Source organism: Schistocerca nitens, chromosome 1 (assembly GCF_023898315.1).
Source record: "Schistocerca nitens isolate TAMUIC-IGC-003100 chromosome 1, iqSchNite1.1, whole genome shotgun sequence".
In the NCBI taxonomy this organism is placed as follows: domain Eukaryota; kingdom Metazoa; phylum Arthropoda; class Insecta; order Orthoptera; family Acrididae; genus Schistocerca; species Schistocerca nitens.
This window is the reverse complement of record NC_064614.1, coordinates 227951212-229104644: the sequence shown is the minus strand read 5'-3', so window position 1 is coordinate 229104644 and position 1153433 is coordinate 227951212. Positions and strand designations below refer to the sequence as shown.

General features: G+C 43.1%; 1 protein-coding gene across 1 annotated transcript; it reads left to right on the top strand.

Annotated features, from left to right (window-relative positions):
* Positions 1–373890: 373890 nt before the first annotated feature.
* On the top strand, positions 373891–1132210 carry LOC126246219 (headcase protein-like). The gene is made up of 5 exons (XM_049948378.1): positions 373891–374962; positions 591473–591569; positions 1110141–1110329; positions 1112898–1113086; positions 1126292–1132210. Exons 1-5 carry the CDS (start codon positions 374145–374147, stop codon positions 1126457–1126459), a joined length of 1461 nt encoding a protein of 486 aa, XP_049804335.1. The 5' UTR covers positions 373891–374144; the 3' UTR covers positions 1126460–1132210.
* The last annotated feature ends 21223 nt before the right edge of the window (positions 1132211–1153433 follow it).

Sequence of the window (1153433 nt, the reverse complement as noted above, 5' to 3'; positions counted from 1 at the left end):
ACTGATTTTGCATGGAGGATAAACCCATGTTGATTTTAGCCGGCCGAAGTGGCCGTGCGGTTAAAGGCGCTGCAGTCTGGAACCGCAAGACCACTACGGTCGCAGGTTCGAATCCTGCCTCGGGCATGGATGTTTGTGATGTCCTTAGGTTAGTTAGGTTTAACTAGTTCTAAGTTCTAGGGGACTAATGACCTCGGCAGTTGAGTCCCATAGTGCTCAGAGCCATTTGAACCATTTTTGAACCATGTTGATTTTCTATGTATGACTGGATGGCATACTTAATTGTTATATCAGGCACTTTGCAAAATCCACTTTTATTTCTGGTGCACTGCTATTCATTGTTTGTAACCATAGAATGTGGCCATTTAGTTTGTACTACACACAGCATCCAGCAGTGAGATAAGTAACTTTGTAGGGGGTCTGCCACCTCCATGATAACACTCCTCTAGCAGCATATTGTTCTGTAGAGAGCTTGTGGGAGTCATGTTCACCACAATCATGCATTGAAAGTACAAAGATTTTATCAGATGCGTGCATTTTATCAGCTGTGTGTATTTTATGAACTGTGTGCATTTCACGAACAGGAATTTTACCAAGATACGTATGTGTGGCGAGTGCCTTTTATGCTTTGACTTCATGTAATGTAACATAGCAATTTTATAACGAGTTCCATAAGCTATATGGAATTTTGTTTATTTTATATAATCCATGATATGAATTGTGGTGTCACTCCACACCTTCCTTATTATCTCTAAGTTTTCCCCTTTGATTACATGATGCCAGCGTTAGAGTCTTGAAACCAGTTATCTTGAAACAATAAAAGTGTCTGCACTGCAATTGCAGCACATGAAGTTTGTTCATTTCCAACCATCCCGACTGCCCCACAGCACAGCAAGTGTACCTTACAAAGATAGGTTGGGTACTGAGATGGAGCAGACAGCAAGGGAGATTTGTTGGGGTGTGAGCGGACTTTGTACTGGATTCAGCAGTGTCTGCAGCAGTGGGATCTGGATGGAGGGAATTACTGGGTGGCTGAAGTATCAATGGGACAGATTGGGACAGTGAGTTCTGTTTCGGTAGGTTGTGGCTTAGCTTTCCATTTCTAATAGAAGGTGGTGTTGGAGTTATTGCTGGTGTTGCAGGTAGGAGGGAAAGCTAGGTTAGAGCACTGTTTAAGAAAATGGAGACTCTGCGTTGTGGATGGATAGGTGGGTCTTACAGTCTGCAGCAAGGTGATCACTGTAATGGAGACATATTGGCTACAGTAGGACTGAGGATGGGATTTGGAAGCTTCGACCTTGTGATAGTGGTGGTGCATCAGGGCTCCCTGTTTAAAGAGAAGGTCTATGGTGGTGGCAGATTCAGAGAAAACACAGACAAGGCCATGGAACAAAGATCATTATTGATCCAAAGAGCTTTTCAGACTTCTAAATCCAGATACCGCTTCGCTATCTGTGATCTCAAGTTAGAACTTCATTATCACTGCTGTGCAGGTGGGAAGATGGTAAAGAGGTTGTGGTTTCTTGGTCTTGGGTGTGCTGGTGAAAGGTGTTAAGGAGGCTTTGGAACCATGGGTAATGTGAGAAATTTTGGAGAGGTCAGTGTAAAAGATGGGTTTTAGGGACTTTAATAAGCCTCCCAATGAGATGATTTTTTGTATGAGGAGGCTTGGTAGGCATTTTTTGATATTGAGGGTGAGAGACTGGCTCTGCGGAATTTTGGATCTGACTTGGGCAGGACAAAGGTGTAAATGGCAGGGGGAGATGTTGGAGGGGGAGGAGTTTCATCTATGTATAGAGTGTTGTAAGGTTCAATTTGCAGGTTTTTAAGTGTGGCAGGAGAGAGAGGTGTCAATTTTTTGGCGTTTTGTTGTTTTTTTTATGGGTGTTGGAGGGAAGTCCGTTGTGGTATGGAAGCCGGCGTGATGTGACATTGTTGTAGGTTACCTGAATGTTGCGCCAGGTCTTCAGCATTTCCGACGATGGTTGGTGTGTTGTAGCTCTGGGAAGGATAGGTGGAGAAGTTGTCTGTTGCCACTGTTGCTCGATGGGCTTCGATGCATGCAGCAGTGGTAGATGTAGTTGTAGAAGAAAAAAGGTTTGCGTATGTGGGGAGGGAAAGAGATTCGTGTGTTGCTATTGTTGTGGGACAGTGTGTGGTAAGTAAAGTTGGGGGATAGATGTAGCGGGGTGGTTGGGATGACGTGCTCAGTGTGCTCACAATGGAAGCTGAAAATGCGTAGGGATAGATTATGGACATTGTTGGATGATCCACGATGGTGGTAGGTAAATGGGAGCAGCCTCTGAAGCGGCGCTGAAGATGACAGCAACAAGTTGTGGTAGGGTAATGGACAATGGAGCGGTGGCGGGTGATGAAATGTTTCTGATGTTACAGGAAAGACAGCTGTTGCGTGTGGGGTGATGTGATGGCGATGGCAAACAGATGAAGGCTGTGGTGACGATGAAGTCGCTGGTGGCGAGAACACTGCTGCAGTGGCGATACATCAACGGCATGACGAAGGTTGATGAATAGTCGACGTCATCGATGGCAACTGCGAGTTGGAGGCGGCGACAGAGAGTCACCGAGATGAGGGTGACGCCGACGGTGGCGGCAGCGACGACCAGCCTCCGAAACGACTGATGGAGGAATCGACTGGCAGTGGCGATGAGGGCTGGCGGTCACAGGTGGTGACTAGAAGAGAGGGCGAGGTCTGGATGCGAAGGTGATGACTAGCACCGAGGACTGACAGCGAAGGCGGTGACTGGCAGTGAATGTGCTGATGGGTAGCGAGGACTGTCAGCGAAGACGATAACTGGCAGCGAAGGCGACTACGATGATGGGCAGCAGGGTCAGCAGGCAATGGTGATTACGCAGACAGTGGAAACTTTATGCTACTGAAATGCCTATTCTGGGAGCAGCCCAGGCAGTTGTTAGACCCGAGAAGAAGAGGGGTTCCAATTCTCGCGTGTGTCTGATGGCTGTCAACGGTTGTCTTCTAAATTGTTTTCGAGAACAACAGCCTTACTACATTATTAAAATGTCACATCTGGCCAGTAGCACCAAGGATACAAACCTTGTAATGTTTACCACAAATCACACCACATAAAATTGTTCATGCCACTGTCACACGTGCATGATTGCCTGGGAAAACTGTAACTGTCAGTCAGAGAGTAAAAATAAAAGTATCTGATTTGAACTATAGACACTATTTCTGAGTATATCTCTTCAAATGGTTCAAATGGCTCTAAGCACTATGGGACTTAACATCTGAGGCCATCAGTCCCCTAGACTTAGAACTACTTAAACCTAACTAACCTAAGGACGTCACACACATCCATGCCCGAGGCTGGATTCGAACCTGCACCCGTAGCAGCAGCGCGGTTCTGGACTGAAGCGCCTAGAACCACTCGGCCACAACGGCCGGCAGTATATCTATGTCTTTTCCGAACGTTATGTGGGAGGCAGGAGTAGAGCTACTTGTATAAACAAATCGGTGTCACACACACGCACAGATACAAAAACTTTAATACATGCTCGAGAACATCGAAACATGTACTACACTGCTCATAGAAAACACAAACGTGCAACAGTTCCTCCCCCTTTGTACTCACATGACATGCATCGACTGGAATTCTTTCTTAGAATTAGGGCAGGTTGAAGGTTTACGCCGTGCGGAGTGGCCGCGCGGTTAGAGGCGCCATGTCATTAATCGTGCGGCCCCTCCCGCCAGAGGTTCGAGTCCTCCCTCGGGCATGGGTGTGAGTGTTGTCCTTAGCGTTACGTTAGTTTAAGTAGTGTGTAAGTCAAGGGACCGATGACCTCAGCAGTTTGGTCCCGTAGGAATTCACACTCATTTGAACATTTTTTGAAGGTTTACGCAACACGGTCGAGCATCTCTGCCTACGTTAGTGTTGGAAGCAGTGGAGATGGTATACACTGTGACAACGCGTTCAGAATTCTTTGCGGAGATGAGCTGAAGTCTGTGTTTAGACTTCGTGTGAGGTGTGGGAACACTACCTAAAGCAGAGAAAAATACAAATCTAAGGGCTCACTTTGAAGTAAACTCTTCATACAGGTGGCGACTGATTTTTAATTAATTGCAGTTAGAAGGAATTCTTGCACTGCATGCTAAATCTGTATGAGAGAACCCTGTTCGCCCACAGACAGAGCAGAAACAAGTCGGCAGGCCTTAAGAAAAGTCGTTTTTCCTGCCTACGCTGTTTCTATTCCGAAATAATCACTTTATTTCATTACATAGCTACTAGTTAATTTTGACCTCTGCAGCGTTTTCAAGCTACCTTTATTACATGCATCGTGCACTACTGGCCATTAAAATTGCTACACCAAGACGAAACGCAGATGATAAACGGGTATTCATTGGACAAATATATTATACTAGAACTGACATGTGATTACATTTTCACGCAATTTGGGTGCATAGATCCTGAGAAATAAGTTCCGAGAACAACCACTTCTGGCCGTAATAACGGCCTTGATACGCCTGGGCATTGAGTCAAACAGAGCTTGGATGGCGTGTGCAGGTACAGCTGCCCATGCAGCTTCAACACCATACCACAGTTCATCAAGAGTAGTGACTGACGTGTTGTGACGAGCCAGTTCTTCGGACACCATTGACCAGACGTTTTCAATTGGTGAGAGATCTGAAGAATGTGCTGGCCAGGGCAGCAGTCGAACATTTTCTGTATCCAGAAATGCCCTTACAGGACCTGCAACATGCGGTCGTGCATTATCTTGCTGAAAAAAATGGTTCAAATGGCTCTGAGCACTATGGGACTCAACTGCTGAGGTCATTAGTCCCCTAGAACTTAGAACTAGTTAAACCTAACTAACCTAAGGACATCACACACATCCATGCCCGAGGCAGGATTCGAACCTGCGACCGTAGCGGTCTCGCGGTTCCAGACTGCAGCGCCAGAACCGCGCGGCCACTTCGGCCGGCTTATCTTGCTGAAATGTAGGGTTTCGCAGGGACTGCATGAAAGGTAGAGCCACGGGTCGTAACACATCTGAAATGTAACGTCCATTGTTCAAACTGCCGTCAGTGCGAACAAGAGGTGACCGAGACATGTAACCGTTGGCACCCCATACCATCACGCCGGGTGATACGCCAGTATGGCGATGACGAATACACGCTTCCAATGTGCGTTCACCGCGATGTCGCCAAACACGGATGCGACCATCATGATATTGTAAACAAACGTGGATTCATCCGAAAAAATGACGTTTTGCCTTTCGTGCACCCAGGTTCGTCGTTGAGTACACCATCGCAGGCGCTCCTGTGTTTGATGCAGCGTCAAGGGTAACCACACCCATGGTCTCTGAGCTGATAGTCCGTGCTGCTGAAAACGTCGTCGAACTGTTCGTGCAGATGGTTGCTGTCTTGCAAACGTCCCCATCTCTTGACTCAGGGATCGAGACGTGGCTGCACGATCCATTACAGCCATGTGGATAAGATGCCTGTCATCTCGACTGCTAGTGATACGAGGCCGTGGGGATCGAGCACGGCGTTCCGTATTACCCTCCTGAACCCACCGATTCCATATTCTGCTAACAGTCATTGGATCTCGACCAACGCGAGCAGCAATGTCGCGATACGATATACCGCAATCGCGATAGGCTACAATGCGACCTTTATCATAGTCGGAAACGTGATGGTACGCATTTCTCCTCCTTACACGAGGCATCACAACAACGTTTCACCAGGCAACGCCGGTCAACTGCTGTTTGTGTATGAGAAATCGGTTGCAAACTTCCCTCATGTCAGCACGTTGTAGGTGTCGCCAACGGCACCAACCTTGTTTGAACGCTCTGAAAAGCTAATCATTTGCATATCACAGTATCTTCATCCTGTCGATTAAATTTCGCGTCTGTAGCACGTCATCTTCGTGGTGTAGCAATTTTAATAGCCAGTAGTGTAGTGTAGTAAAAACTTATATTCGTATAGTATCTTATATTTCACACATCTTTGTGGAGGGAGCAACATCTGATGGCATCCTCAATAACGGTTTCTTATCATCGTGATAGTTACGGGCACAACTGTCTAAGACGTGAAGTCCGTACGTAAAAAGAGAAAAATGCATCTCGTACGGACCTTACGTCTGAGGCAGCTGTGGATGTAACCACCACGATCGTAAGACACCATTATTAAGGACGGGAGAGAGACTTCTCACCATTTCTTTACCAGGGTCAGTTACAATGCTAACTGAATGACCCAGATAGACATAAAGTGTATATGGGTGTATTTTTTTAATTTGGGAACAGAGGTCGTTACATAATGTAACGAATTCTGCAGCCACTAATCACATGAGGTGCTTTTTTCTCCAGGACACAGCATAGACATAAAAAAAGCAGAAAAATCACTGCCTGGTAATGATACGCACTAAAGCACATCTATCAAAGTCTGCTTGGAAGTGTTCCTTGTGTCTGAAGACAATAGCTAGCATCCCAGAATGTGACTGTGAGCTAAATACGGTATGCATGTTACTGTGGCCTATTTAATCTTACGTTCAAATATTTCGGACTGGGATAAGTAAAGGAATAATGCTATCAGTTTGGTTGTGAGCCAGAATAAGATAAATGTTATGGAAGCAAAATCAATTATAGTATACTAGTTACTGAGCTATTCCGGCACGAGTCACAACCCTCCCTCATACCTGTAACCTGTCTCCTATTTTCCGAACTTCATAGAAAGTCTCCTGCCAGTGCCCGTAAATTTGCGCAACGCCTTTCGTGAAGACTGGAAACTGGGAGAAAGGTCACCACAAAATCTCAGGGTTAACAACACAACGTGTCATTATAGTCCTACATGACAAAACATTTCTGTGTGTATGAAATATTTAACTTCTAAAAAATTGTTTTTTGTTGACATTTCTGTTATCATTTTACATATGATCTTTAGATGAATAATGGAAGAACTAACACTTTGTAAGATGATCTTGTTCTTATATGTAAGTCTATACAATGAGGTGACAAGTCATGAGATGTATCCTAATATCGCTTCGGACGTCCTTTTGCCGTGGCATAATGCACGGTAAGTACTCAACAAGTCTTTGGAAATATTCTGCAGAAATACTGAGCAATGCTGCTTCTAAAGCCTGCCAGTGCAGAATTTTGTGCAAGAACTGACCTCGCGGTTATGTACCACAAATGTTCCATGGGATACATGTCGGGCGATCTGAGTGACCAAATCAATCGCTCGAATTGTCTAGAATGTTCTCCAAACCAGTCGTGAAAAACTGAGGCACGGTGACATGGCGCGTTGTCATCCATCAAAATTTCACAGTTGTTTGGGAAGTCCGTAAATGGCTGCAGATGGACTCAAGTAGTCGAACATAACCAGAGGACCCAATACATTCCATCTAGACACAGTCCACACCATTATGGAGCCACCACCAGCTTTGTTGAGAACTTTGGTGCATGGCTTCGTGGGCTTGTGCCATTCTCGAAGCGTACTATCAGTTATTATCAACTGCAATCGGGACTCAGTTGACCGGACTACGGTTTTCCATTCGTTTAGAATCCAACCGATATGGTCACGAGCCCAGAGAGGCGCTGCAGGCGATATCGTGCCCTTATCAAAGGCACTCTCGTCGGTGATGTGCCATCACAACCCATTAACACCAAATTCGTGTCAGAGCAAACATGTTCATGAAGTTCGGATATCTACAGAACCAGCTACAAATATTGGCGCCTTGTCTCATACATGCACGGGTGTACTTGGCGTCATGCATGCGACGGGCCTGAAGATGGCATGATTGGAACGCGAAACTGGTTGCTTGATAAAACACCAAAATAACGGTTGTTGGTGCAGTATTATTATACACTCCTGGAAATGGAAAAAAGAACACATTGACACCGGTGTGTCAGACCCACCATACTTGCTCCGGACACTGCGAGAGGGCTGTACAAGCAATGATCACACGCACGGCACAGCGGACACACCAGGAACCGCGGTGTTGGCCGGCGAATGGCGCTAGCTGCGCAGCATTTGTGCACCGCCGCCGTCAGTGTCAGCCAGTTTGCCGTGGCATACGGAGCTCCATCGCAGTCTTTAACACTGGTAGCATGCCGCGACAGCGTGGACGTGAACCGTATGTGCAGTTGACGGACTTTGAGCGAGGGCGTATAGTGGGCATGCGGGAGACCGGGTGGACGTACCGCCGAATTGCTCAACACGTGGGGCGTGAGGTCTCCACAGTACATCGATGTTGTCGCCAGTGGTCGGCGGAAGGTGCACGTGCCCGTCGACCTGGGACCGGACCGCAGCGACGCACGGATGCACGCCAAGACCGTAGGATCCTACGCAGTGCCGTAGGGGACCGCACCGCCACTTCCCAGCAAATTAGGGACACTGTTGCTCCTGGGGTATCGGCGAGGACCATTCGCAACCGTCTCCATGAAGCTGGGCTACGGTCCCGCACACCGTTAGGCCGTCTTCCGCTCACGCCCCAACATCGTGCAGCCCGCCTCCAGTGGTGTCGCGACAGGCGTGAATGGAGGGACGAATGGAGACGTGTCGTCTTCAGCGATGAGAGTCGCTTCTGCCTTGGTGCCAATGATGGTCGTATGCGTGTTTGGCGCCGTGCAGGTGAGCGCCACAATCACGACTGCATACGACCGAGGCACACAGGGCCAACACCCGGCATCATGGTGTGGGGAGCGATCTCCTACACTGGCCGTACACCACTGGTGATCGTCGAGGGGACACTGAATAGTGCACGGTACATCCAAACCGTCATCGAACCCATCGTTCTACCATTCCTAGACCGGCAAGGGAACTTGCTGTTCCAACAGGACAATGCACGTCCGCATGTATCCCGTGCCACCCAACGTGCTCTAGAAGGTGTAAGTCAACTACCCTGGCCAGCAAGATCTCCGGATCTGTCCCCCATTGAGCATGTTTGGGACTGGATGAAGCGTCGTCTCACGCGGTCTGCACGTCCAGCACGAACGCTGGTCCAACTGAGGCGCCAGGTGGAAATGGCATGGCAAGCCGTTCCACAGGACTACATCCAGCATCTCTACGATCGTCTCCATGGGAGAATAGCAGCCTGCATTGCTGCGAAAGGTGGATATACACTGTACTAGTGCCGACATTGTGCATGCTCTGTTGCCTGTGTCTATGTGCCTGTGGTTCTGTCAGTGTGATCATGTGATGTATCTGACCCCAGGAATGTGTCAATAAAGTTTCCCCTTCCTGGGACAATGAATTCACGGTGTTCTTATTTCAATTTCCAGGAGTGTATTCCTTCGCTTTATAATTGTTTGCTTATTACATCTACGCATGGTCTCCAATGAAATGCGCAGAGCAATAAATACAGACAGAAATAGAGAGATGGACGAAATGTAGCAGCAGCGCATTACCCCTGAGACCAATGCAGCCGCTGATCGAAGTGAGGAACAGGTTTCTACGTTCCCTGCACTCACGCTCAGGCAGATTTGTGAAATAAATTTTCATGCCGGAATCAACAAGGCTAGCCTCGTTTCCTTGTTTGGATTCCATGCCGACTGTTCCGCGCAAATAGTATTCGAGCGTGGAAAGGCGTACATGTACGTTTCTTAAGCACATCCATATATCGCCGTCATTTTCTTACTTACTTCTTGTTTTTGCGTAGTTTCTGTTTCTAAACCACAAGCAGCACGTTCTACAAGGTGTAATTTAAACTAGCTTCAGCTTTGGTTCTACATCCACGTGTATATGTAATTATATTCCACAAGCCAGTATAAACTGTTCAGAGGAGGATACCTAGTACCAGAATCTGTGCTTTTCCGTTTTTATTTGGGGAATTCGTTTATTGAAAGAGGAAGAAATGACTATCTGTATGCTCCTCACACATATAAATCTATCTTCACAGTCCACACTGGAGATGTACTATGATGCCAGTATGATGCCCACGGAGTCTTCTTTGAATACAGATTCTTTAGATCTACGTATTACGGTTTTGCGAGAACTGCGTTGTCTGTCCACTAAGGATTCCCATTCAAATTACACGAGCATTTCTGTTACACTTCGGTCCTACTACGATTCTATCAGTGCGTCAGTAGTAGGGCAATGTCTATACTATACCACTTTCGGTACCAAATTGATATAACGTTTATTATGCAAATTAAAAAAATGGTTCAAATGGCTCTGAGCACTATGGGACTTAACATCTGAGGTCATCAGCCCCCTAGAACTTAGAACTACTTAAACCTAACTAACCTAAGGACATCACACACATCCATGCCCGAGGCAGGATTCGAACCTGCGACTGTAGCGGTCGCGCGGTTCCAGACGGAATTGCCTAGAACCGCTCGGCCACCATCGGCCGGCATGCAAATTAATTACTTTATCAATTAATTATCCCCACCCCGTGATGATATCACGTGCTTTCCTCAGCTGGCACAAGGGTCCCTTCTCCCACCACCCCTAGCCCATCCTTTCCCCCTCCCCTCCACCCATCACACGCCCCCTGGAAGAGGCGGGAAACTCGCTCAGACTGTGTTGAACTGCCAGACTGATAGGACCAATATAACATTTATTTAAACAATGTCATCCCGTTTATTTATTTAAACAAGCAGTAATGTCATCGCCAGAAGACCCACCACATCTGCAAATGGCGGGAAATTCAAATTTATTAGTGGGAATGTCAATTTTGTGTGGCACACCGGCCGGCATTAGGAAACACTGTATAGCAGGCGCCGAACTAGGAGCGCTTATGACGAGAGAAAAAGCAAGACGTACCCCCAGGCTACGCACCGACAACTCACCCTGGGCAGCGTGTATACAGGCCGCCGTCGCCGACCGAGCTGTCTCAATCGCTCACTCTCTCAGCCTCAGCACCTCAGTGCGCCGCATTGCGACTCGGTTTGTATTGCAGCTCAATACGTCACACTGTGCTCTAGCCTTCCACAGTGATAGTCGTCGCCTCGCACCTTAGCTAACTGTGAGGGAACATCTGTCATTGTATATAAATGTATTTGTGGTATGGACACAGACAAGATTCAAGAATTATTACATGTTATTTGATTGCTGTTAACCACAGAACTTCAGACTGGACATCATTGAAGATAAGTACTTAATTGGTTCCTGTAATAAACTCTATTTTAACCATGTGAGCATTTTGTGTTTTAGTAAGAGGAAACTGGTCACATACCTATCATACCACCCTACCCTCATCCAGCCAAGAACACAAAACATTACAAGAGGGCACAGCCACAACAAGTGGCGACGAGTCCGATCAACAAGTGTTGCTTGTTTTTCATGTGTTCTACGTTGCTGCAGGAAACTGTCACTACAACTACTCCATTTGTTGTTGTTGTTGCATATATTACGGGAGAGGAGCTGCAGAACTAATCCATTTCTCTTTTCAGAGGCTTTGCACATTGCTTTTCAATTTGTCTTTTCATATTTTGCTGTAATTTGTTAGCGTTAGAATAACTACCCAGCCCCCTCCACCCCCTGCCCCTCCACCTCAGCCGCACACTGCTCATGCTCTGGAACTAAATCCAATTTTTCAGTTTCAGACCCAGCAAATCGCCACATTGCTGTCTACTGCACAGCAACCGCTCGCCCCACAAGCTGCGTCGGCTGCCCAATCGACCAGCCAACCGATCCAAAAAAGTGCCACCAAACAACATTCCACAGTTTCGGGACTTCGATGAAAAAAAGAAGAATGGCTCCAATATCTCACCCAGTTCCAGGCCGACTGTCTAGTTCATCGAATTCAAGGTACTGTGAAATCTCACTATCTTCTGTCAGTAGTGGGAACCCCTGTGTTTCAATTCAAAAACTCTTCCCAAGGTCGTCTCCCGACGCTCTCTCCTATGATGAAGTAGTAGGTGCATTAAGTCAGTATTAAGAGCAGCAGATTCAGGTCGCGGCAGCCATATTTCAGTTCTTTCGCCTTAAGAAAAAGGTGAAACAGACGTACCGTCAGTGGTCTCACTAGGAAATGTAAATTCAAATGTTGCTGAGGCAACTTTTTTGTGACATGATGATCCGTGATGCGATCACATACAAATTCCCTGATAGCAGAATTAGAGAACAGATTCTCAAGTACTCAGATCCTTCGCTCCACCAACTGTTGCAAATATCAGAAAAATTCGATTCCGGCGCCATAGCCGCCGATAAATTTGATCAGTTCCCGATTTGTCGGGTCGAGTCGCCTCTTGCCCGCGACAGCCACACTCAGCCGCCACAATGAGCGCGCGCACAGACGCGCAGACAGCCTAGTAAACAAGTAGCCAGTCCTGTAATTCTAGTGAAGTCTTGCCCTCGCTGTTTTGCTCGCCATAAGCGGCAAGGTTGCCCGTCGCTCACGCGACATGTTACTCGTGTGGAAAGAAAGGGCGTGTCCAGGCCGTTTGCTTGCAACGGCAAAAGAACGCCAATTCTGCCCGTTCTCGCAACAGCTCTCATGCATATTCTCTGAATGCAGTGTTTTCAAAACCGACTAAAGTTTACAGCAGTAACTAAAGTCAGGTTGTGCTCATCTTGCCGCAGTGCGATGCGACGCCATTCCAACAAACTAATTGTAACACTACAAATTGCTGGCCGTCATGTTAATTTAAACTGGACACAGGTGCTTCTGTAACTTTGCTTAAGCGTGCCACGTACGAACGATTTGGTTCAACACGTCTCTCAAAATCTAGCACGACCTCGCCCCATACAACGGACAGGAAATCCTAGTACTTGGACAGTGGCACTCGCTTGACACTTCCAAATCTAACACTAGGATAATGATATTTACCGCGTTGCAGTCAAGAGACAGTGAAAATATGTTTGGCTTAGATTCGTTTGACTTGTTTGGCCTTAGCATCCAAGACAAGGTTCAAATGGCTCTGAGCACTATGGGACTCAACTGCTGTGGTCATAAGTCCCCTAGAACTAAGAACTACTTAAACCTAACTAACCTAAGGACATCACACACATCCATGCCCGAGGCAGGATTCGAACCTGCGACCGTAGCGGTCGTGCGGTTCCAGACTGTAGCGCCTATAACCGCTCGGCCACTCCGGCCGGCCAAGACAAGGTGCTTTCAGTGACTACTTTTAATCCAAAAGACAGTGTAGTTAGCTTGCTTAAGGAATTTCCTGTACTCTTTTCTGGTGGACTTGGAAAAGCTAATAATTTTGTAGAGCACATTGAAAGGTCTCTGTTGGATTCCTTTCATGTTTAATTTCTTAAATCTGTTGTCATTTACGGCATAAATTCCTCTTCTAAATTTACTGTGGCGTTTCTGACTATCTGGGAGGAGACTGAGTAGTGGAACGTGTTACTTTTACACATAAACAAGAACGATCTGTCACACTACTACACTTTAAAACACAGTTTATATGTAATTCATGTCACACAGTCTCATACGGAACCTACATCCGCTTTCTTTTATATACTGTATATGATAAGATACTGTCATCCCCCTTCCCTTCTGTGTGAGAGGATGAATGAGCAAATGTATTTCTAGTTGCATGCTTGAGGGTAGCAGACAAGCCTGTCTGCTAGAGAACAGTAGGACCAACGTCGGAACAGGTAGCTACGCTTTCTAAAAGCAAAGAGGTTTATATCCTTAGTATGGTCCTGTCCGTCCATTGTCATGTTGGTATAGGAAGCTGCCCCTCTGGCCACTTCCGTTTGTATTTGTGAGCCACCCCTCAGGAAGGGACCACGTCAGTCTGTCTGTGGCGAGCGTCTGAAGTGGTAAGATCTCCGGCTAAGCGCGTGTCTGCTAAGTCCGTAGGACAATGGATTTTTTAAGTTCAGCCTAACTGAAAATTTAATCACCTTTATTTCAGGTTTAGCTCTAAAATATCTAATGTTATCTTCAATTGCAGCGCAGTGTAATTCTCGTGTGAAGTTCAGATTATTTTCCGGTAGTTGCTTTGTCACTACTTTGTGAGTAAAGTGGAACCACGTGTTGATCAGTAACTCTAACTAAGATCATCAATCTTAAATGCGAATGCTTGTGTGATTATAACGTCTCGTCTTGACAATATTTTTCAATATAGCAACTTTTCTTTATGTTCAACCCACGTGGGGTGTACTTTGCGAGACAAGTACCACGTGCTTATATAACTGTTTGACCCATCAGGTTAATAGTAAGACGATAGTAACCAGTTCGAGGTTTTTCTTTTGTAAACTGCTTTTCGATCTAATTTATTTTAATTATCAAAATTATTGTGGAGTTACACTCTTTGTGTAAACCAAGTTGATCACGTGAAGCATGTGGTGTAATCATCAAAGTAGCCCTCAGCTATTCTTTTCGGGAAGATTTCACAGAGAGTTAGTATGAATTTAGTATACCAGTGTGTGGTAATTACATGACGGACAGGATTGTGCTACGAACGTAATTTCTTTGGGTGAAAATTGAATCGGTTGGTTGTGGTTAATTTGCTCTTGCATATGTTTCAACGTTCTTCGTGTGTTATTTTATGAATGCAGTGTTGTATGCAGTCTCCCAATCTTGGCTCCATATTTGATGTGTTCCGTAAGATTACAAACTCACATTTTCACAATCCTAAATAAGGCACCAGCTTAGTTATGAATCGAGTTTAATATGCTGAAATTTCAATGATCAATCTTAAAATAAATTTCCAAATATAAACTGATTTCTTTCTTTTTATTTAAATTCTCTTATATATATATATATATATATATATATATATATATATATATATATATATATATATATATATATTACCGGTTGTTGTAGACTATTAAAAGATTAAAATTAATGTTAGTCTGTTTGGGAATTTGGTAAACCTAGACTAGATACCTGGTGAAACAGTTGCGCAGTAATGCACGGTTAACTTCCCCAGACAGCTCACAGCTTTTAAACCGCTTTTATTGTCAATCAGCACCGCTTTCATAGCAAATTAAAGTAACAACGTTACAACATTACCTGGCAAGTCTGATTGCTCCCATCCACGCTAGTCAGAGGGCAAGTCCATTGGTTCTGATGGCCAAGACTTCTAGTCCATTTGCATCTGTGTTGACTTCGAAACTACAGTCAATCCATAGATAATAATTGACATTTATCCATTGCATCGCCTTGAGGAACTTATAGACGGGCCTGGCGCAGGCCACTAATCTTCTAAGATAGATTTACGTGATGCTTGTTTGCAAATACTACCAGATGAAGAATCACAATGTGTTTGTTGTTAATACACAATTAGACCTGTTGAAGTATTTGCGTTTGTCCTACGGCAGTGCCTCCGTAGCCGCCATTTTTCAACGTTACTTTGAACAGCTGACTGCTCAAGTGCCGTTCTGTTAGAACTATCTTTACAATATTGTCGTCTCAGGTCGTATGCCAGACGAACACATTGCCAATTTGCGTACTCTTTTCCGAATATTGTTAGTTGCAGGACTCAAGTGTCGTCTCGAAAAGTGTGACCTTTTTCAGGCAGAACTTACAGTAATCATCTTGTAGTGCAGTTCTTCTTGTTGTCTCCGTGCTTGCTAAGAAAATGGGATATGATGCAATGAGAGTAGACAAAATAAACCACAAAATACAAAAACAAACAGCACATAACCATGAAACACACACACATACAAACACAACTCATCACACAACAAATCAGCAGACAGTAAGCAACAAATGGCACATAATGACTTACAACAACAAAGTCACACACAGGATGGGTAATATACTAAAGAAACAAGGACTCAACATAGCACACAGAACCAACAACACAATACAGAGCAGACTCGGAAGAATTACACACCAACACTGACAAATACAGCCAGTCTGGCATCTACCAACTTACTTGCAACTGCTGTCAATCTGTATATGTGGGCCAAACATGCAGGACCTTCAGAACCACATATAATGAACACCTCAGAGCACTGAAAAGCAATAGCACACACTCAACATTTGCAGACCACCTGGTAGCACGCAACCACCACCCAACAAACATTGAAACTGACCTTCACATCCTAAAAACTAGCAGCAGCCTATACCAAAAATTAACTATAGAAGAAAACTACCACATCCAAAAATCAATAGCCCAAGGAAAGAAAGGACTCAATGAATACACATCACTGTGCAACAAAACTCTCTTCGCCACAATAGAAGAACTATACAAGTAACACACACACACACACACAAACAAATCCTCTCTCTCTCTCTCTCTTGTCTTTCTTTCTTTCTTTCTTTCAGTCTCTCTCTCTCTTTCTCTCTCAACAACACAGGAAAACGTACCACAACTTCAAAACTGTAAGTTACAGAAAGAAAACGTGATACAGTCTTATTTCCGTTCGTAAATGCATAACAAACAGAAAATAAATTACGTTTTGCTGTTTGCAAATGACAAGTTGTATATTGTGTAGCGTATCAGCTACCAAAACAAGAGGACAATAACATAATGTAAGGTATGTTACTTTTCGCCAATTAAGTTATTATTGCAACTTTTACATAATGTTGTAAACGACGCAAATGTTAATATGTTAACAACAAATTTACAGTTAAAAATAAAAATAGAACCCACTGACGATAGCACAAAAGTGCTGAAATATGTATGGGTGAAACAAAAGAAAAAAGGTGTCTAGCATAAGGCGGAACTTCTCATCCCAAGAACTTACAGTACTTAGGTCATGTGATAAGCAGTCAGGATGTGCACCCTCTCCAATTTCATTTGCTTGCAATCCGTGATCTGCCTACTCCTTGCAATGTGTCGTTAGACAACCTGACATACTACATTCGTTTCATTCCGAACGCTGGACAGATCGCGGCCCCATTGCATCGCTTGCGTCGGAAAAGTGTGCCTTTCGTGTGGACCAAAGAGTGTCACGACGCATTTTAGGACCTCAAAAATGCGTTGCTCAGTGACAGATGTTTAGTAACGGCTCTGAGCACTATGGGACTCAACTGCTGAGGTCATAAGTCCCCTATAACTTAGAACTACTTAAACCTAACTAACCTAAGGACAACACACACATCCATGCCCGAGGCAGGATTCGAACCTGCGACCGTAGCGGTCGCGCGGTTCCAGACTGTAGCGCCAGAACCGCTCGGCCACCAGCGGCCGGCAGATGTTTAGTATATTTTGATCCTGCCAACCAGTGATTTTGCAAGTAGACGCTTCCTCTTACGGAATCGGCGCTGTGCTTTCGCACAGAATTGGTGTACAACACAAGACGGACCTATTGCTTTTGTCTCAAAGTTGTTAACTCAGTGCAGTTATTCACAAATTGAGAAAGAAGCTCACGCTATTGTGTATGGTGTGACAAAGTTCCATCACTATCTTTTAGTGACAGATCTCAAGCCTTTGCAGTCTTTGTTCCATCCGTCAAAGCCAGTTCCCAAACGTACTACTCAAAAATTACTTCTATTGCAGTATCCGTACGACATTGTGTACAGACGTACAGCAAAATATGACAATGCTGACGCCCTTTCTCGCCTTCCATTCGGCCCCGATTCTGATTTTGATTCCTCTGACGCAAGTTGTTGCCGGTTCGATGCGCAGGAATCTGAACGGCTGCAATCTTTTCCACTGAATTACAGAAAAATTTCACAGGCCACGGAAGCGGACCCTGGTCTGAAGATTTTGTTGCATTACATTCGCACGTCTCGGCTTCGCTCATTGAACATTACTCAGAACTCAGTGGTGCCCCGATACTTTGGTTGTCGGCATAACCTTCAGTACAACGAGGTGCGATCTTAGTACAATTTGATTGTGGACAATCGCGTGTGCTCACACCCACAGCGTTGCAAAAGGATGTGTTACTACTACTTTACCAACGACATTGGAGAGTTATTCGCACTAAACAGTTAGCGTGCCGGCAATGGCCTCGGCAGGGCATGGACGTCGACACTGAATAGATGACGTCACAGAGTCGTGCATGAGCGGAAAACCAATCCGCTCCGCCACAGACTTTCTCAACTTGGCCTAAGACTCAATCGCCATGGCAACGACTGCACATTGACTTTGCAGGACAATTTTGGAACACTCGTTGGCCTATTGTGGTAGACTCTTTCTAGCAAATTCCCATTTGCGGTGCCTATGAACTCCACCACGTCACGTAGCACCATTCAGGTGGTGTCCTCTATTTTTTTGCTTTGAAGGGTTGTCTGTCATCGTTGTTACGGACAACGGACCTAAGTTCACTTCACATGAATTGAACAGTTTTGGGAACAAAATAGCAATCCCAATCCAACGGAGAATCAGAACGCTTCGTACGCACTTTTAAACAACAGTTGGCCAAGCTTCACACCACCCACACACGGGAACAGGCACAGCAACTATTTCTGGCCTCCTATCGCTCCCACCCACGCGACGTACCATCACCGGCGGAACTTGTGCATGGCCGCCGCCATCGCACACTGCTTCACTTGCTCCACCCATCGCAGCATCCGGCGCCGTCGATGGTCCTGAAATATCGCTCTGCACAGCGTGATCTTGTTTTTTACAGCGTCTTTGGCCGACGTCAGCGCTGGGCTCGAGGCGAGATGCAGAAACGCATTGGCACATACATGCTGCTAATTGCAGGTCCCGATGGTTCACAGCGACGCCAAACTGCGAGGTCATCGGTCTCATCAGATTAGGGAAGGATGGGGAAGGAAGTCGGCCGTGCCCTTTCAAAGAAACCATCCCGGAATTTGCCTGGAGCGATTTAGGGAAATGACAGTACAAGGCAGTAGCTTCCTGTCGATGTACAAGTGATCAGCTGCTGGGAGGAACTAAATGTAAATGTCGTGTGGCTAGGGCCTCCCATCGGGTAGACCGTTCACCGGGTGCAAGTCTCTAGATTTGACGCCACTTCGGCGACTTGCGCGTCGATGGGGATGAAATGATGATGATTAGGACAACGCCAAGTCCCTCAGCAGAGAAAATCTCCAACCCACCCGGGAATCGAACCTGGGCCCTTAGGATTGACATTCTGTCACGATGACCACTCAGTTACTGGGGGCGAACGGGAGGAACTAAGGATAGGTAACAGCATTAGAACGGCGAACCATGTCCCAGTGCGCCTTTTTCTTGTTTCGGGCGGGCTGGCTGCAGCTTAGTACGCCGCTCATCAGCCTACAGAATTTGTTTTAAAAAGCTGAAGATAATAAATAATAAAAGCAGGCGATAAATTCGGTGACTTAAATGGTAAAATGGCGGAAAATTGTGGAACTTAAAACATAAAAGAAAGGGTTGATGATGCTAATAAAATACACATGAAGCAGAGAGGTAAAATAATAGACAATTAAAAAACACGACGATAGTCTGGTGTCTGTTCGCAAGAGATATAACATTTACACCCAGCGACAGCATGATTTCTGTTCGCAACACTTTGGAAAGATGCACAACACTGAACACTCACTTGAACAGTGCACTAAAAGTTGGCACAAATATGACACACTACAGCTGAGGGCAGATAGGGGGGAACCTGGATAGACGATGGGAAAGAAAAGGGGGCAAGGAGAGGAAAAACGAAGTGGTAGAGGGGAGGGGAAAGGAGCCAATGGAGGACGAGGACCCATAAGATTGGGGGGGGGGGGGGGCGGCTGGGCAAACGCGACGGGGAGAGGGGAAAGGCAGAGGAGGGGAATGCAAAAGGACTTGGGGGGGGGGGGAGGGAGAGAAGAGAGGCAGAGAGACGTTAGGTGGGGAAAAAACAGGATGGAAGGGAGGGGGAAGAGGGAGCCCGGGGAAAGGACAGAGGAAAGGAGGGGGAGATGAGGATAAGAGTTGATAGGAGGGATACATTGAGGGAGAGAGGGCATCATCCGGGAGGGGCAGTGCGGCTGTGACTCCCTGCCCTGTATACAGGACTCCTGTAGCATCATCATTTGGGAATGAATCACACTTACACCTATTTATCAGTCACACATCGCATCCTAGCCAATAGAAACTTGGGAAATCCATCGTACGATATTTTTTTACGAATGTAGTGCTTAGCTGAACACGGCATCTCAAGAAGAAAAAGAAACCAGCCAGTCACCTACAGTCTAGGTCAGCGCCATCTACCGAGTGTATTGTGTACCTCAAGAGCTGGTCAGCCGAGAAATTGCCGTTCGCGACAGCCTTAAGCCTCGACTTCCGGTCGGCCGACCCCCTCGTGACAACTCCTGCCGTTTGTTTGTTCTGTTATCCAAACTTTTGTCAGAGTCTTGTGTAAGGAGGTCTTGACTGTGTCACTTGAACGTTTCCGCATTTCAACAAAAACCTGATCTCCACATGCCTTATATATATATATATATATATATTTTTTCCTTTGAGGACTCTTTCTACTTCTTGGTAAGTTGGGGGAGCGGCCTAATTTCTTAGTTTCGGATTTAATTGGGGTATTTATGTCTATTTGTAAGAGTCTTTTGGGTTTTTCACAATTCAAAAATTCATTAAATGCTTTTGCCATGATGTCAGCATTTATGTAAGTCTGCAGACTTTCGTGGTCGTTGTCACTAAAGTTAAAATCTGGTGGATTGTTAGGGCGCGTCATATTTCCTTCTAAACCAATAGATGTTTCGATTCCTCTTCTAGGATATTCTTCAGGATGTTTCGGTGTCCACTATTGCTGGAACACTGTCAGAGACTAGCGTCGCGTTCTCTTATAAAGAGGAGTTTTCCCGCATTTGTGCTGGAGAAGTGGGAGTATTGGTTAAAATTCTTGTGGCCACCATTGGTGGGCCATCGTCATAGGCTAATATTCTCGCGCTGATGCAGAAGGGGCGTTATTGGCTAAACTGTTGATACTACTGGTGGCCCATCGTCATTGGATAGAAAGGCACTATTCCACACTTAACGCTGGAGAAGGGCTAGTAGTTGAAATTCCTCCTACTGTTATTGGCTGGCCATCATCATTGGCTAGCTGCGAAACGGAGTAAGAGAGGGGGAATGTTTACCCAAAATATTATTGTGCCCCGAGATGATTTGCAGCGCGTTGTTTAGATTGCTCGCACACCGCGAGTCGTAGGGTATATCATTTCTTCCTAGATACCAGGGAACGTCTGAGACTGAGCTATATCAATCCCAGCCGGGGTATGGTTAACTTTCTGACAGACATGGTAAGGACAATAAGAGACAAAGACAAGTGGGAAATAGTAAATAAAATCGCTGACGATCTCTCAAGGATATTATATGACAGATACAGGCAGACACGGTCGTACAACAGAACACTGGAACACATACGAAGCACCTAAGACAGCAGTTCCAATTCATGCACCAACACAGACAGCAGCACCGAAACACCCAGTCTAACAGCAAACTCTTTCACCAACACGTACCATAGACAACCTTACACAGCATTTAAAATAATAAAGCTGTGTCAGAATAAACAATGTAATGCAGTCAACCCTGTAAACCTGCTCTATCTTAAGTGTAAACAGCAGTCATATCCATCCCGCGGTCATTATACCGCTGTTGGGATGTAACATTTCTAACTGAAGATTTAGTATACAAGCAACATAACAGGTAAAATTCAACACACATAATATAGGAAATGAAGTTTAATTAATAACCCCAACAAATAACACAGTTTACACTCACACACCACTCCGCTTTCTACACTGTACATAGTAGTTATAGAGTTTTTTGTAAATAGTGTTTAGAAATATTAATCTGTAAATAAAACTGTAGCGAACTGGATCTGCAAGGCCTCAAGTAGTTCCGAGGTTTTAAGCCCAGACTGGCTCATATAGGGTATTTCTCTCTCTCTCTCTCGCTCTTACTATCCAAGTATTTCCTATCATCTAGCATCATGTTTTGTTAAAAATTGAATATTTTTTTCTTTTTTTCGATTTCTAATGTATTTTTAATTTATTATTACTTCCTTTGTAATTGTCGAAAACTATAATTGCTTTTTGTAATATGGAGTATGTATTGTAATCTACATGAAAAACTAAAATGAACGACCTGTTATAAAATGTGAGGCAACAGATCTCTATATGAGCAATAAATCAAAATAAAAAGTTCATTATAAATAAGTGGACGCCTACTATGGCGTTCGCCTGGATTTTGGCTACATTACGAAGAAGGCGCTCTACCTCAAGAGCCTTTGGTCTTGCGTAGTCATTACACAACGTGAAACGAAGTGTTGATTTACGGAATCTGTTCGCCATTGATCTGGAGTGTAAGAGGGTAAACAACACTAGTAAGCGCGGTCCGCATGTGGAAATACGGGGGTCCCCACTGCTCGGCAGGCTCTTACTGTCTGCGAAATATGTTGTAAATAGAGTTACTAGGAAGTAAGTAATAAATTAAAACGTCATGCATGATGAGGCAGTTTTTCTTGCAGTATTTGACGTAATATCTCCTGGATTAAGGGGCTCCGGAAAGGCTCAAAATCATGAAAAGTTCAATTTTTACTTTTTTGCGTTTTCTGAATCTGCAGACTATTACCTTTTAATAGATATATAATTTATTCAATTCCGAAGACTACAACTATTTTTAAATTTTTTTTGAAATGTGTTCTACATGGGCGTGACCCACTGTGGCGTTGTTAAACTGCTGTCAATTGGTGTTATTAACGTCCGTGTTCATCAGGTACATTTCAGTGATGTGAGATAAAGTATGTGTTGTGGCTAACCTGTGATGGTTCAATATATATCGCTGGTGTGATTGTCGATTGTTTCATGTTTATTTACTCTGTCGTTATCTCGAAAATATTCGTAATTAATTCTGTTTCTTGAGTCTCTGTTTTGTTGAAGTATAATAATGAGTAAAAGTAAAGTTATTAGAAATCCTCTGAAGGCTTTTAAGAAAAGGAGAAATGTTGGAAAGCCAAAGGTATGTGTTATTACTGTAAACAATAAAGACGATGAAAATCCCCAACATAGCTTGTGTCCCAAAGAAGAAGACAGTTGGTGTAAATATAACAAAGGATTGCTAACTGGTGAAGTGTACACTCATAAGCATAGTCTGCCTCATGCAATAATGGAGGTGATAAAACCTATTTTCAGAGACTTAGCAGCACCTGAACTATTGAAAAAGTGTATTCACGGAAAAACTCAAAACCCCAATGAAAGTGTAAATAGTGTTATATGGTCGAGAATCCCCAAGACTCTATTTGTTGGAATAGAAACACTTCACTTTGGTGTTTATGATGCTGTTGCGACTTTCAATGATGGCAACATTGTAAGGTGCAAGGTATTTAGAAATATGGGAATGAAGATAGGTTCTAACATGGTACGAGCGATGCTTGCTTTAGACAATGAACGCCTTCGGGCTGCAGACAGGGCTGTAAAGAGTCTAGAAATACAAGCAAGAGTAAACAGGAGGAGGAACAAGAGGAAGCTGGAGGAGGAGTTTGCAGAGGATGAAGATAATCCATCCTATGGACCTGGAATGCACTAAAAAGTTAATCCAATCTTTGTCGCTCGATTCCCAAAACTTTTATTTTCTCATACTAATTACATGTTTTCTAAGGATCTTCCAAACATATTTGTTTCAAACTTTCAGTAAATGTTACACAGTACCTTCTGCATAATTTAACACAGCCTTTTTCCAAAAAACCGTATATTTTTGAATATATAAATAAAAAATTGCAAAAAAATGTTGTGAATTTTCATTACAATTGAAAAAAAATCATCTTTAATAACTGAACTAAAATTTTGTAAAATCCCTGTGTTAAGTTGTAGCCCATATTTCAATAAATAATTTGTAAAAAGTTCAACTTCCTACCTCAAATACTTTGTGAGGAAAGATGTAATTTATAAGCGTTATTTTAACATTGCAAGTATAGGGCGTTCCGGAGCCCCGTAAGTATCGCACAATGATATATTTTTGAACATACATTCAGCGACCTATGTGGACACCGTATGTGAAAAGTGTTGCGAACAGAATTAGTAGCAACGAAGTAATATACCTGAACATTTTGCATTTTATGACGCCATATCTCGTGAACTATGTGTCGTATAATGATACAATTTTTTTCTGGTAGGTTCAGTGGTGTATGTGAATACTGTCTGCAAAATGTGCCGCGAATAAACTTGGTAGTAATGAAGTAATAAATTCAAACGTCACGCTTCATGCGGCAGTTCTACGTCATGAATAGCGAAAATGAAGTAAGCGATAAACATTTTTTACCCTCTCTTTCATTTTGTGAGGGTTATCAGCGCGGAAGTGTTTCCTACAGATCTGAAATCATGTGCAGAGTTTGTTTCAAGTCACTAAGTGTTATTTTCAAATAGTAGATGAGTGAAGTATGCGTATTCGCGCGTTATGGACTCCTCTGCTTTTTCACCTCCATCGATTTGATGTATAAGTGCTTCTTGCCGGTCGTGGTGGCTGAGCGGTTCTAGGCGCTTCAGTCCGGAACCACGCCGCTGCTACGGTCGCAGGTTCGAATCCTGCCTCGGACATGGATGTGTGTGATGTCCTTAGGTTAGTTAGGTTTAAGTAGTTCTACGTCTAGGGGACTGATGACCTCAGATGTTAAGTCCCATAGGGCTCAGAGCCATTTGAACCATTTTGATTGTAAGTGCTTCTTACCGCCACAGCGATGTTTTCCAGACAGTAAGTTCCATGTGTATCAAATTTGATTGAAATCTGTCAGTTGGTTAGGAGAAGATGTGGAACATGCTTACATATATACATACATACATTTTTGTAATGTGTACTGATTTAAGCAGTGGCTGGGCTTGAACCCGGGACCGAAGACATTTTGATTACTAGTGCAGAACTGTATGAATATGTGAGGGTGACACGCAACTAGTTAGGAACTTTGCACATTAGTGTTCGACGGAAAGTGTCATATACACTGAAGTGACAAAAGTCATACCTCCTAATATCGTGTCGGACCTTCTTCTGCCCTGCGTAGTGCTGCAACTTGACGCGGCCTGGACTCAACAAAAAAATGGTTCAAATGGTTCTGAGCGCTATGGGACTTAACATCTATGGTCATCAGTCCCCTAGAACTTAGAACTACTTAAACCTAACTAACCTAAGGACATCACATAACACCCAGGCATCACGAGGCAGAGAAAATCCCTGACCCCGCCGCTGGACTGAACAAGTCGCTGGAAGTCCTCTGCAGAAATATTGAGCCACGCTGCTTCTATATCCGGCCATAACTGGGGAAGTGTTGCCAGTGGATGACCTGACCTCTCTATTATGTCCCATAAATATTCGATGGATGGCCAAATCAATAGCTCGAATTGTGCAGAATGTTTTTCAAACTAATCGCCAACAGTTGTGAACCGATCACATGACGCACTGTAATCCATAAAAATTCCATCGTTGTTTGAGAACATAAAGTCCGTGAATGGCTGCAAATGTTCTCCAAGTAGCCGAACATAATTTTCAGTCAATGATCGGTTTAGATGTGCCAGAGGATCCAGTCCGTTCCACATAAAGACAGGCCACACCACTATGAGACAGGTCACACCATTATGGAGCCACCAGGAGCAGCTTGCACAGTGTCTTGTTTACATCTTGAGTCCATGGCTTCGTGGAGTCTGCGCCACACTCGAATCGTACCATATGAAAGACGTATGCGTCGGCGGCGATGGGCGAGGCATGGCAGAGTCTCTGACCAGAGTTGTTGCTTGTCGCGAGTCGGCGTCAGTCGGCTTTAGTCTTCTGTCCGTGCTAGTAAGCAGTAGTCTTGAGTAGTCGACAGTAGTCTGCGTGAGTCGGCGGAAGTCGGCGCGTGTCGGCAGTCTGCTAGGGACTCTGGTCAGAACTCTGGAAGATGAATATTGTTGCAGAAGATAAAGAAGCAGCCTTGCGCATATGTAGTAATGTATATTAATTGTTTTTTAATTTCTTTCAAAAAAATGCCCCAATAATAATTTTTATAATATAAAGTAACTTTTTTTTAAAAGAAAAATATTCATTTCAATTTAAAGAATATTTCCAATGCATGATCATTCCTTCCAAGAATCAAAAAAATATATACGCCAGCATTGCACGAAGCTGTGTCGAAAATTTCTACATAAGAGCAGATATATTTGCAGTTTTTATTGAGGTAAGAATTTTTGCTTTTTTATTCAGAGTACAGGGCCGAAGGGCAGCGCTGCTGTCCTCATAAAATTTACCAGGTTACTAAATTATTTTTTTATTATTTTTGGTGTTTAGGAATTTTTCTGTTTCGAACATAACATTAAATGAGAAAAGAATTTTGAGGTTACATTTAATGTGAATGCATTTCTGCAGACAGATTATAAATGGGAGCCAATTTTGTTCAGAGGTTACATTAAAATTACTTTTGTTCTGAGGTTAAAATATTAGAAAAATTCATTTTATTATTATTTTTGTGTGGAGTTTACGCTTGGTCAATTTTCATTATTATTATATTTCTGTGGGGAGGTTACACATATGTACAGGGTGGTCAGAAAATATGTGAAATGCTTCTAGGGATGTTACAGGGCAGGTTTTACTGAGACATAAATGTTAAGAAAGAAATTCGATACGTTGCGCCGTTTCCAAGTTATTTAGCATTGAAGTTAGCCAATCAGATCGTCGCGCGCGTAAATTCAAGTTTCAGCTAACGAGACAAAGCACTCGTTGGGCAACACCGCCCCTGGCAGGCCGCTTGAATGCGAGCGCGCGACGCTCCAATTGGCTCAAGCATTTCACACGTTTCCTGACCACCCTGTATATCTCGCTATCCCATGACTTTTGTCCCCTCAGTGTAATTCTTCGCCGGCCGCTGTGACGGAGCGGTTCTAGGCGCTTCAGTCTGGAACCGCGCGACCGCTACTGTCGCAGGTCCGAATCCTGCCTCGGGCATGGATGTGTGTGATGTCTTTAGATTAGTTAGGTTTAAGTAGTTCTAAGTTCTAGGGGACTGATGACCTCAGATGTTAAGTCCCACAGTGCTCAGAGCAATTTTGTAACTCTTCCTACAAAGCCAGCATTGTCTAGTAGAAGATATATGACCATATAAAACTATATGTTGAGTAAGGTATACTTTAGAAGGACAGAGTATGAATTATTAAATAATTTATGTGACAGCAAACAAACAAAAATTTGAGACGACCGTACATAATACGATTTTCGTGTAGTTCTTCACTTCTTCTAAAACGTCGAGTGTTCAGCTGTTTGCTATTTTGCGCATCGTTTCCCTTTGCTCTTCATTGTTATCTACGCTAAGTTCCTCCTTATGAAAATCCCAACGTGACTTGTGCTAATGCGAATGAGTGCTGATAGACGCGCCGACCAGTCGCAATGTGAATGGCTACCTTTAGTGAGCGGGTAGATCCCAGTATTACAAAGCGGAAATTTCTCCCATTTTTGTACGGGTGTAAATTTTACTGGGCACAGTTTTCATATATCCGCAGGCAACTTCGTTGGCCAGTTCCTGTTCGCGCTAATAACACTCCACTGGAACATGCTGTTTCCTTTCTAAGTTCATTTCCAGCATATGTTGAGAGACGCCTGCCGTCCTATGAAAATCACTCGTCTGTAGCAAGCCTCATACACCTCCACAAAAATCCATTTAGGAGCATTAGGGAAACCATCTCTAGCGTACACAATAGCAGCAGGAGGAGCAAACAGTCGCAGCCAGGAAATGTTAGGAGTGGTGGTTGTTGCTGAAACAACTGGTTTTCAATTTTTTTCCATGCAAGTTTAACCTGACTATTAAAACCGCGCAAAATAACCGGTTTCTAAACTAATTGATTTTAGGTTTTTCATTCTTATTATTTCCTGTAATAAACGCAAGAAATCGAACAAAGATTGAAAAATTTTGGCTCTCCGAGTTTCAGAAACGTAGAATCAAAACATTAAATTAAATTAAAGAAAACCTGGAAAAATGGTAAGTGGTTAGATACTACAAAAAATCGCCACTGTTCTCCTAGTAATTCTAATTTTTTGAAACTCAGCGCAAAAATCATGTTGCAATTGGGAATTTAGCACTGTTTGGGCATCACACATAATCAGTGCTGAAGAGTGAAACTGCGGTTGAAGAATTCTGTTTCCCGTGTTAATTTGTCCTTATTCAAGGACTACAAGCAGATAAAGGCATATTATGTAGACTCAAGGATGTAACACAGCTACTCTTTGGACGCAAAAATGAAAAATATAAATCTAGTCCTCACACCCCAATACAAGCCACAAGCCCAAGATCCAAATTTCATAAAAAGAAAAAAAAAAGTCCTTCGGTACTAACATTGCATGACTAGTAGCAAGTAAACTGAAAAGAAAGTAAAATAAAAAGAAATAGAAAAGAATCTTGGTAGCAAAGTAACTTAATGTTTTGAAAAAGAACAAAAAAGAAATATAATCCATTAGTTTCAAGATAAAATAATAGTAGATCGCAAGGTAGTAGACTTCTAGGTCACGGAGTATAACACGTGACCTCAAAGAATACTCGTGAGTAGTCTTTGAGGACACTGCGAAATACAGAAGCTAAAGTTGTACATTGTTAATGTGCTTCTGGCGCTTGTCTTGTCGTATCGTAACTGAACTCGTGCGCTCGTACCTAATATTGGTTTGTTACATTTTGATGATTTGCGATCTGCTAGAAATCATTAAAACTGGAAGAGGTAAATCAGCAACTTTGAAAATATCTTTGAAGTAATACAAGCTAGAAAAATAACTGAATATATTGTCTTAATTTGATCATTATCAACGAAAGCCTGAACTTAGACTCAATGCGATAGACAATTAATAGTTAAACTGATAGTAAGTGATGAATAGTGTAAACTGTGAGGAATATACTTAAACTGCGTTAAAGTAAATAGCATTATCTGGATCTTGCTGTAAACTCTTTGGCTGAATTTAAGTAACTAATTCCACCCATCTGAAAGAAAGATTACTTCTTTAAGACAATGATAGGATGTGCATAGACTAGAATAAACCAACATCAAGTGAATTTACAGTGTTTGACATTTCTTTCAATCCATTTAATATTACGTACTCCTGAAACATTTATCTGTGCGACAACATAGATTATCAACAGAGCGCAGCATCCATAGATATTCTTTGGCGCTCTAGAAAGTTATCGTACTGATTCAGACTATTATCTTACGCGAATTGTAAACTTTCATAGACAAACTCTGGATGTATATAAACTGTAATCATGATTAGGGCAATAATCTCAGTTTGTATGCATTTACGTGTAGCTGAGCTCCTACACGTCGGGGAGCAAATATTCATCTGAGTAATCCGGTATAACTAACACGCACTCGGCGTAGATACAGTGCAGCAACACAATTCTTTTTTGTGACTTTCCTCGCAAACATTCTACCGCGAGCTAGCCGGAGTCTGAGCATCATTCATTAACAATCGGTCAATATAAAAGGGAGCAGATGGGCTAATTTCTATTTTTATTTGTATCCTATGTATGGACTGTTCCTAAGCTTTTAATTTGTTAGAGTTACCACAACTTGCTTTCCCTCTTATTTCATAGAAATGGTAGACAACTATTTAATCTTTTAAAGCAAATGAAGCAGTGTTCTCCACTGCTATGTCACTTCGTAAAAATATTTTCCGACCAGGGTTGGTGATATTGTGCAATACAACTGATGTCCGGCGACAACAGCGAGAAACTACCGTGCAGACCAGGTGAGGAGTGCCGGATCAAAACCCGATATATCCACTTTTGCTGTATTCGCGTGTCTTTCAGCACAACGCAGCATCTAGTGTTTTATGGTGTGTTTCTTCTTTTTATAGCTTGTGGAACCATTTCGAGATCACTATTTGTTACTTTATGTATTAACAGCAAATGCGGATTTATCGGTTTCTGTTCCGGCGCTCCTCAGGTGTACACTGTTTGTACACGCGTACCTGAAGCCACGACACAGGGCAACGAGGACATTATGGTCTCTGCAATGTCGTGTGTTTGTTGCTCGTTTCTGTCGGCAATGTTATTAAATCAGCACTGATCGCTTTTCCAATTGTCGACAATAAGGCAGTATTTCAAACCGATGCAAATTTTATGAACAAATATTAATCATTTTTTAAAAAAGGTTTATTTAAATGTGAAAAGTTTTAGCACTGGTGCTATGGCTGTTTGATATTTCGGTATTTTCCTGGTTTATAATTAAAAATAAAAAACACCTATTACTACCGATACTAAACAGATACCGAAAAATACCGGTTACTCAGAACTACAATACTGGTATCGGTTTTAAATGGTCGGTTTTTCCTATCCATACATGCGACAGTATGTTAATTTTTCCAAATGACTTAGCTTGTTGCCATGCTAAGAGAAAGCAATGAGAGTGAGGAATTGTGGCTGACGAGGTGTGTTAAAAACGAATTTTTGGTTTTTGGAAATAATTTTATTTAGTCGTCTACATCAGATTTGCCCACATCACAATAGTCCCAAGGAGATATTATAAACTTACGCCAGCGCTTTTTCCAATCGCCGAAACACTTCTGAAACTCATTTTCGGAATAGCTTTTATCTCTCTGTGACGCCTTTTAAATCTCCTCTGTGCTTGTGAAACGACAGCCCTTTAAGATTTTTCTTTTTGGCAACAGAGGAATCATGAGGCCCTGTCTGGCGAATATGGAAACTGGGTGTCACTACGGTATTGTTTGCCGAAATTCTCGTAAAGCAGCGAAGTGTGAGCAAGTGCTTATCGTGGTGTAAAGGCCAGGAATTGTTCCACTTCAATTACGGGCAGGTGTTCTCCGTATTGATTCACGCAATCGCCGTTGAAATAGTATTCCTGGTAGATTATTCGGCCATGCCGCATGAACTCACGATGCACTGTGCGGTCAGAATCAAAGCACAGCAAGCATGATCTTCACATCTGACCGCAGTTTCCGAAGTTTCGTAAGTCTTAGCATACAGAATGCTTTCACAGGGACGATAGACCCCTTATGTTGGTGTCATGTAAGCAAACCGATGTTTCATCACCTGTTAGGATACGTTTCGGTAGTTCTGCATAGTTGTTGACTTCATCTAAAGATTCTTTAGCAAGGTGGATCCGCCACGTTCGAAATTCAGCAATTTTGCAAAAAATTTTGTTGTTTCGCGTTTCATACACAAACCAACCAAAACATTTCATGAGTGACAAGGGGAAGGCCTCAGACACGGCCAACCGATTCGGCTCAAAATTTGCAGGTCGCTTGTGTACAACCTAAAACGAAGGAATCTAAAATATTTTGGGTCAATACCCCCACGTTTTTGAGAAAATCACCCCTTAAGGTTATGACGAGCAATCGACTCAAAATTGGCGGGATCGATAGATAATTATAAATAGAGCATTTTTGATCATCAGGTATGGGGTCCGAAAACGCATACTTTTCCAGAAATCGAGGTGAGAAACTTTTACAACTGCCGCTTTTGTACCCACATGGTAAACTCTTTTCGCCGAGAGAACCGATAGTCGCCGGCACGGTAGCTCAGCGTGTTCGGTCAGAGGGTTAGCTGCCCTCTGTAATAAAAAAAAACTGAGTTAACGGCTCAACACTGAACTAGAACTGTTGTCATGGGACATCCGCACCGAACAAAGGAATCGAACAAAACGAGAACAATAAAAAAAAATAGCGCAACGGCCAAGGTAGTTGTCTGGGATTCGGAGAACCCGGGTTCAAAAATGGTTCAAATGGCTCTGAGCACTATGGGACTCAACTTCTGAGGTCATTAGTCCCCTAGAACTTAGAACTACTTAAACCTAACTAACCTAAGGACATCACACACATCCATGCCCGAGGCAGGATTCGAACCTGCGACCGTAGCGGTCTCGCGGTTCCAGACTGCAGCGCCAGAACCGCACGGCCACTTCGGCCGGCAGAACCCGGGTTTGAAACCCGAAGAAACCTAGCGGATGTTCTTCTTTTCGTTTGTATTTTTCCATATCTCAATTGATAGGGATAGGAGGGTTAATAAGGTAAGTAAATCAAATTTCCCAAACGCCGATAAACAGAAGGGTGTACATCCTTCATTATTCAAATTATACACCTGAAATGCTTCAAATGGCTCTGAGCACTATGGGACTCAACTGCTGAGGTCATTAGTTGGTTGGTTGGTTTGGGGAAGGAGACCAGACAGCGTGGTCATCGGTCTCATCGGATTAGGGAAGGATTGGGAAGGAAGTCGGCCGTGCCCTTTCAGAGGAACCATCCCGGCATTTGCCTGGAGTGATTTAGGGAAATCACGGAAAACCTAAATCAGGATGGCCGGACGCGGGATTGAACCGTCGTCCTCCCGAATGCGAGTCCAGTGCCTAACCACTGCGCCACCTCGCTCGGTGAGGTCATTAGTCCCCTAGAACTTAGAACTAGTTAAACCTAACTAACCTAAGGACATCACAAACATCCATGCCCGAGGCAGGATTCGAACCTGCGACCGTAGCGGTCTTGCGGTTCCAGACTGCAGCACCTTTAACCGCACGGCCACTTCGGCCGGCCATACACCTGAAAGATATGACGCAACAAACAATAACTAGTAACTACGGCATAAACATACGAGCTAATTACTACAAACTACATACAGTACTCGTCATATGTTACTTACTGAAGAACACTGTTTTCATTCACAAAAAGTATTTCATTCGGCTCATTAACGACGGAAAAATCACTACATGTATCCGCGAGGTTCGCGGCAGCGTAGTGACGGAAAACAATTCTTTCCGATTGACTTCTATAGGCTGGTGCTGCACACCTTCACTCTTCCAGGTGCACAACTATGATATGACAAGTGGCAACTGGGACAACATAACTCTCCCCGCGTGCATTCTGTCCTGTGCCACGCTGTAAACAAGCGTCGCGCGGTTGGTTATCTGTGATCCCTCGTGAGGAATTCGCAGCACTCTTACTCGCAGTTGTTTTCATGTGACAAGACTTAAAAGTTTAATTACTAACTCACGGCGTTTGGGAAATTAGTTTGCCTACCTTATTATCATTCCTTATTGACTTACTTACGTTATTAAGCCTTCTATCCCTATCAATTGAGATATGGAAAAATACTAACGAAAAGAATAACTTCCGCTAGGTTTCTTCGAGATTCCAACCCGGGTTTTCGATTCCCAGCCAATTACCTTGGCCGCTGTGCTAACGGCACTGTCGGCGAAAAACGTTTACCATGTGTGTACAGAAGCGACAGTTGTAAAAGTTTCTTTCCTCGATTTCTGGAAAAGTTTGCGTTTGGAGGCCCCATACCTGATGATGAAAAATGCTCTATTTACAATTATCTATCGATTCATTCAATTTTGAGTCGATTCCTCGTGTAAGTAGGCTGTTTATGTTTTCTTTTTGGTAACGCCTGTGCTGTGTGCAGTCTGTGGCTAGTTTGCATTGTTGTCTGCCATTGTAGTGTTGGGCAGCTGGATGTTAACAGCGCATAGCGTTGCGCAGTTGGAGGTGAGGCGCCAGCAGTGGTGGATGTGGGGAGAGAGATGGCGGAATTTTGAGAGCGGACGATCTGGACGTGTGTCCATCAGAAAGAGTAAATTTGTAATATTGGATATCATGGACTGATATATACATTACGACTTTTGTACACTATTAAGGTAAATACATTGTTTGTTCTCTATCAAAATCTTTCTTTTGCTAACTATGCCTATCAGTAGTTGGTGCCTTCAGTAGTTTGAATCTTTTATTTTGCTGGCAGTAGTGGCGCTCGCTGTATTGCAGTAGTTCGAGTAACGAAGATTTTTGTGAGGTAAGTGATTTGTGAAACGTATAGGTTAATTTAGTCAGGGCCATTCTCTTGTAGGGATTATTGAAAGTCAGATTGCGTTGCGCTAAAAAATATTGTGTGTCAGTTTAAGCACAGTCATGTATAATTTTTCTAAGGGGACGTTACACTCGTCATAACTTTTAGGGGCGATTTTCTCAAAATTACAGGGGTGTTGACCCAAAATATCTTAGTGTCCTTCGTTTTAGGCTGTACACAAGCGACCTGCCAAATTTGAGCCGAATCGGTTGGCCGTGTCTGATTTGCCAGCATCATCAGCGACTTCTGATTATGGTTCTACCATTATCATAATGATGATCTCTTTCACTTGTCCACGATTTCATCGGTTGATGATTTGCAGGGTGTCCACTTAGGAACTTTGCATGTTAGTGTTCGACTGCAAGGTGACGTGTAATCTAGCCAATCGCTCATTACGACGTTCCCAGTAATGCGTCATTCCTCTGACTTTCCGTACAGCACTAGGGCGGAGTTGGCTGAACACTGGCCGAGAGAATAGAGATGCGTCAGGAACTGCACGGGAGCAAGGCACACATCTGCAGCACGCAGAGGGGGTCGGAGTGCATAAGCCGGTGCGGGGGTCTGGCTAGGCGGGGCCCGGCTGGAAGCCCGTCAGGAGTTGTGAGGCGGCGGCCGCCCACGCTTGTTTACGCCGCGCAGCGCCGGGGCTTACGTAAGCGGCTTGTCGCGGCCCACCGCGTGCCGCAGACAGACCGGTCCGCCGAACCCGTCGGGAAGGCCTCCTCGCTGCAGTCACCGGCGCAGGCGCTGCCCACGCCGTTCTTGTTAGCAGACATCACCTTCTGTGCATCGCCCGCAGCGATGAAAATAAGTCAGCGCGAGGTTCTCCACAGGGGGACTGGCTCGCCAACTTTGTTGCGCTTGCAATACAGAGTGATCTTTTCCACCGCGTACAAACTCCAGAGATTGATGGATGAGGGGGTGTTGTTGTGGTCTTCAGTCCAGAGACTAATTTGACGCAGCTCTCCATACTACTCTATCCTGTGCAAGCCTCTTCATCTCCCAGTACCTACTGCAGCCTACATCCTTCTGAATCTGCTTAGTGTATTCATCTCTTGGTCTCCCTCTACGATTTTTACCCTCCACGCTGCCCTCCAGTACTACATTGGTGATCCCTTGATGCCTCAGAACATGTCCTACCAACCGATCCCTTCTTCTAGTCAAGTTGTGCCACAAACTGCTCTTCTCCCCAATTATATTCAATACCTCCTCATTAGTTATGTGATCTACCTATCTAATCTTCAGCGTTCTTCTGTAGCACCACATTTCGAAAGCTTATATTCTCTTCTTGTCTAAACTATTTATCGTCCACGTTTCACTTCCATACAGGGCTACACCCCATACAAATACTTTCAGAAACGTCTTCCTGACACTTAAATCTATACTCGATGTTAACAAATTTCTCTTCTTCAGAAACGCTTTCCTTGTAATTGCCAATCTACATTTTATATCCTCTCTACTTCGACCATCATCAATTATTTTGCTCCCCAAACAGCAAATCTCCTTTACTACTTTAAGCGTCTCGTTTCCTAATCTAATTCCCGCAGCATCACCCGATTTAATTCGACTACATTACATTGTTCCCGTTGTCCGCCCCCAGTAGCTGAGTGGTCAGTCTGCCTTCGGCAGTGACACAGTGCGGACCGTGTTGCCTGCCGGCCGCGCTGTGGTACGAGCGCCTGTTTGTTTACGCCGGAGCAGCTTCGCGTGTGCGGTGTTGTGAGTCTAGAACGAGATGGCACACTCGTACAGAAATACGACCTTGAAGCTCAGTTTTGCGACCGACTATACACGACCAAAGGCACACGAGATCGAACGTTTCTTAAGAGAAGAGGTAAAAATCGATCCAGAGGAAATCGTGGGAATCAATTTATCGATCGTTTCAAGCGTCGTCTATATCAAGCTTGTTGACGAGGCTGCTTGCGAAAGACTTCTACAACGATCACCGAACGGGTATCGTTTCTGTCATGCCGACGGGAATGTTGGTGCGGTTACGGTCGATCACGCGGGAATGGGGATCCGCACTATAGAGTCTTCGAACTTCCGTTTGAGGTCCCGTCTGAACTTGTTACCGACGCCTTTCGACCATACGGTACAGTTCTATCCCATGTGGCCGAAAAATGGACGAGTTTTACCACGTACCCCGTTTTAAATGGGGTGAGACAAATACGGATAGAACTGCGAAAGCACCTCCCCTCTTATTTGTACATAGGAGGTTGTCGAGCGATTATTATCTATGATGGGCAACCTCGCACTTGCTCGGGGTGCGGGAAATAAGGTCACGTCCGCTCGGAATGCCTCCAGCGACGTTTAGTCCAAACCCCACGGGATGACGTTCGGGCACCACAACAGATGACTGTCTTACCGTTGACCTTTGTGGAAGCCCTGAGAGGCGACGTGAGGGAGATTTCCAATGGGTACCAGCAGCTGCCCCCTATAGAGAACATGGACACCAACGGACTGGAACTCCGACCACCGGTTCCACCACAGCAGACACAGGACACCACACAAGAGATGCAGCTGACGGCCGCTCCCGGCTCATCCGTGGTGGCTGCCAGTGCTTCCACCGAGAGCGTGATAGGCCAGGCCCAAGACGGAGGATACGCAATCCAAACAGCCGATGCGGAAGCAAGGCAACGGAAACAGCGTTCGCCGAAGAGAAGAAAGAAACGTCGACTGACTTCTGCTGACGATTGCCATAGTCCCGAGGGGACAGTGGACGACAACGACAGTATCGACCTGAGACCAGTGGATTCAACAGATACCGAGATGACGGTGCAGGAATTACACAGCGACGATAACTTGAATTCTCCTTCTGGTGGCCGGAAGGCAGAAGTGGAGATGACAATTGTCCAACATCAGAGCAGTGACAACGTTGCCTCCCATACTTCGACCAGTTCCGGAAATATGCTGGGGGACTGGGCGCAAGAAATGGATCAACAGGAACAGAATGAAAATACGAACGCGACGATTGAGGATAGTCCTGGCCAGAGGCCGGGAGGGGTCGGGAAATGTTGAACAACTTAGTGTGGTGAGGAGCGCCGGGGGTGCAGATAGACGCTTAATGACACCGCCCTACAACTGATGAACACACGCCAGGCGTACCGCATTGCAACGATAAACGTTAATGGCATTCGGACACCGCTTAAAATTCAAATGCTGAAAGATATGTTGCGTGTTGCGGACGTGGATATTGTACTCCTACAAGAAGTGCGTTTCACATCGCCGCCAGAGTTCTACGGCTACGAGGCACATTATTCAGTGCACGATGAAAGTGGATGCGGTGTGGGGATTCTCACCAGGGAAGGAATAGGACTGGAAGACGTCATGTCACTCCCTTCGGCACGTGGCATAGCGATCACTGTCGACGGCGTTCGTTTCATCAATTTATACGCGTCATCTGGCTCCACAAAACGAAGAGAAAGGGCGACCTTTTACACCGAAGAGATAGCACCGTTGTTCGCTGGACACTATGATAACTATATAGTGGGCGGCGACTTTAATTGTGTCGTCGACAAAAAGGACCAAGTACCTCATTATGTGCCATGCATGGAACTGCGTGCGTTGATTACCGAAATGGCGCTTCTGGATACCTGGGAACTGCAGCATGGCGACAGACCGGGTTACACGTTTGTAACGGGACACTCGGCGAGTAGACTTGATATAGTGTATGTGACACGAGCTCTACGGACGGCGATACTGGATGCCGAAATCTGGCCAGCGGCTTTTACGGATCATATGGCGTACGTCTGTACGATTTCACTAACGCGTCAGAAGATATGGCGGAGTAAGGGTCCCTGGAAAATGAATTGGGCACTTTTACGTGACACTGCATGTCGCCGGTCGATAGAGGCGGCCTGGGAGACCTGCGTTCGCCGCCAACGAGCATACACCTCGGCTCTCCAGTGGTGGAGCAAATGCGCAAAACCAACGTTACGGAGAACGTTGATACGATACGGGCAGGACAAATCGCAGTGGAACCGCACGACGGCTGATTTTTATTTTACAGCCCTGAGGGAGCTGATGACCCAACAGCCATCGCCAGAAAGGCACACGACCATGCGTACGATAAAAGCCAAGTTATTACAGCTGACGAGGCAAAGAATGGAAGGTATAATGGTCCGGGCGAGATTGGCGGACACAGTTACTGCCGAAACCCCTTCCATGCACCACGTAGTACGTGAACGCCAACGACGACGCAGGACATTGATCAGGGAACTAATCTCTGAAACTGGCCAGAAAGTTGTGAACCAGCGTGATATGTGTTTACTGACTACTTCCGCCAGTTATATGGTCCTGTACAAGTGAACCACGAGACACTACATGATGTCATCTCGGAAATGCCAAATAGAGGACCAAGGACAGGACGGCTTCCCAATTGAATTTTACTGCACCTTTGCATACCGCATGGGACGGACCTGGATTCAGATGTACAACGATCTCCTGTTACCACAGACTGAGATACCTGCGGAATTCACGGAGGGTATCATCATCCCAATACCCAAACCACGTGGTGGCAGAAGGCCAGGAGATTATAGACCACTCACTCTCTTGAACTGCGACTATAAGGTTTTCGCGCGCATCCTTGGGGCTCGCCTACGGTCTTCGATTTCTGATAGACTCCTCATAGATCAAACTTGCCTCGGCGGTAAGAGTAACGTACATACGGCGCTCGGTGACTACCGAGATATCATCGCATTAGCAACGGCATGCCGAATGCGTGGAGCACTCGTCGCTATTGACTTCGATCATGCGTTCGACAAAGTGGATCACACCTTTTTGCATGCGGTGATGGGCAGATTGGGCATCCCACAGGCCTTCATTCTAGTGATCATGCGACTGTTACACGGCGTGCGATCAAAGGTCTCGGTGAATGGACGGGGCACTGACTACATTGTTATTTCAAGATCAGTTCGTCAAGGTTGTCCCCTTTCGATATTTTTGTATGCAATGGCTTTGGAACCCTGTCTATATGGTTTCCGAAGGCGGTTGGAGGGAGTGCCGTTGCCACAACTGACCCTTCATTGCCGCGCTTATGCTGACGATGTGATGCTGGTGGCTAGGACAGGCGACGAAGTACGTACGGCGTTGGCATGGATACAGCGATACGGGATGGCGGCAGGAAGCGTGCTTAATCTACAGAAATCACGCTGCATGAATGTCGGTCGAGGATTACAACCGGGGGAGGAAGTCCCGCTCATGTTAGTTAAGACCATAAAATGTCTAGGTGTTACATTCCACACGGATGTGCAGCGGACAGCAGCGGATAACTACCGACGCATATTGAAGCTGATGCGGACAATGGTGCTGTTACAGAAATTGAGAACGTTGGATATGATCAGAGGGCGACCTATGTTAACGTATACCTAGCACCAAGACTCACTCACGTAGCCCATGTCTTGCCTTTAACGTGCACAATGGCATCACGGATACAAGCAACTTTCGGAAACTACGTGAGTGTGGGACACCTGTTTAAGATCCAATACACAACGCTTACGTTACCACCTGGAGAGGGTGGACTTGGTCTAGTGAACGTATATGAAAAGGCACGGGCGTTATTCGTCAGTACGATTTTCCGACAGTGGCGCGGTCAATTTCGCAATATCTCGGGTGCGTTGGCCGATGTCCTAGCGCCCACTTCAATGCTGCCCCCAGTCAATGTGGGCCATATTTCACCGAAGCTGTCACATTTCAAGTCTTTTTTTTTTTTGGAGCTTAGCTATGTCAGATATTCCTTCCCAACAACACGACTACCGCCGACGCGAGATGTATACCAACTCTTACTGCGCCGGTGCCCCAGGAATACCCTGGAAAAGAAGTACCCAGACAAGAACTGGCGACAGATATGGCGCGTTATACGGAACGTTTACCTCCCAACGTCGGTACGCTCAACATGGTATGTGGTGGTAAATAGGAAGTTCGCAACAAATCAACGGCGGCACGCTATTCATTTGGCAGACACTCCACTATGTTTAGGCTGCGCAACAGTGGACACTGATGAACATCGTTTAGCATGTAGTGGGACGGCTCCAGTGTGGCACTTGGCACAACAGATATTGGCGTTCCTGTTACACTCCGCCCCTCACACAATTTCGTCAGACACACTTTTTTTCCACCAAGAATCTTATTTTCCGGTCCAAAAAACCAATGCAGTGGCATGGGTACGGGGAATGGTGGTGGGCTACGTGTATAACGAATCGGAAAAGGACAAAATTGATTTTTGACATTTTCTCCTGGACGGACACACGAAGTTGCAACAGCATAAGAGATATGGGCAAGACTTCGCTAATTACTTGCGACTTACATTTACCGACCCGCCGGCCAGATGGGGTGTGACGGGTGAGAGATGAGATAGACGAAGAAGCCGAGATAGACATCGACAACACTTACGGACCCTTAGTTAATTTCGAGAAGACGACCCAGTCTTACAGCAACGTCTGGAGAACGAGTCGATAGATGGCTCTCTTGCTCTATCGAACGTCGGGTCGTGAGCAGGTGTCGCCCCCGACACAAATTTAATTTCGTTGCTACAGGAGCATGTTTCTTTTGTATCTGTACTATCCGCAATGTCTTCCTGCCTTTCATTTGGGCATTTTCAGTTTTCTTCATTTCCTTAATTAATTAATTTTCTAATTAGCCACTATTTGTCAACATATGAACATTGTAGACACAATTTATGCGGTAGTACAACAAAATGTATGTCAGCAAAGGTGGTAAGCCTGACACTGGAATTAATAAAATAAAATAGAATAAATTAAAAACAAAAAAAATAAAAAAATAAAAAAAGATGGTAGCGCACTTGCAAAAAAAAGTTGGTAGGAAAAAAAAGTGGTCAGCGCGACATCCTGTCAATCCTAAGGACCCGGGTTCGATTCCCGGCTGGGTCGGAGATTTTCTTCACTCAGGGACTGGGTGTTGTGTTGTCCTAATCACCATCATTTCATCCCCATCGACGCGCAAGTCGCCGAAGTGGCGTCAAATCGAAAGACTTGTGCCACGCGAGCGGTCTACCCGACGGGAGGCCCTCGTCACACGACATTCTTATTATCCTCGTTTTGCTTTTGTTGATGTTTATCTTACATCCTCCTTTCAAGACGCTGTCCATTCCGTTCAGCTGCTCTTCCAGGCCCTTTGCTGTCTCTGACAGAATTACAATGTCGTGGGCGAACCTCAAAGGTTTTATTTCTTCTCCATGGATTTTAATTCCGACTCCGAATTTTTCTTTTGCTTCCTTTACTGCTTTGCTCAATATACGGGTTGAATAACATCGGGGATAGGCTACAACCCCGTCTCACTCCCTTCCCAACCACTGCTTCCCTTTCGTGTCCCTCGACTCTTATAACTGCCATATGGTTTCTGTACGAATTGTAAATAGCCTTTCGTTCCCTGTATTTTACCCCTGCCACCTTCAGAATTTGATAGAGAGAATTCCAGTCAACATTGTCAAAAGCTTCCCCTAAGTCTACAAATGTTAGAAACGTAGGTTTGCCTTTCCTTAATCTATTTTCTAAGATAAGTCGTAGAGTCAGCATTGCCTCATGTGTTCCAACATTTCTACGGACCCGAACTGATCTTTCCCGAGGTCTGCTTCTACCAGTTTTTCCATTCGTCTGTATAAAATTCGTGTTAGTATTTTGCAGCCGTGGCTTATTAAACTGATAGTTCGGTGATTTTCACATCTGTCAACACCTGCTTTCTTTGGGATTGTAATTATTATATTCTTCTTCAAGTCTGAGGGTATTTCGCCCGCCTCATACATCTTGCTCACTAGATGGTAGAGTTTTGTCAGGACTGGCTCTCCCAAGGCTGTCAGTAGTTCCAATGGAATGTTGTATACTCCCGGGGCCTTGAGAGGGTACGGGACGAAAAAAGGTCTAATGAACTTACGTCCGGAAATGCATGGTTTCCATGCCAGAGACCATTTACTCAATCACAGTGTTACAGAAACTGCGTTCTAATAAGCGCTGTACCATGCAGCCACAGTTACAGTACGCATGGTTTCCTCCTAGAGGGTGGTACTGGTCCTCACACATCATGCCCTAGTTCCCTCTCCTGCCGAAGTAGTTGGTAATGTTGTGTCCGATTCAGTTCTCATGCTGACTCACCTTGTAGTGGATGTGATACAGCGTTGAACACAATGGTTCCGCATTCAGAACGAGAGCTTACCGACATTGTGTTTGCCTACAGAAAGGCAAATGTCAACTGGCAGCTGGCAGCAAGGTTGTAGAAAGGAGACCTATCTCCGTCGACAACAACCACAGCAATCAATGATTGCAATAGTGTTTCGCCCATTGTCTGAGACAGAGTCGTTTCAGGAAGGAGGAAATCGTGAAGGACGTGCCCAAAATGTTCGGACACTAGACGTGGAAGAAAATGTGATTAACACTATGGAAGGCGACCACCGTGTCAGTAACACGCAGTTGGCCCGCCCGTACTGGGTAAGCCTCACGACCGTGTGGACCATTATCCATGACAACTGTTACTACCCTTATCACTTACAGCTTGTGCAGGGCTTGCTAGCGACAGACTTTCCACATAGGGAGTAGTTTTGTCACTGCTTTCGTCACCAGCCCGATAGTTGAGTGATCGCCGGCACGGTAGCTCAGCGTGTTCGGTCAGAGGGTTTAGCTATCCTCTGTAATAAAAACACTGAGTGAACGGATCGACCAAGTGAACGGGTGTCGTCGGACGTCCGCCACGAATATATCCAACGAACAATACAGAACAAAATGAGATCAACAAAAAGTGGTCAGCGCGGCGTTCTGTCACACCAAGGGGCCCGGGTTCGATTCCCGGCTGGGTCGGAGATTTTCTCCGCTTAGGGACTGGGTGTTGTGTTGTCCTCATTATCATTTCATCATCATCAGTGGAAGGCAACGGGAAACCACCACTGGATTCACTTCCCTAGATGCTCATGTGGTGGACCTCTCTGAAGAGGCTTCCCCCATGACAAGACGTGCCGTGAGGCAGAACACAAAGTTTTTTTCTTCACCAAGCAACCACGATTCCGGGATTTGTCATTCATGCAGTTCGGATATGGGGCCACCTTTACGCGGAGTGGTATCTTCAACTTTCATAATAGTCATCTGTATGCAGACCATCCATGGTATGGTGACAGCGAATCATCAGCATCGGTGCAGCCAGAATGAGTTGGCCGGGATAAATGACGACCATATTTTGGGACCAGTCTTCCTTCCACGTCGCCCAACAGGCCGCAATTACCGGCGTTTCTTGCAGGTGACTTTTCCTCTCCTGCTGGATGAGTGCCACTGATGATTCGAAGGGTTATGTGGCTGCTACCGGATGGTGCTCCAGACCACTTCGCCGTTAACGTCCGGACACATCTCAATCGTGTCTTCCCTGGTCGATGGATCGGTCGAGGGGGTGCAGTTCTATGGCCTAATCGTTCACCGGATCTCAACCCGTGCGATTTATGGTTGTGGCGCCATCCCAAAAGTATCGTGTATGCAGAGCCCATTCCAGATGTGGAGACACTAGAGCAGCGTATCCATGCTGCCTTTGGCATTGTTCGGATGCAGCCTGGCCGATGTGAACGTGTGAGACAGAACATCAGAACTTGCTACAGCGCTTACACGCGTGCGTTGAGGCAAATGTAAACCATTTTCAGCATATTGTATCTGTGGCTATATGAAACAGCGCGTATTAGACCGCAGTCCTTGTAACAATGTGTGATTGAATAAATGATCTCTAGCATCGAAACCATGCCTTTCCGGACATAAGTTCATTAGACCTTACTTGTTCCATATCCTCTCATCGATCGATCTCTAGAATTTGTATGCGGTGGGAAAAATCACTCTGTATATTACTGGCATTATTTTATCCATTTTGGTTGCAGAACACCGCAGCTGTTTTCGTACATTACACTGTAGGAAATACCGCAACGAGCCACAAGCTTATTAAAGTGATTTAATTTACCGTTACTAGTTTCGGGGTCCCCCCATGAACCATGGACCTTGCCGTTGGTGGGGAGGCTTGCGTGCCTCAGCGATACAGATGGCCGTACCGTAGGTGCAACCACAACGGAGGGGTATCTGTTGAGAGGCCAGACAAACATGTGGTTCCTGAAGAGGGGCAGCAGCCTTTTCAGTAGTTGCAGGGGCAACAGTCTGGATGATTGACTGATCTGGCCTTGTAACATTAACCAAAACGGCCTTGCTGTGCTGGTACTGCGAACGGCTGAAAGCAAGGGGAAACTACAGCCGTAATTTTCCCGAGGACATGCAGCTCTACTGTATGATTAAATGATGATGGCGTCCTCTTGGGTAAAATATTCCGGAGGTAAAATAGTCCCCCATTCGGATCTCCGGGCGGGGACTACTCAAGAGGACGTCGTTATCAGGAGAAAGAAAACTGGCGTTCTACGGATCGGAGCGTGGAATGTCAGATCACTTAATCGGGCAGGTAGGTTAGAAAATTTGAAAAGGGAAATGGATAGGTTAAAGTTAGATATAGTGGGAATTAGTGAAGTTCGGTGGCAGGAGGAACAAGACTTTTGGTCAGGTGATTACAGGGTTATAAATACAAAATCAAATAGGGGTAATGCGGGAGTAGGTTTAATAATGAATAAAAAAATAGGAGTGCGGGTTAGCTACTACAAACAGCATAGTGAACGCATTATTGTGGCCAAGATAGACACAAAGCCCATGCCTACTACAGTAGTACAAGTTTATATGCCAACTAGCTCTGCAGATGATGAAGAAATAGATGAAATGTATGACGAGATAAAAGAAATTATTCAGGTAGTGAAGGGAGACGAAAATTTAATAGTCATGGGTGACTGGAATTCGTCAGTAGGAAAAGGGAGAGAAGGAAACATAGTAGGTGAATATGGATTGGGGGGAAGGAATGAAAGAGGAAGCCGCCTTGTAGAATTTTGCACAGAGCATAACTTAATCATAGCTAACACTTGGTTCAAGAATCATGAAAGGAGGCTGTATACATGGAAGAAGCCAGGAGATACTGACAGGTTTCAGATAGATTATATAATGGTAAGACAGAGATTTAGGAACCAGGTTTTAAATTGTAAGACATTTCCTGGGGCAGATGTGGATTCTGACCACAATCTATTGGTTATGAACTGCAGATTGAAACTGAAGAAACTGCAAAAAGGTGGGAATTTAAGGAGATGGGACTTGGATAAACTGAAAGAACCAGAGGTTGTAGAGAGTTTCAGGGAGAGCATAAGGGGACAATTGACAGGAATGGGGGAAAGAAATACAGTAGAAGAAGAATGGGTAGCTCTGAGGGATGAAGTGGTGAAGGCAGCAGAGGATCAAGTAGGTAAAAAGACGAGGGCTAATAGAAATCCTTGGGTAACAGAAGAAATATTGAATTTAATTGATGAAAGGAGAAAATATAAAAATGCAGTAAATGAAGCAGGCAAAAAGGAATACAAACGTCTCAAAAATGAAATCGACAGGAAGTGCAAAATGGCTAAGCAGGGATGGCTAGAGGACAAATGTAAGGATGTAGAGGCTTGTCTCACTAGGGGTAAGATAGATACTGCCTACAGGAAAATTAAAGAGACCTTTGGAGAGAAGAGAACCACTTGTATGAATATCAAGAGCTCAGATGGAAACCCAGTTCTAAGCAAAGAAGGGAAGGCAGAAAGGTGGAAGGAGTATATAGAGGGTCTATACAAGGGAGATGTACTCGAGGACAATATTATGGAAATGGAAGAGGATGTAGATGAAGACGAAATGGGAGATAAGATACTGCGTGAAGAGTTTGACAGAGCACTGAAAGACCTGAGTCGAAACAAGGCCCCGGGAGTAGACAACATTCCACTAGAACTACTGATGGCCTCGGGAGAGCCAGTCATGACAAAACTCTACCATCTAGTGAGCACGATGTATGAGACAGGTGAAATACCCTCAGACTTCAAGAAGAATATAATAATTCCAATCCCAAAGAAAGCAGGTGTTGACAGATGTGAAAATTACCGAACTATCAGTTTAATAAGTCACAGCTGCAAAATACTAAAGCGAATTCTTTACAGACGAATGGAAAAACTAGTAGAAGCCGACCTCGGGGAAGATCAGTTTGGATTCCGTAGAAATGTTGGAACACGTGAGGCAATACTGAACCTACGACTTATCTTAGAAACTAGATTAAGGAAAGGCAAACCTACGTTTCTAGCATTTGTAGACTTAGAGAAAGCTTTTGACAATGTTGACTGGAATACGCAAATTCTGAAGGTGGCAGGGGTAAAATACAGGGAGCGAAAGGCTATTTACAATTTGTACAGAAACCAGATGGCAGTTATAAGAGTCGAGGGGCATGAAAGGGAAGCAGTGGTTGGGAAAGGAGTGAGACAGGGTTGTAGCCTCTCCCCGATGTTATTCAATCTGTATATTGAGCAAGCAGTAAAGGAAACAAAAGAAAAGTTCGGAGTAGGTATTAAAATTCATGGAGAAGAAGTAAAAACTTTGAGGTTCGCCGATGACATTGTAATTCTGTCAGAGACAGCAAAGGACTTGGAAGAGCAGTTGAACGGAATGGACAATGTCTTGAAAGGAGGATATAAGATGAACATCAACAAAAGCAAAACGAGGATAATGGAATGTAGTCAAATTAAGTCGGGTGATGCTGAGGGAATTAGATTAGGAAATGAGACACTTAAAGTAGTAAAGGAGTTTTGCTATTTAGGGAGTAAAATAACCGATGATGGTCGAAGTAGAGAGGATATAAAATGTAGACTGGCAATGGCAAGGAAAGCGTTTCTCAAGAAGAGAAATTTGTTAACATCGAGTATAGATTTAGGTGTCAGGAAGTCGTTTCTGAAAGTATTTGTATGGAGTGTAGCCATGTATGGAAGTGAGACATGGACGATAACTAGTTTGGACAAGAAGAGAATAGAAGCTTTCGAAATGTGGTGCTACAGAAGAATGCTGAAGATAAGGTGGGTAGATCACGTAACTAATGAGGAGGTATTGAATAGGATTGGGGAGAAGAGAAGTTTGTGGCACAACTTGACTAAAAGAAGGGATCGGTTGGTAGGACATGTTTTGAGGCATCAAGGGATCACAAATTTAGCATTGGAGGGCAGCGTGGAGGGTAAAAATCGTAGAGGGAGACCAAGAGATGAATACACTAAGCAGATTCAGAAGGATGTAGGTTGCAGTAGGTACTGGGAGATGAAGAAGCTTGCACAGGATAGAGTAGCATGGAGAGCTGCATCAAACCAGTCTCAGGACTGAAGACCACAACAACAACAACAACAGTTTCGGGGTGTGAGCCCATCGTCAGCATTGACGTCTTTGGAAGTTTTACACTTGTCGTAAAATATAACAGAGTTTTAGTGACTACATAGTTTTGCACTTATATATGCAGAGCATATTGTACTTACTTCCTGGAAAGCTCTAAGACAGGAGTTTGATTTTCTTTCACAGTCCTTACTGATCACCGAACTAAACTAAATACAAGATGGCGTATACATCTTTTTTACATCGGTTGCAGATTTGCTATGCCAAAGAACGTGATATGTGTAGATAAATGGCACACTTCTCGAGTTATTTCTTTATAGTACAGATAATTTTTTGCAGCTACTCATTTAATTATTTAGTTTTTAAAGAGGCTGGTATTGGCAAATGAAGAACTTCCTCTATGTCAATTATTTGTTATTTCTATAATTTCAAATTATGTCCCTTAATCGGGCAGGTAGGCTGGAAAATTTAAAAAGGGGAATGGATAGTTTGAAGTTAGATATAGTTGGAATTATAGAAGTTCGGTGGCAGGAGGAACAAGACTTCCGGTCTGGTGAATAGAAGATTATAAATGCAAAAGGTTTAATAATGAACAAAAAAATAGGAGCACCGGTCAGCTACTACAAACAACATAGTGAACGCATTATTGTAGCCAAGATAGACACGAAGCCCACGCCTACCACAGTAGTACAAGTTTAAGTGCCAGCTATCTCCGCAGATGACGAAGAGATTGAAAAAAATGAATGATTGCATAAAAGAAATTATTCAGATAGTGAAGGGAGACGAAAATTTAAGTCATGGGGGGCTGGAATTCGATAGTAGGAAAAGGAAGAGAAGGAAAAGCAATAGGTGAATATGGAAAGGGGGTAAGGAATGAAAGAGGAAGCCTCCTGGTAGAATTTGCACAGAGCATAACTTAATCACAGCTAACACTTGGTTTAAGAATCGCGAAAGAGGTTTGTATACGTGGCACAGAACTTAAGACACTGGAAGCTTTCAGATAAATTATGTAATGGTAAGACAGAGATTTAGGAACTAGGTTTTAAATTGTAAGACATTTCCAAGGGCAGATGTGGACTCTGCCCACAATCTATTGGTTAAAACTGAAGAAACTGCAATAAGGTGGGAATTTAAGGAGATGGCACCTGGATAAACAGAAAGAACCAGAGGTTGTAGAGAGTTTCAGAGAGACCATTAGGGAACGATTGACAGCATCAGGAAAAAGAAATACAGTAGAAGAAGAATGGGTAGCTTTGGGAGATGAAACAGTGAAGGCAGCAGAGGATCGAGTAGGTAGAAAGACGAGGGCTAGTAGAAATCCTTGGGTAACAGAAGAGATATTGAATTGAATTGATGAAAGGAGAAAATATAAAAATGCAGTAAATGAAGCAGGCAAAAAGGAATATAAACGTCTCAAAAATGAGATCGACAGGAAGTGCAAAATGGCTAAGCAGGGATGGCTGGAGGAAAAATGTAGAGGCATATATCACAAGCAGTAAGATAGATACCGCCTACAAGAAAATTGAAGAGACCTTTGGAGAAAAGAGAACCACTTGTATGAATATCAAGAGCTCAGACGGAAAACCAATTCTAACCAAAGAAGGGAAAGCAGAAAGGTGGAAGGAATATGTAGAGGGTCTATATAAGGGCGATGTAGTTGAGTGCAATATTATGGCAATGGAATACGACATAGGTGAAGATGAAATGGGAGATATGATACTGCGTGAAGAATTTGACAGAGCACTGAAAGACCTACGTCGAAACAAGGCCCCGGGAGTAGACAACATTCCATTAGAACTACAATGTGTAGAGCATGTATGAGTATAAAACTATGTAATCACAAAAGCTTTCTTATACTTTAGGAAGCATATGTAAAACCTTCTGTAAACTATACAAAAACTTCGTTATACTCGTATTTTAGGACAAAAATGTAAAACTTGCCAAGAAATCAATCCTACTATCTGATGATGGGCTCAGGAGCGAAACTAGTAATGGAACAATGAAATTGTTTCAAAAAACTTGTGGCTGGTTGCAGTATTTCCTACCGTGTAATACATCACTGGCTCTCCGTAGCGGGAAGCATTTTCCCCCAATCGCCTTGCGTAGAAGACTTATAGCGTTTCTGGCCGAGCGGTTCTAGGCGCTTCAGTCTGGAACCGCGCGACTGCTACGGTCGCAGGTTCGAATCCTGCCTCGGGCATGGATATGTGTGATGTCCTTAGGTTAGTTAGGTTTAAATAGTTCTAAGTTCTATGAGACTGATGACCTAAGATATTAAGTCCCGTAGTGCTCAGAACCATTTGAACTTACAGCGCTTCAGACTAAAAGTATGGAAAGCTACGTTCTTCAACCACTTGAACAGTTGCATTTTGGGAGTTCCGTGTGGCTTGAACACGTGTGTTTCAGCTGTTGATGTTTGTTATTATGGATCTTGCGAAATGTAAGTTATCAACTTCAAATAAATATTGCGTGATGGAGGTAATTTAGAGGGTTATCTACAGATAAAACAAAAGGATTGTGGCGAACTTTATTCCTAGAGTTTCTGAGCGCATTTTTTATACATTATACATTTGTCAACTTAGGCAAGCAAACTGTTTTTTTTTTTTCCTCCAGTATTTTATGGGAAGGAGTGTTGCCGCTCGTGAAGTTGATGGAGTGTGTGATGACTGTTGCATGAGTTCCTCTTCTCGTGATACCACCGAGTAATGTGAGCCGATGGTATAAGAAGGCCAAAGAAAGGCTTGAAGCTGACTGTCCATCAATTATTTTTCTCTATAACGTGTTTACGGGAGAAACCGATCTCTTTGATTTACTAATTGCATTGTTCAAAATCTACATCACATCGAAGAAGTACTACCATCGGCTGTTTTTTCACTTCCTTGATATGATGGTAGTAAATCCACGACTATTGCGCGGGAGGGACAGTGACTCTCTCGGTGTACCCAAAAATAAGCAGAGGTCACTTTGTCAGTTCAAAGCTGAAGTAGCAGAGGCCCTGTGCAAAACGAGCAAGGGTATAAGTGGGAGAATGAGGGAAAGACCTTCAAGTACACATACAGAATATGCAAAGAAGTAGATAAGGTATGCATCAGAGCCATTTCCCCGCAAGGGTGTTCGTCTTGACACTGTTGGATGTTGGCCACTTGTACCTGCGAAGAGAAGTAGATGCAAGATGCCAAACTGCAAAGGAAGTCCATCAGTTATCTGCTGACGTGTAATGTTAATTTGTCCAACGAGGAGAAAAGGAAATGTTCTCTGTAATTCCACAAAAAGTTTCATATTCTTAAATGTTTTCGTACGTCAGGAAAGTATAAATGTCATTATTCACAACTCAAAATTTAATTTATCTTTATCCTCAAATTCATAACGTAACAAAAGTGTAAGGCTACAAAATATATAAACATGACCTCATGTACTTTTTACCAGAGTATGTTTGTCACCCTTCAGACAAATACAGCATTTAAAATTTTTTTCTCTGTTGCTTCATAATTATCTCCATAGAGGGCTAAGTATTTAGTAACCACAATGGGATGACTCTGCTAAGATTTAACATTACTAATACTTCACAAATTTATCAGTTCTTATTGTTAAAACAATGCCGATTCCGGAAACTTTGATTAGTAGATCGTTTACAGAAAACGCTTACAGGAAAGTGAATACGAAGACTGAGCTCAATGAAACTTGCGACCATAAAAAAAAAAAGTGTGAAATCTGGGCCCAGTATTCCTAGAAATTGTCCGATCATTAAAGATGCATTTACACGGACCATAGTTTACAGCAATGTGTGGCCGCAGTAGTGTCGCCGTCATAATTGCAGCATGGTAGCTCCATCACACGGCAGTACTGTTATACCCCGGTGATACCGCAGATAGTGCAGGCTGCTGCAAGTAGTTGCAGAGGTATGGCCGTGATGTCGCCGGTGTTGTGTATGGAATCTGCAAATCCCTCTCTCTCATTCTGTCTTGGTTCTTCTTGCTCATACCGACAGCGCTAAAGTGCCAAGTCACGTAATTCGAAGGGTGAAACAATATTATTTCGCATCAGTTCCAAAAGTTGGCGGGCGTACGTAGGGGCACTCGATTTGTTTGTTGTCTTCAAACATGTAGAAGTAGGCAAATAAATTTGATACGTATGTCTATGGCCGTAGTTACGGAATATATAAATTATTTATTTTATTTACTCGTATGGCTCCTCGCGGTGTAAAAACACGAGTATATAACATTAGTATATGTATATGACAAGAATACAGAAAGACAAACTACACATAAAACTAACTAAATGTCAATATCTAAGTTGCCAATCCATATAACAGCTGCATCGTCAGTTTTCATGAAGTCGCTCCAAGGAAGGCAAGGGGCATTCATCTCTAATATGCTTGATTGTCTGGTTCGGAACCACACGGTCACAAACCAGAGATTGTGGCACCCCATTTGTAAAGTGAGTCTGCGCATCGACCATGGCCAGATCAAATGGCTCTAAGCACTATGGGACTTAACATCTGTGGTCATCAGTCCCCTAGAACTTAGAACTACGTAAACCTAACGAACCTAAGGACATCACACACATCCATGCCCGAGGCAGGATTCAAACCTGCGACCGTAGCAGTCCCGCGGTTCCGGACTGAGCGCCTAGAACCGCTAGACCACCGCGGCCGGCACCATGGCCAGTGTGAGCTCTGTTGACTAAGAGTTTTCTGTCGAGTTCTGTGCCAGCAGTATCACAGATATACTTTCGGAACCATTCACGTTCTTTAGGATTTTCAGTGAGTTGACAGTTATGATTCCACAGGCGTCTTACCTCGATGTAACTGGCATCTAGCTGTTCTGCTTGCCGTAACGGTGTGTGTCTTGAACGGTCTCTTTTGTCGTAGACTTGGTATGCATTCCTGTATGGGTAAGTGCAGGTCCTCCTGTATTATCTCTTCTCCGGATTGCGGGTGTGTTTATGTTGCTCAGCAGAGGAAATTAATAAAAAAAAAGACAGCAATGTGAAAAGGACGTTCTCGCTGCCACAGTGGTTGTAGAAGACCTGCAACAGTGGATCGTATTTCTGTCTTGTAAGCTTCATGACGCGTTTCACATTCATGGGTAGTAATTTGGCACCTGTCCCTGTTTTACTACTGTCTTCGTTTACGTTTCTTAACATGTCCCATAAGACTGGTCGTAGGTGTATCGCATTTACGAAATTCACAGATCTCTCAGTTGTACTGGTGGCAACAGTGAAACATAAACATAATAATTTTATTCGTTGAGTGTTTCTACCAAGGCGCTGCAAAGTCTGTTAGCAAGAGTCATACTGCAGCGGTTCCTGCTCCTCCCTAATCATTTAACTAATACATATAGTTCCTGCTGTGACAAGTTATTGCGTCGGAAATGTTAACAGAGCAAGTTGTTTTTGCGAATTACTGCATGAGGAGAGCTTCGTTGAGCACTTCGCGAGAACATATACCAACATTTCTCCAAGATCCCAGAGTGACTTCGACGAGGCATGGTCACCTCGTGTCTTTTATAGCTGTCACTTTGTCCCCAATGGAAACGCTCATAACACGAGCTTGTTGACACATACAGGATGGTCAGTAAATGCTTTTAGTGACGTTGAGGGGCAGGTTGTACGGAGACGTAAATTTTAAGAGAAAAAAATTAGATACGTTGCGGCGTTTTCGATTTATTTAGCATTGAAATTAGCCAACCGGGGCGACGCGCGCTTACGTTCAAGTGGCCTGCCACGGGAGGTATTGCCCGACTGCTTTGCCTGGTTAGCTGAAACTGGAATTTGCGCGCGCGACGACCTGATTGGCTAAATAACTCTGCAACGGCGCAACCGATTTTTTTTGTTAACATTTATGTCTCAGTACAGGTGCCCTGCAACACCTCTACAAGCATTTCAGATGTTTTCTGACTGCCCTGTAGAAACCGCATCTGAATGTTCCCGACGCAATGTTAATTAACAGTTCTTTTTTTACGTTAAATAACGAAACGGCTGGTTTGAGCTTCAGCTTAATTTCAATAACACATAATACCCACTCGTATCACGAACATGTTGCTGGTATGAAAGGTAGCTCTAGACTGACGAAAGTTAGTCCTAAACTGTCTGAAAGTGAACTGCTTGAAAGTTTGCTCTAAACTGCGGTATGAGCTAACCTGACTACTTCGCTACTACCCGCTCGGCGCGCGCTCATGACTGGTCGTTTCTGCCCGCGAGTGATAAATAATATAAAATAAAACCTTTAACTAAGCATGGAGTGTGAAATTGCAGTTGTTCAAATCATAAATAGAAAGCCGTCGGTGTGTATAACGTCATCAACATAGTTGCAATTCGACACAGACGTTTTGGCCGGCTGGTGTGGCCGTGCGGTTCTAGGCGCTACAGTCTGGAGCCGAGCGACCACTACGGTCGCAGGTTCGAATCCTGCCTCGGGCATGGATGTGTGTGATGTCCTTAGGTTAGTTAGGTTTAATTAGTTCTAAGTTCTAAGCGACTGATGACCTCAGAAGTTAAGTCGCATAGTGCTCAGAGCCATTTGAACTATTTTTGACACAGACGTTTAAACAGTAAATACACTAATGGCCTTTAAAATTGCTACACCAAGAAGAAATGCAGATGATAAACGGGTATTCATTGGACAAATATATTATACTAGAACTGACATGTGATTACATTTTCACGCATGAGAAATCAGTACCCAGAACAACCACCTCTGGCCGTAATAACTGCCTTGATACGCCTGGGCATTGAGTCAAACGGAGCTTGGATGGCGTGTGCAGGTTCAACTGCCCATGCAGCTTCAACACGATACCACAGTTCATCAAGAGTAGTGACTGGCGTATTGTGACGAGCCAGATGCTCGGCCACCATTGACCAGACGTTTTCAGTAGGTAAGAGTGCTGGCCAGGGCAGCTGTCGAACATTTTCTGTATCCAGAAAGGCCCGTACAGGACCTGCAACATGCGGTCGTGCATTATCCTGCTGAAATGTAGATTTCGCAGGGATCGAATGAAGGGTAGAGCCACGGGTCGTAACACATCTGAAATGTAACATCCTCTGTTCAAAGTGCCGTCAATACGAACAAGAGGTGACCGAGATGTGTAATCAATGACACACCATACCATCACGACGGGTGATACGCCAGTATGGCGATGACGAATACACGCTTCCAATGTGCGTTCACCGTGATGTGACCAAACACGGATGCGACCATCATGATGCTGTAAACAGAACCTGGATTCATCTGAAAAAAATTACGTTTTGCCATTCGTGCATCCAGGTTCGTCATTGAGTACACCATCGCAGGCGCTCCTGTCTGTGATGCAGCGTCAAGGGTAATCGCAGCCAAGGTCTCCGAGCTGATGCTCCACGCTGCTGCAAACGTCGTCGAACTGTTCGTGCAGATGGTTGTTGACTTGCAAACGTCCCCATCTGTTGACTCAGGGATCGAGACGTGGGTTCACGATCTGTTACAGCCATGCGGATAAGATGCGAGTTATCTCGACTGCTAGTGATACGAGATGTTGGGACCCAGCACGGCGTTCCGTATTACCCTCCTGAACCCACAGATTCCATATTCTGCTAACAGGCATTGGATCTCGACCAACGCGAGCAGCAATGTCGCGATACGATAAACCGCAATCACGATAGGCTACAATTCGACCTTTATGAAAGTCGGAAAAGTGATGGTACGCACTTCTCCTCCTTACACGAGGCGTCACAACAACGTTTCATCAGGCAACGCCGGTCAACTGCTGTTTGTGAATGAGAAATCGGTAGGAAACTTTCTTTATGTAAGCACGTTGTAGGTGTCGCCACCGGCGCCAACCTTGTGTGAATGCTCTGAAAAGCTATTCATTTGTATATCACATCATCTTCTTCCTGTCGGTTAGATTTCGCGTCTGTGGCACGTCATCTTCGTGGTGTAGCAATTTTAATGGCCAGTAGTGTATAAATAATCAAAATTACGCACTTGGCACCAATGCTGACAGGTGAACTGCAGCTTTCTGTGGGTGCTGTAGCATGACTCGGCTCCGTTTTCATGCTCTCTGATCACCCGTCGTTCGTGAGGTGGAGAATTCTACTGATCTTGCCTGCTCGCTAACTTACAGCAGCGTGAGCCTTCAAATTCTGTACGATAAAATTTGATGAGACGTGGGCTGAAATGCCACACTATCGCTGAGAAGTGTCCTTTAAACAGGTACGTCAAACTTGTGTATGAAGCACCAGTAGCCACAAACCGAAGGCTAACGACCAATAATTGTGTGGTATTTACACTTCTTTTTGCATCAACTTCTGACTGGATTAATATGACACTCGAGGAATTCCTCTCCTGTACCAAACTCTTGATTTCAGAGCAGCACTTCCATCCAACGTCATGAATTATTCGTTGGATATACTCCAATCCCTGCCTTCCTCTATAGTTTTTACCCTGCGTACATGGGTGTCCGAGGGAACGCTGCATCGTATTTCTGAACAACCCAGGTACGCCAGTATCGTATTTACTTACATGGATACTTATTGGATAGGGACACTACTAATGTAGTGTGTGGACATAAACAGTGAGAATGTGGGTCTCGCGGGAGGCGTGCGCGAGATAGTCCCTACAATCGCACTATTCTCTGTGCCCTCGGTGCCTCAGATGGATATAGCGTCTGCCATGTAAGCTGGAGATCCCGGATTCGAGTCACGGTCGGGGCACACATTTTCACTTGTCCCCGTTGATATATATCAACGCCCGTCAGGAGCTGAAGGTAATAATATATAATTCTGATATCGTGTTTATCCGCCGACATCGGGCAAGATACTTTCAATTAAAATCTCTCCCCTGTACGGGAATATACGTAATGCAAGATGTAGACCCGTGGCTGACGACATGTGGATGTTTGAGTCTGACCGTGAAGTGTGCGCGGATAGCCTAATGGCGCCGGCCCAGTATCTTAACGTGTCCAGTCAGAGGGCTGGTCGCTCTCTGTAAAAAAAAAAATTAGTGAAGTATTCAACGATCAACTTGAATAGAGCACAATAACGATAAAACAAAATGCTGAGACGAGTTGGCGAGTGCTCGCGACAAGCGGGAAATCCGGATCCGATTCCGGGCCCGGCACGTATTTTCACTGTCGTCATTCCATTGTAGAGCTGATGGTTGTCCGTATTCGCGACTGTGAATACATTTCATGTATGCCGTGCAAGTTATTCCTTGATATCTTATGTCATCATCCTATCCCCTCCTCTTTTAGTGTTTTCCACATGTTCATCTTCACGCCGATTCTGCGAAGAACCTCCTCATTTCATATCGTATCAGTTCAACTAATTTTCATAATTTTTTGTAGCACCACATCTCTCAAGCTTTGGTTTTCATCTTTTCCTATTTTCCCAGAGTCCATGATTCACTTCTATTCTTATAAAAATCTTCCTACATTCAGGTCAGTGGTTGGTATTAGCAAACTTCTTTCGGAGAAGAATGTCCTCTTTCCCTTTACTGGTCTGCTTTTTATGTCCTCCTTGCTTCGTCCATTATGTGTTACTTTCTTGCAAGGTAGCAGAATCCCATCATCTACTTCTTCCCCAGTTTAGTGTTACCTCTGCCGTTAATCTCATTTCTCCTACTTATTTTTCGATTTACTCTCAATTCATAGTACTTTCTCATTACACTTCACTCCATTCCACAGGTCCAGCAGCTCTACCCCACTTTCTTGGAGGATAGCAATGTCATCAGCAAATCTTATCAATACCAGAAATAAGAATAATCTTTACAAGGATTTAAAGTCACTTAGTCTTGTACAAAAAGGTGTGCATTATTCAGGAACACACATTTTCAATTACTTGCCAGCAGCCATTGAAAGCTTAACAACCAATGAAATTCAGTTTAAGAGAAGCCTAAAGGATTTATTGGTGGCCAACTCCTTCTACTCCATTGATTAATTTCTCAGTAGAACCAACTAATTTGTCTATATATATAATTTCTTAATTTCTGCACAGTTTCAGTGCAGTAATGTGTTCATTGTAAATAAGTATTATAGTAGTTCTGTTACATGTTTATTACCTTATACATAAATAAAAACATTTTTATTTTAAATTCAGTGCATTAGTGTTTGTAAAATGATTCTTTCATATAGTGATCATTAAAAAATGACGATCATTCCACTTGGGATCTGTGGAAGGTACATTAGCTTATTTGTTTCAGATGTAAATATTTGTCATGCATTATCGTTTTTCTGACATATTCTACATCCTGGAGGACCTCCTCACTACGGATCAATTGGAATGAAAGTAAATCTAATCTAATCTATCAATTTCAATACGACTCCAGAAGCTTTCTTTTATTTCCATCATTACTTCTTCGCTGTACAGAATGAACAGCAGGAGCGACAGACGGTACCCTTGTGTTATACCCTTTCGATCCCAAAAACTGCATTCTTTTCGTCCATTCGTATTCATTCTTGTGGTTCTTATGCATGTTGTGTATTATTCGCTTTCCCTACAGCTTACACTATTTTCTGAGAAGTTAGAACATCTTGAACTAATTTACAATAGCGAACTATTTCTTCGTCGGCAAATGCTATTAACGTGTTGTTTTTTTTCTTAAGTCTCGCTTCCATTATCAAGTCTGTAGACGGCCGATGTGGCCGAGCGGTTCTAGGCGCTTCAGTCTGGAACCGCGCTTCCGCTACGGTCGCAGGTTCCAATCTTGCCTCGGGCATGGATGTATGTGATGTCCTTAGGTTAGTTAGGTTTAAGTAGTTCTAAGTTCTAGGGGACTGATGACCTCTGATGTTAAGTTCCATAGTGGTCAGAGCCATCTGAACCATCAAGCCTGTAGATGTCCCGGCTTCCGTCGCTTCTCTTTTAAAAAAACGAATGCGGCGATAGTGGTTGCATACATTAATATGGCTAAATGACTGCAAATGGCCTCCAGGAATCTGAACATAACCTTTTCCAGTCAATGATCAGTTCAATTGGACTAGAAGACCCAGTCTGTTCCATGTAAGCACAGCCCACACCATTATGGAGCCACCACGAGCTTGCACAGTGCCTTGTTGGCAATTTGGGTCCATAGTTTCGTGCGGTCTGCGCCACACCTGAACCCTATCATCAGCTCTTACCAACTGAAATCGGATCTCATCTGACCAGGCCACGGTTTTCAAGTCGTGTAGGGTTCAACCGATATGGTCACGAGCCCACAGCGGCGTTGCAGGCGATGTTGCACTGCTAGCAAAGGCATTCGCGTCGATCGTCTGCTACCGTAGCACACTAACGCAAAATTTCGTCGCACTGTCCTAACGAATACGTTCTGTAACTGCTCCACTTAAGATATATTGGAAATGTTCGTTGATGAAATTCGTGCGCCTACTAACTAGCGGTAATATTGTCTTATGGGGAACATTACGTAAAAAAATCTGTCCTGCTGCACTGTATTCACGCAGAGTGCGTGTCAATGAAACCTACCAGTTCAAATAATTATATGCTCCCCGACATGTACGAGCGCAGCTAAACGTAGTTGCACACCAATGGCTATCCTTGTACTAATTACAGCTACAGTCCATGTACGGCAATAGTTTCTCTCTTAAAGTTTTCAGTTTACGTAAGCTTAATAGTTCGAATCGGTACAACAACTGCCTAACGTGGCAAAGAATATTTATGCATGCTGCTTTCTGTTGTTAATCTAGGTCGTCGCGCAAGTAAATATTTCATAAACACATAATATTAAATAGGTTGAAAGAAATGTCACCCAGTAACTCCACTTTATTCTAGTTTATACTATACTATTCACGTCCTATTATTGTGTTGAGGAAGTAACTTCTCCCTAAGCTGGGTGGAATTAGTTACTTTTCCGTCAAAGTGTGTGTAACAAGATCCAGATTAAATTTGCCACTTTAACAAAACTTCAGTACTTCTTTCACGATTCACTGCCGATGTTCTGTCCTTATGTCGGTAAATTGGGAACAGTTTATTACTTTGGGGGACAGTTCAGTCTTCCCTGTATGATAATCAATTTAAGACAACTCCGGATCGTTTCCTCTCTTGGCTTTGCGAAGTGATATACTCAAGGTTGCTGATCTACCTACTTCAAGGTTAATGATTCCTAGCAGATTGCAAAATTTCCAAAAAACGCACTAAAAACAATCTCGTCGCACCTACGTATAAGAGCATACGTTGAGATACGACCTAATCCAGCAAGCGCTAGAAGTACATAAACAATGTATGACCCTTTTCTTCTGTATTACGCTGTGTCCTCAAAGAGTACTGACAAGAAGTATCCTTTGAGTTCACTCGTTCTATTCCGTGATGTATAAGTACACTACTTTGCAATCTACTATTATTTTAATTTGAAACTAAAGGATTCTATTTCTTTTCTTTCCCTTTTTAAAACATTAAGTCACTTTATACTGTATTTCTTTTCCATATATACTTGCTCCTATTCAAGTGATGCTATTCCAGTGGGACTTGAAATTTGGATTTTCGATTCTGGGACTTTTACTGGGTTTCGGGTACTATTTTATATTTTCAATTCTGTGTCCAAAGGAAACAGTGTACTTATAGATCACTAATAGTGTACTTATAGATCACGGAATAGAACGAATGAACTCAAAGAGTACTCCTTGTCACTACTCTTTGAGGACACTGCGGCGTTAAGTTCTCCGTACGTCCCACATTGATTTCTGCGGTTGTTTCACACAGTCATGCTTGTCTGTTAGCAGTGAAACTCCACGCAAAAGCCGCTGGCTCTGAGCACTGAGGTCATCAGTCCCCTAGAACTTAGAACTACTTAAACCTAACTAACCTAAGGACATCACACACATCCATGCCCGAGGTAGGATTCGAACCTGCTGCAACCGTAGCGGTCGCGCGGTTCCAGACTGTAGCGCCTAGAACCGCTCGGCCACCCCGGCCGGCCGTGGTAAAAGGTAATGCCTGAAATGCACACCGTTGAGTGGATCTCGGACTACTGAATTTCTTAACGATTCGAAATGGAATGTCCCTGCCATTCCGCTTTCAAAGTCGGCCATAACCACATTAATCAGCTGAGTACAAACTGAAAGGGTACAGCACCGCCCGACATTGAAAATAGGTACAACGTACTTCATTATTTTTGTCAGAACAACACATTTTTTTTTGTAAAATAACTCAATTTCAATTAATACAGCGAAGTCGGATACCAGTGTGGGGAAGAATGACAATTTATTTATTTAATTGATTACATGTGCACTCCCACAAAGTAAATCCCTACATCCAGTTTGGTGAGATCTGTGAAATGAATGAATGTATGGTCGTCTGCTAACCGCAGATAGTGAATGTGAATATATGATCATTTTTGAGACGATCCTTTGGCCACCTTTGGTGGGACCAAAGAGATGAAATTTACCTGAGCTTTGAGCGCCTGAAATGTGGCTGACCAATACGGTAGCATGGTCTTCCCCCACTTCAGCCGAGGTGCGAGATGACCTCGAGAACGGCCATGTTTCGGCACTCTGCCGCTGGATCTTGTGCTGTTAAGACCTGTTTTAGTTGTGCTCCGTAATGACAAAAGAGTGGAGACATGGTATGCATGTGGAATATTTAAGAGTAGTTTGAAATAATAATTTCTCTATTTCAGGAACTTTTGTGGGGAGAATTAAATGTCAGGCAGGTAATATTAATGTGGTTGTACGAGGGTCAGTCAAAAAGTAATGCCTCCTATTTTTTTGTCTACGTTTAATTGTCAGGAAATTTAAATGCAATTACATAGGTTAAAAACCACAACATTGAGGATCATTTTGTCATTTTTCAATGTAATCTCCGCCCATCTCTACAGTTTTGGTCCATCTTTGAACAAGGGCATGTATCCCAGCACGGTAAAAATCACAGCTCTGCTTCCTAAGCCATTGACGCACGGATGTTTTGACGGCCTCCTCATCTTCAAAATGAATCCCACGATTAGCTTCTTTTAGTGGCCCGAACAGATGGAAGTTTGATGGTGCCAGGTCAGGGCTGTATGGGGGATGAGGCAAAACTTCCCATCCAATTTTGACAATCTCGTCAGAGGTGTGACGACTGGTGTGTGGTCTTGCATTGTCATGCAAAAGAAGAACATCTGCCATTGATTTTGTTGGGCGAACTCGCTGAAGACGTGCTTTAAGTTTTTTGAGGGTTGTGACGTATTGAACAGAATTTATTGTGCATCCCTGCTCCAAAAAATCAACCAGAATCACACCCTCTGTATCCCAGAAAACTGTTGCCATAACTTTCCCTGCCGATCGCACAGTTTTGAATTTTTTCTTCCTCGGCGAGCTTGTGTGACGCCACTCCATTGACTGCCTCTTTGATTCGGGTTCAAAAAAATGCACCCATGTTTCGTCCCCGGTCACAATTTTTTTCAGAAACTCATCTCCCTCCAAACGGAAGCGCTGCAAGTGCTGGGAGGCTATTGTTTTCCTTGCCTCTTTATTCTGATCGGTTAACATTCTTGGAACCCACCGTGCACAAACTTTTGAGTACCCCAATTGTTTAATAATCGTGATCACACTGCCTTTACTAAGAGAAATAATGCGACACACTTCATCTGCAGTCACCCGACGGTCACCACGAATGATGTCATCAACTTGCTGAATGCTGTGTGGAGTCACTGCACTCACCGGCCTGCCGCTCCGCTTTTCGTCAGTCAACGGTGTTTGCCCTTCAGCTTCCTTACAACGACGAACCCATCGTCTAACAGTGCTGACATCCACTGTCACAACACCATACACCTTCTTCAGTCTTTCATGAATGCGTATGGGCGTTTCACCTTCTGCATTCAAGAATTCAATCACACAACGCTGTCTCAAACGAACATCGATGTCGGCCATCTTACAAACTTCTGCTGTGCTGCCACCTGTTGACACAGAAAGTTACTACTGCAGTGGATTGCAGAAGAAGGTATGAGGAATGGCGCCAAATTCAAATTTTTCACTTAACTTAATTTCTTTAAGTAGAAAAAAAATGGGAGGCATTACTTTTTGACCGACCCTCGTAGTAATCTTCGGAAGTGACCAACGGCCACAATGAAACCACGTGTAGCAATAAGTTGAAATACTTCCGTGTGCTTAAGTTAAGCTGAATTACCAGCGTGTGTACAATAAGTTGAAATATTTAAGAAATAGCGTGTGTACCATAAGTTGAAATATTTAAGAAATGGCGTGTGCAGGACTTGAAATTAGAGACGAGTACTTCCACGTGGTGAGTACTGTGTGAGTCTCAAACTGTGTATGAGACAAAAGATAAAGAGAAGTACTCGTCCATGGTATCAGTTGAGGACTCGCGTGTGTAATGAATACGTTCTTAATATTACTTTGCGTGATATGATTCCGTGTGACGCTAGATTCAAACTCTGAGAGAGGAGCAAGGTGAGTCGGCCGTCTATCCAGCAACGCCACTTGGCTTGCATTGCACAGGAAGACGTGCAAATATCTCCAGAATTCATAGTAGGAAAGTAGAATTACAAAGTGGGGCAGTGTCGTGTGAAACTGGGATAAATACTAATTGAAGTGGGAAAGCTGAAAGTGATAATGTTGTGACTATTTAGTGTTTTCTATTTCATGTCGTAGTGTGGTGTATGTCATGTAATTTGGGTATGTGTGGTTTGCATGGGAGAGTAGCAAGGTAGTTTCAAAAGATTAGTGGGTTATGCTTGTTCCTTCTGTACTGCTCGGTCTGGAGGATAGTTTTGTGATGATGATTGTGAGAGTCGAAGTGTGAGAAATAATAAAAGATCTACCATCCTATCCAGAAAGTGCACTGTTGTTGTTGTTGTTGTGCTCTTCAATCCTTAGACTGGTTTGATGCAGCTCTCCATGCTACTCTATCCTGTGCAAGCTTCTTCATCTCCCAGTACCTACTGCAACCTACATCCTTCTGAATCTGCTTACTGTATTGATCTCTTGGTCTCCCTCTACGATTTTTACCCTCCACGCTGCCCTCCAATGCTAAATTTGTGATCGCTTGATGCCTCAAAACATGTCCTACCAACCGATCCCTTCTTCTAGTCAAGTTGTGCCACAAACTTCTCTTCTCTCCAATCCTATTCAGTACCTCCTCATTAGTTACGTGATCTACCCACCTTATCTTCAGCATTCTTCTGTAGCACCACATTCTTGTCCAAACTGGTTATCGTCCATGTTTCACTTCCATACATGGCTACACTCCATACAAATACTTTCAGAAACGACTTCCTGACACTTAAATCTATACTCGATGTTAACAAATTTCTCTTCTTCCCATTGCCAGTCTACATTTTATATCCTCTCTACTTCGACCATCATCAGTTATTTTACTCCCTAAATAGCAAAACTCCTTTACTACTTTAAGTGTCTCATTTCCTAATCTAATTCCCTCAGCATCACCCGACTTAATTCGACTACATTCCATTATCCTCGTTTTGCTTTTGTTGATGTTCATCTTATATCCTCCTTTCAAGACACTGTCCATTCAGTTCAACTGCTCTTCCAAGTCCTTTGCTGTCTCTGACAGAATTACAATATCATCGGCGAACTTCAAAGTTTTTATTTCTTCTCCATGAATTTTAATACCTACTCCGAATCTTTCTTTTGTTTCCTTTACTGCTTGCTCAATATACAGATTGAATAACATCGGGGAGAGGCTACAACCCTGTCTCACTCCTTTCCCAACCACTGCTTCCCTTTCATACCCCTCGACTCTTATAACTGCCATCTGGTTTCTGTACAGATTGTAAATAGCCTTTCGCTCCCTGTATTTTGCACCTGCCACCTTCAGAATTTGAAAGAGAGTATTCCAGTTAACGTTGTCAAAAGCTTTCTCTAAGTCTACAAATGCTAGAAACGTAGGTTTGCCTTTTCTTAATCTTTCTTCTAAGATAAGTCGTAAGGTTAGTATTGCCTCACGTGTTCCAACATTTCTACGGAATCCAAACTGATCTTCCCCGAGGTCCGCTTCTACCAGTTTTTCCATTCGTCTGTAAAGAATTCGCGTTAGTATTTTGCAGCTGTGACTTATTAAACTGATAGTTCGGTAATTTTCACATCTGTCAACACCTGCTTTATTTGGGATTGGAATTATTATATTCTTCTTGAAGTCTGTGGGTATTTCGCCTGTCTCATACATCTTGCTCACCAGATGGTAGAGTTTTGTCATGACTGGCTCTCCCAAGGCCATCAGTAGTTCTAATGGAATGTTGTCTACCTCCGGGGCCTTGTTTCGACTCAGGTCTTTCAGTGCTCTGTCAAACTCTTCACGCAGTATCTTATCTCCCATTTCATCTTCATCTACATCCTCTTCCATTTCCATAATATTGTCCTCAAGTACATCGCCCTTGTATAAACCCTCTATATACTCCTTCCACCTTTCTGCCTTCCCTTCTTTGCTTAGAACTGGGATGCACTGTAGCGTTAAATAATTACGAGACCGTAATATAGAGATTCACCAATGTAAAGCCATGCCCACTGGGCGGAATTTCTCATGTGTTATTGTTGTAGGTTATAGAATTTGTGTGTTTAGGTTAGAGAATTTATCGGAATAAATAAGATAGTGAAAAGAAAAAGATTGGTGGACTTTTCCTTCGAATTGTATGTTTTCATAATGTCCCGAATTTATAATGTGTACTCCATTCATATTCAGTGCGGTGGCCACGTGTTGACAAAAGCCGTTAAATAAAAATAGAAAGAAAATGTGGTATTGCCAGTGCGTAGTGTACAGTCAGAGTTCTGTAAATTACTGATAGTCAGATGCGTGTTTCCGTTGCGTATTAATCATATAGGAGGATATCTTGTAACGAGAGTTCATGTTACTCGATAAATAAGAATGAATCCACTCGCTTGGCAGACCACTCATCTTGCAGGCCTGACTGCTTGATGCCACAGTATGTCAAGGCATGTGGGTGCCTCTCAAAACGACAGCTCCGCAATTCACTGCCCTTTTATACCAACTTCCGTCCGTTCTTGGTAGAATAAAATTATTATAAATGAAAAGCGCTAGTTTGATTTTATTGCCGGCCGGTGTGGCCGTGCGGTTCTAGGCGCTTCAGTCTGGAACCGCGTGACCGCTACGGTCGCAGGTTCGAATCCTGCCTCGGGCATGGATGTGTGTGATGTCCCTAGGTTAGTTAGGTTTAAGTAGTTGTAAGTTCTAGGGCACTGATGACCACAGATGTTAAGTCCCATAGTGCTCAGAGCCATTTGAACCATTTGCTTTTGTTCTACAGTATCGCTATTATTGTGTTAACCGGTTTTCGGCTTACAAGGCTCTACAACCACAATGCTAGAGCTGCCTGTCTGATGCCTTTTCTTTTTTTTTTTTTTTTTCCTGTGGCAACTCTTTATCTCAGAGTAGCACTTGCAACCTACGTCCTCAGTTATTTGCTGGATGTATTCCAATTTCTGTCTTCCTCTACAGTTTTTGCCCTCTACGGCTCCCTCTAGTGCCATAGAAGTCATCCCCTGATGTGAAACTTCGTGGCAGATTAAAACTGTGTGCCGGACCGAGACTCGAACCCGGGACCTCTGCCTGTCGCGGGCAAGTGCTCTACCAGGAGCTTCTGTAAAGTTTGGAAAGTAGGAGACGAGATACTGGCAGAAGTAAAGCTTTGAGGACGGGGCATGAGTCGTGCTTGGGTAGCTCAGTTGGTAGAGCACTTGCTCGCGAAAGGCCAAGGTCCCGAGTTCGAGTCTCGGTCCGGCACACAGTTGTAATCTGCTAGGAAGTTTCATATCAGCGCACAGTCCGCTGCAGAGTGAAAATCTCAGTCTGGATTCCCTGATGTGTTAACAGATGTCCTACCGTCCTGTCTCTTCTCCTTGTCAGTGTTTTCCACATACTCCTTTCCTCTCCGATTCTGCGCAGGACCTCCTCATTCCTTACTTTATCAGTCCACCTAATTTTCAACACTCGACTGTGGCACCACATCTCAAATGCTTCGGTTCCCTTCTGTTCCGGTTGTCCCATGATCCTTGTTTCACTTCCACACAATGCTGTGGTCTAAATATACATTCTCAGAAAGGCCTATCTTTGATACTAGTAGACTTCTCTGGGCCAGGAATGCCCTTTTTACCACTGACAGTCTGCTGTTGATGTCCTCCTTGCTCCATCCGTTATTAGTTATTTTGCTGCCTAGGTAGTAGAATTCCTGAACTTCATCTTCTTCATCTTCTTCGTGATCATCAATCGTGATGTTAAGTTTCTTGCTGTTCTCATTTCTGCCAGTTCTCATTACTTCGATTTACTCTCAGTCCATATTCTGTAATTATACCGTTCATTCCATTCAGAAAATCTTGTAACACTTCTTCCCTTTCACTCAGGAGAGCGATGTTATCAGCTAATCGCACCAGTGATATCCTTTCACCTTGAACTTTAATTCACTTCCGAACCTTTCTTTTATTTACGTCATAGCCTCTGCGCTGTACAGATTGAACAGCATGCCAGAAGACTGCATAGCTACCCTTTTTATCCGAGCACTTCGTTCTTAGTCGTTCACTGTTAGTTTTCCCTCTTGTCTCTTATAAATATTTTATATTATCCGGCTCTCCCTATAGCTTACCCTTATTTTTCTCAGAATTTCGAACATCTTGCACCATTTTACCATTTTACGTCGTCGAACTGTAGCGTCGCAAGTTGTTCCGAGCGAACGTTTGTTTTAGGATAGCTTACTGAATGTAACTTCGGGGGCTGACATCTAGAGGCCTACCCGGCAGACACATGTGCCTCTTCACCGCCTGCCGTGGGAAAGCTACCTGTATTCAATGTCTTTTACTGAACGCGTACATTCACCACCTATGAGAATCTAAATAAAGGTTAGTAGTTTTTGTGTAATCGCTTTCAAAATTTGTACACTGCACTTTGTTATTAATAGAAAGGTGGTGTGAAAATCTCAGCTTTCTAGCGGGCATATTTTCGGAGATAAAAAAATTTACTTTAAAGTTAGAAGAACTACACTTAAGAAAGGAAATTCACCTGGGAACATTTATGACTTGCTTTTGGTGGTCAATTGAAATACCCACCTGAAGTATAAGGTATAGAATTATTTGTTGTTGTTGTTGTGGTCTTCAGTCCTGAGACTGGTTTGATGTCTCATTTCCTAGTTTAATCCCCTCAGCATCACCCGATTTAATTTGACTACATTCCATTATCCTCGTTTTGCTTTTGTTGATGTTCATCTTATATCCCCCTTTCAAGACACTGTCCATTCCGTTCAACTGCTCTTCCAAGTCCTTTGCTGTCTCTGACAGAATTACAATGTCATCGGCGAACCTCAAAGTTTTTACTTCTTCTCCATGAATTTTAATACCTACTCCGAATTTTTCTTTTGTTTCCTTTACTGCTTGCTCAATATACAGATTGAATAACATCGGGGAGAGGCTACAACCCTGTCTCACTCCTTTCCCAACCACTGCCTGTCTCATACATCTTGCTCACCAGATGGTAGAGTTTTGTCATGACTGGCTCTCCCAAGGTCATCAGTAGTTCTAATGGCATGTTGTCTACTCCCGGGGCCTTGTTTCGACTCAGGTCTTTCAGTGCTCTGTCAAACTCTTCACGCAGTATCTTATCTCCCATTTCATCTTCATCTACATCCTCTTCCATTTCCATAATATTGTCCTCAAGTACATCGCCCTTGTATAAACCCTCTATATACTCCTTCCACCTTTCTGCCTTCCCTTCTTTGCTTAGAACTGGGTTGCCATCTGCGCTCTTGATATTCATACAAGTGGTTCTCTTCTCTCCAAAGGTCTCTTTAATTTTCCTGTAGGCAGTATCTATCTTACCCCTAGTGAGACAAGCCTCTACATCCTTACATTTGTCCTCTAGCCATCCCTGCTTAGCCATTTTGCACTTTCTGTCGATCTCATTTTTAAGACGTTTGTATTCCCTTTTGCCTGCTTCATTTACTGCATTTTTATATTTTCTCCTTTCATCAATTAAATTCAATATTTCTTCTGTTACCCAAGGATTTCTATTAGCCCTCGTCTTTTTACCTACTTGATCCTCTGCAGCCTTCACTACTTCATCCCTCAGAGCTACCCATTGTTCTTCTACTGTATTTCTTTCCCCCATTCCTGTCAATTGTTCCCTTATGCTCTCCCTGAAACTCTCTACAACCTCTGGTTCTTTCAGTTTATCCAAGTCCCATCTCCTTAAATTCCCACCTTTTTGCAGTTTCTTCAGTTTCAATCTGCAGTTCATAACCAATAGATTGTGGTCAGAATCCACATCTGCCCCTGGAAATGTCTTACAATTTAAAACCTGGTTCCTAAATCTCTGTCTTACCATTATATAATCTATCTGATACCTATTAGTATCTCCAGGATTCTTCCAGGTATACAACCTTCTTTTATGATTCTTGAACCAAGTGTTAGCTATGATTAAGTTATGCTCTGTGCAAAATTCTACTAGGCGGCTTCCTCTTTCATTTCTTCCCCCCAATCCATATTCACCTACTATGTTTCCTTCTCTCCCTTTTCCTACTGACGAATTCCAGTCACCCATGACTATTAAATTTTCGTCTCCCTTCACTACCTGAATAATTTCTGTTATCTCGTCATACATTTCATCAATTTCTTCATCATCTGCAGAGCTAGTTGGCATATAAACTTGTACTACTGTAGTAGGCATGGGCTTTGTGTCTATCTTGGCCACAATAATGCGTTCACTATGCTGTTTGTAGTAGCTAACCCGCACTCCTATTTTTTTATTCATTATTAAACCTAAATTATTTAACTGAAATTTAATTTGAAAAATTTCAAAAAAAAAATGGTTCAAATGGTTCTGAGCACTATGGGACTCAACTGCTGTGGTCATTAGTCCCCTAGAACTTAGAACTACTTAAACCTAACTAACCTAAGGACATCACACACATCCATGCCCGAGGCAGGATTCGAACCAGCGACCGTAGCAGTCGCACGGTTCCGGACTGCGCGCCTAGAACCGCGAGACCACCGCGGCCGGCAAAAATTTCAAATACCTCACAATTTTCGTAGTACGAAATCTAGAATAACTTCATAAAGAACTAATAAAATCAGTATTTATTTTATTATGTGTTATGTGAGCCTGTGAGTAAATTTCAATATTGTATTATATACCATCTTAAGTAACCTGCAAGAGTTACATAAGCCTACAAGCCTGTTGTGGGAAAATGATCCTAGGGGATTTACCTACTTTGCTGATGATGTATGTCTGGGTGTGATTGCTATTGTAACAGAGCAGCTAGAAAGTCAGCTGGAGTAAAGTCTGTCTCTAAAGAATATTTCCAGAATTATTGTCTTTTCGTTTTCGTTTATTAAACATTACTTCAATATGTGCATGTCAGATTGACGCAAATGCGTCTGTGTATAAGGATTGGTGCAGGCCAGTTTCGGCTCGAGTATGATCACGAATGAGCATTCTGACTGTCAGCGAGTATGGTCAGCAAGTCAGAATTGAGACGGTTCCCGCTCGTTACCTGATAGTTATACGGGGAGTGAGGCTGGGATGAGGAAGTCGCTCGCTAGCTTTGAACGTAGACGGTCATGTTACTAGTGCCAGTAAAAATAATGTGTAAGATGAAGAATTACTTAGTGTTTGAGTTACTGGTGAGCTAAGTCGATAGCAGTTGTTATTGAGGACTGCTTGGCGAAATTTCACAGGTTTTGACTAAATATGTGGGACAGATATTCGCGTGTGAAATATTGGCCTTCATAGAATACGCGTGGAATGTTTCAGTATTCAACTACTGAGCATTTTTGGCGAGCAGTTTCTTTTTTAGAAACCCACAAGAAGGGCCGAATGTAATAACTCATATTAGTGGTGAAATCAATGACTGTGAAAGCGTTGTTTAATTTGGGTCGGGTTTGAACAGATTTCTGACTGCTGTGCGTATGAAATGTGTGTATGAATCGTGAACTGGAAGGAAATAGCCAACCGTTTAAATGTGGACTGAGTAGTACCTTTTCTTTGGTTATCAAGAACAAAATAAACATTAGTGTTTGGAATTTTCGGAGATTATTTTTCAGAAGCCAATCCATTTCCTTACTGCCCGATAAAATTGGATGACAGTACTTCTACAGAACTTTCTTTCATAACTAGAGTTGCGCGGCCTCAGTAATTGTAGATATTAGGGGGTGTTTTTAATCAACGCTGCTTTTACATCATCTTGTAAGTATCTACGTTGCCGAGTGAAGGGACACTGAACAGACGCCGTTCTGAGGTAGGTGAATTTTAATTTGTAGCCTGCACAGTGACAACGACGAATAGACACGAGAAATTAAACCCCGACCCGCAGCAGAACGCTTTTTCCGGGACGACATGTCCTATGAACGTGTGTAACGTATTACTATCTTTACGACGTTTCTCATCGAGCCATATACTTTATCTCGCATTTCTAGCTGCTTCTTTCACACAAACAATGATAAAAATTCAGAAATTCAGAGTAGCCACCAGCCCAAGCCCTTCCTAAACATTTAGAAAAAAAACGGAGCTGAAAAATTATTAGTTTCATTGCTTTAATAATTTAATTTTAAGTAAGCAAATTTCTTTAAGTAGCCAGATAAATTTCACTCCATGTCGTGCATGAAACAACTTGATTAATTCAGGATCGAAAATCGGAGTAAGTGGGTAAGATCAACACCACAAAATTTATCAAAAAAAAGGAATGGTTCAAATGGCTCTGAGCACTATGGGACTTAACATCTATGGTCATCAGTCCCCTAGAACTTAGAACTACTTAAACCTAACTAACCTAAGGACAGCACACAACACCCAGCCATCACGAGGCAGAGAAAATCCCTGACCCCGCCGGGAATCGAACCCGGGAACCCGGGCGTGGGAAGCGAGAACGCTACCGCATGACCACGAGATGCGGGCCAAAATTTATCTTTCACGTAGATTATTTATTGTATCTAAGTATTTGGTTGCACGTCCTAACTACACATAACTGGTGCCTGACTAGAAATATTTAAGGAAGAATTACGTGAGAATGTAACAGAGCACAGAAAACGTGGGCGGGAGACAATGATACTATCGTCTCCTTTGCATTCATACCATAAAAATATCTCAGTGAGATTCGCATTACGATTCTACGCAATCACTATTCTGGACAGAGGTTTAACCAATGCACGAGGTTGTGCGATAATTATTCAATATACTAACTGCGTCTGCTGCTTGCAAACGGCCAAACTAGAGAACGTGGTGCATTCCGAATCAAACTGTTGTGCTGCTTTGTAGAACGCGCACGAAAGAATAGATATTCTTGCAGAAATTATAGCTCATTAAACAAGCAGACTGTTAAAATAAAGCCTATTGCGGTGCCGCGGTGGACCAGAAGGGTCATTGATTACCAAAGACGTGGCACAAAATCGACACACAAAGGCGAAAGCAACTTCCACAAAATATAAGATCAAAAATCATACTCGCTTCGACACGTTATTACACTCACGTACGGGTGAAGTGATGCTAACCAGTTTTTCATAATCAGATTTACCGTCTGAAATTCTACTTCATCGTTGTTCAAAATGAACAAAGTAACTTGCACACTTTTAACTCAAACACCCAAAAATCGCCTATTTAAAGCAATATAACTGCGGCACATTCGGAAAAATAACTCGTTTCACACGTTTCAGTTTAGCTGAAGTTCTTAAGTATTTCAACAGTTAAGCATAACGAAGTCCTAACTCAACCTGCTTCCTATCACCTGAAACTCCCCTTTAGAGCTACGATCCGTACTCACCAAGCGTTTACCGAAGAGTGCCGCTTCCTCTTTCGAGATCACCTAGCTCCCCGTGCAGCGGAAGCTACCAGAGGGGTAGCCCTCCGTCACCAACTTCACACATAAAAACAGCCTTCGACACAGCCTTCGACTAAGATGGGTAAACCTCTCTGTTCAGGTATTGGAAACCTAAGTTGGTCATCCTGTGCGCTCCATCGAACGAGAAGCAACATCGTCTGCTCCCAGCATATAATATTCAATAGGCCTTATTTGAGTGCTCAGTCTTTCTGGAAGAGTTCATGAATTGAGCTAAAATCAGGCAGTAAAGCGAATAAGTTGTACCGAATTCGACAAGCGTCTTATGAAACGACTTCACAGAGACGTTTCACTAGTGTCCAGTCCTTTTTTTTTTTTTTTTTTTTTTTTTAAGCCGGCCACGGTGGCCGTGCGGTTCTAGCGCTGCAGTCCGGAACCGCGGGGCTGCTACGGTCGCAGGTTCGAATCCTGCCTCGGGCATGGATGTGTGTGATGTCCTTAGGTTACTTAGGTTTAAGTAGTTCTAAGTTCTAGGGGACTGATGACCTAAGATGTTAAGTCCCATAGTGCTCAGAGCCATTTGAACCATTTGAACCAGTTTTTTTTTTATTCTTGCTTCGTTTGTCAAGTGCAACGTCAGAATTGCCTTTCTGGTGCCTCTGGTGAAGCCAAACTGATTGTCATAAAACAGATCGTCAAATTTTTTTTTACACATAAGGCCATCGTTATTTAGATGACAATATTCTTGAGTTAAAACTTCGGTAGCAAAGGGCTTAGAGCAATGCCATCAGCTATCTGAGACGTAGCAGAAGTTTTTAGAGAGGCAGTTCTTGCGACGCCGCGTTGCACCAGATTGTGCAGGTTGCAGCTGGAGCGCGCAGAGGGGGCCGCGAAACAGGAGAGGCCCATATGCGCCCCACGGAGTCGGGGATTGGTCGGAGAGGAGCGGACACTGTGCGTCCAGAAGGCAGGGTGTGCCGCTCCCCACCTGCAACCAGTCCCTATCATGAGCAGCTGCAGCGTGTGCCCGCGTGTGCTCACACCTTGGCATTGCCTACTGCATGCATATTAATGGAAGGTGCTTTGACGCCGCAGGAATACTGGACAAATGGATGTTTACAAGTGTAGACAACAGACAAGGTCTGTGGTCGCAGGCTATGACGTACGTATTACCTAGTTCCATTGTCGTGTTGCGCTGAATATGAAGGCGAGCTTTTCGGCGACGGTCATATAAACGCGACGTTTGTGAAGTAATGGTCATTCTATGTTTCAGTCACGCTTTACATTTGCTGGCGAATTTTCGATTTAGCTGCTTCTATGCTGTCAACGAGAGTCACGATTGCGACATTACGGGCCACGTGAGTAGCAATCTCATTCACGCCTGTCGAAACCCATCGTTCTCAGAACTCCGTCCTACAGCTCGGTGGCCGTTAGAGCAGACGAAATGACTTTATTGTTGTTGTGTATCACCTAGTGCATGTAGTACCTCTTATTACTATTGGTACGAGTAGTTAACAATTTGACATTGGATATTACCGTTCAAAAGACGACAGGCGAAGGTTAGTAGAGATTCGTGCGTCTGTGGAAAGATCTATGTGCGAAGCACACAACTACCATCGTCACACATTAGTAAAAGATCTCGCCGAAAGCCCAAGAAAATTCTGGTCCTATGCAAAATCGCTAAGTGGATCTAAGGCTTCCGTCTAGTCACTCGTTTACCAGTCTATCAATGATAGTAAATCGGAAGCCGAGGTTTAAAATCCCGCGTTTAAGAAACCCTTCACTCAGGCGAATCGTAGAAACATACAGCCGTTTGACTATCGCACAGTCCCATACCCGTATGGGTGACATAGTAATAAGCCACCCTTGTGTAGAGAAATAACTGGAGGAGTTGAAAATAAATAAGTCGCCTGGTGCGGATGGAATCCCACTTCGCTTTTACAGAGAGTATTCTACGGCATTGACCCCTAGCTTAGCTTGCATTTATCGGAATCTCTCGCCCAGTGCAAAGCCGCCTATATATAGGAATGGTGGAAGAACAGACCCTCAAAATTACAGGCCAATATCCTTAACATAAATTTGCTGCAGAAATCTTGAACATATTCTGAGTTTGAATACAATAAATTTTCTGGAGACCGAGAAGCTACGTTCACGAATCAGCACGATTTTACAAAGCATCGGTCTTGTTAAACTCAGCCTGCTCTTGTCTCACATGTTATCCTGCGAACTATGGATAAAGAGCAAAAGGCAGAGTCACCTTCTTGTCAAAAGGCAGAGTCCACATTTCTAGGCTTCCGAAAATCATTTTACACGATTCGCTATTGCAGACCATTATCGAAGGTACGAGCATATGGAATAGGTCCCAGATATGAGAGTACCTGGAGGATTTCTTAGGTAATAGAACCTAGTATTCATAATTTTATGAAACAGTGTTGGAGAAGAGCGATCTTTAGTGTCATAAAATTATTTAAAAACTGTTTTGATAGCAGCCGATGTTAGCTTCTGACCAGTTCGGGCCTTTTAATTGCGGGCCATCATCAGAGGTGGCACCACCTAGGTGACGGCGCCATCGCCGGCATCTAGATGGTGCAAATTCTGATGATGGCCCGTAATTAAAACGCCGTAACCGGTCAGAAGTTAACATCGGCTGCGATCAAGACCGTTTTTAAATAATTTTAGAATCTAGTGTGTTGTTCTCGACGGAGAGTGTGGATCAAAGACAAGAGTATAGTCTGGAGTGCCCCATGCAAGTGTGATAGGACCGCTATTATTTTCTGTACATAAATGATGTGGCAGACTGAGTGGGCAGCACTCTGCGGTTGTTTGCTAATGATGCTGTGGTATAAGGGAAGCTAACGTCGTTGAGTGACTGTAGGACGGTACAAGGGACTTAGACAAAATTTCTATTTGGTGTGATGAATGTCAGCTGTCTCTAAGTCTAGAAAAATGTAAGTAAAGCGGATGAGTAGAAAAAAATAAACTCGTAATGTTCGGATAGCGTTAGTAGTGTCGTCTAAATACTGGTAGTAGCGTTGTGAAGTAGTATGAAAGGAAATGAGCATGTGAGTCTGTGGTAGAGAAGGCGAATGGTCGACTTTAGTTTATTGGGAGAATTTTGGAAAAGTGTGGTTCATCGGTAAAGGAGACCGCATACAATGCACCAGCGCGACCTTTTCTTGAGTACTAAGTGTTTGGGATTCGCATCAGGTCAGGTTAAAGCAAGAGATCGAAGCAATTCAGAGGCGAGCTGCTAGATTTGTTATCAGTAGGTTCGAACAACACGTCAGTGTCAGGGAAATACTTCAGGAACTCAAATGGAAATCCCTGGAGGGAAGGCGACGATCTTTTCTAGGAACACCATAGAAAATTTAGAGAACAGGCATTTGAGGCTAGCCGGCCTTGTGGCCGAGCGGTTCTAGGCGCTTCAGTCCAGAATCGCGCTGCTGCTACGGTAGCAGGTTCGAATCCTGCCTCGGGCATGGATGTTTGTGATGTCCTTAGGTTAGTTAGGTTTAAGTAGTTCTAAGTCTAGGGGACTGATGACCTCAGATGTTAAGTCCCATAGTGCTTGGAGCCATTTGAAACATTTATCCCCGAGCGGTCTAAGGCACTGCAGTCATGGACTGTGCGGCTGGTCCCGGCGGAGGTTCGAGTCCTCCCTCGGGTATGGGTGTGCATGTTTGTCCTTAGGTTAATTTAGGTTAAGTAGTGTGTAAGCTTAGGGAATGATGATGGCTCAAATGGCTCTGAGCACTATGGGACTCAACATCTGTGGTCATCAGTCCCCTAGAACTTAGAACTACTTAAACCTAACTAACCTAAGAACATCACACACATCCATGCCCGAGGCAGGATTCGAACCTGCGACCGTAGCAGTCACGCGGTTCCGGACTGAGCGCCTAGAACCGCGAGACCACCGCGGCCGGCTAGGGACTGATGACCTTAGCAGTTAAGTCCCATAAAATTTCACACACATTTGAACATTTTTTTTTGAACGATTTTACCATTTGATACTAATCGCAGAACTGTTCTATTGCCACCAATATACATTTCGGATAAGAACTACCAAGATAATATACGTGAAATTAGGGTTCGTACGGAGGCATATAGACAATCGTTTTTGCCGGCCGCGGTGGTCTCGCGGTTAAGGCGCTCAGTCCGGAACCGCGCGACTGCTGCGGTCGCAGGTTCGAATCCTGCCTTTGGCATGGATGTGTGTGATGTCCTTAGGTTAGTTAGGTTTAAGTAGTTCTAAGTTCTAGGGGACTGATGACCACAGATGTTAAGTCCCATAGTGCTCAGAGCCAGCCAATCGTTTTTCCTCTCCCTATCTGCTAGTGGAACAGGAAAGGAAATGACTACTCGTGGTACAGTGTACCCTCCACCACGCATCGAACGGTGGCTTGCGGAATATGTATGCAGGTGTAGATGTAGACAGATGTACTTTCAGATTTATATTCTTTCCTGCACCCACTCAGACATGTTACCCAACCTTCATCACGTAATCGTTTTCTCTTTGCTTATTTATACCTCTAAATTGTGATCTGATGCCTTAGCATATGTTTTCTACCGGGTATGGAGTCACATGATGTCTTGTTTTCTGCTTTGCATATCTTCTTCTCAGAAAACTGGAAAGAGCTCTTTCTTCGAGGTGGATGAAGTCATTTCATTGTAGACGCCCACGTGATCGGGACACCTTGCGATGTACGCGATTTCACACGCGACGAAGTACCTCGAGACTAACGAACGAAACATTGTATCGGAAAATCCTGCTCATCCTCATTCAGTACTAAATTTATATCTTTTCAAAAAGGTTTACCTGCGGAACAGGTTTAATTGTAAGTACATACTCTTCCACATCTAACGCCAATTAAAAAAAGAACCTTAATTCTGCTTCGGTCACAAATTTTTTACTTCATCCACTGTCTGTTACGAGGCTTGATTGTCATAAGATAACAGGCGTCTTTTACAACACAATCCATAAAGGAAGAAAAATTAGGTCACGCTTTTGTGAAATATTAAAAACAACCATGGTGTTTCGACAGTCTATGCAGCGATAGTCTTCAGAGTTGCTAAACTACAGGGTCTGCGAAAGGTTTACCTATCTGTTGTCCTACTTTGTTTTTCATGTTTCCGTTCCGATAAACCACTGCATAGTGCAAAGTCAAACCGGCCGTGGTGGCCGAGCGGTTCTAGGCGCTACAGTCTAGAACCGCGTGACCGCTACGTTCGCAGGTTCGAATGCTGCCTCGGGCATGGATGTGTGTGATGTCCTTAGGTTAGTTAGGTTTAAGTAGTTCTTAGGTCTAAGGGACTGATGACCTCAGAAGTTAGGTCCCATAGTACTCAGAGCCATTTGCAAAGTCAAGAAGCCTGTGGAAGATTAGTTGTACAGAAGGATATCGCCTGCGCTAATCTAGCAAATACGTGTCCGGCCAACAGCGGCAGCTTGCGTTCTCTGTTCAGCGACAGTGTTTCCCTGGACCAAGACGTGCATACCGCACGGCAGTTCTCCTGTGGCCTCTTGTTTATACTGTTGAGCTAAGGTTTGATCAGCTTCAGGCTGGGGAATACGCGCGGCACCTTGGACTGGGGTCGACAGCTTGTTATCACTTTCCCCGTCCACGAAACCAAGACATTTTTGTAAGTAGGCTGTTTAGGTTTTTATATTGGCAATGCCAAGTAGCGCTCTGTATGAAAATTACTGACTATGCTGTGTGCAGTCTGTGGCTGGTTTGCATTGTTGGAATATTTGCTATTGTAGTGTTAGGCAGTTGGATGTGAACAGCGCGTAGCGTTGCGCAGTTGGAGGTGAGCCGCCAGCAGTGGTTGATGTGGGGAGGGAGATGGCAGAATTTAGAGAGCGGACGATCTGGACATGTGTCCGTCAGAAAAACGAAATTTGTAAGACTGGATATCAGTTCATGGTATCCAGTCTTACAAATTTCGTTTTTCTGACGGACACATGTCCAGATAGTACGCTCTCAAAATTCTGCCATCTCTCTCCCCACATCCACCACTGCTGGCGGCTCACCTCCAACTGCGCAACGCATATATAAAATGACTTTTGAACACTATTAAGGTAAATACATTGTTTGTTCTCTATCAAAATCTTTCACTTGCTGACCATGCCTATCAGTAGTTAGTGCCTTCCGTAGTTAGAATCTTTTATTTAGCTGGCAGTATTGGCGCTCGCTGTATTGCAGTAGTTCGATTAACGAAGATTTTTGTGAGGTAAGTGATTCATGAAAGGTATAGGTTACTGTCAGACAGGGCCATTCTTTTGTAGGGATTATTGAAAGTCATATTGCGTTGCGCTAAAAAGCCATTGTGTGTCAGTTTAGTGTTGATCAGAATAAGTAAAGAGAGAAATGTCTGAGTACGTTCAGTTTTGCTCACCTGTTTGAAAATCAAATAACATAGAGGTTTTCCAGCACTGTCATTTATAAAATTTTTCTAAGGGGATGTTTCACATTTTATTACCTCAGAGGCCTCTTTTATTCAACGCTCATCCACAGACGTCTGCCGAACAGCCACACGGACATCTTGAAAACTGGTAGGTGGTGTTCGGCTATCACTGATATCGTGTTATCACGTTCGCACTAAATGGTCATGCTCCTAAACGTTAACTATTAATTCGTCTCCCGGTTTCACCAAAATAGACTACACCTCATCCACATCGAAGTTCATAAAATCGTGCAGCGTGGAGCGGATCTACGGAATCCTTCGAGTGCCTCTGAAGTTCTTGAATCTTACGGCCGCTCTGAACGATTGGCTCGATCCCTCTGCTGCGTAGCGTCTCACCCACGCGTTCACCGGCACCTCTCGCGTGAGGGAAGCGAGCGACGGGGAACTGTTCTTCTGTTCCTTTATCTCTACTGTCTTCACTGCACCTCGTAATTCGTCTTGCGTTTCAATTGCAGAGTTCGTTCGCGTGCAAAGTTTTCCAGAGATCGTTTAGTCCATGTTCGAGGTTATCACTGTTGTCAGCCTCATTGACCCACAGAACTCTGTCAGCGTAAGAAACGCAGCGTTGTTTGGTGCTGGAGATGTAATATCCTGCATACAGATATGATTTGTTGTGCATCGGTTTCCTATAAAGTTACGTCCTAGTTCGTTACTAGCGTTTTCTTTATACAACTGCACCCAGAAAGAAGTCGCATCGTTATTCTCCATTTCCACTGTGAACTGAATATTTTTATTAAGGTTGTTAAGTTTGGCAGCTGACTACGCAATCTGCCCACCACTTCAGCTGTAGGCTGTGCTGACGCCACCGAGGACTTAAGTTGGCGGAAAGGCCGCACAGTGAGCTGCAGTTTGGATAAACCATTTACCAGTACTGAACTCTGAGCTGGGGTCGGTGTCATTGCAACGCAAATGCGACTCTGCTTCCTTCTAGTCGCCACTCGCAGAAGTAGTGAACATTCGCTTTTGTAAGTCTTTACGTAGATGGCTAACTATTTGACGTGAGGGTTGTGAAGGAACTGTGTTCAAATAAGAAAGGTACACTTGTAAAGTGGTTGATTTTTGTATGTCATCGATGTACACGTCAGAGAGAAAGTTACGCTTCTGTCAAACAATCTTTGGTCTTGTCGTGGCACAGTCGTTGCCTCTGCGCAGCCTGATACATTCTTAGTTGGAGTATGGTAGGTGATGCACGTATTTATTAGTGTTGTGTGGACTTGTCATTGTATCTGTTAGATGAAAAAGGACAGCAAGGATGATCATAATACATACATTGAAAAGTGAAAGGAATATATACTTCGAACAAGTCGTTATTTTTGAAGAGAGGAAGTTTGAAGTAAGACTGCAGCATTGCGCAGTTAGGGATGATTATTGTCAGCTAGTTAACTTTCTCAGAGCTGAGAGAAAGGCCACCCCACTTCCCTGTGTCATGGATTTGCATATTAATTGATTAAGCTGTTGGCTTTTTATAGAAATTCTCTGTTAACTTTGTACCTTTTTTTAAAAATCGTTGTAGACTTTAACCATAGTATCGTTCAGACCAATGCTATGTTTGAAGTTTCGCCCTGTCTTTTTGAATATATATTTCATTCTAAAATTGTTGTTAACTTTTTAGGTCTTAACATAGGTGTCACCACAACTACACATACTTCCAAAATTTACACAGGCATCTTATCCGCATGGCTGTAACGGATCATGCAGCCACGTCTCGATCCATGAGTCAACAGATGCGGACGTTTGCAAGACAACAACCATCTGCACGAACAGTTCGACGAAGTTCAGCATCATGGACTATCAGCTCGGAGACCATGGCTGCGGTTACCCTTGACGCTGCATCACAGACAAGAGGGCCTGCGATGGTGTACTCAACGACGAACCTGCGTGCACGAATGGCAAAACGACATTTTTTCGGATGAATCCAGTTTCTGTTCACAGCATCATGATAATCGCATCCCTGTTTGGCGACATCGCGGTGAACGCACATTGGAAGCGTGTACTCGTCATCGCCATACTGGCGTATCATCCGGCGTGATGGTATGGGGTGCCATTGGTTACACGTCTCGGTCACCTCTAGTTCGCATTGACGGCACTTTGAACAGTGGGCGTTACATTTCAGATGTGTTACGACCCGTGGCTCTGCCCTTCATTCGATCCCTGCGAAACCCTACATTTCAGCAGGATAATGCACGACCGCATGTTGCAGGTCATGTACGGGCCTTTCTGGATACAGAAAATGTTCGACTGCTGCCCTGACCAGCACATTCTCCAGATCTCTCACCAACTGAAAAAGTCTGGTCAATGGTGGCCGAGCAACTGGCTCGTCACAATACGCCAGTCACTACTCTTGATGAACTGTGGTATCGTGTTGAAGCTGCATGGGCAGCTGTACTTGTACACGCCATCTAAACTCTGTTTGACTCAATGCCCAGGCGTATCAAGGCCGTTATTACGACCAGAGGTGGTTGTTCTGGGTACAGATTTCTCAGGATCTATGCACCTAAATTACGTGAAAATGTAATCACATGTCAATTCTAGTATAATAAAAATATCCACGGGTGTACTGCCGGTCTACAGTGTCCAACGGGCACAATATTTCGGCGATAATACATGTCGCCATCATCAGGTGAACTGACGGACTGAGCTCCTGTGAACGTGCCGGCACGGAGATCCGTACACTATGGCTGCTCAGGGGGAACTGGGTTCGGTCACGGCGGCGGCCGATTTAAATACCCTCCGCCCACGGCGCGCTCACTCCACCGTCCGCACCCCGCGCCACGGTCGCGCGGTGGAACAGATTGCGACGGCGTCTGAGATGACGTCGGTGTGATGGCTCTGTCCGCCGTGGTCGTCACAACTATACATTTGCTCGATTTACTCTTGATTAACCCAATCGCTGGTTCCCAAGCCTTGCTAAGATTATAGCCACAGTCACGGTTTATGAGGTCGTCATTGGTGCGAATTTCGATGGCCTCTCTAACAACGCTGTCCCAGTATCTCGACGTCTGTACCAGAATCCTCGTGCGTTCATACTCCATAGCGTGATCTTCCGACAAACAATGTTCAGCGACCGCCGACTTGCTCGGATACATCAGTCGAGTGTGCCTCTGGTGTTCACGGCATCAATCCTCGACGGTACGCATCGTCTGACCAATATACGACTTGCCACACTGACACGGAATCTGGCACACGCCGGCCTTCCTCAAACCGAGGTCATCTTTGGCGCTCCCCACCAGTGCACGAGTTTTATTCGGAGGACAAAACACAGTTCCGATCCGGTGTTTCTTCAAAATGCGGGCGATTTTCCCCGAGAGTGCGCCTGTATATGGGATAAACGCAGTGCCTACCTCCTCCCTCGTGATTTCATCCATCTCCACAGGTTGTGCTGTAGTGGGTGGGCGGAGAGAACGTTGAATCTGCCACTCTGAGTACCCATATTTTCGAAATACAGTTCTCAGATGTTCCAATTCCTGGGGTAGACTCTCTGCGTCAGAGATAGTGCGCGCCCTATGTAGTAGAGGAAGGCCGGCGTGTACCAGATTCCGTGTCAGTGTGGCAAGTCGTATATTGGTCAGACGATGCGTACCGTCGAGGATCGATGCCGTGAACACCAGAGGCACACTCGACTGATGTATCCGAGCAAGTCGGCGGTCGCTGAACATTGTTTGTCGGAAAATCACGCTATGGAGTATGAACGCACGAGGATTCCGGTACAGACGTCGAGATACTGGGACAGCGTTGTTAGAGAGGCCATCGAAATTCGCACCAATGACGACCTCATAAACCGTGACTGTGGCTATAATCTTAGCAAGGCTTGGGAACCAGCGATTGGGTTAATCAAGAGTAAATCGAGCAAATGTATAGTTGTGACGACCACGGCGGACAGAGCCATCACACCGACGTCATCTCAGACGCCGTCGCAATCTGTTCCACCGCGCGACCGTGGCGCGGGGTGCGGACGGTGGAGTGAGCGCGCCGTGGGCGGAGGGTATTTAAATCGGCCGCCGCCGTGACCGAACCCAGTTCCCCCTGAGCAGCCATAGTGTATGGATCTCCGTGCCGGCACGTTCACAGGAGCTCAGTCCGTCAGTTCACCTGATGATGGCGACATGTATTATCGCCGAAATATTGTGCCCGTTGGACACTGTAGACCGGCAGTACACCCGTGGATATTTTGATTATCAAATACGCCGGGAGAAACTCAAGAATCACAATTCTAGTATAATATATTTGTCCAATGAATACCCGTTTATCATCTGTATTTCTTCTTGGTGTAGCAATTTTAATGGCCAGTAGTGTATAGCTGTAAGCCTGGTGGTGTGTTTCCTTAAACTATATGTGAATGTTTTATAAAAGTTCCTTGTGTTGGTCTACTTAGAATGTGACTCAGTTATCGTTAGTTGGTCTTTTATATGTTGTACTCTGATATTTTTGAGAAAGTTTTGTGCATGTTTCCTTGCTTCTACAAAATTTTTCATGTTTTTATCCTTTTTATTTGCGCCCCAGATATTCCAGTCTCGTTGTTTCTTTATAATTAACTCATGTCAGTCATCATTCCACCAAGCATGTTACCATTTCCTTTTAAGGAGGATAGTTTCTTCTGCAGTCTCGAAACGTCTTTCTGAAGTTTTTCACAACATTTAGGTATTCTTATTTTCCAAGTGCATTTTGTAATCCTTTTCTTTTTCTTGTCTGCATGTCAGTTTTCTAGGTTGGTATTGGTCCTTTTTTCTAAATATTGGTCTAACATTGAATTTAATGACAGACAGGTAGTGGTCTGAATCTAAACTGGCGTCCTTGATACCTTTTACATTGAGTACCGTCATTGCAGACTGTCTGCTTATAGCAACGTGGTCGAGCTCCTTTTCGCTACAAATCGGATTTGGTGATACCCATGCAATACGTTTTCTAGGAAGTTTTTTGAAGAATGTAGATTTTGGTACTATGGTATGCTGCCTGTTTAGGTTTAAGGGTCTTTCTCCATTTTCGATGCTTCTTTTATGTGCAAGGAATTTCCCTACTATTGATATGTGCTGACACTCCTTGTCAATTTGTGTATTAAAGCCTCCAAGAAGTAATACTATGCTTTTCAATGGAATGTGATACAGGGTGTTTGATTCATTTTGCCTGAAATTTTCTGTCTGCTCTTTCTGTGTTCCTCTTTTCTCATTCGTTAGTGCATGTGTATTTAAAATTATGTAAACTTTGTTTCATGACTGAAATGTTAGTGTGGAAAGTCTTTCTTTAATTGATTTACATTCTGTTATTGTGTTTTTCCTGGCCTTCCCTTAAATATTTTGAATCCTTCTGAGTCGAAAAGATGTTTATCAGTAAACCTTGTTTCATGCAGTGATGTTATCATTTTTTTCCTTGGAAAGTTTATTTAAGTTTTCATGTTTTTAAGATTGAATTTACATTATAATGGCTAGGTAATTTATGTTTCTGTGTTTGAGTTTATGGATTTGTTGTTTTAAGTGGGTTTCAGAATGCGCAGATTCATTCTTTGCACGGTGTCGTAGGCCACAGAATCCGAAGCCCTAATTTTAATTACCTTCGAAATGGGAGATTGTGTGCTCCCTGAGGTCAAATCTCTTACGAAGTGGATGTCCATTGTTGACTTCTTGTTGAGCTAGGGGAACAAGCCTACTGAAGATGCTACTCAGGGTTGTTAGCTCTGAGGAATATTTTTGCAGCCACCCCTCTGGTAAATAGATGCTAACCACTTTACCACTTGTTTCAAGTCAGACGCATTGTAGATTTTTTCCTTCTGTTGCTCCTTTTGATAGTTCTGATAGCTCCAAGACCCACTCGTTCCGCCTTCACTACCGTTGAAGGCTTCACTGTAAACGTAACAGGAAGCTCTCACTGGGCTATCACTTGGACCAGGTGAAACTTTTTTTTTTTTTTTTTTTTTTTTTTTTTTTTTTTTTTTTTTAACGAGGTTCCCATCCTCCTTCCTCATCACTTGAACTATTGAGATCCCGGGCTTGGATAGCGGAGTTATTACTATCATTACTATACTAAAACGTGTTCCATACTTTTTATTGTTATTAAAATGACAGACAGCTATCGGTGTGGGAGGGGAGGGGGGGGTGGAGGGAGAGGGGAGCAGCGAGCAGAACCGAACCATGGATCCGCGCATAATCCCGACTACCCAGCAGATTTCAACTCAAGCTGTCACAAGCACAGCACAGCTTCTGGCCTTGGTTGCTACGCAGATACAATGGGGTCTATTCCCACTACGTTTTGTGACGGGCTGCTCGCAGTAGAGCAGAGAGCGACACCGAGGACTACTGGCAGCTTGTGCAGACCAGGTGGGCGACATGGCTGGGCCCACAGGTCAGCGACCTGGAAGGTTAGCCTGCGCTCGGCCCTCCAGTCGATCGGCGACGCCCACGGGCGGCCAGGCAGGGGCAGCCGCGGCGTCTGCGAGTCGCGCCTGATGACCTCTGGGGCCATTAGGCAGCGGGGACAATGGCGGCCGCAGAAATAACCCGCGCGCCCATTCGGTATGCGCAGTCACGTGGCTTTCGCAGCGCGCGACGCCTGCCTGATCGTAGGCGTGTCGCGCTGCCTTCGGTTTTCCGCATTGTCTTGTCTACACCTCTGCCGTCATATTTTTCCGATCACGTGACCTCAGAGCGCTATGCCTGATACAACGACTATTGAAAAACGTGAAGAACGCCAGATCAAAAACTCTACACACTATTATCTTCGCGGCTTCAAATTTATTTTTCACATACATTGATTTGGCCTCTACTTCGCGTATTTTAGACATCATCTTCAAGAAATGAAATGACACAATTCCAGAGACCGTACTGGTCTCATACACATCTGATTCTTATTTATATCGACTGAAGGTCCTGCTTACTAAGGCAGGTGCGTTAGCCACTAAGCTACCATGGGACAGCGGTTGACAGCACTGTCCAGATGCAATCATATCTGTACGAAACCAGTAAAAAGTCTGAAACTGTGTCATTTCGTTTCGTAAAAGTACCTGTACCCGGGTTTCAAGCTGGATGCCCATTTACGTTCGATGCTGAGGTGCCATTCCAGAACATGGAGAGCCACGGCAATTCTGTTCGTGTCTAAGAGAGGAATTCAAAGTAAACAGGGGTAAGGTGGGGGGGGGGGGGGGGCAGTGAGAATTTGGATGGAGGAGGGAGGCGTGCCAGGATAATCCGTGCAGTTGTGCGAACTGCTGAGCCAAGGTGGCTTAGTGGCTAACGCACCTGCCTAGCAAGCAGGAGATCAGGCTTCGATTCCCGCCCTGGGTACAGATTTTCAATCGCCGTTTCAATCTACATACATAACCATCATCTTTTGCTCACGTTGATTCCAAGACCTTGACAGTCACAGTCCAAAGGCAAGAGTTGACAAGGAAACATGTATGTGAATTTGTTATCGAAAATGTAAATGAGTCATCCATGGCTGTACAACGAAGTCGTCCTCTTGGTTACTGAGGATACAAGACATCCGGCATCAAGCACACATGAGCCTTCGCCAAACTGGAGTTTCTCAGGAGATTCACAAAGCAAGATATGTGGTCGGCATCTGTTCGTCTGACTGACTTTTCCATACCGGGAGATGTTTTCACCACCTTTCGGAAACAAACTGGCATAAAGCAACAGTTTCGGGAGGAATGTATTTAACAAGATTGACAACGACACACAAATGTGTCAACTTACATTACGTTGACATGGCTTAAAGCCATAATATGTACGTAACATGGCCACACAGTTAAAATGTTTTGTATAACCGGTAAAACGTCGAGACCCATAATGAATCTGAAAAATTATTTTCTTAAACATTCTGTATTTTTCAGCAGCACTTGATAATGGCCTAAGGCCGAAATTGCAATAGTGTAATAAAAACTTAGAACAGTCACTGGCGTAAAGATGACGTCCTTCAAAAAACTTTCGGGAGAAGTGCTGTTATCGTGAGAAGAGAGTGCCCAGGTAGTACACGGCTGTTCGGATAGACACGCGCGTTAGCACGTCGCTTCCAGAATTCCGGGAGGTGTGCCGGCGCCGGATCCAATCCGCCCGGTGGATTACGACGAGGGCCGGTGTGCCGCCCAGCGTCTATGTGGTTTTTAGGTTGTTTGCCACATACAACTATGTGATTAGCGAGCTGGCACCCATGTCCCACCTCAGTTCCACGTTTCTAAAACTTTCTCACTCCTTCACATGGGCTAACATGAGAAAAACGCATATGGGGGAGGGGTGAAGAAGCAAGGACATCGGGCCGTGGTCTACCACTAACACCGTCAAATCCATATTATAATGCACGACCCCGTGAAGATAGGGGATAAGACCAGGAAAACAAGAATTGATGTTAAAAAATATCGAGAAATAGGTCACTGGCACCCCTGGGTGCAGGAGTCATGTGCTCTCGTTAACAGAGATGCTGTCACTTAGTTTTTGTGAATTTGAGCCCAGAAGTTAGTAATCAACAGCGATTAACAAAATATTCCTTCCATGTCGGAACATTTGCAATACCTGAAAGTATGTTTCCCGTTTTTCCGTGAATGCATATGGGGGGCTGAGCAGTAGTATCGTCTTTCCTAGGCAGTTGTGCAGCTTAGAGGATGCGCACGTTTCTGGTATGAGACCACAGCGCTGGGGTCTGTTGCTAGTTCTATATGGTATTTAATGGAGAAGATGGACTAGGAAGCCAGTGAAGCGACGTGCTGTGGTGTAACTCTTGAGATGCTTTGTCCGTAGCTCGTGGTATTGCGGTAGCGTTCTCGCTTCCTGCGCACGGGATCCCGGGTTCGATTCCCGGCGGGGACAGAGATTTTCTCTACCTCGTGATGACTGGGTGTTGTGTGTTCATCATCATCATCATTTCATCATCCATTGACTCGCAAGTCGCCGAAGTGGCGTCAACTAAAAGGACTTGAGATACGGCGGCCGAACTTCCCCGCAAGGGGCCTCCCGGCCAACAATGCCATACGATCATTTCATTTTTTTTTTGAGATGCTTTAAATAATACCCTGTTCTATATTTGTTCACCTTTGGTGCGAAAGACGAAACGAATATTTGGGAGGCCGGTGTTTGTTTTCCAGTGTTTTAGTCGTGGTATTTATTCTTCGTATTGGAGTACTGAACATTTTAACCTTGTTTTAAATCACTTAAGAATTTCAGGTTACCATAAACTAGTAAGAAACAGATTAAAAACCAATACAAAGCTGGAAAGAAAGAAATTCATCAGGCAGAAAACCGTGAGCGAGCTAATAAGAATTTATTTAAGAAGAGCAAATCCTGTCACATTACACTGTGCAATACGTTCAGCGTCTTAGAAAGTAAAGGTTATATTAACGTGGGCGAAAGGGAAAATTTTGTAAGACTTACACTAAGACGAATAGCAAAAGATGTTACAGGTACAAAGAAGAAAGAAAGTTTGAAATGTAGTATGACATTGCTAAAGTGAAGGTGAGAACTGGAGCAAACAACAATAACAAAAACATAAGAAAACGTAACGAATTAAACGAAGGTATTCGGAAAGGACGCGGAAATGATGTAGGTTGGTGCATAAGTTCGAAGCGTTTTTGTTTTGCATATTGGTATTCCCGTTGCTGTGGCTTTATTTATCGACTGTCATTTTATGCTTATAGTTTACTGTTGCTTTCTGACTTAACATATTCTCAATTTGTCACTTGGAGCCAGTGACTGAAGCTGTGGACGCTAGAAAACGAGTGCCAAGTGGAGAAATCGGAACATTTCCGACATGTTCTGTTTGAGTTCAGTAGATGAGTCGCGCCAAGTGAGGCAGCCACAGACATTTGTATCGTATATGGGATAATGCCATTGGACACAGCAACGCAAGAAAATGGTTTTCTCGTTTTAAGGAGGATCGTTTTGACGTTATATTAGTCTACATCTTCATATCTACATATACACTTCGTTAGCCACCAAGCGGCGTGTGGCGGAGGGCACAATTCGCGCCAAAGTCATACTCCCCCCCCCCCCCCCTCTCCCCGCCCCCTCTGTTCCACTCACGGATCGCGCGAGGGAAAAACGACTGTCTGAACGCCTCAGTACGAGCTCTAATTTCCCTTATCTTTGAATGGTGATCAGTGCGCGATTTGAAAGCTGGTGGTAAAAATATATGCTCTACATCCTCCGCAAAGATCGGATTTCGGAATTTTGTGAGCAACCCCTTCCGTTTAGCGCGTCCTGTATCTGCAAGTGTGTCCATTTCAAACTTTCTATGAGATTTTTTACGCTCTCGTGATGGTTAAATGTACCAGTCACGAATCTTGCCGCTCTTCTTTAGACCTTCTCAATCTCTTGAATCAGACCCAACTGGTCTAAGACTGGACGAACTAAAGTATTGTAAGCAATTTCCTTTGTTGAAGGACAGCATCGCTTCAGGATTCTACCAATAAACCGCGATCTGGAGTTCGCCTTGAGCGTTACTTGCGTAATCTGATCGTTCCATTTTAAATCATTTCGAATAGTCACACCCAGATACTTGACGGATGTTACCGCTTCCAAAGACTGGGCATTTATTTCGTACTCGTACATTAACGGGGATTTTCTCCTTGTAATACACAGTAGGTTACACTTACTAATATTGAGAGATAATTGCCAGTCATTACACCACGCGTTTATTTTCTGCAAATCCTCATTGATTTGTTCACAACTTTCGTGTGATACTACTTTCTTGTAGACTACAGCATCATCGGCAAACAGTCTAATGCCGCCGTCATTACCATCAACCAGATCGTTTATGTAAATCGCAAAAAGGAACGGACATATTACGCTGCCCTGGGGAACACCTGAAGTTACGCTTGTTTCTTTTGAAGTCACCCTATTCAGGACGACATACTGCTCCATGTATGTTAGAAAACTTTCTACCCAACCGCATATGTCATCGGATAGACCGTAAGCGGGAGCAAGCGACAGTGCGGAACTGAGTCGAACGCATTTCGAAAGTCGAGAAATATGGCATCAACCTGGGAGCCGGTATCTAGAGCCTGTTGTATATCATGCACAAAGAGGGCCAGCTGTGTCTCGCATGACCACTGTTTCCTAAAACCGTGCTGGTTTCTGCAGATAAGCTTCTCAGATTCTAGGAAGGTCTTTATGTCTGAACATAAAATATGTTCCATGATTCTATAACAAATCGATGTGAGTGAAATTTGCCGGTAATTATGTGCATCCGATTTTCTATCCTTCTTATAGATTGCTATGACCTGGGGCTTCTTCCAGTCCCGTGGAACTTTCCGCTGTTACAATGATCTCTGATAGATGATGGAAAGGAATGGTGCTGTATTTGTAGCATAGTCAACATATAATCTTACGGGGATACCGTCTGGGGCAGATGCCTTCCTGGCGTCTAAGGATCTTAACTGTTTTACAATCCCAGATACACTAAACACTTTGTCAGTCATCCTTGCGTTTGTTCGATAATTGAAAGGGGAACAATTTCCCAACGGCAGAGAGAGCGGAAGAGCTAACACCAGGGCTTACTACCTTGGTTTTAATGTCGGATTCGGGGCAACCCGATCCCCTAATTTATTATCCAACAATTACTGCAAAGCATGATGGAAACGTCGTCAAAGATAGACACTACTCCAAGAGGTAGACCGAATGGCAAATCCTCCGTTGTTCGTAGAAACAATGCAAAGGGGTCAAAGGATTTTGGAGGACCCCAACCAACATGTATGCAGCCCTCAACACTGAAATTTAAGAAAGCAACTATGTTTGCAACCCTAAATGTAAACTCTCTAATTAAAGTAGGAAAATTGAAATTATTGATTGAAAAGCTGAACCAGAAAGAAATTTTAATATGTGCATTGCAAGAAACAAGGTTTTTAGATGAAACTGCTTTAGATTTTGAAAACTATCGTTTATTTAAAGGAAAACCAGGTAAAATCTTAATGAAACAAATGCCATACCTGGGAACAGCATTTCTGGTACATCACTCAATTTTAGATTCAGTTACTAACTTCTACTCGAGTTCTGAGAGACTATCCATTCTTGAGATTAAATGTAAAAACAAAGGATACTCTATAATCAACTGCCATGCACCCATAAACCAGGACAACAAAAATAACCCGGAGAAAGTTGAAGAATTTTGGGAGATACTTGAAATGGAACTGGATAGGTGCTCAAAGAAGAACATCAAAATGTTAGTAGGCGATTTTAACGCACAAATAGGAAGGGAGAAAAAATACCATGGAACAGTAGGCCTCTTCCCAGGTCACAAAAGAACTTCAAAAAATGGAGAAAGGCTTATAGAGATATGTAAGCATTTCAACTTGAAAATAATGACAACACATTTCAAAAAGCTGAGCCGAAAAACTAAAACATGGAGATCACCAAATCCACTTCTCGGAGAATTCCAAATTGACCATGTGGCTATCTCACTTCATTGTCAAGAAGAAATTCAAAACACTAAAGTGCTGAAAAGCCTTGATGTTGATTCAGACCACTATTTGACTACGATTAAATTCAGACCACTCCCATTTCGAAAAGAGAAGAAAACCTTTTACAAAATTCCAAAATATAACACAGAAACTTTAAAAAATGAAGAAATTAAACAACGGTTTCAAAGAGCATTGCACAAAGATAGCGATGGCATATCCACAATAAATAAGGAAACGGGATGGGAGGAGATCAAAAACGAAATAGTTGAAATAGCAAAAGAAAATTGTCTCGTGAAAAGAGTAAGAAGACATCCATGGTGGGACAATGAATGTGATGAGAACCTGGAGAAGAGACAGAAATTGTGGCAGAAATGGAACTCCACAAAAGATCCTCAAGATCTGGACAATTTTAAAATCCAGAGAAGAGAAACAGCTAAGCTTTTCCGTAATAAAAAAAGAAGACAATTTCAGGATAACCTAGAACAGATTGAGGAAGACTTTAAAAGAAATAATTCTAGAGATTTCTACAAAACTTTTAGAAAACAGCTAACCAAATACCAATCCCCAAATTTATGTTTTAAAGATGAAGAGAACAAGCTAGGTTTGACAAACAAGACTAATTGTGAAATATTAGCAAAATATTTCGAGAATCTACTAAATTGTGAACCCCCCAAAGATAAAATGAGTTTTGAAAACCACCGAAATACTAATACCGAGTCAAAACCTCCAGACGCTGAAGAAATAAAACACATAATACACAGTCTAAAAAACAATAAAGCCCCAGGTGAAGACTCCATAGTACCAGAAATCCTAAAAATAATGGATACCAACCTCCCACAAGTTTTGGAACATATGTTTAAGAAGATCTGGGTCGAAGAAAGAATTCCTGAAGACTGGCAGTGTGCCCTGATACACCCACTACACAAAAAGGGGGATAAGATGAATGTTAATAATTATAGAGGGGTCTCGCTACTACCAGTAGGATACAAAATTTTGTCAAGGAAATTACTTCAAATCGTGGAGCCAGTTCTGGATAAAAAAATAGGTGAATATCAAGCAGGTTTTAGACAAGGTAGATCCTGTGTTGAACAAATATTTAACCTGAAAACACTAATTCGTTACAGAATCTCAAGAGGCCAGAGATTTGCAATAGTATTTGTAGATTTCAAAAAAGCATATGACTCGGTAGATAGAGAAACATTACTGAAAGTATTGGAAGAATTTGGGGTCGATAAGAAAACAATTCAAGTTATCAAACAGACGCTAACAAGCAGTAAGGCCAAAGTTAAATTTATGGGTGAAATTTCAAGGAAGTTCGAAATTAAAACAGGTGTTAGACAAGGTGATGGTTTATCCCCAATCCTCTTCAACTGCGTACTGGAAAAGATATTGAGAATATGGAAAGAAGAACTCAAAGGCACCAAGAATGACATCAGAATTGGAACAAAAAAAGAAAAAATAGAAGTGGACTGTTTAGCTTTTGCAGACGATCTGGCAATAATTACAGAAAACGAAGAAATAGCTCAGAATTACTTGGAGAAACTACAAGAAGTTTCGGCCAGAGCTGGACTGCAGATTTCATTTGAAAAAACCGTGTATATGTCTAATCATAGAAATAACAAGAAAAATCTTATTACTAAATACGGCAATATTAAGAGAGTAGAAAAATTTAAGTATTTAGGTGAAATAATTCAAGTGAATGGTTTAGACAAGAGTGCAAACCAGGCGAGGGCAAGGAAAATGGAATTTGCTTTTCAAAAAACCAAAGACATATATAACAAAAAAAACATTTCGATTCAAGCTAAATTAAGACATTATAAAACTGTCATTAGACCAGAATGCCTGTATGCATCGGAGTGCCTAACTCTTAACAAAAAGGGGGAAATTTTGAGAAAAATATTAGGACCGAGAAAGATTGGAGAAGAGTACAAGCTAAAGAGTAATAAGGAAATATACAAAACTATTGAGAAAGTGAGTGATGCAATGCGTAAACGCAGACTAACGTTTTATGGTCACCTGTCGAGGATGGATGGAAACAGACTAACAAGAAAAGTGTTTGAACATAGTAACAGGAACGAAAAAACCAACAATAAATGGATAGAGATGGTGAAAAAGGATTTGGCCTATTTTAATGTCACCCGTGAGTCAATCAGGGACAGGAAAAAGTTTAGACAAATAGTGAACGAAATTAAGTGTTTTCCAGAAGAAACGAAACTAAAGAATAATAACAGGAAATGGTCGGAAGAGCGGAGGAGGAACCATTCGAAAATGATGAGGAAATATTGGGAAGAGAGAAAAAAGATCAAAAAGCCGGGCAAGTGAATTGTTGAACGTGGTCCAAAGATGGCCGAAATCGAAAGAAGAAGAAGAGAAAGGGGGAATGGTGCTGCAGTCCTCTACCGTAAACGAGTTTTTGAAAGATAGGTTTAGAATTTCGGTCTTCTGTGTATCATCATCCGTTACATTACCCGTACTGTCAGCAAGAGAAGGCACTGAATTATTTGCAGCGTTCATAGATTTTACGTACGACCAAAATTTTTTGGGGTTATTTTTAGAATCTGCAGATAAAATATTGCTTTCAAATTCGTTAAAGTATCTCTCATTGATTTTTTGATAGCTGCTTTCATTCCGCATAATTCCTGTTTGTCTGCGGGACAGTGACTACGTTTAAAACGATTGGAAAAATTCTCTGCTTTCTCAGCAACTTCCTAAAATGTTTGTTGTACCCTCCCCTACATTATTGCTAGGCACGTACTTCTCTGGCACGTGGTGGACAATACCTTTACATTCCGACCAAAGATGCTCAATGTCTTTGTGTACCGCGGTGAATGCTTGGAGCAGACTGTGAAGATATTCATTAATGACATTTTTATTTGCTTTCCCAAACAGGAAAACTCTACGCTGTTTCTTTGTTTTTTTGCAACTTCCACTGACATAGAATCCACAATGAAATTATGGTCGCTAATACCTTCTTCTAGATTAACTTCCCCAAAAAGATCAGGTCTGTTTGTCACCAAGACATCTAATATGTTCCCATCTCGATTTGGTCTTCTAACCAATTGCTCAAGGTTGTATGATGAGAGCGCTCCTAGAATAACTTCACGCGAGTCTTTGTGACTTTCCATGTTCAATAAGACCTTCGGGGTTTGATGAAGATCCTTTAAACGCATTAATTCGCAATGTTTCGCATCACTGTAGTCTAGAATTGGCAAATCTGATGAACTGTGATCATTCCACCATCGTGCGGTATTTGCAACCAATGGGCGAGATTCAAAAATCGCGTGTACGGCTACCGCATTTTCTAAGCCAAAATTACAAAAAATCAACAAGTGGCCGTATGCGCATCTCTGCTTGCTCGTCATCTATTGGCTCGTGCGCAACACCGACCACTCCTATCCTGTCTTTATGCTAACATAAGGAACAGAAAGGAATGGTTTAGTCCAAATAAAGCAGCATCTCCCCGTACAAAGACTTGCGCGCATCCACAAAAGGCAACATTATGCATCAGGTGGAAGAGCGACGGTGTGGTACATTGCGAATTGCTTCCTCGAGGTGTAACCATCACTGCTGACATTTTTTGTCAACAACTGCGACGTCTTGCAGGTGCAATTCAAGAGCAGGAAGAATTCTATGGTGTCACGGGCAGTGCTGCAAAATGGTTCAAGTCATACCTCGCTAACAGGAAACAAAGGTGTCAGTGCAAGGGACTAGTGAATTAAATCATCAGTCATCATCAGAATGGGAAGAAATTACATGTGATGTCCCACAAGGATCCATCTTAGGGCCATTGCTTTTTCTTGTGTACACTAATGATCTCTCATCAGTTACACTGCCAGAAGCAGAGTTCGTTTTGTTTGCAGATTACACAAGTATTGCAATAAATAGTATGTCGAGTGTAGTTCTAGAAAGATCTGCTAATGATATTTTCATGGACATTAATAAATGGTTTAAAGCCATCTCACTGACATTAAACTTCGAAGAGACTCACTATATGCAATTCAGAACCTGTAAGACGTTTCCACCCAGCATATGCATAAAGTATGAAGAAGATCAGATAGAAGAGGTTGACTTTTTAAATACCTGGGATTACAACTTGATAATAAATTCTACCATTTGTAGACTTAGAGAAAGCTTTTGACAATGTTGACTGGAATACTCTCTTTCAAATTCTGAAGGTGGCAGGGGTAAAATACAGGGAGCGAAAGGCTATTTACAATTTGTACAGAAACCAGATAGCAGTTATGAGAGTCGAGGGACATGAAAGGGAAGCAGTGGTTGGGAAGGGAGTGAGACAGGGTTGTAGTCTCTCCCCGATGTTATTCAATCTGTATATTGAGCAAGCAGTGAAGGAAACAAAAATTCGGAGTAGGTATTAAAATCCACGGAGAAGAAATAAAACGTTGAGGTTCGCCGATGACATTGTAATTCTGTCAGAGACAGCAAAGGACTTGGAAGAGCAGTTGAACGGGATGGATAGTGTCTTGAAAGGAGGATATAAGATGAACATCAACAAGAGCAGAACGAGGATAATGGAATGTAGTCGAATTAAGTCGGGTGACGCTGAGGGAATTAGATTAGGAAATGAGACACTTAAAGTAGTAAAGGAGCTTTGCTATTTGGGGAGCAAAATAACTGATGATGGTCGAAGTAGAGAGGATGTAAAATGTAGACTGGCAATGCCAAGGAAAGCGTTTCTGAAGAAGAGAAATTTGTGAACATCGAGTATAGATTTAAGTGTCAGGAAGTCATTTCTGAAAGTATTTGTATGGAGTGTCACCATGTATGGAAGTGAAACATGGATGATAAATAGTTTGGACAAGAAGAGAATAGAAGCTTTCGAAATGTGGTGCTACAGAAGAATGCTGAAGATTAAATGGGTAGATCACATAACTAATGAGGAAGTATTGAATAGAATTGGGGAGAAGAGACGTTTGTAGCTCGACTGGAAGAAGGGATCGGTTGGTAGGACGTGTTCTGAGGCATCAAGGGATCACCAATTTAGTATTGGAGGGCAGCGTGGAGGGTAAAAATCGTAGAGGGAGACCAAGAGATGAATTCACTAAGCGGTTTCAGAAGGATGTAGGTTGCGGTAGGTACTGGGAGATGAAGAAGCTTGCACAGGATAGAGTAGCATGGAGCGCTGCATCGAACCAGTCTCATGACTGAAGACCGCAACAACAACAATAAATTCAGTTGGGAGGAGCACACCACAGAACTGCAGAAACGCCTTAACAAATCTTTATTTGGAATTCGAGTGTTAGCAGACATACGCGACATAAAAATAAAAAAGCTTGCATACTTTACCTACTTTCATTCCATAATGTCATATGGTATAATATTTTGGGGTAACTTTTCAAGTCAAACAAAAGTTTTCAGAGTCCAAAAGCGTGTAATACGTATTATTTGTGAAGTAAATTCACGGACGTCCTGTAGAAACCTCTTCAAAGAAATGGATATACTAACTACTGCCTCTCAGTATATTTACTCCTTAATGAAATTTGTCCTAAATAATATATATCTTTTTCCAACAAACAGCTCAGTTCATACATACAATACCAGGAACAAACCTGATCTGCACAAGGACTTAAAAGCACTTACTTTGGTTCAAAAAGGGGTCCACTAGTCAGGAACACTCATCTTCAATAAATTGCCAGCAAACATAAAAAATTTGGTTACAAATGAAGATCAGTTTTAAGGAGCCTGAAAGACTTACTAGTGCCCAACTCCTTCTACTCTATTGACGATTTTTTTAATAGAAACAAATGATGTATTGTATATACTCATGCTATTAGTATTGTTATTTCAACTTTTAAAAAAATTGATATGTTCCACATCCACGAGGATCTCCTCAACACGGATCTATGGAACGAAAAATATAATCTAATCTAATCTATCTATGAAAAACACAATACAGGAAATTGGCTGGAAAGTCATTACGCACCCACGTTATTCACCTTATCTTGGGCCCTCAAATTTTCATCTTTTCCGCTGTCTATCGAAGAACCTTCAAGGAACTTCCCTTCCGTATGAAAATGCGCTCCAAACATTGCTCGACAAGTTCTCCGCCTCAAAACCACGTAATAAGTACAGTCGCGAAATCGAAAAGGTGCCTCAGCGTTAGCAAACTGTTGCAGTGAAGGGGAATGTATTAATGATGACTAAAGGCTCTGTTATATGTATCTGACGGCTTTGTTAAACTTACAGAAAAACGCTACGAAGTTATGCACCAACTCAATAATATTGAACAATTTATTAGAGTAACGATTAAAAATATGCAAGTGAAGAAAAAGAATGGGATCTTTCGTTGGAAGGATTAAACTTGTTTTCCGCACCGTGAATCCACTCGGCTCCTGCAGCCGCTGCAGCTCCCTAGCGCGAAGTCTGTTCCGGTACTTTGTTTGTTGGAACGGAATGAGGCTGATCATCACGTGGATACGTGTGTTTGTCTCAGGATGACATTTCCAGTGACCTTCTTCATCTCGCTCAGCTACCGACACCGGATATCCACTTTCGCACGTGACGTACCGCAACGACGTTCTGGTGTATGGCGTCATACGCTCGCAAACAGAGATAGTCCAGAACACTGACTACATTATACTTGTGGACGGTAGGTTGTCGTGACAATCTGTAGTGTAGCCCAAAGTCTAGGATAGACAGGAAGGAAGGATGACGATTGGGGATTAATGTCTCGGCGACATCGAGGTCATTAGAGACGGAGCACAAGCACGTACTGTGTCAACTATGACGAAAGAAATCGGCTCACCCTTTCAAAGCAACCATTCGGGTATTTTCATGGAGCGGCTTAGGGAAATCACGAAAAATCCAAGTCTGGAAGGCCGGAATCGGATTTGAACAGTCGTCCTCCCGTATGCGAGTCCAGTGTGCTAACTACTGCGTCCTTTCTCTCGGTATTTGTTTGGAAGGTGACATTTACAAATGCAGGATGAACTGCAACTCCTCCGGCATACTTGTTCACCGACATTTTCCATTTTCGTGTCAGGGACCCTTAGTCTCCGGTTGCTTTCTGTAGAAGAATGTCGTAAGTAGCATTTATTCGATTTGTTACAGCAGTTACCATTGCTTCTATGTAAACACATCTATTACAGTGGAAAAGCATAATATCGCCAAAATACAACACGAAATATAGAGTGGTGCGACGACCATCAGACGTAACATGCACACATTTATCACCGTCGCTGGCGAGAACAACGCAGAAAATCATTTTTGTATCGCTCTTGCATTCCGTTAAGTGAATCCATCCATGACTTGCATATCGATCATCTCTTGATTAGTAGCTCTATCCATGCCACTGTCTGCTGCCTGTAAATATTAACGTGCAACTAACATTGCCGGAAAAAAATCAAATCCGACAAAAAGCCGAGCAGAGCTGTATGCGAGCCTGAAAACGAAGATTGAGCACTACTGTTGTAATTACCTCGGGTGAATGTAACAAGAATCAAAGTGTGTAGACGTGTACCATCCACATTCGCACTGTTGTGCAATTGATATTTTCACTCTGCAGCGAAGTGTGCGCTGATATGTAACTTCCTGGCAGATTAAAACTGTGTGCCGGACCGAGACTCGAACTCGGGACCTACGCATTTCGCGGGCAAGTGCTCTACCATCTGAGCTACCCAAGCATGACTCACGCCCCGTCCTGACAGCTTTACTTCTGCCAGTACCTCGTCTCCACCTTCCAAACTTTACAGAAGATCTCCTGCGAACCATGCAGAACTAGCACTCCTGAAAAAAGGATATTGCGGAGACATGGTTTAGCTAGAGCCTAGGGGATGTTTCCAGAATGAGATTTTCACTCTGCAGCGGAGTGTGCGCTGATATGAAACTTTCTAGCAGATTAAAACTGTGTGCCGGACCGAGACTCGAACTGGGGACGTTCGCCTTTCGCGGGCAAGTGCTCCACCATCTGAGCTACCCAAGCACGACTCACGCCCCGTCCTCACAACTTTACTTCTGGTCCCGAGTTCGAGTCTCGGTCCGGCACACAGTTTTAATTTGCCAGGAAGTTTCATGTTGTGCACATATTTTCAATGCAATATAGACACAAAGTTAAATAGGGGTATGAAATCAAACGATATGTAACTACTGTGTGACAAACTAACGGAGACCACAGGTCCTTGAGACCAAAATACTGAGAAAACACAACCTCCGATATTTCTTCGGTGGAGTTTGAATTTACTCTGCTTTTTCCGCAGGCCACTGTGTTGTGTATGGCGGAGGGAACTTTGTATCAATATTAGCGGTTCTGTGCCCTACTCCATTCTTTTATTGAGAGGGAGAAACACATGATTGCGCTGCAATTCACACTTAAGTGCCCGGCAGAAGGGTTGTCGAACCACCCTTAAGACCATTTCTCTACCGCTCCACTCCCGAAAAGCGTGGAGGAAAAACGAATATTTGAACCTTTCCGTGTGATCTCTCGATTTCTCTCATTTTATTACGATGACCATTTCTCCCCACGTAGATCGGTGCTTTAAAATATTTTCAAAGGAGAAAGCTGATAACTGAAATTTCGTGAAAAGATCTCTAAGCATATAAAAACGTCTTCGTTTCAATGGCCGCCACCCCAGCTCGCATATCACATCTATACCGCTCTCCTCCCTATTTCGCGCTAATACGTAACCAGCTGCCTTTCTTTGTACTTTTTCGATGACCTCCGTCAATCCCACGTGGTAAGGATCCCATACCGGGCAGCAGTACTCCAGAAGTGAACGGAAAATCATATTTTAGACTTTTAGACACTTCATTAGTAGACCTGTTGCATCTTTTACGTGTTCTGCCAATGAAACGCAGTCTCTGGTTCGCCTTCGCTATAACATTTTCTATGTGATCGTTCCAACCTAAGTCTGTCATATCTTATTCTCATGATCCCTACACCATATTAATGGTGGTGGCATCATAATGGTCTCAGTCTTCTTCGCATACAAGTGCTCAAAGTATATCCAGCAGAGTTTCATGAGAACTGTATCGCCTTTCTTCCAACCATTTAAGTTCCTCGGGTATTACTGTTCCACTTTCGTATGTGCTTTACCGATCTGCTTCGATCTTAGCAGCTCGCTTCTCTGAATTTGTTCGATGTCTATTGTCGTGCCTACTTGGTAAACACTGAACTGGTCGTGTAGCATATTGTAAGCGATTTTGTTTACAGATCCATTGTATTTTCAAGACCCCGTACACCAAATCTGTATTCCGTGCTCGTTTTCTGATAATGATTTCGTGTGATCGTCCCATTTCATATCGCTTCTTAGTTTTACCTCTAAATTCTTATACGATGCGACATGCTCTAGACGTTCACCATTAAGCTTGTAATAGGACATTCTCGAGTATTTTAGACATTGTCTTGGTTCAGAATTTGGTTGTGAGCTACCGAACCCAACGAAATTTAATACGAAATATTAACTGTCGAGACATTCTTACCTGTAACCTAGCAAGAGCTCTAGCTTAAGTTGGAAAATAACGAACTGGTTGTGATGCCCTGGAGAAACTACGGTTCAAATGGCTCTGAGCACTATGGGACTTAACTTCTGAGGTCATCAGTCCCCTAGAACTTAGAACTACTTAAGCCTAACTAACCTAAGGACATCACACACATCCATGCACGAGGGAGGATTCGAACCTACGACCGTAGCGGTCACGCGGGAAATTACAGTGGTGTGAATTTTCCGCCTGCTGTGTTTCGAGGACTGGTTTATGCACCCATTTTGGTGATGTCATGTATCAAATGTCACGGGTAGTATCGGCAGGTTCAGCGTTTCTCAGGGTGTAATTCTAGCTACAGAGCGCGTACTATCTCCAACTTCGAACGTGTGTAATCAATGCCTATAATCTTCGAATCGTCCTGAACTGTGTGGGTGAGGGTACTTCTTAATACAACCTATGCTAAAGTTGCTTCATTGTACCAGGCATGGTTGGGATGTGGGAAGAATAATTGTGCGGGCTGTTATTTGCCTGATTTTACCTGCACTATCTCTGTTGCATAGAAGCACTAACGCGCTGCCTCCTGGACTCGGGTAGGCGCGCCCGACCCGGATCGAATCCACCCGGCGGATTAACGACGAGGGCCGGTGTGCCGGCCAGCCTGGATGTGGTTTTTAGGCGGTTTTCCACATCACGCTAGGTGAATACCGGGCTGGTCCCCACGTTTCGCCACAGTTACACGCGTCGCAGACATTTGAAACATGTCCGCACTATTTCCCGATTTACACTAGACCAAGACCACCTACAATACATCAGACCACAACACAGAAACCAAGATGGCGGCCGTCTTAGGCCAAGTATTTCAGCGCTACCCTAATACGAATAATTTACAAACTTCATAAATGGAAAGTAGATTCTAAATCGCGTAAGAAATATATTGTTATTTATTTTTCTATCTTCAAACTTAAATAAAAAGTTGTCACTAAAGCCACAAATTACGTAATAAGAACTATGACGAAGTAAAATTATGAGATGCAACTCAAAATCAAATCCAAAAAACTACTACAAAACACATGTAAATGGCATATTTGGACACTAATAATAATTTGCACAATAGAAGCTACATAGTAATAATAAATGAAGCGTGTAACTAAAGCACAAAATTGTATTAAACAATATGCAGTTATTCTAGTCACTGTCATTACGTAATATGTTAGAAGTGTTTGATTTTGAGTACCTGTTGGATTTATTTGCTGCTCAGCTTGGCCACTTTGCGTTTTGTTATTTTTGCTGCAATTTCTTCATGAGTTCCTCTTTTTTGTTTGACTAGTGTTCGAGCAATTTCCTTTGAAACACACTTTGCATTCAACAGTTTTGTGTAATTATTAATAAAAATATTTGAAAGCACTTTAATACTTTTCTTGATTATTGTCTTTAAAGGAATGCCACATTTGCACACATCACTGAGGTTACTAACGGCATTTTCACACAATTCAGTTCCTAAGGCAAGTACTGCATCTCTCTGATTTTCAAGTTTTTGGAATTCTGGTTCATATGTGCTGCTAATCAGAAAATTGAAAAAGTTTATATATATTACAACACAAGGAAATCATTATAGAAGAAGGACACTTCAATCCACCACGATTCAGTTGGTTGAAATAGGAAAGGAGTTCTTTGGTTTCACACTGCAACAAAATTTCATCCTGTGTCTGCAATATTTCTTCACAACCTGAACATTTTCCACCTTTTTGCAGCTTCTCAAGCACTATTTTGCTGGTGTAGCTAGCAATACAAACCAAGACTTTCAAGTCTTCATCCATCATGGGAATGTTTGCTAGTTCCTCTAGAGCAGGTTCTAATTTATCTAAATTTTCATACTTTTGGTTTTTATGCTGTAATTTACTTTTGCTGCAAAATCATTTAATGTAAATTCACCATGTTTAGTAGATCTAAGCTTTAGTAGACTTATTACTTTCAGTTTCCTCTCAGATTCCAAGATTTGCTCAACTGAAACATAATATGTGCAGCCACTTAGCCTTCTATAAGCTCCAAATCTTGCTTCCAAAGCATCAGTTTGTAATTTTGCTGTAAGAATATAGGACCATGAAACTTCCTGGCAGATTAAAACTGTGTGCCCGACCGAGACTCGAACTCGGGACCTTTGCCTTTCGCGGGCAAGTGCTCTACCAACTGAGCTACCGAAGCACGACTCACGCCCGGTACTCACAGCTTTACTTCTGCCAGTACCTCGCCTCCTACCTTCCAAACTTTACAGAAGCTCTCCTGCGAACCATGCAGAACTAGCACTCCTGAAAGAAAGGATATTGCGGAGACATGGCTTAGCCACAGCCTGGGGGATGTTTCCAGAATGAGAGTTTCATATCAGCGCACACTCCGCTGCAGAGTGAAAATCTCATTCTGGAATATAAGACCAGTTGTAAGTGTTAAAAATGTATCTACATAACTGAACTGTTGTTGCAAGTGTGTGAGAGAAAGCAGTGTATGTTTCATTGGTTAATTTTCCATGAGTAGGCAATGCATACCGGATATCAAGAAATGTTTTCAAGTTTTCAAGAAACACAAGTTTGGAGTCAGTAGGTCCAGTGATTGGGCTAGAATTATCATCTGATGTGTATTTGCCTTTCATGGGATGCTGTACATTAGAAACTGTCCACCATTTAATGATTCATTTAAAAAACTGAATAGTGCCATCAGAAATCTCAATCCCCTGACTTTTCAAAATTTCTAGTGCTGCCACATTTTTAGAATCAAAAACATTGAGAGCAAGGGTAACATTCTGTCTCTCAATAGAAGTTGGATATACTGCCTTTCTCACTAGCTTTGGGGCAAGTTTCAACAGTTTATTTTTCTCAGAATGAAACAGGTTCCTGAAAGTATATTCACATGCAGCATTCCCTTCATCACTGTGTAGAAAGGTATTGATGAAAGCACATGTATCCTCAATATTTGGCATTATGAAGGATTCATTTTTTGCATTCAACCAGTTATTTCTGATACACTTAAGCAAGTGCACATTGTCAAACAGAAGAAAGAGAAATTCGGATGGAGCGACTGGATTTGTAATACACGGCTGTAAAGTGCCACCACACATAAGCTGATACATTTTTCTATTAGTGCTATGGTTATCTGTTACCAGGCATATAACATCATACTGAAGCTCATGCATTAACTTAAATACATCAATTGTCATTTTCAGTAGAGTATCAGAATTAAAAATTTTTACAGGAAAGAGAGCTATCACTTCTTTATAATCAGAATGTAAAGATGATGCCATGAAAACCTGCATTGTACCTGATGTTGTAGTATCTGAAGTATTCTCAGCAACACCAAGTATCTTTCCTGCCTTATAAGAGAATTTTGAATTAACATAAACTTCACCTAGCATCACTGAAATTACCTTGTCACTTCCCTGAAGAAATTTATTTTTTTCCCTCAAAAAAGCTACCTGTGATGGACCAATACAAGGTTTATTTGGACCCATTTTGCATAGAAACTGCCTTAAATAGACAGGATGAGGTAATGTTAATACATTTGTTTTTCTCAAGTGATGGTAGGCACCAGGAAATGAAAAGCAAATGGTTGCCGCCCATATGAAAAGCTCAGGAGAATATCTACTTTGCTTTGTTATTGCGAGTTGTAATTGCTCCAAAACAAATTCTATTTTAGGTGCTATTTCAGCGTCAAAATCACTACCAGCTTTTAGTGCTTGTTTGAGAACATTGACTAAAATTATAATCTTGTCGATGGTGCCAGTAGAGTTATCTGTGAAACCATTTAGGTGACTCACCAGATTATCAAATTTCGTCCACTTGTCACATTTCAAGTTCCCTTCCTCCCCAGACTGTAGTATCCATTTCAAGGTTTCCGTAGGCAAACACACATTTTTGTGAAACACTTTTACTTCCAAGGAACTTGATATCTTGAAGCACACTGAAACTAATGGCACATCACTGACTGAATCATCCTTTAATTTAATGAAAGATACGTAGTCATCATTTACTAAAATTGTAAATGGACAAACATTCCTTTTCTGCACTTCGCTTTTAAAATGCTGAAAGTCAGGTATATTGTCATTTTCGCACCACTTACTGAAACTACATTCATCACGGTTCCAGTAACTGTTGAACACGATCTTCAGGATTCTTCCTTTGCTTAGGAACTGGTACTGTATGATAAGAAGGTTGATTAGGAAAGATGGTTGGAAATGTATCATTTGTTAGTTTTGGTATTTTTCGTGGCACAGGTATTGGCTCACTATTTTCCACAGTAAAAATGTCTTCCCTGACCACAAACTTAGGTTCAAAATGCTTAATGCATACCACAGCTTTATCGTTCACTTCAAAATTATCTCTATGAATTAGTTTCATCCATTTGTTCCTCAATGCTGTTTCCTTGGGAAACTTAAATGTTGAGGTATCGTATTTTTTGCCGTAATTGGATTTACATCCTGGTACACAACAGCTACGACCCATCGCAAGAACAGTTTACACTTTAAATTATGCCGAACTTGCTACAGAATATAGAAAATACGAGCGTAGCACTTTTGACGACATTCACAGCATATAGCATAAATAACAGCTAGTAATAAATGCTTTCGCTTCTCTTTAACGTCACGTATATAATGTTACACACACGCGTTATGGAAACACAAGCACGCTGGTTTGTTTTCCCCACGATTGCCGCCATATTGTCAACTATCGATATCTGCCTTAAGGTCTGATTTATCGTAGGTGGTCTTGACTAGACGCAGACAGTTGGGGTACACTGATTCCGTCCTGGGGTGGCGGCAGGAAGGGCATCCGGCCATCCCTACAGCTAATATTGCCAGATCTGTTGTAACCACGCCGATCCTGCGATCGCTGCGGGACTATAGCGTAAGCGAAAGAAAGAAAGAAATCTCTGTTGCATAGAAACGTAAGGCGCTACAAAGTATCCACAGTTTTTGTTCTGTCAACCGGTTCTTGATGTTTACTAAGTTTTTTTTTTTTTTTTTTTTTTTTTTTTTTTTTTTTTTTTTTTTTTTTTTTTTTTTTTTAGATGTACGGTGTCTTTCTTTGCGAGTCTGCAAGCTAAGATTCTTCATTTCTGTTTCTCTTTCTAGCCAGTCAAACAAACCTGTAGCGATTCGCACTACACTTCTCTGAATATGGTCGGTGTCTCTTATTAGTCCAGCCTCATATGTGTTCAGCGTGAGGCCGAACATGTACACTGCATCAACCTCTTCTGTACTTAAACTGTAGCTTTTCAATATCGTACGTAGCGCGCTTTACGGTATCCATTACAACATGCAGATATTGAACAGAAATATGGAAACTACGCGAGAACTACATGCTTGAACATAAAAGCAGATGCTAGCCCAGACTGCCGGTTGCAGTGTCCTACTTGACCATGAACGGCACCTGTGCAATGATTTCAATACGGTGCAAATGTCAGTCGTAGTCAACACAGTGTTCTCTGTAATAGTGGGTGCTTTACATGGGAGCTAAGCGAATTCGAACGAGAACAAATTGTTGGTACTCGTATAGTGCTGCTTTCGCAACCAAGTTAGCCGAAGTGTTTGGTGTTTCAAGAGGCACCCTATCAAAGATGCATACCGCATCCAGGGAAGACAGACAAACGTCATCCGCTAACTCACAACGCGGACGAAAGTGTGAGTTAAATGATCGTGACAGACGGTTATTCGGTAGGATTGTGGCGAAAAGTAAGAGGACGACAGCTGCAAAATTCACCGCAGTACCGAATGTCACACTCGCGAATAGTGGGTGCTTTACATGGGAGCTAAGCGAATTCGAACGAGAACAAATTGTTGGTACTCGTATAGTGCTGCTTTCGCAACCAAGTTAGTCGAAGTGTTTGGTGTTTCAAGAGGCACCATATCAAAGATGCATACCGCATCCAGGGAAGACAGACAAACGTCATCCGCTAACTCACAACGAAAGTGTGAGTTAAATGATCTGACAGACGGTTATTCGGTAGGATTGTGGCGAAAAGTAAGAGGACGACAGCTGCAAAATTCACCGCAGTACCGAATTTCACACTCGCGAACCCTGTCAGCACCAAAATACAAAGGGTGCTCCATAAGCAGGGAATTGCAGGCCGAGCTGGAACTACAAAACCACGCACCAGTGATGCAAATCCTCGTAGCTTGAAATCGTGGTGCCGATGCAATAAAATCTCTGCTATGGGACAATGGAAGAAAGTCATTTGGTCGGATGTGCCCTGTTGCGCACTGTTTCTGGGCGAGTTTACGTTCCAAGAGTGAAACATGGCGGGTACTCGGTGATGAATTAGGCAGCCATATCTTGGTGTTCAATGGGCATCATGGGCACTCTGCAAGCTCGCATTACTGCCAAGGCTTATTTGACCATTTCGGATGATCTGGTCCATCCAATGGCAGATTTTTTGATGCTGAATGGTGAAGCTGTGTTCCAAGATGATAGGGCGCCTGTTCACACAGCTCGTATCGTCCGGGACTGTTGTAATGACCACGAGGATGAATTGTCCCATCTCCAGCGCACTCACCAGGTCTCAATATTATTGAGTGCCGGCCGGAGTGGCCGAGCGGTTCTAGGCGCTACAGTCTGGAACCGCGCGACCGCTACGGTCACAGGTTCGAATCCTGCCTCGGGCATGAATGTGTATGATGTCGTTAGGTTAGTTAGGTTTAAGTAGTTCTAGGGGACTGATGACTTCAGATGTTAAGTCCCATAGTGCTCAGAGCCATTTGAACCATTTTTTTTTATTATTGAGCGATTTTGGTCTACTTTCTTGAGAAGGTGGGTGAACGCTGTAATTTTTGGAAATTTGTGGTAAGGTCTTATGGGACCAAACTGCTGAGGTCATCGGTTCAAACGGTTCAAATGGCTCTAAGCACTATGGGACTTAACATCTGAGGTCATCAGTCCCCACTGAGGTCATCGGTCCCTAAGCCTACACACTACTTAATCTAACTTAAACTAACTTACGCTATGGACAACACACACACCCATACCCGAGGGAGGACTCGAACCCCCGACAGGGGGAGCCGCACAGACCGTGACAAGGCGCCTAAGAGCGCGCGGCTACCCCGCGCGGCGTGAACGCTGTCCACCCCCAACATCATTACCTAAACATACCACTATTTTCCAGGAAGAATAATATAAGAGTCCCTTGAAAACCGTACAGGACCTGTATTTATCCATTCCGAAATTACTGGAAGCAGTTCGGAATGCAAACAATATCAGTACACCGTATCCGGCATGGTATGTGTTCACAGCTGTCATATTGTTGGCATTGAGCAAGTGAGCACATTAAATTAGAATACATATGTTAACACTCAATGCTGACATATTATTTTGTTATTCGGGCCAGTTTCGACATTAAGGTCCTCCTAAACAGCCCTATGAAACAAGAAAGGATATACCTAGTGAACATAACTTTAAATAAACACTTAATTACGATGCACAATTCACAAGCGATATCAGATTGAACCTTATCCAGTGGCTGCGTCAGTACCAAAGGAGTCTAGTGTCCTACTAGAGGACCGTCGTCAGTACCAAGAAACATCGCTTACTCTGCCGTCGCTTAGTAACCCTACGCTCCCCAGTCAGCACAGACGCCACGTCTGCTGCTCTCAATCGACGTTGGCTGCATTTGCTGAATACATCGCTTATTTTTTATTCAACATCACCAATTGTCATGTAGATGGCGACGCTATTTAATTAATTGATGCCTTTTTAAAAACATATCTTACTAATTCTTGACAGCTTATTAATAACGTAAAGCACTTTTCATTATCATTTTACGTTGCTTTATTTTTATCACATATACAAATCGAATTGTATTAGGAGCGACTTCTCGCTATCCATACACGGACTTACTGACTACCCCCACTGAGTCATCTAGTAGAGGACCTGAGGAGATGAACAATCCTACTACATAGGGACGCAACCACTGACTACGGTGCGATATGGTATATCTTACTTTATGTATCATTAGTTAAATGCTTCACATACTATAGCTTAATACCGTCTTTTGCGACTGGAATACTGGTATTTATATAAATTGTATAACTGTGACTGCGGAAAAAGAAGCGACAAAACACACAAAAGAAAATGTTGAAGTGTTTCTGTAATGTCATGTTGACTTGGTAAACTTTTTCTTGTTTCATAGGGCTACTGAGAAATAACCTCAGTATTCTGGACATGTGGTCGCTTCACTTTTATGTCCCTATGTATTATCATTACAAACTACTTGTATGCCATGACAGTAGTCCTTTCGCCCACCCTTTTACATTTCTTGAAACGCGCAACTTCGCATTTGTCTACATTAAGTGCTAGTTGCCAGTTATTGCACCAGCCTGATACGTTGCTGAGCAACAACTGCACATTAATAAAATTTATACTGGATGAAATTTTCTCTTAGGTAACAGTATTATCTACAAAAATCCTGAGACGGCACTTAATATCAGCTGGTAAGTCATTGGTGGACAAAGTGGTTGCCATGGCCCTATTACACTACCCTGTGTAAGTAGGCTGTTTAGGTTTTTATGTCGGTAATGCCACGTAGCGCTATGTATGAAAATCACTGACTGTGCTGTGGGCAGTCTGTGGCTGGTTAGCATTGTTGGAATATTCGCTATTGTAGTGTTGAGCAGTTGGATGTGAACAGCACGTAGCGTTGTGCAGTTGGTGGATGTGGAGAGAGAGATACCAGAGTTTTGAGCGGACGATCTGGACGTGTGTCCGTCAGAAAAAGGAAATTTGTTTGATTTGTTGTCACAAAATTATATATATTATGACTTTTGAACGCTATTAAGGTAAATACATTGTTTGTTCTTTATCAAAATCTTTCATTTGCTAACTATATGCCTATCAGTAGTTTGTGGCTTCAGTAGTTAGAATCTTTTATTTAACTGGCAGTATTGGCGCTCGCTGTATTGCAGTAGTTCGAGTAAAGAAGATTTTTGTGAGGTAAGTGACTCATGAAAGGTATAGGTTAGTCAGGGCCATTCTTTTGTAGGGATTATTGAAAGTCAGACTGCGTTGCGCTAAAAATAATGTGTGTCAGTTTAGTGATGATCAGAATAAGTAAAGAGAGAAATGTCTGAGTACGTTCAGTTTTACTCAGCAGTCTTTGTATCAAATAACATAGTTTACCAGCACAGTAATTCATAATTTTTCTAAGGGGACGTTTCACCTGGAATACACCACGTGGTACTGCAATGTCGGTAGATGACTCGCCAAATTTCAGGATAAAGTGCTGCGGCCTTTCTATCAACAAACGTTTGTTCCAGTCGCAAACCTGATGAAACAGGGCGTGACGCGAAAAATAGCGAAATAAAAACGATAACCGCTTCCGATTAAACTGTGAACATATGGTTAAGATCTGCCACTGAGTTTAGTGTGATGTACCGTCCTAGGTAGTAGAAATGTATTTAAAATGTAAACTTTTGGATTAATTCTGCAAATAATTAAGCTCGAATTTCACCCTTGGACCGTGACGGGGGAATGTGGTGAATGTATGATGGGGCAACGGCAAATTTTGCTGCTGACAGAAAACATCTAACGCGCCAATACGGTTCAGGATGCATGGGTCGACCAGCGTCTGTACTGAGGTCTCCAAGATCACCTGACCTCAATTCTCTAGATTTTTGTCTGTGGACATCCCTAAAGTGAAGTATCCTGAACTCGCAATGAAGAACTGGCGCAGCGAGTAGTACAACCTTGCCAAGATGATCTGCGCGTGTTTGAAACATTCCATCACTTACTTTTGGTTGGCAAGCCAGAAGATATCGTCTACATAGCAGAATTTCGTTGAAGATGTTTTCCGAAGGTCAAAAATATAAGGGCTGAATAGGGGTGGTTCGAGAACTAAGAATTTGGTTAATCAGAAGGAACACAAACAGAGGAATTAGCGGCCCTTAACTCATATTTAAAAAGTTGAGGCTGAAGTCCAGTAACAGTAAGAGCGAGGTTTGTGCTCTTCACCTTAACAGTTAACGAACACTGAGCTCAAGGTGCAATTTGATGGGAATATTCTGCTTGACAACAAATACTTCAAGTATCTTGGCATCACGCTCGACAGTGTTCTGTCTTATAAAACACATCTGGAAAACACTCGCAACAACTTTATTCAGAGTCTCTGTGGCACAAGAGTCTGACAAAAGTCTGACAGATAACCAACAAGTATTTAAGAAGAAATTAAAAGAATTTCTGAATGACAACTCCTTCTACTCCATAGAGGAATTTTTAGATATAAATTAAGAAAAAAAAACAAAAAAAACAAAAATATTTTAAAAAATAAATAAAAAACAGAAAAATAAAAAAATTGTTATATTAACTTAAGTATGTTGTTAAATTAACTTAATTATGTCATGTATTGGAAAATTTAACTCGTTCCACATCATTACGAAATATCGTATTCATGATCCATGGAACTAGTATTAATCTAATCTAATCTAATCTAATCAAACTGGGGGACTTCAATGGAGACTTTGAGTCAATCGGCTCTTGCACAGGTTTTTTCGGCATCAGAGCATTGTGCTTCAGTGTGTTGTAATAGTTTTCATACCGGCCATACCGATGCGCAGCTCAACAACACGATGTGCGTGATTACTGGTACAGTATGACCAACTCCTGTCTACTGGCTTCCACTGCTAAGCATTATCTACCCACCGCAGATTCGCAGAACTGAGACCCTGCCTAGAGATTACCACAATATACAAGAGTATATTGCCCATTCATCTTACGAAGAAACAGGTTTCCTTCGAGGCACCATCTACTACTGTACGCTGAACATCTAGTTACAAGTAACATCAAAGTAAGAGATTTCTTGAACAAGAAATGCCAACACATCACAAATTATCAAGGACGGGAATGATTCGAGAAATGTAACTCCGATACCGTCGGTGTCGAATTTGACAGCAACTTGCGGTGCTCTGACTCACTCTATAAACGGGGTGTTGTCGAGTCTCCGTGACTGTGATGCACTGAAACAATCTGTCAAGTATTTAAGAGAGGAGTGCGTCCTGCGGTGCTATAAGGGCAAATGGAATGATTTTATGAATGCCATTGTCATGGATTAGACACCTAGATACTAAAATTAGCCGATTTATTTTTGTTTTATGCAATGACATTCATTACAAATTATAAATGTGTGTGCCATACGAGTAATAATAGTAATCCAAAACTCACTGCAGAGACAAGTACAATACTGAGTTCTAATGCCAGTACCCAATGTGGAACACTTTTTTCATCTGGTACGAGTGTACAATGAGTCGTAGCATGTGACGTGTGGAAGCAGTATTTCATTTGTATCCAAGGTTCTCGGGTGTCCAGCCGGATCCGATCGTCGAAGTTCCACGATATTTCAGCGAATAACACATCTGCCGGGAAAGCCTCAGATCACATAGTATTACATTTGTCTTTAAGGTAGGCTCTGGCTGCAATCAGAGCTCAATTAGATAAAGTCAAAATTTAAAAGCTTATATTTTAGGTACATTTGAAGTAACTAGGATAGTATTTGATACTGAAGTCAGCAGCTGCTAGTAACCAGATATTTGCAGTTACCTCGAAAACGGCTCTTTTACTGGTCCTTGTTTACTGAGACGTTTTTGCTTCTATTGTGGTACTATCAATAGCGTCAGGTTTCCACTACGAAACACGCTCTACAAGAAAAAAAGTTCTATAGAAGACGATAGCTACTGAATCAAAAGCTTTGGTAAAGTACAGAATCCGCCAATCAACTTGGTTTACTGTATCCGTAGCACTGACGATATTGTGAAAGAAGAATTCGAGTTGAGTTTTGCATGACTGACGTTTTCAAAAACATGCTGGTGAAGGTTATTTTGTCCCTTTCATGTTACCACAAAAGTGGAATAGTTATCTATGCACGATGTTGCGTTTATCAAAGTACACTGCTGGCCATTAAAACTGCAACACCAGGAAGGATAGCAAAAAACGGAAGTTTAATATTGTTAATACTTGCAGCGGTTTTTCCTCTGTTACGATAAAGCATAAACGAAATTTTACTTATTACGCGTTTACCGTATTGAAGAGCGGTCGATCAAATTTTTAAGCGGATTTCAGAGCAATACTGGTTGGGAAATTTGCTACACAGGGCTGGCACCGCTGCGCATTATTTTGAGCTCAGCTTCGATAACGAATATGGGTACGGTACCTCTCATTCGAATCTGTTTCACCTCTATGCCACAGTTCACCAATCGCAGAGAATGATCAATTGTTTGCGTTCTAGTCCTCGGCTATCCGTGGCCAGATGTTTTCATTGGGTGAGAGATTTAGAGAACGTTCTGACTAGGGCAACACTGGAGCTCTCTCCGAGTCTAGGTAGGTCAGAACTGCACGGACAATGTGCGGTCTCGAGTAATCTTGTTGAATGGTGACGTCACGGAGAACTCGAAGTCAGGACACAGGCACTGGCCTTAAGACGACGGAGATGTAATGGCTGTTGTCCAATTTACCACCTATGCAACCCACGGGTGAGCGTGTTGTGTACCCAATGGCACCCCATACCATCATGCCAGGTGCTGGCCCCTTCAGCGACGGAAAATGAAATCTGGCAATGTTCTTTCTTCGCAGAGCGGATGCTTCCATCACGATGCTGTACACAGAACAGGAATTCGTCTGAAAAGGAGACGTGGTGTCTTTCTTGCGTCCAGTTTTCCAGGTCAGCACTCCATTGTCGGGAATATCGGCGCATCAACAGAAGCTGCAACAGCATTCGTCGTGCTAACAGCCCACAGTGCTCCAGTATTCTGTGAATACTTGTCTTGCAGCAAATCAGCCCAGTTCCTGACTCAAGAAGCATGACTGCATGATCCTGTACGGCTGAGCGAAATATGGGGTGATTCGGTTCCGATATCGACGGGTTTTTTGCAAGTTGCAAGGCCTTCAGATAGCTCGTTCAAGATTTTCCTATTCTCTCGCTCACGACGTGCAAACTATTAGTCCTACGGAAAAAATGAATAGGTCTTTCTGGTAAGAAATTTAATGAGATACGTTTTCGGTAGGGGGCGTAGTTTTCAAATTATTCGTGAAAAATGTGCAAATGTGACCTTCAAACACTTTTTTTTCTTGAATAACTTAAAAACTGTGGTCTCAAGCGAAAATTTATCCCAGCAGAGAATTTAACCAGATTAAATTTGCTACAAAATGGTTCTGTTCATTTTTTCTGCAGGACTAATACACTGAAGAGCCAAAAAAACTGGTACACCTGCCTAATATCGTGTAACGTCCCCACGAGCAGGCAGAAGTGCCACAACACGACTAATGTCTGAAGTAGTGCTGGAGGGAATTGACGCTATGAATCCAACAGGGCTGTCGTTAAATCCGTAAGAGTTTGATGGGGTGGAGATCTCTCCTGAAGAGCACGTTGCAAGGCATCCAAGATATGCTCAATAATGTTCATGTCTAGCGAGTTTAGTGGCCAGCGGAAGTGTTTAAACTCAGAAGAGTGTTCCTTCCTGGAGCCTCTCTTTAGCAGTTCTGGACGTGTGTGGTGCCGCATTGCCCTGCTGTAGTTGCCCCAGTCCGTCGGAATGCATAATGGACATGAATGGATGCAGGTGATCACACCCGATACTTACGCACGTGTCACCCCTCAGAGCCGTATCTAGACGTATCAGAGGCCCCATAACACTCTCACGCCATTACAGAGCCTTCATCAGCTTTAAAAGTCCACTGCTGGACTCAAGAAATTGTCTCCATACTCGTACACGTCCATCCGCTCGATACAATTTGAAAAGAGATTCGTCCGACTAGGCAGCATGTTTACCGTCATCAACAGTCCAATGTCGGTGTTGACGGGCCCAGGCGAGGCGTAAAGCTTTATGTCGTGCAGTCATCAATGGTACACGAGTGGGCCTTCGGCTCCAAAAGCCCATACCGATGATGTTTCGTTGAATGGTTCGCACGCTGACACTTGTTGATGACCCAGAATTGAAATCTGCAGCAATCTGCACTTCTGTCAAGTTGAACGATTCTCTTCAGTCGTCGTTGGACCCGTTCTTGCAGGATCTTTTTCCAGCCACAGCGATATCGGAGATTTGGTGTTTTACCAGATTCCTGATATTCACGGTACACTCGTGAAATGGTCATACGGGAAAATCCCCATTTCGTCGCTACCTCGGAGACGCTGTGTCCCATCGCTCGTGCGCCGACTATAACACCACGTTCAAACTCACATCTTGATAACCTGCCACTGTAGCAGCAGCAACCGATCTAACAACTGCGTCAGACACTTGTTGTCTTATATAGGCGTTGCCGGCTTCAGCGCAGTGTTCTGCCTGTTTACATCTCTCTGTATTTATATACGCATGCCTATACCAGTTTCTTTGGCGCTTCAGTGCAGTTTACGTATGGCAAGTGAGAGAATATGAAAATCTCACTTGTGGTTTGCGAAGGCGTTGCAGGTTGCATTAAACTCATTGGTATGGGCAACTGAATCAGTCTGTATATGTCTGTCCTTTCGAGTGCTAGTCGTATGGCGCTGTTGAGATTTTTCAGTGGTATGGCTCTTCTGGAGACATCGATTCCATATTTGCACGACAGTTGTGGGTTCCTGAGCAGTATGAGCAGCGTTATCGTAGCTCAATAGACGCTATCCTACCATTATCTAATTCTGACACGTGCCGGTAGTCATTTCCTGTTGCTACACCAGACATAAAACGATCTTCTCACAAACTAGCTCGGCCGGTGTGGCCGAGCGGTTCTAGGCGGAACCGCACTACTGCCACGGTCGCAGGTTCGAATCCTGCCTCGGGCATGGATGTGTGTGATGTCCTTAGGTTTAAGTAGTTCTAAGTCTAGGGGACTGATGATCCGCATCGGGTGCGACTGATGGATGACATCGAAAAGGTACAAAGAAAGGCAGTTCGTTTTGTATTTTCACGAAATAAGGGAGAAGTTGTCACAGACATGATACGTGAATTGGAGTGGCAATCGTTAAAATAAAGGCGTTTTTCGTTGCGACGGGATCTTCTCATGAAATTTCAATCACCAGTTTTCTCCTACGATTGCGAAAAAATTCTGTTAGCACCCACCTACATAGGGAGAATTGATCACCACGATAAAATAAGAGAAATCAGGGCTCGCACAGAAAAATTTAAGTGCTCGTTTTTCTCGCGTGCCGTTCGAGAGTGGAATGGTAGAGAGACAGCTTGAAGGTATCCCATTTAAGTCAATTGATGTTTCAAAGTACTGCACTGAAAAGGTGTTTGAATGTTGTGCAGGTGTGGTTAAATTTAGTGGAGTTAACCTTCTAACTGTTGTTATTTATAGATCCCCAGACTCCGATTTCACAACATTTTTGCTAAAGCTAGAGGAGGTTCTTGGTTCACTTAATAGGAAATACAAAAAGTTAGTTATATGTGTTGACTTCAATATTAATTTTATACGCGATTGTGCAAGGAAAAGGACGCTGGTAGACCTCCTTAATTCATATAATCTTATGCAAACCGTATTCTTTCCAACGAGAGTGCAAGGGAACAGTAGAACAACCGTAGACAAGATATTTCTTCATTCCTCATTACTAGAAGGGCATTCTGTTAGCAAAAAAGTGAATGGCGTTTCAGATCATGATGCACAAGTTTTAACTCTAAAAGATTTTTGTGCTGCAACTCATGTTAAATATAGTTATCAACTTTTTAGGAAAGCTGATCAAGTTGCTGTGGAGACCTTTGGAAACCTTATCAAGGAACAAGAGTGGCAAGATGTTTATAGTGCTGATACAGTAGACGATAAATATAATGCTTTCCTCAAGACTTTTCTCGTACTCTTTGAAAGTTGCTTTCCGTTAGAACGTTCAAAACAGGGTACTAGCACAAACAGGCAGCCTGGGTGGCTGACCAGAGGGATAAGAATATCCTGAAGAACAAAGTGGCAATTATATCAAAACGTTAGAAACAGTCAAAATCTAAATGCAGCAGCCCATTACAAACAGTATTGTATGGTGCTTAAAAAAGTTATTAGGAAGGCAAAAAGTACGTGGTATGCAGATATAATAGCTAAGTCTCAGGATACAATTAAAACCATCTGGGCAGTCGTAAAGGAGGTGGCAGGTCTGCAGAGACAGGTCGAGGATATAGAATCAGTGCGTAGTGGGAATGTCCGTGTTACTGATAAGTCACATATATGTACAGTATTTAATAACCACTTTCTGAATATAGCAGGTGAACTAAATACAAACCTAGTCCCAACAGGGAATCATATAGCGCTAGTAGAAAAAAGTGTTCCGAGACTGTTACCTGAAATGCTCCTCCATGATACTGACAAGAGGGAGATTGAGTTAATAATTAATCACTAAATCCAAAGAACTCACATTGATATGACGGGGTATCTAGCAGAATACTGAAGTATTGTCCTACGTATGTTAGCCCAGTACTTAGCCATATCTGTAACTTTTCCTTTAGGAGTGGTCGGTTTCCTGACCGATTAAAGTACTCAGTAGTGAAGCCACTTTATAAAAAGGGAGGCAGGGATAATGTTGACAATTATAGACCTATTTCTATGCCATCGGTGTTTGCTAAAGTTATCGAAAAGGTTGTATATACAAGGTTACTGGAGCATTTAAATTCACATAATTTGTTGTCAAATGTACAGTTTGGTTTTAGAAATGGTTTAACAACTGAAAATGCTATATTCTCTTTTCTCTGTGAGGTTTTGTACGGATTAAATAAAAGTTGCGAACGCTAGGTGTTTTCTTTGATTTAACGAAGGCTTTTGACTGTGTTGACCACAAAATATTATTGCAGAAGTTGGACCATTATGGAGTAAGGGGATTAGCTTACAATTGGTTCGCCTCTTACTTTAAGAACAGAAAGCAGAAGGTAATTCTCCGCAATATTGAGAGTGGTAGTGATGTTCAATCCCAATGGGGCACTGTTAAGCGAAGGATCTTGTGTGTAATATTGAAACAGTATCATATAATGTAGTTCATGAAATAAGTTCGGGCTTGTGGAAAATAATTTGATGCTAAATCACAGTAAGACTCAGTTTTTACAGTTTCTAACTCACAATTCAACAAGAACCGATATTTTGATCAGACAGAATGGGCATATTATAAGCGAGACGGAACAGTTCAAGTTCCTAGGCGTTCGGATAGATAGTAAGCTGTTGTGGAAAGGCCATGTCCAGGATCTTGTTCAGAAACTAAATGCTGCTTTATTTACCATTAGTACAGTATCTGAAATAAGGGAGACTTCAACACGAAAAGTAGTCTATTTCGCATATATCCATACGCTTATGTCGTATGGTATTATTTTTTGGGGTAATTCTTCTGATTCAAAAAGGGTATTTTTGGCTCAAAAACGGGCTGTTCGAGCTATATGTGGTGTAAGTTCGAGAATCTCTTGTCGACCCCTATTCAACAGTCTGGGAATTCTGACATTGCCCTCACAGTATATATTTTCTTTAATGTCGTTTGTTGTTAGCAATATTAGCTTATTCCCAAGAGTTAGCAACTTTCACTCAGTTAACACTAGGCAGAAATCAAATCTGCATGTGGAATGCGCTTCCTTGACTATTGTGCAGAAAGGAGTGCACTATTCTGCTGCATCCATTTTCAATAAGCTACCACAAGAACTCAAAAATCTTAGCAGTACCCCAAAGGCTTTTAAGTCTAAACTGAAGAGTTTCCTCATGGCTCACTCCTTCTATTCTGTCGAGGAAAAAGAGCTTAAAAATTAAGCAAATTCCAGTGTTACATTGTTGATTTTCTTTACTTAAACTTACGAATTGTCGCCTGAATACGTTTCTTGTATTTCATTGTATCTGTTTCTACTATCTTGTTACAATTTCATGTACTGACTCGTTCCATGACCATGGAGACTTCTCCTTAATTTGGTCCCATGGAACAATAAATAAATAAATAAATGAAAAAAAGGAACGTCGTCAAAGATAGACACTACTCCAACAGGTAGACCGAATGGCAAATCCTCCGTTGTTCGTAGAAACAATGCAAAGGGAAAGGATTTTGGAGGACCCCAACCAACATGTATGCAGCCCTCAACACTGAAATTTAAGAAAGCAACTATGTTTGCAACCCTAAATGTAAACTCTCTAATTAAAGTAGGAAAATTGAAATTATTGATTGAAAAGCTGAACCAGAAAGAAATTTTAATATGTGCATTGCAAGAAACAAGGTTTTTAGATGAAACTGCCTTAGATTTTGAAAACTATCGTTTATTTAAAGGAAAACCAGGTAAAATCTTAATGAAACAAATGCCATACCTGGGAACAGCATTTCTGGTACATCACTCAATTTAAGATTCAGTTACTAACTTCTACTCGAGTTCTGAGAGACTATCCATTCTTGAGATTAAATGTAAAAACAAAGGATACTCTATAATCAACTGCCATGCACCCATAAACCAGGACAACAAAAATAACCCGGAGAAAGTTGAAGAATTTTGGGAGATACTTGAAATGGAACTGGATAGGTGCTCAAAGAAGAACATCAAAATGTTAGTAGGCGATTTTAACGCACAAATAGGAAGGGAGAAAAAATACCATGGAACAGTAGGCCTCTTCCCAGGTCACAAAAGAACTTCAAAAAATGGAGAAAGGCTTATAGAGGTATGTAGGCATTTCAACTTGAAAATAATGACAACACATTTCAAAAAGCTGAGCCGAAAAACTAAAACATGGAGATCACCAAATCCACTTCTCGGAGAATTCCAAATTGACCATGTGGCTATCTCACTTCATTGTCAAGAAGAAATTCAAAACACTAAAGTGCTGAAAAGCCTTGATGTTGATTCAGACCACTATTTGACTACGATTAAATTCAGACCACTCCCATTTCGAAAAGAGAAGAAAACCTTTTACAAAATTCCAAAATTGTTGTTGTTGTTGTTGTGGTCTTCAGTCCTGAGACTGGTTTGATGCAGCTCTCCATGCTACTCTATCCTGTGCAAGCTTCTTCATCTCCCAGTACCTACTGCAACCTACATCCTTCTGAATCTGCTTAGTGTATGCATCTCTTGGTCTCCCCCTACGATTTTTACCCTCCACGCTGCCCTCCAATACTAAATTGGTGATCCCTTGATGCCTCAGAACATGTCCTACCAACCGATCCCTTCTTCTGGCCAAGTTGTGCCACAAACTCCTCTTCTCCCCAATCCGATTCAGTACCTCCTCATTAGTTATGTGATCTACCCATCTAATCTTCAGCATTCTTCTGTAGCACCACATTTCGAAAGCTTCTATTCTCTTCTTGTCCAAACTATTTATCGTCCATGTTTCACTTCCATACATGGCTACACTCCATACAAATACTTTCAGAAAAGACTTCCTGACACTTAAATCTATACTCGATGTTAACAAATTTCTCTTCTTCAGAAACGCTTTCCTTGCCATTGCCAGTCTACATTTTATATCCTCTCTACTTCGACCATCATCGGTTATTTTGCTCCCCAAATAGCAAAACTCCTTTACTACTTTAAGTGTCTCATTTCCTAATCTAATACCCTCAACATCACCCGACTTACTTCGACTACATTCCATTATCCTCGTTTTGCTTTTGTTGATGTTCATCTTATATCCTCCCTTCAAGACACCATCCATTCCGTTCAACTGCTCTTCCAAGTCCTTTGCTGTCTCTGACAGAATTAGAATGTCATCGGCGAACCTCAAAGTTTTTATTTCTTCTCCATGGATTTTAATACCTACTCCGAATTTTTCTTTTGTTTCCTTCACTGCTTGCTCAATATACAGATTGAATAACATCGGGGAGAGGCTACAACCATGTCTTACTCCCTTCCCAACCACTACTTCCCTTTCGTGTCCCTCGACTCTTATAACTGCCATCTGGTTTCTGTACAAATTGTAAATAGCCTTTCGCTCCCTGTATTTTACCCCTGCCACCTTTAGAATTTGAAAGAGAGTATTCCAGTCAACATTGTCAAAAGCTTTCTCTAAGTCTACAAATGCTAGAAACGTAGGTTTGCCTTTCCTTAATCTTTCTTCTAAGATAAGTCGTAAGGTCAGTATTGCCTCACGTGTTCCAGTATTTCTACGGAATCCAAACTGATCTTCCCCGAGGTCGGCTTCTACCAGTTTTTCCATTCGTCTGTAAAGAATTCGTGTTAGTATTTTGCAGCTGTGGCTTATTAAACTGATTGTTCGGTAATTCTCACATCTGTCAACACCTGCTTTCTTTGGGATTGGAATTATTATATTCTTCTTGAAGTCTGAGGGTATTTCGCCTGTTTCATACATCTTGCTCACCAGATGGTAGAGTTTTGTCATGACTGGCTCTCCCAAGGCCGTCAGTAGTTCCAATGGAATGTTGTCTACTCCGGGGGCCTTGTTTCGACTCAGGTCTTTCAGTGCTCTGTCAAATTCTTCACGCAGTATAGTATCTCCCATTTGATCTTCATCTACATCCTCTTCCATTTCCATAATATTGTCCTCAAGTACATCACCCTTGTATAGACCCTCTATATACTCCTTCCACCTTTCTGCTTTCCCTTCTTTGCTTAGAACTGGGTTTCCATCTGAGCTCTTGATGTTCCTAGAAGTGGTTCTCTTATCTCGAAAGGTCTCTTTAATTTTCCTGTAGGCAGTATCTATCTTACCCCTAGTGAGCTAAGCCTCTACATCCTTACATTTGTCCTCTAGCCATCCCTGCTTAGCCATTTTGCACTTCCTGTCAATCTCATTTTTGAGACGTTTGTATTCCTTTTTGCCTGCTTCATTTACTGCATTTTTATATTTTCTCCTTTCATCAATTAAACTCAATATTTCTTCTGTTACCCAAGGATTTCTACTAGCCCTCGTCTTTTTACCTACTTTATCCTCTGCTGCCTTCACTACTTCATCCCTCAAAGCTACCCATTCTTCTTCTACTGTATTTCTTTCCCCCATTCCTGTCAATTGTTCCCTTATGCTCTCCCTGAAACTCTGTACAACCTCTGGTTCTTTCAGTTTATCCAGGTCCCATCTCCTTAAATTCCCACCTTTTTGCAGTTTCTTCAGTTTTAATCTACAGGTCATAACCAATAGATTGTGGTCAGAGTCCACATCTGCCCCTGGAAATGTCTTACAATTTAAAACCTGGTTCCTAAATCTCTGTCTTACCATTATATAATCTATCTGATACCTTTTAGTATCTCCAGGGTTCTTCCATGTATACAACCTTCTATCATGATTCTTAAACCAAGTGTTAGCTATGATTAAGTTGTGCTCTGTGCAAAATTCTACCAGGCGGCTTCCTCTTTCATTTCTTAGCCCCAATCCATGTTCACCTACTACGTTTCCTTCTCTTCCTTTTCCTACACTCGAATTCCAGTCACCCATGACTATTAAATTTTCGTCTCCCTTCACTATCTGAATAATTGCTTTTATTTCATCATACATTTCTTCAATTTCTTCGTCATCTGCAGAGCTAGTTGGCATATAAACTTGTACTACTGTAGTAGGTGTGGGCTTCGTATCTATCTTGGCCACAATAATGCGTTCACTAAGCTGTTTGTAGTAGCTTACCCGCGTTGCTATTTTCCTATTCATTATTAAACCTACTCCTGCATTACCCCTGTTTGACTTTGTGTTTATAACCCTGTAGTCACCTGACCAGAAGTCTTGTTCCTCCCGCCACCGAACTTCACTAATTCCCACTATATCTAACTTTAACCCATCCATTTCCCTTTTCAAATTTTCTAACCTACCTGCCCGATTAAGGGACCTGACATTCCACGCTCCGATCCGTAGAACGCCAGTTTTCTTTCTCCTGATAACGACATCCTCTTGAGTAGTCCCCGCCCGGAGATCCGAATGGGGGACTATTTTACCTCCGGAATATTTTACCCAAGAGGACGCCATCATCATTTAATCATACAGTAAAGCTGCATGCCCTCGGGAAAAATTACGGCCGTAGTTTCCCCTTGCTTTCAGCCGTTCGCAGTACCAGCACAGCAAGGCCGTTTTGGTTATTGTTACAAGGCCAGATCAGTCAATCATCCAGACTGTTGCCCTTGCAACTACTGAAAAGGCTGCTGCCCCTCTTCAGGAACCACACGTTTGTCTGGCCTCTCAACAGATACCCCTCCGTTGTGGTTGTACCTACGGTACGGCTATCTGTATCGCTGAGGCACGCAAGCCTCCCCACCAACGGCAAGGTCCATGGTTCATGGGGGTGGGGGGGGGGGGGGAATATAACACAGAAACTTTAAAAAATGAAGAAATTAAACAACGGTTTCAAAGAGCATTGCACAAAGATAGCGATGGCATATCCACAATAAATAAGGAAGCGGGATGGGAGGAGATCAAAAACGAAATAGTTGAAATAGCAAAAGAAAATTGTCTCGTGAAAAGAGTAAGAAGACATCCATGGTGGGACAATGAATGTGATGAGAACCTGGAGAAGAGACAGAAACTGTGGCAGAAATGGAACTCCACAAAAGATCCTCAACATCTTGACAATTTTAAAATCCAGAGAAGAGAAACAGCTAAGCTTTTCCGTAATAAAAAAAGAAGACAATTTCAGGATAACCTAGAACAGATTGAGGAAGACTTTAAAAGAAATAATTCTAGAGATTTCTACAAAACTTTTAGAAAACAGCTAACCAAATACCAATCCCCAAATTTATGTTTTAAAGATGAAGAGAACAAGCTAGGTTTGACAAACAAGACTAATTGTGAAATATTAGCAAAATATTTCGAGAATCTACTAAATTGTGAACCCCCCAATGATAAAATGAGTTTTGAAAACCACCGAAATACTAATACCGAGTCAAAACCTCCAGACGCTGAAGAAATAAAACACATAATACACAGTCTAAAAAACAATAAAGCCCCAGGTGAAGACTCCATAGTACCAGAAATCCTAAAAATAATGGATACCAACCTCCCACAAGTTTTGGAACATATGTTTAAGAAGATCTGGGACGAAGAAAGAATTCCTGAAGACTGGCAGTGTGCCCTGATACACCCACTACACAAAAAGGGGGATAAGATGAATGTTAATAATTATAGAGGGATCTCGCTACTACCAGTAGGATACAAAATTTTGTCAAGGAAATTACTTCAAATCGTGGAGCCAGTTCTGGATAAAAAAAATAGGTGAATATCAAGCAGGTTTTAGACAAGGTAGATCCTGTGTTGAACAAATATTTAACCTGAAAACACTAATTCGTTACAGAATCTCAAGAGGCCAGAGATTTGCAATAGTATTTGTAGATTTCAAAAAAGCATACGACTCGGTAGATAGAGAAACATTACTGAAAGTATTGGAAGAATTTGGGGTCGATAAGAAAACAATTCAAATTATCAAACAGACGCTAACAAACAGTAAGGCCAAAGTTAAATTTATGGGTGAAATTTCAAGGAAGTTCGAAATTAAAACAGGTGTTAGACAAGGTGATGGTTTATCCCCAATCCTCTTCAACTGCGTACTGGAAAAGATATTGAGAATATGGAAAGAAGAACTCAAAGGCACCAAGAATGACATCAGAATTGGAACAAAAAAAGAAAAAATAGAAGTGGACTGTTTAGCTTTTGCAGACGATCTGGCAATAATTACAGAAAACGAAGAAATAGCTCAGAATTACTTGGAGAAACTACAAGAAGTTTCGGCCAGAGCTGGACTGCAGATTTCATTTGAAAAAACCGTGTATATGTCTAATCATAGAAATAACAAGAAAAATCTTATTACTAAATACGGCAATATTAAGAGAGTAGAAAAATTTAAGTATTTAGGTGAAATAATTCAAGTGAATGGTTTAGACAAGAGTGCAAACCAGGCGAGAGCAAGGAAAATGGAATTTGCTTTTCAAAAAACCAAAGACATATATAACAAAAAAAACATTTCGATTCAAGCTAAATTAAGACATTATAAAACTGTCATTAGACCAGAATGCCTGTATGCATCGGAGTGCCTAACTCTTAACAAAAAGGGGGAAATAGAAAACATGGAAAGGAAAGAAAGGAAAATTTTGAGAAAAATATTAGGACCGAGAAAGATTGGAGAAGAGTACAAGCTAAAGAGTAATAAGGAAATATACAAAACTATTGAGAAAGTGAGTGATGCAATGCGTAAACGCAGACTAACGTTTTATGGTCACCTGTCGAGGATGGATGGAAACAGACTAACAAGAAAAGTGTTTGAACATAGTAACAGGAACGAAAAAACCAACAATAAATGGATACAGATGGTGAAAAAGGATTTGGCCTATTTTAATGTCACCCGTGAGTCAATCAGGGACAGGAAAAAGTTTAGACAAATAGTGAACGAAATTAAGTGTTTTCCAGAAGAAACGAAACTAAAGAATAATAACAGGAAATGGTCGGAAGAGCGGAGGAGGAACCATTCGAAAATGATGAGGAAATATTGGGAAGAGAGAAAAAAGATCAAAAAGCCGGGCAAGTGAATTGTTGAACGTGGTCCAAAGATGGCCGAAACCGAAAGAAGAAGAAGAAGAAGGAAAAAAAGGTGGTTCACTGAACCCTCTGCCAGGCACTTTATTGTGAATAGTAGAGTAATCACGTAGATGTAGATGTAAGATGTTAAGTCCCATAGAGCTCAGAGCCATTTGAACCATTTCCACAAACAAGCAACACTAAAGTGTCAGTTCTGAATGAGAAACCTCATACGACATAATGTAGACTCCGACCAACTACGTGCAGTTCCTCTGAAATTTGCACATCCAAGCTTGTAGCTCACTTTATGCCAATTAGACTTCTGCTTCATGGCGCTGCAGTTTTACATGCCAGCAGTGCAGACTGGCGCCTCACTGTTTCGCCTCTTCCCCGCTGCCTTTCCTCTGGCGCCCCCGGCGACGGGCGCGTGCAGCACGTGACTGCTGGGCCGGTGTTCTCGCCGCACGCCGCCGCCACACACCAGTCCCGCTACCGCCGACAGTGACGAAACGCGCTGCGTAGGAACCCTCCGCCGCTCTGCGGCCCACGCAGGGTCGACGGCCCCGGCGTTGATCTCTCCTCAGTGGCACCTGATTTAAGCTCACGTTCCCCCGTTTACTTGCAGTATAGTTACATGAGCTATTCTGTTTCCTAATTTTACACTGACATCGTCAACAACAATTTGAATATGCTGCTATGGAAGGTATACCGTAGTCCTTTCGATGCCTAACACCGTAAACGCATCTTAAATACTATTCGTTACACTGTCATAGACATCCCACAGACTTTTCGATGCACTAAGATCTTTAGGTATACGCATCCATTTTGCTCTTGCGTGTTTTCTGATGTGAGCCATTCGGTTATCTCGGCCTCAATTCACAACTCCTAGAACCCAACAAAGAACCTATCTGGGCAGATGACGTGAGTGGTAATGTATTGGGCACATTAAACCCAATAACATAATTTAACAAGTTTTGGATATACAGTTATTTTCGATCTTTCCGTGTTTCCAGTTAAACTGTAGGATATACACTATGTGATCGAAAGTATCCTGACACACCCAGAATCATACGTTTTTCATATTAGGTGCATTGTGCTGCCACCTACTGCCAGGTACTCCATATCAGCGACCTCAGTAGTCATTGGACACCGTGAGAGAGCAGAATGGGACGCTCCGCAGAACTCACGGACTTCGAACGTGGTCAGGTGATTGGGTGTCACTTACGTCATACGTCTGTACGCGAGATTTCAACACTCCTAAACATCCCTAGGTCCACTGTTTCCGATGTGATAGTGAAGTGGAAACGTGAAGGGACACGTACAGCACAAAAGCGTACAGGCCGAACTCAACTGTTGACTGAGGAGAAGCCGACCGCTGTGACCGAGCAGTTCTAGACGCTTAAGTCTGGAACCGCGCTGCTGCTACGGTCGCAGGTTCGAATCCTGCCTCGGGTATGGATGTGTGTGATGTCCTTAGGTTAGTTAGGTTTAAGCAGTTCTAAGTTCTAGGGGACTGATGACCTCAGATGTTAAGTCCCATAGTGCACACAGCCAGTTGAACCATTTGACTGAGGAGACCGCCGACAGTTACAGAGGGCCGTATTGTGTAATAGGCACACATCTATCCAGACCATCACACAGGAATTCCAAAGTGCATCAGGATCCACTGCAGTTAGGCAGGAGTTCAGAAAATTTGGATTTCATGGTCGAGCGGCTGCTCATAGTCCACAAATCACGCCGGTAAATACCAAACGATGTCTCGATAGTGCAAGGAGCGTAAACATTGGACGATTGAACAGTCGGAAAATGTTGTATGGAGTGACGAATCACGGTATGCATTGTGGCGATCCGATGGCAGGATGTGGGTAAACAGTAAAATTCTGAGGCGGGGGTGTTATGGTATGGTCCTGTCTTCCATGGAGGGAGCTTGCACCCCTTGTTTTTTTGCGTGGCACTAACACAGCACAGGCCTACAATGATGTTTTAAGCACCTTCCTGCTTCCCACTGTTCAAAAGCAATTCGGGGAAGGGGATTGCATCTTTCAGCACGATCGAGCACCCGTTCATAATGTGAATCCTATAGAACAATGGACTGCCATTCCCCAAGAAACGTTCCAGCACCTGATTGAACGTATGCCTGCGAGAGTGGAAGCTGTCACCAAGGCTAAGGATGGGCCAACACCATATTGAATTCTAGCATTACCGATGGAGGGCGCCGCGAACTTGTAAGTCATTTTCAGCCAGGTACCTGGATACTTCTGACCACCTAGTGTAGGTTCCGCCTATATGCAAAAACACTTTTTTTTTCTTTTTACTCAAACAAGTTTCGGTACCTTTGTGTCATCATTAGTGGGTTTTGTTTATTGAAATCTGTAAAAAGTGAACATATTTTTGGTTGTAACTGCTCTAACAAAGTGAGGCCTAAAGAAAGTTTTTGTTCGTTTTGCTTCTTAGCGTGATTTTACATTATATGGTTTTGCAGGACACAATACGAGGCGCCGAAACATGTTCGGGTAAAAAGAAAATACAGTATTTTTGCATAAAGGCGGAACCTATATTCCATAACAAATTAACACCCTTTATTAAAACATAAATTAAAGTGCATCTGACTCAGGACAAAAGAGGATTAATCAAGATATAAAAGTGAAAACAGTTGCTGTATAGGCTGTCTCAATATTGGAATCATGGTAGCAATTATTACATCACTCATTAGGCAAATGGTTAGTTACAATGTTAAGGTACAGAGTCGAGGAAACAATTTTCCTCCATCACTCACTGCCTTATAATTCTGCTATTAGATCGACTAACCTGTAACAAGTTTTTAATAAAATTCAGCGACAATTAATCATACTCAGACACATGCTAGACCAAAAAAAAAAAAGACAAGTCGGCATATCGCAGCTGCATCATTGCTGCCACGGCCCCAAGGCCGGCATCAGACGTATGACGGTAATAAAATGAAATAAAATTTAGTAATTCAATTAAGAGGTAATCAAGTTCCAGAAAAGTCGCACAAGTAACGGTTAACTGTCATAACGGCCAGCGGCCCGCTTCAGAACCGGAAGAAAGATCTTTCAGGATAAATAACTACCGTTAATGTGAACTCACACTACTGAGATTTAAACGTGACGCAGTCACTTCACGCAGTCAATCCAGTAGACAGGTAACAGTGCATAATAGTCACAATAACGGGCTGACGTAAACAGTAACCTATATATATTTGCACGATTTCTGCATCTACCTGGATACTCTGCAAATCACACTTAAGTGCCTGGCTGAGGGTTCAAAGAACCACATCCATAACGATTCTCTATTATTCCACTCTAGAATAGCGCGCGGAAAAAACGAACACCTGTATCTTTCCGTGCTCATTTTTTATGATGGTCGTGTCTCCTTATGTAGGTCGGCAACAAAAAAATATTTTCGCATTCGGAGGAGAAAGTTGGTGATTGAAATTTCGCGAGAAGCTCCCTCCGCAACGAGAAACGCCTTTGTTTTAATAATGTCCACCCCAAATACTGTATCGTATCCGTGACACTCTGTCCCATATTTCAGGATAATACAAAACGTACTGCTATTCTTTGAACGTTCTTGATGTACTCCTTTAATCACACCGCGCAGCTGCACTCCAAAAGAGGACGGACAAGTGTAGTATGGTCAGTCTCTTAAGTAGATCTGTTACATCTTGTAATTGTTATGCCAATAAATAGCAGTCTTTGGTTCGCCTTCCCCACAACATTTTCTATGTGTTCTTACCAGTTTGTTCGTAACTGTAATGCCTAGATATTTGGTTGAATTTACGACCTTCAGATTTGATTGCTCTATCGTGTTATCGAAGTTTAACGGATTCCTTTTAGCACTCGTGTGGATGACCTCATACTTTTCATTGTTTAGGGCCAGCTGACAACTTTCCACCATATATATATCTTTTATAAATCTTTTTGCAATTTGTTTTGATCTTCTGAAGACTTTCCTAGGCGGTAAACGACAGCGTCAGCTGCAAACAGCGTAAGACTGCTGCTCAGATTGTCTTCTAAATCATTTATATAGATAAGGAACTGCAGACGGCCTGTAATACTGCCTTGGGGAACGTCAGAAATCATTTCTGTTTACTCGATGACTTTCCGTCGATTATAACGAATTGTAACCTCTCTGACAGGAAATCACGAATTCAGTCGCATAACTGAGACGATACTCGTATTCCATAAGCACGCAGTTTGATTAGAAGCCGCTTGTGAGGTACGGTGTCAAAAGCCTTCTGGAAATCTAGACATACGAACTCAATTGGAAATTCCTTGTCAATAGCACACAACACTTGGTGTGAGTGAAGAACAAGTTATGTTTCACAATAACTATGTTTTCTAAAGCTGTGGTGATTATGTGTCAGTAGACCGTTCCCTACGAGGTAATTCGTAATGCTCGAACACAATATGTGTTCCAGAATCCTGCTGCATATCGACGTTAATGATATGGGCCTGTATTGTAGTGGGTTACTCCTATTTTCCTTCCTGAATATTGGTGTAACCTGTGGAACTTTGCAATCTCTGGATTCGCATCTTCCGTCGAGCGAGCGCTTGTATGTGAGATTGTTAAGTATGGAGCTGTTGCCTCAACATACGATCGTTGCATCGTACTCTGAAAGGAACCTAATTCGTGTACAACCTGCTAGTATACGAGGCAACACTGTCATCGATGATATTTTCATTGCTATAGCACAGAGAAGGTATTGATTGTGTCCTGCTGCTAGCATGCTTTACATATGACCAGAAGTTCTTTGGATTTTCTGCCAGGTGTTGAGACAGAGTTTCGTTGTGCAGACTGTTATAATCATCTCGCACTGGAGGCCGCGCTAAATTTCGAGATTCTGTAAAAGATGGCCCATCTTGGACGTCTTGCGTTCGTTTAAATTGAGCATGGTTTTTTTCTTTGTTTCTGCAACAGTGTCGTGACCCATTTTGCGTCCCAAGGAGGATTACCTCCGCCGTTAGTTAATTTATTTAGTATAAATGTCTCAATTGCTGTCGATACCATTTCTTTGAATTTAAGCCACATCTGGTCTACACTTACAGCGTTATTTTGGAAGGAGTGGTAAACTGAAGTCACCACTAGCTATAGTTGTACCAGTCGGGTACGTGTTTGAAATTAGACTTAAGTTTTCTTTGAACCTTTCAAAAATTGTATCATCTGAGTTACGATGTCGGTAAAAGGATGGAATTATTATTTTCTGAGATTGCCAAGAATGACTTCTACCCACACTAACTCACAGGAACTAACTACTTCAATTTCTGTACAAGATAAATTACTTCTAACGGAAACAAACACGCCACCGCCAACTGTGAACTATCATTTCTGAACATTTTCAGGTCCTTCGCAAAAATTTCGGCTGAACTCATCTCTAGCTTTAGTTAGCTATCAGTGTCTATTAGTAAGTGCTCCAAAATCGAACGGAACAAAAATCCCGGTTACAGCCGTAAAGTAATAGATTACTGCTAATGAGGCGGTCAGTAAGATTTCAGTACATAACCACACCATCACAAGATCAAGAAGTCTGATGCGTTATTTTCAGTCCACAACTTTTGAAATGAAATTGGCAAAATAGTATGTGAACAATTCAGATGGAGGAAAACGTGCCTCAACACAGGCAAACACTTTTAGTGATAATAATAATAATAATAATAATATGGTGTCTGCATATCAAAACACAGCTCTTGAGGATCACATAGTGTGCTTACGTAAATCAGGTATTAATTTACCTTAAAATCTAACTATGGACTACCCTAAACATACAAAATTAACTAACAGTAAATGGTACAAAAATATTCATCTTTTGACAGAGCGGCAGCTGCAACAGACAAAATTTTAGAAAGCATTCTTAATTGGAGCAAAGCAGCTATCGTTATAAAATGCTATTAATTAAATAAAAACAGTATCGATGGCGTTGTTAGATTTTTATTCGTTAGCAACCGGTTACGGCCCTTTCTTCAGAATACCGTAATAATACTTAGTGTTAAGATGAAAATATGACTGAAATGAATTAAAAAGTACGATGTTATACCCATTATGGCAGCTGGTGGCGGCAGACAGAGCGAGATCCGTAGAAGTAAGGATGTCACTGCTGAATAAGGAAGCTTTAGTCGAGATTATATACTTTAAGTTCCGCTCGTCGCCTGCAGCATTACATCATTGACAACCAGCCATACGTGAGATATGCTACATTGATTGGTTTAGTCGAACTTGTAAAAAAATAGATACAGAAATAAATACAAAAATTACATACATAAAATTTTACACGTCTAATCCTATCATAATTCATTTGAGCAAAAGAAACAAAATGATAGGCATGCTGTGATCGCTGGTGTGTGCAGACTGCCCACTGTGGGCAGTGTGTATACAATCAGCAAGACCGCTCGTTTTAAGATCTTCACAGCAAATGTTAAAGTCAGTGTGCAACTACAGACTGTGCCAATTAAGGTTGAGATGATTCAGCAGCTTAATGTCGTGACTGCCTGAAACGTAACACACAAATTACACACATGAAAGAAGTAACACTAAACTGCTGAAAACTGACTGCAGCAAACGACATAACTGCCACACATATAAGCACACAATATACACGGGCTATTCGGAAAGTAAAGAACGATCGATCGCGAAATAGAAACCACAATGAAAATCCGATGAAGTTTTGCACAGGTGTGTTGGGCAGTGTCTCTAGTACGCCCGTCGATCGCGTTACGTCGTTCTTTTTAGTTCTGAGCACACAGGGAGCACATACAGATGCCTAGAACAATAGTGTCTCCCGCCAAGTACGAGCGCCTGGTGAGAAATTTCGCCTGAAGTTATGCAGCCAACATTACATAACTGTCGTACGGTTTCTTCTTCAAGACAATTCTCAGCCGCATTCTGCAGGGGCAATGAAGATGCTCCTGCATCATTTTCAATTGTAAATGTTTGATTACCCACAGTATAGCCCGTAATTGTCTCCCTCTGAGTTTTATCTCTGCTCACATGAACCACTGGTTATGAAAACATTTTGGCACAGACAACGATCTGTAGGACAGCGTAGAGAATTGCCGGAAAGCACTGGCGGCTACCTTCTATAACGATTGTGTTAGGAAGTTGGTACAACGCTACGAAAAACGCCTAGGTCGGATCGGCAACTATGGAGATAAGTAGCTGGAAGTTGTAGCTAACTGTTGCAAATAAAACAGTTTTGATTTTCAGTGTGGTTTCCATTTCACGACCTATCATTCCTTACTTTCCCAATAGCCCTCGTAATAACTCGCTACATTTACAAGCATATTATAACAGTTAAGCAGTTTAATAAATCTTGAAACGCCACTAAGGACTACGCACTTTCTGTATTCAATGGACACCTGCTGAACAGAATGTTGAACCATTAGCGGCCGACTAAATGCACAAGTCTGCCATTTAGCAGAAAGAGCAGTCGTGAGGGAATCAAGGTGAGTCCGCTCAACGGACTTTAATTGTAATTTGAGAGCCACACCAGGCCACGCACTTCCTAGTGACGGCTGCTACCATCGGCACTGTTCAGCCGAACCGATAAATGTAAACCGCCACGATCTTGCACCCGCGACCACGCACCGGCTCAGCTGTGTACACTCACACCGTTACCTCCGATCCAACTCAGTGTCTTCGCTCGGCCCGCGCAGCCAAACTCAAAATCTCCTTTCTCTGCCATTTTTACTGACCTCTCGAGGCCAGCCATCCGCCACAGTTATTCCAACCTGCCCCTGTATCGATACTTACTTTCAAAGACATCGATATTGCTGGCGCACGACACACTACCTAGGATTCAATCGCCTAAATACGCTATCGGCCAGGAATCTCTAGAAACAGCAACAACGGGTAAAGTATCCATTGGCCGTGCGGTTCTAGGCGCTACAGTCTGGAGCCGAGCGACCGCTATGGTCGCAGGTTTGAATCCTGCCTCGGGCATGGATGTGTGTGATGTCCTTAGCTTTACGTAGTTCTAAGTCTAGGGGACTGATGACCTCAGAAGTTAAGTCGCGTAGTGCTCAGAGCCATTTGAACCATTTTTAAATTATCCAAAACAAACCGTCAGCAAGTGAAATGGCCATCTAAAACTACACCGATGTGCAAAACTTAAGGACGAAAGTTATTTCGCGTACGTGGCCAAGTAACATAATTCGATGAATATTGTACCGTACACAGAAAGTACTCCCCCAGTGCAATATCGATGGTAACCGAATGAAATGCGTAACGAGTCGGACAGAAATGATGCTTGTATTCAAAGAAAATAATTACACTGACGTCATCGCTATTCATGGTAGTCGCCTGTCATCAAGGACAGCAACGCATGCTCTGCAATGTGCTCCCATAACTTTGGTAAGGATTTCCTGTGGTAGTGCGTTCCGTTCCTCCACCAGCCTGGTTGACAACTACTGGATGATCCTCAGTGCACGTTAAGGTGCAGCAATGCGTCTCCCCACCGCATCCCTCACGTGATTAATGAAATTTAAGTCGGGGAACAGGCAGGCGCCGAATATCCTCTCGTTACAAGAGCTCTTCCACCTGCGCAGTTCGATGTGATCGCCCACTGTCGACCTTAACAATGAAGGCAGAACCGACTGCACGCGCATTGGAAAGGAGTACGATGTCACAATAAGAATGACCGGAGAGTGCGCCATGTTCAAAGATATGGAGTTCAGTACACACATGCAACATTATGCCTCCCTACACCATAACACGTGGATCACAAAAATGATAATGTTCGACAATTCTGGAGGTAACCTCATATGGTGAGAGTTGGATACATGCGATGCACCCAGCAACTCGAGAGAGCGTTGTGAATAAGCTCAACAAATGTCAGTACCACACACTGCAAGAGAGCCGTGTCGCATCACGAAATTTCAGAAGCAGAGCCGGAAAACATTTTACTGCTTTTTTGTACGCATCGCGAAATGACTCGACAGTAAAATCAGTGAAGTTAGTGCTTTAACGGAGGCCTGCCGACGTTCACGCACCCCTACTTTATACGAAATGGAAGGGGGTAAACGATAATGCTACCAAAAGTCGTGCATTATCCTGCTGAAATGTAGGGTTTCGCAGGGATCGAATGAAGGGTAGAGCCACGGGTCGTAACACATCTGAAATGTAACTTCCACTGTTCAAAGTGCCGTCAATGAGAACAAGAGGTGACCGAGACGTGTAACCATGGCACACCATACCATCAAGCCATGTGATCCGCCAGTATGGTGATGACGAATACACGCTTCCAATGTGCGTTCACCGCGATGTCGCCAAACACGGATGCGACCATCATGATGCTGTAAACAGAACGTGGATTCATCCGAAAAAATGACGTTTTGCCATTCGTGCACCCCGGTTCGTCGTTGAGTACACCATCGCAGGCACTCCTGTCTTTGATGCAGCGTCAAGGGTAACCGCACCCATGGTCTCTGAGCTGATAGTCCGTGCTGCTGCAAACGTCGTCCAACTCTTCGTGCAGATGGATGTTGTCTTGCAACCGTCCCCATCTGTTGACTCAGGGATCGGGACGTGGCTGCACGATCCGTTACAGCCATGCGGATAAGATGCCTTCATCTCGACTGCTAGTGATACGAGGCCGTTGGGATCCAGCACGGCGTTCCGTATTACCCTCCTGAACCCACCGATTCCATATTCTGCTAACAGTCATTGGATCTCGACCAACGCGAGCAGCAATTTCGCGATACGATAAACTGCAATAGCGATAGGCTACAATCCGACCTTTATCGAAGTCGGAAACGTGATGGTACGCATTTCTCCTCCTCACACGAGGCATCACAACAACGTTTCACCAGGCAACGCCGGTCAACTGCTGTTTGTGTATGAGAAATCGGTTGGAAACTTTCCTCATGTCGGCACGTTGTAGGTGTCGCCACCGGCGTCAACCTTGTGTGAATGCTCTGAAAAGCTAATCATTTGCATATCACAGCATCTTCTTCCTGTCGGTTAAATTTCGTGTCTGTAACACGTCATCTTCGTGGTGTAGCAATTTTAATGGCCAGTAGTGTAGAAGACATGTCCTGTCTGTGTGCACTTCATTTTCATTCAGTAACTGCCACTAAATCTAGAGTGCGGAATACTCCGAGAGATTATTATGGATTGTGTGATGTTAATCTCTGGCAGATTAAAACCATGTACCAGAAAGGGAGTTGAACGTGGAAGCTTGCCACATTTTCGACAAATAAATTACCGATTAAGCTAACCGGGCGTATTCACTACCTGCTCTCAAGCTTCCGTTTTATTAATACTTCTCTCCTGCTTTCCAAACTTCTCAGAACTTTGTTGCACACATCGTTGGAGTAGCAGTCTTGGGAGAAAAGAGGTAATGGAGAAACGGTTTACTGACATAGTAGAGGTTCGTGTCAGAATAAGTTTTTGCCTCTGCAGCGAACTGCACACTGTTTTGAAACCTCCTGACATATGAATCTGTGAGCCATCCAGAGATTCGAACCAGAAACGAATCCCAAAAAAATGGTTCAAATGGCTCTGAGCACTATGGGACTTAACATCTATGGTCATTAGTCCCCTAGAACGTAGAACTGCTTAAACCTAACTAACCTAAGGACATCACACAACACCCAGTCATCACGAAACGAATCCCAGGCTCTGCCTAGGCCAGCCTAGCAAGGGAGCACATTGCAAGTTCATTTCGTCCAAATGAGAGGATTTTAGAGAAGAGGTTCTACAAAGTTTGGAAAGTAGGTGAGAAGTGCTGCCAGAACTGAGGTTGTGAGGACTGTGTTCTGAGTCGTGCTTGGATTCGTAGTCGCTAAGAGTGTGTCCGCAGTAGACAAGCGTCAGAGTCCGAGCCCTAAGCATACGGTTTTAATTTGGCAGGAAGTTTCTGTATTTCGATAAACTGTATGTGATAGTTAAGAACATACGAGGTGTGTGATGAAAGCAACGAAACTTATTTTTTTAAAACAAAAGTGTTTCCTTCAAAGTAGTTCCCTCCAGCAGTTACACACTATTGTTGTTTCCAGTCTTGGTAGCAGCGTTGAAAGCCTTCAAATGGTGACATGTCGGTCACATTCTTGTGAATGTTCTGCAGAGTCCCAAAATGACGTTCTTTTAAGACATTTTTCAATCTCGGGAAAAGAAAAAAGTCACAAGGACTCAGATCAGGTGAATAGGGAGAATGTGCAACAACAAGAAAGCATTTGGAGCCAAACTTCCATGGTGGAAGTGGTCGTATGACATGGGAAGACGTCATGCTGCAGGATCCACCTCTCTGCAGTGTCCGATCTCACTCGATTCACCATTTTCTGAGCGTTTCAAAGGCATCTTCGTAAAACATTTGGTTGACAGTTTGTCCTGGAGGAACAGATTCTTTATGCGCGATACCCCAACAATCAAAAAAGCAAATCAGCATTCTTTTGCTGTTAGATTTGTTCATTCGAGCTTTTTTGTGTCAGGGTACCACTCCTCACTTTGCCGCTTTGTCTCAGGCTCATGCTCGGAAAGCCAGGAGTCATCACCTACGATCACGCGACTGAACCACTCGTGGTCATTGGCAATCCTTTCAACATGATCAACGCACACGCTTCTTCGATTGTCCTTCTGTTCAGTTGAGAGATTTTTCGAGACCATTTCAACACGAACCTTTCGCATATGCAAAATTTGGCCAAAATTTGAGGTATGGTGTAGGTGTTTAAGTTTAACAGGTCACACACCATCATTGTTAAACGTCGGTCTGATCTCACATGAGCACGTTCACGTTCGACGTTTTCGTCTCTCTTAGAGAAGTTTATCTTCTACGTGTTCACTGCCTTCCAAAAATGATTTGTGTCAGCGAAATGCTTGTGCTCCTGGTAAGGAATGTAAGGAATGTTCCCCATAGGCCTATTTCAAATTTTCAAGGACCGCTTACGCCTATTCCCCAAGTTTAACACTAAACGTGATGGCACAACGTTGCTCTAAATTCCGATGTTCCGTTTTAGTAACACACAACAAAAATACAGATTCACTGATGGTGTTCTCAAAAATCAAGCGATGGCTGTACAGAGCTGAAATTCGCACTGAGTATCTATAAGGGATGAACACACTTGTCTACACGATTAGAACAAACACAGCGTTGCTAGTTCGCTCGCAGTGTTGTCATTCTCATTACTTTTCTCAAATGGTTCAAATGGCTCTGAGCACTATGGGGCTTAACGTCTGTGGTCATCAGTTCCCTAGAACTTAGAACTACTTAAACCTAACTAACCTAAGGACATCACACTCATACATGCCCGAGGCAGGATTCGAACCTGCGACCGTAGCAGTCGCGCGGTTCCGGACTGCGCGCCTAGAACCGCTAGACCTACTTTTCTCACACACATAGTTAGCGTAGCTTTATGTTTTCCATCTTGTGTCCGGAAACTGCGAGATTCGTAAAGATGTATCCAGACAATGATGACCTCTTTCTGTGACAGTGAAAGGTCTCTGTTGGATTCCTTTCATGTTAATTTCTTAAATTTGTTGTCATTTACAGCATAAATTCCTCTTCTAAATTTACTGTGGTATTTCTATCTGGAGGAGACTGAGCAGTGAAACGTGTTACTTTTACACATAAACAAGAACGATCTGTCACACTACTACACTTTAAAACACAGTTTATATGTAATTCATGTCACACAGTCTCATACGGAACCTACATCCGCTTTCTTTTATATACTGTAATGATAAGATATTGCCATCCCCCTTTCCTTCTGTGTGAAAGAATGAATGAGCAAATGTATTCTAGTTGCATGCTGGATGGTAGCAGACAAGCCTGTCTGCTAGAGAACAGTAGGACCAACGTCGGAACAGGTAGCTACGCTTTCTAAAAGCAAAGAGGTTTCTATCCTTAGTATGGTCCTGTCCGTCCCTTGTCATGTTGGTATAGGAAGCTGCCTCTGGTCACTTCCGTTTTGTATACGGAAGCACCCTTGGTAGGAGCCCAGGACAGTCGGTCCGCGGCGAGCGTCTGAAGTGGTAAGATCCCTGCTAAGCGCGTGTCTGCTAAGTCCGTAGGACAATGGATTTCTTAAGTTCAGCCTAACTGAAAATTTAATCACCTTTATTTCAGGTATAGCTCTAAAATATCTAATGTTATCTTAAATTGCAACGCAGTGTGATTCGAGTGTACAGTTCAGAATATCTTCCAGTAGTTGCTTTGTCACTATTTTGTGAGTGAAGTGGAACCCCGTGTTGATCAGTAACTCTAACTAAGATCATCACTCTTAAATGCGAATGTGCGTGAGATTATAACGTCTCGTCTTGACAATATTTTTCAATATAGCAACTTTTCTTTATGTTCAACCCATGTGGGGTGTACTTTGTGAGACCAGTACCACGTGCTTATACAATTGTTTGACCCATCAGGTTAATAGTAAGACGTTAGTAACCAGTTCGAGGTTTTTCTTTTGTAAATTGCTTTTCGATGTAATTTATTTTAATTATCAAAATTATTGTGGAGTTACACTCTTTGTGTAAACCAAGTTGACCACGTGAAGCATGTGGTGAAAGCATCAAAGTAGCCCTCAGCTATTCTTTTCGGGAAGATTTCACAGAGAGTTAGTATGAATTTAGTATACCAGTGTGTGGTAATTACATGACGGACAGGATTGCGCTACGAACGTAACTTCTTTGGGTGAAAATTGAATCGGTTGGTTGTGGTTAATTTCCTCTTGCATATGTTTCAACGTTCTTTGTGTGTTATTTTATGAATGCAGTGTTGTATGTAGTCTCCCAATCTTGGCTCCCTATTTGATGTGTTCCGTAAGATTACAAACTCACATTTTCACAATCCTAAATAAGGCACCACCTTAGTAATGAATCAGGTTTAATATGCTGAAATTTCAATGATCAATGTTAAAATATATTTCCAAATATAAACTGATTTATTTCTTTTTATTTAAATTCTCTTTTATATATATATATTACCGGTTGTTGTATGACTATTAAAAGATTATAATTAATGTTAGTCTGGTTGGGAATTTGGTAAGCTAGACTAGATACCTGGCGAAACAGTTGCGCAGTAATGCACGGTTAACTTCCCCAGACAGCTCACAGCTTTTAAACCGCTTTTATTGTTTATCAGTACCGCTTTCATAGAAAAGTAAAGTAACAACGTTACAAAAATACTAAAAATTGTTGCAGTTACACTGCGCGACGTTATGAAAAATCATCTTGAGAGTAAACGCGTTTGAAGTTTTGAAATGTGTTATAGACGCGAACAAATAAAAACATTCTGCTTTTAGAAAACTCTTACCATTAACCTGCTATCCAAGGACTGGCTTGTCATACTGTTGCCGTTGCGATAGAAATCTAGATCCCGCAGAGCTATTACACTGAGAATGTTGATTGCTACGTTTAACCAGCTGTTCTAAATAGTCCCAGACATTTTCTGCGGGATTAACATAGGGTGGTTTAACGAGTAACTGGAGATGCAAAAGCGTGCCTGAGTGTTTCTTGCCGACAGCCGACGACGAAGTGGCTAACGGCTTAGTCTTCTCCGTACTCACAGTAAGGGTAGTCTGCTCTCCCATTTCAACGTAGATTTTGTTTAAAGCCTGCGTGATTAGATTTTAGGCACACTTCTGTTACATAAAATTCTCGTGGTGTGGTTCGTTCAGAATATCAATGGAGTGCTGGTATACATTGGCTCCTAGCTGCGACGATGTCCTCAGGTAGAAGTAGGTCTTTTCCACTCATAATCATATTTGCTTCTTAACGCTTCCTTGAGTTCGATTACGAAATATCATAATCTAATCTCATCCCGGAGAGTTGCGCAGATATTATCTCTCTACAAAAAAGGAACTAGAAATGTTTATGAAAATTACAGAGGAACAAGTCTGTTGAACACGAGCTACAAATTATATGGACGAACAATCAATAACAGACTGAAAAGAATGCTGGAGGTAGCAGAAAAGCGCGATCAGACAGTTGTAACATTATAATGCTACGGTAGATAGATGAAAAGAAAACAAGAACGTCATCTGGAGACTCATATTGCATTTGTAGATTATGAAAAAGCATTCGATAGTGTCAGTGGGTATATGCTGTGGAATATAACGGTAAGACGACGTTATACTAAACATCTAACACAAACTGTTCATCTGCTGTACGCATTACAAAAGACCGAAAATGTGTTCATACCCTTTTGCATCTAGCGTTTTCTTAAGTGCAATAAGGGGGCCTAACTTCGAAAAACAACTTTATGCCATAACACCACCTCCTCCGTGCTTCACTGTAAACACTTCACGTAATGACAGGGAAACTTCGCCAGGCAAGCGTCAAATCCAAATCCTTCCATCGTCTTGTCAAAGGGTATAGAGTGATACAGCAATCCAAATCACTCGTTTCCAGTCACCTATTTCAGTGGTGTTGCTCCTTGTGCCACCTCAAGCATCGCTGTGCTGCTTATGAGGATCTGATCGACCATTTTATCCTGTTCTTTCTGACTCCTTGTGCTAGATGGACTGGTGGCACTTTGGAACTCACAAGTGATTCCGTCCGCTGATTTCACGCGATTTTTTACAATCACTCTCTGCAATGTTAGACGGTTCATGTCAGACAGTGCATGAGATCTTCCTGGTCTTGGTTTGGCTGTGTTGCTTCGCGTATCCTCTCCACAATCACATCACCAACAAGCGACTGGGTCAGCTTTAGAAGTGTTGGACAGCTTTAGAAGTGTTGGAATGTCTCTTATGGGTTTGTTCCTCAGGTGGCATCCGGTGACATGTGCACGTTAGAAGTCAGTGAGCTCTCCTGACCAACACATTGTGCTGTTATTGCTTCTCGGACCCTTCTCGGCCCCTTTTCGTACTCACGAGTCAGCCATTCCTGACGTCTAGTCGTCAATTCCGCATTACAAGAGGTGTCCGGATACTTTCGATCAGATAGTCTACCGGCTGGTTATAATTAAACTTCCACTATTTAACACGTTATAACACGGAAACTAATTACTTTACGAGTACCAAACTTGGTAGCATCAATGTCAAGGACATGGGAAAGAGAAATAGTGCAGAATAAGTTCAATTGAAAGACTTTTAACGCGCTGCTACGGTACATCATACCAATACATACCGCCGCGCGGGATTCGCCGAGCGGTCTCAGGCGCTGCAGTCATGGACTGTGCGGCTGATCCCGGCGGAGGTTCGAGTCCTCCCTCGGGCATAGGTGTGTGTGTTTGTCCTTATGATAATTTAGGTTAAGTAGTGTGTAAGCTTAGGGACTGATGACCTTAGCAGTTAAGTCGCTTAAGATTGCACACACATTTGAACATTTGAACCAATACGTACCGGTACCATCGCTGCTATAAAAGGGTCTCAGCATGGCGCCCATCGGTATCCAGAAAAGTTTGAAAGAGCATGATTGCATTCTGCACAGCAGAACAAAGCATGACCGTAGGTACACTGGCTGCCTTTCTTAATATGCTGCGCCTCAGAGCAGCACATCTGTGAATGTTCCCCTCGTAAACCCTATCCTTCAGGTAGTTCCACAACCAGAAATCACAGGGACTGAGATCAAGTGATCGTGCCTGCCAAGGATTTGGAAACGATCGACTGATAATTCCATCGTTTCCAAATGTGTTTCGAAGAAGCAGGTGAACTTCACGAGTGGTGTGCGGTAGAGCCGCATCTAGCATGAAAACTGTCGAGTTCAGTGCGTCTCTCTCCCGTAGGGCGGGTATGACATGCCGACGAAGCATAGCGCAGTAAGCTGGCCAGTCACACTGCACGTCTTTGGTCCTTGAGCGAAAACCAGTTCAAGAAAGAATGGACCTATGATGAACGTAGCCGTGAAGCCACACCATATGGTGACACGTTCGCCGTACAGAGGAACTTCGTGCACAGTGACTGAAGTTTAAGATCCCCACACTCGGCAGTTCTGTGTGTTCACGTCACCCGTCAGAGAAAAATGAGCTTCGTCTTTCCATAGGATGGTCCAGCCAGTCCTCGTCAATTTCAATCCTTGCGAGAAAGTGGAAAGCGAAGTCAACAAGTCGTTGTGCGTCCTGTGGTGCAAGCTGCTGTACGATATGGATCTTGTACAGATACCATTTGACAGTGGTTCGAAGCACCTTCCGTACAGTGCACCAAGGGATGTTCAACGATCGTGAAAAAGCACGCGCACTGCGTGGCGATAGGGAATTGCGCGCAGTGTTGTCTGTCGTAGCAACAGCGATTTCATCAACCACCTGTGGTGCAACCGGTCGTCGGCCTCTTCTCGGAGCGACGCCCAGTGCTCCAAATGATTCGAACTTCTTCATCATGCTCTGCACAGCAGGTGGAGGAAGAGGACCCTTCCGTAATCCTTTCAGCTGGCGATATTCACAAAGTGCAGCTGCAGCATTGCTGTTGCTTTGATAACAGAGCTTCACCAATGATGCCCTGTTTCTTTTGTCCAAGCTCATGTCGGCACGTCAGCAAGTGCACTGCAGTTGGTCAGCTGTGTAAGGCTACGAATCACAATGACTGACACGGCACCTGTTAGCCATAGTGAGAACTGGACGGTGGCGCTGTGTCGCATGGAAATCAAGCACCCCATACTCTGGACATTAATGCTACCAAGTTCGGTACTCGTACGGTAATTAGTTTCATGTTACAAAATTTTAAATAGGGAATGTTTAATTATAACCACCCGGTATAATGGTCTTCAGATGAGCGTTTTGTGAAGCGCATCCAGGTTCCGCTAAATTTGCTCTTAATTCTGCTGCCATAATCGTTGTTTCTGGAGGCAATTTACTTCTCCCTGTGTTTCTCGAGGCAGAGTGTGCGTACCCACAGCCGGTACCCATTGCGCCTTCGGATGCGTCTGTATATATTACTCAAACGAAAGCTGCCTCTGTAACACTCCATTAAGATAGCCTCATGTGTTAAATCGTCGGGTAACATCCACAGCTTCAGGTGTTGCCAGTTGTATTCATACGAGAGGTATATGTTAAAAATTATTAAGGCTTTTGACATTGTACTTCACAAGCGACTTTTAATCAAATTGCGTCTCAGTTATGCAGTTGGATTCGTGACTTCCTGTCAAAGGGGTCACACTACGTAGTAACTGATGGAATTCATTGAGTAAAACATAAATGATATCTGGCGATGCCCAAGGTAGTTTTATAAGGCCTCTGCTGTTCCTTACATATATAAACGATTCAGGAGACAATCTGAGCTGCCGTCTTAGTTTTTTTTATTGTCTAGTGAAGTCATCAGAAAACCAAAACAATTGGTAAAACGATTTACAAAGATATGTATGGTGTGAAAATTGGCAATTGACCCTAAATAATGGAAAGTGTGAGGTCATCCACATCCGCGCTAAAATGAGTTCATTAAACTTCGATTACACCATAAATAATCAAATGTAAAGGCCGTAAATTCAACCTGATAACTAGTAAATACAATAACGAACAACTTAAATTGGAAAGAACACATAGAAAACGCTTTGGGGAAGGCGAACCAAAGACTGCAATATATTGGCAGAACACAGAAGCTGCAACAGATCAACTACGGAGACAGAGAGAAGAGTGCAGAAAGTTGAAATAAGCAGTTCACATAATATTTAAAAAAAATGGTGATTTCTGAAACTGGGGAACAATCAAGAATGGGGTGGCGCAAAGTTCGGTCTTGGGTCCTCTGTTGTTCTTAATATATATTAATGACTTGCCATTCTATATTCACGAAGATGCAAAAGCTGGTACTTTTTGCCGGTGATACAAGTATAGCTATCCCACCCAACAGACAAGAATCAACTGGTGAAATTGTAAACGATGTTTTTCAGAAAATCATTAAGTGGTTCTCTGCAAATGGGCTCTCATTAAACTTTGACAAAACACAGTATATACAGTTCCACACAGTAAATGGAATGACACCATTAATAAATATAGACTTCGATCAGAAATCGGTAGCTAAGGTAGAATATTCAAAATTTCTAGGTGTATGCATTGATGAGGGGTTGAACTGGAAAAAACACACTGAGGATCTGCTGAAACGTTTGAGTTCAGCTACTTATGCTATTAGGGTCATTGCAAATTTTGGCGATATACATCTGAGTAAATTAGCTTACCACGCCTATTTTCATTCTCTGCTTTCTTATGGCATCATATTCTGGGGTAACTCATCATTGAGTAAAAGAGTGTTCATTGCACAAAAGCGTGTAATCAGAATAATTGCTAGAGCTCATCCAAGATCATCCTGCAGACACTTATTTAAAGAGCTAGAAATCTTCACTGTAGCCTCACAATATATATATTCGCTTATGAAATTTGTTATTAACAATCTGAACGAATTCAAAAGTAATAGCAGTGTACATGGCTACAATACTAGGAGAAAGGATGATCTTCACTACTCAAGGTTAAATCTAACTTTGGCTCAGAAGGAGGTAAATTATGCTGCCACAAAAGTCTTTGGTCACTTACCTGATAGCATCAAAAGTCTGACAGATAGCCAAATATCATTTAAAAGGAAATTAAAAGAATTTCTTAATGGCAACTCCTTCTACTCATTAGATGAATTTTTGGATATAGTAAGTGGGTAATTTCCCAAACCCCCACAAAAAAAATTAAAAGTATTAAGTGTCATGTAATATTTTGTGTTATGTAATATCTCGTATAGACACCTTTTGTTAACCTGACACGTTCCACATCATTACGAAGTGTCGTATTCATAATATATGGAACAAGTACTAATCTAGTCTGAACTGCCCACACTATGCTTCTCCGTCCTCTTTTGGAGTACTGCTAAGCGTGTGGGATCCTTACCCCTACAGGATTAACGTAGTACATCAGGAAAGTTCAGAGAAGGGCAGTATGTTTTATATCATCGAGAAATACGTGAGAGAGTGTCATGGACATGATATAGGATTCCTGGTGGACATCATTAAAACAAAGGCGTTTCTCTTTGCGGGGGGATCTTCTCACGAAATTTCAATCACCTACTTTCTCCTCCGAATGCGAAAATATTTTGCTGACGGTGACCTGTATAGGGAGAAACTATCATCATAACGAAACAAAGGAAATCAGAGCTCGCACGGAAAGATACAGATGTTCGTTTCTCCCGCACGCTGTTCTAGAATGTGTGTGGTAATGGGCGAGGAGTGGCGCCCTGAAAATATTCTAAGTTCGGAATTGGCCGAGCGGCCCGGCAAGCTGGGGCTCGTCAGCAGCGCCGTTGTGCCGACATTAGCCAGAGCAAGAGGGGTAGCCCCAGCGCGTGGTCCAGGCCGATCGCGTGGCCGGGAATTCCATGTTGACGCTGTGTCAAGGACTGTGATTCGTGTCGATCAGGGAGATTTGTTTGCCGGGAGTGACAAAGTAGGCGGACCTTCTGAAACCATAATTGCAGACATTTCACAGTTCATGTAGAAATTAATAATAGTGAAAGAAACATGTACATTACCATTATTTACACGAAGATTCTGATGATGTAATCAGATTTTCAATATCTTTATTAGTTTTTTAAATTTTAGTATCTGGCTGTAAATTACACAAGTGACACCCAGCAACGAATTTCCAAAATCTAAATGGTTCATCCGATTCTGTCGATCGACATGTCTTTAGAAAGCTATTAGTGTAAACCTAAATTGATATGAATTACAGGCATGTAACTTGAATAGTACATGAGTTATTGGAGGTCAAAGTGGCCGATTGCTATTGATTACGTCAGGCCATAAGTACTCCAGAGTTACACAAAAAACGGTACCTGCATGCTTATAAATATATTTATTCCTCTGTGTCTTTGTTTATATCCGATATATACTATACATGAAGAAATTGGTCAAATATTTACAGTGTTTTAGAAAGCACAGAGACATTAGGCTACTGGCCTACTTTTGCTTCTATTCCTTTGATATATGTTTATTTGATTTGTTTATGTATTTCATAGTGTGTGTTAGAGCGTGTTTATGGTCCAGCTGTAGGAATATTTGTTTAATTTCAAGTTATTTAAATGCAAACCCAGTATTTCGTATGTGTTTCAATATGTTCGTTAGTGTGTGTTGGCTTGGAGCCGTGGCGGGAGCGCACTAGCCAACCACAGCGCTCGTTAGTATGGTAGGCAATTACCGAGGTCATTGGAAAGACTGGATGGAAGTGGGGGAGGACATCGGGTCTCACAGGACACGGGAGAGTTCTGGACGGGAAGGCGCGACGGAGGGTCGCTTGAAATACTTCGAGAGTGTAGACAAGTTGAGCGTGGTCGCGGGAGATAGAAATATTTCGTAGTGTCCACTAGTGCACTTGTGAGATTTCCGTGGCTTCTGCAGTGAAGACGTGGTATGCGTTTGGAAGTGAATATCTCGCGAACCATGTTGTTGTTCATAACTAATTACGTGAAGTAGGAATCCATTGTTTCCCCGTTATTCAACTTACATTTTATCTAATTGCTGGACCATCAACATCAATTGTAAGTAGGCTGTTTAGGTTTTTATTTTGGTAACGCCACGTAGCGCTCTGTATGAAAATCAATGACTGTGCTGTGTGCAGTCTGTGGCTGGTTGGCATTGTTGGAATTTGCTATTGTAGTGTTGGGCAGTTGGCTGTTAACAGCGCTTAGCGTTGCGCAGTTGGAGGTGATCTGCCAGCAATGGTGGATGTGAGGTGAGAGATGGCGGAGTTTTGAGAGCAGATGATCTGGACGTGTGACCATCAGAGAGAGTAAATTTGTAAGACTGGATGTCGTGATCTGATATATATATTATGAATTTTGAACAGTATTAAGGTAAATACATTGTTTGTTCTCTATCAAAATCTTTCATTTGCTGACTATGCCTATCAGTAGTTAGTGCCTTCAGTAGTTTGAATCTTTTATTTAGCTGGCAGCAGTGGCGCTCGCTGTACTGCAGTAGTTCGAGTAACGAAGATTTTTGTGAGGTAAGTGATTCATGAAAGGTATAGCGTAGAGGTCTGCGTGGATGCGGATATCCGCGGTATTTGTTACTTGGCGGATAAAATCGCGACCGGCGCGGATATCCGCGGGTCATCTGCGGATAATGAGCAAGGCATCTGCCCAGTACGTATGTTGCAATGTTAGTTGAAAACTTCAAGTCTGTTGACATTCTTGGAATCTTGCAGGGCCCGGGTAGAGCGGACGTCTGTTGTCCTCAGCCCCTGGCTACGACCGACGAAGCTGTACCCAAGAGACCTGCGCCTAATCCGTTTCCGCGACCGTGTCTTTAGTGTGGCCTGTGAAATGCTCTCTGGGTGGCCAACCTGCCCACTGTCTACCAGACAGGTGCCCGTTGCAATTTTCCGCTGCCTTCAGATAGCGCTTTGTAATGACCGAGTGACAACGTGCATCGTAGCAAATATCAGTGAGAGTTCTTTCTTCAAATGAACACCATATCGATGGATACAATTTCGTGTAAGGTGAAAAAAAGGTGATTTTACATTAGCGAAGGAAAACAAATTGAAATCGCCAAATTGGAAAAAATTCGGATACGTATTTGATGCCAACGAAAAGATAAGTCTTAGTGGCTTGTTTTGCATGTAAAAAAGTATATTCCTACACTGGACACAAAAGTGGAACTTCAAATTTGCTAAAACATTCGTGTGAGGCTGGACAAAGAAGCATAATTACTTATTTAAATACCAAGAGAGACGTGAAATTTCCTGAAGTTCCGCCAAATTTGAAGACAGCCGCGACAGAAAAACTTATCAATATTGTCAGCAAAGACATTTTATCATTAGAAGTTGCGTGTGGATCTGGGTTTCTCGAGACGGCATGGCTTCAAAATTTGACACATCCAAGCAGTGAGTACAAAAAAACTGTCGGTAAATGATGCAATGTGCTAGTAACAGTTTAAAACCATTGTCATTTTCAGCTGCCTTGGCACAAGAGCAGCGAAATATAATTGTTTTTATACTCGTATTTTCATCATTTAATACTATCACATTCAATTTTATTTTTTTAAATAGCGTTTCCAATCTCACGAGATCCGAGCCGCTACTGTGTGTGCTACGGAGCGCCAATGCTTTCCTGTTTGGAATGGTCTGCTTTAGGGTAGGTATAGAGCATTTCCTGTGATTTAAGAGGTCAAAAGCAGTTACGTTGTCGCAGAAATGGCACCCTAACAATAACTATGTCATTACATACCATAATTCTAAGTGCTACTGTCTATTACTATTAATTACTCATTCAAAACTTAAATATATGCGGATGCGAATAAGGAACTTGCGGATGCGGATTAATTGCTGCGGATGCGGATGCGGATTAGGACCTTGCGGATGCGGTGTGGATGCGGATTGCACTTTTCTTATCCGCGCAGACCTCTAGGTGTATGTTATTGTTAGTCAGGGCCATTCTTTTGTAGGCATTATTGAAAGTCAGATTGCGTTGCGCTAAAAATATTGTGTCATTTTAGTGTTGACCAGAATAAGTAAAGAGAGAAATGTCTGAGTGCGTTCAGTTTTGCTCGGCTGTTTGAAAATTAACTAACGTAGAGGTTTACCAGCACAGTCATTCTTAATTTTTCTAAGGCCATGTTTCACAATAAGTGTTTAACAGAAATAAACACCATTCTTAAAAGTACTTCTGCTATCATACTCATCATTTAAAGTCGTTAAAATAGGACCTGCAGATTTTATTTTACTGCAATTTTTCATTTATAAATTTTTATGTTAAATTCAAAATTCACAATTGCCGAGTGATAGGAACCTTCGACCATTCGATTCTTGTGTGTATTCATACTATATACTGTAGACTCAGCAGTTGTTGTTGTTGTTGTGGTCTTCAGTCCTGAGACTGGTTTGCTGCAGCTCTCCATGCTACTCTATCCTGTGCAAGCTTCTTCATCTCCCAGTACCTACTGCAACCTACATCCTTCTGAATCTGCTTAGTGTACTCATCTCTTGGTCTCCCTCACGATTTTTGCCCTCCACGCTGCCCTCCAATACTAAATTGGTGATCCCTTGATGCCTCAGAACATGTCCTACCAAACGATCCCTTCTACTAGTCAAGTTGTGCCACAAATTTCTCTTCTCCCCAATCCTATTCAATACCTCCTCATTAGTTATGTGATCTGCCCATCTAATCTTCAACATTCTTCTGTAGCACCACATTTCAAAAGCTTCTATTCTCTTCTTCTCCAACTATTTATCGTCCATGTTTCACTTCCATACATGGCTACACTCCATACAAATACTTTCAGAAACGAATTCCTGACACTTAAATCTATACTCGATGTTAACAAATTTCTCTTCTTCAGAAACGCTTTCCTTGCCATTGCCAGTCTACATTTTATATCCTCTCTACTTCGACCATCACCAGTTATTTTGCTCCCCAAATAGCAAAACTCCTTTACTACTTTAAGTGTCTCATTTCCTAATCTAATTCCCTCAGCATCACCGGACTTAATTCGACTACATTCCATTATCCTCGTTTTACTTTTGTTGATGTTCATCTTATATCCTCCTTTCAAGACACTATCCATTCCGTTCAACTGCTCTTCCAAGTCCTTTGCTGTCTCTGACAGCATTACAATGTCATCAGCAAATCTCAAAGTTTTTATTTCTTCTCCATGGATTTTAATACCTACTCCGAATTTTTCTTTTGTTTCCTTTACTGCTTGCTCAATATACAGATTGAATAACATCGGGGAGAGGCTACAACCCTGTCTCACTCCCTTCCCCGATCACTGCTTCCCTTTCATGTCCCTCGACTCTTATAACTGCCATCTGGTTTCTGTACAAATTGTAAATAGCCTTTCGCTCCCTGTATTTTACCCCTGCCACCTTCAGAATTTGAAAGAGAGTATTCCAGTCAACATTGTCAAAAGCTCTCTCTAAGTCTACAAATGCTAGAAACGTAGGTTTGCCTTTCCTTAATCTAGCTTCTAAGATAAGTCGTAGGGTCAATATTGCCTCACGTGTTCCAGTATTTCTACGGAATCCAAACTGATCTTCCCCGAGGTCGGCTTCTACTAGTTTTTCCATTCGTCTGTAAAGAATTCGTGTTAGTATTTTGCAGCCGTGACTTATTAAACTGATAGTTCGGTAATTTTCACATCTGTCAACACTTGCTTTCTTTGGGATTGTAATTATTATATTCTTCTTGAAGTCTGAGGGTATTTCGCCTGTCTCATATATCTTGCTCACCAGATGGTAGAGTTTTGTCATGACTGGCTCTCCCAAGGCTGTCAGTAGTTCTAATGGAATGTTGTCTACTCCCGGGGCCTTGTTTCGACTCAGGTCTTTCAGTGCTCTGTCAAACTCTTCACGCAGTATCATATCTCCCATTTCATCTTCATCTACATCCTCTTCCATTTCCATAATATTGTCCTCAAGTACATCGCCCTTGTATAGACCCTCTATATACTCCTTCCACCTTTCTGCTTTCCCTTCTTTGCTTAGAACTGGGTTGCCATCTGAGCTCTTGATATTCATACAAGTGGTTCTCTTTTCTCCAAAGGTCTCTTTAATTTTCCTGTAGGCAGTATCTATCTTACCACTAGTGAGAAAAGCCTCTACATCCTTACATTTGTCCTCTAGCCATCCCTGCTTAGTCATTTTGCACTTCCTGTCGATCTCATTTTTGAGACGTTTGTATTCCTTTTTGCCTGCTTCATTTACTGCATTTTTATATTTTCTCCTTTCATCAATTAAATTCAATATTTCTTCTGTTACCCAAGGATTTCTACTAGCCCTCGTATTTTTACCTACTTGATCCTCTGCTGCCTTCACTACTTCATCCCTCAAAGCTACCCATTCTTCTTCTACTGTATTTCTTTCCCCCATTCCTGTCAATTGTTCCCTTATGCTCTCCTTGAAACTCTGTACAACCTCTGGTTCTTTCAGTTTATCCAGGTACCATCCCCTCAAATTCCCACCTTTTTGCAGTTTCTTCAGTTTTAATCTACAGTTCATAATCAATAGATTGTGGTCAGAGTCCACGTCTTCCCCTGGAAACGTCTTACAATTTAAAACCTGGTTCCTAAATCTCTGTCTTACCATTATATAATCTATCTGAAACCTGTCAGTATTTCCAGGCTTCTTCCATGTATACAACCTTCTTTTATGATTCTTGAATCAAGTGTTAGCTATGATTAAGTTGTGCTCTGTGCAAAATTCTACCAGACGGCTTCCTCTTTCATTTCTTCCCCCCAGTCCATATTAATCTACTACGTTTCCTTCTCTTCCTTTTCCTACTACCGAATTCCAGTCACCCATGACTATTAAATTTTCGTGTCCCTTCACTATCTGAATAATTTCTTTTATTTCATCATACATTTCTTCAATTTCTTTGTCATCTGCAGAGCTATTTGGCATATAAACTTGTACTACTGTGGTAGGCGTGGGCTTCGTGTCTATCTTGGCCACAATAATGCGTTCACTATGCTGTTTGTAGTAGCTTACCCGCACTCCTATTTTTTTATTCATTATTAAACCTACTCCTGCATTCCCCCGTTTTGATTTTGTATTTATAACCCTGTATTCGCCTGCCCAAAAGTCTTGTTCCTCCTGCCACCGAACTTCACTAATTCCCACTATATCTAACTTTAACCTATCCATTTCCCTTTTTAAATTTTCTAACCTACCTGCCCGATTAAGGGATCTGACTCAGCAGTATTTGGCATTTAATGCGGCAACTACTATCTCTCCCCCTAGACTACGAAACCAGCCAAAACTTTAAGATTTCAACTCTGAGTCTGAGGGTACGTAGTTGAGGGCCACTTTTTTTTTTGTTTGATTAATAGAGAATTATTGCGAAGATGGTTCGATGAACCCTCAGCCAGGCAGTTAAGAATGATTTGCACGATTTCCATGGAGATGTAGATGAAGATGTAGTTGAAGGCAGGTCAAGTAACTTTTGTTGAATGATGTTGAATGAATCAAAATGTCAAAAATTACGTGAAACTGATTTTTATCGTTGGCACCAAGTCTCAGTTAACAGCAGTTGGAACGTTCAGCTTCTCGACAATAGGAATTCGCTCCTTGTTCACAGAGTCATACGAGAACCGCCAGAACATTACCAGAAAGTCTGTGATTCCTGTGAATCAGTCCTTCTATTGCCTCGGCATTGTCACCTCTGGTCGATATCGGTGGCTTTCTTTTTCGATCAGTGTTAGCGCTACGTCTGGGGAGCCTTGGTCTGACTGTTGGCATTATTTCATTATGGGTGGACGTGACGTTGCTTTTAGTCCATACATCTCCAGAATTTCACCGTGAATCTGTGTAAAATTTACAAGTTTTGCCCACAATAATCGTACTGTCCTACGTATTTCAAGTTTTGAGTACGTTTCCAGTTGCCATGCCATGTCACTCCCATATTGTGATGAATGTGTTATTCGCATCGCAGCAGAAGTGTCTGCAGCAAAACCGGAACACGTACTCTCTACTGGTAATGCATCACTCTTGTTCTGCTATTGTGTTAGCGTGGGACGTTAATGTAACTTGATTTTTAATGTACCTTCGATGGAACGGAATCTTTGTGAAGGCTCGCGTCTTACTTTAAACCTGCGCATTCTAGACTCACTCTGGGAAACTAGGGTTTGCCAGTCACAAGGCAAGACAGAGTGAGGTGACAGAGGCGTAACACCTGTTTAAAAAAAAAACCTGACCCATCTGGCGCCGCAGATTGCACCTCGTGAGGATCCCGTGCCAGGGCTACAGTTGTAGATGGTCAACTGTCTCACAGCCGGAAGAGGAAGAAATTTTCAACGGTGGAAAGTGCGAGGGAACCAAGGGGAGGAAGCCGTCAAGGGAAATGAAAATCCTGCTTATTTGGAAGTAATGAAGTAGCAGCCCTACCACCAGGTTTGTCATACTGTAATGCTCTCTCCTTTTATGCTACTAATAAACATTACTTTTCCTGTCTGAGGCCCACGACCGCAGTGACCTATCTCTTTAATGTTCCAAAGTAAATGTATTACTTCTTCCTAATAACATTGTTACGTAACGTCTCTCATGTTGTAGCAATTATTTCCTAGGTTAAAAGTAAATTGCATCAGGTTAACTTGAGAAACTGTACTTTTCTTTTCAAGATGGCTTTAGCGTCTAGGTCTCTGCCGTTGCTGCGTAGTATTCTGTATAAAGAGGTCCTGGTTGCTACCACTAACTTCGTCTGAAGAATTAAAAACTACTTCCCACGATCAGCGTTTTTTGTCTCTTCATATCTGAGCGCACATTCTTCCATAATTACTGTACACACTTTTCCACATACGCAATGAAGAACATATATCTTTTACACATGTTTCAAATACCTCCATTGGAAACTGACAGCAAGCTGATAGTCGCCCTGAAGTATTCTCATGAAATCCAGTACCAAACTCTTACGCGCTTGGCGCCAAAAATTCGTATAGGGGTATACATGAAATGAATATATGTTCCAGAACATTCTAGAACAGGTAGTATATCACATTAACATTAAGACAGTTTTGGTTATTAATGGTTTTTATGAGTTTTAATATACGTATTGTTTTCTGAAAATAATTATTTAAGTGAAGATTTAGAGGCCTAATGAATTTTTAAAGTACGGAAAATAGAAACTTTCTGTTATTTTATAAAATCTCGTTCATTATCGATAGACAAATTACATATGGAAACAGCTGTTTTATTTGCATGTAACACCGAGGAATACGTAGAGTCTACAATGTAATGTAGACTTCTTTTCAGACCACATACTTTAAAAATTGTGAGTAGTAATTTTCTTGGTGTAAGTTCGATATCTGATAACATGTCGAAATACAAGTAGAGAAATATATTTACGGAAAATTTGATTTCACAGCCAGAAATCTCTGTGAACATCCACAGATAAGAACTATATAATTTATGTAAGAAAATCGACTCAAGTCTGGCTAAAATTTATATGCTATCGAACGGTTCAGTAATAGAGAAAAATTTCCGATAGGACTAGAGATTAATTATAATAGGCAGTGCCATCAACGCTGTCAGAGGAATATGAAACCACTGACAAACTCCAAAGTAGCATCAGGAAGTTTGGAATTCACAATATGTTGAAGGACCTCTCTAAGACGATATTAATGGTAATGATGATCCCCTTATTTTGAAGATTTTGAACCTCCAGATTGCGTGGGGCGAGAGGCACTGGCGTGAGGTCGCAGAGCAAGATGAAACTCGTCACGGCGTAAGAGCACAGTTCAAGGCCGAAAAACAACCTCGCAGTAATGCGCTACGAGACTCAGAGGTATCCGCAGACAACACAAACGTTAGACGCATCTGCACCTCATCCACAAGTTCCTTACCCGCCACCGTACAAGTCTTTCACCCGCATCTGCCAGTATTAAAGCTTTCTACGGTACATTAAGCCGTTTGGCACGCCGCAGCATTGACGATAGGCTTCTACCTAGCCTGAATTTTCGTCTGAAGCTTTACTGGACATATTTCAGCGCAAATCGTACAACATTTAAACTCATTATTTCTACAAGTGAGTGCACCATAAAAGTCTTTGATCCTAATTTGTCTTTAAGGCATTTGCAGAAAAGAAGTACGTACCCGTTTCTTAACACTTTACGGACGGACATCGTAATCCACATTTCTTCAAATAATTGAAAGCAGTGGGTTATAAGAACAAACTCAGATAGGGTTGGCCTAGGGTTAGATCAAATAACGAATAAGAAAATAAGAATGCAGGTAAACTATTATGAACTACATAGCGACCGCATTTCCGTAGCAAAGATAAACAAGAAGCCAGCACCGACATCAAAACTACATCTTTATGTGTCAAATAACTCCATAGATGGTGAAGAGAATAAAACAATGTATGATGAGATGAAAGATAGATAGAGATAAAAATTTAATTTTGATGGAAGACTGAATTCAATAGCAGTGAAAGGAAGAGAAGGAAAAATGGTAGGAGAACGTGGACTGAGCGAAAGGAACGAAAGGGGAGACCATCTGGTAGACTTTATTTAAGTTTAATGGAAGAGACAAGGAAAACGTTTCAGATTCCTTATACAGGGTGAGTCACCTAAAATTACCGCTGGATATATTTCCTAAACCACATCAAATACTGACGAATCGATTCCACAGACCAAACGTGAGGAGAGGGGCTAGTGTAATTGGTTAATACAAACCATAAAAAAATGCACGGAAGTATGTTTTTAACACAAACCTACGTTTTTATAAATGGAACCCCTTTAGGTTTGTTAGCACATCTGAACATATAAACAAATACGTAATCAGTGCCGTTTGTTGCATTGTAAAATGTTAATTAGATCCGGAGATATTGTGACCTAAAGTTGACGCTTGAGTACCACCCCTCCGCTGTTCGATCGTGTGTATCGGAGATCACCGAATTACGTAGGGATCCAAAGGGAACGGTGATGGACGTTAGGTACAGAAGAGTCTGGAACAGCACATTACGTCCACATGCTAACACCTTTTTATTGGCATTTTTCACTGACGCACATGTACATTACCATGAGGGGTGAGGTAAACGTACACACGTGGTTTCCGTTTTCAATTACGGAGTGGAATAGAGTGTGTCCCGACATGTCAGGCCAATAGATGTTCAATGTGGTGGCCATCATTTGCTGCACACAATTTGCAATCTCTGGCGTAATGAATGTCGTACACGCCGCAGTACATCTGGTGTGACGTCGCCGCAGGCTGCCACAATACATTGTTTCATATCCGCTGGGGTTGTAGGCACATCACGGTACACATTCTCCTTTAACGTACCCCACACAAGGAAGTCCAAAGTTGTAAGATCAGGAGAACGGGCTGGCCAATTTATGCGTCCTCCACGTCCTATGAAACGCCCGTGGCCCGTGTTTGTTACAACACGCAACTGAACGTCGGAGGGTTCAAGCGTCAACTTTAGGTTACAATATCTCCGGATGTAATTAACATTTTACAATGTAACAAACGGCACTGATTACGTATTTGTTTATATGTTCAGATGTGCTAACAAAGCTAACGTGGTTCCATTTAAAAAAACCTAGGTTTGTGTTAAAAAACATACTTCCGTGCATTTTTGTATGGTTTGTATTAAACAATTACATTAGCCCCTCTCCTCACGTTCGGTCTGTGGAATCGGTTCGTCAGTATTTGATGTGGTTTACGAAATATATCCAGCGGTAACGTTAGGTGACTCACCCTGTATAATGGTAAGGCAGAGATTTCGAAACCAGATTTTAAACTACAAAATATTTCCAAGGGCAGATGTAGATCCTGAGTATAATTTATTGGTTATTAACTGCAGGTCAAAATTAAAGAAACTGCACTAAGGTAATAAGTGTAGGATAAACTGAAAAAACTAGAGGTTGTTGAGAAATTCGTAGTGAGTACTAGGCAATGACTGTGGAGAGAATGAGAATGAAATACAATAGTAGAAGAATGGGTAGCTTTGAGAGATGTAATGAAGGCAGCAGGGGGCCAAATACGCAAAAGATAAGACGCTGAAGATATATTTGCATAACACTTGAGATAGTAAATTTAACAGACGGACACATGAGGTACTGAGTTTAATAGACGAAAACAGAACATATAAAAATGAAGCAAATGGAGCAGGTGAAACGGAATACAGTGAGATGGACAGAAAGTGCAAAATAGCTAAGCAGTTGTGGCCAGGCGACGAAACCGAAGATGAACAAACGTGCATAACTAGGGGAAGGATAGATGCAATGTATTGTAAAATTGAAGAGTCCTTTGCAGAAAAGAGAAACACCATTATGACTGTGAAGAGTTCAAATAGCAAGTCGGTACTAAGCCTAAAAGGGAAAGTTGAAAGGCGTAACGAATATATAGAAGTTCTGCACGAGGGAAATGAGTTGGAAGCAGTATTATAAACAGGCAAGAGGACGTAAATGAAGATGGGGTGGGAGACATGACACTGTCAGAAGAATTTGATATAGCACTGAAAGACTTAAGTCAGAACAAAGCCCTTGGAGTAGGACATTCCCTCAGAATTGCTGAGACCCTAGGAGAGTCAGCCAGGCAAAACTATGCCGAATACTTTCTAATTCTGCCATAGACGGCACAGGATTTGGAAAAACAGTTAAATGGAGTGTTAAGCGTATTGAAAAGAGGTTATAAGACTGACATCAACAAAAGTAACGCATGGATGTGTGTAATCGAATTAAATTAGGTGACACTACTGGATTAAGATTAGACAATGAGACATTAAAAGTAGCAAATGAGTTTTGCTATTTTGGTAGCGAAATAACTGACGAAGGCTAGAGAGAGTACAATATGCAGACTGGCGGTACCAATAAAAGGGGTTCTGAAAAAGAGAATTTTATTAATATGCATCATAAACCAAAATGTTAGAAAGTATGTTATTTACTTACTTGTCGGAAGTGTAGCCTTGTTCAGGAGTGAAATGTGACCAATAAACAGTTCAGACAAGGAGAGGTACAGAAGCTTTTGAAATGTGGTGCTACGGAAAAATGCTAAAGTCGAACAACTAAGGAGCAGGAATGGAGCAGAACTGGGAAAAAATAAACTGGGATCGGTTGGCAGGACACATCCTGACAAATCAAGAAATCTTGCATATAGCTAGGAATGGAAGTGGGGAGTGGGAGTAAAAATTGTGGAGGGAGGCCAGGACTCGAATACATTAAGCAGGTCTAAATGGGTTTACGTTTAGTCAAAGAAGATGAGACTTGCACACGACAAGCTAGCTTGCAGAGTTGCATCAATAAATCTTCGGACTGTAGTGCACAAGAATAGCATGTGTTATGTAAACATGGTTCACGCTATTAACTGAAAGTTCCAAAGACCGGCTTGTCCTAGAAGAGCCTGCAAATAACTTCGTGATAACTTTCGGTTATGATGTAACTGAGCTCTTACTACAAAAGAAACAGGAAGACTCAGAAGAAAGGCAGCTGTTGGTAGGACTGAAGGAAGGAAGATTAGCACTTAACGTCCGTCGACAGCGAAGTCGTCAGAGACGCGTTGGTGAAGGATGGTGAAGGAAATCGTCAGTGCCATTTAAAAGGAGCCACACCGGCATTTTCATTACGTGATTTAGGGAAATCATGCTAAATCGAAACCTGAATGGTGGGACGCGGATTTGAGTCATCATCTTTCCAAATGCGAGTCCAATGTGCCAACCAAAGCGCCACCTCGTTCGGCGCACGTTTAATAATGAGAGAGACCGTACAACAATACTGAAGTTGATCTACCGCAGGCAACCCACAACCTGTAAACTAATTCGTCGCACATCATTTCGATAAAAGAATCATTCAAATGATCTATGGAACATGTAACCAACTAACTACCTAACTAACAGCTGTGTCGCGGATGTTTCCCGTAATGGTTCCACGTCTGCTGGAGCAAACACGTATTGTACAATTCTTTTACTTATTTAAAGCAACGCGTCTCCGCAGAAAAGCCTTCGTAAGTAATGCGACTTTCCCTTTTATCTTACTTGCCGCTGGTTTACCATAATCGCCCGCCACGTACGCTGCAGCCGGTTACTTACTATAGCTTGTAATGCATATGTGCATTCCATTCACGTGTCTAAGCCAAGTGTTAGGCATAATTATGCGATTGAGAATGCTCAGTAGCAGCCAGGCTACATGTAGATTTAACAATTAAGCGTCAGCAAGGAGCATTAGAGACGAAATCATAGGAGGCAATGTTGTGCAACCTTAGTAAGGACAAAATTCGACTATTCGGGAGTAGGATTTTACAATCTGAGACGGTGTTCCGAGACAGACTTCCGTCACAATGTCCGCAAACGTGACGTCAGATCCGCCTAGCAACAGCGATCTGAACGCCCATTGGCTGAAAATTTGGATGTATATACACACCTGGAAATTGAAATAAGAACACCGTGAATTCATTGTCCCAGGAAGGGGAAACTTTATTGACACATTCCTGGGGTCAGATACATCACATGATCACACTGACAGAACCACAGGCACATAGACACAGGCAACAGAGCATGCACAATGTCGGCACTAGTACAGTGTATATCCACCTTTCGCAGCAATGCAGGCTGCTATTCTCCCATGGAGACGATCGTAGAGATGCTGGATGTAGTCCTGTGGAACGCCTTGCCATGCCATTTCCACCTGGCGCCTCAGTTGGACCAGCGTTCGTGCTGGATGTGCAGACCGCGTGAGACGACGCTTCATCCAGTCCCAAACATGCTCAATGGGGGACAGATCCGGAGATCTTGCTGTCCAGGGTAGTTGACTTACAGCTTCTAGAGCACGTTGGGTGGCACGGGATACATGCGGACGTGCATTGTCCTGTTGGAACAGCAAGTTCCCTTGCCGGTCTAGGAATGGTAGAACGATGGGTTCGATGACGGTTTGGATGTACCGTGCACTATTCAGTGTCCCCTCGACGATCACCAGTGGTGTACGGCCAGTGTAGGAGATCGCTCCCCACACCATGATGCCGGGTGTTGGCCCTGTGTGCCTCGGTCGTATACAGTCCTGATTGTGGCGCTCACCTGCACGGCGCCAAACACGCATACGACCATCATTGGCACCAAGGCAGAAGCGACTCTCATCGCTGAAGACGACACGTCTCCATTCGTCCCTCCATTCACGCCTGTCGCGACACCACTGGAGGCGGGCTGCACGATGTTGGGGCGTGAGCGGAAGACGGCCTAACGGTGTGCGGGACCGTAGCCCAGCTTCATGGAGACGGTTGCGAATGGTCCTCGCCGATACCCCAGGAGCAACAGTGTCCCTAATTTGCTAGGAAGTGGCGGTGCGGTCTCCTACGGCACTGCGTAGGATCCTACGGTCTTGGCGTGCATCCGTACGTCGCTGCGGTCCGGTCCCAGGTCGACGGGCACGTGCACCTTCCGCCGACCACTGGCGACAACATCGATGTACTGTGGAGACCTCACGCCCCACGTGTTGAGCAATTCGGCGGTACGTCCACCCGGCCTCCCGCATGCCCACTATACGCCCTCGCTCAAAGTCCGTCAACTGCACATACGGTTCACGTCCACGATATCGCGGCATGCTACCAGTGTTAAAGACTGCGATGGAGCTCCGTATGCCACGGCAAACTGGCTGACACTGACGGCGGCGGTGCACAAATGCTGCGCAGCTAGCGCCATTCGACGGCCAACACCGCGGTTCCTGGTGTGTCCGCTGTGCCGTGCGTGTGATCATTGCTTGTACAGCCCTCTCGCAGTGTCCGGAGCAAGTATGGTGGGTCTGACACGCCGGTGTCAATGTGTTCTTTTTTCCATTTCCAGGAGTGTATATGTAGGAAACGAGAGAAATGCCCTTATTGGCTGAGAGAGAAAGGGGGGGTCTCTCTTGTCCTTCGGGAAGACAGGGCGAGTGAGTCGCGAGGAGCCACTCAAAACGAACAGTCGAGTAACTGGGGCGGCTCTAAAAGAGCGGCCTCGAGTACATATTTCAGCTGTTAAACAAGCTAGAAAGTGAAGTTATTAGTTATCAGATCGCCACGAGTCGTGGGCAGTGTCTATCATTATGTAAAGTCAGAAAACTGTGTTAATGTGGTAAAGGGTCGAATATAACGGCGTAGCCCCGAGCCGACATTTTGCAAATTCTGATTATGTGACGTGTGTGACAAAGTAATTTCTGTATTAAAACAAGTATAGTACAAACGTTGTTGACAATTAACAACTGGCATCTCTAAACACTCCACTTCAGCAGGATCAACATCTACACGGAACCTGGCGACTGAGCGCTACTGTGCGACGGGGGACTTACAGCAAGACACCAGGTTAGTGATACCGCCCAGAGAGGTACTTCCTTCTCGCTACAATGCCACTGAGGGAGTTGTAAGCTTCATTCATTTTTATAATTTTCCATCACAGGGAATCGCATGACTCTGGTATCAAACTCGGGATGAACGTCTGCAAATATGAAATTCTAGTACGAAACCACTAATTGCCTGTCATTAGCAGCGGCGAAAGAAACAGTCGCCGTTTTCGCATTTGCTTAATCGTGAGTGATTATTAGAAACATCAGTACTTACAGAAAGTAGCTGTTATCTACCTTAGTAGAACCCAAGGACTTTAATAGCTATAATTATGCACCATTAACCATGGATTTTACCGTTGGTGGGGAGGCTTGCGTGCCTCAGTGATACAGACAGCCGTACCGTAGGTGCAACCACAACGGAGGGGTATCTGTTGAGAGGCCAGACAAACGTGTGGTTCCTGAAGAGGGGCAGCAGCCTTTTCAGTAGTTGCAGGGGCAACAACCTGGATTATTGACTGATCTGGCCTCGAAACATCAACTAAAACGGCCTCGCTGTGCTGTCACTGCGAACGGCTGAAAGCAAGGGGAAACTACAGCCATAATTTTTCTTGAGGGCATGCAGCTCTACTGTATGGTTAAATGATAATGGCATCCTCTTGAGTAGAATATTCCGGAGGTAAAATAGTTCACCATTTTGATCTCCGGACGGGTACTACTCAGGAGGACGTCGTTATCAGGAAAAAGAAAAAAGGCGTTCTACGGATCGGAACGTGGAATATCAGATCCCTTAATTAGGAAGGTAGTGTAGAAAGTTTAGAAGGGGAAATGGATTAAAGTTAGATATAGTGGGAATTAATGAAGTTCGGTGGCAGGAGGAACAGGACTTCTGGTAAGGTGAATACACGGTTATAAATACAAAATCAGATAGGGGTAATCCAGGAATTTTGATAATGAATAAAAAAAACAGGAACACGGATAAGCTACTATGAACAGCTTAGGGAATGCATTATTTTAGCGAAGATGGACACGGAGACCACACCCACCACAGCAGCACAAGTTTATATGCCAGCTAATTCCACAGATTATGAAGAGATTGAAGAAATATTGTTGTTGTTGTTGTTGTTGTTGTTGTTCTGGTCTTCAGTTCAGAGACTGGTTTGTTGCAGCTCTCCATGCTACTCTATCCTGTGCAAGCTTATTCATCTCCAAATAACTATTGCAACCTACATCCTTCTGAAGCTGCTTAGAGTATTCATCTCTTGGTCTCCCTCTACGATTTTTACCCTCCATGCTGCCCTCCAGTACTAAATTGATGATCCCTTGATGCCTCAGAACATGTTCTACTAATCGATCCCTTCTTCTAGTCAAGTTGCGTCGCAAATTACTCTTCTATAGGGTGTAGAAAAATTTTTCGCTACCAGTCACAATAAAAGGTTACTTATTTGTCACACAACCGGTTCCGGGCTTGCGCCCATCCGCAGTTGTTTATACATTCATGTGCATGTTTATATTGGTGGTGATCACAGAATAAATACAAAAAAATTATTTGCTGGTGACTAAACAGATATAAGTGGAACAATTGTGAGTGGCAAGGCAGCATTTGTCGAAAATATATCTGTACTTACATAAAGATGAAGCATTATTATAAAGTTTAGCTGCATATTTCACTGTTACGATGTGCACTCGTGAAATATACTATGTTTACATACAAACATGTGGACTATGGTCAAACAACTTAGACATAGCAGGTGTAAATAAAGATGTTGCTCATACAGAATCATGTAGGTTATGGTCAAAGAACTTAGCCACAGGAAGTGCAAGGGTGTTGCACATATAGAAACTTAAAAAGCTATTATAGACTGCGAAGTTTTTTGATACACATTATGAAATTTTTTGATCCACATTTTTGACGGGGTACTTAGATCTAGGAAGTACAATGATGTTATTACAGATTTAAAAAATGACAGCTAGAACTGTTTTGGGCCACATTGTTGTCAGAGAACTTAGATCTAGGAAGTACAATGATGTTACACACATGAAATTTTGGAAGCTATTACAAATTATACAATGACAGTTACAGCCTGTGTTTACAGTATGACATTTACAAATTACGATAATGACACTTGAACTGTTGTATGACTGCTAAATTGAATTTCCATAGAATTTTACTTTGTTATATATCAGAGGATAATTTAAAAAAAATGGCTGTGAGCACTATGGGACTTCTGAGGTCATCAGTCCCCTAGAACTTAGAACTACTTAAACCTAACTAACCTAAGGACATCACACACATCCATGCCCGAGGCAGGAATCGAACCTGGGACCGTAGCGGTCGCGCGGTTCCAGACTGAAGTGCCTAGAACCGCTCGGCCACTCCGGCCGGCGAGGATAATTAGTATTTGTTTTTGAATACTTCATGAAATATGTGAAGATAAGATTTGTTTACAAGCTCCACTTGTTCGCTGACAATAAGGTCTGGTGAGTTAAAGCTTTGGATATAAATTTCTAGCTCTTCGAGCAGATTCGTTTTCTTTCCTTTGTTCACAGTGTGTAGTATTTGTAGGTTGTCTGTAATGGCTGTGGATGAGTGACCATGGTCTTTTAGATGCATTGCAAACGTGGATGTATCAAAGTTATTCAGCCGGAAAGCATCCATATGCTCACGGTACCTTATAGTGAAACTCCTTCCAGTTTGGCCTATGTAGAACTGTGGGAAATTGTCACATAAAAGTTTGTAAATACCTGATTTGTGGTGGCATTGGTTATTTGTGTTACTGTTGTGGGTGATGTGCTGTTGTAGCTTGTTATTAGTGCTGAATTTGAATACCAGTTTTCCGAAAGAGGTTGGCAATTTGGTATGAAATTTTACCTATAAAGGGTATGCGGGCGAATGTGTTTTTTTCCTCTTGTGAATCTGATTTAGTAGGTGTGCATTGTTTCTTTTTGATTTTGTTGTTAAGTTTATCAATTACATCTGGGTTGTATCCATTTCTACGTGTAATTTCTTTGATAATGTTAATTTCTTTTTGTTCATCGTAGGGGCTGAGTGGGATTTTATGTATACGATTAAGTGTGGCTCTGAAGAATGCCATTTTGTGTTGTACTGCATGACATGAGGAGTTGTTAATGACAACATCACTAGTGGCGGATTTTCTGTATATCTGGAAGGCATGTTTGTGGTTTACATTAGATATTGTAAGGTCAAGAAAATTGATGCCTTTATCTACTTGATGTTCTACAGTGAAGTTGATGTTGCACATGCTGCTGAGGCCTTTAGGCTAGTTTCTCAATCTCCTCAGTTGCACCATTGTACAAGATAATAGTATAATCCACACACCTTTTGCAGTATATTATTTTATTTTCAAGTGAACTATCTAATGCGAAAAATTTATTTTCTGTGTGGTTAATGTAAATATCTGCAAATATTCCTGTCAAACTACTGCCCACTGCAAGACCATCTTCCTGTTTATCAGCAAGAAACTTGAAGGTTTGCTGATGACATTGTAGTTGTCAGGGACAGCAACGGACTTGGAAGAGCAGTTGAACGGAATGGACAGCGTTTTGAAAGGAGGATATAAGATGAACATCAACAAAAGAAAAATGAGAATAATGGAATGTAGTTGAATTAAATCTGGTGTTGCTGAGGGAATTAGATTAAAAAATGAGGCACTTAAAGTAGTAGATGCTTTTTCCAATTGGGCAGAAAAATAACTGAAGTAGAGAGGGTATAAGATGTAGACTGGCAATGGCAAGAAAAGCGTTTCTGAAGAAGAGAAATTTGTTAACATCGAGTACAGGTTTAAGTGTTAGGAAGTTTTTTCTGAAAGTATTTTTATAGAGTGCAGCCATGTATGGAAGTGAAACATGGACGATAACGAAATCAAAATGGCTCTGAGCACTATGGGACTTAACATCTGAGGTCATCAGTCCTCTAGAACTTAGAACTACTTAAACCTAACTAACCTAAGGACATCACACACATCCATGTCCGAGGCAGGATTCGAACCTGGGACCGTAGCGGTCGCGCGGTTCCAGACTGAAGCGCATAGAACCACTCGGCCACAGCGGCCAGCTTGACAATAACAGTTTAGAGAAGAAGAGAATAGAAGCTTTTAAAATGTAGTGCTATAAAAGAATGCTGAAGATTGTATGGGTAGATCACGTACCTAATGAGGAAGTACTGAATAGAATTGTGGAGAAGAGATATTTGTAATACAACCTGACTAAAAGAAGGGATCGCTTGGTAGGACACATTAAGAGATGTGTACAGTAAGCAAATTCAAAAGACGTAGGCTGCTGTAGTTACCCGTTGCACTGGCTTGCACAGGATAGAGTAGCACGGAGAACTACATCAAATCAGTCGTTAGCCTGAACACCACAACAACAATTATTTTTTACACTAGTCTTATCACCCCATGCGTTCAATTTGACATTCACGTATTGGTGGTTAATGCCAATTTTACTATTGACAACAGCCTATAGTGGATCAACAGTTTCGATTTGCATCTGATGGACATGATAGCTTCACGCTTGTTTGAGGCCTAATCATGTGAGTAAGGGTTTTTTTTCATTCATTTTATTATTTAATGCAAATATTGTTAAGATGATATAAAAAGTGACCTTATTATAAAATGCATTTCAAATAAATGCATTTTAAATAACAGCTCTCGTCTAAGCATTCACCTGTAACTGTGTGAAACCAGTAGTGTTCCCAATAAAAGGTTACGTAACAGCTAAAGCTGCTTGAAGTACCTCCATTCACTGCGAATCCCACCAATTCATAAGAACTTCTTAAGTAAAAAATGGTTTCAAGTTTCTTAAACATGAACTTAAACCTTTGACCATAACATAACTTTTATTCCACACACTTTTATGCTCAGAGTAATTATTACTGCGCGTATCAGTAACCTCGCACACCTCTAGGCATAGTCCCTTAGTGTAACAATAAGTTATCTAGCCGGGGGACAAGGGACGAACGGTTTAAGGTCGAACCCGAACCACACGTCGTTCTTGATGACTCGTCGCGTCGTCAAGAGGTGAACGCTAGTTTAATGGTAGACTGAAAATTTCCGTGGTCCGATAAGACTCCGATCCCACGACTTCTCTCTCAGCAGGCACGTGGCTTAGCACTAGATCAATGGTCGGTAAACCGCGAGCAACAATGCGGCTCTTCCGCACCTTGAGTGTGCCTCTTCCACAATGTACCACAGACTGGCGTGCGCGTACAGTGCTTAAGTTCTTGATCAACGCCAATTTAAAGACCTTTTAGTTGATATGGAGAATCCAGAGATCTTCTGCTACATAACAAGGCGCATTGATTGCCAACATGAGACGTTTAGAAACGTTTTGTTCCCATATAAGCAGAAATTAAAGCATGTTTTATTGGGAAGATTGTTCACTGTCCACAAATATACAAGAACTTTAGTTCAATTAAAAGGAAGGTCAGAGTTGGCCGTAATATCGATATTTTATTGATAGCAGAATCGATTTTCGATCACGTAGTGATCATCTTCAATACTGTACTAATTAAACTCAGACAGTCCGCAGCTCGTGGTCTCGCGATAGCGTTCTCGCTTCCCGAGCACGGGGCCCCGGGTTCGATTCCCGGCGGGGTCAGGGATTTTCTCTGCCTCGTGATGACTGGGTGTGTGTGTTGTCCTTAGGCTAGTTAGGTTTAAGTAGTTCTAAGTTCTAGGGGACTGATGACCATAGCAGTTAAGTCCCATAGTGCTCAGAGCCATTTGAACCATTTTTGAAACTCAGACACTGGTATCAATTTATCATTAACCAAAACCGAGAAGCGAGTTATTGTGATCGCTGACCTTCCTTTTAATTTAACATATATGGTCGTTGTGCACACAGCACTCCATGGAGTCGCCAATCAATAACTTTAGTTCAAGGTATATCTAACCTAATTCATGTCAAATGTAAACTACAGGGCAAACGAAATATGATGTTTTCGAAGTTACTAGAGTTATTTTCATCCGAGAGCAAATTATCTCGTTTTCCTCAAGATTTTCAAAGATAAACTTCCATTCACTTTCGAAGCCTCTTGAAATATCGCCAAGAAAATAATCCCGATACTGACATTGCTATTTTAAAACAAAGCTTTTAAATATGACAGAAACTTTTCTCAATAGATTTCACGAATTCGGAAACAGCAAACCGACGTTACCTTTTTTCTAAGAAAACTTGTTAATGCTACTGTAACGGAATTAAACATTTCTCCCTTTGACAATGGCAACTTTCAAGTGCGATTGCTGGATTTAAAAACCAAAGAATTTTGGAACTTTTAATTTGAATGTCTTTGTGCTGCTATAGAAATATTCGAGAAAAACAAACGTGAACTTTGTTCGCAGCACTAGTGATCTGCTTTGAACTATCTAGAGAAGGAAGATATGTTGATTTTTAATACCTGGAACAATATCCTGAATCCTATAATTAGCTAAACGAAGAGCGTTCTCTGTTCTTTCCCTACTTCTCCATGCAAACAATCATTTTCAAGCATGAACCTTGTCAAGAGTAAGATGAGAAGTCACCTGAGCCGTGCGCGGCTCGCGTTCATGCCGTTTATTGCGCGTCATCTGGTTTTTATGGTTCTGTCGCCTCGTTTTCTTTTAATTCGATTTACTGGCGCCACTAGGTTGCTGGTTTGCTTGCCCGTGAGTGGCAGCAGCAGCAGCTCTTATCGATAAGTGCGCTGTAGTACTATCTCTGGAGCGACCGCGAATATTTCCGGGCCGTCGTGTGTCTGGAGCAGCAGTCGGGGACGGAGCGCCAGTGAGGCGCGGACAGCCAGTGCTTGCCGACCGCTGGCCACACACATGAACAGTCCGACGGAAGGAGACTGGAGCGGAAACGACCGCCGATTGGTCGTTCGGTTGGTCGTCTGGTCTTTTGACCGTTTCTGGGCCTCGTCAGTCGGTCATCTTGCCGGACGTAGGTCGGTTCCTTCCTCGTGCAGAGATGTCGTCGCCGATGGGGAAGAGTTACCTCTGCATGGTTGGGTCCGAGCCAGTGTGCTCGGGTCGCCGTGTCTGCGAGTACGGATCGGACATCAAGGGAGTCGGAATCGAGCTGCAGTGAGCCCCGGACTGCCATGACTCGCCCGACCATTGCCGACTCACATAACTTGAGTGGGAACGACCTTGGTTGGTCGTTCGGTCGGGTCCTCTCATCGGACGAAGTGTATTTGGTCGCCGACCGCTTATGGGTTCTCTGTGGGTCTCGACTTGTGATTCGGCCTTGCTGTTCCACAGTGATTGCTTTTAGAATTGTTCGAGTTTTTGTGGAAGTGTTTTTGTGCGACTGTGTCTAGCTTGTGTGATTTCGACTGAGCAGTTATGTTAATGCTGCCTGCGTACTGGAGTTGTCAATCGGTCGGTTGGGACAGTGTCCGGCACGGCGTGAAGTTCGGCAACCTTTGGTGTTGCTCATATTTTTGAGTGGTTATTGCGCCTTGGCTGTATTTAGACGCTAATATTTGAAGACGTAGTGCTGCTGGTATCTCCGTCCTCGCTGACATTTTCCGTTGTCGTGCCGTTGGTCGGGTGGAAGGGATTTGATTAGGTTGTTGGTTGGTTCTTCAGCCTTCCCTAGGTTGTGCTGCCAGCCGATTGTTTAATGTTACGCTTGGCTGCCTGTCTCACCTAACCTGTTGTTAGAGGTTCCTCCCCAGGCCGACCTTTGGAACACTTCTGAGGACCACTGTCATGTTGTTTGTGATTGTGATTTTCTTTTGTCGCAAGTACTGTGCCAGGTCTTCAGCCGTGTATTAATTTTGTCTCTTCTGTGTTCAGTATATGGCCTTCAACCGAACCTTACGTGAAGTATTTTAAGATTGGGCCTTCAGCCGTGTTTTATTTAAAATTCTTGTTGCTCTGTATTTAGGCCTTCAGCCGCATTTGTTTTAAAATTTGTGGCTTTCAGCTGTAATGTGTAAATTCCTGACTGTAAGGTTTCTCTTCAACTAGCGTGAATTCTTAAAGTGGCCTTCAGCTGTACTGTGTAAATAAGTATAATCTTTAATCATTTTGAATAATTGTTTTGGCCTTCAGCCGTCAGGATATTTCAAGTTTTCTTAAGATGGTTTTCTGTTGTACTGTGTAAATGCTTGTCTTTGAAGGTTGCCTTTTATTACGTTGGAATATTATTCGGCTTTCAGCCGAGGAATTGATTTAAATTTTCCTTAATATGGCCTTTAGCCTTAATTGGTAAATGCTTGCCTTTTAAAGAATTTCCATTGCTGATCTGAAATATTATTTGGGCCTTTAGCCGAGAAGATATTTTTAAGTAAGGCCTTCAGCCGTTTCTCTGAATTCTTGTGTTTTAAAAGAAATTATTTAAACTTTATTACTGAGAAGTTACTTGGGCCCTCAGCCGTGAATAGATCCTTGTTGTTTTAAAGAGAAAACTGTGCATTGGTTTTCGAGGAATAAAGTTGTGTGTTCCTGTGTAAGTAACAGTAACTGATCTTGGCCCCTTTCCACAACCTGATCCGCTCTGTCCTGCGAATCCGGATTTCACCGCCTTATTAAAGAGATCGCAGAACCATGCCTATAATTAAAAATAACAGCATAAAAACTTGGTATGATATTTCAGTGCCTGAGTTGTTAAGAACGACGATGGGATGTTGCTTCGGACTTGCATGTATGCCAGAAGGAACATTGTATTGTTCCTCTTAACATCACAACTACTGAAATTTTGTATTTATCCGCCGATACCAGGCAGCGGCATTCAATTAAAATGTCCTCCCGTGTGCGGGAAGTACGTAACGTGTATACAAGTACAGGTTGTGACAGTTTCGAATACGAGGTATACAAAAAAGACGAGTGTGGATGGGAGAGTAGAAAGCGCTCGGCCCAAGCGAACGCACTTCAGTCACATTGACGACGTTTTAGCAAAGCCGGGTTGTAATGTTGTTGCTTTCATTTGCTATGAAAGCGGTGCTGATAGACAATAAAAGCGGTTTAAAAGCTGTGAGCTGTCTGGGGAATGCGCAACTGTTTCACCTGTGTATCAAGTCTAGCTTACCAATTCCCAACCAGACTACCATTAATTATAGTCTTTTAATAGTCATACGACAACCGGTGATATATATATATATATATATATATATATATATATATATATATATATATATATATATATATATATATATAAAAGAAAATTTAAATAAAAAGAAATAAATCAGTTTATATTTGGAAATATATTTTAACATTGATCATTGAAATTTCAGCATCTTAAACTTGATTCATAACTAAACTGGTGCCTTATTTAGGATTGTGAAAATGTGAGATTGTAATCTTACAGAACACATCAAATATGGAGCCAAGATTGGGAGACTGCATACAACACTGCATTCATAAAATAACACACGAAGAACGTTGAAACATATGCAAGAGGAAATTAACCACAACCAACCGATTCAATTTTCACCCAAAGAAGTTACGTTCGTAGTGCAATCCTGTCCGTCAAGTAATTACCACACACTGGTATACTAAATTCATACTAACTCTCTGTGAAATCTTCCCGAAAAGAGTAGCTGAGGGCTACTTTGATGATTACACCACATGCTTCACGTGGTCAACTTGGTTTACACAAAGCGTGTAACTCCACAATAATTTTGATAATTAAAATAAATTAGATCGAAAAGCAATTTACAAAAGAAAAACCTCGAACTGGTTACTATCGTCTTACTATTAACCTGATGGGTCAAACAATTGTATAAGTACGTGGTACTGGTGTCACAAAGTACACCCCACGTGGGTTGAACATAAAGAAAAGTTGCTATATTGAAAAATATTGTCAAGACGAGACGTTATAATCTCACGCACATTCGCATCCAAGATTGATGTACTTAGTTAGAGTTACTGATCAACACGTGGTTCCACTTTACTCACAAAGTAGTGACAAAGCAACTACCGGAATATATTCTGAACTTCACACTCGAATTACACTGCGTTGCAATTTAAGATAACATTAGATATTTTATAGCTAAACCTGAAATAAAGGTGATTAAATTTTCAGTTAGGCTGAACTTAAGAAATCCATTGTCCTACGGACTTAGCAGACACGCGCTTAGCTGGAGATCTTACCACTTCAGACGCTCGCCGCGGACAGACTGACCTGCGCTCCTACCGAGCGTGCTTCCCAGATACAAACGGAAGTGACCAGAGAGACAGCTTCCTATACCAACATGTCAAGGGACTGACAGGAACATACTAAGAATGGAAACCTCTCTGCTTTTAGAAAGCGTAGCTACCTGTTCCGACGTTGGTCCTACTGTTCTCTCGCAGACAGGCTTGTCTGCTACCATCAAGCATGCAACTAGAAATACATTTGCTCATTCATCCTCTCACACAGAAGGGAAGGGGGATGACAGTATCTTATCATATACAGTATATAAAAGAAAGCGGATGTATGAGACTCTGTGACATGAATTACATATAAACTGTGTTTATAGTGTAGTTGTGTGACAGCCCGTTCTTGTTTATGTGTAAAAGTAACAAAAAATGGCTCTGAGCACTATGGGACTCAAATGCTGTGGTCATAAGTCGTCTAGAACTTAGAACTACTTAAACCTAAGTAACCTAAGGACAGCACACAACACCCAGCCATCACGAGGCAGAGAAAATCCCTGACCCCGCCGGGAATCGAACCCGGGAACCTGGGCGTGGGAAGCGAGAACGCTACCGCACGACCACGAGATGCGGGCTAAAAGTAACACGTTTCACTGCTCAGTCTCCTCCCAGATAGTCAGAAACACCACAGTAAATTTAGAAGAGGAATTTATGCCGTAAATGACAACAGATTTAAGAAATTAACATGAAAGGAATCCAACAGAGACCTTTCAGGGTTTAGCAGCGCAATAATTAAATTAATATCGAAGTACCTGCCTATATACAGTGATGTAAAAAAAGTCGTAATAACAAGGAGTTGTGCGACGCAAATTAAAATTGCTAGGTGTGTTTATACGTCTGAAAGATGATGCCTGCTCAAATATCGCGCCAATCGCATAAGAATGGCGGCAGGAGCGCTACTATGAGGACGCAAATCAGGTATGCTTTAAATACGCGCTGCGACGGTCGTGAGCGTTAGTTACTCTTTGGATTTGACGTCGTGGGCTGATATTGGTCAAGAATGCCTTTATTGCGATAAAGACATCGTTATCGACACCTCTCTGAATTTGAATGAGGTCGTGTAATAAGGCTTCGAGAAGCTGGTTCAAATGTCTCTGAGCACTATATAGTCTGGGAGACGAGTCTTTGGTATTGACAGCTCGGTAGCGTCTTTCCGTTGCCTAGCGACCGCAGGCAGGCAGCCAATGACGGCCTGACTTTGAGCGGGTAGCAAGGGCCACGTTGGAGCCCTGAAACCCGGTCGCGCGCGCTTATGAAACTTACCAGTGTCTCGCGTGCAGGCGGTGCGGTCGTTCGTCGTTTGTCTGAAGTTGCATTCGCAGTTTATTTCGTTTTTGTTGTTTTTAGTGTTTCTTTGTTTATGTTTCGTTGTAAACAATGTCTAGTGCGGCGGGTAGTACCAGCCCAACACAAGATGTGAAACGGAGGAAGAAAAGTGTGCTACACACCCAGGCCCGTGAATTCGTGTGCTCTGTGAGGGATTACTTTGAGAAAGAAAAGGACAAAGGTGGGCCCTTAATTCTGTTGTTCAGGTTGTGAAGATAACTGCAGCAGCATTGAAAATAAGTAAGAACACTGTTGTAAAGATAGGGAAAGAACAGTATAGTGTAGATTGTGACGAGAGTGGCACAACAAAGCTGCACACACCACGAAAGAAGCGACCGAGAAATAAGCAGGTGACAGCTTTGGACGATTTTCAGAAAGACGCTATTCGTCGTCAAATATACAGCTATTATAAGAGAAGGGAACATACCACTCTATCTAAATTACAGGTGTCGCTTCAGAAAGACGATCTTTTTAAAGGGAGCAAATTTTCATTGCGTACAGTCGAAAGGTGGCTACACTGAGCCACAGCGCCAGAGATCGCGCTAGAGAGTATTGTTCTGCCGCCTCCACTGGCAGTGATTATTGAGATGTAGCGGAGTGCAGTGCTTGTTCAGAACTCGTAGTAGGCAGTGATTATTGAGATGTAGCGGAGTGCAGTGCTTGTTCAGAACTCGTAGTAGGCAGTGATTATTGAGATGTAGCGGAGTGCAGTGCTTGTTCAGAACTCGTAGTAGGCAGTGATTATTGAGATGTCGTAGTGGGCAGTGCTTGTCGAGGACTCGTGGTAGTCAGTTCCTGTCGAGAAGTCGTGGTGGAGTGTGCTTGTCTAGATGTTGTAGTAAGGAGTGCTTGTTCCATGTTTTATGCAGTTGTTTGATGCGATAGACAGCAGATGGTTCGAATGGAAATACTGTAATGATCAGAGTGCTTTTCGTCAATATATATGAAGGTAAAATATTCTGTGTTTTTTTTCATTATTTCAGTGTCTTAAATAATGCGTCATTACAGGTTCAGTCAACAAAGCATCTGGCTTGTGTTCTTGGATTAGAGTGTAATTCTGGTTCTCTTGAGTAATTATGGTATTTTTATTTTCGTTAATTAATTCAGTACAAATGATATTTAAAATTTCTTATGTTATTGAAGAAGAACCGTGCCAGATGCGTACGTTGAATCACACTTTCACACACAGAACAGTTATACTTGTGCTTTGGTTTCGTAGGTTTTATAGTTGCTGGGGACTTAATTAATTAATTGTGTTAACGAAAAATTCCATTTCATTCTTTGTTATTGTTCTATGCAGTCAGATAGCGTAATAATACTAGTCAGGGCCAACCGTTTACGAGACTTAGTAATCGGACAAACAGTTACAAAAAATTAAAATTATTTGCATTTCATATTTATTTTAATTAAGCCCCCATGCACGTGGCGACCGCTGCTTCGGATCGTCCCTTGGAATTGTTCTGATTGTAAAAATAGTAGACAGTAGTATTGTTGTAGTAATTTGTAGTTTAGTAATTGTAGTCTATATTGCATGTGTAGATTTGGTAATTGGCATTCTTCTAATGGTATTTTGCAAAATTTATTTTTTTATTGTCTTGTATACGGATTTGACAATTTTGTGCAGTTAGGAAGATTTCAATTGTTCGTTAATCGTGTTTGAGGGAAACATTTCGTGTGAATGGTATTGTTGGAAATAAGAAGGCATTGTGTGTAATTTTCATATAGCGACGAGTTTTGTATGTTTTGTAAATGATTACGCGATCAATGAAAAAGGCAAAAATTATGGATAGTGAGAATGACGAAATTGTTAACATGGCGAACTCGCCAACAGAGGAAAACAGTATCATGAATAATGAAGTGGAAAACAGTTTAATAAGTCGGAAAAAAAATCCGGAACCAGTTCAAAATTTTTCACAATCGAAAAATTCTCAGATTGCGTGGTTAACGACAGAAGAAATGGAGCAGTTGATGAGTGCAATATTAAATTTGAGATCTGAATTAAAAACACGGATGGGAACTTTGGCAACACGGTTAGACTCACAGGGATCTCGGTTAGACTCACAAATGGGAACAATGGAGCAGTTTCGATCTGAATTTAAAACACAGATGGGAACAATGGAATCACAAATAGGAACAATTAAAACAGAGATGGGAACTTTAGGATCTGAATTAAGAACTGATATGGGAACAATGATAACACGATTAGACTCACGAATAGGGACATGTTTCAAAAATACGAATGATGAATCAAAGAAAGAAATTAGAGAAGAAGTACAACCGATTTTGAATTCTCACAATAATAGTTTAATTTCAACAGAAATCAGACAAGAGGAACAGGACAGAGAACGGGAAGAAAAAGACCGCGTGATAGTACAAAAATTTTCAGAATTAAATTTACAACGTGCACACGATAAGGAAGAAATAATTGAGAGAATCGAGGAATCCGTACCAAATGACAGAATAAATAATTTAACGCAACAGTGTGAACAGTTAACTACTAAATGTGACAATACCGAAACCCGATTCGCGACACTTACGGAAGACGTAAACTTATTGGAAAGAGATGAGGAGATTTCAGATAAATTGACAAGTCTTAGTTTACATGGGGACAGAGATTCGGATGATACAGCTCCATTACCATTTGCAGAAACCGAAGAGTGCCAGAATATAAATAAGCATGTTGAAAATCAGGGAAAAGTTAATGAACGCGTCAAAAGGGAATTTGAGGCATTACAAAAGCAAGACAATTATATTGAAAGCGAAATCGTAGGAAAAGACAGCAGACGAATTTTAGTATCACAGATAGCAGAGGGCTTTGAAGAAAGTAATTTGTTTCATTTACGGGACGCAACAAGAGAGCGCCAGGCGCGCGAACTTGACAATAATCGACATTCGGACTGGGACAGACGCGGTAGGTCTTTGTCGCCGCGAGGCGAAAACTTTGACTATAAACACTTCTTAACTGCTCGGAAATTTAAGATCTTTCGCAATTCTAAGAACGACATACATCCATGTTCATGGTTAGATCAGTTTACGTACGCACTTCCACCAAATTGGCCATTAAGTCACAAACTGAAATTTATGTACAGCTATTAAAGTCCTCAGGGGATTCACTATACTAAGTGAATATGTGCCGTAGCGATCACAGGGCCCCGAGCTGTAGTGGTGCTATTTCCCTTTTAGTTTTCTGCACCGCTGCCTACTCTTTCACTATTCTCTGTATCTATAAAAACAACTCTTCTACTATCAATCTATCTAGACAGTAGGTAAAGATTAACCGGATATGACGATTTTACCCAAAAGTGACTTCGGAAATTACCGTTTGGACTTACTATATTTTCTGCAGCATTCATTCGTAGCTTAAATGAAATTTTGCCTGTTTATCTTCGTGACAATGTTACTTCATATGTTGACGGTATTCTTGTTGCTAAACATTCTTGGAGTGAGCACAACAAAATTTTGGATTCATTATTACGTATTTTTGCAAGAGTTGGCATTACAGTGAACTTGGATAAATCTGAATTTGGTCGTTCACAGGTGAAATTTCTCGGTCACATTATTTCTACAGAAGGTATTCTTCCTGATCCAGAGAAGCTAGACGCTATTCGTAATTATGCTGTTCCTACCACAAAACGTGATGTTCGTAGTTTCCTTGGTGTTTGTAATTTTCTTAGACGCTTTGTTGGATTGGATGATTTGGCCACACCTCGTTTACACATTTCAGCTATGCGCACTTTGGTCCCAGAAAATGCTTTCATAAATTACGAGAAAATTGCTACTTTAGTAATACGGAAAAACGTATTCGAACTGTTCTTGCCAAATGCAAATTATGTCAAAAGGCTAAGCCGCCAACTGTTTCTCACAGAGCACCGTTGTTTCCTATCATTCCAGCGAAATTAAAGGACATGGCTGCAGTCGATTTGTTCGGTCCGGTGGTTCGTTCTACTAATGGTTTTGCGTACATTTTGGTAGCAGTGGAATTGACATCAAAATATGTGTGTTTTACACCTTTACGCAAAGCAACAGCTCGTTCAGTATCTAATGCTTTCATCAAACATTTTCTTAAAGAAGTTGGTCATGTTGATAAGGTCATATCAGATAATGGATCACAGTTTCGCTCTAAAATTTGGCTTCGTACTCTACGGCGTCGGAAGATTAAACCAATTTTTATTTCACTTTTTCACCCTCAATCTAATGCTTCAGAGAGATGGACGAAGGAAATCAATAAATTGTGCCGTCTTTATTGTCATCAGAATCACAGAACTTGGGATCAGTATCTTCATATTTTTCAAAACATTCTGAATGAACTTCCTAATGACTCAACTTCTTTACCGCCTATATTGATATTAAAAAATAAAGTACCAACAAATCGCATTTCTGAAATCGTTCCTTTTCCGCCTTCACGGAAACTGCGGCATTCTGAAGTTGTCAACCTGTCTCTACGAAATATCGTTTAAAAATTTTGTCAGTTGGTCAAAAGGTGTTAATTAAGTCTCATCGTTTGTCTCATAAAGGAAAAGGCTTATGTCGCAAATTTTTTCTGCTTTATAACGGTCCATATAGAGTTCGCAAAATCATTCATGATAACACTGTTGAAGTAGAAACTCTTAAATCGCGACGCTCTAAGGGAATACGTCACATATCGAACGTAAAAATTTTTGTGGAATGACATACTTTTGAGAAACCAACAGTTATACGTAAACATGCAGAGAGTACAAGGATACCGCGCTGTGTTTTGGCGGCGGCACATACTCAAAGCAACAGTCAGTCTGCGCGCCGCACAAGGCAGTCGTTGACCGTAAACAATCACTTCCTACGTCACGCGCCTACAGCTGATCGAGCGCTCAGTGCGAATGCACTGACAGCCGTAAACAAATACACAGTCTAATTTCTCCGCATAAATTCAGTATAAAGCTATAGTGACTTGATGAATTATGTTATTAACGTTCAGTATTTTTCAGGATACGGTTGTATAAAATATTTAAGAACTTCAGGTAAATTCTGTGCATGTCCGACGTTAAGACGACTTGCTATGGAGAAAATTTCAGGAAGAATGTAATTTCGAAGAAAAAAGTAATAAACTAAAAAGGGTAACTATTAATTGAGTTTATTTTTCAGGTAACATAATTCCACTTAGGTACGTATTTTAGATGTAATTTGCTGCTCGCGATTACGTGATTCATACTTTGTGCTAATTTTATGTTCTATGAATTTACTTGTGAAGCGACGTGCTTGCGTACATTAACTGATTTTGACAATGATTGATTAATGAACCGGGTTGGTACTTGTGTATATTATGCATCGCTTGGCTGCACTGCTTTTTCACTCGTGTTATATTTTTTAATTATGTGCCTGCTGTGCTTATTTATTTAAATTGTAATTGTCAACTGATTAATTGTGCTGACTGTGGTTATGTATGTAAGTTATACTTTGTGATTTATCTGCTTGCGCCTTCATGTTTACTTATTAAGATTACGTATGAACATTTATTTGCTTATGCTGATATGATGATAATGACATGTTTATTATGTAAGATACATATTTGCTGCTTTGCGTATGGATTGCATATTTACACATTTCTGTTTGTTGTCATAACTACTCTTCAATTTATAATATAGAAATGCTGATATACTGTGTACAAACATAGAGTTTAGGTTACACTGTGGTATTAATTATAGATTGTTCGCTTGGCAGAGCCTCGTTGTAGGAATTGTGCTGCATCCACTTGTTGACATTCTGTTCTCTACTGGTATATTTACTCGCTATTGCATGTTTTGCTTACGCTCAGTGCTTTATATTTTAAGATAAGAAAATGAACTGCTATAATTCTACGAACGACATTGGTACAAGAAACTGCATTGAAGTCACATGAGCTGGAGGTTTTATGGAAGCTGTAGAAATTTATGCTAATAGGAAGGAAGCTAACGACATGACATACCAACACTAGGTTAGACCATTGACAGTTATTACACTGCATTTTTCGTGAGTAATTGAAATAGGAAGTGACACTTGACACAAGAAATACTCCACATGTTTGTTTCGGCCATGATTCTTGAAGTGGTGTACACACTGTGAAATATTATGATCATTCACACTTCGTAATCGTACTTAATTAGTGAGAGTTGTTCGAACTAAAGGCTGTTAGAAGTCATGTATGCATTTCTTTTATTTAATGATGGACAAAGTAAGCAAAATATATTTTATGATTCATAATGAGTAGAAGATTTGGGTCAGATGGATTACACAGAGGTTGTGTGTGGACACTGTGTCTTCGGATTGTATGGGATGCTGAATTGAAGTTTGCACTAGGATTTTGTCTGTACTTGTTCGAGGAGACTGACTAGAGGAAAGAGTTGTTATGGAAGTGAAATGATATTGGTGCTGAGGTTTATATGTATCGACGTATTGAAGAGGTATTATTGAGGTATTGAGATTATGTGAAGTTGATGATTATTGGAATTTTGGTGGACAAGAGAAAAGGTAAATGATATTCATGATAAGGTTTATATGTAGACGTAAGAGGTATTATTGAAGTATTGAGATTATGTGATGCTGATGATTATTGGAGTTTTGGTGGATAAGAGGTAAAGTAAGTGAGGAGCATATTTTTTTTTTGTTGGTCTATATGGAACAAGGAGGATGAAGATGGCAGACTAGAACACTAAAGTGGAAGGAAGATTGTCTACACACACTTTGTTAAATCACTAAGGAGTACATACTTTTTTTTGAGAGAGGAAGCATTTGCATATCTTGGCTCACTGACAGTTGTTCAGCAACCGTACATTTTGATCTGGCTTGGCAAACATTGTCTTGACATGATGACTATGACATTGACTAACTATTATTGACTGTTATACATTGCTGCCACTACTACTTGATACACACGATGAACATAAAATTTTGACAGAATTGCATTTACACAGTTAACACTATTCAATTACACAGTAGTACTAATGTGGATGAAAGATGAGTGAGTGTGTTTTCCTTTCCCTACCCCAAATTGGTACCAACCTATCTCCTAAATATTATTTTACTTGTTTGTTGTGGCTTGCACTGACACCCATAAATATTATAGGTTTACTGTTATTTGTATACTGTAATAGTTAATATGACAATGACCTGATATCATTTGTGTGTTTATTATGATTTGTATGTTAGAAATGTTTAATTTCTACTGATGAACTGTGTGATTAGTGATAGTGAATATTATGGACTGTTACTTGCACTTTTTCTACATGATTGGTGCCACTAGGACATGTTTAATTTCTGCTGATGAACAGTGTGATTAGTGAAAGTGAATATTATGGACTGCGGTCAGCACCTGTTCAACATTGCTGGGTGCCACTGGTGGACTGCTTCTACTGAAAAGATGTCACCTGTTGATGTCTGCACCTGCTCAACATTGCTGGGTGCCACTGATGGACTGCTTCTACCGAAATGATGTCACTTGTTGGTGTCTGCACCTGCTCAACGTTGCTGGGTGCCACTGATGGACTGCTTCTACTGAAAAGATGTCACCTGTTGATGTCTGCACCTGCTCAACATCTCTGGGTGCCACTGATGGACTGCTTCTACCGAAATGATGTCACTTGTTGGTGTCTGCACCTGCTCAACATTGCTGGGTGCCACTGATGGACTGCTTCTACTGAAAAGATGTCACCTGTTGATGTCTGCACCTGCTCAACATTGCTGGGTGCCACTGATGGACTGCTTCTACCGAAATGATGTCACTTGTTGGTGTCTGCACCTGCTCAACATTGCTGGGTGCCACTGATGGACTGCTTCTACTGAAAAGATGTCACCTGTTGCTGTGTGCACCTGCTCAACATTGCTGGTGCCACTAATGGAACTGCTTATACTGAAATGGTGTTACTTGTTGGTGTCTGCACCTATTCAACATTACTGGGTGCCACTGATGGACTGTTTCTACTGAAAAAATGTCACTTGTTGGTTTTTGCACCTGTTGACCATTGCTGGGTGCTACTGCTGGAACTATCAACTACTTGTATTTTCTAGATCAAAAGCGTTTATGTGAATATTTGTATAAACCAATTTTTGTGTATTACTGTTGTGAAAAGTTATGAGACTCTTACCTGAACATAATCGTCATTGCTGACGCTATTGATTGAATTGTTTAACCACATAATACTTGTGTAAACTATTATGTAAAGTCACATGTATGAAAGAATTTGTATTGCTTACTGTATTTTAGATATTAGGTTATTGAAAGGTCAGTGCAAAGCAAAAATTTTATCTAGTTATATGATATTTACGCATTAATATTATCTTTTATTTTTGTCTGTATTTTTTTGACGAATTTGGTGGTATTTTCACCACCATTGCTGGCAAAAATACCATCAAATTCTAGCCCGTGGAGGAAGGGCATATGAAAGGTGGCTACACTGAGCCACAGCGCCAGAGATCGCGCTAGAGAGTATTGTTCCGCCGCCTCCACTGGCAGTGATTATTGAGATGTAGCGGAGTGCAGTGCTTGTTCAGAACTCGTAGTAGGCAGTGATTATTGAGATGTAGCGGAGTGCAGTGCTTGTTCAGAACTCGTAGTAGGCAGTGATTATTGAGATGTAGCGGAGTGCAGTGCTTGTTCAGAACTCGTAGTAGGCAGTGATTATTGAGATGTCGTAGTGGGCAGTGCTTGTCGAGGACTCGTGGTAGTCAGTTCCTGTCGAGAAGTCGTGGTGGAGTGTGCTTGTCTAGATGTTGTAGTAAGGAGTGCTTGTTCCATGTTTTATGCAGTTGTTTGATGCGATAGACAGCAGATGGTTCGAATGGAAATACTGTAATGATCAGAGTGCTTTTCGTCAATATATATGAAGGTAAAATATTCTGTGTTTTTTTTTTCGTTATTTCAGTGTCTTAAATAATGCGTCATTACAGGTTCAGTCAACAAAGCATCTGGCTTGTGTTCTTGGATTAGAGTGTAATTCTGGTTCTCTTGAGTAATTATGGTATTTTTATTTTCTTTAATTAATTCAGTATAAATGATATTTAAAATTTCTTGTGTTATTGAAGAAGAACCGTGCCAGATGCATACGTTGAATCACACTTCCACACACAGAACAGTTATACTTGTGCTTTGGTTTCGTAGGTTTTATAGTTGCTGGGGACTTAATTAATTAATTGTGTTAACGAAAAATTCCATTTCATTCTTTGTTATTGTTCTATGCAGTCAGATAGCGTAATAATACTAGTCAGGGCCAACCGTTTACGAGACTTCGTAATCGAACAGACAGCTACTAAAACAAAAAATTAAAATTATTTGCATTTTATTTTAATTAAGCCCCCATGCACAGTGTTGAAAGACATAGGCTTCAGCTATTCACTGTTTAACGGACGCAAAATATTAATGGAAAGGACAGATGTAGTTGCATGGCGGTGCAGATTTCTGCGCAGGATCATGGGTGTGGAATTCGAAAGTATAGTGTGGTTAGATGAAAGTTGGGTCAATGCCAGCCATTCTTTACGTAGAGGCTGGAATGATGGAGCGCCCGAGGGGACAATGGCAGTGCCTGTTGGCAAAGGAGGGCGTATTATTGTCTCACATGCAGGAACATCGAAAGGTTTTGTGCCAAACTGCTTGAAAATGTTTCGGTCAAAAAAGACGGGAGATTACCATGAAGAAATGAACAGTGTAGTATTTCAAGAATGGTTCGAGACATCGCTTATGACGAATCTGACACGTCCATCAGTCATTGTTATGGACAATGCGCCTTATCATTCCGTTGTTCACGATAAGGCACCAACCTTGGCGACAAAAAAAGACGATATCATTCAGTGGTTGAAACGGCGAAAAGTAGATTTCAGAGAAGATTTAAGGAAGGCGGAACTGCTCGAAATTGTGGCATAAAAGAAACCCCAATTTCCAACATATGTAATTGACGAAATTGCTAAAAGGCACGGGCATGAAATCGTTCGGCTTCCTCCATACTACTGTCACTTCAATGCAATTGAAGGAATGTGGGCGCAGATAAAAAATTACATTGCTGCAATCTCTGAAGTGGAAACTCTCCTTCCAGCAGCTATCAATGAAGTGACAAGCGAGACGTGGGCTAAAATTGTAAACAGCACTGCAAGTGCCATCAGAGAGGCGGCCAAAACCGAAGGGGTTGTGGAAGAATGCATCGAAAATTTAATTATACATCTGGGAGAGAGCAGTGATAGTTCGAGTAGTGCTGAGGAAGACAATGTCAAATCAGATTCTGACAGTGATGTGAGTGGTGTTTTTCCATTACAGTAACTACAACGTATTTAGGAATGTAAGGAGGGAGTTTGCTATCGATCTACAACCAGATCATCATATTGTGAGTACTTTCTTCAGATTATAACTCTTAATACACTGACCAATTATTCCGTAGCTTGTAGTAGAACAAATTAATAATGCTAATACTTAACAATGGAAACCAAAACTGCTAATGTTCAACAACTTGCGAAAATAGTTTTCATTTCAGTTGTGAAGTTTAACAAATAACTTTATTATGTTTCAGCATCATAGATACTTGTATTAAATAGCTCTTATCAGTTTTCGAGTTAATATATTTCAAGCATCAACTTTAAATAAATTCACGCGTACCAATACGACTTGTATTTTGTCTCGCTTTTATTTCTGCTGCTAGACAATGCGTGTAGCAGACAGGGCGCCGCATGCTGTGAGCCACGTTCGGCAACAGCGCCGTCTGCCCGCCGGAACTGTCAGTACCAATCACTCGTCTCACGGACTATAGGACTTAACATCTGAGGTCATCAGTCCCATAGACTTAGTACTTAAACCTGACTAACCTAAGGACAGCACACACACCCAAGCCCGAGGCAGGATTCGAACCTGCGACTGTAGTAGCAGCGTGGTTCCGGACTGAAGCGCCTAGAACCGCTCGGCCACAACGTCCGGCACGAGAAGTTGGTTCTTCCTTGAACGATACTACAGAAATCTTCGCAGGAATGTAGCCATTGTACGTGATTGCTGGCAGCGATCGTCACGAGAATGTACGGTCGCAAGAAGACCGGGCTCTGGACGGCCACGTGGCACTAACGAGAGAGAAGATCATTGTGTTCGGCGTGTGGCTCTGGCGCAGCATACTGCATACTGCATACTCAGCAACAATTTGAGTAGCAGTTGACACCAGAGTGATACAATGAACTGTTACAAATCGGTTACTTCCAGGAGCGCTCCGAGCCAGATGCCCTGAAGCGTGCATTCCACCAAGCGCGAAACATTGTCATTTGTAACTTCAGTGGTGTCAAGTGCTAGTTCATTTGAGGTCAGGGTTGAAGTCTGTTGTGTTTGCTGATGAAATCTATGAGGCGGGTTTTTTAAGTAAGTACCGTTTTGAAATTAAAAAAAAAGATGTGCTAAGATATCTCAATTATTTTATTTTTACATGAGAGCCTGTACCTTAATATATTTTTCTACATAATCCGTCAATATTGAGGCACTTGTCATAACGTTGTACCAGTTTTTGAATACCCTCCTCATAGAAGTCTCCCACCTGACTTGTTAACCACTGCATCACCACTGTTTTGACTTCATCATCTTAAAGACGCTGACTGCCCAGGTGTTTCTTCAAGTGCAGGAACAGATGATAGTCACTGGGCGCAAGATCGGGGCTGTACAGAGGATGATCTAGAGTTTCCCATCGAAAAGATGTCATGCGATCTTTGGACTGATTCGCCACATGCGGACGGGCATTGTCTTGCTCAACTTGCCACGTCTTTTGTTCTGAACTGAGCGGCGCAGATTGGGGAATGTCTTACAGTAAGCTGCTGCATTTATTGTCTCATTACGAGGCAGAAATTCCACAAGCAATACTCCTTTTCTGTCCCAAAAAACAGTGCACATGATTTTCCGGGCAGAAATGGTTTGCTTAAGCTTCACTTTTCTGGGTGAATCTGAATGCTGCCATTCCACGGACTGTTGCTTTGATTCTGGTATGACATAGGCCATCCATGTTTCATCGCCCGTAACAATTTGGCTTAAGAAATCATCACCGTCGTTGTGGCACTCCTCAAGGAAAGTCAATGCACTGTCTAAACGTTTGGTTTTGCGCACATCCGTCAACATTTTCGGTACCCAACGTGCGCACAATTTTCGGTAATTCAAGTGATCGGTCACAATGCCATACAAAACACTACAAGGAACATTAGAAAAATCATCCGGCAAGGAGGAAATCGTAAAGCGTCTGTTTTCTCTCACCTTATTGTCCACTTCCTGCACCAAACATTCATTAACGCCCACTCCGTTGTTCATCATGCACATTTGTGCGGCCATCTTTAAATGCTCTCACCCACTTTCTTACCATTCCATCACTCATAATGTTTTCTCCGTAAACTGCACAGATCTCACGATGAATATCGACCGCTTTTAGGCCTTTAGCACTAAGAAAACTTATAACAGCCTGTACTTCACAGTCGGCGGGACTCACGATTATCGGAGGCATCTGAAGCACTCAGTACACAACGTAAACAAGGAAGAATCAGACTGTAATGGCGTCAATGCGTAGACAACAGATGTAGGTACCCAGTGCGCATGAGCAGAACATCGACCGCAGCGCTGCGGCCGCGGTGTGGCAAAACGGTACTTACTTAGAAAACATGCCTCGTATTTCTGCCTCGTTGCCAGTTATGGCCGTGTGTTGGTTAGGGCGTGCAGCCAACTTGTCTGCGTGCTAGAGACACTGGACCTACGCATAGAGTTATCATCTGGGCCGCGATTTCATATGAGAGCTGGAGCATTCTCATAGTTGTCCCACGCATAATGACTGCAAATTTATGCGTCAGTCTTCTGATCGACCTGCTGTGTTACCATTTACAAACAGCATTTCCAGGATGTGTTTTCCATGTCGACATGTTTCCTTGGCCTGCTCGACCACCAGATCTATCTCCAATGGGACATCATAGGACGATAACTCCAGCGTCATCCACAACCAGCATTAAACTGTACCGCATGGAACTCCATCCCACAAACTGACATCAGCCACCTGCACAACACAATGGATGCGTGTTTGCATGCTCGCATTCAGCATTCTGGCGGTTACACTGATTACTAATGAACCACCATTTCACATCTGCAATCGCTTATCTCGCGCTTACATTAACCTGTGATCTTGCTGCATGTTAATAACTTAGATATGTTACCTAGCCAATGTGTTCCCGAAATTTCATTTGTCTACATTATTATTTTTTGCTGCTCCGATTTTTCTCGTCACTATAGTTTGAGTTAAAAAATTTGGCTCTCAGAAGAAATTCCAACCGTTGTACTGTGGGTACTGGGCCCTATTGAGTAACGCGCTTGTCGACCACTGCACTACACCACTAGAATGATACAGTAGCAACGTAATCAGTCCTGCGCCAGGAGAAACATCAGAGCTTCTGCGCTCTCGTAAAGATAATGTATTTAGATTTTAATAACAGTTACTCTCGTCCAAATTACTCACTAAACACATGTATCAGTGCGTCTTTCAAGCTTACTATTAAAGGTATCACTTTCCTTAACGTATTAATCCACAAAACGAGAACAGATCGTAATGTCGGATTGTAATCGTATATTTTGTTTACGTTTTGGCACACTTAACTTAGAGAATCCGACTTAATTGTTCTGTTTTTGTATCCAACAATTCAGTTTGAGTGTATCCATTCATTGTTAAGCTCATATTTCCGGAAAGTAGAGTAAATCTTAATTTGTTTACGTGCAGTCTGCCAGGAAGTTTCATAACGATAAACCGCAATCGCGATAGGCTACAATCCGATTTTTATCAAAGTCGGAAACCTCATGGTACGCATTTCTTCCTCTTACACGAGGCATCACAACAACGTTTCGCCAGGCAACGGCGGTCAACTGCTGTTTGTGTATGAGGAATCAGTTGGAAACTTTCCTCATGTCAGCACGTTGTTGGTGTCGCCACCGGCGCCAACCTTGTGTGAATGCTCTGAAAAGCTAATCATTTGCATATTACAGCATCTTCTTCCTGTCGTTTAAATCGCGTCTGTAGCACTTCATCTTCGCAGTGTAGCAATTTTAATAGCCAGTAGTGTAAAACGACTCATTCTCCATCATTACTATCCGTCGTGAGAAATGATCCACGCAACACGGAGCTAACTAACTTCCGCGCCTGAAATCGGTGTTTGTTGCTAGCAGCTTCCACTGGGTGCCTGTAGGTAGGGAGATGTTGCGGATGTGGTCTGCAGCAGTGCTCGCTCGCTCCTGAGTGTGAGTCACTCGGCGGGCGCTAAGCAGCACTTGGCCCCGAGCCGGTCTCGCCCGCCCACCTGCCGCGTAATAGCGCGGCCCGGCCCGGCGCCACGCTTCGTCTGCACGTCGCAGGTCCCGTTAGCACGAGGAACGGGACACCGGCCGCCGACAGTGGTCACATCTAAAAGGTGCCTCCTAAGCGGTCCCTAGTACCGCACAATAGTACTACGCAGTATTCTGCCTCAGTAGAACTGCGCAATAATATTGCGCAACATTTAATCCGGTTCGAAATGTTGGACGATGCTCGTCTGATTACTGTTATGCTTTATTGCAAACAAGCGGGAAAAAGAAGGTGGATCAAAATTTGGCGTAAGGAGAATCAAAACTCACTTATGAAAACTTGGTACTGATAGAGACAAATGATTATCAGAACTTTTTCTCTGTTTATGGTTCAACATTTATTGCATTACTGCAAACGGTTGCCTCTATGATCAAAAAACAAAAGAAGACACTCAGAGAAGCAGTTCCAACAAGTTATCGCTTATTTGTTATGCCACTGTACTATTGGCAACTCTTTCGAATATTTAAAGTTCGTAAGTGCTGTTCACCTTGAAGTGTTGGAGCCCTAGTCATGGAACTGTGTTATGTAATAAACGATTGTATTTCGGTAAGCAATGTAATAATTACAGATATTGGGAGTAGTGCGTGTTTAGGTTGCGTAATACCTACATGGGAAGAGTAAGCCTTTAATGCGTATTTTTCCCTGGGCAGCAGATCAGATGCTGAAGCGTGGACTAGTGGACACAGCCGCGAATTATTAGCCGAGCGGTCTCAGGCGCTGCAGTCATGGACTGTGCGGCTGGTCCCGGCGGAGGTTCGAGTCCTCCCTCGGGCATGGGTGTGTGTGTTTATCCTTAGGAGAATTTAGGTTAAGTAGTGTGTAAGCTTAGGGACTGATGACCTTAGCAGTTAAGTCGCGTACGATTTCACACACATTTGATTTGGACACAAAACCGTTACTCTATACTGAAAGGTGTAGTCCACTTAGTGGTGCAGTTACAATCATGCAGAAAACGTCAGGTCATATGACGCCTCCGATGTCAGCTTACTCTTAGGCAGTTATGGACAGTAGCAATCCGCATTGCCTTGAATGTAGGGAAGACGCAGGCCATCATGTTTATTCACCATCGGCCCAAACTCAAAGACCATCTTACACTGCACATCATCGCACTCCCTTGGACTTGGTGAAATACCTGACTGTGGTACTGGACTCCTCTTTAAGGACCACCTTCAGGAGAAATACAACAGCACCATGCACCTTTTTCACCAATTACAACCATTACTGTTGAGTCAACATGTGAACGTGAAGACCAAACTACGCCTGTACCAAACAACGGTCCATCTGCCAATCTTATATGGATGCTCCTCCTGGGGGATCACGTGAAACACCAATGTCAAACCGCTGGAAACCCTACAAAACCAATGTCTACGGTTAATCCCTGGAGCAACTAGATGAGAAAGAATCGGGGATCTCCATGGGAAGCATCAAGGAATTAATTGTATAATCCACACAAAAATACCTCGCTACCATTCAAGCACTAAGGACCACTATGATGAATTTTTAAACACAAAAAGGAGAAAAAGTAATGTAACACTTTTCGATATAAAGTCAATTGGGACAGTATATAACATCATTAAATGAAATGTAATAAAGTAGCCAACACCTTAGGAGGGTCAGAGGAGCTAGTGCTCAGTACCCTTCTCACGTGAAAATAAAGAGAATGGACATAAGTGCGGCTTACATAAGTATTTACTTCAACTGTAGACTAATAATCATAGTTATCAGGAGTATTTACACCTATAAATTCGAACCACAAGGTGGTAGTGCTTCTGTGAAACAATACCAGAAAAAAGCCGTTAGGTCATTTAGTTTGCGATATGTTTATGGGAAGACTATATATATATATATATATATATATATATATATATATATATATATATATATATGGGGTATCGCTTCTAAAAGCCGTCGGGTGCATTTCTCTGGCGTTTGGTGTTTCTCCAGGTATCTGCAATTTCGCATTTTTATTGTGAGTTGGAGTCAACCCACCCAGATATTATTCATCAAGTCTTTCATGCAACATCCAATGTGGACATAGAGCATCAATTTCTTTCCTGTTGCAAGCAAAATTCTTTTAAAGCAGAGTTTTATGTTCCCTGCAGCGACAATACCGACCAGGCCCGCACTGATTGTTATCGCTATACCCCAGCAGCGCTGCTCAGTCACTGCTGCTTATGCACAGGGTGAAGCGAAATCCGCACATTCGGGCTTCGCAGCGTGACTCCTCACATGCCAGTGATAAAAAAATGTCTGTCACGAAATTTCATCCGGCGAATACATCTGGCAGAAAAAGGACGTTAGAGTGGGAATCTGGCAACACTGTAACCGTATGTATGGTAACTACCTATAGCAGCCCGTATTATGGATAGTGGTTGCAGAGGATAGAGTTTTAGATTAACATGCAGGAAGTCGAGGGTTCAATCCTGAGTTAAGCCGCATTTTTTTATGTGTTAATTTCATTCTGACATTTCATACTATAGTATACACCCTTTCTTATGACACATGTATCCTAAATTTACAACATTTTATAACGCAGAACATAACAAATACGTGATTAGACAAATAAGAGACAGTTGAAACAAAAGACCTGTCGTAGGACAGAATAACTAGAAATACAAAGATGCTAAAGATGATAGCACAGTACAGTAACACAATACCTACTTGTCATTTTTACTACGTGTAATATGAGCACTCAGATGTCGCACATTAGCAACCATTGACAGTAATAATGTCCACATTAATGAGCGCATGACCTTCACAACAGAATACGTTTTCCTCAGAACAACAGACGCTCAAAGCGATTTCCCTGCACGTCCAAACACTGCGCAACCCACCCCATCTTGTAGCTCTGGACCCTTTGCAGCAACGCTGCGTCCACAGTAACAAAACTAGCATGAACACGCGCTACCAATCGTTCCACATTCGTCGGCGGAGTGGAGTACACGTGCTTCTTCAGGTGTCCCCACAGGAAGAAATCCAGGGGATTTAGGTCAGGTGAACGCGGTGGCAATACAACTGGACCTCCACGTCCGAGCCATTTCGCTAGGAATGTTCTGTCCAAATACTATCGCACATTAATTTCGGAGTGTGGAGGTGCACCATCATGTTGGAACTATATCCTCTGCTGATCATGTAGTGGAACATCTTCCAGCGCATCAGGCAGATACACTCCTGGAAATTGAAATAAGAACACCGTGAATTCATTGTCCCAGGAAGGGGAAACTTTATTGACACATTCCTGGGGTCAGATACATCACATGATCACACTGACAGAACCACAGGCACATAGACACAGGCAACAGAGCATGCACAATGTCGGCACTAGTACAGTGTATATCCACCTTTCGCAGCAATGCAGGCTGCTATTCTCCCATGGAGACGATCGTAGAGATGCTCGATGTAGTCCTGTCGAACGGCTTGCCATGCCATTTCCACCTGGCGCCTCAGTTGGACCAGCGTTCGTGCTGGACGTGCAGACCGCGTGAGACGACGCTTCATCCAGTCCCAAACATGCTCAATGGGGGACAGATCCGGAGATCTTGCTGGCCAGGGTAGTTGACTTACACCTTCTAGAGCACGTTGGGTGGCACGGGATACATGCGGACGTGCATTGTCCTGTTGGAACAACAAGTTCCCTTGCCGGTCTAGGAATGGTAGAACTATGGGTTCGATGACGGTTTGGATGTACCGTGCACTATTCAGTGTCCCCTCGACGATCACCAGTGGTGTACGGCCAGTGTAGGAGATCGCTCCCCACACCATGATGCCGGGTGTTGGCCCTGTGTGCCTCGGTCGTATGCAGTCCTGATTGTGGCGCTCACCTGCACGGCGCCAAACACGCATACGACCATCATTGGCACCAAGGCAGAAGCGACTCTCATCGCTGAAGACGACACGTCTCCATTCGTCCCTCCATTCACGCCTGTCGCGACACCACTGGAGGCGGGCTGCACGATGTTGGGGCGTGAGCGGAAGACGGCCTAACGGTGTGCGGGACCGTAGCCCAGCTTCATGGAGACGGTTGCGAATGGTCCTCGCCGATACCCCAGGAGCAACAGTGTCCCTAATTTGCTGGGAAGTGGCGGTGCGGTCCCCTACGGCACTGCGTAGGATCCTACGGTCTTGGCGTGCATCCGTGCGTCGCTGCGGTCCGGTCCCAGGTCGACGGGCACGTGCACCTTCCGCCGACCACTGGCGACAACATCGATGTACTGTGGAGACCTCACGCCCCACGTGTTGAGCAATTCGGCGGTACGTCCACCCGGCCTCCCGCATGCCCACTACACGCCCTCGCTCAAAGTCCGTCAACTGCACATACGGCTCACGTCCACGCTGTCGCGGCATGCTACCAGTGTTAAAGACTGCGATGGAGCTCCGTATGCCACGGCAAACTGGCTGACACTGACGGCGGCGGTGCACAAATGCTGCGCAGCTAGCGCCATTCGACGGCCAACACCGCGGTTCCTGGTGTGTCCGCTGTGCCGTGCGTGTGATCATTGCTTGTACAGCCCTCTCGCAGTGTCCGGAGCAAGTATGGTGGGTCTGACACACCGGTGTCAATGTGTTCTTTTTTCCATTTCCAGGAGTGTAGTTTGAGAGGAGTGCACGATATTTTCATGCAGTCAACCGGTCAGGCAACATGTAGCGGCCCAAACACCTGTCGCCCACGGTCGCAGGTGACGTGCCGGTTAGCCTCACACCAGTGGAGGGCATTGTGCATATTGAAGACGCCGTCACGAGTGAATGCTCCTTCATCTGACCATATTACGTTGTTCACGAAGTCATCGTTGGCTTCCTGTTGTCGTTGGAACCAACAACAGAATTGCATCCGCTGATGGCGATCTGAAGGGTACAGGTGTTGCATGAAAGCGCAATGATAGGGGTGCAGCCCATGCTCGTGCAGCACGTTAACGACCGTGCGTTGGGAGACACGCAGCTGCCTTGCTGCGCTACGTGTACTTCGCTGAGGTTCTTGCTGCCTGACCTCCAGAGTAGCTTCCTCAGTAGCTGGAGTACGGCGAGTCCGTGGACGACCTCTGTCCTGTGATGGTGGAAGGAGGGAAACTGATTTCCAAAGGCGCAGCTCCAGATGACGAAACACATTCGTATCTGGATGGCGTCGACGAGGGTATCTAGCAGCATATTCATGAGCGGTAACTCCAGCGCGGTTATCAAAAACACCAAGGACCAGAAAGATATCCTCATATTCATTGTTTGTGTATGCAATAGTCTGTCCCACTGGTTTAGAGGTTTTTAATAAGAAAATTTGATACATGTACACATGTTTATTGGAGTCTGTCACAGGCGTGTACTCTTCTCGCAACTAGTCTCTGTCTGGTGGACAGCGCATACATTATAAACACACTGTCAGTCCTGCGCCCTGTTCCACCTAACACACATTCCCCCCTGACACGTATAGTTCTGCATGATTCATCCCGACACCGCTAATTGTGAAATGTTAGGTTTCTAATTACGCTGTTTCCCTAGCGGTAACAGACGTGATGTTTCCACAATCCCACCGATAGAATAATAATAACAATAATAATAATAATAATAATGCATTCAGATATGTACTAAACAGCATGCGGTTACAGGACTCAATGTTGGAAGGCATAATTAGTGGGACCATGGTGATAACATATACAAATAGTAACCAAGTTTGAACATTATTCACAAAGCGCGTTTCTAGTCCTACTGGTAACGTAAGGCCCTAACGAAATGTAATGTACCTGAAAGAGGCAAGCTTGGAGGAGGATACAGAGAAAGCAGGTTTCGCATCTAGTAGATGATGTAAATAAATTCACACCCACGACGTGGAAAGGGCTTCTAGCAAAGTTGACCAATCTTCCATCTCTACGATTGTAGTATGCAAGTGCAAATGTTTGCTAGAGGACCCACAGCAATCGCTGTCGACGATTAAGACGCCAGATATCATACCAACTGGACTACATTTACCAAATAAAAACATGTACCTCTACCCAGGATCGAACCCTCGCCCTCCAGCATGCTCACCCAAAACTCTATCCACTGCACCAACTGTACAGCACAACTTATATATCATGACAGAGGTAGTTACCCTACATGTGGTTACAGTATTGCGTACCGGTTGTACTCGCCGAACCAAGTTTATAGATGGAAAGAGGGGGAGCAGTACATTAGTGGAGAGGGCAAGGGAGGATGTGGAGGAGGGAGGGAAGAAGGAGACGAACAGAAAAAGGGAGGAGAAAGGGATGACAGAGAATGGGGTGAAGATTAGGTGGGCACAAAGGGGGAAGAGGAGATGAGGAGAGTGAGGGGGAGCAGGAGATAGGCAGAGGGGTAGGGAGGAGATAGTGAGGTATGGACGAGAAGTAGAGAGAGCAGAGAGAACGAGATGGACAGAAAGAGGGGGAAAGGAGGTGAGAGGGGGAGGAGGACATGGAAGGGAGAGGAGAGAGAAGGAGATGACCTGCTAGCGGGGGGCAAGAAGGTGGACAGCGAGAGTGGAACGCATGAGAAGGGCAGAAAGAGGGAGGAGTGATAAATGAGCAGAGCAAAGGGGAGGAGGAGGATGGAAAGAGGGGGAAGAGGTCACAGACAAAGAGAGAGAGGGAAGGGTAGATGTGTGCAATATACGTGCTGTCAGCACACTTGGGCAAAGCTGTTAGTAAAAAGATACAGGGTGCAAAAAAAGTGTACAAATTTGTTGTGTGACATAAAAGTCACAGGTGCACCACTTCCCCAACAGGATTCTTTGAACTGTCTGCCACTGGACTTCCCTTTAACCAACGTTCACAGTTATTTTTATTGCCTTGTTTGCACAGCGTTGTAACACAGTTCAACCTTTGGTGAAATTAAAAGCAAGGGTGGTAACATTAAGAGTGCAACGGGAATTCCACTGATAAGTGTAGAGGAGAGAACAGGGGGAAGGAGTACACTGAAGGCCTCTATAATGGGGAGGAGTTGTTTGATTTACTAGAAGAAGAAACAGAAGTCGATTTAGAAGAAATAAGATATCCAATATTAAAATCAGAATTTAAGACAGCTTTGGAGGACTTGCGGTCAAATAAGGCAGAAGGAATAGATAACATTCCATCAGAATTTCTAAAATCATTGGGGGAGATGGCAGCAAAACGATTATTCATGTTGGTGTGTAGAATGTATGACTCTGGCGACATATCAGCTGACTTTCGGAAAAATATAATTCCACATAATTCCGAAGGCTGCAAGAGCTGACAAGTGTGAGAGTTATCGCTCAATCAGCTTAACAGCTCATGTGTCCAAGTTGCTCACAAGAATAGTATACAGAAGAACAGAAAAAAATGAGGATGTGTTAGAAGGCGGTCAGTTTGACTTTAGGAAAGGTAAAGGCACGAGAGAGGCAATTCTGACGTTGCGGTTGTTAATTGAAGCAAGACTAAAGAAAAATCAAGGCACGTTCATATGATCTGTCGACCTGGAAAGAGCTTTCGACAATGTAAAATGGTGCAAGACGTTCGAAATTCTGAGAATAATAGGGGTAAGCTACAGGCAGAGACGGGTAATACACAATATGTACAAGGGCCAAGAGGGAATAATAACAGTGGACGACCAAGAACGAATGGCTCGGATTCAAAGGGGAGTAAGACAGGGATGTAGTCTTTCGCCCCTACTGTTGAATCTGTACGTCGAAGAAGCAATGATAGAAATAAAAGAAAGGTTCAGGAGTGGAATTAATATTCAAGGTAAAAGGATATCAATGATACGAGTCACTGATGACATTGCTACCCCAAGTGGAATTGAAGAAGAATTACATGATATGGTAAATGGAATGAACAATATAAAGAGTACAGAGTATGGACTCAGAGTAAATTGAAGAAAGACGAAAGTAATGAGAAGTGGTAGAAGTGAGAACAGCTAGTAACTTAACAGCAGGATCGATGATCACGAAGTAGATGAAGTTAAGGAAGTCTACTGCCTAGTCAGCAAAATAACCAGTGACGGACGGAGCAAGGACGACATCAAAAGCAGACTAGCACTGGCAAAAAGGGCATTCTTAGCCAAGAGAACTCTACTAGTATCAAACATAGGCTTTAATTTGAGAAAGAAATATCTAAGAATGTAAGTCTGGAGTGTAGCATTGTATGGATGAGAGACAATGACTGTGGGAAAACCGAAACAGAAGAGAATCTAAGCATTTGAGATGTGGTGCTGCAGACAAATGTTGAAAATTAGGTGGACTGATAAGGTAAGGACTGAGGAGGTTCTGAGCAGAATCGGAGAGGAAAGGAATATGTGGAAAACACTGGCAAGCAGAAGGGACAGGACGATAGGACTTCTGTTAAGATTTCAGGGAGTTACTTCCATGGTACTAGAGGGGGCTGTAGAGGGCGAAGACTGTAGACAGAGATTGGAATACATCCAGCAAATAATTGAGGACATTGGTTGCAAGTGCTACTCTGAGATAAACAGGTTGGTGCAGCAGAAGAATTCGTAGCGGTTGGAAAAAACGAAAACATTTTTGTCTACCGTTATGCTTGTTGCAGTTGTTTAAGTTCTGCATTCTACACATAGTTCCTACTTTACTATCACTTGTTTATAGTATTCTGCGGCAAAATAAATGCAATCTTGCAAAACTTCCGTTTGTTGCTTTAATTTGGGACACCGGTGTAGAACGACTTGCATAAAGGGTCGGAAAAACCACAGATGGGATCTCCCATAAAATAACTTCATACGGCCATTTCGTAGCTTAAGTGTTTTGCACGGGAACGTGGCATATAGTAGCATGCTCTGACTATTTTCGTCACCAAGAAAAAGTTTATATAGCATATTATACGAAGAGTCACGGCTGCTTAGCTTTGGCCAGCGCCGCCGCCACTGCAGCTCGGCCCCTCGACAATCACCAGTCATTGTTTTGAATTAGAATTGTTACAATTTTCATGAACCAGTGTTTTGTGACGTTTATGCAGTGTAAATGTTAGTTTCCACTATCTGAGTCAGGCACACATCATTGGCCTGCATCATTTCACCTGTGTCAGGTTCCTACTCCTCCTCCATTAATAGTTTCGAGTAATCATAAAAGTGAAAACTTTATTTCATGTCAGTTAATTATTTAAAGTCAGTTAATTTATTTGTTAAAGTATGCTAAATATAAAATTGAGCTAGATAGTACAATTTTCGCGCCGGCCGGTGTGGCCGAGCGTTCTAGGCGCTACAGTCTGGAACCGCGCGACCGCTTCGGTCGCAGGTTCGAATCCCGCCTCGGGCATGGATGTGTGTCATGTCCTCAGGTTAGTTAGGTTTAAGGGGCTCCGGAAAGGCTCAAAATCATGAAAAGTTCAATTTTTACTTTTTTGCGTTTTCTGAATCTGCAGACTATTACCTTTTAATAGATATATAATTTATTCAATTCCGAAGACTACAACTATTTTTAAATTTTTTTTGAAATGTGCTCTACATGGGCGTGACCCACTGTGGCGCTGTTAAACTGCTGTCAAATGGTGTTATTATTAACGTCCGTGTTCATCAGGTACATTTTAGTGATGTGAGATGAAGTATGTGTTGTGGCTAACCTGTGATGGTTCAATATATATCGCTGGTGTGATTGTCGATTGTTTCATGTTTATTTACTCTGTCGTTATCTCGAAAATATTCGTAATTAATTCTGTTTCTTGAGTCTCTGTTTTGTTGAAGTATAATAATGAGTAAAAGTAAAGTTATTAGAAATCCTCTGAAGGCTTTTAAGAAAAGGAGAAATGTTGGAAAGCCAAAGGTATTTAGAAATATGGGAATGAAGATAGGTTCTAACATGGTACAAGCGATGCTTGCTTTAGACAAGGAACGCCTTCGGGCTGCAGACAGGGCTGTAAAGAGTCTAGAAATACAAGCAAGAGTAAACAGGAGGAGGAACAAGAGGAAGCTGGAGGAGGAGTTTGCAGAGGATGAAGATAATCCATCCTATGGACCTGGAATGCACTAAAAAGTTAATCCAATCTCTGTCGCTCGATTCCCAAAACTTTTATTTTCTCACACTAATTACATGTTTTCTAAGGATCTTCCAAACATATTTGTTTCAAACTTTCGGTAAATGTTACACATTACCTTCTGCATAATTTAACACAGCCTTTTTCCAAAAAACTGTATGTTTTTGAATATATAAATAAAAAATTGCAAAGAAATGTTCTGAATTTTCATTACAATTGAAAAAAAATCATCTTTAATAACTGAACTAAAATTTTGTAAAATCCCTGTGTTAAGTTGTAGCCCATATTCCAATAAATAATCTGTAAAAAGTTCAACTTCCTACCTCAAATACTTTGTGAGGAAAGATGTAATTTAGAAGCGTTATTTTAACATTGCAAGTATAGGGCGTTCCGGATCCCCTTAAGTAGTTCTAAGTTCTAGGGGACTGATGATCAAAGTAGTTAAGTCCCATAGTGCTCAGAGCCATTTGAACCATTTTTAGTGCAATTTTCAAGTGCTCCACTTGTTTATGAAAGCGAGTAACTTCATTCAGTATCAAATTACTATCTTTTTCTGATATGCCAACTTGGTTTCAGCGTAATCAGCTGTTGGGTAGGATGGTCAGGCCACAACACGTGAAGAAATTATATTTCAAATGCAAATGACAAAAATCAGCCAACACTTATTTAAAACATTTAGATTCTACATCAGTGAAGTAATGGAAAAGAACCTTTATATAATCAGCTTCGGCCAAAAACTGATTTACAATTGACTAGTAAGAAAATTATTAAAATCTGGGCTGAACTATTAAAAGACATTTTGACAAAATTTTTCTTAAATGGCCGTCTTCGACAAGAAAAACTAACCTACAATTGATTCTTAACAAAGTTATTTAAATCCGGCTGTATTACCTACATAATTCGAGCATGCGTGTTTAGATAGGCGCCTTCTGCATAAATACAGCGGGCGCACGCATTCACCACGACACACTGGCGAAACAGGCCCTATAGGACGAATAGGCAGTTACAACTAGGACTGTTAATATTTTCAAAAATATCGGGAATCTGATATATCGATATTTAAGAAATAGCATTATAGGCCGTCAATGTATCGATGAAATATCGATGTAACGTCATATCGACGAAAAAGTATCGACGTATTGGCCCATAAAAAATGGGCTGCACATTGTAAATATAACTGCCGGTTATAGAACTGCAAATTTAAGTTTTGATTTATTATTAGATATTCTGTACATCAACAAACTAGCTGTCTGCGTAATCCACTTAGAGAAGCTGAAAGTAAAACGATACACGTTCACGCTTGGAGATAACCACTTTGCTAAGAACTGTGACTGCATGCAAGTGGCGCAATAAAAGGTGTCTGATGGGTCCGTCTGTTTTGTCTGGAACACTAAATGCCGACTTCCCTGTTTCTTTCATTTCTGCAAACGCCAGCGACATAGCGGTTATAGTGTCAAAATTACACAGTTAAGTTAAGCGTTGCAGATTTTTAGGTAGCGTCGAGCTCCGATTACGTCAGCATACCCCTCACAAGTCTCCGCCCACCGCAAAAACCAATCTTCTCATTTAGATAATGGTCATATTTTTCAGCAACTGTTATTGATGAATGCCGATGTGAAGAAATAGCACGCTATTTGCGACAAAAATAGTTTTTTTTTTTTTTTAACGCGGCTGGTGTGCTATTTCTGCACATCGAAAAGCTTGCCATTTCCATTCACACCGCCGTCCCCCAGTTCAATCGGACTCCTTCTTTGCTTCAGTTTCTTGCTTCACACAGTCAAAGAGAAAGACTGGACTTGATAGGAGCTCAAAGAGTAGTAAGGCTCCACACAGTGAAAGTAAAAGTATGTACTACTACTATTACAGTTTCAAAAGAACAATTTCATATATTTACCGAAATTTGCGAAAAAAATAATATAAAATAGAAATATCTGCACTCGATATTGTCACTTCGATATCGGTATATCGATAAGTCTATTAAGAACACGTCGCGCATGTGTATCGATATCTTTTTGTAACGTGTCGTTATATCGATATTTCGCCAACTGCCCTAGTTACAACCAAGCGCTACAGCAGACTAAGACTCAGGATTACTTTTCACATATAAACATACCACCAACTACATTTGTCCTTCTCCCCTTTTTTTAAACCCGAAATAAAAAGCTTTAAAATGAAACGTCGGCACAATAAGAAGCTAACGAAAATATTTTAAAAAATTGGATACTGATGTTAAACGGCCACCAACAGCTTGACTTTTGTAATATTCAGTTACTCAAAATTCAAATATTCTTCCAGCAGATCAGGTATTTCAATAGCAGTAATCATAAGACATTCATTACAAATAGTTTAAAACGTTAACTTCAGAACAACTACCCACTTGAGGTCTTATAACAAGAATTTTTTTTCAGTACAGTTATAGCCAGCCACAAAGTCAAATTTATATTTACTTGGCATGACAGGTCCTACGCCTTTGGTGTACGACATTATTTTAATGAAACAGGCGTTGAGCCCCCAGCCCAAGGCGCCATAATGACTCTGCAAGGTGAATCAGACTGGCCGGCAGCCTACAACCAAGTCAGAAGCGCCTTTCTCCGCCACTAGTACCAGGGGACACACATATTTGTTCCTATTAAGCACCATGACAGCTGAGTGAAAAGTCTAAAATAGTTCGGCGAACTGTGTGCTCTAGATTGACATTCAGAGTTATTTATAAACATCACACGCACACGGTTACTATACTTAATGCTTGGCGTCGCATTCACACAAACTGACAGTTTCGGGCATAAGGTAAGCAGCAGCGAATTAGATGACCATTTAAACTGATTTCTCATGATACATTATACGAAACTTCGACTACAGGTTCCGCCGTGAATCTCAGCTTGGGTTACATGTCGCCCAGCACATTCCACTACAACACCACACTACACAGACACCAAAAAGGCTCGCCAAGGCTATGTAGTCTCGAAACCAGGCAAGTACATTAATCCACCCACATTTCCGGAAAAGGCAATTGCCATCAAGGTGCATGAAATCCACCGATCAGCGTCCCACATTATATCCCAATAAACGTGCAGATGATTCGTTCTACGATGCCGAGCGGCCAACTGTCCGCAACCTCGGTACGCCTGGTCCCCTGCTCAGTCCATTTTCATTCCGAATCACTCCCCTTTCCTGGCGTCTGGCAGAGCCGTCGTCAATCAGATGACCGCTGCCGGACTGGACACCTGCTAAACACACCTCCTCCGCCCACTATCTCTTGCATGTAGTTCACAGACAAAGACACCACTTCCATGAAAAAAAAAAATCGACAGGAGCCCCTCCAGCTCAACAATTACTTAATTTTGGTTTAAGAAGTATTACTGAGTGAGTTTTATTTGCTACGTAAATTCATTCTTGAAAACGTTTTGGGAAGTAGGCTGTGTGCCGTACCTGTCTGAGGACCTGTTTCCCATTAAAGATATCGTATAGGTTTATAATCAATGAACTTTTATTAAAAATTGTGTTTATATCCTGTAAGTTGGTTAATAGCAAAAGTGGCAAAGTGCCTCCAGAAGAGCACGTGGCAGGGTGCACCAGACCTTAGGCAGGTTATATGCTATTTATGTTATTTCATTAAAGAATATCTTGCATTGTGCATTTGCACATACTAGACGTGTAATGGTATACTACACTGTAAAGCCAAAGAAACTGGAACACCTGTCTAATATCGTGTAGGACCTCCGCGAGCACGCAGAAGAGCCGCAACACGACGTGAAATGAACTCGAGTAACGTCTGGAGTAGTGCTGGAGGGAATTTACATCATGAAATCTACAGGACTATCCATAAATCCGTAAGAGTTCGAGAGGGTGGAGATCACTCAACAGCACGTTGCAAGGCATCCAAGATATGCTCAATAATGTTAATGTCTGGGGAGTTTGGTGGCCAGCGGAAGTGTTTAAACTCAGAAGAATGTTCCTGGAGCCACTCTGTAGCAATTCTTGACGTATGGCATATCGCATTGACCAGCTCGGATTACCCAAGTCTGTCGGAATGCACAATGGACATGTATGAACGCAGGAAGTCAGACAGAATTCTTACATACGTGTGACCTGTCATCGTATCTAGACGTATCAGGGGTCCCATATCACTCCAACTGTACACTCCCCACACCATTACAGAGCCTCCATCAGCTTGATCGGTCCCCTGCAAACATGCAGGGTCCATGGATTTATGAGGTTGTCTCCATACTAGTACACGACCATCCGCTCAATACATTTTGAAACGAGAATCGTCCGACCAGGCAACATGTTTCCAGTCATCAATAATCCATTGTCGGTATCAACGGGCCCATGCGAGGTGTAAAGCTTTGTGTCGTGCAGTCATAAGGGTACACGAATGGGCCTTCGGCTCCGAAAATCCACGTCGATGATGTTTCATTGAATAGTTCGCACGCTGATACTTCATGGCCCAACACTGAAAACTGCAAAATTTCCGGAAGGGCTGCACTTCTGTCACGTTGAACGATTCTCTGCAGCCGTCGTTGGTCCCGTTCTTGTAGGATCTTTTTCCGGCAGCAGCGCTGTCGGAGATATGTTTCACCGGATTCCTGATATTCACGGTACACTCGTGAAATGGTCGTACTGGAAATTCCCCACTTCATCGCTACCTCGGAGATGCGTCCCGTCGCTCGGCCGACTATAACACAACGTTCAAACTCACTTAAATCTTGATAACCTGCCATTTTAGCAGCAGTAACCGATCTACATCTACATCTACATGGTTACTCTGCAATTCACACTTGCCTGGCAGAGGGTTTCTAACATTCTGCGTGGTGTCTGTTTGTTCTAAGTCGTGTCTCCCTACCACTTTCGCGCAACGACGCTCTGAGCGTGTTTTTTAGGGAATTGACTAGTTTGAACCTGGGACCTGTGCTGGTAAGGAGACGTCAGACCACACATGACATGTAGAATTCAGAAGAGTTCAGTGAGACTAGCGATGATATAACCAAATACTTAATTATTTCAGCGTCAGCTCCACTGCACTCCCTGTAAAAGAATCTTAATACTAACTAAATTTACTGGAAGGGGTTCAAGGCTTTCCTATTTTTAGTTAGCTGGTAAAAAAACGTCGAAAAAGCAGTTAAGTTTACCATTGGAAATTTTATTCTACTCACAAAACATTGTTTATAAATTGCACTATTGATAAAAGGAAATGTTTTAATACAGGATGGTAAAAACTAACTGCGTTCAACAAAAATGTGAATGAATATTCCCTGAATGGGTTTCCAAGTTCTACAATGGATCGAAGGATGACCTATGCCATATCACATCTATAATCTAGGTTTAAATTAAGTTTACCAAAAGAGAAAACTATCAAAATGGTCTACAGTGACCCTCAATTATCTTTAATTACCTATCTAACTTGTCAAAAATTATTCCTTTATCTAAATTTTGTTGCCTATTGTTCAGCCACGTTATTCTGGTTCTATGCTAGTTTGTATTACTAATTTATATTTTTATATTCTTCCACATTATTCTCAAAAATGATAAGAGAAGAATATTTTTATGCTATTATTAATTTTCAATTATTTTCTTTCTTTATTTAAGTGTGAAGTTTGTTTTTTAAGAAGTTTGTTATCGAAAGTGAGGAGTCTTTCACATCGATTTTCTTAGAAAAATATTTTTTTTATAAATGTAGTATTAAGTAAAATCTATTCCTAACACATTTTCTAAATATCATGAACAAGTAAAATGTTTTTGTTTCTAGACACTCATTTCAACATTATTACACTAACAAATAAGAATTATTTCCAAGAATTGCTTTGACAAAGAAATATCCATACACAAGTATTGAGATATTATCTTAACAAATGGTACAAATGTTAAAAAAAAGGGAAAACCACCAACAAGATAATTTTTTATTCTTTGTTTTTATAAGGAGAAAATAAGTAAAATATAGTTATTCTTTTATTTTTATGCCACTGTGAGGTTCCCTGTCCTGTCCCAGCAGGGTTCCGCTTAGCGGGCAGATTTACGGCCCACTTCCGATACAAGGGCCTTCTGTTGGTCTCGCTGTCCTTTCCTTTCTCTCGATGCTTCTGCCTTGTAGGAATCGTGTCTTGCTAATTACGTTCTTTTCTTTCTTGATACTTCTCTCGTAGCAAGTAGTGGGTCCTTGCATGTTGTCCTTGCTGGAGTTTTTACAATGGTTCCTACAAAAAGTTTTACTTACAATCATCTAACATTTGTCTAGTACCTACATTGTTTTACGCCTTCTTAAAAAGCTTTACAAATTTCGGCGTCCCTTCCATGTTACACTTCTAAGATATTTTGAGTCTTAACTTCAAGAATCCTCAAATTTGTTTTCTATTTTTGTGTAGTATCGTGGTGTATAGCTTTTTAGTAATTCATGCTGTTAGACTATCTACACTTTATCCATTCACCTTAATCTATGGTACTATTGGTGTTGTTATTGAAACTACTTTCTTTTTCCCACCTTCCTCTCTATCCATTCTTCTTTCTCCTGATGAGGTTTGTACTTAGATACGTAGATGGGTTTTATTTTGTGTTGTTTTAACGTGTTCTGCCAATGCACTGATTTCTATTGTGGGCCATTATCCGAAATTATTCGTTCCATTCGACCTACTTGTCTGAGAAAATCTTGTCTAAATGCTTTACTTATAGTAAGACCTGTTGCCCGTTTTAATGGTGTTATGGTAACATATTTAGAAGTAAGTTCCAAAACGACAAATATGAAAATATATCCATTTTTGTGTGTGGGAGGGGCCCCATCAAATCTGTTGCAGCTACACTCCTGGAAATGGAAAAAAGAACACATTGCTACCGGTGTGTCAGACCCACCATACTTGCTCCGGACACTGCGAGAGGGCTGTACAAGCAATGATCACACGCACGGCACAGCGGACACACCAGGAACCGCGGTGTTGGCCGTCGAATGGCGCTAGCTGCGCAGCATTTGTGCACCGCCACCGTCAGTGTCAGCCAGTTTACCGTGGCATACGGAGCTCCATCGCAGTCTTTAACACTGGTAGCATGCCGCGACAGCGTGGACGTGAACCGTATGTGCAGTTGACGGACTTTGAGCGAGGGCGTATAGTGGGCATGCGGGAGGCCGGGTGGACGTACCGCCGAATTGCTCAACACGTGGGGCGTGAGGTCTCCACAGTACATCGATGTTGTCGCCAGTGGTCGGCGGAAGGTGCACGTGCCCGTCGACCTGGGACCGGACCGCAGCGACGCACGGATGCACGCCAAGACCGTAGGATCCTACGCAGTGCCGTAGGGGACCGCACCGCCACTTCCCAGCAAATTAGGGACACTGTTGCTCCTGGGGTATCGGCGAGGACCATTCGCAACCGTCTCCATGAAGCTGGGCTACGGTCCCGCACACCGTTAGGCCGTCTTCCGCTCACGCCCCAACATCGTGCAGCCCGCCTCCAGTGGTGTCGCGACAGGCGTGAATGGAGGGACGAATGGAGACGTGTCGTCTTCAGCGATGAGAGTCGCTTCTGCCTTGGTGCCAATGATGGTCGTATGCATGTTTGGCGCCGTGCAGGTGAGCGCCACAATCAGGACTGCATACGACTGAGGCACACAGGGCCAACACCCGGCATCATGGTGTGGGGAGCGATCTCCTACACTGGCCGTACACCACTGGTGATCGTCGAGGGGACACTGAATAGTGCACGGTACATCCAAACCGTCATCGAACCCATTGTTCTACCATTCCTAGACCGGCAAGGGAACTTGCTGTTCCAACAGGACAATGCACGTCCGCATGTATCCCGTGCCACCCAACGTGCTCTAGAAGGTGTAAGTCAACTACCCTGACCAGCAAGATCTCCGGATCTGTCCCCCATTGAGCATGTTTGGGACTGGATGAAGCGTCGTCTCACGCGGTCTGCACATCCAGCACGAACGCTGGTCCAACTGAGGCGCCAGGTGGAAATGGCATGGCAAGCCGTTCCACAGGACTACATCCAGCATCTCTACGATCGTCTCCATGGGAGAATAGCAGCCTGCATTGCTGCGAAAGGTGGATATACACTGTACTAGTGCCGACATTGTGCATGCTCTGTTGCCTGTGTCTATGTGCCTGTGGTTCTGTCAGTGTGATCATGTGATGTATCTGACCCCAGGAATGTGTCAATAAAGTTTCCCCTTCCTGGGACAATGAATTCACGGTGTTCTTATTTCAATTTCCAGGAGTGTATTTGTTTTAATCTTTTAGGGATTATTGGAAACATAGGTGGCTTGGTTTGGAAAGTGACGTGTTTAGCCTTCATACATTTTTTGCATTTGACTAATACTGTTCTAATTCGTCTTTCCATATTAGGAAAATGGCTTGTTTGTTTTATTTTTGAAAAGCATTTCTTTCGTCCAAAGTGGCCATTACTTAAATGTGTATACCATATGTACTTGTTAATTAGTTCATCTGGGATATAAATTAACCATTCATTCGTTGCCACATTTCATCTAAAAAATAAAACATTGTTTTTTACGAGATAGTGCTGTCGAATTTCTGGAAAATCCTTACTTCTCCACTTGTGTTTGATTCCTAGTATTTCTGGATCCTTCTCCTGTTCTTTGCCTATGTTTTTCAATGCTGTCATAATGTAGTTTTCGAAAGGTATTTCTTTCATATAGTACATTGTAAAGTGGTCTTCTGCTGCTTCCAAACTTATGTTATTGGATGCACCCTGTGGACATCGTGATAAAGCATCTGCTAATACATTCGCTGGTCCTGGTATGTGTGTAATAGTGAAGTCAAATTCTTGTAGTACTAACATCCATCTGGCTAACCTCCCATGAGTTAGTTTGGCGGATAACAGAAATTCTAATGCTTTGTGGTCAGTGTATACTTTTGTTTCTCTTCCGAATAGAAAGTATCGAAAACGTTGGAAGCCCCATACAATGGCCAATGCTTTCAGGTCCGTGACTGAATAGTTTTTCTCGCTTTTTGTTAGTACCCGACTGGCAAATGCAATTGTTCTATATGATCTTAGCCCTACCTGTTCGTATTCTTGGAATAAAACAACTCCTAAACCTGTTTTCGCGCTATCAGTGGACATACAAAAATTTTGTGTTAGATCAGGATGTGCTAAAATCGGTGCTGTTGTTAGTGCGTTTTTCACTTTTAAAAATTCTTCATTGGCTTGTTGATCCCATACCCATGGTGTGTTTTTCCAGTTAATGCACACAGGCATGGTGTTGCGAGAGAGTCGATCCAAATAAATTTTTTATAGAATCCGGTGAGACCTAGAAATCCTCTGAGTTTTCTTATTATATGGAGTACAGAATTCTTTGGTTGCCGTTACTTTTTCTGGGTCGGGCATTACCCCTTTCTCGGAAATTATGTGTCCTAGGAATTTGACCTCTCGCCTTCCAAATTTGGATTTTGTTATATTTACTGTGACCGCATGCTCTTTCATGATCTGTAAAGACTGATTTAATGTGTCATTGTGATGTTCCCAAGAGGGTTCTGCTATAATCACGTCATCAACATAACAAGTAATTTTTTGTAAAATTTCGGGACTGTGTATAGTATTAAATCCCCTAATAAACGCTGATGATGATATGTTTAAACCAAATGGCAATCGTTTAAACTGGTAACATCTACCGAATACGATAAATGCTGTAAATTTTCTACATTCTGGGGCCAATTCTATTTGCCAGAAACTACTCCGTAAATCAATTGATGAAAATATCTTAGCACCGTGGAAGTTTTGCATCAAATCCTCTAATTTTTCTGGGCGATCTGTCTCAGCGATTGTGATTGTGTTGATCTGTCTGGAATCAAGCACTAACCTGATGCTCCCATCTCGTTTTTGTCCAATATGGAGCGGGCTGTTATATGTGGAGGTAGCTGGTTCAATAATATCGTCAACTAACATTTTAGATATCTCCTGGAATACTTTATTCCTGTAGCTTAATGGGATTGTATAGGGTGGCACTCTAAATGGTTTGTGCTGTTTTACTTCAAACTTGTACTGAAAGTGTTTAATACTGCCAGTCTTAGGTAAATATACCTCTGCTTTATCTCGTAAAATACACTCTAATTCTTTTTTACTGTGTTCCGAAATACCTTGAACTTCTTGCAATTTTTCGTCGATTTCTTTATGGACTTCTAACATGAGTTGAGGCGATTCCTCCTTTTGTGCATACCATTCTAATTCTTCATCCTCTTTATCTCGCGTCATTCTTAATTGTTTGTTTATAATTGGTATTTCTTCTATTTTTGGCTTTTGCTCAAAGAGAATTGCGACATTCCCGAATGTTATGCTACCTTTCCCCATATCTATTATCGCTCGTCTCTCATTTAAAAAATCTGCACCTATAATCAAATCTACAGTTAGTTTAGGTATAATCACGAAGTTGGCTTCGATCTCTTGACCTTGGCACGAAAGAGTTAACCTTGTTTGTCTCGTAACTTCCGCAGCATTGTTGCTAATAGGACCTCTTACTTTAATCTTACGTGTTTTCAGAACTGGCAATTCCTCATTGGCATTACACTGCATGAATAAATTTTCTGAGATCGCAGTCAGTTCACTTCCGCTATCAATTACAATATTGACTGGTATATGCTGTATCATGGCCTTCACAACTGGTTGTATTTGAAAGGGTCGGTTCTGTTCTTCTTCTTCTTGCATCAACGAATCCTCCACTGAACCATACATGAGTCTTTTTAGGAATTTCCCTTGTGAATTCGAACTTTCTGTAGGATAAGCTTCGAATGCTACTTCTCTCTCTTTTATTTCCTCTTCTCTATTTCTTCCTTCATTTACGCTTTCTTCAACATCCTCTACTTTTTCCTCATCCTCGTCTATCTTCTCCTTCTTCGTCGCTACTTCCACATAATCGCATCTAAATGCTCTAATTATCGCTTCATAACTTCCTTCATTATATACGTTGGGTTGTGTGCCCACTAGTAACGTATTTCCAACTTCTGTCGACTGCGCATTATCCTCATTGAATTCGCTTTCCCTGGTTTCCATCTCAAATAGCTCTGCAATACTCATTACTTCGTCCTTTCCTCCTACATTCGTTGTGCATTCCTCTGGTAATTCAACTTCCTCGCAAGTATTCTCCCAATTAATTTCGTCCCAACACGATATTGTTATTTTATTGTCTTCGTTTTCATCTGGTCCCTGCGGATTTGTTTCTTCCTTCTTCTCTTCTCGTGATAAGATTTTTACTTCTCTGTTCAAGGTGCTGCAATTGTCCTGGGTCGGTGCGTCATTCTCTTTGGCATGGGCGCTTAGCTGTCAATTCGACCGTTTATCGGGGTTTGGTGGTCTTACCTCCACTTCTTCTATCTGTATTCTCTTTTCTTGTTTAGCTTGTTGATAGTGGTTTCTTTGTTGATAATTTGTCGGTCTATTGGTTCTCCAGTACCCGTTCCGGTTGTCGTTATTCCCTCTGTAATAGTTGTTGCCGTTCCTGGGTGGATTATAGTTATTGCCATATTCTCTTCTAAATCCATAACCGGTTCTTTGTTGAAATCTATTGTCGTTTCTTGGTGCGAAGTTATCACATGGTTCGTAATTATTGTTTCTTCGTACTGTGTCTTGTGGATTCCACTGCTTTTTGCTTTCGTTTTCACGTGCGCTTCGTCTTTTTCTTGCTTCATCTTCCGAAAATATGAACTCTAGTTCCCTTAGAATACCTTTAAATGCTTCGACGTCATTGCCTCCGCCACCTACTACTGATTGCTGGTATTTCAACGGTAGATTCATCGCGCATAATTTAATCAACTCTCCGTCACTGTATGGTACATCTAAGCATTGATTTTTCTTTGCCATTAATTCGAAAAATTTCACGGGGCGCTTCTCTCCTGAATTTTCAAAATATGGGTTCTGTAATAATTCGTACTTCACTCTGTTCTGTGCTTCCCTGGACCAATATCGTGAGAGAAACTTATCTCTGAAATCTTCGTACGATCGGCATGTCGCTGCAACATTCTGCATGGTTTCTGCGACTGTTCCTGACATGTGTGCACATATAAAGTCTAATTTGTGTGCTAGCGTCCAGTGTTCTGGAAATCCTACTCGGAATTGATCAATAAAAGTTCGTGGATGTAATGAGTTTCCCTCTCGAAAGTGTTGAAATTTTCTGACTGTGAGGAAATGATCGTTGTCGTATTTCGTCATAGTTCCATATGAAATTCGCGATTCTTCGCCACTTTTGTTTCTGATCATTTCTCCCGCCGTTCTTTCCGGTTGTGGTAGATCCATTGGATATTGTCCACTGTAACTTTCGCCTACCCTTGCGTAGTATCGTTGGAGTGGTACGCAATAATTTTCTTCCATCGATTGTGAACGTGTAGCTGAATGCATTGCACTGTACTCCTCGCGACCTTGCTTTCCATTGTCAGGTATTGTTTCGGTATCTCGTCTGGCTAACCTTGCTGCTTCATTGCACGATCCAAACTGTCTTGAAACATACATTTGTGGTTCCGCATGTGTTTGTGATGACGTTTGTTCATCAAGAATTTCGAAACGTGTTTGTTGCTGTGCAGGCTGTCTGATTTCACGTATGTTACTTTCCGCCTGTGATTGGAATCGCAAATGCGTAATATCTTCGTTAATTGCTTGTTTTTCCGGTGCTGTTACAGATACGGATGTGGTTGCAGACTCTGTGCTTGTTCGATCCTTTCCCCTACGCTCTTCAATGGTTTGCAACAACTCTGTTCGCAATTTCTGAAGTCGCTTCGTTTGCGCTTCTATTTTGACTATGCGGTTATCATATCTTTTCAGCGCTGCTTTTGTGATACGTTTGTGCAACACACTGTTTTCAACAATTTTACGCGCTGTACCAGCTGCTTGTCTAGTAATTACGTTTGTCTAGTTTCTTGACTTCTCCCTGGGTGTTGTTACGTAATGTTTTGATCTCGTCCTGAATGTCATTACGCAATGTTTGTACGTCCACTTGTGCCTTGTCAATGTCTGTTCTCAATTGATTGTGACCCGTTATTAAGTTTCCTATCACTTCTCGAGATTCTTTTGCCTCGTCTTCAATATGACTTAGGTGTAACTGAATTTTTTTGTTTTGTTCTTTAATCTCACGCATTTGTCTCGTGGTTTCTGCATTCTGAATTTGAATTTGGTTCGCTATGTCTTTATTTTGCCTTGTCATGGTTTCCGTAATTTGTTGTAATAATTCTGCCAGATTGGTGGGTCCTATTGCGTTTTCTTCCGACGTCCTGCGCTCTATGTTTTCCCCCAAGTGTTGGTTCGCAACCGATTGCATTGAACTGTGCTGTGACACATTTCTGCTCGCATTCCTTGCACTCTGTGGTGAGGGAGCTCTGATTACTTGTACTATGGGTTCTACGTATTCAAGACGCAAGTTAGAATCCTCATCGACTGTCTCTCTACTTTTCTGCTCCTCTGTCGTATGCTGACTTACGTTTTCTATGCCTTGACGTACATTATCCTCGTTATGGTGGGTTATCTGTCCTATTTCTCGCGATACTGCATCATCTGTTGTACTTTCCTCTATTCTCCGTCCATTTTCATGCTGGGTCTCTACCTCAATTCGGTCAAGGTCTCGATCTGCCATTGTTAATCTTTCCGAATCCCTTATTTTCTGTTTTAAAAGCAATTCACGCGCCCTACATCGAGTCAGCATGCACTCATACGATCTCACGCGTTTCATAAACTTTTTGTTCACACGACTTGTTGGGTCAGAACCAACTTGTCAACGATGTATCCGCCACCTCTGCGCTTGTATTGGAGAGAAAACTTAATTCTAACAATATTAAAATTCATAACTTAATTATGCTATTGTTTCTGCTAGAATGTCTCACTATCTATCGCTGCAGCTACTGTTTTCAACTATTTATGCCTTTCAAAAAAAAAAAATTTATTACGAAAATTTTTAACAGGATATTTTTCTGACCTAGTTATGCATGTGGTCGACCTTCAAACATGGTATTTTACCATCCTGGCAGGGTCGCCATTTTCTAACATTCTGTGTGGTGTCTGTTTGTTCTATATCGTGTCTCCCTAACACTTTCGCACAACGATGCTCTGAGCGTGTTTTTTAGGGAATTGACTAGTTTGAACCTGGGACCTGTGCTGGTAAGGAGACGTCAGACCACACATGACATGTAGAATTCAGAAGAGTTCAGTGAGACTAGCGATGATATAACCAAATACTTAATTATTTCAGCGTCAGCTCCACTGCACTCCCTGTAAAAGAATCTTAATACTAACTAAATTTACTGGAAGGGGTTCAAGGCTTTCCTATTTTTAGTTAGCTGGTAAAAAAACGTCGAAAAAGCATTTAAGTTTACCATTGGAAATTTTATTCTACTCACAAAACATTGTTTATAAATTGCACTATTGATAAAAGGAAATGTTTTAATACAGGATCGTAAAAACCAACTGCATTCAACAAAAATGTGAACGAATATTCCCTGAATGGGTTTCCAAGTTCTACAATGGATCGAAGGATGACCTATGCCATATCACATCTATAATCTAGGTTTAAATTAAGTTTCACAAAAGAGAAAACTATCAAAATGGTCTACAGTGACCCTCAATTATCTTTAATTACTTATCTAACTTGTCGTAAATTACAGTGGCTGATGTGGCTTCTCAATAACTATATAACAGAAAAATCATCGCGTTTCAGATTTTTACTTCAAGTGGCAAATCTGAACACCATGAGCTTTAATTGACGATCGACACTAGTATTACGCAAAAAGCGGGTGTAACAGATGAGAGTTCTGCAGTTCTGAGTGAAGCTTTATGCGCTGTTATGCGGCATCGCGTGCGTTCATTACCTTGTCAGTGTTCGTCAGCGGGCGGCGGGCAGCACAGCTCCGCTCACCTCGCCGTCTCAGAAGCAACTCCCTCTAACTTCTCCTTACTACAAATTTTACCGAAGTTGGTTTAAAAAACTATCTGGCTGTGTTTTCATCTGACCAATCAGGGTCTCAATGTTAACCTTAAGCTCTGCCTACAAAAATTCTTTCTATCCAATGAGAAACGTTATACTTTTTGTGGTGGGGGCAATGTTTTTAAAGTTTGCAACGTAACTGAGACGCGAAAAAATCTCACGCTAAAACTTGCAGCTGGTGTGGTCCTTTTAGTGTTATCGTAAGATCTATACTGTTCTTCTGGAGGGCTCTATCTTTTACACTTGGGCTGGGGGTGGTCCTGACGTAACAGAGACGCGAAAAAGTCTCACGCTAAAACTTGCGGCTGGGGGTGGTCCTTTTTGTGTTATCGTAAGATCTATACTGTTCTTCTGGAGGGCTCTAGCTTTTAACATGGGCTGGGGGTGGTCCTGACGTAACAGAGACGCGAAAAAGTCTCACGCTAAAACTTGCGGCTGGGGTGTGGTCCTAGCGGTTAGCTGGCGACGTGGGTGTCCACCCCTTATCGTAGGGCCTTCCAGCTTAACACGGTTCTGCTCTCGCCTTCTGTTCTCGTTTCTCCCCTCGGAACTGCGTCTGTCTCACGGTGGGAAGGTATGACATGCATTTAGGCATTCTTGTGTTAGTCTGTGCTATTCCATTTGCTCACTCGTTACTCGTATTACTTTGGTTAATTTAATGTCACGATTTATTCGGAGCTATGTGACATACTACTGGATTTGCTTAGCATGTCAGAGTTTTCATGGAAGGTGTTGGATTTGCCTGACACCTTACAGGTTCATCTAACCATTTTCATACTACTCCTCTACCATTCCACTTTCGAATGGTGCGCGGGAAAAAGGAACACCTAAATCTTCCCGTTCGAGCTCTGATTCCTCTTCGTAAACAGATCTCGCCGCAAAGAAAACCGCCTTTGTTTCAGTGACTGCCACCCCAACTCGCGTATCATATCAGTGACACTCTCACCCCTACTGCGCGATAACAGGAAGCGAGCTGCCCTTCTTTGCACTTTTTCGATGTTCTCCGTCAATCTTACCTGGTAAAGATCGCACACCGTGCATCAATATTCCAGCAGAGGACGGAGAAGTGTAATGCTATCTCTTTAGTGGGTTTGTCGCATCTTCTAAGTGTTATGCCAACAAAGCGCAGTGTTTGTTTCGCCTTCCCCACAATATTATCTATGCGGTCTTTCCAATTTAAGTTACTCGTAATTGTAATTCCTAGGTATTTAGTCGAATTGGCAGCCCTTAGATTTGTGCGATTTATCGTATACCCAAAATTTGTCGTATTTCTTTTAGTACCCATGTGGATGACTTCGCACTTTTCTTTGTTTAGTGCCAATTGCCACTTTTCGCACCAAACAGAAATTCTCTCTAGATCATTTTGTAATTGGAATTGATCGTCTGATGAATTTACTAGACGGTAAATTACAGTGTCATCTGCAAACAATCTAAGGGGCCTGCTCAGATTATCATCTGGATCATTTATGTAAATCAAGAACAGCAGAGGGCCTATAACACTACCTTGCGGAACGCTAGATATCACTTGTGTTCTACTCGATGATTTACCGTCTATCACTAAGAAATGTGACCTGTCTGAGAGGAAATCACGAATCCAGCCGCCAGACGCTTATTGTCTTACATAGCGTTGCCGTCCGCAGCGGCGTATTATACCTGTTTAAATATCTCTGTAACTGAATATGCATGCCTGTACCAGTTTCTTTGGCGTTTTAGTTTATAACAGTGCGGTGCAACAATCAGCTAACATTTGTAAAAAAAAAAAAAAAAAAAAAACTTGCTTCGTGGATGTCCACATATGGAAAAGTTGTAAGAGTCTAGTTAAAAGCGCAGTCGTACAACATAACAGATTCGGGGTCCCTATATGCTAGAAACTGTGCTGATCGTTACTCAGTTATGTTTCATTAAAGAACACGTTAGTGTGGCAAAGTTTATTGCTTAATGCATGAGTAACAGTAGACACATTTATGATGACGGTAAATGATTGATGCTGCTCTTGTATACTCGCAAGACTCCTTTATGTTATTCTGCATTTTGAAAGTAGAAAAAGTTAAAAACTTAGCTTTTATTCTTGGAGTATGAAACTATTTAACATTTGTTTTGAAATTATTTGGTCCTGTGGGAGTGGCGACCCTTTTTGTTAATCTTGACTCATACAGTTACTTTTGTCTACGGAACATTGGTTCGAATCCCATTATTTTTTATGAACCTTTTAATACGAAGCTAAACTAGGAAAAGACATTCACAGTCCTATTGTTCAGTCCACTGGACACATAATGGTGATGATTTAAATTCTATAAAAAGAGTAACATCAACCGAATTTACGGAATTAGCATTATAAGCGTAAACAGAGTTAGTGTTATACATTCTGTGAATATACTCAAACAAGATGTTCTAATTTGTGCCTTGATACCCAACATCCTTTAAACATGAATGTACATTTCTTGGTTCCCGCAACTTGAATTGAGCCGTCTGCTGTTCCAGAGGCGCCAATATGTTCTTGAGACTCGTTCAGTCTACTGATTGTGGCCTGCTAAATAATCCTGAGTATCTATACTACTGGTCCATTAAAATTGCTACACCACGAAGATGACGTGCTACAGACGCGAAATTTAACCGACAGGAAGAAAATGCTATGATATGCAAATGATTAGTTTTTCAGAGCATTCACACAAGGTTGGCGCCGGTGGCAACACCTACAACGTGCTGACATGAGGAAAGTTTCCAACTGATTCCTCGTAGACAAACAGCAGTTGACCGGCGTTGCCTGGTGAAACGTTGTTGTGATGCCTCGTGTAAGGAGGAGAAATGCGTGCCATCACGTTTCCGACTTTGATAAAGGTCGGATTGTAGCCTATCGCGATTGCGGTTTATCGTATCGCGACATTACTGCTCGCGTTGGTCGAGATCCGATGACTGTTAGCAGAATATGGAATCGGTGGGTTCAGGAGGGTAACACGGAACGCCGTGCTGGATCCCAACGGCCTCGTATCACTAGCAGTCGAGATGACAGGCATCTTATCCGCATGGCTGTAACGGATCGTGCAGCCACGTCTCGATCCCTGAGTCAACAGATGGGGACGTTTGCAAGACAACAACCATCTGCACGAACAGTCTGACGACGTTTGCAGCAGCATGGACTATCAGCTCGGAGATCATGGCTGCGGTTATCCTTGACGTTGCATCAAAGACAGGAGTGCCTGCAATGGTGTACTCGACGACGAACCTGGGTGCACGAATGGCAAAACGTCACTTTTTCGGATGAATCCAGGTTCTGTTTACAGAATCATGATGGTCGCATCCGTGTTTGGCGACATCGCGGTGAACGCACATTGGAAGCGTATATTCGTCATCGCCATACTGGCGTATAACCCGGCGTGATGGTATGGGGTGCCACTCGTTACACGTCTCGGTCACCTCTTGTTCGCATTGACGCACTTTGAACAGTGGACGTTACATTTCAGATGTGTTACGGCCCATGGCTCTACCCTTCATTCGATCCCTGCGAAACCCTACATTTCAGCAGGATAATGCGCGACCGCATCTGCAGGTCCTGTACGGGCCTTTCTAGAAACAGCAAATCTTCGACTGCTGCCCTGGCCAGCACATTCTCCAGATCTCTCACCAATTGAAAACGTCTGGTCAATGGTGGCCGAGCAACTGGCTCGTCACAATACGCCAGCCACTACTCTTGATGAATTGTGGTATCGTGTTGAAGCTTCATGGTCAGCTGTACCTGTGCACGCCATCCAAGCTCTGTTTGACTCAATGCCCAGGCGTATTAAGGCCGTTATTACGGCCAGAGGTGGTTCTTCTGGGTACTGATTTCTCAGGATCTATGCACCCAAATTGGGTGAAAATGTAATCAAATGTCAGTTCTAGTATAATATCTTTGTCCAATGAATACCCGTTTATCATCTGCATTTCTTCTTGGTGTAGCAATTTTAATGGCCACATGTGTATATCTACCTGGTTGTTGTAATATAAAGTGCAGGTACTCACGGAGGTCCAGTGTGGATTGTAATCATCGTACGGCAGCGAAACGTGGTAGTTAACCCAATGTGTTAATGTGGAACCGATTTACGCTGGAAAAAAATAGTTCCAATTTTGGCCACCAGGCGCAAAACTGGCGTTGCACACTGTTTGTATGACGACATCCACAATGTCATCTGACAAGCCATAATGAGAGTGAACAGTAAGGCTCTCTAGAAGAGAGGCCTTGCAGTGTTGAAACTGTTTTATATGAACGGCAGCAATTACAGTGCGGCATTGAGAGAGAATCGAATGAAAGATATGAGGAGAGGCCCGATGTCATTAAACGATTTAAAGGATATTATAAGAAATTCGAAAATGCGGTTGAGCTCGATATGGCAACTGGAAGAGAAAGGCGTCCTGTCTGGGTGAAAGCTGTTGTAATTGAGACACGCGCACCGGGTAGTGCTAGCACTCGTACAGTGTCACGAGAACTGTCCTTCCCATGGTCAACAGTACGGAAGGTTTTGCCGTCTATTGTACACTGGTAGCCACCAAGATCCAGACAGTGCAGTAACTGATACGCGGCCGGGCAATATTCTGTGGAGTGCCGAGGCTCATTTTACACTTGGGGGTAAAGTCAATACGCAGAAGCACCGAATACTGGTTACTGTTAAACCACGTGTTGTGCCCCAAGAGCCATTGCCCTAGCCGTATGTGACTGTGTGGTATGAACTGACAAGCACCTAAATTCTTGGTCCCTTCTTTGGAGAAAATACACCCAGAGGGCTTGTGAGCTGTATCTTGACGTCTGCACGTTATCGAGACATCCTTCCACAACATGTGACTCCTGCTTTGTAAGAGCGCAACTGTGTGGAAACCACTGTTTTCGTGCAAGATGGTTACCAGGGACACGTTCGATCTCTACGCGAACTGAGGGTCGACATACACAGCGACGTTGCTCAGATTCCACCGTATCTGCTGCGAGCAACTGTTGATCACGTCGTTTTACGGGTGCAGCATCTCGTTGACGTCTCCGGTGTTTGTACTGAAAAAACTGCGTAAGCGGCGGTTAATGATAAAATCAACGTTATGCCTTTCTAACTTGTTTGACCTTTTCTGTCCACTTCCCGTTCTTAATGTATTACATACGGGAACATTTCTATACGTCTTTCTTGCAATGACAGCGTCAGATTTCCACCTGGCGACCGAAATTGGAACTAATTTTTTTGCAGCCTTAATCGGTTGCTCATTAAGGCATTAGCATACGTACCAAGTCTCGCTGCTGTACGATAATTACAGCCCAAATTGGACCTCTGTGATTTCGGTTCATTTTTTGCGTTATCGTTTACGTGAAAATTTCTTGTCCCTGCACGTAGGTCACTGGTACTGGCGTACGTGAGGAGCTGAGAAAGTAATACATGTCCTACGCTAAGGCAATTGCCCAACAGGAGTGGAGCATTGTCGCCAGACAGTACATGTTCCGGGTTTCTTGCAGACGTATATGGCGTTGACTGAGATGTATAGATCTTTTCCCCAAAACCTATTTGACTAATAGGGTCATGTATCTGTGTCACTTTGAAGCGTAGTGCAGCATTCAGTAAAAGTTACTTCTCCTGCCATATAATGTGGAACCTACGTTTGTAGCCCCCCCATAGTACACTGCCCGACAAAAAAAAGTTAAGCATCCAAAATAGATGGTCGGGTGTCAAAGTAACTTTGTTCATGTACACACCATCGGTGAGTATCTAATTAATTAGAGATGCAACTCTCGGCGACAGGTAGAACAGTCATCGGAATCCCTTAGCGCTGCTTGTGTTTAGAATTCTTACCAGACCTGACAGGGATACAAGAGGTGTGAACAGCCTCAGATATTGAGTGATCACTGCGGAGGACATGAAGGATGGGGACGAAAGTCGGCCCTGCCCTTTCGAAGGAACCATCCCGGCATTTGCCTGGAGCGATTTAAGGAAATCATGGAAAACCTAAATCAGGATGGCCGGACGCGGGATAGAACCGTCGTCCTGCCGAATGCGAGTCCAGTGTGCTAACCACTGCGCCACCTCGCGCGGTCAAGGTGCTCGTCGACCACGTCTGACCACCACAAGAGAGGATCGCCGTATTGCGCGCCAGTCACACCGTAACCTATTTACATCTGCTCCTGCCATCCGAGAATAAGTAATGGACTTCCTGTAGTACTCTGTATCACCTCGCACCATTCGCTGGAGGCCAACATCAGCTGGACTCCGACGTTATCGTCCTATGTGTAGGCTGCTATTAACACCACAACAGAAACGGCTGCGTTTTGAAAGGTGCCGTGACTGGGAAGCACAGTCGGCTAATGAACGGTGTTGTGTTCAGCGATGAATCACGGTTCTGCTGTACCCCGAATGACTATCTTCGGGGAGCAGAGCGACGAGCTACGGAGTGATCCCATTCTCCCAATATTTTGGAGACTTGCAGCGGTGTTGTTCTTTTCGTCATCGTATGGGTAGCCATCTGGTGTGATTTCAGGTGACGGCTGATAGTGACTGAGGGACCTCTGACAGCTCAACGCCCTGTGCCTCCTTTGTTACATCTTATGCGCTGTATCAAGGTGGCATTTTTCAGCAGAATATTGGTTGTTGGCACATGGTACACGTCTTTATAAATTGTCTGCATGATATGTCCAGCGAGATCTCCAGATCCGTCCCCGAAAGAAAAAGTGTGAGACCAGCTGGGACAGCGGTTCCCAACATTTCTGGGACCATTACCCCTGAGAGTAGTCGGATATAAGCTAGTATCCCCCTTCTCCCACCATCATCAACGTTAGATCCTAACTAAACTTTAGAATGGAATTTAAAATGACGAAGTATAAATAAAATTTAATTTGTGCAGGCATTTTATTAAACCGCTAACTAGTGAGTCAGTAACACAATTGGTATTGCTTATTTCTGGCAACCTTTATTTGTAGAATGATGAAGCAATTCTCAATCTGTCGTAAGTGCTACCTACAACTCCTACTCAGAAAAGAAAGCTGTCCACATTAAGGGTGGAGACCTCTTACAAAATATGCTTGTCCTGCACCTATCCTCTTCCTAATAATAATAATTATTATTAGTATTAGTATTAGTATTACAGTAACAGTTTGTAGGCCTTACGATAGTGTCGTACACATTACATAATTACTGTTGTGTAGTACTGTGAATTAGTTCGTTTATCCAGAAAGTGAACAACGAAGCAATTTCCGACCGACTACGGGAACTACCTACAACTCGGATAAGTCATTTTCATGAGATATTTAAGAACACACGTCTCAGTGTTGCTGTCATAGATGCATGGTCTACGTGTTGTTCATGGACTATCGTATGTGAGAAACACGGAAGATGTCCACATATTCGTTTCACAAGCTGCAACCACGACATTGTTAATGCTAGTGTTTGAAATAAAAATGTAATTTTTGTAACTTATATAATCAGTATTACAGTCTTAAGAAATTATAATGATAGAAATGATCTACTGAAATAAATGTAGTCTCGTAACCGAAATACAATCTAGCCCTTACGTTCTTACCCACCAGGAAATTTCATTTTATCCTTCACGATGTAACTTCCCACCAGTTTGGGAACCACTGAGGCAGGATGTCAACCACATTCCAGCTGCAGTATCCGGGATATCAAGGGACCTCAGAGGACAATACGTAGGTTTTATTGCACACTTCTCAAAAGAATCAGTGCATGCACCCACACTGTTGTGTACATACACTCCTGGAAATTGAAATAAGAACACCGTGAATTCATTGTCCCAGGAAGGGGAAACTTTATTGACACATTCCTGGGGTCAGATACATCACATGATCACACTGACAGAACCACAGGCACATAGACAGGCAACAGAGCATGCACAATGTCGGCACTAGTACAGTGTATATCCACCTTTCGCAGCAATGCAGGCTGCTATTCTCCCATGGAGACGATCGTAGAGATGCTGGATGTAGTCCTGTGGAACGGCTTGCCATGCCATTTCCACCTGGCGCCTCAGTTGGACCAGCGTTCGTGCTGGACGAGCAGACCGCGTGAGACGACGCTTCATCCAGTCCCAAACATGCTCAATGGGGGACAGATCCGGAGATCTTGCTGGCCAGGGTAGTTGACTTACACCTTCTAGAGCACGTTGGGTGGCACGGGATACACGCGGACGTGCATTGTCCTGTTGGAACAGCAAGTTCCCTTGCCGGTCTAGGAATGGTAGAACGATGGGTTCGATGACGGTTTGGATGTACCGTGCACTATTCAGTGTCTCCTCGACGATCACCAGTGGTGTACGGCCAGTGTAGGAGATCGCTCCCCACACCATGATGCCGGGTGTTGGCCCTGTGTGCCTCGGTCGTATGCAGTCCTGATTGTGGCGCTCACCTGCACGGCGCCAAACACGCATACGACCATCATTGGCACCAAGGCAGAAGCGACTCTCATCGCTGAAGACGACACGTCTCCATTCGTCCCTCCATTCACGCCTGTCGCGACACCACTGGAGGCGGGCTGCACGATGTTGGGGCGTGAGCGGAAGACGGCCTAACGGTGTGCGGGACCGTAGCCCAGTTTCATGGAGACGGTTGCGAATGGTCCTCGCCGATACCCCAGGAGCAACAGTGTCCCTAATTTGCTGGGAAGTGGCGGTGCGGTCCCCTACGGCACTGCGTAGGATCCTACGGTCTTGGCGTGCATCCGTACGTCGCTGCGGTCCGGTCCCAGGTCGACGGGCACGTGCACCTTCCGCCGACCACTGGCGACAACATCGATGTACTGTGGAGACCTCACGCCCCACGTGTTGAGCAATTCGGCGGTACGTCCACCCGGCCTCCCGCATGCCCACTATACGCCCTCGCTCAAAGTCCGTCAACTGCACATACGGTTCACGTCCACGCTGTCGCGGCATGCTACCAGTGTTAAAGACTGCGATGGAGCTCCGTATGCCACGGCAAACTGGCTGACACTGACGGCGGCGGTGCACAAATGCTGCGCAGCTAGCGCCATTCGACGGCCAACACCGCGGTTCCTGGTGTGTCCGCTGTGCCGTGCGTGTGATCATTGCTTGTACAGCCCTCTCGCAGTGTCCGGAGCAACTATGGTGGGTCTGACACACCGGTGTCAATGTGTTCTTTTTTCCATTTCCAGGAGTGTAGTTCCGCGTAGTTAGCGCGTACACAACTTTCCCAGTAGAGCGCGCCCCACTAAGCACAACAGCGAAGGCGCAGCGCTTGTCCGTCTCCGCACAACGAGATGGCGCTGCCTTAGAAGCGGACCAAATTCTGCTTCCGACGATCCGCGCATTAATATGTAACGCAACCAATGAGATTGCTGCTAACGTAGAACCTTTTCTCCTCGCGGATCACACTCGCGCAGTGATACCTGAACGCGCGAGGTATTATAACGAGTGTACAGACCTCCGATTAGTCAGTCTGCATTTGTCTGCACCAGTCTGTAGCAGTCTGCATTTGTCTGTACCAGTATATAGTCAAGTTTCTGTCTGCGCCTAATAAGATTACCATATTCCTGTACATAGCCATGAAGATAAATGTATAGACACTTTGTCAAGTATCAGAGATATGTGAGAATAAGATTAACGTACCCAGACCAAAGGAACTTCAGATTGTCAATTGTAAATAGCATCCAGAATCAAGTAACGTAATGTCTATACTTTTTATTATTTTAATAAATGTGTGTGAAAATTAATGAAGTTCTGTTTAAAGTTGGTCACCGTCAATCTGCTACTCTAAGCGTGCAAGTGGCATTTCTATCGTCTGACCTAACGGCAGAAGATAAACACGCCACGATAAGACCACGAGACATATTGCTGACACTCGCCTACGTTTCGTTAGAGCGACAAGTCAAATAATCTGATGGTGTGTGTACCGAAGGTCTTACAGTACGCACACCACACACACCAAAGGGGTTGCATCGTTATACTGATAACTGGGCTCACACTGACGATTTTCTGTCTTACTTGACTTTGTAATCACTGTAGTTACACCAAATACGCTTCCAGCATGTGAAGTCCTATTTCGTTTCCTCCTCCCCTTCTCTGCGTTTCAGATTTTTCTCAGGCAATGTAATTCCCTGATTCCGACTAAAGTTCTCTTTTGTAAAGTGGGTGAATTAGTATAAGTGTGCGCCATAATAATAAGGGTCAGTTTGATGATACCTTTCTCTATAGAATAGTTCTAGAGTTATAAAATGAAAGCAAACGGCTTTGTCGCAGTGGTAACACCGGTTCCCGTCAGATCACCGAAGTTAAGCGCTGTCGGGCTGGGCTAGCAGTTGGACGAGTGACCATCCGGTCTGCCGAGCGCTGTTGGCAAGCGGGGTGCACTCAGCCCTTGTGAGGCAAACTTAGGAGCTACCTGATTGAAAAGTAGCGGTTCCGGTCTCGGAAACTGACATACGGCCGGGAGACCGGTGTGCTGACCACATGCCCCTCCGTATCCGCATCCAGTGACGCCTATGAGCTGAGGATGACACGGCGGCCGGTCAGTACCTTTGGGCCTTCATGGCCTGTTCGGGAGGAGTTTAGTTTTTAGTTTATAAAATGAAAAGTACGACAGCAAATATGGTTTTGTGCTTTCCTTTAAATATTAAGTTGTGCTTCCAAGATGTCAGTTCCACTGAAAGGCGCAAAAACAGTGAAGTGAATCGTCGAAATAATTACTACTACAACTCCGGGTCTCGTCTCATCCAGAAGTCAAGAAACATCCCAGTACATCCCATACGCGTTGCATACAGGGTGAAAAGTATTTAAACTGACAAACTCTGGGAGGTTGTAGGGGACATCAAAACAAATATTTTTCACTAATGTCATTTTTTCCTATGAGGAGTATTTCACCCGGTAGAGGAAGATTTCTCTGGCGGCAAATTAATTAAACCAACAAACACTTTTCCGTTTTTTTATGACCAAGAGACAACAACTAGGTAGCGGATACGGCCCAATTAAACAGTCTCCAACAACACCGATTCACACATTAACGGAGAACCGCACTTGATGAGCGCTAGTAACTGTGGCATGTGGATTATCCTCACTCCAAACATGCGATTTGTGCATGTTGAAGACTCCATCACGCCCGAACGTTGCTTCATCGGTAAACAACACAGAGGATAAAAATGTAGGATGCATTTCACACTGTTCCAGTTACCACTGCGAAAACTGTGCTCTGGGTGGATAATCAACTGGTTCCAGGTTGTGGACACGCTGTAAGTGAAATGGACGTAACAATTGCTCTCGAGGGACTGTTCTTATATTCGTCTGATTCGTCCCCATGTGACGTGCAATTGCACGAGTGCTGATTGAAGGATCCCGCTCCACATGCTGCAAATCAACTTCATCAAATTGCAGCGTTCTTACCGTGCAACGGCATCCCTGTCCAGGTAATCTGCTAAATGACCTGGTCTCACGCAGACGTTGGTACACAACATCAAAGGTCGTATGATGCGGGATACGGCGATTAGGATATTGTTGCTGATAAACCCGCTGTGCAGTTCGTCCGTTGTGGTGCGCTATGTAGTACGCACCAACCATATCAGTGTACTCACTCCAGGCGTATCGCTCCATTAGTAAACAGAGACAATGCACTACTACATTGGTGGACAGCAGTTGCCTGCATCTGAAGAGAGTAATACGCCCTCTGACTACGGAAGATCGTAATACGGCCTCTATCAACTGAAGAGCGTAATACGGCCTCCAACGGTTTAAATAATCCTCGTAGGAAAAAATCACATTAGGGAAAAATATTTGTTTTGATGTTCCCTACAACTTCCCAGAGTTTGTCGGTTTAAATACTTTTCACCCTGTATAATGGACACAACGGTGAAATTGGAGGAAACCTGATTCATACGCAGTTCTTGAAGTGCTAAGGTGTTGGTGAAAGTACAGACAACGTAGCTCGTGGTATCCAGGCCAGAGTTTAAACATGGAACCATGTGAACACAAGTCGACACTTTTATTGCTGCACCAGATCGCACAGTGGGCTCACCAAACACCTGCAGGCACTTAACCTTTACGTGCTAAACAGCACAAACTTGAGAGCGAAGGAGAAAGCCACCGACGGCCCCTAGTCAGATTCCCAGACACGCCCGTACAGTTAAACACTCGGCTTTATTGAATAGCGACGATCCGGCGCGCACCGGCCCTTTTACCACGGCGTCGAGTCGTCGGGCGAAACATTTGCTTGCCAGCCACGCTCTTTTGTTCATCAGGGGAATCACGCAACACCGGTCAGGCTTGGCATTCTTGGCAAGTTCGACGCACGCCAAAGATGCATGAGAATGTCGGCCAAAGCAGCAATTCCGATGCGTGCCGCCAGCAGTCGTTATAAATCTCTGAATACTGGAGCAAAAAAAAAAAATCTCTGGGATTGCGTGTTCCGTCCAGTGGAGCTACAAGACAGGACATTTGACGCACAAAAGGCCAAAGATTGGGACGTGGATGTTCACTTTTATTGTCAAACAACCAATCGGAAAATTGCTGACGATTCCAAGGATATACAGTAACGACGTCCACAGTAACTTTCGAATAGTTAATGGCCGCGTGATTAACGACAAAAATATGATTGAACTGATTTTCGGATTATTGAGTACCCATTTTCTACTCTAGTGGAACATACGCTGCCGGTTCATTTGTGCTAATAAGTGTGTACTGCAATAGGCTCGAACCCACATGCTTGCATTATACGGTTAGAATGCTACCCTGACACTGTGCCTACGGCGAGCTCTCTGCGATATTATGCTTATCTATTACGGATAATTTAGAACCCGTGACTGTTAATGAATGTAAATAAGTTACATAAAACTGCAACCAGTCACTTTTTTGAATAATTATGTTTTATTGAAACCTGAAAAGGTTCTAAAACCGGTTCATGGAATAATACAAAATTATTAAAACAGTGAGCGGTTGCAGTTTTATGTAACTCATTTACATTCTCTGCTATATAGAGATAACATCCCAGCAGAAATAATGAAGGAAACTGGAGAATCAACAAAAGAGTACTTATTAAAGAGTATTATGAAGATGGAAAAGAACCAGCTACAGATTTGCTTAACAGCAAAACAGTAATAATCCCAAAAAAGGAAATGCTCTGGACTTTGAGAACTATAGAACTATCTCCTTCCTATCCCACACTTCCAAAATAATGTTGAACATTATAAAAAATCGAACAGAAAAGAAAATTTAGGCAAACCTAGGAGAAGACCAATTTGGTTTCCGATCCGGAAAAGGAACTGGAGAGGCAATGCTAGCTCTAAGGATGGTATTAGAAAGACGAATTGGAGTTAATAGGAGAATCTACTTGATCATTATAGATTTACATAAAGCATTTGACATGGTTAGTTGGAAATTGTTGTTCCGAACAATGCAAGAAATAAATCTTGATTGGAGGGACAGAAGGTTAATCTGGAACCTGTATAAAAGGCAGGAAGCAGAGATAGAAGTGAATGGTGTGAAGAAGAAAGCAAAAATAAGGAGGGGAGTAAGGCAAGGATGCCCATTATCACCATATATGTTTAAAACCGAGCGAGGTGGCGCAGTGGTTAGACACTGGACTCGCATTCGGGAGGACTACGGTTCAATCCCGCGTCCGGCCATCCTGATTTAGGTTTTCCGTGATTTCCCTAAATCGCTCCAGGCAAATGCCGGGATGGTTCCTTTCAAAGGGCACGGCCGACTTCCTTCCCCGTCCTTCCCTAATCCGATGAGACCGATGACCTCGCTGTCTGGTATTGTTCCCCGAAACAACCAAACCAACCACCATATATGTTCAACTTATTTATTCAAAAAACCGTTGAAAAATTGAAAAGAATAACCAAAGGAATTAAAATTAACGGGGAACGAATACACTGTATCCGTTTTGCAGATGATATAGTAGTACTTGCTGACTTAGTAAAGGAAATGGAGTTTATGTTGCTAAAATTATCCAAAATGGTAAGAGAATTTAATCTAAAAATAAATAAGAAGAAAACAAAAGGTATGGTCGTAGGGAAGACAAAAGAAAATGGTAAAGCTAATATTAAACTAGAAGATGATGTTCTAAAGCAGGTTGAGAACTTCTGTTATTTGTGAAGCACAATCACAGGCGACAATAAATGTATCACAGATATAAAGAGAACAATAGCCTTGGCAAAGCAAGCTTACCAAAATAAAAGGAATATACTAACAGACAAGTAGGAAAAAGTTTGCCAAAACTTTTGTCTGGAGTGTCTTAACATACGGATGTGAAGCGTTGACTCTGGGAAAGGCAGAGAAAAAGAGACTGGAAGCAGTGGAAATGTGGATATGGAGTAGAATGACGAAAACAAGCTGGGTAGATAGAAAAAGTAATGAACAGGTCTTACGAGAAGTGAATGAGAACAGATCGCTGCTACATAATATAGGAAGAAGAAAATAAAAAATGGTAGGGCACATAATGAGACACAACCAGTTCCTAAGGAATGTAATTGAAGGAAAAGTTTTAGGGAAAAAACCAAGAGGTAGGCCAAGAGTAACGTATTTTAATAACATCAAAGAAGAAATGGGGATAAAATCGTATGAAGAATTGAAGAGGATGACAGTGGAGAGATGGACGTGGCTAAATCGACAAGGTATAGCCTTTAGTTTATGATGATGATGATGCTATATACTTCTCAGAAGCGCCAGTCCTGCAACTTCTATGGAAGTATTGAGCTGGTGACAGGCTGAAGCTTGGTATAGATATGCCAACAACGTCATGGATCCATATTCTTAAGAGTTCCAGTCCGGTACTCAAAATCTGTTTGTCACGAATTCCCTTCAGGAATATTCGTGACGCGAGAACATGCAATATTTAAAGAAGTAACGATTCAGGAAATAGATATTTACATTCTTTGACAAATCAGATATGATACTTATTAAAGTGTAAGACAAGGAGGGACTGCCGTAAGAGGACTCACTGTTCTTACGCGATAATTCAGTTCTGTTCCGGTGCTACCTTTCCATACTAACCAACTGTAAAACATAGAAAAACATTTTGCGGTTACATTCTGTGGCTTCCCTAGTCGCCAAAATGGGTGTGGCTGCAACACGATTTTTTTTTTTTTTTTTGCTTAGACGCGAAGTTTTGTTATGTGCAGTGTTTGTAATTACCACAAATCTACATATTTAAGTAGTATATTATACACTCTAAGACAAAAAAACGACGCATCACCAAGGAAGAAGAAATTATCCGATTGTGATGGAAATTAGTGGATGTGATGTATATGTACAGACAAACAAAGGGTCGCAATTTCAGTAAAATTGGGTGATTTAATCAAGAGAAAAAAATCCACAAATTGAGCAAGTCAGTAACGCACTGGCTCACCTCTGGATTCTATGCAAGCACTTATTCGGCTTGGCACTGATTGACAGAGTTGTTAGATGTCCTCCTGTGGGCAATTGTGTCAAATTCTGTGCAGTTGGCCTGTTAGATCGTCAAAACCCCAAGATGTTTGGAGGGCCCTACCCTTAATGCTTTTCTCAAATGGGGAGAGATCTGGCGACGTTTCTGGCTAAGGTCGGGTTATTACTTCGCGGAGACTTGTTTTTCTGTCTTAAGAGTGTATATTAAAGCTGTTTTGAGGATATTTTTAATTCTTCAGTTATAGAATTTTATGATGGGTAAAAGTCTGTACATTTTTAAAACTAGTTACACGAAGTTTGGACGGTTAAGCCACACATCCCCAGTCGCTCACCATCTTGTACCTTGTAACGGAAGAAGGTCTATCATGGAGAATGTTACTCGTATTTGCAAATAAACTGCCTTTGTTTACTGTCTTAACAATTTTCCTTGTCGCTAAAAAGTGAATTTGTGTTAGTTGCTACTAGCTTCTACTTCAAATTGTTTTTAACACGTTTTTGAAAGTATTTCTTAATTTGATTTCACTTACTGATTATTAGTGTGTAGCCGTCATAAGATTTTCTCGACTGCTACACTTTCAAATTTTAATACTATATTTGTTCCTCGATATGTGACCCTGTTACACATCGAAACTGTTTTTTGCATTTGGAAAAACCTTTCTTCTGCGGAGCGATTTTTTTAGTTTCACAAAAAGATTGCAGCACACACAAAGTGAATGCTACCATTTCAGAATGCAGTAAGGAAATATATTAATATTCTGCTACAGAGCGGCTAGAGGCAAAATTGTGAGAAGTGTACCAAGGTAGACGACTCTTCCTACTGGCTGTGCCCTGAGTGTATCGGATGATCAGTAACGTTACACACGGGAAGTCTGAGGGTACAGTGCAGCGTGTTACGGTTGTTCTGTGGTGGCACGATGCTTCCTCTAAGAGCGAAGGCCGTATTGATTTAGTTATTTATATGCCGTGCGCGAGATTGATTTTATATGTGCCATTGTACAGAAGGTGATCTTGTGGTTATTATACCACAAGCGTGACTGATTTCATTTGTGCCATGTATATAAATTTGTCTTGTATTATACTCTGTGAGAGTGATCTGTTTTGTGTGTCATATTGTACAGAAAACTGTATTGATAAATTTTCGTAGGTAGTCCTGTAAATGGTTGATAGTAGCTTTGCTTTAGTAGCTGCTTGCAGATGGGAGTGGTCGTAGATCTGTATTGAGAAGCAATTTAAATAGCCCTTATTAGAGCAGAGAATTGTCTTCTAACTTGTTGTCCTGCGGTTAATTGCAGAAGTTAATTTTATAATCATTTTTCAGCCTATAGGCAGGGGCCAGATATTACAACCTGCTACTCGAAAGTATTATTGGCACGATTTTATCTGCTGGGGCGGAGTCGATTTGAATTGTGTTTTCATTGTATTAAAGATATTTTATGTTGTAATCATCTTGCCCTTTCTTCGAGGACTATATTCGGCTGTAAATTAAATTCTGTTTTGTTACCATCTCTCCATTATCAAGAAGACTGTTTTATGTTTAATGCATTCTTTGTAGAATTGAGCCACACCTGCACAACCCCCAACCTAACCATTAGATTTGAAGTTTTACATAACACCACTTGTATCATCTACAAACAGAAAACTTTCTGAATTATTTTTTTTTTGGGGGGGGGGGGAATCATTGATTTAAATCAAGGAAAGTTTTTGACCCGAACAGAATGCTGTGGCACCTCTCACTTAACATGACCCCCGTCGAACCCAGATCAAAAATGGTTCAAATGGCTCTGAGCACTATGGGACTTAACATCTGAGGTCATCAGTCCCCTAGAGCTTAGAACTACTTAAACCTAACTAACCTAAAGAAATCACACACATCCATGCCCGAGGCAGGATTCGAACCTACGACCTTAGCGGTCGCGCGGTTCCAGACTGAAGCGCCTAGAACCGCTCGGCCACACCGGCAGGCTGAACCCAGATCTCTTACCTGTTTGTTGACACTGGAGGACAACACTCTACTTCCGACTACGACGGCATAAAATGAACCGACGCAGAGTCCTTTCTCCAAACCCAAAATGTTCCAACTTTTACAGAAGCAAAGCCTTTCGTTAAATTAAATGTAATATCTGCTGTCCTCAATCTGTCGTTCTGCCCTGCTAGTGCTTCACACACAAAAGAATAAATTAATTTTCTGTGGTTACTCCATTCCTGAAGCCAAACTGCGAATCTGACAACAAAGTATGTGTACTGAGATAGAGCACTAATCTATTACACATTGTTTTCTTCCTTTTTATTAAGCGGTTTTCTGTAGCAAGTATTTCAGTCTGTGAGGTAATTGACCACCCATGATGGACAGATTACACAGGTGAATCACTGGTGCACTGACCCTCTTAACACCACATGACATTTAGTCATACTCATGGGCTTCTTTACGCATTAGTGATTTCATAATTTTAGTGAATGTACAGAGAAATACAGTAATATACCAGACACTTAATATAAAGCAGTAACCAAGCATGACTCACAACGTGCATAATCATTCTGGTTGACTGTAACGCTGGACTCGATCAAGCAGAGATTCTACTGACGTAATGGTAAACGGAATGAGATTTTCACTCTGCAGCGGAGTGTGCGCTGATATGAAACTTCCTGGCAGATTAAAACTGTGTGCCCGACCGAGACTCGAACTCGGGCCGAGTTCGAGTCTCGGTCGGGCACACAGTTTTAATCTAATGGTAAACGCTTGATACCATATTTTCAGGGCAGAGGTCAGAGATGATTCTTCCTCTGCCTTCCTGGGTTTTATGTCGAATATCCAATCACAGTACGTTAGCAATGCCAGATATGCACCATGGTCTGAACCACATTAAGCATATAAAACGACTGTCGGTAGAACTCTATAGTCTATAATATAAATGTGACATAAAATCATGCAAGAGGCGACCATTATTATAATAATCAGTAGTTCTGCATGCAGGTTGACTGGATCGCACTAATAAAAGTCAAACATCAGGCAAGAAATGATTTCACTGCTCATACGACGCGTTTCGAAATGTATCCATCATCAGATATCCAGGAACGATTGCTGCACGCAGATACGGCGTTTCAAGTTGTTTGTGAAAGAAACATTTCCATTCTATAGATAAAAAAATTGAAATGAGCATATGACATCGTTGGCCGGGAGGCCCCTAGTCGGGGAAGTTCGCCCGCCAAGTGCAAGTCTTACTTCATTCGACGCCACATTGGGCGACTTGCGCGCCGGATCCATTCTATAGATTATCATTAATTTCTGGATGCCACGACTTTCACCGCGACAGTTACAGAGTAAAAATTATTGCGCAACATTTGTAATTGTAACGAACGTGGCTTTATATCCAGTACAAACGTAAAAAATTTGTTCTTCGCAAGTACCTTAATAAGCACGTAAAAAGTTTTCCCTTCTAAGTCCCTTACTTTTTTCCCACAATTATGCTTCTCTTGCAATTGTAACTGTTATAGTACACCAACCTGATTTTACAACGAACAAACCAACTTCACATTTGTTGAAAGGCTACTATTGCCCAAATTATGTTTCACTGCACCCTGTCTTCTTAACTGTGCACTACCTTACCAAATAAAATATAAAGCCATACACCACCCGTCCAAGAAGTTCCGAGATTGGCTGCGTTACTGGCGCATAAGCGACGTCATCGCAGTAACTACGGTGGCAAGCTGAACTAACAGCTGTCAGCAACAGACCATTTAGGTGTGAGCAGGCAGTATTAAATAGCGGAGGTGCGGCCGTGGTGTGTCAGCGTTGTTGTGTCACAAATGCCAATGGAGCAGTATCTCCAAATCTAGTATTCGAAACATTATCCAGCAGAAAACTGTGTGCAAAGTTCGTCCTGCACACTCAGATTGCCGAACAATAGCTACGACGCGTAGACGCGACTTCATTGAGATTCTTTTCTGGAAAAAACCATCACGAGTGGCGAGAATTGGTATTACCAATACGAACCTACCACAAAACGACTAAGTGCCGAAAATCATATGAAGGGTCAACGTTTTGACGACATAACAGACATTCAAGGCAGTGCGATGCGCGAGTTGATCGACGACCCAATGAAAAACTTTTCTGATAGTTTCACATGGTTGTATGAACAAGCTGCGCTTCATATTCAAGTGTTTGACGAGATTGTGTGGAACACCCTAAACATTAAAACCACCATATTAACTTTAATTTGTATTAATCTGGTCTCGGAATTTTAGGATGTGCAACACGTACACTGGGAAAGTCCGAAGAGTCAAACGTCAAATAATTAATATGCTTCCTGAGTTATTTCCAAGTTAGTATCCTTATAAATCAACCTATGTCTCTCAGAAGTTTTTCTTCTATTCATTGGACAGTACTTTAGATATGTTTCATGTTGTTGTTGTAGTCTTCAGTCCAGAGACTGGTTTGATGCAGCTCTCCATGCTACTCTATCCCGTGCAAGGTTCTTCATCTAAGAGTAACTACTGCAACGTACATCCTTCTGGATCTGCTTAGTGTATACATCTCTTGGTCTCCCTCTACGATTTTTACCCTCCACTTTCCCCTCCAGTATAAACTGGTGATCCCTTGATGCTTCAGAACGTGTGCTGCCAATCGATGCCTTCTTGCAGTCAAGTTGTGTCACAAATTCCTCTACTCCCTAATTCTATTCAGTACATCCTCCCATCTAATCTTCGGCATTCTTCTGCAGCACCACATTTCAAAAGTTTCTATTCTCTTCTTGTCTAAACTATTTATCGTCCATTTTCACTTCCATACATGGCTCCTCTCTGTACAAATACTTTCAGGAAAGGCTTCCTGACACTCAAATCCATACTCGATGTTAACAAATTTCTCTTCTTCAAAAACACTTTCCTTGCCATAAACAGTCTACATTTTACATCCTCTCTACTTCGACCATCATCAGTTATTTTGCTCCCTAGTATCAAAGCTCATCTACTACTTTAAGTGTCTCATTTTCTAATCTAATTCCCTCAGCATCACCTGATTTAATTCGACTACATTACATTATTCTCGTTTTGCTTTTGTTGATGTTCATCTTATATCCTCCTTTTATGACACTGTTCACTCCGTTCAGCTGCTCTTCTAGGTCTATCTCTGACAGAATTGCAATGTCGTCGGAAAACCTCAAATCTTTATTTCTTCTCCATGGATTCTAATTCCTACTCCTCCTATTTTTTTGTTTGTTTCCTTTACTTCTTGCTCAACATACAGATGGAATAGCAACGGGGAGAGGCTACAACCCTGTCTCATTCCCTTCTAAACCACTGCTTCCCTTTCATGCCCGTCAATTCTTATAACTGCCATCTGGTTTGTAGAAACTGTAAATATCCTTTCGCCCCCTGTATTTTACCCTTGCACCTTCAGAATTTGGAAGAGAGTATTCCAGTCAACATTGTCAAAAGCTTTCTCTAAGTCTACAAAAGCTAGAAACGTAGGTTTGCCTTTCCTTAATCTATCTTCTAAGATAAGTCGTAGGATAGTATTGCCTCGCGTGTTTCAACATTTCTACGGAATGCAAATTGATCTTCGCCGGGGTCGGCTTCTGCTTGTTTTTCATTCGTCTGTAATGAATTCATGTTAGTGTTTTGCAACCGTGACTTATTAAGCTGATAGTTCGATATTTTCACATCTGTCACCTCTTGCTTTCTTCGGAATTGGAATTATTAAATTCTTCTTGAAGTCTGAGGGCATTTCGCCTGTCTCATACATTTTCCTCACCGGATGGTATAGTTTTTTCATGGCTGACTCTCCCAAGGCTATTAGTAGTTCTAATGGAGTGTTGTCTCCTCCCGTGGCCTTCTTTCGACTTAGGTCTTTAAGTGCTCTGTCAAATTCTTCACGCAGTATCATATCTCCCATTTCATCTTGATCTACGTCCTCTTCCATTTCCATAATACAGCCCTCAAGCACTTCGCCCTTGTATAGACGCTCTGTATACTCCTTCCACCTTTCCGCTTTCCCTTCTTTGCTTAGAACTGGTTTCCCGTCTGCGCTCTTGATATTCATTCATACTGGTGGTTCTCATTTCTCCAAAGGTCTCTTTAATTTTCCCGTAGACGGCATCTATCTTACGCCTATTGGTAAATGCTTCTACATCTTTACATTTGTCCTCTAGCCATTCCTGCCTATTTTTAGACGTTTGTATACCCTTTCGCCTGCTTCATTTTCTGCACTTTGATATTTTCTCCTTTCATCAATTAAATTCAATAGCCCTTGTATTACCGAAGGATATCTATTAGCCCTCGTCTTTTTACCTATTTGATCCTCTGCTGCCTTCACTATTTCAGTCTTCTAGAGTATTCCTTTATCCTCTTCTTGTCAATCGTTCCCTAATGCTCTCTCTGAAACTCTTTATAACCTCTGGTTCTTTCAGTTTTTTGAGATCCCATCTCCTTAAATTCCTACCTTTGCAGCTTCTTCAGTTTTAATCTACAGTTCATAACCCGTTGTGCTCAGAGTCAACAACTGCCCCTGGGTATGTCTTACAATTTAAAACCTGTTTCCTAAATCTCTATTTACCATTATATGGTAAGATATGGTTAGAATGAATTTTGGCTCGATAAGAATCAGACGCTGGGACGCTGGGTAGCCGCCTCCTCGTTTAATTGAGACATTTAATGCATTATGCATGTTGCAAGTGGGTCTTCCCGAGTAAATTATTACCAGTAATCTGTGTAGCCTTTCACAGTTAACGGTACACGTATAGAAAACCTCCAAATTCAGTAAAAAATTACAAATTATCATAAGTATTAGCACTGTATGCACAAAATGGAGGTGAAACATCATTTATAACAAGTGAAAATAACGAGTGACATCCAGTGCTGGTGTAACACAATCACATCGAGAATTTGTGGCGTGAGCTCAACAGTCGTCTGAAAAAATAGTACGCAGCTAATAAGCTGCAACGAAAGAAGTGTTTTTCCAAAATTATAAGGTTCTTGGCCAAGTTGTGACACAAACTCGTGTGCGTCAGGTGTCAGAGAGATTAATTAGGAAATAGGAAATAGGCGTCCACATATGTTGTTGTTGATGGTTTTAATTCATTTTTATTTGTGTGGATGTGAATGAATACTTATTTCCAGAGACAGTATCAGGTCATAGAATAATGAATGAAGCAGGCGAAAGGGTATACAAACGTCTAAAAATAAGCAGGAATGGCTAGAGGACCAATGTAAAGATGTAGAAGCATTTACCGCTAGGCGTAAGATAGATGCCGTCTACGGGTAAATTAGAGACACCTTTGGAGGAAAGAGAACCACCTCTATGAATGAACATCAAGAGCGCAGTCCTAAGCAGAGAAGGGAAAGCGGGAAGGTGGAAGGAGTATACAGAGCATCTATACAAGGGGGAAGTACTTGAGAGCAATTACTGGTAATAGCTATTACCCGAGATGCACGAATAAATTGGATTTCTTCGTTGTTTTCACCAATACAGTTGGGGGTGTTTACTTTTTTCTGTACTTTGGATATATATATATATATATATATATATATATATATATATATATATATATATATATATATGAAACCTTGCAGTGTCTCTGCGCCTCTTCCAAGCATATAGCCTTCTTTTATGATTCTTAAACCAAGTGTTAGCTACGGTCTGTGCAAAACTCTACCAGGTGGGTTCCTCCTTCATTCCTTACCCGCAGTCCACATTCACCTACTAATTTTCCTTCTCTTCCTTTTCCTACTACTGAATTCCAGTCACCCATGACTATTAAATTTTCGTCTCCACAACGTACCTGAATAATTTCTTTTATCACATCATACATTTCTTCAATCTTTGCATCATCTGCGGAGCTAGCTGTCATATAAACTTGTGCTACTGTAGTAGACGTGGGCTTCGTGTCTATCTTGGCCACAATAATGAGTTCACTATGCTGTTCGAAGTAGCTTATCCGTGCTCCTATTTCTTTACTCATTATTACACCAACTCCTGCATTACCCCTATTTGATTTTGTATTTATAACCCTGTATTCACCTGACCAGGCCGGCCGAAGTGACCGTGCGGTTAAAGGCGCTGCAGTCTGGAACCGCAAGACCGCTACGGTCGCAGGTTCGAATCCTGCCTCGGGCATGGATGTTTGTGATGTCCTTAGGTTAGTTAGGTTTAACTGGTTCTAAGTTCTAGGGGACTAATGACCTCAGCAGTTGAGTCCCATAATGCTCAGAGCCATTCACCTGACCAGAATTCTTGTTCCTTCTGCCACTGAACTTCACTATTTCCCGCTATATCTGACTTTAACCTATCCATTTCCCTTTTTAAATTTTCTAACCTACCTGCCCGAGTAAGGGATCTGACATTCCACGCTCCGATCCGTAGAATGCCAGTTTAGTTTTTCCTGAGAACGACGTCCTCCTGAGTAGTCCCCGCCCGGAGATCCGAATGGGAGACTATTTTACCTTCGGAATATTTTACCCCAGAGGACACCATCATCATTTAACCGTACAGCAAAGCTGTATGCCCCCAGGACAAATTACGGCTGTAGTTTCCCCTTGCTTTCAGCCGTTCGCAGTACCAGCACAGCAAGGCCGTTTTAGTTAATGTTACAAGGCCATATCAGTCAATCATCCAGACTGTTGCCCCTGCAACTACTGAATACCTGCTGCCCCTCGTCAGGAACCCTGTATTTGTCTGCCTCTCAACAGATACCTCTCCGCTGCGGTTGTATCTACGGTACGGCTATCTGTATCGTTGAGTTACGCAAGTCTCTCCACCATCGGTAAGGTCCAGGGTTCATGGGGGGATATGTTTCATACTCAGCAGAAATAAGCAAACAAGTTCTCTACCAATACGAACATAATGCTTCTTCGCCTGTTAACAATTCTTTCTGTCCTACTTTTGTCTGAAATATAAATTTCTTTTATGGACTCGTCATAAAAGCTTGTCTTAATTATTCGTGGCCTCGCCTGTTAACAGTTCTTTCTGTCCTACTTTTGTCTGAAAAATAAATTTCTTTTCTGGACTCTTCATAAAAGCTTGTCTTAATTATTCGTGGCCTCTACACCTACAGTATACCACCCTGAGATGCACGAATAAATTGGATTTCTTCGTTGTTTTCGCCAATACAGTTTGGGGTGTTTACTTTTTCTGTACTTTGCAAAAGAGTAGAGAAACAAAGCGTGCCGGTTCCTAGCAGATGAAGACTGGACTGTTTCACAGATACGACTGGATGATGACACATCGCTCGTACAGTCCATTCTTACAGGTGTCTTATTAACATATCCGGCTTCTCGGGAAGACCCACGGACTTGCAACATGCATAATGCATTAAATGTCTCAATAAAACGAGGAGGCGGCTACCCAGCGTCCCAGCGTCTGATTCTTATCGAGCCAAAATTCATTCTAACCACTCAAGCATAGCTGTCCGGGACTCTGCGCAGCCAAGCGTACTATAAACTTGTCATAACACGATTTCTAAAATTTTAAAGCTCGTCACGAATATCATATGAACGAAGGAGGTACAGTAATTGTACCCATATCTATGCTCCCCAAGTCACCTTGCGATGTGCGGTGGAGTAAACGCTAGGAGCACTACCAGTGGTGGGACAGCCGACTGGTTTTAACAACCGACTGGGCAGTCTACTGTCGTTCCGTTCAGTCGGTTTTTTTTTATGTCGAATGACATAACCGAATGAAACTAGTCAGTCATATGAATGTTTTCTCCCAGTCTCTGTTTTTTTGTGATTTTAATTATATACGTTTGCAGTCTTCTCGGTTATACACGAAACGTCACTAGGGATGCCAACTTTTAGAAAGGCAAATAATATATTGTACTTCGAGGATAGGTGAATAAAAAGTATATTTCTCTAAATGAAATATTTTAGAAATTTACTTCTTAATTTACTTGAATACAATTTTTTAGTAATGCTGGCATAAAAATATGAATTTTTGGTTCGTTTTAAAAGTTTGATAACTGGTGCTACAGTACAGATTTGTATTTAAGCAAAAGCTTGTTTACACCTATTACAGATATTTCTCCTTCAGTAAATGCAGAGGTGTTGCGAACAGACAGCATATAAGGCATACTTCTTTAAATTGTCTGGTGACTTAAACACTTTCATTTGTCGGAAGTATATTTTAACGAGATATATTTGTCATCATTCCTCAATTTTCTTTGAATTCTTTAATTAATATACTTTCAGAATATGAATCATCCTTGCAGATATTATATGTTCAGTGAAATGGTTTCTTCTATACCCACACCACTGAACATTTCATCATTACGATCAAGACAAAGTTCGCCATTAAGTAGACGCCTATTCTCAAACACGGGCGGAAAACTGAACTAAAAGCTACTCGATAAATCGGGAAGACAATAACGATGATGGCTGGCGAAGACAGAGTACAGTTAACAATAATGGTACAACAACGCAAAACTACCGAATGTTTTCATTCGGTTGCTCTGACAGATTGGTTTTAATACAAAGAATGGTTGAATAATCAAATCGATTTGTAAAACTGAATGGATCGAATGTTTTCCAACAAAGGACTGAACTGGATGCTTTCATTCGGTTGATGGGAACAAGTTACCAATTTAAAATTTCCGTTATTTTAGTTTCTACTGTAAGCAGTTTAACGTATCATATATAAGGCGTGATGTATTTAGACAATTGCTGTATTATTCTACGACCTGATACTGTCTCTGGAAATAAGTATTCATTCACATCCACATAAATAAAAATGAATGGAGTTACTGTCACAACTAGGCCAAGAATCTTGTAATTTTGGAAAAACACTTCTTCCGTTGTACCTTATTAGTGGCGCCCAGTTTTTTCAGATGACTGATGAGTTCACGCCACAAATTCTCGATATGATTGTGTTACACCAGCACTGCATGTCACTCGTTATTTTCACTTGTTATAAATGATATTTCACCTGCATTTTGTGGATGCAGTGTTAATATTTATGACAACTCGTAGTTTTTACTGAATTTGGACGTTTTCTATCCGTGTACCGTTAACTGTGAAAGGCCATACAGTTTACTGGTCCGTGTTTTAGTCGATAGTTAGAAGTGTAACGATTAGGAGAAGCTGGAGCTGTGTTAGGTACACAACAGTGTTCCAAACAAAAAGATGGAAGGCACGATGGGCGTGCGCCAACTCAAAACCAACTCCCAGTTTGTCATCAGCCGTCGTACTGTTCACATCCTGGTATGGATGTGAAGTTTAAGAATTAAGTTCCAAGGAATCCGGGCGTATGTCCGACATTTAAAGATGTGGAATGCTAAAGTTATGCTCCATGGCAACTGGTAATTGAATAAAGGGCCATCCGTGACCCATGTAAATGCCGAGGCTGCATCTACGTAATACTCGTCGCAGCCTACGCATCGCTTCGTGTCGTCGCCTCCAGGCAAACTACTGTTTTAGTTAAAAGTGTAAAAATGCATGGGCAGTATTTATTGGCTTTTTTGTGAATATATTGACAGAATTTAACGTGCCTCTGTATTTAGACTGTTTTTGATCTAACTCAAGTTATTTGTGATAGGATGCTGGTCCCGTGTCCTTGCCTTAGTGTTATAACTGTACGGAAAAATTGTAAAATTTATTGTAACAAAGATCGTCAGATATTATTGCTTGGTAGAGTTCCATGAGAAAATAGTGACAACTTTAAAAAAGCCAAAAACGGTTTGAAATAAAATGTGAACTTCATTAAAAACAGGTATTAATTTAAAAACAACTTGAATCTGACACTGCTATTCAATGTAAAGAAAATACGTCTGCTGGTTAACTTCCATGATAGCTGTAGATGTCCATTTATTCAAAAACATCCATATTGTTTTCGTAATCGTTAGTGTGAGGACATTACTTTTTATAAGTTAGTATTACATATCAAAAAGCCAAATTAATACTGTAGTGAAGAGCTGATTCGACTAAATACTTCTCTCATGACACTGTCTTTTTGAAATTATGAATTCAGAGATTGTAGTTGCCTCATGTACTATAACTTATGCCTCAACAAAAACGTTTAAACGTCCTCATTTTATGGTGAGTTTCGAAGATGAGTAAATAACTTTTAGTCCGATTGCCTAAACGAAGAATTAGTAGTATGACTACTATGGAAATATAATAAACTAAAAACACGATAGTGTTACAACTTATATCTTGGGAACATCTGAAAGCTACCTACAGTTACTCTTTTTCACAAAGTCCTGGTATGGATCGTCCTCAAATTGGTTGTGCATGTGGCAACTCCCATAAAATCTAGACCCCAATTATGTTTTAAAAAACCCTTCAGTTACCCCAACCACATCATCATGATTCCTGATGAAGCCCATACTAGCCTAAATAGAGATAAAAATGTAACTTATTATTCTAGAACTCGAAATTTTGCACAACTGTTCCAACTGCACCTTAGCTCTGCAATGAGAGCCTCTCCAAGCTGAAAATATCTTACCCATTCGCCGATATACACTTATAAATCTCATGCATAATAGTAAGACGAAGATTATTACAAGGTAGTGGTACTCTGAAAGTTCTTGTGGTAGATGTTCTTTAGCCAAGGGGTGGCATTCTCCTTAATAACATTTATTTGTAAATGCAACATTTGAGGTTAGGCTTTACCGTGATTATTGATATAGAATGAAACAACAAGTTTACTGTTACCAGTCTCTGTTTATTTATACCCACAATGAGTTTCGCAGGTTTAAACCTCCGTCATCAGGCGGTTTTACATATGTTAGTACGACACGTGAGTGTTGTGTTACCAGTTTTGGATAACTTGTCGCACTGTCTAGTGGAGAAAGAAAAACACTTCTTCAGAACATGGTTTCTGGGAGGTTTTTGACTGAATACAAAACGTGTATCTAAATGTGAAAATGAAACAACTAAACCAGTATACCATCAGTGATCACAGGCTTCTTTCCCTGTCATAATACATCAAATATAAACTGTCATTCTTTGTAAATAAACACGGTGTCTGGAAATTACTTGGTGAAAAAAACATATAGCAAAACAGAAATAGTATCTTGAGAGAAACGAATATATAGTAAAACAACACTAGTATTTCAGAATAAGTTTCAAAGGACTGTGGAGGTCTTTGGTCGAGTTAACACGCGTTAGAATAAATATTTCAAGTGCTATTTGGATCCTTAGTTTAAGTTTCATACTCATTTACATAATCATGTGACATGTTACAAACCGTAAGTACAATAAATATATATTTAAAAAAGTTGCTTGCGATTCTGAGGCAGAGTATGAGAAGTTGCGGGAAAGAAAGGTAAGTTTTGGATATGATAGGCCTGTGGGTTTGTTAAATGAAATCCTAATGTAAACAGATGTATGTAATATGTGATCTATGTAATATCACTGGAATTATTCTGTTTTAGCTGGTTAATTTTCAAATAAAAATGTATGTTTAGTTTTTAGTCAAAAAGCTCCCCAACACCACATTCCGAAATAGTGTTTCTGTTTCTCCACTAGACAGTTCCACAGGTTATCCAGAGTCGTAACACAACACATATATGTCGTACTAACATATGTAAAACCAACCTGATGATGCAGACTTACACCTGCGAAAGGCATTGTTACAGGACTTATGACATAAGTAAATATATAAAATAATGACAATAGTTTTCGAAACATTAATTTACATTAGCACTAAAACAGAACAGAATAAATAATGTCTAAACATCTTTACAAAGTACATAACACATTACCAGAAAAATTCTACAACACAAATCTTATTAGCTAAACACATAAAGACAGGAAAAACACAAATATACAAGAGTACACAAACACATAGCAGAATAAAACAGGGGGAAAGGACAGGGTTTGTTTTACTGCAGTATTTTGCAAACAAAACTCTCTTTACTTCTTGGAGATCTCCCTTCGTTCATCATTATTCCCAAAATGTCCTATCTATACCTGCTGTCTGTACTTTTTTTGTATAACTTCTCAATGCATTTCTTCCAATTCATCGCTACTCATTCTCTTATATAGTCTACCCCCTCTTAAGCAAACTTAAATCTACTGAGCTCAGATGCTAAACTAAGGCACGAGGCAATGCAGCAACACAAAACAATTAACACAAAAAGCAATGACAAAAAAATGGAAATTGGCAAAGTAAGCTACTGTAAATCCAAATTACCAAGCAATGCAACATTACAACTAATATGAGCCAATGTGCGGCAACAAGAAAAATAAATCAGTAGTAAAACTAGCTCAACAGAGTAATACCAAGTGAAATTTAGTAGCACTATGCCTGGTAAACAGCAGCAGCAAATGTAATAACTTATATCTAAACATGACAAAGCTCAAGCAGAAAAAATATTACAGTACAAATGGCCATGTTTAATACCTATGTCACATCTTAACACTAGAGTAATGCATCACAATTTATTCTACAAAAGAAATTACCAAGTACTTGAAAACAAAATTATGTATGCAGTTAATGGTATTAATCACTTCTTATTGTTCTTTCCATTCCAAGTGCTCCTTTTTCGAAGAATCTGGATCATAAAATAATAATTTAATAGATCTGTTGACAGAAAGTGTTCACACTAGCAAATGCACTTAATTTTATTTTATAAAACCAATGCTGCAACACAGCTGGAAACCAGATATTAAACAAAATGAGCAATCTGTCAACTAGAATGATAATAGATGTAAAATGTTTCTCATCATTTCATTAGGCATTTTATTAAATATCATAAATTAAGAGCTCCACAGTGTAATCATGTGTTTTCAAGTTTGAGCGTGTCATATTTGTGATGCTTCCTACAAAGAAATGTCAATAGCGAGGACAATGGCCTCTTTTTTTTCACCTAATGGCTTTCTTTTGTCAGACGACTACCTCTCAGCTGGGCGCCCAAAACGCATTACGTCAAGGTCACTTACCTTTCTTACTGAAATATTTACGACAGCAGTTTCCGCTACAGTGGCAGTCTCATATAAAAATATTTTCACAGGTTGAGAATTTGCGTTCCAAATGTGTAGAAAATAAAATCCTATAAATATAACAGTGTCCAAAAAATTTTCGACAGCTTTGTAATACATTCACGCATTACACATATTTCATAATTCTTAAAGTACGATTCTTGGTTTCCGACATCCTTTTCCACAAATCAGAGTCCCTAACCACTACTCATTATTCCTTACCTTATTACACATTCGTCGACATTTCTTCAATATTTCATCATAATAAATACGTAACATAATCAAATTCCTCATATAGCATCAGCTTATTGATCATAAACATACCTCAACAGCATAATACACTTTGTCATCGTAATAATAACATCATAAAAACTCAACCAAATCTCAAAATCGTCGTAGCTTCCTCCAATAATTTTAAAACCTAAAAAAAATTCTCTGCTCATTTCAATGGTGTCATCTACTTCAAACATACTTTAAAATCATGCTTCCTTACCAAATACATCATTCAAAGCTCTCATAGTATCACAATGGTTCCGAAAAAATATGAACAGTTCACAAAGTACAGACAAAATACAATTACATAAGTGTGAAGTTACCCAACTGTGTAATTATGTAAACATCTGTCACTGACATAGTAAAAAAAATGTTTCTTTCTCTGTTAAATGATCAGATAGCTGTGTAATTTATGTGTTAGAGAAATATGGTACCGATGTGTAAAGTTGTATAAGCAAATACCATATTAGCTAGGACTCCTTGTGCTTGCCAAACACATGGTACACAAAGTAAGCGTGCACCCCCCTGAGGATTAATGTAATTATACCCTCAGGTGTTACAGATTACAGCAATGGAATGAAATGTATCACCGAAAACTTTCTTTGTAATTCAAAAATCTTTAAAAATAAATGTTTTAAGTATAAAATTAATCACTCAAATATGTGTACTGTAGCGCTAAACTGTGCATCTTGTTGTAACATAATCTCTGTGGAAGTCGTAGTTATCGTCCTCCAAAAGCTAAGTTCTGCAGAAGTCAATGTACTTACCTCATGATAAACAAAAGTGAAATGCTTTGCGTATAGATATCGTAGTTATTATGCTTATTGGCGTGATGAAGAAAGTACTGTACAGTAACGTATTGTTGTGCCACGAAAAAGGCTGTCTCATTATTGCTATACCACAAAAGTTACTACTTAAACATATTTTACTTTCCAGAGTAATGCAAAAAAACTGTGCAGATATAAAACAGAAACACCACAAAAGCAACATTGTAAATTGTCACTCATTAGTAGCGTCGTGATAAAACCGTGTAGTTGTCACTTAAACTAACCACTGTGTCGTCTGGTATCTCACAGAAAGTACTTTAATTCCAGAATGTATTTTCAAGTAAAACAAAACGTTGCATTAAAATCTCATTAGCAGTACCAGTATATGTTCTAAGTATGTAAGCCTTATAGTCGTTACGTAATTGTGCAATTAACAAGCAAGAATGTACACACACAATAACACTGTGACGTCTGTTCACTATAACAATGCATTCGTAATTTCTGTTTCAATAAGTTCTCTTGGTTCTTGACTGGATATTTAACTTCAAACATTGTTGCATGTTAACAGATTCTAAGTCTGACAAGCATACTAGTAATGTAAAGTGAAAAGTTATATGGCGAAGACAAAGTTAAAAAGCAGATTATCTTTCAATAAACGGTTTTACTTGTGAAATGTTGTGTAAACCTTTACTCTTCCTAGTACGCAGAGTTTCAACCTGAACGCAATTATCATGCGGTATACGTCAATAAAGAATACTGGAATTTTTCTCATGGTTAGCGTCTATGTTATTTTTCTCTGAGCCAGCTGGCGCACGCGGCTGCCTGCTGTGCGAGTCATTGTCTGTCTCTTTGTTGGCGCGTGTCGTTACTGGGATTAGGAGACCTAACTTCTACAAATTCACCTTGTCGAGAGTGCCCTGCTCTGTTTGAATCCCGCCAGTTCTGATGGAATTCAGGTCTGTCGTTTTGTCGGTAGTTTACATAGTTTCTTGTTTGTCGGTCATGTGGTGGAGAATTTCTCCCGGAATTGTAACTGCGCGCAAAACTGTTGCATCTGAAGTTATTCTGTCTCCCTTGATAATAATTGTTTTTGTTCCCATATTGTCTGTTTCTGTGGTAATCTCTGTCATATTCATTACTACGGAAATGCGATCTTTCTCTGTAACTATTATTACTCTGCCAGTGGTTGTCATATGGGTGGTGTCTGTTTTGGTCACGATTTGCATGTCCAGTTATTGTTTCTGTCTGTCGTCACGGAATTGTGAGGGATGTGACCTGTAGTGGTTGTTTTCCTGTTTTCGCATCCCGCGACTGTATGTGTCAATTTCTAATTCTTGTAAGAGTCCCTGAAAAGCTTCAATGTCGTCTTTGCAACGTCCTGCCAAAATAATATTTCTTAAATGTTCAGGCAATTTCATTAAGCAAATGCGCATGAGTTCTGAAGGGCTGTATGGGTTTGAAAGATATTGATTTTTATGCAACATGTCTTCAAAATATTTGACAAGATTGGAAAATTCAGATTGTTCAAAGTGTTTCATCATCATGATGCTATGTTTTACTCGGTCTTGTGTATCTTGAGACCAATATGCTGAGAGGAAAGCATGGTAAAATTCTCCTTTACTGTAACAATCATAAATGACCGATCGCATTCTTACAGCTGGTTCATTCTCTAAATAGCCACACATAAATTCTAATCTGTGTTCTAACAACCAGTTTGGAGGAAAACAATCAGAGAATTGATGGAGCCATGCTTGTGGATGAATGTTGCCAGAATTCTTAAATGTTTTGAATTTACTTGTAGTAATGAACAGCTTGTAGTCAAAATCATCATGTCGGCGAGTCGAATGTCGGTCATTGTTACGTCGTTTCGGCGGTTCCATCTCAAAATTCGGTGTGCCTTGCCAATTTCTTTCATAATTTCCGAAGTGTCCTGTGTTATTATTTTGTGGTTGTTCCGTACTTCTAAGTCCCTCTTCCCGTGTTGGAGCGTGAGTGTCCTCTGAAATATGTAATTTTTGTATTACTTGTGCCAACTGATATTTTACTTCCCGGATTTCTCTTTTGTGTTGCGTATTAATTTGATTCTGATTTTGTTTGAATTTCTTAATTTTTTCATACTCTTTTGTGTCAGTGATGGCTACAGGTCTTGTGTCATTCAGATCATCATCTACCTTTGTAGATAATTTAGTGAACTGATCCGAAAGTTCGGCTACTTTCTCCGATAGTGTACTTATTTCCTCAGTGTGTTTTTCTGAACCAAGTTTCAGAGTATCTACTGTGTCCTTTAAGTTTTCCTGAGTTTTTGCAAGTTGCGTAACCAAATCGGTAGATGCAACTGAGTCAATTTTAGCTTGCAAGGTGTCGTGATTTTCATGAACAATGGTTTGCAGTTCTTTTATGGCTGCTTCGTGATTCTGTAATGCATTTTCATGCCGCGAAAAAATATGTTGAAAATGCTCACACATTTGTGTTTTTACTTCATTACAGACTTTTTGACATTTCGATTCAATGTTATGTAATTCAGTAGTTAAATCTTCACGTGTTTGTTCAAGTGTAGTGTCTAACTTTTGAAGCTTTTGCTGTGTTTGTCTCTGATTTTGTTCCATTGTGTCTGACTGTTGCTGTGTTTGTCTCTGGTGTTGTTCCATTGTGTCTAACGTTTGAAGATTTTGTTCCATTGTGTCTAACTTTTGAAGCTTTTGCTGTGTTTGTCTCTGATTTTGTTCCATTTGTTGCATTAACTGTAATAACAATGCATTAGTAACTGGAATCTGTTCCTCCACGCTTTTCGGCAGTGTATTTGCACCGGCAACATTCACATTTTGACAAGCGGAAAATGTGTCTTGACTCAATTGAGAAAACGGTGAGGACGCAAAACCTGAATCTACAGTATTTGCAAAATTGTGTCCTGTCATTTCAGATTCCTGAGACGAGCTGTTGCCGAGCGATCGATCGATAATGCTTCCCTGATCACTAATTGTTTCACTGCCTACGCCATTGTTTGCCACCCGCTCCATTTCCCGATGCACAATTACCAAATTACTATGTTGAACATTAGTTAATTCATTACACGGTGGCGCTAACACACTGCTTTCGTCTTCACTGTCATTTCTCAGTTTACTTTGGAGCCTAGTATTACGTTTTTCACACGCCATAATTGTCACAATATTTCACACGACAACACAGAAAAGCACAGTTTGAAGAGCAAAATAAGAAAACATATTAACATAGCACTGAAAATAATATCTAGTTAATTGCAAGCGCAGCTGCGAAATACTTGGTGCAAATCTACATGCATGCCACAACTGTGTACAACAATGAAAAACTACAACTACAAAGGAAATTCTCTCTATAATTACGCGCTAGCAATAAACAAAAGCTACACTAATTACACAAACTACAAGAAAAAAATCAGAAGATTCCAGTGAGGTATCCTCGGCTAAGGGTCGACATATGGAACATCCCCTTTGAAAAATTATACAGGACTGTGCTTAAACTGACACACAATATTTTTTAGCACAACGCAATCCGACTTTCAATAATCCCTACAAGAGAATGGTCCTGACTAAATTAACCTATACGTTTCACAAATCACTTACCTCACAAAAATCTTCGTTACTCGAACTACTGCAATACAGCGAGCGCCACTACTGTCAGCTAAATAAAAGATTCAAACTACTGAAGGCACTAACTACTGATAGGCATAGTTAGCAAATGAAAGATTTTGATAGAGAACAAACAATGTATTTACCTTAATAGTGTTCAAAAGTCATAATATATATAGCAGTTCATGACATCCAGTCTTACAAATTTCAAAACTCCGCCATTTCTCACCCCACATCCACCACTGCTGGCGGCTCACCTCCAACTGCGCAACGCTACGCGCTGTTCACATCCAGCTGCCTTATGCCCAACACTACAATGGCAAATTCCAACAATGCCACCCAGCCACAGACTGCACACAGCACAGCACAGAGCGCTACATGACGTTACCAATATAAAACCTAAACAGTCTACTTACAGTAGATCAGTTGAACGCAACGGATAGTGGCTTGGAAAGAGGTTATGAGATGAATCTCAAAGAGAGTAAAAGAAGAGTAGTGGACTATCGTGGAATTAAATTATGTGATGTTGTCAGAATTAGAACAGAAAATGAGATACTTAAAGTAGTAGAAAAGTGTCAACATTTGGGCATTAAAAGAAGTAACGACGGCCGAAGCAGAGAGGATCTAAAATTCCGATTGGCAAAAGCAATACAAGCGTTTATAAAATAGAGAATTTTGTTAACAATGAATATAAATTTAAGTATTACAAAATCTATTCTGGGGGTACATGTCTGGCGTGCGGAAGAGAAACGTGGATGATAAGTAATTCAGACTAGAAGAAAAAAATAAGCTTGAAATACGGTGCTACTAAAGAGGAGATACTGAATCTAACTGACGAAGAAAGTAATTTAAGGTGCAGCTTAAATAAAAGAGTAAATCAATTGATAGGAAACATCCCGATGCATCAAGGATCATCGGTTTGGTAATGGAAAGACGTGAGGAGAAAAAAAATTGTAGAGGGTCACCAACGCTTAGCTTTAGCAAGCATGCTCAAATGGATGTAGATTGCTGCAGTACGCAGAGATGCGAAGGCTTGCACAGGGTAGCCTAACGTGGACAGCTGCATCAAAGCTGTCTGCGGGCTGAACCACAACAACAACAACAATATAGGCGATAACATGATTTAGAAACGCGTAATCAGTAATTGTAGAGGTACAGTAATCAGACTAAATGGATGTTTATGTAAACTGATGACCTGAGCAACTAAACCCAGAACTTTATGAAGTAAATCTTCTACACGGAAGAAAATTACTAACTATCCAAACAACTTACGGAAATGTGGCCAAAGGGCCGTCTTCAACAACCACCATTATTTCGACAGGTGCAAATTCTGTCATTTTCAAGTCCAGACGCAACAAGACAGCTCTCTCTCACACACACACACACACACACACATACACATTGTACGCAACTAGCGCCAACATGCAACCAAATATGACAAACATCAGAAGTAATAGCTGGTGAATACTAACTACCAATCTTGGTATTTGGCCAGGGAGATAGAGACCAGGTTCCATTCGGAATTTAAGCAAAAGGCTCCATCTGTATTTGTCAGGCTAGTTCCTAATTCAGTATCAACTTGCAAGTTCCCGTCTGCACTAAACTTCCGGAAGTGTTTCCCAGAATAGCTATGAGTACGTAGAAGGTGATAGAGGAGCTGTAGAGACCGTCTGAGCCTGCCCTTTGACCTGAGACTGCGTTGTCTTTGCCAATCGATGTGTCGGACTTCTCCTTACTAGTGCTATGCAGTGCTCCCGTTGATGCTGACGCTCGCCGCACATATTGTAGGACACTGGAAACGTTCTGGGTTCCAAAAGTTTTATATAACTGTGACTGCACGTGTGGTTAACAAATCTACTTTAAGTGACAGTGCGGGATGCCACTTCGGTGCATTTATTGGTAAACACAGTAAAATAATTCACAATTCTCTAATACACTTTATTCCGTATAAAATTTATAATCAAGAGCATGGCTGACACGGAGTTTAGACACGGAGTACAACCTAACGCAACTAAATTACGAGGGGCATTCAATGCAACAATTTTTTTCTCGGCCAATTTCCGTTGAAAAAAATGCGGGATTTGCTGTGGGACATCGCGGCATTTCCCACTTCAGCCCCTATAGTTTCGAGAAGTTCCAGTAGGTGGTGGCGCTATACATAGCCTTCAAAACGGCGTCTGTAAGGGAATTACCTTCCAAGCAGGGAGCTGTAATTGAGTTTCTTTTCGCGGAAAACCAGAGCATCGCAGATATTAATAGGCTCTTGCAGAACATATATGGAGACTTGGCGGTGAACAAAAGCACGGTGAGTCGTTGGGCGAGGCGTCTGTTATCACCACAACAAGGTCGTTTAAACCTATCCGATCTCCCACATGCCGGCTGGCTGAAAACAGTAATCACTCTTGCAATGTTGGAACTTGTGGACACTCTCATTCGAGGTGATAGAAGGAACACAGACACCTCGCTGCACAACTGTTGGTAGGGCTGACACCCTCAGCCACAATTTGGGGTACAAAAAAGGGTGTGCCCGCTGGTTTCCTCACTGCCTAATAGAAGACCATAAAGAGAACGAAGGACCGTGACAAAGCAAGGCCTCATACGAGTATGTGAACGTGAGAGGAGCTCACGAAACGTTATTCAACTATTCTTCCTCAACCACCCTACAGCCCAGATATCATACCTTCTGGCTCCCATCTGTTTGGCCTAATGAAGCATGCATTCCACAGGAAGCAGTACAAGAATGATGGGGACGTAAATGGAGCAGCAAGACGTTGGCTCCGACGTTGATCGGTGGCATGACACCATGTGGAAATACAGGGCCTCCCTAAGGCGTCGTAAGGCCATCGAATTGGAGATTAATGTGAAAAATAGGGTTTTGTAGCCAAAAGGCAGGGGAATAACAGTGTGTATTGGAATCCCGAAAAAAACAACCTGCTTTCAAAGGAAAATGCGTCGCATAACGTGTTCAACACACTTCGTACTAGCCGCTGAACAAGAATCACTAGCAAACTTCGTACGAATCGGAAGTCAATGATGTATCCATTTCCTCGCAGTATATTTTACGTTTTTCTGAATTTTAATATTTATCTTACTACTATATTTGAACTCTTGCATTAACCAGTTCCAGTACATACGGATACAAATTTTTCACAAGCTCTTTGCTAAGCCACTGCATCATTACTCAACGCTTTGGTACGTCGTTTTGCTCTCAGTCAATAGCAATCGCTGACGGGCTTCAAGCCATGTGGAGTCCTTGTCCGAAGAGTGTCAACAGTTACATTGCATTACGACATCTAGTCTGGTTCCAGCTGTAACTTTAAAAGATACTTTCGATGCTGGATTCTGTCCTGCTGAAGTCACCTTCGTTCGATGGAAAGCCATGTTGTTGAGCAGACGTTCCCATGAACAACAAAACCGGTAACATCAAACTAGTTTTTGTTCAGTACTGAAATACAGTTTCCGTGTGATGGTAGATGGCTGTTCCACGTGCAACTATGTTTAACAGGTTCATATTTGCTTGGAAGCTGGTTGGTGCATCACTTATAACTTCATTTTATTACGTACTATCTTAAATTCACTGATGTTAACTGTTTGCGGAATGTAAGATTACCTTTCGCCTGATGGTTATTGATTACATATCCGATAAGGTTGTCTTGGTTTGTAAGGATGACTGTAAATTAGATTATCCCTATGAGGAAGTAAACGATTTCAGTTGGCTTCATAGTTCATTATATCCTTCATTTCCGAGGAACACATTATTCTGTATACTTGCTTTATTTAAAAATGCCACGTTAGTGAGGCACCATCTTCTCATGCTGCGGAAGTCAAAGACGCTATTCACAGTTACAAAAATGGTTCAAATGGCTCTGGGTACTATGGGACTTAACATCTATGGTCATCAGTCCCCTAGAGCTTAGAACTACTTAAACCTAACGAACCTAAGGACATCACACACATCCATGCCCGAGGCAGGATTCGAACCTGCGACCGTAGCGGTCACGCGGTTCCAGACTGAAGCGCCTAGAACCGCACGGCCACACCGGCCGGTCTATTCACAGTTACAATAAATCGCCTCTCAGCTGCAGAGTAAGCATTGAGAATTATAATAACAATCAGTAGAAGTCCTAGGCGCGCTAGTTAGCCTTCAGGCACTGAGTAAGGTAAAGCCCTTTATAATGTGCTGCTGGACGCTGATATAAGACCTGTGGTTGCACTACTACGGTTGCATGTACGATAGGAAGTTAATCATTTATCAAACGACATTTTTGCATTCTGAGTTTATGCTCACACAGTAAGGGAGACTACCCCGTGGTACAGCTGGACGCAAAAAGCCGAAATCACACATGTTGAAAGTAATCAGTTGCTTTCGTGTATCTGTTCATTCAATTAGTACTTCCTATACTCGAGTTTCGATATACTGGTCTCATTCTACTTCTCGTTGCGCTGGATTTATGTAAGCATGTTTTGTACGACTATTTTTCATATACAGTTTCGTTATAACTTAACTTTAGCTACTTCAGCCGGTGTAGGCGGAAAACTATTTACCACACGCGTTCCCAGCCTTATAGGAATTATGTTCAAACTGTGCGTTGCAGGATTTGCGTTGTTTGCAGTTTTAGTGTCGTGACTTGGCGTTAGGTGCCGGTACTGGAACAGCGAAGTAGGGTTGAAACACAAGCGTTAGAGTGTGTTACAGTTGCAGACAGTGAACATGGGTCTCGACAAGGAGAGCAGGATTGCTGCTCTTCGCAAGTGTTGACGCATTAAACGAATACGGAGAGGTGACCATTCAGCACAGGGGTTGAAGAACATGATTTCAAAGTACGAATTTGGGAGTTCTTCCGAGGAAAGGCCGGCGGTCATTTGCGCCACAAATTGTTGAAGGAGTTACTGTCGCCATGGCTGACAATGCTGGACGCAATGTGCGATCTTCAAACAGTGCAGGAGCTGTGTGACGACAGCTGAACGTTCCATGGTACGCCGTTCGAAAAATGCTGCGAACAGTTATCAAATAGTACCTCTGGTGCGTTTCCAGGTTGTCATGGGAGCAGATGGTCGTCACATTGAGCAACATTGGCAGCCTGAACGTAAACATACACTATGTGATCGAAAGTATCCGGGCACCTGGCTGAAAATGACTTCCAAGTACGTGGCCCCCTCCATCGGAAATGCTGGAATTCAATATGGTGTTGGCCCACACTTAGCGTTGATGACAGCTTCCACTCTCGCAGGCACACGTTCAGTCAGGTGCTGGAAGGCCTCTTGGGGAATGACAGCCCATTCCTCACGGAGTGCTGCACTGACGAGAGGTATCGATGTCGGTCAGTGAGGCCTGGCACGAATTCGGCGTTCCAAAACATCCCAAAGGTGTTTATAGGATTCAGGTCGGGACTCTGTGCAGGCTAGTCCATTACAGGGATGTTATTGTCGTGTAACCTCTCCGCCAATTGCCGTGCATTATGAACAGGTCATCGATCGTGTTGAAAGATGCAGTCGCCATCCCCGAATTGCTCTTCAACACTGGGAAGCAAGAAGAACGTCACTATAGGCCTGTGCCGTGATAGTGCCACACAAAATAACAAGGGGTGCAAGCCCCCTCCACGAAAAACACGACCACACCGTAACACCACCGCCTCCAATTTTACTGTTGGCATTACACACGCTGGCAGATGACGTTCACCAGGCATTCGCCAAACCCACACCCTGCCATCGGATCGCCACACTGTGTACCGTGACTCGTCATTCTATACAACGTTTTTCCACTGTTCAATCGCTCAATGTTTACGCACCTTACACCAAGCGAGGCGTCGTTTGGCATTTACCGGCGTTATTTGTGACTTATGAGCAGCCATGAAATCCAAGTTTTCGCACCTCGCACTGTAACCTCCCCACAAAAATTGAAAAATGACAATACTTAATTAATAATGGAGCCAAGTGTAGCCTCCCCACAGAAAAATTGTTAATGACAAATCTTACTCAAATTGAAATGGACCTAGAGCTATGTGTAAGCTCCCACAAAACTATTAATGACAAAGACAATTAAATAAAAGCTCGCTATCTGACTCAAGTGCAAGTTCCCATAAAATAATGAACGAGAATCCCATGACAATGAAACTACAGTGATACTCAAAAATCAATTTAACCGAAATGTCGGTCTTTGCCCTGTGCGAATTCAGAATAAATTTCTTACCTTATTAAAACTGCATGTCAAAATTCTGCTCTTATTGTTGGCTGCGGCTTGGAGGAAAAACATTGCAATTGCCTTTTTTTTTTTTTTTTTTTTTTTTTTTTAAAAAAAATTTTGTTAAAGGGAAATGGAGGGAATTTGAATGATTGTTTATAAATTTGTTTTTAAATCCAAATTATTATTGGGGGCGATTTTTGAAAGTTAAATTACAATGAGTGGACCTTACATTATCTGATAAGCGCAAAGCTGCATAAACATTTATTTAATAAAATTATACCTTGTCCTGAATCTTGACCATCGCTGTGCCGACGCCCGCCGACTGCTCTGGGCTACCACTACTCACAGACTCCTAGCACTACTGAGGACTGACTACTGCAGACTGACTACTGCAGACTGACTGACTGCTCGCTACTGCGAGTCGAGCGCAACTGCTCTGGTCAGAGATTCTACAATGTCTCAGCATCGCTGCCGCACAACATACGTGTTTCATAACCCTCCACTGGGGGGGCAAAAATTTGGCAGCGATGGTGAGTCATTTGGACTTGCCATCGTAACAAATTTTTCTTTTAATTAATTAACATTTACAAAATATTTAGATGTATCACATGAATTAAATGTTGTGCGCATGCACCGATTACAAAACATTACAGACAAGACAAAATATAAGTACAAAACAAATCAGGAAAAATGTATATACAAATTATTTGACAGATAACAAAGTGTACACACACTAAAAAATTCTTTAGCAGTTTCATAAGAGGCAAAAAAAAATCATGTTGACAAGTGTCATGAGTGCACATGCACTGCAGTGGAGAACATATCAGTAAAAGACGAAATGTATATACAAGAGTAACAAATGACATAAATCATAAAAGGTATACAGAATGAACACAAATCATATCGAAAATTGAGAAGAGTGCACAGGCACTGTAGTTCAGTTGAAAACATATTCACATAAGTGCACATGCACTGAAAACTTTTGAACATTTTTATAACAAATAAACGCAAGAGTAGAAAAAAATCATCAAATCACAAAAAGTATATACAATATAGATGACAAGAGTGCACACATACTGCACTTCAAAACAAATCGAAAATGTCTTTAGTATTTTGACAACAAATGGCAAAAATCATGTCGACAAGTGACACAAGTGTACTCGCACTAGAGTTCAACAAATCGAGAAAAAATGTATATGCCATGAACATAAATGGTGTTAGTAAAAAAATGATTTTCACTATTAGGATAGGAAAGGAAGGATTGCATCATGGTTGTAGCACTTTAGTTTGCACATAGCTGCACTGAAAGTCCATATCTTTCCACAGAATCACAACTAAGTGATACAATCTGCAGTTCCGTTCCCAGAAGTATTTATCAGCTTATCAAGACAGTGAAACGTCGTAGTAGTATTCCATACTATCATTTGGCAGTATACCAGGTACACCAAACAGTGGGACCATAATAACGTCTTCATCGCTTACGGTGGTGGACAGCATGTCGTGTCAACACCACGCTTTTAAGAGGCGGCACACCAACGTAGAATTAGTGCAAAAACCAAATATAGTGCTCCATGATTAGGAGGATGTATAGGACAAATGGATATTACAATAATTCAGGGTAGTTAGCTCAGAAGTTAAAGGACATTAACTAACAGACAAGCCTTAATAGGTGATCACATAAGTAGTTTGCGGCATATATAGCTCAGTTATTGAACATTTCTGTACCATGAATGTAGTATTACAGAAAAATGTTCATTAATTAATTTAAAGACAAGAGTGGTAATCAATCGCCATCAAGTATTGAGTATTACAAAACATTTTTCCTCATTCAAATGACAAATTTACAAGTAACTATTAACATTCAGTGGCCTATTATTAAAGACATGAAGTCAAAATTGAATACAGTAGCTAATTAATGACAATTAATACATAGTTCATTATGTGACACTAATTATTGGCATTCAGTGGCCTATTATTAAAGATATGAAGTCAAAATTGAATACAGTACCTAATTAATGACAATTAATACATAGTTCATTATGTGACACTAATTATTGGCACTCAGTGGCCATCAATTATTGAATTATGTCATAAACTAGTGACATTATCTGGGACTGTTAATACATTTTGTTTTTTCTGCTAGCAATGCATTGCTTTGGGTAATTATAAGGGAAAGCAAGAAGAAATAAGAGAAAAAATTGCTTCTAGGTTGTTCCTATAAATGAAAAGATTGTGTAACGTCATTCGTCATGAGTCAGCTGTAGCAAGGTTATCACATTTATAAATGATAGACACAAGTGGGTAAGAAAAATGCAAGTACTAGAACACGTATAATAAGTAACAAGTTTAGTAAGTATCATAAAAAGCTTCTCCTGAAAGAAAAATACAAAATGGATTATTGAGCTGAAAGAAGAAACGCAGACTATGCTGAAAAGTAGTGAACTTCGAATTAACAGGTAGTGAAATGTGTATAAAAAATGTGTTCCATAGCTGTCCTTTCCAAAACCTTCAGTCATCCTACTACGCAATATAACACCTGCTGTCAAAGTAAACTGCAACAAATACTTAAATAACTACATAGCATAAATACATAACTTCAACATTATCCTCATCTGTAAAGAAAAACTTCATTATTCATATCATCATAACTCCATCATTATCATCACCTGTAAACAAAAACTTCATTATTCATAGTACCATATTCTTCATCATTGTTCATTATCAGCATTCATTATCATCTGCAAAAATCATTTCATTATTCATCACACAACTATTCCTAATCTCTAGCATATTTCATCACTTAAAACTAAGATGTGTAGTTCTGTCTGACAGCTTGCATCAATCGCCTGGTATTCTGAAAAAAAAAATTAGTTAAGACTGCTATTCGACGATGTGTATAGTATATTCTTGTTAATGCTTGTTAATTCTGATCCATTTACTCTTCCTCATAAAGTTATTGCATCTTCTTTCGTTTATTCCGTAGGTCAAATTCTCATCTGTTTAATTTATTTCCATTACGCATCATTTCTTTCTGAAACTGATGAACAAAGATTAATGTCTTGCATTTAAATCCTATACCCATTAAATAATGACTGGTTAATGGTGACACAATTAAGCATACAGCATAACATGACAGAAAAACGTAATATGTCAAAAGCATAGACAGTGTTCAAAGGCAAAAGTGTACAGAGAATAATTAAGCATACAGCATAACATGACAGAAAAACGTAATATGTCAAAACATAGACGGTGTTCAAAGGCAAAAAGTGTACAGAGAATAATTAAGCATACAGCATAACATGACAGAAAAACGTAATATGTCAAAACATAGACGGTGTTCAAAGGCAAAAAGTGTACAGAGAATAATTAAGCATACAGCATAACATGACAGAAAAACGTAATATGTCAAAACATAGACGGTGTTCAAAGGCAAAAAGTGTACAGAGAATAATTAAGCATACAGCATAACATGACAGAAAAACGTAATATGTCAAAACATAGACGGTGTTCAAAGGCAAAAAGTGTACAGAGAATAATTAAGCATACAGCATAACATGACAGAAAAACGTAATATGTCAAAACATAGACGGTGTTCAAAGGCAAAAAGTGTACAGAGAATATCACAATGCAGCAGCAAAAAAAAGAAAAATGTAAAACAGTCACGATGTTGAGATATCATAGGGCAAAAATGTCAAAGTCAAATGGTGTGTGTTACACCTTGACTAGTTCACAATGCATACAAACAAAACAGGAAAACAATCATACGCAAAAAAAAATGAAAAATGTGCACAGTCTGATGTGTAACGACAAGAAAAGCGACCTGCTAACCTTACCTTGCCGGGCACTTGCCAAGAAAAATACGATAGTCATCATCAGTAATTAGTCATATAATTATACTTGCATAAGTGGTCATAAAATGTGTAAGTTCAGCAAAAAATGTGCACGGTCTGATGTGTAACGACAAGAAAAGCGATCTGCTAACCTTACCTTGCCGGGCACTTGCCAAGAAAAAATACGATAATCATCAGTAATTAGTCATGTGAATATAATTGCATAAGTGGTCATAAAATGTGTAAACGGCCTCATAGCATGTTACATCGTAAAGTGGTTTCATTCGATAAAGGGTTTAATGTTTGACACATGATGGTTGCCTTTCGATTTTCTGGTGCTCAGAGTTTCGACGTGTACAACATTGGGGTGAGGAATGCTGCGAATCCGATATGGACCTGCGTATAGAAGTTCAAATTTACTGCACTTACCTTTTAATTTGCTGGATAAATAGTGTGTACGTACTAATATCTTCTGTCCAACGTGAAAGTCTCGGTGTCTACAAACCTGTTTTTGCTGTCTTCTCCGGCGCTCTGCGGCACGTTTGATGTTGTTCAGCGCAATGTCAATTATTTCGTGGTGTCGTAATCGACGAGATGTAGGAAATGTTACTAATTCTTTGATTTTGTTTGGTGGTTCAACGTTTTTCAGTATAACAGACGGAGGTAGCATAGTGGATTCATTTGGAATGGAATTAATTACATCTTGAAATGAGTGTACGTGTGTGTCCCAATTAACATGTCTTTTGTGGCAGTATATTCTACACAGTTTACCAATTTCTTTCATTAGTCGTTCACAAGGGTTCGAAGAAGCGTGGTACTTGGATATATAAATCGGAGAAATGTTTCTAGCTCGTAACATGCGTGTCCATATAGCAGAACGAAATTGTGATCCATTATCTGAAATTACTTTCATCACATGCCCTACATGAAATAAGAAATGCTTTACAAATGCTTTCGAGACAGTTTTAGCAGTAGCTTTACGTAACGGAGTGAAAGTAACAAATTTTGAAGTGAGTTCAACAGCGACAAAGATGTAGCAAAAACCTCTATTAGTTCTCGGAATTGGACCAAAAATGTCCACTGCGGCCATATGTCTTAATTTAACAGGTACAATGGGATATAATGAAGGAATGTGTGAAGTGGTGTCAGACTTAGCTTTCTGGCAAATTTTACATGACGCTAAAACTCGTCGTATACGTTTTTCCATGTTTGTAAAATAACAGTTCTGTCTCAATATAAGAAAACATTTTCTGGCTCCGTAATGTGCGTAACTTAAATGAGTGTACCAAATTAATTTGTTAATCAGTTCGTCAGGAATGCATAATAACCAATTGTTGCTGTCTGGATGAGAGCGGCGAAACAGAATGTCATTGCGTACAGTGTAGTGGTTCCTAATCGTAACATTATTCTTATCTTGCCAAAGGTGTTTAATTTCTTTCCATACATTGTCGTTACTTTGCTCTCGTGCTATGTCCTGTAATGACGATGAAATAAAATTTTCAAATGCTACTTGCTGAATGTACATAACGCTGAAATTTGCTTTGCAGAAGTTGGTTGCTACGTCTTGCTGATTGTTGCTGAGAGAACGAGAAAGTGCGTCTGCTATAACATTTTGTGTGCCGGGAATGTGAACAATCGTAAAATTAAATTCCTGTAAATACAGTTTCCATCTGCTTAACCTGTCGTGAGTGAATTTAGCTGAAAGTAAAAATTGTATAGCTCTGTGATCTGTGTAAACGGTGGTATGTCTGCCATAAAGAAAGTGCCGAAATCTCGTAAAAGCCCATACAACACATAATGTTTCTAGTTCAGTAACGGAATAATTTCGTTCAGCAGGTGACAAAATGCGGCTTGCAAATGCGATGTTTTTAATTACTATTGAGCCATCTTCTTCAATTTCCTGAAAAATGTGTACGCCTAAAGCTGTGTTGGAACTGTCGGTGGCAATAGAAAAATTTCTAGTAAGGTCTGGGTGCGATAAAAGTGGTGTATTCAGCAAAGCATATTTCAAATAACATTCTCGTGAATAAAATTCTGCGTGTCAATAAGTATTGCTTACGTTACTGGAATAGGCTACCTGTACTGTGTCTGGTCAAATTCTGTCATACGTGCTGTTATTTACGGGACGATGCTGTGGTATTTTGACCATTTGAACTGTACTATTATTTCTTACTGACGTCTTACGCTATGGATGACACCTATTGTCTGTTTCATTCGTTATAATATGTTGTTGCTGACAGTCTTGCTGCTGAAAAGATCGACTTAATGAAATGTACGCTGAAAATTGTGCTCGTTAATTTTACGTCTGTCATAATAGTCACTTCTATACGGTGCATTTGCGATACGAATTGGAATAGTGTGTTTCTATACGTAGTTGTTTCTTTGCTGCCGTGAGTTACAATTTGTTGTAGCTGGGACTATACGTGCACGCGGCGAAACATTAAAGCTTGGTTGACCTTGTAGACTGCATTGTTGGTTACGTATGCTAAGCGGCTGACTTTCATGCTGTTGTGGTGGAAAACATCTATTGTTATAAAAATGCGTTTGCTGTTACTGCTAATTTTACATATACTGATGATTACGATTTTATGTTATTAAAATTACGCTGGTGGTTCTGAAGTGCCTACTGAAAATTGTCACATTCGGTAAAATTTGTCTTATCGGGTTCTCATTACTCATTTTTCTTAATTATAGGAAGAGCAATAGTTAAAGAGCTGTTTTGATAGATATAAAGGATAGTAGAAGAGAAGGCAGCAGTGCAGAAAACTAAAGATGAAACAGCACTACTACAGCTCGGGGCCCTATGCTCGCTACGGCACATATTCATTAAAGCGTAATGAATCCCCTGAGGTCAATTACGCGCTGCAAATAAATTTCAGCTTTTGTGTTACAGGCAATGTCGGTAAAAATTCAGAAATAAATTGCTGTATCCATGCTAATTGTCGTTTCTGTATTACACTCAATGCTGATGAAAATACAATGGCAAATTGTCGTATCAGGTTCAAAGTTAGTTTCTGCATTACAGGTAATAGTGGTGAAAGTACAAAAATAAATTGTCTCATACAGTGCAAATCGTGTATCTGTGCTCTGTCATTATTAAATTCCTTACACTTTCTTACGGATAAAAATTGCTCGTAATCTACGTTCTCGCCACTGAATTTGAGAACACGTTCAGTTTTGTGTGTGAATCTGTTTGTCTGTGTCATTTCGGATTTCAAATTGCGTATCTTTTCAGGTTTTAAGTCGCGTAGCTTTTCGGATTTTAAGTCGCGTAGTCTCTGTAAATTGCTCACATTATAAGCGCTGCGTGACTCTGACAAATGCTCGAAAAATGGCGTCTCCTGTGATGCGTTATTAACTGAAATATTTTTCATCTCTGTTACTTCCTGCTGTAAACTTGACAGTTTTCTACGCAACGTGTTATTAGACGAATCGATTTCATTAATTGTTTGCTGTAAATTTTGAAATTCAGTTGTTTGACTAAATGAAACCGGTGAAATGTCGTCTGATTTGCTGTCATTAGTACTTTCAATAGCATCAATACGACTGGCCAATTCATCATATTTTTCAGTCAGTATTTTTGCCTGATCATCGTTTTTAGAATCGGACGCATTAATCTGTTTTTCCAACTTACGTGTAATTTCGTTCAGTTTTTTAACGTCAGCTTTGACGACATCGGAATCCTGTGTTATTTCTAATTCTTCAAATCTGTCCGTCACTGTCTGAATATCTGCTGTGTGTGTATCTGTTTTTGATTTAAGATCAGAAATTTCATCACGTAATTCCGCGTTCAACTGTTCGATGGTATTAATTTTGTCGGACATTGTAGCAATATTGTTGTCTACGTATGTTTTGGCTTTCGCAAATATCTTACGTTTGTCTTCTTGCCTCTGTGCGGTGATTGTTTCCATTACTTGACGTTTTACTTTATTTTGATCCTCAATAAATTTGCGGAAACGTGTATCACTGTTCTGTATGTGAAGACTAAGACGTTCGTTAATTTGTGTATTCTGTTGATCGAATTTCGCGTCAATCTTTTCATCCATTGTGCGCGAAAGTTCTGTTGTCATTGCTTTAAATTCGTCGCGTAATTGTGTAGCCTTTTCCGAGCATTGTTTAGCGACTGTACTGATTTCCGCTCTAAGTGTTTCTGTTGTGGCTGTTTGCATTTCTCTTAATTCATGAGCAACAGACCTAATTTCTTCGCTACTTTTTCGCGAACAAGCCTCGATTTCCTCGCGTAACTGTTCCTTAGTGTCATGGCACTGCGCGGCAACGGCTCTAATTTGTTCACTTAACTGTCTGGAATTGTTATCTAATTTTTCATTTAGCTGTTCGTTCTGTACACTAAGTTGTTGTTTAAGGTTTTCGTTATCTTGTTTGTTCTGTTCTCTAAGTTGTTTGAGATTTACATCATTGTTATCTAATTTTTCACTAAGTTTGTCTTGTTTTTCATTCTGTTGTTTCTCCATTTGTCGTAAAAATGCCATAATTTGATCCAAGCCAAAATTGCCGGCGCTATTCTCCGTGCTGTTTAATGCTGGATCTGGAATTGTCTCGCTTTCTGTAACCATTTGGTTATTCTGAGATTTACAAAAAGGTTTGCCATTCGAATTTACACTGTCGGTCATTATTTCGGAATTAAATGGATCCGTCGTACTTTCAGTACACTGTCCATTTTCATTAGACAAATTTGTCTGTTCGTCACGTGAATTTAGTAAACCGGTTGTGTTAGGCTGGGCAGCGCTCATTACAATAGAGCGTCCCGCGTCATTGATTGTCGTCAAATCAACAGAGGACATAACCGAGTTCGTTTGTTCATCATTAAGACAAAAGTCATCATTAGTGGTTGGAACGCATTGATTGTCAGTGAACGCAGGATTGTCATCATTACACTGCGTGTCACTAGTACTATCGGTCACGTTGTTTAAGTCGGTAATTTCGTTCATAATACCTCGCGATACACTATTCACAGTCTTTCGCGGCATTTTTACAATAGTCACAATTATTCACAAAACAAATAAACACAATGCAAAAAAGCAACACTCAAATACAACAGAGCAACGAATTGCCGATGATCTGAGGAAAGAAAGTCACAAGATTAGTAAAAGCGTTGCGCCAAATTCTAATTATATTTAAGCAATAAGAGCAGATATCTGACTGTTTTTCAAAAGATTCTCAACGAAATACGATCCTGGACTGGGTGTCGCCAAGTGTAACCTCCCCACAAAAATTGAAAAATGACAATACTTAATTAATAATGGAGCCAAGTGTAGCCTCCCCACAGAAAAATTGTTAATGACAAATCTTACTCAAATTGAAATGGACCTAGAGCTATGTGTAAGCTCCCACAAAACTATTAATGACAAAGACAATTAAATAAAAGCTCGCTATCTGACTCAAGTGCAAGTTCCCATAAAATAATGAACGAGAATCCCATGACAATGAAACTACAGTGATACTCAAAAATCAATTTAACCGAAATGTCGGTCTTTGCCCTGTGCGAATTCAGAATAAATTTCTTACCTTATTAAAACTGCATGTCAAAATTCTGCTCTTATTGTTGGCTGCGGCTTGGAGGAAAAACATTGCAATTGCCTTTTTTTTTTTTTTTTTTTTTTTTTTTTTTTAAAAAAAAATTTTGTTAAAGGGAAATGGAGGGAATTTGAATGATTGTTTATAAATTTGTTTTTAAATCCAAATTATTATTGGGGGCGATTTTTGAAAGTTAAATTACAATGAGTGGACCTTACATTATCTGATAAGCGCAAAGCTGCATAAACATTTATTTAATAAAATTATACCTTGTCCTGAATCTTGACCATCGCTGTGCCGACGCCCGCCGACTGCTCTGGGCTACCACTACTCACAGACTCCTAGCACTACTGAGGACTGACTACTGCAGACTGACTACTGCAGACTGACTGACTGCTCGCTACTGCGAGTCGAGCGCAACTGCTCTGGTCAGAGATTCTACAATGTCTCAGCATCGCTGCCGCACAACATACGTGTTTCAGCACCGAACTTTCATAGTACTTGCAGTGGATTCTGATGTAGTTTGGAATTCCTGTGTGATGGTCTGGATAGATGTCTGCCTATTACACATTACCGACCTTCTTCAATTGTCGGCGGTCTCTGTCAGTCAACAGACGAGGTCGGCTTGTACATTTTTGTGCTGCACGTGTCCCTTCACGTTTCCACTTCACTACTAAATCGGAAATAGTGGAGCTAGGAATGTTTTAAGAGTAAGGAATTCTCATGTACAGACTTATGACACAATCACCTGACCACGTTCGAAGTCCGTGAGTTCCGCGGAGCGCTCTATCAGCTCTCTCACGATGTCTAATGACAACTGAGGTCGCCGATATGAGGTACCTGGCAGTAGATGGCAGCACAATGCACCACATATGAAAAACGTATGTTTTTGGGGGTGTCCGATAATTTTGATCACATAGTGTAGTACACATCTGACAAATGTCACTCTCTCATATGAAAATTAAAATGTGTTTCTTTTAATGGTTTACTCGTTATTTCTCTTCCGAATGACCTTACAAATGTTTCCACAAAGTTTCACTGTCCTACTTACACTTGTTTTTCGTCTAAGCCCTCGCAAGTAGCGGAAGTTTAATTATAAGCACCCTGTACTAAATTTGTTGTCTCAGGCATTACATTTTTCTACTCTGCGTATCATTGGGATTGTTTTATCACTACCTACGACACTAGTTCACGCGTTTCAAACACACACACACACAGACGCGCGCGCGCGCGCGCACACACACTTACGCCATGCACAGTTCGTGAGGTTCATCCTATTTCAGGCCCCTTGTATTTGCCGCCTCACATTATATTTTATCCTTATATGTACGATGAACAAATAGTATTGTGGGCGATAGTGCAGGGCGCTACTTTTTCGAGAGGCAGTTCCGACGGTCAGCGATCAGACAGCAAGTACGATCACGCCAAGCCTCGCTGTAGGTACGCGGGTGGTATGGGGCAGGTATGAGGTTCAAATGGTTCAAATGGCTCTGAGCACTATGGGACTCAACTGCTGTGGTTATCAGTCCCCTAGAACTTAGAACTACTTAAACCTAACTAACCTAAGGACATCACACACATCCATGCCCGAGGCAGGATTCGAACCTGCGACCGTAGCAGTCGCACGGTTCCGGACTGTGCGCCTAGAACCGCGAGACCACCGCGGCCGGCGGCAGGTATGAGGCGTGAGAGTGCATCTGTCTCAGCATCCGCAGACGCCGAGAATCAACAGACACTTAAGCGTGAAGCAGCTATTTTTTCTGTGTGAAACACTTATGTTTTTGGGGGTGTCCGGATACTTTAGGTCACAAAGTGTGGTACACATTTTACAAACATCACTCTCTCATATAAAAATTAAAATATGTTTCTTTTAATGGTTTACTCGTTATTTCTCTCCCGAATGACCTTACAGTTTTAACGTAGTAAATGCTAGGGACTTCTTTACTATTATTAAGCAATACTGTAAGCTAGTTGTAATAAGAAACAAACTATGTTGAATACGCTACTGACAAAGCACGAATCCTTCTGAGACGTACGAAGTTTGCTAATCATTCTTGTTGGCCGCCAACTACGAGGGGCATTCAGTAAATAATACTACGTATTTTCTTCTGCAAGCAGATTCTTTTTTCAGGATTCCAATACATAATATTATTTCCCACTCTTTTGGCTACAAAAACTTATTTTCCAACATAATCTCCGTTCAGTGCCCCATCCTCACGCGATCTGAGTGGGGTGGGGGGAGAGGATGGGGGAGTCTGTATGCCAGCATGGTACCACTCTACTGATGGACAGGGAAGCTTACATCTTGCTGCCCACCAGCCACACACTGCTTCCTGTAGATTGCCTCCTTTGTAGGCTAAGCAGATGGCAGCCGCAAGGTGATCTGGGCTGTAGAATGAATGAGGAAGAACAATAAGTTTGTCAACTCCTCTCTGGTGTGCAAACTTGTTTGAGGCCTTGCATTGTCATTGGTCTTCGTTGCTCTTTATGGTCTTCTACTAGGCGCTGAGGAACATAGCGGGCAGACACCTACGCATGTGTACCCCAACTGGTGGACGAGTGTGTCAAGACTACCAACAGAGAAATTCGGTTATGTAGCGAGATGTTTGATAGTGATCGGTCGATCATCTCGCGTAACAGGCACCTTTCAATTGCTTCCTTAATAACACTTCTCCAATAGTTCGGTAGTTCACGTCGGAATCTCTGTGTTACTATACACTGAAGCGCCAATAAACTGGTATTCAAATACAGATATACGTATACAGGCAGAATACGGCGGTGTGGTCGGCAACGCCTATATAGCATAACGAGTGTCTGGCACAGTTGTTAGACAGGTTACTGCTACTACTATTCAGGTTATCAAGATTTTAGTGAGTTTGAACCTGGTGTTATAGTCGGCGCACAAGAGATGGAACACAGCATCTCCGCGATAGCGATGAAGTGGGGATTTTCCCGTACGACCATTTCACGAGTGTACCGTGAATATCAGGAATCCGGTAAAACATCAAATCTCCGACATCGCTGCGGCCGGAAAAAGATACTGTAAGAACGAGACCAACGACGACTGAAGAGAATCGTTCAACGTGACAAAAGTGCAACCCTTCCTCAGCCCGCATCTCGTGGTCGTGCGGTAGCGTTCTCGCTTCCCACGCCCGGGTTCCCGGGTTCGATTCCCGGCGGGGTCAGGGATTTTCTCTGCCTCGTGATGGCTGGGTGTTGTGTGCCGTCCTTAGGTTAGTTAGGTTTAAGTAGTTCCAAGTTCTAGGGGACTGATGACCATAGATGTTAAGTCCCATAGTGCTCAGAGCCATTTGAACCATTTGAACCAACCCTTCCTCAAATTGCTGCAAATTTCAATGCTGGGCCATAAACAAGTGTTAGCGTGCGAACCGTTCAACGAAACATCATCGATATGGGCTTTCGGAGCCGAACGCCTACTCGTGTACCATTGATGACCGCACGGCGCAATGCATTACGCCTCACCTGGGCCCGTCACCATCAACATTGGACTGTTGATGACTGGAAACGTGTTGCCTGGTCGGACGAGTTTCGTTTCAGCTTGTATCGAGCGGATGCAAGTGTACGGGTATGGAGACAACCTCATGAATTCATGGACCCTACATGTCAGCAGGGGAATGTTCAAGCTGTTGGAGACACTGTAATGGTGTGGGTCGTGCGCAGGTGGAGTGATATGGGAAACCTGATACGTTTACATACGACTCTGACGGGTAACACGTACGTAAGCATACTGTCTGATCACTTTCATCCATTTATGTCCATTGTGCATTCCGATGAGCTTGGGCAATTTCAGTACGACAATGCGAAACCTCACACGTCCAGAATTGCTACAGAGTGGCTCCAGGAACACTCTTCTTAGTTTAAACCCTTCCGCTGGCCACCAAACTCCCCGGACATAAACATTGCTGAGCATATCTGTGATGTTTTGGACCGTTCTGTTCAAAAGAGATCTCCCTCCCCCTCGTACTCTTACGGATTTACGGACAGCCCTGCGGGATGCATGGTGTCAGTCCCCTCCAGTACTGCTTCAGGCATTAGTAAAGCCCATTTCACGTCGTGTTGCGGCACTGCGTCGTGCTTGCGGGGGCTTTACACGATATTAGGCAGATGTACCAGTTTCTTTGGCCCTTCGGTGTGTTTCATAGTGTATGGTTAAGAAGCTGTCCGGTACCAAGGCAAAGTTGTGCAAAAGTAGATTTGCTAGTGGTTTTCAAGCGTGTGTGACACTTATGCTCAAGACACAGGTCGTCCATGGTCCTGATGGTTTGACCAATGGAAGTGCAAGGGATACGGTAGACAGATGGGCTTTTACTTAAATTTTACCTGCAATGCTGCTCTGTTAGTAATTAAAATTAACTTCTGCCTTTGGTCATCTTTGGTTGTGTGGTGGTGTTAGATGTTTGCGATATGTCTGTCTGTGTTTCTCTGTGTGCGCGCGCGCGCGCGCGTGTGTGTGTGTGTGTGTGTGTGTGTGTGTGTTGTCTTTCTGTATATGCCATATTACAGTTGTTGGTCGGCGAAGCCCAATCCACAAGGGATTTAACTTTCCTCGTACAGTGTTCTCTCGTTGCATTTCGACATTGAAAATGACGGTGTGTTCACCTACCGAAATGTCGGCTGTTATCGAAGACGTTATCCGGCTGCATCTCCGTAAGTAGTTTGAACATTTTATACGCCGGAGGAAATCAACTTTCACAATAACTAAGTAAAGCTCATCGCAACCGGTATTTGCAGACAGCCCGAGCGCGTTTTCGAAAAGAACGAATTAAAAAAAAAGGAAAAAACCACATGACATGTAATAACGTGAATTTGAAACGAATCGAATAAAAATCGAATGAAATCGAGTAAAATGACTTTAGTGTAACTCGAGTACAAGTTCCATTTGCCGCTATGACGGTGCTCGAATTATATGCGTCCAGATAAACAGTATAAAGCACCTATGAAACTTTTAACAGATTGCGTTCCGGCTTCCGACCCACATTGGCGAGCAACCCTTTTGTCAAACTTTGTATATTCTATGAACTTCTCAAAGACATCTATACATGCCGCGACGGTCTTTCTCATTAGGCAAAGGGATGACAAAGATACATTTGTACAGGTTGTTAACGATAACTGTTTATAACATACGACAGTGTTGAGGCGAAGTAGCCGCGCGGGATTAGCCGAGCGGTCTGCGGCGCTGCAGTCATGGACTGATCCCGGCGGAAGTTCGAGTCCTCCTTCGGGCATGGGTGTATATGTTTGTCCTTAGGATAATTTAGGTTAAGTAATGTGTAAGCTTACGACTGATGATGGTTCAAATGGTTCAAATGGCTCTGAGCACTATGGGACTCAACTGCTGAGGTCATTAGTCCCCTAGAACTTAGAACTAGTTAAACCTAAGGACATCACAAACATCCATGCCCGAGGCAGGATTCGAACCTGCGACCGTAGCGGTCTTGCGGTTCCACACTGCAGCGCCTTTAACCGCACGGCCACTTCGGCCGGCACGACTGATGATCTTAGCAGTTAAGTCCCATAAGATTTCACACACACACATTTTTTGAGGGGAAGTAGAGAAGAACAGTTTGATCCATGTGGTGTATCAAGCCGAGACATAAACTGAAACTGGTCTAGCGAAGGCACCCCGGAGGATACTGCGCAAGCGCGACGCGTGAAATTTTGTACATTCTCTCGCCCTCTTAGGCTACCAGCTTAGTCAGTCTTAACTGTTTTAAATTCATTTCGTTTCCCCCCTAAATTCGTTCTCAAACATTAAACACACCTTGTTCTTGTACTTACAAGTAGTAAAATTGACGTCTGCGTAAATTTTAGCTCAAAATCTTGCAAATTTTTAAAAGCTTAAAATTAACTATTAAATCGTTACGTTTCTCTGGCCATCTCAATACGATACTTCTGTCCTTGAAAGGGTTAAATTTATATCGAATGTAAAAGTATAAAAGGCGATAAAAGAGTCTGCCCCTTGCCTTCATGTCGGTGATTATATACCCGCATCGGCGTCGCGCTGGGTTGCATGTACGCTGCAGCAATGTCCTCAAACGGACGCTTTTTGATCGCCCCCTTGTAATTAGTTTTTGCATAACGTTTACGAAAGTAATTCCGTCTCATTATCCTCATAGTAAAGTTTAAATTACTAATGATACCGTAACGAAACAAAAAAAAAAATTCAGAATCTGGCCGGCTTAGCCGGTAGGGCAGGAGAGCGGGGGCATATTGAAAATCTTGCGTGGTGTGCTTGTGCTGCAGTTTTGGTGGCTTTTGCAGGCCAGTTTCATGCAGGTGCCCGGCTAGACAGACCACAAGTGTAGCAAACTGTTCGTCTCGTCTTCCCCTGCGACATTGTGGGTCGCTGTGCAGCACACCAGGGACCAATAGTCTCCTGCACAAGAAACGAGATGATGAAAGGCTTGGGAACACAACCACCTCTCAAATTCGTCCGCCTCTGTAGCCACGTGGTCAACGCGAGGGACGCCACATGTGGGGCGAGCCGGGTTCGATTCCCAGTACTGCCAGGGATTTGTCCCTGGTGGGAGGACTGGACAAGGGTGCACTCAGCCTCATCATGGCAGTTGAGGAGCTGCCTGATTGACGGGTAGCGGCTCCAGGTTCCCAGCGACGACCACGGCCGGGAGTGCGTTGTGCCGATCCCGTGTCCCTCCGTACCACATCCGATGATGAAGTCGACAATCGCGTGGTCTGATCGCGGTGTTCCGTTTCGTTTCAGCTGGGGGTGGCGTATTTTGTATGGAGTATTTTGTAACAGCAACGAACGGGCTATGTTTGTAGTGTATCTCGGATCTTTAATAAAAAGGTCAGGTATTTTACACTTTCACCCTTGCAGAATGAAACATTTCTTATCAGAATTTGTATTCACTGAAAGGATCCTCGAAATGCTAAGGAATGACAATATTTTCATGAATGGTAATGCGCTTTTCTATTTGTCAAAGGAAAGTAATCAAACAGCATTTCCAGAAATTGTAGGCAAACAATCTCTGAAAGTTTACAGCAAAAACTGAAGAGGATTCTAACACGGCCTAATCTCCTAAACTATGCTACAATGAATCAGGAAACAACTTCACGAAAATTAAATGTTGTAAGGGTCGTACATTGAGGCCCTACACCCTACTAAGAAGTTTTGGACGAACTGAGGCTTGCAGTGATCTCAGACTACACAATTTATATTCCCAAGAACTGCATCTGCTGTAATCAACTCTGGCGAATTGAAGGTATAATACTCTCAAGTGGGCCGGCCGGTGTGGCCGAGCGGTTCTAGGCTCTACAGTCTGGAACCGCGCGACCGCTACGGTCGCAGGTTCGAATCCTGCCTCGGGCATGGATGTGTGTGATGTCCTTAGGTTACTTAGGTTTAAGTAGTTCGAAGTTCTATGGGACTGATGACCTTAGAAGTTAAGTCCCATAGTGCTCAGAACCATTTGAACCAACTCTCAAGTGCATGACAGTGATAGATGAGTAAGAAATGTGAAAGGTCACCGCCAGTGATGGTATCGGTATGCCGACGTGAAGCTGCTACTACAAGTGGAGCCCGCATACGGCACAAGATAGTAAACATGAGGTGCAAGCACCATGCCGTACACCCTTTCTTTACTGTAAAAAAATTTAAAAAATTACAAAAACGCTCCAGGTCTTGGCTGGTGATTATCTTGCACGTTTGACCAACACTGCGGCTGTTACTCAGGTAACGCTGGTATCATTAAGCAAAACACAGTCCACTACCAAACAGAAGATGCCGCCAAGGACGACAATTGCTGCAATAACGGTTAAAGTTAAATGGATGTATGAAACAGATAACTGAACAAGAGTACATACCAATGCAAATCCTTCTAAGACTTCACATACCATTCCTCAGTTTGCACGCTATTTACACTACCCTTATGCTACTTCCTGGCAGAAAATCCTAAGAAATTTTGGTTTATGTCAAAGCGGTAGGTGGATCAAAACAAAATGTCCAGACACTCTGTGACCAAAATGGTACTGAAACAGAGGATGACTGACTAAAGGCCGAAATACTAAATGTCTTTTTCCAAAGCTGTTTCACAGAGGAAGACTGCACTGTAGTTCCTTCTCTAGATTGTCGCACAGATAACAAAATGGTAGATATCGAAATAGACGACAGAGGGATAGAGAAACAATTAAAATCGCTCAAAAGAGGAAAGGCCGCTGGACCTGATGGGATACCAATTCGATTTTACACAGAGTTGCGAAGGAACTTGCCCCCCTTCTTGTAGCGGTGTACCGTAGGTCTCTAGAAGAGCGTAGCGTTCCAAAGGATTGGAAAACGGCACAGGTCATCCCCGTTTTCAAGAAGGGACGTCGAACAGATGTGCAGAACTATAGACCTATATCTAACGTCGATCAGTTGTAGAATTTTGGAACACGTTGAAAGGTGGCTACACTGAGCCACAGCGCCAGAGATCGCTAGAGAGCATTGTTCCGCCGCCTCCACGGGGAGTGATTATTGAGATGTCGTAGTGGGCAGTGCTTGGGGAGAGCTCGTAATAGTCAGTTCGTGTTGAGATGTGCTTGCTGAGATGTGATACTGAAAAATTCTTGTTGAGATGTTGTAATAGCGAATCGGTGTGGAGATATATTGTAATTATGAGAGTGATTTTGGTCAATATATGAAGGTAACGAAACTTGATTTATTTTTCATTATTTCCATGTTTTAAATAATGTGTCATTACAGGTTCAGTCAACAAAGCATCTGGCTTGTGTTCTTGGATTAGAGTGTAATTGTGGATCTCTTGAGTAATTATGGTATTTGTATTTTCTTTAATTAATTCAGTATAAATGTTATTTAAAAATTCTTGTGTTGTTGAAGAAGAACCGTGCCAGATGCGTACGTTGAGTCACACTCCCACACACAGAACAGTTACTCTTGTGCTTGTTGTTGCGTTGGTTTTATAGTTGCTGGGGACTTAATTAATTAACTGTGTTAATGAAAATTTCCATTTCATTCTTTGTTATTGTTCTAAGCAGTCAGATTGCGTAATAATAACAGTCAGGGTCAACCGTTACGAGACTTCGTAATCGGACAGACAGCTGCTAAAGCAAGAAATCAAAATTATTTTCATTGCATTCTATTAAGCCCCCATGCACGTGGCGACCACTGCTTCGGATCGTCCCTTGGAATTCTTCTGATTGTAAAAATAGTAGACAGTAGTATTGTTGTAGTAATTTGTAGTTTAGTAATTGTAGTCTATATTGCATGTGTAGATTTGGTAATTGACATTCTTCTAATGGTATTTTGCAAAATTTATTTATTTTTTGTTGTCTTGTCTACGGGTTTGATAATTTAGTGCAATTATTTCAATTGTTCGTTAATCGTGGTTGAGGGAAGCATTTCGTGTGAATGATATTGTTGGAGATAAAGAGCCATTGTGTGTAATGTTCGTATTGTGACGAGTTTTGTATGTTTTGTAAATGATTACGCGATCGATGAAAAAGGCAACAATGATGAATAGTGAGAATAACGAAATTATTAACATGGCGAACTCGCCAATAGAGGAAAACAGTATCATGAATAATGAAGTTGAAAATAATTTAATAAGTAGGGAAAATAGTCCGGAAACAGTTCAAAGTTTTTCTCAATCGAAAAATTCTCAGAATACGAGATTAACGACAGAAGAGATGGAGCAGTTGATGCGTGCAATATTAAATTTGGGATCACAAATAGAAACATTTGGAACCGAGATGAAAGCAGTGGGATCTGAATTAAAAAATGATATGAAAGCAATGACAACACGGTTATGCTCACAAATAAGGACATGTTTCAAAAATACGAATGATGAATCAAAGAAAGAAATTAGAGAAGAAGTACAACCGATTTTAAATGCTGACAATAATAGTTTAATGTCAACAGAAATCAGACAAGAGGAACAGGACAGAGAACGGGAAGAAAAAGATCGCGTGATAGTACAAAAATTTTCAGAGTTAAATTTACAACGCGCACACGATAAGGAAGAAATATTTGAGAAAATCGAGGAATCCGTACCAAATGACAGAATAAATAACTTAACGCAACAGTGTGAACAGTTAACTACTAAATGTGACAATACCGAAAACCGAGTCGCGACACTTACGGAAGACGTAAATAATCAGAAAGAACAATTAAGTGACTCTTCGGAAAGAGTTGAGGAGATCTCAGATAAATTGACAAGTGTTAGTTTAGCAGAAGGGTGTGAAGAAAGTAATCTGTTTCATTTACGGGATGCAACAAGAGAGCGCCAGGCGCGCGAACTTGACAATAATCGACATTGGGACGGGTACAGACGCGGTAGGTCTTTGTCGCCGCGAGGCGGAAGCTTTGACTGTAAACACTTCTTGACTGTTCGGAAATTTAAGATCTTTTGCAATTCTAGGAATGACATACATCCATGTTCATGGTTGGATCGATTTACGTGCGCAATTCCGCCAAATTTGCCACTAAGTCACAAACTGAAATTTATGTGCAGCTATTAATGTCCTCAGGGGATTCACTACACTAAGTGAATATGTGCAGTAGCGATCACAGGGCCCCGAGCTGTAGTGGTGCTATTTCCCTTTTAGTTTTCTGCACCGCTCCCTACTCTTTCACTATTCTTTGCATCTATAAAAACAATTCTTCTACTATCCATCTATCTAGACAGTAGGTAAAGATTAACCGGATTTGACTGTTTTACCCAAAAGTGACTTCGGAAATTACCGTTTGGACTTACTATATTTTCTGCAGCATTCATTCGTAGCTTAAATGAAATTTTACCTGTTTATCTTCGTGACAATATTACTTCATATGTTGACGATATTCTTATTGCTAAACGTTCTTGGAGTGAGCATAACAAAATTTTGGATTCATTATTACGTATTTTTGCACGAGTTGGCATTACAGTGAACTTGGAAATATCTGAATTTGGTCGTTCTCAGGTGAAATTTCTCGGTCACATTATTTCTACAGAAGGTATTCTTCCCGATCCAGAGAAACTAGATGCTATTCGTAATTATGCTGTTCCTACCACAAAACGTGATGTTCGTAGTTTCCTTGGTGTCTGTAATTTTCTTAGACGCTTTGTTAGATTGGACAATTTGGCCACATCTCGTTTATGTGAATTATCTGGAAAAAATTCTAATTGGTGTTGGGATGAGGAAGCTCAATCAGAATTTGAACAACTTCGTGATGCTTTAGTTGCTGCTCCACTTCTTTCACATCCGGATTTATCTAAAGATTTTTGTTTGGCGACGGACTCATCATACAAAGGCCTAGGTGCACATTTATTTCAAGAGATAGAAGAAAACGGCGTTGTAGTACAGAAGACTATTGCATTTGGAAGTCGTGTTCTCTCTAAATCCGAAAAGAATTATTCGATTACGGAACTTGAAGCTTTGGCTGTTGTTTGGGCTTTCACAAAATTTCGCACATTTTTGTTTGGCAGACATACTAAGGTTTACACCGATCATCGAGCTCTGGAATTTCTTATGTCAACAAAATTAACTCACGGCAGATTGTCACGATGGGCGTTGTACCTACAGGAATTTGATTTTCGTATTGTTTACATACAGGGATCTTCAAATATTGTTGCTGATGCTTTATCACGTGCACCTATGGGTTTGAAACAAAGTGCTGAAGAGGACTGCAAAGAAAACCATTATTGTTTGATGTACATTCAAGGTGTTGCGTTTGAGAACTTTATTTCGTCTTCGCTCCAGGACATCGCTAAGGAGCAAAATAAGGATCCAATCTGGAAGGACATTAAGGAGAAGTGGAGGAGAAAGGAAAGCGTAGCGATCAGACAGTATTATTTAGTTCGCAATGATATTCTTTTCAAACGAAAATCGGTCGACAACTCTGTTTGGTTAGTTTGTATTCCTGATGAGTGGGTCAATAAATTGATTTGGTACACACATTTCAGTTATGCGCACTTTGGTCCCAGAAAATGCTTTCATAAATTACGAGAAAATTGTTACTTCAGTAATATGGAAAAACGTATTCGATCTGTTCTTGCCAAATGCAAATTATGTCAAATGGCTAAGCCTCCAACGATTTCTCACAGAGCACCGTTGTTTCCTATCATTCCAGCGAAATTAAAGGACATGGCTGCAGTCGATTTGTTCGGTCCAGTGGTTCGTTCTACTAATGGTTTTGCGTACATTTTCGTAGCAGTGGAACTGACATCAAAATATGTGTGTTTTACACCGTTACGCAAAGCAACAGCTCGTTCAGTATCTAACGCTTTCATCAAACATTTTCTTAAAGAAGTTGGTCATGTTGATAAGGTTATATCAGATAATGGATCACAGTTTCGCTCTAAAATTTGGCTTCGTACTCTACGGCGTCGGAAGATTAAACCAGTTTTCATTTCACTTTTTCACCCTCAATCTAATGCTTCAGAGAGATGGATGAAGGAAATCAATAAATTGTGCCGTCTTTATTGTCATCAGAATCACAGAACTTGGGATCAGTATCTTCATATTTTTCAAAACATTCTGAATGAACTTCCTAATGACTCAACTTCTTTACCGCCTCTATTGATATTAAAAAATAAAGTACCAACAAATCGCATTTCTGAAATCGTTCCTTTTCCGCCTTCACGGAAACTGCGGCATTCTGAAGTTGTCAACCTGGCTCTACAAAATATTGCATCGGCGGCTGCTAGAAGAGAGAAATCAGCTAAGCGTCCTGGTCGTTTAAAAATCTTGTCAGTTGGCCAGAAGGTGTTAATTAAGTCCCACCGTTTATCTCATAAAGGAAAAGGCTTATGTCGCAAATTTTTTCTGCTTTATAACGGTCCGTATAGAGTTCGCAAAATTATTCATGATAACACTGTTGAAGTAGAAACTCTTAAATCTCGGCGCTCTAAGGGAATACATCATATATCGAACGTAAAAATTTTTGTGGAATGACATACTTTAGAGAAACTAACAGCTACATGTAAACATGCGGAGAATACAAGGATACCGCGCCGTGTTCCGGCGGCGGCACATACTCAAAGCAACAGTCAGTCTGCGCGCCGCACAAGGCAGTCGTTGACCGCAAACAATCACTTCCTACGTCACGCGCCTACAGCTGATCGAGCGCTCAGTGCGAATGCACTGACAGACGTAAATAAATACACAGTTTAATTTCTCCGAATAAATTCTGTATAAAGCTATGGTGACTTCATAAATTATGTTATTAACGTTCAGTATTTTTCAGGATACGGTTGTATAAAGTATTTAAGACCTTCAGGTAAATTCTGTGCGTGTCCGACGTTAAGACGACTTGCTTTGGAGAAAATTTTCAGGAAGAATGTCATTTCGAAGAATAAAGTAATAAGCAAAAAAAGGTAACGGTTAATTGAGTTTATTTTTCAGGTAACATAATTCCACTTAGGTACGTACTTTAGACGTAATTTGCTGCTCGCGATTACGTGACTCATACTTTGTGCTAAATTTCATGTTCTATGAATTTACTTGTGAAGCGACGTGCTTGCGCACATTAACTGATTTTGACAATGATTGACTAATGAACAGGGTTGTTATTTGTATATATTATGCATCGCTTGGCTGCTATGCTTTTTCACTGACGTCATATTTTTTTTTTATTATGTGCCAGCTGTGCTTATTTATTTAAATTATAATTGTCACCTGATTAATTGTGCTGATGTGGTTAGATATGTAAGTTACACTTTGTGATTTATCTGCTTGCGCCTTCATGTTTACTTATTAAGATTACATATGAACATTTATTTGCTTATGTCGATGCGATGCTAATGACCTGTTTATTGTGTAAGGCATGTTTGCTGCTGTGCGTATGGATTTCACATTTACACATTTCTGTTTTGTTGTCATAACTACTCTCCAATTTAGAATATAGCAATGATGATGTACAGAGTACGAACATGGAGTTTAGGTTACACTGTGGTATTAATTATAGATTGTTTGCTTGGCAGAGCCTCGTTGTAGGGATTGTGCTGCATCCACTTGTTGACATTCTGTTCTCTACTGGTATATTTACTCGCTATTGCATGTTTTGCTTACGCTCAGTGCTTTATATTTTAAGATAAGAAACTGAACTGCTATAATTCGACGAACGACATTAGTACAAGAAAGTCATAGAAGTCACATGAGCTGAGGTTTTATGGAAGCTGTATAAATTTATGCTACTAGGAAGGAAGCTAACGACATGACAGACCAAAACTAGGTTTAGACCATTGACAGTATTACACTGCATTTTCGTGAGCAATTGAAATAGGAAGTGACACTTGACACAAGGAATACTCCACATGTTTGCTTCTGCCATGATTCTTGAAGTGGTGTACACACTGTGAAATATTATGATTATTCACACTCCGTAATCGTACTTAATTACTGAGAGTTATTCGAACTAAGTCTGTTAGAGGTCATGTATGCATTTCTTTTATTTAATGATGGACAAGGAACCAAAATGTATCTTATAATTTATAATGAGTAGAAAATTTGTGTCAGATGGATTACACAGAGGTTGTGTGTGGACACTGTGTCTTCGGATTGTATGGGATGATGAATTGAAGTTGCACTAGGATTTTGTCTGTACTTGTTCGAGGAGACTGACTAGAGGAAAGAGTTGTTATGGAAGTGAAATGATATTGGTGCTGAGGTTTATATGTATCGACGTATTATTGAGGTATTGAGATTAGGTGAAGTTGATGATTATTGGAGTTTTGGTGGATAAGAGGTAAAGTAAATGAGGAGCATATTGTTTTGTTGGTTTATATGGAACAAGGAGGATGAAGATGGCAGACTAGAACACTAAAGTGGAAGGAAGATTGTCTATACACACACTTGTTAAATCACTAAGCAGTATATACTTTTATTTGAGAGAGGAAGCATGTGCATATCTTGGCTCACTGACAGTTGTTCAGCAACCGTACATTTTGATCTGGCTTGGCAAACATTGGTCTTGACATGATGACTATGACGTTGACTTAACTATTATTGACTGTTATACATTGCTGCCACTACTACTTGATACACATGATGAACATAAAATTTTGACAGAATTGCATTTACACAGTTAACACTATTCAATTACACAGTAGCACTAATGTGGATGAAAGATGAGTGAGTGTGTTTTGTGTGTTTTCCTTTTATAATCCCAGAGAAGTGATCCCAACCTATCTCCTAAATATTATTTCACTTGTTTGTTGTGGCTTGCACTGACACCCATAAATATTATAGGTTAACTGTTATTGTGTACTGTAATAGTTAATGTGACAATTACCTGATATCATTTGTGTGTTTATTATGATTTGTATGTTTAGTGTAAGAGCATTGATAATAATTTGTTAAAGAAATTGTATGTGCATTCAAACTATTGTTCATGACTGAACTGTCTCAGTAGTTATGGTGAATAGTATGGACTGTTACTTGCACTTTTTCTACATGATTGGTGCCACAAGGACATGTTTAATTTCTGCTGATGAACTGTGTGATCAGTGATTGTAAAAAATTATGGACTGTTACTTGTACCTTTTCTACATGATTGGTGCCACTAGGACATGTTTAATTTCTGCTTATAAACTCTGATAAACAGTGTGATCAGTGATACTGAATTTTATGGAACTGCTTCTGCTGAGAAATGTGACTTGTTGCTGTGTGTACCTGCTCAACATTGCTGGGTACCACTGATGGACTGCTTCTACTGAAATGGTGTTACTTCTTGCTGTCTGCACCTGATAAACATTGCTGGTGCCACTGATGGATTGCTTCTACTGAAATGAAGTCACCTGTTGGTGTCTGCACCTGCTCAACATTGCTGGGTGCCACTAATGGACTGCTTCTACTGAAATGGTGTTACTTGTTGATGTCTGCAGCTGCTCAACATTGCTGGGTGCCACTGATGGATTGCTTCCACTGAAATGAAGTCACCTGTTGCTGTGTGCACCTGATCAACATTGCTGGTGCCACTAATGGACTGCTTCTACTGAAATGGTGTTACTTGTTGGTGTCTGCACCTACTCAACATTGCTGGGTGCCACTGATGGATTGCTTCTACTGAAATGAAGTCACCTGTTGCTGTGTGCACCTGATCAACATTTCTGGTGCCACTAATGGACTGCTTCTACTGAAATGGTGTTACTTGTTGGTGTCTGCACCTGCTCAACATTGCGGGTGCCACTGATGGACTGCTTCTATTGAAAAAATGTTACTTGTTGGTATTTGCACCGGTTGACCATTGCTGGGTGCTACTGCTGGAACTGTCAACTGCTTATTCTTGGGCTATGGAAAGCGTTTATGTGAATATTTGTATAAACTGATTTTTTGTGTATTACTGTTTGTGGAAAGTTATGAGACTCTTACCTGCACATATTCGTCATTGCTGACGCTATTGATTGAACTGTTTAACCACATAATACTTGTATAAACTGTTATGTAAAGTCACATGTATGAGAGAATTTGTATTGCTTACTGTATTCTATATAATAGGTTATTGAAAGGTCAGTGCAAAGCCAAAATTTTATCTAGTTATATGATATTTACGTATTAATATTATCTTTTATTTTTGTCTATATTTTTTTTGACGAATTTGGTGGTATTTTCACCACCAATGCTGGCAAAAATACCATCAAATTCTAGCCGTGGAGGAAGGGCATATGAAAGGTGGCTACACTGAGCCACAGCGCCAGAGATCGCTAGAGAGCATTGTTCCGCCGCCTCCACGGGGAGTGATTATTGAGATGTCGTAGTGGGCAGTGCTTGGGGAGAGCTCGTAATAGTCAGTTCGTGTTGAGATGTGCTTGCTGAGATGTGATACTGAAAAATTCTTGTTGAGATGTTGTAATAGCGAATCGGTGTGGAGATATATTGTAATTATGAGAGTGATTTTGGTCAATATATGAAGGTAACGAAACTTGATTTATTTTTCATTATTTCCATGTTTTAAATAATGTGTCATTACAGGTTCAGTCAACAAAGCATCTGGCTTGTGTTCTTGGATTAGAGTGTAATTGTGGATCTCTTGAGTAATTATGGTATTTGTATTTTCTTTAATTAATTCAGTATAAATGTTATTTAAAAATTCTTGTGTTGTTGAAGAAGAACCGTGCCAGATGCGTACGTTGAGTCACACTCCCACACACAGAACAGTTACTCTTGTGCTTGTTGTTGCGTTGGTTTTATAGTTGCTGGGGACTTAATTAATTAACTGTGTTAATGAAAATTTCCATTTCATTCTTTGTTATTGTTCTAAGCAGTCAGATTGCGTAATAATAACAGTCAGGGCCAACCGTTACGAGACTTCGTAATCGGACAGACAGCTGCTAAAGCAAGAAATCAAAATTATTTTCATTGCATTCAATTAAGCCCCCATGCAACGTATTATCTTCGAGTATAATGACTTTTCTGGAGACTAGAAATCTATTCTGTAGGAATCAGCATGGGTTTCGAAAAAGACGATCGTGTGAAACCCAGCTCACGCTATTCGTCCACGAGACTCAGAGGGCCATAGACACGGGTTCCCAGGTAGATGCCGTGTTTCTTGACTTCCGCGAGGCGTTCGATACAGTTCCCCACAGTCGTTTAATGAACAAAGTAAGAGCATATGGACTATCAGACCGATTGTGTGAGTGGACTGAAGAGTTCCTAGATAACAGAACGCAGCATGTCATTCTCAATGGAGAGAAGTCTTCCGAAGTAAGAGTGATTTCAGGTGTGCCGCAGGGGAGTGTCATAGGACCGTTGCTATTGACAATATACATAAATGACCTTGTGGATGATATCGGAAGTTCAATGAGGCTTTTTGCAGATGATGCTGTGGTGTATCGAGAGGTTGTAACAACGCTAAATTGTACTGAAATGCAGGAGGATCTGCAGCGAATTGACGCATGGTGCAGGGAATGGCAATTGAATCTCAATGTAGACAAGTGTAATGTGCTGCTAATACGTAGAAAGATAGATCCCTTATCATTTAGCTACAAAATGGCAGGTCAGCAACTGGAAGCAGTTAATTCCATAAATTATCTGGGAGTACGCATTAGGAGTGATTTAAAATGGAATGACCATATAAAGTTGATCGTCGGTAAAGCAGATGCCAGACTGAGATTCATTGGAAGAATCCTAAGGAAATGCAATCCGAAAACAAAGGAAGTAGGTTACAGTACACTTGTTCGCCCACTGCTTGAATACTGCTCAGCAGTGTGGGATCCGTACCAGATAGGGTTAATAGAGGAGATAGAGAAGATCCAACGGAGAGCAGCGCGCTTCATTACTGGATCATTTAGTAATCGCGAAATCGTTACGGAGATGATAGATAAACTCCAATAGAATACTCTGCAGGAGAGACGCTCAGTAGCTCGGTACGGGCTTTTGCTGAAGTTTCGAGAACATACCTTCACCGAAGAGTCAAGCAGTATATTGCTCCCTCCTACGTATATCTCGCGAAGAGACCATGAGGATAAAATCAGAGAGATAAGAGCCCACACAGAAGCATACCGACAATCCTTCTTTCCACGAACAATACGAGACTGGAATAGAAGGGAGAACCGGTAGAGGTACTCAGGGTACCTTCCGCCACACACCGTCAGGTGGCTTGCGGAGTATGGACGTAGATGTCGATGTAGATTAAAACTGTGTGCCGGACCGAGACTCGAACTCGGGACCTTTGCCTTTCGCGGGCAAGTGCTCTACCAACTGAGCTACCCAAGCACGACTCACGCCCCTCCTCACACCTTTACTTCTGCCAGTACTCTTATGCTGTCTGCTGTATTGTTCAGTCCTCCATTCACTGTCGAAAACTGATCGACTGAAATACATGTATAGCCGTAATTAGGCAGTTTTGTTCATTTGAGAGATGAATGACACTGGGTTGTTACAGTTGTTTGCGTATTTCAGTTGACAGTATTAACCGTTACAACTAGGCCTAACCTAAAATGTTCGCATTTAAATTGTAACATGGGCTTAATACTTGTGATATACGACCGCTACCAGCGCTGCTATTGCAACGCCTAGTTAACGCCAGTTAAATGGCTGACACCATTGCTGAGATGCAGGTTACAGGGACGCATTCGCTGATGGGAGGTACGTATTAGCCGAGCTTTAACTAATGTCGATGTAGCCATACGTGTTAATTTTGTTACTTGCCTTGTCTTGAATGCAAATGTATTGATTGTTGTTGACTCATTTGTTGTAAGTTGTTCGTTAACTTCACAAGTCATGCCTGTGACTAAGAAGTCACTTCCACTAGGTATTATACTTTATACTATTCTCTGTTCTACCATTTAGTACGATTATGTTATTATGTTTGATGAAGAAAATCTGATAAAAGAAATAGAGAAATCGGCAATAAATTACGTCATTAAAAGGTAAACGCTGGAATGACTAAAACTAGAATGACTGTTAAAAATGAATATAAATAGGTAGAATATAAATTGAGTTTTAAAATATTATGTTTGTGCATAAATCGTGCAATAGATCCTATAATACGGAAGGCAAGAAAATACAGCATAATTTTGTGTAAACAAACAATTTGTGCGTTTTCCCCGGAGTTTCGGGATTACAGCCGGATTACATCGACTTCTTGCCGCGATATTTTGCCTGACAATCATGAAGGAGAGGGCACTCGATTCGGCAGAAGTTGAACCAAGTCTTCTGGCGACATGTGTTTGATACTTTTGTAGTGTGGCTCCACGGTGAAGAAGAACTGACACGCTTTTTTGCAGCATCTGAATTCTACCCTCGATAATATCAAATTTACGATGGAAGTGGAGAAGGGCGGTTGTTTGCCATCGCTGGACGTCTTGGTCAGTTGGAAACTGGATGGATCACTGGGGCATTCCGTTTACCTTAAGCCCACATATGACCTGTACTTGAAGGCGTCTAACTTCCACCACCCACCACAAACTATGGGCGTGCCTAGAACGTTGGTGCACCGGGCACGTGTTGTGTCTGATGGATACAGCCTTACAAAGGAGATGGAACGCCTAAATCTGTGTTGGGTAATGGATATTTTCCACATCAGAACAGGACAAGATTAAAAGGAGAAGGAGCGGTTCAAGCACAGAGCGTTTGTGTCAAGTAATCTTCCGCCCACCTACAAAGATTTGTGCAGTTCTCGGTACGGCAAAGGACGATCTGGAATTGCGGAGCGCTGGAATCTACAATACACCTTATCAGTGTGCAGAGTCTACATTTGTCAGACAACGCGAATAGTGGGTGAAAGCAGCCCAGTAAGCCAGCGATAGCCTAGCACTGTATCTCCACAGGATATTCCATGGATTATTCCTGACCCCCACGAGATACATTACTCGCCATTAAAATTGCCACTCCACGAAGATGACGTGCTACAGACGCGAAATTTAACCGACAGGAGGAAGATGCTGTGATATGCAAATGATTAGCTTTTCAGAGCATTCACACAAGGTTGGCGCCGGTGGCGACACCTACAACGTGGTGACATGAGGCAAGTTTCCAACCGATTTCTTATACACAAACAGCAGTTGACCGGCGTTGCCTGGTGAAACGTTCTTGTGATGCTTCGTGTAAGGAGTCAACAGACGGGGACGTTTGCAAGACAACAACCATCTGCACGAACAGTTCGACGACGTTGGCAGCAGCATGGACTATCAGCTCGGAGACCATGGCTGCGGTTACCCTTGACGCTGCATCACAGACAGGAGCGCCTGCGATTGTGTACGCAACGACGAACCTGGGTGCACGAATGGCAAAACGTCATTTTTTCGGAAGAATCCAGGTTCTGTTTACAGCATCATGTTGGTCGCACCCGTGTTTGGCAACATCGCGGTGCACGCACATTGGAAGCGTGTATTCGCCATCGCCATGCTGGCGCTTCATCCGGCATGATGGTATGGGGTACAATTGGTTACGCGTCTCGGTCACCTCTTGTTCGCATTGACGGCAATTTGAACAGTGGACGTTACATTTCAGATGTGTTAGACCCGTGGCTCTACCCTTCGATCGATCCCTGCGAAACCCTACATTTCAGCAGGATTATGCACGATCGCAAGTTGTAGGTCCTGTACGGGCCTTACTGGATACAGAAAATGTTCGACTGTGTGGTGTCACCACCAGACACCACACTTGCTAGGTGGTAGCTTAAATCGGCCGCGGTCCATTAGTACATGTCGGACCCGCGTGTCGCCACTGTCACTAGCACTCGCCCAGTTGTACGACGACGTTGCTAGCGACTACACTGACGAAGCCTTTCTCTCATTTGCCGAGAGACAGTTAGAATAGCCTTCAGCTAAGTTAATGGCTACGACCTAGCAAGGCGCCATTAACCATTTGTAACGTTGCATGTACCTCAAGATAGGGTCTCACTTGTATCATCCAGAATGCTGTATACCAAAGGACAATATAAAAGTTAAGTGTTCTAGTAGCTACGTTCTTTTCTTTATCACATTCATTACGAATCCTGTTCCAGACTTAACGCCAGACGGCGTGAGTTGACGCGTGCCCTTTCGGCTACTTCACTGTGGACTGGCTGCCTTAACAGTCCACTACAGACTGCTGCCCTGGGCAGCACATTCTCCAGATCTCTTACCAATTGAAAACGTCTGGTCAATGTTGGCCGAGAAACTGGCTCGCACAATACGCCAGTCACTACTGTTGATGAACTGTGGTATCGTGTTGAAGCTACATGGGCAGCTGTACCTGTACACGCCATCCAAGCTTTGTTTGACTCAATGCCCAGGCGTATCAAGGCCTTTATTACGGCCAGAGGTGGTTGTTCTGGATACTGATTTCTCAGGATCTATGCACTCAAACTGCGTGAAAATGTAATGACATGTCAGTTCTAGTATAATATATTTGTCCAATGAATACCCGTTTATCATCTGCATTTCTTTTTGGTGTAACAGTTTTAATGTCCATAATGTACTTGTGGGATTAAATTATTAAGGAGCTGATAGAAACACGTTGATAGAAACACGTTTGGCGGAAGATCTTTCAGATCGTGATGGCGCCTTTCAGCTGGATAAGGTGTGGGAGCTGGTGATTTTTTTTTCAATTCCTTCGAAAGAAAACATTATATGACTAACGACACGTCTTGCGACATTTAATTTTACTGATTTTGACACCTCAATTTCAACTCCGTGAGTGCGCAGTCCGAAAGAGAGCGCGCATGTAGTATCACCATTAGGCATGCTCCTGCACGCCGTACATGGAGCAATATTCGAAGAGGACGCGAAACTCGACAGAGGTTGCTGTTGTACAGGCTACCTTTGTGCGTCTCTCCCCCTCATCGGTCCCGGTCTCCCCCCCCCCCCCCCTTCCGCATTCCGCCGCCGTGTCACCTGTATAGTGCTGTTCAGTGTTGTGCGTCCCGTCAGTGTTGCAAACATCCACCATACTGTCGCTAGTTGTGTTTTTTTATCTCGTGCGAACAGTAACCAGACTGTCGTCGTGTTTTTAAATTGTGCCTGTCTATTTACTATGTGTGTTAATCAGCATCGCCGCCCGTTTTGTTTTTATATTTTCTTCGAATCTTTTTCTCCTCTGGGGGGGGGGGGGGGGGGGGGCGGAAATCGAAATCCAATAAAGAAGAAAAACTAGAAATCTCCAGTGCAAAACACTCACCTGAAGATGGCTGAATGGCTGTCAGCCGAAATATCGTGACAAGAAGTCGAGGTCATCCTCCACACTACCGAAACTTCATGGAGTACCTTACTTCATGGAATATTCTTTACGCCGGAAAAATTTCAAGAAGCACAATTAGTGGGTTAACACAGAAAAACCGTTCTGGTGACACAGCAGCGGCCTTTGAAGCACCCCTTACTTCACTGCAACTTAAGCACCTTCTCTTTGAAATATACTCCTAAAGAACCGTTGAGTAATTATACAAAACTACACTCAAAAATGAAAACCGCCATGTTTCTCGAGAGAGCTATACAGAACACAATCAGAATGATTTTGATTACAAATCGCTATTCACTGCAGTAAAACAATTGTGAATGTCTCGCTTGCTGCTTACAATCCCGACTGCGCACTCTGCAGAACACTTGGCATGGTAGTTCTTTACACACTATGCCCTTCGCTCCTTACAGGGGAACCTCCCCATCGCACTCCCCTCAGAGTTAGTTATAAGTTGGCACACTGGATAAGCCTTGAAAAAATGAACACACATCAATCGAGAAAACAGGAAGAAGTTGTGTGGAACTATGAAAAAAATAAACAAAATATACAAACTGAGTAGTCCATGTGCAAGATAGGCAATATCAAGGCCAAAACACTGTCCGGAGTGCGGTGGTCCCGTGGTTAGCATGAGCAGCTGCGGAACGAGAGGTCCTTGGTTCAAGTCTTCCTTCAAGTGTAAATTTTACTTTCTTTATTTTCGCAAAGTTATGATCTGTCCGTTCGTTCATTGACGTCTCCACTGTAATAAGTTTAGTGTCTGTGTTTTGCGACCGCACCGCAAAACCGTGCGATTAGTAGACGAAAGGACGTGCCTCTCCAATGGGAACCGAAAACATTTGATCGAAAGGTCATAGGTCAACCGATTCCTCCACAGGAAAACACGTCTGATATATTCCATACGACACTGGTGACGGCATGTGCGTCACATGACAGGAATATGTTGTCGACCCACCTTACTTGTACACTTGGCGAATGGGTAAAAGATTCTTCTACCTTGCCCGATTTAGGTTTTCTTGTGGATGTGATAATCACTCCCAAAAAAGTGATGAAAACATAAGAGTTTGTCACATAAACTGCAACAAATGAATGGAATAGTTTCAGAGTCGCACAGTTTTTCCTGTGCTCTGTCAAAACATGTTTTTAACGTTTTCAAATTTTTCCGTGTGTAGACCGTGAAATCCTGCATATGTCCAAGCAAATCTGAACATGTCCTGGAATTTTGCAGAGCGAAGTTGATTATGTGTGAGTGCTTGAACTCTGATAATTGTCTGAAAATAAAAAAATAAACTTTTCACTTGAAGGAAGACTTGAACCAAGGACCTCTCGTTCCGCAGGTGCCCACGCTAACCACGGGGCCACGGTGCTCCTCAGCTCATATTATCCTTCAAGTTGCCTATCTTGCGCATGGACTACTCAGTATGTATATTTTGCTTATTTTTTTCATTGTTCCACACAACTTCTTCCCGTTTTCTCGATTGATTTGTGTTCAGCTTTTCAAGGCCTATCCACTGTGCCAACTTATAACTAAATCTGAGGGGGCTGCGATGGGGAGGTTCCCTTGTTAGTTAAGTCTTTTGTGCATATGGTCGCGTGACACGTTTCAACAAAACTAAGCCTGAACACGTTGATGGGGTGGAAAGGAATACCTCGCCTCTCTGTCCTTTCTCCTGTCACTGTCTTTAAGTATTCGCACCAACACAATGTCCAACACGGTCTACTTTAGTTGTAATCATCGTTAGAGTGAAGAAAAGACACGTCTATAGCGCCACAGAAACCGTGGTGAATAGAAGCACTCACAATGAGCGTGCGTGACGAGTTAGAAACGCGACGACTTTAGCACTCGTCGTGACTTACCGAAACAATACAGACTGTTCAGCGTCAGCCACGCTGCGATGTAAACGAACATAGGACATAATCGTAAATGTAGTAAAACTGTTTCATACAAATGATGCTCTGCAGGTCGTATGACGATCGTAAGTCGACATCGGTTGCATGATGCTACATGTTATGTTTACGCAGTCCGATAACAGGAGGATACAATAAAATTTTAAAAATAAATCATGTGCATTCGATGTCGACTTTTAGTCACGAAAAGTATGCTGCTCCTGACTGGCACTCTCCATCCCATCGATAAGTAACCGGTTGATGTTTTAAGATCGAAACCAATTTTGGAGCAGGACACTGTAGCCGAGTGGTTCTAGGCGCTTCAGTCTGGAACCGCGCGACCGCTACGGTTGCAGGTTCGAATCCTGCCTCGGGCATGGATGTGTGTGATGTCCTTAGGTTAGTTAGGTTTAAGTAGTTCTAAGTTCTAGGGCACTGGTGACCTGAGATGTTAAGTCCCATAGTGCGCAGAGCCATTTGAACTAATTTTCGAAATTTGTGGTAAGGACTACGGGACCAAACTGCTGAGGTCATCGGTCCCTAGGCTTACACACTAATTATACTAACTTACGCTAACGACAACACACACACCCATGCCCGAGGGAGGATTCGAACCTCAGACGGGGGGAGCCGCACGAACCGTGACAAGACGCCCTAGACCGCACGGCTACCCCGCGTGACTCGAAACTAGTCAAAAATAAAATAATTAATTCTTAATGTAACAGTTTTTGTCAGTTGCAAGACTTCCATTTTAAGTTGTTTACCAAACGTAATTCGGAAAGATTTTGGAAGAGAGCAACTTGGAGTAAGTGTAGAATGGCGCAAGGGCTCTACGAAGAAGTAGATTAGAATAACGCAGAGGCTTTGGAAAATACGAAGGGGAGATTCGGTGCTCTGTGAAAAAACAGGCGAAAAAAAACACCCAACTCTTCGTTATTTAGTCAGTGGACAGGAAACACGAGAGGGACGAGTAGTAGAAGGAAAAGAGCCCAGGTACCCAACAGCAGGTTCTCGGAAACAACTAACAACGTTCAATAGATTCTTCCATGAATAAACCGGAGTAGCACGAAAGTGAGCACGGGATGTGTGACGGACAGTATGTGAGGAAGGAATGACAAAACTGGAACCAATTGCAGTGTCTGCTGACGTTCGACAGAAATACAAATACTTGGAATTTGCCTGGTTCTTGTGATTTCCTAAGGAGATTGGAAGTCGGGAACGTTGTCAGTAGTATCCTAGAAATCCGTGGCGTATATTCGGAAAATAGTTCTCTGTGTCTAAATACACGATGAAAACATTGCGAACCAGCGATCCGAGGAGACACCGAGCGTAGTGGCAAGTCACATATTCGGAACGGCATTGAATTTCGGAAGGAGGGATCTTCGAATGTTTCTCATACCGTTTTGGCTTAGGCTTCTGGTGTTACCCTAAACCACTTCATGTGACTTCCGTTTACGCTTGTTAATAGAAAGCGATTACTGCTTTCTTTCCTCTTTTATTTCTTTCATTCTTTCTTCCTGTGTCCAAACAAATTGTAACATCTCTAGTGATCTACAATTTGCATTAAAAGAAAAGAGCTGGAGGCTGTGAAATGATAAACGCTGAAAGGACAGTGATGGCATTGCCTATGGAATAAGGTGTGATTCCTATAAGAGCGATGAGGTCCCAGACTCGCTATTGGAGAGCTACGAAGCACATCCACGTGGCGATAGAGCGAGCAAGACCGTGTGCACCATCCACTGCACTCAGTTCTGACGAAACCAGTGAATTGGGACCTTCAAAACAAGAGCAAACGGGTGTAGTTCGTTTCCTGATAGCTGAAGGAGTACAGAGAACCGAAATTTATCGAAGAATGGCACAAGTGTACGGAGAACACTGCAAGACCTGTTTCATTGGCTTGGTGATGCATGGTCTGGAACGCCACAAACGCATTATCAGTGCTAGTGTTCAGCTGGTAAATGCCGTCATTATTCAAGACCGGCGAGTTACGGTGGGTAGGACGTCAAACGGGACGACTTGGAGCAGGAGAGGCACCACAGGACATTTTAATCCCACTGTCTATACGTTTACAAATAAATTCATAAAACCTTGTCAGCATGACCAGGAAGCATTCAGGATTCACACTCATAGCAGGGGAAGTTCAAAAACATAACAAAATATTTTTTTTATTTGTGAAATTTCATCATTTTTTCACTTACTATTGCCTGCATTTGTTGCTATAGGTACACTTTTCTTCATATGTAAGAGAGATTCTTCGATGAATATTGCACAGCATACAAATCATACTTATATGTGAATGAAACTCTAGAATTTATTTAATTTGTGAAAAAATGAATGCGCTGTTACATTGTAAAGTTCATGTTTACAAAAAACTCAAATTTTATAGTTAATTATCTCAATTTTTACCACAGTTTTTAATAGATTTGGAAAACTCTCGAGTTTCATACAGCTGTAAGTATGGTTTGTACACTGTGCAAAAAAATGGTTCAAATGGCTCTGAGCACTATGGGACTTAACTTCTGAGGTCATCAGTCCCCTAGAACTTAGAACTACTTAAACCTAACTAAACTAAGGACATCACACACATCCATGCCCGAGGCAGGATTCGAACCTGCGACCGTAGCGGTCACGCGGTTCCAGACTGTAGCGCCTAGAACCGCACGGCCACTCCGGCCGGCTACACTGTGCTAAATTAATAATAGAATCCCTGTTACTTATGAAGAAAAGTGTACCTATAGCAACAAATGCAGCCAATAGTGAGTGAAAAATGATGAAATGTCACATTTTAAAAAATTTATTTTGTTATGTTTTTAAAATTCCACTGCTATTCGAACCTGCGACCGTAGCGGTCACGCGGTTCCAGACAGTAGCGCCTAGAACCGCACGGCCACTCCGGCCGGCTACACTGTGCTAAATTAATAATAGAATCCCTGTTACTTACGAAGAAAAGTGTACCTATAGCAACAAATGCAGCCAATAGTGAGTGAAAAATGATGAAATGTCACATTTTAAAAAATTTATTTTGTTATGTTTTTAAAATTCCACTGCTATTCGAACCTGCGACCGTAGCGGTCACGCGGTTCCAGACAGTAGCGCCTAGAACCGCACGGCCACTCCGGCCGGCTACACTGTGCTAAATTAATAATAGAATCCCTGTTACTTACGAAGAAAAGTGTACCTATAGCAACAAATGCAGCCAATAGTGAGTGAAAAATGATGAAATTTCACATTTTAAAAAATTTATTTTTTATGTTTTTAAAATTCCACTGCTATGATTGTGAATCCTGAATCCTTCATGGTCACGCTGACAATGTTTTATGAATTTATTTGTGAAAGAATAGACAGTAGAAATTAATACGTCCTGTGGTGCCTCTCTTGCTTCAAGTCGGCCCGAATGAAATCCTACCCCTCTCAAGACAACAATCATTGCCGCAGATGTCGGATTGGCGGTCGGAATTTCAACGGACAGGCAGTGCTCTCTGCACACTTTCGTTATTCTTGGATGAATTTCCGTTCCCCTCTCTCCTTCCGCTGTCAAGAAACGCACTACACCCATTTTCTCACCTTTTGAAACCTCAGTTCTCGGCAGGACTGAGTGCAGTGGACGGTGTACACGTGCGCGTGCCCGCTCTATCGCCACACTGGTGTGCGCCCACATCCCTCGAATGGCGACTTTGGGACTTCAGCGCTCTTATGGGGACAGCACCTTCTTGTATATGAAGTGACTAATTGAGTTCTAATCTTCTTAACTGCTATTTTCTCAGCAACCGTGCTACATATTTCAGGATAAAAATCAGTCCTCAGTTGCACAATTACGAAATTTATTTCGCCTTGTCAGTTTCTACAGATTAATCTGCCATCTTTAGAAGTTTAGTATTGGTTTAGGAGATGTCTATATCTTCACGTCTTGGTATTATGTTTCTGTGAAGAAGATATTACTACTACCAAACCAATTTAATCTTCTGAAGATCATAGATTAATCTGTTGAAACTTAACTGTGCAACTGAGGACTGTATTTTATTCTGAAAGTTCTTTCAGCTGCAATGACATTCTTAAAGGTTATTATATTTTCTGAGAGATTGAAATCTTCCCGTCTCCTCTATATCTCTTTTGTTATGCAACCTTCCCTTCTACAATAACCTATGAAACCTTCCCTTAGGATTTCTACCTCTTGCTTAATAATAACAAATGAAATCTTCCCTTTGAAATTTATTCTCTTTCTCAATTTTCGCATACAAATTTGATTGCTGCTTATTGAAAGTCATTTTCTGATTATTTCGACGAAACATACACTCCTGGAAATTGAAATAAGAACACCGTGAATTCATTGTCCCAGGAAGGGGAAACTTTATTGACACATTCCTGGGGTCAGATACATCACATGATCACACTGACAGAACCACAGGCACATAGACACAGGCAACAGAGCATGCACAATGTCGGCACTAGTACAGTGTATATCCACCTTTCGCAGCAATGCAGGCTGCTATTCTCCCATGGAGACGATCGTAGAGATGCTGGATGTAGTCCTGTGGAACGGCTTGCCATGCCATTTCCACCTGGCGCCTCAGTTGGACCAGCGTTCGTGCTGGACGTGCAGACCGCGTGAGACGACGCTTCATCCAGTCCCAAACATGCTCAATGGGGGACAGATCCGGAGATCTTGCTGGCCAGGGTAGTTGACTTACACCTTCTAGAGCACGTTGGGTGGCACGGGGTACATGCGGACGTGCATTGTCCTGTTGGAACAGCAAGTTCCCTTGCCGATCTAGGAATGGTAGAACGATGGGTTCGATGACGGTTTGGATGTACCGTGCACTATTCAGTGTCCCCTCGACGATCACCAGTGGTGTACGGCCAGTGTAGGAGATCGCTCCCCACACCATGATGCCGGGTGTTGGCCCTGTGTGCCTCGGTCGTATGCAGTCCTGATTGTGGCGCTCACCTGCACGGCGCCAAACACGCTTACGACCATCACTGGCACCAAGGCAGAAGCGACTCTCATCGCTGAAGACGACACGTCTCCATTCGTCCCTCCATTCACGCCTGTCGCGACACCACTGGAGGCGGGCTGCACGATGTTGGGGCGTGAGCGGAAGACGGCCTAACGGTGTGCGGGACCGTAGCCCAGCTTCATGGAGACGGTTGCGAATGGTCCTCGCCGATACCCCAGGAGCAACAGTGTCCCTAATTTGCTGGGAAGTGGCGGTGCGGTCCCCTACGGCACTGCGTAGGATCCTACGGTCTTGGCGTGCATCCGTGCGTCGCTGCGGTCCGGTCCCAGGTCGACGGGCACGTGCACCTTCCGCCGACCACTGGCGGCAACATCGATGTACTGTGGAGACCTCACGCCCCACGTGTTGAGCAATTCGGCGGTACGTCCACCCGGCCTCCCGCATGCCCACAATACGCCTTCGCTCAAAGTCCGTCAACTGCACATACGGTTCACGTCCACGCTGTCGCGGCATGCTACCAGTGTTAAAGACTGCGATGGAGCTCCGTATGCCACGGCAAACTGGCTGACACTGACGGCGGCGGTGCACAAATGCTGCGCAGCTAGCGCCATTCGACGGCCAACACCGCGGTTCCTGGTGTGTCCGCTGTGCCGTGCGTGTGATCATTGCTTGTACAGCCCTCTCGCAGTGTCCGGAGCAAGTATGGTGGGTCTGACACACCGGTGTCAATGTGTTCTTTTTTCCATTTCCAGGAGTGTAGAATGCGTCGTCGACATGGCCCTCAGTTGTTATCTGCAACAACCAAAAACTGTTCCTTACCTTCTTTACTGTTACTGGATCGCCATCTGGCTGCTACATCGAACTGCGACATGAATATACTTACTCTGTTTTACTATATTCTATTAGCTGCTGGTGGGCTGTCATAATAAGTGGCTGTATTTATTACCAAAGCTGACGTTATTCATTAATAGCAAAGCTGACGTTATTCTTTAATTAATTTGACTGACGTTACGTAATTCATAGTTAAACTTTCCTTAACAACAATAAAATTTTGCAAAGCTTTACGTTGATGGTTTTTGGGATGGATTATAATTAGAAATGCAATATTGTTGGCAAAAATTAATTATATTCTGAAAACGCTTCAAATATTTACTTTTGGTAATGAAATGATTTTACAAACGTTCAAATGGGACTTACTTTTTACTATAATCTTACAATTAGCAATGCGCAAACATACCTTCAGTAGTCTTGAGTTTCCCAAAAAAATTAATTCAATAATAGTAGTTTCTCTTATTATAATAGTTAGCTGATGTTTCTGTACATCTGTTTATAATCTCTTGTAAATCATAGCTAGTGGCTGGCAGGCACACCGCTCCTCTCAACGTATCGCTTCAGACCTGCTACCACTCGCTTCACTTCTCGCTTACTACTGACTTCCTACGACCGCTAAAGTGCGGTCTCTCCTGCCAACAATGCTTTCTGGTGCAGACAGTCCCTGCTACCATTACAAAATGTATCAATGCGTGGTCTTTCCCGCTCTTTTCTTAAAATGTATCCATACGCGGTCTCTCCCGACCTTTTTAAAATTATATCAATGTGCGGTCTCTCCTGCCAACAATACTTTGGTGCAGACATTCCGTGCTACCACAATTATTTCCAACATGACAAATATTAATTATTCCTACTTAGTCCTATTAATAAAATATAAACATCTTTCATAAATTGTGGTTTGACAATAGACTATAGAAATATACACGTCTTACAAGATGAATACTCGAAGATCAGAAAGATGGACTGAAATATAATTCTGTAGGAATAAAATAATTTTGGATGCATTCTTATGTCACATCGTAAAGAAGCAGTGTATTCACAACAGATTTATTCAGATGGACACTGACGGTGGAAACCCACACTGTTGTAAAAACAAAACTAGAAACCATGTAAAGCGGCGGTATGGACAATACGAGCGGAATAATAACCGTGTTTGTGTGCACTGTAACAGAGAGTCTGCATCTGCCTCAGTGAAAACGAAAGTACCAGGAAGAGGGCAAAACATATTGTGAAGGTGACAAAATATACTTTACATCAAGAGTGACAAAAGACAATGAAATGAGATACATGTCGCGAGCAGTAGGAGCCTGTAACCGAACGAACGACCTTGCTGCACACACACACACACACGAACGAAATGAGTCGTCTAGCCTGAAGTACTTGGTGTCAGTATGCCTAATAAACACCATCCTTCTATGAGTTTAACTGATTTTTGGGACGATTTCGCTGCAAAAACATTAATAAGAACTCATCTTTTCGATTATCTATAACATCGCATTGTCTAATCTCTTCTTCCCACCTACTTTTTCCTTGATATTGCCAGTTTATTAGTTAAACGTCTTGTAAAGTCATCAGATGATCAAAACGACTTGCAAAATGACTTAGATAAGATATCTGTATGGTGCGAAAAGTGGCAATTGACCCTCAATAAAGAAAAGTGCGAAGTTATATTTGTAGTGTTAGCAGTTAGCCAACACTACATACACTACTTGAAAGACGAGGCCGATAGGCACGCGTTGACTCACGCAGAATGGCGTGAGGTCTGAAACAGGATACGTAATGAATGCTATAAAGAAAAGTACGTAGCTTCTGGAATACTTAACTTTAATCCATCATTTGTATACATCGTTCTTGATGAGACATGCTTCATACGATAACTATCAATTGCTACGGCGCCTTGCTAGGTCGTAGCCATTGACTTAGCTGAAGCCTATTCTAACTACCTGCTCTGCACATGAGCGAGGCTTCGTCAGTGTGCATCGCTAGCTAAGTCGTCCGTACAACTGGGGCGAGTGCTAGTCCGTCTCTCGAGACCTGCCGTGTGGTGGCGCTCGGTCTGCGATCACTGACAGTGGCGACACGCGGGTCCGACATGTATTAATGGACCGCGGCCGATTTAAGCTACCACCTAGCAAGTGTGGTGTCTGGCGGTGACACCACAATATTCACATGAGTACTAAAAGAAATCAGCTAAATTTCGATTACGCGATAAGTCACACAAATCTGAGGGCTGTAAATTCAACTAAATACTTAGGGATTACAATTACAAATAACCTAAACTAGAACGATCACATAGATAATATTGTGGGTAGAGCAAACCAAAGACTGCGATTCATTGGCAGAACTCTTAGAATGTGCAACAGGTCTACCACAGAGGCTGCTTACACTACACTTGTCCGCCCTATTCTGGAGTACTGCTGTGCGGTGTGGGATCCGCATCAAATGGGACTGGCGGATGGCATCTAAAAAGTACAAAGAAGGGCAGCTCGTTTTGTATTATCGCGAAATAGAGGAGGCAGTGTCACAGTCACGATACGTGAATTGGAGTGGCGATCGTTAAAACAAAGGCGTTTTTCGTTGCGACGGGATCTTCTCATGAAATTTCAATCACCAGTTTTCTCCTCGGATTGCGACAACATTCCGTTGGCACCCACCTGCATAGGGAGAAATTATCATCACGATTAAATAAGAGAAATCAGGGCTCGCACGGAAAAATTTAAGTGCTCGTTTTTCCCGCGTGTCGTTCGAGAGTGGAACGGTATAGAGACAACATGAAGGTGGTTCATTGAACCCTCTGCCAGACACTTTATTGTGAAAAGCAGAGTAATCACGTAGATGTAGACGCAGATGTAGATGTAACTCTTGGTTAGCGCAGTGCTGTTCCTACTGCTAACTGGTTTTAAAGTTAAATGACAACTGCAAGGTTTATATTCATTTACACAAAATTATCCCTATCCATATTGTTGATTTTTCTTGCCTTCCATTACAACACAGTTGCGTCCGTGAAACCTTGATGTATATCTTCTGGCGAAGCAGAACAGGAAAGGGTGACAGCACGAAACTTTACTTACGATATCTTGCACATACTGATATCTTACACTCACGGTGTAAACAGCCACAGACATAATTCTTGTCGGTTTAGGCTACTGGAATACCATATTCACAGTGTTATCTTCCTTCTTTCCTCAATATTCTTATTTATTGTTCCCTATCGACATGTAATACAAGTCAGTTTGGTAAGTATGTTATCTTCATACTTTTGTACCTTCTGCGCACGTTATATCATCTCTGTAGAATATGAAAAGATATGATGTGCTTCCTGAAAATTCGTGTGCTCCATTTCGATTAATGCGGTTCGCATTTTAAGCTGATTGCATTATATAGTCTCACAGCATAACTCGTCATCCTCATAATATTCCAGCGTACTCTTGATCATTGGTCGTGCTTGTAACTCATTTCCAATCCTGATTTATGCTAAAACTCTTTTGTTACCCTCTTGGGAAACTACATTTGACATATCTCACTCAATTATACCTCCCTTCGTAGGTGAGCATTTAACACAAGTGAAAAATCGAGTGAAACAAATATGATGTTTTAAATTTTCTTTATTTCACCTCGGCAGTTTTCGAAACATCGTATATCATCATTTGATTATTTCGGTTTCCGCCCCCGGTAGCTGAGTGGTCAGCGGGACAGACTGTCAGGGCCCGGGTTCGATTCCCGGCTGGGTAGGAGATTTTCTCCGCTCAGGGACTGGGTGTTGTGTTGTCTTAATCATCATGATCTCATCCCCATCGACACGCAAGTCGCCGAAGTGGCGTCAAATCGAAAGACTTGCACCAGGCGAAGGTCTAGCCGACGGGAGGCCCTCGTCACACGCCATTATTATTATTATTACGGTCTTATTTAACTTTTCATTAAAGTACGAGGTGTGGCTAGAAAAAAACCGGACTAGTACTGGTGAAACAATAAAACGAATGCAATAAGGCTGAAAGTCGCGTGGCCTGTCACGTGACTCTCGCTCCGCCTACTGCTCGAGTTTCATCTGCCTCCTGCACTCAGTCTGCCCGTGGCGTCTGTTTTAAGTAGTTGACGTTTTGTCTGTGCGTCGGAAAATGTTGAGTGTACAGAAAGAACAGCGTGTTAACATCAAATTTTGTTTCAAACTAGGAAAATCTGCAAGTGAATCGTTTGTAATGTTACAACAAGTGTACGGCGATGATTGTTTATCGCGAACACAAGTGTTTGAGTGGTTTAAACGATTTAAAGATGGCCGCGAAGACACCAGTGATGACACTCGCACTGGCAGACCATTGTCAGCAAAAACTGATGCAAACATTGAAAAAATCGGTAAACTTGTTCGACAAGATCGCCGTTTAACAATCGGAGCAGTGTCTGAGTTAACAGGAGTTGACAAGGAAAGTGTTAGGCAGATTCTTCATGAAAGTTTCAACATGAACAAAGTGTGTTCAAAAATGGTTCCAAAGTGTCTCACAATTGAACAGAAGGAACGCCGAAGAATGATTTGTTCTGACATCCTGGAAAACATTGAAAGTGATCCCACCTTCTTACAAAATGTTATTACTTGCGATGAATCGTGGTTTTTTACTTACGATCCCGAAACTAAACGCCAATCGATGCATTGGAAAACTCTTGGTTCTCCACGACAAAAAAAAGCACGAATGTCAAAATCGAAATTCAAGGCAATGCAGTCCGGTTTTTTTCTAGCCGCACCTCGTATTTTACATTCTTAACCTGCTGTCCTACATACTGATGTTCCTTATTCTGCAATACGTTGTCCGTTTGTTAATCCTTTAAATGAGTGATTTTTGTATGAGATGAGACGCTGGTGTATTAAATTCATCGTGTTTGTCTAGAAATATTGCAGCTCATAGGCGTGTGAAGGAGGGTTGGAAATGGTTAATTTGTCTGGTCGCATGTTTCGCTCAGTTCTCTCTCGCCAGTTACAGACAATACCCATTACAGGGAATTCTTCTAATATTACTTCCGAATCACTTAAGGTATTGATATTCCACTTCACCGCAGATGAAAGGCAACAAAGAATTCTACCAAATACTTTTAATCTGTAGCAACATGACGATGTTCTTCCTAAAACCCAGAGTGCACCTGCTGTAATTTCTGTACCTAGCGTACCACGGCGAGACAGCATATAACTGCCAAAACTCTATAATATACTTCTGACTATAGATATTAACTAGCATACACAATTTATATATTGCATAAGAATCAGACGAAATTAGATTTTGACCTAACGTCTATAGTAGTCGAAAGGTAATACGAGGGGCGTTCAGAAAGTAAGCTCCGATCGGTCGCGAAATGGAAACGACTATGAAAATCCGATAAAGCTTTGCACAGATGTGTTGGGTAGTGTCTCTAGTATAACCCCAGTTAGCATCACGTCGCTCTTCTCATTTCTGAGCTCGCAGTGAGTGCGTAAAGATGTCTAGAAAATAGTGTCTGCCGCCAAGTACGAGGGCCTGGTGAGAAATTTCGCCTGAAGCTATGCAGCTAACATTACATAACTGTCGTGCTGTTTCTTCTTCAAGACAATTCTCAGCCGCGTTCTGCAGGGGCAATGAAGATGCTCCTGCATCGTTTTCAAATGGAAATGTTAGATTACCCACAATACAGTCCGCAATTGTCTCCCCCTGAGTTTCATCTCTGGTCACATGAACCGCTGTCTTTGAAGACAACATTTTGACACAGACAACGAGGTGTAGGCCAGCGTGGAGAATTGGCGGAAAGCACTGGCGGCTGCCTTCTATGATGAGGCTATTGAAAAGTTGGTACAACGCTATGACAAAAGTCTAAGTCAGAACGGCGACTACGTAGAGAAGTAGCTGAAAGGTGTAGCTAATTGTTACAAGTAAAACATTTCTGATGTTCACTGTGGTTTCAATTTGGCAATCAATCGGAGCTTACTTTCTGAACAGGCCTCGTATATCATATTTCAAGAGTTTCTTCCTTCCAGGAAACCTGGAAATGGAGTGCGTATATTTATTAACCAAAGTAATTTATTACCCATGTAACTGTATGATATTTCTACAGCAAATACAGAGTATTTCAGGAAGATTAATCCGATTTCATAAAACTATATTTTCTTCGTAAAAAAAGATGTAAACTAGGATTAAGTTTTAAGTCACGCATAATGTGAAAACGGGACCTGTGTCCAGTAGAGGCGCTTTAAACGAGCACCTCACCATTCCAGTTCGTTGACCGTAGCCCAACACAATGGATTCTTTTTTGTGCTACAGGCTTATTTTCCGTGGCCTCATGCTTGATCACAGCTACTGCGATGAAGCCTAGGTCCAAGACGGGTTACGCTTGCAATAGGAGAAGAATACAATACTTCACGCAATGAATAGCGACTTAGGATGGTAGGTTGAGCATTTTAAACTACATCAGTGTAAAGAGGTCCCTTTTCTCAATCTATGCGAACACAAAGTAATTATTTTCAAAGGATCATCCGATTTTACAATGGTTTATCTTTTACAGGCAGGCCGATACCACCTCGGGGTTCTACTTACATATACACTTAGGATAAAAGTTTTCATTTGCCTTCAACAATGTTCAATGTGTCATCCACCGGACACACTACAAACATCCAGACTATTGTCAAATTCGTCCTACAAGGGTCACTCCAAAAGAAATGCACACTATATTTGTAAAAATACAGTTTTCATTCTGCATGTGTGGAAGTTTTACAGTGTGTAGATACATCCTTCCCGCTTGTTTTCAAACTTAGTTCAACCTGTTCCCGTGAGTGGCGCCGTCACAGCATGTCTTCAAGATGGCTGCTACACTTGACGTTCGTCAGAAGCAACTTGCTGTCATAGAATTCCTGTGCTGAGAAAACGAGACAGTGGCAAACATCCACAACAGGTTCAAAAAGGTGCTGCTGTCGATCGCACCACAGTTAGTCGGTGGGCAAACAGGTTACGTGATGAAAGCGGGCATGGCAATATTGAGGATTGTCCTCTCAACGGCAGGCCTCGTACTGCACACACTCCAGACAATGTGCAAACAGTTAACGAATCGGTGACTGCTGACAGACGTATCCCAGTGAACGAATTGTCACGCTACGTTTGGATAGGGAAAGGAAGTGTTTGCAGAGTACTGAAAGTGTTGGCGTTAAAAAAGGTTTGTGCCAAATGGGTTTCCAGGATGTTGACAGTGGCTCACAAATAAACAAGAAAAACGGGACGCAGCGAACTTTTGGAACAGTACGAGAATGGTGGAGATGTATTTCTTGGAAGAATTGTGACAGGTGATGAAACATGGCTCCATCATTTTTCACCAGAGACGAAGAGGCAATCAGTGGAGTGGCATCATGCAAATTCACCCAAGAAAAAATAATTCAAAACCACACCTTCTGCTGGAAAAGTTATGGCTACGGTGTTTTTCGATTCCGAAGGGCTCTTGCTTGTGGACATCATGCCAAGTGGAACCACCATAAATTCTGATGCATTTGTGACGACACTGAAGAAATTTCGAGCTCGACTGAGTCGTGTTCGACCACATCGGCAAAGGCAGAATGTTTTGCTGTTGCACGACAATACGCGGCCACATGTCAGTCAAAAAGCCATGGAAGCGATCACAAAACTCGGATGGACAACACTGAAACACATGCCTTACAGTCCTGACCTGGCTCCATGTGACTATCATCTCTTTGGGAAACTGAAAGACTCTCTTTGTGGAACAAGGTTTGAAGATGATGACTCCCTTGTGCACGCTGCCAAACAGTGGCTCCAACAGGCTGGTCCAGAATTTTACCGTGCGGATTTACAGGTGCTGGTTCCAAGATGGCGTAAGGCAGTTGAGATGGATGGAAATTATGTGAAGAAATGTTGTTCCTAAAGGATGTATCTACACACTGTAAAACTTTTAAACATGTAGAATAAAAGATGGATTTTAAAAAAAATAGTGTGCATTTCTTTTGGAGTGACCCTCGTATAAATTTGCGTGTCCGGAGTTACTGCTTTCGCTGGGGGCTTTGCTGTTCACCAAAAGTTGTTGGAAGGGAGAGTCACTAACACTGCGCCAGTGTAATACGGCAAGTGTCTTCTTGCATTTGGCTCACGCCGTTACACTAGCAAAACATCAACGTTTTTAATTTTTTGTTTCATGTGTTTATAACTCCCGCACTGAAGTAAAGAAGTATTTACAGAGGATACGCATAGCCCCATTGTCGCGGAACGGCTGGAATAATGTACCATCATAAAATTCTTTGTTTCAAATGGTTTATCAAAATTTGAAATTCCTGTACAAATATTCAACGTTTATAAGGGATCTGCTGCTTTATTTTGAACTGTATGGAAAACAATGGCTGAATTCATATGTACCAGACTGGTCTTGAAGCTGACCCACGTCAGCAGCCTCCCAAAACTGCAACTACAAATAAGAATATCGAGAAAATACGCACTATGGTGCATTATTATTAATGAACAAAAATCGTGACGAAACACACAGAAAATTAGAGTATACATATTGATGTTACCAAGAAACATTATATAGTCAACTAAAACCAGATGACTTCACTTAAATTAAAAAATTTACCGATATCGTGTGCACATTCAGAACATCTCTTGTCTATTGTATAATCCAGTATCTGATAACAGGAAACAAAAATGCAGCGCAATATCTCACCAATGTAATTATTTGATTAACTTCTCATGTTTGGGATTCATAGTCATATAATATTTCTTAAAATACATCATAGTCGCCGTTGACTGTATAAAATATTTATTGTTACTATTCCAATTTCGGCCTTATGGCCATTTTCTAGTAACACTGCAAAGTCACCTAAACACAAAAATACAAAAGTGAAGCACAGTGTGTATTACATAATTAAGCAAACATTTCATTAAGAAAGTAGCCCAGTTATAAAAATTGGAGATAAATGTACATTTCTTACAGTTTGTCAGAATATAAAACTATCTGACATGAATACATGTCGTCGTCAAAATGCAGCTTTTTGACTGTGAGAGTCCCACAAGATTCGATGAGTACGACACTTACTACATCGTAATATTTTGTTAAATATATACTGAACTGTCGATGTTACCATCGTCCTAATAATCTATCACACATACAAGTTCAGGTGCACTGACAACATGTAGAGCTAAGTCAGCTGGTGCGAAAATACATTTACTAAAGATACTGTCTGTGCACACCAAGGATTTTTGCAAGCACTATTTAACTACTTTTATCACAAATATAATGCATTTATGTTTAAGGTTACGTTACAAAATTAGTTAAAGCTTAAAGATGTCTGTATTGCCTTTCTTTCTACTTTCCCCTCTGGTGGAACAAATTGTCTGGTAAACTCATTTCGCAATTCCTTGTCTGGTGGTGCCAATTGTGTGTGTTTGGGGGTTCCTACAGTATATCTGTTTCGGCCAAACAGTCTTTGAGCCACTCTCGTTCTCGACCATGTTATTTTCGCACCAATACTGGACACACACAACTTCGGTAAGTTTGAGAACTTTCACGAAAAGACAAATTCGAAGAGTACTTGCAGCAAGTTGTAAGAAACTGTAGCGGAGTGTGTGCTGATTTCAAGCATCCTGACAAATTAAAACTGTGTGTCGGATCAAAATGGTTCAAATGGTTCAGAGCACTATGGGACTTAACATCTGAGGTCATCAGTCCCCTAGAACTTAGAACTACTTAAACCTGACTAACCTAAGGACATCACACACATCCATGACCGAGGCAGGATTCGAACCTGCGACCGTAGCAGTCGCGCGGTTCCGGACTGAAACGCCTAGAACCGCTCGGCCACCGCGGCGGGCTGTGTGTCGGACGGAGACTCGAGCCTGGGAACTAGATCTGGTAGACAGTTTTAATTTGTCAAGAAGTCTGATGGAAAAAGGTGTTTCCATTAACTTTCGAATTTCTTGAAGTTGAAGTCGACGAAACTAGCGGACGGGGGAGAGAGGTTGCAAATTTGGTAGTTCGTAATACTCAACTCAATTCTGTGACTGTATCTCAGCGAGAAATTCGAGAGAATGCCTAATATATTATATGATTTCAGGATTACGAAGTTAGAGTGGTTCAAAGACGGTCAACGAAACTGCAATGAGTCAATGAGGAAGGCTGAACTGTTGTCTACAATAAAGGAAAACATACCAGCCGTGAAAGTTGTCGTCGTGGATAAAGTCACTGAGAGCAGAGGCCACGGAGTTATCGCCATGCAGCTGGTATCTAAATTCTATAGAATAAGCTTAGTCCAAAATAAAACACAATTTCAGTGATAACAATATCATTGTTGAGATGTCGAAGGAAAGATTGCAGAATTTTGTTAATGCTGCTTTTCTTTCAGTTACTGCACAGGACCTTACCGAGGAACGCGCAGCAGCTGGAGCAAGAGTATTGGACACGAGACGTAATAATGGAAATGACCATCGATGAAGTTATTCTCAATATTACGTCCTCATGTCATGATGATGCTCTTGAATCAAACATAAATGACACTGATCTTTAGTGAATATCATTCTGACCGTCCTTCCAGGCACAATTAATTATACTGCTGTGAAGCGTTTAATAAATGCAATGTTGAAACAGACTCCAAAAATCAGTTTTTGACTTTCGGTCGTAAGTTGTGCATTCATCTACAATCATTTTTCATTGTCTTAGTTACCTAAATATACATAAGTTGTAGGTAAAGCTTTCGAGCACGAATATGGCGACAAATTAGGTGATTTCCGATCAGATGGGAGTGTCACTTCAGCGGGCAGCATTTCCGCGAGTGTTGCCTTCGATTTCGTAATAAGCGCAACACTGCTGCAAGCAGGCGACGCTGCCTTCCGCTCACCTCTTCTCTCGCCTCGCCAGACGTATCGCAGGGGCATGGCAGTTCCTGACAGCCACCGAGCCAACCGTCAAATTATCGTGGACAAACAGTACCAGTACGTCTATCATGGATCTTCCATCTTTACCTGTTCTTCTTCCGATATATCAAAATGTGTGGCTCTCTTGAAGGGTCTCTTCATCCATTTGCAAGTAACTGCCGCGAACACCATCAGCTTGGTGTAGGTTTTCTCTTTTGTTTAAGCATATTGTAGCCATCGGCTAGCATTAATTACAACTCTCAAAGTGAGATGGCCCTTTGCTTTCTTAACTGCCTCTATAACTCTGGCAAGAGGAAAACGTATTTGGTTTAATAAATACTGACACATTTATTAAAGGTATCCTTGTTTACCAGCTGCATTTAAAAAAATTAATTTCTTTACCGGTTTCGTGCACTTTGTGTCCTCCTCAGAAGTTTTTATCTTTCGCATTGTTTGGAGGTGTCAACAATAAGGTGCATAAAGGAAAATGCCATGGTCATGTGGTTCATAGTGTATGTACAAAATAAGTATAAAGAAGCGAAACAATAAGTGCAGACATCATGCCAGAACAGGAGCTAAGGGGGAAGGGAGTGGCAGAGCACATGAACTGCCGCGGGGAGACGTGCGATGCAAGGGTAAAACACTGAATTTCTTCCTGAAATGTGTTAAAGACTATTGTTCGTTATTACTAGATATGTATCTGCACTTCTATACAAAATAATCTCACAGTGACAGAGTAAACTTTTTAAAGTAATAAGGACCAAATGGAAGCTGTTTTTAATCACTTTCTAACAGAGATATAATTGAGATTAACCTCTTCTTGTTTACATGGACCTGGGTGAGATCTCCGGCTGTCTTATGATTTTTACAAACAAATGGCTCTGAGCACTATGGGACTTAACAGCTGAGGTCATCAGTCCACTAGAACTTAGAACTACTTACACCTAACTAACCTAAGGACATCACACACATCCATGCCCGAGGCAGGATTCGAACCTGCGACCGTAGCGGTCGCGCGGTTCCAGACTGAAGCGCCTAGAACCGGTCGGACACTCCGGCCGGCTTTTTACAAACAACGCAGTTTGTTGCGGTAGTAACGTTTAATAACAATATGCACTTTAGGACGATGCGTTTCGACATTCTGCTGCCGTCTTCAGGTGCACATCTATTACTTTAGCACTACTTTTTGTTACTACATAAACCAGAGGTATGATTTTTCTGCTGTGTGTGCAAGTGAGATTAAATAGCGAAGTTTCTGAACATAAATTTCAATTTCTGGCACATAGATCACTAAACAAAAAGAGTAACATCGTTTCCTAATCATCATCATTTCATCCCCATCGACGCGCAAGTCGCCGAAGCGGCGTCAAATCGAAAGACTTGCACCCGGCGAACGGTCTACACGACGGAAGGCCCTAGTCACACGACGTTTACATTTTTACTAAAGTGAAGAATTGTAACTGTGTGCATGACAAAGAGAATGGGGGAAGGGGTGGCAGCGCACATGGATTGCCGCGGGGAGGTGTGTGGTGCGAGGGTAAAACACTGAATTTCTTTCTGAAATGTGTTAAATTCTCTTGTTTGTCATTATTATATATGTGTCTGTATTTCTGCACAACGTATTGTGCCAGTGTTAGAGAGCACATTTTAAAGTAATTAGGATCAAATGGGAGCTGTTTCGAATTGCTTTCTAAGAGAAATACGATTGAGATTAACTTCTTGTTGTCGGGAGTACCTGGCGCATAAGCGTCCACAGAAAGCTGGGAGGGGGAGGGGGGAGCGGGGTAAGAGGGGGGGGCCAAGAGTCTGGAGTTTTCATATAAATTTGGTCAGTTTCGATTTGCATCTAGCCACAAGTCACATTATGTTACAATTCGGTAAACGAGATGTCTAGCGGAATCACTGGAATTCACTTCCAGAAATACAGTATATAACGATTCTGTAATGAATAACAACTTTGTACTCCAAATTTCTGGCACAGGGGAGGGAGTAACTGCCCCGTCTTGCCCCCCCCCCCACCCCCACCCCCACCCCCCTCCTTCCCAATCCCCAACCTCAACCAACTTCCGGATACCTATGGCCGGGGGACACCTCTGGGCCATTCCTGACAATTCTTGATTCTAGTAATGCTTCGAAGACCCTTGTCGAAGTAGGTCGCAGCACTAAGAGAAGACTGTATAACCGGATGTTATGGTTCTTTGTGAGTTTTCTCAGGACTTCACCACATTCAATATCATGTTCCGGCACTCGTCCCTCAAAACTTGCATCCTTTCCCGAACAGGACTGGAAGGAAGCTCCCGCGATGGGCCAGCATCTGCCTCACCAACCAGTTTCCAAAATACCACAATAAAAAAAACGTAACAAACCACAAAACAGCGACAATGCAGACAGCTCAGTCAATACCGGCTACTGGTGCGCTGCACACATGGTAACGAACATCTAATCACTACACAGATGAAGTCTCCCGGCTGCTATTGACCGCTACCTATCAGAACTGGGGTGTCCACAAGCCAGTTTATAATTCCTCATAGTACAGTTCCCCATGGCTGTGTTTAATTGAACCCCATTATAAACATAGTCATGTGGAACTGCAAGCGATGTTATTGTTTTGATTGGTGATCTATAAATCAGAAATTGTATAATGGACTCTTAACATCACCGGCACACTTAACAACAAAAACACCGTACCTGTGGAGTATGTAGTCATCAAAATAGTGTTTAACGGGCTCTGTACCAGATGAAACCTTGAAATTTTCAATTTTTTTTTTTCCATTGATCTTAATCCACGGACTTTCCCTTCCACATGGTATATAACAGGTATGACTTATTGCGAAATTTCCAGTTTATTCAAAAATGGTTCAAATGGCTCTGAGCGCTATGGGACTTAACATCTGAGGTCACCAGTCCCCTAGAACTTAGAACTACTTAAACCTAACTAACATAAGGGCATCACACACATCCATGCCCGAGGCAGAATTTGAACCTGCAACCGTAGCGGTCACGCGGTTCCAGAGTGAAGCGCCTAGAACCACTCGGCCGCACCGGCCAGCCCAGTTTATTCATTAATTTAAACAAAATATTGTGTGGACATGATCATTTTCCACTATATGAACAGCTGAAGAAGGTAAGAGTCGCCAGTTGTTTAGGAGAAGGGGATTCAAAAGCTTTGAAAGCAGTTGAGGAAGAGGAGCCATATGGAGAAAATGTAACTATCATTAACTAGAATGCGTACGAGGCTACAATGATTGAAAACTGCATACAAGTGAAAGAAACTGGAAAATGGCAGAGGATTAGATGGTAAGAATAGACTCGCAGAATCTGTCATAGATAAAATCCAAAATCCAAAAAAATGGCCATCAGGCAAAATGTCAATGGCCTAAAACACATGGCAAAAGCTGTATAGGCATTTCTGTTTCATCTCTCTTCAACGTAAGATAAACCCGTTCATCGCCTACGCCCTCCAGAAAGTATTTCACGGTGCAGTTACAACAGAGCACAGAAAAATGGTGAGAAATTTATTAACAAAAAAATGGTTCAAATGGCTCTGAGCACTATGGGACTCAACTGCTGCGGTCATCAGTCCCCTAGAACTTAGAACTACTTAAACCTAACTAACCTAAGGACATCACACACATCCATGCCCGAGGCAGGATTCGAACCTGCGACCGCAGCAGTCGCACGGTTCCGGACTGCGTGCCTAGAACCGCGAGACCACCGCGGCCGGCAAATTTATTAACAAGCCGTCTATATTTTTTGCCAAAGTGGAGCTCTTGAAAGAAATTTTCAGATATCTGTCAGATGTAAGACTATTGAAGAAATGTCTCCATGGCCGCACCGATCAACACCACAATCTGGGCCAGAATTCGCAAGACAGTGTTTGTCTCAATTAGTACACTGCATTTTGGTGTCTTTGATATAGTTACAACGTTCAATGCAGAAAATAGTTTAAGGTGCGATGTCGGAAAACAAGGGCAAGACAACACAGACGAGGATGGAAAATGACGCTGCAAGATGAGATTGAAGAGGATGTAGACAACCTATCTTATAGAGCTGCAAACGCTGAAAACTTTAATGGCTTTCCCGTAAGTTGTATTTTTTAAGAATGAAGTGTACTTTTTTTCAGCTTATACTTGCCAGAAATTGTTCAGAATTACAGGATACACTAATTTGAGTACTGTGCATATTTTAGCACAGTACCTTACGTATTTTTTTAAATTTCAAAGATGTTAGACCCGTACGTACATTGAAAAATGTAGACGGTTTCTTATTCTGATGTCCACTTTTTACAAAAATAATCGTTACCTTAAGACTAATAAATATTTCTAGAAACCCTTCTGTTAAAGTGGTATGAAATGTGTGACCTAAAAGCCATATTTTTTACAATTTTTTTCCAAATAGTTCCGGATAAAAGGTATCTTTCATACGAATAAATTTTACATTATTTAAGATAGGGCTACCAGCCTACCCGGATCCCCTTAATTGGTAGGTGTGTACGTGAAGATAACAACATGAAGCCAAAATGTGTCGTGCTAAACCAAAAACTGCGATTAAACGTGCCTGAAGAAGCTAATAGTGTTGTTTAGATTAAATTAGTACTTGTTCCATAGACCATGAATAAGACACTTCGTAATTATGTGGAATGTGTCAGGTTAATAAAAGTGTCTATACAAGATATTACACTACACAGCCGGCCGCGGTGGTCTAGCGGTTCTAGGCGCTCAGTCAGGAACCGCGCGACTGCTACGGTCGCTGGTTCGAATCCTGCCTCGGGCATGGATGTGTGTGATGTCCGTAGGTTAGTTAGGTTTAAGTAGTTCTAAGTTCTAGGGGACTGATGACATGAGAAGTTAAGTCCCATAGGGCTCAGAGCCATTTGAACCATTTGAAGTAGAAGGAGTTGCCATTAAGAAATTCTTTTAATTTCCTTTTAAATGCTATATGGCTCTCTGTCAGACTTCTGATACTATTAGGTAAGAGGCCAAAGACTTTTGTGGCAGCATAATTTACCCCCTTCTGAGCCATAGTTAGATTTAACCTTGAGTAGTGAAGAGCATCCTTTCTCCTAGTGTTGTAGCCATGTACACTGGTATTACTTTTGAATTCGTTCGGATTGTTAATAACAAATTTCATAAGTGAATATATATATATATATATATATATATATATATATATATATATATATATATATTGTGAGGCTACAGTGAAGATCTCTAGCTCTTTAAATAAGTGTCTGCAGGATGATCTTGGATGAGCTGCAGCAATTATTCTGATTACACGCTTTTACTCAATGATGAGTTACCCCAGAATATAATGCCATACGAAAGCAGAGAATGAAAATAGGCGTGGTAAGCTAATGTACTGAGATGTATATCGCCAAAATTTGCAATGACCCCAATAGCATAAGTAGCTGAACTCAAACGTTTCAGCAGATCCTCAGTTTTATAGAAGGCACATTCCGCTGCCGACCTGTTGGCTGCTTGCGCTTCTCGCTAGCTCGTCCGCCCAGCCTGTCACGACGCCTCAGCGTCTCCCGCGTTATGCCGAAGGTCCCGGAGGCAGTTATCAGCGTGTTTATCGGCCCTGCCCAGCGGAAGAGCAGCGCTTTGTTTGTCAACACCTGCGGCTGTGGGGAAGCTCCGCTGCGTCACGTGACCGGGGCTGGCCTACGTGCGCGGCCGGCGCCGGCCATGGCGTCCCCGTGCCAGAAAGTGGGTTACGCAGCCACAGCAAGGCGGCGGCCTTTGTATGCTGCGGCCGTTGACCGGTAGCGAAGGCCTGCCGCCGAGGTGCTGCCTGCCGTTCACCGCTGTGCCACTACGCGCGAGGATGCAGCTGCTCGGTACAAAGCGCCATCCCTGAGGCGCTCATCACCTCATTGTCAGGAAAACAAGCGGTGCCTATCTACAGTTTTGACTGTTTGAAACCTGACGCCGGTAAATATTGGTAATCTGTCTCTCACGTAACTGTAGGCAATGAAGAGTGGAGAGGTTTCTTGAGACTGGCTTCTGAGTTCAAAAAATTTGGTTCAAATGGCTCTGAGCACTATGCGACTTAGCTTCTGAGGCCATCAGTCGCCTAGAACTTAGAACTAATTAAACCTAACTAACCTAAGGACATCACACACATACATGCCCGAGGCAGGATTCGAACCTGCGACCATAGCGGTCGGTCGGTCCCAGACTGTAGCGCCTAGAACCGCACGGCCACTCCGGCCGGTTCTGGCTTTGTTAGCAAAGTGGTTATCGTCACCCTTTCAGTTCTTGCTCCCATAATGCCGCACCATACATTAATCCGCCAAGGTCGCTGATGTTCCACTTGTTGCAGCCATCGTGGATTAGTTAGTGCATATTACGCCGGTTTACGTTACCGCTGTTGGTGAATGACGCTTCGTCATTATATAGAACGCGTGCAAAAAATCTGTCATCGTCCCGTAATTTCTCTTGTGTTCCCCTTGGCAGAACTGTACATGACGTTCAAAGATGTCGCCATGGAATTCCTGGTGCATAGAAATATGGTACGGGTGCAATCGATGTCAGTGTAAATCCAGGTGTTTAGTGTGGCAGGAAAATTAAGCCATTTAACTAGTGCTCTATTCCCTTGAAACTTAATGATGTGCTCTATAGGAAACGCAAGTGGTTCTGATCTCTTCTGCATTTCCTCAGTGTCCACTGATGCTTCTACACCAATATTTAAGAGCTGACAATCGTTAGCTGTTAAATTATAAGTTGAAATGAAAAGGAGTAGAGCACTGGGAGGAATCGGCAGCTTCTCATCCATCACATCACTGCACTGCCCTTGCAGTAACACCGGATTTTTCTGGGGTGGTGTGCGTGTTGGAGGCCAGTACCGACCTCTACTGTGTGGTGTACAGCCCGCAGCACAGTTCTTCTCAGAGTTGGGGCTGACTGGGTGCCTCCATTACACAAATTGGCAACCAGGACGGATAATAACAGTTCGTTGTCCTGCTCCAACATGATGGTCAGGTGCGCTACAAGATACCACGGTGCTGCTCCACTGCTGGCCCTGACATGTCAGAGGTCACTGCAGGCCCCAATGAGCCAGCAGTGGTTGTGCTGGCCCAGACATGCTGGAGGTCGTTGCCAGTCTGGCCACATCCGAGGCTGCTGAACAAAGAAGAAGATACAAAAGGATCCAGTAAAATGGAACTTGACAAAGAAGAGGAAGAACCACTACACACTGTAATAGTAGCAAAGACATGGGATGAATGCCTAATCTTCTACTTCCTTTTATTCTGCTGGGAGGCACTGGACAATCTCAGCTGCTGTTGATGCTTCAGGGTTCGTCTACTGACTGACTGTGACTGAGACTGTGTTTCTATTGGATCCTGCCAAATTTCAAGTGTGTGTGTGTGTGTGTGTGTGTGTGTGTGTGTATGCTGTGTTCCTATTGGTTCCCAAGTGAAATTGTGGGGGAGAAAAAACCGTTTCAAGCGCCTTTTATGCCAATTTTGTGAAATAGCTCATATGAGTCCCATAAACCAAGTTGAACACATCTGGTTCATTCTGTCTGAGGTTATGAAATAGGACAAAGTTCCCTCATGCACTGTGGATTGACAGGCAATTTCAAAAAACATGAACAGCTACAGCACTTGTAATAGTCTCTATGATGGGCTAAATGTATCTTCAGCCCATCACACTGCATCGCCATAATTTGATGAAAAGTATTCACCCCACACTCATCCATTATCACCTCCTTCTATTCCTCATGAAGGAAGCTATGGAAGTAGTTAACGGCTATGTGCTTACAGGTAATACACATATTAAACTCTCCTCTATCCAACTCTAACATCTCAACTGAACAATTTATTACAGTACTTCACCAGGAGGACACTACATACTAAAATGCTGCAATACATGGTTCCAAACAGAGTTAAAATATCCAGAAAAATGCATACTATACCACAACATCTCTCTTTTTTTTCCTCATGACACCAGAGCTCCATAGTCTTTCCCTTCCAAAAGCTGAACACAGACTGATAAATTTAGGGGTGGGAGGCAATTGGAATGCTGATGCCACCTGGTGGTGGTGTGTGGAACTAGAGCCTCAGTAGGGATCCTACATCCATGGCATTCAGATGCAGGGCCTCATACTTGGATGACAAGCAAATGTGCAGGTGACCCAAAATGCCAGCTAATGTACAGCATTTCATTTCATTACTCGGTGCATACAGTTATTAAGGCATTGAAGATGGATGAAAATTTGAGCTTTAACCAAGTGCGGGAGCCCTGTCTCCCACAAACTGATTAAATAAAAAAATGTGCATCAATATATTACTGTTATTATTGACACTGATTTGCATTTCATGTTGTGAGATCCTTCCTCACCGGCACAGACTGAGTCTTTTTACCACCAATTTCCAGGTGGAAGAGGGATTAGGGGAATAGGGGAATGGAGGGGAGGGCTAGGGTATTTACCAGAGGGGGAGGCATTAATTAATTGATCAATTTAACTAAGTAGTAAACTAATTTGATATCAAAAGTGTGCTTGTATAGGCAAAACAGAGGGAAAGTTGGGGATTTCCAGAGGGGTGGTGGAGGAGGAGAGGGAGGGGAGGAGTGGGAGGTTCTCAGAAGGATGGATTATCCCCAGGAGTCATAAATCAACCCCCAGGACATAATAAATTAGTTAACAGAACAATAGGTTTGCATCTGAATATATGCTTGTCCCTGAATGTATGCAACCTGCATAAACAAAATGCACCAGAATGAACTTTTTACCCTACTATTAGCGTTTATTAGATTTAAATAACCTGTTTTGGCAAGACTATGTTGCCATCTTCAGATCTCTTTCCTTAGTACTGTAAGTGCTGTATCGCCACATATATGTGTGTAAGATCGTGAAATTCACTGGAAATTGGCATGCCAAACATAAAAGAAACAGTATGTACAAACTCGATACTAATGTGCTGACTGTGAGTGCTCACACACATCAACAGCTGACAGCTGACTCCAAAGTCAGTTGTCTAAGTGTTACGTTTTTACATAGTATTTCTTTTATGTTTGACTTGCCGATTTCCAACGAATTTACGACACTGACATACACATATATGGTGTAACAACATTTACAGTACTGCGGAAAAAGATTATGTAATGTTATAAATCATAAGACCTCAAGATAGCAACGTAGTCAATAGTCTTGCCAAAACTGGTTATCTAAATACAGGGTGGTTCATTGATAGTGACCGGGCCAAATATCTCACGAAGTAAGCGTCAAACGAAAAAACTACAAAGAACGAAACTTTTCTTGCTTGAAGTGGGAAACCAGATGGCGCTATGGTTGTCCCTCTAGATGGCGCTGCCAGACGTCAAACGGATATCAACTGCGTTTTTTAAAATAGGAACCCCCATTTTTTATTACACATTCGTGTAGTGCGCAAAGAAATGTGAATGTTTTAGTTGCACCACGTTTTTCGCTTCGTGATAGATGGCGCTGTAATAGTCACAAACGTATTAAGTACGTGGTATCACGTAACATTCCGCCAGTGCGGACGGTATTTGCTTCGTGATACATTACCGCTAATCCTCATATCAGTAGCAGACAAATTGCGTGAGAATGCCGGCCGGAGTGGCCGAGCGGTTCTAGGCGCTACAGTCTGGAACTGCGCCACCGCTGTCGCAGGTTCGAATCCTGTCTCGGGCATGGATGTGTGTGATGTCCTTAGGTTAGTTAGGTTTAAGTAGTTCTAAGTTCTAGGGGACTGATGACCTCAGCAGTTAAGTCCCATAGTCCTCAGAGCCATTTCAACCATTTTTTGCGCGAGAATCAGGAATTTCAAAAACGTCGATGTTGAGAATGCAACATCAACATCGATTGCACCCATACCATATTTCTATGCACCAGGAATTGCATGGCGACGACCTTGAATGTCGTGTACAGTTCTGCCACTGGGCACAAGAGAAATTACGGGACGATGACAGATTTTTTGCACGCATTCTATTTGGCGACGAAGCGTCATTCACCAACAGCGGTAACGTAAACCGGCATAATATGCACTATTGGGAAACGGAAAATCCACGATGGCTGCGACAAGTGGAACATCAACGAACTTGGCTGATTAATGTATGGTGCGGCATTATGGGAGGAAGGATAATTGGCCCCCATTTTATCGATGGCAATCTAAATGGTGCAATGTATGCTGATTTCCTACGTAATGTTCTGCCGATGCTACTACAAGATGCTTCACTGCATGACAGAATGGCGATGTACTTCCAACATGATGGATGTCCGGCACATAGCTCGCGTGCGGTTGAAGCGGTATTGAATAGCATATTTCATGACAGGTGGATTGGACGTCGAAGCACGTTCGCCGGATCTGACGTCCCCATATTTCTTTCTGTGGGAAAGTTGAAGGATATTTGCTTTCGTGATCCACCGACAACGGCGGACAACATGCGTCAGCGCATTGTAAATGCATGTGCGTACATTAACGGATTGGGAGGGTTGTCGTTACACGTATTGCCAAATGCATTGAGGTTGGCGGACATCATTTTCAGCATTTATTGCGTTAATGTGGTATTTACAGGTAATCACGCTGTAACAGCATGCTTTCTCAGAAATTATAAGTTCACAAAGGTACATGTATCACATTGGAAAAAGCGAAATAAAATGTTCAAACGTATCTACGTTCTGTATTTTAATTTAAAAAACCTACCTGTTACCAACTGTTCGTATAAAATTGTGAGCCATATGTTCGTGACTATTACAGCGCCATCTATCACAAAGCGAAAAAAGTGGTCCAACTAAAACATTCATATTTCTTTACGTACTACACGAATATGTAATAAAAATGGGGGTTCCTATTTAAAAAAACGCAGTTGATATCCGTTTGACCTATGGCAGCGCCATCTAGCGGGCCAAACATAGCGTCATCTGTTTCCCCCTTCAAGCTAGACAAGTTTCGTGCTTTGTACTTTTTTCGTTTGACGCTTATTTCATGAGATATTTGGCCCGGTCATAATCAATGGACCACCCTTTATATAGCGGAGTTTATGGCCGTAAGGGTGGCTGTTTATTATGGCACAAGGACACTCAAAGTTCGTATTAGTACTCACGGACTCCCAAAGCGTTATGCAGATATTACAAAATTCAAAATTCGACAAGCCGACTAACATATTTTGGATAATGGAAGCCATAATAGAAGCCAGGAAAAATGAACTCGTCGTCTGGCTGGATGGCCGTCGAACGTCAGATCAGTATCCCACCGCTGACCAGTGAATCTCCAGATACGCCTTCGTTTGTCATCGGGGCTCAATTCTAAGCAGGACTCATCAATGAAGGCAATTCATCTCTAGTCAATGAGATTGTAGGCTGAATGTACACGACACCACTGCAAACGGGCAACAGAGGTCAATATAGTCCGCGCTAGGGGCTCTGTGAGCTCAGCCCCATTTTGTGAGCCACCAATGAAAGATGCTTGTGATCACTGAAGCACCAGTGGACGGATCAATGATAATGATGAATTCGTGCTTCTGAGTTCCTCTCTGATGACTGCTTAGTCCTCACATTCTGTCGTCTCTCTAGGTCGACCGCTTCCTTCTTGACGACGTGTTTGGCCGTAGTTCACTCATTCCTGCCACCATCATCGATAGTGGCATTGCTTCTGTTCAAATGTCCAACTATTCCAGCCTGCTTCTTCGAGCCCAACTACACGTCCTCGGTCAAATGCTGACATCTGCGTATATTGTTCATGCACCTGTTTGCGAGGCATACTTGCTGTCGAACTGAGTACACGGATGCCCGTTGTGGACATGTCACCTGCCTCATATCCTTGTCAGCTATGGGGTGGTTCAAAGGGTTCAAATGGCTCTGAGCACTATGGGACTTAACATCTATGGTCATCAGTCCCCTAGAACTTAGAACTACTTAAACCTAACTAACCTAAGGACATCACACAACACCCAGTCATCACGAGGCAGAGAAAATCCCTGACCCCGCCGGGAATCGAACCCGGGAACCCGGGCGTGGGAAGCGAGAACGCTACTGCACGACCACGAGCTTCGGACAGCTATGGGGTGAAACTGCGTTACAGAGTCACACATTCATCTTTTGGCCCCCATAGCTTACGTTTTTGCATTTTCCGTCGATTTCTGTGTGAATGACAGTTTGTGACCAATTCGTATAACGCCTTCGTGGTCCATCGTTCTTTTTTGTCTTAGAGCGTAAATAGAGGCATAACCAACCATCAAAGTTAATTTCCTGGGTCACATATCACCATATACAGAATCAAAAATAAACATAATTCTGTAATTTACAGAAAAATACATAACCAGAAATGCAATCATTCACATCCAGTCCTGTCGTCCACTGACACAAAAATTCAACGGCCGAAACGTCGGCTTTAGCCAGAGATAGTAATTTTACAATACGACGCGGCGTCGTATCTAGAGAACACTGATGTTGAAACTTCCTGGCAGATTAAAACTGTGTGCCGGACCGAGACTCGTACTCGGGACCTTTGCCTTTAGCGGGCAAGTGCTCTACCAACTGAGCTACCCAAGCGGAATTAAAGCTGTGAGGACGCGGCGTGAGTCGTGCTTGGGTAGCTCAATTGGTAGAGCACTTACACGTGAAAGGCAAAGGTCCCGAGTTCGAGTCTCGGTCCGGCACACAGTTTTAATCTGCCAGGAAGTTTCATATCAGCGCACACTCCGCTGTAGAGTGAAAATTTCATTCTAGGAACACTGATGTAAATTGTGGCCACGGCAGCCTACACTATAATAAAGACAACATGTTCACTCACATGCGCTAAATGATTAGTAAACACTTGCAACGCGCTATTCCGATGTATCCAGATTTTTGGGCCTTCAAATTCAGAAATTTTCCTGTTAAATTTCGCTATCTGTCATAACGCTTTTGTTTGATCCGCTTTCAGTGCCGTAGGCGTGACGCTGGTGAGGTCAACGGTAATGCTAGTCGTAAAGAGTGGTGTGGCTTCGTCACGTATTTATTCTGTTCTCGAGGAACGAGGTCAGTCTCATCGCTTTCTGCAGCCACTCCTGTGTTGCGTCAGCTAGCTCTTTTTTGCGAGTATTCCTCTCGTGCGGTGAAAGATACGGACGAGACAGATTTACTCTGTTGCTTATCCACAGAAATCGGCTGCACTACATAACCTTGATACATGTCAACGTGGGTGGGCTAGGAGCCTCCCGACGCCTGCGCAGTGTGACCGAGATTAGCAGGCGGCTAAGAGAACTTGTTCGTGGATACACGTACTTCATTCTTCTCTGGCCCCCAGCACACAGGAAACGCTTTTCAGAGCCCTGGAACTAGTTACAACGATAGTTGTTGTCGGAAAAAAAAACGTTAATCTGAATAAGTAAACAATCTAATCCAGACTCAAAGACGATCTGTGTGATGTTTATTCTTGTGATCTGAGGTTCCGGAGTGCTGAAGGAAGCGCCAGAAGTAAGGCTTCTTGATGGATTCAGTTAGGTGTGAATCTATAATGTTACTTAAAATCCGTCTTGATTGCAAATTTTTTTTTATTATTCATATGATCGGTTTCGGTTCATTCAGAACCATCTTCAGATCTGATATTTCAGTTACAGGAGTAACCCGTCCAAATCCAGCAGCTTTCACATGCTACGTCACATGTGAAAGCTGCTGGATTTGGACGGGTTACTCCTGTAACTGAAATATCAGATCTGAAGATGGTTCTGAATGAAACGAAACCGGTCAAAAAAAATTTGCAATCAAGACGGATTTTAAGTAACATTATAAAATCACTGATTGCGGTTATCCCGTAAGACATTATGCCTGTTTTTGCATAGGTGTGAATCAGTGTCACCAAAAACATCTCGTCGATTCCATTGCTGTCTGTGCCGGGGCATACGCACTGATATCGATCTAATAGAGGTAGTGACAGAAGCATTACAGTTTGCTGATTTCTGGACAAACAGCTGTGTTTCATAGATATTGATAATGTCATTAGCGTTGAACGTAGTGCGATAGTTTTAAGTAATATAGTGTTTCTGATGCGATAAATGAAATGCAGTCCACTCCATAGGCCCTCTTATACACTCCTGGAAATTGAAATAAGAACACCGTGAATTCATTGTCCCAGGAAGGGGAAACTTTATTGACACATTCCTGGGGTCAGATACATCACATGATCACACTGACAGAACCACAGGCACATAGACACAGGCAACAGAGCATGCACAATGTCGGCACTAGTACAGTGTATATCCACCTTTCGCAGCAATGCAGGCTGCTATTCTCCCATGGAGACGATCGTAGAGATGCTGGATGTAGTCCTGTGGAACGCCTTGCCATGCCATTTCCACCTGGCGCCTCAGTTGGACCAGCGTTCGTGCTGGACGTGCAGACCGCGTGAGACGACGCTTCATCCAGTCCCAAACATGCTCAATGGGGGACAGATCCGGAGATCTTGCTGGCCAGGGTAGTTGACTTACACCTTCTAGAGCACGTTGGGTGGCACGGGATACATGCGGACGTGCATTGTCCTGTTGGAACAGCAAGTTCCCTTGCCGGTCTAGGAATGGTAGAACGATGGGTTCGATGACGGTTTGGATGTACCGTGCACTGTTCAGTGTCCCCTCGACGATCACCAGTGGTGTACGGCCAGTGTAGGAGATCGCTCCCCACACCATGATGCCGGGTGTTGGACCTGTGTGCCTCGGTCGTATGCAGTCCTGATTGTGGCGCTCACCTGCACGGCGCCAAACACGCATACGATCATCATTGGCACCAAGGCAGAAGCGACTCTCATCGCTGAAGACGACACGTCTCCATTCGTCCCTCCATTCACGCCTGTCGCGACACCACTGGAGGCGGGCTGCACGATGTTGGGGCGTGAGCGGAAGACGGCCTAACGGTGTGCGGGACCGTAGCCCAGCTTCATGGAGACGGTTGCGAATGGTCCTCGCCGATACCCCAGCAGCAACAGTGTCCCTAATTTGCTGGGAAGTGGCGGTGCGGTCCCCTACGGCACTGCGTAGGATCCTACGGTCTTGGCGTGCATCCGTGCGTCGCTGCGGTCCGGTCCCAGGTCGACGGGCACGTGCACCTTCCGCCGACCACTGGCGACAACATCGATGTACTGTGGAGACCTCACGCCCCACGTGTTGAGCAATTCGGCGGTACGTCCACCCGGCCTCCCGCATGCCCACTATACGCCCTCGCTCAAAGTCCGTCAACTGCACATACGGTTCACGTCCACGCTGTCGCGGCATGCTACCAGTGTTAATGACTGCGATGGAGCTCCGTATGCCACGGCAAACTGGCTGACACTGACGGCGGCGGTGCACAAATGCTGCGCGGCTAGCGCCATTCGACGGCCAACACCGCGGTTCCTGGTGTGCCCGCTGTGCCGTGCGTGTGATCATTGCTTGTACAGCCCTCTCGCAGTGTCCGGAGCAAGTATGGTGGGTCTGACACACCGGTGTCAATGTGTTCTTTTTTCCATTTCCAGGAGTGTATATATAAAAAAAATACAACAGATTCATATTCGAGGCGTCCTCTCAAAGATCAGCTATTGCACGTTATTTCTGCATAACCAAGTGTATTTCGAAGGAAAAGCAGCAGCAGCATTGCATTCTTAGTGTTGAAAGGTGACACCATTTGATGGAAACACGTAGATGAACTTAGTGTGAAATAATCATAGAACTTGTATTTACAAACTTACTACGCTTGCCACTGTGAAGTGTATGGTCCAGGGAACCTCCCATTAATATTACCGATTTTCTGTAGTGTTCCATTCACGTATTAAATGAGGAATAGAGGAGTGGCTATACAGGGTGTTCCAAGAGGTAAGTTCAGTATTCAGAGATAAGACAGGAACGATCATTCGACGCAAAAAAGTCTAAGTATGGGCTTTAAAATTCATACCTTAAGAGCTATGAGCACTTCTTCATCGTCGATACTAGGGAACAAATCACAAAAAAAAAAAAAAATGGTTCAAATGGCTCTGAGCACTATGAGACTTAACATCTAAGGTCATCAGTCCCCTAGAACTTAGAACTACTTAAACCTAACTAACCTACGGACATCACACACATCCTTGCCCGAGGCAGAATTCGAACCTGCGACCGTAGCGGTCGCGCGGTTCCAGACTGAAGCGCCTAGAACCGCTCGGCCACAACGGCCGGCAACAAATCACAGATCTCTTCCACTGCAAGTTCTTTGCTCTCCTTATTTTGAGAGGTGGTAGTATGAACCGAACAAGAAAAAATGTTCAATAAAAATGGGCTGTAAAGTACATGTCAAAAGAGCTATGATAAGTTGCTCACCATCGCTACTATTAAAACATATCTCTTCTAATTAACAAGAAGGTATGGATTTCAGAGCCCTTGTTCACTTCTCAATTTTTGCTAGTTTTGCTCCATACTATCTCCTCCGAAAATATGGACAGCAAAAAGCTTGCAGTAGAAGAGATTTATTTCACAGCATCGACGATGAAGAAGTGTTCATAACTCCTAAGGTATGCATTTGAGACCCCATGTTTCCTAGACATTTTTGCTTCGGATGATGGTTCCTGAAATATCACTGAATACTGATCATTCATTTGGAGACACACTGTAAGCTCCTCTATTTTTGGCTTTTTTCTGAGTCGTCAGACTTCAGACTGGTTTGATGCGTCCTGCCACGAATTTCTCTCCTCTGCCAACCTTTTCATTTCAGAGTAGCTACTGCAACCTACCTCTTCAATTACTTGCTGGGGGTATTCCAATATCTTTCTTCCTCTACAATTTTTACTCTCTGCAGCTTCCCTGATGTCTTAGCAAATGTCCTATAATCATGTTGCTCATTCTTGTTAATGTTTATTATATACTCCATTCCTCGTCGATTCTGCGGAGAACCTCCTCATTCCTATCTTCTCAGTGAGCTAATTGCCGACATTGATCTGTAGCACCACATTTCAAATTCTTCCAGACTCCTGCGATCCGCTTTTCCCAAAGCTCGTTTTCACTAACATGCAATGCTGTGCTCCAAAAGTACATTCTTAGAAACTGCCTTTTCAAATTAAGGCAGTTTTTGAACCTTTACGTTATTTCTGTCATTGCTTCTTCAATGTATAGATTGAACAGTAGGGGCGAAAGACTACATCCCTGTCTTACACCCCTTTTAATCCGAGTACTTCGTTCTTGTTCTTCCAGTCTTATTGATCGCTCTTGGTTCTTGTACATACTGTATTTACCCGTCCCTACCTATAGTTTACCCAGCATTTCGAACATCTCGCACTATTTGATATTGTCGAACACTTTTTCAAGGTCGAACGATGCTATGAACGTTCCTTGATTTTTCTTCAGCCTTGCGTCTATTACCAACCGCAACGTCAGAACTGCCTCTCTCTTGCCTTTACTCTTCTTAAAGCGAAACTAATCGTCATTTAACGGATCCTCAATTTTCTTTTCCTTTACCGTCCTTGCTTTTAATTTCACCGAAGGTTGTCTTGACTTTTCAGTACGCTGGACCAGTCCTTCCGACAATCATTTCTGTTGTATTCTCTTTAGCCGCTTTTTTGCCGTCTCGTTGTCTCTTTAGAGTTGTACCATGGGAAGCAAGGAGAAGATGTTGGTTGGTGGCCGGTATCCTCGTTCTATAACACAAACTGCACGCAGTTAATAACTGGATTCTTTATTCATAAACGAAGAGCTATTTAACTTTAAGTTTCCATGTGCTGTGGTACAAGCTCTCCACATAGCCTCAATGCTGCTGATGTAGAAGTCCGCTATGTGCACTATAATGTTGCTACGTGCTGCCTGTCTCTGAGCTAGAGGCTAAGTCTGCGGCTCCATCGCGGTGACACGCTGGAACTCCAGGGCGTACAGCTCGTACTAACTGGCGTAACAGGCTCGAACTAGCCGCGTAAACTTACCGGCTAAACTGGCCCTCCCGTATGCGGCTGCGATCCAAAATACTGGCGGCTCAGAGGGCGCTGGCGGCGCGTTTCCAGCGAGTCTTGTCGTTGGCCTCTATCGATACTCTCGTAACCTCTATGGCGCATGGTGTGCTGGCGCCAGCGTACGCCAGCACAATTTCTTTTTCGATTTCTTCACATTTTTGATGCAGCCATTTCGACTTAGCTTCCTTGCACTTCCTATTTCTTTAGTATTTCTTTAGTAGACTTCTGTATTTTTCAGGATGTTCCTGAAAATTTCTGCATTTCCTTCTTCGTCTCTCAGCTAAAGTACTCGCAGTTACCTTCCTTGTACTTATATAATTGCCTGTTTAAAGGTATCCATCTGAACTGCCTACTGAGCTATGGATTATCACATTATCTATAACCTCAGAGAACTTCAGGCGTATCCCTTCGTTCCTTAGTGCTTCTGTATCCCACTTCTCTGCGCATTGATTGTTCCTGACTAGTCCCTTAAACTTCACCCTACACTTCATCATTACTAAATTGTGGTCTGAGTCTATATCTCCTCCTATGTACGTCTTACAATCCAATAGCTGATTGCAAAATCCCTGCCTGATCATGATGTAATATAACTGGAACCTTCCCATGTCTTCTGGCCTTTTTTAAGTGTTCCTTCTCCTCTTGTGATTCTCCAATAAAGAATTTGCTATTACTAGTTGAAATTTACCGAAGAAGTGTAACAGTCTCCCTCCTCTACCATTCCAACTGCCAAGCCAATATTCTCCCGTAACCCTTTCTTTTACTCCTTACCCTCCAGTCCCCTATGACTATTAGGTTTTCATCTCGCTTTGCATACTGAATTACCCATTCAAAATCCTCGTACACTTTCTCTATCGTTTCATCTTCTGTTTGCGACATCGGCATGCATACATGAACTGTTGTTGTTGGTCCTGGTTTGCTGTCATTGAACTGTTCATAATAACTCACTCTCTGTCCTACCTTCCTATACACAACGAATCCTATACCCTTCATATCATTTTCTGTTGCTGTTGATATTACCCTCTACTCGTCTGATGAGAAACTCTTGTCTTCTTTTCATTTCACTTCTCTGATCGCCACTATATCTACATTGAGCCTTAGCATTTCCCTTTTCAGATGATAGTGATCTCATGTGATCATCCCAATTCGTATCGCTTCTTACAAGGGAACATCCCCGTCGCACCCCCCTCAGATTTAGTTATAAGTTGGCACAGTGGATAGGCCTTGAAAAACTGAACACACGTCAATCGAGAAAACAGGAAGAAGTTGTGTGGAACTATGAAAAAAATAAACAAAATATACAAACTGAGTAGTCCATGCATAAGATAAGCAATATCAAGGAGATTGAGCGCTCAGTAGCGCCGTGGACCCGTGGTTAGCGTGAGCACGTGAGGAGCGAGAGGTCCTTGGTTCAGGTCTTCCCTCGAGTAAATATTTTTTTTAATTTTCAGACAATTATTATCTGTCCGTCCGTCCGTCCGATGCGATCACTTTTTTGGGAGTGATTATCACATTCACAAGAAAACCTAAATCGGGCAAGGCAGAAGAATCTTTTTACCCATTCGCCAAGTGTACAAGTTAGGTGTGTCGACAACATATTCCTGTCATGTGACGCACATGCCGTCACCAGCGTCGTATAGAATATATCAGACGTGTTTTCCTGTGGAGGAATCGGTTGACCTATGACCTTGCGATCAAATGTTTTCGGTTCCCATTGGAATGGCACGTCCTTTCGTCTACTAATCGCACGGTTTTGTGGTGCGGTCGCAAAACACAGACACTAAACGTATTACAGTGAACAGAGACGTCAATGAACGAACGGACAGATCATAACTTTGCGAAAATAAAGAAAGTAAAATTTTCACTCGAGGTAAGACTTGAATCAAGGGCCTCTCGTTCTGCAGTTGCCTACGCTAAACACGGGACCACGGCGCTGCCGAGCATTCATTACCCTTGATGTTGCCTATCTTGCACAGGACTACTCAGTTTGTATATTTTGCTTATTTTTTTTGGTAGTTCCACACAACTTCTTCCTGTTTTCTCGATTGGTCTGTGTTCAGTTTTTCAAGGTCTATCCACTGTGCCAACTTATAACTAAATCTGAGGGAGGTGCGATGGGGAGGTTCCCTTGTTAGTACTGTCCCTAAATATTTATACGATATGAAGTACTCAAGTTGTTCAGCATTACCCCTGTAGTCGGACAATATTGGGTTCCTCTATCCTCTGTAACAGGCATTTTTCGTTTACTGTAACACAATCATTCCCAACAGTATGTGTGGAATCTGCATTGCCCGTTTTCTTCCCTAAGCAACCTTTAGCACTGCATCTATATTCCTTACTCGCCCGCCATTATTCCTATTCAGTGTTGTTGTGATGGATCATTGAACAGTTATTACTTACTTGGAATTCACTGCCGGCCGCGGTGGTCTAGCGGTTCTAGGCGCTCAGTCCGGAGCCGCGCGACTGCTACGGTCGCAGGTTCGAATCCTGCCTCGGGCATGGATGTGTGTGATGTCCTTAGGTTAGTTAGGTTTAAGTAGTTCTAAGTTCTAGGGGACTTATGACCTCAGCAGTTGAGTCCCATAGTGCTCAGAGCCATTTGGAATTCACTAGGTTAAAACTGTGTTCGCAGGAAGTGCGGTGCTAAATATGCCACACGACCATAACTCTCCTTCATGATCTCAATTTCCTTATTGACATCGTCCTATGCTAAAGGCATTCTCAATATTACACACCACATCCTAAGCAACATTTAATGAAAATAAGCTTCCTTGAACCGCTTGGAACGGCAAGATATGGCAAGGATTATGGTATCGTACTTCCTGATTTTCTAACGATGCTGAATTTGTGTTTACCATCAGCTTTCGAAACGGTTAAGTCTTGATAACTGAGGATGCTATCTTTCCCTATACCTGAAGTAAATTGGACGATGTACAGTTTACTGTGAGACTGTTTAGTACGTTTGTATTTTATCTGTTACTTTGTAACACATTACACATACTGAAATGTGGTTAACGTGCTTTTCAATTTTTTTGCTTTATTATTTTTTTTTATTTTATAACGGAAAAACTTCCTTTGAGCTGTATCATCGTGCGAGCCAGTGATATATGCAGTCTCACTTGACTGACTATAAGATTTTTGCCCATTACATCCTTCGCGTTTTTTTATGTCATTCATACCAGTGTTGATAAACTGCTCCTTGCGGTGCCAGATAGGTACGGGGTTTATGATGTTTTGATGTTATTTGTGCTACTTTAGGTGGTACTGTTTGTAATGTTACACTTTTTAATTTTTATTTTGTCGGCTCTTTCTCATTTTCCAGCTTAGTCCTGAAGATGACCTGTGAGGGCAGATCGAAACCGGTAGTCGTTAATAAAAGAAACCGTGGTCCAGACGGTGTTTCTTCATTTACGATAACAACTGAGATAACGGTTCCTATGATATGGCGTCAGTTATATGAAATGGTAGAGAAGAATTAAAATACCCAACACCAAGAAGATTTTAGTTCTAAGAAGTGAGATAAGTCGCAGGCAAACTTTTTATAAATAAAGTAAATTTTTCTTACTCAAAAATTTTATTTTCGGAGAATAATTTTATTTCCTTAAAATGACTGCATTTCGAAGCTGTACAATTGCTAAGGACAATAAAGCACATCCTCTTGAGACGCAGCCAAATGCTAAAGCCGAAAAATATGATTATGGCGGGAGTAAAGAAGACCAGAAGAGGATGAAAGAGTCTCCCAAAATAATGAAAATAAAATAAAATAAATGAAAATGGATAGCGCATAGTAAAACAACAAAAAATGCATCTCTAGAAACACAAAACAAAAAATTACATCACGCTGGTAAAACTGGAATGTTTATATGCATGCGAATGTTTAACAATCAACTGTAAGTTGGACACAACAGATATAATTGAGAGAGCAATTACTAGAAAAAATAATCGGTACAATACAAAAGACAGAGGACTGGAAAATGAGAAGTAAAAATAGGTCTACTCAGATGTACAGGAAATAACATATGCCACGGTAAAGCGAAAAATATGTTCTTTGGACACGTCAACCGAATGAATCAGAACTGGCTAACAAAACATGTATTTATGAATTTCCCAGAAAGAGAAGTCAACAATAACTTGGAATACAGAAAAAGGAAAATAATTGGAAAGAAACAATATCAAAGAAGCGAAAGTAATACAGACAAATTATTCTAAGATTAAACTACCAAATTCAGAAGGCTTTCTGGGAAATAATAAATAAAAATCAAGAACGACATAGACAGAAAAAAGGAGAAGAGAGGATAGGCAGAAAATGATGCAGTACAGGTACGAGCAGCCCATAGTGGCTTGCTTTCACGCATTCCTTTTCATATATTTTGTGACTAAATCCCTTCTGGCCTGTTAATTATTTTATATGTGACATGTAAATACTGCTTCTGTCTTTTATTGTTAGTCAATACTTCACTTTTTTATGTAAAAATGTCTTTTCCTACAAATTTGTAGCTATGTTAAAGACCATTTTAACTGCTTTAATTTTGATGAAGGCACTCTTAGAAGTGTTGAAATCTGTGTAAGGTGTCAGGCAAATCCAACACCTTCCATGAAAACCCTGACATGCTAAGCAAATCCAGTAGTATGTCACATAGCTCCGAATAAATCGTGACATTAAATTAACGAAAGTAATACGAGTAACGAGTGAGCAAATGGAATACCACAGACTAACACAAGAATGCCTAAATGCATGTCATACCTTCCCACCGTGAGACAGACGCAGTTCCGAGGGGAGAAACGGGAACAGAAGCCGAGAGCAGAACCGTGTTAAGCTGGAAGGCCCTACGATAAGGGACGGACGGGCACCCACGTCGCCAGCTAACCGCTAGGACCACAGCACCCGCAAGTTTTAGCGTGAGACTTTTTCGCGTCTCTGTTAAACACCGACCAGCCAATGTTAAAAGCTAGAGCCTTCCAGAAGAACAGTATAGATCTTACGATAACACAAAAAGGGCTACACCACCCGCAAGTTTTAGCGTGATACTTTTTCGCGTCTCTGTTACGTTAGGACCACCCCCCAGCCCATGTTAAAAGATAGAGCCCTCCAGAAGAACAGTATAGATCTTACGATAACGCTAAAAGGACCACACCAGCTGCAAGTTTTAGCGTGAGACTTTTTTGCGTCTCTGTCACGTTGCAAACTTTAAAAACATTGCCCCACCACGAAAAGTATAACGTTTCTCATTGGATAGACAGAATTTTTGTAGGCGGAGCTTAAGGTTAACATTGAGACCCTGATTGGTCAGATGAAAACACAGCCAGATAGTTTTTTTTTTAAACCAACTGCGGTAAATGGTAGTAAGGAGAAGTTAGGAGAGAGTTGCTTCCTAGACGGCGAGCTGTATGGAGCTGCACCGCCCGCCGCCCCCTGACACTGCCTAAGCAACAAGGTAATGAACGCACGCCGTGCCGGATCCCAACGGCCTCGTATCACTAGCAGTCGAGATGACAGGCATCTTATCCGCATCGCTGTAACGGATCGTGCAGCCACGGCTCGATCCCTGAGTCAACAGATGGGGACGTTTGCAAGACAACAACCATCTGCACGGACAGTTCGACGACGTTTGCAGCAGCATGGACTATCAGCTGGGAGACCACGGGTGCGGTTACCCTTGATGCTGCATCACAGACAGGAGCGCCTGCGATGGTGTACTCGACGACGAACCTGGGTGCACGAATGGCAAAACGTCATTTCTTCGGATGAATCCACGTTTGTTTACAATATCATGATGGTCGCATCCGTGTTTGGCGACATCGCGGTGAACGCACATTGGAAGCGTGTATTCGTCATCGCCATACTGGCGTATCACCCGGCGTGATGGTATGGGGTGCCACTGGTTACACGTCTCGGTCACCTCTTGTTCGCATTGACGGCACTTTGAACAGTGGACGTTACATTTCAGATGTGTTACGACCCGTGGCTCTACCCTTCATTCGATCCCTGCGAAATCCCACATTTCAGCAGGATAATGCACGACCGCATGTTGCAGGTCCTGTACGGGCCTTCCTGGATACAGAAAATGTTCGACTGCTGCCCTGGCCAGCACATTCTCCAGATTTCTCACCAATTGAAAACGTCTGGTCAGTGGTGACCGAGCAACTGGCTCGTCACAATACGCCAGTCATTACTCTTGATGAACTGTGGTATCGTGTTGAAGCTGCATGGGCAGCTGTATCTGTACACGCCATCCAAGCTCAATGCCCAGGCGTATCAAGGCCGTTATTAGGGCCAGAGGTGGTTGTTCTGGGTACTGATTTCTCAGCATCTACGCACCCAAATTGCGTGAAAATGTAATCAAATATCAGTTCTAGTATATTTGTCCAATGAATACCCGTTTATCATCTGCATTTCATTTTGGTGTAGCAATTTTAATGGCCAGTAGTGTATGCTTACTGATCATTATCATCTAACTTAATAAAGCTCTCTTTAACCCGTATTGAAACAATGTTCTACGTGCCATATATTATGGATCCCTCATGAGTCGATTCCTGAACTTGTAAAAAGAATGGAAACCTGCTGCCACTAAATATTACTGCATCTGAATATGCCAACTCTGTAAGTTGTCTCTTACTTGAAGTTCCACATGGATGACTAAGCTGGATAAATTGATACAGTAAAATCACAAGAGTCTGCACGCATTTGTTCACTGTTTCAGGAGAGGCCCGCTTACCTCATGTCTTCTAAATATGTCTCGTTCTCTCCATTATAATCCCTCTCTGTAGGTCGCGGTTTTTAACTTAGATATTTTCCACAGTGATACTGTGGTCAGCGGTTTCACTACTATTGTCACTACAGTAACTTTCAAAGATTTTAAGGCAAACGGACGCCACTTCATTTATTTGTCCAATCCCGTGAAATAAAAAGATACATATAACTGGCGATATGTTAAAATCAATGCCATGTGAGAGCCAGTAAAAACCCATAAGACCATGTTACAGTTGGGATGTATTTCAAGGACCGAAATAAGTAATATCATTGTATTTTCTCGAGAATCATTTAATATCGCATTAGAGGTTGCCCGAGGTACTTCGAAGTTCGTTCAAAAACAGTTACGTGTTAATGTTATGGTGCTCCGAGCTAAACTGCTTAATAAATGCATCTAAAATTTCTCACGTGGCGGCGCAGGGCGCATTTTCGTCAGAGATCGACCATCTCCGCTGACACTCGTCACATTAACTTAATTCATTTACCTATCAGCCGAATTTTTTTAATAAATAATACTGCAAAAATGAAACGTCAGTGTGCGTAATGGTAGCAGTATGGTCAGTGTGGTTTTTAATAAATAATTTATTATTATCACTTGAACTTATGCACCAGTTTTAGACGGGTGTTTCTGTCGTAGCTCAAGGATAAAGCCTCCTACTGACTTAAACTTTTCCACATTCCAAGTCCAGGTGTCTTGACCATTTGTCATACTGGAGTGGGTAACCTGCCTCTTCTTACACAAACGGCCAAGGCAGTGAATGTAACTCAGTACTGACATTAAATTATGACCCGCAACGTGGCATAAACGTCACAAACTTCTCGGCCAGGAAATATTAAGGAGCGGCGTAGTACTGGATTCGCTATAAAGGAACTCTTAGCAGAATGTCCTTTCGACAACACTGATCGACATTTTGCACTGTGTTCCACAGTTACACGTTATTACAGCGAAAGAAATGACGATTTCAAGATTAATTTATTCTTACACATCTAAATAAAAAAAAATGCTTCCGTCTCGAGTCTCTTTTGTTTGTCATAAGCCTTGTGACTGGTTTGATGCGGCCTATTGCTAAGACGTCCTCGCCTGTGGCAACCTCTTCATTTCAGAGTTCTAGGGATACACGTTAATACTGTGAAAGAAACTAAGAGAACCAGCGTCCTCAATTATTTGTTGAAAATATTTCATTCTCTGACATCCTCTAAACTCATCACCCACTGCAGCGTCTTGTAGTGCCACGAATGCTACTCCCTTATGTCTTAATGCGTGTCCTATCATCTTTCCCGTCATCTTTTCATTGTTTTCATATATTTCGTTACTCGCAGATTCTGCGGAGAAACACTTCATTCGTTATCAGTACACCTAATTTATAACTCGTCTTGCAGAACCACATCTCAGTCGCTTCGATTCTCTTCTTCCAGTTTTCCCAAAGTCCATGACTCACAATGCTGTTCTCCAAAAGCACATTCAAAGAAATGTCTTCCTCAAATTAAGGTTCAAATGGTTCAAATGGCTCTGAGCACTATGCGACTAAACTTCTGAGGTCATCAGTCGCCTATAACTTAGAACTAATTAAACCTAACTAACCTAAGGACATCACACACATCCTTGCCCGAAGCAGGATTCGAACCTGCGACCGGAGCGGTCTCGCGGTTCCAAACTGACGCGCCTAGAACCGCACGGGCACACCGGCCGGCCCTCAAATTAAGGCCTATGTTTGATAGTCATTTATTAATGACGCAGATATATTGGAACTTTTCTCTGACAGTTACATTTGCACCTGTTTATTGAGGTAACGGACACGCAAGTACCACAGCGTTAATCTCTCATCGAGAACTTTTTCTGAACTCGGAACACGGATGTAGCAGCAACTGTTGTCTATTGTAGACAGATGTAGATCGAGTGCAGCACTGACGCAAACTAATATCGGAATTAAATACTTGGTGTACAATAACAAAAAAGACAGGAATCTGTATTTCTGTTTTTTTCTAGTTTTCTGCCGTTGCGACGGAACTTCGTATAAGATACACTCCTGGAAATTGAAATAAGAACACCGTGAATTCATTGTCCCAGGAAGGGGAAACTTTATTGACACATTCCTGCTTAAAGAGAATATTTATATTGTATCCAAATATTCGTCTTCTTGTGCCACAAGTGTTAACAAAAATACACCTGTTAAAGTGATATACTATACACTAAAAAATTCTGCATCAAGATAGTTAACACCTAGACAAACCAGTGTGTCAAGTATAAATCATATATATGTAGCATTACTATCGTTCTGCAGTTTGTCTACTGGGAAGTAATAGGATCGTATGAGTTGATCATGTGATCATGACGTCACTTCCAAATATGAGTGCTGAAATTAGAATACATATTGACACTAATGATAAAAATCGCCTAACATGGTTCGTTGGTTCATCATGTTTTCAATGTGTGTGTGTGTGTGTGTGTGTGTGTGTGTGTGTGTGTGTGTGTGTTTGTTAGATGCTCCTAGCCTACTGATCCACCACTAAAAACAGGTAACGTCAATATGCCATAATAAAAAAAAGACCTAGAGATTATCGGTCATGATCGATCTAATCCATAATTATTTGTCACATGCATAACACGTTTTGGGAAATTATTCATACTGAGAGGCACCCACATGCCTTGCTCATACAGTGGCATCAAGCAGTCAGGCCTGCAAGACGAGTAGTCTGCCAAGCGAGTGGATTCATTCTTATTTATCGAGTAACGTGAGCTCTAGTACTCACAATTAAGTTACATATTATTCTCCTGTTTCAATATTACGCAACGGAAACGGATAACGCACATCTGACTATTAGTCATTTACACAACTCTGACTGTTCACTACGCACTGGCAATACCACATTTTCTTTCTTACCCAACGGCTTTTATCAACACGTGGCCATCGCACTGAATATGAATGGCGCACACATTATAAATTCTGGATATCATGACAACATACTATTCGAAGGAAAAGGCCACCAATCTTTTTCTTTTCACTATCTTTTTTATTCCGATAAATTCTATAACCTAAACACACCATTACATTTTCTACAACAATTACACATGAGAAACTCCGCCCAGTGGACATGGCTTTACATTGGTGATTCTCTATCTTATGGTCTCGTAATTATCTAACACTACAATGCACTTTCTTGGATAGGATGGTGGATCTTTTGCTATATCTCACACTTCGACTCTCACACCCATCATCACGAAAATTTCCTCCAGACCGAGCGGTACAAAAAGGAACATGCATAACCCACTGCCTCTGAACCTATCTTGCTACTCTCTCATGCAAACCATACATACTTAAATTACATGAAATACACCACACTGGCAACATGGAATACAATACAAGGAATAGTCACAACGTTATAATCACATCACTTTCAGCTTTCCCACTTCAATTAGTATTCATCCCAGTTTCACACGACACTGCCCCACTTCGTAACTTTTCTTTCCTACTATGAACTCTGGAGGATATATGCACGTCTTCCTGTGCAATGAAAGCCAAGTGGCGTTGCTGGATAGACGGCTGACTCACCTTGCTTCACTCACAGAGTATAACACGCAAAGTAATATTAACAACATATTCGTCACACGCGAGTCCTCAACTGATACCATGGACGAGTAATTCTCTTTATCCTTTGTTTCATACACAGATTGAGACTCACACAGTACTCACCACGTGGATGTACTCGTCTCTAATTTCAAGTCCTGCACACGCCATTTCTTAAATATTTCCAACTTATAGTACACACGCCAGTAATTCAGCTTAACTTTAGCACTCGGAAGTATTTCAACTTATTTCTACACGTGGTTTCATTGTGGCCGTTGGTCACTTCCGAATGTTACTACGATCCCCTTAATATTACCTGCCTGACATTTAATTCTCCCCCCGAAAGTTCCTGAAACAGAGAAATAATTATTCCAAACTTCTCTTAAGTATTTCACATGCATACCATGTCTCCACTCTTTTGTCTTTACGGAGCACACCTAAGACAGGTCTTACCAACACAAGATCCAGCGGCAGAGTGCTGAAACATGGCGGTCCTTCAGGTCAGCTCGCAGCTCCGTCGAGGTGGGAGCGCACCATGTTATCGTATTGGTCAGCCACATTTCAGGCGCTCAAAGCTCAGGTAAATATCATCTCTTTGGTTCCACCAAAGGTGACCAAAGGACCGTCTCAAAGATGATCGTATATTGCACATTCACTATCTGCGGTTAGCAGACGACCATACATTCATTCATTTCGCAGATCTCACCAAATTGGATATAGGGATTTATTTTGTGGGAGTGCACATGTGATCAATTAAATAAATAAATTGTCCTTCTTTCCTACACTGGTATCCGGCTTCGATTTATTAACTGAAATTGAGTTATTATTACAAAAAATATGTTGTTCTGACAAGAATAACGAAGAATGTTGTACGTATTTTCAATGTCGGGCGGTACTGTACCCTTTCAATATTTTCAAGTACGTTTCTCATCTTACGTTGAGTAAAAATAATCAGGTTACAGTAACTGCTCGTGAGTCCGCCATCCTTACCAGGCTGGATTATTAGATGTGAGATATACAGTGGTACTGGTTATAATTACCATGTAACTTACCTGAAAAATACGTTCCTTAAAAAATTATCCAACAGTCACTCAGAACTACGTTGTGAATCTCGAACGTAACCCTATTTTACTGTGGAGATGAGAAAGACGACCATGGATTGCATGTACAGTTGTCCAAACAACTATCAGACTGAACTGTGAAACTGGTGACTGATTGCTACTTCTGAACATGTAAGCATTTAGTGTGTTTATAAAATAACTTAATTCTACTGCAAACCACACCGTTAAAAAGAAATACAGCGTGTGTTTCGATGGAGGACACATAACATATCAATGTCTACTAGTATGCGTCTAGATTCTAACGTGGAGCACTGTAAGATCTTCTATGATAAAACTGATGATGAGCATATGGAAAAATCTAGTGATAACAAAAGTCTCCATAATAGTAAATCACAGAACTCAAAGTTCAGCTATAAATCTCTGCTAACGAAGAAGACACCTAACTGTCTTGCTGGCAAGAGAACCTCTGATGCGCACACTCAAATTGATGGTAAATAAAACCACGTAAGTGGAGTTGCAAGTTTGCCGCTACTTACAAATGTGTGTATGCACTTTTTCGTTTCGAAATGGGTAGCTGCTACGTCCCCAGCCAACTGTCTAATGAAAGAGTTTCAAATTGATTCATTCACTTCATGTCTCCAGAACATGAAAAATAGCTAAAAAAAGGTCCACTCAGTAAGTCACAGTACCATTAGAAACATGTACAGGAGATCATTGCTTGTGTGCAGAATGTTAGTAACATTTCACTTCTGAAATTATTCTCACGAATGAAATACATAATTTCAAAAAATATATATATTATTAGATCAGTTGAAGACTACATGTTTTCTGTGTCCTCTGCTGGCTGCTTCCTGCCATCTGCTATCTATTATGTATGAGCGTCTAAGACAAATAGCCAGCGGAGGGGAAAATTCGGCTGTTAGCCAGGGCGACGCACTGCGGTGATTCCCCATCTCTCAGGTGTGTAAGATGCTCAGGCGACTCATATGAGACCATCGACGACTTGTGATCACTGTTGGCTGGGTCTTGTCGGCTTATAGAGACACTGCACGTGAATGCGGCAGCTCTCTACAGCATGGTGCTGTCTTGCAGTTGTAGGTTTGGCAGAGGCACATGCGACTCGGAACGTATTTTTTACAGCCTCATATTTACACACGTCTTTGGGATACTAGCGGAAAAATAGGTCAAAAGATATATGAAAAGCAATGGAGGTGTTTGTATTCTGGACTGTTTATGCAGTTGTTACTTTAACACTGTGATGTCACTCACTAAAGTGCGCGTCATTTATGTTGGCGGCCGACTTTAGGTTCGTTCTGCGCATCTGACGTCACAAAACACAGTCAGCCAATGAACAGAGAACGACGTTGCCAGATCTCGACTGCAGTGCAGAGCATGGACGAGTGTCTTCAGTTTTACAAACGTTCAGTCATCAATAAAGTAATAGAACAAAAGCAATGTCTTGATAGCAGACTTTCTTTTATAGAAAGTTTGGAAAAAGCATTCTTTATACCAATTGCTTCATATTTTATTAATTAATTAAACCAAACAAGCAATAAGACTCCTAATTCAGGCGATAGCAAGGAAAGGTGTTTGTATCAATCTCACGAACCGCTTTTTCCTATTGTACTTCGACGAAACGTGATTAATTCATAGTCATACCAACAGTGTTTGTCAATATTTTGCGTGCCGTGTTTGAGTCCTAATGGCGCTGCGTTGAACATCGAAACAAAATCAACTCATTTATGGGGGGAAGGTATCAGTCAAGAAGATGTGTAAAACTCTAATTTTTGGGACAAATGGTTTTTGTGGAATCGAATGATAAGAGTGTCAAAGCAGTCGGAATACGATGTGTCTGCACAGGCGAGCTGTGCAGTGACAAAATCGCGCACAGCGCGGAATGCAGGGAGCACGTCTTTGTAGCAGCGAAAGGGTTAATGCGGCCGTGGTGGCTTTACTTCATGAAATGCGCACTCCCCCCTAAATGTAAGCTTGCAAACTATGCCATACTATGACGCTGCTTCTATTGGCGCTTGCGTCGTGTGCAACTGGCAACGCAGAAATCTCCCGCGTCTGGGCGGGCATGCGCGAGCCGCCAAGATAAAAGATTTGAACTATAGTAATGCATGGATAAGTTACTTGTAGCAATAGTTGTAAATACTGCATTCAGCTAGTGCTCTGTCCTCGGTTTTGAATGGGTCTCTGGAATACTATGAAGCTAAAATACACTACAGGCCATTAAAATTGCTACACCACGAAGGTGACGTGCTACAGACGCGAAATTTAACTGACAGGAAGGAGTTGCTGTGATTTGCAAATGATTAGCTTTTCAGAGCATTCACACAAGCCGGCCGGGAGGGCCGAACGGTTCAAGGCGCTACAGACTGGAACCGCGCGACCGCTACGGTCGCTGATTCGAATCCTGCCTCGGGCATGGATGTGTTTGCTGTCCTTAGGTTAGTTAGGTTTAAGTAGGTCTAAGTTCTAGGGGACTGATGACCTCATAAGTTAAGTCCCATAGTGCTCAGAGGCATTTGAGCCATTCACACAAGGTTGGCGCCGGTGGCGACACCTACAACGTGCTGACATGAGGAAAGTTTCCAGCCGATTTCTCATACACAAGCAGCAGTTGATCGGCGTTGCCTGGTGAAACGTTGTTGTGATGCCTCGCGTACGGAGGAGAAATGCGTACCATCAGATCTCTCACCAACTGAAAACGTCTGGTCAATGGTGGCCGAGAAACAGGCTAGTCACAATACGCCAGTCACTGCTCTTGATGAACTGTGGCATGGTGTTGAAGCTGCATGGGCAGCTGTACCTGTACACACCATCCGAGCTCTGTTTGACTCAATGCCCAGGCGTATAAAGGCCGTCATTATGGCCAGAAGTGGTTGTTCTCGGAACTTATTTCTCAGGATCTATGCACCCAAATTGCGTGAAAATGTAATCACATGTCAGTTCTAGTATAATATATTTGTCCAATGAATACCCGTTTATCATCTGCATTTCTTCTTGGTGAAGCAATTTTAACGACCAGTGGTGTAGGTTAAAAACCCGTAAATAGTGACTTGTTGTGGGTGTACATACTCGGATTTTCCGTCCTTTATTTACGAATGTGATAGGGGTAGTCTTACACAACGTTACACCAATAATGCAAGGATAATGGTAGACTGAGTACATATTTGTTGCAGTGCATTATTTATCATGGATGGACTGGAGTGCATTTGTTAAAATAGCATGCTGGGCTAGTTTTTCAAAGCGGGATATCGACGTAACTGATTTTAAATATCACACCATAGCAATTGCTCAGTCTCACACTTAGAGTGGGTATTTATAGAATAATCAGCTAGAATCTTAATAAACAATGGTAGTAAAACTACCATACTGCGACGACTCAGTCTCATTTACTTTATGATGATTCCAGGTCCTCACTACAAATGCCATATTCGACTTGAAATAGGAGCGACCCATGTCCCGGTTGTAGATCTCTCCTGCTTGAAAGGTGCGATACAACCGGGACATGGGTCAGTCCTATTTCACGTCGAACATGGTATTTGTAATGAGGACCAGGAATCATCGTAAAGTAAATGAGACTGAGTCCGTCGCAGTGTGGTTTAAAGGCCAAGGAAATTGTTCAAAAATTAAAGTGACTAGTGATCTTACCTGTTATTATAGAAACTGAAATAAAGTACCTATCCTTTCCTTATCTTCCGTAAGATTTTTTTTTAAGAATAAAAAACTACACATTCATCTTGCAGAAAAGTCGAAAAGCGATTCTTCTTGGTGTTGTAGCTCTCAGGGGCACCTCTGGAAGTTAAGCACCGTCAGGCTGGGCTAGCACTTGGATGGGTGACATTCGGTCTGCTGAATGCTGTTGGCAAGCGGGCTGCACTCAGCCCTAGTGAGACAAACTGAGAATCTACTTGATTGAGAAGTAGCGGCTCCGGTATCGTGAACTGACAAACGGCTGGGCATATCCGCATCCAGTGACGCCTGTGGGCTGAAGATGACACGGCGGCCGGTCGGTACCGTTGGGACTGCATGGCCTGTTTGGGCAGAGTTTATTTTTTTAATAAAATGGGAATGAGGGGAGTGGATGAGGTGACCTTCAAGATAACAAGCACAACTGCCTCATGTGTAACATGATACCCGTAAAACTCTTATCAGTGAAGTATCGCAGAATAATAGGCTTTAGGTAGCTGAGTAAAAATTTTGAAGTCTTTTCTCGGCAGCCAAATAGGTGACCAAAGCAGGTCAGAATGCAACAGCCGGATGGAATGCCAGCAAGGAAGGACCGCTGATGTTGCATGTAACACTACCACAAAACAAGAGCTAGTGCCACACACATTAAAAGCAGGGGTGTTGGTGCCAATGCTGCAGCATGGCATCATTGAGACAGAAGAATGCAGTCATTGTGTTTACCGTGCAGAGTGGATTAAGAAGGCATAACTCACATGTAAGAACAACTAAAAGTATTCAGTATGCTGACTCTGTATTCAGTATGCTGACTCTGCAAAATATGGCCACTGCACCCAGGGTCAGCACACTGCAGTACGGCGTGTACTGACTCCGCATTACCGCAACTGCAAACAGCCCATCAATCAAGACAATTTTTAAAGAAGATATTCTAAACACCAACGTTTATTAGTCAAAGAAAACCCAAATGTGTATCTCTGAACAATAAATGTTTACTTTGTTATTCACGTTTCATTAGTGCTTTTGGGTGCAAGAGAGGCCATCTCACACATGGCAGCTGCTAATCCATGCCCAGTGGTAGTGGTCCATCAAGATTCTCTCCTCATTCACCAGTCACCATCATCCATATTTGCATTTGCATTGCATTGCAGTTTATTAAGATTAGTTGCTTGTTTGATTGTCCTCTACTTGCCCCTTTCGTTTTTACCTTTAAAAATATGAAGACAATTTGTATATGTTGAAGTTCCGTACCAGCCACATAAAGTCGTCAGAATGCAGGTACTGAAAAATATCAAATGAAAAACTTACATACTTTCAAATACTCATCAAGACAGACCACTGTAAAGCTGCACCAGTTGAATTTCATATTGTATACGAGCTCTTCAACTCTCAGAATGGGAATTATATCCTGTATGAAGCTAACGACTTCATTATCGGGCTGCGATTACACTTTATCTTTTATCTTCTCCCAGCTGAACGGAATGTTCTGCCAATGTCTTTTTCATTGAAATAGCCAACAGAAAATGCGTTACAACTGAGTGTGGAGTCAGATATCTACCTCATGAGTGAGTTGTAACGCCTTCCAACAATGTTGTCATCTGGCACTCGTAGCCGCATCAAGGCCTCTTTCACTGTAGTACTTGTTATCTGTCTGTATTACAGAAAATGTATATTACACATTACTATGGCCGGCCAAGTAACTTTTATTGAATGTTTCACTACACATTAAACTGAAACAGACACCTAACGTTATTTTTCAACATAGTCCCAAATCTCTGCTAACAATGGTCGAAACAATGTACAAATCATTCAGTTCTTCGATGATAGGAATGTGCTCTTTGATAACAGAGCCATTTGAGCGTTACTCTGTAAACGTCCTCATCGTTGGAATATCTCTTTGCCCCAGAGTTTCTTTCCACTTGCCGAAAAGAATGCCTGGACATTGCCGTCGGCAGTCGATGTCGACAGCCTTCCTTCTCGATCAGTATCACCCAGGTCTGTGCAGCCTTGGCCAAACTGTCGGCACAATTTCATTGTGGCTGGACGCGACGCTGCATTCGATCCATACATCACCAGAATTTCATAGTTAATCTGTGTCCATCGAGGAAATTCTGGTTTGGAATAGTCTTACAGCTGCCGCACAGCTTTACTCGCACACTGCAACGCGGCTCTTACCTGTACCGCAGGAGATCTGTGTCTGCGGGAAACGCTGAATGTGTAGTCTCTCCAAACAATGCAACACTCCTGTTGCGCGATGGTCTTACAGTGGAACGACATTTGCGGTTTACTGTCGGAAGTCACTACGTACAGGAATGCGTCTTTCATTAAGGAATTTCTATCTTCAAACACCCGTCGATCCATGTTCAGAATAACATCTCTTCCTCGGAGAACACGAGATAGTGCATGATGTCTCACTGACGTTGTCCAAGCAACCTTCAGCGCACGAGAGAAAATTACGCCACGTGTTACAGCCCTGATTAACAAGGAAATGTTTAGAAGTGAACTCGGATCAGCTATAGACAATGCTACACTTACAGAAATGTCCTAATAACGATCGCCTGCTCCGCTTGAACCCGTAAGGTACTGTTACTACTTCAACACTATACTGAGCGGTGTAGTATTAGTAATTTTCGCCGCACAAATATTAATATACGGTCAATAGTAAACGCCTAATAGCCTAAAGTTATTCGAACAATTGTAAAGTAAAAGAAATGAACCATCGCATAGCAGCGATAGAAGCTACTATTCTTTATCTTTGTCGTTCTTGCGCGGTGCCTGTAAATCTCTATGTACATGTATGGATTAATGATATAAAAAAGAATTCTGTTGTTTCAAGACAAATGAGGCATTGGGCGCCTCACCTTTTACTGTTTGTATTCCATGAAAGGCGGACGCGAACTTGTTGCGTTCCGTATCGGTATTTTATATTTTATGTGAAAATATTCAGTAAATACGCTAATTGTTATTTTTCCAATCAGAAAACATGTCTTTTCTAGTAATCGATTGCGAACAGACAGCATCAAGAGGACATTTTGACTCTTATGTATAAAGTATTTAACCACAATGGTCATCTACTGTAATTTAATATGAAAAGGTATGTAGCATTAAAAAAACGTGTGTTAAAGATCAGTGTGCTTATTTTACTAAATTAACATTGTGAGGTGCCGGGGCTAGCAGTGTATTTAACACTAAATTCTTCTAGAAGCTTCATATGAAAATGATGCTCTAAGCCCCCCCTTTTCTAATACTGACTTTTGCTGTTGCACATGGATTAAGAAGAAACGCGAACTGACTGTAATCGACCCTGCAAGTGGAGTAGAAAAGAGTTTGGCACCTGCAATAATTTAATTGAATATAAATTAATTAGATAAAGTAAAGTTTCATTAACGTAGTGAGAAATGAAAGGTTGCTTTACCGATGCACAGAATGAAAGTTCTGTACAAAATAACAATTTGATTTATTATGACTAAACTCAAAATAACAAACAAAACACATGAAACATTTACAATACGTCAAATTGGATACTCAAATAATTGTTGTGACGGTGAAGTTGTCCATAAACTAGCTTGTGACGTTTGTGACCAAGTGGTATGTGGAGCCAATTCCTTGGAACTCAAATCTTAAGAGAAACACCCGGCCAACCTAACATTAATTGCTGCTACAGCAGTGAGAACTCAGACAATGAACATCCAAGACAGGACCACGTAAGAAAAGACGGGAACAGGCGCGCTCTGCTGAGCTCTGATTATCACAGAGCAAAATTCCATAATCTGCCGGTGCTGCGGACATACATTTCAAGCTATCTTCTTAACTGCAAGGACGCGATCTGGCGTACCGGAGGCGATGGCTAGTTGCTTTGACGTCCCGTCGTGGTGATGATAATGTCACGAGTATAGCCCGAAACAAATTCTCCTGGTATGGTTGTTCCAGACTTAAGACTTCCTAGCAACGCAAATACGCCTCTGAGGGAGATGAAGAAGGCTCGCTACACAAGCACTGACGGTACAGTGAGTGATTTTAACAAGAGAAGTCACACAGTAACTCCGATACAGTCAACTTCAGCCAAAACTGCTCAAGACGAACAACATAGGCCGCTTGTACGCAGAATGCTCAAGTTACGTTGAAGTCGAAACTTCAGCAACTTCGTCAAACAGTTACAATTAAATGATAGTATATTAGACAGCCAACGGAAGGCAGGCTGTCCAGAGCAGCGAGAGCTCAGTCTTGTAACCTACTCCCACCGAAAGGCGAGAGCCGACCCTTCTCAAGAGCACCTGTAGAAGCCGAACACAGAACATTCCAGCCCCCATGACAGTGGCCGTGGTTAAACATTCCAATCAGCAACTCGAACCGGCGGAAAATTCCACTCTATTGCCGACGCACTATTATTCCACCAATGGAGATACTTGGCGCCAATTTCTGCGCCGATTTTGCTACGTCACTGAGCTATCCCCTGAGCCAGCCAATCACAGTTATGATTTTGCAGAAAACGCGGAAATTTGCCCGCCGAGACTGCCTGGGAACACAAATCATTCCCACGCCTCGCTGGTAGCCCGTCAGACAGTGTTTTCACTCAGTTTCTGCGAAGTAACGGAATCTCTAGCCCAGCCGCTCCGTCAGACCCCTGTGGGCATGTCGCTCCCGCTCTTATGACAATGTCGGCGTCTGGAAAGCATCCACTCGACTCCCACACACCCATCGGCTTAACCATTTCAACTTCAGCAGAACCCGCCTGTCACTGGACCACCCAGGTGACGAGAGACGCTGCGTGGGAAGTCCGCGTGTGAAGGAATAGCGGCTTTTCACCGCATGCAATTAGAGAGGAAAATCGAATTACTCAGAGTAAGATAGAAATATGAGAGGGGGCTCATGCCACCTCTCAACCTTTCCATCTCCTGACTTACTTGAATGTTTATTATTTTGTGTTAGTTCATCACCAGAAATTATGATAATGCTGATGGGCCGAACGCGGTATGAGGCAGAAGGAACATTATCGTTTTCCTATTATTTCTGAATCAGCTCTTTTTTTTAACTGTGTAATGTTGCATTTCTTATAAAGTCTATAAATCTTCTGGTCCCTTAGTGTTGTTCCAGTTATGACTACATCGCGACTATAAAAATGTACAGAAATGATAATGTTTCTTCCGTACGATAAAATAACAATTCTGTTTCTTTTCGCCCCCCAAGAGCAATGGTACAGCACTGCTAACAGCGAAATCACTGCCCAAAAAGTTTCTCGTAAATTTCATATAATTTCCCATCAAGACAAACAAAGCCCGAAGTTCCCAATTCATAGCCCAAGAAGCACAACAAAAACGATCACTTTTGGAACAAAGAAACAACCCACTGATGATGGCGATATTGTCGCTGTAACTAGTTTGGGAAAGAGAATAAAATAAACGAGGAAAATCAGGAGCTTGACATACGTGATAACTTTTGTAGGCTTTAAAAAGGCCTATGACTCAATTGAGAGAAATATGCTTATCACCATTATAAATGATTTCGGACTCATCAAAAGAACAGCAGAAATAATTACAGAAACTTTAACAAACACAACATCAAATGTAAAATTTATGGGGAAAATGTAAGGAGTTGGTTCAAATGGCTCTGAGCACTATGGGACTTAATTTCTCAGGTCATCAGTCCCCTAGAACTTAGAGCTACGTAAACGTAACTAACCTAAGGACATCACACACACCCATGCCCGAGGCAAGATTCGAACCTGCGACCGTAGCGGTCGCGCGATTCCAGACTGTAACGCCTAGAACCGCTCAGCAACCACGACCGGCTAGTCAGGAGTAAGACAGGGAGATGGTTTATCACTCCTACTTTTCACAGTGTAACCTCCCCACAAAAATAAAATAAATAATATGAATAATGATTATAATTTAGTGTAACCTCAAAACAGAATTCCTTCAACAGTAAAAATTATAATTATGTCGTTCACATTCAGTGTAACGTCCCAATAAAAAAATAAATTCCGTAACCTGGTAATAAAACAATGTAACTAACCTCTCAATTAAATTGTCACTCACTTATGACTTTTCAATAATTCACTGTGAATTTAACCTGGTAAATTTTGGCCGACAGCAGTGCTGCGTCATGGCCCTGAAAGATCATTCTGAATAAAAAAGGAAAAATTCTTACCTCAATGAAGTCGCCGGATATATCTGCTCTTAGAATAAATTTTCCCGGCACAGCTCTGTGCAATGCTGGCCGACCTATCTGTCATTTATGAAAGGAAGCAACTGATTTTTCTATTGCAATAATCGGGATGATCATGGATGGGAGAAATTAGTAAATTCTTTAAATTGAAATGAATGGTTGTTAAAAGTTACTTTTTATGAGGAAGATTATTAGTAGGAGAGTTTTAAAACATTTACATGCGACTTGAGATAACATTAATACATATGCGCGAGGCTGCTTTTTACATTATACAATAATACTCAGGCTCCGGCATCGCTGCACCGCGACCGGTCCAGCCAACACGATACACCATACCATACCTGAGCAGACTCCAGACTATCAACAACTTACTGCTACAGCTATACAGTTCCTACTGCAGTCAACACTGCTCTCTGGTCAGAGACCTTGCATATCACAGGCAGCGCATGAGCAATACGTCGAAATTACATCTGCTCAGACCTCTTACATAACCCTCCACTGGGGGGGGGGGGGGGGGGGGGGGGGGGGGGGGCAAAAATTTGGCAGCGATGGTGAGTCAATTGGTCTTGCCATGAGCAACAAATTTTTCTAAAATCTACTTAATTAACGAAGTTTACAGTCACAGAGTATATACATATGTATATAAGTGCAGAACATGAAATGAAATAGAGTGCACATGCACTGAGTAGAGAACATATCAAGCAATGACAAAATGTATACGCAATGAGTACAAAACACATTAACAAATGATATTAAGTATACACGCACTGTATATATTTTTTACCATTTTACAAGAACTAGGATACGCAATGAGTACAAAACATATTAATAAATGACATAAAGTGCACACGCACTGTATATATATATATACATATACATTTTTTTTACCATTTTATAAGAACTAGGAAAGGAAAGGGAAGGATTGCATCATGGTTGTAGGACAGTAGGTTGCACGTAGCTGCACTGAAAGTCCATATCTTTCTACAGAAGCACAACAACAAGTGAGACAATCTGAAGTTCTCTTCCCTGAAGTATTAATCAGTGTAGCCAAGACACTGAAATGTTGTATTAATATTCAATGTTATCATTTTGGTAGTACATTAGGTACACCAAACATTGGGACCATAATAACATCTCGATCGTTCAAGGTGGTGGACAGCATGATGTGTCAACACCACATTCTTGTAAGGTACACCAACGTAGAATTAGTGCAGAAACCAAATATAGTGCTCCATGATCATGAGGATAGACAGGACAAACGGATATTGCAGTAATTTCTGGTAATTAGGTCAGAAGGTGAAGGACATTAAGTCTTATGCTAGTCATCACAGAGAATTACACTAGTCTATCAACCGATTTGAGTAATTGTTGGCACTCATTGCCTAGTTACTAAACATTTCTGTACTATGTATGGAGTATTACAGAACATTATTCATAAGTCATCTGATTACACTAAATGTTGGCACTCATTGGCCAGTTACAAACCATATTTATGCATTGTTCAGAAGTCATCATTCAAAGCAAGAGTTAATTAATGGCATAGCATTAACATAATTCATCTAGTTATAGTAATCATCAGCACTCATTGGCCAGTTACAAACCATTTTTATGCGTTATTCAGAAGTGATCATTCAAAGCAAGAGTTAATTAATGGCATACCATTTACATAATTCATCTAGTTATAGTAATCATTGGCACTCATTGGCCAGTTACAAACCATTTTTATGCATTATTCAGAAGTCATCATTCAAAACAGGAGTTAATGAGTTTTGCATTAAGCTACTGGTATTCATATATGATATCATGTAAGTGATATAAGACAAATTTAAAAATATATAAAAAAACAGTGGCATTCATTGGCCAGTTACAAAGTATTCATATACTTTTATAAAACATTATTCAGTATTATTCAGAAGTCATCATTAAAAATGAGAGTTAATTATTGGCATAGCATTTATAGAGTATAACAAAAATATTATTTACAGAAATTATTGGCATAGCATTTATGCATCATTACAAAACATCATTCAGTATTACTCAGAACTCATCATTCAAGTGACATAGGACACATCCAAAATGCAACACACTGCAACAATTACTCAAGGTCCATGGTCCAATAATACATAGATATAATGGATTCAATACATCTGACAAATCTGCATTATATTTAGTACTATAAATATCTCTTAAACTAGTAGCATTATTTGGGACTGGTAATACATTTTTTTTGCCAGCAATGCATTGCGTTGGGATCGATAATTAATTGCTGGGGCATGAAAATATTTGCTTTTGACTTATTGCTGCAAATAAGGATTAGTAACATCATTCGTCATGAGTCACCTGTAGCAAGGTTATGAAACAAGTAGAGTATATGTGATCACGTTCATGAATGACACACACAAATGGGTAAAAAAAATGCAAGTACTAGGACAGGTTTAATAACTAACTGCTTATAGCACATTAATTTCATGAATAGCTTCTCCTTGAAAAAATACAAAATGGATTATTCAGCTGAAAGAAAGAATGCATATTATGCTGGAAAGTAGTGAACTTCGAATTAACAGGTAATGAAACGTGTACTCAATATGTATGTACTCTAGCTGTCCTTTCCAAAACATTCAGTCATTATACCATGTGATATAAGACATACTGTCAAAACGAACTGCAACAAATACTTAAATAACTACATAGCATTTCTTAAATAACAGTAAATATATAAACTTCATCATTATCCTCATCTGCAAAGAAAAACTTCATTATTCATAGTACCATAACTACTTCACTATCATCAGCTGCAAAGAAAAACTTCATTATTCATATTAGCATATTCTTCATATAACTATTCATCATCATTCATTATCATCTGCAAAAAAGACACTTCATTATTCATTATTCATATTACCATTTACTTCATATAACTATTCATAGTATAGAGTTTCTTATTTCTAGCATATTTCATCACTAAAACTAAGATGTGTAGTTCTATCTGACAGCCTGCATCAATCGCCTCGTATTCTGAAAGAAAAAAAATTAGTTAAGACTGCTATCATACGATGTGTATTGTATATTCTTGTTAATGCTTGTTAATTCTGATCCATTTACTCTTCATCACAAGGTATTCCATTTTCTTTCGTTCATTCCGAAGGTCAAATTCTCATTTCATAGTAATACACTGTGGTTTGTTTAATTTATTTCTTGTACACGTTATTGCTTTCTGAAAATGATGAATAAGGATTAATATCTTGCATTTAAATCATATACCCATTAAATAAAAACTTGTTTCTAGTGATATAATTAAGCATACAGCATAGTATGACAGAAAACGTGTTATGTCAAAAACATAGACAATTTTCAAGTGCAAAAAATGTACACAGAGTATCATACTGTAGTAGTAAAAAAATGTAAAATAGTCACGATGTTGAGATATCATAAGGCAAAATGTCAAAGTCCGCTGCTGTTTGTTATATCTTATAGATTTCGCAGTGCATACAAACAAAACAGGGAAACAATCATAAATACACGAAAAATGGAAAATGTGCACGGTCTGATATATAACGACAAGAAATGACTTTCTTTGTGTTCAGCTTGTATGTTGTGTAGTTGATAGAGGCGAGAGTTGAAGACATTAATGGAGAAAGAATTTGATAAAATTAATATATCACTAGATAGAATTGTATAATTGGTCATAAAATATGTAAGTTTATCTGGAAAAATGTGCACGGTCTGATGTGTAACGACAAGAAAAGCGACCTGCTAACCTTACCTTGCCGGGCACTTGCCAAGGAAAAATATGATAATAATCAGTAAGTAGTCACATACATAGAATTGCATAAGTGGTCATAAAATATGTAAGTTTATCTGGAAAAATGTGCACGGTCTGATGTGTAACGACAAGAAAAGCGACCTGCTAACCTTACCTTACCGGGCACTTGCCAAGAAAAAATACGATAATCATCAGTAAGTGTTCATATAAATATCTGCAAATGGCATTACAGTGCGACAAATCATAAAGTATGTTCATTGAATAAAGGGTTTAATATTGGAGACATGGTGATTGCCTTTACTTTTTCTTGTTCTCAGAGTTTCGACGTGTACTACATTGGGGTGAGGAATGCTGCGAATTCGGTACGGACCTGCGTATAAAAGCTCAAATTAACTGCATCTACTCCTTCCTCTGTTGGATAAATAATGTGTGCGTACTAATATCTTCTGTCCAATGTGAAAGTCACGGCGCGTACAAACCTGTTTTTGCTGTCTTCTCCGGCGCTCTGCGGCACGTTTGATGTTGTTCAGCGCAATGTCAATTATTTAATGGTGTCGTAGTCGACGAGATGTTGGAAAAGATACTAATTCTTTAATTTTGTTAGGTGGTTCAACATTTTTCAGTATAACTGTCGGAGATAACATAGGAGATTCATTTGGTATGGAGTTAATTACATCCTGGAATGACAGTATGTGTGTATCCCAATCAATATGTTTTTTATAGCAGTATATTCTACACAGTTTACCAATTTCTTTCATTAGTCGTTCACAAGGGTTCGAAGAAGCGTGATACCTGGATATATGGATCGGAGAAAAGTTTCTTGTTCGTAACATACGTGTCCATATAGCAGATCGAAACTGTGGTCCATTGTCGGAAATTACTTTCAATACATGCCCTACATGAAATAGAAAATGTTTTACAAATGCTTTCGAGACAGATTTAGCAGTAGCTTTGAGTAACGGAGTGAAGGTAACAAATTTTGAAGTGAGTTCAACAGCGACAAAGATGTAGCAAAAACCTCTATTCTATCTCGGAATCGGACCAAAAATGTCTACAGCGGCCATGTGTCTCAATTTAACAGGTACAATGGGATGTAACGGAGGAATATGTGAGGTCGTGTCTGGCTTAGCTTCCTGGCAGATTTTACATGACGCTAAAACTCGTCGAATACGTTTCTCCATGTTGGCAAAATAACCGTTCTGTCTCAGTATAAGAAAACATTTTCTGGCTCCGTAATGTGCGTAACTTAAGTGAGTATACCAAATCAATTTGTTAACAAGCTCGTCAGGAATGCATAGTAACCAATTGTTGCTGTCAGGGTGAGAGCGGCGAAACAGATTTCAAATGGCTCTGAGCACTATGGGACTTAACATCTGAGGTCATCAGTCCCCTAGAACTTAGAACTACTTAAACCTAACTAACCTAAGGACATCACACACATCCATGCCCGAGGCAGGATTCGAACCTGCGACCGTAGTGGGCGAAACAGAATATTATTGCGTATAGTGTAATGGTTTCTAATGGTAACATTATTCCTATCTTGCCAAAGGTGTTTAATTTCTTTCCATACGTTGTCTTTACTCTGCTCTTGTGCTATGTCTCGTAATGATGACGAAATACAATTTTCAAATGCAACTTGTTGAATATACATGACGCTAAAATTTGCTTGGCAAAAGTTGGTTGCGATGTCTTGCTGATTGTTGCTGAGAGAACGGGATAGTGCGTCTGCTACAATATTTTGCGTACCGGGAATATGAACAACTGTAATATTAAATTCCTGTAAATAGAGTTTCCATCTGCTTAACCTGTCATGTGTAAATTTTGCTGAAAGTAAAAACTGTATAGCTCTATGATCCGTGTAAACGGTAGTGTGTCTTCCATAAAGAAAATGCCTAAATCTCGCAAATGCCCATACAACACATAATGTTTCAAGTTCTGTAACAGAATAATTGCATTCAGCAGGTGACAGAATGCGACTCGCAAAGGCGATGTTTTTAATTACTGTAGAACCATCTTCTTCAATTTCCTGAAAAATGTGTACGCCTAAAGCGGTGTTAAACTGCGAATAAATGCTGCTGAAGAAATAGTTAAACCGAACGGTAATTTGCAAAACTGGTAACAGTCACCAAAACAGAGAAAAGCCGTGTACTTTCTGCAGTTCGGATGGAGCAAATTATTATTATTTTTTTTTTTTTTTTTTTTTTTTTTTTGTAAAAGAGTGTCTCGGGTGTCGTCAAAAGTAATAACATTTTCGTGAACAAGATTCTCTGTGTCAAAAGTATTACTTGCGTTGCTGGAAGATGCAACCTGTACTGTATCTAGTCAAATTCTTTCTGACGTGCTATTATTTGCGGGAGGATGCTGTGGCATTTCGACTATTTGTACTGTTCTGTTATCTCGTCCTGACGCATTAGGTTCGGGATGTACCGACTGTCTGGTTCATTCATGATAATCTGTTGTTGCGGATGATTTTGCTGCTGGTAAGACCGACTGTTATTAAACGTACGCTGAAAATTGTGCTCATTACTTTTACGTCTGTCATGATAGTCATTTCTATACGGTGCATTCCGATATGAGTTGAAATGGTGTGTTTTCTGTACGTACTGATTTCCTTGTTGCTGTGCGTTACTATTTGGCGGAGCCGACGCTATACGTGTAGGCGGCGAAACATTAAAGCTTGGTTGACCTAGCACATTACATTGTTGGTTAGGTATTCTAACCGGCTGGTTTTGTTGCTGTTGTTGGGAAAAACCTCTATTGTTACCAAAATGCTGTTGCTGATAATTTTGACGATTGCTCAAAATGTTGTACATACTGATGATTACAATTTTGTCTGTTATTAAAATTACGCTGTTATACTTTCGATAACGTCAATACGACTGGCCAATTCATCATATTTTTCAGTCAGTGCTTTTACCTGATCATCGTTTTTAGTATCACAAGCATTTATTTTGATGGCATCGGGATCCTGTATTAGTTCCAACTTTTCAAGTCTGTTGGTCATTGTCTGAAAGTCTAATGTGTGTGTGTCTGTTTTTGTTTTAAGATCGGAGATTTCATCATGCAATTCGGTGTTCAACTGTTTGATCTCGTCTGATACTGTAGCAATATTGTTGTCTACGTATGTTTTTGCTTTCGTAAACAATTTACGCTTATCTTCCTGTCTCTGTGCAGTAATTTTTTCCATGACTTGTTGCTTTACTTTATTCCGTTCCTGTATAAATTTACTGTAACGCGTTTCACTGTTTTGTAGGTGGTGATTAAAACGTTCGTCAATTTGGCTGTTCTGTTGGTCAAATTTCGCGTCTACTTTTGCACCCAGCGTGCGTGAAAGTTCTGCTGACATTAATTTAAACTCGTCGCGTAACTGTTTTGCTTTTTCAGAGCATTGTTTAGCGACTGCACTAATTTCATCTCTAAGTAATTTAGTTGTGGCTGCATGTGTACTACTTAATTCTTGAGCAACAGATCTATCTAATTTCTTCACTACTGTTCCTAGCACAAGCCTTAATTTCCTCACGTAATTGTTCTTTGGTATCATGACATTGCACGGCAACGGCTGTAATCTGTTCACTAAGTTGTTTGTTCTGTTCATTTAGGTTGTCGTGTTTTTCATTCAACTGTTTTAAGATTTTCATTAAGTTGTTTGAAGTTGTTGTCTTGTTCATTCGACTGTTTGAGACTTTCATTAATTTGTTTGTAATTGTTATCTTGTTTTTCATTGAATTGTAGTAATAATGCTACAACTTGATCCAAGCCAAAATTAGCGACTCTATTTTCTATGTTGTGTGTTGGTGTATCTACATTTGTCACGTTTTGTGTAACCATTTGGTCATTTTCTGATTCTTGAAAAGGTTCGCGAATTGGATGTGCACTGTTGGTCACTATACCAGAATCAAATAAATCTGACATATTTTGTGTATATTGTTCGCCTTCGTTAGAAACAATTATCTGTTCGCTACGTAAATTTTGCAAATCAGGCGTGTCAAACTGGACAGCGTTCATTGTAATGGAACGTGCCGCGTCATCAATTGTCGTTAAATTAACAGAGGACACAATTGAATTTGTTTGCTCATCATTAGCATTAAAATCATTACTAGTGGTCGGTATGCACTGATTGTCTGTAAATGGAGGATTATCGCTATTACACTGAGTGTCGCAAGTATTATCGGTCAAATTATTCGAGTCGGCTATTTCACTCATTGCACAACGCGATGTACTGTTAACAGTTTTTCGTGGCATTTTTCACAAATCAAAATTAAGCACAAAAATGAAACACAGACAAAGCAAAAATGGAACAAATACAATTACAACAAAGAGCAATAAATTGCCGGTGAACTGTGAAAGAAAGAGTGACAAATTAGTAAATGCATTGCGCCAGATGCAATTACATTTAAGTTAATAAGAGCAGATATATGACTACTTCTCAGAGATTCAGAAAGAATACGATCCTGGCAGGGTCGCCAAGTGTAACCTCCCCACAAAAATAAAATAAATAATATGAATAATGATTATAATTTAGTGTAACCTCAAAACAGAATTCTTTCAACAGTAAAAATTATAATTATGTCGTTCACATTCAGTGTAACGTCCCAATAAAAAAATAAATTCCGTAACCTGGTAATAAAACAATGTAACTAACCTCTCAATTAAATTGTCACTCACTTATGACTTTTCAATAATTCACTGTGAATTTAACCTGGTAAATTTTGGACGACAGCAGTGCTGCGTCATTGTCCTGAAAGATCATTCTGAATAAAAAAAAGGAAAAATTCTTACCTCAATGAAGTCGCCGGATATATCTGCTCTTAGAATAAATTTTCCCAGCACAGCTCTGTGCAATGCTGGCCGACCTATCTGTCATTTATGAAAGAAAGCAACTGATTTTTCTATTGCAATAATCGGGATGATCATGGATGGGAGAAATTAGTAAATTCTTTAAATTGAAATGAATGGTTGTTAAAAGCTACTTTTTATGAGGAAGATTATTATTACGAGAGTTTTAAAACATTTACATGCGACTTGAGATAACATTAATACATATGCGCGAGGCTGCTTTTTACATTATACAATAATACTCAGGCTCCGGAATCGCTGCACCGCGACCGGTCCAGCCAACACGATACACCATACCATACCAGAGCAGACTCCAGACTACCAACAACTTACTGCTACAGCTACGCAGTTCCTACTGCAGTCAACACTGCTCTCTGGTCAGAGACCTTGCATATCGCATGCAGCGCATGAGCAATACATCGAAATTACAGCTGCTCGGACCTCTTACAACTGCACGTTAGAAAAGGTAGGAAGAGAATGGAGAAAGTCTATCAGTACATAGCGCATTCAACTAGGAAGAAACCTCAACAAAATTGCCATAGATTTACAGATGGCATGGCTTTAATTACTGGCTCACTGGATGGTGCCAAAGAGCATATCACAAAACTACAGAAACAAGCAGACAAAGCACGACTAAAAATATCATTTGAAAGAAACGTATTTCGTGACAGATCTTAAAATTTATAACAACACAATATCTACAACAAACTGTTTTAAATACATATGAGAATGGATAACAAGCAACGCAAAAGAAAAGATAACCATAGAAAACAGAGTACATAAACAAGAAAGGACATTCTAAATGACAAAAAACATATGTAACAGCCGGCCTGAGTGGCCGAGCGGTTCTAGGCGCTACAGTCTGGAACCGCGCGACCGCTACGGTCGCAGGTTTGAATCCTGCCTCGGGCATGGATGTGTGTGATGTCCTTAGGTTATTTGGGTTTAAGTAGTTCTAAGTTCTAAGGGACTGATGACCTCAGAAGTTACGTCCCACAGTGCTCTGAGCCATTTGAACCATATATAACAAAAACACTTAGTCCTGAAACGCAAAAACTAAGACATTATCAAACAGTGGTAAAGCCTGAAAAATTGTGTGGAGCAGCAACACTAAAACCAACAAGATTTGGGCATCTTGAAAACCTGGAAAAAGCTGAAAGAAGATTGCTTAGGAAAATACTGGGACGTAGCAGTAATATTAACGTTGAATACAAATTAAGATCAGAGAGCTCTATTTGAAAACGCCGCGGATGTAGATGGTGGAAGAAAGGAACGATGAATGTGTTCAAGTCAGAACGCAAGCGGCGCTGTTGTGCCTGTACAAAGGACCGTTCAGACAGTGAAATGGCTCTTCCGCAGTCGCAGTGCATATTTTTGTAGAGAACGTATCAGCGTGGATGTTACAGCAGTTTACGAGCGCGATGACGTCACTAGTGAGGCAGGTCATGACGCGTCGTGCAAGAGGGGAGAGCGGCCAGTCGATAAGGCCTGCAGCGTGGCGCACAATACGGTCGGGGGGGGGGGGGGGGGGGAGGGGACGCTAGCACCCTGGTCCCCAACCCACTTCCGCTGCACACTGGGGCTTCACGTTGCAGGCACAACTCAGCCGGCGCCGCGCCCGATGCAAACTTGTGAAATCTTACGAACGTAACACCACTCGCACTTCACACCGGGAAGAAAGTGAAGCTGGCGTTTCTGCTGCGGAGCGCTAGTATGTGGAAATCAGCAAGAGGCGCCGCTGTGCTAGCGACACTCGTTACTATCATTTTATCTTGAATCTCTTCTGTTGGTCCTTGTTAGAACAAAAACAGTATGCGATTATGGGTCAACCTGGCCCGCCCGGTTGCCCGTGCGGTCCAACGCACGGCTTTCCGGAGTGGGAAGGAACGCCTGGTCCCCGGCACGAATCCGCCCGTCGGACTTGTGTCGAGGTCCGGTGAGCCGGCCAGTCTGTGGATGGTTTTTAGGCGGTTTTCCATCTGCCACGGCGAATGCGGGCTGGTTCCCCTTATTCCGCCTCAGTCACACTATGTCGGCGAACCAAGTTCTCCACGTACACGTACACCACCATTACTCTTTAGGGGTTACACTCGTCTGGTGTGAGACGTTCCCTGGGGGGGGGGGGGGGGGGTTCCACCGGGGGCCGAACCGCACAATAACCCTGGGTTCGGTGTGGGGCGGCGGAGGGGTGAAGTGGACTGCGGTAGTCGTCGTGGGGTTGTGGACCACTGCGGCTGCGGCGGGGACGGAGCCTCTCCGTCGTCTCTAGGCCCCCAGTTAACATACAATACATACAACACATGGGTCAACCTTAATGAAAAGCACTTGTGGTTTTATCATTTATTTATTTGTGGAATAACCCTTTTGGACGCTGTAATCTCCTCCCTACTTTCGTCTTCCAACTATTGTCCACATTGAACAATGCCCAATCCAAGTAATTAAGAAACAAAGTCTTTTATGAAGATTTGAGAGGAGCGAAGCTTTCAATTTTACTTAGCTTGTCATGATGAGATGGTTCTAGTTCTTCTTGTCTACGGGTCTGATTCTTGACGCTGAAAATCTAACATCAGGTCCTCACGGTTGGTTTCAACTAAATAAAGTGTAAGACTGTTGTTGCAGAATTATTTACGTAAATATATTTTCCACATATTTTCTCACGTTTTAGAATATCTTACAGTATTTTGAATTTTCGTATTGACAAAACCGACGTTCATTGGTCGTACGTTTTGTACATAAATACGTCCGATAGCATCAGAGGCAATCTTTCGACTCTCACGCTCTGCGCAAATAACAGTATTCCAAAGGGTTAACAAATTTTCTTAACAAATGAATTTCCATTAGTTTTCATTACATTATTAATTTCAATTATTGTTTCATAAATGAATCCAGAAATAAACATAGTAAACAGTACAGGATTGCGTATATAATAATAGAAGTTTTAAGTGTGCAAATAATTCGCAATTTCAAATGTTTCTAAAAAAATAATTTTAACTGTACATTCAGAACTAGTATTTATCGATTATAAGATCGATTTAGCTTGAAATATAACATACTGTATACAGAATTATGAGAAAGTTTTCAGAAAAGCAGCCGAGATAATACTTACCTATACAAAATTAGAAAAATAATACTAGTATCGACAACCACTTTTGAGGAATAGTAATGCTAGAGGAGGATGTCCCATTGCAACGCTACGATATATCGACTTTGGTATTGTTTATTTGTGTTTAATTTTCGTTGGTCCCAGATTTCCTTCATCTTTCGAGAACGTCGTTCCTTTTCTTCATGGATCAACTTTCTTCTTTTTGCAGACCTCTTTCTTTCCTGAAATCTTGCTTTTGAGTTACTTCTCGAAAAAGTATTCCGTTATCTATTATGCCCATTCCAATTCTTGTGTTTCTCATATTTTTGTCAATTTCGATGAATCATCTGGGATTGTATTTGTAGCTGTTTAGCAAGTGAAGATTTTTTTGATTACTCTGTTACTGTCCATACGGTATATGTAGCCATGAAACTGTAGTTTTCTTTACCTCATTACATCTGTTTTCCCATTTTTCAAACAGAACTGTCTGTTTGATCTTATTTTCTGTTCAACATTACCCTTACTGCTAGGTCCCATATTTTCTTAGAATCCTTCTTCCAATTTTTCCAGTTTTCAAGATCCCCACATCTTGTCAGTTAAAATGTTTCTGCTGCATACAGTGTTTCAGGCTTTACCAATGTTTTTTTATAGTGTCTAAATTTTCTGTCCCACGACGACGTTCTTTTGTTATATGTTTTTTGTCATTTGAAATGACCTATATATTTTCTACGGCTACTTTTTCTTTTCTGTTCTTATTATCCGTTCTCTTAGGTATTTAAAAATTTGGTTTTAGATATTGTGTTTCTACGAATTTTAAGATTTGTCTCGAAATGTGTTTTTCAAATGATATTTTTAGTACCAGTTTTTCTGCTTATTTCTGTGGTTCTGTGGTTTGCTCTTTGGCACTATCCAGTGAGACAGTAATTAAATCCATGTCATCTGCAAAAGCTAGACAATCTATGGTGATTCTATTGGAGTTTCTTCCTAGTTGCATACCCTATGCACTGACAGACTTTCTCCATTCTCTCATTATCTTCTCCAATGTGCACTTAAAAAGTAGGGGTGAGAAACCAACCTCCTGTCTCATTCCTGGTATTATTTCAAAAGGTTTTGACATTTTCCCCACAAATTTAACATTTGATGATGTTTTTATTAAAGTTCTTTTAATTCTTTCTGTTTTATTGTTCAGCCCGAATTCCTGCAAAACGTTGATTAGTGCATTTCTATCAATTGAGCCATATGTCTTTTTAAAGCCAACAAAAGTTATCACGCATTTCAAGTTTCCAATTTTCCTCCTTTATTTAATGTTCTTTCACAAACTATAACAGCGACAATATCACCATCATCAGTGGGTTTTTTCTTTATTCTAAAACATGCAAAAATAGCGTCGTTATAAACTTTATAAAACATTATTACAGGTGTTACATTTGGTTCCAGATATTGTATTCTCTGGACAGTTTCATAATATCTCATTTACTTTAGGTCACAGCATATGTTTTACGTTTGTTGACGTTATTTCCGGCACATTTTCTGTGTTTTTGTTGCCGTTTCTTCGGCATACAGCAAGTCATACGCAGCTGTATGAGTGGTCTTTATTAACAAACATGAAAACGTGAATTTATATGACAGTAACAGCCACTCATACAGTTTGCAGATGAGATGCTGTGTGCCAAAGGAAAAGCAACAAAAACACAGAAAATATGCAATAAAAGTAAAAACTAAGCTGTGACTTATAGAGAAGAAGATATGAAACCATTGACAGAATGCAGTACTTGTAACCAAACAGTACACACATGTAGTAAAATTTGTAACGATACTGTATCTGCATGTTTTAGAATAAAGAAAAAAACCTACTGATGATGGCGATATTGTTTATTGTTTGGGAAAGAAAGTACAATAAATAAAAACAAAAGTTTTTGCATCAAAGCGCGCCCGCCGTCTCACATTGTTGGTACTGCTTGAGTTCCGTTTAGGACAGAAAAGGAGAGATACTTTCTGGTAGGAGTGGTAGTCATGAAGTTTTAACTCGAAAAAATAAAGTTACTTAGTTAATTCAGTGTACATCTCCATCTACATACTTATTTGCGAAGACACCGGACGCTGCAAGGCGATGGTTTTTCGTACCACTACTAGTAGTTTCCTTCCCTGTTCCACTCGCAAATGGAGCGAGGGAAGAACGGTTGTCTTTTTGCCCCCATAAGAGATCAAATTTTTTTGTCTTCGTGGTTATTATGCGAAACGTACATTACCGGCAGTAGAACTGTATTGCATTCAGCCTCAAATACTGGTTCTCTAAATTTTCTGAGTAGGGTCTCCCGAAAAAAACATCATATTTCCTCCAGGGATTCCCATTTGAGTTCACGAATCATCTTTGTAATACTTGTGTGCTGATCAAACCTATCGGTAACAGCACGCCTTTGAATTCCTTCGATGTCTTCCTTTAATTCGTTCTGATGCGGATACCAAACACTCGAATAATAATCAACATTGTGCCGCACTAGTGTCCTAGATGCGGTCATCGACCCACTCTTTCCTAAAATTCTTCCAGTCACCCGACGTCGAGCATTCTCCTTCCCCACTACCGGCCTTACCTGCTCGTTCCATTTCATATCGCTCTGCAACGCTACTCGTAGACATTTCATCAACATGACTGTGTCAAGCAGCAGACTACTAATGTTTTATTCGAACGTTACAGGATTATTTTTCCTAGTCTACTGCATTAACTTACAGTTTTCCGCATTTAGGTCAAGCTGCCATTCGTCACACCAACTAGAAATTATGTTAAAGTTATCTTGTATCCTCATTACTAGCAGAATTTGTTTTGAGCAATAAAATAAGGTAATAAGAATGAGCTACAAAGAAAATTAAATTACTTGTAGGACTCACGGAGTTCGTTAAGGTACTCTGAAATAATATTGAAATGCTTATGTTAATATTTTATTGAGCCACCAGTTCAGTGGGAGAATTGTGAATTTCATAAATACGGTACATCTGCGACTAGAGTTATGAGAGATGGAAGATAATGTATGCAAAGATCGTATTCCAAAAAAGTACGTTTGGCAGGTTGCCGCTCATGAACACGAAATCACACGTGAAGAACCTTAAAAAATGTACTAATCTCAAGAACTAATCTGAAATATAATTATGGGTCAAGGATGCAGATATTCTTCTAATACGACTGTAGAAGCGAGAATGTCCCTTTTTCAGATTATGGTGTTTGTGTATATTACTTTTCTGTGCCTCATAGCTCCGATCGAGGATGTACACATCATATTTATGAAATTTATAATCGTCTCGTTTGCCCACTTCTCCCTTCCTATGAACAACAAACAAATCGAGTGCCCTATTTATCCGCGCCTACTTACAAACGGAAGCAAAATACACTACTGGCCATTAAAATTGCTACACCAAGAAGAAATGCAGATGACAAACGGGTATTCATTGGACAAATATATTATACTAGAACTGACATGTAATTACATTTTCACGCAATTTGGTGCATAGATCCTGAGGAATCAGTACCCAGAACAACCACCTCTGGCCGTAATAACGGCCTTGATACGCCTGGGCATTGAGTCAAACAGAGCTTGGATGGCGTGTACAGGTACAGCTGCCCATGCAGCTTCAACACGATACCACAGTTCATCAAGAGTAGTGACTGCCGTATTGTGACGAGCCAGTAGCTCGGCCACCATTGACCAAACGTTTTCAATTGGTGAGAGATCTGGAGAATGTGCTGGCCAGGGCAGCAGTCGAACATTTTCTATGTACAGAAAGGCCCGTACAGGACCTGCAACATGCGGTCGTGCATTATCCTGCTGAAATGTAGGGTTTCGCAGGGATCGAATGAAGGGTAGAGCCACGGGTCGTAACACATCTGAAATGTAACGCTCACTGTTCAAAGTGCCATCAATGCGAACAAGAGGTGACCGAGACATGTAATCAATGGCACCCCATACCATCACGCCGGGTGATACGCCAGCATAGCGATGACGAATACACGCTTCCAATGTGCGTTCACCGCGATGTCACCAAACACGGATGCGACCATAATGCTGCAGTAAACAGAACCTGGATTCATCCGAAAAAATTACGTTTTGCCATTCGTGCACCCAGGTTCGTCGTCGAGTATACCATCGCAGGCGCTCCTGTCTTTGATGCAGCGTCAAGGGTAACCGCAGCCATGGTTTCCGAGCTGATAGTCCGTGCTGCTGCAAACGCCGTCGAAGTGTTCGTGCAGATGGTTGTTGTCTTGCGAACGTCCCCATTTGCTGACTAAGAGATCGAGATGTGGCTGCACGATCCGTTACAGCCATGCGGATAAGATAACTGTCATCTCGACTGCTAGTGATACAATGCCGTTGGGATACAGCACGGCGTTCCGTATTACCCTCCTGAACCCACGGATTCCATATTCTGCTAACAGTCATTGGATCTCGACCAACGCGAGGAGCAATGTCGAGATACGATAAACCGCAGTCGCGATAGGCTACAATCCGACATTTGTCAAAGTCGGAAACGTCATGGTACGCATTTCTCCTCCTTAAACGAGGCATCACAACAACGTTTCACCAGACAACGCCGGACAACTGCTGTTTTTGTATGAGAAATCGGTTGGAAACTGTTGTGTACATAGTTCCGAGTGGTCAGCGCGTACACAACTTTCCCACTAGAGCGCGCCCCGCTAAGCACAACAGCGCAGGCGCAGCGCTCGTCCGTCTCCGCACTACGAGATGGCGCTGCCTTAGAGACGGACCAAATTCTGCTTCCGCCGATCCGCGTATTAATATGTCTCGCAGCCAATGAGATTGCTGCTAACGTAGAACCTTTTCTCCTCGCGCATCACACTCGCGCAGTGATATCTGAACGCTCGATGTCTTATAACGAGTGTACAGACCTCCGATTAGTCAGTCTGCATTAGTCTGTACCAGTCCATAGTGAAGTTTCAGTCAGCAACTAATAAGATTGTCATATTCCTGTACATAGCCATGAAGAGAAATGTATTGACACTTTGTAATGTATCAGAGATATGTGAGAATAAGATTAACGTACCAAGACCAAAGGAACTTCAGATTGTCAATTGTAAATAGCATCCAGAATCAAGTTAAGTAAGGTTTATGATTTTTAGTATTTTAATAAATGTGTATGAAAATTAATCAAGTTCTGTTTAAAGTTGGTCACTGTCAATCTGTTACTCTAAGCGTGCAAGTGGCATTTCTATCGTCTGACCTAACGGCAGAAGATAAACACGCCACGATAAGACCACGAGACATATTGCTGACACTCGCCTACTTCGTTAGAGCGACAAGTCAAATAATCTTATGGTGTGTGTACCGAAGGTCTTACAGTACGCACACCACAGAAACTTTCCTCATGTCAGCACATTGTAGGTGTCGCCACTGGCGCCAACCTTGTGCTCTGAAAAGCTAATGATTTGCATATCACAGCATCTTCTTCCTGTCGGTTAAATTTCGCGTCTGTAGCACGTCATCTTCGTGGTGTAGCAATTTTAATGGCGAGTAGTGTAGTATTTTTTCACCGCACGTGGCTCTGCACTGGTGCTGGGAGAGAAAAAGGAGCAGAAGCTGAGAGTGAGAAGGTGGCGTTTATAGACAAGGAAAGAGACAGATACGGCCCGGCCGTACGAAATATTCGCCACCCTTGGTGGACAAGTATGGCAACACTGCCGGTGTACGAGGGGCATTCAGTAAGTAAAGCAACAAATTTTTTTCCTCGGTCAGTTTCAGATAAAAAAAATGAGTTATTACTGCATATAGCGAGATATTCCCATTTCAGCCTATATAGTTTCATGAAGTTCTGATAACTATCGACGCTGTACGTAGCCTTCAAAATGACGTCTGTAACGGAGGTGCTTTCCAAGAAGAGAGCTGTCATTTCCTTTCTTTCATTTCTTTTCGCGGAAAATCAGAGCGTCGCAGATATTCAAAGGCGTTTGCAGGTAGACTTGGTAGTGAATAAAAGCACGGTGAGTCGTTGGGTGAGGCGCCTGTCATTGTCGCAACAAGGTCGCGCAAACCTGTCCGTCCTCCTACCTACCGGACTGCTGCACACAGCTGTGACAGCTGCAATGTGTTCGTCGCCTTTTCCATGAAAACGCAAGGCCTCGCACAAATATGCGCACCCGAGAGGACTCACAATACTTCACTGGACTGCTCTTCCTCACCCACTCTACAGCCCGGATCTCGCACCTTCCGACTTCCATCTGTTTGGCCCAATGAAGGATGCACTCCGCGGGAAGCAGCACGTGGATAATGTGGATGTTATTGGTGGTGGTTAGTGTTTAACGTCCCGTCGACAACGAGGTCATTAGAGACGGAGCGCAAGCTCGGGTTAGGGAAGGATTGCGAAGGAAATCGGCCGTGCCCTTTCAAAGGAACCATCCCGGCATTTGCCTGAAACGATTTAGGGAAATCACGGAAAATCTAAATCAGGATGGCTGGAGACGGGATTGAACCGTCGTCTTCCCGAATGCGAGTCCAGTGTGCTAACCACTGCGCCACCTCACTCGGTGGGGATGTTATTGATGAAGCAGGTTAGCTCCGACATCAACCAGTAGAGCAGTACCAGGCGGCCATACCGGCCCGCCCTAGGTGTAGCCAAAAGTGTGGGGGATAGCACGGTGTATTGAAATTCTGAATAAAACCAACGTACTTTCAGAAAAGAAATGTGTTGCATTACTTACTGAACGCGCCTCGTAGATCGGCAGGTACCTCTAACGGACTGCTCCTTCTGCAATATTGCCGCTCCGTAGCGGAATATTGACGTATATTGTTGGAACATTACAGCAATATTGACGGCAAAGCTATGGTGATCACACTGTTACGTAAAGTATGGCCCATGCAAACGCATTTTATTACGAGGCGCTTTGGGAAGCATGCCCTGTCAAGGACTTCACAGTGGTTCGTTTATGGATGTACATGAGAACAAAGAGGAGATGGTTGGTTGTTAGGAGAAGGAGACCAGACAGCGTGGTCATCGGTCTCATGGGATTAGGGAAGGATGGGGAAGGAAGTCGGCCGTGCCCTTTCAGAGGAACCATCCCGGCATTTGCCTGGAGTGATTTAGGGAAATCACGGAAAACCTAAATCAGGATGGCCGGACGCGGGAATGAACCGTCGTCCTCCCGAATGCGAGTCCAGTGTCTAACCACTGCGCCACCTCGCTCGGTTTTAAACATATATGGTGATAACGGGCATCTTTGCCTTACTCCCCTCCTTATTTTTGCTTTCTTCGCTCGGTTCGTACAAAGAGGAGAATACGGATATAAGCGTCAAAGAATATGGGAGAATAGAGGCTGGCCATTGAGCTAGAACTGATTGTTGATGTGTCGCACGCGGATAGCGTTGGAAAAACTACCGTAGTAGTTAGGTGCACTCGCGGTGCAAGAAATATCGGGAGAATGAGGACAGGCAAAAGTTAGTAGAGATTCGTGCTGCTGTAAAAAGAGCGATGCGCGAAGCATACAACCACTACCACCGTCATACCTTAGCAAAAGATCTTGCTGAAAACCCAAGGAAATTCTGGTCTTACGTAAAATCGGTAAGCGGGTCGAAGGCTTCCATCCAGCCACTATCTGATCAGTCTGGCCTGGCAACGGAAGACAGCAAAACGAAAGCTGAAATTTTAAATTTAGCATTTGAGAAATTTTTCACGCAGGAGGATCGTACAAACATACCGCCGTTTGAGTCTCGTACAGATTCCCGTATGGAGGACATAGTGATAGACATCCCTGGGGCTATGAAGCAGCTGACTCGGTTGAAAATATATAAATCGCCAGGTCCTGATGGGATTCCAGTTCGGTTTTACAGAGAGTACTCTACTGCATTGGCTCCTTACTTAGCTTTCAATTATCACGAATCTCTTGCCCAACGTAAAGTCCCGAGCGACTGGAAAAAAGCGCAGGTGACGCCTGTATATAAGAAGGGTAGAAGGACGGATCCTCAAAATTCTCGAACATATTCTCAGTTCGAATGTAAGAGTATCCTTGAGACAGAGAAGTTGTTGTCCATGCATCAGCACGGCTTTAGAAAGCATCGCTCCTGCGAAACGCAACTCGCCCTTTTTTCACATGATGTCTTGCGAACCATGGATGAAGGGTATCAGACGGATGCCATATTCCTTGACTTCCGGAAAGTGTTGGACTCGGTGCCCCACTGCAGACTCCTAACTAAGGTACGAGCATATGGGATTGGTTCCCAAATATGAGAGTGGCTCAAAGACTTCTTAAGTAGTAGAACCTAGTACGTTGTGCTCGACGGTGAGTGTTCATCGGAGGTGAGGGTATCATCTGGAGTGCCCCAGGGAAGTATGGTACGTCCGCTGTTGTTTTCTATCTGCATAAATGATCTTTTGGATAGGGTGGATAGCAATGTGCGGCTGTTTGCTGATAATGCTATGGTGTACGGGAAGGTGTCGTCGTTGAGTGACTGTAGGAGGATACAAGATGACTTGGACAGGATTTGTGATTGGTGTAAAGGATGGCGGCTAACTATAAATATAGATAAATGTAAATTAATGCAGATGAATAGGAAAAAGAATCTCGTAATGTTTGAATACTCCATTCGTAGTGTAGCGCTTGACACAGTCACGTCGATTAAATTTTTGGGCGTACCGTTGCAGAGCGATATGAAGTGGGACAAGCATGTAATGGCAGTTGTGGGGAAGGCGAATAGTCGTCTTCGGTTCATTGGTTGAATTTTGGGAAGATGTGGTTCATCTGTAAAGGAGACCGCTTATAAAACACTAATACGACCTATTCTTGAGTACTGCTCGAGCGTTTGGGATCCCTATCAGGTCGGATTGAGGGAGGACATAGAATCAATTCAGAGGCGGGCTGCTAGATTTGTTACTGGTAGGTTTGATCATCACACGAGTGTTACGGCTTCAGGAACCCGGGTGGGAGTCTCTGCAGGAAAGGAGGCGTTCTTTTTGTGAATCGCTACTGATGAAATTTAGAGAACCAGCATTTGAGGCTGACTGCAGTACAATTTTACTGCCGCCAACTTATATTTCGCGGAAACACCACAAAGATAAGATAACAGAGATTAGGGTTCGTACAGAGGCATATAGGCAGTCATTTTTCCCTCGTTCTGTTTGGGAGTGGTTCAAATGGTTCAAATGGCTCTGAGCACTATGGGACTTAACATCTATGGTCATCAGTCCCCTAGAACTTAGAACTACTTAAACCTAACTAACCTAAGGACAGCACACAACACCCAGTCACCACGAGGCAGAGAAAGTTTGGGAGTGGAACAGGGAGAGAAGACGCTAGTTGTGGTACGAAGTACCCTCCGCCACGCACCGTATGGTGAATTGCGGAGTATGGATGTGGATGTGGATGTAGATGTAGTATTGCAGTGCGGCCAGCAATCTGCTGCAAGGAGCACAGCAGCTCAGTCACGCAAATGGGGCAGCGCGGCAGCTGGCACTGTGCCGCCGCAGCGTGCTCAAGGTCATAAGGACATGGGACGCCAGGTGGCCCGGCTACAGGCCGAGCTTGCGATATGCTCAACCGCAGCAGACGCTGCCCGTGGCCGCTATTGCACTATCGAATTTCATTGACGAAGGAATTTAATCAAGTATTTCGTCATGCTTCTTGCACTAATATCTTTGATGTAGCACAAAAAGAGGTAGTACCACAGAATATAAAAATCAGCGGAGTGAGCACTCGGATGCGCAGAACGAAATTACTGACCGCAACGTCTCTTGCAGTTCAAGTCACGTGACTCTGAGACGGCGCGTTTTAGCCCGTGTACCGCTTAGTGTATTTTGAATGTCATTCCTTCGCTAGCACACATATATAGATCACCTTCAGAAATATCATGAAACTCTGTGTTCGTGTGTCAACGACATATGTAACTGACTTTAGCTCAAAGGTGTGATGAGCGAGAGTATTGTCCTTTTTTGCCACAGTGTCATATCTCAGATTCCTCTTTATTTACGTTTCTTTCGGTTATGGGAAGATGTGACATCCAGCAATACTTTTTTACGTTTTCTGTTGCACTTATTTTATTGTCGAATCCCCGTTCTGATTAATTACGTTACGATGACATTGCATACAACGCCGAATAATCTCGAAAAAAACAACGTATTTGGTACTACGAAATTGTTACAATAAATAAGCGATTTACACTTATATTTAAGGCATTATTTTCAATTTTTCTTTATTCATTCTTCTGCTTTTTAAAGTGAAGCAAACGTCTAAAAAATTTCGCTGCCTCATTTGAAAAATAAAAGAACTATAAAATAAAAAATACAAGATCAAAGCTTGAATTTTGAAACAGTAAAATAAGTGATTGTCAACAATGCAGAATCTGTCGAAAAGAATCATCCGATTTGGCACGACTATATTTCGGAAACTAATAAACATACGCAATTAATTTTGTTTTTTGATGAACAGTAAACTCAAAAAGTTTTTTCATACCTTTTCATAAGTGTTCAACACGCCCCCTTGAGTTGCACGACATACCGTATGTCACTGCGGTATTCAAATTCTTCTCGCAGTGCAGGGAGCATGTCTTGCGTTACAGCTTCCAAAGCTGCTGTTATGCGATGTTCCAGTTGATTCATTGTTGTTGCTAACGGAGACACCAACACATTCTTTTATAAACTCTCAAATCACATAAGGTCAGGTCCGGTGATCTTGGGAGGCCAGTGCGACAGATCCGTAGTTCAGAAATCCTTTGATTTAAAAATTGCCCAACTTCCAGATGCCAATGTGGTAGTGCCCCATGCTGTTGGCAAATGAAGTCGTTCGAATCAGTCTTCAACTGTGGGAAAAGAAAGTTATCAAGCGTATCGAGATATGTGCTTCCTGTAACAGTGTTCCCGGCAAAGAAAAATGGACCATACACCTTTTCACGTGAAACTGCGCAAAGCATTAAATTTTGGAGAGTCCCTCTCATGTTGTACAATTTCATGTGGTTTTTCCGCACGCCATATTCTCACATTTTGACGGTTCATCTTTCCAAAACGAAATGTTGCTTCGTCACAAAGCACTAAGCATGGAAGAAATCTGTCATCTTCCATCTTGCCAGGAACGAAATTATGGAACTCCACACGTTGTTGTTTGTCACCTTCACCAAGTGCTTGCAGTAGCTGAATTGTGTATGGTTTCATGTGTGAACGTCAACTCAACACAAGCCTGACGGACATCGGGGGCATGTTGAGCTGTCGAGCTACACGGCGAACGGATTTCTGGGTCTCCTTGTGAAACTATGACGGATGCGTTCGACGTCTGTGTCAGACACTCGGGGACTGCCGGGCGATTTGTCTTTACCCAAACAACCTGATTCTCGGAATTTTTCACGACATCGTTTAATGCTCTGTGCTGTAGGGGGATCCATACCCTTCCCTAGTACGAAAGTGAAGCTGAACAGTTATCACTGAACCGCACAGAAGCGGAAACAATGTAAAACTCGAGAGTTTGCTCTTTCTAACAGTGCGTTGTTCACGCACGTATCTCAAATAACGTAACAGTTACGATGTTTTTAAATCATATGATTCCTTTTGATGCACCCTGTATTTTTTACGTTTTGTATTGCACTTACTTATACTGTCGATTCTGTTTTAATGAATTATGTTGCATATAGGGCCCCAAAATGACACAAAAAATAATGTATTTGAAACTATGATTTTTTACAATAAATAAGCTAATCACACCACCTGTTTGTTTATTATTATTTTCGATTTTTGGTTCTTTGTTCATTTTTCGGGTAACTAGAATACAAAAATCACAAACATAGGGAACTATCTCTTGCAGAAGTTCTTAGAAACAAAAAGCGGCGTGAGAATTTGCATAAATTGGAGATTTATACTGACCCGTATAAATTTTATTTTCTTATGAAGATGGCACGAATTTATATATACGCTGGCTGACAGTTTACTCAAATACACTTGCAGCCTTATCTGACACTTGTCTCGTAAGCAGACGGCCAAAAAATTGCTAAGTTAACTCTACAGTACAAGGCATTATAACACCGTGTCTCGATATTTTTCCAACATATAAATTGCCTCATATCAATGTGACATGAACAGTTATACACACCTATGAAAAGTGACTGGTCCTCCTATCACATCTCTTTACAGTCCGCAGCTCGTGGTCGTGCGGTAGCGTTCTCGCTTCCCACGCCCGGACTCCCGGGTTCGATTCCCGGCGGCGTCAGGGATTTTCTCTGCCTCGTGATGACTGGGTGTTGTGTAATGTCCTTAGGTTAGTTAGGTTTAAATAGTTCTAAGTTCTAGGGGACTGATGACCATAGATGTTAAGTCCCATAGTGCTCAGAGCCACTTCTCTTTACAACCGTAGCAACAATACTGCACCATAACTGTTATCAATACTCAAACATGCAATACCGTATGTAAAACAAGGCGAATACGTGTAACATTCTAGTTTCGCTATTACAGCAAAATGTAGACAAGCAGCGTCGTCCCAAAATCATGTGACTAGCCCGATTTGATATTGAGAACATGCGCAGTAGGCTATGCTCACTCCACAGACATACAGCATATACTCTATGGGTATTACATTGTCGCCAAATATTTTATAATAGGTCCCTCAAAATGGTCGGCGAAGACGTGTTATTATGCTCGCCAGTTAGGTGTATTACAAGTGCATTGTGTTTACATTTGGAATAGGGGTGGGAAGCAAAAGAAACGTACTTGGCTAAACACCGGTTTTCTTCGGGAGATGCCACTCAATAATTTGTTACGGAAGCTGCAGAACTTCAAGTCGAAATTACTTGCGAATGGGCGAGAGTACGTTTCAGTATGGAAGTATGCGTTTGGCGTCATTGGCCGGGAGGCCCCTTACGGGGCAGGTCAGGCGGCCTTGGTGCAGGTCTTATTACATTCGACGCCACATTGGGCGACCTGCGCGCCGGATAGGGATGAAATGGTAATGAAGACAACACAACATCCAGTCCCTGAGCGGAGAAAGAGCCCCGACCCAGCCGGGAATCGAACCCGGGCCCCTTAGGACGGCAGTCCGTAACGCTGACCATTCAGCTACCGGGGCGAACACGTTTCAGTATGAGCTCGGGCAAGTGACTGCTCATGTTAAGAAGCAGGACAGTCACCTCAGAAAAGCTATATCCGCAAAAGGCAGACATCGTAACGCTCTGATTTTTTGCAACAGGACAAAGCAGCTCTAGATCACAGCACAGAGCTCCAATACTGCAGTGCACATTGACGAAAAATACTACCAGAAACGTGTGAAACTGTTTATAAACCACTGAAGGAGGAATATCTGAAAGCAATAAACTATTTAGTACACAATATAGTCATTAAGAAGTATTTTTTATTTTTATCTCTAAAAAAGTTGTAGATTTACTTCTTTATATTCTCGGAGGGGTCTCCGCAATTTGTTTTATAGCTCACGCTTCTTATTCCATATTTGTATTTGGCATGTCGCAAGGTATACAGTTGCGCAGCGCTTCAACTGTCTCGTCTCTCTCACTACATTAAACGTCAAATTGCTGCAGCGTTGCTAAAGCTCCAAGCGGAACAAAAGACGACCGCTTTCTTTGATCAAATCTAAGACCAGGCACTAGATTTAATCACAAAAATTGTACGAAAAGCGACATTTGACAAAGTTCCCATTATATTGGGTCAAATATATTGGACAAATTAACTTTTCAAAGAAATCTGGTAACGTAATACCGGCCTATAACAAGGGCCACCTGAGCGCTAGGTGACTCAACGCCGCCGTACTGGTCAGCACGCCACGAAAAACGTAGCACCGTTCCACGCGGGAGGCAGTGCGTACCGATGGAGCGATTCGCTTTACTTGGAAACCTTAACCGCCCTGTATTTTTATTAAATAACTTCTTCTGCTGCCAGTCGCGATTTTTTTAATATTTTGCACTACACGTTCCGCAAAATGATTAGCAATTCAAGTGCATTTTCCATGTGCTATGCCATTAATCATGGTTCTGTAGGCAACCGCAAACATTTTTCCGTGAAGGCATTGATCGTCGTGTGTCACAGTGGAAAATGTATTAACAGTTACGACAATTACAAACAGACTCTTTGTTTACTTTTTCCATCTGTCTGTCTATTAACATACGAATGTACCACACAGCCTATTGGTTTGACAGTTAGCACCTGGTGATGACAGCAGAGGAAGTCGCTGAAAACTTGATGTTACAAATAAATCTGATACGGTAATACTCCTAACTATACAAAAAGAGTTACAAAAAAAATGACTCTGAGCACTATGGGACTCAACATCTGTGGTCATCAGTCCCCTAGAACTTAGAACTACTTAAACCTAACTAACCTAAGGACATCACACACATCCATGCCCGAGGCAGGATTCGAACCTGCGACCGTAGCGGTCACGCGGTTCCAGACTGACGCGCCTAGAACCGCACGGCCACACCGGCCGGCAAAAAGAGTTACAAAGTTTCTTACTTGATCTGTACAGCTTTTCGTACTTAAATTCGACAATACTGCCTTTCGCATTCACCTGAAGTGTTGACGAGTTATCTTTGTAATAATTATTGCGAACAATTTTTCCTGCACTCGATCAGCAGACTGTAGCCGAGCCAGATTCTGTTTCATTAAAGTAATTGCACTGCAATGCCACTTGAAGTTTTAGCCTTTCTCGCGTGTGGAAAAATTTAATAATGAATGTCTTCCGCAAACTTGACAGAGTCACTGAAAGGTCTTTAAAAAATTCGCCTCTTATTGGGTGTACTGTCATGCCCATAAGTCCAATTTATCCGAATGCTCTAAACTGCGTTCCACACTAATTGTAGGCAACCCAAATAACCTAACTTTCTTGCAGGTCCTGTGATCTCTTTTCGTTACTATACCAAATGGTTACTACAAAAGACCACTAGACAACATTGCTTCAAATGGCTCTGAGCACTATGCGACTTAACTTCTGAGGTCATCAGTCGCCTAGAACTTAGAGCTAATTAAACCTAACTAACCTAAGGACATCACATACAACCATGCCCGAGGCAGGATTCGAACCTACGACCGGAGCGGTCGCTCGGCTCCAGACTGTAGCGCCTAGAACCGCACGGCCACTCCGGCCGGCGCAAATTAATACACGATAATGCAAATATCAGGAAACACTATCAGAGATGACACATTGCTTAATTCTTGTAAACTCAGTACAACAAATGACATTTTATAGAACGAGTTACAACTTGAAATCACATGACGAAAATTTTTGTACTGGATCAGGAGCCAGTGCTCTTATCCAGCAACTATTGCTCATGTTAACTAACCAGGAAAGATCTTAAATCTAGTTTCCCCTCATAAATAACAAAGTGTGTGCCCGTTTAATTTTGAAGTAACGTGGCGTAAAGTTCTGTATTGGACAGCGATCTCACCCTAGCACCTAACTGATTGTTAAATAAGCGCAGTTAAGTGCTAGAATAGAATATTTTCACAAGTAGCGAGATTTGAGGATGTCTGAACTGGAAATAACATGAGGAACTTCTATGTTGATTGAGAGTCGAACTCCGCGCATATAATCACACACGAGGAGAGGATTCATGGTGCGAAAAGCCCGATCGAGTTGGTCCCACAGATTCTCGATTGAGTGTAAGTCCGGTGAGTTTGGCGGCGACGGGAATAGGGTAAACTCAGCTTGAAGCTCTTCGAAACACGTAAGTAGATTGGTGCATATGTTCGTGCAAGTTTTATTTGGCAGGTTGCCATCAGTAAATTTATCAACTGTCTTCTTTTATCTGAGGTTCTATCGGTGACTTATGATGAGCGTTGTTTAATCATTGAAAATGGAGCATGAAATGGAAAAAGTCTAACATCTGCATTATTTTATTCTCTTTGGATTTAAAAGATAGTTGAAGGCAGCTGGAAACATCTGTGCAGTCAATGGGGAAAGTGCTTCACAGAAATGACGCCAGAAAAATATTTTCTCGTTTCAAGTACGATAGTTTCGACGTAAATCATTCACTAAATTCAAGTGGTTCAAAATGGCTCTGAGCACTGTGGGACTTAACATCTGTGGTCATCAGTCCCCTAGAACTTAGAACTACTTAAACCTAACTAACCTAAGGACATCACACACATCCATGCCCGAGGCAGGATTCGAGCCTGCGACCGTAGCAGCCCCGCGGTTCCGGACTGAGCGCCTAGAACCGCTAGACCACCGCGGCCGGCCTAAATTCAAGTGGGCTTTGATGAATGTCACTTGTATGGTTTAGCACTATTCTCCACTTGATTATCGGCAAATGTGACGAAGTGCAACCATTTAACCTGCTTGAGACTTGGATTCAGTGGGCAATGTCGGGGGAAAAGGAAAGGAGAGATGATCAGCGTTAAACAGCCCATCAACGACGAAGCCATCAGAGGCGAAGCACAACCTAAGATTGTGGAGGATGGGAAAGAAAATCGACGATTCCCTTTCAAAGGAAACACTGCTGCATTTGCCTTAATCGATTTAAGGAAGTAATGGAAAACAAATCACAATGGTCAGATATTGATTTCAGCAGTCGTATGTTAGCATCATAAAAAAAATTAATTGCGGTCCCTAGCAAAAACTACCTGAATCAAAGGCCAGTGTGAGTCCACAAAATGGAATATTATGGATCTGGTGGCACTAGGACGGCGTTTTCCGTTAACGATTACATTCCAGCGGTTTTATCAACGCAGTTGGCATCTGTTGCCAACACCTGAGACACCTTACAATTACCATGTGACAAAAAGACCAAGGAAACAGCATCAAGTGTTGCTACTGCTCGGCAACGCCTGCTAAACTCCGCTGATTTCACTAAAGAGGCTATCCGGGAGCTTGCCTCGAAATCCATTCCTACTATACTTACTCATCTGATCTTGTGCCCTCAAGTGTTTACCTTTCTCGATCCTTATGGAACAATCAACAAAAAGATTTTTTTGTGGACGAAAATGCCCTTTAAACTTGAATTGACGTCATCATTATCTGCGAATCAATAGCATTTTACAAGCGTGGAATCCAAAAAATGCCTGAGCATCTTCAGATTATTTTAGCTGCTGTCAGAGAGTATATTGTTGATAATTAATTCCTCTTTTTATGTTTTTCTGTCATAAAAAAGAAGCGTTATACAATTAAGTGCTGAAACTTCGAGACTTCCTGGCAGATTAAAACTGTGTGCCGGACCGAGACTCGAGTTCGGGACCTTTGCCTTTCGCGGGAAAGTGCTCTACCTACCAACTGAGCTACCCAAGCACAACTCACGACGCGTCTTCACAATTTTACTTCCCCCAGTACCTCGTCTCCTACCTTCCAGACTTCACAGAAGTTCTCCTGCGAAACTTGCAGGACTAGCACTACTGGAAGAAAGGATTTGCGGAGACATGGCTTAGCTACAGCCTGGGGGATGTTTCCGGAAAGAAATTTTCACTCTGCAGCGGAGTGTGCGCTGATTTTGAAACTTCCTGGCAGATTAAAACTGAGTGGCGGACCGAGACTCGAACTCGGAACTTTTGCCTTCGCGGGCAAGTGCTCTACCAGCTGACCTACCCAAGCACGCCTCAAGCAGGAGAATTTCTTTGAAGTTTGGAAGGTAGGAGACGAGGTACTGGCGGAAGTAAAATTGTGAAGACAGCTCGTGAGTCGTGCGTGGGTAGCTCAGTTGGTAGAGCACTTGCCCGCGAAAGGCAAAGGTCCCGAGTTCGAGTCTCGGTCCGGCACACAGTTTTAATCTGCCAGGAAGTTTCAAAATCAGCGCACACTCTGCTGCAGATTGAAAATTTCATTCTGGAATTAAGTTCTGTTCACAAGAATTACAACTTACAATGCTACCCTTACGACGAATGGCTTATTTACAAAAACAAGTAGTATCCATAATACAAGGCTACACAAAACTTGACTCGGTTAGTAAGACACGGCGGACTTCCGCCCTCACTATGGTTAGTGTCTACGTGAAGTTCTGAGTTTTACCCAAGAAGCGTTTTAGGACTACCAGAAAAGTATTTAAATCTGGGAATAAGAGTACACCAAAAAATCCCAGGTAATAACTTGACAAGCCACACATAAGCCAGTTAAAATATTTTTAAAAGAAAATTAAAATTGTGTCGCTATAAGCAGAAAAAATTACATGTTTTAACGTGTGCGCAATGTCGCATTTACTTAAAATTGTGGCCTTTAGATCTAGGAGGTACTAAATGATGACTTAAGATGAAGAAATTAATATTTCCTTACTAATTTCCGATTTGGAAGGTTGTGGCTTGGTAAGAGAATAATTTAAAAACCTGACAAATTGTCTAGGTCTCTATCGAGATTGGGATCAGGAGCTAATGCATTTTCCCTTTCACATAGCAGCAATGTTACCACTAAGTTAGTGAGCTGATACTTCCTGCAGTACGCTCTCATTGCCATAATGATTGAAAACACAGGTAGCTCGCAATGTAAACTATGAGATTAGTTGCAGTTTCTGTGTGGGACAATCTTCATGGAATCAAATGAAAAGTTTGATACGCCACTGTTACACCTTTAGTAAGAATCATTTATGTAATTTACTGTTGGGTATGCGGGAGGACGGCCTAGGTTATCTTTAGTCAGAAAGATTCCCAACAATTAGTATTAAAATTATTTAAAAACAGACTTGATCACGGCCGATGGTAACTTCTGACCCGTCGCGCGGGGTAGCCGTGCGGTCTGAAGCGCCTTGTCACTGTCCGTGCGGCTCTCCCCGTCGGAGGTTCGAGTCCTCCCTCGGGCACAGGTGTGTGTGTTGTCCTTAACGTAAGTCAGTTTAGTATAGTTTAAGTAGTGAGTAAGCCTAGGGACCGATGACCTCAGCGTCGGCCTGGTGGCCGCGCGGTTCTAGGCGCTACAGTCTGGAACCGTGCGACCACTACGGTCGCAGGTTCGAATCCTGCCTCGGGCATGGATGTGTGTGGTGTCCTTAGGTTAGTTAGGTTTAAGTAGTTCTAAGTTCTAGGGGACTGATGACCATAGATGTTAAGTCCCATAGTGCTCAGAGCCATTTGAACCATTTTTCGTTAGGAATTTTCAAGTATTTGAAACTTCCTTCCCTGTAACGAACAGCTTTAATTTCAACAGTTTATGCGTGATTAATCTCAATAAGGAATTGACGTCGGAGTTCAAAGTCCAATCGACGTCTAGGTTATTAAAAACTTTCCAAACTAAACTAAGAGATGCACTTGAAAATTTCGGTGAATCGTCTCGGAAAATGAAGGAACAAGAGTTACAAACAAAATATCTTTACTGGCCTTTAAAGTAATCACCATTAAGTACAACACACTTTTGACATAGGTTGCAAAGCTTTTGGAAACTGTCAGCAAATGCTTCTTGTGGAATCGCTCGAACCACAGTGGTCACGCGTTTTCGGTTATCCGCGTAATTACAGGAGACAACACCTAGTTCTGCCAATACGATTCAGAGACCGAGCGACTGTCAGTGGCATGGTGTTCATCGGCTTCCTCACCTCCCATAACAAGTCAGCTGACAAAATCCAAGATTAGAACGATGTTGATCACCTTTTTCGGCAGTAAGGTCTTGATCCACCTGAACTTTTACCCGAGGTTGGCAGGGAGGCGGTATAGACTATGCAACTATCCCTAAATCGTATTGGTAGCATTAGGTCTCATCTCCTGAAATGATGTGGATCTCCAGTAACACGTGACCACGGTGCTTCGAGCGATTTCACAAGAAGCGTTTGCTGATAGCCTCCAACGGCCTTACAATCGATATCAGATGTCTGTTATAGCTAAAGGTGATTACTTAGAAGGCCAGTAAAGATGTCTCCTTTATTTTTTGAGACCATTCGCAGAACTTTTCAGACGCATCTTGTATTTCAGGAATACGGTGTTTTAATTAAAGACTAACGCGAAGTATAGTCTTGAAGCTCATTAAGCTTGTGTTTTTAGCTCGAGGATGACCACTGGCCGGTCGAAACCGTATACACCGCGTGGTTATAATTAAAGTGCAGCTGTTCACAGGCGTCCAGTGTGGGCTGTAACTATGGTATGGCGGCGAAACTTGGTAGATATCCTAATGCGCCAATGTAGAACCGATTTACTCTTGAAAAAAATTAGTTCCGAATCTGGCATTGTGAATGGAAGAAAGACATATAGAAATATTTGCATGTGTAGTAGATTAGGAACGGGACGAGGACAGAAAAGGTCGAAAAAGTGAGAGAGGCATAATGCTGATTTTATTATTACCCGCCGCTTACACAATTTGTGTAATATGAGCAACTCAGTCGTCGACGAAATGATGTACAGCACCAAATTTGCACCTGGTGACCAAAATTGGAACTAATTTTTTTCCAGCGTAAATCGGTTTCGCCTTAATGCGAGAGCATATCTATGAAGTTTCGCTGTCATGCGATAATTACAGCCCATACTGCACCTCTGTGAGCAGCTGCACTTAAATTATAACCGCCTGGTGTATGTTAGTGTTTGAGGCAACCCTCCCGATTGCCATCAATTAGAAGCATTTTATGGCCAGGAGCGCAAAGTTCTGAGGAAACTATTTGAATTCGAAGTCGCCAGACTTTCTGTTTTGAAATACGTTGATTTGAGAAGCCCATGTGTATTGTGAATCATTATGATCAGGAATTTTTCGAACTACAGGAGTTCGTGATATGATTACAATCCCCGTCTCCACATTCTACATTTCAAGTGTGACCTTCGTTTTTCTGGAGCTTCTTCTTCGGCAGTGTGTTGATGACTGTACCAACTTTATGAATGGAGTTAGATACGTCTGCAAAGTTGCCATTTCTGTCATGTGCAGTTGAACTTAGATAAGAGCTTTGCGTGTCACACGTGGGACAAAGGAAGGCGTGAACAGTGGGCACAAATAAAGTACCGCATTTCGTCTCACCGTGGCAGTCGCTGTCGTCTCGCATTGCGTCGGAAATGCAACGTAGCGTGGCGCGGTCACCGGCTTGCGTCGCCAAGTTACGCAAAGGCTAAACGGCTTGCGCAGAGAGCGAACGTAATAGTACTACGGCGTCCGCTTCGCTCTCTTGCGAGTAGAAAGGGAAAACGGGCGGCTATTTTCTCTCTAGGCTAAGCACGTGACCGGTTGTTATGATGCACCTCCCCACCTTCCGCGCCAGCCAATGGCAGCGCGCGTCGGCGCGCAGGCCCCCTCCGCGCCTCTAGCGGCCAGCCGGCGAAACGGCGCTCGCGTCGCTGTACTCACGCACAGTCGGCTTGTAGAAGCGAAAGCGAGAGGAAGCGACTGTGATGTTCCACGCTGGATGCTGACTGTTTTCATTTCGCTGTCGGCAAGGAAGGTGAAACTGGAACCCTCGCTGCGGCAGTGTGAATGGGCAGAAGCAGCTGATCTCACGAGATTCTAAGCTGACGATTGATCGTCGTTCTGACACCGTGGGAAGGCTGACGAGGAGGTGGAAGGAACTTTCAGGAGAATTGAGAGCTATAAGGAGAGGAGAAGCAGAAGGTGATAGCTGGAGCATGGCCCCTCGTAAGAACAACAACCACGGCGGGACCGGAGGCGGCGCCGGCGACTTGCAGGGGCTGAACGGCATCGACCCAGAGACCATCGAAAACCACGACGCCAATGTGACGCGCTGCTGTGTCCCCACCGGCGAGTGTCTAAGGGCCACCGCCACCAACAACAACGACAGTTCCATCAATTTGGAAGACTTGCGGGACTGCGTAAAGGTCACTTGTAACAATGACCACTGCACAGTGGGCCAGTACATGCACCGCGAATGCTTTGACGCTTGGGAGCAGACGGTGCTGACGTACCTGAAGACGTGCGGGCGAGCGCGTTCCTGGTCGGAAAGACAGCGCCACCAGAACCTGTGGACCAAGAAGGGGTACGATCTGGCCTTCAAGGCGTGCGGCTGCCTCTGCGGCCGCGGCCATCTGAAGAAGGACCTCGATTGGTCCCCGCCCATGCCAAACAACGCCGGCTGCCAAGACGACTTCGAAAAGAAGAAAAAACGACGCAACCGCCAGAACACCCGCCCCTCCCTGGCGTCCTCTGCCAATGGACACCATCTACACGGCAACATAAATCTCAATAACAATAATAACAACAACAATAATGTAAGAGGAGGCGCCGGCAGCGACGCCCAGAACATCGGCACCGTTCACCACGGTGAACCTCGGGGCAGGACTGGGTCGCTTTCTTCCAGCACTGGCTCCTCGTCGCCACCGACCTCCAGCGAGACGTCCGTCTCACCCGCCCACATCGGGCACGGCAGCTCCGGACATGGCGGTGGCAAGAAGAAGTCGAAGTTCGAGTTCTTCTCTGACAGGACCAGGTCAGTAGCACACATATAATATGCTACCCTTGAGGCTTTTATGCTCTTGGCTTTTTCTCGCTTCTGTGTAATTTAGCTTGTACTCGAGTAATCGAGTTTTATAATTTTTACGCAATAGCATGCTCCAAGATCATTGCTGAGTAATTTAAAATGCTTTTCACACTTTGTGACCGCCGTACGCTTACCCTATTTCCATCAAACTCCTAGCAATTTATTAGGTTGCGGTTGCTCTCTAAAATTCTCGTGGGTTCTGAGTTTTCGATATCTGTACATAAATTTAAACAACCGAATTACTCTGGCATAATTTGGTTTAGGGGTTGAACGGACTTGCAGCACTGATCCAACCTCAGAACTAAGCTAGAATGTGGTAGAGCCCCCGACCTCCCCTGCCTTGAAATCTTGGTTGTGGTGTGACAACTGACCTGTAGTGTAGCTCGAGGCCTAGGTTAGGCCGGGACGTGACAACATGGTTGTGATATTGGGTAGTTACAAGTCTTCCAGGAACATTTTAGCGCGTTTTATGTGCATATATCGTAGATAAAGCATAAAAATTGCAAGGGGAAACCACATAATTTTTACCATATTCATAGTAATTTATTAGTACCGGTCTATTCTTACAGTCAACTGTAATATTATCCTACTATTCAAAATCTTTAGAATTATTTAAACACTCGAGAAATATTGATGTTTATTTTCCTCTTACCTTGTTGACTACGGTTTGAATACAACTCCATTTTCATAACGAAGCTTGTACCGGTACTTTTCACGTTTGACAGTGTGCGCTTTTGTACTCGCAGCGCCATTAATGAGCATCCTCCATAAATAAGGGCGTGAGACCGGATGGGAGACTGTATTAGAGCTTTGCTACCCTTATCCGATGAGATGCACTGTGAGTAGGGGGCGTGGTGTGTAGTAACGAGTCGCTGAGTGGGGTGACCCACATCCCCCGCGTGACCTTGGGCGGGCATCCCGCACCAGCTGAGCGGCTCTCTGCTTCCCACCTTGACCTTGGCGCCTGTGCGCCACCCCAACCGGCGCCCTGCGCACGTTTCTTTGGGTTACCTCAGGAAAATCTTCTCTCGATTATTGCACCCTTGCTGAGCGCTGTTTGCTTCACCGCATGAGTAGTTTGTCATTTCTGAAACATCGTGACGTCAAACGGCGGTAAGGTACGTGACAATCTTAATTTCATTAATATTCAGCAACATCGTTTCCAGCTTAATTCCTTTACATCGGTCGCATTTCCGGAACATAACATCCATTACTGCAAACCCATCCTTTAAAAGAAAGACATGGAATTCATCATCTGTCAGTTTGTGAAACGACAAATTGAAGTTGAGAACCAGAAACTGACGTTATGAAACCAAAGTAGCATTATAGTTCTCGAAAATAGTGTTCTTACTCCGGATGATGTAAAGGAAATTACTGGAGACTGTGTTTCTGTCGTTAAGAAATGACGCTTTGTTGAGATGACTGCACTGGTCCACGTTATAAATTCACAGTAATCCCAGAGAAAGACGAAAATATCAATTATCAACGTAAAGCACGCATATTCCACAACGTGAAAGAATTCTTAAGAGCTATACAAAGTACGATAAATGTTAAAACTGCAAAGTAGGATATTTACGAATCATATTACTCTTTCTTTCTATGGGTATTATGGTCAGAGTTCGTGGCATATAATTGCCGGAAAGCCCACATTTTCCTTATATTCTTATTCCACATGGTATTTACTGTAAAAATTTTTCTTCTAATTTTTCTGTACCCTCGGTCTTTTTATCACTTTTCCATAAAAACCATATGTCACTGTTATTTCCCCCTTTCAACGTTGGCAGAAAACAACTAAACTCAAATTTTTGTTATCTGCTTGCAAAGTTGGTTACTATCTTTGGTGTGAAATGTTACGCCGGTAATATGTGCTGCAACGTAATTAGGGGATGTATTTATGTTTCCAACATAGTAATTTATTTGTTTTATACAAAGCCTTTGTAGCTGTTTACGGTAACAGAATGTAATAAGGGTCTTCTAAGGCTGCTTGAAATTGTTCGAGTCAAAGAATAAAGCAACCATATTGGTGCTTGGTAATTGTTCTTTGCCAGTCGAACTTTCCACAATTCAAAGCTGAATTAGAAGTCAAATTATCATACGTATTCACTAAAGTGATTGTTCTCAGACGAATACTCTAATATTACCAGTAGATTTGTTCGTGTAATGAACGCAAAATGTGTGTACAACAATTAGCTGTCACGGTCTCGCATGCTGTGACTGTTGGGCCGATCGCCTTTAAAATGGGTAGCACGAAGCGTACTACGTTCGACATCAGACGCTGTGAGTTCTTCACTCCGATTATGATGTGAGTACATAGTATAATTAAACATTCAGATTTTGCGAAATTGCTGCAGTAAATCACTGAAAGGAACGGTGCCGTATCTGCAGTTACTGAATTGCAGATATAAAAATAAATGTGATATAATGCCCTTTGTCTTGCTACACTGTATCTTTATTTTCTCAAGCTCATTTCTTTTCTGTTCGTGAATGTTTTATTCCTACTTTATAACAAGTTCGCGATTCCCGTCAGCGTGTCAGTTTCTTATGAGCGTTTAAAGATTCACAATTTGTTCGAGATATTTGCGTTTATTGCTCAGTAGCATCAATTCATTTTCATTATTGTCTATTTGAAGCAGCTGGTAGAATTGCGGTACCGGAAGTAATTGGTCTGGTTACACCATGTTTGCAGTCATTGCAGCTGGTACAAAAATACTTTTTGTTACTTCAAAATGTGTTTTTGTAGTTTCGTATCGCAGCTCCCTTGTAGCTGATAAGGTCATAGATGTAAAATCTTTACATAGTGAGGTGAGTGAACTTTAATAACGTAGTGAAGACTTCAGATTTACTGAATACAGTGAGCTTTATAAGTAACTCACGCAATAGATTTAAATGCTACAATGGACACTGATTGATATGAGCTTACGTGCTATTCTTTTTCTAGAAAAAATTATTTTGTTTTTATGTGTTATGCATAATGTTCCATCTACTGTTTTTCGAAACTAGGTATTCTAATTTTATGTGCCTTTTGACCATGTTCAAACCACAGGTCTTATGATGTGTGTTATTTATAGTTACCCAGGCAATTTGAAATAGAAATCGAAATCAACGTTGCACAGCTTTTTAAAGATTTCTCTGTTTTTCTGCAGACATACGTAAAGCCAAAACTTAGGGCTATTTCATCGTCGTTTGTGTATGTGTCCTTGTATAACTTTAAGTGGATGATATGAATGAAGTTAATATTCATTGCAGCTGCCATCGTACAGTCCATTCTTAGACTTGTCTTTACTAAAATTTAATATCATAGTCTGTTGCGTAGTCCACTGAGTACACAGTGACCCACCATAATTATCTCGTGTTGCATCTTTCCATTTTCTTCTCCAAGAATATTTCGTAGCCATTATATCACCAACAAAACTGAGATCCTATTCCATGTTAATAAATCTTCTTGTGGCGTCTTCACTTGAGCATTCTTACCCTCACTTAACGTGTCGTGGTGTTCTATGTTTTGCAAGGACATTAATTGGTATGAGCCATTCTTGGCTTCACTTCTGTGCCACAGGATGAAATTCACTTTCATCTTCTTCATTTCGTATAATAATATTAAATATTGTACATTGGCGTCAATAAAATTTCAAGGATTTAATGTCTTCGAGAATATAATTCAGGAGAACGAACATAGATGAAGTCAAGAGAGGAAGTACGACAGTTAGAATGTACTCTAGTTATTAGCTCTGCTGCTTTATGGAACTGATTTTAAACCCTGAGTAAATGTACGTATGATCCTCTTTTAAAGGTAAGTGCTGAGTAACGATGCGGTACTACTGACATCCTTCTAAGAATAAAGGTGAGTTCTTGTCAATCTTGTGAATGTTTCTATCGTTTATGCTTGTATTAGATAGTGGTAAATGTACACGTACATAAGCTAAAATACAGGTGAGTAATTATACTTGAGTTACAATGTATAAATTATGTGGAAAAGGCTGATGACACTCAGCATTTTGCTACAGTGCTCAGCGGAGAAAGTAGAACAGATGATACAGGAAAGGGCCCTTGATTTTTATGATAAGTCCTAAGAGAGAAAACAAAATGTAAGAAATTTGTTGAATGTAACTTGTATGCTAATGAGTAGGAATATCAAACCTTTAATGTTCGGATACAGTATTACCAGAGTTCTGCTTTAGAGTGCCTTGTCGTTTAAATACCTGGCCGTAACGTTGCAAAACGATATGAGGTGGAACGAGCATTGGAAGAAATATAGGAAGGAATGGTTCACCTGTAAAGGAGACCGCATATACGACGCTGGTGCGACCTGTTCGTGAGTACTGCTGGAGTGTTTGGGATTAGGACCAGGCCGGATTGAAGGAAGACATCGCAGGCCGAGCGATTCTAGGCGCTTCAGTCTGGAACCGCGCGGCCGCTACGGTCGCCGGTTCGAATCCTGCCTCGGGCATGGATGTGTGTGATGTCCGTAGGTTAGTTAGGTTTAAGTAGTTCTAAGTTCTAGGGGACTGATGACCTCAGCTGTTAAGTCCCATAGTGCTCAGAGCCATTGAAGGAAGGCATCTATGCAGTTCAGAGGCGAGCTACTATATAATCCGTTCATCATAAGAATGAACCTGATGTAAACATTGCACTATGTATTCTTCCGAGTTTGCTGGAACCTCACTGGATTTCCATTCCACGCGGGATTCCAGCCAAGCTGTCTCCAGTACTGTCAAGTATGATAATAAGGGTACGTTTTGTGCTGTGCATTACGCGATCATCGACTTAGCGATAATACGGGAGAACAGTTTTACCGGCGCATTTTAACTTGGATAGCACTGGCCGGTCAGTTGGTACAGCTAGCTGGCAGTGACGTGGCCAGCTGCAGTTCACACGTAGAAAGAGACGAGTAGAGGAACAATACAGTTTCGAATGTCATTTAATTTTTAAGCAGAATGAAATAATACACTGCAAATCTCCCACAATACGCTCCTTAGATGACGAGGCGAAAGCCACAACACGTTATCGTTTTTAGCTAACGTACTATTGTAATTAAAAACAAGAATGATGAAACTTACTTTATTTAACCACAGGGTAATTTTTCTGCATAAGCTGTGTTTAACGTAAGAGAATGTTGAAGGATTTCACCGTATGGTTAAATTTTGAAGCCACTGAAGGTATTACGTAGTCAGTCGTCTAGTAATCTCATATTTCCTTCCTTATCCGCATGCGAGAAGTACATTTCAGTTCTGGAAGTGTCATCTGCTACGTTGATAACGAGCAAATGTAAAACTGCAGCGTATGTATGATGTGCTTGATGCTGTGAGAATGACTGTTTTTCATGTTCCTTTGATACTTATCTACCTCCTTGATACAAAACGATGGACATAGTACAAAGAAACAGGATTTGATTTTTTATTTTTTTGCCTTAAAATTAAACTGTATTGTTTTCTTAATTTAAACAACTTTTATGAACAGTCTTTCATAAAACATCGATGATTAAGAATTTGTATTTGAAATGGAAACAGGAATTTAGCGTCCAATATGTAATTAGGAACAAGAAGACGTGCATTATTCATAAAAAATGATGATGAATTTTATAATTACGGGATGTTGACATTTTAGACTGAACGAGAGAAAAAAAAAGATACTCGGGAGATATGAACCAATGCACGAATAACAGCTTTTGGTTCGCATTCAATTACTCTACCGACTGCATTCTACGTTCAATGTGGGGTTGTTTGGTAAACTGCAGTCTATAGAACTCTGGGAAAGCTGAAAGCCGATTATCTATAAAAATTTATGAAAAACTTTAAGAACAGCCTATTTCTCGGCGCTTTTTAACCGTGTTCCATGCGCGTGTTTCACTACGGAACAAAAGCAGCCCAACCATTTTCATACTGCGCACTAACAGTGCGACAATCAGCCCAACGCCCCAGGAGCTGTGACTACGCGATTTTTGAAATAAAATCTACGTAGCTAAAGCGTGATTAATAAGAATGTTGATGGCTGTTAATACATTTGAACATCTTAAAGTCTCATACGTAAGCACTGCCATGAGCGTAACAACACCAGTGTGCGTATGCTACGGTTTCTGACCAATCGTCGCGTTTGTGTTTGTTTACATCAGGTTTATTCTTATGATGAAGGGATTGTAGATTTGTTACCGGTAGGTTCGAACAACACGCAAGTGTTACGGAAATGCTTTGGGAATTCAAATGGGAATCCCCGGAGCAAAGGCAACGTTCTTTTCGAGAAACACTGTTGAGAAAATTTAGAGAAAGAGCATTTGAAACTGACTGCCGTGATTCTTCTGCCGCCAACGTACATTGCGCGTAAGGACCACGAAGATAGGATACGAGAAATTAGGGCTCGTGCGGAGGCATACAGAGAGTCGTTTTTCCCTTGCTCTATTTGAGAGCGGAACAGGAAAGGAAATGACAGGTAGTGGTACAGGGTACCCTTTGCCAAGCACCTTAGACGGTGGCTTTTGGAGTATCTGTGTAGATATAGACATGTAGAAAATTAACTGATCGGTATGTCTTTTCAATGTAAGTAATACACGACAGAGATTTCTTGCTCATCATATTCTGCAGGTCGCTTCATCTTTTAGTCTGTCGCATCAATTTTCACTCATTGGTAGTTTCTGCATCTTACTGTTCTCTTCACGTCATCGAAGAAATAGTCCTTGCGTCTGCCTCTTTCCTTACATCCAGTATTAATCCTTGAGAAATGTTCATTATAGATTTTTCATGCTAAGTTTATTTCATGTGAGTATTATCTTTGTCTTTTACATTTAGTTGTTTTAAGTATTTATTTCAAGCACCATGTTGCCCATTTTTAAGTTTCATAGAGCAGCTTAATCCGTGCGAAATATTTAGCCAAACCCTTTCCTCTCTTGATGTTCGTGCGTTTGCTTGTTAAGAGAATATCCTTGCCCAAAAACACGATTTAGGGTACCAGAGTACTACTTTCCAGAGCGCATTAGTTGCCTTCGTACAGATACTTCCGCAATAGCAATACTTTTTCGCCTTTCCAAGTTAGATCCTTCTTCGACATGCGAAATATATACACACACACACCAGTTTCGCTGTCAAATTATTTGAGGCTGAAGTTAAATACGTTTTCACTTATTTGTCCCCCTCTCTGGAATCTACAGAGCTCAAGCTATGGTTCTAAGTCTAGAGGACTGAAGGCCTCCGATATTACGTCCCATAGTGCATGAGCCATTTTTTGTAGTTTATTAGAAAGAAAGAAAAACAGAAATTGTTTCAACGGGACGGCCTTTGTGATACCATTCTTGTTTGGGGACCTACAAATCCTCGATTTCTCATTGTTGTCTGTAATAATTTCAACGTGTGATCATTTTTCATGTTTGTGTCTATAATGTTTCGGAGACTCTTGCTTTCTTTTGCTTCTAGTTGTTACAATTATTTCTGATTCACTTAAAGGTATGCTGCTGCATATGGGACTTCCGGATGAATGACGGCACAATAAGTAGTGTTTAATGTTACGACTGACACTAATCGTTTGTTATAAACATCTTTGGTAAAATCGTAGATCATTATCGCCTTGGTCATCCTTGACTTGGAGGCTCCTTTCTCATTGTGATGGACTATTCATTACCCAAGTATGTAATTTTTTGTACCTGCTTTATTTTCCCCTGATTTAGCAGAAATTATCTGTGTGTGGACCTGATGTTGTTATGAACTGTGGTACGCGAACAATATCTACATACCTGACGATTCTGCTTCCATATGAAATTGATTAATATGTTTAGCTGGTGTGTCAAGAGAATCTGGAAACAGTGCAGGGTGATCTGCGAAAGTTGGACAACCTAATTTAGCCTTATCTACACATTATCCACTTGGTCCATTGCGTACTCCCTAATAATTTTTCTGTTGAACGTCGTTTAAGAGAGGATGTAGAAGCCTCTCTCATTCCAGTCTTACTTTCACAGCTGCCCGTAATCCGTCACCTAAATGACTTTGCTCAAATCAGTCTGTTGAATTATTGTTCTTGATTTATTGTCCAAACCAAGTTCTTTCAGAACTTAAGTCTCCACCATCTGCCATTCATAAGCATTCTATAGACAGCTCACCGCAATTATTTTACTGCATAGTTTAGTTAAGAAAAATGAATTGAAGGTTCATCATTTGCTGAAAACATATTCTCTCTTTCGTTTTCGTTACTTTCCCAATTTTATAGCTATCAGAGTGTACGGGGCTGAAATCTGATTATAAGATCAGAGCAGGGTAGGATCAACTACGATCGAAGTACCATAACGCCATTAATTAGTGACGATAATATGCCGTACTGCACCAACAGCACGGTAGTAAGGTAGGCATCAGGTGGTTGTGTAAGCTGTAACGTTGTCATCAATGAACAACAGCAAGGGAGCATGAAAGAATTTTCGTAGGTCAGTAAATCTATATTACTGCGGACGACTAACCCAAGCCACGATCCCAGGTGCAGGTTGTATATCTAACGGCTTCCAAGGGCAAAAACCTTAATTTTTATTTACAGTATTTCGTATAATTATTAGCCGAATTTAAAATACTGTCATAACGTAACTCAGTAAGAGGTGCAATCTTTCGGGGGGATACCCTAAAAAAACTGAATTATTTCTCAAAAGCTATATATTTTCAAACTGACAAACTGCCAATTGCCTTCTGTCTCGGGTTCTTCGGCCGACGTTCATCTAATGATTTTTCCAGAAAAAGAGAAGAAAAATCATTAGATGAACGTTGGCCGAAGAACCCGAGACAGAAGCCAATTGGCAGTTTGTCAACAAGTGGCCACGAAAGCCTTAACAATTTTGTATTTTCAAACTGTTTACAAAACAACTTTATCCTCCTCAAAATACTCTCTCCAGTACAACTAATGTCCGCCCCTGGTAGCTGAGTGGTCAGTGCGACGGACTGTCATACCTAACGGCCCGGGTTGGGTTCCCGGGTGGGTCGGAGATTTTCTCCGCTCAGGGACTATGTGTTGTGTTGTCCTTATCATCAGCATTTCATCCCCATCGGCACACGCAAGTCGCCGAAGTGGCGTCAACTCGAAAAACTTGCACCAGGAGAACGGTCTACCCGACGGGAGGCCCTAGCCATCCGGCATTTCCATTACAACTAACACATTTGTTCCACGGATGCTTTCACTATTCGAAACGTGTTTTATAGTCATCATTAGAAATTACTGTCAGGTCCTCCCTCGGTTTTTTCTTGACGCCTTCAGTGTTGTGAAATCGGTAGCCTTTTGTGGCCCTTTTCATGCGTGGAAATAAGGAAAAGACACCCGGAGCCAGGTCAGGCGAGTAAGCTGCGTGGGGCAGCGGAACCATCCTATTTTTAGCCAAAAAAAAAGAGAGATGGCTGTGTTTGCAGGTGCATTGTCGTGGTGGAAGAAATCTCCTGTCTGCCACGAATAGGGTCTTTTTTTGTCGAACAGTCTTCTTATAATTTCCAAATAACAAGTTTGATTAACGGTCTGACTTGGGGGAACCAATCCTCAATGAATTTTCGTCAGTTCGAGCAGTTGATGAATGTCCAGAACGAGGTTCGTCATCAATCGACATGTCGCCACTTTTAAATCGAGCAAACCATTCCTACATTTGAGTTTTCCCCTTAGCGTCATCTTGGTAAGCTGTTTGCAATATTAGAAGTGTGTCAGCAGCATTATCACCGAGTAGAAAACAATATTTCGCAGCTGTAGGTTGTTCACATAAAGTTGTCATCATAAAAAAAAAAAAAAAAAAAAAAAAAAAACAAGCTAGGTCGACAACATAGGCGACACTGAACAGGCAATGTTTTGCGTCATGTACTACACGCCTACCGGAAGAAATGCGTACTTACACAAGCTCCGCCCAAGGCAAAGTTATTAACCGGTTTTTTTTACAGAGTAATGCAAGTACTATAGTTAAAAACTGTATAAGCTTCGAAGCAGCGTAACTCATGGCGCGCAAATTACCCAGACTATATTCATCCAGTATTTAAGAATGATAGCTATTACCTACTTCCAGCAGCAAACTGTATCTATGATTATATGATTTCATCCCATCAAAAAACCTTTTCTCGCTGACGCCCTCCCCCGTCCCGTCCCGTCCCATAAAATGATGAAAGGAAGAATGTTTCTCGCCTACTACATTTTCGCTGTTCATGCAGTAGAGCATCAGCACTAGGCATCACGTTTTAATTTATTTAATTATGTTATTGTACGACGCACAGTTCAAGAAGATATGACGTCCTGATCATTTAGTTGCGTGACAAACTAGCTTTTGCTTAAAACGAAGGTCGAATTATCCAGACGGAGCTCATCCGGTGTTTCAGAATGAGAGCACATAGAAACTTTTTCTCACTTGCACGCTTTAACGTCAGATCTTTAACACGTTAACTCATATGTAAGAGAACCAGACGTTTGAAGCTGTTTTATACATAGGATTTCCATTCTTTAACGAAATGGAGGTGAATAGTTTACTGTTGTGAACTAAGACAATAGTGGAAAGGGAAACAGTAATTCAAGTTTGTACACATTTTTTCTTCAAATCACTATTTTTGCAGCAGATGCTTGAAGTTTCTGATTCGAACATCGCTACAAGGTTGATAAATAGCAAAAATGACTGGCGCGCCCTCTCGAAAATTCCTGGGACGAACTGGCTTCCCCTCGTCACTGATTGGCTGCCTTTGATGGCTGTAGTGCGTTTCCGATGTATGGTTATGCAGAAAATATTGCTGGATTTTACATTCGCTAACCTTATTATGAGGTAAGTTTTTCTCCACCCTGTTTATTTGTATAATTTTATCCCATTTCATTATAGTTACCTCAGTAAATAAAAAAAAAATGCTGCCGTAGATGATGTGCCGCTTTCACCGGTAGTGCAGTTACGAGCGAAGTCGTGCTCGTGGAGGACATCTGCGTAATCCCTCCGGGCGACTATCGCATTGCTGCACGAGAGTGCAAACACCCAAGCCTGAGATGGAAGACATTTTGCAAGTATAATGGCTGCGACGGCGCCATTGAAGCCGTCTGCTTGCGCAGATATACTGGCGCCAGTGTTGACTTGATCAGTAGCCAGCTGCTCAACAGCCGATGCCGCTGTTGACATAACGCACTATTAGCTGTAGCTGGTGCGCCCATCGCGTAGGATGGCCGCATTTATAAAGCCCGCGTTACGTAACGAGCGCGGCGTCCGACATAGTGACCAATGCAAAACAGGCGTCCTCTCCGCGTCCTGCCCCCTTCCACAAGGCCGCCACCTGCATCACGTGTTGCCAACATTCATCCGTCTTCGAGCTGCCAAACGGGCGCCTTTCTCCACTGCGCTGTCGACAGTTTCATTCTGTGTACATTAACGGATCTTTTTGACAATGGGTTAATACTTGAGACAGCTTTGTTTTGGTAACTTCGTCTTCTTCCTGATTGATTGTTCTGCAATACAGCGGGGTCAACTCTTTCGGCTCTCTGCCTCCAGGCGATCTGTGCTTGGTCAGTTTGAAGGCCCGCAATCTTTAGGTCTATATGGAGGGTATCTATGTTGCCTTGGTCTCTCATAAGGCCTTTTTCTTGTAAACTACTGGAAGTTACATACAGTTGCTACGAAATGACCACCACAAAAAACTAGTCCCAATAGCTCGTTTACCATCGTCGTTTCTCTAAAACTCGTGTTCTGCTATTGTATCTTGGTCTTTTCGAAGTTCATTTCCATACCACCGTAGACGGCTTTCCCTTATTCTCAACTCTGTGTCGCCAGTGCATTTCTACATTGATGACATAATGATTGTCAGGCTAGATGTCCACCGAAGCATTTTCGTTTCCATTACATCTAAGCTTTTGCTGTGGGTTGACATTCTGCGACGTACAAGACAATTGCGCGGATTGCAGGGCGAACTTTTTGACTTGAATCGGCCCCGGGATCTTTTTACATGAAGCACACCAGACATTGTCCGCTGTTTAAACCATACATTGTTAACGCGGTTTGTGATTTCAGGAATGAGTGAGCCGCCGACAACGAGTTTTGAGCCAAAGTACTTGAAGATGTTTGCGTTTTGCAGATTTGTAGCGTAATTGTGTCCATATTTTTGCATCTATTGACAGATATTCAGTTTATATTAAGCCGTAGTCCGGAATGTTCAAGGCGCTTCTTCCATGGTTGGACTCACCGTCAAAGGTCGTTCTTGTCTTCATTAGCCCGTAAAACATCTCCAGAATACAGCAGGATCCCATGATTATGGTAAACAGAAGGTGTGAAGCAGCAGATCCCTGATAGACACCACCAGAAACAGGAAACTCATCTGATACCTCAGGATCAGAATGTACTTAACTTTTAAAATTGTGGTAGAACAGGCGTAGCCATTCGATTATGCTCCGCAGGACAAACAATATGAGACGCCGCGGTGCTCGGTCAAAAAAAGCCTTTTCCAGGTCCAGGAAAGGGAAGATGCTTAGACTTCTCACAGTTTTTCTCAATGAGTAAGCGAGATTCATAGGATAACATCAGTGGTATCGCGTATGTGCTGCCTATGATGCTCTCCAAGATGATTGTATGTCATAAGAGGCGTACTGGTCGGTAGTACACTCAACTCCGCTTTGGAAAACGTACTCTTTTTTTTTTGCAATAATCTAGTAGGTTTCTTATCTCTGTTGTTCACAGTATATTCTGCATACGACAAGTAGTCGTTCCTTTTTTTGGTCCTTGCTTGCTGAGCACATCGTCATTCTTGCATTGAAAACATGCGCTTATTAGTGTACGGCGAAGGAAAAGCTTATACATATTCTGCAAACAGATGACGAAGGTCCGTTACACATTCAGAGTAATCATATGGCATCTTGCTTCCAGCTGTTGTGCACAGAATATTTAAAGTAGCGGTGTCTCGTTGTAAGGGACCACTCCGTCGTTGAACAGGTATCAAATTGCGAAGGAGGCGAATTTTGGGGCACTGTTTCTTGTATTACAATCTTACCAACGCCTGTGTTTCTTCGTTCTGCATCCGTTATCTTGTTTGCTCGATAGAGACTGCAAACTCTAGAACAGTACTGTAAAATTGGTCGCATTGAGTTTCTTTTATAGGTGTACCACAGAAGCTACGCAACAGTTCAGGTTGTCCGTTCGCCGTCTATTTCTTTGTTTCGTGTATTCATTCCATTTAATACCACTTCTTACTGCCCTCTTACGTATTTAAAAAAAGTTCACAGGATGCAGGAGTTTTGTCACTCTGTTGAACATTAACTAGCCTGCGTAACAAAAAAAAAAGTTCAAATGTGTGTGAAACCGTATGGGACTTAACTGCTAAGATCATCAGTCCCTAAGCTTACACACTGCTTAACCTAAATTATCCTAATGACAAACACACACACCCATGCCCGAGGGAGGACTCCAACCTCCGCCGGGATCAGCCGCACAGTCCACGACTGCAGCGTACAAGACCGCTCTGCTAATCCAGCGCGGCGCCTACGTAACGTACTGAGTTCTGTTAGACTGAAGACACATCGTGAGGACAGATCTTTATGAATCTACATTTTTGTACTTTTAGAAAGCTATTCGAAAATCTTGGACGTCTTGATTTTAACCTATGCCTTCTATTATTTTGCAAGACATGGGGTGTGGAAAGTGGAAGCCCTGTTTAATCACGCGATTGTTTGTTTCTGAATCCACGCTGACGCATTGAGAAATTTTTTTTTTTTCAAGGAAATGATCTTCGACATTTTTTGTTCCGGTTTTTTGCAGACGAAGCAAATTGGGCAGTGGTGCGCAGTTGTATATTTTTTCTGTTAAATCATTTTTGTTTACAAATATTCCCGAAAATACAAGTTGAAACTAAGATAGAATGTATCGTGTAATGTGTAACCGGTATTTTCCATTGGTCCGTAGTCTACGTCTGAGGAACCCTTCTGATAATGTGGAAACTGACTATTCTTGTGCGTGCGTGCGCGCCCGCGCGCGTGTGTGTGTGTGTGTGTGTGTGTGTGTGTGAGAGAGAGAGAGAGAGAGAGAGAATTCCTAAAGTACCAAACTGCCGTGGTCATCGAGCCCTAGGCTTACACTCCACTTAAACTAACTTCTACTAAGGACAATACACACACCCATGCCCGGGAGGACCCGAACCTCTGGCGGGAGGGGCTGCACAATCCGTGGCATGGCGCCTCAAACCGCGCGGCTGACTATTCTTCCTCACTGTAAAATTCCCCTTTTCATTCCATCGTACGTCTCTTACCTAAGATATTGCGATGCCTTAGATTCCAGTAACTAGACTGATTTGTTACTGACATTCTAGGGGGATACTGGTGCTTTTGGTTGATGTATGCCCTATAATCTTTTGTTTTGAGCAACATGTCGTTACTGTGGACCAGCCAGTTAGCGAAGTAATGCCAGGCCGAAAAGTTTACACTACGCCGTCTGCTAAATGTCACTGTATTGAAGAAAAGCTAAATAGTAATTTGTTTCCATCGAGACCTTAGACGTGATAAACGGCATAGACCTCTGACCAAAGCCCGCTAACGAAGTAAAGTAGGGCTGTAAAGAAACGTCCTTCAAGTGGAGAAGACCTGCCCACGTTTTAATTGTATGTTAAGTTCTTCATATTGTTGCAAAGAAGCGTTCGTCCCTTTAGATTGCCTTGAAATTACTAACAACGTTTTAATGAAAAAAATAATAAAGTAATAAAGCCACTCTTAATTACTAACAACGCCCTGTATGAAAGAAATAATATGGTAATAAAGTCACTCGTATTCTCGATGTTTCAGATGAACTCGCCTTTAAAGCAGTGTTTAGTAGTACGACCTATAAATAAGAAAGATTGTTCGTACTTAGACTACTCCCTTCCTGGTTCTAAAGGTCTGCGTTTGATAGGTATTAAATAATTCTGATTCAACGGATAACGATTGAAAGATATGCGAGCGAAACTCCTAGTAGACTGTAAGCGTATATATAACAAAATGGTTCAAATGGCTCTTAGCACTATGGGACTTACCATCTTAGGTCATCAGTCCCCTAGAACTTAGAACTACTTAAACCTAACTAATCTAAGGATATCACACACACCCATGCCCGCGGCAGGATTCGAAACTGTGACCGTAGCGGTCACGCGGTTCCAGACTGAAGCGCCTAGAACCGCACGGCCACACCGGCCGGTGTATATATAACAACTCAGTTTGATTTGTGCACGGGCCTTGATATTGCAGCATGTTTACAATTCTTGCCTGTTTGAGATTATACCGTTTGCAGTCAATCACTTTATCAGGATGCTCATGGCATACTAAGATTAGAATTCTCACTCGTAGTTAACCCCCGTCTGTGGTCTGTGGCAATAAGTTCGTGAAAAATTGCAAATCTCTTCATGATTAGGGTGCTTTATTAATAACACTGTAGTTGATAAGCACAATGCGCAGGAAGACATGGGCATATCACTTCCAGCAAAATTGCAGCAATTAATGCCAACGAGACTGAGACAGAAGACTCTCGTTCAGGCTATCTACATTAAGATATTCGCTGGTTTCCCTAAATCGCTTCGGAATAATTGTTCATTAGTTCCCAGACCCTTGTCCGTATTTAATAACGTCGATGCAGACGAGACCTTAAAACTAACCTTTTCTCCTTCCAGCAAGATCGCGGGTGCTGAAAATACTGCGATGTTCGAACCAAGATTCGGCTTCTCTGCCGCTTTTTTTATTATTCTTTTATTCAGGGCGTCGCAAATTTGGGACGATCGATTCCTCGTCGGCAGAACTTGAAACAGCCCTCACCAATATGTTACGCCAGAGTGTCGTGTGGCTGGTGCTGTGTGTGTCCTTTGTCCCGTCACACAGTGGAAATCTGTGTCAGCAGTTAGGAGAAAGCTGCCGAAGTGTCTTTTATGTGTGCCTGTATGTTTTATGGTCGCCGTGAAGACATTCTTTATGTCGAAACTAAATTCAGTTGGCAGTCATTCTTTCTTCTGCGACGTGCTGTTTATTATTTTTCTTTATACCTCGGTTTGATACACTGAGTTGCTACCTGTTCTGTATGGATTGCGGACAAAAATTTGTTGCAATAACGATTGATCGCAGCAGTTGATCTGGAGGTTAGCCTTGTAGGGCATCTGATGCAAAACACGCCGTTTTCTCTGTAGCTGGGTTAGTATTTTTAGTTCAAATGGCTCTGAGCACTATGGGACTTAACAGCTATGGTCATCAGTCCCCTAGAACTTAGAGCTACTTAAACCTAATTAACGTAAGGACATCACACAACACCCAGTCATCACGAGGCAGAGAAAATCCCTGACCCCGCCGGGAATCGAACCCTGGAACCCGGGCGTGGGATATTTTTAGTTCTGTAACACCTGTAATTTATCTGCTGCCAAGAGAGGCGACGCAATTTTCCAATTAACCAGATTTATGCCTTCTACTATGCCCCTCAAACCGTGGCCATTGATTCCGGGTTGACTTCTTTGACAAAGTAATGGTAGATTTACGTTCTCCGAACTTTCTAGACAACCTATGCTCGTGGTTCGATTTAAATATGGCCATTATTGTCAGTCACGTTACTCGTTTCTGAGTGTCACGACCACCATTCATCTGACTTCCACAAACTGCACCATTCCGCTCGATGTTTAGTTGTTCTTCCTCCGTAATTGTTCGTGAGAGATTATTCAAACTGCTTATTCGTAATGTGCCTCACTTCCTCTACGTGGTCATTTACCTCCTTTTTTTTTCCTTGTATGATGATCTTTTCTGTTCAACTTATCGTTCCTTTACCACGAATTGAGCACGAAATGATTTACTTGTCTTTTTTTAATTTGTGGTATGGTTCTGTGGGACCAAACTGCTGAGGTCATCGGTCCCTAGGCTGACACACTAATTAAACAAAGTTAAACTGACGTACGCTAAGGACAACACATACACTCACGCCCGAGGGAGGACGCGAACATCCGACGGGGGGAGCCGAGCGAACTGTGACAAGACACCTGAGACCGCACGGCTACCCCGCTTGGCTCACAGCGTTTGCTGCTCGCAATAAAGAGCCGCAGTTGCGTTGCCGAATTTAGCACAATAACAGCTTCAGAAAGGCAATCAAAAGACAAAGAAGCAATCGAAGGAGATGAAATGTAAGAAAACGGAGCTCTCCCCATGTACGATGTAGTGCTTGGCGGAAGGCAATTTGTTACAGTATGGATTGAAACATTTTCACTCTACAGCGGAGTGTGCGCTGATATGAGACTTCCTGGCAGATTAAAACTGTGTGCCGGACCGAGACTCGAACTCGGGACCTTTGCCTTTCGCGGGCAAGTGCTCTACCGGCTGAGCTACCCAAGCACGACTCACGCCCCGTCCTCACAGCTTTAATTCCGCCAGTACCACGCCTCCTACCTTCCAAACTTCACAGAAGCTCTTCTGCGAACCTTGCAGAACTAGCACTTCTGGAAGAAAGGATATTTCGGAGACACGGCTTAGCCACAGCCTTGTTTGTTACAGTATTGTTAAATTTGTGTCACATTCCATTTGCGGGAAAAACGGCAGTAATTACAGCTTGCTACGCGCTCCTACGCTATCTGATAAAAAGTATGCGGACACCTATTAGGGGACATTAATTTGGGGCGTGTCCAAGCTTCGATTTTATGACGGCTTGATCTCTGCTGGAGATATTTTCAATCGAGTGTCTGAATGTTTGTGCAGGAATGGCAGCCTACTCTTCCTGAGCAAGTAGTGATATTGGACGCTGGGGTCTGGAGCGTAGTCGATGATCTGAATTATCCCAAAGGTGATCAACGGTTTGAGGTCACGACTCTGGGCAGGCCAGTCCATTTCAGGAATGTTGTGTCCAAAAACCATTACATCCAAGCTGCTGCTGTGTGACAGGGTACTGACGCTGATACAATCATCGTCTCCGAACTATTCCTCTAACGCACGCAGTACACAATACTAAAAAATGTGACCATATTCTTCCGGATAAGCGCAATAAGGGGACCACACCCTATACACAAGAAACACACCCAGACCGTAACTCCACCTGTATACTTCACTGCTGACACTACACAGGATGGGAAGTAACGTTATCCAGGCGTTCGCCTAACTTAAACCCTTAAGTCGGATTGCCTTAGGGCATAGTGTGATTCATAAGTCCCAAATATCTGTTTCTAGTCGTCTATTGTGCAATGGCGCCGCTCTTTACACCATCACAAGCGTTATTTAGCATTGACGACAGAAATGCGTGGTGTATGAGTAGCTGCTCACCATCTTTTTAACTCCGTACGCAGAGTCATTGTGCTAGCTGGACTGCTGGTAATACTTTGGAACCCACAAGTAATTCCTTCCTCGGATTTCATACTATTATTTATAACCGCTCTCCGCAATGCCCGGCGATCCCTGTCCTTACGTAGATGAGGTCGGCCTGTTCTTACTGTAGCTACGGTCGTTCCTTCGCGTTCCCACTCCACAGTCACGTCACCAACAGCTGACTTGGGCAGCTTTAGGATGGATGAAATGTCGCTTATAGATTTCTATTCAAGTTACATTCAGTGACTTACGTTTGAAGTTACTGAGCTCTCCTGACCGATCTATTTTGCTGTTACGGCTTTTGTACCAACAAGACAACTGCTTCTGTACGAACAAAACAGTACTACCCGCGTCTGTTTATGCTGGCTGACCCACCTCTCATGAAATCTGTTGGTCTACTTCGCCTTACATGGGGATGTCGTGATATTTTTGAACGGACCGTGTATGTGTGTAATCTGATGAAAGGCGCAAAATTACTGTACACTCGTCTTCGAATATTGGTTCGCTAAATTAACCCAACAGAGTCTCTCGATGCAACGTCGCGTTTCTTCTAAAGATTCCCATGAGCGTAAGCAGTTACACTTTCATTTGTGCTGTACATACGTGTTACATTCTTTACAACGCATCTTCAAATTCATTGGATATCTGCTGTCTCACCATTTTTTGTGTACATGAGGAATCCTAATCTAGGCTACTTTCCGCCTTAAATGATAGAATCTGATAAATCCACCGCGTCGAAAGGAAAAGACTGTATGAGAATGTACGTTTTCTCGGCCTTGTGTTACCAGCGATTAATAGTGTCGTCTAGAAGCAACGCTGTAGTCTACACTTCTGCTCAGCCGAACGTTATGATCACCTACAAATGGTTCTGAGCACTATGGGTCTTAACATCTGAGGGCATCAGTCCCCAAGAACTTAGAACCACTTAAACCTAACTAATCTAAGGACATCACACACATCCATGCCCGAGGCAGGATTCGAACCTGCGAACGTAGCAGCAGCGCAGTTCCGGACTGAAGCATCTGGAACCGCTCGGCCACAACGGCCGCCTATGAACACCTACCTAGTAGCCCGTATATCCACCTCTGGCACGGATAACAGCGGCGACGCGTCGTGGCATGAAAGCAGTGATGGCGTGGTAGGTCGCTGGAGGGAGTTGGCACCACATCTGCTCACAGAAGACACCTAATTTCCGTAAATTCCGGAGAGGGGGGATGATTTCCGACGCCATGTTCAAGCACATCCCAGATGTGTTAGATCGGGTTCAGATCTGGCGATTTAGGAGACCAGTACATGAATTGGAACTCGTCACTGTTCCTCGAACCACTCCATCACAGTCCTGGCCTTGTAACAAGGCGCATTATCTTCTTGAAAAATGCCACAGCCATTGGGTTCAAAATGGTTCAAATGGCTCTGAGCACTATGGGACTCAACTGCTGAGGTCATTAGTCCCCTAGAACTTAGAACTAGTTAAACCTAACTAACCTAAGGACATCACACACATCCATGCCCGAGGCAGGATTCGAACCTGCGACCGTAGCGGTCTCGCGGTTCCAGACTGCAGCGCCAGAACCGCGCGGCCACTTCGGCCGGCCAGCCATTGGGAAACATGATCGTAGTGAAGGGGTGTATGATGCTCCTTGGTCGTCATGGTGCCTTGCACGAGCTCCATTGGACCCCTTGGATATCCAAGTGAATGTGCCCCAGAACATAATGGAACCGACGCCAGGTTGTCTCCGTTGCGCAGTACAGGTGTCAAGGAGCTGTTCCCCTACAAGACGACGGTTCCGCGCCATCCCATCAGCATAATGAAGAAGATATCGGAATTCTTCGGACCTTTCAGCTCTATGCCACTGCGCCAACGTCCAGCGCCGATGGTCATGTGCCCATTTAAATAGTAGGTAATTTAGAGAGATCCGTTTCAGTTGTACTAATATTTATTTTAGAATCTCGAAACTGGTCGTGGTTTAAATAAATATTAGTACAACTAATGCGGGTCTCTCTATAATCCCGTCTTCAGGTCTGTGAAATTGTAACATACAAAGGAGAGGAAGGAAGAAATTTAATGCGAAATATGTGTAAAAACCAAACGAGCAGACTGCCCAAAAAAGGAGACCTACATGTAGTATTTGGTAATACATAACGTGCGGTTGAGCTAGTCAGTGCAAGGGTTTCAGTTACTGCGTTTCGGCGGAACTAGAAAAAAGGAAAAAGGGGACCCCAGTAATAAAACTTACCTAAAATGTAACATCCGGGCGGGTGGAACGAAGTAAACAGAAGAGGAGAACAAACACAGTACTCACACTGTCAGCCGCTGAGCCGCGAACGCTAACCACTACTGTGTAGAGGGCCACGCCAGAGGTCTGGAAGCGCAGGCGCAGGCGCCAACGGTGTGCAACCAAGTAAACTGATGTTATCAATGATGATATAGAAAATCTGATTGTGACTAGTCCGAGCGCTTACAATATTTTATTTAAGGATGTAAGCTGTGTTTCGCCGATAGGCTAAGTTGCTCTCAAGCATGTGCCGTTTTCAGGCAACAAGACAATGTACATAGGTAAAATGAACAAACAGGTACAACAGTGATAAAAATTAATGTTAATATTTAACCACACTAAGTAAATCGTCACATGTGTGATACATTATGGGCTCGAGTGACAGAAATAAAATATGTAAAAAAAAATCACAGATCTAAAATGTGGGTGTAGTAATGTGAGCATCGAAATAACACACCAAGAGATTAGGCTGGACGCCATACATCCTACAGAGGAGTAATCATATGGAAAGATGGCTGAGAGGGTAGGGCCGGCCGAAGTGGCCGTGCGGTTAAAGGCGCTGCAGTCTGGAACCGCAAGACCGCTACGGTCGCAGGTTCGAATCCTGCCTCGGGCATGGATGTTTGTGATGTCCTTAGGTTAGTTAGGTTTAACTAGTTCTAAGTTCTAGGGGACTAATGACCTCAGCAGTTGAGTCCCATAGTGCTCAGAGCCATTTGAACCCATTTTTTGAGAGGGTAGACAACTGCCGGCCGAAGTGGCCGTGCGGTTAAAGGCGCTGCAGTCTGGAACCGCGAGACCGCTACGGTCGCAGGTTCGAATCCTGCCTCGGGCATGGGTGTTTGTGATGTCCTTAGGTTAGTTAGGTTTAACTAGTTCTAAGTTCTAGGGGACTAATGACCACAGCAGTTGAGTCCCATAGTGCTCAGAGCCATTTTAACCATTTTTGGGTAGACAACTAAACGAATGGGAAAAGGTTAGACTAATGAAAATATGTGCCTTAATAGGCAACAAGGCAATAATAGACAGGCCAAATGAATGAAGACAGGAGTATACAATAAAAGCCGTGATAAAAATAATGGTAAGATAAACTGTACCCAGTTAGTCATCATATATGTAGGATTATATGTATGGTCTGAAGTGATGATATAATAACGTATAAATATAAAAACGATCATAAAAATTCTGCAATATAAGTGTAGTGAGACTAGAAGCATAACGACAAATCAACATGATCAGGCCGAGCACGCTTTATTAGACGAAATAATGTTAATATGGAAAGATGATTCACGCGAAACAATTACTAAACGAATGGGAGTTCAGAGAATTGGCCTGACCTTGTGACACGTTATTTTAGAAAAATTTAGTTATTCAGTAGAACCGCATGTTTCGACGTGGTTTGTTCATTTAATGTATGTAGTGGAATCTGGTCCAGACTGCGTAAAATTTCAGTTTCTTCCACTAAGTTAAAGACTCGACTTTTCGGCTGTATATGGAGGATACTGAAGTTACTATCTATGTCAGGGATAGAGTGTTTGTGTGCTTGTTGGTGATTAATTAAGGCAGATCTCGAATTGCTTAAATCTTGGTGTTCTTTGAACCGAAATGCCAAAGTACGCCCTGTTTGTTCAACATACAGGCATTAGCAGTCGTTGCAGTTAATCTGATAGACACCTGACGTTTACTGCAAGCCCACCCACAAGGATCGATTTCTGCACGCCACCAGCTACCACCATCCAGCACAGAAACTGTGTGTTCTGAGGACATTCGTACATCGAGCTGAAACCGTTTCAGACGCCGAAAACCTGCCGAGACAATTTGAGCCACTTCGTAAAGTTTTCAAAAACAGCAAGCAGTTCCTGCTAAGCCGTGAAAGCAGATCTCCGAAGACCACAAAGAAGATTGTGTTGTTACCGTTATGTGGCTCAGTGACAGAGAAGATCAAACGACTCCTTAAGAAACATGAAATCGGTAAGTCTTCAGGCCCACAGCAACGATCCGTCGATTAATAAAGCCTATGAAAGAAGATGTAGGCCTCAGAACACCGGGAATATACAAAATACCGTGTGGGTGAGGGCAGTTTTACATCGATCAGACTGTCCGTACTATTGAACAATGTCGCCCAGAACATGACAGGTGTTTCCGCCCAGTAATACATTAAGCAAATGAGGTCAAAGTATCGGACAACAAACTCAATAAAGTCGGGGGATTGCAGCTGAGTACGTTCTGGGATCCGGTTATCCGGGAGTTGAAGGAGGCGCGGCGGTCGTGCAACCAAAACATTGCCATATACGGCGCGGGACTCGACACCAGCGACATCACTGATGGCGGCGCGACGAGAAAAGCGCGACAGGGGCATTTAGGCAACATTCAACCACTTGACAGTGGCGCCGGCCTGAGTGGCCGTGCGGTTCTAGGCGAGCCGGCACGGTAGCTCAGCGTGTTCGGTCAGAGAGCTGCGCGCTCTCTGTAATAAAAAAACTGAGTCAAGGAACCAACGATCAGTTTCAACGGATGTCTTGTGACGTCCGCCCCGACCAAACGCAACGAACTATATCGAACAAAATGAGTAAAAAAAGAAAAAAAAAAAGGCGCTACAGTCTGGAACCGAGCGACCGCTACGGTCGCAGGTTCGAATCCTGCCTCGGGCATGGATGTGTGTGATGTCCTTAGGTTAGTTAGGTTTAATTAGTTCTAAATTCTAGGCGACTGATGACCTCAGAAGTCAAGTCGCATAGTGCTCAGAGCCATTTGAACCATTTTGACAGTGGCAGAGGGGATCTCTGCCGAAAGCTCCTAGGGAGTTAACCACTTGACACGGCTTGAATCCCGAGTCAAACAGTATTTACATCAAGATATCCACGTCGCTACACCTCAACAACTTTAACGATGATTTGCGGATGGTACTTCTGATACTACTATATTTTCACTTCTTCTCTGCTCTGTTCAGGAATGGCACATCGGAAGAATGATTGTCGGTGAAACTCCATGGTAGCTCTAATTTTTCTGATTTTTCTCGTCGTCGTCATTTCGCGAGACGTATGCAGATGAAAACAGTATGTCGCCCGACTTCCCCGAAACGTACGTTATCGAATTTTAACAACAAAGCTCTCCATGATGGACAATGCCTCTGTCGTAGCATCTGCCACTGGAGTATGTTGAGCGTCTCCGGAACACTCTCGGTTGTATCTTTGCTGCATGTTCTACTAATCCTGTCCGATAAGGCTACCAGATATGTTTTGTAATCTACTTCTTTGATGGCTGAATTACATTTCCATAAGATTTTCTCAATGAATCTTAATCTGGCATCTTATATTCCTAAAAGCTTTTTATGTGGTAATCCGTAGTTACTGTTTCCATTGATTTGTCACCAATAATGTGATCGAACAGTAGTGGATTTCTTCGCCTATTTATGCGCAGTATGTTACAGTTATTTACTTTTTGATTTGACTGCAGATTGTCCGCGAGTAGCCTCACGGTGCTTTTGGCGTTATTTACTAGATCATTAACATACAGGTTCTTCTAAATTAGTTACCTAATAGTGACATTAATTAACGCAGAAGATGTACTTACTTGATGTAATTTATTCTCCTTTCTGAAACTGACAGAACAACAAGTTTCTTTTTAAAGTGTTCCACGTGGCTTCCTCTTGTCACACGGTAGATACCCCATCTGTAAAAAATTGCTTCCCACATCCGCATCAGCAAGCCGGCTACCATCTATCTCGTCGGTAGGTGCAGGCAGGTGAAGGATGTACACCTTGCCTGTAACATCCGCACGGGTGAAAGTCTGAGGGTGTCAAATCAGCAGTCAGTGGTGACCAAGCTATAGGACGGCCGTTAAGACGTCAGGGCATAACTTCCATGGTACTAGAGGGAGCTGTAGAGGATAAAAAACTGCAGAGCAAGACATAGACTGGAATACAACCCACAAATAATTGAGGACGTAGGTTGCAAGCGCTACTCTGAACTGACGAGGCTGCACGGGGGAGGTATTCGGTCCTCAGATCTATACATGTCCTCCTCACTGTTTCCTTTGGTGGCCAAGCTATTCATATGTCTTCCTCACATATTCCATAGTGTGGCTACCTGTGGGCGACCTTGACCTTGCTCTAAATGTGCCACATAACGTAGTTCCACAATCGTATCATACCTCGCTAATAGTCTTTGCCCGAGGCGGAGCTTTGCGACACTCCGTTCTGAAGCGTCTTCTTACAACAAATGGAGTTTGCGTTACCAAAAGCAACGCTTAGCACATTCCGCAGCGCTTTACTTTTCCATTGTTAATGTGATCACGAACTGTTTCCTCATAACGAGCGAATGGAGCTACATCTGGAAGCGTAGAATTGAAACTTGGTGGCGCGAGATTTGGAGAGCTCCTGCGGAAAAATCAGTCTGATTTCGAAATTATTAACTTTATTTTTAGGTAACTAATTTAGAATAACGCAGTGTATTGTGTGTCACTCTCCCAAGGGATCCTCGTGAAATTACCTTTATATCTGTCGATTTTTTCCGTTACGATGCGAAAATGCTACCTTGCAATGGAAGTACGCTACCCTGTTTTACGTCCATATGGCAAATGCTGTGCCTTCAGTTTAATTCAGTTACAAGTCCTGTCTCAAAGGCAATCTTATTAAAAGCGATGTACGCGGAAGTGTAAGCTACAGCGGAGTAGCGGCTAGCATTTTTGATGGCAAATAGTCCATCCGCTCCTATTTCCCCTCCTTTTGGGAAAGGAAGCACCGCGAGGGTTTTATTTGTGGGGGTACACTGTACGTTTCGCTTAGTTAGGCCCTTCAGCGTCACATCTCACTTAATTGAAGTGCATTAACAGCCGCAGAAACTCTAAGTCTCGTACGCAGAACAAACGAGAGAGTACGGCATTTCACATGCGGCGCTTACGTGGAGTAAAGGATTTGTGGACTAAAAACAGAATGGGATAGCTTTCCCGTTAATTTGGGCAGGCAGCCGTGGTTAATTCCCACTCCTTTCCTTTCTCCCTCTCCTCATCCGCCCTTTTTTTCTGCTGCCGTGCGAGTTGGTGGCACTGCCCTCTCCCGTCTCAGCTGCCGGCTCTCTTTGTGCATTTGTTACGCTCGGGCTTTTGAAGTACCCGCGCGCAGTGTATTTTTATGTCTCGACTGCAGTTTACTCAAGTTTCGCTGTGACCATGTTGTAAACCAGCCCCGTGCAGAGGCTAGTGGAGCAATTTAAAGAAGAACAAGCAAAGAACGTGGCGTGTTGTTTGCACTTGTTTACACTTTCCCGCGACCATAAGGTGACTTGTTCGTTAGCGCAACTCCGAAAACGTACGTGGCCACTCAGGTATCCTGCACTCAACACTTATTGCTTTCTAACCCAGACGTGCGCAGATGTCTGTCCTTAAATCTTTTTTATAGTTTACCGCTGGCAATACTTACTCTTAGCCTCATCGTTAATGCCTCCATGCATTACTGTACGACATTGAATGTACTTTAGACGTTAGCTGTTAACTGCACTTAGTTTTCATAACACCCTCAGTTTGTACACAGTACTTCATTGCGTTTACTCGGAGAGGTAACACGTTTATGTTGATTATAAAGTTCTTCCTTGCAAGTGTTAAGTTTTCGTTAAGTGCTCTGCATGTTTGCTTTCGTGCTCCGGTGACGAGTTAGTGCCCCATGTCGTCGACGCCCTGCAGTTTTTTGTTTGTCATTGAGTGCGCGTGCTAAAGCAAGGAACTGGTCTATCAGCTAATATGAGCAAAAAATATGTCCATTGCAATTTGAGATTGTCCGATTGAAGCAACGCGATCTGTTTTGGAAAGTACTCTTTTATTCACAAATGTCTTGGTCGCTATGGGCTTAAACCAGGTTACCATGTTCGACTCTGTATCAGCCATCGTCAGAATCAGCATCTTGTTACAAAAGTAACATGTCGAACAGTCACCTAATTTTTATCTTGATCGTTGTTGTTGTGGTCTTCAGTCCTGTGACTGGTTTGATGCAGCTCTCCATGCTTCCCTATCCTGGGCAAGCTTCTTCATCTCCCAGTACTTACTGGAACCTACGTCCTTCTGAATCTGCTTAGTGTATTCATCTCTTGGTCTCCCTCTACGAGTTTTTACCCTCCACGCTGCCCTCCAATGCTAAATTTGTGATCCCTTGATGCCTCAGAACATGTCCTACCAACCGGTCCCTTCTTCTTGTCAAGTTGTGCCACAAATTCCTCTTCTCCGCAATTCTGTTCAATACCTCCTCATTAGTTATGTGATCTACCCATCTAATCTTCAGCATTCTTCTGTAGCACCACATTTCGAAAAGCCGGCCGAAGTGGCCGCGCGGTTCTGGCGCTGCAGTCTGGAACCGCGAGACCGCTACGGTCGCAGGTTCGAATCCTGCCTCGGGCATGGATGTGTGTGATGTCCTTAGGTTAGTTAGGTTTAACTAGTTCTAAGTTCTAGGGGACTAATGACCTCAGCAGTTGAGTCCCATAGTGCTCAGAGCCATTTTTTGTCCGCAGCTCGTGGTCGTGCGGTAGCGTTCTCGCTTCCCGCGCCCGGGTTCCCGGGTTCGATTCCCGGCGGGGTCAGGGGTTTTCTCTGCCTTGTGATGACTGCGTGTTGTGTGATGTCCTTAGGTTAGTTACGTTTACGTAGTTCTAAGTTCTAGGGGACTGATGACCATAGATGTTAAGTCCCATAGTGCTCAGAGCCATTTTTTTGAACACATTTCGAAAGCTTCTATTCTCTTCTTGTCTAAACTATTTATCGTCCATGTTTCACTTCCATACGTAGCTACACTCCATACGAATGCTTTCAGAAACGACTTCCTGACACTTAAAATCAATATTCGATGTTAACAAATTTCTCTTCTTCAGAAACGCATTCCTTGCCATTGCCAGTCTACATTTTATATCTTCTCTACTTCGACCATCATCAGTTATTTTGCTCCCCAAATAGCAAAACTCCTTTACTATTGGTCAGTTGACATAAACTAAAACCAGATGACGTCCGGCGGGGTCAGGGATTTTCTCTGCCTCGTGATGGCTGGGTGTTGTGTGCTGTCCTTAGGTTAGTTAGGTTTAAGTAGTTCTAAGTTCTAGGGGACTGATGACCATAGATGTTAAGTCCCATAGTGCTCAGAGTCATTTGAACCAATCATTTGAACCAGATGACGTCACGTGACTAAGATGGGCGCTGGGTGACTGTTCGACGTGTTATTTTTCTAACAAGTAACAGGTCCCGACGACGACTCATAAGAGACAAAAACGGTAAACTGTTGTTAAGACGATACAAGCTGATTAAGATTATCTACATCTGTACTAATAATAAAACTGCAAAACCGTCGTGTCAGGTTGTTTGAACACGCCAATCTCCAAAAGTACTGGGCGAATTTTCATCCGGTTTTCACAGCTAACTTGACCGTAGCTTTCGGACAGCGTATAGAATTTTTTCCTATCAAAATGGGGACACGGAGAAAGAGATGCCGTAATTTAAAGTTTTATCGGAAATCGTCTGCTCAGCGTAATAATTTAGATGTTTAATCATCACGGCATAATACGCCAAAGAACAAATAGGTAGTGCAGTTACAACAATATGGGATTGTGGGTCCGCCTTGGTGCAAACACTTTTGTTGTTTATTTATTTATTCCCAAACAAGTTTCAGCGACAGTTATAGCCATCGGTGGGTTCTTTGATTCTAAAACTTGCAGAAGCAGCATACTTGTACAACAGTGTAAAACATTATTACATGTGTACTGTGTTTGTTCCAAATATTGTTTTTTGTGAATAATTTCATAATACCCTATTTATTATACGTCACGGCATGGTTTTGCGATTGTTGCCGCTGTGTCCACATATTTTCTGTGGTGGTGATTTTTTTCCATTTATCTTGTCATTCATCAAGTCATCTACTGCTGTAGGAGAGGCTGTTAGTAAAAAAAAATATACGAAAACTTACACTTATACTTTGTATAGTTGGGACTATGAGACCGATTACGTGATCCACATATTACAGAACAACAGCTAAAAAGCAAGAAATTCCCAAGCAAATAAATGAAATCTCATCCATTCTTAGGCTAATCACAAAACACAATTACTTCACTTTCAACAACTTTTATTTGCAACAACATGGGCTATCCTTGGGATCTCCCATCAGTGGAATTTTAGCGAACATCATCTTGGATCTTACAGCGAACACAGTGTTCAACATTGGAAAACAAGAAGGGTACATAATTTATTGGTACCAATATGTGGATGATGTAATCTGACTCATAGATGAAACGCAAAACATCATACAAGAAGTATCAGTAGTATCAACACAGTACATCCAAAAGTCCACTTCACAAAAGAAATCGGAAAAGAAACTAAATTTTCTGGATCTTAAAATTACAAGAAACAACAACCAACATGAAGTTTTCGTCTACAGAAAACCAACATAAACAAGCACTGTTATCCATAGTTCGTCCAACCACTGGATTCTGCATAAATACTCCAGTTTCACACATATGCTCCACAGGATAAACAGAACACCTCTTAAACCAGAAAGCTACACTCAGGCATTAAATATAATCAAACAAATTGCCACTGAAAACGACTACAAAACAAACACCGTAAATAAGCTCAACAATTAGGTAAAAATGAAACAACAATAGTGGTCATTCATTCAAGAGCACAACCAAAGGATCTGAAAACCTAGAGGCAGAACTTGCAGACAACACAACAGAGCACACCACATCAGGAAAAGAAAGAGGTGGTACACACTAACATACACTAATAAAATAGAAAACAGAACTGGAAGCACATTGGAACAGCAAGGGATCCCAATAACTTTCAAAACAAACAACACAATTCAACAACGGCTAAGACCAGACAAAAGAACCTCAGACAAATTCAGCAATGCTGGAGTATACAAACTCACATGCAATTCCTGTCAGACCCGAAACAGGGTAGACAAGCAGAAATTTTCGAATAAAGTACACAGAGCACATGAGACCTCTGAAGAGTGACAGCATACATTTCACTTTCGCAGAACACGTAATGGACAAAAACAACCACCCCAGTAAGATCGAATGTAAATTACACATACTGAAAAACAGCAACATTTTATACCGAAAACTAACATTTGAAGAAAATTATTACATACAAAAGGCAATAGTAGAAGGCAAAAATGTAATAAACTAACACACTGTGCAGAAACACTCTAAGAGAACTGACATAGGACACAGAACAGGAAAAACACAGAGACATATAAGGAACAGAAGTTGTCAGACCTCCCGCTACACTTCTCATAACCTTCTCGCAATATGCGATACATTTCTCTCGACACACACGAACAGCAAAATGACTTCGTGTTTTGGATTACTAACAAGATGCGAAATTTACGTTACTCTTTGTCTAAAAGTAGCTGCAGCCCGTCCAATGAACGTGAGTACATGGCAAACAACGTAAGAATCTAGTACACACCAACACTGTATCCACAACACTACCGCAGTCCCAACTTTATAACGCTGACATACATTAGGAATCTTATAGCGTTGCATGTGATGTACGCCAAGAAAAACGAAAAAAAAAACATAAGATATACCGAAAACGCCTCTGGAAGAAGATAAATCACCGTGATACTACCCAGGGTTGACAGCACAGTACAATAAGGCACACAAAAACGACGAAAACTAACGTAGCCCACAACAGGCTCGAACGACACAACTGACAGCAGATCACCTAATGGTAGGTAGAGTACTATGAGTAAGACATCATAATATCCTGATTGTAAAATCACAGCCGGAATTGTTACAATTAATAAAATGTTCAGGGCTATTATGCCGTTTTCGAAGGGCTTTCACTTTAAAACCCGACGTTTCGTCCCAAACTGCGGCGGACATCTTCAAGAGGGATCTTAGCTTTGTTAAATGTCCGATTGATCTCCGGCTCGCTACTGGCTGATGGAGACGGAACGTCGGGTTTTAAAGTGAAATCCCTTCAACATACTTCTACAGCACCACATTTCAAACCCACCGATTTTTCTTCCTTTCCGGTACTCTCCAAGCCCATGACGATCCACTTCCATACAGTGCCGTCCTTCAGAAATTTGTTCAGCTACGGTCTAGTTTGATACTAGTAGACGCACCCTTCCCTGTGGTAATCTGTTTTTTATATCCTCCTTGCTGGGTCCGTCATGCATTATTTTGCTTCCGACATAGCAGCATAATAGCCCGGAATGGTTTATTAATTATGACCATAATACCCTGCCGACACATTTGACGTAGCGGCAGTGCAGCGACTATGTTAATATCCGCAACCAAGAGTCGCGCACGCCTTCCTATAAAAACGTGTTTATCGCAGACGGAAAGTATTGTGTTTCCGGACCCACTTTTATTGGACTTACTTTTCTTGTTACGATGAGTACTACCATCTCTCAAACTGTTTGACTCTTTTATTTTGAACACCCTATATAAATCATTGCCAGAGGTGGAAAAGTTGTTTTTTTTTTTTTTTTTTTTTTTCAAGCAACACTTGCACCTAGCATCTGTTGCTATTATTGTACCATGGGAGCTATTATCTTTTGTTTTAACACATGTCCTGTAATTCTGTCCCTTCTTCTAGTCTCCCTTCTTCTAGTCAGAATTGTCCACTGAATTTTCAACATACTTCTACAGCACCACATTTCAAACCCACCGATTTTTCTTCCTTTCCGGTACTCTCCAAGCCCATGACGATCCACTTCCATACAGTGCCGTCCTTCAGAAATTTGTTCAGCTACGGTCTAGTTTGATACTAGTAGACGCACCCTTCCCTGTGGTAATCTGTTTTTTATATCCTCCTTGCTGGGTCCGTCATGCATTATTTTGCTTCCGACATAGCAGAATTCTTACAAATCGCCTACTTCGTGGTCCCCAGTTCTTGTTTTAAGTTTACCGCTAATCCACTGTTTTCGTCTTTCTCCGATTAACTATCAATCCACATTCTTTACTCATTAGACTCATTCCATTCAACGGATCTTGCAATTTTTCCTCACTTTCACTGAGGATAGCAGTTTCATCAACGAACCTTATCGTTGATATCCTGTCACCATCGATTTTAATCCCATTCCTGAACCTTTCTTTTATTTCCGTTATTACTTCTTCGTCACATGGATTGAACAATAAGGGCGACAGGCTACGTCTGTGGTGTATATCCTTTCTAATCTGAGCACTTAGTTGTTGGTCTCCATTCTTAGTTTTTCGCCTTGGTTCTTGTAAATGTCATATATTTGCGTTTTTACCTGTAGCTTACACCCATTTTCACAAGAATTTCGAACATCTTGCAGCATTTTACATTGTTAAACGCTTTTTGTAGATTGTCAAACTCTATGAAAATGTATAGAAATAATCAGCAAACAGTTACATGAAAGAAATTTAATTTCTTAACTGATTTCAGGTATAGTGCCGACCTTCAGAAGGTTATAACTATAGCATTATCTGCGAGTGTCAACAGGAAGATGCATACAGCGTATTGCTGTGGTCATGTGGGTCTTAGTGACTGTACAGTAATGGTGTAAAGAAGCCAAATAACAAATGCAGATAACATGCAAGAACTGGAGGTAATCATTTATGGAGGTGTCGTGATTTTCCTTAAATCCTGTTCCCATTATCGAGCGCAGCATCAGAACGCTCACTCTAATGTATTTGACTGCATTTACAAACTGATTGTCATATAACAGATCCCCAGTTTCCTCGAGGATCTACTGAGGATTGAACCCCAAGATTTCGGCTTTGTGGTCTGTCACTTAACCTGTAAGAACACGCACGTAATTTTTATGACGTTACTACACGCTTGGGGTATTTTTTACCTCAGGTAGAAATAATATTTTCATGGAACTTTTCAGGAAATTACAATGTACGTGTATCCATCATAGCACTAGAGTGCTTTAAAGATGTATTTAACTACTTTTATGACGTAAACACTCCCTTGTCGTAATCACAAAAACTGTCTCACGAAAACAGTGCATTCTGGAGGGTTTGTCTCTCATAACAAGCATATTCTTTGCAAACTGCAAATTAATGTTCCTTGCATATTAACCTACAGAAAGTTTTGCACACCTCACATCCCAGAAGACAAGATTGTCTTTGTTCTTCCACTCCAGGAAATTGGGGATCTGTTATATGACAATCAGTTTGTAAATACAAATACATTAGAGTGACCGTTCTGACGCTGCGCTCGATAATGGGAGCAGGATTTAAGGAAAATCACGACACCTCTATAGTTGATTACCTCCAGTTCTAGCATGTTACCTGCATTTGTTATTTGGCTTCTTTACACCATTACTGTACAGTGACAAAGCCCACATGACCACAGCAAGAAATTGAAATGTACGTGTATCCATCACAGCACTAGCGTGCTTTAAAGATGTATTTGACTACTTTTAAGATGTAAACCTTCACTTGTTGTAATCACAAAACTGTCTCACGAATACAGTGCATTCTGGAGGGTTTCTCTGTCATAACCGATACATTCTTTGCAAACTGCAAATTGATGTTCCTTACATATTAACCTACAGAAAGTTTTGCATGTAGTTTTGGTTTTCTGGTTCTTTCTTCGGGGACACACCTCACATCCCAGAAGACAAGATTGTTCTTCCACTCCAGTGATGGATCTCACAGCAGATTTGAGTAGTGAGGGCAAGTGTTTCTTGGTGGTGCAGATTTTTTTCCAGAGAGTGCCATCCTTTCCTTCCTCCCTAGCTTAAGATACTGCAGCCACATCATCTGAATTATCACCTTAGACAATACGTGAAACTGGACCACTTTCACATTGTTACAAGGAGGAGCAGTTGATTGAAAGGTATGTGGAAGGTGACCCATGAAAAATTTAGCTGACAATGCTACCAACGTCGAAATATTCATTGTACGTGGACAAGAGCCTCCCTTCCTCGTATTTTTCATTATGATAAAAATTCTACCATTTTTAATTAGGACTTGGCTGCACGTTTCCTGAAGTGATACATTCGAAATAACACAGAAAATAAGCCTCCATGTTACTTCGGGAGGCTGGAAAAAGTTGATCCACAGGAGGGGAAAGCTCATAACCGGGACCCTTTTGCAGGTATCGGCGCCTCTGGCGGCCGGAGAGCGTGCAACATTATCTGGGCGCAGAGTGCGGACTGCGGATCGCTCCCACGAGTGCGCTAGCTCGCAAACTTGGCGGACCATCTGTTTCCCGGCACACTTGCTCAAACAATGCCGTGCAGCGCCGCCGCTCGTATTTCGCTGTGTCCTTGTTTCTGCAAGCACCGACGCGAGGGCGCGTGTAAGCTGCTGCCTCCATTATGCGCCCGGAAGAAGAGAAGGGAAGGGAAAGGGGTGGCGCGTGGTGCCGCCTTAAAATACGGCGGCCTCCCTACATCGCTTCGCTGAGCCCTTGTCCGCCAATACCTTCCGCGAATCGGAACCACTGGAATACCTTCTCGCGCGCTCAAACGCACGCTACCGAAGCGCGCATTTTTTCGTATTTAGAAAAGAAAATGCTATTGTTTTTTAGAATATGAGCGGGTACTGAAGATATAATGCACGAAGAATCGCGAGAATGAGCAGTTCTCGTGATTATGACTCGCACAGAAACAGGAGCCATCGAGATTTATTGTCTTGGAAGTATCGATTCTCTCCGAAGGGCTGTGTGCAGGTACGACGATTGTAATGGAGGAGGAATCGTAAGAATGAGGTATTTTTTTTTACTATAGTTAGAGCAGAAACAGCAACCTGGCGCCATTTATTGTCCTGAAATTATGATTTTCTTCAGAGACTGCTACTACAGGTTCATGCCGAGGCGGTGTCAATTAAAGTACACTGTTTCGTCCATCACGCGCAAGTCGTCGCCAAAGTAATAACTGGAGACCCAAATACGGTCTGCAAAATTCTACAGCTGTGAATGAAAATGCACTAACAAGGGACGTACCCCAACTCGAATGGCTAAATCCGAATAAAATCATGTAAAAATGCGGGAATGTGTCGCTTCTACCTCCCATCAAGATCATCTGTAAAACATTGCATTTCTGTGCAATCTGTGTTAGAAGATTAACAAATCCACAGAAGCACGAGGCACTGAAGAAGCATTGCCGTGTAATAGACCGTTATAAGCAGCAGATTTATAAGAGTTATAAATGAGGTATTATTTTGGCAGAAAAATAAACATTTGCTTCAAACAGTCAAGTGTTGACACATACAATACATACATGGCGTTTTTGCGAGGGTGAATCAAATGAAAACCTTAAATATTTTTTTAAATATTATTTATTGTGCAGAAGTGGTACAAAGCTGTATCATTTTTCAACATAATCTTCCCACACTCAGTGCAAGTCTTCCAGCGCTTACAAAGTGCATAAATTCCTTTAGAAAAAAATTCTTTTGGTAGTCGGCGCAACCACTCATGCACCGCGCGGCGTACCTCTTCATCAGAACGGAACGTCTTTCCTCCCATAGCGTCTTTGAGTGGTCCAAACATGTGTAAATCACTTGGGGCAAGGTCTGGTGAGTATGGTGGATGAGGAAGACACTCAAAATGCAGGTCTGTGATTATTGCAACCGTTGTACGGGCAGTGTGGGGCCTTGCATTGTCATGTTGCAAAAGGACACCTGCTGACAGCAATCCACGTCGCTTTGATTTGATTGCAGGCCGCAAATGATTTTTTTAGGAGCTCTGTGTATGGTCCACTGGTGACAGTGGTCCCTTTAGGCATGTAATGCTCCAAAATGACGCCTTTTTCGTCCCAAAAGAGATTCAGCATAACGTTCCCTGCTGATGGTTCTGTTCGAAACTTCTTTGCTTTTGGTGATGAGGAATGGCGCCATTTCTTGCTCGCTCTCTTCGTTTCCTGTTTGTGGAAGTGAACTCTGGTTTCGTCCCCAGGAACGATTCTTGCAAGGAAGCCATCACCTTCTTGTTCAAAGCGCAGAAGAAGTTCTTCACAAGCATCAACACGTCGTTCTCTCATTTCAGGCGTGAGCTGCCGTGGCACCCATCTTGCACACACTTGGAGCACAACATGCACAATGTGGTGTGCTGACCCATGACTAATAAGTAAACATTCTGCAATGTCATTCAGTGTCACTCTGCGGTTTTCCTTCACTATGGCTTCAACTGCTGCAATTTTCTGTGGAGTCACAAATCGTTGTGCCTGACCTGGACGAGGAGCATCTTCCACTGAAGTCACACCATTTGCGAACTTCCTACTCCATTCGTAGACTTGCTGCTATGACAAACATGCATCACCGTACTGAACCTTCATTCGTCGATCAATTTCAGTAGGATTCACACCTTCGCTACGCAAAAACCTAATAACAGAACGCTGTTCTTCCCTGGTTCAAGCCGCAAGTGGGGCGGCCATCTTTATACTGATACTGCGACGGTATGTGTGCATCTGCACTATGATGCCACCTACAGGCCATTCTGCACGCTGTTTGTAGCACACTTACCAACTCACAGGATAACGGGGCGAGATTTTGATTTGTTATTACAAATTTAAGGTTTTCTTTTGACTCACCCTCGTATCAGAATGGAAGTTACCATGTTGTAAAACTTCCATCGCTCATTCGTCACCGAAGTGTCAATGTGGAGTTTCAATGAAGCGGTTAAATCACAGCCGAATGGAACAGAACACTCGCTTGAAAAGAGCCACATGTGAATATGCTACATCATTTTCGGTAGTCCAGTATCAAAAGCTACGGTGATTACATTACGGATAATGTGATCACTGTGGCTTTGCCACGAGCTGTTCGATTCCACTGTGTGTGTTAGTCATTTCATTGAAACTCCGCATTTGCTCTTCGATGACGAATACGGGAACAACGTACACAATACAGCAATTTGTGTTTTGGAAATACAGTTTTGTAAATACTGCCTGTGATAACGCAGATTCTTTCAAATAAATGTTTAACTTTTTTGCCAAATAATACCTCATTTATTATTGAGTCTGTTAGACGATATTGTTTCTTCAGCCTTTAGGTACGTTAAGAGGCAAACACTGGTGGTTTCCATGTGCAGATTTTTACTGACAAATGGCCATGATTGGGGGTGAAACGAAAGCATCTCCGTATATATTAAGTCATTCTCACCAGTTTTAACCGTTCCGGGTGGTGTACTTCCCCTGTGTAACTCTGGTTTAAACGAGGCGTGTTTTTTTTAAGTAAGTATCGTTTTGAATTAAAAATAAAACAAGTACACGTTTCTCAGCAGTTTTATTTTCACACGAAAGCCTGTTCTGTAATCTACTTTTCTGTATAATTCTCGCCAGTATTAAGGCACTTACAGTAACGTACAACCTACTTTGAAATACCATCCCCGTGGAAATCTGACTCCTGATTTGACGACTTTTGAAACACGGGTATTTTGAAATCCTCATCTGACCAACCAGATGCTTTTTCAAATGCAGGGAACACGTGGTAGTCATTGGACTGTGTAGAGGATGGTAGAGTTGTTCCCAGCCAAATGATCTGATCGCCACTTGAGTTCTATTGGCTGCGTGTGGACGAGCATTGTCATGCCACGATTTTTGTTTTGGAGTGCATGGGGCAGTTTCTTAAGGTCTCACAGTAAGTCGTAGAGTTTATGATGTCACAATGAGGCAAAAAATCCTCAAGCAACACCCTCTTCCTGTCCCAGAAAACAGTACACATGTTCCTCCAGGCAGAAATTGTTTGCTTGAACTTCACTTTCTAGGGTGATGTTGAATGCAGCCATTCCCTCGATTGCTGATTTGATTCAACTGTAACGAAGCCACCCATGTTTCGTCGCCTGTGCCAATTTGGTTTAAAAACTCATCACGTTCCACACTTTACTGCTCTATAAAACTCAAAGAACGGGCTAAACGTTTGCTTTTGTGCACCTCGGTCAGCATTTACAAAGCACCTTTCTTGACATTCGAGAAAACTCATCACGTAACATCGAAATAAGAAAGTGACTGTTCTCTCTTACTTTTTTCATCAGCTTTCTGCAACAGATCGTCAGTAAGCATTGAAAATCGCCCAGTTCGTTCATCATCATGTACATTCCTATGGCCATGTTTAAAAGCTCTCATCCACTTCCGTACCATCCCATCGCTCATAATTTCTCTAAACACTTAACTAATCTGACAGTTTCAGACGCTTTCACGCCTTTAGCGTAAAGAAAATGAATCGTAGTGCGCGTTTCCCGTCGGCGGAATTCCCAATCGGAGGAGGCATTCCAAATACTCACGAACAAACGTAAACACGCCGAATGACTCTGTAATGGCGTCTGCGGCTTGCCAACAGTCTGATACACAGTACGCATGCCCCAAAAGTCGACTGCGGCGCTGCAGCGGCGGAATATCAAAACTGTTCTTTCTTTAATAAGAACACGCTCGTTGAATAAAAAAGTATTCCTGTTTCGAATCTGAAACGGGTCACGCTTTTGCTGATTAAACTTACCTGATGGACTTCTCTCCGTAAGTGTGCTATGTCTCGGAAGCACATGTTTGCCGGTCCACACGCTTCAAGTCTTTTTGACTCTCGCGATCCATCACGCGATATAACTTCAACTCTGTGGACAAAGAAATTATTAGTAGGAGGACCAGTGTCCACTCTTTTGCAATGCCGTATTCGTGGAATAGATTTGGTATGGTTCCTGGACCTCATATTGCCTCACGGGCCTCGTATTCCCTCACGCTACAAATTTAAAAAGTCACAAATATGACAGAACTGTTAACTACATTCGACAATCTGATTGCAAAGTGGAATAAAAACACACGACAGTAAAAACAGCTACTCAACTTCCAACTCGCTCTTTACAACGCTCGTTATAAGAGTGCAAAGACGTGACCAGAAAGTGAGATCAAAATCAAACACTCCAGTTCTGCAGAAAACAATATCTTTAATCTCACTGTTAACAATTCGCCCCAAGTTCCCTCCACAAGCGTTCACGACCGGTTCGCTGATGTCGTGACTTCAGGGCAAAAATTTGTTAAACATTTAAGCTTCTTTAGCAGTCAGCACCGAAATTGGAGAATAAGTGGCGTGTTTATCGTTCAAATGCATTCAAGGTCTTTATCTATAGTTATAATCACCACATATTTGACAAACTATATTCCACAAAAGTGCCCTTGACGTCATGGGAAACACACTGAATACCGCGTGCAGTGCAAGTATTCCCGCGACGCCACGCTGTGCTGCTCGATTTTGAGAAAAATCTCCCACGTCATTTAGATGTCGACAAAGGAAGTATCACAACACTTGAGCTATTCGAAAACTCGTCCGAGACAAACACCCACCTCAACGAGTACGACAATGTGACGAATGTGAATTCAAGCACATAAGCGCGTTAGTATCTCTCCTACCTGCTTTACTGCACGCATTCCCGAATAATCCTGCATCAGATGTGCGGTACGTGCTCTCAGATACACAACGCGGAATTAAATTTTTTAGCTAGTTGGTACTGTCTTCCACTGAAGGACTCGAACTGTACTCGCCCCTTTTTTTCCCATATATACTGTCTGATCAAAAGTGTATGGACACCTGTTTGCAGTGCGGAATTGACCACCAACTACCACGAAAGGCGGTCACGCAAGTGTACGAGGGGCGTTTGAAAAGTCCGCGCAAAGTCCGAGAGATGGCACCACCGGCGCGTATCGAGGTCATGTTTAGTTAGTAGCATCTTTGGAAAGAACGAACACCAAGTTTCAGCCGTATTGGTCTATTTCTTTGTGTTTGTCATTCGTGTGAATCAAGGAAGTCGAGTGATTGTCAAAAAATGGACGAAAAAGAATTTCGTGTGGTGATTAAACATTACTTTATGAAAGGCAAAACGCCTCAGGAGACTAAACATTACGGTGACTTTGCACCTTCGATTAGAACAGTTTATACGTGGTTTCAAAATTTTCGGAGTGGCCATAAGGGCACAAGTGATGGTGAACGTTCTGGACGCCCTGTGGAAGTTACGACTTCAGAAATCATTGATAAAATCCATGATATGGTGTTCGATGACAGAAGAGTTAAGGTGCGTGAGATTACTAGTGCTGTGGGCATCTCAAATGAACGGGTACATAATATTTTGGAATTGAGAAAGCTATCCACAAGATGGGTTCCGCGATTGCTCACGCTTGACCAAAAACGGAATCGTGTGAAGTGTTGCAAGGATGGTTTGCAGCTGTTCAAGAAGAATCCGCAGGACTTTATGTGTCGTTTCGTCACTGTGGATGAAACATGGATACATTACTATACTCCTGAGACCAAAGAACAATCCAAACAATGGGTTACCAAAGCAGAATCTGCACCAGAAAAGGTTATGGCGACTGTCTTTTGGGATTCGCAAGGGATAATACTCATCGACTATCTGGAAAAGGGTAAAACTATTACAGGTGCATATTAATCATCGTTATTGGACCGTTTGAAAACCGAGCTGCAAGAAAAACGCCGGCGATCGGACCGCAAAAAAGTCCTTTTCCATCACAACAATGCACCAGCACCACCTCAGCAGTTGTGGTCGCAGAATTAATGGAAATAGGATTCCAACTCGTTTCACATCCCCCCCCCCCCTAATCTCCAGACTTGGCTCCCTCGGCCTACTATTTGTTCCCCAATTTGAAGAAATGGCCGGTGATTGCAACAACTAATAGCTGTTTTGCAGATTTGGGCAATTCCTATTATTCGGAAGGGATCAACAAATTAGAACTGCGTTGGACGAAGTGTATAAGTCTAAAAGGAGACTTTTTCGAAAAATAAAAAAATGTTTACCCCAAACACTTTAGTAGTTTTTAATTTTCACGGACTTTCCAAACGCCCCTCGTACAAGGAGGGAGGGAGTATTGTGTTGCATGTAGAGAAGTAGTAACAGCAGACTTCGGACGAGTATTGGTCATTGGACTGCGGAATGAATACGTCAGTAACATTTCAACCCTGATAAAGCTGCCTGAGTCTACCGTTGGTGATGTGATAGTGAAGTGGAAACACTAGGGAAAAACCACAACTGAACCAGATACAGGTAGGGGCAGACCAGCGTTGCGGATGATGGTTGGAAAGGATCCTGTGAAATCAGCGGATGGAGTTGTCCGTGAATTCCAAAGTGCGCAGGGAATTGAAAAGAATGAGGTACAGAGGCAGAGCAGATCCTCGTAAGCCACAAATTTCTGTAGTCAGTGCCAAGCGACGCTTGAGGCAGTGTAAAGTGAGGCTGTATTAAGAGCGACGTCACTGGTCGGTGGGTGAGTGGAAACTAGTGGTTTGGAGTGAGGAAAGACACGCTGTACCCTGAGGCTCTCCGACGGAAGGGTTTACGTGTGAATACCGGAAGAACGTTACCTGCCGTCATGCGTATTGCCGACTGAAGTGGTTACGGTATGGGGTTTTTTTCGTGGTTAAGGTGTGGTCACCTAATTGCGCTTAAGAAAACACTAAGTGCAGAAGTATATGAACACATTTTACAGCACTTTGTACTACATCCAGTAGAGGAATACATTTGGGATGAGGGAGAACGTCAACTTCGCTCGTAACAACAACGCCCGACATCACTATAATCTCTGGTTTCGGCTCTTTATGAATAATGGGCTGCCGTTCCACCACAGACATTCAGACACCTTCCCAGCAGAGTTCAAGCCGTCATAAAGGCCAATAGTAGACAAACCCCGTATTAACGTTCGCTGATAGGTTTGCGGATACTTTTGATCAGATGATGTGGGCAATAAGTACCACAACTCTCTTCAGTGGACTGGCTAGAAACTTGCACGATATCTATCTATGCTGTTAGCTGTATTGACGACTGTAAAGCAAAATTAAAGTGCTTCATTCCTCCACTGTTCCCCGCATGAACACTGCCTGTGCTTCGCAGGCTATAAACTATATATTTTTAAAGAAGAATCTAAAGTTACCTTTCCTTTTCAGTTACAGATAATTTTCAATTTAACCACATGGTTACTCATGAATCGTCGTCCTTCGAATCGGAAACTTGGAGAGGAAACGTAGAGAAACAAAGTTTGTCCATTATAGCGCGCGTTCTTTGCGAACAAGTTCGTAATATTGTGCGTACCATACTTCCTACTCAGGTCGTGTAATCCCCATGTAATAACCGGCTGCGTCCAGAATACTTCATTGTAGCCGGCAGTATCCGAAAAACTGAATCCCGAGCCGCCGCCCGGAGTTCCTCCTCGAGTTATTAGCGTCGAAATTCTTACGCACCGTGAAGAGCACGGGCTTCGTTAGCAGCACAAAAAAAAAAATGGTTCAAATGGCTCTGAGCACTATGGGACTTAACTTCTGTGGTCATCAGTCCCCTAGAACTTAGAACTACTTAAACCTAACTAACCTAAGGACATCACACACATCCATGCCCGAGGCAGGATTTGAACCTGCGACCGTAGCAGTCGCGCGGTTCCAGACTGTAGCGCCTAGAACCGCTCGGCCACCCCGGCCGGCAGCAGCACATTTCACAACCTTCAGGTAAGTTGAATGTTCTTCACAGTGTCCAGAATTATTAGCATGTGTAATTACTGATTTTCTTCCGAATGAATGTGTCCTGCATGCTGTACTTACTTGTTAGCTAATCATATTGAATTTTGAAACTTCTTCACTGGAAGAAGTGATAAATGTTAGAATAAAATAAGACCTCCCCGTTTCAAAACGATCCTCATCGCTTATTCTTTTTTGTGGCAGGTACAAGGCTAGAAGCGTTCTTTTTCAGTTTCGTTACTACGAGGCTTTCACATTATGTTTTATCTCTAGTGTGTAAGATTTTACTGGCAGCCCGTTGATTAAATAAAAATAATATAGGGCACCAGTTATCGCTAGAACAGAAAGCAAGAAACTGGGAATACCCAGCGAAACAAAAGCATCTATTTATCTCGATATCTGGACGCAGCTCACCGTAAAACACTTTTCGGCCCTTCTAACTTCTTTAAAAGCTGGGTGTGTGAAATGTGCATCACGTCTTTAGTCAGTTGAACTCCTCAGCATTTATTACGTGCATTGCATACTGCAAATATCTAGGATTTTGTTCCAAGCGTTTGTCGCTCAGAAAATGTGTATATCTTAGCTTGAACCGTGTTCGTGTTTGTGTGGGTTGTCTTGAAAAGTCGTCGTCCGTAAGTTTTCTTCCCGTGTTCGTGCGTTTCGTTACCGCAACAAATACGATTGTGTGGGGAACGTTCTTTCCTTCTTTTTATTTTAAGTCGTAAATAGTTTCTTCGTGAGGGGAAATTCATCGAGGAAGGAAAACCACAATCAATGCGGAACTGAGACAATATGGAAATAATGAGGATTAATTGCATCAAGGTTACTTAGCTAGACGTCAAAACAGCTTGGTCCGATTTGCAGTTCAGCCGTCAGTAAGCTCTCGATGACTGCATGGATAACTGTGCGACTAATTTCTGTTCCCATTAAAAGAGCTGTGCCTGGGATTCCACCGGTAAAAGTAAAACGCTGGGCAAAGAGAAAGCTAAAAAAACTGTTACGGGACAGGACATATAGGTCTAAGTCAGAAATAGTGAACATTTCGATGAGTTACGAGGAAAGTTGTTAGAAAAAAATGAGAAATTTATCAGTCAGCTCACCGGGGTAGTGTGATCGGACTGACGGAAGTTTAAGAGTTCTTTGTTTGTTCTCCCACATGGGGAGTCTAGTGCGTAACAGTTATCTTGGTGCGTTACATGGATACGTGACGACAGTTGGAATCGGTCTATACAAATACCTGGATATAATAACTCTCGGTATCGCACCCTTGAGGGTTATCGACAAGATTGAACTTTTCCCTCGCTCCACACTCAAATGAATGGGAAGAAACGCTAATATGTGGTATAATGGGAAGTAGCATTTTCATTGCATCCCACATGGTTGGCAGAATATGGCTGTACGGGTGTTGGATGTAAATATGATAACACCGCTAGGGAATATATGCGTCAACATAAATTTAGATGCTAGCCAAGCCTGCAGGTTCCCTGCTATATTTCGCCAAGAAAGCACCTGCGTAATGGCCTCGATACGTCGCAGGTATTTTTCGTAGTCAGAACAGTGTTCCGTGCACTTGTGAGTGCGTTATTTCGGAGCTAAGTGACTTCAAACGTGGACAAACTCTTGGTGCTCGTGTAGCGTGTACTTCTGTAAACAAGGTTAACCGAAGTGTTTAGTGTTTCAAAAGGCACCGTATCGAAGATTTGTACCGCATAAAAGGAAAGCGGAAAAACGTCATCCACTAAGTCACAGCGCAGATGGAAAGTGTTTCGAGTAAGCGTGACAGACGGTTATTGAAGAAGATTTTAACGAAAAATAAGAGGACGACAGTTGGACAGTTGTAAAAGTCACCGAAGAAGTGAACGTCGCACTGGCGAACCCCGTCAGCATCAAAACAAGACGGAGGGAGCTCTATAAACAGAAAATTGCAGATCGAACTGGAGTTCCAAAACCGCAAATCACTGATGGAAATGCCCGTAACAGAAAAACATGTTAAGTAAGCCATAAAACTTAGGATAGCGATATGCACGTATACGAATGGCGATTGTATCACATACTCAAAGTCAAAAGGGCATTGCACTGACGGAACTGTCATTCGTACTCTTGTGAATAAGTTTCAGACGTGATTATGGCCGCACGACGGGAATTAACAGACTTTGAACGCGGAATGGTAGTTGGACATGGAACATTCCATTTCTGAAATCATTAGGGAATTCAATATTCCGTGATCCACAGTGTCAAGAGTGTGCCGAGAGTACTAATTTTCAGGCATTACCTCTCACCACGGACACCGCGTGACCCGACAGCCTCCACTTAACGACCGAGAGCAGTGGCTTTTGCGTAGGGCTGTCAGTTCTAACCGACAAGCAACACTTCTTGAAAGAATCGCAGAAATCAATGTGGGACGTACGGATTACGCGACGCGAATTCCTTTGCTAACAGCACGACATCGCCTGCAGCGCCTCTCCTGGTATCGGGACCATATCGGTTGGACCCCAGACGACTAAAAACCCGTGGCCTGATCTGATATCTTCCGATTTCAGGTGGGGGAAGTGCTGATGGTAGGGTTCGAGTGTGGCGCAGACCCCACGAAGCCATGGACCCAAGTTGTCAACAAGGCACTGTGCAAGCTGATGGGTGTGGGCAGAGTTTACTTGGAATAGACTGGGTCCTCTGGTCCGACTGAACCGATTGTTGACTGGAAATGATTATGTTTGGCTACTTGGAGAACGTTTGCAGCCATTCATGGACTTCATGTTCCCAATCACATTACCGGGCCGCTGTTATACGCGGTTTGTTTGGAGAACATTCTGGGCAATTCGAGCAAATGGTTTGCCCACCCAGATCGCCCGATATGAATCGCATCGAACATTTATGGGACGTAATCGAGAGGTCATTTCGTGCACAAAATCCTGCACCACCAACATATTCGGAATTACGCACAGCTATATAAGCAGTATGGCACAAGGTTTCTGCAGGGGACTTCCAGCGGATTGTTGAGTTCATACTACGTAGAGTTGCTGCAGTACGGCGGGCAAAAGAGGTCCTACACATTATTAGGAGGTATCCCGTTACTTTTGTCACCTCTGTGTGCGAATCAATGGAAGAAAGTTATATTTGGATAAGTCTTGTTGTATACTGTTTTCAACTTCTGGCCGAGTTTATATGGCTGGGGTTCGGTGATAATTAGGCAGCAATATCTTGGTATTCCATTGGCCGCATCGGTGCTCCGCAAGGCCACATTACTGTCAAGGATTATGTGACCATGTTGGCTGATCAGGTCCATCCCATGATACAATGTTCGTTCCCCAATGGTGATGCTGTGTTCCAAGACAACAGGACCCCTGATCCCACAGCTTGCGTCGTCTAGCACTGGTTTTGTAAGCACGAGGATGGGTTGTTGCACCTCCGCTAGCCACCAGTCACTAGATCTCAGTATTATTGAGCCTTTGTGTGCTGCCGGCCGAAGTGGCCGTGCGGTTAAAGGCGCTGCAGTCTGGAACCGCAAGACCGCTACGGTCGCAGGTTCGAATCCTGCCTCGGGCATGGATGTTTGTGATGTCCTTAGGTTAGTTAGGTTTAACTAGTTCTAAGTTCTAGGGGACTAATGACCTCAGCAGTTGAGTCCCATAGTGCTCAGAGCCATTTGAAACTTTGTGTGCTTTGGAGAGAAGAGAGCGTTATCACAGTACTCCTCAGTCATCGTTACCGGAACTTGTCAGTATTTTTCTGTAATAATGCGATAAGATTCCCTTGAAAACCATAGCGTAACTTTATTTATACATTCCGAGACGACTGGAAGCTGTTTTGAATGCCAGTGCTTTTCCTATACAGTATTAGGCATGGCAAATTATTGTGTTTTCGGTGTTTTCATGTTTTTGCGCACCCCTCTGTATGGAGATGTGTTGATCGTAGCACTTCGGCAGTTCCACATAGCTGTGTTCTACAGGGAAGCAATAGTGCAGTTCGGCCTTTTGACAGTAAAAAATAGTAAGCACTTTGCATAAAGCATCACGCAGTTCCTTCCCCAGTAAATTCTCTCTTTTTATTTTAACTTGATGTGTACAATATTTTGCGGAAGCAGGGAAGCTAACTTTTAGAAAGCTTCTCTCTTGAAGGTACGAGCAGCCACGTTAAGTACAGAGCAACGTCACCGTGTGTGGTGGAATACGCAGCGAACTTACGCATGGCTTCCGGCTGGACGCAGACCTTCCGACGCCCTCGCTATCTTTAGTGGTTCTGTTTTAAGGTGCCCAAACGCCGCGTGTGTTTTCGTCGCTCTCCCTTCACTAATTATAACCGCTCCGTCGCCGCTGTCAGAATTGTGTGGCTCGTGCCAGTTTTCCCCTGACTTCCTCGCAGCCAAGAATAACTTCCAACTGTATGCATTCGCCCTTGGGGGTGCCGGAACGCACTCCGCCCCCCAAGAAGGACGCCGTTTTCGTTGGATACTTTTACCACACTGGAATTGTTGTCGGGAGATCAGACTGTCGTTCGATGTGTTCTCGTGACAAATTCGATACTAACAGAAACAAGAAAATGCTGATGCCTCCTCAATGATATCCATAACTTTATTGAAAATGTTTGATTGATATTCCCACTGTCGTGCTCCATTCATTCGTACGAGGACTACTCAATTTCAGATAAAAGCATTTCAGGTTAGGTGTAAACAACTGTACGCAGTAACCACGTACTGCCCGTCAAAGAGAACTGAAAACCTGACCAAGATGTCTGCAGCGCCTTGTTTACTCCCGAGAAGCAGGACATGTAGGAGCAGCGCACTCCCCAATTTTACTAGTGGAAGGCTGCCTCGCGCTACACGTCTGTACGCCAATGCCCTGCATAACACAACAATTTATCATTGATCGGTACTTTGAATTGTCAATACTCCTCGCACAATATCACTGTGACGACTGTTCTTCACAGTGTAATGCATCTGAATAAATTACTGGCCACTTTAATTCTGCTGCTTCATTTTCGTAATCTGTGAGGTAGTCACAGCAGGACCATCGAGTGGCTGATTCAAAAGTAATCACTACACGCGTTAAGACATTTATCCCACCCCCTTGTGCGTCCGGGGGTAAGAATATACCCGAGGTATTCCTGCCTGTCGTAAGAGGTGACTGAAAGGAGTCTCACACGTTTCGGCCTTTACATGATGGTCCCCTGTAGGGTTTGACCTCCATTCGTCAAAAATTTTCCGAAGAGCGAGCCAATTGGGGAAGGGCGCCTTACATGGTGCATCGTGTACATCGTGCTTTGAGATCTGTAGCCCACTTTCTCGTCGTCGCATTTCAATCCCGCTCATTCTCCATCTCTAGGGCGAGGACACCTGTCTGGGTGCGTTTTCCACCATGCACTATGCAGTATCGCTTTCTGCGCCGTCGATGACCATGGACTTGTTTGGACCTGATATCCAGCACGGTAACCAGTCCATTGTGGCGGGGCGGCCATGTACCCTGTTGATTGTAGCCCCCTGACAACACAGGGATCGCTCTGATGATGCCTGCGCCGTTAACTCCCCCCGTATGCCGAGTACTAGATGCCTGTCACCATGGGGCACCGGGACTCCCGGCAATGGCCATCCTGCCAGGTGGCCTTTGCTGCGGCTGGGTGGCGCCCATGGGGAGGGCCCCTGGTCGGACTGGATGGCATCAGGGCGGATGATGCGCGATGAAGTGTACCACGTCATCACTTGCTGGTGATCAAACACCAGCAGTCTCTAAGCGTTCTAAGTCTCAGTACAATGCAAGAAAGTACGACCCTAAATCATTCCCCTCCTTGGCCACGCCATGGGAGGAACGCCAGGCTAAGGATGGCAACCAACCTTATTCATCCTGGTACCTCGTATGTATGAGAACTGATGCGGACTCAATTATTTTGATGAAGCCACAGTTTTTGAAGACCATTTAGAGGACAAGTTTGGGGAGGTGGAGGGCTTGTCCAAAATGCGGTCAGGGTCAGTCTTGATAAAAACAGCATCCTCTGCCCAGTCACGAGCATTACTCGCTTGTGACAAGCTGGGGGATGTTTCCGTTACCATCACGCCCCATAAGAGCTTAAATATGGTCCAGGGTATTATATTCTACAGGTACCTTCTTTTGCAGTCTGACGACTAGCTGCACGCCAACTTAGAGCGACGAGGCGTTCATTTTGTCCGCCCCGTCCATCAGGGTCTGAGGGATAATCAGGTTCCCACCGGTGCCTTCATCTTGGCCTTCGAGGGTGACACATTGCCCGAGAAGTTCAAGGTGATGGTCTACCGCTGTGATGTAAAGCCAGTTATCCCTCCCCCTATGCGGTGCTTTATGTGCTGTAAGTTCAGCCATATCTCTTCCCGCTGTACTTCCAGCGTCACATGTCGAGATTGTGGACGTCCATCACATCCCAATACTCCATGTGCCCCGCCTCCCATCTGTGTCAACTGCGGAGAGCATCATTCACCTTGCTCGCCACACTGCAGGATTTTACAGTGTGAAAGGAAAATCATGGAATACAAGACCGGACCGACTGACCTACACTGATGCTAAGGGGAAATTTGAGCGTCTACATCCTGTGGCTATGACCTCCACTTACACCGCCGCTACGAGAACAGTTGTAGCCCCATCTGTTCCGCGAATTCCGGTCGTCTCTCCGAGCTAGAAGACTACACCTGCCCCCCTTGACGGTTGGGGGCACTTTCCTCACTGTTGCTTGCTCCCACACCACTTACCTCAGGAGCACTGTCCCCCCAACCGTTGGGGACACCAGTCCCCACTTCTCAGCCAGAGAAGTGTAAGTCTTCTTCGGCAACTTGGGTCACTCCCTTCCCATGTTTCTGCTAGTGGGAAAGATGACACCCACCAGTGGCTGAAGTGCCCAAAAGTAACTGGCCCTAGGGTTTCACGATCATCCTCAGTCCTGAAGACCGAATCAGTCCAGCCCTCCCAGCCAGAGGAACCCAAGGAGCAGCGAGAGAAATCCAAAAAGAAGACCCCTTCCCCCTCCCCCCCTCCCAAGACCAAGGGACCTGCGGTGGCACCCACACCACTGCTACCTACAAGCTCTGCTTCTGAGGATGAGGTGGAGATTATGGCGTCCGCTGAGGACCTAGATATCGCCGGACCCTCAGACACCATGGATACAGACTGCTCAGGAAATAAGTCGGTGGCAGCAGGCGACCCGGAGGCGTAAACTGCCTCATCGAATGTTCCATGCCTTCCCAGCCTCACGATCACGTCATCCTCCAGTGGAATTGCGGCAGTTTTTTCCACCGCCTAGCTAAGCTGTGGCAACTGTTAAGGTTTACATCTGCTTTCTGCATTGCACTCCAGGAAACCTGGTTCCCGGCAATGCGGAACGCTGCCCTCCATGGCTATAAGGGGTATTACAGGAACCGTAGTAGTGACTATAATCGAGAGTCAGGTGGAGTTTGCGTCTATGTCCTGTACTCAGTATGCAGTGAACCTGTGCCCCTTGTAACCCCTGTTAAAGCTGTGGCTGTCAGGATAAGGGCGACGCAGGAAATATCTGTCTGGAATGTATATATTCCTCCAGATGGTGCAGTACCCTTGAACGCATTGGCTGCGCTGATTAACGTCCTAAACCTTCCCTACTTTTGGGAGATTTTAACACTCATAACCCCTTGTGGGGTGGCACTGTGCTTACTGTCCGAGGCAGAGATGTCGAAAATTTACTGTCACAACTCGACCTCTGCGTCTTAAATACAAGTGCCTCCACATGTTCAATTATGGCACATGTTCGGCCATTGACCTTTCGGTTTGCAGTCCTAGCCCTCTCCCATCTATCCACTGGAGAGCACATGACGACCTGTGTGGTAGTGACCACTTCCCCATCTTCCTGTCCCTGCCCCGGCGTCAGGCCCACGGACGCCTGGCCAGATGGGCTATAAACAAGGCAGACTGGGAAACGTTCACCTCTGCTGTCACCGTTGAATTCCCCCCCGCACACGCACACGGTAACATGGATGTGATGGTTGAGCAGGTGACTACAACTATCGTTTCTGCGACAGAAAACGCGATCCCTTGCTCTTTAGGGTGCCTGCAGCGAAAGGCAGTCCCTTGGTGGTCGCTAGAAGTCGCTGAAGCAGTAAATGTGCGTCGGCGAGCTCTACAACGGCATAAACGGCACGCTTCCCTGGAGCACCTCTAGCCTTTAAACGGCTCCGTGCCCGCGTTCGCCATCTTATCAAACGACGGAAGCAGGAGTGTTGGGACAGATACGTGTAGACCATTGGATGCTATTCGTCACCTTCACATGTCTGGGCAAAGATCAAACGAGTTTTCGGGTACCAGACCCCAAAGGTGTACCCGGTGTTAACATAAATGGCGTGTTATCTACCGACGAAAACGCGATTGCCGAGCACTTTGCTGAGCACTTTGCTTAGCACTATTCTCGAGCCTCTCGCACTCTCAAACGGCGGCTGGAAGGGAAAGTGATTTCGTACAGTACACGCCACAGTGAATCCTATAACGCCCCCTTTACAGAATGGGAGCTCCTCAGTTCCCTGGCACATTGCCCCGACACAGCTCCGGGCCAGATCTGATCCACAGTCAGATGATTAAACATCTCTCAACTGACTACAAGCGACATCTCCCCGTCATCTTCAACTGGATCTGGTGCGAAGGCGTCTTTCCATCGCAATGGCGGGAGAGCACCATCATTTCGGTGCTCAAACCCGGTAAAAATCCCCTTGATGTGGGTAGCTACCGGCCCATCAGCCTCACCAACGTTCTTTGTAAGCTGCTGGAACGTATGGTGTATCGGCGGTTGGGTTGGGTCCTGGAGTCACGTGGCCTACTGGCTCCATGTCAGGGCGGCTTCCGCCAGGGTCGCTCTACCACTGATAATCTTGTGTCCCTCGAGTCTGCCATCCGCACAGCCTTTTCCAGACGCCAACACCTGGTTGCCGTCTTTTTTATTTACGAAAAGCGTATGACACGACCTGGCTACACATTATACGATTGGGGTCTCTGAGGCCCACTCCCGATTTTTATCCAAACTTTCCTGTCGCTTCGTATTTTCCGTGTCCAAGTTGGTTGCCTCTCATAGTTCCATCCCTATCCAGGAGAATGTATTTCCGCAGGGCTCCGTATTGAGTGTCTCTCTATTTTTAGTGGCCATTAACGGTCTAGCGGCAGCTGTAGGGCCATCCGTCTCGCCTTCTCTGTATTCGGATTACTTCTGCATACTGCTCCTCCAGCACCGGTTTTGCTGAGCGGCGCCTACAGGTAACCATTCACAAGGCGGAGTCATGGGCTCTAGTCCACGGCTCCTAGTTTTCAGCCGCGAAGTCGTGCGTCATACACTTCTTTTGGCGACGTAAAGTTCATCCGGAACCAGAACTTTATCTTAACTGACGATCCACTCACTGTAGTGGAGGCATATCGATTCTTAGTACTGGTTTTCGAGGCCCCAGTGACCTTTCTACCTCACATTCGTCAGCTTAAGCGGAAATACTGGCAGCCCTCAATTCCCTCCGCTATGCAGCTCTACAGAGCCCTTGTTCAATCCCGCCTTAAATATGGGAGTGTGGTTTATGGTTTGGCTGCGCCCTCGGCGTTACGTTTACTCGACCCAGTGCACCACTGTGGCGTTCGCCTAGCGAAAGGTTCTTTTAGAACGAGTCCAGTGACCAGTGTCCTGGTGGAGGCCGGAGTCCGTCCATTGAAGGTTAGGCTTGCACAACTGCTCGCCAGTTACGTTGCACACGTTCGTAGTTTCCTGCGCATCCGAATGACCGGCTCCTTTTCAAACTCGCGGCATCCCGTCTCCCGCATCGGCGGCCCAGGTCAGGGCTAACGATTGCGGTTCGCGTGCGATCCCTTCTGTCTGAACTGGAGTCCTTCCCTTTACCACCTATACTTGAGGTCCATTCACGTTCACCTCCATATTGTACACCTAGGCCGCAGCTTCGCCTGGTCCTTTCACATGGCCCTAAGGACCAGTTAAACCTGCGACTCTCCGCTGTCACTTCCTCTCGATTCTCAACATGTAATGGGGCCATAAGTGGTTTACACTGATGGCCCGATGGTCACGTTGGCTTTGCCTATGTTTGTTGGCGACATATAGGACAGCACTCCTTGCCCGATGGCTGCACTGTTTTCACTGCAGAGCTGGCGGCCATATTTCGTGCTCTTGAGCACATCCGCTCATACCCAGGCGAGTCATTTCTCCTGCGTACTGACTCCTTGAGCAGCCTACAAGCTATCGACCAGTACTACCCTCATCATCCTTTGGTAGCGACCTTCGATCTAGGCCTTGGAACGGTGCAGTCGTTCAGTGGTGTTTGTCTGGTCCCCAGGTCACATCGGAATCCCAGGCAACAAACTTTCCGACAGGCTGGCCAAACAGGCTTCGCGGAAACCGCTTCTGGATATGGGCGTCTCTGAACCTCACCTGCGTTCTGACTTATGCGGCAGGGTTTTTCGGAATGGCATGACAGTACGCACAACAAATTGCTTGTCATTAAGGAAACTACGAATGTGTGGAAGTCTTCCATGCGGGCCTCTCGCAGGGAATCAGTTGCCCTCTGCCGGCTTCGCATTGGCCACGCTTGGGCGACCCACGGTTACCTCTTGCACTGTGAAGACCCGCCTCTGTGTCGGTGCGGCGCCCGGTGGACTGTGGCCCATCTTCTGGCGCAGTGCCCTACTTTAACTGCCCAGCGACAGAATCGTGGGGTACCGGACTCGTTGTCACTAATTGTATCTGACAACGCCTCATTGGCTGATTTAGTTTTACATTTTATTCGTGAGGTTAGGTTTTATCATTTGATCTAAGTTTTAGCGCATGTCCTTTGTCCCTCTGTGTCCTCCACCCTAGTGCTTTTAGGGTGGAGGTTTTAATGTGTTGTAAGGTGGCTGGCTTCTCCCTTTTATTCTCATGGTCATCTGCTTTATTGTTTTACTCTCTTCATCCCGTTTCTGTGGTTTTCTCGCCCCCCCCCACCCTTTTGTCCATTTACACGTTTGTTGCCCTTCATCGTTCTTGTGATTTTTCCTTTCATTCCGTTTTGTGTTGTCAGTCTCGTTTGTTCCACTTCCTCGTCCGACTGAAAACGACGTTCACGTATGTCTTTTTTCAGGTTGCCAAACATGTGAAAATCACACGCTGAAAAATCCTGGCTAGACGGGCGATGTTGCAATGTTTCCCAACCCAATCGCTAAAGCTTAGCCTTCGTCGGATTGACAGTATGGGACCGAGCATTATCGTACAGCAGAATGGTTCCGTCTGACAGCATTCCTGGGCCTTTTGACTTTACGGAGCGTCGTAGTTACTGCAGAGCGCCTTCATAGCGCAGCGCATTGATTGTAGTTCCACGCTCTAGGGATTCACGAGCAGAAGCAGCTTCCTGTCGCACGATGACGCCCACCCCCACACTGCCAACCCGACGGAGGCTACGCTTCGGCGATTTGTTGGGAAGCACTGGGACATCCTCCGTATATCCAGGATCTTTCTTCGTGTGATTTCACATCTTTGGCGTCCTGAAGAAAGACATGGGTGGACGTCGGTTCCAGTAAGTGGATCCATCAGCGGCCTACCGCGTTCTGTGGAACACGAACTGATCGTCTCGTCTTCTAGTGGGATAAATGTCTTAACGCGTGTGGTTACTACTTTTGAATTGAAGCATTCATGGTCCCGTTGTGGCGGATGTTAGGTTTTCATTTGACGACTTCCTTATAATATTATATGCCATTTTTGAAACTATTCGTGTCGATCGCACATGATGGGTTGTTCACTCCCGCACATTTTAAAATCAGATGCCGTAGATAGAACAATTTTTCTTTGAATTTCCTTGATAGCCACGGCATCCACTCTGTACGACGAAAGTTCTGACGTTTTAGAAAAGTTTGGGTGTCTTTGCTTTGTTCATAATGTCGCAGAAATCGCTGTGTAATAACATATTTATCCGCATCGCCAGCGAGATATTTACTGTGTGTTCGGTACTTTGCTTCTTTTTTACACTTTATTAACAGAATCGTCGTCGAAGTCTTTATCGTGCGGAATACTTGCCTCTCCTGTCTTTTATCTTATTTCTATACAATGAACTAATTGGCGCATGCTGTCTCTAAATACGATAAAATGCAAGAGCCTCCAGAAAGCGTGCTTGTTTAGTTGTATCAAATTATAAATTTTATTTTGTCAAAACGCATTAACAAAATACAGAAACATTATGATTACACCTTCTAATTTCAGATATGGAAAATGTTGGCTGATGTATGGTATCCTCCGTTGCGCTGGCATACAAGAAGTTTGTCCGTTGCATTCGCTGTGACTGCAGGACAGGACTCCAACTTTCACTTCATCAACACGTCGCAGTTGCTTTCAGTAACTCGCAGATGTTTCGGGGGTTATTGACATACACCAATGATTTGATTTAACACAGCCCCCCACTAAAAAAAATCTCAAGAGGTTAAGTCACATGATCTTGGTGGCCATTGTTGGTCACCATTACACGAGATGAGGCGATGCGCAAACCGCTCATGGAGCACTCCGTTATTACATGGAAAGTGTGACAGATGGAACCATCCTGCTGAAAGGCGAACAGATCTTCATCGTTGCACGGTAGCATTTTGCATTAGCACTCACAGCTTATCCTGGCTCAGCTTCAAAAAAATAAGGGCCGATAATGTCGCCCACAAAAGCCACACCAGACTGTCAGTCGCAGTGGCTGACTTTCTGTCTCCTGGATTTTCTGACTGCCCGCTATGACAGTTCTGTTTGTTAAGTCACAAATCCACTTAAGTGCAAGCGTGCCATGTCCAAAAAAGGTGATGTTCCACGTAAATCAATATGCAACAGTATGGTGAACCGACGAACCACAATACACTACTTATTCAAAACGGGCCGCTTTTGAAAAGACCCCTTAGAATATGGTGGAAGAAAATTTGGCTTTATCTTAGAAGCGGTTTATCCTAACAGCAGAATGTTTCTGTGCCACTTTTGTACGTAATAAAAAGATATGACAGCAACTTTTATTTTTTAATTTATGTTATAATTTTCTTGCCGTGTATTGCTTTAGTATTCATAACTTTCTTACTTGCCGCGATGCCTCCACATAGGCAATTACCGGAAGAGACGTGCCTTACGGAAAGGATTTACGACCGAAAACCTTTATAAAACTATGCTGATAAAGGATGAAAGTTTAATGGTAAATTTTTACCTTATAACTATAGACATTGAGTAAAAAACGTGCTAAAGTACAGTGTTATAAGAACAAATATACCTTAGACAGGCATTATACTATCAGATTTCATTTACAAGTACATTTGGTCAAATATTCATTATATTTCTCTGACAAAGATCATTGACGTGGCGCGTAATTCTTCCAGAATGGCTGGTACGTAGTTACAGAAGAACAGCATGATATCGACTGAGAAATTGCTATTTTAAGCTATTAGTTTCATAGCTCCCGCTCCTGAACGAGACAATGATTTTTCCTACACCAATACGAAGTGTAATTAAACTAATATCCCTCCTCTTGTGTGCGGTAATGTTAACGAATAATGATAAAATCTGAGTGTAGTGTAATGTGCACAGTAACCGAGTCGTAATTGTATCATTGAAAATCCTTGAACACGAGAAATGAATTGTGACATGATGTGTTCAATTTCAAATGGAACTGATTATAAATATATCCGCTTGTAGTACTTTCGTATGCTTTACACCGATTGTAGTTCGTTTCGCGAATTTCTGTACGGTTTTCAGACACATTTTAATATATTCAAAACTAGGCACATTTATAATAAAAGACGTTGTGGCCTTGTCCCTGCTTCTGTGCCTTGCGTGCCGTGTACCTATAAAGTTTGCCGGCCGGAATGGCCGTGCGGTTCTGGGCGCTACAGTCTGGAACCGAGCGACCGCTACGGTCGCAGGTTCGAATCCTGCCTCGGGCATGGATGTGTGTGATGTCCTTAGGTTAGTTAGGTTTAATTAGTTCTAAGTTCTAGGCGACTGATGACCTCAGAAGTTAACTCGCATAGTACTCAGAGCCATTTGAACCTATAAAGTTTATCTTTTCCGGCAGCAATAGTTGGTTCTCTAGCGTGTGCATATTTTAAGCTACAGTTGGCACATATCCCTCTGCAGTTAACACAAAACCGGACTGCTATTCACTTTCAGCTACCGTTGGTGCTTCTTCAGTGAATCGTGTTGTATTTATTTTCTGTCCTTGACAAACAACAATTCTTTAATTCCAGTTTTAGTGAGCAAATAAACATCAATGGGGACTGTGAAATTCCTTACATCTTTCCTGGTTTTGACTTCTTACCCAAATCTGTCAGTGCAGACTATTCTAATTCACTTTGAAGAAAGTTTGTTTCCATCTTCCTGGCTAAAAAGGGAAAAACATTTTATTTCACTGCAGATTATAAAAGGCTTTCCGTTATTTATAGCGTCACAATACGCTCCGAGATACGACCTCCTTCGTATTTTAAGTATGCTTCTCCACTCCACATACACAACACACAATGGTTTCAAAGTGTGTTTATTCATGACAGCCGCTTGCAGTAAACAGGTGCTCGCTTTCTTTGGTCAAATCTAAGGCCACTCGGTAGATTTTATCAAATAAATTTGACGAAAGGCAACATTTCACAAAAGTTCACTGTTACACTAAAAGACGCGAATATATTTGACAAAGCAGCTTTGTCAAATAAATTTAATAGTGAAATATGTGCCATAGCTACGACTGCAAGTAGTTATTGTGTGTGGATCGTAATATGGGAAAGATAAAATATCGTAAATTATTTCATAAGTGCGAAAAACAAATTATAGAATTACTAACTTAAGTAAATCATGAGTATTGCTAAAATGATGCGTGCAATATATACTTGGAATCTCTTCAACCGCAGCCGGCCGCGGTGGCCGTGCGGTTCTGGCGCTGCAGTCTGGAACCGCGGGACTGCTACGGTCGCAGGTTCGAATCCTGCCTCGGGCATGGGTGTGTGTGATGTCTTTAGGTTAGTTAGGTTTCAGTAGTTCTAAGTTCTATGGGACTTATGACCTAAGATGTTGAGTCCCATAGTGCTCAGAGCCATTTGAACCATTTTTTTTTTCTTCAACCGCAATAATTATTTATATCTTGCTCCAGTTATTGCATCGTTGTAACGTATTTCTCAGTGAAGGGTCATACTCCTGTTGAAGATATTTTCCTGTGATAAAAATGAGTGCACGGAGGCTACCGTTGAGGCACGCATCTCCTTGTTTAATCGGTAGTTGCATTATTATATTTCACGAAAACCATAACGCATATTTCGTATTTACGTAGGCTGATGAGTTTTCCGTTACAAACGTCTGAGAAGGATATACGAAAACATGCGATGGGGATTATCTTGTCACAGGTACGTAAATAAAAAAATAATGAGCTGGAAAATGAAGAGATAATGCCGGCAGAAGGAACGAGGGAGACGGCGCGCTGCTAGAGAGCAACTCGTGTTCAGGTGGAGCCTATTTCAAATCTGAACCTGATTTCGCTGCTGAGTTTCCTTGTGCTTTCATGGATCCACACGAACTTCGTGCAAATGCTACTACCGAGTCCTGCGTCGTTCCATGTTATCTACACAAAAACACAACTGTAGCACAAAATACACCATTGTACCTTTCCACTACTCTCAGAGACGTATTTTTCGCTGCATTAGATCAACATGGTATTTCTTACCTAACAAACTGAAACTTAAGAAAGCTACAGAGTTCTAGGTGAGGTAGAACTGGATGCATTGATTTTAAGGAAGGAGAACGGATCATGGCCTCCAAAACACGGTTCTTCGTGAGACGCAAGTGGGCATTCCAGAAGGTTCCGAGTTCGAGTCTCGGTCCGGCACACAGTTTTAATCTGCCAGGAAGTTTCAAGTCTGCATTTCCTGCAAGACTGTGTATGCTGTGTGAATTATTAGCGTTACTACCATCTAGTTTCCATCGTGTCATTCGCCGCACTTCGACATACCTATGACCCGCGTCACGCTCTTTGTTCCTGCTGACGTTCGTGATGACGATATTTTTAATATTTAGTGAGTTATTTTAAATCAAAACAACAGGGAACAGTTACCTCTTGTGGCTGGGGACCACGACTGTTTGCACTAGAAAATATTAACATCATACCGTAGGTTCATAAAGGTGCGTGGTTTATGACAACACCATAAACAAGAATGAAGCTCAACACATGTGTATTGAGTCGAATACTTTTCATTTCCTCATAATACATCGGTTTTGTTTACTTTACTTTGCCTTTTGTTATAGTATGTAACAAATCGAAACGGATATCGTGAAAATCCCATGCGCGCCGCTGATAGTGTAGATCAGACACTAGCAGTTTCCAGTTGTTTTCCGCGCGTTGACACCGTCGATTGGCATTATTATGACCACTACTTAATCGTGATGTGCACAGCGCGTTGCTTATGAGGTATGTGACGTGATTTGTACCGCAGATGTGGGTGCACGAGGGGACTGAGTGCCTTTCTGTACGCTTGACAAATAATGTCACCAATAATTGAAGCATTGTAATGGCAAAATGTGACATCCACCGCCTTTCATGTCAAAGGCATTACTTCTGAAACGGTAGTTTGTTAACTGTTTACGTGGATCTCTTGTAAAAGTGTATCGTTAGTCAACCATTGACACCATAGTCAGTAACCATTACAGGAAGCATACAATTGGTGCCTCCGGAAGATCGTCTTAGACGATGCTTCAAGGCCATCCGACACTTACGTTAGAGCAGCTCACGGTCCTGATTTAATAGACAGCTACGAGATTCATGTGTACAATCGTTCAGCGAGTGTTTCTGTGTATGAAGTTCTGAGGCTAACTGTGCCTCTGTCAATGCCAACAGTGGTGCTTCATTGAACAAAATCAGTTTGCTCGACGGGTACCCATTCTGATGGATTCTGCTTCATAGTTGAGTGGACTTCGTCCTGTTTGAAGAACAAACCATTTGCTAAATGGATGCTGAACATAGGCTCTATGCCCTACGGAATCCTTTCATGTAATTCCGTCACACCGTGAATTCATCTAGAAGGAACTAACATATTGCTTAGGTTACTAATTAAACGTGAAGGTCACATTACGCATACACGATTGATTGGCTTCTCTGGAGAGAGTGGCATCTCTCATGAAGCCTTGTCACGTGGGTTGTAAGTGTTCTCAGGTTGTTAGGAGAGCACAGTCAAAACTTCTAAATTTTACAGTGGCTTCCAAATTTCCCGGGTGTTATTCTAGTGAGCGCCTGTGGGACCATCATGCTCGTCTGCAGAGAGCACGGTTCCAGATACATGTAGGACGCATCAGCATTTGACTGATTGTGAGGCACTTACAATTTGCCTACACTGCACACCAGTAGGACGTAATGCTATTGTGACGCCGGCCGAAGTGGCCGTGCGGTTAAAGGCGCTGCAGTCTGGAACCGCAAGACCGCTACGGTCGCAGGTTCGAATCCTGCCTCGGGCATGGATGTTTGTGATGTCCTTAGGTTAGTTAGGTTTAACTAGTTCTAAGTTCTAGGGGACTAATGACCTCAGCAGTTGAGTCCCATAGTGCTCAGAGCCATTTGAACCATTTGCTATTGTGACTCGACAGCGTGTACTTGTTCGAGAAGTAGTGCTTACAATGTTTTGTGTCCCACCCGAAAGGGCTGCAGGGAAATTGGGCTATCACTTGATCCAAACCTCTCAGATGCAGGGAGTTGCCGCCCCCTCTGTGCTGACCCAGAATAGGACAGACAGTATAAATCCCTCCCTCGGGGCCGTCTGCTCTCGGCTAAAATGGGCGCCTACCCTACAGCTTCCTGTCTTGACGCTGACCGAAGCATCAGCTTCCTCTCGTACTTGTAGGCATAATTAACCTTGGCCTCTAGCTTAATCTCTGCAGTTATGATCAAGCTGCTAGTACAAATTAGGGAAAGATGGACAGGTAGGTACATTAAGATGTGTAGCCACATCACTCAGATACCGATATAAAAAGCTTATTTAATAAATTAATATGGTAGAACTGAAATGAGTGCCAAACCGTCCTTAAATTGTCAACTATTACAGCTTATTGGACCAGCAGTTACTGCTCGGTCAGCAGGATAAAATCACACTCAATAAATGCGGAAATATATGAGAAATGAAAGGCGAGCAAATGAGCGATTCTGTCAAATGATACTAGAATGACAGTAGAACTTTAGCGTTAAGTGGCATCTTGAAAGACTCCGACATACTTTGAGCTACCATCGTAATTTTCATTAACCAAATTGTCGTGACGAATGAGCAACAAGGTGCTTAAACTGTTTGCTCGTTAGCAACCTGGCAGCCTTCCTTAAACTTACAAGGTTTCGGCACTCAGGTTTGCTACCGCAAAACGCCGCTTAAACTGTTGGTCCTTGTGGCCTGGAGGAAGACTTTGCTTACCGCGGTATTGCATGTTGATTTCTTCATGGCGGTCCGAAAAGTGAGTGAGGGCCATTGCTCCCTTTGGGCTGTGTTCAATATCTTGGCCCCCAAAAAGACAATCAGCAGCACTGCTTTTTATGGCCAACTTAATTGTATCATTTGCAGGAGTTCTTCGAAGGACCATTCTTGGACGTTTGCAAAGACAGTAGACGGCCAACATCACTTTACAGTACCTATGCGCATGGAAGCGTCAAATTCCTGCGAAGACTTGATTTTAACGGAAATCGCCATTTTGGCAGTGATTAGTAAATTTTTATTACCATTCAGTGTCGAATCGAAAAAAAAACAGGGTAAAACATCTACATACCTATGCATCATATTAAATTTATAACTTCTCGCGTCCCTCGCCTCGCACATAAAATGACAGGAAACTTCTCCCATTTCTTGATTATTGAATTTTCTGAATTAATTTTTAGCCCCATGTGCATCATTTTCTGTAATCTTTTGAATTCCAAACTTTTATCGCCGCCGACCGCTGTGGCCGAGCGGTTCTAGGTGCTTCAGTCCGGAACCGCACTGCAGCTGCGGTCGCAGGTTCGAATCCTGCCTCGGACATGGATGTGTGTGATGTCGTTAGGTTAGTTAGGTTTAAGTAGTTCTAAGTCTAGGGGACTGATGACCTCAGATGTTAAGTCCCATAGTGCTCAGAGCCATTTGAAGCCTTTTTTATCTCCATCACCGGATGATGCCCTCTGTATAGCGCGTCAGCAGTGATTGGGGGGGGGGGGTTATTATCGATTCTGAGAGATATCGGTGGCTGGCTTTTATGGGTGGCTCCTGCCAAACTAAAAACTCCAGAAACCCTTGTTTCTTAGATTTTGGGACTCTTTTGGCCCGGGGGGGGGGGGGGGGGGAGGGGTTTCTTGGGCTCTACAGTGGTGGATAAATTTGAAAAATGGCCACGCGGCCTGCATATCATACGCTACACGATGCAGATTGAACGCATTGCTCGGGTTGCTGTTACCTTCTTTAATGTAGGGAACAACCCGGGGCCCTCGCCCGTATGTAGCAAAATGTGCTGCCGTGTGGGTAAAGATGCCTCTTCTCGAAGGATCTGACGCAGAATATTTTTTCTGAGTCGCGTCCTAGTTAGTGGCGGTGTGCGGAGCTGCATAGTGGATTGGCCCGTGGAGATTGCTTGAGAAAGACCTGGATGTAAGAGGAGACGTACTACAGTTGATGGCCAATCGAATGTCCCATCCGAACACCACACAGAGTTACCGTAATCGAAGTCTTACGAGAAAGAGAGAGAATGCAATAAAGACTCTTTGACATATATATGCAAACTACCGTTTCTCGAGTCTTTCATCTCATTTTGTATAGTAGAAAACCGTTGCACGTAGTCGCGCTTCCGTGATTACCGTGGTAATTGTTGTGTCGATCGATTCATGGGCTTGAGCGGAAGCAAAGCCAACACGTGGGACACAATAGGACAGGCCTGCAAGGCCACCGGGAGTCACGAAGGCTGCTGCTGGAATGTGACTACAAGGCCACTCTTTTGTGGCTCCCGCTAGGCCCTCCGCGTCCGCCAGCTTTTATTCCTTTCACAGTCAGGGTCATCTGACGTTTACGCTGATCACAATCGTTGCATGTTGCATGCCTCTTCGTGCAAACTTCCCAATGAATGGCTTGCCACAGCCCTTAACCTTGCGGTATAGAAACAGTTTGATTATCCTTATTGTAATTTCATATAACGTATCTATGTAGGATACACACAGGAGCGGCACTTCTAACTCTCTTGCAGATGTCCCGTTAAGGACTCGAACCCGCTAGCTTCCTTTTATGAGGCAACTACGATGCCTGGGGCCACAGAGAACATAACGGAAGGATGTAAATATGACAAGGACCGATTGTTGTTGATATATTCGTTTATTTTAATAGAAAGTGTAAAACAAAACAAAGACGACGACGCGCATCTCGTATTTACCATTCATACTAGCTTGACTACAGAAACAGTTTCTCTGTTGACGTCAGCCACAGGAAACCTAAATTTTCTCTCGCGGAAACTTATTTTAGCATGCTGGGTTGCTTGTTTTTCTGAATACAGTTAAGTAGAAAATTGGAAAACTTCTGTAAAAGAGTTATGCATCTCCTTTTGTAGGGTTAACTTGCTCTCCACCATCCGTTGGTACTATACGGATATAACATTTTTCTTGAAGACATTTTTCCGTGCTTTTGTTTCTGTTTTAATAATTACAAGCCTGTGGATCATAATGCGAGAAGTTTGTGACCTGTTAGATCGATGTACATCCGTTTTGCAGTTTAGCTACGATAGTGTCCCGCCTCCAAGCCGACGTCACGAAAACTGTAATGCGATGGTGTATGATCCGGTTCTAACGGCAACAAATGAAGGGAAACGAAATTTTCATCTTCAGTACTGGAAAGGGGAAGAGAGATATAATAGTTTACAGTTCCTAATCGCATGACTTGTGTGCTGGTCTCATGTATTAAATCCGAACCTCCGGCAGTATCTGCTGGAGTACGACCAAGTGGCAACATTGAAGGTTGTCCGTCAGTCGACTGAACATGATATCGGTGAACCCCGAGGTGCTGTTCCTCAGGAGTTGCCTACGTCCGGCGCCGAGTGTCGCCGTTTCTGTTCCTTGCGTTTACAAGGTGTATAACAACACAAGCACTACATTATAATGCACCAGCACACATCATATCCAACCACAACACGTTGAAACACGTTACATATCTATGTTGGTACAAACAGAGAGATTTCTGTATTTCACAACATGTCACGGGCAGTCATGAAAATGGCTACTAATACTGGACTGTGCCCTATCCTTAGTGATGTACGAGATATACTGGACTGAGAACGAAAGATATATCCTAGCTGGAAAAAAAGTGAAACAGTCAGAAGGCATGGTCGTATGCCAGTGTAAAGTCGAACACATGCACACACATCGACGAGTATGATTATAAGAATGGCCACGAGAGTGCATTGTTCGTTTACCAGGTCTGATAGAATATATAAGGGGCGTGAACAGCGTCAGATGTTGAATGATCACTATGAAGGATGCGGAGATGCCGCTTACTCGTGTGAGACAGCGTTAAGAGCACCTCACAGTTTAAAAGGGACTTCATAGTGGGTCTCCATTTGGGCGGCCGTCGAATCATGCAGTATCCATGTTTATGAGGCATTCGGATGCGACACTGGTCCGACGTTGGATTGCGTAGAGAAGGCATACTCGTCAACGTACTGGTCGACCACTTCTGACCGCTACGAGGGAGGACAGCGTGCACCAAGTACATCGTACCCCTTCACATCTGCACCTGCCATCCGAGAACAAGTAATATACTCCTTACAACAGTCTGGGCCATCCCGCACAATTGGTAGGAGACTAGCAGCTGCCGCCCGGGAGAATTACCGGCCCCTGTAGGCTACCGTTAACGCCGCAACACAGACGGCTATGTTTCGAATGGTGCCGTGACCGGGAAGCATGTACTGCTGAAGAATGGCGTCGCGTTGTGTTCAGTGATGAATCGCGCTTTTGCCCTATCCTTAGTGATGTACGAGATATACAAGTATGAAATACGGATTTGTTTTCTAAAAAAAAACATGTTAAATTAAGAAGAACGATAAATAGTGCTTTATTCAAAGTATGTTCTATCATTTGTTGTACATTTTTCCCATCTTTCCGGCAATTTGTGAATACCACGCCAGTAAAAACGTTCCCCTTTTGCAGCGAATCATTCGTCGAGCCATTTTTTCACATCTTAGTACAAACCAAACCGCTGCTTAGCAAGTACGTGACCCATCGATGCAAACAAATGGTAATCGGAAGGAGCCAAGTCTGGTGAGTAAGCCGCATGGGATAGAACTTATCATCCGAGTGCTTCCAGCGTGTCGCGAACCGGTTTTGCTGTGTGTGAAGGAGCGTTGTCATGAAGAAAAATGACATTGTGTTCAATAATGCTTCCAATTCCACATATTTTTTGCGGTTTTTCACGTTCCTTGTGTATAACATCGAAGTCACCATTTTTGAAATGCCGAAACCATCGTTCACACGTACCTTGCGAAGGAGCATGTTCACCATAAGCTTTTCGACGTAGTCACTGTGAGTCAGCTGTAGTTTTCTTCAAATGAAAAGTTACGCTGTTTGTCCTGTACAAATTTCGACATATTGGACGCAACATCACAACACTATGCACACACTTTTCCATTTTATCATTCGTGCGCGTCTGACACTTTGGCGGAGCGTTAAATCTTTATAGCACAAACTGCATTGATGCGACATCTGTGTTGTCTGAAACTCGAATTTCATACTTAAGCACCTGGTAAAAGGCCTGGGCATTTATAAGTTAGGGCAAATGTCCAGGATAAATGCCTGGGGAAATGCCTAAAATTCATTAATACTCGGGCATTTATTCAGTTTAAAGATTAATTGATAATTATAAAAAAAGAAGTGATATTTTGTGTTGGAAAAGGTATTTTGCAACACTACTTCTATAATGACTGGGCAACCGAGTTGAAAAAGTTTCTCGAGAGTTAAGGAAGACTTATTAGGAGAGAAATGAATTGGACTGTAAGCATAACAACACATTTTTAAAGAGGTCAGTTCTTGGGGTACTACATAACAAAAAAACGAAAACAAAATTCAAGTTTAAAAGTATGTCTTGAAATAAAGTATAGTATATATTAAATGGTATCCTGTAGTTACTATTGTTACAAATACTATACCTGTGCTATCAAATGTATTTATTTTAGTGCTCCAGTTTTATCTTCATAGCAGTGCAGTCATTCGAAAGTAGATCAAGAAAGGAGCAGAATAGAAAACTATAGTCTGTCTCAACTGTCACTGCATCTGACAATAAAGCATATTTCCCTTACTGAAAACAGCCTATCATTTACGAAAACATTTATTGTCAAGAAACAGGTGCCAGCTGTTTCATAAATTCAGTAATAATTTTGTTATCAATAATCATACTTAAGTAATGTTCAGAGATTTGATAAGATTAGTGTGCTACATTACAAAGCGATGACCTAAGGACAGTGTCTTTTTATACCAGCTTATCACTACACAGCTATTCAGCGCATTGCGTCTGCGTGGTTGTGTGTGCATGTATGTGTACGCGCGCGCGCGTGTGTGTGTGTGTGTGTGTGTGTGTGTGTGTGTGTGTGTGTGTGTGTGTATGAGAGAGGGGGAGGGAGAGAAGAACTGGTAAAAATAAAAAGGACGTTGTAAACGACAAGCAGCTGTCAATGCTTCTCTCTTCTTTCCTTTCGTTCTTAGTTATAAAGGCAACGAATGACATACGTATGTTTAAACATTTAGTAATTCTTCTAATGTCGGGAGCATCGTACAATCCCCTATTTTAATTGGTAAATTATACATTCCAGCAGCAAAAACTTTGAAAACAACTTTTTTTAAAGTGCCCAGTTTTTGGGCATTTTAATCTGCTTTGTGCAAATTCCCGGGCAAAAGCCCATATATGAATGTCCTGCCCACTGGGCATGTGCCCGGTCCACATCACTGCATATCATGGATGACCATCATCGGCGAGTATGTCGGTGACCTGGGGACAGATCCCGTTCTTCCATTGGTTTGGAGAGAAACAGCGGTGTGGTAGTGTAGGGAGTTGTTGAGTATGACTTCGATTACGCCTAGTAGTGACTGAGTGAACTCTGGTGGCGCAACGGTACATCACGGACATTCTGGACTGTATGATGTGTCGGCGTGGTTCCGATGTACTCCTGCGGCCAAAAGGATCCCCAGACCGTCTTCGGTAGAACCTGTACAGGACCAATGCAGGCGTCCACTCGGTCCCAATGCCAGTATTCAGGATATCAGATACAAGGTCATACTGAAATGAAATGATCGTATGGCATTGTTGGCCGGGAGGCTCCATGCGGGGGAGTTCGGCCGCCGATAAGTGGGCTCATACTGCCAAGTTCTTCCTACATCCGACTCGATTTTGTAGTCATCGAAATAACATCAAATACCGTCTCAACCCGTGAAGTTTTATTTCCTTTCTTCCTCCACATCTGGGTGCTTCACTCTTTTTATCAGGTAGTGTAACTATATTTTTTAGTAGCAGTGCATGTATAACAAATAGCATAGTTTTCTGACAGTTCCGCACATAATAATGTGTATTGTGTCGTTACTCGAACTCAGCATTCTCCCAGTATGAGCATTTCCAGCGAAAGGAAACGTTCTGGGTTCGAGTCCCAGTACAGTACAAAGTTTTATTTTATAAGGAGGTTCATATCAGTGTATATTTCGATGCACTTTGAAAGATATGTGCTGCAGCTAGTGCTGAATAGTTAGGCGTGTGTTGGTGAGAGAGAATAAATGGAGCACGTCTTAAGACGCCAGACAATCCCCCATCAACAATTTCTCCTTTTTATAACTGTTACCCTACAATTGAAATTTTTATTGTATTCTCCAGTACTTATCTTGAAATAAAATGTATTACTTTTTGCACCACTTTCTCGGTTTATTACGACACCCTTCTCTCTAGAAAAGTGTGTTGTAAACTAACACCACAAATACGCAACAACACAAATACATTACATTAACTTTCATCCGAACGATATTTTTACCTCTGATGAAGACAGTTAATTGATCAGTGTATAACTGTTTTTGTATTTGTGGGCAGTACCACACTTTTACTACCATTACAGGTCATTTCCTCCTTCGCACTGAAGGCCTTTTTCTGTTTCTACATTTTCTACATGAAATCCACTATTGGACTATAACTAGATGATCAGATGTGATGCTCAGCTCATTTTCTTCACTAATTCCGCAACCCCTGTGTGACGAGTAGTGTTGGAATATCTCTACCAAAAAATCACTGCCTAAAAGTTATTGCTATTCTGTGGTGTAGAGTATGATTTCACAGTACTGAGTTTTGACACATGTATGTTTAAGTATTTATCCTAAATACGTCTTGTAATAAAATCTCACATTCTTAGCCGAGCATTGTTGATCTGTGCTCGAACGCAACTTCAATCTATTCGTAAGCATCGCTCTCCCATCCTAGCTCGCCACACGGACCACTTCAAAGCATCAGTCTGCCAGCGTTACGCGAATGTTTTCCGTCGAAGTTGAAAGAGAGAGGTCCTCCTATATACCTAATAAACATTTTTCGGCGCTTCTACAACAGGTGAAAAAATAGAGGCTGTCTGATATGGGGGTTGAGTCTTTAGTCTTTTATTTGAAGTTAACTGCGGACATTTTGATTTGTGATCTCAACTTGCCATTGTCCTAGCTGTTTCTGGATACGTTGTTCCCATACGCTTGCGCGCCCGAGAGGCCCAAAATGGAACATCCGCATCCGGCAGGGTGCCGCTATGCGTCTCTCTCCTTTTTATTATGGATGCCGTCGATTTAAAACGAGGGTGTGAGTGTCCATTAGTTCCATTATTTTTCAGTGAGCCGGGCGAGTAGCCAATTTGTTGCTAATTAACTTGCCCTTTGCGGTCAAAAGAGTAGCTGGAGCCGATCCATTTACAGGAAATCGAATTACTGATTTGAACCTCATTGTTAATTTGCATAAGCGGGATTTATTCGCACTTTACCTGGCGAAATGCCGTTGTTTGAAATGTACATGCCCTTTGTTCAGCGCTCTTCCGCATTTCTCCATTACACATTTGGATCACTGGGTTTATGTAGAAATGAATTTCTGGAGGTACGTCTTATAAGAAGAGCGAACATTGGTGAACATCAAGTAGAGCAAGTTTTAAAGAAAATAAATAGATGTATTGTAGCTGACGTGACGGACAAAATGCTTGAAACGCAGTGGCTGAAAAATGTATTTGCTAAAAAAATTAGTTTCCACTAATATGTTCCTGTTTATGTCACATCGATAGGAATACCAAAAGATTCCAGCTCCAGCTGAACGATACGACTCTCATATTCAGTTATGGATGACTGATTCATTCTTCCAATCCTAGACGTACTGTTGGTCCACGCGTAACGTTCTGACCATTCCATAGTTCTCGTCTCGCTCATTATCTTCCCCTGAAATTGTACCATGTTTTGTCGTGAGGCTTCCTAGAAGTGACCACAGTTCCCTTACTTTTGATTCTTCCATATTTAACGGCAGAAATCGTTTCTTACTGTTGCATCTTCTTTGTTGGGTGAAACTGGTGCAACGTAAACTGTTTGTCTCTGTAGGTGATCCATAGTCCTTATTAACAATCTGATGCCATATCACCGGCATTTCGTGGTTTTGGGTGAACATCAATTCACTGTTATCTCCTCACTGTTATCTCCACCTCGTGTGGAGATCGGTTTCGCCGGTTCCGTACTTCATGCAAAACTTTTAAATTACTGCTGCGTTCTCTGAAAAACGGTGTGGAGGTGTTGCTTTGAGCACCGGCTGTCACCTATCGTAAGTCTTTTAAAACGTCATTTCTCCTTCCGCTTGCTGATGCGAAGAAATCGACGTAGGTACATGGTATATTTGCTTCTAAGCAAAACGCGTACTAATGGACTACAGTTGACCTTTTCTGTGTGACTCCCAAGAAAAATGGTACGACATATTTACAAGAGTTCATGATGTGTTACGTTTTATATATTTCATAACAGGGAAAAACTCCGAAATACGAGTAATGTCCAGCGAATATTGTATAACATCGCATTTGGTTCCAGTTTGATACCGTTGAGAGTGAAACCTCAACTATGCCATGAAAATTGTGGTGCCCTTTCCGAAATTCTAGCCGGCCGCGGTGGTCTAGCGGTTCTGGCGCTGCAGTCCGGAACCGCGGGACTGCTACGGTCGCAGGTTCGAATCCTGCCTCGGGCATGGGTGTGTGTGATGTCCTTAGGTTAGTTAGGTTTAAGTAGTTCTAAGTTCTAGGGGACTTATGACCTAAGATGTTGAGTCCCATAGTGCTCAGAGCCATTTGAACCATATTTTCTTGTACACAAGTGCAATGCGCCTGTGTTTTCTTTCCACGAATAAGTCTATAACTCGGTCTACAAAGATCTGATCACTGGATATCTCTCCAAGTAGTGTCTTTTCTATTGCTAACGTGCTCAAACACGATTGCCAGATGTTGGACATTGAATTCCTTAAATAATTTTTCACTCGTTTAAGAGTACTCACGATTCGTTTACTGCTTGCTCTAGTTGCGGGCAGGGTCAAAACCAATCGCAGGAATTTCGTTGTTTCTTCACAAACGGAGTCTAAATCATTGTTGACAATGTACCTTAAGAGGATTCTTGGAGAAGTGTTTTTTCTCATCAGCGTATATGTCACACAGATCATTTTCATGTTGTTCTTGTTTGAAAAAAAGGTACTGTTCTAATAATTAAAGCAGTTTCAACTTTGGGAATTCTTTTTGATAGTTTGGGAAACACTTTTAGTTCACAAGTTCAACAAACTGAATTTGGAGAATGTCTTGAAACCTTTTTTCCATCTGAACAATTTGCAAATCCAGTATCTCGTAAGTTAGTGCCCTGAGAGATGTCTTTTGACTATCACAGAATGATAAGTTGCCATTCAAACACAAGCTCCATTTAATGCATTCATCAACGAATGTTTCCGTTCTTAACTGTCGTTAAGTTTCTCAAAACGGTTCTTATTTCGTCGTGGCAAGCAGTTATACTGACAGATTTTGATTGAAGAACATTAAAGAGATGATCAACATAAACAAAGCACCCTTGGTAGAAGCAAAGCAAGTAGACAAACGTAGGATCATCCATCCGTCGTTTCATTCCCACAGCACAGCTCAAATATTCTGGGTCCCACTGAGAGTCTGTATCATCAATTACGTAATTAAAAACACTATATAGCTCTGAGAAATGACTAGATATTTTTGAAACTGCCCTGGAACGAAAGTTCCAGCGAGTGTTGCTTACATGTGGCAGTTAAATCCTTTCTCAGTTAGCAATACAGTTCGTTTTGATGATTTGCTGAAAAACGAATGGAATGCAGTAAGAGTACTTACAAACATGCGTAGTTTTTGTATGATTTTGGAGGCATGTAACAGTACCAAATTCAGCTGGTGTGCGTAACAATGAATAAACAGCGCATAGGGACAGAACTGCTTCACCAATTGTTATAGTCCTCTTTCTCTGCCCGCCATTACTGAAGCGCCATCATATGTTTGATTAACCACTTTTCCTTCCACATTCCATTCTTTCAATACTCCATGAATAATGTTTGACAAACCTTCAGCAGTTTTATCTCCAGAAACATCGTAAAATCCAACGAATCTTTCCTCAATTTTGTCTGCAATACAGTACCTGAATATTATACTCATTTGACTCTTGCATGACACGTCTAATGTTTCATCAGCCTTCATCGAAATGAAATTGCAGTTCTGAATTTCAGATTTTATTTTCTCATTAACTGCCAGAGTTATCATTTCTATTACATCATTCTGTATATCTGGAGAAGTTCCTTTAAAGGTTGAAAATGATGATAGATGGTCTCGGATTACCTGCTCTCCTTGAGCTAGTAAATCCAACAATTCCAGATAGTTGCATTTGTTGCTGGAGGATTCGTCTTCTCGATGGCCGCGAAAGGCTAGTTCTTGTTGAAAAGGAATACAATTGCCTGAATAAGAGGAGCCAATACTCTCATGCTCGATGCAACTTGTTTGTCGTATTTTATTGCTGTCCGTCGAGCGGCTTCAGAAAGGGCGTACTCAATTCTACTTTAGCCCAATAACTGAAATGATTCTTTGTTCTGCAGGTGACGTTTTGATATCTGATGCTTTTGTGCTTTCCTGTCAAATTTCTTTATCGTAAAAATGCCCTCATTGCATCATTCCTTTTCACCGCCAAACAGAAGACCTGTATAACAATGTAATCTGTTATTAACTGCATTCGCAGTCAGCCAAGCATACTTTTCGTACCAGGCTGTCTGAAGAGTGCGTTTTTGTTTGGCTTCACTTAATACTACAGGAGGTCGTTTGTTCTTCAATCGCACTTTTTTTTGTGCTTTCATGTAGAAAAAGGCGTTTTTAATAAAAGTTCTATAAGGTGTTCAGTTGCTGGCTCACTCATGTTGGCGACACAACGTAAATATGCACTAAAATCACTCAAGAATGACTATGAACACAAACCGCGCGACTGTTCACTTCCGTGTTAAAAGCCAGCGTAGAAGCGGCAGAGACTAGTCTCGATACCTGCTAGCAAGGGCAGCGCACCATACTCCGTGGAAGAGGGAAAGTGGAGGGGAGCCTAGAATGCCACTAACGCTCAGGCGCACACAGCTAGGTAAGGGAAGGGAGCAGTCGAGTCTCAAGCAGGCAGATACACCAATACTCAGGGTGCGGCGGCGCGGGCTACAAAACTGATATCTTCAAACATTTAGTGCTCTTAGTAGAACGTTGTTTTTATTTTTGTTATGAGTTACTGTTGCATCTTTTTTAAGCACGAATACAGGGGAGACTAAGTCTCAAAGTCTACCCCCACGCTACGCCACTGGTAAATACGATAACAATGAAGCACTAGAGACTAAAATGAAAGTAGAATAGACATAGGGAACCAAATTTACACCAAGTATTTACGTTTAAGTAAAAAGTAAAACTGACTTCAATCTTAGGTTGGTTCGAACACAGAGGTGTCTTACCATACATCAGTAGGCTGGGTCCTCTAACATTCAAATGACTCATCCAGCCATTTTTCTTTCTTTTTAATCTTTGTGATAAGGTAGAGACACGGACTTGGGGGAGTTGAGCAACTAGTGGTATTCTGAAAGCCAAAAAGAAACTTTATCATTTAACTGACACTCAGTATCCCAACGGTTAAAACAGCATTGGCCGAACAGTCACACCGTGTTCTACCAAGGTAATTTTTAAAAATTCGTAGACATGATTTCAGAAAATTTCCCAAAGTTAAATAAAAACCCACTGTGCAACGAGTTAATAGTGTGTCCAATGTCGAATTATATATTCAGTATTTGGCTTCTGTGACCATCAAACACTAATTTTGTTGCTCAGTGCCTTCAAAATCAACAGATACAAATATGAAACGTTCCACTATCAATTAAAAGGCGTTAATATAAAAGAAACATACTCATAATACCCATTACCACCTTAGCTGCTCAACGTTTCCAACCTTTGACAGTTAAAAAAATTTAAACGTACAGATCATATTTTAGGAAAATTAATAAGATGATTTTTATTAAAAACATACATAAAGTCTCTCCTTGAAAACTCTTACGATTTTCTTCCTACATACAACTCGAGCTCGACCTATCCTGTGACCACAACCAATCTTTGCAAGAAGTATCGAGTAAAAGGAGAAAACTTTCCTGTCGTAAGCCTCATATGCAGTGAACAAATTTCCAGTTACGTACATAGCTTTTTACATTCTCCTTTTGCGTGTGCCAAAACTTTTGTCGTGTTATGCTCGGGAGGAGCAAATAATTACATAACGTTTACCCACCCCTTTGACCTGCCGGCTTCCCAATCATTCATGCCACCTGCACCTTCACCATTTCAACAAGGCGCGTTTAGCAATACGCTGCAAAGTAAAAGTCAGGACGCCGTACCTCAGAGTGGCCCTAGATTGAAAGGTGACTAAATGAACACACTAGGCCCTTGAAACATCTTTTTTCAAAGATCATTCGGTCAACGGCGTTCTCATCATCGCGTGACACTTCTAACAAAAACACGTTCATAACACAGGTCTGTTCTCTTCAACATGACCACTTCCTGTAGTGGGACTTCCGAACGATTAGAAGACCTCAAAAGTTCGAAGGTCGACTTATATCCGTCCACCGTAGTCAACAACCACTTCCCGGCTTCTTCATCCACGATGGTGACACTCAGTCCATATGCCTTTCTTAGCACGTCACGGACGCTCTCGACACCCCCACGGAGTTCAGATTCTCTTGTGTCCGCTTCCTGCAGGCCCAATCGTTGCACGCGCGCGGTACTTGACATCGCTGCTCAGGAACCGCTCTCCAACCAAACCCGCCTGTCATCCTTCTCCTTTCGATTATTAATACTGCGATAACATTCCGCATATGACAGTATATATCTTTGGGAACACCACCAAAGCGCCTCGGATATGATCCAAAAATAATCGACCATATATCCTGTTTCACCTTGGTTTATAGTAAAATCTGAACTACAGGTGCTCCAGGTGTCCCTTTTAGGATCACGGTAATTAAAATGAATTAATCTTTCATTTTGCAGAGGTCTGTACGCTGTATCGCAACTTAAATAATATTGTATGTGGGACCGGGACACGAACCTTTTGTTTCGCGGGTAGTAATTTTACCGACTAAGCTATCCCGCACGACTGAAGACTCGCCTCCACAGCTTCACTTCGTGTCAGTGTAGCGCCTTGAAGCGGTAAATGTTTACGAAGGTACAGGATGGTGAGTCTAGGAGTCACTTGAAGCATTGATTCCTAGCTCTCCATGACGAGACTAATTTAATGAAGAGGTGGGGTACGGTATATCAAAAAAGTACTTGCAAGTGAGTCACTTCCTGCAATTTTACAGATACGTAGAGCTTAACTGCAAAACTACGTCTCCTTGACAGCCAGCACCAGATCTCGCAAACGAGAACAGACGTTTGAGTTAAGGCGCAATTAAGTTATTTGGGGACAGGGGGAAGGAGTACAAAAGTAACTAAGATATTGTAATTGAATTAGACTCTCTCTTTTGCTCGTAATAATCAGTAAAAAAGCGAGACAGCCTCTAGAACACGTGAATAACCATGAAATCTCAACTCAGGAATACAATTGGCACAATCAAGCTAACCACAGAAAAAGAATACATGAATGACATAAGTAATAAATACTTTATAGATGGCCCCAAGGGTCTCACCTTTTCACTTGCATAACCAGTGCCCTAGTTCGACTCGAACGCAGTCTCGAAAGGATTTAATCAGGCGGCTGTCCTATATTGCCGCGGTAGAGGGTTCTCGGGAGTTGGAGCTGTTGAAGGCGTGGTCAGCGGCCGCTCTCGGCGTCTGTCAGAAACGTGCGTTCCCGTTGCCAACTGTGAGACGGTGGTGAGGGTGGTATCAAACATGATACCACACGAACCAATTTTGAAAGTGCCGGCTAATCCCTTTATCTTTTCAAGAGACTCACCGTCTTGGGACTATTTTACTAATTTGTCTTCAAGAATAATGCAAATTTATGCAAGAACACCTCATACAGTAGTCCCCTGTTCATCTCTATGGAACTGTTGTAAAACTGCTTTGCCGGCCGCTGTGGCCGAGTGGTTCTACGCGCTTCAGTCTGGAACCACGCTGCTGCTACGGTCGCAGGTTCGAATCCTGCCTCGGGCATGGATGTGTGTGATGTCCTTAGGTTAGTTAGGTTTAAGTAGTTCTAAGTCTAGGGGACCGATGACTTTAGATGTTAAGTCCCATAGAGCTCAGAGCCATTTGAACTTTTTGTTTAGAGCCATTTGAATCATTTTTAAAATTGCTTTTCAGGGTGAATCCGCGTATCAGATTTGTTATTATTATCATCATTATTGCAGGATTAATTAATACATAGGTCAATTAATAATTACATTTTGCTTTATTCCTGACAACTTCTGCCAAGCCTCTTTACTCTGGGCAAACACCTTACGTACTCCTCGATGCTCTATTAATTTGGTCTTTCCAAGAGCGTCGTGATCTGCCGTGTTTACGTGTGTTAGGTTGTTTCCATTTAAAAATTATCTTTGACCACCAGTGATCTGGTATTTTCAAGAAATGCCCGTACCATTTTAATTATTTTCTTTCATTTCTGTCACTGTTTCATTTGCCTCCTTTCTAGCTCTTACTTCGTCATTGGATTTTTCCTCAATTCTTGATCCTGGCGCTCCTTCATAAATAATAATTAATTGCCACAACTAGGAGTCGTTTTTTAAGGTCAGCACTTTAAGTTCATATTTCTAATCCATAGTATAGGTTTCAGCCATTAGCCTAACCACTGTTTTCGTATTTTTGTGTCTTGCCCACGAAAAAATAATTCATGCTTCCTGTTATTTTTTTGCTCTGTTGCATTATGTATTTTGCTTCTGTATTACTCAATCCACATTTGTCAAAATAAATCCCAAGATATTTTTCTACCTCTCTCAAAACTTCACCGCCATATCTAGTGTCACTGTTCACTACCACTTGTTCGGTTTTCGTTAGACTCACCTGTACTCGTCACCTGTCATTCTTCTGATATAAACGCCGTGTCAAAAACTCAAGATCGTGTTCGTCTTGTGCTAGTATAGCATGATCATCAGCAAAGCTTAACGAAAACAACTATACATCGTTAACAGTGATTTCCATACCTCCATTGCGGTTCTTCCATCAAATCAGTAATTATGGAGACAGTCCACACGTGATCAGTCATCTGATTCGTCTTCTCTCGTACAGTCCGAATCAGTACTTGGATTTTAAATTGCTTAAGTATTTCATACCCCCTCCTTTGTAAGGCTGAAAGAAATGGTCACTGTTAATTCTCAACGTGGGTGCGTGTGTGTGTTGGGAAAATCGCTCATTTACATCAGTACCTCTCTTTTATTTTCATAGTAGGATACTGCGCAGCCTGGGGATTGTTTCCAGAACTAAGCTCTCACTCAACAGCAAAGTATGTGATGTTTTGAAACTTCCTGGCCTTTCGCGGTCAAATGCTCTACCAACGAATCTATCGAGGCAAGTGTTTTTTTCCGCCAGAAAATTTCATATCAGCGCACACTCCGCTACATAGTGAAATTTCATTTTGGAAACAATCCAATAGTCAAGCAAGGATGCGGCTGAGCCACTTCCGCGCAATATCCTTTGTTTCAGTAGTGCTAGTCAAGCAAGATACGCAGAAGAGCTTCTGTGAAAGTTTGAAGATAAAAATATGTACTGGCGGAAGTAAATCTCTGAGAACAGGTTGCGAGTTCTACTTGGATAGCTCAGCCGTTACTAGCATTGCCTGCTAAAGGCAAGGTTTATGGTTAGATTCCCGGTTCTGCAAATAGTTTGTCAGCCAGTAAGTTTCGAAACGTTAGAGTATTTTATTTGAAGATATTATTGTGAATTAATCTGCTGTTAACAAGGTAATGTTGGTGATTAGTGCTGATGAATTAACTGATGTCTTATTTCGTATGGTAGAGGCACAGCCCCCTCATGTAGCTCCATCCCCATTGCTGTGTCGATGGCGTCCCTAACCCTTAAGCAGCGCGCTGTTCTATTAGTGAGCTTGTTTATTTTCTGGCTGACGCAGGGGCCCTCTCCTTTCGCTGGGATTCCTCTCTCCCCGACCTACCCTCTGCGAGGGACGCTTCACCCTCGCACCGTGGAAATCAATACTTGTTTTACTCCCTCACGCATTTTATCCCTCTTCGCGCTGCGTTATGAATTATGCAAACCTCTTGGGTAACATTCCTCGGGGAAGATATTTAGTTTCATTATAATAATCTGCAAACAAAAATGCTTTCGTGCAAGTGTCTTCCGCTGTATTCTGATTATCAGAAGTGCTCGAAGCTGTTTGGTGTTATGATTTGAATATGGTGGTGACTCATGACATCCAGCACGGAAAGCAGTTACCGTAGGTCAGATTTCCTCCTGGAGTGATATCGCCCAGGACATAACTTTTCCATTGTTTTCCTTTATCATGTGTTTCGCACAGCTTATGTATCTAAAACAGGATGCACAATGCAAGACATTTTATCCTGTGTTTCCATCATTCAGGAAATACTATTTGTTGTTGTCATGTTTCTTATGGATGTGATACGTGCTTTGACTGAAATGACAGGACTAGTGCACAAATATTAGCGTTTCGTAAAAATGTGTTACCCATCAACATTAAAGCCATAGTCACAAAACACGAAGCCGGCCGAAGTGGCCGTGCGGTTAAAGGCGCTGCAGTCTGGAACCGCAAGACCGCTACGGTCGCAGGTTCGAATCCTACCTCGGGCATGGATGTTTGTGATGTCCTTAGGTTAGTTAGGTTTAACTATTTCTAAGTTCTAGGGGACTAATGACCTCAGCAGTTGAGTCCCATAGTGCTCAGAGCCATTTGAACCATTTGAACAAAACACGAACTTACACGGATGGCCTTTTTAATCGTATGCCTGACACAGTATCCCAAAGCCTTCTAACGAATAAATTTGCAAAGACTACCTATACCAAATTGTCTCAATTTTACGACGACCATTATTTTTCTGACCGCGCATTAAATTGACAGTTTCTGGAAAATGTGTAACGAATGATGCATACAGCAGATACCGACACTCTTGAGCAGACACTACTTAAGGGCTATCCGTGTTGTTATGCTATCCATGACAACTGAGTTTAAGGTCGGTCTTTGACAATATCTGCATAAATCAGTGATAACTCCGTACCACCTGTGAGCAGCAGACAAAAATACAACTCATTTCCCATGGTCTGTTCACTTAAGATCGCATTAGACACATTCAACAGTAAAGAACCGATACAGACACATACGTTAAACAGTTAAGAAATTGCTCACATATTCCGGAGAAACGGAGCTCAAATCTCATCCCAACGCTCTGCTTTTGATCTTCCATGGTTTCAGGAAATTACCTGACATTGATTCCGGAGTAGGCCCTTCATCAAGACCACAACCGATATCTTCACTTTCGTGATATGTAAGAGTACAAGCTTCTGATCGTCTCCAAAAATCAAGGCTCTGACTTTCTTTGTTTTTGCCTACCGTTTTTACTTTTCTCACCTACCTCTAGTACCATGGGAGTTATTTCTTGATGTATTAACACATGTCCTGTCATCGTTTCAGTTGTAATATTTTGCACATGTCCCTCTCCTCACCGATTCTCCGGAGGAGAATCATTCCACGTAATTGTCCACAGTATTCTTCTAACCTTTCGATTCTCTTCGCTTCCTATTCTCCCACAGTCCATTATTCACTTCCCTACAATAATATGCTTCAAACGTACATTACCAGTAGTTTCTTTCTCAAATGAATGCCGAATTTGATACTTGTAGACCTCTTTTGGTTAGGATTTGGTTAGGAGTGCCCTCTTTGTGCTATTCTGCTTTTTATACTCTCCCTGCGTCGTCCGTCATGTGTCATTTTGCTTCCAGTTTAACAGAATACCTGAACTTTGTATACTTCGTGGCTGACTGTTTTGATGATGGTTAATTTCCAACTAATCGCATCCGTGTACTCATTAGACTGTTTATTCGGTGCAACAGGTCCTGCATTTATTCCTCAGGTTCCTGAGTGTAACAATGTCATCAGTAAATCTTATCTGTGATATCATTTCACCTTAAATTTTAATCCCACTCCCGAACTTCTGTTTCCGTCATTGCTTCCTCGTTGTACAGACTGTACAGTAGGAGGTGAAGACGGCATCGATGTGTAACACCGATTCCAATCCGAGCACCGTTCTTGTTTCTTTAAATCCAGTCCGTTATCTCAGAAACTGTCGTCCGACTATCGATTAATCGAAAATAATAAAGCCAAGGTGGCATCGTCAAGAGATATAAAATAAAATTAGCATAATCGTCATCAAACAGAACTTATACTATGGTGCGGATAGGCCACAGTGTCGGGAGGATCACGATGTGAAAGTCGCTACTGTTCGCAGCAAACTGGACATTATGACTGCCGACATTGTGGCCTACTTCGCACCATATTATTTAGTTCAGTTCGACGCTACCTATGCTAATTTTGTTTTATATCTCTTGACGATGCCAGTCTGGCGTTACTGTATTAGGAAACGTTTCAAAGAGATCTGAAGACGTCAGTACAGCCCAAATGGATAGCTCGACGACAATTTTTGTGATCGTAGACTGGAATGAAAGAAGTTTATTCTGTGCTTCATGAATCACTGTTTTTATTCGCGACTACATTGCAGCATGTAAAACTTCCGTTTTTGGTCTTCCAATCTTACATTTCCCCTCTGGTACTTATACACATTGTATAATACTTACCTTTCCTTGTAGCTTACGCCTATTTTCCAAAGAATTTCGAAAATCTTGCACCACTTTACCTAGTCAAACGATTTTTCTAGGTCGGCAGATCGTATAAATATGTCTTGATTTTTCTAAAGTCTTGATTGCATTATTAAGCACGACATAGGAACTGCCTATTTGGTGCTTTTGAGACTTTAAGTCAAATTGTTCGTCCTCCAGCACATCCTCAGCATTCTTTTCCATTCTTCTGTACATTATTCTTACACAGCGTATTTGCTGTCCTCTGTGCACGGCCGCCAGCAAGGTGACGAGGGACGAACTTGTGAAATTACGTGGGTTTCTGTTGTAATGCCCTAAAGTCTAAGGAGAGGATAACATCGTGGATGTCGTCAGGGTACCGCGGGAGAACTACGACAAACACTCGTAGTGAGCGCAGTGCGTACTTTTAATAGAGTGTAATGCAATGGCAGAGGATACGTGAGTCTAGCGACCGCCTTTCGGGTCTCGACAAAATTGCGCACGTTCTCTCTCTCTCTCTCTCTCTCTCTCTCTCTCTCTCTCTCTCTCTCTTTCTCCCCCTCCCCCCCCCCCCTCTCTCCCTCACGCACACACACACACACACACACACACACACACACACACACACACACACACGAAACAAGTGCTGACGTGCGTGTCTCTCAGCCGCAGCCAACGAACTCTCCACATGGTCCGAGGCGGGTGGGTGATAGAACCGAGTTTGTCAGCCTGGTATCGGGTTTCCTTCCTGCCTGGACGCGCATTCCTGCCTCGGCGCTCCCTGCGCTACGTGACTGCCTTTCCTTACGGCCATTGTCTTGATACGGTGTCCTTGTAAAACTAGCCTACGCAGATAAATGACGCTTTCGCCACCAAGTCCGTTGAACCTCAAGCGTGACAGAAAGTGCGCATCTTGAACACGCGGACGTCACTCACAGTTAACTCCATTGACAGCGTACAGGCAGAAACGTAGTGGAATTATAGAAGATGGAGAAAAACAATCTGATAATGAGGCCAGAGCACTCTAAGGAGGCTGAATCGAGCAAGGTTTTCCACATAGTTGCAGGTCGGAGATGCAACGGTATTTTCTCTCCTGCTCGTATACCGAAAAGCTCAGCGCGCTAGCTTGCGAATCAGAAACGTGAACCAGACCCGGGTCAAACCCGCGCGTCGGATTAAGAACCGTGGGCTGGTACACGTACCAACCAGAGTGTGGCTTTTAGGCTGTCACCCACACTCATTTAAGCAAATGCTGGGCTGGTCCCCAAATTCGGCCGCAGATAATACAGCACACAAACAACGCACAGAACACGTTTTATAGACAAATGGCGCACGCGACTTCCCTCCACTAGGTTAACGTAGACTACTATGGTGGCAGGAAGGCCATGCGGCCACTAAGTTAAATAACAAAATAAAATTTGTCGTATCCTTAAAAAGCGGTCTCGTACTAGACTTGATGAACACTAAGGAATGGAAAGAACGAAGAAAGAAAGATAAAGGATATTTTCTGGGTGTTATGTCGTAAGGGATCGCGTGGTTCCCTGTCACTAGTTGCAGAGAAGTAATGTATGATTCTTCGGTTTCTTACCCCAGTTATGTTTCTTCTCCTCCACAGAATTCAGAGCATCTATACACGACGTGTGATCTGTCAGCTCTTCATTGGTAGACCCCTCCATATTGCTACGTATCACGTACAACTAACACTGTCAAGAAAAAACAAGACAGAACCGAGCAATACAGAATGCAAGCTGTAGGACCAAGTCTGAAGTAGGCATGACTGTTGTCAGCAGCAAGTACCATGAGTGAATGGAACAATTTTGTTTCCAAACAAGACACACAGCGCATGCCGACGACATTTGCAGTGTTGGCAGCAGATATTTTCAGTGCATTACAGAAACAAGTGGGGATAAGAAATCAAACTAAATGCAAAATAGACACACACACACACACACACACACACACACACGGAGAGAGAGAGAGAGAGAGAGAGAGAGAGAGAGAGAGAGAGAGAGAGAGAGAACACCGCGTGGCGCTGAAGGAGTGGAACATAGAAACGTGGACCTGAAATGGATTCCGTTCCACCGGAATACATGGCCATTGTTCCGAACAACACACATTCTTGAGTTTCATCTTGAAAGAGGATTGTAAGGAATCGTTTGTGGCTGTATTGGTGAAAACAGCTTACAGAATTGGTTGGCATCTTTCTAGGAACCTAGTGCAGGAAGGAAAATGAGTAGGCCCTCCCTGCTTCAGGTCTGTAACTTGCTAGGGACGTAGCGCAGGATGGAAAACGCGCAGGCTACCCCCCAACTTGATATCAAAATGTTTGTGTAAACGGGTACGCAGCACATGTTTCATCACTCTGCATTACCCCAGGTCTCACACCCTCCACAAGTACTTGGAGCCACTGTGATGCATGAGATAGGGATACACTGAGCGCAGGTGTACTTGTGTTGAAGAAAGTAGCCGAAATTCTGTGTTGAAATAGTGTATAAGTAAGTAGTGTTTCTATTTAGAATATCTTTGCTAATTTTAATGATACAACTTCACTAAAAGATGGGGTCGTTAGATAGGATACATCCTGAGGCATCAAAGAATCGTCTGTTTGGTAATGGAAGAAAGTGTGGGAGATAAAAATTGTAGCGAGAGACCAATGGTTTCATACGGTAAATAGACTCAAATAGATGTGGTTTGCAGCAGTTATGCAGAGATGAAGAGACCTGCACGGAATAGACTAATAATGGAGAACTGCATCACACCCATCTTCGGACTGAAGGCCACAACAACCACAGACGAATTTGGATAACTGGCACAGGACTGAAAACCTTTGATATTGGTTTGTGTATGCAGAGAGATGACACCCGTATAAGAAGGAAATCATTATCATCCATAACAGTATTAGTCCTGCTGCTGCCGCTGTTGACACATATTTAATGTGGAACTAGGCCTTGAATACGAATGAAACACTTGAATACTTGGCTGTTTCGACGATACGCTGTTCTCCAACTCGTCCAGTATCCTTTTCTTGGAACATTGCATGTACCCCCTACTTTTACAACAGCGATAATTAATAGAAATTCGTGTAGGTAGTGTTTTTATTTTTTAGCGTTTAACAGCTAGGTCGACAGCGCCCGTTTGTCTAGGATATGATAAGCTTTTCATTACAGTATTCAGTGTCGATCGCGCACATTTTATTCCATAAATGACTAATTTTCGACCTTTGGTCATCAGGTGTGTTGAATTGAACCAAAATTTACAACCGCAATATGAGGTAAAAAATAAGCGAAAGACGATACCATAACAACGTAGACTCTCTAGTGCAAAGAGTCAAGCCAGAATTGTAATACTGCTTTTGAAATTATCATACCGATGCTCCACGGCTTACATGCTCTGTCTACCGCCTCCGGTGGGACCATAAGTAAAGGGGATTGTGAACGTAACTCGAGCACTTTCTGTAGCCACCCATACATCATGTATTGTGTAATTGTAACAAAATACTTCGTATCAGATGCTTTGTTTCATGTGGTGGCACGGCATTGATGATTTTACACAGAAAAAGATTCCAGACGATATAGAAGCCCGTGTTTAGGTTCCAGCTCAAATTTTGTTTGGATTAGTGCCATGCTTCTTTAGCATTCAGTTCAGAGGAAATTTGGGCGATGCAAATTCAAGGTTAGACGAGGGATTATTCTCGCCACGACTCCCCGAAAGTGGGGTTTAAGAATGCAAAATAACTGAGTCGTATTCACGTTTAATCCACAAGTCTTTAGAAACCTGTCAGGACTTACGATAATATTTTGTGTTACAACACATGAGTCAATTTGAAAGCTAACTGTTATTTTTAACTGGCGCTGTAGTTAACAATTCAGCCACCTCTATCAGAGTTTGTGCCACCAATATGCCAACGATTCTCCTTCGCAATTCAGTAACGAATGCTCCGCCGCTATCGAAAAAAGTTAGCTATCGTATTCCGCCGTACTCTCATACGTATGCTGAGAACTGTTTACAGATTTAAGCGTATTTCATAGAGCTGGTTTGATTGTAGTAGTTACGCACAGAACACAATGTTGTCAGTGTACTGAGTTTTTCTGTATACCCAGATTTCCTCATCTCGTACTGTTTTTGAGACTTTTCATTAATGTATAAAAACCATTGTATATAAAAATATTCAAATTCATCACGTAACGTGGAACGGACATCATCAGACTTGGGCTCCATATGCGCATTCGCCCTAACCACCAGTCAAATTTTGCCGAAAGTGAACTTCGGAGAGTTTGGTCGAAGGGCGAGCTTTATTACGTATTGCAACAAATTCTCGTGGGCTTACATAACTCATGCTCACCACCAAAAGTTATGTACACTAAATTAGCTCATGCGAAACACAACCAACGCTTTTCTTACATAATCTCCTGAAAGCCATGGGTAAAAACATTTAACTTAGTACCACAGCAAGGTTTATTAACGAGAGTTTGATCATACGGGGTACAAACGCAGTTTGTGGTTGGATTGACAATTTCTTGGTATTGGGAACTAAGCATGCTATCTTGGATGGAGAGTCATCGACATATGTAGAATTAACTTCAGGCATACCCGTGGCAGATGTGTTGAACCCTTTCTGTTCATGTTGTATGTTAATGACATAGAAGAGAATGCCAGACTCTTTGCAGATGATGCAGTTATCTATATCGAAGCAATGTTTGAAGAAACCTGGACTAATATCCCTTCGGACTGTGATAGGATTAATAAATGGTGCAAAGAAATGCAACTTGCTGTAAATGTTCAGAAATAAAAAATTGTACACTTGGTTGTATAAGAAAGTAGTTTCCTTTGACTATAATATCAGTGAATCACAGTTGGAAACAACGATTCGTACAAATACCTCAGTGTAACAACTGGTAGGGATATGATCTTCCAATGATAGGTACAGCCGATGGTTCAGTTCGATTCATTGATGGCACGCGTGGAAAATTCGGTTAGCTACAGTGGAGATCACTGATTTTAAAACTTTAGTGCGACCCATACTAGAATATTCCTCAGTTGTGTGGGACCCGCACCAAACAGAACAAATAGGGAATATTGCCCGTCTACAAGGAAGGACACCATGAATCGTCACACATATATGTAACACATGGGAGAGGGTAAACTCGCCTTAATACAGATTTCAACGTACTTACAAAATTTCAAGAACCATTATTAAGTGAAGAATTTAGATATACCCGTGAGACTCGTCCTAGAATGTTACTCAAGCATGTGGAGCCATCTGGTCATTCGTCCCGCGCTCCATACGCGAATGGAACGGGAAGAAACTCTTAACGCGTGGTACACGTACTTAGTATCTTCTGCCATTCACTTCACAACTGTTTGCAGAGTGTACATGCAGATGTGTCTTGAGCTAGTACAGTTACTTAACACAGAAGATACACAATGGAAAGTGCAGTTTATCGGACTGGTAGCTTGTTTGAATCTACTTGTGTTGGTCTGTAGGAACCTTTACAGGCGCGTCATTTCCAGCGAACGGGCAATAGCAGAGTAGGCAGCGAAGCACACATTACATTAAGCGAAACACGCGCCGTTCGGCCAATCTTCGCTCGCCTTCCGAAGCCGCAGCGCAGCCGCTAATGACGCCGTCGACGCGGCCCTCGACCGCACCAAACGATCCGTTGGAGGCGGCAGGCGGTCGCTGCTCGATAACACCGCCTGCTTAGCGCCACGTTGGAAGCTCCGTCGCACCTTGATTTGTAGGCCTGGGCAGACCAGTTGATTTACGAGTAATGCGAGCTGGCATCACTGCACTGTGGGGCAACGCTTCCTGGTGTGTTGTCAGACCACATACTTGGCCAAAGACGGTCGTTTTCCACTGTTGAGTCTTTGCTTTAAAAGAAGTCTGTCTGGAGTTTAAGCCAATTGCATTAATTTTGCTTTGTTTATCGGAAGTCCCGCCATCAGACTATTGCTGTAGACGCCCCAAAGTGTTACAAATGCGTCACTGTCAGGATTATACACAAACGCAGCTGTACAACTACTCGTTCTTTTCGTGCGAGACATGAATTTCCGCTGGGATGGTTGAAACTTCTCCGAACCTGTGTCCGTCCGCATCTTGTGAACCTAAACTTTCCCGTCAGTTTTGTTTGTGTGTATACCGTCCGTAAAAGGACATGGCACATCTTTCACTTTTTTTCTTTGAATCTTACCATGTACGTCACAGATTTACTATTCTATGGCTTACAAGTTTGTCCACCTCCGGCCGAGCGGTTCTAGGCGCTACAGTCTGGAACCGCGCGACCGCTACGGTCGCAGGTTGGAATCCTGCCTCGGGTATGGACGTGTGTGATGTCCTTAGGTTAGTTAGGTTTAAGTAGTTGTAAGTTCTAGGAGACTGATGACCTCAGCAGTTAAGTCCCATAGTGCTCAGAGCCATTTTTATATTTGTCCACCTCCGCAGCAGAGTGGTTAGCGCGGCTGACTGCCATGCAGGAGGCCCTGGTTCGATTCCCTGTATTGCCATGGATTTTTCCTTGATGGGAGGACTGGACGTGGGTGCACTTAGCCCTGTGAGGTCAACTGAAGAGCTACCTGACCAAATAGTAGCGGTGCGCCGAGCACATGCCCCTCCGTACCGCAGCCAATGCCACCAGTGGAAGATGTTGACACAGTGATAGCACATGCCCCTCCGTACCGCAGCCAATGCCACCAGTGGAAGATGTTGACACAGTGATCGGTCGGAACGTAACTTACAAGGGTCTGTCCAATTCGACACCTTTGTCGGTATTAACAGGCTTCACAATCAAAATGGGTTACTGATTGAAGTAAACGGTTCTCTGATAACTTTTATTGAATCGTCGGAGCCTAGCATAAGGTGTCGAAAATTGCTCATTGGAACGAGGATACCGAGCCTTAGGCTCTCCTTTTCTGCTCTCTGATAGTCACTTAATGGGACGGAAATCGGTAGACGTGATATGCAGACAAACAAATGATTACAATTTCAGAAAAATCGGATGATTTATTCACAAACTGAGCAAATCGGTAATGCTTTAGCCCACCTCTAGTTGTCGGATGCTCTCATGGGGGTATCGTGCCAAATTCTGTGTAGTTGGCGCTTTATAACGTCAAAATCCGGAGACGGTTGGCGGGCCCTGCCCATAATGCGCCAAACGTTCTCAGTTGAGGAGAGATCCGGCGACCTTGCTGGCCAAAATAGGGTTAGTCAAGCACGAAGTGAAGCAGTAGAAATTTTATCCAAGAAAATGGCCGTCAACAACCTGTGGCAGAACTACAAATCACGCTCACTTTGTTGCCGACGATTAAAAACTATATATCACGCTCACTTTGTTAACGACGATTAAAGCTGACCTCTATGAGCAAAGGCACTCAGTTACAGGTTATAGGCACGACAGGAAATGGGAAAGAGTGAGAGGAAGAAGAAGAAATAAGAGCAAATAAAAAGGCAGTAGATGATAAAAACGACGCGACAAATGATTAAAAATTTTAAAAAATAACATTTAAACCAGTTAATTGAATATCAACAACCAAATTAATTTTTATAATGATTTAAAAATAAAAAAATTATCACTTGTCAAGATTCGAAACTACAACGATCAACACACGTCAAGACTATAACTTACTTGTGTCGTGATAGAATTTTTTTTATCACTGTGATGATGCTAATTGAATTTGTGACGCCGATCGCGTTTTGTGCGAAATGATCCAGTAGTGATAGGCTAGTGATGCGTATGAAACATGTAATGTGTGTGTGTTTGGTATTGTTATCATGTCTGATGAAATGCGAGGTAAACGGACCAGACACGAGATTTGGGATGAACGCTCTTATTGGAAGAAACCGGGTCCAAAGCAAGTAATTTTAATCAGGCCATAATGCTGGGATAAATCCAAAAGAATCCTAAAATCGTGTTCGTCAACACGTTTCGCCTCTCCCACAAGAGAGTTGGAGGACGAGGTGGTGTGGTTAGAGATGTTCGTCGAAAACGTTTGCGAAAAAGGAACTCCTGTGCAAGGCGATTTTAATATACTTTGCTTTTGAGGTGTTAAGTCGTGTAGCAGGTGCCATGGACTGCGATAGTTCAGTAACAAAACAACACGAGGGAACAGGTAGTCAAACGTTAAGGGGCTCCGGAACGCCCTATACTTGCAATGTTAAAATAACGCTTATAAATTACATCTTTCCTCACAAAGTATTTGAGGTAGGAAGTTGAACTTTTTACAGATTATTTATTGGAATATGGGCTACAACTTAACACAGGGATTTTACAAAATTTTAGTTCAGTTATTAAAGATGATTTTTTTTCAATTGTAATGAAAATTCACAACATTTTTTTGCAATTTTTTATTTATATATTCAAAAATATACAGTTTTTTGGAAAAAGGCTGTGTTAAATTATGCAGAAGGTACTGTGTAACATTTACTGAAAGTTCGAAACAAATATGTTTGGAAGATCCTTAGAAAACATGTAATTAGTATGAGAAAATAAAAGTTTTGGGAATCGAGCGACAAAGATTGGATTAACTTTTTAGTGCATTCCAGGTCCATAGGATGGATTATCGTCATCCTTTGCAAACTCCTCCTCCAGCTTCCTCTTGTTCCTCCTCCTGTTTACTCTTGCTTGTATTTCTAGTCTCTTTACAGCCCTTTCTGCAGCCCGAAGGCGTTCCTTATCTAAAGCAAGCATCGCTCGTACCATGTTAGAATCTATCTTCATTCCCATATTTCTAAATACCTTGCACCTTACAATGTTGCCATCATTGAAAGTCGCAACAGCATCATACACACCAAAGTGAAGTGTTTCTATTCCAACAAATACAGTCTTGGGGATTCTCGACCATATAACACTATTTACACTTTCATTGGGGTTTTGAGTTTTTCCGTGAATACACTTTTTCAACAGTTCAGGTGCTGCTAAGTCTGTGAAAATAGGTTTTATCACCTCCATTATTGCATGAGGCAGACTATGCTTATGAGTGTACACTTCACCAGTTAGCAATCCTTTGTTATACTTACACCAACTGTCTTCTTCTTTGGGACACAAGCTATGTTGGGGATTTTCATCGTCTTTATTGTTTACAGTAATAACACATACCTTTGGCTTTCCAACATTTCTCCTTTTCTTAAAAGCCTTCAGAGGATTTCTAATAACTTTACTTTTACTCATTATTATACTTCAACAAAACAGAGACTCAAGAAACAGAATTAATTACGAATATTTTCGAGATAACGACAGAGTAAATAAACATGAAACAATCGACAACCACACCAGCGATATATATTGAACCATCACAGGTTAGCCACAACACATACTTTATCTCACATCACTAAAATGTACCTGATGAACACGGACGTTAATAATAACACCATTTGACAGCAGTTTAACAGCGCCACAGTGGGTTACGCCCATGTAGAACACATTTCAAAAAAAAATTTAAAAATAGTTGTAGTCTTCGGAATTGAATAAATTATATATCTATTAAAAGGTAATAGTCTGCAGATTCAGAAAACGCAAAAAAGTAAAAATTGAACTTTTCATGATTTTGAGCCTTTCCGGAGCCCCTTAAGGCCTCGGCAATGTTTTTGTAAAATTGTCTTTGTACATTATAGCATCCTCAAACAAAATAATAGTATCCTCTAGGAACATAATAGCGTCCTTGAAGGCGACGTCACTCACTCATGATGATCTCTCACTCCAGGGGAAGGTAGAACTATTAGCAAGACAATGCGCCTTGTAACAGGCCAGAAGCTATAATAAATGTGTAGCGGGGCCCTATTAAAACACTTCATATATTGGCGGAACGTCCGTGAGGAAGCGTTTGCAACATGAATCGTTTGCATTGCTCAATTCAAAAACTACGGGTAGCACTGTAGACTACACCGTTCTGGATGGCTATTTGTAGTTATGCTCCTTGTGTTTTACCTTGTTTGTATTCCGCATAGTTGGAGATGTTTATGAATCGACATTGTATTCCTACCGTATCTCGGAAGACATACAGTCTTAGTTGTACCGATAGCAAAGTATTTGATATTTTACCTCTCTTTGCTTTCGTGTTGCTGTACACGACGTAGAAGAAATACGTTCAACTCGGTCTTTATAGTCGTTGAGCTTTCATATTTCATGCTCTGGGTCGCTTATCCTGTTCCGTCGCTGTTCCTCGCCGCTCCATCTGTCGGTTTTACACTCGTCCACAAAGTGCTTTAAAAAAAAAAGAGAGAGAGAGGAAGACTCCGAACGCAGCTGTATAAAATGTCGTCCTCTGTGTCAAATTTCGCAGGGCTAAAACGCCCTGTGTAGGGTTTGAGGGATTTGGGAGCTATTTGCGTAGTTAATCGGATTGAAGCGGGGATGGCCGTGAGCGTAAATTAGCAGGTAGCAAGCCAGCCGGCTTTGCGCGGCTCGTCACGGCTGGCACGCCTGGCGTTGTCCGTCACAGTAAACGCGTTGCAGTGCTTCTGCTTCTGTCTTCTGCGTCCAACGTGACGTTCATTGCTCTTGGAACGTGACACGGCCAGTCTCTCACGCTCACATTCGCCCCGCTTCCTTTCTCGTACCTCTCTCTTTTTGACATATTCACAGCACGCTTTTCCTTCCTTCCTTTCTTTCTTTCTCCCCCCCCCCCCCCCCTCCTCGCCCCTCACCCGCGCCCTTCCCTTTCAGCTTTTAAGTGAGAACCAGTGGAGAACCAGACTGCTCTGCTGTGTTTATAATCAGAATTAATGTTAGGGCAGTCAAAAGCTTTTTTTTCCCCCACGGAACACATAAGTTAACGTGCGCCTGAAACAGCAAGCTGCTGAACGATGGAGATTGTTACCAAAATACAAAGTTCGTCAGCACAACCTGTCTGCTGTAGTCAGGCAGATTGAAATGAGTGGAAAATCATTTTCTACACCTACATCCACACTCCGCAAGCCACCTGGCGGTGTGTGGTGGAGGGTACCTTGAGTACCTCTATCGGTTCTCCCTTCTATTCCAGTCTCCTATTGTTCGTGGAAAGAAGGATTGTCGATATGCCTCTGTGTGGGCTCTAATCTCTCTGCTTTTATCATCGTGGTCTCTTCGCGAGATATACGTAGGAGGGAGCAATATACTGCTTGATTCCTCGGTGAAGGTATGTTCTCGAAACTTCAACAAAAGCTCGTACCGAGCTACAATGTCGTTATCTTGAAAATATTGTTATATCAGTTTATGGTTAAATGGCTCTAAGCACTATCGGGCTTAACATCTGAGGTCATCAGTCCCCTAGACTTAGAACTACTTAAACCTAATTAACCTAAGGACATCACACACATCCATGCCCGAAGCAGGATTCGAACCTGCGACCGTAGCAGTAGCGCGGTTCCAGACTGAAGCGCCTAGAACCGCTCAGCCACAGCGGCCGGCATATTAGTTTATGACTTTTATGATCTTAATATTTGGAAGATTTAGATTTGCACGTTTCAGATAATTTCTTTTGTTGTTGTTGTGGTCTTCAGTCCTGAGACTGGTTTGATGCAGCTCTCCATGCTACTCTATCCTGTGCAAGCTTCTTCAACTCCCAGTACTTACTGCAACCTACATCCTTTGAATCTGCTTAGTGTATTCATCTCTTGGTCTTCCTCTACGATTTTTACCCTCCACGCTGCCCTCCAGTGCTAAATTTGTGATCCCTTGATGCCTCAAAACATGTCCTATCAACCGGTCCCTTTCTTTTGTCACGTTGTGCCACAAACTCCTCTTCTCCCCAATTCTATTCAATACCTCCTCATTAGTTATGTGATCTACCCATCTAATCTTCAGCATTCTTCTGTAGCACCACATTTCGAAAGCTTCTATTCTCTTCTTGTCCGAACTATTTATCGTCCATCTTTCACTTCCATGCATGGCTACACTCCATACAAATACTTTCAGAAACGACTTCCTGACACTTAAATCTATACTCAATGTTAACAAATTTCTCTTCTTCAGAAACGCTTTCCTTGCCATTGCCAGTCTACATTTTATATCCTCTCTACTTCGACCATCATCAGTTATTTTACTCCCTAAATAGCAAAACCCCTTTACTACTTTAAGTGTCTCATTTCCTAATCTAATTCCCTCAGTATCACCCGATTTAATTTGACTACATTCCATTATCCTCGTTTTGCTTTTGTTGGTGTTCATCTTATATCCTCCTTTCAAGACACTGTCCATTCCGTTCAACTGCTCTTCCAAGTCCTTTGCTGTCTCTGACAGAATTACAATCTCATCGGCGAACTTCAAAGTTTTTATTTCTTCTCCATGGATTTTAATACCTACTCCGAATTTTTCTTTTGTTTCCTTTACTGCTTGCTCAATATACGGATTGAATAACATCGGGGAGAGGCTACAACCCTGTCTCACTTCCTTCCCAACCACTGCTTCCCTTTCATGCCCCTCGACTCTTATAACTGCCATCTGGTTTCTGTACAAATTGTAAATAGCCTTACGCTTCCTGTATTTTACCCCTGCCTCCTTTAGAATTTGAAAGAAAGTATTCCAGTTAACATTGTCAAAAGCTTTCTCTAAGTCTAAGTCTACAAATGCTAGAAACGTAGGTTTGCCTTTTCTTAATCTTTCTTCTAAGATAAGTCTCGTGTTCCAACATTTCTACGGAATCCAAACTGATCTTCCCCGAGGTCCGCTTCTACCAGTTTTTCCATTCGTCTGTAAAGAATTCGCGTTAGTATTTTGCAGCTGTGACTTATTAAACTGACAGTTCGGTAATTTTCACATCTGTCAACACCTTATTTCTTTGGGATTGGAATTATTATATTCTTCTTGAAGTCGAGGGTAAATGGCTCTGAGCACTATGGGACTCAACGGCTGAGGTCATTAGTCCCCTAGAACTTAGAACTAGTTAAACCTAACTAACCTAAGGACATCACAAACATCCATGCCCGAGGCAGGATTCGAACCTGCGACCGTAGCGGTCTTGCGGTTCCAGACTGCAGCGCCTTTAACCGCACGGCCACTTCGGCCGGCAAGTCGAGGGTATTTCGCCTGTCTCATACATCTTGCTCACCAGATGGGGAGTTTTGTCATGACTGTCTCTCCCAAGGCCGTCAGTATTTGTAATGGAATGTTGTCTACTCCCGGGGCCTTGTTTCGACTCGGGTCTTTCAATGCTCTGTCAAACTCTTCACGCAGTATCTTATCTCCCATTTCGTCTTCATCTACATCCTCTTCCATTTCCATAATATTGTCCTCAAGTACATCGCCCTTGTATAAACCCTCTATATACTCCTTCCACCTTTCCGCCTTCCCTTCTTTGCTTAGAACTGGGTTTCCATCTGAGCTCTTGATATTCATACAAGTGGTTATCTTCTCTCCAAAGGTCTCTTTAATTTTCGTGTAGGCAGTATCTATCTTACCCCTAGTGAGATAAACCTCTCCATCCTTACATTTGTCCTCTAGCCATGCCTGCTTAGCCATTTTGCACTTTCTGTCGATCTCATTTTTGAGACGTTTGTATTCCTTCTTGCCTGCTTCATTTACTGCATTTCTTTTAAGTTTTGAATTTATTTAATCATCATTGGAGATACTTCATGAACGATCGACAGTCCATGATACGAGTATACACGTGTGTAAAAATAAGGGGAGGAATTTTGAACATTTGTTCTCAGTTTCTGGCTTGAAAAGTGTAGGATATTCTTTCATTAATAGTACCAATACGAAATACTTGTTTGTGGACTGTTTTTTCCTTCTTTTGGTGTGAGATATCCGTTCTCAAAACTTAAACAAATATTTCTTTTACGCCCATACGCTGTACTATCCATTCTAATTCTTTAGTGATAGCTGCTGTCAGTCTTTGGAAGCTCTGGAGTGTGATACGTCGATTTAGAACAAGTCTGTCAAGCAACTGCCACGTGTATTCGATTGGACTGAGATCCGGATTCGTTGTTGTTCAGTTAAATGTCCAGCCTTAGCAACACATGTCTGGCAACGCAAGCTACATACTTCCTGGCATTATCGTGTATGAGACCGAGTTCAGAGCCAACACCTTGTGCACCCACCACATTGTCTAACAGCGTCTGATGGGTGAACTCGCTGTGGTAAGGTGCTCACTGACAACGGAAAATCAGTTACCGGCGTAGTCGTGAATCCGAAGACTGTTATAGCTCACCACACTTGTCTCGTCGTCGTCGTCTTCGTTTCCTCTGTATCCAGACTCAGGTCGGGACATTTATGGTACTTTTCGACTTTCCCTTGTCTTTTCACGATTCTCCTTCGATAACTGTTTTGTTCCAGTCCACATTACTTCTTCTTAAACTGATCTTCAACGAGTCAATCTATTGCTCTGGGTATCTCTCTCCCACTAAAGCATAGCGTCTATCATTCGCTCTGGTAGTTTTCCAGCTCCCATTCTCTTTACATGTTCAGACCATTTTAACGTAATCTTCGCAGTACTGTTATTCAACTTTTCTACTCCATTTGCCTTCGTAGCATTTTCATTTCTTACTCTGTCTGCCCTAGTTTCCCCGACATATTCCTTACAAGGGAACCCCCCCCCCATCGCACCCCTCTCAGATTTATTTATAAGTTGGCACAGTGGATAGGCCTTGAAAAACTAAACACAGATCAATCGAGAAAACAGGAAGAAGTTGTGTGGAACTATGAAAAAAATAAGCAAAATATACAAACTTGAGTAGTCCATGTGCAAGATAGGCAACTTCTTGAATAACATTATCTCCGGACGCCGTGGTCTCGTGGTTAGCGCGAGCGGCTGTGGAACGAGGGGTCCTTGGTTCAAGTCTTCCCTCAAGTGAAAAGTTTAATTTTTTATTTTCAGTTTTATTCGGAAAATAAAAACAAGCTGCATAATGTGCAGCATCACATTATAATACGAGCGATATGTTCTGTATTTTGCACCTGTGATATTGTAAAAAAACAAGAATCAAGGTAAAGACCAACATTACATTTTATGCAACGAAATTTTGTGCATTTTCCACAATTTTTACATCTCCTCTGAGATAGAATTTTGTCCACGTAGAGTTCAACACTGTCTTTGCGGATATTATTTGGTACACCTTTCCTGGATTTTGGCATGGGCCGTCGACGTTTATCCATTACTGGCGACGTCACTAGAAATAATGCAACACTTCGTCGGAACTCCAACTAACTTACGTTATTCACCTTTCTATCCAGCATCCACAAATTGACGAGGCTACTGTCAACGCAGAATCTAACAAGAGACCAATATCATTTCTTTGATGGCATTTTAGTTCTACACATACCTCTCAGTTTGTTGAATATGTCAGCACCCCTCCCCCCCCCCCTCCATCCATTTGTTGTAAGTGTGTACTAAGAGTTTCGTTCTACTTTACTCCATCTCTTGCAGGTCCCCATGGTAAGACAGTCACTGATTTGCAGATTTGTTCCTAACGTTACTTGACTGTTGTCATTCCACCTTAGCAGCGTAAGGTGTTCGTCTTCAGGAATACGATAAGATCCACGAGGTTCCTTTTTTAAGCCTTTCAGCTATGCTTCCTCAGTCCTGTCTCTCCGGATAGTACCAGTACAGTGTAATTCATGCTTGCTTAGTGATTCCAAGAGAGGCAGAGAGTTGAAATAGTTGTGAACAAAGACAACAGAATTAGGAGGAAGAAAACCTACACAGATTTTTTCTTTAATTGAAGTTCCCCATGTTTTTCCTCATCCTTTGTTATCAGCACCAGGGTAAGGACATTACTTAATGGAGATAATTGTTAGTATCTACCCATGTCTCACATTGCATTCTTCTAAACGGGACTGGATTTTAACTAGAAAGAATAAGAATTTCAAAATATTTTTACAGCTCATCAGTTTGAAGTTGAAATTCTAAATATTCTTTCTGAGCAGAATATGTCACTGTCTTTTTACAAATGTTGTTGTTGTTGTTGTTGTGGTCTTCAGTCCTGAGACTGGTTTGATGCAGCTCTCCATGCTACTCTATCCTGTGCAAGCTTCTTCATCTCCCAGTACCTACTGCAACCTACATCCTTCTGAATCTGCTTAGTGTATTCATCTCTTGGTCTCCCTCTACGATTTTTACCCTCCACGCTGCCCTCCAATGCTAAATTTGTGATCCCTTGATGCCTCAAAACATGTCCTACCAACCGATCCCTTCTTCTAGTCAAGTTGTGCCACAAACTTCTCTTCTCCCCAATCCTATTCAATACCTCCTCATTAGTTACGTGATCTACCCACCTTATCTTCAGCAAATGTACTCCATAAATATTTTAGTGAAAACTTTCGCCGGCCGGTGTAGCCGAGCAGTTCTATGCGCTTCAGTCTGGAACCGCGCGATCGCTACGGTCGCAGGTTCGAATCCTGCCTCGGGCATGCATGTGTGTCATGTCCTTAGGTTACTTAAGTTTAAGTAGTTATAAGTTCTGGGGGACTGATGACCTCAGATGTTAAGTCCCATAGTGCTCAGAGCCATTTGAACCATTTTGAAAAATTCTTGAATATATCTACAGGCATCTTATGAAACTGCTTCATTTTAGTCACAAGAAAAGGCTCTGATACACACTGAAGAGCGAAAGAAACTAGTATACCTGCCTAATATCGTGTAGGGCCCTCGCGAGCACTCAGAAGTGCCGCAAAACGACTTGGCACGCACTCGACTAATATCTGAAGTAGTGCTGGAGGGGACTGACACCATGAATCTTGCAGGGCTTTCCATAAATCCGTGAGACTATGAAGGGGTGGAGATCTCTTCCGAACAGTACGTTCCAAGGCATCCCATATATGCTCAATGATGTTCATGTCTGGGGTGTTTGTTGGCCAGCGGAAGTGTTTCAACTCAGAAGTGTGCTCCTGGAGCCACTGCGTAGCAATTCTGGACGTGTTGGGTGTCGCATTCTCCTGCTGGAATTGCCCAAGTCCGTTGGAATGAACAATGGCCATGAATGGATGCTGGTGATCAGACAGGGTGTTTATGTACGTGTCACCTGTCAGAGTGGTATCTAGACTTATCAGGCGCCCCATATCACTCCAACTGCACACGCCCCACACCGATACAGAGCCTCCACCAGCTTGAACAGTCCCTTGTTGTCATGCAGGGTCCATGGATTTATGATATTGTCTCCACCATACCCGTACACGTTCATCCGCTCGATACAATTTGAAACGAGACTCGTCCGACGAGGCAACATGTTTCCAGTCACCAACAGTCCAATGTCGGTGTCGACGAGCGCAGGCGAGGCGTAAAGCTTTATGTCGTGCAGTCATCAAGGGTACATGAGTGGGTCTTCGGCTCCGAAAGCCCATATCGATGGTGCCTCGTTGAATTTTTCGCACGCTGATACTTGTTGATGGCCGAGCACTGAAATCTGAAGCAATTTGCGGAAGGATTGTACTTCTGTCACATTGAACGATTCTGTTCAGTCGTCGTTGGTCCCGTTCTTGCAGGATCTTCTTCCGACTGCAGCGATGTCGGAGATTTGATGTTTTACCAGATTCCTGATATTCACGGTACACACGTGAAATGGTCGTACGGGAAAATCCCCACTTCATCGCTGCCTCGGAGATGCTGTGTCCCATCGCTCGTGGGCCGAATATAACACCACGTTCAAACTCAATTAAATCTTGATAACCTGCCATTGTAGCAGCAGTAACCAGTCTAACAAATGCGCCACACACATGTTGTCTTACGTAGGCATTGTCGACCGCAGCGCCGTATTCTGCCTGTTTACATATCTCTGTATTTGAATACGCATGCCAGTACCAGTTTCTTTGGTGCTTCAGTGTACTGCCAGTGAAATCTACTTGACTGCCAATATTCATGGTTCTCAGTTCCTTTGATGTCCACTCTTGTAATATTTTTTTTATATTTCAGTCATAGTTCTGGTGTATTCTCATCCATTGTTGCTTTCTCTCACAGGCTGTTTTCTTCTGAAGTGGCTCGTCCTTCTATTGCCTGCAAGAGAACTCCTTTACCAGTGTCACTGATACTAACGAGTTTTTCGTCGTCATTGGGAGCATGATCACAAGATTTTACAACCAGAAACTACACCATGCGTAATTATTATTGTGGTCTAATAGTAAAACCACAAGCCAAACATTTATATCAATACAAGCAGTTTCAGTATAGGATAAAATTTTTAGCTGTCGCACATTATGTTGCCGTTTCAGAGTAGATCTGAGAGAATGCTAACTGTGCAGTAACGGTGTTTTTTGTGTCACTGAAAACTACCACTCTTGTGAAGCGGCATCCACCAACTGTACACAAAAACAGTTGTAAGCAGCCTACGCCATTCCAGCTAGTGATAACGATACAAAATAAAAACACGTGTGCAACGTATGATATAATATACGGTGGGCCTTAATGTCCACCCCAAATCCGGTATCGTGTTCGTGACACTGCCTCCCCCATACATCGATAGTACAAAACGTGCTGCTCTTCTTTGAACGTTTTCGATGTACTCCATTAATCCTTTATAGTAAGCAGCGTTCGCTGAACGGCAGTTGACGAGACGCTGTTGGTAGCCCCTTGGTTTATCTGGGCCATGAGTTGGTCAACAGTCGCCCATACATGTCTCCTTAGCCGTCGTTCAGCCCTGTCATCTATGGCCACAATTGTCTTGGCACTATTTTGTGGGTAGCACCACTGTGCCATGCATGGTATACTCTAATCACGGCGGCACGCGAACAATTTACAAACTATGCCATTTCGGAAATGGTTCCCCACTCGGCCCGGAAGCCAGTGAACATAAGATAAATCGCTCCGTTTCCGCATTACTACAACGACTGCACTGTTTTCCGCGTGTCCCCCCCCCCCCCCCCACACACACACACACATGCTTTACGTAACCTTCACTGGTAGGACTGCCACCTGCAGTCTGTGAGTGGTTATTGCCCATTGACGTCGAACATCAGCTTTAGTCATCTTTAATAAAGTGGCTGGACCATGTAAATAATAATGGTAACACCACGTTTTCCTGTCTCAACCCTGCAACATTCTTAAATCAGTAATTTCTTCCGACTTGAATATGTACACAGCTAAAGCTTTTGTCGTACATTGCTCGCTAGTGTATGCCGTGCAAGCCTCTTCATCTCTGCATTACTACTGCAAGACACATCTATTTTAACCTGCAGGAGAATGGGTCACATGTTACCGTTCGTTACGGCTGCTTCAACTTCAGAGCTACGGAAAATTTTACCTTTAATTCTGCTGTGCTATCTCATGGTCGGACTTTTTCTGCAGTACCTGACAAATTGAGAAGATTGTGGACGTCGATACAATAACGAGGTACGAAACTCAGGAGTGTGGCTGAAACCTCGCGGCTGGCCCGGTGTGCTGACCCAGTAGCTGGAGGTCAGTCAACTCGGGCCGCGAGAGTGAGCGAGCAAGGGGGCGTTACGAAATGCTACGGCCGCGCTCGCAGCTGCGGAGCAAAACAAACAGCCGCGAGGAAAGCGCACGGCTGAGGCCGACTGGCTGGCGTGGCCTGCCGTACGCACTCTTGCGTAACCGAGACCGCGCTGCCGCCGTGCGGGGATAATCACTGCCGTCCTTAAACCCGTCTTGCAGCTAGCTGCCTTACACCCATTTCGGAAGCTTGCGGTTCGCACCGAACCTCTATTTTTAGCACCGCTGCCGAAATTTTAGCTTCTAGGCTGGCATCAGTTAGGCGCCCAGCTTCTCGGAAGATGCTTCCGTTTTTCCTATTCTTTCAGCACTACGACGCACCATAGAAAGCTAAAACTCCATGATATCCCAGATAAATCTGGTTTCAAATAGCAAGAAGGTGCATGGACAACAAATTCCCATCGCATATTTCGCCCCTTAGAAAGGACGAAGTTATTTAGTTTTATTTATTGCCTCGAAAAACTCAAGGTGCGTTTAACGTAGACCCTAAACCACGATACAACTCGGCTTTTTTGACACCTACAGATAATTTCCAATTAGAAGTGACAAAAAAATCATATCTACATCTATGTCTACATCCATACTCCGCAAGCCACCTGATGGCGTGTGGCGGAGGGTACCTTGAGTACCTCTACCGGTTCTCCCTTCTATTCCAGTCTCGTATTGTTCGTGGAAAGAAGGATTGTCGGTATGCTTCTGTGTGGGCTCTAATCTCTCTGATTTTATCCTCATGGTCTCTTCGCGAGATATACGTAGGGAGCAATATACTGCTTGACTCTTCGGTGAGGGTATGTTCTCGAAACTTTAACAAAAGTCCATACCGAGCTACTGAGCGTCTGTCCTGCAGAGTCTTCCACCGGAGTTTATCATCTCCGTAACGCTTTCGCGATTACTAAATGATCCTGTAACGAAGCGCGCTGCTCTCCGTTGGATCTTCTCTATCTCTTCTATCAACCCTATCTGGTACGGATCCCACACTGCTGAGCAGTATTCAAGCAGTGGGCGAACAAGCGTACTGTAACGTACTTCCTTTGTTTTCGGATTGCATTTCCTTAGGATTCTTCCAATGAATCTCAGTCTGACATCTGCTTTACCAACGATTAACTTTATATGATCATTCCATTTTAAATCACTCCTAATTCGTACTCCCAGATAATTTATGGAATTAACTGAGAATCGAAAACGTCCATTTTTCGATTCGTAGCGTGGCAGCGACCGAGCCGTACCCTGTTAAGGGTAATAGAATTAGAATTTGAGCTTAACTCTTCCGAATTACGTGCTCAGTGCTATCGTCTACGCCCACTATCAGAAGCACTATCTGTCCCTCTTCCGTAGATACTGCACACTGGTGATCCACGTCTCATAAAACCGTACTGTGGCGCCGGATTCTGATCTTCGTGTAGCCATCCAGATGTAGTTTTTTCGTTGTTTCCTAAATCGCTGAAAGTCTTTTGAAAGGACGGCGACAATTGCCCTCCTCGTCCCTGTCTAGTATGAGTTTGGACATCGTCTATAATGACCAGATGGTTTACTTTCCTTCCTCCTTCGGATGGTACTCTGCTAACGAAAAGCCTATCTGAACTAAGAAAACAAACAAAAGCACGGTTAAATCAAAGGTGAGCAATTTGAAAGTGTCGAACGGCACAATTGGACAAATGTCAAACGGCGGTTGCCTGCTCCGGCTTCGCTCAAGTTAATGTCGAAGCATTTAGTAGAAAGAAGCCTGAAACTAATAAAGACTCATAGACACTAGAACCGGCCAGCCGGGGTGGCTGCGTGGTTCTAGGCGCTACAGTCTGGAACTGCGCGACCGCTACGGTTCAAATCCTGCCTTGGGCATGGATGTGTGTGATGTCCTTAGGTTAGTTAGGTTTAAGTAGTTCCAAGTTCTAGGGAACTGATGACCTCAGAAGTTAAGTCCCATAGTGCTCAGAGCCATTTGAACACTAGAACTGCTTTAGACCTTAGTGACAAAATGTAAAGTTTTAGGGGGAAAAAAAGAGGACGTGCTAAATATAGAATTACTATCGGCAGCGTTATACCCACAATTTCGTAGATGAGGTTTGTTATAGAAAGCGATTTTGCAGACCCATACCGTCCTTATCAAGGACTCTACCCTCCACAACTTACCGTTATCAACAAATAAATGCATTGTCTGGGAATGATACTACGGTGTAGAGTAGAAATTTAAACTAGCCCGCATATTACAAGCGCTTCTGACACACCAACTTGTTTTCCACACACGATATTTTCACTTGGTCTTTCTTTGCAGGAATTTCCGCACGTAGCCAATGAACTCCACTGTTCAAACAGACAAGCTGTGGAGCGCCAGAGACGCAATTACGGAGACACCGCTGCTCGGTATCCGAGCGTTTCGCTTACGTGTTACATATGCTCGTATAGAATGCGGACTCGCTCATTTAGAGATGGATATGCAGCGACAGCATAAGAAATGTGTGGCGAGGGAGATCGATACTCAATTAAGTCGAGATGGCGTCAACCTGCGCGAAGGAGTGAACAATGGAGGCTCAGAGAGAGAACGATATTAAAACGAGGACGGTGAAATGCGAAAAGTCATTCGCAGATATAGCTTGAAAATGAGTGGTATAATGAGACCGAACGGAAGCAGAATTCTGCAGCGATGATATACACGACCTTTTATCGTGTTATAAGTAATTTTGCTGGCGCAGCGGAGGCAGTATATGTGGAGATTCTTTGCAGCTGAGGTTGATATGCCTAGCAGCCGAATCGCCGTTACGCATCTGTCGAATACATCTTTAGAAAATGTGTGTATTAATAGCTCCTGTTGCCATATATATATCTCTCCACTCGATCTTCATGAACTGCAAGTGTATAGTCTTTGTTACTAACTTTATGGGGACACGGTATATATTATTAGTCGGATGTGATTGACATGTTGCATTGAACAGGGTGTTCCATAGTTGATAGGGAAAACTAACATGGGTATAGTTAATCCATCAAATTTCGAGTCAGTGTTAAGTATTGGACGTGTGGCCTTTGTTGTCTCACAAATTGCAGTGGAGGAACATCACTAGATCAAGCGATGAAGATATTCTCCAGAATGTTTTGCAGAAGAGAAGCATGTATGCACAGTTTGTCGTGCACTCCTTGACTCTCGAACAAAAACGTCACGTGGACTCCTGCCGCGACTTGACTGAAATTCAGAACGCGGACAATTATTTTCTGGAAAAAAATCGGGACGGATGACGAACGTACTACACAACAACAAAGTGCAGAAATTCACATGAAGGATCAACCCTTTGACGACGTAACCGACGTTCAAGCAAGCGTGACACACGAGTTGATTAACATCCCAAAGAAGGACTTGCGTGAGTGTCACATGGTTGTATGAATGTTTAGTGCGTTGTACTCAAGTGGTGGGTTAGGGGGGGGGGGGAGATGTGTAGAATACCTGAAGCTTTCAAACTACTAACTTATACTTTCTCTACATTTTTGTGAAAGCAGTCTCTAAACTGTTTTGCCTGATGGTATTAGAAGGAAAAACTGTTCGCTAACCATGCGTCCGGAAGCTTCCGATTATCTGGTTTGCGGATTATCCATGCATTGTTCGGTGGTTTTTGAAAAACGGACTGGGCTGTGTTTACATGGAATGGACTGGGTCTTCTGGTCCAATTAAACCAATGATTCGCTCCAGATGTGCATGTTCGGCACCTTGTAGACCATTTGGAGCCATTCGTGGACTTCATGTTCCCAGACAACGATGTCATGCCACCGAGCCCCAATTTGAGCGAATGATTTGGCAACCTTGTTCGTCCGACATGAATCCCTTGGAACATTTATGAGACATAAACGAGTGGTCAGTTGGTGCATAGCATCTTGCACCGGCAACACTTTCGCAATCATGAGCGGCTATGGAGGCAGCATGGGTTGGTATTTCTGTGGAGCACTGCCAACAGTTTGAGTCCATGCCATGCGGCGTTGCTGCACTACGCCGGGCAAAATAAGGTCCGACACGATATTAGGAGGTATTTCATGACTTTTGTCACCTTCTTGTATTCTGGCAGCATCACGATTCTGAATGCGTGGAGGTGAAGCAGCACTTAACGCAGAATAGAGTTTTGTAGCTTTATGAACATTTCTCTGCTGGATATGCTCATTTATGAACAAAAAGGAATATTTCAATTTTCGTCTACTTTTAGTTTGATATGCGTACTCCGAATGTTTCTGCTGGCTGTCTGGTCCTTGCATGTCAATCGACAGTAATATTTGCGTCACTGTACGTGACTTCACTGTAGACGTGGATTTAGACGAGAGACGGTGCCGTGCAAGCAGTTGCTAGCTATGCGAGGGGGAAGGAGCTTCCTCATTTGGAGGATGTGGGATCGATCCCGGGACTCGTAGTTGCGCCTGGGTTTCCCCGTGACGTATATCCCCCTCGTGGGAGTCTACTTTGTAGCAATATTCATACAAAGAAGCGCTTCTGTTCTGCGTCAGTCTGCACGTCTCTGCACGGGTACTGCAGACAGTATCTATACTGCTTCGCTCATTATTACTCATCTTGTTGTTTCCTTCATTGTGATAGTTGGTTATCCACAGAATGTATATTATTAATATTTGCAGGCATTCTTCATCATCATCAGTTCAATGTTGTTTATTTTGGGTAAGAATGATGGCTGTTCGTCTTTTGCAACTGATTTTTTAAAAATTTTAATTTAATTCTTAAGCAACCATATATCACGTAACTGAGGCATCGTTAGTGATTTTTTATGCCTCCTATGCCTTTTATATTTATCCCTTGGCTCTTCTGTACGCACTTCTAGATTCAGCGTGTTTGGACTGCATTTCACAACAATACTGTTCATTGTGTTTGACCGTACTGTTTGATTAACATCTAGATCGGCCAAATCTACTAATGAAAATTATATTCAATTGTAAAAGATGAGTAATTGTTATTTTTAGTTTCAAGACAAACAGCAGTAATATACAAGCAGTAACTGATGGTGAATGTTTCCTTTAATCGGAATTTTTATCGCCTTATACTACGACATATTCATCAGTGAAACATTGTTACTGTCGAATTATAGCCCGGAAGCATTATTTGATAAAATTTAATGCCGACTAAGAAAGAGAATTAATTAGAGGGAAGGAAGGAAGATCAGTGTGTAACGCATCGTCGACAACGAGATCGTTAGAGATCGTGAGCATTCTCGAATTAATAAAGGTTGAGAAAGGAAATTGGCCGTGCTTTTTGAAAGGAATCAGCCGAGCATTTGCCTGGAGCGCTTTAGAGAAATCACGGGAAACCTGAACCTTGATGTCCGGACAGGGATTTGAACCGTCGCCTCCCGAATGCGAGTGCAGTAGGCCAACCACTGCGCCACCAGAATTACTCGGCACTCTTCTGAGTTCTACTAATTGTCGTTAGGGTGCAAGGAAAAGTGCGAACGGTGTACTTTGCGTACCTGTTCATCATGCGTTCCATAACTTCAATGTTTACATCCCTTTTAATGTGTAGCGAGCGGAAATACTTTTATAAGCAAGGCACCATTTTAGTTTTTCATCAAACAACTGTGATAACAATTTTCATTTGACAAATGTGAAGAGACTACAGTGATCCTCTGTTGTTTTACGCAAGCGCGATAAACGTTGAAGTCCAGGCTTTTAACTTATCATGTGTATTTACTTTTTGGTCACCAGGTTTTAAGCACGCTGTTAACAAGAGGAAGAAATGTTAAGGTCTGACCTCCCGTCGACCATGATGTCATTGATGTCGGAGCACAGGACTCGTTTAGAACACAAGAATGGCGGAGGAAATCGCTCGTGTCCTTTTCAAAGTACCTGTCCCGGCATTTGAAATAAACTATTTGACGAAATCACGGAAAACCGAAAACAGGACAGGGATTTGACCCCGCTCCTGTTGAATGTTAGTCCTTTGTCTTAAAAACTGAATTAACTTTGGTCGATTATTGTGTGTGTGTGTGTGTGTGTGTGTGCATATGCGTGCGTGCGTGTGTTCCTAACCTCTCCGGTGCTGAGAGGTGTCTCAGGTTTTTGTGGTTACACTACTTGGAAGGGCATTTCAACAGTGTTTTCTGTTTCGTACCTGTCATGCTTGAAATAAGTTTTTTCAAGTTCGCCTCCATCATTGTGATTCAGCGATTGCTTATTGTAGCAGGTTATTGGAAGTATAAAATGCATGAAACACTCTTCTTCATCCCCCCCCCCCATCAAAAAAAAAAATGGTTCAAATGGCTCTGAGCATTATGGGACTTAACATCTGTGGTCATCAGTCCCCTAGAACTTAGAACTACTTAAACCTAACTAACCTAAAGACATCACACACATCCATGCCCGAGGTAGGATTCGAACCTGCGACCGTAGCGGTCACGCGGTTCCAGACTGTAGCGCCTAGAACCGCACGGTCACACCGGACCGCTCTTCAGCCCCAACCAGCATTGGCAAGTTAGGATGTAAATCCTTTATAAGTGAATTGAAGTAAATATTGGCGAACGCGAGCTCCACATACAAAATTTCGGACATTGCTCAGGCATATTTTGTTATAAGGGACCCATGATCTCCGTTGGTTCGTTACAGAGTAATAACGTAATTATTATTTATTTGCTTTGTTATCCCATTTCTGTGAATATACCTTGACACCTGTACAAAAGTCTGTAATACATAAAACACAAAACCAGAGTATTGCAACAATGATGAGATGGAAAAGTGCGGTGATGCGGATGCCGTCGCTACTGAAACAGTTCAGCATTGGGTGTCTGTACAGCTCTTCCTTTGCATGCAGAGAACCCACATAAGAGGTGCCTGTCAGGCAACTCTTGATCAGTAAATCTATCCATACTTCTGCTTATCACTGCGAAAACACAGAATCATGCAGTAGTCACTGCAAGCTTGAGAGCGAAGAGTTAAGTGGGCATTACTGTTTGTGAGCAGCAAGTACCTTAGTGAATGGAACAAGTTTGTTCCAAACAAGACACAGCATTCCGTCAATATTTGCAGCGTTGTGCAGGTATTTTCACTGCAACACAGATGTGGGTAAGAAATCAAACCAAATGCAACCACTAATAATCAGCCACAGAAGACCAAGGGTCCATAATACAAAAATTCTGGAAATATCACTGAACAGCATCCGAAAATTTGTCGTTAGAATCTGGTTTACCCTGCATACCATTATTCTGCGATGAAGTTTCCGTATCGGGCTTCTAAGTGTATGAGGGATACTTTTCATACGTTTGGTCTTGCTTTTGGTATTCTGAATTTTTTTCTGTAGTAATGGATGGTAGATCATTCCACTACGATTGTGGGGGTCCCATGGTTCTAACAAGAACGATGTTGTTGTGACAACGGCTTTCTTTATTACGTATCGAGAAACCTGCTGCTTCGTTTGTCAAGTGAAAAAACGCAAAAGGGTGTGGGTCTGAAGCTGAAATGCTATTTATACGTGAATCAGAATAGCAAAATGATTGACAGTTAAGCTTGGAAGCAGGCGAAGTCTCCTGCGTTACCAACCCTGGCAAGATGAGTACAGCAGCTACAGCTGTGCCATTCAGTGGGCCACCGAGCGAGGTGGCGCAGTGGTTAGCACACTGGACTCGCATTCGGGAGGACGATGGTTCAATCCCGCGTCCGGCCATCCTGATTTAGGTTTTCCGTGATTTCCCTAAATCGCTCCAGGCAAATGCCGGGATGGTTCCTCTGAAAGGGCACGGCCGACTTCCTTTCCTGTCCTTCCCTAATCCGATGAGACCGATGACCTCGCTGTTTGGTCTCTTCCCCCAAAAACCAACCAACCATTCAGTGGGCCACTGAATCAGCTTACAAGTGTCTCGTTACCGCATGATAACAATATAAAAAGTCAAACCAAACTGCGCTACGCAAACAAATCACTTCAGATAAGTTAGCCGTAGCTTTCTATGGTCGCTGTCATGTAGATAACTAGCTGTCAGTCACTTGTCTATTCTGATCATGATGTAGTGTGGCCTGTCCCAGCTAGCTTGCAGCATACGCTTTCTACCTGTCGTGTGGCAGGATGGAAATGCATTGCCGCAGGGTTTCAGTTTGGCGAGATGGCTGGAAGAGTGTGGGGTGCGGCGCTGCAGGTGCGCCTGTGGCCTGGCGGGTGACGGCCGCGTGTGGTTTCCAGTCAGCCCACACACCACATGGCGACGTTGTAATATACAGCAACAGCCTTCAGCACCGGCCTGTCGGCGTTAATGTAGATACTTACTTTGGCCCACTTTATCAAACCACCCGACAATATACCGCTTGCAGAGCAGAAAAATTATCATACACTTGCGACGGATTTTTTACGTGCGTGCGTGCGATGCACCAATTACGACGGATTATACGTTGCTGCTGCAATGCAGTTTCTTTTATAATTTTTGTTCACCTACCTCTTTACAGCGGTAGATCTTCGCACGTAAACTCCTGACTGCAGCTACTTACGAGATCACAGAAAAGCAGTGTTGAGGAAACTGTAACCTCATAGCTACACGCCGGAGGCCGCTATAAGTAAAATTTGCTGAAAATTGTCTATGTACTTTAAAGAAATGATTCGGAAAGGGGATGTCACTCGTACTTTAAACATGAAGTTCAAATTTAAACCTTCAATAAATCTTTACTGCCGTTAAGCAAGATCATCAGCCCACATTTACGAAAATTACTAAAGTTTCTGCTCACAGTTATCACCATACCTAAAACAGCCAGAACTTTTACCTTCCCAAATTCCGAAACCAATTACTTGTAACACAGTCAATGATCGGCCAATTACTTCTGCACACGATATTCAGTGGTTGTCTTTAGTAAAAGTTTATGCTCGCCATAAAATACTCTGTAAGAATATACTCAGTACCGCCACGCTATATAATTCAAAGTTCACTCGCGATTTTCGTCGGAACGAAGTATCACAACACTCTAAAGTTTTCATAAACAGTTTCTGGTCATTACCAGATACCATTAACACTGGACCATAACGCGGAAGTCATCCCAAGACTTCATCTTACACATAATGCGAAAAGTCACATCCAGCATAACCGCCTCCAATCAAAGCTAGCTCGCGACTCCCCAGTCACTCTCCCACACTCAAAACTATATCCCCTCGCTAGGCGGCCAACCGTCTCGCTTCTCATTGGCTGTCAGCACTTACGACCAGTGAGAACTCACTTCTAGGGCGCGGCTCGCGCCAAAATCTAGCAAGCACCAACCACTTCTCTAGGCTCATTGACGTCATCAAATTAAGTAACACAAAACTCTCTAATTAAATAAACAAAACAAAATGAACTATAAGCTTTACTCTACATCTAGAAATTTATTATGTAGTCGCGAATGTTTTGGCTGTCTTATACATAAGCATACATACTTGGACATCCGACATTCACTAGTAGGGGAACCACTAGTGGATTCGTTCCCACGTTACAGAGTTGGAACACTTGCCAGTTCCTGTAGAGAATCACATGAATCCTTTTTAATAATGCCGAACGTCCCACATACTCTCACGCACGCATTCTCATTCACACGCACCCTAACACACAATACACATATTTACTTAGAATTCTTGAAATTTTTATTAGAGAAAAGTTACAGAGGTTTTCTAAAACTAAAAGCTTTCACAATTTATATATGAACACGGAAAGTGTTATCAGATCATCGTACATAGTCACTGAAGGTGAACTATTACATCACTGTATTTATTTAAATTCTTGACTGTCGGAAAATTAGGGTTTTTTTTTAAATTTTACTAACTTCCAAAATACAACTATTTTTGATCTCAGACTTTGACATATTGTTTGTTTTCACAACAGAAGGATGTACATCAAATATGACGTTCCTCAGGTTATTCCTTTATTAGTTATTAATATTTTTAGTTTCGTATAATGTAAGTGGCCTGCCAGCGCTACTCCACTGCTTTCACACGCGCTCTGCAACAGATGGTCGTGACGTCAGTCTGCAGGACACAACTCATCCGTTACTGACCTTCTAAGACTCTACCGGATTACATTGCAGCCCACATACATTCTGAAGTAAAACTTTTGATAGACAAATGGGCGATCGCGCACTAGTTGCGACGCCACACACTGTCAAGGGACATTTGTGCGGCAGTTTAATTGCACTGCACCCCAATTTGTAATTTCTTTTTAAGCCATTGACTTACCATGTAAATATACGTTGAATATATCTTCGCAAATATTCTTTTTAAGCCATTGACTTACCTTGTAAATATACGTTGAATATATCATCGCAGAACTCAAATTTTCTCCCAATAATAGAAAAAATAGTTCTGGTTCATACTGGAGCAGTATTTCTTTCTCTATGGATGTCGCTCGCGCGGTTCGTCCACGGCATGTAGATACCGACGGCAAGAGCTATTTCATATTCGTTGGCGCCCGGAACGCGTGCGATTCAATTCTATCCAGTCATCAAATGAACAAAGACAAGCTTACGGGATATCGAACCATGCTTTTGATTGAGTAGAATAGAGACTCCGCCCCCCCCCCCCCCCCCCCCCCCTCCTGCACGAACCATGGACCTTGCCTTTGTGGTACAAGAACAACCACATCGGAAGGAGAGGCAGACAAAGGGCACATCCTGAAGCATGAGTGAATCGTCAGTTTGGTAATGAGAGGAAGTGTGGTGGATAAATATTGTAGTAGACCAAGAGTTGAATATAGTAAGCAGGTCCAAATGGGTGTAGATTGCAGTAGTTGTCCAGGGATAGCCTTGCACAGGATAGAATAGTGTGGAGAGCTGCATCAGACCAGAGTAAGACAAGAAGAGGAGAGAGGCTTTTGAAATGTGGTGGTACAGAGAAATGCTGAAGATAGATAGATTCGAATAACTGATGAAAAGGTACTGAATCGAACCGGGAAAAAAGAAATCTGTGGCACAGCTTGACTTAAAGAACAGGTCGGTTAATAGGACGCATCCGGAAGTCCGTATTTGTATGTGTGTCCGTCCATACGACAACAGAGGCGTTTCTGGCGGACAGGCTTCAACGCCGGACGAAGTGGCCGAGCGGTTCTAGGCGCTACAGTCTGGAACCGCGCGACTGCTTCGGTCGCAGGTTCGAATCCTGCCTCGGGCGTGGATGTGTGTGATGTCCTTAGGTTAGATAGGTTTAAGTAGTTCTAAGTTCTAGGGGACTGATGACCTCAGAATTTAAGTCCCATAGTGCTCAGAGCCATGTGAACCATTTGAACAGGCTTCAACACGTCGTCCTTCTTAACCGGGCGAAACAACGGTCATTGTGGATGTATACCGGGGAAGCGTTACTAAGGCCGCAGCTGTGCGAGATCTATAAATCACACGTTGTCTGACATCGGAGGGCTCATGAAGCTGTTCGCAGTTGATACTATTGTGTATAGAGAAGTCGCAACAACAGAATGTTACCGCGAAATGCAGGAAGACGCAGCAGAGAAGATTGCGTCTACCATGAGGTCACGATACGTTTTCCAAAATTGTAAAACAAATTGATATGAGCGATTCTGGCCGATGGTTGTGTGAGTCTGTTCGATGTTTCTTGGAAACGCGAATAAAATGCGAATTTTATGATCAGTTCGGAAGCTTTGTCCCACCAGTGACCTACGATAGGCCGCTACCAGAAAATGAGCTTGTTATTTCGGGTACACTGTGTAGGTATCTCGTCAGGTCCAATGTGGTTTACTATATGAGCGATTTTAGTTGATCAATAAGCAGCTATAGGAATATGTAGATTTCTGGGCATAATGGGTCCCATTCCATGACACTTTGCGGAACACACTGGTAAGCACCGGCGTACACAACTGCCTATGCTGAGAATAAAACAAATCCTTTTACCTCGTTAAGCTCTTCTGTTTATTTCTCAGGTCTCTGTACATAGTTTAAAGAATGTTCATTTCAAAATTTATAAACAAAAGAAACTAAAGAATTATGAAACCTGCTGAACAGTGCAGACTTTCCTGTACAAGGCTTACGGATGTGTAATCCAAGTGCAAATCGTTTTTGCGTCTAGTGTTCACTGAATGAATGTTGCAGTTTTTTTGTAAGTGAATCAAAATTGCCAACAGTAAATCCCATACGACGTGTGAGGGAAAAGTAACGAGACCAATTTATTTAACTACGATTTTTTTTGTTCTTTTCAAACAACAATATTATACCCTGTCTAAGTAGTTCCATTTTGCAGCTATACACGGACGGAGTGGTTGTTCCCAGTCTTGGTAACTACGCTGAAAGGCTTCAATTGACAGGGCGTTTAACAAGTCTGCACTTTTCTTTTGAACGTGCTCCTCGATTCACAAAATAAGATCCTTCTAAGACTTCTTCAATTTCGAGAAAAGAAAACGCACAAAGGTTCAGATCATGTGAACAGGGTGGCTGCGGAACAACAGGAATGGCTTTTGAGTATAGAAAATTTCCTGATGGAAGTGGCCATGAGGCGTTGTCATGATGCAGTATCCACTTATCAGTAATGTCCGGTCTCACTCTATTCACCCTATTCGAGAGCCTTTCGAGGACATCTTTGTAAAAGATGTGGTTGGGAGTTCGTGCTGGAGGAACAAATTCTTTATGCACGATACCCCCTACTGTCAGAAATGAAACAGCGTTATTGTGATCTTTGATGTGTTCATTCTAACTTTTTTCTGTTGAGAAGATATCTTAGTGTGCCACTCACCACTTTGTCGCTGTGTCTCAAGATCGTACTAAGACTCTAGGATTTATCACTTGTGATCACATTCATGGTCATTGGCAATGCTCTCAAGAAGATCAAAGCATACGTTTCTTCGATTGTCCTTCTGCTCAGTTGTGTGGTTTTTCGGCACCTTTTTGGAACAAACTTGTTCAACTCCGGTCAGAATTTGGTGTACGGTGGAAGTGATTTGAACAGGATGCCCATCGTCCTTATTGTTGAACGCCGGTCTGATATTACGAGAGCACGCACACGTTCGACAATTTTGTCGGTTTTTGAAGTTCAAAGTTTCCCCGAGCGAGGTTCATCTTCAGCATGTTCTCGGCGTTCCAAAAATCATTTGTGCCAGCAAAAAAAATTGTGCTCTTGGTAAAACATGTTCCCCGTAGGCTCGTTTCAACATTTCAAGAGTCATAATCGCGAATTCTCCTTGTAACATAAAACTTGATGGCATAACGTTGCACTAAATTCCGCAGTTCCATTTTTAACACACAACAAAAACACAGCTTCACTGATGGCGCTTTCAGAAATCACGTGATGGTTGTACAGAACTGAAACTCGGATTGTGCATCTGTAAGGGATGAACACATCGGTCTACACAAGTAGAAGAACAAACCGTTGCCAGTTCGCTCGCAGTTGTCAGCCTCATTACTTTCCCCACACACCTCATATGTACAGGGATGCCAGAGTTAGAATGCTTAGACATCTAAGCAAAGGCGTACGCAAAGTTAGTGAACTGATACTCCGTATCTTTGCCTGCTTTGATTCTGAACATTAAACAAAGTGATCACGTCACATTATCGTGCTTGGCAATATATACCTTGTGGCAGAATGATGCTGGATATTTCGTTTTTCATTCCGGCTCAAGAGACATAGTGTGACCAGCGCATCTGAACTACTAGTAAGTGCAGAAATGTTCCTTAGATATAGCGGAGGTTAAAAATTCTTTCCTTTCTGTAATTTCCCCTTAAGTTAGCATTGATAATTCAGTCATACGACTGAAGTATTTAATTATTTGTTTCTGTTTCTACTACTGATAAAATTTTGATGAACTTTCTGGGTTATAGCGTTGTTTTCCTAAACACAGCTCTCCATTCGCCGATAGTCTATCAGTATTCTAGTTACGTCGTTTCGATTGGCCTTTGCGCCTCTCGTATAATTTTTCACATTCTCGTTTCGCTTATTCAGCTGAGTGTGATACGCCAATCAGTAGTACCGTAAATGGCAACATTGTAGATATATGTAAGTTCAGAAAGCGTAAAATATTTGAAGTATTTTTTCATGTTATGTTTTACAAATTGTGTGGTCGCAGGTTTAGGTATCCGACGACGTTGTGAGAGTAGTCTCTAAAAGTGATGTCGTTCTGTCGTTGAAATTTTGAAAACTACCGAAAAGGATACTGTTCCTGCGTAGTTGACATCTCCTGCCTCTACTGTTTTCTCGAAGAACAATTAAAAGTTCGAGCAGGAATAAGAATTCTAATTTACAAACATCAAGGGCAATAACGCTCGCATGCAATAAACACAAATAATGTCCAAAAACATCAGGAGTACAAATCGAACCTCGATAGATAGTTGATAGTAGTTACTCCATGCAAAGCTTAAATTGTAATCAAATGCAGCCCAAAAACAAATAGTAGAGCCACAGCCGATAAGGAGACGATACAAACATAACACATGTTACAACATAATCGTGTCGTAGTCTCCGACACCAAAGGAAGCAAACAAGCTGTGTAACAAGTAGAAGGCCTCCTCCCACAGTTTCATTACCGATGACTGAAACGTGAATGTGTTTCAATGTTCACAACTTACTGCCAGGCCAAAAAAGGTGAGGCACTAAGAAGACATGGTCGGATGTCAGTGTAAGTTTGTACAGGTACACACCGTCGGCTGTTGTATGTGATTAGAGCAGCAATTCTTCGTGACAGGTAGAACGGCCACCATAGGGTTTGTGAGGGACGTGAATAACGTCAGCCTTTTAAGTGTTCACTGTGAAGTACGCGGAAATGCCGTGCACTCGTGGCAGACGCCGTTATCAGCATCTGGCAGTGTTTGGAAAGAGGTGCTTCTTGGCCATCCGGTGGAATCGTGTATTATCCAGATTTGTGTGGCATCCGGTGGCCCAATGCTGCATTGCATGGGAACATGTGTGCGGGTATACTCGTCGTCTGGGTTCGGGTCGACCACAGGGGAGCGCCCGTTTTACATCAGCGCCTGTCATCCGAGAACAAGTCCGGACTCCCTGCAACATCCTGTGTCACCGCGCACCATTAGTCCGACTAGGGAAATACCGTCCCATTTCTATCCTGCCGTTAGCACAACATAAACAGCTGCGTTTGGAGTAGTGCCGCGAACGGGAAGCTGCTCAGTGGCGTCATAACCACTCACGGTTCTGCACTACCTCGGATGATCATCGTGTGCGAGTATGGGTGCGATCTGAGGAGAAGTCAAATTCTTGTAAAAGCACAGTGACATATGATTCGTGTCGCTTTGTACTCCTGTGACAAGAAAGAGCAACAGACCTGTACCCGATAGATGGTTGCACACTGCCAGTATCCAATATATCAAGGACCAGCTACAACAGTTGTGGGTCAGTTAGCCTCATGGAAAGGATAAAACGCCTTTATGACACCGTTCCCAACCAAATCGGTGCCTGTATCCAGGCCAGAGTGGGTACAACGTCATGCTGATAAGTAGGCTCATGTCCTAAGTTCTTTGTAAATTTGAATTTGTAATCAGGTAATCCCCTGCAATTTGCTTTATGAGGTTATTCCACTTTAGGTCGCTCTGGACGGTTTTTCCAGAATATCTTACGGTTGTTAATGTTTCCAATGATTTTCCAATGTCACCAATAGTGTAATCGAACGGTAATGGGTCACTTCGCCAGTTTACGCGCAGTATGTTACATTTATGTATGTTCGAGGTCAACTTACAGCCCATGCACCTATCGTGGATCCTGCGCAGGTCATTCTGCTACCGCCTTTTGGCTTTGGACCATCCTACAGACAATAGCATCGTCTGAAAGAATCCTCATAAAGGTTCCTACGTTGATTATTTGTATACAGAGTATAACTAAATTCCCTTTACAGACTATGACGACGGGTTAAAAAAGGAATCCGATAAACATGGGTTCAAAAATGCTTTCCTTTAAAACTATGAGAACTTGTTCATCTTCTGTACTGTGATACACGTCTCTTCTGCTGTTGCTCTTACTTTCATATTTTGGGAGGAAGTAATATGGACCACAACAAGAAAAAATGTTGAGTAAACATGGGTTCCAAAATGCGTACTTAGAGAGCTGTGAGCCCTTGCTCATCGACACTACTGACACTCACTTCTGTTGACCAAGTGCACATAACTTCTAGAGTATGCATTTTAAAACTCACGTTTACTGAATATTTTCTTCTTCTTTTGGTCCATGCTACCTCCTCCCCATATGTGGAAAGCAAAGAGCTTGCAGTAGAAGAGCTTTGTCTCACAGTAACCGGCCAGAGTGGCCGAGCGGTTCTAGGCGTTACAGTCTGGAACCGCGCGACCGCTCCGGTCGCAGGTTCGAATCCTGCCTCGGGCATGGATGTGTGTGATTTCCTTAGGTTAGTTAGGTTTCAGTAGTTCTAAGTTCTAGGGGACTGATGACCTAAGAAGTTAAGTTCCATAGTGCTCAGAGCCATTTGTACATTGTAGACAGTAATGACACTGTAACACTACTTTGGGGTACTCCAGAAATTACCTTTACTTCTGTCGATTTCATCCCGTCAAGAATAATGGATTGAGTTCTGTCACTTAAAATGCCTGAATCTAGTTCAAATGGCTCTGAGCACTATGGGACTCAACTGCTGTGGTCATAAGTCCCCCAGAACTTAGAACTACTTAAACCTAACTAACCTAAGGACAGCACACAACACCCAGCCATCACGAGGCAGAGAAAATCCCTGACCCCGCCGGGAATCGAACCCGGGAACCCGGGCGTGGGGAGCGAGAACGCTACCGCACGACCACGAGATGCGGGCACCTGAATCTAGTCACAAGTCTGTCCAATACTCAGTAAGTCAGTTTTTTACGGTTGTGCGGTAGTGTATCGAATGCCTTCCGGAAGTTAATGAAGACCATTATCTTGGTCGCCGTCGTCCACGGCACTCTGTATTTCATGGACGAAGTGTTCGCGTAACTGAACAGCATCACACTTAAATTGGTGGACAACACCTATAGCCGTCCCTTTCAGGCAGAAGCAGGATATGGCTCCACTTAGGCATTGCCTTTGAAGCCCTATGGGGTGCTTACGTTGTCACGATTAAATAATCACCGAGTACACACACTTGACATTTCCTCTTTCACGCAAAATTGCGTGGAGCTGTGCGTGGAGTTTGTCAGAGTACTTAGCGAGGACTGGAGAGTGTGCACAGGGCAGCGCCGGAGTTGCTCGGGTGGCAACACTGCGCTTGGCCGACGGTGCGCAGCGCGGCCGGCTGGCGTCTTGTATTTCCCGACTGGCCTGGCCAGCAACCTGTTGCTCTCACGTCGCTGCCAATTTCGGCGCTGGCCGTTTACCGCGTAATGGCCGCCGCGGTATGTGGTTTATCGTCCTCCGAAGGAAGCTTCCACCGTGTCCTGATAAAGTCGTCCTTTTCACAGTGACGTGGCGCTGTGAAAATAAGTACTTCAGCGCTGCGTAATGTTGCTGTGACGTATACTTCGATAGTACAGCGTTGTTTAAATGTGGTCGCGCCACGACATTTCCACAAAATGTGGTAGAGCCTGTTCAAACGTTCCTTTTGTGTCTCAAGGGTCCTCAGAATTGCGTAAACTGCCTATACTGTTATATACATAACAGAGGCCGAATTGTCTCAAACAATGCTTTTGGAATGTTGTGCCAGAAATTTAGGATTTGCTATAGCAAGGTCTGTCTCAGACCGGAACATTTGCAGAACGTGTGAGTTGACGATATTCTCACATACGATTCAATGCTGTTTGCAATGAAGAGACTGAAGAGATACAGTTACCAAAGCTTCTTCATATATGCAGCGGTGTACCGTAGGTCTCTAGAAGAGCGTAGCGTTCCAAAGGTTTGCAAAAGGGCACAGGTCATCCCCGTTTTCAAGAAGGGACGTCGAACAGATGTGCAGAACTATAGACCTATATCTCTAACGTCGATCAGTTGTAGAATTTTGGAACACGTATAATGTTCGAGTATAATGACTTTTCTGCAGACTAGAAATATGCTCTGTAGGAATCAGCATGGGTTTCGAAAAAGACGATCGTGTGAAACCCAGCTCGCGCTATTCGTCCACGAGACTACGGGTTCCCAGGTAGATGCCGCGTTTCTTGACTTCCGCAAGGCGTTCGATACAGTTCCCCACAGTCGTTTGATGAACAAAGTAAGAGCATATGGACTATCAGACCAATTGTTTGACTGGATTGAAGAGTTCCTAGATAACAGAACGCAGCATGTCATTCTCAATGGAAAGAAGTCTTCCGATTTCAGGTGTGCCGCAGGGGAGTGTCGTAGGACCGTTGCTGTTCAAAATATACATAAATGACCTTGTGGATGACATCGGAAGTTCACTGAGGCTTTTTGCGCATGATGCTGTAGTATATCGAGAGGTTGTAACGATGGAAAATTGTACTGAAATGCAGGAGAATCTGCAGCGAATTGACGCATGGTGCAGGGAATGGCAATTGAATCTCAGTGTAGACAAGTGTAATGTGCTGCGAATACATAGAAAGAAAGATCCTTTATCATTTAGCTACAATATAGCAGGTCCAGCAACTGGAAGCAGTTAATTCCTTAAATTATCTGGGAGTAGGCATTAGAAGTGATTTAAAATGGAATGATCATGTAAAGTTGATCGTCGGTAAAGCAGATGTCAGACTGAGATTCATTGGAAGAATCCTAAGGAAATGCAATCCGAAAACAAAGGAAGTAGGATACAGTACGCTTGTTCGCCCACTGCTTGAATACTGCTCAGCAGTGTGGGATCCGTACCAGATAGGGTTGATAGAAGAGATAGAGAAGATCCAACGGAGAGCAGCGCGCTTCGTTACAGGATCATTTAGTAATCGCGAAAGCGTTACGGAGATGATAGATAAATTCCAGTGGAAGACTCTGCAGGAGAGACGCTCAGTAGCTCGGTACGGAATTTTGTTGAAGTTTCGAGAACATACCTTCACCGAGGTGTCAAGCAGTATATTGCTCCCTCCTACGTATATCTCGCGAAGAGACCATGAGGATAAAATCAGAGAGATTAGAGCCCACACAGAGGCATACCGACAATCCTTCTTTCCACGAACAATACGAGACTGGAATAGAAGGGAGAACCGATAGAGGTACTCAAGGTACCCTCCGCCACACACCGTCAGGTGGCTTGCGGAGTATGGATGTAGATGTAGATATATGAGGCAATTTCGTAAAGAATACTATCCAGATACGAGATAGATTCATAGATTATTTCAGTTCCCCGCAAGAAGTTTTGCCTGCATTTCCTAGGCAATTTATTTCCACATGTTGCTTTTTCTGGTACTATGCATGTAATGTTCATTGTGAAGGCTATATAAATCTGGATATCCACTTATACATGCAATTAACTTTTCCTCGTCTAGTGCCATTTTGGAAAACAAATTTCCGTTTCACAAGTCAAAAGAGCTACGATTTGAGTTATGTGCATTATCGCGACATTTGCTATACCGCACTAGCGACATCTGAGCTACGGACGCCGCATGGCGATTCATGGTTGGCCAGTCGGTCACCTATGCCGCGTGTGAGTCCTGCCTCATACAATTTCATATAAACAATATTTGGTCGTGCCGTGCCTTGCCGCTCTGCCGCAGTGCAGTCCGCCCTATGCGCAAGCGAAACTAGAGTAGCCAAGCCCTAACGGCAAACATTAGCCCTCTCATTTTCGTAAGTGAGCTAGTTGGTTGGTTGGTTTGTGGGAGTAAAGGGGCCAGACTAAGTGAGCTAGTCTTGGCATTTCTGGTTGTAGCGTCGGTACCAGCTGACGTGCCTACAGTGTGTTGCCCTTCTTCTGGCATATGGATAATAACTTCTCCCACTGACAAAAAATGGATGCCATACATTGTGACTCGATAATAAGAACAGAGCAGGATTGGAAACGTCGAATCAAGCAAAATTTTTCCAAATAACCCAGGTCGGAAATGCACCATTGTGGATTTGTTGTCGTAGCCCAAATGCCCTTAAAGCACTGTAAGACCATTAAATTGTGGTTGTATTGCAGAAACAACACTGCAGTGAGATAGGCGACGTATAGTACTGTAAGACGCAATTTTACTTGTAACGAAAATTTAAAGACCACACATTTTGCCGGCCGAAGTGGCCGTGCGGTTCTGGGCGCTACAGTCTGGAACCGCGAGACGGTTACGGTCGCACGTTCGAATCCTGCCTCGGGCCTGGATGTGTGTGATGTCCTTAGGTTAGTTAGGTTTAACTAGTTCTAAGTTCTAAGGACTAATGACCTCAGAATTTGAGTCCCATAGTGCTCAGAGCCATTTTTTGAACCACACATTTTATTTTTTGCTAATGTACAGAGAACGTGAAGGGACTTAAATAAGAAATCCGCAAGATCGGTAAGTCTGAACTATGACAGCGGTAAAGAAGGAAACTGAAATTAAATTTTAAACACTTTCTATCAGACCACTTTTTTTTTACCACAAATGCTCAAAATTCCAACATCGATACAGAATTTACATCGTCGAAGTATGATTGGCGCACAGCCACCATAACGTAGCACAGCAGCAGCTTACTGGGACAAAACTTCACTGCTGGACCTCCAGCTGCGCGGTCAATGGCAGCTTGTCACGGTGCGCGCGGCTTCCCCGTCGGAGGTTCGAGTCCTCCCTCGAGCAATGGTGTGTGTGTTGTCCTTAGCGTAAGTTAGTTTAAGTTAGGTTAAGTAGTGTGTAAGCTTAGGGACCGATGACCTCAGCAGTTTGGTCCCATAAGACCATACCACAACATTCCAAGTTTCCAATTTGCTAGACCATCACTTCTTCCTGCCCCTTGATGAAACTGTGGAAATTGAGACGGGCCATTCAGAATAGGAGGCACGGGATGCTCAGTGTATTTGTTGAATTGGCTCACTTCCTCGTATACGGTGCAAATGGCTCTGAGCACGATGGGACTTAACTTCTAAGGTCATCAGCCCCCTAGAACCTAGAACTACTTAAACCTAACTAACCTAAGGACATCACACACACCCTTCCCGAGGCAGGATTCGAACCTGCGACCGTAGCGATCGCGCGGCTCCAGACTGTAGCGCCTAGAACCGCTCGGCCACCCTGGCCGGCCCTTGTATACGTTTCGTCGTAGAACACATTTCCTACAGTGGCGGCCCTGGTGTGTGTTCATCATCCATCCTAACCTAATACCGTACGCTTTGTGACTGTCATTTTACACATCTGAAGAAATTGTTTTATGGTCAACTTTTGCATAGGGACAAAGAGTTATAGAAAACTGGCACACACTAGACAGAAAATAGTAGGATTTTGCATAACTACTGAATGAAATAAAGTAGCTGAGAGCCTCTTGCTGTTGTTTAGCGGCGGACTCGTGGAGGTGAAAAGGACACAGGAAGATGCCGTGCTCAGTTTACCATTTACACGAGAATTGGATTAGGATGCACTAAACTGGGAAGTAAAGCGTTTCTACGTGTTCGAGGAATGAAGTCCGTAACAGAATAGTGGAACAGAGGAGACGGGTTCATGATGTAGAATACTCACTTTCCAGCACATGTAACTAAGTATTTGTCTTCTTTCGTGATAACAACAAGACACCGTTTGGATCTCACTTATTGTACTTGCCTTGTAAAAACAAATATTAAAAGCTTTTTCCATTCATTAGAAACAGTTGAGGCATAACAAGTGCGACACTCTTTTTTTCTTTTAATGGACCAGTTCTTGAATTAAGGAGGCAGCTGAAGACAGCAAAATACTTGGAAGAGCAGTTGAATGCAATGAGTAATGCCTTGAAAATAGGCTATGAGATTAACATCAGCAAAAGTAAAACAATGTTACTGGAATGTAGTCGAATTAAAATCAAGCGATGCTGTGGGGATTAAGCTAAGAAATGAGACAAGTAGTACATGAGTTTTGGTAATTAAGCACAAAAATGACTAGTGATGACAGAAGTAGAGAGGTTATAAAATGCGGACTAGCAATAGCAAGAAAAGCAGTTTTAAGAAAGAGAAATTTGTTAACATAGAATACAAATATAAATGTGCGGAAGTCTTTTCTGAACGCATTTTTCGTGAGTGCAGCCTCATGCAGAAGTGACATGGACGATAAACAGTTGGGACAAGAAGAGAATGGACGCTTTTGAAATGTGGATCGAATAACTAATGAGGAGGCGTTAAACCGTTTGGGTAAACAAGAAATTTATGACTCAACCTGATTAAAAGAAGAGATAGACTGACAGGATACATTCTGAGGCATTGAGGAATCGCCAGTTTGGTAATTGACGATTAGGGGTTAAAAATTGTAGAGAGGAATAGAGAGAGCGAGGTTCGAATACAGTAATCAGGTTCAAATGGATGTAGCTTGCGGTAGTTACGCACGGATTACAGACTTTCACGTCTGTAGAAAATACGTGTTCCGTTCGTGAAAACACCGAGGTTATTATAGTGGCCATAATTTCTACGTGAAGTTTTACAGCCATTTGCCACATGGGATGAGGCGTGTAGACACCCTAGGTCGAAGGCTGGTCAGATGTCGTTACCCACACGTGCAGCCCGCAATGCTTTCGGTAACCTGTTTGACATGTTCTAGTCTTTGCCTCCTCCTACAACTTTTCTCCTCCACTGCTCACTCCAGAGTCGTCTTAATTGCTCCTGGATACCTTATCTCCAGTTCCACCTCTCTGTCTCTTCTACAAGTAAGTGTTTCAACAGACTTTCGCTTATCATCTGACTACTCATTCTCTCCTTAATGCTAACATTTTTTTAGTACATCAGATACCCTTCTGGTTTAATTTTCTTCGTTTTCCCCATTGTCCACCTTTCATTTCCACACAGTGCGGTGCTCCAAACATCCAGTGTTCCGAAGCTTTTTCCTCAGCTTTAGGCGACTTCTTGAGGCTATATAGTAAGTCACTCTAGCGTGAGTCTGTGTCTCCCTAGTTTCAATGTATAGCGATTGTTGTTCACCTGTCTGTCTCTTTACAAGGCTCGTTTGACTTTGTTCGTTTATCCCAGAACTCTGCACTTAATTCCTTCTCCGTCACTCTTAACAATTCTTTCAAGTTAGCGAATCGTTCAGCAGATTGATGTTACGTTGCCTATTAAAGGGGCTACTGCCGCAATGAAATTAAAAATTCTCAGGTATCTTTAATATTGTGCTGTTTTAGCTGGATGATTTTAACACAGCATGAAATTAGTAAAATCTGTTCGGGTTTCTTGGGGAGTTAGAAGACGTGTACAAACCAGCAGTGTTGGCGGTGACCCAAGAAAATTTTATTAATTCATATCATGTTGTCGGCTTTCATTCGCGGTGACAATATTTTAGACACATATAGCTTGCAAACAGTAATACCAAAAATTAGAATGCCCATGCATTTTCCGACTTTTCAGTTCTTCACCCTTGTTAATGACTGCCTCCTTAATTGAGTGTCAGCGCGTCTGACTGCCATGCAGCAGGACCGGGTTCGATTCCCGGTCATTTCACAGATTTTCTCCGCTCGGAGACTGGATGTTGTGTTGTCCTCGTCATCGTTTCATCATCATCGACACGCAAGTCGCCGAATGTGGCGTCAATTGAAACAACTTGCAACTGGGATTCCGAACTTCCTCGGTTAGGGACTCCCGACCATTAATGCCATTCGATCATCTTATTTCATTCAACTTCGTTAATGATGAATTTTACCTGTTCTCCCCCTCTAAGCATTCTGGGCATACTTGCATAATTCTGGAGAGCGGGTCTTTCACCTTGTTGATTCCTCGTTGTTTTTCCCGATTTCACAGTCGAGTTTGAAACTTTTAATTTTTGTGACACGTACAAACATGCACATATATGTGTTAAATCATAACGACGTATGACTTCCTGTCCGCTACGAATGGAGGTAACAATGGGAAAGGGATGACAGTAAAACAGCGGAAACGACAGGTGTTGGTCTGCAATCCATAGTTTTCAAAGTGGGTATGTTGATTGGAGATGATAATGATGACATCAGAGTGCAGACTCAGAGACCCTTCAGAGAGTTTTTTTTAAAAAAATAAATGAAAGTCTTTAGAATCGTACAGTACCAACAGCATGATATGCAGAGTCTTCTAGGAGTACCTAAACATACACACATTCATATATACACATTTATATACTTCAGTGTTACAGAAATCGAGAGAAAGGTAGAGCGTATCATTTATAGACAGTATTTATATCTGTAAAAAACATAAATAATCTGTCGCAAAGGAATTACAGACATTGTCTGCGACGGAGCTTTGGTTTAAATCAATGGGGAAAGTTGAAAATTTTTGCCAGAGCAGGATTCAAACTCGGGTGTCCTGGTTACTGGGTCCATGCACTGACCATTGCGCCATCAGGACACAATGGTCGTCTGTTCTTTCGGGCATTCCCGAAAGAACAACCATCACGTTTATAATCTAAATGAGGACGTCCAATGATCTCTCCAGTGCAGATGCACACCATGCTCGAACTCTTACGGGAGTCGGGGAAATGCTAGATGCCACGAGTAGTGACGATAATGGGCAAGGGGCACTACATTGGAATTTGTAAATTTGTGGTAAGGTCTCCTGGACCAAACTGCTGAGGTCATCGGTCCCGAAACCTACACACTACTTAATCTAACTTAAACTAACCTATTACGCTATGGACAACACACACACCCATGCCCGAGGGAGGACTCGAACCTCCGACGAGGGGAGCCGCACGGATCGTGACAAGCACCTCAGACCGCGCGGCTACCCGGCGCGGCGGCACTACATTAGTAGTACGTGGATCAGTTGAGAATTTGGGTCTGACAGGAGGCGTGCTAGGGACGTCCGTGCAGTAGCGATGACGGCTGTGTCCCGATAGCTCAGTGGTCAGTACATGGACCCAGTAACCTGGAGACCCGGGTTTGAATCCTGGTCTGGCAGAAATTTTCAACTTTCCCCATTGATTTAAACCAATGCCCCGTCGCAGCCAATGTCTGTATATCCTTTGTGTCTTAATTCAGAGTGGCTGCTGGATCAAAATGGTGTCTGTAGTTTCGGACATGTCCAAAAGAATAGACACCAAATATAATAATTTTTCATTAAAATACTTACAGGCGTACTGCTACGGCTAAATACTTGAAATACTAAAATAAAACCGGTGGTTATTATCTGTGGCGTGTATTGAAATTTACATTAGGCGCGGGTGCCTATGTGGTTGCAAAATTACTTTGATTTAAAATTGTTAGTAGGTTCTGTTCCTTTTTCTGGTAATATAAAATGCCAATAAATATCTGAGAAACACCAGGCAGTGCGCCATAATTACCTCCAGACAAGGTGATGATAGGTGCTTGCACATCGGGAAATTTCATTCTTTCCGCATGATCGCCTCCGTGGTCTAGAGGCTAACGTCGGTCGCTACTGACGCACAGTTGCTCGCTTCGATTCACAGTGACCATCTCGTGTTTTTTCGAATGTGATAAGGCCTGAAATGGAGTACACTCAACCTCGTGTGGACGAATAAGAAGCTCTAGGAATAAACGGGTACAGTGATTGACACACAAGCCGACGAAGTGGTGTCATACCGAAAGATTTGCACCAGGCTGATAGCCACACGACGTTTCTTATTTATTTATCTCTAGGCATGACGGACACTCCATGACAGCAGTGTGGTATGTTTGACAGGCCAGCTAAGCCTGAGAGAAGTTGCAAAAACGTTCCAATGATCTGACTCGGTCGGCGTGTACAGTGTTTGGTTGTGCGGTTCCTTCCCACCTTGGGCCCCTCAGCTGCTTGGGCGTCATTTAGAGACGCCTGCTGGCAAGGACGCGGAGAGCGGCTCCGCGAAGTTCACTTGTTGCCTTTTTGCACTCCGTTATGTAACAGGATCCTGTAGATGTAGCTAAATGTTCAATTAGCACACTATGAATCGTGGGAGCACCGCCAATTTAATGCTTTCGCCAAACAGGATGTTAATTAGTGGTTTCTTCATAATGTAGGGCAATATTGCATCTATAATGTCAGTAATTTTGTAAATTGGGGACGTGGTATGTAGTGGTTCGGAGATATCGCAATGTACTGAGTCACTATTTTGTTCGAAATTTGGTTTGAGCGGAACGGGCTATGCTGTCCTTCAGTGTACTGGCTATTAATAAGACCAGCGCTTGTAAGTGCAGAAAGATGATGGGATTCGCAGTTGAACATTTGAACTATCCTTTTTCTTAAAGTAAGCTAAACATTTCCTGAAGGACTTGAACAACTTTAAACGCTGGAACACCCAACATTCGGGCAAAAGTCCTCAGTCCACAGGCACACACAGCGAAGCCACATACGCTTTAATAGAAGTGATCGTTAGTCTCAGGTCACAACAGTAGTGGGTTTAATATTTTTGTGTATATTTTAAAATCGACTTCACATTGTAGAGTTCACATCCAAATTTTATGTGTATATCTATTGATTATTGATCTTTTTTTTCTATTTAGTTCTCTTGACGCTTACGAAGTCTGCGCGTTAGGCCTGAAACTCTCAAATGCGCGACAACAACCCTCTGGTGTAAAAGTTCGTGCTTCTTTTGCAGTAGCAGTCTGCCTCACAATATGAATTTTGCTCATTCTATATGCGAAAAATAAAAAGCCTTGATAACAGGGCCGGGCAGAAAGGCAAATAAATGACGTAGAGAAAACTCGACAAGAGTGTGCCATTGGCTGTGGTTTAATCTAGAAGCATAGCACAGTTAAACTTAAGAATCTGAAGAAAATTGGTTAAGAAAGCTAAAGCGATTTATGAATCTGATGAAATTTTTTAAAAATACAATATTTTTGTCTATTTGTTGTAAGAATCGAAAACATTGGAAGAGAAGCAATGGTTGAGAAGGGAATGAGGAAAGGTTTTAGCCTATCTTCATGTTATTCAAAATGTACATTGAACAAGCGGCGAACAAAACCAGGGAGAAATTTGGAAAAAGAATTAAAGTGATAGGAGTAGAGACAAGGTATTGGTTGGAGTGAAACTTCCTGGCATATTAAAACTGTGTGCCGGACCGAGACTCGAACTCGGGACCTTTGCCTTTCGCGGGCAAGTGCTCTACCAACTGAGCTACAGGAGAGCTTCTGTAAAGTTTGGAAGATAGGAGACGAGGTACTGGCAGAAGTAAAGCTGTGAGGACGGGGCGTGAGTCGTGCTTGCGTAGCTCAATTGATAGAGCACTTGCCCGCGAAAGGCAAAGGTCCCGAGTTCGAGTGTCAGTCCGGCACACAGTTTTAATCTGCCAGGAAGTTTCATATCAGCGCACACTCCGCTGCAGAGTGAAAATCTCATTCTGGGTTGGTTGGAGTGTAATCTTGTATGGAAGCGATACGTGGACGATTGGCAGTCCAGACAAGTCGATAGCACAAGCCTTTGAAATGAGGTTCTATAGACAACATGTTTTCTGTTTTTGAACAGGATAACCATGAGTACGTCCTTATTTCCCGGAAAAAGATGTTCAGGGAGTCGTTATTTTAAGGTGTTTTTAACTTTTCACCGTTCTTTACTTTTGCAGGTCATGCTCCCCCCCCCCCCCCACCACCACCACCAATTGCAGAAAAAAAGCAGCATAGTTTGGTGTTAATCGTTTCCTATAAGTAACCCAGAGATTCAGGTGTGAAAAATACTGTTTTGAATATAGTCCCCATTTCCGACTGATATACCAGATGTTCTCCACGCGGTCACACGAGTTTTTACACAGTTTGCTTTCCTTGGCGATGCGGAAACATTGTGATTTGCTTTCACGCACAGCTGCTGTATCGAGTGGGAAGCCACAGATTTTCTTTGTGCTTCAATCCGGTACTGTGGACAGTGAACGGGTAATGGATTATATGTGCGTTTGGACTCGGCAAATACGTGCGAACCGCGTTGCAAAGAATATTTGTATTGTACCGATGCTGTTGAAAGTATTTCTCCCCAGTACGTTCACAGATTGCAAGTCCTGCTGTGAATTCTGACCAACGGAGGCTTCTATTACTTTGAACTTCAACTAACGCTAATTTTTCACCCAATATTTGTCGAATAGAATATGAAAATATTATAGTTCCGCATTCCGAAGCAATGATACATTGAAGTATTATATCCTGTGGTGTTCAGCGTTAAAGGGAAACTATCTCATGCTTCTTGTTAATCCAAACCTGGACAGACTGCTCTTAGAGCAGTGATTTTTTCCACTTGTTGACGTTTGCCTGTGTGGGAAAAGACATTTATGTGAAGAAAGCTGCCTTCGTCGCCTAGACAGAATAATTTTAACTGTTTTTTGAACGATGTCCATTTATAAAATGGGTACTTAATTATTGAATTAAAAAAATTGCTGTTAATCTATTCCTTACCAATTGGAAACCAACTGGACATTAAGGAGTATCAAGGGAAGAGGATCCTGGTTCCATATTGGCTAGGAGTTGTTTTTTCTGCCGCTCCAAGTCGTTCTAAACTAGGTCAGGATGCTACAGCCCGATTCGAAAAACTCCCGTCTCATAGCCACCGTAACTGTAGATTCAGCTCTTATTGTATTCGTACATGCATTGCAATCAAATAAACGTTTTACAATTTTTCCTAATTATAACCACTCCAATATTAAAAGCACATGTACATGTCGATTAAAAACGTGCATTACAAAAATGGTTCAAATGGCTCTGAGCACTATGGGACTCAACTGCTGTGGTCATAAGTCCCCTAGAACTTAGAACTACTTAAACCTAACTAACCTAAGGACAGCACACAACACCCAGCCCTCACGAGGCAGAGAAAATCCCTGACCCCGCCGGGAATCGAACCGTGCATTACAGCCTGTTCATGTTGTATTGTTTTCCTGATAATAACAGCGTTATTGAAATCGCCAGAGAACATTTGAAATTTATTAGATCTTGAAGTAGGGTTTTGTAGAATCAGGCCAGTTAATGCAACCGAGAAAGATATAATTCTCGTTTTTCACTGCAGTCCGTAAACACAGAATGATTAGTGTGAAACCGATGCGATGCAGATGTTTCATGAAGTAGCCTCAATAGAAGCTCAGGCTTGCGTGGGCGGTATCGATGCTTCATGAACAGCGTCAGTTATCGCGTTAGTGACACCCTGGAATCGAAGCGTGTATTTGTGCTACAGTTCTTTCTCTAAAGCACTTATTACACTGTACGAGAACTTTGACAAACATCTTATGTAAAAGATTTTTTATTAAATCTCTGATGGTGTACTGTAACATTTGTATCATACCTTTTACAAAACTTAGAGCGCCATTTATATTTATTGTCAGACAACTGTCGACAGTGTAGGCCTACTACGGGCCTCATTCTGGAGGACGCTTGCCATTCTTTGTACCACGCTTCCCTGAATGAAGCTCTCACTCTTGGTAGTAACTGGGTAACTAGGATTTCATAGTGGCGAAATAATTAGTGCTCTCATCCACATTTCGTTTGTTTCAATGTCGCAGGTGTCTTTATCCGGTAGAGAAGGACTTGTTGGAGGTTTTCTAACAATGTTATCACCTCCTGTACATCGTGTGTATTAGGGTTGTCTGGTGGAATAAAGCAAAAGAATATATAATTTGAGAAATAGAATATGTGCTTAGTGGCCAAAATGAGTGCGTTCCTTGCACCAGCACCTCTCGAGCTACACACCAAGATTCATCTTCAGTACTCACAACACCCGTTACACTGTGGGTTAGTATTGTGGTACATGGTTAACGGAAATAAAAGAAAGTTTCAGGAGTGGGATTAAATTTCAGGGTGAAAGGATATAAATGATAAGATTCACTGATGATGATGTTGTCCTGAGTGAAAGTGAGGAAGAATTGATAGACCTGTTGAATGGAATGGCCTCATGAGCGCACGCGCACATTATAGATTAAGAGAAAACCGAAGAAAGACTGAAGGAGTAATTGAAATGAGATGAGCGATAACCTAACATCAAAACTGACGATAAAATTTAGGTTGAAAGGATATAAATGATAAGATTCTCTGATGTCATCGCTGTCCTAATTGAAAGTGAGGAAGAATTGATAGACCTGTTGAATGGTGTGGTCTAATAAGCGCACATTATAGATTAAGAGAAAGACTGAAGTAATGAGGAGTAATAGAAATGAGATGAGAGATAACCTTAACATCAAAATTGACAACGGAGTAGAGAAACTGAAGGAATTCTGCTGCCTTGGAAGCAAATGAACACACGACGGATGAGGCAAGGACGACACAAAAAGCAGACTAAAACAGGGAAAGAGGGCACTTCTGGCAAAAATAAATCCACCAGTATCGAACATAGGTCCTAATTTGATGACGAAATTTCTGAGAGCACAGCATTACATGGAAATGAATAATGGACCACGGGAAAACCGGAAAAGAAGATGATGGAAGAGTTAAAAAATGGTTCAAATGGCTCTGAGCACTATGGGGCTTAACATCTCAGGTCATCAGTCCCCTAGAACTTAGAACTACTTAAACCGTAGCGGTCGCGCGGTTCCAGACTGAAGCGCCTAGAACCGGTCGGCCACCAGCGGCCGGAAATGGAAGCGTTACAGAAGGATGTTGAAAATTAGATGGACTGATAAGAACTCCACAGAAGTGATGAGGATAGGAACGTGTGGAAAACACTGACAAGAAGAAGGGGACAAACGATCGTTGAAGAGGATTTTGACGAAAAATAAGCAGAACCGAATGTCGCGTTTAAGAGCCCTGTCGGCACTAAAACAACAGGAAAGGAGCTCCATCAGCACGGAACTGCAAGGCGAGCTGGAATTCCAAAAACAGCCATCAGTGATGCAAATGCCGGAAACAGGAAAACGTAGTACTGAAGCCCTAAAACCGGAACTTTGTAGCTGTGAAAGGCAGTCATTTGGTCGGCTAAGTCTTGTTGCACACTAACTTCTGTCCGAGTTTACGACGCAAGAGTGAAACGTGGCAGGCGTCCGGTGATGATTTGGCAGCCATATCGTGGTATTACATATGCCCCATGGTTTTTCTGCAAGGTCACATTACTGCCAAGGATTACGTGACCATTTTAGCTGATCAGGTCTGTCCCATGGTACAGTGTTTGTTCGCCAGTGGTGACGCTGTATTCCAAAACTATAGAGGGCCTGTGTTCACACAGCTCCAGGACTGGTTTTTTGAGCACGAGGATGAACTGTCTTGTCTTCCCTGGGCACCGTAGTCACCAGATGTCAATATTATTGAGCCTTTGTGTTCTACTTCGGAGAGAAGGGTTCGTGAAGCTGTCCACCTCCATCGTCGTTAGCTGAACTTCCATTATTTTTCAGGGAGAATGGTGTAAGATTCCTTTGAAAACCATACGGGAACTGTATCCATTTCCAGACGCCTGGAAGCTGTTTTGAATGTTTAAGAGTTTCCTGCATCGTATTAGACATGATAATGTGTTATGTTTTCCATGTTTCTATGTTTTTGTCCAACACCTGTATGTCTGTCGACAACACTTTTTTTTGTAACGGTGGAAGACAAGTGGAGACTTTAATCTTTGTGTCTATAAGCGAGACGTGCCGTTGTAGCTTTTGTATTGTATTGTATTGTATGTTAACAAGGGACCTAAAAACGACAGAGAGGCCCCGTCCCCGCCGCAGCCGCAGTGGTCCGCAACCCCACGACGACTACCGCAGTCCACTTCACCCCTCCGCCGCCCCACACCGAACCCAGGGTTATTGTGCGGTTCGGCCCCCGTTGGATTCCCCCCCCAAGGGAACGTCTCACACCATACGAGTGTAACCCCTATGTTTGCGTGGTAGAGTAATGGTGGTGTACGTGTACGTGGAGAACTGGTTTGCGCAGCAATCGCCGACGTAGTGTAGCTGAGGCGGAATAAGGGGAACCAGTCCCACATTAGCCGAGGCAGATGATAGCCGGCACGGTAGCTCAGCGTGTTAAGTCAGGGTTAGCTTCCCTCTGTAATAAAAAAAAAACAACGAACTTAAAATGATGTCTTAGACGGCCGCCCCGAGCAGATGCAACGAACAAAAGCGAACAAAATGAGTAAAAAAAATGGAGATGGAAAACCGCCTAAAAACCATCCAAAGACTGGCCGGCTCACCGGACTTCGACACAAATCCTCCGGGCGGATTCGTGCCGGTACCAGGCGTTCCTTCCCACTCCGGATAGCCGTTTGTTAGCTTTTAGTTCTGAGATCTCAGGTTTTGAACGTCTGTAGCAGAATGTACTCGTCTTAATTTTCGTATTTATCAGCCTATACCGGGCCCGCGACTTACAAAAAAATGTCTCTGAGCACTATGGGACTTAACATCTGAGGTCATCAGTCTCCTAGAACTCAGAACTACTTAAACCTAAGGACATCACACACATCCATGCCCGAGCCAGAATTCGAACCTGCGACCGTAGCGGTCACGAGGTTCCAGACTGAAGCGTCTAGAACCGCTCGGCCACATCGGCCGGCCCGCGACTTACTAATTAAATGTCTCTTCTGTACGGTACTAACATTACTGGGATGTGTGAGTTCAGGCATAACACATCGATGACGGCATATGGTAGTTTGAATCTGGCCGTGAGTCGTGCTCTCATAGCCAAAACGCTGAAGGCGACCTATCGCGTAAAACGGGAAATCCGGATTTGAGTCCCAGTCCGGCACAAATTTTGACCGTCGTCATTCCATTACACAGCTGGAGGTGGTTTATATTAGCAACTGCGAATACATTTCAAGAATGTGCTGAGTCTAGAAAACTCTGTAATGGATGTCATGTTTGTGGCATGTTGTGGTTGGTGGACTCCAAAGAGAAGGTATCGATGAATGCGTTATGAGGGTAGCTCTGGCCGGCCTTTGTGGCGTTGCGTGGCCTTGCAGCTGCAGCTGCCCAGCGCGCCCGCTTTGCCTGCCACCTGCCCCGAACCCTCGTCCCCAGCTAACGCATTCGCTGTATTGGGTCAAGGTGACCGCGGTAGCTTCCGCGACCGGTCTGGCCGCCATTGTGTGCCCGGCTCGAGGCGTGCTGGCCCCACGCCGTAATTACGGCATGTATAGGACACACTCTCGCTTCCTGCATCACTCGCTTTTCCCGCCTTTGGGAGGTTAACTGCACGCCTCAGGTACTTAGAATTGTTCTTCGTAACCGTCAGTACAGTGTGTATTTGGCGCTTTCAACTCTGCTTCATAATGATCTGTTTAACTGGTTTATGCTCCCGAACCACGTAATGGTCTGAGCTAACCCTTCCCCCACCCCACCCCCACCACAAACAAACACACACACACACACACACACACACACACAGGACCTGGAAATGAACACTACAACTTTATTAACGTCGTTTTCCACCCAATGATTCGTATGATGTATTTGTATAGTTTAAACACAAATGTGGTGCGCGTTGTTATCTCGCAGTTCAAGCAGTAAACAGATTGCGGAAAATGCGTTCGTAGGAAGCCACAACAGCTTACGTCAATAAATTTATCCACGGCGAGGAGGATAAAGGATTGGCATTCTTAACGACAAAGGTGACAGAATGTGCCAGCAAAATGTTACAAAATTGAGTGAGTCTGTGGTGTGAATTACGGCAGGAGGGACACGATGCTAAGTGGAATGGGATTCAGGTATCTGCCCCAAAGAAGAAGCGAAGTGCCCACATTAAATATTCCATTGACAATATAGATAAATATGCAATTAGACAGACAATGTGAAAACTTAACAGCTTTTGTCCCACAGATCTGGACTCCAGTGCTAGCAAGAAAACTCTGGGTAAAATTATTCTGCGTGTAGGATTTGGTTTCAGAAGGTCATACAATAAATGTCTCGTAAGTTGCGAACGAAATGATATAGGTTGTATACTTATGAGAAACTGAAGCATCAGAAGTGAAGCGGTCAGTGGTTTATTCAGACGAAATGTGTAAATAAATGTTGTCTCAGTGATAATGTGCTAAGAGTATAGTTACACAGAAGAGCCTGTCAGTGTTTAAATTCTGTGCTGTGCAGGACATCAACGTACAGGCATGTAGCTTGTTACAGCGCACCACTGTCCATAATATCGGCGAATCAGAAATACCTACTTAATGTTTTGATTTGCTAGTATTCACGCATTTCTCCCATTGACAGAACTCCAGTCCTCACCAGATGCCTGCCCCGTAGTAGGATGTCATTGAGCATCACTACTGTAACTAATACTGGCGTATACCAAAGACCGTGAGTCTCCGTTCGAAAGTAATAAACTTCATTTGCTTGTGATGAATAAAAATTTGTCCCGTATGGGTAATAAGGTGTATTTCTTGGTATTTTCCGCAGTGTCGTGGTGTGCTTCCCGTTATCATAGGTTTTCGTTCGTTCATGGAGCGTACTGAAGGTAAAATTACTCTGATTAAGGCATCTCAAGTCGTGTGTCGCGGTGGTGATAGAGTTTTTCCGTCTAACGTCAGATGAGATGCAGATCTCTTTTCATTACTTTCATAGTGTTCTGCCAGTTCTGTGTAAACCTAGCGAGATAGACATTCAAAAGTACAGTTATTGGCATTTTAAAACTTTATGTACGCTATAACACATATATGAGCCCTCATCCGGTTAGAGCATTGCCCACAGAAAGCTCAGATCTAAAAAGCAGTCCATTTCAGTCCAGTTTTGCTCTTGTCAGGAAGTTCCAGGGAATGAGGCAATCCTCTGCGGGGACCGAGCGGGGTGACGCAATGCGGAGGCAGTGGAGTCGTTGGTATGTTCATATACTTCTGCATTTAGAGCTTTCTTAAACGCAGTAAGGGGACCACACCATAACCTCAAAAAATATCCCCGTACTGTAACATTATCCGCAACTTACTTCACTGTTAGCACTACCCGTGGTGGAAGTTAACATTCCCCATCCTTCCATCTGATTGCCTTAGGGTATAACTCGATTCATCACCCCATATCGCTTGTCACTATTCGTCCAGTAAGTTGCTCTTTACACCACATCAAGCGATGCTTAGAGTTGACGACAGAAATGTATGACTTATTAGGAGCTGTTCGACGTTGTACCCCATTGTTTTTAACTCCCTACTCACAGGCTTTCTGCTAGCTGGTCTGCTGGTGGCTCTTTGGAACTCAAGAGTGATTTCATGCCATTTTTTTACACCTACTCTCCACAGTGTCCACGATGACCGATCCATTCTGCTGCTCCTGCTTGTCCCCTGATCACACAATACACCACAATTCCTCGTATTCTGGCCTGTTCGCCTTGCGTGGCATCCAGAGGTCGGTTTCGCATTTTATAGTGTGTCCGGATAATTCTGATCAGGTTGGTGTACGCATGCTGCCCAAGTCACTTAAATTGCCGCCGGCCATTGTGGCCGAGCGGTTGTAGGCGCTTCAGTCCGGAACCGCGCTGCTGCTACGGTCGCAGGTTCGAAAATGGCTCTGAGTAGTATGGGACTTAACAGCTGAGGTCATCAGTCCCCTAGAACTTACAACTACTTAAACCTAACTAACCTACGGACACACACACATCCATGCCCGAGGCAGAATTCGAACCTGCGCCGGCCGTTGTGACCGAGCGGTTCTAGGCGCTTCAGTCTGGAACCGCGCGACCGCTACGGTCGCAGGTTCGAATTCTAAGTCTAGGGGCTGATGAACTCAGATGTCCCGTAGTGCTTCGAGCCATTTGAACCGTTTTTACATGGCCTGGGGAAAGGTACATCGTAACAATTTCCAATTTTATTGATTTTCGTTCCTGTTCCATACGGGAAAAAATGACTTCGTGTTTGCTTCTAATCTACCTTATTCTCGTAATCCAGGGATCATGTTCCATGATGTCAGCACAAAGAGTGCACAGACTCCTTCGAATGCAGGGAACTCTAAATTTACGCAACAGGGTTGCGAGAAAATTACATTTCTCTTCCAAGGATTGACATTTACGTTGCACTTTCATTTGGGCTATACCGACTTTGCAGAGCCTGTCAGAATTCGTGCGATGCATGTTGTCAGGCCTGCTTGATAAGGACAACAAACATAGTAACAGTTCTGTATACGGTGGTCTCGCGGTTCTAGGCGCGCAGCCCGGAACCGTGCGACTGCTACGGTCGCAGGTTCGAATCCTGCCTCGGGCATGGATGTTTGTGATGTCCTTAGGTTAGTTAGGTTTAAGTAGTTCTAAGTTCTAGGGGACTTATGACCACAGCAGTTGAGTCCCATAGTGCTCAGAGCCATTTGAACCATTTAGTTCTGTATAATAGGTCACATTTGCGTCTTATATGTGATTTTGTTTGTAGTTCACTGCATTTTCGCAGAAGCCTTCCAACTGCGCTGGTCGTCCATTCGCCTTACCTATGATTTCTCTCTTTCTCTCTCTCTCTCTCAAGAAAATTAAGTAGTTTTGCATTCAATTCAATTTTATAGACGAACTCCACATTCGTCAGCCTTTTTTCTGTGGGTGGAGAGAAGAACATCCACATTCGTCAGCCTTTTTTCTGTGAGTGGAGAGAAGAACATCCTTCATACATTGTCTTATTAGAAAGGTCTTCGTGTGTGCAGCCATGATCAGATCATTGTGTGAGTGCGCAGGAGTGCGTTGATATTGAACCGAAAAGACAGTAGGCCGAACCAATAGTAAATATGATCAACAACTAATCCCCACCCCCCTTCCCCCAGTCTTCGTATCATTGTATCATTTCGTTCTTTTGCTGCGCTGCGACTAAACCAGCGCGAGCTGAGGCTAAGCGGGCACGACCGCGCCGGAGATTACTCACTTGTGCCGCCATTAATCTCAATCGGAGCCGCCAGTCGTTTACCAGAGCACGGCGCCTGCCTGCCTTCTTTATTTACCCGCTTTCTTAGCCCCTGCCTTCGTTACTCTTACAGCCTTTCCCCCGCTCCGTCATTTCCCTCCTTCGCACCCCTTCTTCTTGCCCACTACTAACTCCGTTTCATTTTTACTGCACTGAAACTCATCGAAAATACCGTGTATTCAAGAAAGGTTAATACGATTTTACAGGTCTAGTCAATACTTCCACATGAATGAAGATCAAAACTTACCTTGGCGCCTGCTTGATTTATCGTTACATGTGTTTGCCGTTAGCTCTCCATGATAGAGTTAGCTTCCTGGTTCTCTCGTTAATTCCGTGCGGCTAGCCCAAATGGCAATACAGCAACAAAAGGCGTTTTGCGTTCTTCATTCCAACAGATGCAATTCGGTTACAGCTGTGCAGCGTTGTTTTCGTCAATAGTATGGCACTGCACTTAATGCAGCGTATAAGGCCGCCTGCACACAGAGCGACCGAAAAGGAATGCAGCGGTCTAACGGTCGGCACCGGCAACTGATTGCCAACTAGATGGCCAGGCAGTTTCGCACACGGCGCAACTCAGAAATGAGAAACTGCAGTTGTCGTGGAGGAGGGGGAGTATTGTTTGTCGCACTCGAATATCTTTTGGTTACACTTGGCCTGTCAAGGTAGACTCAAGCTCCGAGAAGGACATGGCTGTCAGTTATTACTATTATTGTTATTGTTATTTTATAGTTATTATGACACACGAATGAGAAAACGAAGAAAATTATGGGTTCATTTGTACTAAAAAACATAAACTTGAGTTTGTATATTGTAGCCCAGACCTGCAACAGTCAGATTCGAGATTCATAGCTTTTTGCAGAACGACTAAAAAGTGCTACACTGATTTGACACAGTGGATTTCGTCCTTCATAACACAGCGTTACTTTTATTTTGAAAACCCAAATGCCTTGCGATTTATGTACACGGATATATCGTTAGATCATTTGTATGTAGACACCATTGTTTTTATGCGTTTCGGAGGCTTTTGGCTTTTCTGTAGTTTTCACTGTTCAAAAATGGTTCAAATGGCTCTGAGCACTATGGGACTCAACTGCTGTGGTTATCAGTCCCCTAGAACTTAGAACTACTTAAACCTAACTAACCTAAGGACATCACACACATCCATGCCCGAGGCAGGATTCGAACCTGCGACCGTAGCAGTCGCACGGTTCCGGACTGCGCGCCTAGAACCGCGAGACCACCGCGGCCGGCTTTCACTGTTCGTTTCCCTTACAGTGTAATTTTACAAAACACATTGCGAGTGACAAACAAGAATACTCCGGGTATGATTTACATTTTTTTTTGTAAATTACGCCCATTAACGAACCGTAAATTTTATGTAAATAACGGATACACTGTATACTACATACATGTAATATGAAATATTTCTTCCACTTCACACCATGCTTTCTCTGTCAAATCCCTCCTGCAGGAGTCTCGAAGCTTGCAGTCGAATAAAATGGGATTTTTTCTACTTCCCGTACAGAGCTAATACTCACAGACTGCTTTTTATTTTTGAGGTCAAACCAGTACACAGCTAAGTCAGAGGACACAGCGAATTACTGCTAAGTTACTCTGCAGTGGCGCCTTGCCCGAAGCCCTTTTCGACAACACAGGAAGTGATTCACAATCGACTGATTACCAACTAGTGTTGACAACGGATTTTATTTGAATTGAGGGTGCGGATAGCGTAAGAATTACGAGGTGCGTTCATAAAGTAATGCAACACATTTTTCTGAAAACGGTTGTTTTTATTCGGCCGTTATGACCGAGCGCTTGTATACGCTTCAGTCCGGAACCGCGCTGCTGCTACGGTCGCAGGTTCGAATCCTGCCTTGAGCATGGATCTGTGTGATGTCCTTAGGTTAGTTAGGTTCAAGTAGTTCTAAGTCTAGGGGACCGATGACCTCAGATGTTAGCCCGCATCTCGTGGTCGTGCGGTAGCGTTCTCGCTTCCCACGCCCGGGTTCCCGGGTTCGATTCCCGGCGGGGTCAGGGATTTTCTCTGCCTCGTGATGGCTGGGTGTTGTGTGATGTCCTTAGGTTAGTTAGGTTTAAGTAGTTCTAAGTTCTAGGGGACTGATGACCATAGATGTTAAGTCCCATAGTGCTCAGAGCCATTTTTGAACCTCAGATGTTAACTCCCATAGTGCATAGAACCATTTGAATCATTTTTTGTTTTTATTCAAATTCCAGTACATCATATTATTCCCCATCCTTTTGTCTACAAAACTGTATTTTCAACATAATCTCCGTTCAATGCGACGGCCGTAAGCCATCTTACTGGGAGAGCCTGTATGCCTCCATGGTACCACTCAACTCGTCGACGCCATATCCAACGTCTTGTCGAAGCAAAAACCCCACACACTGCTTCCCGCGGATTGCATCCTTTTTGGACCAAACAGATGGACGTCGGAAGGAGCGAGACATAGGCTGTGGGGTGGATGTGGAAAAGCAGCGTTGTGAGCTCATCTCGAGTACACAGAATTGTGTGAGGTCTTGCGTTGTGATGCAGGAGAAATTCGTTTGCATTTTTTGCGGCGACAAACACGCTGAAGTCGTTTCTTCAATTTTCTGAGAGTAGCACAGTACACTTACGAGTCTGTCGTTGCACCATGAGGGAAGAAATCAAACAAAATATCGCTTCAGAGTCCCTGAATACCGGCGCTATGACTTTACCGGCGGGGCATGCGCCTTTGAACTTTTAATTCGGAGGAGAGGTGCTGTTCCACTCAGTGGACTGCCGTTTTGTTTTCGGTAAGAAGGGATTAACCCGCCTTATCTTCTGTGACGACGTTCGACAAAAAAGTCTCACGATGAGCCTCGTAACATTCAAGCAATTCCTTACAGACGGTCCTTCGTTGCCGTTTATGATCTTCTGTTAGGTGGCCACGAGCCCAGCGGATGCCCAACTTTGAGTACTCGAGCTGGTGAACGAGAGTGTTAGCTCTACCAGTCGAAGCGTCCAGTTGAGCAGTGAGGTGTTTGATTGTGATCCGTAGATCACCTCGAATGAGTGTCCACAAGTACCAACATTGCAGGATACACAGCTGTGTACGGCCGGGCAGCGCGCGGGAGATCGGACAGGTTCGCGCGGCCTTGTACGATGATGACAGACGCCTGGCCAACGACTCACTGTGCATTTGTTTACTAACAAGAGTCCGTAGACATTCTGCAAACGCTTATGAATATCTGCGATGCTCTAGTTTCCCGCCAAAAGAAACTCAACGACAGCTCTCTGCTTCAAACGCACCTCCTTCACAAACGCCGTTTTGAAGGCTACGTACAGCGGCACCAGGTATCGGAACTTCATGAAACTGTAGGGGCTGAAGTGGTAATGTTTCACGATGTCCTACAATAAATTCCAAACTTTTTCAGCCGAAACTGGCCGAGAAAAAAAAAGTGTTGTATTACTTACTGAAAGTCCGTCGTATCTCAGGGCGGTGAGTGACGGAGTAACCGTTTCGATGACTGCGGACCGATATTCACTTGTTTCTGGTTGCTACCAACGTTATCTTTCGACACTGTTTGCCAGAACACTGAGATGATTGCAGTCATGTTATTGATTCGAAACATCGTCGTCTGATTGTGATTATATACGGAGGACATCCATTTTCCAGTATTTTAAACCAATAATATAGTTTCGTTCACGAGTACATAGACGCACTGAACTCGGTGTCGCCCTATAACTAAAGTTGACTAGGTTGGCTGCGCCAAGAAAGCTGCCGGTACCGATTCTGGTCATTGCACTTCTATCGATCTCGCCCTAAGTGATTTTTTTTTTTAATTCATATCTTTTGGAAAGGAGAGAGGGTGTTCGTAAAAGACTCGTATACCAATTAAAACAACTTCGAGTGAGCTGCGATATACCATACCAACGGCAGTGGACACAGTAACTCCAGACATGCTCGAAAAGTATGTCACGAGTTTGACTAAGTTCTGATGATCCTCGTGCGTCTCATGGAGGACACATTGAACATTGGTAAAAAATAAATTAAAAATTATTATCGTAAACGTGATTGTAAAAAGGAGCCCAAAATGTATGCATGTAGTTTATTGATAAAGAATTTTTTGTGCCAAGATCGCGTGTTGAAATATTTTTATTTCCTCAATGATCGCTTTCTACAGGTCTAGCTGTCATCGTCGGATCCGAACCGGATCACTATAGGTCATATGGCACACAGCAACATGTGCGACTTATAACTACAGTTTATGGTGCACTGCGAACCACTGCCCAGTTTGGCATTATTCACGTTAAGAAATCAGTTCCAGAGGTGAAATGATGCAAAACTCCTAGGGTCGAAGGAAGATCGAACCCTGGAACGCATCTAGTGAGTCATCAAGCCACGCCCGAGCTAAACATTAGCGACAGAAAAGTGTGCGTATCATCTCATTTAAGTGCACTTTTTGAGTGCATGTACTGTAGTACAATTTTTCTGATAATTCGTTTCTAAACGGTAGCGAGGCACTTGTGAATAATCTGCACTCGCTTTGCAGTTTCGGTTATAGCGTGCAGTCGTCATGTCTTTGTTCTTCTGCACACAGTCATCAGCATTGTCCGGGCCTGAAAGCAGTTCCCCCTGATGACTATTGTCATTGAGCTTCCGCCGCAGTCTCACCCCGATCTAGCGCCATGGAAGCCCTGTTACACGCAACACACGTGGTGGAACGAAGAACAACGGCTTTTGTAGCCCGTACCTATTGTATGACACTGTAAATCGAAAGCTGTATTATTTAGTGTTTTTGCTCACACAGCCCTAATTAGTCATTCATCCTTTTGTCGTTCATTCGACGTACACAGCATCGTATTACGACCGGCTAGTCAGGCCATGACAGAGGTCGTCCTGTTCACAGTGAAGCTGCAGCTAACGGTTTAAAGTGTCCAGCAGACAGTGTAAACTAAGTCAAGAGTGTGGAGGATTTTTTAAAATTTTGTTATTGTTTAAAACGGACACGATTGAAAAACACTGCATACAGTTTAAATTCAGAAAGCAGTTTCAGTATACATAGCATTCGCATTGCCTAGTAGTGTTTAGAAGTTATGGATTCATTTTCACCCGTCTCCGTAGCGGAGATTGCTAATGCACGCCTGCTAATGCACGCCTCTGTGCAGTAATGGCGCTCGACTCGGAGGTAAGGCGTTTCCAACTCTTACGGTGGATGAAATTTTCGCTGTCAGTAGTAGTTCTGGTGGCGTGAAGTCACTGATCACCAGTTTTTGTGCCAGTGTCGTGGATTAAATTCCGAACCTCACCGCATTGTCTCATGAACTGAGGGCATGACACTGTTGACGGCGATCCGTCCGTCATTTGGGACTTTAACCTCGGTAGCCCCCATGATCCTATTCTAGAGGAGAGGGCTATGCGTCGGTACCGAGTTTCACCATATCCTTTCTCTTGTCGTCATCATTATCATATAACACATACATAACATTACACTACACATGCATCCACTACATTCACCTTCGCTCTACAAATACCCATACGACACAGTTCTCATTATTCGCAAGGAAAGGGGTCAGTGTGTGCGGGGCACAACAGGCCGCCGAATCCTCCCCGTAACATAACATTTTACTCGCAGCTTCATTTTCATCTCGCTTATGTTTTGACACTTTGAAAGCCACCAGGTAAACAATCGATTAGAAACAGCATAATTAAGAGAGTAGTAGTCTTCTCCTTCTTGGCGTCATTGGACTGTATCGCCATAGTAGAATTTGCTAAAGTGCATGTTGTTAGACTACCCCAAACAATCACACGACGGCTACGAATTAGTGACGGCTCAGGGGCTTCAACTATGTCAGTGAAACATGTAATTATTTCGTAAATTGATCTCGAGTATGTGGCGATGTTTATTTATGTCTGTTTGTATGTGCAACAAGTTGGGAATTTGGGTTAGGCGGAAAGCGTACTCGGATAGCCGGAGCTGTTGAGGCGACCGCCGGCCGCGGTGGCCGAGCGGTTCTAGGCGCTTCAGTCCTGAACCGCGCGACTGCTACGGTCGCAGGTTCAAATCCTGCCTCGGGCATGGATGTGTGTGATGTCCTTAGATTAGTTAGGTTTAAGTAGTTCAAAGTTCTAGGGGACTGATGACCATAGCTGTTAGGTCCAATAGTGCTCAGAGCCATTTGAACCATTTGAACAACAACGAGGAAGTCAGAACTAATGCTGAAGTTTATCGACAGTCGTACGTCACGAATGTACCAGGCAAGGGGGGAAAAGTGGCATCTTAAGTGTCCTCCGCCACCTACTGTAAGTTGCGTGCGGAGTAGAACTGTATGCGTATAATTCAAACCCAATGCCAGTAACTGCGTTATTTCTCACGAAAACTGTCAAGAGTGACAATAGCTCTGACGTCACCATTAAACACTGACTTATAATTAAAATGTAGTGGTAACCACCTCATTTGCTTGTAAGAAATAGCACGGGAAATGAATTTCCTTTCAGTGCTTTGTGAAAGCCGTGAAAAACTAAATGCTTTTGCTCGCTCAAGACGTCATTTATTTTCTGTTAGTCTGTTTTTATGTGACGAGCGGATTCCTTTTCTGCTGACCACAAATTTCGACTACACGTGGAACGAGTTAGATGACGGAAGTTGGTAGGTAATTCACAGGAACAGTATTAGGAAGAGCTGAGTTTCCGTTTCCTTTGCCTATTGTCTTCGGTGTCGATTCGTTCCCGTCAGATTGTGTGGACTACCGTTCCGTTTGCAAGGACCTTGCTGTCCACCGACTTAATGTATCTGGGACATTGGTAGCCTTTTGTAGTTATATTGTCAATAATAATAATAATAATAATGTTGGATAGAAAAGTAAGGAATAATATAAGTGGCCTTTAAACTGTGTCATGAGACACAAACAACGATTCATATACCTTACCAGAGAAGTGCCAATACTTGGGGCACAGAGCCTCCAAGCAGAACAAACAGTAACCAAAATAGGTAAGTTTCGTTGTAGAAAATGGAAATGAAGTTCTTGGAAACTCGGTATTTTTTATAGTACCTACTATGGTTCTACGGGAGTTTACTTTTTTTTTTTTTTTAAATAGAGGTGGAGCCCCTCCACGCCCACACCGGCATGATGGCCAACACAAAAGGTCTACTGCCATCTCTGCATAAGGGTTAGTATTCACTAAAGTGAGGTGTCGCAGGATGTGGGTGCTGCGATGTTTGCGTACGTCTGGTTAGGATTAACCATTAATACGCGCTCATCTGGAGATAGATTGGTCGAAATCTGACGAAGGGTAGCGGTTTGAAGGGCAGAGGAAAAAAAGTGCCAAGGCAAGAGCCAAGGGAAAAAAACCTCTGCGAAAGTTAGGTCGGGCGGCAAGAGCAGTAGCGGTTGTCTTGCTGCCTGCGATAGGTTGTACAAGGATAGGCTTTGTTAGTAGTGGGTATCATGCATGTCGATACCTTGATGTTGTGCGTTTGTGCTGCTCGGCGGCTGGCGCTGGGTGCTGGTACAGAGTCCTCGTTCAGCGTCCTGCAACCTGCAACAGTTAGTTTTGTTATCGGTCTTGTGTCCGATGGTCATATACCGGAGGCACAGTGTGAGGGAGTGTTGGCAGATTGTTCGTGCGTCTGTGGGCGAGCTCGTCGGTGTCCCTGCTGTGGCCTGTTGGTCGGCTCTAATAGCAGCTGGTGGTTGCCAGTCAGTGTTGCTGATATGCAGGGGCTTACCGACGTTTGTCGCTGTTTGCGTATGTTAGTTTACCATAGGTGGTTATGCCCTAGCTAGCGGTGTCTTTGGCCGCTTGTGTTTCCACCTGTTTTTTTTTTTTTACCTCGGAGACCCCACCACCACAGACAAAATAGTGCTTTAAGGGGAGCCGGAGGTGGTCAAATCCAAAAAAAATGCGATTTTTTTTGCTACCGAAAATTAATTGGAACATTCCTCTTTAATGTAAACTTTGAATTATTGTTCTACTCGCCCTAGAAGTGGAGTTATTACCATTTTCCCCCACGCCTGCAGAGGAAATGGGCGGCCGCTGAATGCATCTAACACCCTCTCGTGACTTCCTGGCGAACTGCTTGGGATTTTCTCGGCCTGTTTCGCATACAGAGTGTGTGCAAGGGTTGGCTACATTGTTTTCTGTGACAAATATTACACGTATTTCCTTACAGCCTACTCCTATTTTCCTCAGAATTTCGAACATCTTGCTCCATTTAATATTGTGGTACACTTTTGTTCTGGTTACGATGCCACGTTTTAGTAACCGTGTATATAAGAAGAGGAAGAACGTAGGGAAAAGAAAATTAACACTAATACCAAGTTGCGATACTACAATGAATAAGAGCGCGGAACATCTTCTCTTTGCTGTTTACCGTTTCGAATTAGTTCAGTGTTGCGCCTGTTGTTGGTAGTATTATAGTTCTTGTGTAAAGCGGGTAATATGCAGTATGTACAAGAATCAGGAGGGAACAATGAAACCAATTTTTCATGACTTAGCACAGCCGGAATTGTTACACAAATGTCCACACGGAAAGACGCAGAATCCTAATGAGAGCGTAAACAATTTGATTTCGAAAGTGATTACTAAAAGGGTGTTCGTAAGCATAAAAACACTGCACTTTGGCATTTATGATGCAATAGCAACCTACAACCAAGGGAACAGTGTGAAGTGTGTAGTTCTGAAGGCATTAGGATTTACAGCTGGGGTGAACACTGTACGAGCACTAAGAAATATTGACAGAGAAAGGATAAGAGGAGCAGAAAGAAGAGAAAGGCACATGAAGTATGATGGAACAACAGGCCAGAAAAGAAGATAGAAGAGGAAGCTTTTGGAGGATGAAGAAGAAGATCCTGATAATCCATCCTATAATGCAGGAATGTATTGAGAAACTTTGATAGCCATTTCCCGTAAATTAGAATTTTTCGAATATAAGGAACATTTTCTCAAAATCCACTCAAGCTAGAGAGATGAAATTTTTATACAGCACTCCTAGTGGTCAAACTTACATTGTAACACAGCCATTTGGCAATATGTGCAGTAGTTTCATTTCAGTTCAATTGTAAAGCAATTATTTGTGTCCGCAGCTCGTGGTCGTACGGTAGCGTTCTCGCTCCCCACGCCCGGGTTCTCGGGTTCGATTCCCGGCGGGGTCAGGGATTTTCTCTGCCTCGTGATGACTGGGTGTTGTGTGCTGTCCTTGGGTTAGTTAGGTTTAAGTAGTTTTAAGTTCTAGGGGACTCATGACCATAGATGTTAAGTCCCATAGTGCTCAGAGCCATTTGAACCAATTATTTGTAAAAAAATTTGGGTCATTAATAAAAAAAAATAATTGGAAGGAAACTAGAAAAGATACTCCAAAATCCCTCTGTCATAACTCAATACTAAACGACTCTATATGCAAAAAAAATTCAAATTTTTCTATTTGGTAGTTTATTCATAAATGTTCCTCAAACTTAGTGATTTTAACATGGGCAGCATAGGCACCTCCGGCTCCCCTTAACAGTCACCTGCAGAGGCCGGCCGATGTGGCCGAGCGGTTCTAGGCGATTCAGTCTGGAACCGCGCGACCGCTACAGTCGCGGGTTCGAATCCTGCCTCGGGCATGGATGTGTGTGCTGTCCTTAGGTTAGTTAGGTTTAAGTAGTTCTAAGTTCAAGGGGACTGATGACCTCAGATGTTAGTCCCATAGTGCTCAGAGCCATTTGAATCATTTTGAAGTCACCTGAAGATATTGAGCCAGGAAATAATGGCACGTAGGTTATCCGATCTTCGGAAGTGGAAAACAGCTCCCTCCTGTATGAAGATGGTGTACAGAGACATAAGCAAACTGTTTAATTTGATTACATACGTTCAGATACATAGTAACGGGACATTTAACACACACACACACACACACACCCGTGGTGAGGCTAAAAGAAAAAAAAAAAACTAGTTAGTTAAACAGTAATATTTGGTAAGGTTCATTGTTGATCTTCATTCAAGGGCGATCGGCATGCTTGCTTCGCAGTTACACGTTTTCAGTTGCGAAAGTGAATGGTGAATAATGTCTTCCCTTTCACGTATTCCACTTACACCCTGACGGTGTATGAATATTGTTTTCCTTTGCTTGAATAGTTCTGCCGTGTTGCGACCTCTCGTCACCTTCACGCCCGTGAGACAGGACGTTAAAATGCCGACAGCGTAACAGAACAGCGACTATGTGTTTCGTTCGACGACATTGCAGCTGTATTTTTAGTCGTCAAGGTGAAGGTCAAGGAGTAAAAGTGGAAGGGAGACGCATGCAGTGGTGGGAGGGACGGGTGGAGGAGAAAGAAGGGGAAGGGGCACGGGCAGCTACTCGGTTGCTTTTAATATTCATGTCGCACGTACTGGATCCAAGTCCTAGGTGCAACTGTGTACTGCTTCGCAGCGACTGGCGATTCTTTTTTGCTTCAACAGTTACTATTAAAAAAATTCTTATCTTTTACTTCGTATAATTCAATTTTTAGACCTTCTTCCAACTAGACATGTTGTTTTTTCTCGCAGCACGAATTTTGCTGTGGCTTTTAAAAAAAGGTTGAATCACTATTTTTACTGTCGTGAGTGTAATGATACTGAATGTAGAATAAGGTAGTAGGCTCGAATGAATTTTCAGTTTCCCTTATAATGATGTACGTTTGTCCACAAGTGTTGGATAATTTGATCTATAAGGAATGTAAATGAACAGGCGCATAAAATTGTATACGTTGTCTCTAATACAAACTATTAGGACGTATAGCGGTCGCCCGGTAGGTGGAGGTGTGAAAGGAACTCACATCTGGATTGTTGTGGTTCAGAAAAACCATCTAAAATAGTAACCACTGTCTATCACTCGCTGTGTGAAAGAGCGATAATTTAATGTGTCTTGTAATTACTAAGTTCGTAATCACATAATGCGTCTGCTAACAATGTCCAATGGTATTCTGTATCTTCTTCCACTAACGGTCCGCATTTCTTTTTATTACTATAGGAACTATTAGCGCTGGGCATCATTGTCATTTGAGTTAGCCGGCTGCAAATGTAACAGTTACCATTGTCATCCATACATTAAAAGCAGGCAACAGGGAAACAACGTTTAATGCCACTTGCTCGTCTTAGTTTGCAAGGGGAATTTATAATCACCCGCAAGTCATTGGCTTCAAAGACTGACTGTGGCAGGACCCTCAGCAGTCACTGAGCTGAAATGTAATGACGTTCCTGGAAAGCAAAGCTCCTCTCCCGAAAATCATCACTGTCCTGGAAAGTATGATGCACGCCGACGAACAGGTAGGTTTTGTATTCACAGATTTATAAAATTTTACTACAATGTCGAATAGTGACAAATACAGGAGAATACGTAATATCATCACGAATATGTGACTGCCTTGCAACTGGAGCGCAGTCCGTTATCTCAGGTGACTAGAAAAAGCAGCCCAAGAAACGTGGAAAAGATACCCAGCATGTACATGGTGTTTAGGTAAGCTGTTCACCTCTCATATTTCAGGATCCGTTTAAGAGATCGTAATTCTGATTTCGCCTAGGTGTATTGTGAGAAAGGTTATGTAGTCTTCTTATAGCTATTTTAATTATAGAGTTATCGGTATCAGCTTAGGCTCTTTCAAATGAAAGTATATATATATATATATATATATGATACAGCGGTAAAGACAATATACCGATTTTGTGTAATTAATAACAATTTGTTTCAAACGTGAATGAATAAAAGCGATGCACTGACGCCAGACATATTGGGTTGGTGCATAAGTTCGTAGCGCTTTTCCATACGTTTTATAGACACAACAGAAACACATAACAGAGGCTTTAGTCACCAGTAATATATATATATATATATATATATATATATATATATATATATATATATATATATATATATATATATATATATATATATATATGATACAGCGGTAAAGACAATATACCGATTTTGTGTAATTAATAACAATTTGTTTCAAACGTGAATGAATAAAAGCGATGCACTGACGCCAGACATATTGGGTTGGTGCATAAGTTCGTAGCGCTTTTCCATACGTTTTATAGACACAACAGAAACACATAACAGAGGCTTTAGTCACCAGTAATATTTTCTCCTTCACTAATCACAACAGTCTGCCAAAACTGGCAGGAGAAATCAGGTGGTTCTGAGGCGAAGAACTCGTCGAGCCACGTTCTGAGCCCATTTTCATAGGGAAAGAGTTCCTTACAGGTTGTTCGATAGCGGCGCAAGATCAGGTGAATAAGGAGGGTGCGGAATGATTTCCCAACCCAACTCCGGTATAGTGTTTTTTTGTTAGTCTAGAATGCGGGCGGGTATTATCGTGGAGTGGCATAACTTCACGAAGTCTTCCTGGTCGTTGTTCGTAGATTGCGTCTGAAAGATGTTTGAGTTGTTGACGGTAAATGTTATCAGTGGTGGTTACACCTCTGGAAAGCAATTTGTAATTACAGCACACCGTCGCTGTTCCACCAGATGCATAACATATCTTATGTGGATGCGCGCAGGTCTTTGTACGGGGTGTTTGCTTTGTTTGGCCTCAACCATTCCGTTCTTATCCTTGTGTTAGCATATAGACACCATTTCTCGTCAACATTAACCATTCATGGTAGGAATGATTGGCGCTGTTCACGAGACAGTTGATGACGAGCAAGCAGAGATGCACGTCTATCCACTCGGTGATTTCTGTGTTTTGGGCTTAGAGTGTACCGCACTCTCACACTCAATTTTTGGACTTTCCCATTCCCTACAATTGTTGCACGATGATGGAATGACAACTGTTCATCGCATTTTCCAGTTCTCGAGTACACTAACGTGGATCATTGTGGATTAATGCGTTTAAAAGTTCTCACCCAATTCCGAAGGTCTTCCTGTGCGTGGAGAGTCATTAATCTTAAAACGATCCTTCTTAAAACGGAAAAAAAATTCTTGTCGTGCTCTGTCCAGTGGCATTCTCCCATACATACACAAATGTTTTTAGCTGTCTCCACTACTGTCACCCCCTGTTGAACTCCAACAGAAGAATATGTCGTAAATGTTCCGTTTTTAGCCCGCATCTCGTGGTCGTGCGGTAGCGTTCTCGCTCCCCACGCCCGGGTTCCCGGGTTCGATTCCCGGCGGGGTCAGGGATTTTCTCTGCCTCGTGATGGCTGGGTGTTGTGTGATGTCCTTAGGTTAGTTAGGTTTAAGTAGTTCTACGTTCTAGGGGACTGATGACCATAGATGTTAAGTCCCATAGTGCTCAGAGCCATTTTTTTTTGTTCCGTTTTACCCAGTTAGCGCTCCATTTCCTAGCGTCTGCTGCTTCATTCATTATCTCCAAATGACAATATGTAAACTCAGATATCAGCAGCGAACTACAAATAAAAGATGAAATTCCATAAATACCCTATATGAACCGGGAATGCTAACATGCAAAACAAAAATGCTACGAACTTATGCACCAACCTAATGATTTGTACAGTGGGTGGATGCATGACTTAGGATTGCGGGGAGGAAATGACGGACGAGAGACTTGTGACCTACCCATGGGTGCAATTTCTTTGGGCAGCTCTACAGCATCTGGTTAAAGGAGGAGATCGAAGGAAGTGAGAGATGTGTTTCTAGATTTATAACCGGCCACTGCAGTCATTTCGTGAGTGCTTAGAAAACATGTACGCAGACTAGTACGGTTTTCCTCGTGCGCGCATTATCCATTTGATGTACATCGCATGAAGTGTTTTTTTTTTGTACTGTCAGCACCCAAAGGACAGTAGTTTGAAATTAGACGAAACTCTTCAGTGAACATAAGAAGGAAAGTGGTTCATAAAATTCCGTCGGTGGATAAGAAACTTACTCTTCAGTTAAAATCACGAAATACAGCGAAAATTCAAAAGAATCCGTCGGCTACCTAGCAAAGGCCATTCGTTGATGAATGGAAACTCAGGACAAGGCAGGCGCGATTGGTCTAGCCGGCGGTAGATAGCTTTTCAGTGATTGCAATTTGGGCGAAGTACCAGATACCTTCGCCCCTTTTCTGCCTCTGAGAACCACAGTTGATACAATTGCTTTTTTGTGTTGGTAAACGTTTAATCTCCAAATAGTCACGTCTGAAAAAGACTTTTAGGTAGTCATGTATTAATAGAAGTACTATACCTCGTTTATTACTGACAGTTATTGATCATAAACACACAGACGCTACAAATAATATACACTGTTGACAGCAAAATATAGCTGACAACGTTTAACATTGTTCCCTGTTTTAAATTCCTGCCTTATCTTGTTTACAGTATCAAGCGTTGTCTTCATTCATGTTTCTAAATATATTCGCATGTCAGAAACATTGTAAAAATGTGGTTTCTGAGCAGCTGCTCAATTTAAAGTCCTTGGCACGAAATAACAGTACTCTGCCTACGGATTCTGTCTATGATGCCAGTGTTGACGAATTAGAAGTCCAATGCCAAGGAGCTCAAATATTGTTGAGGCTTCCGTGGCCACTTGTTGAGTCTGCCTGTCGACTTCTGTTGGGGTTCTTCGACTGACGGTTGCACACGTAATATGCTGCCGCGATCTCGACTTCACTCCGCCACCAGCAATGGAAGGCGAAACTTTGAAATTGCCAGCCATTCGTTTTGGCGACACTTCAGGAAAATCGTCAAACAACATTCGGCCGAAGAACCCGAGCCAGGTTTATCGAGTGAAGCTACGGTGTTAGATTACGTTCGTGTGTGCTAACAACGTTCAGTTTTGTAACGTAGGTAATGTTACAGGGTACGAATCTCCTTCAGGCGCTAGCAGTACACTCGTGAGCAGTTTCGCTAGAGACAGCAGCTAAGTTAGGATCCTGTGCGCATCAGTACTCTGCGAGCCACCTTATGGTGCGCGGCGGAGGATACTTTGTTAAGCACTGCCACCCTTTCGTGTTTCAGTCGCTAATGTAACGCGGGAAGGAAGACTGTTGGTAAACGTCCATATGCGCTCTTATCTCTACTCTCATGGTCTTTTCGCGCGGTATACATAGGAGGTAGCAATACGTTGGCTGATCCTTCTATGCACGTACGTCCTCGGAAGAGTAAACTACAGCATGATGCAGAACGCCTCTCTTCTACCGTCTGCCTTCGGAGTTAGATGAGCATCACTGTGAAGCTTTCGTAATTTCTGTAGGATACTGTGACGAAACGCACTTTTCTTCTTCGGATTTTGTCTATTTCGTTAGACAAACTACTAAGTTTGTAGACTGACGTGCAGTACTTAATTGACGTGCAGTACTTAATTAATGGTCGAGCTAGGATTTTGTAAATCACTTTCTTCGTGGGTGCACTAGACCTGAGGATTCTTTCAATGTATCTCAGTCTGCGAACAGTTTTGTGTGGTCACTTCACTTTAAATCGTGCTGTACGTGTACTAACAGACATGTAATGACTGTGACTGCTCCCACTTACTTTTCGGTAATCTGTAAGTATACAATAACGGGTCTTTCCGGCTATTTATGCGCCATTTAATACATTTGTTTATGTTGAGTGTCAACTGCCAGCCCCTGCAACACGCGTCTATCCTGTTTCGTAGTCCAGCGCTATACAGGATGCCCCCGGAGGAATGGTCAATATTCAGGGATACGACAAGAACGATCATTTGAAGCAAAAACTTTCATACGGTCATATGCCGTATTTCGAAAGGTTTCCGAGACAGAACACGTTTCACGTACATTGTTGTTTATTTTTTGTATTATTCAGTACATTGTCATTGTTTACAACATACCACAGTATTGTAGAGGAAGTGGAGGCAAACAATTTGATGTAGGACACTTGCGGGCTATCAAGCCGAGAAAGTAACTCAAATTGCCGAACAAAAACTCCCTAAGCTACAGCGCATCGGTGTCGCGAGAGATTTTTCAGTGTTCCCTCGCTCCCTTCGCGCAAGATATTTGTCTATAGCAAAAGTTAAAATGATTTTTTGTTGGAAATTTAATGTATTATACTTTTGTACTACGACACGTTTCCGCCATAGGCCGCGATTTTTGAGTTTTTCTGTAAAATAATCGGTTGCTCATTGTTGCAGAAATCTCTTGTTTGTACTACCCGAATAACGCCTTCGTACCGCTAACAGGTTTCACTTATTATCTGTACAAGCAGTGTTTTAAGTTTTCGTACTACACTTAAACGGACGTAACAAAACAAGTATTTTCTGATTTTTCTCTTTTTCCTTGTATCTTTTTTGTTCTTTCTTTTATGTCAGACTCTGATGCTCGATTCAGTCGAATTCAGGAGTCACAGTTACAGATGTTCGTCTGGCGTATCCCCGTTTGAGACATTCGTTGTAATGATACTCTCCTTATTTTCTTATCAATTATCCTGTTTTCGAGTGGCAGTGTGTGAACTAAAAGGCTCATGTTTGCATCTTCACTAAGCAACTCATGAAAGACTGGTATGTAATCGCTCTTAAAAGAAACCGTCAAACAGTAGCGTTTTGGCGAGAGACCTAAACGTTTGTGCGCTAGGGGACATTCATATATTTTTTACTATGTGTAGTGGTGCATGTACTGAGCAGTTCAGAACGGAAGAAACATGTCATCTGTGGTGTCTGGGTGAAAGACTGTTAATGAAGGGGAACAGCAGTCGGCAGCGAGAAATCTGCAATCGCCTGGTCAGGTTATCGCAACGATCTCAGCAAATAACAGTATTCGATGTACGGTTGCATTTGATATTAGTGCGTTAGTCACGGTTATTCAGTTCGTAAATAGGTTTCCATTCGGAAGCGTGCGCGATCATTATTAATCGGTCGCTGTCATAAGGTCGGAGGGCGGATTTTTTGATTGAACGTTCAATAATGAAATCGTGATTGCACGCGAAAATTACACTTCACCCGAGTGTTTAATGCGGCCTTAACCACATCACGGCAGAATTTATGAACCAAAAGATCAGTTGATAGGTGGTGGAAATTAACGCTGTCGCTTGATTCCTGTCGAGATCGTTGTGGTTTATAAATATCGTCCAGAGATAGCATTGTGCGGACTATATTTGTCATCAGGTGCTGCAGTATTTACTCATGTCTCAGAATGCCATCAGTTTAAATTTTACAATCCTTCGATACTGTAGATAATGTAGACGATAGCTGTCGTCTCCTCAAGTCTGATAGTTCTGTAGACGTTTGCATGACTCCTTTTATTTTGAACGGAGTTAACAGACGAAGTGTTAAAGTTGGGGAAGCATATAAGGTAGCAAATGTGTTTTTAGCTTCATGAATGAAAATATATTGATATCCAATCTGGGGAGAAATGATGATGATTGAGCTGAAAAATGACAGCTAGTTCAGAATTGCCTAGACATTAAGGTTTTTTCTTCTCCTTTTTACCTCAGTTTCGGGACTGACCCCGCCATTTAGTCACATATCTCCGCTCAATTAATCAATCAATCAATTTTACCTGGGTTTGCTTCTCCACGCGACTTTCTCGCAATTACTAGCATCAAGATGTTAATTCTTCACTACAAATCCCACTGTTGAAAGGGATGTAAGTCAGGACATAATTTGATACAATGTTCCAGCTCGAATAAGCAGGAAGGTGGTGTACAGAAAATTCCACGGAGGTCGCAGGCCTGTCAGTATCAGCCAGTATAAATAAATGTAAGTCGTTTCTGGGAGAAGAAATTATTGGTTTGATGTCATTTCGGTTGATTCGTAGTCAACTGTTGCCACTTGCTTATTCAAGCAGATTCTCATTTGATCTGACGATACCGAATGGAGCTTTGCCCAGGCCTTCCGTCAGAAAACTCTGAAATGATCTTTGGGAACCTAACATGGGTTTTGCGCGACGCTAATCTCTAGAACATGGAGGTGATTGGTATCTACTACTGATAAAATAGTGATGAAGATAAAGTGTAGTGTTTAAGGTATCATGGCCAGTATTTCTGTAATTTGGATTAGGTTGTATGCTAGTAAGACAGTCCGTAATTTATATAAAACAGGTGAATGATCTAGTCCGATATCATGCGATCATCACTCCCCATGCTGCTAGTGACGTCTCGCAAACCGTCAGGCTCGAAAAGCGCTCATAACCAATGCGTTCAAACTGGGTTTCTGCGCCGCACTTTGCGTAGCTAGTTAGTGTTGAATGGTTTGGTTTTCTTAAGCATCCTTGAGAATTTTTCATTTCCACCCCCACCCTTTCCCAGCTGACCGATTCAATTCATATTCGAATCTTAAGGTAGATATCTCCTACTGAATGATGAGACTAGTTGGTGAATTAATCATTTCTTCGGGTAATCTCACAAAACTTGTAAATCGAATAGCACGCCCGACACTTACCGTAAAGCCTTTGGCAATTAGAAGTTATTACAGGTGTTGGCTTTATCGTTCAGCGCTATATTACAGTATAATCTCAGTTAAAAGTGGTAAGCCGGCCGCGGTGGTCTCGCGGTTCTAGGCGCGCAGTCCGGAACCGTGCGTCTGCTACGGTCGCAGGTTCGAATCCTGCCTCGGGCATGGATGTGTGTGATGTCCTTAGGTTAGTTAGGTTTAAGTAGTTCTAAGTTCTAGGGGACTAATGACCACAGCAGTTGAGTCCCATAGTGCTCAGAGCCATTTGAACCATTTAAAAGTGGTAAACAGAGAATAGCGTATTCAGAGCAAATGGAAAGCACGACATAAATGCGAGCCGAATAAGCCAAAATGTCACAAGTAAGCATCAGAATCGTGGCATCGAATTTATAGCGAAAATAATAAATGCCGTGCTAATTCCATTGATGATTCAGTGCGTCCACGTGAAAGCACGCTAACGCAGGCCGTGGTTTGCGGTTCCTTAATTAAGCACCGAACTATGCCCTTATTCATAATTACATGACACTCCAGTCTGCGCGCCGCGGTTGCGATGAACATCACACGAGTCAAGGACACTCGTAAATGTGATTTACGATAAAACACACAACAAGCTTCGTTTCAAATTCGTCTCGTGTACGGTTTTGCAATTCTTTCCTGGTATTTGCTCTTCCACACACGAGAGCTTGCTGGAGGTTGCTGACTGTGGGCGTTTTTACACTAAGTGGCCACACTCATGAATAAAATGTGTTACTAGTTCCGTGCTTAAATAAAAGATAAATTCGTGTAGCCAAAGTCTTTAGCTTTCTGTATCTACATCTGCATCTACATACTTATTCCGCGATACACGTGGCGGTGGGTTCATTGTACAACTCTTACTCATTCCTTATTCTGTTCTCGTAAATGATGCGAGGGAGAAACTACTGTCTCCATGCTTCTGCATCAGCCTTGATATCTCTTATCTTGTCTTCGCTGTCCTTACGCGAAATATATATTGCTGGCAGTAGAACCATTCTGCAATCTGTTGCGCCGGCCGCGGTGGCAGCGGGTCTGGGCACTTCAGTCCGGAACCGCGTGACTGCTACGGTCGCAGGTTCGAATCCTGCCTCGGGCATGAATGTGTGTGATGTCCTTAAGTTAGTTAGGTTTAAGTAGTTCTGAGTTCTAGGGGACTGATGACCTCAGATGTTGAGTCCCATAGTGCTCAAAGCCATTTGAACCATTTTTTGCAATCTGTTGGATATGCCGGTTCTCCCAACTTTCACAAAAGTGTTCCTCGGACAGAACATTTCCTTCCCTCCAGGGATTCCCATTTGGCTTCAAGAAGCATTCCCGTAACATTCACGTGTTGATTGAACCTACCGGTAAAATGTTCAAATGTGTGTGAAATCTTATGGGACTTAACTGCTAAGGTCATCAGTCCCTGAGCTTACACACTACTTAACCTAAATTATCCTAAGGACAAACCCACACACCCATGCCTGAGGGAGGACTCGAACCTCCGCCGGGACCAGCTGCACAGTCCATGACCGCAGCGCCCTAGACCTTTCGGCTAATCCCGCGCGGCCCTACCAGTAAGAAATCTAATATCATGCGAATTTCTTCGATGTCTTCCTTTAATCCAACGTGGTGGGTTCAAATGGTTCAAATGGCTCCGAGCACTATGGGACTTAACATCTGAGGTCATCAGTCCCCTAGAACTTAGAACTACTTAAACCTAACCAGCCTAAGGACAGCACACACATCCATGCCCGAGGCAGGATTCGAATCTGCGACCGTAGCGGTCTCGCGGTTCCAGACTGTAGCGCCTAGAACCGCACGGCCACACCGGCCGGCGACGTGGTGGGGACCCTAAAAATGCGAGCACAATTATTCATTACTGTGGTGTGCGTACTGTAAGACCTTCGGTACACACACCATCAGATTATTTGACTTGTAGGCGAGTGTCAGCAATATGTCTCGTGGTCTTATCGTGGCGTGTTTATCATCTGTCGTTAGGTCAGACGATAGAAATGCCACTTGCACGCTTAGAGCAGCAGATTGACGGTGACCAATTGATTCAGGATGCTGTTTACAATTGACAATCTGAAGTTCCTTTGGTCTTGCTACGTTAATCTTATTCTCACATATCTCTGATACTTGACAAAGTGTCTATACATTTCTCTTCATGGCTATGTACAGGAATATGATAATCTTATTAGGCGCAGACTGAAACTTGACTATAGACTGGTACAGACTAATGAAGACTGACTAATCGGAGGTCTGTACACTCGTTTTAATAATACCTCGAGCGCTCGGGTATCACTGCGCGAGTGTGATCCGCGAGGAGAAAAGGGTCTACGTTAGCAGCAATCTCATTGGCTGCGTGACATATTAATACGCGGATCGGCGGAAGCAGAATTTGGTCCGTCTTTAAGACAGCGCCATCTCGTAGTGCGGAGACGGACGAGCGCTGCGCCTGCGCTGTTGTGCTTAGCGGGGCGCGCTCTAGTGGGAAAGTTGTGTACGCGCTGACTACGCTGAACTATGTACACAACAAGTACGTTGTCTGCTTTATAGAAGAGCTACCCTGTCCTAAATATTTCTCAATAAACCAAAGTTTGCCATTCGCCGTGTTCGTGCAGTTACATGTCTCTTTGCAACTTTACCTGCCTACAGATTTAATCGACCTGACACACAACTAATACTGTATTCGAACAGCGCACAAGATTGTGTATCCTACTCATCTACATTAACTTACATTCTTCCACATTTAGAGCAAGGTGCTATTCAGCACACCAAATAGAAATTCTGTTTTAAGTCCCCGTAGCCGGCCGCTGGTGGCCGAGCGGTTCTGGCGCTACAGTCTGGAACCGCGCGACCGCTACGGTCGCAGGTTCGAATCCTGCCTCGGGCATGGATATGTGTGTTGTCCTTAGGTTAGTTAGGTTTAAGTAGTTCTAAGTTCTAGGGGACTTAACGACCTCAGCAGTTGAGTCCCATAGTGCTCAGAGCCATTTGAACCATTTTTAAGTCCCCGTATCCTCCCACAGTCGCTCTAAGACGACACTCTCTCTTGCAGTGCAACGTCATCAGCAGTTTCGCTATTTGGCAACAAGATTGCTGCTCACACTTCCCCATGTATACATAGAGAACAAGAGCTGTCCATTCACTCTCACCTGGTGCACTCCTGACGAAACTTGTTTCCGATGAACACTCGATGTCCAGGACAACATACTTGGTTTTGTTACTTAAAAAGTCATCTTGCCACTCAAATATCTGAGAACCTACACCATATGCTGTATCTTTAACAGTATGCATTTTGACATTGTGTCAGACGCTTTACGGAATGTAGGAATATGGGATCTGTGATTCATCCATGGTTCGCCAGATTCCGTGAGAGAAAAGAGCAAGCTGAGTTTCGCACGAGCGATGCTTTCTGAATTTTCTGCCTCAGAAAAATTATTATGTTCGTACTTAGAAAATACTCAGTAATTATGCAGCAAATCGACAAGGCAATTCGTAATTTTGCAGGTTTCCTTCCGTAGCGGGTGTGCGTAGTTGCTTTACAGTTATTAACGATATTTAAAAATCCGTCTTTGTAACTACTAAAAATGCATATTTAAAGAAAAAAGTGCGCTTGAAACATTGTAAGTGATTTGACTCGTGTCTCAGACATACGTTTAGCCAGGAGAACATAAACAAACTTTGATGGTGCTATATTTGTCGTATTTCACGTCAAGAAATACCTTCAGTAATGGAACAATACAAGTGCTTCGCCCAAATGCATAATTTGGATACGGCATCACGGAGACAAAGCTCAGAGAAGCAGAGGCTGAAAAGGAAAAGAGCAGCCTAGTATCAGCGATTCCGGCGTAGGCACTGTTTTGGCGTCAGCCAGTTATAATGTGATTAAGTTGCTGAGAAAAAGTATTAGTGACCATGTCGCTAGTGCTGATGAAGCATACGAGGCGATAGCACCACACGAAATAACAGAAATGTATGAGAGAAAAAAAAAAAAAGAGTTCCTAGAAGTCAGTGTGTTTAGTGGGAGGCCAAAGATATATACTTTCCTTTAGAACAATTATTTGTGCTACAACAGAGGCCAAAGATATATACTTTCCTTTCGAACAATTATTTGTGCTACAACAGTAGTCGTCAGTTGAAACTACATTTGAAAGACCATGTGCCTCGATGGTGCTATACTTTACGCTGCATCAAACAAACATATAATTCCAAGTATAAAAGTAAAATGTAATACAGGTCACTAAAAAATCGATCCAGTTAAACACGCGCTTTATTTGTGTGTGTGTGTGTGTGTGTGTGTGTGTGTGTGTGTGTGTGTGTACACTGACGTGAATATATTTAGCGTTAGTGGAAGTGCTGTATGCTAAAATCTGACACATATGTGTGGAAGAACAGGAAGAATGACGTAAACAGTCACGAGTAACGATAATAACTAATACTTTTTACAGTCTAAGTTAAATCGTCTGAACTGTTTATGATCCTAGCAAACAAAATTGTGGGAGGGGGAAAAACACATTGCTACAGTGACTACTGGAGATACTTTAGAATAAAACGAAACAGGTTTGTTCTCAATAAGACTTTATCTACAGTTGTAAAAGACGGTATTTAACCTATAATGAAGATGCTTTAGAATAAAGCGAAACGTGTTTGGTCTCATTAAACCTTTCATCACAGTTGCAAAAGACGGTATGTATGCCGGCCGCGGTGGTCTAGCGGTTCTGGCGCTGCAGTCCGGAACCGCGGGACTGCTACGGTCGCAGGTTCGAATCCTGCCTCGGGCATGGGTGTGTGTGATGTCCTTAGGTTAGTTAGGTTTAAGTAGTTCTAAGTTCTAGGGGACTTATGACCTAAGATGTTGAGTCCCACAGTGCTCAGAGCCATTTGACCCATTTTTGACGGTATGTATCATATACAATATATATTGTCGTGTGATTTCCGTCGCTGTGGGAATAGCTTAGCTTTGCCGTCGCTGTGGGAATAGCTTAGCGTAGCGTCGTCGTTCGGGCCTTACATTGCATTCAATACATACGCACACGAGGTGCATATCGAACAAAACTTCATCAGGAAATCTATCCTTGCTGCTGTGTGTCACTGTTACCGTAACACTGCCGGAAAAAAAAAACCTGAGACGGAAATGAGCTGTACAGAATGAAAGCTTGAGGGCGAAGAAGAGGGCATTAACTGATGTCAACAGCGAGTGCTACGGATGAATGGAACAAGTTTGTTCGCTAGCAATACACTGGCGCATAGCGTCGACATGCGAATGTTGTGCAGATACTATCAGCGCAGTACAGATACCAAGATAAATGGCGGTAAGAAATCAAACGAAATGCAACCACTCTGTAAAGAACCGCCGGAAACCACGGATCTCTTTAACTCAAAACTCAGAAAATATCATGATCAACCTCCGATATTTTTTTTCGATTCATCCTGTACCGTAAACACTTCTCGACGTAGATTCTAGAACCACCTTTAGTGGCTTTATTTGACAGGGTCAAAGGCGAGTGATCATCCCGTTCCTGTCCAACATATTATTTTTTTCCCTAATGAAATGAATCATAAGTATTGCTTTGGATATTGCGAATTCTAATATGTAATAATTTCGTCGCTTAACTCATGGACGGCGTACTATCTTACACATCACGGACGATGAGAAATAATTGGAAAAACTTGGTCATGAAGTTAAAGCAGACGTTGGAGCCGATTTGGAATCTGTAGTGGGCGCCGTGAAAGCCCGGTCCCCAACATCCACACGACAGCAGCAGTGACAAAGGTGTTGACGAACCGTGAAGGCGAGGGAGGATGGCGGCCATGGCCGGGCAGATAGCGGCTTTTGTTCTGTCACCGCTCCGTGCGCCAGCCCGATAAACGCCGCGCCGCGCCCGGAATGGGAATTATTTCCCTCTTTTCACTTTGCGCGCATTATTTCCTCCCCTCGGCCCGCCTATCAGCGCCACGAAACGAGTCAGGGCCGCGGCGATGGCACCAGGACGTGTGGTGACTGGGGAGCAGGCCCAGCACCGCCTCACGGGTGGTCTGCGCTCAGTGTGCGCGCAGTGAAGTTCACTTTCGATGCACGATGTATTCGCGTTATAGCAGTGTGGAACTGCTAGCGAAAGAGACATAGTGCTATACTGCCTTCGAAGAATCTGACTCGATCCTGCTTACAGGCACCAGTGACGCAGACAGTTTGAACTTCTATTTATTAAGCTTGTCATAAAGATGTAGATGAACAGGAGGGACGTAAATTTTATGTATATGTATAAACAAACAAATGATTACACTTTCAGAAAAGTTTGATGATTTATTAAAAACAAAAAGAGCTTCACAAATTAAGCAAGTCAATAACGCGTTGATCCACCTCTTGTGTTAGGCAAGCATTTATTCGGTTTGGTATTGATTGATAAGAGTTGTTGGATGTCCTGCTAACGTGCCAATTCTGTCCAGTTGGCGCATTAGATCGTCAAAATCTCAATCTGCACATAGTGCTCCAAACGTTCTCACTTGGGGAGAGATCCGGCGGCTTTGTTGGCCAAGGTAGTGTTTGGCAAGCACGAAGACAACCACAACCAAAGGGGTCGTGGTATGCAAAGAAATAGCATCCCAGACCATCACTCCTGGTTGTCGGACCGTATGCTGGACGACAGATTGATATGCCATCGCTGTCAAGACCGTCTCTGGACACGTCATCTCTCAAGACAATTCTACTCCAGTCTATGAGCTTTCAGGCCGAAGACGTGTCTGGAGACGCCCCGAACAGCGAGCCGTATCTTTTCATAGCAGAATCCCTTTGGTTGTCATAGCGGCACCCTAACAGCATAGTGCTACGTTGACGATATTCTACGCCCCGTTTTATTGCCTTTCATGGCAGTCCACCGTGGGCCATCATATCAGCAAGGTAATGCCCGCACAGGGCGAGAGTTTGTGCTGCTTGCCGTTGTACTTTCCAAAGCCAATGGGCCAGCAAGATTGCCGAATCTCTCCTCAGTTGAAACGTTTGGAGAACTATGGGCAGGTCCCTCCAATCATATCGATTTTGATAATCTAATGCACAGTTGTACAGAATTTGGCACGATATCCCGAAGGAGATCATCCAACAAATTCTATCAATCAGTTCCATTCCGAATAGTTACTTTCGTAACGACCAGTGGTGGACCAACGCATTGTTGACTTGCTCAATTTCTGAAGCTTTTTCCTTTGAACAAATCATCCAATTTTTCTGTAATTGTATTCATTTATTTGTCTTTACACGTGCATCACATATACCAACTTCCGTCCCATTCTAATAGTTCCTTCTGGGTGCGTCATTTTTTTGGTTTTAGAGTGTATATTCTGCATCAGAAATACACAAAGAAACAGGAAAACGAATATGGCAGGAACATGTGCACTAGTATACAGTATGAGGTTTCACATGTGGTCAAGCATCTTTTCTTCTTCTTCGTCGACTTTTCCCCACACTAGAGGTTGTTCGTTTTCTCATCTAAGTAGCCTCGTTTACTCCAGTCGAAAACTGCTAAAGCCTTCTCATTCATTGTTGTATCAATATACACTGTCGGAAAATTTAATACATTCGTTTTTTCAGGTTTCCTGTTCGCTCAAGATACATTGTTGCAACAGTGCGTAGGGAGTACATGAAATGATTACATTTACAGGTCAATGCACAAGCGATTCTGAGATACCAGGTATCGACCCGTTCTGGAACACCCATATTAGTACCTGGTGGAGCCTCCACTGGCGGCAATGCAAGAGCAGACTCTACATCTACATGGATACTCTGCAAATCTCATTTAAGTGCCTGGCAGAGAGTTCATCGAACCACCTTCACAATTCTCTATTATTCCAATCTCGTTTAGCGCGCGGGAAGAATGAACTCCTATATCTTTCCGTACGAGCCCTGATTTCCCTTATTTTATCTTTGTGATCGTTCCTCCCTATGTAAGTCGGTGTCAACAAAATATTTTCGCATTCGGAGGAGAAAGTTGGTGATTGGCATCCAGTCGATCGTTCAGATGATGAATACTGTCCTGGAATACGTTAGCCACGCCTCCTCGACCTGTTCACGAGTTCTGTAAGAGCTGTGCTCGATTGGAGACAAGTCCAGAAATAATGTTGACCAGGGAAGTTGGTGCACGTATTGCAGAGCACATCTACATAGTTTCACGGCAGTGTGTGGACGAGCAAACCCTGCTGGACAACACATCATTTCCTGTTGCAAGCACGGCAAAAGAACGGGTGTAACAACATTCCGCACGTACCGAGCGCAGGCTAGCGTCCCCTCCAGAAACACCAAAGGTGAACGAGAGATACAGCTTATCGCACCCCAGACCTGAAGGACTGGAGTATTGGCTTATCTGTCTTGGACGAATACACTCTACGAAACAGTACTCGCCAGGTCTACGTCGTAGGCGCTAACGACAACCACTCGCGTTCAGGCAGAATCTGCTTTCATCGCTCAAGACGATGGCGCGCCATTCCATTTTCCAAGTGATCCTCTGACGGCACCAGTCGAGACTTGCACGTCGATGCTGTGGTGTGAGTGGAAGACGGGCCAGAGATGTGCGTGCCCATCTCACTGCCGTTAACCGGTTCGCAACAGTTCGTGTTGACACTTCTTTCTGTCTATGCTGTACGACAGGCTGTTCCAGCTCGTCGGCTCCGTTGTGAGCCGTGGAGCGCTCCCTGCTCGATGTGCCGGCTGCGTCTTACAAGATCGACAATCTCATACTCTTAGCTGCGTAGACGTGGTGACATGCTACACCAGGAAATACGATGTTCAGGAAATAAATAAGAAACAACTGTTTTACAAGAAATTGCATACTAAATTTACTGGGCCTCTGTAGTAGCTTGACATTTTCTTTTCATTACAAGATCGGAAATATCAGGCGTCAAAGTGTTCGCAGCGTTAATGCGGAGGATGGCCTTCATTTGCTCACAACAATATGTAGATCCAAACTGCACATGATCTGAGCGGCATTATTGTGAAGCTTGGGAAATGTTTTCTTGCTGTAATGAACGATACCATCGTGACAAATCCAACGTGTTGTAGTACCTCTCTTTCAACAAAGTTGAATTTTGCTCATCAATAATCTCCAATTGAAGTGACCGTGACAAGTCATCGGGGGAAACTGAAAAAGGAGTTCTGAACAACTTAAGTTCCATTTACAAACTAGTGAGGTCTCGGAATCGTGTTTCAAACGACGTGATGAGCTGTTTTAACTTTGCTTGGTAATCGCCGAAAGTAGTACCTTCAGGTAGTTGTAAAGAAGCGACGATTGAAGAATGTCAAATGTCAATTACTCATCTGCCTCTCAAAAAAACGTAACTTTTCCACGAACGCTTTGATTTGGTCGTGCATGTCAACGATTAGCTGCCCTTTGTCCTGCAATGACAGATTTAAATTATGCAGATGCATAGTTATGTCAGCTAGGAACACCAGGTCTGATATCCATTTTATATCTTTCAGACAACGCATTTCTTCCCCTTTCATTTCGAGAAAAAGGGATATTTCCTCACGAATAGCAAAGAAAACATCAAGAACTTTTCCCCGACTCAGCCAACGAACTGTACTGTGGTAAGGTATATCCCCATACTCCGCTTCCATATCTTTCAGGAATCCTTTGAATTGGCGATGATTCATACCGTGACACCGCACAAAATTCACACACTTCACGACAGCTTTCATTACGCCACCTAGCTCTACTGCTTCAGCACACACTGCCTCTTGGTGAATAAAACAATGAAGAGTCAAAATGTCTTTCCCGAATTCGTCCCTGAGTTTATTTTTCAAACGAAAAGCAAAAGCTTGGTGACGCCCGATCATTTGCGGTACACCGTCCGTCGCTACAGAATGGAGCTTATCCCACGGCAAATTCATATTGTCCACTGATTCACAAACAGCTTCAAAAATATCAAGTCCTGTTGCGGTGTAATCGAGTGGTACCACATCCAAGAGTTCTTCAGTTACTTGCAGCTCCATGTCGACACCACGCACAGAGACTGCAAGCTGAGCGCAGTCCGATATGTCGGTGCTTTTGTCAAGCGCTAGCGAAAATGCAACAAGGCTGTCCGCCTTTTTCCTGAGATGAGTCTCTAAATCCGCTGCCATGTCCAGGATTAGACGAGACATTGTTTGCTTCGACAGGCAAACCCCTTTAACAGCCTGCACCTCCCTTGGAAAAAAAAAAAAAAATAAAATTCTGAAACTGCTACCATGCACGATTTTACGAGTGGTCCCAAAGAAAACGGCTAGCCACTCGTCGCAATGACGTGAGCGACCCTGTAGCTTGATCGAATTGCAGATTCAGCAGTGTTTTCTCCGCTCTCATTCACCTGAAAATCATAAACACATTACAGAACAAGAACTATGTTGCATGTTTTGATACCCTCCGTATTACGAAACCGCTTTTGAACTTACGTCTCCTGGTATGTCGTTCTTAAGCCTGACTACCAGTTCTCTGCGTGCAACACCTTCTACATGATCGTAGTGCACTGCGTTAAGACGTGTAATAATATCGTTGTATATTGTACCTCTTCGCAGAATGGAGCTGTGACATACAAGACACTGCGGACGACCATCCCTCTCAATGAATAGAAAGGTATCCTCCAATAGAGGTACAGGGCTCCCGCGGCTAGTCATAGCTGTCATTGAACACGGATTATTGCGTCAGTTGCGGCTGCATGCGGCCAGGGGGCAGTGAGTTCGCTTTCCCCCTCCACGCGGGCTCCGAGCTGCCGCAGTGAGCGCTCCGGAGCGCTCCGGCTCCCTGGAGCCCGGTTGGAACAGCCTGCTGTACGATGTGCGTGCCATCTTTGTCCTGACAATACGACGATTCTGGCGGGCGTCTATGCCGCGTGGACGTCCAGGACCTCGTCCATGGGTGTGAGAATGATCACGTGACTGCTAATACCAGCATCGTTGCACAACGGACGCAGCATGTCCAACTTGTGTGGCAATTCTCCGAAAGGGCCATCCCGGCAGTGACATGATTGCCTACTTGTTTCGCACGTTTGCAGCACACTGAGCCCTCCGGTCGTGAACATTCCCTGTTAAAGGGTAGGCAACGATGGCGCTCTGGTAACTACGCCAGTGGGCTGTCGATAGACGACGTTGAAACCACTATCATTACATCTACTATCTCCCAGATGGCATATTCCGTCATCGGATCAGAGGCAACGCCGTCTTTTCAGGTGTACTTTTTTCCGAAGGTATACATCCCACGAAAAAGGTGGCCGTCCTCTCTTAGTTTTTCTCGGGGTCTACATTAACACATTCTTAGGCCACCTGTCATTGCTCAGTCTTTTAACATGCGCTAACCGCTGCAGATTTTTTCTCTGCAGCCTGCTGGTTATGGACTATGTCACTTCCATTTTCCCCATATTTTAGACGTTTTGATTTTATCTTCACTGATCGCCTGCAGGCATCTTCTTGTGAAATTACAGTGTCCTGCCTTCTCCATTCTTTTATTCATATGTGGGCACGTTCCTTCAAGTGACCTCATTTTGGACCATAAGTGAGGATTAACTAAAAATGAGCGTTACAAAATGATGCCAAGGAAGCCACTGTGCGGTGGAGGCGAGCAAGAGGGAGAGATCTAGTAACAGTGGAGAATGATGGCGTGTTGCTTAGTCTTTAGGCCGTACCATGTCGGTATGTTATGCAGACGGCGGTCGGCGATTTTATTCCAATGGCGTGAATCACGTGGATCATTTACGTCTCACAAGTAGTAAACGCCACACACGATTTTCAAAGTTCCTCATTATTTCTGTAAAGCGCTTGAGGCGTTAGGACCACACGGATGCTACTTTTGAATGCTGCAGGACGCCAACGAAAGTGTAGCTGGATCCTACTTAAAAACTAGAAAAGAAACCGTCAGGATAGGCACTGTTTTCTTTCCCATTCTAAATGGCCAGTCGGTCTTTAAGATCTGCATTACGGTAAAAGTAACTTGGCCTAAAATTACTCCTGCACAAAGTAAATGATGTGTAATTTCCCTCTCACTCTCGTATCAGGGACACAGAAAGTCGGGAGACAAGGTTTTTTTATATTTTAATTTTTAACTTCATTCCCTAACAAAATGAATGTAGTGTAACAATGCAGATGTGGAACACCAACCCGGTCTGGGCAGATACGATGGAAGGAATCGTTCGTATCGCTGTCAAATCAACTTCTGTGTTCTGCGCATCACAGTAATGGGCGTGGTTATTTTATTGTTCCTTACGTTAACTTGTATTCCTTGTATTAATTGTTCTTTATATTAAGATTGGCTATCATTCGTCCGTTAATGGAGAGAACAGAAAATATTCCCTATACACCCTTTTGCGATTAGCTAACTAGTTTAATCTTGTCTTCCTCTTCCTTACAAGGGAGACATGCTGTAAAGAAAATTTGTGGACTCTCCCTTGTAATTTCTGAGTGTTTCTACACGCGATGTGTGCCAGATAGTTGATTCTGACGAACAGACAGTTTCCATCTTCGTAGATTTGCGAAAAATGTTCGTTAATGTACTATACGTCGACTGACACCAAAATACGATCACAGATATATGATTGGCTCAGAATTTTTTAATATATATACGCCGTACTTTATGATGAATGTAATCGGAAACGAAGGTAAGGTATGCTCTCAGAGTCTGTCGCGAAAAAACCTACCCAGAAAAGCTCGTAGGACACGTTCTAGAGTAATGCTACGCTGTTGATACTCCTCATGAAGTCGAGCTGACAGAACATCGTAAGAATACAGAGATGCGCTGCTGGGTGGTTATTAGATTGGCATGTCCTGTAGGAGGTGTAAGAGAGACGCTCAGGGAATTTAAAGGGGAATCGTTGTAAGGAAGTTGAATTTGATACCGTGAATCCCTCTTCGGTATACTAAGGCAATGGGAATGCGAGGTATACCACAACTTCGTGCTTTCATCGTATACATCGCGCGAGAATCATTAAATATCGAAAAAAGAGTCGGGTGCGTACGGGGCCATACATTTTCTCGTGCTGCACATACAAACTGAATAGTGAATAGGACGATGCTCTGAAGAGTAACATGCAGAATGTGTATACAGAGAAAGGATTTTTGGCGTCGTTTGGATTTTTCTCCCATTCTTTAACAATGTCCCACGACTCGCACAAACATCTACACTTCTACAAAACTGTGACACGTAGTAGGGCAAATACACAAATAACTTGGGGAAGGTAATATGTTGATGTTACATAATTATAGCCTTTCCCATTCCGTAAAAGAGAGATATGCGCCTCTCAAAATGTTACCTATGCTAAAGCGCGCATATGCAACGTAGCGTAAAATGAGCAACGGAGAAGCACTAGCACAAGGAGGGCAGCTCCTTGTGACTGAGACGGTGTGGGTGGTAATAAGCACAGGTGGGGTCGGGGCTGTGCCACGTGATGGAAATCCTGATGACGGCTGCGGATTGGGACAGCGTTCCGCGTATCATAATACAGGCCGCGGCGCAGACCTTGTTTCTGCGACGATTGGCACATCCGGGTTCCGCGTAATTACACGGGGGGCTCGGCGCCCAAAACACATCATCCCAGCACGCACTTGCCACGCAGCAACTACTCTGCCCTTCCAGGCCGCTGTCGAGGTGTCGCATCGCCTACAGTCTCCTCAACATTGAGCGACTCTCCTCAACATTGAGCGACTACGCTCGTATTGGTGAAACGACGTTTGTCTGTCGCTTCTTCTAACGTCGCCCGAGGGTAATGGACGTAATATCATTTATCAGTTACTTGAAAGTTTCCCGTAAAACTGTCGTGATAACTTATGAAGCTCCTATATCACAATTCTTATAAAAGTCTAGATTTCAGGTAAGCTCATGGTACAGAGAATTAGTCACGCCTATGAAAGTGTACACTGGTCGCTTTGAAGCGCTGTTGGTGGTGTGTAACTGGTACCAGGCGGTGAAAACTTTCCGCCACTGAGGACATGGCACCAAGTCATTACAAGGTGAATAAAGTTGCTCAAATTGTTGTTGTACCGACGCACGTTGTCAGCGTGTCCACAAGGAGTGGTGTTCCACTATCGGCCACGTAAGACCATGGTCGTAAAAGGACGCTAACCGACAGAAACTGGAGACGAGTTTTACGCCTTGTCTAGAACATTCTGTTTCATACGCGGCAGGAACTGCCGTTGTCAATGGACGTAGAATCATTTAAACCGGTTTCCGAACGAATATAGCGATGGGAACTGCCACATTCTCAGAAGGCCTTGGTGCACAGCAGCACATAAAGCTGGACGTGTCAATGTATCAAAAAACAGAGAAACAGGTCAGTAACGACCGGAAACGTATGGTGTGGTGCTACGAGTTGTGGGATTTTCTCTTTTCAAATGATGGAAGATGCCGAGTGCACTGACGGCCTAGTTAGACATATAACTCGGAGTTCGTGGAGGGTGTAATTTAGACTGTAGGCGAATGATGTTTTGGAGCTGTTTTTTGTGCCATTACATGTGCTCATTCATTCAAGTTACCGTAAACATAAACCATAATGTGTATTTCCACATCCCTGCCGATACGGTGATGCCCTTTCTTCTGTATCTTCGTGACAGTATGGGATATGCAATGGACACTCCCGTCTTCGAAGATGATAGCTATCGTGTTCACAGGTCTCTGCATACGTTCCTGGTTTGACAAACACTGGAGCACCATGTTGCAATTCGACTAATCCGCTAACTCCTACTGTCTGGTACTACTTTGAACAGTGGGTGAAACGTAGCAATCAACATCCCCCCACTTGACAGCTATATGGGATGTAACAGTCAGTTAGTGCTTGTGGCTGGATATGGAATAATTGAAGAAATTTATTGATTTCTACCTCGAAGAATTGGGCCCAGTAAGAAGGCCAGAAGTGGGCGGTGTTAACACGCCTTCTATATCCTGGGGGTGACTTAGTTTTTTGTCCAGTATGCGTAATTCCCGACTTGGGTGAAGTGGATTTTGCGAAAACACTTGCTAATAATTCTAACCGAAGTGCTGGTTTCGTGGGAATCATACAGCTTAACCCAACAATATTAATAAGTAACTGACTCTGTAGCAAATTTTCTTTAAAAAGCCTTCCATATATATCACTAACTGTTGCTCATCGACAGTCTATTTCTTGCGTATAAAACATTTTGCTGCAAAATTTGTCTTGGAGGTGTGACACTCTCTCACAAGTACGTACGTATTGTATTCATCGTCCCATCGATTGTGCAACACCTTTAATTGGGGCAGTGTGTAAGACGCTGGACTAGCATTCTGTAGGATTGAGTTTGCAACGTCAGTTTGGCCATCTCCACGTTTAGGGTGTCCTAGATTTTCCTAAATCGCTTAAACTGAATGCCAGGATAGTTGTTTCAAAATGGGCACAATCGAGTTCTCATCGTCATCACCAGTGCGAGCCTGTGCTCCGTTTCTTGTGACCGCGTTGTTGATGGGACGTTAAACCTCAGCGTTCTTTCATTCCTTTTAACAACATTGTCTCGGAACGAAGCTCCACATGTCTTTCGTTTGTTGTGCATGCGTCGCCGTATTTAGCGATCCTCCTCAAATCAAGCGCTTGCTGCAGACTGATAGGTAATAGCACCTGTTAAAGTCCTTTCCTTCGCTGTATGTTGTGTTCAGCTGCTTGACGAGATACCGTGTAGATTAATTACTGAGCGTCCTTTGTAACGCCATTGTAGACTTACGCCTGATGCAGTGGCCAGGTACAACCGCTGATGACTATGACGCAGTGGAGATCATCACTGACAATCATTTCTACAGCGTGAATGCGCACCTTGACTCCCAGAACTAATAAATTGTGATCAGGGTTTCAGTATAATCATCTTGATTGGCATCTGCTGTATCCGACGTAAATGACAGTTACCTGCTGCTTAATACCCTGTGAGCTGATTATTATGTATTATCTAATTATGTTTGCATAACAGATTATTGATACTACAGATAATGTAATAACTAGTGAACAGAACTGTTGCCACTACATTCTCCAATCTTACCAGCACCGGAAAGCTCCTATCACTGCTCGCAGCTCAGTTCCGGCGGCGCGAGCGGTAACTTGGCTGAACATTCAAACTTTGAAACTTCTTCTTCCACCTTCTGTTTGTTCTTTCCTTGACGTGTTACCAGCTTTTTCTTTCTTCTTTGAAGTTGAAGGAAGAGTGTTAAGGTACATTTTATAGTTTTGTGTTTTTTTTTCTTGTAAACTAAATTTTCGATGGAGTAAATCAAATGCCCCTAACAGTTAAATGAAAACAGGTTCTTGGCTGTTTCGTAAAGCTGCCTTTTTCGTACCGTTCTACTATGTTGTTTCAGAATCTTAATTTTCCTTTCATAAAAAAAGGAAAACAATTTATCTTTACTATACATAGCAGTATTTTTTGTTATAGATCAACAAATGCGGTGCAATATCACTGCAATTATCATATTTTTATCACGTTATCTTTTTAACATATTTTGTATTTTAAAACAGTCTGCAGTACACAAGTATTCCTACGTGTGTCTGCAGTTTCTTTTCCAGTTCTGCTTGCAGTGCAGGGAAAAGAAAACTACTTATCTGTATGTTATTGTTTGATTTCTGGCTTCTACTTTCTGTAATTATAGACAATATGCGAAAGTCATGACGGCAGGTAGATTAGGAAAAAGTTACTCTTTGTCGATTGCGAAGTCGTTAGAGACGCATCACTAACTCGTTAAGAAGCACGGTTCAACAAAGAGAACATTAAACGTAAATTTTGTGCTTTTTACGTAAGTGGGTTTTTATTATTATTATTATTTCGGGAGAACTGCATATTTTAATGGTATTTACGATTGAAATAGTCGGGCATCAACTTGATTCCTCCGCACAGAAGACTCATATGAACTGAGAAAACTAAAAACACCTACATGACCGCATTCATTAGATCTCATTCAGTTCAAGTTGGCTGAATCCACTCACTGGCAAAGTTTGTGAGTAGGTCTCTTAAACGAAACCAAATTTTTCCACCCAGTCTACAGTCGTTTATTCCCATATCATAAATTCTATGTCGTTTCATTACATGTCGCTTATGTGTTTGGTATGTTTCATTTTAGCACTGGAGTACGTATCTTACTAAAATATAACTCATATTTGGATTTTCATCCGGCTTGCAAGCCTTACTTTAGTTTTTGTAATGGAGTTCGAAAGTAGATAAATGCCTGTAAACATTTTTATAGTAACACATGCAAATGGCTACATGTCATTTGTCTTTAATGTGACTTTAGTTAGCACGATTGCGTATACACTTATACCGTATCGTGCTTGCAATTACTAGCGTGTCTGATACGATTCACTATTCACTGAAGCGTTATTGCTCACTGGTCAGGTGGCGACAGCCAGAGCCGAAAGAACATAACCAAATTTTAAACGTCAGTATGTCATCGTATATTCATGCCTTTGCAGATTCGTTAAATTCTTGTAGCCTCTGGAACGGATTAGAGGACTGTTTAAGGAAATATACAAGTGTGGGGTGGAATGGTGGCCAAGAAGCGCACCTTTTGGTGTATCGATTTCCGGTCTCTCGCGATCGCGGATGAAAGTGCGTGTTGTTGAGAAGTTCATCTCACCACGAGGAATTGGTCACTATTTGGTGCACTCTCGTATCAAACCAGTTTGTGCCCTGAGTATAGAGCTGAAATTAACGTAGAAGGTGAGTAAGTGAGTAAGCGTTTTCATTCTAAGTCTTAGATAATAGTTGTCTAGTTTGTTTCCAATTGTAACATGTTATCTATAGCTGCCGGCAAATGCATGCATCTACGGCGGAACAGTTCTCTGGCGTAGTTCTGTAACTAGTTTGTGTTATTGTTCTTTACCTTCCTATTGATATACGGCTTGCTGGAACCGATATCTTATCTCACTGATAGTGATGTAACATATTGTTTTACGTGTCGTTCTTGTGTTTACCTAAGGAGCAGAGGTATCGAACAATGGAGGTAGCCAACCAACACAGCACCTGAATCAGAAAGAGGAGGCAGGACAGAACTTTTAAACATTGAGGCAAAAATGGTTACTGCCATTGACATTTGAATTGTGTAACTCAATTCGTACTGATGCGCTGTTACCGATACGTCCTTACGTTGTACTTTCTAGAAACGCAGACTGCTCTGAAACACAAACATAGGAACAGGACAGGGACAGAAGATTAGGCGGTCACAAGCGCTCGAAATAGTACTGAAGTGAGGATTGTTGGAAAACGTGCTCTTTTCCGATGTCGGCATGCTAAGGTTTCCCTTATTTACTCCAGCCGAAACCCGTGATGATTCTATGAACAAGTTCTCTGCAGGGAACCTTCCTGGTACTTCTTTATTCATTTCGCAGAAGTGAAACCAAAGAATCGGCTACGTTCAATGTAACTAGACAGTAACTGCTTTTGCTTTTACTGACAGTTGTGTTAGTAAATTTCCGAAACATAATGAAGATAATACAAGCTTCAAATTAATTTAACTATCGAGCTGTGCTGCTGAGTGGTAAAAGAAGACGCGACAAAGCTGATACTTGTATCTCAGATATGGACCGGTAACTAGAAATCAGAATTAATTTTTTTTTTTCTTCAACGATAGCTCAAGTTTTATATACGAACTAACTTTTAGTTTGAAAACTGGATTTATTTAACTTGTGCAGTGAACATACTCTCCTACACTCAACTTACCTTACTCCTTGTATTTTTTGGGATTTTAGACACCTCTACAAAGATAAGTGTTTTTTGGGTTCATGAGGGTAAAATGATCAATTGTAAACTGAACGCTTAAAACGACCATTTTTAAAATATTTTTTTGGGCTCATGAGGCTAAAAATGATCAGTTGTAAACTGAACGCTTAAAACGACCATTATTTTACTTGAGAAATCTTATCCTAGCGCCTAATCAGTACATCTGGCGCTGCGTTTCGCCCTTTTCTGTAGTAAACTGGTTTGTTCCAAAGACTAGAAAAAGAAATTTGAACAGTGACGTTCACAGTTACCTTACTGTGATTACACCGTGCATTTTTCCCCCCTACCGATTGGCAGAGGGGAGGTAAACTGTTAAGTTTCACCTTGTTCTCTTTTCCCTTGCTGGTTACAAGAGATTCATTGATAGGAACATGACGATCATCCGCTACACGCCTGGGGCTAAACTTGTCTGCGCTGTATATTGGACAGCAGAGCAGGTACCTATCTGTGACATCGTTTGCAGAAATGGCTCGCTGACTCCGCCGGCGGCAGTGCTGAAAAATATTCGGCACACAGGGGAAATAAAGGAATATCGATTTTATGTTGATGCATCGGCAGCATCACCGAAAAGTGTGGAGAAGAGGTGGGAGTGAGATGACAAACGGGGGTAAACAGGAGTCGTGTCGAGGAGCAACCCCCAAATACGTCTCGTTAGCGCAGCATCGCATCCCGGGCGTGGCGATAAGCAGACACCCATGTTTAGGCGATCTTCCTAATTCTATTTGGCCAACAGTCCGAGGGGCCCTTCATACGGCGTATCTTGAATCTCTACCATTTGCATGTCACGACGCTTATCTCGAATCTCTCCTCCCAGTGGTGACGCTGCCTCTTCGGATTTTGTGTGTCCCATGCGCGTCGACGTAAAACAGAGCATATCTGTATTATTATTGTTATTATTATTATTATTATTGTTGTTGTTGTTTTCAGTCTGAAGATTGGTTTGAAGCAGCTCTCCATGCTAATATACACTGATCAGCCTGAACGTTATGCCCACCTAGTCGGTATATACTCATTTGGCACGGATAACACCGACGCGTCACAGCATGGAAGCAGTGAGGCCTTGGTAGCTCGCTGGAGGGAGTTGGCACCACATCTGCACACACAAGTCACCTAATTCCCGTAAATTCGGGCTCGATGAGCTCTGACACCACGTTCAATCACATCCCAGATGTGTTCGATAGGGTTCAGATTTGGCGAGTTGGGGGGGGGGGGGGGGCAGTACATCAATCGGAACTCACCACAGTGTTCCTCGAACCACCCATCACACTCCTGGCCGTATGGCAAGGCACAATAACTTCTTCAAATATGCCACTGCCGTTGGGAAACATGATCGTCATGAACGGGTATACTTGGTTTGCAACCAATGTGCCTTGCACGAGCTCCATTGGACCCATAGGTGCCCACGTGAATATTCTCCAGAGCATAATGGAGCCACCAACAGCTTGTCTCCGTCCCACAGTACAGGTGTCCCCTAGAAGACGATGTATTCGCGCCCTCCTATCGGCATGGCGAAGGAGGTATCGGGATTCATAAGATCACGCAACGCTCTGCCACTGCGCCAACTTCCAATGCCGTGTCGTAGTGTTAACATTGACACATGCATAGGTTGTCGACTGCGGAGGTTCATCGTTAGGAGTGTTCGGTGCACTATGTGTTCAAACACACTTTTACTCTGCCCAGCATTAAAGTCTGATGTTAGTTCCGCTATAATTCACCGGCTATCCTGTTTTACCAGTCTGCCCAGCCTACGATCTGGCGACATCTGTAATGAGGGGTGGCCGCCCAACCCCACAAGGTCTGGACGTGGTTTCAGCTTGATTTCGCCACGTGTTGAATAGTCTCACCACAGCTTTCCTCGAACACCGGACAAGCCGTGCAACTTCTGAAATGAAATGCTCGTGCCTAGCGTCTGGGCCATCACAATCTGTCCTCGGTCAAATTCAAGATAGATCGCGTACTTTCCCCATTCTACACACGGACAGCACGCTCACCTATGCTACATGCACCTTGCGTGTGCCTGACTAGCAGTCATTCCTCGCCAGATGACTCTACCATCGCCTGGACAAGTTTACATCGATAGTAGATCGGTCGTCATGATGTTCTGGCTGATCAGTGTACCCTAAGCAAGTTTCTTCAGTTCCGCATAACTACTGCATTGTACATCCATTTGAAACGGCTTGGTCTTCCTCTACAATTCTTTCCTCCATTGCGAAATTGACTATTCCTTCGTCCTCCATTGCCAAAGTCACTATTCATTCCTTCAGGATGTGTCCTATCAAACGACCCCTTCTTTTAGTGAAGTCTTGCCATTAATTTCTCTCCCCGCCCCCCCCCCCCCAATTCGAATCAGGGTTAGCTACTACAAACAGCATAGTGAACGCATTATTGTGGCCAAGATAGACACAAAGCCCATGCCTACTACAGTAGTACAAGTTTATATGCCAACTAGCTCTGCAGATGATGAAGAAATTGATGAAATGTATGACGAGATAAAAGAAATTATTCAGGTAGTGAAGGGAGACGAAAATTTAATAGTCATGGGTGACTGGAATTCGTCAGTAGGAAAAGGGAGAGAAGGAAACGTAGTAGGTGAATATGGATTGGGGGGAAGAAATGAAAGAGGAAGCCGCCTTGTAGAATTTTGCACAGAGCATGACTTAATCATAGCTAACACTTGGTTCAAGAATCATAAAAGAAGGTTGTATACCTGGAAGAATCCTGGAGATACTAATAGGTATCAGATAGATTATATAATTGTAAGACATTTCCAGGGGCAGATGTGGATTCTGACCACAATCTATTGGTTATGAACTGCAGATTGAAACTGAAGAAACTGCAAAAAGGTGGGAATTTAAGGAGATGGGACCTGGATAAACTGAAAGAACCAGAGGTTGTAGAGAGTTTCAGGGAGAGCATAAGGGAACAATTGACAGGAATGGGGGAAAGAAATACAGTAGAAGAAGAATGGGTAGCTCTGAGGGATGAAGTAGTGAAGGCAGCAGAGGATCAAGTAGGTAAAAAGACGAGGGCTAATAGAAATCCTTGGGTAACAGAAGAAATATTGAATTTAATTGATGAAAGGAGAAAATACAAAAATGCAGTAAATGAAGCAGGCAAAAGGGAATACAAACGTCTCAAAAATGAGATCGACAGAAAGTGCAAAATGGCTAAGCAGGGATGGCTAGAGGACAAATGTAAGGATTTAGAGGCTTGTCTCACTAGGGGTAAGATAGATACTGCCTACAGGAAAATTAAAGAGACCTTTGGAGAGAAGAGAACCACTTGTATGAATATCAAGAGCTCAGATGGCAACCCAGTTCTAAGCAAAGAAGGGAAGGCAGAAAGGTGGAGGGAGTATATAGAGGGTTTATACAAGGGTGATGTACTTGAGGACAATATTATGGAAATGGAAGAGGATGTAGATGAAGATGAAATGGGAGATAAGATACTGCGTGAAGAGTTTGACAGAGCACTGAAAGACCTGAGTCGAAACAAGGCCCCGGGAGTAGACAACATTCCATTAGAACTACTGATGGCCTTGGGAGAGCCAGTCATGACAAAACTCTACCATCTGGTGAGCAAGATGTATGAGACAGGCGAAATACCCACAGACTTCAAGAAGAATATAATAATTCCAATCCCAAAGAAGGCAGGTGTTGACAGATGTGAAAATTACCGAACTATCAGTTTAATAAGTCACAGCTGCAAAATACTAACGCGAATTCTTTACAGACGAATGGAAAAACTGGTAGAAGCGGACCTTGGGGAAGATCAGTTTGGATTCCGTAGAAATGTTGGAACACGAGAGGCAATACTAACCTTACGACTTATCTTAGAAGAAAAATTAAGAAAAGGCAAACCTACATTTCTAGCATTTGTAGACTTAGAGAAAGCTTTTGACAACGTTAACTGGAATACTCTCTTTCAAATTCTGAAGGTGGCAGGGGTAAAATACAGGGAGCGAAATGCTATTTACAATTTGTACAGAAACCAGATGGCAGTTATAAGAGTCGAGGGGCATGAAAGGGAAGCAGTGGTTGGGAAAGGAGTGAGACAGGGTTGTAGCCTCTCCCCGATGTTATTCAATCTGTATATTGAGCAAGCAGTAAAGGAAACAAAAGAAAAATTCGGAGTAGGTATTAAAATTCATGGAGAAGAAGTAAAAACTTTGAGGTTCGCCGATGACATTGTAATTCTGTCAGAGACAGCAAAGGACTTGGAAGAGCAGTTGAACGGAATGGACAGTGTCTTGAAAGGAGGATATAAGATGAATATCAACAAAAGCAAAACGAGGATAATGGAATGTAGTCAAATTAAATCGGGTGATGCTGAGGGGATTAGATTAGGAAATGAGACGCTTAAAGTAGTAAAGGAGTTTTGCTATTTAGGGAGTAAAATAACTGATGATGGTCGAAGTAGAGAGGATTTAAAATGTAGACTGGCAATGGCAAGGAAATCGTTTCTGAAGAAGAGAAATTTGTTAACATCGAGTATTGATTTAAGTGTCAGGAAGTCGTTTCTAAAAATATTTGTATGGAGTGTAGCCATGTATGGAAGTGAAACATGGACGATAACCAGTTTGGACAAGAAGAGAATAGAAGCTTTCGAAATGTGGTGCTACAGAAGAATGCTGAAGACAAGGTGGGTAGATCACGTAACTAATGAGGAGGTATTGAATGGGATTGGGGAGAAGAGAAGTTTGTGGCACAACTTGACTAGAAGAAGGGATCGGTTGGTAGGACATGTTTTAAGGCATCAAGGGATCACAAATTTAGCATTGGAGGGCAGCGTGGAGGGTAAAAATCGTAGAGGGAGACCAAGAGATCAATACACGAAGCAGATTCAGAAGGATGTAGGTTGCAGTAAGTACTGGGAAATGAAACTTGCACAGGATAGAGTAGCATGGAGAGCTGCATCAAACCAGTCTCAGGACTGAAGACCACAACAACAACAACAACACTTCCTCATTAGCTATCCGATTTGCCCATCAAATGAATATCCTTCTGTAGCACCAAATTTTCAGAAGCTTCTATTCCATTTTGGTCTGAACTGCCTATCGTCCCAATTTCATTGAAGTACAAGGCTACAGTTCAGACAAATACAATTTGAAAAAGACTTCCTGAATATTTAGATTTGTGTTAGACGTTAACACATATCACTTTTTTCATGAATTCTTTTATTACTATTGCCAGTCTGCATTTTATATCCTCACTACTTCACGCATCATCACTTAACTGTGCTGTCGAAATAGTAAAACTGATTTACTACTTTTAGTTTCTAATTTCCTAATCTAATACCGTCAGAATCACCTGATGCAATTAGTCTACATTCCATATTCCTTGATTTACTTACGTCGATGCTCATCTTACAACGACTTTTCAAGAGATTGTCTGTTCTATTCAGCCGATCTTCCAAATCCATTACCATCAACTACAGTCCGGTTTGTATACAGGTTGTAAATGACCTTTTGTTCCCCACATTTTACACCTTATACCTTTAGAATTCCAAATACTGTTTACTAGTCAACACTGTCCAACATTTTACCAAAATCTACCATTGATATAATCGCAGGTTGACTCTTGTTTTAAGATTAGTCATAAGATCAGAATTGCGTCATGTGTACCCACATTTTTGTACAACCTAAACCGATCTTCCCCGAGGTCTGCTTCAACCGGTTATTCATTGTTTGTAAATAATTAGTCCCATTTTTTAATTGTGTCTTTAAACTGATCGTTTGTAGTAATCACTTATCTTTACTGAGTCACTTACAGAAAAATTAGTTATTACTGAAGAGCAATATTGATTGTATCTTTATAAATGCATTTATTGTGCGTTACTGTCTAGCAGAAAATCTCACTAAAAAGAAATCAAACTGTTTATGAGCACTGTTCAGACTGAGAGAATAATGAATACTTATAACCCTCCATTGTAGAGCTTTGTTTAGGAATTAGTAAGGATTCATGAAAATCTCACATCATTCCGAGCCTTCATACTTTTTACAGACATTCTGGTGTTAGGAAATGATGTTGTTTCGGCAGTTGAAAGTAGCAAGAACACATTTGTAAAAATTTGGAGTGAGTGAAAGGGCGCACTTAGTGACTTCACTAGTTTCTAAAAGAGCGTACTTTGTTGACTACAGTTTACGAAAGTGACGTTGACTTTGTTAGCTGAATCTTCCGTCGGTTCTTGATAGAACTATATAATAAATTCCACTTAGTGACTTCACTAGTTCCTAAAAGCGCGTACTTTGTTGACTACAGTTTACGAAAGTGACGTTGACTTCGTTAACTGAATCTTCCGTCGGTTCTTGGTAGAACAATATAATAAATGAAAAACTAGTTTGGTTTTGTTCTACAGTATTACTTTTATTATGTTAACCAGTTTTCGGCTTACAAGACCATTTGAGACATGTACTGAGTATTGTCAACAAAGAAGTTACGTTGTTTGTAAACAACATTGGAAGAGAAGTTACACGTCTAGATTGAAGCAGAAACATACAGTAAGTAACATCTTTGATACTGTGGTGGTAATGCAATGAAAAAGAAAAAAAATTGAACAATAAATAAATGAAAACGTAGTAGACAGGAAAAACTTTAATACAAAAAATTCCTCTATGCTCCATATGCTTCCCCATCAACTGTCTGCAAGAAGTAGTGTACAGTACCATATCTAGGAGAGGTGTCAGAGATTGTAGCCCACGCACTGAAAGCCTGCTAGTATAGGCTTTGCTGCTGTGTTAGGAACACGACAGCCCAGTGTATTTCCAATAGCAAAGATAAGATCCAGTTATTAGCCTTCAATGGGGTATATAAAATTACCTTTTCTGATTGCGACAAGTTTTACATTGATCAGTCAGGCAGAGACATAGCAACTAGGCTGGCTGAACATGAACGCAGTTGGAGGTTGCAAAATTCTGACTCCGCATTTGCTGAACATGTACTAAGTGAGGGTCACAACTATCAGCCAGTGTCCAAGTCCTTCACTTTGCAAACAAAGGCCGCAAACTCAACCTGCTGGAAGCCCTCGAAATTAACAAACTTTGCATTCACTGTATGTTCCCTCTCACTCCTTCATTTTCCTGCATTTATTCATTTCTGTTTATCTTATTGATGTTGCTTAAGTTCCTTAAATATTCTGTAGTTACATTCATAGTTGTTTCTTCTTTTAATTGTTTTGTGTATCACACTCCTTGTTTTATACCTCCTGAAGTAGCCTTGTCAACTACTAATTTATTTTATTTTATTAGTTTTGTTTATTCATAGAAACTGTTATGTAGGCATGCTGTTGGTATTTTGTGTTGAATGGTTCGAATGGCTCTGAGCACTATGGGACTCAACTGCTGAGGTCATTAGTCCCCTAGAACTTAGAACTAGTTAAACCTAACTAACCTAAGGACATCACAAACATCCATGCCCGAGGCAGGATTCGAACCTGAGACCGTAGCGGTCTTGCGGTTCCAGACTGCAGCGCCTTTAACCGCACGGCCACTTCGGCCGGCGTATTTTGTGTTAAAGTTTTTCCTGTCTACTCCGTTTTTATTTATTTACTGTTCAATTTTTTTTTCTTTTTCATTGCGTTACCACCACACTGTCAAAGATGTTACTTACTGTATGTTTCTGCTTCAATCTAGACGTGTAACTTCTCTTCCAAAGTTGTTTACAAACAGTGTAACTTCTTTGCTGACAATACAAAGTAAATGTCTCTAGATGGCCTTGTAAGCTGAAAACCGGTTAACACAATAAATGTAATACTGTAGAACAACAGCAAACTAGTGCTCTTCATTTATTATGACGTTAACTTTATTTCAAGGCACAAAATCCCAATGTCGTTAAACATGTTGTCGTACTTGTTTGTTAGTGCACGATGATTCAGGCTATCGGAGTTCCTTTCGTTGGACATCATGTTCGCGTATTCCGACTGCTGGTGCTTTGTAAACAGTCTGTTACCTGAAACGTCTGTAGAGAGAGAAATAATCTTCGTAAGATTCGTTGCCGCCTGTGATATTGTCTAACTGGTAGCAGAGCTGTACCAGCTGATGTGACACTGTCAAAATTTTATTAAAGCCTGGTGTTGAGCTATTGCTGTAAATTTTATTAACAGTTTCCTTACGGTTGTCCATAAACTGGTAACACCTTCTGCAGCGAGCGAGCAACTATTTAGGTTGAAGCGTTTCCTGACAAAGTCTCTCACTTTTTTTTGTATGGCGTTTCTCGTCCTTCTGTCCAGTCGTGAAGGAATCCGCATGTTTGTTGCCAAGCAGCTGTTACTTTGGATTTGGTGACGGAACGAGGAACGGCGCCTGCACCTAGCCCATGCCTGCAACGCACCCGTATGCATAATATCCCAATCCTACTGATGGTTAATCATCAACAGCGTCCTAAGCCCTCTCTACTTAGCGTGCTGTACGAAGATCTGATCTGTAACGTAAGTCGATGGTGCTCAATTTTGATGGATGAAAGCAGTATGTCATTCCCTCTCTCACTTCCTTTCAAGCTAAATAGCGACATAATTTTTTTCCCGTTACTCGGATCCAAAACTTTCTACCTTTAATGGAGACAGTATCGTTTAGAGCCAATGATATTTGCGAAGTGCAGTGCACTGCGCGTTTGTTCAACACCTATCTGGATGGACAGTGAGCTCCGGATTTAAGCCTCGTGTAGAAGCGTAGTTTGTTTCGGATTAAGCGTACAGAGGCGGTTCACACACATTGCTGCTCCATTGTATACGTTGCATGCCTGTACGTGGTTCCACAGTTCATTGGGATTAATTAAGCGCTTGATTTCAAATTTATACATTCTAGCTGTTGATGTATTGGAATTTACTTGTATTCTTTTTTTTTTGTCTTATTGTAATACAGAGAATATTGTCACAGCATCTCTCTATGAAACCTTACGTACTAAAACTGATTTTGCCATAATGGGCAAATACATATTTAGAAAAATATTTCAGCATATTTTTGCGCCGAAACTAACCCTGACGTCTGCACGAAGATAACTACATTGTCGGAACTTACCACTTACATTTCGAAAAGATCTGGATTGCGAATTTATGAAACAATCTCGCAGCGCGGGATTAGCCGAGAGGTCTTAGGCGCTGCAGTCATGGACTGTGCAGCTGGTCCCGGCGGAGGTTCGAGTCCTCCCTCGGGCATGGGTGTGTGTGTTTGTCCTTAGGATGATTTCGGTTAAGTAGTGTGTAAGCTTAGGGACTGATGACCTTAGCAATTAAGTCCGATAAGATTTCACACACATTTGAACATTTTTGAAACAATCTTAGTGTTCGGAACAAATAACGTCTGCGACGAATTTATTCCCACACTTCCACGTCTTAGGTCTTAGTTAACGTCCTTCTTCTGACCCTTGCGTTAGGCAAAATAGCACCGACTGCTTGAATGAATTAACCTTTAAGCTGCTTATCCTCATGACAAATAACGACTTAGAAGAAAATAACAGCTTCGAATACTGTGTTTGAATGACAGAGCGTTAGTGTTTTGTGGTTGTTACTGATTGTTCCTTTTCCTTGTAATTGTACCGTAGCAGTTTATTCATAGCATGTTTTCTAACCACTGTAAGTTTTTTGCAGCGAAACAGGGATATAACGTGAGCCGCTGGTGTAGTAAACAAGCAAGTTATTCCGAGGCGTCCTTGACTGGCAGTCTGCAGCTTTCCTTATCGGACGGTTGACCTTGCCTTCGGCACCTCGCGAACCCATTGTTTTTGCTTGCGCTGTCCATAGCTGCTTGCAACTGGGCAGTTACTTAATCTACAATACTGTGCTGTTCGAACGTCATTATGGGTGCGTAGGTTTTATGTACGTTTGTATGACTGACAAGGAACCCCTTAAATGCGAGATCGCAAGTTCAGTCTTTAGTAATACTCATCTGGAAGTGTTGTGTAAACAGTTATGACATGAAAAATATTAGACCTTAATGACTCACCATGTGCATCAGCAGGGCGACAGAAAATGAGTGCCCTGTAAGTGCAGAGACCATCCTTCTATGGTATGTATATATTACACAAAGTGGAAATCGTCGACATTCAAGAAATGTTCGAAACAAAACATTAACTTGCATCATAAACACCGAATGAAAAATGGCGCGCCACAGTGATTACAGAGGTTCGAATCATCTTGATCGAAGGCGAACTGCTAGGGAGTTACAATCAGTGCAGGACGTTCAGCTAGATATCCACTCTTAAAGAATGCATATAGAATCATATTGTTGTAGCGGGGCTATGAGAACTGATGGAATGTGATGGCATGCAATCGAATGCGAAACAGTCTGTCGTAGAGTTTATTGTGAAACTGGCTATCCTTTAAGACGTAGTTGCACATAGTGCGATAATATGTTTTATAGGCACGGAAAAAACAAAAATCCAGAGGCTGAATTTGTCCAATTGTTCCAGGTGGTATGAATAGCAATGTCATTCACTTTTCAGGAGGGATAGTTTTTTCTAAACGAATATGGTTTTTATACTCAGATCAGGAATCAAGCAAATGTGGGTTATTTTGACAGTTATTGGACAAAAGCAGTGCTCATAGCACATTGCCCTAGCAAGGTCACGCACACGAGAAAGAATCGTAAGGGCAGAGCACCTTCCAACTTCTCGCAGCACAATAAAAATCTTTCAATCCAATTTACCATCCATGTTAACAGTCGGCATAATTGTACACGAATGCGTTAAGGCCCTTAGGTGATCTTGATACAACTGTCGTGGTACCTTCAATTTCCAGGGTTCCTTCCATAAACATTTCCTCTTCAGATTCCTTACTGAACGATTAAATAAGTTTACCTTATCAAAAAATCGGACCGATTCCGCAACTTGATTTGTATCGTCAAGTTGACGCTTTGTTTGAAATTTCTTTAAATTACGTCGTCCAATTCTGTAGCACTGTTTGAAAGTTAAGCAACCATCCGCTGCTTCCTGGAAATCACTGTAATCTAGGTCGCTCGCAATTTGATGTGCATAGCGTAACAGGTCACTGTCATGGACGTCTTGTACATTGTATCGATCAATCCTGAAACGCACTAACACCAGTTTTTGTAACAAGTGCGCTTTGCCCTCCATTGAATATCAATATTTTTTCTTATACACTACACGGTCATATTGCTGCGGACTTATTCGAAATAACTTTATGACTTGTCACCTGTTTCAGTATCTCTTTCACTTGTTAAGTACGTATCGCCATCGTTGTACTCTACATGTACATTGTCCGCACAGTAAAGCGTATACGACACCACACATTCCCCTGACTCATCTTACAGAAATGCTAATTTTTCATCTGCCACTTCTTTCTCATTCTGCGAAATTCATTAGGCTCGCTTCTGCGAAATGTCTACATCGTCAGCTTGTTGTAAGTATAATGGAATGTTTTTCTGTTTACCGTTGCCATTACTTAAACCTAACTAACCTAAGGACATCACACAACACCCAGCCATCACGAGGCAGAGAAAATCCCAGACCCCGCCGGGAATCGAACCCGGGAACTCGGGAGTGGGAAGCGAGAACGCTACCGCACGACCACGAGATGCGCGTTGCCATTGCTCTGCTTTGTATCAACTCCAGTAGCACTGTAGCTCTGTTGTAAGTTACTCGTCGGCTAAGCAGTTCAACTAGGCTCCGTGGCCGCATGCTGTGCTCACCATTGGATACCTCCAGTCCCGCACCCTGTTGCCATTAGCGGCCAAAATTTGAGGTTGCATGGCAGAAAATATGTGGGTCGTCGAATGCCATAAACATCACTGGCCTTTTTGCGACCTCGCACTCAACGGGGTTCCTAGTGAGGATATAGGTCTACGTAGGAGATCTCGATAAAGCAAGGTACTGCAGTGGTACTCGAGCTGGAGATACCTGGTTAGAATCGTGGTAGTGCAACTTCTCTTAACCTATATTTGGGCAATAAGAGAACGAGAGGTGTTCTGTAGATAAGAATACACATAAGAATATTACTTCCAGCTCTTAAAGACTCCTAATCACCGGAATCTGCTCCAGTATCGTACTTTAGATCCCAAACCTCTCCACAGCTCCCTACGAAATGAAAATATTTCACGGTTGATGGCGATCCGCCCGCAGGGTTAGCTCGTTAAGCTCGATAGTGCTTGGCGCTGTTCGAGAGGATTAGTATTTGTACTGATAGCGAATTTCGCCTGTTACCTTCATTTCATTTCCGTATTTACAACAACACAACGTTGCGGTCCAACTAGAAACGTGACACTATCCACATGTCTAACGACGCCAAAGGCGAAACACCCCTCTTAGTACTTAACCGACAGAACGGAGTCCATTTCTCACATTGCCAATCCACACAGAAATGAGTATAAAGATCCAGTCACCATCGTTGCTATGGACAACCATTGGAGGAGAGAGAGGAATGTGTGAGCGAAATTGTCAGAATTCATGATTTCAAGCTCGTTCACTGCATCAAGAACACATTCGAAAAGAGTTCGTCTACTGTTTTTCAAATGGTTCAAATGGCTCTGGGCACTATGGAACTTAACATCTGAGGTCATCAGTCCCCTAGATTTAGAACTACTTAAACCTAACTAACCTAAGGACATCACACACATCCATGCCCGAGGCAGGATTCGAACCTGCGACCGTAGCAGTCGCGCGGTTCCGGACTGCGCGCCGGAACTGTTTTTCATATTACAGGAATGTAACCATATGTTTCTTCCTTTGGACGTACATGAATTAGCATCTGTTGAAGAGCATCTGTTTCTCAGCATGTGAGAGCAAATACGAATCTGTGGGAAAGCGTGCTACTTACGTAATTTCTTAAAACCGCAACGAGCAACTATGTGTTGAATTCAGATTTATGTGTTGAATTGTGATTTTTGTTCTCGGCTGTTCAATGTTAGACTGTGTGGAAAAATACTGCATTTCATCAGTACCAATGCGACTGCGTCAATTTTCAAGTGATAACCTTTCTGTCTTACTTGGATGGCGATAACCTGGACGACTAGCTAGCCAAGAAAGGACACATCATCTGCTAAGCTGCGGAGGATGCAATTCCGATTAGTATTTGGCCAGACTGTTTGTTGACTGTACCAGGTGCAAAAGAAGCCATAGATTCAGGATTTCGTCCCGTCGACGACGAGGTCATTAGAGACGACACACAAGCCCGGATTGGGGAAGTATGGGGAAGGAAATCGGCCATGTCCTTTTCGAAGGAACCTTATCAGCAATGGACGTTAACGATTTAGGGAAACAATGGAAAACCTGAATATGGATGGCCACTACGTCATCACGTTCGTCCTCTGGTAGGTGCAGCCGAAATAAAAACTGTTGTGGCAGATATAAATTACAGTGTGTAAAAATGATTGCGGAAGTCGTTCAGTATACCAGGTGTGCTGAGATGAAAAGGTTAGTGGAAGGTAAATAGATCGAAGACAGAATCACACCACACAAAAAAATTACTATAAAAAGTAGAAACTCCGTTAATTTTCAAAGTGATAAATTATCTAACTATACTCCCTCGATACAAAAGAAGGGGACGGTTTATGCGTTATAACCATTCAGCAGCATTGCCCCGTTCAATACCCGGGCCTTTGTAGTAGGCTTGAATTCGTACTTCACCTACCCCATCACTCTGAAGTATTTACAGGTTATTAATCAAGTGAGGCATGACAAATTCCTGTTTAGTGAACTTGTACCGATCCTTTAATCAGCAAAAACCGAACGAGAATACTGGCATTGGTGTTCCTCCCCCAACGCCTCGCCCCGTTTATTTCCTTCATATATATTTTAGGTGATAAATGTTCATATTCGTTGGGAATGTAAGGACCTTGTTATTGTTGTCAGTTTGTAGCATTCTGTATTTGGCGAAGAAACGTTAACTGTGGTATGTATTTCACTTCTAGAAGAGACATTGTGTTCTCATTAGAAAAGATCGAACTTCCACTTGACTGACAACATAGAAACTGCTTTCAGATATTTTTCGTATGTAACTATAATGTATGTATTGATTTTGTCGTTTTGTGTCACTGCTGTATGTTGAACACAAGAAAAACCCTGACGGCCTGGAGAAACGATAATAAGATTCACGGGTCAGTGGGGAACAAACCTTCGCCTGTAACTGTATGATTAATAGACTTTTTTTCTGAAGTCTTCGAACAGGATGAAACTAGGTTAAAGATATTGGTCTCGAACAGTTTCACTTTCGCTCTGATTTCTCTAGTCACTTCAGGACGATGCCACGAAAATTCTTTCAGGTGGCTCATTGCCGCCTCCTCCCACATCCAAAGGGTGCAACGCTCCGCGTAGCACTCAACCATTCAAAATTCAGTACATAGGGGGACAGTAGTTTAGAATGATGCACTGCAACAGACTTAGCAAGCCATCAATTTCTCGCTTATTAAGCTGCAAATGAGAAAAGCTCGTAAAACGTACGGAAAGAAATAGCAGGTTCCGTAGGTGGCATTTTATTTGCGCTGCATCTCAAAAGGTGGAGATGCGTTGAACTAAGCGACACTAATTTACCGTTTGTGACGATAATCATCGTAAAAGGAATCTTCTCTCTTGGTAGAAACTAACCGCGTAACGGCTAAGCCACTGGTAGCCATTGAGCACACCGGGTTATCAAAAAAAGCCGTCTGTCCACAACAATCGATCTATCGCTACTTACTTATCTGTGGGTCGCAAGGGTTTATCGTTCGGGCGCGACTGACGCAGGCGGCCGTAATGTTCTTCGTTTGTCAAGGCGCAATCAGCCGGCGAACGTGTGGGTGCGATAAAAGAAAAGGAGCAGAGATTCACATTGAATCATTGGCAGAAAAGTGCCTCTTCAAGCGTTTTCACGGTCAACATCAGTGGCAAGGACGGTGCGAAGATAACATACTGCGAAGCCGCGGAGGAAATAGTCTTTTTTATCTTGCCAGCTGATTAAACATTATGTCGATACAATGTATTAATAATAACTCAACCAACTGGATCAGCAATTAGGAGCATACCGAGGAGGGTTTAGAAAAGGACGATCCTGTGTGGGACAAATTTTAAACCTGAAATTAAAATGGTTCAAATGGCTCTGAGCACTATGCGACTTAACTTCTGAGGTCATCAGTCACCTAGAACTTAGAACTAATTAAACCTAACTAACCTAAGGACATCACACATATCCATGCCCGAGGCAGGATTCGAACCTGCGACCGTAGCGGTCGCTCGGTTCCAGACTGTAGCGCCGGCAAACCTGAAATTCATAATCGGGTATAGAAGAATGAGATGTAAAAGCGTTTGTATAACATTTGTAGACTTCAAAAAAGCATATGATTCAATTGACAAGAAAACATTATTCAACTCCATAAAAGGGTTTGGAACTGACCATAAATCATAAAAGACATACTAACAAATACAAAATCCAAAATTAAATTTTAAGGCAAAACCTGCAAGGCTTCTGAGATCAGAACTGGCTTAAGTTAGGGAGATGGATTGTCCGCACTACTGTTCAATTGTGTGCTAGAAAATGTAATCGGGAAATGAAGGAAAAGAACAGAAGAAAGAGGGAATTAGGAGAATCACGATTGGGTGAAAAGGGGGATAATCTGAGTTTTGATTGTCTGGCTATTACAAATGATTTTACCATCTTTGCTGAATCTGTAAAAGATGCAACAATGCAGATAAATCTCCTACAAGGGAATTTCAAAAGTAAACCTATATACATCTTCTGTAAAAACAGAATACATGACCCAGATGCGAAGGAGGCATCGAAATATATGGAAACTGATTGTGGTAGTATTAAAAAAAGCTACAAAAATTAAATATCAGGTGAAATAATTCAACCAAATGATTTAAACAAAGAAGCTGTCCTAGGAAGGGCAAGGAAAATGGAGATGGCTTTTCAAGTAACAAAAAATCTGTATAAAAATAAATCTATTTCCAGACTGCCTTTATGCATCAGAATGTCTTTCGTTAACGAAAGCCAAACAATCAGGTGAGCCGCGCGGTGTAAGGCGTCTTTGTCAGGGTCCGCGCGGCTCCCCCCGTCAGAGGTTCGAGTCCTCCCTCGGGCATGGGTGTGTGTTTCGTCCTTAGCGTAAGTTAGTTTAAGTTAGATTAAGTAGTGTATAAGCTTAGGGACCGATGACCTCAGCAGTTTGGTCCCATAAGACCATACCACAACTTTCCAAGTTTCCAATTTGCTAGACCATCACTTGTTCCTACCCCTTGATGAAACTGTGGAAATTGAGACGGGCTCTTCAGAATAGGAGGCACGGGATGCTCAGTGTATTTGTTGAGTTGGCTCACTTCCTCGTATACGTTTCGACGTAGAACATATTTCCTACAGTGGCGGCGCTGGTGTGTGTTCATCATCCATCCTAACCTCCTAATAACGTACGTTTGTGACTGTCATTTTACACACCTGAAGAAATTGTTTTACGGAAATGGAAATAATGGAGGAAGAAATAGGAAAAATAGTGAGGTTCAGAGTAAAAACAAAAGGTTTCAAGGGTTCCCTGGAGAAAACAAAGAAAAAGACGGGTGCAATATTGACAGAAGAAAGAAGAGAAAAACACATGGAAAGAACGAAAAATTACCACAAAGAAAGAAAGGAGAAAAGAAAATATACACAAGTTATTTCATGGGGTCCTTCCTGTCTACCGTTGAAGTCTGACTGCAAACCTTACTGGTTTTGAATTGTGCAAAGACACGGGCCTCTCCAGTTGCGACGTTTGTTCGCTTTTGCCAGAATGACAATAAGGAACATGTGTAGCACTTCTGTTTGTGTACGAAGGAGGCTGTGTTGGGTTGTGAAGTAAGGTGAAGTCGTGGCCGCTCCAGAGAAAATGTAATGAGCGTATGGCATTGGTGGCCGGGAGACCCCTCGCGGGGCGGTTCGGCCGCCGCTCCACAAGTTCTTTAACGCCACTACGGCGACTTGCGAGTGAATGAGGATGAAATGATGATGAAAGACACACACCTAGTCACACCGGGGCAGAGAAAATCCCTGACTCCGCCGGGAATCGAACCCGGGACCTCGTGTGCGTGAAGCGAGAACGCCCACCGCAAGACCACGAGCCGCGGACACCAAGGAAAAGCTAATCTATTAAAAGGCGTTAATAAAAAAAATAGAGTGAAGTAATGTAGAATATAAGTGCCAGCATTCCGCTGCTCCGCTGGGTCCCATTATGCAACAGACGGTCAACTTTTAGACAAATAAGGACACCGGACAAAAAATTTAAAATTAGCCCCTTCCCCCCCCCCCCCCCACCGCAGAAGACAGGAGACAGTGTTTTTTCAGCTGATCGGGTGATTTTGGGGGCCAGTTGTTGTACTATATGGTGCATGAGTTTTCGTCAAATCAGGTGCATATGTGTGGAGTACTGCGAACTCATGTTGTCCTCTTGGAGTGACGCTTGGTCACTGAGGATCTTAAAATATATGTCGATGTTCATGTTCGCGGTAACCCGGATGAATGGGTCCAAGTCATAGTACGAAAAACGCTGTCAAAACATCACAGAACCACCTCCAGCCTCAAATACACCCTGAAAATCTTGCGGTTAAAAGCCTCATTTGGCCGTCGTTGCACTCAGCGTCTTGGATCATTTGAAAACGGTCGTAATCAGTGTCCTGCAAGATACTAGATTCCATTCCTTCTCAATGTTCTCTCGGAAACTGGTTTGAAATAGACCTGCATTCACTGACAGGATGAATTCCTGTAGCGTTTGAGATCTTGACAGGCCGTGACATTTCCAGTCCTTTTCGTTCAGCATCTTTTTACTAACACTGCACTTCGCCTATTAACACGGCTGCAAGTGATAACCCACTCCTTTTATAATGTTGGACAGTCGGTGTTGATGCGTCGAAGTATCGGACAACTTCATTCACATTGTGACCATGCGGACGTCCAAACATGACATCTGTCGCGTTTCCACGTCGACCCATCTTACTACATTGATAGCATGCACACCACTTCACTGCCACGACTTTGAGTCAGTGGCGGAGGGTCACATGTACACCTGGTACCAGTTGTACTCCAACAACATTGGTCCAAAGCGATCAGTGCGCTTTTTTAAGGCGGTGAATAATATTTTATCCAATTAGCCGAGCATCTAAGGGTACCGAGGCCCAGTAGATGGAACCACGAGGCAGAGTATAGAAAAGCAGAACCATGGCCAATACGAAGGCGTTGGTACCGTTCGAGGACTTGAAAACGTTCTGCGGTTGAGGCAGTGTAGCGTGTAGGTGTGTTTCAAGCTTGGTTATTGTGGGCTGACCTTCTGGGCCCTTGGGATTGTGGGCACTCCCTGCTGGACAAAACGTGAATAACGTGTTGCAGCTGCGCCGCGGACGTGCCGCCTAGGACGGAGCTGCCGGCTAATTTAAGACGCCGCTCACTTTTAACGGACACTTCGGGGGTTCCCCCTGGAGCGCTCTACACCGCTGCGGGCGAGCCTGCAAGATCTCTCAGAGCGATTCAGGATTGCGTATTGTTGCGTCACTTGCATATTCGGCTATTGTAGTGATCGCAGATATTTCAGCAAGTGGGCCTGGTGCGACTGTTTCGCGATTTTATATACATCTCGATGGCAAATCCTCAGTGTTGCCACAGATATACAGATGACTACTGTTTTCACTGACATAGTTTCGCTATCGTCAGCAATATCTCACGCTTCGCAGTTGAAATCTGGCAACAGTGCTGCCAGCTGTCGAGGCCTTCCTTTCGCCTTACGCTGTCAGGTGCCTGACTGCCTGACTGGTAGTTTGCGCCATTTTACGAGCAACACCACCTATTTAAGGAGCGCTTATTTAATTTTCTCTCTCTCCTATTTTTTATGTTTTTATTTATTTATTTATTTATTTATTTTTTTTTTGCAAATTGTCCCGTAGATCATCTCCAGTGGTTAGTAATAACATTTCTATGTGAATAGAGGAGGTGAAGAGACTAAAAAATCAATGAATCTTTGTGCCGTCTGGGATTTTTGAAGTTTTCGTAGCGTAATCAATATTCCGCAAGGTTTCGGAATAGCAGCCAGTTGATGTAGGCCTGATATTTCGGCTGATAACCGTTCGGCCTTCTCCATGTGAGTGTTACATTGGATATTATTGGTGCTCGTCGGTGAACTTGTGCCAAAAGCGTATGCGCATAGTTTTTCGCAGAGAGCCTTCATACAGAGAGAGTGGCCGACGCCACTGCGTCGTCCATGTTTCGTCCAAACCTCGGCGGATGGTACGAACGTACAAAAAAATGGCTCTGAGCACTATGGGAGTTAACATCTTAGGTCATCAGTCCCCTAGAACTTAGAACTACTTAAACCTAACTAACCTAAGGACATCACACACATCCATGCCCGAGGCAGGATTCGAACCTGCGACCGTAGCAGTCCCGCGGTTCCGGACAGCAGCGCCTAGAACCGCACGGTCACCGCGGCCGGTACGAACGTACAGTGGTGGAATGCAAAGTTCAGTGAAGTACCTCTGCCACTGAGACAAAAACACAGATGAAATTCCGAAAACTATGCTAGTAAATGATTTTTTTATATATTAGGTATGTCGTCGTTAGACTAATAATATATGTCCAGCGCTGTTTACGCATACAGTACAAGGAGTTTATTCAGTGGATGTAAAAAAAAAAAAAAAAAAAGAAACACGCCAGATAAGATAAACTCGTAATCAGTCGCACATTTCTGGCGGTCAAGTGTTTGAAGGCGTAACAAAAAATAATATTACGGCGTTTTTGTAGAATGAGTCACGAATTCATGTTGAACGCCTTTCGTGGGTAGCTTTATGAGTAACAAGCACTTCTGCAATTCCATTATGCTCAACTACACTGCAGTATTGAATTCAAAGAACAAACTATACAAGAAAACTATCTGAAAACTACAGTAAATATCAATGTCAGGAGGTGTATGTCATAAGACTTTAAAAGATTGCCAAGGTTATTTGTTCAGCAAAGTCTTCAGGTAGGCCCTTATGTACAGTGAACAGTGGTACAGCATCCAACTGCAATTGCGATAGAAATGTGCTGGCAGTTTGTCCAAGCCAGCTACCAGCGGTAATACCGAAGCCGAAACAAAGACTTGTGTCCTGGATCGCAATAAAATTGAGATTGAAAATTAATGTTACTAGCCAGGACTGACAGATACAAGCTTCATGAAGCATGGTGCTCGGTTGAACGAAATTATGTGGAAGCATCTTTTTACTGACACTGTACTTTGCCGTGTTAACACGGCTGCAAGTGATATGCCATTCCTTTTAGAAACGTTGGACAGTCGGTGGATACATCGAAATTCGGACAACTTACGTTCACAATGTGCCCATGGAGACGACCCAACATGACAACTATCACGTTTCCGCGTCTACGCATCGTAAGACTCTGATTGCATACAAGCCACATCACTGCCACCACGTAAGAGTCAGTGGAGGACGGTCATAAGACCGTCTGGTACCAGTTTTACTCCCATCTACAGTGCTCCAAAGAGATCAGTGTGCTAAGGCGGCGAATAATATTTGTTCCGATTAGCTAAGCATCTGAGGGAGTCCAGACAGTAGATGGAAGCACGAGGCAGGCACAGAAACGCAGAACCATGGCGAATAGGCGTCAAAAAATGACTACATTGCCGCATTCCATGCGGCTTTTCGCGGATGATGCTGTAGTATACAGAGAAGTTGCAGCATTAGAAAATTGTAGCGAAACGCAGGAAGATCTGCAGCGGATAGGCACTTGGTGCAGGGAGTGGCAACTGCCCCTTAACATAGACAAAAAAAGGATCCTTTATTGTATGATTATATGATAGCGGAACAAACACTGGTAGCAGTTACTTCTGTAAAATATCTGGGAGTATGCGTGCGGAACGATTTGAAGTGGAATGATCATATAAAATTAATTGTTGGTAAGGCGGGTACCAGGTTGATATTCATTGGGAGAGTGCTTAGAAAATGTAGTCATCAACAAAGGAGGTGACTTACAAAACACTAGTTCGACCTATACTTGAGTATTGCTCATCAGTGTGGGATCCGTACCAGATCGGGTTGACGGAGGAGATAGAGAAGATCCAAAGAAGAGCGGCGCGTTTCGTCACAGGGTTATTTGGTAACCGTGATAGCGTTACGGAGATGTTTAATAAACTCAAGTGGCAGACTCTGCAAGAGAGGCGGTCTGCGTCGCGGTGTAGCTTGCCCGCCAGGTTTCGAGAGGGTGCGTTTCTGGATGAGGTATCGAATATATTGCTTCCCCCTACTTATACCTCCCGAGGAGATCACGAATGTAAAATTAGAGAGATTAGAGCGCGCACGGATGCATTCAGACAGTCGTTCTTCCCGCGAACCATACGCGACTGGAACAGGAAAGGGAGGTAATGACAGTGGCACGTAAAGTGCCCTCCGCCACACACCGTTGGGTGGCTTGCGGAGTATAAATGTAGAATGTAGATGTAAATGTAGTTGATGGTGCGAATGGTGCTAAGTCATTGTGAGTAAAGTAAGCAAGAAAACTATTATCATGACAGGTATCACTCAGGGGAGTAATCTCGTGTGTGAAAGAGATTCAAAGGCAGGACTAGCCATAAGCAGTTTCCGCCATTTTCTACATTTTTTGTTGTTAGGCGTGAGATAGTATTTTGCGCAGGTTTTGCAAATGTTTGGAACTCAACACATTTAAGTGCTGTATAATATTTTAAAGCTTTTAGGAACATATTGTTAATTCAGCAGTTCCAAATTATTGTGGGAAGTAAAATTCTATGTATTTTTTAAAATTAGCTGTATGACATGGCCGGGTAAGCGAAACGTCGTAGGCCGTGCACCATGTTGTATTTTCAAATGGTGGAACATCTTTTCCCAGGAACATGTAATACTTGCAAATTAGCAAAATTTCTTTAATGTTTTAACAGTTTTACCAGTCTTCAAAGCGGAAATTTATGTTGGTTTCCAATAGTTTCAGTTTCAAAATGTATTCATCGTGTCTGTTTTTCTCTAATAGTTTTGCTTCATTTGATTTTACTTACTGTTATTGGTCTGTAGTAGAGTAATAATGTAACAAATAGAAGAAGAAACTGGGACGTGGTGCCTTGGTTTCGACGCCATACCCATATAACCATGTTTCGTCACCTGCGATAAACTTCTTTAGAACTTCTGGATCGTTTTCGACTTCATTGAGCAATTCCAGAGCAATGTGTACGCGAAGTTGTACCTGGTCGAAATTCAACAGTTTTGGAACAAAATTTGCTGCTACACGTTTCATGCCCGAAACATCCGAAAAATTACCTGGTATGAGCCAAAGGATATTCCGACATCATCAGCAAACTCTCTATAGTGACTCGGCGATTTTCTGTAACCATTTTCTTTATTTCTTCCACTTTGTGTCAGTAATTGATGTGCTTTGCTAGGGGGTTCAGGGCGGTCGTCGCCTTTAGTCTTACCGACCGTCTTCGAAACTTATATACCAAACTCTTGTCTGACTCTTAGTGAGTTTGCCAAAAGCCACAGTCAAGATTTCGAACGCGGTGCTGCACATTATTCCATTTTTCAAGCAAAATTTGTTGCAAATTCTTTGATCTACTTTTTTCGAAAGTAAAAATTGTCCAAGTACTCGAAAACAAGCACAACAAGTCAAAATGATTGTCAACCATAAGTTAAATATGCAAAACAGCTGAATATGCAAACATACACCAGGAACATGTGCACCACAAGATAAAAAATCGGATTATAAATCCCGCGAAATTAAAGAAAATCCCGTTACTATATGATCACACCTCGTCTGAAGAGTGCAAAACAAATCCAAAAATGACTCAGATACATTCGGATCCTTTTCGTAAGTCTTGAAAACAATATCCCAACACCAGAAAGCTCTCGGAATATACATATCGAAAGACACCCATGAACGAAACTGACGTCGCAGCTTATCAGCCAGTCAAGTGTAGATTCGCCCTTCTCTGTGCAAAAGCTCTATAGGTTTAGCTGCTAACGGAGTGGAGTTTAGTGTTCTCTGTCAAAGGCTGTTCCATCTGAGGCGGTGATATTTCAGACACACCCTCTGTTGAGGCCTCTTAATTAAAATACCTTGGTCAAAATGACATTATTAACTGTCGCTAGACGCGACATTCGGCTTAAAATTGCGTCTTTGTGAGGAAATTGAGGCATTGACATGGTCCGATGTCTTATGAAGGTGAAAGTCGGCCGATAAAGGGGGCATGCCTTACATACAACTCACAAAATGACCGTTCTTATTAATACGAAAATTGCGCCCCCGCTGCAGTGATCTTTTGTGCAACCCTTAGATGACAGTTGATCCCACAAGGCTCGTAAATGATGCAACGTGTATTAACGAAATGCTAACGCGGTCCATAGACCGAGCGAGGGGGCGCAGTGGTTAGCACATTCTCGCACTCGGGACTACGACGGTTCAAAACCTCGTCCGGCGATCCTGATATAGGTTTTCCGTGATTTCCCTGACTCGCTTCTGGCAAATGCCGGGATGGTTTCTTTGAAAGGGCACGGCCGACTTCCTTCCCCATCCTTCCCTTACCTCACTGTTTGGTCCCCTCCCTCAGATCAAGCAGTCCATCACACCAATCCTGAGGATTAGATTTGTGTCATTTGCTGGAGATTCCAGACGCATTTGTAAATTACTGATGTGGAGAACTTTGAAGTGAACTGCTTTTGCCCAGAGGAAGCAGTACTCACATTTTATGTTGCAGCTTTCTGATTACAGAGTAAGCAGCCACGTAACGCGCGTGGGCTACAGTATTGCCGGTTAATCATAAATCTAGGGTCTGAGCAATTGGCCCTCTTCCTGCCTTCTGTGTTACGTAGGCTGGGAAAAGCCTAGCTACTGATGTGCATTAGGCGAACCGTTTGTTTACTGCACGCGCTGGGAGCAGAGCTTGGTTTCGTTTGGCGCAGCTGAGCTCATGCTGAATTGGGGCCAGGCGCCCACTTAACTAACTAAACAGCGAAATCTGCGTCATCAAGCTGTGCTCTCTGCGCTAATAACTCAGTTGAGGGCTGCCAGGGCCAAGCCGGAGTAGCTGGAACAGCGCGCTCCCCTTTCGAGAGTCTGGCCAGTGTTTCTCCATGACGTTTTATTTATTTTCTCAGGCTCCGCGGGACCTTCTGAACGGAAGCTACTATCTCAACATCTACAGCTCGCGGAATGTTGATAAGAAAATTTGCGGTCGTACATATATGTATGTATAAGTAATACGATACAGGAAAAGTAACCTAACACGAGGGACTAATGTAAAGATCTAGAGTGTATGCTATAAATGTGCTTTTGAGGCCTTTGAAAATCAGTGGTTTATTTCATTTGTATTTTTTCTTCGTGTCTGATTTAAGGCATATAAACAAATGCGCCAGTGAATGTAAAAGTGTGTGTGTTATGCATATGAAGTTTTGCGATAAAAGGAGCGGCAAGTTACAGTGTTCACACTCAGTTAACAAAAACTTTGGATTAATGAAAATGTAAATATATTACACCAATTGAAGCAGTGAAAACACCATACGCGCCTTGGCATAAATAAAGCTGGTTGCGGTATTTCTTCAAGTAATAATATCGAAAACGTAACCTGCAGAATAGCGAGTAATTTATTAGGACGGTAGTTAAGTGAGTGTTACGATGATGCAGATAATTTTCTGTCAAGTTTAATTTTTTTAAAGTTTTAATTGTCAGTTTCATTTGTCCCAAGTCCCGTTATGCACCGCGCCGGGATGGCAAAGACAGCAATCTGATGTACTCTAACAGTTATTTTCACAGAGTGACAGGGCAAATCATTTGAATCGCATTTTCTGATTTAACTTTGCGCTTTACGAAAGCATAGAATTACTCGAATACATAATGCCGTATAACATAATAGACAAAATGGACGACATAAAAATTCCCTCTTTTTAGTGTCTGTGGAGATTATTCTGATGGTGAGGACAGCGTCACAGTTTTCTCCTTCAGATCTTGGATGTTAAAATTTCAGCTATCTGCAGTTCTAAAAGTTTAAGCTACTAGCCTTCGTCGAGAATTTTAATACCGTGTTAAGTTAAAATATCGATTCTGTGATATGTGTTACAAACTTTACGGTATGCGTATGTTCGGCTGCAAGTACCGGAGAACCTGTTTTGCGTTGACAGCCTTATGTGATTGTGACGGTTCTAAAAACCAGACTAGGATTCTGTAACTGTGGGAAAAGTATTGCAACCAGTCAGTTTTTGAGTACATCTTGCTCAATTTTTTTCGCCATAGTTAAGTTGGTGACTGTTTCAATAATTATAAGCTAGTGTCACTGCGATTATTAGATTAGAAATATCCGTTTGGGAATTAGGGCACATACATGTTGAATAGGAATCTTCATTTTCTTAATTAGAAACTTATGCAGACACACTTGACTTTGTCAGTGATTTGACACATGGGTTGACTGATTCTGCATGTGTGTGAAATCAGATAAGGCTTCCCTTTATTAGTCAGTTTAGCTCGTCATAATGTATGACGTAGGTGGCGCGGGGTGGTTGTGTGAGTCGGCCGGGGAGCGTACCGAGGTAGTCCTCGTATCTGCGATAAACGTTGTGTCCAGATGGCGCAGTGGTTTATGCAACGGCCTAGTGACATGGAGATCCTGGGTTCGAGTCCTGGTCCGGCACGGATTGTCACGCGCCGCCGCTGATTCCGCATAAAGTATCGATGCAGCTGGTATCTGCAGTTCCTTCCCTTCCCTTTCTTCCCCCCCCCCCTCCACCCTCAAATTACATAATAATGCATAAAAATCTGTTGATCCAAATCCGCGACAGTTGTGGGACACTTTATGAATCATTTTAAGAACCTGTTAGATGTCAGCTACCCGCACTGTTCTTCCTGTTCCTACTTTAACAATGTTAATCTGTTGTGGGACATTGTCATTTGGTTCCACCGGAGCATCAAATTGGTCACCATTTGAACTATGTGCAGTTTACCAATCTGCGTTAACTGAGCCGGACGCGGTGGTCTTGCGGTTCTAGGCGCTCAGTCCGGAACAGCGCGACCGCTACGGTCGCAGGTTCGAATCCTGCCTCGGGCATGTATGTGTGTGATGTCCTTAGGTTAGTTAGGTTTAAGTAGTTCTAAGTTCTAGGGGACTGATGACCACAGATGTTAAGTCCCATAGTGCTCAGAGCCATTTGAACCATTTTTGCGTTAACTGACAAATAAGTAATGCACCCAGATAGCTGTTCGTAAATATTTCGGTATTACTAGTGTACGTTAGTGCCATACCCTAAAAATGGCACATCAGTCTGTTGGAGATGCGTGGAAGGGAACTGTATGTTGGCGGCCACATTATTAGCATGTGATCATCGCATACGCTTGTTCGGACTTGTCGCCGGAAGCTGACGACACTCTGAGTCAATCTGTATCGCATCCTGCGGTGGACTCACGCCTCCACAATGCTTCTTTTATGTCTTATTTCGCATGTATCGCAGTGTCTTATCTCCCAGTTTGTTTTTTGCTTTGCGGTGTGTTACAGAACAACTTCCTTGCCTTTATTTGCGCCGCACTACGACTTGAACTCGTCAAGGTCAGCATTTTATTTCGTTCTCATAGGCTTACTCGTAGTGAAAATAAATTATCAGTGAAGACAGCCTGTTTAGTTTGTCCCACTACAACGCTGAAGGACTAGGTTCAATTCCTGTTCCCTTAGAGAATTTCTGCGGAGAGGCTATTTGCAGCTGTATCCGTGCGATTAAAGACGATGTACCGTGTGATCATAAAGTCAGGATAATTTTGAAAACTGAATAAATCACGGAATAATGGAGATAGAGAGGTGCAAATTGACACACATGCTTGGAATGACATAGGGTTTTATTAGAACCAAAAAAGTACAAACGTTCAAAAAATGTCCGACAGATGGCGCTTCATCAGATCAGAATAGCAATAATTAGCATTACAAAGTAAGACAAAGCAAAGATAATGTTCTTTACAGGAAATGCTCAATATGTCCACCATCATTCCTCAACAATAGCTGTAGTCGAGGAATAATGTTGTGAACAGCACTGTAAAGCATGTCCGGAGTTATGGTGAGGCATTGACGTCGGATGTTGTCTTTCAGCATCCATAGAGATGTCGGTCGATCACGATACACTTGCGACTTCAGGTAACCCCAAAGCCAATAATCGAACGGACTGAGGTCTGGGGACCTGGGAGGCCAAGCATGACGAAAGTGGCGGCTGAGCACACGATCATCACCAAACGATGCGCGCAAGAGATCTTTCACGCGTCTAGCAATACTTTGGTTTTTTTTCCTAATAAAACCCCATGTCATTCCAAGCATGTGTGTCAATTTTTACCTCTCTATCTACATTATTCCGTGGTTTATTAAGTTTTCAAATTTATACTGACCTTTTGATCACCCGGTATATTGTCATGTTGTAAATTATGCTGCACTGATTGCCTGTAGTGCAGGTAAGCATCAACAACAAATTGAAGAAATTAAATAGAACACTTTTGAAAGCTGGCTTCGAACGAACTACACGGTCCAGTCACATTAATGTGACCAGCGCCTATGTTCGACGTTATCGTGCAGCCCTTACTCACAGACGGCAGGTGACGGCAATAGCACTGGAGGGTATATAAAACGTTTCGGAGAATTCGCAAAAAACAATGCACTCGTTGTGATGCAGAAACGGAGTGATTTATCAGACGTCCAAAAGGGCATGATCATTTGCCGTTGGGCCAGAGGTGGAGGCCTTTCCGAAACCGCAAAGTCTGTAAATTGTTCGCGTGTCGCCGTGGTTAAAGTACAGGGTGTCCGAAAAGTCTTTCCCTGATTACATAAATTGATAACTCAGGCTAGCAGTAAGATACAAATATGAAACTGGTGTCTAATTGTTAACAAACTATGAAAGTTTTTTTCACACATCAGTAAACGTCCACATGAGCACCCTTGGTAGCACGTAGCACATCTAGGCGATATTCAGTTTCCGTCCACACATTAGCCAACATCACTGGAGGGATCGATTCAACGACTGTGGTTATCCGTTGCCGCAGGGTTTCAAGATCTGGTAGACGTGTTCGGTAGACCTCGTCCTTGACATAACCCCATAAAAAGAAGTCTAATGGGTTTATGTCAGGAGAGCGTGGAGGCCAAACCGTTGGCCCATCACGACCAATCCATCGCCCAGGAAAGGTCATATCGATATAGGCACTGACGTCCAAACCCCAATGAGGCGGTGCACCGTCTTGCTGAAACAAGACATCGGGGTGATACTGAAGCAGCTGAGGAACAGCATACAGATGCAACGTGTCCAGATACACCGCAGATGTGATGGTAGCCAGAGCGAAGAAGAATGGCCCGATAATTTGATCGTGCAATAGCGCGTACCAAACATTCACCTTTGGACTGCCTCTGGTGCACTCCATGACCTCGCCAGGGGGTTGTGAAACCCAAATGCGCACATTATGGCGATTCAGTACTCCACTGAAAAAAAAAGGTCGCTTCGTCGGAAAAGGCAATTCGTCTGAGATAACCTTCATCGTCCTCAATACGTGATAGCATTTCGACTGCAAAGTCATATCGACGTGTACTGTCATTGGTCAACAAGGCCTAAACGATTTGCACCTTGTATGCACGAAACAATAAACGTTTGTGTAAAATGTCATGGAGAAAGCTTTTTCGCATCTGTAATTCGCGTGAGGCCCTGCGCACCGATTTCTTCGGACTTCGCAGAAAAGACTGCCTTACAGCTTCCACCCTGTCTGCTGAGGTTCTTGGTCGACCAGACCTCGGAAGGTCAGCAACCGATCCTATGTTCTTGAACTTCTCATACCAGGCTTTAATGCTCTTGACATCAGGTGGATTCCTTCCAAATGTTGTCTGGAAGTGTCTCTGCACTGTGGTTGGTGATCGTGTCTCATGTTACCACAGGACACACTGTGCCTTCTCCTGATTGGTTAACATGGCTTCTTGGGCACTGCACCTCATCCACTACTTACGGCTGGTCCCAGCGGAGGTTCGAGTCCTCCCGCGGGCATGGGTGTGTGTGTTTGTCCTTAGGATAATTTAGGTTAAGTAGTGTGTAAGCTTAGGGACAAATGACCTTAGCCGTTAAGTCCCATAAGATTTCACATACATTTTTTTGAACTACTTACGTTCTGCGAACCTGAAACAGGAAAAAAAACTTTGATAGTTGTAAACAATTCGACACAAGTTTCATATTTGTATCTTACTTCTAGCATGAGTTATCAATTTATGTAAGCAGGGAAAGTCTTTTCAGACACCCTGTATACCGTGCGTGGCAAAATGGCGCTATCCAAAACCAGTGCCGAAGCAACTGGTGCACCACGGGACACAGATGCAGGGGTGGACAATGGCTGCGGAGATGTATACGTGCGAATAGACGTACAACTGTAGAGCAACTGACCGCCCAGATGAACGAAGACTACCAACAGTTCTCAACGACCGTTCAGCGAAAGTTGCTAAGTATGGGCCTCCGCAGCAAGCGCCTGCTTCGTGCATCCATGCTGGCTACTGTTCGTCGGCGACGTTGGCTGGAATTCGCATGCCAACACCGCCACGTCCACTGAGTGGCGACAGGTGGCTTTTTCGATGTATGCTCAATCGGTCAGACGACCGTCAGCGTGTACTGCGTGAAAGATCAGAAAGCAAACACACTGCAACCTAGAGGGAGCAGCGTTATAGTCTGAGGAATGTCTTAGTGGCATTTCCTGGGTAATCTTGTAGAATGCATACAAGTATGCGTCCATCCTTGGGGCCAAGTACACCTGTACCTACAAGCAGTTTGTTTTTTCCTCGGCGCGATGGCATCTACGAGCAGAGCAATGCAACGTGTTCCCCAGATCACATTGTACGGGTCTGGTTCGAAGATAAACGTACTCCCCTGGCTACCAAACTTCCCGGATTTAAACCCAGTCGAGAATCTGTGGAACCACTTCGATCGGGCTGTTCACGGCACTGATTCTCAACCGAGAACCCTGGCGCAGCTGGCCAAGTCACCGGAACTGGCGCTTCTCCACATATCTATCGGTATCTACCACGACAACATTTACCCTCTTCTTGCATGTCTCGCGCTGCAAAAGGTGGTTAATCGAGCTTTGGATAAGTGGTCACGTTAATGTGACTGGACAGCCTATATCTTGAATTACGTAATGTACAACCTGCAGATAAAGAGAACAAATTAACAACGAAGTAATAGAACCATTTGAGGAGTTCTCGTGTTTAGAGCGATACTATTCTCCCGTTGTGCCCGAAAGGGAAAGTCTGCAACCGCTGTATAATATCTTTTTCGAATTTCAATGAGGCAAGTACTTTCAATGCGAAAATCGATAAGTGCTGGTTGTTCGGCGAGCACTGTGGATAAACTTGTTGGGAATTGTGACTACGAAGGCTTTCCCGGCGTAATAATTGATAATATTCTTCTCGGGTGTGTAGCCGGATCTTAACGTCTTCATGATGCAATATTTCCGTGGGTCCAACTGGCCGCCATCTTCAGGTGAGAGTGCTGGTGCACGATCTCGCCGGAACTGACTTCCCAGCGCAAGCGGCGGCCCCTTTATTGTCGATGGACCAAAGAAGTACTTTCTTGGATTCCAACAGATACGAAAGGAGGTAATTAACAGTAGAAAATTATATGCATATAATATAAATATGATAATGCATCAAGAAGTTTGGAAAGGGCCTTTACTAACGGTGGATCGCAAATTTCTGATAATGATGTCATTATTCCTGTACTCTCTTACAGCGACCGGACAGACGTGACGTTCACAAAGTAATTTATCTTGAAGTCTCTTATTTATTGAAGTTTTCGTTGATTGATAACGCTCAGATAATACAGTAGTGTGTAGAAGAATACAAAATCACTGTTGAGCGACAGCTAAACGAGCTACATAACAATATATCAACATTTGCCATGCACCAGTGTATCAAATAACTTGTCATTTTGAAATACTTAACGTTGCATCCGTGTGTGGCCCCTTTTCATGCTTTTCTTGGTGCAAATTTACAGCACTTAAACACAAGTTAGTACATCACTCAGTTGGGAGTATTTAAATGTGAGGAATATTAAGCGTTTTAACTAGGTAGTGGAAAGAGTTTTCGGTTTTTATGTGGAGGGATCGGTATTAACACATAGCATCGATACGAGCCATCACGAAGCAAAATTCTGCGCCCCCGGGTTATTGTTTGTACCCGCTTGTTACCCTTACTTGTCTGTCGCATTATCGGTGCAGAAATTTGGTTCTTTCTTGTTCTCGCGTATGAAAAGAAAATGCTTCGTAGTTATCAGCACTTGAACATAGGTTTAGAATCCAACGCCCTCGTAGCGGGGTAGCAAATCGATGTAATGCGCTTCTCTGTGTACTCCTTGATGGCTGGAAAAACAACCCCATCGACACAATTCCCGTCGGCTGATAATTCTTCGTGGGTGTATATTGCACTACCCATTAATTCTGGCTGATTGCGGAAGCAGTGAAACCAAATTTGCGGGGCTTTGATGCTTGCGAGATGAGTGCAATAACATTTACAGAAGATTTACGCGCGTAAGTAATGAAAAAAGTTCCACTCAGCAGTTGCGGAGCGGCCAACACGCTTTGCGAGGGTTGGCTGTGGCACGTCACGTACAGCTAATGTGCGCCATCACCCGCTGCCGATACATCGCCGTGTTTAATTACCAAAGGTACCCTCACCATGGACCCCTTCCTAAAAAAATAAAATAAAAAGGGCCCCGCAGTCTGTTCGTATTGTGGCAGCGCGCAAACACCACAGTCTATATGGCTCTCGTTGCTATTTGCGAAGCATAGAAAAGTTGAAACAGACTGATCTCTACATTTTAGTAGGTCTGACTGCCTCCAGTTGTTTCAAGATATTTATATCAATTCGTCCAATGACATGCTGGGTCACATCCCATGCACTCAGGCTTCCCGCACGCTTATGTCGTTAACTTGACCTTTTGGTAATGGTATTTACTATTTATGGAATGTCCATACTTTTTAAACCACTGTGAATGTGCATGGCAGAGGGTATTTAACTGATGTACCTTATACACTGAAGCGCCAAATAAACTCGTGTAGGCATGCGTATTCAAATAGATACGTAAACAGGCAGATTACGGCGCTGCGGTCGACAACGCCTATGTAAGACAATAAGTGTCTGAGGCAGTTGTTAAATCGGTTACTGCTGCTAGAATGACAGGCTAGCAACATGTAAGCGAGTGTGTACGTGGTGTTGTAATCGGCGCACGAGCGATGGGATACAGCGTCTCCGAGGTAGCGATGAAATTGGGATTTTCCCGTACGACCATTTCATCACGAGTGTACTGTGAATATCAGAAATGCGGTAAAATAGCAAATCTCCGATATCGCTGCGGGCGGAAAAAGATCCTGCAAGAACGGGACCAACGACGACTGAAGAGAATCGTTGTGCGTGATACAAGGGCAACCCTTCCGCATATTGCTGCAGATTTCAATGCTGGGCCATCAAAAAGTGTCAGCGTGCGAACCATTCAACGAACCATCATCGCCGGCCGGTGTGGCCGAGTTGTTCTAGGCGCTTCAGTCCGGAACCGCGCGACCGCTACGGTCGCAGGTTCGAATCCTGCCTCGGGCATGAATGTGTGTGATGTCCTTAGGTTAGTTAGGTTTAAGTAGTTCTAAGTTCTAGGGGACTGATGACCACAGATGTTAAGTCCCATAGTACTCAGAGCCATTTTGTGTGTGTGTGTGTGTGTGTGTGAAATTTTTTCAACCGATTTAACGGGATTACTACAGAGACACGATGTAAACTTCAGGTTCATCGTAGTTTCTGTTCATATGAGTCAACCAATATTTTACTTCCTCCTACGTGTACCTCGCAAAAAGACTGTGAAGGTAAAAATTAGAGAGATCCGATGTCACACCGAGGCGTATCCGCAGTCATTCTTCCAGCGTACCATTTGCAACTGGAACAGGAAAAAGGGGAAATGGCACTGGAAGAAAGTACTGTACATCCGCCACATATCAGACAAGAAGGCGAGTTAATTTTGCATCATCATCCAGTTCTAAGCTATGTTGAAAGTTTCAAGTCTCCAGCTCATCGGGAGGTTAGTTTAAAATCCATTGCAACATTTATACCGAACAAACAGCCAGACAGAAAACAATCTTCGTGTTAAACTCACTGTGCGTATCAGGAAATACTGCTCACATAAAATGCTTGGTGAAAGTCTGCTCTATGTTTTTCATGCTTTCATGGTTTATGCCACCCCAAAATCTTGTCAACTTATCAGTGAAGACCAACATTGAAATCTTAATGAGTACACTGCGAAAACGTTTTTATACACACATAAATGCCTCGATAAACTAATACGTTCATTGCCTCATTCTTACTAATTATACAGTTCTGAAGCTAATGCCACGAAGCCAAAACTGAAACGCTAATCCAACGAATGGCGTCATTATGGGTCGCCGCGAAAGTCGAAAGTGCGTCAGAGCCGCAGTATGGTGAAAGTTATGGTGATTCTCGTGTACGACTGTGATGTTGATATCATAATGCCTTACGTTCCTCCACTGCAGACCGTCAATGCACAGTATTATTATTCGTTTTTGGAGCATCACCTGCGACCAGCTTTACTAAAGAAACGGCGACACTTTCTGTGCAACCCAGCCATCATTTTGCGCGACAATGCGCGGGCGCATACAGCGCAAGCTGTGGCTGCTCTGTTGGGACGATGGGACTAGGAAATACTGTACCATCCTCCATACTGCCCGGTCTTAAGTCCTTGTGACTTTGATTTGATTCCGAAGATGAGTGAACCACTTCCAGCATTCGCTTCAGAACTGTTCCAGAGATTCGACAGGTAGTAGACCGCTCCGTTCGCACCATGAACAGAACATGCTCTGCTAACGGTATACCACGCCTTCCACATCGCTGGTAACGGGTTCTACACAACGCTGGTTACTACTATGAAAGACAGTAACAGGTGCAAATATGTAACTCTTTTGTGTCTGTTGTGAATAAATAGTTGCCACTATTTAAGTTCCAACCCTCGTATAAGTATTTCCTTATGGAGCGCAGTAGAGTGACTACTGAACCCAGATAAGGCTGAACTGTTTTTTGTTTACAGCTTAATGAAAACTTTGATTAATGAGTTATAGTAAAAATTACATCTGTATAATAGTTTTACCCTTTTTATTTGCATAGTTTTTGAAAAATACTCCAGCCTTCTGGAAGGACGTCAGCTGTATATACATACACTTGACACAATGTCACTACTTAAGCGACAACTCAATGGTTCAATTGGCTCTGAGCACTATGGGACTTAGCATCTGAGGTCATCAGTCCCCTAGAACTTAGAACTACTTAAACCTAACTAACCTAAGGACATCACACACATCCATGCCCGACGCAGGATTCGAACCTGCGACCGTAGCGGTCGCGCGGCTCCAGACTGTAGCGCCTAGAACCGCTCGGTCACCTCGGCCGGCTAAATCTTGATAACCTACCATTGTAACAGCAGTAAACGATCTAACAACTGCACCAGGCATTCGTTGACTTTTATAGATGTTGCCGACCCCAACGCCGTATTCTGCCTGTTGCATATCTCTGCATATGAATACTCATTCATGTACCAATTTCTTTGGCGCGTCAGTGTATATACACAACTGTCTAGCAATTCACATTGCGATGCGCTTTCCTGGGTCATCGCTGTACATGTTTACAGTAATGCTACAGCGTGTTTCTGATAGCGGCCGCGGGAGCCGGAGTGAAATAATACCGTGGTCTAGTAGTACTGCATCAAAACAGCGTTAGGGCTGAAGAACACAAGAAAAACGACGAGAAAAGGTAGAGAGCCTGTATAGGGAGAGAGTGGCCAACCGGACGATACGGCGGCCATTTTTCTGACAAACTGCGGGCGGGACTTTTGAATGGCCAGTAGTGGAGTACACACTCACCGAATCAAAAGCACAAGACAATATGGCGAAATCATAGGTTAAATGCCTTTCTTTACAGCTATAATATAGTAGCCTACTACGTACAGCACAGGAAAATTTGGCTGCAAAAATTATTCGTTACTTGCATTTATCTCCTTTAAAGTTCGTTTACTAGACATATTGCAATGAAAGTAACGTAAATAAAAAAATATAGTGTATAGGATTTGTTTTGTATCGGAAGTGCATAACGCTAAAGATTTAACGTACCTGTATTTCGTCAGATGAATGGAAGTCGTAAACAGTTGTTCACTTGTGACATTCAAAAGTGTGAGACGTATTAGTACTTCTTGTCACGTCTTCAAACTTTTTGCATGTCACAAGTAAACAACTGCTTACGACTTTCTTTCATAGTAGATAACAAACGAAAAAGATTACAAAAATCAGGCAATGTTAAATGTAGGCTACTGTAATAACGACCAAATATAACAAGAAAACTACCGTATTCCTTCTACCCCACAATAAGTAGGCCTATTAAAAACTGTCTTCATGAGTACCTACAATTATTTGCTATGAATAATGTTTCAGCAACCACGACAACTGCGGAAAACGTCCTTACAACTTGCCTGCGTCAACAGTCAGGCAATAATACTGAAACCAAAATAATGCCTAGTGTTCTGATTCGGAACGAGATAAAGTTTGACGCTATAAAGTCGAATGAGCATGGCACAACAATTACAGTAACTTTCCGTTTCCAGCGACTGTCAGATATTGGCTTTAGAAAAGCTTGTGATGCTACCAGTATGCACGAACTGTTAAAGAAATAAGAGCTTAAAACGCAGTAAATTGTAATAGGCCTATCAGATTTGCGTGACTAAAAATAGTTAAAAAAACTGACACCTTAAAATCAGAGTTCTCTGAGCAAAGTGAAGAACCAAACATTTTTATAGGCGTAGCTAAATAAATACTGCCCACTGCTTTCGTCTTTCTTCAATGCGTGGAAATGCTAACAGGCGAAATCCACCTTCGCCTCTGTTGGAACAACCAAATGCAGCACAACCTGGCATCGTTTACGAACGTCTGCAGAACGAATTACAGATGTCAAAAACAGTACTGTACAATTACTAACGTGTTTACTTCAAACATGTAGGCCTACCGACTTCATCACAAAACGCTTCATTATTTCAACTCGTATTTAAGATCGCAAACGCCAATTACGTACTAAAAACGATATACAACTAAATCGAACATGCATGCACAACGCATGACAAGTCTCTCAATAATTCAAATACCTTTTAATCGTTTCCAAAAATCCTCTGAACTTCAATTCAACACAAAAGCACGGCGAACATAGGAAGCGCGAGAGACGTTTGGCAGAAAAATGGCACCAAAGCTAATCAACCAATCACGGGCAACTTCACCTATGGCCACTCTGTCCCTATACAGGCTCTCTAACAAGTGAACCTCCCCATCGCACCCCCCTCAGATTTAGTTATAAGTTGGCACAGTGGACAGGCCTTGAAAAACTGAACACAGATCAATCAAGAAAACAGGAAGAAGTTGTGTGGAACTATGAAAAAAATAAGCAAAATACAAACTGAGTTGTCTATGCGCAACATAGGCGACATCAAGGAGACAGTGAGCTCAGGAGCGCCGTGGTTACCGTGAGCAGCTGCGGTACGAGAGGTCCTTGGTTCAAGTCTTCCCTCGAGTGAAAAGTTAGATTTTAATATTTTCAGACAATTATCAAGTTCAGGCACTCACACTTAATCAACTTCGCCCTCCAAAATTCCAGGACGTGTTCAGATTTGCTTGGTCATATGCAGGATTTGATTGTCTACACACGGAAACATTTGAAAACGTAAAAAACATATGTTTTGACAGAGCACAGGGAAAACTGTGCGACTGTGAAACTGTTGCATTCATTTGTTGCAGTTTATGTGACAAACTCTTATGTTCTCATCACTTTTTTGGGAGTGATTATCACATCCACAAGAAAACCTAAATCGGGCAAGGTAGAAGAATCTTTTTACGCATTCGCCAAGTGTACAAGTTAGGTGGGTCGACCACATATTCTTGTCATGTGACGCACATGCCGTCACCAGTGTCGTATTGAACATATCAGACGTGTTTTCCTGTGGAGCAATCGGTTGACCTATGACCTTGCGATCAAATGTTTTCGGTTCCCATTGGAGAGGCACGTCCTTTCGTCTACTAATCGCACGGTTTTGCGGTGCGGTCGCAAAACACAGACACTAAACTTATTACAGTGAACAGAGACGTCAATGAACGAACGGGCAGATCAAAACTTTGCGAAAATAAAGAAAGTAAACTTTTCACACGAGGGAAGACTTGAACCGAGGATCTCTCATTCCGCAGCTGCTCACGCTACCCACGGGACCACGGCGCTCCTGAGTTCACACTATCCTTGATGTTGCCTATCTTGCCCATGGACTACGCAGTTTGTATATTTTGCTTATTTTTTTCATAGTTCCACACAACTTCTTCCTGTTTTCTCGATTGATCTGTGTTGTTTTTCAAGGCCTATCCACTGTGCCAACTTATAACTAAATCTGAGGGGGGTGCGATGGGGAGGTTCCCTTGTAAGAAAAGGCAGTCACTGATCATCCGTGTGAGCGACGAACTTGTGTTACTGAGCCGACGTCATTCGTGAAAAATTCTAGAAAAGTCTTTTTGGTGCTGATTACGGCGACTTCAGCGTAACGCGGATAAGCTATCACGTGAAGTCGCAGTGGGTAGGCGGCGGCAGCGCAGGCCGCTGCCCTTTCGGCCAGTAATGACGGCGGTGCGCCGCCAGTCAGTCCGGCGCGAGACAGGCTGGTCCCGAGGGAGCGCGCTGCGGCGAGAAGCCGGTCAGCGCTGAATTATTGAGGCGCACGTCTGCCTGGCGCGCCCCGGCCTGCGGGTCGCCCACGCGCGCCGCGTGGGCCGTACGCAGCCCAGCCGAGTCCAGCCGCTGCTCCTGGCTACCAAAACACGTGGAGGGCAGGACGTGTTTTAACACGTGCAAAAGAGTCGGCGACAGCTGGCCGCGGCACCTGAAAGGCGAACGGGATTGGCGTTGGCTCCTGGCATGAAACCTTGCCATACTGCTGCAGTTTCGCCCGTTTTTCAAGAGCGGGAGGCCCCGAAAGCTCTTAGAATACCTCGCCTTGAAGACACCTGTCGCTTTCCTAGATTGAATTCCACATGTTTCAGCGTTTATGTAATTTACGAGGGGCGATTTTGGTTGGGGGGGGGGGGGGGAATACAGAATTCGTCGTGAGACATCGTGAAATACTCTCGCTTCAGGCGCTATAGCGTCATGAAGTTCGCTGAGAATAGTTTCGCCAAAAACCGGAGCATCGCAGATGTTCATAGTTGCTTGTAGAATGTCTACGGAGACCTGGCAGTAAACAAAATGACGGTGAGTCGTTGGGCGAGATGTCTGTCATCATCGAAACACGGTCGCGCAAACCTGTCCGACCTCTCGCGTGTCGGCCGGCGGCAACACAGCTGTAACTCCTTTAGTGTTGGAAAGTGCGGACAGTCGCATTCGAAGTGATCGACGGATCACAAACACCTCGCAATCCATGGAGTGGCGCCACACCAGCTCTCCTCCTAAAGAAAGAGCTGAAAGCCGCACCCTCAGTCGGTAAAATCATGGCGACGACCTTCTGAGACTCTCAAGGGGTTATTCTGTTTTATGTCCTCCCGCATGATGAAGTACCGGGTGATCAAAAAGTCAGTATAAATTTGAAAACTGAATAAATCACGGAATAATGTAGATAGAGAGGTACAAATTGACACACATGCTTGGAATGAAATGGGATTTTATTAGAACCAAAAAAAATACAAAAGTTCAAAAAATGTCCGACAGATGGCGCTTCATCTGATCAGAATAACAATAATTAGCATAACAAAGTAAGACAAAGCAAAGATGGTGTTCTTTAAAGGAAATGCTCAATATGTCCACCATCATTCCTCAACAATAGCTGGAGTCTAGGAATAATGTTGTTAACAGCACTGTAAAGCATGTCCGGAGTTATGGTGAGGCTTTGGCGTCGGATGTTGTCTTTCAGCATCCCTAGAGATGTCGGTCGGTCACGATACACTTGCGACTTCAGGTAACCCCAAAGCCAATAATCGCACGGACTGAGGTCTGGGGACCTGGGAGGCCAAGGATGATGAAAGAGGCGGCTGAGCACACGATCATCAAAAGATGTGTGTGAAATCTTATGGGACTTAACTGCTAAGGTCATCAGTCCCTAAGCTTACACACTACTTAACGCAAATTATCCTAAGGACAAACACACACACCCATGCCCGAGGGAGGACTCGAACCTCCGCCGGGACCAGCCGCACAGTCCATGACACGATCATACCAAACGACGAGTGCAAGAGCGTCTAGCAATATGGGGTGGTTCTAATAAAACCCCATGTCATTCCAAGCGTGTGTGTCAATTTTTACCTCTCTATCCACATTATTCCGTGGTTTATTAAGTTTTCAAATTTATACTGACTTTTTGATCACCCGGTATATCGGCTAGCCTCAGCAAAGTGAGGGAACCGCTTCAGCATGGTCGTCACGACAAAAATGCAAATGGGACTTCTCCATGACAACCCAAGACCTCACGCCAGTCTGCGCACCAGAGAGGAGCTCACAAAACTTCATTGGTCTGTTTTTCGTTCTCCAATGTACATCCCGTATCTCGCACCTTCCCACGTCCATCTGGCGCAATGACGGGGGCACTCCGCGGAAAGCAGCACGTGAATGATGGTGACGTTATTGATGCAGCAAGGCGTTGGCTCGGACGTCGACGAGTAGAGTGGTACCATGCGTGCATACAGGCCCTCCCAGTAACGTGGTGTAAGGCGGTCACATTGAACGGAGGTTATGTTGAAAAATGGAGTTTTGTAGCCAAAAGAGTGGGGAAGAATATGGTGTGTGGAGTCTCGAATAAAACCAGTCTGCTTTCAGAAAAAAAATGTGTTGCGTTACTTATCAAACGCCCTTTGTAATTGTACGTCCGTCTGATCCATAGATAATGTATTCATTTCCTGGCACGCTTTGACCAGTGACCATCTTGAAACGGACTTGAACCATATTCATATTATGTACATTGTCAGTGTTGTCGTTACAAAAGTGACTTTTACAATTACGATTTGTACAGACAACGTCTCTTGTGTCCCTCGGACGATCTTAGCAATTTTATGTAATTCTGGCAAGAGCCGTGGAAACAAGCTCAAGGAGATTAAGCTCCTCTACAATTTGACGGATATATATATATATCTAGATCGGTTAAGCGGTGATCCCTTTCAATGTAATGACCATGACAGTGCGCCACTTTCTAACCCCTTACGCTTTGATGTGTGTCATCTGAACTATCCGAGGTGTTAGCAGTTACAGCAGAGCCTTTATAGCACGTTCTGCTCTGTACTCGCCACATGAACGTGACAAAGCATATTAGTTTTCGATCGTAGCCACCGGTTGTCCTTATAGACTCTTACCATACGGCCCCTTAAAAATAATGGGTTGACGTAATTTTTCACTTTACCTTTCCACTATGTTTTTGCCTCTCGTATATAGTACCATGCTCACTATCCTTATTCGGTTTAATATTTACCCACCTGCTAATACCGTTATGCTCCTCTCCACAGAACGCTTCCCCTACGAAACGGCCCATATTAAGCCAAGATTGGGCCATTATGATCTCATCTGTTTGGCGCCGTTAAGTCCCCAAGACACAAACAAATAAACTGACGGGATTCTTTGTATCAATTTATTTCATGTCGTTTTGAAGATGGCCAGTGGCAGAACAGTGACAGTAAATTAATAAAATATTTATGGCCAGGGCAAACATACTATTAAATTAGCCTTGATGCCTGACTAGGAATGGTTAATACTCAATAAAGTGAGAGGAACAAAATTCTAAGCAAAAAGTGTAATAAACATGTGCTCTAAAATGCATACTTTAAGAGTTGTGAGCACTTCTTCATCTTCGATACTGTGAACCAGGTCTCTTTTAATTCAAGTTCTTTGCCTTCACTATCTTGTGAGGAGGAAGTATGTACCAAAACAAAGCAAAGTTCTGAGCTCAGTGAAGAGATGTGTTTCACCGTAGTGAAGATGAGCAAGTGCACATCGCTTTCAAGGTATGCGTTTTAGAGCCCATGGTTACTGAACAGTTGTTTCTTGTATTGATCCATACTACTTCCTCCCAAAATATGGAAAACAAAGAGTTTGCAGTAGAAGAGATATATTTCACAGCACAGAAGATGAAGTACTCATAGCTCTTAAGGTACGTATTTTAGAGCCCATTTTTCCTTCGAATGATCTTTTCTGTCATATACATGAATATTGACCAGTTCTCCTGGGATAGCCCGTGCAACTATGACCGCTGTATCTCAGTTTGCTTTCATGCAATATTTTCCCAAGACTGATTTACGCCGGCCGCTGTAGCCGAGCAGTTCCAGGCGCTTCAATCCGGAACCGCGCGACTGCTACGGTCGCAGGTTCGAATCGTGCCTCGGTCATCGATGTGTGTGATGTCCTTCGGTTAGTTAAGTTTAAGTATTTCTAGGGTCTAGGGTACTTGATGGCCTCAGATGTTAAGTCCCATAGTGCTCAGAGCCATTTGAACCATTAGACTGATTTACGTAAAGTTGTGGGGAGCACTTGTTAGATGTCACGTAATCTTATATGTTCATTAAAATGATAAATTGAAGCTGAAGAAAGCTTATTCTCTCGAGGAACGAGGCCTGTCATCCTCATCTGTAGGTCAGTTCCAACTACAGAATCTCGTGACCTCGCTCAGTACGACACTCGCATAGGGTTTTTGTTTTACTCTCGCAGTTTGGGACAATCTGATGATCAGGAGGTGTACTCCAAGTCATAGGCTCACAAGACGAAATACTACTTACGCTCTTAAACGAGCCCACTGGCCGCTTTGGATGACATGTTAGCCACCATCATTGAAGTAATTAATGGTAGTGAGTGTTACAAGTGGGCCAGTCGGTTGTATGGAATCAGTGCAGCAAAATGGGTTAACGAGCTTGACAATGGCAGAAGAATCCATCGTGTTAGACGTGCCCTTGACGCTCTTTGAATGGAAATGCGTAATTTGTTGGTCTGTCAATGCGGTCTGCCCAAGTTATCTACAAGGAATAGTGTATCTACACCGTATAGTATACTACTCCCAACCAGTTAACACGTGTAAGAACAATAGTCGTAAAATTACTCAAATCGAAGGAACCAGAGACGACTGTTGTGCATTGTCAATGACAATTGGTTTCAAATCCGACAGGAATAGCTGCCGTCAGAAAATCCAGTATCATCTTACCCAGTTTCCTTGTGAAGGTTACGAAGAGAACTGCATACAATGTACCTTTTTCGTCTGATACCAAAACTCGATTGGCCACATCGGAAGGCTGCACGTCTTCATCGGACCAAACAACGCAGGAACTGGAGAGTACCTGACAAGGTTCAAAATGGCTCTAAGCACTGTTGGACTTAACATCTGAGGTCATCAGTCCCCTAGGACTTAGAACTACTTAAACCTAACTAACCTAAGGACAGCACATACATCCATGCCCGAGGCAGGATTCGAACCTGCGACCGTAGCAGCAGCGCGGTTGCGGACTAAAACGCCTAGAACCGCTCGGGCACAGAGGCCGGCACCTGACAAGGGCCGTGTAATGTGGTCAGACGAGTCAGCCTCGCGTCTTTAACAAATGAGGCAAGGCTTCGAGTACGCATAACTCACGGTGTGTGGAGGGCGTAGTTCAAATGGCTCTGAGCACTATGGGACTTAACATCTATGGTCATCAGTCCCCTAGAACTTAGAACTACTTAAACCTAGCTAACCTAAGGACATCACACAACACCCAGTCATCACGAGGCAGAGAAAATCCCTGACCCCGCCGGGAATCGAACCCGGGACCCCGTGCTCGGGAAGCGAGAACGCTACCGCGAGACCACGAGCTGCGGACTGGAGGGCGTAGTTCAGGCCGGAAGTGGTTACTTGATGTTATCAGGGTGTTTTCCATATCGTGATTTGGCCCGTTCATTCAGGTTACTGTGCACAAAAACCAGGATCTGCAGAGATACGCTCCTGGTTTGACAAAACCCAGGCAACGTATCGGTCTTCAACTTTTTCGCTAAATCATCAAAGGCAGTATCATTAGGAACAACGGGTAATATGTAGCAGTCAACATCCTCTCACTTCGGTTGCCCGAAATATTAAGTATGGCATACCCGAAGTAACTTTCAGGCCACTACTTGCCAAATATTGCTGAAAAAGAAGTTCTTGACCGGTATAATGTTTCCCTGTCGGTTTTGAAGATGACCGGCGGTGATCGTAATCGTTCTGCTGTAAACAGATGAAAGTGATGGTGGCTGCCAGTAAAACTGTTAAAAAATAAAGCTCATCATTGATACCAGGCATTCGGTTTGAGTACCTCAGCGTCATTGGGCTTTATGCGCGTCGAATAGGCAAGCGGACTAGTAACGGTGAAAGCTTTGTCGCACAGTAAGTAATAAATAGCTGGAATTTTACAGGCGAAATATGTTTAATTTGTCAAAAATTAACTCTGAGTGACGGAATTTTCAAGAAAAGTACATGAAATCTGGTGAGTGTAATAGTAGCAAACTTTTTGACATATCTGGTTCGAAACTTTAACTCATGAGCAGTATATTCTGTAGTTTTGATCCCACGAGTATATGGAAGGTGATTTTCTTCGTTGAGTGTCATGAGTATTACGGGATACATGAGGAAGTATTGCGTCTGTATAGCAAAAGAGGGCATACCGTGCAAACTAGCTACCATTCATTCTCCTATAAATTTATCGAGTCATGTGCCTGTAAATGCCTGTTGAAAATACCTCCACATAACATAGGACTGGGCAATTTGAATTTGCTCACAAAATGAAACTAATTGTTTCTGTCTATTCTGGTTACTTATTTCACGACACGAAAAACGCTGGCAGCTATCAGTGATTGTTTTGCTTTGCTTCTAGAGAATTGTGCAGTGTTGATGAGGAACTGCATAGAGATTCTCTGAAACAGTTGGTCCGCTTGTTGGTGAATATTTGTCACTGAATCTGCAATCATTAATACTTATTATAGATATCCCACCCATCTTAAATGTTACCGATTGTCTCTGCGTATCACGAACCGCATTTCGGTAGCTGACAGCATAATAACGCCTTGGCAAAAGTAGTTCTCCACATTCCAGCTGCACCTCCAAGTAAGATTAGATGTATTATCTTGGAATAATAATCCTGCTGCATATTTTGTATGGCCGGTAATAAGAGCTATAACGATGTTTGTGAAATAATAAGATTAGTAATATTTGTAATGAAATTAATCAGTTCTCATTAACTACAGTATGTTAAGTGCTCGTGTAATTCTGAATTGGTATCCTGAGAGTGCCATTTATATTTGCTAAATTATTGGATGTATGCGGGTAATCAAAGTGTCACGGGAAATTCCAGAAACTTAATAATAGTTTGTTTATCGTTGTGGCTATATCGTTATGCGATTATCGCTCTTACAGCGTAGTCCGTTACGAAGTGAAAGCACTTCCCGTTTACGTACTTGGCTGTCCCCGGTTAATAAATTGTTCCTGTTGTTTTTGCAGGGCGGGTGCCGGCGGCAATGGCATCTTCTCCAGGCGTCAAGATTTTAGCTCCTTCAACTCACTGCCACGCCACAAACTCAACTCCTACCACATCAAGGTAAGTGCAGAATAGGGCCCTCCTTTCACCTGTACCGTTTCCAGGAATTATCGTATCATATGCACGGGTTTGTCTGCGGACGACAAGTATTCAGTTAACGTAGCCGAATGGACTTGACATGTGAAGCAAGAGTACTAAACAGAATGCTACACATTCATAAAGTTATGATTAGCTCCTGTTTAATAACGTCTTCACACCGCCTACGCAGCTACAGTAAACTGTTATTGCTGTCTGTTTGAACCACGATGCTTATGATATTTCTGACCTATTTTAATGAAGGGTTGTGTTCAGTACTTTAAATCTGTGATAAAGAAAATGCTACATAACAATTGTGAAGGGAAGTTATTCGTTCGTGGATTTTTCCAGTTTCGTGTGGTACGTTTCGTCCTGTGATGGATGACATGCAATATTTGTCACGAAATCCTGAATTTCCTTTCCTTGATATTAAGAGGTTATAAATAGATTTTTTGATGAATGCGAGAAAGATGTGACTTACATTGACAAACAAATCATACAAACAAGAATGTATTACTGGAAAGGAATCCCTGGAATTCTTTTATTTAAATTTAATACAGTTTCATTTTCAACGAATATAATGCTTGCATTCACCATTTTAGTTATTGATAAACACGTAGTTTACGGTGGAGAATGACATTAACTACCAAACTAGGATGCAGCTTACCTTGAAGTCAGTGTGTGCTGCATTTTCGGAGCACACACTTCGTGATCTGCTGAAACATATTACTGTTAAACATTTCAGAGTCTAGTTGCAGATTGCCTCTGGAGATAGAACCACAACACTTCACGATGCTTCATCTTCATTCTGTCACCCTTATGTTTTATTTACTTATTCCTCCCCATAGCAGTTTCGCATCAAACACAGTTTTAATGCTGCAGAGACCAAATTAATGACTTATCAAAAATAAGTTCAAAAATGGTTCAAATGGCTCTGAGCACTATGGGACTCAACATCTTAGGTCATAAGTCCCCTAGAACTTAGAACTACTTAAACCTAACTAACCTAAGGACATCACACACACCCATGCCCGAGGCAGGATTCGAACCTGCGACCGTAGCAGTCCCGCGGTTCCGGACTGCAGCGCCAGAACCGCACGGCCACAAAAAGAAGTAATTACTTCTTTGTAATCACCTTTATTTATGGTGATCCGCCCGTCAGATGTGAATATGAAACAAGGCAGACCCCTTGGTGCACACACACACACACACACACACACACACACACACACACACACACACACACACTCCTTACAGTAACCTATGCGAAACTATGACAATTACAAAACCTGGACGCAAAGGGGCGTCAATTAGGATAGATTTACACTAGGTCGTGAGCCATACTAATTTGTTAGCTGTCGGCAAAAAATAATTGCATTCAGTACAAATACTATTGTCGGTCGAGGACTATTTTTTCTACCCAGCCTGGTTTGGAGAATTGTTGCTAGAAGCAGTATTTATTTGAAGGAACCATATTGTGCAAGGGTTGTTTCCTGTGAGCTCCATATTCGACAGTATTTTTTTCCGGCGTACGATACCACATATTCCTCTCTTGATATGTATAATACGCTCTTGTTTTCCTAGTGCGGTGAGTGGAATGACGCAAGGCCGTGGATATAAGGAGGGGGACCATGGGTCACGGAGCTGCGCAGTTGGACGGCTGTACGCTGGAAAAAACCGCGGAACTGGTTTCAGTAGCGGTACGATACACCACGTTACACGTCGGTTAATACTACGCTCTGCAGTGTTTGCTACAGCTCACCCGGAACCGCTCCACATTTCTCTCTGCTCAGGCCGCGTCGTCCACCGCCTCTGCCGTGCGGTTAAAGGCGCTGCAGTCTGGAACCGCAAGACCGCTAAGGTCGCAGGTTCGAATCCTGCCTCGGGCATGGATGTTTGTGATGTCCTTAGGTTAGTTAGGTTTAACTAGTTCTAAGTTCTAGGGGACTAATGACCTCAGCAGTTGAGTCCCATAGTGCTCAGAGCCATTTGAACCACCGCCTCTGCGTTTAGGGAAAGGGTAAAAACAGAAAGCGTAAGTGGGCGCGCTCGCAGGAAACATACATTTAGACACGAAAGTTCCATACCAGAAGGAATTCCGCTGTACCCCGATCCATCGTCACTGTCAAGGGTTTTTTTTTTTTTTTTTTTTTTTCCGCCTCCTAAATAGTGTTAACAGTGGGATGCAGTTTCCATACTGCAGAGAGTTGTGTTTCCATATTCCAGAAAGTTAAGTAGGCTGCTGTGGAACACATTTTCGTCTTTTCAGCCAAGTGTCGTAGTAGGTTGGGAGTGGGGCTTAGGGGCTGCCAATTAAGAATATTGGAGGGAATTTCTAGTTTCAACATTCGCCTGATGAGCGAAGGAAGTAGGGATGCACGACTATTTTTAATTTATTTCTGGGTCATTTTTGACCATTATGAGACAAAAAATTTGTGTGTGTTTGTGTGTGTGTGTGTGTGTGTGTGTGTGTGTGTGTGTGTGTGTGTGTGTCTGTCTGTCTGTCTGTACACGTGCCACAGTCACGGATGATATCTGTCTTTAGTTTCCTCGAAACTGACAGTGCACGCTTCGTGGCGATTTGTTGTAAATTTTTCTCCTGTACTTGTGACCGCTGTTTAAATATTGTATTAACAACTTACACTGCTTACTGGCTTTTGATTTCTTCCTCATGGCTGTTACTTATAGCACCACTTCGCCGAGTAGCTTTGCTAGTAGTCTGCAGCAAACTGTTGCTCTCCAATCACAGCTCGCTCCTGAAAACACCAAGCGCGTGCGCGCGCGCGCGCCTACGAATGAAAAGTGACATTTTGAAGGCCATGTATTTCGTTTTACGTCTGCAATTTTTTTAGCATTGATGTAAGGAAACTACAGAAAAGCTGATTCTGGATGACTGTACGCAGATTTGAACTCCATTCCTTCCGAAAGCGAGTCCAGTGCCTTGTGTGCCAACTCGCTGTGTGTTATGAGAGTATGTATTAGAAGTAAGTGACCGATTTCCTTACTCATTTCTTGTATCCGCCCTTCTGTTCCCTCCAATTTCGTTAAATAAAAACTAACTCTCTCTTGAACAGTGAGTGATACTTCTTACTTTCTGGGGAAATCCCAGAAAACGAGATTGCGGAGTCTGTAATACATGTAACATCTAAAAAATACCCGGGAACAAGCCGAAAAAAATCTAGTATACGTATTGTACAATGTATGTCCCAAATCGTTATTGCATTTCTTGATTAAATTGTAACGATTGAACATCAACCTGTGTCTTAACCGAAGGTTACTAATTCACATCAGTGCGATAGTATTTTACCCAGAGTTAGCTTGTTCAAGTCCTTGTGGTGGAAGAAAGTTTCATCACTAGTGTTTGATCAGAAATTGAAGAAGTGCGTCATAGTTCTTGAGTAAATCCATAATCTCTCTGCAGTATCTCATAGAGTTTGGATACAGCCGCGCGGAGTGGCCGCGTGGTTTGAGGCGTCATGTCACGGGTTGCGCGGCCGCTCCCGCCAGAGGTTCGAGTTTTCCCTCGGGCATGGGTGTGTCTAGGATCGATGACCTCAGCAGTTTGGTTCCTTATGAATTCACACACATATGAACTTTGGATACTGTTCTATTGCTAATGTTGATGTGTCCTTCGGATGGAGTGCACGCGTATTCAACAACTTGCCAGCGTATATTACATCCCTTGTAGGTAATGCCATGTAATTTAGAAGTGAATTAAAGAGATTGCTGTGGACAAGTCCTTTTACTCTGCTGAACAGAACCTTCACAGAAACGCTTAAAATTAATGTTTTAGCTTAATTAATATCAATAGGGAGTAAGTACACAGGAAGTCTTGTAGGTTAATTTTTTAGGTTATTTTATTACTAACATTAGAACAGTGACATAACATCATTGTATTACAGTTAAATAAAATGAGCATCTTCAACGTCTTGCCACATCTCAAGATCCATGGAATATAACGTTAAGCACAATAACGCATTAGTGCTAGCACGCTGACGATTTGAACATCATTATTATCACCATCAACAACAGTAACGACGGAGCTGCAAACACATCATCACACTAGCAAGCTCACAGAACTCAACACCACCTAATCTACTAGCAAAGTTCACTGCGACACTCCCTCGTGTACAAGGATGGCAGCCTGAGCGAGCTGACACTGTTTACACACTGGGCATGCTATTTGGGGAATGTCGGTTCGAATTTCCGTCTGGCCCTATGGATTTAGCTTCTTGTAATATCAGTTAAAGCAAATACCAGGATGGATCTTTTGAAAAGGATACGACCAATTACTTTCCCAGCTCGCTCTGCTTGTCCACGAGACCCAGAAAGCATTAAATATGGGTACACAGGTTGATGCCGTGTTACTTGATTTCTGGGAGGTGTTCGATACTGTTCCGCACTGTCTGGTGGTCTAGCGGTTCTGGCGCTGCAGTCCGGAACCGCGGGACTGCTACGGTCGCAGGTTCGAATCCTGCCTCGGGCATGGGTGTATGTGATGTCCTTAGGTTAGTTAGGTTTAAGTAGTTCTAAGTTCTAGGGGACTTATGACCTAAGATGTTGAGTCCCATAGTGCTCAGAGCCATTTGAACCATTTGAACCGCACTGTCTGCCGCCTAATGAACAAAATACGAGCGTGCGGATTATGAGGCCAGCTGTGTGGCTAAACCTGAAGAGTTTCTAGCCAACAAAACACAGCATGTCATTCTCAACGAAGACAGACTGAAAGTAACTTCCGGCATACCCCAGTGGAGTGTTATTGGACCGTTACTTTTACAATATGGATAAATGACCCAATGGATAACGTTCGATGAGGCTTTCCTTTGGATGATGATGATGATGCTGTATACAGGGAAGTCGCAACGCTAGAAAATTGTTGCAAAATGCAGGGAGCCCTGCAGAGGATCGACGCTTGATGCAGGGATTGGCAGTTGACACTCAATATAAAAAAAGTCAGTGTACACGGTGTCCCACTCAAACCTCCCTGACTTCAAGGACCCGGGAGAGAAGAACCACAGTTGATAAGACAATGAAAAATGCCCACATTGTACAGCATCTCAAGGAATTTATATTCCCACGTCAGAAGTGCCAAGTATCGTCGCCAGAGTGCAGCATGGTCATGAAGTGAAAATGGCGACTCCACAGAAGCGCGCACAAGCAGTAGTGTGGTGTGCAGAAACAAAATCGTCGATTACTGTGCAAAGAAATTATCGTCGTGTGTATAAATGTGATCCACCTGATGTAAAAAAACTAAGGAATGGTATAGGAAGTTTCTGGCAACAGGAAGTGTTCTGAAACATTCTGGCTGTGCACGTTACGGAGTTTCAGAAGAGACAATGGAGGTCATCAGACGAACGTTTCTCACAAGGGAACCTTCCCATCGCACCCCCCTCAGATTTAGTTATAAGTTGGCACAGTGGATAGGCCTTGAATAACTGAACACAGATCAATCGAGAAAACAGGAAGAAGTTGTGTGGAACTATGAAAAAAATACGCAAAATATACAAACTGCGTAGTCCATGAGCAAGATAGGCAACATCAAGGATAGTCTGAGCCCAGGAACGCCGTGGTCCCGTGGTTAGCGTGAGCAGCTGCGGAACAAGAGGTTCTTGGTTCAAGTCTTTCCTCAAGCGATAACTTTACTTTATTTATTTTCGCAAAGTTATGATCTATCCGTTCGTTCATTGACGTCTCTGTTCACTGTAATAAGTTTAGTGACTGTTTTGCGACCGCACCGCAAAACCGTGCGATTAGTAGACGAAAGGACGTGCCTCTCCAATGGTAATCGAAAACATTTGATCGCAAGGTCATAGGTCAACCGATTCCTCCACAGGAAAACACGTCTGATATATTCTATACGACACTGGTGACGGCATGTGCGTCACATGACAGGAATATGTTGTCGAATGGCGAATGGGTAAAAAGATTCTTCTACCTTCTCCGATTTAGGATTTCTTGTGGATGTGATAATCACTCCCAAAAAAGTGATGAAAACATAACGGACAGACAGATAATAATTGTCTGAAAATAAAAAATTAAAATTTTCCACTAGAGGGCAGACTTGAACCATGGACCTTTGGTTCCACAGCTGCTCACGCTAACCACGCGGCCACGGGTCTCCTGCGCTAACATACTCCTTAATGTTGTATAAGTTGTGCATGGACTAATCAGTTTGTATATTTTTCTTATTTTTCGTAGTTCCACACAACTTCTTCCTGTTTTCTTGATTGATCTGTGTTCAGTTTTTCAAGGCCTATCCACTGTGCAACTTGTAGCTAAATCTGAGAGGGGTGCGATGGGGAGGTTCCCTGTCAGAAGCCCAGAAGTCAGTTCGTCAAGCATGTAGGCAACTAGATGTACCTCGATCAACATTGCATCGTTTAGCTCAACAGCGTCTTCGAATGTTTGCTTACAAAGTGCAAATTCTGCATCTGACGCTGAATGACAAACCACGCCGACATTAATTTGCTGTGGATATGCTGCAGCGTATTGATATGGATGCCAGCTTCCTGTAAAGATGTTCATTCTCAGATGAGGCAACGTTTCATCTATCAGGAAGGGTTAATAGGTATAATGTTCGGATTTGGGATTCGCAAAATGCGCACGTTGTCATTGAACCGTGATAACCCTAAACTAAACGTCTGGTGCGGGCTAATGCACGACAGGATTGTTGGACCGTTCTTCTTTGCGGAACAAACAGTGGATGGATCAGTGTATCTGGACACGTTGGAGTAGTTTGTGTACCCTCAGATACAAGACTTGCAACCCAACATCATTTTTCATCAAGATGGAGCTCTGCCGCATTGGTCAACGGATGTTCGCAAGCTCCTGGATAGGAAATTTCCCAATCGTTGGATCGGGCGCGGAGGACACATTGCCTGGCCACCACGTTCACCTGACATTACGCCGCTTGATTTCTTCATGCGTGGATTCGTGGAGGACCACGTGTATGCGACCAAAGTTAACGACATTCCTACATTGCGACATCGCATCACTAATGCGATTGCAACAGTAATAGAGGAAATGTTACAAAGAACTTGGCATGAAATTGAATATAGACTCGATATTCTTCGTGCCACAAATGGTTCACATGTAGAGGTGTACTGATGATAAATAAATAAATTCTTTGAGATGCTCTACAATGAGGTGCAGTTTTCTTTGTCATATCTGCCGTGTTTTTTTTTCCTGGGTCTTTGAAATCAGGGAGGTTTGAGTGGGACACCTTGTATTGTGCATGAATACGACGGGCGTACAGTAATTACTGCAACACATTTTTTTTCTGGAAGCAGGTTGGTTTTATTCATAATTCCAATACACGGTATTATTCCCCATTCTTTTGGCTGCAAAACCCTTTATTTCAACATAATATCCGTTGAACGCCACGGTCTTATGCCACCTTACTAGGAGGGCCTGTGTTTCTGCATGGTACCACACTACTGGTCGACGTCAGAGCCAACGTGTTACTGAATCGATAATCTCCCCATCAACCACGCACTGCTTCCCGCGGAGTGCATCTTTCATTGCGGCAGATGGTCCTTCATTGATCTTTATGGTCTTTTGTTATGCCGCATGGAACCCAGCGGACACACACCATTGAGTACCCAACTGGTTGGCGAGTGTGTCACCACTGCCAACAGAGATCTCTAGTTGTGCAACTAGGTGTCTGATTGTGATCTGTTGATCACCTCGAGTGAGTGTTCAAATGGTTCAAATGGCTCTGAGCACTATGGGACTTAACAGCTGTGGTCATTAGTCCCCTAGAACTTAGAACTACTTAAACCTAACTAACCTAAGGACATCACACACATCCATGCCCGAGGCAGGATTCGAACTTGCGACCGTAGCAGTCGCGCGGTTCCGGACTGCGCGCCTAGAACCGCGAGACCACCGCGGCCGGCTCGAGTGAGTGTGTCCGCACGTTCCAACTTCCAACACTCCGAGAGTCACAGCTGTGTGCGGCCAGGCGGCATGCGGGTTGCGCTTCCTTGTGATGATGACAGACGCCTCGCCCGACGACTCACCGTGCGTTTGTACACTGCCAGGTCTCCATAGACATTTTGCAAGGGCGTATGAAGATTTGCGATGCTGCTGTTTTCCACGAAAAGAAACTCAGTGAGAGCGCACAGCTTGGAACCCATCTCTGTTACAGACGCAGTTGTGAAGGTTAAGTATAGCGCCGCCACCTATCGGAACATCAGGAAACCATAGCGGCTGAAGCAGGAATATTCCAAGACGTCGCACTACAAATTCATCATTTTCCAAACGAAATTGGCTGAGAAAAAAATGCGTTGTATTACTTACAGAACGCCCCTCGTAGCTGGAAAAACACGTTATTGTACGATTACACGGCAGCTGAGCAGTCAGTATAAGTAGTCACATTCATAAAATACCTCCGTGCGCGCAGAGCGATTTAAAGTGGAACGACCACACAAAAATAACCGCAGTTAAGGCAGATGCCAAACTGAAATCTGTTGGAAGAACCCTCTGGAAATTTAGTCCACCCAGAAAGGAGGTAGGTGACAGAACCATCGTTCGACTTATACCTGAATATTGCTCATCAATCTGGGAACCGTACCTCTAGTACAGGGCTTCACAACATACGTGCTCGCGGAGCAAGCTGTGAGCAGCAAGGCGCGAGCACGGAGCAACGCGAGCACGCTACCCCCACTACCGGACCAGAGCGGAGAGTGGGGAGAGTCACGTGGTGCACACAACAGCTGCCGCCAGTCAATGTAAATCCGCGGCCACCTGCAGGGATATCACTCACGAATTATTACTGCGACAAATGAAACAAATAAAGGAGAATGTACACGTGCCACACAATTTTATTAGCTTAGGGTATGCCTCTACATTCGTATTAATTTGTGAACTATTACACAATAAAAGGTGTCACTTAAGTGTGGGATTCTCGGTTATCTTGTACTTATTGCCCTTTATAATTGCGTCTATGTTCGGAGTAATTGTTCTTGTGCAACGTAGGCGCAGCGTGCAGTTTAAATTTCGATCAGACAATGCGTTTCTCAGGCGCGTCTTGTTACATTTCATTGCAGAGAACAGTTGTTCACAAACATACGTGGAACCGAACTTTGATATTATTGTAGCCGCCAGTTTGTGCAAACGAGGAAATCTATCCTGAGGGAAGTGTCTGTAGAATTCCAAAATTTTTTTCTTGTTCTGAAATTTGTCTCTGTATTCTCTGTCACACTGCAGGTCAATAATTTCTAGTTGCAGCTCAGGACGAATCTCTTCAATATTAGCTGAATATGGAGAGGAGAACAGATCAAAATCACTGTCTAGTGCTGTCAGATCTTGAAAGCGTTGATCAAATTCTTCCTTAAGGGCAGCTAAACTATGCGAATAACGTTCACAGTCTTTGTGAACATCTTGCATGCATGATAATTTAGGAAAATGAGCTAGATTTCCTGTTTCCAGCTGACTCACCCAAAGTGTCAATTTCATTTTAAAAGCTCGTACTCGATCTGTGAAATGAGTAATTAGCAGATCTTTACCTTGTAGTGAAATGTTCAAAGCATTCAGATGGCTACTTAAATCTACTAAGAATGCGAGATCACATTTCCATGAAGGCTCTTTCAATTCAGGAACACACATGTTATTTATTTCCATGAACATATTTATCTCATCTAATAGGCAAAAAAATCGATTTAATAATTCGCCACGACTAAGCCAGCGGACCTCGCCGTAATAAGGCAGGCTACCACACTGACTTTCTACATCCTCAAGAAAGCTTTTAAATTGTCTGTGTTGTAGCCCATGCTTCCTTCTATAATTGGTTGTACGAACAACAACACTCATCACATTTTTTAGAGTGATACTCTTTGCACATAAGTTTTCCTGGTGGATCACACAGTAAACGCCCCATATTTCATTCGGCACGGTCAGTTTTTGCGTTTTCTCCTTCAACAGCGCAACGAAACCTGATTTTTTCCGTGTCATCGCTGGTGCACCGTCTGTAGACACTGAAACTAAAGAATTCCACGACAATCCTATATTTTCAACACTTTCTTCAATACTACTTAAAATATCACCTCCGGTTGTAGTGTTCTTCATGGCTACTACATCGAGGAGCTCCTCTCTCACATGAAGATCTCTTTTAACACCTCTAATAAATATGGCAAGCTGCGCTGTTCCAGTGATATCAACACTTTCGTCCAGAGCTAGAGAATAAGCCATAAAATCTTTACAGATATTTGCAAGCTGGCTCTGGACGTCGTCTGCCATGTCCTGTATGCGACGCATAATGGTCATGTTAGATAATGGCACAATCCGAAACTGTTCAACTTGAGATGGATACAAATATTCCGCTGCAACTACCAAACATTCTTTTATTAAATCGCCATTAGTGAAGGGGCGCAGGGATTCTGCTAAAAGCAAAGCAATTTTGTAATACTCTGAGAGCTGCCTCAGTTGATTTTTCTTCGTCGTCCAGATCTTCTTCGGATAGCTTTCTTTTAAGTTTAATAACTTCCTGTGCACGATCTGGTCCATCACATTTTCCATTTCCGTAGTCTTTCGCGTGGTACGACATATAATGTCGCTGCAAATTAAATTTCCTAAAAGAATTCAGCGTTTTGTGACATACTAAACATTTTGCAAACACCGTCTTTTCCTGTAAACAGATACAATTCCTCCCAACTGCGAAAGCATGGTTGGGGTTACACAACGGCGACTTGACATGATTCTTAACCAGCGAAGTGACTGTTAGAGCTGATCGTAGTACTTTAAACGTTACACGGTCGGCGCGATTTCAATAGGCAAGCTGCGGCCCTATTCAAACGTGCGCGCGCATTTCCCCTCCCTCCCTACTCCGCCACCTTGCAGCTGCTCGCGAGCAAGTGCCTGAGCGGACGCGAGTACTCGCGCTCAAAACCGGCCAGTTGTTAAGCCCTGCTCTAGTACCTTCCGCCGCGGAAGTCGAACACGTGGCAGAACAAATGGACGTGGTCAGCCCATAGAGGGCTCCGCCTCCGCGGCGGCTATTCCACGCAGCGGCTCTCGCGCAGCGAGGGCGCCACCGCTAAGCCACGTGCAGACAGCGGCCAATAGCCGCTCCCTCCGGTTTCGTATATAGGGACCCGCTCTGCCCTAGCCCAGCCAGTCTGGTACTCGCTCTGGATTTCGTTTCTATCTCGGCGGTACTGCGTTCTAGTCGTTGTTCGTTGTTGACATTTGCTTGGCTCTGGTTCCGAGTGGATTTACGTTTGATGTTTGGTGTTGTGGTTTCCACAAGCCTCCGTTGTTTATCTCTTCCTTGTTGTGTCGCTCATAGTCGGTCGTGGTCGGTTGTTGTCAGTTGTCGTTGGTCTTTCGTCCGACTCGTCCTGCGTTTACCCGGTGGTGCGTGCTCCACCGCCGGCGGCTTCCCCGCCTGGCGGCACCGATCCGCAGCCCAAGGCGTTCCCGCTGTTGGTTGTGGTTATTACAGTACCAGATAGGATTGATAGAGGAAATGAAGATCCAAAGAAGTGCAGCGCATTTTTTACAGGTTTATGTAGTAAGCGCGAAAGTCTCACAGAGATGCTAGCAAACTCTAGTAGCAGACACTGCGTGGGAAGCGCTCTGCAGCACAGATTAGTTTACTAAGAGCAAACGTTCCTAGAAGAGTCAGCCATTATACTGTTCCCTCCTACGTATATCTCGGAATAAGATCATGAAGATGAAATGAGAGATTCGAGCAATCTTTCTTCCACAAGCTTTCACCACACAAAGTACCCGCACACCGTAAAGTTGCATGCAGAATATACACTACTGGCTATTACAAGTGCTACACCACGAAGATGACGTGCTACAGACGCGAAATTTAGCCGATAGGAAGAAGATGCTGTGATATGCAAATGATTAGCTTTTCAGAGCATTCACACAAGGTTGGCGCCGGTGGCGACACCTACAACGTGCTGACATGAGAAAAGTTTCCAACCGATTTCTCATACACAAACAGCAGTTGACCGGCGTTGCCTGGTGAAACGTTGTTGTGATGCCTCGTGTAAGGAGCAGAAATGCGTACCATCACGTTTCCGACTTTGATAAAGGTTGGATTGTAGCCTATCGCGATTACGGTTTATCGTATCGCGACATTGCTCCTCGCGTTGGTCGAGATCCATTGACTGTTAGCAGAATATGGAATCGCTGGGTTCGGTTAGGTAATACGGAACATCGTGCTGCATCCCAACGGCCTCGTGTCACTAGCAGTCGAGATGACAGGCATCTTATCCGCATGGCTGTAACGGATCGTGCAGCCACATCTCGATCTGAGTAAACAAATGGGGACGTTTGCAACACAACAACCATCTGCACGAACAGTTCGACGACGTTTGCAGCAGCATGGACTATCAGCTTGGAGCCCATGGCTGCGGTTACCCTTGACGCTGCATCACAGACAGGAGCGCCTGCGATGGTGTACTCAACGACGAACCTGGGTGCACGAATGGCAAAACGTCATTTTTTCGGTTGAATCCAGGTTCTGTTTACAGCATCGTGATGGTCGCGTCCGTGTTTGGCGACATTGCGGTGAACGCACATTGGAAGCGTGTATTCGTCATCGCCATACTGGCGTATCACCCGGCGTGATGGTATGGGGTGCCATTGGTTACACGTCTGTCAGCTCTGGTTCGCATTGACGGCACTTTGAACAGTGGACGTTACATTTCAGATATGGCTCTACCCTTCATTCGATCTCTGCCTACATTTCAGCAGGTTAATGCATGACCGCATGTTGCAGGTCCTGTACGGGCCTTTCTGGATACAGAAAATGTTCGACTGCTGCCCTGGCCAGCACATTCTCCAGATCTCTCACCAACTGAAAACGTCTGGTCAATGGTGGGCGAGCAACTGGCTCGTCACAATACGCCAGTCACTACTCTTGATGAACTGTGGTGCCGTGTTGAAGCTGCATGGGCAGCTGTACCTGTACACGCCATCCAAGCTCTCTCTGACTCAATGCCCAGGGGTATAAAGGTCATTATTACGGCCAGAGGTGGTTGTTCTGGGTACTGATTTCTCAGGATCTATGCACCCAAATCACGTGAAATTGTAATCATATGTCAGTCCTAGTATAATATATTTGTCCAATGAATACCCGTTTATCATCTGCATTTCTTTTCCGGTGTAGCAGCTTTAATGGCCAGTAGTGTAGATGGATACGTTGATGTAGAAATCTAAGCTTGTGTTCTATCTGCAGTTTAATCTCTCATGCATATGTTGAAGCCAGTTGATAAAGTTTTACTAGCAAAAGCTCAAGCTATGAAATTATAGTTGATAATTTCAATTTATTGAGAAATTTCTGTCTTAGGAATTTTGTGAATGATGTTTGCAGAAGAAGTTTTGCTGGTGTAAGAATGCCAGAGGCGCCAGATCCTGTGAAAGGCGTTGCCACTGAAGCCACGTGTCGGCGTCACGTGGTGGGTACGTGCCCTGGAGATGCCATGAGCTGCTCCGGTATTATTATTGACAACGTGCGCAGGAGAGCGTGAGAGATTGGGAAGCACGTAGGCCATCCGTGGGTATTCGAATGTAGGCCCAGCTGCGCTGCTCGGGAAACATCCAGCGTCCGAGTCGTCAAGAGAAAAGTGGCGTGTGCGAGTCGCATTTGGTAACATCAAGGTCTCCACCGAATCGCAGACTTGTAAGTCTGCGCTCCCACTGTAGCTTTAGCGTGCAGGTACCATTGTGAAAAGCAGTCGTGATAAAAAAAGAACCTCAGTGCAATGCACCCTTAGGATAAAAGACAGCGCGATAACCATTTTATAATTAGTCCTCGATAATGAGTTATTTACTGCGGTGCTTGGACTGAGAAGAGTGCCTTCATGTGTGTTGATAAACCGCGTCGAATTGTGACCGCGCACTTACGTACCGCAACATCATATTTCAAGCAGATACATATATAAATATATAGCTGTGTTTATTATCTCTGTAGTCAGAGGTTCCTCTCGGGAATATGTATAATTAGTAGTAGTAGTAGTAGGCTTCTAAGGGACTCGAAGCTCACATCATTCCTCCAGATGCTCCTGTCTTCTGCTGCCTCTTGCCAGTTATTTATTCCCAATCTTTCGCAATGCAATCAATTTCATTGCACCAAGTACTCCATGGTCTCCCCCTTGGTCCTTTGTCATATGGTTTCTCCCTGTATATTCATAACACAATTTGGTCTTCTTTCATTATCATCAGATGTCCAGCCGATTCAGTCTTGTAGAATTCTGACAATGGCAAGGAAAGCGTTTCTGAAGAAGAGAAATTTGTTAACATCGAGTATAGATTTAAGTGTCAGGAAGTCGTTTCTGAAAGTATTTGTATGGAGTGTAGCCATGTATGGAAGTGAAACATGGACGATAAGTAGTCTGGACAAGAAGAGAATAGAAGCTTTCGAAATGTGGTGCTACAGAAGAATGCTGAAGATTAGATGGGGAGATCAAATAACTAATGAGGAGGTATTGAATAGAATTGGGGAGGAGTTTGTGGCACAACTTGACAAGAAGAAGGGACCGGTTGGTAGGACATGTTCTGAGGCATCAGGGGATCACAAATTTAGCATTGGAGGGCAGCATGGAGGGTAAAAATCGTAGAGGGAGACCAAGAGATGAATACACTAAGCAGGTTCAGAACGATGTAGGTTGCAGTAAGTACTGGGAGATGAAGCAGCTGGTACAGAATAGAGTACCATGGAGAGCTGCATCAAACCAGTCTCAGGACTGAAGACCACAACAACAACTATCGTTGGTTGTTGTGATAGCTCGTGGATTTCTATGTTGTGTCTTCTCTTCCAGCATTGTGATTCATTGTCATAATGTTGACCAAAGATTTTTCTATAAACTTTATTCTCAAACACTTGTAAATGATGGTGTTCTGTTTTCGTCAAGCTCCATGTTTCTGCCCCATACATTAGAACTGATTTAATGATTGAATCATACAACTTTATTTTAGTTTTTCTAGTCAGCAGTTTAGACCCTAGAGATTTTGTATTGCATAATAGGCTCGGGTAGCATTTTGCAGTATCGCTTTTATTTCTACCTGTCTCTGATTTTATTCATCTATCACAGACCCCAGATATTTGAACTGTTCAACACGTTCGAATTTGTGTTCACCAACTATTAGATGTGATTGGTTATCCCATTGATCTGTACACCTTTGAACTATCATGTATTTCGTTTTCTCGTCATTTACTTTCAGGCTAAGTCTTGACGCTTCTCTTTCAAGCTCCACAAATAATTGCCTAATCTCTGTTTCACTGTTTAAAATGAGCACTATGTCATCTGCGTATCCAAAAAGGTAATTTTGCTTTCTTAGAGGATCCCAGCAGGTACCAGTTTGAGTTTCCTTACAACTCTTTCTAAAGCTGTATTGAAGAGAAGGAGGGACAAAGCGTCTCCTTGTCTTAACCCACTTTAATTTTTAAAATGATCAGAGTTCAATCGATTTAGTAAAACCACGGTTGTATTTTCATCCATACATACTTTGGAGAGATTTATCAATTTGATTGGGAAACCAAATTCAGTCATAGATTCCACAAGCTTTGTCTATGGATGGAATCATAAGCTTTCATGAAATCGATGAACAGAGAATGTATTTTTTGTTTATATTCCCAAACTTTTTGATTTATTGATTTGATAGCAAATATGTTGTCAGTGGTGGATCTGTTTTTGCGGAAGCCATTTTGATAATCCTGAATTATATTTTCTGCATATGGTTTTGAGCGGCATAGCAATAGAGAAGATAAGCTCTTATAACCTGTATTGACTAATGATACTCCTCTATAGTTTCTGAGATCTTCCCTGTCTCCTTTCTCGTGTATAGAGACTATTAATGATTCTCTCCACTCTGTTGGAATGATCTCTGTTTTCCAGATCATCTGTATAAGATGAAATAAACGTCTGTGCAATGCTTCTCCTTCATATTTTAGTGCCTCAGCTGGGATGCTGTCACTGCCAGTTGCTTTACCATTTTTAGGCGTTTGATACACTCTACCAACTCCTCATATGTGGGTTCTGGAATTTCCTCACAGTTGTGACTGTTGCTGGAAATGGTAATTAGTTCTTCTGGATCAGAACAATTCAGTAGGTTGTCAAAATACTCTTTGCTTGTCGCTAAAATCATCATATTACCGTTTAAATCCTTCGCCATCTTGGTTTTGTAATTAAAACCTTTTCTAATTTTGTTGATTGTACCATACATTTTCCGGATGTTGTTACTTTGATGATATTCATGAATAGATTCAATCTGTTGTTTTAGGAATTGTTTCTTTTTCTTCCGGTTAAGTTTGTTTGCCTGCCTTTGAGCCTGCCGATAAGCAAGTTCTATTTCAGGATTCTTATTTGTTTGCAACCATTTTTTCAGTAGTTTCATAACCTTGTCTTCAGCTTCTTCACACTCTTCATCGAACCATTTCTTCTTGCCTTTCTTAGCTTTCTGCAGGTTATTATTTGCAGCTGTGAGGATGACTTCTTTTACGTTATTCCAGTATTCATCACTGGTCATTTCAAGGCTTTGTTCTATATTACTTAAGGCCTCAAACCGGTTTGAAACTTCAAGTTTGTACTTCATTATTCCTTCTGTCCCTATCACATTTTGCAAATCAAATCTGTTCATGTTTTCCGGTCAAGGTTTCACTTTTGATGCTGCTTTAGCTTGATTTTCATTGTGCTTATTACTAGATTGTGATCTGACCCCATTTCAGCTCCTCGGAAGGATCCTACGTCACTAACTGTTCTTCTGTTTGCTATCTATGAGAACATGATCAATCTGATTTGCTGTTTTCTTATCACTTGAGTACCATGTTTCTTAATGTATTCTTTTATGAGGGAAGGTAGTACTGCTAATGATCATATTTGTTGATGGAGCGAAATTTATCAGCCGAATGGCATTGTCATTACTTTTCTCATGCAGACTTTCTTTTCCGATAGTTGGTCTGAAGTATCCTCGTTTCCTATTTTTGAATTAAATCGCCTATTACTATCTTGATATCTTGTTTTGGTAGTTTGTTCCACAGGTCTAGTAAGTTTTCATAGCAGTTATCCTTTATTACATCGTCTTTTTAATTTTTTGGTGCATGACAGTTTATTACTGACAAGTTCAACCACTTGGACCTGATTCTAAGATAGCATAGTCTTTCATCAATGGCTTCAAACTTTGTGCTGTAGGTAGAATATCATCTAGTACACAGAAAGCCGTTCCAAATTCGTGATGACCATTTTCTTTACCACTGTCGAATATTGTGTACTTATCCATATCTTGTATATTCCGACTTAATAGTCGTGTTTCCTGTATTGCTGCTATTGCTACATTGTTAGTGCCTAGTTGTTTGCGGGGTCTTCGGAAGGATCCTGTTTTAAACATACTCCGTATATTCCATGTTCCAACTCTCATGTTTCATTTCCATGCAAGGTCGTTATATTTTGGGGTCCGTTTTTCAACCAAGGCATATGTGAGATATTCGTAATATTAGAGTTTTCCGGAGCTGGGTTATCGGCCCTGCGTACAACATCCAACCTGGAGGACCGGGTCTTTTTCTGTAGGGATGTTCCTACCTTAGCCTTTGTAGATTCCTCTACCTTCTACAAGACAGCGGTGCTGATTTTGTTCGACCCCGAGTATTTTATTTCCTCAGTACCCATCATATCTGATGAGCTTTCCCCTATCCGCCACCTGGGATTTGATGCTTCTTTTCGTTGCTATAGCGTCAGATCAGATATTAAATTTCTTTTTACGCTTTAAAAACCATTTCGTTTGTGAAGGGAGGCAAACCGACGATTGTCGTCGACGCTGGGCGTCTCATGAAAGACGTGATGAACAGTATTTGTCCAGGCTCACTCCGGCTACACATGGCAAATACCTGCCGAAACACCAGAGATAATGCGCCTTACTTGTTTCGAATCTATGATTGCCTTTGCTCCTACTGTCGTATACTTTCACCTTTGTTTACACTATTAATTATGATAATATACGTATATATTTACATTTGTTTTTGTTGTACATTTGTAACTCTGTTCGACTAAACACTATATATGTGCAATTTGTTGTAAATTTGAAACATTTATTAGAATAGGAGTAGCTGAGGAATCAAAATCATGACATTGCAAAACCCATGGCGTATTGGCTAGAGAAAATTATATTAGAAGAGATTATAGAATATACGATAGATTGCGTCACCGATAGTACTGCAGGTGAGTATACGATACATTAAGTCACCGATATTACTAATAAAGAACCCTTTACTCATAGTACGATATTGTGTAATTCTCCAGCAGTATTCTTTAACGAATAATATATAATATATTTTACGTAACGTAAGAACAGGTAGTTGAGAAATGTTTGGAGCGTGGATATTGGATTCCAAGGTACCGGAAGTCGTCCTCATTTTATTGATCCACTAGTACTGTGTGAAAGTCTGCGTCTGAACAGTTCAAGGCGTTAGAAGGGCCATTGCCAGCTGTGGAGACTGTGGAGGTATTTATTGGCTATTGAGCTGACCTCCTGACCGCTTTCTGCAGTAGCAAAAGGTCACGTACTATCCAGCACGAAATAAGCATCAATTTGGTTACAGAGTGCTAAGTAATAGCGTTTTACGAGTATATTTTTGCATTCGGCAAACTTCGGAGGGTCCTTCTGTGCCATTGTCACTTCTCCCTTTCCTTTTCCAGTCGCGAATAGTTCGCGGGAAGAAGTATTGCTGGTAAGCCTCCGTATTGGCTTTAATCACTCCATTTTTATCTTCGTGGATATGTGTAGGAGGAAGCAATATATTTGTTGACTCCCCTGGGAACGTATATTCGCGGAACTTTTAACAGTAACTAAACTATGATGCAGAACGCCTCTCTTGCATGTCTGCCACTGATGTTGGTTGATCATCTCCGTGACGCTTTCATCCTTTCATAATGAACCACCGCTCTGCTCTTTTTTTGCGTCATTATTTTCTCTGTCAATCCTATTTGCTACGGAGTTTATATATAACGAGCAGTATTCAGGTACATTCGTACTGACAAACTGCCTATTGGCTTCTGTCTCGGGTTCTTCGGCCGACGTTCATCTAATGATTTTTCTGACGTTTCGCCAGCACGAGTGGCTGGCATTGTCAAAGCTTCACCCTCCATTGCCGGTGGTGAGCTGGAGCCGAGCTCGCGGGCGCAGACTATATGTACCTGGCGCGCCAACGTCCGAGGGCTTCTCCGCGGTCATTTCCGGTGCGGTTCTCCTCTTGCTACCTGCGACGGTCGTTCGCTGCAGTACGGGAAGCCAGGATCCGTTGACCTTAAGGCTTTCCTCTTTCTTGTTCAAACTGTTCGCGTGTTTTTGTATTTCTACAGCTTCTCTGAACAAGCGCGTGTGATAGTGGTTCTCTACAGCCAGAACTTCCGTGTCGGCAAATTTTATTACGTGGTCGGTCTCATTCAGTGCGTGTTCTGCCACGGCCGATTTCTCCACCTGCCCCAACCTGCAATGTCGCTTATGCTCCTTGATCCTGGTGTTAATGGATCGTCCAGTCATCCCGACATAAACTTTTCCGCATGTGCATGGTATGCGGTATATTCCCGACATTGAAAGTGGGTCTCTTTTTCTCCTTCGCCGATCTAAGACACTCTTTGATCTTCCTTGTCGGTTTGAAGATCGTCTTTACGCCATGTTTGCGCAATATACGGCCGATTCTGTCCGTCACTCTGGGAATGTATGGCAGAAAGGCCGTACCCGACATTTCTTTTTCTGGTTCCTTACTTCGCCGAGTGTTTGGCTCAGTTACACTTCTAATATAATTTGTGGAGTACCCGTTGCTCCTCAGGACTGTTTCCAGGTGTTGCATTTCTCGTTTGAGGTGTTGCGGCTCACATATTCGTCCTGCTCTCGTTACGAGCGTACTAATCATGCCCCTTTTCTGGCTCGGGTGGTGGTTTGACAGTTTGTGCAGGTATCGGTCCGTGTGAGTCGGTTTTCGATACACGCTGTGTCCCAGGTTTTCGCCGTCCCTTGTGACCGAGCTGTTCTTCACCATGGCTCCACACCGTGGTGTGGAGCCATGGTGAAGAACAGCTCGGTGACTTCCTAAGACACTTGAACAGCCTCCATGCCAACATAACATTTACCATGGAAGTAGAAAAGGACAAGAAACTGCCATTTCTAGATGTGCTGGTCACAAGGGACGGCGAAAACCTGGGACACAGCGTGTATCGAAAACCGACTCACACGGACCGATACCTGCACAAACTGTCAAACCACCACCCGAGCCAGAAAAGGGGCATGATTAGTACGCTCGTAACGAGAGCAGGACGAATATGTGAGCCGCAACACCTCAAACGAGAAATGCAACACCTGGAAACAGTCCTGAGGAGCAACGGGTACTCCACAAATTATATTAGAAGTGTAACTGAGCCAAACACTCGGCGAAGTAAGGAACCAGAAAAAGAAATGTCGGGTACGGCCTTTCTGCCATACATTCCCAGAGTGACGGACAGAATCGGCCGTATATTGCGCAAACATGGCGTAAAGACGATCTTCAAACCGACAAGGAAGATCAAAGAGTGTCTTAGATCGGCGAAGGAGAAAAGAGACCCACTTTCAATGTCGGGAATATACCGCATACCATGCACATGCGGAAAAGTTTATGTCGGGATGACTGGACGATCCATTAACACCAGGATCAAGGAGCATAAGCGACATTGCAGGTTGGGGCAGGTGGAGAAATCGGCCGTGGCAGAACACGCACTGAATGAGACCGACCACGTAATAAAATTTGCCGACACGGAAGTTCTGGCTGTAGAGAACCACTATCACACGCGCTTGTTCAGAGAAGCTGTAGAAATACAAAAACACGCGAACAGTTTGAACAAGAAAGAGGAAAGCCTTAAGGTCAACGGATCCTGGCTTCCCGTACTGCAGCGAACGACCGTCGCAGGTAGCAAGAGGAGAACCGCACCGGAAATGACCGCGGAGAAGCCCTCGGACGTTGGCGCGCCAGGTACATATAGTCTGCGCCCGCGAGCTCGGCTCCAGCTCACCACCGGCAATGGAGGGTGAAGCTTTGACAATGCCAGCCACTCGTGCTGGCGAAACGTCAGAAAAATCATTAGATGAACGTCGGCCGAAGAACCCGAGACAGAAGCCAATAGGCAGTTTGTCAACAAGTGGCCACGAAAGCCTCAACAATTTTGTACATTCGTACTGATCATCAGATGGATTCAGTGCTGTACGTTTAATGAGTATCCATTATTTATAGCATGCCTGCTCGTGTAATATTGCTGTGTTTTTATTGTAGCTATCCTGGATAGTTTGAGCCTGCAATAAAACATTATTTTTAATACTGAGTGGGTGGAAGTGTCACTACGTTGCAAGCCACTGTAGCAGTTTTGTTGTGCACTCTGCCAAATTTTGTGAACTTTGAGTCTTTATCGTGTATTCTTACGGAATAAACTAAGACGCCATCTACAGCAGTCCCACTTTAAAGTACCAGTCTCAGTGAGAGATACGTTCTTTATTATACACATTTCTTACGCCCTTAATAACAGTTAAATGGAAGCGTCAATGACTTTAATTGTGGCATAGTAGTCTAATTTGTACTTAGCGTCGACGTCCGTAATTTTTGCTCTTTGTTGGTTCATGCGTTGTCTGCAAGCAGAATCTGAATTCTAGCACTAAATAATGATATTAATGAGCAATTAGTGAACCGTATAAATTGAATCAGGCAGAAAGAAATACACTCCTGGAAATGGAAAAAGGAACACATTGACACCGGTGTGTCAGACCCACCATACTTGCTCCGGACACTGCGAGAGGGCTGTACAAGCAATGATCACACGCACGGCACAGCGGACACACCAGGAACCGCGGTGTTGGCCGTCGAATGGCGCTAGCTGCGCAGCATTTGTGTACCGCCGCCGTCAGTGTCAGCCAGTTTGCCGTGGCATACGGAGCTCCATCGCAGTCTTTAACACTGGTAGCATGCCGCGACAGCGTGGACGTGAACCGTATGTGCAGTTGACGGACTTTGAGCGAGGGCGTATAGTGGGCATGCGGGAGGCCGGGTGGACGTACCGCCGAATTGCTCAACACGTGGGGCGTGAGGTCTCCACAGTACATCGATGTTGTCGCCAGTGGTCGGCGGAAGGTGCACGTGCCCGTCGACCTGGGACCGGACCGCAGCGACGCACGGATGCACGCCAAGACCGTAGGATCCTACGCAGTGCCGTAGGGGACCGCACCGCCACTTGCCAGCAAATTAGGGACACTGTTGCTCCTGGGGTATCGGCGAGGACCATTCGCAACCGTCTCCATGAAGCTGGGCTACGGTCCCGCACACCGTTAGGCCGCCTTCCGCTCACGTCCCAACATCGTGCAGCCCGCCTCCAGTGGTGTCGCGACAGGCGTGAATGGAGGGACGAATGGAGACGTGTCGTCTTCAGCGATGAGAGTCGCTTCTGCCTTGGTGCCAATGATGGTCGTATGCGTGTTTGGCGCCGTGCAGGTGAGCGCCACAATCAGGACTGCATACGACCGAGGCACACAGGGCCAACACCCGGCATCGTGGTGTGGGGAGCGATCTCCTACACTGGCCGTACACCACTGGTGATCGTCGAGGGGACACTGAATAGTGCACGGTACATCCAAACCGTCATCGAACCCATCGTTCTACCATTCCTAGACCGGCAAGGGAACTTGCTGTTCCAACAGGACAATGCACGTCCGCATGTATGCCGTGCCACCCAACTTGCTCTAGAAGGTGTAAGTCAACTACCCTGGCCAGCAAGATCTCCGGATCTGTCCCCCATTGAGCATGTTTGGGACTGGATGAAGCGTCGTCTCACGCGGTCTGCACGTCCAGCACGAACGCTGGTCCAACTGAGGCGCCAGGTGGAAATGGCATGGCAAGCCGTTCCACAGGACTACATCCAGCATCTCTACGATCGTCTCCATGGGAGAATAGCAGCCTGCGTTGCTGCGAAAGGTGGATATACACTGTACTAGTGCCGACATTGTGCATGCTCTGTTGCCTGTGTCTATGTGCCTGTGGTTCTGTCAGTGTGATCATGTGATGTATCTGACCCCAGGCATGTGTCAATAAAGTTTCCCCTTCCTGGGACAATGAATTCACGGTGTTCTTATTTCAATTTCCAGGAGTGTAGAAACGTCTTAAGATAGATGCCGCCTACAGGAAAATTAAAGAGACCTTTGGAGAAAAGAGAACCACTTATATGAATGTCAAGAGCTCAGATGGAAAACCAATTCTAAGCAAAGAAGGAAAAGCAGAAAGGTGGAAGGAGTATGTAGAGGTTCTATACAAGAGCAATGCACTTGAGGGCAATATTATGGAACTGGTAGAGAACGTAGATGAAGATGAAATGGGAGACATGATACTGTGTGAAGAATTTGACAGAGCACTTAAAGACCAAAGTCGAAACAAGGCCTCGGGAGTAGCCAACCATGACAAAACTCTACCATCTGATGAGCAAGATGTATGAGACAGGCGAAATACCCTCAGACTTCAAGAAGAATATAATAATTCCAATCCCAAAGAAAGCAGGTGTTGACAGATGTGAAAATTACCGAACTATGAGTAATAAGTAACGGCTGCAAAGTACTGACACGAATTCTTTACAGACGAATGGAGGAACCAGACCTCGGGGAAGAACAGTTTAGGATTCCGTACAAATCTTGGAACATGCAAGGCTATACTGATCCTACAACTTATCTTAGAAGACAGATTTAGGAAAAGCAAACCTGTCTCTACTATTTGTCGACATTTAGAAAGCTTTTGACAGTGTTGACTGGAATAGTCTCTTTCAAACTCTGAAGGTGGCAGAGGTCAAATACAGAGAGCGAAAGGCTATTTACAATTTGTACAGAAACCAAGTGGCAGTTATAAGAGTCGAGGGGCATGAAAGGGAAACAGTGGTTGTGAAGGCAGTGAGACAGGGTTGTAGCCTATCCCCGATGTTATTCAACCTGTATACGGAGCAAGCAGTAAAGGAAACAAAAGAAAAATTTGGAGTAGGAATTAAAATCCGTGGTGAAGAAATAAAAACTCTGAGGGTTGCCGATGATATTGTAATTCTGTCAGGGACAGGAAAGGACCTGGAAGAACAGTTGAACGGAATGGACAGTGTCTTGAAAGGAGGATATAAGATTAACGTCAACAAAAGCAAAACGAGGGTAATGGAATGTAGTCGAATTAAATCGGGTGATGCTGCGGGAATTAAATTGGGAAACGAGACACTTAAAGTAGTTGATGGGTTTTGCTATTTGGGAACCAAAGTAACTGATGATGATGGTTGAAATAGAGTGGATATAAAATTTAGACTGGCAATGGCAAGGAGCGCGTTTCTGAAGGAGAGAAATTTGTGAACATAGAGTATAGATTTAAGTCTCAGGAACTCGTTTCTGAAAGTAGTTGTATGGAGTGTAGCCATGTATGGAAGTGAAACATGGATGATAAATAGTTTAGACAAGAAGAGAATAGAAGCTTTCGGAATGTGGTGCTACAGAAGAATGCTGAAGACCAGATGCGTCAATCACGTAACTAATGAAGAGGTAGAGAGTAGAATTGTGGAGAAGTTTGTGGTACAACGTGACTGCAAGGGATCGGTTGGTAGGACACGTTCTGAGGCATTAAGGGATCACCAATTTAGTCTTGGAGGGAAGCGTGGAGGGTAAAAATCGTAGAGGGAGACCAAGGGATGAATACACTAAGCAGATTCAGAAGATTGTAGGTTGCAGTAGTTACTCGGAGATGAAGAAGCTTGCACATGATAGAGTAGAATGGAGACCTGCATCAAACCATTCTCTGGACCGAGCACCACAACATAAAACGACTGTGTATTGTGCGTTTTTTCCTTTTTAAAATTTTTATTTTTAGAACGAGAAACGAATCACAAAAAAGCCATGTAATTATGAGAGACTTGCTTAGTGCCTGCTGTTCTGTTCACGTACACTGTATGGTCTTCACAGATTCGTTTTGTTTTTCTTCAACCGAATTTTCATGTTTTTCACAAACTGCAACATATCTAAACTTTTCACGCTATTTCTTTTCCTAATGTACTTCTGACCAAAAAGCGATTCTGCTAACTGGAATCGGAGGTCTTTGTTAATCCTTCGTTTGAGTTCTTGTGGTGATGTCGTAGGAACTTCCATCCCCTAACACAAATTTTCTTGAGAAGTTTTCATAGATTTATCTTCAAAAAGTTTTAGTGTAACGAAATATTTTAAAAAACACGAAAGAACACATTTTTCTGTTTGTAACTGAGAATCCAAATGCTAATTTTCTCTTAGCTGTAAAAATTCTTTTATAATGAAATATATTCATAAAAATTTTCACCCCCAAATTCATTTCCTTGGGCATTGAATTTGAGAAAAAAATTAAGCACGTATTTTTTTTATTTCTAACCGAGAAGTCAAATACCAACTTCCATAGATGTAGCCTTAAAATACTGCTTTAGTAGTACATTGGTAAAAACTATTTTAAAATTCTTTCACCCTCTTGTTTTTATCCCCATAGTTGTTGCATTCAAAAACTGCTGAAAAACTTGCTTTACTACTGACCGAGATAACCAATACCAGTTTTCGTGGTTCTGGTTTCAAAATTGCCTTCGTAGCGACGTATTAAAAAAAAAAAAAAAAAAAATTTCATCCCCAACTTCGTCCCCTTAGAGATGTAATTTCGAACAGTGCTGTACTAAACAGTACAACAGTGTAAAATCAACACCCTCTCCAGATTTCAAGTTTCTGCTCTTAGCAATTTGGCCTGGCCGATGATGAGTCAGTCAGTCAGACATTTCCTTTCTAAGGGATTGCTTGTATGCTGTGCGAGCGATTGCTGCAACGAGAGAAATGAAATTTTTGCCATCTTTCAGTATTTTCGGATGACCCTCGCTGTATAGATACTGTAACATCATAACAGTACAACAGACGATTCTGAAAACGACTGCAGTGCCTCCTTAGGAGACGATTGAGTACATCGTGTTGTTCGTATTGAACCAAAGAGATACTTGTCCACACGAAAACACATTTAACTGCATTTGGCGTGGTATGGTTTGATTCAACTAACGGTTTATCGTGATTCTCCACAGAGAATTTAGCTACGGAAGGAATTTTCCATTTTTTGGTGGAATTAAAGAAGGAAGCTCACGTACTCGAACCGGTCAGCGCCCTTGCATGCAAGTCACTGAGGTGAACTACACGCGAACTAAACACGTGCACCGGTTGGACAGCTGTTAGTCTGGCCTGTGTGAGTGTAGGTTTTCTGGTAGGTTTCCACACTTATCTAGACAAATACCGGTTTGGTTCCCAACCACCATCTCAAATACACAATACGTAGCTATACTGCCAAAATGACAATACAGATACGTGCAGGATGCAGTTAACAATATTACTAGACACATGGCGGCTCTCATCGTTCCTCCATTACAATAACTGATGCCTATGGGGACAAAAGGGCATCCTAGCAAAGAATTAAAATAAAACATCTGCTAAATCGTGGATTGCTGATTGCCAATAATTAGCTTCATCTTTTCCATACTGGATGCACTCATAGGAAGAAGGAGAGTAACTAAGTTTGCTTTTACATGCAGGACCATCCTTCTAGAGCGGTTTAACGGTGCGTTGTTATGTTTTCCTTCGTCGTCTCAGTGGATTTAGCTACTCCCAAGATTGCAGTAACGATTTAAGGATTAACGCCAGATTTGTTATACAGCAGCAGGAATGCTTAATTTTCCAAAACACAATCCGTGTGGGAGACTCGGATCCTTCAGAATCGGCAGAGGCGGTGCTTGCGCTCTGAGGGCGCGTCTGAATGCGCGCGCATTTAGTGGAGCGAAATAAGCGCCTTTGCGAGCCAGGGGCAGGCAAATGATACGCAGCTGTTATTGACGCACGGCGCCAGCGTGAAATCAGCGGCAAAGTTTTAATGGGATTTATGGGCGCTGGCTGACGTCTTCGCGAGCGACGCACGGCCCTGGTTGGCTGTCAGCACGCGAATGCCAACAGCCAGCGCGCTGCACGCACGGTCCGTCAGCTCGTTCACTCGACGGACGCACTACTGCAGTTCTGTTGCAGTGCGTGATGCCGCGAAATACACTGCTGCGCATAGCTGCAACACCAGGAAAGATAGGCAAATAATAAAATTCGCGCCTATACATTACGTTGATTTAGAGCAGGGCTTCCCAACCTTTTCAGCTTGCGGACCCCTTCTTCAGTCGAAAATCCATGGCGGACCCCTAGGCAGTCAAGAGCACAGTAACTTTAAATTTCAGAACGAAACCCATGGGAAATGAAAGCTTCTTAATGCAAGTGCCATGTTCCCAATGATCATAACAACACGGCTTTATGAGATTTTCTGCAATGGTATGAGCTTTGCCTGTTTTAGCCACTCGATAGCTAACCAAGAAAGAAGCTTTTAATGAATTTTAATTAATTTTTTTGCATGAGTTTTCATGAAATGCTGAGAAGCAGCTATTCAGCACTCTTCCTTTTCAAAAAATCGATGTCTTTAGCCTGGAAATCCGGTGGAGTACCTTCAAAATGACGGTGCAATTTAAATGGAACCATTTAACTATTCGGAAGGACTAGCGCACAAATTACACACTGAGCTTTACCCCCTATGTTTCCATAAAGCCCATTTCTATATAGCTTTCGTTACACTTACGCTTCTTGGTTATTCCACTTCCACAGGATATTGCAACCAATGGAGTACTTGCAGCGTTTTCACATAATAAATCCGGCTGTGGAGCTTCTTGTGATTGTTCTTCCTTTCGTCGTCCTCCCTCCTCATCCATTTCAACTGGAAACTTCACTCGTTGTGAAGGCGGTGGAGAAACTGTACCCTTCTTCAATGATCCTCACTTCAGCCACCGACCCATGTTAGAAGTAATAACTGGTCAAAAAACGACTTATGAAATAGTTAGTGCACTGACACAGCAAGTTCAACATTAAATGATGCCTTGGGCCGCATACGTGCCAGCGAGCGCGGTGATTGGTCGACAAAGCTAGCTCGGCGCATGCGTATAAGGTTTCAGCGCATCGAGCGCCTTGATCCGGCGCACAAACGACTCCCGTATTGTTGCGAAACGTTCGATCAGAGAAGCCGCATTCTCCGGCACTAAACTAACTGTGTATGGGTTCTCACTTAGGAATCGCAAAGGCTGCTTGAGAATACGACCCGAAGTAAAAGTACACGTTTTTCACACGAAAAAAAATGATGAATTTGATTTTCACATTTTTATTCAATAATTTTACTCATTATTTTACACGATTTGATGAAAGGTGGTCGCGGACCCCCTAGAAAGAGCCGGCGGACCCCTAAGGGATCCGCGGACCACACCGTTGGGAAGCTCTGATTTAGAGTAAACCGGAAAAAGATAAAAGGTAACGAGAAGTAGCAGAAATGAGAATAGCGAGAAACTTAACACGAAAATTGGTGATCACGAAGTAGACGAAGTTAAGGAATTCTGCTAACTTGGAAGCATATTAACCCGTAATGAACGAAACAAGGAGGATGTAAAAAGCAGACTAGCACAGGCAGAGAGAGAGAATTCCCGGCCAAGAGAAGCATATTGGTACCAAACACAGCCCTTAATTCGCGGAAAACATTTCTGAGAATGTACATTTGGAGGAGCACAGCATTGTATAGCAGTGAATCTTGGTCGAAAGAGAATCGAAGCATTTGAGATGTGGTGCTACGGAAGAACGTTGGAAAATAGATAAAGGGATACAAATAAGAAGTGAGGAGGTTCTCTGCAGAATCGGCGAAGAAAGGACCATGTGGGAAACTGAAAAGGAGGGACAGTGTGATATCTGTTACGACATCAGGAAATAACATCCACAGTACTAGAGGGAGCTGTAGAGGGTAAAACGTGTAGAGGAAGCAGAGGTGGGAATACCTCCAACAATGAGACCGAGGACGTAGGATGCAGGTGCTACTCGGAGATGATGAGGGTAGCGCAAGAGGGGAATTCATGACGGGCCACATCTAACCAGTCAGAAGGCTGATGACGCAAAACAATAGTAATAAAAAAGTACAAGTTATTTGGGCCGTACGGGATGCAAAAGTTAGTGCACAGAGCTGCCATTTCTGGCAGCAAGATTCCGGCTAATCCTGTTGGGCTGGGATAACAGACATTGGTACGTCGTTCCACGCTGTTTCAGCGCTGTGCCAAAGTAAATCAGTTGTAGTGGCTGGCGAGTGTAGCGTGCCATGACCAGATGTTTTCAGTGATTTTGAGATCTGGAGATGGTGCTGGCCGAGGCAACACTCGTACGCTCCATGTATCATGGAAAGATGATGTTGCGGAGAGGACGGGCACAGACACCGGCCTTAACACGGCAGCTGGCCAAATTACCGGCTGTGCGAATCTGTGGTGATCGTGTTGTATGCCCAATGGCATCCCATATCTCATGTTAGGCCCTGAGCTTGTATGACGATGAGGAATGCAACCTGGTAACGTCTGCCCTTCTCGGAACCTCCGTACAAGGATTCTTGCATTGTGGTGATGTACGCAGAACCGGAACGTCTGAAACCACGACGCCGGCCGGGGTGGCCGACCGGTTCTAGGCGCTACAGTCTGGAGCCGCGCGACCGCTACGGTCGCAGGTTCGAATCCTGCCTCGGGCATGGATGTGTGTGATGTCCTTAGGTTCGTTAGGTTTAAGTAGTTCTAAGTTCTAGGGGACTGATGACCTTAGACGTTAAGTCCCATAGTGCTCAGAGCCATTTGAACGATTTTTTGAAACCACGACGTATCATTCCTCCGGCCAGTGTTGTCATTGGACGCATGTGCCTCTACTCCCGTCTCGAGGGAAGGGGTAACGATGGTCGCCTTGCTGATGGTCCGTTGTTTTCAATACGTCGACGCACTGCTCGTGTGGATACTTGTCTTGCTGCACAGGATTTCCTGATTCATTATACGTGACGGGGCTGTACTATTCCTCCGAGGCCGAATGAATAATACGGGCCGCGCGGGATTAGCCGAGCGGTCGAGGGCGCTGCAGTCACGGACTGTGCGGCTGGTCCCGGCGGAGGTTCGAGTCCTCCCTCGGGCATGGGTGTGTGTGTTTGTCCTTAGGCTAATTTAGTTTAAGTAGTGTGTAAGCTTAGGAACTGATGACCTTAGGAGTTAAGTCCCATAAGATTAAAAAAAATTAAAAAAATTAATACGTCTATCGTCTTGGGCACTAGTCGTATAGGCCGATAGAGATACAGCACGGCGTATACTCTCAATGCAGTCGTGCACTTCCGACCAGTGCCATCAGAAAACCGTGACATCATAACCTGCAGTCTCGATAGGCCACGAAGCGGCCGTTGTCGAATTCGGACACATTCTGGTAGCCTTTCCGCATTCTTACACGGGACATGTGAAGATCGGCACACAAATAAACAACATTCAAACACGATTTCTGAATGAGAAACCCGTTGCGTCATCTATCGTTATGGACCTACTGTAGATTGTGTTACCCCTCCCAGCTTTGCACAGTTGCGTTGCAATGCTAACTATTTTGCATGTCCAAGGATGTAGTACGCTTCATGCAAATTTGACGTCTGTTGGTTGCCGCTTTCATGGTCTTGCAATTTTGATGTCTATCTCTGTAACCAACGAAGAATTGCGGCCGTCATTGGACAAGTGCTTTTGTTTATGTATTGATGTACCGATATATTATCACTAAATCCTGTGTGTAGAATTAAATTCGCGTATCGTGCCACACCGTTGTACTTCACTATCTAAAAGTGTAATTTTAAAATAATGCCTTCTGAGAGGCTATTGTCACGCCCAGTGCTGTGACACAAACAAAATAGCAATGCGTCCGCCTTACCAGTTCGATGAATAAATAAATAAATTGACACAGATGTTACTGGTTCAAAAATGGCTCTGAGCACTATGGGACTTAACATCTGAGGTCATCAGTTCCCTAGAACTTAGAATTACTTAAACCTACCTAACCTAAGGACATCACACACATCCATGCCCGAGGCAGGATTCGAACCTGCGACCGTAGCAGTCGCGCGGTTCCAGACTGAAGTGCCTAGAACCGCTCTGCCACCGCGGTCGGCACAGATGTTACTGGAAAAAGCCTTCTAAACATTGGCAATAGAGATTAGGCACATCATTAGAAATAACGATAAGAAATTAGATGTCGGTGAAGCAAGGGCTGACCCAAACTTAGCCGGCCGGGGTGGCCGAGCGGTTCTAGGCGCTACAGTCTGGAACCGCGCAACCGCTAAGTTCGCGGGTTCGAATCCTGCCTCGGGCATGGATTTGTGTGACGTCCTTAGGTTAGTTAGGTTTAAGTAGTTCTATGTTCTAGGTGACTGATAACCTCAGAAGTTAAGTCCCAAACTTAAGCAGTGAACATCAGGCGAGAGCTGCAACGAACGAAGAATGGATTCCACTAGACGAGATAAAATGAGAACTTATTAAGGAACATTGTGACCAGATACAGAGCGAAATGAGTCCAGAAAGACACCAGCTGGGGGAGGAGATCTCCTGAGAGACACCGACGGCTATGTTGATAACACCTTTCAGAATTCTGCATTGTGTAATATTGCTCAGTTCCTTAATACACACACTGCTGTCGGTAAAGATAAAACTATCATCACCCAGAATGCCCCAGTAGTTTACTAAGCACGGTCCTATTGGATGTGGTACGTCATTGGCTTCCTTCGACCTTTGAACTGTTTTCCCCAGCCATTTTATAGGAGGACCTGCAGTTTAACGTGGTTCTGGATTAGAGATGAGCTCAGTATTTTTCACGTTGCCGGATGTGAATAAAGGGTTAAGTGAGAGAAAAAATGTAGAAATAACTGGGATCGAACCAGAATCATTCAGTTCACCATTCTGGTACTGTACCACGAGACTGTGAAGCCATTATTATTGCTGAAAGCGGCGGTTCGTTGCTTACTGATTCTTCAGGTCAGTGAGGACGGGTAACTGGAGAGAGAGTTGCGGAGGAGAAATTGCTAGGTAGCTTCCGAGTGTGCGCTGCCGGCGTTGCGTAATGTTTGTTGTGGTGGTTTGTGCGTTCCTAGAAGCAGTGGCGCGCTTCTGGGAGTAGGCAGGCGCTGCGGCCTGGATGAGTCACGGGCGGCTGCCGCCGCGTGGGGCGAAGGACGCGCCGCTCGCACTGCGCGTTTTTCCAGCGCTGGGTGTGGGTGGTTGCCGGCAGTTGTGCCGTAGGTCAGGCTTTGCGTGCCGAGCCCCAAGGACACCCCAGGTGCGCACTGGGTCACACATGACGCCGCCGGAAGTGGCGAGCGGGTTCGCACCCCGGCACCTGGCGGACCGCTCCCACGGAGCTACGCAGTTGCATTTCCGTTGCATTGTCTCCCAGCACCTGTCCCTGCTCTTGTTTCTACCATGTGGGTCACCGCGGCGGTTGGACGGACTGATGTCGCCTTGTTCTCCGGTTTCGACTGACATGGAAAAAAGCGCAGGTGACGCCTGTATATAAGTAGGGTAAAAGGACGGCTCCTCAAAATTACAGACCAATATAACATCGGTTTGTTGCAGGATTCTCGAACATATTCTCAGTTCGAATATAATGAATTTCCTTGAGACAGAGAAGTTGCTGTCCATGCATCAGCACGGCTTTAGAAAGCATCGCTCCTGCGAAACGCAACTCAACCTTTTTTCACATGATATCTTGCGAACCATGGATGAAGGGTATCACACGGATGCCATATTCCTTGACTTCCGGAAAGCGTTTGACTCGGTGCCCCACTGCAGACTCCTAACTAAGGTACGAGCATATGGGATTTGTTCCCAAGTATGTGAGTGGCTCGAAGACTTCTTAAGTAATAGAATCCGGTACGTTGTCCTCGATGGTGAGTGTTCATGGGAGGTGAGGGTATCATCTGGAGTGCCCCAGGGAAGTGTGGTAGGTCCGCTGTTGTTTTCTATCTACATAAATGATCTTTTGGATAGGGTGCATAGCAATGTGCGGCTGTTTGCTGATGATGCTGTGGTGTACGGGAAGGTGTCGTCTTTGAGTGACTGTAGGAGGATACAAGATGACTTGGACAGGATTTGTGGTTGGTGTAAAGAATGGCAGCTAACTCTAAATATAGATAAATGTAAATGTAAATCCCGTAATATTTGAATACTCCATTAGAAGTGTAGCGCTTGACACAGTCACTTTGATTAAATATTTGCCCGTAACATTGCAGAGCGATATGAAGTGGGACGAGCATGTAATGGCAGTTGTGGGGAAGGCGGATAGTCGCCTTCGGTTCATTGGTAGAATTTTGGGAAGATGTGGTTCATCTGTAAAGGACCTATTCTTGAGTACTACTCGAGCGTTTGGGATCCCTATCAGGTCGAATTGAGGGAGGACATAGAAGCAATTCAGAGGCGGGCTGCTAGATTTGTTACTGGTAGGTTTGATCATCACGCGAGTGTTACGGAAATGCTTCAGGAACTCGGGTGGGAGTCTCTAGAGGAAAGGAGGCGTTCTTTTCGTGAATCGCTACTGAGGAAATTTAGAGAACCAGCATTTGAAGCTGCCTGCAGTACAATTTTACTGCCGCCAAATTATATTTCGCGGAAAGACCAGAAGATAAGAGAGATTAGGGCTTCTTTCCGATTAAAATTATCCCTATGTTTATATATTTAGAGACCATGAAACTTAGTGATATTTGGACAGTAGTACTACAGAATTGCTAGACAGTTTTATCCGTGACGAGATTACGGTCGATAGTCAAGTTTTATCTCTGACAAAGATTATCTCTGCATATCACGTGCAACTCTGGTCACGCCCACTTTCTACGATATATAAGTCGCCCTCAGACGTCCGACCCGTCAGTCGGCAAGACTTACTGGAGGAGAAACACCCCTCTGAAGATGTCCAGCGCAGCTCTGGACGAAACGTTAGGAGCTGAAGAGTTTCATGGACCACGACCTTACATCCCGGAAGGTTTACCAGAAGATATGTCATCCGGTCGTGAAAGCCTTCATACTATGATTACACTTGTAAGCCAGCCTAATAGCTCACCACACTAGATAAAATTCGGAAGTGATACCATACAGAAGAATGGAAAGACAGTCAGAAGCTGACATCGGGGAAGATCAATTGAGGTTCCGAAGAAATGTACGAGGCGTATTCCAAAACTGATCAGTATTTAATTGGTGGTAGTCCTGAATGATGTTTCATGCAGCGATGTGTACCGACTCTTTAGGAAACTGCTGCAGTGTTGACTTGATTCACTAGTCGTTTGACATCCGGTGAGAGCAGATCACAATGGCCGAGACAATCGTAGATTCCGCCAGTTGTGAAGTGCGCGGTGTGATTGGATTTTTGCCGGCAAAAGGATCTTCAGCTGCTGAAATTCATCGTGAGCTATGCCTAGTGTATGGACCTCAAATAATGAGCGACAAAAGTGTCCGAAAATGGTGTGGTGAATTTCTGAATGGCTGTACAGATGTTCACAATGAACAGCGGAGTGGCAGGTCTAGAATTCGGACCGACGACATCGTTGTCAAGTGAACCAAAAACTTCGGGGTGATCGGCGGTTGATGATTTAGTGGTCTGGCTAATGAGTTCCAAAATGTTGATCGAATCTCAGTTAACAGGATTGTCACTGAATAGCTTGGATATCACTAACTGTGTGAGAAATTGCGTCCCAAAAATGCTCACTGATCAGAACAAAGAGCAAAGAATGCATAGTGCACGACAGTTTTTGGCGCGATGTAGGGAAGATGGAGATGATTTGTGTTCCCACATTCTCACGGCGACGAGAAGTGGATATCGTACACCAATGCAGAACCCAAACAGCAGTCAATACAGTGGCTCCATTGAAGTTCACCAAAACCAAAAAAGTTAAAGCAATCTCCGTTGTCGAATCGAAAAACGATGGCTCGCTTTTTGGAACGAAAGGGGCGGTCTTTTGATTGATTTTGCGGACCGTGGGTAAACAGTTACAGTTGACGTATACTGTGAAACGTTAACCAAACTGAGACGTGCGATCCAAAATCGAAGCCGCGGGAAACAGTCATCTGACGTAATCCTCCTTCACGACAACGGACGCCCTCAAGCCGCTGCTAAAACCAAGGAGAAAACTCGAGGTTTTCTTGGGGAACTTCCTGAGCACCCTCCGTACATTCTCGACGTTGCACCGAAGGACCATTTCCTCTTCTTGTATTCGAAAAAGTGTTTGAGTGGACAACGATTTCAAAACGACGATGAACTCGAGACTGGCGTTACCAGCTGGTTGAATTTCCAGGCGGCAGACTTGTATACAGAGGTGTTAAAGAAGCTGGTGCAGCGTCCTGGAAAGTGTAAAGACGTGAATGGCGATTAGGTGGAAAAGTAGAGTAGACATGTAGTAAGATATATGCTCATGAGCTTATTTTTTATGACCAAACAGGCTTTAGTTTTGGAATACACCTTGCAGAGGAAAATAGGAGGCAGTACTGGTCGTACGACTTATCTTAGACGATAGACTAAAGAAGGGAATACGTACTGTTATAGCATTTGTTGATTTGGAGAAAGCGTTAGGCATTATTAGGTATCATACACTCTGAAATTCCAAAGGAATACGGGCTTTGAACGACATTAAAAGAGAAGCAGGAGAGCTTCTGTAAAGTTTGGAAGGTGGGAGACGAGGTACAGGCAGAAGTAAAGCTGTGAGGACGGGGCGTGAGTCGTGCTTGGGTAGGTCAGATGGTAGAGCACTTGCCCGCGAAATGCAAAGGTCCCGAGTTCGAGTCTCGGTCCGGCACACGGTTTTAATCTGCCGTGAAGTTACTGTCTACTTCTTCTGCATCAAAACCGGAAAGGCCGGCAATCGGGAGAAAGTTGGACAACTGCGACGTATAATTTGTGACGGTTTTCTCGAGTCGGTGCGCTCCAGCAGGGCGCGAGGCTTCGCAGGGCAGCGTGCAGCGGCGCGAGAGTCGCGTGTTCATTAGGCGCGGCCGGCTAGAACAGCGGGGGCGCGCGGCTTTGATGTGAGCGCGCGCCCTCGGCCGGGTCGCAATTACGGCGGCGAACTGACGCCCCGCCGCTTTGCGCACTATTGCGGGAGCTATCAGCGCGGGTGCGAACCGCGATAACGCCTGAAAGAGCTCTCGCTCCTCCCTAAGAATTTGAGTAGTGCCCGTGCCTAAAGACTATTATGAAAAAGGCTCGCACATTTATTACTGCGCTTACCCGTGTGGTTTCTTTTTTTTCGTCTTCTTTATTCTCCTTTTGCGCGGTCTCTCGTGTGCAGGCGAGGTGTCAGGTACGTGCTTTCCAGGCTTGAGTGTGTGGATCTCAGATAGCATATCTAAATGTAGTCGCACCGGTGGATTTTGACTGCAATGACACATCTGCTAAATTTCGTTGTACAGGGTGTTTCGAAAGGAATGACCTGATTTTGGACGGTAATAATGGCAAAACATGGGACGTGCTAACAAGGAAATCTGTTTGTTAGAGTGGGCGGGACCTTGAGTTTCATAAAATAGCCGTTAGATGTCAGTCGATGCGTCTTCTCAGTTTGCAGTCAGTCGGAAGTAAGATGTCCGCTCCACGAAAGGCATTTAGTATGCTGCAGTTTGCAAAGAGTGAGTCAGTGATTTGGGTCCAACGTGCTTTAAGTGATTTCGGTCCAGCGTATTTTTCGTTGGCGTTTTGACATTGATCCGCCTTCACACATCGTTGTTATCGCCAGCCCGAAGAGACAGAATGCTTGTCCAACGGTAAGATTCCAGGTCGACTTCACACCTCTGATGGCATGGTGGAAAGAATTCGGCAAACGTGTGAGAGGACTCTACGAAAGTGCACTCGCCGCGCAAGCAGAAAAGTGGCAGTGCCTCTTACAACTCTCTGGCGAGTGTTAAAGGCGCCATTTGGTCTGTTAACAATACAGACTACAACTAGTGCAAGCTCTTTGGCTAGGTGATAAAAGGAAGCGGGTTGACTTCGGTAATGCTCTGCTAGAGGACATGGAAGACAATACATTTTTACCACAGTTAATTTTCAGTAATGAAGCAACAAAAAATGGTTCAAATGGCTCTGAGCACTTAACTTCTGAGGTCATCAGTCCCCTAGAACTTAGAACTACTTAAGCCTAACTAACCTAAGGACATCACACACACCCATGCCCGAGGCAGGATTCGAACCTGCGACCGTAGCGGTCGTGCGGTTCCAGACTGTAGCGCCTAGAACCGTTCGGCCACCCCGGCCGGCATGAAGCAACAGAATAAGTGGAGAATAATAGCCCCCATAACTTCTGTAAAAGCAGATACCTCATGTAAAGTTGGTGACGATTTTAGCTATTGTCTAGACATTGGTCGTGCTGCAGCTGGTGGACACAGAGAGAATTTGTAATAGCATAGCTAAAACTTCAATATTTTATGAGTATTTTGCAATTTGTCACATGTTTGCTGTATTTTTTACCAAAAATATGAGTTTTGAAATTAGGTCATTCTTTTTGAAACACCCTGTATTTTTCTGTCGCTTTCTGCAAAAGTATGCGATTTAAGTCTCTTCGGCTTGTAATACTCATGAAAATGTTCTCCACTCTACCACTGGCGTCACGGGAAACTGAAGAACCTAGTTGACGCATAACGAATTTTTTGAGGCATTTCCATTTAAGACGACTTTATATTACCCTGTCTACTGGCTGTATAAAAAAATCGTAAATAGGCTCTTTGCAACCAGATAGTTTTTCTATCAAAATTAATTCACGTTATGACGCGAATTAAAAGAATACTGAGTATTACGCAATAATAGTTCAAATGGTTCAAATGGCTCTGAGCACTATGGGACTCGATTTCTGAGGTCATTAGTCCCCTAGAACTTAGAACTAGTTAAACCTAACTAACCTAAGGACATCACGCACATCCATGCCCGAGGCAGGATTCGAACCTGCGACCGTAGCGGTCTCGCGGCTCCAGACTGCAGCGCCTAGAACCGCATGGCCACTTCGGCCGGCGCAATAATAGTTACCGTCTGGGAGCGATATTGACGAATTGCGCAATATATTGAAGGAAACTACTGAGCTTTAAAAATATTGACCCTCGCTTAATATATTGCGCAATAAACGGCAGTTCCTGCCGATACCGAGAGAAATTGAATTCGCTCCTAACGAATTTTCGCAAAGAACTGAAATGTCAAATGATGAGGCAGTGTGATGGAGGATGTATATATAAAGCTCCGAGGTATGTGTGTATCGTGTACTAAATCCGGGACCTAGAAACGACGGAAAGGCTTTGTCTCCGCCGTAGCCATCAGAGGTACCCAATCCCACCACACGTTACAGCAGTCCACTCGCCCCACCGCCACCCCACACCGAACCCTTGGTTATTGGTTGTAACCCCAAATGTTTGCGTGGTAGAAGTGGTAGAATAATTATGGTGTGTGTGCGCATGTGGAGACAGTGTTTGCGCAGCAATCGCCGACATAGTGTAACTGAGGTGGAATAAGCATTCGCCGAGGCAGAAGAAAAACCGCCTTAAATACCATCCATAGACTGGCCGGCGCACCGGACGTCGACACTAATCCGCCGGGCGGATTCGTGCCAGGAACCGCGCGGCTAGCCAGACGGGAAAGCACCAGGGTGTACTGTGAGAAATGGAGTTCCAAGCTGTTTAGGAAACACCAGACACTTTGTTATTGACAACAGCAGAGGAAACTGAAGACCATGGTTTCATGACAGTAAGAAGGAATGTTAATTTTATTTGTAGCAGAATCGCCATGTAAGATCAGGCCAGCTGTCCAGTGATAATATTTTTTCCCTTAAAGTTGTCACATCACGAATATCAGATCATGTAAGCTTTCCGCCAGTAATCAGTAAATAATTGTTCTATTTCGACTGCAACAGTTGTTACAGTAAAGAAATACCTAGAAAACAGCACATGTATACGATAAATTACACAGTTCACGTGTTTAATTTGTAATTAGTTGTTGTTGTTGTTGTTGTTGTTGTGGATTCACAGATGTATACCGCATTGACTGAAACCGCTGGTTACTTGAAATGTTTAATGAAATCTTTTCAGACTTATTTCATCTGTTTTGCATAATGTGTGCCTGTGTTTTGCAAGACAAGCAATTAAATCGCAATTCATGCGAACTGCACTTCGTCGTTCGCGACATGTTCACTACGAAGGCAGCGTTCAAACTTACGCGTCCCGGTTGTAAATATTGTGCGGTAGTATCGTGCTGTTCTTGACCTCACACTTTCGAGCAATATATTGACACAATATTATTGCGCAATAAATATTGAGCGTGTGAGGTTCCACTCAGATTAACGTACTAGAGACGCGGCTACGAAGTTTTTCGCGACTGAATCCTTTTACAAAAGGCTCTAGGTTAACAGACTGCATCAACATCTGATAAAATCCCAAGCTGTCGATGACTGCCTCATCATCGTCATCGTCAGGAGTCATAATGAAACAGGCGAGGCTCTCACTTTTATGCCCGGACAGTGATCTGTTACGCTAGGTTACATCATGTTGACATGGAGATGGCGCTTGCGGAGGTGTCGCTCTCGCCCTCTGGTTTAATGGATTACGTGTGCTCGCGGTCCATCGTCTCTAGCAGCACCCACTATTCGTATCAGACGGTAAATTATGTGAAGTCTTCCTCTCTGATCATTTTGTGTCAAGAACACGTTTGCGTACTTTGTACGTTGAAGTTACCACACAGTCTTAATGTCCTCTACTTCCCTAGTAACAAAATCCCCAATAGAAGCGTGAGCCAGAATCCTCGTCTGTTCAAACGAATGTTTATTGATTAAACTGTCCCGACTGCGGCCGATTTTCCAAAATTTATTTACTTAAAATAAAACTGATGTTCAGCACAGCGATTGGCAATAGTCTGTATAGACTGCCCCATGTAACTGCTGCCACACTCACAAGCGTAATTATAGGTACTTGATATCCTCTAGCCGAGATATTTCACTCTCCCTGTCGAATTCGATTTTGTGCCGTCAGTAGAAAGTAAAACCATAGTATCGCCCCTTGAATTTTATGTATTTAAAAGCACAATCCATATGCGTGAACATTATACATCACAGGCAGACTTGCCATATTTAGTTCCCGGGAACAGATACGCCAATATGAGAGACAGTGCGCAGCGGGAGGTAAAACCGTATTTGAAGTTTATTGGATAGGCGATTCGCTTAATTACTTGTCATTTGGGTCATTTGTGCTTCAGAGCCAAATTTTTATGGGACTAACTGAGTAGGTCAAAGTATTTTCACAGTGCAAATCGTTGCTAAAGTCCCTGACATCATCAAGAACGACAACACACGTAAATGGAAACAGCAGCCAACTTTGCAACAACTTTCGCTAGCGCTTGCGGTGGTGTGATTCGTACTATTGTACTACTTCAGTCTTATCTATTTCTTCCTCAAACTGCCGCACATCTGTCGGGGGCAACCTAACTTTTACCATCTCAGTCCCCTCTCCAACGTGTCTGAGCTCAGCACACCGATAACGAAATAGTGTATATCGATGAATCGCATTTTGTTTCTGAGACTGCAAGGAAAGTTTCAGGAGTTTCGAGAGAACAGACTTGCCAGCTAGAAGATCAGCTTCACCATACTGCAGTTTACTTCCAGGACTGCGAACGATATTCCGAGGAATAAGGATGTATGAGGACAACTCGCCACTATCGGTTTCGAGGAGTTCTTGACTGTGTTAACTGATGAGTTGGAGGCTTCATGTGAGCTCTTCGTGTTGACTGCTTCGGTAGCAATTTCCATCTAGATGGCATTCTCCGTAGTATTGATGATCTCTAGGAGTGCTAAACCTGCGCATCTTATGCAGTCACCCAGTTATCGATAGTGGAACCTCGGTGGACGGGGTGGCAGATGTTTTCATGTTAAAACGCACGTGATGCAAAGCGCAGTGTGTACCAGTTGGAGGCAAGTCTGCTGCAGCATAACCTACGACCAGTGTATATATTTAACTTCGTAACACGATTTTAGAATCGCTGATTCCATGATGTTTTCTTTCATGTTGGAATAGTCTTACACGAACCTCGCAGTTCTTCCTTGTATTTGAAAGTCTACCCACAGTGAAAATATGATGTTTGCACAGAAACTTGGTTCAGCATAGCGTACTAGGCGCTACGATACGCTTACCCAAAGTCTGTCCATGCCAATGCACACATTTATAACAGAGGTTGGCACAGTTGGATTATCGGTTCGTTCATCTTGTAAACAGTGTAAGAGTGAGAGGATTCTAGTACGAACAATCGTAACATCCTTATTAGTACACTGCGATTCGGACTTACGAGTAAGTGCCTGGCAGAGGTTTCATCGAACAAACAGCGTGCGGAAAAACCGACCAATTAAATCTTTTTGTGTAAGGTCTCATTTCTCCTATTTTATTATGTGATCGTTTCGCCCTACGTACGTGGATATAAAAAAATACATCGATGACGCGTTTCTTACGACGTGAGGTGAAATTCTGGAGCATTCTCGTTTGTGGAACTAGAATAGCTGTCTTCCCGTCGCGCTCTTAAACCAGTCCTGTCAATCGTTTGCATAGCTTTTTCAGAAATGCAGTAGACTATCGTTATTCTGCTAAGCTGATGCTCTGTTTAATTATCGATGAGACGAATAATCGTGATACATAAATGAAAAGGTATGGCAGAAATCGTACCGTTGTCTGGTAAAGGGCATGTCAGTCAGGGCTTTAACAAAAGTATACCCTCCGCTCATAGGTAGTGTGCTGTGCATAAATCCAAATGTAAATTTTTTTGCTGTGTTCCAGGCTTAATGAGTAGTGAAAGTGTAGCCTAACGTTTCTGTTCTAGGTGGACAGATGTGTATCGGAATTTCATGCAGTATTCTCCAAATACATTTAGATTTTCCCATCAGTTTTTGGCTCTGTATCAGGGACACCTCTGCTTCCGATATTTCGGCTGTAAGGCTCACAGCTGAAATATCGGGAGAAGATTTGATGCTGTCTCGGATGCACGTCCGAAAAATGGAGAACTATTCTATCCGCCGGGAGTAATTGATATGAGCTTCTGTGCTGAAACATCTAGTAGATTAAAACTGTGTGCCGGACCGAGACTCGAACTCGGAACCTTTGCCTTTCGCGGGCAAGTGCTCCGACTCACGACCCTTCCTCACAGCTTCAGTTCTGCCAGTAGCTCGTCTCTGAAAGAAAGCATATTGCTTCTATGTTGAAGTTTGAATTGTGACGCGTCCAGCTGAAGGCATCCCCATACGTATTTCTGTTGCTACGCGCTATACGGTTATGACCAACCGACTGTTCACCTAAATTTGTCCATACAGTCCTAACAGAATTATGGGAGGGTTTCACTGTTTCGCGTCAAATATAATTTTATGCGTCTAGTTACATATATGGTCACTAATGTGTTACGCCTAATGGAAAGTTACGGGGCTCGAAATGTACAGTGCTTTGTGCGTGAAATCAGTTAATTACCATTTGTTCCCATATGGGAATCTGGTGCGGCACTAGTTCCTCTGCACTGGGTACACCGCCTGGCCTCGACTCCCCTACCACCATTTGTCACTCGCATCGAGCCGCCGCGTCCATCTATTAAGATGTATTGGCCGAGAGAGAAGGGGTTGCTTCGCTGAGGCAAGATATAGTGTCCACTAGCTTCGCAGTCTAGCCGAATATAAACCTTCCCATATTTCTTGCAGCGCGTAACATGTCATGCCTAAGGTATTTTTTTTTCCCCTCAACCGCTAGCGACACACTGCAGAAACCCATTGTCTTACTGTTGTCTACGAAAAATCTCTGCTAACGTACTTTAATGGTACATTGTTCCCAACACAATTCAGATGTATATTACAGACCGTCCTTGAAATGATATATGCGATATAAGAGAGGGAGAATGGATCAGACTATTAATTCTAAATGTCTTTCTGGGCGTCCCTAAGGATGGGAGTGTCTCACCCTAAACCTGTCATCTGTCGATGTTTCTACGAACCTCACCTCGATTTTCGAAACAACTTTGCAGCTTCGCAGTGCAGATGCGGTATTTTTGAGGAGACTAGAAGCGTGGTCTCACTACATGCGCTTTCGACACTTAGTATCTCGGTAAAAGATTTGCAGTCCTGTTAGCCTATAGCCTCTCGCCATTTTTTCCCTTACTAGTAAGAGTGTGGAACAAGTTCAGCGTAAGTTAGTGTGTTAGCCACAAGGAAAATAACTTATGTATTAGTGATCGACAGACTTCAGTTGCATGACTTGTTTAGCCTTAGTGTGGCCAGTTTAATATACTAACGGGTAATGATCACCGTGTAGTACTGGTCGCAAGCGAATGGTTTTATTACGCATTGTGCATTTTATGGTACAGGTTAATAGACACTGGCAGTTGTCTTTGTCTATTTGTTTTATGTATCGACGAATTTCCATGAAAGGTAGATGTAAATGCAGAGACAAAATGAAGTAGATAGTATCGTTATGTGCAGTGTGCAGTTTTGATTGGAGGTTTTGTTCCAGTTGGTTAGTCTGTATCCTTTTACCAACAATAATGTTGGACTAAGGAATAGAGAGTATCAATATCGTATGGAGCGTATATGGATCGCTTGACTGCGGAAGATAACGTCGCAGTGGACAGTAAAACACCGTACTGCGCAGTTGGCAGTAAGAGAGACTTGAAAGTAAAAACGCATGCGCAGTGCCCGCCATTCTGTATCATTAAAGCTAGCAGCGAAGGTCCTCATAATGTAAGCTATCAAACGCAATATGCCTTTAAGCGACGTCCTTGGGAAGATGACTTGGTGCTAAATTGGCGCAGCACATTGTAGTGTACTTCCACTTGGAGTACTTGCTGCAGTGCGATTACGGGGAGCCCCACAATAAGAACACGAGTTCCTTCACAGGGAGACTTTTTAGAGGCTTGCATTTGAGGCCAAGGAGACAGCTTAAATCAGTTTACCACCAACTATGAAGACTGTGCGAGATGTGTTAATATCTTGTTGTGAGATGTAATTAGTGGACAACTTCGCAGATTAAACGTTAAATGCGGTATGATCGGAATGGTAATCATTCATATTTGGGACAGAAAGTGAATATTTTCTAAACACAGTCATCTGCTGGCAGTCATAAGTTTATCTCTTCAAGCTCAGGATGTCGATAGGAGTCTACGTTACATTTCTGATAGTTAAGATAACCTAGTAATTACGATAATGTTATGTAACATCTACGAATTGGATGCTTATATAATAACATTATCCTTATAATTAAAGTAAGAATTAACCCGAAAGTATCTGATCACCTCACATCTCGTAAGTATTTTAGTGATGATACTAAAAAGTTGTATGAAATGGGACGAGCACGAAAATTCAGTATTTGAGAAGGCAAAGGAAACTGAAAGATTTGTTCGGAGAGTTCTGGAAAAATCTGGGTCATCTGTAAAGGAAATGGCATACAAGACGCTAGCGCGAGCAATTCTAGAATACTGTTCCATCCTTTGGAGCGGTTATCAAGTAGGGATGACGGCGGACATCGACCGAATTCAAAGATTCTTCGCTAAGAGATTAAAGGATCTGTGTAGCTCATTCGAAAGTGTAAAAGAAATAGTCGGGGAACTTAAATGGTAAGCTGGGAAGGCCGGCCGTGGTGGCCGAGCGGTTCTAGGCGCTCAGTCCGGAACTGCGACTGTTACGGTCGCAGGTTCGAATCCTGCCTCGGGCATGGATGTTTGTGATGTCCTTAGGTTAGTTAGGTTTAAGTAGTTCTAAGTTCTAGGGGACTGATGACCTCAGATGTTAAGTCTCATAGTGGTCAGAGCCATTTGAACCATTTGAGCCATAAGCTGGGAAGTAAGACGATGAATCTCCCACGAAGTCCTGTTGCGAAATTTAGAGAACCTGTATTCGAAGTAGACTGCCCAACAATTATGCTTCCATCAGTGTATATTTCGCCTACTGATCATGAATATATTATAAGAGTACAGAGGAATTTAGACGGTGATTTTTCACTCGTTCCAAAGGCAAATGGCGTAGCGCAGAAAATCTGTTAGAAATAAGTAAGAAGAACGTATGATTAGTTTGCAGAGTGTGAAGTATGTCTAATACTTGGTTAATAGGCAAATAAACATCACGATTTCTGTAATTAGTAACAATACGTGAATTTCAAAAGTATTCAATTTAGTTGAAATCGTGCTAGACGAATTAATATTTTTGTGAATAAATAAGGGATATAAGTTTACAAATTTTAAGTGTATTTGCTTCTGTAGTCGAGGAACGCAACATAGTAGCTAATTTCGCTGAAGGTCACTCGCGCGGTGGCGCTCAACCCTGAAGTAGCCAGTTCGAATCCTGAAACAATTTTTAGTGAAACGATTTTCACACTGAACTTTCTTCATGGTAGTTGGTTTACAACAACGTTATTAGTTACAAAAGTTTGCAGTCTTACCGCGAGAACTCTCAGTGCAGCTCCAGTGTATGAAAATGATTGCAGCTTAGTTCTCGCGCTCTCGAAACGCGTGCTGGACGATTCATGACAACCTAAAGCTGCTGCAGGTTTCACGTCTCAAGCCATTCGCTGTATCTAAGTTCGTAATGAAGTAATTAAGAATACAGATGGTGACGTCACATACGGTATACTACGACTGCGACCATAGATAAATGGGAACATTACTCGATTGTTTCCATTGAGAGTTTGTCGCCAGATTTGTCATTGGCTCAAGACCATGGGCATTTACACTATTTGGATGAATATCGGACATACATGCAATTTGCAAAAGACATTTCCAAGCCACATGGTGTCAGAATATCCCTATCTTTCTCGTAGCTGAGCAGTAAATGGTTCTTTCTTAGCGTAATCTTTTATCATTGTTCATGCATGTCTTACAGTCACTCGCAGTTGGGAGTGAATTTTTGAATAAACACTGCATCGAACCATTCAGGCAAACAACTTCTTATAAATTCAGAATAAGGCACTGGGAAAGCCCTTGTTTCGGCTGACGCTGTTTCAGACCTCATAGCGCTCAACGTTAAATCGTTCACGAACACCACTGTTACAAATAATTTGTGAAGTAACATCCAACTTCTATTAACTCTGCATTAATAATTTTCGACATAGTGACCAAGGAACAACTGCGACTGATTTTTACAGAGAATGAAACTGAAGATACGAGATGATTTGTTTTAATAATTATACTTCGTTATTTGCTGTCAGGGTGATGCTCTTAACCACTGATGACGTTGATAAGAATACACAATGGGCAAGTTAATGGAAACAAATGGAAAGGCAGGACTCAAAGTAAATTTCAGTGAAAAAAATTTCTGAAATTAGGGTAGTAAAATGCTGATAGTGAGGTCAGCTGAGGAAATTCAAGTCTTACGAGGAACATGAATGTTTAACGGTTCCATTCAAAAGAATAATTAGGAGATAAAAATTTCATCAAGAGTGTCTCGGGTCAGACTGTCTCTAAACAAGATGAATTTCCCGTTATGATCGAAAAAAATTGTGCAGGCATCATTAAAAAAAAATCTTATGGGACAGCCTCTTCTGACTAGAAACAAGAACAATGACGCAGAGAGACGTACGGTGAATTAAAGTAGTAAAACATGATTGTATGAGCGTAAATTGTGGAATATTTAGACATCAGAGTAACACTAAAAACGAAATAAATAGGTAATGGGGTAGAAAAACATGTGCTTGAAGAAACAGAGAAGCATTGACTTACACTCTGCGGTCATGTGAGGAGAACATTGCAAGATAGTTGGTCAAGGAAAGTGTGAGAATTGCTCACGTAAGAAAGAAGACGGATTCCAAGGAGGATTCGTCGAAACCCGTGTTTTTATTAATGGAGGGAAGATGAATGCAAGGAGTCATTCGGCAAGATATGTACGAGTATGTGGGGAAATGACTGAGAAGGCTGTAACAGACACGACGGAAAAAGAAATATTTGTTGGCTGCAGAATGGTAGGTATCACTGTTATCTGATATTATCAGCAGCGATGTAATGGAGAGCAATCTGCACTACACTGTAGTGAATCTTTCGACTGAAAGGGACGGAATACGCCACTATAAAAATTGTAGACCATTATCTCACAAGAATAAAATGTCGATGTTGTTGTTGTTGTTGTTGTTGTTGTTGTTGTTGTGGTCTTCAGTCCTGAGACTGGTTTGATGCAGCTCTCCATGCTACTCTATCCTGTGCAAGCTTCTTCGTCTCCCAGTACCTACTTCAACCTACATCCTTCTGAATCTTCTTAGTGTATTCATCTCTTGGTCTCCCCCTACGATTTTTACCCACCACACTGCCCTCCAATACTAACTTGGTGATCCCTTGATGCCTCAGAACATGTCCTACCAACCGATCCCTTCTTCTGGTCAAGTTGTGCCACAAACTTCTCTTCTTCCCAATCCTATTCAATACCTCCTCATTAGATATGTGATCTACCCATCTAATTTTCAGCATTCTTCTGTAGCACCACATTTCGAAAGCTTCTATTCTCTTCTTGTCTAAACTATTTATCGTCCATGTTTCACTTCCATACGTAGCTACACTCCATACGAATGCTTTCAGAAACGACTTCCTGACACTTAAATCTGTACTCGATGTTAACAAATTTCTCTTCTTCAGAAACGCTTTCCTTGCCATTGCCAGTCTGCATTTTATATCCTCTCTACTTCGACCATCATCAGTTATTTTACTCCCCAAATAGCAAAACTCCTTTACTACTTTAAGTGTCTCATTTCCTAATCTAATTCCCTCAGCATCACTCGACTTAATTCGACTACATTCCATTATCCTCGTTTTGCTTTTGTTGATGTTCATCATATATCCTCCTTTCAAGACACTATCCATTCCGTTCAACTGCTCTTCCATGTCCTTTGCTGTCTCTGACAGAATTACGATGTCATCGGCGAACCTCAAAGTTTTTATTTCTTCTCCATGGATTTTAATACCTACCCCGAACTTTTCTTTTGTTTACTTTATTGCCTGCTCAATATATAGATTGAATAACATCGGCGATAGGCTACAACCCTGTCTCACTCCCTTCCCAACCACTGCTTCCCTTTCATGCCCCTCGACTCTTATAACTGCCATCTGGTTTCTGTACAAATTGTAAATAGCCTTTCGCTCCCTGTATTTTACCCCTGCCACCTTCAGAATTTGCGTATTCCAGTCAACATTGTCAAAAGCTTTCTCTAAGTCTACAAATGCTAGAAACGTAGGTTTGCCTTTCCTTAATCTAGTTTCTAAGATAAGTCGTAGGTTCAGTATTGCCTCACGTGTTCCAACATTTCTACGGAATCCAAACTGATCTTCCCCGAGGTCGGCTTCTACTAGTTTTTCCATTCGTCTGTAAAGAATTCGCGTTAGTATTTTGCAGCTGTGACTTATTAAACTGATAGTTCGGTAATTTTCACATCTATCAACACCTGCTTCCTTTGGGATTGGAATTATTATATTGTTCTTGAAGTCTCCTCAGACTCAAAATGTCGATAGTGCAGATTAAAAATAATTTCCTTCTTAAAAACTCATTTTAATGGTAAATTAATTCTTCTGTACATATAAGTTTTCAATTGCAAAGCTTTAACGACCAGTTTTACGTAGTTACGCTTATCGTGAACATAATCTATGACACATGTAGTAAATACCTAATTAAGCAGGCTTAGTAACTCTCACCATCTTAGAGGAATCTTGTCTGTGATCTGTTATGTAGTTTTTTTGTTTTGTTTTGTTCCTTTACGTCCATGTGAGGATAGAATAGGGACTCCATATATCCAGAAACGCCACAGTTTCGCTACAGTGTGCCAATATTTCTTGCCATGATAGGGCTCGTGGTAGTCCTGTCGTGCTGTTTTAGGTTCACCACGTTGTTATTTGTGTGGATGCGTAACACTTAAATGTGGCCAGATTGAAACAACCCGTGTGACTAATTTCCCGTCGACTGTCCGCAGGGATCGTATAGTTTTTTGACGGTGCGCAACGAATGTATGGCGTGATCGCATCTCGGTAAGCCGATTTGGTGTCGGCGAATATTCGCGAGCGTATGCCCCATTATTTTCTGCGCTGAATATTTGACACTTCCAGCATTTTCATTCACTGGAAGCTTGGAGAGTCTTGCAGCATTAACTGCAGTGTTTGTGTAGCTTTATCGGGAGAGGAAAAATGTGCATCTGTGCAGATTTATTTCTGCATTAGCCATTTGCTGCACACTGCTGCCTGCAAATCAGTTGCCAACGTGGACCGATCCACGTTCTTGTGTTGCGGACACGGTGCACAGTATGATCGCCGCAGTGGAGGATTTATGGATTGCTTGCGTTTCGTGAAGTTTGTAATTGCGCCTTTGCTCTGTTCAGGTGTAAAATATCGATGACTCTGTGGACAGACAGTAAAAGAGGCTGACAAAATAAGAATTCCTGCAGCCTATGTGAAGTCGCAACGGACGTAAATTTGTTTGCTGTGTACCCGCAAAATGGCTATTCCAATTTTAATTCATACGTTTGTATCATCTAGAAGAATGTGCAGTCAGAAGGTGCTAATTTTGTTCAGCAGCAAGATCATTAATGTATGTTTCAATTAGCGCAACGTCTCCACTTTAGCAGTGTCTGAGGCACATGACTGCTGGTTTCACCCGCATTGTTTACCACCCGTAAATCAGAATGTTAGCCAACTATCTGCAAGCTATTGTTCCGAGCGGACCGCTCCCTAATAACATGGAAGTATTGTGAGAGGCATTTGTGATTTCATTATGCGGTAGTCCGTTGGAAAATTCAGTTAATTGAAAGCCGAAACGGCTTTTAATGTCCCGCACCATTCATGCCTATCGCCTTTTGTGTGTTGAGTCACTTTCATTGTGCGCTTTCCTTTACACCGTAACTGCTCGGATTTTAGTCCTCATTATACGGTATCTCCTGTGTCCACGTGCGGTGCTCACATTCTGAAAACAGATTACACCTTAAGCGCAAGTATGAGCGGGAAATGGGCTGCAGAAGAATAACCAGTATTATGTCACTGATCTGCGATGTGCGTCCGATGGTCCGAGTTAAGGACAGCAGACTTAAATAAACTACAATGCCCCTTTTACGTCAGTCAATATTTTGGTATCGTATTGATGTCTAATTTGCCTTCCCAGTACCACACGAAATCACGCAGCTGTTATAACGATGCCAGCTGGTAATCTCCGTAATCCTATTTGACATTGAAAATCAGCGCTCGGAAATACCGATTCGGGTGGAATTAATTTTTTGCGGGATTTTATGCTCTGGCGCTTTTGTACTAGAATGGAAACCTCAGTACATTTAACACGAAAATTTCGTAGGCAAAATCCTCCTCACTCTAGTAAAATTCAGTTCATTTATTCCCATCTTTTGAAGTCGTGTAATACGAGTCTCAAGTTCGAGGACGTAAACAAGGCATGGTAACGGGTACCGTTTACGGTGATGACTTTCTCATGCAGACATGAATAATTTGTCGCCTTCCCAGTATTTCTCTATCTAGTAACACCCGTGCCTTTGATACAGTTTCATTTGGTCTAGTGATACTTCTATGAGAAGTCGTAGGGTCAGTATTGTCTTGCGTGTTCGTACATTTCTCCGGAATCCAAACTGGTCTTCCATGAAGTCGGCCTCTACCAGTTTTTTCATTCTCCTGTAAAGAATTAGAATTCGTGTTAGTATTTTGTATCCGTTACTTATTAAACTTATAGTTCGGTTATATTCACACCTGTCAGCAACTGATTTATTTGGAATTGGGATTATTACATTCTTCTTGAAGCCTGATGATTATTGGCCTGTCTGATACGTCTCGCTCACTACATGGAAAGTTTTGTCACGGCTGGCTGTCCCGAGGCTGTCAATAGTTCTAATGGAATGTTACCTACTCCCGGGCCCTTGTTTCAACGTAGGTATTTCAGTGCTCTGTCATATTCTTCACGCAATATCGTATCTCCCATCGCATCTTTATCTGCGTCCTCTTCCAGTTCAATAATATTGCTCTCAAGTACGTCTCCCTTTCACAGGTCCTCTATATACTCCTTCCACCTTTCTACTTTCCTGTCTTTGCCTAGCACAGGTTTTCCATCTGAGCTCTTTGATATTCACACAGTTGGTTCTCCTGTCTCCAAAGGTCTCTTTAATGTTCATGTAGGCGGCATCTATCTTTGCACTAGTGATAAATGCTTCTAAATCCTTACTTTTGTCCTCTAGCCATTCCTACTTTGGCGTTTTGCTCTTCCTGTCGATCTCATTTTTTAGATGTTTCGCCTGCTTCATGTACCGCACTTTCACATTTTCTCCTTCTATCAGTTATATCTTCCCCCATGAACCATGGACCTTGCCGTTGGTGGGGAGGCTTGCGTGCCTCAGCGATACAGATGGCCGTACCGTAGGTGCAACCACAACGGAGGGGTATCTGTTGAGAGGCCAGACAAACATGTGGTTCCTGAAGAGGGGCAGCAGCCTTTTCAGTAGTTGCAGGGGCAACAGTCTGGATGATTGACTGATCTGGCCTTGTAACATTAACCAAAACGGCCTTGCTGTGCTGGTACTGCGAACGGCTGAAAGCAAGGGGAAACTACAGCCGTAATTTTTCCCGAGGACATGCAGCTCTACTGTATGATTAAATGATGATGGCGTCCTCTTGGGTAAAATATTCCGGAGGTAAAATAGTCCCCCATTCGGATCTCCGGGCGGGGACTACTCAAGAGGACGTCGTTATCAGGAGAAAGAAAACTGGCGTTCTACGGATCGGAGCGTGGAATGTCAGATCCCTTAATCGGGCAGGTAGGTTAGAAAATTTAAAAAGGGAAATGGATAGGTTAAAGTTAGATATAGTGGGAATTAGTGAAGTTCGGTGGCAGGAGGAACAAGACTTTTGGTCAGGTGATTACAGGGTTATAAATACAAAATCAAATAGGGGTAATGCAGGAGTAGGTTTAATAATGAATAAAAAAATAGGAGTGCGGGTTAGCTACTACAAACAGCATAGTGAACGCATTATTGTGGCCAAGATAGACACAAAGCCCATGCCTACTACAGTAGTACAAGTATATATGCCAACTAGCTCTGCAGATGATGAAGAAATAGATGAAATGTATGACGAGATAAAAGAAATTATTCAGGTAGTGAAGGGAGACGAAAATTTAATAGTCATGGGTGACTGGAATTCGTCAGTAGGAAAAGGGAGAGAAGGAAACATAGTAGGTGAATATGGATTGGGGGGAAGGAATGAAAGAGGAAGCCGCCTTGTAGAATTTTGCACAGAGCATAACTTAATCATAGCTAACACTTGGTTCAAGAATCATGAAAGGAGGCTGTATACATGGAAGAAGCCAGGAGATACTGACAGGTTTCAGATAGATTATATAATGGTAAGACAGAGATTTAGGAACCAGGTTTTAAATTGTAAGACATTTCCAGGGGCAGATGTGGATTCTGACCACAATCTATTGGTTATGAACTGCAGATTGAAACTGAAGAAACTGCAAAAAGGTGGGAATTTAAGGAGATGGGACCTGGATAAACTGAAAGAACCAGAGGTTGTAGAGAGTTTCAGGGAGAGCATAAGGGAACAATTGACAGGAATGGGGGAAAGAAATACAGTAGAAGAAGAATGGGTAGCTCTGAGGGATGAAGTGGTGAAGGCAGCAGACGATCAAGTAGGTAAAAAGACGAGGGCTAATAGAAATCCTTGGGTAACAGAAGAAATATTGAATTTAATTGATGAAAGGAGAAAATATAAAAATGCAGTAAATGAAGCAGGCAAAAAGGAATACAAACGTTTCAAAAATGAGATCGACAGGAAGTGCAAAATTGCTAAGCAGGGATGGCTAGAGGACAAATGTAAGGATGTAGAGGCTTGTCTCACTAGGGGTAAGATAGATACTGCCTACAGGAAAATTAAAGAGACCTTTGGAGAGAAGAGAACCACTTGTATGAATATCAAGAGCTCAGATGGAAACCCAGTTCTAAGCAAAGAAGGGAAGGTAGAAAGGTGGAAGGAGTATATAGAGGGTTTATACAAGGGAGATGTTCTTGAGGACAATATTATGGAAATGGAAAAGGATGCAGATGAAGATGAAATGGGAGATAAGATACTGCGTGAAGAGTTTGACAGAGCACTGAAAGACCTGAGTCGAAACAAGGCCCCGGGAGTAGACAACATTCCACTGGAACTACTGATGGCCTCGGGAGAGCCAGTCATGACAAAACTCTACCATCTGGTGAGCACGATGTATGAGACGGGCGAAATACCCTCAGACTTCAAGAAGAATATAATAATTCCAATCCCAAAGAAAGCAGGTGTTGACAGATGTGAAAATTACCGAACTATCAGTTTAATAAGTCACAGCTGCAAAATACTAACACGAATTCTTTACAGACGAATGGAAAAACTGGTAGAAGCTGACCTCGGGGAAGATCAGTTTGGATTCCGTAGGAATGTTGGAACACGTGAGGCAATACTGACCTTACGACTTACCTTGGAAGAAAGATTAAGAAAAGGCAAACCTACGTTTCTAGCATTTGTAGACTTAGAGAAAGCTTTTGACAATGTTGACTGGAATACTCTCTTTCAAATTCTGAAGGTGGCAGGGGTAAAATACAGGGAGCGAAAGGCTATTTACAATTTGTACAGAAACCAGATGGCAGTTATAAGAGTCGAGGGGCATGAAAGGGAAGCAGTGGTTGGGAAAGGAGTGAGACAGGGTTGTAGCCTCTCCCCGATGTTATTCAATCTGTATATTGAGCAAGCAGTAAAGGAAACAAAAGAAAAATTCGGAGTAGGTATTAAAATTCATGGAGAAGAAGTAAAAACTTTGAGGTTCGCCGATGACATTGTAATTCTGTCAGAGACAGCAAAGGACTTGGAAGAGCAGTTGAATGGAATGGACAGTGTCTTGAAAGGAGGATATAAGATGAACATCAACAAAAGCAAAACGAGGATAATGGAATGTAGTCAAATTAAGTCGGGTGATGCTGAGGGAATTAGATTAGGAAATGAGACACTTAAAGTAGTAAAGGAGTTTTGCTATTTAGGGAGTAAAATAACCGATGATGGTCGAAGTAGAGAGGATATAAAATGTAGACTGGCAATGGCAAGGAAAGCGTTTCTCAAGAAGAGAAATTTGTTAACATCGAGTATAGATTTAGGTGTCAGGAAGTCGTTTCTGAAAGTATTTGTATGGAGTGTAGCCATGTATGGAAGTGAGACATGGACGATAACTAGTTTGGACAAGAAGAGAATAGAAGCTTTCGAAATGTGGTGCTACAGAAGAATGCTGAAGATAAGGTGGGTAGATCACGTAACTAATGAGGAGGTATTGAATAGGATTGGAGAGAAGAGAAGTTTGTGGCACAACTTGACTAGAAGAAGGGATCGGTTGGTAGGACATGTTTTGAGGCATCAAGGGATCACAAATTTAGCATTGGAGGGCAGCGTGGAGGGTAAAAATCGTAGAGGGAGACCAAGAGATCAATACACTAAGCAGATTCAGAAGGATGTAGGTTGCAGTAGGTACTGGGAGATGAAGAAGCTTGCACAGGATAGAGTAGCATGGAGAGCTGCATCAAACCAGTCTCAGGACTGAAGACCACAACAACAACAAGTTTTAATCCATATTTCATAACAAATAAATTGTGGTCCGAGATTGGTGAGTACAATATTGTTATTTAGACTCTCGTGGTATTCTTGTTACTCAGCGAGTTTGCACACTTACGACATACCCATATAGGGGGATTCGCGTTACCGTGACCACTTGGTGGTGGACGCCTCGGTTACGCGGGATGGGTGCACCAGAGCAGGAAGTTGCGGCGAAGTGAAGCTTGCCAAGTGCGGCGCGGTGCGTGCTGCGTGAAGCAGCTGCCACGCCAGTGCGTGTTCCTGTTTTTTTCCACGCGTCCTCCCCACATCTCCCCACCCTTCCTGCTCTCCCTGAGCGGTGGCGTGATGCGGGAGCACAGCGGAAGGGCAAGCTGCAAGAGGTGGGCCGGGCCATCTCTTCCCCTTTGTGGTCGCCCGCTAACGGCCACCTCTGCTCGCTTGTCCTAGGTTAGGGCATCGCGCAATGTGGCTCTCCGAATCGTCCAATACGTAACGCACAGCGAAGCTTCATCACAAGTGCAACTATCATGGTGCGTTCCACAAAGAAGCGTTATAGGACCATACGTGTTTACAATAAATAAGTTGACAGACAAAAATGCCAGTACCAAAAAAATAATTAACGTAGAGTAATGAAATTTCCGGAATACAATTGTATAGGTAACATATTTCAGTGATAAACATTGCATGATCACAGGTTAATTTAGCCGGCCGGAGTGGCCGAGCGGTTCTGGGCGCTACAGTCTGGAACCGCGCGACCGCTACGGTCCTTAGGTTAGTTAGGTTTAAGTAGTTCTAAGTTCTAGGGGGCTGATGACCTCAGCACTTAAGTCCCATAGTTCTCAGAGCCATTTGAGCCAACAGGTTAATTTAAGCTCGAGATAAGCCGTTGCAACTGTGAAATTCTGGTACATTAATAATCGGTGTAACCGCCAGAATTTTTAAACACACTGCCTAAGACCATGTCAAAATTTTAATGGGTGCTTTTATTGTTCAATTAGGTAATGAGAAAAAAGTAGAAGAAAACGAAGGGTGGATTTCCTGCGCATAAATCGACTAACCAAAATGACCAAGGACTTGTTGAAACGTACAAAATTTTTAACCTTAAATTCATGTCAACACATTTTAAAAATAACCCTTCTAAACAAAAACCTTGGCGGGCACCCAGTACATTCATTGAGGAATTTTAAATCGATCATTTAGCAATTTCATACCCTAACTACAAACAAATTTTACATGTCCAAGTTTGGAAACTGGCTAATATTGATTCTGACCATTATTTAACACGAATGAAAGTAAAATTTCAACCTCAAAAACTCTTCAAAATAAATGCTATCCCAAAATTTTACCCTGCTAAAATAACCCCACAAGCGAACTTGACCAAAAACAATCTAACAATTGGAAAAGCCCTAAAGAAAAGTTTATCAAAACAGCAAAAATATTTATTCCGCTTCGAAAAGAAAACAAAAACACCCTCGATGGAACGCGGATGGTGAAACAGCAGTTAATTCACGAGGCATTCAAAAATAACTACAAAACTGAAAATACGTACAATACCTTTCGAACTGTAATCAGGAAAATTGTGAGTCACTTGCAAATTATTTTGAAAAACCATTAAACTGGCCAGGACCAGTGAATAAATTCCAACTACAGCAAACTAATAACACCAACCCTAACACTAAAGAATCTGACGAAATCGAAATAACGAAACAAATTAAGAGACTTAAAAAGCACCCCAGTGAACAGGGCGTAATTGCAGAAGTAATGAAATCAGTTGCCCTACCACTCTAAAAGGGATCACTCAACTAATTGGACATATCTGGCAAAGTGAGAAAATACCCGAGGACTGGAAAACGTCCCTAATTCATGCATTGCATAAAAAAGAGGATATAACCGATGTTACTAATTACCGAGGAATCTTATCGTCTCCCGGTCACATACAAAATTCTGTCTCAGTGTTTACTTGGTGAAGCCCGAGAACAGTTAAAAACTAAAATTAGTGAATACCAAGCAGACTTTAGACCAAACAGATCCTATCCGGAACAAATTCTTAATTTAAAACTAGTCCTTAGGCACCAAAGGTTTTCTAGTAACAATATTGTGTGTACGTTTGTGGATTTTAAAAAGGCCTACGACTCAGTTGATGGTGAATCTCTTTTTCCAGATTTTATAGGAACAAGGGCTATGTAATAAAACTCTAACACTGATTAAGGAAACGTGAACCAACTCTAGTTCTAAAGTTAAATTCATGGGAGAAATTTCTGAACCATTTGATATAAAGACTCTTGTTAGACAGGGAGATGGACTCTGTCCATTACTGTTTAACTGTGTTTTGGAAAAGGTAATTACAGAATGGCAAGAGCAAAAATCTACTCAAAACATAGATCAGTCAATCCAGTTAGGTAAAAGTAATATTACAGAATATTGCCTAGCCTTTGCAGATGTTGGCAAATTTAACTAGGGATATAACCACGTCTCAAAAACAAATTGAAATTCTTAGAGAAGTTGCAGATAAAGTAGGGTTACAAATATTATTCGAAAAAAATGAATTAATATGACATGCAACAAACAAGCCCCAAAGTTTGAATATGGAAAAATAAAAATGGTTTCTCAGTTTAAATACTTGGGGGAAATCATACAAGAAAACAGTCCGGAAAAAGCTTCAAACGAAGTTCGCTGTCAAAAAATAGCAACTGCGTTCAGACTAACACGTAATATTTATAATAAAAAATCACTTTCTAAATTCAGTAAACGTACGTATTAGAGGACTGTAATCGTACCTGAATGTCTTTATGGAGCAGAAACTTTAATTTTAAATAGAAGGAGGGATGTTGAAGAAATTCAAAAGAAAAAAGACAGATTATTAGGTAAATATTAGGACCCAAAATTACTGATTGAGAAACTTACAGGCTGTGAAGTCATAAGGAAATAGAAGAATGTACAGAAATGTCTGTGACATGACAAGACGAGGACTTAAATTTTATGGGTACATTACAAGAATGGCACACACTAGGTTGACAAAGCAAACAGAAGAATTCTACGAAAACAGGAAGGGGTCCAAAACTGAGCCAGTAAAACGGGTCGCTGGCATTAAGGAGGATTTTTGATATCTGATTGCACTATGGGGTAGTGGCCTGAGAAAGGTTGGGAACCCCCTGAGCTAGTAGGAGTCACGTCGACTTCTAGCATGCTTTGACGAAGCCTAGACCAAGAAGTATTTATGAGCTGTTGAGAATGACTAGTCAGTCGAAACAGGTGTAGTCAGTAAACAATGTAGTGAGCGTCGACTGAAATAAATTTTGTAGGCAGTAATTACGTGCTTCCTGATGCTCATATTTGCCACACAATTGGCAAAAACAGTAGAGGTTGGTATCTTTGGCTGGAAAGAATAAATCTCTACGTATACTTGCCAAGGTATTTCCATTAATAGCTAGGAAAAGAATGTCTGTATGTGTATGCGCTAATTTGCCAGTGGCCCTTGTTTGCTTCGGCCTGATGTTACAAGGCGGAGCCGCTGCAGCTGGTTTTGGCAAAACGCTGTGGAAGGAAACTGCAGGCCTGCCCCAACAGCGCATCGGTTGCGCGCCGCTCGCAGTTCCCCCACAGCACGCGCTAGGGAAGGGAAGCGAAAGCCGGTATGGATTTTTCACGAGGGTGCGTTTCCCCTGCCCGCTGCAGCAACCCACTCTCTCGAGCCAACCAGCACCGCCTCGACACAAGGCTTGAATAACATTCACAGCCTGATTAAAATATAGTAGAGCAGCCTCCGTTTCTTGTAGAAGTGCAAAACTGGATGGAACAACAAACTACTCAGCACGTCCACCTGCTTGTATTTTGCACTGCAATATTTTGATATATCTTAACTGTAATGATGGATGAAGCCCTCACTTCTCCATGAATTAGCTTTATATAGGTGCCTTTTTTTGCTCCAGCTTGTTTCCTGACGTCATCTGCCCAACTCCCATTAAGTAGCCGTCTCAATCGTACAAAGGGGCGTTATGGACTGGTCCCCTCGGTTTTCTCCGTACTTGTAGTATCTGAAGGTTAGTGCTCGGAGATCAGTTTCCTTAAGCAGCACGACGCAGTTCTCAGAAAAATTCTAAAAATCTGCCTCAGAGATGTGAAGATATCCGTGAGTGGCGAAGTTCTAAACATTTAATACAAAGAAAGTCTCTAGTACCTGAATGCGTAGCGTACAAGTCAACGTGATGGTGAGATCCCTGCTTCGATGCCACGAGTAGCAATTTCTTAATTTTTTTAAGTTCTGCGTTCATTGTCAATGCTAAACAAATATTGATTCACCGCTGATTATTTAAAATAAAATGTTTTTATATTACTAATCATATGAAAATAAATTAAAATTTTTACACAGACAAGCGGAAATCATTATTGTTAAATCAGAAAATATATAAATTAATATTAGAATCATATGCATCAGTAATACTACTGAATCTCTCGAAAAGAGAAAAAATTTGTTTTGTATTCTTGTACCAAATTTCTCTCTCTCTCTCTCTCTCTCTCTCTCTCTCTCTCTCTCTCTCTCTCTCTCTCTCTCTCTCCCCCCCCCCCCCCCCCCCCCCAATCTTTCCACGCCACATGGTGTAGGGTGCAGTGGAAGCCCGGCCCATGGTTGCCCCTTCTGTATACTCGCTGCAGCTTGAATTGTCGAAACTGTACTGGACGCAATCTACAGGTATCTTCACTGTAAGGGGCTTACGCAAACTGCCTAGTTTCATTTATTTATTTTACATCCATGTGAAATTTAACCAACTGAAGGGTAGGAAGAAGCTTGAGGAAGGATGAAAAAATGGTTCAAATGGCTCTGAGCACTATGGGACTTAACATCTGAGGTCATCAGTCCCCTAGAACTTAGAATACGTAAACCTAACTAACCTAAGGACATCACACACATCCATGCCCGAGGCAGGACTCGAACCTGCGACCGTAGCAGCAGCTGGTTTCCGGACTGAAGTGCCTAGAACCGCTCGGCGACACCGGTCGGCTAAGTAGGAAATTAAACAGTTTGGAAGAACAGTAACAACTTCCACAATCGGCGGAAGAACATGTTTCTTCTGGCCATTTACACAAAAACAAACGAAAATTGGCATCTCGGAAGGTGCAGAATAGGGGTGCAAACAATTAAAAACGAGTTAAGTACACAAGAAATTGACTTACCAGCTGTTTGATGTAGTTCATTGCCGATAATGCTGGATCGACCTTTGCCAATTGGCCTGCTGCAATGATCAGCATCGAAAAGCGACGCCCATTTCCTGACTGCCGTGCTGCACCACCAGGGCCACCTCTCGCCTTCATCTCGGCGGACCAACCCTGTAGCCTCGACTGGCAACTCTCGCTTCTCACTGTAGGCGGCCACTCTTTGCTCAGCTTTTCAACGTTTGGTATAGACGTCTGCATTCAAGGGTTTATATGGAATTATATACAATAAATCTTCTATCCAGGCCAAGTACTCTGAGGTGTACCCGAAAATTGTTAAATATTCTTGTTATGTTGAAAAAATAAATTGATAATGCATTTGTTTCAATGTAAGTGGTTCCACTCCTTTCCTTCCTGTATCAGTTCACAGTTCTACAAATTTGATCAGTGGTTTGGCGCCCAGCAAACATTTAACCTCCTGACAGCACATGGAGGTCACTCTATTCATTTAGCTAATATAGCACATCGCTGCGTAATTGGTGTACAGCTTAGGTACTATAAAAGTAACGGCTGTAATATTTAGTACAGAAGTAAAAGATTATTGTCCATTCGGCATACTGAGTTACATTATCCATCGTGCCTTCGGCTCCACAGAATGAGCTCACATCAGCAGAACAGCGGTCGCATACTACTCGTACTTTCAGGTAGCCCGCAGGTTTCACAGAACACAGCAAATACAATTGCATCACCTTGTGGCGGGCTGTGGATTTTATTGCCTCCTCCCCTTCGATCTGGCGCAGGCAGCCGAGGCAATCGCTGTGTTTATTGAAGCTGGCGGGCCGCTTGTGCTGAGCCCGAGATGTCCCCTCCGGTATTGATCCGCCACACCTCCCCCTCGTGTCTGTCAGGTAAAGCGTTTACCGGTGACGGCTCCAAGCCAAATAAAATTTCGCAGAAACCTCCCGCACAAGGACGCTGTATTCCGATGAAGTTCTTCTATAGGTAAAACTTTACTCAGAAGTCGAAAGCCACGGGAAAGAGAAGTCAACGAATGTGCTGTTTACGTCAGCTCATTTGATAAAACCAGACGGGGTTATAATGGAATTCTCGTACTTATTAACATGCGCAGCCGGTCTGAGTATGATATCGCAGTTGTGAACCGTTCTCCTCTTTAAACCATTTCACTGAAAGAGTTCAAATGGCTCTGAGCACTATGGGACTTAACATCTCAGGTCATCAGTCCCCTAGAACTTAGAACTACTTAAACCCAACTAACCTAAGGACATGACACACATCCATGCCCGAGGCACGATTCGAACCTGCGACCGTAGCGGTCGTGCGGTTCCAGACTGTAGCGCCTAGAACCGCTCAGCCACCAGCGGCCGGCTGAAAGAGTTGTTTGGAACGGAATTAGTCAACACGAGAGCGTCGCGGAAACGCTCAAAAACTTCACTGGGGTATGCTTTGCACATTAAGTAAAATTATTACGTTTAAAAATCTAAAATTAAGTCTTTTTAATAAAAGTGTTACTGTTTCACAATCAGTGTAAGAGTAGTAAAGACTCTGTGTAACGCTGATGTCAAGTGTACGAAGTGCTTATGACATCAACATTAGGGGGGAATGTTCAAATTTCCAATTGACCTTCCTTGTTTGGATTTTTCTAAATTCATTTGAAGAAAGGCCACTCACTGCCTTTGCGTTCCCAATTTTTTCCAGTTGGAATTTCCTTTTAATCATTCCATCAAAGTTTGTATGTAGCTATTTCTTCGCTCCTTGTCATTGGTATTATTTCATACTATTGGAGCTACACGCCCTCGTTTGCACGTACTGAAAGTGTATTCACCTTGCTCACCACCAGGATCAAGTAGAAACATACCAGAATACACTGTTGTATCCTGTAATTTGTTGAACAGGTGTATAAGATACATCTGCATACATATTCAGCCGGCCGAAGTGGCCGTGCGGTTAAAGGCGCTGCAGTCTGGAACCGCAAGACCGCTACGGTCGCAGGTTCTAATCCTGCCTCGGGCATGGATGTTTGTGATGTCCTTAGGTTAGTTAGGTTTAACTAGTTCTAAGTTCTAGGGGACTAATGACCTCAGCAGTTGAGTCCCATAATGCTCAGAGCCAGAGCCATACATATTCCGGAGGGTACCCCGTACCACTACTAGTCATTTACTTTTCTGCTCCACTCGCAAATAGGACGAGTTAAAAACGACTGTTATGTGTCTCCGTATGAGCCCTAATTTTTCGTTTTTACTTTCGCGGTCCTTGGCGCAGTGTATGTTGGAGGCAGTAGAATCGCTCCGCATTCAGCCTGGATTGCCGGTTCTCTAAATGTTCTTAATTGTGCTCCTCGAAAAGATCGTCGTGTTCCCTCCAGTGATTCCCTTTAGAGTTTCCGAAACAACCTCTTAATACTTGTGTGTTGTTCTAACCTAGCGGTAACAAATCTAGCAGCCCGCCTCTGAAGTGCTTCGATGCCTTCCTTTAATCCGACCCTGTGCGGACCCGAGTAATACTCAACATTGAGGTGCGTCAGTGTCCCATTGCGGTCTCCTTTACAGATGAACCACACTTCCCTAAAATTTTCCTAATAAATCTAAGTTGGCCATTCTCCTTCGCTACTACAGTCCTTACATGCTCATTCCCTTTCATATTGCTGTGCAACGTAACGCCCCGATATTTAATCGGTGTGACTGTGTCAAGCAGCACATTATTAATGTTATACTGGAACAATATTAGTTTGTTTTTCCTACTCCTCTGCATTAACTTACATGTTTGTACATTTAGAGCTAGATGTCATTCATCACACCAACTGGAAATTGTGTCTAAGTCATATTGTATCCTCCTACAGTCACTCGACGACGACAACTTACCGTACACCACAGCACATCAGCAAACAACCGATATTGCTGCCCACCCTGTCCGCCAAATCATTTATGTATACAGAGAATTTAGCGTTCTTATCATACTCCCTGCGGCACTTCTCAACCGTCGAGGGCAACATACTGGGTTCTATGACTTAAGAAGTCTTCGAGTCATTCATATGTGTGTCGACCTGTTCCATATGCCCTTACTACCTTTGACAGCTTGCGGTGGAGAACTGTGTTAAACGCTTTCCGAAAATGGGGAAATATGGATTCTGTCTGTTGTCCTTCATCCATAGTTCGCAGTATATGATGTGAGAAAAGGGCAAGCTGAATTTCGGACGAGACATGCTTTCTAAAACCATGCTGATTGGTGAACATAAGATTTCACTCTCAAGAAATTTTATTATATTCGGTAGAGGGTATACCTGGCATCTGTAAGTGAGTTAAAGCAGACCCTCAGTTTTTCTGGGATTTTTTTGACGTTATTTCAGATTCTTGCCACTACGACCATAAATAAAAGTTGTGTTTCAACGATTATACGGGTAGAGAGAAAATTTGTGCGTCCCTGTTTAAGACAGTAGTTTCGGAAATTATGGGGAATTTTGGAGAGAGAATCCTAAATGAATTATGCTGATACGGAAATTTTAAATGTTTATCTGGTTGCAAGACCCATTCCACTTACAAAATCCTCTAATTAATTTGGGTTTCTTTGCCCTGTTGTAACCTATCAATCTGTCACCTTCAGAAGACTATGCGAAATCGTAACTGTGTTGAAATTTGTGCTACAAAGGAGGTATTACTTTACTATAGAATATCGGTGGTATTTTTTCTGAAACCTTCCATCTAATAAAGAATCCGTGATTTTCCAACTTTGGAGCAGATACAGGGCACATAATTTTATCACGTAAAATTAACATGTAAAATTTGTTAGCAAACTTTTGACGCTTGTGTCGGTAACTTACCATAGCTGCAATTTGCGCTGTATGATTTCTACTCATTAACCTCTTTTCTGAAGTCTTGAAATACGCTTCGAAACATAAATCACATAGAGGCCTACCAGGGAAGTTTTATGAGTCTGATCTGAGGTTAAGGTGGTAGCTGTTTGCAGTGACTGCTCACAGCGCAGATGGATAGGACTTTTTCTATAACAAGTTTCACTCTTTAAACACGAGATTCCAAAATACGGTGATACAGGAAAAGAAGTGTATTCTTTATCTCTCCACAATAAAAAAGTGTAACACTGATTTCCGCAGTAGAAAATAGGTTTATACTGGATATTTAATCACATTTTCCACTGAAATGAGTGTTCTGGAGGGAAGCGACATATAATATATCCGAAACAGCAGAAAAACGAATAAATAAAGAAAGAAAGGGTCGCACCGGTTTCCAGTTAGGTTGCTGGCACGCTTTCAACCATAGGCAAGATTGTAAACTGCCAATTTGCATGTATATGTATACATTCAGGGTATTTAAACATGTAGTATCTTTCAAACACGGATCTTTTGTTGACCTTCACCGTGAGTTTGTCATATCATAAAACTACATGGAGTAATATTTCTTCGAAATGTTAATCACAGGTTCAGACTCGTAGGCGAAATATTGCAAAAATATAGTTAGTGTGCGAAGCGAAAATATAGTTAGTGTACGAAAGAATTTGCACATAAAACGCTGCTGGGAACTTTAATGGAATATTGATCTAATATCTGGGATTTATATCGAGCCTGATAAGCGAAAAATGTAAAGCAGATTATGAAGAATTTGGGAAATGTAAACTAAAAGTCACTGGGAAGGACGCACGTTAGCTTGCGAAAGCAATTAAATTATACGAACTGCTGGTCAGAAAGCAGCTTTCGAAATTTTTGACACGAGAAGGAACAGTGTAGTTGGGAAACGTTAAAAAGAAAATGATAGTACCATAAATTTCTGGAACGCCAGACTCCTGCCTTTATTAGCAACAGAGACGAGTTCATTAAGATTTATTGTAGCTCCAATGAAGTCGATATGAAATGCACGTAAGCAGCAAAAATAACGAGTCTTTGTATGCTTAGAAACCAAAACATTATGACCATCTGCTTAATGGCGTATTGGTCCTCCGTTGGCAAGCAGTAAAGTAGTTATTTGTGTGCCATGAATTCGACAAGTCCTTGGTAGGTTTTTTAGCGTATGTGACACCGGAGCCTGCGCACAGGTAACGCAAATCCCATAAATAACGGTTCGGTGGTTTGTGAATGAGAAGCCGGCGCACGATAGCGTCCAAAATGTTTTCCATAGTGTTCAGATCGCACGAATTTGATGGTGAAGAAATCAAAGTGAGTTCACCATCATGCTACTCAAACGACTGTAGCATGATTCTAGCCGTGCGACACGCATATCTTGCTGGAATTTGCCTATACTGTGTGGGTAGATATCAGGCATAATGTTCAACGTAGTCTGCAGTTGGACTTCCGATTACTATCAAAGGTTCCGTGGAAGCCCAGATGAATGTCCTCCATAGCATAGTATAATACAGCGTCCACCGGCATGCGTCCGTGGTGCCGGTACATGTTAGCAGCCGTTCGCTTGAACGACGACGTCGCCGAGCCATACAATTTGTCCTTTTGTCGAAGTCGCTTATGACAGTGGATTTCCCCATTTGCGGTCTGAATCGTAGCTAGAAGGATTTCCTATTCGTCTCTGCTCCGCATATAATTATATTTTCCCAATTGCGTCACGTGCTGCAACAACAGAGCCAACTTCTTAGGAATTGAAACCGAACGATCTATGTCTATTCAAGTCATTATGCTTCAGACTTTGAGAAAAAGGCGATACATCTACACCACTATATAAAGACAAGACGTTCTTTAACATTGTTTCCAAAAATCTCGAAAATTTCTCGACCTACTTACTTCAAATTTTTACACTATACTCAATTAAAGGTTTGTACAGGTATAGGCTATATATTTTTTTAAACAACTATGTACAGGTTTCCTGTTAAATCGAATGAGAGAAAGAAAATGCTGCGCTGTGTAGATTTGCGGTTTCCTTTTTTTCCTCGTAGACAGTTTTAACGGAGATAACAGGGCATTTAAATTAGACTTGCCTAAGGCAGAGTCACCAAACATGTTTGGTTTCCAAAAACCGAATAGACGTAGCTTTTGCTCACCTACCGTAAATTTACCACTTTTCAAAAGACACATTTTAACTGGTAATTAGCATTTCAAGAATGTGTAACTCACGGACACAAGTCCCACAGACGTTTCTACATCTACCGCATTTTAGTGTGTCTAGGTGCTTGAGAAATGGTTCAAATGGCTCTGAGCACTATGGGACTCAACAGCTATGGTCATCAGTCCCCTAGAACTTAGAACTACTTAAACCTAACTAACCTAAGGACATCACACACATCCATGCCCGAGGCAGGATTCGAACCTGCGACCGTAGCAGTCGCGCGGTTCCGGACTGCGCGCCTAGAACCGCGAGACCACCGCGGCCGGCGGTGCTTGAGAATTTGCCCGTACGACATGATTGGCTAACTTCAATCGTGAATAACCCGGAAACGGAGGAACATAACCAATGTTTTTCTTTACAGTTATTTCTCAGCGCAACCTTCCCTGAAACACTCTCACAAGCTTTTCGGATTGTTTCTGACCACCTTGTATATTCTTTATCCTTGTACAGTTTAAAACAAAAACTGTACTCACAACAATATACTGTTGTGTTTTCTTCATCGCTGTTCGGCTTTAACAAAACAGTGAAACTGTATTTATGGCGTATCGGCTTATGATTAGAGTACTGCTGCGTAATCTGAATCTTCTGAAACTTGGTAAGCTTACCATTTCGCAGAAGTGAAGTACGCTCATTGAAGCTACTATCCTCACATTTTCAGCAGCTGGGTTGATCTGTCTCATACCCCATATGCCAATGATCCCAGTCGATTTACTCATTCATATAAAGCGACTTAAGTTTCCAGTTAAAGGTTTCGTTTGCAATATCAGTAAACGAGGATCATTGTAGCAGAAGGGGGCTTGGGGGGGGGGGGGGGAGGAGATTAGGATGTACATCCAATTAGTGTACATATTAAGCATTTGCTGGGTTCGCTAGTGAATAATCAAATCATCGGTCGAGATCTAGTCCAGAGGTTTTATTACAGAAACGTTCGCAGCTACCGAGACCTCTGCGTTGGCAGAAAGCCGAGCACTAGGAGCCGGGCAGCAGGCAGTGATTCCTAGAAGCGGAGGAGAGAGCTGACCGGCTCCACGCTTATTTTCCACTGAGTTCTTGGGAAAGGCGCAGACTGCAGCTGCGGACGTGCTGCAGATCTCGTAGAGAACAGCCCGACCGTTCAGCTGTGGACACCTGCCTCGGCTGTCACCACGTGACGCTGCGTCAGGCGGCCTCCTCGAGTTGCAGCGGTAGCTTCCTTCGGTTTCTATAATGAGGGCGAGAAGACCTTGCCACCAGGAGATCTTATCAGTAAACACTCCTGCTGGCGGAGTTCCATGTACAACTGCCGCCTCCAAACATTGTCTGCTAACTGTTGTCGGGAGAAATACTATACAGTGTATCCTGTCCTTACTGAAGACGTAGAACTCTGTCTTTAGCGGAGACTTAGAACTCTACCACCAATTCATGTGTTGGTGGGAACGCTGATAAACTTTTCAAAAATCATATTGACTGCAGCCGAATCGTATATGATTTGCCGGCTGGGTAAAATTAAAGTAATTACCGTATGGCCGGGAAACTTGGTAAATATTCTAATGAGTTAATGTTTCGCTCATTTTGAACAAATTGTGTTAGCGGCGGTTAATAGTAACATCGACATTATGCCTTTCTCACTTGTTGGACATTTTCTACTCACGTCCCGTTCTTAATCCATAACAAATGGAAACATTTCTACACGTCTTTCTTACATTCACAGCGCAGGATTTGCACGTGGTGACCAAAATTTGAACAAATCTTTTTCCAGTGTAAATCGATTCTGCCTTAACGGATCAGAATATCTACCAAGTTTCGCTGCTAAGATATGCATTTTAGAGCCCGACCCACCGCCCTCCACCACACACACACACACACACACACACACACACACACACACACACACAAAACAAAGGAACATAAACGAGATTTAAGTTTGCCATTGGTTTTATTCTACCCAACCTACATCGTTAATTTCAATGTCTCTGCTCGGGATGGCTTTCTGCCATTAAACTAGCACGTTTGAACGCGCAGTTGTCCATGGGGTGTTGTTAGTGAAATAGTGCGAGGTATTGAGAATGTATCAGAGAGAACCATCGGTTAACTGTATTCGTACAAAAATGGTTCAAATGGCTCTGAGCACTATGAGACTTAACATCCGAGGTCATCAGTCCCCTAGAACTTAGAACTACTTAAACCCAACTAACCTAAGGACATCACACACATCCATGCCCGAGGCAGGATTCGAACCTGCGACCATAGCGGTCGCGCGGTTCCAGACCGTAGCGCTTAGAACAGCTCGGCCACTCCGGCTGGCTATTCGTACACAAGCTGCCTGAAATAGCACACATCTACACTAATGAAGAATATTCAGATACGGTGTGTGTTTACGGCTTCTGCGATGGAATAGGGCATATTTCCATACGAAGTTCTTTGCCTCAAAGAAGCGTTGCTGTCATATTTCTGAATATTGACCATTCCTCCTGGGACACCCTGTCACCTCCAACCTTCGATTTAATTTGTAGATAGCGTGCCTGCATGTTGGCTTTGTAACCGGGAATTTTTCAACGAAAGATCTACTTACATCTTCATAAATCGATCAAATTTCCACCACATTTGTGAAGTTAACGAGCGTTATTTTTAACATTTTTATGCAGCGATAGCAACTGATATTGTTTATATAAGAATATACAGCCTACAGTTGCAGGTTAACTTTGTCGTTTACCTAGGTTTCAACGTTAGTAATAACGTCTTCTTCAGAACATAAAATATTATTTAAATGTTTGCCTAAAACAAGCCATGTCCCAAGTCACTTTATAAAACTTGATGCATAACCATATGGTGACTTAGGAGGCTACAGCGTGTTTTAATAGAAGTGACATAACCATATGGTTATGCATCAAGTTTTATAAAGTGACTTAGGACATGGCTTGTTTTAGGCAAACATTTAAATAATATTTTATATTCTGAAGAAGACGTTACTACTAACGTTGAAACCTAGGTAAACGATGAAGTTAACCTGCAACTGTAGGCTGTATATTCTTATATTAACGAGCGTTCTCGTTTCGGACTATTCTCTGTTCGTAAAGTAAACTTTTCACGCATACAATGACTGCAAAAACGACGCCAAGGCTGAGATTGTCGCTTGTCAATAATAAACCGGTTATGCCAACACATTTAAACAAATTTCACAGAGCACCTGTTTCTCAGTTTCTCATTGTGAAGGGTATTATTAACTACTTAGCCAAAATTTGACCCTGGACAGAAATGCGGAGCGGTTTAGTGACCTAGCTCCCGGTGTGATGTAACATACGTGGTAAAATAAATAAGAATTTTTTTATCAGTTGCAACACGGATTTTAAATACTGTAAACTGAACCGGGGGGAGGGGGGGAGAGCCACGCAGGAAGTTGAAGTTTTTCCGGCGTGCTTGCTGCAGAAATGGATTCGCTGTGACTGTCGGACAGGGCGAACTGGGCAGCACGCGTACAGCAGGCCTGTTGCGGGTAGGTGGCCCGCGGCAGCAGATAGCGCAGGGAAAAAGCGTGCGGCTGTGGTACGGCGCGGCAGCGGCGATGGATGCGTCCCTGGGGCCGGATCGCCGTATCGCGCCCAGCAGTGCGCTGCGGCCGGCGCTAATTCGTCATTACCTGCGATGGCCGCTGTTAATATGTGGCTCCGCGATAACGCCGCGCAAATTGCCGCAGCTCCGCTGGGCCTCGATTTTTAATTGCTCGCGGCGTGCCCGCCAGAAGGTGCTGCGGTCGCCGCTGCCGGTGGACGTAGCGGAACACTCTCCCTTGAAATATACCGGGTGATCAAAAAGTCAGTATAAATTTGAAAACTTAATAAACCACGGAATAATGTAGATAGAGAGGTAAAAATTGACACACATGCTTGGAATGACATGGGGTTTTATTAGAACAAAAAAAAAGCACCCCATATTGCTAGACGCGTGAAAGACGTCCTGCGCGCGTCGTTTGGTGATGATCGTGTGCTCAGCCGCCACTTTTGTCATGCTTGGCCTCCCAGGTCCCCAGACCTCAGTCTGTGCGATTATTGGCTTTGGGGTTACCTGGAAGTGGCAAGTGTATCGTGATCGACCGACATCTTTAGGGATGCTGAATAGCCGGCCGGAGTGGCCGTGCGGTTCTAGGCGCTGCAGTCTGGAGCCGAGCGACCGCTACGGAAGAAGGTTCGAATCCTGCCTCGGGCATGGATGTGTGTGATGTCCTTAGTTAGGTTTAATTAGTTCTAAGTTCTAGGCGTCTGATCACCTCAGAGGTTGAGTCGCATAGTGCTTAGAGCCATTTGATGCTGAAAAACAACATCCGACGCCAATGCCTCACCATAACTCCGGACATGCTTCACAGTGCTGTTCACAACATTATTCCTCGACTACAGCTATTGTTGAGGAATGATGGTGGACATATTGAGCATTTCCTGTAAAGAACATCATCTTTGCCGGCCGCGGTGGCCGTGCGGTTCTAGGCGCTACAGTCCGGAACCGCGGGACTGCTACGGTCGCAGGTTCGAATCCTGCCTCGGGCATGGATGTGTGTGGTGTCGTTAGGTTAGTTAGGTTTAAGTAGTTCGAAGTTCTAGGGGACTGATGACCTAAGATGTTAAGTTCCATAGTGCTCAGAGCCATTTGAACCATTTGAATATCATCTTTGCTTTGTCTTACTTTGTTATGCTAATTATTGCTATTCTGATCAGACGTAGCACCATCTGTGGGACATTTTTTGAGCGTTTGTATTTTTATGGTTCTAATAAAATCCCATCTCATTCCCAGCATGTGTGTCAATTTGTACCTCATTATCTACTATATTCCGTGAGTTGTTCAGTTCTCAAATTTATACTGACTTTTTGATCACCCGGTATATGTTTTTTTTTTTTTAATCTTGTACGAACACGACTGCACAGTTTTAAACATTTAAGGATGACCTTTTGAGAATCAAAGTATAGATCAAAAGAGCAGTCTTTTAAAAACTGATCACTACGTTTGCATACGTACTGCTCAAGCCAGGGTATGGTGCATAGAGAGGGTATGCTTTATAACTACTAGCTATTCCTTTCTTGTTCCATTCGCAAACAGAGCGAGGGAAAAACGACTGTCTGTGTACCTCTGTACGAGTTTCATCTTCGTGGTTCTTCGCGAAATGTATGTTGGCAGCAGTAGAATCGTTCTGCAGTCAGCCTCAATTGCCGATTCTCTAAATTTTCTTAATAGCGCTCCTCCAAAAAAACGTCGCCTTCCCTCCATTGTTTCCGTTTAGAGTTTCCGAAACATCCTCTCAGTACTTGATTGTTGTTCTAACCTAGCGGTAACAAATCTAGCAGCCCGCCTCTGAAGTGCTTCGATGCCTTCCTTTAATCCGACCCTTTGCGAACCCGAGAGTAATACTCAACATTGGGTTGCACCAGTGTCCTATTGCGGTCTCTTTTACAGATGAACCACACTTCCCTAAAATTTTCCTAATAAACCGAAGTTGACCATTCTCCTTCGCTACTACAATCCTTACAAGCTCATTCCATTTTATATTGCTTTGCGACGTTACGCCCCGATATTTAATCGGTGTGACTGTGTCAAGCAGCACATTATTAATGTTGTACTGAAACATTATGAGTTTGTTTTTCCTACTCCTCTGCATTACTTACATGGTTCAAATGGCTCTGAGCACTATGGGGCTTAACTTCTGAGGTCATCAGTCCCCGAGAAATTAGAACTACTTAAACCTAACTAACCTAAGGACATAACATACATCCACGCCCGAGGTAGGATTCGAACTTGCGACCGTAGCGGTCGCGCGGCTCCAGACTGTAGCGCCTAGAACCGCTCGGTCACTCCGGCCGGCGCATTACTTACATGTTTGTACATTTAGAGCTAGATGTCATTCACCTCACCAATTGCAAAATTGTGTCTAAATCACCTTGTATCCTCCTACAGTCACTCGACGACGAAGCTTCCCGTACTCCACATCATCATCAGCAAACAACGGCATATTTCTGCTTATCCTGTCAGCCAGATCATTTATGTGTGTAGAAAATAACATTAAATCTAGAAGATACGTTGTTAACACTACACCCACAAAATAAACAGACGTATTTATTAGTCGACATCATGAACTGTAGAGCTAGTCGTAGCTGGTACTAATGTACTCTCGTGACTGTACGGTCAGGTTTCGGTTCAAGTAGTAAAATTACGTAACGTTATTGTGGGGAATATCTTTGCGGGCATCCAAGACGGCTTGCTGATCACTCATTTAAAGAAATGAAGGGGAAACGAGTCACAGCGACCTGAATGAAAAGATGACGAAATGTGCTAACAAAATGGTAAAGTTGAGTAAGTCTGTGACGTGCAAATTATAGAAGGAGAGGTACGATGTTGACCGGAGTGGGATTAAAGTACCTAGAGACAAAGAACACACAATTGATATACGACTGACCATATGGGTTAGTGCGTTATTATGCTGTATTTAGTGCGATTTTATGAACAATATGATGGACTACTACTTTGCGAACACTTCAGAGCTTCTGTCGCGCAAAACTGGACATTAAGGCTAGCAAGGGAACTCAGAGAAAAAAATGTTCTGTCCGTACTCTTGGCGACATGGTTCTTGAAGGTGCCAGAACTGTCATAAAGTATGTGAACGAGACGACATAGTTGTGAACAGATTAAGCGTCAGAATTAAATTGGCTTGTTGTAAATGTTGTCACAGTGATAGTGCACGAGGTGTTCTGTAAAGCTAAATTGCCTGTCAGTGTTTAATTGTGCTACAGAAGGCACAGACGTTGGAGCGTGTGCCAGCCCTTCGCTTATGAGGAAGCTGCGCTGTTCCATATTACTACCACCACCTACTCTCCCTGTTTCTCGGCCGTGGACACGATGTGCCATCGGCGTTGCAGATTCCCTGTTCACATAGCCAGCTTATACGTTTAGTCAGAGCATCGTAAACAAATATCTATGTGCGACTGTGACGCAACAATTTTTAGCCGTGATTTGCGTCAGCGCTGCAAGCAAATGTGAAAATGGCCCAAATACTGGCAGAAAAAAGACAGTTCTGTAAGTAGCAAGTAAAAAATCACTATTTAGTAGCTTCTGAAAAGAACTGTTTTTATATAAGCAATCAAACTAGAATTTCATATTGATTGATTCTAGACCACTGACGATTTTAATTCAGTAAAACGAAACGCTCATGGAAAAAGTTGAACCTTCTTTATTAGTAAGTATAGCTGTCTTCAATCGGAAGGATTGTTTAGACAAAATAGGGCCCTACTAGGCATGGTCCTGTTCGAAGTGACATGACCTTGCCATCCTCCGACTTTCGAACTAACATACCAAGTCACTTTGTGGGGTAATCACAGCGACACCTTAACTCCGAACCATGGGGCGCGTTGAAATTTTCGCATTAGGAGATAATTTCCAGAGCTGAAAGAAGCAGTGAACAGGGAAAAAATTTCCAGTACTGACCGTGGATCGAATCCTGGACTTCAGATTGTAGTGTGGCTTTTGATCATTGACCCACCTAGCTATGAGAACTAATTTCTATTTTCTTCTATCTTCATCTTGCTGCCAAGGATGATTAAATAGCATTTGTTCACGAGAGTACACTCACGCCGTGCTATAATCACGAAACTTGACAAACCTGTTGAACATATTCTGATGTCACATAATTGTCCGACGTGTAAGGTAGTATCCCAACTCTTTACAGTCAGAACTGATCGGGCTGTAGAGTATTTCGAACCAGAACCACTGGTCGGAAATTAATATGTCAGGAGGTACGACGCCTTGAGTGAGGAATGACTGTGAGGCACGTGTTGGTAAACTGCGTATGTTTAATCATTTTCCTTAGTTTACCTACAGTAACTTGAACGACGGCACAGTTAGTGTTCCTTTACGTAATGCTAAAGTGCGCTCCTTCTCTAATGAATTCGTCATGGACGGGACATAAAACGAAAATGATCCTTCTTCTACGGGGTATATGTTCACGGCTGAAGTATATTCTTGAAAGGAAAATTAGGTTTTATCCTCCGGTCAACGACGCAGTAATCACAGACGGAACACAAGTGCGGATATGTAAAGGAAATAAGTCGTGCCCTTTCCTAGGAGACCAGCGCAGCTTTAGCCTTGAACGATTCAGGGAAACCACGCAAAATCCAGATCTTCGATAGCCGGGCAGGAATTTGAAAGACGCCGCGCGGTCAGGCTCTGCAATCATGGACTGCGCGGCTGGTCCCGGCGGAGGTTCGAGTCCTCCCTCGGGCATGGGTGTGTGTGTTGGTCCTTAGGATAATATAGGTTACGTAGTGTGTAAGCTTAGGGACTGATGACCTTAGCATCTAAGTCCCATAAGATTTCACACTCATTTGAACATTTTTTGATTTGAAAGCCGGTCCCCACTGCACCACTTCGCTTGGTAACAATATTCATAGATTCTTCTCTGAAAATCTATGGTTGGAATTTTCCATCTAGGATATTGCGAGGTATTACGCATCCTTCTTCAGTGGTCTTTTCCAATGAGATTTTGCATTTCTGTAATTCTCATTCGCAATATACGTTCAATGTTCTCTCTTAAACAAACCTTCTATGAATCTCAAACATCTGAGCAGTACTCCAAAAGGTGTGTCCGCACTGCTGCTACGGTCGCAGTTTCTAATTATGCATCGGGCATGGTTGTGTGTGATGTCATTACGTTAGTTAAGTGTAAGTAGTTCTAAGTCTAGGGGACTCATGACCTCAGATGTTAAGTCCCATAGTGCTTAGGGCTAAAAGGTATGTGTTTTGAGTACGTAGAGATTTTCCATTGTCCTGCTATTAAACGGAAACCAAGTATTTGCTTCACGTATTACTTACTTTCGCTTCATATTCATACGAGTTCGTAGTCCCAGGTATCGGTATGACAAAATTCCATTGGCAAAATGACTAATGTTGTACATTTGAACTACTGACAGCATAGAACAAAGCGGTCACGTAGTTTATGGCGACGGAATGGCAACGTCTAGGACAAGGAGGCAGGTTGCTGAACTCTGGGTGCTTATTGTTCTTAGGGGTGACGCTTCTGGCGAACGTGGGCACAGCACATCAACTCATTCGCCGTCGTCTCCGAGAACACTGCTGGTTGCAATTAGCCATTTGGCCGTCAGCCTGGCTTGAGTTTATGGCAGCTGCGGCGCTAGGGACGGCTGCACTGCGGGCGCTATTGACGCATCTGGCTCTCAGCCACACGCTTACGCGTTTGATGCTTGTGTTGGGACTCGCTTGGCAAGCACGCTTCAAGGAGCTCCCAGTGCAGCAACGTCACACACGCTGTTGTACTGCGTCTGAGCGATGAGCACGCTGGTGTCTGTTTTCACAGAAATGGCGATACCGCCCAGGAGGATAGAAGCTCTGTAAATACGAGTGACTTCGCACCGTAAAATACTTTTGAGAGGCGAGATGATGTGCGGTTTACTGGAAGTATCAGCGTACACGCTTGCAAATCGATAGCATCCGTCAGGAGCACCACAGGACACAGTCCTGAATCCACTATTGTTCTCTTTGTTTGTCATTGATCTTGTTGTTGTGTGGTCTTCACGTCCGAAGACTGGTTTGATGCTTCTCTTCACGCTAATCTATCCTTTGCAAACTTCTTAATCTCTAAATACCTACTGCAACCTACAAACTGGTTTGATGCATCTCTCTATGCTAATCTACTGTGCCCATATGACCCCAGTTGTTCTTGCGCCCTTAAACAAAAACAAACAAACAATGCCAATCTACCCTTTGCAAACTTCTTCATCTCTAAATACCTACTGCAACCTACGTCTGCGTGAATTTCCTTACAACATTCAAGCCTTGGTCTCCCTCTACATTTTTTACCAAACTGACAATTCTTCGATGCTTCAGGATGTGTCCTATCAACCGAGCTCTTCTTTTAGTCAAGTTGTGCCATATCCAAAAGTACACCCATACACTTTATATAAGCATTATTCTTACAGCTTTAAATAAGCAGGATATAAGTAGTTCACCCCAAAAAGTCCAAAGAAAAATGAGATACTAACTACCAAAGTCTTAAAGAATACATTGTTACGTCTCACTCTACATTGTTTCACAGTCCTTGAGCTTCACTGTAAACAATATTTTACTCTTAGGGCGCAATGTGATTTGATGAGACATAACAGTTCCTGCAAAAAAAGTGCATGTTGCGGAACACTTTATGCATAGTGAAGCAGATTCTTTGCCTCTCACTGCCACCTACGCCACATGCATCTAACACGTAACGCCTAGTGGAAGGGCACGGACAAAATTAAACAACGTATTCGTCTCGAATATTCGGTAACTTGAAAAAACCCCCAGCTGCATGTGTGTGCTTGATGGACAGCTGGCACAGAGATAGAAAGGAACGTGAGCTCTGCGATTAAGCTGCGGGCGCATCGCGCGATAAGCGCTATGTTTGTCCAGCTAATGAACCTCCGCTATTTATACCCGGCGCGCCTATGCTGGCAGTTCCTTACGTCACCAGCCGTACTGCTGATAAAGCAGCGTTCTGTACGATCGACGTTCGTCAACTACATTGTAAGGGTTGACTTCAGATCTGTTGATTTGCACGCCCTCCTAGCTGTTGACCAGCTTGAACAGAAAGCAGACCGCAAGTAAAAAGACGAACATGAGAGGAAGCGAGTTGAGAAGGGAGTGAGATAGGGTTATAGTCTTCCTAGCTATTTTATTCAGTCTGTACAACGAGCAAGCAGTAATGGAAATCTAGGAGAAATTTGGGAGAAAGGAATTAAAATTCAACGAGAAGAAATAAAAAAAAAGGTTCAAATGGCTCTGAGCACTATGGGACTTAACATCTGAGGTTATCAGTCACCTAGAACTTAGAACTACTTAAACCTAACCAACCTAAGGACATCACACACATCCATGCCCGAGGCAGGATTCGAACCTGCGACCGTAGCAGTTGCGCGGTTCCGCGGTCGGCAAGAAATAAAAACTTGAAAGTTTTCCGATGACGTTGTTATTCTGTCAGAGAGTGCAAAGAACTTGAGAGCAGCTGGATGAAATGGATTGCGTCTTGAAACATTGTTATAAGATGTACATTTAAAAAGGCAAAGCAAGGGTAATAGGATGTAAAAGTAGTAGAGGATTTTTGCCGTTGAGCAATAAAGTAATTTACAGTGAAAGAAGTAAAGAGGACATAATTTCAGGGCTGGCAATAACAAGAAAAGCCTTTCCGAAAAAGAGAAATATACTTGCATCGAATATACCTTTAATTTTCAGAAAGGTTTTCCTGGAAGTTTTTGTGTGGAGTGCAGCCTTGTAAAGGACTTGAAGCATGAAGAAGAGAGTAGAAGCTGTTGAAATATGGTGATACAGGCTAATGCTAAGGTTGAGCTGTGTATATCGGATACCTAATAGATAACCTGGCAGAAAATTTGACTGGTTCAAAATGGTTCAAATGGCTCTGAGCACTATGCGACTTAACTTCTGAGGTCATCAGTCGCCTAGAACTTAGAACTAATTAAACCTAACTAACCTAAAGACATCACACACATCCATGCCCGAGGCAGGATTCGAACCTGCGACCGTAGCGGTCGCTCGGTTCCAGACTGTCGCGCCTAGAACCGTACGGCCACTCAGGCCGGCAATATTTGACTAAAAGAAGAGATCGGTTGATAGGCATCAACGAATTGTCAATTTGGTAGTGGAGGAAAATGTTGGTGTAACACCAGTTGAGGAACCCCACGGCCTGACTAAGTAAGCAGAGTCAAATGAGTGTAAGTTGCAGTAGTTAACGCAGAGTTGCCGAGACAGGTGCACGATATACTAGCGCAACGTACTGCATCGAAACGGTTTTTGAACTATAGACAGCAACATTTGAGATCCTGAGCACTACAGATTGCTACACCATACATTAAATATATGTCTTGAAAGCGACGCGTACGTAGTTGTTTATTATGAAACATAACCAGTTTACAAACACCTACTCCAAACAAACAATGTTCATTCATAAATTAATCGCATCACTGTCGAAGGGACATGGAGTTTTGCCGACAGTGACAAATAACTGATATACCATGAGGTACACAGTTTATATTTCCGACCATTATGGTTCGGTAAAGCGAACTGGTAGCCCGTCCATAGTTGCTACTAACTTTGCAAAGTAGCGCCCCTTGTTGCCCCACAGTGCGGGTGTGAGAAGTACTCACGAAGAGCTATCGCGGAAAGCACATTCGTGGACAGGCGCGACAACTTGCTGTTACCGTCTTTTATTTTACAGGAAATGAGAACGAGAAAAGTGGGGTGAAGCAGTACCGACAGAGGAGACTGAAGGTGCAAGCAAATGTTGAAAAGCAGGAGTCAAACCATTTACAGCTTTTGTTGCACTGAACTGGATTTGCAGGCTAGCAAACAAACTATGAGAGGAACTGAGTGCCTGAATGAACGAGTCATTATATGCGGACGAGAGAACATACTTGCAAAAGCAGCAAATTATGTTAGAGGTTAAAAAAAAAAACCATCGGAATTAGAGCGGCCAGTGGTTTATATAGTCTTCATACACACTATACTGCGAATTAATGTTGAAAAGTGACCGTATCCGACGAGTATTTTCAAACAAAAGTGCCAGGCAACATTAGATTGTTGGGAATGTAGAGTTTCGTTAATAAGATGCCTACAGTACGGTGGAATCAATGTTATGGTTGAGTGGGGAACTTCGTACTTATGATTAGTAGAGTTCCGTGGTTCACGTCTGCTTCATTCATGTGGTATAGGGAGTTGGGCTTTTCAGCAACTTTATCTTTCACAGAGAAGCTGGGTATCATACATGGGCCGGCCGGTGTGGCCGTGCGGTTAAAGGTGCTTCAGTCTGGAACCGCGTGACCGCTACGGTCGCAGGTTCGAATCCTGCCTCGGGCATGGATGTGTGTGATGTCCTTAGGTTAGTTAGGTTCAATTAGTTCTAAGTTCTAGGCGACTGATGACCTCAGAAGTTAAGTCGCATAGTGCTCAGAGCCATTTGAGCCATCATACATGGCTTAATCCATTCCACTGATGGCCATTCAATGTCATTTTGCAAAATTTATCAAATTGCACCCAACGCATCTCTTATTGTGATGCGGTCTGTTGCGCCTCCCCTTCTTTTGCTGTGATGCATTCTACTGCTTGGACCATCGGTGGTCGACGTGTTGCATAGGAAATCTTTTTCTGGACGTTTTACACATATCTTTTACTTTGTAGAATGCTGTTTTTTGCCGGTTGGTCTACCCTTTCATTTTGAATTATGTAGAAATGCATTTCAGTATTTTTTCAATACGGTTAAGCATACAGTATTCCCATGGTAAAGCAGTTATTTTCACTGCCGGCAAAACTCTATATCCCTTCGACAGTGATGCGATGTGGAAAGAGAAAGAAAAGAAATGTAGGGACTAACCACTTTTCGACGACGTTGTCATTACAAATGGAGCAGAAACTGGGATAGGATAAGAGTGTGGAAGAAAACTGATCAAAATGAACTGCCCCAGTACGTGCTTAGTCGATTCAGGAAAACTTTCTAAACTTCTGCCTTTATTGCCAGACAAGGATTTTAACCTCACTCCCCAGGTAGGTACCGAATTTGAGTGCTGTGTTTAACCACTACATCTCTCTGCTTGGTGATATGATTAGAGAAAAATATTTGTCGTTAGACAAGGATTGGGGCAGGGACAAGAACGTGTACTTTCAGAATAACCAACTCACTATTGACGTAATTGACTGACACTGGACGTTCAAAGGGCTCTGAGCACTATGGGACTTATCTTCTGAGGTCATCAGTCCCCTAGAACTAACTACTTAAACCTAACTAACCTAAGTACATCACATACATCCATGCCCGAGACAGGATTCGAACCTGCGACCGTAGAGGTCGCGCGGTTCTAGACTGTAGCGCCTAGAACCGCTCGGCCACCACGGCCGGCACACTGGATGTGAATCCGGATACTGCCAAATACGTGATCTCCTAACATAATCACTCGCAATGTATTTCCAGTACAGCGTTGACAGATGTGGTTTTATCGTTAAAGCTTGTTAGTCTTATTCATTGTGGAGAGTATTATATCGAGCAAAAAAGCCACATCAGCGCACGATATTCTTCTACCTGATACTTGACCATCCCTGTGAGTGACGGCTATGTTGCCAATCACCGTATATGTTATTAGTGTGCTAGCGTCTTCACATAATATAAAAATTGCAAAAATTTCATGCCGTAATATATCGAGTTTTTCTTTTAAAAATTATGGCCTTCAATTTTTGACTTATTATCTGTAAAGCTCCTTATTTCAAAATATTCTGTACTTATTATTATCATTATTATTTTACTTTCTGCGTGGATTCATGCTGCATTGGGGCAGGGACACACCGTCAGGTGGCTTGCGGAGTATGGATGTAGATGTAGATTATTCACAAGTATTTCAAACGGTGAGGTTAATTTGTGGTAAAGGGATGTGACAGAGACGATTCAAATTTATAGTGTTCACTGACCCGGATGATAGCCTCATAAGTTTCAGATCTGCAGGAGGGAAAAAATTTGTAATACGGAGAGACTATATGCGCTTGATACGTGTAAAGAAAGATAACATTGTCTCGTCAGCCCTTTATCTCAATTTTTTTCCCCAGTGTAGTGGAAACATAAGTGAATATCCTCCAAAGACGCTTTCGCCTCGGAACGGATAATCTCTCCAGCGAAACAGGCAGGAGATTTATGACTTTGATTTTACTGTAACATTCTCTAGGCATTACCGTTTCCGTAGGAGGACTGTTACTACCACGCCCTACTAGGCACTGCGGGATCCTCCATCGCACTTGAATCGGGAGATAAAGGCCCAGCCATTCCTATTTGGGTTTTCCGGTTTGCCCTAAATTATTTAAGACGAATAACGAAATTGGTCCGCTTCCGATTTCTCGCATCACCATTGACCATCTACATCAACATCTGTATACATACTCCACAAGCCACCATACGGCGTGTGGCGGTACCTTGTGCGGCTGTTAGTCATTCCCTTTACAGTTCCATTCGCAAATGGAGCTAGGGAAAAAAAAAAGACTATGTGCGTACTTGCGTACGAGCCTTGATTATCTTGTATTCTCTGCGCAGCCCTTAAGCGAGATGTTTGTTGGCAGTGGGACCGTTCTGCATAAATGTGGGAACTGTAAACATTCTCGATAGTCTTCTTCCCTCCAGGAATTTCCATTTGTGTTTATCGACCCAATCTGTAATAAATTTAGCAGCCCGTCTCTGAAAAAACCGATGAATTCCTATACTCCGACCTGATGAGGATTCGAAACACTCGAGCAGTAGGGGGTCTAGTCATAAATGGTCGGTAGAAGTGTTCTATATGCGGGCTCCTTTATAGATGAGCTTCACTTTCCTAGAATTCTCCTAAATCGAAGTCGATCTTTCGCATTCCCAACAACTGCCCTTACGTGATCGTTCCATTTCATATCGCTTTGCAACGTTACGCCCAACTTAAACGACGTGGCTGGGTCAAGTAGCACGCGAGTAATATTGTACTGTGTAGGCGTTATACATACGTCGAATTAGACATATTGTATATCCTGTTTTGTAAGAATGAATCCTGGATAGCGGCATGTGTTGCCGGAAATGCCCAGGTTTATGTTGTGTAACTTTCTTCATTCATGTATTTTTTCTGACATAACAAATAATTTCACAAGGCAGTCTGGTCTTAACACACTTTCAGCAGCAAACACAGACATGTCCTTTGTGCTGTATATCTGCTGAGCTACTGCGCTTGTTATTTGTGGCTTGAACTGTCTCGTCAGTGGGGAAGGCGGCAAAGCAAAATATTAGCTGTGCTAAGTGCTGCATACTGCCTTCTGCCATGTTGTTGGAGGCATAGGTGTGTATTTTAACTTTTTCTAGACTATATGTTTGTGGGGTGTTTACATGAGCGCCTGCAGAAATTTATCCAAGAGGTAGCAAGATTCTAAAATTTTCATTATTTGATATAAGTGATACAGTGAGTTTGAATGCCCCAAGGACTAAATTTGACCGGAATCAAACAAAACACACATTTTATGGGTATACACTCAGTGTACTGTATGGGAAGGCTAGCTGAAAAAGACTTGCTAGCCTTGGTCTTATTTTCTTTTATTTTCTGAAAACATTACAGACCACTCGAGAATATATTAAACATAAAAGTGAAAAAAAAAATCGTAAAATTGTTAGGATTTTGCACTCTAAAATATCCTTTAAGGCTCAGAAGTACTCTTTAATATTTAAGTTTTCAGTAATACCTTAATTTGAAATGAAGTGCCCTGTCATTTGAAAGCAAGCATTGTTCGCTCTCATATTTTGTAAAAAAATAATTTGATTCCGGAATTTCTCTAATCATGTAATAAAATATTTGTAGTAGAGGCGCTTCCAGTGGTGCTAATCGCATTTTTGGACTCATGTAACTCTAATAGATTTGTTGTCACGCAATAATTGGCACACTTGATCCACTTTGTCAGTGACAACGGTGTTTGTATTTGTAGGGATCACACAGGAGTTCATTACCTGTCGAAATGTAATCTTTGCTTCTTCCGATTTGCCGTCATCGTACCCTAAATCTTTTGTTCATATACTTGTGTTACCTTTCACAAACTTCAATAATTGTAACTATACTTATTTAACTTCGTAATCTTGTTTCTTCAGCAGTTGCTCTATTCTGCTTGCGGATATCTAACTAGATCCTCTTCTCTAATTACATCTAGTTCATCTGTTAAGTTTTCACTCGGTCTCTTCATTCCTTACCGTTGTGAAGGTAAACACGCTTTTCGCCCCTCGTCTGTTTCATTTTCGCTGTTGTTTCTGTTTCTTTTCCAATTCACCACTGGCAAGATCTCTTGCTTTTTTACGTTTTGGCATCGTGTTAAATGTTAAAAGTCTAGTTAATTCACTGTTCACAAGGTTAAGCAATTCTCTTTCACTTAAATTTATTTCACACTCTTATCACTTATACTTTTTCTTAACCAGCTCTGATCGATTTCCAGAAGTATTCTGATGCAAGCGCCTCGCCATGTATGTCCCGTTCTGAGCTGAAATGTAACCTCAGCGGAGCAGGATAATGGAACATTCTCGAACAATCAAATGGGTTCAAATGGCTCTGAGCACTAAGGGACTCAAAATCTGAGGTCATCAGTCCCCTAGAACTTAGAACTACTTAAACATAACTAACCTAAGGACATCACACACACCCATGCCCGAGGCAGGATTCGAACCTGCGACCGTAGGAGTCGCGCGGTTCCGGACTACAGCGCCTCGAACAATCTGGAAAATTTTAGAACATGGTAGTAAATTCTAAAACATTCTCGCAGGAGCATTCTGCCAAGTCTCAAGTCACTTCGGCACTCGATTCTCAGATGCTTCACCAACTTCCTGTGAGTTTCCTGGTATGATGTCGTTTCTTGACACCCACATCTTCGAACCCGAAATCTGCAGTCCAAACTGAAACTTTCGTCATGAATTGGGGATGGAGGGTAACCCCCACATCTAATCAAAAGTATGTTGACACCTATTAGTGGACATCAATATGGGGTGCATCCATCCTTCGCCTTTGTGACGGCTTTTAGTATGCTGGGGACATTTTCAACGAGATTTCTGAACGTCTGTGGAGGAATGCAATCCATTCTTCTTCAAGAACCAAAACAGGGGCCGGCCGGAGTGGCCGAGCGGTTGTAGGCACTACAGTCTGGAACCGCGCGACCGCTACGGTCGCAGGTTCGAATCCTGCACGGGCATGGATGTGTGTGATGTCCTTAGGTTAGTTAGGTTTAAGTAGTTCTAAGTTCTAGGAGACTGATGACCAAAGAAGTTAAGTCCCATAGCGTTCAGAGCCATTTGAACCAAAATAGGGAAGTGAAGGTGGATGCTGCGGTCTGAAGTGAAGTCGACTGTCTAAATTATCCTCATCATGTTCCTCGGTTCTGGTCGGGACTGTGGGCAGGCTAGCCCATTTCAGGAATGTTATTTTCCATTAACCGTTGCCTCAGAGATGCTACCCTATGACGAGGTGTGCTGTCATCTGTTCGTGTCTACACTGTTCCTCTTCACTGTACACACTACGGTTTACAGTATTATAAAAAGTGTTGACAACCTTCCCCATTTCGCGTTTTCGATAGCGGAATAAGGGAACCTAACCAAGGGAACCTAACCACGGAAAGCATGGAGAGCTGCATCAAACCAGTCTCAGGACTGAAGACCACAACAACAAACAACCACGGAAAACACTCCCATATTGGAACACCACGTCCTTCGTACTCCACTAATGGCACTGCACATGATGACAGGCAAGGTTCTCCAGGCACTCGCCAAACCCATATCCTTCCCTCGGATTGACAGGGTATTTCCAGAATGAAATTTTCACTCTGCAGCCGAGTGTGCGCTGATATGAAGCTTCCTGGCAGATTAAAACTGTGTGCCGGACCGAGACTCGAAATCGGGACCTTTGCCTGTGAGGACGGGGCTTGAGTCGTGCTTGGGTAGCTCAGTTGCTAGAGCACTTGCCCGCGAAAGGCAAAGTGCCGAGTTCGAGTCTCGGTCCGGCACATAGTTTTAATCTGCCAGGAAGTTGACAGGGTATGTCGCTTTTTACACCATCTCAAGAGTCGCTTGGTATTGCGTACAGAACTGTGTGGTCGATTAGCATTAGCTACAGAATTCGGGTCCGCATCTCGTGGTCTTGCGGTAGCGTTCTCGCTTCCCGCGCACGAGGTCCCGGGTTCGATTCCTGGCGGGGCCAGGGATTTTCTCTGCCTTGTGTTGACTGGGTGTTGTGTGTGTGTTTCATCATCATTTCATCCCCACCGACACGCAAGTCGCCGAAGTGGCGTCAACTCAAAAGACTTGCACCAGGCGAACGGTCTACCCGACGGGAGGCCCTAGCCACACGGCATTTCATTTTTTTTACAGAACTTCGGGACTTGTGAGGAGCTGCTCGCCCAGTGTACCTATTCTTTTTAACTCCATACGCAGAGTCATTGTGCTAGCTGTACTGCTGGTAGCACTTTGGAGCCTGCGAGTGATTCCTTCCTTTGATTTTTTTTAATGTTTTTCAACCAGTCTCCGCTATGCTTCGTCAGAACATGAGGTCTGCCTGTTCGTGATGTAGCTGCGGTTGTTCGTTCGCGACTCCATTTCACAATCATATCACCAACGTTCTACATGCGCAACTTTAGATGGGTTAAAATATCCCCGATGAATGTGGTGCTCGGATGACATGCGATGACTAGTTTACGTTCGAAGTCGCAGAGTTCTAACCGACCAATTCTGCTGTTACTGCTTCTCTGCTGACAACTGCCGCGTCGTTTGATATTGGCGGGTCAGCCACTCTCGACATCCAATGTTTGATTCCCTGTTAGAGGAGTGTGCGGATACAGACGTTAAAGTAACCTCTGGCGTGCCACAGGCGAGTGTTATGGGACCATTGCTTTTTCACAATATATATAAATGACCCAGTAGATAGTGTCGGAAGGTCCATGCAGCTTTTCGCGGATGATGCTGTAGTATACAGAGAAGTTGCAGCATTAGAAAATTGCAGCGAAATGCAGGAAGATCTGCAGCGGATAGGCACTTGGTGCAGGGAGTGGCAACTGACCCTTAACATAGACAAATGTAATGTACTGCGAATACATAGAGAAAAGGATCCTTTCTTGTACGATTGTATGATAGCGGAACAAACACTGGCAGCAGTTACTTCTGTAAATTATCTGGGAGTATGCGTACGGAACGAGTTGAAGTGGAATGATCATATAAAATTAATTGTTGGTAAGGCGGGTGCCAGGTGGAGATTCATTGGGAGAGTCCTTAGAAAATGTAGTCCATCAACAAAGGAGGTGGCTTACAAAACACTCGTTCGACCTATGCTCATCAGTGTGGGATCCGTACCAGGTCGGGTTGACAGAGGAGATAGAGAAAGATCCAAAGAAGAGCGGCGCGTTTCGTCACAGGGTTATTTGGTAAGCGTGATAGCGTTACGTAGATGTTTAGCAAACTCAAGTGGCAGACTCTGCACGAGAGGCGCTCTGCATCGCGGTGTAGCTTGCTGTACAGGTTTCGAGAGCGTGCGTTTCTGGATGAGGTATCGAATGTATTGATTCCCCCTACTTATACCTCCTGAGATCACAAATGTAAAATTAGAGAGATTCGAGTGCGCACGGCGGCTTTCCGGCAGTCGTTCTTCCCGCGAACCATACGCGACTGGAACAGGAAATGGAGATAATGACAGTGACACGTAAAGTGCCCTCCGCCACACACCGTTGGGTGGCTTGCGGAGTATAAATGTAGATGTAGATGTACTTTTGATGTATGTAAGCACTGTGAGTTTCAGAGTTTTCGCACCACACGTCACGTCGGAACAAGTTTTGTTAGCTACAACACTATGTTCGTTGACGCTTCCCGGCGACCCTAGGCGTCTTTGTATTGAAATTGCTGGGAAACATGAGCAAACATTTTGTTTCTAACAAAGTTTTTCCCAGTGACGTGATGTATCACCCTTACACGTTTAATGCAAAGACTTCGAAACACCTCGTGATGACTGGGTGTTGTGTGATGTCCTTAGGTTAGTTATGTTTAAGTAGTTCTAAGTTCTAGGGGACTGATGACCATAGATGTTAAGTCCCATAGTGCTCAGAGCCATTTGAACCATTTGAACTTCGAAACACCCTGTATGTGTTGATTGCTTTGTTAATCATATTTCATTAATGTATGGTAAGTTTATACGACTGTTGGAACTTTAATAGTGGAAACTATTTATTTACAGCTCGTACAAAATAGATACGTGTTTCAAAGTTTTAGTGACCTTCAGAGTAGTCACCAGCGTTGTGTATAACCCGTTGCCAGCAATGTGGAAGTCGTAGGATACTCTTAGCAGTGCCAGTTGTGTTGACAGTTCGAGCGGCGGGGTCTATTGCCCGACGAATTTGTAGCATTTCTGAAGCGAATGCCGAGAAGTGTTTCCTTTAGTTTAGAAATGAACTGACGAGGGCTTAAGTCAGTAGAGTGCAGTAGGTGGTCTAGCACTTAGAAGCCCCATCAGTCAAACAAATCAGTAACAGCTTGCACTGTACGTTCTTGAGCATTGTCCTGTAAAATGTTGGTCAGGTCCTGCAGAAAGTGTCATCACTTCTGTCTCTAAGCTGGTCGTAGGTTGTGTTCCAAAAGTGAACAGCATAGAGACAGAAGTGATGACACTTCCTGCAGGACCTGACCATCATTTTGCAGGACAATGCACGAGCACGTACGGTGCAAGCAGTTACTGATTGCTTTGACTGCTGGGGCTGCTAAGTGCTATACTACTGGCCGAGCGGTTCTAGGCGCGTCAGTCTGGAACCGCGCGACCGCTACGGTCGCAGGCTCGAATCCTGCCTGGGCATGGATGTGTGTGATGTCTTTAGGTTAGTTAGGTTTAAGTAGTTCTAAGTTCTAGGGGACTGCTGACCTCAGAAGTTAAGTCCCATAGTGCTCAGAGCCATTTGAACCATTTGCTATACCACCTTCTGCACTCCCCAGACTTAAGCCCTCGTGAGGTCAACTTGATTTCCAAACTGAAGGAAGCACTTCACGGCATTCGCTTCAGAACTGCTACAATTTCGTCGGGCAATAGACCGCGACGCTCGAACTGCCAACACAACTGGCATTGCTAAGAGTATCATATGGCTTCTACATCGCTGGAAACGGGTTATACACAATGCTGGTGACTACTATGGTCAGTGGAACTCTGAAACACGTATCTATTTTGTACTAGCTGAAAATAGATAGTTGCCACTATTTAAGTTCCAACCCTCGTACTTTTAATATGAATGCCAGCGTTGTGATTCAGCTATTCCTATGATTAAATCCAGGATATTAAACGAGTTATTCAGAAGGAAAATGTATTAATATACTGCTAATGTTGGGTTATCAGCGAAAATTAAGAAGCTGAAAATAAAAAGATGGTTACTACGATGGAATAAATCTTGTTGCATAGCAACAAAACTAATGAGGTAATTTCCGAAATTGATGCTCATATTGAAGAAACGGAAATAAACTACTGAAAACACGCAACGCACGCTCTCTCTCTCTCTCTCTCTCTCTCTCTCTCTCTCTCTCTCACATACACACACACACACACACAGAGAGAGAGAGAGAGAGAGAGAGAGAGAGAGAGAGAGAGAGAGTATTCCCCAACGCACTCGCCATTGCTAAATCTGTGATTGTCTAGACTCGCTGACGATCATTACTATAAATGTGCGAGGATTTTGTAGTAAATAAGAATTCAGTACTCGCAGACGCCAGGAGGCAGCCAATGTTCGTTCTTGTGAGCACCTATGGCCGTTCATGAGTTGCACTGACTGTCGAATGCGTTTGTGAAGAGCTGTCACCGCAGTATTACAACATCGGATGAAAGCGGTGGTGTTCAGGCGGAAGTGTGTCCAAACAATGTAGGGCGCCGCAAGGGCGGCCAAGCGAGGAAACAATACGTAACAGGCTGGCTGCTGCTGCGTTGGAAGAGGCCGCGGTGCGTGAGGGACAGCTCAAGGTCAGTGGCGGGCGCGATGTTTTCAGGACGGCGTGGTGGCGCGCGTGTGGCGTGGCGTGGCTGTGACGGGGGCGGAAAGCTTTAAGCGGGACCCGTTGTTTACACGGGCCGCTCTGTGTACCGCTGCTCGCCAGTCACTCTGCCCTTATTGTACGTCACCAAAGGCCCTTTGTACTTCAGCAGCGCTAGGATTGACGAAATGACTTAAAGAATTACAAAGGCTATTTGATTCAGATAAGACGTTGCTATTTCGTCAGCTGGTTGAAGCCATGGAAACTTTGGTATTTAAAATTAAGTAACGAATGTCAAAAAGTCATGAACTCATTTGCTGACAACTTGAAGATGTACAAGATTTTCTTTACCCAGCTACAGATCATTCACATTGTTTATTGAAAGAAGTAACAGAAACCACATTCAGTACTGGAGAGCAGTGCAAGCATCTGGTACGATAGTCACCTACTCAAACGACACTTCGTCTAAAATTAAGCAGAGGCCAGTAGAATGGACCTTATTTTGCTCTAGCAAGTCTTTATCATCAAGGTTCCTGACCACCAAATTACTCACCTACTAAATATTTATAATACCTGTGCTCACATATGTCTCCGTAGCGTGGACGCTAACAACAAAAGACTTTGAAACGTTCGACGCATCTCAAAGAAAGACCCTTCGAAGAATCATCGGCCCAATTTGTGAAGTAGGAATATGGAGGGAAAGATACAATTGTTAAAAGGACCCATCTAACAGAAAAATAGCGAAATCATCCAGATTTTTGTGAGCTGGGAATGTAGCACGAATGAGTGATGCGGAAGTACTCAAAAGTATTACAAGGAAATTCAGGAGGACAGAGAGGGCGTGATCGGCGGGAAATCGGATGGGTGGATGGGGTCATCGAAATGGGTTATAGAAATTGGAGAGCTCTAGCAACGGATGAAGGCTCACAATGAGAACAATAGAAGAACACTTGACAGTGTTGCGTATGAAGTGTATTCTGATTAATACCATATTTTCTTGGTATAAAAGCGTTCAGAAAGATTACAGTGTTCTCTTCCTTCTCTCTCTCTCTCTCTCTCTCTCTCTCTCTCTCTCTCTCTCTCTCTTTCTCTCCCCATTTCCCCCCTACCGCTTGAAGCTGACATTATTCCTTAACGGAGTGCTAAATTGTCTCGTCTTCAGGAATAAGTGATCTTTCTATGTCACTACTCACTTTCCTGTTCCAGTCGCTAATAGCTCATGGGAAGAACGGTTGTCATTAAGCCTCTTATGGGCTCAGATCACTCTAATTTTATTTCCATTGTCTTATCGCGAGATATATATGTAGAAGGAAGCAATGTCTATGTTGGCTTATCTAGGAACGTAACGCTCTGGGAAATTTTAACAATAATCGACTCCGTGATGCAGAACGTTTATGTTGCAGCGTCTATTATTGGAGTTGGTTGGTCATCTCTGTGACGCTTTCGTTGTTTATTAAATGAACATGTAACGAAATACGCTGTTGTATTTCGGATCTTCTCAATTTCCTCTAGCAATCTGATCTGGCACATATCGCATACTTTCGAGCAACATTCAAGTATTTGTCGAACGAGTGTTTTGTAAGCTGTTTCCTTTGTTGGTTGGTTGGTTGGTTGGTTGGGGGAAGAGACCAAACAGCGAGGTCATCGGTCTCATCGGATTAGGGAAGGATGCGGAAGGAAGTCGGCCGTGCCCTTTCAAAGGAACCATCCCGGCATTTGCCTGGAGGGATTTGGGAAATCACGGAAAACCTAAATCAGGATGGCCGGATGCGGGATTGAACCGTCGTCCTCCCGAATGCGAGTCCAGTGTGCTAACCACTGCGCCACCTCGCTCGGTTTTCCTTTGTTGGCGGACTACATTACTTGAGGATTCTTCCAATTAATGTCGGCCTATCATCTGCTTTACGCGCGGTTACTCTTATATGGCCATTCCCTTTCACATCGCTCCGTACCCATACCCATACTCCTAGATCTTTTATGGAAGTAATTGCTTCCAGTGATGGTTCTGCAATTGTTGTTTAATCATACAATGAGGGGTCCTTGCGTCTATATATTCGCATTAAGTTACATTTATTTAGACTGACGGTCAACTGCCACTCCCTGCATTAAGCGTCGGTTCTTTTTTGTCGGTGGAAGAACTTCCTTGTAGGATTTCCAAGCAAATACTCTCAGGATAAGTAGGAAACTGTACTGTGGACCGCTACCATTGTTACCACGTTTTGCCGACGTTAACGTAAGCTGTTTTTGTGAAGGTTATTGAGATAAATAAAAGCAATCAGTAATGTGTCATCGTTTCAGACATAAAGCGTGTACTGTTAGACGCGGATGCAAATGAACAAAACTTCGACGATCAAACATTTCTGTGTTGTAAATAATCAGTTAATAGTGCATTTCAAACCATCAAAAGGGAGGAAAATATCGTTCAGTTTTGCCGAGAGATTTATCACATTGTTCGAAAGAAACCAGAAACTCACGCTGTATGAATAGGCGTTGTCTGACGAGATTAACTTCACTGTTATTTTGCAAGTAACATTAACATTTTGTAATTACGTTGGTGCATTTTTATCTAAGAAATACGTATAATGCCGTTGTTTGAGTGTGTACTTGTGTGTGCGGTGGGTACTTGTTTAACCCTCAATGGCTGATACTAGTGAAGACCATTTGAGTAGTACAGAAAAAAAAAAAATGGTTCAAATGGCTCTGAGCACTACGGGACGTAACATCTGAGGTCATCAGTCCTCTAGAACTTAGAACTACTTAAACCTAACTAACCTAAGGACATAACACACATGCATGCCCGAGGCAGGATTCGAACCTGCTACCGTAGCAGTCGCGCGGTTCCAGACTGTAGCGCCTAGTACCGCTCGGCTACACCGTCCAGCGAGTAGTACAGAAACAAAGTTACTCACTAGTTAGGAAACTGGACCCATATTCTGGAGCAGTGCTGCTCAAATTCCGTCTCTATCGTCTTGATTTAGGTTTTTCGCAGTTTCCCCAATTCACACCTACGTTTTTCCACAGAGCCGCTGCATATTTCATTCCCCACCTTTGTCAACCAATGTCACTCATATATGGTCCTGATCTGTACGGGACGGCATAGACATTCAGATTCTCCCCTTTCCGTAACAAGATGGTACATACAACACTGTCGAAGTAGTTAATACATTCAACGCAAATCTCAATTGGTTGCTTGTTTAGAAATAAGAATACAACTCTAAAGTGGAAAAATTTGTTGCGGTGATGCTGTTTATGTGCGATTTGGAAGTTCTCGTAAGAGCTTGTGAACTTTCCCTTGCGTCCGTTACATTGATAAAGCTATCTTAAGGTATATAACTTGAAACAGCAACCAGCCACAAGTTTGACTTAAAAAATGTTAATTTAATCATACTTCTACCGGTTTCGGATATGTTAAAAGTACATTTTCAGGTGATTCTTACAGACTTTCTTGCTTTCCTACTGGTGCCTCATTTGTAGTCGTTACTGGTTTTGTGCAGTAACGTTTATATTTGTGTGACCCATTTGTCATGTGTTTCTGTTATAAATTCTAAAATTTCCATATTTTGGCACGTGCACTATTATGAGTGCTGTTGGATTCTCGTAATACAGGTTCAGTACCACCATTCTATGTTTTATGGCAGCACGCATGTTCAATATTTATAAAACATGGCGGAGCTTCTCGTAAGTAAAAAATTGAAATTTGTGGTAAGTTCCTATGGGACCAAACTGCTGAGGTCATCGGTCCCTGGACTTACACACTACTTAAACTAACGACAACAAACACACACACACACACACACACACACACACACACACACACACACACATATGCCCGAGGGAGGACTCGAACCTCCGACGGGGGGGAGCCGCGCTAACCGAACCGTGGCAAGGCGCCTCAGACCACGCGGCTACCCCGCGCTGCTTTCTCGTAAGTAACAAAAGTATTAGTTTCAAAGGTAGTAGAACAGTAAAGATCTGATATTAAGTGACAGGTGCTTTGTAGCACATGTAGGCACTTTGGTAAAGCTATGAAATTAATTTAATGGTCAAAAAGAAAACGTTAAGCCATATAGAATAAATACCAATTGCAACGAGTCACTTTTTTGAAATAGTTTTTGGTTCCATGAAACAGTTTTCTAACTTTGTGAGCCTCATTTACAGATGGTGCACAGGAGGTTACATAGCAGTTGTTCTGTAATTATATTGAATAAACAGTCACGGGTTCTTTAACATTCGTAATGCATAACCTTAATCAATGTTTGAGTACTGAATGGTACTATTATAAGACTGGACATTAGGTGACTAACACTGTGTACAGTACATGAGCAGCATATTTTTTCCTCTCAGTGATAAAACAGCCTGAACAACCAATGTAAACGGACATTTTACTGACGCTCCAGATGTAATGTAAGAGGTAAGCTCTTATGTATTTATGAATTCTAAATAAATGTGGATTTTACAATCAGAGCCCACGTGATTTGAATTACAATCAAATTATAAACTTTATGCTAAGGTCATGGTTCTCATGGCGTTTATTTTCGACTAGAAACTACTAAATCTGTGATGTACCTCCCCACGTAATTTCTTCTGCGATGTCTTTCGCGTCTTTAACGCTTTCTATGCTTATTTAGTGTAGAGATGCCATGGCTGTGTCAAAAGCGATGCTGCACAAATGAGGTGACTTGCTAAATTAGATATCGTCGTAAATTGATACATGACAGTCAGCGAAGCAACATGGTAAGATACGTCTCAAAGCGTAATCAGAAAACAAAATTGTTAGAGGGTTAGACAAAGAATAAACTGTAAGAATAAGGAAAGTGATAACATTCCGATCATTCAGTGATTTGATCCCAGTGTATAATTCAGGTACTGTTAATAGCGAAGTCCGAAGCTTATAAGCTATGAAGCTAAATCGTCGGTAACAGTTTCCAGCCGTTCTCTGTTGCAGTGTAATACCACTTAGTTACGTCATTATGGAGCAGTCATTATGTATCCACATTAGTACTTTTGTTTTTGACTTCCTAGCGCCAGATCCCCTACACTGGAGGAGGAAATGTGTACGCCATCTCTTATGCACACTGTATGAACTCTCCTATGCGACATTTCGTTTTTGAACTGTTTGTATTACTGAGACAGAAATGCCGAACAGCACAGCGCTTGGTTAAAAAGTTGTGTAAACTACCTAAAGACCATCCTCAGGTTATTTTTAATCGTTTTAATTCTTGGTTATTTGGTCTTTAGTGTGAGTATACTATTTAGCCATCAACAGTTACAGTATTCGGTTTTCAACACCTGCAAAAAATAATTTCAAACATAGAAATAAACATACGCGGTATTAAAGTAACTAAACAATATTTCTTCACTATTAGCAAAAAAGATTAAGCTTCTGAATTTCTAAACGTGAAACAAGTTTACAAACGGGTTTGTAACGTCACTGATATTTGATATACAAACAATTTTGAAATTAACGGTTAAATGTGATGATTTCACGTTCTCTGGTAGGTCTGTGGTCAGATTTTAAAATTGGCAACGGAAAATAAATCTCATCATATATCTAACAAAGGCACTATCGTTAAAAAGCAGGTAATGCTTATAGGGAATGGTACCCTAAGCTCTCTCAATTCTTAGATGATCTTTTCCTGTCCTCAGGTTGCCCCGTGCTGCAAATTAAAGGTAATCCAGGAATCATGTTGTATCTAACACTTTCTCACCTCATTTCCTGGATGCTAACCTCTTTTCTTCCTGTCATTTTGTCTTTTCTATAGCTATAGCTACACACACGGTACATCACATCAAATCCACACTCATGCACAGTACATGAGTCAGCTAGTAGAAATGAGAACCACAAAGGTCGGTATTTGTCGTACTGTATCTTGCGCTGCACGCAGAAGTCTGTCACCTGAACCCAGCCGGGTATGTAATAAGCGACTGGTATAGGGTAGTAATGAATAGGTCCTAGCTTACACGTAACAAGTGCTGTGATGATTCTGCGAAATTGCGGACCCATACGTGATAACTTGCCGTTAGCAGAATTTCTTGCCAAGGTCATTTCGGTCGCGCTATGTAGTGCAGTACAGCTCAGATATCGATAAGCGATGTTTAATCGAGGCCTCGGCGCTCAGTGGGGTGAGAGGTGCGGTCAATAGGCACGCAGGCCGCGCCATGCCGTTCACGCAAGTACGGCCGGCGATGAGTGTCCCTGACATTGACATTGAACTCGCGAGGCCGGTCGACAATGCGAGGCCGATGTTTTCTGACAGGGTAGTAGTGGTCGTAGTATTTTATTGATTGTGCTCGGGGACTCACGTGCCCCGCCCGCCTCTACTCCCCTGCGGTGCATCCCCCACCAGGGAGCGGGGCTGGGCAAGGGGTTCTCTGAATCGAGTTGAGGAAGGTTAGTAGTGGGTCGTTGGGGCTTCAGGTTTGCTGGCGCCTTCACCTTCGCCTCCTGCGGCGTCTTGGCAGCGCCACGTGTACACTCCGTTCCGTTAGGCACGGGGACACCCCGTTATTTCACACCGAGCTCTCTCTTAACAGGCCTGTAGTTAACAAGCGACAGCAAAAGACAATTCCAGAAGAAAGACAGAAGCAGTTACATGATACATGCACGAAGTAAGGTTTGTATTTCACTTTCGCCCTCGATTGTATGGGAGATACGATCTGTGTGAACGGAAGACCCGAACAAACTAAGCGAAACTTTATTTTTTTTTTTCCTTTCACAGCAAATTTTCGATTGGACATGTTGATGCAGAACCTAGGAAGCATGGATAAATGGAAAACATGGGTCACCCAAAAAGTATCTTCTATCGAGAGCTGCCATTCACTACTATCAACATCATCACCTTGGAAGTGTGGACCGTCTATGCAACTTAAATAAAAGGCTGTTTTTATGCCACTAGCGTTTCATTTCCTTTTATTTACGAAGCGTCATAAGGATGTCTTGTTATCACATATGTGTCGCCTGGAATCGTGTCTCGTTGGCCTGTGTACACAAGGATCTCCGATTTTCGACGTTTGCCAGCACGTTTCAGCGGAACAATTCACTTTCACTGCGTGTTATTTAACAACATGTGTTACTTGTTTGTGTTTATTTCTTACGTAAACAGTAAACTACCACATGTACACAGTAAGGACATACAACACACATTTTTAAATAACACAAAGTGAAAGTAAATTGTTTAGGTGAAATGTACACGTAAACAACGAAAATCGGACATCCTGGTGTAACCAGGACAAAGAGGTTCAACTCTAGGGCGACAGATTCAGAGCGTGGACAAAAATTTGAAACACCAAAAACACAACCCGTTACCATGACTTATTCGGTGTAGGAGGATAAGGGCATGTGTGTCTTCTATGGTTTTCTAGGAAATCTTTTACCATTCGTCCTGCATAGTTGTGGCAAGCTCAGGTAACAGTGATGGAGGTGGATAGCCATCAAGAACCTGTCTCTTCAAAGTAGACCACAAAGGCTCAATAGTATTGAGATCTGGTGCCCAGGGGAAATGCGACTGATCATCCCCGAGCTCATAAAACTAGTCCTGAACGATGCGAGTTGTGTGAACAGAAGTTCTGTCATCTTGGAACACAGCATCACCATTGGGGCTTTGCAGGATAACTATGGGGTCTTGGAATACGACGATATGGATACCCGAATCGTCACCGACCCTAAAGGTCCTGACAACGTCAGCACCAAAGCGGTTGTGCAGTGATTTCTGCAGCTGTCCCCCCCCTCTCTCTCTTTTTTTTTTTTTTCTTTTTTTTTTTCGTCAAAATTCTCTTCAATGACCGTCCGTCACAATCACATAACACACGCTTTCGTCCATTTTGTGCCTTAGCAGATGATGTTTTTCCGATTTTACTGTATGTTGTATAAATCTTCGGTCCCAAGCCTCTTGAAACAGCATCCACTTCACCTGCCGGGATTATGGAAACATTCACCGTACGAGCACTAACAATTTTCTCACTTTCTAATTCACGTAACTCCGACCTAATGGATTCACAACTATCCAGAACAATTTTCTGACCATGACTGACACTTGCAACGTATCGAGGACTTGCTTAGGTGCAGTTCGTGGTCAAATGCAACAGCGCAACCTGCATTTATTAGTAATGTTGTTCAACCCGGTAAGTGTTAATAACAAGACCACAAAAAATCGCCACAGATGATGCTTTGGAAATAAATGGAAGCTAAAAGCTTGTTAATCTGACAACGGATGTAGGGGCAAGAAAGCAAACGACAAGAAACGTCAAGAGCGTTAAAATAATGCAAAGGAGCCGTTAAAAGGAATAGAAGAGGCGTTCCCAAACTATAACATGAGAGACTTCCGAAAGACATTTCAAACCATAATCATAGGATACCAACAACAAAATTTGTTTTCTCAAATAAATAAATAAATAAATAAATAATGGATAGTTTCCCAAGGACCCTTAACATAGACAAATGTAATGTATTGCGAATACATAGAAAGAAGGATCCTTTATTGTATGATAGCGGAACAAACAGCGGTAGCAGTTACTTTTGTAAAATATCTGTGAGTATGTGTACGGAACAATTTGAAATGGAATGGTCATATAAAATTAATTGTTGGCAAGGCGGGTGCGGTGGTCGAGCGGTTCTAGGCGCTTCATAGCGGAACCACGCGACTGCTACGGTCGCAGGTTCGAATCCTGCCTCGGGCATGGATGTGTGTGATGTCCTTAGGTTAGTGAGGTTTAAGTAGTTCTAAGTTCTAGGGGAATGATGACCTCAGATGTTAAGTGCCATGGTGCACAGAGCAATTTGAACCATTTAAGGCAGGTGCCAGGTTGATATTCAATGGGAGAGTCCTTAGGTAGTCCATCAACAAAGGAGGTGGCTTACAAAACACTCGTTCGACCTATACTTGAGTATTTCTCATCAGTGTGGGATCCGCACCAGGTCGGGTTGAAAGAGGAGATCCAAAGAAGAGCGGCGCGTTTCGTCACAGGGTTATTTGGTAAGCGTGATAGCGTTACGGAGATGTTTAGCAAACTGAGGTGGCAGACTCTGCAAGAGAGGCGCTCTGCATCGCGGTGTAGCTTGCTGTCCAGGTTTCGAGAGGGTGCGTTTCTGGATGAGCTATCGAATATATTGCTTCCCTCTACTTATACCTCCCGAGGAGATCACGAACGTAAAATTAGAGAGATTCGAGCGCCACGGAGGCTTTCCGGCAGTCGTTCTTTCCGCGAACCGTACGCGACTGGAACAGGAAAGGGAGGTAATGACAGTGGCACGTAAAGTGCCCTCCGCCACACACCGTTGGGAGGCTTGCGGCGTATAAATGTAGATGTAGATGTTGATGAGATCAAGAGAAATGAAAAAATCAAAAGAACCGCAGGAATTAGAGTTGAAGAGACAAGTCATGAAACTGAAAAACAGTAAGACGGTAGGAGAAGAAAGAATCGTAGCTGAACTGCTGGAGGAAGCTGGACCGAATAATAACAGATTTAGTACGAGACCTATGGGACACTGAAGGAACACCAGAAGACTGTAAGTGTACAGTAATAAACTCTCTACGACGCGGATAGGACCGATGTCAACAATTACAGGGAGATAATCTGTATGTACTGCCTTTCGCTACAAAATTATGTCACACTACCTGCTACTTAGGACACAGTTCCCACTGGAAAACTAAGTAGGAGGATACCAACCAGACTTCGGACCGGGAATAGTCTGTGCTGAAAGGACTACTCAGTTTAGAGACAGTCCTTAGATGGGAAGCAGTGTACGCATTTGTATATTCCAAGAAGGCATACGACGCTATAAATAGACTGTCACGGATCCAAGAGCTGGAAGGTGGAAGCGGGAGGGGGTCTCGACGAGAAGACAGTGAGAATTACCAAACAGACATTGAAACACTAAATCCAAAATAAAAATTCATGGAAGAGTTATCTGACTCTTACGAGATTAGAATAGGAGTGGGATAGAGCGATTGTTTCACCACTATTATTCTATATTACTGTTAGACAAAGTTGTTAGCCAATGTGAAAAGAACTGAAGATGCAGGGACTTCATAAACCAATCAGGCTAGGGAGTAAAACCAACAGACTAGACATTTGCTGATGTCGCAATACACTCAGATTACACAGAAACACCAATAAAGCAAGAATATTCTAAACTTTTTTAAAAAATGAAGTTTTTCGTATTTTGCAACAGTAAATATCAATTCCTTAAGGAAAGTCGGTAAGTGGAAACATATAGGAGGTATCTAAGATCAACAAAAGATGGTTGTCGCAGCCCTTCAAGAGTTACGTAATACTGATCAGGACCCGATCGAATCAGCATGATACCCGCTTTATAAAGGACCACCAGGAGAAAGGGCAGTTGGAAATGTTCCCCAGTTTGGGATGGGTTTCTAGATATACAAAAGAATATTGGGTTCCATAGCATTGGTAAAAATTAATGTGGAAAACAAAATCTTCACACTGATGGATGTTCTTGCTCCAACTAATGTTAAAATAGAACTGATGAGGATGGAACATAAATTTTTTTGATGAACTTAACCAATTCGTAACGACCATACCGGATATTAATGTTAAAATTCTACTTGCAGATTTTTATGCTAACATAGGCCGAGAGAAGAAATTTCGAAGTGTGATGGGGCAATGGCCAGCACATCAGCTTACAAACAGGAATGGAGAATGGTTAATTGAATTTTATACTACACGCGCGTTGGTTTTGAAGACAACAAGGTTCAAGAGAAGATCACATAAGTTAATGACTTGGGAATGTCCCAACGTCAAGCTAGGAGAGTTTTAGGTAGATAACATGGCCATGGATCGGAAATTTCATAAAGGAATGCAAGATGTTAAAGTCCCCCGTAGCGTCTATATTGATTCAGACAACTTCATGTCAAAAATTAAAATCAGACTGATACCTAGAAGAAGAAAAAGTAAAAAATTAGGTAGAAAGAGAACTTCAGATCGTTGTTATCTTATTAATAATCCGATTTATTACGAGAGACACATAATACCTGTAAGAGGCAGGCTAGCAGCAGTTGTCAAAGAATTAAAAGCCTTGGCTGACGAAGTTGCTCCCTTACGGAAACGGAAGAGACATGCTTGGTGGAATGAGGTATGTGATATGGGAGTCCTGCGCAGGCTTAAACTTGGTTAAGTGACCAACAAAAGAAAACTGAAAGCTCCAGGAGGAATTAATAAATGCTAGACGATTCATGGCTAAAAAAAATTAGAAGGATCACAAGGAAATTTCACCAGGACTCACTAAAATCTATTGAGTAGGCTTTCAGTAGCCATAACACGAGAGATAGCCTCAGACTTTAAACAGTACCAGTCGAAATATATTCCCCCGACTCATGTCCTGAAGGATATGAACGGAAAGGTAGGACATAACAATCATGACAGTTCAATGATTCGGCTGAATACTTCAGTTACTAAATGGTGCGGAACCTGAACATTATATGGAATTTGACACTTATCCGAGAAATATAACGCACCTAGAAAAAGTTATACCTCTGCATCCAGACGAAGTACAAGCAGCGATTTATTCGCTTCGGAATTATAAGGCGGCAGATGAGAATCAGCTAGTGGCAGAACTTTGGAAGTATGCAAATGTACTGACTATACTGAATTTACGTAAACATCCTATTGAGATTTGGAATTCTGAGAAATTGTCAGAGGGGGGGGGGGAATGTGGCAGTAATCCATCCGGATCCAAATAATTATAGAGGTATTTATTTGCTGGATGCCACTAACAAAATTTTCTCCAAAATTCTGTATTTCAGAAATCATGAACAGCTTGCTGTTGAATTAGGTGAATATCAAGGAGGTTTTCGTCCAGGACGAAGTTGTCCTGATCAAATCGTTAAATGGATAATGAAACCCCAGAGGGTCAGGAGCGAGGAGCTATTGATCTTCTTCGCCGATTTATATATATATATATATATATATATATATATATATATATATATATATATATATATATATAGAACGCCATTTAAAGAACATCAGTAGATAGTTGAACATGAAAACTGCAACGAGCACAGAGAACTACGTGGCCAACTTACAAAAAACTGTCTCTTTCAATAAATTCCTAACTTTGCCATTATTCCTCCGTTGTTAAACTGGAGGCAACATATGCAAGTGAAACATTAATTAAACTAAACACTCACACAACAACTGATTCGGTGGCTTACCAAGAAAGAGGATCCATTGTAGATACAGTGCGAAAAGGAGGAGTTGCATTTTTGTGGCCACATTTCTCGCTTACCGAATACTAGAGCCTTGAAACAACTTTTTTACTACTTTTGAAACAACAAGACAAAAAACAACAGGGCCCGCATCTCGTGGTCGTGCGGTAGCGTTCTCGCTTCCCACGCCCGGGTTCCCGGGTTCGATTCCCGGCGGGGTCAGGGATTTTCTCTGCCTCGTGATGGCTGGGTGTTGTGTGCTGTCCTTAGGTTAGTTAGGTTTAAGTAGTTCTAAGTTCTAGGGGACTGATGACCACAGCAGTTGAGTCCCATAGTGCTCAGAGCCATTTGAACCAAAAACAACAGGTTTAAAGAAGTGCAAATGGATCTAAGTGAAATGACCATTAGCAAACCTCAAACTGAACATAGAGAAGCTACTGCTGAAGAACAAGTACATACGACGGACATTCAAAACATCACAACGGAAGAAGTACGTCATATCTGCAGAAGAACGAGCCGCCAGATCACTTCGAGTGAAGAAGTTATGGGAAAATAAAGAGTTGTTGATTGCTAAGATCTAAATTTATTCATTGTAGACTCTGTTGCATAACGTTTGATTTTAGTACTCCCATGTGGGCGGTAACAATGTAAATAAAATAAATAAATAAATGAATAACTAAATAAAGCAAATGGTGGTCCTGAAAGAGAAGGCTGAATAGGTCGGAGTAAAGAATATATGTCAAAACAAAAAGATGCACCAAAGGAGGTTACGACACAGTATGGTGAGATCAAGACAGTCACAAATTCAACTGCCTTTGGGAGATAATAGAGGCAAATGGAATACAGAAAGAAGCTGACAAACAGAGAAATCAAATGATGACAGTAGCGTTCTGGAAGACTAGAACACCTACAATAAATCATGCCTATAACGCAATGTAAATATGAGACATTATAACGCTGCCATCAAGCCAGAAACCTTACAAGCATCAGAAAGGATCCAATAAGTCCGAAAGGTGCACTAGAAAATATCAAGAAATAATCATCGGAAAAACCCTAGGATCCAATAAGTCAGAATATGACTATAGATTGCAGAGTAGACCAGAGACTGAAAGCTATCTGACATTTTACATGAAATGAAGAAACAACCACTAACATTTTACGGGCATATTGAGAGAATGCCGGACACCTGACAAACTAACAGATCTTGAAGTACATAGAAAGCATTAAGAACATGAAGTAGATTACCGAAGGGAGAGGAGCTAAAGGGTGCTGGCATAACAGACAGATAATACAAGATAAACATTCAGAAACAAACTACTCAGGTGGAAAGTGAACCAAGAGTCAGGAAATTCAAGAGAGGAACATCTTGTTGGGAACAAAGGAAGAAAACGCGCAGTGAGAAGATAAAGGAGGTGTGGCGCTTGAGAAAATTTCATGTCTAGTAGACGCTTTGCGTGGTCCTCTATTGGCCTATATGTATATAATAATGATGATGATGATGATGATGATGATGATGATAATGATACAGAAGTAACTAAGGAACGAAGAAAACATAAAAATGACAATGCCATCTAATGCATTTATAAAACATCCTGCTTGTTAAGTTTGATACCTCTCGCATTATTTTCGCGTTACAAGATGGAAACTGACAACATATTCACAAAATTACCCTTGAAACACGCTGCATTTAGTATCACTTGCTATCAGTGTACTTTCGGAAATTTTTAATCGCCCAGTTTTTTTCTGTTTCTATTGTTCATTCATTTTTACCTGGTGGCGGTTCTCATTTTCCAGAGTGGTAAAACACTGGTATAGTGAAACAAATTTGGCCCTTCATGCTCTAATAACACATTAGTGCATTTCAGTTCTTCTTTGGGCGTGATGACGAGTTCGATCCCCAGGTATCGGACAGACACGTATTACAAGGGTAGAGTCCTCGCGTTTACCTGATTATGAAATACGAAACAACGGAAACATACGTGAAGGATGTCCGACTGTGGGATCGGGGCCCGCGTTGTCTTCCGGCGGTGAGACTAGAGTCACATGCATAATAGTGGGTACTTCTAGAAATACGCGCATCATTTTGCCTCTCGAAGTATATAAGGTGGCGAAGTCATCCATATTAAACAAAGCTTCTGTGGAGGGAACCCAACTCTTCAGTACAGAAAGCAGGTTCAAATGGATGTATGTTGTAGCAGATTTGTAGAGGGGAAGTAGCTTGTACGGGATAATATGATAATAATAATTATTATTATCATTATACGCAAGGCGTAAGGATAATAAAAGTGTTGAGATCTATAGCAGTACGTAGTTAGGTTTCTAAAATAAAGATTTACATTGAGGTGACAGAAGTCATAGGACACCTCCTAAAATCGTGTCGGACTTCTTTCTGCCCGACGTAGTGCAGCAATAGTGCAGCAACTCATCGTGGCATGGACTCAACAAGTCGTTGGAAATCCCCTGCAGAAATATTGAGCCGTGCTGCCTCCATAGCCATACACAATTGCGAAAGTGCTGGTGTGGGATGTTGTGCACGAACCAGAGGATCCAGTCCATTCCACAAAAACACAGCCCATCATGGAGCCACCACCAGCTTGTACAGTGCCTTGTGGACAACTTGGGTCCAAGGCTTTGTGGGGTCTGCGCCACTACACAAACCAGAGGACCCAGTCCATTCCACAAAAACACAGCCCATTATGGAGCCAACACCAGCTTGTACAGTGCCTTGTGGACAACTAGGGTCCATGGCTTTGTGGGGTCTGCGCCACTGCATGAACCAGAGGACCCAGACCATTCCACAAAAACACAGCCCATTATGGAGCCACCACCAGCTTGTACAGTGCCTTGCGGACAACTTGGGACCATGGCTTTGTGGGGTCTGCGCCACTGCACGAACCAGAGGACCCAGTCCATTCCACAAAAACACAGCCCATTATGGAGCCACCACCAGCTTGTACAGTGCCTTGTGGACAACTTGGGTCCATGGCTTTGTGGGGTCTGCGCCACTGCATGAACCAGAGGACCCAGTCCATTCCACAAAAACACAGCCCATTATGGAGCCACCACCAGCTTGTACAGTGCCTTGCGGACAACTTGGGACCATGGCTTTGTGGGGTCTGCGCCACTGCACGAACCAGAGGACCCAGTCCATTCCACAAAAACACAGCCCATTATGGAGCCACCACCAGCTTGTACAGTGCCTTGTGGACAACTTGGGTCCATGGCTTTGTGGGGTCTGCGCCACTGCACGAACCAGAGGACCCAGTCCATTCCACAAAAACACAGCTCATTATGGAGCCACCACCAGCTTGTACAGTGCCTTGCGGAGAACTTGGGTCCATGGCTTTGTGGGGTCTGCGCCACTGCACGAACCAGAGGTCCCAGTCCATTCCACAAAAACACAGCCCATTATGGAGCCACCACCAGCTTGTACAATGCCTTGTGGACAACTTGGGTCCATGGCTTTGTGGGGTCTGCGCCACTGCACGAACCAGAGGACCCAGTCCATTCCACAAAAACACAGCCCAAGCCACCACCAGCTTGTACAGTGCCTTGTGGTCAACTTGGGTCCATGGCTGTGTGGGGCCTACGCCACAGTCGAACCCTACCATCAGCCCTTTCCAACTTTAATCGGGGGTCATCTGACCAGGCCACAGTTTCCAGCCGTCTAAGGTCCAACGGATGTAGTCATGAGCTCAGGAGGGGCGCCTCAGGCGATGTCGTGCTGGTAGCAAAGGCACTGGTGTCGGTCATTTGCTGCCATAACCCATCAACGCCAAATTTCGCCGCACTGTCCTCACGGATACGTTCGTCGTACGCCACACATTGATTTCTGCTGTTATTTCACGCAGTGTTTCTTGTGTGTTAGCACTGACAACCTGGCGCATTGTCCGTGGTGAGAGATAATGCCTGAAATTTGGTTTTCTCTGCAGTCTCTTGACACTGTGGTTCTCGGGCTATTAAGTTTCCCAATTGGAATGTCCATGCGTCTAGCCGTCATGCGGTCATCACGTCTGTTTCACATGAATTGTTATAAAAATGACAACTCCGAAAATGTTTTGCACTTTTATGCCTTGTGTACGCGATGCTACCGCCACTATGTGGTCAAAAGTATCCGGACACCCCAAAAAACATACGTTTTTCATATTAGGTGCATTGTGCTGCCACCTACTGCCAGGTACTCCATATCAGCGACCTCAGTAGTCATTAGACATCATGAGAGAGCAGAATGGGGCGCTCAGCGGACATCGAACGTGGTCAGGTGAAAATGGCTCTGAGCACTATGGGACTCAACATCTTAGGTCATAAGTCCCCTAGAACTTAGAACTACTTAAACCTAACTAACCTAAGGACATCACACGCACCCATGCCCGAGGCAGGATTCGAACCTGCGACCGTAGCAGTCCGTGGTCAGGTGATTGGGTGTCACTTGTGTCACACATCTGTCACTGACAAGAGACCGCCGACAGCTGAAGAGGGTCGTAATGTGTGATAGGCAGACATCTATCCAGACCATCAAAAAGGAATTGCAAACTGTATTAGGATCCGTTGCAAGAACTGTGACAGTTAGGCGGGAGGTGAGAAAACTTGGATTTCATGGTCTAGCGGCTGCTCAGAAGCCACACATCACGCCGGTAAATGCCAAACGACGCCTCGCTTGGTGTCAAGAGCGTAAACATTGGACGACTGAACAGTGGAAAAAAGTTGTGTGGAGTGACGAATCACGGTACACAATGTGGCGACCCGATGGCAGGGTGTTGGTATGGCGAATACCCGGTGAACGTCTTCTGCCAGCGTGTGTAGTGCCAACAATAAAATTTGGAGGCGTTGGTGTTAAGGTGTGGTCGTGTTTTTCATGGAGAAGGTTTGCACCCCTTGTTTTGCGTGGCACTATCACAGCAGAGGCCTACGTTGATGTTTTAAGCACCTTTTTGCCTCCCACTGTTGAAGATGGCGATTGCATCTTTCAAGACGATCGAGCACCTTTCATAATGCACGGCCTGTGGCGGAGTGGTTATGATACAATAACATCCTTGTAATTGACTGGCCAGTACAAGAGTCCTGACCTGAATCCTATAGAACACCTTTGGGATGTTTTGGAAGGCCGATTTTGTGCCAGGCCCCGCCGACCGACATCGATACCTCTCCTTAGTGCAGCACTCCGTGAAGAATGGACTGTCATTCCCCAAGAAACTTTCCAGCACCTGATTGAACGTGTGCCTACGAGAGTGGAAGCTGCCATCAAGGCTAAGGGTGGGCCAACACCATACTGAATTCCAGCGTTACCGATGGAGGGCGCCACGAACTTGTAAGTGATTTTCAGCCAGTGTCCAGATACTTTTGATAACATGGTGGATGTATAGATTGGTATCGCATGACAGTCAATAGGGAGTAAGACGGGGAATTTTATTTTTCTGAAAAGCGTTATTAAATAGTATTTTAATTATCTTTATAAGAAGCAATGAAAAGTTACTACCTGTTCCATGTGTAACAGCAATAAAGAAATTAAAGTGTTGGTGTGCTCCCTAATGAAGGTGATCGGTGTGTCGGTCCTCATGAATTCTTTGTCATTACAAAACATATAGGGAGTCGTGTAAGTTGTGAAATAGTGACATTGTCAGAGGTTTTGATCCGCATTCCATCCCAACTTCAGTGGCCAAGATGGGCACAATCTGCAAACGGATGTAATTACTCGTATCGGGAATTTCTTAAGTCGTGTTCACTTAAGAGCCTGGCGACGACAGTGCAACACACTAGAGGACTATTGCATTTACTACGTTACTCTGACCACATACGTATTTGCCTGATATTTTATCGATCTGTCAGCTGAAAAGGAGCTTACAAGTTTGTTATTTAACAAAATCGCAGTGAAATTTCGCGTATGGCCTCAAACCGAGAGAGCAGAATATTCTGATTTAAACTGGATCATATTTTTCATTATTCGGCTTTGAGTTTAGTTCAGTTCTTAAATTAGCTGTTATAAATTTCAAAACGGATGCTGTGAGTCTATAGACTAGTATTTTGCTGTGTAATTAATATTCTTTATTTACCGAGATATTTAAGCTCTGATATTTTTTTTAAAAAAATGTGTGGAACGATATGCGTTGAAGGTGTATTCATCAGCCGGTGAAAAGAAGGATTCATTGATGTAACACATTTACTCTTATGTGTTCACCGTGAAACATTTCACAAAAAATGTAGGGAAATGTGCCAAATATGAGAGCGAAGTGTGTTAGCACAGTGTTGTTCCACATTCTTTCACTTGTCAACTTAACATAAAGGCGCTCAAACTACGTTTTGCCGACAACTTCAGCCCCTCATTGTGCACATTTTGTGGTTATTTTTTCGAAAAGCTTCACAGCAAAATCGATCTATGGTATACCACTATATACTTCTGTTCGTGAGTCGTCTAGATACGTGAAACAGTGATTTGTTCATTAAAAACCAAAACTGCTTCAATATCTCCACGTATAAAAAAAATACTTGCATTAACCACCCAGGAAAATCCTCGTCCCAGACCTGCGGATCAGTGCTCCTTGACAGAGGGAATTGTAACATAACGTAGATCAGAATAATCAGATTCAGGTGTATTGGTTCCCGAGGAAACAGAACTGATTAAACCGTTGTAAACGAACAACATAAATAGGTTCATGTGGAACCTGTGGTAAGACTTACGGACTAAATTTGTCTATAAGAATATTGTACTCTTCTTCGAAAACAAATCTGGAAGACATTGTATATAGTCTACTTCCAGCTATTTCTTATACAAAACAAACATTTAAATTCAGAAATTGGTAAACTGTATACAATTTAGAAACTAAATTTTTCCTTTAAAACTGCATTTTCTTGGTTAAGATGTAATTTGAAGTGTGAAGTGTGGCATTACCAGAAACGTCTGCCAGAATACAACCCTACATTGCACTTTACACAATGGAATTCAACACATTTACCACAAGATTCACAACGACATTGAGTTCATTGCCGGCCGGTGTGGCCGAGCAGTTCTAGGCGCTTCAGTCTGGAACCGCGCAACCGCTACGGTCGCAGGTTCGAATCCTGCCTTGGGTATGGATGTATGTGATGTCCTTAGGTTAGTTAGGTTTAAGTAGTTCTAAGTTCTAGGGGACTGATCACCTCAGATGTTCAGTACTTTGAGTTCATTGTTTTTCAGCAAGGTGGTTCACTCCATCATAACGGACTTAATGAGGTATCAGCTTCTGTCTTCACGGTGTTACTTCATTTGTTGTTTTTGTTTCATGAAAAGGCAGAATGTTTGAGAAAACAAAATGGAGAGTTAAGAAGTAGTTAGCTGTTTAACAGTAGCTGCACAGACAGCGTTTCTGTTGAAACGTAGTTCCAGTCGCTCTAAACACTGTAATGATGAAGAAGACCGTTAGCGTTTGTTCGTCTTCTGATTGCATTACCAAAACATCCGATACTGCTCAGTAGAAGCTCCGATTAAGGCATAATATTACACGGAATTTCAGCGTTGTTGTTTGTTGTGTAAGTAAAGGTGTAATTGATAAAGCGCTGTGACGAAGGCGACTGTACGGTGTCCGGAGATGGCTGACTCGGAGATTTGCAGAGACAACAGGTGCTCGGAACGATCTGCCCACTCGGCGAAGTGACGCATCGGAAATAGAAATGCCGGGCACGGCCTTTCTGCCATACATTCCCAGAGTGACGGACAGAATCGGCCGTATACTGCGCAAAAGCGGGGTAGAGACTATTGATAAACCGACAAAGAATATCAGAGGGTATCAGATCGGCAGTGGAGAAAAAGGGGCCCACTTCCCATGCCGGGAATATATCGCATACCACGTACATGCAGAAAAGTCTGTGTTGGAATGACTGAACGATCAATCAACACCAGGATCACCGAGCAAAAGCGGTATTGCTGGTTGGGGCAGGTGGATAAATCAGTCGTGGCGTATCACGCGCTGTGTGAGACCGACCACGTAGTAAAATTCACTGACACGGAAATTCTTGCCGTAAGGGAGAGCTGACACACACACTTGTTCAGAGGAACTATAGAAATACACGAACACGAGAATAGCTTCAACAGGAAATAAGAAAGCCTGAAGGTAAAAGGATCCTGGCTTTCTGTGCCGCAGCGAACGACCGTTGCAGGCAGCAAGAGGAGAACTGCACCGGAAATGCCAACGGACGTAGGCGCGCCAGCTACATATATGCGGCCGCGAGCTCGACTCCAGTCCACCACCAGCAGTGAAAGATGAAGATTTGACACTCGTACTGGCGAAACGTCAAAAAATCATCAAACAAACCTCGGCCCGAAGAAACCGAAACAGAAGCCAACAGGCAGTTTGTCTTGTAAGTAGTATTTGCTTACTACTCTGCAGTAGCATCGATCTTCCTGCCATATGAAATCATGATCATAAAACACAAGAAAATTTTTTCCTTTTTAATTAACTAAAAACATTGTTGCACGACAGAACTACATGTAACTGCTGGCGTGCGGTGAGGGTAGAGAAGCGCTCTGGTAAGACTGTAAGGTGTCAGGCAAATCCAACACCTTCCATGAAAACCCTGACATGATAGCAAATCCGGCAGTATGTCACATAGCTCCTAATAAATCCTGACATTAAATTAACCAAAGTAATACGATCAACGAGTGAGCAAATGCAATACCACAGACTAACACAAGAACGCCTAAATGCATGTCATACCTTCCCACCGTGAAACAGACGCAGTTCCGAGGGAAGAAACGAGAACAGAAGCCGAGAGCAGAACCGTGTTAAGCTAGAAGGCCCTACAATAAGGGACGGACACCCACATCACCGGCTCACCACCAGGACCACCCCCCCCCCCCCCCATCCCATGTTAAAGATAGAGCCCTCCAGAAGAACAGTATAGATCTTACGATAACACTAAAATGGCCACACCAGCTGCAAGTTTTAGCGTGAGACTTTTTCGCGTCTCTGTTACGTTGCAAACGTTAAAAACATTGCCCCACCACGAAAAGTATAACGTTTCTTATTGGATAGACAGAATTTTTGTAGGCGGAGCTTAAGGTTAACATTGAGACCCTGATTGGTCAGTTGAAAACACAGCCAGATAGCTTTTCTTAAACCAACTTCGGTAAATTGTAGTAAGGAGAAGTTTGAGAGAGTTGCTTCCGAGACGGCGAGGTGTGGAGCTGCGCTGCCCGCCGCCCCCTGACGCTGTCTAACCAACGACAAGGTAATGAACGCACGCGATGCCGCATAACAGCGCGTAAAGCTTCACTCAGAACTGCAGAAGTCTCGTCTGTTACACCCCCTTTTTGCGTAATACTAGTGTCGATCGTCAGTTAAAGCTCATGGTATTCACATTTGCTACGTAAGTTAAAATCTGACACGCGATGATTTTTCTGTTACATAATTATTGAGAAGCCACATCAGCCACTTTAATTTACGACAAGTTAAATAAGTAGTTAAAGATAATTAAGGGTCACTGTAGACCATTTTGATAGTTTTCTATTTTTTTTGACTTAATTTAAACCTAGATTATAGATGTGATATGGCACAGGGCATCCTTCGATCCATTATAGAACTTGGAAAACTTGGAAACCCATTCAGGGAATATTCGTTCACATTTTTGTTGAACGAAGTTGGTTTTTTTCACCCTGTATTAAAATATTTCCTTTTATCAATAGTGCAATTTAAAAACAATGTTTTGTGAGTAGAATAAAATTTCCAATGGTAAACTTAACTGCTTTTTCGACGTTTTTTTTACCAGCTAACTAAAAATAGGAAAGCCTTGAACCCCTTCCACTAAATTTAGTTAGTATTAAGATTCAGTTACAGGGAGTGCAGTGGAGCTGACGCTGAAATCATTAAGTATTTCATTATATCATCGCTAGTCTCACTGAACTCTTCTGAACTCTACATATCATATGTGGTCTGGCGTCTCCTTACCAGCAACAGGTCCCAGGTACAAACTAGTCAGTTCCCTAAAAAACACGCTCAGAGCGTCGTTGCGCGAAAGTGGTAGGGAGACACGACTTAGAACAAACAGACACCACGCAGAATGTTAGAAGACTGTCAGAAGCTTTCAACACCACGTCAGTGGAATCACTCTGCTTGGTGCTTGAAACCTTCCCTATCGACATAACCATTCGGTTTCGAGCTGCAGTGTGCTGGCTGAGGCGGGGGCGACAGGGTAAGGTAATCGAGATTATCGGACAGGACATCACAGAAGAAGCGCCAACTCGTTAAATAGCGGGTGGATATATGGCAAAGAGTTGAGCTATAAGGGCCGTAGGCTATATCATTTCTTCCTCAGTCTGAGCCATATCAATCCCAGCCGGGGTATGATTCACTTACACCGCGGCCGCAGCCAGAGTGCTACTTGTGGTTTTGGGAACGTGGATTCCCAGAACACAGAACACTTGACACCGATACAGAGCAGCACACCAGACACAAATGGAGTACGACAATGACGTGGTACGGGCAATAAGAGACAAAGACTAGTAGGAAATAGTAAATAAAATCGCTCATGATGTCTCAAGGACATTAGATGACGAATATATATAGACACGGCCGTGTAACGTAATACTGCAACACATACGAAGCACGTAAGACAGCAGTGTCAATTCGTACACCAACACAGACAGCAGTACCGAAACATACACTCACTCTAACAGCGAACTCTTTCACCAACACGTACCGCAGACAACCTTCCACAACATCTAGAATAATTAAACTGTAGTAGAAGAAACAGTGTAATGCAATCGACCCTGTAAACCTGTTCTAGCTTAAATATAAACAGCAGGCGTATTCATCCGCTGCTGGGATGTAGCATTTGTAACTGAACTCTTAGCTAGCCGGCCGAAGTGGCCGTGCGGTTAAAGGCGCTGCAGTCTGGAACCGCAAGACCGCTACGGTCGCAGGTTCGAATCCTGCCTCGGGCATGGATGTTTGTGATGTCCTTAGGTTAGTTAGGTTTAACTAGTTCTAAGTTCTAGGGGACTAATGACCTCAGCAGTTGAACCCCATACTGCTCAGAGCCATTTTTTTGAACTCTTAGTATACAAGCAACGTAACGGTTAACATTCGAGACACACAATATAGGAACTGAAAATTGATTAATACCCGCAAGAAATCATGCTGCACACACACACCACTGCGCTTTCCACAATGTATACAATAGTTATAGTGTTTTTGTAAATAGTGTTTGTTGTTGTTGTTGTTGTTGTGGTCTTCAGTCCTGAGACTGGTTTGATGCAGCTCTCCATGCTACTCTATCCTGTGCAAGCTTCTTCATCTCCCAGTACCTACTGCAACCTACATCCTTCTGAATCTGCTTAGTGTATTCATCTCTTGGTCTGCCTCTACGATTTTTACCCTCCACGCTGCCCTCCAATACTAAATTGGTGATCCCTTGATGCCTCAGAACATGTCCTACCAACCGATCCCTTCTTCTGGTCAAGTTGTGCCACAAACTCCTCTTCTCCCCAATCCTATTCAGTACCTCCTCATTAGTTATGTGATCTACCCACCTAATCTTCAGCATTCTTCTGTAGCACCACATTTCGAAAGCTTCTATTCTCTTCTTGTCCAAACTGTTTACCGTCCATGTTTCACTTCCATACATGGCTACACTCCATACAAATACTTTCAGAAATGACTTCCTGACACTTAAATCTATACTCGATGTTAACAAATTTCTCTTCTTCAGAAACGCTTTCCTTGCCATTACCAGTCTACATTTTATATCCTCTCTACTTCGACCATCATCAGTTATTTTGCTTCCCAAATAGTAAAACTCCTTTACTACTTTAAGTGTCTCATTTCCTAGTCTAATACCCTCAGCATCATCCGACTTAATTCGACTACATTCCATTATCCTCGTTTTGCTTTTGTTGATGTTCATCTTATATCCTCCCTTCAAGACACCATCCATTCCGTTCAACTGCTCTTCCAAGTCCTTTGCTGTCTCTGACAGAATTACAATGTCATCAGCGAACCTCAAAGTTTTTACTTCTTCTCCATGAATTTTAATACCTACTCCGAATTTTTCTTTTGTTTCCTTTACTGCTTGCTCAATATACAGATTGAATAACATCGGGGAGAGGCTACAACCCTGTCTCACTCCTTTCCCAACCACTGCTTCCCTTTCATGTCCCTCGACTCTTATAACTGCCATCTGGTTTCTGTACAAATTGTAAATAGCCTTTCGCTCCCTGTATTTTACCCCTGCCACCTTTAGAGTTTGAAAGAGAGTATTCCAGTCAACATTGTCAAAAGCTTTCTCTAAGTCTACAAATGCTAGAAACGTAGGTTTGCCTTTCCTTAATCTTTCTTCTAAGATAAGTCGTAAGGTCAGTATTGTCTCACGTGTTCCAGTATTTCTACGGAATCCAAACTGATCTTCCCCGAGGTCGGCTTCTACTAGTTTTTCCATTCGTCTGTAAAGAATTCGTGTTAGAAACATTAATTCTTAAATTAAACTCTAGCGAACCGGGACTGCAAATCTCGAAGTAATCCCAACTCTTTCAGACCAGGCTGGCTCAGCTAGGGTAATATTTCTCTCTCTCTTTCTATCCAAGTCTTTCCTATCATCATATCTTCTTAAAATTTGAATATTTCTTGTGTTTTCTTCCTTTAGTTTCCAATGTATTTTTAATTGATTATTACTTTCTTTGTAATTGTTGACAACAATAACTGCTGTTTTTAATGAGGAATATGTATTGTAGTCTACATGAAAAGCTGTAAAATGAACGACCTGTTATAAAATGTAAGGCAGCAGGTCTCTAAATGAGCAATAAATCAAATCGATGTCGTGTCTGGATACCTGCCCTTGTAAAAGCAGTATCCACTGAAAGCACAGTTCTGGGTTCGATTCCCGGTCGAACACACAAGTTTTAATTTGTGAGGCAGTTTCAAAACAGCGCACTTAAATGGGCGTGCCGAGGTGGATACGCCGGTTCCGATGACATCACGAAATTAAGCTTCATCGGCCTTGAGCAGTACTTGGATGGGTCACCGTCCACGTACGCCGCGTGCTGTTGGCCATTTTCCTTTTGTATTTACGGCAGGGGGAACAGGACGGGGGTGGCGTGAAGACACTGGTCACCTGTATTCGAGTCATTGCATTCGTTTAAATTCCAAACCTTACCGCAGTGTTTTATCAAGTGCGGGTGCGACACTGGTGATGGTGATCCGTGTTTCAGATTGGGACGTTCAGCTTAGCGGCCCCCGTGGTGCTGTTCGGGAGAGCTGAGCTATGTGACGGCACCGGGTTTCACCCTCTTCCTTCTCTAATTACCTTCAAGACGAACGTGACATTACACTACACAACACTACACTTAACTCACACACACACATTTCAGTGACCTACACCTAACAGAGACACTTCTCAACACACCTCTCATACTTCGCGAAAGATGTCTGCAGGCGCGAAGGCTAGGAAAGACTTTTCCCATTACGCGGCTGAATCTGCCCTTCGGGGTCTCCTAGCAGTTCATGATGCCATACGGCTTTATTTTTTAAAACAGCATATGGTCCGCTGTAGAGTGAAAGTTTCAGTATGAAAGAGGTGAATTGTCAGAGAATAAAGTCTTATGATAAAATGCCAGATATCGAGTAGATCCTCATTCTCGCACTTTTCATACTCTGTTTGTTGCTAAGTTCAGCGATAGTGTTGAGTCTTCCTTTGAATCCTATCCACTGTCGTAGTGAGAACAAAGAACAGTACTAATTGCGCATACACCATTTCGTTGTTCGTCATTCAAAGATCTATTTGTCTCACGCTTCGGCTAACAAATGGGGAGTAGAAAGAAGTGGCACCATCCATTAGCACAGTCTTACACTTCTTATACCATTTTCCGTTGTTTTTCGGGAGGAGAGCTTGTATCATATGAAATATCGATATACGTTAATGAACATCCTTCGAGTCGATTCATGTTGATGAAAACAGATCGAACGAAGCTTGAAAGCGGTCGCGTAATTTTGATGGCGCAAAAAATGACTAGCATTAGAGCTTTGGAACTTAATTAGTAATGTCTTGCAGAGAAGCTACATAGCTCCTCACCTTCAGTGATGTTTGTGTTGTTTCACACAAAAATAATTTATCTGTGTTATCATGTTTTACGTTGGACCAGTTATGTAAGCAACGCATTCAAGCAAGTCTATTTTTCCATCGTTGACTGTATTACGTGCTTCTCACGTTCTAACTTCTCTGAAAATGACATCATCATTGGAAAACATTGTGACATTTCTGTTCTGATTCTTAGAGCATTTACATAGAATGCGACTGTTAGCAGTCCTGTCATGTTTTCTTGTGGCATGCCAGACGTCAGCCGAATTACCTATGAGCGTTTTGGCGCGAGCTAACGTATTGGCTCTGGGTGTTCCATTCTTTCTTTATCCACGTCATCTTTCTAAAACTGTTTTACACTCACTTGACATATTCTCATGAAGTGCACAAATGTAGGTTGAATGTAGCTAAAAAAGTTAAATGAAAGTGCTTACTCAAGAGAATTTTCGTCCTGTATAGTACCAAAGCATACTAAAACAAATGTGTTCTTATGGAATATATAGGAATGTTTAGGACAGGATTTAAATCCTTTTGATAGAAAGCAGCATGTTATTTAGGACGTAGAATCTTCTGTCGACACACAAGTAATATCGAATGTGACGTGCTGGGAATACTGGTAATGTTGTTGGTAGTCATGTACTGTTGGACTACAGAAAACATCTACAATATATTCGGGGAGGCAGTAGCAATAGGTACAGGCCTGTCGGTTTTGCGGGATAGTGTGAAAGAAATGATACCTGTCCTGTCCTAGACCCGGAGAATGTTTATAACATTCCAAAAAAATGGCTCTGAGCACTATGGGACTCAACTGCTGAGGTCATTAGTCCCCTAGAACTTAGAACTAGTTAAACCTAACTAACCTAAGGACATCACACACATCCATGCCCGAAGCAGGATTCGAACCTGCGACCGTAGCGGTCTCGCGGTTCCAGACTGCAGCGCCAGAACCGCGCGGCCACTTCGGCCGGCTTATAACATTCCAATTAATGTTGTTGTTGTTGTTGTTGTTGTGGTCTTCAGTCCTGAGACTGGTTTGATGTAGCTCTCCATGCTAATCTATCCTGTGCAATCTCCTTCATCTCCCAGTACCTACTGCAACCTGCATTCTTCTGAATCTGCTTAGTGTATTCATGTCTTGGTCTCCCTCTACGATTTTTACCCTCCACGCTGCCCTCCAATGCTAAATGTGTGATCCCTTGATGCCTCAGGACACGTCCTACCAACCGTCCCTTCTTCTAGTCAAGTTGTGCCACAAACTTCTCTTCTCTCCAATCCTATTCAATACCTCCTCATTAGTTACGTGATCTACCCGCCTAATCTTCAACATTCTTCTGTAGCACCACATTTCAAAATCTTCTATTCTACTACATTCCATTATCCTCGTTTTACTTTTGTTGATGTTCATCTTATATCCTCCTTTCAAGACACTGTCCATTCCGTTCAACTGCTCTTCCAAGTCCTTCGCTGTCTCTGACATAATTACAATGTCATCGGCGAACCTCAAAGTTTTTCTTTCTTCTCCATGGATTTTAATACGTACTCCGAATTTTTCTTTTGTTTCCTTTACTGCTTGCTCAATATACAGATTGAATAACATCGGGGAGAGGCTACAACCCTCTCTCACTCCCTTCCCAACCACTGCTTCCCTATCCTGCCCCTCGACTCTTATAACATTACCATGTAATTACATACACACTAATTCCATATGCCGCAATGGCTTTTGTGATCCTGGCGAGAGCAGGACTACTCCTAGGTGGCTCTAATATGAGAGCTGGCGGCCGGACATCTTTCATTCGGCGCGCACCTGCCCCCTGACAGCGCCCTCGTCTGGGAGCGGACTGTCCGCCTTGGCGACGCGCCATCTGATCAATATGTGAGCGAGAGGCCCGATAACGAGCTAAGGGAAGGCGCTCGCGTCCAGCGCTGCCTGCCTCGCATTCACTGCCCGTCTGCCGTGCCCCTCCCCCTCCGCCCACGTGGAGAGTCGTCAGCACGCCGGGGGCATCCGCAACGCGGCGGCAGCCAGCATTGAGATCACGACCGACCAGACAACACGAGGCCACTGTGAGAGGCTCTACTTTCGTTGCATCACCTGGGAAATTCCCTTTCGCCGCTTGCAAAATTTTCACGTGTCTCCCATTCGAGCGGATGCTATTTGCAGCGAAGTAGTCTTCGTCGCTCTTGGAACAAATAATAGGTTCACCTAAAATATTGGTAAACGTTTTTGGAACAGTGATCAATAAAGTATTATATTTCAACTAAAGTTCAGTCTTGATCACAGCACTTATAGAAAATACTAGAAACCAATCTTAAAATAAAATGAGAAGTGTCTAATGACGACAAAATTTTAACAAGATAAAATAAAACTTATTATAGCCATGGCTTCCTTGTAGGATGGTAGGCGGAGCTCTCCTCACCTGCTACGAAGTCAACTGATGGTTATGAGTGCTGAGCATGAGCTTAAATATGCAGAGGCTCCGCCTACTTCCTCTCACACTACTTCACAACTGCGTTCATAATATGACGCTATCGTCAAAGTACGAAATACACTAATAACATAAATGTTTTAAAATATAAGTTAGATCCATGGCAAAACCTATGTATGAAAAATATGCTATACAACATATAAAGTTTTTTTATTAAATTGAGATTGATTATTATAAAAACTATTAGATCGATGAGTTCTAAATATCTAATGAGCGGTCTCATCAGTTATTCGGACATACATAATGCGGAACGTACCCTTGGCTGCTACCCTACTGTTATAAAGAACGTCACTATGAAAACTACAGTTAAAGTAAGTCGATTCTACAACATCCATCAAAGATGCAATTGTGATGTAGGCGACTCGGTATAATCGATATGTACCACAACTCCAAGAACTTTTACATCTTTGATTTAACTGACAAGAACTTTTACATCTTTGATTTAACTGACACTGTAATAGTATTAAGGTTGCCCATAGAGGGCATAGTTATTACACATTGTAGTTTACCGTTTTTATCTAAAATATAAATAAGTTTTAAACATACTATCTGTTAATCAGACATTTTAAATGAATCAATTTTATGTTATTAGTGTATTTCGTACTTTTATACTTTGACGGTAGCGTCATACTATGAACGCAGTTGTGAAGTAGTGTGAGAGGAAGTAGGCGGAGCCTCTGCATATTAAGCTCATGCTCAGCACTCATAACCATCAGTTGACTTCGTAGCAGCTGAGGAGAGCTCCGCCTACCATCCTCCAAGGAAGCCATGGCTATAATAAGTTTTATTTTATCTTGTTAAAATTTTGTCGTCATTAGACACTTTTCATTTTAAGGTTGGTCTCTAGTATTTTCTAAAATTAATTTACAGGTCTGAAGATGGTTATATAAATACAACCGAAACCAGGCACCTATATTATTGAGACGTAAGTGTTGTGATCAAGACTGAACTTTAGGTGAAATATATCACCTAAAATAGTTTTAGCTCTATGATGCAACCAAAACAGTCGAAATCTCTTGGGTACTGATGGCACATAAATCCTGAAATGGTTGTCAGTGGAAGAGTACCATTCCTCGCCCGCGAAGAAGTTGTGAAAACTATATATAATGAACATTTGGCGGACATAGGCTATATGTTTTTAATATTCACAATACATAAAAATATATAAATATATGTCAGTGCATACGTAAAGGAGAAACATTCTATATTCAGATGAAACAGTGAAAAAAAAAATGAAAAATTAAATGCCAACAAACGAAATATATCGTGGTAAACTGACTATAATTCCTATGGCAAGAATAAATTACAGCGGCAACACTCGTTTTGAACATAGTACCACCAGACGTCACTGCATCGGGGGATGAGCGAAAGCTCGAGAATTTGAGTGTAACATGATCGAAAACTCTTTCTTATTTATTGATAAGTTGCCGTTGTTACACATGGTACATGCCTTAGAAGATAATTTAGCCCGTTTTTGTTGGTTTCATTATTAAAGTTCACAGTGCCATAAAACGCTAGGGCAGGTCGTGGATATAGTACTAGCAAAAATCGCTAGATCGCGTACCGATCAAAAGATACCCCGAACTGTGACGTAAACTGCTCGAACTGTTAGTCGTGTTCAAACACAGCCCAACTTTAAACAGTAAAATCTGAGCTGAAACAGGAGAAGACAAATTATTCAAAAACACAATGAAATACTGTCGCAGAATGTAACAACAGTTTTATTCGAGTTGGGTAGAATTATACTTATGCTCACTGTAAATACAATTTCATTACGTTTTCGTGAAACACAAGTTTCGAAGCCTGCAATGTGGAAACTGCTAATTCGGTATGTCCTTTTAAGTTATTAGGGGTTCTTTAACTCCTGCTGATTGCACATATGTATTTAAGTAGTACAAAATTTAAAGGAATATGTTATATATTTCATGCAGATAATTACCTATGATGAAATGATTGAAGTACGTATTTTGCAGCGAGATTTTAGGTATTGATATGACCAGCTCTCGTATTTTTATAATGAAATGCATTTTTGAGTATTGGGGTTATGAGAGATAGTAACCTCCATATCAACAGTGAGGAAGTATATTTCATTCCAGATTTTTTCTGTGATCGTCTCTATTGTGAAGTAGAAAGTAATTGCTGGAAGATTTATGTAGTTGTTGACACGTTAGAAGGATGTGCTAACAAAATGCGACTGGACTCTAGCTTATTTACATTCCTGTCCATTAGCAGAACTGCAGAAAATTGTCCGTTTTATGTTCAGTGGGACCATTCGCCGTGATTAATTTAAAGAAAAGCACGGGAAACCTAAGTAGTGAATTGAATACTGGTCCTCCCAAAAGTCAGAACAGTGCCTTGATAGGGGTGGCACCTCGCTCTTTTATCATCGTTCTTCCAAACGGGCTAATGCTCTGTTCCTAATGAGAGGGCGAGGTGAGACTGAGATACTCGTATTCGGGAGGAGGGAGGATCAGATACATTTCCAACCTGATTAAGTGTTTTCGCGGTTTCGCTAAACCTCGTTAGTTGAATGTCGAATGATTGTTACAAAATTCCAACCTTTTTTTTTTTTTTTTTTTTTTTTTTTCCTCTCCAGTGAGACCTGTTTTTCTGCGAGCAGTGGCAAGAACTGTATTCAGGGGGCGGCGGTTCAAATCCACATCGCCCATCCGGATTTACGTTTTCCGTAATTTACGTAAATTTAAGGCGAATGCTGAGGTTGCTTTTTTACAAGCGCATGGCTAGTTTCCTTCCCCAGTCCGAGTTAGTGCTCCGTCTCTAATGGTCTCCTCGTCGACAGGAGGTTAAATCCTAACTTTCCTTGCTTCCTTTATTGTTCGAATTTTTTCCCAGTCTCCGATGACATCGAAGTCGACAGAAAAATGAATCTGAACCCTATCACTCCAAAGACGATGCAGTAAACAGAGCATCAGAGCTTACTACATAACTTTAATAGTCCATCTTCCAACAGTATCACACCCTTTTCAGTAGCAGAGGCGGTTATGTTCGATTCAGAGGAAGCTGGGTAGAATCCTGGTGGTGAAAATATTTTAATCGCCAGTGTCCAGCTCGCAAATGGAGGAGAGGAACACTTACTCATCATCAAATACTGCAGCTAGCGAAGTGTTGTGACATTCCAAATCTTTCTGTAGTGCCACGTAGTCTCAGAGCATGTGACAATGTTGATGGTGATCCGTCCGTCGGATAAGGACGTTAAACTCAGCGATCCGCTCGGTGCTATTGGAGAGAAGTTGCGCTATATTCCGGCGATATACATCGCCCTCTGCATTCTCTTATCTTCATCTGCAACGCTGCCAGACATTAGCCGCGTATTTAATAGCGTCACCCTTACCGAGCGGCATTAAACTCGAATCTTCCTTCCTTCTAATGACTTGTTCGTTCACGGGAGGTCAAATTTAGTCTTCCTTCTTTTTACAATAATCCACTTGAGATTTTGTTCTTCAGGCAATAGACGTGCAAGCGGTCCACTGACGTTAGTTACAGCAGCCTTAAGAAGGCCATGAGCTACACGAGTTCAGTTCACCCAGCTGCATTAAATAAGATTTGGGCGACGCTGAGCAGTAACGGAACTCTTGAGCCAGAGCAGAATGCGGCGCCATGTAGTCGGTTTCACGCCTCGTGAGCGGCAGCATTGTGAACGACCGTCAGTTGTGACAGCTGGAAGCGTCTTATTGTCAGCGCAGCCACCCGGGGAGCCGCCAGTCGGAATCCGACCCGCTGCTGCCGTAACGGACAAGCTTCCGCCGTCATTAGGTGGATCGCGTGTCACGGTGCCAGTGGCTTTTTGCCTCGCAGCTCTCAGGAGGGACTCTCGGGCGGCGTGAAAGGGCAAGATGGCAGCCTGCCGTCCCCTTGTCAGCTCGTGTGTGTGTGTGGGGGGGGGGGGGAGGGAAGAACGGTATCGGCGGCGCGGAGCTGTTGGGCCTCAGATAGGAGGCGCCCACGCCTCAATGGCGGCACCGTTACGCCGTCTTCCAGCGGAGCCGTGTGCTGCCAGAGATGCCCAGAGCTATATGATGCCCAGAGCTATAAATAATCGTATCTGTGCTGGTCAGGGAAAGCAGAGTGTCCAGCGGCTGTTTATTCTCATCGCAGCCACGGAATGAGTTTCTCACTATTCCGCTTTTTCTTCCCACGTGTTACAAAATTGCCAGTAGTGCGGAGTGGCAGGAAAAAAGTGCACTCTGGTGAAGAGCGAAAGGACCCTCGTCGTATAAAATACATCGCTGATAAATACATGCTGGATGAATATTCTTAATAAAGTAAAGCAGCAACTAACCACAATTTGGTTTTGGTCTAATTCATTGAAAAACCACAGTTGCCGGTTTCGGATGTATGTAAGGGGCAGTGAAATGTAAACGAGACACGTGGAAAAAAATTAAGTCGGCGTTTCTTAACTGTTACATCTTAACGACGTATGTTAGCCGTGTTTACCTGCTTTGGACTGCCTCAACAGACGTAACTTAATAATGGTGTAACAACTTATAGCGTATTACGTGATAATGGCATAAAAGCCGAAATCTGAATAGTAGATAAAATAAATGTAATAATGCACAAAGAATACAGAACACAGAATAATGCAATAATCCTCAAACAGATGCAAAAGCAGTGTAACGGGGTTGCCGTGATGAGAGTACACCTCAGCATAGCGTCGCTGCGCCGCTCTTCCAATACATTTGAACCCATACAAGAGTAGCATATCGACAAACACACATCAGCAAACTTATCCGTATCGCTGTTTACGAACAACTAGCTCAGCGGGAAAAAGAGGGGGGGGGGCGGGAAGAAAGAGACGGGGGAGAGAGAGAGAGAGAGAGAGAGAGAGAGAGAGAGAGAGAGAGAGAAATACAATTACTCTGTAACGAGCCATCGGAGACCAGGTTCCTCATACCAAAATACTCAGAATATGTTCCTGAACAAGGTCGGAAATTTTGTCGGCGGAGTTCTGTTTCACCCTGTATATAATAAATTCACTCAAAATACCTGGTGTGCCTAGGTAGTTTATGTCGTTCACAAACAAAAATGTGAATGTTATTCGTTAGAGAAAGACCGAGAACACAAATATTTCAGCCTGCGATTTCACGGCATCAGACCCCCAAATGAATCCACAAAATGTTTTTTTATAAAAGCTGGCAGAATATCTAACGATGAATCTTTATATTTGAAACCGACTTGACTTTTTCGGTTGTTTTCCTGAGTTCTGAGGTGACTTCTGGGGGAAAAAAACTGTTGTATACCATTGAGCATTAACTGTTCTTCGATCTCCTAGTGTAATTGTCGCGGTATTGGCAGTGTAACTAAAGAAACAAGCTATAATTTTCTTGGAAGTGTTGTTGGTTTCATCTGCGAGCACCCGAACAGTTGATTTTAATTTTCATCACGTACAAATATATTCTTGTTTCGTCTCCTGCTAAGATGATTTCCTAATGCAGATTTTTAAAGCATTTCCTAACTTGCACAATTGACACTAGCCTGTTCTTGAGCTGCGGCAAAGTTGTGCAGAATCCACTGAGAAGAGATATTTTTCTCACAGCCAAATCTAATGTAATGTAGTCATTGATATGCATGAGGATGCATCTCGCTCACAGTACGTAGAGAGAAATGGTTTACGCGTTACGTGTCTACACCGACAACAAATGTTGATAATGCTCCCAACCGTTCTGTTGTCTTCAAGACTCTTATCATGGCAAAGCGAAAGGAGCTGACGATTGTAAATTTAAAAAGGCTCAGCTTACGGGTCCAACATGTCTCAGTACACCATACACCTTTTCCCATTCCCATATACAAAATCAACTACCTGGTAAAAACTTATAGACATACAGACATTAGATTGCTACTTTGTCACTGCCATTTCAACCCATTAGAACTGATATAGACCCAAATTAAAGGTTACGGTGCCAACGACAACAACAAACATTGGGTTGCTACTTTGTCACTGCCATTTCAACCTATTAGAACTGATATAGACCCAAATTAAATGTTACGGTGCCAACAATAACAACAAAAAATATGCTGTCTGTAGTCGAACCACTTAGCAACGAGGTTGTGAAGACCGGAAGAGAGCCGTCATTCATAAGCAGAGCATCATGGAGAAAGAGTGGCACAGTGAGCTATTTTTGAAAAACCGTCATAGGAAATGATCACTTCATTTATCTATAATAGCAACAAGAGTAATGTCAGAAGAGATTTTCCATTGTCACCACAAAAAAGAGAGAAAAAAAAGGAAACGCAAGTTTATTCCCATATGAAATTTACGGAATGGAAGAAAACGTTGAAGACAGAACTACAATGATGAAAGAAACTATGCGAAAGATTATGTCTTAAAGTACAGAATCTGTTCAGCCCCTTTCCTGTTCCATTCGGAAATGGTACGTGGGAAGAACAACTATCGAAAAGCTTACGTACAAGTTGTAATGTCTCTGATTTTCTCCTTGTGGGCATTTCGCTGTCCAACCCTTCCTCGAACGCACGCTCTCGGAATTTCAAAAGTAAGCCTGTCCTCGACACACGTCGCCTCTTTTGTAGCGTATGCCACCGGATTTTGTCGAACACCTCTGCAAAGCGCTCGCTCCGATTAAAGTGTCTAGTGATGAAACTTGCCGCTCTTTGTGAGATCATTCCTACCTCTTCTATTAACCCAGCATGGTTAGCAAGTTAATTGTTTCGTTGATGTGATAATAACGCTGATCTTCACACTATTCCATTGTACACGATTGATCAGCGCTTATACCATCTGTGGTAGGGGTGGGAACAGGACCAACATTTTGTCGACGGATACTGAAAAGATACGGAAAATGGATTTTTCGAAGTATGGTAAGGACTTTATTATGCTACATACGCGCCGTGTTCTCCCTATTTTCGATAACACTCTCTCCACTATCCACTAAGTTGTAATCAGCAAGGGTGCATATTTCCTACTGATTTGCGGAGTTCGACTTAAGATTCGTGTTTTGATAGTATTCGCTAACGGGTATTATAAGACTGACAGAGTTCTTATGTACTTTTTTTCCAGCGAATTCCACATCCCAACGGCCATCCTGCACCACGGCAGAACGAATTTGAGCCAACCCGCCGGCGTAATAGACTGCAAATTAACAGGCAATCTCTGCGGCGCGGGCGTCTCGATCTTGGTACATTTAGAGGCCACTCACCTCCACTGCCACTGGGCCGTCTACCTTAATTTTGGAAAGAAACTGCTGTCCAGTGGCGCGTCCAGGGAGGAAATTGGATGTCGCTTTCTCCCCCCGGCTCTATAACTTGTCAGGACCATGAGTTCCGCGTTCCGCCGCTTGGCGCCGCCCTGCACGGGACCGAGAAACATCCGCGGCTCGCTATCTGCGGAAGTGATTTGGAGGAGGCGCCGCAGGGGTGCGAGCCATATCGCCCGCGCGTGACGCTGCCGCCGAATGTGTCTGATAGCGCTAACGTCTCATTAGCGCCGCCTGCACCTCCTCTCTCTAAATTTGCGGAGAAAGCTCTACAAAAATCGAAAGTGGAAGCCGCACAGTCGTCTTCCTTGGGGAATGGGACAAAGACTCCCCAGGAGAAATTTTGTGTGTGGGTATTGCTCCGTGCTCCGTACTGTATATCGAGAAAGAAGGGTTGATGGTGGCGGTGGAATGCGAAACAGTTTGCCCCCTTGCCCCACACTGCCGATAGGGAGGAAGGCTATCAACATCACAGCGTCAGTCGTACCCGTTATGCATGGCTGGATCTCTAGAATATTCAGAAATGAGCTTCTCCGTGCTGTTTCATTGCCAAGCCCATGTTACAGTTCACACGCCTATATGCGAGGCGAGGGCAGTCGTTGTCCAGGTTTCCCGTGAAACAGTCGTATCCAGTCGAGTCGCACTTAAAATATGTGAGGGCAATTCCAAAAGTAAGGTCTGTTATATTTTTAGATATATGAATAACAGGTTACTTTTTATGATACATCATTTTAAAGGTTGAAGGATGCTGTATTTTTCTACATAATCACCATTTCGGACGATGCATTGTTGTAGACGCTGTGGCAGTTTTACAATGCCTATGCCATACCAGCTCGTTGCCATGTCCTTCAGGAAGCGTTGAGCCTCATCTTTCACTTCGTCGTCGTGGCAGATCTGCCGTCTAGAAAAATGTTCCTTGAACTTTTAACAGATGGTAGTCACTCTGGGGCTGGTTCTGACTGTATTGTGGGTAGGTGATGACGTTCCGACCAAAGTTTTGCAGGAGATAGACTGTTTGACGGGCGCTACATAACTTGTAGGAACATGAAACGTATTGACCTTGACGCTCTAACAGCCGATTGCTCAGAAATCTCATGGCATCAAATAACCAGAAAACCCACAATCGACGGCAAAATTAATGAACTTGGTGATAAACTCACTGCCCTCTATGACAAACATGCACCTGTGCGCACAATCCGTGTAAGAAAATCTCCTGCTCCATGGCTGACAGCCGAATTACGTCAAATGATGACTAATAGGGATGCTGCCCACAGGCGTTTCAAGGCAGATCCGAAACCCGAGCGTTTCGAAGAATATAGAAAGCTACGGAACAGAGTGAAACAATGCATTCGCAATGCTAAAATCAGGCACGCTCGCTCCCTTGTATGCAGCGATCTGACGCCCACGACTCTATGGAAGAATCTCCGTAGCTTGGGGGTCGGAAAGGCAAAATCGGAAACCACTTTTCATGTGTCAGCTAACGAATTAAATGAATTCTTCTCTGCACCTCTGAATACCAGCACAGCTGATAATTACCGTCCACAAGAATCCCTAAACAGGATAACTAACAACGATACCTTCCATCTAAAACATGTAACAACAAATACGGCAAGAAAAGCAATAATGAGAATCTCTTCTGATGCAATAGGCAACGACAGTATCGGTATAACCATGATTAAGAATGTTGCCGATATCTTAGTGCCTGTCTTAACTGACATATTTAATTTTTCCCTCGTGAACGGAATATATCCCACTGCATGGAAAAGAAGCCTAATTCGACCCATCCCTAAGATCGAAAACCCGCAACTGCCTAGTGATTACCGACCAATTAGCATACTGCCTGCTGTTTCCAAAGCACTTGAATATATTGTTCATGACCAAATCACTGAACACTTGCATGAATTCAGCCTATATGACAAATTTCAATCCGGTTTCCGTAAACATCACAGCACAAACACTGCTCTAATTAAAGTAACTGATGACCTGAAATATGCCATCGACAATCGAAAGGCAACAATATTGACGCTACTGGACTTCAGCAAAGCTTTTGACACTGTTAACTTTGACATAATGCTCAGAAAAATGCAACAGCTTAATTTCTCTGAAAGTGCAATGAGATGGTTTGAAAGCTACTTAAAAGACAGACAGCAATGTGTTGTCTGCGTAAATGAAAAATCTTCCTGGAAACATGTTTCCTCGGGAGTGCCACAAGGATCAGTCTTAGGACCACTTTTGTTTTCTTTATATGTCAACGATATTTCATCGGTTCTGTCCTCCTGTAAATATCATTTCTATGCCGACGACCTCCAGCTCTACCTAAGCGTCAGACCGGAAGATGTAAACACTGCAATCGCTCAGATGAACGATGATCTGTCTTCAGTAGTGACATGGGCGAAAAACCTGGGGCTTAAACTAAATGCAAAAAAGACGCAAGTAATCTTAATAGCCCATCAGAAATTAATAAGTTCAGATTTCCGCGAACGGCTACCTCCTATTCTGCTCGACGGTACTCCAATACCATATCAGAAAACAGTGAAGAACTTGGGTGTAACTTTGGATGAGCATCTCAACTGGGCGGAGAATACAGTCGCAGTGTGCCGAAAGACGTCTGCTTGTCTCTATGCTCTCAAAAAGTTTCGGAACATATTTCCACAGGACTTGAAACGCCAGCTCGTGCAAGCACTCGTTCTACCGAACCTCCACTATTGTGATGTGATTCAACAAGGCATGAGCAGTGAAAACAAAAGACGGCTAGAGCTAACCATGAATGCCTGTGTGCGTTACACCTGCAACATTCGCCGATACGATCATGTTAGTGCTTCATACTCCCAGCTAGGGTGGCTGCGGCCGGACAAATTGCGCGACTACCACACTCTATGTCTACTCCACCGACTCCTCGAGGCGCAAACACCCCAGTACCTTGCTTCAGAGATTAAAAACCTGTCATGTCATCACAATCGAAACACGAGGTCACTCTTATTTGGTATCCTAACTGTACCCACTCACAAAACAAAAACTTTTGCAAACTCCTTCTCAGTTGCCGCTGTCCGCCTCTGGAACAAACTGCCCCTTACCTTGCGCAAAATTCAATCTCCTGCTGCTTTTAAGAAGAAGTTGAAGCATTTCCTACTATCATCCTCATAAAGTTCTCCACAAAATTAATGTACAAGGACAATCCCCTCATCTGTCAAATAGCAAAGCTAGCGTCTCCTATGTTGCTCCTGAGATGCCTTCCTCTTCATCTATCTCTATTAGCCACGCAATATTCTTTTCCTTTATATTTCCTTAGTTATGTTTCAACATGTCTCTCTATTCTTCTCCTCCCTTCACCATGAGTCTCCCTCATACTCCCTGCTGCCAGCACTCTTATCTCAAATCTGTCTGTTCAATAATGTCTAATTATAACAGTACTTGTGATCTAAGATTATAAACTCTATATGTATGTATTTTTCCAGGTGTACCTTTCAAATTGTTTATTTCACTTTTTGTACTAGATGTAGTTTAACATGCCTACTAAAACATATGAATGTAAAATAAGTAGAATGCCTGGTTAGATGTAAGAGAGGGCCTGATGGCCCTAATCTTGCCAGGTTAAATAAATCAATAAATAAATAAATAAATAAATAAATTTGTGGGAGTACTATCGTTGAGAATGCTTACGCCCTTGTTCATATTTTCTCTTCTCCGATTCTGAATTGCTCTTCTTCATATTTCCAGATTTCACAGTACCTGTCAGCGTTTATTGTTGTTCTAGCAGGCAGAATGTCGATTAACAGTACTGCCAAAACACAGAGCAGTGATCTCACCGGCAGATTCTAATGTACTCGTACCATTGTAATCTTAACAGGAACAGAATTACCCTAAATCTGAAAAAAAAGCTGTGCAGACTGTCAAAACACCTGAATACGAGCCCGAAGGGCTCGAAATGCATCGTGCATTGATATAAAATCACAATTGTGGTTGAAGGCGACTGTTCTTTATTTTACGAAAGTGGATCAGTCACGGAAGAAATAGTGTCAGCAGTGGATAAAATTAAGGCTGTGTGTGTCTGAATTTTTGCGGCATGGGTGTTGGGGACTGCCGTCACTCCCGGGACGTTTCTTTCAGGTGTAGAGTGGAATGCCCATGTTTCGTCACTGGCGACAATCGCGTCCAAGAAGTTGTCCCGTTCCTCTGCATAGCGGCGAAAAAATTCGCGAAGAGAATCAACTCGTAGCCGTTTGTGGCCTTCTGTCTGCACACGCAGTACCCGTCTTTCACACACCTTCCGATAGTGCAGTTTTTCCGGTATAATCCTGTGGATGGTGCTTCGAAAAACGTTAAGAACCAAAACGCAGAGAGCAGCCAGGGTGATCCTCCAATCTTTACGCATGATTTCCCCAACCGCCGCGGCTGTCTCGTTCCTCTGAAGAGAATTCGGTATCCTTTTTCCCATTGAGTGTCCTCATTTCTAATTGTGCTGGTATTTCTGAATCCGTCTTCCTGTATGAAAACAGATCACACGGCATACAGGATTGAAGAAATATAAAAGGAATGTGAAGCTGAAGGTTGTCGATGGAGAAAGAAGGAAGTATAGAAAATGGTTCAAATGGCTCTGAGCACTACGGGACTTAACTTATGAGGTCATCAGTCCCCTAGAACTTCGAGCTACTTAAACCTAACTAACCTAAGGACACCACACACATCCATGCCCGAGGCAGGATTCGAACCTGCTACCGTAGCGGTCGCGCGGTCCCAGACTGTAGCGCCTAGAACCGCTCGGCCACTTCGGCTGGCGAAGGAAGTATAGAGTGGAGTTTAAAGAGTAGCAGTGTAAGTGTGGAAGAAGCAACCTATCGGTTGTTGCTTAAGAAACCATCTCAGCTTCATTGATGAGGAGAAGTACTCAGCAGATATAGTAGTGCGAAGCACGTCTTATTAATGACTCGCCCGGTTAGCCGTGCAGTCTAACGCCCTGCTATCCGGGCGAGAAGGGGTGCTGGTCCCCGGCACGAATCCGCCCGGCGGATTAATGTCGAGTTCCGGTGTGCCGGCCAGTCTGTGGATGGTTTTCAAGGCGGTTTTCCATCTGCCTCGGCGAATGCGAACTGGTTCCCCTTATTCCGCCTCAGTTACGCTGTGTCGGCGATTGCTGCACAAACACTGTCTCCATTTACCACGCAAACATTTGGGGTTACATTCGTCTGGTGTGAGACGTTCCCGGGGGGTCCACTGGGGGGCCTAACCGCACAATAACCCTGGGTTCGGTGTAGGGCGGCGGTGGGGTGAGTGGTTTGCTGTAGCCTGTTGTGTACCACTGCGGGCTACGGCGGGGACGAGGCCTCTCCGTCGTTTCTAGGTCCCCAGTTCAATACAATACAATGTCTTATTAATACGGAATGTCTTGTCACAAGTTCGAAAGAATATCTTACGTGTCAATGCAATATTAGCTGCATAAATTAGCGACGTGTACTAACATCGTCAGTCGTCGATACTAAAAGAAAAATATGCTATCAAGCCAGTAATCATGTTGACCCCTTCAAAGATATGGATCAGGAGATGCGTAGTCGTAGAGAGAGCCTACGATGTTAATAGTGAAGGGAACCGTATTTCTGTAATATTATCTTCAACCATTCTGTCGTTATGTCTTTCTTGAGATTTGTAGAAAATAATTACTTTGGCAATCCTTTGAGCAATTTTCGTATCCATTCTCTCATTCAGTTACTCCAAATTATATAATTATTTGTGCATAGAAGTATTCCTTTCATAATTTGCCGTCTATCATTTCACAAGTGGTGGTGCGCAGTTGTGGCGTAAGTTCTGTAGGATATATATATATATATATATATATATATATATATATATATATATATATATATATATATATATATATATATATACTGAGCAAGAACGAAGTGTTTGGCCCCTTATTTTCGTGAGAGAACCATCAACGGAATAGTGTACCTGGATATGTTACAACAATTTTTGATACCACACATCGGTGAGGATGACCAAGAACGAAATGTTTTTGCTTCATGCAAGGTGGTGCACCACCATACTACCTGGCTGACGTTCGTGATTTTATCAGTGACCGCTTTCCAGGTCAATGGATTGGCCGTGATGCGTCAATTTGCATGGCCCCCACGTTCGCCAGACCTGACACTACTCGTTTTTTTATTTATGCTGATTTATCAAGGATATCGTGTTTATACCTCCTGTGCCGGCTTCTCTACGTGAACTTAGAGCGAGAAAATTTACTCCGTCACTGAGCAAGTTATATCTGCAATGCTACAGCGAGTTTGGGAAGAAATTGACTTCCGATGGAATGTGTGCAGGTTAAACAACGGAAGCCACATACAGCATCTTTAAGGTAAAAAACTTGATGTGTTTCCCTACAAAATAGCACTAAACCCAGCTCTATATATTCATTCAGTAAATTTATATGAATTTTTATATTTGTTAAGTCATTTTTGAAACACCCTGTATTTTCTTAAGCCAAACTATAGGCACATCCTCGTCGATTAAATATTAAGGAGTTTGCTGTAAAAGATAATCGTAGCGACGAGTGTCCCTTCATCGACTGTGCTGCACTTTAACACCATTGTTATGTCAGTTTTGAAAGAGTAGTAGAAATTCATTTTTTCTGTAGCTCATTCTCGTTAAAAATTAGCCATTTTCCTTTATGAGAGTGAAATGATTTGGTCACTAGAGTGGGCAGTACAATCTTAAAAATATTTCACTTCACCTCGATAACCAATTAGAATATACTTTTCTACGTACCAATATAGAATTTATGTTTGCGACTTTGTGAATTCGTCATATGAAAGCGTTAATGCCGAAATCTAGATTCAGATTTTCTTTTAGGAGTTGACTCTTCCTTTTTTTAATGGTTGTGTCTTTTAGATGGCACGCTGTTTATCCCCATTTCTTTCGCTGATGAGAGCCCGACTAAACTCAGCAGCTTGGAATGTGACGAGCATCGCATTTGTGCAGGTACTCGTCATTGTGTATTTCCGGATGAGATCGCTTTCCTGTTGAAAAGAAATCAGATTGCTGTGTATTAATGAGAGCGCATCGCGCCGTGTCGCTTATTCCGTGTAATATCGGCGCACGTACACGGTCTGAATCTTAAACTGCTCTCCGGCATGCGGACAATGCCGGCGGCGCTTGTAACCAACTTTTAAATACTTTTAATCCGGCCAAATTAAGGCTTAATTGCGGGAGCTGCATCGGTCTTGGCTGCTCCCCACAGGAGCCTACGCTGCTTGGCAAATGGGGCGGCGGGGATTTGTGGCAGCTCCTCGGACGCCGCGATTAAGACTGCTTCCCTCCAAAGTCTCCTTGCGACAGACGCCACGAGGCGGAAGCTCAGAATCGAAATTGAAGCGGATATTAGTTCCTTTCCATTTCTTATTGACTGTTCTGGGCTTAACAGTTTCAAATCAGGTAGTTCTGTTACTAAAGCAAAGGAAAAAGAAAAGGAGGGAGATACTTGAATCTCTTGCCGCATGTGTAATAGCCTGGTGATAGTGCATGTTAAATTCAGCAGTATCTTGTTTGTGTGAGTGAACGTAAATAACGGTAACCTCCTGTAAACCCTCTACCTTTTTTTTATCGACTATACAGGGAAACTGGGAATTAATATAGTGATTGCAAACTGCTACACATATTTAATGCGTTTGAATACATCGACAGGAATGTAAAAGAAATACAAAAATTTCGATCGTTACGCAAGCACGGAGAATCTGAAGTCGACGCCTGCGCTGTGATACACAATTGAAATGTTCGGTATTTTTAAAATCGCAGATGTCTTCGAGAAGACATTCATCCTGAAAGGAACATTCGAGCACCGGGTACATTTTAGTCAATATGTTCCAAGCTATTGGCTCTGTCTTACCGAACGTAATGAAACTGTTATATGTTCTAGGGCACCTATAGGAGTTTTTGGTACACGGCTATGTGAAAGACCACGTAAGTGCCTCTTTGCCGAAAACAATTCCAGAACCGAAAATGTGCGTTTCTAATACGATCGCGCTGAAGAGTCCAAACTTGATTCAGAATGTAAGAGGTGAAATGGATTATCATCGCCTAGAAGTTGTCTGTGTCATGAAGGGGCGTCACGTAGAACACTTATAACGTTTGTGAAGAAAATGAACTTTCTCTTACATTCTGTGTAATTCTTATCCATTTATTGCCATGCATTAAATAACAATAGCCGTTTGCAATCGGCATATTCATTTTAAATTGCTCTGTTGTCTGTTAATATTCGGGCTTCGGTCCGACTGATGAGTAGCGGGGTTCACATCCGTAGATATAATTGTTATTAATAAAGATGAAGTGCGTCAGAAATACTATATCTTGTTTTAAATTATCTATTATTAATTAAAGGAAATAATGAAATGAGGTTTCACCGTTGAATTTGACAACTGTGAGATTTAACTTTGAAATAGTGACTTTTTGCCGATTCTTTCAAAGTCACATACATCTGATCTATATACAGTGAACCCTGTCGGTAAGATCACCCTTTTAAGCTGACCCTCTCTAAAAGACCATATTCTTAGAAACAGAAATAAACTTCCATAAGACCACCCTTTAAGACGACCACAAAAAATTGTAGACAAGGGAATTACAATACTGTACTATGTAAGGTTTCTCGTCGACAGTTCTACGCAGTAATCTCTAAAATTTCATTGTCATTCGTACTTGTAACAGCAAACAGTTCTAATTTTTCCTCTGTAGTGAACAGTCATGGCCACTTCAAATAAAATTAAGCCTGTTGTTCTTTCACTAGAACAGCGAATTTCTGCTATTAGAGAGAGAGTGAAAAAGGAAAAGGTGAGCGGTATTTCGCGAAAGAGTTTCATTGTAGAAAAAGTCAAATGCAGAATACAGTTGCAGATCGCGGCAGGTATCTCAAGGAATGGGAAGAAACCACCAACAAAAATTCAAAGAAAACACGATGGCGACTACTTGAAGACGTCAATAATGATGTTTTACTGTGGTATAATGTAGCACGTTCCAAAGGACTGCCTATTATTGGACCGATGCTACAAGGAAAACCTCTTAAATTTGCTTCTAATAGTGGGATACCTAATTCCCAAGCAACGGCTGGTTGGACAGATTTTGTGTTCGGCAAAGTATTGTTTTCATAGCAGTCTGTGGAGAAAGTGCAGAAATTAATCAAGATACTGTATCCTACTGGAAGTCTAAAAAAAATCAAATGTGTGTGAAATTTTATGGGACTTAACTGCTAAGGTCATCAGTCCCTAGGCTTACACACTACTTAATCTAAATTATCCTAAGGACAAACACACACACCCATGCCCGAGGGAGGACTCGAACCTCCGCCGGGACCAGCCGCACAGTCCATGACTGCAGCGCCTAAGACCGCTCGGCTAATCCCGCGCGGCTACTGGAAGTCGAGACTTACGTAAATACAAGTGACTACTGTGATAGTGACATTAACAGCATGGATGAAACTGGTCCATATTTTTAAAAATTATTCCAGACAAAAAACGTAACTGGGTAGGGTGATGAGTGCAAAGACGGAAAAATGGCGAAAAAAAGATTAACGATCGGCCTTTCTGCAGACTTCTGCTGTAAAAAAGAAGAACCACTAGTGATACATCCAGCAAATCGTCCACGATGCTTCAGAAACAATGACATTTCCTTGCGTGGGGTCTCTTGGCATGCAAATAAAAATGCGTGGATGACGTGTGACGTTTTTCGTTCTTGGCTGAATAACTTTAATTCAAAAATGAGCATTCAGAAACATAAAATACTACTTTCTTTTAAGTCAGTACCGCCATTAGACTGTTGTTTATTTACACTGTTACACTTACACTTGCACTGTAAATAAACAACAGTCTAATGGCGGTACTGACTTTAAAGAAATATATTATGACTGTACCCCGCATTATGGAAAAAAAATAAAATTGTAAAATACTACTTTTTGTAGATAATGCAGCATACCATTGCAGCGAAATTTATTAAATGTGGAAGCAAAATTTTTTTCCAGTCAACACAGCATCGTTTTTCAGCCTCGTGACCAAGGAGTCATCCTTTGTTTTAAATTACATTACCGATAATTGCTTAATGGACAACGCCACATCCGTGTAACCTAGCTAAGTTTGTAACAGTACGTGATGCTGTCAGTTGGATTAAAAGTGCGTGGAATGAAAAGGGAAACTAAACAATTAGAAAATTCTTCATTAATTCTGGTATTCAGTCTTTACAGAACGTGGGCACTGGAGAAGAAGAAGGTGGCTATAAATCAATAAACATCCTGTGCGATGCTGCCAATACTGAATTGGACATTCCTACAGTGAACGAAGAAACTGAGTTCTTCAGTAGTGGTTATAAGTGGAAAGGTGTCGTTGCAGAAATGAGCCCAGATCCTCGGTGTAGTGACAATCAGAACAGTGGTATTGAAGATTAAGTAATTTGTGTACAGGCAATTCCGTTGGGCGAGCCTTTACATAGTATTACTAGACACAATCCCTTTGCTTCTGAGCTTTCCGACCAAGAAGTGATGTGCTTACTGTCTGAGGTATAAAAGGAATATGAGAATGTGATTTTAAACAACGGTATGAAAAGTTATGTGCAGATGCTAATTTCCTCGTATTTTACTGTGTAAACGATTTTGTTCGTGTTGTAGTAGTATTAGGATTATTAATATATAATAGCAGCTGTCATTAATTGTGTTTAAAATAATTATGTTCAGCATCACATATTACCTTGGTCACCCTTTAAGAAGACCACCCCTCCAGACAACACCTTCTCCCAAATTTGAAGTGGTCAGCTTAAAGAGGTTTTACTATAACACAGTTCTATGCTTCCGTTTGAGTAGTTCTCACAAAGTTAATTTACCGTGAGTCTGGTTTGCTGTTTCCATCATCGCGTGGTTTCAAACCATTATAGTCACTATTTTAAATAAGTTGAACAAGCAACCATTGTAGTCAGTAAAATGGTTCAAATGGCCCTAAGCACTATGGGACTTGACATCTGAGGTCATCAGTCCCCTAGACTTAGAACTAATTAAACCTAACTAACCTAAGGACATAACACACATCCGTGCCCGAGGTAGGATTCAAACCTGCGACCGTAGCAGCAGCACGGTTCCAGACTGAAGCGCATAGAACCGCTCGGCCACAGTGGCCAGCTTGTAGTCAGTATTTTAAGCATGTTGAACAATCACTGTACGACCATTACAAGCGATTACCACTGTTTCAGTTAGATCCAAAGATACTCGAGCTATTCTTGATAATGCGTAGTAGTAGTAGGGCACATTTTGACACACGTAAAGTCATGGAAATACAAACTCTTTCCGAAGACTGAGTTATTATTACTCTCCTATTGGTCAGTATCAGTGCTGAAAGTAAGCGAATTTAAGATAAGAGGAACAACTGTTGGACGCGAATGTTGTATGTCGAACTTGTCTCAAGGGCAATCTAGGAATCAGTTTCTTCTTCTCGCTTTATTATTCCTTAGATTTATTCTATATGCCGTATTCCCTGGCGTTAAGCTGCTCATCTTCTTTCCGTAGAGCTCATGACTGTTACAGAAAAGGAGATCATATGAATATCGATTCTAAGATATTCCAAACCAAAGCCAAAAACCGATTAGAAAATCTAACCCGAGTGACAAAGCCGTCGTTATCCTTTGAGTACATCTTGGTTGTTATTTATTAAAATGGGCATGATATCTCGTGTGTAGTTCTCACTTGTACCAAAGTTTCACTGCGAATTTTTCTAGACGTTTACTTGTGAAAAATAACTGTAATTGGGAGGCAGACGGTGCGAAATTGACGTACGGTCGTCCCCTCAAAACGACTCTTATACCAAATATGTCCCCTATCAAATTCTGAGGTAAGAAACTGGCAGCACCAAGTTTACAGAGAAAAAAGGGCGGGAGGTTGGAAGCTGTCCGATACGAAGCTGGAATAAACTGATCTATGCGTCCTGGCACAGTACCGAGATAGAGAAGATCCGTCCCAGCTCTCTCTCTTGATCTCTTTCGGACATACGCGTGCCCGAAATTGCAAACATCATGGTTGAGAATTTGGGCAGCAGCGAAGGTTCTGTGGGGCGGCGGGTGGAAACATAGAATAAGTGTTTTGTATTTATGCTGGTTGCCGTTCTCAACACTGGCTCTCTAACTACAAAACGTGAAGCCTGTCATTAGAATTCCTAGTGCCCACTTCATCTGAGAAATACATTTATAGCTACAGCTTATAGCTCTGAGGAATTAGGAGATTGTCTGGGATTCATAATCAAAAAACCATTCTCTCTAAAATGTTCACTATATTCTGAAAGTCACAGACCAAAAAGAATGCACACAATCCAACTACCAGAGCAGTTCAGAGTCTAATGCGCTGATGCCACTATAACTGTTCAAATTAAATGTTTAAGTGAATGCTCGCCATAATTTGATGATAATGTTCATCAAACGCCACGCTAAATAATGGTAGAATGTCTGTCCTGCGGCGGCACGTGAAAATACGACATACGCAAACTGAAGATAGATCATTAACGTCATCCCAAAATTAACACTTCAGGTCGTAGTTTCACATATTCATGAGAACACATTGACGCAGTCATACCGTGGCAAGGCTCGAGAAAGTCCTTTTGTTTAAATTGAAACCATGTAGAAGCTTTTTTTAAGATTAAAGAAAGGCGTTCATGCCTATTTTTGCTCTGCCGTAGCGTGAGCGTAGAAAACAAGTCTCTCGTTCCCGATGCGAAGTCACAAATGATCCACGTCTGCAGCTCCTAGTCTAGTGGCTAGCGTTGCTGCCTCTAGATCACAGGGTCCGGCGTTCGATTCCCGGCTGGGTTGCGGATTTTCTATATCCGAGGACTGGGTGTTTGTGTTGTCCTTATCATTTCATCATCATCATCATTCGTGACAGTGGCTCGATTGGGCTGAGTAAAAAATTGGACTGTGCAAAAAATTGGGACTTTGTACGGGCGCTGATCGCACAGTTAAGCGCCACACAAACCAAACATCCATACATACATGTGAAAGCAGGGGATTGACGCCTAGAAATTTCCACTACCCCCACAACAGCACCATTCAACAGTAAAGTTATCGAGATCTTTTTTGGGACTCGAGCGGAGATTGGCGGACAGATGATGTCACCATCGCTTGAGATGACATACTACTGTAGTTTGAACTGTCCCCCTGTTTTAACAGTAGTTTACTGCTTCATTCAATTCACACGAAAACCACAGCAGCATTAAAGCGGCTTCGGTCAACGACACGGAGGGCGGGAGCAGTGCTGTGCTGCAAATCAGCCATGTGGACACGTAGGCGCGCGAGCGTTGTATGCATATTCATTGCTGGGTGGAGACGCGCGCCGCGTACGTTCAGCCGCCTCATTGAAATTTTATGAAGCCGCCTTTCTGTCAGAGAGCACAGTCGACCCCACTCGCTTGCCCGCCTAGCCCTTTAACAATGGGTTTATTTTGTACCTGTACGACCGTCAGCTGGCGGTTTGTCGCTTTCTATCGGGGCGTAAACGTCTAGTTTCGCCATGTCGACGTTGGGGTTTTGTTCTGGAGCGTCATGAAAATTGCTAAAGTTGCTGAGCTACACCTAGCAGCGTTACTGGTATTTTATATGTAAAAGAGTGTGTGAAACTTGAAAGATATCTCCAGAATACCCGGCCATCTTCACATGAGTTACTGCAGTGGAGTCTTGAACAACAATGAAATAGTGGTGTCTGATGCCTTCGCCCGTTAACAATTAGAGAGAATTGTTTCGTTTCGTAGGGATTTGAAAAAGTTTTTGAAACTTCTTTATCCTATGGCAATTCACCTGCGATATGAAAAACGCCAAATCGCACCAAGGCTGTGCACTGAGTTGACAAAAGTCATGGGATAGCGATAAGCACCTATACAGATGGCAGTAGTGTCGCGTACATAGAATATAAAAGGGCAGTGAATGGCGGAGCTGTCATCTGTTTTCAGGTAATAATAATAATAATAATAATAATGAGCGTATGGCATTGATTGCCGGGAGACCCATCGCGGGGCGGTTCGGCCGCCACTCCACAAGTTCTTTAACGCCACTACGGCGACTTGCAAGTGAATGAGGATAAAATGATGATGAAAGACACACAACACTTTTTTTAATCATATATATTTGTTTAAATATATTAACAACGATACATTAAAAAAAACATTTTATTCTATTAACTTATTATATTCCTAGTGTTGGATAATGTTACTGTCATTTTATAGGTTTTAGTTTTTATATTTTTCCTTTTCCGTTTTTCTCTTATTGTTGCTCCTTAAACCCTTTTACATGGCCATTTGTCATATTTTTTTTGGGGGGTTGGGGGTGGGGCTAGACATTGCCGGACTGGCATAACAGCTTATATTTAGCATCGATGCATTGATTTTGAGTTCATGTTTCTGTATGTGATGCGCTTGTGATGCCACAGGCACATTGTGTATTCTGGTTTGATCTCTTCCTCTAGTTTACAGTGTTAGGTGGGACAGTACGAGGGAAACATCACCATGATAGATGGAGCAGAAGTGGAAGAAACTTTTTTATATATACTACAGTTTATACCTAAATTGAAGAAGAGAGAAAATTTTGTCATATTATAAAAGAGAAGCAGAAAGGTGATTATGAGTAAACAATAGAATTTTGTAGGCACGAAGTAAAGGGTATCATTTAAAAAATAATAATAATTATTATTATTATGAGTAGTTGGCACTTTCCACAAAGTAATGCTTGTCTCCTAGAAAATATAGTACAAATAATGAAAAAAAATTAAGAAAAAAAACTGGTAGTACTACTGGGACACTTCTGACACTGTTTTGGCTGCAAGCATGACAGATGTTTGGTGAGAAGCACTTTGTATCACTAATTTCACTAAGAAGAAACACTTTATACTACTGTACTTCACTGTTTGATGCGAGAGGAGAAAGCACTTTATCTTTTCTGTTGCACTTGTTCACTATCACTGCACACGTTCTTCTTGTGGTGAGGTGGCTGGTGGCGGTGCTGAGGCTCACAGGCTGGGAAGGACTCTGGCGATTGCTGTCTGCAGTGGAATCTGCAGGAAGTTTTTGAAGTTCTCGCGGTAGCGCGTGTGCTGCTGGGCATTCATCTCGATGAGAAAAATCTCTGATCCCGCCAGGAATCGAACCCGGGACCCCGTGCGCGGGAAGCGAGCCGCAGAATGTTTTCAGATGACTTACTTGAAAAGGTTTCCGACGTGATCATGATCGCACGACGGGAATTAACAGACTTCTAACGCAGAATAGTAGTTGGAGCTTGATGCATGAGACATTCCGTTTCGGAATTCGTTAGGGAATTCGATGTTCCGCGACCCACAGTGTCAAGAGTGCGCCGTGAATACCATATTTTTCTGACATTACCTCTCACCAATGTCAGCGCAGTGGCTGACGGCCTTCACATAACGACGGGGAGCAACGGCGTTTGCGTGGAGTTGCTAGTGCTCAGAGACAAGCAACAATGCATGAAGTAACGGCAGAAATTAATGTGGAACGTACGACGAAGTATCCGTTTGGACAGTGTGGTGAAATTTGGCGTTAACAGGCTATGGCAGCAGACGACCGACGAAAGTGCCTTTGCTAACACCACGACCTCGCCTGCAGCGCCTCTCCTGGGCTCTTGACCATATCGGTTGGACCCTAGACGACCGGATAACCGCGGCCTGGTCAGATAAGTCCTGATTTCAATTGGTAAGAGGTGACAATAGGGTTTGAGAGTGGCACAGACGCCACGAAGCGATGGACCCAAGTTGTCAACAAGGCACTGTGCAAGTTAGTGGAGGCTCCATAATGGTGTGAACTGTGTTTACATGGACCATTGATTGGAAATGATTATGTTCGTCTACTCGGAGACCATTCGCAACATTCATGGACTCTTATGTTCCCACACAACTATGGATTTCTATGGATGAGAATGCAGCTTGTCACCGGGCCACAACTGTTCGGGATTGGTTTGTGAATGATTTGGCCAACCGGGCCACCCGACATGAATCCCGTGAAAAAATTTATGGGACACAATTGAGATGTCTGTTTTTACACAAAATTCTGCAGCGGCAACACTTTTGCAATTATAGAAGCAGCATGGCGCAATATTTCCGCAGGGGCCCCAACGACTTTTTGATTCCTCGTCACGTCGAGTTGCTGCACTACGCTGAGCAAAAGAAAGGTCGACACAATGCGAGGAGGTGTAACATGACTTCACTCACCACTTTGTAAGTCTACGTTTATCAGTAGGTTTCATCATCAGTGTCTAGATATTTTACCTCCAGTGTCGGAAAAAGGCAAGGACATACCACATACACTTCCAATAGAACCGTGGCTATTAACACTATGGTATTCAAAGCAAAGTTCGTGTTGATAACAATTGTATGTGACGAGGATTGGGTTTTCATGTCGCTTCGACGACAAGATTATTAGAGATGGAGCGCAAGCTCGGGTGGTGAAGAAAATCAGCGGGTGGTGAAGGAAATCAGCCAATTTGGTCAAATCTTGGTATAGTGTGGAAAAAGATCGCTTGGACTTAACACATATTGTGAATCGTGACAGTCCTTTGACAGTTAATAAATTATTCAGACTAAATCCAAGCTGACCTTTGTAAACAGTTTAAAGCATATTGACTATTCCTGCAGTAAAATGGCCATCATCAACGAGTTTAAACGGAGCAACGAATGCATGTGTTAAATATATTTTCACAATTGAAAAGGGAACAAGCAGTACGAAATAGCGAGACAATGTGACTTGTTTTCGAATTATTTATGAATATGTTCTGGGGAGATCAAAAGTTGATGTATCGGGAGTAAAACGCCTGGCACTTCCAAGTGTAATGGCTGTTTTTATTCACACTTAGAACTATTAAATGTTTTATAGCAACATTCATTATGAATATTTTTTCTCCTCCTAATAAGGCAGCTCCTGAATACTGAGTCAATTTTATTTTTACATTTTTAAGGCTGAATAGTTTGACGTCGCATAATTTACTATTGCAATAAAGACTCCCAAAGTGACAGAGCTGACGGCGAGCTTATCTTTCGCTCGAAGTAGCTTGCATTTGATCATGCGTTGAATATTCCTAAGACATGAAATTGTCGTTACGTCTGTTGCGAATCGACTTTTGCACTCAATACGGCTCAGAAACGTCTCAAAACGAACGGATACCAACTGCGCCAAGGAGAGGGAAACTTACTGTTAAAGAATAACATCCACAAGCAATCTCCAAGGCAAGATAGTTTACGTCCCTTTCCTTTCAAATATCGTTAATTACTTAACTGTACGTCATTTCTATGTGTTTTATATTCATTGTAAGACGCAATACTCGTTTTACACTTTTTGATGAAGTCTATTTCCTCAGTCTGTGAATTTCACCAACAGTTATTACATAGAAAAAATTTCTAGCCTGATGCTTTTCATAGAAACCGTATTAACGAATTATTTATTCGTAAACTGAAAAGATAGAAGGGCAAAGGAACGGAATCCAAGGTGCATAACAGTTCCTCTTGTCTCGGATAAGTGGAGGCAATTGAACTGAGTGAAGAGAAATATATTTGGGGGTCGGTCAGTCTATGTGAGATGTGAGAATGGTTCTAGAAATTGCATTTTATGGTATTTTTGTTACCTAACTTGAACAAGACAGTACGACACTTGCCATAAATATAAAGAAGTTGAACGAATTCTATCGAGATTAAATTTTAATGCACACGGATGGTTTACATTTACATACATACTCCGCAATCCACCATACGGTGCGTGGCGGAGGGTACCTCGTACCACAACTAGCATCTTCTTTCCCTGTTCCACTCCCACACAGAACGAGGGTAAAATGACTGCCTATATGCCTCTGTACGAGCCCTAATCACTCTTATCTTATCTTTGTGGTCTTTCCGCGAAATATAAGTTGGCGGCAGTAAAACTGTACTGCAGTCAGCCGCAAATGCTGGGTCTCTAAATTTCCTCAGTAGCGATTCACGAAAAGAACGCCTCCTTTCGTCCAGAGACTCCCACTGAGTTCCTGAAGCATTTCCGTAACACTCGCGTGATGATCAAACCTACCAGTAACAAATCAAGCTGCCCGCCTCTGAATTGCTTCTATGTCCTCCCTCAGTCCTATCTGATAAGGATCCCAAACGCTCGAGCAGTACTCAAGAATAGGTCGTATTAGTGTTTTATAAGCGGTCTCCTTTACAGATGAACCATATCTTCCCCAAATTCTACCAATGAACCGAAGACGACTATCCGCTTTCCCCACAACTGCCATTACATGCTTGTCCCACTTCATATCGCTCTGCAATGTTACGCCTAAATATTTAATCGACGTGACTGTGTCAAGCGCTACACTACTAATGGAGTATTCAAATATTACGGGATTCTTTTTCCTATTCATCTGCATTAATTTACATTTATCTATATTTATAGTTAGCTGCCATTCTTTACAACAATCACAGATCCTGTCCAAGTCATCTTGTATCCTTCTACAGTCACTCAAAGACGACACCTTCCCGTACACCACAGCATCATCAGCAAACAGCCGCACATTGCTATCCACCCTATCCAAAAGATCATTTATGTAAATAGAAAACAACAGCGGACCTACCACACTTCCCTGGGGCACTTCAGATGATACCCTCACCTTCGATAAACATTCACCATTGAGGTTTATGTCTGCTTTTTCTCATTGGAGGTGATATATTCCTTTGACAACCGTAGCCCATATCCATCCCTGAAACAAAAGTTTATTAAGGAAAATGAAACTTACCTGAAATAATACCTTTATTGTGTTACCTGGGATGTTGATAGGACTGTACATTCCAACGAATTACAGCAGCACCAGGAACAGAAATTAAGCTTATTATTTGAGACTGGTACTGTCGACCATTACGCAATCACCTTTGTAACATTTGTGGGTGCCGCAACTTGAAGCCTGTTCTTGGCGTCTTTTTTTTTTATCTGTATAACGACCTTTTTGTTGATCGCGGAACTGAACGTTTCGCGTTGATTGTAAGAGGTGGCATTCGATTTGTCGTGGCATTATGAACATGACACCTGTGACTGGCTGTACAAACAATTTTCAGACGCCTAGATGAATAGCAGCGGGACTATCGTGATGATTAATCCTCTTTCACAATAACAAATCAATTGGAGCCATTGAAGTAGGTCGCGGAGCAGAACCCATGTTACGGCGGGCAGACTATTAACAACACTGCTGAAGAATATTGAACAACGGAACTAGCAGTTTTATCTGCTTCGTGAAGGTCACTGCAGAGTCACGCCTATAATTTTTAATTCTACACGATTTTATCAACCCTTATCGAACTACTGACAACATGACTTGTGCATGTGATGTGATTTGAATGTATTTGACGATGCTGGTGCTGATTCCGCATTTAATAGTTGACTATGCCACTGTGGCTGGAGTGCATTAGGACTCTGATTTTATGAGACAGATCTGATGATCGTCATTAAAGACCGAAACCGGTAATAGGTCAAACTGAACAAAATTGTGACCATAGACGGAAATTAAAGGAAACTTTATTGAAATCTGTTTGATATTCCTGTCGCTGGAAGAGCATCAGCGGACTCTACTCATTAGTTCTATTTTCAATGAAAATCATCGTACTGGAACTTTCTTCTATGTAGTTACTGGAAGTGAATTCCACAGTTAGAATAAATACATTCCATCAGTAGATATAAAACGATTTTGGCACCATACTGTAATGGAAATTTTACTAACATAGAATTATTTGTTCTAATTAGACATTACTCTCTGATTCAACAACAGTTTTTTGTTTCGAATGCAATTTTCTTTTTTTAAAAATTTTTATTTTTTGCATATTTCATTTACAAGGTGTACGTGACAACGCCAGTCTTCTTTAAATCTTCATATATACGATGTACAACCTACCAAATGATACCTAATTCCGGTTGTAAATCACGGCAAAGTATGTAGATGAGAGCTTGTACGGTGCGAAATTATAGCCATGTTAAAAAGTATATGGACTACTGAATTGACTTGGCACTGTTAGATCTAAGTATCGATTGAGGTTAGTTTGGTAGCCCATACGAGACAGTCGTCTTGCTTAAAAGATAGTAATAGTAGTTCAGATTAAAGTTATCCTCGCTGAGTATCGACGCATCACTTCATTTAATGTAATTGACTTGAATGCAGGTGCATTAACATTTCTACCCGTAGAATATCGCACGGTGGCTTAGTTCAGTATCAAATCTTATTAACAGCATGCGTCCAGAGACGATAAAATCTAGCGAGATTACCACGGATTCCACATGTGAATTAATCTGCGTGAAACTGAGTATCAAAGAACGGTCAAAAAATGATCAGATGCTTTTATAGACCACCTGGTTCAGGATCCGTAATTGTAGAGCGCTTCAGACAGAACTTGCAGAATATCATTAGTAGTTTTCTTGATCACGCCATTGTAATAGGGGATGACTTCAACTTGCCAGGTATAGATTGGGAGTGTTATGCCATCAAAACTGGTGTCGGAGACAGGGAATCGTGTGGCTTTGTTCTGAATGTCATGTCCGAAAATTACCTTGAGCGGATAGAGAACCAACTCGTGAGGGTAACGTCTTGGACCTCCTGTTAACCAGACCTGAACTTATCGAATCAGTGAACATAGAGGAAGGTATCCGTGATCATAAGGCTTTGACAGTATCTATGACGATGGGTGCTACATGGAATGTTAAGAAATGTAGGAAGATATATTTGCTCAGTAATGGTGACAGGATACAAATTTCAGAATATCTCAGTAGTCAGTTTCAAATTTTCGGCGATGAGGACGAAGATGTGGAGAACAAATGGAAAAAAATCAAAGGCATCGTTAAATATGACCTAGACAAGTATGATCCGAGTAATGTTTTAAGGGATGGGAAAGATCCACCGTGGTTTAATAGCCGTGTTAGAAAATTGGTACGTAAACAAAGTGCACTTAATCTCAGATTCAAGAGAAGTAAAAACCTTGCTGGCAAACAAAAACTAAGCGAAGCGAAAACGAGCATAAGGAGAGGAATGAGAGAAGCGTTCAGTGACTTTGAAAGAGATTTTGGTTGTATATAAAATCAGTAAGTGGGTCAAAATCTTGTATTCATTCTCTCAGCGATCACACCGGCACCGAAACGGAAGTAACAGAGAGAAGGCCGCAGTACTGAATTCGGTCTTCCCAAGTTGTTTCACCGCGGAAGATTCGTAACATTGTCCCTCCTTTCAATCGTCGTACGAACGGCGAATATTGAGATAACCGATCGCGGAATTGAAAAGCAGCTACATCAGTTAGTAGTGGAAAAGCGTCAGGACCAGATGAGATACTTACAAGATTCTATAAAGATTATTCGAAGGAACTGGCTCTCTTCCTGACAGTAATGTATTGTAGATCGCTTGAGCAACGAAAGGTACCTACCGACTGAAAAAAGTGCAGGTCATTTCCGTTTTTAAGAAAGGCCGTAAGACGGATCCACACAATTATAGATCAATGTCGTTGACGTCAGTGTGTTGTGGAATTATGGAACGTTTTATGCTCAAGAATTATTTTTTGGAAAATGAACATCTCCTCTACAAAAATCAACATGGATTCCACAAACAGAAATCCTGCGAAACTCAGCTCGCTCTGTTCCTGGTTCAAATGGCTCTGAGCACTATGGGACTTAACATCTATGGTCATCAGTCCCCTAGAACTTAGAACTACTTAAACCTAACTAACCTAAGGACATCACACAACACCCAGTCATCACGAGGCAGAGAAAATCCCTGACCCCGCCGGGAATCGAACCCGGGACCCCGTGCTCGGGAAGCGAGAACGCTACCGCGAGACCACGAGCTGCGGACCCGCTCTGTTCCTCTACGAGGTCCACAGCGCTGTGGACAACGGCGCTCAGGTTGACGCCGTGTTCGTTGATTTCAGTAAGGCATTTGACACCGTCCCGCTTTGCCGTTTAATGAAAAAAATATGAGCTTATGGAGTATCGTAGCAGACCTGCGATTGGATTCAAGACTTCCTTGCAGACAGAACTCAACACTTCGCTCTTAACGGAACTTAATCGGCAGATGTAAAGGTATTATCCGGAGTGCCACAGGGAAGTGTGCCAGAACCGCTGCAGTTTACAATATATATATATATATATATATATATATATATATATATATATATATATATATATATATATATATATATATATATGATCTAGTAGAAAGCGTCAGATGCTTCGTAAAGCTATTCGCAGATGATGCAGTTGTCTATACCAAAGTAGCAACGCCAGAAGATAGTAAGAATTTGCAGTACGACCTGTAGATAATTGATGAATGGTGCAGGCTCTGGCAGCTGACCCTGAACGTAAATGAATGTAACATATTGCGCATACGTAGGAAAAGAAATCCACTATGTACTGCTACACTATTAATGAAAAACAGCTGGAGACCGCGTCTGCCGTAAAATATTTAGGCGTATCTGCCCAGAGCGACCTTAAATAAAATGACCATATAAAACAGATAATGGGAAGAGGAGACACAACACTCAGATTCATCGGAAGAATCTTAAGGAAATGTAACTCATCAACGAAATAAGTGGCTTATAAGGCGCTTGAGTGTTGTTCATCTGTCTGGGATCTGTATCAGGTAGGACTGATAGAGGAGATAGCGAAAATCCAACGAAGAGCGGCGCGTTTCGTCACGGGATCGTTCAGCTAGCGAGAGAGTGTTACGGAGATGCTAAACAAACTCCACTTGCAGACGTTACAAGAGAGGCGTTGTGCATCACGGAGAGATTTCCTGTTGAAATTTCGGGACAGCAGTTTTCAGGAGGAGTCGACAACACATTACTTCCTGCTACATACAAAAAAAAAGGTCCAAATGGTTCTGAGCACTATGCGACTTAACTTCTGAGGTCATCAGTCGCCTAGAACTTAGAATTAATTAAACCTAACTATCCTAAGGACATCACACACATCCATGCCCGAGGCAGGATTCGAACCTGCGACCGTAACGGTCGCTCGGCTCCAGACTGCAGCGCCCAGAACCGCACGGCCACTCCGGCCGGCCTGCTACATACATCTCGCGTATTGACCACGAGCAGAAAATTTGAGAAATTAGAGCCAATACAGAGGCTTACCGATATCATTCTTCCCACGCACTATTTGCGAGTGGAACAGGGTTGGACGGATCACATAGTGGTACTGAAAGTGCCCTCCGCCACACACCATTAGGTGGCTTGGGGATTATGATGTAGATGTATGCTACTAGACGTGCTCACTACCCATGAACAGGGGAACTGCAAACCACTATTATCGGAGTAATCAAAATCACTATCCGGAGGATGGAAATTCATGTTTAATTGCTAAGTACTGTATCAGTCAGTGTCGTCGTAACTGCCGTCTGCTTCACGTGTGCTGTGCAGAGAGCTACCTTAATTTAAGTATTAACTGTATTTTTCTTACTTGTCACTTCTTCCGTGTGTTTTTGCTTTTAGGAAGCTTTAATTGTTGAGTGCTAGTAATAGTGTTCCATAGATTTCGTGTTTGTTTTGAATACAGTCAGAGAGAGTCCCTTTAGTCAACCATAGTGCCAGTAGTGCTAGTGTTTGTTTTCAATACAGTCCAGGGACAGGTAGTGCTATTTTCATTGTTTTCTACAAGAAGTGGCTAGCAACCGCAGTTTAGCCAACAATCAGCCGCCTCTAGTGAATTAGCAGTCTAGTTAAAAGTTGATTAACTCTCTACAGTAAATTGATTTCTTAGGATGGATAGGATGTGTGACTGCTGTGTACGGACGCAGGAGGAGCTGGCCACTGTTCGCGAACAGCTGAACGTGTTGATGGCCGCGGTCAGCCGTCTTCAGGCTGCTGCCTCGGGGTGTAGCGGCAGTGGGGAGTCTGATGCGTCGCATGGTATACCCCAGGTGTTACATGCTTCACCCACTGTCCCTGCTGTCGAGACATCTTCGCGGGTACCGGGCGCGGTTGGGCCACCCTCTCCCCAAGGGGAGTGGCGGGTTCAGCGGCGTTCGCGGCGCACGAGGCGGATGGTCAATGTGGAGGCTGGCCGTGTGGCATCGCCCGCTCTGCCTGTGAGTGGACATGTGGCCGCTCCTTCAGCAAGGTCCGAGCAGGCACACGGGGGGAGGGGTTTATTAGATATTGGGAGCTATGGAGCCCCTTAGGGAAATAGCGGAAAGGTCGGGGAAGAAGGCCAGTGTTCACTCTGTCTGCTTGCCGGGTGGTCTCATCCGAGATGTGGAGGAGGCCCTACCGGCGGCGATAGAGAGCACTGGATGCACCCGACTGCAAATTGTTGCTCATGTCGGCACCAATGACTCCTGCCGTCTGGGTTCAGAGGTCATCCTCAGTTCGTACAGGCGGTTGGCGGAATTGGTGAAGGCGGAAAGCCTCGTTCGCGGGGTGGAATCAGAGCTAACTATTTGTAGTATCGTTCCCAGAACCGATCGCGGTCCTCTGGTTTGGAGCCGAGTGGAAGGCTTAAACCAGAGGCTCAGACGATTCTGCGGAGATCTGGGGTGCAAATTTCTCGACCTCCGCTATCGGGTGGAGAAATGTAGGGTCCCCCTGAATAGGTCAGGCGTGCACTACACGCCGGAAGCGGCTACAAGGGTAGCGGAGTACGTGTGGAGTGCACATGGGGGTTTTTTAGGTTAGAGAATTCCCTCCCTAGGCCCGACAAGACACCTCCTGAGACGCGGCATGGTAGGAGTGGGCGAAATGCAACAGGGAATAACAATATTAAGGTGCTAATAGTAAACTGCAGGAGCGTCTATAGAAAGGTCCCAGAACTGCTCTCATTAATAACGGTCACAACTCCCATATAGTACTAGGGACAGAAAGTTGGCTGAAACCAGACGTAGACAGTAATGAAATCCTAAACTCAGATTGGAATGTATACCGCAGAGACAGGCTGGACAGTGAAGGGGGAGGCGTGTTTATAGCGATAAGAAGTGCAATAGTATCGAAGGAAATTGACGGAGATCCGAAATGTGAAATAATTTGGGTGAAGGTCACGGTTAAAGCAGGCTCAGACATGGTAATTGGATGTCTCTATAGGCCCCCTGGCTCAGCAGCTGTTGCGGCTGAGCACCTGAAGGATAATTTGGAAAATATTTCGAGTAGATTTCCCCACCATGTTTATAGTTTTGGGTGGAGATTTTAATTTGCCGGATATAGACTGGGAGACTCAAACGTTCATAACGGGTGGCAGGGACAAAGATTCCATCAAATTTTTTTAAGTGCTTTATCTGAAAACTACCTTGAGCAGTTAAACAGAGAACCGACTCGTGGCGATAACATATTAGACCTTCTGGTGACTAACAGACCCGAACTATTTGAAACAGTTAACGCAGAGCAGGGAATCAGCGATCATAAAGCGGTTACTGCATCGATGATTTCAGCCGTAAATAGAAATATTAAAAAAAGGTAGGAAGATTTTTCTGTTTAGCAAAAGTGACAAAAAGCAGATTACAGAGTACCTGACGGCTCAACACAAAAGTTTTGTCTCAAGTACAGATAATGTTGAGGATCAGTGGACAAAGTTCAAAACCATCGTACAATATGCGTTAGATGAGTATGTGCCAAGCAAGATCGTAAGAGATGGAAAAGAGCCACTGTGGTACAACAACCGAGTTAGAAAACTGCTGCGGAAGCAAAGGGAACTTCACAGCAAACATGAACATAGCCAAAGCCTTGTAGATAAAAAAAAATTACGCGAAGCGAAATGTAGTGTGAGGAGGGCTATGCGAGAGGCGTTCAATGAATTCGAAAGTAAAGTTCTATGTACTGACTTGGCAGAAAATCCTAAGAAATTTTGGTCTTATGTCAAAGCGGTAGGTGGATCAAAACAAAATGTCCAGACACTCTGTGACCAAAATGGTACTGAAACAGAGGATGACAGACTAAAGGCCGAAATACTAAATGTCTTTTTCCAAAGCTGTTTTACAGAGGAAGACTGTACTGTAGTTTCTTCTCTAGATTGTCGCACAGATAACAAAATGGTAGATATCGAAATAGACGACAGAGGGATAGAGAAACAATTAAAATCGCTCAAAAGAGGAAAGGCCTCTGGACCTGATGGGATACCAGTTCGATTTTACACAGAGTACGCGAAGGAACTTGCCCCCCTTCTTGCAGCGGTGTACCGTAGGTCTCTAGAAGAGCGTAGCGTTCCAAAGGATTGGAAAAGGGCACAGGTCATCCCCGTTTTCAAGAAGGGACGTCGAACAGATGTGCAGAACTATAGACCTATATCTGTAACGTCGATCATTTGTAGAATTTTGGAACACGTATTACGTTCGAGTATAATGACTTTTCTGGAGACTAGAAATCTATTATGTAGGAATCAGCATGGGTTTCGAAAAAGACGATCGTGTGAAACCCAGCTCGCAACATTCGTCCACGAGACTCAGAGGGCCATAGACACGGGTTCCCAGGTAGATGCCGTGTTTCTTGACTTCCGCAAGGCGTTCGATACAGTTCCCCACAGTCGTTTAATGAACAAAGCATATGGACTATCAGACCAATTGTGTGATTGGATTGAAGAGTTCCTAGATAACAGAACGCAGCATGTCATTCTCAATGGAGAGAAGTCTTCTGAAGTAAGAGTGATTTCAGGTGTGCCGCAGGGGAGTGTCGTAGGACCGTTGCTATTCACAATATACATAAATGACCTTGTGGATGACATCGGAAGTTCACTGAGGCTTTTTGCAGATGATGCTGTGGTGTATCGAGAGGTTGTAACAATGGAAAATTATACTGAAATGCAGGAGGATCTGCAGCGAATTGACGCATGGTGCAGGGAATGGCAATTGAATCTCAATGTAGACAAGTGTGATGTGCTGCGAATACATAGAAAGATAGATCTCTTATCATTTAGCTACAAAATAGCAGGTCAGCAACTGGAAGCAGTTTATGGCATAAATTATCTGGGAGTGCGCATTAAGAGTGATTTAAAATGGAATGATCATATTAAGTTGATCGTCGGTAAAGCAGATGCCAGACTGAGATTCATTGGAAGAATCCTAAGGAAATGCAACCCGAAAACAAAGGAAGTAGGTTACAGTACGTTGTCCGCCCACTGCTCGAATACTGCTCAGCAGTGTGGGATCCGTACCAGATAGGGTTGAAGAAGAGATAGAGAAGATCCAACGGAGAGCAGCGCGCTTCGTTACAGGATCATTTAGTAATCGCGAAAGCGTTACGGAGATAGATAAATTCCAGTGGAAGACTCTGCAGGAGAGACGCTCAGTAGCTCGGTACGGAATTTTGTTGAAGTTTCGATAACATACCTTCACCGAGGTGTCAAGCAGTATATTGCTCCCTCCTTACGTATATCTCGCGAAGAGACCATGAGGATAAAATCAGAGAGATTTAGAGCCCACACAGAAGCATATCGACAATCCTTCTTTCCACGAACAATACGAGACTGGAGTAGATGGGAGAACCGATAGAGGTACTCAGGGTACCCTCCGCCACACACCGCCAGGTGGCTTGCGGAGTATGGATGTAGATGTAGATGTAGATCAAACATTTCTGTAAGTTATTTACTCATTTCACAGTTAAAGATTTCTATTGCAGAATTGATTTATAAAACCCTGTATAGTGTCTTGTATAGAGATTATGTGTATAGATATAAAGAAAATAAAAACAAGTTGAAAGGAATGTAACAGAATTACATAAGGCGCTACCGAGAGAATTAGGTTAGGAAATGAGACACTGTAAATAGCAGATGAGGTTTGCTATTTGAGTAGCAAAGTAACTGTCGATAGCCAAAATAGAGAGATGTAAAATATAGACGCAATAGCAAGAAAATCGTATTTGAAAAAGAGAAGTTTGTTAACTTCGAATATAAATTGAAATGTTAGGTATTTTATGAAGATATTTGTCTGGAGTGTAGCCTTATGCGGAAGTGAACACAGGTGATATGCAGTTCAGACAAGAAGAAATTGAGGCTGTTGAAATGTCGTACCATAGAAGAACGCTGAAGACTAGATGGGTTGATTGGATTGGGGGGGGGGGGGGAGGAATTTATGGTGCAACTTGACAAAAATGAAGGGATCGATTAATAGATCTTGAAGCATCAAGGAATAATCAGTTTGTTTATGGAGGGAATTGTGGGGATTAAAATCTTTGGAGAGAAACCAAGGCTTGATGGCACAATGAGCGGATGCAAATAGATGTAGGTTAGGCTAGCGTGAAAAGCTACGTCAAACTTGTCTTGAATTGCGTAACCATTACGGCACCTCAACTCAACCTCTCGATACCAGCAATATTCTACTGTGTTTCTGTAAAGTAGTTAACATATTTCTGAGACAACATTCAGATTTGATTTCATTAATGTAGAGGTACTTTGCTACATCGATATGTTTATAGTGCAATGATATTATTCTTATGTGTATTCTTACTTTTGTTCAATTCAATTGGCTCTGAGCACTATGGGACTCAACTGCTGTGGTCATAAGTCCCCTAGAACTTAAAACTACTTAAACCTAACTAACCTAAGGACAGCACACAACACCCAGCCATCACGAGGCAGAGAAAATCCCTGACCCCGCCGGGAATCGAACCCGGGAACCCGGGCGTTCTTACTTTTGTCTCTATGATCTTTGACGTACTTGTAACTCTTGATTTTTGGGCGCGTAAGTAGTTACAGTTAAGAGAGTCGGACCTTGCGAAAGTCAAGTCTGGACGACATGTTGGAAAGACGCATATTGTAGTCAGCTTATAAAAAGTGAACTTTAACAGTGAGGAAAATGTTTTCAAGTATGTTTTGTATTGCGAAGTGATGTTTTGTGTGTTACGTGATATTGCAACAAAAGCAATAAAAAGGAAGTGTAACTTAAATTCGGAGTGCTGATTATTTTTTTACATCACCATTGTGCTAACTTTCACAGGTTTAATCGTCAAGAATGGTTTGTGAAACACATCTATAAAACTTTTGAATATAGCAGAATAAAACCTAGGCCTCTTTGCATCCGAGCTTGGAATCATCACCACCTAGATTTTCGACGATTGAGCCATGATTTTACAACGAGACCAGCGTGGGAAACACGAAAAGATGAGTGCCTAGTTTATTCATTATTATGACAACTGTGCTGTAATGACACCTGCCACATAATATCTATGTTTTTGCCCGAAAATGCAGTATTTAGCAGCGCGTGAGGAACACCACAATCACTATTAAATTTTGATCTTTGTTGTGGTAGGGTTGTTAGAGATTGAAGAAAACATCAGTAACAACAAGCTGTATGATTTGTTTCAGTCTTCAGTATAACCATAAAAGAGAACAATTACAATATGACAAAAAATCCCACAGCTCAGAAAATTCACTGCCAAAGTTCTTTAATACGTGAGCTAGATCACTAATTAAATATTGCTAGGGAAGTGTAAAAGAACAAGGAAATTATGATAATAATAAAATAATAATAATGAAAAGCGACTACAAAACGTTCAACGTCGTTTCGGTTAAAATCCTTCACAGTCTTATTTTTTTCATTTTTCGCATTCACGTGCCAGTACTGCAGTTTGTTTTAGTCTCCGTTGTGATGCTCGTTCCCATGTGTTCGGTAATCCTGCTGGTGCCATCCGAGTACCAACCCTGACTGGCAGAGCGAGCGCTGTCGCGTGGGAATTTCAGAGCGTCCCGGGCAGCGAGCCGGTGGTTTCGCGCCCTGACCTACCGCAGCGCCGCCGCTGTTGCCCCAGCTGCTATCGCCAGCGCGGCGTCGCGTGTCGCCACCCAGTGTCCCGCCGCCCAATCGCCGTCGAGGGCGGACGTCGCGGGAAAGTGGCGAAATCCGCATCGCCTAGCGCAGAGGCACGGCTTCCTACGCGGTGGCCACCGCTAGCTAAATGTGTGACTCCGTATTACCGGAAGCGGGTCAGGCCTCCATACAAAGGCAGTGTTGCTTTCATGTACCGGGTGATCAAAAAATCAGTATAAATTTGAAAACTGAGTAAATCACGGAATAATGTAGATAGAGAGGTACAAATTGACACACATGCTTGGAATGAAATGGGGGTTTATTAGGACCAAAAAAATACAATAGTTCAAAAAATGTCCGACAGAAGGCGCTTCATCTGATCAGAATAGCAATAATTTGCTTTGTCTTACTTTGTTATGCTAAGAAGATGTTATTTACAGGAAATGCTCAATAAGTCCACCATCAAGACTCAACAATAGCTGTAGTCGAGGAATAATGTTGTGAACAGCATTGTAAAGCATGTCCAGAGTTATGGTGAGGCATTTGCGTCGGATGTTGCCTTTCAGCATCCCTAGAGATGTCGGTCGATCACGATACACCTGCGACTTCAGGTAACCCCAAAGCCAATAATCCCACGGACTGAGATCTGGGGACTGGGAGGCCAAGCATGACGAAAGTGGCGGCTGAGCACACGATCATCACCAAACGACGAGCGCAATAGATCTTTCACGTGCCTAGCAATAACGGGGGGAGCGCCATCTTGCGTAAACATCGTACGTTGCAGGTGTTTATCAGCCAGGCTGGGGATGATGTGATTCTGTAACATATCGGCGCACCTCTCACCCGTCACGGTAGCAGTTTTGCTGTCCAGCGCCATCTGTCGGACATTTTGTGATTTTTTTTTTGTTCTAATAAAACCCCATGTCATTCCAAGCATGTGTGTCAATTTTTACCTCTCTATCTACATTATTCCGTGGTTTATTAAGTTTTCAAATTTATACTGACTTTCTGATCACCCGGTATAATCCGCGCTTGGTTTAGTGTGTTGCCAGGTCAGTACTTTTTATTACGTACTAGGTCGTGGCACCACTCTTCGTATTACTAAGAGTGCTTCGCTCGGTTAAGCTTTCTTACACGTTAGGTTTCGTGTGAATGAGCAGTAAGCTTCACGTAATTTCATAAACTTTCGTGACTGGAGCCGATTTCCATGAAATTCTTCTGGTTTGTATGTAGACAGGACCATTGGTGTATGGAATTACACGGCCTGATCCGAAAGCGAGTGCAGTCGGCCCCAAAATGTTGGTACATTTTACAACATTCTCATTTTCAGTAAGGGTCGTCGAATAGACTCACACGACTGTAGGCCTTTATCGCTGATATCAGGCTTTGGATCACGTTTTGTACTCTCATATTATGAGCTTTATGCAAATGGAAAATCTGGTCTGTCGGAATCAACGGGGAATTAGCAAGCAGCTGTAGTGTGAAGTCGAGCTCTCCTTCTTAGTCAGCAACTCATATGCCAGTAGATACAGGTACCCAGATTGATACTGTGTTCCTTGACCTTTCGGAGGCGTTCAGATTTGTTCCGCACTGACGCCTAACACGGAACAAAATACAAGCGTTCGGAATAGGAATACCAGACCAGCATAATGAGACTTCCTAGCAAATAGAACACAGCATCTCATTCTTAACAGAAGTAGAACTTAGGACGTAAAAGATAGAGGTGTTGCAGGACCATTACTGATCATGCGCCACACGGGCCTGAAGCAGATGCCCGTCGATTTTGACATTGTATGCGTCCTCTTATGGTTAGCCAGCTCTATCTGTGATGTAGCCCACACTTTGTATGTGAACATCCAAGAAAAGCTGTCTCTCCAATTTATCCGGTACTCACTTCCATACTTGCCTGACGACTGTGTGCTTTAGGCCTTTGTGGGTCCTAGCGCATCATGGAAGTAACCTAGTAGAAAACATCGGAAGCTCCACGAGGTTGATCGCGGATGTTGCTGTTCTATACAGGATGTTACAAAAAGGTACGGCCAGACTTTCAGGAAACATTCCTCACACACACATAAAGAAAAGATGTTATGTGGACATGTGTCCGGAAACGCTAATTTCCATGTTAGAGCTCATTTTACTTTCGTCAGTATGTACTGTACTTGCTCGATTCACCGCCAGTTGGCCCAATTGAAGGAAGGTAATATTGACTTCGGTGCTTGTGTTGACATGTGACTCATTGCTCTACAGTACTAGCATCAAGCACATCAGTACGTAGCATCAACAGGTTAGTGTTCATCACGAACGTGGTTTTGCAGTCAGTGCAATGTTTACTAATGCGGAGTTGGCAATAGCCGTGGCGCGGTACGTTTGTATCGAGACAGATTTCCAGAACGAAGCTGTCCCTACAGGAAGACGTTCGAAGCAATTGATCGGCGTCTTAGGGAACACGGAACATTCCAGCCTATGACTCGCGACTGGGGAAGACCTAGAGCGACGAGGACACCTGCAATGGACGAGGCAATTCTTCGTGCAGTTGGCGATAACCGTAATGTTAGCGTCAGAGAAGTTGCTGCTGTACAAGGTAATGTTGACCACGTCACTGTATGGAGAGTGCTACGGGAGAACCAGTTGTTTCCGTACCATGTACAGCGTGTGCAGGCACTATCAGCAGCTGATTGGCCACCACGGGTACACTTCTGCGAATGGTTCATCCAACAATGTGTCAATCCTCATTTCAGTGCAAATGTTCTCTTTACGGATGAGGCTTCATTCCAACGTGATCAAATTGTAAATTTTCACAATCAGAATGTGTGGGCCGACGAGAATCCGCACGCAATTGTGCAATCACGTCATCAACACAGATTTTCTGTGAACGTTTGGGCAGGCATTGTTGGTGATGTCTTGATTGGGCCCCATGTTCTTCCACCTACGTTCAATGTAGCAGGCTATTATGATTTCATACGGGATACTCTATATGTGCTGTTAGAACATGTGCCTTTACAAGTACGACACAACATGTGGTTCATGCACGATGGAGCTCCTGCACATTTCAGTCGAAGTGTTCGTACGCTTCTCAACAACAGATTCGGTGACCGATGGATTGGTAGAGGCGGACCAATTCCATGGCCTCGACGCTCTCCTGACCTCAACCCTGTTGACTTTCATTTATGGGGGCATTTGAAAGCTCTTGTCTACGCAACCCCGGTACCAAATGTAGAGACTCTTCGTGCTCTTATTGTGGACGGCTGTGATACAATACGCCATTCTCCAGGGCTGCATCAGCGCAGCAGGGATTCCATGCGACGGAGGGTGGATGCATGTATCCTCGCTAACGGAGGACATTTTGAACATTTCCTGTAACAAAGTGTTTGAAGTCACGCTGGTACGTTCTGTTGCTGTGTGTTTCCATTCCATGATTAATGTGATTTGAGGAGAAGTAATAAAATGAGCTCTAACATGGAAAGTAAGCGTTTCCGGACACATGTCCACATAACACATTTTCTTTCTTTGTGTGTGAGGAATGTTTCCTGAAAGTTTGGCCGTACCTTTTTGTAATACCCTGTATAGAGAACTCGCAACGTTAGGGAATTATAGCAAAGAACTGCGCTTTATGTGTGGATTGGCAACAGGCCTTCAGCATAAACAAATATAACGTTTTGCGAACAAATAGACAGAAAACCCTTTGTTGTATGATTACGCAACTGCCGAACAGCCATTGGAAGGTGTCAGATCTGAGAGTACAGCTACAGAGCCCGCCCGGCTAGACGAGCGGTCTAACGCACTGTTTCCCGGGCGGGAAGGCGTGCCGGTCCCAGGCACGAATCCGCCCGGCGGATTAGTGTCGAGGTCTCGTGTGCCGGCCAGCTTGTGGTTTTTCTATTTGCCTCGGCGAATGCGTGCTGGTTCCCCTTATTTCGCCTAAGTTAAACTATGTCGGCGATTGCTGCTCAAACACTGTCTCCACGTACGCGTACACCATAATTACTCTACCACGCAAACATTGTGATTACAGTCCTCTGGAATGAGACGCTCCCGGGGGGGGGGTCCACTGGGGGCCGAACCTCACAATAACCCTGGGTTCGGTGTGTGGCGGCGTTGGGTTGAGTGGACTGCTGTCGCCTGTTGTGGACCACTGAGGGCTACGGCGGGGAGGAAGCCTCTCCGTTGGTTTTAGGTCCCCAGTTCAATACAGACACACATACGTGGGTACAGAGCTATAGTGGACCTATCACATAAAACTAACCGCACGTGAGATAACATACTGAAATACATTACAAGGATCCTCAGGAAGTGTAGTCCCTCAACGAATGAAATAGCTTCCAATGCCTTCTTTCGGCTGGTACTTGAATATTACTCGCCAGTATGGGATCCATTGTAGTTAGAATTGATAAAAGAAATAGCGAAGATCCAAAGAATAGCAGCATGTTTTGTCACAGGCAAAACGTCACGGAATTCGCTGTAAGTGTAGTGGCAGAATCTACAAGATCACGGCGTGCTTTACTATTATAAATTCTGCTATGTAGGTTACACGGAATTTTACCAGCAATCATTCTTCCCACGCACCATTCGCGACTAGATCAGGAAGGGGGGGGGGGAGCGACAGTAACACACGTCCTCTAGATCTCATAAAGTGGCTTCAAAAAATGGCTCTGAGCACTATGGGACTTAACTTCTGTGGTCCTCAGTCCCCTAGAGCTTAGAACTACTTAAACGTAACTAACCTAAGGACATCACACACATCCGTGCCCGGGACAGGATTCGGACCTGCGACCGTAGTGGTCGTGCGGTTCCGGGCTGTAAGGTGGCTTGCAGAGAAAAGATTTAAATGTAGATAAAGAACAGAGGAAATCAATATCCCAGAGTACTGTCGTCGAATCTTGTTGGCTGTGCTTGTGCTGTGCGTGCTTACGGTCCTGTGTGTTGCACCTTGGAGAGCGGTCACACCGCCATGTGGCTAATTTGAGCCTTGTACTGCCGCGCCGGGAGGCAACGGAGCTGCAAAGCGGAACGTAAAGGCGAACTGCGCACAGCATATAGGTCAGCGCGACACACGCACACTGTGTACACTGTATATTGCACTCACTCTGGCTTTCTGCCATTTTCTGAATTCACTGTGCGAAGACGTCATCGTGTGCAAATAGACCGGGTGGAAACGATGACCAGTCTCGCACGCTAGCTGTCAAGATGATTTTCATATTGTATGTTAATGGCCTGTAGACAGTACTAAAGGCAATCACAGACGTTTTAAACTTAATGCAGTTATTTATTATGAAGTACTACCTGCAAGGCCAGCCGTTGTGGCCGAGCGGTTCTATGCGTTTCAGTCCGGAACCGCACTGCTGCTACGGTCGCAGGTTCGAATCCTGCGTCGGGCACGGATTTGTGTGATGTCCTTAGGTTAGGTTTAAGTGGTTCTAAGTCTAGGGGACTGATTACCACAGATGGTAAGTCCAACAGTGCTCAGAGCCATTTGAACTACCTGAAAAAACTACACAACTATCCAGTCAGAATCCCATAAGATTTTAAAGAGGTGAATAAAATTCTACATCTTTATCCTTCTGGATAATTATTTATTAACATAGTCACCCTGGTGAGGCACACACATCTCCCATCGAGAGACCAGTTTGTTGATACTGTCACTGTAGAATGTTTAACTTCGCTGACTGAGCCACAACTCCACCTCTGCTTGCACCGCTTCATCACTGTGAAGGTGAAGTCGTCGAAGGTGTATTTTGTTTAAGTTATGGAAGAAAATGAAAATCGAATAGGGCCAAGTCGGGACGGTATGGAGGATGATCATTGGTGTCAACCTAAGATGTCGGGATTGTTGCACATGTCGCAGCGCTCGTGTTTGCTCTTGCATTGTAATGTTGAAGGAGAAGGTGTTCCACGTGCGGACGAACACATCCAATACGAAACTCGACACGCTTCGACATAGTTACATTACCCACTCCATGTTACACGCTAAAATTCGGGACGCTCTCGCGGCAGAGGGCTGCAAGTATGTAGACACGAAGAATGAAGGTGTGGAATGTTAATTACGATACGAATGCAATACTCCTACTACAATTACTTTCTACTGTGTTTAGATCACTGATCTTCAGAGCACAATCAAATAGTACACTTTCGTGTATCATTATGCACATATTCTCTTCACTAAAGACGAGACTCACTCTGATATTGGATTATGTAGCTCCCTGCATACTTTGTAAATAGCCCACGTTATCGAGCCTAAGAACAGCGAATAAGAGTTTCTGATTGAAAGTACTAATGCAACCGTCGATTGCTTTTGCAAATGCACAGGCCTACGTTGCTGACGTGAATGCAATCACACACTACAACAGAATTCTGTATCTACTGTTCCGAACTATCTTCGACCTACAACGCTGTCTCGCTCCCTTTTCAACCACTACTTCCCTTTCGTGTCCCTCGTCTCTCCTAACTGCCATCTGGTTTCTGTATAAATTGTAAATAGCCTTTTGCTACCGGTACTTCACCCTGCCACCTTTAGAATTTGAAAGAGAGTATTCTATTCAACACTGTCAAATTCTTTCTCTAAGTCTACAAATGCTAGAAACTTCTTTCCTTAACCTGTCCTCTAGAAGTCGTAACGTCAGTACTGCCTCGCGTATCCTGCATTTCTCCAGAATCCTAACTGATCTGCCCAGAGGTCGGCTTTTATCATTTTTTCTATTCTTCTGTAACGAGTTCGTGTTAGTATTTTGCAACCGTGACTTATTAAACCGATAGTTCGGTAATTTTCACACCTGCCAACAACTGCTTTCTTTGGAATTTGAATTATCATATTCTTCTTGAAGTCTCAGGGTATTTTCCCAGATTCATGTATCTTGCTCACTAGATGGAAGAGTTTTGTCATGGCTGGCTCTCCCAAGGCTACCAGTAGTTCTAGCGGCTTGTCGTCTAATCCTGGGGCCTTGTTTCGACTTACGTCTTTCAGTGCTCTGTCAAATTTATCACGTGGAATCATACCCCCATCCCATCTTCATCTACGTCCTCTTCCAGTTCCATAATATTGCCCTCAAGTACGTCGCTCTTGTATAGACCCTCTACATGCTCCCTCCACATTTCTGCTTTCCATTCTTTGCTTAGGACTGGTTTTCCGTCTGAGATCTTGATATTCATACAGGTGGCAGTTAGGAGAGACGAGGGACACGAAAGGGAAGTAGTGGTTGAAAAGGGAGCGAGACAGCGTTGTAGGTCGAAGATAGTTCGGAACAGTAGATACAGAATTCTGTTGTAGTGTGTGATTGCATTCACGTCAGCAACGTAGGCCTGTGCATTTGCAAAAGCAATCGACGGTTGCATTAGTACTTTCAATCAGAAACTCTTATTCGCTGTTCTTAGGCTCGATAACGTGGGCTATTTACAAAGTATGCAGGGAGCTACATAATCCAATATCAGAGTGAGTCTCGTCTTTAGTGAAGAGAATATGTGCATAATGATACACGAAAGTGTACTATTTGATTGTGCTCTGAAGATCAGTGATCTAAACACAGTAGAAAGTAATTGTAGTAGGAGTATTGCATTCGTATCGCACAGTTCCCTTTCTCTCACAAATCTTGCGTCAATCTGCCATACTATAGTTACAAGAATTTGGCGATCACTGTGTTGGTAGTTTGCAGATAGTGGACTCATGTTTGGAAGAATTGGACATCAAACTGCCCTTCAGATATAAATGCGCAGGTTTCCATGGAAAATATCAATTTCAGTATAATCAGTTTGGGAATCCCCCGCGTGATTCTAAAAAGAATAGAAAAGCTACTACCTGTAAAACTGACATTCTCGGTTTGGAGAAAAGTGGTGAACGTCTTGAGCTATTCATATCGTGTAAATATTTGGGGACCGCACTAAGCAGCGGTATTATGGAAGGTGAATGGAGGACTCGGATGTCGTCTGGGAAATAGCAGCGCATCTGTACAGGAGATCGCAAACGAGGCACTGGTGCGACCAATTCTGGAGTTCTGCGCCAGTGTTTGAAGCCCTTATCAAGTGGGCATGACAGCATATATCGAACGAATCCAGAGAGCATTACTACAACAGATCTGTATAGCCCATACAAAAGGGTGACACCATCTTTTATCACGCGTAGGGATCTTGAAGATACGGTATTAGAGATTGGGGACCGTACAGGGGCATATAGACATCATTTTTTTTCCCTCGCTCCATGTGCGAAAGGGTCAGAAAACCGATAACATTGATCTCTTTTATCCTCTACCATACACGTTAAGTGGCGTGCAGAGTGAAAATATAGATGTAGTAAGAGAGGGGGCGAATGAAACGCGTAGCACACTGGAGCTAAACATCTGTTCGCTTTTTAGAACATATAATGTTATACAGGCAGAGGTGACGTAATGCTGAGAACAATTTTATTGGGCTATTAATATTCTATCCGCTGATATGGCGTAGTGATTTGCAAATGGTTCAAATGGCTCTGAGCACTATGGGACTCAACTGCTGTGGTCATAAGTCCCCTAGAACTTAGAACTACTTAAACCTAACTAACCTAAGGACATCACACACATACATGCCCGAGGCAGGATTCGAACCTGCGACCGTAGCGGTCGTGCGGTTCAAGACTGTAGCGCCTTTAACCGCTCGGCCACTCCGGCCGGCTAGTGATTTGCACATTAGACTTATTCTCGCCCCCATGTCCACCGATCTATCTTTTAAGAGTACGGTCCTATGGAAAGGGGATGGCCAATTTGCTACTTGTTTCTTGTGCCAGCCGTCTCCTGTAACATCATCTACGGCGAGACTAAGCCTCTTTACTTTTTTAATTAACGAAGAACGCCATAAAGTGTTATACAGGCGAAATAGCTTCGAACAGAACCCGGTATCACACGGAGAATGAAAAAGCAGGCTTCCGACACCAGGAAATATTTCTCTTGGTAGACATAAGTGAACAAAGCACCACTGTGCTTATACAGAGCGATCAGTAGTTTAGCAATCATCTTGGAGGTAAATAGTGGGAAAAAGAAGAAAAAATTTGCCATTTGCTAGTAGGATTAGCGCACTAAGGGATCCGTACAAACTTAATTATGTATATAGACAGTTCATGCATTCGGGGAATCAAAATCTCGACCATTTCTTAGCCGGCCGCGGTGGTCTAGCGGTTCTAGGCGCTCAGTCCGGAACCGCGCGACTGCTACGGTCGCAGGTTCGGATCCTGCCTCGGGCATGGATGTGTGTGATTTCCTTAGGTTAGTTAGGTTTAAGTTGTTCTAAGTTCTAGGGGACTGATGACCACAGATGTTAAGTCCCAAAGTGCTCAGGGCCATTTGAACCATTTGACCATTTCTTAGTGTTATCGACATTGATACTGGCAAGATATCGGTCCCATGGATAATAAGATTTTCGAGAATGTTTTAATTTCAATAATACAAATGTGACATAAAGTCATGCACGAGGCAGGCGACCATTATTATAACCAGCTGTTCTCCATTCTGGCTCATTGGGTCGCACTGGTTAAGTCAAACATCAAGCAAGGAGTGACTTTATTTATAATATGACGCGTTTTGAAATTTATTCATCGCCAGATATCTAGGAGCGATTACTGCACGTAGACTAGTCTGCAAATGTTTGTTTCATATATAACTTTAAACGCCGTATTTACGTGCAGACTAGTTGCGAATGTTTGTTTCACATATAACTTGAAACGCCGTATCTACGAGGTGCAGTAATCGCTCTGGGATATCTGATGATGGATATATTCTGAAACGCGTCATATGAGCAATAAAGTCATTCCTTGCCTGATGTTTGATTTGACCACTGCAACCCAGTCACCGATCGTTTTATTTTCATTGCCAAATGACAAAAGAAATATTTATTTCCTGTATTATAACTACAATGTAACAATGTTCGGGTTTTTCTATTACTTATACTGTTGAACCCAGCTTCTTGCCAAATTTTAGGCCAACGGGAAGTACCCTATAGGTTTTGATGAGTGAATTTCCAAAAAAAAAAAAAACAAAAAAAAAAAAAACTGTGGTCATCAGTCCCCTAGAACTTAACTAACCTAAGGACATCGCACACATCCATGCCCGAGGCAGGATTCGAACCTGCGACCATAGCGGTCGCGTGGTTCCGGACTGAGCGCCTAGAACCGCTAGACCACCACGGCCGGCAGTGAGTTTCCAAGTATCAAAATAGTACATAAATGGCCATATCCTTTGATTGCACTAAATCAGAAGCTTCAATTTTTTACACTGCCTAGAGACCATAGATCTCAGTATGCGACATAAATTTCAACTTTATACGTTTTGTCGTTAACGAGAAAAAGGGATCTTAACAGAAGTGCACAGACAATCTGATAACAAATACAATTTTCGTTTTTCATATGATGTAATTCCAGATTCACAGTTTTCGGATTTTTTTTCCTTTGGGTGTGTTATGAAACGTTGCTTCTTTCCAGATTTCGTGATTCTAGGCCAGCGGGAAGTATCTATAGTTTGGCTTGGTTCAAATGGCTCTGAGCACTATGGGACTCAACTGCTGAGGTCATTAGTCCCCTAGAACTTAGAACTAGTTAAACCTAACTAACCTAAGGACATCACAAACATCCATGCCCGAGGCAGGATTCGAACCTGCGACCGTAGCGGTCTTGCGGTACAAGACTGCAGCGCCTTTAACCGCACGGCCACTTCGGCCGGCTACTATAGTTTTTGATGAGTTAATTTGTATCAGAATATGTAACCTAAATGGCTGTGTCTTTTGGTTGCATTGACTTAGAAGCTTACATTTATTACAACGCCAAGAGCCTGTAGACGTCTACCCTTGCCAGAGAAAAAGGGGCCGTAAAAGACGAACGGACAGACAGACAGACAAACGGACGGACAAAGCCGTCCTGTAAGGATTCTGTTTTTACAGATTGATTCACGGAACGTTAAAAACGCCAGTTTAGCAGCGCAATTACAGTGTAAAACATAAAACAAGTTAAGTTACAATAGTTAATTTCAGGGCTTGTTGCAGAAGTAAGGATGTTTGTGTGTGTGGGAGGTGCTTGGGGATTGGGGGGTTTGGAGCGCTTGTCCGCTTGGTTCGCCGATTACCGTCTGGAGAGAGCTAAATGGGCGAACGAAAATCTGAGCGTGCTGGAACTAGGGATCTCAGTCGGATGTTTTTGCGCAATCAAATCTGTGCAGAGGACGTCCCGGGCGTCGGGGCTAATGAAATAAATAGCGCGGCCTGCTGGCTGCCGACGGCACGTATTTACATGCAAATCAGCCAGGGCCGGCGCCAAGGAGCTGGCGCGGGCGCGGGCGGTTTCCCATCGGCGGCCTCGGCGAGTGTTGGGACAGCATTCCTCTCCCCGGCTGGTTAGTCTCCAGTTGGGACCGCAGCCGGTTTGGGAAGTCGGGGCATCGCCGCTCCGTCCGGCGAAACTCTAGAGACAGATTACAAAAGCCAGGCATAGAGAAAGCTCGCTTATGGATAGATTATTTGACGATTTAGTAGGTACCCTCCTTCAGTACCATGGCCGTACGCTACAACCCTCACTCTACATCTACATCTACATTTATACTCCGCAAGCCACCCAACGGTGTGTGGCGGAGGGCACTTTACGTGCCACTGTCATTACCTCCCTTTCCTGTTCCAGTCGCGTATGGTTCGCGGGAAGAACGACTGCCGGAAAGCCTCCGTGCGCGCTTGAATCTCTCTAATTTTACATTCGTGATCTCCTCGGGAGGTATAAGTAGGGCGAAGCAATATATTCGATACCTCATCCAGAAACGCACCCTCTCGAAACCTGGCGAGCAAGCTACACTGCGATGCAGAGCGCCTCTCTTGCAGAGTCTGCCACCTGAGTTTGCTAAACATCTCCGTAACGCTATCACGCTTACCAAATAACCCTGTGACGAAACGCGCCGCTCTTCTTTGGATCTTCTCTATCTCCTCTGTCAACCCGACCTGTTACGGATCCCACACTGATGAGCAATACTCAAGTATAGGTCGAACGAGTGTTTTGAAGCCACGTCCTTTGTTGATGGACTACATTTTCTATGGACTCTCCCAATAAATATCAACCTGGTACCCGCCTTACCAACAATTAATTTTATATGATCATTCCACTTCAAATCGTTCCGCACGCATACTCCCAGATATTTTACAGAAGTAACTGCTACCAGTGTTTGTTCCGCTATCATATAATCATACAATAAAGGATCCTTCTTTCTATGTATTCGCAATACATTGCATTCCTCTATGTTAAGGGTCAGTTGCCACTCCCTGCACTAAGTGCCTATCCGCTGCAGATCTCCCTGCATTTCGCTACAATTTTCTAATGCTGCAACTTCTCGCTGCATTTTTCTAATGCTGCAACTTCTCTATATACTACAGCATCATCCGCGAAAAGCCGCATGGAACTTCCGACACTATCTACTAGGTCATTTATATATATTGTGAAAAGCAATGGTCCCATAACACTCCCCTGTGGCACGCCAGAGGTTACTTTAACGTCTGTAGACGTCTCTCCATTGATAACAACATGCTGTGTTCTGTTTGCTAAAAACTCTTCAATCCAGCCACACAGCTGGTCTGATATTCCGTAGGCTCTTACTTTGTTTATCAGGCGACAGTGCGGAACTGTATCGAACGCCTTCCGGAAGTCAAGGAAAATGGCATCTACCTGGGAGCCTGTATCTAATATTTTGTGGGTCTCATGAACAAATAAAGCGAGTTAGGTCTCACACGATCGCTGTTTCCGGAATCTATGTTAAGTCCTGCAGAGTAGATTCTGGGTTTCCAAAAACAACATGATACGCGAGCAAAAAACATGTTCTAAAATTCTACAACAGATCGACGTCAGAGATATAGGTCTATAGTTTTGCGCATCTGCTCGACGACCCTTCTTGAAGACTGCGACTACCTGTGCTCTTTTCCAATCATTTGGAGCTTTCCGATGCTCTAGAGACTTGCGGTACACGGCTGTTAGAAGGGGGGGGGGCAAGTTCTTTCGCGTACTCTGTGTAGAATCGAATTGGTATCCCGTCAGATCCAGTGGACTTTCCTCTGTTGAGTGATTCCAGTTGCTTTTCTATTCCTTGGACACTTATTTCGATGTCAGACATTTTTTCGTTTGTGCGAGGATTTAGAGAAGGAACTGCAGTGCGTTCTTCCTCTGTGAAACAGCTTTGGGAAAAGGTGTTTAGCATTTCAGCTTTACGCGTGTCATCCTCTGTTTCAATGCCATCATCATCCCGGAGTGTCTGGATATGCTGTTTCGAGCCACTTCTGATTTAATGTAAGATCAGAACTTCCTTGGATTTTCTGTCAAGTCGGTACATAGAATTTTGCTTTCGAATTCACTGAACGCTTCACGCATAGCCCTCCTTACGCTAACTTTGACATCGTTTAGCTTCTGTTTATCTGAGAGGTTTTGGCTGCGTTTACACTTGGAGTGAAGCTCTCTTTGCTTTCGCAGTAGTTTCCTAACTTTGTTGTTGAACCACGGTGGGTTTTTTCCGTCCCTCACAGTTTTACTCGGCGCGTACCTGTCTAAAACGCATTTTACGATTGCCTTGAACTTTTTCCATAAACACTCAACATTGTCAGTGTCGGAACAGAAATTTTCGTTTTGATCTGGTAGGTACTCTGAAATCTGCGTTCTATTACTCTTGCTAAATAGATAAACCTTCCTCTCTTTTTTTATATTCCTATTAACTTCCATATTCAGGGATGCTGCAACGGCCTTATCATCACTGATTCCCTGTTCTGCACTTACAGAGTCGAAAAGTTCGGGTCTGTTTGTTACCAGTAGGTCCAAGATGTTATCTCCACGAGTCGGTTCTCTCGTCTCAAGTTCAAGGAAAAAGCTTTGAAATTTGCCGATGGCAATGAGATTTCTTCAGAGATGGGAGATAACTTGAAAAGAGGTTATAGGAAGGATATCAACAAAAGTAAAGCACGGGTAATGGACTGTAGCTAGATTAAACCAGACCATGCAGAGAGTTAGTTTAGAAAATGTGACAGAAAATGAATTTTGCCACTTGAGCAATACTTATGATAATTGAACTAGAAAGGGTGGACTGGCAATAGCAATGTGCAGATGTGGACGTTGATATGGTCTTCATTCTGATATCTTATTGTGATGACTGTATGGAGATCGTTTTCTAAGCTACACATTTTCTAGCTTGTACAGTGTACGTATAGGTGCCTTGTCACGGTCTCACAGCTAGGACAAGCAACAGAGCCGCTGGCCTAGTAGAACACCATTGTGTGCAGATGTGATCGGGCTTGGTCCCTTACACACTGCTGCACCTACGTATTCCTAGAACTGCTGTTACACAGTCGTGGTAATTTCGTCGGGGGCCACTTTCTTTCAAGTGGTCCTAGAAAACTGAATAGATACTATGTAAGACAGCCTCACTACGAGAAGTGTTTAGGATGTTTGAGCATACTTTAGCTAATGAAAGAAGACAATATCGAATACTGCATGGCTATATTCGAAACTTGTGCAGCCGAAAATTACTGTTGCTCCTATTCTGTCTGCTATCCACCTACATTCATCACGTTGCGATTACGTAATTGAATGTTAGAGCACAGCAGTCAGTCGTCCTTTTCTTGCAGGTTTTATTCTGGAAATCTAGATTTCGCCTAGTGCCTAGCCATTATGAATGCTAAAAAATACACGTCGCGTTGGTAGAAAAGATACCACGGAGAAATCGAATATGGCTGGTCATTTACTTACAACAAAACATAAATTGTCGATTTTGGCATCTAATGTGAGGTGCTGTGTGAAGAACAGCAGGTTTCTCGACCTCCTAGAAAAGCCGAAGATCTTCAGTCATCACAAAAATGTCAACTGCAGTCTGATTAATGATTGGATCATTATGAATAATTTGCAGTTTTGGGAATTGTTTGAAAACTTTTTGCTGGAAAACAGTGAAGTGTTTGACCCAGGGGGAACGAAGTAGCTCCTGCCGTCTTACCAATATGTAGCAGCCATTAACTCAGTACTGTACGAGTACCTACAGAACTTTCTCCGTGTTACGTTAGTTTAGATGCGTGTACATTGTTAGTAACAGCAGTTCAGTATATTGGTGTTATAATTAAAATCTGTTTGAAGTGGCACAGGATCTAGTACTCTCTACGGAATAGCAAGTCATACCAGATATCCGTCTTGCTGACATTTGGCGCCATCTATGAACTATTTATTAATCAAGATGATTAAATAAACAGAAAAATAGTACAAAAGATAAGAACATTTAAATTAACTCACTTCTAAAGTTACAGCATATAGTATGTGCCTCCTTGTGCTTTATAAACAATAAAAAAAGTTTTACCCATCTGACGTTACATGTGTGCTTTAAAGAATAACAAAACAACTGACTGACAAGGTGTGAGCAATTGACTCACAAGGAGTAAAAGTGGATTTTTTAAAATATTTTCTTTGTTTACTGCTGAATATGGAAATAAGTCGGACGGCAACGCAAATAATTTTACTTGTATTTTATTTTGTGTTATTCCTAAGCAAATTTAAGGTTTTTACTAGAGACCATAAGCATAACTGCTTTCCTTTGAGTGTTATATATTACGTAGTTTATATAGAGGGCGCCATACAGCCAATCGATGTCTTCTCCGCAAAGCGTACTTTTATTATACAGTAGTCATGAAAGACTGTGACAGAATCCCGAACAACAGAAGGCTGACGGACTAGAAGATGCATTGATACTATGAAGTAGTGGTATATAAGCTAATGTAGAAGCGATATAGGTTACGCCACGATGATACTATTGCGTGACTCTGTATGTTTTAACACTGATAATGGCTAGGCACTAACCGAAATCTAAATTTGTAGAATAAAACCTGCAAGAAAAGGACGTCAGATTGCTGTGCTCTATCATTTGAAAGTCATATTACAGTCGCTGAGTCTACCCATGTTCCTAATGGAAGGTAACCATATAGTAATTAAATGTATGAACAAAACAGGTGATATTTAACTTGTAGTGCGGTACACTTCTATTTCACAGCCCCTTTGACTGCTAATTGGAAAATATGTTGTAAAAAGGTTAGGTTATTTATGTTTTCAGATAAACAAAACAGATTGGGTAAAATCAGAACCCAGCTCAGTGATTAGCAGAGGCGACGTTTTCAGTAGTTTTATTGGATACATTCGCGTTCCCTGAAGTGTCAGGTCAGAAGTTGGCTCGTGAAGCAGTATACGAACTCCCCGTCCCCTACCTCAGAAGAGAAACAGCATCACAGTTGATTCCGTTTGCTTCACCGCTATCAAATTGCACGAAAGCGAAGGTCTAATCACGTTCACTAATCACTTACTGTCCTGCTATCGAATTTACCACTGTTAATTATACTTCACCAGCATTTACCGTTCTTTTTAAACGTGTTGTTCTCAGTCTCTTTAGTCAAGGTTCTGCATAATGAAGATCCTACTCTTTGTCGATGCTTTGCATCTATGTTGATGTTCTGGTTACTATGTGGGTTTCTAGTTTCATCAGTGCTAGTTACGCTGGTTCTCTTCTTGACTTGAAGACACACCTTTTTAATAGTTTCCATCGTTCAGATTTATCGTTAATGTGGACACACGTAGTAATGGCCATTGAAAACGTATATCCATTACCCAGCCGGAACTGAAACCGGGGGCCCGCGGTTTGTGAAGCAGAAGCGCCACCCCGTCGCCAGATAGACCGGCTTCTTGTATGTACTGTCAGTCAGTCGACAACGGCACAGTTGATTGTCATCTAATGCAGTAGGGCCTTTGGATCACTCTGTCTTAAGAATGATGAGCCAAAACATTGGGGATCACTCCACCTGTTGACCTTGCTTATACGTTATACGGTAAGGGCAGTGTATAAGCGGAGCAGAGACAAATCGGGTAACCATTCTAGTGACGACACAGTCCGTAGATGGGGGAAATCCACCGACGTAAGCGACTTTGACTAAGGGCAGATTGTTACGGCTCGGTGCTGGAAACGAGCATCTCTGAGACGGCGAGACTGGACGGCTGTTCGGGTGTTGCTGTCGTGAGCATCTATGGAAAGTGGTTGAAGGACGGTGAAGCTACGGGTAGGCGACAGGATGTTGGACGCCCACGCCTGTTCACAGAACTCGGATGTAGGAGGCTTTCCCACTGTGAAATGCAGGACAGCTGTTGCAGACAATGCTGGAGCAGGCAAAAGTGATTCGGATACATCGTTCGGCGCATATTGTTCAACGTGGGTCTCCTCAGCAGGAGACGTACGTAGTCTCATGCTGATCCAACAAAATCGTCAATTTTAAGTGTAATTGGCACTGGGATCGTTGAGTTTGGACCGTGGATGGAATGGAACCTGTCGCCTGGTCGAATACCGGCTGGTGTGAATACCGGGATACGCACTTATCCACGCAACGGCTGCTCGAAACATATCCCTCGCCTCGGGCACAGCCTAGTGGTGGCAGTATTATGCTATGGGGGACATTCGCCTTAGCGTCCATGGTCCCTGTGGCAGTAACCTAAGACGCCTCGGCAACTGTGAACATTACTGGAGATCATATGCATCCATTCGTACTTGATCTCTTTACCGACGGCGATGGCAGCTTTCACTATGATAACAGTTTCCTGTTAAAGTCAAAATCGTGAGCGTAGTGAATTCACATTGGTATATTTGGCCACGAAATGCGTCTGGTATGAGCCCCATGGATACATCTGGGAAGCTGTCGGGTGCATCTCCGCACCAACAAATCATAGACACGTAATAAACAGAAGTGGCGTGAACTGTGGCTCGACATTTAGTGCCACAACCTCTGGAAACCTAACAAGGACCTGTCGAAGCTTTGCACCGCTGAATCGTTGCTGCTTTCGAGAAGTGGACGATTACGCTATAAAGCGGGCGGTCATATTGTTTCGACTCATCAGTGTATTTCTGTGTACAGTATTTTGTATTATCATGTAAGCTAGAATTCTTGCTTGAAGCTGTCATCATCTTGAAATCCTAACTGTGTTATAATTATAAATTTGTTGAGAATTAATTCCGTTGATCTTCCCGCTTATTTGTACATAATATTCCGTGCTAACTATTAGCAATAATTCCACTCTTGAGATAATTTATAAAGCCAACGCAGATTATCATTTTTATATTAATTAGAAAAATGAAGTCATCATTTGCGTATTGCGTTCAGCTGTAATTCAATTGTTGAACACATTACATAGTGCTGCTCGTACATTTAGTGAGAAACTTTCGTGTGTGTGTGTGTGTGTGTGTGTGTGTGTGTGTGTGGAGAGAGAGAGAGAGAGAGAGAGAGAGCGGCGGGCGTGAAACAAAGCGTCACCGTTCAGTCCACGCCTATCCATCCATCCGTGGTTTCCTAGACTGCTTAAAGGGAAGGTTCCCATAAGAAGGACACGTCCAGTTTCCTTCTCTCTGTATATCCATCTTTTTAGAGATGGTTGCGGGACCCGGCTGTTCGATACAGAATGTCAAATCAAAACACCTTTCAGGCGTCTAGTTCCCAAACCTATTTTATTTGGCTACCAGTTTCGGCGATTTGCTACGCCATCTTCAAGCCCCGGACTGACGAGCAGGAAGATTTCACCTCGGTTCTGGTGAATACCAGTATTCGAATGCTGGTCCCGGTTTTGACCAGTACCGGAGTGAAATCTTCCTACACGTCGGTCAGGGGCTTGAAGATAGCGTAGTAAATCGTCGAAGCTGGTAGCCAAGTAAAATAAGTTTGGAAACTAGGCGGCTGAAAGGTGTTTGATTCAACATCCAGTTTCCTTCTCCGTCCTTGCGCACTGCAAGTTTGCTCTTCCTCTCCAGTGACCCCCGTCATGGACGGGACGGTAAACCCCATGCTTCCTTTCTGCGCTTCTTTAAGGGCTGAACCTGAGGAGATTTACGGAAACCGTGGAAGTGAGTTGTCTCGCGGCGATGTCAGTTAATAGCATCATTTCGAGCTTTCAGAAGCATAAGGTGGACAATTTAAACCAGTCGACACCGATGTAAGCTCGAGAAGATTTAACTGACGGGATGTTTTACTTGCAAGGGGCGGACGGGGATCAGAAACCATAATTTCATCGTTGCTAATTGTGCCACTGGGTGTTCTCGCTTATTTCTCATTGTGATGGGGCACATAATATAGTTCTGTTTATTCCAATGCGTTGCTCTCTGTAGATGCAGTCACTGTAAACGTTAGATTTCATTCAGGGCGTAATATGCTACACTCTAATAGACCTATAAAATGTCTGTCTGCTGTCTTTTCAGCAGTGTTTTTATCTCTTCAGCTTACATTCCGAAGAACAGCTCCATTATCAGGTTCTGAATTGTTGTCGAGGTACCTCCATTTCGGCGGCAGCAAGCCAGAAATGAGTATCTACGAATGTTTGTAGTTTCTGTTGTATATGACTTCACAATGAAGCAATTACCTCATGTTTAACTCTTGTATACATCAGAAACCAGAAAATTAATAGATACGCGTTCTGGGCTGTTGGCATTGCAGTTCAGTCCTCCGATAACTGATGCTGAGGTTGTGCTTCGAAAAACGATATGTAAAAGTCATTAGATGTACTTTATTATTTCGTTTTTCATTGATTTTGCCGTCTCGGATTTGCAAAAAGTAGCCCCTGTGCCTAAGATGACACTTTATATTGTATCCTGAGGCTACAGTTTTCACACAACTCAACATCGTCAGATGTCGACAGGGCTCCCAGTTTCGGGATAACACTTTTCTCATAAATCTAAGGGTTGGAAGAGCACTGTACGCTTGTGTTGCTGTGCTAGTGTGACCTAATTTTCAAGAAACAGCTGGCCGTTTACTGATGCCGCCTGGTAGACTGTTATCAGGCGTCTTCCTCGTTCTCGGGTGCGTTAACTACGGCCATTAAATGTTTTCGGGGCGATAGCACAGGGACCAGTGGAAAAATTTACCTCATTGGAGAGCTGGCACCGAAGAAGAAGAGCCGCTACAAACGAGCCCCGCATTCGTAAACAGGAGCGAACTATAAAAACCCGCCGGCTGTTTTTGTGTCCCAGCCGCTCTCGTCTCGCCGCAGCTGCATCATTATTCTTCTCAGCGGCCTCACGCCTTTCACTTTCGGCTGCATACGATTTTCTAGCGCTTGAATATCATTTGATTTGAGTTTTGGCGACTGTATTCACAACACAGTCTGCAGACGTAAACCAATGAATGGAGCTGCGAAACTATCATTGTACAATTCATAGTTCAGGATATATGAAGTCGTAAACGCTGAGATGCGTGAAAAACTAGTTTTTGCTTAAAATGTAGCGCAAGTTACCCAAACTATATTCATCCAGTGTTTCACAATGAGAATACTTAGCGACTTCCAGCAAACTTTAAGTATAATTGTAAACCTTTCCTAACCGTTTATCACTTACGTGCTTAAAGCCAAATATTTACCACATTAATTCATACGTAATCGGATGTATGAAGCAGTTTTATACATGAGTTAAAGAATCGGCGGTTTAGCAGTTGCGTACTTTGTGCTCAAAGCATAGAGTATTGAAAAAAGATTCATCCGATTTGATGTGACTGTATCTTCTGCATGAACTAAGATAGAAACGTCGTGTAAATCTTAACTTATGCAGGGGATTACAAGATTTTAGTTACAAAAGAAGCTCCAATTTTACCTGCATCCACAAATAAACCATAATGTATTTTTTACAGTTGCATTTAGGAGGTAAGCTTTCATTTACCTTTCGTAAATGTTCAGTTTTACCTCCACGGAAAACACGCCAAACAATCAGACGACAATCATACTTGTCCAGTAACTTTGCGAGGATGTTGGCAGTTAACGGCCTTCAGTGCAGTTGCTATGCTGTCGCAACTCTTCCAAAATTTTTGGACAGGGACGCACATAAACAGAGTATGAAATTCGCGTGAGAACTGGCGATCTTGGAAGCTCGTAGTGGAATACGAGGTGTACGAGCCTTGCGGCCGATCCATCGTTGAGGCAGCTCACAGTTAACAGGAAATGCTCTTACATTCTGGTGCCACAGCGGGGCTGCTCTCTCTCCTCTTGGGGTACCACAATACTTGAATTGTATAGGTTCTCGTTCGATTGTCCCATGAATAAACGTGATTCATGTGGGAGTACATAACTTAAAACATAACCACATTTGGACAGGTTGATTTCATGGCTGTACGTTACATGCTTAAGGCAACTGATACACATTATAACCAGTCACTATTCCTATTATTTTCTATGACTGCACGTTTTAGATGATTACTTCCATATATTACATAGTTGCATTTTAGTTACGACTGGTGTCAGGAACAAACCATCATTAATAACTTTGAAAATATTTGACTTGATCCGATGAATAACTGAGAACAATTTTTCGGTTTATGTCTCTGACCATCTTACTGACATTTTTGATCATGCTGTTTATAGTCAGTTTTTGTTTGACTGATTCTTTGAACATACGAAATTCAATCAAGAAGACATATTTTAGATGAAACTAATTTCATTGCTCATCTGTAACTATGTTCCGCAAGTCACGTTACGTTGCGGTAGGTACTTCAGGTCCTGCCCCCCCCCCCCCCCCCCGCAATATATTTTCCCTATTAGAATTGCGTATGCAACAAACAGACAAAGAACGGCTCCCGGTGGGCCTCCAGATGAGCTACAATTACTGTGATTTTATCGTCTTGCTTGTATTCAGAGATACAGGGTGACCATTACTGAACTATATTAAATAAGATCGTCTCAACTTCTGAACGTTTTACGTTAGGACTTCCAAACTGCACGGTTGGCCGCGGGGCATGATGGGAATTAGTATGGGCATACATGGTTTGGTTTATCGACGAAGCCCACTTTCATTTGGATGGGTTCGTCAGTAAGCAAAAATTGGCGCATTTGGGGGACTGAGAACCCGCATTTCGCGATCGAGAATCTCTTCACCTTGTGTTGTGTGCAATGTTCAGCCATGGAATAATCTTGATGGTACGGTGACTACCGAACGGTACGTGAAGATTTTGGAAGATGATTTCATTCCCGTTATCCAAGTGACTCTGACTTTAACAAGATGTGGTTCATGCAAGACCGAGCTCGACCGCATCGAAGCAGGAGTGCGTTTGATGTCCTGGAGGAACACATTGGGGACCGTATTCTGCTCTGAAATACCCAGAGGCCACGGGCACGGACCTCGATTGGCTGCCATATTCTCTGGATCTGAAAACATGCGACTCCTTTCTGTGGGGCTGTATTAAAGACAAGGTGTACAGTAATAATCCCAAAACCATTGCTGAGCTGAAAACAGTCATTCAGTAGGCCATCGACAGCATCGATGATCCGACACTTCAACGGGTCATGCAGATTTTCGCTATTCGCCTGTGCCACATCATCACCAATGATGGCAGCCATATCGAATATGTCATAACCTAAATCCGAATATCTGTAGTGTCGATTACATGTTGAATCAAGTGTGTGCACGCCTGAGTTTAACTAATTTACTTTTTTTCATATAGTTCAATAATTGTCACCCTGTATCGGCTCTATAAATCATACCCGGGGGGGGGGTGAGGTCGATACTTGTGTGGTTTGGTTGCCGTGAGAAAGGGTTATAATGGAGAATAAAAACTAATCTCGCATTATTTTATCACCAATCTGCTGTGGTTGTTGTTTGTTGTCTACGGTAAAATATATTAAAAATAAATTCGTTCAAAAAAATTTTTGTGCGTGATGTACGTAGTCGAAAAATGCTACCAAACACATAGAAAAATATTTTCATTTTACTCTTCATTCGGCAGAACGAAATTTTTCTGGTTGTTGTGAAAATGTGTAATATTACAAAGAAGTTTGGCTGGTGCAGTATTGTCAGTAGCACGTGATAATGTCAGGATTGGCGAAGGTATCTTCGATACTGAGGCTCAAATGGTCCACTAACTGGAAATTTTATTTTTGTAAAATGAAATTTAGCTGTGAACTAAGAAAGTAACGCAGTTTTCCGGGTGTGTGAATTTGTGGCTGTCTTTGGTGACGATGGTAATACCGTTTCAGTGATTCTGTGCTTGATGTACTATCCGTATTTTCAATTAATGTTTCATCGGGTTTTAATTCTTTAATATCTGAAAATTATTAATTTAAGTACAAAATCTAAAATATTTGAAACGAATATGTTAGAACAATTTTGGCTAGTTTTTTGAGAATTTCGGCATTTTTTATCTGACCACTGTCAACATAATTAAAACAGGTGGTAACAACATATTGCACCAGTGTTTTCATTAATCTTAGTTTCGAAATAGTACTGACGTTACGTAGTTCTATGAAGGAATATCTGACGAAGTTCTCCTTCTCGAGGCATTAAATCTTAAGAAAAAGTTAGGACATTAAAGTTTTTTCCTGATGCTGTTTAAGTCGCCCAAGTCTGTGCTCCGGCGTAGTAGAATACTTAGTTTATAAGCCTGGTCGTGACTATCCATGGGATCTTCGCCCTTTGAGGCCGTTCCTGTGCGTGTAGCCCCACGTAATCCTGTTTAGGAATCCGTATAAATTTATAATTCCTTCCTCGGGGATTAACTTTGTGTTTCTTCGAGTTCCAGCTTTCCCGAGGAATCGACGTGCTTTCAGTAAAGTCAGCAGTTCCCATGTAGTATTTATAGACTCAATGAATTATACGTCTCAGGGACCTTGAGTGGTACTTTCTGGGCAGCTTTTATCTCCCGTTTAATTCGTGACCGCGCTCGCCTCGGTACATGTTTACTGCTGAAGATTTAATGAAAACTGTTTCTTTTTCGATAACTTGCTATTGGGTCCCCGAATTGCATTGTCATTGGTTCACGTCGGATTGTAGGACTGCAATAATCTATTTGGACACACGAAGACATACGCAGTACATAGGCCCTACAATCTAACACGAATACATAATTGTTGGAAGATATGTTAGAAAATGGCGAAAACCGATATGTTACCTTTAGTTGCGTCGCTTATGTTTGATGTCATCGTATAATTTGTCTGTCATTCACCGCTTGTTTTGCCTCTGCAAATGCGTTTTTATTGTGGAAAACCCCATGTGGCACCGTGATTCTGAGTCCAAGTTGAAATATACAGGGTGTTACAAAGAGGTACGGCCAAACTTTCAGGAAACATTCCTCGCACACAAATAAAGAAAAGATGTTATGTTGACATCCGGAAACGCTTAATTTCCATGTTAGAGCTCATTTTAGTTTCGTCAGTATGTACTGTACTTGCTCGATTCACCGCCAGTTGGCCCAATTGAAGGAAGGTAATGTTGACTCCGGTGCTTGTGTTGACATGCGACTCATTGCTCTACAGTACTAGCATCAAGCATATCAGTACGTAGCATCAACAGGTTAGTGTTCATCACGAACGTGGTTTTGCAGTCAAGCATATCAGTACGTAGCATCAACAGGTTAGTGTTCATCACGAACGTGGTTTTGCAGTCAGTGCAATGTTTACAAATGCGGAGTTGGCAGATGCCCATTTGATGTATGGATTAGCACGGGGCAATAGCCGTGGCGCGGTACGTTTGTATCGAGACAGATTTCCAGAACGAAGGTATCCCGACAGGAAGACGTTCGAAGCAATTGATCGGCGTCTTAGGGAGCACGGAACATTCCAGTCTATGACTCGCGACTGGGGAAGAGCTAGAACGACGAGGACACCTACAATGGACGAGGCAATTCTTCCTGCAGTTGACAATAACCCTAATGTCAGCGTCAGAGAAGTTGCTGCTGTACAAGGTAACGTTGACCACGTCACTGTATGGAGAGTGCTACGGGAGAACCAGTTGTTTCCGTACCATGTACAGCGTGTGCAGGCACTATCAGCAGCTGATTGGCCACCACGGGTACACTTCTGCGAATGGTTCATCCAACAATGTGTCAATCCTCATTTCAGTGCAAATGTTCAAATTGTAAATTTTCACAATCAAAATGTTTGGGCTGACGAGAATCCGCACGCAATTGTGCAATCACGTCATCAACACAGATTTTCTGTGAACGTTTAGGCAGGCATTGTTGGTGATGTCTTTATTGGGCCCCATGTTCTTCCACCTACGCTCAATGGAGTACGCTATCATGATTTCATACGGGATACTCTACCTGTGCTACTAGAACATGTGCCTTTACAAGTACGACACAACATGTGGTTCATGCACGATGGAGCTCCTGCACATTTCAGTCGAAGTGTTCGTACGCTTCTCGACAACAGATTCGGTGACCGATGGATTGGTAGAGGCGGACCAATTCCATGGCCTCGACGCTCTCCTGACCTCAACCCTGTTGACTTTCATTTATGGGGGCATTTGAAAGCTCTTGTCTACGCAACCCCGGTACCAAATGTAGAGACTCTTCGTGCTCGTATTGTGGACGGCTGTGATACAATACGCCATTCTCCAGGGCTGCATCAGCGCAGAAGGGTTTCCATGCGACGGAGGGTGGATGCATGTATCCTCGCTAACGGAGGACATTTTGAACATTTCCTGTAACAAAGTGTTTGATGTCACGCTGGTACGTTCTGTTGCTGTGTGTTTCCATTCCATGATTAATGTGATTTGAAGAGAAGTAATAAAATGAGCTCTAACATGGAAAGTAAGCGTTTCCGGACACATGTCCACATAACACATTTTCTTTCTTTGTGTGTGAGGAATGTTTCCTGAACGTTTGGCCGTACCTTTTTGTAACACCCCGTAGATCCTCCTGTAATTGGCTGCGTCTGTCAGGTTGAAGCGCAGAGGAAAACGAGAGAATACGTCGTCCAACAGGACCACGTCTAGTAAAAAACTTCGATGCTCAAACCAACTCTCTGGTTAAGTACAGGTTAACTTATGTGATTAAAGGCAGTGCGAGCTAGACTAAACCCATAAACCTCTGTGGCACCATCGGAACAAAAGGGACTGAAGTATTCGACAGGTAGGAGGAAACGTGTAGTGACTTTGATAACTGCAATCTGGCCAGGAGGCGTGTTTGGATACCTTAACGGCAAAGCTGCTGTTCCCAGAAAGCCGCCAGAAATGCCTTCACAAAAGAAGACGAAGTAAATATTCCAGAATTTGAATCAAGAACAGCTGCCAACATGAGTAACGTAGAAGTAAATATCCTCGGAGTAGTGAAGCGACTTAAATCACTTAATAAAAGCAAGACTTCTGGTCCAGACCGTATACCAGTTAGGTTCCTTTCAGAGTATGCTGATGCATTAGCTCCATACTTGACAATCATATACAACCGTTCGCTCGACGAAAGATCCGTACCCAAAGACTTGAAAGTTGCACAGGTCACACCAGTATTCAAGAAAGGTAGTAGGAGTAATGCACTTAATTACAGGCATATATCATTAACGTCGATATGCAGCAGGATTCTGGAATATATATTGAGTTCGAACATTATGAATTACCTCGACGAAATGGCCTATTGACACACAGTACTGCAATATGGGTTTTGACACACAGTACTGCAATATGGGTTTAGAAAACATCGTTCTTGTGAAACACAACTAGCTCTCTATTCACATGAAGTGTTGAGTGCTATTGACGAGGGATCCCAGATCGATTCCGTATTTCTGGATTTCCAGAAGGCTTTTGACTCTGTACTACTCAAGTGACTTAAAGTGAAATTGCGTGCTTATGGTATATCGTCTCAGTTATATGACTGGATTTGTGACTTCCTGTCAGAGAGGTCATAGTTCGTAGTATTTGACGGAAAGTCATCGAGTAGTACAGAAGTGATTTCTGGTGTTCCCCAAGGTAGTGTTATAGTCCCTTTGCTGTTCTTTATATAAACGATTTGGGAGACAATCTGAGCAGCCGTCTTAGGTTGTTTGCGGATGACGCTGTTGTTTATCGACTAATAAAGTCATCAGAAGATCAAAACAAATTGCAAAACGATTATAAAAGGTGCGAAAATTGACATTTGACCATAAATAACGAAAAGTGTGAGGTCATCAACATGAGTGCTAAAAGGAACTCGTTAAACGTCAGTCTAATCTAAAAGCCGAAATTTCAACTAAATACTTAGGTATTACAATTACGAACAACGTAAATTGGAAGAAACACATAGAAAATGTTGTGGGGAAGTTGACTGCGTTTTATTAGCAGGACACTTAGAAAATGTAACAGACCTATTAACGAGACTGCCTACATATGCTTGTCCGTCCTCTTTTAGAATACTGCCGCGCCGTGTGGGATCCTTACCAGATAGGATTGACGGAGTACATCGGAAAAGTGCAGAGAAAGGCAGCACGTTTTGTATTATCGCGAAATATGGGAGAGAGTGTCACAGAAATGATACAGGATTTGCGCTGGAAATCATTAAGAGAAAGGCGTTTTTCGTTGCGACGGAATTTTCTCACGAAATTCCAATCACCAACTTTCTCCTCCGAATGCGAAAATATTTTGTTGACACCGACTTACATAGGGAGGAACGATCACCACGATAAAATAAGGGAATCCAGAGCTCGTACGGGAAGTTATAGGTGTTCATTCTTTCCGCGCGCTATACGAGATTGGAATAATAGAGAATTGTGAAGGTGGTTCGATGAACTTTCTGCCAGGCACTTAAATGAGTTTTTCCTAGTATCGAAGTTCAAATGGTTCAAACGGCTCTGAGCACTATGGGACTTAACATCTGTGGTCATCAGTCCCATAGAACGTAGAACTACTTAAACCTAACTAACCTAAGGACATCACACGCATCCATGCCCGAGCTAGGATTCGAACCTGCGACCGTAGCGGTTACGCGGTTCCAGACTGAAGCGCCTAGAACCGCACGAAGTATCCAAGTAGATGTATATACAGATGTAGATACGAAATCCAAGCCCAATTCCTGATTCTGTCGCAGTTTTTCAGTTTTCACTTCAGTTACATGTTTGCTTACTTTCTTGTAGCTTTTTCAGTAGTTTCGGCTATTTTTTGCATGTAATTTTTCTGACTTTACAAATTATCATTTGCAGCACGATTGCTTCTCAAGTTCAAGTATTATCTCAGTAGTATCCGCAGCGGGGTTACGACTGAGGTAATGAGCCCCAGAGAACATATACGAGCTGGCCGCTCCTAACATGGAAAACGCGTCTGTTGCAGCTGTTTCTCTGGAGTGCAGTCGCTGAAAATTTTCTCGTACCATCACATGCATTGTATTGAAAAATAGCGTCTCAGTCGCGGTTTCCTTGTTAGAATTAATTTGCCGGCCGGAGTGGCCATGTGGTTCTAGGCGCGACAGTCTGGAGCCGAGCGACCGCTACGGTCGCAGGTTCGAATCCTGCCTCGGGCATGGATGTGTGTGATGTCCTTAGGTTAGTTAGGTTTAATTAGTTCTAAATTCTAGGCGACTGATGACCTCAGAAGTTAAGTCGCATAGTGCTCAGAGCCATTTTAGAATTAATTTAAGGTTCGCAGTGGAGAAAATTTTACTGCATTCTCTACCGTAGCGATTGACACCTCTTCCGCTATCTTAGCCGTTTTTCCTCTTCCGTATTATGCCCAAGTTTGGGACAAGTGGGTAACTCATACTGTATTTGCGGTGAGTGGTCCGTTCCGTTAGCTCCACACAAACTCGGCAAGTTTGCAGGGCAGGAACGTGGCACTTGGCACAGAAGAGAGGCCGCGGTAATCCGACGGAACCGCCTCGATGGCTCTCCGAAGCTCGCCGGCCGAGCCGCCAACAAGCGGCGCGCCGGCGTTGGGAATGCGCTAATAAAGCGGTGTACCGGATAATCCCGCGGGCGGGCACTCGACTCTCACGCGCGGAGCCGGCGGTTATGACGCCGTAACGAGTTTACGGCCAGTCCTACTCCCAACTCCCGCCGTCTTGTTTGCTCTGCAAACTGCGGCCGCTGCTGCCGGGATGAAGAGTTCACAGTTTGTGCCCATCCTGCCGCCGGCGCCTCCATTGTAGCCCAGATTTGCCGCTACGCCTAGCCTGGGCTGTCTGCTTCTCTTCCCCCAACCCTCTACGACGTGCTTCAACTTTCGGCCTGGCCTAGAAGTTCTGGCGGGAAGGGATATCCCTTTCGAACGCGGATAGAGTTTGGTCGCTGTTGTACGTTCTACCTGGTGACATGAAACCTTAAGTACTGTGCCTCATAGAATTAAACCAGTAACTCGTGATTCCTTAAAGAATCGATGCTCCGCGTATAAAACAGCTGCAAACTTTTGATAGCTTTACATAAGAGCTAATGTCAGAAATATTTGACTTATGCATGCAAGCGAGAAAGAGATTGGAAAAGAAATGGCTTGAAATTATGTCTAAAGTCGCTAAGTGCTCTCATGATCAAATACTGGATGAATATATCCTGGTTGATCGGCGCGCCATCTGTAAAGCTGCCTCAAGACAAATAAGCAGTTTTCTAGCAGCCTGTGTTATACTTAGTAGTAAAGGAGCCCCCCCCCCCACACACACACACACAGGGGGAGGAGAGGGGAGGGGTGACAGAGAGACTAAGCCGATTTCCAGTTTGCCTCAAGAATGGTATGAAAACACGAAAAGAAGGGATTAGACAGCAGCGACAAGTGAACACCAACAGGGTCTAGACACACAGCCAACGTAAACACTGTGCTTTTTGAAGTGAAAAGGTGTAACATGCGAGTGGAATTCCTTAAAAATAGTTTTAGTTTGTGCATATCCACAACAGAGGAGCTTACATATGGCGACAGATACTTTGAAAACTGGTGCAAGTAATCGCGGAATGCAGTCATATTACGTTTGCAGGTAGAATAATTTGTTAACTCGCCAGCGAAACTCATTTAGTAATGTAAATAGGGTCTTACAGAACCCTGCAGTGCAGCCTCATCTCAGAGACTATTTTTTCAGCGTCTTTCCTGCTGTTGTCAATAACGTATCAATATTCTTGTCATCCTGTATCACATCTAAAATACAGCGTAATCCTTTCCGTCGTAACGCCTGTGTATGCTATAGTACATGTTGAAGCACGTAGTGTTAATGTGAAATCAGGTTGTTCATTGACCATGTGTAAACTTCATGATCAGTAGTTGCCTTAAACAGGCTATTGAAACCTATCTCTAAATGGCCGTCGTGATGTGAAACCCGATCTACATGTGATAAGGTGAAAGCTCTCGATCTGCTAAATAAATGTCCGTAGCACGTGAAGATTCTCAGCTCAAACCTGTAGTGATAGTTGTAGAGCATCCAGAATACCGCTGCGAACGATTCATTTTAAGTCTCCAGATTACTGCTGTTAAACCATCAATAGTCATGTTTTGACGAATGTATCAACGTTGCAAATTTTGCTACATTTTTAAAATTCTTGCTCTTAAAGTTTATGATATGCAGTAATTTCATTATGTGCACATTAGTTTTACTCATTATTTCCCGTACGACACTGAGAGAGCTTTATACTGTTGTGAGTTCTTGTATTAAATGACTTTGATTATATCTGCTATAGAAGTTTTATCACGATTCTTCCTTCATATCTCTTCCGTTATATAGAGACCGGAAATTAGCGTTATTTAATTCCATTATTTGTAGAGCAAGTTAATTCTTGTGAGGGATGTGAAGTGTATTTTAAGACCAAGGTAAGAGCATGTTGTGTCGGACATGGAAAAAAAATGGTTCAAATGGCTCTGAGCACTATGGGACTCAACTGCTGTGGTCATCAGTCCCCTAGAACTTAGCACTACTTAAACCTAACTAACCTAAGGACATCACACACATCCATGCCCGAGGCAGGATTCGAACCTGCGACCGTAGCAGTCGCACGGTTCCGGACGGACATGGAAAAAGAAAATGGTGATTGCAGTTGAATATCCAGTTGACATCAAGGTCAATAAGGTCAGAGCACCATGTCGCATTGGAAAGTATGGTCTAGGAAACAACTAAAATGACTGAGAGAAACCACGGACAAACATGGACGTGCCAGGACACCACAGGACATCGAGCTCTCTCTCAAACTTACGAATTTTGACTGCTTATGATCATACATAGGTCAGTCAATAAATTAGTGTATGATGTGAAAGTTATCTGCTTTCTCTTTTATTGGTCCATATATTTTCGGTACCGTTTATGAAATTTTTAGTATTGTCAGTACCATAACGAACGTTAACGTTTTTTACCGATAACTCTCTCTCTCTCTCTCTCTCTCTCTCTCTCTCTAGTCATTCATAGTTACTGCAGTCGCAGTTTATTATTATCATCATCATCGTAGATGTTATTAGTTCTGTTATTGCATTACTGAAGTTGTCCTTTCTTGTTACAGGTGAGTACAGCAGTGGATGGAGAACCAATGTGTGACAAGACAACACTGTAAGTAGTTTCATGCAACCTAAGCTAACACATGACTCTGTGCAAGAATCGTTTGAGTTTTCGTGACTGAGGAAAGTAAGCCACGCGTAGCTGGTTTGAATCTCACAAAATGGTTCAAATGGCTCTGAGCACTATGGGACTCAACTGCTGTGGTTATCAGTCCCCTAGAACTTAGAACTACTTAAATCTAACTAACCTAAGGACATCACACACATCCATGCCCGAGGCAGGATTCGAACCTGCGACCGTAGCAGTCCCACGGTTCCGGACTGCGCGCCTAGAACCGCGAGACCACCGCGGCCGGCGAATCTCACACGTCGTGTCACCTTTCATTGGTAAAATGGTAGTTCGTGTAATTATAGTACTGAGAAAAGGAGGGTTATGTTGTGCAGAATCATTTTAAAATTGTAACATTTCCGCACAATGCACGGAACTTACGAGACCTTCAGAGATGACATACGAGGGCTGTTCGGAAAGTAAGAAACGATCGGTCGCGAAATGGAAACCACAATAAAAATCCGATGAAGCTGTGCACAGATACGCACAGTGAGCGCCGAAAGATGTCCAGAAAATAGTGTATCCTGCCAAGTATGGTTGCCTTCCAGTAGATTTCGCCTGATTTCATGCAGCCCCACATAATGTAACTGTCATGCATTTCCTTCTTCATGACAGTCTCAGCCGAACGACCCTAGTTTTCATCTCTGTTGAGACGAACCGTTGGCTAAAAAGACAACTTTTTGGCACAGACATTGGGCTGCAGTCCTGCGTAGGAAATTGTAGGAAAGCACAGGAGACTGCCTTCTATGACGAGGGTATTGGAAAGTTGGTATTAAGCTACAGCAGATGTCTGTCGGAGCGGCGACTATGTAGAGAAGTAAATGGAAGGTGTAAGTGTTGCAAATAAAACAGTTTTGATTTTCACTGTGATGTCTGTTTCGCTACCGATCGTTTCTTACTTTCCGAATAGCCGTCGTACTTCGCTCAAGGCTGTCAAAACCGTACAAGTTTCACTACGATGTTCCCGAATACTACCACTTATCCAATAATCTGGATAGATTCCCGGAAAACTTGCGGTGCAAGGCAATTTTCTTAAGCAGACCTGTACTGCCACAACCAACGTTCTTGAGCTGAATAATTAGAAAATGCGGGCCTGTTTTTCGACATGTTTGCAATCAATTCATTAGAGTTATATGACTAATTTTTTTCTGCTTTCGGGAACTTTGTTGAGAAATATACATAATTTGAATTAAAAAAATTGTTCTGTATCTCGGTCGATAAATAAGTTTGGAACAAAATACTCGCCACTCAGCGCACTGAGAGTTGTCAAAAGCTTGCGGCAAAATTGCGCTGTGCATACTGTATTGGGTAACTTCAGGGTTTCATCCTGCAGAGAGCGTTTGTGTAAATTTATTATCACAGTTTACAGTTTTCGGGCTAGAGGGTCAGTCACTGGAATAAATTACAACCGCCAAGCATGTATCCGGAGGGATTTAAGGAGAGAAGCGAAATCATAAACGTGACCGTGAGATAATTATGTACGACAGAGAGCGAAACAGTGCATGGACTCTAGAGTCTCCTGCACACTATGTACGAATGGAAATGGACGGGGGCGCAGTGATGATTCTGATACAGTAAGTACCCTCCGTCACACGTCGCAGGGCGGAGGAGGGCTTGATAGTTTCAAATGTGTATTTAGACGCAACTGGAAGGTTCTTCGAAAGAGGGTGTGTGTGTATCTTTACTCTTTTTTCCCAATTCGTTTCGGCCAACTAGGGACCATGTGAAAATTTCAATTTCTTCTCATTTTCTCTTTATTCTCCAATATTCGTTAGCATTTTCACTAGCCTCTTTTTTGCGTTCTCCAGACGATTCCTACTGCCTTGGAGTAGTTGTAAATTTAACACTTTCTATCTCAAGATCTATCTTTCTGTCGTTTCTTCTCATGTTGTATTAGTCCTAAATACTTTCTAACTTCTGGAATCCAGCTTATCGTTAATATATTTCCCAGAGATTCTTCGAGATCTGTTTTTTTTTCAACCTATTACTACTTATCTTGTATATTCACATACATAATTTAGAGTGCACAGTCGCGATACTAACTAAAAATGTAGGCTAGTCGCAGGAACTACTATACGGATTTGGACATGGTTTTCACTAACAGATAAGAGATTCCGAGGAAGGTTTGAACATATAATTTATTACTACCAAACAATGATGAGTGTGTAATATATGTATTGTTTTCTGTCCCACATGTTTTTAGTGACATTTCCTGGCAATGTTGGAAGCTACGAATTCGTCAGCTACAGAGGAGGTGGCATCTTGTGGGAAGCACTGTAAAAGCCGTCGCAACACCAGAAAGCAAAGAACCTTGACAGGAGTTTAGTTCGGTCCTCTTCATGTAGTGGTAGCCGGCACGGTAGCTCAGCGTGTTAAGTCAGGGGACTGTACACCCTGCGTAACTGAGTGAATTTCTCATCGCTAGCATAGAAAGAGGTGTCTTGCGACATCAGCACAGGAAGTGCTAAGGAAGAATATGGCGAAGAAACAGATAGATAAGAACGAAGAAAAATAGTGGCAAAGCGTGTGCATGGAAACGGAAAGGTGGCGAGATAGATGGCTCTGAGCACTATGGGACTTAACAGCTGTGGTCATCAGTCCCCTAGAACTTAGAACTACTTAAACCTAACCAACCTAATGATATCACACACATCCATGCCCGAGGCAGGATTCGAACCTGCGACCGTAGCAACCGCGCGGCTCCGGACTGAGCGCCTAGAACCGCTAGACCACCGCGGCCGGCTGGCGAGATAGAATCGTGGCCGGACCACTGATATTTCAGTTAGCCGTTTCACGTAGCATTCATTTCCCATACGATGTGGAGATTCGTCAGAAAACTACAGATAGTTCTGGTTAGGCCTCTGATGCGTTTGTCTGTGTATGTATGAAACCTAACGTCAACATGTAGATATTTTGATATAGTTTGCACTAACGGGTATAAATGTCGGGTCGCGTAATAACTTCAGTTCCTCTTCTTTTGTTGTTGTCTCCTGCTTTTCCAGTACACCGTCTTCTCTCCGTATTTTCTCTCCAGGTTGTTTCCTGTTTCTTATTTCTTTTGGTTTGAAAGCCTTCGAAATTTAGTTCTTTATGTTATTCCCGATTCTTTGATGTTGCTTCTTTCTAGATCTTTCATTGTTTCTATAATCCATGTTATTGTCGATTTCTTCTTCCACAAATAGAAGAATATTAGTTTCGTTACCCTGTTCTCATTCATTAATCTTTGCGTAGCCATTTGTGTTTCATTTTCCAACCATGTGTAATTTGTATTGGACTCATTTTCTTTCTGATAACCAATCTTTCGAGTACCTCCATTCTGTCGAGGCTGTAGTTCATCGTTAGACATTCACATCCATATAAACATTCTGATCATAAGACTGTGGTATAGTGTTTATAGTTTAATTCTTGTACACATGCATTTCTTGTCGTCAATATTCTTTGTCAAGCCAAATGCGCTTCCCATTTTGTTAACTCTTGTATTGAAAAATTTTATAGCTCATTCTTTTGTATAGTTTCTCCAAGGTGTTTAAATTTACGTACTCCTCTATTTTACCTATTTATGTTTCTACTAATTTTGGGATATATTTATATTTTTCATGAATTTCATTTTTTCAGCTGAAATTTTGAGAGAAGTTTTACTAACTACTTTTCCCAGAGTATTTGTTGAAATAATTGCATGTGTCACATTTTCTTCAAAACCCAGGCAGTTTACCTTAATTTCATTTTTTTCCTTCCCAGGATAATTGGTTCAGTTTTGTGTTGTTTTTTTTTCTCCAAATTCCAGATACTAAAATTTTTTTTGTAGAACGCAGTTAAACGGTAAGGGTCACTTGTCTAATACCAGTTTTTGTTCAAATGGCTCAGATACTTCTCCCATAAATGTGACTTTACATACCGTATTTATTAGAGTTTTACGAATTATGTTTGCTAATTTTATTTCTGTTATTTTTTTTCTGTTTTTGGACATGTTTCATCATTTCTAGTCTTCTCTATTTCCTAGTGGAACTAAAATTTTCCTAATGATTCTTCTCTCTAATATTTCTAGATTGTCTGAGTTACAATTCAGTCCTAGATATTCAGTTACGTGGAGGCATTGTAATTTCACTCCTGTTATTCTTTTTGCGTTTATTTACTCAGGGTCTACACTTGTTATTGTAAATATTACTTGTTATTACGTATGCCTTTTCCATTTTGATTATCCTCTCATTTACGACAGATTGTTTTTTTTTCTTTATTTTTATCAGATGTCAGAGCGAGGTCGTGGGTTGGAAGCACGTTGGAGGGGAGGAGCAGAGGTGAAAACAACAGGACGACAATTGTCTCTGGTGTGCAGGCGGATATGTTCTGGGAGGGGGTTGGGGGTGGGGGAGAGTTTATCTGCGACGAGCCGGAGTAATCTCAGAGTCCAACTTTTCACTTCCCTTTCATCGCACATGGAATCTGCTAGACGTCGACGTTGCCGGGACAGCGCAGGTGCGGTTTAGTGCCCGACTTGGCCCACTCTCAAAAAGCGGTAGCGCGTTTCACTAGCGCGCCGTCCTGAGAGATGTTGCCCAATATTTAGTTCCTGGCGCCGGCAGAATGGTCGGCACGCGCCGTGCAGATACGATTCTGCACTCGCGAGAGGGGGTGGAGGGACGTGTCGCCGAGTTACCGCCGGAGATGAGACGCGGCGCTGCGCTGGCACTGGGGGAGTTGAACCGGCCTACTCGTCCCGGCGGCAAATGCCGCTCCGTATCCACTCCGGCAAGGGAAGGCGTTTCCTCATCCACGTGCGCGCCCGCTCTACTCCGGTGTTGACAGTTCTCTCGAGACACCGTTCCCTGCGCCCAGTTGTAACCTACATGTACGCAGGTGCAACTACAGGTTATCCGAAGATGGCATATCACGAATCCAAGTGGAGGCCTAGCTATGACCCCTCCAAAGCATCATTTCAGGAGAAACGTTCATATTTTACATTTATTAATTTCAAATTTTCAAAGCTAATTTTCGGCGAATGAAATATAATGAAAGCTAACAGTCTCGAAAACGACAAGGAAACCTACGAGCCGCATTCAACACAGGATACTTTTCGGTTGCTTGTATGAGGGCCTGTCCATGTGACTGGAGTTGCGGCCAGGACGGTAACATTCTAGCCAGTTAAAGCGGTCTTCACACGCTCAGTCACGAAAGTGGGAGACCAAGGATGGCACATTATTAATTCGCAGTGTGCAGGATGTCCCGAAAAACACCGACAAGCTAGAGACAGATTACTTTTAAAAAATTTTAAAAAAATCTAGTAAACAGCGACGCTAAAATGCATACCTTAAAGAGCCATGAGCATTTATTCATCTTAGATATTATGAAACAGATCTCTTCTACTGCAAGAACTTTGCTTTTCATCTTTTGGGAGGAGGTAGTATGTACCGGAACAGGAAAAAAAGTCCAGTAAACGTGGGGTCTAAAATGCATACTTTAAGGGCTATGAGCACGTGTTCATTTTCGCTAGTGTGAAATACATCTCTCCTACTGAACAAGTGCTCACAGCTCTTTAGGTATGCATTTTAGAGTCCATGTTTACTCCACAGTTTTTCTTGTTTTGGTCCATACTACCTCCTCTCAAAATCTGAGAAATAAATAGTTTGAAGTAGAAGAGATGTGTTTCATAGTATTTAAGATGAACAAGTGATAATTGCCCTTAAGTTATGTATTTGAGAGTCTATGTTCACTAGACTTTTTTTTCCTTGTGTTGGTGTAAAGGAACATGCCCCTAAAACTCTTCGGTGTTTTTTGGGACACACTGCATGTGTCCAGAACGCATCAGTTGGAACTCTGCCTTCGCAGCGAACACGTTGATACTAGACGATGTAGAACTAGTGTGTATTGCGATTGAGTTGCTCGGCTTGTAAAACATTAGCAGAAATTGTGTAGAACGGACGAAGTAAGTCCGAAAAACGTCCAGTAAAAGTTTCAGTGGACCACAGGATCATTACTGCAGCGTAGATTCGTAAATCACAGCAACTAACTACTTATTAAACAAGTGAAGCATGAAATTTACCGTGTGCATGTGATGTTTTCTATGTGTTTCTCTACTGTAACAACTCTTGCAAACGAAATACGACGTTTGTTTACTGATTAGCTTACATGATATTTTATGGTGTGACTGCTCACTGGTAAGTAGCCGTGGTTGTAGCAGAATTGTTTATTTCCACTTCTAACAGTTTTCAGAATTAGCAAACTTATCTGCTAATTCTGAAAACTGTTAGAAGTGGAAATAAACAATTCTGCTTTTGTTATGAGACCCGAGCGGTCTCAGGCGCTGCAGTCATGGACTGTGCGGCTCGTTGCGGCGGAGGTTCGAGTCCTCCCTCGGGCATGGGTGTGTGTGTTTGTCCTTAGGATAATTTGGGTTAAGTAGTGTGTAAGCTTGGGGACTGATGAACTTAGCAGTTAAGTCCCATAAGATTTCACACACATTTGAACATTTGTTATGAGACCATGATATTCAGTTTCCCCCGCTATTGTGGAAAACGAGGTATCTGATGTTTCCTAATCAGTTAGGGATATCATTTCTCGAAGTATGACTGAGCGCGGTTGCACAGTGGATAGCACACTGGACTCACATTTGGTAGGACGACTGTTCAGACCCGTGTCCGGCCATCCAGATTTAGATTTTCCGTGATTCCCCTAATCGCTTAATGCAAATGTCGGGATGGTTGCTGCGGAAGAGCACGGCCGCTTTCCTCCTCCATCCTTCCCTAATGCGAGCTTGTACTCCGTCTTGTTGTCGACGAGACGTTAAACACTAATCTCCTCCTGCTCGAGGTATCGCATAGTGCTTTAATATACATCTTTCAGCTCGCTATCTGATCTTTTGTCATTTACATTTTGCAGTTTTTTGCTGAAATTCATTTGGAGCGAATTAAATTTCTCTGTCTTTGCAGGAACTATCTTTCATTATGCACACTGCCCTTGGACGGTACAGTAGGCATATATTGCAAGGTATATTGAGCAAGCGTCAATATTTTGAAAGCTCTACAGGCTATGACTGAGGAAGGGGCTGATTAAAAAACACTCCGACATCAAAGTGCCAGTGCTACAGAAAGTCCCATCGCATTGAATAATGAAATTACGTGATTCTTCGGTAAGTCAAGGAAACAGTCATTGTTCCGGAATACCCCAAGGAAGTGTGATAGGAAAATGGCTCTGAGCACTATGCGACTTAACTTCTAAGGTCATCAGTCGCCTAGAACTTAGAACTAATTAAACCTAACTAACCTAAGGACATCATACACATCCATGCCCGAGGCAGGATTCGAACCTGCGACCGTAGCGGTCGCCCGGTTCCAGACTGTAGCGCCTGGAACCGCACGGCCACTCCGGCCGGCGAAGTGTGATAGGATCGTTACCTTTTGCAATATATATAAATGATGTAGTAGAAATCGTCGGATGCTCTGTTTTTTAAGATTGTTCACAGATGATGCGGTTGTTTATAACAAAGTAGCAACGCCAGAAAATAGTAACGATTTGCGGAATGTCCTCCAGAAAATGGAATGGTGCAGACTTTGGCAGTTGACACTGAACGTAATAAATGTAACATTTTGCGCATGAATAGGAAAAAAATTCACTGCTACTCAGCTACACTGTTGATAAGAAACCACTGGAAACATTATCTACGTACAATATCTAGGAGTAACTCTCAAGCGTTACGGAGATGCTTAACAAACTTCATTGTCAGGGGTTCCAACAGTGGCGTTGTGCATCACGGAGAGCACTTTCTCGGAAGAGTCGGACAGCATATTACTTCCTCCCACATACTTTTTGCGTAATGACCACGAGGAGAAAATTCGAGAAAATAGGGCCAGTACAGAGGCTTAACGACACTCATTCTTCCCACGCGCTAATCGCGAGTGGAACAGGATTTGAGGGCTCAGTTAGTGGTACAAAAAGTACCCTCCGCCACGCACCGTTTGGTGGCTTGTGGAGTATGATGTAGAAGTAGATTTTCCAACATGTCCAGCTACGGTGTTCTACAAACAGTTACTTCCACAAAAAAGAATGGCACACAAACTTCGTTTTGTAATAAGCGTAATTCAATAAATAAATGTTATGTATTGTGCGTAAACAGCTGAAGAAATCCGTTGTTGTTCTGTTACACTATCGGCACAGAAAGCAGATTCCAGGCTGAGATTCATTGGGAGAGTGAAGAAAGAAATGGCTTACAAAACACTTGTAAGGTTGACTGTGTAGTATGGCATACCAATCTGGGTCCCTTTGGTTTAACAGTAAAGATTACGGTATGGTTTAGTCGACACGAGAACACTACGGAGATTCTAAATAAACTCCATTGGTTGACGCTACGAGAGATACGTTGTGCCCCAGGGGGATGATTACTGTTGAAATTTCGAGAGTGTGCGTTCCAGGAAGAGCTGAGCAACATATTACTACCTGCCACAAACGTCTCACGATTTGACCACAACCAGATAATCAGATAAATTAAAGCTAATATTGAAGTTTACTGACAGTCATTATTCCCGTGCGCCATTCTCGTATGGTAGGGGAACTCGGGGCGGAACGGGATACTTAATATTTAACAATTTCTATAAAATAAGGGAACACAAGGAAACACTTCTTAAAGTGAGAAAAACACCTTGTAGTGTAACCTAATGTACCTTATTTTAAAATCACTTAAAGCAATACATTTTGAATTTTTTACAATTTTTCAAAGAAAGTCTTGCATATTTCCCGTACCGCCCCACCCACGGAGCAGAATGGGATAAGGGTATTTTTTGTTAAATTATTGCATAAACGTTGAATTTTAATTACGAATATCGTATTAAACTATGACAAAATGTTGTATAACAGGCAATTCAGACTAAGGAATGTGTAATTTAAACAATTAAAAAGTCAATCTTCAAAATAAGAAAATATTTTAATGTCATTCAGAAAAATGTACAATGCTTAATAGCCACCAAACCACTAACTACTAGCCCTTTCGACAATAGTCACAAATCAGTATTTCCTCTTCATCTTCACTGTCTCTGCCAGCACATGAATTGTGTGCCCACTCTGGCAAGCGACCCAGCCCTCATTAGAAACAGAGTAGAAGTCCCCACAGTAGACACTCAGCATCCTGTCTCTCTGATTCTCTGTTCTCCATCATCTTCTTCCTTTTATTTTTCTTTGATGCCCTCTGTTTTGGTTTTTTTGGGTGCACAGTTTGATATTTTTGCCTTAAGTTGCATTGCACCTGACGGCTCTGTCCTGACATTGTTTGTATTTGTGCACCCTCCTCCTTTCTGCAGGCCTACTTTACGTGCGACAGCATTCTGAAGTTCCTTCTTATAAGGAGAATCTGTTAACACGACGGTTTTTCCTTTTCGTCTTGTAGTCCGTCGAGTATTTTGACAGATTAGTGGGATTGGAATGACAGCCTCGGGCGATATCTGGAGAGCTGAGTTGTTCGGCGAACATAGCTGGTTGCGAGAGTCTGGCATCCATAAACATTCAGGCTGGGTTTGCTTTCTACTTGCATTAAAATATGACGGGGCAGAACGGGCACTATCCCAGTCTACCCCGTCCCGTTCCGCCCCAAGAGCACTTTCGAGGTTAACAACTTTTATGGAGTGTAATAACTGACGTATTTAAAGCATTAAATAACTAAAGTATAACAAATGCCACGCACTTTAAGGGGATGTGTCATTTTAGGGTATACAATTAACAGCTTACCTGGCGTTGAAATTCATCAAACGTTAGAACAACGCAAGCAGTAATTTGACGGACAACAATTCTCTTAGATCTCGCAGTTCAAACTAAATCAGAATGGCTGCCCCCTCTTCCCTTCCATTCGGAGAAGTAGTTACATGCCCATACAACAGGTTGCAACACTGTCCAGTCTAGAAAAGAGCAACTTCCCATTGTGCCCCGCTATCCCGTTCTGCCCCGAGTTCCCCTATAGGGAAGATTGGAGAAGACAGTGGTACCATGTAAGTACTCTCCGCCATGAGAGGCTTGCGGAGTGTAGGTGTAGATGTGTGGCGTGTGATATCACGATTTTTCACAAGCATCTCAAAGCTGTTGCCTGTCACCTATTAAGATGGCGTAAAATTTCTTTCATCTTAGGATTCGAATTAGCGAACTCGCAGGTGAACGACAAAGTTCTAGCAGTAGCTGCTTATGACATGAGCGCCCCTGCGACCTCGGCTACGGAGGCCGGTCGTAACAATGATATCGCCTGTTACTTATTCATTACTCCGGTCGTAATTTTGTAAACATTATCTCGTCGCCGTCTGCACTCGCATGACGAACAGCTGTCGTTACAGATAGGCAGGCTTCCGCCGTGGATCGCCTTGGCGTGCAGATAGCGTCCCGTCCCTCCCGGACGTCTCCAAGGCTGGCGCTCATGGCCGGCTTCCTGCCATTATGCCCCTTCCTCACCCCGCCCCGGCACGCCCTCTTATCCACTTACATAGTGCCGAATAATCGTTTTTACAACTAATCGAGTTAAGAACTTTTGAAATGTAAGCACTTCTGAAACAATTTTAATTAAATTACATAACAAATCAGACTTAGCGGAGAATTTAATTAGGTGTTGGGACTTGGAGTATTTTTAAAGCGATCCGCCTCATAAACGCTAATTGAGCGAAAGTAGGAGGCAAAAGTTATGAACCTGTTCTTCTTTTGCGGCTCTTCAGAAATGTGCTGCTGCGTACGGCGCGCTCTCAATGGGCAGGTCCTTCAAAGTTCTCTCTCCTTTCTGGGAACAAACGTCAGCGGTCATTCACATCCCACCTGTATACGCCAACCACGCCGATAAGAAGCTTATTACAACTACAGTAGGTTTTATCCGTTGCTTTCAATTGCAGTTAAAAAGAGAGAATAAGGAGCATCTCTCTCTCTCTCTCTCTCTCTCTCTCTCTCTCTCTCTCCCCACACACGCACAGTGTGTGGGTGTGTCTTTATCGTAATTAACAGCGAAAACATTCCAGTAAAACCGTGATTACGAGCCACCACGCATTTCGGTATTATACTGGGTGATCAAAAAGTCAGTATAAATTTGAAAACTGAATAAATCACGGAATAATGTAGATAAGAGAGGTACAAATTGACACACATGCTTGGAATGACAAGGGGTTTTATTAGAACCAAATATAATACAAACGTTCAAAAAATGCCCGAAAGATGGCGCTTCATCTGATCAGAATAGCAATAATTAGCGTAACAAAGTAAGACAAAGCAAAGATGATGTTCTTTACAGGAAATGCTCAATATGTCCACCATCATTCCTCAACAATAGCTGTAGTCGAGGAATAATGTTGTGAACAACACTGTAAACCATGTCCGGAGTTATGGTAAGGCAATGGCGTCGGATGTTGTCTTTCAGCATCCCTAGAGATGTCGGTCGATCACGATACACTTGCGACTTCAGGTAACCCCAAAGCCAATAATCCCACGGACAGAGGTCTGGGACCCTGGAGGTCAAGCATTTGATCACCCGGTATATTGTTTAGTTACTACAGACACATTTGAAATGTGAACGTGTTAAGCGCCTCTGTTATAGGGCACAAATTTCGCCCATGGCTGTGGTGAGGGATTGTGATAATGCAAAATGGGGCACCAGCACATTGTGCTACTGATGTGGACATGTAATGCGCCAGTATGGTCCATGATGGGTACATGCAACAGGGGCTGTAAGAGATGTGGCTATAAAAAACGGGACTATCGCCGTAAGACATTTCATTTCGAAGACGTTCATATTTAATTAATGTCACCCTCGGTATACTTTCCTTCTCTGTCCCTACAACGCTCCATGCTAATATTCCATTGATGGAAACAGTGCTGGGAGTCTTCCTCTGTGAGCTCCTTTATGACGCATGCTGCTTTTTCTTTCACTGCTTCAGCGGACTGTAATCTTGTTCCTTTTAATGCAATTTTGTCTTGAGGAATAGATAAGTCATGTGACGCTAGGTCAGGCGATGAAAGAACACTGGGATGTCGTACTTTGCTAGAAACCTCCTAAAGACAATGTGGTGTTAAGTCGGTGCTTTGTTTGATACAGAATCAATATTCAGCTCGTTTTTTCTTATTTTGTCACCGAGTTAAGCAAGAACCTCAAGGTAAGTAATAGTTTGACCTTCAAGAGCCCAGTGAAGATACAAACTATCGGAACAAATTCAATATTTTTTGCTTTCAATGAAGTTGCCGTTCCAGTGCTTGAATTAGCGCTTAGTTTGTGGATCATAAGTGAAAAACCAAGATATCACGTTTTCAAAAAAATTAGGACCATTTTCAACGGTATTCACCGCGTCAACACAAACATTTTCACGAGTTGCTTTTTGTTCAATCTTGGGAATTTTCAGCATCAATTTAGTTTCAACAATCGATCGAAAGTTCAAAATGGCTCTGAGCACTATGGGACTTAACATCTATGGTCATCAGTCCCCTAGAACTTAGAACTACTTAAACCTAACTAACCTAAGGACATCACACAACACCCAGCCATCACGAGGCAGAGAAAATCCCTGACCCCGCCGGGAATCGAACCCGGGAACCCGGGCGTGGGAAGCGAGAACGCTACCGCACGACCACGAGATGCGGGCTCGAAAGTTCAACCCATGGTCGGATCGAATTACTTTTTGAACATTTTCATCCGTTTTTGATGTTGAAGGGCGCCCCGGGCGTGAGTTACCTTCAGCACCTTCTCGGCCATCTTGGAAACGCTTTAACCACTCAAAAACTAGTTTACGTGAGAAGCAGTCTTCGCCATATACTTCTACTAGCAAAAGATAGATTTCAGTTACAGTTTTTCCAAGTGTCACGTGAAACTTCACGACAGTTCGTTGTTCTATTATTACACTTACCATTTTTCTGGCAAAAGAAGAATAGCAACTGCACAAACGAAGGTCACGGGTACAGTGATTTGTCTACAGGCACCAGAGATGCCACATCCGACTGAGAAGGCTTCACGCTTCACAGCTATTTGTCATTCATCCTTGGTGCATGCGTACTTCCTCTGTTACCAGTCCCGTTATTTTATAGCCACACCTCGTACATTGACCTTAGAAATGACTTGATTCAATCCTCTGGATTGTACAGCCCCCCCCCCCCTCCCCCCGACACGGTTGAACAACTGTGGCAGCAAGTGTTGTCAAGCTTTACGAGATTAACCGGGAGCGTTTGAAAGAAATCGTAACTCATTGCAGATATGACTGCAGTATTTCATCCAAGTGGGAGAACGATACGTGGAACAAATACCTTCTGTAAAGGGACGCATGTACAGAAATTATTACATGTATCGTGCTGCAGCACTATTGTATGTCTTGTTAAGGTACGCTGTGAGTGAAATGTGAGCCCATTAGATGAAGATAGCCTAACTTGAAAAGTTCACGTTTTAAATACATTTGTACTAACAGGACAATATTTCATCCTCAAGTCAGTGGCAGCTCGTAACGACACGTTCACATTTATCTTGCAAATGGCTCGTTAGCAGACCCATGGTTATTGGAATGTTTTTGGTTCTGCTGTCGTATATTTTCACCCGTCTTAGTTTCCTCTATTAATTATGAAACACTCAAAATACGTACACGAACTATCTCGACTTGCTTATACACTCCATGCCACCAGTAGTTTTCAATCTCCACAAATGTTGTTTCCTATTGAGTGGAACTTATCCACGGAGGAGATGGCACAGTAGGTAAGACAGAAAAAACGCCTTTTCCGGAATAGCTCAGTTAACCAAACCGCAACGGGTTCCGACATTCTCTTCAGCTATTGAATGCCAAACAGGTTTGCTAACTTCGTTACGTCCTCAGATATTGCCTATAAAATTATTGCAAAAAGTAATAACGATCATTGCAGCAGACGATTTTCTAGTTTATGAAAATGTTTTACTTCTTGAACACAAATTTCTGCGCTTGAGTTCTTATCGAAAAAGTTCAAATCCCCCTCCGACCAGCCAGAATTAGGTTTTCCGTGACTTCCTTGAATCGCTTAAGGCAAATTCTGGGATGGTTCCTTCTAAATGGCGGTGCCGATTTTATCCTCCAATCTTCCCCAATTCTAGCTTGTGCTCCGTCGCTAATGACCTCGCGGTCGCCGGGTGGTTAATCTCTAATGTTCCTTGCTTCCTTTTAATGACGTCATAATTAATTATTTGCTTAACATATGGCAGAACTGCAGAAAAATATGAAATATGTAAAACAAAAAAACTGCGCCGCAGTCACACTCGGGGTTGTGTGCGACTCCCGTATATAAAGAGCTACTTTGTGCTTTCCGTATCTTGTTCTGATTAGGCTCCAGATATTTCTTGGCATCTGCATGCCTGTAGGCGATACGGTTGCGTTAGTCTGAATCGCTATGCCTTGTTGAGCAGTGTGCATTTAGATTTCCAGAAGCCTTCTAAATGGCAAGGAGCAGGTTAGTGGAGAGGGTTAAGATCTCACACAGGCTTTCTGGAAGTAAGTGTGCTGTTGGAGAGATGAGAAAGAATGTTGCCGATGGGAGAGTTTCCAGGAACTGATACAATATACACTCCTGGAAATTGAAATAAGAACACCGTGAATTCATTGTCCCAGGAAGGGGAAACTTTATTGACACATTCCTGGGGTCAGATACATCACATGATCACACTGACAGAACCACAGGCACATAGACACAGGCAACAGAGCATGCACAATGTCGGCACTAGTACAGTGTATATCCACCTTTCGCAGCAATGCAGGCTGCTATTCTCCCATGGAGACGATCGTAGAGATGCTGGATGTAGTCCTGTGGAACGGCTTGCCATGCCATTTCCACCTGGCGCCTCAGTTGGACCAGCGTTCGTGCTGGACGTGCAGACCGCGTGAGACGACGCTTCATCCAGTCCCAAACATGCTCAATGGGGGACAGATCCGGAGATCTTGCTGGCCAGGGTAGTTGACTTACACCTTCTAGAGCACGTTGGGTGGCACGGGATACATGCGGACGTGCATTGTCCTGTTGGAACAGCAAGTTCCCTTGCCGGTCTAGGAATGGTAGAACGATGGGTTCGATGACGGTTTGGATGTACCGTGCACTATTCAGTGTCCCCTCGACGATCACCAGTGGTGTACGGCCAGTGTAGGAGATCGCTCCCCACACCATGATGCCGGGTGTTGGCCCTGTGTGCCTCGGTCGTATGCAGTCCTGATTGTGGCGCTCACCTGCACGGCGCCAAACACGCATACGACCATCATTGGCACCAAGGTAGAAGCGACTCTCATCGCTGAAGACGACACGTCTCCATTCGTCCCTCCATTCACGCCTGTCGCGACACCACTGGAGGCGGGCTGCACGATGTTGGGGCGTGAGCGGAAGACGGCCTAACGGTGTGCGGGACCGTAGCCCAGCTTCATGGAGACGGTTGCGAATGGTCCTCGCCGATACCCCAGGAGCAACAGTGTCCCTAATTTGCTGGGAAGTGGCGGTGCGGTCCCCTACGGCACTGCGTAGGATCCTACGGTCTTGGCGTGCATCCGTGCGTCGCTGCGGTCCGGTCCCAGGTCGACGGGCACGTGCACCTTCCGCCGACCACTGGCGACAACATCGATGTACTGTGGAGACCTCACGCCCCACGTGTTGAGCAATTCGGCGGTACGTCCACCCGGCCTCCCGCATGCCCACTATACGCCCTCGCTCAAAGTCCGTCAACTGCACATACGGTTCACGTCCACGCTGTCGCGGCATGCTACCAGTGTTAAAGACTGCGATGGAGCTCCGTATGCCACGGCAAACTGGCTGACACTGACGGCGGCGGTGCACAAATGCTGCGCAGCTAGCGCCATTCGACGGCCAACACCGCGGTTCCTGGTGTGTCCGCTGTGCCGTGCGTGTGATCATTGCTTGTACAGCCCTCTCGCAGTGTCCGGAGCAAGTATGGTGGGTCTGACACACCGGTGTCAATGTGTTCTTTTTTCCATTTCCAGGAGTGTATATCTTAACTCCGTTCTCGGTCCAGTGCCTGCTGACATCATCTTTGATGGGAGGTTAAACCTGACTTCGTTGCGATTTCGACAACTGAAACAATAAAACCATAAGGTATTTTTTGCCGGATGTACGGACAAGGAGAGGAGCTAATGGCCCATCAGTACCAAGTCACTAGAAATAATACGCGATCCGTGATTTTTGTTTAAAGAAAAAAAATCTTGATATTTGATCGATAGATTTAGGGACGTTTATCTCCGTTGTTACTCAGTCTGTACATTGAGCAGTCTCTGAAGGAAACCAGGGAGAAATTCGGAAATGGAATTAATGAGCAGGGAGAAAAATTTAAAACTTTCACTTATGCAGATAACACTGTAGTTCTGTCAGAGACGGTAAAGGACGTGGAAGAAGATACTGTTTTGAAAAATTGTTACATATGATCACCAATTGGAAATTTGGAAATATGTGGTAAGTTCCTACGGGACCAAATTGCTAAGGTCATCAGTCCCTAGCCTTACACACTACTTAATGTAAATTAAACTACCTTACACTAATGAAAACACTCACGCCCATGCCCCAGGGAGGACTCTAACCTCCCACGGGGAGAGCCGCGCGAACCGAGGTAAGGCGCCCCTAGACCTCGCGAACCGAGGTAAGGCGCCCCTAGACCTCACGGCTACCCCGCGCGGCAATGATCACCAATAAAAGTAAAACAAGTGCAATGTAATGTTGTTGTTGTGGTCTTCAGTCCAGAGACCGATTTGATACAGCTCTCCATGCTACTCTATCTTGTGCAAGCTTCTTCATCTCCCCGTACCTCCTGCAACCTACATCCTTCTGAAACTGTTTAGTGTATTCATCTCTTGGTCTCCTTTATGATTTTTACCCTCCGCGCTGTCCTCCAATACTACATTGGTGATCCCTTGATGCCTACCAACCGATCCCTTCTTCTGGTCAAGTTGTCCCACAAATTTCTCTTCTCCCCAGTTCTATTCAATACCTCCTCATTAGTTATGTGATCTACCTAACACAATGTAATTTACTCGAATTAAATCAGGCGATGCTAACAACAGAATTAATAATAAGCTCGTGTGACTCCCCTGGTGTAAGTTTTTCTACTGGACGCCACTTCGGCGACTTGTGTATCTCAATAACCCAACCCCCCACCCCCATCCATGAACCATGGAACACGCCGTTGGCGGAGAGGCTTGCGTGCCTCAGCGATACAGATAGCTGTACCGTAGGTGCAACTACAACGGAGGGGTATCTGTTAGATGCCAAACACGCGTATGGTTCCTGAAGAGGGCCAGCAGCCTTTTCAGTCGTTGCAGGGGCAACAGTCTGGATGATTGACTGATCTGGCCTTGTAACATTAATCAAAACGGCCTTGCTGTGCTGGTACTGCGAACGGCTGAAGGCAAGGGGACGCTACAGCTATAATTTTTCCCGAGGGCATGCAGCATTGCTGTATGGTTAAATCATGATGGCGTCCTCTTGGGTAAAATATTCCGGAGGTAAAATAGTCCCCCATTCGGATCTCCGGGCGGGGACTACTGAGGAGGACGTCGTTATCAGGAGAAAGAAAACTGGCATTCTACGGATCGGAGCGTGGAATGTCAGATCCCTTAATCGGGCAGGTAGGTTAGAAAATTTAAAAAGGGAAATTGATAGGTTAAAGTTAGATATAGTGGGAATTAGTGAAGTTCGGTGGCAGGAGGAACAAGACTTTTGGTCAGGTGATTACAGGGTTATAAATACAAAATCAAATAGGGGTAATGAAGGAGTAAGTATAATAATGAATTAAAAAATAGGAGTAAGGGTAAGATACTACGAACAGCATAGTGAACGCATATTGTAGCCAAGATAGACACAAGCCCACGCGTACCACAGTAACACTAGTTTATGTGCCAACTAGCTCCGCAGACGACGAAGAGATTGAAGAAATGTATGATGAGATAACAGAAATTATTCAGATAGTGAAGGGAGCCGAAAATTTAATAGTCAAATGGTTCAAATGGCTCTGAGCACTATGCGACTTAACTGCTGAGGTCATCAGTCGCCTAGAACTTAGAACTAATTAAACCTAACTAACCTAAGGACATCACATGCTGAGGTCATCAGTCGCCTAGAACTTAGAACTAATTAAACCTAACTAACCTAAGGACATCACACACATCCATGCCCGAGGCAGGATTCGAACCTGCGACCGAAGCGGTCACGCGGTTCCAGACTGAAGCGCCTTTAACCGCACGGCCACACCGGCCGGCTTTTAATAGTCATGGGGGATGGAATTCGATAGTGGGAAAAGGAAGAGAACGAAAAGTAGTGGGTGAATATGGGATGGGGATAAGCAATGAAAGAGGAAGCCGCCTGGTAGAATTTTGGAGAGAGCATAAATTAATCCTAGCTAACACTTGGTTTAAGAATCATGAAAGAAGGTTGTATACGTGGAAGAACCCTGGAGACTCTGGAGGTTTCAGATAGATTATATAATGGTAAGACAGAGATTGAGGAACCAGGTTTTAAATTGTAAGACATTTCCAGGGGCAGATGTGGATTCTGACCACAATCTATTGGTTATGAACTGTAGATTAAAACTGAAGAAACTGAAAAAAGGTGGGAATTTAAGGATATGGGACCTGGATAAACTGAAAGAACCAGAGGTTATGAGAGTTTCAGAGAGAGCATTAGGGAACGATTGACATGAACAGGGGAAATAAATACAGTAGAATAAGAATGGTTAGATTTGAGAGATGAAATAGTCAAGGCAGCAGAGGATCGAGTAGGTAAAAAGACGAGGACTAGTAGAGATCATTGAGTAACAGAAGAGATATTGAATTTAATTGATGAAAGGAGAAAATAATAAAATGCAGTAAATGAAGCAGGCAAAAAGGAGTACAAACGTCTCAAAAATGAGATCGACAGGATGTAGAAAATGGCTAAGCGGGGATGGCTAGAGAACAAATGTAAGGATGTAGAGGCATATATCACTAGGGGTAAGATAAATACTGCCTACAGGAAAATTAAAGAGACGTTTGGAGAAAAGAGAACCACTTGTATGAATATCAAGATTTTTGATAGAAACCCAGTTCTAAGCAAAGAAGGGAAAGCAGGAAGGTGGAAGGAGTATATAGAGGGTCTATACAAGGCGATTAGTTGAGAGCAATATTATGGTAATGGAAGAGGACGTGGGTGAAGATGAAATGGGAGATATGATACTGCGTTAGGAATTTGACAGAGCACTAAAAGATCTAAGTCGAAATACGGACCCAGAAGTAGACAGCATTCCATTAGAATTACAGATAGCCTTGGGAGAGCCAGCCATGACAAAGCACTTCCATCTGGTGAGCAAGATGTATGAGACAGGCGAAATACTCTCAGACTTCAAGAAGAATACAATAATTTCAATCCCAAAGAAAACAGGTGTTGGAAGGTGTGAAAATTACCGAACTACCAGTTCAATAAGTCACTGCTAAAAATACTGACACGAATTCTTTACAGACGAATGGAAAAAACTGATAGAAGCAGACCTTGGGGAAGATCAGTTCGGATTCCGTAGAAATGTTGCAACACGTGAGGCAATACTGACCCCACGACTTATCTGAGACGATTGATTAAGGAAAGGCAAACCTACGTTTCTAGCATTTGTATACTTAAAGAAAGCTTTTGACAATGTCGACTGGAATACTCTCTTTCAAATTATGAAAGTGGCAGGGGTAAAATACAGGGAGCGAAAGGCTATTTACAATTTGCACAGAAACCAGATGGCAGTTATAAGAGTCGAGGGGCAGTGGTTGGGAAGGGAGTGAGATGGCGTTGTACCCTTCCGCAATGTTATTCAATCAATAAATTGAGCAAGGAGTAAAGGAATCAAAAGAAAAATTTCGAGTAGGAATTAAAATCCACGGAGAAGAAATAAATACTTTGAGGTTTGCCGATGACATTGTAATTCTGTCAGAGACAGCAAAGGACCTGAAAGAGCAGTTGAACGGAATGGACAGCGTCTTGAAAGGGGGCTATAAGATGAAAATCAGCAAAAGCAAAACGAGGATAATGGAATGTAGACTAACTAAATTGGGGAGTAAAATAACTGATGATAGTCGAAGTAGAGAGGATATAAAATGTAGGCTGGTATTGGCAAGGAAAGCATTTCTGAAGAAGAGAAATCTGTTAACATCGAGTATAGAGTTAAGTGTCAGGAAGTCTTTTGTCAGAGTAATTGAATGTAATGTAGTCTTGTATGGATGTGAAACGTGGACGACAAATAGTTGAGACAAGAAGAGAATAGAAGCTTTCAAAATGTGGTTCTGCAGAAGAATGTTGAAGATTAGATGGGTAGACCATGTAACTAATGAGGACGAGTAGGCACTGAATAGAATTGGGGAGAAGAGGAATTTGTGGTACAACTTGTCTAGAAGAAGAAATCGATTTTTAGGACATGTTCTGAGGCATTAAAGAATCACCAATTTAGTATTGGAGGGCAGTGTAGAGGGTAAAAAGCGCAGAGGGAGACCAAGAGATGAATACACCAAGCAGATTCAGAATGATGTAGGGTGCAGTAATTACTTGGAAATGAAGTAGCTTGCGCAGGATAGAGAAGCATGGAGAGCTGCATCAAACCAGTCTCTGGACTGAAGATCACAACAAGAACCCAACCCAGTTATCCAACTGTGTAAAGGGGATTTACAGTTTAACGTGCAATCCGAACCACTTGGCGTTTCTTTCGACTCCTCACGTCGTTGAGGGATGAAGATCAGGTTAAAGCACAGACTAAAAAATGCAAGGTTCGACGGGGATTTAATAACGCAACTGTTTCTTTTCCAGTCAAGCGCTTTACCGCTAGACCTCCAGGCTTGACTGGCTGGCAATGCTGAGGGAATTAGATTAGGTAGCTAGTAGCTGATTTTTGTTATGTAGGCGATAAAATAGAACGTAGACCGGTTTTAGCAAGAAATGCGTTTCTGAGAGAGAGAAGTTTGTTATCATCGAATATAAATTTTAATGTTAAGAAGGCTGTTCTGAAGGTATTTTATGGAGTGTAGCCCTATACGGAAATTAAACACAGACGATACAGAATTTTGACAAGAATAGAATAGAACCACTGCAGACAAGAAAAGAATAAAACCATTGCAGAAGAATGCTGAAGATTATATGGCTTGATCAGATAACTAATGAGTAGGTACTGGATCGAATTTGTGGAAAACAAAGCGTTGTCGTACAACCTGATAAAAGTAAGAGATCGGTTTATCGGGCACATGCTGAGGCATCGAGGAATCGTCAATTGGGCAGTGTGGAGAGATAAGAATTGTAGAGAGAGACCGTGGCTTGATTGCAGTAAGCAGAGTGGAATGTATGGTACAGAGGTTATGCAGAGCTGAAGAGGTCTGCCCAGGATAGACTAGCGTAGTGAGCTGCATCAAACCAGTCTTCAGACCACACCGGCAGTAACGACAACAACATGTGCAAGATTAGTAACGTGAACGGCGGACTGGTTCAATCTTCATAATCTCTTCTTGGTGTCAGTAATAAACAAACATTGCCGCTGAATGGTTCATGGCGTTTGGCTCAAAGTAGTTGCGTAAAGGAACGGTGAAATAAATCCGCGATGTTCAGTGTTGCATGCACGCTGGAAGAGGCAGAGGCGCGGAGCCGAAAGCCTGCCAGTGAAACCCCTCGCCTCCGCTTTTTTAAGTAATTGACACCGGGGGCTGGCGAAGACTCGCAGAAGCTGCGAGCATTACTCAGCCGGGCCGGCTCGGGCTCTTAATTAAACAGCGCCGCTTCTGCTTCCCACAAGTTTTCCGCGCCCACCTTCTTGCTTCTAATTATTGCCGCTCTTTTTTAATTTCATACCTTATCCTCAGAAGCCAGTCAGCTGGCCCATTTTTAATTTACTACTTGTTATTTAACAGTTAGCAGAGCCAGTTAGAAGGCAATAAAAGCCGCGAATTGGAGATCAGATTTATCTTAAACTGCGTTGAGCCACCAAGGAAAAGCTTCTTTGACGTTTCACTGTATGTAAAACGGTAATCTAGAGGTAGCGCATGAGTCTTGTTGAAGATATTTTCAATATGAAACAGCAAAAGTTGGAGAAAAATTAATTTGTTCTTCTGTTGTTTAAAACATCGTCTGCACCGCACTTCATGCGAGCTCTGGTGTGAGTCACATTAACGAAATATCTTCCGGTGTTTCTAATGGTCGTTAATCGAGAAATTGACTCCTGTGCATTTAAGTAAGTTTAGACTTTAGCGTCACGTCGACGGTGAGGAACTGTGCTGAGTCAAGTCTTGGTCTGGTCTACGATGTGACCCTTCCACTTCAGGAGTGCATACGCCATAATGCATTTTAAGAAAAGGAAACAAGAAGATTGGAGGTTAGATTTAGTGTCTCGTCGACGGTTAGAATTTTTAACTCAAATTTCTTCTTCAGTTGTGACGCCGAACAACATTGTTACTCAGCACATTATGATGGCATGGCCGACAGCACACACCCGTTATGTATGTACCGACTCAAACAGAATGAAAGAAAGCAAGGAAATTTGCATACTGCTGTTCCACTATGGAAAACGGTGTTACGCATGATCTCATTCCTAATAATAGCTTTATGGCCGAGGTCGTAGCAGTAAGAGGCCCTCAGATACGCATTACAGACCACAACAAATTCACACAGCGCCCTCGAAAATGTGGGAAATTTTGTCTAAGCCAAAGATCATTCCGGAATAGTTCATAACGAATTATCTTTTTATTACTTCGTGACTTTGAAAGTATAATAATGAAAGGGACGTTCGAAGAACGAAGGAGATTGTGGATAATTTTCCAGATGAAGGGAGGACGGCACTCTGCAAGGATTCAGTCATTCATTCCTGAAAGAAAGTGGTATGCCGACGCTGTATGACATCAGTAATAAGTATGTGAAGCGGCTCTCGTGTTACCTCGCAGCAGGCCGAACTCCATAAAGCAATCGTCAGAAAATTCTGGTGACCACCATGTCACAAGCCTTTTAGACTCCAGTGTTCTAGTATTTGAAGCAGCCGTCTTCAATGATGAACTTAATAGAATCACGAGTGTCATATGATTGTCATTTATAATGCATCCCAGCACAATTTTTTTCATGGCTTAGGAAATAATTTGAAGTTTGATGTTGTATTTCAGAACGACAGTTTTTTTTTTAAGTAAACCGAGAGCTATTAATCAATATCCATTATAATGTGGAAACGACTGTAGTGTTTTAGTGGATGTAATGCAAGCTGCTCAATTCGTTGCTGAAGATATTGCATATGTACATAGAAACAATAATCCACTGTGTTATTGTCTATTGTCTGTGAGTGTGTGCGCTGATGTGTATGAACGGCACTCGATCCGAAAGCAGAAAGTCGAGATAGATAGATAGATAGAGAGAGAGAGAGGGGGGGGGGAGAGGGAGAGGGGTAGGGGGTTGGGAAATGTTTGCTACACTCGGAGAGGTGCAGTTACTGGAATGTGCTGTGTGATACAGCGTTTAATACAAGTATTAATCCCGGTCTGTTACAGTTCCCTGTTTATCTGCCAAAGGGCTGTATAGTGAATGGAGCTCTTGTTCTTTTAAGACATAGGTAAGGCAGCAGAGTTCAAAATCACCTCAGTGACACAGTTTTCTTTCTGTTTTGTAGAAGGGAAAATACCGATGGATTCCTATAGAAAGTGCGAACGGGAACTAGTCACTGTCAGTTGTCCGGTTCATTAAGAAATTGCGTCATTACCGGCCTCGAATGGACAAAAACTTCATCAGTTTGCTGGTCAGATTCATATGTCGTTTACATGTTGCTGTAGCCTTATTTCCTGCTGTTCGAAGTTTTTTGGGGTGATGGTACACTACACAATCACCGATGTTACAAAAATTATTATTTTATCGTCTTTAGTTTGCACTCTGTATCTTAAAGGCATTCTTATGTATACTGCCACGAGCTGTTAAAATCTTTATTGTCCTGCAGTTAGTTTCAAAATGTCTTGTTAGGAGACTTTTAAAACGGTCTGTACTGTATTTCCATAATTTTAAAGTGTATTATGTATCTATTTAGCGCTGTGAAAGTGTTACCGACAACTAAATTTAACCAAGATGGAATTCTTGGCTAAATGATGTCATGACATACGCTACGCCTACTTTCTAGCACTATATAGATCATAACATTTAAATTACGGAAATATGTTGTACGCAATTTTAAAATTCTAAACTCTCACAATTAATAAAATGTTCCGGGCTGTAATGCCGTGGTTGAACGGATTTTACGTTAAAACCCACCGTTTCATCCCCATCTGCGGAGGACGTTTTCAAGGAGACGTAGTTTCTGTGAATGTCCGATTCGTACCCTGGCTCCCCAACGACTGCAGCAAAATTCCGCTTCCGCGCAGTGGAGTGACGTCACGTGTTTTGAATACCCGAGCTCAATTGGCCGTCGTCGACTACCATCGTCCCCTGTTGTTGTGGGATGTTTTACAATCTCTGTGGCCTCAACGTGTAGCCTTTCGTGGCATCCGCTTGTGGTTGCCAGTATTCGAGTCCTATCAAAATGAATGCGGTGGTCTTCTGGCTGCAAAGCATGTCCCGCAACAGCTGATCTTCGAGGTGGTGTGTGTGAAATCTTCTGGGATTTAACTGCTAAGGTCATCAGTCCCAAAGATAACACACCACTTAACCGAAATTATCCTAAGGACAAACACACACATCCATGCCCGAGGGAGGACTCGAACCTCCGCCGGGATCAGCCACACAGTCCATGCCTGCAGCGCCCAAGGCCGCTCGGCTAATCCCGCGTGGCAGCTGATCGAATCTCCCCCCCCCTTCTGCAATTGCCCTTGTGCTCTTCTAGTCGCCTTTTGACCGTTCCATTTTGTAGTATCCACGTACACCTCCCCACAACTACACGGAATCCTGTAAATTCCTGCTTTTTCCAGCGCTTGACTAGCATCCTTGCCCGCATTTAGGTGGTCTTGTATCATCCGGGTGGGTTCGTAGATTACCGCGACGCCCGCGTTTGCAAGATTTTCCCCATGCGCTCAGTGACGTCATTAAAGAAAGGAAGGAAAACTTGCGACTTCACCGGCGGTTGAGTGTCGTGATTTCTACGCGGTGATGGCCTTAACGCTCTTTTTTACCTCAGCGAACGAATAACAATTCTAGAGCAATGCATTGGTGAGATGTTATAATTCTGCGTCGAGCAGCTTGGTTCGCAGATTTTCATTACTCTGCCGCCAACGGTTTTATGATTCCTCGCTTTTGTTGTGCCGTATGACATTATAGGAAGTAGTCGCAGCGCGATAAAGATTATATCAGCTTGTGGTGTAATACATGAAAATGGATATTTTATGCTATTTTGTCTAAAACTGACATGGTGAGACCGTGGCTGTGTACGATTAATGTAGGTTAATTCTTACAGAGAAGAAAACAGCAACCAGCCACTATTAATACTGCTATTTATTTAGGTAAATATCGCCGTTACCGGTTTCGAACTAGAAACTTCATCATCAGACGGCTGTCATTATTTAAAACAGTCATTCTGTGAAATCAAAGCAACCTGTATATTGTGATGTCTCTGAGAGAGAATGTCTCTGACACTGTTGAGTTTGTAAATCTGTAATCTATGTGATAACTTCACATGTGGCAAATTCTTTTTGGTGTGTGTGTGTGTGTGTGTGTGTGTGTGTGTGTGTGTGTGTGTGTGTGTGTGGTGCTTTGCACAATATGGTGCTGTATAAGTTACGTAAGTGCTGGATATATTTAGGAATATGCGAAAAATACAATCCTGCAACTTCGCAACAAAATCGCGCGGAATTTTCGACGTAAGTACCATAACCACTTAACCTTACATATTTATTTACGCTGTATTTCATCGTTTGGAGGGTAGTTATTTTCACATAGGGCGCTTCTAACACTGTTTTTCTACCGTAGGGCAACAACACACCAAAAATACTTCGCCGCAGTGGAATAATAAAAATCGAAAACGGACGATAATGTAAAGTGTATCTTGAAAATCATGTGAACAGCCGTCTGATGATGAACTTTCCAGTTCTAAACCGGTAACGGCGCTATTTACCTAAATAAATAGCAGTATTAATAGTGGCTGGTTACTGTTTTCTTCTCTGTAAGGATTATTTTATGCTTTACTTTTATAAGCCAAATGACGAACTGGAACAACTCTAAATATAAAACATAGTAATTTTTATAATATCGCTCCTTGCTGTAGGGCACCATCACTCCAAGAAACTTTCGCCACAGCTAGCATCGTACAAGAACATATTGTCAGTACTATGTAAATGAAATTACCCACTGATGTACTACATTTTTCGTTCTTTCCAGTAAATGTCATTCTATTTGCTTCGGGAGGGTACCGTAATTCGAAATTAAGATGACATCTGTTTGACACGAGCTGTATTTTTGTGGAAATGATGTTAAGTTATTGGATTTACCCCAAGAGAACGGACTGCCGGTCCTATTTTCTCGTTACTCGTCTCGTCGGCTCTAATTACGCGGCTGTGGACGAGCCCGGAACAGCACACGGTAGGAGAGGGCCTGTAATTACGTGCGGCTGCCGGCGGGCATGGCTCCTAACCACGCGCGCTTACGCAGAGGCGTGGCCGCTGTGCAGAGTCGCACAGGACTCGCATTGTTGCAGCTGCGTCGCGCGATGACGTCACGCGATACAGCTCAAGGGAGCCAAGGACTCGAGGTGGCGAAAGCGCGGCCTTGCGCGAGGTGCCTGAACCCGGCAGCTGTCGCGCGCTCTGCTGTCACCCGCGATGCCGGTCCTCTTTCTACAGTTTGTCACACAAAATGACGACGTGAACGGAAGTGGACTGTTTTAATTGGATCACTGTGAATCTATTTCACGTTGTAGCGACCTATTAGTTAATAGGTCATGTACGAACTGGGCAGATTGAAGTGTCATGGAGCGAGGTATTACCTGCTCTAATGCCATTAAGTGATAAGGCGCACTAGATTTGCATTCAGGCGGATTCAAGTTCACGTTCGGACATCAATATTTGGATTTTCCGTGGTTTTTGCAAATCGGTTAAGCCAATGCCAGTATGGCTTGTTTGAAGAGGACTCGATCTGCTTTACTGCCCACTCTTGTACAATTCGAGCTTAAGTAGTTTCTCTACGTTTTCGTGTAGCTCTCTTTTGTAGTGTGTGTAAAGTTCAGTAGCTGCCTGTGTACGTGCAACACACACACACACACCGTACAAGACGTTAGCAACCGTTTCATTGTATGCAGGTTAAGGCTATTCGTTTTTTGCTGAGAAATAATTGTTAAGGAAAAAAATTCGATACGTTGCGCCGTTTTTGAGCTATTTAGCATTGAAATTAGCCACTTGCACCCGCTAAATTGCTTTAATGCATCTGTGGGTCACTGATGTTACCACTTGATGAAATGCCGATTACCAGTTGAAATGTGCCTGTTTCAGAAGTGATAAATTCAAGCTGCGTGAGCAAGAGCTACGTTTTTTCGGTTTGAGGTAACCGAACGACGAACATGTTTGGCGACGCCACCCCAGGCAGGCTTCTTTAATTTACGCGCGTGGCGACCAGATTGGCTAAATTCAGTGGTAAATGACTCGGAAACGGCGCAGCTTATCGAATTTTGTTCTCAACAATTATTTTTCAGCGCAACCTCCCCTGCAACACCACTACAAGCTTTCTAGACTGTATCTGACCGCCCAGTATCTTAGCAAACCGAGGAATTATGATAAGGCTACAGTACCTAGAGAGATATCCACTTTGGAGTTTGGAAGGAACGTTAGGATATAACACCCCGCTGTTGAAGTCACTGGAGCACAAGAATGAATTGGACAAGGTACCATCGCGTCATTCGCATTATCACGGCATCCCAACTGATTGAAGGTTCAGTATTTTAACAACTGCGCCAGCTGTAGAGTTTGTAGATCATTGAGCTATAAATTCGTTTCCTGAAACTGGCACTATAGCCTTTATATACTAATTCTAACACAGCCGTTTCGGAGTACAGTAGCCAGTTCCTCTTTTTATCGAGGGAAGAGCAGTTGCTTCTTCCGGAGTTCAGTATTTGAAAAGATCTTAACTCTAACTTCGATCACACGGTCACATTGTGGAGGTACTTCCACACCAAGAGTTCGACCTACTGTGTGGAATGCATATTAGAACATGGTTCAACGCCGGCCGGAGTGGCCGTGCGGTTCTAGGCGCTACAGTCTGGAACCGGGCGACCGCTACGGTCGCAGGTTCGAATCCTGCCTCGGGCATGGATGTGTGTGATGTCCTTAGGTTAGTTAGATTTAATTAGTTCTAAGTTCTAGGCGACTGATGACCTCAGAAGTTAAGTCACATAGTGCTCAGAGCCATTAGAACCATTTTGAGCCATGGTTCGATGGAAATGAAAGCCAGCTTGTGGACTTGCATTTTGAAAAACATCGCTAATACTCCTTTGAGCTTCTCTGGGTTAAAAGATGGTGATTCATTTGAATACATTTGAATTGCATAGTGTAAAGAATTGAGACTTGACATCTTAGCTGTCCACAGTGGCGTTTTAGCTGGTTTTCCGTAGCCTTTGTGGAGAACGTTGAACCGTTTTTGGCTTATTATCACAGCTATGATCAACTCTGTCTTCCCATTCAGGAATGGTACCTTAGCAGCGGTTGCAACAACGTCATATAAGGAGGTAACTAGTAACGTTTCGGCTAGCAAACTAATGGTAAATTAGTGAATCTCAGGAACAACTGAATTGTTCGGGAATGTAGGAGATAATAGAGATGTGGGCCAGAAAATATCGTATTGGGAAGAAGTTTATTTTGAAGCAAATAGGAATAGAGAATTGGACCAGAAAATATCGTATTGGGAAGAAGTTTATTTTGAAGCAGTGGGAAATGATACTAACTTAAATTTCCATTAGTAGATAGTAATATCTCCAGTCGAACTGACTGCACTTCTGGAGTGTCACTCAAGGAAATTGCCGCTCTACAGCGTAACGTTTTCGCACTGATATAAAATTGTAGTAGTGCACATCGAAAGTCATTCTAGTTGATAAATGTATTACACACGTAAAAGTTAACTTCTTGCAGACTGCAAAGTAGAGCGCGTTGGTAGCCAACAGGAAACGAGACGACGGAACTAAAATAAGAACGAAAAGTTACGTCGAAGCGATGAATGGGGAAGCTGTCGAAACGAGTCAGTCAGTGAAGCACGTAATCACTTGTTGCCAGGACATATTTTCTGGTGTTGCTTGAAGCCAGGAAGTGAATAACTGTTCATTTGCTGGCGTCAGAATTACACGCTCCAGTGCGGCTACCAATTTCAACTTTTGCTCGCTGGAGATGAAATGTTACATGTCATGTCGGTGTGGGATAACTTAAATGGGATTTTTAATCTGGTTGTTGCATACGGACCAGCGGGGAAAAAAGCCATTTGATTAAAAGTTTTTCCGCTCGGGAACTAATTTCACGGCGTCATTGAGGCATTACATGTCACTGCATGGTAAGAGGCTCTCTGAATAATGGCTCTTGATGCGAAATATTGGTTGTGTATATTTTGGTAGCAATTAGTGCCCTGTCACCTTTGTGTAGCATAATCATCGAGGTGATAAATATGAATGTTGAATATATACTCTTCCTGTGCTTACTAAATAAACATATTTTTCCTTTACCAAGTATTCACTATAGGCTCTGGTACTGTTTGAGACATAGAAATGAGCATGGAGAAAATATGCACAGTAGAATTGATTACGATGACATCCTAGAAGTCCGCTGTGGCCGAGCGTTTGTAGGCGCTTCAGTCCGGAACCGCGCTGCTGCTACGGTCGCAGGTTCGAATCCTGCCTATGGCATGGATGTGTGTGATGTCCTTAGGTCAGTTAGGTTTAAGTAGTTGTAAGTCTAGGGGACTGATGACCTCCCCATTTGAACCATTTGAACATTCTAGAAGTGACTTCTACAACTCATAGCTCACGAAGTACGTAACGTTATGCGTTGGCGAACTCAACATAATCAGCTGATAAGCTGTCTGGTCGCATGTCGCCAGTAAAAGATCTTTGTCTCAGAGGCCCCAGTATCAGCACCAAGTAGGTCCCCCTTCACCATGGGCTAAGCCGAACGACCGTGTGGAACATTCTCCACATCCGGCAACATACTTACCAAGGCGTACAAGCCATATGATGTACGTATTTTCCCCTGCAGCGACAGTTTTGTCGCTGGTTCGTCGCACAGACCACCAAGATTTCTGTTATCCATCTTATTCAGAGATGAGACTACCTTTAAGAAAGCGGTATCGTCAACCTTCTGAACACCCACATCTGGGCTATAGGACGTACTTACAGTATGGCGGCAGCGAACCATCAGCACCAGTTCAACCTTAGCGTGTGGATGGGCATTATTGGCGACCGCCTCGTGGGACCAGTCAGCCTTCCACAATGCATATCTGCACTTCGTGCGGGTGATCCCGCTTCCCCTGTAGGAAGATGTGCCTGTGCTTCTACGAAGTGTAATATGGCTATTAGATGACGGTGCTCGAGCCCCTGCCCTCTTTGAGTATTTGGCTTAAACACTAATACAGACAGAATACTCCCTTGCCTGGTGTGTTCTCCTGTGTGATTTCAACAGTTGAAACCTACGTTATCAACGATCTTATATCGCTGACTTCAGGTGGGTGTACATCCCTTGGAATGCATTTCCGACCGTACGTTCATATGACCTTATTTCCTTGTTATCGTCTCGGGGATCGTTCCCTGCAGTTCACCCCCATTTACCAAAATCATACTTTTATGCCCTCATCCGAGAGCGACGAAGACGTAGAAATGTTGTATATACCACCGGCTGGCGGTATCGATATGACCAGTTCTAGAGGCCGCTGCGGATTCTGACTGAGCTGGGCAAATCCTTTGGTGCACAGCGACCTATAAAGTCCACCTCAGTGCTCGCCAGACAGACCCATGAAGTACTGGAATGGATATGGTGCTTCTAGCTTATCCTAGGGGCGATAAAGTCATAGTGTCATAATCACCCTTGGAGTGTCTGTGGATCTGAAGCCAGTACATACCGTGAGAGATCTCTTCCCATGATCCCGTACAGAATACGCGACATCTTCAACTGTGGCGAGTGGAGACCTGGCGGTTAGTGGTTGTTTACGACTTATTCGCTACTAACAAGGGAACCTCCCCATCGCACCCCCCTCAGATTTAGTTATAAATTGGCACAGTGGATAGGCCTTGAGAAACTGAACACAGATCAATCGAGAAAACAGGAAGAAGTTGTTTGGAACTATGAAAAAAAATAAGCAAAATATACAAACTGAGTAGTCCATGCGGATGATAGGCTACATCATGGACAGGGTGGGCACAGTAGCGCCGTGATCCCGTGGTTAGCGTGAGCAACTGCGGAACGAAAGGTCCTTGGTTCAAGTCTTCCCTCGAGCGAAAATTTTTATTTTCGCAAAGTTATGATCTGTCCGTTAGTTCATTGACATCTCTGTTCACTGTAATAAGTTTAGTGTCCGTGTTTTGCGACCGCACCGCAAAACCGTGCGATTAGTAGACGAAAGGACGTGCCTCTCCAATGGGAACGGAAAACATTTGATCGCAAGGTCATAGGTCAACCGATTCCTCCACAGGAAAACACGTCTGGTATATTCTATAGGACACTGGTGACGGCATGCGCGTCACATGACAGGAATATGTTGTCGACCCACCTAACTTGTACACTTGGCGAATGGGTGAAAAGATTCTTCTACCTTGCCCGATTTAGGTTTTCTTGTGGATGTGATAACCACTCCCAAAAAAGTTATGAAAACATAAGACTTTGTCACATAAACTGCAACAAATGAATGCAACAGTTTCACAGTCGCACAGTTTTCCCTGTGCTCTTGTCAAAACATATGTTTTTAACGTTTTCAAATTTTTCCGTGTGTAGACTGTCAAATCCTGCATATAGCCAAGCAAATCTGAACATGTCCTGGAATTTTGGACAGCGAAGTTGATTATGTGTGAGCACCTGAACTTTGATAATTGTCTGAAAATAAAAAATTAAACTTTTCACGCGTGGGAAGACTTGAACCAAGGACCTTTCGTTCCGCAGTTGCTCACGCTAACCACGGGACCATGGCGCTACTGAGCCCACGTTATCCTTGATCTTGCCTATCTTGCGCATGGACTACACAGTTTGTATATTTTGCTTATTTTTTCATAGTTCCACACAACTTCTTCCTGTTTTCCCGATTGATCTGTGTTCAGTTTTTCAAGGCCTATCCACTGTGACAACTTGTAACTAAATCTGAGGGGGGTGCGATGGGGAGGTTCCCTTGTAAACAGGAGCGCTTTAAAATCAGCTACGTCAATCACAAACGTGGCGTGGCATCTTTTCTAACTGTACAACGGCCCTTGTCCCATGCACTTAAACCGCATGATGCTGAGGAATAACTCAAACTGCGTATGCGGGGAAGTTGGAACCCCATAGCTCATCGTTCTGACCAGTAAACAGTTCAGTAACCTAGGGCAGACGGAACAACACAGAAGCTCATTTACAATAACCACCGTGTACAATGTAATGTGCAATGAAGACGTATGGACACACTAAAGACACTACCCGACACCATCTCTGCAACACGACCCAGTGAACGCTTGAACAGACCCTACCATGGACAACAAAATATGCAGCAAAGAACGATTCCACTGGGTAGGTGAGTACAACGATCGACGAACGAGCAAGTGTCAAAATTGAACTTAATGTAAGACATTTATTGATTAGCAAAAACTAGTGATAAAGTGTATACAGCACAATGCCATGGTCATATAGTTCACAGTGGCTGCATAAAACTAGTACTAGTGAACTACACGACTATGGCATTGTGCTATAAGCAGTTTATTATTGACACTCACAAATAATGCAATAGGCATAATCTTTTGAAGAAGGGCGTTAAGTACCCGGAACCGGTAGAGAAATTAAATTTCTTTTATGCAACTGGTTACTTATTATTTCATTATATACGAATACAATTGCTGAAGACGAATAAAATACTAAATTATTATAATTTTCTATTTTTCAGTGCACATATACTTTCATTAATCAAAATACAAATGCTGCACAAAAATTGAGGAAAGGAATGGTCAACTTCCATGTGGCTGGAGACAGGCAACGGTGTGGTTGGCATTTTGCGCTGGAGATGACCTCTTGGTAACCTCAATTCTCAGGGACAAGCGCAGCGTCTCAGAGACCTATACGGCCACCCATAAGACATTAGGAAGCCAGCCATAAAAATATCGCAGCTATTTAAAAAATACGTGGCATACTGCGAAGTATTTATGGGTGACCCTTGAGAGGCAACTCACCTGGAGGCAACATATCCGTGACATCAGGGAAAAGGCGGTTTTCCATCACACCTCGGAATTACGCTATACATAGCACTGATTCGACTAGTGCTGTATTATGCGGCCGTAGTGTGGGGAACTCTGCAGACAAACATAGTCGTCTGCTCCAAGGTTTGCAGAATCAAACACTAAGTTTAGCAAAACATCCCCCTCACCAATTCCCAACAAGGGAACTTCGCGAAATCGCTGGCGTCCCACTATTATGGGACCCATTGAGGCTGACTGCTCGACTGTTTTGTAAGTCGCAGTGTTCAGCCAAAACGTTTAGCTAGAACCTGGGACACCAGTTCTACAGACGTGGTATCACCAGGTGTCCCTACAAGCTGCATGAATAATGCAGATTTCATATCGAAACATTTTGTACAAATTTAAAGAAATTAGCTCAAATATATAAGAGGATATGACGAAACATCCGCAGCTCAAAATCGGTCAAAATATTAGGCTATGTAAGAACAGCGTTTCTCTTGTTAAGAAAAGAGCATTATGCTGAGGCCAGACAGATCACTCAGCCTTATGAAGTTCTTCGGAATGCGCCATACTTGCACACTGTAGGCGACCTCGCTCCGTGCTTGGAGTTGGTATTGGATTCCACTTTCAATGGAGTGAACCCTGCTGTTGATGAACTTTGTTTTGTTTACGGAACGGCTGGCACGCAACTTCTCGTGTGAAGTCGCACGCCCACGTCTCCAGGCAGATACTAATTATGGAAGTAACCTTTGAAGTTCTCCATCGGCATACAGCGGTAGTGACCGAGCATCGCTTTTCGCTACTCTCGCGTGTAACGGACAGTATTTGTTTGAATCTTGCGGAATACAGAAATATCGAAGTAGGAGTACACTGATATTATTTTAAAAAATCTTTGTTCACAAGCAACGGCTCCGGAAGCCGTTGACTTTGGGAACAACGTCGGTTTGTTACTAAACGCATGACGACTGGCCGTCTACGAATGCTCGATTCCACTTTTCTTTTCTACCAGGCCATCTACTTGTAAAATTGGAAAGGGTGCTTATGTAAGTGCGCGGGTAACTTCCAATAGTTCTCTGTGAGGGACGACCTAAGTGTGGCGTTGTGTAACGGAATGCCCACAGGCTCCAGAGATGGGGAGCATTTTCTGCAGGTCGGCCATGGAGCGCGGTGGGACTGCCTCGCAGCGTGTGCCAGCTTAAACAGAGGCTGTGTATAAGTGACCGCGTCAATTATACCTTTTAATTAAACTTCGAACTAATTGAAATCTTTTGGTTGCAGCTTGCAACTGCTTCCACTCAATCCCGCCCCGCGGTCTGGTAACTGACCGCGCACTGCAATTAGAGCTCAATTTGCGCCGGCGGGTTTGGTACGTCCCGCACTCCAGCGCAGCCGACCTTTAATTTGCGAATTGTTGCGTTGCTGTTACTGGCTGCAGTGGCTAATCAGCCACTTGACGGCCACGCCGGCGCTGCGAAGCATCGACTGTGTCGGCTCGAAAGGTTAAGGGGCTCCGGAACGCCCTATACTTGCAATGTTAAAATAACACTTATAAATTACATCTTTCCTCACAAAGTATTTGAGGTAGGAAGTTGAACTTTTTACAGGTTATTTATTGGAATATGGGCTACAACTTAACACAGGGATTTTACAAAATTTTAGTTCAGTTATTAAAGATAATTTTTTTTCAATTGTAATGAAAATTCACAACTTTTTTGCAATTTTTTATTTATATATTCAAAAATATACAGTTTTTTGGAAAAAGGCTGTGGTAAATTATGCAGAAGGTACTGTGTAACATTTACTGAAAGTTTGAAACAAATATGTTTGGAAGATCCTTAGAAAACATGTAATTAGTATGAGAAAATAAAAGTTTTGGGAATCGAGCGACAAAGATTGGATTAACTTTTTAGTGCATTCCAGGTCCATAGGATGGATTATCTTCATCCTCTGCAAACTCCTCCTCCAGCTTCCTCTTGTTCCTCCTCCTGTTTACTCTTGCTTGTATTTCTAGACTCTTTACAGCCCTGTCTGCAGCCCGAAGGCGTTCCTTGTCTAAAGCAAGCATCGCTCGTACCATGTTAGAACCTATCTTCATTCCCATATTTCTAAATACCTTGCACCTTACAATGTTGCCATCATTGAAAGTCGCAACAGCATCATACACACCAAAGTGAAGTGTTTCTATTCCAACAAATACAGTCTTGGGGATTCTCGACCATATAACACTATTTACACTTTCATTGCGGTTTTGAGTTTTTCCGTGAATACACTTTTTCAACAGTTCAGGTGCTGCTAAGTCTCTGAAAATAGGTTTTATCACCTCCATTATTGCATGACGCAGACTATGCTTATGAGTGTACACTTCACCAGTTAACAATCCTTTGTTAAATTTACACCAACTGTCTTCTTCTTTGGGACACAAGCTATGTTGGGGATTTTCATCGGTTGAAGAAGTATGAAAAAAAAGAGCCCAAACAGCCTTCTTCATTTCGTCGACACTTTGTGTATTTTGCCTAATAGCAATTCCAAAATAGTTCTGTATTTTGTCAATTACACTGTCAGTTAACCTTCCCTTCCCATCCAACCCTTTACCATCACTGAGTTTTTGTTTTTTGTACGAAGCTTTCAGTCGCCGAAGTCTTGTTCCCATTCGCTTCTGTACGTGTCCAATACACTCAAATTTCTGCACTACAACATCATCACCATAGGGCTTCAGTCCTTGAACATGTTTGAAACTTTTAGAATCACCGTCACCAAGGTAATTAACATATCGCACTTTATCACACGCCTCAGAACGCTGGAATATACTGGCAACACCAGCCACTTCCATTCCTCCACTACTGCCACTATAGTTAGCTTTGCAATTATTTTCATGTGTACCTTTATATTTTTGTGGACATCTACAATACTTTGATATTACTGCTACATCTAAAACTTTCCCTGTATACATACTGGTGGCAGATACTACACCATGAAATGTGTGTCCCCGTTTATGCCAGGTACCATCGAACGCTGCAGTCAAATCTCTGTTACCATTATTTTCCATTACTGCCTCTTCCACAGCGTTCTTCATAGATTCTATACAGACATCTTCTACTTTAGACCCTATTAATTTATTATAGGTCGTAAACTTGGTTGGGGGATTTGGAAGATTCATGATGCCACAGAAAATTGCACCTGCAGTAGCACCCTTACCAACTGAACGCAAGGAATAAACAAATCTAATGTTGTGTTCGTAGATTTTGCTACCATTTTCTTCAGTTTCAGTTACTGCAACACTGTTCCAAAAGGTGGTCATGTATGAACACTTATCACATTTCAGTTGTATTTCACTAGCAAGTCCTACGTGCTTTATTATGGAGAGTTCCAGACCAACTTCACTGCAATGAATACATCTTATACAGTTTGAAAAAATTCCTTTGAGAACCAACATATCAAATATTTCATTCACATCCGATTCGCCCATAAAACATTCATAGTTTTCACTCATTGAACCAAGCTTCTTCTGTGAAGTATTTTCTTTCCCACTTTGACTGCTATGGGCAGGTGTACTTGAGAGGTTAGGTTAACTCACTTGGTTATCATCTTTATTGTTTACAGTAATAACACATACCTTTGGCTTTCCAACATTTCTCCTTTTCTTAAAAGCCTTCAGAGGATTTCTAATAACTTTACTTTTACTCATTATTATACTTCAACAAAACAGAGACTCAAGAAACAGAATTAATTACGAATATTTTCAAGATAACGACAGAGTAAATAAACATGAAACAATCGACAATCACACCAGCGATATATATTGAACCATCACAGGTTAGCCACAACACATACTTTATCTCACATCACTAAAATGTACCTGATGAACACGGACGTTAATAATAACACCATTTGACAGCAGTTTAACAGCGCCACAGTGGGTCACGCCCATGTAGAACACATTTCAAAAAAAATTTAAAAATAGTTGTAGTCTTCGGAATTGAATAAATTATATATCTATTAAAAGGTAATAGTCTGCAGATTCAGAAAACGCAAAAAAGTAAAAATTGAACTTTTCATGATTTTGAGCCTTTCCGGAGCCCCTTAACGGCAATGCGACAGGAAACTGGAAGAAGTATTATGTAGCTTTAGTGAGTGTTAATGACACTGTACATGTTTAGTGTTAATGACACTGTACATGTTTCCAGACATCGCTAGAACATACGATGCGGTACTGCAAAGGAGCTTTGCAATAACCTTTATTTATTTATGTATTATTATTATTATTATTACTGCAATTACCCAGGTCAGAAAAACACAAGCATCAGAAATAGGTGAACAAAAGCGTCTACTCAGCATAATGTGTTTAGGTAAAGACAGTAGCAAGGTTAGTTGCAGCGAATGGCAGATATCAAATAGGAATATTAAAACACAATACTTTAGTATTCCTCCAAACGGTACATCATGTAACGGCAGGAGGAAACCGCTTGATAAAATATTCGAAGTTAAAGTGTTTGCCACCTCCACTAAAACAGTCCAGGAGAAATGACTAGAATGGTTACTGCGCTAATGAACCGTTACTGTGCTGATGAATCGCGAGATTTTGAAGGAAAGCACATGATCGATGGGAGCCATAAAATTATTTTTCATATATTGCGTGTTCCGTAAGATAGTGGAACCGTATGCGAAATTACTTGGATTCGACTTTCATTCTGACTGCAGTCGTTTCGTCGAGAAACAGAGTTTACTCTTATCAAAATGGTTCAAATGGTTGTGAGCACTATGCGACTTAACGTCTGAGGTCATCAGTCGCCTAGAACTTAGAACTATTTAAACCTAACTAACCTAAGGACAGCAATTACATATCCTGTTGAGCATTACTTTGTGCTGTCTCGCTCGACAGTTTCCTGTTTCCCATGACTTTGCTCCTAAATAAAGCTCTCTTTCCGAAAGTTGATTCAATTGTTTGAACTCTTCACTGTTGCTCGATTCAATTCCAGTTGAACACAAATTATTGGAAATCTACGATGAATTTGTACTAAACTATTAATTTGGATAATTACGCAACAGAATTCAGGTTCTCCAGGATGTTCGTTTTCGTTGTCATTGGATCATGAAAGAATACAACAGTCAACCGAAAGAGTGATAGTAGATGCAAAACTTATTACACTACTGGCCATTAAAATTGCTACACCACGAAGATGACGTGCTACAGACGTGAAATTTAACCGACAGGAAGAAAATGTTGTCATATGCAAATGATTAGCTTTTCAGAGCATTCACACAAGGTTGGCGCCGGTGGCGACACCTACAACGTGCCGACATGAGGAAACTTTCCAACCGATTTCTCATACACAAACAGCAGTTGACCGGCGTTGCCTGGTGAAACGTTGTTGTGATGCCTCGTGTAAGGAGCAGAAATGCGTACCATCAGGTTTCCGACTTTGATAAAGGTCGGATTGTAGCCTATCGCGATTGCGGTTTATCGTATCGCGACATTGCTGCTCGCGTTGGTCGAGATCCAATGACTGTTAGCAGAATACGGAATCAGTGGGATCAGGAGTGTAATACGGAACGCCGTGCTGGATCCCAACGGCCTCGTATCACTATCAGTCGAGATGAAAGGCATCTTATCCGCATGGCTGTAACGGCTTGTGCAGCCACGTCTCGATCCCTGAGTCAACAGATGGGGACGTTTGCAAGACAACAGCCATCTGCACGAACAGTTCGACAACGTTTGCAGCAGCAGCGTGGACTATCAGCTCGGAGACCATGGCTGCGGTTGCCCTTGACGCTTCATCACAGACAGGAGCGCATGAGATGGTGTACTCAACGACGAACCTGGGTGCACGAATGGCAAAACGTCATTTTTTCGGAAGAATCCAGGTGCTGTTTACAGCATCATAATGGTCGCATCCGTGTTTGGCGACATCGCGGTGAACGCACGTTGGAAGCATGTATTCGTCATCGCCATACTGGCGTATCACCCGGCGTGTTGGTATGGGGTGCCATTGGTTACACGTCTCCGTCACCTCTTGTTCCCATTGACGGCACTTTGAACAGTGGACGTTACATTTCAGATGTGTTAAGACCCGTGGTTGTACCCTTCATTGGCTCCCTGCGGCCGGCCTAAGTGGCCGAGCGGTTCTAGGTGCTACAGTCTGGAACCGCGCGACCGCTACGGTCGCAGGTTCGAATCCTGCCTCGGGCATTGATGTGTGTGATGTCCTTAGGTTAGTTAGGTTTAAGTAGTTCTAAGTTCTAGGGGACTGATAACCTCAGACGTTAGGTCCCATAGTACTCAGAGCCATTTGAACCATTTCGCTCCCTGCGAAACCCTACATTTCAGCAGGATAATGCACGACCGTATGTTGCAGGTCCTGTACGGGCGTTTCTGGATACAGAAAATGCTCGACTGCTGCCCTAGCCAGCACATTCTCCAGATCTCTCACCAATTGAAAACGTCTAGTCAATGGTGACCGAGCAACTGGCTCGTCACAATACGCCAGTCACTACTCTTGATGAACTGTGGCATCGTGTTGAAGTTGCATGGGCAGCTGTATGTGTACACGCTATCCAAGCTGTTTGACTCAATGTCCAGGCGTATCAAGGCCGTTATTACGGCCAGAGGTGGTTGTTCTGGGTATTGATTTCTCAGGATCTATGCACCCAAATTGCGTGAAAATGTAATCACATGTCGGTTCTAGTATATTTGTCCAATGAATACCCGTTTATCATCTGCATTTCTTCTTGGTGTAGCAATTTTTAATGGCCAGTAGTGTGTATTACATATAGAGTGTTAGTTGTAAGTGCACAGTTTTTTGAATCTCCAAAATGGATGTATAAGAGGCTTGGGAAATTTGTAGTCTATCATTTGTTCCGATTCAGTACTTAATGTAGACTTTTTTTGCCGCGGAACTTTGGAACCACCGTGCCCATCTCCGTGACACGTCTTTGTTACTTGATTCAATAGAGTAGTGCGTATTGATTTGGCTGCTTATTGATGTTTCATTTACGGTCAACCGTAGCGAGAAAGAGAGCTACGCGCAAGCCATGGCAGTGAGTTGGAATGAATTGAGAGCCAATCCAATCCGACGAGCGGCCGTCCGGAGCCGTGCATCCTGACAATGGAGGGGGCGTGCCCCGACCTGCACAATGGGCGCTCGGCAGCTGTCTGCCGGTAGGGTACAACCGCATCGCCGTTGCTCGTGGCTGGCCTTCCTGCTCGCAGTCAGAGCTCCGTATTTCCAGCTGCTGATCCATCTAGCGTCATCCAGAGGCACTCCCCGGTTATCGATAAAGCAGGAGTGCTGGTATGCTTATTGTCTGTAACGGTTTCTCAAAGCCAGCGCCAGCTTAGTATTCCATTGCACATTACCTTAGGTATGACAATGTTATTGCTTTCTTGCGACATTGAAACAGCATGTTTTCGTAATTGCAAATTGCGATCATTTCTGGACTGGAGGAGCTTTAGCGCAACTGTTGTTGCCGTCTTAAATCCGAAGACTTGTTTGATGCAGACGTGCAATTCTGTGCCTAACTTGCAACCTACACGTGGTTTAACGTGTTTGCTGCAGTCCAGCCTTGGTCTCCTATTACACTTTTTGACCCCCTTCCTGATTTCCTTCATTACCAAATTAACTGTTACTTGATGCCTCAGACTGTACGAGATGAGTGAGGAAAGTAATTATAATGACAACACTGCGAGTGATCTTGGCAACGCTTTATTGTTCTACTTCTGTAGCCCGGTGTGTTCTTCCCTTCCAGACGCTCTTTCCGAGTTTCACCTCCGTACAGCTATCACGTGATTTTTAAGAACGCCATTAGTGAACTTGCGTTCTGTTGTGTGGTATGAAAACGGAACAGCGGAATTTCGAACAACTTTATGCATCAAGTTCTGTGTTAAACTTGGCAAGTCCGCGAGTGTGACCTTCGAATAGTTGAAACAGAGCCGTGGGGAACATTCCTTATAAAGAGCACAAGTTTTTCGTTGGCACAAATCTGTTTTGGAAGGTCAAGAACATGTTGAACATGAGCCTCGCTCAGGTAGATCTTCAAATTCAAAAACCGATGAAAACGTCCAACGTGTGTGTGCTCTTGTTATACTGTTGTCAACCAAGTGTTTTACAAAAATATCCTTGAAAGACTCAAGAAAAGGGTTTTGGAAGGTCAAGAACATGTTGAACATGAGCCTCGCTCAGGTAGATCTTCAAATTCAAAAACCGATGAAAACGTCCAACGTGTGTGTGCTCTTGTTATACTGTTGTCAACCAAGTGTTTTACAAAAATATCCTTGAAAGACTCAAGAAAAGGGTGAATCGAGTGAGACTGTACATTGTACACAAGCGGATGCCGGATCATGACAAGGCGCCATGTCACACGGCCATTTCTATCAGGGAATTTTTGACCTCAAAAGACATTCCTGGTCCCACAGCCCCCCTGTTCACCTGATCTGAGGCCCTGTTACTTTTTTCTTTTCCAAAAGTTGAAAAATATCTTAAAAACAAGTCATTGTGGGACACTGGAGAAGAACATTCAGAAGAATGTGACCAAATGTTAAAAGTCCTTACCAGTAGAAGCCCTTGAACGCTGCTACCAAGACTGGGAAGAACGACTCCTCCGGTGTACAGCTGCCGAAGCGAACTACTTTGACGGGGATAATATTGTTGTTTGAAAAAATAAAAACTTTCGTGGATAAAAAATCAGTCTCATTACCTTTCTCACACACCTCGTATTATCAATTGATCTATTTAATAAAGTTGTGCCACTAATTTCTTCTCTCCCTTGTTCGATTCAGTATCTATCTTCTCCTTCATCATTCTTCAGTAGCATGAAATTTCAAAAGTTTCTATACTCTTTATGTGTGTCCTGTTTGTCGTCCACGTTTGTTACTGTCTACAGGTGTATTTACTCTAGAAAACTCAATAAACGGCGAATGCACCTAATTTGATGAAATGCAGTAAAAATGTCAGGCTAAGCTACATTGATTAGTGGTTCGATGTAGAGTAATTTGTGCCTAACTATAAAGGTAGCCTGCGATGCCCTCCTTGTACTTGCAAGTGAAATAGTGGAAGCATTTCATATACTCTGGGGAAACGATGTGAGAGACACTGTCATTTTACGAAATATATTCTGAAGAATGTCATAGATGTCCCGTACGTATTGCACCACAAGTCACTCCAAAATACATCTATGTTTTCCCAAGCGTACATGCGATTGGGCCATACGAGGCCTAAGAAAAAAGAACTGAGGCTGCGCGGATTACTAAGGTTGTATTTAGACCTTGAAATGGTTTTTTATCCTGTGGCAAGTCTCCTCAAAATCAGTCACCTCTGCGGCAGTGGACGAGCAGCTTACTACAGACGTGTTCCTGCGAAATGCCGAAAAATTCGTATATGAAGTAGGTTACAAAAGAATTGAAACTAGATGTCGTACTTATCAGATGTACAGTATTAAGAAAATAGTGACCCCCTTCAAACTAGGAACAATTTCCACACATGTCTGTACTCGTTCCTTCTACTGCTTAAACTTCTCCGCATGACATTTTTCACGAGGAGGTTCATCATATATAGGGTGAATCACCTAAAACTTGCACTGCAAATATTGCGGAAATGGAAAGTGCTATTGATGTGCGGCTTTCACAGAATGAAGTAGTCAGGGGATCATGTTGTAAGCCAATAAACAGATTCTAATAATACTTAGAAAGTGTATTTTTTGTGCGAACATAGGCTTATTTAAGTGGAACAGTGCCTACTGACATTAACAAACTAAAAGTAGAGTAAATTAGAATTTAGTGACGGTTGTTCCAGGATTCTAGTGCGAGTCGTTCACGAAATATTGTATTTTGAAAACTTTCAACTCCCACTGCCATCCAACATGCGTATTTGCTACGTACGGTGTTGTTGTTTTTGCTTATAGTGTGCTTGTGTGTTCCTTGAGTGCACTGCGACTAGCTAGCTACTTAGTGTGTGTCAGCCCACGCGGTAGGTCGTGAGTGAACGTTGGGATTTATCAATGCAGAAAAAGCCGACATACTCACGGTTTATGTAGAGAGTGTAGGAGGAACGCAGTTCGCTCTTGTACAGTGTGTGTGGCAAGTTACCCTAATACTCCTCAACCATCTCAGCAATTATTTATCAACATCTTCAACCAGTTACATGAAATTGGCAGCGTAACACACAGACAATATAACAGAAGGAAACAAGGGAGACAAAACAGTGGCAAATTAATGTTCTTGCTGCTGCTGCAGTTGATCCGCACGTTAGCTCCAACGCAATCGCACAGGGAAGTGGCATGAGTCAGGGAAGAGTCCTACGCATTCTCCGTCAACACACGTTCCATCCATATCACAGCTCTCTCCATCAAGAGCTGCATGCAGAATCGTGTTAAATTTCTTACATGGACATGTATCTTGTTTCGTGATGAAGCCATATTTACCAATAATGGCCAGGTAAACTGGCGGAACATGCACTATTAGTCTCTTGACAATCCCTGTTGTCCGTGTCAGGTGGAACATCAGCGTACATGCTGTATAAACGTGCTGTATGGGGCAGCAAACGACCAGCACCTAGGCCCGTTTTTCATAGACGGAGCACTGAACATGTACAAGTATCGCCGCCGCACGAGGGTTGCAGTCTCCTAACATACCACCTTCCATGAATGTTAGAAGACGTTCCTCTGCAGACTACGAGAACATACGGCATCAACATGATGACTGTCCAGCCCCTAGAGCACTAAGTACTACAGCATGTCTTCATAAACTGTTTCCAAATCGTTGGATTGGATGCAGAGGACCTGTACCTTGGGCGACCCGTTCCACAGATTTGATGCCTGTAGACTTTTGTCTGTAGGGAAAGCTGAAAGACGCTGTCTGCGAGGACGTACCAACTACACCCGATGGTATGCAGCCAGCTCGGACATCTCCGCTGAAATGTTAGCACGTGTGCAGCAGCCGTTCCTTACCGGACTGGAAACGTGAATTGCCGCTGCGGCGGTGAATTTGAACACAACCTGTGATGGTTAGTTGTCTCATTACTGGTCAGAATCCACATGACCAGTGTATGCACTTGTGTTGTTCTTTAGTATGTGGTACCACAGGTGTTGTACAAGTGCCGGTGTGGGAACTTCTTAGTATACGGGATCTCATAAACGACTCACTAAAATGCTGCCACGAACACCGCCGACATTCTAATGTACCCTACTTCTAGTATGTTAGTGTCAATAGACATTGTTCCATTTAAAAAACTTTGTTTGCACAAAAATACACTTTTTAAGTATTATTAGAATCTATTTATTGGCCGACAATACGAACCGCTGACTACCAATCTATTCTGTGAAATCTGCACATCAATAACGCTTTCGATTTCCGCAATATATGTGGTTCACGTTTTAGGTGATACACCATGTGTACTGACGGGAAAAAAAATCACAGCACAAAAATGTAGAGAAATGAAATTTCGGGAGTACATTTATTTATGTAGCATATTTACGTGATATTAACTTTGCACAATCGCAGGTTAGTGTAAGCGCGTGGTGCGCCATTTGCGAATGTGAAATGTTGGTACAGCAATAACGAGTGTAACCGACAGAATATGGAATGCAAGCATGCACACGTGCATGCATTGTGTTGTGCAGGAGCGGGCTGTCAGTCTATGGGGGGTGAGTGCCATGCCTGTCTGTTTATGGATGACGCTGGAGTTCACGTCCGGTGATGTCCCATATGCGGCCGGCTGGAGACAGATGTGCTGATCGAGCAGGAAAGGCAACATGTCGACACCTTGAAGAGCATGTTGGGTTATAACAGCGGTGTGTGGACAAGCGTTGTCCTCTTGGCTAACACCCCCTGGAATACCGTTCATGAATGGCAGCACAACAGGTCAAATCATCAGACCGATGCACAGATTTGCAGTCAGTTGAGTGGGATACACACTTCGCACACCAGACCATAACTGCATTTGTAGGTCCAGTGTTGGTTGCTGGCCCTCGACTGGCTTCCTTCTAACCACCACTGACACGGAGGTAAAACGAGCTTTCACCAGAGAACTCAACAGACCCCCCCCCCCACAATGCATTCCAGCGATCACTCGGTTGACACCACTGAAGTCACAAATGGCGGTGGTGTGGGGTCAGTGGAATGCAGGCTACAGGGCGTCTGGCTCGGAGCGCTCATTGGAGTAACCGATATGTAACTGTTCGTTGTGTCACTGTGGTGCTAACTGCTGCTCGGATTGCTGCTGCAGACGTGGTACGATGTGCGAGAGCCGTACTCCGAACTCGATGGTCTTCCCTCTCTTTAGTACCACTTTGCCAACTGGAGTTGGGTTGTTTGGGGGAAGAGACCAAACAGCGAGGTCATCGGTCTCATCGGATTAGGGAAGGAGGGGGAAGGAAGTCGGCCGTGCCCTTTCAAAGGAACCATCCCGGCATTTGCCTGGATCGATTTAGGGAAATCACGGAAAACCTAAATCAGGATGGCCGGACGCGGGATTGAACCGTCGTCCTCCCGAATGCAAGTCCAGTGTGCTAGCCACTGCGCCACCTCGCTCGGTTTTGCCAACTGGAGCCCGGTCTTCTTACGACCGTACATTCTCGTAACCACCGCTGCCAGTAATCATGTACAGTGGCTACATTCCTGCCAAGTCTTTCTGCAGTGTCGCAGAAGAAACATCTAGCCTCTCGTAGCCCTATCACACGACGTCGTTGAAAATCAGTGAGGTGTTCATGATAGCGTCTTTGTTGCTTTAAAGGCATTCATAATATCGTCTTTGTTGCTTTAAAAGCATTGATTAACATCAGCTCGTCACGTCAATTCTCAAAGGTAACTAACGCCCACTACCGTTACGGCATGTAATTGAAGCAAACCTGATTTGCACCCCCATCGTGGCACTACGACAGACCTGAAAGTTGAACGGACACCATCTATCAGATGTAGAAACACTCTTAACAACTTTAGTTTACGCCGCAGAACGTCTGGGTGTTGCAGTTTTTCCGTTCCCTTTGCAAGAAATAAGCACTTTTATGAGCGTGGTATGCGTTTTAATAAAGAAAAAAAATAGCCGTGAGGCATTTGCAAAAAAACATGCTTAGTGAAATGTTCTCAGGTTATGAACGTGGTATGCGTATCAGTACTGAAAAAAATTACCCTTGCGGCATTTGCAAAAAACAGCATAGTGCAATGTTTCCAGACGAGAATGCCAGATCTTAGCGAAAGTGGCACTAGCTTACTACTAGACAGCATTATTGGGACACGCAAATGACTCCAACGTTGCTCATTATGATTACAAATTCTTTCTATGGAGTTGCTGCTGCTGCTGTGTAAATTTCGAGTATATGATCCAAAATTTCCTGCAAATATCAGAAATCGCTGCGGGGAAGTCTTACGGAAGCGATGTTTATTCACACTATGCTCGGATGATTTGGATGACGATATTTCTTATACTCTAAGATTTGAAAGACAGCGCTATTTATAGAGTGATGCAAGCCATAGGAACGTGTTGTCAAATGAAAATACATCATTTATGTTTTCTAGTGTTTCTTCAAACCTTGCCAGGCGAATACCAGAACGGCTCCACCACTGAAGGTGTTTTATTTTTGTGAAAGCGTCCATTTGAACCAGAGCTCTGGCTGTAACGCCCTCGATGTTGGCGAAGTCTTAAAACGGAACCTCCGTTTTTCATCAACAGAAGAATTCGCACAAACGTTTAATTTTGGGGCGCTGACTGACAACTTACTTGTAATATACAAGCGCGTCACGTAGTGTAGTTACAGTTTGTGGCCGAACATGATTTTGTTGCACAAGCAGAAAATCATTTTCACTCGTCAATCTAACAACAGTATCTACATCTACGTGATTACTCTGCTATTCCCTGCCTTGCAGAGGGTTCAGTGAACCACCATCAAGCTGCCCCTCTACCGTTCCCCTCTCGAACGGCGCGCGGGAAAAACGAGCACTTCAGTTTTTCTGTACGAGCTCTGATATCTCTTATTTTATCGTGTTGATCATTTCTCCCTATTTAGGTGGGTGCCAACAGAATGTTTTCGCAATCGGAGGAGAAAACTGGTGATTGAAATTTCATGAGAAGATCCCGTCGCAACGATAAACGCCTTTGTTTTAATGATTGCCACTCCAAATCACGCATCAAGTTTGTAGCGCTATCTCCTCTATTTCGCGATAACACAAAACGAGCTGCCCTTCTTTGAACTTTTTCGATGTCATTCGTCAGTCTCACCTGATGCGGATCCCAGACCGCAGAGCAGTATTCCAGAATAAGTCGGACAAGCGTGATGTAAGCAGTCTCTTTAGTAAACCTGTTGCTCCATTTAAGTGTTCTGCCAATGAATCGCAGTCTTAGGTTTGCTTTACCCACAACATCTATGTGATCGTTCCAATTTAGGTTATTTGTAATTGTAATCCCTAAGTATTTAGTTGAATTTACAGCCTTCAAATTTGTGTGACTTGTCGCTTTATCGAAATTCTGCGGATTTCTTTTAGTACATATGTGAATAACTCCACACGTTTCTTTATTCAGGGTGAATTACCATTTTTCTCGCCATACAGATATCTTATCTGAATCATTTTGCAATTTGTTTTGGTCATCTGATGACATTACAAGACGGTAAATGACAGCATCATCTGCAAACAATCTAAGACGGCTACTCAGATTGTCTCCTACGTCATTAATGTAGATCAGGAACAATAGAGGGTCTATAAAATTTCCTTGGGGAACGCCGGATATTACTTCTGTTTTACTCGATGACTTTCTGTCTATTACTACGAACTGTGACCTTTAAGTCAGGAAATCAAGAATCCAGTCGCACAACTGAGGCGATATTCCATAGGCACGCAGTTTGGTTAGAAGACGTTCGTGACGATATTAACTAAGTCTGAAAGAAAAACAGTTGACTGCGCTTCATTGGCAGGGTATTATAAAGGTTTACGTAACACGCAGAGGAGGTAGTGTACATAGGGTCTTTCTTCTCATTATTGAATATTGTTTACGAAAGGTCTCACCGAATTAAAACTTAGCGCGTCAGTGGTATGGTTAGTGCACTGAAGTCACATTTAGACGGGAGGAGTGCAAATCCCACTGATGAGGGTAATCGGAAGTAAGAAGATAATTAAAGAAGAGCAGGGTTTAACGCTCTGTTTAAGGCGAATGCCAGCGTGGTTCCTCTGAGACGGACACGACGTGTTTCGTTCCTCATCTTATCTCCCCTGCGAGATCCGTCTGTCATGACGTCGTCGTTGAGGGAACGTTAACCGAGAATCATCTTTCCTTGCTTTCACCGCGCCAACTAAGTGGGAAACTTCAAAGATAGTGTTCGTAATATACTTTCGACTGACACGAAAGGTATTATGCAGAGGCTCAAAGAACTCCATTCCGTGTGTCAAGTAGACACGAGACAGTATTCCTCGTTTTTGGACTTTTTTCTATGCTACTTTTTGTAACTCAGCTGAAAACAAACTACCTTTTTAATTAAGTATATTACTTATCACTTGGGGAAATTGAATTCGTTGGAATTAAAAATGTTGTGACAATGGGATTAATTTTAAAATCCAGATAATTAGTCAGCGCGAGTGATTTTAATTCCATGGAATATGGTTAGTTCTGATTTTGCAGAGCTTTACTGATTGGATTGTAGTTCTCCACAGCTGGTGAAACAAAGTCCAGTACTTAAAAAGTAGCTCTTCGGGGTCAAATAGATTTTTTTGGTCTCGGTGACGTGAGACGAAAAGATAACTGACTGTATTATTATTCTTATTAATATTGTATGCTGGAGCCGTACTTAATCGTGGAAACTTGCCTTTCGCGCGGAATGTTCTTACCGACCCAAGACTCGCCGTCGCAGTTACACTTCTCTCAGGACTTTCCCCTACTTACCAAACTTCACACAAGAAGAAAGTACGTGGCGGAGTAATTGCTTAGCCACCGCCTAAGAGGATTATTTGCAGCGGAGAGTGCGCTGTTTCTGAAACTTCCCGGCAGATTATGTGTACTGGACCGGGACTCGAACCGGGAACGTTGCCTTTCGCTAGCAGACAAAAAATTTCAGCGTGTGTGACAGAGGACAGATAAACGAGGGCTTAAGCTTGGGACACTTAGTCCTGGAAGGCAAGCTTCATCTCTACTCTCACGCGCACCTGTGTCAAGTGCCTGCTTCGTATACTCGCGTCCTGCTAAAATAGTCAAATATGTGATCAGCAACGTGTGGTTTATAGGAAGTCATTGGATATCTTGGTTTACGTTATAGACGCCCCCTAAGAAGTATGTATATTTCTAAGATGTTCCGTGTATCCATAGTGGAAAAATTCTGATACATTTTTGTATATGTTTGACGTTGTGTTGGATTTTCACCTGACATATTTTACCACTACCATTACGAACGTCGTTATACTACAGCCGTAAGCAGTCGATCTGTAAAATATGTGAAGGTAACCTGAGATGAGATGGGCACTCGGAGGAGGAGCACTTTTAAGAGTGGATAGCAAGTAAGAAGGCGGTTTTTTGATGCGTGCTGTCTCTGTTCCACGCGACTAGCTTCGGTCATTGCCTACTGTGATAACGCAACATTGCGGTAGGTTCCACGTTGGACTATGTGCCAGCTTCTGACGTTGCCCATAACGAAATATATGCTGACACTTCTCAACGTAATACTTGTTATATTTGCTTCATGCCCCCATTAATAAACACTACAGTGGCTAAATATCTTCACCATACGTAACACGGAAATCGACGCTAAGTGCCGGCCGAAGTGGCCGAGCGGTTAAAGGCGCTGCAGTCTGGAACCGCAAGACCGCTACGGTCGCAGGTTCGAATCCTGCCTCGGGCATGGATGTTTGTGATGTCGTTAGGTTAGTTAGGTTTAACTGGTTCTAAGTTCTAGGGGACTAATGACCTCAGCAGTTAAGTCCCATAGTGCTCAGAGCCATCGACGCTAAGTGTTCAACGGGCGCGCTACGGACACGGCAGAATGATTCCATTGGCTGGTGCGTCACAATGGCCTTGCTACTGCGCATGTCTCCAATACCCGGCTTATTACTTGCCCTCAATCGTCCAGAAGGGTCGTGCATCCCAGGCAGTGTCCGGGGGGGCAATCCGTGCCCCGTCGGCAGTGTCACTGCATCGATCGATGTAACTCTGCGTCGACATCTGAACTGTCAGGGTATACTTGTAGCAATTTACACAAGCGCTTAGGTTGTGGTGGCGAGAGTCCAATGGCTGGGTCGGCAAACCTGGCACACTGTTGAGTCCGTAGGTACCCCCAAGTTCCCCCAGGTACTTTCTCGCACTCGAAGCCAACAGTTCCGTACCATAGTTATAGCTGATTAAAGTTATGTACAGCCAGTTAAATCTCTTGCCAGGTTTTGCGGCTCTGGGGCATTTCCACCCTCTTCCGTGGCGCTGGTTTGGCTGCTAGTTGTACCTGAGACCGACTGTCCGCATTAGTGGATTCTGTCCCTTATTGGCGCGCCGATGTTTCTGCAAGTGGAAAGACCTCTTGATACACTGGCAAGTCTAAGACCTGACACATCGGCAAGTCTGGATATCTCATTGTCCATACTCGGTTGTAACCATATATCCGCAGTCCCAGATTTCATTGTCTCGTCTTTTAACTGTATGTAGGTACTCAGGCTTGGTGCGTAAGTAGTACGCTAGTCTAGTTTTTCGGTTTCCGTTCCCTGTCATTATTAGGATTTTTATCTGTCAGTTACCGCTTCTTTCCCCTGTGGCAGTGTTTATGTGAAAATTCCGAGCTGCACCACGCTTCGGAGTCCATGTTAATCTGTAAGTTCCCTGTAACTGATTTGTAAATCATTTGGAAGGTCAAGTAAAGCACAGTGGTATTCAAACTAATCTTTGAATTGGTGATAGCTTTACCATAGTTGCTCAGGATAAGGTTCATATCCTGTCAGGAAATGCACTACCCACTTGAGGGAGTTGGGACATGAAGCTACATTTTCTCTCTTGTTGAGAGGTGGAAGGAGTCGACCAGTTGGAGTTCGTCCCATCTTCTCTGCCACGCATTTGCCAACCACTTAATGATGTTTTGTTTCCTGCTATACCACCCAGTATCATCACGCTCTATGGCGCAGAGTACCCCCGCTAATCGCACACCGTCTGATGAAGAGATGTAATACACGTTTGTAGATGTCATATCAGAAAAAGATTGTACACAAACGGGCGGCCGATATGGCCGATCGGTTCTAGGCGCTTCAGTCCGGAACCGCGCGACCGCTCCGGTCGCAGGTTCGTATCCTGCCTCGGGCATGGATGTGTGTGATGTCCTACGGTTAGTTAGGTTTAAGTAGTTCTAAGATGTAGGGGACTGATGACCTCAGATGTAAAGTCCCATAGTGCTCAGAGCCATTTGAACCTATTTTTTTTACACAAACGCACGTGAAGCTGAAAACATTCTCGCCAGTAGTATACGTTAGTGATAGTATCCTTTATGGATGATTTATTATCCTTTATAGATGATTTTTCCGTCGGGTGAAGAGAAACTCTTGGCATTCCTGCGATCGCCGTTCACAACGCAAGCCAGAAGGGTCTGCTTGTACATATTTACAGGTTTTTTTTTAATGGAGACTCCTAATGGAAACTTTTTTATTCTGCAGTACAATCCACCCGATTGCTCCCTGAGTCATTAGTGAATATTATGACACGACTTAAACCTAGTCTCAAAGATTTCTTGGTTTCTTTAGTAGTGAATGCATTTGAGATGTTGTTGGGGGCGTCGTGTTTACCGTGAGTGCTGCTCCTGCTCCGATCAACGTACATGCATAGCCGGTCTCGTTTCAGTCACTACTATTGAGTACATTTGAGGTGCTTCTGAGGGAGAGAGGTATGTATAGCTAGATCCCTGATTGGATCAACCTTCGTGAGTTGTGGGTTTCCGTTCAATGGTTATACATCAGTATGGCTACTTAACGCTTGCAGTATCTTAGTGACTGGAGGTGTTGCAGTCCTAGCGCCAGAAATCTGAAGCGTGGAATTTGTGATGTTATATATTGGATTCAGTTGGAATTCTTTGATACGAGTCGGCCGGTGTGGCCGTGCGGTTCTAGGCGCTTCAGTCTGGAACCGCTACGGTCGCAGGTTCAAATCCTGGCTTTGTTATGGATGTGTGTGATGTCCTTAGGTTAGTAAGGTTTAAGTAGTTCTAAGTTCTAGGGGACTGATGACCACAGATGTTAAGTCCCATAGTGCTCAGAGCTATTTGAACCTTCGATACGAATGTAATGGCTTCACTCTTGCTGACAGTACAGTAAAGAATACATGAAATGTATTCGTAGTTGCGAATACCGACAAACATGCTATATAAGGGAATGACAACAGTGAAAATTTGTGCCGTGCAGGTACTCCAACCAGAATTTTTCACTTTACGCGAGATGTGACCTTAACTGTTGGCCATCCGTGCACGAATCATGGCCAGACGCAAACTTCCATACGTCGTCGTTTCATGCGTCACATCCTGCACTCGTACGCATTATGTAATTGCTGTACAGGAGGAGCTGCAATATCGCATTTATCTGCGCTACCGGGCAGTGACATGCATGCAGCGACTTTCAATTACAAAGCCCTCCCCCTGTACGGGAATAACTTAATGTTAAGTTCGGGTATGGCCTTGAGTCGTACACGGATAGTCAAAGATGCTAAGGCGACCGCTCACGTGAAGCAGGATAACCGGGTTCGAGTCCCGGACCCGCATAAATTTTCATTTCATGAGTCCTTTATGCAGTTGATGGTTTGCGAATGTTTCATGTGTTTCGTAACGGCTGCAGCCGTCGCAGTAACTGTTCCTTAGCACAGGCATTCATGTCCGAAGGCACTGCAGTGTCGCATGATTCAAATGGCTCTGAGCACTATGCGACTTAACTTCTGAGGTCATCAGTCCCCTAGAACTTAGAACTACTTAACCCTAACTAACCTAAGGACATCACACACATCAATGCCCGCGGCAGGATTCGAACCTGCGACCGTAGCGGTCGCACGGTTCCAGACTGTAGCGCCTAGAACCGCTCGGCCACCCCGGCCGGCGCAATGTCGTATCGTAATTACTTAGAGCCGGTAACTCTCACTGAGCCAGATTGTATTGTGCTTTCAATTTTTGTATAATATGGCCATTATTGACCCTATTCACTGTTTAATCCCGCACGGATACTCGAACGGATTTTTAAGGCAAGCCGTAGCCTCCGGTTGCGGCGTCATTTGCTGTTGGCCTATAGAGTCGGAGTGGCCTTCGGGACAGGCGAAGCCACGCGATTCCGAGGCCGCACCCGCAGCAGCGGGCTATCTTATCACTGGTGCAGAGTTTACTGCTGGCGGACGGGTCGTTACCACAAAGTCAGCCAAGGGCACGCACACGGCGCTCCTCGCTACGCCTTCTTCGCACGTTTTCCGGCGCCCAGTCGTAAAACGACAGCCTGCTGCTTGCAACACGCCGCTCCTCCTACGGCCGGCGGCAGCATCCTCTCGCTTCTCGCCCTCTGCCTCCCACGAGGTCCGTTTCTTGTGTGTCGACAATCGGATACATGAAGGACGTGAAAGATAAAATGACAAATTCCACAATTATACAACCTTCAACACCTGTCATACTAGTTCTGGTTCTAATGCGACTCTTCGTGACTTTTTTGAATCTAGATATACATATATTGTAACATTTCGTGCCATTCTGCTTACAGAGAGAAGGTAACCTTAATGACGAGTGTGCCATAGCGTCCACCGTTGTCCACCAGCCTCAGTACAATAGGCGGAGAATTGCTGCGTTGGAGAAGTTGTAGATGAAAGACACGCTCTTTCCACTGTACAGGGTGAGTGACTAACTATTGCCACATAGAATAACTCAGGAAGTATCATAGGAGCTGAAAATTTTGCGGGACAAAAGCTGCATCGGACAACGGGGGCCATAATATGACGTTGGTTTTTTGTTGGCTCAAATGGTTCAAATGGCTCTGAGCACTATGGGACTTAACGTCTAAGGTCATCAGTCCCCTAGAACTTAGAACTACTTAAACCTAACTAACCTAAGGACATCACACACACCCATGCCCGAGGCAGGATTCGAACCTGCGACCGTAGCGGTCGCGCGGTTCCAGACTGTAGCGCCTAGAGCCGCTCGGCCACCCCGGCCGGCGGTTTTTTGTTGCTAGGTGGGGTCGCTTAGGAGATATGTAGGTCAACGTTGTTTTTTTAAATGGGATACTATAGTTTGGTACTTATTTTCTGACAGCGGCCATCGAGACGAATCCAGTGATGTGTAAGAGTAAAGTCTTTGAAGGTCAACAAAGGTCAAAAAGGTGGCATGAACGTCCATTTACAGAAGGTGTTCGAAGTGATGATCATTGGTATCAGTGCAGTGCTGCAATCTTCTTATCATGGACTGAGTGTTATTCCTTATCACATCGGCACTTATCGATGCACATACTCTGACAATTCTCTCTCGCATATCTTCAGGTGTATTTGAAAAAACTATATCTATTTACGAATCGCGTCAAGTCTGGCGAACGAGCCGGCCACGACACATCTCCTCCGCGTCCAATCCAACGATCTGGAAATTGTATGTGCAACTCATTTCTAGTCATCAGCGAAAAATGTGCCTGACACCCATCGTGTTGATACCACATTCTATTCCTTGTTCCTAAAGCTATTTCTTTCAATAACAGACCTAATGTTTCTTGCAGAAATGATGTGTACTTCCTACCACTAAGATTTCCTTCGATGAAATAGGGGCCTATAATTCTGTCCTCCAGAATCCGACCACGGTTTTTGGTGTGCAACTTGCCGCAGCCATCATGGATTTTCAGTTGCCCAAAAATGTATGTTATCTAAATTAACATTTCCATGGCTCGTGAATGTAGCCTCGTCAATAAATTAAATAAAATTAATAAATGTGTCATCCCTCTGAATCTGAAGTTGAGCCCATCGACAGAATTCAGTGCGACGCATACAATTCGTACCAGTTAATTCTTGATGGAGACTGTTATGATAAGGATGATTTTTATGGCGATACAGAACACGAGCAACACGACTCTGGCTCATGGCAGATTTCCTTGCAATTTGACGCGAACTAACACAAGGATCTCGAACCACAGTGGCAAGACTACCAATTTCCGTTTCCTCGTTAGTAACTTTCCTTTGCCGGGTATGTTTCCGATGCATTGATGATCCAATTGTTCTCAATTTATCATACACATATTTAAATGTACTACGTGTAGGGTGAGTACGTTGAGGATATCTTTCAGCGTATAAGTTTCCAGCTCTCACTGAATTTTGTTGGCATTCTCAGTAAATGAGAAGCATATCGAGTTGTTCTTCGAAGGAATACATCATTCACATTCGCTTGGTTCGACGGTACTAAAGTCTTACCGTTCCTAATAGTGTTGTATAGCCAAGCCGTCGAATGGTGTTTACATGTCAATGGCACTTTAGATAGATACGCCGTATTCGGCGAATATTTACTATTTGCACGATATACGAGAGAGAATCGTCACAGCATGTGCTGCGATAAGTGCAGAAGGGATAAGGAATACCACTCAATCCGTAAGAACATTGCAGTACTGCATTGATACCAATGGTCTTCATTTCGAACACCTTCCGTAAAATGGACTTCATGCCAGTTTTTTGACCTTCGTTGACCTTACTGTTACACGTCATTGAGTTCGTCTCGATAACTGCTATCAGAAAATAAGTACCGAACTATAGCATCCCACTTAAAAAAACGTTGATCTTCATCTTTCTGACGCGACCCCATTTAACATCAAAAAACCAACGCCATATTATGGCCCCCGTTGTCCCATGCAACATTTGTCCCAGAAACATTTCAGCTACTATCATACTTTCGGAGTTATTCTAGGTGGCAATAGTTAGTGATTCACCCTGTCTGATTCCAACAAGTCAGTGCCCCATTGCATGTGTCCTGCACTGTAATTGCGAAGAGAGCTGACCTTATCGAGCTTCTCAATATAGAGACAGGGGTTAGTGATCGTGATGTCATCATAGCGACGGTAATTACTTAAGTTTATAAATCCATGAAGAAGGCTAGGAGAGATTTTATACTGGGAATATCAGATAAGCAGTTGTTAGCATGTGACAGTATTTAGTATTACATAACTTTCCTGTTTATGTTCTCGGTCGCAGCACAGGGGGAACGGTTGTTACGGAACTTTTGTCCCTTTACCCTTGTGTCACGGAACCTTTGGTCCCGTGACAACATCGGAGTGAGGATGACCTCAGATAATTGATTTTATTTTTTGTACCAGATTATGGAACTGTAAGTGTTCCCAAATCGATCGTGTACCGAATAAAAGACTGTGGATTGAGCAACTGTTCTGCAGCTTCATCATTTTTCAAATTGAACTGGTAGAGTTGCGGCTGCCCCATAAGAAGAACACTTTGTAGACAATAGCTTAGTAACAAAATTCGGAAAATGCCGAGGGGAGATAGTTGCACTGTCAGTTAAAAAAAAATAAAAAAACTCGAAATTTTCGACATGCAAAAGTTGGTAGCAATTCGTACGTCTGAGGTCATGTATGTGCGAAGCATAAAAGAACGGACCCGTAAAATCACATGAAAGTATCTTTAATATCGGTTTGTCGCAGAATTCATGAGTATATTCCAAGTTTGAATATAATAAATTTCCGTGAGACAGAAAATCCTATGTTCTCAAACCAGCACGAATTTAGATAGCATCTCTAAACTCAGCTTGCCCATTTCTCGCACGATGTCCAGCGAACCTTGGATGAAGGGCAGCAGGTGCATTCCGTATTCCTAGATTTCCGGAAAGCGTTCGTCAAAGTGTCCCACTGCAGACTGTTAACAGAAGTCCGAGCATACGTAATAGGTTCTCCGCTATGTAAGGGGCTCGAAGACTTTTTAAGCAATAGTAATATCTTGTCCTGAGTGGCTAATGTTCATTAGGGACAAGGGCACCGTCAGGAGTGCTTTGGAGAAGAATCACAGGACCGCTGTAATTTTCCATATACATAAATGATCTGGTGGACAGGATGAACAGCAATCTGCGGCCGTTTACTGATGACGCTGTAGCTTTCGGGAAAGAGTCGTTGTTGAGTGACTGTTGGAGGGCGCAGGATGACTTAGAATTTCTGTTTGGTATCATGAATGGCAGTTCGTTCTAAATGTAAAAAAAAAAAAAAAAAAAAATTAAAAAAAAGTTAATACAGATTTAGGGGAAAAACAATCCTGTAGTGTTCGCATATAATGTTAGTGGTGTGCTGCTTGACACAGTCATGTCGATTAAATATCTTTTATAACGTTGCAAATCGCTATTAATGGTACGAGCACTTAACGCCCGTACTAGGGAATGCGAATGGTTGACATCATTTATTGGGAGAAATTCTATGAAAGGGGACCGCGTATAAAGTAGTAGTACGACCCATTCTTGAGTCCTGTTCGATTGTTGGGATTTCACTATGTCGGATTAAAGGAGCACTTAGAAGCATTTCAGAGGCTTGCTACTATCGGTATGCGAGAATTACGGAGATGCTCCGTGAACTCAAATGTGAATCTCTCGAGGGAAGATAGCGTACTTTTAGCGGAAAACTTTTGAGAACATTTAGGGAACCAGTATCTGCAGCTGACTGCAGAACGATTCTGCTGCTGCCAGCGTACATTTCGCGTAACATCGCGAAAACGACAGCAGTTAAGGCTCGTACGGAGACATGGAGACATTAGTTTTTCCCTCGCTTCATTTGCGAGTGGAACAGAATTAGAATGGCTAGTAGAGGTACAAGATATCCTCGCCATGCATCGTATGGCAGCTTGCGGGGTATGGATGTAGATGCAGATTGTCAAATCCTTGTCTGCAGCACAGCAGATGCTCCTATCGGCCGTTTTGCGGTGTGTAGTCTACTGAATAATCAGTCGGCCGCGCCTGCTTCTCATCACCGATTTAGTCCATATTTATGGTAAACGCAAGGCTTGGCCAGAAATGAAAGTGACGGAAGTTGGAGCTACAGATGGCCAAGCGTTTAGGGGAAAACAAAAAACACTACTATTGGTGCGAGTCGGGCGGGGCATGTTGCATTTATTTTACCGTAGTTAACAGGCAGCGGTTGGCGCAGCGGAAAGAGTACGGTACGGCGATCAAAGGGTCAGGTGCTCGAGCCCCTGCATGGAAACTTTTGTCAGTTTTTACGTTACTTCAAATAAAACGAGGCAATGATCACACGAGTATATTGTATTTGATTTGATGAAATGCTTGTGTAGAAGAAGAAATTTCTTCTGTTAATTGACTCTTGTATGGGAACGACAAGCAAGTCAACAACTCTTCGATGAGTTTTTTCAACAGGAACAAAGACTGCCGCCGTGCAGTATTAGAAGTGATTCCTCCAATTGCCCACCGCTAATGCAAACCTGTGATGTCAGGTTTTATCGTCATCTAAGGAACTGATCAGAAAACTTCAAAACTGCTCTTATCTTGTCGCCAGAGAAAAGGAAATCTCATCCCGAAAAGTTTGAATCAAAATACTTTCCATTATACATCGCAGGATGTCCTCCCAAAATTTTGGTGCAGTGATACGTTACGTGTGGTTTGCAAGCGAACTGTGCGATGAGAAACAACCTTTTATAAATGTAAAGCATGTGTGTTATTGTATATATATATGAAACAACCATGTAATTGTAAAAATGTGGCGTTTATAACGTTTGCAAGATGCCAGGAAAATTACTAACTTCCCCTGTTTTTACGATGAATATTACCCCATCACAAGTAAAACATCAAATGTAAAATAATAAAAGCGTTTAATTTTATTTACGAAGTTCCCATGCACGCTTTATAAACCCTTGCTCAAAATTTATTTGCAATCCCAAAGTTTCCTTTGCCTTTCCTTTTCACGTCTTATGAAAATATCGATAAATACAGTCCATTGAGCATTATTTCGGTTTATTTGCATTGTAAATAATGCAAGAAATAAAAAATTTAAAAAAAGTTTCCGCAGAAGGCCTCGATCCCACGACCTTCGGATTATCGTTCCATACTGTTTTCACTGCGCTACCCGCAGCTTGGAAACACGCTAACGTAAATGTCCCATGCCTCACCCTACCCGCGCCAAAAAATCCTATTTTTTTCCTAAACGCTTGGCCATCTGAAGCTCCCACTTCTGTTACTTTAATTCCTAACCAAGCACTGCATATACTACAAATCTGGGTGAAATCGGTTCTGACGAGTAGGCGCGCTCCCCTTATTAGAGATAAAGAGTGATAGGGAAACGAGGAGCGTATGGAGGCATGATTACACGCGGTAGCACAGGGCAGACGCCTTCTATGCTGCCAAGGATTACGAAGTTTTGCCGCTGACATCTTCTATTGAGATACAGGATTTGGACAGAAATATGCAAACACCAAAAACACAACCCATTACCATGTACAATACGGTCTGAGAAAACCTTTGCCATTCAAAACAGCTTCCAGTTGCCACGGAATGGGTTCATCCCGTAAGATCCATGGGAATATATCATTCTTCCTCTGGAATAATGGCAAGTTCAGGTAACGACGATGGAGGTGGATAGCGATCACACACACTTCATTCCAAAGTATACTACAAAAGCTCAATTTTGAGATCTGATAACTGTGGTGACCAGGGAAGATGGCGATAACTCGTCTTCGTGCTCACAAAACCAGTTCCTTACGATGCGAGCTGGGTGAAAGGGGCTCCTTTCGTCCTGAAAACGGCATTACCTTTGGCGAACAAATAGTGTACCGTGGGATTGACCTCTTCAGACAAATTGGTCACATAATTGTCGGCAGCAATGCAACCTTGCAGTGGGGCCCATGGTATACCACGATATGGCTGCCCAAATCGTCACCGAACCTCCGCCATGTTTTGGAACGTAAATTTGGCCGAAGTTGGAAACAGTGTGAAGCAAGACTCATACGACCAAATGATATTCTTCCATTGCACCACAGTACATGTTTTATAGCTTCTGCGCCACGTTTTCCCGTTTACCGGCATTTGCGGTACTGCGTCACTGATGAGTGGTGTTGAATTTCACCTCGCCCTACAATTCCGTGATTATGGATCCCCCTGGCTGCTGTTTTGGTGCTGGCAGTGTTCGAGAGTGCGGTATTCACTTCTGCAGTAACTTTTGCAGCCGTCATCCTCTTACTTTACGTCACAGTACTCTTCAATGACCGTCTGTCACGATAATTCAGCATACGCTTTCGTCCGCGTTGTGACTTAACAGATGCTTTTCCGCTTTCCCTTTATGCGGTATAAATCTTCGATATGGTGCCTCTCGAAACATCCAACACTCTGGCGGCCACCTTGTTTATGGAAGCACCAAAAATTTGCCATGTTTTAATTCACTTAGCTCCGACATCATGAACGCACTACTACACAGAACACCATTCTGCCCACGACTAACATTTGCAACTTATTGAGGACACTGCAGCGGTGCAGTTCATGGTCAAATATACTACTGGCCATTAAAATTGCTACACCAAGAAGAAATGCAGATGATAAACGGGTATTCATTGGACAAATATATTATACTAGAACTGACATGTGATTACATTTTCACGCAATTTGGGTGCATAGATCCTGAGAAATCAGTACCACCTCTGGCCGTAATAACGGCCTTAAAACGCCTGGGCATTGAGTCAAACAGAGCTTGGATGGCGTGCACAGGTACAGCTGCCCATGCAGCTTCAACACGATACCACAGTTCATCAAGAGTAGTATTGTGACGAGCCAGTTGCTCGAACACCATTGACCAGACGTTTTCAATTGGTGAGAGATCTGGAGGGCAGCAGTCGAGCATTTTCTGTATCAAGTAAGGCCCGTAAAGGACGTGCAACATGCGGTCGTGCATTATCCTGCTGAAATGTAGGGTTTCACAGGGATCGAATGAAGGGTAGAGCCACGGGTTGTAACACATTTGAAATGTGAAGTCCACTGTTCAAAGTGCCGTCAATGCGAACAAGAGGTGACCGAGACGTGTAACCAATGGCACCCCATACCATCACGCCAGGTGATACGCCTGTATGGCGATGACGAATACACGCTTCCAATGTGCGTTCACCGCGATGTCGCCAAACACGGATGCGACCATCATGATGCTGTAAACAGAACCTGGATTCATCCGAAAAAATGACGTTTTGCCATTCGTGCACCCAGGTTCGTCGTTGAGTACACCATCGCAGGCGGTCCTGTCTGTGATGCAGCGTCAAGGGCAACCGCAGCCATGGTCTCCGAGCTGATAGTCCATGCTGCTGCAAACGTTGTCGAACTGTTCGTGCAGATGGTTATTGTCTTGCAAACGTCCCCATCTGTTGACTCAGGAATCGAGACGTGGCTGCACGATCCGTTACAGCCATGCGGATAAGATGCCTGTCATCTCGACTGCTAGTGATACGAGGCCGTTGGGCGTTCCTTATTACCCTCCTGATCCCACCGATTCCATATTCTGCTAACAGTCATTGGATCTCGACCAACGCGAGCAGCAATGTCGCGATACGATAAACCGCAATCGCGATAGGGTACACATCCGACTTTTATCAAAGTCGGAAACGTGATGGTACGCATTTCTCCTTCTTACACGAGGCATCACAACTATGTTTCACCAGGAAACACCGGTCAACTGCTGTTTGTGTATGAGAAATCGGTTGGAAACTTTCCTCATGTCAGCACGTTGTAGGTGTCGCCACCGGCGCCAATCTTGTGTGAATGCTCTGAAAAGCTGATCATTTGCATATCACAGCGTCTTCTTCCTGTGGGTTAAATTTCACGTCTGTAGCACGTCACCTTCCTGGTGTAGCAATTTCAATGGCCAGTAGTGTACAATACAACCTGCAGGCTTGGCTAGCTTCTGCGTTTTGTTCAAGCATACGTTTCTCGTGGTGTTTACATACCTTTGTCCAACCTTGTAGTCTGTAAATACCGTGTAGGTTGTTCCTCTCTCCTCTTTTCTGTTTCTTAACAAAAACGTGAAAACAGAGTAATAAATGGTATCGACACTGAAGTTTGGCCACGTCATAGTATGGAAGCGAGCACTTATCGCCGTCGAGTGTAACTCGCGGCATTGCGTCCACCAGAGGCTGCCGGCGCTAGGTAGAGGTGTGTGCCACGTGCAGTTGAAAACGGGGCTCTCTACCGATGTGATGTGCTCGTAGCGCATTTTGAAGCGTAAAAATCTGAAGTGTTTACGCAAATTTTGATACACTGGTACGGCCCGCGTGATTGTGCTCTCTTAATGATTCACAGTGCCGACTAGAGCAGTGTTAGCTACTGGAAGACTTTGTGTACTCGGTATGGCTACCGGTTGTGGAGTAGTGCGTGTTTCGTACTGCGCCACGCGAAAGGGGGGGGGGGGGCGGCGCCCGCTTAGCTGCCATTTGAAAGAGACGTATCATGTGCCATATTTCGGCGTCAACGAGCGGCTGCGTGCGGCACTATGGGGAGTGGGGGCGTGCCCCGCGGAGACAGGGCGTGCAGCTGTCACCAGCGCCAGATTTGTGTGCGCCCGCGCTGTGGGAGGGCTGCGAGTGGAGCAACGATGATGCCATGACGTGGGGATGGGCCAAAGCCTATAATCACCGTAAAAAAAAATCCAAATTTATCTCTCGGGCCACGAGGAAAAATTGCCAGTGACTGGGAAACATTTGTCTCTGAGTACCGTTCATTAAATGTCAGCCCGAACTGTTGCGGATTGGGATATTGGGCAAGAAAAAAAATATGGTGCTGCGGTTGATGACGTGTGAATAATTCGCATTATCTCACCAGCGACAGTGTGTATTGGTAGCTCAGCCCATGATACATGCCTACCGCGCCCCTTTCGCTTGTGCCCGCCGTTGGCAAAGCTACGGATCGTGCAAATCTTTGCCTCCCATTCTGCAATCGACCCGTTTTTCGCATGATTGTAGTACACATTTGGATATAACAAATGTTGCTCTTGTGTGATGCTTTTCTCAAGGGCTTTCGAGAAATAGAATTTCGAAGTTTGACGAGCTTGTTGGATGCCACAGAAGAGCGACAACCGTCGAACGGTCGTGTTAGCACTGCCAACTAAGGTAGCAGACAGGATATCTGCCAATACTTCTTTGAATCATGCCATTTGTTTTTATAATCTTCGGCGAAAAACTTTTATCGCTACAGTGAACCATGTTTCTAGGTAAAGAAACAATAATGATAATAATAAAAGGGTTGTCCCGAAAGTAAGTTGCGATCGGTAGCGAAATGGAAACCACAATGAAAATCAGAAATGTTTTATTTGCAACAGTTAGCTATATTCTTCCAGCTACTTCTCGACATAGCCGACGCTCCGACTAGTTAAAAGTTTGTTGTGGCATTGTACCAGCTTTCCAACATTCTCGTCACAGAAGGCAGTCGCCCGTGCTTTCCGCCAGTTCTCTACCCTGGTCGGCACCCCCTTGTCTGCGCCAAAATGTTGTCTCCATAGCCAGCGGTTCATATGAGCAAAAATGAACTTCAGAAAGAGCCACGTCCGGGATGTATGGTGGGTAAATACTTCCCATCGAAAACGCTGCGGCCGAGAATTTTCTTGAAGAAGAAAATTGCGTGACAGGTAAGTTCCGTGGGGTTGCATGAAACGAGGCGAAATCTCTCTGTAGGCAGCCATATTTGGCGGGAGACAACTATTTTCTAGGCATCTTTACATGTTTACTCTGCGCTCAGAACTGCAAAGCGCAACGTGACGCGATCGATGGGCATACTAGAGACACTGCCCAACACATCTGGGCAAAGCTTCATCGAATTTCCACTGTTGTCCATTTCGCGACCAATCGCAACTTACTTTCAGAAACCCACTCGTAATAATAATAATAATAATAATAATAATAATAATAATAATAATAATAGTCATAACTGTGGTGCTTACTTGGTCAGGTATAACTGAAGCATAACAAAGGAGAGTCATGAAGTCAACATTTACTTATATATACATACATGTGTGCATTGTAAATACAGGGCACATTATTCATAGCAAGTATAGCCTAACATTTATTTTATACGATTCCCTATTATACCAAGAATGTACCACGATATTGTTATTGTTGTTTCTTTCTGAAGTAACGTTATTCGTTGTAACGACACAACTGCGTGATGGAAGATGGAAAATAAAATTGTGCGACATTGGAAAATAAAATTATGCGACATGAACTCAATACGGGCAAATTTCTAGTTTGCTGCGTTAGCCGGATTCGCCAGCGCCGCTGCTGGACGGCTGACGCTCTCTTACTGTACTCAGCAGGCTCGTAAAACCTAGAATTCTGGTTTATCGAACATGCTTGAGAAGCTCATACATAGTATACGTATTACATCTGTACTTGGTTCATCATAACAATAAACCTGATGTAAAGAAACACAAACGCGATGATTGGTCAGCAGCCGTAGCTCTCGTACACTTGGTTGTTCCATTCTTGGAAGTTGTGCCAACTTACGTATTACACATCTTAGTATTGTGTCACTATAAATGAAACTTAGACATTCTGATATATTAACAACCATCAACGTTTTTCTTAATTATAGTTTAGCTATGTAATTTTTATTTCAAAATCGTATACTGTCCAGCCTCTGTAAACGCTACTTGTGCTCTGATTGTCTCGCTGTTCATACTTAAACGTGAAAACGGATGACACGCCTCCTTCTTCGTAGTGAAACACGCGCGCGGAACACCATAACGGCGAGAAACAAGTTGTTAATGTTTTGCACAAAATTACAGAGAAAAATCAGCTTTGAGGTTTTTCAAGAAACACTGTGTATTAAAAATAAGGAAGGGTACTTTAATTATATGCTTAGCGTAATCGGTAACTTCGTAAATTCATAATGATGTGTGCTGGCGAGCGGCTGTTCAAAATTAGTTGTGTCTGTAATTTTCTTTTGTTCGGTTTCGGTTTGAACACCTAAATCAATTAAACCTGAAATTCATCAAGTATGTGGTAATTAATTCATACTTAACCATCATTCTTCAAGAAAAATGCACGTCTTCTAGTTTCGGACGCAAAATTCTGGTTTTCATTGCAAGTACATCTTCGTAATTATCGATATGTTATAGAAGATTGATAAAGTTAAAAAAACATTACACAGTTAAATTTTTTGGAGAAAGTGAAAAATCAAATACTCTTTATTTGAACATGCCCATTGTTTTGTAGGACAGATGTGGTCTCACACTAGCCAGAATGATAAGCGTCGTAGAAACACGCAAAACAATAATTTACACGGCGGCGATAGCGCTGCACAAATGATGAATTTTCACAGTTGTCACCTTAACGAGCAATCGGAACCACATAGAACTGATCTAGAGCCAAGTTAAGTTCTTTCAAATTCGCCATATTGTCCGCTATAAGGTAACGAAAAACCCACCTCGACGATGTGTGCTGGCGAGATATACAAGATGAGGCATTTAAAACTATTTGTCGGAGTTCTTGGGAAAATACACAACTGATTAAACAGAGGTAGTAATAAACGTTGTTCACCTCGATGGGGAACATCCACTAACATAACATTCGAACCTCCTGCACCACCCCCGTTGGCGGGAGGGGGTGACTTTGAAATCTTAAATGGGAACCCCTATTTTTTATTGCAGATTTGGATGTTCCGTGAAAAAATATGTAAATTTTTTATGAAACTTTTTTTGGATTCATGATAGATGTCGCTGTAATCGGCACACATGAAAATGTGGTGACCATTGTTGCAAAACAGTAATATCTCACAAAAATACATATCCGATTAGAAAAGTCAAAGTACATTATTTGATATTGGGAAAATGCTGTCATGTGACATCGTCTACCCTCCCGCATTGCATTCTTAGACTACGTTTAGCGTTACGCAGGAACAACGACGTGGACGTAGTAGTAATGTGTTCCCTTCGGGGGTGCTTGATTTTGATAAGTCCCCTTGCCTCCCACTATCTGGGTTTGCTTGATTACTGTGAGTCCCCTTGTCTCTCACTATCTCCGGGTGCTGGATTACTGTGAGACCCCTTGCCTCTCACAAGTGTTTCAGTGCAGCAAATGTTTGAAATGTTTTTCATTACTTCTAATGCACATTGCAACTCTGTCTCTGAACGACAATCCGACATGTATTAGTGTCCCTGCACTAATGTTTGCACATTCATTGCGGATCCGATGCCGCATATCTTCGGGGATTGTTGGTACATCCACGTAACTCTCTCTTTTAGCCATCCTCAGAGGAAAAAATCGGCAGAAGTCAGATCTGGTGAACGTGCGGACCACTTTGAGGAACTCCTCGTCCAGTCCATCGACCCGTATCGTATCGATTCAAAACTTCTCGAGCTAGTCGTGAAAAATGCGCTGGGCAGCATCCATCGCGTTGAAACCACATATCCAGTCTTGTTTGTAGTAGAACATCGTCCATTAGTATGGGAAAAACATTATCCACAACGTCGCTGTACATTTGTGCAGCCAGGTTACCAGTATGGGCCAATAACTTGCGTACCTAAAATATCGCACCAAACGTTGATGCTCCATGGGCATTGATGTTCAACTTGCCTTACCCAGCGGGGATTCTCCACTGATCAGTAACGCATATTATGTCGATTCACTTGACCACCATTCGTAAAATTTTATTCATCAGGGAAAAGTATCTGTGAAATTATCATTGACTGCCAGTTGATCCTACATCCAATTGCAGAAATTCAGGCGATTGTGAAAATCGTCACTATGCAGTTCCTGATGCAGCGATAAATGAAATGGAGGCCATTTGTGTGCTTTCAGTATGCGTAGAACACTTCTTTGCGAAATTCCTGAACCCCGCGTAATTTGCCGAGAACTAATGTGAGGATTTGCAGCAACCGCAGCTAAAACGTTCACTGTGTTACTTTCGTTTGCCACTGGCCGCGGCCGTACTCTTTCTCTAGGTAGAACTCTTCCCTTTTCGGTAAACAGATGGACAATACTGCGAATCGTCGCTCCAGACATATCATTCCTATCGGGGAACAGAGTAGCATACCTTGGCGAGCTTCGTCAACATTTCTATGAGCCTCAGAGTACGCGGCAATGATATCGACGCTCTCTGCAATCGTCAACATCGTGGACGAGATGTATACAGTCCCGAGTAATTGAAGTAACATGAACAGTCTGACCGCGGACTGAACGCATGATCACTGTTTGTGCTTCATTTGATTGTGGGACGTGTCAAATTATAGCATTGTCAAAAATGTCAAAAAAGTACTCCGAGTGTTCTAATCGGATGTGCATTGGTTTGAGATAGTACAATTTTGCAATAATTGTCACCTTATTTCCATGTTTGCCGATTACAGCGCCATGTAGCACGAAACGAAGGAAGTGTTTCATACAAAAGGTGCATATTGTTTTGCGGAGAATCCAAATCTGCAGTAAAAAATAGAGATCCTATTAAAGATTTACAAGTCACCCGCCCCTCCCGCCCTCGGGCGTGGTGCAGGAGTGTCGAGCGTTATGTAATGGACGTCCCTCTTCGAGCTGCACAACGTTTATTACCACTTTTTTTTAATCCGATATGTATTTCGCCAAATATTCCGACAAACAGTTTTAAATGCCTCACCCTGCGCATATTCACGCGAGTTTAAACGCTGCATGGTTGCGTTGTGGGCACATGATGCGGGAAGGTAAACTTGTAGGCGGAGCAGAAACGAATGGGCTATCATTCCAGCGACGATACGGGACGGAAGTGAGGAAGTCCACGGTCTTTGACAAAGATAAGTCCGTTGCCTGCGAAAGAGGATCTCAGAAACGGCGAAGCTGGTCTGTTGTTCGCATGCTACTGTCATGAGAATCTGTGGAAAGATGTTCAAACAACGGCGAAACCATGAATGGCGATAAGGTGTCGAACGCGCACACACGTTATCACAGAACGGATCGGACGCTCGCCCGTTCTGTAAAGTACGAGGGCTACTGTCAGTAGCAGATTTGACGACAGAATGCCATGCTGTTGGAGGCACAAATTTTACTGAGCACACTGCTCAGTACACATTGTTGAACATGGAGCTCAGTACCAGACGACCCCCCTGTGTGTTCTCATACTGATTCAGCGACATCATCAGTTAGGAAGGCAGTGGGCATAGCATGATCGAGGCTGGTTCGTGGACCAATGAAAACATGTTGCCTGGTCTAATGAATCGCGTTCGTTGTACCAAGCCGATGATCAAGCCCGGATGCGCCGTCACCCGGCGAATGGCTTCAAAATGGCTCTGAGCACTATGGGACTTAACTGCTGTGGTCATCAGTCCCCTAGAACTTAGGACTACTTAAACCTAGCTAACCTAAGGACATCACATACATCCATGCCCGAGGCAGGATTCGAACCTGCGACCGTAGCGGTCACGCGGTTCCAAACTGTAGCGCCTAGAACCGCACGGCCACTCCGGCCATCGTGCCACGTACGCAGGCCGATGGAGTCATAATTATACTGTGGAGGACATTCACTTGGACTGTCGTGGAACCCATGATTAGTAGTCGAAGACACATTGTCGGCTTTGGATTACGTGAACATTACTGCGGACCACCTGAATCCTTTCAGGCTTGTTGTCTTCTATGACGGCAATCGAATCTTTCAGCAAGATAACTGTTCGTGTCACAAGGCCACAATCGTTTAAGGGATATAGTAGTGAAGTCACTTCAAAACTCGATGGAACAGTTCTGGGATCCGATCAAGCGCCAGATCCACGGTTCACAAACCGCAGGTGCGTAATTTGCGGAAATTGCTTGACGTTTCCGTGAACATCTGGTGCCATATACCTCCGGAAACCTACCATGAACATCTCGAATCCTTTTCACCTACAGTTGCTGCTGTATTGCATTCCAAAGCCGGACAAACACGCTGCGAAGCAGGTGGCCACAACGGTTTAGCTCTTCAGTGTATATTGCGCATTTATTAATCATAATGTAACATTGCCACACTATGGATATTTGGTAAGATCTAAAAAGAGGACCAGAAAACCATATTCTTGCCTGATAAAAGAAACTAGTGGGCGTCAGCTGGCATTTATTTCAATTATAAGACACGCTGCGGACCTATTTTTCACCTGCAGCATGCTGCAAGTTGGTGAACTTCGTTGATTGTTCGTCAGTACAGTAAGCTGAACACAGCTGCGAGGGCGCCGCGTGTCGACACATCAATTAACGCAGTTTCGGGCGTGCCTCGCGTGTGTTTTCGCCGGGAGTGTAGTGGATGCTTTTAATGAGTGTATCGTGAATTGCCGTGTCACAAACAGGTTGTAAACGGGTGAGTGATTGCGGCCGGATTTGTTCTGCACCGTGCATCGTATTACATCGAAATAAAAGCATCACTCGGAAACCGACTGGATGAGTGTTAAATTATCTTAGCGGATTGCTCTAATCTAATTTCTTTCTCAGAATCACACGACATAAAATTGAAATAGTACAGTAACAGTATTTTTTCCTAGTAATTCGGCAATTTTAAGAACGATTAATTACAGCTTCCTCTGATTTATTTAAGTTTCTGCATTTGATCTCAGCACGAACTTTTTACCAGGTAATGTAAAGTAGCTGCACTAGATTTGTATATCTTTCGAAGCCCACTCGATCGCTGATTGTGGTCGGAACTGTTTTTAAGGTACATTATGAGGCGGTAAAGTTTCGGTCCTGGAAGGTTGAGAAAATCTTAACAAACTTGAGTATATTATTCAGTATTACTGTTGCTCAATAGGGATAATCTACTGGAAGGTTGGTTTGAAACAGTGCTTTATTAGGCGTGGTACTATTTGAGGTGATATGCCTTTCCCATTCTCCGATCTTCAAACGTGTTCGCAGCTTTCAGGTTAACATGGATTCCGAATCACGATGGAGCTAGACATTTTTCACACAAATTCGCTCTTCTTTGAGCCTAAGATGTAAGTCGAAACCCGACAAATAGAATAAACTTATATTCTTCTGCCTGAAGCTCATTCACATTTCTGCTTATTATCATCAGACGAACAAGTAACTTACTTGGTTAAAATTTTCGAAACAGGCCAACACCCATTTGCTCAACTAAAATTGTGACTGTTCCACTAAGAGAGTGATGGTTTCTCATTTTTTGTCAGATGTTTGAAGGGGGCAAGAAGAAGACTCCATATTAGTAACACAACGTTTTTTCCTCCCACATATTCAAGTCAAATGAAGAACGCCAAAAACAAGAAAATAATTGCTTTAAAATAATTAAGAGAAACCTAGTGGTTTGGTGAAAAATTACTCAATGAATTCTGTCCGAATTTTCGTAGCCAAACGAAGAGTGGGAAATAGACAAATGGCATGTTAGTGTGACGAGCATGAGATCTAGTTTTGCAAAACAAATTAAATTGCTTGAAAATAATAAGAGTTATTAAGAGAAACTTAATTAGTGACTTGCGGAGAAATTGAAATATTTCACGGATAGCTATTCTTAGCTACGTAAATTAAGTCTTAAAAGTTCATCTATTGAAGGCCTCGCTTTTTGCGCAGAAAAGTTAAATTGGAGTGATATGTAACTATCTAAAGGTCCTGCTTCGAATCCGGCACCAAGTCTAGGATATTTTTCGAACCGAAGACGCTAGGAAGAAAATGAGATACCACAAAGTCTATCTTTTTAAGGCGTAGCTATTTTGGATAAAAAAAGTTGCATTGGTAGACGTTTGGTTTTCTAAATGGCTTCCTTCGAATCAGGTACTAAATTTAGGAGATTTCGAGAGCAGCAGCACTAAGAGGACAAAACAGGTGTAATAAGATCACGCTATCTGAACAAAATGTGAAAAAAAAAAGCCTCACGACGCCTAGTGGACCCCGCTCCACAACTTTACATCACTGGAAAATTTCGAAGTGGTCACCGGGAATCGAACTCAGAACCTTAAATCAGTGGATGGATTGTACGGAGAGTTATTTGAGGGACGTGATCCGAGGTATCGCGCCAGCATACTGGATGCAGAAACTGTTTGGCTTCAGCGTGCTTGGAACCACACCTCGTCACAGGCTGCCGACGAGTCCGCACCAGCGCGCGTGTTTGCAAAACAGCGCGCTACGGCAGTAATGCCCCATTGTGAGGGCTCAAGGTCAGCTGTGCGGTGCGCCGTAGCTTCACGCAGCTCGGCTCCACGCTCCCATCGCGCGGTCACTCTTTGCACGCTTCTGCTCTCACGTCACATCGTACGGCTTCGAACCGACGCTTGTGCGGCATCCAACTCGTCAAATAACAAAATTTTCGACAGAGGGCACAGATGCGAACTCGTTTGGCATAAAATACATTCATCATCATAATCAGTGTTCCGCCCTAGGGCAAGTCTTCACATGTAGCTTTCCTTGCAGTCCTGTCATTTGCTAGCCTCTTCGTTTTCTCATAATTGTTTGCTATCCTTGTAGTGTCTACCATCTGGTATCTTCTTCTTCTTCTTGTCCTCCTCCTCCTCCTCGTTCCTCCATAGCATACGTCAGTAAAAATCTCTCTCATTCAGTGTCCAAGACAGTTGTGTTTCCTCTTCCTGATGACATGTGAAATTTCTCTCTTTCTCCATTGTTCTGACCTGCTCATTTCTCACTTAGTCCATATAAAGCACTTCTCCCATCTGTTCCTCAGGTCCCTGTCCATGCGTCCACATAGAAGCCTCCTCCCATTAAATGCCTCCTTGACAATTGTTATACACATTTCCGCCTCCTTCTTGCATCTCATGTCTTCCGCAATTATGCTTCCCAGATATTTGAAAGCGCTAACTTGTTCTATATATCTTTGTGTCCTAACTTTGTAGTTGCTCCTACTTTCTAGCATTTGTCACCATACGTTTTGTCCTTTTCCTATTAATTCTCATTCTGAATTTCTCAGAGACCTTATTTAATTCTTTTAACATTCCAATTATAGCTCTTTAGCTCTCTGCCAATAGTACAATATCATCCGCAAATGGAATAGATTGTCTCCTCCGACCAAGATACCAACCCGCACTCGTCTTTTTCCGTTCAAATACAATGCCCGACAAAAACAGTGAAGTACCTAGAAGACATCGTCGGATGTCCTTGTAACTTAGTACACATACACATCATCGGCGTGTATGTATACGATTAGAATTGCAATTCTGCGTGACAGATAGAACGACCACCAGAATGCATTACTATTGCTCGTATTTGATGCATTAGTGTTGTTCTGTTGAGTGTTGTTATTGGGCTTGATAGGGAATACAAGGGGCTTGAACAGCGTCAGATGGTGAGTGATCATTGTGATGGACACAGAGAAGCCACGTACTCGTTTGAGACAGCGTTATCAGTACCTGTCATAATTTATAAGCGTCCTCATTGAGGGTCTCCATTTGCTCGACTTTTGGCCAGATTTGTGAGACATTCGAATGTGCCACTAACCCGGTTTCGGACTGCATTGGAAAGTGATGGCAGACATATTCATCGTCAAGGTTCCAGTTGACCACGTCTGACGACCACAAGGGATGACCGTCGTACTGTGCGCCAAGAATGCCGTAACCCCTTCGCGTCTGCGGCTTCCATCCAACAGTAAGCATTGTATAACATTCTGTGTCATTCAGCACCATTGTTGGGAGACCAACAACAGCCGGGCTAGGGAATTACCGTCCCATGCGTGGGCTGCCGGTAACACAAAGCAAATGGCTGTTGGAGTGAAAGTTTTACGGCTTTCAGGAGCGACAAAAAATTGTTATTTTTTCAGTACAGTTTCTAATGTAATTTTGGAACGAATTTAATAATTCAAATTGCTATTGTAATTTACTCGTTAAGGAGTATAAACTTACTTGAAATGTTTGAACACAGTAAGACATGTATACAAGAAGTAAAACTTAGTCTCGAGGCATCGTAACTCTCCTCGCACAAATAGCATGGCTTTATTCATCCAGTATTTGAGAATGAGTACTTCGCGTCGTCCAGTAAACATTTCACGTAAGAAACGTTGAGAATCCGGTCGTGACAGAGCATCATTAGTGTTTCTCGTCCTTATCTCCATCAACCTTACGCCAGCCAAGCTATTTTTTAACCATCTAGGTTGATCCTGCACTGGGCAAAAAATTAGACCCCAATTAAAAGAACTACTAGAGCACTGACATATTCAAAAACATTAACTCGCTTACCGTGATGCGGAATTTGCTTTTGCAATGTTTTCATCAACGTAAGTTGTGTGCCTTACTGCGACAGGAAAATGGCACAGCAGCCGCTCTGTGAGTACTCTTTGTTTGGCAACAAGCGTTACGAAACGCTGTATATCTTGTATCTCCAAGGGTGATAAGATTTCTGTGTCTGCCTTTACAAGTAGGCGCTTTGTGTTGGGTTTGAATAGCAGCTGTAGTTGAAAGGACAAGTGACTGCAGAATCAGTCTTGTATTATTTCCGCTCTCCTTCGGTTCTCTTCTCTCGAAGTTTCTGAGGAACTTCCAGGAGTCAGATTGTTGAACATTCCACTTCCCGAATTAGTTTATTATGGAGACGACAAAGAGCTTGTTCACTGTATTGAATACAGTCATCATCGTCTTTGCCGCCACCGTCAGAAACTGTCCACTCATAGATAAAATTATGCCTCATCTGCACTTCGACTTCTGCAATTCCCATACAATTTGCTTTTCAGCTGTTTGTACCCACGTTATCCCTGGATATTTTCTAGTCTCACCCACCCTCCTTCTATTAGGTCGTCGTCTAGATCTTGTCTTATCCGCCGGCCAGAGTGGCCGTGCGGTTCTAGGCGCTACAGTCTGGAGCAGAGCGACCGCTACGGTCGCAGGTTCGAATCCTGCCTCGGGCATGGATGTGTGTGATGTCCTTAGGTTAGTTAGGTTTAATTAGTACTAAGTTCTAGGCGACTGATGACCTCAGAAGTTAAGTCGCATAGTGCTCAGAGCCATTTGAACCATTTGTCTCATCCAGCGGACTTCAGCAAAGAAATTTCTTGTTTGATTTATCATTCATTTTCATGGTTACATATCCTCTTGCTTCCTTTTCATTTCGCAAATAACTACATGTTCCAGTCCACTCAGTTCCCCGATTGCTTTTATGTCTTTCCTAGCAGTATCCAACGTACACTTCTCTATTAACCGCAGAGTAACCCTCGGTTTTTCTTTTGGTTTTCACATTAAAAGTCCATGTTTCAGTGCAATGATTTAAAGCTGGCAACTCACGTGTAATCTTTCCTTTTCAGACGCGTCGGGAGGCTAGTTCTGAAAATCATATTTAGATTACCAAAACCACCACAAGTCATCATTATTCTTTTATTTATTCGTCAGTAACGCCCGTCCACCCCGTTTCTTTAAAGAATCGAACTCCCATGTATAAAACAGCTTCAAAATTCGTATTGCTTTACAAAGGAATTAATGTGTTTAATATTTCACGTAAGGGAGAAAAAAGTTTAGAAAAGGTTTAAAATTATGTTTAAAGCTTGTTAGAAGTCCCTAAGCGCTCGCATCATCACACACTGGATGAGTGTAGTCTCGATAATTTGCTCTTCGTTCTAAACGAAATCTAGTTTTTCACGTATCTAAGTGTCAATGACGTCATATCTCCTGAACTATGTTTCGCACAGTGATCTAATTCAGCAGGTACATTGAGTGGTATATGTGGATATTGTCTGTGTAATCTGTTGCGAATAATAAAGTGAATTAAAGAAGTGTATGAGGTAAAATATCGTGCCAGATGCTGAAGTTCTACTGCATGAACTGCGAAAATGTAGTATGCGATAAACTTTCTTCCTTTCATAATCGTAAGGGATAAGAAGTTTCGTAAAGGTTTGAGCTGAACTGCTGTATAAAGTTTGCTGGAAGTAAGTAAGCGCTTTCATTCTCAAATACCTGAAGAAAACTGGCGCGCCGTGAGTTACACTGCCCCTAAAACATCTACTGTTTCTGACTGTAAAACGTGTCTTTCTATGTCAGACCTTTAACATTAAGATTAAACCTCATAATGAGTAGATTATTACAGTATTTTAAATTCGGATAATAATTGTATGACATATCGAAAATCATATTTCTGGTGCCCCTGGAAGCCGTTAGACACCCTGCTTTCGGGATTGTGCACCTGGTTAACCGCTTACAAGGGAACCTCCCCATCGCACCCCCCTCAGATTTAGTTATAAGTTGGCACAGTGGATAGGCCTTGAAAAACTGAACACAGATCAATTGAGAAAACAGGAAGAAGTTGTGTGGAACTGTGAAAAAATAAGCAAAATATACAAACTGAATAGTTCATGAGACGATAAGCAACATCAAGGAGACTGGGAACGCAGGAGCGCCGTGGTCTCGTGGTAGCGTCAGCAGCTACGGAACGAAAGGTCCTTGGTTCAAATCTTCCATCGAGTAAAAAGTTTAATTTTTCTATTTTCAGTTTATGTGACAAACTCTTATGTTTTCATCACTTTTTTGGGAGTGATTATCAGATCCACAAGAAAACCTAAATCGGGCAAGGTAGAAGAATCTTTTTACCCATTCGCCAAGTGTACAAGCTAGGTGGGTCGACAACATATTCCTGTCATGTGACGCACATGCCGTCACCAGTGTCGTATAGAATATATCAGATGTGTTCTCCTGTGGAGGAATCGGTTGACCTATGACCTGGCGATCAAATGTTTTCGGTTCCCATTGGAGAGGCACGTCCTTTCGTCTAATAATCGCACGGTTTTGCGATGCGGTCGCAAAACACAGACACTAAACTTATACAGTGAACAGAGACGTCAATGAACGAACGGACAGATAATAACTATGCAAAAATAAAGAAAGTAAAATTTTCTCTCGAGGGAAGACTTGAACCAAGGACCTCTCGTTCCGCAGCTGCTCACGCTACCACGGAACCACGACGCTCCTGAGCCCACATTCTCCATGATGTTGCCTATGTGGCCCACGGACTACTCAGTTTGTATATTTTGCTTATTTTTTCACAGTTCCACACAACTTCTTCCTGTTTTCTCAATTGATCTGTGTTCAGTTTATCAAGGCCTATCCACTGTGCCAACTTATAACTAAATCTGAGGTGGGTGCGATGGGGAGGTTCCCTTGTTAGTAATATACATTGTCCATCCAGACATCCTGTATTTCTCTTAAGTGCAAAAAGTTATCAACTGGTTCTTTGACTTCATTGTTGATTTGTAAAAATTTATTTTGGATATTTTGGTAAAATATTAGTTTAGTCATCTTATCATTGATTTTGAGGCCTACTTTCAAAATCTTTTACTCGTTGTAGTAGTTCACTTGACGAAAACAGTACAGTGTTACAAACAAAACGAAGATGGGTCATGTAATCCCACTGACAAGTCTTCAAGCATCTGAAAACTTGCCATAAGACCGCTGATAAAAGTTTTGGAGATGTTGAAACGCTGTGTCCGACTCATCTTTCGAGTGTGTAATTGCTACTGTTTCCTCTGTTCAGTAGTTTCGATTACGGTAAAGCATGCCCTTTTTGATTTAGGATTTCAGAGTTTTGCTCCAAAATGCTGTACTCAACGCTAATACTGGGATGGTTCCACAGCATTTCCAGGCTCCCTGGCCACGAGTTAGCTTACTACCACCCCACAAATAGACACCAAGCAACTTGTAGGCACATTAATTTGCTCCGACGCTACAGCCTCACGTGCTAACATCACCCATTTTCCACGCTAACAGTTAAATGGCTGATGATTGCCACGACTTAGTACATCCGTTGCGCATGCACTTTGTGCACGTTCCTTTTGCCGGCCGCTCTCACTGAGAAATCTCGTGGCGCGACCACAGTAGTTGCCTCAAGGGGGAGGTCACAGGTTCAAGTCCTGCGCGGCGGAATGCAAGAACACGTCTGTTGTAAAATGTTCATCCACTGTGATAAACAATAGCTCAGGAATACGCTTTGAGAAATGGGTTATTAATGCCAGCAGCCAAAGCCCTTTTTGCTGGATCTGATACGTCCAAAGATGTCCGAGGTTGTACGTTGATATTGGGCCGTGTAACCGATAATATATTGAAAAGAAAGGGGGAAGAAAAACGGTCGACAGTAAATTTCTTCACTCACTCTAGACTAGGTGAGCCAATGATCCGCTTGAACGTCTTCGGACGTTATATTCTCACATTCCATTAATTATGCAATGGAAACTTCGTGAGTTACAGTCACGTACTGAAAATACTTCGTTGTAACGGTTCACTAAATAGTACTGTGCAAAACAGTTCTTAGTAAACCTCTTTTTCTGTTTATGACTGTTGTAATAGTTACTGGGTTACCCAAGTGCAGCTATTTTCCATTTATGACCGTTGTAATAGTTACTGTGTTAGCTGGAGTGCAGCTGTTTTCCAGTTTAATGGACTGACACCACTTTAATTAGCTAACCACGAGGTTATGCGAAATTCAGTGCTTTTCAACGGAATTGCGCAAACGTTGATCAGCTCAGAGCCTAAAATAGAGAGCGTACCTTCGTGTCTTACCAGTATTGCTAGACGTATTATTTCGATATCCCTTTTGATGTAGAATTGCTGCTTTCCTTGTTCCGCGGTGAATGCATTATTTTCAAATATGACAAGTCCTATCAGGTTTCCTGTTAGTGGACGTTAATTAGTGTGCACTTCTAAACAAAATTAAATAACAAAATACCTAAGTGAAAGGTGTTCCTAGGAGGAACTTTATTTCAGAAGCTACAGTATGTGTGAATGATTAACAAAAACTTTTGGTCAAGATAAAAGTTATGAGCTGAGAACCCCAAGATTCAGAGCAGTACATAGGAATTGTAAGAATAAAGAAATATGTAGGATGTAACAGGTACAAGTGTAGATAGTTACGTTGGTGACTGAGGACGGTGAACTGAACAACATTACATCGGTATTTACGTAATTTATAGACTGATATTGCTATTACAAGTCATATCTTTTTGGATGGCGTTGTACCTCCAAGGTCAAGCCATTGATGCTGATTTTTTCCCCTGGGCAGCAGGTAAAGTGTGGACGCACGGGCACAGAACGGTTAGTCTATACTGATAGCCCTAGTCGACTTAATGGTGCAGGTACAGCCATGCAGAAAACATCAGGTCGTAAAGTTTGATATGTTTGTGGGAAGACTGTTCGACGCAGCCGCGCGGGATTAGCCGAGCGGTCTAGGGCGCTGTAAAAATGGTCCAAATGACTCTGAGCACTATGCGACTTAATTTCTGAGGTCATCAGTCGCCTAGAACTTAGAACTACTTAAACCTAACTAACCTAAGGACGTCACACACATCCATGCTCGAGGCAGGATTCGAACCTGCGACCGTAGCGGTCGCTCGGCTCCAGGCTGTAGCGCCTAGAATCGCACGGCCACTTCGGCCGGCTAGGGCGCTGCAGTCACGGACTGTGCGGCTGGTCCCGGCGGAGGTTCGAGTCCTCCCTCGGGCATGAGTGTGTGTGTTGTCCTTAGGATAATTTAGGTTAAGTAGTCTGTAAGCTTAGGGACTGATGACCGTAGCAGTTAAGTCCCATAAGATTTCACACACATTTGTTCGACGCAGAGAAACAACCACCAACACACTGCTACGTGTGCATATTAATGTACCACAAATAAAAATATCTACAATTGTATCCGTTACACCCCGTCTACATAATCTTAACCAGTTCAAGGGAACTATCATAATTCGGAAGCTGCAGCAGAGTGAAAACAACTGAAAAATTATAAAATATATATATAATTGACGACTCATTAATAAACCCTGCCAAACACACGAAAAAGATACAAAAAACACACACACACAAGACGTTTGTGCAGAAACACAGCGTTTTTCTTTGAGCCTTCTTTGTCTCCTGAACTCATTGGTAATTCTATCTGGTAAGAGTCCCGGACTCAAGAGCATTACTAAAGAATCGGTCTAACGAGGTTTTATAAGCTAGCGATCCTTTCCCTACGACACGTTTAATGTTGTCGTTCCACTTTAGGTCGCTTCTTGATATTTTACTATTGTAACTGTTTCTAGCGCTTGATGCCAACCATTTCAGCGAACAAGGAATATTTCGGCGTATTTTTTGCTCAATTTCTATGCCTCTCTAGTCGTTTAATGGACAGGATGCAAACTTACGAAATATCGGTCAAGCTTTGTGATTTTTACATAGTCCACAAATTGTCAATCCCTTCAGCTTTCTCTGCATTTCCCTACACTTTGTGGCAACCTCCGTTAATGGCCTCACCGATTTTCGCACATACGAGATACGTCCAGAAAATAAGTGCCGTTTGTATTTCTTTCCACAGCAGCTCTACAGTCGCAGTTTGACTCATGTATAATAGTTGCTTTGAGTCATGGAGAAGAAGATGACGCCATTTTGAGTTCCCTTTTTGTTTTATATCCTTTAGATTGTTTGTTTGGAATGCTAAAGTTGGCTGAAAATTTTTCGACACGCTACAACAAATATGGTGGATGTTATTGAAGCAAGACAGTGACCGGGAATGAGACTTTTGTTGCTTATGAAAATCGCGAATCGAAGCGACAGTCACTGAATGGAGGGACACTGCAACGCTAGTAAGTACTAAACCAATTCAAATCTGACTCTCGAAAAGCCATGTACATAGTCTTTTGGAATAGACACTACATTCTACTGGTACATTTTTTTTACCATGAGATGTAACAGTCAGTACAAATGTTTACTGTGAGACGCTTTTGAAACAGGTTCTCGCGATACAGAATAAAAGTCACGGGAAGTTCAGAAACGGTATCGCTTTGTGATTCATGGCAGTGCCCGACCTCTTGCAGGGCTTCGTCTGGAGCCAGTTTGACCCTCTCCTAGTGACTTCTCTTTCTGTATCAGATAACATTCCATGGTGACCAAAAACTGAACTACAATGATTAGCTGAAAGAACATGCATGGCAGACAACATTAAACGGCAAGGTTCTATGAGGATGGCGTATAATAAATGTAGCGTGCAATAACATATGTCCGCCGGCCGGAGTGGCCGAGCGGTTCTAGGCGCTACAGTCTGGAACTGCGCGACCGCTACGGTCGCAGATTCGAATCCTACCTCGGGCTTGGATGTGTGTGCTGTCCTTAGGTTAGTTAGGTTTAAGTAGTTCTAAGTTCTAGGGGACTGATGACCTCAGATGTTAAGTCCCATAGTGCTCAGAGCCAATAACATATGTCTGTAAAATGGTTGGAGGTATGTAGAATGATAGTTTGAGATTTGTGATGTTTCCCAATAAATAGTCTTTCTGTATCTGTAAGTCTTTTGTATCTGTAGTCGTTTTGTTTTTATTACGAAACGAAATTAGTTTCCGGGCGCACCTCGTACATAGTTGACAGTAATAGCTAACTCCCTTGGTATAATCTCATAGTCACTTTCACGGCCGACGAAAATTACCCTCGTTAAGAACAACGTTTTGAATTCTATGTGTAAGAATTTATGAATTCAGTCTTAAAGCTGTACCGATATTTTGTAGTTCATATATTGCCCACTGTCGTATGCCTATGTAAACAAAGCTCTATATAATGTACAAAATGGGCCTTTCGTATAGAAATTTAATTGTTCGCGACTGCTGAAAACAGTTTAATTTGTTTTTCTCAAAGTTACGCTCATAGTTTTACGTCTGCATGTCTCTGAACTTAGCATACACTGGCTTACCGTACCACGCCTCCAAAGTTCTGCGTTGCATCCGAGACGAACGCACGACTGCCCACAAGGATCAGGTGGAGCAGCCATGTTTGCGGCGCAGTGGGAGTTTGTTGTTGGTGAACTGAGTTACGAACAGCCGCGTGCGGTCTGCATGACCAAACTGGTACCGTAGTCGCAACGGCACACTTGGCAGCCGGCGGGCCCGGACGGATACTTCTGCCGTAAAGCCGTTTGCGCTGATTCGATTCTGTCCTTCGTCTCCATGGGAACCCCGGGAGGAGTGCGCCACTTATTCGACGGGCGACGAGAGGGGAAGCGAAACTTTGCCAGTAGCAAAACTTCCGTGTCGGCCACGGGGGAGTCGCTAACAGTAAACAGATACCATGTATCGGGAGGCACCGTGGCGATCTGTTTTATCGGATACCAAACTGTAGAAGAGCCCAAAATGTGAGCCACCAGATTTCGTCTAGGGCCAGTTTGGAGACCAATCAATAGCCAGGGAGGTGTGGCGACTATGGCTGAAACAACTGGATTTCGCTTATATCGGTTTCTCTGAACGCCGTTTTAACCTGACTCTTACAACAGCTAAAAACAATCTGTTTCTTAAATAACCGATTTTCAATTTTTTATTCCTATTATTTCTTGTAATAAACGTAAACATCGAACAAAGATTGAAAAATTTTGACTCGCTCAGTACATAGAATCAAAGATATATAGAATCAAAATATTAAATTAAATAGGCAAATAAAACTTTGTTCGTCCATTGTCTGCTGCTTTTCTCGAAAAGTTATAAGTGGTTGTTTACTACGCAAAATCATTATTCTCCTGTTGTTGTGGTCTTCAGTCCTGAGACTGGTTTGATGCAGCTCTCCATGCTACTCTATCCTGTGCAAGCTTCTTCATCTCCCAGTACTTACTGCAACCTACATCCTTCTGAATCTTCTTAGTGTATTCATCTCTTGGTCTCCCTCTACGATTTTTACCCTCCACGCTGCCCTCCAGTACTAAATTGGTGATCCCTTGATGCCTCAGAACTTGTCCTACCAACCGATCCCTTCTAGTCAAGTTGTGCCACAAACTCCTCTTCTCCCCAATCCTATTCAATACCTCCTCATTAGTTATGTGATCTACCCATCTAATCTTCAGCATTCTTCTGTAGCACCACATTTCGAAAGCTTCTATTCTCTTCTTGTCCAAACTGTTTATCGTCCATGTTTCACTTCCATAAACGGCTTCCTGACACTTAAATCTATACTCGATGTTAACAAATTTCTCTTCTTCAGAAACGCTTTCCTTGCCATTGCCAGTCTACATTTTATATCCTCTCTACTTCGACCATCATCAATTATTTTGCTCCCCAAATAGCAAAACTCCTTTACTACGTTAAGTGTCTCATTTCCTAATCTAATTCCCTCAGAATCACCCGACTTAATTCGACTACATTCTATTATCCTCGTTTTGCTTTTGTTGATGTTCATCATATACCCTCCTCTCAAGACACTATCCATTCCGTTCAACTGCTCTTCCAAGTCCTTTGCTGTCTCTGACAGCATTACAATGTCATCGGCAAACTTCAAAGTTTTTATTTCTTCTCCATGGATTTTAATATTTACTCCGAATTTTTCTTTTGTTTCCATCACTGCTTGCTCAATACATCGGGGAGAGGCTACAACCCTGTCTCATTCCCTTCCCAACCACTGCTTCTCTTTCGTGTCCCTCGACTCTTGTAACTGCCATCTGGTTTCTGTACAAATTGTAAATAGCCTTTCGCTCCCTGTATTTTACCCCTGCCACCTTCAGAATTTGCGTATTCCAGTCAACATTGTCAAAAGCTTTCTCTAAGTCAACAAATGCTAGAAACGTAGGTTTGCCTTTCCTTAATCTAGTTTCTAAGATAAGTCGTGGGTTCAGTATTGCCTCACGTGTTCCAACATTTCTACGGAATCCAAACTGATCTTCCCCGGGGTCGGCTTCTACTAGTTTTTCCATTCGTCTGTAAAGAATTCGCGTTAGTATTTTGCAGCCGTGACTTATTAAACTGATAGTTCGGTAATTTTCACATCTGTCAACACCTGTTTTCTTTGGGATTGGAATTATTATATTCTTCTTGAAGTCTGAGGGTATTTCGCCTGTCTCATATATCTTGCTCACCAGATGGTAGAGTTTTGTCAGGACTGGCTCTCCCAAGGCTGTCAGTAGTTCTAATGGGATGTTGTTTACTCCCGAGGCCTTGTTTCGACTCAGGTCTTTCAGTGCTATTATTCTCCTATTGATTCAAATTTTTTGAACTCTGCACAATAATCATGTTGTAAACAGAAATCACACCACTATTTGGACATTACGAATAGTCAATGCCAAAGGCTGAAAATTGAGGTTGAAGAACTCTTTATTTCGCACCTTAATTTGTCAGTTTTCAAGGGATATAAGCAGATAAAGGCGTTTTATGTAGATACAGGCACCAGATCAGCTCCTTTCTATTTTTATTGTAACCATGAATGAACCGTTAAGTTTTGTGTTCTCCTTATATTACATTACAAGTTCGTTGTGTCTTCTCCCGTTTTTAATCTTTTAAAGCAATTTGAGCATTTTACTTCAGTAATACCGCACTTCATAAAATACTTGCAGGTGCCATTCCGTAACACTACCGAAGTCCGACGACGACAGTGAGAAACTTTCATATAGACTAGAGTCGTTCACATTGCAAATACATGCGTACCGTCTAAGAGCCTACGCCACATGGTAACAGGTACATTATTGTTCAAAAAAAAAAAAATGTTTGTGAAGTCTTATGGGACTTAACTGCCAAGGTCATCAGTCCCTAAGCGTACACACTACTTAACCTAAATTATCCTAAGGACAAACACACACCCATGCCCGAGGGAGGACTCGAACCTCCGCCGGGACCAGCCGTATAGTCCATAGCTGCGGCGCCTCAGATCGCTCGGCTAATCCCGCGCGGCGGTACATTATTGTCTCAGCAATGCTGTCTGTAGATTCTTATGCCATGTTGCTGTGGGAATTGTTATTGAAATAGCACCCGATCAAATGGCTCTGAGCACTATGAGACTTAACATCTGAGGTCATCAGTCCCCTAGAACTTAGAAGTACTTAAACCTAACTAACATAAGGACATCACACACATCCATGCCCGAGGCAGGATTCGAACCTGCGACCGTAGCGGTCTCGCAGTTCGAGACTGCAGCGCCTAGAACCGCAAGGCTACTCCGGCCGGCAAGCACCCGATCGCTTTTCCCATTTTGTAATGCAATATTTCAAAGGAATGCTCATTTTAAGAATAAAAATTATCGGTTCTTTAACGACGGTTTATTTAAAAACGAAAAATTTACTACTTCTGCTATGGGTAATTGATATTCAGATTGTTTTATCTGGTTATGAGTAAAAAATAGAATGACTGGTTGTAACCTTTACCAAACAAATACCAAAGACTACGGTTTATTCATAACTAAAATACCGGTGTCGGTGTTAAACTGTCTGTTTTTCCCATCCATGAACCCTATTAGGAATCAAGCACCGATTTCTTTTTTCCAGACCCAGCTGCTCTGTTCGTTCAAGAGAGCTAGAAAACAGCCCAGTTTAATGCAAACGATCTTTTTGTCTAGTTTGTTTTGTGATTAATACGATTGTTTCGGAAACATACGTTCATCCGTGCGACACACTAATAACTGTTCATTTCTGTTTCAGGTAAGACGAGCATGATTCAGTCTTCCGCAGCCGTTGGTAAGAAAGACCTTATATTTCTCTCTCTCGGATCAAATTAGACGTAGTGCGTGGTTACACTGTTAAATATCACTCTATTACCATTTTTTAAAATGTATTTTAATATTTTTAAGTGTTACTTAAAATAACCTTCATCGATATGAACAGTGTGAGAAGTGCTGAGCCACACAGTGGTTTATATTTCGTGTAATATCCGCTGCAATAGGCTAAGATAGCTGAGATCGAATGTGAACTTAAATAGCAACTTTGTTAAAACCAGTCTATGGGCTGATGATTGGTATCGTTTATTTAGCAAAAATTCATTCCGTTTGTGTTGTGTTTCAGTTGCAGATGTAGGTAGTATTACGAGCCGATAATGTTGAGAATATGAAAAAAAAGTACGATACACACCGATGAGCCAAAACATTATGACCACCTGCTTATGCGTAATAGCTTGTTGGTCCACGTTTGGAAGTAATACCGCAACATTGTTGCGTGGCACGGAGTCGACGAGGCCTTGATAGGATTCCAGAGGAATCTCTACCCACTCGTCGGGCAAGTTCCTTAGATTACTGGCCGGTGGTATCCGGGAGCGAAGCTGGTGCCCGGTAACGTTCCACCGGGTTCATATCCACGTATTCGGTGGCCGAAACATGAACATGATTTCATTTTGATGTGCCTCGCGACACGAACAGTTACCCTTCTGGTAGATGGCGTCGCCGTCAGCAAGGACAGTAAGTACGAAGGGATGCAAGTCGTCTGCATTAATATTCGCGTTGTAAATAGCTGTCACGATGCCTTCGTTTACTACCACAGCGCCCATGGAAGTCAAGGTGACTGTCCCTCACAGCCCACTGCAGTCGTAATTAACTATGTCGTTAGATTAACTTGTTAGCCCGTACGGCGCGTCTGCTTCGGAACCCCGTGTGGAACAATGTGCGGTGAACGGTATCCTCCGAAGCGCTTGTACCTGCTCAAACACTACTGTCGTATCTGCCACAGATCGTGGCGTGACCTGCTGTACAGGGCTGGCAAGCCTCTGTCATCAACCTTCTGTGGTGATGGTTAGACCACCAATACCTTATTGCCTGCTTGTGGTTATACCGCCTTCATCCACTTTCCTTGGGCACTTCACGACAGTAGCACGCGATCAGCCGATCAGCTTCGCCATTTTCTAAATGCCCGTTCCTATGCGCATGTCCTTTGTGAAGAGTCGGTTACGCCAGTAGATTTCCCCATTTGCCGCACGTTTCGTCGCTAGAATGATTGCCCATTCGTGTGTGGTCCGTTGTTTCCGCACTCCGTCACGTACACGCTTTGCCACCAGGCGGCTTTCAGTCTCGTGATAAGGAGTGATCATAGTGTTGTGACTCATCAGTGCAGTTTCGATTAAGGCTGCAGTGAACATTTATATTTAGAAATTGAAAAAATACATCACAGCTCCTTCATATTAGCGATATTGATCTTACTATAGCCTATATACTGGTATGTTTCTTTTTCTAAATCATGCAGCAACAATATCTTAACAGTTAATACCTTGAAACTTCCTGGCAGATTAAAACTATCTGCCGGACCGAGACTCGAACTCGGGACCTTTGCCTTTCGCGGGCAAGTGCTCTACAAGGTTCGCAGGAGAGTTTCCGTGAAGTTTGGAGGGTAGGAGACGAGGTACTGGCGGAGTTAAAGCTGTGAGGACGGGACGTGAGTCGTGCTTGGGTAGCTCAGTTGGTAGAGCACTTGCCCGCGAAAGGCAAAGGTACCGAGTTCGAGTCTCGGTCCGGCACACAGTTTCAATCTGCCAGGAAGTTTAATATCAGTGCACACTCCGCTGTAGAGTGAAAATTTCATTCGAGTTCATACCTTGTTGAAAAGATTCTATATAATAAGTAATATTTTCGACATAACTGATGATAGTTACGAGAGTGCAGTCACTCATGCTAAAAGTTTTTGCGAGTACATCATAAGCGATCTATAAGATCAAACGGCCACGATAATTTGAGAGTGAGAGACAGAAGCGTCAGATGTACTTTCATGAACGTCAGATATAGTTTCATGTATTAATTCCGAGAATCTGCTTTGAAGAAGAACTTACCCTACCACTTTTTGCATATTTACGCTTCTGGGATCGCCGAGAACAAGGCACACGAGATTCACAGAAGACGTCTGCATTTTGTGTCGGGTTTCGTCAACATGAGAGCGTCACAAGGGCAGTCAGTAAAGGTTAGGGGGCAAACCTCAGAAGATCTTGTGGACTGTGGAAAAGCGTACTCATAAAGTCCGTGGACCATGTTTCAGTGAGATGTGAATGGCGCTGTTAGTACTTCCATATACAGGGTGGCTATAATTAAACTTTCGCTGCTTGAGCAAGTGCAGACGGAAAACCATTTACTGTATGGCTACCCAACTTTATAGAAATTATGTTTACACTGTGCGCTGCAGGATTTGCGTTGTTAGTAGTGTTAGGATCGTGACCAGGTTCAAATGGCTCTGAGCACTATGGGACTCAACTGCTGTGGTCATAAGTCCCCTAGAACTTAGAACTACTTAAACCTAACTAACCTAAGGACAGCACACAACACCCAGCCATCACGAGGCAGAGAAAATCCCTGACCCCGCCGGGAATCGAACCCGGGCGTGGGAAGCGAGAACGCTACCGCACGACCACGAGATGCGGGCGATCGTGACCAGGGTTACGATTTTTAGGTGTAAATTTCAGATGAAAAAGGAAGGGAAATGGTGCTCAAATAAGGTAAAAAAAGGACAGAAGGTGCTGATTTGTTCAACTAATTCAACGATTTCTCTTTCCTTTGTTCTAGTCTGTTGAATTACATACAAGTTCATCAAATTATCACTTGTCAAACGAAAAATATGCATTGTACTTAAAGACATTAAGTATCTCTAGGTTTTTAAAAGTAAGTCTGTTTTTATTAGGAGACAGAATGTCTTTGTGGATGCTAAAGCTTCTTTGGACATCCACAGAAACCATGGGGCAAACCTTGTATTCACTTGGAACTTTACAGATGTGGCGAAGTCTTCATTGTCTGGATTCTTCGGAAGACTAGACTCAAGTTTGTCTTTGGCAAGAAAAATACCGAAATTGTTTTTCCTCTTCCAGGCCTTGTTTTTCTAATCGTTTAATAGCTGCAGTCAAGTACTTGTAACTATGGACACAATATAGTTGTCTCTGCAAATTATGTATTTTCTTCGGCAACAGAAATTGCTGTGTTTTGGAAATTACACCTGCGTCCAAAGAAAGCACATACTCTCTAATTATGTCTAAGTTCTCACTCAACATAGCAGCACTCTCAATCGAAGATTCCCAAGTAGTAATGACCGGGAGATTTGGAAGTAGCAGGCCAGTGATTTTCCTGTAGGCAACAACACGACTAGGAGTATTCAGTAGAATCTTCTTCAGGGCAGGTCTGAGATGAATTGATTTGCGATGTCGTGTTCGTTCCGTATGGATTCTCAAACCCTGTGAAGGGCATGGACCAAACATGTCACATGCTTCAGCTTAGCAAATAAAGGTTTCAATTGGTTAACAGCTGAAACCATGTATCGAGCCTGGTCCGTAACCACACGAAGACTTTTTCAAACTCGATACCAGTAGGTCACAGTTTTTGACAGAAGTGCACAGGTGATGCGTTACTGTACTGGCGTGGGATTTCTGCAGCTCATACATTTTAACAGCATAGTCTTAACTTTTTCCCCTGCTAAGGGAAAAACTAAAGTGTTCAAAACATATCGTTCCATTGAGTTTATGGTTTCATCCACAATGATTTCCACATCGCAGTAAGACACTTTCTCCATGATTCTTTCTATGGTTTCTTGGTAAACAGGCTCCATTTAGTTTTCTCTTAAGGGGGTAGGAAGTCAAACGGGCCGAATTGGAGCAGGAGAGGCACCACAGGACATTTTAGTTTCCATTGTCTATGCTTTTACAAATAAATTCATAAAACTTTGTCAGCATGATAAGGAAGGATTCAGGATTCACACTCATAGCAGTTGAAGTTGAAAAACATAACAAAATAATTTTTTTACATGTGAAATTTCATCATTTTTTCACTTACTATTGGCTGCATTTGTCGCTATAGGTACACTTTACTTCATAAGTAAGAGAGATTCTTCGATGAATTTTGCACAGCGTACAAACCATACTCACAGATGTATGAAACTCCAGAATTTATTTAATGTGTGAAAAAATGACTGAGCTGTTACATTTAAAACTCCATGTTTAGAAAAAAACTCAACTTGTTTCAGTTTTTACCACAGTTTTTAATAGATTAGGAAAATTCTAGAGTTTCATACATCTTTAAGTATGCTGTGCAAAAGTCATCGACGAATCTCTCTTACTTGTGTAGAAAAGTGTACCTAAAGCAACAAATGCCGTGAGTGAAAAAATGATGAAATTTCACATGTAAAAAAATTCATTTCGTTATGTTTTTGAACTCCCACTGCTATGAGTGTGAATCCTGAATTCTTCTTGGTCATGCTGACGATGTTTTCTGAATTTATTTGTAAAAGTATAGTCAATGGAAATTAAAATGTCCTGTGATGCCTCTCCTGCTCCAAGTCGGCACGTGTGACGTTCTACCCCCCTTAAAGTACTTTCATCAGGCATTGACATCTTTGTGTATTTTTCAAGAAATCCCTTGAAGGCTGGATGGTTCAACTTATTGAGCGGAATTCCTGTTTGTGTAAGAGCTACACACAAATCACTGTTTAATTACTTCAAATTTTGAGAGATTGCCGCGATTTGTTTGCTTAAAGAGTGTTTTTCATTTGATGTATGGTACTGGAAACACGTTGTTTGATGCGATCGCGCTTGTGGTTTTCATATAACAAAATTATTGAATCGCAAATAGTACAACGCATTACAGTTCCATCATTGTCTATGGTATCTTCATATGAATTCCTGAGCCAGAACAATAAATCGGGGACTGGACACCTTTGGCATGGTAATATATAGTAGTACACTCGTTTAATAATGTAACAAAGAGCTAACATCAGTTCACTTGGTAACTCAATGCGACTGTCACACAACACTCTTGCGCCCACTCGCTCACTTTCTGTCCAGGCTCTCTTTTATAAAACCGGGACAATTACCAGAATGTTCTCAATCATGCTGGAACTGCAGTCTCAGCGATTTATAGTAGCTTTGAACAGAATTCAGTCTCAGTTGTCGGAACTACGCAGGTGGGGTTACTCGCGTCTCTGCGTCACCAGCCTCCGCGTGCACGCGAACAGATGACGTCCGTCACAATTACAAACTCACATTGAGGAACAGCAGCTACTGATTTTGGTGGAATAGAGTCACTCATTGTCAGTTGTATTATTGCGGGCTACTTTAAAGCGTCAAAGCGAGAGAAAGAGTTTTTGTCGAACACACAATTACTTTCCATTGTTGCAGGTGTGCTTTCAACCCCTGCGCGACATCTACTGAAAGAGTTACGCTTACTGTTCGCACGTACAAAGCAAGCTGAGGAGACGTTAACTGAAATTTAAATATTTATATCGATTAGGAGTCTCATAGAATAAATTGGAATAAAACTTCAAAGTAAATGGAGGAAAGGGAATTATGGGCGTGGTTGCGGGAAAGAAGCGATAAAGGTCCAAAAAAAAGGAAAAAAAAGGTGTGTAAAGAGGTACCTCTTTTCGCAGCTAGGAACATAATCTCGCCGCGCGGAGTGGCCGAGCGGTTTGAGGATTCATGTCACGGACTGCGTGGATCCTCCCGCCGGAGGTTCGTGTCCTCCCTTGTGCGTGGGTGTGTGTGCTGTTCTTAGCATAAGTTAGTTTAAGTAGTGTGTAAGTCTAGGGACCGATGACCTCAGCAGTTTGGTCCCTTATTAGGAATTCACATACATTTGAACATTTATGAACAAAATTTCACACTGTGATATTATTTCGAACTGCTTTAATTTACCCTAAGGAAAAATGTGCGCACCTAAAAATCCTAACCCTGGTCATGACTTGCCGTTAGACGTCGGTACTGGTACGGCGACGGTGGGTTGAAACACAATCGTCAGCAGAAAGTCAGCATTGGTCTGGAGAAGGTGCACAGTGTTTTACTCTTAAAGCTATTTTATCAAAATGACAGGAATAGTGATCTTCTCTTCGCATTAAAGGAATACGGAGAGGTCTTCTTTTGACCCCGGGATTGAAGAATATGATATGAAACTTTGAATTAACTGGCGATTTGGGGGGGGGGGGGGGGGGGCAATAGCGCCACAAATTGTTGAAGGCGTCACTGTTGCCATGGCTGAGAATACTCGACGCGGTGTGCGATTTTCAAGCAGAGCACGAGCTGTGTACGACAGCAGATGATTCCATGGTCCAAGCTTCGAAAAGTGCTGCGAACAACTGTGAAATGGAATCTCCAGTGCGCTTCCAGGCTGTCGTGGGTGCAGATGGTCGTCACATCGAACAACGTTTGTGACCTGGAACGTAAACATGTAAGTAATTAACATATGTTATATGGAAAATAAAATGCGTTCCTCTCAGTGGTTTATTCATTATTTCTCTTCCGCATATCTTACAAATATTTCCACAAAGTTTCTTACTATCACTCGTTAATCATGGGGAAGTTTGATTATAACCACACATTCTGTGCAAAAAAAAAATGGCTCTGAGCACTATGGGACTCAACTGCTGAGGTTATTAGTCCCCTAGAACTTAGAACTAGTTAAACCTAACTAACCTAAGGACATCACAAACATCCAAGCCCGAGGCAGGATTCGAACCTGCGACCGTAGCGGTCTTGCGGTTCCAGACTGCAGCGCCTTTAACCGCACGGCCACTTCGGCCGGCTTTCTGTGCAAAGATAGCAACCATAAAATTATAGATTTTTGCTGTTGTGAAAGGCAATCTTATAAGGCATTATACAGAAAAGGACAAACGTTGGCTCCGCCGCACTCAAGTCACCTTCGGAAATTACAACACTTCGAAGGCGGCATGTAAAAACGTTGAATTGGCGTGATGTGTAGTAAATTCTTGGATAAGCAAATGTTTAGCATTTCGGAGCAACCGCAAAATGTAAGTAGGCGTAACGCCATCTAGACGCCTGGACAGCACGGCGAACTTTTTGCAGCTTCCTTTGATGTGGAAAAAACGAAAAGACACGCCAATAGTGGTACATCCAACGGGCTACTCTGGACACTGGCGTGGCGCCACGTCGTCATTGGAGAAGAGTCGCGGTCCTTGGGGAAGAGTCACGAACGGTTCCGTGTGTGGATGCTACGGTAGATATAACTTTCCAGATTGTATTCGTCACCATCATACATGCTCGGGACCTGGGCTGATGGTATGGAATTCCATTGAGTGTAAAACACCTCCGATTCGCATATCCGGTAATTTGAACAGAAAGCATAGCGCTCCTAGTGTGTTACGGACGGAGGATCTATCCTAACTTGGAGGTTTCCGTGACGTTATCCCCCAACAATAAAATGCAAGGTCCCATCTTTCTCGTGCTGTCACAACATCGTCAATACAAACGGTAGTCGACTGTTGTCCTGGCCAGGTCTCACATCCACTGAAAACATTTTGTCATCTGTTGCCGAGAGATTTTCACGCTACCACTACGATTGATGAAACGTGACAGAGTTGAAGCAACATGATAATGACGTACCCGTGCCAAAGCTTAGTTTGACTCGATTCCCAGACACGTTGGAGCAAGTTTTTTTTCTCTCTCCATAGATAGCAGCACCGTGTGCTAATTTTGCACCCTGTAAATTCACAAACCACCTACAAATTTAATCATGTGTTCTTTCTGGTGTTGCAAAGTTATTTGCGTTCATTGTAGTGTAAAGGGTTCTTCCAAGGATATTGTTAAGTTCAAAGTTAAATTCCCTCCCCAGTGCGTGCTGACATATGTTAGCCTTTTTCAAGTGAAACGGACGTTCACAATTCTGTGCCGCATCTGTTTTTCTCCGGCAGACGCTTTTCTTCTGTCGCAGATTTCATATTCGATTCAGTGCTCTTTCGCGGGGAAAAGGTTACAATACGCTACAAAAGTGGGGGGCAATGCACTTGAAGCAATCGGAGAGCGAATCAGATCCCGCGAGACAGGGAAGATAGACGGGGCTGCATGCAGTGGCCCGGGGTCGTTGACGCCGGAGGTTCATAGAGCGCATCGCTCCGCCACGCCAGGTCTCCGGAGGGGCCGCGCGCCAGCTCCAGACATCGATTGCGGCACGGCGTCCGGAGCCGAGCTGTTTACGGAGCAGCCTGCCGCCTCTCCGCGTGTTTGAACACTCGCGGCGTCAATTTAATGAAAGCCTCCGTATCTCACCAACACAAGCAGCACGTCTCCCCCGTGCTCTTAGCAGATTAGCTGCCTTCTTCTCAGCAGAATAGAGTACAGGGCACGCAGAGAATAGAGAAAATCGGGAAAAATATTTACCTCTTCCAGTAGGCGAGTATGTCGCGATAGATGTAAAGCAGGTGGTGGGGCCTTGGTATTTCGCAGATTCATGTTAGTCTGTTTTTTAAGCCAGTGGCAGACACACTGCTGCTACATACACTACTGGCCATTAAAATTGCAACACCAAGAAGAAATGCAGATGATGAACGGGTATTCACTGGACAAATATATTATACTAGAACTGACGTGATTACATTTTCACGCAATTTGGGTGCATAGATCCTGAGAAATCCGTACCCAGAACAACCGCCTCTGCCCGTAATAACGGCCTTGATACGCCTGGGCATTGACTCAAACGGAACTTGGATGGCGTGTACAGGTACAGCTGCCCATGCAGCTTCAACACGATACCACAGTTCATCAAGAGTAGTGACTGGCGTATTGTGACGAGCCAGTTGCTCGGCCACCATTGACCAGACGTTTTCAATTGGTGAGAGATCTGGAGAATGTGCTGGCCAGGGCAGCAGTCGAACATTTTCTGTATCCAGAAAGGCCTGTACGGGACCTGCAACATGCGGTCGTGCATTATCCTGCTGAATTGTAGGGTTTCGCAGGGGTCCAATGAAGGGTAGAGCCACAGGTCGTAACACATCTGAAATGTAACGTCCACTGTTCAAAGTGCCGTCAATGCGAGCAAGAGCTGACCGAGGCGTGTAACCAATGGCACCCCATACCATCACGCCGGGTGATAAACGCCAGTATGGCGATGACGAATACACGCTTCCAATAAGCGTTCACCGCGATGTCGCCAAACATGGATGCGACCATCATAATGCTGTAATCGGAACCTGAGTCATCCTAAAAATGACGTTTTGCCATTCGCGCACCCGGTTTCGTCGTTGAATACACCATCGCAGGCGGTCCTGTCTGTGATGCAGCGTCAAGGGTAACCGCAGCCATGGTCTCCGAGCTGATAGTCCATGCTGCTGCAAACGTCGTCGAACTGTTCGTGCAGATGGTTGTTGTCTTGCAAAGCTCCCTATCTGTTGACTCAGGGATCTAGACGTGGCTGCACGATTCGTTACAGCCATGTGGATAAAATGCCTGTCATCTCGACTACTAGTGATACGAGGCCGTTGGGAGCCAGCACGGCGTTCCGTATTACCATCCTGAACCCACCGATTCCATATTCTGCTAACAGTCATTGGATGTCGACCAACGCGAGCAGCAATGTCGCGATACGGTAAACCGCAATCGCAATAGGCTACAATCCGACCTTTATCAAAGTCGGAAACGTGATGGTACGCGTTTCTCCTCCTTAGACGACAACGTTTCACCAGGCAACGCTGGGCAACTGCTGTTTGTGTATGAAAAATCGGTTGGAAACTCTCCTCATGTTAGCACGTTGTAGGTGTCGCCACCGGCGAATGTTCTGAAAAGCTAATCATTTGCATATCACAGCATCTTCTTCCTGTCGGTTAAATTTCGCATCTGTAGCACGTTATCTTCGTGGTGTAGCAATTTTAGTAGCCAGTAGTGTAGTCTTTGGATTAGAACAGCGAGAAGACATAGAAAATACGTCTAGAAAAAATAAAAATTACGACATAACATTATGCATGTTGGTGACAAAGTTGTTGTATTGACATGATGTTGCCATATCATGTTAATATTTCTGATGTGACAGACTTGTATTCGGATTTAGGAGTGAAGACAATATTTGTGGAAAATGTGTATGTCTACGGGAAATAATTGATGGCTGGGAAGAAGATTTATAGAAATGTATAGGATTTACAGCTACACAGGAAAGGGTTGAGTTAAGCCTTCGTATGGGATGGGAAAGAGTTAACTTTTCGTGGAATGACCACATAAAACAAAAAGGGAAGCCAGACGCAAGACGGATTTATTGAGAGAACCTTAAATGTAATTAATCCGCCAAAGAAGTGACTAACAAAATACTTGTTGGACCGAGTCTGGAGTACTGCTCATTAGTCTGGGAACCTTATCTGTTTGCATTAGTTGAAGAGACGTAGGAGGACCATCGAAGAGCAGCGCGTTTCGTCACGGGATCGTTTAGTTGGCGCGAGGGTGATTCAGAGATGCGCATCCAACTACACTAGCAGACGCTACAGTTTGAAAGCTTATCTTCCTAGAAGAGACGGACAACATAGTACTTCCTCGCGAAGTAACGACGACCTGAAAATCAGAGAAATTAATGCTTATTGGCACGTTTATCGACAGTCATTCTTATACCATACATTTATTGAATGTAATGTTGGATCTTGAATGTAATATTGAAGAAAGAAAACATCATGATATCAGAAGATGTCAATTAAGGAACAACGACAAAACCAGTGGGCCGTGCCGTTTCAAAGCAACCATCCCAGAATTTCTGTTAAGCGGTTTAGGCAAACTTCGGAGAACATAATTTTGGATGGCAGGGCGGGGATTTGAACTGTCTCCGCTCTCCCGAATGCGACCTGTGTCTTACCCGATGAGCCTCGTAAGGGAGTCACCGATATACTGAATACAGCCCGTTGTAAATTTGTGAAATTATTAATGAAAGGCTAAGCTGCAACCGTCGCCTGAATAGATAAAGTATCATGCGTGGCAGCGTTAGATTCTGTTAAAACCCCTTAGAATCCCGGTAGTGGAAGGTATTTTCGACTTTTCGCAAAGGAACTCTTCTCCGTAGTGTCCGGTACTGTGAAGGCATGTAACACTCTTGAAGGTGAGAGTCCATCGTATCAGTACGCCAAGGACTGTTACACCCATGATGCTGTTGATAAGCCATAAGTAGCAAGTTCCGTTTCAGCAACAGATTTCGCCTTTTCATCTCGTAATCACAAGAAAACTCTTTTCACAGTCACCGGCACTGTGCAGATAAATGTCTGTTACGACGCTTGGTGACTTCAGAATAAGAGCTGTGGCTAAAAAATAAAGGGACAATAGTTGTAAAAATTTTATTTCAAAAGCGTACATAATTAGTGACATTACTCTCAGTCTACGTCCGTCTTATACCCCTACAACGCTCCATTTCCATTGATGGAAACAATGCTGGAAGTCTTCCTCTGTGGGCTCCTTGATGCAGCGTACCTTTATTTCTTTCCTGCTTCAACAGGATGAAATCTTGTTCCTGTTAATGCAGATTTGACCTTGGTGAATAGATATATGTCACATGGTGCTAGGCCAGGTGAATATTGTGGGTGGTCTAACAATGGAATGCTGTACTTAGCTGGAAGCCTCTTAACACATTATGAGTAATCAGCCGGTGCGATGTTTTGATGCAGAGCCCATGACTTGTTCTGCCACAATTAGGGTGGTTTATTTTTATTTCCTCACAGAGTTGACCAAGAACCTCAAGGCTGATTAGCTTTACCTTCGGGAAGTCGGTGAAGATATGTACTACCACGAATATCTAAAAAAAAAAAAAGCAATCGCTGACTCGAGCTTTTTCCGCTCTCGCTGAAGTTGGACCCTTCTAATGCATGGACTGGTGCTTAGTTTCTGGGTCATTACTGAAAAAACAAGATTCTTTACATGTTATTACTCTTTCCAAGAAATTAGGATCAATTACAGTGCTCTTCCTTTGTCAGTACAAATATTTTCACGAACTTCTGTTTGTTCAGTGATGAGAATTTTCGGCACCAGTTTCGCATACGCTTTTATCATGTCAAACTGCTTACGTAAAATTTGTCTTAGGCATTCTTCGTCAATTTCCATAATTTCAGCAATCGATCGAATACTCAACGGTCAATCAGATAGAATCAGATTACCTCATTTTCGATATTTTCATCAGGTTTTGATGTTGAAGGGCGTCCCAGGCGTGAGTCATCTTCAGCGTGTTCGCGGTCGTTTCGCAAACGCATAAACCACTCAAAAACTCGCGTACTTCTTTTATTGGAAGATAGGTTTCAGTAGCATTTTTTCCAAGTTTCATGTGAAACTTCGTTGCTCCGTTATTACACTAATCTTTCCGGCAAAAAAAAAAAAACAGCTCTTCCACTAACGAAGGCCAAGGCCCCACTGATTATTTACAGACACCAGAGACACCGTATTCGACTGAGAAGCCTTTACGCTTCACAGCATTTTGTCGTTCACCTTCGGAGCATGCGCACTTACTGTGTGGCAGCATAATTCACGTTATTTTGTAACTACATCTTGTATATTAGATGTTTCCTTCTCATTCGTATTCATTTTTTAGTATTTCTTCGTATTGCTCGAAGTTTTTCCTGTTGTAGATCATTGGCACTAATAATACCTCATAAGCTAAGAGATGACATGAGTGAAATACTTTTCTTACCAAAGAAGTGCTTTATCTGCAGCCAGAATTTCGTAAATATCTGCGCCAGACTGCGAAGAGAGGTGCCGCAGAAGGCTCCGATAGCTTTGATTTAGTCCAGCAATCGGAATGAAAAATGCTGGCTCTCGATTCTGGTCATAACAGTCACGGCAGTCTGCAAACGTGCAAATACAAGGTAGTTCCAACAGTTCACGAGCGATATAGTCCCCCCTTTTTTCCGGTGGAGTACTGCGCGTAATTGTAGACTATGACGACCCAGCTGTCGTTCACCGAGGAAACAAGCCCGTTGAATTTTATATGTTTGCCAGTGCACGCATAACCGCCATGTTATCTGTGTCGTAAACGGGAGGCAGCCGTAAAACATCCGCGTAACATTTGTACATCGGCTCCGGTCCTCGTCCGCTGTGTGAGCTGCAGTTTTACTGCCAACACTCCGAATTCTGGCCTTGTGCAGGTAGACAGTGTTTCTAGCTCAAAAACAGCGCAAGGAAATCCTTCCAAACGGATAATAAATCTATTCGTGGGACTCGACTATAAGTGGAATACAAACAGCAGTATTTTTTAATAGCTGCCAAGACGCTTATCCTATTGAGAAGTGAAAACTTCTACCGACGGTCTCGAATCCATTACGTGGAGAAACGCAGTGGTCCTTCTCGGAAGTATCTGGTGCTTTTAAGGAAGGGGTCTAGAAAGCTGTCCAGCCGCGCAGGTTACGAAACAAGCGGAACCGTTTCTTGGCGCCTCTGTGCCCCTCTGCATTTGTTGTCGGACGAGCCGGCTCTGCCCGGAGCGAAACTCTCGGGGCGTCTTGTCCCCGACCGTCTCTCAACGTGTGTAGACACCTGTCTTCTACGTGCCACAACTTTGCTAATAACATCTGGCCAGGTGAAAGCGCACCTGGAACAGAAGACAAATATAGCGCTGGTGTTAACGCAGAAGTGGTGAGCAGAAAACAAACTTCAAGTGACATGTAGCAACACGCTTAGGGATTCGTGCTTTTGAACTGTCTCCCTTTTAACGCAAGACTGGGTAGCCTCCCAGTTACAAGTGACGTGTAGGAATAAAGCTTAAATTTACGTCTGATTCCAATTTTCTGTGATCTCTCCAAATGATACTCCTTAGGGGCGAGAAGGGAAAAAAATAGAGGTACTGTTGATTCATTCTCGTATCCTTCTCCAGTCTGAGATTGTTGTAACGTGGGAGAGAGGGTGAGAGGAAGCGTTGGAAGATGGGGGAGGAATATGCTTCTGGAAGATGTTGCGATGTGTGTATGTGAAATTAATCCACACGCAACGTGGATGATTATACACGAGGGTTGGAACTTAAATAGTGGCAACTATTTATTCACAACCAATATAAAAGAGTTACATGTTTGCACCTGTTCAAATGGTTCAAATGGCTCTGAGCACTATGGGACTTAACATCTATGGTCATCAGTCCCCTAGAACTTAGAACTACTTAAACCTAACTAACCTAAGGACATCACACACATCCATGCCCGAGGCAGGATTCGAACCTGCGACCGTAGCAGTCGCGCGGTTCCTGACTGAGCGCCTAGAACCGCTAGACCACCGCGGCCGGCTTGCACCTGTTACTGTCCTTCAAAGTACTCACCAGCGTTGTGTAGAACCCGTTGGCAGCGATATGGAAGGCGTAGTATACCGGTTGCAGAGCCTGTTCTGTTGATGGTGCGAATGGAGCGGTCTACTGCATGTCGAATCTCTGGAAGAGTTCTGAAGCGAATGTCACGAAGTGGTTCCTTCATCTTCGGAATCAAATCAAAGTCACAAGGACTTAAGTCCGGGGAGTAAGGTGGATGGTACAGTACTTCCCAGTCCCATCGAACGAACAGAGCAGCCGCAGTTTGCGCTGTATGCGCCCGCGCATTGTCGTGCAAAATGATGGTTGGGTTGCGCAGAAAGTGTCGCCACTTCTCTCGCAAAGCTGGTCGCAGGTGATGCTCCAAAAACGAACAGTAATACGACCTAAGTCCTTGTGACTTTGATTTGATTCCGAAGATGAAGGAACCACTTCGTGCCATTCGCTTCAGAACTCTTCCAGAGATTCGACAGGCAGTAGACAGCTCCATTCGCACCATCAACAGAACAGGCTCTGCTAACTGTATACTACGCCTTCCACATCGCTGGCAACGGGTTCAACACAACGCTGGTAACAGGTTGTGAATAACAGGTTGTGAATAAATAGTTGCCACTATATAAGTTCCAACCCTCGTAATTTATCCCTTGCTTGAGAAATTTTGACGTGTTTACCTACTTGGAGGAGGGGTCCTGTAATTATGATAGTTAGTGTGCTACCAGTTTACCGTGACTTGCAAGGGATAAGGTATCTTCTTCCTGCGACCGTTACTCAGTACATTAAAAAGTAACATTTATAATGAAAAGACAAGTAAAAAGAGATTTTGGTTCCTTCAGTCACGAAATCATATTTGCAATAGGCTTTTTACAACTGTGCTCATTACGTTGAAGTTAGCACGTAGCTGTGGGGAAAGGATGTCGTGTCTTAAAATTAAATTAAACAATGCGCGAGTGTGCCCCCTCCCCCAACCCGCCAATCCCCCACCCCTTACCCACACACACCTTTCACAAGAAGCATAGAATCACATCTTACTGTTCTACAGCTAGCCCCACTACAAGGAGTAATTTGACGAGGGCCTAATCACAATTGAGAGGATGGTATGTTCACCAAGGAAGGCAATGACGGGACTGGCGGCTTTATAGCTTCGCCGTTCAGACTTGTGCGTTGAGAGGGTCTCCCAGCACGTGGCTCAGGATACCAACTCAAGCTAGAGTGACGGTTGCCTTGCACAAGCCAAGGGCAAGCACCTCCCGCAGTTGACAAGACACGGACACTTCGTGCCGAAAGCAACAGACGGACCTTGTGTGATGCACCCTTGACGCCGTGCTGTTGGAACATCTCGTATCCCTACTCCTAACAGCCAAAAACTGGGCCCTTTTTTCTATCACCCAGACTTTGTAAGTATATTTACTGCACGTACCTCAACATAATGTTGGCTTAATATACCAGCCATTGATGTCGCATTTAATGGGGCGAAAGTAAAAGTGGGTAACAATTTAGTGAAGTGGCTAGCTGTTCTGGCAGTTCAAGATTGATTAAACATATTAAATGACACAAGCTGGCGGTACATCTGTACGACATCAACGACACGCTAAACATCGTCCATATTTTACTTGTTACAACTGATGAGCGGCATCGATATCGCGCGGAAGGGGGGGGGGCGTCTGTATAATAATGAAAGACGAACGTACAGTGCCCACATACTCAAAGTATGTCATTAATTCGTGGCATATCGTCACCGCGTTCAGGTAAGGATTTTTTTTAAATGAATTTTCGCTGGCATCCTTAGTTGAAGAAAAAAGCCGTCAAATTTTAACTTGCACAGATACATGTAAAAATAATAATCCAGACAGTTGAGTGCGCTTTCGAGTTGACGATTGGGACGACAGACTGGATGGAAGTGCGTAGCACACGAATGGCGAGGGGGAGGGGGGGGGGGGCGGTTTTTGTGGCGCTCTCACGTATGCTGCTCACGTCCGGCTGCCCCGCGCAACTTGGCCGCAACTCAATTATTCTGTGTGGTTAAGTTTTGTTTCCGTGATTGTTTCCCCGGCGTGGCCGGAAATTAGCTTAGCGACACGTACAGGAGCTCAAGGTTCCGTGCGCCCCGCTCTGTATTCGTGGCGTGCATCTGCCAGCCACCTGCCAAAAATTAGGAGCGCCGAATCTGATACGTCACGCAACCGTGCACTCATTTTACGTTGTCCGTGAGCCAGCCTAATATTGCGTCACTAACGCCGAGCCGGGATTCTCCACTGCATAATCTCGGTTTGACTCTTATATAAAAGTGAAGTTGCCATCAACGCAAAGACTTGCTTTAACGTTACATAGCTTTACTGATCATGGTCGTATTGGATATCCTATCCACTTGCCTTTTTCTTCCCTCAGGGGAGGTTATGATATAATTCTGTTCGGTTCTCCGCTCTATTTGTCGGTTTTACGCTCGAAGACGTTGCCAAGTAGTAACAGAAGAAGGGAAAGACTGGTAGAAGCCGACACCTCAGGGAAAATCAGTTTGGATTTCGGAGAAATATAGGAATACGCGATGCGGTTCTGAACCAACGAACGACCTATGTTAGAAGGTAATTTGAAAAAGAAAGTAAACCTACCTTTATAGCATTTACAAACTTAGAGAAATCGTTTGATATGTGTTGACTGGAATACACTCTTTGAAATTCAGAAGGTAGTAGGGATAAAATACAGGAAGCGAAAGATGATCTACAACTTGCACAGAAACCGGACGTGAACTGTAAAAGCTGCAGGACATGAAAGGGAAGCAGTAGTTGAGAAGGGGGAAGAGAGTGTTGTAACTTACTTCCGATATTATTCATTGAATTTCAGAGAGAAGGAATAAAACTTTGATGTTCGCCGATGACATTGTAACTATGCGTAAGTCAGCAAAGGACTTCGAAAATCAATTTAACGGAATGAATATTGCCTTGAAAAGAGATGCTAGGATGAACATCAAAAACAGTAAAACAGGTTGTGGTTTGTGGGATTAAAGGGACCAGACTGCTAAGGTCATCGGTCAGTAAAACAGGAGCAACGGAATTTAGTCCTACTTAAGTAAACGATACCAAGGGAACAGAGCATACTCCGTACGGCGAGAGAAAAGCTCGGACAGCTGGCAGCGCATTTGCTAGTATTCGCCGGCCGTAGTGGCCGAGCGGTTCTAGGCGCTACAGTCTGGAATCGCGCGACCGATACGGTCGCAGGTTCGAATTCTGCCTCGGGCGTGGATGTGTGTGATGTCCTTAGGTTAGTCAGGTTTAAGTAGTTCTAGGGGCCTGATGACCTCAGAAGTCCCATAGTGCTCAGAGCCATTTCAACCATTTTGCTAGTATTCGACATGGAAGAGCTGTGAGCTTGCGATTGCGATGTTACCGTCCCCACCCGTCGGCCACGCGGAAGTCAGGGCTACAGAGCCTAACACTGCCGTACGATTCGTTGCAGTACTCGAGTTGGCAGCATTCTGCTGAGCGATGTGTTCTTTGATCAGATGTTTTTCTCAGCCGCTAGTAGTTTTTGCCTCCTTACAAAAGCACATACGAATAGATTTTCGACTTTAATAAAGTACAGCAAGAAGTACAAATGTTACATGTAAAATATCGAATGAAGACGTCACCTTTATTTTTCGTGCGGGAGAACGGAAACCTCAAAATCTTCGTCTTCTAATTGGTCATCACTCGTCCCGACCATACATGCTTCGATATCTTTGCTGGTGCTGCCCTCATCGTCATTAAAGAAATTACAATATTTTACAGGGATTCTTCTCTCAAGTCTTCTTCTATGTTCGACCTGATAACCTCTTTCCAATTGTCTGGCGTTATTCGCGTGATAGCCTCATTTACGAACTTATCTGCGTCTCACAAAATAAAGGTTTTATTTCTCTCCACGATGTCTGCTTTTATTTGACCCCAGACAAGATCGATGGCGTTGTAATTGCACTGGTACGGGGGGAGAGTATCCACACTTACCAGCATTGGAGGTGTCATTGCCGTTTGCGACCGGCTGGCACGCGGGAGTTCGGACAGGTTTGCGCGAGCTACACTCATGCTCGTAAAGTGAGGATAATGCTGACACATCTGTACGTCCACGGTATTGGTGATAAGTTAAGAAAACCGCCCCGAAATAAACGCCACTGTTTCCTGCGCATGTACCCCGACATCAATATGGGATATGATCACCATGAACACGGACACAGGCCGCACCACAACGGGTTTGCATACTCTGGATCAGGTGGTCCAGCAGCTGCTGGGGTATAGCCTCCCATTCTTGTACCAGAGCCTGTCGGAGCTCCTGAAGTGTCCTAGGGTTTTGAAGACGTGCAGCGATACGTCGACCGAGAGCATCCCAGACATGTTCGATGGGGTTTAGGTCTGGAGAACAGGCAGGCCACTCCATTCGCCTGATATCTTCTGTTTCAAGGTACTCCTCCACGGTGGCAGCTCGATGAAGCCGTGCGTTATCATCCATCAGAGCGTGTGTGTTCCCTATGTGCCTACGCTATTAGCGCCAGTTTTGTATATTGCCACGTTGTGTGGCACCACATTCTGCAATTATCCTTAATTTATGAGCATGAGTGTAGTTGTAATGATGACTGACGCCTCTCCCAAAGACTCACTGCGATGCTCTGGTTTTCTGCCAAAAGAAACGAGTGACATCTCTCTGCTTGGAACACACCACCGTTACGGACGCCATTTGAACATTACGTACAGCGCTGCCACCTGTCGGAACTTAATGAAACAATATGGGCTCAAGCGGTAATATTCCACCATGTCCCTCAACAAATTCCACATTGTTCCAGTCGAAACGGGGAAAAATGTATTGCATTACTTAATTAAACGCCTCTCGTATAGAATGACATTTTAATCAACGTATTCTCAGGCCTGAAAATATTGGAGTATCATTTTGGTAGCGTTCGATCAAAGTGGTCATGGTGAAAGACTACCTGTTTTCATTAGTGTGTATTAATCGTAGTATCATCTTGCAGATAAAAATGAAAAGAAACTCTTGGAGCTGCTCTGTACGTATTCCCTTTTTAAGTGGTTATTCTGCGTTTTCTTGTACTTTCCTAAAAGGAAGAATTGATTTCTCGCGGCACTGCGGGTAATGATTCCGTGAATTTCTCTGCTCACCCGAGGAAGTCGGCATGTCACCTGCATTACGGTGATGGCTAGCTCCCGCAGCACACTGGCGGTGCCCGACGCAGTGCTCACGCCCACAAAAGGCCAACAAGGCAGTCGTGGGGCCTCATTCAGAAATGGCGTGGCGGGGAAGGAGCGCGCTCCCTCGCCGTGTCCTTGAAAAGACGCTCGCGCACGTTCATTTCTCGTGGGAGTTGGGACCTGTTTAAACATTATAAGCCGGGGAGGAACTCTTCACGAGACGGCTTTTCATTTTATTTTATTTTCACCCCCTCAGCACACGTCTCGTATTTCGAGGTGCCTACCGTTTCGCGCAGGCGGGTGTGCATTCGTGAAGGACAGGCAGTATGTAGTTCTGAGAGCGACAGCTTCTCTCACAGCACGCAGTGGCGGCAGCAGGAAACATGTGAAATGTCGCGAACCTACAAGGCTGTTCATCGCAGTAACACATTGCGTTCCCAGGTCTCCCGTTAATGGGTCAGCTCGTACTTTAAACTGGCCGCAGAGCACATCCTGTTTCGTACAGCAGAGCATATCCTATTTCGTACTTGTTCCCGGCTGAGGTTCGAGTCCTCCCTCGGGCATGGGTGTATGTGTTTGTCCTTAGGATAATTTAGGTTGTGTGTAAGCTTAGGGACTGATGACCTTAGCAGTTAAGTGCCATAAGATTTAACACACATTTGAACTATTTCGTACTCGCTTCTAAATGTGTTCGTCTTGCAGGTGATACACTTATTTAAGAAATAGTTGCGATCAGTGATTACGTGATGCTGTACAATGGCAATAAGGTGTTTCTGTTTTTATATTTAAGCGTAATTTTTTATTTGGCTGCGGCATATTATTAGTCTCAAAATGGAGAAATAACGGTGTGTGATTTGAGTCCCTTTGCTTGATTCTTAATCAGAAACAAGTTTTCCAAGGCATTACGGACAGTATCGAGACGGTGACAAAATGTCAATCCTATCGTTTCATGTATTCGCTTTAAACTAGGGACATTGCCACTCACCCGCACCCACTATTGGCGCATTAATGGCCCAAAATGCTGCCGATCCCGCAAGCGCTGCTCGACTTTTATAATTTTTTTGTTGTGAAATAAATTCAGACTCATTACGGTGCAATTCACGAGAAGCAATATACGAACAACGTTCTGCATCTGGTGCGTAGAGGCCCGTGGACTCATACTTCTCTCTATTCTTTGCTGCGCTTTTAATTTCGCACTGGCAGTGCAATTTTGACAGATCAGAAATAAATACGTGGAGGAAGAAATTGTCGGCAAAAGAGTTTTAGTGAATCGTGTCAGAAGGCACAGCTATTACACTTCGCCGGATGACAAATAACTGAATTTCACTCGTTGAGCGTATACAGTATCGTAGGTGATTTGGAGGTACATAGAATGTGAAATTTAGCACATAGACCTGCTGTAACACGGTTGGGCAATGAATCGAACTGATCTGGGATGATCTATAAGGGTGCATGTTTCCATTGCTTCAACAGAAGTCATGAATCTTAGTGTCTGGCGAGTGGTGCAATATCAGTCTCGTGGCAGCCAAAGACCAGTTGTTTTTTAATGGGTGTGATATCTGGAAAACGTGTTGGCCAGGGCAGGTACTCGGGACAACCCCGGCAACATGCCGTCTTACCTTGTCTTGAAGTATTACGCCACAGGGACATCGAAGATACGGTATGGCCACCGGTCATTCAGTGCGTTAGAAGTGGAACGGCCTCTGTCCGAACGACCGGCTACAGCAAAAGGTGATGGTGTTCTGTACCCAGTGACACCACATACCACTGCGCTGGGCGCTCGACCCATTTGACGATGAAAGCAATCTAGCAACGTGTGCCCTCGTGGGAGCCACCACAAACAGGTACGTCACCATGATGCTACATGCTGCATGCAGAAACGAGACTCCTCTGAAAGGACAATGTGTCCATTCCTGTGTCGCTGGGCGCACCAGTGTTGGAGTACCTCTCTCTTCTCCCGCGTCAAGGGAAGCATCAACAATAGTTTTCGTGTGGATCCATGTTTGCTTACAGACTAGATCGTTTCCTGGTACAAGATACTGTACTGCGATTAAAATTGATGTTTGAGGGGATAGCCACCTTCCAATCTAGTTCTTGCTGGAGCGCCACATGCTCCCTTTGTTATCAGTTTTATAGATTTGTATAGATTATAGGCGTTTGTAGGCGTGCGATGTTGCCGCCCGGATATGGTATTTGCCGGGGGGGGGGGGGGGGGGGGAATTTGCTTGTGCGGCTGAGAACTAGTTGAGCAGCCCCAAGGCAGAGGACGCGTCCGGAATCGGCTAGCCAGGTCCATAGACAAGGAGCACGTGGCCTGAAATTGTTTCATCCCGGTAGGGGGAATTTCAACGCTTAAGAGGACAAACAGTGCTCCAAGAAATGGCGGAGTCAGACAAGTTGAAAGAAGGGTTGGTACAGCTCTTCAAGAATCTATAATAATTCACAGTCAAATACTAAAGCATAACTGAATACACCTGCGATATCGGAAAAATGAGGCACGTCCATTGACACAACGGTATTTCAATATCTTCAAGACTACTGAAGTTAATATTTCACAGCGAACCAACATTTTCACAATGAACCTCTGTAACTTTTGAACGCTTCCTGCCATTTCAACAAACGATGATTCAGATGATAAAATTGCACTATAACCAGCATGTGGGAAGCTACTCATCTGTATGTGTTTTATTTATTAAATTATGACGTCTTTTAATATCTTAATAATAAACATTTGTCAGAACATTGTATTTTCCACACTTAAACAGCAAATGAATACAGCATGAATATCTCACATATTGACACACTTGCGTAGTCATTTAATGAACAGTTTACTATTTTGCCAGTAACATTATTTAAGTATTGACTACAAGTGCTATTAAAAAACTATGCTAATTTAAAAATGGTCAATCGCATGTGAATCAAATAGGGGTAATGCAGGAGTAGGTTTAATAATGAATAAAAAAAATAGGAGTGCGGGTTAGCTACTACAAACAGCATAGTGAACGCATTATTGTGGCCAAGATAGACACAAAGCCCATGCCTACTACAGTAGTACAAGTTTATATGCCAACTAGCTCTGCAGATGATGAAGAAATAGATGAAATGTATGACGAGATAAAAGAAATTATTCAGGTAGTGAAGGGAGACGAAAATTTAATAGTCATGGGTGACTGGAATTCATCAGTAGGAAAAGGGAGAGAAGGAAACATAGTAGGTGAATATGGATTGGGGGGAAGGAATGAAAGAGGAAGCCGCCTGGTAGAATTTTGCACAGAGCATAGCTTAATCATAGCTAACACTTGGTTCAAGAATCATGAAAGGAGGCTGTATACATGGAAGAAGCCTGGAGATACTGACAGGTTTCAGATAGATTATATAATGGTAAGACAGAGATTTAGGAACCAGGTTTTAAATTGTAAGACATTTCCTGGGGCAGATGTGGATTCTGACCACAATCTATTGGTTATGAACTGCAGATTGAAACTGAAGAAACTGCAAAAAGGTGGGAATTTAAGGAGATGGGACCTGGATAAACTGAAAGAACCAGAGGTTGTAGAGAGTTTCAGGGAGAGCATAAGGGAACAATTGACAGGAATGGGGGAAAGAAATACAGTAGAAGAAGAATGGGTAGCTCTGAGGGATGAAGTAGTGAAGGCAGCAGATGATCAAGTAGGTAAAAAGACGAGGGCTAATAGAAATCCTTGGGTAACAGAAGAAATATTGAATTTAATTGATGAAAGGAGAAAATATAAAAATGCAGTAAATGAAGCAGGCAAAAAGGAATACAAACGTCTCAAAAATGAAATCGACAGGAAGTGCAAAATGGCTAAGCAGGGATGGCTAGAGGACAAATGTAAGGATGTAGAGGCTTGTCTCACTAGGGGTAAGATAGATACTGCCTACAGGAAAATTAAAGAGACCTTTGGAGAGAAGAGAACCACTTGTATGAATATCAAGAGCTCAGATGGCAACCCAGTTCTAAGCAAAGAAGGGAAGGCAGAAAGGTGGAAGGAGTATATAGAGGGTTTATACAAGGGCGATGTACTTGAGGACAATATTATGGAAATGGAAGAGGATGTAGATGAAGATGAAATGGGAGATATGATACTGCGTGAAGAGTTTGACAGAGCACTGAAAGACCTGAGTCGAAACAAGGCCCCGGGAGTAGACAACATTCCATTAGAACTACTGATAGCCTCGGGAGAGCCAGTCATGACAAAACTCTACCATCTGGTGAGCACGATGTATGAGACAGGCGAAATACCCTCAGACTTCAAGAAGAATATAATAATTCCAATCCCAAAGAAAGCAGGTGTTGACAGATGTGAAAATTACCGTACTATCAGTTTAATAAGTCACAGCTGCAAAATACTAACGCGAATTCTTTACAGACGAATGGAAAAACTGGTAGAAGCGGACCTCGGGGAAGATCAGTTTGGATTCCGTAGAAATGTTGGAACACGTGAGGCAATACTGACCTTACGACTTATCTTGGAAGAAAGATTTAGAAAAGGCAAACCTACGTTTCTAGCATTTGTAGACTTAGAGAAAGCCTTTGACAATGTTGACTGGAATACTCTCTTTCAAATTCTGAAGGTGGCAGGGGTAAAATACAGGGAGCGAAAGGCTATTTACAATTTGTACCGAAACCAGATGGCAGTTATAAGAGTCGAGGGGCATGAAAGGGAAGCAGTGGTTGGGAAAGGAGTGAGACAGGGTTGTAGCCTCTCCCCGATGTTATTCAATCTGTATATTGAGCAAGCAGTAAAGGAAACAAAAGAAAAATTCGGAGTAGGTATTAAAATTCATGGAGAAGAAGTAAAAACTTTGAGGTTCGCCGATGACATTGTAATTCTGTCAGAGACAGCAAAGGACTTGGAAGAGCAGTTGAACGGAATGGACAGTGTCTTGAAAGGAGGATATAAGATGAACATCAACAAAAGCAAAACAAGGATAATGGAATGTGGTCGAATTAAGTCGGGTGATGCTGAGGGAATTAGATTAGGAAATGAGACACTTAAAGTAGTAAAGGAGTTTTGCTATTTAGGGAGTAAAATAACCGATGATGGTCGAAGTAGAGAGGATATAAAATGTAGACTGGCAATGGCAAGGAAATCGTTTCTCAAGAAGAGAAATTTGTTAACATCGAGTATAGATTTAGGTGTCAGGAAGTCGTTTCTGAAAGTATTTGTATGGAGTGTAGCCATGTATGGAAGTGAGACATGGACGATAACTAGTTTGGACAAGAAGAGAATAGAAGCTTTCGAAATGTGGTGCTACAGAAGAATGCTGAAGATAAGGTGGGTAGATCATGTAACTAATGAGGAGGTATTGAATAGGATTGGGGAGAAGAGAAGTTTGTGGCACAACTTGACTAGAAGAAGGGATCGGTTGGTAGGACATGTTTTGAGGCATCAAGGGATCACAAATTTAGCATTGGAGGGCAGCGTGGAGGGTAAAAATCGTAGGGGGAGACCAAGAGATGAATACACTAAGCAGATTCAGAAGGATGTAGGTTGCAGTAGGTACTGGGAGATGAAGAAGCTTGCACAGGATAGAGTAGCATGGAGAGCTGCATCAAACCAGTCTCAGGACTGAAGACCACAACAACAACAACAACGAACACCACAATTGAAAAGAGAACCTAAAGATGATTCTGTAAAGAAGGCATAAATTATTGGTTTAACAGTATTTAACGACCTCTGTTGTCAATTACCGTGAGCACACTTGTGCAAGAACGTTGGCTAATTGATTTATGAACCAACTATTATATTTATTGTAAATGACCTGAGTGTAATGGTTCAAATGGCTTTGAGCACTATGGGACTCAACTGCTGTGGTTATCAGTCCCCTAGAACTTAGAACTACTTAAACCTAACCAACCTAAGGACATCACACACATCCATGCCCGAGGCGGGATTCGAACCTGCGACCGTAGCAGTCGCACGGTTCCGGACTGCGCGCCTAGAACCGCGAGACCACCGCGGCCGGCGACTTGAGTGTATATTTATTGTAAATGACCTGAATGTAAATAAATGCTTATGACATTCCTTTAAAAAATATTGTTGTAATATATTAGTTCAGTCCGGGAAGTGGTCAAGTTTAGTCAAATCATGACTGTCAAACTTAAGAACGATGCATTTTTGATGGGGCAGCCTTAAGCCAGTGGAAAAGCAGACAGTAGCGGAGTGCTATGGGAGGCAAGTGCAGACTGGGACTTCTCGAACGAAGAACTCAAGGCAAACGATTCCGGACACTTGGATGTTCGTTCCGGAAGAAGTCGCTTGGAGTAACGTGCGGGATTCGATTGTGGAGGTGCTTGACTCTGGGTGGTGAACGGCTACTATCATACTTCTGAAGGGACTTTATATTTCGAGAGGTCTGATTGTTCTCCAGAGTAGGACTATTTCACTTGTGTTACAGAACTGAGGATAGACAGACTATGAGTCACTATTCATTGTACCACGTGTGTTAATTTGTGAATAATCATTTTGAACTCTGTTCTGAGCTGGTGAATATTTCGTGTATGGTGACTGCGAAATTGACTTAGTTTTCACATATCTTCGATGAGTATTTAGTTTGGGAGTATAGCTACCATTCTTGTAACTTAACTGCATATGGTAAGGGTATTTGTGTTTTATCTGAATATCGTAGGGCCACTTTCCGTTGGTTTGAGATGCCCTTTCTTGAATAACATTATTCAGCATAATTCTGTGTTGTCTGCATCAGTTACAGTCGTTAGAATAGAACCCTCGTTATTCACACTAGAGGCGTGAGGTCATTGGGATCCTGCATGACGTTATAGCCCTCCTAAACCCATCGATTCCATATTCGCGTGACAGTTGTGGCATCCCAACCATGCGAGCAGCAGTATCGCGGAACGATAAACCACCGTCTCTTGCCATCATGCCACTGTCGAATTTTAATACGTGCCTATAGATGCTTTTTCTTCTTACAGAAGGCATAACACGAGCTCCTTAAAAACAGCCAACATTAAAATGCAATTTCTGTCTAGAAACCCGCTGCGCAATCTCTCCTTACACATTGAGGAGGCAGAAATCGTGGGATAACCATATGAAAATGTGCAGATCGCAGTAGTACTACGTACACAAGGTATAAAAGTGCAATGCTTTGGCGGAGGTGCCATTTGTACTCAGGTGTTCACGTACGCATGGGACATTCCATTTATAAAATCGTTAGGGACTTCAATATTCCAAGAACCACGGTGTCAGGAGTGTGTCGAGAATACCAAATCTCAGGCATTGAGATTGAGATTGAGCAGTGGCGGATGGCCTTTACTTAACACTGAGAGCAGCGGCGTTTGCAGATAATAATCAGTGCTAACAGACCAGCAGACTTGAAATGACCGCAGAAAATCAGTGTTGGACATACAACGAACGTATCCGTTAGGACATGCGACGAAATTTAGCGTAATGGGCAATGGCAGCAGACGACCGACTCGCGTGCCTTAACTAACACCACAACATCGCGTGCATAGCGCCTCCTAGGCTCGTAACCATATCGGCTGGACCTCAGACAACTGGAAAAGCGTGGCTTAGTCAGATGAGCCCCGAGTACAGTTAGCAAGAGGTGATGGTAGGTTTCTGAGCGTGGCGCAGACTCACAGATGCCGTGGACCGAAGTAGTCGACAAGGCACTATGCGATCTGGTGGTGACTCCATAATGGTGTGGACTGTGTTCCTTTTGTGTTCGCAGAAGAGCCAACACCGTGTTACGAGTGGAGGCCGAAATGCACGTGTTTTAGCTCACGCAGGCTGGTATGAAGAGGGAAGAACTATACTGGAGGTCTGGAACATGACAAGGAATGAGAATTCAGAAAGCGGACATAATTAGTTTGATACTTAACTTTAATCCATTAATGATGAACGTCGCTGTTGACGGTACATAATTCACAATATTATCTGTTCAGAATACATCTTGAAGTTATGAATTATAGTAACCGAATATGGCGCCTTGCTAGGTCGTAACAATTGACGTAGCTGAAGGCTATGCTAAACTGTCGTCTCTGCAAATGAGAGCGTATGTAGACAGTGAACCATCGCTAGCAAAGTCGGCTGTACAACTGGGCGAGTGCTAGGGAGCCTCTCTAGACTCGTCCTGCCGTGTAGCGGCGCTCGGTCTGCAATCACTGATAGAGGCGACACGCGGGTCCGACGTATACTAACGGACCGCGGCCGATTTAAAGGCTACCACCTAGCAAGTGTGGTGTCTGGCGGTGACACCACAGTTTCCATGGATCATTGACTGGAAATGGGTAAGTTCGGCTACTTAGAAACCATTTGTAGCTGTTCATGGTCTTTATGTTCCCGAAGAGCGATGGAACTTTCTCTTCCGAATGCGAAAATATTTTGTTGAGCCCAACCTACATAGGTAGGAATGATCATCAAAATAAAATAAGAGAAATCAGAGCTGGAACAGAAAGGTTTAGGTGTTCGTTTTTCTCGCGCGCTGTTCGGGAATGGAATGGTAGAGAGATAGTATGATTGTGGTTCGATGAACCCTCTGCCAAGTACTTAAATGTGAATTGCAGAGTAATCATGTAGATGTAGATGTAGCAGTGTGCGATTTGCAGGGGGGGATGGGGGGGATTTCCCCCCCTCTGCATCAGACCATCCCCTCCTCTGGTTTTAGTTTATGCATCCCAACCTGGGATGTTTATTTCCCACGCACTGGTTCAAATGGCTCTGAGCACTATGGGACTTAACTACTGTGGTCATCAGTCCCCTAGAACTTAGAACTACTTAAACCTAACTAACCTAAGGACAGCACACACATCCATGCCCGAGGCAGGATTCGAACCTGCGACCGTAGCAGTCGCGCGGATCCGGACTGCGCGCCTAGAACCGCTAGACCACCGCGGCCGGCCCCACGCACTGGAGTAAAACTTTACATATAATTTAAATTTGTGGAGCCGAACACTGAAAGTTTTTAATAAGTCTTACTATTAATATGTTTCAGTTTTCTGTCATCAGAGTAAGTACAGCTTTTCACAACTGTGCCTCTACTTTTTGAATTCCCCTCGTATACCTGTATGTAGATGATTTTGTAAATAACCTTTACCTATAATGTACTTTTTAAAGATATAACAAGGGATGGCTTTTCTGATAGTGCATACGCGTTAATAGTGAGTTTCGGCATTAACATCTATTTATAAATAGCTGTTTAACCATGCGTAACGCCACGGTCCATGCTAGTAACATATATAATTCTACTAACCCCCTAAGACATCCCCCCCCCCCCCCCTCCCACTGATAAAAGCACAAATCGCACTCTGAGATGTAGTAGAGATAGTGCTCTATGTCATCGGGCCACAATTGTTTGCGATTGGTTTGAAGAATATTCGGGATAATTCGAGCGAATGATTTGGCCACGCAGATCGCCCGACATAAATCCCATGGAAGAGTTGTGGGACATAATCGAGAGGTCAGTTCGTGCACAAAATCCTGCACCGGCAACACTTTCGCAATTATGGACGGCTGTAGAGGGAGTATGGCTCAATATTTCTGCAAGGGACTTCGCAACGTCTTGTTCATGCCACGTGGAGTAGCTGCACTACTCCGGGCAAAAGAACGTCCCAACGATGTTGAGAGATGTCCCATTACTTTTATCGCCTTAGTGGTTACAGAATATAGATGACATCATTCTTACTTCTTGCGGTTGCTTTAAAATGATAATAATTTCCATATCTGAACGTGTAGTACTTCATTACAATTTGGCGTCTGTTCCATGCCGCCTTCATGGTGTTTCAATCGGCGGAATAAGAGGAGAGTCGAGCTACTGCTTCTGGCGTCGTCAGTGTCCGTGGAGCCTCTGGCTCGAGCGCTGGGTTCGTTGACTAATATCTGCAGCGCCGTGAATTGGAGCTGGCCCGCGGCTGGCGCGTGACGGCGAGCGCGCCAGATCTGGGCTGAGGCCCACGCCGCGGGTCGGAGGTCGCGCCGCTGACCCCGCGGCCGCTCAATTGGCGCGCTCCGCGCGTGCTGACCTCGCCACGGCGCCGACGCACCACCACACAGCTGCGCGCAGGTATCGCTCCGCACGCGTTACTGTGCTCCGTGCCGTGAAACGAGCAGGTTACTCTACCTCGTATTTAGGACGAAAACTGTGAGTGGTCAATATTTGCCAAACTTTTAGCAAGGGCAGAAAATGGGAGGGCTGTCGCACAAGCCAGGACGAATTTTCTTTTTCTGCGGAGTGTTTGCTGATATGAAGCTTCCTGGTAGATTAAGACTGTCGTGTCTGGCTAGCGCACTCTGCAGAGCCGGGAGTCGGCGTGGCTAGCTCAGTCGGTAAAACTATAGCCCACGAAAGGCAAGGGTTTTGGGTTTGAGTCCTAGTCCGTCACACATTTTTAATCTTATACAGAATTGAATAAAAAACCGAGCACGTAGTACAGGGTGAGTCAAAGAAGACTTTACAACTTTGGAATGATACCGAAATTTATACGAGGCAATTTCGATAGATGTGACATTTTGTAGCAGACAACCACACAATTGATCACTTAGTGCGACAGTAACCCATTCCGGCTCAAGGGGCGCCAGCGTAGTGCACTGTTAAAATGGCTACCATTAGTGAGCGTAGAGTGTGCTCGCTGTGTGGTACGAGTGGGTTTGGGGGTTGGGTAGTTTGGGGAAGGAGACCAGACAGCGAGGTCATCGGTCTCATCGGATTAGGGAAGGACGGGGAAGGAAGTCGGCCGTGCCCTTTGAAAGGAACCATCCCGGCATTTGCCTGGAGCGATTTAGGGAAATCACGGAAAACCTAAATCAGGATGGCCGGACGCGGGATTGAACCGTCGTCCTCCCGAATGCGAGTCCAGTGTCTAACCACTGCGCCATCTCGCTCGGTTGCTCGCTGTGCGTTTTGGTTTAATAAAACGAACTCTGCAACAATTGTTCGGCATACATTAACGCACACCCACCTCTACAGAGTATTGGACAGCGAAAACCCATATGTGTTTTGTGTCCGTCGCAAATCAAAAGTGTGCGGCTCATTTCTCTTCATGGGGAATACTGTCACTGATATTGTGTATCTGGATGCTTGTATACTTTTTAATTCCACAGATAGACGAAGTTTACTACCAGCAAGGCGGTGCACCACCTAATTTCGTTCGCAAGTTCGAGGATTCCTCGATAATCGCTTCCCAGGTTGGTGGATTGGCCACGAGGGCCAGTCGCATGTCGACCTCGCTCGCTAGACAGGACACCACTTGATTTCTTCCTATGGGTGTTTCATTAAAGACGTGTCTATGGTTACCCTTTTTTTTAAAAAAAGGGAGAGAGAGAGAGAGAGAGAGAGAGAGAGAGAAACTTGACCCATTCGTAGGATTTAGCGCAATAGGAAAGCTTTCGGACAGTTTAAGGTGGTGCAAGATGTTTGAAATTTTCGGAAAAACGGGTATAAGCCATAGGGGACGACAGGTAATAACATAATATGTACAAGAATCTATAGACAGAACAATAAGAATGGAAGACGAAGAACGAAGAGTAAGGATTAAAAAGGTTTTAAGGCACTGATACAGTCTTTCTCCACTACTGTTCAACTTTGTGCATCGAAGAAGCAGTGACGGAAACAAAAGTAATATTCAGGAGTAGGATTACAGTACAACGTGAGTGGATATCAATGATACGATGAACTCATTACATTGCTATTCTCTCTTAAATTGAGTAGGAATTACAGGACCTGATGATGAATGGAATGAACAGTTTACTGAGGGTAGAAAATGGATTCAGTGTAAAGCAGAGAACGGCGAATGTAATGAAGAGTAGCAGAAATGAGATTAGCCATGGAATTGACATGAAAATAAGTTTCTACGTAGTACACGAGGTGAAGGAGTCTGCTAACATTGGAAACAAGGTACAAATCTGCATCACAGTGGACGCTCATGTGAGAGACAACCTCAGCAAAGGTGTTGAACTAAGAAATAAAAAGTAATACCAATACAAAAGGGAGTCCACTGTGATGCAGACGTTGTCTTAGGCTCATTTTGCGAGCAGACACTACACATGTAATTGATCTTTTGCTTACGTTATTAAGGGTTTTGTAATCTCTTCTGCTACTACTCCATAGTGCAATTGTATGTTGTTATCTGAAGTTCTAAGAAGATATTTAGATGGGTGTATTATCAGCTGAAACTATTCATCGCTAGTTGTAATTTACTTGCGATCGTGGCTGTTAAAAGATTTTATTATTTTTTTATGTAAAACTTTTAAATAGCTTGTCTCCATCCGGATTGTGTCAGGAATAAGGAAAGATGTTCCGAGTCGGGACTCGGCATCGAACGAATAGTATCGACTCACAAGTAATATTTCAAGAAAAAGTGTCAATACCTTGAGGTATCAGAGATTACGATGTTCTTTACATGGGCGAAAATTGGCATTCAAAAATTTTCTCGTGCATAAATGTTGTCACCACAGTTGTACGAATTTTCACCATCCGATATTGGTTGTGAGCTGAAAGAAAGCACATCGGTGGGAGTGTTCTGTGGTCTCAGAAGGAGACATTTACTGCGGTACCGCCTCGGCGCTGGGAATGTCCTGCGAAGCGAGTGCCGCGGCCAAACAGCGCTGTTGCCAGCTCCTAGCCCTTCCCACAGCAGCCCACTACTCCTCGTACTGTCCCGCTGGCTCGCATCTTCCCTATCGTCGAGGGCTATGCGATCGCTTGTACCAGTTGGCCGTTTTGGGATCACGCCTCAGCCTATGACCGCGTTTACATGTGACACAACTTCCGAAATGTGAAAACCGAATTTAGGAAACTGTTTTTCTCCTGAAACAGTTTTGCTAGGGTGGTCAAGTATCGGTTTTATATATTTTTATATATGTGATGTCTGTTCTTTCGGACAGACACAGTTATGAACCTGCTGACACTATGAATCTATCAAGACACAGAGGAGTGAATAACATGGGCTGCTAGTGGGCACTGATTTAAATCAATGAGGACACTTGAAAATTTGTGTCGGACAGGGATTCGAACCTCGTCTCCCGGTTACTATAATCGAGATAGTGTAAGTAGATCCCAGACAGCTCGTAGCGCTGTTGCCAGCTTCCAGCTGCGAAGCACTAACGGCTACAGGCGATTTTGGAAATGTCTCTATGTCAACACCTCGTTCTCACAGCTCTGTGGACGGCTATTGCTTTCGCCTACAGCCGTTACGGCTTCGCAGTTGAAAGCTGGGCACAGCGCTATGTGCTGTCAGCGATCTACTTACGCCATCTCGATTATAGTAATCAGGAGACCCGGGTTCGAATCCCAGTGTGGCTTAAATTTTCAACCTTCTTCCAGTGATTTAAATCATTGCCTACCAGCAGACAATGTCATTCAGTCCTTTGTGTCTTGATTGATTCGTAGTGGCATCAGGATCTGTGTCTGTTCTTTCAGACATGTCCGGAAGAACAGGCATCACATCTGTAATTAAGGTGAGGACGACTAATTAATCATTTCAGTGCAGATGTACACCACGCTCGAACTCTTAAGGGAATGGGCGAAATGCCGCGAGTAGTGCGAATAACGGGCAAGGGGCACTACGTCAGTAGTGTGTGGACGAGTTGGATGAGTTGAGAATTTGGGTCTGACGACAGGCGTGGTGTGGTAGTCCGTGCAATTGCGACCACTGTGGCCTAATGGCGCAGTGCTCAACGCTGTACGTGCTAAGCAGGAGGTCCGGTTTCGACTCCTGGTCCGCTACAAACTTACAACTTTCCGCATTGATTTACATCAGTGACTACTAGTAGCTAATGTCATTCATTTCCTTGTATCTTTAAATCACTGTTTCCTGATCGACATTTACTCTACACAAATGGCGTCTAGAAAGATGTAGGCAGTGCAATCTCTATTTCTCTTCAATTAAATATTATAGGTAGACAGCTTCATGTTCTGTCTAAGACTCCGTCCAGATTAGCCTAAAATTTTCAAAAATAACCCTTAACCTGACAATCCAGACACGTTGTGCGTTTATGTAGGCGCTGTTGTGGAAGTGGAAACCCGGCAGCTAGAACTACATTTCCAGAATTGATATTAGAGTGTTCACATGGTCAACCGTAAGCGATGTTGGGAGATCGGTTTACAAAATCCGGTTTCGGAAGCCCCACGTTAACATATTGATTGAGAGATGAACAGTCCCGGCCACCGCTAAACGGATGACTGGGTTCCCCTAAACGATTGGATGGACATATCGATGTTTGGGACGCGTGACACTTAGGCGATTTCAACCACCTGCCACTCCATTGACTTCACTGCCGGATTTTATTGCATGTGTGTGCCTATGATACTGAAATACAACGAAAATTGTGGTGAACCACCATCCCCGTGTGACAGGCAACTTTCGTTATAGAAGGAGGGGGGTGGGGGTGGGACCGCATCGAGTAGAGATGTGCCATGAAACTAATCATTGCCGTAATTAATGAAAGAGTCTGATGTAGCGATTTAATGTGACGTCATATGGCTATTTCATTCATTAATAGAGTAGCTTGCACTATTTCAAATTTAATGATACAAAAGAAGTGTAGACTTAATAATAAACTGAGCTAGATGGCGCAGTGGTAGCACACTGGATTCGCATTCGGAAGGACGACGGTTCAATCCCGCGTCCGGCCATCCTGATTTAGGTTTTCCGTGATTTCCCTACATCGCTTCAGGCAAATTCTGGGATGGTTCCTTTGAAAGGGCACGGCCGACTTCTTTCCCTATCCTTCCCTAATCCGATGAGACCGATGACCTCGCTGTTTGGTCTCTTCCCTCAAATAACCCAACCCAACCCAACTTAGTAATACATTAACACAGGTTCAATAGAGGCTGCTGTGTCTTTATTCTACATCTGCGTAACACTGTGCTAGCCACTGGTGTAGCGTAGTTCGTACCAGTGTTAGCGCTTTCTTGTCCTACATTTGCGTATTCAGCGAGTAAAAGATAACTGCCTGTAACGCCCCATAAACCTCTCTTAGTCTCTCATCTCCGTGCAAGATAACATGATCCACTTTATGTTAACAGAAAAATCGTGTAGTACAGGTTCACAATATTTGTTGCAGATACCGTATACTTGTAAAAATGGCACTTTCAACTGCGCGATTTGGAAAATTGTGTGAAGGTTCCGTCTTTCCTCACCGCACTGTCGCTGAGAAACGTCCGGTGTCGTCGTTAACGCGATACGGACAACATCGACACAAGCAGTAGCGCCGTAATGAAAAGTCTTTCTTGGCTTCATACCCGCTAATTATTTTATTTCAATGCCTGTTTCGATCATAAGTTTGTGACGGGAATTTCCGAACACCTTTTATATTCAGCCACGGCATAAAAAAAATCGTATATAGTTAAAAACCCGGGGATAATGCGTTTCCCAGCACGCTGAATTCTGCATGTTTCCTGGAAAGTCCATGACCGGCAACTAAAAACGCGTTTTTTAAATATTGAATTTTAATTTTTAAAAAATGTCGTTGATACGGATTTTGTGACTTTATTGGGATCAGTACTCCAAAAACTACAAGCATAGGGCACTCTCACGAAAAAGTTTTTTCATCGCTAGGCCGTGCTCTTTTAGTCCACCTGGCGCTGTTCATCCATCTTAAATGACCATATAAACGAGCCCGGTGCTTACGCATCAGTAATCTTTTCTGGCAGTACATAAACTGTTCAGATTGCCTGGTGTAGGCTTTTGTGATATGGGCTAGGTATGTTGTGGAAGAACTTCCTCTTTATGTTTTAATTTAAGAAGTAAACATTTCTCGGGAATACAAGCGCCGAAAGGACACATAGGTACGAGTTATTATTATTATTATTATTAATTTTTCCGAATCTTCTTAATTCGACCTACATGTATTGCTCAAGATAACGTGGAGCGATAATGTTGGGCATCGAGAATTGTCGATGTTAGGGCACATTTGAGAGCCCCAAGTACGTGCTAAGGTAACGGGCCCGGACGTGTAATTTGCGCAGACAGCGAACACTGGAAACCCAGCGTTCGATTTTACGACGTTAGGCCACAAGGTCCATTGCTAGGGCGCTGAGCGCACATCTTGTCTCGCCTCGCATTAATCACAACCAGCAGTATTGACGGCGTACAGCTGCGTTTGAGACGGGCTCTGACATAATTACATCGCGCAGGGCGCATCCTAGTGCCGAACACCCCACCGCGGCTACAGAATCGCCAGCATACGCTCCGTGCACGGCTGCCTTCCGTACGCTCCGCTACGTTTACTAGAAGCCCAAGCTGCCGTAACTCTCGGATCCCTGCGGCCTATTGTTTCCAAGTTCACGCCGCTATTCAGTAAGTGTTCTGTCGATGATATTCACAAGAAACGTTATCAAGTGCAACGGGTCATTCGAGCTACAGTTATAAACATCTTTTAGAAAGTATAAGGCTGAGTCAGCTGCTGCTGTACACTGACATTACCTTTTGATCTAAGTAGTACACAAACAATGAATAAAAACAAAATGGCTCTGAGCACTATGGGACTTAACTTCTAAGGTCATCAGTCCCCTAGAACTTAGAACTACTTAAACCTAACTAACCTAAGGACATCACACACATCCATGCCCGAGGCAGGATTCGAACCTGCGACCGTAGCGGTCGCGCGGTTCCAGACTGTAGCGCCTTTAACCGCTTGGCCACCACGGCCGGCGAATAAAAACAAACCACAATAATAATAATAATAATAATAGTAATAATAATAATAATACGGTGAAGCATTAAGTTCGTAGCGTTTCCGTTTTGAATGTTGACATTCCTGTTGCTAAGGTTATATTAACTATTGTAATCTTTTATTTATAGTTCACTGTTGCTATATGAGTTTACATATTCTCATTTTGTTCAAAAACGGTTCCCTGTGGGACTTAACATCTGAGGTCATCAGTCCCCTAGAACTTAGAACTACTTAAACCTAACTAACCTAAGGACATCACACACATCCATGCCCGACGCAGGATTCGAACCTGCGACCGTAGCGGTCGCGCGGTTCCAGACTGTAGCGCCTAGAACCGCACGGCCACACCGGCCGGCTCTCATTTTGTCATTTGGAAGTAGTGAGTGGTGGAGCTGTGAACGCTAGAAAATGGAATGCGAAGTAGAGAAATGCTAACTTTTCCGACGTACTCTTCCGTTTGAGTTCGGTAGAGGGGTGATAGCAGCGGAGGCAGCCAGAAACATTGCACCCTGTCTATGAGGATAATGCAGTTGGACAGAACACGGCAAGGAAATAATTTCGTCGTTTTAAGTAGGATAGTTTTGGCTCCTCGTGTAGGTAGACCATCGGGGTTTGATTAAGATCGTTTAAGCGCAGTAGCCACGGGGATTAGCCGAGCGGCCTGAGGCACTGCAGTCATGGACTGTGCGGCTGGTCCCGGCGGAGGTTCGAGTCCTTCCTCGGGCATGGGTGTGTGTGTTTGTCTTTACGATAATTTAGGTTACGTAGTGTGTAAGCTTAGGGACTGATGACCTTAGCAGTTAAGTCCCATAAGATTTCACACACTTTTTTTTTTAAAGCGCAGTAATGCACAATAATCCACGTCAGTGTATTCGATAACTGGCAAACGCGATGAACCGTGATCATTTCACCATCGTGCATCTTTTGCATGCAAAGGGAGGGGGGGGGGGGGGGAGGTTCAGAAATCGGATATATGGGTACAGCATGCTCTAAGTAAAAATCACAAAAATCAGCGGCTGGCCGTATGTGCATCTCTACTTGCTTCTCATCAGTTGGCTTATGAACGACACCGACCTTTCTTATCTTGTTTCGTTACTGGTGACGAGAAATGGTGTATGTATGTAACATGGGAAAAGAAAGGAAAGGCTGAGCCCAAACAACAGCAACTCCCCGTACAAAGATAATGTTATGCATCTGGTGGAACAGCGGCAGTTTGGTGTAGTACGAATTGCTTCCCCGAGGTATAACCATTATACTGGCATTTATTGTCAACAACTGAGACGTCTTCCACACGCAGTTCCAGTTCAAGAACAGCGATCAGGAATGCATGAAGTGATGCCCGCGTTCTGATAGACTTAAAAAAAACTACGCAGAAGTTGGGAAATGATTCGGCACCCACCTTATTCACCTGATGTTGCGCCCTCAGTTTCTACCTTCTTTGCTCTTTATCGAACATCTTTCAGGGAACTTCCTTCCCGGATGAATATGAGCTCCTAACTTAGCTTGGCGCCTTCTTCGCCTCAAAACCACGTGATTTCAATAGTCGCGGAATCGAAAAGTTACCAGTTTTGGCAGACTTGTAAATAGTGAAGGTGCACATATTATTGATGGCTTTCATTAAAACGGCTCTGACCACTATGGGACTTAACCACTGTGGTCATCAGTCCCCTAGAACTTAGAACTACTTAAACCTAATTAACCTAAAGACATCATACACATCCATGCCCGAGGCAGGATTCGAACCTGCGACCGTAGCGGTCACGCGGTTCCAGACTGTAGCGCCTATAACCGCACGGCCACTCCGGCCGGCTATTACTGATGACTAAAGTCCCTGATATTTATATCTGATGCGTTTATTAAACTTCTGGTAAAACTCTACGAACCCAACCCAATAATAATAATAATAATAAACGGTACTTCTGCGTTTATATGAGTACCTAGTCTTAACTTTAAAATGTTACTCTCAGAAATAGAAAGAAAAAATGGGAAGATCTTACACGAGAACATCAACAGAACGTATACCCCAGAACAGAGAAGATCACAGAGAAATATGCAAGCGAAAAGGTCGCTTCTAACACAAGACTCTCGATGGACTAAAAGAATTTTTAATATTTTATTCGGGTGGGCGAAGGTGGCTGAGAAAGTCCTCTGATAAGTTAATATCAAGAAAGATCACAGAGAGGCGTGGGCACCAGAACAGGCGAATGACGGAGGTGCTTTTAGAACAGCTTTGAGACATTTGGGGACTTCCCTAGATGAGACACGGCTAACTGGCGCGTAATGAACGCGATGCTAGATACAGCGCGTTGATGAAAACAATAGACAAGTGTCAAAACGCTAGGTGAAGCTTATCTTCCCCATTAGTAAAAAAGTAATAACATACCGGACATGAAAGTCGGGAAAAAAGTAGACCGTGGACGTTGTTGTTCTGGGCGACAGCAGGGTCATTTCGACGTATGGGCCTAAAAGTAGTCACTCCGTTTCTTGGCACACACCGTACATGCCGTAATATCTCAGTGGGAATTTAATTGGAACAGATAAAATGTCGAAAAAGTAACTCAGATTGCTGAGATCTGCGCGCATTGACCCTCGATATATCAAATGGCTCTAAGCACTATGCACATCTGAGGTCATCAGTCCCCTAGACGTAGAACTACTTAAACCTAACTAACCGAAGGACTCACACACATCCAGGCCCGAGGCAGGATTCGAACCTGCGACCGTAGCAGCAGTGCGGTTCCGAACTGAAGCGCCTAGAACCGCTCGGCCACAGCGGCCGGCCTCGATATATCGCACACGGTAAATATGTTTATAGTTGTACACATTCAGTACGAAACCTTATCACATTACGACATAGTCCTACCTCGAGTCTTTATCATCGACGTCTGTCACATACGGGGCAATAGAATTGGATAGTGATGATGGAAGCAAGCGACCATGCGCTTTAGAAAGCATTGGCTTAGATTACACGGAACTGAAGTGATTTTGCAGTGTCACAGGAAACGTATATCAGGATGGCCTGACCAGTATGTGAGGCCGCCTTATCAGATTGAGTGCACTGCCTTGAAAAAATGCTTCATTTCGCTCGGTGAACTCAATGTAATAATCAGTCTAGTAATCCGTTACAGCGACACATGCATCATCGTCTGGTGAGATACGACTGTAAGCTGCAGCTGGACACCACCTGTTGAATTCCACGTACCTCGCCGTAACGAAATTTATCGCCAGCTCCATTCAAAGTCAGACAGTTCGATTTTAAGCCCGCACGGCATGGATAGCACTACTGTAAAAAATAGAGGTAGTTTACACGGTTAAGAAACAACTGAATCACACTGGCAGATGGATAATCGTCTCTCTCTTTCGAAACAGCGGTAATGGTTATTGGAACACTTCTATCTCGCATTCCGACGGAATTTATGGTGTCGTTTATCAGAGCGAAAATAACCTATGTATCATCGGTGTTCAGAATTTTCAGTTTTTCGAGGTAAAATGCTGTTCACCACGGGGCATCGTCATGGTGATCGCACGATTTAGTTGTGTTCCTCGCTCTCTTGTTGATTAACGTCGTGCTTCCCAATTTTTCGCTTGTGTAAATTATGTTTGTTACCTATTACGCTTTCGAAAAAACTGACTTTCTTAATGTATGACTAAATAGAGTTGCCCTTAACAAAGAGTGAAAAGCAGATGGTTTCCAATTACAAGATCATTGGTAAACTTCTGTAGCTTAGCTTGTTTCTTCGCTTAAATATCAAGGGGTTATTACATGGCGTTAAGAAATTCGATGAACACCTTATATCACTTTATAAAGAAACCCCACCCAATACGCTATCGCCATCTATTTTCTACTACTACTTCACCGTTTGGAATACTTATCAAGTTCAAATGGTTCAAATGGCTCTGAGCACTATGGGACTCAACATCTTAGGTCATAAGTCCCCTAGAACTTAGAACTACTTAAACCTAACTAACCTAAGGACATCACACACACCCATGCCCGAGGCAGGATTCGAACCTGCGACCGTAGCAGTCCCGCGGTTCCGGACTGCAGCGCCAGAACCGCTAGACCACCGCGGCCGGCCACTTATCAAGTACGAATGGAAGCTAACAGCGAAGAACTCATTTTTAGAGCTGCACTGCTGGAATCTTAATAGGTTGGTACAGAAAATACGAAGTTGAAAGAGGTTAGTTAGTGAACTTAAACTGGGACTCTTACAGCCGGCCGCTGTGGCCGAGCGGTTCTAGGCGCTTCAGTCGGAAACCGCGCGCCTGCTACGGTCGCAGGTTCGGATCCTGCCTCGGGCATGGATGTGTGTGGTGTCCTTAGGTTAGTTAGGTTTAAGTAGTTCTGAGTTTTAGGGGACTGATAACCTCAGATGTTAAGTCCCATAGTGCTTATAGCCATTTGAGCCATTTTTGGGACTCTTAGGAAAGCAGGTAACAGAGTTGTGGCCAAAGTGTTGGGTACACTGAAGAGACCCTGAATTCGAAGAAGACAGTGCAACACTTTTGCGGTTCCATCGTATAATTCTTATGGCGATCACCAACCCCCCACCGTCCGATTTTTTTAGAGAATCGAACTCCCATGTGTAGAACGCATGTTAATGTATATGTATATCTCCTGAACTAAGTGTGGCATAGTGTGTTATATGCGGATATTGTCTGCAAAACGTGCTACGGGTGGAGTTCGCTGTAAAGAAGTAATAAATTAAAACGCCATGCTTGATACTGAAGTTTTACTACATGAACTACGGAAGTGTAGTAGTAATAACCTTTTTTTTGCTTCCAGTACGTTGTGTTTCAAATGGGTTTGAAATTATGTTTGAAGTTAGCTGAAAATCATAAAGTGTTCTCATTCTGAAATACTCGATGAATGTACTCAGGTAATTTGTGCGCCCTGTGTAGCAGTGTCGCAAGACATATACATAGCTTCTAACATAAATACGAGTACTTGACTTCCTGTGTTAGACTTTTAACGTATGATGGGTAGAATGTGATAAAAGTTTTTACTTAGGCCATCAGTTATATGACGTACCGAAAAAAGGGTTTTGTTGTCACTGTAAGTGTGTAAGACGTTAGATAGGCATCTTGCTCGTGTTCCATTTTAGCCGTATTGTAGTATAGATGATTAAGATAAAATATATTAGACGTAATGACAGTCATCTTCTCCTCACTCCATAAGCGAAAGGGAATGTACACAACGTCGCTAATTATGGTACTAAGTACCTAACGCATCGTAATGGAGAGCATAAAAATGTTTCATACGCATGTTTTTTCAGAGTTTATTCAAATTACTTATTTCTGTTAAAAGTAGAAATCACAGTCGTTACTTCAAGCTTCGGTGGGCCCACCAGATACCGACGCTGGTTACAAGCAACAACAGTACATTGCTGGGAACTGGAACGTATTCGCAGTCTCACATCTTGGTCTGCTTCCGGCTATGCCATGCAATGCAGCGTAAAATATTTACGGGCAATATGTGGAATGGATTCTTTTCCGCTTCACTTCGGCCAGGAGTAGATACGAAAAACTACTGCTCGCGTACTCCCCTGCATTATTCTGCAATGTTTATTCGTCTACGTAAGCTATGACCTCGAGTGCACGTACCATACATGGCCCTGTTGCACGTAAAATGTAGATGGCCCCGAAACTCACAAAACTCCGAAGGCGCTCACTCGACGTGCAAAGTAAAAAACGTCGATTGTCGGGAAGGATTAAATAATTCTCCTCTGCCTGAGGCGATTGAATATGTGTTCCACCTTGCAACAATCACCCTCCCACTGGCAATCGCACTACCACTTGGAACTATTTTCCATGCATTTGTGTTATTGTTTAATGATGGGCACATGAGTTGTCCTTCTAGGAGACGACTCGACTTCTAGGTTAATTACTGGCTAACTACGTAGGTACGTTCTAGCAACCCCGTGACAAGTGTAGTCCTATTACTCAGCCATTGATGGTTAGTTTTCATTCGCTTCTCTAAAATATACCAGGATAATTGGCAGTTATTTTGTCGCTTAAACACAGGAAAAGCTTCACGATTTACATATCAACTGACTGATTTTGTGAAATATGGTCAGAGTTTCAGTATAGAAAAGGTAGACAACGAATCGAATCACATCATTTCTATTCACCCTCTGCATTTACCGGTGACAGTCGGCCTTAGATACCAGTATGGTGCGCGTTTCCGTATATCCCAACTGTTACTAGTGAATTGATGTTAGTGAAGAATGCCATTAAGGCGACAAAGACACCATTATCGATTCCTCACTGACTGAACATGGTGGTGTAGCAGGGCCACGAGGAGCTGTATGTGCCTTTTGCGATACTGCAGAACGACTTTGCAGGAATGTAGCCATTGTTCATGATTGCTGGCAACAATGATCACGAGAATGTATGGTAGCAAGAAGATCGGGCTCCGGACGCCCACGTGGCACTACCGAGAGGGAAGACCATCGTATTAGGCAATGACTCTGGCATCGTAATACGTCTGCAGCAGCAATTTGAGCAGCAGGTGGCACCACAATGAGGCAACGAACTGTTACAAATCGGTTACTTCAAGGACAGCTCCGATCCAGACACCCTGTTGTGTGGGTTCCACTAACCCCAAACCACCACCATTTGCGACTTCAGTGGTGTCAGGCAAGAGCTCACTGGAGGGTCTGGTAGAGGTCTATTGCGTTTTGTGACGAAATTCTGCGTCTGTGCCAGTGATGGCCGTGTGTTGGTTTAGAAAAAAGACCAGTTGAGGGCCTGCAACCAACCTGTCTGCATGTTAGACAGACTGGACCTACACCTGAAGTTATGGTGTGGGGTGCGATTTCGTATGGCAGCAGGAGCACTCTTGATGGTTATCCCACCCACCCTGACTGAAAATTTGTACTTCAATCTGGTGTACTTCAGTTGTGGTGGCATTCATGAACAGCCTTCCAGGAGGTGTTTTACAAGAGGACAACGCTCGCCCACATACCGCTGTTGTAACCGAACACGATCTACAGAGTGTCGACATGCTGCCTTGGCCTGCTCGATCACCAGATCTGTTTCCAATCGAGCACATGTGGGGCATCATCCACAACCAGCATTAACCGTCCGTGCATTGACCGACCACTGGAACAGGCGTGGAACTGCAGCCCACAAACTGACATCCGGCACCTGTACTACACACTGCATGCACGTTTGCATGCCTGCATACTACTTCGTGGTGGTTACTCTGGTTATTACTGTACCGGCATTACAGTTGGAATGGTTTGTCACGCGTTTACATTAACCTGTGTTTGCCGTAAGAATATGATTGTATGAGGTTTGATAAGATACGTATCTAGTTTGATGTAGACATCAGTAATCATAAAACTGCGAATGTCAAATAGGGTTTTGCTGTGTTCAGTGATTAACTGCATTCCGTTCGGTATAACTACTTCAAACTGCAAGCAAAATGATCGTGTGAATTTTAGGATGTGTTACATGGGCTATTACTGCAGGATAGTTAACTTCGGAGTTTCATTCACTAATGTTGTTAGCTTCCATTTGATAGTTCTTACAAAACAGTACGCGACTGAAATGATCATGCAGTATTTCAGGTCGAATGTCACCTTAGAATAGGGGTGGTCAGTTGTTTTGGGTCGGGGGCCACTTTGTGGAACCGGAGGAAACTGCATGGCCGGTCCTTTTACAATTAATCATTAGTTAATTTGCCTTTTAGGAAAGATATAAATTTTAGCAGAAAAATTAATAAATGCAGATTTAAAAAAACAGTGGCAGGTTTAATCAATTCATATACTGTACTAATTTCATATCTTCTATAGCTGCAAGAACATTTCATTTTACAATCAATTTAATAAGACAAATGTACCCATTTTGTGCAATTTTTGTTTGAAATGAGGAAATGCATTTGCTTGTTGATTTTCTGGTCGCAGCCTGGAACTTAATGTCTGTGAAAGAGCGTCTAGGGGCCTGTATTTACTCTAAACCGTGCTCACAAATAAATATAGAATGTAGAGAACATTTTCCAAACAAATTTCTTCATACATGGAAATCTTTCAGTAGACAAAGAAATTAAATTTCTTTCACTGTGTAATTTGACACTTTGGCCGTCCTAGTGAAAATCTTGGTCGTGTCCGAGAAGGAAATCTCGGTTCAAGCCTTCGTTTGGGCCGCACAAAACCATTAGCGGGCCGCTATTTGCCCACCCCTGCCTTAGAGGCAATATGGGCGCTATCTCTTGTAAGACCTACGTAAAAGACAACTATCTTCATATGTAATCGGACAAGTACGAGTAGGATTAGCGCTCTGAGGATTCCATAGTATCTTACATATGTATACACACTGTTATCTGTAGGTTTTCGATGAATGAGTTTGCGAATGTCAAAATATGTGACGTAAATGGCAGTGTCTTGTGATTGCATTGACTTAGAAGCTTGAATTTTTTACACCGCCAAGACCTTCCTATTTGAAGTAAATTTCAACTTTATACCTGTACCAATAACTGAGAAAATGGAGTCTACAGACGGACAGACAGATGGGGAACGAAGTGATATTGTAAGCATTCCGTTTTTACAGATTGAGGTACAGAACCCTAAGAAAAGGCAGTGACAAAAAGCGACTGTAGGTAGAGTACAGCCTTTGCTTGTTGCTGCGTCCAACGGCATGGCCGCCGTTTACACCTGGCGAGTTTCCCGGTACACATTTGCTAGCAGGCTGAGTGGAACTGGGGCAGTCCTGGAGAGACGAGGACGAGAAAAAATACGTGCCTCTAATCGTGACTGAACCTGGGTACTCCTTGGCCAGAGTATAGTGCAGTGCCCGTTAGAACACAACTGCCACACTTCAGTATAATGGGAGCTTAGTTCGTATGTTTTCCTCCTGAGTGATCTGACCGTTTACACCGGCTGATTCTTAATTAGAGCAAATTTTTTATTGCATCATCTTAGTGCAAAACATTCGTAAGAAAACAGAACAATATTTTCGTGATTACTTCATTCTGACACGATGCAGTGTAACAATGCGACTGGGAAACGAGTTTATATAAGCATTCTGCAAACGAAACGTAGTTCCTCAGTGGAAGGCTTTGACACAGTGATTAAAACGTATCAGGAGTAGGGTTCAAATACTCCTCTGCTTATCCAGGTTTAGGTCTTACCTTGTGTACCGTTACGGCGAATGCAGACTTGAGGAGTAAGTTTATATCTAACATCTTAATTGATAACGAGATACAGATGTACCAACGTAAAGCGTTAGCCATGCGTCTCGATCTTCCACCATATTGTTTAACGAACAATGAAAGGAACAACATACATCGATAAGAGAGTGGTGTGCGCGTCGAAGAGAGAATGTATGCACTTCTTTGCCACGAAGAAAGGAAGGAAGAGCTAAATTTCTGTTGCCAACGTGATCCTTAGAAGCAAAACATAAGTTCCGTTTGGGGAAGGATGGTTAACGAAATTGGCCGTGTTCTTTACGAACTAACTATCTAATGCGTTAGATGATTTTGAGAAACAACGGAAAACCTAAAACTAGATTGCAGGATGTGATCTGAACACTGTTCATCACCGTTCAGAGGCCATTGTTAACCACTGCATCTCCTTGCTCGGTCATACAGGAATAAAGAAGGACAGTAACTATGATTAACATGCCCTTGTTATCTCCCTAAACTCCGAAATAGCCCAGCCACCAGTTGCGGGCCTGCTTAACCTCTCGACTGACAAAGTAAACGCTTTTGTTCACAGGCCAGCCAAAACGCGGTCATTCATGGACCAGACACTTTTGCATCCATCATCTAGGTAAGACTGTGGTCATGTCATCCCTTTTCTCGAAGGATGAAAGTTACCGATTGTAGTCATAGTGCTGAGTTCGTGGAAACAATTATGTGCTTCTGAAGCTGGAGCGTTCACTAATTGCGGTGAGAGGACGTACCCGTTTCAGTGATTTCGAAGAAGATGGGGAGGCAAATTTACGTTACTGTCTCAAACTGTCCGTGAGATCTTTGTAAATTCCAGCTCAAATCTATACCGTACATTTGTAAATTAATTAGACAAAAATGAAGAAAACAATAAATTTGACATTCCCTGCAAAATACCATACTGAGTCACTATTGTTCCACGCACTGGCGCTTAGATGGCGTGGATTGCCTGAATGCATTTCGATATCTGCAGCAAAATTCGGCAACGATTTATTTTCGTGAGACTGAAAATTTGCTAAAGGAATTACTCGTGACAGTAGGGCATGCAGTGCGTCGAATCGGCGCCCAGTGATCAGATAGGCGACACGCAGAATTCGGGTACAAATGAGAGCGCAGGGCACGGCCCCCAGATTTCATTTGCGTTGATGCCTAACCCCTGTCGAATTTTCGCTTTAATGGCATCAGGCGTCGCTATGGAAACGGGCCGCGCATTCATAGTCCGAATTTAGTTGTGTTTCAGCCCGCAAATAACGCGTTGCGTTTCGCCTGTTGGAAACTGTCTCTGCCGTATTGCTGCGAAGTTGTGGGCGGCCCCCTGTGACGCAAACGCCTTTTGGTTTGATTACGGCAAACACGCGCAAATATACCCCTGGGTGCCGTTGTGCAATTTCTGAAAGGCTTACGTTCTAGCTGCAATTCGAGTTTATAGCCCACTAGTTTTTAATTCTTTTTTCAAACCAAAGCATATTGCGTTGTTGATGAAACAGAAATAGCCCGACACTATTTCATATATCCATTCCAGAAATGATTTCGGGAAAAAAAAGAAAAAAAAACATGTTTATGTCTTAATTGTCAAGGGAATTAAGTTTTTGAGAATAATTTTGTAATGGATTTTGGTAAAAGGAAAGTGTAGCAGTAGCTGAGAAAAGACTGAGATAAGATTGTATCCTATCAGTTGGTTCAAAATTCATGGAGGTATGGAAAAAAAGAAGAAACTGCCTTTCATTTAGTTGAAAAGACAGATCATACCTCCATGAATTGTTCAGTCGTACATCGAGCAAGCAGTAAGGAAATTAAGGAAAAATTGGATAAAGAAATTAAAATCCAGGGTGAGGAAATGAAACTTTAAGGTTTGACGATGACATTATGATACCTTCAGAGTTTAAGGACATGCAAGATCAGTTGAACAGAATGGATAGTGTCGTGAAACGAGGTTTAAAAATGTACATCAAAACAAGTAAAACAAGTGTAAGCCTAATGAACTAATGATAGCCAAACCAGAAAGGATATAAAATACAGATTGGCAGTAGAAAAAAAATACGTCTGAAAAAGAGGAGTTGGTTAACATCAAATAAAAAATGTTAGGATTTTTTTTTTTTTTTTTTTAAAGGCGTTTGTCTACAGTGCAGTCTCGCACGCTAGTAAAACGCGGTCGCTTAACGGTCCAGATAAGAAGAAAATAGAAGCTTTTGAAATGTGGTTCTGCAGAAGAATGCTGAAGATCAGGTGGCTGGATCGAACAACTGATGAAGAGTTACTGAATAGAACTGCGGAAAAAAATAATTTAATTGCACACTTGACTAAAAGAAGCAAACGGTTGATAGGATACATCGTGAGGCATCAAAGAATTGCCAATTTGTCTCTGGAGAAAAGTAAAAATTGAAGAGGATCGGCTGAATACAGTAAACAGGTTGAACTGGCTATATGCTGAAGTAGTTACGCAGAGGCTTGCACGGAGTAGACTACTATAAAAAAAATGGCTCTGAGCACTATGGGACTTAACATCTGAGGTCATCAGTCCCCTAGAAATTAGAACTACTTACACCTAACTAACCTAAGGACATCACACACATCCATGCCCGAGGCAGGATTCGAACCTGCGACCGTAGCAGTCACGCGGTTCGGGACTGAAGCGCCTATAACCGCTCGGCCACCTCGAGCGGCTAGACTAGTATAAAGACGTGCATTAAACCAATCTGGAAATTGAAGACCACAACGTTGCGACTATACTTTCTAATGTTTTTTTGTGGCTTCTTTCCAAATAAAGAGCCAAATAATACAGTAGAGGAGTTAAAATGAATATTTTTGAAGCATTTATCGCTTTTCATGGCAGCGTCAGTAGCATTTTATTTTGTCCCTGGGTGGGCGTCTGCTGCAAGCATTTCAGACCAAGCAGTGTTGTGTAATCGTTACACATGAAAAACTTTAAAGACCAGTGCTTTGAAAATGATTATAAATTAATAGAAATAATCCAGGTGTGTGTACTTGAGGGCGTCGTTATAATCACTTTCTTGCGACTTACTACTCAGTAACCTTACTATGGTTAAAAAAGTGAATTTCTTAGAATGATGTATAGCTACGAGGCCAAAGTTTTTGCAACAAAGTGCTTGGGACAGCAACTGCACGGCTGATAAAAGATATTTTTGCAGCATCTTTACAGTTTTCGACTGAAAGAACTTCACAAGCCAAGATTACCAAAAATGTATTTTATTGGATGACCCGTTTCGACAGAGCTAGTCGTCGTCAAATCTTATGCTGTTGAATTTTTGCAACATATTACGTATTTGTGTTACAAGTCTCTTCACACTGCATATTTGATTTGTAACACTGATGGATAACATATTGTAAAAATTCAAAAGCTTAAGATCCGATGATGACAGCATTAACTCTGTCGAAACCAGTCACCCAATAAAAAGCTTTTTTAGCGATCTTGGTTTGTGAAAATTTCTTCAGTTACCATAATTGGATACCGCTTCCAGACTGACCATGTCAGAAATTACTAGGGAGAATACTTAATGAACGCTGATTGAGCAGTACAAAAGTTGCACCGCAACATTGTCAGAAACTACCTCCATAATTAATAATTCCTTCTGAAGTGCTTCTGAAACTTAGGTTTGTTTCCCCACTTCTACAGTAATCTTCTGTGTAGATACAACAACGAGTATCAGGTTATTTGAAACCCTACCTCTTCTTATCGAGACGCTGTCTTTGACGATGCGTAAAGAAATAAGAGGAAGCGTAATATACTATATGAGAACGATTCTGAATCGAAGGACAAAATATTTCGTCCGCACTCCAACTTCGTATTGATCTAAGTACCTAACGCTATTTTGGTTGCGACGAAGTCAACGGCAAAATAATTTTTTCGAATGAAAATAAACTGCTGCCGCTCTGGTTGCCGTAACTTGGACTAGAAAATCCTTTTGGTGTGTCTTGATCTCTACTACACAGTATCGGCTGCTTGGCCAATTTCATTGCAAAGTCAATGCCGCGTTACACAGTGTGTCCGGACAATTTGATGATATAGTGTATGTCCATTAGACGAGCCACATCATATACATGAAATTTTGTACTGCTCAATCAGCATTCGCAAAGTTTTCTCGCATGTAATTTCTGACATGGTCAATCTGGGGGTGATATCCAAAGCATGGTATCATCAAATGTATCCGGACACGCTGTGTAACGGGGCATTGAGCACTAGACGTCACGAGAGACGGATCTACCAGTTTAAAAGGTGGTGGGGAGCATTGTGTTGTTAGTAGAGAATCCGTAACGGCAGAGTGAGTCGGTCAGGAAAGCTCAGTGACTTGGAAAGGGAACTGGTCATTGGATGCCACCTTAGTAACAAATAAATGCGAAGGAACAACGACCTAAACCGAGAGCAGGCAGACCTCATGTACTGACGGATAGAGATCGTCGAGCATTGCGGAGGGTGGTTCTAAAATATCGCGTGGAATCAGCGAAAGGAATTACTCACTAGTTCCAAATTGCTGCCAGAAGCCCACATAGAACGATAACTGTGCGTAGGTAGTAAAAAAGAATGGGGTACAGTACTCGAGCAGCTTCTCATACGTCATACATTTCGGTAGTAAATGCTAAGCGACGCTTGAAGTTGTGTAAAAAGTGACGCCACCATACAGTAGATGATTGTAACCCTTTGGAGTGATGAATTATGCTATACCCTGTGGCGATCCGATGAAAGGGCTTGGATTTGGCGAATGTCTGCAGAACGGTACCCGCCATCACGTGTAGTGCAACAGAGAAATACGGAGGTGGTTTTACGAGATGAGGGTGTTTCTGTGATTAATGTGTGTCTCCTTGTTGTTATTAAGAGAACGCTAAATGCGTTGTAAGCACTATGTAGTGCTTACAGTAGAGGAACAGTTCGACGACGCTGATTGTGTGTATCAACATGACAATACAACCTGCCTAAAGCAGCTTCTGTGAGGCTATGGTTTATAGACAACATTCCTGTATTGACCTGCGCAGGGTCCTGATCTGAACGCAGCGGAACATTTTTGGGATGAATTAGCATGTTTGTTTCGCTCTAGACTCGAACAGACTACCTTCTCTGGATTCGGCTCTTGAGGAATAATGGGCTGTCATTTCTCGACAGACATTGAGACATCTACTTGAAAGTGCCGGCAGCTGAGTTGAAACCGTTATATAGGAGAAAGATGAACACATCGCATATTAATAGGAGCTCGGATTCTTTTGATCAGATAGTGCATTTGAGTCAACTTAGGTTGGACGTAAATTGTTAAAATGCAGTCAGGTATGTGTGACGGGTTATACCAAACTTTTGAAAATGTTTACATAGCCGAAACCGAGCAGTAGGGAAATAGAGAAAATAAATCGACATTCTAATCCAAGTTACGACAATCAGAGTGGAAGATTGTCAGTAAAGAAACATATCATTAGCTATACGAAACAAGTAAATAATTCCTCCCAAGGTGTGTTTTTCTCGTTTATTGTTCCACTATGGGCAATATGTTTCAGGCACAAAGCACGTTTTAAATCATCTGAGAGCTTATGTAGCACAGTTAAATTTTATGGTTCTTGTGCATCTAATAGTTCTGAATCCGTAACTGTGAGGAAACTTAGAAGAAATCAAACATTAAAGCCTTATTTTAGCAAGATAATTACCCGCAGCTGTGACCGAGGGCTCTAACTCATGGTTGTGCGGTGGTAGTCAGCTCGAAGATGCCGTTTCAAATCGTGGTTGTAGAAGAAATTTTCATCGCCAGCATCATCTGGCGGTTGTACGCATCTCCTGATCACCCGACTTAGCGCCAGTGCTGTCGATTAAATTCCAAATCTCTGCAGTGTCTCTTGGAGTTAATGGTGATCCTTTTGTTGGATAGGAATGTTAAGTTCTGCGTGCTATTCGAGAGGAGAAGGTAATGTGCTTGCACTGCGTTGCGTCCTCTCCATTCTGCCATCATCAGCAACACAAACACGACAATACACTTTACGCACATTCATCAGCAGACGGCTACATTTAAGAAATCAAACATTTAAGTCACACAAATGGCATGAAATAGAAATTGACTTGTACCAGGCAAAGAGTCGCAGCAGATCATCTTTAGCAAGACGATTTTTACATCTCGTACGAGCCTACATTTGACATTTATGGTGCTCACCAACAAGTCAAGGATCGTGATTTGTGATGCCGCTGTATACGGACTTTTGTTTCGGTACTGTTCCTGAAAATGGACACGAGCTTAATAGAGCAACAAATGAGAACAGTACGAAACTGGAAATTTGTGGTAAGGTCTTACGGGGCCAAACTACTGAGGTCATCGGTCCCTAAGCCTACACACTACTTAATCTAACTTAAACTAACTTACGCTACGGTTAATACACACACACTCATGCCCGAGGGGGGACTCGAACCTCCGACGGGGGAAGCCGCACGGACCGTGACTAGGCGCCCTAGACCGCGCGGCGGACAATACAGCCGAGGTGAAATTGTTGACATGTTTTAGTTTATCAGCAATAGGGCTCTCGCCACGTAGAATGGTTAGAATAAAATTATATTCTTTTGTAAAAAGCTTCATAAGGGATGAACATACATTCTGTGCGCCACGGTACGAGACTTTTCCGTCAAACATTGTTCAAGAATCCTGCCTGCTCTCTCAATCACTTTATCATCACATCTTGAACTGGATCTTCGCCTATAAGAATCTTTAAACTTGCGCACACCTTCAATTTTGGAAAGAAGTGAATGTTGCGTGGTGCCAGATCTGGGCTGCATGATGCCCGACGGACTGCAGTTTGTTAGGTGCCAAGAGCGATACATGGACTGACGTTTTTGCATGGTAAACAAATTCCTTATGGTTTGTATACATTGACGTAGTTTTTATAAAATCTGTCAGTAGACTTCAGCATTGATCACCATGCAAGTCAAAAATAGCCATTAACTCTGCAAAGAAAAAGTAGTTGCCATTTGATGGAGTAAGGGTGTTTGGTGCTATGCCATTGGCATTTATTCTTTGGTCTGTAGTAAGCTAACTACCCTTTTCTGACTCCAGCTACAAAGCAATTACTGTCAGATTTTCATTGCTGTAAAGTATGAGTTATTTCCTTAAACGTTTCTGAAATAACAGTAATCCAGGGTTAGTGCCATGTTATAACTGAGGTTCGAAATGACACGTCAGGACGTCGCAGAAGCTTTAGAATGTACGCAAACACTTCTAAACATTACCTCTCTGACGATATGAGATTCAGGCAGCAAGCGTGACCTTCGGCGTCAGTTGTACAGTCAGGCTTCAGCAATACGTTATCCTGCCAATGGATCGTACGATCGCCTTCTGTCGCTTTGAAACGTGACCGGAGGCCATGCTAGTTCTCCTTCCGTTACTCCACGTAAGTTTATAGCCATGGAGCGCAAAGTCTAGAGACAAGTTGCCACCAGATATGCAACCTACTTACGAGAAGCAGAACAGAGCTCCCAGTATTTTACATCGGAGAGCGACTTTTCTTTTGTTAGTGAAACGCGCGTGCGCGCTAGGGACTCGCCCCCGACAACTTAAGTTATCTTTAGTGCGTTTCTGTTGTCCTTCGACACTGTGCGTGACGGAAGAGTTATATCTAGCAACGTAACCGAACGTTTGTTTTAGTTCTGCAAAGCTGATATGGTACCGCGCTGTCACTTTCCTTTCGCCTCACGATATCGTAGCGCTCCTCGCCTAAGTAGGTCACCGTATCGAAGCGCTTCGATTCAAGACAGAACACCATCCTGTGATACATTTTGTTCGTGTTACCATCCGGAAGCAGCGACATAACGAATAATTTATTTACCGGCACACACCGACAGAGACGAATTGTTAGCAAAAACAAGCTTCAAATGTTTCCTCATTCCCATGCTGTATGTAATAAGTACTTCCTGCATATGCTGCCGACATAGCAGAGGTAGCTATTTGCAGTTATGATGCTGAAAGTCACCAGTATTTGGCCTGGAGCATCAGACGTTGCGTCAATTAATAATTATCCATATGATACCCACTGCTAGATAAAGATCCTTTTTAGCTTTAGGCATTCATATAGCTCGTGCCCTCGCACAGTATGCTCGCATCTTCAGTTAGGTCAGCTTGTACGTCTTCTCTTCGACCTTGAAATCTTCATCTGTATATCTATATGAACTTACATACTGTGCACTCCTGTGAATTGCATAGGAGAGGGTTCTAAAGATGATACTACATGTTAGGGTTTCTTACCATTCTAAGCGCGTATGCAACGCGGAGAAAATGACTGCCAAAAAGTCTCCGAGCATGCACTGATCTTGTCGTCCTGATCCCTATGGCACCGATACGTTGAGGGCTGCAGAATATCTCTAAATTCTCAACACAGGTTACTGATATTTTCTAAGTAGACTTTCAAAAAATGATTCAAATGGCTCTGAGCTCTATGGGACTCAACTGCTGTGGTCATAAGTCCCCTAGAACTTAGAACTACTTAAACCTAACTAACCTAAGGACAGCACACAACACCCAGCCATCACGAGGCAGAGAAAATCCCTGACCCCGCCGGGAATCGAACCCGGGAACCCGGGCGTGGGAAGCGAGAACGCTACCGCACGACCACGAGATGCGGGCTAAGTAGACTTTCGCAGGATCTTGGAGAGTCTGACAATTGAGGTTTTTCAACATGTCTACGACGCTCTCCCGCGAGTCAGGCAAATAGGTGAGCATTCTTGCCGCTCTCCTGCCCGAGGCAGGATTCGAACCTGCGACCGTAGCGGTCTTGCGGTTCCAGACTGCAGCGCCTTTAACCGCACGGCCACTTCGGCCGGCTTAATTTTGCATTTGTGAAGCATTTTTTCAGACAGTTTAGTATGATCCCACACATTTCTGTTTAGTATATCCCACACATTTGAGCCGTGTTCTAACATGAGGCGCACAAGTGATTTGTAAGCAGTTTCCTTTTTTGAACTTCATTTTCCAAATATCCTATCAGTGAATCGAATGCTGTTGCCAGTCTTACCTACGACTGAGTGTGATCATTCTATTTCATATCCCTACAATTCGTTACACCCAGATATTTGTTTACGTTAACTAATTAGAAGTGTGAATCATAGGTTAGCGTTTTACTATTTTGTGAAGTACATAATTTTACAATTCTGTAGCTTAAGTGTGAATCATACGGTGAGACGTTTTACCATTTTATGAAATACTTAATTTTGCAAAAAAATGGTTCAAATGGCTCTGAGCACTATGGGACTCAACTGCTGAGGTCATTAGTCCCCTAGAACTTAGAACTAGTTAAACCTAACTAACCTAAGGACATCACAAACATCCATGCCCGAGGCAGGATTCGAACCTGCGACCGTAGCGGTCTTGCGGTTCCAGACTGCAGCGCCTTTAACCGCACGGCCACTTCGGCCGGCTTAATTCTGCATTTGTGAAGCATTTTTTCAGACAGTACTTCTTTTATAGGTAGGTGCAGAATCAGCAAAAGTCTGAGATTACTTTATAAAAGACACCATATTTACGCCAGTGACTGTAACACTTTCTTTATTTCACTATTGCAATTTTGACCTTAGGCCATTATCAAGTGCATGCTGTTAATGTCTGCTAGATCATTAAGGTACAAAAAGAACAACAAGGATCCCAACACCTGGGCACGTCTGATGTTACTTCTCCTTCTGTCGGTGACTCTCCGTGCAAGACAACATGCTGCCTCCTCCGTACCAAGAAGTCCGCAACCCAATCGCTAATTTTGTTTGATGCCTTATATGATAGGTCTGTAATGAATCTAGAAAAGTACCGCCAATTCTCCAAGCATTACGTACAACTTTCCGCCATATACTTTTGATTGAATTCTCAATGGCCGGCCGGTGTGGACGAGCGGTTCTAGGCGCTTCAGTCAAGAACCGCACGACCGCTACGGTCGCAAGTTCGAATCCTGCCTGGGGCATGGATGTGTGTGATATCATTAGGTTAGTTAGGTTTAAGTAGTTCTAAGTTCTAGGGGACTGGCCGAGCGGTTCTAGGCGCTACAGTCTGGAACGGCGCGACCACTGCGGTCGCAGGTGCGAATCCTGCCTCGGGCATGGATGTGTGTGATGTCCTTAGATTAGTTAGGTTTAAGTAGTTCTAAGTTCTAGGGGACTGATGACCCCTGAAGTTAAGTCCCATAGTGCTCAGAGCCATTTGAACCATTTTTTTTTTTCTAGGGGACTGATGACAGCTGTTAAGTCCCATAGTGCTCAGAGCCATTTGAATTCTCAATTGTGATCCTGTTGTGCGCTGTCAGTCTTACGACGGAATAACAGACAGTCTGTTATTCAATTCTGGATTTTCAGCTATCCTGGCGAAGTCCGACGGAAGCTGTTGCACTGACTTATACACTGATAAGCCAAAACATGACCCATGCCTACTGCAACGTTGGATGCCGCTTGGTGGCGTTGCGGGAACGTGACGCGATAGTAAAAGCATGTAAGCGAAGCAGACACGGACGGGGATCATCCTACCGAAGATACAGGCTGCAGACGGGGAAATCCATTGAGATAAACGACTTTGACAAAGGGGAGATTATTATTACACACAGGCTATGAACGAATATCTTCAAAACGGCGAAGCTGGTCGAATGTTCACGTGCTAAAGTGAGCATCTACGGGAAGAGGTAGAAGGACAGTGAAACTACCACTAGGCGTTAAATGGGTGGATCTCCACGACGCGTCACAGAAAGTGGAATTCGGAGTCTTGTCTGCTCTGTAAAGTAGGATAGATTGTGATCTGTGGCATGTCTGCCGAAAGAGCACAATGCTGGTGCAGGCACAAGTGTTTCGAAGCACACCGTTCGTCGTACATCGTTGAACCTAAAGATACGCAGCAGACTACCTCACTACGGTTCACATGTTGACCCAACGACATCGTCAGTTACGATTCAGTGGCCCGGGACCATCGGGATTCGACCGTCGATCAATGGAAACGTGTCGGTTCTTCGGGTGAATCACATTTTTGCTACACTAGGTTGATGGTCGTCTCCATAAACGCCGTCATCGAGGTGAACGGCAGATCGAAACGTGCAGCGCGCCACGGAGGCTGGTGGGAGCGGTATTATGCCGTGGGAGACAATCTCATGCGCTTGCGTGAGGTAGTAATCGAAGATACGCCGACAGCTGCGAACCACTTGCATCTTTTCGTGCTTGATGTCTTCCTCGTCGGCGATGTCATCTTTCAGTAGTATAATTGCCCGTGTCTGGTGTCCAGAACCGTGCTACAGTGGTTTGAGGAGCACTATAGTGAATTGATGTTGATGTCTCGGCGACCAGGTACCCACCTGGGTTGTTATCGGGCGTCGTCACGCCGTACGCAAATCAGCGATTCACATGACCTGTGTGTTGACATCTAATGCCACATACCTACACAAAACTACAAACAAACTGTAGGATCCGTGATATGCATAATCAGTTACGTCATTCGTCCCAAAGCCGGACAGACAAGCTATTAAGCAGGTGGTCATAATGTTTTGGCTCATCAGTGTACATTCTTTAATAACATAAGGTGAATACTGCCTTGCATCTTAACGGCAGTTTGTATAGATTTTGTTGAAGTTGAGTGAAAGCTTTATTTAACCCTTTCCATTTCGTTCCATGTTCGTCGGTAACACTACAAACACAACACTAAGGTATGGCCACGTGCATCCACAAAATTCGTACGACGTATACTTCATCGCGGGTCAGAGCATGGCGGGTCAGAGGAAGGCAACGGTAAGCTATCTCCACCAGACCTTGCTCAGGATTGCAGCGCGCCATTCTTGCTCTATTCCCAGTGCTCAGTGCCGGAGTATGGAATGAGTTTGACTGCTTCTACTGCAAAACAAGATTCCATGGCGACAATAATTTCAATTCTAACACAGTCTTTCATTCAGGTCTCCTCCTTCAGCAGTCTCTGTCTGGCATACAGGGCTTTCTGCGACGTCTCCGATAGGTAATAGAGCCACGTCTGTTAGAAGACTTATGCTAAAATATTGGATATCTTACACAGTTTGCGAACTGAGGTTTTAAGACAGCAGTGGGGACCAGGCTAAGGTACTAGTTAATTCTTTGTTAATGGGTAAAATATTAGTGTCAGTGGTGAATTCTTGTAATGTAGTAGAACTTCGGTCGGGATTCGGACTTCGAATTCCATCTTGAATTCCGTATTTCAGGGCTCACTGATTAAAGAACGGTGTGTTCGGTACAATCAGAAGTTGACGAATACTCACACTTCCAAATTCAGTATAATCGTCTCCCGATTATCTGTACCTTATTAGAATTAACATGAACATTCCTGAAATGGGAAAAACATAGTGCAGTGGAGACTGGGTGAACGTAGAACTTCGGCAGCTTGGCAGTACTGTACCGAGACTGGGGGAACGTAGAATTTGGGTATCTTGGCAGTATTTACTTACTGGTGTCCGAGAGGACTTCGTTTGCTATTATTTTGCTTCAGAGATGCTAGACGTGCAGTATATTTGGGATATAGAGTAGAGAAAGTGAGATATCTAGAATCACAGAATCGGACCGTCAGGCCAAATTGCTTGTGGATCAGCCTTGAGCGTGATCATAACATACTAACTTAATCTGTTGCGCCGGCCGAAGTGGCCGTGCGGTTAAAGGCGCTGCAGTCTGGAACCGCAGGACCGCTACGGTCGCAGGTTCGAATCCTGCCTCGGGCATGGATGTTTGTGATGTCCTTAGGTTAGTTAGGTTTAAATAGTTCTAAGTTCTAGGGGACTAATGACCTCAGAAGTTGAGTCCCATAGTGCTCAGAGCCATTTGAACCATTTTTTTTTTAATCTGTTGCAGTTTCGTCCGTCCTCTACCCGGCAAGCGTTTATACTTCTCTCGCCGTCACCGTGTCCCGAACTGAGTAGGACGGTTTTTAGATCTCCAAAGAAGCAAAAGCAAAAACGAATAATAACGTCCAGTCCGTCAGGATTAATGACCACCACAGGTGGATTCCAAACGCTCTTTTACTGAGCCAAAATCGGTTACGAATGTTTTGACAAATATTGAAGGAAGACTATTGCTCTTAGGGCTCTACGGCCCCTTTGTGTGACATCATATGTTATCAAAGACATAGATTGTGCCAACTTTATATTAGTAATACGCTACGAATATGGACCATCACATTTAATGCACGCACATCCCCCACATGTGCCAGATAACTGAAAATGGACGTTTTTTTCGGAAAACGGCGTAGTTTAAAATGAAAGAATACCTGGAACTGAGCTGTAGTGGTGTTAAATCCTGTATGATGTGTTTCCGTGTTGATGTTACAGTTGCTGGAACACATGACTACATACACCAAGCATTGCCGGAGGTTGGAACAAAAAGTATCCAAAGCCGGTAGAGGATCTGTCCCCGAAACTATGCAGCAGCTGTCGTAATATAACAAATAGTAATACCAGAGAGCGGTATACGAACGCAACAAAGCTAGTCTAAATTCAGATGTTGTTTACTGCTAGATTTTACGAGAAAACACGACACTACTTTCCCATTGTCACTGAACGAATAGCATTTCCACAGTATTCTACGATATTCTCATCCATTTAAATGATTCACCCTCACCGAACCTAATTGTTGGGAACTTCACCGACCTTCTGGGGAGTTAAGCCCCGCAGTTCGGATGTTGTGAATCGCCTTTGCCACAGAGCAACCGCAAGAGAGCCGTTACACAAGACGGATTAGGAGCGGAATCACTTGGTGTGATAGTTCTCTCTAGCCAGCTAATTACCCACCAACCTTGTAAAACCATTCTCTGTTGGCGTAGACTGAAATATGCACGAGCTTGGTGGGCGGGTGGAACGTAAGGCTCGCATCGTTCGTATTCCGGTGTAATCCTTCCTTGTACCGTGCACTAACGAGCTAGTTGTTGCAGCTTGATGACGCCGAGCTAACTTCTCTTACTGGATTACCTGCGTCACCAGGTACACAGGTCACGTAACCTCTTACAAAGCAGCGGTTCCCTTCTAATTAATTACGTTAAGCGGAATAACCGAAAGCTGCTGTCTTCCCAAATAGGTGCTCAACCAAAAGCTGCATGATCCGTGAACGCTTACGTGATTTGTATGAGGCTTAATAGTACGGCGTCACTCGCTTATACTGAGTCGATCATCTTGGATTCAAGTTTTACAACACTATTTTTCTGAAAGACATTTCGCTACCTGTTTCATCGAACTAATTGTATCCTTTATTGCTCATACGGACGTTTAAAAGTCATTCGCTGCAGCACGTAGCAGAGAATATCTGGATGTTCTGTGAAAATTGACAAATAACGGCTGCCAAATAGATTGCTTCATGCTTAGCAGTATTCAGGAAAATTTACTGTTTTCGTAAAGGTTAAACAGCTTAATGCATTGTTTCAACTCTGTGAAAGGAACTTTGTGTTTACCCTATAAATATCTGCGGTAAGGTTCGGATGGTTTTAATCCTACCGACATACCATGCAGCTGGTGTGTAAGGGTAGTAATTGTTTCACGAGCTTTCCTGTTGCTCATCCATATGGATAAAACCTTGCTGAGATATTTCTTTCGTGATAGTAGTGTGTAATTAAACAGCTTAGGCTGTGAACCGAGTTCGGAGACGCTTAAATGAAACAGATGGATGCGGGCAGCGTGGTATGTAGCTTCATGGGCCGCACAGTGGCTGCAAGCTGTACTCGTGCTGCCATCTGTTGCCAGCCGCCGTGGCCACGTCACCGACCTTTCCCTGTTAATGGATGACTCACTGAACCCGTCCTACCGCCTACCTCGATTCTTCGTTATGTTCTTTACCATCGGAGCAATAATCACCTGAGGCATTTATCACTACGGAACTATGACTCGGAAATTATTGTCGCATTGTATGACACGGCGGTTCTAACTGATAGAAATGTGTGTTATTACATTTACTTAATCATCCAATCTTTTTTTTTTATTTCAGTTTATTGCCTTTCGGTTCGTACCCATTCAACCATCTCAGTAATGGAAAGACGATACGACAGTATATTGGAGATGATTGTCTTGTCAGTAACGACGATACGAACGTAAGGACAACACTACACCCAGTTCTTCTCGAACGGAGGAAATCTCTGGCCCGGCCGGGAATCGATCCTGGGCCGCTTTTATTCAAACATTAACCATGATGTCCTTGTAATACATTGTTTTCGCGTAGAAACACAGACCCGTCTGAAGAAGTACAATAGTAGTAGCTGAGTCGTTATTTAGTAGCAATTTTATTGTCTCGCTTAATTCCGGAGACTTGTTGGAAATACAAATGTTAGTGATATTTCTTGGGTGTATGTACAAAAATGGGACTGAAAGAATCATGAAGGTTATCATTTGAAGAAACATAAATGTTATCATGTACATTCCTCCGTGATCTGATTACGAAATTATGACACAATTTTTGAATCTGTAGCATTTCCTTCAGTAACTCCAACCTGTACAGTTTTATTCTGTGGTACATTTGCAGAAATATCGAATGCAAGACAATGAACGAAAGAGTGAAACAATAATAATATCCGATATTATCAGCTTGTATTCTTGAAAGAGCACGACTGCTAGAACCCAAAATCTCAGATGTCCAAGTTGGTTTCAGGCCAAATATATCGTATCCAGAGCAAATTTTAAACCTAAAATTAATCACAAGAATAAGGAAGATGTCTTTGTCGACTTCAAAAGGCCTATAACTCAATCCACAGACCCACACTATTTATGATTGTTGAAGAAACAGGAGTGCATCGGAGAATACAGAAAATCATTCAGCAGACATTAAGAAATACAACATCCAAAGTGAAATTTGAGGAAAAACTTTCAAAACAGTTTTAGTCTGCCAGGAAGTTTCAATAATAGGAAAATTTTGGGACCATGCTGGACCGAGAATGGATATAGACTACAGAAAACGTCCAAAATTGAAGAATATTCTAATATAGAGACAGACATGAGGAAAAGACGCCTCAAATTCTATGGCCACATAATGAGGCTTCCTGAACATAGACTTCCTTTGCGAAAGGCAAAGGTCCCGAGTTCAAGTCACGGTCCGGCACACAGTTTTAATCTGCCAGGAAGTTTCAATAATAGGAAAATTTTGGGACCATGCTGGACCGAGAATGGATATAGACTACAGAAAACGTCCAAAATTGAAGAATATTCTAATATAGAGACAGACATGAGGAAAAGACGCCTCAAATTCTATGGCCACATCTGCCAGGAAGTTTCAATAATAGGAAAATTTTGGGACCATGCTGGACCGAGAATGGATATAGACTACAGAAAACGTCCAAAATTGAAGAATATTCTAATATAGAGACAGACATGAGGAAAAGACGCCTCAAATTCTATGGCCACATAATGAGGCTTCCTGAACATAGACTAACAAAAAGAAGAGTAAAATACGTAGATTCCCTCGCTAATGGAGGTGAATGGACCCAAAATGTTAAAAAAGACTTGGAATTAGCCAAAATCACCAAAGAAGAAATAGATGTAAGGAACAATTTTAGAATAAAAGTAGAAAAATGGGAGGTTAAACCGGAGACAAAAGCCCGAAGAACCGGAACAAAATGGAGCGAAAAAAAAGAGCTAAATTCTCGCAAACAATGAAAAACTGGTGGGCAAATAAAAAGAACCAGAAGAACAAGAAGAAAGGAAAATGAACCATCTTTACTGAACGTCTTCCACTCTGGGAGTTGAGACTAATAATAATAATTATTATTATTGTTTCACTGTTTCAGTCTTTGTCTCGTTCTCTTACGGAGGATATACAGTTAATCAGATGGCTAGACTACAAGCAAGAACTAAATGATTCTTGCTATCTCTCATAGAAGCATTAAATTGCTTATATTTCTCTTCCAAGATTTCATAGTACGATTGGTGAGAATGAACACAGATTTATCTGTGAATATTATACCGTCTTTCAGAATGCGAGAAAAAGTTATAGTATTAGCAGTAACGACTTGTGAAATTTTGTCGATTACAACCAAATTGTACCCTAAGCATGTATTTAAGCAGATACTAGTCACGTTTCATGTTTCCATTTCTTTCATTTCACGGACCTGCATGGTGAGCAGGTCTGAAAGGGACGAAAGAAGTAAGGGCCCAAAGTCAATTCCCCGAGGAAGGCGCATTGAAACCGGGTGGTTGCCAAACCCAGTGTCTGTAGAAATGAGAACAGTCTGTGGTATTCGCTGTTGTTGCGTCAAGAGAAGGAAGTTAACGAGCGGGATGGCGATAAGACGGTCATTAAATGTAGGGAGGAATGCGGCTGTTAGTAAGCTAGTATGCTAGAAGCGAGCCTTTAACTCGATCGGATTGTCAGTGATTTTCATCTTGAAGATAGGTCTTCCAGTTTTGAAGGAACTAACACATTCCTGACCGCTAGTACAAGACGTAGACTGGTAGCGTACATAAGAATCCATGAGTTGGCATCTTGCAACACATTCAGTATTGGGCAGCCCGTGAAGAACAAATACAGAAGCGACGGACCACTCGTAAATAAAGATTTGAGTCAGAAGTCGTAAAAGAGCAAAACATGTGATCGTCTGGTTAGGAAGTGGGTGTCCGACGAACTACCACGCAGTTCCGCTGTACGTAGAGAAATGTGTGTTAATTGGGAAATGCACGCGGTACTACGAGCGACACAGTTTATAATCCCCCCTCCCGTTGCTCACTGTCCATTGCACTGGCAACGAATAGATCGCAGGATTTCTCCGGTAATATTTACAAACAAAGACACCCAAGGACGGTAAATAGCGACCAACGGAGGCGGGGGCAGAGACCACGTCCGGGCATTAAGGAACGTGATGAAGGCTGTTGTCTGGCCTAGGACGAAAGAACTCGCTACGAGGAGTGGAGCTACGGGGGCGTTTTGCTTCTCGAAGAAATATGTAAACACGGTCGCCATTCTGATGCAAATTCTGACAGATCTGCCGCGGACTTCGGTACCGGGAGCTCTCCCCCGGCGCTTTTCTGTTCTTGAGAGGCGGCAGGGGCTTAGCGAAGACCAGCGGCCGATAACATGCAAATGTCGCGATTACAAGGGCGACTGCTAATGCGCGGAACGTGTTGAGTGCGCAGCGCCCCGCCACTCCTCTAGCTCGTGCTTCGTGGGGCATCCGTCACCAAGGAAACGGTCCAACTGCATACCAAAAAATTCCGTGTACTTACAGGTATATCGGTTTGTATATCAGAAGTGGGGCACTTCCACGGGGTATAATTAATAGCGAAAACTGATACAGGATGTCTTCTTCGACAGGTGTAGATGAATCTTCAGGTGTGTTTGGGGTAAGTATTTTGGGCCCATAACTGTTCGTGTTGCTTGTTATTTACCTAGTAGACAATGTTAATGGATGCAGCTGAACTCCGTGACTGTACCTATATACAGTGTAGAACAGCAGCCCCTTGTAGTCACAATAGAAGATGATTTTATTGAACACACGACCGGTTTAGAACTTGCGTCGATCTTCAGGTGGATTTCATTCGGGTACATATTTCCGTACCCAGTGTTGGAGATCACTGTTTAAACCAAAAACAAATAATGTGATGATCACTAAATAGACTAAATGAAACATTTGAAAGTGGCTGAGCGACATGTGTTGTAAGATGTTATATACATGTAGCTGGTTTGTCTATATAATTTTTCACATTTTTTCAAAGTTATTTCGTTTTTTACACGGTACGAGTTTACAGTCATGCTAATTATTGATGCTTCCACTTACGTCTTTGATATAGTGATGTAACTTACGGCGTTAGTAACTTCAGACACTAATGCATTCACAGCATCAAACGAGTTTACATTGGAAAACAGAGTTTATAGTCAATGAGCTTAAATCAGAGAAGTGCAGAGATGTTACACATACAGATATTCAAAAAAGCAGATATAATTTTGCTTGACGCCTTCTTGAGAAACAAACTCCACTCTTTCCTGTTTGTAAATGTAAAACAGGTGTAGTTTGAATTCAGAGAAACGGTATTGACAGCAGTTGAGAGATTTGTACCAAATAAATTAACAAACGATGGAGCTGATCCCCCATGGTACATAAAACAGGTCGGAACAACGGAAAAAAAGCATGCCAATTTTAAACGAAAGCAAATCTCCAAGACTGGCGATCTTTTACAGAAACTCGAAATTTAGCGCGGACTTCTATGCGAGATGCTTATAATAGTTTCCACAACGAAACTTTATATCTCGAAACCTGGCAGAAAAACCAAAGAGATTCTGGTTGTTAACGTAAATTATGCTAGCCGCCAGAAACAGTCAGTGCCTTTTCTGCGCAACATCAATGGAAATACTGTCGATACCAGTGCTGCTAAAGTAGAGTTACTAAACACAGCTTTCCGAAGTTCCTTCACCAAAGAAGACGAAGTAAATATTCCAGAATTCGTATCAAGCACAGCTGCCAACATGAGTAACTTAAAAGTAGGTATCCTCGGAATAGTGAAGCAACTTAAATCACTTAATAAAAATACTTTTTCTGGTCCGGACTGTATACCAATGAGGTTCCTTTGGGAGTTTGGTGATGTAACAGCTCCATACTCAACAATCATACACACCGCTCGCTCGACGAAAGGTCCGTACCCTAAGACTGGAAAGTTGCACAGGTGACACCGATATTCAAGAAAGGCATTAGGAGTAATCCAGTGATTTACGGGCCCATATCATTAACATCGATATGCGGCATTATTTCGGAACATATATTAAGGTCGAATATTATGAATTACCTCGAAGAGAACGGTCTATTGACACATAGTCACCACGCATGTAGAAAATATCGTTCTTGTGAAACACAGCTAGCTGTTTACTCATACGAAGTGTTGAGTGCAGTTGACAAGGGATTTCAGATTGATTCCGTATTTCTACATTTCCAGAAGGCTTTTGACACTGTATCAGAATAGCGGCTTGTAGTGAAATTGCATGCTTATGGAATATTGCCTCATTTATTTGACTGGATTCGTGATTCCATGTCAGAGAGGTCGCATTTCGTAGTAATTGACAGGAAGTCATCGAGAAAAGCAGAAGTGATCTCTGGCGTTCCCCAAGGTAGTGTTATAGGCCCTTTGCTGTTCCTTATCTATATAAACGACTTAGGACACAATCTGGGCAGCCGTCTTATGTTGTTTGGAGATGGCGCTGTCGTTTATCGTCCAGTAAAGTCACCAGAAGACCATAAACAATTACAAAACGATTTAGATAAGATACCTGTATGGTGCGAAAATTGGCAGGTCATCTGCACGAATGCTATAAGGAATCCGTTAAACTTCCGTTACACGATAAATCCATCAAATGTGAAGGCCGTAAATTCAATGAAATACCTGGGTTTACAATTAAGTACAACTTAAATCGAAAAGAACACACATAAAATGTTACGGGGAAGGCGAACCAAACACTGTTTTATTGGCAGAACACTCGGAAGTTGCAACAGATCTGCTAAAGAAATAGCCCTATGCTTGTCCGTCCTCTTTTGTAGTACTGCTGCGCTGTGTGGGACCCTTACCAGATAGGATAACGGAATACATCGAGAAACTTCAAAGAAGGGCAGAACGTTTTGTATTATCGAGAAACAGAGGAGAGAATGTCACGGACATAATACAGGATTTGGGGTGGAGCTCGTTAAAACAAAGGCATTATCATGTTCTGTTGTGACTGGTAGCGGTTGTTATTCTACACACAAGATTGAAAATGAGTTTGGACTTTCGCAGGTGATGTCGTTATCTGTAAATGAGGACTATATAGAAAAAAATCTGTTCAATTATTCAGTCATTTCAAAGAAATGCAAAGATTAGCAACAGGTCTGTATTGTTTAGCGATATCTACATCTACATCTATACTCCGCGAGCCACCTTACGGTGTGTGGCGGAGGGTACTTATTGTACCACTATCTGATCCCCCCTTCCCTGTTCCATTCACGAATTGTGCGTGGGAAGAACGACTGCTTGTAAGTCTCCGTATTTGCTCTAATTTCTCGGATCTTTTCGTTCTGATCATTACGCGAGATATATGTGGGCGGTAGTAATATGTTGCCCATCTCTTCCCAGAATGTGCTCTCTCGTAATTTCGATAATAAACCTCTTCGTATTGCGTAACGCCTTTCTTGAAGTGTCCGCCACTGGAGCTTGTTCAGCATCTCCGTAACGCTCTCGCGCTGACTAAATGTCCCCATGACGAATCGCGCTGCTTTTCGCTGGATCATGTCTATCTCTTCTATTAATCCAACCTGGTAAGGGTCCCATACTGATGAGCAATACTCAAGAATCGGACGAACAAGCGTTTTGTAAGCTACTTCTTTCGTCGATGAGTCACATTTTCTTAGAATTCTTCCTATGAATCTCAACCTGGCGCCTGCTTTTCCCACTATTTGTTTTATGTGATCATTCCACTTCAGATCGCTCCGGATAGTAACTCCTAAGTATTTTACGGTCGTTACCGCTTCCAATGATTTACCACCTATGGCATAATCGTACTGGAATGGATTTCTGCCCCTATGTATGCGCATTATATTACATTTATCTACGTTTAGGGAAAGCTGCCAGCTGTCGCACCATTCATTAATCCTCTGCAGGTCTTCCTGGAGTACGTACGAGTCTTCTGATGTTGCTACTTTCTTGTAGACAACCGTGTCATCTGCAAATAGCCTCACGGAGCTACCGATGTTGTCAACTAAGTCATTTATGTATATTGTAAACAATAAAGGTCCTATCACGCTTCCTTGCGGTACTCCCGAAATTACCTCTACATCTGCAGATTTTGAACCGTTAAGAATGACATGTTGTGTTCTTTCTTCTAGGAAATCCTGAATCCAATCACAAACCTGGTCCGATATTCCGTAAGCTCTTATTTTTTTCACTAAACGTAAGTGCGGAACCGTATCAAATGCCTTCCTGAAGTCCAGGAATACGGCATCAATCTGCTCGCCAGTGTCTACGGCACTGTGAATTTCTTGGACAAATAGGGCGAGCTGAGTTTCACATGATCTCTGTTTGCGGAATCCATGTTGGTTATGATGAAGGAGATTTGTATTATCTAAGAACGTCATAATACGAGAACATAAAACATGTTCCATTATTCTACAACAGATTGACGTAAGCGAAATAGGCCTATAATTATTTGCATCTGATTTATGACCCTTCTTGAAAATGGGAACGACCTGCGCTTTCTTCCAGTCGCTAGGTACTTTACGTTCTTCCAGAGATCTACGATAAATTGCTGATAGAAAGGGGGCAAGTTCTTTAGCATAATCACTGTAGAATCTTACGGGTATCTCGTCTGGTCCGGATGCTTTTCCGCTACTAAGTGATAGCAGTTGTTTTTCAATTCCGATATCGTTTATTTCAATATTTTCCATTTTGGCGTCCGTGCGACGGCTGAAGTCAGGGACCGTGTTACGATTTTCCGCAGTGAAACAGTTTCGGAACACTGAATTCAGTATTTCTGCCTTTCTTCGGTCGTCCTCTGTTTCGGTGCCATCGTGGTCAACGAGTGACTGAATAGGGGATTTAGATCCGCTTACCGATTTTACATATGACCAAAACTTTTTAGGGTTCTTGTTTAGATTGTTTGCCAATGTTTTATGTTCGAATTCGTTGAATGCTTCTCTCATTGCTCTCTTTACGCTCTTTTTCGCTTCGTTCAGCTTTTCCTTATCAGCTATGATTCGACTACTCTTAAACCTATGATGAAGCTTTCTTTGTTTCCGTAGTACCTTTCGTACATGATTGTTATACCACGGTGGATCTTTCCCCTCGCTTTGGACCTTAGTCGGTACGAACTTATCTAAGGCGTACTGGACGATGTTTCTGAATTTTTTCCATTTTTGTTCCACATCCTCTTCCTCAGAAATGAACGTTTGATGGTGGTCACTCAGATATTCTGCGATTTGTGCCCTATCACTCTTGTTAAGCAAATATATTTTCCTTCCTTTCTTGGCATTTCTTATTACACTTGTAGTCGTTGATGCAACCACTGACTTATGATCACTGATGCCCTCTTCTACATTCACGGAGTCGAAAAGTTCCGGTCTATTTGTTGCTATGAGGTCTAAAACGTTAGCTTCACGAGTTGGTTCTCTAACTATCTGCTCGAAGTAATTCTCGGACAAGGCAGTCAGGATAATGTCACAAGAGTCTCTGTCCCTGGCTCCAGTTCGGATTGTGTGACTATCCCATTCTATACCTGGTAGATTGAAGTCTCCCCCTATTACAATAGTATGATCACGAAACTTCTTCACGACGTTCTGCAGGTTCTCTCTGAGGCGCTCAACTACTACGGTTGCTGATGCAGGTGGTCTATAGAAGCATCCGACTATCATATCTGACCCACCTTTGATACTTAACTTAACCCAGATTATTTCACATTCGCATTCGCTAATAACTTCACTGGATATTATTGAATTCTTTACTGCTATAAATACTCCTCCACCATTGGCGTTTATCCTATCCTTGCGGTATATATTCCATTCTGTGTCTAGGATTTCGTTACTGTTCACTTCCGGTTTTAACCAACTTTCCGTTCCTAATACTATATGCGCACTATTTCCTTCAATAAGCGATATTAATTCAGGAACCTTGCCCTGGATACTCCTGCAGTTTACCAATATTACGTTAACTTTTCCTGTTTTTGGTCTCTGAGGACGGACGTTCTTTATCAACGATGCTGATGTTCTCTCTGGTAAGCCGTCAGGTATTTTATCGTTTCGCCCAAGGGGGGGTCCCTCTAACCTAAAATGTACAATATCAATGAATCACATTTCGAATCAGTCAAGTCGTACAAATACCTGAGTACAACAATTTGTGAGGCATTGGAATGGGATCAGTCTTGGCTAAAGCAGATTTCAGTCTTCAATGGATCCTAAAATTGTGCTAAAGTGAATGGGACACTTGCCAAATAAAACAGGGTATATTCAACGTATTATAAAAAAAAAGGACAGCGCGAATGCTCACAGATTTGATAGAACCACGCGAGAGCGTTTCTGAGATGCGGAAGGAACAGGACTGGCAGACGAGTGAAGATATAACGCGTAAACCTAATTACAAAGTCCCAAGAACCAGAATAAAGTGAGTAGTCCAATAATATAAACAGCGCCCTACGTATCGCTTCCGCACGGACCGCGAACACGAGTCTTTGCAGCATCCACAGCGGCATTCAGTATTTCTTCCCGCCCTCAATTGACGGGTGGGAAAGGAAGAAAACGTAATAAGCGTTGTTGGTGAAAATGTGCCATGACGTTAAAAATGCCACCATGAAAAGTTCACGTTTTTAACACCATCTATTACCTGTTATGGTACTTCATTAAAAGTGGTAAACCATTTTGGTGATTAACATAGCAAGAACGCAGGTTAATGTAAGCGCGAGATAAACCTTGCAAATGTGAAATGCTGGTACAATAATAACCGGTGTAACCACCAGAATGTTGAATACAAGCAGGCAAACGTGAATGCTTTGTGTTGTACACGTGTCAGATATCAGTTTGTGGGATGGAGTTCCGTGCCTGTTGCACTTGTCGGTCAATACAGGGACGGTTAATGCTGTTTTTGTAGACGCTGGACTTGTCCGATGACGTTCCACGTGGTGGATTAGAGGCAGATCTGGTTATCGGGCAGACCATGGCAACCTGTCGACACTTTGTAGGGCCTGTTGGGTTGCAACAGCGGTATGTGGGCAAGCTTTATTCTGTTGGAATCGCACCCCAGACCATAACTCCAGCTGTAGCTCCAGAGTGTCCAGCATGGAGATACCTTGGTTGCAGGCTCTCAGCTGGCCTTTTTCAAACCGACACAGGGTCATCACTGACACAGAGGCAGAATTTCATCAGAATAGACAACAGACTCCCTCCCATCTCTTCAGTGAGCTCTCGTGTGACACCACTGGGGTCGCAAATGGCGGCGGTTTGTGGTCAGCGGAATGCACGCAACAGGGCGCCTGGGTCGGAGCTGCCGTTGAAGTACCCGATTTATAACCGGTCGTTGTCTCATTCTGGTACCAATTGCTGCCCAGATCATTGCTGCAGATGCAGTACGGTGCTCCAGAGCCATACGCCGAAAATGATGGTCGTCCCTCACAGTAGTGTCACATGGCCGGCCAGAGCTCGATATTCTTGCGATCTTACATTCTCGTGACCAGCGCTGCCACTGTCATCTGGATTGGCTACATTCCTGCCAAGCCTTTCTGCAGTATCACACTACCTCGTTCAAACTCAGGTGTTCATAATTGAGCCTTTGTTGCCTTAAGTCATTCTTGACTAACAACAACGCAGCACGTGGAATCTTACATCGTTACAGCGTGCATTTAAAGCAAACCTTATTTGCATCCTCATTGTGGCACTACTAGCGCCACTCTTATGTTACTGGCGCGAAATTTGAAAAGACATCGTCTGTCAGATATTGCAATTTATTTTTTCGTCAGTGCTTGTAACTAACGGTTGAAAATTGGTAAATCTAGGATAGTATTTCTACAACTATTCAGTTTCGCAAAGTAGTATATGATTCAGCTTAAGGAGTATTGAGAAGAAACGTTGCTGGATTTGAAGTGAAATCAGTCACAGTCGATGGAATATCAGTGGATGGCGAACTTTGCACAGGGGTAGACAACGTGTTTGAGGAAATGGAAGAACCTCATGACGCTAAGAAACGCCCGGACGCGTCCTTCTCGCCTTTGCCCAGCAGCTCATTCGGCAGTTACAGGAATTTAGCCTTCAGATTTCTTTTACGCTTGTCACAATGTTTCCTGCAAAGAAGAAGCAGCACCATCAGAGGATGACTCTCGGTGTCTTTTCATTTCAGTAAATTTTTCATTTCCAGATTTGTATTGTATCAACAGCATACGAAAAAAGAGAAACACGAGACAGCTGCCACTATCTCAGCGGACAACCTCCAGTGCATCTCATATATTTTCTCAAGAACGGCAAGAGGTTTCGCTCTCTTTCCATCGTTGAAAACAATTTCAGTATGTTAGCTATATTTCGTATGCAGCAATCTATGACCTGAAAGCCACCAAAGGTAAGCTGACCAGCAACTACATCCTTCATTGCAAACTTTTCAAAATATGCCCGGTAGCTTCCGTATTTGCGAAATATCCTTAACTTTGAGCGTTGAGTTCATTATCAGGCTGTGATGTCAGGCTAAAAGACATGGAAAAAAAAATTTTTTTACCCAGTAGTTTCCTCAAAATCGAATGAGAAAGACTGCCTATTGGAAAACACGCGTGAATCCAAAACCAGTAATTTTTAATTTTTCATGGAAAGTGTAGAAGTTTTACTGAGAAAGCTACTACATAAAGCCATTTGTTTGAAGCACGTCGGATGACTTGAAATTTCCCTCGCCGTTCCGTGTATCGTACGACACAAGTTGCATGGAGCGACCGGACTTCGTGTTGCGCAGGGACATAGAGTACCTGTCGATATCGTATCGCTGGTGTCCTAGTGTGAGCCAGTTAAGTCGCTTCAACTACGTTTTTGTGCGCTCCGTCGATGAAAGTTGCTTGTGTCGTCGCATCGTGCGTCACATGGCATATCGTATCCCCCCAGCGTGGACCAAGTCTGACAGTACTGTGCAGTAGTAGGTAACTATTGTAATAGAGTGTTGATCTGTGTGTGCAGTGACAGTTAATATAATTTACAAAAATGAGCGCAGAGGCTATACTTGGTCCTTCTATCGACTCGATTACTCGAACATTAAGGTGATGTTCAGTTTCCTTTCACTTATGTGACACGTTAACCCATTATTCGTTTGTTTCTTTTATAAGCTGCAAGCTGGCTGTCCTGGGAGGAGGCTTCTCCGAACAGCCAACGCACCACGGGCTGATTGCAGACTTCCGTCCATAGCATTCCCCGCTCAGGGAATGGATTATTTTCATCCACGGACGAGGGAAAGCAGTATTCATTATTTCATTTGCTTTCTCTTTGGAAAGGAGTACATGTAAAGGTAACTTGTGAGCTATACTCAAGAACCGCTTTTACTAATGTTTTGTCAGCCACTTCTCGCGTGGATACATTTCCTTAATATTCTGCCAGTGAATGTCAGGCCAGCAAATGCTTTTGCTACGGTTTATTATGTGTGGTCATTCACTACCGACCGCTCAGATTGTTACTCTTAGATGAAAATGAAATGTCGTGTGACGAGGGCCTCCCGTCGGGTAGACCGTTCGCCTGGTGCAAGTCTTTCGATTTGACGCCACTTCGGCGACTTGCGCGTCGATGGGGATGAAATGATGATGATTAGGACCACACAACACCCAGTCCCTGAGCGGAGAAAATCTCCGACCCAGCCGGGAATCGAACCCAGGCCCTTTGGATTGACAGTCTGTGGCGCTGACCACTCAGCTACCGGAGGGCGGACGTTACTCTTAGATATTTTACAGAAGTTAAGGTTTCCAGTCATTTTTCGCCACTAGCGCAATCAATCAGTAATGAATTTCTTCGTTTCTTTATACAGAGAGAGGTAGCGCAATGATTAGCACAATGGACTGTCGTTCGAGAGGACGAAGGTTCAGATCCGGGTCCTCCGGCCTTCATGATTTAGGTTTCTCGCGATTTCCCTATATCGCTTAACGCAAATACCGGAACAGTTCCTTTGAAAAGGCCTAGCCGATTCCCTTCTCCATCTTTCCTTAACGGGAGCTTGTGCTCCATCTCTAATGACCTCGTTGTCGACGGGACGTTAAACAGTAATCTGCCTTCCTTTCGCTTATTTATTTGCAAAACGTTACATTTATTAATGTTCAGGTTCAGCCACCAATCCCTGTACACGGTGATAGTTCAGATCATATTATTTTTAATGTGAATAAATTAATAGTACTGTGGACCTCACAGAAGGATGAGCGTTCCCAGTTAGCGCTTTCGTCCCCGCAAACTACAGCTTGTTAGTTGCTCACTGGAGAGGATTATATTTTCTTCTTTGATGTTGACATTTTTACGTAGCCAGCTCCGGCAGTATACAAGCCACGGCTTCTGTTTGTCGCCGGGAACTGCCGCCGGTAGACCTCTGCCATGGTTTGGTAAGCACGACGAACCAGCCCCCTGCTCGGGCTTCCGTATTCAGAGCATGACGGCCCCAAGAGCGCCTGCAGCCGTAACTCTTATCCAGAACGCGCGCCCCGACAGCCAGCTAACGACTGCTCTTCTTGAATAGGACCACAAGGCAAGCAACTTCCCAGACAGCCACTTGTTTACTGAATTCTCATGTCGAGGTAGCTATAAAGGGTCTCCAGAAATGATGTGTGCAGCTACTGGTTGCTCAGACATTGAAGGCACGACACAAACCGTGTAAACTTAGTACTCGGACGTCACAAGTCAAAGTGAAATGTTCTTTCCTTGTGCTAAGAAAATCGTTCCCTTCGATCGCCCATACAGGCCAACAGAGTGTCTATCTCACCTTCTCGCTAACGACGCTGTTCCCCCACAGTCGGCATGGGAAATATTTTATTGGATCAGTACAGTTGTTACGAAATTCATTTAGAGGAGCACCTGTAATGCTTTGACACACAACAAAGGCTTGATGAACCTCTGCTCCCGCAGCACTGAAGTTGAGCATCGTTGCTACGGGGTTGCACATGGAGAAACTCCTGATCGGACCACTGTAATATCAGGCGCAAAACCACGCAAGGTTTAATCGTTGTATGGTATTATTTGTCATATTTCAGCTTTGCCCAAGAGTTCAGCTACACTTTAATCCCTGATTTTTGTAATAGGAAAACGCATACAGTAAGTGAGAAGTAGTTGTTGGAATACGGACTATAAGTATTGGTCTGATCCCATGTGAAGATGAGATGGGGAGAGTAATGCAGTTTAATAGATACATTTCAAATGTTGTTCAAATGTGTGTGAAATCTTGTAGGACTTAACTGCTAAGGTCATCAGTCCCTAAGGTTACACACTACTTAACCTAAATTATCCTAAGGACAAACACACGCACCCATGCCCGAGGGAGGACTCGAACCTCCGCCGGGACCAGCCGCACAGCCCATGACTGCAGAACCTTAGACCGCTCTGCGAATTCCACGCGGCAGATATATTTCACATTGAAATATCAGTCATATAGTAATGACACGAAAAAGTAAACTGAGTTATGCAGACCCATGTCACGACGTTTCGTCATAGCTTTGCTTTCGCATTTACTACATTCTAGGATCATCAGAAGGTGTCTTGCATACCCTGTTGGACAAACACTCCTGGAATAAAGGAATTGCGGAAAAATGGCTCAGTCGCAGCATCAGTCAAACTGTGATCCTGATCAAGCACTGGCGCGGCTCGCGTTTCTCAAAAAAATGGTTCAAATGGCTCTGAGCACTATGGGACTCAACTGCTGTGGTCATCAGTCCCCTAGAACTTAGAACTACTTAAACCTAACTAACCTAAGGACATCACACACATCCATGCCCGAGGCAGGATTCGAACCTGCGACCGTAGCAGTCGCACGGTTCCGGACTGCGCGCCTAGAACCGCGAGACCAACGCCCCGGCCCGCGTTTCTCAGTCGCATTTTATAATAGTACAGCATCTAGCAACTAACAGCCGACTTAGACAAACGTCAACTACCGTTAAGAGTTTCTTAAGAGCGTAGCATTCCCATTCAGCAACAAATAAAAATACTTACAGAGACAGTAATATTCTAAGATGTGTTTAATATTAATGAAAGTTGGTGAGTTCTGCCGTGAACTAAGTAAAGTTGACCATTTACCTCACGGGCAGAGAAGTGAGGCGACTGCGAGTGTAGAGGATGTGAACAGAGAGTTTTATTGTTTGTCTTCCAGCACTGAAAACCCACAGGCGTCCGCAAGTCTTGCGATCAGCTGGTGTGGTAAAATTTGGCATGGAAGTAACATGGATTCGCGATGCTCATTACAGACGATGTCATCTTCAAATTCAGTACATATTTTCAACAAGAAGTATGAAATTAAATTACCGATCGTGTCTTGTATATATAACGCATTTAAAATAAAGTACAATAACTTTTATTAATCAGTTGATCATCTACTCACACAGACAAAACAATACCACTTCGACAGGGAATTACAGTATCCCAGCTTTGGGGTCGCTAATTTGGTATCAGTCTGAAACAGAACAGTTGACGCGAAGTGCTCCCAATGGTAAAGACTTTTAACGATCGTTAATTGAGGCCCTTACTTGGTTCAAATGGCTCTGAGCACTATGGGACTCAACTGCTGTGGTCATCAGTCCCCTAGAACTTAGAACTACTTAAACCTAACTAACCTAAGGACATCACACACATCCATGCCCGAGGCAGGATGCGAACCTGCGACCGTAGCAGTCGCACGGTTCCGGACTGCGCGCCTAGAACCGCGAGACCACCGCGGCCGGCTGAGGCCCTTACTATATCTAGTCGACTGCTGGCTCAGAACACATGTGTTGGTTACCAGTTAATAATAAGATCGGTACATATGGGGTCCGAGATGTTGCCCCACTATGTCAGTATTGGCTCTTGAGCTAAAACGTTTGTCGATCATTGGCGAAAGGGAGTGTTACATTGTTCAGGATACCTTAGCTACAGCTTAGGGGACTGTTTCCAGCCGTTTCTTCGCAATATCATTAATTCCATAAGTGCTAGTCTAGTAAGGTACGCAGGAGAGGTCGGCCGAAGTGGCCGCGCGGTTCTGGCGCTGCAGTCTGGAACCGCGAGACCGCTACGGTCGCAGGTTCGAATCCTGCCTCGGGCATGGATGTGTGTGATGTCCTTAGGTTAGTTAGGTTTAACTAGTTCTGAGTTCTAGGGGACTAATGACCTCAGCAGTTGAGTCCCATAGTGCTCAGAGCCATTTGAACCATTTGAACGCAGGAGAGATTCTGTGAAGTTTGGAAGGTAGGAGATAGGTAATGGCGGAAGTAAAGCTAAGTAATGGCGGAAGTAAAGCTGTGAGTTGTGTCGGTGGAGCTCTTGCCCGCGAAAGGCAAAATCGTGTGTTCTAATTTCGATTTGCCACACAGTTTTGATGAGATAGGAAGTTAAGTTATATACCACTTGTTGTCCACTCGACCAGTCGCCACTTCCAGTCAAAGTACTATGGTTCTCCGGAGAGAAAAGTTTCGCTATCGTTCTCGCGAAAGACTGGGTTTCGAGTTCCGTTCTGTCACGTCTGCAGGAAGTTTTAAAGCAACTTGCGCTGCAATGTGAAATATTCATTCGGGTAAGGACAAATCTATGGGGAATCTGATTCAGAAACGACTGAGTCGATAGTTGTGAGGGAAGCCAGGAAAATTTCCTGTTTACAGTTAGTGTGCTGATGATAAGAACCATAAAATGGTGGTTAAAAACATGATTGGCAAACTCTTCCCCGAAAACCTACTTACACATATTTAAGAGCAGGTAATAAGTGAAGAATGCAGCTGGGTTGCTAGAAACTCATACATGTCGCTCCCGTAGGATCCACGAAGGCACCATTAGACAAATAACAGCGCACACAAAGGCATTTAAATAGTCTTTGTTCCCGGGAGGTACACGAATGTTACAGGAAGGAATTCAAATGTGTTATTCAGTGGGAAGTTGTCAGTCGTTGAATCATTTTAAAATTATATCAAGATCTGAATGGGTAACTTGGTAGCTTTTTTCAGGTAGTACTTCACAGTAGACAACTGCACCATCAGTGAAACGCCTGAGGCTGCTATTAATACTGACTTCCAAGTCATTAACGGTGGTGGTGGTGGTTAGTGTTTAACGTCCCGTCGACAACGGGGTCATTAGAGACGGAGCGCAAGCTCGGGTGAGGGAAGGATTGGGAAGGAAATCGGTCGTGCCCTTTCAAAGGAACCATCCCGGCATTTGCCTGAAACGATTTAGGGAAATCACGGAAAACCTAAATCAGGATGGCCGGAGACGGGATTGAACCGTCGTCCTCCCGAATACGAGTCCAGTGTGCTAACCACTGCGCCACCTCGCTCGGTCAAGTCATTAACGGAAGACATGAACCGCAAAGGTCCTGACACATTTTCATAGGCACGTCTGAGATTGTTTCTTCTGTCGATGACACTTCGTCCGAGATCACATGCTGCGCCCTCCCTACCAAGATATCCTCCTACAGCATCAGTCCAGACACAAACTTCTTTTGATACCCCGTATATCATACTTTTGTTTGCAAATATTGATATGGAACGGAATGAAATGCTTTTCGGAAGCCGCGTGGAGTGGCCGCGATGTTTGAGGCGCCATGCCACTGACTGCGTGGCCCTTCCCGCTGCAGGTTCTAGTCCTCCCTCGGGCATGGGCATGGGTGTGTGTGTGTGTGTGTGTGTGTGTGTGTGTGTGTGTGTGTGTGTGTGTGTGTGTTGCTCTTAGCATAAGTTTAAGATAGTTTAAGTAGTGTGTAAGTCTAGGGACCGATGACCTGAGCAGTTTGGTCCCTTAGGAATTCACACTCTAGTCTAGTCCAGCTTTGCGGAAGTCAAGGAATACTGCACCCACTTGTTTGCTGTAATTGCTGCTTTCAGGATGTTCCAGTTTGGTTTCTATGACTGATTTGTTTCAGAATCCATGCTATTTGGCATGGAGGAGGTCTTGTTGTTCGAGATACCCAATACGTTTGTGCTCAGAACAATGTTCTACAACAGACAGATGTTAATTATGTAGGACGGTAGTTCTGTGAATCACTTCTGGGTACTCTTCTTCAGACAAGCGCTTTCTTCCAACTGCTGGACACAGTTTTTTGTTCGAGACATTCACAGTATACTTTGTTTAAAAGGGGACTAAGTCAGTGGCAAATTCTGTTTTGAATCTGACAGAAGTTCTGAGTTCATCATTTCTGCCTTTGCTTTGCTACTTTCACTTTCGCTACCTCTGTTACTTCATGAGTGTCTGGTCACTAACTTAGGTGCCATTGACAATCATTGTATGTGCCAAGAACTTTTTTTTGGGGGGGGGGGGGAGGGGGGGATGTTGCGGTAAGATTCCGCTACGGTAGTCGTATTGCCCATCTGATAGCCAAAAGCGTTTCGTTCACTGTCCCTATTTACAGTCCTGTGCTTTGTTTCAATCTCTTTATGCAGTAGTCGGTTTGTGTAGAAATAATGAGTCAAATGCTATCTGAGAACTAAGAAGTAACTGCGTCCACCTTATTGCCTTGATCCGTGGCTTTCCCGAAGTCATATGAAAAAAAAAAAAGCGCGAATTGGATTTTCGCATGACCGATGTTTCTGGAATACATGCTAGTCGGTATACTGTTCGAAGTGATTAATTACATTCGAGCTGAAAAAATGTTTTAAGACTGTACAGTACAAGGACGTCAGTGATATAGTAGGATAGTTTTGTAGATCACTTCTGCTTCCATTCTCGTAGACTGTTGTGATCTGCACGCTCTTCCAATCACTGGGCACACAGTTTTTTGTTCGCATACCTACGGTAAAATTAAAGCTGTCATCAACTTAAGAAAGTTGATTGTACAATGCAGTGATTTATATTAGGCATTGTCCTGTTGGATGTTCAAAAATGGCTCTGAGCACTATGGGACTTAACTGCTGTGGTCATCAGTCCCCTAGAACTTAGAACTACTTAAACCTAACTAACCTAAGGACATCACACACATCCATGCCCGAGGCAGGATTCGAACCTGCGACCGTAGCAGTCGCGCGGTTTCAGACTGTAGCGCCTAGAACCGCTCGGCCACTACGGCCGGCTCCAACCTTTGGTTTTTCACATTAAGAGCCATGGTCAGAGCTGTAAATTGTGGTAAGCAACAGATAAAAATTCTGGGACTGACAGCGATCGAACACGACACCTTTGGATCCGATGTCTAGCACTTGGGTTTCTTTGGTTAGAAAGGATACTAATTCCTTATTGAATGTGACAGGGATTCCATCGGGCCCTGACGCCCTTTCTAACGCTACGTGTTACTATAGGTATGATCGCAAAAGAATGCCTTCGCGTATTGTCCAAACTGTTGACGTGAGGTGAGGCCTCGAATCGCTTATGGACAGGCTGCGCAGACGGCGAGGCACGTCGCAGTACGCGACCAGACAGAGAGGAAGTGCCGTGCACGCCACGCCGGTGCACAGGACGGGAGAGGAGCGGAGGCAGGCGTTCCCAGCTCCAGCTGTGGCCGGCTTGCCCTTAACGGCGGCGTGAAGGACGCGCTCACCTTGACCGAGCTAGGCTCGCGGCGCGGCAGAGCGCGGTCAGCGATCGCAGCGCCGCCACGGCCACGCGGCGGACACCACACCGTGGCTGGCAGCCCTCTCGCTTTTCGCGCGCTACACTGCACCTCCTGACCCGTTTTCGCTTTTGGCAATCTCTCTCGTTTATTTTATGACTCGTGAAATACAACACCAAAGTTCCCGCGAAAAGTAGTTTAATTCTGTACAATACACTTCCGCTGTGCGTAACACAGAACTTCGCTGTAAAGTATTTTGGTATTGAATTACTGTGCAGTTTCCAAATACAGCTGTATAGGACGGTAACGAAAACTGATTGTGTGGATTTTTGGCCTGTAAAAAGCTAAAATACGTATAACAAAAATAGACCGTTATCAGGAAGAGTCCGTTAAATAAATAACCATGCTGTTTTCAGTACAGCACTTCGCAGATTTTTTAGTACCACCAGTTAAATGTCATACGGGTCGTTCTCCGGTGGAACAGAACGCAAATCCATGCCCGGCCATTCTGATCTATATCGCCACTTAATTTATAACGTGAAATGGTTCAAATGGCTCTGAGCACTATGGGACTTAACATCTGAGGTCATCAGTCCCCTAGAACTTAGAACTACTTAAACCTAACTAACCTACGGACATCACACACATCCATGCCCGAAGCAGGATTCGAACATGCGACCGTAGCGGTCGCGCGGTTCCAGACTGAAGCGCCTAGAACCGCTCGGCCACTTCGACCGGCTATAACGTGAATGTTACGTGTTTAAAGACGTAGTACTTACATTAATACACGTTCGTTACGTTGCGCCGGCGGATCTGATACGCTGCACTGCCGATACCACGCGGGTCAGGAATCAGCCACCAGAGACCCAGCATCTGCCGTGAATCAGCTACGCAATCATGTTTAAATCAAATTCGCAGTCTTCAAGAAAAAATGCCTTGCATTGGTCCAAGCAGACTGTGTGACGGTCTGTTAGGTATCTTGCCAAGTATGTCGTTACTGGGCCTGCCTTTCGTTCAGACATAGTGGCGTGATTGTATGTAGGGGTAATAATAGGATTTCTCGTGTTTTGTGGCCGATTTCAGTTTTAGGTTGTATTAACAATTCAGTAAAGGGAAGTTCATCAAGTACTGTGGTGTTTTAAAGTTGTATCAATGTAGAGTTTATACGTCGTTAACAGCTAGCATCTAAATATGGAATGTTAGATTACGAAATTGATGATATTATTAAGGGTACCGGTATTTGACTGTTGTAGGGAACAACGAAAGAATGAAAAAAGTGCATAATCCCAATAACCGTAGGCGCTTCAGCCTGGAGCCGCGCGACCGCTACGGTCGCAGGTTCGAATCTTGCCTCGGGAATGGATGTGTGTGATGTCCTTAGGTTAGTTAGGTTTAAGTAGTTCGCTTCTAGGGGACTGATGACCCCAGATGTTAAGTCCCATAGTGCTCAGGGCCATTTGAACCCAATAACCGTAGGTCGGGAAACCAATGATTCCCCGATACGACGTGTTACGACTGAATACATGATCACCTTATAACACAGCCCCCGAGGATCGAAAATGGATATATTCACTTGAGGACAAACACATTAGAAGTGCTCCATATCTGTTCACGTGAAGACATGCCTCAGAGCGTCCTCATCGACGCCTGTCCACTTTAAAAAAATCACAGGCGTGTTTCGAAGGCGTTGACCGCTAACCACAAAGTGTCCCCAGAGTTCATCGACTCTATTAACAGCGCTGGAATACATTAAAGCTTTTCACTATATCCACACAAAATAAAAAATCAAATTGGTTGAAGCCGGTCATTTTTGAGGCCGTGGTATTGACGACCCATGACCGATGCAGCTGATGTCGAAACTTTATCAGTACTGAGGCACCGGAAATAATGAGAGGACCTTATCACTTCGTAATTTACGCCTCAATTGCGCTGTGTCAAAATGAACGTAGCCGTAAACATTAACAGCGTTGCAACGTTGGCACGATCGCACTTGTCCACATGTCGTAACAGGAAAACTATTGGTTTTTGGACCTATATTTGTTAGGATTAGTTATTTGTTTCACTGTTCTTCACTCGCCTTTTTCGTTTGTACTTGTAATAGTCAAATTAAACGGTTCAGCTGAAATAGAAAAGTTCTCTTTCCACGAAACAATATACGTTTGGGGCTCAATCATTGCGTCTTTGCGTCTGTTCCTGATGGAGAAGTTGATATTGCGATGCACGTTGTACATGATTTCTCTGAATCACTACTGGCAGACGTTGAGATAGTTTCTGATATAAAATCGTAATTTTTTCTTTGCATATCGTTCTCTAACTGGAAAAAGATGGATTACGGACCGTTGGCAATGAGGATGTTAGAGCCGGATTAGAAAGAAAGCGGAGAGTAGGAAAGCAGCCGTGTACTTTTCGAAGTAATTATCCCGTATTTGCTTTACGCGATGTAGACAGACAACTTAAAACCTAAATCTGTATGATAATACGACTAGAACCTCGACCCATACGTATGCGAGAACACTGTCTTACCACGCTTTGTCTTCCCTCCCTACCTGAGTAAATAGACCTAATCGAATTACCTCGCTAACTATGAGATGTTAAAGTTCACACGTCCTTTCTTCCCTAACAATATGGGAGAGATCACGCTGAGTGATCTAATCTCCGTCTTGTAAGTCCTAACGTGTTTTTACGCACAGTACTTACTCTTCCTTACCTGCAAGCAATCTTTATGCCGCATTCTATTAGAAAACTTTTTATAGTCGAGATTTTTTTATTGCCCATTTGCTAGACCTATGTTTTTAATTAAATAATCTGTTATCGCTGTAAGTAAGAAAAGAAAGACTTTCATCAACCCGAAGATTGATTTGAACATCACAGTGCTGTACTAGACATGTTCTTAATCGAGGTGATCAGCCGCTGTCCTCATTCCATTGAACTGAGGTACTCAGCGAATTATACGGGACCTACAGCTTGTTGTAGATTGGGCATTTTTCAGATTAAAAAGCATTTCCGTAGGTGAGAAAAGTGGTGTCAGATGACAATCACATGACTGAACGGGCATCGATCAGCATATTTTTGTATTCATAATTTGACACTTTATCTTTCAGCTACCGAGACAGTATTATTTATGTAACTGACCGTAACAGATTAGGGTTGTAATGCCGCCTATTTTATCAGAACAGAAGCTACACATATAAAATTTATTCAGTAATATAGTTTTATCAAGCTTCTCTTCTGGTATGGCACTTATAATTCAGTTGGGTATGGGTAATAAATACAAAAACAATATTATGACAATAGTTGCCACTACAAAGTGGGTAAACCGAGCGAGATGGTGTAGCGTTACGTCACTGGAAACGTCACTGTACTCGCACTGCAGAGGGCGATAATACAGACCTCTGTCCGGCCTTCCCTATTCAGGTTGTCCGAGATTTCTCTAAATCGCTCAAGTAGAATGTCACTATGGTTTCCTTGGAAAGGCACCTCCAATATCCTACCCGTTCCGAGCCTGGTTCGTTTCCAGTGATCTCGCCATCGACAGGAATTTCAACCCTAATCTTTATTCCTGTACATATCAGCAACAAGAAGAAACAGGAGTAACGGCAGAGCAGACGTGGAATGTGGTAGTATCTGTGTTTATCTGTATGTACCCAAGTTATTGTACATAGGAGGGACAGATGGTACCGAGAAGACAAATGTCGCAAGTTTATCGCATTCGAGCATTGCCATTAGATTCTGACGGCGAGGGCCATGTTGTGAAATCTACTGTAAAGTAACAAGTGGAGAATTGGATGTATTGGGTAATGCACGGCTTGATTAATCTTGCTGAAATGTTTGATAGGCTGTGCAGCTAGTTCTAAAAGTGAATGAATGCAGTCAGTGTAGATCACGTAAATACAGTTTTACCGAGTGCTTTCTGGTGTGCTGTAAGCCGTTCGCTTGTGGTCGAGAGGAATGACGGTGGGACTTGACATTATAATTACACGTCACGTGACTGGACAACAAGAAACGCTGGACCATCGTGGGACCGGTTTCATCGCGTGTTCAGCAGGCGTCATCTGATCCGTTCTGATGCTTTATTTACGTGTCGAAGAAGAAAAATCGGGCCCTACGCATTTATTGGCTAATTACTGTCATGATAAACTGTTCTCCAAGAACTGGCCACACGCCATGCTCTAAGAGGACTTCGATAACAGTGTAAGTGTGACTGTTAGTAACCATGAGTCAGTTTTTTGCTTTTAATGTATTTTTTTACGTTTTTGAATAATCGGATCAGATATTTTGGTGCTGTGTTCTCTTCTTCTTCTCTTTTTTTTTCCGCAAGCTTTGGTGTGTCTTCCGTCTTGCAACTAGTTTCATTCTGTCCTCGAGCACAGGTAGTAAGTTTTGAATATTCTAGCCACCCTACGAAGTTTTGGTCCGACCTATGTCTTCTATGCCAGTGCCACATATCCGCTCGACCCAGCGTGCATCAGTCTTTCCAATTGCTTGAACTCTGTGCACTCTCCGTCTCTCTCACACGATCGAGTTACCTTTTACTACTCGAATCATTTACCAACTCACCGAATTTCTCCCTTTCCCCATCGATATTGAAAATATCCTATGCATCCCACAAACTTCACTCCTACATCCGTATCCCGACAATTAGTGCAGTACAGTGAAATTGTTCACGAGTTTTTTTGTTTTAAAAACCAACAAACCTTTTTTCCATCTTAAGTATGCAGCCGTTCTTATAAATAATTATAAAATACATTTTTATATTTTATTATTTTAATACACTGTCCGGTAAAAGAGTACACTTTGTAATGTATATGCAACCAATTCTGCAGGAGCAGCAGCAGCTAAATGTAACTTGCATAAATGTGACGTATGTCCAACCAATATGTGTAACGTATATGCAGCCAATATTGCCTATGTTCGTCTGTGAAAATGGACTCGATAAGCAACTTGAGCTATCAGTAAACGGAATCTAACCTTCATAATAAAGTGTGTGTGTTGTGAAAAACTCAAAACTAACATTTCAGTAAGCTGTCTGACTGCGTTTTTGAACAAGAATTTTCAAGTGATACAGAATCTGACTTGTGCAACGGAATTTACTGGACTGGAGTACATGACATGTTGTGGTCTGTCAGTGTGTCTGTTTTGGCCCTAAGTTTTGCACTCACCTCTTTAGATGACTGCCTTTTTCCATGTGGTTTACAGCAATGCGCAGCAGCATGCAGCAGCAGCAGCAGAGGCTAAAGCTTATTATTACTAAGAATGAATTTAATAAAAAGGAGATGCTTGGGTCCTGTTAACTACTAAATAATTTTTGAGAAGGGATTTCTTGAATTAAGTCTATTTAAAACTTAAGAATAATCGTGAACAAGTATTAATAACGTCAGTGACAAATGACATAAGTGTCAGTAGTGGTTGAGTGCCAGATTAACAAATTATTTCAATTTCAAAATTGCATTAACATTCAGTAACCACAGCATATTATTTAGATGTGGAGAATAATTATTACTGCTTGGAGGATAAGGAGGCTTCTTTCACTGACAAGCAAAACATGGGATTATTGCAAACTCGGACTAACAATCACGAGCCTAACCCTGCAATTGCCGTTACGCTATGCTTGCGAATTTTACCTTGAATTCCATCTTCAGGCATAGTTAAGTCATTTACATCTCTCCTGGCTATATAAATGAAATTAGCCTTGAGTGTGGTAAGATCTGCCGTCACCGACGTGAGGCCAGCGTGACACGTCTTCTGTCTCCACGCTCTCGACCGATACTACCACTCCCGCTCTCACAGACAGACCTCGTCTCACAACGATGCTTAGAATCGCGCTCCCATGTTTCGCCCTCAAATTATTACTATCGGTATCTGAGTGCTTACACAATCCAAAGAATAGCGTTAAATTTTATATATTGTTTTATGTAATGGAATGTTCTGACACACTCCTTACAACTTACACACCATCGTCGGATATAAAAATCATTTGAGGTGCAAATCTCTGTCGCAGAGTACGTTTGTGGTGTTAGTGTATATTACTGCTACCAGGCCTGGTAAGATATAAAAGGGGGCGAGAAAAGTGAGAGATGGTGAGGGACCATTGTGAAGGACAAGGAGTCGCTACGTTCCCATTATCAGCATCTGGCATAGCTGAAAAGGGGCATGGCAGTGGCCGAAGTTGGACTGCATGGGAAGAACGTGAGGGCAGGCATACCCGTCGTCACAGCTCCAGTAGGACCACATCTGACCAACACTAGGGAGGATCGTCGCGTTGTACAAGCAGCACATCGTAACTCTTTCGCATCTATGCTCGCCATGCAAGGATTTCCTGAAACATTCTGCGTCATCCCGCGCCACTGGTCGGAGACTACCTGCAGCCGGACTTGGGAATTACCGCCCCATGCATTGACTGCCGTCGACAACACAAATGGTTGTGTTTGAAGCGGTGGCGTGTCCGGCAGGCATGGACTGTTGATGCATGGCGTTGCATTATGTTCAGTGATGGACTGCGACACTCTACTACTCCGGATGACCATTTTCTACGAGTGCGGCGGCGGTATGGGAAGATACCACCTTTCTTCCATTGTTTTGGAGAGGCGCACAGCCATTGCTCCTAGCTTCGTGATGTAGGAAGCCATCGAATACGACATCAGCTCATATGTGGTACTGATTGATGGGACTCTGAGGCCACAGCGGAAAGCACGGATATCCCGTGTTCTCACACGAAGTGTCGTGATAACTTTTCTCCACAGAGCAATGCTAATCCACACATGAAAAGTGTCTGTATGAGCTGTCCATGTGATGCCGAATTAATCTTGTGGTCAGCAAGATCCCCGATAGGTTCGTGATAGAACAAGTGTGAGGCTAACTCGGACGCCAATTCTGTCCCAATGCCAGTATCCAGGATATCAAGGATCAGCTGCAACGGTTGTGCGCCAGTTTACCTCACGAGAGGGGAGAGGGTACAACGCTTTTATGACTCACTTCTCACCATATCAGTGACTACACTTTCAACACATGAAGGTTCATTTAGTGTCCCCCCCCCCCAATCTTTCCTTCTGGGTGCTTAACTTTTTTTAACTGTACTGGTAGGTTTTTATAAACGCTCTTGGTTTAACAGCGACAGTGCACCACTGTCTTCCGACTGGGAGAGGAAACGAAGTAACAGTTCAGAAAAATATCCTAGTCTTTGTCCAACCCTAGTAGTTTTCGTCTCCTCCGTTCTTGCAGTAGTTAACATTTCCTGGATGCCATAGCAGATACCGAACTAATCTTTCCGTAAGGTTCTTCCATAGATGTTATTCCTCGTACTTCTTCATTTTACCGTATCTCTCCAATTAATTTTTAACCTACGGCGGTAGCACCACAGTTCAAATGCCTGCAGTATCGTCTGTTTCGGATTAACTATTGCCCATGTTTCACTTCCATGCAGTGCTGTGCTCCAGACGTAGGTTTTCAGAAACTTCGTCCTCAAATTCATATCAATATTTTTGCACCAAACGGTACATTTATTGACGAGAGCTTCCATTACCTGCGCCAATTGATTTCTGACACCTTTCTTGTTTCGACCACCTAATGTAATCTTGCTTCACTTCTTCTACTACTGCACCTTCTTTCTACTACTATGCACACTACTGAAGCTTGTGGTTTATGTTTAAGCCATATTCTGTGGTAAATACAGTGTTGATTCTTCTCTGAAAGCTACTGCGTTTGTTAAAATACACAGTCAGCTCAATAAGTTCCGGGACTGAATTTCTGCACGAGATAACAGTGGCACTATTACTTTCAGCACACGGAAGTAGTAAACTGAAGTGTCCTGTACTAACAGTAGTGTTCCTATGCACCAGTATTTGGCCGAAAGAAAGAGTCCTTGAACGCTCTCCAAATTCGTCTGATTTGGCTCACGAAGATATCATGCTCTTACTCAAACTCAAATGTGGATCCGCTCGGATAGCCGCGCATATTAGCACGCATCTTTCGTGTTTCGGGAAGGCGCGCCGACGCCGGATCGGTGAGTCGGCTGGCTTGGATGCGGTTTTTAGGCGTTTTCCCACATGCGACCAGGTGAATACCAGGCTGGTACCCAGTCTCGCCGCAGTTACACAGTTCGATAAAACTTCGAAAAGTTCTTACACTTTCACATAGAATAACTCTAATAATACTAGACGCAGGCAGATTGGATACAAAAATTCCACTCCCGGTGGGGAAGCGAGGGGATAGGGACGGACTGACAGAACAGATATCGGCCACCGGCTAACACTGCCAAATCCAGATTAACATACCGAACGCGTGAAGATACGGGATAAAGCCAGGAAAAAGAACAAAAGAGCCAAACTCAACTCTGCTCTGAAGACGGGATCATTAGCAGTATGTTTAATCTTTTTAGTGCGATGTGACAGCGTTCCGGGCAGCATTGAAGTCGACGCTTTAACCAGGGGATTCCAGAGCCAGTGTTCTTTAAGACACTACACTGTTAAGATTCGGATTTGGCTCGTCCCACAAGACAGCGCGCACCTCGCTGAGCCTTACGAACAGCAATGTGTGCCAAGGTAAGGCATATATGTTGAACTCTCTGTCCTACCGTTTAACCCATTGCACGGAATCCGCTGCTTTTCATCTTCTGGCAAATTTATTTTGACTTCGTGACCGGATGCGCATCCAGTCGCCATAGACGCCAGTTGACCTAAGGAAAGGAGTTGTTGGTTGGTTAATCTGGGGGAGGGGACCAAACAGCGAGGTCATCGGTCCCATCGGGTTAGGGAAGGATGGGGAAGGAAGCCGGCCTTGCCCTTTGGTTCAAATGGTTCAAATGGCTCTGAGCACTATGGGACTTGACATCTATGGTCATCAATCCCCTAGAACTTAGAACTACTTAAACCTAACTAACCTAAGGACAGCACACAACACCCAGCCATCACGAGGCAGAGAAAATCCCTGACCCCACCGGGAATCGAACCCGGGAACCTGGGCGTGGGAAGCGAGAACGCTACCGCACGACCACGAGATGCGGCCTTGCCCTTTCAAAGGAACTATCCCGACATTTGCCTGAAGCGATTTAGGGAAATCACGGAAAACCTAAATCAGGATGGTCGGACACGGATTTGAACCGTCGTCCTCCCGAATGCGAGTCCAGTGTAAGGAAGGGAGACCGTGCGCATCCTCTGTGAATACTGTAAACTATTCTGTTTGTTACCGAATTCTATTTGTCCAGAATTCTTTCCGAGGCAGCCCAGCAGTTGCCTAAACTACCGTGGCAAACCATTTGAAAACTATTCTGAAGTTGGTTGGTGTACCAGACCGGTAGTCGTTACGACGCTGCGTGAATCCGGTTCGAGTTTGGTTCACCACGCTGGCCTGCTTGCCAGTGTGCTGCCCCTTAAGTTATTCAAGGTGCAGTGTCGCCTGAAGATTAAAATACGTGCATCATGATTGATATCAGACCAAGAGATCCTTACAAGCAGACAGCTTGATTGAATTTTCTCATTTTGATAACACCAAAGTAGCGATCTCCTTTATTTGCTAAAAAGACACGCCAAGTTGTCATACGGATAAAAATTAGCACAATATACTACATAGAGCAGTTCATAAAGAATGTTGGGAGTAGAAGGTGTGTGAATACATGAACTCAAGCCAGCAAGAGATGGAGGGCAAAGTACTCCAGACAGACAGACAAAATTCGCGCGCTCGCACACACACACACACACACACACACACACACACACACACACACAGAGAGAGAGAGAGAGAGAGAGAGAGAGAGAGAGAGAGAGAGAGAAGTATTAGCTCAAAACACTTCCTTTTATTTGTATTTATTTGGCCCATAGCAACCCAGCTATTTAAATTACATTTGTAAATTTCACCTCTGCATACGCTTTCTGAGTTGATAGAGCGTAAAACTTAATTAGAAAAAAACATTCACATGTCTCATTGTAATGGACTACGATAGCAAATCTGATTCACCGCTGTGGTTGCAGCTGTTTCTGCAGCAGCCACAGACATTATAGAAAACGCATCGTCGCACGAGGCTTCTTCTAACCCAAGAACTGACAGATAGCTGAAGTTATTATTTACGAAAGTATTACGGTGAGTCATTGCACCATGCCCTGTAGGACGGACACGGAACAGTACAACTTCCCATCTGTACACACAGGCCAGTCCACAATTTCGCATTCCATCTAATATAATGCCTTGCTATACGTCACCAAGCGATCTGTCGTAATTGCTACATCCCAGGCATCCACTTCCAAATGCAATGGCTGGTGGCGAAGAGCAAGAAAATGAAGCGGATAGTTGGCTAAACAAATGCCAAACACACTTCCCTCAACTTTGAGATACTCTCTCCTGAAAACAGCGAGTTTGTGTAAACGGCGCCATTAATTTCAGGGGACGCGCCGCCGCTGCGAAACGAGATGGGAGCGGTTCCCGCAGTCCGGTCCTTAATTATTCAAAGGGCTGGCGCCGTGGCGCAATCTGCGACGGCCGCCGTTAAACGGGATTTGCCAGATTGCGCAGAAGTGTAGCGCCGCGCCAGATCGAGTGCGGGGGCGGCTTCCGCGGCACCAGAGCCTGCCGCACGCAAAAGACGTGAGACCCTACCTCGCCTCTCAAACCTGCTGGAAGTGCCAAGCCATTTACTTTTCACTTGAAAATTGTAGTGAACGGAGGTTTCCTTTCAGACGGGAAGTTCAATATGTTCCTGGACAAACTCCAGTCAAAATACTAAATAATCTTAAAATATTTATTATTAGGTTTCCGACATACTTCGACATGTAGGTCCCAGGCTGCGCTAGTCACTTCATAGTGTGTGGAGGGGCACTTTGTGTACCACTATCACTTGCTGTCAAAGCTTAATTTACAAAATTTTAGGTGCGGAACGAATCTCTTCAATCATACAGCTCCCTTCACCCAGCCGTAAAAATCGCAGGTTGCAATTTCTGAAAACTTGTGTTGAACTGTAAAGGCAGAAAACACTTTTTTTTACAAAATACCTTTCTGAAATCACGTTTTTTATAAACAACATGTGCTACCGTCTGTCCCCGTAGCAGTGTCACTTTTATCCGTAGTCTGGTAGATAAATATCGGTACAAGTCAGAAACTTTCCTGATTATGAAGTCGTGTTTCCATCTGCTGCCAGTTGCATTGTAGCTGCTCGGTGAACGCGAGTGAAGTATTCCTTAATAAAGTATTTGCGATTAATGACGTTGAAGATATTCCTGGCCCTCGCGATCGCGTACGATTCCGATTTCCCCAAGAGTTAGGAGAAACAAAACACGATGTGACATGAGACACCGAGTTAGGTGTTTAGTAAAAGCTTTAAATGCCATTTATCTTCTACTCATGAGTTGTATTGCAACTGGATTGATTGAAGTTTATACTGATTACCAAAAACAAACAACACATTTGAAAAAGAAAGTTCCTGTAACTCGTCATCACGAATCTTTAATTCCTTGAGCTGTTTGCACCAAAGCAGCTGATCGTTGCGTGGCGCCTGAGTTGGTAGCAATGCAATAAAAAGAGGAAAACTTTCCCACTTTCTCCCCTCCTCACCACGTGGCTGCCATGATCTTACTCCTCTCCTGCCCCTCATGTGACACTGGTATAGGCCAGATTGTACGTGATATTCTTCCGTCAGATTTTGTCATAACTAAAATAATTAATAACATAAAGCATTATGTTTTTAAATATTTTAGTTATGACAAATCTTTCATAATATATCAACTGGAGACATAGAGTCTGAAAATAATCTGTGTACCTACATGCTTAGTTTGACGCTGATACTACATCAGAATATTTTATGATCTGAAGATGGCAGTAGCCAAAACCGATAATAGTGAAGTGTAAAACTTCGTGTGATCAAGACGGACGTGTAAAATAAAGTAGTATAATCCTTGCTCATCCTTACTTTTTATCTTCTGTACCTACAGATTAACTTTTGCTGTGCTTTTGCCCTGTAATTAATTGACTGTCATTCGAGTCTGAAATACGTATTTTAATTGACTGAAACTTAAGTTCATACAGGCAAGGATCAAAGATCTTGGTTGTGCGGAAACCATACAGGTTTAAACCCACCGACGGCTGTCACTCGTTTGTTAGTTTATATGTTGTCGACCCTTTTGTGCTTTCTTTAAGTCAGATATTTATGCAATAATTCGGTTTGGCATATTTTTAGTTTGCGGGAAATTTAAGATTTCCTCTGTTAAGTATTATCCAGGGGATATCGGACATCATAGCTACTCATGAATCGCTATAGAATTATAACCTGGAACTTGATATGATTACTTACACGCCGTCGGAATATATCCTTTTCTGGAAATAGAGCGCGAGGGCACATACAGCAACAAAATGGCTTTGAGCACTATGGGACTTAACTGCTGAGCTCATCAGTCCCCTAGAACTCAGAACTACTTAAACCTAACTAACCTAAGGACATCACACACATCCATGCCCGAGGCAGGATTCGAACCTGCGACCGTAGCGGTCGCGCGGTTCCAGACTGTAGGGCCTAGAACCGCTCGGCCACTTAGGCCGGCCATACAGCAACACTTCACACTTTTTCAAACAGTTGTTTAAATGCCAAAGATTTTTCATCTGCTAAGATTATAATACGTTATGTTTTTGTGTAAACATATTTACATCATGGCTCATGAACGATACTGAATCACATGTTGAATAAGTACTGAATAATGATACTGTACAGCTTACGCTGTAAGGTAAATGGCCTTATATAAACAAAATTTGAATGAGCATAGTGTATGTATTACCTTAGCAGATGAAGCATCTTTGAAATGGAAACAACTGTATGGGAACGAGTAAACTGGTATTTTTATGTTTGTTCGTGTGATGTATGAAGCGGATAAGTATTTAGTACCACAACGTGTTAGTAAATATATCTTTGCTCACCACACGGCAGCCTCTTCATAATTTATGAGGCAAAAGACGGCCAGCGAATTTGACGCCAGCATCGTAGTCGGAAGCGGCGAGACCTCGGCTGCTGCGTGCTTCTGCGTGTATCAGCTTTGCGTTCGTGAGGTGGCGGCATCTTCTCCGTACACGCACCGCCATTTGATATTCAAATTGAACGCTAATAGATTTTTTCCGAGGGAAATAGTCCACCAGACGGGGGAGGGCCAATTTGTATGCAAATTGTCGGAGAACGCTCGCAACGAGGAGTCTACAAGAAACTCCTTTTTGTAGGGCGTGTAATTAGGGATTATGCCATTGTTTTCCTCCGCCTCCGTAAATAGACGCTTGTTCATCCCGTTCCGTCCGACGCAGTTGTAGCAGTTGCGAGAGCGACTTTAGTTCGCCAGTAACTTAGAATGGCTTCCCCACTTGTTGATCAGGTTGAGCTGCATTCTAACCATTTTCAAAAAAATGGTTCAAATGGCTCTGAGCACTATGGGACTCAACTGCTGAGGTCATTAGTCCCCTAGAACTTAGAACTACTTAAACCTAACTAACCTAAGGACATCACAAACATCCATGCCCGAGGCAGGATTCGAACCTGCGACCGTAGTGGTCTTGCGGTTCCAGACTGCAGCGCCTTTAACCGCACGTCTAACCATTTTCAGCAGGCCTCAGACTTGAGATATAATTAGTGACAGTTCTTAACGAGGCGAAATTGCTGGATGCAAACGTTATTTCGGGAGTACATCAAGTGAGTGTTATAGGGCCATTGTGTGTAGGGAAGCCGCAAATGCAGAAAATTGTGTTGAAACGCAGGGAGTCTGCAGTTGACCACAGCTCGGTCCAGGGGCTGGCTGATGACCTACGACATAAATAAGGGTAACGTTTGCACTTAAATAGGAGAAAAGACTCGTTATTGTTCTGTTACACAACTGGCGATACATCACTGGAAAGCGTTACCACTGTAAAATAAAATGAATGAGCGGAAGTCACGGGAAGGGTTGTCTCATTTCATCATGTGCCGCGGCGCTATAACGCAATAGTCAGCCAGGCTGCAGTTAGACGTGGAAGATGTAATAATCGTTTACCTTTTGCCTCGTAAGAAACGCAAAGCCACATTATCCAGGTTCACTTTATAATAATTATAAAAACTATTTTTCGACTGTTTCGCTTGCTTTTTGCGGTGCGGATTATAGGTTCACGTACATGGATGTTGGAACATTCGGAAAACGATGTTACGCATCAATTTTTAGCAATCAACTTAGCGTGGAAACTCGGTAAAAAGTTAATAACAGTTTACCAATACTGGAGGGGAACTCCATATCAAACAATGAATACCGTTGCCGTACGCCATTGTCTGAGACAAGGCACGTGTTATAACTGAAAATTTAATGCTGTTTGTTTTGTTTTAGGACACAAAAACAGCTGGGGTCATACGCACCCAAGTCAAAACTGTAGAACACGAAGCCAGAGAGGAGTTAAAAAACGACTACACGACAATCCCAATCGACGTAAGAAAAGACAGCTAAAAACAGGGACGTGCAGAAAGGGCTATAAAATACATGATAGAGAAACGAAGGTCCAGAACTAAAAATTAAATGGCCTTCGCCTAATTGCTACGACGGATAAAAAGTAAAACGCGGTCGTTTGCTGAAACGGCCGATAACTCAGACGGCAAACCCAAGCGGGAACGTAAAGGGTTAAAAAATAGGCATTCCGTGAGGAAATGGCGGACAGTTAAAACTTGGGCGCAATATGCCCAAGAGGGAGGGGGGGGGGGGGAGGCGCCACTTAGCAAATGGCGATGGCTAAAAATGCAGTGCCCTATACGCAACCAAAATGACCTCCTCCCATCGGGAGCCGAGAGGAGGTCGTCCAAGCCGCTGGGAGAGGCTTAATAATTTGGAGTTTATTCCCACGAAGAGGGGACCAATGGCGATGCCAAAGTGACACCATCGCCGACAGACGGCAACACAGAAATCATCGGAGGTAATACAGGAACTGGTGGGCGGAGGTACGAGGACTGCAGTCTTGGCAGCAGCGTCAGCAGCCTCGTTTCCTGGCAGGCAGACGTGACCAGGAACCCACATAAACAACACAGTGGCTCCATCAACAGGGAGCAAGTGACAAGTTTTCCTGAAGCCATTGCACTAAGGGATGGGCGGTGTACAGCGCACAGAGACTTTGAAGATCGCTGAGGGAGTCTGAGCAGAGGACACAACTGAAAAGCCTGTGTCGCCGGATGTACTCCGTGGCGTGATACAGGGCGAAGAGCTCGGCTGTAAATACTGAGCAGTGTGCCGGAAGCTGATACCGAAGACCATCGGCGCCAGTGACGAAGGCACACCCGACACCACGATCAGTCCGAGAGCCATCAGTGTACACTAAAGTACTATCGCGAACTTCCATGCGGAGGTCGTGAAACTGAAGGCGATAGGGCGAGGCTGGAGTACTGTCCTTAGGGAGCGAATGAAAGCCAAGGTGAACACGGGTCGCTATATGAAGCCAAGATGATGAAGGGTTCACACCCACAGGGAAAGTTGCAGGTAGTGTGAAGTTAAGCCGCCGGAGCAGATGCCGAAAGCGGACTCCACGAGGTAACACAGAAGAGGGACGCGCCCCATAGTGGCGATCAAAGGAGTCATTGAATAAGGAGGCATAGGATGGGTGGCTACGCATGGCAGACAAACGGCATGCATACCTGGGTTGGGGTTGTTTTGGGAGAAGAGACCAAACAGCGAGGTCATCGGTCTCATCGGATTAGGGAAGGACGGGGAAGGAAGTCGGCCGTGCCCTTTCAAAGGAACCATCCCGGCATTTGCCTGAAGCGATTTAGGGAAATCACGGAAAACCTAAATCAGGATGGCCGGACGCGGGTTTGAACCGTCGTCCTCCCTAAAGCTAACCACTGCGCCACCTCGCTCATGCATACCTGCTGAGGGCGGTAGGACAGTGGTAGTTCAGCATCTTCGGCACAGACTCTCAACCGGGCGCCAGTGGTCCAACAGATGCCACGATGGTGGATAGTTTTATGACGGCGTAAGAGGGACGGACGTGCAGACGCATAAACAAAGCACACATGGTCGAGTTTCGAACGGACAAGGGACGGGTACAAACGGAGGAGTGTGGTTTGGTCTGCACCCCAAGAAGTACCGTGGAGGCCACGTAGGACTTTGAGGGACCGTGTACAGCGGGTTGCCAGGTAAGACACATGGGAGGACCAAGAGAGTTTCCTGTCGAGCGTCTCAGGAATTTCGTAGTTTCAAAGAACGAAAGAGGAACAGGCCCAAGATATAACGATGATGGGAGAAGACAATTGCGCCGCCAGAAATTCATACAAACGGTTTTGTCAGTGGAAAAACGAAAACCATTTTCGGTGCTCCATGAGTAAAGTCGATCGAGACATCGCTGAAGACGCCGCTCAGTGAGACAGGTCCGTGGAGAACTGCATTAGATGGCAAAATCGTCAACGAAAAGGGAGCCAGAGATGTTCCAGCGGAAGACAGGCCATTATAAGGTTAATAGCGATAGCAAAGATGACGACGCTCAGGACTGAACCCGACGCACACCGTTTTCCTGGATAAAGATGTCCGACAAGACAGAACCAACACGCACCTTGAAAAATTAGTCTTTTAAAAAATTCCTGAAGGAAACGGGGCAGGCGACTACGGAAACACCAAGTTTAGAGAGTACGGAGGATACCAGTTCTCCAGCAGGTGTCGTAGGCCTTCTCCAAATCGAAAAACACAGCCACAGTCTGGGATTTCCGCAGAAAACCATTCGTGACATGGGTTGACAAAGTAACGAGATGGTCAACTGCAGAACGGCGCGCTCGAAATCCGCACTGTGCCGTGGTTATAAAATTGCGAGACTCGAGCCAACATACCAGCCGGGCATGGACGGTACGTTCCATAACCTTGCAAATACAGCTAGTGAGAGAGATGGGGTGGTAGCCAGAAGGAATGTGTATGTCCTTCCCGGGCTTAGGCATGGGTATGATGGTGGCTTCACGCCAGCGTCCGGGAGACGTGCCCTCTGCCCAGATGCGGTTGTACGTGTTAAGCAGAAAGTGCTTGCCCGAAAGAGAAAGGTGCTGCAACAACTGAATGTGGATGGTCAGCGTCCGGCCCTGGGACGGACGATCGGGATGAACTGAGAGCATGATCGAGCTCCCTCATAGTAAAGGCGGCATTGTAGCATTCACGATTCTGAGAAGGGTATCGCCCGAACCTCCTCTGCCCTTGTCCGATGGAGAAAAACAGGGTGATAGTGGGAAGTGCTCGAAATTTCCTCAAAATGTCGGCCTAAGATGTTGGAGAGAGCAGCAGTAGGGTCCACAGTGACATCGTCTGCTACTGTTAGGCCGGAAATTAGGGAATGGATCTTGGTCCCAGAGAGCCGTATGAGGTTGGCCCACACGACAGAGGAAGGGGTGGAACTGTTAAAAGCACTAGTGAATGAGAAATCCAGCTAGCTTTTTTGCTATCCCGTAGATAGCATCTGTTTATAATTAATGCAGTTTGCCATCGAGTGCGGGGACGGTTTCCGCGGCATCAGAGCCTGCCGCACGCAAAAGGTGTGAGACCCTACCTCGCCTCTGAAACCTGCTGGAAGCGCCAAGCCCTTAACTATTCACTTGAAAATTATAGTGAACGGAGATTTCCTTTGAGACAGGAAGTTCAATAAGTTCCTGGAAGAACTCCAGTCAAAATATTGGGAGTAGAAGGTGTGTAGATATGAACACATTAACTCAAGCCAGATTACATTTGTAAATTTCACCTCCGCATACGCTTTCTGAGTCGATAGAACGTAAAACTTAATTTAAAACATGTCTCACTGTAATGGACTACGATAGCAAATCTGATTCACCGCTGCGGTTGCAGCTGTTTCTGTAGCAGCCACTGACATAGAAAACGCATCGTCGCACGGGTCGTTATGTTCCGGACTGGCTGAATCCGACGTGTTCTAATGGCTGCCGCAGCCAGGCAATCCTAGCTGCCTAGTGCGCAGCCTTCAGTGAACCGTCATTGTTTTATTGGCTAGCGCAGCCAGGCTGCCTTTTGCGTTGCAGCAGTCAGACGCCCGATTGTCGCGGTGTTGCGCATGGCACGAATGTAAACATTATATATGTCGCAGCACGTCGCGATTTAACCAGCATTGAACCTAGGTTGACAGTCGTTGCACGGTTCTTAGCACATCGGAGATTAGACAAGAATTGGGGTTACGGAGTTCAACAATTCTGGGTTGAAAATTGGGTATCGCTTAGATTCTTTATTTCCACACGCGTAAACCATCACACAGAAGCATAGGCGCGATCGACGGTGTTCTGTGAGTCAGAGTGCCGCCAATTCGAATGTAATGTGTCGTGAACACTTTTCTGTCAGTAATGTTCGAGATCAGTACACAGTGTAGACTTTTTCAGGCGAGCGACTTCGTATGCTTCCCATGACCTTTGGCTACTGAGTGTATGTGGGAGTAACCAACCGGAAAGACTAAAAGTGAAACGTCGGCATAAATCTTATAGCAACAGCAGATTCCAAACGGAAATTCGATGAAACAAGCCGGAAACGTAATTTGCCCTCGAAAAGGTTACTTACAAAACTCTCGTTCGACCTGTTTTAGGGTTCCGCACCTCAATCGGCAAAAATGGAACCCTCATAATGATCACTTTGTTGTCCATCTGCCCTGTCTATCTGTGTGCCCGGCTGTTAACAAATCTTTTTCTGAGGAACGGTTGGAGTATCCAGTTGAATTTTGTTTCAGGTACAGTGGTCTACGGTCGCTTGACGATGTAAAAAATTAAGCTTCTCAGTCTGTGCAGTCAAAACATACGGCCATTTATTATAGATATTTTGGTATTCGAAAACTCACTCATCAAAACCCACAGGGTACTTCCCATTTACCACCAACAACCATAAAATTTGGCAAGTAGAAGTAAAGGAAAAGTCCGAAAATTAATATGTAATTATATCACTTTTTTACCATTTATTTTCTTTGTGCTTGTCTGTCGTTCGTCTGTCTGTTCGCCCGTCCGTCCGTCTAGACCCCTTTTTCTCAGCAAAGAGTAGAGGTAGAAAGTTTAAATTTATGTCTGGTGGTGTAAATAAATTAATCTTCTAAATTAATGCAAAGATATGGCATACATGTATTACATAGTTTGGTACTCGCAGTCACGCCCAGCAAAGCGTGTAATTGAACAATCTACACGTACGTGTCGGGCACGACAAGAAACTGAGGAGGTCGCGGGGTCGATTCTTGATAGGACCAGGGATTTTTCTGTCCTCGTTTAACCTAGCCTTCACCGCTGAATGATGTAGGGAGCCGCCAGAATAAGAGCGTTTTTCGGATTCCACGTTTGACTGCAGACCCTCTTGCCAAGTTGCCGAAGTGGCGTACAATAGAAAGACTTGCGCTAGGCTATTGAGGCACTCAGAATTGTTATTATTATCGGTGTACGTAATTAAGTTTGTACTGAACCCTCAGAGCTCGTGTACTACTTGCTCTTGTCCGTCGTCCTTAGTGGATTTAAAATTGGAAATCAAGAAGATGCACTGAAGAGCGGCACTTTTCGTTACGTGTTCCTTTACAAATCATTCAGCAAACTTAAGTGGCAGAAGCTACAAGGGAGACGTTGTGCGCCTTCGCGAGGTTTACGGTTTAAATTCTGAGAATGTACGTACCCATGAGGATCAGGTACCCTCCGCCGTGCGTCGATGTTGGCTTGCGGAGTATAGGTGGAGATAAGTCGGTACTAGGACAGAAGAACCTTTTTGCCCGTTGTAAGTGAACAGTGTAGCCCTTGTGCACGGCATATATGCATGCCAGTTAGTTATCTTGGACGAAATCCTTACGACAGCCCAATTATCGTCTACAGGAAACCTCGGGAAGTTTTGCACTATGACAGTAATTTGCCCAGTAATGTAAGGATGCGAATTACGAATCGGAAACTCTGTTCCTTAACGTGCAGTGAAATCGGCTCTTGAACAAACTGAGCAACTGTAGTACGCGGAATTATCGGAGTTCTTAAGTGACAGTGAGCGATAATTTTGTACTGCTATTATGATGTATTTCATGCATTTGTTCAACACTTTTCTTTTGAATAGAATAAAAGATCTTTTCCGACAGTATTAAGGGAACGTTCACCAAATTTTCGTCGTTGCTGTAAGGAAACCTGATTCAGTACGTAAAAATTCAAATAGTGTAGTAGGCTAAGTGAAAGTGTTGTTTACGTATTCACGGAGCAACCCTCTTAAGAGACAACATTCCGGTTTACGTGTCATGTGTGTGTGTGTGTGTGTGTGTGTGTGTGTGTGTGTGTGTGTGTGTGTGTGTGTGTGTGTGTTCTTAAGGGACCAAACCGCGGAGGTCATCGGTCCCTAGGCTTACAAACTACTTAAACTAACCTATGCTAAGAACAACACACACACCCATGCCCGTGGAAGGGGCCGCGCAGTCAGTGACATGGCGGTTCGAACCACGCGGCCACTCCGCGCGGCACGTGTCGTGGATGGGGAGCTAACGATTAATATTTCTCCGTTAATCTATAGAAACCGGCCTAAGTGCCAGATTTAAAAAAAAAAAAAAAGTGGATGTGTGATGTCTGCAATTTCTGTGCCACATATTGCTGTACCGCGTACGAATGAAAGATAATAACTTTAAGAACCACAGCAACGAGCTTCTTTTTGTATAGCTTTGTTTTACGCCTTAGAGGCGTTTCGGGCTTTCATCCACCCTCAACTGGCACAACACATCTATATTTTTCGTAGTATAACGTTTTTATTTAGTGCATTTTCAATGCTGTCAGTAGGACAAAAGGCAGTTGCAGCACTCAAAATAGCAGGCTTTAAAAACGAGAAACTGACGGAAATATAAGTGTAGTACGCTGACGGCTGAAAACTCGAAACACGTCTTGGGAAAAGAATAAAGCTATACAAAGAAGTGATTGCTGTATTTATTTAAGTAATTCAGTCTTCAGCCAGGGAGCGCAGTCACAATTAATATGGATACACTAATGTTGAACTTAATAACTTTGCATAGCTGAACTTTGTGATTGTAGCAGTAAGCATTACGATGTGTTTTTACACTAGTAAAGGAACAAATTTTGATATTTTAACTGTGTTTTTTTTTTTTTACGTTATGAGTAAATATGCTTCTACATCTGCGGTTTGTTGTTACGAACGCAAATACAGAGGATAGTGAGACGGGAGTCTTGAGTTACGGAGCCGGTGGTGGTTGTGTGGGGCATTGTGCCACGGAGCACGCTGTTGCTGGGTGCGCTACAGGTTGCCGCCAGCAGACCCCGAGCTGGTTGCCACGGCAACGCGCCGGCGCGCAGTTATCGGAGATCGCGTGGGCGAGCGCAGGAGGCCCGGCCGGTTGTCATGGTGATGATCTGCCAGTCTCAGCGACTCAAAATAGACCGCCAGTCGAGCCCCAAACACCTGGTCCGCTCCGGGGCGACCCCACCGGACGCTCGATAAGCGCGGCCTCCATTCCAGGTGCTCACAGGGAGGTCAAGTTCAAGCCAGTACGTTGCTTCACTTGCATTCGAGGCTGCCAAATTCGAACAGCGCTAAATTCAAATAAAGTATTTTCGCTTTATTAGTTAAGTGCGTATTCTTATTCGTTGCAGTTCATTTTGTGGAAAAGCCGAGTCTTGTGTCTGTATGAGGTAACGTGATATATAATTACTATAATGAGAGTACTAGCTCATATGAATGTCAGAAAACATTGTCACTTAAGCTTTTAGCGACTACTGCACATCGACGATGCATACAGTCGCGAATGGGTTCCATTGAATTCGTCAGGAGTTGAGGTGTCGATGAGCAGCCTGATTTGTAACTTGTTTGCTGGGAATAATGAACACTACATTTGCAGTTAATTCTCATTCACTACTGCTGGTAAATAATATAGAAATATTTTGTTCAATTTCAGCTTCATCTACTGTTTTCCTATAGTTTTGATAATTTTAACCGTGGGCTTCCTCATATTCTTTGCTACGTTAACATGTAATTTCATCTATATAGAGGTTACGGCAGTACAAGTGGATAATATGGACTTTTTCCGGAACTGCTCGCGAATCACCGAAGTTTAAATGAAGTGCGTTTTCAGTTAATGGATCTGAAAACATCACATTAAATGGGCTAGTAAGTGTTACGACTACGGTTCCAAACTCGGGTCCCAACGGTTTCACAAAATCAGTCTAAATCAATGCCATGGTGATAATATGAGGCAGATTAAACCAGTTTCATTTTTTTATACATCGCGTTACTATGTGATCTGCCTTCTTGTCAAAAGCAGCAGTATAGATTTCTCCAGTGGAGTTACTAGTCCGCAAAAGCAAGCATCGCATACTTAATAAGTCATAACTTTACTGCATCATCTACATTATCCAACATCAGCGCAAATCACGTTGCGCATAGTATGGCTATGCAAAACGGAAAAAATTATTAACGAGTTCAGAAAAAAAGTTCTCTCAACAGGATAGACAAAATTACATAGAATTTTATAAAAGAAGAGAGGTGTTATATATATGATCAAAAGTATCCGGTCACCTGGCTGAAAATGACTTACAAGTTCGTGGCGCCTTTCCTCGGTAATGCTGGAATTCAATATGGTGTTGGCCCACCCTTAGCCTTGGTGACAGCTTCCACTCTCGCAGGCACACGTTAAATCAGGCGCTGGAATATTTGTTGGGGAATGGCAGCCCATTCTTCACGTAGTGGTGCACTAAGGAGAGGTATCGATGTCGATCGATGAGGCCTGGCACGCAGTTGGCGTTCCAAAACATCCCAAAGCGGTTCTACAGGATTTAGGTCAGGACTATGTGCAGGCCAGTCCATTACAGCGATGTTATTGTCGTGTAACCACTCCGCCTCAGGCTGTGCGTTATGAACAGGTGCTCGAGCGTGTTGAAAGATGCAGTCGCCATCCCCGAATTGCTCTTCACCAGTGGGAAGCAAGAAGGTGCTTACAACATCAATGTAGGCCTGTGCTGTGATAGTGCCACACAAAACAACAGGGGGTGCAAGCCCCCTCGTCCGTAGCTCGTGGTCGTGCGGTAGCGTTCTCGCTTCCCGCGCCCGGGTTCCCGGGTTCGATTCCCGGCGGGGTCAGGGATTTTCTCTGCCTCGTGATGACTGGGTGTTGTGTGATGTCCTTAGGTTAGTTAGGTTTAAGTAGTTCTAAGTTCTAGGGGACTGATGACCATAGATGTTAAGTCCCATAGTGCTCAGAGCCATTTTGCAAGCCTCCTCCAAGAAAAACACGACCACACCATAACACCACCGCCTCCGAATTTTACTGTTGGCACCACACACACTGGCAGACGACGTTCACCGGGCATTCGCCATACCGACCCACACCCTGCCATCGGATCGCCACATTGTATAACGTGATTTTTCACTCCGCACAACGTTTTTACACTGTTCAATCATCCAATGTTACGCTCCTTACACCAAGCGAGGCGTCGTTTGGCATTTACCAACGTGATGTGTGGCTTATGAGCAGCCGCTCGACCATGAAATCCAAGTTTTCTCACCTTCTGCCTAATTGTCATAGTACTTGCAGTGGATCCTGATGCAGTTTGGAATTCCTGTGTGATGGTCTGGGTAGATGTCTGCCTATTACAGATTACGACCCTCTTCAACTGTCGGCGGTCTCTGTCAGTCAACAGACGAGATCTTCCTGTACGCTTTTGTGCTGTACGTGTCACTTCACGTTTCCACTTCACTATCACATCGGAAACAGTGGACCTAGGGATCCTTAGGAGTATGGAAATGTCGCGTACAGACGTATGGCGCAAGTGACACCCAATCACCTGACCACGTTCGTAGTCCGTGAATTCCGCGGAGCACCTCATTCTGCTCTCTCATGATGTCTAATGACTACTGAGATCGCTGCTATGGAGTACCTGGCAGTAGGTGGCAGCATAATGCACCTAATATGAAAAACGTATGTTTTTGAGGTGTCCGGATACTTTTGATTAGCTGACTCGGAGAAACTTGTTGTTTCACAGCCTCCAACCAGCAAATTACTCCGTGTGCAAATGTGTCGTAACTTTTGGCTTCAGCCTAAGTATGTGTCAGTCCGTTACAATCAATACAAACCCCTGCTGTCTGTATCTGTATATCGTACAAAACTACTACTACTAGATCATGCTATCTAATACTATAGGAGTAAGATACAACTATCTAAGAAATTACTCAAGTTTGATCCGAAAAGTAGCTGCGAACATACACACCATAGGGCCCCGTTGAAGCCCCCAGAAGCTCACCGCAGTTCTAGAGGGTCTTAAATATGCTGATAGCTTAGATGAAGCTGCAGTCATTATTCTGTAGGACTCGCGATCGGCATCCCTTCTCAAATGGAATAAATTCTTCAATAATACAAACAATTACTCGGCATTCCAGATCATAGACTGTATTGCAGCACTATAGGTTGCAGCAATACAGCGTCGTAACAAGAAAATTAGCATGCTGTGGGTGATGGGACGCCATGGTATCGGAGGCAATCAAGTTGTCGACGCTCTTGCTAAGAGTTCCATCCACTACGGGAGAAAGGCGTAGGAATATGTTCCTTACACAGACCTGCTCCAAGACGTGCGGCAGCAGATAAGGTCTTTGTGGAACAATAAGTGGCGTCTGGAGTGTCAAAAAGAGGTAGGTATTATGCAGCTACACTACCACATATCCCTTCACAACCGTGTGGTACTCCCTTGGTGCCCGCCACAGAAAGTTACCATGTCCTGCCTCCGCAGTAACGATGGACGGTTCCGTCTGCACCTCTATCCGATACAACTGATTGATGCGCCCTTATGTGACTGCGGCTCGAAGGAGGACATCTACTACTTCGATTTCGCCTGCGACACCGCGCGACATCCGAATTGCTGCTATGCTTGCTGCTTAGTGACAACTTGCTACCAGTATTAAGTCACTACTTCGAACGCATGATGTATCATTGCATAAGCTTGTATATTACTTTTTGACAGGTGAACGCTTCATGATTCAACTGTTCTGCATAAACCAATGTAAATATTCTATGGAACAGTGATATGACTTTTTTAAATGGAACCCTGTATTTTTTATTCGGTAATTCATTTCCTCTCCTAATGACCTATTCAAAAATGTATCACATTGTACTATTCACTGAAACACAACGTTATTAATTACATAATACATCATTGACGTTGAGGCTCCCAGCGCTTAGTGCAGGTACTCGGGGTAATGGAACACATCCACGTGCTTAAGTTGACAGAGGACAAATGTAAACAAAAGTTGAATGCACACCCGTCATTCCGTCAACCATCATCAGTTGAAGAGTTGTGTGAGTAGAATGTACACCAACGAAGAGAAGGTAGAAATGCTACTCATCTATGGGTAATGGAAGTTAGCAGAACAGTAACTGCAATACTGTTTTCTTATATACAGGTACATTTAGTACAGTAGTTTGGTTCTTTTAAATACTGTCGTGTAGAGTAGGCATACATTAAGGGCTGTCCTTCCTACAAACTACATCGACATAACGTTTATTTTATTGTTGTTGTTGTTGTTGAAGTTACGCGAAATGCTGCACAGACAGCGGAACTGTACAGAGAGCGATATCCTGACAAGAACCCACCTTCCCGACGAATGTTTTCTCGTCTTGTTGCGACGCTTCGTGAAACGGGAAGTTTCAACCCACGACAACGCAATCGTCGTAGCACTTGCACAGACGGAGCTGCCGAAGTTACTGTTGTCGCTTCCGTTGCTATGAATCCACATGTGAGCACACGACAGCTTGAACACGAGATTGGCATTCCTAAAACAAGTGTACGTCGTATTCTTACACGTCACCGGTTCCATCCTTACATGTATACCTACATCAAAAATTGCATGGGAATGATTTCCAAAATTGTGTACAGTTCTGTCAGTGGGCACAGGAGCAAATCCTCGCCAACCGGAACTTCATCTCCTATGTTCTATTCACCGAAAATGCTCCTTCTCAAACAAAGGACAGGTAAATACAAGAAACATGCATTATATTTCCAGCAACTGCCCACGATGGCTTAGACAGGTGGAAAATCAGAATCAGTGGAGAGTTAACGTCTGGTGTGGGATGCTTGGTACTACAATTATTGGCCCTTATTTCATCAATGCCAGTCGAAGCGGCACAGCGTGTGCCAACTTCCTCAGAGGAATTGCTACGGTCGCACAGTTACTTGGCCTGCTAGGTCTCCTGATTTAAATCTTCTGGACTTTTTTCTTTTGGGATACATTAAAGACGTTGTCTATCGCGATATTCCAACAACTCCAGAGGACATGCAGGAACGTGTCATGCTTACTTGTAATTCTCTTCAGCAGGCAACACTGGAAGCAGTAAATAATCCTTTCACTCTACGAGTGCACCAGTGTATCGGTGTCCAGGGTCACCACTTTGAGCACCTTTGAATGTTCTACTCCTGGGCAGTGGTACAGGAGGTCAAAGGCAATTTTGTTATGTTTTTACTTGGTTTTCATTTGTTTTCTGACAACTCGGGCAAGTGGACGAGTTTGTGACCCCGGGCTCTAAGTCATTGTTGTGTTATGTAGTTAATAACGTTGTGTTTCAGTGAATGGTACACTTTGATACATTTTTGAACAGGTCTTTAGAGAGGAAATGAATTACCGAATAAAAAATAAAGGGTGCCGTTTAAAAAAGTCATACCGCTGTTCATATCTTTGTGAAAAAACAAGGCTACAACGAAGGGAATCATGCTGATTGATGTTCCCCCAAGAACATTTGCTTGAAACATTTTGTAATTTGCATCTGGACAAACAATTATTTAGGGTGCCCAAGATAAATGGGACACTCTGTACAACCAAGACTCCATAGAATATTTACAGTGGAACAGTTGAATCATGCTCAACCTTTTGTCACTGATGCTGCACGGAGTCTTCCTCCATGGATCTCCATACATCTACTATGTCCTTTTTAGTTTCTTATAGTGTCGTATGCTCAGTTTCCATTATGTCGTCCTGCAGATCTTTTATTATTTCTTGGAAGTCTTGCAAAGAACTAGCTTCTTGCCTGGTCCGTTTGCCATCCATTCGCCTGGCTAAATGTCCGCCTACTTTAATTTCATCCTCATTGCTTAATTACGTCTTCCACCACCTTATGTGAGTGGTACAGGTCAAAACCGGCAATACCTGCGGACAGTATACTATCCGTTTCACTTACATCGGAATCATGGCTTTGAAAATGTGCCTTATCTACCGGAAGAATTCTCGCCCGTTGTACTGTTCTTATGTTTATCCCCTTGCTTCCATCCAGTCGTCGTCTTTATCTACCCTAAATAATAATAATAAAAAAACTAGTCAGCGGCTTCTGTGACTCTCTACTACTTACATTTCGATGTTGGCTGCATTCGGTTTGTGTTGTTATAATTGGTTTTCAGGACTGCTTTCAGACTTGGTTCTGAATTCTTCTTGTTTAACTGTAGTAGATGCATAGGTAATATTCTTCTCGGGTATGCAGCCGGATCATAACGTCTTCATGACACAATAGATGCAGATCATACATTGCCATATGCAAAATGAAAGCAGTTCAGATATTTCCCCATTAACATTTAACTTCATTAGTTTTCCAGTTTAAGTTTCTGAGAAACCCCTCTTGGGTTTGCTGAAGGTAGTTTAAGCGAATTTGAATTTTTTTTTTCCGGACTCCTCTTTCAAAACAGTTGTTCATTAGTACCTCACATCATCTGTGTTTGGAAGCCGGCCGAAGTGGCCGTGCGGTTAAAGGCGCTGCAGTCTGGAACCGCAAGACCGCTACGGTCGCAGGTTCGAATCCTGCCTCGGGCATGGATGTTCGTGATGTCCTTCGGTTAGTTAGGTTTAACTAGTTCTAAGTTCTAGGGGACTAATGACCTCAGCAGTTGAGTCCCATAGTGCTCAGAGCCATTTGAACCATTTTTTTTTGTGTTTGGAAGAAAAATGATTGTTATATTTGGCGGTTACAGCAGTGCTTAATTTCTTCTCCTGCTTCCAGAAGGGTGAAATCTCTCTACTGCGCTTTGTCTGCCACGTTTGGTATTGTGAGTTGTCACCGTTGATGCGCATATCACCCCTCTGGTGATATGACATAAGTATCCGCGTTGACAGGTGACGGATGAAAAGGAGCACATGGCGACGTCACCACTCACATTCACACGTTTCACAAGGTACTGATACTCTACGAAGCTGAATCACTTGCCTCATTACGGCGCATCGACAAATGTTATCTCAGTTTTGTAAGGTAACTTGAATCACCCGACCAAATTAAAATTTCGGTTTTCTTCCGACGATATAACGACAATACCAGATCGTTCTAGGCAAATACCTCAATACAACAAAATTTTGTGCAACAAGGGACAAATTGTTAAACCGAAGACGTAGCCTTTTCTTATTTGTACACTAAATTACCTGTGTTCGTTTGAGATACAGTAACAGCTTAGACCGAAAGGAGGAATAGTGGTTAAATATATTGTCCAAAGCATACTCCATCCCTTATAGAAGGAGTGGAAGAGAATGTTCAAACGAGATTAATTTCCTTTAAATTTTAGCACCTTGCGGCTGGGATTAATCACGTACTCCTCGCGGGAATAAATTTGTTTGTCTTTTAACGTTTTGAGGACAACAGTATGTCAGATATTAGTCATTGGTCGTGTACAGTATAATTGTATGGTGAAATAGATTAGTCAGCAGTGACGTGTGCTACACGTTGTAAGTAGACGTCCCAAAGACCAGAATATAAACTGCGATGGTAAAGACGCGCGGAATTAGCCGAGCCGTCTAGGCGTTGCAGTCATGGACTGTGCGGCTGGTCCCGGCGGAGGTTCGAGTCCTACCTCGGGCATGGGTGTGTGTGTTTGTCCTTAGGATAATTTAGGTAAAGTAGTGTGTAAGCTTAGGGACTGATGACCTTAGCAGTTAAGTCCCATCAGATTTCACACACATTTGAACATTTGAACATTTTGCGATGGTAAATGATCTTCGGCCATTATAAAACATTATACCAGGAATTTTAGGAAGAAGAAAAGGAACCTAAATACGCAGTAATTTTGAAAGGGAGGCTGGGGACAAGATGACAAATATAACACTATAAGCTCCAGTCGTTAATAGAGCCTTAGCGTGCAGCTGAAATGTAAAGTGTATTCTTCAGTGATATTACAATGTAGTATTGAGGAAAGAGCTGACTGGTGGCTTTGATAAAAGTGGAAATATGGTGTCTATTTCTGAATGTAGTCAGTTCAACGCGAAGCACTTCGTGATTCCCCTACAACCAGCGAACTCCGAAATTAAAGGCAGTTTCCTTGTTTGCTCATACCTGTTTTTAGTAAAAAACTGTTCTACAGTTTTTTCATTTTATCTTCTAAAAAGTCCATCATTAGCCTAAATCTTAATTATGTCTGGCGCAAGATTTTTATTTTTCGTGCTTGTTATTTGAAAGTCAGTGTTGGCTCCCGGGTAAGATATTTGACGTTCGCGAAATTGCCGAAAAGCTGTGTGTGGTGGTCGGCGTTTGAGTTCAGTCTGTACTCTGACGATTACAATTCCATCGTGTTACGACTATAAGTTTCTTAGACGAAATGGATAGTTTCTTGAAAATAGTTATGAGATGAATATCAACGAAAGTAAAGAGATGAATATCAACGAAAGTAAAACAACGGTAATAGAATGTATTGAATAAAACCAGGCTATGTTGAGGGAATTTGAAATGGGACTTTAGCAGCAGTAGACAAATTTTGCTATGTGGTCAGCAGAATAGCTGATGAGGGCCGAAGTATTGTATGTTTTTTTCCGTCTTAAGCGTTCTTCAGTTTAAAGAGTATTTTACACCAGATGGGTTTCGCATTTATTTAAGAAGCATCCTCAGTGGTCGTCCTATAGATATAGTGTACGTGATACTAATCTGCATTTTGTTACTTACAGATTAAAAACAGTCTTTGATGTTTACGAGTTTGATTTAAAATTTACGTACAGTATTTTTTCCATATTTTTTTTCTTGTTCTGAAGTTGAGAAATTTTTACTGCGTTACCAGAGAGTGAAGTCAAGGAAACTTCGTTGCATTTGCACTCTTCGGAATTTTAGGAACCGGTTTTTTGTTCTTTGTTTCATTTGCATTTCACTATTGTAAAACTTCACAACTTTTCCCATCATGGAAATATGACTAACTTCTCTGTTTCGCATTCAGCAGTGCGTGTGTGTGTGTGTGGGGGGGGGGGGGATGTTCATTTGTTTTTCGTGTAAGTACCGTGAGTGCTGCCAACTTTGCGAACGCATTGTTTTAAATACATGTGTATGTAAAAACGTGGTTGGCTACAGTAAGCAGTCTCAAATGGATATAGGTTGCGTTAGTTACGCGGAGATGGACTGTCTTGCACGGGATGGTGTAGCATGGAGAGTTGCATCAAGTTAGTCTCCGTACTGATGACCAAAAAACAACAACAGCAAGTTTCTTACAAACAAATTAGATCCCATACACGGAACAAGACCCAGAAAGTTCCATGTACGTGTCGGAGTGGTCTACACAGGATTGCTTCCTCTAAGAATGATCCCATGTTCAGATCTTTTTTCTCGTTTTGTATTGGTCCGTCGCAGTGAACAGAAAAGAAGTCACATGCTTGGTAGCTTCCTCTGCGAATGCTGAGGATTCCTGGAGCGCCGTATCGTATAAGGAGACTTCTTCTTTGTGGTATGCGATATTTGCGAGGGAAAAATTCCGGCTCGGGCCGAAACGTTCGTGCGTCTTGTGAGATGCCCGGGACCACGCGAGCTGAGGTCTGAGCTCGCCGCGTCACCCGCGGCCAGACAAGGGGTCCTGCCGGGCGGTCGCGCCGCGCGGGGAATTTATTTTGCAAATGTTTCCGGCGGGCGAGCAACTTTTAATGCGGCCGGCCGGCTTCTTTTGTCACCGCGCAGGCGCCTTGCGCGGAGTTGCTAATTAGCGGGCGGCGACTAATTAGCGTCGCGTACCGTGTGATGTGCCCGGCGAGGCTTCTGCCTGGGGAGGACAGCTTAGACGCTGACGCTTGCATTGAGCGCGCCTCGGCTCAGCCCGGTCTGGAGTTGACTGACGGTGCGTTCGTTGCCTGGCGCAGAAAGCCCGAATGCGTGCTTCCTGCGTACGGCATCATCCTCTTTATGTAATAGGCGCGTGCAGGGAAGCACCTCGCTATGAAATGCTGCACTTTTATCGATCCACTACGTCGACTCTATAGGATGCTTGTTTTGGATGTACAGCTGTATGCAGTAGCTCAGTGTTCAAAACACGAACTCGTATTTGAGAGGAGCGAAATTCAAAATCACCATCCGAGCATCTTGTTATGCACCTTTATTCTCAGAAGGAACCCCTTAAGCGCGAGGTCGAAAAAGACCAGTGATGTTTATAGCATTCGTCGCCCCACACATTGTCTATCGTGCAACCACAATATTGGTTCGCTAATGGCAACACGGGGCGGGACTGGAGGTATCCAGTGGTAAGCACAGCATGAGGCTACGGTATCTAATTGAACTGCTTAAGTCGGTATTTAACTCACAACAGTGCCACAGCATTAGTGGTGTTGATAAAAAGCTGAACAATGGAAACGACAGACAAAGCAAGCAGTATATTATATCTACAACAGCTGTTGCCGAAGTTGACAAAGGAACCGAAGGAATTTCGCAGAGTGAGAAAGAAGTGGCAGATGAAATATTAGCGTTTCTGCAAGACGAGTCAGTGGAAAGTGTGGTGTCGTATACGCACTACTGTGCCGGCAATGATGACGATGCATGTTAACAAGTGAAAATGATACTGAAACAGGTGTCGAGCCATGTAGTTAAGCGTCCTTGCCGTACATAGAGCCACAAATCACGTCTCCAGTGAAACGAAGTAAAGGTCAATCGTTATCCAAGGAGCAGGTACTCAATTGGAAGCTCCTCCGTTAGCTTGGTAAAAAAATATAATGAACGGACGGCGAATAAATCGGCAACAATACGACCGTGTGGTGCAAAAGAAAAACTACGAGTATTCAAGGGAGGACAAGGTGCACGCGTCACAGAACTGATGTTTGTGCATTTCAAGGATGCTCGATACAATTTACAAGACGTGGATGACAGTGACCTACTACGTTATGCACATCAGATTGAGCGCAACACAGATTACAGTGATTTCAGAAAGCAGAGGATTGTTGCATAGCTTCAAACAGTGCTACAAAGTTGGAAGACGTAGGATAACGAAATTTCAAACAAAGCGTCAACTTAACGATACAAAGGAAGCAGAGGAATCGGCCCGAAAATTTTTATATGATGTTAACAAACTTATTCCATCGTTCAGTAAGGAATTTATTTTCAGCTCAGTATCAGTACGAATGCAGCTGGTGTAACAGTCTAAGACTTTTCAGTTATTTAGGGACGCTATCTCAAGCACTGAGCCTTTGCTGAAGTAATTGCAGAAAACGGCTTTGGATCTGTGGCACTATACACATCCAAACCTAAGAGAAACATACGTCTCTTGAAATAGACGCTCCAGTTGCGAATTAAGTTTTAATTTTATTCACACAACGGATCTCGATTCAGTTCTAATCATTCTCAAGTATGTTAAGAGGTTACGCCGAGGACAGCAGAGTGTAAACTCTCAGTGAATAGAAATGTGTGAATAAAATTACAACTTGAGTGACCACTGGAGCCTTTATTTCAAGAAACATACAATTAACAATTGCGGAAGCCGGCCGAAGTGGCCGTGCGGTTCTAGGCGCTGCAGTCTGGATCCGCGAGACCGCTACGGTCTCAGGTTCGACTCCTGCCTCGGACATGGATGTGTGTGATGTCCTTAGGTTAGTTAGGTTTAACTAGTTCTAAGTTCTAGGGGACTAATGACCTCAGAAGTTGAGTCCCATAGTGCTTAGAGCCATTTGAACCATTCTTTGAACAATTGCGGAAGAAATACGATCCTTCGAGGAGTGGAAAGTCGGTGACATATTAATGAGCAAGGCAGTATTAAATATGTTTTGTTGCGTGTCTCAAAGAGAAACAGTGCCCGAATACCTTAGCGTGGCGTGTGTAAAGTTCGTTGAAACTTGTTACACAGCTGCTTCACGGCTCAGAGGAGGGAAGTTTCAAGTCTTCTCAACATCGCTGCCATTAACGACGGAGCACAAGATGAGATGAAGGGGGACAAACTATGCGCAGTCAGACCTTTGTTGATGCGACATCGCGAAATTGTGCGTGGGTTCGTGAGATAAAATTTGTTACCTAAACTATAAATCACCTGAAAAATTTTAAAACAAATAAAAGTTATGCTGTTATTAGTCATTAAGGGCATTGCGAATTTAAGTAATGTGCCTACATAGTTTTTGAGCGTGTAACAAACCTGCATCAAATGATCGCACTAGGAAGATTCAAGTTAACCCGCAAATCACTTACTTAAATAACGAGATGATATCTTGGAAGAAAATTAGGCCAATTTCCTTTCCTACTTTTGTGTATACTGAGCTTGAGCTCTACCCTAATAGTCTTACTGTCGACGGTACCTCACACCGTTTTGTTCCTTTTCCTTCCTCTGAGTGTAGCATTGACGACAATGTCAACCAAACGCCGACAGCGGTGTTCGTCAATTTCCTTTTTCCCTTCGCTAAGTAGCACCTCTTTGTTTCATTACTTTCCAGTTCTGTCACCAAGGAAAACTGATTGGCATACATTATGACACGCGAGCTGCTAAGCTGTTGAGGTGAACCTTGTAAATAGTTTTTTTGTTTCCGTCTCTGCGTAGCTGTTACTCTCAAGATCCTGTGATCTATTTTCTACGTATATTCTACTAGTATTGCCATCTACTTATCAATCCAATAAAAGATACGTATGCCTGGATGCTGCGGTAGGTGCTCCAACTAACGTGTCCCTCACTCTAATAAGAATCATCCATTGACTTCTTTTCTCGCCTGTTATTTTAATTACGTTTAATTTCCTACTTAACCTGTCAACTTTATCTTTCACTTTCTTTACATTTCAAATGGTTCCAGTTTCCTTCTTCATACCCAGTGGTCCACCTTTCACATTCATGCAGCGTTTTTCACTAGACATCCACTTTCAAGAACATCTTGCTCATTTCCCATTAGACATACACTTCCAAGAATATCTTGCTTATTTCCGTATCTCATCGGTCTGATTAGTTCTTAGACAATTTTTATTTGTTTAGGTCTACGGGAAAACGAGTCAAAGTGTTCTTTTGGAATTGGGGAAAAGATGGTAAAATAAGATAAGCATCTGTTCCTATGGTTTTGCAGTAGTACAGTTTTGTAATTTAACGCGACTCTTTGAAAAATGCATGATAATATAAAACAATTAACTGGTAAGCTAACGAGTATTTCTTTTTATTCCAGGTAAGACGAACTTGGCTGTCTGCATTCCTGCATTGTTAGGTTTTCAGGTAAGACTATCTTGCCTTATTACATTTTGACTTCTGGCTAGAATGAGATAATCTTTGCCCTGATGTCGACATTGAAACGTCTGAAAGCACCGCTCGGCACCACAGTCAAACACTTAGTCCGCATCCAGTATCTACCAGGGCAAATGACTTTCTGATGATTCTGAGCTTGCTGCATCTTAAACTGGTCACTAGGATTTACAAAATACTCTGCGAAAGCGGACATTCTTACATCGGACAAACAGTGCACTCTGTAGAACGGTGCAGGAAGGAGCATGAGAAGTTTAATCGTCTACGATAGTCTGATAGTTCTGTTCTAGCAGAACATGCTCTAGAAAACAGAACAAATTCGACAACACCTTCTGTCATGGAACGCATCGGTGGCATCTGGGACAGTCTAATTAAAGAATCAATTTAAATAAAAATCGCTAACAACACTTAAAGTAACAGCAGATTAGAGTTTAGTGTGCCGGGTGATCTAGCGATCACGAGGTTGAAGCAGGCGCAATGTGTGTTTGTGGATTAGGGGCGCTCAACTTCGAGGTTATTAGCACCCAGGCGAAGATCAATAGAAACGAATGTGGTTAAAACATAGAAAATGCGATAAAAGAAATAAAAGGCAAATTGAGGTAAAATAGCACGCACTCTCTCCCAGTCTCACCCACGATCACTCTCTCAATCACACTGACTGACAACATCGAAAACAACGTGACGACTGGGGAAACGTTCGAAAACTGTCAAGTAACACACAGCGACGAATAGAGGAAAATATGTGGCTGGCTGATCCCGGGCGCATCGAAAGCGAGGTCGTCGTATGCCCATATATGGTACCGGGAATGCCGCAGCTAGCAGCCAGAGTAAGTAAGTCTCCATACACCCAAATTCTGTTGGATTCTGGGATAACAGCTGTTATCGTATCTTACTTGCAGTAATGATAATAGATCTGATGGTGCTGTCAGCACTAGTCTGTATGCCCTTGAGGTGCGTGGCAGGGATTTCACGTTTCTGGTCCCTGGGGAAAAAAAAAAAAAAAAAAAAAAGGCGGTGCTGTCCCTCTCTCCCAGTCATGATCACTTACAGTGATTGAGCCAAAACGTTTTGGCCGCAAAGGGGAAAATCCACAAATATAAACGACTTTGATAGAGGGCAGATTCTTGTGTCCGGACGCCTGGTGTAGAGCATCTCGGGAATGCTGAAGTTGTGAGCATCTATGAAAAGTGTATGAAGGATGGTGAAACCAGGAGTAGGCGAAATTGTGGTAGACGTCCATGCCCCATAACAGAACGTGAACGTCGAAGCTTGCCCGCTTCGTAAAGCAGGATAGGCGACAGATCTGACGCTAGAGTACAACTCTGACGCAGACTCAAGTGTTTTGGACACCGTTCACTGCAAATTGTTGAAAATGGAGCACCGTAGCAGAAGACCCGTACGTGTTCTTGTGCTGGCCTTACGACATCGTCAGTTACGATTGCATTGGGCACTGGATCATCGAACTGTACCATGAATAAATGGAAACGTGTCGTCTTGTTAATACGCCGTCATACAGACGAACGGCTGCTAGAGAGGTACACCAAGCCACGGGCGCATGTCGGTGGGCGTAGCATTATGCTACGGGGGACATTAAAAAAAAATGGCTCTGAGCACTATGGGACTCAACTTCTGAGGTCATTAGTCCCCTAGAACTTAGAACTACTTAAATCTAACTAACCTAAGGACATCACACACATCCATGCCCGAGGCAGGATGCGAACCTGCGACCGTAGGGGGACATTCAGTTGGTGCCTGTAGTACTATGCGAAGACAACATAACTGCTGTGGAATACGTGAACATTACACCTGCCCACCTCCATACTTTCACGCTTAATGTTTTCCGCGACGCCAATGTCATCTTCCAGCAAGATATTTGTCCGTGTCAAATGGAATCGTACCACAGTGGTTTGAGAAGCATGATTGTGAACTCACGTTGTAACTTAGCCACCAAATAAACCTGACATGAATTGGATGAACACATCTGGTACCATATCACTCCGGAAAGTACCACGGATATGTCGAATCCATTCCACGTAGAATCTATGCTGTAGCGTTCCAGAGGTGAACCAACAGGCTGTTAAAAACGTAGTCATAATGTTCCGGCTCACAAGTTTATTCTGGGACGCTGTGCTACACGTTCCCCATGTGTACATTTATTTGGGTCCTTCCTGCGCGATTAAAGTATTACGTACGTTAATGTGATTAGTAACCGTGAGAGGATACGATCTGTTTCTGCTTTTGCGTTGACGCAGCTGTGGGTAGATGCAAATTTGACCGGCCGTAAAGGGGTGTCGGGTGGGGCGGTTAGGAGGTCGTTATCACCGCGATTGGAGGTCGCGCAGTAATCGCAGGCCGCGCCGACCCGTCTTTTCAGCCTAGCCTGCGCTTTCAGTGCGCGCTCGCCAGATGAAACGCCAACACGCGCCAACATTGTCCATTTTCCCGATTGCGGCGCTGCTGTTCAAAGTGCACAGCCGGATAGAGCCCCGGCACGCACTGTACTCTGATTAAACTCCACGGCGTGAGAGTCGATACTTGTCAGCCAAACGGTTTCAACTGTGACCTGTGTTAACGACCAGAACCCACTAAGCAATGCTGAGAATGAAATACAAACATTCGTACATAAATCGAGCCAAATTGGTGCTATATATGGTTTGACAGTTTCCACGTGTGAACCTAGAGTGAGGGCATATCGAGGATTAAAACTAATAGAATCAAAAATTGTAGTAATGGACAAATAATTGAACAAATAAATGAATTTAAGTATCTGGTGTATACACAATCTGACGATGTTGAAATGACGCTTCGAAGATTTTGGCATTTCTGTGGCACAAGGCCATGAGCATTAACTACTACGTGACGTTAGAAAGGAGATTGTGTGAGATTATGCAAAGCCTCTCTTGATACTGTGTAAATGTGAGGATTGATTTTATTTTACTGACCAAGCAAGACAGATCGAATCTTCTTAAATGAAGTTTCTCCGCTGTGTTGCGAGACATTCGCTACTAGATTATAAGAAGGATATATTACAAAGGAATTAAATGCGGAGTCATGTACAGTTGTTATAAACAAATGCAGAATAAACTGGAGGAATCAAGTTCGAAGTAAGGAAGTAATTAGGATCACTAAGATTTGCAGTATGATCTCAGAGGAAAACGAAATGTTGGCCACCCTGTAAAATGTGGCGTGAACAATTCTGAGATCGATGTCTTCGTCGTACTACTCTACAAAAATCGGAGATTTATCGATACCAAGTCAGCTTGCTGTCAGTGGAGATTCCGAGGTATGTTCAATCGGCAATCGGAGAGTCACTGTCCATCGTCTTCCGGTTAAGAGAGCAGTGTGGTCCGCGTAGATGGATATCATTATCACTGGCATCGCCGGCCGGTGGGTCATCTGCGTATATGAAACACAGCGCAGGGCCAAACACTGACCCTTGCGGCACTTGTGTTAGTATTCTTCTGATGTTGGAAATTCTGTCGTATACTCGTATCACAAATGTCCTCCCCTGTACGTAGCTGGCTATAAGTTTCACGAAGGATCCTAAAAGTCTTAACTAGTATATATAGCAGACGCTGACGTCTGTCAAATGAGTTGAGTGACCAGCACAAAAAGCGAACTGGTTGTTGTCAAGTCTTCGAAGGAAGCACTCAAATAACGAATTCACAATATCCAGATAATCATGGCTCCAGTGTGTTAATATCGATACAGTCGACTGTCTACACATGAAGTGCATATGGGGTGTAAAGATGGCGTACCGAAATGCCGAAACTTTGTAAGAATAAAATAACTTCTCAAAACGTACGGTTGTTTGGCGATTTCCCTTGGTAAATATTTGACCAGTCGCTGCCCCGCGTCCACAGTGGATCAACAGAGATTATTCCTTGCGTCTGAAGACTGAAGCCGGCAGTAGTGAATCAAATTGTAGCCGACCTGTGGCTGTTTTACGTGAACGTCATATGAAGCTCACATTCCTGGTGCCCAGTTTCTTTCTGCCGTGAAGAGAGTGCTTCGTTATTTATGTTGGATGGAACTGGCGAATGTGTTTTTAACATACCGCAGAGCAAATAAACGATGAGAATAATTTCTCTTTCGAAGGAAATATTTGTAGTTGGCAGAAAGATACACGCAGGTCGCGTGCGTGAATGCTGCGAAAATGGTAGCGGCTTAGTGCGCGGCGGAGGGAAAACTGGAAGAGGAATTTCAACTGTCGTGCAGGCTCGTCGCTGTTGGCGGCGTAATTGGCTCGGCGCACGCTACAGCCGAAACGGGCGGCGCGGGTACGGGTTTACCGCTCGGCAGAAAACACGGGGACCGCACAACGCGCACTGTTAGCGGACGTAATGGAAAGCGATTCAATTACCTCATAGCGGCCGTCCGGGCCGCGCGCCAGCCGACCCCACGAGGACAAGCGCGGGCCGGGTTCACGCGTCGTAACGCCCGCCATTACGCTAAGGCCTCGAGAAATCTAATCTGATATCCGACCAGGTGCGAAGAACGGCTCAAGCACAGTATTTCCTTCCGTACCCTTTCCTGCGTGGTAGAGGCGTATCTTGGCGGCGCCTCTGAAGTCCTCGTCCCTCGGCACTCTCGCCGAAGTTGGTGGCTCGTCTCAGCAACTCGAGTGCCGGGGCCCAAATTAAATTACGTGTTTGCCAGTTACAGGCGCGTACCGGTTGGCAGTTCGCTCCGTGCTTACCTAAGAAGCGCCTTCGGCGTCGGTTTGACAGCGATGCGGCCGAGGAACGAGAGAGCGTGCCCCAACGAGATTCACAAGCGGCAAGTTTCCGCCAAAGCCGCAAGCAAACGGCGAATGTCTGTCAGTAAGGGCAGTGAGAGAAGTAGCAAGCACAAGCAAAGCCGACACGCAACAGCGTGACAATCGTGTACGGACGAAAGCTCCTGCAAAATAACTTGCTGCCTGCGCAAAAACGCATTCTCGTTATCAGCGCTGGACGAGTCCACCACAGTGTTCTGAAAGGGCGGCATTCTCAGTGTCGTCACCTGCTAAGCTGTCGGCTGCGTCCGTTAGAAACGGCCGTCTCTGATGTTTGTGCTCTGATTTTCATATTCGGTACTGCATTCGGAGACTGTTGACCACTGACTGGCGATACTGGCTTAATCTATTGCAGACTCGCTATCTGTAGCTTAGAAGTTCTACTTGTGAGTAGATTCGGCTGTTAATTTGCATCTCCCCTACCGCGCGGTGGGCGCGCTGTATGAGAATAGCAGAAGAGTAAGAATTTTCAATAAAAAATACATTGCAGATATTTTGTTTGTTAGCCTCCGTAGCTGAATGATCAGTACGGCTGACTGCAATGTCGAGAACCTGGCTCCGACTTTTTTGTGGGAGGGGGTGCACTCAGCCTCGTGAAGCCAGTTCAGAAGAAACGGTCGCAGGTTCGACTCCCGCCTCGGGCATGGATGTGTGTGATGTCCTTAGGTTAGTTAGGTTTAAGTAGTTCTACGTTCTAGGGGACTGATGACCTTAGCAGTTAAGTCCCATAGTGCTCAGAGCCATTTGAACCAGTTTTTTCGAGTAGTAGCGGCACTAGCTCATGAAAACTGACAGTGGTCGGGAAAGCGGTGCGGTGACTCCAGGCACCTCCATACCGCACCTAATGACGCCGTTGGCAGAGGATGGCACGGCGGTCGGTCGGTACAGATTTACCTTCCACGGTCCGTGGGCGAAATATCTTGTTTGACTGCTGATCTGAGATGTACTGGGCACTTGTATAAAAGAAAGAAGGGATCAAGATTGAGGGAGGTGACAGAGAAGAATCGCGAAAGAGTTAGACCTTTAGGCAGACCAAAAATAAGATGGAAAGACCAAGTAGCCAAGAATATTAAGATTATTGGCAAAAAAGGAAGAGGATGCCAAAGACAGAACACTGTGGATACGGCTACGTGACAGCAAAAATCCGACTGCACTTTGTGGAGTCGGGGGATTTAAGAGTAAAGTAAACTTTCACGAGATTTGGGCAGAAGGCCACTAGCTTATTTCTCTTTTAATTCACAAGAATACTAATTGAAACTAAGTACAATGTAGTAAATGTTCACTTTTCAGTAGAATACCCGTCCTTCCCATCAGTTTTATCGGCTTTTGAAGGAGCGCACGAAATATTATGTGATGCATTTTGCGAATTACTATGAGTGGCGGGAGGAGGGGCGAAGTTTGAGCAGATTACAGCAGAAGACGCAAAGAAGACTGTAATAAAAATGAAATGAAAATACGTAGAACGTGCACCCAGGCGAGTGGAGGGTAGATGCAGGTTCTTTGCTGAATTTCGAGAGGAAAGAAAAGAACGAAACAAGACCGAATGGAAGTTTGTTAGATGACTTTTCAGTAGCAGCCTGAACACACAATTATTATTGAAGACACCGGGAATGTCGAGAGGTGCCTCGGACCAACCGAACACATGTTGTTGAAGACAGTGGAGATGCCTAGAGGTGGCTAGAGGTGCCTCGGACCAACCTGAACACATGTTGTTGAAGACAGTGGAGATGCCTAGAGGTGGCCTTTATCCAGCAGTGCATGTCAAAGCCACTGCAGCTGTTGGTGATGATTACAGGTGTTGTCAGGACAGTGTTGAGTATTAAAAGCTTTTATTTGTCATTTGTCATAATGAGTGCAACGAATTCGACCATTTCAGTCCCATATTCGTGATGGAAACTGGCTTACTGGAATTGAGCGGCAAGTCGTCACTGTAGTTTCCAAACATGACGTCTCCGCATTCCATCAAACAAGTACGCTGTGTGCATCGCAAAGGATAACGGTCACCGACACTCTTTCGAAATTTGCTCCCATCACTTCTCCTAGTACCTTCAGGGGAGAAAAAAAAACACTTATTCAGATACGTGTATTGTTCTGGAATGTACTATGAAATAGGCCGGCCGGGGTGGCCGAGCGGTTCTAGGCGCTACAGTCTGGAACCGCACGCCTCGGGTATGGATATGTGTGCTGTCCTTAGGTTAGTTAGGTTTAAGTAGTTCTAAGTTCTCGAGGACTGATGACCTTAGAAGTTAAGTCCCATAGTGCTCAGAGCCATTTGAACCATTACTATGAAATACGAAAATTTGTGTCAGACCAGCTTTCGAATAACAGTCTCATGCTTAGCATGAGCAGTAACCTTAACTGCTAGTCTGTGTGGGCTCAGAATATTCGTTGACATACAGTACGGATGAGAACCAGTACGGGAAAAATAAACATTGAAAACCAAAAGCGAAGTGCTCGGATGCGAACGGGCAGAAGACAAGGATGTAGTTTTTCTCCGGAATTGTTCAGTCTACATAATGAAGTAATTGTCACGGAAATAAAAGGGTTCAGAAGTGGCGTTAAAATTCAGGGTGAAACGATATCAGTGATAAGATTCGCTGGTGGAATTGCTAACCTCGATGAAAGCTAGAAAGAATTACAGGAAAGCAAGGCGGAGAGTAGTAGAAATGAGATTAGTGATGCACTTAGGATCAAAATTGGGAATTCCGTAGTAGAGGATGCAAGCCAATCTTGGACTGTGGTAAGTTAAGAATCGAAGTGTTTGCGATGTGATGCTATTGAAGGGTTTTGAAAATGAGGTGGACAATTCTCGGCAAAATTAACGAGGAAAAAAAAGGCGATTTAAAAGATAAAGAAAGAAGAGGTTCACCGCAGAATCGGCGAGAAGTGGAATATGTGGGAAAGATGAAACATGTTGATGGAGATGTATTAAGACATCATGGAATAACCCCCATGGTACTAGAGGGTAAAAAAATGTAATGAGAAACGCAGACTGGAATATGTACAGGAAACAATTGAGGACGATTAGTTTAAATGAAGCTCTGAGTGAAGAGGTTGGCGTATTAAAGGAAGTCGCGGTGGGTCGCATCAAACAGTAGAGAAGTATGTTTCTTTTTCTTCGCCAAAAGAAGATCCACAGGTTTAGCAGTGCCACTCTCTTTTGACCGGTAAAATGAAATTTCATTGCATTTCATCCTTAATGTATCTATTTAATTCACGTAAGTGAATTTAGTTCAGTAAAAGCATGGTAGCGAAGTTTGGAAGCGATGGGGTGAGGCATTAGCTAACTAAAAGCCATATGGATGACCATTCGGCGGTGGCTGACATGAACATTTTGCTGCTCACTGCAAGTGAGGGGATTTCCTGCGACTCGAGATATTCACGGTGCATACTTGACACAGCGACTCGCTGAAATTACTGTGCTCGTGCTATCGCAGAGCTGGAGTGCCCCATGGGTTGTGTCCATGCTGCCCATGAATCAATATGCGGGTGTTGCCATTCTGCGCTCGACTGTCACGTCTGCAATTAAGTCTGTCAGCATTACAGTCACGTGATACGCAGAGCAGTTTCTTTCACTGCGATAGGTAGGAACACTCCCTCTACAACACAGCACCTTCCTCTAATTTAGTTGGTCGCGAGTCCAGACAGTGCTTATTATTTAGGAAATGTATTTTTCGTCTACAAATGTAAGCTCACCAGACAAAATATTAGTCACCTCCTTGAAAGAACATATTGTTTCCTTTGGAGCGATGTAGATAGTGTAGAATTGGTGATAGGCTATTATGTGAAGCTCCACTGCCGACCTAAGTAACGGCAGTGAAGTGGTGCGTGTACCACTCGGTTGAATAGAATCAGTGAAGTAAGATAGGCGACAGGGAAACGTGACAGAATATCAAAAAAGTACTATGTGCTGCAACATGCCAATGAGCACACCTGAATGTTGTTCCTTGATATGTTGTATTTACACGGAGTGTCCAGTGTGTCAACAAGGACCATTATACATCTCGCAGCCATGTGACATGGCGTGAGTACAGTGGTTGTAAAAATATCCTAATCGATAGAGCCGGGAGACGAGTGTCAAACCTTGTCATTGACAAACGGTTTCAAATCCGATAGGAACTGTTGCTCTCGGTGAGTCCATTTCAACCAATTTCAGAGCAAACGTAACGAAGAAAACTGCATGCTTGGACATGTTCGCAGTGCGTTAGTAATATCAGTATAGATCCTTGTATGTACAATGGCAAAAAAGAGCGTTAGTAATATCGGTATAGATCCTTGTAAGTACGATGGCAAAAAAGAAGCACCAAGAAGAACGCATTGAGAGGTTATGTGATGTTATTTCAGTGATTACAAAATCGAGCCAAATTTACAAAGAACTTGGCAGTATGAGCAGACTGTATGACTTTACCTCGCTTCTGTCCCGTATACATGCACTGATTCAGCTGCCCTTGCATCCTTTCCGAGGTAAACTGGCCCACAAATGTTGTAATTGATCTTGGCACTGTGACAGAGTTGACGTCCGACCTGGCCCCGTTTATTATTCTGTGGTCACGGGAGTACCTAGCTGTCAAGCAGGTAGACACACGTGCAATGTGTGGACGAGCATTATCCTCTTTAAAAATGGCACCACGATATTGTCGCATGAGAAGTAACACATTAGAACCCAGGATGTCCGCGACGTACCATTGTGCCGGCAGAGTTCCGTCAATCACTACCAGACGTGACCTGAAGTCATACCAAATGACTACTCTCACCATGATGTCAGGAGTAACACTGCTGTGCCTCTTCCAGACGAAGGAAGACAGAGGACTCTCCGCAGGTCGCCATCATACTCGCCGACAACGGTCATCTGGTATAGTGCTGAACTACGATTCATCGCCGGAACTCAACACAACGCCATTTATTAGCAGTCCATACTTCCTGGCCACGGCAGCACACCAAACGCAACCGTCTGCGTTGTAGTGTTATCAGCAGCTACTAGAACCTTGACGACGAGTATGCTTGCCGTTGTGCTCCCATGCATTCTAACATCGGGGCATCGTCACAACCGAATGTTCCATAAATCTGGATGTCGCACGATTCGACCAGCAACCCAAACGTAAATACACAATGAAACCCGTTTCAGACACTTGTCAGGTGCTGATAACACTTGTCTCAAACGAGCGCGCTGATCCCCGTGTCCTTCACAGTAACCACGTAACATCTGACGCTGTTCACATCCCTTACACAGGGTGAAAATTAATAAAACCGACAAACTGCAGGGGCAGATTCCTGACTGGATATAGAGGGAAAAAGGTCCTATGAACATGTGTCCGGAAATGCATCGTTGCCGCGGTAGACGGCGCCGACTAATGGAAGTTCCTCTGACCACGTGCCTTGTGTTCCTTGTGTGTTGTAGGCTGTGTGATTGACGCAGTGCACTACAAGCAGCAGAATGATCAGATATTCACGTTAGCAACAAGTGTAGATGGTGTTGGTGTACGGCCAAGCAGATGGAAACAGTCGTGGGGCAGCACGGCTATACCAGAACAAGCGCCGTCACAGACACCAACCACAAGCCCTTTTTGGGCGCTTGTGTGATCATGAGTCCTTTAATAGAGACGAACGTGAAGTGAGGCGGCAGACTGTGCGTACTCCAGATTTGGGGGATCGGGTTCTGCAGGATATTGAGACTAACCCTAGAACAGGCTCCAGGCAAGTGACCCGCTAACGTGGTGTAAGCCAGTATCCTGCATGACAACCTCTACTGTCACTATCACCTGCAGCGAGTGGAAGAATTATCAGCAGCGGATTTCCTCCTACGGGAAGGACCTTGTCAATGGTTCTTGCACCACACCATCACAATTATGGGAAAAAGAGCGGCAGTCCATAATGCGACGTGTGAACGCGTGCATTGTATCCCATTGAGACTATTTTGAACATCGGTTGTGACGCGGATGCGATGCGTCTCTGTACTCTGTCCCGGGACGATATGTTGTCGTTGCACGCACACCGTCGATTTCCGGACGCATCTTCGTACGACCTGTTTTCCTCCGTTTCCAGTCAAGAACCCTTCCCCGCAGTTTGTTCGTTTTATTAATGTTCACCCTGTATACCTTACCAGATTGGTAGCAACACTAAACACGAACAATACTTTGGTCGTTCTGCCTGTCACAGAGAATTGCTGCTCTACTCATCCACATAACGGCCGATGGTGTGTATGTGCACGATGTTACATTGACAACTAACCATGTCTCCTGAGTGCTTCGCTTTTTTTTATCGGGCTATATATGTGCAACAGAAGCCATAAAACTTACACTCCTGGAAATGGAAAAAAGAACACATTGACACCGGTGTGTCAGACCCACCATACTTGCTCCGGACACTGCGAGAGGGCTGTACAAGCAATGATCACACGCACGGCACAGCGGACACACCAGGAACCGCGGTGTTGGCCGTCGAATGGCGCTAGCTGCGCAGCATTTGTGCACCGCCGCCGTCAGTGTCAGCCAGTTTGCCGTGGCATACGGAGCTCCATCGCAGTCTTTAACACTGGTAGCATGCCGCGACAGCGTGGACGTGAACCGTATGTGCAGTTGACGGACTTTGAGCGAGGGCGTATAGTGGGCATGCGGGAGGCCGGGTGGACGTACCGCCGAATTGCTCAACACGTGGGGCGTGAGGTCTCCACAGTACATCGATGTTGTCGCCAGTGGTCGGCGGAAGGTGCACGTGCCCGTCGACCTGGGACCGGACCGCAGCGACGCACGGATGCACGCCAAGACCGTAGGATCCTACGCAGTGCCGTAGGGGACCGCACCGCCACTTCCCAGCAAATTAGGGACACTGTTGCTCCTGGGGTATCGGCGAGGACCATTCGCAACCGTCTCCATGAAGCTGGGCTACGGTCCCGCACACCGTTAGGCCGTCTTCCGCTCACGCCCCAACATCGTGCAGCCCGCCTCCAGTGGTGTCGCGACAGGCGTGAATGGAGGGACGAATGGAGACGTGTCGTCTTCAGCGATGAGAGTCGCTTCTGCCTTGGTGCCAATGATGGTCGTATGCGTGTTTGGCGCCGTGCAGGTGAGCGCCACAATCAGGACTGCATACGACCGAGGCACACAGGGCCAACACCCGGCATCATGGTGTGGGGAGCGATCTCCTACACTGGCCGTACACCACTGGTGATTGTCGAGGGGACACTGAATAGTGCACGGTACATCCAAACCGTCATCGAACCCATCGTTCTACCATTCCTAGACCGGCAAGGGAACTTGCTGTTCCAACAGGACAATGCACGTCCGCATGTATCCCGTGCCACCCAACGTGCTCTAGAAGGTGTAAGTCAACTACCCTGGCCAGCAAGATCTCTGGATCTGTCCCCCATTGAGCATGTTTGGGACTGGATGAAGCGTCGTCTCACGCGGTCTGCACGTCCAGCACGAACGCTGGTCCAACTGAGGCGCCAGGTGGAAATGGCATGGCAAGCCGTTCCACAGGACTACATCCAGCATCTCTACGATCGTCTCCATGGGAGAATAGCAGCCTGCATTGCTGCAAAAGGTGGATATACACTGTACTAGTGCCGACATTGTGCATGCTCTGTTGCCTGTGTCTATGTGCCTGTGGTTCTGTCAGTGTGATCATGTGATGTATCTGACCCCAGGAATGTGTCAATAAAGTTTCCCCTTCCTGGGACAATGAATTCACGGTGTTCTTATTTCAATTTCCAGGAGTGTAGATTATGGTGCTCGAGTTTCAGTTGCAGACGAAAGAATTGTCTTCCAGAAGCGACGCAGATATAAATGGGTTTCGTGGATAATGAAATTTGGCCTTTTCTTCAAGGAAAAGGGGGACAGGGATCTGAGAAAGGAAGGAAATGCCGCGACGTATTGAGGGCCCGTCGCGTGTTGGCCATTCGTCAAAGGTTGCGCGGCTGCGCATGGAATTAGAGCGCTGGAAGAGGGGGGACTGGGAACTCGCCGTTCAGCTTACCCCGAGCCGCGAACCGAAATACGAGCCTGCGCTTTGTTCGCTGCCCGGCAAAATTAGCTGCCCGCGGCGCCGCTGTCAGCGGAGCGCGGGGTGTAAAACACGCAGCTGGCGACACCAGGCGGGTGCTGATTTCCTACGCATATATTCGCGGGCAGAGTGCTGGCAATCACCTCGGCGCGCTGCCGACAGCTGCTGCCCTGTCGGGGTATTGACTATATGTAAACTGCAGCTTAGGGGGCAGATCCTGAAAAGATAGGGCCTAATTTGCAAGAAACCGGGAGTCTACGATAACTTTGTCCCTGTTGTTGTTGTGGTCTTCAGACCTGAGACTGGTTTGATGCAGCCCTCCATACTACTCTATCCTGTGCAAGCTTCTTCATCTCCCAGTACCTACTGCAGCCTACATCCTTCTGAATCTGCTTAGTGTATTCATCTCTTGGTCTCCCTCTACGATTTTTACCCTCCGAGCTGCCCTCCAGTACTAAATTGGTGATCTCTTGATGCCTCAGAACATGTCCTACCAACCGATCTCTTCTTCTAGTCACGTTGTGCCACAAACTCCTCCCCAACTCTATTCAATACCTCCTCATTAGTTATGTGATCTACCCATCTATAACCGAGCGAGGTGGCGCAGTGGTTAGCACACTGGACTCGCATTCGGGAGGACGACGGTTCAATCCCGTCTCCGGCCATCCTGATTTAGGTTTTCCGTGATTTCCCTAAATCGTTTCAGGCAAATGCCGGGATGGTTCCTTTGAAAGGACACGGCCGATTTCCTTCCCAATCCTTCCCTACCCCGAGCTTGCGCTCCGTCTCTAATGACCTCGTTGTCGACGGGACGTTAAACACTAACCACCACCACCACCACCACCACTACCCATCTAATCTTCAGCATTCTTCTGTAGCACTACATTTCGAAAACTTCTATTCTCTTCTTGTCCAAACTATTTATCGTCCATGTTTCACTTCAGTACATGGCTACACTCCATACAAATACTTTCAGAAACGACTTCCTGACACTTAAATCTATACTCGATATTAACAAATTTCTCTTCTTCAGAAACGCTTTCCTTGCCATTGCCAGTCTACATTTTAGATCCTCTCTACTTCGACCATCATCAGTTATTTTGCTCCCCAAATAGCAAAACTCCTTTACTACTTTAAGTGTCTCATTTCCTAATCTAATTCCCTCAGCATCACCCGACTTAATTCGACTACAATCCATTATCCTTCTTTTTCCTTTGTTGATGTTCATCTTATAGCCTCCTTTCAAGACACTGTCTATTCCGTTCAACTGCTCTTCCAAATCCTTTGCTGTCTCTGACAGAATTACAATGTCATCTGCGAACCTCAAAGTTTTTATTTCTTCTCCATGGATTTTAATACCTACTCCGAACTTTTCTACTGTGACGTATTTGAAAACTCTATGAAATTTTAGTCATACTGTCTGTTCATTAAAGACTTCCTTGTCATTACACAGATTATTCTTACTACTCTTGTGAATATTGTTTTAACCGAGGGGGAGTTACATGAAAACGTTAAGAAAGTAATAGGCTTTAGATTACCAGCGCCATTGTCTGTTGTCAAATTGACATCTATAATCATATTAACATAGTATAAGACTTTTTGTGTTTTATTCACATACGAAGAAATCGGTAGTCTGGCGACAGATTGCTTGTGATCATTCCTGTGTACGAAGTTGTACCCAACTGTAAGGGGAGTTGGGCCACAGAGTGGTGTGGCAACTTTCGTAGGAAAGCTGGAGAGAGGAAGAAATGTCTAGCCAGTACGTTGACACAGTGTTGTGTACATAGTTCCGCGTAGTCAGCGAGTACACAACTTTCCCAATAGAGCGCGCCCCGCTAAGCACAACAGCGCAGGCGCAGCGCTCGTCCGCGTCCGCACTACGAGATGGCGCTGTCTTAGAGACGGACCAAATTCTTCCGCCGATCCGCGTATTAATATGTAACGCACCCAATGAGATTGCTGCTAACGTAGAACCTTTTCTTCTCGCGGATCACACTCGCGCAGTGTTACCTGAACGCTCGAGGTATTATAACGAGTGTACAGACCTCCGATTAGTCAGTCTGCATTGGTCTGCATTAGTATATAGTCAAGTTTCAGTCTGCGCCTAATAAGATTATCATATTCCTGTACATAGCCATGAAGATAAATGTATAGACACTTTGTCAAGTATCAGAGATGTGAGAATAAGATTAACGTACCAAGACCCAAAGGAAATTCAGATTGTCAATTGTAAATAGCATCCAGAACCAAGTTAAGTTATTTTTATGCTTTGTTATTATTTTAATAAATGTGTGTGAAAATTAATCAAGTTCTGTTTAAAGTTGGTCACCGTCAATCTGCTACTCTAAGCGCGCAAGTGGCATTTCTATCGTCTGACCTAACGGCGGAAGATAAACACGCCACAATAAGACCACGAGAGATATTGCTGACACTCGCCTACTTCGTTAGAGCGACACGTCAAATAATCTGATGGTGTGTGTGTACCGAAGGTCTTACAGTACGCACGCCACACACAGTAAACACACGATGCACCTGTATTTCTACAAGCATGCGAAGGTACATTACAAATATTGCGGTAAGAATTAAAGAGTCCAGCTCATAAACTCGGCGAGGAAGAGTCTTTGTACTAGAGTATGAACGATGAAGACGGAGCCGCGTCTAGGTGGCGTTTGCGTTGCGTCACGTTGCGAAATGTCTCCAAGCACGAGTAGGGTGAGCCGCTGTCTCCGGCCCTCGTATATTGCGGCGGCAGAGGTTCTTCGAGGCACCGAGCCCGGAGGCGTGGCTCAGCGGGCATGCTCCATTGGGCCCTCCGGAGCCCGCACGACCGCTGTCGGCATCTCATAGAGTGGAATTAAATAAAGAAATTATGCTGTAAGTTGAGAGTACAGTAACCAATGCTTTGAAAAACGTCCGACAGGTGACAGGACAGTATGCTATAGACAAGTAGAACCGCGACAATACCAATTTGAAATGGTTGTTCCGCTACGACAAGCACCAACTAAGAACATTGGTCTCTCATACAGTTTTCTAGTTAGTGATGGTACCTATCGAAAAACATCGGCGAATGAAAACCCAGTCTGATGAAACATGTTTATTACTGCACGAACTGTACGAGTGGAATAATAAGTTCAGAAACAGAATGACGTCTGTGGCGTATGCTCCTTGCCCAAGTCAGGCTCACCATGTTGTGACGCAAGAGTCCATTGCAGTAGCTGGAGCCATTGCGATGGACAGTCGATTATGGAGATTCTCCTTTTAAACGAGGCGTTATCTTGGAACTGTGTGTTCTAGTGGCTAGCATTGCTGCCCCTGGATGACAGGGTCCCGGTTCGATTGCCGGCAGGGTTGGGGATTTGCTCTGCCCGGGGACTGGGTGTTTGTGTCGTCCTCATCATTTCATTATCATCATTATCATTCGTGACAGTGTCTAGATTGGACTATGAAAAAAATATGGGACTGTGTAAAAATTGGGACTATGTACGGGCGCTGATGACTGCGCATTTGAGCGCCCCACAAACGAAACATCACCATCATAATCATCATTTTGGAACTATACCCCCTAGGGGAAACATTATCACCGGCACGTTGTATTCCGATTTGTTTACAAAGCTTCTTGGACCTGCAGTCAGCTCAGGTTGATGTGATCGTCTCACTGCAAATATTAAACTGCAACACAACGATTTCGACCTCGTACTGCCTGCAGAACAGTACCAACTATCACTGGCCTTCACTCTGATGGTCTTCCACATCCGCCATACTCACCAGATATCACCCGAAGTGAGTACCACGTGTTTGGACCTCCCAAAGAGGCAAAGGGAGGAAAGAACGTTTGTTCCAATGAAGAGGTGCACTAGGCAGTGCACTTGTGGCTGTGCGCGTAACTGCGAGAACTTTTTTCCAGGAATTTGTGTCCTTCCGGGGCACTGGAGGAAATGTATTGAATTTCAGAGAGACAATGTCGAAAAGCGATACATTTGTTCACACTTTTGTTCAGTAAATCACGTGTGAAAAAATATTTCCAGTTTTGATTCAAATAGTTCTGAGCACTCTGGGACTTAACTTCTGAGGTCATCAGTCCCCTATAACTTAGAACTACTTAAACCTAACTAACCTAAGGACATCACAAACATCCATGCCCGTGGCAGGATTCGAACCTGCGACCGTAGCGCAAGTTTTGATTCACACTCGTATATTTCAGCTTGAAGTCTCACAGTTATTACCGTCAACAGATGATTGTTCAGAAATTAAAATACTAGGAAACTAAAGTGTAAAGCAAATTAATTCAAGAAACAATCTTAGTACATGAATACATTACATAGTAACTCGTCACCTGAAGAGGCACTCACATCGAAAACCTGTTTGCGGTTTGAATGTTGAAACCGAAGATTATCGGTGCCTAATTAGTAATTTAAGCTTGGCAACTCTTAAATTTCAGATATATGGTTCAGAAGATTTATGATGTGAGACTGATAGTGAAGGAAAGCCTTCTCAAAGTGAAGACTAAGTGCAAGATGGATGGCACCCAGCTGCATACCCGATCCACGAAATGTAAATTAGTATCCGGAAGTAGACAGTGTACACTAAACAGCTGGACAGACACAACTGTTAAATCAATTACTATTACACGTGCGAATCCGCATGAGTGGTCTCCTGGGTCATCAGACATAACGCCCTTGGAGGCGGTGATATTTCAGGGATCAGGTTTTCCAACCGTCTGTGAATGTCATGGATGACCTGAAGATTCTAATCATTGATACCGTTTCCAAAGCTTATGTAGAAGTGAATGGTAATGGAAATGGATATGGATTAGATAGACTCCATTCCTTCCAGATGAACTTCGTAAGCGTAGACCAGATGTGGCATGGTTCAAATGGCTCTGAGCACTATGGGACTCAACTGCCGAGGTTATTAGTCCCCTAGAACTTAGAACTAGTTAAACCTAACTAACCTAAGGACATCACAAACATCCATGCCCGAGGCAGGATTCGAACCTGCGACCGTAGCGGTCTTGCGGTTCCAGACTGCAGCGCCTTTAACCGCACGGCCACTTCGGCCGGCAGATGTGGCATGAATTCGAAGAATAGTAACGACGGCAATTGAGAGATTTGTACGAAATAAATTCCTGAGAGACAGAAATATTTCCCTACGGTACACAGAACAGATCAGGACACTGTTGCAGAAGTAACGAAAAAGCATGCTAAATTTAAAAGAACGTAAAATCTCCAAGACGCAATGTTTTACCGAAGCTCAAAACTTAGCGTTGACTTACATGCTATACAGGTGTAATACTTCCCACAACAAAACTCGGTCTCGAAATATGGCAGAAAATCCAAAGGGATTCTGGTCGCATGTAAGCACATCAGTGATAAGACAAAAGCAATACCTTAGCTTCCCGGCAGCAGTGGATGACATTGTGAGTAAAACGGAACACAAGCTTCCGAAATTCCTTCACCAAAGAAGACAAAGTAAATATTCCAGAATTCGAAACAAAAACAACTGCCAACTTGAGTAACTTATAAGTCGATATTCTCGGTATAGCGAAGCAGCGTAAATCGCTTTGGGAAGGCAAGTCTCCCAGCTCACATTCTATACCGATTAGGTTCCTTTTATGGAATGCTGATATAAAAGCTCCATACTTACAAATCGTAGGGGTATACAATAGTTCTCTCGACGAAAGATCCCTGCCCAAAGACTGGAAAAGTTGCATATGTTACACCAATACTCACGAACGGAAATAGGAGTAATCCACTGAATTACAATCCCATATCACTGGCGGCGATTTGCCATAGGATTTTGGAACATACACTGTGCTCGAACATTATGAATTACGTCGAAGAAAACGTATCTGTTGACACATAGCACGGATTCAGAAAATAACTAGCAATTTATTCGCACGAAGTAATGAGCGCAATCGACAGGAGATCTCAAATTGAATCCGTGTTTCTAGATTTCCAGGAGGCTTTTGGCACTTCCTCACAAGCAGTTCCTAATCGAATTGCGTGCTTACGGAGTATAGCTTCAGTTGTTCGACTGGATTCGTGATTTCGTGACAGAAATCTGTCAGTTAATAACAACTGACAGAAAGTAATCGAATAAAACAAAAGTGATATCTAACGTTCCCATAGTAAGTATTATATACCTTTTGCATTTCCCAAGCAATATAAACGGTGTAGGGGACAATCCGAGCACCCCTTATACATTATTTTCAGTTTTACCGTTTAATAAAGTCATTAGAAGATTAAAAACAAGTGCAGAATCATTTAGACGAGATATCTGTAAGGTGCGAAAAATGGAAATTGACACTTTATTATTATTATTAAGTGTGAGGTCTTGCAAGTCAGTACTAAAAGGAACCTGTTAAATTTTGACTATATGATAAATCACACAAATCTAAAGGCTGTCAGTCCTACTTAATGCGTAGGTATTACAATTACGACCAACTGAATTTGGAACCAGCACGTAGAGAATGTCGTGGGGAAGGCGAACCAAAGACTACCACGTTTTATTGGCAGAGCGCTAAGAAGATGCTACAGATCTATTAAAGAGACTGCGTACATTACGCCTGTCCGTCCTCTTCTGGAGTACTGTTGTGCGGTATGAGATTCTTACCGGATAGTATTGAGGGAGGAGATGGGAAAAGTTCACAGAAGAGCAGCTCGTTTTGTACTATCGCAAAGAAGGCGAGAAGTACCACGGATATAATACGCAAAATGGGGTGGCAATCTTATTGAAACAAAGGCGTTTTTCATTGAGCCGATATCTTTTCATGAAATGTCAATAACCAGCTTTGCCCTCCGAATGCGAAAATATTTTGCTGACGCTACCTACAGAGGGAGGAGAAATGATTATCTTAATAAAATGAAGAGAAATCAAAGCTCGCACGGAAAGATTGCAGTGCCCTTTTTGCCATTGCGCTGTTCGAGAGTGGGGTGGTATAGAAATACAGTGGAGAAGTAGTTAGATGAACCCTCTGCTAGGCACTTAAGAGGCTCCGGATAGCCCTGTCTTCCCAGTGTTAAAATACCGCTTATGAATTATATATTTTCTCAGAAAGTATTTGAGTAGGAAGTTAAAAGTTTTACTGGTTATTTATTGGAGTATTGGCTACAACTTAACACAAGGGTTTTAAAATTTTGAATTCAGTTGTTAGAGATTAATTGTCCGGGATTTATAATCAAAAACGATTTTCTAAAAAAAACGTTCTGTATTCTGAAAGTCACAGATGAAAACAGAAGAATCCACACAATCTAACTAACAGAGCAGTTCAGAGTCTAATGCGCTGATGCAGCTATAAATGTCCAAATTAAATGTTTAAATGAATGCTCGCCATAATTTGATGATTAGGTTCATCAAACGCCACGCTAAATAATTGGTAGAATGTCTGTCCCGCGGCGGCACGTGAAAATACGACATACGCAAACTGAAGATCGATAATTAAAGTCAACCCAGAATTAACACTTCACTCGAAAATGATTTCATGGTTACGCGTATTCCGAGTAACTTAATACGGCATCCGAGGTTGTTTGTAGCAATGATACCGACGCGACACGACTCCCGACACAGATCACGTGCTATTCAGCGTCTGGAGAGAACTGGGGCCTTGCTTCCTCGCGCAGCGTTCTTATATATAAAGCCGCGGTGCGGACGGCTAAGGGAACGCCTGATCAAATCGGCTCTCCCGACTAGCCGCTGGGCTAGTAATGCACCACATTAAGTTACCGAATAAATCATAGCTTCTTTTGCTGATGGCCGATGAAGCTTTCAATTTAAATGTGCATTCAGCACACAGGTAAGTATTGATAATAAAATTTTGACGTGGCTAAGTTAAATATTTTGGGCGAGAGAATTAATTTAATTACACTGCACGCAGTAGACGAGCTCTGAACTGGCCCTTTGGAGATACGCTATCGCTATAGTTTTATAGGTATTCAAATGAAACTTCTCACATCTTCATAGTTATAGCGGATCTCCAACCTACTTAAATATAAACATCCTAGCCTTATTTATTAGCCTACTTAATCTATCTTGCTTCCTTAAGTTTTAAGACAAAAACCAGAAAATCATGAATTTCCACTAAAATTTTAATTTGTGAAATCCAAAGTACTGTTTTTATTAAATAATTATGAAAGATGAATCTAATTATAACTTTTCAACCTTCTAGCTCTTTTCTGTTGCGCCAATGATTTTTACAGAAAAACGTCCAAATTTCGAAAATGGCTAAAGTTATCGAACTGATATTCAACACACATTAATTTAGTATTACTCCTGACAATGCAAGAAATGTTTTAGGTTATTTGCTTGATTTTTAAAGTATTGCGCAACATTTATGACGTCAGCTAGTTACAGCGGACTGGCTGGCACACAATGGAAAGACTGATGTGAATTTACTACGGCATGAGTAGGCTGCTTCCCTACACCTTACCAATTGTACGCAAGGCATAAACAAATAATGTTGTGTTCATAGATTTTTCTCCCATTTTTGTCATTTGGAGTTACTGCAACACTGTTCCGAAAGGTGGCCATGTATGAACACTTTCGATACTTCAGTTCCATTTCACTGGCAAGTCCTACGTGACTTTATAAGTTTTTCAGACCGACTTCACCACACTGAATACATCTTACACAGTTTTCAAAAATTTCTGTGACATATAAAATATTTCAATTACATCCGATTCGCCCAGAAGACATTCATACTTTTCGTTAATTGAACCAACCTTCCTCTGCGAAATACTTTTTCACTTTCATTGCAATGGGCAGGTTTACTGGCAAGGTTAGGTTCACACACCTGGTTATCGTTTACCTACCTTTGGCTTTTCTACATTTCTCCTTTTCTTAAAAGCCTTCAGAGGATTTCTAGTCGCTTTACGTTTACCTCTCATTATCCTTCAACAACAAGGAGACTTCAATGAAGAGAATTCACAACGAATATTTTCAGGATTACCAAAGAGTAAATAAACATGAAACACACGACAATCGAGCGAACGATATATATCGAACTATCACAGATTAGCCACAACACTAACTTTGTAATACTTACTTTCTGTCACATCTGTGAAATGTACATGATGAGCGTGTAGATTCATGAGTACGACATTTGTCAGCAGTTTAACAGCGCCACAGTAGGCCATCCGCATGCAGAACACGTTTCAAAAATATTTTAAAAATAGTTGTAGTTTTCTGACATAAGTAAATTATATGTCAATTGAAAGGGGAAAGTTTGCAGATTTTTAAAATGAAAAAAAGTAAAAATTGAACAGTTCATGATTTTGAACCTTTCCGGAGTCGCTTAATTGTGAATTGCAGAGTTGTCATGTAGATGTAGGTGTAGGTTATATACATTGTCCTAAATGAGCCCATACGGAAATAGAGTAAATAACGTTTCGGATTGTGAATCACATGAACCAAAAAGCTTATTTTGTTTCGATGCTACAGTACGATGAACGTTTGAGAAACTGTGTAGGTACTGCGATGACCAATAGAACAACAGATACATTTGCTTCTATACGTAAAATACACACGCATCTCTTGCCGGCATTTCGTAACGGTATAACATGGTACTCTCCGTTTTCTCGTATGGTGTAATAAAGTCAGTAGTTCGCTGGCTGGGTCAGCGGGACACCGGATTCTGTATTCTGTGATGGGGCTATTGGGTTGGCAGTACTGGTTGAGGGAGGGAAGGCGTGGCGTGGCGGAAGCGGGGCTGTGGTAGGGCCGGGCGGCGAGTGAGTTCAAAGGATGCTCCGCTATATGGCTTATGACAGGAAACGGCGAGGGAGGAGAAAGCGCTGACGTACTGGAATGAAATTTTGCCAAGTCATTTTAGTTCCAATTTCGGTTCCTTGTAATAGCCTTTCTGCGTCGTCCTTTTATTTTTGTCAGCAGGATGCGTTTCTGTCACGGTAGTGGAGGAAATTAGAGACCCAGAATATAGTATCAGAGGAAAGGGACGTTGGCTACGAGTAACAGCTAACACATGAAGGGAACAAAAGTGATAAAGCACCCATAAAAGTTGCATTAAATATACACAGCGAAATGGGCGTCCCCCGCTCCGCCTCAGCCGGCTGTGTTTGATACTACGTCGAGAAGGCGCGGGTCGCCAGAATCTAGCAGACAAGACTGCAATATCTCTTGCGCCGATGCGCCCTAGTTTCTCGCTTTTTCCGTGGTGCTTTCCTACCATACTGAAATCCTTCCGTCAGCTCTACAGATTTTTACTTTTTGTTGCAGAAAGATAAACATCCAATAAATATCTGTGACTCATTATGCAGCGCATATTCACAAAAAATGGAGGTATGAAGGTTTATGTTTATGTCAGCGGTTAAGTTCTTGTAGTCGAAGGATGAACTTGAGTACTACGGGGATGCGGAATGAAATCTGCTTTGGCATTTCAAACGAATTTTTCCAGCAGTTTTGTAAGCTTTTTTTGGAAGCCGTGGAGAACATCAATATGGATGGCGAGATGGGACTTTCATGACGATTCTCAAGAATGCATGTCCATTGTCCCAGCAGCTTCATCATCTCCTTCGGGGCGTCTCAAGAGGCGAGTTGTATACTGTTATGAAAGTAACTGCCCTTCCTAAGACGTAGCTAAACTAAAAGTTCGTTTCCAGCACCTTTGGATTTGGCAATATCCGTTCCCCTGGTTGCTATTCACAGAAATTCAATAAAATCCATGTGTTTCTATTATAAAATGCACAGTTAAGAATTCAGCGCGAACGTTTTGAATTTCTAGATATGAAGAGTTATGGGTTTCTTATTTAAAATCATGTGCTAAAATGAGCGGCGCGTTCTTCACAATCAGCATACGGCTTACAGTCATTGATGATGAAACAGCAGTGTGTATTACTTTGCAACTACGTCCATGTAATGTATTCTTACCTCAGATGAGCACTATTAAAACGATTTCCATTGACGGTTCAGAATAATCTATAGAAGTGTCCAGCAATACTGAGGCTGTCACCTTCTTAACATCCTTTAATATTTAGCTTCTGCCATGGCATCGATCGGAAGAAACTATCGAGTTAGATGACGCACTGCTTACGATACGGAACTTGAATTTGGAAGGACAGTGCGAATCACCGTACGACTATCCAGGTGTAAGTTTTCCAAGATTTCCGTGTATCCTGTAAGGTAAGTACCGGGTGGGTTCCTGTGAAAGAGATATTACCAGTTTACTTCATCAGTGCGAGCTTTACACCGTCTCTTATGACTTCGTCACATCGACAGAAAGTTAAAGCGCAATCTTTGTTGATTGGGAGAAACTAAAACTATGACTGAATAAACACTGTACTAAACTGTTTTGTATTTAATAAAAGCTCCCGCATCAGTTTTATTATTTTATTTTCAGTAAACTACTTCCATTATAAAGGTAAAGTATAAATGAAGAAACAATTACGTAATTTGAAAGACTTCTTTGTTATACAGGGTGAGTCACCTAACGTTACCGCTGGATATATTTCGTAAACCACATCAAATACTGACGAACCGATTCCACAGACCGAACGTGAGGAGAGGGGCTAGTGTAATTGTTTAATACAAACCATACAAAAATGCACGGAAGTATGTTTTTTAACACAAACCTACGTTTTTTTTAAATGGAACCACGTTAGTTTTGTTAGCACATCTGAACATATAAACAAATACGTAATCAGTGCCGTTTGTTGCATTGTAAGATGTTAATTACATCCGGAGATATTGTAACCTAAAGTTGACGCTTGAAACCTCCGACGTTCAGTTGCGTGTTGTAACAAACACGGGCCACGGTCGGCGAGCAGCATCTGCAGGGACATGTTTACGATGACGACCGTGTTTACGAGTGTGGCTGTAGTGCACTGTTGTGGTTTGGTCTAGCTGTCGCAGTGTCCGCATGTAGCGCTTGCTGCTATTGTTATTCTGCATTCGTCTCCGCAAGCAGACCAACTGTAGTACATCGTGTTACCAGACGTCTGTGATAGCGTAGTGTTGTAGGAACTGTGATCATGGTGTATTCGAACTCTGAAAAGGCGGAGATGATACTCATCTATGGCGAGTGTCGACGAAATGCAGCTGAAGCCTGCAGGGTGTATGCAGAACGGTACCCGGACAGAGAGCATCCAATGTGCCGCACATTGCAAAACATCTACCGCCAACTGTATGCAACAGGTTTGATCGTAGCACGCAAACGGGTCCGTAACAGGCCCGTCACAGGAGAAGCGGGTGCAGTTGGTGTGTTAGCTGCTGTTGCCATGAACCCACACATGAGTACACAGGACATTGCGAGAGCCGGTGGACTGAGTCAAAGTAGTGTCATGCGCATACTGAATCGTCACCGCTTTCACCCGTTTCATGTGTCACTACATCAGCAATTACATGGTGATGACTTTAATCATCGAGTGCAATTCTGTCAATGGGCATTAACAGAGAATGCGTTGCAGTTCTACCTGTTTACCGATGAAGCCGGTTTCACAAACCACGGGGCAGTGAATCTACGGAACATGCATTACTGGTCCGTGGACAATCCTCGCTGGCTCAGACAGGTAGAGCGACAGCGACCGTGGACTGTAAATGTGTGGTGCGGAATCATTGGCGACCACCTCATTGGTCCTCACTTCATTGCAGGGGCCCAAACAGCTGCAACATACATCGCGTTTCTACAGAATGATCTGCCAACGTTACTCGAAAATGTCCCACTGGAAACGCGTCGACGTATGTGGTACAGCATGATAGTGCACCTGCACATTCCGCAATTAACTCTACGCTGACCCTTGACAGGATGTTCGACGGGCGTTTCATAGGACGTGGAGGACGCATAAATTGGCCAGCCCGTTCTCCTCATCTTACACCTCTGGACTTCTTTCTGTGGGGTACGTTAAAGGAGAATGTGTACCGTGATGTGCCTACAACCCCAGAGGATATGAAACAACATTTGCATTTACGGTATTTACATACATTACTGAGCTTCTCAGAATAAAATCAGGCACAAATAAGTTAAAAAAAAACCAGTGAGGCACACATAACACGACAGAGTTTGCAGGCACTGTTGTATGTGTTCATCTCACATTTAATGACGACTGCAGACTTAGAGACGCAATAACTGCAATCTATTACGTTCCCATCGTGTATTCATTAACTCAGCTTGCTAGTTTAAGGCGGTTGAACGTAGATGAATAGAGACCGGAACTCGGTGATATATTCTAACGTTTATAAGACTGCAGAGCTAATCGTCACGTATCACGTATGAGTGATATCCACCAACTACCTGTACTTCTGAACGTGGGAAAAAATTGCTATATGCATTAATCTTATTCTCATGATGCCAATGAGAGGCAGAGGACGGCGACAGTATAATGGTCGCAGAGGTTTATTCGAATAAATTTTTTGTCTTTGATATAGGCACTGTCTTGCAGTTATCCACATTTAAAGAGAGCTGCCAGGCTGAAATTTCGTGAAGTCTTTATGTGTTTACCTAAGGCCGTCCAATGATGATACGGCTCATCGAAAATTTCGCAGTCCTGCTGAGTCAATCGTACATTCCGACATCGGAATACTGGCCTAAATGCGGACTAGGTGTAGTATTGTGATCGAAATTTTATCTGAAGCAGCGCCCGTTGTGGATGGTAGCAGCTGGAACAGAAGCCGGTTGCACCCTAGCGGCTAGTACGTGCTCCAAGACGTAACGGGAGCGCTTCACGCCTTGGCTTCCGGCAACCCGCGCGGCGGCTATGCTACCGCGTGGCATGGCTGCGCGAGATGAGGCGTACAGCGGCTGGTCACGCACTGTCCCATTGTCCGCGTGTGACGACCGTTCCGCCGAAGTGACCCTGACCGCTACAAGTCTCATTCTGCTACAACGCTGTCCAGTGGGTCCTGAATACCGGCCTTCGTGACTTCACAGCTGGAGCAATTCTACCGAGGCGTATCCATCTTGTAAGCTTCCGTTGTTGCATGTTAATGTAAATAGGGTTTAATGCTACATCTACATCTACATTTATACTTCGCAAGCCATCCAACGGTGTGTGGCGAAGGGCACTTTACGTGCGGAAAGCCTCCGTGCTCGCTCGAATCTCTCCAATTTTATATTCGTGATCTCCTCGGGAGGTATAAGTAGGGGGAAGCAATATATTCGATACCTCTTCCAGAAACGCACCCTCTCGAAACCCGGACAGCAAGCTACACCGCGATGCAGAGCGCCTCTCTTGCAGAGTCTGCCACTTGAGTTTGCTAAACACCGTAACGCTATCACGTTTACCAAATAACCCTGTGACGAAATGCGCCGCTCTTCTTTGGATCTTCTCTATCTCTCCTGTCAACCCGACCTGGTACGGATCCCTAACTGATGAGCAATACTCAAGTATAGGTCGAACGAGTGTTTTGTAAGCCGCCTCCTTTGTTGATGGACTACATTTTCTAAGGACTCTCCCAAAGAATCTCAACCTGGTACCCGCCTTAATGGCTCTGAGCACTATGGGACTCAACTGCTGAGGTCATAAGTCCTCTAGAACTTAGAACTACTTAAACCTAACTAACCTAAGGACAACACACACATCCATGCCCGAGGCAGGATTCGAACCTGCGACCGTAGCGGTCGCGCGGTTCCAGACTGTAGCGCCAGAACCGCTCGGCCACCAGCGGCCGGCGCGCCTTACCAACAATTAATTTTATATGATCATTCCACTTTAAATCGTTCCGCACGCATACTCCCAGATATTTTACAGAAGTAACTGCTACCAGTGTTTGTTCCGCTATCATATAATCATACAATAAAGGATCTTTCTTTCTATGTATTCGCAACACATTACATTTGTGTATGTTAAGGGTCAGTTGCCACTACCTGCACCAAGTGCCTATCCTCTGCAGAGCTTCCTGCATTTCGTTGCAATTTTCTAATGCTGCAACGTCATCCGCGAAAAGCCGCTTTGAACTTCCGACACTATCTACTAGGTCATTTATATATATTGTGGAAAGCAGTGGTCCCATGACACTCCGCTGTGGCACCCCAGTAGTTACTTTAACGTCTGTGGACGTCTCTCCATTAAGAACAACATGCTGTGTTCTGTTTGCTAAAAACTCTTCAATCCAGCCACACAGCTGGTCTGATATTCCGTAGGCTCTTACTTTGTTTTATTAAACAAAAGGATAGTACATCATTTTATTGTTCATATTCTTATTTTCCTCCACGCAATTTGATGTAGTCGTCCTGATGGTTCTTGCTGCTACTATTTACTGCATTCTGTTTGTGGAGTGGACAGCTTTTTATCTCGTAAACTAATTTCTTCCATTTTCGTTATACACAGTGAATTACTTGCTTTGAACTGCAATATGTTACTTTTGGCGAGAGATGTTAACTTTGCAACTGATGAAGCTAACACCAGATGGATATTGTTAAGTAAACTCAACATACGAGGCGCTCAATAAATTTTTGAAACACAAAGATAATAAAATGCGAAGGTATGTTGAGAGATATTAGAGATTGATTTAGATTTCTGTGTGCTTGTTACAATAATTTGAATTTCCAGTCGTTAATTTTATAAAATGAAGTAACCTTTTTTAGAACATGGTTTGCCCCAGACGAAGAATGTATTCATTGTCGCAGCAAATAATTTCACTATTTTGATACGGATCATTATTGTTTAAGGGTGGACGCTAAGTGGCATATTGTTCTCGCAAATAATACGAAAGCAGGCATAGCATCTATAGAATGACGTGTCAATTCTTGGAAAGTTAGAACTGCTTGTTTATTTCAGCCACAGTTGAGACTTAATGTAAGCGAATACCTGTTTCGATCTTTATGGGTCATATTCAAATCTTTCCAGCTTACTGTTAGTTTATGCACGGCTATCTCACCATTAAAACTATTTTAATACACGGCGACGAAGTTGACGTCTTGTTTTTCTCATCACTCATCTTAATGGCTTTATGCGGCCCGCCACGACTTTCTCTCCTGTGCCAACATCTTCATCACAGCGGAGAACTTACACCCAACACCCTAAATTATTTGTTGGATATATTCCAATCTCGTTCTTACCCTACAGATTTCACCCTCTGCCGCCTCTTCTAGTACTATGCAAGTCGCCATATGATGTCGTAACACATATCCTACCACCCTGTCCCTTCTGCTTGTCTTTGTTTTCCACATGTATCCACCCTCATCGATCCTGCGGAGAACCTCCTCTTTTCTTGTCAGTCCATCTAGTTTTTAGCATCCTTCTGTAGTACCACATATCAAACGTTTCGATCCTCTTCTTCACACCTTCCCCACAGTCCATGATACACTTCTATAGAATTTTGGGGGCAGCCGTACATTTTCAGAAATTTCTCCCTCAAATTAAGATCTATGTTTGATACTAGTAGACCTGTTCTGGCCAGGAATGCCCTCTTTGCTTGTGCTAGTTTGCTTTTGATGTCGTTCTTGGCTCATCCGTCATAAGTCATCGTTTCCAAGGTAGCTGAATTCCTTTACTTCCTTTACTCCATGGACTCTAATTTTGATGTTAATCTTATGATTAATCTCATTTCTGCTAGTGACTAAATAAGGTGGAAAGGCCTGAAGATGGTCCATAACGACAAAACTCGGTAAACTCTTCTAATCGCTAGTGTGACTGAAATAAATAATCAGTTACAACTTGTAAATGTGTAAGTAACGTTCGCAGGAGAGCTTCTGTAAAGTGTGGAAGGTAGGAGACGAGGTACTGGCAGAAGTAAAGCTGTGAGTACCGGGCGTGAGTCGTGCTTCGGTAGCTCAGTTGATAGAGCACTTGCCCGCGAAAGGCAAAGGTCCCGAGTTCGAGTCTCGGTCGGGCACACAGTTTTAATCTGCCAGAAAGTTTCGTGAAAGTAACGTCTCTACCGCGTGCACCACCTACAACTTTGCTACGTAATCGAGTGGGATGGCACTGCATTCATATTCAAGAGAACAGCAGTTCATATCCAAGCCTCGCTATCCAGATTTAGTTTTTGTGTACATTCCGTAAATCATTCAAGGCAAATGCCGTGGTGGTTCCTTTGAAAAGGTCACAGCCGCAGGCCTTCCCCAATCAGTGATTCCCCACTGGCCCTGATGACCTCACCGTCGACTGGGCGTTAGTACATGATTTTAGTCCCGTTTATACTGCTGAACGTAGTTTACTTTGTTGATGGGCTATTGATAGTTTATGCAGCAAGATTTTTATTTCCTTTGTTCGTGATCTCAGTTTTAACAACTATCTTCGTAAAGATATACCCGTAAGAGTCGGAGAACAAGCCGGAACTGGACGAGGAGAAGAAAGGAAATTGGCCGTAACCTTACTTAGCAGCCATCCCAGCATTCACCTGTAGTGATAAATGAAAGTCTAAATCGGGGCGTACGCACGAGAATTTAAGTCTCTTTCAACATTACAACATTACGCCGTGGTAGGTACTTTCCACTACAAAACGTATTTTTCCTTTTTGCTTTCATTGTTCATTCATTTATGGAGCGTGGTAAATAAGATATATCAAATACATCAGCGCTAGAATGACTCTACTACATTTTTCAGTGGAAATCGCAAATTGAAATATTATGGATGTATTTGATGTGATTTACTTAAAAAGTGCTTGTTTGGCGATGTGATCCATAGTGACAGAAAAAAAAATTAATTTTTTTTACGATATATTACCAGATACGTACTATACCTTCTTTGCTTTATATCCATTCGAGAGATACTCTGCCCAAGCTATGAACCAGGTAGCAAAGTTGATCAGTCACATGCAACATTAAACACAGTACATGAGAATATGAAATTTACAATAGAAGAAGAGCAAGATACGCAGATAAATTTCTTTGACAAGAAGCCTGCAATAGATAAGAGTCGTACACAAGGCATTAAAACACATAAACAGGCATCAGTTAGACACATTGCCCTAAGACTAACAATGTCCCGTTGAGCATTGACATCAACCAGAAAGAAATGAATAGTGGAATAGAAGGAGCCAGAGTAACAGTGATGTAAGGACACTGACACACAGAATATTTTTAAAAAAATCGTAAGACAAAGTATAAAAATAGTTCGCCAAAGCAGCAGGTACCATTGAAGAGTAATTTCGAAAAATAACGTGGAGTGGTATCTATACCAAGAACCAGATGTAGACCAGCTAAATCGCTGTGCTTATGGCTTAACATGGGCAAGAAATAGTGTGCAAACTAAAAACAAATGTAACATTCGCAGAAAACCTACGACAATATATCATAACTTGACTGAAAGGGGCACAGACATGTTTATCATAAGACGAAGCAACAAGTAATACAGTACAAGGAAATTATTGCGTTCTTAGAACAATGACACAAAGGGAAAAGGTTTTAAGCGCCGAGGAAAACCTGCAAGCCATCTACTTTTTAAATTACTAGAATGCAGGGAAAACGTATCCCAACAATACGGTACTGACCGAAAAACAAGAACGGCTAAAGAAAGTAAAATTTTATGAATTACAGTGTTATCAAATAAAGTGTAGTTTACAAAGTAAGTTCTTATATCATTGCAACAGATGAGGTATGATCGTCTTCTCCGCTTCCCTGAGCGACCCTACAATCAAAAAGGTGCACGCAGCGGACAAAATGGGGTGTGCATACAGCACAGTCCCACACTGGCCCATCCCTTTACATACAGTATCTACACTAAGTGTAAAAGATGTCTACCGTCTGGAAACTGAGTAACAAAGGCACATGACATAAATTGTCGCTTTAGGGAAAATCATGTTATTCGGCCAGACGGCAGGAAGTCATTTTAACAATATTAAATGTAGTAAACTTCGTCGGATACACGACTCTCCTCCGAGAGATCTCCAGTTAGCGAACTCGTTGGCTATCTCCTCCGAGAGATCTCCACTTTGAAAACGTTTTGGCATGCCAAACGCCGTGCGGTATGTTTTAACACGTTACGCTTTATATGCACGCAAGAAGGCCATCCTGAGTTTAGTTGACGACCTTTGCTCTATATTTGTGAAGTAGAAAAGAGTGAAAACTAAAAAAAAGTGTCGAGTCATTAAATTGATAAGGAAATTTTAAAACATCAAGCAAGAGATTAATAGTTTGTAATGTCTATACATGTGTAATGCGTGATTTACGTAAGTTATTTCTGTAATATGTTATTTCAGTTATATTTCGTTATTCATATGAAAACTGAGCTGCAATACATTCGGAAACTTCGGGTTGAAATTAACATGTGCATGTGCTCTTTTAAACTCTTTACAACCAGTAAACGTGTTTGAGAGCTTTTTAACTATTGTTGTCACATTATTTTAGGTGAGAGCGGGAAAGAGCAAGATATTAAGCTCGTAGGGACATCATTCCATCCATCTATCGTATTTCGCTGTTGAAGTAAACTCCGAGAGCTTATAAGGGGGTGAAATATTGCATAACAGGAAGGCATTAGTAGGTCGATATTTTTTTTAAAAAAGATCTTCCTTATATAAAAGCCAGGGACGGCATCACGAATCTCGAGAGTTAAGGGGGCAGTTTCATTGAGCTGTGGGCGGGATAATGCCTGATTCGGGAACGGTAGAATGAGGAAGCGGAGCGCTGAGGAGGAAAAAAAAAATCTCTCGGCCGAGGGCAGGTGCATAATATTTCCTCTTGGCGCGACTAATGAAATACCTTTCCGGTGCGCGGACGAGGCAATAATGAACACGCCGTCCGCCCTAAGCTCTTCCAAAGTCAGCTTTTTACGGCGCCGGGTTTAGCGTTACTCGAGCTAATTCACGACCTGCCGGCGAGGTCGGGGGTTCGAGCCGCAGCGCACCCCATAAAGCTCACCCTTAATTAAAGGCCGCACCGCGGCCGATAAGCCGTAATTGAGCCCGTATTGTTGTCCGGATGCAGCGGCGTCTCTGCTAATTCGAGCGGACTCCACGACCCCTGACTCTGCCTTATCTGTCCCTCTGGAAATGGGACTAGCGTTGCACCGTGCGTGCCACACGCCTCACAAGGACAGTTGACCCGTATCTTTCGCCGGATGTCCTTCGGTACGTGCCACAACTCTGTGAGAAGACAGTTTTTATTACTTACTGTAGTAAATCTTCTCAAGCAGGGTTGATAGAAGTGTTAAGGCACGGATTTAGCAACGAATTTGTCCATATACTACTTGAGTAGCTAGGATATTTAGTTTCCGAAAGGTAAAGCTGTCATCTACCCGAAGGTCGATTGAACACCACCGTTGTTTTACTAGGTATGATCGGTTGAGGAGGTGGCAGGCGTCTGCCGCCCATGTTGTTTTTATTTCACTCTTTCATATGGATGACAAAACTGACCGTTTTAAACCGATACCGGTATTTTAGTTCTCTTTAACTGGCATTTTTTGGTATTTGTTTGGTCTCAGTTGTAACAGGTGTTTTTACTTTTTCTAATAACCGGATAAAAAAACCGAAATACCTCTTACCCACAGCAGCAGAGCTGAATTTTTTATTTTTATATACACCATTTTTAAACGAGTAATTTTTATTCGTAAAATTTGCATTACTTTGCAATGCTGCGTTATTATAGAAAATGGGAAAAGCGATCGGTGCTGCAGAATCGAACAACAAAAACATGGAATAACAATTAGTACAGCATTGCTGAGACAATAATGTATCTGTTACCATGTGGCATGGTCTTTGATGGTACGCATGTACATGCAGTGTGCAAGACTTGTTCTACTGGACTGTATGGTAGTGTCTAACTGTCGTCGTTGGACATCATTTCTCCTACCTAATGGCACCGTCCCTAGTCTGAAAGTATTTTACGAAGTGCGGTATCATTGAAGTACAATGCTGCATTTGCTTTAAAAGATTAAGAACGGGAGGAGCCACAACGGATTTGTGACGTAATATAAGAAGAAAACCTGAAAGTTAACGGTTCATTCATAGTTTCAATAAAAATAGAAAGCAATTGATCTGCCGCCTGTGCTTACATAACATGCCTTTATCTGCTTGTAGCCCTTTAAAACGGACACCTTAACATAAAACATAGATTTCTTCAGCCTCAGTTTTCACCCCTGTTCGCAATGTCCAAATAGCGGTATAATTCCCGATTACAACATGATTTTTGAGCAGTTTCAAAAAGATTGAATCAGTAGGAGAATACTGGTAATTTTTTGTTGCAGTCAAGCACTTATTCCTTTTCGAGAAAAGCAGCGAGCAGTGGAAGTACTAAGTTTTCGTTTATTTGCATATTTAATTTAATGTTTAGGTTCTATGTATCTTGAAACCGAGGCACTTAAAATTTTTCAGTCTTTGTTTGATTTCTATGTTTATTTCAAAAACCGGTAATTCTGAGCGGTTTTAAGAGTCCTGCTAAACTGGCATTGAAAAAAAAAAACCGGTATTACCGATTGTTTCAGCGATAACCGCCATCCACACTTACCCAGCCAGTCATAGTGGGAGTGGGTCCCACAGTTTGCACATTGCCGGCCGGAGTGACCGTGCGGTTCTAGGCGCTACAGTCTGGAACCGAACGACCGCTACGGTCGCAGGTTCGAATCGTGCCTCGGGCATGGATGTGTGTGATGTCCTTAGGTTAGTTAGGTTTAATTAGTTTGAAGTTCTAGGCGACGACCTCAGAAGTTAAGTCGCATAGTGCTCAGAGCCATTTGAACCATTTTTTGAACAGTTTGCACTTCCAACCACGGTGAATCTCGGCATTTTTCAGATTAACAAAGATCGATAGATTGCAAGACGTGATAAGTCAACCCGCGACCCGTGGATTTGTAGTGTGGCACTTTATCCCTGAGCCGCCGTGACTAGATGCATATTCAGTCGTGCCGGGAGTGTATGCACTTACACTAGCATCATGGTTCTAGGAAATGAACAGTTTATTATTATTAACAGCTGTTCCGATCGAACACGGCTTTACAGCAACAGGTAAGATTTCGACAAGGGCATGAATATTTATTTCTAGAAGGGAAACATTATGAAAATTCATGCTGGTTTCATAGCTTCTTAGAGGCGTTCGGCGTAGTGAGCGAAGCAGTAATGCGCAGTAGAGTGATCAGTGTTCGGGAGAATCAAACTGGTTTTTTCTTGTGGTTACGAGGAAGTGTTTTCCTCTTTTTCTGTTTCGTTAACTGTCGAAGTTAGATAAAGATGCGTCAAGTATTTGCGATGGCCGTATGAAAAACAACCATCATGACATTACCCTGAACGGTTAAGCAGTCCAGTTTAAGTATGCGTTGTTTTTTTCAGCCATTACTACCAACCACACTCGCCTCGTATTCTACGGGATCAAGGTTATGTTTCTCCAAAAAAATGGTTCAAATGGCTCTGAGCACTATGGGACTCAACTGCTGTGGTCATAAGTCCCCTAGAACTTAGAACTACTTAAACCTAACTAACCTAAGGACATCACACACATCCATGCCCGAGGCAGGATTCGAACCTGCGACCGTAGCGGTCGTGCGGTTCCAGACTGTAGCACCTTTAACCGCTCGGCCACTCCGGTCGGCTATGTTTCTCCATGAGCACTTAACGTAAATGCCGTAATGGCTATTTTGAAAAAGTTAAAGGTAGTTTCCTACCTCGTCGTCGATGGGACGTTAAACAAGATCTCGATAGACAGCTTAAATCTCGATCAGAATAGTATAGCGTTGTAGGTGTACTCATCGGCTGTTAATACATTGGCACTGTATTATTAACGCTGTGTGTTTGAACATCCGCCCATCCAACGAAAATTGTGTTCCACATCGTAAAGCTTTTGTATTACGGTATTTTTTTCTTTTAAAAACGTTTAATCGATTTCTCACCTGTCGAAAAATGCCGGTCGATGATTGCATAACGACTGCTCCGGGATACACCACCCGCTGCTACGCCAGATCAACTTTGACAATGTATGGAAGTAGCATGGACTTATATACCCCAACAACGCATTTACTGTCGAGGCGTGTAGCAACAGTTATAGCCAGCAGTGGGGCCTACACTGAATACTGATTTCATCATCTTCGTCGCATTCACACGGGGCTTTACTTTCAGTCATTTGAGCTATGTACAACGTGTTATGTACATTTTGTATGGCCAGCAGTGTACACTACTGGCCATTAAAATTGCTACACCCCGAAGATGATGTGCTACAGACGTGAAAATTAACCGACAGGAAGAAGATGCTGTGATATGCAAATGATTAGCTTTTCAGAGCATTCACACAAGGTTGGCGCCGGTGGCGACACCTACAACGTGCTGACATGAGGAAAGTTTCCAACCGATTTCTCATACACAAACAGCAGTTGACCGGCGTTGCCTGGTGAAACGTTATTGTGATGTGTAAGGAACAGAAATGAGTACCATCACGTTTCCGACTTTGATAAAGGTCGGAATGTAGCTTTTCGCGACTGCGTTTTATCGTATCGCGACATTGCTGCTCGCGTTGGTCGAGATGCAATGACTGTTAGCAGAATAGCCGGCCGAAGTGGCCGTGCGGTTAAAGGCGCTGCAGTCTGGAACCGCAAGACCGCTACGGTCGCAGGTTCGAATCCTGCCTCGGGCATGGATGTTTGTGATGTCCTTAGGTTAGTTAGGTTTAACTAGTTCTAAGTTCTAGGGGACTAATGACCTCAGCAGTTGAGTCCCATAGTGCTCAGAGCCATTTTTGTTAGCAGAATAAGGAATCGGTGGGTTCAGGAGGGTAATACGGAACGCCGTGCTGGATCACAACGGCCTCGTATCACTAGCAGTCGAGATGACAGGCATCTTATGCGTATGGTTGTAACGGTTCGTGCAGCCACGTATCGATCCCTGAGTCAACAGATGGGGACGTTTGCAAGACAACAACCATCTGCACGAACAGTTCGACAACGTTTGCAGCAGCATGGACTGTCAGCTCGGAGGCTGTGGCTGGGGTTACCCTTGACGCTGCATCACAGACAGGAGCGCCTGCGATGGTATGCTCAACGACGAACCTGGGTGCAGTAATGGCAAAACTTAATTTTTTCGGATGAATCCAGGTTCTGTTTACAGCATCGTCATGGTCGCATTCGTGTTTGGCGACATCGCGGTAAACGCACATTGGAAGCGTGTATTCGTCATCGCCATACTGGCGTATCACCCGGCGTAATGGTATGGAGTGCCACTGATTACACGTCTTGGTCACCTCTTGTTGGCATTGACAGCACTTTGAACAGTGGACTTTACATTTCAGACCCGTAGCTCTATCCTTCATTCGATCCCTGCGAAACCCTACATTTCAGCAGGATATTGCACGACCGCATGTTGCAGGTCCTGTACGGGCCTTTCTGGATACAGAAAATGTTCAACTGCTGCCCTGGCCAGCACATTCTCCAGATCTCTCACCAACTGTAGACGTCTGATCAATTGTGGTCGAGCAAATGGCTCGTCACAATACGCCAGTCACTACTCTTGATGAACTGTGGTATCGTGTTGAAGCTGCATGGGCAGCTGTACCTGTACACGCCATCCAAGCTCTGTTTGACTTAATGCCCAGGCGTATCAAGGCTGTTATTACGGTCAGAGGTGGTTGTTCTGGGTACTCATTTCTCAGGATCTATGCACCCAAACTGCGTGAAAGTGTAATCACATGTCAGTTCTAGTATAATATATTAGTCGAATGAATACCCGTTTATCATCTGCATTTCTTCTTGGTGTAGCAATTTTTAATGGTCAGTAGTGTATTTATGACTACCTTTCATCAGTGGCCGTCTTACTCATTTCCACTATCTTAATCCGTATTTCGTTAGCAAAATTAACTCGACATCGGTGGTAGATTTCGCACATGAAAGAAAGAATATGCAAACGAACTTCATGCGTATGATGTGAAGTATTATTCACTCGCCGTTGGAACGGTAGAGGTTTGTTGGCAGCCACTCTGGAGCAGAATTCTGGCGAGGGCCGAGCGGCAGTGCCTGATCCCCAGCCCAGCCGCTGTTGTGCCGCTCTGCAAGCACGTTACGCCATTGTGGTGGCCGAGAGTGATTTCCGTAGTGGTCCGCTGAGAGCCGCGGCGCGGTGCGCAGTGGACTCCGGCCTAGCAATCGGCTTGTCTGGCTCGAGAAGCGGCCGCCGCTGCTCGAGGGCTGCCAAGTACTGCGACCGGCTACTCCAGCGGCTGTTTCTGACGCTGCACGTTTCGCTCGATGAGGGCAGTTTCCGAGAGCACCAGGACCCTAGCCAGAAGGCAGTGTAAAGTTTCTAGGCGTATTGGACTATGTTGCGTCAGCCCGCATCTCGTGGTCGTGCGGTAGCGTTCTCGCTTCCCACGCCCGGGTTCCCGGGTTCGATTCCCGGCGGGGTCAGGGATTTTCTCTGCCTCGTGATGGCTGGGTGTTGTGTGCTGTCCTTAGGTTAGTTAGGTTTAAGTAGTTCTAAGTTCTAGGGGACTTATGACCACAGCAGTTGAGTCCCATAGTGCTCAGAGCCATTTGAACCATTTGATTTGACTATGTTTCGTCAGGTATCGCGCTCTTCTTTTGTTGTCGAGACGCGGTATTGGGTAATTCATATCTCCATTTTCGGTATTTAGGGTTCACTATAACAACACACAATTCAGGTGTGGAGTTTGGCTGAGTCGGTCGTTTAGTTCTTTGGCCTAAACAACAACAATAGTCCAGTAGAGTATTACAAACCGTGGATAAACTTCGAATGCATTGACGGACTGTACGGGAGGATTCGTGGTAACAGCTAGATGTCAGGATTCTCGGACGGAGTGCTTAACAAGCCACTACAAGGCACGTGATATCTGCTGGAGACAAGCGGCAGAAGGCGACGACGCGACGCGGCCACACGTAGCGGACAGTCAGCTCGTAAGGAGGAGGGGATGGTCCTGGTGCCAAGTAACCACGCTCGTTCCCTTTCCTTCCTTCCCCTAGTCATAACCGGCAGCCGGCCAGGGCGACCCGGCCATTCTGGGGCCTAACTGCCCGCCTTACAGGGCCGCGATTGACCGCGCTGTACGTGTCTCCGATTTGTCATTGCACAATGGCTGCTCCGGCACTGCCGATGGACCTCCTCCTACAAGGGCAGCCGCGTCCCTTGCCAGAGATGTGAGGCAATTCTAATTGCGACCACATTAATTTGAGTATTGTTCTCGAGCTCGTACCGCAGAAATTACCAGTACACTATGTTACGCCGTAGACAGCACAGCCCCATTACCTTTCGCATGCTCACCAGTACCGCCCCTTTGTGGAGAAGTTGTGGTGCAGTTTTCTTTTTCAGTCTCTGCTGCCAGACTTTTTTCGTGTTTCACAGTACGGTGTCTACTACCTCATCTCCTTCCATGAATCAAAATCTACGTACGCGATATGGAATGTCGTGAAATATCGAGAAATGTAAACCATCGTAATTGGTAAAGTTATGAATTTAAATTGATAATAATAATAATAATAATAATAATCTCTGGTGTTATTAATAATTATATTTGGGAAGGAGACAACACAGTGAGAAGGAGAGCTCTCTCTCTCTCCTTCTCTCTAAAGCTTAAGAAGTTAATCCACGTGGAATAAATCAGAGCCGGCCGCGGTGGTCTAGCGGTTCTAGGCGCTCAGTCCGGAGCCGCGCGACTGCTACGGTCACAGGTTCGAATCCTGCCTCGGGCATGGATGTGTGTGATGTCCTTAGGTTAGTTAGGTTTTAAGTAGTTCTAAGTTCTAGGGGACTGATGACCATAGATGTTAAGTCCCATAGTGCTCAGAGCCATTTGAACCATTTGAATGAATCAGATCTCAGATAAAATAATAGTAAAATATTATCGGTAGTTCTTTTTCGAAATAACAGATTACTATATTTTACAGCAATGCTCATCTTTATTATAATTTTCACATAATGAGCACATAATATATTGTGTAATACGTTTACTCACGGAAAAAACTCGTCTTCAAGTCTCAAGGACTCGACACGAAAGAGCAAATGATAATAGTCTTCACATCGAGTAAAAGTACAAAGGGTAGTAGCTGTCTGTGACCTAGTAAGCGTGTGCCATCTTAGCAGAGGTAGATTTTTTTTCTAAATAGCGTTATACATTACTGCCACAGTAACATTACAGATGTAATGTATGGCAGTCTGTTGAAGACCGTACTATTTTCATACAGCAGCCATAGAAAGAAAATGAAAATGGTCTCATGTACCCATTAGAAGCCAGATAGGGCGACGACGCGACAAGGAAGTCAGATAACAACGATATAACAGAAATATGGTTCTTTACTGAAGGTAATCACCACCACACAAATTACCCATTACCGGAGAAAAGTTTGTCTCCATAGTGTTGGCATTACGCGTGTCTATAATAGTCGTTGAGTATCTGTGGGGAGGATGCCGATTTCATTTGTAAATAAAATTTCCATGTGATTTAATGTGGGTTCACCTGATGAAGTTGAGGTGTTACCCTTTGATCTTCAGCTTCATAATTATATGATCCACAAACCACTGTTCAGTGCTTGGCGAGGTTACATCGTATCAGTGTTGTCACTTTTCTTTCCTATTCCGTTTGCGTACTTAGCGAGGGGAAAATGACTGACTGTTTGCCTCTGTCTGTTTCCTTATCTCTCATATCTTATTCTCATGTCCCTACGGCAGATATCCGATTGTATTCATGGTTCACAGGCTCTCAAAATTTACCGAACAGGGTTTTGCGAAAACTATTTCCACTTGAGTTCTCCGAACATGTCTGTTGCACATTCATATGGGCGATCCTAGCAAACCCTAGAATAGTATTCTAGTATTGGTCGCGCTAGCGTCTTGTATGTCCTTTACAGATGGACTGCAATTTCTCAGAACCCTTGCAAAAATACTTAAGGCTTCCATTTGCCTTCCCTAATAATGATTTTATGCGATCGTCCAATTTCGTATTGCTTCTTAGTATTTCCCGTAAGTGTGTATACGATGTGATGTGTTCAAGATGTTACCACTAATGTAAGTGTGTATACGATGTGATGTGTTCAAGATGTTACCACTAATGTTTTAATCAGATACCGTACGATTCTTTCTGATGTGTCGGCAGCTGGGCCAACACCTTGTAGGTAGAGGTGGCTTAAAGGCACGCTAGACTAACGCAGACGGGCGTGAAGTACTGGAACAGGATACGTAATTAATGCTATGAAGAAAAGTACGTAGCTGGTATAATACTTATCTTTAATCAATCATTGTGGTACATCGCACAAAGGAGACTTTAATTACAATCACTGTAAGGCTAATGGCGCCTTGCTAGTTCGTAGCCATTAACTTAGCTGAAGGCTATTCTGTCTCTCGGCTAATGAGAGAGAAAGGCTTCGTACGTCTAGTCGCTAGCTCTGTCGTCCGTACAACTGGGCTGAGTTCGAGTCAGTCTCTCGAGACCTGCCTTGTGGTGGCGCTAGGTTTGCGATCACACAGTGGCGACACGCGGGTCCGACATGTACTACAGGACCGCGGCCGATTTAAGCTACCACCTAGCACGTGTGGTGTCTGGCTGTGACACCACACTTTCTTCTTTGTTACAACCATTATCTGGAAATTATCCGCATTTAAAGAGAGCTGGCATTCATAACGCCAAAAAGAAATTTTTGTTTGCCCATCCTTGCGACTGATGGTGTGTGGGACTTCGGCCGTTCACATACGTAATGAGATAAAGCACTTACAGCCGTCGCTTTGTTGTTATTTTACTATATTGCAACCGGTTTCGGTGACTCAGTACAGCATCTTCAGGCCTTAGGTGACGCTGAGTGGCTGAACTCCAGTCGTATACACGATCCCATCAGTGGCCACATCTATGTACTAGCTTCTGTAGAACACAGTAAAAGGGATGGTGTGTCTTGTCTGTGATTAGAGTTCACCCCTTGTGTCTTGTCTGTGAATGGATTTCACCCCATCGGCGTCAGTAGGCCTGAAGATGCTATATTGAGTCACCGGAACTGGTTGCAACGTAATAAATTACATCAAAACGACGGCTGTAGGTGTTTCATTTTTTCACGAAGTAAGAATTTTGTCCAATTCTAATGACGGTATTTTCCCGTACACAGTTCGATCGATGGCGAACAATCTTCTTAAGTATTAACAGAATCTTCCGTCGGTTCTTGGTAGAACAACATTATAATAAATGAAAAGCACCAGTTTGCTTTTGTTCTACAATATTACTTTTATTGTTAACCGGTTTCCATGTTTCATTCCTCCTGATGAAGCCTTGTCTAGTACTAATTTTATTTTATTAGTTTTGTTTATTAATAGAAACTGTTATGTAGGCATGCTATTCCTATTTTGTGGCGGCCGAAGTGGCCGTGCGGTTAAAGGCGCTGCAGTCTGGAACCGCAAGACCGCTACGGTCGCAGGTTCGAATCCTGCCTCGGGCATGGATGTTTGTGATGTCCTTAGGTTAGTTAGGTTTAACTAGTTCTAAGTTCTAGGGGACTAATGACCTCAGCAGTTGAGTCCCATAGTGCTCAGAGCCATTTGAACCAGCCTATTTTGTGCTAAAGGTTTTCCTGTCTACTCCATTGTTATTCATATACAGTTCAGTTGTTACTTTTTCATTGCAAATATGTTACTTACTGTATGTTTCTACATCAGTGTAGATGTGTTACTTCTCTTCCAATGCTGTCTGCTAACATTTAACTTCTTTGGTGATAATACTCAGTAAATGTCTGAAGATGGCCTTGTAAGCCGAAAACCGGTTAATAATAAAAGTAATATTGTAGAACAAAAGCAAACTGGTGCATTTCATTTATTATAATCTTCTTAAGTATTGACGTGAATCATGCAAATCGTAGGCCGCTACTTTGAGATGCTGTATCCTTTCATCCGGTTGACAGTTACTTCCTTTAGTACATTTAGAGATATCAAGGACGACAGAAGGTGCCAGACTACATCAATGGATTGTTTCATTCTGTTCCGTGAGTATTCGACGACTTTAGGAGAAATGGAGCAATAGCTCTACGTTGAATAGATAATAGTCTAAAAATTAATGAAGGATATTTCATGCCGAGATGTGACTTTCACAGTGAGCCAGATAACTCCGTGTGAACGCCTGTTGCAAGCACCACATTTCTTCGCACGAATTTCGTCCGCTCATAGCCAGCTGAAAGTTCGTCCCCTGCAAACGGAGCTGTCGTTGCGACGTTTCCGCTTGTCTGGCCCTTGTGGATGACGGCACTCGGTGTAATTCTTCGAGCGCCGCTCGGCCCCTCCGCGGCTGCAGTCTTCGTAACGAGATGGTCGGGACGGGACGGGCCAGGGCGCCACTTCATCTCGCGGCCGACAATGCCGCCGTGGCCGCGCGCGCGCCCGCGCCTCCCAAATAGATGCAAACTCCGCCGCGGAGAGAGTGCGGTATCTCGGCCGCGGCCGCGGCGCACAGGCGTTAATTTAGGCGAAACGGCGCGGCCGACTTGCAAATGTCGCGCCCGCAGGCTCCGCGCCGCATTTACATGGCCCGCGTTAGAAGCGCGCCGCCCCCAGGGATCAGGGGACACTTTGAGATGCTCGCGGCCCGTGTCTTGTCGGCTGCGAAGTTACTGCGGCCCGACCAGTCGGCCCCCAAGAGGACATTTGCTTGTCACCAGCTGTTTGTGTATCGCAGCTGCACGCCGCCTACGGGGTACGGCCGGATGACAGCTTACAAAAACGAACGAGGGAATGTAAAGGCGTGTAGTGCAAGTGGTTGTTAATATGAGACTCATTTCGGACGTTCCGCAAACTGTAAGATAAAACTGAAGAAAATAAAATATTTTACTGTTGTGTACGACTTCTTACACAACGGTAAGGAGTGGTGGACCACACAGTGGTGCGCCAGCAGTCGTTATAGGAGTAGAAATGATTAGCGAACAAGGTAACGCAACAAACAGAAGATTTACTAAACTTATATTTCTCGAAGCAAACGAAGGCTCATTACCAGTAGTGCATCAAGAAAGAGTCAACTATCGCAATCTCAACCAGGATGAGGATCACTGAAGCAAGCACGAACTATGGTTTAATGAAATATTCTGGGGCTTCCAGCCGCGCCAGGTGGTTAAAATCCCACGCCCTTAGGACCTAGCGCTCCTAGGTCACTTTCAAATGGTAAATGACTGTCGTGTCGCCGTAGCCTCGCCGTTATACAGCCGCGCTGCTGGCTTTGGCGTCACTGGTGCACACTGCCTCGCCAACTGTGGTAATTTTTGTACGTCCCAAGTCCGTCGCGCCCTCTTCACCCTCGCGGTGGCCGGGTCCCAAACTGCGCTGAGCTACAGACTGCCTTCCTTGTTTCTGGTGTTTTCAGATATTTTTTATTTCTACCGCTTCTTTTATGACGCTGTCCCAAAACTTCTTCATCCTCATAATGTCACCTGTTTCGTCGAATATAATTCATCGAATAGAATGCGACATTACGTAATTTTATATCGCTTGGTCATTCCAGTAATAACATGGCAGCCTTCGAGAGGTTGGCGTGCTAGCAAGGCCGAAACTAACCTAGACACCGTATTCGCATTGTTCCGGTTGCGCAGATTTGTTTTTGTTTTGTTTGTGGCTGTGGTATGGTGGATTTTTCAAGCAGTCCATTCAACGTAAATAGTGATACAAGTGGAAAAAATTTTTAAAAAATGAAAAGAGGTGGCTGTGTGTGAAAAAAGTTTAAAAATAACATGTTCACCATTAGCAGAAAGGAGTACATTTCCGACACAGGAAAATGTGACTACACCGAAGAATGTATTGACTGAATGCGACCCCTTGTTTGGTAATAATAATGATCGTATGGCATTGGTGGCCGGGAGACCCCTGGCGGGGCGTTTCGGCCGCCGCTCCACGGGTTCTTTAACGCCACTATGGCGACTTACAAGTGAATGAGGATGAAATGATGATGAAATACACACAACACCCAGTCATCTCGAGGCAGAGAAAATCTCTGACCCCGGCGGGAATCGAACTCGGAACCCCGTGCGCGGGAAGCGAGAACGCTACCGCAAGACCACGAACCGCGGACACATTGTTTGGTGAAGGAGCTATAAAAAGAAAATAGTTTACAGAGCTTCGTGTATTGAAATCAAGAATTGCAGTTGGTGGGGCAGTACGTAATGAAAAGGTAGAAAAGCCACAAGCGGTTCGTCTGTTTGCATGAATGGTAATATTAGCTCATCACCGACAGGGTAACCACTAAGACACTGTTACTACATCTCTAATTTGAGTATTACCGGCCTGTTATTCGCTTGTTTAGGTCTGCTTAGTTTTTTCGTTCTGGTTGTCAATTGATTCGCAAATCGTTTTGTTATTTCGCCTTCTCACGCCAACTAGCTTCGAACTCGACGTCATTTCCGTCGCAGCGTAGTGCAATCCTATTCATTGGTGCTGGCCGCAGCTCAGCCGCTGTCAAGGGACTTCAGCGATCGTGTCTGCCCAGCACCGTAGATGAAGTGCTGCGTGGGTGCTCTTGTTAGTCAAATCCGACGACAAAAGAAAGAAAACACTTCCGGGATACAGACTGAAAGAGGGAAACAAGTGTGAAGGAGGTGAAAATACGGTGGCCACTGCGCTCCCCTTTGTTAATTAGGTCGCAGGCGTGGAATTTTCGGGGGCATGCCAGGGGATTGGTTTCCGCAGCAGTCGACGCTTGCTGGCGTTCGGAGACAGCCCGTTTAAATGAGAGGCGGTGCCGAGAGCGCGTTTCTCAGAAGCAGCCGCGGCCGCAACCGTAGCTGGTAGAGCACGGGGCGGCTTTTACGAGGGGCCGGGGGCCTTCTTCTGGTCGCCCCTCACCGACTATAAAAGAGCCGCACAATCGCAGCCGCGCGCCAATTAACTACGGGCGAAATTTAATGGCCCGCGTGCATTTTCGGGAGTATGATTTACGCCCGGCTGTAAAACTGGGTTATTAAAGATAATGAAATGCACATGCGTGGCCGTGCTGCGGGCTCGTTTGGGGAGCGAACGACGCGGCGAAAGCGGGGAAGACACGGGCAGGTACGTTTGCAGGATTAGTTGCGCGCCTCTCTCCACGCTCGGGGTATAGCAGCGCGAATTAATGATAGCTGGCGATTAAGCGCGCAGCGGAAGCACGCTGTGCATTAGTGGCGCCTTGTGCAACTCACGTCTGTCTGCCGGTAGCTGTATATGCCGGCATTTGCCGACTTAATACTTCTCACGAGGAGTTTAATCTACGAGAATTGATTGTCTTCGTCTTTACTGTTCCTTTAGCACATGTTCCTCTGGGATTCCAGTAGAAACATGATTGTAGCCTAGCGACGTAGATCACAAAACGTACCGAAAATGAAAGATGGATGTTGTTCACCTCTTTCACGTTTATCACATATTCTCGAATCGTCCATTTGCCTTCGTACTGTTTTTATCATTTTCGTGCATAACCCTACTGCTCCCCCCCCCCCCCCCCCCCCCTATTCACGGCGTCATTAATATTCCGTAAATCACATAAAAGACGCTCCGAACTGTGCATTTTACCGAACCACAGGAAGATAAGAATTACAGTGTATCAAAGAGAGTGGGATGGGGTGATTTGTGCAGCAGGAAATTCTTTAATTCACTCTCGGAGTCCACTATTTTTATCTCAAGCTATTTCATATGGTCTAGATCGTTTTTGAATACTTATTTATCTTTCCCAAATGATATCCGTACTTGGAAGCCCTTGTAGAGACTGATTTGAGTTCTGTGTTAAAGAAGTCACCACGACTCCATAGGACGGACACTGGACATAATAACGCGCTTCATTGTTTCGAAAATGTTGTCTATTCTTAATTTTTAAGTTACTTGTAGCTGTTTTTGTGCAAATGGATAGATGTACTAAAGCGCTTCTTTAAATCTAGACTGTGATTTTTTTAAAATTCGTGCTGTGACCCAAAAACTGAACTCTTAATAATATTTGAATGTATTCCTTGGAACTGACATTTTGGAGACGTACTCAGTTGCACATATTGACGCTTATCAGAAGTTAACGAAAATACACTTTCTGTGAACCGTCAATCGAAATAAGCGGTTTCTTCCGAAGCAGCGATGATACGTGTGCCGTGGCATGAAGGTAAGGCCGTTTATGGATGTTGGCTACCAGCTGAAATGGATACGCACAGAAGAGGCCTGCGCAAACAGCAAGTATGAATATGCAGAATGTAAGTGAAGATGGTCCTTACGGGTAAGCAAATATTGATTTCAGTTTAGAGTGTAAGTACGTCTCAGCTTTTCTTGCCAAATAGCACAGTGAACATCAGCATGGCTATGGTTGCTTGAGACGTGTAACTGTAAATACCGTTGCTTAAAGAGATGAACTCATTCGTTATTTAGCGTAAGGAGTCCTTTATCGCTGAGGAAGGAGAGCGCTTATGACTCGGAAGAGAAGGAGAGATAGAGAGAGAACTGCTGGTACTGCGTGGGAAAACGAAATGAAGATCTGACCAGTGCGGTATTCTTATAAATGTACTGCTGCCACTCGCTGAACGTCATCTAGGCATTGGCCGGCATTTTTGTTTGAGAGTACTTCACACACACTATCCCTGTGTCAAGATTTATTCACAAATTAATGTATATGTTTCGTACAAATAAACTACTGGCCACTTTGATTCTAACGTTTCATTTTTTCGTAAAACTCAAAATAATGGATGCACTCCTTGAAAATGAATATCTATTTAATTAAAGCGTATAAAGTGAAAATTTTTTAGCGACGTGCACATTAAGGTGTATATTTCAGAATGACCACATTCTACCGCAGTCCATCGTTCACAACTACTTAGAACAGAGCGATACACCAGTCGTTTTGTTTCTAATGGAATAGCATAACAGGCTCGTTCAGTTTGTTCTGCTAGATTATCCAGTGTTTGTGATTTTGCGGCGTACATAGTGTTCTTGACACCAGTTCAAAGTCGGAAGTTTGAAGGGGTTAAATCAAGTGAGCGAGCTTCAGACCGCTTATTCTTCGTGCTATCCATTTCTAAGAGAATTGCCGATTGAGAACGACCCTCAAATGAAGCTGAGAGTGAGGTGGCGCACCATCCTGTTGAAAGTAATAATACTCATTGTCAAAAATATCGTTCAGATCTGTCATTGTCACGTGCAACCTTTCTAGGTAAAGTTTTTTGTTTTATTTTTGATCCATCATGGGTTCGGGACAACGGGTGATCAAACAGTATGTAGAGAAACCAAACAACAACCGTATTTCAATCAGTTCTTATTTATTTTTCCTGAAGTTACCAGTTTTCGCACTTCATGGGGTCAGAGGATGGCACCAGTGATGGGGCCAAAACTTGTAGCTTAAAGAAAAATAAGTAGGGACTCATTGAAATACCGCTGTTGTTTGGTTTTTTCCATACTTTTCTAGGTAAGAGTCACCTGTCACTGTGTGTTCAGAGAAGTACTTCGCGAGTAACACTTTTGACCATAGACCGCACCAAACTGATAATCTTGGTAGATTACCATGCCATTCTTCACCACTGTACGGATTTTCGTTTAGTGCAGTATACGCAGTTATGGCGGCTACTTGTTTCATTAAATTTAACGGTAGCTAAATCCGACCAAAGAATTAGAATTTGGAAATGTTAATATTCTTCACACTCGTTGAGGAATCACTCACAAAATTCAGTTCGCTTATCGGTATCATCCTCATTCACAGCAAGGAGAAGTGTTCGAATGTAAGGTCTCAGAGTCCGCAAAATTTTGTGACTATTGGTTTTCAAGATCCCAGTATTATGGAAGCATTGCCTGGGACTTTTGGAGATTGTGGATACGCCGAATCACTGTATCGTCACCAGCTGTGTGTTGATAGCTTTGTGTTGAACGTCTGTTTTCTTCCGCTATGGCCCTTCTTCACATCATGCACCGTTCTATCGACTTCAAACTTGTCTCGATGTTTTGTAAGTGTTAACCGTGAAGATTGATGTGTATCAGATTCGAATCTCAAGCTTCGCCGGACCTCACTCACATTCTGTGTTTCTCAATAGCACTTCAGCACCCGATTTCTTTCTCCAAACGATAGTGCCAAATCTCTGTTTTATTACCTCCAAAACGTATTTATATATGGATTAATAAAGAATTTCAAAAAAATGTACACATTATTTTTGGACACCCGTTAATATGCCAGTTTTGAAGCTAGGTCATTTAATTCGCACACCATTGTTCGTTGTCTGGAACCTTTTAAAATCAAAGCCTTTGGACAGAAAATCTGTTCTCGGAGCTTCCTTGCTAACCTTGAGGTTGAATACTGTGAAACAAAAGCTGCGAAGTTTTTGTAAAGTCAGCATTTCGATGTATTGTTAATATTACCGTAAAAATTGCTAACACATTCATCCATATTTATTGTGTACAATCTGCTTCTTCTGTTTTGGATAGATGCTTGAATCCCACTCCACTCAGCATTGTGTGTTTCCTTTATACCCCACGGAACTATCCTACTTTAAGATTTTACCTGCGCATTCGTCATCTTTTCCTTTCGCACAGTCACTCCTTTCTCCTTCTCAACTCCAATAAATAACTCCCTGTGCTTTCAGAGCGAGGTAACAACGTACACCAGTTTTGAACTGGAGCGTGGTTGTACCAAATCACGTAACCTAATTAGTTTCCTTTCCACGATGACCGAATCTACTGTTCGCTTTGACGAGTAATAAAATACAGTTATTTTTCGCATACCGTGCAAGAACAAATAACGTAGTTCGTCTTGCAAATGTCAATTACAATACCACAGACCTGCAGAAGAGGCTGCTATGTGTTAATTGTACACATCTGCACTTCTCCTTCCCATTCTATGAATGTGTTTTCTATTGTTTAGCGGAAACAGTATATTTGCGTTTTGAATTGTGACGACGGGGCAAGGGAGAGGTTACCCAGCACCGCCACATAGCCTTCTGTTAAATACTAAACGTATGAACGCCGAGATTCACGTACCCATAACAAGGACGGACGCATCATTTTCTTGCACCCTCACTTAAATACCATGAGAGGTCTGCAACTTATCACAGGAGATTAACTCACAGTCTAGTTCAAGAAATGTACGCGGCAACTTCAGCTGTAAAGACAATTTTTTTCCGCAGATTTTTGATTGCTACTACGCCCAGTACTCACTATCCAAGACTACTTGAGCCGCTGTCGGTTGAATGCTTACCGCGCAGCCTCATATATCGAGAATCACGAAAACCGGTCCATCCATCTTTCATTATTTCATATTATAACAGGCAAGGTCGCTAGATTATTTCAGAAGTTGATCCTTAATGCCTGCTATATATAAGAGTATTTGTTACGAGTAATCCCGAGGCATTTTCTACACAGCTTTAAACACCCCACTTTTACTCCAGGCACGGTTATAATCATGCCATCGACACGCTGTAATAACGCAGGCATGAAATTAATTAGTCGAAAAAGTAGCCTCTGATATGCCACATTGGACTTCTCGAACAGAGGAACCGAGAACCACTCCTGTTTTAAAACTTTATTACGTAACTGTACTTGAGCAGCGTTATGTCCTTGTCGCTACCAACGTCTAGCGTACATGGAGTTCTGTAGTTACCTGTGCGTCTGTTTTATTACCATGAGCTGTTACCTGCAATTCGTTACTGCTGCAGGGCCGTCGCGGCTTGTGCGTGCAACGGTTTTCGTAAGTGTTTCCCTTTGTGCCGCAGTATCATACCACCAGATGAAAGCAACGACACATCGCCATATTATGCATGTCCTCAGCACAGCAATGAGGCTTCTTACGACGGTTACCCACGTTGACTGGCAAATTATATGACGTTTAAGCGTTTATGTACCTCCCCGTACATTTTAAGACCTCTGAAAGGGAATAAGCACCCGTGATTCGAATGAATCCTTTCCACGAGCAGATGTGAACGATAGTCGGCTTTTTGTGGTGGCTAATGAATCGTTCGTCCGTCACAACTGGTGTTATTACGTTTCTACGTGGGAAAATAAGAGTATTGTTCTCGTTAATCTTACTAAAGTTCACAACTTATGTCAGTTGCTTCAGGTTTACTGCAATAAATTTAATAAGAAAGTCCTATTGTCCGATGAGAGCTGACGAATGGGATGCGTCCTTGAAAAAAGTTGCTCAGGTTAGGCAGAATTGCTACACATGTGAATCGAACACGGCTACATATTTGAGAAGACACACTCGTATGTTGAGACGCTAAGTATGATCCATTAGACGACCAGATATTGAGTTCTTTCTCTGAGGAAATGACTGCTGACGCACACGATTAAACATGCATCTCGAGGACAGCTGGCTCTTCAGTGGAAACTGCGTTCCTATTCGGATTCTTACCATTTTGCTCTTGACTATCAAAAAGTTACAGAATGATTGATAGATTGGTACAGTGGGTCAGAATTAGCGTACTGTTTTCAAACTGGTTGAGAACTACGTGAGAGAAAGCACACCATTGTAGTGTGTCGTGCAGAAAACCGTGATTTTGTAACCGATCGGCGAGATTAAATGTGATGCACTCGTTTAAATTCTGCATAAAGAAATTATAGTACATTCGTTGATTGATAATTTCTTCGTTCTTCATTAATGTTACCATTGTTTTGTTCCTCTATATGTGTGGGGAAATAAATAAATGGAAGTCTCTTGTTTCAGGTTTTTCCTGTGGTGCGGAAGGGCGCTAAAATGTTTAGCTTAATTGGGGTGCTGCAAGTGACATACTAAACCTGTTCAAATTAGTGATGTGAGTCCGATTCGTGGTACTATCGCACTGGCCAATCTAAGTGTGATGTTTTAAGCATTCTAGTCGAGAAACATGATTGCTCTTGAATTTCTTTTCGTCTGTTCAGTTCGATGTTGACTACAATACAGCACGCCTGAATGTGACCAGTATTCATGTTTTCAAACATACAAGAACTGTAAATCCGACGATCGACGAGTGTTCGATTCATATTTATTGTGGGACTTCGCTTTTGTCCATTTCCAATTTTATGAGGAAAAAACATGCACAAGATATTCTCTGTATTCTGTAATTCTTATTGTCTGTACAGAAGATAGAAGCAGAGGAGAAAGTGATACTAAGGTATAGCATCAACGGTAAATTATTCAGTAGGTCTTTTGATTACTTTGTAGCACTGACAGATCATAATGGTGAAGCAGAACGATATTATTGGAGGATGCAAAGATTGCAGAGGGATGGTTTGTCGTAGAAGAAATTCTAATAATAAACTAACAACGAAAAATATACCACCACAAAATGTATACGGTGTAAGAATTAATTCAGGAATACGAAATATTATATTATTACAAGCAACGTAAACAGCACAAGAAAGATTTCGCATATCACAAAATGCAGAGATGTGTATAAAGTGGCAAAAAGATTGGAAGCCATCTCTTTTCTTTTGAGTAATTCCGGTACAGTATGATATTCGTGATTGAGAGGGGAAGAGGGTATAGAAGATTTTCTGAGGATAATAAAAATCTTCGCTTTCGAGGGAAAAAAACACACATTACTGCTGTTACGTTCCAACAGGCGGGCTCGTCTGAGAACTATAATGTAAGAAATACCTGGAGGGACGAGATGCAAAACAAGAACTGGGACACAGACGTCAGAATCTGCATAAGCGTAGTTTTAGGTGCAAATTCTTGCATCTACGAAGACCAAAGTGGGAAACAGATTCTGCCACTCAGATAAAGCTACGCATCTATCGGAGAATCACTAAAATAAGTGAAGAATTTTAAATTCAGTAAAGAATCATAGAGGATACGCCCTGTTTCATTATCCGTGTAGGTAAAACGGTATCGTGCCTCGCGTTACGGAATCATCGTTTGTCGAAATTTGCATAATACCATAATTAAATAAGAAATGTCCGAGTGCGAATTCCCTTCGGCATACCATAAGGCGATGAACTTCTTTGTTTAGCGCATGATGTTAAGTTTATCATAAGTGTATGTTTTCGTAGTTGCGTTTACCAACAACTGTAACTTCAACTGTTGAATCATTTTATTTTGTTTCATCTTCCTGAATTTATTTATTTTGTTTCATTTTCCAGAATTTATTATCTTTATTGCCATGACCTTGTTTTGAAGGCTTCTCTTCCCAGTAAGTTCCCAGGAAGCAGAAATTTAGCTATACGAAATTGGAATAATAGAGAATTGTGAAGGTGGTTCGATGAACCCTCTGCCAGGCACTTAAATGTGATTTTCAGAGTATCCATCTAGATAGATTGTCCACCATTGACAGAGGATTTCCATTCCGATATTTGCATTACAACCGAGAAAACGTTCTGAACGTAGGTCGGAATCATGAGGATGTATGGAGTCAATTTGTGACGGCTCTTCCTCAATTTATTCAACAAATGTCCAATTTCAAACGGAAGGAGAGAATTGATTAATAGAGTGTGAACAACAGTGAAACTGGTGACCTAAGGAAGCTGTGAACTAGTACTGTTTTATCTCCTATGAAGAACTTGGTTTTTGTGTGTTATCTTCGTTAATTGTGTATTTTTTCTCTGTATGGGGGTGTTTCTCTGGGGCTTTGATAGGGAGGGGGAAAGCGCGCTTTATACTGTAAGTTATTTTTAAGGACAGACTTCACTACGTCTCCCCTTTCTGGCAATAAATGGTAGAGCACTTGCCCGCGAAAGGCAAAGGTCCCGAGTTCGAGTCTCGGTCCGGCACACAGATTTAATCTGTCAGGAAGTTTCGACATTATGAGGTTTTTCGTAAGCTGTTGAGCTCTCTGATTGCCAATTACTTGTTTACTGAGACACACTGTTTCAGAATTCTGTCGCAATAGCTGCTGTGAGATGAGTTTGTGCAAATTACACTGTGTTTTGGCAAAGCAAGTGCAATTAAGCCTATCAACAAGAGAAATGTGACCATTACTCATAAATGGTGATGCTTCTTCGAATGAGAAAAGATTAACAATCCACACAAAATAAATTGCCAGTTCTGTTTGAATTTTAGTTGAATCCCCGTGACCCATCGTTTTTTAACACTGAACGACTGGAATGGAAACTTACAAAATGATTTTATTCCTTCTCTTGATCTGAGCAGTATTAAAATAATGACGAGCGTTTCCTTCAGGAGGAATGATAGGCACGTGACAGATGCTGGTTACTCACCTACGGCTTGCCAAACTGACAATGTGTGATTGGCGAATAAAATATTTGTTATTGAGAAAAGTAAACAATTGTTCTGTCGCACAACATAGTGGCGAGTGTTTTGTCAGAGAATAATGCGCGCGACAGGAATGCGGAAGCTAGCCATGTGCGCCTTGTGAGCGGGAGTTCACGTCGTTCGAAAAACATTGTCATTAAAGTAGATCTGCCTTTGTCGGCAATACATTTCAACAAATTAAATATATCTAATCACCATACTCTTTCAGGATACTCATACTTTCGTAATAAATCCGACCATTTTTTTTTCATTTATGTAGCCTGATGTATAATTAGTTTATTAATGTTGGTAATGTGTATGCAACCTTTAAAATGGCTTTTCTCGTCACGGCAAGCCAATTAAAACATTATTATTTGTGAGGGCTTTTCGACTGTTTCTAGCTTGCAGTAGAAATGTGATGTCCACATGTACATAGTATAATGTCTCTCATTACATCCGTATCCAAGTAACAATAGTGAAACTTATGTACTTCATATATTGGACGCTTTTTACCAGAATCACAAAGAGGTCATATATGTGAAAATTACGCATTTTCGACTTTTTGCAACACATCGTAGAGATAGTCAGCATAACAGGCAGCAAGCAGATTCTTGACAGAAGAATAAACAAACCAAAAAAGTATACAGATATACAGGGTGTTACAAAAAGACACGGCCAAACTTTCAGGAAACATTCCTCACACACAAAGAAAGAAAATACACTCCTGGAAATGGAAAAAAGAACACATTGACACCGGTGTGTCAGACCCACCATACTTGCTCCGGACACTGCGAGAGGGCTGTACAAGCAATGATCACACGCACGGCACAGCGGACACACCAGGAACCGCGGTGTTGGCCGTCGAATGGCGCTAGCTGCGCAGCATTTGTGCACCGCCGCCGTCAGTGTCAGCCAGTTTGCCGTGGCATACGGAGCTCCATCGCAGTCTTTAACACTGGTAGCATGTCGCGACAGCGTGGACGTGAACCGTATGTGCAGTTGACGGACTTTGAGCGAGGGCGTATAGTGGGCATGCGGGAGGCCGGGTGGACGTACCGCCGAATTGCTCAACACGTGGGGCGTGAGGTCTCCACAGTACATCGATGTTGTCGCCAGTGGTCGGCAGAAGGTGCACGTGCCCGTCGACCTGGGACCGGACCGCAGCGACGCACGGATGCACGCCAAGACCGTAGGATCCTACGCAGTGCCGTAGGGGACCGCACCGCCACTTCCCAGCAAATTAGGGACACTGTTGCCCCTGGGGTATCGGCGAGGACCATTCGCAACCGTCTCCATGAAGCTGGGCTACGGTCCCGCACACCGTTAGGCCGTCTTCCGCTCACGCCCCAACATCGTGCAGCCCGCCTCCAGTGGTGTCGCGACAGGCGTGAATGGAGGGACGAATGGAGACGTGTCGTCTTCAGCGATGAGAGTCGCTTCTGCCTTGGTGCCAATGATGGTCGTATGCGTGTTTGGCGCCGTGCAGGTGAGCGCCACAATCAGGACTGCATACGACCGAGGCACACAGGGCCAACACCCGGCATCATGGTGTGGGGAGCGATCTCCTACACTGGCCGTACACCACTGGTGATCGTCGAGGGGACACTGAATAGTGCACGGTACATCCAAACCGTCATCGAACCCATCGTTCTACCATTCCTAGACCGGCAAGGGAACTTGCTGTTCCAACAGGACAATGCACGTTCGCATGTATCCCGTGCCACCCAACGTGCTCTAGAAGGTGTAAGTCAACTACCCTGGCCAGCACGATCTCCGGATCTGTCCCCCATTGAGCATGTTTGGGACTGGATGAAGCGTCGTCTTACGCGGTCTGCACGTCCAGCACGAACGCTGGTCCAACTGAGGCGCCAGGTGGAAATGGCATGGCAAGCCGTTCCACAGGACTACATCCAGCATCTCTACGATCGTCTCCATGGGAGAATAGCAGCCTGCATTGCTGCGAAAGGTGGATATACACTGTACTAGTGCCGACATTGTGCATGCTCTGTTGCCTGTGTCTATGTGCCTGTGGTTCTGTCAGTGTGATCATGTGATGTATCTGACCCCAGGAATGTGTCAATAAAGTTTTCCCTTTCTGGGACAATGAATTCACGGTGTTCTTATTTCAATTTTCAGGAGTGTATGTTATGTGGACATGTGTCCGGAAACGCTTACTTTCCGTGTTAGAGCTCATTTTATTACTTCTCTTCAAATCACATTAATCATGGAATGGAAACACACAGCAACAGAACGTACCAGCGTGACTTCAAACACTTTGTTACAGGAAATGTTCAAAATGTCCTCCGTTAGCGAGGATACATGCATCCACCCTCCGTCGCATGGAATCCGTGATGCGCTGATGCAGCCCTGGAGAATGGCGTACTGTATCACAGCCGTCCACAATACGAGCACGAAGAGTCTCTACATTTGGTACCGGGGTTGCGTAGACAAGAGCTTTGAAATGCCCCCATAAATGAAAGTCAAGAGGGTTGAGGTCAGGAGAGCGTGGAGGCCATGGAATTGGTCCGCCTCTACCAATCCATCGGTCACCGAATCTGTTGTTTAGAAGCGTACGAACACTTCGACTGAAATGTGCAGGAGCTTAAAAAAAAAAAAAAATTGGTTCAGATGGCTCTGAGCACCATGGGACTCAACATCTGTGGTCATCAGTCCCCTAGAACTTAGAACTACTTAAACCTAACTTACCTAAGGACATCACACACATCCATGCCCGAGGCAGGATTCGAACCTGCGACCGTAGCGCTCACGCGGTTCCAGACTGACGCGCCTAGAACCGCATGGCCACACCGGCCGGCCGCAGGAGCTCCATCGTGCGTGAACCACATGTTGTGTCGTACTTGTAAAGGCATATGTTCTAGCAGCACAGGTAGAGTATCCCGTATGAAATCATGATAACGTGCTCCATTGAGCGTAGGTGGAAGAACATGGGGCCCAATCAAGACATCACCAACAATGGCTGCCGAAACGTTCACAGAAAATCTGTGTTGATGACATGATTGCACAATTGCGTGCGGATTCTCGTCAGCCCACACATGTTGATTGTGAAAATTTACAATTTGATGACGTTGGAATGAAGCCTCATCCGTAAAGAGAACATTTGCACTGAAATGAGGATTGACTCATTGTTGGATGAACCATTCGCAGAAGTGTATCCGTGGAGGCCAATCAGCTGCTGATAGTGCCTGCACACACTGTACATGGTACGGAAACAACTGGTTCTCCCGTAGCACTCTCCATACAGTGACGTGGTCAACGTTACCTCGTACAGCAGCAACTTCTCTGACGCTGACATTAGGGTTATCGTCAACTGCAGGAAGAATTGCCTCGTCCATTGCAGGTGTCCTCGTCGTTCTAGGTCTTCCCCAGTCGCGAGTCATAGGCTGGAATGTTCCGTGCTCCCTAAGACGCCGATCAATTGCTTCGAACGTCGTCCTGTCGGGACACCTTCGTTCTGGAAATCTGTCTCAATACAAACGTACCGCGCCACGGCTATTGCCCCGTGCTAATCCATACATCAAATGGGCATCTGCCAACTCCGCATTTGTAAACATTGCACTGACTGCAAAACCACGTTCGTGATGAATACTAACCTGTTGATGCTGCGTACTGATGTGCTTGATGCTAATACTGTAGAACAATGAGTCGCTTGTCAACACAAGCACCGATATTAACATTACCTTCCTTCAATTGGGCCAACTGGCGGTGAATCGAGGAAGTACAGTACGTTCTGACGAAACTAAAATGAGCTCTAACATGGAAATTAAGCATTTCCGGACATATGTCCACATAACATCTTTTCTTTATTTGTGTGTGAGGAATGTTTCCTGAAAGTTTGAGCGTACCTTTTTGTAACACCCTGTATGTAACTGAAAACTAATATGTACTAACGAAAACAGAGGGAGCGCTTAGCGGCGAAACGAAACGGGCGTTGATGCTGGGTAGAGGACAGGTGGGTCTGAACACACAGTTGACCGGACACTCCTAACGATGGGCCTCCGCAGCAGACGAACAACACATGTGCCAATGTTAACGCCACAACATCGGCAACTACGACTGAACAGGGCATGTGACTATCGGCACTGGACGTTCGCGCAGTGGCAGAGCGTTGCATGGTCTGATGAATCACGCTATCTTTGTCATCATGCCGATGGGAGGCCACGGATCCGTCGTCTTGCATTGGAACAGCTCCTTTGACTCCTGTACTGCGGGACGGAGACAAGATGGCGGCGGCTCCATTATGCTTTGGGGAACATTCACGTGGGTATCCATGGGTCCAGTGGAGCTCGTGCAAGGAGGCTCCATGACGGCCAAGGAGTATCGTACACAAGTTGCAGACCACGTACGCCCTTGCATGACGATCATGATTCCCGATGGGAGTGACATTTTTCAAGACTATAATGCGCCATGTCACAAAGTCGGTAATGTGATTGAGTGGTTCGAGGAACACAGTGGGGAATTCCAGTTGATATGCTGGCTCCCCAACTCGCCAGGTCTGAACCCTATCGAGCACATCTGGGATGTGATTGAACGTGGCCTCAGAGCTCATAGCTCACTCCCCGGAATTTACGGGAGTTACGTGCTTGTGTGTGCAGATGTGATGCCATCTCCGTCCAGGGACCTACGGAAGGCCTCTTAGCTTCCATGCCAAGACGCGTCGCTGCTGTTATTCATGCCAAAGGTGTACATTGCTGCTATTAAGTAGGTGATCATAATGTTCTGGTTTGAATATTGAGAAGACCCACTATATGCAGTTCAGAACCTGTAAGGGACTTCCTTCCAGCATATGTATAACAGATCTAGGAACAGCTCTGATGTTAGAATTTTAATGCATTACAAAGACTACAGCAAAATATTGAAGCAAGTAATCCAGAAATCGTAGCAGCTTTATTATGAGAAAAAGATAATTACATCAGGCAACAAAATAAAAACTGTATGGGGTATAGTGAAGACAGAGACAGGTGGGGCCAAAAATGAATAGGAGCAGATAGCTCTAAAAACAAATGAGACTTTGGTAACAAGTGCATGTAGTGTTGAAAACCTCTTAAACAAGTATTTCATTTCTGTTACTGACAGCTTGGGGTTATCAGGTTCGGTGAACAGTGCAATTTAGTATCTGAGACCAGTCATTAAAAATAACTTCAGCAAAATATAAATGACACTCACGTCTCCCAATGAAGTAGCTTCCATCATAAAATCCTTAAAATTTAAGTATACCAGTAGGTATGATAACATATCAACGAAGTTAATAAAAGAGCGCTCATGCGAGTTGAGTTCTATCTTAAGTTATTTGTGTAATCAATCTCTTATCAGCGGAACATTTCCAGACTGGCTAAAATATGCTGAAGTTAAGGGGGGATAAAGAGATAGCAGTTTACAAGAAGGGGGATAAAGAGATACCATCACATTATCGACCAACTCTCAAAAATATTTGAAAAGGTTGTGTTCAAGCGTCTCCTTAAGCATCTAACTGCAAATAATATATTGTCCAGGTGACAGTTTGGATTTCTTAAGGATTCTAATATAGAGAAAGCTACACACATCAAAAAAAGTTTTGCATCACCTCGGTTCCGAGAGTTCCGGAACCTGTACAGAAAAAGAGATCAACATGAACATCATTTCCGGCCTTTTTATTGCTCATGAAAACCACACATTGCATATTGTACCACCATACAGCAAGACCTTCAGAGGTGGTGGTCCAGATTGCAGTACACACCGTTACCTCTAATACGCAGTAGCACGTCCTCTTGCACTGATGAATACATGTATTCGGCGTGGCATATTATCCACAAGTTCATCAAGGCACTGTTGGTCCAGATTTTCCCACTCCTCAACGGCGATTCGGCGTAGATTAGAGATTAGATTAGATTTACTTTCATTCCAATTGACCCGTATTGAGGAGGTCCTCCAGGATGTCGAACGTGTCAGAAAAGCAACAATACATGACAAATATTTACAACTCAAACATATAAGCTAATGTACCATTCCACAGGTCCCAAGTGGAATGATCGTCATTTTTTAATGAACACTATATGAAAGAATCATTTTACAAATACTAATGCACTGAATTTAAAATAAAAAAGTTTATTTATTTATTTAGAAGGTAATAAACGTGTAATACAACTACTATAATACTTATTTACAATGAACACATTACTGCACTGAAATGATGCAGAAGTTAGATTGTACTTACACACACACACACACACACACACACACACACACACACACACACACACACACACGCACACTTATTTACAATGAACACTTTACTGCACTGAAATTGTGCAGAAGTTATTTTGTACTTATATAAATATGCACACAAATCCGTTGTTTCTACTGAGAAATTCATCCTTGGCGTAGAAGGAGTTGGCCACCAATAAATCCTTTAGGCTTCTCTTAAACTGAATTTCATTGGTTGTTAAGCTTTTTATGGCTGCTGGCAAGTTATTGAGAATGTGTGTTGCTGAATAATGCACACCTTTTTGTACAAGACTAAGTGACTTTAGATCCCTCAGTGTGGTTGGTGGGTCACGTCGGGCATAAACAGCCCTTTTTAGTCTATCACAGGTAAGTTCGATAGGGTTCATGTCTGGAGAATATGCTGGCCACTATAGTTGAGCGATGTCGTTATCGTGTTAGAAGTTATTCACAAGATGTGCACGATGGGGGCGCGAATTGTCGTCCATGAAGACGAATGCCTCGCCAGTATGCTGCCGATATGGTTGCACTATTGGTCGGAGGATGGAATTCACGTATCGTACAGCCGTTCGGTGCCTTCCATGACCACCAGCGGCGTACGTCGGCGCCACATAATGCCACCCCAAAACAGCAGGGAACCTCCACCTTGCTGCACTCGCTGGACAGTGTGTCTATGGCGTTCAGCCTGACCGGTTTGGCTCCAGACACGTCTCCGACGATTGTCTGATTGGAGGCATATGCGACCCTCATCGGTGGGAGAACGTTGTGCCAATCCTAAATGGCTCTGAGCACTATGGGACTTAACTTCTGAGGTCATCAGTCCCCTAGAACTTAGAACTACTTAAACCTAACTAACCTAAGGACTAACCGATGCAAGATTCGAACCTGCGACCGTAGCGGTCCCGCGGTTCCAGACTGTAGCGCCTAGAACCGCACGGCCACTCTAGGTACCGGAGTGTCGCAAAACATCTTGTGGTGTGTGTATTTACACTTACAGTGAGAATGTACTTAATTCATTAGATAATAAATTAGAGGGTACTGGCATTTTCTGTGACCTGTCAAAAGCCTTTGACTGTGTGAACCACAGCATTCTGTTAAGAAAATTAGAATACGAGTATTATGGTGTCACCGGCAATGCTTCGAAATGTTTTGAGTCTTAGCTATCTAATAGGAAACAAAGGGTGTCGTTGCGAAATACCTGTGCAGTAATCAATCTGTCTTCATGTTAGTGGGTGTTCCTCAAGGTTCCATCTTGGGTACATTGCTTTTTCTTGTGTACATTAATGACCTCTCATAAGTTACATTGCCAGATGCGAAGTTTGTTTTATTGTCAGACGATACAAACATTGCAATAAGTAGCAATTCAATTACAGATTTAGAAATAGCTGCTAATCAAATTTTCACAGACATTAATAAGTGGTTTAAAGGTAATTCACTGTCGTTAAACTTCGAGAAGACCTACTATATGCAGTTCAGAACCTGTAAGAGATTTCCTTCCAGAATGTGTAAAACATATGAAGAGATGAGATCGAAGTTGACAGTGTTAAATTTCTGGTATTTCAACTCGATGATAAATTGCGATAATAAGTTGCGAATGGCATACCACAGAATTGCTTAAGCGCCTAAACAAGTCTGTATTAGCAGTGAAAATGATGTCAGATGAAGGTGATATAAAAAACTTGCATACTTGGCTTTCATTCTATTATGTCATATGAGATCACATTCTGAGGCAACTGATCAAAACGAGCAACAGTTTTTAGGGTGCAAATGCGTTTGATAGAATCATTTGTGGTGTAAATTCAGGAATATCACGTAGTAACCTCTTCAAGGAAATTTGTGTTCTAACCACTGCTTCTCAGTATATTTACTCCTTAATGAAATTTGTTGCAAGTAATATATCTCTATTTCCAACCAATAGCTCAATTCATAGTGTCAATACTAGGAATAAGAACAATCTACATCACTTACTTTGGTCTAAAAAGGGTCCAATATTCAGGAACACACATTTTCAATAAATTGACAGCAACCATTAAAAACTTGGTTTCAGATAAAGCACGGTTTAAACAGAGTTTGAGAGACTTTTTGATAGGCAATTCCTTCAACTCTATAGGCGAATATATTAACAGAGGCTGCTAAGCCAGCTTAAGTAAAAATGTCTGTTAGATTTCAGTTGTGACAGCATTTGGTCACAACAGTAAAGATTAGGTATTTTGTGTATGATGAATTTAGTAATAGTGCATAACAGTGTTTCACTGTGACACCGTGTTAATTCTGTAAATATTAGCTGTTCCAGTTTACCACATTGTATTCACTTAATTCGACAATCTCCTGATAAATGATCAGGGTAGTAAGTATTATATTCAGATGTTTAATGTTTCTGCATTATACTTTCTGACATGTTCCACACCCACGAGAATCATCTCATTTTTTGGGTGTATGAAACGAAAACTGGATCTAATCTAATTCTTATAACACTTTTCTTTTATCTGGAAAAACAATCCCTTTAAACTGAGTGCCCCCAGAAATCATGCCCTCACTGATTAGTCAAAGGAAATGTACAGAATACCGTAGTTTTTCCGTTTTTTAAATCACCTAACACAGTAATCATGCGCACTGCAGATGTCTCTGAACTAGAGCTTCATTAATTCTAGACAGCAAGTTTTCCGGTTAAGTTTGTGATATACGTATCTCTGATCCCAAAAACGTTGCATCTAGTGAAGCTGCAAATGGAAGCGTACGCTGTAGTTGTGTTGGGGAAGAGTTTGTGCTAGTGTTCTGTACTCGAAACAGCATACTATAACTGTTTCACATAACTAGCGAGGGCTTCGGACGTCTTTATTCTTTCAACTGCGTGTTTTGGGGCAGTGCAGAAGTTGATGGGAGGGGAGGGGAGGCGAGTGCGTGAGCGGGTGGCAGGATGCGCAGGTAACGCTCAGCACGGCGTTGTCGTTTTACGAGCGCCATAAAAAAGAGTCGGATCTTGGGGAAAATAAAATGACAGTAGCGGGGGCAGGGCCGCGCCCGCGCGCTTTTACTGGCGATTCATTCCGCCGGCTCCCCTGTATTGGAAATATTTTCATGATCACTCGCTTCGGCCGGATTAAAGTTCTCCTGCCATATACAGGCGCTTTATGACAGCAGAGCTACTGAATATAGAATGTCCTCTCCTCGGCCGCCCTCCGTCTCTGAAAAATAAGCTTTCGTATAAAAGCGTTGTTTCGCCGCCGTCTTGAGCTGACAGATTGTGGAAGAAGACGCTTTTTTAAAAAACGAAAAGGGGACGCCGACCTTTTGTATTTGTGCGTAGTCTGACGTGCGGCAAAGTGAAAAAAGTTAATCGGGATTAGGCTTTCTGTAAGGCCGCGCCCTGTTCCTCTTAGCCTGACATTTGAGCTGGCACCAACAAATGCCGCAAACTGTGGAGCGAGGAAATTGGTTGGTTTCCTTGATCTCGAGACGAATGTGGCATCAGAGGTAACAACTTCCCCAAGCAGTGAATATCAGTATGGCGACCGTTCGCATTGTTATAACTTTGGAAGTACAATTTTCATTTTTTTTTCTTTTTTGTCACACTTTCATAAGCAGCAATTGTTGATTGTCAAGACAGAATTACAGACCTGTCATTCCGTTAGATAAAATTGCAGATTGCGATTGCCTTGGATCAAATTTCAGATTCGCATGCATTTCGCTTTCTACACAAATTTACATTTTTTATTTACGCATTTGGCTCCTGGAGTCACGTCTCATAATCCAATTCTTTGTCACTAAAATTTAAAACAGAAAAAAAAGCACTGTATGTAGTTCAGAACATATAAGAGGTTTCCTCCATCATATGCCTAAAATATGGCGACAAGCAGGTAGAATGTCAGTGATAAATTCTAGGGACTACAGCTAGATAATAAACTGTCCAGGAAGGAACATTCTCTTGAATCAACTGAAAGAACCTTTATTTGCAGTACGGGTGTGATCAGACATGGATGATATAAAAATTTAAAAAAGCAAATATACTTCGCTTACTTTCATTCGACATTCTCTTATCAGATAATTTTTTTGGGGTAACAAAACAAGCCAAATTAAAGTCTTCGGAGTCCAAAAAAGTGGAATACGAATTATTTGTGATGCGAATTCAAGAACGTAAATCTGACTTCTCATCATTGCAGTAATGTAATCAGTGTAAAGAAGTGTTATAAACCGATCTGCTCTCTGATGATGCGCGGGTACAGTTGCATAAGAATTATAAACACCTCAGCCGGCCGTGGTGGCCAAGCGGTTAAAGGCGCTACAGTCTGGACCCGCGCGACCGCTACGGTCGCAGGTTCGAATCCTGCCTCGGGCATGGTTGTGTGTGATGTCCTTAGGTTAGTTAGGTTTAAGTAGTTCTAAGTTCTAGGGGACTTATGACCTAAGATGTTGAGTCCCATAGTGCTCAGAGCCATATAAACACCTCATTGTATTGAACACTTCCATATTTTGTGACGTTTATTATTACCTTCTGACTTATTCCACATCCATGAAGACACGTTAGGTTGATATGTATTGTGTAACCTTGTTTCATTACATGTACTACATCCTTAAGTATCTCCATTCTATGACTCTTGTAACGAAAGGTAAATGTAGCCTACGCTAATCTCAGCGACTGTGATTCTTTGCCACGTTAGGATGACTTTTGACTGGGTTACGTAACAGTTGTACTTCGACAAGTACTTTGACGAGTCACAATGTAACGTATTCAAATAAACTAATCTTCGCCCCTCAGTGATGTGACGAGTCACAGGAACGCCGTCTGGTTTGGATTCCACGTTATAACTGTAGGTCCCCCTTTGCCCGGTAGGATTCGGAAGGTGGGTTTAGGCACACGGAAGTCACTGAAAGTGGCGTCCAGTTGAAATACTTGCACCAGGCCATTGAGACACAATCAATAATAATAAGTATTATTTCTTTCCTTTCTCAGACGTTATGTCTGGTTAAAAATGGAAAGTGATGCGGACCTTGATCAAACGTGACTTCCTTTTAACTGTACGGTATATGTTACATTGCTTTTAGGAACTTTCGGGTAATTGAACATGTATCAATAGTTACAGATTTCTGTAGTTGTATATATACGTTTGGATGTGGCTGTATTGCGTTGATGTACTGGTGGATATGGGTGGTATTACTCCTGTAGTTGATAGTATAATTGGTGTAATGTCAACTGTACCCTGATGCCACATGTGCTTGACTTCCTCAGCCAGTTGGATGTATTTTTCAATTTTTTCTCCTGTTTTCTTTTTGTGGTGCATACTTGTATATGAGAACGTGTTGTTTTATTATTTTATGTTGTATGGCAAGTTGTTGATGTATTATTTTTGCTACGTTGTCATGTGTTCTGGTGTATTCTGTATTTGCTAGTGTTGTACATCCGCTTGTGATGTGATCTAATAATATAAGTATTATTATTATTATTATTATTATTATTATTATTATTATTATTATTACCGAGGCCGCCGTGGTGTAGCGAGCGAAACACTAGACTCCTTTCTTGGAGATCCCGGGTTCAGTCCTGCATAGTAGCGATGATTTTTGCTTCTTCCAGGGCCTCCAAAACGTCCCCAGGTCCACTTAGCTTGCTGTTAAAATGAGTAACAGGGATCTTTCCTGGGGGATTGAAGGCTGCCGGGGCAATGTTCCCGCCACCCTGCCCCTCCTTATGCTGCAACAAGCCGTACTCTATCTACAGTCAGACCGATATAGCTCAGTCATGATCTTGTTATTGTTTTTATTATTATTTCTGGATGATGACATGCTAAGAAGTCGAAACCGGTGATGATTCCAATTGTGAGACCCAAGGGTGAAATATTTATTAAAAATAAATCGTTTACAGGACGGTCACTGTGTTCCCCTACGACAGTACGTCTAGTCAGTGTTCGCATAACAACATGCCATGACAACAAACAGTTTGGCGTGGGAAGGGATAAGGGCTGGAGAGGAGGACACAGTTGTAAGTAGCAGTCAAGTTGTAAGAGTTGTAAGTAGCAGTTACTTGCCACAGAACTTGAAGATTAGGAAACAGATATTCATGTGGTATTTATAAGCTATCGAAGTACATAGAAATGAGCGTCTTCCACTCGTGGAGCTTGAGCGTTCGGAATTTCCTTTCTTATTTTTTACTACTTCCAGTCGCTCGAAGTGACCACGCGGTTTAAGGCACCATGTCACGGATTGCGCAGCCCCTCCCGCCGGAGTTTCGAGTCTTCGCTCTGGCATACGTGTGTGTGTGTGTGTGTGTGTGTGTGTGTGTGTTGTTCTTAGCATAGTTGAAGTAGCGTGTCAGTCTAGGGACCGATGACCGCAGCAGTTTGGTCCCTTAGAATTCGCACACATTTTTTTTTACTACTTCCAGGGCTAAGTTAATTAGTCCTTCGTTGTTTACCTGTTTACATTCTGATGCGTCTGCATTTCCTTCTTCATCTGCCGAATTAATTATTATTGTGTTTCTGCAGCGCCACATTTCAGTTTCTCCTAATTTCTTTTTCTTCTATTCCCTCATATTTTACGTTCACTTCTATTCAGTGATGTGCTCCAGATATGAACTTCATAAATCTTTATCCCATTTTCACAAAAAGGGTTCTAGTAATGGTTTTTATTGGAAAATTTATTTCCCCTGATATCTTACCTAATTAGGTCATCTCGAATTTTTGTCGCTTTCTGTCATTCGTTAGTTGCTTCTATATTATTATTATTATTATTATTATTATTATTATTATCTTAGAAATGTAGTCCGTTTATGTACCTAAATAAAACACTGTTTTTTATGCTTTTCGGTTCATTTTAGTTGGGCAGCAATCTCATTGACCTGTATCACATATTTGCAGTATGCATATAATAAATATGTTGTATAATATTTCCATGCATATTACAATGTTAGGTAAGAAACAACTTCTTGAAGCACAAGTTATGTAAGGTTGAACCACATGTGTGTCCCCCTTTAATTGTGTCTCATTGTCCTGCGTACACCAGGCTATCTGATTTTCCGTGTTTACTAGCACATTTTACCTAAACAGTTCACTTTCACTGTGTGTTTTTTAATTTTTTTCTAAAGAGGCGTTGGTGCTTGTATAAAACAGGTCTTCTGTTGTAATAGTGGTTCCTGTACAGTAGAATGAACCTGTATAGTAGAATGAATTCACTTCAATTCCCTTATGGTCTCCAGTTTAATGTCAAGTTAGTTACTTGGGGAGAAGAGGAGTTTGTGGCACAACTTGACAAGAAGAAGGGACCGGTTGGTAGGGCATGTTCTGAGGCATAAAGGGTTCACAAATTTAGCATTGGAGGGCAGCGTGGAGGGTAAAAATCGTAGAGGGAGACCAAGAGATGAATACACTAAGCAGATTCAGAAGGATGTAGGTTGCAGTAAGTACTGGGAGATGAAGAAGCTTGCACAGGATAGAGTAGCGTGGAGAGCTGCATCAAACCAGTCTCAGGACTGAAGACCACAACAACAAAAAGACTCCGTTGTACTTCAATGTTTAGTTTGTGCTTATTTTTACACGTGTGTTCTGCTCCATTCAACAGGTCTAAGTTTTTCTTATTTCTGGCTGTAAGATTGTCTACCAATCTTAGCATTGGCGTATCTTCCCTCGCATTTTCGTTAATTACTGGAACTGTTTTACTACATGTTCATGTACTTTCACCTCTCCGGTGCTCATACCTCGGGTTATATTGGTGATAGAAAGGTGGGGTCAAGTGGTTTGGATAGCCGTGGACTGTACTATCTGTATATCGAACAGAAGGATCATCTTAGTATAACTTTAGTAAGTATAGTGTCAGAGTATGCATATTACACATTTCCACCTTCTTAGGCAAATCGGGTGGTTCCTTTTACATTTGATGTGGTCTACGGTGGCTTGATGGGCGGTTCCTCCGAAAACCCAACAAAAAGGGATTTTTCCTATATTTTCGCTGGCAGCAGCAGACCAAAACCCAGCCGAGGATTCCAAGACGACGGTGCAAATGTCAGAAATTTTTACTGTATATTCCTAAGATCCCGATCTCGGACAGCCCTGAACATTTTTTTTCATGTTACAGTGGTCCGAAGTAATCCTACTTACATAAAATCCGGTATGAGACGAAATTAAAATAATAAATAACCGCAGGAAATTGCTCAAATGTTAACGTCATATTCTCTAGGCACTTACATAGAAGAGCCATCTCTCGGTTTTCAAAATCTACATCAGTTATGGAGAAACATCCCAAAACTTGTTTTTTGGTACCAAAACCCATCCGTGGGCTCCGAGACGGCTGTGCACAGCAAATTGTTGTAATTTTTACGGTATATTTCTAAGCTCGGGGTGTCGCATAATCTTGAAAAATTTCGTCTTATTTTTATCCGTTTCCGAGATACAGTGGTTCTAAGTTACCATACTAGTACACGTAAAATACGCACGTAAAATTAGGTCTGAGCTGTAAAGTTAGTTTTGCCTTATTTCAATTCCACGAAAATCAACTACCTAAATTTTACTGACCAATACATTTACTTTCGTATGAGTTGCATGCCCTACTGCAGCAGGAGAAAGAAAGGAACCAGACAAGAAAAAAATTATGCGAATACGAGGGTGGTTTGAAAAGTTCTCGGAACGGAGTAGAAGAAAAAGTACTTACATCACTGAAACTTTTTTTTATTTTTCAGTGAAGTCTCCTTGTAGATTAATGCACTTGGTCCAACGATGTTCGAGTGCCTTGATCCTATCTCGAAAATGAGTTTCCTCCAGGCCTGCAAAATAGTAGTCAACTCCGCCTATCAGTTTTTAGTTTGAAGTGAATCTACGTCCACCAAGAAAAGTTGTCAGTTTTGGGAAGAGACAGAAGTCTGACGGAGCCATATCAGTTGAATAAGGCGGGTGTGGCAACAAACCATACCTTAGTTCGGTTAATTTTGCCATGGCGACGGCACATGTGCGTGGACGCGCATTGTCTTGATGGCAGCACCCATCTTGTAGATAATTTTTTTCATTTCTAATTCTTCAGTTAAAATGTGATACACTCTTTCAGATGACATGTGGCAAGCGTTACCAATTTTACGCACTTTCAATCGGCGATCCTCCATGACCATTTTGTGCACTTTTGCAGTGATTTCTGGAGTAGTGACACGTCTTGGCCGACCACTGCGCGGATCATCATCTAAGCTCTGCCGACCAGATTTAAATCCATTTGTAGACGTGGCAACAGTTGAATATGAAGGAGAAGAGTCCCCCAGTGTATTCTGGAAATCGGCATGAATGTCCTTTCCTTTCATACCTTTCTTTACGAAGTACTTAATCACTGCTCGAATCTCGATTTTTTTCCATCTTCGCAAATCACTACACGGAACAACAAGGCCACGCCACCGCCACAGCTCTCTTCCAGGAGCACCGACATGGCACGTGTTTATAGGCAAAAGTCCAATGAATATCACTTGAACAACCCGTTGCGCTAGCGCTGACCTCTTGTGGTGATTCCGAAAACTTTTCAAACCACCCTCGTATGTTCATTACGTGGTTGTACCTTAAGCCGTCGGCACACGGACCGTGCTGTCGAACGTTAACGTTGAGCGTGCCAAGTTCAACGTGCTGCTGAACGCTCAGGAATGATGCGACTTGTGCATACGGTACGTGGGCCCCGACGTGGTATACGCGACCGCAACGCACTCCAGCGGCAGTTGTGGGATGTTTCTAATTCGTGAATCACACTGTTTACTCAACGAGCGCGGGTAAAATTCCCACGTTAGCTCTATTAAAACGTACATTTCCTTCATCGTCCACGAAAAGGAAAGTACCATGTCCATTACAAACAGTGCGGTACAAATTTGGAATACTTCTCCGCCTAAGGTAAACATTGTTTCATCATTTCCACATTTTATTAAAACCCCAAGGTCAGTGTTACTTGACTACTGTTCCTACCCAGTAGCAGAACCTTTGCAACATGTGAACTACGAAGCGTAAAAGAAAAAGGAGCAAAATATCTTTATACAAGTATTGCAAGCTGTCCTGTAGTTTAAGCCAATCGAACAAAGTCACCCCTCAAAAAAGGTTAACTTATATTTACATAACGTCAAATATTATAGTATATACCTGTATTAAAGTAATAATAAAGTATCAGAACCTAATAAAAACGCGAATGACAAGAAAAAAAAATTGGAAGTGTCAAGACGCGAACCATCGCCCCGACGAACATTTCTACAAAACATTAACGCCACTCATTACGCTAAACCAACATCACATTGCTTATATCTATTCATATTATCTTACAGCTTGCTGAAAACCTTAATCGTAGATATGTTACTAATTGAAATTTAATTATAACAAATTGTACCAAGAACAATGCGTTTTGGGTGGACCTTCAGTGTGTCGCTCCCTTCAAATAGCCTACTCTCATAATACGCAAGTTACAATAATCTTTTTCCACGAATTTGATGTTTCTCATTATTTTATTGGAACGAATCACACAGTTAACAACGGATTTTCCAGTGATTCTCAATTGGCTGGCGCCCAGAAACGGCATATGTACATACAGGCTTGAAATGAATGCCAATATGGCGCTTCACAACTCTGTACTGAAGGGAGACGGCGTGCGTGTGACGTAGGCGGCGTTGTGTCATCTCATCGATCAACGCTCAGACGCACTCTCAGAATATCTGACATGCCAGATATTGCTCTGCACGTTCAGAAAGACTACCGAACGTGCCATTCCACGCTATGACGTCAGGAACTTGGCACGCTCAACGTTAACGTTGGACAGCACGGTCCGTGTGCCGACGGCTTTACGGTGTCCACTCAGGGCACGTTGTCGTTGCCAGCGAGATACTCAGGCAAGTAGAGACGGGAGAGTGTCGCGGCGCGCCGAGAACGGGGCCAGGGCCGCCAGCGCTCCGTCATATTTCGCCCCGTTTGCCGGAGTTCATTGGCTGGCGGTGACCCGGCGGCTGGCGGCTGGCGGCTAGCACGGCTCCGCTCGGCCTTTCCGTCGCTTCCACCAACCAACCGTTGTGTCGAGTGGCGCTGATGGCGGAAGTGCCGTTAATGTCAGCGCACCGCCGTCTGTGCGAACAACGCACCACTCCTGCGTAACTTTACCGCTTACAGCGTAAACTCTTATTTTTCCTTCAAACCTTTCATCTGCTTCTGCAGCGTACCGATCACAGTGTTCCGGCAGCTACTCGAAGAGCCGGAGTTGATCCGTAATAACGACAAGAATGTTTCCCTGAGGTGTGTGAAAACAGCTGACGAGATAATTGAAAGAAAAGTAGCGACTGAGTTTTCGGAATTAGAGAGGACAGTGTTCTAACTAGACTCGTGTTTCTTCGTCTATCAAATCCGACAAATCTCCCCTCATAGAGGCCTTCAGTGTGCTGTTTTCACTTATCCGCTTTCTCTCTGCATTTAATAGTGGAATTCCCGTTACACTCGTAATGTTGCCTTCTTTGCTTTTCATTTCACCGAAGGTTGTTTTGTCTTTCCTTTATGCTAAGTCGGTCCTTCCGACAATCATTTAGTTTTCGATTTCTTCACACTTTTCATGCAGTCATTTCGTCTTAGCTTCTCTGCACTTCCTATTTATTTCATTCCTCAGTGACTTTTATTTCAGTATTCCTTGCGTGTCCCTGAACATTTTTATGCTTCCTTCTGTCATCGATTAACTGAAGTTTTTCTTCTGTTACCCATGGTTTCTTCGCTGTTACCTTCTTCGTACCTACGTTTTTCTTTACAGCTTCTGTGATTCTCCTTTTTAGAGATGTCCATTCCTCTTCAACTGTAGCCCCTGCTGGGCTATTCCGTATTGCTGTATCTATAGCCTTAGAGAATTTAAAGTGTATCTCGTCATTCCTTAGTACTTCCGTATGCCACTTCCTTGCATATTGATTCTTCCTTACTAATCTCTCAAACTTAAGCCTACTCTTCATCATTACTTCATTGTGATCTGAATGTATATCTGCTCCATGCTACGCCTTACAATCCAGAATCTGATTTCAAAGAATTCCTGTCTGACCATGATGTAATGTGATATCTTCCCGTATCACCCGGCGTTTTCCAAGTATATCCCCTCCTCTTGTGATTCTTGAACCGAGTATTCGCTCTTACTAGTTGAAATTTATTAATGAACCCAATTAATCTTTCTCCTCTCTTATTTCTTAACCCAAGCCCATATTCTTTTGCACCATTTTCTTCTACTCCTTCTCGTATAACTGCATTCCAGTCCCCCAAGACTATTAGATTATCACCTCCCTTTACGTACTGTGCTACCCTTTCTATATCCTCATATACTTTCTCTCTCTTTTCAGCTTGCGACGTCGGCATGTATACCTGAACTATCATTGTCGATGTTGGTTTGCTGTAGATTATGATAAGAACAGACCTATGACTTAACTGTTTACTGTAAGACACTGTCTGCCCTACCTTCCTATTGGTAAGGAATTCTGTTCCCGTTACACCATTTTCTGCTGATATTACCTTAAATTCATCTGACCAGAAATCCTTGTATTCATTCCAAAAATGGTTCAAATGGCTCTGAGCACTATGGGACTTAACTTCTGAGGTCATCAGTCCCCTAGAACTTAGAACTACTTAAACCTAACTAACCTAAGGACATCACACACATCCATGCCCGAGACTGGATTCGAACCTGCGACCGTAGCGGTCGCGCGGTTCCAGACTGTAGCGCCTAGAACCGCTCGGCCACTCCGGCCGGCTATTCTTTCCATTTCGCTTCACTGACCCCTACTGTATCTAGATTGAGCCTTTGCATTTCCCTTTCCAGATTTCCTAGTTTCCCTACAACGTTCAAGCTTCTGACATTCCACGCCCCGACTCGTAGAACGTTACCCTTTCGTTGGTTATTCAGTCTTTATCTCAAGATCACTTCCCCGTTGGTGGCCCCTCCCGGATATCCGAATGGGTGACTATTCCGGAATCTTTTGCCAATGGAGAGATCATCGTGACACTTTTTCAGTTACAGGCCTCGTGTCCTTGGATAAATTTTGTTTGTTTTTAATGCAGTGGTTACCGTTGCCTTTAGCATCCTCATGCCGTTGATCATTGCTGATTCTTCCACCTTTAGGCGCAGCTTTCCACCCCGCCGTTGCCAGAATGAGGGTGACATTTTATGTCAGAATTCTTAACTGCCAATGCTGATTATTAATCAAAATGTAAGCAGTGGCAGGTTTCGAACCCGGGACCGAAGATGTTTGGGTTACTAATCACAGACGCTATCCCTAGACCATGAGGTGCATCAATGAAGGGGCGGTTAATGCTTGTTGTGGTTGACGCTGGAGTTGTAATCCGGTGGTGTCCCAAATGTGCTCGATTGGAGACAGATCTGGTCATCAGGCAGGACAAGGCACATGTCGACCATCTGTAGAGCATATAGGGTTGCAACAGCGGTGTGTATACGAGATTTGTCCGGTTGGAAAACATCCCCTGTAAAGCTCTTCATGAATGGCACCTCAGCAGGTCGAATCAGCAGACGTACAATTTTGCAGTCAGGATGCGTGGGATAACCACAAGAGTGCTCCGCTGTCATACGAAATCGCACCCCAAACTATTAACTCCAGGTGTATAGGTCCAGTATTTATAGCACGCAGTCAGGTTTGTTGCAGGCCCTCAACTGGCATCATTCTAACCAACAAACGGTCATCACTGGCACCTAGGAAGAACGAGCTTTCATCAGAAAACGTAACAAACATTCACCCTGCCCTCCAATGAGCTCTCCGTTTGTAGTCAGTGGAATGGGCACTACAGAGCATCTGGGTCACAGTTGCCCTTGATGTAACCGATATTAAACATTTTGTTGTGTCACTGTGGTGGCAGTTGCTGAAGTTACTGATGCAGATGCTGCACGTTGTGCCAGAATCATACGCTGAACACAGTGGTGTTCCCTGTCGGTTGTGCCACATGACCGTCCGTAGGCCGGTCTTCTTGGGACCGTACGTGCTCGTGGCCACCGCTGCCTGGCTACATTCCTGCCAAGTCTTTCTACAATATCGCAGAAAGAACGTCCATCTTCTCGAAGCCCAATTTCACGACCTCGATCAAATTCCGTGAGGTGTTTGTAATGGTGCCTGTGTCGCCTTAATGGCATTCTTGACTAACTTCAAATCACCACGTCCAGTCTGAAAGATAACAAATGCTCACGAGCTTTACAGCGTATACTGTATTTAAACCAAACCTGATTTGCGTCCTCATAGTGGCGTAACTAGCGCCATTCTTAAGCGACTGGCGCGAAATTGGAATAGACATCATTTTTCAGATGTAGGACCACGCCTGTTAACTTTCTTTTATGTCGGACAGCTCATTCTTGGTGTTGCGATTGTTTTCGTCAGTGTATATTGTACAAGAAGTTGCCAAGAGAAAAGTGTGTTAAATGTTCAGCATTTAATTTTGATTCTGCAAAGTTTACATTTGTAATTTACTTATACTTTGTGTATTAACAAGTTTAACATTCATTTATAAGCTTAGTATGGGCGAAGTGCCGGCCGGGGTGGCTAAGCGTTCTAGGCGCTACAGTCTGGACCCGCGCGACCGCTACGGTCGCAGGTTCGAATCCTGCCTCGGGCATGGATGTGTGTGATGTCCTTAGGTTAGTTAGGTTTACGTAGTTCTAAATTCTAGGGGACTGATGACCTCAGAAGTTAAGTCCCATAGTGCTCAGAGCCATTTGAAGCTCAGAGCCATTTGAACCATGGGCGAAGTTGTAAACAGAAGCAGCCCGATGTATTTGCTTGCCTGAATAGATGGGGTTTGGTGGTCGTTTTGAAAGAGCAGTCCAGAGTACGAAGTTTGTAGATTTGTTGGTCTTTTTCGTAGGGCGAGGTAATTGTTGATTCATCTCAAATTAACTATGGTGTTATTTGGCTTACTGTGTCTGGGTGGTAATAGTGTTCTGAGGGATTCCAGTTTTTTTTTTTATTTAGTGCGCGTCAACTGAGTGTATAAATGAGTAAAAATCTGGAACACGTTGCTCTACATGTCATATAGTGATTGCCTGCGAAGGGTGCAACTATGTTTCGTGGCAGCTTGTACGACGCTTAACATCGATTCTGTTCTTGTCGGTTGGTATCCGCACAGTAAATTTAGATGCAAACAGTAACAAGTGCAGCTCATCCGTCTCATCACCTTTCACAGTCTTGTTGACTCAGCGTTGCGCGTGCGTTGCCTGCGATGTGGCTTTGTCAAGTTGGTCCAGCAGACCTGTATCTTGATTACTCTTCTTCGTAGCGACGGGCTAATTTGTAGGGTGCGGCGGGCGGCGGTATACGCACTGGCCGCTGGGATAATCCGGCAGCCGCTCTCATTTGCACGGGCGAGCGCGAGGCGACCGTCGCACAATTACGTCAGCGGCCAGCGGCTGCAGTTGGGGTAAGCGGAGGATCCTGTTGGGGCGCGACAGGACGGCTCCACTCTACCTAATTTGGTGGCCCCGCTGCCGATATGTTAATTTTACTGCTGCGCGGGAGCCGGTTAAGACGGGCCGGCCCTGGGATTAGGCCCCTGCGGCGGCGTGCGTGGAAAATGCTGGATTACCTCGGCTTCGTTTAGTGGCCCGGCGACTGATGGGCCCGGACTAACCCTCTGTGCAATATGAGCTGCCTGCCGCGTCTATTTGCATTGCGTTACACTTCATCCCAGCAAGGAGTCCGGCAGTCCAGCAGTTTCCTACTCTTGCTTATACCATCGATGATGAATTTTTAGCCGAAGTACTGTGCGACACGTTGGCTACTGAAGTCAGCATTTTTTCCATATACAAAATGATGAAAAATGTTGGGTATTTTCAAGGAGATTTGGTCTTACCTACGTTGAAAATAAATAGGTGATCTACACTGAGGTGACAGAAGTAATGGGATACCTTCTCATACAGTTTCGGCCCTCCTTTTTACCGGTGTAGTGCTGCATCTCGACTTGGCATAAACTCAGCAAGTCGTAGGTAGACCCAGCTCAAATATTGAGCCACCCATAATTGCGAAAGTGTCGCTGGTACAGGATTTTGTCCATGAACTGACCTCTCGATTACGTACCATAAATGTTTGATGGGACTGCTGTTGGGCGATCTGGGTGGCCAAACCATTCGCTCGAATTATTTAGAGTGTTCTTCAAACAGATTGTCAACAGTTATGCCCCGGTGACATGGCGCACTGTCATCCATAAAAATTCCATCATGGAGCCCATGAGTGGCTGAAAATGGCCTCCAAGCAGACGAACATAACCATTTCTAGTCAGTGATCGGTTCGGTTGGACTTATCGTATGAATCAACTGAGTACCAAAGACAGCTTCGTCAATGCACTGCCCTTTTATACCTTATGTACACGATACTACTGCCATCTGTATATGTACTTATCGCTATCCCAAGACTTCTGTCACCTCAGTACACTTCAAAATGGTTCAAATGGCTGTAAACACAATGGGACTTAACTTTTCAGGTCATTAGTCCCCTAGACTTAGAACTACTTAAACATAACTAACCTGAGGACATCACACACATCCATGCCCGAGGCAGGATTCGAATCTGCGACAGTAGCAGCCGCGTGGTTCCGGACTGAAGGGCCTAGAACCGTCACCTCAGTATAGTATGTCACCTACATTTTATAAAATTATAAACAGCCGACCAGTTGCAATGGATAAAGAATTCATTACCTAGGTTTCGACAAATATAAATTTGTCTTCTTCAGAAGGTGGCAATTTTACATTAGTGAGGACTAATGTACCATCGCCGTTTTTACAAATGTCGGCATAGATCCATTTGTCAAAATTGAAATATAGCCCTAGAATTAGGGTTTGTCACGTAACTATAAATTAGTACATGGATCGTGCAGAGCTTCAGAGAAGTCGTAGGCTATTGATTATCACCTGTTCCTCTTTTTCTCCGAGACACCGTTACAATCTTTTAGCTGTGTTACTCATGGCTACTGCTTGTGCATATAGCAGAACTGCATCTTTTCTATGCTAAGTCAAACTTTAACTGGGATATCTCTCTCAGGAACAAGGGCTGGCCGACACCTTGTTCTGAAAACAAAGACAGAAAAATTCTAACCGGCAGGAAGTAAAATTTCTTTACTTCGTTCTACTATACAGTGGCAGTTAGGTATCAGTTTCGTGGAGACTTTATACGTATCGTCTGTCTCTCTAGCAAAGGCCTGCTTATCGTCTATATGCAGTCTGATTTCCAATTCTGAATCACAAACTCGGTATTAGCTCAATTCACGTCCATTCTTCTTTCGATGGCGACACTGGTACAGGTAGATCTTCTACATCTACATCTACATCTATATCTACATTTATACTCCGCAAGCCACCCAACGGTGTGTGGCGGAGGGCACTTTACGTGCCGCTGTCATTACCTCCCTTTTCTGTTCCAGTCGCGTATGGTTCGCGGGAAGAACGACTGTCTGAAAGCCTCCGTGCGCGCTCGAATCTCTCTAATTTTACATTCGTGATCTCCTCGGGAGATATAAGTAGGGGACAGCAATATAATCGATACCTCATCCAGATACGCACCCTCTCGAAACCTGGCGATGCAGAGCGCCTCTCTTGCAGAGTCTGCCACTTTAGTTTGCGAAACGTCTCCCTAACGCTATAACGCTTACCAAATAACCCTGTGAGGAAACGCGCCGCTCTTCTTTGGATCTTCTCTATCTCCTCCGTCAACCCGATCTGGTACGGATCCCACACTGATGAGCAATACTCAAGTATAGGTCGAACGAGTGTTCTGTAAGCCACCTCCTTTGTTGATGGACTACATTTTCTAAGGACTCTCCCAATGAATCTCAACCTGGTACCCGCCTTACTAACAATTAATTTTATATGATTCCACTTCAAATCGTTCCGCACGCATACTCCCAGATATTTTACAGAAGTAACTGCTACCAGTGTTTTTTCCGCCTTCTTTCTATGTATTCGCAATACATTACATTGTCAGTGTTAATGGTCAGTTGTCACTCCCTGCACCAAGTGCCTATCCGCTGCAGATCTTCCTGCATATCGCTACAATTTTCTAATGCTGCAACTTTTCTGTATACTACAGCATCATCCGCGAAAAGCCGCATGGAACTTCCGACACTATCTACTAGGTCATTTATATATATTGTGAAAAGCAATGGTCCCTTAACACTCCCCTGTGGCACGCCAGAGGTTACTTTAACGTCTGTAGACGTCTCTCCATTGATAACAACATGCTGCGTTCTGTTTGCTAAAAACTTTCCAATCCAGCCACACAGCTGGTTTGATATTCCGTAGGCTCTTACTTTGTTTATCAGGCGACAGTGCGGAACTGTATCGAACGCCTTCCGGAAGTCAAGGAAAATGGCATCTACCTGGGAGCCTGTATCTAATATTTTCTGGGTCTCATGAACAAATAAAGCGAGTTGGGTCTCACACGATCGCTGTTTCCGGAATCCATGTTGATTCCTACAGAGTAGATTCTGGGTTTCCAAAAACGACATGATACTCGAGCAAAAAACATGTTCTAAAATTCTACAACAGATCGACGTCAGAGATATAGGTCTATAGTTTTGCGCATCTGCTCGACGACCCTTCTTGAAGACTGGGACTACCTGTACTCTTTTCCAATCATTTGGAACCTTTCGTTCCTCTAGAGACTTGCGTTACACGGCTGTTAGAAGGGGGGCAAGTTCTTTCGCGTACTCTGTGTAGAATCGAATTGGTATCCCGTCAGGTCCAGTGGACTTTCCTCTGTTGAGTGATACCAGTTGATTTTCTATTCCTTGGACACTTATTTCGATGTCAGCCATTTTTTCGTTTGTGCGAGGATTTAGAGAAGGAACTGCAGTGCGGTCTTCCTCTGTGAAACAGCTTTGGGAAAAGGTGTTTAGCATTTCAGCTTTACGCGTGTCATCCTCTGTTTCAATGCCATCATCATCCCGGAGTGTCTGGATATGCTGTTTCGAGCCACTTACTGATTTAACGTAAGACCAGAACTTCCTAGGATTTTCTGTCATGTCGGTACATAGAATTTTACTTTCGAATTCACTGAACGCTTCACGCATAGCCCTCCTTACGCTAACTTTTACATCGTTTAGCTTCTGTTTGTCTGAGAGGTTTTGGCTGCGTTTAAACTTGGAGTGAAGCTCCCTTTGCTTTCGCAGTAGTTTCCTATCTTTGTTGTTGAACCACGGTGGGTTTTTTCCGTCCCTCACAGTTTTACTCGGCACGTACCTGTCTGAAACGCATTTTACGATTGCCTTGAACTTTTTCCATAAACACTCAACATTGTCAGTGTCGGAACAGAAATTTTCGTTTTGATCTGTTAGGTAGTCTGAAATCTGCCTTCTGTTACTCTTGCTAAACAGATAAACCTTCCTCCCTTTTTTTATATTCCTATTAACTTCCATATTCAGAGATGCTGCAACGGCCTTATGATCACTGATTCCCTGTTCTGCAGTTACAGAGTCGAAAAGTTCGGGTCTGTTTGTTATCAGTAGGTCCAAGATGTTATCTCCACGAGTAGGTTCTCTGTTTAATTGCTCGAGGTAATTTTCGGAAAGTGCACTCAGTATAATGTCACTCGATGCTCTGTCCTACCACCCGTCCTAAACATCTGAGTGTCCCAGTGTCCGTCAGTGTACCGAACTGTCAATGTAATGGTGGCTTCGGAATCGCTTCCTTTATGGGTTAGCTCGAGGACAACGTAAATGGTGTGATGCAGTATTACGTAGCGCCGTCTGCCTGTCCATTCTAGGATTCACGTAATTTTGGTGGTGGGAGTACGCTCAATTAATGGCGTCGGTATCGACTGAGGTACACTGTGACCATCATTGCGACATTTGTGTCTGAGAGCTTTTCTGCTTGATGGATAGTCAAATTCAGCTTTACTTAGTTCAGCCACAACATTCTTATTTCAGATGGGATGTACAGGTATTAATATTCATAATTGTGTGGTCTTGTATCAGTGTCTATTTGCTATAGACTGTACATAGGACACTTCGCGTTAATCCTTTCCTTACGTTCTTGTTTAATGGGCCACAGAAAATACTCGTCCATGTGTGAAACGTTTCTTTTGCAACAGCTATCTTCTGTTTATTACTTAATTACACGTGATGTTATTTTGTGTGCAAGGTGCGTAAAACTATCATTGTGTTCAAACTAAAACACCACGAACCCCTTAACATAAATAGATGATATTTAAAGCGCGTGAACACCGATAAACCCTACCATGGATCACTACATTTCCGTACCAGATCCGATCATAAGCGATCATCCTCACCCACAGAAACCATTACTTTGGTTGGCATCATGGCGTCAGATATGACCATTCTGCAGCAATTATTTTATTATAACAAATCTACTTCAAAAATTTTTACCCTCGACTAGTAAAATTTGTATTCAAACAGGAGTTGAGATTACGCCAATGGTTTATGCTTTATTACAAATAGGTAAAAAAACAATACACAGAAAAAATCCTGTAATCGGCAAGTTCGATTTATTTTGTGCCAGGGCTAATACACGAATTTTCAGCAGAGCGTTGGACCACTAGTGTAGTAAACTGTTCATAAATGCCACTGAGCTGTTCGATTTTGATGAAACTTGGCGTAGGGACATTCAAGGCCTTTTTTAATGATTAAAACTCAGTCTTTTGAATGGTTTGATGCGATCCGCCCCGACTTCCTCACTTGTGCCAACCTCTTCATCTCAAGGTCGTGCGGTAGCGTTTTCGCTTCCCACGCCCGGGTTCCCGGGTTCGATTCCCGGCGGGGTCAGGGATTTTCTCTGCCTCGTGATGGCTGGGTGTTGTGTGATGTCTTTAGGTTAGTTAGGTTTAAGTAGTTCTAAGTTCTAGGGGACTGATGACCATAGATGTTAAGTCCCATAGTGCTCAGAGCCATTTGAACCATTTTTTTCTTCATCTCAAACTAGCACTTGGACCCAACGTCCTCGATTATTTGGTGGATGTATTCCACTCAGTTTTTGGTCTCAACGTCTCCCTCCAGTATCTTGCAAGTTACTGCACGACGTTTTAGCGCCTGACCTATCATCATCCTCATTCTTCTAGGTAGTAAAGGAACTTGGAAAGATTACGGTTTAATGTCTCGTCGGTAATGAGATCATTAGAGACAGTCTTCTAGACAGTGTTTTCCACTTACACCTCTCCTCGCTGATTATGCCTAGAACCTCCTCATTTGTTTCTTATCAGGCTGCTCATAGTCGTTCACTAATAAGACCCTACATCTGGTTCTCAGAAACGGTTCCTGCGTATTTTCAATTGAATTTTCTCTTTTTGAGAGAACTGAAGGGCGATATGTTTAGTTGTAAAAATCATTCAACAGCCAAGATCGCATAAAATACTTCTTTATCTAAGATACCCGGTTTCAGCTGACTATGCCGTCATCTTCTTATCTTAAAATCTTTTTGTTGTAAAACGTGTTCGTTTTGTGGGTGAGGTCACCGTAGAATGAACATGTTTTATAAAGAAAGTATTTTAAAACCTGAAGGTGACAGCATAGTCTGTCGAAACCGATTGTCTTAAAAAAAAACTAAAAACTAACTCCGTCTACAGGCCGCAAGCGACCCATCGGGACCATCCGACCGCCGTATCATCCTCAGGTGAGGATGCGGATAGGAGGGGCATGGGGTCAGCACACCGCTCTCCCGGTCGTTATGACGGTTTTCTTTGACCGGAGCCGCTACTATTCGGTCGAGTAGCTCCTCAATTGGCATCACGAGGCTGAGTGCACCCCGAAAAATGGCAACAGCGCATGGCGGCTGGATGGTCACCCATCCAAGTGCCGGCCACACCCGACAGCGCTTAACTTCGGTGATCGCACGGGAACCGGTGTATCCACTGTGGCAAGGCCGTTGCCAACCGATTGTCTTAAATAAAGAAATACTTTATGCGATCTTGGCTGTTGAATCGTTTCTAATCCTGTATATTTTTCCTACCTCCACTAGCAGCAGAACCACGAGAAGCCCCCCCGCCCCCCTCCCAAAAAAAAGGTAGGGTTATAAATATAAAGCAAGCAATATATTGGTTTATATGCAGGGATGAAATCTTTAAGAATTCTCTGCCGACCTGCATACTCAACTTAAATGAGGGTGGACTGGGACTAACGGACTTGCACGAAAAGTGCGAGCCACTACTCGTCAACAGAACTAAGTGTGTAATAGAAAAGGGACCATACTCGCCAACTGCTGTACTGCTTCACAAACATCGCCCGACATCAGAGCTAGCGTCGGTTTACATTGTCAGTAGCCCATGCTTATTAAATTTTATCCGAAATTACTATCTCAATAAAAGGATAATACCATAAGCCGCCAGATCGACTTGATACAAAATGATAAATCAGACAACAGCGACTAACTCCAAGCTTTACTCCACCCAGTTAAAACCGTCAGCCGCATGTGGATATTGTAATTCGGAGGACACAATCGAAAATCGTTTTCAGTGCCCGAAATTTGTCAAGATGTGGCACACAGCAAGTGGCATGATTAGACTGATCAATAGAACGGCGATACGTAATATATAGGTTCAAACGCTATGGTAGCAGAATGTAAACCGTTTGCTAAAGCAAAGAGACACGCAACAATATGGATCATGTCATACGTAGTTCATACAGTTTTTGGACTTAAATTAACGACAACTTACAGTATTTCGCATACTTATGGGAAAGTAACTCGTCACCGTAAATACTGGCTTACATACGCAAATTTTCGTAAGATTCCAATATGTAAAGCTTATAATAGTATTTTGACATGAAACCTCACGGAAGAAAGAAAAAAATAGCAGTGCACTGTGAATTCCACAAAAGCGTCACTCAGAATATAACTCAGTGGACAATTTCCTGCAGATTTCTGTACAAAAGACTGAAATGTGAAAGTGTTGTAATTTATATAATTGTTTTTCAGGTGAATTTGTTTTCTGTTATTATGTGAAACTGTTAAATGCTAAATAAATATCTATTAAGAAAAATAAAACCATTTTCGATACGTTTGGGGACAACTTTAATGTGCTTTCTATTGAAGCAATTGGGAATCCCAAAAAAAGGCAACCATGGTGTATCTTTATCTTATTAGAAAGTTAATTTCGTTATAGACATTTTCATGTGTAGTTGTCTAGTTGACTGTGTGTGTTAAATCGTAACTTCCCTTTTAAACCGTAACCGACGTTTCGTTCGTTGACGCACTGGGAGAAACAGTTCTCTTTCTTTGGATTGTACTGAATATACGACTGTAGTAATTTGACGTAAAACTCGTATTCTGTCACAAAATATCGTCAGAAAGGAAAAAGAACGAAAAATAGTTTAATAATACACCAAAGGAAATGTACACTGCTCAAAAGAATTAAGGGGACAGGTGTATCAACGCTCGGTATATTGAATCTATTTTGATACAGGCGGTACCTGTAGTTTTATAGCATAGCTCGAGATCTTCGATTTAGATGTATGCAAAAATTAAAACCATTCGTCATCTATCGGCTGTGTTAGGCTTTGTTCACAGTATTAAATGACCCTCAGAAGAGAGTGAGTACCGGTATTCCAGTGTTCTCTAGGGAGATACACAGACGGCAGTTACAGTTTTGGTGAATGTCTTACTCAGTGCGACATCTCCGTTCAGGGCAAGAGCAGTTTGTTTCATTCAAAAAGGATGGCCTTTTCTTCGTGTTGCATCTGACATCCATAGGTTGTGGGCACACTAAAGGGAGACATGTCAGTAATCTGAACATCTGTGCGTTGCGGCGTCGTACGGCTACCGCCAGTGCACTGCAAGACGATCTCAGAAGGGCCACTCGAGCCGCTGTGTCCTATCAGACTGTAATGAACAGGTTACGAGAAGGGGCCTTACGATCTTGTTCGACTACCAGGCTTGGCAAGACATCATCTCGCAGCCCTCCTTCACTTCTGCCATTCCCATGTCAATAGGCAGCTTCTTCACTGGCGAAAGGTGTTATTCACGGACGAGTCCAGATTTCCTCTAACGCAAAGTGATGATCGTGATCGTGTATGTGGACGCCGTAGTGAGCGGCACGTGCCAAGTGTCGAGGAAATCGACAGATTCGGCCAAGGTTTTGTGAGGATGACGGGAGCCAGCAGTGTTGACAGCCGTACCTCTCTTGGCGTTGTCCATCGTCGCCATACTGCCAGAAAGTACACCGAACAGATCCCGTTGGACCATGTGTTGGATGCTGCATGCGTTAGCGTCCTTGAATTTCTCCTCATGCACGATAACGCCACGGTCCATGTATGGGCGTCACCAGGGATGTCTTGCGAAGGCTGCGCATTGACGGCGAGTACCGTCCCAAACCGCCTCGAATCTGTGTGGAACGTACTTGACAGATGTGTTCGTGGTCGCCCTGCTCCATCACAGACTCTCCAAGAATTCCCTTGGGAAAGATTACCATAGGGTGACTTTCTTAGACGTATACCAAATATGCCACTTAGGTGTCAGATGGTGTTAAAACGCTTACGTAGGGCATAAATGCGATAGAAGCTCTCAGAACACAATGAAAAGCACCCAGGATCACGGGGTGAACGATTCTGTTTTCCTCTTTGTTTTCGGCACATGTCGGCATTTCAGTTCTTGTTATGTAAGTGAATGACGATGTAATAATGTTTTGTTACGTACTTTCATTTCTGAAAGATAAAGGTATATTAATGTGATAACATACCCATTCCTCAGTTATTGACCAGTGGAACACAGCACATGCCGAAAGTCACGTTACCGTAATTCTATTGAACTTGTTCAAGACGATGGCGGTGCAAATGTCATATAAATACCCGAAACGTAGAACATTCACAGGTTTCTTTTGCAATTTGCCCAATCGGGGAGGTTATAGCAACTGCGCTTTAATTTACTTCCATGTATTCACAGTTGCTGTACGGTGATTGCTTAGTATCTTTTTAGAAGATAGTTTTTCACATCGTGATGTTCCTGACTACGGAGAAATTTCTTTTGTGTTGTCGCCTTGCATTGTTACAACAGCTGTGCTAATGGTCTCCCTGTGCACGTGTTCGTTATATGGAAGTACAAAAAGCCTCAGTAAAGGGCGTAATAGGAACATCAATTATTTTAATGACTGAAGCATAAGGCCATTATCTGTCATCGACTCTCCAGCTTCTCCTTTTGTTCCGGTCTATCACGCTGCGTTTAAGTGCTCATATAAGAGCGAAATGAAATGTGTAAGTCATCAACATTCAGCCCAACTTTGCTTTCCATACCTGAAGGACAGAGATATTCTTTCAAGAACTTGTAATCTATACAGTGAGGACGGCATTGTCTGCAGTTGCTATTAAGTGTTGGGAGGACGGCTACAGATGACGAGCAGAGGAATAAACTGATAGCCTAATGAACTCTTGTTTCGCGAAAAACACCCACACATATGAGGTTTAAATCGGTGCTGAAACCTCACATATCAGCTATTGCCGGCTTTTCTTCCAAAGTTCGATTTTGCTGTTGTGAAAAGACAGATTCACAGTGAAGCTCTTCTTGTGACTTCGTGGGCGATGGCTCTCTGCTTTTTGGGTTTCCGTACCTGTCTGTAGAAACGGAAGAGGAGAGAGGGCGAGGGTAGACGTATAAAATGCAAATTTGTTCATGGTAAGGTCTATAGTGTAGTAGATTTAAGCCTCTGACTCAGTGCACTGCCGAAATGTTGAACCATGCTTCCTCTATAGCGGTCCATAATCATTCGCTCGAATTGTCCTGAATGTTCTTCAAACCAATCGCAAACACTTGTGGCCTGCTGACGTGGGGCATTGCCATCCATAAAAATTCCATCGTTGAGTGGGTCAAATGGTCTCGAAGTAGCCGAATATAATCAAATGGTTCAAATGGCTCTGAGCACTATGGGACTCAACTGCTGAGGTCATTAGTCCCCTAGAACTTAGAACTAGTTAAACCTAACTAACCTAAGGACATCACAAACATCCATGCCCGAGGCAGGATTCGAACCTGCGACCGTAGCGGTCTTGCGGTTCCAGACTGCAGCGCCTTTAACCGCACGGCCACTTCGGCCGGCCCGAATATAATCATTTCCAGACAGTGATCGGTTCTTTTGGACCAGAGGACCCATTGTTGGCTAGGAAATCCCATGGCGTCGGGCCAGCTGCCTCTCGGAAGAGATGTTCTGTGAACGCGCATTTTGGCCACTTTCCTCGCGGATATGTGAGTGTTGTGTCGTGTGTGTATTTGTAGAGCGCAGGTGGCTGTAATGGTTACGTGTACACTGAAGTGACGAAGTCATGGGACAGCGATACGAACATACACAGATTGCGGTAGTACCGCATACACGAGGCATGGTTCAATTGGCTCTGAGCACTATGGGTCTTAACTTCTGAGGTAATCAGTCCCCTAGAACTTAGAACTACTTAAACCTAACTAACCTAAGGACATCACATAAATCCATGCCCGAGGCAGGATTCGAACCTGCGACCGTAGCGGTCGCGCGGTTCCAGACTGTAGTGCCTAGAACCGCACGGGCACCCCGGGCCGGCACACGAGGCATAAAACGGTAGGGCACTGAGTGAGCTGTCAGTTCTATTCGCGAGGAGAAGTTCTTAACAGGAGAATCGACTTTTTGAAACCATCTCTGCGGTGATGTTGGCTAAGGTGTACAGTATCACACCCTCACACCTTGCAGCCACCTACTCCGGTTGCCCTCGTTTGCGAGTAATAAATAAATAAATAATATAAATAAAAAATTTTAATTCGTCTGATACTCTACTGCTTTTAATACAGTAGTGTTAAGCTGTTGCAATTGCGTAACGGTTATCGTGCGATCTTCACGATTTTGGGTTCGAATCTTGTCAGGTGCTCCTCAACTTTTCATTTTAAAATCTTTATTGAGAAAACTTGATCGTTATTGTATTCAATAAACTGGTTTAAATATAATTTTTCATGTTTATTCCTTCGTAACATCATTTCAATTGGCGTATTAACTGTTTCAAGTGCTCTCATTTCTGCTTCCCATCATTCTTTTTACACTTGGAATCTCTGTGCATATGAATTTCATGATTTTTATTTTTGTCCATCACAGTATTCATACATCTGAAAAAACCTAGTTCTAATTTAAAAAACAAGAGACGACATAATCTATCCATACTCACTGTACAATGGTGTCAAAAATGTATTTTTCGTTAAAAGATGTCCATTTTTATGGCAGTCGTCAGATAAACATTCGATACAAAATTATTATTCCATTATGCACGCAATAAAGAAGGTGTGAAGATTTAAACGAAGGATGGGATTATAAGTAAAAGGAAATAGCATCAAAATGATAGATAGGTTTTAATGAGTGAGTTTACAAGTATCAAAATATGTGACATAAATGGCCATATCTTTTGATTGCACTGAGTCAGAGGCTTAAATCTACTACACTATAGGCCTTACCATGAACAAATTTGCATTTTATACGTCTACCCTCGCCCTCTCTCCCTTAGAAAAAGGTGACAGCCGGACAGACTGACAGACGGACGGTCAACAAAGTGAACTCGTAAGGGTTCCGTTTCTACAGACAGGTACGGAAACCCAAAAAGCAGAGAGCCATCGCCCACGAAGTCACAAGAAGAGCTTCACTGTGAATCTGTTTTTTCACAACAGCAAAATCGAACTTTGGAAGAGAAGCCGGCAATAGCTGATATGTGAGGTTTCAGCACCGATTTAAACTTCCTATGTGTAGGTGTTTTTCGCGAAACAAGAGTTCATTAGGCTATCAGTTTATTCCTCTGCTCGTCATCTGTAGCCGTCCTCCCAACACTTAATAGCAACTGCAGACAATGCCGTCCTCACTGTATAGATTACAAGTTCTTGAAAGAATATCTCTGTCCTTCAGGTATGGAAAGCAAAGTTGGGCTGAATGTTGATGACTTACACATTTCATTTCGCTCTTATATGAGCACTTAAACGCAGCGTGATAGACCGGAACAAAAGGAGAAGCTGGAGAGTCGATGACAGATAATGGCCTTATGCTTCAGTCATTAAAATAATTGATGTTCCTATTACGCCCTTTACTGAGGCTTTTTGTACTTCCATATAACGAACACGTGCACAGGGAGACCATTAGCACAGCTGTTGTAACAATGCAAGGCGACAACACAAAAGAAATTTCTCCGTAGTCAGGAACATCACGATGTGAAAAACTATCTTCTAAAAAGTTACTAAGCAATCAGCGTACAGCAACTGTGAATACGTGGATGTAAATTCTGTGTAAACATAGCCCACGCCATTATGGAGCCAGCTTCGTGGGGTCTGCGCCACACTTGAACCCTTTTCAGAGTTCGAATACACCCTGGTCACAGTTCCTACAACACTACAGTATCACAGAAGTCTGGTAACACGCTGTACTACAGTAGGTCTGCGTGCGGAGACGAATGCAGAATAACAATAGCAGCAAGCGCTACATGCGGACACTGCGACAGCTAGACCAAACCACAACAGTGCACTACAGCCACACTCGTAAACACGGTCGTCATCGTAAACATGTCCCTGCGTATGCTGCTCGCCGACCGTGACCCGTGTTTGTTACAACACGCAACTGAACGTCGGAGGTTTCAAGCGTTAACTTCAGGTTACAATATCTCCGGATGTAATTAACATTTTACGATGCAACATACGGCACTGATTACGTATTTGTTTATATGTTGAGATGTGCTAACAAAACTAACGTGGTTCCATTTAAAAAAACGTAGGTTTGTGTTAAAAAACATACTTCCGTGCATTTTTGTATGGTTTGTATTAAACAATTACACTAGCCCTTCTCCTCACGTTCGGTCTGTGGAATCGGTTCGTCAGTATTTGATGTGGTTTACGAAATATATCCAGCGGTAACGTTAGGCGGCTCACCCTGTATATATATGATGACTGGGTGTTGTGTGATGTCCTTAGGTTAGTTAGTTTAAGTAGTTCTAAGTTCTAGGGGACTGATGACCATAGCTGTTAAGTCCCATAGTGCTCAGAGCCATTTGAACCTGTATATATATATATATATATATATATATATATATATATATATATATATTGTGTTTATCCACTTTATATGTTTTGAACGCACTACGCGCCTAGCACCCAGACTCTTGACATCAGACCCGGTAGACTGCTCATCGTTGACGGTAGCAAAGCCTTAGCGTCCTCATTAGCTGTTCTGCAGTTCAGAGAGAATCACCGCAGAAGAAGTTTCACCGCCCAGGCTAAGGTGTGCGGTGCGCTTACAAATGTTTCATTGCTTGCACGTTGAATTGCTTCAGTTAATTTCGGCGAATTTGCGGTGGCACACTGGTAACCTCCCGCCTCCTACGCTGCTAATAATGCAGTTTCGTAAACGGAGGAGTTGGCCTTCGCGGTGCGCCTCCCGCCCTGTAAGTGTGACGAGCTTCCGAAGTGACGTGGCAGTGGCCTCGCATTTTGACCGTATTTGCAGCTGCCGGGTGCTAATTAGCGCGTTCGCGGAACGTCTGTTTTATTAGTGGCTGCCGCGTAACGAGGTCTGCGCGCTGTCGTGCACGTGGCCTAACTCCATTACTGGGAGGCGGCGTGCCACCAGCGCGCTGGATTTAATTACCCGCCGGCCGGCCGGCCACTACTCCAAGGCTTAATTCCGGCACGGCGCGCGCTGTCAGCGATCGCCGAGCGGCACACATCGCCGGAAACTGAGCGCTTCCACGTCCCGCAGCGCAGCCAAGGGGCTGCTGTTTCCCCTGCTCATAACGAGCTTCTCACCACTTACAGCCACGTCAGAGGTAATTGCAACATTAAAACAGTTTCAGTGTATAGTTTATTTTTCAGTCTCAATTTCACACTTTTTATATAATTTGCCTCATTTTTCATTTTGTACGTGGGCAGATGACACCCTTGCGCTTTGGAGAACGACAGGTGAGTGCGAGAGTTTTCATTTTCTTTTCAACGCTGTGTTAGAATCGTCTGATCCTAAAATTTTCGTTTTTGTGGATTGAGAAGAGTACAGACAGACTCATACAGTCGACTAAATAATGTTGGCGGCGGTTCCGTACTAAAAACTGACAAGAAAATCGAAGAAAGATAAGTACTGCACGGTCTAAGGCGCCATGCCACGTATTGCGCTGCCCCTCCCGCCGGAGGTTCGAGTGCTCCCTCGGACATGGGTGTGTGTGTGTTATTCTTAGCGTAAGTTAGTTTCGGTACTCTGTAAGTCTAGGAACCGATGACCTTAGCAGTTTGGTCCCTTAGGAATTCACACACATTTGAACATTTTTTGATAGGTATTAATACAGGACAAAAGTGTGCAATGGCAAAATGGTGAAATGAAGCGATTGCACTTTTTGAAGTGAAGCATGAGTATTGTGGTGTCACCGCCAGACACCACACTTGCTAGGTGGTAGCCTTTAAATCGGCCGCGGTCCGTTAGTATACGTCGGACCCGCGCGTCGCCACTATCAGTGACTGCAGACCGAGCGCCGCCACACTCCCTAGCACTCGCCCCAGTTGTATAGCAGACTTTGCTAGCGATGGTTCACTGGCTACATACAGTTTAGCGTAGCCTTCAGCTACGTCATTTGCTACGACCTAGCAAGGCGCCATATTCAGTTACTGCTAATGACTTCAAGAATGTATTCTGAACAGATAATATTGTCAGTCATGTACCGCCAAGAGCGACGTTCATCATTAATGGATTAAAGTTAAGTATCAAACTAATTACGTCCGCTTACTGAATTCTCATTCCTTGTCATGTTCCAGACCTCACGTCAGTATAGTTCTTCCCTCCTCACGCCAGCCTGCGTGAGCTAAAACGCGTGCATTTCGCCTCCACTCGTAACACGGTGTTGGCCCTTCTGCTAACACAAAAAGTATCGTTAGGTTAAAGTTATATTCCGAATAAAAGACATTCAATTAAAGCTCGTTTATTTCAGTAATGGTACTTAAGATTGTACTTTAACTTTTCGTAAATTTTGTAGTAAAATATAAGGTACTCTTCAGCTACACATTTCTACCCTTTCAAAATACCGCTTATTGAGATGATGCAGGGCCTGGTCAGAAGAAAATCGCATGTCTGCCGATAGTTACGTTTAGGCGGTAAGGGCAATTTTGGGCAAGTGGCAGAGCTCGTGTGTTGAGCAGGAAAAAGTTGCGGAGTTGGTGTGAGCCGATTTCATTGGGCCACCGGCGACATCGGTGTGGCTAAAAGGAGAGGTGCTCCTCTAGCGGCTCCCCCGGCGTGCCTGAGGTGCTAAGTGATTCGGGCCGGCGCTGCGGGCGGCAGGCGGCTGGCGCCAGGCGGCGTGGCGCCGAGATTTGTGGCTCACTTGTTGCGCCCTGCCGCGGGCAGATTGTATCGCTGACACCTGACGCTCCTCACAGCGCTCATTTACACCGACAGGCACGCATCCACTCGCCCTTCTGCGTATTTCGTCTGCCCCGTCTACTCAGTACTTCAGAAACTTCCATCATGAATGTCTAAAGTGTATGTTGTGCATCTTGTGGTGTATATACAGAAAATGGAACATCTTAGTTCACGATGGGCAGCCACTGTGAACCACTATAATTGCGTACCTTTACGCATCCACAGTCAGGAAACGTACGAGGGTCACTCCAAAAGAAATGCACACTATTTTGCCGGCCGGGGTGGCCGAGCGGTTCTAGGCGCTACAGTATGGAACCGCGCGACCGCTACGGCCGCAGGTTCGAATCCTGCCTCGGGCATGGATGTGTGTGATCTACATCTACATCCATACTCCCATACTCCGCAAGCCACCTGACGGTGTGTGGCGGAGGGTCCCTGAGTATCGGTTCTCCCTTCTATTCCAGTCTCGTATTGTTCGTGGAAAGAAGGATTGTCGGTATGCTTCTGTGTGGGCTCTAATCTCTCTGATTTTATCCTCATGGTCTCTTCGCGAGATATACGTAGGAGGGAGCAATATACTGCTTGACTGCTCGGTGAAGGTATGTTCTCGAAACTTTAACAAAAGCCCGCACCGAGCTACTGAGCGTCTCTCGTGCAGAGTCTTCCACTGGAGTTTATCTATCATCTCCGTAACGCGTTCGCGATTACTAAATGATCCTGTAACGAAGCGCGCTGCTCTCCGTTGGATCTTATCAACCCTATCTGGTACGGATCCCACACTGCTGAGCAGTATTCAAGCAGTGGGCGAACAAGCGTACTGTAACCTACTTCCTTTGTTTTCGGATTGCGTTTCCTTAGGATTCTTCCAATGAATCTCAGTCTGGCATCTGCTTTACCGACGATCAACTTTATATGATCATTCCAACCTAATCCTAACCTAATGCGTACTCCAAGATAATGTATGGAATTAACTGCTTCCACTTGCTGACCTGCTATTTTGTAGCTAAATGATAAGGACTCTTTGTTTCTATGTATTCGCAGCACATTACACTTGTCTACATTGAGATTCAATTGCACCATGCGTCAATTCGCTGCAGATCCTCCTGCATTTCAGTACAATTTTCCATTGTTACAACCTCTCGATATTCCACAGCATCATCTGTAAAAAGCCTCAGTGAATTTCCGATCTCATCCACAAGGTCATTTATGTATATTGTGAATAGCAACGGTCCTATGACACTCCCCTGCGGCACACCTGAAATCACTCTTACTTCGGAAGACTTTTGTACATTAAACGACTTTGGGGAACTGTATCGAACGCCTTGCGGATGCCAAGAAACACGGCATCTACCTGTGAACCCGTGTCTATGGCCCTCGTGAGTCTCGTGGACGAATAGCGCGAGCTGGGTTTCACACGACCGTCTTTTTCGAAACCCATGCTGATTCCTACACAGTGATGTCCTTAGGTTAGTTAGGTTTAAGTAGTTCTAAATTGTAGGGGACTGATTACCTCAGCAGTTATGTCCCATAGAGCTCAGAGCCATTTTTTATGCACACTATTTTTGTAAAAATACAGTTTTCATTCTGCATGTGTGAAAGTTTTACAGTGTGTAGATACATCCATTCCGCTTGTTTTCAAACTTAGTTCAACCTGTTCCCGTGAGTGGCGGCGTCACAGCATGTCTTCAAGATGGCTGCTACACTTGACGTTCGTCAGAAGCAACGTGCTGTCATAGAATTCCTGTGCTGTGAAAGCGAGACAGTGGGAAACATCCACAAGAGGTTGAAAAAAGCATATGGAGATGCTGCTGTCGATCGCAGTACAGTTAGTCGGTTGGCAAGCAGGTTACGTGATGAAAGCGGGCACGGCAATATTGAGGATTGTCCTCGCAGCGGCAGGCCTCGTACTGCACACACTCCAGACAATGTGCAGAGGGTTAATGAATTGGTGACTGCTGACAGACGCATCACAGTGAACGAATTGTCACGCTACGTTGGGATAGTGAAAGGAAGTGTTTGTAGAATATTGAAAGTGTTGGCGTTAAAAAAGGTTTGTGCCAGGTGGGTTCCTAGCATGTTGACAGTGGTTCACAAAGAAACAAGAAAAGCGTTATGCAGCGAACTTTTGGAACAGTACGAGAATGATGGAGATGAATTTTTTGGATGAGTTGTGACAGGTGATGAAACATGGCTCCATCATTTTTCACCAGAGTCGAAGAGGCAGTCAGTGGAGTGGCATCATGCAAATTCACCCACAACACCTTCTGCTGGAAAAGTTATCGATTCCGAAGGACTCTTGCTTCATGCCAAGTGGAACCACCATAAATCTGATGCAAATGTGACGACACTGAAGAAACGTGAAGCTCGACTGAGTCGTATTCGACCACATCGGCAAAAGCAGGATGTTTTGCTGTTGCACGACAATGCACGGCCACATGTCAGTCAAAAAACCATGAAGCAATCACAAAACTCGGATGGACAACACTGAAACACCCGCCTTACAGTCCTGACCTGGTTCTATGTGACTATCATCTCTTTGGGAAACTGAAAGAGACTCTTCGTAGAACAAGGTTTGAAGATTATGACTCCGTTATGCATGCTGCCAAACAGTGGCTCCAACAGGTTGGTCCAGAATTTTACCGTGCGGGTATCCAGGCGCTGGTTCCAAGATGGCGTAAGGCAGTTGAGAGGGATGGAAATTATGTGGAGAAATGAAAATATTGTTCCTAAAGGATGTATCTACACACTGTAAAACTTCCAGACATGTAGAATAAAAAATGTATTTAAAAAAAATAGTGTGCATTTCTTTTGGAGGACCCTCTTAGAAAGTTTGTGGGTTTCGAGTCGTTACGTTATTATAATTTATTCAGTGATACGTATTTACAAGTATGGCTCAGCGTCGTACCAATAAAACAAACAAAATAAAAACTTGTTTTCTTTCGACCGGGCAGTACTCTCAGATATACATGCCAACGTCGTAAGTCGAAGAGCTAGAGACATTATATGAGGACATTGAACGGGTAATTCGGTACGTAAATGGAGATGAAAATCGAAAAATCATGTGGGATTGGGATGTGTTTGTAGGGGAAAGAGGAGAAAAAAGGGTTACGGGAGAATATAGGTTTGGTTCAAAAAAATGGTTCAAATGGCTTTGAGCACTATGGGTCTTAACGTCTATGGTCATCAGTCCCCTAGAACTTAGAATTACTTAAACCTAACTAACCTAAGGACATCACACAACACCCAGTCATCACGAGGCAGAGAAAATCCCTGACCCGCCGGGAATCGAACCAGGGAACCCGGGCGCGGGAAGCGAGAACGCTACCGCACGACCACGAGCTGCGGACTATAGGTTTAGTACAAGGAATGAGATAGGAAACAGATTAGTGGAGTTACGCAATAAATTTCAGCTAGTAAAAGCGGTACCCTGTTCAAGAATCACAACAGGAGGATTGTACTTGGAAACGGCCGGGAGATGAAGGACGATTTCAGTTGGTTTACATCATGGTCAGGCAGATTCCGAACTCAGTTACTGGACATCACACAACACCCAGTCATCACGAGGCAGAGAAAATCCCTGACCCGCCGGGAATCGAACCCGGGCGCGGGTTCAGCACCGAAGCTGAAATCGTTAGAGGTACAGAAAGGTGGCTGAAGCCAGAGATAAATTCTGCCGAAATTTTTACAAAGGCACAGGCGGTGTTTAGAAAGGATAGATTGCATGCGACCGGTGGTGGCGTGTTTGTCGCTGTTAGTAGTAGTTTATCCTGTAGTGAAGTAGAAGTGGATAGTTCCTGTGAATTATTAATGGTGGAGGTTACACTCAACAACCGAGCTAGGTTAATAGTTGGCTCCTTTTACCGACCTCCCGACTCAGCAGCATTAGTGGCAGAACAACTGAGAGAAAATTTGGAATACATTTCACATAAATTTTCTCAGCATGTTATAGTCTTAGGTGGAGATTTCAATTTACCAGATATAGACTGGGACACTCAGATGTTTAGGACGGGTGGTAGGGACAGAGCATCGAGTGACATTATACTGAGTGCACTATCCGAAAATTACCTCGAGCAATTAAACAGAGAACCGACTCGTGGAGATAACATCATGGACCTACTGATAACAAACAGACCAGAACTTTTCGACTCTGTAACTGCAGAACAGGGAATCAGTGATCATAAGGCCGTTGCAGCATCTCTGAATATGGAAGTTAATAGGAATATAAAAAAAGGGAGGAAGGTTTATCTGTTTAGCAAGAGTAACAGAAGGCAGATTTCAGACTACCTAACAGATCAAAACGAAAATTTCTGTTCCGACACTGACAATGTTGAGTGTTTATGGAAAAAGTTCAAGGCAATCGTAAAATGCGTTTCAGACAGGTACGTGCCGAGTAAAACTGTGAGGGACGGAAAAAACCCACCGTGGTTCAACAACAAAGTTAGGAAACTGCAGCGAAAGCAAAGAGAGCTTCACTCCAAGTTTAAACGCAGCCAGAACCTCTCAGACAAACAGAAGCTAAACGATGTAAAAGTTAGCGTAAGGAGGGCTATGCGTGAAGCGTTCAGTGAATTCGAAAGTAAAATTCTATGTACCTACTTGACAGAAAATCCTAGGAAGTTCTGGTCTTACGTTAAATCAGTAAGTGGCTCGAAACAGCATATCCAGACACTCCGGGATGATGATGGCATTGAAACAGAGGATGACACGCGTAAAGCTGAAATGCTAAACACCTTTTCCCAAAGCTGTTTCACAGAGGAAGACCGCACTGCAGTTCCTTCTCTAAATCCTCGCACAAACGAAAAAATGGCTGACATCGAAATAAGTGTCCAAGGAATAGAAAATCAACTGGTATCACTCAACAGAGGAAAGTCCACTGGACCTGACGGGATACCAATTCGATTCTACACAGAGTACGCGAAAGAACTTGCCCCCCTTCTAACAGCCGTGTAACGCAAGTCTCTAGAGGAACGAAAGGTTCCAAATGATTGGAAAAGAGTACAGGTAGTCCCAGTCTTCAAGAAGGGTCGTCGAGCAGATGCGCAAAACTATAGACCTATATCTCTGACGTCGATCTGTTGTAGAATTTTAGAACATGTTTTTTGCTCGAGTATCATGTCGTTTTTGGAAACCCAGAATCTACTCTGTAGGAATCAACATGGATTCAGGAAACAGCGATCGTGTGAGACCCAACTCGCTTTATTTGTTCATGAGACCCAGAAAATATTAGATACAGGCTCCCAGGTAGATGCTATTTTCCTTGACTTCCGGAAGGCGTTCGATACAGTTCCGCACTGTCGCCTGATAAACAAAGTAAGAGCCTACGGAATATCAAACCGGCTGTGTGGCTGGATTGAAGAATTTTTAGCAAACAGAACACAGCATGTTGTTATCAATGGAGAGACGTCTACAGACGTTAAAGTAACCTCTGGCGTGCCACAGGGGAATGTTATGGGACCAAAAATGGTTCAAATGGTTCATATGGCTCTGAGCACTATGGGACTCAACTGCTGTGGTCATTAGTCCCCTAGAATTTAGAATTACTTAAACCTAACTAACCTAAGGACATCACACACATCCATTCCCGAGGCAGGATTCGAACCTGCGACCGTAGCAGTAGCACGGTTCCGGACTGCGCGCCCAGAACTGCGAGACCACCACGGCCGGCGTTATGGGACCATTACTTTTCACAATATATACACTCCTGGAAATGGAAAAAAGAACACATTGACACCGGTGTGTCAGACCCACTATACTTGCTCCGGACACTGCGAGAGGGCTGTACAAGGAGTGATCACACGCACGGCACAGCGGACACACCAGGAACCGCGGTGTTGGCCGTCGAATGGCGCTAGCTGCGCAGCATTTGTGCACCGCCGCCGTCAGTGTCAGCCAGTTTGCCGTGGCATACGGAGCTCCATCGCAGTCTTTAACACTGGTAGCATGCCGCGACAGCGTGGACGTGAACCGTATGTGCAGTTGACGGACTTTGTATGCCCCGATGTAAAATTATTGGTGAGCGTTAAGAAATGTGGAAGGACACGGAGAAAGACTGAGGTAACATTATTATTGTCGTTAGTTAAATATTTCCTTGCATTCTACGTAGGCGAAACGAGACGAACTTTCGATACACTTTGCAAAGAACACTCTTTTGCTTTCAGACTCAAACACTTGAGAAATCCGAAATAACTAGCCAAATGTACCTCAATAGACTTTGCAGTTTGTTTTTTTTATTTTTCGAGAGTAATGCAGTCATAGAGTCAACATTGACAGCAATGGATAAAATTAAGAAAAAATATTCTGTGAAGTGGTTTGCAAGATGCTGGTCATTGTTTATGCACGTTGCTTACACGCTGACGGTTGTGTAAGTGAACCAAATGTGTGTTGTACGTTTTCTTTATTTTAACCAGTTCTTTGTAGAACTTTCCTGTCGTGTGTTAATTGGTCAGCAGCGGCCGGTACGCAAGCGTGGAAGTGGTACTCGCCGGCTACGGCTGCGCTAGCTGAGAGAGAGTCAACCGCGCACGAATTTTGTCCGGCCGTGTGTGGAGCGGTTCATGTTAACTCATTCCCAGCGCTTCTCTGCTAACGACGGCAAACAAATTGCAATGGCGGCCCACCGCCGATGCTTTACGGCAACGCGCCTATTTCGCTCGTAATCTGTAATCTACCGCAAATTCCACTGCAGCCATTCTTGCTTAATTGTATTTTGTTGCTGTATTAACCGTTCGTACTACCCGGCACCGGCTGCCACTTTTTTTATTGCCAGTGAACGTAAAACTCGAGCGTTCGTATAATTGTTAATCGCCGAAAATGCACGCTTTGGAAAATACTGCTTTGAGCATATTGAGAAGGATTACGCTGTCATATGCAGAAGCGCTGCTAACGTTCTAATAGTAATACAGACTGTGTTGCGTAATGCCGCGGCAGCGGTCCTTTGTTATTCCATCGCTGCAGGATCTGTGTTCGTGGTCACCATCGCGCAGTTGGAATTCCATTACGACGTCCGTGCTAGATCCCCGTTCGTCATTTGCCTTGCGTCGTTTTTGCTTTCTCTGTGAGACAGTAATGAATTTATCTTCGAATGCTGCAATTTGGATTTTCCTCGCTTTGTAATGCCGACGTAAACGTCACAAGTCAAGAAGCAGAGTTTTTGCATGAAAATTTGAAGTTCTCGTTGGCAAATTCTGCTACCGGCCTTACACATCTGGCTTTCGATTCTAGTAAACTAGCAAAACACAATCGGAAAGTTGTAGGTGTCGTCTGTATAATTATATAGTATTTGACCGTTCGATGTAAAATTCATGAACTTGCAAGACATATCTGCATTTTCCGTGCACATGTCCATTTCATTCATTTCCTTTGACTTTTCAGAGTCATTTCTGTGCGTTTGTAGCAACAATTTGCTACAATGTCTTTGTCATAATTTCTGCAACCGACTTTACATAAACTGCCTATTGGCTTCTGTCTCGGGTTCTTCGGCCGACGTTCATCTAATGATATTTCTGACGTATCGCCAGCACGAGTGGCTGGCATTGTCAAAGCTTCACCCTCCATTGCCGGAGGTGAACTGGAGCCGAGCTCGCGGGCGCAGACTATATGTACCTGGCGCGCCAGTGTCCTAGGGCTTCTCCGCGGTCATTTCCGGTGCGGTTCTCCTCTTGCTACCTGCGACGGTCGTTCACTGCAGTACGGGAAGCCACGATCCGCTTACCTTAAGGCTTTCCTCTTTCTTGTTCAAACTGTTCGCGTGTTTTTGTATTTCTACAGCTTCTCTGAACAAGCGCATGTGATAGTGCTTCTCTACAGCCAGAACTTCCGTGTCGGCGAATTTTATTACGTGGTCGGTCCCATTCAGTGCGTGCTCTGCCACGGCCGATTTCTCCACCTGCCCCAACCTGCAATGTCGCGTATGCTCTTTGATTCTGGTGTTGATGGATCGTCCAGTCATTCCGACATAAACTTTTCCGCATGTGCATGGTATACGGTATATTCCCGACTTTGCAAGTGAGTCTCTTTTCTCCTTCGCCGATCTAAGACACTCTTTGATCTTCCTTGTCGGTTTGAAAATCGTCTTTACGCCATGTTTGCGCAATATACGGCCGATTCTGTCCGTCACTCTGGGAATGTATGGCAGAAAGTTCGTACCCGACATTTCTTTTTCTGGTTCCTTACTTCGCCGAGTGTTTGGCTCTGTTACACTTCTAATATAATTTGTGGAGTACCCATTGCTCCTCAGGACAGTTTCCAGGTGTTTCATTTCTCGTTTGAGGTGTTGCGGCTCACATATTCGTCCTGCTCCCGTTACGAGCGTACTAATCATGCCTCTTTTCTGGCTCGGGTGGTAGTTTGACAGTTTGTGCAGGTATCGGTCCGTGTGTGTCGGTTTTCGATACACGCTGTGTCCCAGGTTTTCGCCGTCCCTTGTGACCAGCACATCTAGAAATGGCAGTTTCTTGTCCTTTTCTACTTCCATGGTAAATGTTATGTTGGCATGGAGGCTGTTCAAGTGTCTTAGGAAATCACCGAGCTGTTCTTCACCATGGCTCCACACCACGAAAGTATCATCGACGTACCTGTACCACACCTTAGGTTTGCAAGTCGCCGAGTCCAGTGCCCGTGCTTCGAATTGTTCCGTGAAGAAGTTGGCCACCACTGGACTGAGAGGACTATCCATGGCGACGCCTTCCAGCTGTTCGTAGAAATCGCCATTCCACGTGAAATAGCTCGTGGTGAGACATGCATGGAAGAGCTTTCTGATGTCCTGCGGGAAAATGGAACCGATGTGCTCCAGAGCGTCACTGAGTGGCACTTTCGTAAATAACGAAACAACATCAAAGCTGACCAAGATGTCGTTTGGTGCAAGTTTCAGTTTCTTCAGCTTCTCAATGAAAAGTCCTGAGTCCTTAATGTATGTGTCGGTCTTCCCCACGTGTGGCTGGAGCAGAGAGGCCAAGTGTTTCGCCAGTTTATATGTCGGTGACTCAGGAGCGCTAACGATCGGTCTCAGTAGAACGTTGTTCTTATAGATCTTGGGTAATCCATACAGCCGAGGTGGTAGGGCTTCTGTGTTGCGCAGGTTTCTCTGTATGTCCGCCGGCAGAGAAGACGCCTTGATTAATCGATTCGACTTTATATACTTTTATCAGGAAATGACGAACGAATTTTAGTTGAATTTTTCATACTCCCACATTGTAGATTACTCGAGCCTGTTTGCTAAATGTTGTAAATTATTTTTACAAGTCTGAAATAACTGATTCTTAAAATATTTCTATCGCAAAAGGCGCTTTTAAAATACTCCTCGTGTATCACAAAGTTTGGCTGTGAGTTGGTTTTCATACGCAATCAATAGCCACCTTAGCTGGAATCTGCTGTCCATTGGAAAGAAGTGCTTAGCAAAGCAGTTCTCTTCCATTGTCCTACGTATCGATTCTCAGATGCTGGTTGATTGACTATATTTGCCTGGTTAGCGTGCAGCGTCCCGTCGGAATAAAATGTTCGTTCCCCAATACCTCACGTACTACTCATTAACACGGCCTGCCGCTTCATTGCATCACGGAAAAAAATTTACAAAAACAGACCAGCAACAAGTGTTTATCGCTCTGTGGTCCTTTACGTGAAATCGCAGAGTTCGCGGGACCTGGATGCTGTTATAGAATACCTGCACCAAAAACCGCTTTCTGGGTTTCATTTCGTTGAGTTTCAGTATTGCTGTACTAGATATAGTGGAGGACTGCCTCTAACTTGTGAATCACGTCTCCCAACTATCAAACTGACCCAAGAAGACATAATACAGGTCTTTTAATGGTTGCCATTTTCTGTGACCTTATTGAAAAATGTAGGTCAGTTTTCGCATTTATGACAGTAGCAAGCAAACACTCGCCACTCTGCTCGTTCACATCACGGAGTGTGAGAACCATTGGAGCAAATATCACACCAAAAGACCACCCACCGTATCAAACAACATAACTGTATAATGCAGTTGTGGACACCCACGTGCAGACTAGCGTAAGTCTTGTCAGCTGTGAGATTCGGTACATGTCTGTCTGATTTGTCAGTTGTGAGATTCGTTTCATATGTCTGTCTGAAGCTGTTGTCAGCTTTTACAATGGTTTCCCCTCATTGACGATTCGCTCATGGTCTTGTGCTTATAGGTTTCATCTCTGTTATAGTTTTTTTATCTTATAATCTACATCAGGAATAACATTTCAACGCCGGCCGTGGTGGCCAAGCGGTTAAAGGCGCTACAGTCTGGAACCGCGCGACCGCTACGGTCGCAGGTTCGAATCCTGCCTCGGGCATGGATGTGTGTGATGTCCTTAGGTTAGTTAGGTTTAAGTAGTTCTAAGTTCTAGGGGACTGATGACCTTAGAAGTTAAGTCCCATAGTGCTCAGAGCCATTTGAACCATTTAACATTTCAACCATGTCAGTCGGGTGCACACGATTTTCCGCCGTATCACTACTACTACGCTTGAGTAACAAAACTAGATATCGCGGGCAATCAGTTTATTGATATGCCGCAAACAGTACCGGCTGGTGCTTTTCATATATTTACAGGTGGGGCTCATCTGTGCAGTGCGAGCCTTTCTAGATGACGCCACTTGGTTAACGTGTGTTTCATGTGTCTTAAATGTGTTTCGTTTAGATGTCTGCGGTGATACGTATAGGGAAGAGCGGAGTGTCGTGTTGGTGTTATGTTGAAGAAGATGATGATGATTGATGCTGCTGCTGCTGCTGCTGCTGCTGATGATGATGATGATGTAGATCAGCAGGTGAAATGAGAAGGTGATACTTAGAGCTGCCGTATTGCACTCTCGATTAACAAACACTAAGAGGCTGACAAGCTTAATGCATTTTAGTGACGGACAGATCAATATCAGCAGTGTCACATGCCCTTACTAATACACACACAAGGGAAGTGGTTTGGAATTTAACCCAGGATAGTGGCGAAAGGGCTGATGATAAGTGCTTGCCTCTGGCTTCTTCTTCCTCTCCCTCATGAGTGCAGTGTGGACTGTTGGAAGGGGTCTTCAGTTCCTGTGTGTGTGTGTGTGTGTGTGTGTGTGAGAGAGAGAGAGAGAGAGAGAGAGAGAAGAGAGAGAGAGAGAGAACGGGTATGTGTATTATATCCTTTAATTGAATACATTTTCCCAAGAAAAATCTCTCCCGAATTTTGATCATATGGTCAATTTCATGTGGAATATTTTATCAGCTATATCGTCGTACCGTGAAGATCCCGAAGACGCACACGTAGCAGGAGCAGGCATCGCTGCGGGACTTCCTAGAAAAATAAAATGCGGTGCACGAGGGGAGCACAGAACGCGGAACCAGTTGAGTACGAAGAAGGGTGGTAGTGATGGGAGGGAAAGGGGGGCGGGGGAGGGTTATGGCCGGCGTCGTCGTCGTGATGACTGGTGGTAGTGGTGGTGCCGGGAGCGGCGATACTCGCATTGTTCGGCGCCGCCATTGTGCCGCGCATATACGCATATGTGTACGAGCGTCGTAATCAAGGGCCTGGCTCGTTAGCGGGCCGGGTTCGAAGCCAGGCGTCCCCCGCTCGGACGTCTTTGTGTGGTCTTGCCTCCCTCGCGTAGGCGTCCTTTGAGGGGACGCGTCCCCACGCAGCGACAGCTGCGCACCGCCTGGCTGGCACGTGGCAGCCAACCGCTAGCGTATCTTTCAGCAGCCGGCATTTACCTATACTCTGTTCAAAATTACGTTAGGAGAGACACTTGGCGCTGGAGCGCGTGGAGGCGCGGAGCAGAGTTGCCACATCTCGCACGGGAGCACACGCGTGATCTGACATTTTATTCAGTTCGCACAAACACGCAAATTAGTCATTGTACAAAGATGGAACTGGCAGCATTATGAGCTGCAAGAGTCGCAATATATTTTCGTTTTAGTTTTATTTGCGACAACATATTTTTAAGAGAGGTTTACGAAAAAGTGATTTCTACTGGCGTTACCGAATTTTCCACATGCGAGGAACTTATTTGTTCTCGAATTTACGTGAGCACATTTTGCGGAAGAAATATTAAAAATACATTGTTATATCTTCATATGTTCCAAATTGAAACTGTCAGATGAGCCCAACGCTAGGCAATTTTCATTAAATTTGTACTGTTAAGTTCCGCTCGCACGTCAGTACCTAAGCGGTGGACCGATCGGTTTCATTACGACTAACAGATTGCTACGTTTATGATTGCGTTTTCTGGTCAGTGTATTTATTTCAAAAATGTTCAAAAGTGTGTGAAATCTTATGGGACTTAACTGCTAAGGCCATCAGTCCCTAAGCTTACACACTACTTAACCTGAATTATCCTAAGGACAAACACACACACCCATGCCCGAGGGAGGACTCGAACCTCCTCCGGGACCAGCCGCACAGTCCATGACTGCAGCGCCTAAGACCGCTCGGCTAATCCCGCTCGGCTGTATTTATTTATTTCTAACATAACAATAAGAAATTTTTATGTAATCAAGGTGATGCCCCTTATCAGCAACATGGTCGTTATCTCTATATACACTCTAAGGAGGGGAGTGTGGAGAAGACTCACTACGAAGGAATTATCCGAATGGGATGGAAATCGGTAAATGTGATGTACATGTACTGACAAACAATTTGAAAAAAAAATTGATGTTCCATTCAAGAGAAAGAGATACACAAATTGAGCAAGTCAGCAGCGCGTTGGTCCACATGGTGCCCTCATTGGGGCTCAGTTCGAAGCGGGTCTCATTACTGAAGACAATTCTACTACTGTCAATGAGATTCCAAGTCGACGACATCCCACTCAGCGCTGGGATACCAGCCTGACTGTCGCCCACCATACGGCCCGGCAACCAGGAGCCATTTCTTAACAGAGCAGGGCCCCTTTGGGTTGTCATCCACGGCACCCTTACAGCATAGCTGTACGTCGACGATGTTCTACGCCCCGTCTTGTTGCTCTTCATGAAAAGTCATCCTGGGCTTACATTTCAGCAAGATAATTCCAGCTCGCGCACGGGGAGGGTTTCTGCTTCTTGTCTTGCTAAACCGTATCTTGGCCAGCAAGGTCTCTGAAGCTCTTCTCAATTGAGAACATTTGGAGCATTATGGGCAGTGCCCTCCAACCAGCTCTTGGTTTTTGACGATCTAACGCCCCAATTGGACAGAATTGGGCACGATATCCTTCAATAGGACGTGCTACAACGCTGTCACTCAATACCAAGCCGACTAACTATTTGCATAAGTGCCAGAGGTGGACCAACGCGTTATTGACTTGCTCAGTCTGTAAAGCTCTTTCTTAAAGAAATACGTGTTCCAGCATTTTTGGAAATTTAATCCCTGTGAGGGTGGAATAGTGCGTGAAAGTTGTTTTAAAAATAAATCGTTGTTGAAGAATTACTAAAACATTGTAAAGCTACGTCTGTGAAAATTGTTATTTGATTTGTCGGTCACAAATAAAAAAAAAAAAAAAAACAAAAAAAAACGCGTTTCAGTGTTTTTCGAAATTCAACCCTAAAGGAGTGAAATGAGGTCTGATTCACTGACTCATCATCGCCCAGCCTAAACCGCTAAGGATAGAAACCTGAAGTTTCGAGACAGTGTTGATCTTATATTGTAGGCATCGATCGGTAAGGAATTGTCCGAAATTCCACCCGTAAAGGAGTGAAGTAGTTTTTTTGAAAGTATATAGCTATGTAGGCAGTTTTGAGGCAAGAACTACGAAAGTTGGTCTCTGGTCTTTTGGTCAGAAACAAAAAAAAGTTTAAACATTTTTGAAAATTCAACCACTAAAAGGTAAATAGTGGGTGACAGTTTTTTTAGAAAATAAATTACAATACTGCTAACACATTTTGACAGATACATCTCTGAAAATTCGTATTTGATTTCTCAGTTAGAAACAAAGAAATACATGTTTCAGTGTTTTTGGAAATTCAACCCCTAAGGGGAGCGGGGGGAGGGGGAGTGGGAGGATGAAAATTTTTATGGAAATATTTCGTCACAGTAAAAAAAATGGTTCAAATGGCTCTGAGCACTATGAGACTCAACTGCTGAGGTCATCAGTCCCCTAGCACTTAGAACTAGTTAAACCTAACTAACCTAAGGACATCACAAACATCCATGCCCGAGGCAGGATTCGAACCTGCGACCGTAGCGGTCTCGCGGTTCCAGACTGCAGCGCCTTTAACCGCACGGCCACTTTGGCCGGCTCGTCACAGTAAACATTGGTTCAAATGGCTCTGAGCACTATGGGACTTAACATTTGTGGTCATCAGTCCCCTAGAACTTAGAACTACTTAAACCTATCTAACCTAAGGACATCACACATATCCATGCCCGAGGCGGGATTCGAACCTGCAACCGCAGCAGTCGCGTGGTTCCGGACTGAGCGCCTAGAACCGCTAGACCACCGCGGCCGGCCAGTAAACATTGTTCAGTCTAAATCTGTGAACATTAGTATTAGACTTCTGAAGAAGTTTGTGTTACCGGATGAAGGTTTCTATGTAAATATCACCACAAGAACTCAGAACCCAGGATTAAGGAAGATCTGCTACCCCAGCTTCCAGAATCGATTGTTCTTCAGATGTACAGTCTGAGAAGACCATGCTTTGTGGCTTTAATTGGCGTAAAAAGTTTAGAAGCTGTTTCAATTTGTGAACAATTTAAAAATTCGATAGAAAACAAACACAAAAAATTGAGCATGTGCAGACTGTACAGTCCACCGAGCGAAGCAGCGGGCGCTAAACTAGTCATTCCATAACTTGGTTCACATGGTTTGGCTGTATTGACCACGACATCGGTAGGACATAGATTTCCAATGTTCCCTCCTTGCACTAAGCAGCCTGAATCACTGCATTTTATGGCTGAAACGTGACAGAGAGTTTTGCGGTATATTTTTTGTTGTCGGTTTTTAAGTTCGATGATCGCTGTTTCTACTGATTTGATTGGAGGTTCACAGGTAGCAGCAGTGTCTACTTTAGGAGCACTGTCAGTATTTTGTTGCACGAGCTACTGAAAATATGCAGTAGTGTAGTCCACAGAAGGAAGTTTTCCTTTATCGGGAACCCAATTAGGGGAACGCGTTCCCCATTACACCAATATACGCCCATGCAAATGCACACAAATATTGTAGTCTTATGTCTAAATATGTCAGTTTCAGCCTTAGGGCCTGTGTGAAATACAGAGCTCTTTTCCTACTCATGAATATTACATATTTTGTGAAACGATTTGAATGCTTTCTAGTTAATTGTACAGATAGAGGAATTTGGAACTGACTTACTCCCTACGACCCGCCGTGGACGTGACTATAAACCATAACATTTGTCTCCCTGCAAATTTGAAAGTGACCCAAAGAAAACATGGGCTTCTTGTTTTTGGATGCGGAGGGGAATTGGCTGTTTATTTTTGAAAGGAACCGTCCTGACGTTCAGCTTAATGTGTGTTCAGAAATAACAGAAAACCTAAAACTGGATTACCAAACGAATTTTGTAATACCGTCCTCTCGAATACAAATTCACTGTCGTATCAGTGCGCCACATAGATAAGTGTTATAATGTTGTGTGTTTAAACTAATAGCGCTTCAGTGTATGAAAACACACCAGACTGAAACTTAATCATGTACTTTGGGCGTTCGTGATGCAAGTTTAGAAGGGGATTAGCAATGGGCTGAGGCGTAAATGGGAATTTATATCGGGGAGGCAGACGTTCTAGGGTAGTCCGTAGTCCATGTAGCTATTGTAAACGGAGGGCCAGTGTGCCGCAACGGAAATCGCATCTGCCTAGGAAGCAGGAGATGTAGGCTCGAATCCCGGCACTGGTACAAATTTTGCCGGCTGGAATGGCCGAGCGGTTCTAGGCGCTACAGTCTGGAACCGCGCGACCGCTACGGTCGCAGGTTCGAATCCTGCCTCGGGTATGGATGTGTGTGATGTCCTTAGGTTAGTTAGGTTTAAGTAGTTCTAAGTTCTAGGGGACTGATGACCTCAGAAGTTAAGTCCGATAGTGCTCAGAGCCATTTGAACCATTTGGTACAAATTTTAATTCATTGCTTCAGCGTACATCATTATCGTTGATAAAGGTGAGACGCAGTGTGTCTCAGGAACACCGATTGTATGCCTGAGGTACAGGCATGATTAACCCAGATTCACTCATTGCTTGGTGCTACTCCAATATCGGAGAGCCTCGATAATACTTATGCGAGCGTATAAGTGGAGTGGCAATAGACTGAGGCGTAAATTGGAATTTGTATTCGGGGGGGGGGGGGGGGGGCAGACGTAGTACGTGCAGCTGTGGTTCGAATCCCGATGCGGCTGCAAATTTTAAATCATTATTGTAGACTGAAACTTCCTGACAGATTAAAAGCAAGTTCTGGACTCTGCTTTACAGCTTCACTTCTTCCAGTAGCTGTCTCCTAATTTCCAAACTTTGCAGAAGTTCTCCTGAGCACCTTTCTGTACTACCATTCCTGAAAGAAAGAATGCTATGGAAATACGGGCCACGCCTACGCCTAGATTGCTCAGTCGGCAGGAGCAATAGCCAGCAAAAAGCAAGGTTTCGGGTCCCAGCACGTCACAGTTTTAATTTGCCAGAAATTTCCAAAATAGCACACATTCAACTACGCTGAGGCAGTGGTACATAGCGCGAATCGAAAACATTAATGGTGTAACATTCCTGTCGAGAGAGAGAGAGAGAGAGAAAGAGAAAGAGAGAGATATTTCTGACATAGCAATCGCGAACCATCATTAGTTTCACTAGCTAGAAAAATTTACTGTTAGAGTTGAGTTTTTGCTTTTCTTTGTTGTTTGTCGCCATGTTCATGCAACAGTCCTGGCAGATGAGTTAGCACGGGAGGCTTACACGGTTTCCGAGGTTTTCTACCCACCGACGTCATTTTCTGTCCTACGAGGCAGTTTTACCAGACGCAGCAGCTGTGTCAGCATCCGCACAGAGTCCTCCCGTATTTCGACGGCTATAGCTGCAGTCGCAGCCGACTGCTGAACAAATTGCGGCGTCCTGCAGACAGTTGGTATCCGCGAGCCGCAGCGAACAACGACCGGCCTTCGTTCGGTCTCGCCGTGCCGTCAGCTAATTCCCGTTCCGCCCATCGCGGTCGAACATGTAAATCCACCCAATGCCATTTGCATTTTTATAGTTCGTACAGTCCCCCGATAGTTGGGTGCCGACTCTGCCGACATTCTCGCGACGGCGGACCCCGCCCCCAGCTTTCGAGCGTAGTTCGCTGTTATTTCGTTATCTGCTAATTCGTACATCAGGCGAGCATCGAGAGAGAGTGGGAGAAAAACGGATTGTAACTTTGCGAATTCACTGAAGCTAGGGTCGACTTCCGGCTTGGATTAATTTAATGCAACTATTCCGTTGACGCCATTAGCCATCGTCATAGCGCTAAAGGTATTCAACCCTTTACAACTTCTTTTACAGTCCTACAGCAGAAACTCAATTTTTTGTCGTTTCATACTCGTGGCTTAAATATCAGATTAGCAACCTTTGTGTTCCGGCATATTCCTATTAGCTACATTTATTCCATTTCTGGCTTTATATGGAGTGCTAAAAGACAACTTTGCAACTTCACAAGACATTGTGACCTCCAGATCTATTAAAATAACAGACTAAGTCCTATGCGGTGCAACAATTAATTTTTTAATTTATTTCTAGTAACCGAGGTTAAGTAAGCACAATGGAGAAAAAACGGCCCTGGTTCGACGAGGAAGAGAGTCGACAAGTTTCTTCAGGTATGTCCTGTTCAGCTGAAGCTGCTAATTAATGATTACATCCTGTAGTGCTACCAAATTACAGGGATTTTGGTTATTGCTTTTCAGTCCCTCTTTCAAACAATCCCAGACATTTTCTGTGCGATTAAAATGTGATGCTTCGCCGAGCCAGTCGAAATGATTTATGGTGCCAGAGTGTTCGTCAAACCTGGACGTGTGCGTGAGCTACGTCAACAGGGCCCATTCATCGTGGAAGACAGGACAGTCCTGAGAATGCTCATCATGACGATGTGGACGGCAACACTTGGTCACCATGTATCTGATCAATAAACACCCTTGTTCATGTTTATGGTAGCATGATTAAATAGGTCAAAGTAATGGTACAGAAAACACCAATTAATCATCGAACGACTCCACCCTGAACTGCAGCCTTAACGCACTTCAAGCTACACTATGTGATCAAAAGTATCCGGACACCTGACGGAAAATGACTTACAAGTTCGTGGCGCCTTCCATCGGTAATGCTGGACTTCAGTATGGTGTTGGCCCACCATTAGCCTTGATGACAGCTTCCACTCTCGCAGGCATACGTTCAATCAGGTGCTGGAAGGTTAATTTGGGAATGGCAGCCTATTCTTCACGGAGTCTTACACTAAGGAGAGGTATCGATGTCGGTCTGTGAGGCCTGACACGAAGTCAGCGTTCCCAAAACATCCCAAAGGTGTTCTGTAGGATTCACGCCAGGACTCTGTGCAGTCCAGTCCATTACAGGGATGTTATTGTCGTGTAACCACTCCGCCACAGGCTGTGCGTTATGAACAATTGCTCAATCGTGTTGAAAGATGCAGTCGCCATTCCCGAATTGCTCTTCAACATTGGGAAGCAAGAAGGTCCTTAAAACATCAATGTAGGCCTGTGCTGTGATAGTGCCACGCAAAACAACAAGGGGTACAAACCCCCTCCACGAAAAACACGTCCACACCATAACACCACCGCCTCCGAGTTTTACTCTTGGCACTACACACGCTGACAGATGACGTTCACCGGCGTTTCGCCAAAAAAACACCCTGCTATCGTATCACCAGATTGTGTACCGTGGTTCGGCAGTCCACACAACGTTTTTCCACTGTTCAATCGTCCAATGTTTACGCTTCTTGTATCAAGCGAGGCGTTGTTTGACTTATGAGCAGCCGCTCGACCATGACATCCAAGTTTTCTCATCTCCCGCCTAACTGTCACAGTAATTGCAATGGATCCTGATGCAATTTGGAATCCCTGTGTGATGATCTCGATAGATGTCTGCCTGTTATACAATACGACCCTCTTCAACTGTCGGTGGTCTCTGTGAGTCAACAGACGAGGTCGGCCTTTACGCTTTAATGCTGTACATGCCCCTTCACGTTTCGACTTCACTATCACATCGGGAATAGTGGACCTAGGGACGTTTAGAAGTGTGGAAATCTCGCGTACAGATGTATGACACAAGTGACACCCAATCACCTGACCACTTTCGATGACCGTGAGCGCCGCGGAGTGCCCTATTCTGCTCTTTCACGATGTCTAATGACTACTGAGGTCGCTGCTATGGAGTACATGGCAGTCGGTGGGATCATAATACCCAAATCGTATGTTTTTGAGGTGTCCGGATGCTTTTGATGACGCATTGTATGTGCCTAATTGCACCGTTATGGTATTCGACACCTTGCGTCATTTGTAAAAGAGACAACTCTTCTCTCCGTAGTAGACGCCTCCAGTCAGCTGCTCTCCGCTTTCTGTGTTGTTTGGCCTATTGGAGCCAGCCGGTGTGGCCGAGCGGCTCTAGGCGCTTCAGTCTGGAACCGCGCGACCGCTACGGTCGCAGGTTCGAATCCTGCCTCGGGTATGGATGTGTGTGATGTACTTAGGTTGGTTAGGTTTAAGTAGTTCTAAGTTCTAGGGGGCTGATGACCCCAGATGTTAAGTCCCATAGTGCTCAGAGCCATTTCAGTTTTTTTGGCCTATTGGAAACATCCACATTTATATGTGGCTGTGAGCAGCAGACAGTTTGCGAGCTCCTTGACTAGAAATGTCCATTGTGTGCTCTGTAGCAGGTTGAAATCGACCTACATTCACTGACTTCAGGATTCGTGTCTGGTTTGAAACCAAATGTCATTGACGAGGCGTGGCATGTTATGCGATCTCTGTCGGTTAGGATACGACCGCTGTTCTTCAAAAGTGTTATTTGACTGCGAGTTGTCCAGCCTTCCGTTTAGAGTCGTTGATACAGCAAGAAATCGGTCAATTTTATTCACGGAGTTGTCATGGGCACGTCCAAACATGATAGCTCCTTTGCAGCTCCTCTAACGCGTCTCCAGGCCGACCCATCTCTTTGCGCCGATTCCATGGAGCTGATTGGCAAATATATACCATTTCACTGCAGTGACTTGCGTTAGCAGTACAGTGTCAGATGACCGCCTGGTACCAGTTCTACACCATCTACAGCTCTTCGAAGCACACAGTGTGACCTTTTATGGGAGTAACTAATACAAAGAGCGTTCAATAAGGAATGAAACACATCTTTTCCTCGGCCAGTTTCAGTTGAAAAAAATGCTGAGTTTGTTGTGGGATATCGTGGAATACTCCCGCTTCAGCCTCTTACAGTTTCATACGTAGCCTTCAAAATGGTCTCTATAACGGAAGTGCGTTCCAAGTAGAGAGCTGCCACAGAGTTTCTTTTGGCGGAAGACAAGAGCATCGCCGATATTCATAGGCGCTTGTAGAATGCTTACGGAAACCAGACAGTGAACAAAAGCGCGGTGATTCGTTGGGCGAGGCGCCTGTCATCATCGCAACAAGATCGCTGAAACGTGACCTATCTCCCCCGTGTCGGCTGGCCGCAAACAGCTGTGACTCCAGCAGTGTTGGAACGTGCGGACAGTTATTCGAGGAGATCGACGGATCACAGTCAAGCATCTCGCTGCTCTACTGGATGTCTCTGTTGGTAGTACTGACACACTCGTCCGTTAGTTGGAGTACTCAAAGGAGTGTGCTCGCTGGGTTCCTCGCCGCCTAACAAAGACCGTAAAGAACAGTGAAAGACCATGTGTGTGGAATTTCTTGCGCGTTGCGAGGCTGACCGTGACAGTGTTTGTCGAACATCGTCATTGGCGATGAAACCGTCATTGACGGTGAAACATTGGTTCATCACTTTGAACAGGAAACAAGACGACAATCCACGGAGTGATGCCACACCATCTCACCTCAGAGGAAAACATTCAAAGCAGTACCCTCAGTCGGTAAAAAATGGCTCTGAGCACTATGGGACTTAACATCTATGGTCATCAGTCCCCTAGAACTTAGAACTACTTAAACCTAACTAACCTAAGGACAGCACACAACACCCAGCCATCACGAGGCAGAGAAAATCCCTGACCCCGCCGGGAATTGAACCCGGGAACCCGGGCGTGGGAAGCGAGAACGCTACCGCACGACCACGAGATGCGGGCCTCAGTCGGTAAAGTTATGGCGAGGTCTTCTGGTACTCTGAGAAAGGATAATTCTGTGATCTCAACTCTGAAGTGTACTGTGCTACGCTCAGGAAATTGAAGAAATTGCTTCAGCGTGTGCGTCGCCACAAAAATGGAAACGAACTTCTCTTTCTCCACGACAACGCAAGCCTTCACACAAGTCTTCGCACCCAAGAGCAGCTCACAAAACTTCATTGTTCTTCCTCATCCACACTACAGCCCGGATCCCGCACCCACGACTTCCATCTTTTTGGCCCAATGGAGGATGCACTTAGCGGAAGCAGTACGTGGATAATGGGGAGGCTATAGATGCGGCAAGAGGTTCCCTCCGACTTCGACCAGGAGAGTGGTACCATGCGGGCATATAGGTCCTCCCAGTAATGTGGCGTAAGGCCGTCGCATTGAACGGGAGTAATGTTGGAAAATTGTATTTTGTAGCCAAAAGAGTGGGGAATAACACAGTGCATTGGAATCCTGAATGAAATTAACCTGCTTTCAGAAAAAAAAATGTTTTGCATTGCTTATTGAACCCCCCTTGTATTGTGTCCGGTAGCTCACAGCTTTAGAGTCACAGGCTTAGAGAAACATTTTTTCTTGGTCGTCTGTTTTCTGACTGTTTTGGTGTGCCACGACTTTATCTTTGGTGCCAACCTTTTCGTCTCACAAGAAAACATCAACTTAATATCATTTTTTAAGGGGAGGAAAGCACACCTACAAGATATCAGCCCCAACAGTCGATTCCGCGCGAAAAGTTGTGTCATAATTCTGATAGTGCGCAGTTGTTACCTTCCAAGTGTACATCTTTTAGATTTCGAGCACACCGGCTGTTTGTCACAAGCTCTGCCCCACTGCAGCCCCTTAATACCAGAATGCGAAGTACTATTCATTCGATTTAACAAGAGGTTTGTCAAATATTTCTGTGACATTGGTAAGTTGCTTTGCTCATTAAGTCAAAGTGTCCGGTTTCTAACTTGTAGCTCGTGCTTTGAACATTTTTATATTTTGATTCACAGATGCTGATTCACAGATGAATGAAACGAATGAGTGCGTTTTTAAAGTAGTAACGGAGCACTGTTTCATTATTAACGCTACTGATTTTTTTTTTTTTTTTTATTTTAAAGAAGACGGTGTTAAAGAAAAGCACATGCACAGGAGATGCACCATTCTTCAACGTGTTTGGCAGATTAAATTGTGGATCGAAAATAATTAACTTCATTTAATAATAATTCTTGAATCACATAGGTGTACTCATTTTGCGTTTGAGGTGTGTCAGACTTTCAGTACGAGACTACTGTTAAATAATTTTGAATGTAAATGTCCGCGAGGTTGACATTCATATGCTCAAATTACTTGACATTCATATGCTCAAATTACTTGCCTATTTTTTGCGTTGAATAACATGAGTTTTTGAACAAGGTTTTTTAACACGTTGTGTCCACGTGCCTCCTCCTCTTCCCTCGTCTTCAACGTCCCACGAAGAAAAAGGGTGTTGTTATTCCGCTGTACAGTACTTTCCGCTCGGGCATTAGGCGGCTACAGTGGAACGGAGCTAGTGACAAATAGCCGGTGTGCCCGAAATTAACAAAGCTGTCATTCATAAATGCAGATAACTGTGGCCCAGATTTCTGCGCGGGATCGATTGCAGGGGCTGATACCTTGCTACCGTTTTTTTTTTTCTGTCCGTAAAATATGAGGTTCAGTTGGTGGTGTTTCATTGTCAGAGCAGCATTTGTACCCTACGTCTTCAGTTGTTTGTTGGATATGCTCCAATCTCTGTCTTGTACTCTCTACAGCTTCCTCTAGTATAATGAAAGTTATTCTTTGTGTCGTAATACATGCCATATCATCTTACCGCTTCTTCGTATCGGTGTTCTCCATGTGTTCCCTGCTTGGCTTAGTTTGTGGAAAACCATCTCATTTCTTATTTCCATCCAGGTTTCAACATCCTATGTAGCACCACATCTCAAACGCCTCGGTTCTCTTCTTTTCCAATAGAGGAGTTACACAACGCTATACAGGAAAGAACCACCTTTACATATCCTACACAATTACCTGATACACAATAGTTTGTGGACCGGTGATTTTTTACATACCTGTGCACTGCGGTGGGGGGGCATTGTACTCATATTACTTCTGTACTTCGGCAGCATTTTTGTTTACCAGCACTTCTAATTTTTGACTCTATACTGGATGTTGTTTATTCGTATGAATGTTTGCCACCAAGTTTTGGTAACATACTTTCTGAAAGAAAAATACAGTTTTGACAACACTTCTGAATTCTGTAGGTTTAATACGCCACATACATTCTGAAAGAAAAATATAGTTTTGACAACACTTCTGAATTCTAGGATATTAATTCGGACATTACAAATCTACCTGACATTGTCGTTGCGCGTCAACATTTCGTCGACTTTTGTATTTTTCTTCCGGCTAGCTTTTTGCTACATTATTGTCGTATTTATATCTTCGCAGTTTTACTAGAAATTTCTATTAACGAGTCTCAGTTTTTTTTTAACCTGAAACTACTATCCATTTCATAATGCTTGACCTTTGACTCAGACCTAATGTTCTGGTTGCATCTCATCACGAAAACCGTGTTGTACCTTACCAGAAATGTGAAAATGTCTTTTTTGTATGGCTTACGACTACTGCATTTTAATTGAAGTGTAGTCGACATACGCGGTAGTACTGGAGAGAGAGCATGATTGTTCGGGCATTTTTGGACGAGTGTCAACTATGAGGAGTCATAGAAGATGGACCATAACATAGCATACTCTACTTACTGGCGAATTTTCGTCGCCTTTCGATTAGTCGTTTTTTCCTAATAATGGTGGATGTAGATTGTCGCAGTTCGCCTAATGGGTGCCCATTAACAAGACGAAAAGTGTAAATGCAACCTCGGCTATTGTCTTTCACAGCTGCTATGTTTTTATGCACAGTCTACATGAAGCGCTAATATCACATATTTAATTTATTTTTTTAGTGTGTTTATACGCCACGTGCTTGCATATGCTACGTTGCCGGACCTCTGAACACTATTTCCACTTCATTGTTCATTGTTGCAGTGGTTATAGCGGGGCCCTCCGTCAGATAAGAAAAAGTCTTGCTCTCATTCGTTGTTGTGTACTCGTGTTGTAGATACACTTCGTAACGTAATTAGGTGCATTGTACTTGCGTGAAAGCATGCCTCGCGTACGGATCTGTAAAAAGTGCTGGTAGTCCGTATGCGTGCTTACTTTTGAGACCGAAGAAGAACAGAGCGCGAGCAGCTCCGTTTCACAGCCAGTATGGGGAAGTTCTGAATATCTCGCTATTAGTGAAAGTTCAGTGATGCAGATTACGAGAGCATATAGAGAAAGAGTTCTGACGGGCGACAGAAGTTTGCTTTGGACGAGTTTACACGATTTCTATGTGGGAAAGTAGTTTCCAATAGTACCAGCTGTATTGGAAAGGTTTAAAACTGAAATGGGATGCTTTCCTGGTATGAGTAAAACAATACTTCGGCGTCCTAATCGAAATTATGTTTCAGATACAAAATATTCAAAAAATTACATGCACAGATGCAAAATAAGCGAGTGGCGGGAAAAAAGAGACAAGTCTTTGCGGAAATAAAAGACTTACGCAACATCGTATGTGTTATTTATAACGCTGATTAGAGTTGATGTAGTACAAATCATTCTAGAAAGTTTGGGTGGCAGGAAAAAAAATGCCTTATGCATAAGAAAGGCTATGTGATTATCATAGAGGAAGTGTCCAAGAGACATGGCTGGAAACGAGGAATTTGAACACCGTCCGGCTCTGAAAAAAAGGAATGTAATGTTCTATATTGAGGAAAAAGATGGATTCTTGCAAAATACAGGCTTGTGTTTTATTGGGCAGAAAAGAGTTCCAGATTATCATTCTGAGATGTGTACCAGACACTACGAAGTGTGGTTTAGGAGAGTTCTCGAAAAATTACCAAACAGATCTGCGATTGTTTTAGATGAGGCTCCATGTAACACGATGATAAATCCTGTATAACGAAATGAATCTATTAGTTTGAGAAAGGATTCTATAATTGAGTGAATGAAAAGAAATGACGTAGGGCTTCCATCTAATGCCACGTCATTTACTAAAACTACTTACTAGAACACGCGAGACGATACTTCAGGTCACAATACTTTTTGTAAAGTATATGGCCACAGCGGACAGAGAAATTACTCTCCAAACGTTCGAGTCGATTGTGTAGCTTTGTAGCTACGGTATGTTTACAGGGGCGCACAATCAAGGGAGGTAGTGCGTTGCTTGCCGTTCTCCAGTTCCACCACGTAAAAAAATCATTACAGTGTGGTGTACGCCAAATACACTCCTGGAAATTGAAATAAGAACACCGTGAATTCATTGTCCCAGGAAGGGGAAACTTTATTGACACATTCCTGGGGTCAGATACATCACATGATCACACTGACAGAACCACAGGCACATAGACACAGGCAACAGAGCATGCACAATGTCGGCACTAGTACAGTGTATACCCACCTTTCGCAGCAATGCAGGCTGCTATTCTCCCATGGAGACGATCGTAGACGTGCTGGATGTAGTCCTGTGGAACGGCTTGCCATGCCATTTCCACCTGGCGCCTCAGTTGGACCAGCGTTCGTGCTGGACGTGCAGACCGCGTGAGACGACGCTTCATCCAGTCCCAAACATGCTCAATGGGGGACAGATCCGGAGATCTTGCTGGCCAGGGTAGTTGACTTACACCTTCTAGAGCACGTTGGGTGGCACGGGATACATGCGGACGTGCATTGTCCTGTTGGAACAGCAAGTTCCCTTGCCGGTCTAGGAATGGTAGAACGATGGGTTCGATGACGGTTTGGATGTACCGTGCACTATTCAGTGTCCCCTCGACGATCACCAGTGGTGTACGGCCAGTGTAGGAGATCGCTCCCCACACCATGATGCCGGGTGTTGGCCCTGTGTGCCTCGGTCGTATGCAGTCCTGATTGTGGCGCTCACCTGCACGGCGCCAAACACGCATACGACCATCATTGGCACCAAGGCAGAAGCGACTCTCATCGCTGAAGACGACACGTCACCATTCGTCCCTCCATTCACGCCTGTCGCGACACCACTGGAGGCGGGCTGCACGATGTTGGGGCGTGAGCGGAAGACGGCCTAACGGTGTGCGGGACCGTAGCCCAGCTTCATGGAGACGGTTGCGAATGGTCCTCGCCGATACCCCAGGAGCAACAGTGTCCCTAGTTTGCTGGGAAGTGGCGGTGCGGTCCCCTACGGCACTGCGTAGGATCCTACGGTCTTGGCGTGCGTCTCTGCGGTCCGGTCGCAGGTCGACGGGCACGTGCACCTTCCGCCGACCACTGGCGACAACATCGATGTACTGTGGAGACCTCACGCCCTACGTGTTGAGCAATTCGGCGGTACGTCCACCCGGCCTCCCGCATGCCCACTATACGCCCTCGCTCAAAGTCCGTCAACTGCACATACGGTTCACGACCACGCTGTCGCGGCATGCTACCAGTGTTAAAGACTGCGATGGAGCTCCGTATGCCACGGCAAACTGGCTGACACTGACGGCGGCGGTGCACACATGCTGCGCAGCTAGCGCCATTCGACGGCCAACACCGCGGTTCCTGGTGTGTCCGCTGTGCCGTGCGTGTGATCATTGCTTGTACAGCCCTCTCGCAGTGTCCGGAGCAAGTATGGTGGGTCTGACCCACCGGTGTCAATGTGTTCTTTTTTCCATTTCCAGGAGTGTACTTATTATTCGGTTATATTAGAAAATGACGGTTTAACAGTTATTGTTTTTTTGTTGCTATCAGTCTTGTGTAAATACCCAAACAAATGAATGTACCAGATCAGGATTTGAACCTGAAACGTTTCCTTTCACGTGGTAGCCTCTGTGCAGTTTGAGAAGCGGGAGAACAGTGTCGGCCGTTTGAAGATTGCTATCGAATCATGAGGCGTTGTCGGATATCCCATTTAATAAAAATGTTCGCGCAGTAGCGTTCAGGAAGTTTCATGTCTGTGCACACTCTACAGCGAAGTGAAAAATTCATTCTAGAATTGTAAAAATTCTGTGGAGTTCCTGCTTCTGGGTTTGTGAGTTCTGTAAAACGAAATGCGGTGCGCGAGTTAAAAATTGAGTGTGTTAAGTGGGGAGACTAATTTTAAACAACGAGCGTGTAGAACTACGATTTGCCTGGTGTACATTAATGTCAGTGATAATATAGTTCCGTGATGTTTCATATTACCGCTTTGTTAAATTGTGTAGTCGCCTAACGCTTAGACAACACGCTAGCCTCAGCGGTGTTGCGGTATGGTAGACACGGACCGAGGGATTGAAACATGTCTCGCAGCTTTTTGGACGACAGATTTATAACGGATGTATAAAAGGAAAGCAATAATTAAAGAACAGCCAAGGGAAAGGAAGCTGTGAAGCAATTCTTTGTGTGCTCCTACGGATAAACTAGGCTGTGAATATGACACTATCGTATTTTTTTGGCGCATGCTGCCTCACTAGGGCCCCTTTATTAATGGCCTTCACATCGAACATATTTCACTGGCTGTCATATTTTGCGAGATGTTCTTTTCGGTTTTATTAATTTTCTTTTGAGTTTGTTTGCTTGATATGTCGGCTTTGTGAAGACGTGCCCACGCTAATGAGTAGCGGAAGGCAAAAACGAATATTTTTGTTCATGTGCACGTACTAACTTTTTAAAGCTGCGCGTGTTACCATTTATGCACGCCTGAGAAATTTTTCGAGTTTATTTTCAATGTTAGTTATCCTTTAAATTCAGTCTGTCCTATCTTATTAATAGGTGTATCTTGTTTTGCAAAAAATTTTTTCCTGCACACATTTTGCATTGCTAATCTTGTCACATTCGTCTGCGGAGAAACTATTACAGGTAACGGTTGTTAAAGATTCTTTCTGAAAAATTGGTTAATATCGCATTTTCTGCTTTGTGTTTTTTTTATTTGATTTTATGGAATGGCTGCATCAGCCTTCATTATCTTGGGACACGCTAATACGCTAACACCCTACAGTTCCTAGCGTTGTATAGTTTGATAATGAAATATGGATAGCGTGTTTATAGAAAATAGGCGATCATGCTATCACTTCTTTTATGAAGTAAGGAACTGTATGTAAGTGGCTACGGCTATAAATTCTCACATTAAAGAAGATTCACTTCTACATAAGAGATGTTAAAAGATCTTATTGGGCCGTTTAATCATACTGATTCCACGTTGACAAACTACGAAGTGTTTGCGCCGGAAACATTTTCAGTAACATCACACACTTCACACGACTTGACTATTTCACTTTTAGCTGCCACTTCTTAGACTTTTTGTGCTAATGTTCAGTGTAGCCAACGTTCGAATGAATTAATTTTCATGAAGATGGATGGAAGATAAGAGTTTTGGATCCAGTCGGATTACGGAAGATGAAAAAGAAAATCGTCGTTCCTTTTTCTGTGGAACCATCCCAGCACTGGGGCTATAGCGGTTGTGGCGATATCACGGAACATTTAAGTCTGGATGACCGACGGGCATTTGAACCGTCATCTTCCCGAATGCAAGACCAAGGTGACAACTACTGCGCCGTATTCTCGGTGGTAATTTCTTTCAGATTGAATGAGGCTCAAAAAATGTTGATACAGTTCAGATTTTTGCATGCTTTGATCATCTGGCAAAGAAGGCCTGTTTATATATTTGACATAGACGTGAAAACAACATTAATAAACAAGAAATTAGTCTAAGGTAAAATCTTCTAGAGGCATTAATTGTCTGTAAGGTAGAAGTGGATTAATGTATATATTAAAATCTGGTCCAGTATGAAGGAGTGACACAAATTTTACATTAGGCTGGTTTCGATAGTTGGAACCATGAGACCATACAGAACGAAAAGTTTGTGACAACGTTTCAGAACACCCAGAATTACTAAAAAAAATATTAGGTGTGAGTTAACGAACACCTGGAAATAAATCTTAAGCATTAAATGAGTGTATGGCTTCCTCAAGTCACCTTGTAGATTGGCGCTGAGCTTCCTAGCAAGAATGATGCATTGAAACAGAGTACTAGTTCTGCTGCGTAATTAAGAGATCTTTGGGTCGCATCTCCTAGGCAGAATTCCGTGATTTATTCCTTACATATAGTTTAGAACGTAGAACTACGGTAGCCGAAATTGGCAGAGGTCATTATCGAAATTTGTCTTCACAAATACCCCACATTTAATGTGTTTAGTGAAAGCGGACGTTATTATAGTTTTTTCGGAGCTGTGCATGTTTTTTTTTTAATTTTACTAACAATTATACACTAGTCTTGATAGCCATAAATTTTTCTTTAGTTTCAGCTTTTCATGACGCATTTCGAATTACCTCGTCATCAGATTTTTAACATCGATACACTATATCTGGTCAGCTATAAGCACTCACTACATCATCAGTGTCCAACGAGTACCAGTGAGGTCGGGAACTGATGTTCTGATGGAAAGTTTATAAGTGAAAAGATACTTTGTACCGTTGTTTGATGATATGACAACCCGAATAAAAATTTTTCACGACCAAGACAAATGTATAATCAATAGTGACTCTATGGTTGCAGATCCTCTCGAAGACGTCTTGTTTAAGGTGAATAAATGTTATTTTTTTATTTATACGAGTATAAGAATAAAAATTTTCTAGTTACTCCCATTTGGAACCACCGAGGAAGCCTTACAGTTGTCCACGTCTTCATCAGCCACAAACAAACTACACAGTCCAGACGTCAAGTGCTAAACAAGCAGAGATGCGGACGGTAGTCCACTAGATGGCATACGCCATCAAATGCCAGCATCGATACTTCGAGATTCCCATTTTGACGTGGTGGTACACATTATGATCTGATTGTCAGTCATTTGGCTCCCACTTTTGGATAAAGACGTTCTCTAGACTTATACATATTTGTGTGGCTAATGCGTGTATTTTAATGTCATCTTTCCAGTTTCCAGTAAATCATCTCGCTATTTTCTTATCTCATGGAATACAGCAAATAACATCATTGGCTTATTTGACACCTACTCACCTTGGTAAACGTCCTGCCCACTTCCATTTCATTTCCATTACCTTCATAATTACGTATTCTACGCCAGTTTATTTGTCTCATCTCTCATCCGGCCGCATTTCTCGTAATAATATCCTTATGCAAAAGTCCGGCGCTCGCTGAGCAACTTCAGGTATTCGGTTTATAAGTCTGTGCTTCGTCATTCCATTATCCAGCAGATGGTAATCCATTTTCGCAACTGCGAACACTTCTCATGTATTTTATGACGGCTGTAATCGCCACAGTGCAGTTCCTTCGGACATGGATGCATGTAATTCGGAATGACGAAGGCACTTAAGTATCGTATGAGTATTGTGTTGTTCCATTCGTATCGCGATTACTGTCACGGAGGTCGCCTCAAAACACACCATCGTATCGTCTTTCCACTGTTGAGATGGCTGCATAGACACAAGGGAAGAAAAGAACCTTTATTGTACCTAGACTAGAATAACATCAAGATCGATAGTTGAGCGTAGATGAGAGTGGACGTTTCGCGCAAGCGGAATATGGCAGCTCTGCAGTTCCGTACTGAGGACGGTCATACGTTCCCTGTTATCGTGCAGGTATTGAGTTCGCTTTGCCGGTTCCCGAAGCAGATATACATAGAGCTTCACATTCCGTAAATAGGAAATAACGATCTGAGAAACAAAGCGTATGAGAAAATAACAATTATGTTACAGAACGCTATTCTTGTCCGCATATAACTGGTACAGCAGAGCTATATGACAACTTTGCGGAGGACAAACGGAGTGACCAAACTCGTGCCTCGACTGGTTGTTACTGAGGTAGCTGTCACGTAAACAGTCAGCTGTCAGTCACTTTGTTATTATGATCCACATATAATTTGTGCAGTTTCCTTGTCAAAGAGTTTTAGTTTATTTGTAATGGTCCGTTTTAGTGACATAAATTGTACATTTCACAATTCCCGGTTTCGGCCATTGCTTTCTCCAGATCTGTTACTAATAGAAAAGCAGTGGGGTAACTAAGTTGAAGTAGCTGTAGCAAAATCTACAAAAATTCTAATGATACATTAAATATAAAAATGTTAACATGATTAACAGCCATGCACACCAGCCATACATGCCACAAAAATATTCTGATCTACATCTACATCTACATCTATACTCCGCAAGCCACCCAACGGTGGGTGGCGGAGGGCACTTTACGTGCCACTGTCATTACCTCCGTTTCCTGTTCCAGTCGCGTATGGTTCGCGGGAAGAACGACTGCCGGAAAGCCTCCGTGCGCGCTCGAATCTCTCTAATTTTACATTCGTGATCTCTTCGGGAGGTATAAGTAGGGGGAAGCAATATATTCGATGCCTCATCCAGAAACGCACCCTCTCGAAACGTGGACAGCAAGCTATACCGCGATGCAGAGCGCCTCTCTTGCAGAGTGTGCCACTTGAGTTTGCGAAACGTCTCCCTAACGCTATCACGCTTACCAAATAATCCTGTGACGAAACGCGCCGCTCTTCTTTGGATCTTCTCTATCTCCTTTGTCAACCCGATCTGGTACGGATCCCACACTGATGAGCAATACTCAAGTATAGGTCGAACGAGTGTTTTGTAAGCCACCTCCTTTGTTGGTGGACTACATTTTCTAAGGACTCTTTAAGGACAACCTGGCACCCGCCTTACCAACAATTAATTTTATATGATCATTCCACTTCAAATCGCTCCGCACGCGTACTCCCAGATATTTTACAGAAGTAACTGCTACCAGTGTTTGTTCCGCTATCATGTAATCATACAGTAAAGGATCCTTCTTCCTATGTATTCGCAATACATTACATTTGTCTATGTTAAAGGTCAGTTGCCACTCCCTGCACCAAGTGCCTATCCGCTGCAGATCTTCCTGCATTTCGCTGCAATTTTCTAATGCTGCAACTTCTCTGTATACTACAGCATCATCCGCGAAAAGCCGCATGGAACTTGCGACACTATCTATTAGGTCATTTATATATATTGTGAAAAGCAATGGTCCCATAACACTCCCCTGTGGCACGCCAGAGGTTACTTTAACGTCTGTAGACGTCTCTCCATTGATAACAACATGCTGTGTTCTGTTTGCTACTAAAAATTCTTCAATCCAGCCACACAGCTGGTCTGATATTCCGTAGGCTCTTACTTTGTTTATCAGGCGACAGTGCGGAACTGTGTCGAACGACTTCCGGAAGTCAAGGAAAATGGCATCTACCTGGAAGCCTGTATCTAACATTTTCTGGGTCTCATGAACAAATAAAGCGAGTTGGGTCTCACACGATCGCTGTTTCCGGAATCCATGTTGATTCCTACAGAGTAGGTTCTGGGTTTCCAAAAACGACATGATACGCGAGCAAAAAACATGTTCTAAATTTCTACACAGATCGATGTCAGAGATATAGGTCTATAGTTTTGCGCATCTGCTCGACGACCTTTCTTGAAGACTGGGGCTACTTGTGCTCTTTTCCAATTGTTTGGAACCTTCCGTTCCTCTAGAGACTTGCGGTACACGGCTGTTAGAAGGGGGGCAAGTTGTTTCGCGTACTCTGTGTAGAATCGAATTGGTATCCCGTCATTATGACGGGATACCAATGTAGGTATCAACGCCAAAATCCATACATCCAGGTATATAACAAGTGCTGGTCGTGGCCTGGATACGTAGGACACTAATGCCAGGGTGCATGGGTAACCAGTATCGTAAATTCATTAAAGTGCAGTATGCGTAGCTATTAATTAAATAAATTCATATGCCAAAATGGGCGTTTGCCAATAAAACATCGACTCACATAAAGTAAGTGAAAATAATATGCATACGTAAGATTCACATCAAGCGTGTAAAGAGCAGTAATGGAAAGATAATAATAGAAGAGTTCCATTAAGTTTCGGGTGTGCAGCCGCAAGAAATCTACTTCTTCATCTAATATTTCGGCTGTATAACGTTCAGACTTCTTTAGAGTGAGCCGCAAGACTGCCGCTCCAGGGCTCGCTTCGTCCTACTGTTGTACCGCGCGACTGCGCATGTGGCCACAGATGCAAATGCGCTAGAGACGTTGGTCGGCGGCAGAGACGTGTATAATGCGCGAGTTGTATCTATGAAGGAGACAATTGAAATTCGCTTGACGACGAATCTAACTAATAGAGGTAGTGGTTTCAACATCTACATCCATACTCCGCAAGCCACCTGACGGTGTGTGGCGGAGGGTACCATGAGTACCTCTATCGGTTCTCCCTTCTATTCCAGTCTCGTATTGTTCGTGGAAAGAAGGATTGTCGGTATGATTCTGTGTGGGCTCTAATCTCTCTGATTTTATCTTCATGGTCTCTTCGTGAGATATACGTAGCAGGGAGCAATATACTGCTTGACTCTTCGGTGAAGGTATGTTCTCGAAACTTTAACAAAAGCCCGTACCGAGCTACTGAGCGTCTCTCCTGCAGTCTCTTCCACTGGAGTTTATGTATCATCTCCGTAACGCTTTCGCGATTACTAAATAATCCTGTAAAGAAGCGCGCTGTTCTCCGTTGGATCTTCTCTATCTCTTCTATCAACCCTATCTGGTACGGATCCCACACTGCTGAGCAGTATTCAAGCAGTGGGCGAACAAGCGTACTCTAACCTACTTCCTTTGTTTTCGGATTGCATTTCCTTAGGATTCTTCCAATGAATCTCAGTCTGGCATCTGCTTTACCGACGATCAACTTTATATGATCATTCCATTTTAAATCACTCCTAATGCGTACTCCCAGATAATTTATGGAATTAACTGCTTCCACTTGCTGACCTGCTATTTTGTAGCTAAATGATAAGGGATCTATCTTTCTATGTATTCGCAGCACATTACACTTGTCTACATTGAGATTCAATTGCCATTCCCTGCACCATGCAGGTTTCAATCTTGATAAATCATGGAATCCGGCACTTGCTGTAATAAACTCGCCAAGTCGTCGTCACAGTGCAGCTCACAATGATATTTCGATATGTCAACACAGATCGACTGCGGAGTCATAGATACAACTCGTGCATTATGCACGTCTCTGCCGCCGACCAACGGCTCTGGCGCATTTGCATCTGTGGCCGCATGCGCAGTCGCGCGGTACAACAGTATAAAGGGACGAAGCGAGCACTAGAGCGGCAGTCTTGCGGCTCACTCTGAAGATGGCTGAACGTTATTAAGCCGAAATATTAGAAGAAGAAGGAGATTTCTTACGGCTGCACACCCGAAACTTAATGGAACAGTCTTTGCGCCGCCAAAACCTGAAGATTCACAATAGAAGAGTTGTAGGAAAATTACTTGTATTTTTTCTCAGTTCTGTTGGGGAAAAGTGTTATGAGCCGGTGGAATAATTTGTACCATTCTCTATTTCCACATCTGTGTTGTACATCGTTAATCTACAGAGGAGTGCCGTCAAGACTTGTAGACAGGCCTGCTACTTTGGAAAGAGTTTCTGCAAGCGTAAAGGGACATACGCAGACAGAAGGCAGAAGCGGCGAGCGGCACGCAGTCCCGACGGTGCCTACCTGCGTGGACGGGACACGCGTGACCAGTGTGCACGCGCCAGCCGGCGTTTCTTGGCTCGACGTCTGCCGCTGGCAGCCGTCACACGCCGCGACACGATAATTAGAACCGTCGGAGCGTGCGTCCGCCGAATTTCAAGTCATAGCCACTGTCAGCTGCAGCCTCCACCTGCTGCAGCCGCGTTTCATCTCTTATTCCACGCTGTACTCGCTTCCCCTGACTACTAGCAATCGGACACAGTCCGCAGTCGTAACTTGGGTTATTCCTCCGTTCTAGGAAAACACCGTAACTTACCTCTTTTATCAAGCGCCGCTCGCAGTCGAGTTACAGATTCCGGTCGCAGACTGTGTGCGGCAAGAGCCACTGTCGCCAAGCTTAAGTTTCTCTAACATTTAAGATTACTTGAGGAAGTAATAACTTTCTTGGAACGTACGCTTTTGGAATATTAAGAGATACCTGTACACGGTGCCTGAATTGTGTCTCCCACTGATATCTGCTGGACATTTCGGGGAAGCACTCGCGCAAAATAAACAAACGCTTAATCTTACGTGTGTGCAAAGCTACTTCAGCATTACACTGAAGTGACAAAAGGCATGGGTTACAACCTGATATATTGTCGGACCTCGCTTTGCCCGGTATAGTGCAGCAACTCGACATGGCATGGACTCAACCAGTCGCCGGCCGGGGTGGCCGAGCGGTTCTAGGCGCTACAGTCTGGCATGGATGTGTGTGATGACCTTAGGTTTGTTAGGTTTAAGTAGTTCTAAGTTCTAGAGGACTGATGACCTCAGCTGTTGAGTCCCATAGTGTTCAGAGCCATTTTGAACTCAACCAGTCGTTTTAAGTTCCCCTGCAGAAATACTGAGCCATAATGCCTCTATAGCCGTACATAACATCCACATCTACATGGATACTCAGCAAATCATATTTCAGTGCCTGGCAGAGGGTTCATCGAACCACCTTCACAGTTCTCTATTATTCCAATCTCGTATACCGCGCGTAAAGAACGAACACCTATATCTTGCCGTACGAGCTCTGATTTGCCTTATTTTATCGTGGTGATCGTTTCTCCCTATGTAGGTCGGTGTCAAAATATTTTCGCATTCGGAGGAGAAAGTTGTGGGTGATTGGAATTACGTGAGAAGATTCCGTCGCAACGAAAAACGCCTTCCTTTTAATGATGTCCAGCCCAAATCCTGTATCATTTCTGTGACACTCTCTCCCATATTTCGCGATAATACAAAACGTGCTGCCCTTCCTTTTAGCACTCATGTGGATCACATCACACTCTTCGTTATTTAGGGTCAACTGCCAATTTTCGCACCATTCAGATATCTTTTCTAAATCGTTTTGCATTTTGCTTGAGCGTTGTCCTGCAAAATGCTGGAGAGGTCCTCCAGAGTCATCACTTCTGTTCTTAAAGCTGGGCGAAGGATGTATTCAAAAAATGAACAGCAGGACCTGACCATCATTTTGCAGGACAGTGCTCAAGCACGTACAATGCAAGCTGTTACTGATTTGTTTGACTGGTGGGGTTGCTAAGTGCTATATCACCTACTGCACTCCCCTGACTTAAGGCCTCGTGAGTTCAACTCGATTTCTAAACTGACGGAAACACTTCACGGCATTCGCTTCAGAACAGCTACAAATTCGTCGGGCAATAGACCGCGCCGCTCGAACTGTCAACACAACTGGCACTTCTAAGAGTATCCTACGACTTGCACATCGCTGGCAACGGGTTATACACAATGCTGGTGACTACTTTGAAGGTCAGTAAAACTTTGAAGCACTTATCTGTTTTGTTCGAGCCGTAAATAAACAGCTGCCACTATTAAAGTTGCAACCCTCGTATATGAAATGTAGCTTCTAACGTGCTTATCGTAATGAATGTGATGCAAAATGTGTAGAATACCTGGTCAGATGTAACAGACGGCTTGAAGGCTGTAATCTTGCTATGTTAAATAAAATAAAGTAAATTACGTGTAATCTCTGCGCAAAAAATGTCAGCCGCCCCTTATAAGAGAAGTTTGGTCACTTTTGAGCGCTGTAGATGGTGTAGAATTGGTGGCAGATGTTAATGTGGCCGTCGACCGCAGGCATAAATCACGGCAGTGCAGTGGTATGTAGGCAGTTGGTTGTGTGGAATCAGCGGAACAGCAAGGGCCGAAATGAAACATGATGGAATGATCGGAAAAAGATAACGTGTTTGGACGTGTGCATGATCACGCTGTGGATGTAGTTGCCTGATTGCATAAATGAAGGGAGGGCAAAGAAACTGATGATATAAGCTGCATCGGGACTTTCTGCGGAATCAGCAGCTGCGTGTGAAAGTACGTGTTGGGCCGCGACCCGAACCCGGGATCTCCTGCTCACTACGCTGTTGCGTTAATTACTGCACCCGCTTCTCGGCCCGCGCACATTCCCACCTAGTGCCGGCAGTCCCCGTCCATGTCCTCCGTGCTCGCTAATTTTAGAATGACACTGTTCGTCGAACGTAATTCTTATGGTATGTTGTCTGCTCCAAGGGCCTTGTTTCTAATTACGTTTGTCAGAGCTCTGTTAAATTCTTCTCTCAGTATACTACCTCTCATCTCATCGTTAGCTACTTCCTCGTTGCTTTGCGTAATATTGCTTTCACGTCCACTTCCCTTGTATAACCCGTATACATATACAGGGTGCGTCAAACACACTTTCAAGCGTCATAGAAAATTTATTTCCCGTTCTACAAGGTTAAATTTCTGGAAATGGAAAGCTTTAAGTCCAATTGGAAAAATAAATGTACTTTGCAAATGTGATTAATGTTCAAACTGGTGGCCTTCAGCGTCAATACATTTCTGAGTACGAGTCACCACTGATTCCGTAAATCGTACCAAAGTGTCCAATGAGATTTCTGCGCACACCGCCTGAATCTCATTCCAAAGTGTGTCCAGGTTACGTGGTTTACGTTTGTACACATCTTTTACTGCGAACCATGAGAAGAAATCCAGCGGCGTGAGGTCTGGAGAGCGTGCAGGAAACTCGATTGGTTCAAAAAAAATGGTTCAAATGGCTCTGAGCACTATGGGACTCAACTGCTGAGGTCATAAGTCCCCTAGAACTTAGAACTACTTAAACCTAACTAACCTAAGGACAACACACACATCCATGCCCGAGGCAGGATTCGAACCTGCGACCGTAGCGGTCGCGCGGTTCCAGACTGGAGCGCCAGAACCGCTCGGCCACCAGCGGCCGGCAACTCGATTGGTCGCCTGCGTCCTATCCACTGGCCTGGCACATTGTAATCCAGGTATGCTCGTACGTCCCTATGATAGTGCGGCGGGGCGCCATCTTGCTGGAAATAAAACTCATGACTACCGTATAATGCACGAATGGCAGGGAATATGGAGTCAGCAAGCACTGTTAGGTACGTTTCTCCAGTAACAGTACCTTCAAAGCGGAAAGGCCCAATGAGTCCCCTTGCAGACAAACCACACCACACATTTACACCAGGCAAATTCACAGCCTTTTCAACTGTAATGTGAGGATTATCTTCAGCCCAGTACACACAATTGTGTCCATTGACAGTTCCATTGAGTTTGAATTGGGCTTCTCCGACCAAATTATGCTACCCATAGATCCCAGTTCACGTCTCACCATCTCCTGAACCCATTCACAAAATTCTAACCTTCGATATGGATCGTCGTCACTTAGCTGTTGCACCAGCCTTGGAATGTATACACGAAACTTGCCTTTCTTCAGAATGCGTAGCACACTACTAGCATTACTCTCACATGCCGCTTGCCTTGAAGATTTTTGAGGCGAACGCTGAAACAGTTCCAAGACCGCAGTTGTGGAATCATCACTTGTAGCTGTACGAGGTCGCCCTGATCGACATTTATGCACATCACACACTGTTCCATGAATTTCGAATTTCTTTCGTAGACGTGTAATTGTTAACCTTGATGGTGGTTCTGTACCATACTCACTTCTTCACTGTCTTCGAACCGCAGCTACATTCTCAAACTTCCAGTACCACTTAATTATCTGCTTCCGCGCTTCAAAGCTCAAACGCACGTCCGCTGTGTTGCAGTTTCTCCAGTAACAGGCTGCCACCTGTTGAAGAAAACATAACATTACTTTCTCATAGATATTTAACCTTGTAGAACGGGAAATATATTGTCTATGATAGTTCAAAGTGTGTATACATTTTTATGACGCACCCTGTATGTATATTTTCCTTCCACATTTCAGCTTTCCCTTATTTGTTTAGTACCGACCTGCCATCTGAGCTCTTGACATTCATTCAGCTGCTCCACTAGTCAGCCTGTTTTCGTCATAGGCGGTAGCGCGTCTGTACCGTACCACAGAATTCCAAAGGCAGATTTTCTGTCTTACAGGGTCCAGAGTGAGCAGATTACTTAATAAATATAATGGTATTGTCCACACAAAGAGACCTTCAAATTTTGTCGTTGGAGATTTCTTACTTCCATCTCGTGTAGAAAAAATTTCTGCGTTAGAATAGCGTGAATAGTATAGAGCACGGGTTCTTTGTGTCACCGGCACGGATATGATATATTCACGTCCGTCGCTGGAGTCTCTATGTATTCCATTGCGGTTGGTTGTAGAGGAACACGAGTGGGCAGCTTTTCGCTTGGACAAACACAGGACAGGAAAGCGGCGCCAGTAGAGGCGCGCACAAAATTAATTTGGAGGGCAGATTAAACAAGCGGGCGGTACGTGTTCCCCGAAGCGCAAACAACGCCCGACTGCCTCGCCACGGCTCGCAGTGGCGCAGGTCATAGCTCAGTCCCTGGTTGTAGCCGACCGTGTTCTTTTCAAAAACGTGGGGCTCATAGAGGATCTCAGGTGACACGCAGCGACTGGAGGAATTTGCAGACAAATGGAATGAAGGCGATGTGGGCCCCGTACGGCGTAATTAGCAGTTGTACGAGCCACTGCAGTTCATTTCAAGGGTACCGTGTAACATACGAAACTACGAGAAGTATCCAGATTCGTGTTTTGACGTGACTGACGTTTTCAACGGAGCATATACGCCGCTAAAGAGGACAGAATTTCACTCCCAGCCAAAGTGGCGAGAGAAATTTCGTATGTTGGTATCGAGAGAGGTGTACCAGAGGTTGAAGACAGCATTCGATAGCACAGCGGTACAAAATCCTGTCCGGCCACCCAGTTTTAGATTTTTTTTAATTCAGTGGAACCTATACAGCAAAATCTACCACGGGTCCTTTGAAAAATGTCCATGCGCTCTGTGTGTAGTGACCTCACTGTCGACGATACGTGAAAGTGTAATCTTTCGTCTGATGACGAGAACATGTTAATAGTTTCAAATAGTTCCTGTTCTCGAAGTTAGTAAAATAAACGGATTATGACGGGGTATCTAGGACGGCTTGTAGTGGACGCACATTCTCTGTCGGGAAGGGATGTGGATGCAGGAGAAGAAGGCAGCTCGTGGATAAAACGAACTCTTAATTACGAGGTGCCGCGCTAGCAGTGTATTTAACACTAAATTCTTCTAGAATCTTCATATGGAAATTATGCTCTGAGCCCCACCTTTTCTAACTCCGACTTTTGCTGTTGCACATGGATTAAGAAGAAACTCGAACTGACTGTAATCGACCCTGCAAGTGGAGTAGAAAAGAGTTTGTCACCTGCAATAATTTAATTTGATAGAAATTAATTTGATAAAGGAAAGTTTCATTAACGTAGTGAGGAATTGAAAGGGTTGCTCTACCGATCTACAGAATGAAAGTTCTGTCCAAAATAACAATTTGATTTATCATGACTAAACTCAAAATAATAAACAAAACACATGAAACATTTACAATGCGTCAAATTGGACACTCAAATAAATGCTGTGAAGGTGAAGTTGTCCATAAACTAGCTTGTGACATTTATGACCAAGTGGTATGTGGAGCCAATTCCTTGCAACTCAAATCTTCAGAGAAACACCCAGACAACCCAACATTAATTGCTGCTGCAGTAGTGAGAACTCAGACAATGAACGCCCAAGACAGAACCACGTTAGAAAAGACGAACAGGCGCGCTCTGCTGAGCTCTGATTATCACATAGAAAAGTTCCGTAATCTGCCGGTGCTGCGGACATACATTACCAAGCTGTCTTCTTAACTGCAAGGACACGATCTGGCGTACCAGAGGTGATGGCTGGTTGCTTCGACGTCCCGTCATGGTGATAATAATGTCGCGAGTATAGCCCGAAACAAATTATCGTGGTCTCGTGTTCCAGACTAAAGACTTCCTAACAACACAAATGCGTAAGGTACGCCACAAAATCACTTACAGTGATCGATTTTAACAAGCGAAGTCACACAGTAACTTCTATACAGTCAACTTAAGCCAAAACTGCTCAAGACGGACAACATAGGCCGCTTGTATGCAGAATGCTCAGTTGCCAACTGTACTCGGAAAGTTACGTTGAAGTCGAAACTTCAGCAAGTTCGTCAAACAGTTACAATGAAATTAATGTATATTAGACAGCCAACGGAAGGCAGGCTGTCCAGAGCAGCGAGAGCTCAGTCTTGTAACCTACTCCGACCGAAAGGCGAGAGCCGACTCTACCAAGAGCACCCGTACAAGCCGAACACAGAACATTACCGCCCCCACCACAGTGGCCGTGGTTAAACGTTCCAATCAGCAACTTGAAAACCGGCGGAAAATTCCACTCTATTGCCGAAGCACTGCCATTCCACCAATGGAGATAGTTGGCGCCAATTTCTGCGCCGATTTTGCTACGTCGCGGAGCTATCTCCTGAGCAAGCCAAACACAGTTACGATTTTGCAGAAAACGCAGAAATTTGTCCGCCAAGACTGCCTGGGAACACAAGTCATTCCCACGCCTCCCTGGAGCCCGTCAGAAAGTGTTTTCACTAAGTTTCTGCGAAGTAACGGAATCTCTAACCCCATTCGCTCCTTCAGGCCCCTGTGGGCGTGTCGCCCCCGCTCTTATGACAATGTCGGCGTCTGGACAGCATCCACTCGACTTCCTCACACCCCCCTCACACCCGTCTGCATAACCCTTTCAAGATCAGCAGAACCCGCCTGTCACTGGACCACCCGGGTGACGAGAGACGCTACGTGGGAAGTCCGCGTGTGAAGGAATAGCAACTTTTCACCGCATGCAGTTAGAAAGGAAAATATTCATATCTTCTTACTTCTCAATACTAGCCTTGTAATAACCATATGACCATACTCGGCTATACTTTCCCAAATCGAATTACTCAGAGTAAGATATAAATATGAGAGGGGGCAAGTCACTGTGTGCATCAGAGGGGGCAAGTCACAGTGTGCATCGTAAAGGCATGCCACCTCTCATAATCACTGTTTATTTACAATCGTCAGTCATCGACGCCGCTAACGGTGATCCCTTACGAACGTAGCGACTGCACCGACACGGCGTCTCCCGGTGTGTTGACCTCCAAGTATCTCCTGGTGTGTTGACCTTCCAGTAGCATGGGCCACGCGTCGCCACTGAAGCTGGTGTGTCAGGCGAAGTCTCGTTTACCGGTCCGTAGCTGAACGGCTCGGCGTCAGCTGCTGTCACTGCGAATACAGCACACTTCATCTCGTCCCAGTGGCACAGAGAGAAGGCGTCCTCCGTTAGAATCTCGACGAACGTGGGTACGACTGGACCCCAGAGAAGTAGTTTTGTGAAGCTGGCAGAGTGCTGAGCTGCCTGAGATCCCGGAGAGTCAGATGGCGGACTGAGGCTCGAGGCCTGTCGATGATGGTAATGGCAGCGTCATCGGAATCACGGTGATTGGCCAGACTGAACGTCATATTTCTGACCAGCTGTTCGAAGATGAGGGAATGACCATGAGGGTCTAAATGCACTATGTGGAACTGAAGCCGCCGTGTTTCTATGTCCCTTAAATGCATCTCGAACAGGAACCGGTGACCTAGCCTTGGCTTTTGCTACAACATGGTGGGTGCAACTGCAGAAACTTCCTGAAGGTTGGTCAGTATACCCGGTCGTCGACTCGCGGTGGATAGGCAGCACGGAGCGCCTTCCTCCTGCGACTGTAGGCAGGTCAACGACTGCGATTGGTAGAGACAGTTGTGAATGTCCGAGATTCGGTACCTGACTCCGGTTGCGGTTCGTTCTGTTACGGAATGTTTTAGTTCCGTGAGGTCGGCAGCAAAACAAATTTTCCGACTGACATCAGTCTGCCGCACTGGCTGTCGTTAGCTGAATTAAGATATCGTTGCATTTTGGATTGTCCAAAACCACTTTCAAATGTGTAACAACTTTCAAATGTCTGAAATTCATACGAGATGTTACACGGTTAAGCATAATTATAAATCAACTATTGGTTTCGTAGTTGGTAGAATGAAAGCTAATTAAAATAAAAAGAGGATGTATATTGTATAACGCGTCAAACGGACACATTTTGCTTACAGTCAGAGCTTTCGTATAGTCATACATAGTTATGACGAAAATTTTCGCCATAACCAAGTATATCGCCTACTCCTTCAAAACGAAAGGATGTTATTATCAAGAGAATTGCAAATTGCTTGATTCGAAAAATAAACCAAGTATTTAAAATAAAGATGTTGGTTTCCGTTTTCTTGGTTTGTTGTTACTTTTACTATTTATTGAGTTTTACTGAGAAGCTCGACTTCTGTTTGGAATTAAAAGTATAAATGTTTCTTGTCCGATTTTTCTTCTCAATTTTTGAACTCATCTTATTTCGCTTACTGCGTTCCATCGCACCGCACAACACTGTTCTCGCCGCGCGGAGTAGCCGTGCGGACTAAGGCGCCTTGCCACGGTTCGCGCGGCTCCTCCCGTTGGAGGTTCGAGTACTCCCTTGGGCATGTGTGTGTGTGTGTGTGTGTGTGTGTGTTTTGCCCTTAGCGTCAGTTAGTTTAAGTTAGATTAAATAGCATGTAAGCCGAGGGACTCATGACGTTAGCAGTTTGGTCCCATAGGAACTTAAAAAATAAAACAAAAACACTGTTGTCCTCCCTTTTTACAAGCTACCAGTCAGGCGCGATACTTGTCTTTCCCATGCGCCCGTCGAAACCCCCCACCCCACTCGCTCGCAGCCCCCCCCCCTCTCTCTCTCTCTCACACACACACACACACACACACACACACACACGATTTTTCAGCACCATCATCTTATTAAAAATGAATGTACTGTGTCACCCATCTTGAAAATTGTTCTTACGAATGTGAAGCTGCAATGAAACTTGGAGAATGAATGGCACCGAGAACGGCTAGATTGGTGCCACATTTTCTTTATCTGTATTGCGAAGAAAATCTTGGTTTGCTTCATTTGTGCAGGTCGAGGTAAGTTTGACTACGGTTTCATGAACTGTTGCTGTCTGCTGAGCAGTTGCTGCAGTGGTGTTATTATTTCCTGTATCGGTTCTCAGTGGCAACGTCCGTGACGCATGCTCGCCCCAGATGGAACGTTATAAGGAGCAAGTGGTATGAAATGACACTGACGTCCTGCTTTGTGTTGGTTGTTGCAGATGGAGGACGAGGGCAACCATGGCAACGACGAGACGCGCTGCTTCATCCTGTCGACGCTGGCGGCGCTGCACACGTCCCGCGTGTGCTGCATCTTGTGCCAGGCGTCTCTGCCCGTGTTCGACCGCTACCCCCTCATCGACGGTACCTTCTTCCTCAGCCCGCGGCAGCACGCCAGGTTCTGCATACAGGTGGGTAGCCCGCAGCTGGCGACCTTTCTCCATATAGTGTCTCACCTGCTGAGCTGCCAGGTTCTTGTACAGCGCCATGCTGATCGTATCTCTACCTGCTATGCCAGAAACGAGATTCTCACAGTGGTTGATAATTAAGTGTTTGATGCTGGCCACATCTGGTTCATAGATGAAAAACACTTCCACCTAAATGTATTTGTGAATAAAGAAAACAGGCGATTTCAGGGTTCCGAAAATCCCTATTCGTATGAACCGAAACTGCTGCATTCTCCTAAAAGTTACTATTTGGGCATCTGTATACAGCAGAGGCATTTTTCGGCCATTTTTGCATACGAGAATCGATAAATAGCGAACGAACGAACAGTTTGTCGCCACACAACAAGCGTTTCGACCACATAACACCGAACAGGTGTTTCGCTTGCTTGATGAGTGGTAAGGTTAAAGAGTACGTTGGGTTATCCAAAATTTACTGGCACGTGGGTTGGCCTCCGTAGACTGCATTTTGTGGGGCATGTTGAAAGACGCTGTCTATCGGAACTGTCTCACCCGCTGAACGAGCTTCAATCGTCGATCTGTGTGGCATCTGAAACCATTTCCGTCGAGACAAAATAAGTGCCACCTCGCTACTGCGAGCGGTATAATTGTAAGAAGATCGTGATGTGGTTACAAAAAAATGCTTGTGGAGAACGAGTTATTTATGCATGCTGATGCGAGCTGTACAGTGTAAAGCACCGTCTCATAACGGCTTTTGTGAATACTATTTGAAACTAATGTATAAAATACTTCCCTTTTTTAGAGTAAATACACTGTTTGTTGCATTCTTCTATCGATGTTTGTTTACGCGTAGCTGAATTTTAAAATCAGGAAGTCCTTTGTTGGACACCCTACGCCTAAGGGCGGCTAAATCATATATGAAGTCTTTTATTGTTATCTGATATATTATTGGCGTAATTTATACAGGGTGTTCTAAATTTCGCTTACTAACTTCTGGGGCCTAAAGGGGACTGATTAGATAATATATTGAATTGGAACTCATATCCGGAAACGCACCGTTTCCGTGCTATAACCATGTGAAAACACGTTGGTAACGCGACCTTTTTTATAAGGAATTTATGAGGCGTGACCCAGTACATCACTTGTTTTGCAATTACACTCGCCTATAACGAAAGCAACAAAAAGGAAACTAATCGATTTCACAAACACTGTTTTTTACAGTTAAACCGTTTTTGTCCTTTTCAAAAGGATTGTTAGCATTCTGATCCAGTACACATAAGGTTCCATGTGACCACCACCAGGTCCATTGCACACATTATACCTATGTATGATGTTGTGGTACATACCCACAGCTCGTGTCGCTAGATCTTCTGTCTCTATACCAATCTCATAAACCAAACTCTTCATTCTACCCCAGAGGAAAAGTCCTGTGAAGTCATATTAGGGGCTCGTGGAGGCCCTGCGATTGGACCACCTCGGTCTATCCGTCTGTGTCCGAATCGTTGGTGCATATGTCCCCGAATATGACGTGAAAAGTGAACGGATGCGCCATTGCGTTGAAATCACATGTCTTGACGGATTTGCACAGCATCCAACAACACGCCAACTAGATGGAACCCCGTGAGCTTGGGTTTAAGCATGTACGGTGACCACCCAGAATACCTGCCCATTTATACAAAATCTGCCTTGTAATCCCTGGACATGCGTGACATGTGGGTTTTCGTCTGCCCAGATATGGCTGTTTCGAGAATTGAGAACACAGTCCATAGTAAATTTGCATGCGGCTGTGAAGAGAATGTACTGTGGAAATACCAGGGGCTCGTTGATGCAGCGGCGCAGAAACTGCATACATAACTCAACGCGTGGTGCAAAGTCGGCTGCCTTGAGTAACTGTATCCTTTGGAGGTGGTATGGATGTGCTCATGCGGAACATACCTGACGGTGCTGGGAGCAACACACATTGCACGTGCAATTGCTCGTGTACTCGTTGGCGGGTTCTCTTCGACATGATACATTACCGCCTCTTCCTATTCGGGTGTGCGGCGTCACCTTGGAGCACAACAGTCACGCCTGCTGACGGTGAAGATACCTCTTCTCGAAGCCATAGCGTAATTGTGGCGGAAAGGGCAAGCGGTGGAGTCGGACGTTGAGGATAATGGTCTTAATGAAAATGACGGGCAGCTCTACCATTATCGTGAGCTTGACCATGTAGAAGGTTCATGCCGGTGTATTGTGCAACCGCGTACTCAACCAACTTCCTTTAACACTCACAGACACGTAAAGGAGGTTCGAACCAGGCCAGAGAGATATGATAGACGTCAAATAGCATCAGCTGATCTGACTTAAGCACCCACCATCATGACTACCCTGTTGCATATCTGTGTAGCAAACACGTTTTCAAACAGTTGTAGCGCGGAATCGGTACGCTTCCGGACATGGGTTCCAATTCTAAATATTGTGCACTCGGCCCCTCTACATGTCCTAGAAGTTTATGAGGAGAATTTTATAGCCCCCTGTGTAATAAATGCTGTTAAAGTTATGTTTTCGCCAGCGATGTTATTGTGCTTGTGACAGGTGAAGGTGGAGGGCCGCACGCAGTACCTGTCGGCGGTGTGCATGGCATGTCTCGAGGGCTGGGGTCCCGGACGCGGCATCCGTTGCCGCTTCTGCGGCACCGCCTGGGACGGCTCCTCGCTCGTGCTGGGCACCATGTACTCTTACGACATTTTCGCCGCCATGCACTGCTGCATCGAGCGCTCCAAGGTCAGTAGTGCTGGCAGCCCATCTGTGCTGCTCTAGCTCAAAGCATAGTCGTGATTTGACAAACAAAATATGTTCACTACAATTCTTGTTATACAGGATGTTTCGTGTAGAGTGCGCACAAAATTACTTTTTCCCGTACCTGCGCAGACGACATCTTTGAGGCGAAAGGGGGGGGGGGGTGCAATGTTAATGGTGGGGCTCCCGTTGTGTGTGGTGGCGACCGCGCCGCAGGGGAGGTGCAAACTATCCTTTCAGCGGGTTATGCCAGTTTAATCAACAGTTGTCTCAGACTAGAGTACTAAATAAGAAAATCAGCGCAGAAACAACTGAGACAGCCGCATCTATCGGAAGAAGTTCACAATTCAGCAAGCGACAGAAAACTAAGACGGGGTGGACTCGACAATTGGCGAGAAAGTGAATATTTTTCTGCGCAGGTGCCAAGTAGCTTCTTGCGACCTGTACGATGCAAGCGCTGTGTCTCATGTCGCATGGAAACCAATGCCGCATACGCTCCAGCCCGTTCTTCGCAATGTGGCAAATGCCGCTTCAGTTTCATCCAAAGTGGACTAGTTACCGAGCGGCCTTGGTAAGAAGACCGCGAAAATGGATGAGCCATTTACCATTTTAAACTTACATGTCAGTAGTATTTGCTCACTGAGCTGAGCAGAAACTTCTAAAAAATGGTTCAAATGGCTCTGAGCACTATGCGACTTAACTGCTGAGGTCATCAGTCGCCTAGAACTTAGAACTAATTAAACCTAAGGACATCACACACATCCATGCCCGAGGCAGGATTCGAACTTGCGACCGTAGCGGTCGCTCGGCTCCAGACTGTAGCGCCTATAATCGCACGGCCACTCCGGCCGGCAGCAGAAACTTCTAATTAATAGTTCTCATCATCAGAACATCTTTAATATTGTCATATGGATGCATTGACGTAAGCGCTCTTGGTTTGCCCATCACGAACCAGCGGTACATCTTTTTATTAATTGTTAGTTTTCTGAAAAAAAAAACCACTTATCAGATGGTTTGGTTGGTAGAATGATATTACCCCAGTTATTCATGGCACATTAATTGCTCACCACACTCCTTGTACCATATTAAGCATTGACGTAAACGCTCTTGGTTTGCCCATCACGAAACAGCAGTACATCTTTTTATTAATTGTTAGTTTTCTGAAGAAAAGAACACTTATCAGATGGTTTGGTTGGTAGAATGATATTACCCCAGTTATCCGTGGCACATTAATTGCTCACCACACTCCTTGTACCATATTAAGCAAAGGTACTTCATATATCGGACAATAATTTTCAGAAACGCAACACTGCTTGTTCTCGGACTCTTATAAAGCAGCCATGCTTCATCAGAGAAAAAGAGCGTTTCACGCTCAATCTATCGTTCACGCAAAGGCTGTAACAACCAGTTGCAACATTGGTATCGAGCAACTCTACCAGGATTGGTCGGTCGATACTACACCGGTGCTTTGTGAGGTTTCAGTTGGAGTTTGTGCACAACACTGTGACTAGTTGCTACTGAAACATCAGTCGGAGCGTTAAATGACGCAAAGCATTTTCTAGGGCGTCTTTACCTAACTAGTCGTATTTTGACTAAACCAATATGCAACCTGCTAAATTCCGAAGAAGGGCCAGAGTGCTATGTGACGTTTAGTGCATCATCTGTATTCGTTCCCACTCAATGCTGCACACAGCGCACCCGTCATAGGTGAACACCCTGTAATAGGCAGAAAAGGGGTACGCAAACATCACCATCGTCGCACCTGAGGTAGTCCAATGTCTTTTGTGCTGTTCAGTTAATTTTCCCGCCATCTGACCTGTCTCTGGATTTCAAGAGATAAAAAAGATTTCGACAACATCTAATGCAAAATGGGTATAGCAAAAGCTCATAATACATGGAACCGTGTAGATGGGAGCCTGTCCAGCACTGAATATAGGCTGCGATTGTTGTTGTTACTGATGGTGAAGATGATGATGGTCAGTCTCTTGAAGAGTATTCGTCGTGGACGTAACCACTCGTATTTCGAAAACCAGAAAGGCCACCAAAACCACCATGTAGATGGACTGCCTTCTGCAGAATAGCGACATGTCCTTATTGAAATTCAAGGATGCGACTACCCGCCACTTCAGTGCCTGGCCACGGGAAGAATGTGTCCGTTTTTACACAGGTACTGCAGTACAAGGGAGGACAGAATTTGTAGTGCTTATGTGTACAATATGTAGCCAATTTGTGGATATACAGGGTGCAAAATTTCGAACACACAGCTGCCCCATCTGACAGAATCATTGATTCTAACCCGATTGGACATCGAGTCCAAGTGAGGTTGGATGAAAATTACGGGTAAATCATTATGTATTATTACTACCTTATCTTCCCCCCTACGGCTCAAACACGCGAATACAGCAAAACTGGAGATATCGGGTTTTGTTCCGGCGCTCCTCAATTCATCAGTCTCAATAGACAGTAAAGGATGATGTATCAGTCGCTCGACAACCAACGACCAGACGTTTTCACTGGGCGAGGGATCTGGAGAATGAGCTGACGAGGGTAGCAGTGGAACATCCTCTGTATCGAAGTAGGTTATGACAACACGGGACACATGTAGTCATGCCTTATTTTGTTAAAGGATAGGGTCATGGAGACCTCAAAGATACGGCAGAGCGACTGGCTTTAACACGCCAGAAATGTGACGACTGTTGTACAAATTACCGGCCATGATAACCAAAAGTGATCGTGTTGTGTACCCAGTGGTTGGGGTTGGGTTGTTTGGGGAAGGAGACCAGACAGCGAGGTCATCGGTCTCATCGGATTAGGGAAGGACGGGGAAGGAAATCGGCCGTGCCCTTTGAAAGGAACCATCCCGGCATTTGCCTGGAGCGATTTAGGGAAATCACGGAAAGCCTAAATCAGGATGGCCGGACGCGGGATTGAACCGTCGTCCTCCCGAATGCGAGTCCAGTGTCTAACCACTGCGCCACCTCGCTCGGTGTACCCAGTGGTACTCTATAACATCATGTCAGATGCTGGGCACATTTGAGGATGATGAATGTACTCTAGCAACGTTCGATCTTTTCGAAGACTTCAGAATGGAGATGTCCATGGTAATATTATGCGCGGAATCAGGAATGGTCTGAAAAGACGGTGGGGTGCGTCTACTGTCAGTGTACCTCTGTTTACTGCTGTCGCGTCAAGAGAAGCCGCAGTATTGGTTGACGTGCTGACAGTCCGCCATGGTGCTACAGCAGGCGTCATACTGTCATTGTAGCTACTTACCCTGTTGCAGACAAGCCCATTTACTGATTGAAGGTCCACGGCGCGGGTGTACGATCCTGTTCCGGTGAACTAGTGATTGTCCACCAGCTAATCACATGTGGCTGTTGAGTTCGTGCATGGCGTTAAGTACGACCTTCCTGAACCCATCGATTCTATATTGTCATATCTGTCATGAGTTCCCGACCATTGTGAGCAGCAGTATTGCGAAACGATAAACCACAGTCTCAGTAGACCGTGATCCAGCTTCCGCACTGTGGACGAAAAGTAGACGAAAAGTAACACGATCTTCTCACAGATTAACATACATTCTTACGAAATTTTCTTATGTACACAAAGTAAATGACGATACTCAGACGTAATTTATACAGTTTCAATGAAATGGTAAATTATTTGCATATCCAAGTACGTATTACATTTCAGATTTACATTTATACTCCGCAAGCCACCCAACGGTGTGTGGCGGAGGGCACTTTACGTGCCAATGTCATTACCTCCCTTTCCTGTTCCAGTCGCGTGTGGTTCGCGGGAAGAACGCCTGCCGGAAAGCCTGCGTGCGCGCTCGAATCTCTCTAATTTTACATTCGTGATCTCGGGAGGTATAAGTAGGGGGAAGCAATATTTCGATACCTCATCCAGAAACGCACCCTCTCGAAACCTGGAAAGCAAGCTACACCGCGATGCAGAGCGCCTCTCTTGCAGAGTGTGCCACTTGAGTTTGCGAAACGTCTCCCTAACGCTATCACGCTTACCAAATAACCCTGTGACGAAACGCGCCGCTCTTCTTTGGATCTTCTCCATCTCCTCTGTCAACCCGACCTGGTACTATACTCAAGTATAGGTCGAACGAGTGTTTTGTAAGCCACCTCCTTTGTTGATGGACTACATTTTCTAAGGACTCTCCCAATGAATCTCAACCTGGCACCCGCCTTAACCAACAATTAATTTTATATGATCATTCCACTTCAAATCGTTCCGTACGCATAGTCCCAAATATTTTACAGAAGTAACTTCTACCAGTGTTTGTTCCGCTATCATATAATTATACAATAAAGGATCCTTCTTTTTATGTATTCGCAATACATTACATTTGTCTGTGTTAAGGGTCAGTTGCCACTCCCTGCACCAAGTGCCTATCCGCTGCAGATCTTCCTGGATTTCGCTGCAATTTTCTAATGCTGCAACTTCTGTACTACAGCATCATCCGCGCAAAGCCGCATGGATCTTGACAATTTCGCGTTTGTTGCTTTCGTAGTGTTACAGTTTTAATGGGCAGCTGTGTACTTTGCGCCAGAACCCAGCGGAAATTGCAAGTGATGCGAGACCTGAGTACCTCAGGCACTGTGGGTAAACACAGCGCGACGGCAGCCAGCGAGTCCCAGGCGGACAGGCCACAAGGCATGTCTGCAGGCGCTGCGGTCTGCAGCCACTTGCTGCAGCGGCGAGGCGACTCCTGGCGTTGTTAGGCGCCCTAATCGGTTTGGCGGCGGCGCGCACCGGCTAATTGCCGGCTGCCGCTTTATGTTCCCTGAAATTGGCGCGCAGCCTCCGCCCTCTGCCCTGCCTGACGCTCTCTGCTGTCAACGGCGCTGCGCAGCTTAAACCGTGCTTATTGCGCCAGTTGCATGTAATACCTTTACCTGTTTCCCCCATGTCGCACCTTTCCGGTGGCGTTATTTAGACGAAAATGAGAACATTAAAGCGGATAGGTACTGGTGTGCTAACTCTTGGAGTTGTGCCAACAGAAATGGAAAGTGTCACACCACGAAGACTAGCGCCATATTTATCACACTGTTTGGAGGTGTTCATATAACATACGGGACATTATTGATTAAATTTTCATTCTACGTGGAACTGATATCAGTTGTCAGCATCAGTATGAGGTGTGGTTCCTCATGGGCACGATAGAAGTATGTTGTGTCCAGAAGGAGATGTTCACTCTGCAGCGGAGTGTGCGCTGATATGAAACTTCCTGGCAGATTAAAACTGTGTACCGGACCGAGACTCGAACTCGGGAGCTTTGCCTTTCGCGGGCAAGTGCTCTACCATCTGAGCTACCCAAGCACGACTCACGCCCCGTCCTCACAGCCTTACTTCTGCCAGTACCTCCAAACTGGAAAGGTAGGAGACGAGGTACTGGCAGAAGTAAGGCTGTGAGGACGGGGCGTGAGTCGTGCTTGGGTAGCTCAGATGGTAGAGCACTTGCCCGCAAAAGGCAAAGGTCCCGAGTTTGAGGCTCGATCCGGCACACAGTTTTAATCTGCCAGGAAGTTTCAAGTATGTTGTGATTTGGAAGCAAACAATCATATAGAAGAATGTAAGACTGCAGAGTGAATAAAAAGTTCTTAGGCTTCCTGCCGCCTCAAGTGATCAAAAGTACACAAGCTGTCGGCCAAACAAGCCTTGGCCATTGGCAAATGGTATGGCTGCCAGTGGGCTGCTAGTACGTCCGTATGCACGTTAGCTGCTGACTCTGATATCACTGAGGCGGCATCACCACATACATTGACTCGGGCTTCGATTTGCCGCCGGCCTGGGTGGCCGTCCGGTTCTAGGCGCTACAGTGTGGAACCGCGAGACCGCTACGGGCGCAGGTTCGAATCCTGCCTCGGGCATGGATGTGTGTGTTGTCCTTAGGTTAGTTAGGTTTAAGTAGTTCTAACTTCTATAGGACTGATGACCTTAGAAGTTAAGTCCCATAGTGTTCAGAGCCATTTGAACCATTCGATTTGCCTGCTTCAACCGCACTGTCGCTGGATCGTATGCCGCGTTGCGCAGCGGGCCGCCGTCTCTATTAAAGGCGTTATCACTAATTTTTATTACAATGGCTTCTTTCATTAAACATTCCCAGAAGTCGTTAGTGCCAGCCATGGCATAGCTTTCGTCAAATTTGACACGGGTGCAATGTTGGCACTTCAGAAAGGACTTTGCACTTTCGCCACGGGACATTCCTGCTAGTTAAAAAATGTAGCCTCGAACAGGCAGCCCGCAAGCTCGCAAGTCAAGCAACGGACGAAATACGAGGTGCATTCAAGTTCTAAGGCCTCCGATTTTTTTTCTCCGGACTCGAAAGATATAGCATCATGCGCATTCTTTAAAAATGAGGCCGCGTTCATTGTCAATACGTCCCAGAGATGGCAGCACCGTATGGCAGATGGAATTTTACCACTAGCGGCGAGAATGAGAACTGTTTTAAATACTTAAAATGGCGACGTTTTCCTTACTTGAACAGCGTGCAATCATTCGTTTTCTGAATTTGCGTGGTGTGAAACCAATTGAAATTCATCGACAGTTGAAGGAGACTTGTGGTGATGGAGTTATGGATGTGTCGAAAGTGTGTTTGTGGGTGCGACAGTTTAATGAAGGCAGAACATCGTGTGACAACAAACCGAAACAACCTCGGGCTCGCAGAAGCCGGTCTGACGACATGATCAAGAAAGTGGAGAGAATTGTTTTGGGGGATCGCTGAATGACTGTTGAACAGATCGCCTCCAGAGTTGGCATTTCTGTGGGTTCTGTGTACACAATCCTGCATGACGACCTGAAAATGCGAAAAGTGTCATCCAGGTGGGTGCCACGAATGCTGACGGACGACCACACGGCTGCCCGTGTGGCACGTTGCCAAGTAATGTTGAAGTGCAACGACAGCAGGAATGGGACTTTCTTTTCGTCGGTTGTGACAATGGATGAGACGTGGATGCCATTTTTCAATCCAGAAACAAAGCGCCAGTCAGCTCAATGGAAGCACACAGATTCACCGCCACCAAAAAAATTTCGGGTAACCGCCAGTGCTGAAAAAATGATGGTGTCCATGTTCTGGGACAGCGAGGGCGTAATCCTTACCAATTGCGTTCCAAAGGGCACTACGGTAACAGGTGCATCCTACGAAAATGTTTTGAAGAACAAATTCCTTCCTGCACTGCAACAAAAACGTCCGGGAAGGGCTGCGCATGTGCTGTTTCACTAAGACAACGCACCCGCACATCGAGCTAACATTACGCAACAGTTTCTTCGTGATAACAACTTTGAAATGATTCCTCATGCTCCATACTCACCTGACCTGGCTCCTAGTGACTTTTGGCTTTTTTCAACAATGAAAGACACTCTCCGTGGCCGCACATTCACCAGCCGTGCTGCTATTGCCTCAGCGATTTTCCAGTGGTCAAAACAGACTCCTAAAGAAGCCTTCGCTGCTGCCATGGAATCATGGCGTCAGCGTTGTGAAAAATGTGTACGTCTGCAGGGCGATTACGTCGAGAAGTAACGCCAGTTTCATCGATTTCGGGTGAGTAGTTAATTAGAAAAAAAATCGGAGGCCTTAGAACTTGAATGCACCTCGTATAACGTAATACCATCAGTTTTCGCACGAAAGCAGAGCTACCAGCTCATGACCTAGGCTGAGCGCAATGGCCAGCGCACACTACGCCAAGATGAAAGCATTGTGGCCCTTCCTGCTGAAAAGGGCATCGCAGCAGTGATTGTGGAATACGCGGACTACGATCCGCAGGCCTGTGCGCTATTGGACAAAGATACTCAGCAGGATCTCTCACGCGACCCAACATCGAGAATGATAAGGAAGGAAACTAAGCTTCTCAAGCTGTCTTCGGTGGAAGACAATGTGATCAAGAAAGGCGTCTAGAGCACCTAATGCTTATGCTTCACCGAAGATCTGCAAGGACCGGACGCCATTCCGCCTCATTGTATCCACCACTGTTTCACCAGCATACAGACTGCCGAGGTATTTGGCGAGTCTCCTTGCTCCACTTATGGGATACTGTGAACATGGTATTCAAAGCTCAGTCGATTGTATCAGCCGGATTAACAGTCGTCAATATATTGATGGAGAGATTGGTCAGTTTTGTTGTGGTAACGCTGTTTACGAATGTGCCTATCAAAAATTCTTTGGACCTAGTATCCCATTCCCTTGTGACCGACTTCGTCGAGATATTTAGGCACATTCATACATCTTCTTATTTTCTGTACAATGCCAATATTATGATTAGACGGGGGCGTAGCGGTGGGAAGACCGTTAGCTCCAGCTGTTGCAAACCTCTGTGTGCAGAATTTCGATGTTGTTTCATTACACACGCCGCCATTAAAGCCTAGTTGTTTCTTTGGATTCTTTGACGAGATATTCGTCATTTGGCCCCACGGACGCGAGAAACATGTCAGTAGCATTAATAGTAACGCTCAGTTCTTCATGGAGGTATAAAAAGACAATACATTGCCTTCCTCGATTTCCTCATACGCCGCAAGCGAAATGGATGCCTTGGCCACAGTGTCCACAGAAAAGCTACTCACACCGATATGCACTTCCACGCCATTATTACACGGCACAAACATTGGTGCAGTTTTTTAATCCTGCTCTTGAACCTTTATTTCCGCCATTATTTCGTTGATGTTTAGATTGAGCTGTCGTTTGGTTGTCACTTCTCCCAAGATTTTAGAAGTTCCGAAGGAATGTTAGCTATTCCCACTGCGTTACTTGATCGCCAGTTTTCCTGAGCTCTGTTAAACTATGATTCGAGTAGTGGATCTTTTATGACTTCCATACCGAATCTCATTTCTTCTTGTGTCGTGTCATGAGTCAAATACCCCCTCTCGTAGAGACCTTTTCTTTCCACATATCCGCTCTTTCATTTGGGCGTAACTATGGATATTATGTGAGACTCTTTCCCTTTGGCTTCTCTGCACTTCCATGGCCACGCTGTAATCCAGCTGGTATCTTCCTGTGTCTCCAGGATTCTTCTAAGTATACCTCCTCCTCATGAGACTTTTGAACTGTTTTTTCGCTATTACCAGCTGAAGTTTACTCTGTAACTCAATTAGTCTTTCTTCTCTGAATTCCTACTACTGAGCCCATTTTCGCCCATAACACCGTCTTTAGTTCTTTTCCCTACGATAGTGTTCAATCCGTCATGATTATTAATTTATCATCTTCCTTTACATGACGAGTTACCCTGTAATTCTTCATATCGGCGGCTTGGATCCTTGAAATAGTGTGATTGGCGTCGGTTTGCTGACAGTTCAGGTGAGAATAATCCTACCACAGAATTATTCAAAGTAACTCACTCTCTGCCCTACCTTCCTACTTATAACGAATCTTATTCCCATTATACTATTTTCCGCTGCTGTAGGTACTACCCTCTATTCGTCATACCAGAAATCCTTATCTTGTTTCCATTTCACTTCACTGAACCCCTCTATGCCCAGATTGAGCCTTTGCATTTCCTTTTTCATATTTTCTAGCTTTCCCGCCACGTTCAAACTCCGAACCATAGATTTGATTATGCAGTCTTTTTCTCTTGGTTACCTTCCATTTGGCTGTCTCCTCCTGAGGATCCGAGAGAGAAATCCGGAATCGTTTGCCAATGGAGAGATCATCAAATAACTTTTTTTAAATCACAGATCACATGTCGTGTGGACACCCATAATGTGTCTTTAATGCAGTGGTTTCCATTGCCTCCTGCATTGTCATGCCTTGGATCATTGCTTATTAATACACCTTTTAGGGGAAATTTTCCACTCAAGAGCAAGAGGTTCCCCTGAAATTCTGTCTGCTCCTCTGCCCTTCTTGACAAGGCCATTGTCAAGATGAAGGTGACTCCTTATACCGGAAGTTTTCGACCTCCATTGCTGACGATTTGTTATTCAAAATTTAAGCCATGGCTGGGTCGTAACTGGGGCCCAGAACATTCAGGTTGCTAGCCAAAACGTTACCCAGACTAAGGGTTTACATTCCTGTATTGGTCGTCGATTCAATTCCCGTGGAAGAGGATGTGCAGCGTGTTTGAGCATAGCTGACTAGCCCTTGCGATTGCTCGATGGTTGTGATCAGTATTGCCAAGCCCAAGCTTTTTGCACATTACCTCTGGGTGTTAGCTTTATTTCTTCGCCCACCAATGAAAGTGTGAAACAGCCACTCATCATGGTGCCTTCATATACCATGAAGCCCTTAGCACCATACATAACAGTCATCTGCTTTGGGTCTCCCATACGCACTTAGCTTTTACAGACAGTTGTCTTTCAGACAGAGTTGGATTTAGTCGTACTTTAGAAACAGGAGTTGGATGCTGTTGGCGAGTGTTATTCTTCGATGAATTTGTAACGGGAAATGACTTAACATGCCCGTTTCTCGGAACAATCGCCAAAGTTTTGACAGACACAATATGGGTTATTCAAAGCTGCTGAAATTGTGGTCTGCATAAGGACCTGCTTCAAGGAATCTGAGAATTCTACTATGCAAAACAGGGCAATGAATGGGGATCCCTTTTTTTTCCTCATACTTAGAGAGTACATTACCCTTGATATAAAACATGTAAGAGGTTAAGGTTTTATCTCATCTGACTGGTTTGATGTGGGCGGCCATGATTTTCTCTTCTCTGCCGATCTCTTCGTCGCAGAGTAGCACTTATTATTTCTTTTATATATTCCAATCCCTGTCTTCCCAACAATGTTTGCCCTCTAGGGTCCCATGTGACACCATCAAAGTTATTTCATGATTTCCTAACACATTTGCTATTATCCTTCCCCTTTTTCTGTTTAGTCGCATCAATTTTACACCAGTTCTCTGCAGTACCTAATTTTTTGTGTTATCACTCCACAGCATTTTCAGTACCCACCTATAACTATTCATTATAGCTTTATTATTACATCAAGTTGTGTACCAGACTAATTTTGAAAGCTCATTTCATTTTCTGTTGCATCATGTGTCTCACATCGCTCAAACTTCGGCGGCCTGCTTTTTGCAGCCATAGAAACATTTTACGCGTCTTGTCTCGTTTGAATAAGTCCGATGAAGTAAAAAAAACATATTTCATGGTTATTTTGTTTAAGAAACACCACCCACAATGATAACACCGTATAATAGTGGTACCACTATTTCCAGAAGAATAAGGCCTAATACAAAGCTGCTATCGTCATTTACATTTGGAAGAAGTGATACCATTGTGTTGATAGGGAAAATGAGAAAATAAACCTTACTGTAACATTTTCTCCTCACTGTAGAGCTCTTTCAGTGCATTTCAGCTTTACATTCTTGCTGATGAGGCGAATCCTGTACACTTTTACTGAAGAGACACTTCATTTCTCCAGACTGCTTAGTAGAGACTTCTGTAGGTCTTTTCACTTTCGTTACTTGCTGAGAATCAATGATTATTCGTGGGCTGGATATATAAATGGCCCATTACTTAACTTTTAACTTTGATATAATCACTCCATGATTGGATCAGTATTATGTTCATCACATCTGTTGCCAGGTCTATGCGACCAACAAAGACCGTATTTGGTAACCGATGCTTATATGCAACTGTTGAAACTTTGTTTTGAATTTTGGTATTGATCTGGTAAGTAAGTAGTAAGAAATTTTACTCTGAAAGATCACTGTTTTCTGACTTCACTGTTCCTGTAATAGTAGCAAGAAGTAATGCCTTTGGCAATGTTCCTTCCCTGTAGCATCACTCGCCCAGTATTCCACCATGAGGGTTTTCTGGTCACAGTTCATGCTGCAAATTCTCTGCTGTAGAAATTTTGTAGAACCAGGTTTCTCACACAGGTTTTCTCATGTTATGCGAATCCTTTACATATTTTCGTCTTACAAGTCCATCATTTGTTAACTCTTGCACATTTTGAACACCCCTAAAAGAGAAATGTAACTACCAAAGCGAAGTCACATTCATTAAACGAGTGCAAGCAAATCGTCATTCACGGCTAAAATGTCTCGTGTATATGCCGTGTTACTGTATACAGCCTTCTTGAACCCATCTATGGAACATTCGCACATTGTAAACGCCAGAACGCAAGACATGCCATTTGTCGCCGCTAAATTGCAAGGGTGTGTGCCCCTTGAATAGCTTTTTACGCAAAGCACCTTCAAGAAAAAAAGTACATGCGTTTGTTAATAAACCATACATCTGAAGTCAGGAGAAATTACTGCTTCTTGTGAAGAAAAATAAAACTCAGTTTTGGTCATTTTCATGTTCGGTCACCTATAGCTTTACTGTGTTTGGGACTGAAGTGTGTGTACGACTGAGACATCACGAGCATAGTGCATTGTGTGCCATGTATATGAAAACTGCTTATTCGTTTACTGTGTACATTTATTCTTCATAGTTTCTTTGTTTCTAATCATGCTTAACTTTTAAATTCTGCCGAATATTGCTGAAAAATCCCTGTCTGCCATTGTTGTTCGCTGTAAGAAATAGCAGCCCTCTAATAGCTTGTAAGATGAGTTCATTTTACTATTAATACTGCTTGTAATTTTGGGGGTTATATTACCACAAAGCTGTTATGTGCTGAAGATGAACTTTGTTTTCACTGTGCTTTATGGTAAATGATGTGAATGTTTGGATAAATTGGTATAGCAAACAATCAAAAATTCCAAAGTTCTTGAAAGACATGCAAGTCAGGGGTTTGAACAGACCAGTCCAGTCAACCTCATTTTATTTGTATCATGATTAGTAGTTGTTGTTTTTGAATAGAAGCATTATCATGGAACATACCAATTTTTAACATGTTAGTTTCGCACTAAACGGCGAAATTATTTTGTGATATACGACAAATGGCCCTAGGAGCACTTCCTACTTAGTCGGTGTCCATTATGCATTCTGGCTTTTTTTTATAGCGGTGGCAGGGGGATGGGGAGAGTAGCAACTGCTCTGGTATGCCCCCTCACTGGGTACACCTTTGTTCTACAGTATTGCTGTTCTGATTACCATTCAATATTTTGTTGTTGCAGTAATTTCTCTGTAGTCTATAGAGCATGGTATACAAGAATGTAAGCCATTTCTCTGATTTCAGGCTGTTGCTTTATGTTCCCCAAAATGTTAGTGAATATTCTTATAATGTGGTATAATTAGTTGCCTTTAATTATGGTTACTAAGATTAGTTTCATAACATTTATTACTTACCTGTGTCAACAGTGCAACAACTGCCAGAAGCCAATGCTGCATCCTCACCAACGGCTCAACTTCTACTCTGACTACAGCCACTCCGTGCCATGCCCACATTGCAGGACAGTGGATGCACATTTTGTGAAGCCACTGGCCTACTGTTATGCCCGAAACGTGCCACAGCAGCCATGGTCTTAACAGTGCCCGCAACATAGGAACTCACGATTACCGTCTGCCCTCCTGCCACAAGTGGGGCTGGGCTACTACTGGGGCTGTTATGCGACTTGGAAACTAATGATGTTGAAGAAAGAGAGAGCATTTTAATAGATGTTATTGAAGTGTAACGGAGTCTATGTTTCATTTAATAATGAGGAAAATTTTTTGATAATTGTATTCCAGAATTAGAGTTTTATGTGGATTTTTCTGTGGCAACATTGTGTAGAATGCCAGTGCCAAGAAAAAGATTAAGTTTTGTGTTGCAGAAATATCAGTATCATTGTTCTTGTGCTCTCGAAATTGCCCCAGTAGAAGACTTTTGAAATTAATATTTTTTGGCAGTCCTCACTTCTTTTGTCATTTTGTGGCATGAATAACGCCTACAACTTCTGTTTGTACTGAAGGTCAGTCTCTTATTATTTTCTGACATGTAGTGTTTGTGAGATGCTTCTCCTTGTTTGAAATTTTATGATAGGTAGTAAATTTGCATTCTACTGCCGTGTTGTGTAGTTTAGTGCCAGATGTTTGTCGTTTTCTCTATGTAACTGTATATTTATCTCATGGTAGATGTATATTTTAATGTCAAAAATGACGTGTCAAAGTGAGGTAACTTGCGAAACGTTCTTATTTTCAAAAGATCTTTATATATGAAAAAAATTATGAACTGAAACACCTTGGTATGTTTGCAGTGTGTTGTAAAGTTACCGCTTTTGGAGAGGTATATGCTAAATGGTTTTTCCTCATAGTGATTTTCTTATTGAAAGTGGGTTTGATTAACATTAAGTACAAATATTGGACTTTGGGATTTATTAGCAAATATTAGCATTGGTGGAGCAAAGCACAAATTTTAAATAATGTATTTCCTCTGACATATGCGTACCATGTGGAAAATTTTCGGCTGCTAATTTGTAGGTATGCCTTGCTTATTTAGTAATGACATTTTTTTGTTATTTCAGAGAAGTTGTTAAGTTGGTACTTGTAGAGTTACAATTTAAATAAAAGTAAATTAGTCTGTAATTGACCTGCCATGTATTTGTTGACTGCTTTATTCTAGAACCAATGCTGGTATTATTTGTCCCACTGCTATAGTAAGTCTGGTAACTGTAAGTTCATGTAGAGATAAGACTGCTTAATTTTATATGTTTTATATCAATGTTTCTGTTTTCTTGTAAATGAAAGAAATCATACACACTGGTATGAATGTCAGTTTTTGTGTTGAAATTTAGCTCACATCCGCATTTGATGGAAGTACTTTGAATGAAGAGAACGTTTTATTAACTACACACATAAATTTTGTGACTATTGTTTATATTTCAATTGTAAATGTCAGCAGATGAAAGTTTATATGTCTGTATCTATGTATAAATAAACAAAATGAAGAGGAGAGTGTAAGACGTAGACTGTAATAAATTTTCTATGTGGTAAGATTTCATCAGTTAGAACAACTTCCTAATTGTTAATTACTAATGCTAGGTTTAAGAGAATGTACCACTGAAATTTTCTGCTAAACAAGAAAACTTTGCTAACCAGTTTTCATCTTGCTCAGAAATCATGTAATCTACCAAAGCTGCCAGTGGACAGCTATTGCCATTCTTAAATGACTCCACTTTAGACTGTGTAAAATACACCGCCCCCATATTGCTCATGTGGAGAATTCCATGAAACAGAATATTTTGGTCTTGCATTGACCTCATAAGATGCCCCTTTTGTGCCAAGCTGTGGCAGTTGTCGGGAAATTTGTGTACATTTTACAAACAATTAGGTACAGAAATAGACTATTTATTTCTTGTGCAATAGTTAGGTAAAGGTATGCTATCACATGCTTCATTATACGGTGACTATTCTGTATATGTAACAACCCTCACTCAAAAACCCCATCAAAATTTCAATTTGAATTTTTCTATAGAATTGACTGCCTAAATTTTAAAACAGAGTTTTGATTTTTTTTGCCCTGTCTGGGAACTGAATTAGCTGTGATATATTTGTATCTAATATTTACCAAAATATTTTGAATTCCTTCTTCCCACATCAGATATATTATTGATAGTTTTTCCTTCTTGCAGGAAAAAGCTGTTTTAGTACCTTAAGTCCATGTGTTGTACTCCTGGTAGAAAAAAACTGACAGTGGGGATTGTATGAGCTTATACAGAATTGGGAAGAACAAACACAAAATTAAAGATAATCTTGTTTAAGTCATACAGGCATGATTTGTTAAATAAGTCTTTGTGTTTTATGTGAAATCAGTTACATGGTTATAGTAGCGTCAGGACATATATTAGAGATGTAAAAAAATTGCTTGCTAGTTAACAAATCATCACTTTACACTTTTATTCTACAATGTTGCATAACTATATAGTGATTCGAATTTGATGTTCTAAATGAGAACGAAGTTGCTTCTTCTAGCAAGTGTACATTGAACAGTTTTATATTAAATTAATATTCTGAAGTTTTGCTTTAGTGTGCGTGATGCTAGATATTCCCTATTTGACTGGTGGGTTGTACACAAAAACACAAATTCCCAGCTATAGTATGTAATTAGCCATTAGGATGCTGTTTTGGTACCTTAAAAAGTAGTTCACTACATTAAATAACCCTGAAAATATAGTATAAATATGAAACAGGTACAAAAAAATAAGAAGCCTTCAAGTGAAAACATATGTACAAATACATTTCACCTCAAATTGGAGCGAGTGCAGAATGGGATGTGTGTTTTTTGTGTTGTCTCTTGTAAGTAGAGTATACCATATATTTACTGTTTCCTCTCAAAACCATACACTTTCCACAGTTTGGACAAATCAATATTTTTGTCAGATATGGAAGTAACATGTCCACTTTCATCAATGATGGAACATGATAACATTATGCCAATAACAGATTTTTCTGCCATCAGGTTAGTCAATTTCTTTCTTTGTTGGTTGGTGTGGTAGATTTCACTATACCTACAAAAGTATTGTGTTGTGTTTCTTTTCTGGTGGTGTATGATTCTCTAAATGCAGTGTGTATACAATAAGCTGCCATACTTTCGTAAGCCATGAGTTGTTTTCTTTGGGTAATTAATGTATCATGTTCATACACTAATTTATTTCATTCTGAAATGTAAATTGTCATTCTTTTTATGCAAGTAATGTGATGTAATGTGAATGTGTGTTTGAGTAACTTTATCATAAATTTTCCAAAACATGGAATCAGAATTGTGAAGAGATTGATATTGATAGAAGTATGAAGCTGTGGTAGCCCCAATTTATTATATAACTAAATGAAATACCATAGGCAAGGCCTAATTTACTAGAAGGATTTATATCTGTAGAACTGGTGGTATACTTAATTTATTGGCTAAACTGCTTTTTAGAAAAATAATAGTCCTTATATAATGCTCTTTCCTATATGTTGTTGATGGAGGCAATGTTGGGAGTTGTTATAGTCAAGCAAATTATATTATGTTGGTTGACAATTTACAGATATTGATGATAGGTTTGCTAAGTTTTCCCTTCATGCACTACCGTGTTTCACTAGACGTAGGTTGAGTGTAAAGATGTGTAAAGATGTTTGCAATTTTGGCCATTTCGTGAAGCATCCAACTATGTTAGGAAGCTGGTGGAGTGGACCAATAAGCAGATTGAGAGGCAGTTAGGAGTGCGATGTGCTGGTTAAAATGTGGCTTGCCACTTATAAATAGTAGATTGGTAATAAACTAAGATTGAGGAATAGTAGAAAGTAATGTGTAACAATGGGAACTTTTTTTTACTCTTTGGTATTATGCTTTTTAATATTTTTTACATTGGCATTGTACATGTTGGTCAGACACCCATCTCTTTAGATATTTGCATTTTGTAATGACAAGAGCATCTATTGTACTGTACAGTAAATTAAGTGCGAAAATGACTTTTATGTGCTATCAAAACACAGTAACTACCATAAATATACAACACATCGTTTGTGTGGGGAATATATGAGGGAAACACATACTTCTCATATGTTGATACTGGTTTTGACAGCAGAAGGTTTTTTGGATGGAGAAATGAACAGTGTCTGATAGTCTGTATCCAACTAAAATTGTTCTTTTATCAGGGCTTTTCATGCGACTAATATTCAGTGATGCGGGGAAAATGGAAACCCTTGCGCACAAGGGAATGGGGCTATATAAATATGTGACTTTGTTTACTGAGTTAGTAAAATGTTGTTCACTGGACAGAACATTTATGGTTTTCGAGTCTTACATCCACAAAATTTTGAGAGGAGCGAAGGAGTTTTCTGGACATACAGACTTCACAATGAAATACATTTTTTTACATCTTTTGAATTAGAGGCATTCTAAAATTAGTTGTTGTACAAACTTTTGGAAATGCCATCTAATGGCAAAATATCTCTTTTGTAAAGTTGAGGTACGTTTATATGAGCTTGAAAGATCTATTACAGATATTTGCTGTTGAATATACCCATGTATCAGTAAGTGGGCTTTCTTTTTGCATGATTAGACATTCAAACATCAAGATCATGTGTGATAATTTGTCTTCTGATGATGATTATTGGAGTAGGTTGTGCAACAGTCTTTCTCTCAGCTCTCAGTTTCTGTATTAGTGATGAGTTATATGTTGAGCACATTTATAAACGGAATGTATTATGTAATTTATTTCCCTTCATTAATTTTTGTGAGTTAAGAATCTGCATTGGAAAGAGAACGATTCACAGTATATTTTCAGTAATGGCTTCTGTGGCAGACACTGGGAAATGAAATTTTAAATAAATTTAACTGTAAGGTAAATGAATTGTGTGTGTACTGTGATAGACATGTCAGGACTTGAAAATATATGTAACATTAGGCTACTTGATGGTTTATATTAAAATTCAAATTTCATCTGTAAACTGCTTCCTTATACTGACTTCAGACACTCTCCTTGTCTTCATTTTATTAAGATAACGAAATCTGAGATGCTATCTGTCTTCAACACAACCCAATAAGAAATGTCTGTGCTACATTTATTTTTTATTCTTGTATCTTTTTAGTAGATCGTACAATAAAAATGTGCTTTTTTGTAATTGTGAGTTTTAACATTTGTTATTGATATGACTGCAGAGCCAAAGAAAATTTTCTGTGAGAGTTCCAGTCACATGTAAAGTTAGTTCACAGATATTGGTAATGAGAAAGTAGTTTTACAACCCTGGCATTGCATCCATAAATATATCTCTGCAGTAACAGGAAGAATAAAGGCAGGAATGTTTCAGAAGGCTATTTTTAAAGTGCCTCTCAAGGGGCTTCACACACAACCTTTGAGGGCTTTCAGCATGTCGTATCATGTGTTGAGAATGTCATAATTTTTATTGTACTATGATAAGAGTACTAATATTACAAATAATATAAATATATATATATTATGCACCACATGTGTAATATGTTAATAATCTGTAGAATGTATAGTGGATTATTGCTGTAAGAAATAACATTGCATAAGACTATTGTGTGGTAATTACTCAAGTGCTTTATTATTATCTTTCTTATTATTACTGTTATAATTTTTGATTGTATGGGAAGCTTGACAGAAGTGTTCGCAACTCGTGAGCCACACAGCAAAGAGAGAGACTGAATATTTAAATTGTGCTCATGTACATAAAGAGCTATCATGTTCATTTTAAAATTTAACTACATTGCCTTCTCTGCTGATTGAGCTACATTTTTGTGAGATTAATGATACAGATATATTTTTGGATATTAAAATTTGAGGGTCGCACTGACAAGGTGTTTTGAATTTGCTCATGTTGTTATATAAATTTAGTACAGTTTTGTGCAAGTAATTTATTTCATATCCTTGACTGAAAACATTTAGTAAAATTCACTGCCAGATTCCATATTGAAATGACTGTTGAAACTATGGACATGAACTTTGTCTGTTCAAGTCCCGCACAAACAGTTATTTGTTAAATTGTTTTATCACTATATCTTACGTCCATAAAAATTTCAAACATTTAAAATGGGGTTGCACCGTTACCTGACAAAGTGAGAGAAATTTTATAGTGTACAAGCATTTATATGTGTTGATGTCAGTGTGTAAATAGTCTGCAAATTTACTGCTTGATTCGTATAGAAAACACTTGCTCTGTTGGAAATATGGATCAAGAATGGCTTGATAATTGTTTGACTTCATTGCTGTTTGCTATGTTAGAATACACTGATTACAGCAATATCTGAGTTATGTGACAGGAAGTGTAATATTTCAGGAATTTCAGTTATCCACTGACTGGTTGCTCTGTGCATTGGACTTTATCATTTGAAGGAAATAAATCTATTTTGGTTGGTTACTTTCTCTGAATATACATTTTAATTCAATTAAACATGACCTTCATGGAATGGTGATATTGTAATGTAGAATTTGACAGTTAGGGATTGCAGTTCAACCTATGTTAAAAACTTATATTACGCAAGTCTTTAAGTTGGAAGCAGTTCGATCCACATTCAGGTATCAGAAGCCAAGAAACAGAGCATAATAATGATTGGGTAAGTGCCACATTTATACTGCATTCCTACTCACAAGCCCTTCTACAGCACTCTAGGCTAACATAAATGTTACCAGCTAGTTCAAAAGTTACTTTCTAATTTTTTCATGCTATTCTTCATTTTGCTTAGTTACACATGTCTTAAGAGAGTAATAAAGTCATTAGGAATATTGGCCATGTGTATTTGGTTCTTACAGATAAGGAGAGAAATACCTAATTAGATATCTGATATGTATGTGTGTCTCAGAGGATGCAGAAGCAGGTGACAGTGTTGGTGATGATGCAAGGGGAGGAGACATGAGCGCCTATGAATCTGCTGTGTGGCCTTGGGAGCAACAGAGCACTTCCCTTCTAGCTTTCCCCAGTTCTCGTGGGCAAAGGACACTGGCTCTCAAATTGTGTTCCTTTATCATTACAGTTGAGTGCTCAGCTTGATAATTGAAGAATGACTATCCCATTTTTGTTTCCAAAGTAGGCAGAAATTCGTTGGTCCTAATTTATTTTTAGATAACGTGAACCAGCACTGCAGAAATTACATCTAATTATTACTTCATAAGTGAGAGAGATACCTGTGTTAGCTTGTTCAGAATCTGAAACCGAAGTAATGACCCCTTAAACCAGTATCTAGAGTACTTGTAAGTGCATCATTTCCTACAGAGATTGTTAAAATGTAGCAAGTGTACAAGATGAGGAAAATTATACAACATAAAATATGATGAAATTACAGAATCTCAGTTTCACCAATTACTGCTGTTTCTGTTTTGTTACTTCCACTGTTACTATCAGAATTGTTTACTACAAAATCGCTTGTTTTGCATAACCTAAGGCCATCATATATTTGATCCAAATGTTAAAAGAGAAGTGCAGCATGTCAGAAAGTTCTGTCATGTTACAGGACTCGTGGATGGCTGCTAACTACATTATCATTATTCCAAATATTTCTCTTGTTATAGTTAGACATGAACATGTGAACTAGTACCTTTGTTTTTGCAGTATTCATTATTTCTGTGAGTTCCTGTCACATCTCATGACTTTCTCTGCACCTTCAAATTTTTGAAATAAACATACATTTTTTTTGTAGTTCACATGCAAAATGAGTAATTTATAAACCAGAGAATCAATGCCTTCTGCTGGATGTTACTTATTGCATTATAACTCTGATTCATAACTTATGTCTCCACAGAGTGGTTAGAATTTTTACACAAAGTTTTCTGCTATTAGTTACAAATATAATAAGTGTGGCATAGCCTGACTTTTTTGTATCATTGCTCATGAAAAATTTCTATTACCATCTTCTTATCTCTTTATATTCTGTAGCTATATTGTGTGATATGTGATCCATCAATATTATGATTCCGTTTTGCACTGCACATTTGTTTTTACAGCAGTTTCTTGTATTTTGTAACTACAGCATGGTTACTGTTACAGATTATTTCAGCTAACGTTTCCCTGAGTAACATCTATTATGATCTGCAGCTTGCAATTTGTTAGAGTGGTTGATCAATGCTTCTTTCTGTCACTGAAAGTTTAATCACCCAGTGCACTGTGTAGGAAGTAATCATACACTTATTAGTTGTTTGTTATTGAAAACGTATATCTTTTTTGATGTCTTCATATAGTTTGCTGATACTACTTTTCACTTACACTGTTCTACAGAGTCTAGTCGAGCATTTGGAGCTAGAACTTGTGCTGTAGTGCACTGAATATTTTTTGTTATTGCTCATGATATCATTAGTCATTGGCCTTATCCATGCTTACTTGCCAAAAAAGAAAATTCTGTGTGGCATTCTGAATGGTGGAATTTTTCTTTACATATAAGGAAATATCTCGTAAGACTTTGGGTTTGCAAATTCTGGTTTGTTGAAGGCAATAGGTTAATCATTTCTAGTTGTGCACTCACTGTGACCTGACTGCACAGAGCCATGTCCTGCCTGCATCCCTACCAGAGTACAAATATTTGTAATATGTGAAGTGAAACTCATGGCATTGGCTTCATTAGTGATGTCAGCTTGTTGATTGTGCTTCTGTTTGTCATGCCTGTGTGTGAATTTTGGATGAATGTTGTTACAGTTAATGGAATCTACAAACATTGTGATCTCCACTATTTGTTTGAGAGGGGCATTTACTATCAGTGCCTGTATAAAAGGTCTTTTACTACACAAGCAGTCTCAGTGATATTCAGTATTAAGGCAGCTGTACACTTCTTTAGGGTGCCTTCTTTTGAATTTGTGCTTAGTTTTCTTGGAAGGAAGAAGCTGTGATGATGCATGTGGAAAGAACTGATCCTAGAATGTGCTATTCCTAATGACTTAACCATTGAGTTGAAAGAACAGGCTAATTCAATTAGGCTGAATCCTTCAGTTCCATGTTGGTCATTAGTCAAACTCTTAACTGCAGTCTGCAGTGGCCTGGCTGAGTTTTGTTTTTATCAGTTGTAAGTACTTCCACTTTTCCTCAGTGTGGTTTACTTTGAACTGAATACACTGAGTACAGTAGCTATAGTAATTGCCTGAAAATTTATATGTTTCAAGAGTAGCTGCTTCTTTTTGGTACCATCAGATGACATGCGGTTGTAGCTTTGGTGTATCATTCTGCAAAAATCTTAACTGTGAAGTTGATCATTTGCAGTAAAAGCACTTCAGTGTATTTCAGAATAAATAAATGTTCTAACCGATGTCTCCTTTTAACAGCAGTTTTTGAGCAAGAAAGAAAATGCAACGATTTTCAAAGAAATGTAAGATGGTACTCAATCGGCCTTTTGCTGTTTTCTGTATAAATGAGATCTCTTCTTGTTGAGCCAGTGTGTGTGACATTTTTAAAATCTAATATTACATATAAACATTTTTATTATTGATGTATAAAAGTACAGATACCTTGTGATGTCAAGTTTTTATATGATGGTTTTTGGTGTCAATTGTAAAGAATTATTGCGTGTTTAATGTGAGAAAATGTATTGGAAACCTATCAGCAATGTACATGTATATGTATTTTTAAATTGTCTAGTGTGTTGCAACATTTGTAAATACAGATGTATAAAAGGAAATGTTTCTTTTCGGATGGAAGGTCTTTTATGATCGCTCTTGAGGTCCTGTGTGTTGAGAAAGGAAACAAACTTTTGACAGCTTTTTGTATGTTACTTTAATAAGTAATAAATATCGATATAACTCAAAAAAATTTTAAATGTGAATTAAACCTATTCCACAACCATAAAATATCATTACCAAAGAGTGTTTTGAAGATGGATTCAGCAAAGTAGCTGCTAATAATCTAATTTGAGGTAAGAGCTCTTGATTGTAGGTCATGCAAATATTACAACAGTTCTGATAATAGTTTTGTTCTATTTCACTTGAATTCCATTTCTGTTATTTCAATAATATACTTCAATACCAAAATGTTTACTACTTTTATTTTTAAGAAACAGTACAATATCTGATTTTTACATTACCATAAAAGTAGCAAATAGTGTGGAAAGGATCACAGTTTGTCATCCAAAACCATTTGGAAATATTCCAGGTTATGACAGTATGGATTGGGGAGAACTCGTGTGGATGATGATTATGATTATGATCATGAAGATATTGGTTTCAGCATGCTCTAGGATATGGCTGTCAGCACACTTGCAGAACATGAGAACAAGATGCTTAGTGAAAATTACTGACAGTTGCCCTTTGACACATATTTGGGACTTGGTCTAGCAGTATCAACAAAAACGGATGGATAATGAAATTAACACATGGGAGAGCGTATATCTACATTCCTCACCATTACATAGTGATGAAAAAAAGTACTAAATAACACGAGAATTAACAGCAGAAAGTGTTAAAAGCTATTCTGTGGTTCATTTGATTGACTGACCACTGATAAACACATGGGGAGAGCAAGTCACTGTGAGAAGAAGTAGATGTTATTGAACAATTTTGTACATGGATGTTAAAACTGTTTAAATCGTGAGATACAGTCTAAAAATATGTATTAAAAGAGAAATTGTTAAAAAGTGATTCAGATTATCCTGACTGACTGGTCACTAAGTACAAAATTAGGAAACAAGCCTCTGCAGTACATGTAAAGGGCTTGAGAAGACAAAACATTTATTATGTTCAGCTAGAGACATCAGCAACCCATGTCACTAAGAGGGAAATCATTAGGGTATTCAGACTCAACAAGTGTATCAATGTACAAATAAAATTAATGGCCTAATTTATAATTTTGGTATTCTCTTTATTTTCACATATGTAATGGCCAGTTACTGAAACACATGTTATAAAGTAAGTGTTTATGCAACTCAGTGCCATGAAACTCTTTAAATATCAAACAATGATTGGCAGTCACCTCCTAGAAATGTTAAATATATTGTCGTTGCTTTTTCCATACTACACTATTTGAATTAACAAAAACAAAGCAATAAAGTAATGGAATTTAGTTAAGGCCACACATTTGGGTGTTAATCATATTTTAAAAGCTATTAATTATAATATAATAGCACTTGAGTCCAGCATTTACAGTTATTTTATTAAGTACAGGTAATAAGTACACTATCTCCAGGAATGTAAGTAGCTTAAAATACAATTGTTTCACCAACCACAGCTAGTTAATTTCAGTTAGCCATTACAAATCACAGTTGTGAAGCAAATACTATTGTGTCACTACAACTGCAATAACAAACCAGTGGTATTTGAATTATGTTACTTGAATTTTAGTTATTGTTCCAAGGCTCCAAAAGCAATGTTGCTCAGACTGAATTACATTTAGTTTGTATGACTTCTGCATGCACTGTGTCTTGTTGATGTCTGTATGACAAATGCCTGTAGTCTGCAAATATATCTGTGTCTGCCTTGTACCAACAACAAGCCACGGGCCATGTTACTAAGATCAGTAAGGTACCAGAAAGTGCCCACAGCTTCATTGCCTAGCGACATGTCACCACTTACGGTAGTATAACCTTCTGAAAAAAGATTTGTCCTCCTATGTCTTGGAGCAGATGCTCATGTCGTTAGGTTCATCATTCATTTAATTTGTTACACTTTATGATTTTGGATATTTAATTTCCCTTTTTTTCTTGATCTCACGCATTGCAGCCTTGTAAGTTGAAATCACAATCAAGTGCAAATCCACAGGCAGGGTCATTGATAAAGTGCAATACTTAGAACTGGAAGTATATTCACTACTGACACAAATGTACAGAACTGTTCTCCTGGCAGGGCGTGCAGTCATTTATACAAACATTGGATGTTCCTGAATGCTACTATTTATACAACCATTGTATATTCCATATGTACAAATATTACAAACATGAGATATATCAAGAAGCTTCCAGAAATGATAAGTATGAGGTTACAAATAATTACAGGTAGTTGGGTATGAACCTGCAACTCACAACATGTCGCCAGTAACACTAAGCACTACATCACATTGCATTTGCCAGAACTTGTGGCAGTATTATAGATGTTTAAGAAAGCAAAGTAGTAATATGTATTGGAGTGTTAATTTACTTTACGCTTGGTTTTTAGAAATTATATTCCAGGAGTCTTGAACAGGAAATTATAAAGTATTATAGAGTTGAAAATTGTTATAGAGTTAATATTTGTAGAGCAACAGGTGTTTTTTAGGAAAGGTATTTCCAAAGCTGGTGAAATATTTGTTTTGAATCTGGTATTTGAAGGCAAAAGGAAGTTTTCCAACAAATGAAATTAGCTTTTACAGATTTCTACAAAATGTTTCACGTAGTTGTTAGAGAAAGGCTTCCTACTGAAACACAGATATATCCCTTACCCATTTTATCGCAAGTTGAAAGTATTTATGAAAATTCAATAATTGTTATTGATGTTGATTAAAAAATAAGAGCTCTGCTATCAGTAGATAAAGGAGTGAAACAGCAAAGTAGTTTATTCATTACATTATTTAATATTTATATTGATGATGCTATACGCAGATAAGCTTTTGTAATTAACAATAGGGTTAAGATAAATGACATCCGCCTCAGTACACTAATTTCCTCACCCTCAGTTTTATTGATGAGGATGACCTATAAACAGTAACAGGTGCAGGATGTTTTGGTATAAGTCACAAAACTGAAACAATGGCATATTTACGTAAAAGGCCTGTCTGATGTAAAATAGTTGTAAAATATGAGTCATGTAAACCACTTTTACTGCGTGGTTAGTCACTTATTCATAATTACGGCAACAACAGCAACAAAAAATAAAGTTAACGATTTTCGGTATTTTGTCAGACTGGGGCTGCTACAATGGGGCAGTGCGTGGCTTTCTTCCAACATACGAACCCCGAATTGGACCATCTGGGACTGGTACACCTTACACCCTCCACCACTCACAATACTCTGACTTTCAAATTGTAGATACGGATTTACACTCGAGTTCTGTTTTTTAAGACCTTCGTGTACTACGATAGGTGTCTCAGAATCCGATAGCCCATCTATTTACTTCATTCACATCCTCTAACAAGACGTCACACTATCTATTCCTATTCTTCCCAAAAGTCTTCTTGGTTATGTAAGGCGAGCTGCAGGACAGTACACTATGCTCCCAAACACCAATTCGCTACAGTGTTTGGAAATACTGATCGTAATAAGACTGATGTTTTTGTAATGAATGTCCATAGCTGTTGATGATATCACATATGATGTCGGACCCACAGGTTGTTTCACAGGGCACTTGCGAGTAGCATCAGTGGCGGAACTGAGACTGAAAGACCTTGACCTACCCTCTCACAGAGGATATATACAGAATCAATTAAATGCACTGAAATGAACTGAATGAATCTGTGGGATGAAATCGATAATAATGAAATGGAATGCTATTAGTGCAAACCTTTCTGGTACGCTGAATAGACAAGTAATAAAAATGTCGTAACAAGTATCAGACTCGAACCTGGATCATCTGCTTATTGCGACCTGTTGCCTTAATCCTCAGACTGTCTGAGCACGCCTCCATAAAAAAAACTAACGATGCACCACGTAGGATTTATCTGAATGTGACGGAAATCGATAGATGTGATGTACATATATGGACAAACAAATGACCACAATTACAGAAAAATTGGACGATATATTCAGAAGAAAGAACTTCTCAAATTGGTAACGTTAATGATGTGATCGTTAACCTCTGGCCCTTATGCAAGCAGTTATTCAGCTTGACATTGATGGATACAGTTGTTGGACGTCCCCCTTTGAGATATCATGCCAGTTCTGTCCAATTGGCGCGTTATTGCGTCGAAAGCCCGACCTGGCTGGAGGGCTCTGCCCGTAATGCTCCAAACGTTTTTCAATTGGGCGTGATCTGGCGACATTGCTGGCCAAAGTGGAGTTGGGCAAGCTTGAAGACAAGCAGTAGAACGTCTTGCAGTATGCAGCTGGGTATTGTCTTGGTAAAATATAAGCTCAGAATGGCTTGCCTAGAAGGGCGACATAATGGGGCATTGAACGTCGTCGACATACTGCTGTGCTGCGGATGACGAACCAAAGGCGTCCTGCTAGGAAATGAAATGGCACCCCAGACCATCACTCCTGATTGTCGGGCTGTATTGTGGGTGACATTCAGGTTGATATCCCACTGCAGTCTGTGGCATCTCCCTACACATCTTCGCAGGTCATCGGGGATCAGTTCGAAGAGGGATTCATCACTGAAAACAATTCTACGTGAGTCAACGAGATACCAGGAGGAATAAACCCGACACCACTTCAAACAGGATTGTTGGTGTACAGAAGTCAATGGTAGTCGGCGCAAGGAGACCTGCCTCTTAATGGTCCTTGTGGTCACTGAAGCACCAGTTGTACATCGGATTGATGATAATGATGAGACCGGGACTCTGAGCGCCTCTCTGACGGTCTTCATGTTCTCTCATCTCTCTAGGTCGACTTTTTCCTTCTTGACACTGTGTTTGGCCATGGCTCAACCATTCCTACCTGTGCTGTCGAATAGTGGCATCGCTCCTATTCAAACGTCGAGCTATTCGCTGATTACTCTAACTGGCATCTTTGAACCCGACTACATGTCCTCTCTCTAATGCTGACATCTGTGTATGCTGTTCACATGCCTGTACGCGAGGCATAGTTCTATCCAACACAGTATATGGAACGAAATTCACAAAGATTTCATGCACTGGTATCTACATGTCCTGTATTTACCATCCTTGCCAGCCGTACAGTGAAATGGTGCAGTTGCACCACACATTCATCTATCAGCTGTCACAGTTTACAATTTTTCTTTTTTGTAGGTATTTATGTAAATATCAATTTGTGACCCATTTGCTTAACACTTCTGTGGTGCGTCTCTTTTCATCTCTTAGAGTGTATATCCCTTGTGAAAGGGTAAGACTTTCCTCTACTGACTTATTGGTGTTACTGGTGTTCGAAATCGTTGGTGGAAATGTCATGAGATGGGCTCAGATAGTCAAAGGATCAAGGTAACTGTTCCCCCTTCCTATCATAAGTATCTCCAATTCTTTTCTACTTTCCTCTGATTATACCTGTATGGCAAAGATTTTCCCTTTGGCCACCACTATAATCAGTTCTTACTCTATTATTCTCAACAACAACTACAACAACAACAAAGCACCCCACTACATCACACCTGCGAATCTTACATGACACATCTGCTGTTCAGCACCCAACTGCCTACTAACATGCAATAGTTCTCATTTTTTTCATCCGTGTTCAGAGGCAGTTAGGTAATGAAGGGCACAAAATACACTGACGAACTGTGGGGCGGCGGGTGGAATTATTGTTGTTAAAAATGTTCCTATTATTTATGCTGTTGTTTATGCTGTCTTTCGCCGTTCTCAACACTGGCTCTCTAACTACAATATTGGCTACCAGAAAGTGATTAGCAAAACGTGAAGCCTGTAATTAGAAATCCTAGTGCCCACTTCATCTGAGAATACACTTATAGTTACAGCTTATAGCTCTGAGGAATTAGAAGATTGTCCGGGATTTATAATCAAAAACGATTTTCTAAAAAAAAAAAACATTCTGTATTCTGAAAGTCACAGATGAAAACAGAAGAATCCACAAAATCTAACTAACAGAGCAGTTCAGAGTCTAATGCACTGATGCAACTATAAATGTCCAAATTATATGTTTAAATGAATGCTCGCCATAATTTGATGATTAGGTTCATCAAACGCCACGCTAAATAATTGGTAGAATGTCTGTCCCGCGGCGGCACGTGAAAATACGACATAGGCAAACTGAAGATCGATAATTAAAGTAAACCCAGAAGTAACACTTCACTCGAAAATGATTTCATGGTTACGCGTATTCCGAGTAACTTAATATGGCATCCGAGGCTGTTTGTAGCAATGATACCGACGCGACGCGACTCCCGACACAGATGACGTGCTATTCAGCGTCTGGAGAGAACTGGGGCCTTGCTTCCTCTCGCAGCGTTCTTATATATAAAGCCGCGGTGCGGACGGCTAAGGGAACGCCTGATCAAATCGGCTCTCCCGACTAGCCGCTGGGCTAGTAATGCACCACATTAAGTTATTGAATAAATTATAGCTTCTTTTGCTGATGGCCGATGAAGCTCTCAATTTAAATGTGCATTCAGCACACAGGTAAGTATTGATAATAAAATTTTGACATGGCTAAGTTAAATATTTTGGGCGAGAGAATTAATTTAATTACACCGCACGCAGTAGACGAGCTCTGAACTGGCCCTTTGGAGATACGCTATCGCTATAGTTTTATAGGTATTCAAATGAAACTTCTCACATCTTCATAGTTATAGCGGATCTCCAACCTACTTAAATATAAACATCCTAGCCTTATTTATTAGCCTACTTAATCTATCTTGCTTCCTTAAGTTTTAAGACGAAAACCAGAAAATCATGAATTTCCACTAAAATTTTAATTTGTGAAATCCAAAGTACTGTTTTTATTAAATAATTATGAAAAAGGAATCTAATTATCAATTTTTAACTTTCTAGCTCTTTTCTGTTGTGCCAATGATTTTTACAGAAAAACGTCCAAATTTCGAAAATGGCTAAAGTTATCGAACTGATATTCAACACACATTAATTTAGTATTACTCCTGACAATGCAAGAAATGTTTTAGGTTATTTGCTTGATTTTTAATGTATTGCGCAAATTTATGACGTCAGAGCTAGTTACAGCAGACTGGCTGGCACACAATGGAAAGACTGACATGAATTTACTACAGCGTGAGTAGGCTGCTTCCCTACAGAACGAAAACATTAATGACATTATTCACCGCAAGACCGAATGCATTCTGGTGGTGTTACAGGTATATGACATGGTAAGAAAGGTTACAAGGTGGGCACATAAAACTGATCAGTAAGGTATGTCACCTACCTTGAGAGGGATAACCCAACTTACATCATCTGCATCTGGGACGGATTATGTAAGCTGTGTTGCCTATCTTATGGTGCATGAAATATTTTATGTGCCAATTTTATTTTTCGCACACTTTATGTATACGGAGCAGAGACGAATGGAAGCTCATTCCAGGCAACAAATGGGTGGGAAATGCGAAATTCACCTGATGTAAGCGACTTCGATAAGTAGCATATTTTAAATCCTGACGCTTGGGAATGAGCAAATCGGAAACGGCGTAAGTGTTCACATTCTTCATGGCATCTATGGAACGTGGTTGCAGAACAGTGAAACCACGAGTAGGTGACAATGTGTTTAACTTCCATAATTAATAAGTAATGTCCTTAGCTTAAGTTAATGGCGTGTGACTAGAGCCTCCCGTCGGTTAGACCGCTCGCCTGGTGCAAGCCTTTCGATTTGACGCCTCTTCGGCGACTTGCGCGTCGATGGGAATGAAATGATGATGAGTAGGACAACACAACACCCAGTCCCTGAGCGGAGTAAATCTCCGACCCAGCCGGGAATCGAACCCGGGCCCTTAGGATTGACAGTCCGTCGCGCTGACCACTCAGCTACCGGGGGCGGACATGTTCTTAGAGATGTATGTAAAGGATCCCTGTAATCTTTTCAGACAGATTGAAATATGCGATAATTGTTAAAACTCTTCTTAAGAAAGATGACAAGAAAGACTTTAATAATTATCGTCCAGTTTCCTTACATACATCTTTTTACGAAATATTCGAATAAGTACTGTACTCAAGAGCAGTGTCACATTCAAGCAGAAAAATTTATTTTGCGGATCAAAGTTTTGATTCCAGAAGTGTTGATCGACTGAGAATGTTGTTTATACTCTCACGAAGCGTTAGAAGTCTTAAACAATAAAGCTTATCAGTTGGTACTTTTTGTGATCCTTCCAAAGAGTTTGGTTGTGTAGATCCTTTTACTACATAGAACAATTTTAGTTTCATAGGACTGATGGTTTCGCATACGACTGGTTCGTTCCATACTTAAGAAACAGATTGGGAATGCTTGTGCCAAATATTTATAACAATGTTGGAATGAGAGAACATTTTAGTGACTGAGATGACACTGTGATCGGTGTCCCACAAGATTCGACGTTGGATCCACTCCTATCCTTGAATATTTGAATGTTATGTTGTGTTGATGGTTGTGTCTGAGCACCATATATGGTTCTTACAGCACAGTTTTTCAGCAAGGAAGACTTCCTTTGTTAGAGATGAGTTGAATGAAAATTTGCTAAATATGTCAACTTACTGATTTGTCATTCCTGTTGTTTTAGGAGTTCCAAGACCTGCTTTTCCCGTTTAGATTCTTATTAGCATGGATACCTAAGAGTTTTGCAGTTTCCACCTTATTTATCGTTTCCTCACCATGGGTTATGCTTATCATCAGTTTAGTACCTCTAGGTGTGCAGAACTGAATATTTAGTCTCTTTTTAAAACTGAGGGTTAGACCATCCGCAGGAACCAGTTGATGATGCTTTTAAATTTTTGATTAACGTATCTTCTGTTGGTGCATGTAGACTTTGATTCATTACAATGCTAGTGTTATTCGCCAAAAGAACTAATTTTTCTTGTAGTGTATTAGATGGAAGACCGTTTACATATATGAGGAACAACAGCATACCTAAGATTGAGCTTTGTGGGTCCCCCTATGTGATTTCTCCTCAGTCAGAATAATGTCCCCAGACGACTTTGGTTGAATTACTAAGTACAATTCCCTTCAATATTTTGGTTATATACGACATTATTCATTGGTTGGTTATACCATCAATTCCATAAAACTTCAGTTCATCCTGGAGAATGTTATGATTCACACAGGCAAACGTGTTAGATAAGTCGCAGAAAATACCAACTGGCGCTGTTATGGTACTTAATGTTTGTAAAACTTGGCGAGCGAACGTGTAAATGGTATGTTCAATACAGAAAAATTTAAATTCAAATGGTCTTCCTCAAGACCCCAAAATTCCGACAATAGGTACAGTCTTGAAGATCTGTGACCTGAATATCGAAGAAATCTCTAAAAGCAAATGTGAATATCTCTCACATCTGTGCTGTGAGAACGATATGGACATAATTACTCTACCAGGAATAAACACAAAAGACGACAGTGGTCTCTAAAGCAGAGGAAAAATCCCAGGATATAGACTGGTAGAGCTCTTCATGGAGAACGCCATGTGTACAGAATAGCAACAGATGTTAAGATGGACATTGCTGATTACAGAGTGGTTTCCAAGGACTCTACAGACAACATTTTAATCTTGGCATTGATGTCACGTAGGACTACTTTTATCATCATCTACAAACCTCCAATAGTGATCTGGCCCACATCCCCATACAGAGTTTTTACTGGCGCTGCCATCTATGTTTTTAATAGCCACCACCATACTTCGGGAAATAAGAATAATAATATAAATGGAAACATCTTATGTGAACGTTTGTCCTTGAATAACCTGTGATTGGTTTTTAGTTCAAAGGACAAAGGAATGTTCTGGCAGAAAGACACATCACCAGACCTATTCTTCCTCACTAACGGCCAATGTAATGGAAATGAACTGGCAAACAGGAAAATTATAGACTTTTCTCCAGACAGCCAACATAGGCCCATTCTCACTGAATTAGTAAAGTCAACTGCTAAATATCACTTGAATTTTAGAAAAGAGAACTGGCAACAATATGCTGACAAACTCGGCGATATTGGTGATTTCATTCCGGTGCAAATTAAGAATTATGATAAATTTGCTAAAACTGTCACCAAAGAAAACGATACCCAAAGGACTCGGGAAACAATACATTCCAGGAAGGTCCTATGAGAGTAACGACTTATACGAAGAATATCAACTAATACTTTCAAATAAAACAGCAGACGACATTCTTCAAGCTCTAAGTGACAAAAAGGAAGGAAATGACAAGTAGGTATGGAGAGCCTCGACTTCACCCATTCGGAGTCGTAAGGAGTGGCAGCTAATGGAGAAATTGGGTGCAGATTCTAAGCCTGAGAGATGGCAACACAACATCACACCAAACAAAGTCGCGACATGCTTATTGCGGAACTCTAAAGCAGCTGTGAACAAGAACTGCACTAGACTTGTGAAGACACAGTTACGATCCAAACGCTCTCAGCTAGTCCTCCATCCAGAGCCCTCATGTGGGTTCACAACTGACAGATAAACTGTAGAAAGTTTTGTCAAGTGTGCATACAAACAATGCAGCTAGTTCGACGATATGCATCAGAGTTTCTGAGAAAACCGAGTACGTGGTTGTGAAGCAACATTTAAACAGTTCTGTAACTTCGGGAGAAAAGATCCGTAAAACCACGTATTTCAAATGGAACGATGTGTTCTATGAATAGAAGGATGTTGTCGCTATGGGGAGCCCTTAAGCCCGGTTCTAGCGAACGTCTTTATGAAAAGAATCGAGGGGCAGGCACAGGAAACTCCGAACAAGAAACCGGATATTTGGTACGTGGATGGTACGTTTGTTTTTTGGCCGCATGGCCATGAGGAACTGTATCGTTTTCACAAACATCTCAACGGGGTCAATTCGAAGATTCAGTTTACCATAGAGGAGGAAATGTCCTCTCACGCCTCAGTAGGAACTACGTGTCATTGTTTGGTAGTTGAAGTCGCAACGCGGCTGCTACATTATTGAAAAGGGGGCACTCGTAAACCACATGGTCGAGAGTAACCTCCGTGCGCCACAGTCACACACAGGTGTGGCCGGCCGGAGTGGCCGAGCGGTTCTAGGCGTTACAGTCGGGAACCGCGCGACCGCTACGGTCGCAGGTTCGAATCCTGCCTCGGGCATGGTTGTGTGTGATGTCCTTAGGTTAGTTAGGATTAAGTAGTTCTAAGTTCTAGGGGACTGATGACCTCAGAAGTTAAGTCCCATAGTGCTCAGAGCCATTTGAACACACAGGCGTAGACCTCCTCCAAAACCGACATAGATATGTCAGATAGGGCCCATGACCAGTGAGAAAGTGAAACAGTCCTCGAGGTGGCTCAGTGTACTACATTCCTAACCTTTCTTTCACGTCCAACAGAAGTTGAAAAGTTCTACGGCCAGTATCATCAGTCTGCCACGATTCCTGCCACAGCTCCCTACCTCTTCTCCTAATCACACCCTTGTCCCCAACCCGAACACCCAGAATGTCCTCTGTTTTTTCAATGTTCCCTTTCTTGGCCCAGAACCTTGCTGCCTGCTCTCCAGTCTTGGAAGTCTAGTGGTCAGAGCTACATTACCACTCATAGGGCCCCACATGGAAATGTCCTGTAGGTCCCCACTGACCTTAATATCATATTCCTCTGCGCTCATCTCACTGACATGGCGGTCACCAACCTCGTGAGCCTGTGCGCCCAGACTCCCTCACTGTGGTGTTCTTTACGAGTTGTCCTTTTAGCCTAAGATACAGGGTGGCGCACGAAATATGTTACCATTTTGTTTTTGAATATAAACTTTATTAGCCAGAATGAGATTTTCACTCTGCAGCGGAGTGTGCGCTGATATGAAACTTCCTGGCAGATTAAAACTGTGTGCCCGACCGAGACTCTGTAAAGTTTGGATGGTAGGAGACGAGGTACTGGCGGAAGTAAAGCTGTGAGTACCTGGCATGAGTCGTGCTTCGGTAGCTCAGTTGGTAGAGCACTTGCCCGCGAAAGGCAAAGGTCCCGAGTTCGAGTCTCGGTCGGGCACACAGTTTTAATCTGCCAGGAAGTTTCATAAACTTTATTGTCAATACAATCTGAATGGAACATATACTACAATGAAGAGTCGTCCATGGAGATTTGTTCTAACTCAGCACATGCTCAATATGTCCACCATTTCGTTTCCTAACTTCCTTCAAACGAACACTTAAGTTAGTGATTATCCTACGGCACATTTCTTCCGTAATTTCACTGCAAGCTTGAAGAATACGTCTTCTGAGCTCCATTAAATCACTTGGACGTTTCGGTAAAAATTTTTCCTTTAGGTACCCCCAAAGAAAAAAGTCACATGGATTGAGGTCTGGACTATTTGGGGGGGGGGGGCAATTTTGTCCGTCATTGAAGCGACCTGGAAACCTGAGTGAAATGATCCGCATGTCGAAATGCTCGTGTAAAAACTACAACACAGTGTTTGCAGTATGTGGCCTTGCGCCATCTTGCATGAACCACTGCGTGTTGAAGAGCAAGGCAGTAGCAAGAAGCTGTGGAATGAAGCTATTGCGAAGCATGCTCAAATAACGCTCGCTGTTCACAGTTCCTTCAAAGAAAAAGGGTCCAGTAAGTCCGTGACTGGCAATTGCTGCCCACGCTGTAATCCTCGGAGCATAATGTTGTCGTTTATGAAGCACTTGTGGGTTTTCAGTGGCCCAAAAGCGTACATTTTGTTTGTTAACCACACCGTCTAAATGAATATGCGCCTCGTCTGAAAACCAAACGTTGTTGGAGTTTCTTCCCTATCCTCCGCCCACTGAGCAAACGGTAGTCTCTGCTGCTTGTGTTCTTCAGTGAGCTTCTATGCACACGTCAACTTGTATGGGTACATATGGAGGTTACTTTTAAGAATGCGTTGAACGGAGCGTCTCGATATTCCCAGTTGCACTGCTGCCTTTCTACACGATTTCCCGGGACTTCTCTGTACAGCAACTCGTACCGCTTCAATATTCTCCGGCGAACAAACAGGCTTAGGCCGAGGTCGCTTCGCTTCCAATACTGTTCCTTCCTGTACAAATTTATCGTACAACCTGTGGAGGGTCTTCTTGCGAGGGTCCCATCGTTTGTTAAACTGTTGTCGAAAACGCCTCTGAGTTACAACAAGGCTTTTCGTTTCATGAAAAAGTAACACAATTGCCGATCGTTGCTGTGTCGTCAGTCTTCCATTGTCAGCCATTGCTGCTTACTAGTCTCCTTGCGGCAGTATCGTGAATTACATGTCATTTCGTAACTCATTTGTTTCTCCAAACTCTGCTGGAGATCCCAGCGGGGTATCTAATGTGCGTCGTAAATTGTGAAAGAAACAATTGGTAACACATTTCGTGCGCCACCTTGTATGTAGACTTATTCGGTGAAATTGTAATTTTTGTATTCTGGCACCAAAGTTGTAATTTTTGCATTGCCTTTTCTATTTTTTGGTTCTATACCTTCGCGGCTACGGCCGCCAACCAACAGAAGGTCATCTGCGTAGGCTATCACCTCTTGCACCTCTTCGCTCTGCTATAGATTATCCAGTAGTAGCCACACAGTTTACCGGAAATCCACGCACTCAGATCTTAGCTACACCGGGATTCGAACCACAACCCCCAGTAAAAGCAAGGAATCATAAAAAACGTTGGCGGTTAGAGCAAGGAGTATCTGCGAGCCAGAATCGCTTGCCTCAGAATTCAAACAACTCACCAATGCATCGCTCAATAATGGTTATCCGTTTGCTGGGGTGAAAAGAGCGTTTAAGACGACCAGGTAGAAATCATAGCGATTCTCAGGTGGCGGTGAAATGGAAAGTTTTCCTGCCTTTCATTAAGGACGTTAGTAACAGCATAGAAAAAAATCTAGAAGAGGCGGAACATCGCGGTAAACCCACCCGGAAGATACAAAAGCATCTAAAATCGGACTAAGATGCTCGCCAACCGCTGGAGAAAGGAGGAATTTATAGGATTCCGTGTAGTTGTGGGGGGGCGTACAAAAAGAACGCTCAAGAAACGACGAGAAAAGCACAAGGGCAATTGCAGAAGAGGGCAGACTGACACATCAGCTGCTGCGGAACTTGCTTTGCAGCCAGGAGACCATCACATTCGTTTTGACAGGACTCAAGTACTGGCAACCACAAGCGGATACCATGAAAGGTTATACAGAGATTGTGAAACACTCCAGGAATTTCAATAGGAAGGAGGGGGCGTGAAATTGAACGACCTGCGGATTCCGATGCTGAAGAGGATGTGTACCAGTCTTCCACCATGGGGTGATGGTAACAGTGTACGACGGTAGTCAACAACGGCCAACTGCTATCGCGCGCTCAAAACGCGGCCTACGGGAAAGACAGGCCACGGTGCGTACGTCACGAAGGTAGGCCTGAACTCCCTCGCTTGCTCAGCTCGGCAGACAAAATGCTTTTCTTATCCCATTAACTCGTAGCTGGGCGTGTACGTACTAACGAGAATTTCATCTGCTACTGGAATCTGTTATTATGAAGTCTTACTGATTAACAGTACTACATCAAAATTTAAGATCGATGCTCGATATAAATGGTGTAACAGCGTGTTTGTAGCATTTAGTCTCTTCTGCTTTAACAGTCCTCATTTCGCACAAGAAGTGATGCCTTATGCAACTGATAATCGTTTTGGCATGATTTTAATTTTATTGTACCCCAGGACAGCCGTAACAAATTCTAAGCAGGTCTATGGACTTACGATCATTGTAGGACTAATAACAGTGAGACTCCATATCAGCGGATGCCAGTGAAAGATGCAATTCTCGTGTGTATGTACACACATCTAGTTACGAGTTAACAGGTGTATAAACGTAGGCTGTCTGCTGAATTGAGCGAGCGAGCGAGTTCAGGCCTACCTTCTTGACGTACTCGCCGCGGCCTTTCTCGTAGGCCTCGATTCAAAACATGTGACGACACGCCACTGAGAGGAAGCGGATTTTTGCTGTATTAAGTAGCGAGCCACGGTGTGAATGGGACATTCAAAGTACCTACGATTTGCCTTTGAAAGTTTTTATTTTGCAATATGAAAATAAATCTGTCACTGAGTTTTAAAAAAATTTAAACAGCGCCATTGATTCTTTGGTGCACTACCAAACAAGTAGTGCCACCTATTGTGTCTTTCGTGTTCTACATTGTGATGATCAAGCATTCGAACTACTGAAGTGAGCAGAGAGTTCTAGATAAAATTTTAAAATATGATATATTTTTTCTGTGTTCTGATTTTACGAAATAAAGCCCATATTTTACCTCAAGCTCAATGCAAGATAACTGTGAATGCCCCATGAAAATTCGTCTAGTAGTTTTAGAGATTAGTGCTTTCAAACAGACAGTCATGGCATATTTACAGTTTTATCATTAGTATAGATAGATATGAACGATGTTATCTGTTGCTGTAGTGCGTAATTGCACTATTACCTAGACGAGGTATTCCTGTTGTTCCTGATCGTCAAACGTGTAGGTTAAACGAATCACATAATTCTCCTAGATAAGTTGAGGTTTTATGGGATGGGTTCATACCAATGGATAATGTCATATTTAATGAAAAGACTCCAGTAAGTTCTACTTAGTATTTCAACCAATGTAGTTCGAGGAAATTGTTCTGACTGGGGAGAAATCACTTACGATGTTCCACAAGGCTCAATATTAGACCCATTGCTGTTTCTTATATATGTAAATTACCTTTAACGTGATATAGCATAAACCGAATGAGTTCTTTTCGTGGACGGGACTAGTATTGTAATCAGCCCAAATATACGTACAGCAACAGAAGAAGTGATAATCAATGTTCTTAAAAGTAACGTTGGCTGGTTTTCTGTGAATAGTCTCACTCTCAGTTTCAAAAAGACTCCACACACTCAGTTCTGCACACCGAGAGGTGCCACACCAGTGATGAGTGTAGCATATGGTGAGGAAATAATAAATAGGGAATGCGGGTGGAAACACAAAAATTCTTAGGTGTCCACATTGAAAAACAGCTTAGTTCAGCCACGTTTGCAATTAGAATCATTGCAGATTTTGGCGAGAGACAAATCTGCAAATCGACATACTTAGCATATTTTCATTCAATAATGTGACATGGATTGATGTTCTGCGTAACTCGGCTTTAAGAAAGAAAGTCTTCATTGCTGAAAAAACGTTTTGCAAGAGTAATGTGTGGTACTCACCTGTGATCATATTGTAAACATCTGTTTAAAGTTCTACTGTTCATCAGGAACGATGATGTACATTACTACAATACCAGAACAAGGAATGACATCATTATACCACATTAAGTTTGTCTTTAGCACAAAAATGGGTGTACAATGCTGCAACCAAAATTTTTGGTCTCTTACTCACTAACATAAAATGTCTAGGAGACAGTACAGTAAAATTTTAAACCAAACTGAAAAAGTTTCTCCTTGACAACTCCTTCTGTTCTTAGAAGGATTTCTATTATTGAGATGTGTAGAAGGTGGTAGGTTTTTTAAAACAGGGAACCACTTGTAAATAATCAGGATGTGGGCACATTTATCAATTAATTTGTGATGTAAATATAAAATTACATCATTACGATTTATTTTGCAAAACTACTAACATATGCAGTAGTACGAACAGTTCTTCTTATAGGGCAGCCGCAACTGTACAAGTCCATTCTGAAAAGTAAACAAACCGCAGAATAGTTGCTTAATGCGTGGTCGTATATTGTATGCACGATCGGTTTCGATAAACTTAGAGTTCCATCATTTGGTGCAAAAATAAAAAAAATATTAACCCACTTAATCATGTGACGTCATGCTCGCCCCAATGTTGTCATGGAACCAAAGGTTCCGTGTCAAAAGGGTAAACGGGACAGAAATTCCATAACAACCGTTCCCCCACGGTTAACACAAGGCTGCACTGTAATGGAATGGGGTGGAGAGCTGCTCCTCTGGCTACTTGAAAACTCGGTCGACGAACTGCAGTGCACCTCCGCGGTATACGAAGAAGTCCTTGTAGCCAACGTGGAGGTTGGAGGTGTTACTATTCCTGGTGCCCAGACTGATTGGAGCGGCCAATTTGTAACTTCTTAAAAATTGCTTTGGAATACTTGAATGAATGCCTGGAATTATCGTGGAGCGTGTTGTAACTGCAAGTGGCGTGCTTAATGTACATATGAACTGATTGGGCAATGCAGCTCCCAATACCAATAAGGAAATACAGTCACTGCAAAATACCTTCAGCCCCTTCGGTACTGAATCCTCTGACCCGTTCAAAACTGATAACCTTGGTCCCTGTGCACATAAAAAACAATAAAATTGTGTTACCTCTAAGGCAGCAACGGTGGATCGCGATATATTTGGGTCTCTCATGAAGAAGAACAAAATATACTAGCTACAGGTTCAGCGGTATGTAATGCTGTCCATAACACTTTGAAATATACATAAAAATTCTT

What these genes read in the sequence shown, in the direction of transcription:
- LOC126246219 (XM_049948378.1), top strand. Translation starts at nt 374,145, where the DNA reads ATGGCCCCTCGTAAGAACAACAACCACGGCGGGACCGGAGGCGGCGCC. An exon ending in TTCTTCTCTGACAGGACCAG is followed by an intron (nt 374,963 to 591,472) that starts GTCAGTAGCACA and finishes TTGTTTTTGCAG; the next exon opens with GGCGGGTGCCGGCGGCAATG. An exon ending in ACGCCAGGTTCTGCATACAG is followed by an intron (nt 1,110,330 to 1,112,897) that starts GTGGGTAGCCCG and finishes TGCTTGTGACAG; the next exon opens with GTGAAGGTGGAGGGCCGCAC.